The sequence below is a fragment of the Mauremys mutica genome, chromosome 23 (genome assembly GCF_020497125.1).
Source record: "Mauremys mutica isolate MM-2020 ecotype Southern chromosome 23, ASM2049712v1, whole genome shotgun sequence".
In the NCBI taxonomy this organism is placed as follows: domain Eukaryota; kingdom Metazoa; phylum Chordata; order Testudines; family Geoemydidae; genus Mauremys; species Mauremys mutica.
The window spans coordinates 16,173,995-17,327,427 of NC_059094.1; the positions used below are offsets into that span (position 1 = coordinate 16,173,995).

General features: G+C 46.3%; 5 protein-coding genes and 6 long non-coding RNA genes across 19 annotated transcripts; 8 read left to right on the top strand and 3 right to left on the bottom strand.

Moving 5' to 3' along the window:
* Nucleotides 1–20,268: 20,268 nt before the first annotated feature.
* Nucleotides 20,269–62,414, top strand: RIMS3 (regulating synaptic membrane exocytosis 3). Its single transcript, XM_044998137.1, has 7 exons — nucleotides 20,269–20,316; nucleotides 37,351–37,616; nucleotides 53,607–53,748; nucleotides 54,578–54,690; nucleotides 58,778–58,879; nucleotides 59,654–59,793; nucleotides 60,897–62,414. The coding sequence occupies exons 2-7, from the start codon at nucleotides 37,397–37,399 to the stop codon at nucleotides 61,107–61,109; spliced, it is 930 nt and encodes a 309-aa protein (XP_044854072.1). The 5' UTR covers nucleotides 20,269–20,316; nucleotides 37,351–37,396; the 3' UTR covers nucleotides 61,110–62,414.
* An 8,740-nt stretch (nucleotides 62,415–71,154) lies between these two features.
* Nucleotides 71,155–106,144, bottom strand: SMAP2 (small ArfGAP2). The gene is made up of 10 exons (XM_044998136.1): nucleotides 105,749–106,144; nucleotides 82,826–82,959; nucleotides 81,486–81,571; nucleotides 79,660–79,738; nucleotides 79,026–79,112; nucleotides 77,227–77,308; nucleotides 75,225–75,334; nucleotides 74,928–75,093; nucleotides 73,286–73,605; nucleotides 71,155–72,275 (listed from the first exon to the last, which is right to left on the bottom strand). Exons 1-10 carry the CDS (start codon nucleotides 105,849–105,851, stop codon nucleotides 72,150–72,152), a joined length of 1,293 nt encoding a protein of 430 aa, XP_044854071.1. The 5' UTR covers nucleotides 105,852–106,144; the 3' UTR covers nucleotides 71,155–72,149.
* A 247-nt stretch (nucleotides 106,145–106,391) lies between these two features.
* Nucleotides 106,392–155,651, top strand: COL9A2 (collagen type IX alpha 2 chain). 6 transcript variants are annotated; one of them, XM_044998129.1, is made up of 33 exons: nucleotides 106,392–106,434; nucleotides 107,378–107,431; nucleotides 118,516–118,590; nucleotides 121,807–121,842; nucleotides 121,932–121,994; nucleotides 126,378–126,431; nucleotides 127,260–127,295; nucleotides 128,639–128,662; nucleotides 129,354–129,407; nucleotides 129,841–129,894; nucleotides 130,799–130,846; nucleotides 132,195–132,251; nucleotides 132,971–133,024; nucleotides 133,553–133,606; nucleotides 136,219–136,272; nucleotides 136,940–136,993; nucleotides 137,751–137,804; nucleotides 139,149–139,202; nucleotides 139,919–139,972; nucleotides 140,744–140,797; nucleotides 142,143–142,187; nucleotides 142,926–142,979; nucleotides 143,675–143,728; nucleotides 144,486–144,539; nucleotides 147,266–147,337; nucleotides 148,335–148,370; nucleotides 149,359–149,403; nucleotides 150,025–150,057; nucleotides 151,067–151,213; nucleotides 153,060–153,114; nucleotides 153,211–153,399; nucleotides 153,953–154,030; nucleotides 154,738–155,651. In XM_044998129.1, exons 1-33 carry the CDS (start codon nucleotides 106,411–106,413, stop codon nucleotides 154,941–154,943), a joined length of 2,079 nt encoding a protein of 692 aa, XP_044854064.1. In that variant the 5' UTR covers nucleotides 106,392–106,410; the 3' UTR covers nucleotides 154,944–155,651. The 6 variants fall into 6 exon arrangements, with proteins under 6 accessions (XP_044854064.1, XP_044854068.1, XP_044854062.1 ...); XM_044998133.1 differs by lacking the exon at nucleotides 118,516–118,590 and having other exon boundaries at nucleotides 106,394–106,434; XM_044998127.1 differs by lacking the exon at nucleotides 106,392–106,434 and having other exon boundaries at nucleotides 107,070–107,431.
* Nucleotides 155,652–248,168: 92,517 nt separating this feature from the next.
* On the top strand, nucleotides 248,169–312,288 carry LOC123355342. Of its 2 annotated transcripts, none has more exons than XR_006575072.1 (5): nucleotides 248,169–248,290; nucleotides 248,569–248,619; nucleotides 254,628–254,775; nucleotides 287,985–288,122; nucleotides 311,845–312,288. It is a non-coding gene; the product is annotated as an uncharacterized LOC123355342 (long non-coding RNA). The 2 variants fall into 2 exon arrangements; XR_006575071.1 differs by lacking the exon at nucleotides 311,845–312,288 and adding an exon at nucleotides 289,218–289,768.
* Nucleotides 306,086–848,234, bottom strand: CSMD2 (CUB and Sushi multiple domains 2). The gene is made up of 72 exons (XM_044997694.1): nucleotides 848,068–848,234; nucleotides 843,134–843,353; nucleotides 800,785–801,001; nucleotides 758,478–758,590; nucleotides 689,424–689,618; nucleotides 672,834–673,041; nucleotides 589,310–589,422; nucleotides 574,523–574,600; nucleotides 565,160–565,247; nucleotides 563,824–563,948; nucleotides 554,526–554,647; nucleotides 545,922–546,025; nucleotides 540,212–540,324; nucleotides 519,466–519,648; nucleotides 507,670–507,996; nucleotides 503,070–503,264; nucleotides 500,195–500,333; nucleotides 499,449–499,636; nucleotides 497,769–497,957; nucleotides 496,577–496,693; nucleotides 487,941–488,156; nucleotides 486,285–486,473; nucleotides 480,583–480,752; nucleotides 476,598–476,754; nucleotides 475,668–475,859; nucleotides 472,597–472,723; nucleotides 457,276–457,478; nucleotides 452,730–452,921; nucleotides 450,337–450,475; nucleotides 447,878–448,065; nucleotides 429,406–429,600; nucleotides 428,236–428,352; nucleotides 425,199–425,312; nucleotides 423,431–423,526; nucleotides 419,975–420,178; nucleotides 419,202–419,326; nucleotides 413,401–413,497; nucleotides 411,771–411,875; nucleotides 403,253–403,371; nucleotides 403,072–403,141; nucleotides 400,270–400,386; nucleotides 398,359–398,568; nucleotides 395,330–395,518; nucleotides 391,082–391,259; nucleotides 389,003–389,148; nucleotides 381,408–381,488; nucleotides 380,188–380,301; nucleotides 378,202–378,390; nucleotides 377,056–377,202; nucleotides 373,519–373,707; nucleotides 366,199–366,384; nucleotides 365,111–365,305; nucleotides 363,323–363,496; nucleotides 362,700–362,873; nucleotides 358,406–358,579; nucleotides 356,750–356,938; nucleotides 352,737–352,910; nucleotides 348,784–348,966; nucleotides 337,031–337,207; nucleotides 336,000–336,179; nucleotides 333,101–333,274; nucleotides 330,737–330,910; nucleotides 326,456–326,529; nucleotides 324,394–324,505; nucleotides 320,891–321,070; nucleotides 320,175–320,240; nucleotides 317,972–318,133; nucleotides 317,136–317,248; nucleotides 315,332–315,419; nucleotides 313,643–313,781; nucleotides 311,661–311,838; nucleotides 306,086–309,749 (listed from the first exon to the last, which is right to left on the bottom strand). The coding sequence occupies exons 1-71, from the start codon at nucleotides 848,077–848,079 to the stop codon at nucleotides 311,679–311,681; spliced, it is 10,869 nt and encodes a 3,622-aa protein (XP_044853629.1). The 5' UTR covers nucleotides 848,080–848,234; the 3' UTR covers nucleotides 306,086–309,749; nucleotides 311,661–311,678.
* LOC123355345 lies at nucleotides 822,284–831,390 on the top strand. The gene is made up of 4 exons (XR_006575077.1): nucleotides 822,284–822,348; nucleotides 830,701–830,795; nucleotides 830,996–831,051; nucleotides 831,175–831,390. It is a non-coding gene; the product is annotated as an uncharacterized LOC123355345 (long non-coding RNA).
* A 77-nt stretch (nucleotides 848,235–848,311) lies between the features above and the next one.
* On the top strand, nucleotides 848,312–864,417 carry C23H1orf94 (chromosome 23 C1orf94 homolog). Its single transcript, XM_044997693.1, has 6 exons — nucleotides 848,312–848,636; nucleotides 855,853–856,514; nucleotides 857,726–857,895; nucleotides 859,992–860,066; nucleotides 862,220–862,404; nucleotides 864,098–864,417. The coding sequence occupies exons 1-6, from the start codon at nucleotides 848,371–848,373 to the stop codon at nucleotides 864,171–864,173; spliced, it is 1,434 nt and encodes a 477-aa protein (XP_044853628.1). The 5' UTR covers nucleotides 848,312–848,370; the 3' UTR covers nucleotides 864,174–864,417.
* Nucleotides 850,028–919,368, bottom strand: LOC123355343. 2 transcript variants are annotated; one of them, XR_006575073.1, is made up of 4 exons: nucleotides 919,165–919,368; nucleotides 918,981–919,023; nucleotides 912,806–912,899; nucleotides 850,028–850,186 (listed from the first exon to the last, which is right to left on the bottom strand). It is a non-coding gene; the product is annotated as an uncharacterized LOC123355343 (long non-coding RNA). The 2 variants fall into 2 exon arrangements; XR_006575074.1 differs by lacking the exon at nucleotides 850,028–850,186 and adding an exon at nucleotides 903,559–903,682.
* On the top strand, nucleotides 887,035–901,122 carry LOC123355344. Of its 2 annotated transcripts, XR_006575075.1 has the most exons (6): nucleotides 887,035–887,328; nucleotides 889,856–889,989; nucleotides 890,412–890,469; nucleotides 891,974–892,037; nucleotides 895,233–895,446; nucleotides 901,007–901,122. It is a non-coding gene; the product is annotated as an uncharacterized LOC123355344 (long non-coding RNA). The 2 variants fall into 2 exon arrangements; XR_006575076.1 differs by lacking the exon at nucleotides 889,856–889,989.
* An 898-nt stretch (nucleotides 919,369–920,266) lies between the features above and the next one.
* On the top strand, nucleotides 920,267–1,049,614 carry LOC123355571. Its single transcript, XR_006575142.1, has 3 exons — nucleotides 920,267–920,607; nucleotides 1,007,937–1,008,033; nucleotides 1,049,306–1,049,614. It is a non-coding gene; the product is annotated as an uncharacterized LOC123355571 (long non-coding RNA).
* A 94,879-nt stretch (nucleotides 1,049,615–1,144,493) lies between these two features.
* LOC123355274 lies at nucleotides 1,144,494–1,145,995 on the top strand. Its single transcript, XR_006575043.1, has 3 exons — nucleotides 1,144,494–1,144,850; nucleotides 1,145,227–1,145,310; nucleotides 1,145,937–1,145,995. It is a non-coding gene; the product is annotated as an uncharacterized LOC123355274 (long non-coding RNA).
* The last annotated feature ends 7,438 nt before the right edge of the window (nucleotides 1,145,996–1,153,433 follow it).

Below are 1,153,433 nucleotides of genomic sequence, written 5' to 3' on the forward strand. Positions count from 1 at the left end.
TCTGTTTCCTCCAGCCCTTCCTCAGCTGGGCCCACTCAGTAGTTAACCTGAAATCACCTAATTTCTCTCAGGTGGGGCCCATTCTGTAATCAGGGCTGGCTTCCTCAGGGGCTCTCTATTATTATCACAGAGCTCTGGATGAGCTCTGAGAGATGATCTCCCTCTTTCTTTTAATGATATTGGGTCAGCCAATGGTGCCATGCTGCATTCCATGAGCTGAGGATCTGGCCTATTGTTCTCATGTTGGGCCAGATTATGCCACCCTTATGTTGACTATACAATACCCCACAAGCAAGTCCCATTGAAATCAGTGTTAGAAGAGAGAGGTATTACTCAGTATGAGATAACAACTAGAGCACCTATGTCTTGTCTATTTATGTCCTTCTGCTTGTATGTCAGTCTGTGTTATGATCCTGTGTGTCATATCAGTGCACTTACATGTTCTCATACATTATACAAAGAAGTATCTGACAGATGTTCAAGGAGCAGATTTATACCACACAGATTTATGCATGCGGAGAATTGATGCATTGATGCATTCTGATTTGCATATTTACGGGTTTTTATGAAAGTCATAAAATGTCAACACAGAAGACAGTTTCGCATTGTATTATTTTCCAAATGTCAGCTGCATACATGCTGCATTTATCTGTGCATTTGATCATCACCAGCATGAATAATATGTATCTCGCTTTCTGTGTTTTTTGACAGGTGGGATATGAATTTGCTCCACGTTTAAGAATAGAAAACAGATCCAAAAATCAGTAGGTGTGCTTCTTCCAGGTCCAATTATTAGGTAGCCAAAATCTCATGAGCGAGTCTAAAAATGGGATTTTTTTTTATGATCAGAGTCGGCGCCGGCACTGGAGTTGCTGACTTTCTTGGTTTCCTGTAGATGCCAGCAGACTTGGCAACAGTCTATTTGAATGATCTACATCTGCTTTTTCTATCCTACGCTTTTCCCAGGTTAATCATTACTGATGGGGAGTTTACATAAAGCCCCTGAAGATAGTATGTAAAAGTGAAGCGTTAAAATGGCCTGCTTGAAGAGAGGTTACATCAAATTGCTTCTATGCTTTGGCTGGGCCAATATTTTTCTTGCCCATTCTGTCAAAGTAAAGTGTCTACGCTTTATATGCTAACTCAGGGGTGGGCAAACTATGGCCTGTGGGACTGTCTTGCCCAGCCCCCGAGCTCCTGGCCTGGGAGGCTAGCCCCAGCCCCTTCCCCGCAGCCTCAACTCACTCGCTCTGCCGCCAGCGCAAAGCTCTGGGCATCTGGGCTGTGAGCTTCTGGGGCAGCGCAGCTGCAGAGCCCAGCCTGGCCCAGTCTCTGTGCTGCGTGGTGGTGGCGGCAGTGACAGACTTGAAGGTGGCAATTTTGCAACAAAAAACTTCAAAAACAGACTCCAAAGAGAGACTGCTGAACTCAAATTAATATGCAAATTAGATACAATTAACTTAGGTTTAAACAGAGACTGGGAATGGTTGGGTCATTACACCAATTGAATCTATTTCCCTATGTTAAGTTCTCCTCACACCTTCTATTTTGTTGTGGTGCCATAATTGTTAGATGAACAGTAGGAGTAGGGGAAATATAGAAGATAATTATTTAGACCTAGTTGGAAGATCTGTTATTTTCTAAAAAGTATTTATGGACTGGACAGCCCAACAGTTTTTGACATTTTATAAAGCCTCTAGCTTTGTGAAACAGTTTTCATGACGCTGATCGACAGGGCTGTCCTAGGTGACCGCCTAGTTCACCTATATGAACGGGCCACCCCTACACACTCACTCTCTCTCTCTCGCTCTCTCATTCCTTCCTGTGATGGGGTGTTTACCCCACTGTTGCCTGGAAAGGGTTGATGCAGACTGAGAAGGGGGCTAATTAACCCAACAAGCCACAGCTGAGGAGAATCAGGTGGCCAAGTAATCCCCTGGCTGAATGAGGGAGCCCACCTGAGGAGGAACAAGCTGGACTGGGACTATAAAGACACGAGATTGGAAGCAAAAGGGACTGGTAGGAAACTCTGTAGTTACAGCCTTGGAGAAGGGAGGTCTGGTTGGGCTAGCAAACCTGGAGTCAGGAGAAACTAGGGCTCAGGAAAAGGCAGTAAGGTTCTAGAAGAGACCGGACCTTGACTGTTGACTAGTGGGTCCCTAAGCTGGAACCTGGAGGAGGGTGGACCCAGGTTTCCCTGCCAGTCACTGAGAGAGTGGCATGATGAAGCAGTGAATGGGAAGACTGCCTAGGGCTGCTGGTAAAGACAGACTTTCCCACCCCAGGAGGGGAAAATGCAGACAGCGGCCAGCGGGGGGGGGGGCGGCCAATGTGAAGAGATCTGAGAAATCATTGTCTCAGCACCTCTAGCAAATGGTCTAATGCCAAAGGATGGGCCTCTGTGACTTAGTGGGAGACACCTAACCTGCGTAGGTGCTTTTGAAAATCCCACTTGATGCCTAGCAGCATCTTCAGGCACATTTGTAAATCTGCACTACGTTACTTTTAAAAATTGAGCTTAAGCCTCACGTACATGCTTTTGAAATTTTTATACCTGAATATTAGCTAAAAGCTTTTCTTGGCAAACCCAGTATAATACTAACATTGTATTTCTGGGAGTGAACACGCTTTGGGTGGCATACTTTACTCATGTTCTGCAGAAATCAGCTTCCCCACAATCACGAGGCCTTCCCCACACACATGGTACGGTCAGGGTGTGATTTGAAGGCAGTGGGTGTAGGGAGCTTGAAAGATTGAGCTGTCACATTGCCAGAAAACAGCTGTACATAGGTTTAGCAAAGCAGTGCTACCGGAACGGAGTTGGTATTTGGTGGATGTGCAAAACTTGTGTAACTTATACCTGTTCTGTAGGGATCAAATTCAAATCTGAAGTGAGCAATTATAACTCCTACTGAAGGCAACAGAAGTTTCAATGTCTTACACAAGTGGGGGGAGTTGATTATTTGTGTGGCATATGGCCTTTTGAGAACCATGGTGATTGTGCACCTTTAAGGTCTGGAACATTCTATGAAAAAGAGAATTCAAAAAACCATCTCAGTTACAGATGTTGCAACTGGAGTTGGCTGAAGACTGAGTCCTGGGTGTAGTCTACTGATTAGGACCCAGTCACTGTGTTAAGCATATTCATATTGTGTATTCCAACTGATGTGGCTGTAGTAGGATTGCCTCACTGGATTCTACAAATATTAGTTTTCAATAACCTGCTAGTAGAGCTGGGGCAGAGTTGGGGGAATGGGATGAAATTTTTGCAAAAAAAAGTTTGTGAAACATTTGTCTTGTTTTGTTGAAAATTTTCACAATTTGACTTTTTTTTTTTTTTACCAGCTTTATCTTCCAGTCCCTCTTTTTGGCCTGGACTTTTTCATGCATTGTCCACGTGGTGGCAGGATTGTGTACAGAGGACAGGATTCAAGTTTATTTTAGGAGTAGATTGAAGTTTAGCACTGCTGTCCTTTAGCTCCTTCTTTCCTTGTCTGTGATAACCTCCATCCAAGGCTAATTGCCTGTGCTTAAGTTTTATTTCCAGAGTTCATCTGAATTTGGCCTGGGGGTGTGTTTTGATGGTTTCCCTAGTACACCTCCACTGCTACTTGGGGTGTGCCAAGGGAGAAATCTCCTTAGTGTGTCTGAGTTGTTCTAATCCAGAAGGTAGGATTTATTGGCTGTCAGTCTGTGGCTCTGACCACTAGGCTATAGCATTCTCTTGTACTGGAGTGTGCCTGTGGTTTTGCTACTGCCTGTGTGTAGCAGGTAAACTACTCTCCACATTTTGGGAATTCTTTAAGTGGCCGTAACGTGTTACTAATACACTGTGCATGAGATGAATCTTGCAGTTGTAACCAGGGCCGGCTTTAGGCTGATTTGCCTGATTCCTGGGAATTAGGCCCCGTGCCTAAGAGGGCCTCACACCTTAGGTGCCTTTTTTACTTACCCCGGCTGCGGTCTGCTCTGGGGTCTTCCGTGGCCCCGCTCCCCTGACCAAAGCGCTGGCTGGAGCTCTGGCTGGAGCACGGCAAGCCCCGCGGCCCCGGCTGGAGCTCCGACCGGAGCACGGCAAGCCCTACCCTGCAGCCCTGCTACCCCAGGGCTCTGGGGGCTATTTAAAGGGCCTCTGCTGCCCCCCCTGCCTGCAGCCAGCTCTGCACCCTGTGCCCACAGCCAACCCCTGCCAAACCCCCTGTCCTGTCTCCAGCCAACCCCTGCCACACACCCCTGCAGCCCTGCCCAAAGCCAGCCAGCCCCACACACACCTCTGCCTGCACTGCACGCCCTGCCCGCACCCAGCCCCGCACCCCCCTGCCCTGTCTCCAGCCAACCCCTGCTGCACCCCCCTGCCTGAAGCCAGCCAGTCCCGCACTCCTCTGTCTCCAGCCCTGCCAACCCCTGCAGCACCCCGCTGTGGCCCTGCCTGAAGCCAGCCCGCCCCACACTCCCGTCTCCAGCCAGCCCTGCACCCCTTGCCCTGCCTGCAGCCAGACCCTCCCTCCAGTCAGCCCCTGCCCTGCCTCCAACCAGCCCCATGTCCAGTGCTGCCCTGCAGTTCCCAGGGCAGTAACCCTGCACACCTGCTTCAATGAGTGGGGCAGGGAGCAGCTGGGACTCACATATGTGCACACCCCCAGGGAGTGGTGGGGACCCGCCCATGTGAAACGGCCGTCATTAATAACCAAGCAACAGCATATACGATGCAATGTACATAATATATAATTTTATTCTTTATATAGCTATGGAAAGCAAATAGTACATGGAAGAAATTAGAGGCTTTTTTTTTTTACACTTTTTTTTAGTCACCCCCCCCAGGGCCCCGCCGAAAATGTTCGAATTGGGCCCCGCCCTTCCTAAAGCCGGCCCTGCTCCTGATTCGCAACCCCATGGAGCAGGCGGCAGCTGGTCCTGAGCAGGAGCCCAGATGGTTACGTTGTGCAGCAGAAACTGCCACTGGTTGCAAAACGGGAGGGTTTCGCAGTGTGTCCTCACACCCTGCCTTCTAGGCGGCAGGGAGGGGAGGGGAGGGCAGCTGCCTGCCCAGAGTGCAGGGATTTGCAGGGCGGGGGGGTCATTAACCCCTAGTCACCCTGTCCGCGGGCTGGCGCCGAGAGCTGCTCTCTAGGAAGAGGGGGGAAGGGACCTGCTGCGCCTGGCAGTTTTCTTCCCCTTGGGAATTTGGCTGGAGGCAGCCACGTGTGGGAGGGAGGCTGCGGGCGTTAAACGCGCCCCGCTCCAGCCTGCCCCTGCCCCGGGGCGCTGGAAGGGAGCTCCGGCCTCGGGCAGAGAAGCGCCGGGCGTGGCACGGGCAGGGGTCCCCGCTCTCCCTCCGGCCGCGGCACCTCGCTTCCCCGCCGCCGCGCAGATGGGCTCCCGCCCCGGCCAGCAGCGGGTGCCGGGCCCGCCGTCCCGCTAGCGAGGGGAGCCCTGCAGCGCCCTCCCGTCCGGGGTCCGTCCAGCCGCGTGGGGCGGCTCCGAGCAGCCTCTGGCAGCAGGTGAGTGGCGAGCGCTGCCCGGCCAAGGGGGAGACCAGCCCGGCCCCACCCGCTTCTGGGGGCCCGGTCAGTGATTAGATTAGGGCGGGGGGGGGGAAGACCCCTGGGCTCTATTCCCTACTGTGCCCCCTTTCCCCTCCCCCCGCACTCCTTGGGGGAGCCCCTTCGCGGCTGTGCCTCGATTTCCCCTTTCCCGCAAAATGGGGGGTGCTGGCAAAGGGCCCATGACAATGGAAAGCCCAAACTCCCAGCATGGCTCCCCCCCCCGCCCGGCAAGGCAGGGGTTAGTGGTCACCGGCCACCCTGGGTCCGGCATTCCCAGGGCTGAGTGGTCCCTCCTCTGGGGAAGGTGATGGAAGTGGGTGGCACCTGCTAAGGCTGGAGAGAGCTTGAGCGGCACCTCTCCCATAGGCTGCCTCTGGGCACCACCACTGGCAGCTCCGACCCCTGGGGAGGCGCATTTCTGTGGGGCATAAGGACAGCCTAGGAAGCATTAGGCCAGGGACACGTGTGTGTGTTGCCATTCTTAAAGGGCCTTTGCTGGAGCTGACTTCTTGGGGTGGTGCGTGAGATAGACACAGGCGACCGGTCGGTGGACATGGCCTCCCTGGTGGCTTCTCTTTCCAATGCGTGAGGCAGCTCAGTCCGGCCGCCTTGAAACTCCTGGGTGGGAAAAGGACCAGTAAAGCAACGCCCGAGGAGTCTGGGCTCTGCCCAGGTGAGGCTGTTGGGGTCGAGGGTTTTTGGCTACACCTAGTGACCTCTGGGCTTCCCTGAGAGGGTTCGAGTTGTCGGCATTGGGCAGAGTGGGTGTGTCCTGCCCACTGTCCCCGTTCCCAGCCCAGTGATCCCCTGCCAGTTGGTAGCCGTTACAGAAAGGAAACGAAATCCAGGCAGCGCTATGGCTGGTGCAGAAGCACCAGTCCACTGGAGGGCTCTCCAGCATCCATATCCTGCAAGAAGCTTCAATAACAAACAAACAAAAAACCCAACAACACACACACACAAACCAACCCACAAACCATCCCACAACCTCCCTCTTCTAGTCCCAGTTGTGTAGGGAGTTCTTCCAACTGGGATTCTGCCCCATCGTGCAGCTCCACCCAACTTCACTAAGTCCCCTTCCCTGGCCGAAAGGGATCATGCATGAAGCTCCCAGTTCAAGAAGTAGCTTTACCTCCCGTGCCCTGATCTGTGACTGACTGCACAGGGGTGTGACTAGAGGCAGGCACGTACGGGATCACGTTACACCCTCTAACTTACTCTCTGTCATTTTGTGGTTGCTCACCTTGCCCAGAGACTGGACGTGTCTATGTCCCTTCCCGGCTTTCATGCGCTAGCTGCATGCGGTTGGGTTTACGTTCCCCATGCTCGAAGAGGCTTATTGAAAATGTCTCTGTTCCTATTACCCATTAAACTAGCTGAAAGGGAGCGGCGTCAGCTCCCACCAGATGAGGTGTGCGGGAAGCAGAGCTGCATCCTCAGGGGAGGGCAGTCTCCTATGGTGGCCCGATCCTGCCAAGGCGTGAGTGCTCCCTGCCAAGTGCTGAGCACCTGCCACTGGAGCCTGGAGGAGTTGAGGTCGGTGATGCACAGGGTTGGGCTGTATGGGGCTGAATTTTAGGGGAGGCTGTTTGTAAGTAAGTTCTGATGTGGTGGGCTCTGGAGTATCCTTTTTCCTCCCTGTGAGAAACCTGGGCTCTGGCTTTCCAAATAGACTCCCGGATCTGTCCTGTGTGTCTCTCTCCAGATAAAAGAACCCTTCATAAGTGACTGGCAACAAGCAAAGGGTTAAAATCCTGCCCAAAGGCAGCCAGAAGCCCTGCAGCTGCTGCTTCCAGCCATCTTCCAATTAGGTTTAATAAGACAGCGGCAATCCCTTAGGGGAAATGTGGGCAAGACTAATTGGCAGCAGCAGACACACCATTGCCTGGAATGCCGGGAATATAAACTAGCAGCAGGGGGAGTGCAGCCACCCCAGGAGCGAATTGGAAGGGCGACACGCCCTCCTCTCCCGCCGTGGCTTTGATCCAGAGCTGTGGGAAGCTTTGGCCTTTGTCTTGAGATCACATAAGATGCTTGTGCAGGAAGCTTCCATGTAGATGGGCTGGACACATTTCCACATTCAAATGGAAAATGGTGCCCCCCTGTGGGGGGATCTAGGACTCCCCAGTGCGGGTTCTCTCCTCCCCACTAAACAGCCACACCAGCTTGCTTGTCTCATGCCTACATATAGATAGAGCTCTGCAAATCTGCGGATATCCGCTTCATATCCATGGATAGTGGATCAGATGCAGACACAACCGTGCAGGGCTCTACTCACCAGTGGCGCTGACCTGCGGCATCTGGTTCAGGCAGCCTGGGGGGCACAGCCTGCTCGGGGCCAGTGGCCATGGCTGGGCAGAATCGGGGCTGTCCTGTACCCACGCACCATGCCACTTCCTGTCCAGCAGCTTGAGCCCCTCAGGTAGCGCCAGCATCCCCACCATGGCACGACACCACTGGCAGCACTCCCAGTCCTGGGCCAGGCCTTGCCCGCCGGCAGCAGGGCTCCCCCCAGCAATGGGGATTGGAGTGGGTGGGGCCCTGGTACCCTACTCCTCCACCCCAGTGTGATGTAACATGTACTGCTGAGGCATTAGTTCCTCTCTGGGAGCATCACTTCTGTGCGATGGTGGAGCCCTGAGGGGCAGCAGCTTTGTTGCAGTTAGAGCTGGGCACTAGCAAACAGCTTATCCGGCAAATGTCATTCCTCCTTATGTGCACAAATGCCATGTCAATACTTCGCTTCCCATGTACTTGTTTGTTCAGTGCTCTTTGACAAATGACTTATGCAAACAGGGTCGCTGGGGCTGCGCGGTAATTGGTCGCTTTAGTCACATGCATTGTTTTTCCACCCTGATTGGTGGACTCCTCCTGGACAAGAACTTTCAAGATGGCTGCAGGGGTGCTTGCATTGGTGCAGATGTGCACAAGAATGAGTAACGCTGCGCCACGGGTGCTGCAAAGACAATGCTTCCTGAATGAAAGTTTGTCGGCGCAAACGGTGGCGAGAAGCAAACAGCGCCGCCGCAGAGACCCTTGGTTCTTGTCTGAACGTTGGCAGAGTCTTGCTGTATCAGCCTCGCTCCCGTTAGGATGTTAACGGGACGGCTGGGCGGAACCTCCCAGAGTGCTCTCTGCTCCCCATATCCGATGAGGAGGAATTTAAAGTGGTCCTTCAAGGCCGAACAAAACAATTAGCCCTGAGCTGAACTGCATCATTTGATGCATGGGGAATATTCCATGGGCCTGTGGTGGTTTTATTTAATTAGTGCTGTGCAAGAACACGAACAAGCCTGGCCTGCAGATCCCCTCTCGCCAGGGGGAGTCGATGTCTCTCTTCAGCTTCAGAGACAGAGCATCGGCCTCGCCCCCCGGAGGGCTGCTTTGTTTTGAGCTGAGAAAACTAGGATTCAAAGAATCCTTGGCTCTGTTGAAGGGAGCAATTCTGCCCAGTCAGCCCAGATGCTCAGGGGAGCTGAGGCCCCTTTGGCAAAGCAGAGGGATCTTAGTGTAAGTGAAATCTGTCCCCTAGGAATGGGTGTTGTGCTGGGGCTCTCCAGACTGCAGAGCTGATGGAAACTCGACACTGGCTCAGCTCCCAGCAGAGGAGCTTGGTGGAGTATCCGGTACCTGGAATGCCCTGTCCTGTGGCTCTTCTGCTTCCCAGGGTCCACATGGGTTCATGGAAAGCAGCGTATTAGATGGAGTAGGCTCAGGGCTGTTCCAGGTTACACTGGAGGTGGGCAAGAAGCATGAGAGCGGCCTTAAAGTCCCTGTAGCCCCCAGCACCCCCCAAGTACCGGACCAGGGTAACAGAATCAGGCCTTACTATTTGTTCACCTGATTTGCCTTGGCGCAGCCACATGGAAACTCTCACGTTGTACCTGATGCCTTGAGAGTGTTATGAACATGTCTAATTTTCCGGCTGATTAAAATCCAGGTAGTGTGGCGCCATGTACTCAGTGCACTTAAAATATTGTGTCACACCATCTATCTTAACGAGCAGGGAAAGCAGCGAGCTTAATTGTTGTAAAGTGATTTAGCGCTGCCGTGACAGCCGTGGTGATGGCCTGTTCTAGCCATGCTGCGAGTGCAGCGCAGGCTCCCTACATGACCAGGCTGGACGGGTGACGGGATACTTTGTCCTCTTGCTGGGGCAAGTTGCAAATGGAAGAGACCTCTGACCCCACCCAGCTCCAACTGAAGCCCACAGCAGAACTCCTTATTGACTGCAATGAGAGCAGGATCGCCTGGACCCACACCTCCCTTTACCACCTGTGAGACCGCTCTGTCCTTGGCCTCTGCCAGGTTCCCGCTGCAACTTCTTGTGAGCCTCCCTAGCAAGAGGTTGCCCAAGAATCATCACCAGTCATCAGCTGATAATGCCTCTTCCTGGTCACTAGTGACCTGAGCTGAGTTGGAACAGGCAACCCTGAGGCAAATAGCTTTAAATTCCATTACCAGCCTCTCATCTAACTCTTGCAGGACCACTTCTGAGCCACTTGCAGAGTGGTCCCAAGTTCTGGACCATTAAATATCCCCCCACACTCCCGCTTCCATGTAGCAAAGGCAGCCTCCTTCCCAATGGCTGCTTCCCCCAAAGACAAGATCTAGATTTTTCTTCCCAGTAGGCATGAGGTCTTGGGGACACTTAGTTATTTGTTTGCGTTAGGCATGTTTGGGTAGCACCACCCCAGAAGGAATTCTCTCCCAGCCAGCTTCAATACTCCCAAAGGGAGGCGAGTCTTGTTGATGCTGCTGCATCGCTCTAATGAAGCATGAACGGCTTGTCTCCCATCAGCCAGAGCCTCAGAAAACTCTGCAAGTTCTGTTTGAAAAACAATTCTGCTTTCCTGGATTTTTCTGCTACCCGGGCTAGATATATTTGTAAGTTTTCCTTTTCTGAAACAACGGGGGTTTGTCTTCCCCATACCGTAAAGCAAAGAGAGGCTGCTTTCTAAGAGGCCGGGAGCCATCCACATCAGGATGTACTAAAACAGTAATATTGTAGTAGCATCTAGAGCCCTCAATTAATGTGAGCCCCTGTTGTGCTAAGTGTTGTACAGACAGAACGTGAGAGTTCCAGCCGCAGAGAGCTCGTAACAGTCACCTGAGGGATTTAAGGGGTTAGGCAGAGAATATAAAATGATTCATCATGCTGGAAACATCTGACTCCCCCGCCTCCACCCACTATCTCCTAGGCTGTGGAATAGCCTCCCTAGGAACGAGATATAGACCAGGGAACAACCCTGCATGGATAGACTGGATAATCAACAGGTCTCTGGACCTCTAATCTCGACCTTTTCCAAGTTTCACGAGAGCCATCTCCTCCGGCTGCTTCTCTGAATCTCTGGGATCTTCTAAGCCACCCTTGGAAATCTACTTTCTCAAGCAAAAGTTACTGGAAGCCTCGTGTCCCTTAATATAGAAGAATGTTCAGAATTTTGTGCCATCTTCCATCTCCGTGAGGCCGGTGGCTCCTGGTCTCTCCCATTTACAGAACAAACAAATCGGCTGCTGCTGCTACACAGAGTTGAGCAACAATTAACAATTAAGTCCTCGAGGCCACCCCACAGACTCTTTAGATAGAGCCCAACAGCAGTCCAAAGGCAGGCAAGCAGGGGATCTAGGCTGTGGGGATGCTTCAGGGAACAAAGGAATCACTGGACACCTTTTTGAATCCATGGTCCTTGCAATAAATGGTATCCAAGTCTACACTGACCCTCCAGCTCCTGGGACCTGCATGTCCACACAGCAAAGAAAATCCCGTGCCAACCCACTCGGACTTGCGGGGCTTGGGCTGCAGGGCTGTTTCATTGCAATGTAGACGTCCGGGCTTAGGCTGGAGCATGGGCTTTAGGACCCTTTGAGGTGGGAAGGTCCCAGAGCTCAGGCTCCATCCTGAGCCCAGAAGTCTACACAGGGTGGTTGCGTGCAGGTTCCAAGCTGCCCAAATAGGGGGAAGATCAGGCACTGAACTGCTATCCCACCTTGACCCTTGGGGTGCAGGTGGTGTCCGGGGCCAACTTATTTCCCTCACCTTCATGCCTGCTGCTGGAGTGGGAGCTAAGGCAAATCCATGAGGTGCCCCGTCCCAGTGCCCACCTACTTTCTGTTTGATGGCAGCCCTTGCCATGCCTAGACGTAGACGGTCCAGCCCTACACCTGCCATTTGGACAACGGCCGCCTCTGGGGAGGAGCACAACAGCTCTGTAACCGCCACACAGCAACGCCGCGCGAGTTGAGGAGGGAAGCGAAGAGGAATGCTATATCCTATATTCCCAAACTGGACTCTGCCCAAGACCTTTACAGCTTTTGCCCCTCATGTTAGATGCACTTGACAGCAGAGTGGTGGTACATAACAGGACAGAAACTTGACGGGGACGGGGGGCGAGGGTTGTCACAGGGTAGGTAGGGAAATTAGATGTTGTTCTCTGCAAGAAATCCAATGCTGGTAGGAGCATCCGAGAGGCAGGAAGCTAGAGAGCATCCCTTCCCTCGAGGAAGCTGCTCCATGAAATATTGATAGGATTCGCACACAGCAGCCTCTGGAATGGTGTGAGCTGCACTGCAGAGCTCAGAGCCCCTCAGCAGCGCGAAGCCAGGGGCTGTTGGATTTCCGAGGAGAAGCTTCTTTTGTAGAACTCATTTATGCCAAGGGGATTCCGTGCTGGCCTCCACCCTGCTGGAGGAAAGCAGCCGCTACCCCTCCACCCCCCACTGGCACCCTTGTTCCTAGCTCTGCGACTCACCACACAGTGACAGTTCAAGTACTGAACTGGCTGGGAACTCTCTTCTACGCAGCATGTGAGGGACTGGGTGGGAGCTGTTGACAACTCTAGGGACCAGGTCGCTTGGGGGTAGCAGTGGGATCCACTGCTTCCCACCTTCCTGAAAGCTGAAGTTGGTCGTGACTAAGAGCTCTCACTGCCCGTTAGCTGCCATCTCTTGTCTTCCTCCCAAGACAGGCCGCAGCACTTGGAGGGGGTTTCTATGCCTGTGCCTTCTCCACCAGAAATACACCGAGACAAATCTTTAAAATAAGATTCAGCCGCTACCAAAACAAGACACGCCACTGCACATTCTTCTATCTTCTCCCCCTGGGGAGAGCGCGAGAGAACATGGGATGTGCAGTCACATTGCTTAATGTGATCCTGGAAGGCGCTCTGATGCCACAGTGATGAGCATGGGATAAGAATGTGTATAAAAGAGAAAACACTTGTTCGGTTTGCTCAAGGGGGCATCGTGGATTAAGAACAGAGGCTCCACATGGGTGTTAGATCTTGTGGCCCTTTTCACGTGACGAAGGGTCCTTGGCCAACATAATTCTTCTTGCAGCGCTGGGTAACACGCCGCACCTCCTGGGCGGACAGCTGGGGTGTTGAACTGGTTCCCGTCTCTCCTGGGACATCGGTAGCTACCCGGGGCTGGGTAGTTGACAGCGTACTGTGTGCTGTAGCCAGCTGAACCTTCGTGTCCATTGCAGGGATAACATCAGGCCCTCCTACTCCAGAAGCACAGGCCCCTGCTGCTTGTGCTAGAGAAGAACTTCCTTTAGCAGTATAGGGGCTATGAAGCAGTTCGGATTCCATCTAGTCCAGGGCAGCGGTGCCTACGTCCACACCAGCCAGGTCATTAGTGTCGAGTTTGCAGAGCATTAGACACAATGAAGAGGAGAGTTGCTGAACTATTTAACATTTCCTCCCCTCGGCGTAGTGGGAGAGCATTTGTGGGATAAGCTCAGTCTCAGGAGCAGTTTTAAGGAGGCACAAAACCAATGGCCAAGGGACCCAAACACCCCCAGCCCCCATTCATGAGAGGGTGCCCCCAGTTTGCAGGACCATGGGCTTGAAGGGGGGGGCGTGTCTGAATGGAAAGGGAGTGAAGACAGTGAGTGAAGGAGGTGGGAGGAGGGCAGAGATGAGATGATGCCCTCCAAAAGCAGACCTGCTGAGATGCCCCCAAACTCAAACCCTCCTCCTGTAAGCCCCAAATTCGGTGCTGCACTCCTCTTTGCAAGCTGACACAGGTGAAGGCCCAGCCACTTTACCTCCCCTTCAAGCTAGCGAAGGAAGCCACAGACCAGTTGCTTTACTGGGGGCGCTTGGCCTTGTGTGAGGGCTGCTGGCTATTTAGACATCCTCGGCGTGATTGTTCCACTGTTAACTTTGTCACTGAAGGGCTTAGCCCAGCAACTGGAGATGTTGCAGTGGGGGTGGAAGGCGGGCAGCAGAAAGTCTTCCTGAGATTAAACACACCCACACCCCAAGGAAGACAATACCAGCCACTGCAGAGTCCTGCTGATGGGCCACAGAGAGCCAATCCGGGTAGCAGAACCAATGCACCCATTGCATTATTTCTATTTGAGTGGCAGCTGGGGCTAGGCATGGCACAGCCCTAGTCCCTGGCCTTTAGACCTTTCAGTCTAAGGGCCACAGACAAAGGGCAGGAGGGGAAACTGAAGCAATGTCGCCTGCCCACGGTCACGTAGCAGAGCCATGATTCGAACCCAGGTCTGACTCCCAGTCCGCTGGCCCGTAGCCTCTGCGCACATGAGCCATTGGAAAAGGCAGGTTCTGCAGCCAGAGTGAGGCCAGATCGTGCGATGCCTGCTAGAGGGATGCCATATCGGAGCCTTCTCTTCTCCATTTGATTGGCTGCCCCACAACTCTGCCCCTACGCTGAGGCTTCCCTGCCGGCGACCGGTTTGTAATGAATGTTTCTGGAGCCCGACAGAGTGTTTGATGCTGTGACTGAGCCCCGGGAGGCTCGTGCGATGGGCACGTATTTTATGGAAGCAGGTCATGAATAAATAACCGTGCATGTGACTCAGCTGGCACATGGAAACTGCTCCGCACACCTCACGGTGCCTCGGAGCAGGAGATTGCAAGCGCTCTCATGACGCAATCCATAATCACATTCTCCATCGTCTCCACTCAGAGTGCACGGAGACCCTCCTTGCAGCCCTACAGCGCTAATTATGTATTGATCCTGATTGCAGCTTCCATTAGGCCCAGCGCTCTCTGCCTTGCCTTTGCCCAAGGATGGAGAACGCAGCGCCGGCTGAGGAGGAACACGGCTAGGCAGAAAGCACAGGCTTCCCATACTGCCTGTCTTCCCAGCTGCAAGCAAGGCCCTAAATCCAGTGGGTGGCTTGGAAACAGCTTCACGATGCTCCGCCCTTAGACTCAGACAGGGCCTGAAGTAGCAAAGGAAATCAATATTAAAGAAGCCTCTGCTAAGACAGCAGTGGCTTAATTTTCTAATGCCATGTGATACATCTATGTTCCGAGGCATCACCCGCTGTATGCACAGACTCTGTCGAACCAGGGAGGAGCAGGATTTATGCAAATGTTAGATGGGGAGAGAGGGCTTCCCTGCTTTACTTTGTTCTGCCATGGAGCTGAAATAGCCGGTTCTTTGCACCTGGTAACTGCTGGAGTCTCTGCTGCAGACAGACCATGGGCTTTGTGGCTGCCGTGGTGGTAAATCCACATGCACATGCCAGTGGAGCTAAGGCATATGGAAACATCAGCCAATCCCTGGATTCCTGATTTGCAGCTCATAGAATCATAGAATACCAGGGTTGGAAGGGACCTCAGGAGATCATCTAAGTCCAACCCCCTGCTCAAAGCAGGCCCAATCCTCAACTAAATCCCCAAATGGCCCCCTCAAGGATTGAACTCACAGCCCTGGGTTTAGCAGGCCAGTGCTCAAACCACTGAGGTATCCCTCCCACCCTTTCTGAGCATTGTAGGAACCAGTTTGGCCAGGACGCTCTGCACATCTCCCAATAGCTGTAATGGAAGCCTCCCTTCAGTCCACTAGCTGGATTCCATCCTCATTTCAGCGTTAAGGCAAATGAGTTGCTATAGGAACAGAGAGCTCTCAGTCACTGGCCATTTTCTTACCAGGGACCCAGGATATGCTCTGCTCATCGACTTAGCAGCGAATTCAGAGAGACTCAGGCCTGTGGTGGACAGCGAGCATAACTGTGGACGCAGCGAGAGCAGCACAGTAGCAAAGCAGACCAACTGTGTGCTCATGCATCTGTCCCTGTCTGTTTACATGCAGCATCCTGATCCGGCATGACTCCAGGTATTTCCAGATAGACCTAATGGTTCAGGCAAATCCAATGGCCCATGAAGCTATTTGGAGCAGAACAAGAGGACTATAGGAAGGGTGCAGAAGAGATGAAGTCACCATCAGCATTGGGCAAAATTCAAATCTAGACAGTGGTTAACGAGGGCCCTTGATTGGCATTGAATTGGGCGAGTCACAGATGTGAGGCCTCTTAATTAGCCTCTTGCAAGAGTAATGGATCATGGAATATGGACTTCGGTCAGAAGAGCTGGGGCCAAGGCAGAATGCCAGGAGAGAGAAGTGAAGCAACACCATCTACCAGATAGTAACTGTGTCTCCAACCCCAAGAGTTCACAAGTCATGAGTTCTCCCCCGCCCCCAAGTCATGATGGGCTTAACAAGCATGAGATTTGATTCATTTTAGGATCTTTATATCTGCTCTCTGGTTTTGAGCTTTTAGGGGGGTGTCACATTTTTAAGCTTTTCACTGCAACCAGCAGGTAGATTCTCACATAACATGACTCCAGGAGTTGGCACTTCAGGAAACACCCCCAGTATCACAAGACTTGGGATAAAATCATAGGCACTGGCAAGACTAACAATAGGCAAGTTTAGCTACTTTATCATAATACCTTTGCATCTAATTTGTTATTATTCTGCTCTTTCATTTAGTCCCTACTTCAGCCAGTGCCATGTGCTTTCCCAGTGCAGTCCTCAGTTTAAGTGATCCAAGAAAAATCCATTGGGTTGCTCCTAATTCCCTTGGGCAATACCATTCCAACGGCTCATAGAGCTCAATTGCCAGGGAGCATTCCATAATATTCTGTTTAAATGATCCTTCAGCTGACTTTAGTCCCGTCCTACTCCTTGTTACATGAAGTGGCAGGATGTCCTGCTTGGGCATAGTTGGAGAAACAGCTTCTGGATGTTGAGAGCAGCTGTTTTTTGGGTCCACCCAGGGGAGAAGCTACACTCAGCCCTGCATAAACAGGGCATTCGAGAGGCTGAAAGACAAAGCCTGGGTATACGCCGGCATTACCTGTATTTCAGCACGGCTGAAGAGCGGGTTGTGACTAAGTCCTGTTATCGTGGTTTATTCTTGTATTTGTGGATAGAATATTAGTAATTGGTGCTTTTGCCTGGGTGGCAGCATGGGTCCCATGTGATCCGGCCACAACCAGGGCTATTTTTGGTAGTGTGCATGGAGTGGGCTAACAGCAGCCCCAAATACTACTTGATATCGAGGCAGGGGAATCGAAAAGAAGGGAGATTTTTCTTTGCTAAGTTAGGAACAGGTTGGGGGGAAGAGTAAGGGAGCATTCATAAACAACCACTATGCTGCTTCTGTGGATTTTAGAGTCATCGTCTGGCCAACACCGATTTGAGGGAAAGCAAAAATCGGGAATGAGACTCCTGGGCTTGGATTCCCTGCCAGTCTAGTCGTGTTTCCAGCTGCCTCTCCCCTCCCTTTTCAGAAGTAAATTCTAACAACCCAATCAAGCATCCTCTGCCTAGTCCCTTGCACTGCAACATTTGGGATTAGCAACGGGCACCATCATTTGCATCCTCTCATTCAATTGGGTGGCACTCTTTGCATGATTTAGAGGCTACCCAATGAGATGGCAACATGCAAACTGCAGACTCGGCTCTTGTTTCTATGTCCAAAGTTTGATACCCCAGCAGAGCAGCACAACTGTCCCAGATTTAAGTTACTAAATAATTTCAGGTGGATTTTAAATGCTTCTTTTGGGGAAAGGTGCTTACTGAAACACAGGGCCAAAAATCTGCTGTCCTTTCTTAAGCTCCTATTGCAATTTTGCTCAAGAAATGACCCCCCCCACACACACACACCCTCTAGTTTTAGGTAGAAGCAGCCACTACAGCTTGTATGAGAGAAGATTTTCCATAAAACTTAAACTAAGGACCTGATCGAAACAAGTTTCATGCACCCAATTTGTGAGCAATTAAGTGTGCATGTCTGGTAATTGCACTTGCAAGTTTTTAAATTCATCTGCATTCAGTTATTCACCTTGTTGCACAGTTAATTGCTTGCTCAAGTTTGCTGAGCAATTGCTCATCTAACTTTAAAAAAAAAATCAGGTCTGAAGGTGTCCAAATGTGGTTTGTCGGACAGGGTTCTGGAAAACTCAAACCCATGTGGGCTCATGAGTTTTCACACAGAATCAGTGTTTCTTACCTTCTAATCTAAGCCATTCTTTACATCCCATTAAGAAATGGCAAGGATCACAGACTAATAGTTCTTAGAAGATATGTCTACACTGCAATTGAAAACCTGTGGCTGGCCTGTGCCAAGTGACCCGGGCTAAGAGGCTGTTTAATTACGATGTAGATGTCTAGGCTCAGGCTCCAGCTTGAACCCAAATGACTACACCACAGTTAAACAGCCCTTTAACCAAAGCCCCACGAGCCAGAGTCAGCAGGCATGGGCCAGCTGCTGGTGCCTACTTGCAGCGAAGACGTACCCAGCGCTTTCTATTTTCATTCAAATTCGGAGATTGGGTTTTCTCAGGGTTTGCACAATTCTGGTGCTCGGCGAGTGTTCTGGATTCCCCCCAGCTTCAGTGACCCCTATGGGCATTTTAGAACCCTGAAAAAAATCTGTTCCAAATTTTAGGATTTTTGTCCCAAGTCTCTTGCGTTGAGTCCTACAATCTGTCTGATCCATGGATGCTGAATTTACGCTCATGCTACAAAGGTCTCACCACTTACCTTGTCCAGTAAGGAGGGGACCAAACAAAAACCCACGATATGGATGTTGCAGTCCTCTGTGGGTAAATACTTAAATAGTCATTGGAAGGGAGGGAGAGCATGAGACAGATTCTGTAGTCCAGTGGTAAGGGCACCCCCCGCCCCCAGGAAGATAGGAGAGCCTGAGTCCAGTCCCTCTGCCCCAGCTACTCCTTCATTGTGTAGCCACAAGCTTCAAGAAGAGAGGCTGAGGGAGCCCTGCATCAGAACGTCCCACAGCTCAGTGCTCACCCCAGCCTCCTGAGAGGTAGGAGAGCTCTGTTCAAACCTTTTCTCCCCTCTCTGCCAGAGGGGGGAATTGAACCTGGGTCTCCCACATCCCAGGTGGGTGCGCTTACCACTGAGCTAAAAGTTATACGGTGGCCTTTTCCTCCTGCTGGATTTTGAAAGGACCCGATCCACTCGGTGGCCCCTGGGCACGCTAACTGGATCAGGCCCCACACGCAACTTGGGCATTTGTCTACCAATCTTCCCCAATTCGTGAATTGCCGTGGGGGAGATAGGTGCCCGGACACCTAGAGGGAGGCTGCAGTGCATGTGCCCAGAGGTAGGAACAAAGATGCCCAGGGAACCAATACTTAGCCGCTGAAGGGGGTCGGCGGGAGTTCTGTGGATTGCAGTGGAGCCAAAACTGGGACATAGGAACCCAAGTACCTTTGTGGATCTGGCTGTAGTCTGTCTCTCAGTTTCCATCTATCAAATGGGGTGTCTGTCTTGTCTATTTAGATGTAGAAGATCTTTGGGGCCAAGAATCTGTTATGTGTACATACAGCATCTAGCGCCATGGGCCCCGATCTCAGCTGGAGCTGGATAATTATTATTAAGAAGACAAGAGGCGCTCTAAAGCAAATGATGAGCTTTCTTATTCCTCACCCGTCCCAAGTAGCGATGGGCTTAATCTGCAGCAAGGGAGATTTTAGGGAAAAAAAACTTTCCAACTAGAAAGGTAGCTAAGCTCTGGAACAGGCGTCCAAGGGAGGTTTTGGAATCCCCCTCACTAGAGGTTTTTAAGAGCAGGCTGGACAAACACCTGTCAGGGATGGTCTAGGGTTTACCTGGCCCTGTCTCAGCGCAGGGGGTTGGACTCTGTGACCTCTCGAGGTCCCTTCCAGCCCCACATTTCTATGATTGTGCTTCTCCTAGGATCACCATCCACGCCCTTTGGTTCAGCTTTGCTTTCCTCTTATCGTGAATCAGGCATTCCAGCTCCAGCGCACCCCATCAGAGACGGAGGTCCTGAGCAGCAATATTCAGCTCAGGCTCCAGACTTCTCCCAAGTTTATGGGAACTGGCTCCGACTCTTTCACATGTCCCCATTATAAAACGTTAAGGGCTGGGGGGGGGGGAAGGGGGTCAGAATCCAGGTTTGCCAAAGATTGGGAGTATTTGGCTATGAGCCCCATCCCTAGTTACACTGTTGTGCTATTACAGACCCCAGACAATGTCTTTGCATCCTGACGGGAGTGAGGGAGAGAAGTGGGAGCCCAAACCATGGAATACGGAGGAGAGGGAGGGAAGAGATGACATGGTACAGAACCATCCTCTTCCCCCCCCGCACCAAATAAATATTGCTTGCAAAATAACTGTGACGACTGCTCCTCACATGCCTTGCATCTCACTTCTGAATTTCTTCCCTACCCCTGCTTTTGGCTGTGAGGAGAATTGGGTCAGGGAGGTAACCATGGAGATGCTTAAGCAAAGAGTCTACAGCTCCGCTCCTGTCTCTCTCCAGAAACCTTTAAAGATTAACTAGATTGTTGTCTCCTCACACCAGGGATGGGATTTTGGGTTTGAATCATTTGGGGCAGATTTTATTTTTTGGGGAGGGGGAGAAGAGGTGGGGTGTGTTTTGGAGAAGCAGCAGGGGTGTCTTTTATTCCTGTTATACCTGGACGCTGTTGTCGGACTCCTCTATTTGGTAAGATGCATCATTTTCTTATTACCCCTTTTCCTTAAAGGTGTGGGCACGGGAGGAAGGAGAGTGGGGAGTAAGAGCTCCGTTTCTCTTGTCAGGAGCATTTGCAGAGGTGAATATTTAATCAAATGCAACAGGGAATTAATTTTTCCAGACAATTGTGCCTTTGCATGTTGTGCATCTGCTAAAGCACATACAGGGATATTTCTTTCGCTCTCTCTGTGGGTCGGTGTGTGTTTCTATTCAAGCGACAGATCAGCAGGAGAAATGCTACTAACGTGACATGTTTCTCTCATTTTGATTGCCCTTATTTGATTTCCTGCTATTCCATATGTCCTGAAGCGATTTTTGCCAACAAAAGCCTTAGCACTGATTCCAGTCTGTGCAGAGAAATGGAGCTCGTTTACTGGAGAACTTCTCAAAATGCTTCATGGGTTTTTTTTAACTGTAAGAATGGTGAAGGTCACTGATAAGCAACTGGATTAGGTTTTACAAGCCTGGTATCCATCTCCTCTCTTTTCTTCTCCCACCCGCCACTGTCTTAGGGCAGCGATTCATGGCAGAGAAGGAAGGAAGCTTTCATGTAATCTAATCACTGATTGAGCATTGCAGTAATTTACTCTAAGAATGTTTAGTATTTTGCAATAAAATACAAATAGGAGGGAGAAAGGGAAGTGGAAATTGCCTTGCAACCTCCTGCTTGGTTAAAGTGAGTGTGTGTGTGGGAGGGGGGGGGCGCGCAAACCCCACAAGTGCTGCAGATTTTGGACCAAGGCTATTCTTGTGGTAATATGTTACATTTGACAGGTTGGTACCAGTCAGAGCCTATGGCTTTTGTGTATGCTCCCCAGCTACTCAGGATATGTTCTGTAACCAAGCTTGTCTTGGTACAGCAGACAGCACGTCCTTCCAGTTCCCACCCTGGACTCCCCGTTCTCCGAGGGAGCCATAAGCAGATGGGGAGAATGGAGAGGTAAAATTAAGGACAGGGTAACGAATACCCTTCCCCTCAGCTCAGCGATACAAGAGCATGCTTGCCTTGTCCTTTGGCACGGATTATTCTGTGTGTGCTGTATTGAAAGCGATCCTATTAGCGCTGTGCTATAATGATCTAATTTGTTACCACTGGAGCTTAGCAGTTCTCAGTGGTGGAGGAAAAGCAGCATAGAGAAAACAGCAGCAGGATCCTCTGGTTTTCTGGCTTTATACTGTAACTACAAAGGATACGTAGCTTTTTGGCTGCAGTTCTCTTAGGGATGATGAAATGGAGGTAAAGGGGAACCTTAGAACCCCCTCATTTATCTTCTGGACTTCGGGGTGCCCCTCTCAAATGACATTAAAAATGACACCTGGTGTGTGTACACGTGCGTGTGCAAAAGTGAGGGTGTTGCCCTTGTTAAATTCCAATTGGGGGATTGTATTCTGCCTTCCCCAGTTCTCTGCTGCAGTATTAGTTCAATACCGTATTGTTTACTTCCGGTCCTAACTGTGGTCCCAATCCAGCAAAGGCTCACACGTATGCGTAACTTGAAGTACGTGAGTAGTTCCCATTGAAGTCTTGGCAGGACCGGGGCCTGGTTTTTGTCATGTTGCTCCTGGGTGCTGTTAAACAGCTGTTGTGCTCCACACCAGAAGCAGTTGCATCTCAGTGGTAGGCAAAGTGATCCATATTTTATAGGAATTTGCGATCGTGAGATTTATATACACTCGATTTATAAGTCAGGAGTTTGTTCTCGCTTGCCACTAAACAGAAACAGTCTCATATTTTCAGAAAAATTCAAGCTCTTCCAACCCACTACATGGGAACACTTCCATGCGACTGGAGCTAGGCATCGCTTCTGTTGTGCATTATTGGTTTCAGTTTTACAGATGGGGAAATCAAGGCACAGAAAGGGGAAGCAACATGCCAAAGGCAACAGAGGGAGCCAATGTTGACACTGGGATCAGAGCACTGGCCTCCTGGTGCTTTAACCACACAACTGAAGTGCCTCCCTGTTCTAGGAACATCATTACTGAGAACTATTTGGATTGCTGTAGCCCAGGGGTGGGCAAACTTTTTGGCTCGAGGGCCACATTGGGGTTGCAAAACTGTATGGAGGGCCAGGTAGGGAAGGCTGTGCCTCCCCAAACAGCCTGGCTCTCACCCCCTATCCGCCCCCTCCCACTTCCTGCCCCCTGACTGCCCCCCCTCAGAACCTCTGACCCATCCAGCCCCCCTGCTTTGTCCCCTAACTGCCCCCCCGGGACCCCACCCCTTATCCAACCCCCCTCCTCCCAGTCCCCTGACTGCCTTCCTCACCCCTATCCACACCCCCATTCCCGATCCCCTGACCGCCCCTGCAAGCCTCAGCCATGCTGCCTGACCGGAACTGGACACGCTGCCCGGCAGGAGCACGCAACCCCACCTCCCGGAGCGCTGCCCGCATGGTGGCGTGGCTGCAAGGGAGGGGCCAGGGGCTAGCCTCCCAGGCCAGGAGCTCAGAGGCCGGGCAGGGTGGCCCGTGGGCTGTAGTTTGCCCACCTCTGCTGGAGCCCCAGACCCCATGGTGCTGGGGCCGTACAAACCCACAACAAAAGGATTGTCCCTGCCCCCAGAGAGCTTAGGGTGATTCTCCCAGAGCAATGGTAGAAGCCCTGTCACTGGTAAATTACAGCCTGCCTCAGTCTGGGTGATTGGTGGAGCCGCGTTAGAGATTGGTGAGTGTTTGGACATCCGAGGCTTCCGAGTGAAAATATCTGCCCATCCCCAACATGTTACATAGGTCAGCACGAATGATCGCTCACCTAAAATGTCCCATCAAGAAGTGAGTTGTTCTCCTATGGAAAAATGTCTGCCATCCAGGTATGGACGGAGAAACAATGCCATTCGGTGTTTGTACAGGGCCTAGCACAATGGTGTCCTGGTGGTCCATGACTAGGGCTCGTAGGGGCTACAATAATACAAACCATTAATAACAATAATAGTGCCGTGTGACTGCAGTAGACACCCACACATCTGGCCTATCCATTAACAGATGACTGAAGAGAATAGTTTGTGAACAGTCTCTGGGGTGAAAATTCTTGATAAAAATTACATTAGTGACTAATGAACAGTCTGAAGAAGATCAGCATCAATTCACTAAGGAAAAAGTGAGGAGGAGGCAAAATGAACAACAAATATTTATCGTGCCGGACCCAGCAAAACACTTAAGCATGTGCTTAACTCTAAGCACAGGATGCACCCCAGTGACCGCATTGGAGCTACTCCCCATGTCGAAAACGAAGCCCACAGTTAAGTGCAGTGCTGGGTGGGAGCCTTCACAAAGAATTGAACCAGCTCTACTCAAGGCATTTAAATCCCTAAGCCGGCGGGCAACAACGCCCTGGGGAATGGGCCAGCTTGGCCACCGGTCTCGTCCATCTCCGATTTCTATGCTCCAGTAAAGTGAAGGGTTTGTAAACCCACAGAGCAGGGCAAGGGGAGCCCATCAGGACCCAGCCATCCCACTACCCTGTTTAACATGGGTGATACACCACCCGATTTCAGCCACGATCCATTGTGTTCCTTCAGCATGGCCAGGAAAAGAGGCCATCTGCAAAGCAGCCACTGCCCCCCCGAGAGGGAAGTAACGACTCAGCAGCAGCACCTGACAGCCTTGAAGGTTCCTGAATTGTAGATTTCCTTCCCTGCCAGCAGCTGGTGCCCCCTCCCCCCCAGAACCCCAGCTAGGGAGGTGTCGGGACACAGGCACAGGGCAGCGAGGGTGACCAGGTGTCAGAGCAGATCCTCGCCATGTAGGTTTCAAAGGGATGGGAAGCTAAGGTGGAACCCTCAAAAAACAATCAAGGTTGTGGCCATTCCAGGCTGCCTGGCAGCCAGAGTCTCTGCATGTCGGGCACAGAAACCCAGGCCCAGGCAAAGGAGAAAGCAGAGCTGATGGAAGTCTGCGCTGGCGCCAGACAGGTAAAGGGCTCCCACATCTGCTGAATTAACGTGCAGAGAAGAGACAAAGCCGGTCTGGAGGGCTGCGGTCTGGGCAGTCTCCCAATCAAGTCAGTTCTCAAATAAGTAGCGCCATGGGTTGGATTCTGCTGTTGCCTACACCAGTAGATTTACCCGAGAGTTACACCTGTATAGTAGGGAGGACTTTGGCTCTCTAGTTTGCACATACAAAGTACCTTTTACCCATCTTATCTGAAAGAGCTTTGCAAAGGAGCACCACTATTTTACCAGGGGAGAGGGGGACGGAGGCACAGAGAGGTAAAGTGACTTGCTCCAGATCACATGGTGAGTCAGTGGCAGAGTTGGGGATAGAGCCCAGCCCTTTGCTCTGGCCAGTGTCTGTGCTGGCTTCTCTGTTTCCATATCGGGTATTGCCTGGAAGTTTGAAGGGATTTTTGACCGAGAAATTGTAAGTCAGACGTTTATGAGCAGCAGCTTGTTTTTTCAAGGGTCTTGAGCATGGTCACTTCAGTGTCGTCCTCTCCTTTGTCACATCTGAAGGCTTATTGATAGTAACCCCTTGCAATGGTAGAGCAACTGTCTTCTGAGGATCTCAAAGCACTTTGCAAACCTTCCGCTCAGAATCAGGATGGGAAATATCTTTAGTAACATTTGCGTGTACAGTTGTTGCTAGAGCTGAATGAATAATTGATTCAGGGATCAAACCATGGAAATCTGGGGGGGAAATGCTTTGGTTTGAACTGAAACTGATGGGTTTTTTCGGTTTTTCTTTTTTCTCTCCAAATTGAAAAATAAAAATCATTTTGGGTCAACTGAACCATGTTATTAGACACAAAATGAATCTCTCATTTGGAGTCATTTTCAGCTGATTCATCCCTCTTTTTAGCGAGCTAACTTTCTAAATGAAATGCTGCTTTGAAATGAAAAATCATTTCAAAATGGCAACATGAATGGTTTAAACTTTGCCTGAAACTACTCACCAAATGCAGAGACTGTCCTAGATTGAGACACAACTTGGATATGGGGAAGGGGGGGCCAGAGACAGGGTTGAGTCAAGGAGGGTGCCCAGGTCACGGGCCTGTCCATAGTTTTACCTGGAGCTCATCTTGCAGCTTGTCTAGGAACTAATAAAGTAACGGGAGCGCCTTGGCATAAAGGGGAGGGAGAATCTGGCGCAGGAGCAATAAACGTCATGGCCATTGTTGAGTCTCAGGGCTTTGAGGTGCAGAGGGTCTAGTGACCTGAGAGCTGGCCCTAAATAAAAGGATGGGAATGAAGCTGAGCCTGGGAGAAGGAGATGGAGAGGATCGGGAAGTGCAATAGGCAGCACCAGCAGCGGCGGTGCACACGGGAGGGAGCTTACGCAGGGTCTTGAAAAGGAAGTGGAGTAACTCCATCCATGGGAGGAGATGGGGATCCAGGGCAGGACTCCGCTGGGGCAGAGGGCAGGCTCAGAAACGGACCTTTGTATAAGCGTTTTGGGTAGGATGGAGGGGCGGGAAGGCCAGGAGATGAGCCTGAACACACTTGCTCATTTTGTGCCAGCTGAGGTACTTCCAGTAAAAAGGGACCTCTCGTTTGTGATGGTCCGTGGTAGCTCCCAGAAGCTGCACCCTAGTGCAGCAGTTCTCAGCTTTTCCTCATCCCAGGATCCTTTGTTACAATCAGAGTTTCAGGACCACTCTCCCAGGACCAAAGAAAGGGAGGTTGAGAGCCCATATCCTCTGCCACTTACTAGCTACAGACCTGATCCAAAGCCCGTGGAAGTCACCAGAAAGACATCCGCCAATTTCAGCGGGCTCTGGCTCTGGCCTGCCCTTCATCTGTAAGGTCAGAAGATGTAAAAGTTATATTACAGGGCACTTGTAAAACTGACATTTTTATTTGAAAGACCTCATTTGGAGCACTTGGTTCTCCTTCAATTTTACCCCGGTGCTAAATATTGCTTTGGCAATTATGGTCTGCTTAGCAAACAGCACCCCTGCCATGCTCATCTGTAGAGAAGGAGAGGAAAAGCGATTTGCTAACCTGTTTTTGTGTGTGTGTCTAATGGTGGGTTAATAGTCCGATTCACTGCCAAATCTGCTAGTTGGCAGCTCAGGGCTCCTTTTAAAAACAGGAGTCAGGAAGGTTATACTTATCCAAATTTCCCTGGGGTTGGCGGAGTCTTGGAGCTGAGCAAACACCTTTTTAGTGGTATTTGCATTTGTTTAAACTCTATACAAAACTTCTATACAAATCCTGTGTTTAGAAAGCGTCTCACCACAAGTCTAACAGGGAGGTGATATCCCAACAAAGGAGCCTGCTGAGTCAGAACCCACAGCTCTAGTCCCACCTCCGATACAGATGACCTTACCTGCCATTTGCCTCAGTTTCCCCAAACAGGAAAATGAAGATGATCCTTATCTCACAGGGTGGGGTGAGGATGAGCTGACTAATGGTTTTGAAGCACTATTGAGATTCTCAAATGGAATTTGCCTATCAGAGGGCTAATAAAGAATAATTACTTAATTGGAGACAGAAGCGCATCCTGGCTCTGCCACTGATGTACTGTATGTCCATGGACAAGTCACTGGCCCTCTCTGTGCTTCTGTTTCCCTTCCTACCCTTTGTCTTTAGGTTGCATGTTTGGGGCAGGCAGTGCCTCTCACTACATGTTTGCACAGTGGGCCCTGCTGTTCAGACAGGTACAATAAGAAGAGTAGGCCCCTGCCCCAACAAACAGGCTCTAGTTCCAATGCCATTTGCTGTGCAAGTTGTGTCTCCTGTTGGCATAACAGCCGGACGCCCAGGGCTAGGGTCCAGTCTCAGCTACCTCCGATTTATCCTAGTGGTGTTTACTCTGGAGTTGCGACCAAGAGCAGAATTTGGTGCCCAGTCTAAACTCCCTATGGCACCTCTCAAAAAAGAAAATAAAATGAACGTTCTTTGACATTAATAACCACAGCTGGGCAGTACCCGAGTCTCCCATCTCTCCACTGATCCAGCATTGCAAGCAGCAGAGCAATCCCCGAGGACCATGAGCAGGCATAGAGTCAGTACTTGCTTAGAGCTACCGAATGAAACACCAGCACTGCTTCCTGAGCAGCTGGGCAGGGCAGAGACAATGAGAAATCTCTCACCCATGTATTGGCCAAGCCTGCGTCTGCTATACACCCCCAAAGGAGAGAGGCAGTATCTCTTTTAAGTATAAGATAGAATGGCTAATTCTGTGTCATTTTAACAAGGTTTGACTTTATTTTTTTACTGTAATATATTTGTTGGCTTGGAATTCACATTTCTAAATGCCATCATTAGCCCTAGCAGCTGACACAAGGGAGCCCTACCAGCTGACACAAGGGAGGTCCTTAGTTTGTAGTAAGGACAGAGGACGCGCAGATACCTGGATGCCATGGTGACGAGCAGGTGCTAAGAAACTAGGCGGCTGAAGTCAATAGGGGCTCAACTCTTGTGAAAAATCAGGGCCTAGGACTCTAAATTTGGGCTCTCGAAAGGAGGCTGGGATTAAGTGACTTGCCCAAGGCCATGCAAAGAGTCAGTGGCAAAGCTGGGAGCAGCACCCAGCTCTCCCCCGGGCCTTAACCACATGCCTCTTCCATGAAGACACGTCTTCTGCCAGCCCTACTGACTTCAGTGTGGTCGCATGGGGCTACCGGAGGGCAGAACTGGGCCTGTGCAGGGGACAACTCAATTTGGGCTTGGAGGGCTAAACTCCCACAATAGATCCTGGAGGTCAACACACCAGATTCGGCTGACATGGATGAGGCCAGAAAAACGCTGTTAGCCCTAATGGCCAGGTGTCTGGCCCCTGGATGAGAAACCCATCGACTTTCCTTCCCCTGCCCCCGTGCTTGAATCTTCAAGCCGTCACGTAAAGGCCCCTCGGGAAGAGCCTTTATTACTTGCTGTAAGCGCCATGGGGCAGGAACGGGCTCTGTTCTGTGTCGGACTCTGAACAGCGCCTGGCACAGTGAGGTCCTGGGCCATGACCGAGGCTCCTAGGAAGGTGGCAGCAGGCAGGTGTGGCGAGGGACTGGCAGAAAGCTCCCCCCAACACACGCACTGCATGTGAAATCTCTTCAGCACAGAGCTTGGAGATCCTGTGACACCGAGTCCGCAGCTGGGGGAGAGAGGCAGTTTACGTGACCGCATTCCTCTTCTGCTTGTGTTTAAGGCACGCGGCCGGCACCACTTCCCAAGCAAACCCTTTAATCTCCTTCCCACACCTACTGGAAGGGCAGCAGGCTGGGGGTGGAAAGTAGCCGCCTGAAGGTAAATATTGAAATGCTGCCCTGCTCCAGGAGCGGGCTCTAATTAGTGATATTATGACTAATCGCTCGGCTTGTCTGTGAACCTATTTACATCCCTTTATAATTGATAAATGTGTGAGTTCAGGCAGAGCGGCGTGACAGCCCAGCCCCACCAGCCCAGCTCCCGGTAAGGTCTCATTAGCCCGGCAGGCAGACGCAGGGAGCACCAGCAGGGTCGCCCCTCTCCACTGCCACCCACGCACTTCAGGCTCTGCACGAGGAGGAGCCAGGCAGGCGTGGAAGCGTCTTTATTTGCCGGGATGGAGACCTGCGTCCTTGCAGCACCTATGTCACAAGCGAGCCAGGTGGCTGCGAGGGGAGGCGCAAAGGCCCAGAGCCGGGCGGGGGGGTAGGGGGGGCGGTTTGAAGCGTTTTGTGCGGAGCGACACGTGCTCAAAGCTTGCAGCCCGGATTGGGCCCTGCAGGCGAGGTAGGCCGGGGAATGTCCGCCTCCGTGGCTTTGAGGATCGCGCTGGGGCTGAGGTGGGAGAGGGGCATCCGGCTGCCTTTCCGAGGCAGCAGTGCACACACCCGGAGGCGGAAACTTCGGTACCTAGGGGAACTTTGAGAGCGGAAATGTAAGCGCTGAATGAGTTTAGGCACCAGTTATGTGGAAGCTTTGTGGATCCCAATGGCACCCAAATCTCAGACTTAGGTGCCTAAGTGGATCTGGGCCCAAGAATCTCTCTGAAGCAGCATTTCTGAACAACTGGTCCACGGACCGGCGCCAATCCCTGAGATCGCCCTGACACAGTTTAGGAAGGCAGCAAGCTGCCCCCTGGTACTGAAAGGTTGAGAAACGCTGACCTAAAATATTTACCTGGCTCCCATGCCCACAGTATCTGGGCACCTCGCCCTCTTCATTGGATTTATCCTCTATGCCTCTGGAGAAGGGAAGCAATACTATACTAGTACAGATGGGGAAACTGAGGCACAGAACGGCTAAGTGACTTGGCCAAGTCCGTGGCAGAGCTGGGAATTTAACCAAGGTCTTCCCAAGTCCTAGGCTTGTGCCCTAGCCTCTGGACCATCCTGTGTCTATTACAGTAGAACCTACAGGCCCCAAATGAGATTGGGAGCCCACTGGGGTGCGCACAGATCAATCGCAAGAGACTTTTCCTGCCCCAAACAGCACAAACTGTACAGGCTGGACAGCTGTGGGGTGAGAGGGGAAACTGAGGCACGGAAAAGGGAAGTGATGTGCCTAAGGCCACCCAGCAGATCAGTGGCAGGGCTGGGCACAGAAATCCTGTCTCTAGTCTGCTGTCCTCAGCCCTGCACTGTGCTGCCACATCAGTCAGCTATAAAACCCACAGGACCATTATGTGGGGTGTAAACTGGTGCAGTCAGTTGTCAATGGCTGAGGCAGAGATTTCTGAGGCATTAGGGGATTTGGATGCTCTGTTCCCATTAACTGTAATGGTGAATGGATGTCTAAGTGCTTTCATGCAGCTTTGAAATGCTGTTCTCTGAATTCCCTCCAGTTTGTCAGGCTCCTGGTCAATGAGGTGCCCAGGACCCAGCAGGTGCAGCTGTGCCTGTGCCAAATGCAGGGGGCTGGAGCGTTCCCTCTGCTGGGATTTTGCCTTTTCACATGTGCAGCCCAAAGGATCATCAGCTTGTAATGCTGCATATCCCGTTGCAAATGAGGATCTGAAGTGCAGACTCTTGCTCTCACCTCGGAATCTAATGGCCAAGAGAGCCCTGGGTATCTCCCTTCTATTAAATAGGGGATTTTACCCCAGAGGTAGCATATACTGCACTGCAGACAATGCACTTCCAGATGTGTAATTAACAGTGAGAAATCATGGGCCAGATCCTCCGCTGGTTTCACTCCAGCTAGGCCAGTTTACCTCAATGGAACAAGGCCAGTCGACACTAACTGAGGGTTGTGGGCATCATTTTGGCAAACCCACTGGCAATGCTCAGTTATGTAGCAGAGATGGGGTGGGGAGATGGTGCAAAGCAGAACTGTTTACTCAATCTCTGAGCCTGGATAAATTGGAATAAATTTGGATAATTTGGCACCTGGATCTGGAGGGGGGTGGGGGGGGCAGGGTGGTTTGTTTGCTTCTGAGTTTGTCCTGTAAAGTAAGTGTCTAATCCGACCACAATACAGGTCTGCTGAGGGTCTGGTCCATTTATTCACGGACTATGTAACTGGGATTAATAGGCCCCCAGTATATAGGAGATAAAGTAATTAGAGGGTGTAAATTGAAGCAAGATTGTTACTTTAAATTTAAACCTTTCCCCAGCCCCAGGCACAGAAATAATTAAAATCCCTAACTGCTGCTTCGCCCTTGCCCTGCACCTGGTCTCATCATTCACACCAGCACAAAGCGGGGCGAAGCCCCAGGCACGCTGGTTTGGTAGCATTTTACCCCCATGGATATAAATGCCAACACAAGGTGCAGGGCACTAGTGAATCAGTCCGTGGAGTCCATGACGCTCACTTCCCATCATTCCCGAGCGGTTCGCCCCTGCCCCAGCCAAGCCAGGTTATTGTACTGCTCCCCCGCAACAGACTGCGTCAGCTCCTCAAAGGAAAACAAAGAAAGTTGCTGAGAAAATCAAATGCTGGCAGTGGACATTAAATCAGCTCACCGTGGATGAAACTGCAGCTTAAAAAAATACAGCTGCTCCTGGTAGATCTGTGGAACTGGGATAGAGCGCGACTGGGTCCGGGGGCACCTGTATCTCTCTGCTCGCCGGCATAACCAGTCGCTTTCATCCTTTCCCATTTGCGGCTGCTTCTCTTGAAAGCAAAACATTTTTCCAGACGCTGCTTCTCTCTATTATTATAAAGTGGCTTCACTTGGCAGGGAGTTAATAATTTACCTTTCCCTGGAAGATGGATGCTTCCATCCCCTAGGAGTTTAAATATTCATGGGGCGGAAGAGAAATATCCATTAGGATACCTGGCAGCCATTTCATACCTTACTCAAGCCCCACTGCTTTGTGAATGGAAAGCCAGGCTAGGAATGAGGGCTGAAGGCAGCCTGGCATTGGGGATAGGATCTTGGGCTGGGAATCAGGAGACCTGAGTTTTCTTCCCAGGTCTGCCACTGTCTTTGCTGCATCATTGTGGGCGTATCACTGCCCCAATCTGTGCCTCAGTTTCCTTATCTGTAAGATACTGACCCCACCTTTGTAAACCTCCGAGGGAAGCTGGATGGTTTAGGGGATTAGTAAGATGTAAGATAAGGAGCCATGTCAGACTAGATTCCTAGGGGTATAAAGCCAGAAGGAGCCACTGTGATCGTCTCATCTGCCCTCCTGTATAGCACAGACGGTAGGACTTCCCTGAATTAACTCCTGTTTGAACTAAAGCAGATTTTAGAAAAATGTCAGATCTGGATCTAAAAATGGCCAGGGATTGGGAACCCAACCCAGCTCATGGTAAACTGTCCCAGTAGTTAACTACCCGTGTCAAAAATGTGGGCCTAATTTGCCTTCAACTTGCAGCCATTGGATCTGGTTATACCTTGGTTCTATAGCCCTTTCGGGTACAAGGTTACCCCAGGAACTCACGTTCAGCTGATTATCCACTATGATCTCTCAGTCTTTTTTCAGAGTCACTGCTTCCCAAGATAGAGTCCCCCGTCCTGTTGGGGGTGACCAAATTCCACAACCTCCTAATGTGGATGAACCTATTGGAAATGAGATCGCACCACAAAAACCAGCCCTCCCCCCTGGGGGAGGCCCAGGAAGGAGTGAGCTTTAGAAACAATGCACTCCTCTTTGCCCCATAGATGCAAATCTTCCAAAATAGGGGGCAGTGTGGGGGCTGGGAAAGGTGCCTATGTTGTGCCCGTTCTGGAGAGAACAAGGACATTAGTCTCCAGGGCTGTTTGTGTGGCACCTTTCACCAGTGGAAAGTGAGTTTGGGGTGAAATTCACCTGTGTGCAGAAGGGCCAGAACAAGGTCTACGCACGACACAAGTCTATTCTGAGGACTCAGAGGGGGACAGAAATGGTGCTGGGACCAAGTGCCTAGTCCTCTGCCCAGGGAGGAACTTCACCCCCAGGAGAGAAATTAAGGGGTGTAGTTTCTGCCCAATGAACTCACATAATAACCAGCCTGATCTGTCTGCTCCAACTCAAGGGGTAGGTCCCTGGGTGTGAACGGGACAGGTTTGGGTCTGGGCTTGCAACCATAACGTCACATTCCTAAGTAGCACCACTTTGTGGATTCCTGAGCTCTCACTCGCTCCCTTTTACCACGACTTACAATTATTGTGGTGGGAATCCCCAGGTGGCGCTGTAACATTGTCTTACAGGTTCTTTTTGCTGAGGTGTGAGCACTGCTCAGTCTTGGGAGACATGCTATGGGGGGTGGGGCAGTTGCAAGCAGCAAGGCGTGAGTTTGCTCTCTGCCTTTATCTGTCTAACTGGAGTTGATTCTCTGGGGACAGAGTTGGTCCCTGGGAACTAGACATTGGTATTGGGCTGAGACTGGTGGATGAGGGAGTTGCCTGCATGCTGTTTGTGACCATCTCTGTCCAAGGACTGGTGCATATAGGGTGAATAAACAGGTTTCACTACAAACACTGATTTCTCCTCTAATGGGAAATTGGGCTGCAAGACTGCAGACATCTGAGACCACTCAGAGGGGTGGTAACAAGATCTGTACTGGAGTGCAAAGCAAAGCTCCAAGCTTTGGGACCAATCCTGCCGTTCTTTCTTAGTTTGCTGCAGTATCAACACTGTAGCCCCCAAGTGTTCTCAGCTCAGTGGTAAGTTAGTGATTTTCTAGAAACACCGTGGCCCAGATCCTGATCCTATTTACAACAGCGTGAGGAAGGGTCACTCTGTGGAAGGCATCGTTTCTCCAGTGTAAATAAGAGCAGCATTTGACCTAAGATATGCCATTCTCCTTGTGGATGCATGCCCGTCTTTGTGATTGCAGCTCCAAAAGTTAATTAAACCAGCAAAGATGTTCACTGCACCTGTGCAAAGACCCATTAAATCAATTACCACTGTGTAATGAGGTTTTTTCTTTGAAGGCTGGCTGTATGCAACATTTCAAGTTATCAGGATTTGAGCAATTCACAAATCAATATGTCACAGTAGCATCCTGAAGCTCCCCCGTGCTCGGCACAGTAAACACACAGCCTCAAAAAGCTCACAGACCACACAGACAAGTGATGGGAGAAAGGTACTTTTCAAAGCTTTACCCAATAATTGTGCATAAGTTCCACTTTCAAAAGTGATTTAGGAGCCAAAGTTTTAGTGTGGGATTTAGACTCCTAAGTCACTTAAGTAAAATTTTCAAAAGCACCTATCGTCTCTGATTTACAGATGGGGAAAACGAGACCCAAAGTGATTAAATGACTCACCCGTGGTCACACAGGGAGTCTGTGGCAGAGCCAGCAGTTTAACTCAGGTCTCCTGAGTTCCAGTCTAGTGTCTTAACCACAAAACCATCCTTCCAGTCTTTAATGAAACAAAAATAGTCTTTGGATAACTGTAATCCAACCCCCCTTCATCCTCCTACACCCCAGTGACAGTTCAGAAATGGCCAAAAGGATTTTCCTTGAACTTTGATAAGATTCTCTTTCAGGCCAAGTTCCAACACGGAAAGTTACAGCCTGGAGAGTAATTTTTAATTCCCAGAAAGCTCTGAGCTGCTGAAACCGGCGGGTCCTATTGCAAACTGCACCGAAACTGTGGGCCCCAATCCTGCAGTCAGATCTGCATGGGCTGGCTCCTGAACTCAGGTTATTCCTGTTGACTTCACTGGGACTCTGCAGGATCAGGGCCTCAGTTAAAGCTGTCGTGCACATATACTCATATTATCCGTCCCCCCATGACTTCACCTAGCTCAGAGCCACTGAACGCTGTCAGCTGGTTTGAGCACTAGGGCTGGCTTAGCTCATCAGCCCAGCATGGATTAGATTTAACGGTGTCTGGTAAATGGCATTTGTCACAGAAATATTAAAGCACGTACACACAGAGGGGATTTTTAGAAAAGCAAGATGATTGCATTTTAAAGCAGTAATTGGAGTCTGTATGTGGTAGAGGGTTGGAGGGGAGGGTGTCATTATTTTATGTGTTTCAGAGTAGCAGCCATGTTAGTCTGTATCAGCAAAAAGAACAGGAGTCCTTGTGGCACGTTGAGACTAACAAATTTATTTGGGCATAAGCTTCCGTGGGCTACAGCCCACTTCATCAGATGCACCAATGAAGTGGGTTTTAGCCCATGAAAGCTTATGCCCAAATAAATTTGTTAGTCTCTAAGGTGCCACAAGGACTCCTGTTTTTTTTGTTTTATGTGTGTGTAGGTCTGGTCTTGATAATTAAAGCCAGTCTCTGCCATTTCCTACCTCCTTCCTCTCTGACCTTTGGTGGTACTTATGAAAGTGAGGAATTGACTTGAGCCAGCAGTTATCCGGGAAGGTCTCTCCCCTACCCCCTCAAGCTCCACTGATGTCCTTCAGTCATGACCTGTAGCCCCCTGCTGTTCCAGCTCCCCCCTCCCAGCTCTGCCAATGCACCTCATGCCTGACCTGTAGCCCATCTGCGATTCCAGTACTAGGCTCCTCCCTGGCCATGCCCCTTACTCAGCCGCGTGGCAGCCTTTGCTATTCCAGCCCCAGACCGCTCCCAAGTATGAATTCCTGCGGGGGTGTGCTGTGGGCAGCCCTCCGGGGGCTAGTCCAAGACGACAACGGTGCTCGTTTCCCCTGTGATGTAAGGCAGTGGAGCGGTGCCCAAGTCACCAGAGATGAAAGGCTCACATTTCTACGCCACCCTGCCTCAGGATCCTCCCTGATTACTGAATTCTGTCCGCCCACGCGGGCCTGAAGAGGGCTCAGAGAGACGGGGCTGGAACTCGCAGGCTGTGAAGTGGAAGGAAGCGGTTTCCCCATCAGCTCTCTATGAACAGCACAGCAGCGGCAGGTCACACCTGCCTTTGCAGTGTCCATTTGTGTTAAGCCAGGAGCAAAGACCCAGCTGAGACGCAGGGGTGGGGACTTATGCACAAGGCTTCACAACACACTTCAGTCAATCATAGCTCCCTGCAAATACAGTTGTCAGACCAGAGCTCCCCACCTCCCCAAAAGACCCATTAGCAAAACCTTCATGCATCCCACAAGTGCGCACACAGGAGTTGCTTCCTGTCCTACTGAAATGTAGCCACTTCTGGGGTGGAACAAGGCTACTGTTTTATCAGTGCACAATAAACTACACCTTTTTTTGGGCGGGGGGTTGGGAAGTGTTGCAGACACGAAGCAGGATGCAGTTGGGCCAGGACTCTGGGTTAACAGCAGAATCTGGGGTGGGGTGGGGGTTCAGGAAGATTACAAGAGGCCGTTGGGGAGGACTAGTTGTCACAGCCTTGGTTTTGCTGCTTGCTCAAATGACAAATATAGAGGCTGCACTGAGGTAAACTCTGAGCCTGGGGATTTCTTGTTTACAGCCTCCGTGAGCCTTTGCCGGTGCCCCAGCTTCGTCCCCCTGGGGTGCGGGGGCCCAGCCTGGTAACAAGCCAAGCTGTACTTGGCGCGGGGCTGGCGGTTCTCACTGAAAGCGCCTGCGAAAGCCACTTCCCCGTATTGCAGGTTTTCATTCTCCCCCGACAATTTCTGTCGCAAAGCTGCTGCGGCTAAGCGAGCTCTCACACACACATGCACACAGCCCCTCGCCCACCCCCTGCGAACCCTGTGCAGGCTCCTCCAGCCAGTGCCAGGCCTCCCACCCCACTCTGCACAGCTGTGACACTGAAGGTGACGGGATCAGAACGCCCTGAGCTGTGGCAGGTGGGGGGCAGATTCACACTGTGCCCTTAAACCTAAGCCAGAGCGTGTTGGGGGGCAGCTGTAGGGAAGTTAAGAGGCAAAAAATCTCATCCCACTTCCCCCACCTGCCGAAAATGCTCGGCCAAAGCACAGCCCCAACTCCGTTTCGAGCCTATGAGCTGGACTAGCAGCTGTAGCCCCTATGCCGGGGGCAAAGGCCGCAGGGGCTCCACCCTTGTCTTTGCTGTGGTTCCTGCTCCCTGCTAGGCTGTGCTGGGAGGCCATAAGCTTCCCTTTGTATGCTACCCATGGGACTCGCCTCCCCGGCATGGCTGCTCTGGCAGCCTTGACATGGGCTGCAGGGGATACTCCAACCTTGGCCCAATACCACTTGATAATTGGCCTGGGACACTTGGTATTTGGGAGCCTCTGACTTTCCCAGAGAGGCAGGCTGGTCATGTGGTGAAGGCTCAGGGCTGGGACTCAGACCTGGGTTCAGTTCCCTGCTCTGCCACAGAAGCCCTGTGGCCACAGGCCAGTCGCTTCATCTCTGTGCCTCAGCTCGGCAGCTGTGGGCCAGGGAGAGCAACCCCCGTTACTTGTCTGTTCAGACCGAGCTCTCTGGGGCAGGGACCGTCTCTCAGAGACGCTACAGCAGCACAGTGGGGCCTGGGCTCGGCTGGAACCCTAAGACAGTGCTGCGGCGATGCCTGTTCCCAGTTCTGGGCCATGAAGATCCAGAAGCGTTTCCTGCGAAACGAGGCTGCACCATGCAGGTTTTTTTGTACATCCGAGATGACGCTCCCGCTCCCTTCCGAGCTGTGTCGTGCTGATGTCGCTCTCCTGATCCGAGCGGACACCCCTCGGCCAGCGTAACTGATTTTTCTTTGCACAGTCAGGTGTATTTCCTCCAAACAGACTGGGGGGGATGCCCCCGGGCTGCAGCCTCCCATCCCCTGTACTCGGGAATGACCCGGCTGCCGCGTGAGTGGAGAGCGAATAACAGACTTTCCCCCTTTGTCTCCTTTTCCTCTCCCTGCAGCTGAGCCCGCCCAGGAGCTCCCAGGACGGAGAGCGACTAGCTGACCATGTTTAACGGGGAGACGAGTTCCTCCTCGGCTAAAAATGTGGTTCGCAGCTCCAGCATCAGCGGCGAGATGTACAACGTCGAGAAGAGCAGTGGAGGCAACCCAGACTCGGCCAGCATCACCTCCAACAAGAAGAGGCGCTCGAGCCTCGGGGCCAAGATGGTGGCTATCGTGGGGCTGTCCCAATGGAGCAAGAGCACCCTGCAACTCAACCAGCCCGGTAAGAGCGGGAGGTTTGTGCTCGCTGGAGGGGATGGGAGCTCCCTGCCCAGCTCCCTGTTTATCCTTCGTGGCAGCACTGCACTGGGCACTGCCCAGCTCGGGATCAGCTGCTGGCGCAGGGCATGCAAGCAAAGCTGTCGTTATGGCTAGCACATGCCCAAGCCACCTGCCCTTCCCTCCCTCTGCCAGAAGGGTGCTCAACTGCTACGCGGTTAATGAGGGGAAATCCTGCTCTGTTCCATCCCCTCTGACCTCGGTCACTGTATCCATGGGGGCGAGGCAGGAGGGATGCTGGAGAACGGACAAAACACACCGTTTCCTCTTGGTCACCGCTGAGGCTTTGGCGCCTGTCCTTGCCAAGGGCGGAGACACGCGTGGTGGGAACCGAGGATTCTGGGGACATTCTCAGTCCAGCGTCTTAGAGCCTGATCCAAACCCCATTGAAGCAAATGGAAATCGGTCCATGTACATCAGTGTGTTCTGGATCAGGGCACTCGTCCCTTCTGCTCCAATCCCATCGCATGAGACAAGGGGTAAAATTTTCAGAGTGCCTAAGGGGAAGATGTCCCTGGTCACAGATGTAGGTGGGACACCAACCTCCCATTGATTTTCAGTAGCACTGAGGTGTCCAACTGCCCTTTGTGCCTTCCCCAAAGTGATTTAGGAGCCTAAACTGACTTTCAGAGAAATTTAGGTTCCTGAATGCCTAAGTCACTTTTGAAAATGGGTCCTACGGTCCTGCTCCTCCAAGGTATTTAGGCACCCAACTCCTATGGAGAACAATGTAGGTGCCTAAGTACCTTTGGAGATCAGACCGTTAGGCTCTTTTGAAAGTTTGACACCCCCTCTCGCCCCTCAGCACCATCATTAGTAGCCCCACTTCCTTGATCCATCGCAAGTGAGCTTGAAATGAAAGGTCAGAGGATTGAATTGGATGGAGGAAACTAGGGGCATTTCCCCAAAACCCTTTCAGAACCTACACTGGGAAAGAAATGAAATTAAACTTCCCACTTGCATTAAAGATTGTGATAAATCAGCCCAAATGGCCTCTCCTTCCAGCTGTGGGACACTGAATGGAGACTACATGCAGATCATTGGTTTTTAAAACCACATGGTGATGTAGACAGATCCAGTGTCGGGAAGGTCTGGAACCCTGACCTTTCTTGGTATTAAAACCAAGCTGGGGATCGTTGGAGGCTTCGAGTTATGGTTACACACAAATGTTGTAACTAGCTGAGTATAGCTAACGCGGTAGCTCTCCGCAGGTGAATATAGTTGTGCCGGCAGAGAGGTGCCTTCTACTGATATAGGCTGTTCCCCTAAATGTACCAATATAAGGCATCTTTATAACAGCACAATTGCATCCATGCTAGTCGCGGCATTGGTCTAGCTATTTTGGTAAAAGGCCGGGGAAGGTGCAGACCAGGTTATGTCATCTAAGTGGGATCAGGGCTCCAGTGGCTCTCACCTTTTCCAGACAACTGTACCCCTTCAGGAGTCTGATTTGTTTTGTGTACTCCCAAGTGTCACCTCACTTAAAAAGCACTTGCTTACAAAAATCAGACATAAAAATACAAATGTGTCACAGCGCACGATTCCTTTTTTTTACTGTATAATTATCAAATAAATCAATTGGAATATAAATATTGTACTTCCATTTCAGTAAATGGAGCAGTATAAACAAGTTATTGCCTGCATGAAATTTTAGTTTGTACTGACTCCTCAAGTGCTTTTTATGTAGCCTGTTGTAAAACTAGGCAAATATCTAGATGAGCTGACGGAGCCCATGGAAGACCTCTCTGTACCCCCAGGGGGGGAATGTATCCCCGGTTGGGAACTGCTGTTCTAGGCTCTGTACAGACAGAGTAAAGGCCAACTCCTAGTCCAAAGAGCACTATTCAGGTTGCTCGGAAGAGTTTTGTGCCCCATAATTAAAGCTGACTTCTCCAAAGTGCTTTAAAATTCCTGTGCAGAGGCAAATTGCCTATGAAATTGCTATGGAGCATTAGGAGATGGGTAGAGTTTATGCTGCAAATTGGAACCCCTTGACCAAATGACTCAGCTAAATTTTAGGCCAAATCCTGAGATTTGTGCCTCTGAGAGTGGGACAACCCTGTAGAATTCAGTGGGAGTTTTGTCAGCATAAGCCCTGAGTAAATTGCTGAGGATCTGGTTCTCTGCATCCAGTTGCAATTGTTTCTCCATGAAATCTTAATATAAAACGTGCTAGTAGGAGGAAGATGCTAATTCAGAGAAAGAACGAGTCAAATATTCTGGCTGTGGGAATTTTTAAGTGCTTGAAATAGATCTTTTAAAAAAAGCTGGGGAGCCCATTTTAGCCCAGGCATTTTCTCTGAGTTATTGCTTTTTAATTTTGGTTCTCGTTGGCATTTCGTGGTTCAGTAAAGTGTGTTATATAGGGAGAAGGAGTTAATTTAGAGCCTTGCACTTCTGAGATGTTTCTGAAGGGTTATAATTATCCCAGAAAGCTAAGCAAAGAGCATCCAAAAAAACAAAGCTGGGCAAAACTCCACCCAGAGACAACAGAATCCAGTTCTTCTCGGGTCCCCTAGGACTGAGTGAGAGACAGGCTAATCCATGCAACAGAACAAATGGTCTGGAAGCAATTGACTCTAAAGGCAGCCCCCATTCCCAAAATAAGTAGGGTTGGGACCAATTTTTCACTGATGTCCTAAACTGCAAAGTTTGTCAGTGCATCTGTGCTGCACCCATAGAACAGAGAGACAGCACACAGCATCAGCACCACTTAACCCCCACCCCTCTACAATCCCTATTTTGAGGGGGGACTGAAATGGTGCATAGACCTTGTCCTGGCCCCTCATTCGGGGGTGAATTCCTGCCACAGTCACCGGCTTTGTGTGCCTAAATATGGGTCTCTTGAATGCAGAATGGATGCGCTTGCAACTTTGGCAGACAATTCACTACGGGAGCCTTCTAAACGGGTCGCTCTGAACCAGGGATATGCACACACCACCCTTCCTGTATAGCAGGCCCCATTTCACAGATGGGCTCTGCAAGGTCGTTGTCAGAGATGGAAAAAAAGCTGCAACTGACCATGAAAGTCAGTAAACAGACCGGGCGTGGGTGTGCTCCAGGAGAGCCAGACCTTTCCCAACAGGCCTGCTCCTTCAAAGGGACCAGTTTCTACTGGTCCAGAACAGGCCTGCCCGCTGCAGGAGCAAGGTGGGAGAGTTCACACTGAGGCCCATGAGCACACTGCAGTTTTCAGCACCATGGACAAGACTCTGACACACAAGGCTCAGCGAGTGAGGCAGGTGGAGGTGCTTGCAGGCTCTACTATAGAGAGCTTCCCAGAGGGCTGCTGGAATCTAGGTCCAGATCCTTACAAGTATTTAGGCTTATGGAGCCAGGCCCTGCTCCCTAGGAAGAGTGCACGTAGGGTTGGGTTGGTGGGGCCCATGTGCAGAGGGGGTCACCAGTGGGAGGCTAATCGTAGAATCTCAGGGTTGGAAGGGACCTCAGGAGGTATCTAGTCCAACCCCCTGCTCAAAGCAGGGCCAATCCCCAACTAAATCATCCCAGCCAGGGCTTTGTCAAGCCTGACCTTAAAAACCTCTAAGGAAGGAGATTCTACCACCTCCCTAGGGAACCCATTCCAGTGCTTCACCACTCTCCTAGTGAAATAGTTTTTCCTCATATCCAACCTAGACCTCCCCCACTGCAACTTGAAACCATTACTCCTTGTTCTATCACCTGGTACCATGAGAACAGTCTAGATCCATCATCTGTGGAACCCCCTTTCAGGTAGTTGAAAGCAGCTATCAAATCCCCCCCTAATTCTTCCCTTCTGCAGACTAAACAATCCCAGTTCCCTCAGCTTCTCCTCATAAATCATGTGCTCCAGCCCCCTAATCATTTTTGTTGCCCTCCGCTGGACTCTCTCCAATTTTTCCACATCCTTCTTGTAGTGTGGGGCCCAAAACTGGACACAGTATCCAGATGAGGCCTCACCAATGCTGAATAGAGGGGAATGATCACGTCCCTTGATCTGCTGGCAATGCCCCTACTTATACAGCCCAGAATGCTGTTAGCCAGTGTGCCCTTGTTGCCAAGAAGGCTAACAACCAACCTAGACAGCAGGATCATACTGTTGGCACCTGGCCTATTTGTCCTGGTGTGTCCCAGGCATGCACACAATCTCTGTGGGGCACTAGATCCCTGCCTGCCTGGCAGACCTCACTCCCTTCCCCACCCCTACAATCTCTTGCTTCTATCCCCTCCCGCAGGGAAATCTCTTCACTGAGAACCTGGCCCGAAATTCCTTTACAAGAAAACCTAAAAGTCCCAGGCTTGACTGTGATTAACAGGAGCTCGGTTGTCGTGGTTTCCTCCCCTAACATCCAGGGAGCTGTCTATTAGAAACCACCACTGTCTGGGCTCAGTCCAGCGCCCACATCAGAAAACCACGCCACACCTGGCACTATCTTGAGCCCCCTGATTGGTAGCTTCAGAGGAGCCAAGGGCCATGGAGAATGGCCTGGCCTCCTGGGCAGGGTGGAGGCACACTGAAGGCTGAGGAGTCGTTTCACTCCTGCTGCCTGTGCTTTACCTGCTCTGGGCGGGAGAGAAGACGTCACTATCCAGGGGTGTTGATTCAGCACCTTTCACCAGCACTCCAAGTTCTCTACACCACACCCTGCTGCTAGGGTTTTTCCTTTAAGCCCTGAGGGTGCAAGAAATTGCGGGGAGGAGGGCCATGGATGCCTTTAATGGCATCCTAATAGTATAACTGGCTCTGTTGATAATCAAAAGCTTTAATCTTTCTGAGCACTTCACAACTCTTAATGCAGTTATCCTCATAGCACCTCTGTGCAGTAGGGCAGGGCCATTATCTGAGAGACTGAGTGACTTGGCCAAGGTTATTTACAGGAAGTCTGTGTCAGAGTATGGACGTGAACCTAGATCTCCCAAATCCTAGGCTAGTTCTCTAACCATCAGGCCATGCTCCCTCTGCTTGTTTGACAGGGCAAATCTCAAATCTAGTAATGAGGCCGGGGGAAGTAGGCTTGGTGGGATGCACACAGCTGGAGAACCTATGTTCTGCACTGATCACTCTCAGAAATGCTATGGCAGAAACAGAGGACAATTCAGGTTGGGCATCATGAATGGGCAAGACTTGCCTAGGAAGAGGCTGAAAAAAAAATTGGGGCTGTTTATGGCTGAGAGAGGAAACAAACCTATTGAATCCTTTCCTCCTCTGCTGAGATTGCCAAGAAAAGGAGCCACTGGAGTTTTGCAACAGGAATTCTTGGAGCTAGATTGAGATCCTAGCAACTCATTTCAGATAAGGGGGAGAGTCTGACAGCAACAACTTTTACTCTCCAGCCTGGGCTGGGTTTGATCTTGCAACCGTAGTGAGGAAACGTTCTCTCTCGTTAGTAATTCCCCAGCTCAGCCAGGCTCCTAAACTGACCCCCTGACCACAGGGGTTTGAGAGTCCAAATCTTAAGTCTAGTTTTGAATATGTGCAGTATGAGTAGCCCAAGTCCCTCCTGATGAACCACTGAGCTGTAATTGAGGGATTTCTCTTCCCCTATTTACTGGGGGAAATTCTCCAGGCTGGGTGGTGCAGAATGGCTGACTAGATGATCATAAATGATCCCTGAGAGCCATAAAAAAAAATCTATGAAACTTCAGCACATAACCCAGGCTGAGGCCTTTTAGTCAGTTTTGTCTGTTTCTTAGCCCAATTCTGCTTAAAAACTGCTTAGATTAAAACAAAATGAAATAGACCCTCAAAGAATGAAGATGAGTTCCTGCATCCCATTGCTCATAGTGGCTAGCACTCGCTCGTGGCTGCTGTGTGTATGTACTAACCCATGTGAGTAAGGGTGCAAGCCCTGGCCCTAAGTTCGTAGGACAAATGTGATCCATTCCAGGCAGCAGCCATGGCGCATCTCCAAACACACACTAAACAGAAATCAAGTTGTTGGGAATGGCAGTTCCTGGCTGCCTTTCTCTTCCATTCGATTCCTTGCCATCCATCCCACTGCCATCGCGTTCTGACCCTTCTGACACTTGGCTCTAGCCAGGATGTAATTGAATGGAGAAAGGGAGATTTAGTTGATCAATTAGTGTCACATCCCTGAGTATATATGATGCCATTACTGTATCACAGGCACCAAGCCTCCCCTATACTTCAAGGGAGATAATTATGGGTAATGAAATTTACCAGTCGGGGCTGGAAATGTTTCAAATGCCAGAATAGCAACAGGTGGACTAGGAAAGAGAGTGTCCTCCTGCCTTTGTTTGCACATAGGAGCTCTAACTAATTAAACAGAACCCCCAAGTCCCCTTCCGCAGCTTTATCCATCCCACTGCCTCCTCCCCAATGAATTTCAGGGGCATCAGGGAGCAGGGGGTTCATACCACAAACATAAAAGCAAGGCCAATGATTCTGAACCTGCCTGTTTACAGTCTAGCAGCCTGCAACTCAGCTGGCTCTTTAAGTTACTTCTGCCCAGCTCTGCCTGATCTGGAAGCAAAGTCTTTCAAATAAAGAAAACTTGAAACAAAAACCTTCATAACAAAGGGTCCTTTTTTTCCCCGGGTACCTCGGCAGGGCTGCAGCTTTCTAGGGTTCCTCCATGGCTTGAGACCAAATTGGTCTGGACTCCGTCTCCTGGCTCAGAAGAAAGTAGCCAGCAATTCTCTCCCCCACCATAAGGGGAACAGGCAGATTATATACCACGCTGCTTCCCAGAACTTGCCCTGATTGGCTAAGAGAGAAAGAAGCCTTGCCCCACCCCACACTAAAAGGCTTATAGTCCTGGGCCCTAAAAGGAACAGTGGCCTCTTTTTTTCCCCAGATGCCAACTGTTATCGCTGGATCATTTCCTCTCTCCCAGCATCTGCCTCTGTTGTTCCCTTGGCCTCTGCGTGCCCCAGAATTCCTGAAACATGGTAACCTGGCCCCGAGACTTCCCCATGTTGCCTTAAAAGGCAAGCATACCCCATTACTCAATGCCCTACTCATTTTAGGGAGGAACCTCTAGCTTCCTATTGATGCCTGTGGGATTTGTGGGTGATCGGCACCTCTGAAAGTCAGTTCACTTTTATTTAGGTGCCTACATCTGGAGTGAGGAGCCTAACGTTGGGTACCCAAGTTAAAAAAGAAAGTTGGCCTCACTTCATATTACAGCTAGTCCGTAGAGAGTGAGTATTTCCAGAGACAACTTTTTAAATGAAAGATTTTCCCTGTTTTTCCAGTTTTGTTCATAGAAACTTTCCATCTTTTGAATGGAAAAACTGGATTTTGGGGGTCAAAAATCAGAATATTTCAAAGGAAAATATTTTTTTTCACAAATATTTCATCCCATCCCCCCATACATATTAAAAAAGGCCTTTTTTTAAATGGTCAGAAAAATGTTTGAGTTGAAAACTGTCACCAAGCTGTACCTCTAAGAAAGACCAGACACATGGGGCCTCACTAAGGCCTCGGCCTGGGGTGCATTTATTTAGAAGGGAAGGATGGGCTAGTGGTCGGAGTGTTGGACTGGGACTAGGGTCAGTTGCTTATTCTTCCAGACTTGCTGTGGGATCCTAGACAAGTCGGTTGGACTCTGTTCCCAATCAGTCATTGGGGAGAATAGCACTGTCGTACCTCACAGGGGCGTGGTGAGCCTCAGTCCATTAGAGAGAGTGAGGTGCTCATATACAATGATAAGGGGGCTGGAGAAAGCGTAGAGAGCAATTTATCAAAGCTGCCCGTCTCACTCCAGACAAAAAAAAAAAAGGAACCAAAAGCCCCAGGTACAGGCTGAGTTCATCCCCACCAAAGGGACTTGTCACATCCAGGTCCGCCTCAGCTTGCAGGAGAGAGATGGCCAGGAAACCCCATTTGTCTTTGTCCAGCTAAGGGGAGGCCCCTCTGTTAAGATAGCAGGACCCAGCTGCTCTTCCAGGCTTCCCTCCGGGTATTATTTGTATTTCAGTCATGCCTAGAAGCCTCCCTCAAGATCAGGGCCCCGTTGTGCTGCTGGGGAGGAGGTGGAGAACTCGGGTCTCCTGATGTCCAGGCTAGTGCCCCATCCACTAGGGCAAGACAAGAGAAGCTGCTGTGCTTTATTATTCCCACCCGGAGGCCTCTCCTTTCAGCCCCTGCAGGGTTTGGGGCGGGCCTGGCCCCCTGTGAGCCGTTTTCTCCCCCCTAGACAGTGGCTGGCACTTTCCCAGTGAGTGGGTGATGCAGATTGTTTGTGGGCAGGTGGTATGTGGACACAGGCCTACATTTATTGTCTAGTCAAGGGAGCTGAATCATGAATTATCGGCATACAGGCACTGCCATATCAGATCAGCCCAGTGTCTCATCTACTTTCCTGCTTCTGACATCGGCCAATGCCTTGCGCTTTAGAGGAAAACAAAAGAGGAAACAACCTCTTTCCACTCCTAGTCCCATAATGCATCTGGCCAGTGGTGCAATGCAGTATATGGTGGGGACGAGGGGGAGGGCAGGTTCCTTCCTGACCCTGGCAGCACTCACTGCAGGCCCTGAAGCATGAAACTGGTTTGGCCCGATTATTATCTTTACTTGTATAGATACACATAGTAATGGTTCAAAATATGGATGGGAGCATGGTCTAAAGAGCGGAGTAGGAGCCAGGGTTCTGCTGTGACCAGGTTTAGGAGACCCTGTGTGGTGGCTCCAGGCAGCTCAGGCTGAGCATGTCAGCCTGGGAAATAGAAGACCAGAAAGCACCACTGGTCTGTCTGTGTCCAGCAGCCTCTGCTGAGAGGCACCTATAAGCTCAGGCTTCCCCCTGCCCTCTGGGTCTGCGCTCAGGTGGCTCCAGCAGAACCAAATCCTGACGTATAATCATTACAACCACATCCTGTCTCTTCTCTACTACGAAGGATGCTACAGGTTCTATTCCAGGCTCTGCTACTGACTCACAGTGTGGCCTTGGGCAAATCACATCCCCACTTAGTGCCTCAGTTTCCCCATCTGTAAAAGGGGCACAGTGGTACCAATCTGTTTCTCAGAGAGAGTGCGAGGCTTGGTTTGCACCTGTTTATGAAGAGCTTTGAGACTCGGATGAAAGGTGCATAAAATTCATGTGGTGGGGTGTGGGGCTGTGTGTCTTGTGGGGACAGACAGATGGGCAGCGAGATGGAGGAGGGTGTATTGGTTTTCATTTGCTCAACACACAGAACTGTCCACGTGTCCGTGGGCCTGGTTCTCTCTCACTGGCTCTGAGTAACTGGAGCCCAGCTCAGAACAGGCTAAGGGTCACCCCCCTCCCCGCCATGCACTCACTGGTTTCACTGAGGTCAGAGTCAAATTCAGCCCCACGGATGCTCCACCTTGCACCCCTTGGGTGGCCACACAGCCATGGCCTCTTGCCCCCAGGGAGGGGCCCCCCTTTGCTTGCCAAAGAGGCAGCTTTGCAGCCCCCCCAGCCTCCCCATGTACTTTTCTCCCCTGGCTGGGGCAGGGGCCCAGGTGCCTGATGAATCACTGGCCGACCCTGCGGGTGGCTGAGGGATGCCAGAGCGAATTAGCATCAGCGCGGGGAAGGCAGAGCATGAACCAGCTCGGGGGGGTTGGCGGGAGGGGGGAAGGGTTGCCATGGCAACCTGTGACTGGCACATGAAGGTGGTGGGGGGAAATGCATGTAAAATGCTGATCAGAAATAATCGGGGAGCACTAGGGGCTGTGGGAGCCTGGCCTGGCCTGGCTTTCTGACTCCACAGCTTCATCTGGCTTGCTCTCGATTAACCCCACCCGGCTGCCTTGATTTTTCTTTTGCCGGGTCTCGCTCTCCCTGGCTCTCTCTCTCTCTCCCCTCCACCTTTCCTGCCCCTTCTCCTGAGGTTTGGGCAGCGAGGAGTCCCCACAGTTGGAGATCAAATTCCCTGCCGACGTAACCCCATTTGTGCCAGCAGAATATGGGGCCTGGGAGTCTGAGGCTTTGTCTGCAGCTGGCAGCGAGCCTCCCAGGATGGGTAGCCAGACTTGTGCTAACTCGGCTCAGGTTAGCGAGCCTAAAAATGGCGGCTCGGGTGCAGCTCAGGGGCTCAAGCCTCCCCCTGCCCTCTGGGTCTGCGCTCAGGAGGCTCCAGCAGAGCCAAACCCTGATGTTCCTCTCTCTAGCTTACAATTCTACAACCCAGTGACATCTTCTGGCCACCGATCCTCCCACCCACCTTCCCGTTCCCCTACTCCTCTCCGCTAAGGCCTTGTAACCCCTCTGCAGTAAAACCAGAGTCTCCCGGACCTTCGGCCAGCTCGCTACGCTTCCCGTTAACAGAAGCACGACTCTCCTCCCTCGCCCAGTAGGGGCACCCCCCCACCCCCCACCAGCTCGGCTGGCGGCCTGGGTGCAGGGCTGCCCGATAGGTCATGGGACATGGCTGGTTTTGTGGCAGAAGAACAGCGGATGTGCACGTCGCGCTGAGACGAAGCGTCGCTTGGCTCCCCTGCCTTTTCTCCCGGAGGTTCCAGCCGTTCCTCGGAGGTCGTTTTGCTTTGTGGTGTTCCTGCCCCACTCTGAAATGCACTGACGCAGGTGGATAATCCATTGGTCATAACGGGGCTGTTCCCTGCGAGTAAGGGAGGCTGCGTCAGACTCTTCGCTCCCCTGTAGCATTTTCCACCCAAGGAGTTCAGCGCTCACTACCTCCCCGTGGGGTAGGAAGGTACAACCATCCCCAGGATACAGATGGGGAAACTGAGTCCTGGGGCGGTGCAGTGACTTACCCTGGGTCATGTGCCGAGTCAGTGGAGGGACCCAGGATTCCCAGTTGCCTGCTTTGCTACACCCCGCTTCCTTCCATCTCGCGTTCAGGGTTCGTGGCCCCATCAGGCTGCTGATTGCTCATGGCTGTCGAGCTGCAGGAGGGCCAAGCATGTGAGCTGGGCACAGGAGGCAGCTCTCTAGGGCTCCCTGAGTTCCCAAGAGCGTAGAGGAGTGAGAAACAGGACAGTGTAACAGAGGAATCCCAGCATGCATAGGGCTATGCCGGCTAGATGCTTAGCCCAGCCCAGCAGCTGCCACGACAGCAAAAGACTCACCACCCCGGGACACCTCACTGGGTGTGTACGATGCCGCCTTGCCCATGCAGAGGGCAGGGGTGCGGGAGCCAGGAGGAATGACGCAGGCAATCGGCCATGCGTGTTCCCCCAGCCAGCACCCTCGGTCTCTGGCAAACAATACGAATCAAGAGCCTCAGCTGAGCTCGGCGGACCAAAGCAAGGATGCACTGGTTGTCTAAGCCCGCGGTAGAGGCTTGGCACCTGCCCCCTGGGCTGGGGTGAATTTCACCCCAGATGAAAGGATAAGAGCCCCCCCTGCCCCCAGCCAAAGTCAAAAGAACTGTGGCATAAATGCAGGGCCTAGCCTTTCCAGACCGCGCGTCCCTGCCAGCACCCGTGTGACCCTCTGGATAGCGAGCTGCCCGAGCAAGGACAGCAGAGCAAGCAGCCTCTGGGTGGCTGCTCCCATGTCGGCCTGACGGCCTCTCAGAGCTGGATAAGGCTCCAGCCAAATCCACTTCCGAATGAGGGGTGCCACCGCCTGCACAGTCAGCGCTCCCGGCCCTGCGGCATCAATGAGTTTGCTCCTCCTTTCTCTTGCTTCACCAATCGAGCCGTGTTCCTGCCTCTCTCGAACCCGAGTCCATCCCAGCAGTGGGGAGCGTGGCTCCGATAGCCCAGCAGGGAGGAGACTCTGGGGCTGGCTGTAGGGGGTCCCGCTGCATTGCAGACAAAATTACCATGGCAACACTCGCCAGGAAGATGCTGCACTGAGGCAGAGTCAAACTGAAAGGGAAGGGGGGGGCGGAGATGAAATCAACTCCAGGCTTCTTTGGGGTGTCCTCTGCCATCTCCCGCTCTGGCCCCACTGCAGGAAGTGGGTTTCACTCCCCTCCTCCTTTAAGAGTTTACTGGGGAGAACTGGCTCTACCTTTGCTTCTTCTCAAAATAAAATAAAACTGTCATCCAGGGAGCAAGATTCTCCCATATTCAGTGCTGGTGGGGGGACCTGGGTCCGATAACAGTCCCCTTCTCCAGCCTTGCAAAATTGCAGCCCAGGTATAAAAATCTCTTCACCTGCCCTTTGCCTTGGTGACAGTGGAATATTGAATGGTATTTGACTTGCCCATCAAAAGGAGTTACTAGCCCTGGGCAAGTAGAATTTTGCAAGGTACCGGGCTCCGGAACCAACGTCTACGTCTGTTTATTTACGAGCTGGATCTGAACCTTTGCTGAGACTGGGAAATGTTCCCCCATGTTTTGGTGTCTTTGCTCTTCTGCATGATTAGGGTTCAGGGGCTGGACTGGAGCAGCCCTGCTCTGCACAGATGCCCTGTGTCTCAGCACTTCAGTCCCTCATCAGTGCAACGGGGTGATAATCCTTCCCCGCCCCTCGGATGGTTTGCGAAGAGGCGCTCGTAGTTTGTGTGATGCTCCGGGATGAGGGTGTCAGGGCCACATGTGTACCGAAAGAGACGGGTAGTCAGTGCCAGGCATGCACAGGCTGTTCTGATGCGAATTCCAGCTGCTGGATCTCGATCTTGACCCTCCTCTCGCTGCCTCCCACCCCCAACCAGGATTTCGATCAGGGCTTTCAGTTCAGCCCATTATACTCACCATTTGCAAAGTTTAGACCTGGATTTCAGATGATTTTGGACACCCCTCCGGCTCCAGCGATTTGGTTTAGATCCAGATCGGCTTTTGCCCAACGCCAAAGTTTCTGGGAGTTTAGTGCAGCATCTGAACCAAACTGGGGACTTTTGGAGGTTCCCCATAAAACTCCAGGGGGTTGGGAGAAGCCATCAACTGCAAAGGGGGTTCAACCCAGCAGCCAAAGGGCTACATCTCCACAGAGACAAACTGGGTCCATTTGATCGGCTGCGAGGTGCATGGAGGATGCTCCTAGCAGTGCTCTGAGTCGGGAGCATTTAAATATCGCCCCGTTTATTTTGGAATCTCAATCAGTTTCCATGAGACTCCCCAGGGCTCGACTCACAGGAAGTGCAGAGTAGATACTGGGCTTGTGTGGAGTTGTCACACGTGAGCTGAGTTTGGAGGTCTTAGCTCAGCCTCTGGTCAATAAACCAAGAGAGTGACTGATGAGTGCCTCAGGGATGAAGCCCACCAGGCATAGGAAGAGTACAGCACGGGCTTGCCTGGTGCATACATGTACTCGCAAGCCAGTCTATGATGGAGACAGATCGGAGGAAGAGTGCGTGTATTCTAGTGCAGTGGTTCTCAACCAGGGGTCCGGGGCCTCCTGGGGGGCCGTGAGCAGGTTTCAGGGGGTCCGCCAAGCAGGACCGGCGTTAGATTTGCTGGGGCCCAGGGCAGAAAGCCAAAGCCACCTGGGGCCGAAGCCAAAACCTGAGCACCGTAGCTTCACGGGGCCCCCTGTGGCGTGTGGCCCCAGGCAATTGCCCGGCTTGCTACCCCCTATGCTGGCCCTGGCTTTTATATGCAGAAAAACAGTTGTTGTGGCACAGGTGGGCCATGGAGTTTTAATAGCATGGGGGGGTGGAGAAGGGGGACACAGAAAGAAAACCGTTGGGAATCCCTGCTCTAGTGACTGGAGCCAGGAGTACAGACACCTGGGGCAGGGTTTCCTGCTCATTGCACTAGGTGAGAGGAGTTCGTTAATGATGGGCTCACTGACTGGCACACAGGGAGGGGGCTCCCTGGGACTGGAGGGTCCGTGCTGGGCTCAGACAGGGAGGGGCCTCAGTGGGGATAGGGCAGGTGCTGACGGGGTCCGTGCTGGGCTCACCTTTGCTCAGGCAGCGACACCTTTCTCAGTGAAGAGGCGAGGGAGTACATGAAAATCAGCCTGGATGGCTTTTTTTTTTTTGTGTGCGCAAAGGTTGCATAAATCCCAGTGAATAATTTATCAAAGGCCCAAGAGCAGTGGGCCGGGAGATGGGGATCAGAACCTCGTGGTGGGGTTCTCGCTGCGTGGAGTTCTTTGAGTCTTTCATCTGCTATAAAGTGCCTCCCTCCCTTGGGGTCTGTAGGGCAGCGAGCGTTTCCCATTGGACAGAGCAGCCGCCCCCGGAGAAGGAAAAGGTCAGTTGTAAAGGGCAAGTAAACAGCAGATCTGAAGCATCTCAGCTTGAGCGTGGTATTTCAGGGGAGCATTATCCATCATGTAACTGGCAGAGAGCTACAGCTCCCCTGCTGGGGAAGGGACAGGCAGATGGCAGCCAGTGTTTGCCGGTTTCACTCCTCGGCAACATTACCTGCTGCGTTCCACCAGCCAGCCAAGCGACTGGGGGCTCCTGGCAGTGAATTCCATCTCCTGCTGATTGCCCAGTGCCAGCTGCTTTGGAGGAATGATAGAAATGCAGGTCTGGAACAGACCTTGAGAAATCATCTAGTCCGGCCAACTGCGCTGAGGCAGGACTAAGTAGTATCTGCCCATCCCTGACAGGTGCTGCTTTAACTTGTTCTTAAAAACCTCCAGAGAGGGAGATTCCACCATCTCCCTAGGGAATTTGTTCCAGCTCTTAACTACCGTGACAGTCAGGAATTTTTTCCTAACGTCCAACCTAAACCTCCCTTGCTGCAATTTAAGCTCATTGCTTCTTGTCCCATCCTCAGGGGATAAGAAGAATAATTTATCACCCTCCTCTTCAGAGCAACCTTTTCCATACATAAAGACTGTTAACGTGTGTCTCCTCCTCCCCACCCCCATCTTCTCTTCTCCGGACTAAAAAGACCCAATCTTTCCTCGGAGGTCATGTTTTCCAGACCTTTCATCATTTTTGTTGCTCTCCTCTGGACTTTCTCCAATTTGTCCAGGTCATTCCCAAAGTGCGGGGCCCAGAGCTGCTAGCCGAGGCCTTACCCGTGCTGAGTAGAGTGGAAGAATTACTTCTCGCATCTTGCTTACCACACACCTCCTAATACGAGGCACAAGAAGCCCCTGGTGGATAATTCTGTGCTAATCTGTCCCCAGGAGAAGCTCTTTTCTAAGGCCCATCTGGCAGAGACTGGCCAATGCCCCCAAGCAGGATGTTCACATCCCTTCCAACAACTTGTTTTTACCCCTTGAATGTACCTGTGGATACTCTCGTTAGCCATAGAAACACTCAGTCCTTTTGTTTAATCCCGCTGTGCCCCTGGCCCTCAGTTACTTGACTCTATTCGAGTTTCTATACTCTGTTCCTCTCCATGGCATTTGAGCGCCCTAGGCTCTGGCAGTGCAGCGAGAGAAGGGACGAGCATCTGCCGCATGTGGTTGATTTGTTCGTTGTTTCCTTCCTAGGGGGAAATTGCATGTGTTTTTGTTTTGTTTTTGTTTTTTTAAATGACAATTGTTATTTGTTTGCTGGGAGCAGCAAAGGCAGGTTGCTCTAGGAGTAGGTGGTGGTGAGATCTGCGGTGGTTCCTGGTTGCTGGGGGAGCGCATTCCAGTCTGGGAGGAGCCTCCGAGGAAGCTTGGACTCCTGCCCAAATGAGCGTTACTGTTTTGCCGTGCAGTTCCCTTGGGCCGGAGGAGCAGAGCTGCATTACAGTCGCACCTCCAGGCTCCAGCACTGTACAAACGCAGTCCCTGCTGCAAAGAGCCATCTGCTACTTTGCCAAGTACATTGAGCTCTGATGCAATCAATTAACCCTAAACCCCACCTCAGAGGGGGCTCTGGTCCTCCTCACTTTAGAGATGGGGAAACTGAGGCACAGAGGGGGTAGTGACTTGCCCAAGGTCGATGACAGAGCTGCAGATAGAACCCAGGAATTCTATCTTGCTAGGCTCTTGCTCTAACCACTAGACACGACATTCCTCATGACACCGCCTGGGTTGCCTGTCCCAGTAGGGTGATGTCACGTTGCATGGCCATGTACCATCAACCCGTGAAGGAGGAGGATGGGGGTGCAGGGAGCACGGTGCTGATGGCTCTCTGCCATCTTGCTGTCCGGGAGGGGGGAGTTTCTGTACTTCCCAGCCTGGCTTATCTGTGTGTTTGTTTCCAGACGGCGGCCCAAAGAAGCTGCGCAGTAACATCCGGCGGAGCACGGAAACCGGCATCGCTGTGGAGATGAGGAACAGGGTCACCCGGCAGGGCAGCCGGGAATCGACCGACGGCAGCACCAACAGTAATAGCTCCGATGGCACGTAAGGCCCAGAGCACGGGGCGACCGGCCCTTTACTGCCTGGCACCGGGGGGGAGGGGAGCAGGGCGCAATCCTAGCAGCCAGACTGATCCAGCGAGGTGCAGAAGCCCAGCTGCACTTCTCCTTCCAGAGGAGGCACTCGGTCTCTCCCAGGGGGTTGGAGGAAGCATGTAATGCCCCAAGGCCGCTCTCCTCGCTGGGAGAGGATGATGGCGGCTCTGCTGCTCTCCCACTCCCACGGGCACAGCTTAAGAGCAGGGCTAATGTCAGCTCTCCTGGTGCCCCAAATAGACCGAGCCACTGGGCCCCCAGGTGGCGTGCGGAGCCAGAGCTCTCAGTCCTGGCTGTCATCGGTGCCTACCAGTATCAAGCCAATGCTCTCTGACGGAGCCCCACAACCCTTTGGGGTGATGCCTGCCTGGCTTTCAAGCACCCCAGATCCCTGGGCATAGAGTGTCAGACCAGTCTGGAATTTCCTCGTGCCGAGTTCACAGGGTCCTGTAGAAATTGGAGGTAGCGCCGGTCGACTTGGGGCAGGGTTGTTCTCTGTAGATTCTCCTGTGCTTTGTCCAGCCGCGTGTCTAATCCGTATGCGGTGGGTACCCTACCCGTGCCCCGGGAGGGTCCGTTCCGCAGCTGACGCCACTGTCAGGAAATGGTCAGGGAGGTTTGGTTAATTCATGTTGGCTCAGTGCTTTGAGATCCTCGTGCAAGGCACATTATCTCTGTGCAATGAATTATTGGCTGGGAAATCCAGTGCTTCCTGGGGGCTTGTCTCACCCGTACTGTCCCTTCTCCTCTCTCACCCCCCCCCCTCCCCCTTATCTCAGATTCATTTTCCCCATGACCCGGCTGGGAGCCGAGAGCCAATTCAGTGACTTTTTAGACGGGCTCGGGCCGGCGCAGATTGTTGGCCGGCAGACACTGGCAACGCCGCCGATGGGTGAGTGCTCACAGCTGGAGCGGGTGGCCCAGCCAAAGGGAAGAGGGGAAGTTGTTACACTGGATTGGGCTCCAAGCCCTGTGCCCGGCCCGTGTCTCCTAGTGGATGGAGTCGAACAGCTGGATCTCGCTGCAGCACCTCCGGTGACTGGCACGAGGTCAGGATCAGGCCCTGACCCTGCCTCCCACAGGGTTAAGGGAAGTGGGTGTCTGTGACCTGCCTGGTGGAAGCTGGGCTGGAGTCAGGGAACTGATGCGCGCTCAAGCTGAGCGAAATGCTGGACACTCAGCTGCCTGCTGCTCGATGGCTTGGCTGGACGACAGGAGCCAGGCGGCTTTGTTGTGTGTGGGGAGCCCACGTCCTCCATCCGCCCTGAGCGAGAGGGGAAGGGACTGGAGCAGTGAAGTCAGACCCACGAACCGGCCCCAGTCTGAGAAGGGCTCTGGGCTCCGGCAGGGACTCACTGAAATAGCATTAATAGGCCCAGACAGAGGCTGCTCCTGCTGCCTGGGGTCTCTCCAACCTGAGCAGCTGTGGAGCCCCCAGCCCGCTGCCCAGCTTGCCGAGACCTCCAGCTCTCTCACCCCTGCTGCTGCTAATCCCTGCCCCGCTGAGTCCCACCCACGCTGCAGCACCAGGGGCCCTGACTGGTGAGCGGATCCTGTGTCCAGCCGCAGAGGGGACCCAGCTTGATTCCATGGGGAGCAGGCTGAGCCAGCCTTCCAGAGGGGGTGGGGGGGAGCTGAAGACACAGGGACAGGTCTCATCCCGGTGGGATAAGGGGGCATGTGACCCCACTGGCGTTAGCCCTTTCGTCGCCAGGCTGTGCTGGCATCTCAGCTACACCTTTTAACAGAGTTCAAATGGACCGCTGAGGATTGCTCTCCGAGGCCTGAAGCGAGACCATTTTAGCGTCACAGCTCTGCCCCAGAATGAAGCAGGGACCCAGCCCAAAACAACAGAAGGGGAGGCCCAATGGGGTTCGTTTCGCTCACTGGGTCAGGCTGGGATTTGAAAGGGACCCAAGGGAGCTAGGAACCCAAATCCCACTGGAATGCGTTTGCAAATCCCAGTTTCATAACCTGCCTCAAGGTAACAAACCAGCAGCAGTACAGGAAGGGCAGCGAGGTGTCCGGGCTAGGACACAGGTGCTAGAGGAGCAGACAGGTGGCCCCTTTGGCTACGGAAGAAAGTGCAGATTTCGGGTATGCATGTGGCAGTGCCCAGATACTGCAGAGAGGCCTGTCCTACCCCAGTGAAGTGTTCCATAGCTGGGATTTCTCTTGAGATGTTAAGCTGGGTGGAGCACCATGCTGGGTCAACGACTGCAACTGCAAACGAGGTGAATGCCGGCCTGATTCTGGATAAAAGAAAACGATTCTTTCATCCTGAGTGAAGCAGGCCCTTTTCTCTATAAGCCCCTGTCTGACGTTCCATAGCGCCTTTGAATCCTAAGGATCCCACCACCTATATGCTGCAGCCACCTCTGGGGTGGAGGGCAAAGAGGGCAGAAAGCGTTCTTCAGAACAGTGGTGGGGTGATTTCTGAGGAAGGGCAGAAGAACAAAACTCCTTCCCCAGGCTCAGCAGGCTCATCTATAAGTACGTGCAGAACAGACAGGCCTGTGATTTGATTTTTAAAGGCAATGGTAGGCGGGGGGAGGAGTGTGGAATTTCACATTTTCATAACCCCCCCCCTTGTTTTCTTTTAAATCAAAATTTCCATTCAAGATTTTTGCCCCAGATTTTGAAGGTTCAAAATACAGCTGGTGGAAATGTTCCAAAGACCAGTAGTCGGCGTGGTGCTTGTTCTCCACCTCATCAGGTGCCTGGGCAGGGCGGGGGGCAGATGTTTAATGCCTAATGCTTAACCCTCCCCTCCTGCCTTTTTTTTAAAAACCACCATGAACAAACTGACCCTGAGCCTGGTGTAAATCAGAGTAACCCCTTTAAAGTCATTCGAGTGGCACCGGGTGAGGGAGATCCGAATCAGACCGGCTGCATTTAAAGTATGTTCCTGGCTTTTCTGGAGCTAGGTTGGGGCCAGAGGGAGAAAGGAGGCATTTTTCTTCTCCTTAAGGCCATCGATGTGGGAGAGGTCAGTGTTTCTCAATGACTGCTGCGTGGACTGGTGCCGGTCCCTAAGATCTCCCTGACATGGTTTAGGAAGGCAGCAAGCCAGACCCTGGTATTGAAGAGGTTGAGAAACATTGGGATAGGTGACACCCCCAAACCATAACTCCCCTTCCTCCCCCCGCTCCCCGGGATTTGAGACCCTACCTTGCTCTCAGCTCATTCTCTCTCCTCATCACCCCATTTCTTACGGCGTCCCCTGCTCCGAGTCCAACGCGCTTCTGAAATGCAAAGTGTGTCCGAGAATTTCCAAGTTCATCTTGTTTCTCTTAAACTCCGGCGTGACACCAGCAGCCCCCCCCCGTCCCCTCGCGCCCCCCCCCGCTCCCTCCCCCGGGCCGCGCCGGTGCAAGGGGTGCAGGCCGTGGGCCAGTCACACACCAGTGGAGCGACGGGGACCTACCTCTGTGCACATCCCAAGGGCTGTACCTACTGGGGCTGCTGCGGACGACGTAAGTGGGAGACCGCATCCGTGTCGTGAGCTTAGAACAACAAAAAAAGTTCATTTTCTTTTGTTTTCCTTCTGGTTTTTTTCTTTCCTTTCTCCATCCGTGGTGGTTTCTGTTGTTCATGTTGTTCTGGGCTTTGCCAGCCGAGTTGCCACATCCTCACACCACAAATCACATAGTCTTTGCTTTCCCCTTTTTTTTTTTAAAAACAACCCCCCCCCCACCCCAACCACTGTCATGGTATTTCATTTTCTCCTTCGGTGCCTAATGCGTGAGAACATGCTTTCCTCAGCTGCCCTCTGCTGGCCAACGTTAGGAAAACCACCACGGTCATTCTTCCAAGGGAGAGGCGGAGGCAGCGTGAAGGCGTAACTCAACTTGAGCCTTGTAGAAGAGGGTGGGGGAGAGACATCCGGGGGGAGAACTTACTAACTAACTTACTGACCGCGGGAAGAGTCAGTGTTTGTAAGTAGAGGGCTGGGGCTATCCCTGGAGATGCTCCTGTAAAGTGTACGACATGGGATCTGGTGCATGCCAAGGGCCCATCGGAAATACCCTTGAGCCCGGTACGAAAGGACACGGACCATCTCTAGGGATGCGTCCATGGGACTCAGAAAGGGCTGGAGGAACTGCACTATAGGCAGGGAAATCGCCCACCCCCCATTTGAAGGGAACGAGTTGCTGGGTGCACTGGAGCTAGAACGGAGATGAGACCCAAGCTCTCTCCACCTCCTCACCTTCTCCTTGGGGCAGCCCCTGTCCGTAGATGCCGTGCTGAAGGCACGGCTCTGGTTAAGCCTAGCACGGGGCATGCTCCCGAAGGGCTGAGTCGGGGTTCAGAAAGGGCGCATCTCACAGCGGCCTGACAGATACAAAAGTACATGGACAGCGAACGGAGTTGTCGGAGAAGCAGGAGGAAAAGGCTCTCTCAAGCCGGGGGGTGGGGGGTGGGGGTGGAGCCGAGGGAGCCTCATTTTTAAAAGGCTGCGGCCTGATTTCCAGAGGGTACAACGCAGCTGTACTTGTGGACGCTTAGAAATTCTGCAGAGCCAGCGACTGACGTCTCGCGAAGTTGTCCCGGTGCCCTGACAGCGCGCTCAGGGGCCCATTGCATGTCGTTCTTCTCTGAATTCTCTCCCGTTTCTATGTTGTCCTGGTAACAAGGTGCCCAGAATTGAGCTCTGGGTCCCAGACATGTTCCCATCGAGGCTCCCTTGAGGCTCCTGTGATGTCCTGTCTTCTCGTCAGCGCCACGTTCTCGTTACTTTCATTTTGCTGTGCCCCCCGCCCCCGTGGCCGGTTTTAACACACCGGGTGCTCTGGGACTTGCTCTGCGGTGCACCTGCTGCTTTAGAACAGAGTCCTCCGAGCAAGGGTGCAGAGGACAGTGGAAGCCGCGGGCGAGTAAGGGAACGACATGGATGCTAATGGGGGCGGCCATTTGTCCCCGACACAGGATGGGGCTCGCTAGGACCCCTGATTCTCACCTCTCCCCTTCTGTCCTAGGTGATGTCCACATTGGGATGATCGACAGGAGTGGGCAGCTGGAGGTGGAGGTGATCCAGGCCAGGGGCCTCACCCCAAAGCTGGGTTCCAAGTCCATTCCTGGTAGGTATCCGTGCCAAGAATCCTTAAGGAAGAGCCAGTGGGGTCCAGGAGCTTTGGGAAGGGGTGTGGGGGGCGAGGGGGGGTATGGGAAGGAGTTAATGCCTCCATTTTGCTCTCGATAGTGTTGCTTTATGATACATCCCAATAACAGGCAGATGCTCCCCCTCCCCCAGTCCCTTGGGGCTCCCCCTCCAGTTGTGCAATGGTTAGTCCCTTGGGTCTGGCTCTGACTGGCGTCGGCAGCAGAGGGGCTGGCTGGCTGAGTGCACCGGCGTTTCGCCACTGCAGAGCCAGGCATTAACACACAATAACCGCGTGGCAGTTAAGGTTGTTCTGCAACCGACACATCTAGTACAAAACCTAGCAAGGAAGTGAAAAGTCAAGGCTACCAGCACAGCACAGACCCTCTCCGCTCGGCCCCCTGCAGACACGGCCCTAACCACAGAGAATGCACCACAATCCAGCAGGATGCCAATCTTTCAGCACCCCTTCCTGAAATTCCTGCTGCCCCATTTCCCCCACCCCACCAACCAGACCAGACATTCCTCCCCCCTCCCTTCTGCATTGCTCTGGGAAACTACAAACACACACACAGGGCGTGGGGAGGGGGTCCTGGCAGGCCAACATCCCTGTGGGAGGCAGAGCTCTGGCTGAGGTGTGTTCCTGGCAGTGCATGCCTGGGTTTCCCCCGCCGTAGATGAGGCCCAGTGCCCAGGTGATTCTGCTGAGGATATTCACAGCTGGTTTGCATCCGTGCTTCTGTTTCCAATGCAGCAACTTATGTTAAAGTTTATCTGCTGGAGAATGGGACCTGCCTGGCCAAGAAGAAGACCAAGATGGCCAAGAAGACCTGGGACCCGTTCTACCAGCAGGCGCTGCTCTTTGATGAGGGCCCACAGGGCAGAGTTTTGCAGGTGACGTAATCCCTTTTCAAGGGGAGGTGGGCAAAGACCACTTCTTAAAGGGAAAGTTGGAAATGCCCCCAGCAGGGGGTGCCAGATCCCCCCTATTCATCTGGTCTTTGACTGGGGGAGCAGATCCATGAACGCTTCATTTGAGGGAAAGGGGAGGGAACTGGGAATCTGGATTCCTGGGTTCCATCCCCAGCGCTGCCCCTCACTTCCTCCCTGACCGTGGGAAGTCCCTTCCTCTTTCTGTGTTGCTCCTTGACACCAGAGGGCAGTAGTTCCTGCCATGTCATGCAGGGGCATGCGGAGACCTCATTCATGGAGGTTTGTAAAGTACTTTGAGATCCTGGGCTGGAAGGGACTTTCCCTCGATCCAGATGCTCGTGGGTACACACATGGCATCATTTGCCACAGTGCCCACAGCTTATCGGTGGCCAGGATGGCTGTGCGCTAAGGGGTAGGTAACATCAGCATCCAACTGGGTGAGCATTAGGCTGACCGAGGGAGAGCTCAAATGTTGAAGATGCAGAGATCCTGTGGCTCCCATTGGAATTGCAGGTACCCAGCACTTCAGAGAGGCAGGTCTTGAACTGTATATGTTCATATTATGGTAGTGCCTCACCCAAAGGCAGGGCCTGTACAGACCAGGCGCCATACAGACGCTAAGAGATGTTCCTCGCCCAGAAACGGCAGGCAGCCAAGATCTCACATCGTTTTACAATCATTTCTCAGTGGGGTAACAACTTCACAACATCTCTGTGACATTAAGGCGATAATGCCCCATTTTGCAGGTCGGTAACCTGAGGCAGAGAGAGGCTGACAGACTTGGTCATGGCTGGACAATTCGAGGAGTCAGTGTCAGAGACTGGAATATAGGACCCCTGTTGTCTTGATTTTGAAATTCATTGCTCATGCCCCTAGCTTAGAGCCCTCCTCAGAACAACACCAGACACCTTTCTGGTGTGACCCACCTGGCTTCCCTCAGGTAAGCGCTGGGGGACCGGAGAAGAATCCCAAGGTTTATATGATGCTCTGGGCACCAGAACCCCCATGCACGGAACCCAGCCTGGGCCAGGTTCAATTTAGCTAACGAGGGTTCTTCCCTGTAGGTGATTGTCTGGGGAGATTATGGCCGCATGGACCACAAGTGCTTCATGGGAATGGCGCAGATTGTCTTGGAAGAACTGGATCTCTCCAACATGGTCACAGGCTGGTACAAACTCTTCCCCACTTCCTCGCTGGCGGACTCCACCATCGGCCCTCTGACCCGTCGCCTCTCCCAGTCCTCTCTAGAGAGTTCTACAAGTCCTTCTTGCCCCTAAGGGGCAGGGCTCAGGGCACGGGTGGGAAGGAAACAAGCTGGCCTACCAAAACCTTTGGTGGAACGGCTGTAAATATTCTGTGTCTGGTTTGGTTTCATTTTTTTCCCCTCCCTCCCTGAAACGAGCTGTTCTCAACATATTCCTCGCCAGCTACAACGTTCCACCGCGTAGGCAGGGGACTTTAAACGAGAGGGGTGGGAAGGAGAAACAAGAACAAACTTGTGACGCAGAACAAGTGATGTGACTGACTGACAACCGATCCCAAGACTGTTACCGCATCTCATTGAGTCATATTCGGAAAGGAGTCAAACAATGGACCATATTTCTCATCTGAACAGCTGGCGGGAGCGTCTTGGATCCGATTCAATCCCACTGCAAGTAGCATGTTAACTCAATTTTGTTTTGCCTCCCTTTTGTTTTCCTGATCATTGAGGGAAAAAATAGCTTTTTTTAAAAAAGAAAAGAAAAATGAATATATTCAGCACTACTACTTTTTTTAACGGAATGTAGCATCTTATAATATTATGTAGCCTGCCATGTGCTAATTTAAAACACATTCTCTCTCTGCAATATCTAGGAGGGACACTCTGCCTACCGACAGGAACCATCCGCCAGTCACTTGCTGTTTTGGTAGATTCCTGACACAAATCTTGCAAGGTCGAGCAAGCAATCTGTTGATCACTTTTTTCTTTGGTAGCATGTAGCCTGTGACAAGTGACTCTGCCAAAGCAGTAGGGGAAGAAAAAGGTGCATTTGACCTGACTGTTATTTAAGTGTATTATGGTTCTGTCTTGATGTTCCACACTTTCAAATTATTTTGAAGGACCACACCCACCATGCCTCATACAACAGTTCCTACTAGGAGGAGGTGATGCAAAGGGAAGCTTGCAATGATGGTTGAATTGAACTTCTAGTCAGTCTCATCTTTGCTCATTCACCCCTAGGCGAGGTCCAACTTGTAGCTGAAAGGTTTCCACACTCAATTACTGCATTTCAGGGAGCAAACAGAGGGTTTGTCAGAACATATACAGCCCATAACCAGAAAGAAGGGCTGAATGCACCTTTTTCCAACCCTCGATTCATTGGTATGCTGCAGGGAAACATCTCAGTTGTATTCACTATGGATCTGGCGTAAGGGTGACAGATAGGTTACAAAACAAACTAGATGTTTTGAATTTATTACAGTGATGACTGTTTGTTTTATTGTTGTTGTTTTTTTAAAGCAGTATTCTGGTTCCCAAAGAGGACCAGTTCTTGTAGCAAAACTGAGAATTATGGAAGCTTTTTATGAAGGTGCCTAATGAAATTTGCTGAAAATACTCAGGGGAGACACCACTAGAAACTGCGGTTTCTTCATTAAAAATAAATAAATATTACACGATGACTGTCCTAAAGGATCAGTTTCCAAAACCAAGAGGTGGACGAGTGGTCAGACTGGGAAAGGACATGAGATTAATGGGGTATTTCTACCTAGCACATATCTCTGGCCTTCAGTCTTTAATACCAATCAACCCAAATCAAGGTTGAGTGTGTGGTTTTATTAGTATTGATTGGCAAAAAGATAATTTCACAATGCACAGAGCACAAGGAACATCCTATGGTTCCTCCTGAATTGTTAGCAAGGATGAACCAACTAGAACTTATTGCTGCAAAGAAACAAAAAAAGTAAACCTGAAGGGTAAGAACTTTGCTATGAAACCATCCCCTCCACAAAATGGAAACTGCCAGTCGACAATGTACTTACTCTTTGGTGGCAGTCTTATGTGACACAACCATCAAGTTTTCAGCAACTTTGTGTCAAGGAATTTCAGCTGCTATAAATGTACATTGAATTCGCAACTTCACCAAACCAAAATATCTTGGGACCACTGAGCGGGGACCAGACTGGATTCTGCTGACTGCAGATGGAGATAGGTCTGTTTGCTCCCTAGTCCCCAGGATCTATGTTTTTCTCCCAAGGAACCAGAGCCTGGTCTGCTGTGGTGGAGGAGTGACTGTTCAGTACAAGCAATATACACTGATTTCCAAGTTCACACTTAAAAGCAGCCCTGCTGGTCCACCATACGGTTTTACCTTAGAGCCAGAGTGGGTTATTTGAGGAAGCCCATTTTGTGCCCAGCTAATTGGAACTGGAAGAAGGTGATGACATGAATTTAGGTTCCTTCCAGAGCATGAGCCTGTTACCTGATGTCCACCTTGGCTGGCTGGACTTGGTTTCTTTGCTCCTGAGTGCTGGATTTTTGAATACGTGGGAGGGCAGGTGTCTGAAGAGGACAAGCTTTCAAGGGAGTGATCTTCCCCTTCAATGAACATCATCTCTGCTTTTGCTTTGGCCACTCAAATATTAGAAGGAAAAAAAAAGGACAACCCAGCTTTTGTTTGCTGGACAAATTAGCAGGTCTGATTTGAGCTGAGCAGTGGGAGGTTAGCTTGGGCAAAGTATGAAAGTTTGGTAGATGTCTTGCTCATTAACTTGGACTGAGGTAAGCAGGTTCTTTCCCTTTCCTCCAGCACACATCACGCTCTCTCTAAATATCTGAGTTAGTACCGTAGCTTTACAAACAAACCACCCATTCTTTTCAGAACCAATGGAAGGGATGTGACAACTTCAACCCCAACCAACTCTTAGCATAATACTTTGCAGAAGATAAAATCGGGAAATCTGCCGAGACTTTTTCCAGGATAGCACTCTAGGGCCACCTAGAACAAAGACAACTGGGGTTGCATATCCACAACAGCGTACAAAAGCCTATGGTCTCCAATACAGTCCGCCACTCTCACGTGAGCAGTAGCTGGAAAATCTACTCATGCTGATGTGTGGAAAATCCAGTGCCAGAACAAAAGAACTGTAATCCGAAGGCCATGCTCGGAATCTCCGGGGAACAAGCTGGACACTCCTGAGCGTTTGGGGTTTTCTGTTATTAATAAACAGTCTATGCTTTGGAGGACAATGTAGCTAGAATCAGAACAAATTCCACCCTGGATTCCTTTTCAGTATAAACTGAAGTCTTGCTGCTAGGAAGTAAATCTGAAAAGCAAAGCACATGGATTCGAGGGAATGATTCCTTCTGCTCCCCAAGACGGCTTGACATGGCAAAGCCACCATGCCGAGGACTTCAGCTGGCTGCCATCGTCCTCTAGAAAAACTGTAGCCCCATCAAAGCTTTCGTTGCTTCACTCTCAGCACTGCCTGCCCAGCCCACTGGAGCCCATTCACACTGGGGGACTTGTGGGGGGGATGGGGCAAGTTTTACTTTGGGTTACAAAAAAAAAAAGACAATATTCAAGTATCGTGTTTACACTGTGATGTCAGCTCCTTTTAATTTTCTTATGCATGAGATCCAGCATCAACATTCCCCTCACTCGGGCAAAAAAACCCTCCATCCAAGCTGCTACCTAAAAGCCCCTCCCCAGACCTAATGGAGAACAAGGTTTCAGCTTGGAGAGGGGGAATGTTCCACGGCAAAAGGGCATTTCTTGTCTGGTACGTGGTTTGCGTTGGCTGGCTGCGAAGATTACTCATCAGTTACTCATCGCACTCTCTCGCCGTCATGTCTTCTGTCAGACCCATTCCCCCCGCATGCCTCTACTGCCCAAGAGGGACTGCTGATGAGGGCATTTGCAGACTGTCTGTTTTAGTCTGGGCCTACCCAGCTGTGAGGATTGTATAGTAAATACTTAGGACTTATTTCTGAGCTCACGTACACCAGGAATGAGTCAGTGGGGTTACATTAGTGCAGGTGAGACCAGAATCCAACCCCAGGCAGCCTGGTGGAGTTAAAAGGATGAGCATGGCCCAAAGTGGTTTCCCCTTGAGGTCCAGCTCTAAAAACCTGCAACGAAGTCCAAGCAAAACCAGTTACAGCCGCCCAGCACGGGGGGAGCACTGCATCCTCTCGCTGGATAACTGAATTGCCGGAAGCTAGAGACAGGCCCGAGCTAGCAAATTGAGATAGGGACCGAAACTTTCCCAGAGTCCAGGAAGCTGGCTCAGGCCCTTCTCATCTGGAAGTTAGCCCCAGCTTAGTTTGAAGCATTCCCACAACCGCTGGGGCTTGTAACAAAACATGAAGCTTTTCATGCAGCTTCAGCTTTTGTTGCACACGTTTCACATGGCCTTCTTGCGAGCCGAGGGCACTATTACACTGAAAAGGCAAGAGCCCGTGCTATGGCTCTGAAGGCACCTGTAACCGCGAGAAAGGAAGCACGCCCAGAAGTGATGACGGGCACTGGCTCCCCTCACTGGTGCTGGGAGATGCTGCGAAGGTTCTTTAGAACACCGGTATGTCCAAAACCATACTCAGTGCATGGACTAGGGTAGCAGGTGATTTCTGTCCAGCATACCTGGTACATAAGGCAGTAGCAAGTAGGGAGGAATGGCCTGACAACCGTCACAGTTCTGTCAGCTTCATGGTCTGCTGAAAGGGAATGAAGAATGTGGGGAGGGAAGGAGAGGGGGGGCATCTGGGGGCTACAGCTGGGCTTCTAAGTCCATGAAGCTGTACCAGAAAAAGCCGTGGGCAGCTGAGATTAGAATAAGTGCTTCCTGAACAGGTATCTATCCCAGCTCCCCTCTCTGACATCAGGAACAAATGCGTCACCCGAGGCACACTTCCGTCGATGAAGCGGATTGGTTCAAAGACCAGAAAGAAGCCATTGGTCAAAGGAGTTGGGTCTGGGTTAGCTTTGCTGATAGGAGGAATCTCGTTCTGCTGGGCGTCTTGGAAAATCATTTGGTTTTAGCATTGAGTTGACTGAAGGCCACATGCGTTTTTCTAATGCACTTATAAATACCTTTGCGTTACTGAAATGGGTGTTGGCATACGCTGGAGCAGAGGAGGGCTTGAATGGCATAAAGCCATCTATAGAAACAACACTGGCTTTATTGATTCAGGCTTAAATAATCCACCACCGCTCAACTCTCACAAACCCAGCGTCAACCGTTTGCAGATGGGTGGGGCAGTTTGTAGAATACACACCTGTACGCTTCCTCCGAGGAATGTGTTTAAGTGTGCTAGAAAATACCAGCATTTGAAGGGTTAAACAAGAGCTTTCAGCCACCATGCCGCTTGGTGTTTGAATTTGAAGCACAGGAAGGACACCTTCTGCATCACAGAGGGCAGAAAGACATCCCCTGCCAACGTGAAGCTCCTTTCCAAAAGCTTCCGTAACAGCTCTTTCAGCTGGCGCTCAGCCCGTTTCACAAGGGCGAGCATAGGAAGCAGCAGTAGGGGCTAAACCAGTTGTTAGAAGGTTACAGTGTGCTTGGAAAGCCTGCCGGGAAGCACGTGTGGCAGCTAGGAAATAAAACAGGTGTGGCGGAAACCTGAAATTAGAACCTTCACCACCACAGCGTAGAAAGGAAATTATGTAAAAAAGAATCTTAAGTGTTCACACTTATAACTGTTCTTCATGAAATCAATTACACCAATCAGCATCAGCCTGGGCCCAAGACTTGGAAAAGCAGGTTCTTAAGGCGAGATCTGAGAACTGAGAGAAAATTTTGTAAATGTTTGTCTCACTGTTAGTTGGGTAAAGCTGTCATGTCTTCTTAAAAAAACCCAACAAAACCCCTAGATCTCGTCTAGTGTATTTCCCTGGATACTGGAAGGTAACACAGTAGCATCACAAAGCTGTAGTGCTTCAGTGTGGACACTACCTATGCCGATGGGAGGGGTTCTCCCGATGGCGCAGTTAATCCACCTCCCCAAGAGATGGTAGCTGGGTCAACAGAAGAATTCTTCCGTCAATCTGGCGTGGTCTACAGCAGGAGTTAGGTTGGCATGGCTACGTCTCTCAGGAGTATGGATTTTTCACACCCGAGAGATGCAGCTATGCCGCTGTAAGAGGTCAGCGTAGCCGCCGCAAAAAAGCAACTCACGGTTTGGCTACAAGCACAAGACCCAATGCCTGCTGCAGGCTCTCTACCCTTTCAGAGCTCAGATCATTGGTATACCTCACGTTTTTATAACTGGAGTTTAGCACACAGGATTCTGGATGGGTTTTTTTATTTTAAATGTTGGTGATGAAGGGCAGTTATTGGGGGCATTCATTAACCCATCAGCTCCCGTGCTTGCTTGTAAGTAGGTCTGGTCCTTGCTTTATCAAACTGGCTAGTGATTGCCAAGCTAAATGGTAAGTGATGCAAGAAGCAGGAAGGTTTTCTGGACTGTTAGAATTCAGTTAGAGAGTGCACCATCACTGCCAAGCTGGTTTTAATTTCTCTTCCTTTCACCTGCCTGGGCATCTCAAAAAGGTGTAGCTAACCCTGCATCTTATCAGAAGGCTGCTGCTTAACATAGCACACAAGGATGTTAGAGAAATACTGCTTCCCTGCCTAATGAGGTCCTTATTTTTATTTTTTTAAAAAGAGCCATCCGTGAAGTCAGTATGTCTCCGATGTGAAAATGAAGGCACTTAAGTAGCCATTGAGAAGCGAGGGTTTTGTTGGGATCTTGCTCCCTTACTGCAGCATCTGCATTTAGTGGAGATGGAAAGAGGATGCCTCAGAAGCACGCAAAAAGGTGTTTTATTCAGATTTGAAGAGTTTGCATTAGTAAATGACTTGGTTGTTTCTAAGGGATTGTCAATATTATTGGATATTGACAAGACTCCCTAGAAAGGTGGATTTTTGTCTTATGTTTATTGCAAGGAACTTGAAGCAATGTTTTCTGATGCCAGAGATGGCATCTTATTTTCTCGGGTTGTAGCTGAACTACCCTCATCTGTAACCGCCTAGCCAGGTGTTCTGGCATTGAATGCCTCTCGGACGTTAGCACTTTGATGTTGGTGGCCTTGTTTTTCTTAGAAAAGGGCTTGATCTTTTCACGCAGTTAAAGCTAAATAAATTTCCCCCATCGTGTTTGTCCTACTCCCCACTTCAAACCAAGTATCGACCCTAACAAAGCACACGGAGCACTACAGCAGGGCCCAGCACCCAAGAGTCTGTCATTAATGGCCAGAGTTTATAGCTCTACTATAAAAACCTGCCTCCGGGGGGAGAGTTGCTAGAGTGGCCCTGGTGCAGAATTAAAGCCAATCTTTGACATTCAGCGATTTCAAAGCTACAGCAATTAAGAAAGGTGGAGTTTTCAGAAGGACCCAAGGCCCAGATCCCACAAAAAGGTATTTAGGCATCTAACTCCTATTGATGTTAATGGGCATTAGGCATGTAGGTACTTTTGAGGATTGGAGCCTACATCACACAGGGGTGCCAATCCCCTCAGAAGTCAATGGAATTTGTATTTCCAAGTTGCCAAGGTGCTTTGGGAAAATCTGATGTGCACTCTCAGCTCTTACAGGGTTTTTTTTTAATTTCAAACTTGTAGCCATATTGGCCATCCATTTAAATCTGGGCTGGGCTCTTAATTTAAAAAGCAAGCAAGGGATAGAGATTCAAAAAGCCAGTCACACACACTGGCAACAAGGAGAGAGTTTCTTTCCAGTGTGAGGTCTAAAATTAAATGAGCTCTTAAGCAGACCAGGTGGTGGTGTAGAGCCCTCCCTGTACAGCTAGTCATTGCTTTAGAAAAAAGTTAAAAAGCTTGTTTTGTTTTCAAGTAGGTGAAACATTGTTAGTTGGTTTATAAAGTTATAGGGTGAATCAGTCCCACTTTACATTCAGATTATCTAAACCTATTCTACACCGGTTGGGATCACGGACACCAATACGAGCATTATATAAGGAAAGCCCAAACCCCATCTCCTATTACTGTACTGAGTTCAGAAGGGGGCAGTGGTCCACTTGCAATTGGCACTCCATGCTTTAAGAGGTTAGTCATGCCTCAAATGCACATTAACCACAATCTAAGAACTGTACAGAAGCTTTTTAAAAGCAACAGGCATCTTGATGATTAAGTAGCAGATAGCACAAAGGGCATCCACCATATTTAGCAAACCCCTATATTTCATCTGAAAAAGTCAGGTGAGGTGTGCGGTCTGTAACAGAACCTACTGCCCCTCTTCAGTGCTAGGATAGCTTTATTTTAATAGGGAAGAACTAATTTGCTAAAATCAGGTAAGTACTGTAGACAACAGGTTTGGGGGTTCTTTACTAAATTAATCCATCTCATATTGGTTTTATAGTTTTGAAATAACCTGTGTCTTAATGACAGATTCATAACTAACAGCAACTTTCTATTAAAAGAAATTCACAGAAGGGGGTGAATTACTGATTATTTTAACCCCAATTCCATTATTCAAGACAAGGGGATGGGCCTGTGATGGGTACTCAAGAAAGGTAATAGATTAAAAAAAGCAAATGGCAATTTTATACCTGTGCTATGTAATGTTTTATATGTGTGTGGTCTTTCCTAATGTAAAACTCTTGTATTTTTGTGATTTATATGCAGCAGGACTGATGGATGTGAGGGTGCACGTTATTTTGTAAAATATTCTTAGCCAATTTTCCAAGAAGAAACAAAATGTTCATATTCTTCATTGGCTTGTACCTGCATGTACAGTATTTGGGCAGCAAGTAAAGATGATTAAAGCCAGTTTGAAAACTGTTTGCTTCACCTACATTTGGGCTGCAGAACATTTCATACAGGAAACTCCCGTAGCCTTTGACCGCCAACCACGTCTGAGGCTGTTTGCAAGATTCAAAAGTGAGCTGAATTCTGCAAGACTCTCGATACCCGAGTATGGATTTGCTAGCGCTCTTTTTGAAAGGGTCACTATTGTTTGATGCACAAACTTAACGGCCACAGTTCAGAGGAAAAGGAAATGCAATGCCAGGCATAATATATCATTCACCTCCCAACAGTGATGGCAGAGAATACTTTAGTGGATTTGGAAAAAGACCATATGCAAGTGGCTGACAGCACTGTAGAGTGAGATAGATTTCTTCCTCACCCAGCCATTGTTCAGGTAGCACCCTGAGGCACAAAAACTGAAACCACTCAAAGTTCTCTCATCTAGAATAACTGCATAGTCCTACCAAGGTATTTGCGTTTATTATCCAGTCCCAGAAAAGTATTTCCTTTCATATCCATGTCATTGTTTAGGTTAGGTGACTCTTTGGTTCTTGTTCTACAGGATAGAGAAAGTTTCAAGAGTTTGCCTTCACTATATTTTATATATTATCTCCTCTGATTCAGTCTCATTTTCCACACACCTTATACCATCAGCACAACAGGCTCTGCGCCAGCCCCACTTCTGTAGAAACAGCCTAAATTTCAGGGTATTTTTCATTTCTACTGTATAATATGTGCAGCTGACTAAATACAGAAGCAGCAACTGCTGACCAAAGTGGGTGATTTCACATCACATTCTCCACCTGCCACTTCCTAGGTGCAGAGAATTTGATACCCTGCCATCTACAAGTTGAATAAAAATATTAGTTCAGGATGTTTTCCGGCAAGGGGTCCTTGCTCTGGAACATTTTGCCACAACAGGAGTGCATGCATTATCCACGAGTCTACAATGACTGACCAGCAAAAATAATACAACCAATTCTGCAAATTCAGTGTGTCAATTTCATCTGCAAAAGACATAGTAGCAGGGTTGACAAACTGAGCAGAGATGCAACTTAAAGATCACCTAAACTTATCCATTCTTGAGGAGTTGTGGGAACAAGTTTTTAATATCTTAATGAACCTTAAAGAATCTGATCAGAGGATCTGGTTACAGCATTATAACCCTAGCAGTTAAGACTGCTGTATGGCAGAGAGAACAGAACAGTGTGTATAGAGTTCCCAAGTTTTATTTGCCTTGCTGTATGCACAATTTAGTTAAGATGGATGGATTTTAGTTAACCAGATGCAAACACTGTATGAACTCAGTTGATTTGCAAGTCACTTTTAGTTAAACTAGTCCAAATTTGCATGTAGCCAAGCCCTTAGAATCCTGGGCCAGAGAAGTGGTACATTGGTGCTGTAGTGTAAGGAAGTGGACATGTTCCCACTGTGGACTAAAGGGAGAGCAAACTCATTTGATTAAGGATCTGAACCCCTGTTCCCTGAGATGATTAACTCATTGTATGACTGGTGATTTGCCAGATTCCAAATGACATATTTAGGAGCCAAGAATATAAAGTCAGCTGATGTTTCACTGCAATGTTTTATTAAGGAATTTACATATACACAGGATAAAGTAAACCAGGTACGTCTCACTATTTTTGCTCACGCTGATGAAATCTTTCAAATGTAGGCTGTCTAGTGAGGTGGCTGTGAGGGACCAGAAAAACCTGCCCCTTCAGCCCCGCCTTCTATGCTTCGGTATCAGAATGTCAAGAGAAAGTTGGGGGTGGGGACCACACAAGAACAAAACAGATATGAAAAAGTATAAATTAGGATGTCATGGTCATTTTAAAAGCGTAAGAAATACTTGTGATGGGCTCTTGGCCCTCTATAAATTAATTATCTTGGTTAGTTCATTAAAAGGTTTTTTTTTTTTGGTTTATTTTAAATTACATCAACACCACAGATTAGACAGAAAAAGCCACTCTGAAGAAGTGCAAGTTTCACATTCCAAACACAGTGTGCGCCCCATCCTGTGTGACACGCCTGTTTGGTCACAGGAGGGGTCTTCAACATGACTTTGGTTCCAATGAAGATTGACTAGCCAAGCACAGCGAGGCCTCAGCTCCAAAGAACGCCACAGCAAAAGAGAAGAACAGAGGTGGCGTGATTTAGGATTTGGGTTGGATTAAAATCCAGTTCCTCAGGGACTTTCCCTTATCAAACAAAAACCCACACGGACAATTTTATTTAAATCCAATTCCCAAAAGGCCTGACGTGCAGCCAGTAATGCAATTCACAGCTACCTCAATCGTCCCTCCCCTGAGATGCCCAGGAGAAGGGGGAGACCATGCCTCCAAGAGCATTTGCATTTCACTGTGCTGAATGCAAGTGGTGTTCTGGTCTCTGAGGTTTCCCTGTGGTTTTGACAGTGAAAAGGAAGAGATGGGTCTCAGTTACGGGGAAAACAAAGATTCAGGCTGAACAGAGAGCCAGAAACAAACCCTGAATGTCTCATGGAGCAGTTTTAAAACAAACAAAAAGGCAAAAAAAGTGGTCATAATACTGGGAAGGAAAGGGGTTATTTCCACATCTGAGAGCTGAGGGTTTGATTGGTTCCCTGGGCACTTCCTCCGCCCATTGACTGTCCATATCCCATCATGCCATTCGCTCCATAAAAGTTCATCCCAGCCATCTGCTGGGTCATCTGAGAAGGAAAGGAGACAAGCTGGGTCAGGGAAATCATTCTAATACACACAGTCCAGGCAAGCACTTGGTACATGCTTAAAGTTCAGCACATGGGATAGTCCAATTGACTCTTATGGGACTCCAGCACATACTTCACGTAAAGGACATGCTGGGGTGCTTTGCTGCATCCAAGCCCTAGAGGGGGAAAGCAGCGTAACCAAAAGTAAGGTAGGGAGTTTGGTTCTTGCTGCTTGACAGCCGTCTCCAGCGAGAGACTTGAATAAGAAGTGACAGCTCAATCTAATGTATTTTGCCCAAATAGAAAGGCAATAGTCTCATTTCCTAGGGTATCCTGGAGGCCTGGCTGTTACATACAGTCTACAAGACAGAGTGAAAAACATCCTAATTATCCCAGTATGGAACTATCATACCCTGCCAACTGATTAGGAAGTCAAATGTAACACAGGCAGTGGGGCTTAGAGTGTAAGCCTCCAGGAAGATTCATTTGGAGCCAGCTCCCCCCGCTGCAGTTCTGGGTGACCTGGTAGTCATGGAATAACTATCAGTGTGGCCTAGACGCCAGCACGGCACAGGCGAGAGTTGTGAGAGCTTTCCACTAGCAGCAACTCAGTCTGCTCCTGCAACACCCCCCATTCCAGCCCTGGGCTAAACTACCGAGCTCTGCCCTGGAGCACGTTTATTTCAGTTCTGAGGTTTGGTGGGCGGGGTTTTACCGAACTGTAAAATGGTTTTGCAATTTGCTTCACCACAGAGAAAGCTCTGATGCTAAGCAGGACACGACAAGTGAACAGAATGGGGCTTAGGTGCCAAAACTCTTGACTCTGCCAGTGTCCCAGGATACCCTGGACAAGTTTTAGCCTTTCCATCCCTTTGTCTGCCCATCTCCAAGAAGGGATCCACCTTCCAGGGTGCTGATATCATTAGTTTCGTGTCTGTGAAGCGTTTTAAGATCCTCGGAAGAAAGGTAAATACTAAACATTGATCTGAGCAGGAACAAATCCCTCTCACCTGTGCAATGTTCCACTGAAGCTGCTGAGCTGGCTGCACACCATACACTGGCGGTGGTACCGCGGCCATGCCAGCGACGTACCCGGCCTGCTGCGCTGCCATCATTCCATTGGGGACGCCAATGACAGGCGTCTGCATGCCACCCATGTATCCAGCTGGGATAGGCATGGGAGTCACCATCCCTGGAGCTCCTGGTTGTGCCATCATTCCTACTGGCGGGGCCATCATGCCACCAATCATGCTGCTGGGTGGGGCGACACCTGGAAAGCCAGCGTACGCTGCAGGGTATGCCATCTGAGCCGGGGCCATGAACACTGCTCCTGCAATAGGGCAAGAAGGTAAGTAACTAAGGGGGAAAAAAAAACCCCACACTCAATGCTGATTTTTAGGAAACTTGGATTTGACTGACACATGCCTGAGCAGAATTGCCACAGACTTATTTGGTATTGCAATAACTCAAATAGGTCCTTTTAAAAGACTATAGGGCTGGTCGACGGCTAGTATTCTGCAGACTGGAGTTCCAGTTCTGCGCCTTTACTCCCCAGGCCAACATACACAACGTAGATGCAGCATATTCAATCCCTGGGACAAGCTCCTCAGATCACCATGACTCCTGAGCAGCGGGCAGAGCATCAACTGGATCCAAATGTAATCCTGTCCTCCGCCACGAGACGGGCAGGCCTGGGGGGGGAGCGGGGGGGAGGGGGGAGGTAAAGGCTGCAAAATGGGATGAATAAAACTCAAGGACTAGAGAATGCAAGAAATCGTCAGGGGAGGAAGAGGCATCCACGAATAAAAAGGCTCCTCTAGTTAACTCTTAAGGTGCTGAATTGCAGTTGCACTGCAGTATTGTCACTGCATAGCAATACCCTTGCAAATATCAAGAACAGGGGTATCAGATCCACTTGGAGGACAGGGCAGAATTCCCCTGTAATTACTGCCCATGGACAGGGGGAGAAGTAGGTCTACATACAACTCTCCATCCACAGCAGAACTCCACGATGTCAATGGGAAGTTTGCACACAGCTCAAGGGGCCCGTATGCAGGGACTAAACTGGGGGTTATTATTCAGGACCTTATTATCCCATTCAGTATGCATCAGTGAGAAATATTCTCCCCTTTAAAGCCACTGCTCTATCTGCTGTGGTTTCTTTCCCTTCTTTTGTGAATCTCCTGCTCTTCCCGCTTGTCTCCGTTTCCTTCCCTAAAACACACACTATCCCTCATGCCCTTTCCCATTCCAACCACTAAAAGGATCAGCAAGTGAATAGCTACTGCTGGCAATGAAGTAGAGTTGATGCTCTGATTAACAAGAGACAAGGGAGTCCACACCTCTAAAGCTGCCTGGCTCACACCTGAAAGGTTTTCTTCACAACCATGAGGGCTAGAAGATGTGTGTTTTAAAAAAGAGCCCAAATATATTCTGCAGGCCAGAACCAGCCCATGGATTGTACATTTTACACCCCAAAACAAAAAAGGAATTGCCCCAAGGAATACCTGCCCACTTGTAACGGGTCTCACATCCATCCAAAAAGGCTGCACTAGAAGCAATTCAGATCTGTCAGTTTAATGCTCTCAGGACATCCCAACAGTGGCAGAAGCTTTTAGCTCACTCCCTTCCTCCCCCCATGATGTGCAGTACCTTGGGCAGGCATCTGGGGTGTCTGAGAACCATACAGGGAAAGAATGGAGTCTTTAGAGAGTTGTTTCTTTCCCGTTTCCTCCACTTTACTTCCTGGCTCAGGAAACAGGTTCAGGTTTTCAGGCACAGACCCAGCGCTTCCAGCTGTTGGCATAGAGCCAGTGATCTGGGGAGAAAAAGACGACCGTGATAGGCTCATCTGTGTGAACACTGAGGATGAAAACATGCAGGTCTTCTCCGGGCTCAATGTAGTCACCTAGCAGTGTTAGGGGAAGTCTGTTACCACACACTACTCACCTTCTTGGAGTCAGAGAGTGAGTTAGATTCCACAGAACCAAAGAGATCTAGATCCTTCTCTAAACTGCTGCTGGGTCTGCCATTTGGGATAGTGCTTGTCACAGGAGCATCTGAGAGACACAAAGGTTAGACGGCTAATATGGCTAGCCAGCCTTCCTGCCAGCTGAGGTAAGATGGTGTGTGGTCCACCAAATAAGCTGCCATGTGCAGTGATTGCAGATTAAGGCGGAGCTCTAAGTGACCCGAGCGGCTCACTGCTTGGCTCTTTGCTTTGCTTCCCCACCCAGCGCAGCAAACGTCCTTTGGGTACAAAAAGCATCCTGCCGTATGCTGAGCCACCGCCACCCCTCCTGAAACTCAAAGCAGCAGGAGTGTGTGGAAGCAAATGACTGCTGCACGCGTTGTGCTGCTGCGCAGAGGACAGCACATGCTGCAATGTCCAGTGCTGGAGCTGCATTAGGTGCACTGGCGGGCTTTGCTTCAGCTACTCGTGGGAGTTACAGTTCCCTCGTTCACCTGCAGCAGGAAAGCAGCACTACAAATCTTATTAGAACTCACGTGTTTCTATTCAGAGTCCTTCACAAATCAACACCTGCGGCATTCAGAGGCACATTCTGCCCCTGAACTTGATTAGGAATCACTGAAGCATGGATCTGTAGCACTATGGTTTGCCACCGTGTGAGAATCTCATGCTGGCAGGAGTGCCTCCTGCACAATGCTATTCACAGGTAACCTGCAAAACTCTTTGTAAAACCAGAACAGCAGCACGGGCAGGAGTGCTCCGCTGGTGCCTAGGGTCACCCAAGGTCACTTTGAGGTAACATATTGTTACTGGAATAAAGTTTTGCAGGGAGGATTATTCGCCTCTGGGATAGAAAGTTGACTTGTTTAGTTTCACTTATATTTAGTATCAGAGGGGTAGCCGTGTTAGTCTGGATCTGTAAAAGCAGCAAAGAGTCCTGTGGCACCTTATAGACTAACAGACATATTGAAGCATGAGCTTCCGTGGGTGAATACCCACTTTGTTGGATGCACCCACTTTGTCCCAGAGGTACTAGTTTTAAAATCTTGAAGGATTTGATGACCAGAAACACTGCTCAATATATTAACTACAGATACTACCTTTGTTAAATAAAACAACCTTAAATGTGCTGGATAATTTTTTTTCTAATAAAATGTAAAAATTAAGAATCTGAATAAATGTCCGTTAAGCTGCAATTGTTTAAATAAGTGCGTATGTTTCAATGTTTATAGATATTCATGTAGCCTCCGGTTTAGCAAATAGTACCAAATTTAGTGTAATGGATATATTTAGTTGCAAGACAACATGTTTGAATGGTATCAACCAATAGGAATCAGCCTCTCTTTAGGAAAAGAACTGAAGTGCAGATGCAAAATAAAAAATTACTACTAATGATTTAAATCAAAGTTTCCAGCTAGCAGATTTAAATCATGGTTTGTATCAATCCACCCTGGGATAGCTACCGCCTCCTCAGAGGAGGCTGCATTTCAGCAGTGCCACATGTATAATATGAAGCAGTCTGAGATACTTGCCAATATGCATTCTTGTACCTTTAAGAAGAGAGCTAAAGTCAAAGAGACCCTTCCTGCATCATTGTTATGTCCGATTTTCCAGTTAGAAAGTTCCCTTCACCTTACAGAGTGGTGGGAGAAGTGAGCTTTAAGGCTGCTCTAACCCAGAGAGACAGCAAGTATGCACTGAAGCAGGCAAGCACACATTCCCAGAGGCCATCTGGCTATCTACTTCCAAAAAGGTTGTTTTTTTTCCCTTTATTTTGGGGGGGGGGGGGGAGCAGTGGAGGAGAGAGAGAGAGAGAGAGAGAAAAAAGAGTAATTTAGATTGCCTTCTTATGGTAGAATACACCCCCAAAGGATTATGGGCTTTAGCAGCTGCCACCTACCTATGAGGTATCACATTTAAGACCATTCTGTACCACTCAATACTTTTCAGATTGTTCCAAAGCATGTGACTTTCTCTTACCAAGTCCTAGCAGGTCCATTACAGGTTCAGTAGATTTAGGCGGACTTTTTCTCGGTGGTTGCATTTCATCTTTTTTTTGCGGCTTAAAAAAAACAACAAAAAAAACGACAATATAAAAACCCAGAAATCTTGCACTTGTTCAAACCTTCTACTTAACCTTTGTGAAAAGGGAAAGGATAAGGATTCTGGGCTTGAATTATGACTGCATTGATCCAGTTCAAATTGACAGGGTTACACACTTTGAAAACTGAAGTTAAAGCAGTGGTAAGTCAGGCTCAGTTTCCTACAAAAGCAAGTAAACAAATCTGACAGTTCTGTGCTTGTATCTTGACCTGGGATATCTCTTCTGCCACACTCAAGCAAAGTCTAATAATTAATAAATAATAGTACTGGACAAAAGTCATTAGATCTAGTTACTTATCTAAAGAGGAAAGATAGGGCTGTATCGCTAATCACTGCAGACAGAGATCCCGATCCAGCTGTCCCTGGACAGCTCCGTAAAGCTCAGAGTCCCATATACTTTATACCTTTTATGTAGAATCAGCCAGAAAGGAACTTAAAGCTTCCCACTATTTGCACCTTCTACTCTAATCTATTGCCAGCTGAGACTTGATAATACTTCATACATGAACATGCAAATCTTACATCTTCAGAAGACCCTGAGCAGGATCATTGTGGTATAAAGAGGTTTAGTGTAAACACTAGGATTTTCTGAAACATCCTGTTCTAAATCTCCAGAGTACTGTCTTGCATTGTCTGTCTTGCAGTTCATGGGAAGGACAGTCAAGACACACAGCTTATCTTGAAAAGAAACCTCCATATTTGTGAACATTTGCCCAGTGCGCACTCTGAACTTCAACTGATAACCCATGCTCCAGCTACACGCCTGCAACTATGTATGCAACTTATCATTTAACTGACAGGCATTATCGCTAAAGAACGGGCATCAGGACTGACAGCCAAAGATGGAGTTTGACTACTTGCTTCAGCTACTCTGTTTGCCTTTGTCCTGGAAGTAATTACAATAGCGTTAAGATTCAAGTGGAGGAACATTTACCTAATTAGAAAAGGATTAGTCTTGTGTTTTCAGTTTCCATTACTGAATACAAATGCAGGTTTTAACCTCAAAATAAGCAGCTTGTGGTATACCAATAATCACTATACAATTCAGTTTCTTAGCTAGTAAAATGCACAGTTAGCCAGATGGGAGAAGAATAAGACTAGGTCCCTTGAAAAAGTCATTGTAGGGTTGCACAAAATTAGATGTCACATGCCTTTACTGTAAAGAAGGGAGCTAGAATCCAGCACACGCTTATTTGGGGGGTGGGGGGGGAGGGGAGAGGGGAGAGTAGTGTGGAGAGGAATGGTACAAAGATGAAGTGCTACAAAGCCTCATTTCTTACTGTTAAATCAGGGATCTAAGGTATCAACACAGGGCTATAGTCACTAGATAAACCCTCACAAGACAGGAATGGGAGAGAGGAGACAAACAGAAATGGCAACTTGGATTGAGAACTGTCGGTAAAATTGTGGGGGAAGGATGAACCCCTCTCCAAGAACCCGGTATTGGCCTGTTATAGACAAGACCTTGGAATATATGGAGCACCAGTGTGATTCGCTGAGAATTTTTCTGGTCTCTCTTCCTATTAAGAAGAGCATTAACTTCTTAATAGGAAGAGAGACTGGAAAAATCTCATGTTTCCATAGTAAGCTGTACCACCTCTACTACACTTGAAAAACGCCTGTATCTTTCCAGGTAGACCTTTACAATTGACCCATGACAGTACTTTTTGCCTTACCATTTTCACTTTCTCAAAGATAATGGGTTCCAGTTTCTTCTCTGATGCTGACTCACTGTTCCTTTTCCATTTGTCATCTTTTTCTTTCTGTACAAAGAATCAAACAGAAGTGAGGGTCAAAGCTCAGGCCATAGCACTGGGGGAAGTTAAAATAAAAATAGAAATCTAGTTTTTCCAGGCAAGTTCGTACTGAACTGCACCTTTTACCAACATGAAAAGCAGCAGCTAATTAGATAACTACTTTGGCTTATAAACATCTCCCCTTAACCAGCAACCAATTTTTATGTACATGTGTACATATGGTAATTTAGATCTGTAACACGGGATACAACTGCAGAATGGCCATGAGAGAGTCCCTGCTTTTGGAGAATAAGTCGAGTTCCAAATAGTTAAAATTCTGAACACAAGAGAAATACATCCAAAAAGTCTGTGACCCTATTGAAAAATATACAGGTTACTCAGTTGCATGTTGAGGAATAAGTAAAGATGGTCAGTCCTGTACATTTGTCAGTTGATGGTTTTGGAGACAATTTTATGGTAACAAGTAAATTCAGGATAAGACAAAGATATCAGGGGAGCATTTACAAGCTTATGATTGGTCTTCTACACAAGTTCTTAGGAACTAGAGACTAACCCTAAGTGCATTGATGTCAAGACTTCGATCCATGTATTTCTTCTTTTCATATTTGTCTCTGATAAAGCCCTCCACGGCTCTGCAAGAGGCTCGTTAAGGATGAATGACTCAAAAGTTGAAGTTGTCTATAGAGACACACATTAAATAGTTCTACAAAATACATTGTGTGACCACAAAATAATGGCAGTTTAAGGACGTTCACTTGCAACAGTAATTTTATTTTTGTTCCTTTAAGTTAGTGTCAAGGTTGTCAACGCTAAATATACTGCTGAAGCGAGTGGATGAAATTATTAGATCTAGTTTACTAAAGCGATATAAACACACTGCTGGGGATAGTCAGAGTTATCAGGCCACTGTGTTAACCCTCTGCCTCAGCAAGAGAGCTTTGCTGGAGATTAGCTCGTGTCAGCTTCCTGCCACATCAGTCTGCCTTCCTCACCAGCAAACTCCCGAACCTCTACCAGTCTTAATCTTGCCCAGCAGTTAACAATCAGTGAACTCTAGCTCCTCAGCTGTCTCTCTCCGCAGTGCACAGTCCTTTTCACTGTACATTCACAAAAGATATTAAGTTCATCGCTCCTTTAAAGAGTCAATACACTGCAGCTCACCTGGTGTTTGACAAATACTTATCTCAATCACAGCACAGGTTTACAGTAAAACCAGTTTATCACACAAGAAGTCGTAGGTTTACATGATACCAAGACAGAAAGGGTTACAAGCAAACAAAAAGTAAAAATATGCTTCTAATGGCTAAGACCTGACTTAAGCTACTGTCTTTGCTCAAGACAGTTTCCTCACCAATCTTCCTTCCCAGCAATGGCTGACTTGCTCTTAGCCGGGATCTACACGCCATCCAAGGTGCTGGCTTTCCTCGTCTTCTCAGGTGAGATTTTTATTAGAGCAAGTTAAACAGTCATTTCTTGGTCCATTGTGGCAAGATGCCACAGCCCAGTAAGCTTTGCTAAAGACCAGGAGCGATACAGAAAGGAGTTAAGTAGAGTTACTAGCAAAGGCCATATTGCACTTTAAGAAAACTGCACAGAGTAACTAATAGGGATGTTTACAATAAAGATCAGCATTTATCTGGTCATTTGTTAGCACCACCACTTAGTAGCATCTAACTTTTGCCAATGCAGGAATGTGTGCACAGATCATTCTGAGATACGGGATCCCATGTATCTGAACGTCTGTCTACACAGCAAAGAAAACCTCACAGCTGGCTCATGCCAGCTGACTTGGGCTTGCATGGCTTAAGCTACAGGGCTGTTTCACTGCGGTGTAGATTTCCAGGCTTGGGCGGGAGCCTAGGCTCTAGGACCCTGCAAGGTGGGAGGGTCCCACAGCCCAGGCTCCAGCCTGGAAGTCGACACAGCCTCATAAGCCCTCACTCCGTTTGCAGCACTATGACCCTGTGGTCTAGGAGACCTTCTGTAACTTGGTGTTCCGACATTTTCAAAAGGCGCCGAACACTTGCAGCTCCCACCAGCTTCAGTGGGATCTCGGAGTGCTTGGTGCTTTTGAAAGTCAACCCTTCAGTTTGTTAGTGAACTGACAAGGCATATGCCATGCAAGGGCTTCAAGTTGTAACAGACTGGCTTTACTTAATTCTCATACTCCACAGAGCTTAGCAAGGATCACTTAGAGCTCTTCCATTGAAGACAGTAATGTACCAAATCTGAAGCATTGCACAGAGGGTGTCTAGCTAGGAACCTGTTTCATGGCTGACACTCAGGCACAAAGATGAGCAGTTGCCCTCTTTGTAGAGAGGCTTTTCATCTTGTTTTTAAGTCTCCTATATCCCCAAGTAGCAAGGAAAGAAAGGATACTGGTCTGTCTGAGGCCGCCTGAAGGTCTCTGGCAGGTAGGCTTCATAGAGACGATTTGCCTTTCTGTTTCCCATCTCTTGCATACACTGCAATTCAAAAGAGAGCTCGTAAGCCATTTGTTTCAGCATATGAAAGTTCTGTCATACAGACCTATGGCGCAAGGCCGCCCTCCAAGAGTCTTAAACTCCTCTGTTAAACTAGCAGAAGTATTTTTAGACAGATCTTTGAAGCCTGTTCTGTGCCTTTACGGCACACTGAAAACCCAAATATTGAGAGAGCTCAACATCACTTAACTGGAATAAACAGAGCCTTAAACTTTTGAGCAGCCAGAAGACCCTGTGGATTTGAAGCTTTGTTTCACAGAGGTGCAGGAGGGATGTTCTCATCCTTGGGGGAATTTCATACTCAGAATGTACAGAAGGGAAAACCCCATCAAGTCAGACGGCGTATCCCCTGAGCAGTGCAGGGCTGGTCCTTTCATCCCCAAGACTCACCATTTTCCTTGGGAGACTATTCTGTAACTCAACGCCTGATGGGTAAAGTTTCCCCTTATAGTCAACCTACACTTCCTTCCTTTTATCCCATGCCATTGCTCTACTTCCACCCTGTGTGGCTCTCCCTCACCAGCATTTACACCCTTCCATGTATTAGAGTTGTGCCCGACTTAAGTTTAGTATTTCCTTAAGTCGGTCTTTCTAGATTGGAGGCCTTACTAGCTAAGGCATTATAATGTCTACGAAATCAGCTCTGAGATCCCAATTAAAGGGAAAATAGCTGTAAGACTTGAGAATTATCTTGTGCTAGAGTTTATGAGTGAAAACAAGAGCTGGCTGAGCAGGGGATTCCTATTGCAACAGCTGTAATGCTGAGCAAACCCCAACACGACATACCAGCGCATGGGGGGCAGCATTCGTGCTAGGGCAATGAGACACCTTTTCAGGTCTGGTTAATTTGTGATCTCTTCTTACAGCCCAAAGTAGGTGAGGCAGCCCAGCAACTAAAGCCAGAGACAAGTGCATGCTTATCTAAGCAGTTACTTGCTTCGGACAAATGTTTTATCAACATAACCAGAGCCTGTTTTTACTCAGGGAAGTCTGTCACTCTCCCTACAGGCCATTATTTTAATTGCTCAGCTCAATAAAACTAGTGGTGTTGTGTTTTTTGTTTTTTTTTTTAAACAGTATAGGGAGGAAAACTTTTGTGATCATTTAAAAGAAGTCTTTCACTCTCCCTCCACTGGACACTCTCAGACAGTTTAACAAGTATTTTAAGATCTACTGAATCCCATTCTGCCAGAGCAACAGTTCTGTTCACATTAGATGGCCCAGCTCCATTTTTACTTGTATCTGTTCTTGAGTCCACTGGTCGAGATTGACAGATTTCACCCTGGATATGTGAACTCCTAGATTCCGGTGGATCCCAGCACAGCGAATACAAACGAACACGCCAATATTCCAGGATGCCCATCGTGGCCCTGCAAAAGGACATCAAAAGAGGAGGTCATGCACATGTTCATAAATCCCCATTGCCATGAACAATCTCTTATGAGAAACTGCACCAAGTGAACTGTGGACTGAAGATTTTGCATTTTCATCTAGAATGGAAACTGGGATTAGACACTAGCAGTGTGTTCTCTTAGAAAAGACAGGTCCAAGTATAAGACTTAGGGAACAAACGTTTTCTGTTTCTTCCTTCCCCCTCCAATCTGGGTTATTTGCGTAATAAAACAGAACCCTCTCGAAGTGAAACCAGAATAATCATGGGGTGCAGAGAGAGGACGCACTGCAAGAACATCCGTTCGCTTAACCCCCATTCTTTTTAAGTGACCTTTTTGATATCTTGCAGCTAGTGTCCAGCCACTAGAGCCATACTGGAGGGTGGTTTCAAATCTCAATTTAGCATGGAGAGAGACAGTCAATGTTACTTAAGAGCCTGATTTCTGTATCAGACTATTTGAGTTCGAGTTATTTGACATTAAGTCTTTTTCCTCTACTCCTGGAAAAAACAAAATTTATTGTACGAGATCTAGCCATGTTGCTTAGGTTACAGTAGAAGGAGTACAGGATAGTAGTTTATTCATTCTACCGATTCCAATAGCCTGACTGATTCTCCACCTTAGGCAGAGTGAATGGAAGTTAGGGTTGTGATCTGAAAGAGAAGTTGATACACAGTTTACTCTTCAGTCTTTAGACAGTTTTGATTTTAGATGAAAGGTTAACATGCAGCTTTCAACAGACAGGAGAGCTCCAAGGTTTGGAAGAAGGGAGGTCATGCTGGGGAAAAACAAGGGAAAGCTTTACAAGTTTAATTTCACTCATTGTAAACTAGAACATTAAATTTTTCTGCAAAATAAGCATGGAGATGCATTGCCAAGTGAAATACAGAGCTTTGTGGACTGCTACTCATCGCCACCAGGTGGCAGTCACACTACAGTTCCCATGCGACTCCCCGCCAGAAAGATTAGCATTTGAAGTTTCTGACTATCACCGCCAGCATGAAGTGATCAGGCCAGTTTCAAGGCATGAACAACTCCGGAAATAACCTTCCTTTGCTGAGCACAGCCAGTTCTCCAAAATCCACAGATGGACTTGACCTGAGTTCCAAAGGCCTGCTGAATATTTACAAAAGCCCAGCTAGCCTACAGCTAGTTTGGTTTGCAAACTGTACCTCATACTATGTAAATGTACACATAATATCAACGCTGGCAGGCCAAAAAAGGGATCAACTGATACAGGCATGCACTGGAGCATTTAGAGTAGATACTCAGACACTTACCACCACCTGCTCAAGAAATACAGGAGTAGATAGACGCCAATAAGGGAAAGTTGTGTAATTTTAGAAAGCAGAAGTGTTCAAGACTTGCATGTACGGTTGCGTGCCAATGTAGATATTTTACTATTTAAAACCTTTTATTTTTCCTCCCCTTCTGGTACTTCTAGTAATGCTAATGCTCTTCAAAACTGAGTGTGAAAGTTAACAAGCCTGGGCACACAATCAGTGCTAGACCTTGGATCAAACTCAAAGCCCTCCCTTCTGTCCTGAGAATTTTCATCTCTCTCAGGTTTATTTACGATCGAGTGCATAAATAAGAATTGGAAGTTTAAAAATAAATCAATTGAAAGATCAGGATTCTGAATGGAGAGCCATTCCATGTTTAAACCAGACTAAATTTAGGATTTGTCTTTTATTGGACCAACTGCTGTTGGTGAAAAAGACAAGCTTCAGGTCTGAAGAGCTCTGTATAGCTCAAAAGCTGGTCTCTTGCCAACAGAAGTTGGGCCAATAAAAGATATTACCCTCACCCACCTTGTCTCTCTAATATCCTGGGACCAACAGAGCTACAACAATGCTGAAAACAAATTTAGGACTACTAATCAGAGTTTATTGGCCGGCCCTATATCAAAATGATGGATGCAATACAAGATCAGGTATTTTACTTGCTCATTAAAAGAAAAAAGTTCGCAAAATTCTCCTTGCCATGGCCAAGCAGAGCTATGATAGAAATAATGGAAGGTACCTTCCACTAACAAGTGACCAGATTAGCACTTAACAGATGACGGCTGTCGAAAACTAACACCCTCTCCTCCTGAATCTGAATTCCAAACCAGAAGAGCTCTCTGAAGTAGATTCCACTTGGAATTAAATGAAGCATATAGAAACCGATCACAAAGCCGTTCGCTGGACAGCTATAAAGCATTTGATTTCCCATTTCGCACCCCTGCAGGAAAACATTACAAAGTAGGCCTTGTATACACTAAGGGTTTTATTGGCTGGTCTGAAAGGAGAGAAGTGTTGGGTTAAAAAAAAAAAATCACTGCTAGTATAAACAGCTTCTTTCGCTTTGCCAAGCTGGAATAAATATCAGTACAAGCCCTTTTATACAGGGCATAACTGCACTTACACCAGGGGAGTTTGCTGCTTTAACTGTGACAACATAGAAGCAAAACTTAAGTTTAGACAATGTCATATACATCCTGTCCCCCCAGTAGTTGCTAGTCCCCTTTCAATCCTTTAGGTGTGTGCAAAACATGGTAGCCATTTTCCAGAGAGGAAGGCAGAGTTCCTGCCCTGAAGAGCAGACAGTTTTACTCACTGAACTCCTTTCATTTAGAAAACTGCAGCGTACTCGACACCATCAAGACATCTGTTCAGGGACAGGGTAATTAACTCCCTTGCATCTGGTTAGAAAGCAGGACTTGCAAGCTCAGCGGAGATTCAGGAGGAAGCTTGTCAGAGGAAGGGGAACTCATGGAGAAAAATCCTCCAGAAGATGGAAGTTCTCACCATTGTTGGGTAGAATCAGTCTTCAGGGTTAGCACCATTTCTCTATTCTCTGGCCTCCCCATGCTGATTGCTGTCAACCAAGCAGGATAGCAAAACACAAGCAATATGGAGGCATTTACCCCCCAGTGAGAGAACAGTCTGAGAATCACATATACAGAAAGGAAAGCTAATGTTTTCAGCTGACACTGTATGGTTTAATCAAAGTTCCAAGGACACTGCCTAGGAAGTCTCAAGAGAGCAATGGTAGTGTAGACTAAACTGCCTCTTTAAAAAGGCCATTTCTGGACTTCCTCAGGAACTACTTGTTGAGTTGGGATGTAAACACCTCAATAACGTGAAGTGCGGTATGCTTTTGACACCCAATAGCCATCACACAATAATGGCATAGAAGCACCAACAGTGCACTACGGGTATATTACTCAGGAAGAAAAGCCTGCAACCTCTTTGCAGTAGGTAAGTATTCTGGTATCAGAAAAAGAGGCACTCAGGTAAGTCACTTGCCGAAGGTGTTACAGTAGTCTGCAGTAAAACTAGGAAGAGACCCCTGCAATCCCAGTGCCCAGTTGCCAGATTTACAAGTGCCTCTTATTTAATAAAAACTGTTCCATTTATAGATTTCATTTTTATGTCTCATTTCAGACAATTCTAACTTCGGGACTAACTTTGCTCAATCAAGTTAAATACCAGGAATTAGTCAGGGTTATATTTAAAATTAGACTTAAACCCATCAGGGGCCATATAGTAACTTCTAGTCCCATGATGCTAGTAAGGCCATTTCACCTTCTATACGATCATACCAGATGAGAACAGAGCGCTCTTGTTGGCAGTACCATCTGCAGTGATCTATCTCCCTAGCTCATCATTTTTGAGTTTCATTTAGGAGGTAGGATCAGAAACAGCTAGGACTTGGTATTAAAATGACAGCCGTCTGCCACCATATTCTGAGTTTCAACTCTGTGTTATTTCTGGATTTTTCCCGAGCTTGAAAGTTTAGAAGCATTTTCTGCTAATTGACATTTTCTAAATTAATACTTAAGCTATAAAAATCCTGTTAGTTGCCAATATTTTTGCTTGGTAGCAGCAGATGCTGTCCTCTGAGGCAACAGAACTGTTTCTTCTCTTTTGTTGCTAAGAGCAGAGAAACTGACAATGAAATGAGAGGAGAAAGAAGCAAATGAAACATCAGGTCTCCCAAGAAGGGGAAAAAAATGCAGGTCAAAAAAGCAAAGCAGAAAGGTTACTAGAAAAACAAAGATGTTTTTCTACTTTTTAGAACTAAGGCTAATGTTTTGATTCAATACATTGTTAGGAACGTTGATGCTCCAATACTATTGTGATGGAGCTATAAGTGTATGCAGACATCCCAAACACACAAAAATGCCTAAATATTTTATCAAACATCCATTGCATTTTTCCTCCAACCCTACGAAGGCTGCAAAGCATGTGAATGCAGGGTATACGCCTTAACCTTTCCTCTTTATTGCATAAAGCAGTAATTGATTAGTCTTCTTGCAAGTTCACATATTACATCAAGACAATGTTAGGTCTCCAAAGAGAAGGAAGATGATTTTGCTCCCCTTAGGGGAACGCTGTAAACTGAATGGCTGCAATGTGCAGGAGGAACTGTCTGCTGAAAGAGCTGTGATGGGTTGACACAGGCAAGGCTCAGTACAATGGAAAAAAGAGTAGCTATAAAAATAAAGCATCAGTGATTGGGAGAACACAAGCAGCCGCCGGTCAATAACAATGCAAGAGCAGCTTAGACTTGCACAACTGAAGCAGAGGCTGGCCACACAGCCAACTATACAGTGCCAAAGGATATTAAAAATTAATGTCAATCAGTACCCTACCTTCTCAGGTAATAAGGAACATGGAAGAAAGTACATGACTTCTTGCTTGGGAGAGCCCTTGTGTTAGCACCAAGGCCATGTTTAGGTTGTTCTGAACAGCCTACCCTTTACGAAATGCTGGGCAGAGTCCAGCTGTCCAAACAAAATGGAGTATGAATATGCAAGACTAAGTATATTGCCCTCCACAACCTCACTGATCCTCCAATTGCAACAATCACTACTTACTTCTTAAAGGCTAATAAAGGTTTTTGTTTTGAGGTTTCTAATTTCCATTACATACTTAGCTTTGCAAATATTTGGGGCTAAGGTTAGCCTGCTAATGTAAATGCAAACAAGCCTTGTACTTCCCCATGCAGATTTTTGTAATCATGGGATCAAAAAAAAGAGGAAGTTGTTCACATGAAACATCCAGCTCTGAGAAGATGGTGCAAGAGAATATTTTGTTTATATTCTGTACTTCTAGTCAATTTCAAGAGTGCTGCTCCTGTTTATGCAACTTGAATAGACCCGCAAAAGCCCCTTTATAAACTGGCTCAGAGAATATTACAGAACAGAATTAGGTCCTACAAGAATTTAGTTTTTAGGAAAGCAGATTATGCAGAAAGTTAAAACTATCCTACATAGTAAAATCAGACTGGTGACCTTCAATTTCAGTTGGGAATTTCATGCTAGAGGCATAGGATTAGATACTTATGAACAACGAAATTAAGACATACAATATTTTGGGATAACGCTTTGCTTCTTCTACCTTAGACAAACAACTTTTTTTTTTTGCCGGGGGGGGGGGGGTTATTTGCGTAATGCAAAATCCCAGCCCTGGAAGCATTTGTCAACATAGCCACAAGGATTGCTACAGAGTGCCGGGTCACCTCTCCTGCAGCCTTTATCCACCCAAATGCTTCCTAGTAATTGCTCTGTGTGCACTTAGGGCAGGGGTGGGCAAACTTTTTGGCCCGAGGGCCACATCTGGGTATGGAAATTGTATGGGGGCCATGAATGCTCACAAAATTAGGGTTGAGGTGCAGGAGCGGGTGAGGGCTCTGGCTGGGGGTGCGGGGTTTGGGGTCAGGAGGGTGCTCCAGCCTGGGACCAAGGGGTTGGGGGGGGAGGGGAAGAGGGAAATCAGGGCTGGGGCAGGCTCTGGGTGGCGCTTACGTCAAGCAGCTTTTGGAAACAGCAGCATATTCTTGGCCAATGGGAGCTGCAGGGGCAGGGCCTGCGCACTGAGCTCCCTGGTTGCCCCTAAACCTAAGAGCTGGGGGGGGGGGGACATGCCGCTGCTTCCGGGAGCTGTGGAGTGGCCCCCAACCCTGCTCCCAGCTGGAGCATGGGAAGCCCCAGACCCTGTTGCCCAGCGAGGGAGCTCAAGGGCCGATTCAATCGGCTGGTGGGCTGGATGTGGCCTGTGGGCCATAGTTTGCCCACCCTGAGTTAGGAGTTGGAGCATTAGGTAAGAGGCCACATTTTATCCTATCTACACCTGTACAATCCCATTAGTGTCTTCTGTAATTCTGGTGAAACCAAAGGCAGAATTTGGCCCAGTGTATTTATTGCAAAAGCCCTTTAAAAACCAGATTAGTAAGAAAAACATCTGACTTGCCAAATAATTGAAGAACATAAAAAAAAGGGGGCTCACATGAATAATCCAGACAGAAACTAGAGAGATCAACACTATATTGTAAACATAGTTCCTTGCAGGTTGGCAGAATTACAGCCACCACATGGCTGTAAAAACTTTTTAAGGTCTTAACGAGCACCTGCTCGCCTATGCACAAAGTTACAACTTGACTGCACTATCATCTAGTATTATACAAGGAAGCCTGATGCCATGATCAATTTTTACTTAGTGTTTTGAGTAAATTTAGTGTTCATAGATGTGATGGACTTGGCACCTGTTAGAGCCAGGCATACTGCACTCAGATGCTAACTAGTTTCCCCCATATACTATCCTGCACGAACTCACACATGCTCAAGTCCCTGGAATCTCCTAAATGGAGACTGCCAATTGCTGGAGGTGGAGAAAGAATTAAGATGAAATGGGCAATTTGGCATTATGCTGATTAGGGAAAGGGAACTGGATCAAAATGGAGTGAGATATGGCTAAAGGAGGCCTGTCCATACCCACTTATCCCTGACTACACCCCGTCCCTTGATAGCTGGGAATACCAGAGGGCCTCATTCTTGACCCAGGGATAGGTTGCAAGGAAAGCCACCTCCAGGCGTGAACACCTAGCTTGTAGGTATCTCTATAGTTCATTCAGTCCTTGGCAATCCCAGAAAAGGGCACCACAGACCCCAATTAGTCCTAGGTGTGAAGGGGGATGTGGACCACTCGACTGACCAAGTTTCCCGTAGGATAAAAAGCAACTCCTAGTGGCATGGATTTGAAGCCTTAACCTAGAGGGTTAAAGGCTCCATGTCCCTTTACCAGTCTTATCAGCCATTCAGTGCCCAGCCTTCATCAAAATGCATATTGACGGCAAATTAATAATTGTGCCAGTTTTATAAAAAAAATCCAATTCCAACACCCTCCTTCACACATAAAACACTGAAGCACTATCCAAGTGAAAGAACTGCTTGTACATAGCACTTTTCCAGAAGGCCCCTTAAAAAAAAAAAAAACCTCTTTAAAAGCTCCCTAGCTAGTTAAGTTTCACACACATTTTACTAGTTTTTATCATTTGCCATAAAGGGAGAATGCCATGCAGAGGGAATTTTCATTTTTAAAATCCTAGAGGGATTCAACTCTTTGCCCTCCGCTATTCAGCATATGGCATTTTGGCTCAAGCTGCTTATGCAAACTTCCTCTGTAATAACCCTGAAGGCATTTATGAATAAGCAGAAATTGGCTGCAGAGAAGGGGAGAGGGAGGATGAGGTAAAATAGATGCTTTCATGGGACAGGAAGGAGAAAGCTTAGCTATTCAACTCCTAATGAAATAATCTCTGTGCGCACAATTGTTCAACTTGCAGGCTCCCTGCCTGCAATTACTCCAGCAAAAGCCCAGCTGTAAGAGGGAAATGTGCTGCAGGGACTGAATGATCCATGCCAACGCTATTGCACGTGTTGGACTAAGACATCCTGCAAGCATCTCCCTCGACAGTATGTGTGGGAGATACTATGTGGGAAATTGTGCAGGCAGTGGGACAGAACCCAGTAAGAAGACACCCACATCAGCTAGTACAAGCCATCACTGGTAGCCAGCTGGAAACTTTCAATTGAGCTGGAACTGACAAATTCCCTCTCCCTGTTTTCCAGTCAGCCAACCGATGAACTGTAAGTTATTTTTTTAAAGAGTCCCCAATACTTTCCACTGACTTATAATTTCTTTTCTGGAAGGAATATTGCGCAAGATGACTTACTGGAATTCACTCCCTTCAGGGGAAAGTCATGTTCCAGAAGACACAATGTTATGGACTGTAGCTTCCTCTTGGGTTCCCTGGCCCGCACATGAAGACACTCACACTGCATCAGTCTGGTATGCAGTACAGTCTGTTTGCCCAAGGATCTCAAGAATTCGGCCACTGTTCTATAAGGGCAGTCAAGGCAATCTCACCAGCTTCCCACAAAGGTGCTAGATGAGTACACTATGTCCTTAATGCAAGCCCATTAGAATGTAGGAGTCATCCTACATTAACTGAAAGAAACACACTGATGGGATAGCTCAGTGGTTTGAGCATTGGCCTGCTAAACCCAGGGTTGTGAGTTCAATCCTTGAGGGGGCCATTTAGGGATCTGGGGCAAAAATCTGTCTGGGGATTGGTACTGCTTTGAGCAGGGGGTTGGACTAGACCCTCCTGAGGTCCCTTCCAACCCTGATAGTCTATCCCTCCCTCATCTACGGATAGTTGGTTTGAAGTATGATGTGACCCATGGTAAACTGAGGTAGTGACTCTTAAAATCCAGATATCATAGAACTGGAAGGGACCCTGAGAGGTCATCTTGTCCAGTCCCCTGCCACTATGCATTGCACAAAGCAGAATCTCATTTCCTCTTACATAAAGAGTGAACTTGCTGTTATATGAAGAAGCTAAAGCAGAAGAATCCCTGTTGGCAATGGGGTGTGCCAGGGATACTTTGGAGACTGAACAATAGGCCACCCAGGAAGTTGGCTAAAACATCTAGAAACTTGGCTTTAAGAAGCCACTTTGAGGTGCTCTCTTCCTTTGCAGGTCACCTTTAAAAGGATTTTTTTTTTAATTGCACAACTGTTACAAAATGTACCTACTGGCACATACAGCATCTGCCCACCATTAGCAGGATGATACAAGACTGAATGAGATTTTACTCAACCATCAAAAGTTGTTCCAGGTGCTAACACTTCGGAGCACTGCCTTATGCCAACTAATCGAGGAATGACGAGTTTACTAGCATCATGAACTATTTGTTCCACCCCAAATATCCTGTAGGGAGCCTAGGCACCCGAGAATCCCAGTGACTTTCTAGGCACCTAAAAGTTACTGCAGCGCTCAGCATAGCCACGCCTAAATTCCTTTGTTTACAACAGGCTAGATTTACAAGTGTGTAATTCACTATAGTTTAACAAACACAGAAGTTAAGAAATTGAATAAATATGTTAAACTATAAAATTCCTTTAAGTGCACAGATATATGTATTCTCCTGGTAAGTAAAGAAAGTACCAAATTTAGTTGCAAATCAACATACTTTAAATAGTTATACCCATGAGAATGAACCTCTTTAGGAAAATTAAGTACACACAATATGAGATTTAAGAAATCCAATGATTTCAATCAGATTTTAATCCACCCTGGTTGGATCTAGTGTCAAGAAGGGCTAATGGGGAGAGCTGGGCAACACAAGAGCGAGATTCAGGGCTTGTTTGTGGAATTTATAGCGTGCGCCAGCAGGATCTATACAGGCCAGTTAGAATGCGCACCAGCGTGTTGTGCACTAATCCCCACCACACAGCTGTGCGTTACTGCACTGTGTAGATGAGTGGTAAGATTCCAGGGACGTGGTTTTCCCATGGTTTTCCAGTTGTTTATGCAGCATGAGAAATACTAAGCAAGTCCGATTTCTAGACCAGATCCTTATTTGCACATACATCTATCACATTTCAAACCTTGTTGACAGAAGGAACAAGGTTTGGGAAGACAGTTACTGCCCAGCTGCTAATTTGAAGGTAACTCAGTTGTTTTCTCTGCTGTTTATAACATACATCCTAGGTGCTCCTTCACCATCCCCTCCACCAAAGAAAATCCTTCACAGAAGTTCCGTGGTGTTCAGATTTGTTGGTGTTAACATGACAGTTGGTCAAAAGTTTCCCTGGTAACATGAGAAATATTGGTAACATTCTGTCATGAAGAGCTCAGCCCACGCCTACAATTTTTGCAGAATCAATCAGAAATATTAAAAGAACTCCGCTCCACTGACATTCTTTATTGCATCTGTATTTATTTAATCTTATCAGGGCAGTGGAGCTGACAAGTAGTAATTCTGGCTTCCTAAAACAATTGCTAGTACAGCCAGGAATCCCTCCCCTCGGGATACATGCACATGATCATGTCCAATAATGCATCAGATTTTGTATAACTGAAGGTCTCAAGCAGACAGAGCCAATGACATGGTTTATAAAGAGAATCTTGAAACAAGACCAAATTCCACCAGTTACCAAGACTGAAAAAAGACAGGTCAGAAGCTGATAACCAACCGGGGGTTAGCGATGCAGAGAGTTTAGCTGATAGGGGTTATGCATTTTTTCACCTCAGAAGAGGCTTCAAAAATTTTAGACCAAAAGAAGTGACTCAATTAGTGGAGAAGTTGAATGCAGCTTAATCCATACTTCAAACACTTCTGCTTCACTTACTTGTCAAGTGGCAATAGTTCCGTCTCTTCCCAAGTATTTGTGCATTTGGCATTGTATGCTGCTATCTAGTGAAGCTATGCACTAGTCCTCTAGCGTCACTATACAGGGATTCAAGCACTCAGAAGTACACCTCTCTGGAAAGATTTTTAGCAGCTCACAGGCATGTGTCTCGTGCTCCCCACATACCTGTAGTAGTCACGAGTGGGTTTGGAGGTGGTTGGCCCAACTGAGCCATACAGGTTCTTTTCCTTGCTATTGCAAGTGGAGGGAAGCAACAAGGGGCTGTTGCAGTTCAGACATTTCTTGGTAAAGATCTCTACTGTATTAGGAATGTAGCTTCTTCCTTTGATTTTAACTCTCATCCAATGCAGCCGTGTGGTCAAAGCCCCAGCGCTGTACGTTATTCCCCACAGGGAGGTGGAGTACGGACAGCGCTGGGAGAGCTCTCTCCCAACGCTGGCGCTTTGACTACACTTAGCGCTTCAAAGCGCTGCCGCGGCAGCGCTTTGAAGTGCAAGTATAGCCATAGCCTTATACAGACTTCATCAATAAGGTCACTGCAGCTCTGAAGACAACCCATTGTTGGTGTGTGTTTGAATTCAGATTTTAGGGCGTTGAGGCTGTTTGATGACTTCTCCCCTGCTCAGTTCTGGTGCCCAGAACCACAGCTGTCCCTAGCTACTCGGAAGGGCAACTGCCACCCAAGTCTAGCTCAGCCTCTGCAGCCCCAAGCTGGAGCATTCCCAGTTATTCTGTGGAGACAGGCATGAGCAGTTCAGTCTGTGCATAGGAGCTGCTCAGTACAAACAGAATCAGAGAATTCACCTGCCAAAGCTCTAGCAAGTTTCTACTGAGGCTGCGTTAAGTTTTCAAGGTGACAGCAAAAGGCAGACACCAGGGACCGTTCAAGTTTCACATCCTTGCTCCAAAGCATAGAATTGCTAGAGCTTCTCAACAAAAGTTGATTTTTTTTTTAAATGGGTAAAGTGTATTTCCCTAATCTTGTTCTTGGAAACAGCTGAAATGTTTTAGCTAGAATTTCCCCGCAAAAAAAAAAGAAAAGAGGCAGCCTTAGGCAGACATCTGGTATGGAAAAGTTCAGCACAAATTGTTTAAGTATGGCAAAGTTATCAGCAACTGAAAACAGGATCTTATAATGGAGAGCATTGTGCAACCTTAACAGGGGTTGCTACCAGTTTCACCTATAAATATAGGACTCTGTCCCTAATCAGAGGGGAGAAAGATATTATAGCATGTTCCAAGGATCAGTTTCATTCCAGGCCAATTTTTTTTTCTGTCCTAAATTTCGAGGGACATACATGAGATAACCACTATTTCTGGTCAGTCTTTCCTTTCAGACTAAAGTTGAGTTATGGAGTTAGCTTTTGTTCTCTCTTTAGTCTTGATAACCTACGTGTACTAAGAGGAATTATCTCTAAAGAGCAAAGATGTAGGGGAGATAAACACCTTCGCAAAACCACATACCAGTCTGACATCTCAACTAATTCATTTGGCTGTTGCTACAGTAACCAACCACTATTTTTACTTAAACTGCAGTGCAAGTTTCATGAAACCAAGCAGAGTGGTGTGTTTTTACAAAAACTGGGCACTCAGTCATTTGTTAAACTGAGCATCGTTGTATTTACATCATATTTAAATGTTGTATGAAGATAACTTTAGCTATCAACATCCAGCAACATCAATATCCCCCATTTTACAGATGAAAAGACAGTCATAGTGACTTGCCCAAGGTCACAAAGTCAGAGACAGAGATAAGATTAGAAGGCAGGATGTTTGTCGAGATATCCACTGCTCAGTGCATAATATCACACCTGTCTCTATTTCTTTCCCCCCAGGTTTGCAGAATTAATGCATTTGTATGCAGCACAGAGATATGTTCCAGGTTCCCAGGTCTCCGGACCTCATTTCTGAACGACGCTGATGCTACCTCAAACACTCCTCTCACCATGCACAGCTACTTCCAAAAAAGAGTTTCCCCTCTAATGCTGACCTTTCCATACCCTTTCAACTGCAACGACGGCCATTCCAACATTCTCTTGGACCCATACCTGCTGCTGCCTACTCAAACACAAGAGCAAGGCAGACCTCTCATTATAACTGTGTCCCCACCAATACTGACAAAGTCTCTTTAGCATATAGTGGCAACTGCTAGAATAGTAAATGCTGTTGAAAAGTGATTCTAAGAACCCTTTTCCTACAGAATGATCTTGATCTGATTTAGCTTTATCTGGAAGAGGACAGCATGTTCACATGAGTTGTATTGCTGTACGTAAACCACTATTATATCTATTTCATTCCCTTGCAAAAAATGCTCAGGAGGCCACCATAAATTCTGCAGTTCTGAGTAATTTTGAAGTTTACCATGAGTGGATCTGCTCTTTTTTTTTTTTCCTGTTTCTAACCCTGTCACTTACAGTGATTGTAGAAGAAGAAGAAGCGGAACACATTCTTGATTGTTCAGCTTAAGATGCTGCAATTTCAAAGGCAGAAGTACTTTACAAAAATGTCATGCAGGGGAGACTTACAGAATACACCAGTATATACCCTACATACATCAAGGTCAGATATCCTCTTTCCACTTAGTAGATGTTATGGGTTTAAATTAATCCAAGAATTCTTCACCAGTTTCAAGCATAACATGTTCTAAGAATTCAAAAGAGAATGTTAACTCACTGCAGGCAGCTGTAATTGTAGGCAGGCAGTGCAGATCACTGCATCTGCTATTCAATTCTGTGAAAAGGTCTGCTGACGCAAGTCCTAACACACAAGAGGAAACTCTGGAGGGCTTATCCAGTGCCTCATCATGCAAACACATAACAGCTAAAGACTGTTCTTAGGGAACCATAGGTTAGTTCTCTCTTCACCACAAGCAGCTATTACACAGGGCAATTTAAAGAGAAAATGCCATGCACATTACCCTTACTGAAAGAGGAAGCTCAACTGTGATTCAAGCAACTTTAGACTGTGGTTTAGTAGGGAAATTCCATCCATCAATAAAACCCCCAACATATTTAACATTAACAGCTGTTTGCCAGAGTGAGAAAAAACTTATGAAAACTGACTCCCACTTCTGGTTGTACTTTAAGCCCTCTCCTTCAGACCTGTCACCACATCTTCACCACTCTTGCTCCATCCACACTTCGGACCACTGTCTTGCCTTCTTTGTCTTCCTAGCTCAACGACTTCACCCTTCATGTAATGCCTTTAACAGCCTCCCAACTAACATTCACCAAATTCCATCCCTTTCTTTCAAAAGCTATTTGAACTACTTATTTCATGAGTCATTCTAGTTATGACAATGATGTACTTGCTTTGTAACTCCATATTGTTTTCCTGCCTTGCACCTGCTCTAGATTCAGCTTTTTAGGAGAAGGACTGGTAACTTGTTTGCCACATTTCACCTACTACAATGCTGCATCTAAAATCCAACACTGGGTTCCTGTACTGCCCATGCCAAAAGTGCTGCAATTGAGAAGATATTGTGAAGGTTATTAGTCTCTTTACCTTTATTACAAACACTACTTGATATAGTTAGAATGTAGATATTTTAAAATCTTACTTTGCATACACTTCTCGGCTTGTAAGTACAGGGTTATTAGTTTCTTTTCCTGGTTCTTGTGTATTAGCACAATATTTGTATTGCTAACACTGCAAGGCAATGTTTAAATACAAAAGAGAAAGCTATTTGAAATATTAGAAAGCAGTGAACATTTTTCCATTAGTGAGGCTTAGAAAAATACTTAAGAACCCCATTAATTTGAGCCCAATAACTTGACAGTCACTCTATAAGCAATATGGAGAACATCATAAGCTAAGTAAACTATTGGAATTCAATGGACAAATATCAAATTCTAAGGACAGAAAGAAGCAAGATCTTTCAAGACAGGCTTTGCAAGTCAAGTGCAGCTTTTAACCAACACCTTTAACATTCTGCATTTGTACAGCACATTTAATCAGCACTGTGTGTACTTAAAAATCCCCAAGAAAAAAGCTTCTGTCTTGTAATTCTGGATGAGGAAATACCGAGAACAGAGAAACCCTGACCTAGCTCTGTATGTAGATCTATTTTATGTTAAAGTCAAGGAATAATGCACAGGTAAAAAAAAACTTGCATCTAATTGGCAATGAGTTATACAAGAGGGTTGGACTTCAAAACAGAACTCATGGCAGAGCTCCCATAACACACAGGGGAGGGGTACTCAGACAAACCAAAGGAGGAGTGCGGGGCAACCTTAAACTGATGAGTGGATGCAGCAGAGTTGCATAATGGTCATCGCTGGGGTACTCCACTGTGGAGGAACCTGCAGTTCTGCCATCAACGATACCGGATCCAAGGAGCCTGTGGGAAAGACGGGGACTGGAAGAGTAGAGGGGGAAAGTTTGGGAGAGGGAAGAGAGTCAAATACAGTATCTGCATGTTGTAAAAATTCAGCGTTAAGCTTCAGAGAGTTAGAAATGCACAGACGCTCCTTGGTTAATTTAACAGCGATTCTCAGTGCCCACATTTACCACCTATAATAGCTGGAGACATTTAACATGGGCTAGTCCAACACAAAAAGGTTTCCAGTCCACTCAAATCACGGAGTCTGTATTATTGCCCAGACTGAGACATCCCTCACACACTTGTGCGCTTCACAATTTTACCCTCAACGTGACAATTGTGGGGTTAAATAGCTTTTTTATTCCCCCCTCCCCCCAAGCCATTCAATATCTCTGTTGGTCAACATGTTTTGCTGCATAGGCAGGTCAAGCCATACAACTCTGGGTTTAGTGGCTACACACCTGCAGCTATTAGGCTAATTACGATAGCCCAGAAGATCCACAGCAACAGCAGCAGTGCACAACAGATGGCAGAAACCTCACCTGATGGTCGGGGAATGTTTTAATGACTCATTTATTTTTTTAAAAAAAAGCTTACAAAAGAATGACAACCTCACAGTTGCAATTCAACTTAAGTGGAAAACTTTTCTTCCCATGGTTTCAATCTAGCAGTCCAGTAGGGGGAGACAGCTTTTGAGTAAAACACCACACAATTGGTCGGGAAGCAGACCATAGCCTGTTTTGGCAGCATCCTTTTGACATAAGTATACCCAGCTGTCACTCATGCAGCAAGATGGGAAGAAATCCTGAGAAACGGGGCTTTTGGGGGCAGAGCCATGTGGGCAGCATCGAGTGCAATGAGGTGCCGGTCCAGAATGGGGTCTTTGATAATTAATATTAGCACTGTGGTCATGCCTAATAGCTGCAGGTGTGTAGCCACTAAACCCAGTGACCTTGAGAAAATGCTAGCAAGGTAGAATCTACTGTTAATCTCGTGATTTGGTATTTATAGCATGTCATGATCAACAGTTATCAGTCTGGTATGATGATCTCATGTCACTAAAGCCCACACATTTGTTCAGAAAGAAACAACTCATTCCCAAGCTTCCGCTGCCAGAAAGCAACAGCGCCAAGCTTTATTTTAAAAGGGTGTATCTTGTTCGCTTCTCCCCCCAGATCAACCAATTTGATTCAGATTAAAAACTACTCAGGGTACATCTACACTGCAAAAAAAATCCACAGCAGTGAGTCTCAGAGCCCAGGTCATCTGACTCAGGTTTGTGCTACAGGGCTAACAACAGCAGTGCCGACTTTCCCGCTCAAGCTGGACCGTGGGCTTTGAGATCCAGCCTCCATGTCAGCTTTCAGAGCCCAGGGACAAGGCTTAGCAGGAACATCTACACTGCGATTTTTAGCCCCATAGCACAAGCCTGAGTCAACTGATCTGGCCTCTGCGGCTAGGTTTACACTACAACTTACCTCTGAGTGACATAAGTTATACCAAAGTAGGAAGAAGCTATCCCCCGCCCCCCCAGCAATGTAAATTACATCGACCTAAGCACTGATGCAGACAGTGCTACATCGGTGAGAGAGCTTCGCTCAATGACATAGCTACCGCCGCTTGTGGAGGTGGATTCATTATGCCAACAGGAGAGCTTAGAGAGTCTTCACCAGACGCAAGGCAGCGGTGCAGCTGCAGCACTGTAGCACTTCCAGTGTAGACTAGCCCTGAGACTCGCTGCAGTAGGGTTTTTTGTTTTTCAGTGTAGAAGCGCCCTCATTCTCCCAACTGTCGATATTAAGCAGCATTTTGTAACTTTTTTCTTTCCCACACTGCAGAGCTTTTGCTTAATTTCCTCTCAGTTCTTCAAAACAGACATCTGCAGCCACTGCCTGCAGTGTTTATTAACTCAAGGCAGCCTCAGCTCTTCATCTCTGTGGTGAGAATGGGGAGAGGTTTGATCCTCTTCCCTCCATAGCCCCAGGACCAAGCATTATAATTCCCAATCTTTGGAGTGTCTCTAAATATAACAGCTCATGTTTGCTCACTCCTTAGGCCAGTGCATCTTCTCAACAAGCATGTTCTCTTTATCATGCTCAGACTATGCGAGCCAAAGCTTGTGTTCCGGTACTTGAGTTCCCAGGGGCTAGAGGTGGGGAACACAGAACAGAAGAGATGCTGATAATGGCTCTTCTTTTGGAAGAAAAACTTAAAGATTTCTTTGTAATGTATGTCAAGTATCAGAGGGGGAGCCATGTTTGTTGCTTTTTACGGATCCAGACTAAGAGTCCTGTGGCACCTTATAGACTAACAGACGTAGTCTGTTAGGCTAAAGGTGCTACAGGACTCTTAGCCACTTTTTGTAATGCATAAACCTCAGTAGTCTGAATCTTCAGAGACAGTGAAGGAGAAGCTAAGCAGCATAAAGTTTGCCCTTTCAGAGATTTCTACGACCAAGACACCACAGTAAACAGAATACTACATGGCCTGAAAGGGGAGGGACAGCTGCATATTATCCCCACTAATTGAATATTATTGCAGCCAGAGACCTAAACTTTTTGGAAGGCACTAGAGTGAATAGGGCCCTGGTCTTATGATCATGTAATTCAGAGCTCCTCCAAGCAGAGCTAGACAGTGTGGTAGAAGAGAGAGTGCCTTGTCTAGACTCGTACTCCACTTTTGGTCCAAACAGTGGATCTGCACAAGAATGTGAGATCTCCCAGAAAGAGTTTAGGATGGACAACTAATGGTTTCTTCACTTGTGCTCTCAGGGGTTTTCAGACTAAAGCAGCGGCTTTATTGATCACCTCTCAGAGGGCCAGACTCGCGAGGGAGTATCAAGGAAAGTTTTGCTCTCTGGGACACTAGAAAAAGTCTGACTAGTATGCAGACATGCTATGATTGGGGCCTATGCACAGAGTCACTGGGGAGGCTATGCATTTGCCCACGGAAGCATGCCAAGTCACATCCTCCTCATTACAACAAAATGTTGTGCACCCTATCTCTCAGGTATATCTATAGTGAAAGGCATTATCCTGGCACGTGTTGACAGATATTACACCCCATGCCGCCCGATGTAGTATTTTACCTGCATCTATTAAGGCACAAAATGAGTAGAGGTTCTGAATCAAGCAAACTTGGCTTTTAATCGCTTGCCTTAAACGCATCTCTTCACCAGGAAAACAAATACTATCACTCTCTGCAAACCTAAAACCTTTTAGTCAGGCAAAGAGGTATGCCTGCTATTCTGAAAGGAGGCATTTCCTCTCCACAACAGGCAGAAAAATAGGGTTAGAATTCCCAAGACAAACCACCATGTTTAAAAAGTTGTAGGTATCCTTTGGGATATGGTGTTATAGAAATCTAAGTTCTTAGCACAGTTATGCTTCTAGTACAGATAGGATCAAAGCACTGATGTTACTGGGAATGAGGTTGTTATCCACATCCCAAGTAGTTCTCTTCTGCGGACTGAAACGAAGGAAGAGGTGGATGCACAACAGGACGCGAGTTGAACCAAACAGCCATTTTGCTGCACTGGGATGTCATTCAGTTCTTTATTTCTTTCCTACTTCTAGGGAGAGAGGGCATGAGAACTCATAATCCAGCTTGTAGAGTGAGATCATCAAACATCTCACAGAATTGGAAGTGTGGGTGGCAGTTGAACACTATCTTTCAAAGGAGCTAGATACAGCCTAAGTAACACTAAATTGCAAGAAGCCAATAAGCTGAGCATAAAAGCAAGGCGACTAGGAACTAAATTGTACTGTTATATGCCTATAAGTACTTTTTATTGTAGTTTATCTGGCTAGAAAGGAGATTCCCTTCCCCTCCCCCCCCCAATCAGTGAACAATCTTCCCTCTCATTCCTTGGTCATCTTTCCTGGACTCCATCTCAACATCTAAGTGTTGCACATCTCCTAAATGAAGTACGTTGCACTGAATTTCCTGACAAGGAAAATGAGCACAAAAACGCCCCCAAGGAACAGGCTTAATGTGAAAGTATAGTCTAATGGGAATCTTGATAAATTACTTTCCGCAAAACTGCCATTTTCAGCGACAACTGCCGCGGGTCAGCAGTAATGGCTACCGATGGAAGAATTTATTTAATCTTGAAGGGGATACAGAATTTGTCAGCTAGAAACCAAAACAAGATTTTTACCATCCTCACAACTGGGGGATATTTATTCATGCATCACACAAGTTCAATGAAGATTCTTCTAATCATATCAAAATGACATGATGCAAGATTCTCCATATGCTTGCACTCTATTTGAGTGCTTTCATGGAACAGAAGTCAGATTTGCAACTAATTAGAAGCACACAAAGTAGCCTACTGTACTTAAGACCAGGTAAGTCTTTCTACCAAAACAATCAGTATGTTACTTCTCTCCTTGTAAACCCCACAAAGGAGTTAGCATGCACCAGCTGGTCTTCTCTTATCAGAAGTCATTTTTATTTAAGAGTTTTAAGTTACCTAGACAGAAGAGGTGTGTCTCAAACAAAAAGTGTTCTTCATGCTGCGCAAATATTAAAGGCCTACTCCCAATGAAGGGGAATTCAGCTGACTTCAATATCACCAGGCCTTAGGCTAGTTTCTGCAGCAAGGGCCGGATGGTAAAAAAAAGTGGGTGAGCAACCACAATTTCAACACAATGAAATTGTGGGAGCCCCATATTTCATGAGCAACCTTAACAGTGGCAATGGAAAGATATATATACAGTTACAGAAATGTAATATAACCCATCTCCTCAGGAAGTTAACAGACTATGGCTGGCAGTGTTCACAGAAATACCCAATAACCACAAAGGAAGTGTGTTTGGCTAAAGAACTACAGACTTCTTCACTTTTGGTTCATGAGAACTGAGGCTGCCTCCACCCTTTCACTGTTAGTACAAATGACAATTCTGTTGCAAAACCAGCAGCTACCATTCAACGCAACAGAAAACTGGATCAATCTTGATCAATTTAAGTTTGTTCATTTACAAAAAGTCTCTTCCTGTCTCATGACTGATTTCACAGTAACAAGTAACTCACCATCTTTGGTAATAATGCTGGATTGTAAAACCTCACTTCCTGCACATCAGTGCATTCTGGAATTGCAACATTCCAACTATCTATAAACAGGATAGGCAGCCACTTAAAAAAAAAAATCACACTTATCCAGGACAGAAGTTCTCTGCTAGGACATCTTATTTGTTTATACATTAACAGGAGACAGTACCAATCCTCATTGTTCAAAATGCAATTATGAGATCTAAGAATGGCTTTTATATGCCCAGTTTTATTTAATAGCTGATACATCCAAGATCTAGCAAATGGGACTATGACCTCTACCCCCTAAAAAAGAGAAAAAGACCACATTCAGCTTACATGTCAATTACACCCCCCCACCCCAATATGTGTGTTATAATTGGAATGTAAACACACACTTCTCTAAGTTGTGCCATCTTCTCTCCAATACATGCAGCATCATCCATTTATGCTGTTTGCTACAGCTCCAATATACACAAAGAGTTAGAAACTGAAGATATGGATCCAACTTCAACCTAAATACCTCCCACAAGAAAATAAAGCAGTACTTGAACAATAATTTTGCATTTCTGTTACTCACTTTCTCCACAGATCACAAAAGTGCTCTTTACAATTGTTAATTAAGCCTCATACTGATCTGATATACATAAGTATCATCTCTCTGTAGAATGGAAATAGAGAAGCGGAAAGGTATAGTGATTAACCCAAGATCAGTTATCGGCATAACTGGGAACAGAACCCAGGAATCCCGATTCCAATCCCCTACAGAAATTCATTAGGCAAACATTCCAAGAGCCACTAAGCAATGGTCCTTAAGTTACAGTTATAGCAAAAATAGCACAGAAGGCTCAGAACAGTAGGCCATGTGAAAATACATAGATGTGCAAGAGGATGAGTTAGGGGAGAAGCCGTTGCCTTTTCACTTTTGAAGTCAGATCTTTAACAGTTTATTCTTCTCCTACAAGAGTAGTTTAAAGAGAAAACAGTAAAAATTCTGACATTGAACATAGTATCTGGGGCCATTGCAATGTGACATCCTTCCAGTGATACTTAATCAGCTCTACTTCACATAAGGTCCATTTCCATTCAGATACCCACAGGATCCTACTATTATGTACTTCTTCAGACATTATCCTATACCCAAGCTCTAATTTAAAGTTACAGTCTGAAGGAAGACACAATAGAGGATATGCTTTGGCTGAGAATGTTTTGCAAAGTTATGTAATCCAGTTTTTAAAATTTCCCTTAAAAAGACAATTTTATTTAGCAAAATTCCAGTTCACATACAGGGTTAAGTGTTTGCAAATTGTTGGTATTTGAAATTCAGCCACCATTTACTCAGGATGTTTGAAAGGGTCCTTAGAGACAGATTTTAGCCATATTTTCTATTCAACTCGTTTGCCAAATGACATGAACAGCAGAGCTACAAAGCCCTGTTTCTCAGGAAACAATCACAGAAATGGCATCTGACTCTTGACTGTAGTGATGCTAGGGTAGGCTGCTGTAATTCAGAATTCATTAGCTAACCACAGTATGAAGTTTGGATAAAACCAAGCAGCTTTTAGTGCCAGCACTCTTCCCAACTGAACTGGAAGCAACCATTGCAATATGAAGGAGAAATTTACTGAGAGGAAATTGGGGAGAAGTTTCCACCCCACACACTTATACAAACTGGGCAGGTATTGCTCCTTTGTTTGCACTAAACTGGTATTTAGCATCTGCTCAAGAGGACAAGAATACCTTTTTGAATACACAAGAGCCCTAGACTACAGATTTTAGCCCTCAAACTATCACATATGGAGACAAAGAAAGTGCACTATCTACCTGCTTCCCTCACAAAAAAATCTTTAAAGAGCTTTCATTAATAAGGGTAAGGTAACAGATGCAAGCCTGACTTAGTGTCAATGTGTGTTCCAAAATAGCATGGAGTGCAAATAAAGTTAGCACTTTAGGTTTGACTCCTTGTGTTGAACACCTGTGTTATCAGAAAGTGTGTCAGGTGATAATGAGCATCAGCTGATGTCCAACATCCACCACCAATGAATCGCACCTCCTCTGTCCAGGAAGATGTGTGGCACTATCATGGAAGCCTCATTTTCCCCTGATGAGGGCTTGTTGCCAGATAGCTCCAGCAAGAGAAGACTTTTGGGGCCTAGTCAAAACTAATCCCACACATTCCAGAAGTGAATTCCCTCCACACCCAAAGTCCTCCTTGATCAAGTTCGGATGCATAATGTTTTGCTCAACAACCTTGTCTTGACAATGACTTGTACGTCAGCATGCAAATGAGTTCGTTCCTCTTCATCTATCAACCTACAGCATTTATAAATACACAAGCTGCGGAATGCTACCTTCTAAAGTTGCCCAGTTGACCCTGTTACGTAATCATCACATTTAGCCATCCCTAGACGTACATTCTTTGTACAGGTTTCAGAGGGGTCGCCGTGTTAGTCTGTCTCGGCAAAAAGAACAAGGAGTCCTCGTGGCACCGGAGAGACTAACCAATTTATTTGGGTATAAGCTTCCGTGGGCCCACTTCCCTATTGCCCTCACCTACCGAGTCAGGGATCATGTTCACAACCTGCTTGTTCCCTTCCCGTTCACGCACACAGATACACCACGTCTGACTCAGAGGGTGCAGGAAGGGGGGGTCACTGCACAAGCCATTAGACACCCAAAACGGGAACAGGCAGCCCACGAAGGGATTCACAAGCCGTGCCGCCGTGGGTCTCACACACAGCCCTTGTATTTTGTACTACAAACCAACTCCCCCCCCCCCCATATCATCTGCAGGTACAAGCCCTAAAGCATCCACCCCCCGGCCCCACACAGCCCCCCCCCCGGGATCAGTATCAGCCAGATGCCTTTACACTCCCCCCCGCACCCCAGCCAGCGGCAGGGGGGAGCCCCGAGCCCCGGCGGCGCTTACCCTTGGCCTGGCAGTCGGCGCAGTACTTGTTCTCCTCCTCCAGCAGCAGGCTGGCCAGGACCGCCTGGTACCGGTCCACGTCCCGCACCGACTTGCCCGTCATGGCGGAGAGAGGGCGGGGGAGGGGGGGGCGGACGCTGCTCCCCACCCCCCAGAAATGAACCGCCCCGGGCCCCCTTTCAAGGTGGGTCGCCCCCCGCGGCGCTGCCCCCCCCGGACCGGGCCCCGGCCCCGCGGAGCTCACTCGGGATCCCGCCGGGGCTCTGCCCGCACCCGCGGGGGGCTCCGGGCCCCTGGCAGCCGGGAGCGGGAGCCGGGTCCCCGGGAAGCGGCGGCGGCAGGAACCCCAGGAGAGGCGCGGGGGGTCTCCGGGACTCGCTCCCGGCAGCGGCCGCCGCTGCCTCAGGCTCAGCCGCTTCCTATTTCCGGCCGGAGCGCGCTGTGCAGGGGAGGAGCCAAGGGGGAGAAGGGGCGGGGCTACGTGCCGGGCCGCGCCCCGTCCCCATTGATCCGCCGCCGTGCGTCACGCCGCGGCGGAGCTGCCGGGAACCAATCAGGGGAGAGGGGGCGGGGCGTAAACCGGAAGCGGGGGGTGGAGAGAGAGACGTGATGGGGCAGGTCACGTGACTGAGGCCGTGGGAGGAGGCCGGAGGAATGGAAAGATGCGGGGGGACAAGGGGGAGGAGGTATGGGGGGTGGAGAGGGGGTGGGGGGACGAGGGAAGGATGAGGTGTGGGGGGGTGGAGAGGGTGGGGGAAGATGGGGGGGGTGGAGAGGGGGATGGAGGACGAGGGGGTTGGAGATATGGGGGTGGGGGGAAGAGGGAAGGAGGTATGGGGGGATGGAAGGATAAGGGGAGAGGGGGTTGGGGGGATAAGGGGGGAGGAGGTATGGGGGATGGAAGGGGGTTGGGGGGATAAGGGGGAAGGAGGTATGGGGGATGGAAGGGGGTTGGGGGGATAAGGGGGAAGGAGGTATGGGGGATGGAAGGGGGTTGGGGGGATAAGGGGGAAGGAGATATGGGGGATGGAAGGGGGTTGGGGGATAAGGGGGAAGGAGGTATGGGGGATGGAAGGGGGTTGGGGGGATAAGGGGGAAGGAGATATGGGGGATGGAAGGGGGTTGGGGGATAAGGGGGAAGGAGGTATGGGGGATGGAAGGGGGTTGGGGGGATAAGGGGGGAGGAGGTATGGGGGGGTGGAGAGGTTTTGGGGTGGAGAGGGGGTGGATGGAGGGAGGTAGCAGGAGGGGATGATGGAGCCGGAGGCTATAAAGGGGAGGGAGGGAGGACAGGAGGAGGGTAGGGGAGTGGATGGAAGGAAGAGAGCAGGAGCAGGGACAGGACTTTATGCAGATTCTCAGAGGAGATGTCACATAAACCCAAATTGCTTTCAACTGAGCCAGGACTTTGCCCTGAACTCTTTGGCAGTTTCTCTCACCTAAGCGTAACCACCTGTGTGCAGCCCTCCTCCAGCACTGACTTTCCATGCCCAAGGGCTCTGCCCTCTCTCGGAGAATGTATCTATGGACATAAGGGGAAGGGCCAAGGACAAACAGGTTTTAATTTCCTGGAAGCAAGGCCGTTTATTAACACAACTGTATCTCTCTAATTGCACCGTACATTCACAGCTACCTGGGACATTATGGCTACATCGGGGGAACAGACTGGCCACTGAATACACTGTAAGTCCCTTTAACAATACTGGGGGGGAGGGGATCATGCATGTACCTGTAGGAAAGGAAGATAAATGCCACTCAAGCTGGAAAAGCAGTTAGACAAAACAAACAGAATGCCAGGTTCAGCTTCTCCGCAGCTTTGCCACTGACTCAAGTGGCTGACGGATCTCAGGAGAGAATCGAATCAAATGGAAAAAATGTCCTAGTTTAAACACAAGGTAAAAATAACTAGAGAGAAAAAGACTTAGATGAGGCTTTTTAACAAGGACACATGTATTATAAACATATGCTTCCCAAATCCCAGAGGCCTCATCTTGAGGTGCTAAGTGAAGTAATTAAGCAACCACGCTATGTAAAAAGTTGTGATCAACTGAGCAGTGGTGTTGGGGGGAAAAAATGTAAGCTGCATGCAACAGTCTATGAGACATTTCAAATTACATGACACTTCCTAAAGTGACACTCCAATCCCAAACACTTACATGTACATAGTAATATCTATGGAATTCTGTTTGCACTGGCACAAAATAAATAAAAATCACAACTGGATGGTGAGCTTTAGGCCTCAGTTTTCAGTGCTGTGAAAACAAGCTGTCCACAATACTAAAGTCCGGAAATGCCCCTTGTAAATCCAAAGGATGCCAGCTTTTTTGTTTATATGAATGAAAACACTTCAATGCAACCCAAACATTGGAGCTATACTAGTGCATGAGTGAAACTGACTAGAAATGAATACAATGAAATTAACTTGCCCCTTTCCATTGCTGAAATGCAAAGAGTAAACAGCAAGAATGAAAAGTGAAATTTTAAACTCGCTCCCCAGTTTCATTTAAGTTAGTTTTTATTAATCTAGCTAGTTGGGTAAACTACTGCACATAGTAGGGTGACTGGATGTCCTGATTGCGGGGGGGGGCTTTTTCTTATACAGGTACTTATTACCCCCCACTTCCTGTCCCGATTTTTCACACTTGCTATCTGGTCATCCTATCACATAGAGACATGCAAGAGCCCATAGTTTCTCCAGTTAATCATGGGGCCAGAGGGGATAGATTTTAAAGGGCACAATGGGAATGAGATACCTGACTTTCAGTGGGAGCTGGGTTCCTGACTGCACTTTTTGCCTTTGAAAAGCTTCCCCTCAGAGGCTATTTACCTTTACGAGTTATTTGCTCGGAACTATTCATAACTAGTCACGCCAGGTATCTAGGTGTAACTCCGCAAAGATCATAGGCTTTCTGACACTTGAACCACAGCCTAAACCACGCCATTGAACAATACAGGAGAGCCACTAAGAACAATGGGCCAGATTTTCAGATGGTGTAAATCAACATAGTTCCAATGACTTCAGACCTGTGTTATAGAATCATAGATTATTATTAGAAGGGACCTCAGTAGATCATCTAGTCCAATACCCTGTGTAACTCTACTGATTGTCATGGAGTTACTCCTAATTTACACCAGTGTCAGTAAGAGGATAATTAGGCCCAATGATTTCTGGGAGATTAGTGGATGTGATTCAGAGTATTAATGAGTGTTAATTTGGTCCAGGCTTGTTGAAGTGCTTTGTTGATGATATTACCTCAATACACAAAACCTCACAGAAGAGGGAGCTGGGAAGGAATCACCAGGATGAATCACCAATGAATTTCCAAAAACACACTCTGCGAGTGATACATGAGATGGGGTGTTCCAGGTAGTGAATTTAAAGGGGATCTGGATATATATATATATATATATATATAACAAGACATAGATACTGGGGTACCCAGACTCTAGGGAGGCTGGCCATAAAACGGGCAAGGATTAAAAACGGAAAGGGCAGTTAACCATTGACAGTCCCTTTCATCCAAGGAACTCATGGCATTTTGCAAAAGCCCGTTACACTCATTTGAGGAATTGTTATCCCCATTTTATAGCTGGATAAACTGAGGGATAGTGACTTGCTGAGTGTCACACTGAGTCACAGGTAGAGCTGGGCATCTGACCCAGGAATCCTGCTTCTCAGAGTCGAGTGCTCTAATCACTAGCCAACACCCCTTCCTTTTAGAAGACGGGACACTAATCTCCTTAAAGCAGGCCATTTTTTATGCTAGAGGACATGGTGAGGACTCAGTTTCATTTATTCCCCCATCTCCCTTTTCTCAGCTCTCTTAAGCAACAAAGGGCCTGATTCTCCTCTCACTTACAGTGGTATCAATCAGGAGTAACTCCACAACAGCCAACAGAGTCTCACTGGTGTAGGTGAGAGGAGAAACTGGCCTTAAATGTGGACTGTGGTGCTGACTGAACACAGAGACGCACACCAGAGAAAATAGGCTCCATTCTGTCACAGGTATTTCTTTATTCAGTGAAATGAACTCACTATGAAGTGACTGGACAGGACTGTCCTTAGTGACACTGAAGATTTATTCTGTGGCTCTTTTGGTTTTCTTGTTTTGCCTTAGAGAGTCACAGCTGGTTTTAATTTGTGAGATCCAATTCATTTGGATTTGTGAGATCTAATTATCCTCAGGACTTTCCTCTTGCTCTGGCTTCTTTCTCATGGGATATGGCCTAGCAAGACAAGGAAGAGGTTGATAGTTTTGACCTACTTGGTGCTTCTATGAGTCCAAGACCTGGTGTGAGATTTGAACGCAGGGGACTTGATGGTGCTGCCTTTGCAAATGAGAAACTCTCTCACTGAAGCCAGTAGGAATTGCTGGTACACTGCAAGAGTGTATTCAGGCCTAGGATCTCTGGATCGCAGATAAGGATGCTGTTAGCTGTGCAACACTGACATTTAAAGAGCCACTGTCTTAGATGCTATTAAAATGCAATGAAGAAGGGAGGTTTAATAATTGACAAGATTGCCAGCAACAGCAGGCAACTGGACTTGATGACCCAGGATGTCCCTTCCACTCCCGTGTTCCTATGTTCTATGGCCTATCCTCAAAGGTTCCTAACTGCACTCAGGTGCCCTGCTGTCTGCTGTGCAACCAGCGCTGCACCAACCATAAAGCTAATGGTAAGAACAGCACCTTCTAGAGTGCTACAGGAATATTGCAGGTGACCAACAGGTCTGTGTAGCTCAGTATTTTCTCCCCAATATTGGCCAACAATAAATAATGCCTACAAAATAGGTGACTTCTCCCTGCAAAATGCATACAGAGAATTGTGCAAGAGTCATCATCATGAAGGGGAATTTCTTCCCAACACCAAATGGTGATTGGTGCCTCTGATAACTGCAAAAGGAACTCACCATGGGAATATCTGGTGTACTGAGTGGAGACAGTGGGGTTGGACAGAAGTGCCTTGTTTCAGAAACTAAAAGACTAGACATCTATGAATAAGTTAGTAGGAAAAGCATCTTCTTGCTTCAAGGTGTAAGCCGAGGTCAGGAAGAAAATATCCACTGCAGCATTGCGGTTCGGTGCAAACATTTGGCATTGCTCACTCTCAGGATAACAGAACAGATGAGCTCACTGCTCTGTTTAATAAATGGATCTCAGACTCTTATTCTAGCTGTTTGACTAGGTACTCATATGGCCCCCACTTCCATAATAAGCAAGCAACCTTCAAACATTTATCTTCACTGCAACACCACGAGGTAGGGAAGTATTACTGTCCCCTCTTTACAAATGGAGAACTGAGGCCCAGAGACATGAAGTGACTCGCCCAAGGTTACCTAGGAGTCTGTGGCAGAGCCATACACTGATCTCCTGAGTTCCACCCAGGGAAACAGCAGTTAAAAGATGATCACCACTTTCCATGCTGCTCAAAGTAAATAATTCATTGGAAACGCAGCTCAGTCTCCAGGATAATCTCGCCAGCTGATTTCAGCATGTGCCGAACCTTCAGCTGCACACCTTTCATTGCCAAAGATATCAGCAGGGTCTCTAAAACAATGTGGTGCTTGTTTAAATGGCCCAACTCTGGCATGCCAATAAACAGTGCCGGCTGGATGGGACCAGGGGCTTTGCAATGGGAAATCCTAGGTGGGAGACTCTTTAGCTGCCCACAGTGCAAGTTTTTCAGTTGGGGCCATATGACAAGAGATTTAACAGCACAAGTGATCTCCTGGAGCCTAGCAGGTAGTTTTTCTCAGACAGGGAAATTGCAGAGGAGGGGTAACCCTCCCAATTCATACACAGAGACAGTTGCTCTGCTTTCTGCTGCCCTCTACCGTTCCCTTTCCCCTCTGCATGGTTCTGTCCTTGTCTTGGCATGCTGCTATTAAGGGCCAGATTCAGAGTTGGTGTCGGTCCACATTCCTCCATTGGTTTTGATTTCCACCACCTGAGCATCTAGTCCTTAATCTCCGAAGGGCTGCATGCTCTCCTCTGTCGCGCAGCATGGAAAGGACCATGGAGAATGCCAAAATGTGGAAGGGGGACTAGCGATAGAGATACAGTACTCCTCAGTCTGTCTCTGCAACATCAAAAGGAGGTGAAGTGCAACAAGGGTGGAACTATTTTCACTGAGGGCTGGAATTTTAGGAGGTGCTGCAGGCTCGCAGCTCCCATTGAACTCTGTGAAGGTTGCACAATAACTTGCTTACTTTGCTGTTACCGTGTCTCCTCCCTTCCCCCACTTTCTGTGTCTCCCCACCCGGTGCATCTTTGTCATAACCTACATCTAGCTTTTTGGGGTACGGACTGTCTTGTTACTCAGCATCTGTACAGCGCCTAGCGCAACAGGCCCCGAACTTGGTTGGTGGCGTTACCGTAATACAAAATAGTAATAACTGTTGTTTGTATTCCAATAGGGCCTAGATGTTCCAAATGAGATCAGGGCTCCATTGTGCCAGGTGCTGTACAGACACCTAGCAAGAGTCTGTTCCTGCCCCCAAAGAGCTTTCAATATAAATAAATACAGCAGGGAAAGGCCGGGAGGGGAAATATGGGCACTGAGAGGTGACATGACTTGCCCAGGGTCAGTGGCAGAGCCAGGAATAGAACTCAGGTCTCTGAATAATTAATACATAATAATACAATTTAATTTTGAGACTTGCAACCCTCCCCCATCCCAGCATCATCCTTTGAGTAGGACAATAAGCCATCCACTGGAGACTCCTAATTAAGTAACTTCTACAGCTATTAGCTACACATCACAGTTAGTAATTCGATGCACCACTGACTTCCAGCAGGGGCTGTATCTGTGATGTTGAGCGCCTGAATTAAACTTTTGCATTTTTGGGGGGAATCGCCCCTTGTTTCTGTGTATAGACCCTAAAGGGAAAGGGGCCGTAGTAAGACTTAAGGTAGATAGAGAAGATTATGCCCCCATCCCCCCACTGCACTGACCAGTTCATGCATATTTTGTTTCCCAATGCTAGTCTCTTCCAAAAGCTGGCCTGCTAACAACAGATATTCTAATTACAGTGACCAATGCAACCTTTGAAGGTGAACAGCAAAGTGCTGAAACACATATAAATGGCTCAAGATTCCGGATCAGTAGCAGAGTGTGTGCACAGACTGCAAAGCTAAACACACACGTGCTCACAAAACCCCCCTTTCAAATAAAATATTTCTCCTTTGTTTACCTGCAACAGGCTGAATTTTGGCAGGTGAGTAATCAAGGGGAGTGTGATCTAGTGGTCAGAGTGAGAGACTGAGAAATGAGATTGGTTCTATTGCTGATTCTGGCAAGGGGCGCAGAGTGGAGAATGAGAGAGATCTCTTTTTGTATTACTAGCATACGTGCCTCAGTTTACCTGGTTGATATTATTCCATCTGACTACATGGTGTTCAATCAAAGGAGGCTGGTTAGAGAGCTCAAGAGGGAAATGAAACGCTGGCAAAGATACCTCCAGAGAGATTACCAAGTGTCCTTCGGAGGACAATGGGGGTGCTATTAATTAGGAAATGTCTACCTACCTGGCTCCAGCCAGGTTATCAGATTTATTTTCCCAAGACCAGAATTTAGGATCAAAGGACACGAAGCCCTTAAAAACCTGTGCCTCCAGAGGAAGGGGGTAGGGAGCAGCTGCTGGAAGTGACACTGAGAGAATGCAACAGCGCAGCTTGTCTCGCCGAGCTCAGAGATGGAGGTAGCTGGGTTAAGTGAAACTTACCAAAACTTAAAGAAAGGATGAAGTTAGGTGAGACCAGACGCATCCAGACTTTTGTTGTTTTAATACTTTCCTCTGCTTGCTATGTACCTTTTGGTGAATAAACAGTATGTTTGTTTTGAAGAAGTTGTGTTTGGGTCACTTTAACCAACAGCAGGTCCCAGGCTCCCAGAGAGAAGTTTTCTTGCAGTTGCCAAATACAACTAGGCCTATCGTGTTCTCATATTCAGGAAATGGGTTGGAACCCAGAGATCCAGTCCAAGAGTGGTGGAATTGCGGTGTTCCACCAGAGAAAGGTGAAGGAAGCCACATCTGCCGCCCGAGGGGTGCACTTCAGAGGGACTGCACAGAGGTCTAAAACACAGTTCCCCCTGGAACTGCGACATGTGGCCTAATAGTTGGAGCTAGTTCTGTGCTGTGTAAAAAGACATTGTGTTGATCAGTTTTTAATGTTAGCAGGTATAATTACTCTTGGGTAAGCCAGAAGTAGTTCTCATTACTGCCAGCCCCCAGGCATTCAAAATCCTGAGTCTGGCCCTGCCAAAATCTCAAGATTGTCTTAAAAGTCATGAGATTGATTGTTTTTTTAAATTAAGAAGTGTTGGGTTCTGTTTCTTTACTTTCTGTTTTATGAGCCTTAAGTTACTTGAATAAATTTTCCCCCAGTTTTTCTCTTAGACCATCAGGGTAGAAATCTCCTTTTGTTTAAAAAAAAAAAGGGGGGGAGGGGGAGAGATCTGAGGATCTTGGGACTCCAGCAGCTGGGGCTTTAAGGAAAATACTGACTACCACAAGGCTTAGGATAAAATCATGAGAGTTCACAACACTGAGTTACACTGCACTTAGGACGTGGGAATTTGGGGCAGGCTGCTGGTTGTGGTGGATCTTTCGCCAGACCCTAGGACGGCCAATTCCATGTCTCCATGCACAGCAAGAGTGCGTAGCCAAGCGCTGGGCTACTCTGAGCACCTCAGCTAGATAACCCCCCTGCTGGTGAGATGGCTACTGCCTGGCTGACACACACAGGATTGAACCAGAGACCTACAGAGCTTTAAAAAAAAAAAAAAAAAAAAAAAAAGCAGAGGCAATGCCCAGCATGAGCCAAAGCTCCATAGATGGGGGTGGTACCAACTCATGTGCTCTATGGAGCAGCACAGAGCAGGGCTTGTAACACGCTCTCCAGTGGGTTACGCTGGTGCCATGTGGGATCTGTGATGAGCCCATTCTTCCTACAGAAATTGGCTCATCTCCTCCTTCCTACTTGGAGCATAAGGTCCCTGCGTGAATTCCTAGCATAGCTTCTCTCTTTCCTTTCCCTACGTCACTCACAATCCAATGAGGAATTTCTCAGTGACTCTGGCAGCCTTCCAATGGAGAAGCCTCTGCTACCTTAGTCCCCAGGAAGTCTGCTTTCTTACTGATTTCATCTGGACAGTCAGTGGCTTGATGTGTCTGTGGCAGATGGGTCCAGGGGGCGGCATTCAGGTCTGAAACAGGTTCGGAGGGCGAGTGTTAGATTAGAAGTGAGATCAGGAGTTAGGGATTAGGTTCAGATTAGACATTGTACAGATGCCCAGAGGGACAGAAACCTGCTAGATACACTGACCTCGTGGGCTTTTCACTGTCTGGGAACAACATCTTGTGTGTGAACTGCAGTTCTTGGGACGTGTCGGCCCCACCTGAACCAGAACCAGGGAAATAGGGCTCCCCTGTTCGACCCACAATGAAACCGACAGGGTAGATTCAAATCTGGGGATTTGGACCTGATCACCACTGAAACTCAAAGGGGTTTGGATCTGTACTGTGGCCCATTTCTAGCTAATACTGATTTTGGTTGATTGGACAGACTCATCAGGACCCAGTTTTACATGTCAGCCAAAAGACGGCATGTCCTGCATGGCGGTCAGCACTGAGAGCACCCCTTTTCTGGAGTCACACACACGACAGCATCCCGGATTATGAGGAGAAATCACCTCCACAGCACAGCGCTGGGCTCAGCATTGATTCCCCCAAGAGATCACTCCCTACCCAGTCCCCCACACTGCTTCCTCTAGCCCCACAGCATTGAGACCCCCACTTACCCAGAGACAGAGTCACTCTTCTCACTCCCTGGAGCACTCACAGGTCTCCCATTGAAGGACCAAACAGGGCCCAAGCTGCTTAGCATAGATCGGTCAGTGTGACCCTAACCAACAGCCTTAGTTGTGAATGTTCTGGCTAAGCTGTAGGCTTCTTTCACAGCCCTCGTGCTATTTTAAAGCCTTTTTAATGCCAGTGACTGTGACTCTCATTCAGTTCGAAAGCACAGACTCTCTGGCTAGACTCTGTCCCCTGGCCTGGCCTGCCCTGCTTGGAAGAACTTTCCCTTCACCTGAGCCATGGACTGGAGCTAGTTCCCCGGGGTCTCATGTGACAGAGGAGGGCGTGAAGGGGGCTCCCAGCCAATCTCTCTGCCCTCACCTCCCAAGCTGCTCCATATTAATGAGTCTGCCCCACCTTCTCTCCTCCTCCAGGCTATTGCAAAAGTCTGTCCAGCTGTTGGATTTGCAAGCTTGTGCATTTGAGGGCTGGCTGGCTGGCTGGCTTTACCTGGACTTTCAGCTAGCAGAAGGGGAAACTCTCCTGCTTCTGAGCTAGCCAGAAGCCCTCACCATGGCTAACTCCTTTGGTAGCCTAAAACTCTGCCTTCTCCTCCAAGCCATCTGCCTATGTCTGGCGCAGCTTGTAAGTGTTCTCCTTTTATATCCTTATGCTTGGAATGTATCAGGGTTGGGCTCGGGGGCTGGCGAACTGTCCCCTCTCTGCACCCCATTGTAAAATGTTTAATTTTTTTTGTCAAATTGCTTGCAATGCCGAGCAGCTTTCTGATTCTTTGCCTCCTATTTTTCTATGAGCTTTCAGTGAGTTTCCCATTCTAGCAGCGCCTAGCGCAAGGAAAATCCAGTGGACTCCCAGGGGGAGTCCAGAGCCCCCATACCCCCAAATAACCTCGAAATACTTGAAACCATCTTCATCTCTGTTGGGAGACTGAGGGGGCCTTGGAGAACGGCAGCGCCCGAGTGGCACGGTTCTTTTGGAGATTTTCAGACTCACAAGGTTCTCTTTCGTTCACTATCTGTGTCTTTTGCCTCCCGTCCTCTCGGGGCCGTGCCTGCGTGTTTCTGGTTAGGAGGAATCCTGCTGCAATTGAGTCGCTGCAGAACTGCTCAGGGAGGAGGGCTGCGTTCGTTAGCGATTGCTAGGGAAGGGTTTGAATGGAAGGATTTGCAGAAAGGCAGCAGGCCTTTGTAGGTCCCTGGATCTTTGCAAAGAGGGATAATGGGGATAAAGCCCTATTTGAGATGGAGCCAGGTTGGGGATATTCTCTCCCCCTACCCTTGTCCCCCTTGACGATTTTTGGAAGCATCATGCAACCTGGGGCATTCTAACGAGAAGGAAAGATGCTCCTTGGACGTGTCTTTAGGAGCCAGAGATAAGCTAGCCCTGATAGTGGATAGGTTAGTACTAGAAGGAAATACTCCCTCTGCCCCCAATTTGCGTGCTACAGAGGGACTCCCAAGAATACTAGGTATTTTTTTTTTTTTGGCCAACAAAAGAAAACAAAAAATGAAAATCAATTTTTTAAAGTGGAAGTGTCACTTTCCAAAGAAAGGTTCCAAGCAGCGAGTGGGAGAGAAGATGGGCCAGAGCTGAACTGGGCCGCTCTGAAGGAAGCTCTCCCTTGACAGAGAGCTGGAACACACAGTCGCTTGCACCGAAGAGGCTTGTGGTGGATGCATAGTGGCTTGTAGGAGCCTGGAACGGAGCTGAATCCACTGCAAGGGGCCGGCTTGAGTCCACAACGGCGCCTAGGGCTTGGGAGCCCTTAAAACAAAGAAGCATTTGCAAGGACAAAGGTGCCTATTCATTGGGTGCTTCCAGGAAACCTCGCTCTCTCCTGCTGCTATTTATGCATAAGGAGCAATGCTGAGCTTTTTTTTTTCTTTTTTTTTCTTTCTAACAAATGTACAGAAGCAACTGGCCTCTTCCCTTTAGAATAAATAAGCACCGAGGAGTGAAGAACAAAGCCCCAAGCTGTCGCTGGCCATGTAAGATGCAACCAGCCCGTCTGATTTTTTATTTCCAAGAATCCCTGAATTCCATCTCTGCTTTTAGTCTCTTTCCTTAGCACGCCCCGAAAGGGGAGCAGGGATTTATTTGTGGAATTCCTACCTCAAAAGCAGACAAGGCTGCTTCTGCAAAGATGCCTATTCTCTCCTAGCAGGGTTTAAGGCTGTGAGATTTCCAAAATTGCCTAAGGGATTTGGACACTCCATTCCCTTTAAAATGATTGGCCCTGGGCCATTTAAATCCCCTCAGCAACTTCGGATAGTTCAGCCTGGATCTTTAACTCTGGATCAACTAAGGTGAGCTGCAAAAACAGAGGCTACTTTAAAGCGCATCCTTAAGATCGGAGTTGCCTTTTGGAGGTGGGATGGGTGGGTGGAAGCATGATTCTGATCTCACACATACACAAGGGCTGTAATTCCACCGGTTTCCATGGAGCTACTCCTGATTTACCTCCATGTGCCTGAGATCAGAGTCAGGCTCTGGGTTTCACTCTATAGAGGAGAAAATGCAAACCCCAGCTGGGGTGTTTGAGAACCAGGAGCAGATTCAGGGAACGGCTTGCTTAGAAGCTGTCCCTGGCCTGCCCCATTCATCCCTAAATAAACCCCAGCTACCGGGGAGAAGCCTCGTGCCTGCTTCCTTCGCTAGTCAGAACAAAATTGCTGGCGGATGGGCTGTTCTGCAAGGGCAGCTCGGGACGGGGAGAAGCAGCTGTCGGGCCCTGGGCTGGCTGCTATGCTGTGTGTCGCCTACTCCCCGCTTCTCGGGGAAGGGTTCCCCATGGCACGGAATGGCCGACGGCTGGAGCGTTACACCAGCGCCCCGCTGGCCTGCCCTGCGAGCCGACGTCTCGCCCAGCCCAGGCGTCTCTCTGGGTTAGCCGGGCCGTGAGCTCTCTGACCGGGAACCTGTGCTTCTCTTTCCTTTTCCTCAGCAAGGTCCTCCAGGAGAGCCCGGCCCCCGGGGGCCCCCGGGTCCACCAGGAGTGCCAGGATCCGACGGCACTGATGTGAGTACACAGCTCAGGAGCCTGAGCAAGGGCTGGGGGAAGGAGGGGGGCAGGGAGCATTAGGGACAAAGAGGGGCATTGTGTCAGGGCACATAGTTGTACTTCTCAGCTGCGGCCAGCAGAGGGCGGAGGTGTGCACGGTCTGTGTGCTGAGCCTCTGTTCTGTGTGTGTGGTGGGATGGGGTCCTTCTGCCAAGACCCCTCCTCTCCTAACTTAAACTGGAGCCAAGTGGTCTCTAAGTCCAGATTAAACTCCCCCCAGCAGCAGGATCGGGCTTGACATGCAAACCTCCGCGGAGTCAGCCTTTGCCATGCCACTGGGCTGGCTGCGGGAGTCACCGGGGGACGTTCTCTGGCTTGTGTTACGCAGGAGGTCAGGATCATAGGGAACAAAGGAGTGGATGGGACCTGCTGGCTCACCCAGCCCTCTGCCATCACTGGCCCCTCCGGCCGTGTCAGTCTATTCATGAAATTACCAAGCTTCCTCCTGAAACTAACTAGGTTAGTTTCCTTGTGGCCGTCACATCTATGGGTCTCTGCAACTAGCAGGGAGCTGCTGTTTTGCCTAGTGGTGGAAATAAAAGGCACAGACCCTTTTAAACTCGGAGGACCCAAACCCCTTCATTCCTACAATGCGGGGCAGGTCGGGGGAGAGAAACTGGGACATTAGATCTTAACCCTCTCCTTGGCGGCTCTCCTAGATTCGCCAGCACGCAGCTGCCTCTTTCTATGTGTTTGTGCAGTGAGCAATGCAACAGGACCCTGGTCCTGATTGGGGCCTCTGAGTTCTGTTGCAATACAGATAAATATAAGGGCACCCACCGCTGTGTCTTAAAAGAGACTCCTGGGCTCAGCATCGTCGCACGGGCCTCTCTGTCCGTTTCACAGTAGCCTGGGCCAGGGTTGTCCCTTCTGAAGTCACTAGAGGGTGGATTTGCAAAGCCTGGTTTTTTTCTGGGATGCAAATTGATAGCCAGGAGGGCAGACTTGTCTCCAAGGGCCAGATTTTCAAGGGTCTTTAGATGCCTAAAAGTACAGCTAGTCACCTGGTGAGATTTTTTTCAAAAGCACCTTGAAATCAGTGGGTATTAAGGGATTTTCCCAATTCCATTAGGTGCTTATCTGCGCCTTTAGGCTCCGAAATGCCTTTGCAAATCTGGCTCAGAATGGTTAATAATTAAAATAATAACTGTATTTGCAAAGCTTTTCTTCCCCTGCTCCCTGGAGCCCCGGCCAGATTGCTCTGGGCGCTGTCAGAAATGAGTAAAAGTCTCTGAAATGTACCGAAAACAAGCCTAGAGTAAAGCCACCTGCATCAAGCGCCGTGCAGAGGGCCCGATCCTGAGGCTCCCCCATTCAGGTGGCTCCCGTTGGTTTTGTGGGATTTGGCCCAAAGGGGATCCGAAGGGAGGAGGAAGGGGTGGAGGGAAAGGGTCTACACGTGGCTCCGGCAGGAAGCATGATCGAAAATGCCGTGGGGGGAGAGGGAAAGGGGTCACGGGGGTTTGGCAGTGCAGGGGGAGGGATCGGGGCGTTTGGAGCAATGGGGTGATTGCCTGCTCACTGGGGATGCAGTGGTGAGGTTTCCAAAGGGCATGCGGTGCCAGAGCGCTGACACCTTTCCGCCCAAGGCTCAGGGAGGGTGCTGGGAAGATAGGCCAGGCCTGTGAGTAATCACGAACTGACCTGTTCTCTGGGCCCAGCCCCTCCGGAGAGACGCACCATCCCCAGTGTGAGAGTTTGGTGCTATTTATAAACTGAATGTAGCTGTGGCTTCTCCTTGGGACCCACCCCCTGGAAGCTGGCAGCCGGGGTGGGGGAGGAGGGCAGTGGTTTTTGACGAGCTGTCTCTCTTGCAAAATCCCGTGGAGCATTTGCACAAAGCCTGCTCTAGTCCGGACAGGTGCGCAGGGTGAGCGCGGCCTGATTTGGCTGGTGATTGTCATCTCCAGGCCAGTGTGGTCACGTGCAGCCCAGGAAGGATTCGTCTCATCTCAGGCAGCCAAGTAACCATGTAGCACTGCTTAGGGCTGGCTCATCGGTGGGCTAATGATGCACCTTTATTGGCAGTGGCTCCACTATGTGAACCTGAGGCCTCCTGAGGGCTCTTTGCAGAACTTTTTGGGGCCCTTGAAGCAGTGGGTGAGAGGCTAGTTCAGACATTTAGAGGCCTGGTGCCTGTTGCTGCCATCTTATCCCTTGAAGCAGGACTGAAGAACTAAACTGCTCTTTGTTCCAATGCAGGCAGCCCCCATAAACTAGCCAGCCCAGGTCAAATCCACGTTATGCCCCAGTGTCCTCGTGTTTAACACGCCAGCCCTTGGCTGAGAAGTACGAGTGAAGCCTGGGTTGTGAGACGCCTTGTTATCCCATCAGACAGGCCACATTCCAATTCGGGTCATTCTTCATCCCCCTAAATTCCTCCCTCGGGTTTCAACTGACTAGAGCTTCCTTCTCAGCCGGTCCTAAGCTGGTGCATCGTGTTCTGTTCCACAGCTGCCACATCCCATCCCAGCGGTGGCTGCCCTTCTGGGCAGGCTGGAGCAATCCCGTTCCCAAACCAGAGCACAGTATGGCTCCCCCCTTAAAGTTAAGATACTCCTGAGTACGTCCCCTTACAGAAAGTGAATCCTGGTTCTAATCCCTGGGGCACCCAGAGAGCTTGGTTGCAGAGCAGATGGATATTAGAGCAGCATGCAGAGAAACCCTGGAGACAAACCTGCTTTACTGCAATGGGCAGGTGGTGGAGCTGGGATCCACCCCCCTAGCTTGCATGTGCTTCGTTCCTCTCTCTGGTTGCAGCATTTGGGAGCAACTCTCCCCTCCTGGCCTGCTGTTCCAACCGCTCCAGTTCACTCTGCCCCTCAGTTCCGCCCCCTCCCGTGTGTTCACTGCTCCTGCTCGGTCAGGTTTCGAGTGACTGTTAAAATGGATCCTGTTTGGATTTTACACCAAAGAATCGGCTTGACGGCAGACCTGAGTCCCCGTGCGGCAAACCAGATGGGGAGAGGAAGCTGTTTGGAGACTGACACCTGCCTGGATAGAAATCCTCCAGCAGGGCAGATCTGCCTCCAGTCTTGGGGGCTGACAGTTCTCCGCTGTGGTGGAGAAGGCACCTGGATGTGCTTCGCAGACCATCCCTCTGGTGCTCAGGAATGGAAGGTTTTGCAGAAGCCCAGGATGGATCCTGTTTTTAACGCTCTCTTGTTTCCCTAGGGTGACAAAGGCCCGCCAGGCGCTGCTGGGACCCCGGTGAGTGTGCCACCAGCTCTCCGACATGCTTTGATTTCCACGCCTTCTCCGGACGTTGCCTTTAATTTTTCCCAATCCCTATTTTCAAGGGCTCCAAGGGGGAACCAGGCATTCCAGGTCCGGACGGGCCCCCGGGGAAGCCAGGCATTGATGTGAGTACAATCCCATTCTCCTCTCACGGCTGCTTGTTAGATGACAGAGTTGCTTCCCGTTCTGCGCCTTCGACTCGTTGTTCCAGACTCCCCTGTCCACGGCTGTGCTTTGTGGACTTAGCCCTCGTCCTGAGCCTCCAGATCCCAGCCCATCCTCAGGGATCCTGTCATGCGCATGGGATGCAGGGGCTGGGGTCACAGATCCGCCTGGCTTAGATATGAATATTCACAAACGGGATTCCAACTGCAAGGCTAAAGGGAAGAGGGTCCTGATGGGAAATGTAGTCATTAAGGTGGGAAGAAACAGCTGATCTCAGAGGAGGAAATGATCCTTCCTTCATGTGTCGGGGCAGGAGGAGGCGGGATGGGTGGGGGTTGATCATTGTCGGAGGGGAGTTGTGGGTGTCTGGAGCACCAATGAGGAGACTGGTCTGGGGAGCAGAGACGTGTCATGGCTCCGACCTGGGGAGGGGAGACCTGCAGAGAGGGGAACGTGCAACAGAATGGCTGAGCCCGACGGCGAGTCTCCGGGGTCATCGAACGGGTGGAGTCAGCACTCTCTGAAACAGCGCTCGCTCGTTCCCCAGGCAGGTGGGCTGACTCAATAAACAGATAGCCCAGAGGGTGCTGTATGTTTCCAGCCTTGCTCAGATTATGCAAAGGCAGCTGTTTGTCCACAAGGCTCCGCTCATGTGCTTCAGCACCCAGCTGAAGCCTCCCTGCTGCTCCAATTCATTCACCCGCTCCCAGCTCTGCTAATGCTCAGTCCCAGCCTGCAGCAGCACGAACCTCTGCTAGTCCATGCCTGCCTCCCCACCCACCTCAGTTCTGCCCGGGGAACCTGGGTCCTATCGTGACGGCCCCCTGTTGTTGCAGCCCTGGGCTCCCCGCTCCCCAGCTCTGCCAGTGCACCTCAATCCTCTCCTGCAGTCCCCTCGACGGTTCCGTTCCTGGCCTGCCCTATCATTTCTGCCACATCCCTCAGTCCTGCCTCGCAAACCCCTCTGAGAGGCGGTGAGCTGTGCTGTACTCTGCCGTGCGTTTACATCCTGGGGAGGCAACAGCTGACCCCACGGAACGCGCTGGGCTGGGGGGATTGAAGCAGGAGCAGAGCACAGTGAAAGCGGAGAGGAATGGCTGGTGCATCCACACACTAGGCCAGCTCGTCCCTGGGTGCTAGACCCTGCGTGGGGCCATCGGGTAGTTGCCCGGGGGCTCTGAAGGGATGCAGCCACCCCACATGAGTGGGAGATCAGAGGGCTGGGAATTCTCCAGCCGAAGGTCTTTAATCTGAGAGGGATCTTTGGCTAACTCTGATCTCTGGCAGCGGGATGAGGAGGAATTTGGCCAGGACTCATTGTACTGAATCTGAGCCTATTATCGCACTCGGCGCTGTTCGTTATTAACTCTGTCTGGAGCCGGAAAGGCCTTTTAGAGACCCGAGAGGCGTCTTCTTACGCAGAGTCGCTTCTCACAGTCCGGCAGGGGCTCAGCCCTGCATTCTGCTAAAAACCCTTTGGACCCATTTCTGTTGCCCCCAAATGCCTTTGTGCAGAAGCTCAGGGTGCCTGTATTTGCAATGAGCAATCCAGGCTGACTGGAAGCTTCTCTGGCTGCTGCTGGTTACCAGCCTACCCTCCCCATCCACCTGCTCCCTAAAAGGGCACATGGTCTCATGAGTTCCCCCTACAAGGCCTGGTCTGTTACCCACTGAAATCAGACATCAGGGAGCGTTGGATCAGAGTCAGAAACCCTCAGAACATAGAGGCACCAGCCTACAACACATATTTCTCTAACCACAGCTGCTGGGATAGGCCCCGATTTGGATCTCGTTGACTCCAGTGTAAATCCACTGGAGTCACTCCCAATTGACACTGGTGTAAATGAGATCAGAAGCCATCCCATCGGCTTTGTCCGCACTGGCAAAAATGGGATATATAATTCTCCAGCAGGACAGCTCCTGAGTGGTAGCATCCGTAGGAGCTGTAGTGTACCCAGGACTCAAGGCTGCACCTACATTTTTATCACTGGGCTTGGGGTTCACAGGGGCTGTTCATAATGACTGCAGGGTTTGTGGCTTTAAAAATGCTTTAAGGACTAAAGGAAAAGTGTGTGTGTGGAGGGTGTGCACTGGTTTGTGTGATGTCTGTGTGTAGAGTGTGTCTCAATACAGGGATGGATGTGCTGGGGAGGTGGGCGTCTCTATGGGTCTGAGAGCAGGTTGATGTTTTATGGTGTGAGCAGGGCTGAGGGTGTTTGGGGCAGAAGGCATCGGCCTGGGTGTGTGGGGAGGTGGGTGGTGTTTGAATATTTGCATTGAGGTGTTTGATTCAGCTTGGAGGGGTACTGAGGGGAGTATGTTGTTGTGGGGCAGGATAAGTAGCTAGAGGGTGTGTGTGGATGTGGGGCATGGTGTCTGAGCAGGGAGTGTCGAGGGGTGTCTGAGTTTGAAGCGTGGGTGTGTATCTCCGGAGGGCAGTTGTGTTTGTGGCTGAGAGGCAGAGCTACACAGACAATTACAGACAGGCAGAAACACAGTGAAACTATACAATCCTATTTTTTTAATATATATATTTTGCAATTGGAAGCGATTTCTTAAACCTGTTGACTTCAGTTCTTGCCTTCAATAATAAATGAATAGAATAATAAACCTTATTACGACAATGTTTTATTCATCCAGACTAATCCTCCCACTACGGATCTCAATTATTAGAATAAAGTAGAAAAGAATTGAGCGAAATACAGAGTCTTTCATATTCACTATGTCAGGGTGCTTTAAAGAGCTAGGAATTAGACCTTGCAAAGAGTGTAGCTCAAACACTCAGAGGTGGATATGAAAACCTCCTTAGAGTGAGCCAGATTCAGACCTCAGGGGCCTATGCTAGTGTAAATCTGGAGTCACTCCAGATTTACACTGTTGTAACTGAGATGCAACTATGCATATTATTACATCTGTCTAGTTATCCATCCATACTCACATATCTATCTGTCCCATCTCATTGCAGTATCTGAACATCAAGTAAATGTTTATCTCAATAACAATGGACACTCAGTTTGATTATTTTTCTAACTTTTATTTTATATCCTTGTTGTTCCCTGTGCTGTGGAGGAGTGGGGACCTTTGGAGCTGGGCTGGTTTCTTCACTCTGAGGACCTGATCCTGAAACCCTCAATCCCACAAATAATCCTTGCTCACTCAAGGAAGGATTTGCTCCCAGAAGGGTTGCAGGATAGGACCTCTGGTTTGTAACTTCCTCTCACCTGTCCTGGTGATGGCATTGAAATTTAATTCTCTGGTCTCAGTGACTGTTATATCCCATCTCCCTTTATAAATAGGAGCTCCTAGGAGCTCCCCACTCGTCCAAAAATACACGGACACGCACACACACAGAGTTATAAGGAATTCTGTCTCAGCATGGAGACTAACAGCCTCATTTTCAATACAGGAATTACGTGACGGTGAGTCATTTGCTGTGTGTTGTGTTCTCTGCCTGATCCTGCACCCCTCACGCAGGGGAACAAATTCCTGCGAGCAAGACTCCAATCTCATTCATAAAGTGGTGTAAATCCAGTGTAACTCCATTGATTTATACCGACGTAAATGAGGTTAAAATTTGGCCCAGTGATTTCACTGGGATTATTCACATGACTGGCACCTTGCTCATGTTTGGTGCCTTCTTTGATGTGGACAGATATCCGCTAAGGTGTCAGTGCAGGATGCAGCGGTAACTCCCACGTGGGATGTGAATACAGCACTCCCGAGGGCAAAGTGCCTGTGCTGAGACCTGGCCCGCTGAGCTTGTGTCATGGGCAAATGCCAAAACAGCTGAAATCTGTGGCCACGTCAACATTACATGGCACTGCAGTTGTGCCGCCGGACCGGTGAAGCGTAGACGTTTCCTGTGTCGATGGATGGGTTTTTGGTTGTTGCTGTAATTAATCTACCTCTCCAAGAGGCAGTAGCTGGCTCGATGGAAGAATCCTTCTGTCTGCCTAGCTGTGTCTACGCTGGGGCTCTGGTCAATCTAGCTACGGTGCTCAGGGCACGAGGGAGTAGCTAGGTCCATCTAATTTTGGCTTGAAAAGAAGGAAGTCTTGATGGGCAGCAGCGGTGGCATTGCTAAGAGGTGGGACGGCGGTTTATTCCCTCTGTTTCATGGCACCTCAACTTAGCTCTAGGGCAAAAGCGACATTTCAGCGTTTGCTGCCTCTTGTCTTCAGAACAGATGGATGAGCCCTTAATAGCTTGTTAATAACCCAGCAAACTAGGTGGCTAAAACAACCCCAGCATGAATCCAATTGCGTGGAGAGCCCAACTGGATGGAAAGTGACAGGGAAGGGTCTAACAACGAGCCTGACTATCTGCCATCTCTCCTCCCGCAGGGCCTGACCGGCGCGAAGGGGGAACCGGGGCCACGCGGGAGGCCAGGGACTAAAGTAAGTGACGGGTGTTCGTCTCTTGGGCTCCAGCTCCAGCGCGGCCTTGTCCCTCCCTCGAGAGGAGATGGGCGCGGAAGGGGGAGTGATAGGAAGCTGGGGTGGTGAGTTCTGTTGGGCGGATGCCCAGTTTAGCCACGTACTGGGGACAGGGAATATTTGGGATCTAGTTAGGTGTAGTCAGGCCCTCAGCGGGTGTAAAACGGCGCAGCCTCACGGACTCCACCTTTGCCTCAGGCCAGGATCCTGGGCTGAGACCAACACGAAGGTGAGATAAGAAGCCACCCTACTCATTGCACCGAAAGGCTCCAGTCAGGGTCGGGCCCCATTGCCTGGCCCGGTACGTGCCCAGAGTAGGGAGACGTTCCTGGGGGTGAGCTACGCGCCCGTCGACAGGTGGGTGAGGAATGATGGGGGTGAGCTTTGGTGCTCCCAAGAGCAAGGGCTTGATTGCGCCAGTGAGATGTGGGCCAATGAATGGAGAATCTTTGATTTCAATGGGAGCTGAATCCGATCCAGAGTGAGACTGGTCCTCCGCTCCGGTGCACTGTTAATTGTTGTTATTACAATAGCACCTAGGTTCCCCAGTCCTAGCCATGGAGCAGGACCCATGTAAACACACAACAGAATGACAGTGCCCACCCCAAAGAGCCGAGCGTGTGCACAGCTCTGCCGAAGCCAATGGAGCGATGCTGATTTCCGCCCCTGGAGTGGATCTGGGTGCACATTTTTAATCAATAGTTTTTTTGAAATCCGATAATTCCCTCTGCCCCCGCGTCCCATTTCCCACCCTGATCTAACATTGACTCTCTTCTTCTGCACTGCCAGGGCCAGCCTGGACTGCCAGGGCCACCGGGACTCCCCGTGAGTATCCGCTTCTGTCACGTCAGCTGGTCAAAGAAAAGTCTATTGTTATGGTCGCCTAACGGCCTGAGCCTGGGACTGGGAGCAGGGGAACGCCTGGGTTCTAAGCCCAGGCTCACTCTGTAGGCGTGGGCAAGTGAACAAACCCCTCTGTGCCTCAGTTTCCCCCATGGGTAGGCTCACACGGACCTACCTCGCCAGAGGAAGGATTGCTACAGGCTGTCCCTGTGCCTCAGCCCTGAGCTTAGAACGAGAGGGGGTTTCAGCGTCCATGGCCCTTCCAGTCTCTGGCCTGCCTGCTGAGGGGGCCAGCTGAAGCTGGTGCCAGTCACAGGGGTGGTTAATGTGCTATGAGCACTTGTCTCCTGGAAACCAGGCTGGGACCCCCAGCAGGTTCTCGCAGCAGAGGTGGCTAACTGGTCCCTGTTGCTCTGTGGAGGTCGTATTGGCCACACAAACTATCCAGACCTCTGTGGATTTGTCCACTAAACACTCTTCCCCCATCACTAATGTGGCCTTCGTTGAGGGAGATCCCACTGCCGCTATCACCCTGCTGCCTTATAAGCGCTCCAAACCTCAGGCATCTTTCAACAGAGATCCTAGGGCGGCCCACGGCAGCTGTCCCCTGCAGTGCCCCCAGTTTGGCAAGAACATTGGACCCCCCGGTACCGCTGACATCCGTGCAAGGAGGGACCCTCAGCATGCAGATCTCCCCCTCCAGCAAGGAATAGGGGGCTGTAGGGAAGGTCGAGGAGCAGGCAAGCCAGAAGAGATGTATATTATTCCCACTCTCGCCCTGTAGAGAGTTCCCCCCAGAAAATTAACACAGTCCTGGGCTGTGTTCGGTCTGAGAGGAAGGATGTCCCAATGGCTAGGGTGTTAGCCTAGGACACAGGAGACCAGGCTTCCATTCTCTGCTCTGCCACCGACTCTCTGTGTGACCTTAAGTGAGTCACTTAGTCCTTCTGTGCCTCACTTTGCCATCTGTAAAGTGGAGACGATAGCCCTGCCCTACTTCTCAGGGGTGTAGGGAGGTAAATACATTGAGGGTGAGGTGCTCAGATGTTATGATGGGGGCCAGCTGAGTACTGAAGATAGCGATTGTACTTCCTGCATAGTGGCAGGTCAATGAAATTGAAGCCAGTGGAATCGCTCTGTGATGGGGAGCAGGGTGTGCCCATGTCCTTTGCTCTCCTATAGCGTGAGAACCGGAGTCTGACCCCCCCGTGGAGTCACCGCATGTCTCCCCCATGCGGCAAAGGACAAAGGGACTGTTGTGTTTTCTCAGCTGTTGGTTCCGAGTCAGAGAATTTCAGCCCATTGTAACTTTCTTTTTGTTTCAGGGCCCTGGATTGTCGGGACCTCCTGTAAGTGCCGTGCTGCCGGGGTTTGGTTTGTGTCTTTGGCTGGGACGGGGTAGGGGCAGGATTGGGTTTTAAGTAAAAAAAATCCTCAGCAGCTTGTGAGTGGGGAATTTATCTGCTCGACTCCCATTAGCGTCAATCCCAGTCCTGTGGCTCTCCCCTGCCTTCCCGTGGGAAAGATTTAACCCCCGGTATCCTAGTCTGGAGCTGCACGTTAAGAACTGGAGTGGATCTAAAGGATCAGAGCCGAGTCCCAGGAGCAGTGTAAATACAGTCACCTTAACCCTCTCACTGCTGGCCCATTATTCACTATTATTCCACTGAAATCAAAGCAGGGCAAGGATATGGCTGCTGCATTCAGCAGGAGATGGCCCCATTCTGCCCATTCTACCTGGGTGTAACAGACACATTTAGCATCACAGCAGCTAAGCTCCACCTGGAGGTACCTGTTGCCCTCGGTAGCAGAGCAGGTGCTATCTACCTGCCTGTGCCTGATACACATAGAAGGCAGAACCTACCTGCAAGCACCTGAGTGAACCTACTACATTCAGTCCTAGGCAAAGGCCTAACATCTTCTTGTGCGAAAGCACTTTGCTCTCTGAAAGAGCCCCTGGCAATGGATATTGTTTCCTGTCACCAGCACATTTTGAAATCCACCAACGTGGTTAATGAGTGACTGTCTCCTTTTTCCAAGGGGCCTGCGGGTCAGGTTGGACTTCCTGGGGAAATCGGAGTCTTGGGCCCCAAGGTGAGGAGACACCTATCGGCGCATGCACCTATCAGCTTGTTTCCTCTGACCCGACCTAGGGATGAGCCAGATTTTCAAAGGGGCTGGTTGAGCCTCTGCTGCCGTCAAGGTCAGTTCCGGCTGCACCAGCTCAGCCCCTGATAGAAACACAGCATCGTGGGAAGACTCCTGCTGTGACGGCCCTCTCAGATAGCTTGCCTCAGGGGGCTACTTGTTTGCCGCTCAGCGAGTTACTGCTTCAGTTCAAGAAACAGGGGCCCCTGCGTTTGCTGCTGAAAGTCATGGGTTCAAGCCCCATGGATGACTGAGTTAGTGCAACCTCCATGCTATGCAGCCCTCCTCAGGGGTCCTGCATTGTTCCCCCCTGACCCGACTCTCTTAGTAATGGCAGCCTTTTGCCTGTTAACTTTATGTTGGGTTTGCTTCTTTTCAGGGCGAACCTGGACCTGATGGACCACGAGGCCCCCCAGGTCCCCCTGGGAAACCTGTGAGTATTAACCCATCTCCCCTGGAATTTCTCATCTGGGGTCCTTGCATGAAGGGTGGATTAAGGGAAAGTCCTTGATCCAGGCCCTGGGATTGGACAGAGTCCATATGCAGCAGAAAGTCAGAATCAGAACTGCAAGTGGTGGTTAAGGGCCTGATCCAGGGAGGCACTCAGCACCCCAATCAGGCCTGTAATGCGCTGCTGAACCCTGCTCAGCAGCCACCTGCATGGGGTGGAGATGACCTGAGCTAATCCAGGCTCATGCTTCAGGGTGTAAAGCTGATCTCTGTGAGGGTCAGGAAGGAAACCTCCCTGTGTACAGTCCCTCTGGAACCTCAGGAGTTGGGCACTGCTTTAGACAGGCTGCTAGAGTCTTTGTGGCGTGACGAGGAGCGGGATACCTGGCTAGACTTTTAGCTGGTATGAAGGGAGGTGGGTTAGTCGGTTAGATGGGCCAGTGGTTGGGTCTGGTCTGATTAAACCCTCTTGGTTTAAACTGTGGACCAGTCACAGCAAGGTCTGTGTTTACCAGTCAGCTCTCAAGGTTAATATTTGGGCTTTGGACTAGATGTGAGCTGCATGGTTTCCCAAGGGACCATTTGTAGATGCAAATACTCCCAAGGGCTGTACCATGGGCCGATGGTGGGCAGCTGGCAGCCAGACTCCTGGGTTCTATTTACTGCTCTGAGAACACAGGGCATCTTATGGTTAGAGCAGGAGAAGACGGGCAGGCAGGACTCCCAGCGTCTGCCAGTGGCTCACTGTGTGACCCTGGGCATGTCGCTTCCCTGCTCCATGCCTCAGTTTCCCCATCTATAAAGGAGGGCGCAGTGTTTACCCACCTCTGTAAGCTGTGTATTGTGCCTGTTACGTTAGGGCGCCTGATGGTCTTATTTCATTCCAGGGCCCCCCAGGACACATCCAAGTGGGGGAAGGCAGTGCTGATTTCTCGGTAAGAACCGCAGTTACATTCGGCTTTTAACGGCCCCTCCCAGTGTAACAGCAACTGGGAGCTCGTTCCTGGGAAATGCATTAACAAGTGTCATTTGGTAGCAGGGAAGAGACGTTTTGCAGCAACATCTAGTGCTCAGACCCTGTTAGAGCTGCAACGTTCCCTGCACTGGCTGCCCCACTCTTTGAAACTCCTGTGCCGCTGGGAGCCAAGGTGACACCCACTGGGCATCAGCGCTTGCAGCCTTTGGGCCTCGTCCTGCTCTGACCTCTGGGAGCAAATTGTATCTGCCAGCTCCTGCCTTTCCCTTCATGTGCCACGGGCGGATGGACTGGTGTACGGAGCCGAGCTTCCCCTTCAGGGCTGGCATGTAGTCAGGTGTGTCCCCGTAGGGCAGCATCCTGGAGATGCCAGGTCCCCTTTGGGCTGCGCACAGAACCAGGTCAGGCCCTGCTGTGGGGCTGACAGGGCACCTGGTCCCCTGGGCTGGGTGCACAGAGCCAGGGCTGAGCCCCTCAGAAAGCCACGTCTGTCCCTACGGAGCCGGCTCTGAGTTGCCCCAGCCGAATGGGCTACCCCCAGCCCTTGAGTCGCTGGCAGGTGGCTGGTTATACAGCTCGGGTGTCCCCGTTGTAACCTGGCAGTGGCTCGCTGCCTTCCTTCTTGTCCTCACTAGGGTGGGCCTCCACCGATCCGCAGGCAGACCCATGCCATGCACGGGGGGGAAATATTTACTTCCCGGGGGGTATTTCTCACGGTGACTGCCTGGCTCTCTGCACTCCCCCAGCCCTGTGACTGACTCGTGGCGAGTTCTTTCCAAGGGTCCCAGTCCGATGGCCAGTGAAGTCAGCGCCAGGACTTCTTGCTGATTTCAGTGGGAGGCGATGGCAGGTCTGCCGCTCTGAGGGTGAGGGCTGCGGATCTGTGGCTCAGCCTTCCCCTACCCCCCGCCTGGGATCGCCCCCACCTCCCTGGTCCCATCCTACGCTGCATTCTGCTTGTGATTTCACGGAGCGGCACAGACCCCCCCCAGAAAGAGACAAGCAGGGAGCGTCTCTCCAGAGCAGCAGGCGGGCTCAGAAGGACGTGCAGGGCATTCGCTCTGGGCTGTGCTAATAATACGGAGCTAGGAAGGCCTGGAATTAAATGCCTGCAAGAGGCAAGCGACTCTACAATTCCCCTCAAGAGCTTTATCGGGCCAGCCCAGCGTGGGTGCTCAGTGCCGGCTCTGCAGCCCTGCGCCACTCATGTGAAGCCCCAACGCTGGGTGCACCCAAACTGCCGCTCCGCTACGGCCTAATATTATTATCTGATTAAAACAAGCCACTTTTCTTTCTCTCACCCTTAGTGTCCCACCAACTGCCCGCCAGGGCCCAAAGGTCCCCAGGGACTTCAGGGACTGAAGGTAAGAGAACAGCACCCCTGCCCCAGGCGCTGAACTGGGGACCTCAACGCAGCAGGCTCTAGTTCTTGAGCTCGTATTTGTATTACTGCAGCACTGACTTCCCGCATTGTGGAGCGGGACCCCACTGAGCTAGGGCGCTGGACGGACACGCAGGGTCAAAGGGTCTGCTGCTTTCTCCGCTTGGAGACCGTAGCGGGTGCATGAACTGCTCTCCGGAATCCAGCCCCCAGCCGGCTAGAGTGTTACACTGCGGACGCAGGCTCGAGGACCTCTCCTCCGCACTCCTGCCAGTGCTTCTGCCGGGCTCCCCAAGCCCCCTCCTGGCATAGGTGCTGGAGCTAGGGGTGCTGCTGTGCCCCTCTGGCTCGAAGTAGTAACAACAACCCAAATTACACGGTTTCTGCCGTCAGCGCCCCCACTACATAAATTGTTGCTAGGTAAAAGAGTCTGCCGGGGTGAGCTGTCTACTGCTGCCCTCTGTGGTCCTCAGCTGCCTTCTGTCGTCCTCGTGGATGGAAGGACACGGTGGGCTGCAGCAGGAAAATGCCCCCCCCCGCCCAGCTTCTGCCTGTGTGCAAAAGCCCTGCAGCACCTGCCCGTGTGGGCGGGTTACCCCACACCCGGGGGATTTACAGGGCAGACGCTGAGCGCGCCGCCAGGGGAACCGCTTTGAGTGCGGGACTCAGGGAGCCTTAATCATGGTCTCGTTTCTCCTTTAGGGACACAGAGGCCGCCCCGGTGCCCTCGGGGAATCTGGCAGACAGGGCAGGCCGGTGAGTATAGCCCCCCTTGCCGGGCGTCTTAGACAGAGGGAGGGGGAATCTCTGCTCTCCCCTGTGCGGAGATGAGATGGGGGTCTGAGGGAAAGAGAGACCGAAGAATGGAGAAAGTAAGGATGGGTGGGGAGGGCGGAGAGGAGGCAGTGAGGAGAGAAAAGCACCAGGAGAGAGAGAGAGAGGGAAGGGGATACTGGGGGTTAGTAGGAGTAAGAGTGAGGGGTAGGGGAAAGAGAGGGGTCCCTGCCCCCAGGCTTGCAGCAGGAGGGCCAGTAAATGGAGCTGGATCTTCCCATAGTGTGTCCCAGGCTGCCTGCTCTCCCCAGCGCTGAGTGGCTGCTTGGGGATGGGTTCTCCATCCACCCCAGGGTATTCGAATCCCATCCCCCATCCCCGTCCCTCCCAGGGTCCCACGCGGGGGGACAGAGGGGCTCTGGGCGGTTTATACCTCAGCGGCCAGGGTCTGGAGCCAGCTCGCAGAGCCTTCCCTGCACTGACGTCTCTCCTCTCTCCTGCTCCCCCCAGGGCCCCCCGGGCGACATGGGCATTTCCGGAGAACAAGGCATCCCCGGCCCTCCAGTAACGTATTTACTTCAATTTGCCGTTCTTATCGCTTGGTGCTTTTGACCTAGACTCACGGCCCGGGGGATTCATGTATTTGTCACACTAGACGTTTAGGGAGCACCCCCCGCCCCGTCCCTCCCCTGAGTCCAGCACAGCACAGCTCCCCATGGCCCAGCTGACCCATCTCGCTGTTAGGGGGTTAGTCTGCCCCAGTCTCCCGTGGCCCTCTGGGGCGGTGCTTAGCGATTCCGCAACCCATTCAAGTCCTGGGACACAGGGGTGGAGCCAACAAAAGCCCCACCCCTGGAGAGGGCGGGGCCACAGAACCCAGAACTTCGCTGATTACAGGAGACAAAGGATGAAAAAATGAGGATGTAGGTCACGGGGTCAGAGCAAGGGATCCCAAGAGGACGGCAACCACAGCGCCCACTGCCATGAGAAGGAATCGAAGGAGTCAGGAGAGGGCCCGGAGGAACTATACAAACCAGGGACTGGAAAAAAGCCCTCAGCCACAGAGAGCTCCCCCGTCCTGGATGGGCGTTCGGCCATGCCAGCCAGGGCCAGGAGGGGCTGAAGACATCTAGAGCAGCCCTGGAGTCCGAAGTCTTCTGTTTACACCCAGCACAGTGAGAACAGAGGAGGTTCCCACACAAAGTGTGTGTCACCGAAACGCCTCCAACCCCACCCGAGGGAGAGGAAGGACGTCGGGCTCCGAGCCCGTGCAGTCCTCGGTCTCCCTGCTGAGCCTACTACCAAGGGGGTAGATGAAAGAGGCAAAGGGATAGGCACTGGGCTGGGAGTCAGGACGTCTGGGTTTTATTCCTGGCTCTGCCACTCACAGGCAGTGGTTACCCTGGGCTCTTCCTCCCTCTGGGCCTCATTGTCCCCCATTCTAACCTGGGGATAAATTAAACTGACTCTGCTGCGTAAAATGCATTGAGCTCTATGGATAAACTGTGCTGTATAGACGCTGTGTGTTGTTAGTGCTTCACTGTCCAACAGGGAGCCAGATTCCTTTCTTATTATTTCATCTCCCACTCGTTTCATCCAAGCTCCTGAATAGTAATGCCGTCTGTTTGCTGCCAGTCCAGGGCAGATCTGAGCCAGTTTTTTTGGCAGTGACAGGCTTTGTAGCCAACTATTCACGCTCCCCAGAGCCATCTAGTTTGCTTTTCCTTGATTAAAAATAGAGTGATCTGTACTCCTCTGAAATACGGAGGGCCCAGTTCTGATCTCAGATACGCCGCTGTAAGTCCATTGAAGTTAATGGAGGTGCTCTGGAATTATGCCAGCGTAACAGAGATCAGAATCTGGCCCCATGTCTTACAGTCGTGCTAATGCTGTGAGCGGTGAATACGGAATGCTGTTGTTACTTTGGGCTTCCCGTCAGATACTGCCTCAAACGAGATGGGGAGATGGGAAGACTTGAGAGGCATGAATACAACACGTCAGGACTTGAGAGGACTCTGCCTTCCCCCTCTAATCAGTGAGGGGGATGGAAGTGAAATGCGTCTCAGAGCCAGCTGATTGCTCCCAATGTAACACATTCACGGCATTCACATTTGTCACTGTGCCGCACACCACCGCCACAGCATATTCTCCTGCTCCAAATGTACAGGGTCCTGCCACTTTCACTAAAGGAGAATCTCTGTCTGCAGTGTAGGTCCTCTGACACACAACTGAGATGTCTGATTCCATCCAGTAGAGGGCAGAGGTGCATATGGCCAGCAGCCAGTGCATTGCACTATGTTTCCTGTATCCAGTCACCTCTGATGCTTTGCTCTATACAGAATGCAGCATAGCAACTCAGTTTACAAAATAGATTTTGCAAATCCTTTATATGACTCTTCCTTTCCTAGATCTTGTGGGGGTTTTTTAAGCAAGCAAGTTCCTCTCACTACATGTGTAGAGAAGACAGGAATGTATTATCCTGGTTATGTTGTTTACAACTAGGGAAGAAATGTGCACTAACAGCTTGTATTTTATATGACCAGTGAATGGAAAATCAATAGGCTCAATTTTCCAGCTATAGCGTAGGAGGTTCTTTTAATCTCTCATGAAATTGATTGGAAACGGTGATTCACCATAGAGATTGGGTCTGAGCACAGACCTGAGAGCCAGGGGCTCTTGTGTTCTGCCTCTGATCCTGGCACTGATTCCCTCTGTGAGCTGGGGGAAGTTGCAAATCCTCTCTGTGCCTCAGTTTCCCCCAGCTAAAAATGGGGATAATAACACCTACTCTCAGCGGGGTTGGGAGGATTAATTAATTCATCATTAATTAGCACTTCAAAGAGGAAAAGTAATAGGCAAATCCTTCAGTCCTGAGGCAGGCAAAATCCCTCTGAAATCAAGTGGGAGCTTTGCCAGAGTAAGGACTGCAAGCTCTGATCCATTAATAATAATAAACTGACAGCCTGGAGGGGCATGGGTGGAAATTGGCAGCACTTGCAGGGCATGGAGGGCTAAGCCAGTGTTTCATAATTAACACAAAAATAGTATTTTCCAATAACACTTCTAAAAAGAATCACTTTATTACTGGGCAGAGGTGTTCTGCAGAGAGACACCCTGTTTTGGGTGGAAGATCTGACCAATCCTGACTAATCTTGCTTCTTTTCTTGCTTTCACAGGGTCCTCAGGGCCTGAGAGGTTACCCTGGCATGGCGGGACCAAAGGGCCAGATGGTAAGCACGCCAGGGAGGTGTTAAACAGCTCCCATGCTTTGCAATAAGGAATGGATCCCTAGGGATGGAATGGGGTCTGGTGGTTAGAGCAGGGTGATGGGGGCTGGGAGTCAGGGCTCTGCTAGCTCTAGGAGAGGCATGTGATCTAGTGGTTAGAAGAGGGCATTTGGAGTCAGGACTGTTGGGTTCTGTTCCCGACTCTGCCACTGATCTGCTGTGTGGCCTTGGTCGAGTCCCTTCCCTGCTCTGTGCCTCAGTTTCCCCATCTGTAAAATGGGGGTAATGACCTTGACCCATAGCAGGGGGTGTGGCACAGAGTATCATCATCATCATTATCATCATGGGGGGGATAGCTCAGTGGTTTGAGCACTGGCCTGCTAAACCCAGGGTTGTGAGTTCAATCCTTGAGGGGACCATTTGGGGATTGGTCCTGCTTTGAGCAGGGGGTTGGACTAGATGATCTCTTGAGGTCCCTTCCAACCCTAATAATCTATGATTCTATGATCATTGCTGAACTCCCAGCATTCAATACCCTTGTGAGCGTCACTGACATCCATGTTTGAGAGCATCGGGGCAGGGGGGAAGGGAATTCACACGCTGACCCGGCTCCTATGTGCTAGGGAAGGACGGTTCCTAACATGTCAGGAACTTGTGCTCTGCTTTGCAGGGTCCCCATGGCTATAAGGGAATGGTTGGGACTATCGGAGCTGCTGGCAGGCCGGTAAGTCCTTTCCCCTCTCTCCCTGGGCTGCTGCAATGACTGTATGTATGTGTCAGCATCCATGGGGAGCGTCTGTGCAGCCCTGTCTGACTCGCAGAGAGCCCTCTCGTTATCCTCCCAAAGGGTAGGTCCTACCATGGTGAGTGAAAGCTCAGGGACACCCATGCAGAATAAAACCAAGATCCCCGGCCTGGAAAAGCCAGGCCGGGTGCGTTTCCAGACACCATCGACTGCCCCCGAAGTGCCGATTCCTTCCAGAGTATCCAGTGCAACCGCAGCCCCCGTCCCAGTGAAGCGTCTGTGAGTCAATCCTTTGCTCAGCTGCACCTGTGCAAATCCTTTGAATCCACTGGCCTAAATGGGAGCAACGTTCATCCCCGTCTGTGTACATTGTGTTACAAGGGGGATGAGTTTAAATAAACAGGATGCAGTGTGGCCTAGTGGATGGAGCACCGGCCCAGGGACTCAGGACACCAGGGTTCTCTTCCTGGCTCTGCCTCTGGCCTGCTGGGTGATTGTGGACAAATTGCTTCACTGCTCCCTGCCTCAGTTTCCCCATCTATCAAATGGAGGCGATGCTATTGACTTCCTTGGAGACTGGCTGATGAAAAGTGCCTCGGTCTTGTTATTAAATATAAGCCCTTGTTGTAGCTGATCACCTGGCATTGTCTACACTCCGCGATGGATTGGGAGGCAGGGCAGGCCTGTGGCCTGGGACAGCTCTGTTAAGCCTTTGCGTATTTCCCGTCTCCCGTAGGGCGAGGAAGGCCCTAAGGGGCCACCCGGTGGAGCTGGTGAGAAGGGAGACATGGTAAGTAAACTGTTTCATTCTTGCGTGGAAAGGGACGGACCCAGAGGGAAGCAGTTTAATGCCTGCCTGAGTTGTGTTACCCTGGCATGCGCTGAGCCTCCCTTAACTGCTACCCCTGTGCAGGTGTGTGCTCTGTGCACAGGTGTCTGCACTGGGTTTCAGAGGTGGCCATGCCTTATGCCCCAGGTCATATTTCACATCCCTGAAGAAGTGCTTCATGCTTCACCTGTGGGCAGATGTGCCCCCAGCCCTGGTGTTCCAGACCTGCTCCTCACACATGGCTCTGCCAAATGCCCCTCTGTCCTAAGCCCTGATCCCCCATGCTATCACAGTCTGGGCTCCCCCAAACAGCTCTGCCAATGCACTCCCAACCCTGAGCTGCTATTCCCGTCAAGCGCCTCCCCTGAGCAGAGTGGCAGATCGTTTTATGATATGGACGAACATCCAGTAGGGACTCCTCTGCCGTTCCTAAGCCCAGCTCATTTCACAAGCCAGGTGATCGAGTCCTGATTCCCGATCTGCTGGGTGGAGGGTCAGTTAACGTACCTAACACAGCCCTGCTTTCATGGATACAGGCAACATGTAACTCTGTGGCCAGACTTGGCTCCAGGACAAGAAAGGAAACTGTCTCTGTCAGGAAGTTGGTGGCTTCACCTAGCTTTCCAAAAGCTGCTGAGTGCTTTCCCTGAACGGAGAGGCTCTAGCAGCTCCGAACCCCTCTGGCCCTTCCTAATACCCCTACAACCCATGGGGCAAGAATGGTCCTGAGAGGTCCTGCAGATTGCAGTACCCCTGCCCTGCCCCCAGCTGCCCAGTCCCTCAACCTGATTCAAGGTCTTCGCCACGGCCACAGCGAGATCAGAAATGCCATCAACTCAGAGCCCGTGCAAACAGGATTAGGGGATTAGAGGACCCCCGGGGGTAAAGTCCAGACAACGGAAGAATCAAAATAAAGATTTGTGCATTTGAAATTGCTCCAGGTCACCTGACTTCCTTCACTCCCACCCTAAGCCCTGCCTGCGCGGGTAGCTTGAGAACTGCAGCTCCCAGATGTTCAGTTTCCTCTTCTTGCAGTCATGGGGGCTCCAGGCCTCCAAAGTGGGTGGCGGAGGGTGGGAGAATCGTTACCCACCTAGCCCCAGATCAGGTCCAGTCTCCCCTCCTTTCTCACCCCCTGCGACCCAGCTGTGCTGTGATCCCCCCCCTTGATTCTGCACGAGTTAACACTCCCCCTAAGGACGGGGCACAGAACCCACAACCTGATCCACTAGGCTTGTGCTGATGTCCCCAGGACTCCAGAGCCAAGAGGGACGGTAAAATAATGCTTGTTCTCCCTTTTTGTAGGGTGCCCGTGGCTTCAGGGGTCCCCAGGGAGCAATGGGCCCCAAAGGGGATAACGTAAGTGCAGCATGTCTCTGGATTCAGGCGGAGAGCCTTAGCACGAGCATCTTGCTGAAGCAGTGGGGAGGGAAGGAGCCGGGCTGGGGGCTGAATCCAGAGGAAGGAGCGTTTCATTATCCTCCCCTCTGCACCCATCCATCCATCAGAGCCCTCTCCTCTGGCTGCTAGGCAAAGACTCACTGGGTGCTGCCCTGAGCCCCATCCTGCACAGCTCCCACCCCCTTACAGGGCTCGCTCCCAGAAGCCCCTGCCTTTCTCCTCTGCTCCGTGCTGGGCCAGGGCCTCGCAGACACGCTCCTGCCCATATGGCTGCACCAGCCGCTCTGGATTCAGGGGGTGAAGCTCCTCAGTCAGCCCCGATTTGCTTCTCTGCCAAGGAGCTTGGGGGTCCCCCTCTCCCCGCCTGCCCCTCTGCTCCCCCTGCATCACAACCTGCAGCCACTTGCATCTCTTTGTTTGGGGCAGTGTCCTGTCCCACTCCCTGCGAGCTGCCAGCGAGGGGGGCGGAGAGGGCGTTGCTATAAGGTGGGGTGGTCATGCCTGCAGCAACGGGCATCACCCCCTAGGCAGCTGTCCCCAGATCCCCTCTCCGTGGTCTGCCTGGCTTCTCCACTGGGAGGCTCTGCACGTCTGGGCTTCCGAGCAGATTGGTCCTAACCCATCCCTGCCCCCCCGGCAACTTTCTCCCCGTGACCGTTCCTCCTCCTTTGCAGGGACTCCCTGGCATCGACGGTAAAGACGGAACCCCCGGCATCCCTGGCGTGAAGGTGAGAGGCCAGGAGGGAGTGGGGGGTGGGAGGAGAGATTGGGTAGGACCAGGATATCTCCAATCACTCCGCCATACTTCCCAGTGTCTCTCTTTACCCCTGAACAGTTTGGACAGTCAATTCCCTGCTCCTTGTTAGATTCCCTGTGGCTGGGATCAGGCAGCCCCAGCCCCCCGAGTCTCTTGCCTCCAGTCTGCCATGGCAGTGGGGAAGGAACGTGCACCATGTGTCAGTCAAGTGCTTGCTGGAAACCAGGGGCGCTTGGCCAGCACGACAGGGCACGGCTACTCCTGGGTGCAGAGAGGGGGCCAGCACCCTGGGCCAGGATCTCGGCATCTTTGACCTTGGTGGGGTTTGCCATCATTGGATGGATGCTGAGGCTGCACACGGATGGTTCCCAGGAGAGCGCCCCCAGTTTCCCCCCATTGGTGACCTGTGATTGGGGTCACTGCGGGTGGGGTTGGGTGTTTATAGGGACCCAGAGTTTTCTGGGGTGCTGGGAGTGCCCATACTGCCTCCTCTGTGGGGCCATTTGAAGTGAGGGGCTGCCTGGGACACTCTCCTGTAACTGCCACTGCATGTTCTTGCCCCTTTGCATTGCAAACTCTCCCATCTCGGGGCGCTCTCCCCTCATCCTGCTTGGAGCAGCAGAAGCTCTCAGGTCCTATCCCCAAATCAGCCTGTGTGCGTTGTGCTCTGCCAGCCCCTGATCGCCTCCAATTGCTTTGTTCTTTGCTGCCTCCCAGTAACGACTTGTCATGTCCCTTGCAGGGGAACGCAGGGCAGCCCGGCCGCCCCGGGTCACCGGGCCACCGAGGATTAGCCGTAAGTATCGGAGCACAGGAGCCATCCCTAACCAGACAGGGTTATCTCATTTCACCTGCGGCCGACATCCCGTAACTGCTTCCCTGCTGCTGAATGTGGTTGGTACGCCAGGTAATGCGTATCTCCAGTGTTGCCCTGGGCATTAGTGTTGTACAGGATGCAGCAGCACTGGAGGACTGGCAGTGAAATGGTTAATCTGGAATCTCCTTTAACTACAAATCAGCCTAAATTGCCAATTTTGGACCCAGATCTGATCCTTCCCTAATCCAGCAGTGCCCAGATACGGCCCACGGCTAGTGTGAACTCCCACCCGAAGGGTTACTCCATCTCTTCTGGTGCAGATATTGTTTCACTGCCTTGAGATTTCCGTCCCATCAGTCTTCCTGCTTCACCTTCCTCAGACCTCTGGGCAGTCTGCTCTCACTTACACTCAGTGTAAACGAAGACTAACTCGGCCAAAGTCAGTGCAAAACTAGAGTAAGTCAGATCAGAAGGCACTGACTTCAGTGGAGTCACTCCTCATTCACACACAGTGTAAGTGAGAGCAGAATCAGGTCTCAGTGGAGTTACTTCTGAGTTACATGTCTGTGAAAGGAGAATCAAGCCCTAGGTTGAGACTAGCTCAAAATTTGGCCTTGAATTTTGATCAGGGGTAAACTGGTTGAAATCTTTGTCCAGAACTCGAACCAAACGTTTCTAGAAGTCCAAAAAAGTTCAATTTAACTTTTTCGTCCTCCATTTTTGCAACTGCATTGGTGCTTCTGGATGGTGTTGGGGACTGGAAGCAGAAGTGGTAAAATGCTGTGAGAGAGAAGCTTTCTCGTGGCATCTGTGGCCCATTCTGTTTCACCTTTATCAAAAGGCCACCTGGGTTTTTTGGTCCCTGGTTGTCCAAGCCAGGATTCATTGTACAGGAAGGCTGGTCTCAGGAGATTTCAGCTCAAGAGGTTTAGAGAAGATTCTGAACGTTTGATCTTATTCAACGCAAGCCTTCTGAGATTTGCCCGTCCCTGTGTTTGGCTTCTAACATCTTTTGCCAGCTTTTTGCTTCTACACCTTGTGTACTCTATACATTAATCCCATCCTTAATCCTGCAGGGGGGTGGACTAGGTGACCTCTGGAGCCCTCATTTCTGTGAGTCTGTGATTCCTGGAGGCTGTAATAACCCTGCCGCTCTGCAGGCTGAATTCCATTGACCTGCGTGAGGTCCTGTAAATCAGACACTTCCCTTCCTTCAATGGGGACCTCAAAGATGCCAGGACTGTGTCTCAGGAATTGCCAATCCAACATGCACGTTACGTCCGGTCACGTACAAGCAGCCACTAACTTGGTTTTGTTTCCCCAGGGTTTGCCAGGCCAGCCTGGGGCCAAAGGCGGCCCAGGAGTTAAGGTGGGTGAAAAGAGCCTCCGTGCAGCGTGCTGGCACTGTCAGCCTCTCTCTTCAAATGATTATGTCCATCTGTGTGGTCGCTGCAAGTTGTGTCTGTACATCTCTAGAGGCCGTGGGGCATCCTGTATGCACCCGGGAACAAACCGCGCTGCAAATATCCTTCTCCTAGCTCATCGCTCGGACCATGTCACCCCTCCATTGGTTCCCCCTTCTCCATCACCTCAAACATTACTTGTATTTGGCCTCACGGCCTATCCCCACCTATCTCTCATCTCTCGTATACGACTGAGCTGTCAATTTCTACCTCCAGTCCGGGCCATGCTGCCAGCCTCCATCTGCCACTTGTTACATTTCCAACCAAGCCCCTTTGTGCTTTCCCCCGTGCTGCCCCTCCCACTGGGGAAGAGCTCCCCCGGGAACATCTGCAAAATGACCTCATTATCTTCCTTCGGATCCCTCCTTCAAACTGTCCTTTGCCTTGATGCCTACCAAAGCTTTGCAATGATTAAGCCACGGGTGTGCTGAGACCGCAGCTTGTCATGGTTGTCTCATTGTTTCTTTGGGTTCCCCTCTTTGTCTGTCTGTCACTTGTCTTCTGCTTAGACTGAAAACTCTTCTGTTCCATGTCTGTGCAGCTCCTAGCACAATGGGGCCCTGCCCCATGGCTGGGGCTTCTAGCCAGTAACAAGACACGAATAATAATACATACAATGAATCTTGTCTCTGGCTCATTGACAGGGTGAACCAGGTGCCCGTGGCCTTCCAGGAATCACCGGAGCCCCTGGGAAGATGGTAAGTAAAGAGACTCCATCTGTTTATTCCTGTGACTCTCTGGCTCTCGTCCGTCTTTGCTCGTGTTTGTTTTTCTTTCTCTCTCTATTAAGTTGACAACAAAATCAGATGCTTCCACCCCCCCTTTCTGCCCCCCCCTCACTATTTGCAAAAGATCTGGAGCTGTGGGTGTGGCTTTGGCCGCATCTTCAAGCCCTGTGTGTCGGTCCCAGGGGCTGAAATAAAGCCATGGGGGAGGCAGGGTGTACAGTGGCTTTTTAAAATCCTATCAACTTACAAAAAGAATGTCAGATCCAGGTTCAGTGCCACGTTCTCTGTTACCCAGAGCCCCCTGGGCCCTGTCCCGCCCCAGTGCCATATTGTGTGACCCAGACACCCCTGCGGCCCGGTCATAGGCCCAGTTTAGCATTCCCTGGTGCCCTGAATTAAATAGTGTGAATTAAAGGTCTGGCTTTGCTGCAAATGGCAGGTGCGGCTGGCAAGGAGGGGCCCAGGGAAGTGACAGAATGCCACTCCCCCGTGTGATTTGCCTGTGGAAAGCACCCAAGGGCGAATGATTGCATCTGAGTACCAAGAGAGGTGATAGGCAGCTGCCGCCGCTGTGTAACCCCGGCAGCTCTCTAGCTGAGTGGCAGGAGGCAGTGCTGTTCTATCACTTCCCAATAGTCAGGCCCTGCACTGGATTCTTTTCGTAGGGTGAACTTGGACCTCCAGGTGAGCCAGGGCCACAAGGTGTCCCCGGGATGAAGGTGAGTCTAGAAAGGTGCAAGGGAATGTGAGCCTGGGTTCTCCGCTGGCTTTGGCAGGGCGCGTCGTGTTGCGTAACAGTCAAAGTTACGAGGAATCCAGGGACGAGGATTCCTGGGTTCTATGCCTCGATCCAGGTGGGAATGTGTTTGAGTGTTTAGACAATGGGACTCCTGGGTTTGATCCTTGGCAAGTCCCTGCCCCTATCCATGCCTCAGTTTCCCCATCTGTAAACTGGGTCTAACCCTTCACCTGGGGGTAATGCGGCTTAATCCGTTAATGTTTGTAACTTGCTTTGAGAGCTGCGGGTGAAAGGGGCTCTACAAGGGCAAACGTTATTACGGTGTAAGGCAGCCGTGCCCCCCGGGGGAGTCCCTGCATCTGGGATCTGCCTGTGGGAAGAGTGGGGCTGGAATGGGGAAAGGGCGAGACCTGAGGGCATTGCAAGCACAGGTGTGGAACCCAGCCTGCCCATGCAAGCGCGCCCCATCTCCCCTCCTACAGCCTTTCCCCAGAGTGCCCAGGCCTGGGGAAAGGGGAAGGCAAGCTGGAGTGAACCCCGGTTCGTGGGATGCCAGGTATTAAGGAGGGTGCGGTGGGGGTGGGGGTGTAGGCAGCAGGGGTGCAGGCAGAGGAGGGTTGTGTGCAAAGCGTGGAAGGTGGGGATGCAATGATGTGGAGCGATTAGCCAGGTGGTGCAAGAAGGGCACCGACAGCCCTGGCTATTCCAATCGGTCCTCTTTTCTTTCCTCTCTGCAGGGCGATCGGGGAGAGCGGGGCCCGGTGGGTCCCCAAGGCCTCCAGGGGAAAGTGGTGAGTGTGGCTTTGATTGCATTTGTGTGCGCACGCGAAGATCCAGAGCCAGACCCTGGGGAAGGAAACGGCCCTCTACCCTTTCCTCCTCCCCGACCCCAGCAAAAACCTAGTGGCCAGGGCTCGAGCTCAGGAAACCGCTTTTCTGAACCCCCCGGCTAGCTCGGTGCAGGGGATCGCACTGCTTGGCCCGGGTTTGTAGCCAGAGGAGAGTCACTGTTGGGCAGAGAACTGAGGACACAGTGGGCATCCCGAATCAGGTCTGCTGAGATCACCAGCGGAACGGAGGTTTGTTACCACTCACTGCAAGGCCAATGTGGCAGCAGACGGGCCTGCAAAGTGAGTGGCCAGCAAAGCCGCTCTCTGGATTTGGGGTCCAGAATCAGCATGTGCCAGGGGGATCAACGGAGCAGGAAGAGTCCTGCTCGGTTTGCGGCTCCCAGGCTAAGCCGGGCACTCCGGTATCTCCCTGTCGTTTGAAAGCGGCAGAGGTTTTACATGCATTGCTCGGAGGGAGAAGAAATCCGCAGTGTGACCCTGGAACATCTCTGATGGTGGCCTGCACTGCATTACCTTCTGAGGCTGTTTACCAAGTGCACTGCAAGGATTGCGCCCGCAGTGCCACACACATCCTGCTTGACCCTGCCCAGCACAGGTGCACTGTGCTGCACGTAGGAGCACAGGGTGGATGGAGACCCAGATGCTGCAGCCTGGCAGTTAAGCTACTTATGGAAGGGAGGAATGCATTAGCAGGAAGGGGTTAATCCTGTGTCTCCTCTCACAATCTACCCACACCCCTAGGTAGTGTGGTCTAGGGGATAGTGCACTGGACTGGGACTCAGGAGCTCTGGGTTCCATTCATGGCCTTCTGGGTGACCCTCAGCAAGTCACAGCCCCTCTCTATGCCTCAGTTGCCCCATCTGTAAAATGGGGATGCTGCTGCTGATCTACATAACGGGTTTTGAGATCTTTTGATGAAAAGTGCCGTATGAGAGCTAGGTATCAGGACTAGTATTTTATGCCCCCAGCACTGGAGAGCAGGGAAGCCAGGCATGCAGTGGACTCGAGACTTCCTGTGGCTCAGTGCAGAGGGCTGCGCTTTGTGGTTATCCACACTTGTGCTTACATGCAGGCTCCAAGTAGCACTCGTAGTTGCAGCACACAGACTGGGCTCTCGGCTGCACGTGACACAGAGGCCCCATGGCCTTTGCACACCAGGGTGCATTTTGAAAGAACCAGCATGTGCACTAATTGGGATGGAGGCATAAATTTGGCTCAGACCCCAGGACGACCCCCCTCCCCCGAGAGGTTTAACATGAAGGGGCGACTGAGCCAGCCCAGCCCCTGCTGCGAGTGGCCAGACAGGGTGAGGGGATTAGGCAGCAGGAGAGAATCACTCAGGGATGAATGGCCGGCTGTGTGTTTTTGACCAAAGCGGGGAGTGGGTCTCCTCCCCAGCCCAGAGAGAGAAGGACACACAGCAGGGAGTGTGTTTTTCTGCTCTTGGGCATTTTCTGACTGCAGGGCGGGCTCTGAAGCACCTCCCCCCCCGCCTTTTCTGAGAACTCATCTGGGAGCGAGAGCATCCCCTCCTGGAGGACAAACTCCACCCCTGCTCTTCTCCCTGCAGGGTTAAACAGAGACTGTAAGAAAAGGCTAGTTTAGGAGAGACCTTTCCATTTCCTGGGCTCATCTCAAAGACACAAGAGGTTGAGAGAAACACCTCCCCCCCCCTTGCTTTCTTTAACAAGTTGTATAGGAAACTCTGTTTAAACTCTGTTTAAATGGGGCTACGGCTGTTAAATGATTGACAGGAAACCACACTGTCCTGCAGCTGCTAAGATCACGGCCTGGAAATGAGAGTTAGGTGCTAAAGGCCTGTGAGGATCTGGGCCTCATCACCTTGCTGGATCCAGGAAGACCCAGGATCGTGCTGTAAATGCCCAGCTAGCCGGAGCTTGGGTGACTCTAAGAGGGAGGCAGAAGGATCTTGGCATGCAGGATGCAAAGGAAACACAGCCCATGCCACTCAGAGGGGGTCTCTCCTCCTCTCCATGGTCACTAGAGGGTGAACACACGCATGGAGGGGTGGATCAGCCTCTCCTGGATACTGCAGCGCGGCAGCGCGTGGTGCTGTGTTCATGGGAGTTACACCTCCCCTGGGAGTTCTGTGCCTGAGGTTTCCACAAACACGTCGTGGTACAGACCGCTGGGCTCCCTAGGTCTGGGCAGCATCACCGGGTGCAAGAGGTCCTGCTTTACTGTTCCCACCAGCGCAAGAGGGAGAGCTGGGTTATGGGTCCAGTGGCTCGGCAGCCTAGATGGCAGGAGAGAGATCACTTGATCGTTACCTGTTAGGTTCACTCCCTCTGGGGCACCTGGCATTGGCCACTGTCGGCAGACAGGACACTGGGCTGGATGGACCTTTGGTCTGACCCAGTCTGGCCGTTCTTATGTTCTTAGTCTAGAATGCACTCGTTCGTTCGCTATCTACCTCGCTGTAGCCTTGAACATAGCTGCATCCCATTCAAATAAACAGCTGCAAATTACTCTTGGCCCCGCTCTCCTCACCAGAGCTGCCACCTGCCCCGCCCCTGAAGGTCTGTGTCTTGTTCCTACTGCTGGTTTCATCCACACACCTTTCTTTCTTTCTTTCTTTCTTTCTTTCTTTCTTTCTTTCTTTCTTTCTTTCTTTCTTTCTTTCTTTCTTTCTCCTTGATTTCCAGGGATCGAAAGGCGAGCAAGGTCCTCCAGGGATCCCGGGGCCGCAGGGCCTGCCAGGTGTCAAAGGAGACAAGGTAACAGCATGAAATTCCTGACCGGGGGCAGGACAGGGATGAGGGCTGAGGCTAAAAGCCAAGATTAGAAGGGAGGTGGGATCCATAAAGTCCACGTGGGATCTCCCCATGAAGATTTAATTTAAGTTTAGATTACAGTGATGGGGACTGTAGAAACCCTGTAGATAGTCACAGTGGATATGGCGAGTGGGGGGATGCAGCTGCTCGATCTGTGGCTGGGGACAGTGGATGGATGAATGGCTGGACACTGTGGGAATGGGAATGTCTGCGTGGCCCCAGGATACGATTTCCCGGCGCAGGTGAAGGCTGGGCCCAGCTCCCAGCGCCAGCAGATCTTTCTCGCTTTGCCTCCCGCGGTTTGGCGGGCTGGGTCGGCTGTCCTGCCTCAGGCAGTGGCGCGGCAATGAACTTGCCCAGGCAGTTTGTTACAGTCCCGTTTTTAGCTCCGTCCATCCCTGATTTACAAGCCCAGTCAGGAACCTGGAGGCTTGATCCTAACCCAGCTGGAGTCACGGGAAAGTTTCCCATTGGCTTCAATGGGCATGGGCTGGTTCAGGCCCAGACACGCCCAAGTGGTTTAAAATGGCAGCGCAAATGAATGCTGAGGTAGCACTGGGCATGCAGTTCTTTGAACTCACAAAAGTGGAGACCCAGTGAAGCCCGGCTGAAAAGTTGGCTCCAAGGCCCAGGTGTAATAGAAGGAGTAAGTGGCTTTATTCACAGCATCCAGCCGGGCTAGGAGGAGCCACCCAAAGCACTTGGTCTGGTGTAACCCGGGAGGGAGACTTTAGGACGGATGTTATTTTGGTTGTCCAAAGTCCTGCTTAGAAAGAGGTTGAGGGATCTTTCTGCCCCCTGCTAGTGTCTGACCACCCCCACCCCCATTCTGCCTCTGATGTAAAACACCGATGGTGCAACACGCCTTGTCTTCTCGGGCCAAGGCACAGACGTGGCATCACACAGGCAGGTCCTGATTGTTCTCTGCTCTCTTGCCTAGGGCTCCCCAGGAAAAATTGGAGCCAAAGGTGACATCGTAAGTAGCTGACCTTCCGACTGCTCTGGGAAGCTGACTCTGTTAGGGTTGGGAACTGTGGGCTGGAGAGATACTGGCCACTGTGTTTCCCGGGTGGGGAGCTCATTTCTAATGACCTTCTGAGCAATCCACGGCTCAGTGGCTTGGTTCCCGTGTCACCATCATTGTGTGTTAAATCCCAGGTGGCTGTTAAAACCCAGGAAGTGTGGCTCTTAGCTGGGTATCATGCTGGGCTTCCCGGAGCCTTTAATACAGCGCACGCAAACTCCACAGCGAAGCCAAGAGCCGAGCCAGTTTGTAGGATGCACTTGGCATTGCTGAGCACCGAGCAGAAATTAACTCCATTCCCACCGATTGTATCCCAGCATGCACCGAGTCGCATGTGAAATCCTCTCTGTGTTATTTTAGTCTTGGTCAGGAAAAGGAAGGGTCACAGGGATTTAGGACTGGCCACACTGGCACTGGGCCATCAACTTCTGGTGTTCTTCTCCCAGCTGTGACTGGTACCAGATGCTTCAGAAGATGCATCTGGCCAATTATTCAGTGCTGCACATGGGGGTGGACATTTTCCTTCCTGACCAGTGTGGTGCTTGGCTTTCTCCCTACTGTCTGAGGTAGCACGACATGGCTAATCCTTGGGATAGACCCATGGAATCGTCCCCCTTTCTTTATAATCTTCATGCAGGGCCGGGCTTTTAGACACTGGCCTCTGGTTTGTCGCTCATTTTATGGGCGCAGCAAATTATTGAATATAATGTAGGTCTTTTAGCTCTCCAGGGACTTGATTGTATCCACACATCAGGCACTTGCCCAATTCAGTAACCAGAGCATCTGCAAATGATTGGAAAGGCAAAATTGCAGGCCTCACGCCAGAGACTTGGTTAAGCTGAAAAGATGGCCCTGGAGGCATGACTGAAATTGTTCTCCCCAGGGTGGGAGGTAGAGGGGGAGGAACCGCATTGACTGACTCGGTTTTTCTTCCCTCTAGGGAGACCCTGGCGTGGAAGGCCTTCCCGGGGAGAAGGGGGAGAAGGTAAGGTACCCTCTGGACAAGGCTTCCTCGTGGCCCGTGTGTGTGTGTGTGTGTGTGATGCCACCATGCTGCTCCAACATTACTGAGCCACGCCACAGCACACATTGCTACACCCGAGTGCAGCGTCCTGATGTTCCATTGGCCCCATTGGCTGCTTTCGGGCATGGCAGCATTTCCGGAGGCTCCCTCTTGAAATCCAGAGGATCCATCAACAATCAGGGCAGATGCTGACCCTGTTGCTGCCCTGGTACTAGTCAATATTCTCATTAACGACCGGGATACTGGAGTGGAGAGTGTGCTTAGAAACTCCGCGGACGGCAGCAAGCTGGGAGGGGTTGCTAGCCCTTTGGAGGACAGGATTAGCATTTGAAAGGACCTTGACAAAGTGGAGAATTGGTCTGAAATCAACAAGATGAAATTCAATGAAGACAAGTGCAAAGTACTTCACTTAGGAAGGAAATATCAAACGCACAACTACAAAATGGAGACTAGCTGGCTAGGTGACAGTACTGCTGAAAATGATCTGATGGCTCTGTGATCTCCCAGGGAGGGTGCTGAGCAGTAACACAAGGGCTTGTGGCTGTATCTACCAATCACATTCCCTTTCTCCTCTATTCCTAGGGGGAGTCAGGCGAGCCAGGACCGAAGGGTCAGGTGAGTAACTGTGAATTTAGGAGTTAACGACTCGCCGCCCCTCTGCTCTCAGCTTTCCCTCCCGAAAGCCCTTCGTGACTCCTTCGATCACTGGATGGAGTCTGTGGGGCTTGGTGGGGGTCAGGCGGGAACTCTTCTCTCTCTGTAATTGTTCTAAGAGATTCAGAAAACTGGACAACTACGAGGAACCAGGATGGATTCAGCATGGCATGATCCTGTTTCAGTTCCATGGGTCAAGCTCCTTAGTGGTCTATGGATGATCCCAGTCCAAGGCCATCCCACATCACCAGCCTATGCAGCTGAAAGAGCCATGGGCAGTTGATGTCTCGGTCCCACTGGAGAGATGCCTGCATTGCATAAAGCACCATTGCCACCAATAAACCTCCTTGCTGGAAGCTTCAGCAGAGAGGCCAAGGGCTGAATGGGGTGATGGAGTCTGAACTCCAGGTTGGGTCCCTTTGGGTCAGGGTTGAGAAACATGTTAGCAGAGGTTGGCTTGGGGGAAGCGTGTCTATCGCCGTGTCTCTCATGTGGACACACAGAGGACATCATGCTCCAGGGATCCCAGCACTTCTTGGGAGCTGTAGATTCACAGGGACAGGAGAAGAATAAGCCTAGACACCTGATTTCATTAAACCAGCTGTTTTAAAGAATATAAGGCCCGATCCTCAGCTGATGTGAATGGGCATAACTCTGTGGAACTCAATGAAGCTTCAGGGATTGAAACCAGCTGAGGACTGGACCCAAGTCCTGTGTGTTTTGCTCTCTGGTGGGAGCGTGAATATATTTCCTCTAGCGAGAGAGAGACCTCAGCCACCACATTCAGAACAGGATCCAAATGCCCCCAAGGGTCAGATCTAGGCTTTTGGGCCAGCCCGTTGTACATCCAGCTATCAAATTTGGATTCCCCCAAAGTGCTGATGTTTAGGATTGGCTCCATCTTTAGCGTCCAGACCAATTGGCCTCAGATTATCCTGTTGCTGATCCTCTCTCTCTGTGTGCATCGCAGCAAGGTGTCCACGGTGAGCCTGGCTTTACTGGCCCCACTGGAGACGCAGGGTCACCTGGTGTGAGAGGTTACCCAGGACCCCCAGGCCCTCGAGGGCTCAACGGAGAGCGCGGTGTGCCAGGAATGCCCGGGCAGCAGGGCGTGCCGGTGAGTAGCTCCCTGCCCCATACCCTGGCTGGGACCCCTGCATGTCCCAGGGTGAAATGTGCCTTAAATCCATAGGGACATCACTGAGATTAACCCTCTGGTCTCCTGGTGGGGATGGGGTTGAAGAGGATGGCGGTGGTGGGTGGGGAGATGAAATGAAACCAGCCAGAGCTTTGTCTCATCATTTAGCTCTACAAATGTCGGGGTACGAGGGGGATCTGGGCCTGACCCCGCTCCATTGACATTAATAGCCAGAGCTTCACAGACCTCAGTGGAGCAGGAGCATCTTCTGTTTGGCCCCAGGTACAGGCTGGAGAGTCCTAAGCAGTAGGAGCCAGGCAGGTAAGTATCTTTAATAGGATTTGGGCAGCAGTGCCCTCTTCAGGCCAATACCGAGCACTGCAGAGATAGGCCCAGCTGGCTGAATCCTTGGGTTACTGCGGAGAGATCATGTCTCTTGAGCCAATGCTTCAAATGCGGGTTTTATGTGGAAGGAGTGACTGCGGGAAGGCTGGGGAGTTGTGTTTCCATCTGCAAATGTGAGCTGGTGCCAAAGGTTTAGCTGCTGCTTGACTTGAGGTGCCCTCTTTCCATCGGCAGCGGGTTAAAACTTGCTGCTGGTAATAATAATTGCAGCCGTTATGGACAGTATAGGCCCCTTTGGATGGAGGATTGAAGGTGCTTTCTGGTGAACAGGCCTAGTCAAGCAGCAACTAAACCTTTGGCACCAGCTCACATTTGCAGATGGAAACACAACTCCCCAGCCCTCCCACAGTCACTCCTTCCACATAAAACCCGCATTTGAAGCATTGGCTCAAGAGACATGATCTCTCCGCAGTAACCCAAGGATTCAGCCAGCTGGGCCTATCTCTGCACGTGCACGTGGCGTTTCCCCCTCCCTGCCACGTGCACATGGTCAGAGCCCCTTCGAAATGGCTGTTCATTGTTGCTCTGAGTGTTTCACCCCTGACATCTGTGCACTACCTAAGTCCTCAACATAGGGCTGAAGTGCGTCTTAAGTGACGCCTCAGCTTTGTGCTGGCTGCTCTGCACGGGGTGAATTTTGCCCTAAATTCACAGATTTAGGGGGGAAAAATTAGCAACAACAAATCCTCAGCCTGCAGGTCAGACAGACCTGGCGGATCCGGATCTTGCCCCTTAGCTTAGGGCTTCTTCGCCTTTTCCTGCATTTCCACTGCCGGATCTCTGTCCCATGCAGCAGCATGAGATGGCCAGGGTGGTCATGATCCCCGACACTTGCTTGTGACCCCCAGGTAGAGACCTCCCGCTCCCTAGCTAGCAGCAGATCATTCAAGGGGCTGTGATAGTGGCCAGGTTTCCACTGGGAAATGCTCCCCATCAATAGATGTGTTCGGTTCTATCCGTAGCCAGCACATGGCATATTAGCGTGTAGGACACATGGCTGGTTTGCCAGCTACTGCATCTCCGGGCATGCCATTACAGCACCCCACCCAGACCCTGAACACACACAAGTTCCCTACAGCTGAACCTATGGGGAACAAAGAGTGGAGGTCAGGGATGCCCTGGGAAGTCCTTGTAGGCCCCAGATGGAGAAGCCCTGCGTTAGAATACTATTGCCCTGCTAGGTGAGATGATCCGTCCAGTGGCTGCTGGATTCCCAGGCTTCAGAATGGTAGCACCGCAGATCCTCTTGATTGCGTTAGTGGGGGCAGGCTAGCCAATGAGGCGCCCCATGCAGTGCAACTGAACTCGTATCCCCAGGTAGGGTGGGGTTGGCCCTGCAGCGAGTGGCTGCGAAAGAGCGTTAGTCTCTGTTGAGCAGGCGGCCGAATCTCTGAGCGTCTCTCCTCTCTCCTGCTCTCAGGGCCGGGATGCCGGGGACCAGCATATTGCTGACGTGGTCTTGAAGATGCTGCAAGGTGAGTAGACGCATGGGCCCCACCCCCTCTCACCCTGAGGCGGGGATCCCCCCAGCTGAGCCCCCCACCACAATGCTCCCTGCATCTGCCTTACAGAGCAGCTGGCAGAGCTGGCAGTGAGCGCCAAGAGAGCAGCACTGGGAGGAGCAGGCGTGATGGGGCCGCCCGGCCCCCCAGGGCCTCCTGGATCACCTGGTGAACAAGGCCCGCATGGGCATGCTGGACCGCGTGGCATCCCGGGCATTCTAGGAGCCCCGGGGCAGATCGGCAATACCGGACCCAAAGGTGAGTGAGACACTGGCACTGCTGCCTTGAGACAGGGAATCACTGGGGATCAGAGGGAAGGAGCTGCCCGCTTCATGCCCCCTCCTCTCCTGATTAGAAACTGCCGCTGCAAATAAAACATGGACAACACTTGGCCATTTTCCCACCAAAATGGATTTTTTTTTTTGCTAAACTGCTTTACATCCCCCGCCTTCACCCCGGTTGTATTTTCTTTATGTAATCCCCAATGGGCATTTTTGATTGGTCAGCTTAGTCACATGATAGGATTTTCAAAACCATTTTTTCTGCCAGATGACCCCTGTATTATATTCTACTGGCTGGACCCTGAATCTTATTTTGGTGTCTCTGTGTAGATTGGGACAAACACACACACTCCTGGGCTTGATTCTCCTCCTTCTCCTCTTCCTTCTTGGCAACCCATTGTCACTGAGTTCTCTTCTGGCCCTGCACGACAGCTGCCTGCCAGGGTACCCCCCAGGTCCTCTCCTTGGACGCATTCAGCCATCACTTTTACGCTGCAGTCACAACAAATCTCCCCCTTTTTTTCACGCAGGGAAACGAGGGGAGAAAGGCGAGCGTGGCGAGGTCGGGCGTGGACATCAGGGTATGCCGGGACCACCAGGTATCCCAGGTAGGCTCATTGCTGAAATCTGACACCCCTATTCCGATGTTTGGGAGCAGAAGGTTAAGAGTACAGAGGCTACTCTCTGTGGCATAAACCCATTCTCAGTCCTGATCGGTGACATCCCCAGCTGTTCTGGTCCTGGACTCCCCTCATGCCTCTCTGCCAATGCCCCTCCATCCTTATTCACGTTACTGACCTCCCTGTTATCCCAGTCCTGGGCCCCCAACAGCTTTGCCAATGTACCACGGTCCCCTCTACTATTCCCATCCTCAGCCCCCCTCACACAACTCTGTGGATGAACCCCAGTCCTGACCAGCCCAGTGACACAGCCAGTAACTGCCTGTCCTCCCAGCTCTGCAGATATTGTCTTCCTGCTCAGGGCAGGGCTCAGATATAGGAACCCGTGAGGCCTCCAATGGGAAGATGCCAAGATACTTGGTTGCTTAAATCTTCACTTGATGTTTATGGCTAACGATCCCCTGACAAGTGAGAGAGTCCCAGGACCTGACTTCTCCCCCTGCAGGAAGTTCATTGATTTCAGTGGCAGTTAATTGTACCCTGCCTGGGAAGAACTTGGCAATTTCCACAAGTGCAGCCCAACCCAAAGACCAGTGAGAATCTTTCCATTGACTTCAGTGGGCTCTTGAGTCAGATGAGAGGGACCTGTCCTGGAATATCCACCCCTGGACACTGAGTGTTTCCTCTCATTCTAGGTCTCCCTGGCATTCCTGGACATGCCATCAATGGCAAAGACGGAGAGCGAGGGTCCCCTGGAGTCCCTGGAGAAGCAGGCCGACCTGGTTTACCTGGGCCTGCTGGTCTTCCTGGATTCTGCGAGCTGGCCGCCTGCTTAGGAGCCTCTGCATTCACCTCAGGGCGCCTGACTGAACCAGGCACCATCAAGGGACCTTCGTACTGAGTGATGTGTGCCAGCATCCTTGGGGAAAATTAAAAACAGGAACTTTTATAGACCAAGCCGGCAATGCACCATCAAGACATGGCCAGGCCGGGGCTGGGAACCAAAGAAATGGGGAACTCCAAACACATGAAAAGAAGATAGATGATATGCCTTAATGCTTGGGTATCAACAACATCCACGCTCTTGTGGTACGAAGACGGCACTTGGCCAACCTGAGAAAACCCAGACAAGGGGAATAAAAGGCACCAATGGGGATTTAATTATATATATAATATAAATGCTCAGATACCTTGGATTGTGGCAGGGGAAAGATCCAGAGGAACAAAGGAGTGGGGGCAAAGGGGTGGTTTATTCCAATATTTTGTACTTAGTGTTAGGGTCCATTAATTACCTCATTCTGATTTTCCCCACTTTCCACACCCTTCTAAAGTAAATAAATGGCCTTTTATTAATATTCTCTTATTCTTTGATGTTCTCTTTGGAGGGGAGGAGGGTTTATTGTTGTGTGTGCCCTTTTTTGGTGCTATTTTTAAGAGACAAAATAATTGTGGTTTAATATTTAACTAATCACCTGATCAATGTCAGGCACCCCCGAGCTGTAAATCTTTGTAAAATAGGATTGTTTTATAAATAAGAATGAATAAAAAAAGACCAACTTTTTAAAAACAAATGGACAATAAAATCAAGATGGAACGTTAATGAACTTAATCAATGCGTTGATTTCTTTGAACAAAATAGGGGTTTGTTGGTTTGGTTTTTAAACAAAACACAACTGTGTTGTTATTGCTGTTATTTTATTATTATTTTTGGTGGGTGCCTACAGGGTCAAATACCCTCCCTGTTTAAATTATTCCAGCCTCTTGATTAACTTCATTAACAAGAGTTATTTATTTTGTGTGTGTTGGGGAGAAAGTGTGGCTCTTCTTGGGGTTGGAGTAGCCCTGTCAGCAGCTCACCAAAGGAAAGTGTGTGTGTGTGTGTGTGTGTGCGCGCGCGCGCATTTCAGGAGTTGTCCAAGGTGCTGATCCAAAGAGTCTCTAATTCCGAGTGGCAGTACTGTTTACATTCTATACCCTGTGTGTTAGACTGTAATAAACTTGCTCAGCTGTCCACAAAATAAAGGTAATTGGTGGAATTATTTTTGTTGGATTTAGATGGGCAGAAGTTTTTTTGTTTTGTTTTTTGTTTCTAGTCCTAATTTTCCCCGTTATTAAGTTGATTCTTGTGCTGGTGACAGACCCCTGGAGACTAAAGTCCTCCCTTCATCCAGAGCAACTACAGTCTTGGTATCAGCCGGGCATGCTCTGTTCACACTGCTCCACCACTGTCCCTCAGCTGCAGGGATCATCTCTAGGAGAGAAAGGGCCGTGCAATCTCCATGACCCATGCAATCACTGCTCTTGCTCCCTTAAAAAAGTAATGAAGGCTCAGGGCCCAGACCTGCCAAGGTATTTAAGCACCTAACTCCCATTGAAATCAATGGTCACTTCCTTCTTACCCTGTCTAGGAGTTTATCGGGACCCCATTCGCATGTCTTCAACATCAATGGATTTAATCCCACAACCCCGCTGGGAGGTCAGGAAGCACTGTTAGCTTAAATGGACAGAAAGGGGACCAGGGCACTGAGAGCTTAAGTGATTTGCCCAAGGTCACACAGAGATCCTGTAGCAGAGCCAAGGCTCAACCAGACCAGCCATCCCTTCAGCACTTGACAATGATGGCTCTAAACCAGAAGAAAAGCAAGTTATGTCCGGCACATGGAGCAGCCTAACCAATGCTGGCCTGAGCAGCCATACATTCTACCTCTCAAAGCCTGAGCCTTCCATTATTTAAACCTGTAGAGCCCGGGGTGTGTGTGTGTGTGTGTGTTACATATGATGCTACACTCAGCACAGTCCGGGAGTGTTTTATACACACCGTTTGTATGCACATCCATCTGGCTCCCCACTTCCATTAGTCGCAAACCCAAAGCACAGAGTGTGAATCCAGACTTTTCCCAAAGTTTGGGGGTATCTGCATGTGTCCCTGGTTCCCATCAGCTGTTCTATATATAGTAGAAACATCGACCAGGCCCCTTCAAAGGATCAGGCTGCCAATGACTGACAGGCAGATGCGGGCAAGTGAGCCTGTCGCGGGAATATTGTAGGTGACAGATGGCAAAGTTGTGCACAGGGAGAGCCAATGCTGGCAGCACACCCGCCGCAGAACAACATAGCTCATCACATCCTGCAATCTGCCTCCTCGCACCCGGGGCATCCTGGTATTAAAACGACCTCGGCTTCAGGGCCTGAATGGGCTCCTGGGAGGGACGTCGGCACTTCTTTGGCCTGGCTAGCCTAGCTCACAGCCACCAGGGGGCAGTGCTGGCCTTTTGTAGCTGCCTTGGCCCAATGCAGGGGAGAAGGGGGGGGGGGGATTTAATTGCTTCATTGCTCAGCCTGGAGGGGAAGCGTTGGGGTGACCAGACAGCAAGTGTGAAAAATCAGGACAGGAGGTGGGGGGTAATAGGAGCCTATACAAGGGGAAAAAACACCCAAATCAGGACTGTCCCTATAAAATCGGGACATCTGGTCACCCTAGGAAGCGTAAAGCAAGGAGAACGGGGCGTAGGGAGGGGAGATCAGCAGGCTGCTGAGCTGACATGGAGCTCTTCCTCTGTCGGTTCCCTGGTCCAAATCCAGCACAGGCCGATGGTGATGGAAAGTCTCTTGCTATGTGACAGCTGCTCAGTGCGAGGAGGTTGTCAGGTCTCAGTCCAGTCCCCGGTGGATGGGTGCCCATGTCGCACAAAACACCCACTAGACCTGCTTTCTTTTCCCCTTCCCCCACCCATGCTGCAGCACTCTGAGCAGAGGCCAGGGCCTGAGTGAGCCGAGACCCCGAGCTCCCCTCTCGCCCCATGCAGGAGGTGGGCAGGGAGGAGGCATGCGGATGGGACAGTGAACTATAGCACGGCTGTAGACTGGGCTTACAGAGACTCACCCTGCACCAGTCTTTGGTTAAAAAAATATGAGCAAGAAGAATTTGCCTCTGGGGCTGTGCGTGGGAGGCCAGTGCTAGTGTCAGGAGACGGCAAAGGCTATAATTTCATTGCATGTATAGCTACAGTCTCTGTCTCCAGCTAAGTGATTAGCTACACACACAGGCAGAGCTATTACCTAGCAGGAATAGAGGGGACACCACCGATAGGCAGGGTGACAGCCAGTTACCCAAGGCAAACCTGGGGATGATCATTGAGTAGATCCTAGAGCTAGGCTCCTGCTTAGGGAGCTGCACTGGGAGGCAGGGAGAAAGATAGGAACAGGCATAATATCTCTGGGGCGGGAGAAGGTGCATGCCCCTAGCAGGTGCCTATTCTATAGGGGTGCTCAGGGCTCCCCAACAGCTGAAGCCTTAGGGGCAGGGTGGAGTTATGGCTCTGCTCCCAGCTCACCCCAGACACACTCCCTTTCTGTTGTTGCAGCACCAGAGAGCTGCCTCGGCCCTGCAAAGGGTCCCAACTGAGGCCCTGTTCCATTCAAGCCTTGTGGGACATAAGTGATGCCTGGGCCTTGGTTGGGGCGTGACACCCCGCAGGGAATGAAGCCTTTGAGGGTGAGCTTTAAAGCTCTTGAGAGCGACTGGGTGACTTAGTTGATGAAGTACTAGACTGGGTATTAGGAGACCTGCGTTCTAGTTTACACTTGGCCACTGAGCTACAGTATGATCTTGGGTAAGTGCTTGCAGGTATGTGCACCCACTTACAAGATAAAGACCTTCTGGTGTTGCTATCCAACAAAATTATTCCTGTAGCTTGTGCGGCTGTTTTCTGCGAGGGGAGTGCCTGGGTTCAAATCCTGCAAGTGGCTGATAGTGGGATTTGCAACAGAGTCTGGTGGACCTTTTAATAGCAGACCCCATCACCAAACCTTTAGCTTGGCTGGCCCAAGTGAATTCTGGGAGATGTAGTCCCCAGGGGGAAATGATATGAGTGGTAGACACACATCATGTGATCACAGGAGCATGTGACTGACAGGTTATATAAATAGCTTCCTGGGACTCAGAAGGAGGGAGGTCTCTTTGGAGTAGCAGCTATTGGAAGAGCAGAGTGAGGTAAGACTTAGAGTATGGGCTCTGCAATGAGTGAGCTGGGGAAAAGGGGCAAGGTGAAAGAAACTCTTCCCAGGGAGAGGAGTTAGATATCTGGGACAAAAGGCCTGGGGCAGCACAGGGGTGTGTAGTGTTGTTGATTCCAAGCATTCAAAAATCCTGAGCTTGAAAAGAAAGAGCTATTGTGGGCTCATTTTATTTAGTTTCTGAGCCTTTAGGCTGCTGCAGTCAGGTCATGTTTTCAAGCTTTCTGCTGCATCCAGGAGGGCTAGAAATTTACCTTTTCTTTTAATGAGAGCAGGAAATCAGGTAATCCCCTGACTCCAGGAGCCTGGGCTTTGAGAAGAACACCAAATATCATGACTCAGTGTGGGAGTGAGGCCTGCAATTGGCCACTTGTATTCTTTAGGGGCCACAGGACTGGGGCTTAGGGCTGGGAGGAAATCTTTAGAATGCTTTTACTGAAAAGAGAGGTTTTTCTCATAAAATTCTTTGGAGGAAAAAAATAAGTTTCCTTTTTTGACCAGATCCAATCCCAGCAGGGGTGGGAAGAACCCCCCCCCTCCATCCCCTGTGCTGATTGGGATACAGTCCTGGGGAAGGAATGACAGAGCGTGAGAATCCTGCACCAACTGTCCTAAGGAGCTGCTCTGCCTCGGGCAGGGTGATGGGGCTATCCTGGGCTGTGCCTGGAGCGCTGGAAGGTAAGGACTCTCTAGTTTGGTTGGAGGGCCAATCTCCTCTCCTAGGAGGGACATTTAAGCATCTCCTAACCCTACCTCACAGGCAGATGGGAGGCAGCAGAGCTGGAGAGGGAAGAACCAGTTGCAGGGTTGCCAGAGAAGCCCAGTTAGTGAGCATTGATTTCACAGGAAGAGTTGGGGGATAAAGAGTTCCCTGCAAGTCGATTCATGGGTACCTTGGCCAGCTGGGATTTTGCCTTGAACTCTCAGTTGCACAGAGACCTCTTTATACCGCAGTGGCAGCATAAAGGGACATTAAAATAACTTCCTCCCACTCTAAGGCCCTTTTGTACCCCCAGAGTGGGGCAAAGGGGCATTGGCATGAGAGATCTGAGACTAGGGTGACCAGACAGCAAGTGTGAAAAATTGGGATGGGGGGGGGGTAATAGGAGCCTGTATAAGAAAAAAAAACCCAAATCAGGACTGTCCCTATAAAATTGGGACATCTGGTCACCCTAGCTGAGACCCTCGTTTCTTAGTGTCTAACACCTGCTTCTTTCCCTAAGGAGCAGCTGGACTGAACAGGGTAGAATTGCTGTAGGAAAGCCGCTGGGTACCGTTCACCAATCTGGAGTTCAGCTGAGCCCTCTTTCGGTGAGGAGAGCTGGGAAACTCTTGGCAATGTTAAAAAAGAGACCCATGACTCTAACCAGACCTGCCACTGTCTGTCGCTATTTACATGGTCCAATGGAAGCTCTGCAATGGGAAGTTTGGGGCTGCAAGGAAACTAAAAATCAATATTGTTTTTTATGAGTAAAGTGTGATTAAACTTCTCAAGGTTACAAATCCGGAGAAGCTGTGGAGGTCACGCTTAAAGATGCATGGTCCCCTTTGAAACTGTTCTGATCCAGGAGCTGCCCAGGAGCTTAGACCCCCCCCCCGCCACAGAGCATGTCCAATGAAATTCTCCTTTCCGAATCTGGTGCCTCCCCCAGAAGTCATTATGTAACGTGTGAGTCACGCAGAGCAGGGGTGTCAGACTGTTATGGAGGGGAAGGACAAATTGCATGTTTAATTATGGGCTGGGGTATAAACTCAGAACGGCTACTTCCCACTCCCCATGGCAGAATGCGCAAAGAGACTCAGGTGTGTGGGGATGAGTATAGAGAGGGGGTGTCTGGCCTCTATGTAGTGACTAAATGCTCACTCTCCTCCCACCTCCCGTTCATAGGTGTTGAGGGATGAATGAAGGCTCACGAAGCGCTCTGAGATCCTCAGATGCAGGTCACTGGAGGGAATGCTAAGAGTTCCTAATAAGCTCAGCTGATGGATGGGAACAGGAAGCAAGAGGGTGTGGGAGTGAATAATCAAAACATGTCTCATCAGCACACGCCATCCAACAAGCTCTTGCTATTATCGGAATTGCATAACGTGCCCAGAGGAGTACAGAGTGGGGTTCCCACCCCCTGCCCAATGTGCGCATCAGAGCAGCGGGTCTCCCCCACAAGTTCCTTCGTCTCAGTTTAGCCTGGATCCATCTTCCCCAGGCTGTGCGAAGGCTTCTCCTCAACTAAATTAATTACGGTTCCATTTCAAATCCCGGACCCGCTTCCAAGAGCCTTTCACAAACTGCCTCCCCTGCCAGTATCATTTCCAATCATCCAACTTTAATAGGACTCTCCCTTTTTATATGAAAGGTGGAAGTTAATTTTAAATATTTTATTTGTAAGACAAAATTTAATCAAGAAATTAAGCAGCCTGAATACTAATTAGGGTCTGGACTCGGTGAGCCTCCATCGAGTCGCAAATAAGATCAAATCTGTCTTCTTCATCAGAGCCCTCATAAATATTCATCAAACAAATAGAGGATTGGATGCCATTAAAGAGAGGAGAGAGATTGAAATCGGAATATTTCTGTGGAGTTGAAAGGGTTGGATGACGTCCAAGCTTTGCCCCAAATAATAATAAATCATTGTTATGAGGAGGTTAAGAAATGGGCCTGTCAAATGCTTGTTGTCTTGGCTTTTGGACAAATCAAAAGAGATCTATCCTAATTTTTTCAGCCTGCTCCTTAATAAAAATGGACAGTTGGAATAAACTGTGTTAGGAATATTAATCTTTGTGTCCCAGCAGGGATGGGGGGTGAGAGACAATGGAGGAGTTGCCCAAGTGTAGAGAGTTACGGCTCAAAGGTGGGACCTAGATTTTGGGTGTGTCTAGACCCACTTGACTGGATTCACCCATCAGCTTTGTGTGTGCCAAAACAGAATGGTCCATCTTGCGCTCTTTGCTCTAATGTAAATGATGATTTAGTTGGGGTTGGTCCTGCTTTGAGCCGGGGGTTGGACTAGATACCTCCTGAGGTCCCTTCCAACCCTGAGATTCTATGATTCTATGACTCCCCAAGGTACAAGGCAACCTAGGGTCCTGGTTGGTTTGATTTATTTGGGGGGGAAAGCAGGGCATATAAGTGCTTTTGGGTGTGTACGTGGGACAGGGTGCTGGGCAAAGGGTAGCTGATTCAGCCCTCTGTCACGCCAGCTCCCATTCAGGGGGATAGATTGGAGCTGGCTGGAGATAAGCTGCCCTCTAACTGGGGAGGCAGCGAGAGCTGCCACCTGATTAGGGTGGGGCTCAGGGGAAGGAAGCCAGCGGGAGCAGAAAGAGAGGGAAAAGGCAGGGAGTGGAAGCAGGGAGGTAGCTCTTCCCTCCCTCCTGCCTGCAGATGGTAAAGGACCAACTGTATACAATGAAACCATGGTGGGAAGAAGCCTGTGACTAAACTGCACCAGTGGATACTAACCCCAGGGTCTCGGAGTGACTCTGTGGACTCAGCAGAGGCAGGAGCCAAGGGGGCTCTGATACAGTGCGTCACTGCCGTGTACTGGATACAGTCAAAACCACCGGACTGGGTGCCGTGATTTGCATGTGACCCAGGGTCTCTTAACTGCTAATGGAGTTTCTCACGTGGCCCAAGGGGCAAATAGCTGTAGCCTCTGGCCATAGATTTGTTACAACAGAGGTCGGGATGTAGGGTGGCGAGGTAGCTTTTCTTGGACAAGTCTCTGGATGCTGCGGTGTGTGGAGATGGACATCCCCACAGTTAAACTGGGAGTATTTCTCCCCACACACTCTAGGGAACTGTTTTCTGCCTTCGCTTTGAGAAACATGAATCCTGCAATTCTTAAAATAATAGCAACCCTTCTCCGATTCTGAGCCATGTCAGAAGTGACTTAAACTGTCAGCTCAATAACTATGCGAGGGCTGATTCCTGGGCTAGAGGGTTCGCTCTGTGAGGTGTCATCCTTCAGGGTAACATGACTAGCTGTCAGCAAGGTGCCCCTTGCATAGGAGAGGCGTCAGGATCCGTATTAATACCATTCTCCCTCCCGCACAGGGCTGCACAGTAAGAGCAAATGAGCAAAAGGGAAGAGGGGAAAGGGTTATTTCAGTGGGGAAAATCCCTGGGGTTTCAATAAGGAGTTGTGGGTCAAGAACAGAAGCCTAAGTTGTTTTGGTCCTATTATTTAACATGTTATTGCAGTAATAATAAGATCTAGCTATTCCATAGCACATGGCAAAAGCACTTTACAAAGAAGGAGAGTATCCTTATCCCAGTTTTATGCTTGGGGAAACTGAGGTACAGAGAGGCGAAGTGACTTGCCCAAGGTCACCCAGCAGGCCAGTGGCAGATCTGGGAATAGAGCCCAGGTCTCCTGAGTCCCAGACCAGTGCTCTAGCCAACACTGCCTCCCAGTGGATTCAGCCCTGTACAAATAGACAGTACAGTACAGCCCCTGCCCTAAATTGTTCCCAATCTAAAAGCCAAGACATCTCTGCTGGTAGAGACAACGAGCAAGCTGGAGTGGGCTCTCAAACAGGGCTGGGTAGGAAACACATTTTTTTCCTTAAAGCTTTTTGGGTTTTGCCAAAATTGAATCTTTTACAGAAATCTCTCCCCACCCCCCAAATCTGTTTGTAAAAGCCGTGTTACATGTTGAACAGCATTGATGAACACATGGGACCAGCTGTAGCCGTAACCCTAAGGAGATGTGTGCAGTTCTTTGTGAATCTCTTGCCCTGTGCAGTAAGGAAGGGTTCTGGGATATTGCTGGAAGGACCATGGGATCCTGAGCAGTCCTGCCCTTTAAATCTCCACCAGCATCTCCCACTGTAGTCAAAGACACTCATTATAAGACAAGGCACGTTGAGGGTTTACAGAACTGCCTTGTCAGTCAGTTGGGGATGTCGAGGGTGGGGGAGAATCGAGCTCCAGTCATGGTATTTGCAATTCCAAGGGAGGATTTAGAAACGGGGATCGTTTAGTTTGCAAATGCCATGGCGGTGGGGATGAGATGCTGATATCAATGGAGCTCTCAAGGTGCCAAGAAATCTGCGGGTGTCGTCAGTCTGTGGCACAGCCCTTCATCCCTTTGGTCAGGAGCGTCTCCCAAAGTACCTGATATCACCGGAGGTGGAGGGGGGACCTCTCCATGTTTGAAGAGCAACTTTTGGCACTTTGCATGTGGGTTCCCTTCCCTAATCATCCTTTGCTGCCTTTCCTGGGTGGCTGTCAATGCTGCTTGCAACTGGAGAATTGGGTTCTGCCCACTCACTGAAGCAGGTGGCTTGTTACTTTTGCCCCATATATAAGAAGGTGAAAGAGTCTGGGGAGCTAGCGGGAGGGCTGAGCAGGGCCGAGGGAAGAACCTGAGCTGCAGTCGAATCCGGGGAGAAGATTTGATAATGTAGCCAGGCAGGGGGGAAGTTCGGCCCCTACGCAGGGGGTGGGCTGGGTGTATAGACTAGCTTGGGAAAGGCACCTGCTCACACCCCTGGGCTGTGGCTTGGGTGTGAATGTTCTCCCTTAAAGAGTCTCTGCTCCCAGCTGCTGTGATCCCCTGGCAGGCAATGGAGTTGTTAGTGTGAGGCAGAGTTAGGCTGTCTGTGCCCAAAGCCTTTGCACGGCCCGTGTTTTCTTTCCGGTCCGCAGGCTCTTTGTTTCGAATTGCTTAGCCACTTGAGCAGCATCCCTGGCACCAATCCAGCCTCTTCCTCTCTGCATCTCCGCAGGAGGTTGCCCGTCCGTTGGCATCTCTGTGCTAAGCTGAGGGGTCACCCATACAAAACCTCTGTCCTGTCACAACCACTCTTCCCATGAGCACCGCTGACCATGGCCAGTAGAGCTCAGGCTGGGAGCCACGTGGGCTCTAGATACCAGAGCCAATGGCCTGGGGCTCCCACCCCTTCTCCCCTGTCTATAAATGGGGCCAGAGAACCGAGGCCCTTGCATACCAGGCGTTACTACAGAATGATCCCCGTGTATCCACGGACACCTGGGATTCCCCACCGAAGAAACCTGTTGACCGCCATGCGGCCAGGTCCACCAGCCTGTTCGTTCATGATGGATGTCTTCCGTCTGCCTGGAAGACTGATTCCGACCCTGGCTTATGATGCCAGCCCGTGGAGTGATGGATGACGCTCAGCTGAATCATCACGCTTTCAAGCAGGGATTACCTCTGCTAGTGCGAACGTGAGCTGAAGACCGAGGGTGGCTGCGGGGGAAGGTACAGATGGGGGCGTACAGAGCCAACCAGAGAGCAGAGAAGACTGCTCTGGTGTCAAGCCTCCTGGCAACTCCAGTCACCCAAGGGTTAATGTATTGATTTATTTCCCATTGTATTTGAGTACGTTGGAAGGAAGGGGAGGCTGTTCTGAGCTGAGAAACAAAACCAATGACAGAACAGGAAATCCAGGCAGATGCTCCTTGTGTCTGAAGAACCCTTAGTAGCCATTTCCCCAGCAGACCTGTCCACACTTCCTGCAAAAGTTGCAGTTTTCAATCTTTCTCTTCTCTTGCTCTGTCTCCGTTGAAAGCTGTGTGTGTGGGCAGCCTAGTTTCTGAAGCCCGGAGTAATTAGAGGGGGCCCTGATTACTGGCAGTCAGGACTGATGAGGGCTGCCGCATGGGACTGAAGTTTGCATTTTGGCCAAGTGCCACTTGATCCACTCAGGGGCCATTGTTCCTCCGAATGCACTGGTAACGCTACCTAGACCCATCCCTGGCAGGAGGTGAAGGAAGCCAGTTGCCTTCCTATGCGGAACTGAACCTAGAATCAAGGTTCTTCTCTCAGAGTTAGGAGAAGAGAAATCCATTGTTGGTATAAAATGATCGCTGTAGGGGTTGTGAAGGGGGGAACTTTCCCAACTTAACTTCTGTCTGGTCTTTTAGCAGAACCATCACCCCAGTATCCAAGCATGCAAGAACTAAACTAGCCGGGTGCATTATGGGTCTTTCCCTTCCTTGAAACATCAACTATTGGCCAGAGACAGGACATTGCAATTGTTGGACCTAGTACAACAAGCCCCAAATGGTGTACAAATGTTAATTCACCCTTCCGAGACCCCATTTTAGGTACAATAGGTAAAGGAAAGGTATAGATGTATATGTACTCCAATAACCAGTAATATGCAGCCAGCTCTGGAGTGGAGCGTGGCACCTATTATAAACAGTAAAAAGCAATGCTACCCAGCAGCTAGGCTGGGATGCGAAGGTGGTGGGAGAAGGAAAGAGAATATCATACCAGATTGAATCTGCGCAGGGAACTGAGTCAGGCAGAATGTATTTACCCTAACAGAAATTTAGCCAGGACACCTGGGTTCACTCCCTGCTTTTATGATGATTGCCTTTAGTAGACAAAGTTCATTGTGAATCAGGATCTTGGCTTGACACCTCATCTCCAAGACACCAGGCACAGCAACAGAGGGGACTGAGGCAGTACTGAGACTGGCCTCACTTTGTGTTAGGGTGACCAGGTAGTAAGAGTGAAAAATTGGGACAGGGGGTGGGGTAATAGGTGCCTATATACAAAAAAAACCCCAAAATCGGGACTGTCCCTATAAAATCGCAACATCTGGTTACCCTACTTTGCGTGGCAGAGAGCACCTTAGCTCCTTCCTTGGCCTTTTGCCTCGGAGGGAAGAAGACAACTGCATAAGCACTAGGGCATAGTGGGAGAAGCTGATATGTTGGGGCACTGTTCTTGAGTTTATGATTTGACACAATGCTGCTGCTGTTACTAGGATGACTTTAGGGCCAGATTTTCCAAGCTCAGTTCAGTGGCTACACAAGATCCTATCCAAAGCCTAGCTGCTGAACTCCCCCCAGCAAGAGTCCTTTTCTCCCAGGGAACATTTCCCTTCTTGCAAGGATCTTCCAGATCCCTTTTGACAGCAGCACAAGAGCGGCTGTGAGAACCTGTCATACCATGGGCAGAGGGCACTGGCTTTTACAGGGAGGGGCTGATCCAGCTTGTGTTGCAGTGAACAGAAAGATGAGCAGTTGTTTCTGGCTCTGGGTAGGGAAACATAGCCAGAAATGAGGGTGCAGAAGGACAGAGGATGTGTCTGGGTGGTGAGATGGGCACCATCACGACATGAATCATTCAGGGGACTCAGATAAAGTTTCCTGGTGCAAGCTAATGCATTGATTGGACCAAATTGCCTCCCTAACCCTCAAAGAGGTAAAAATGAGCTAATCACCATTTGTTCGCTCTTGATAGCTGATTAACCACAAATTAGAATATTAAACAGAGGACTCTGGGTATGTAAATTAATGGCTGAGAACTAAGTTAATTACCCGAGAAGCTATAAAACTGGCTTATTTTTATTCTCGGATTATTGTTCACAATTTTTTTAAAAAAAGGGTTTATTTTAGAAATGGCTTTTTTTCCTGCAGGTTGTGACCATGAACAACATTCATAGCTGTGCCAGCTGCAATGGAGGCAATTAAATCTCATGCTTCAGGGCCCGGCGCTAATAACGATCAGGAAGGAAAATTTCTTTTATATGTCTGACATTGCACATTAGACTAGGGGAAGCTGTTTTCCAAGGTGCTGAGAACCTGCATCTCCCACTGACTGACTGTCATTGGAGTGAAGGGTGCTCAGCATTTCTGAAAATCTGGCCCTAAGTGATTGTCAGGAATTGGTGGGGATCGTGAAGAGAGCTTACCCTTTGCTGTAGTCTTGGGGGTTGGAGGCAGCTGGGCTAGATAGATCAGTAATCTCAATAAAGTGCCCTCTTAATATTAATGATCACCACATGCTGGCTATTAGCCAGGATGGGCAGCAATGGTGTGCCTGGCCTCTGTTTGCCAGAAGCTGGGAATGGGCAACAGGGGATGGATCACTTGATGATTCCCTGTTCTGTTCATTCCCTCTGGGGCACCTGGCACTGGCCACTGTTGGAAGACAGGATACTGGGCTAGATGGACCTTTGGTGTGACCCAGTATGGCTGTTCTTATGTTCTCCTTCTGCAATTGGCATTACAGCCTGGAGATTCCTATCTACACTGGGAGCTAAATATCATCACCTTGAGTGTGCTGTTGATCACTTCATTCTGGGCATTAATTTGGAGCACTCAGAATTAGGATCGTTGGTTAATTGTGTCTGCTAAGCTGTTCTCCTGCAAAGCACTCAGAACACTGACTGACCCTACCCGGACAATTCCCAGTTCTGTGCCCTCAATTGATTCCAGGCTCCTGCCCATTTTAAACAATAAAAACTGCAATATACCATTCCCATCTGGTTGGGACGTTTGTGCAGCCTACACCCATCTGGCTGGTGGACAGACAGCAGCCTTGGCGTGGCCGTGAGAGTTTGAATGTACTTCCAAATGTAAACAACTGGGGTTTGGATCTAGTTACGGAAAAGGACCAAAAAGTGACAACACCCTCCCAAACGGAAGAAGGCGGTGATATGATGTGAGGAAGGCCCAGGCTTCAGCGAATCACCTTTGCTAATAGCATATATGGCTGATATAATAATGCTGGGAAATCTTAGTAGAGGCTGAATTGAAGGGGTGTGTGTGTGTGGGGGGGTGGATATGAGCTTTGGGCATCTTGCAAAAAGAAGAGACGTGCACCATTTCTAGCTTGTTATAAAACCTAACTCTAGCCAAAGGAAGCATGAGGCACTGGGTGAGGAATCAGGGGAAAGAGGATTCAATTCCTGGTCTTGCCAATGACTTGCCATGTGACCTTGGGCAAATCACTTGATCTCTCAGCACCACCCTCTGCTTGTAGGTTGTTGCCCTTTGGGGCAGGGACACTCCGTTGCTCTACCTACAGCACCAACCCAAAGGACCCTGATCGCTGTAGAGGTCTGTGGGCAGTACTGGAACATGAATTAAACTTCCCAGACAGAGCCATGGGTGTGTAACAAACGGCTGCTTGCAGATGGACGGATCCATGAAAGGGACTGAATGCAGGACTCCCAAGTGCTGAACGCTGCTGGAACTAAAGGAAAACCCCTTTATCTGTGAGAATGCAGTCGGCTGTTAGTCTAGTGTCCGCCACTAAGGGGAACCACAATCACGCTATATTACAAGAAGAATGGCAGTTCTGCTGAGTGATATGATGCAACGTGTGCCTTCTGACGGGGTGGAAGTGGCCAGTTTGATAGCCATTAGCCCTTTAGGTCTGGCTTTTTGCGGGAAAAAAACGCAGGCATTGAGGAGCACCAAAATGCATGCAAAAGCTGCATGACAGCTCTTCTGCACCAAACAAAGAGGTAGGTGCTAGGCCCGCTCACGATGCTTGTGATGTTAAAAGAAAATGAGAACGTGTCTAGCACATGCAGCAGCCCCCTCTGCATGCTGCATCGGACTTGCATGCTGACCTTTGCACTCTGCATGTGTGGGGCAGGTGTCGTCCATCCAACTTTGAATGGATGCAGCAGTGGAGTGGGCGTGATCCAGGCCTCTGTGCCGCATGCAATGCTTGCAGAGTGAAGCCGTGTCGTATGACTTGGGTGCTTTTTAATTGCATGAGATAGCTCTAAGCCAGATGCAGCCAGGAAACGCACCACTCAGCTAGGAAGCAGGTCTTTGCAAGCAGCGTCTCTCTCGGATTTCAATTAGCAGTACCAACTGCAGCGAGGTGGCGCAGGGCCATGGGCATAGCGAGTGCTCTTTCGAGTGTGCACACTCTTCCTTTGAAGGGGTCCTAATGTGCTCCTCTGTCACACGATAAAGGGGGAAGAATAGTGCTGACAAAAGGCTGATTTAATTACTGGAATTGTTCTGATTACAGCCTGCAAACACTGTTATCTTGTAATTATTGCTAAGAACATGCCATTAGTACATGATTAAACACAACGTCTTGTGGGCTGCTGGCTGATTGTCTGATGCCTTATGAACTTAATTAGTTCGTGCTGATAGGAAGCAACTAGGAAGATGGAGAGAGGCAACCACGCTACAAGGCACAGGGGTCTCTTCCTTGGAGACCTGGAGGAGTAGGTCTGCCTCAGCATGAAGGACAGCTCCTTAGCTAGGCTCCCAAAGGAGTCTCCTTATCGCTAATTAATAATAGTGCCTTTCATCTGAAGATCTCAGATCTATCGAGGTTCTCCTGCTGTGCTCTCCACTGGAGCATTAAAGGATTTGGGGCTGAATCCTCAGCTGGTGTAAGTCTGTATAGCTTCTGCTATCAACAGAGAGGGGCTCTCCCTAGCTTTGACATGTGTGGAAGGAGCTCAGGGCCTCTCAGGATTTGGCCTTGCAGAATTACAGTAGCACCTACAGGCCTCAATCTAGATCAGAGTCCTGGTCCTGTCAGAGACAGGAGCAGAACCTGAGTCTCCTGAGCCTCAGGCCAGTGCTGTATCCACTAGGTCATACTGCCTCCCGTTTATTTAAAGTCCTCCCCCTTGTAATAACTTACCCCGAGGGGGATGGATGTTGCTCCCATTTAGGCCCTTGAATTCAAAGGGTTTGCACAGGTGCAGCCAAGCAAAGGATTTGACCCAGAGGCTTTTCACTGGGACGGGGGCTGCAGCTGCACTGGATACTCTGGAAGGAATCGGCACTTCGGGGGCAGTCGATGGTGTCAGGAAACGCACCCGGCCTGGCTTTTCTGGGCTGGGGATCTTGGTTTTATTCTGCATGGGTGTCCCTGAGCTTTCACTCGCCATGGCAGGCTAACAAAGGTGCTCTCTGCAAGTCAGAGTAGCCTGCAAAAAGTTTCAGTTCTGCCTCCTAGCTCTGTGCCACACAATGGGTCAGAATCACCCCCCGCCCTTGCAGATGAGAGGGGAAGGGATCCGGCCCCTAATCGCACAGCATGTGAGTGACAGGAGGGTAAAGACCCCAGGTCTGTTGTATGGCTGCAAAAGGAACAAATTACTTCATTGGAAAGTGGCTTGGATCTGATTCTCCTCTCACGTTGGTTGATGCTGATGTAATTCTCCCGACCGGGGGGGGGATGATTCCTGACGTATTCCGGGATAGTCAGATTCTTATTCATAAAGGTACAACATTCTTTTCAAACAACTGTTCTGCACTTCTCTTCACTGTGCGATCCAGCCGAGCCTAGCCCATCCCTTCCCTGTCCTCCACGACACCTCGCCCAGAATCCTCCAGGAAAAGCTTTCTTTTCATCCAGGAAACACTAATCGCTTTCTGCACAGGGACCTCTCAACCCCTCTCGGGTGCCGTCGGCCTGACGCGGTGACAAGGGCATGCAAACTCATCCTGACGTTTCATTAGCAGAATTAATTCACAGCCTAATTCGCCACCCATGTTGAGAAATCAAACTTTCCATCAGATGGTGCCCTGAGACCCTCCCTGTCCAGGCACTGAGGCTTGGGTCTGAGTGTGTTATAAATGCCCGGCCTGGCTCTGAATGATAATAGATTTAGAGGAAAGGATTGGAAAGCTGGTTCTGTATCATTTGCTTATTGCCATACAGACTCCAGTGCTTCTCACATGCCCTGGGGTGGTGTGATCCAGCGGACGGGACGCTAGACTAGACCTCACCTGGGTTCTAGTCCCCACTCACTGACCTGCTCTGTGACTTTGTCTCCCCTCCCATCTTTTGGTTGTAAGCTCTTTGTCTTGCAGTGTGTTCTGTACTGTCTGTGCCTAGAACAGTGGGGCTTCCATCTTGCTTGGGGTAGTACTGTCATACAAATAATTAATAATAATGAAGGGAGTCCTGGGGCAGGAACTATCTGTTCTGTTTGTACAGCTCCTAGCACAGTAGGGTCTTGGTCCACAAGTGGGGCTTCTGGGCACTGCCATACTACAAATACTAAATAATAACTGAGTCCCACAAAACACCTGGGGATTTTCATCCTACAGCCTCATTCATCTAGTCGGGAAAGAATTCTGTTGCAATTGGTTTTAAGCCCTTGGAATGATTCTCTGATGGAGCAAGGGCATACGGTGGCCTTGCGTGAACAACCCCAAGGCAGGAGGCTGGGATTCTGTTCCGTTGACTTTCCAAGTAAGCGGCTTTAGCCTCTGTGTCTTACCTTCCCCGTCTGTAAGGTGAGGATAAGATTTGCCCCTCTATTTAGCAGGGGAGTTGTGACGCTAAATGAATGTTTGTGAAGTGCATCCTGGGCCTGATTCCAAGTCACTGGAAGTCTTTCCACTGACTTGTCTATGGCCCCTGAGTCAGGCTCTAGTGTCCTCGGCTGGAAGGTGCTATATAAACGCAAACTCTCTATCTACATACGGGGTGAAATCCTGCCTCCATTTGAAGTCAGTGACGTAATTCCCAATGTCTTTCAGTGGCGCCGGGATGTCACCCCGGGTATTTAGGAAGCACGCATCACTGCAGTATCTAGGCAACATTTTAACATTCAGTTCCAATCTGCCAATCACCGAGCTGGCTTCTGAATTCAGCCATGTTGCTTTAGGCCTTCCCTTGGGGCAGGTGGTGTAATCTGGTTTTCCCATCCTTTCCGCACTTCATAGAAGAGGGGTGTGTGTGAAACAAATTAGCCCCATGGAAGGCAAAGGAAAAAGGGGAAATACATTGGAAATGGGTCTATTAACCCAGCCCGAGCTCACTAAAGGATCCATGAATAAAATATGAAAAGAACGAATTTATAATGGCTCATAAACATTTAATCCCCTTATGTGGCACATACATATATTTATATACAGACACATAGCCGGCAGAGCCCTCTAGTTATGGAAGCCCAAGCCTGGATAAACAGGTTTGTGCTCTTGTGAATGCAAATTGGCTGGCTCTCTTCCTAACAGAGGCCAGTGGGGCGGGGCTCAAGGTCTGCATGAGGGTGTAGAATTGGATTTCAGTAGGTCCCAAGGCGCCAAAGTCTCATGAGCTGTGCCCAGGAGACAGCAGCTCCAGATTAATCTGGATTTCGGGCCCATGTCTGAACCACAGATGGAAAATTGGCTCTTTCACAGTTTTGAATCTAGCCTGGGACCAAGACTCTGTAGTAGGATTAAGCTGAGAGCGTAGTGAGCAACCGGTCCTGTGTGCAGAGCAACGCGGGAGTTACGCTTGGTCCATGCAGGGGGCAGCTGGATGGTGCAGGTGACACTGGCCTTTTCTGGGCCTTCCTCACATGAAGTCCCTCTTCTGTCCCTGCCGCCCAGATCCGAGGCTTTGGCTGGGTGAGATTATTTGACCGCGGCTGGCGCCTTACCTGTGGATGTCCTTCTCCCCTCGCCAGGAGCAAGGAGCTCATCTCAGCTGAGTCGTGAGCCCCTGGCTTGGGGAGTGTGGATGGCAGCTTCACCTCCTCAACCCTCCCTCGCTGAGGGGTCCCTGGGCCGGTGCTTTTCACTTCAGTGCACCTGTAATGAAGGGTAATTCCTAATCACTTCTGGCTAATGGAGGCTCTGAGGGCCAGGGCTGCTGATGGACGCCTGCCTTGATCGGAGCTGACACTGAACGCCGCCGGGGCCCGCGGTGGAAACGATTCCCAGGCAAACGTCGCTCGGTGGACGGAGCCTCCCGCGAGGAGCTGCCGGCTGCTGCTCCGTTCAGAGAAAACGTGGCTCCGTAGGATCAGCTGCCCTTGCGCTGGGCCTGTGAGGTCTGTGGGTCCTTCGCCACAGTGAGGGGCAGTCACCGGGCCAGTGTTAATAGCAGAGAGGTGCTTTATTTGAAACTGCGGTGTGCCTAGAGCTCTTACGGTAATGGGGAGATGGGACTGACTCTGGCAGGGAGCAAGCTACCCCCTCTTGCAGCTCTGCAGCAGCCCTGATGTTCCAGCCATAGGCCCAGCGTAGTTCTGCTGATGCACCTCCATCCTGACGTGCGACCCACTAGTCCCAGCTCCCCCGTACAGCTCAACTAATGCACCAGAACCAGCTCTTAGTCCCCATTCGGCACCTCGGCCTTATGTTTCCAAGGGATTTTTGTGCTTCCAGGGCACTTTCTGTCAGTGTTCCCGTCACTCTGGCTGCCCATAGGCTGTGCAATACCTGGCAGGAAATCTACAGCCTGATGGGAAAGGCACGAGCGATCTCAGTGGATGCTCATTTTGCTGGGGTTCATTTTTAAACCAGTTCTCTCTAGGTTTCTCTGAAGCTTTGGGTGCGCACCTCCCCCCACCCTCCTGCCCAAACCTTTTTTTGGAATGGAGGAATCGCTGACTCCCACCCCATTGCATTTAGAGCCAGATTTTCACCTGGTGGAAATCAGTGTAGCTCCGTGGGCTTTAATGGCACTAGGTCAGTTTACAGCAGTGGAAGATCTGGCCCACAGCATTGCTATCTGAACCTGTAGCACAGGGAAACTTTATGGTCATCTGCATACACTGCCCTGTTTCTAGCACCGTGTGCAATTCACCAGTACCAGCCTCAAACCCTGAGAACCTTGCTGCTCTTTCAGAACTCGCTATGGGAGGTGGGGGTCTCCCATGCCCAGTGTGGGGCTATGCAGAGTCCCTCCTTCCCCCTCCCCTCCTCCTGGGTCTTTCAGGCAGAAAGATGGATGAGAATTTCCCATTCTGCAGAAAGGAGATATTGCAAAGCAGCTGCTAAGTCCTGCAGCCCTCATGCTGGCAAAATTACCATTGACTCCTAATTGTTCTCACTGATGGACGGATAGCTAGTGAACTGTAATCCTGATCCCTGGGAAATCCATTGTGCCGCAGGATTTCAAGGATGCTAGGCAGCAGCAGCCACATCATTCAGCACTTGGCCCTGCAGTTCTGATACAGGCAGGGAGGGAGGGAGGAATAGTTCAGTGGTTTGAGCATTGGCCTGCTAAACCTAGGGTTGTGAGTTCAATCCTTGAGGGGGCCACCTAGGGATCTGGGGCAAAAATTGGTCCTGCTAGTGAAGGCAGGGGGCTGGACTTGATGACCTTTCAAGGTTCCTTCCAGTTCTAGGAGATTGGTATATCTCCTATTATTTATTTATAAAAGTCCCATGGATTCTTCAGCCATTCGCCTGGCTGCCTCACGCATCTCTCTGTCTACACAGTGTGTGTTTCACACCCACACGCTGTAACCTCCCTGTCCATCTATCCCTCTCATTTGGTGAATGATGTCCTTGGCAGCTCGGTGAACAGTGCACCGGGACAGGCATGCCTCCCGCTCAGAGATGCTCTCCCCACCCCCAATCTGACGCTGCTTCCGTGCCCTCCATCAGGACAAGGAGTCCTACCCAGACTAATCCTAGAAGACATGTTCATGTTGCTAGCTGTCACCTCGCTGGAACCGGCGGGGACACAGGACCTCTCTGAATGACACACACTCAAGGCCTTCAAGGCAAAGAATGTCTCTTTGCATCCATGTAAATTGGAGAGTTGTAGCCGTATTTCGGCAGCCAGCGCACGTTGGGATTTGAGCAGCAATATTGGTGCTGTGGTCAGGGATACCTGCACAAAAGTGTAAATCTGGAGCTACCCAGTCATAGTCAGTGGAATCACACCAATTTTATATCAGTCTAAGGGAGAGCAGGATCAGGCCACTCTATATTTCAAGGCCAGATCTGTAACTGGGATACATTTGGCATAGCTCCTTTGACTTTAATGGAGCCATGATGGTTTATGCCAGGGGTCTCAAACTCAAATGACCCCGAGGGCCGCATGAGGACTAGTGCATTGGCCCGAGGGCCTCATCACTGACACGCCCCCTTGCTGCCCCTGGCCCCACCCCCAATCCACCCCTTCCATGAGGCCCCGCCCCTGCCCTGTCTCTTCTCCACCTCCTCCCCTAAGCGCGCGGCTCCCCGCTCCTCCCCCCTCCCTCCTGGAAAGTGCTAAGCGCCACCAACAGCTGTTTGGTGGCTTGGCGGCGGGGCACTTAGGCGGCGGGTCCCGGAACAGAAGGGGCCCCCCACCGCCAAAGACCGGGCTGCGCTTCGGCGGCGGCGGGTCCCTCTTTTCCCCACCCCCCGCTCAGAGCCGCGTGGTGAGGGGGCGGGGCTGTGAGCTCCACGCCGAGCGCAGCGCTCAGAAGGGGGGGGGAAAGGCTCCAGGAGAGGGGCGGAGGCGGGAGCCTCCGCTTTTCTCTTGGGGGCCCCTGCGGAGCCCGGGGCCCGGGGCAAATTGCCCCCTTTGCCCCCCCCTCTGGGCGGCCCTGGGGAGCTCCGCGGGCCGCAGGGAAGAGCTCCGCGGGCCGCATGCGGCCCGCGGGCCGCATGTTTGAGACCCCTGGTTTATGCCATGTGAGGATCTGCCTCATACTGCGCCCTTTCTTCATATAGCATGTGGACAATGGACTGATTCTCCTCTACTTGCACCAGTTCCACATTAGTGCAGATCCAGGAGTTACTCCTGATTTTACCCGTGTAAACATAAATAGAGAATTGAGCCCAATGTGTAGGGTAGGCTCGTTCTGTCACAGTTTGGAGTACCACCAAGGCCATGCATCTGGCTGTCCAGCAGGTATGGTAGACTCTTTGTTGGGGTCTTGGGCAGACTGTGCAAACCTGTCCTCCTGGAACTCAAGCAGTGTAATGTGGGAACCCAAAGTAACAATGAGAATCCAAAGGACAGATTTATCAAAGCAAAAATTGCTGAAGAGGACACAGGGCTATCCCCAGAGCTGATGCTGACCTAGACAGATAGAGGCTTCCATGTCTCACCAGCTCCCAGTGACTTGGGTGGGAGATGTGGGTATTCAGTAACCAACAGGACAAATTGATCCCTGGTGTGTAACCCCTGGGCTTCAGTGGAGTTATGCCAGGAATGAACCAAGGCTTGCTTGTGTCTTACACCTCCATGTACTCACTGCTGAATTTGGCCCTCCAGTTTCCATTCCAAGGAAACTTTTTTTGCACCAGATTTTGCAAATCTGGAGTTGCTGCGTTGACTTCAGCAGAGTGACTCCGGATTTATTTCAGGGTAACTGAGAACTGAATCCGGCCTCCTGGTAGTAAAAGAATAATGGAATGTGAAACAGAGAAAAACGTACAAGGGGTAAGAAGAATTGTCTCAGTCTAAATCTAAGGAGCAGATTTGCAGCTCGTGTAAATCAGTGTGGCTTTGTCTTTGGTGGTGTTCTGGTAAATGATACAGCTGAGGACCTGGTCCTTAGTTTCCCAAGAGGTGCTAGCATTTTGTTTCCTATTGGAATCATCTTGCTCCCATCCAAAAGCTTTGTGATGTCAAATCCATTTAGGTGCCCCCTGAAAATGTCTTTTCTAATCTGCATGGGAGGTACCTGTTCTTTTCTTTTCCTTCTTCATTTCCTGTTGTTCAGGAAAAGGAGAGAGAATCCCCTGATGATTTGCTGTTTCTAGAGTCGTGTTCAACATGAGCAAATCAATACAACAAAGTGTACAGTGTGATTCTAGGGTCTGAATAAACAAGGCCCCAGACAATTTAGCCAGGTGTCTGCCATGTCCAGACACCTGTGGTGAGAGTGGGGGGTTGAGGAGGGCGATTAGAGTGTGAAATGAAACTGAAAGGTCTCTTTGCAGGAGTTAATTACACCTCTACATGTCTCCTTCCTGTGCTGCGTTGTGTCTCCTTGGGTCACATACAATTTTGGCTGGATCAGGAAGATTTTTATTTGTGGGCACCAAACTCTGTGTAAAGGGAGGCGGGAGCAAGGCCGGTGGAGAGGAGAGAACTGGCCTCCCCAGGGAAGGCTAGGCTTAGTGATGACATCATCCAAGCTGGACTGTGGCTTCACCGTGACGCTTACAACCAGGAATAGTTCTGGCTGGAAACAGTGCTGCCTGGATGATGGGGGACTGGTGTGGCAACCAGGAGTCCCGGCTTCTGTGCCCAGCTCTCCCACTGACTTGCTGCTTAAGCTTTGGCAAGCAACTTCCTTTCTCTATGCCGCAGTGTCTTCATCTGTAAAACAGGGAAAATGATCCTTACGTGAGATCCATGGCTGGCAAGACCTAAGTGTTATCAAAGACAGGCTTGAGCGGCAACGTTTGGTTCTGGATGGCAATCTACCCTTGAGTTCCAAAGTGTTTGGATCAGGGAGGCGGGGAGGGGGTTGGTTCTGGTCCGTTTCTAGTTGTAGTCTGACTGGTCCATCACTGGTTTGCAGTAAGAAAATGGAAGAGGTCACCATTCAAAGCTCACGCATGGAGAGCATCAGTGAGGCTATATTTTATAATGCCACACACCGAGCGCTTGTCTTGCTCGAGCAATGTGTATTATCCAGCCGAGCAGTCAAGTGAGCAAATAGAACTGTGAATTATACCAACAAGAGGTATTTTCGTTAAACAGAAACACTTCTTCTGTGCCAGCATGGAACAGCTGAAAGAGAGAGCATTTAACGGCCTCTCTCTCTCTCTCTCTCTCAAGGGTCCCTCTTCTCTAGGAAAGTTACTCATAGACAGCTGTGGAAGAATAGATCTCCTGGGTTCTTTCTCTGCCTCTACTACTAATGTGCTCAGCGACCCGGAGTTAGTCGTTTACCCTCCCAATGTATTGCAGAGGTGCTGTAAATGTTACTTCATCAATGTTTGCAAAGCCCTTTGAGATCCTCAGAAGAAAGGCGCAGTGTAACTGCAAAGTATTATTAAATCCACAGCCACGTTGCCAGTCCCCACGCCCCAACTGTTGCCATATCATATTTCTCATTGATGGAATTAGCAAAGCTGAGCTCTCTCAGCCTGATCAATAGCCTTAATAATTACATCAGGGTCATGTCAGCTTTTATTTCCCAGGGTGCTTTCTCCACGAGCAATTCAGCTTCTAAGGTAAAATAAAAAGCTATGGGACATGCTGGGGTCCGCAATAAATCAGGAGACCCATTCTCATGAGGGACCCTTTCAAGTATAGAAACCCTGTGAAGGTTCTGAAGCATCAGTCATAGGAGCTCAATTTGCTACCCGTAGACTTGAAGGCCAGAAGGGACCATCGTGATCATGTAGGTCTGATCTCCAGCACATCTCAGGCCACCGAACCTCACCCACCCACTTGTTTAATAGGCCCATCACCTCTGGCTGAATTACTGATCTCCTCAAATATTGATTTAAGGGCTTCAAGTTTCAGGGAATCCACTATTTACTTTAGTTCAAACCAGCAAGTGACCCGTGCCCCACGCTGTAGAGGAAGGTGAAACCTCCCCCAGCAGCTCGGTCAATCGGACCCGCAGGAAAATTCTCTCCCAACCCCAGTTATGGAGATCAGCTAGGCCCTGAGCATGTGGGCGAGACCCACCAGCTGGGGCACCTGCGAAAGAATTCGCTGGAGTAACTTGGAGTCCTCCCCATCTAGTGTCCATCTCCGGCCATGGAGATGTTTGCTAATAGCAGTCGTGGATGGGCCGTGAGCTGACTTACCACTTAGATTCCATAGTGATGGGTGCCTTAGACATACCTATGGTGGACAGACAGACAGACAGATGGTTAATGACTAGATAGTTAATGTCTCATTGCTGGGATGCCCTCCAGTTTAGACCCCCCCATGTACCTCCCTCCCACACAAACCCTGGCTTCCAACCTGGTTTAAAGTTGCCTTTGCACTTGACAGGCCTTTCCCTTCGACGTGTGAAAGGTAATTTGTTCTGCTAACAGAATGAAGTAGGACTGGAGGGGACATCCTGGGTCATCAAGTCCAGTCATACAGTCCTGCTCATAAACATATCAAATCCCTTCTTAAAACTAATTAGGTGGTTTGCCCCTCACCCCGCCACTACTCTTATTGGGAGACCTTTCCAGAAACTCTTGCCCCCTCCTTCCCCAATGATTAGAAACCTTCTGATTTCCAGCCTAGCCTTATTCATTGCTTCAGTGTGAAGTTAGTGCTACCAGATAGTAGCCCTGGACACTTGAAGCCCCCGTAGCCGTCTGCAAAATCATAGCCTGAAGCAGTGAAAGACTCCCAATTACCTACCTCAAGCATGACCTCAACCACGAAGCTGGTGTCTGGAGAAGGTGACCCACTTTTTATGGCCCATTCAGTCCTTGGCCCTGTGATGCGACTGTCAGAAAAGGGACCAGTTAGTGCCAGCTGTCCTGGTGGCTTTTGAGGCAATGGATACGCTCCTACTAGGAGAGAGACACGACTTATTTCACGAAAAAGCATGTTGGTTACCATTATACTGGGCAGAAGTTCAGCAGTTGAGTTGCAAGATGAAAAGCTCCAGAACCCCTTCCCCCACGTCGCAAGCCATTCAGTCTCCCCTGAGTTGAGCAGGACGTGTTTCCATGTACTTGGCTTTCTTTTCTCACATGGGGTCATATCCTCCGCGGGTGTAAAGGACGGCTAGGGAGCATCACAGATTTATACCAGCTGAGGGTCTGGCCCATGGCGTTTCAGGCATGAAAGTAACAAAAATAACAATTCTTGCTTGAAATTTCTTAGCAGAGTTGCACCACCCTTAGGAGTCAGTTGCTGGGTGTTGTCCACTTTCCCATTCTATCCAACCAAATGGCCCCAGTTGAGAATGTCTGTAGGCAGAGAGTGGTTATTATGGGACTACTGGAATATCGGATGATATGGTCATTATATTTCAAAGCTACAGAACAGCCGTCATAAGCTACTCAAGCTTCAAAAGTCTAATTCCTCAAAGGAGCCCTGTATTTACCGGTCACACTTGTAAATTGTGTGTGTAACGTAAAGGATTTGATTGTGATTTAATAATGGGAGCTATTGTCTGCTAAGAGCATGCTAGTTCCTTATTAGAGACCTATTTATGGAGGTTTAACAAGCTTTGTTCCGCTAATTTCTCCTCCAGCCCCCTAGAAATAGAGCATTCCGAACCAGTCAAATATCACAGAGCTGAAATCTCCCATTCTGCTGATTGCTTAAAGGCAGTGGGGATCCGGTTTGCTCAGCAAACGCTGAATGTTTGCTTGGTGGGGAGTCATCCCAGCCCGAGAAAGAAGACTTGATTTGAAATTAAGGATTCTGATTCAAACACTTCGTACCCTCCACCATTGCTGTGGGTGCCTGAGACTAGTATGCAGTTTGGTGTTATTTTGCAAACTATAGTCTGATTCTCCTTCCAGAGTAACTCCATTGCCGTAAGCCTGGTCAGCTAGGTATGTACAACGACAGATAAGTATGGCTGGTGACAGATAGGCATGTGAGGCAATACATAAGCATGTATGACGGTCCATACGAACAATGATAGGGTGATAGATAGGTATGTGCAGGGATCGATGCGTATATGGTGATGGATAGACACAGCATTGGCTAGAAGGCAAAGGTGCGGCTGCTGAATCAAGGGTGGGTGGTGAAAGTGCCATTGTGTTTGTATTTAGACTAAACAGAGGTTGGCGCTGAGAGAAGCCAGCTCCTTGCGGTGCCAGAGCTCCTGCAGCCCGATCTGGCGGAACAATAGCAGGATTAGGAAGTGCTGTGTGAGTGGCTTGATTAATAAGTGACGGCTTCTCTCCGCATCTGGCAGGCAGACTCAGGGCAGTTGGAGTTCTGCTAAAGGGTGTTCAGTGCTTGGTTGACGGCCCTAATCCCCTCTCTCAACAGGCCCCCGGCATTGTCTGGGGTTTACAGGGCCCTGAGTCCACACTTGAAACTTTCCGTGTGTGTTATTAATCCTGTGCTTCCATTGCTGCAGAGATGGACTTAACGAGGGTAATTATGATTTGCAAGAGAACAGCTACTCAAGCTGCAAATGGTGCTTTAGTCGAGAATAAGATTCTGTAGCTCTGCCTCGGGGAGGAGCCTCTATTGATGGCATCTTGTAGCAGCCTCATGGTAAAGCTAGTGCCATTGCACGGCTTTCTGCCCTGCAGAAATAACACCTCCCCTCAGGGTTTTAAAGCAATAGCTCCTTTCCAGGGGTACTTCCCCTTCCAGCTATGCAAGAGCAGATCCCAGAGCCAGTGCAAACGGGAAAAGGGAATGGCTCCATCTTCCTAGCCCGCTGCAACGTTTCTGGAGCTGGGGTTATTCCCTCGAAGTGTCCTTGACAGCGACTGGATTGCTAAACCAGGGCTTCTCTGCCTGGGAGTGCCACATCCCCGGGGCCTCATGAGAAGCGAGTGCACCCAGACCACTTAGGGATGTTTGATCTCGCCAGCAGGGCTGGGCCTGGGTGACAGCTTCGGTTGCAACAGCCGGGTGCTGCAGGATTCAGTGGTGTGGCTGATTCAGCAGGGGATGCGCCTCTCTTTGGGTCTACTCAGCAGCTGGGAGTCTGCTGCCTAGTGCAGGCAGACAAGCGTGCTAGCGCCGCTCGAGCAAGCGTGCTAAAAATAGCCCTTTGGCTGCAGTGGCATGAATGGTGGCTCGGGTTAGCCACCCGAGTACATCCCCAGGCATCGGGTGGCACTGCTCTTTTTAGCATGCTAGACACCCTTTGAAATCAATTCTGAACCAAGCAGGGCAGCCGTGCTGCTAGCGCTGCCGTTTTGGGCTGAGACATGAAACTGAGGTCACTCATAGTCCTTAAAGATCCCATGGACTTTTTCTGCAAGACAAAGGGATTTTAGCCCTGTTGTCCTGACTCGTGTCATCTGAGAAGAGACAATCTGCTGTCCTAAACTCCTCCAGCAATTGCAATCAGATGTGAGGGTCTCCTTTCCTGCCTTAATGTGGCTACAGAGGTGGTTGCATTTCAGTGACGGGCCAGCTGATTCTGGTCCATTTGCAAAATGCTACAGGGTTCTTCTAAAGAGATGGCACTAGGGAGGGTAAGTCACTATCCCAGAGCTGGCAACAATAGTAACAATCTCTAGGCAATATTGTCACATGTTCGAGTTTAACAATCGAGATTGTGGAGAAGAAATACAGGTAGAGCCCTGACTGATGAACACCTCCTCACATCTGTCCTCTTCATCCATGAGCTATGGCCACTGCTGGTCCATCACTCCTGGCTCATTTCCCCAGCACCGTCAAGCCTGAGTCATTTTTTCCTGCAGGGTGATTTACTTTTATTGCTAAGAGAGTGTCCTCCAAGACAGAAAATCATCTCTGTCCATTGCTCAGCAAGATTTTGTTTCAAATCCAGCCCTGTATCTCTCTCTCTCTCTCTTCACTTTCAAGGCAGTATTTTCCGCTTTGCAGCTTGAAAAATGGCAGCGCTTGGCATTAACGCCCATGTGGGAAAGGGTCAGTTCAGCCAAATTTTTCAGCTCAAACTTTTTTTTTTAAGAAAAAGGAAAGTTTTTTGCAAACTTTGAAATGTTCATTTCAGCATTTTTAAATTCAGATTTCCAGTTTAAAATGTAAGTTAATAATACTAATTAAACGAATAATGGGCCAAATGGAAGCAAAATGGTTGAAAATTATCAAAAGGAAACATTTCAATTGAGCTGGGCCAAAATAATTTTTTAGATTTTTCTGCTGGTGAAAATTTTCAAGATTTTGACTTTTCATCCCAATTCAGGACAGGTTTTTTTGTTTGTTTGTTTTTTCAAAATCTCAAAAATGTTTGCAGGATGGGCAAACCATGTTCCATACCACTGTGGCTTCCCATCCTGGCCATTTCAAAGGATGAGGGGGAATTCAGACTTCGTGTCCCATTCAGACTTAGGCATCGGCTCAGGCACCAGTCTGAGTTTGTTTTTTGCCAGGGGATTATCCCACAAGACAGTGCCCCAAGTACCCCACCCTTCCATTTTCATTCCTTAAGTGTGGTTTACGTTTAGTATTTTACTCTTCCAGGAAGCGAGAAAAGAGGATTTTATGAGACCGTTCAATCTTCATTTCCTGCCACTTATCATTTTAATGGCAATTCCAGCACATTAAGAAAGAGTTGGCATTAAATGTAATACAGTCTCTTTCAGTAACTGCTTCGTGCCCAGTGGAGTCTAAGGAATTTTTGGTAGGCGTTTCTGCGGTCAATCTTGCTTGTTCTATGCCCCCATGCAATCACCATAATAGCTGAGGAGCTGGGGTGTACCAGGTGCAGAAGGGACAGGGGTGCCCAGAGCTGTAATAATGGATAGTGAAGAATCAGGCAAGTGTGTATCAGCTGGTTGTATCTGAACAACAAGTGGCATGTGTGTCACATTGTGCATTCAGAATCCTGGGGTTGTGATACTCCCTTTGACCCAACTTGTGTCTGTGTTGCCTTGTTCCTGCACCGGTCAAGTCATTGGCTTGAGTGAACATAGGTGTGACGTTGCACTCCATAAGTTTTATGGAAATATGCTAATGAGTGTGAATATAATGTAACTGAAATAAGCTTCATGCAAAAGGTCTCTTGTAAGGTATCATTACAAAACGTATCTGCTGAGTGTGTTGATCCTATTTGTATGTATCATTCTCATATCTAAAACTAGAAATATGAAGTAAACTCTGAAGTCCTGATGTAATTATGCAAAGTGTGGGCCATTAGTGGTGGTTTAGAATCTTAATGGCTCCCATTGACTATAACTATTGGTTGTAAATGGCTTGGGGTCTCACAGGACATGTGACCATGTTACCTGTTACTGGAATCCATCTTAAACCTGGTGCTTTTCCATTTAGAAGGAGGGGTGGGGACCCAGAGAGACACAAGATTCCCGCCTTGTGCCAAAGCTATAAAAGGGGGTGGAACAGAACAAAGGGGGCTGCCAGTCATGAGAGATCCCCTAGTTGCCACCTGAGCTGGAACTAACAAGGTCTGTACCGGGGAAAGGATTGGGCCCAGACTAGGAAGGAGTCTAGTCTGTGAAAGAAGCTTATTGGAACATCTCTGTTTTTTCTGTCATCAGTTTCTTAATGTATTAGGCTTAGACTTGCATGTTTTGTTTTATTTTGCTTGGTGATTTACTTTGTTCTGTCTCTTATTTCTTGAAACCACTTAAATCTTACTTTTTACACTCAATAAAATCACTTTTGTTTATTAATTAACCCAGAGTAAGTGATTAATACCTGGGGGAGCAAACAGCTGTACATCTCTCTCTCTAAGTGTTATAGAGGGCGAACAATTTATGAGTTTACCCTGTATAAGCTTTATACAGAGTAAAACAAATGTATTTGGGGTTTGGATCCCATTGGGAGCTTGGTGTCTGGGTGCTGGAAACAGGAGCACTTGCTGAACTGTTTTCAATTAATTCTGCAGCTTTGGGGGTGTGGTCTAGACCTTGGGTCTGTGTTGCAGCAGGCTAGTGTGTCTGGCTCAAGAAGACAGGGTTCTGGAGTCCCAAGCTGGCAAAGAAAATGGGCTCAGGTAGTTTCAGCACATCAGGTGACAGTCCCAAGGGGGTCTCTGTTACCGACCCCGTCACAATAGGATCAAGCCTGTAGATTGTAAACTCTTCAGGATGGGCCTGTCTCTTACTTTGTGTTTGTTCAGTACCTGGCACAATGAGGCCCATTTCTTAGCTGGAGCCTCTCAGGGCTACTGTCATAGAAATAATAATGCAGAAACTTTCTAGCATGATTTTTTTTTCTAGTGCTCAGAGCAGTGGTCTAGAAATCAAAACTCTTCGCTCTGCAGTGGTCTCAGTTTGGGCCTAGTCCGTAATATAAGCGTCGTAAGAATTAGCCGTGTTCAAGTGGATGGGAGTTGTGAGACCTAATGAGCATTGGTAAAGTGCTTTGAGATCCTTAGATGAGAGGTGCTTGAGAAAAGCAAAGCATGGAGTCCAATGGGGGAAAATCCAACTGCACCAAGCTGCAGATTCACACCCCAAAACAACACAACTTTCCATTCAAATTAGTTATTTACCAGTGTAAAGGAAAACACAAAATAGTTTCTCAAAAGTGGAGCTAGCCGGACTGTTCAAGACAGGTACGTTGTGGGGAGTAGATCAGGCAGGGATTGGATCTGACTGAATGTGATCACTTCACTCCAGGAGCTGGGACTTGAAGAAAAGCACCAGATAACATGAGATTTGCAATTAAATGGCAGGAGTAGGTGACCCTGTATGTGTGTGAGTGAGTGCAAGAAAAGCTGCGTATGGGAAAGGTGCCCATGGAAGGAGGGAGGTTCTGCTCATGGTGTGGGTCTGTGTGAGAGTTGATAGGGGAGCCAAAGCAGTCCTGAAGCTAGGGCACAAGACCTGGGTTCTACTCTGAGCTCTGTCTTGCAGTATCAGGTTTGGCAAGTCACTACCCCTCTCAGTGCCTCAGTTTCCCCATTTGTGAACGGGGAATATGCCACCCAGTTTCCTTTGTAAAACACTGTGAGGACTGTGGGAGAGAAGTGTTAGGTGAAGGCGAGGCATTACAATTTGTACAGGATGCTGATTTGGGAGATTGCGAGCCCGGGGAGGAGGTACTTGTGCATAGGTGCAGATGGAACCGACCATGCAGTTTACGCTCTGCCCATTTATTTTTCAATGCACATCTGTTTTATGGTGGTGCCCACTGCTGGCACCATGCAACAGGACAGGGGACCTCCTGGTCAGTGCCCCACCCTTTTCCAAGTCTCAGCTGCTTCCCGATGACGCCCCACTTCTGAGGCTGCCATGTGACAAAGGAAACCTGCATTCTCTCTCCTTTGGCTCCTTGGACACTAGGTGGGGAAAGAGAACTGTGAATGTAGCAGGCTGGCCCTGCTGCTCCAGACAATCAGCTCTTCCACAGCACAGACTCTGCCTGGCCTCTAGTTCCTTCATATGACGATCCAAGGCATGCAAGCCCCCCGAGCGATTCGGGAATAGCTATTCCGCTTTAAATTCACACCCTGCCTTAATCCTAATTAACTTCCAAGGGTACACAAGCCCTTTGGGAGCAGAGGAGCAGGAAGTTGGGTGCTTTTTCAGTGTGAGCCTGCTGAGATAATATTAGTGAGATTGTGTGCGTCTCCAAAGCAGCATGGAGCCCGGGAGAGAGTAGAATTAATGCTATCATCATTGCTCATGCATCTCAACGCAGCTCAGGAAGGCCGAGAGCACACAGAACAGAGGGGAGACCTGGTGTTCTTGGAGTGTCTCCATTGGAACATGCCCGGCATGGGGTGAGACCAGATTTCCTTTAAGGAGATGTACTTAGCTGAACGCAGAAGAGGTGGAAAGCGGACAGGTGTATGTAGGAGATTCCTGCAGGGAGAGCTCACGTGGAATATGCAGTCTCTAAAGGGGCCAGTTGTGAGACACTGGTATCTAATCCTCACTTAGAAACTGCTCAGAGGGGGAAATTCTCCCAGCGAGTGCATCTGAAACATCTGAATCCCAGAGACAGCTGGAGAGAGCACACCCTGATCTCAGAGGCAGCTGCCACATCCCCGTCAGGTCATTTCACCCAGTCTCCTGACACCATATGAGAGGCTGCACCTGCTCCTGGGAGGACTAAGTTGTAGACTGTGCTCCTCTGGCATCGCTGCAGGGACGAGCCAGCTCTGTGCCTCTCCCTCACTGCTCCGGTTCTTCACTAGGAGACACGTACAAGCTCTAGAGAAGCAGAAATGTCAATGGACATTTAAAAGGAAGCTTAATTCAGATGCAAGACTCCAGCGTGTGTCCATGACGCCAATTAGTGGTGGTTTTAGCAATCTCTGCGCCTTAATCTCTCTTGGCCTGCTGGGAAGACGGGGCCATCTGCTGCAGCATTGAGACAACCTGATCACACTGACACTCTCCGTGCCTCTGCAGTTATGGATTTGTCAGCATGGCTGTTATAAACCCACCTCTTTGCCCCTCCGGGGTGACACGTAGCATGGTTGGGAGGGGAGAAATAAGGACAAGATCAAGTTGGCAGGCAGGAGAAATAAAAAAAAACAGACCAGAAAAATAACTTCAAGTTGCAGATCACCACGTTTCGATGCTTTTTTCTTGGCTCCAACCCCCCACCCAGGTTATTGTAAAAGCAAAAATGGGTGAATCAGTGGGGCTCACGCATGAAGCTTGTGAGTGCTTTTGTGTAACACAAATAATAACGGCAAGCAGCCTGTACTGGAACTTGAACCAAATCTTTGTGATGGTTTGAGAAAGGTAACATACAAAAAATCAGTTGGTTTTCACCTAGCAGTTTCACCTGGCTTTGGATTTATTTATCCAATCGGCAGTTACCGAGGATGAAATTCAGCCCTCTGTGGGGAAACAGCACAAAGCTAGGCAGCACTTAAGTACTACTAAGATAATAAGTACAGCACCTAGCGCAGTGGGGTCCTGCTCTCTCTTGGGGCCCCATTGCTGCTACTATAATAATAATTAATAATCATACCTAGTGGTTATTGATACATTTCCTCTTTCCATGCCCATGTACATCGCTATTAACTATATAACTCTCATTCACCATATGGCAAACTAAAGAGAGTTTCTGGATGTGTCCCGGAATATAGGTTTTATTTTCACATAAAGAGGCTTTGACACTGCTCCCTGAGGGGTCTCTGTTTCCCACATAAACTCACAGACTTCCCCCCTGCCCTCTTTAGATCCTAACACATAATTATGTATTTCATTCTGAAGGCACCAGCCTGACTTTCTTTTATGCCTTCAGAACTTGTTTCTCTGACATGAAATATGTGTCTCCATTTTATTTTATGATTTGTTAGAAAAATGAATAAATAAGAGGGGTGCTAAGTCCATTCTCAGAGATGTGAATTGCTCGCTCTATTCCATATTGACCTTGCACTATTTCATATTTTCCTTCCTGCTTAAACCAGCTCTTTAGGCAATGGTGAAATGCAACAACAGGCAGGGATAGAAAATGCATTTTGAGTCTTAAAGCCATAGGATTTTAAATAGACTTTGGCAAAGCTCGGGAGCTTTTTTTTTTTTCCCTCAGCCCTTTTGAGTTACAAAAGCAGCGCAGAAGCTCTCAGGCTCTGCTCAGTAACCTGTAGGAAGGTGGGTCATGATTTTTTTTTTAAACACACACATCCACGCAGACGTATACTTGTGCAGCCACATGCATACAAATGTGTGCACACACAACTATACAAGTATTTCATGCATGTACAGTCTTAAATACATGTCTGCATGTTGACACACTCCTACACATATTCCACATACTTCCATGTACACACACAATATACCCACACTTAACGCACACCTGTACACAAATACTGAAATATGCCTACGTATATAGACAGATACATCCACGCAGTCCACATTTCCTTATTATTATTATTATTTTATTTATTATTTGTATTGCCATAACGCCTAGGAGCCCCAATCATGGACCGGATCCCCACTGTGCCAGGCGCTGTACGAACTCAGAACAAAAAGCTGCTCCTTGCCCCAAAGACCTTACAATCTAAGTATAAGACCAGAGACCACAACTGGATACAGACAGACTGACAAGGGAGCACAAGGAAAGAATGAAGACAGTCCTGGTCAGCGTGACGGGCGGAGGTTTCCACCACTGAGCTGTTGTCAAGTTTTTTGTCATTCTCCCGACCAACCAAACACGGGCTAAGTTTCGTCTTGAGAAAAGGAGTCTGAGGGAGGACCTGGTAAGTCTTCAATTATGTTAAGGGCTGTTGTAAAGAGGATGGTGATCAATTGTTCTCCATGTCCACCGGATAAGAAGTAATGGTTAATCTGCAGCAAGGCAGGTTTAGGTTTGACATTAGGACAAATGTTTTAATGAGAAGGGTAGCTAAGCTCTGGAGCAGGCTTCCAAGGGAGCTTGTAGAAACCCAACCACTGGAGGTTTTTAAGAACAGGTTGGACAAACCCCTGTCAGGGCTGCTCTAGGTTTACTTGGTCCTGCCTCAGTGCAGGGGATTGGACTTGATGACCTCTCAAGGTCACTTCCAGCCCTGCGTTTCTTTGATTCTCCATCCCCAATATCCAAACCCACACGTGCATCACAGACCCACCCACCCACATCCTCTGAAATTCAGGAGCAAGGGCTGCCCAGCAGTAAAGGGCTGTGAGGTGTTTTACAGTATTGCCTCCTTTTTATGACTCTTTCTCTATTTTCTAATACACTGAACTATGAAATTAGGAGACTGAATGGCAGGTGAGTGAACTCTTGTCACCAGAATCTCTCCTGAGCTATAGAAGATGTTTACCAAAGTTAAGAGACCTAGAAAATTCCCAACGACATTCCTTAGCTTATTTGATAAAGATACTGTCGGTTACTTTTTAAATTGTCCCTCCTCCCCCACTTAATGTTTTACTTTCCAAGGTTCCTAACACCAGAAACTTGAAAATGATTTTTATTCCCTGCCCGTTTGGTGTTTTTCTCTTTGTCAAGTGAGCTGCACTTCCTGCTTTTCCAGTCTTACATAGCTGGGCCAATGCCCCTCCGTACTGCCTGGCAGAATCCCTTACTGTTCCATCCCTGGGCTTTCACCACTGTTCTGCCAATACACCACAATCCTGATCCGCAGCACCCCTTGCTCTTTTAGTTTTGTGCTTCTCCTGAGCAGAAATTGCCAGTACGGTTCTGTATTTGGTGTTGGTTTGCTAATATGGCCATTCTCTTGGTCCAACGAGTTGGGCTGAGACCCACTTTTAATTTGTGATCTGACCTGGCAAAAACCCACGTGCAATAATAGATTCGCTCATCGTCCATTTTTAAGTTACACCTTCGCCCAGCTCTCTGTTCTCAATGTGATATCTTAGTGGATTTCCCAGTTTCCTCTCTCCCATCTAATGATGGATTTCCAGTGCATCCATCACAGTGGCATCTAGGTTCCAAGCATGAGGCATGGTAAAGGAATCATTACTTTGAGTCATAGATGATCATTTGCACTGAAACAGTATGTGTCATGTGAGGCCCTCAAAGTGCACTGCAAATCTGGATGAGCTTACTTATCCCCAGTTTTGCAAATGGAGAAACTGAGGTGGTGTGGGGGTGGGGAAGTGACTGCTTGAACAACTGGATTGTTCTGCTGGTTTGTCCAGATGTCTGGCTCTTTTCTGGCTGGCAGATGGATATTGTGTGGGACCTAATTTCCCTCCTGCCAACTTTAATGTCCTACTGATAAAAGTGTTGGAGTTGGTCCTGCTCTTAGTACAGGTTTTTGCCTTGACCGCAGTAGAGGATAGGATCAAGGCTCGTTGTGAATGTGTCTGCTGCCTTTTGCTTCTTGTGGTCCTGTTGCCACTGGCTGAAGAGCCCCAGGTAGATGATTCTGCCTCTCTGCTGCTGGAACAAAGGGCTCGTTGATTAGCTGCTCAGAAGGTCGGCATGATGGTGAAGATGGAGGTCATTAGATTATTCTGGCCTCAGTGTCTTACATGGCTGTGGTGGGTGGAAGCTGTGCTCTGTTAGAGGTGATGGCTTTCTCACAAAGAATATAGGACAGATATAGAGATGTACCATAAGAGAAGAATGGGTGTGCTCATCTGTCTATGCAGGCATGTACTTATATAAACACACACATTTACTGCATATAGCAAGAGGCAGTGAATCTAATGGTTGGACCAGGGGGTCAGGAGTCAGGACTCCCGGGTTCCATTCTCAGCTCTGCCACTTACCTTAGTCACCTAACCTCCCATTTCCCATCTCCTGGGTCTGTGCATAGCTTAGTCCTAGGCTGTCCAGAAGCAGAGATGATTGTTTCTAACTGTGGGATGGTTCTGTGCTGTGGTCACATCTCCAGCTAGGGCCTAATCCAGCTCCCGGTGAAGTCCATGGAAGACTTTCCTTGAACTACCAGGGAGTAGGATCTTTCCATGGATTACGATGGGTTCTGGATCAGGACACCACAAAGCACAGATGGGCCTGGGCTGAGCTCCTAAGTTTTACCCCCCCTCCGAACTGTGGGAAAAGTCAGATGCTGGTGGGGGTTTGAACTTCATAGGTTGGCCGCAACTCAACTGGAGACAGCCCTCCCAGAGCTCATGTTGGCGGAAGGATTGTCCAGTGATTAGGGTCCTAGCCTGGGCTCAGGTGACCAGGGTTCAATTCCCTGTTTTACCAGAGGCTTCTTGTGAGACATTGGGCAAGTCACATGGTCTCACTGTGCCTGAGCTCCCCAACTGGACTAATTGCATTTCCTCACCTCACGGGCGAAGGTAAAGATTGTGAGGTGCTGAGGTACTATATTCATGGGGGCCAGATAGGTACCTGAGAGAGGTGTTCATGCATTTCACTTCATGTGACTTACGTAGGACTTAGAGGTGGGTCTCCAGAAGGGCAAAGCCAATCCCTGCAGAAACACCAGTTTCCAAGCATGGATTCCGTGTCTTTCAGGTGGAATGGTTTACTCTCCATGGAGCTCTCCTCCCTGTTAACTTCGCTCCGGGGCATTCTGCTATGAGCAGAAGGAATAAGTTCAGTTTCTCATGAATATTTGAAGCCTGCTGAGCGATGCAAGGAAGTGTTTTGTGCTAGGGGAGATGTCAGCCACTAAGCACTGAATTCCTCCTGCCCTGCTTTCTCCTTCCAATCATACCACTTAGGGTTAGACATTGCACACTTCCTTTTGGAACGTCATTCCGCAGGGAACCAGGGCCTGCCCTCCTGTACAGGCTGTTATTACAGCTTATCCGCAGATGCCGCCTCGTACAGTGTCACACCAGTCAAAGAAAGGTGGGCGCAGGGAAAGCAATCTTTCTTTGTAGGCCTTGCTATGTCCTTCATCACAGTAGTGTCTGCGCACCTTGTTAAAATGTTCTCTGCAATAAGGTTTAATGACTCATCGTTGGCTGATGGTCTCTCTGGAACTTCACTGCGCAGATCGTGATCTTCTACTGTTTGTGATACGGGAGTAATTCCATTAGCTGGCAGCTGTAGTAGATAGACTTTTATCCACTTAAGTAAACCAGCTATTAGAGGAGAACAAAGAACCCACACTCTCCTAGTGTGGTTTGCAAGAGCACATAGTATATTGGGTATACTTGGCCCTTGCCTCAGCATGGGAGGATGGACTATATGACCTCTTGAGTTCTGCTCCAGACTTACAATTCCGGGATAGTCTAGTGGTTCTAGGCATTCTGGGTTCTGTTCTTGGCTCTGTCTCTTGGCTTCTTTCGGTCTCCATTCACCCACCTGCAGAATGGTTCTAATAACGCTTACCAGCTTCGGGTGGAGTGTGAGGCTCTTTGAATTCTTGACGGGAAGGCACTGTGAGCTCCTTGGCCAAAAGGGGCTGCCGAAGGGCCGAGTGTTATGTTACACCACCGACAGCTAGAACTTCAGCAGATCTCCTTTGACAGAGCCTATGGGAAAAGCTGATTTTACTCCCCTTCTCAACTCTGAAAGGCCTTCTGTGCCCGCCAAGCCCCCAGGACTCTACCAGGGCAGGGAAGTGTTGTGCATCATTATAATTTCTACAAAGGGGGAAAAAAAAGTCAGTCCTCATGTTGTGATCCCAGTCACGACACATCTTCCACTGCAGAAGTCCTTCCTTTGTCTTTGGCCTCACACCCAAATACACTGTCCAGTGGGTGTCAATTGCTTAGGCGAAACACGGTGTGCCACTGGGCAATACAGTCCCAGCAGTTCCTAGTCCCTGCTGGGCTTGGAGTAGCTTCCTGTGCACGGCAGGGTTCATTGCAATATAGAACTGTTGTAATTTACCCCTCGGTTTCTCCCTTTGTCTCACGCTTGTCTCAGATCAGCCGCTGCTTCTCAGCTTTGGTCTCTTGATTTGCTATTTTTAACAAGAAGCAACGTATACTGGGCTAAAGGGCATCGTTAAAAACTCCTGCAAGGAACCTAAGTAAACAGATCCATAAATACCTCCATCCCTACACTTCTCAACATGCTGCAGCAGATGTTTTTGGCCATTAGAACTCCCAATGGTCCCTTTCAGTGTATACCTGTTTAATGGAAAATCAGGTCTTAAATCCTGCATCTGTTGGTCAAGTGTGCGAACCTCGTCTTTAGCTGATTAGAGATGAAATTTGTCTCCAGGCAGCAGAGATGGAAAGACCAGCGCCTCCAGTTTTATTAAAGTGTCATCAGGTCAGTCCCTTCAGTGGTCCCATGGTATGAACCTTTTATTCCTTTTAAAGGGAAAGCAATGTAATGGCTAAGAAACCATTTGGACACATGGCTTCCTTGACACACTCTGGCCCTGCTCCTGTGAGGCACAGTTCCCATGGATGTCAGTGGGAGATGTAATCTAATCTACCTATGGTACCTTGCTAAGGCACCTAAATAAGTAGCCTGTTTTTCAGAAGTGCAGAGCAATTGCATCTCCCATTGAGGCCAGTGGTAGCTGAAAACACTAGGGACACCTGAACTTCAGGTCACTTATCTTAAGAATCTAAGTTTATTCATCCAGGTTCGAGCCTAGGGGACTTGTCCAAGGGACTTCCACAGGGACTCCATGGCCAGTTTGGGACTGGGAGCCAGCACCAGAAAGCCCGAACTTCAGCACCAAGCTTTGGCAAGCCTTCTTGCTCTGCCTTTTCCAAGCCCTTACGATCTCCAGCGAGCGTGTGCCGGTGGCGAAGGCCCCCGATAACAACACCTGTGAGCGCAGGTTTCCTCAGGCCCATGGCGTGGATAATGGGCACATTACCAACTCCATTTCCCCCAATTGTTCACCTGCACATTTGTCTAAATATATCATCCCGGCAACCTGTAATTTTGTGCTTTGAGAGGAGCTGCTAAAGCCGATATTTACTGGCCTCTGAGGTTTTTTTTGCACATTTACACAGCAAATTATACCCCCCTTAGCTGTATGTAGGGTGCCATTAGGCTATTATTTCCATTTCATTAGCAGAGCAGCGAGGCTCCAGCTTGTTGGGAGACAGGTTACTGAGTCACAAGCAGACGCTTCCACTGTGTGGTTTTTCCTTCCTCCCCCTTTTCTGGTTCTGACACATGGCGAAGCAGCTGCCTGGTTGGATTCATTTACTTAGTTTTTAGAGACCCACAAAATAAATACATTGAATCGGAATCTGGGATAAAGGCACTTTGTGCAGCTCCATCCTTAAGGCTGAGCTGAGCTTTGCACTTTGAGCAGGGTTCATACTCTAGATCCGTGGTCCTCAACCTTTCCAGACAACTGTGCCCCTTTCAGGAGTCTGCTTTGTCCTGCGTACTCCCAAGTTACACCTCACTTAAAACCTACTTGCTTACAAAATCAGACATAAAAATACACAAGTGTCACAGCCACACTATTACTGACAAATTGCTGACTTTCTCCTTTTTACCATATAATTCTAAAAATAAATCAAGTGGAATATAAATATTGTACTTACGTTTCAGGGTATCGTGTATATAGAGCAGTGTGAAAAAGTCACTGTCCGTATGAAATTTTAGTTTGTACTGACTTTGCTAGTGCATTTTGTGTAGCCTGTTGTAAAACTAGGCAAATATTTGGATGAGTTGAGGTACTCCTGGAAGACCTCTGCATACCCCCAGGGGTACACGTACCCCTGGTTGAGAACCACAGCTCTGTATTATGCACGAATAACAAAGTGTGTCCTCCCCAACCTCACAACACTTAGCTCTCTGTGTACAGAATCCGTTTTTGGAGAATTTACAATGTAATCCATTAATGAGCTAAAATTATTTTCAATTAGGTGTGGAGTTGTTGATGGTATTCCAGTAAAACTGGAAACCCCAGTTGAAATCTAGGACCCTTTGTGCTAGGCACTGGACATACATAATAATGGGACAGCTCGGGTAGATAGCTCGGGTAGACAGACATGCACTAGCTCTGCTTGAACCAATGTGCTAAAAATAGCACTGTAGCTCGGACTAGCCACCGAGAGCATATCCAGGGGTCTGGGCAGGTTTGTACTCTGACTGCAAGCCCGAGTCACCCCTGCTGCTCCCGGCTACTTGGCAATTTTTTAGAGTGGCAAGTTTGAGCGTGGCTAGCGCATGTTTGTCTACCCAAGCTGGGACACGTGCTCCCAGCTGCCGTGTAAACACTCGCCAAGAGACAGCCCAGAGCCTCTCCGGAGGAGCAAACAGTCTAAGCGGAGCTGCCAGACCCAGGAATGCTTGTTCCCCACATTGTGCAGATGGAGAATTACAGAGATGGGAAGGGATTTGCTTGTATGTCCGGGAGGGAGCCGGGCACTGAACTGAGATCTCCTGAGGGCGAATCCAGTGTCCTAAGCCCCAGACCAGAGCTACTGCAGCTTCTGTCCCGAGGGCCTATCCCTGCCCCTGCCCGTTTCATCATCCAGGCTTCTCTGCCTCCATTCTTGCGCCCCCCCCCCGGGTTGGGGACTATGTCCCATTCCTCTGCTGTCTTCTAGTGGGATACACTAGAATATACTAGAATTCAGGCTGACTCTCCTTCCCAGAGGGGCCCACCGACATACACGGACAAGAGCGTGTGTCTTAAACTGGCTCAGCCTTGAAGACGGGCATTATATCCTCATAAAAGAAAGAGGCTGCAAGAGCTGCACAGGTAATGGCTCTTTAATTTCTTCCCTCCAAAGGATTTCACTTTTCAATGTCACTTCGGGGGTAGCTCTCCCTGTCCCCCTACTCCCTCTCCTCATCATTCCATCCTCCTCTCTTTACCTTTCACCCTTTCCCTTTTCTCCTCTGCCTCTCTCGCCTCACAGTTCTGATCTCTTCATTCTACTTTCTGGATGAGTGGCTGCACTGTCCTTTTGAAGTGGAGTGTGTGTGTGTGTGTGGGGGAGTGAAAGCGGGTGTTATATTCCAGGAATTCTGAATCTCTCCGTTGCCCTGCTAAATCGTCCATGATCTGCAGCCACAGTGTTAGTGATACTAGCAGAGCTAGAAGAGGTGTAGCCACCCACTGCAGAATGTCTTCCAAGTTACTGTGCAACAGGCAATAGTTCCCCACTCACCCTCCACCCTGGAGTCAAAATCTGAGCAAGGAATGGTGGCGAACCAAATCCCTAGAGCACTGAGTTTTAGCCGGGACTTGCTTCCTTTCCTTCGTGTGTGTCCAGTATGAGTGCAGCTCCCACTTCCCATGCCCCATCTGTGAACTGAGAGCTGCCTGCCTCACCTCCTTTGGAAGCATTGGTCACTGTCGGGCCTGTCCGAAAACAAACATCCAATCTACTGCGGCCACGGGGAGCTCCTGTAGCCTGGATGCTGTTGTCCAGCAGTCTGGAATGCCGGCCTGAGGGATGAAAACTTCTAGAGTACGGTGTCCTACTTCACTGCATTGATGATAACACACCTGAACCCGTGGCGGTAGGATCCTGGTCCTCAAAAGTTAAGCTATAGAGAAAAGAGGACCCTGCAGAACAATGGAGCCACCTGCACTTCCATTCTCTGGGGATTCTCTCCTCTTCTGCTAAACCCCAACGTTCCAGCCCCAAGGAGGTCAGCGTGGCTGGAACACCAAGGAAGTGGGGCCTGGCGAAGCCTCCACTCTATCCTAGCAGCTGGCGAGACAGATTTATCCAGGGTCTGTATCAGCTTCTACCAGCAGGGGAAAGTCCACCCTGCCACAGAGCCCCCAACCTGCCCTTCCCCAGGAGTGAATTTCTCCTGCCCTCACTGGGGCGTGAGTTTAGCTCGATTCTCCTTAGAGCTTTCACCTCTAATCCTGGCCTCCTCTAGCAGCCGAGGCTGGCAGCTCCCCAGCTATTAGCTGGAAGGTGCTTTGGAGCATTTCCCTCCACTCAGTGGCATAGTCTTTGGGGACTGTCCGCTGCAGTTGACGCACATTGGAGGGGATGTTTTTGAAGCTCTAAATGGCTTCATTTGAATGTATCTTTTTTTTTAATGAGCTCTGATCAAAGGGACTGGAACAAACAGGTTAATCAGCTTTCTGCATGTGGAGAGTGATGTGGAGACACGAATTGCATTGTAGATGGCCCAGCATTTGCTTTAGAATTACCCTCTTTTGCCAGCAAACACATTTACAGATACTCACTCCACTTACCAACACCCTCATCTAGGTAGGTCTCATACACATTAGAAACCCGCGCAGACACACACACAATATGGGGGCACAGTTCGCTCACAAGCCGCCGTAGACACCAAAGCTGTGACCTACCAGGCCCTACAACCCTGCTCAGTGGTGAGAGATATTGCTCCTGCCACCTTTGGTCCAGGTCAGCCTTTCCTGGCAGCTGACTGTTGCCTCAAATGGCTTCTAATCAATGTCAGATTTAGGGAGTCATGGATCTAAAGCAGGATTGTTCTAGTCCTGGAACTTCTGCAGCAAGTGTCAGGCCCCTACCGTGTGTGTGGGGTGGTGGTGGTGGTGGGGAGATAGGGGAGAATTATTTCCTCCCATGAAGTGTAATAGGAAGTGCTACCAAAAATAAAAATAGGCCCGGGGAGAAAGGTGGAGTGAGCCACCAGGGGAGGAGGAGGGATATAAACCCTCATGCTTCAGGGCATAAATCAATCTCTAACTAATGGGGGTCAGGCAGGCCCTAGGGGCAGGTTATCCTGCAGTTGCTACAGGGTTTCTTGCTTCTTCCCCTCAAGCAGCTCATGAGGGAGAGACAAGATACTGGGCTAGATGGACCTGTGTCCAGATCCAGTCTGGCACATCCTATGTCATTAAACTGTGAGGGTGAGTGGAGAGATGGAGGGTTTGGATGGCACCATCAGCACTGTGGGTGGAGTGTCTGTACCCAGCTGCCCACCCTCTGGCTGACTAACCAAAGCTAGCTGCCAGTTGCTTCAATGAAGGCTAACACCCCCTCACCCCTCCTAAACAAAAGCAGAAAGTCGATATAACGTCACGGTGCTGGTCAGGGTGGGATTTGGAGGATGAAGGGGAATTGATTTGATAACCTGCTCCCCCAACTAGGAGGCACACACTGTCCTTGACCCACACTCAACATTGAGTGGGTTCCACACACAGATCAGGGCAATACGCCATGGCAATATTTGACATAGCAAATCTTGGAGTCACCAGTAGGGCCTGGATTAGCCAGGTGCCAGAGTGGTGGGCGAGGCGTAGAAACCTGAATGTAGCAGAGTTGGGCATTTCACTACCAAGTCTGTGTTTATATCGCACCTTCTGTCTGATTAGCTCAAGGCGCTTTGCAAAGGTTACCTGACAGCAGTCTAACGCCAGGCCAGTTTTACAAAAGGGTCAACAGTGGTACAGATTGTCCTGAGGTGAGCCAGGAGGCCTGGCATCAACATACCCCCTTCCTTTGATGTAAATGTTGTAAGCTTTGCCTACAAAATGGTGAAAAATGCACAATCGTCAGATGTTGGCAGCAACTTGTCTCTTGGCTGGAGCCCTACTAAGCTGGGCCCTTTTCGCGCCTCTAGAGGCTACAACAGCCATTACATCTCTCCAGTAAGATGGAAGCTGTGGACTATTTTTCTTTTAATCCGTTGCTGATTGTTGAGCATTGTTCAGGTACAACCTGTTCCACCGCCTCCTAGTCCCCAATGCAGCAGAAGCGGCCGTCGGAAGATTGATAAACAGAGTTTACCTCGGGGGAGACTTGGGGACGGTTTAATGGAAAAAGCTCTCCCTCGGAGTGGCCTTGCGAGCAACTGCCAAGCGGAGCTGACAGGGAGATAACTCGAAAGAATTTAGCCGACAAAGCAAACTGAGATCCTTTTGAGAGCTGGCCTGTGCTGTTCCAAAGCAGGGGCTCTATCTCGACAGAGCTTTCAACAGCACAAAAGGAGCCCGCAGTTCCACTTACACCGGAGGTGTGGGTCATCCTAGCAAACATGTTCATTAATCAGCGTGTTCACCCCTCACCCGGCTATGCTGAGAGGGGGTTGAACTGAGAAGTGGCTGTGGTGCAAATGACATTACATTCTTCTATTATCTGTATTATGGTAGCGTTGAGAGGCTCCAACTGAGATCAGGGCCTTGTGCTAGTCAGAGCTGGTTAGGAAATAGTTTTTGTTCCCGTGAAAATGTTTGAGGAAAACTAAAAAGTTTTCATTTTTGTCCAAAACTGGCTTCAAGCATTTCTGAGTTTTCATTTTAAAAAAACCCAAACCAACCAAACCCTCCCGCACCAAAGATTTTTGGGGGGGGGGCCAGGGGTCGCGAAACCTCCCCCAAATGTTTTTAATGAAACCCAGAATAGACCACAGGAAATGGACATTTCTTGCTGAAATCTCCATTTTGATGAAAAACCCATTTTTCACAGAAAACAAATGTTTCAAACAAAAGTGTTTGCCAGTTGTAGTGCTAGGCTCTATATGTACACATAAGGTATGTCTTCACTTCACAATCTATCTATCTATTCTTGTAAGATACATGTTACATCCAAAAAACTAAGTTTAAAGGAAGTTATTTAAGTTGCAAAGTCAAGCATTTGCAAGTGAGGAAATACCAGATTTACAGCCCATGCAGCCTTATTTCTGTCCCCCTGTACGGTGAATGAGGCAGAGGTCCTGTGAAAAAATAGCATGTGGTATCATAATGTTTGCAAACAAGGGGAAACTGAGAAACAACATTGTTAAGGCTATGCTGTAGTATGGAGTATGGGGGTGTCAACTGCAGAATGCACCAAAATGTTGCACGCTATCTGTCCGGTGTGGATGCTGCTGCCACCAGCTAAAAGGTTTGCATTAATGTCCTTACAGGACTACGGGACTTGTTCAAGACCATGCAGCAAATCAGGGGCTGAACTGGGAACAGAACCCAGGAGTCCTGACTCTGACTCCAGCAGCTTTAACTGGTACATAACACTTCCTAAATATGTAATATATTCAATATGGACTCCGTGGAGAATCCTTTCCCCCCCGTGGAAATCAGATTAAAATGCTGCGGACGGAGATTCTGGTGATGTTCACAGCACTGCAGATTACCACAGTTCCCCGCAGAATGCTTCCCATGTCAGGAACCTTGTCCATGAAAATATAATAAGCACTCAAGAAGTCGGCTGCTCCAATTATCACTGTGGTTAGACAAAGAAGCAGCAAACCCTTTACCTTATGGCCCTGCAATTTCCCGTCCCCCAGAGGCTTTCTGAATGGGTTTCTCTTTGCTGCAAAACTTGATTTTTTCCACTTAGTGAAGAAAAAATGTCTAGGTATCCTCCCCTTCCACTTACACACATGGAGTCACTGACACAGTGCCAGCGAAGGCAGCTGGCAGCTGCTAATTGGCGCCAGGTTTACTCAAAGCAGAGTCTAGTTTGGGACGCAAACACTGGCAAATCCTTGGACCAAGCGGGTGTTAGAGGTGAGGTTGCATAACGGCTGGGCTTCGTATTGGTTTCAGGCAGAAATAGGCCCATTGCCCATTGCATATATGTGCAATTAACCCTTTGCCAACTGCAGGTCTCACTGTAAGCAGCATGATCGAGTGGGCGGGGCATTGGGCTGGGAGACAGGTGCCTGGTTCTATTCCCGGGTTGGCCAATGACCTGCTGCGTGAGCTTGAGCCAATCACTTCGGTTCTCTGGGCCTCCCCTTCCCCTCTTAAAGTTTGCCCTTGATATTTAATTTGTAAGCTCTTCCAGGCAGGGACTGCTTCTGGGAATAGCCTAGGCGACCTGAGTCAGCTCAGATCCAGCTGGCGTGGGTAACAGTGGCTGCAAACACAATGCACCGTGGGCTTCAGCACCCATAATACTCTGTTAAGGTTTAAGGGAAGGAGGCGATGGGGTGTGTGCACTTACTGAGCTGCACATGCATCTTTGGCAGGTAGAAGCAATCGCTCAGTGCAGCTAGAAGCACCCGGTGCCCAAGATGGCACCCGTGACCCCTTCCAGAGGGGTGCCTGCAATTCCAGGGACATGGTTGGTGGCACCCCTATTGACAGCGCGCCCACAAAGGCGACAGAAAGGCGGTGCTAGATGACCACTGCTTGGGAGAAACGGAACCCCTGCAATTTGAAAAGCAGAAAGGTTCTGATAGTTAATATCATCCAGGAGTGGCTGGATTCCATAACGAGATCTCCATGCTAGCTGGGATTACGTCTTCTAATCTGGTAAAAGCCAGGGATTTATCCTCTCTTTGATAGGCAGCCTTTTCTCTTTCTGCTGTTTTAGCAATGAACCCCCCCACCCCGCACTCTCAATTTATTTTATCATCAGGAAATCAGTTTGGGGAGAAGGCTATTTTAAACACTGCATTAACATACAAATGTTAAAAACTGAGTGCTCTGCAAAAGCGGCATAAATATGGAGAAAAATAACAGTGCATTAATGCTAATTGGAAACAGTGAGGGCTCCATTTATACAATTTGAATATGCATCAATTGAACAAAGAATTAATGGAACCTTCTTTTTTTTTTTAAGCAGCCCCCACGTCTCTTCCATCCTCAATATTGTTAAAATGTTTTACATTTCAAGAATGATTGTCTGCTTGTGGAGTGGAATTAACCCTTGAGGCACCAGATCACTTTGTACTATTAACTAATTTATTAATAGATGCTTTGCAGAAACAAATAAACAGAAGGCCTAGAACGTTTAAAACTTCACTTAAACAGGACCTAATGAGGGAGGATCAAACATGGACTCAAAAGGTTAAAGCAATAAGATGGTGCTGTTACTCAAAAAGGCACTTCTATGCTTAAAATTAATCACATGCTGAAGTGTTTAGCTGAATGGGCATCTATGGTATTTACAGGTAAACAGCGTGTCTGGTCGTGTGACAAAGATTAAGTTGCATAGTCTCTCTCTGTGTCTCCGTTTCCCATTTGTAAAATGAGGCTAACGATGTTTCCTTTCTCCTTTTGGCTGTCTCATCTCTTTAAGTAAGTTCTTTCAAGTGGGGGCTGTTCCTTGCTATGTTTGTGTACAGGGCCTAGCGCAGTGGGCCCCTGATCTCTGCTGGGGTCTCTGGGGACTGTTGTAACATACATACGTAATCGTGAAAAGCCAAAAGGAAGCCTCAGCAGAGCTGTGTGAAATATCAGCCCAGCACCTGCTCCAGAAAAGCAAGGCACTTCTGAGCGTTTCAGAGCCCAAGATGGCCAGACCCGCCTCTTTCCCTTCCATCCGCAGTACCCTGGGCTCCGTGTCTAGATGCAGACGAGAGAGAGAGAGCAGGGACCATGGCACACGCTGGCCTCGTCCCCTTTCACCTTTGTGGATTCAGTGTTCAAGAATCCAAGTCCAGAGACATCAGTAGATGATGGTTTCCACCCAAGTGGGATGTGCTTATTTATCGCTTGATGCTGATACCGAGATAGGGGATATGCTCCCCGCTCGCCCCGGAGCTCATTGTAACCGACATTGTGATTGGGTTTCACGAGCTGAAATCATTCCAGTTGAGCTGGGTCTCCTCTCCCAGCCCAAGCTGCTGGCTTTGCCTTCGTGTGCACTTCTGTTCCTTCCACGCTAACAGCACGGCCTCTTATCTTCCCCCTTTCCTCGCAGGGCTCTGGCTGCACTTATCTAACGCGACGGGTGAGGCTACCAGGGATTAATAAATCAAAATCCACAAAGTCTCCGGAATTGTTATCCAAAATGTTTACATGATCACAGTCTTTTGGGCTCCACTTTTCTCCCTTATCACTCCTGACTCACCCACTTAAAGGCGCTGGATCAAGCACTTATTCTTTCAGTCGTTTTTTTCCTCCTTCTGTCCTTTTCTGTAACAAGCAAGCAGAAGCAATTGCCAGACCAGCGCTGTAAAACATTTTGATTTTGACCTCCCTGCCCAGAGAATCAGGCCCTGCATCCCTAGAGCCCAGAGTGCTTCACAAAGGTGGCTAAGAATTATCGCCTCCCATTTGACAGATGGGGAACCAGAGGCAGTGAAAGGGGAAGTGATTTGCCCAAGGTCACACAGTGAATCAGTGGCAGAGTCAGGCCTGAGTCTCTTCTCATGCCAGATTTATGCTGGTAAAACTCCCGTGGTTTAGTGGAGTTACTCCTGCTTTACATTGGCATGAGGGGAGAGTCAAGGCCCCAGGTACTGACCCCAAGTCTTCTGGACAACAGCTGCCTCATGCATATCGATCATGGCTTGGGTAGCAGCCAGTCCATCATCTCTAACAAGGGACTTTCTCAGATCATGCTACGTCTGTGAACTGTCCGCTGACGCAATAGAAATTCTGCTGAAATCTAGTTTTACCTTCTGTTGAAACCCAATTGCCTTGTGCATGCGTGTGGGCTTCTAGTCGTTTAAGGAGCTGAAGCTGCTCCTGGTACTGTTAAATTACCTTATGTGACCCTGAGGCCTAAGTATTCAATTAAAATCACTGTATACATTACTGCATATGCTAATGGCGATGGAACAGGTTCAATAGACTATTAAAGCCTCCGAAGGCATCAACGGCAGAGTTCAAATGGGCTCTTTATAAGTAATAAAATACTAGCCCAGTCTGGAGTATAGGTGATAATTAAGATTTAAAGAGAAACACCTTTGCAGGGGGAAAAAATAGAGGGATTTCGGAAATAATGAGCAATGCATGAATAAACTACGAGTTGAAGTGGGAAGAAAAGTTGGTTATTATGTTATAAAGCACCCTAATCTAATTAAGGTGCCGAACAGAGCTGGTTTGAGCCTGGCAGGTTTTTTTTTCTAGTGGACCATTGCCTTCCTTTCATAGGGGTTCACAACCTTCACATTTCCTTTTGCAGCTCAACTTCTAATCAAGCCTGAAAATATCTTAAAATGCAACTCCAGCTGAAACAGGAGTTTCCAGACAAATCAAGGAGTTTAGAATGGTCTGAGTTGACACCCCAGAGGTATAGAAAGGATTGCCATGCCGGCTCAGACAGTATCCTGTCTCTGACCGGGGCCAGAGGAAGGTGCAGGACACAGGTAGTAGGAAATGACAGAATAGCCTGTCCACATGGAAAGTTTTTTCTAAGCCCCACTGAACTTTGTGGAGAGGGGGAGTGGTGGAGGGGGAAGGGTCCAGAACCTGGATCTAGATCCACATTCTGGGGCTTCTGCCCAATTTTACCGTTAACAGGAAACTGCAGAATTACCTCAGGTTTGCTTGAAACTAGCCCCGGGTTTTTGTGAAAGGCTCATGCCACAATTTCGAAAGTGACTAGTGATTTTGGGCTCCCTGCTTGGAGACCCCATAGAGAGGCCTGATTTTCAGAGGGAGGGGGGTTGAAGAGCTGGGCACTTTAAAGTGTTTCGAGTCAGCCACCGAGACCACTAGTCACTTCTGAAAGTCTTGGCCTTCGTTCTGTCCAGGACTAGCACAAAAGATGTGAGCCCATTACCAGCGGACAGGTAAGAACGCAGACACCAGGCGCTACTTATTCCTGTAGCAGGTGCATCTCAAATACACCACAGAGTTGTTCTGGGTGGGATACTCTGATATGAACCACCTGAACCTCCCGTGTCTCTGGAACTGGGCTAGCAGGCCCATGATGATAATGCTTCCTATGGGCACTTACGATGTTCTTCTGGTCATTCAAGGGCCACACCCCTGGTGGTATTTTGGTACCTTCACTTCTGGTCCTGGTGGGAAACTGAAAATGCCAAGGGACACAGCAAACACTGTGCCATACAAGGCAACTTTGTTTTCTATCCTGTCCCCTGCAGCCTGCATCCTAATCCGAGATGCGTGTGAACTGCCCCGTTCAGTCTGGGTCTGAGCTCCCTGAAAATGTGGGGAGTTGGGGTAGGTGGGGGGTTTTCTGTGAAGTGCAGGCTGCAGCTCTTTAAGCTGCATTTGTGCGGAAAGATGCAACATGCAGGAGGCTTGGCCAAAGCACTGAAGAATGTGCTGCAGAGAATAATCCAGAGATGAGCTAGAGATGTCCACTCGTGTCCCTGCTTAGATGCAGATTGTGGAGTGCTGCGGAACCTGCTTAAATCGTGGCTCTGAAACTGGAGTGTGAAAGATGTGACTATGAGCATCACTGACCATGTTTCAGATTCCTGGCCCAGAATGCATAAGGGCACAAAGCCCAGGATGGAGGAAATCCCAGTGGTGCTTCCAAAGTCCTGGTCAGGGATGAGGACGGGGGGGATTTTCAGGTTATCGCACATAATGGTTATAATTAAGCTGGAGTGAAGGCTTCAGCTCGTCTAAATCAGCCACGTTCTGCTGGAGTCATTGGAGTGACGCGGACTGAAAGATCTGGTTTTAGATCTTTCCCATTGCTGATTTCTTTGATTCGCCGAGTTGTTTTGGGGTGATTTTGTTGTACAGAGACTCGGAGGAAATATTCCACCACTTCCGTCATCTCCTCTTGAAAACGTGATTAGATTTCAGCCAACCCCACTGACCTCTCTCTTTCTTCTTTGCGATCTCAGCTCTAATGTTTTTCTTTTCGGTGCCTTGTTTGAGTTTCCTCCAACCTCCAGAGCCCCGGCTGCATAGCTGAGATTTCAAAGGCCACTTTGCCGTTTGCTACATGTCCAGTATCTTCAGGCCAGGCTACACCGATGGGACCATAACGAGGAGAAAGAAGGAAAGGAAAGGAAGAACCTGGTGTCTGAATGTAGGATAAGGAATCTTCAGGCTTTAACTGTCTTGAGTGTGATAAATGGGGCAGAACCAGTGAAATTTCGGCGTGTCCCACATCCCCTGCAGGGCTTTTTAAAAAAGAACTTGCACTGCATCTTGAGTGGGATGTAAAAACCCAAGCCCTCTTCAGGCAGGCCTGGATGTTAATGCTTCTCCTTGCACTCAAGACCATTTCAGGGGGAAGCCGGACTACTTCTAATGGGCTGAGCAGCAGATGTGACTTCCAGGTGTCGAAAGCTGTAGGTAGAAACCGTGCTTAATTCAGTCCAGCAGAGCACAATGGGCCCCATCACATCTTGTTAATATTTACACTTCCAGAGAAGGATAAAATAATCCAGCGAGGGTCAGTGTCTTAGCAATCAGCTCATCTCTCTTCCCTACCCTGCCCACTAGCTCTGCTTCCCTTCTGCAGCCAGCTGATTCCTGGCCAACACAATCTCCACTCCCTTCCCCTTGCTGATGCCTTCCATGGGGAGGGGAGGGCAGAGTTTCCACATTTGCCTGCATCTAAGCTCTTCGAAGCCGGCGTCACAACCTGGAATGTGTTGAAAGGAGAAAAAGCGAGCGAGCAAGGAAGGCGTTTGGAGCCCACTCGAAAGGCACAGATGGTGTTTATCCGTCAGGAGCAACCCAAGCCCAATTTCTGCTGCCTGCGTTCCTGAATTCTAATCATGTCCCTGGCAATCTGCTGAATTTTCTGAGTGGGACCCACACCCTAGGACCGGAGTGCAGCCTGTTTTACGCATTTGATATCTGTTTTCACAGTTCTGTCTGAACCAAGATACATTTGTGGGTGCTTGGGCCAGGCTTAAGGACAGCCCCTAGCTGTCCAGGATGCTTTGTGTGTGTGTGAATGCTTGCTTGAGTAGCTGCTGGATCCAAACTGGAACGGAACAGCTCTAGTTCACTCCTATGTCCTGGAGTGACTCAGCCTCTTTGGTCCCCTGTTGCACTGACATATCCCTTGCCTGCTGAAAACACACCCACATTGATCAAACTTCCATTATTCATCCCCATGACTTGCTTGCAAGGCAGAACAGACTCTGAGGCTTTAAGGTCAGAAGGGCCCATCAGGATCAGCTAGTCCGACCTCTTGCACATTGCAGGTCACAGATCCTCGCCCACCTGCTCCTGGAATAGACTCCTAACCTCCGGCTGAGTTACTGAAATCCTCAGATCAGGGCTCAAAGACTTCAAGTTACAGAGAACCCATCATTTACTCTAGTTCAAACCTGCAAGGGAGCCAGGCAGCGGAGGAAAAAAAGCTCCACGGTCTCTGCCAATCTGACCTGGGAGAAAATTCCTTCCTGACCCCAAATATGGTGATGAGTTAGATCAGTTAGTGGTGGTCAGAGGGTGTAATCTAGGAGCCTCTCTGTTGTGCAGTGGGATTTTTCAAGTGGGTTAGAATGGGCTGCTGAGGATGGTGGCTATTAATCCAAGGCACAGAGTAAAGGCCTGCCCTGAGCGTGGGACTCAGCAACTCTAGCAGTAAACAGGCTTGTAACGTCTCCAGCGGAGCTGCAGGGTGAAGACTTAATTCCCTTCCACGTCTCAGGCAAGGTGCCAAGCTCCAGCTGCCAGGGACGGCTCCGGGCACCAGCCCAGCAAGCAGGTGCTTGGGGCGGCCAATGGAGAGGGGCGGCACGTCGGCGCTTCGGCGGCGGGTCCCTCACTCCCTGTCGGAGGGAAGGATCAGCTGCCAAAGACTGGAGCGGCGGCGGTAGAGCGACCCCGGCTTTTTTTTTTTTTTTTGGGCTGCTTGGGGCAGCAAAACCCCTGGAGCCGGCCCTGCCAGCTGCCTTCCCCTGGCTGCTGTCCTGGGACGCTGGTGTCCATCACCCTGGGTGTTGGGTTTCCGCAGGAGGGTCGGACTGAAATCAGGACTGCACCTGAGCTGGGAATAACGACGTGAAGCTTCTACATCTGGCCCTGTGCGGCGAGATTTCTCTCCTCGCAGCCCTCAGCTCGAGTCCCATATTCCTCAAAACATTGCCCAGCCACACAGTTCAGTCTCTCACTCGCGGGGGCTCAGTGGACGGCAATAGAATCCGACAGACGGTTCTGGGGGCTGCTGGAAGCCTTCTGCAGAGCCCGGACCAAGCAGGGAGTAGCCACGACGCTGAGATTTGGGCCGGGCGAAGCAAAACAACGGGACTCTCGCCACCGCAGGCATCAACGACGTGCCCTGGGAAGAGATGGACATGCTTGTTCCTGGGGGGCAGGCACCAGGAACGTGGGCTGGAGAGCAGTGACAGCTGCCAAGGTGACACAACGCTTCTATCTCCAATTTTTTAACCCAGCGACCAATTTACCGTCCTTCCCCACTTGCTTGTTCCAGGGGAAGGGAAGTTGAGCTCAGGGCTGCCCGGGGTGGGGGCAAGTGGGGCAATTGCCCCGGGCCCAGCAGTCTGGGTCTTCGGCGGCATTTTGGCAGCAGGGGCCCTTCATTGCTGCCGAAGACGCGGAGCAACCGAAGGGCCCCCCGCCGCCAAAATGCCCCGCGAGCCCTGGCCCGGCAGTGGTCTGGGTCTTCGGCGGCATTTTAGCAGCAGGGGCCCTTCATTGCTGCCGAAGACGTGGAGCAACCGAAGGGCCCCCTGCCGCCAAAATGCTGCCAAAGACCTGGACCATCACTGGGTAAGTACAAGGGCCGCAGCTCCCCCGATTTGCCCCAGGGCCCCTGAATCCTCTGGGCAGCCCTGGTTGAGCAAAGACTTGTCCTTTGGTCAAATGTCTCCTCACCCGGCAGGTGCTCTACGCATTGCATGCGGCGCTGTGCAACGCAGGGTAGGGTGACCAGACAGCAAATGTGAAAAATCGGGACAGGGGGTGGGGAGTAATAGGAGCCTATATAAGAAAAATACCCAAAAATCAGGACTGTCCCTATAAAATTGGGACATCTGGTCCCCCTAACGCAGGGGCGTGTTGCTTTGAAAGCGGAATGCTCTTTGAGTTGCTTGATGGGCATTTGCATAACACACTCAGACAGCACAATGTCACCTAAGGTTATACATCAGCAGTGCACTTCTCCCCCCAGGTTGTCTTACAGGGAGGGGTTAACACATTTTTAAATTAGTTCCATATGCAAAAAAGGGGGCAGCTGTTTCCTGCTTATAAATGAAATAAGGTTGTTTGGGCCTCCGAACAGCTGTTTGCTGTAGAACTAATTAGATACCATAAGTGGAACCTCAGCAGATGCCAGGAATGGGTTCTAATCAAGGAGAGGTGCTGTCGCACAGGAAGGCCCCTTGCCGGCGAGAGGGGGCAGAGGAGAAGTCAGGGACATTTCAAGAAGGCCCAGCGCTCTGGCTGGTTTCCACAGAAGCCTGAGTTCTGGGCACGTCTCCAAATTAAGGAATTTCTGGACCGGATTCTGTTCTCACTTACACTGCACTAACTCCATTGATTTCAAAGGAGTTACCTTGCTTTGAGTGAGAGCAGAATCATGCCCTCTCTGGGATTTTACTCTCTGCCAGTTGCAATCATTTGCAGAAGGAACTGCTGGAAGATGGAAGCTGCCTGTCTTTCTGTAGCACTGCAGTTGAGGGGTTTTTGTCTAGTGCTTAGAGGAAGTGACACATATTGTCAGGGTTCCTGGGTCCTCTTTATGCCTATGCCATTGACCCAGGGTGTGAGCAAATCAATTTAATCTCTCTGGGCCTCAGCTTCTCATTCTGTGCAGTGAGTGCAATAACTGGACCCTCTCTCACAGGGTGAGACATAGTACACCCCTACCCCGATATAACGCTGTCCTCGGGAGCCAAAAAATCTTACTGCGTTATAAGTGAAACCGCGTTATATCGAACTTGCTTTGATCCACTGGCGCGTACGCCCCCCGCCCCCTGGAGCGTTGCTTTATTGCGTTATATCTGAATTTGTGTTATATCAGGTCGCGTTATATCGGGGTAGAGGTGTAGTTTCTAAAGGGCTTTGGGGATCTCCATATCACCAACCCTAAGCACTCAAAATCAAGAGTCAGCAGATCATGAGTTTGGCTTAAAAATCATGAGATTTAAAAAAAATAATTTGGGGTCATTGTTCTTTGTCTCCTGCTTTCTGAGCTTTTTGGGTGTGCTCGGGTCAAGTTTTCGAGCTTTACTCCACAACTATCAGAGCAAAAAATTTCCTTTTGAAAAAAATGGAAGCTGAGATTCTCACAACTCCAGGAGCTGGGGATTTAAGAAAAAAAAATCACTGAATAGGGTGAGACTCACAATAAAATCACGAGAGCTGGTACCAGTGTTGCACCTTCCAGAGTGTAACATTATTAAACCAGGATATGTCATGTCATTCACACACTCCTTTACCAACTAAGGGCTGCATTTTCAAAATTGACTAGTGTATAGTAAGTGCCTCAGTTTGGGGAAATCCAGCTTGAAATGCCACAAGGGCCAAGTTCCAGAAGGGCTGAATTTCAGGAGGGCTGAGTACCTGGCCCCTCAAAAATGGGGCATGCAAAATCACTGGTCACTTTTTGCCACATCCACCCACTGAGAACAGCTTGAAAAGTACGTTGTTTTGTTTTGTTGTATATTATAGATCTTGTAGTTAAGGGAACTGCAGGAGCTAATCAATGTATCAATATCCAGCTGTTCCTTAGATTCTTCCTCAGGCTCCTTATTGGTCTGTCTTCACTAGTTCTGGTTTTGCTGTTAGATGTTTGCCTTGCCTCCCTCTGCTGATGGCTAAGTTTGTTCTTGCAATTGACATTGGTGTGGAACGGGATGAGAACATAAACATAATTAAGTGCAGACAGCAGATTTGTAAGTCAGTGCCTTCTGAAAGGTCAGCAGTGCCAATCAGTGTTTTTTCTACACAGCATTGTAGACTAGCTCCATCTAGCTACCAAAGAAGAGCTGTGCTGAAGCTCAAAAGCTTGTTTCTCTCACCCGCAGAAGTTGGTCCCATAGAAGATTTTACCTCCGTCAGCTTGTCTCTCTGAATACTTCTGCGGCACCCACGCCAATGGAACCTGAGCGCCTCACAAACATCATGACTTCACAACCTGCCGCTGAGCTAAGGAAGTAGTATCAGCCCAGTTTTCCAGATGGGAAACTGAGGCACAGAGGTTGTTTAAAAAAATATTGAGTCCTTGTGCTCCCGTTTGTCGGTCTGCCTGTGTCCACCTTTTGTCTCATGGTTAGATCATAAGCTCTTTGGGGCAGGGCCCATTTTTAACCCATGGTGAGGATCTAGCTAGCTAGTTTCTTACAGTGGGGCCCATGATAAGAGTGTCTAAGCATGCCTGTTGTGTTCCTATACAGTGTGTGTGCGCACGCTTCTGACAGTACTTGACAAGTGCGCTGGTGGACAGCTAGATTGAATTGCTCTGAACTCAACCGGCTCGAGATTGCCCAGGAATGGCAGTGAGCTGCTACAGACGTGCTTTCAAGGCAGCTGGCTAATGGTGGAAGCTGGAAAAGAACAAACCCCACCATGTGCATCCCCGTAGCCTCCGTTGTGCCACAGAGCCATGCTTTGGGTGACCAAACCTTTCCACATAGCAGGATATTCTGTCATGGAGCCAATGGCTGGCCAGCAAAGGTTTATTTTATTCGGCTGTAAAAGAAAATTAAAACAGAACAATCCCAGGTTAAAACATCCACCAAGTTCCCAAGAAACGTGTTTTAAAAACTCTGCGAACACGTGGGCTGACTCCATGGTCCTCTCAACTACTGTACCTCTGGGCACTGCTCCGGCCAAGCTGATCCTCCTGGCTTTCATAGGCCTCTCTACCCAGCCTGAAGAATCGGTGACTCCCACTTTGGAAGATGGGGGTCAGCAAGGATATGTGCTTTAGAAACACTGACGAGCTGGGGCTTTAGAGCAGCTGGGGAGATGCTCTGGGAGATTTTGATGATTGGTTTCTAGAGCCAGGGGAAGCCTCCTGCTGTCTGTCAGCTTGTTTTTGTCTCTGAATCATTTCACGGCAGTCAGGGAAGAACTGGAGCTGGCAGAGAGCGAAGAGCAATGGAGGCAGTGTGGTCAAGTGGACAGGAACCTGGCCTTGTAGTCGGAACTGACCTTGCCACTGACCTACTGTGTGACCTGGGGCAGGTCACTTCCCCACTCTCTGCCTCAGTTTCCTCTCCCACACGTTGTTTAGATTGTAAGCTTTTGGGGGGAGATGGGGCCATTTCTTACTCTGTGTATGAGCAGCACCTAGCGCAGTGGGGATCCATTCTCAGTTGGGGCCCAGGGGCTAACATAATACAAATGACAAATAATAATTACAGAGTAACAGGGACAGAAGCCACAGGCTTGCCTTCTGCACTGATGTGGGGCAGAAACCCCTGGCCGTGGGTTTAATGATGGAGGCAGCAAGATCATCCATGGCAGAGCTGAACTTGGGAAAATCAGGATTCTTCTGCCGTGGCTCAGTTAATCATTGAATCTCCTTAGGGCCTGGACTGAAAAAGAGTTATTCCCTTGTAGCTTGGGCTTTGGGCTGCTCAATCATTTCTCAGCTGCCGTGCACAGACACAGAACTGGGGAAGCAGTCCAAGCTCTTCAGAGCAGGATCATCAATAATGCACTAGTAATATAACCTTCAACTTTCTCAGAGACTCCAGTCATTCACCTGTCAGCGGGACCTATTTATCCAGAGAAGCGAGTGCTCTGCCAGGGACGCTGGGCGTGCTATAAAGTTATAGGCGGTGAGCAAACTTTCAGCGTATGACGTTGCGTGACTCTCCTTCACTTGCCGACACCCCCCCTTTGTCCTTGGGTTGTTTTTCTCGCCTACGTTTGGGCACTCACAATGAGCAGGACACCCATCCAACGTGCCTTCATGCCCACTGTCTGAGCTGGGCAAGCAGGTTCCCATTTAGATGGCCAAGTCTGAAGACAGGGGTAACCCACGTTCAGTTCAGGATCTGTGTCCAGCTACTGGTATCTACCTGAGTGTGAGCTGAGCAAGAAGGTCTGGATCCTTCTCCACCGATTCTATTCTGGGCAAGAGACCAGTATGTGAGTGGTTTTCTTCCTTCACGGTCTCACTCTGTTTCCCCTCTAGGGCAGGGCTGGTGGAGAGGACGAGAAGCTGTGATCAAAAGCCAATTGCACTGAATAAAAATGCATCTCCATGTCTTTTCAGAGGAAACTGTCTCGCCTTGGAGAGGAGACAGGCCTGGCTGATAGTCCTCTGCACTGACAGGTTTTAGGGCTTTCACATCTGTAAATCTCCAGGCTCTTTGCAAAGATAGAGTCACAATGTCTAAGGCAGGGGTCAGCAACCTTACAGAAGTGGTGTGCCGAGTCTTCATTTATTCACTCTAATTTAAGGTTTCGCGTGCCGGTCATACATTTTAACGTTTTTAGAAGGTCTCTTTCTATTAGTCTTTAATATGTAACTAAACTATTGTTGTATGTAAAGTAAATAAGGTTTTTAAAATGTTTAAGAAGCTTCATTTAAAATTAAACTAAAATGCAGAGCCCCCCGGACCGGTGGCCAGGACCCAGGCAGTGTGAGTGCCACTGAAAATCAGCTCGTGTGCTGCCTTTGGCACGTGACACAAGCAGTACATTGATAGAATTACAGAACCCCCCACCCCCCCCAGAAGTGTAACCCGAATAAATGAGCCTATCCCAAAGTAACAGTCAAATCTGGTAACAAGGGCGTTGGGGAGTCTGATGAAAATCCCATTTTCCCCAACTTGCAGTGAAGGGTCAACCAATGCAGGCAACTCTTTGTAGGCAACGGAGAGCCAGCCAGGCGGCACCAACTCCAGAAGCCCGGCATTAGAAGGTCAAGGCTCAGGTGCCTGAGAAGTGAGGGAATTAGATTCTTTGTTGCTCCTGGCTACCAAGGCAAACTCCAGCTCAACCTCCCCCTGGGAACGTGTCCCTCTGCCCAGCTGTCCTGTGGAGCACAGCACAACATTCCCGCTGCTTGTCTCAGCTGCCTGTGAAATGGATTGTATCGTCGCCCTGTCGCCTTCCACCCCCAGCTCCGTCTATTCCCAGCGCACTCCTAAATAATTTCCTCTCTGCTTCTCTCCTAAAGCAGTGAATAATGAATAATAAATTAAAGGCATTGGCTACCAGCTGGAAGAGGGGAAAAAATTGCTGATCCTGACCTAGGAAGCCCAGCTCACATTTCTGAATGAGACCTTGGCTAGCCAAGCAGGTATCCTGGGGACAGATCTATTTAAAGCCACTCGATGCCATCAGAATCCCAGCAGTGGGTAAAAAGAGCTGGTCAGAGGACACAGGGAACAGTGGTACAGCTTGTCTGTGTGTTTCTGCACCGGCCCAGTATGTGGCCTTATAAATGTGCAGTTGTCTCCGTTCCCTGATGCAGTTGGCAGCCGAGGAACAGCAGCCAGGGAAATACCCCCAGGTCCCATCAAGCGCCAGCTTTAATGCTTACCTGATCCACTGCATACTAACACTGCAGTTGGTTTTGCAATGTTCTGCAAGCTAATACAAGTCTCATCCATTGTCATACTTCAGGGGCTGAGTTGGTCACTAGAGGGGTCAGGAAGGAATTTTTTTACTCTGTGTGCAGCAGGAGCTAATGTGTTCTAGGCGGTTATCATCAGGATAAGCCTTCTTCTGAAGCGTCAGGTATTCCTCTTCCGGGGTACAGGATACCCGTTTTGATACACCACTGGTTTGATCCATAGTGACTAATTGTCATTGGTTTGTGAATAGTTATCAAACCTTCTTTGTTTCCACTGCAGCATTCCTGAAGAAGGTCACACTGGGGGGGAAGATACTGCTGTAACCTTCAAGCCAAAAAGCATATCCATTTATTGCCCCTAAATGCTATGCCGTAGCCCACGGATCGGCAATCTTTGGCACGCGGCCTGTCAGGGAAATCCGCTGGCGGGCCTGGACGGTTTGTTTACCTGCAGCATCCGCAGGTTCGGCCAAGCACGGCTCCCACTGGCCGCAGTTCGCCGTCCCAGGCCAATGGGGGCTGTGGGAAGCGGCACGGGCTAAGGGATGTGCTGGCCACCGCTTCCCACAGCCCCCATTGGCCTGGAGTCGCGAACCGCAGCCAGTGGGAGCTGCGATCGGCCGAACCTGTGGACGCTGCAGTAAACAAACTGGCCCAGCCCGCCAGCGGATTTCCCTGACGAGCTGTGTGCCAAAGGTTGCCAATCCCTGCAGTAGCCTAACCCTACCTCACTTGGTAGGCTACAGTTTACCAACCAGACAAAAATGTCTCCATGAGGGTCCTCTGCAAACTCCAGTAAAGGGGTGGGTGTGGCCTCAGAAGGTGGGAGGAGTCAGGGCAAAGCTGGAACGCTAACCTGGGGAAAACAATGTACAGGGACATTTCAGACTCAGTTTCATGTTAAACTATTTATTCTTAAATTATTATAATCCCATGGAAATGGAGGCTATGATAATATAGTGCAGTGGTTCTCAACCTTTCCAGACTACTGGACCCCTTTCAGGAGTCTGATTTGTCCTGCTTACCCACAAGTTTTGCTTCACTCAAAAAGTACTTACAAAATCAGACATAAAAATACAAGTGTTGCAGCGCACGATTACTGAAAAATTGCTGACTTACTTTTACCATATCATTATAAAATAAATTGGTTGGGATATAAATATTGTACTTACATTTCAGTGTATGGTATATAGAGCAGTATAAATAAGTCACACTCTGTATGAAATTTTAGTTTGTACTGACTCCACTAGCACTTTTTATGTAGCTTGTTGTAAAAATAGGCAAATCTCGAGATGAGTTAATGTACCCCCTGGAAGAGCTCTGCGTGTACCCCTGGTTGAAAACCATTGATACAGTCTTACCGGAGATGGGCTCCCACCACATTCTGCATCAGCCCTAGAGCTATTCGCAAGAGGAGTTTTCCCATTCCATGAGAGTTTAAGATTAAAAAAAAAATAAATTCCATCCCAAATTTGGAGAAAAAGTTGCAATCTCAACAATTTTCACAAACCAACAAGCTGGGAGGTGGGGGTCTAATTTGGATCAGGTCAATGACGATGTTTAATTTCAATATTTTTGAAATGTTTTGAAACAAAAATGTGTCAAACCAATAGCATGAAACTTTTGTTTAAAAAACGGTGAAATCAGATGTGTTGCCAACTTCAGAACTTCCCGCCTATTTTCCACTCGAATGAGGAAATTTGTCAGAACGGGCTCTTTCTTGCCAGCATTTCCTGCTCTGATGAATCTGCATTTTACAATGAAAATGTTTTTGTCTGAAAATTCCCCGTCTACCTCTAACTAGGACACACACCTGGAGGGGCTTACAAGGTGAGCACAGAGCTAAAGCCAAATCTCACAGCTGGCGTTCTTATCTGGACAATGGGCTGAGCCCACACTCTGGCTCCAGACAGCGTCGACGTTTGGGTTAAAAATCCAGCTCTGAAGTTTGTGTCTTGGTCCCATCTCTGCTTTTTCATTTAAAACCTAAAATTCTAGTTTCGTTCCTCAGCATTGAAAATAAAGTGTTCTGGTGCCCAGCGACGGGAGCAGCTAGAAACATCGAATGAAGAGATGCAAGACATAGAGCACAGCACTGCCAACCCCGAAATCATAAGATTTAAGGAAAATAATAAATTAGGGGTCTTTGTATTTGTCTTCTGGTTTGTGTCTTTAGGGGACACCCAGGTCACATTGACCAGCTTTTCTCCACAACCATGAGGGCTGGAAACTTTTTTTATAAAAAGGAAAGCTGAGATTCTTACCTGATTACTTGACCCCAGTAGCTGGGGCTGTAAGGAAAAAACACCAAACATCATGAGACTTGTGATAAAAATCATGAGATTTGGCAACGCCAAGATCATGCTATTGCGACCCCTAGGACTCCGCCTATAGCAGAGAGACACAGCACTGAATGGCCAGGCAGCATTTCTGAGCTCCCGGCAGTCTTCATCTGTTGCACCGTACAACAGCAACAAAGATTGCCCAGTCCCACCCACTGCAGATGGACCCTCCCCAAATGTGGCCACTCTAGCCCTTTGTTTGTGGTGCAGTGTGGGAAAGCTTGATTGTCCACCAAACTTGACTGTTCAGACGGGAAAAAAAAGTCAGCCCATGGGATTGTGGGATACTTTTGGCAGACTCCCAACGTATCAGTCCAATGGGGCTGCGTCTACACTGCAAAGCAATAGGGATGGAACCTGGCTCCTGGCTCGACTCAGGCTCAGACCTTCCACCCCCCGTAGATTCCTAGGACTCTGGGCAGCACAGGCTGGAGTCCGAGCCATACAGGTCTGCCTGGAACCCTGGGTACTTGCATGGGCAGCAAGCTCATGCTTCTGCAGCTTTACTGCTCTGGTACCTGAGCTAGCGAGATGAAAGCTAACTTGGGTCCCTCCACACGAGCTGCCGTCACACCTAGCGACCGCTGCACAACTCTACCCCAAGCTTCTCAGAGCCTCGGTTCCCCAGGTATAGAACAGGGATAAAAGCACTGCCCTACCTCCCAGGGGCGTGTGAGGATAAATACACTAGCGTGTGAGGTGCTGGAATAAGACAAGACGTGCCCCTCACTTGGTGAGCGGTTGAGCTTGCTGCTCTAACACCCCTTAAAAGAAAACCCCCTAAAGGTTCAAAGTTTTGTTTCCAATCAGAACCCCCCCCCTTTCTTTGTCTCCCTGCTGTGAATAAGGTGCCCAACCAACTATTTATAATAAACTAATCTGCACTGTTTAAAATTTTCATGAGGATGTTACAGGGCTTGAATAGGAACCATCTGTCACTTAAATTACATTTCTAACCAGGAAGATGTTGGACAGGTTGGGGCGGAGGAGACAACCCAAAATTCTCTATACATTTTTTGTATCCATTTCATTTTATAGAGCTGAGATGTCATTAAATCCCCCCTCCTTTCCCAATCAGTCTTAGCATCAAGCTTCTCAGTGCCTTCTCTCTTCTGGGTGTTCTCCTTTCATCCCCCTTTTGGGGGACGAAAGAAGAGGCCCAGACCAACCCAGGTTTTGCTACAGTCGAAGTGTTTGCCTGCTGTGCAGCCTCTTATGTCTATTACAGTAGCAGCTCGAGGCCCAAAACTGAGATCGGGGCCCCATTGTGCGAGGTGCTGTACAGTGAGAGACAATCCCTGCCCCAGATTTGTCATCTTTTAACTAAGTCCTCCTGCTTCAGGGCATAAACTAACCCGTAACTGATAGGGGTCAGGAAGAAATTGCTTCTGTGTCAGGTCAATAATCAGCCACTTCTGGGGTTCTTGTATCTTCTGCTGAAGATGGGACTGGGCAATAATAGAGATAGGATAGTGGACTAGATGGACCATTGCTTTGATGCAGTAGGGCAGGTCCTACCTTTTTTTAATACATGGCTACACCAGGCCTAAGGACACTGGAAAACAACGCTCCGGCTTGAGTATTGTTCCACCCCACGTGTCGCTGGCTTCATTTGAGAGCTTGCAGAAAGCTATTTACAATGACAAAGTGACAGGGTGAACTGCACTAATGACGGCCAAGTGCCTCATCTGGGGCTGCGGGTCAGGCACATGGCAGCTTCTCCGGGCACTAGATCTATTTCTGGGAGCTGACCCCGGGCAGGCTGGCTCTGATTTAATGTGTCCATTCAAAGCTCCTGGCTGGCTCAGTGGTCACGGGAGTGGTGGATATGCCTAAGTAGATAGAACAGCTCCTCTCCTCATTACGCACCTGAGATTCATTTGCATAACATCTAATGAGTTCCCTGGGCCTTTTTGGTACTTGGGCAAAGTCCTGGTCCCTCTGAAGTCAGTGGGGGTTTTACCCCAGACCATCAGTGGGGCCCAAGGTTTCACCTTTGGTCCTGTTAAGTCTGGGGTTTAGTTAAAATTGTTTGCAACCTCTCCCCGCCCTCCCGGTTCCATTTACAATATTTTGTTTCCAGGGAAAATTTAGTTTAAAAACCAAGTATTTCTGCAGCTAGCCAGACATCTGAGCTCCAAGGACCCTGAGCCCGCTCCTCAGCTGGCGCCAGTCAATGTAGCTCCCTTGTGCCCTTATTTGAAAGGGATTTTTGTCCTACTTCCAGGACTTCAGGGGAAGGGGCAGTTAAATACCCTGCCCCTAAGCAGCAGCCTAGATCCCATGTTTCGCTAAAGCTAGACAGAATCCAAACCGAAAAAACCCAGTGTTGAGTCCCCTCTGAAAGCAGACAAGCCCCAACCTGCAGCCCTGAACAGCCATAACTTTGGGAGGTGTCTGGAGTCTGAATCCTGATCTGATTTTACAAATATTTCCATTATCTTCATATTGGGTGGAACCAAAACTCAGGTCCAAATACCCCATGAAGGAGCAACTCACCAGCCAGCACGCCCCCTCCTGGCAGGGCATGGCACTGCAGGCTCTCCTCCTTTGCACTCCCCGACTGACAGGTGCCCAGCCCAGCAGTGGTCTGCTTCTTCTTGTGACTCAGCCCTCTAGCCAGATGACATAGTCCCAGGCCTTGCAGGGCACCCTGCATCTAAATGCAAAGGAACAAACTCTTCCATCTCTCCTGGGCCCAATCCTTAGCACCCAATCCTAGCCACCCTTCTGGGCTCTGCAAAGTTCTTTCCCATTCTGCTATGAAATGCTACCTCCCTGGGGCTTTTCCCTGAAGGCCTGACTCCTACCAAGCCGCTGACCCTCAAGGCTTCTTCCCTACAGGCCTTTCCCCTAGGCTGGGGTCTCAACGCCACCTTTCTCCCACAGTCACCTGCCTATGGCTCAGCCTTGTCTTAGGCCCACTCCAGGAACCGTTTTCACCCCAGCTGCCCTCTCCCTTCAGGACAATCTCATGGTCTAAGGATGCTCCTGAAGCTCCTCCATAGCTGACCACCACCTAGGGTTTCTTCCCTGGAGGGCTGGGTCCTGCCTTTTAGCAGGACTCACTGCTGGAGCTTGCGCTACTGTCGTAGCTTCTCCATATCTCACCGGGCTCCACTCTCTCCTGCCTAGAGAAAAAGCGACTGAGTTCTTTCCCTCTGTCCCTGCATCCCTCCTTCTGTGCTGGGCTTCCTCTCTTTATAATAAGCCCCCATCTGGGATCCATCTTTAACTAGGCCCGGCCCAGCTTCCAGGTGCAATCGGGGGCACTCATGGAGCTCGCCAGCTTCTGTAACCCTTTCAAGGCCAGTGTGTGGGGGAGCAGAGGGGGTAGGTCAAAATCTGGAGCTGAACGTAATGGTTTGAGCTCACGTCTAGTTTGGTCCCAGAATCCAGCCCCTGTGATCCTAGAGTGGCATCTACGTGCAATCAAACAAATTCTCCCATTTCCAGGTCTAGCCCATTCTCCAGGGGAATATGACTTCACTGAAGCCAGTGCTGGGGGAGCCGCATCTGTTTCAGAGGTTTGGCGGGTTTCCATTCGAGTTGGAAATATCACGCAGACAGAATCTCATAGGCCATTGCCGCCACACCCGACTAGAGCCCTCAAGTACAGTGGCGCGCAGTGCAGCTCCAGGTGTTTTAACAGGTAACTGGATTATTTTTTAAGAACCTCACAAAAGGTCCAGGCTGAGCGTAGGAACAGCAAGTGACAGTTCAGGGTGGTTCGTATTTTAACCCAGATCCTGAATTGAAACTCTGCCTATTTCTAACACCTCAGACTAGCCAAGTTGTTTGGAAGGAGGTGTTATGAGTGAGAATGGAAAATGTAACTTTAAAGGCAGGGATTGCTTTCTGAGCCTTCTGGATTAAGAGAGGTCTGTCTAGTCGTTCAACCCGGCATATGGGTGCATTGGTTCCAGTCCTCCATCCTCCCCCCGACTCTTTCATGTGACCTTGGACTAATCTCTTCACCTCCTTGGGTAAAATACCCACTTCCTATTTTGGGAGACGTAATGAAATAATGCAGGGGATGTGCATTAAGAGCCTTTAATGGAAGGTTCAATATCAGTGTATGGAATTATTAAGACGCCAGAGCAGTAGCTTAGATAACAAGCTGAAATTACTGTTTTATAAGGGCAAATGGCTGTGGAGGAAAAAAAGGAAAAGAAATTCAAACTAAAAAGCCTTGGTTATTTAGGGCAGCTTTGTTTGTTTGTTTGTTTGTTTGGTTTCAAGAAATGCTTGGTTCAGAATCCATTTTTCTCCCTTAAAAATGCACCCACCTGAAAACTCGCTCAACTCCCAGTAAACCCAGATTTCGACCATGTTAAGCTGGAGACACCCTGGGACATTTTAGGGACCCATTGGGCGCCAACTGGATGCCTTTCTGGATGACGTTTTAGTCAAATACAAGTGATTGGGCTCAGTGTAGGAGGAACTGGAAGAAATCCTATAGCCGGTGTAATGTGGCAGGTCAGAGCAGATGAACTAATAGTCCCTCCTGCCTTTGAGATCTAGGGATCAATTCCTCCTACCTTGCACCTGTGTGTCTCCTGACCTCTTTGCTACACCAAAGCCAGGGACTCTGCCCCATGTGACCCCATTCCCATTGAGGGGAGGGAATTCCTAGGGCCATAAAATTATTATTTAAATATTTGTAGAGCTGGTAGGAAAATGGGAAAACACTAATCAATTAGCCCAACATGGGATTTCGTGTTGGAAAAAAGACTTTTGATATATAAGTTTTCAAATTCACAAAAACATTTCTCTTTGTCTAGGACCAAGTCCTGTTCCCTTTACTCCAGCTGAATAGCACCTTATTACATGAGATGTCTTAGAGCCTTCACTTGAGAGGCAGGGTGAGCCAGTGGCAAGAGCACTAGCCTGGAAGACTGGCTCTGCCACTGATCTACTATATTGATCTTGGTCAAGTTACTTTCCCTACAAGTCTTTAGCTGTTTAGACAGTAAACTCTTCAGAGCAGGGCATGTCACCTACTATGACCTTGCCAAACTTTATAACTTAAGGTCTGAATTTAAACCAATATACTTACTTTGGTGCAAACCCCTGTCTTATTTTGGTATAAGAGTGGCTTTTTCAGTTTAGTTTAAGGAGGCTGGAAACAGGTTTAAGTTAAATTGAAATAATGGTGTTTGCACAGGGCTTAGCACCAGTTTAACTATATTGGTTTCAAGACTGATTTAAATTAAGCCAGTGCAACTTTCTCATGTAGACAAGGCATGAGCGTCTGTACAGTGCCTGGCATAATGGGGCTCTGAGCTCAGCAGGGACCTCCAGGCACTAGTGAACTATAATATCTGACTGAGGAGCTCACAATATTTATGTAAGTGAGTGATCTATGTAGAAACATGGTTCTACTCTCCTCTCCCTCGGTACAGGGGTGGGTAGAATACTAGCATTGACTGCAATGTTCATTTCACTCTTCTCCATCTGCTCTCATCTCTCCTTTTCCATCTTATCCCCATTCCAGCCAGAGAGTGTGTAGTGACTTTTTGTGTGTGCAAATGCCCAGGAAACGGTTTCTCCTCCTCTTGGCTGGCTTTGTCGTCTTCTTCTGCACGGAAGCTCGGGTCCCGCTTCATTCCGTTTGACTCTGGTAAAGTTGCTTAATCTCCCAGTTGCCGCAGCTTTCTCCCCCCTCCCCTGCTCTTCCAGGTCAATCACTGAGGTGAAGCAGACAGCCAGAGCAGGCTACGCGGGGCTGTGTCAACTATTATCTTAAGAAGTCAGGCGAGAGTCAAGGCCGCTTGGCATATGCATTTTAAATTGGCCTAAAAATTACTTGGCTACAGACTTAATGAAGTGTTAATGTATGAAAATCTCTCATTAAAAAGCAAAACGGTGGAGGCTTTTGATGGCTGGATGGCTGGACTCTGAACTGAGACCAATTAGATATGCAAAATTTTCTTGAGACCTCTGCTTCTCTGCCTGTCAACCAGCTTTGTTTCAAAGCTGCCTTGCTTCTTTTCTGTTTTCTTAAAGGCACCCAGCTGAAGAGAGAGCGCCTCGGATCATTCAGACTTTTGGTTTTGTACCGCGCATTGTCGCCCGTCGCTTCAAACGCAGCCTTGGGTTTTGTTTGTGGCTTTTTGTTTTTAGCTTTGGGTGTAAATTGGGGTCTCTTTAGTCTTGGAGGTGACCGGCAAAGGAAAACAAATAATTGGATTTATGCCATTTTTGGTTCCTTGTGCAGGATAAAGGCAGCTTGAAATGTTTGGTTAATTTCTTTCTGCTTGGATTTTTAACATTATAATTTATACCAGCCGGCCAGGTAGTCTCAGGCATCAGAGAAGCACAGAAGGGCAACTGATCTAAAAGAAGGATCGCTCAGCAGTTAGGGTACGAAGTCTAGGCAGTGGAAGAGCTGGGTTCAATTCTCTGCTTTGCTACAGACTTGCAGTGTGACCTTGGGTCAGTCACTTGTCCCCTCGGTGATAATAGCACTGCCCTAACGCACGGCGGTATGGGGAAGATAAATATGGTCTGGATTGTGTGGCACTCGGGTACTTTGGTAACAGGGGCCATGTAAATCCCTGAAGTAGAGGAGGAAATTTGCACACCAGGCCCGGGTGCATCCTGGCTCTGATACTTACCCAGAGCTCATGTCACCAGTGGATAGCCCCAGCCTGGCTGAGGTGGGAGCTTTGAGGATGAAGGACCATGATGCTGGTGCTCCTGCTCAGCCCATCATGACTAATGACCTCACTTGCAGACACAAAACCTCTAGCATCCAACCTGAAGGGAGATCTGCTCCCAGCTCCCGCTCTTAAAGGACCACGGAGTCGCAGCAGCACAGGGCTCATTTCATGTTAATGGAAGGGTGGCAGCTGCAGGTGGAATATGAAACAGGGCCCTGTCTTGTCTCCCACCGCCCCCCCCACCCCTTGTGAATAATTTATCTCCACCATCCCTGATTGAAAATAAAAGGGAAAGTATTATTGTTCAGTATGTTTTTACGTTCTGTTGCCCAGAGAGGAAAATGGCCCATTTACTTTTAGTAGCCATAATAAAACACACTCTGAAATCCCCCTTCATCAATATTCAAGCTGCTTAGGCCACTGGTGTTAGCTGCACAGCTGCGGGTAATTGAAGGCCATAGCTACAGTGGTCCACAGGGGACTCCATCTGCTTCTGCTGGTGGCTTGTGAGGACCTGCCTGGGGATTTTCTCTACAGCTGTCTCCTCCTCGTCCTCCTCCTCAGTCAGGGGGGAGAGAACCACAGACTATGGCACAAGCAGCAAACACATGTGATAAACAATGGAGGCATCAGGTGATGTAAATGACACTAAAGAGGTTGAGGATATAAGGCTGGGAAAAAAATGATAGTTCTCCAGCGTGCTTCACCAGCGAGGCGCTTTGCAAACGTTGTTATGCGTATTACTCCTTGTATTACACTTGCCTCCAGACCCAGAGCCCAGCCCTGTTACGCTAAGTGAAGTACCCCCAAAGAATAAGAAAGAGGCTTAGCCCTGAAGAGCATCCACTCCAAGGGCATGTCTACACTACAAAATTAAGTCAACCTAACTTATGTCAGCGTACATCGCTTGTGCATGTCTGCCCTTTGCTCCTTGGCTTGGCAGTGCACATCCTCACCAGGACCGCTTGCACCCATTGAACTGTCACTGTGGGGGGCAGTATTGTCGGATGGCTTCTGAGAGACAGCAACAGTTGATGTAAGCAACACAGTGTCTACAATGACACTGCTTCAACCTCACTCCATCGACGTTGACTCTACACCGCTTGTGGAGGTGGAGTTATTAAGTCGGTGTAGCAGGTGAGTTACATGGATGGGAGCGAAATTTTAGTGTGGACACTTACATAGTTAGGTCAACCTAAGCTGCCTTGCATCGACCTAGCTCTGTAGAGTAGACCAGGCCTATTATCCCCATTTCACAGATGGGGAAGCTGAGGCAGAAAGGTTGAGACTAAGCTTTTCAAAAGTGATTAGTGATTTCAGGTACCCAACGTGAGATCAAGTGGCCTGAAATCAGAGGGTGGGAGTTCAGCTGGGCACCCAAAATCACTAGCCACTTTTAAAAATCTTGGTCTGACTTGCCCAAGATCACAGTGGCAAAGCCAGGAAATGAAGGCAGATTTCCTGAGTACCAAGCTAGTGCATTATCTACAAAATCATAATCATAGAAATCAGAAATGTAGGACTGGAAGGGACCCCGAGAAGCCATCTATTCCCGCCCCTTGCACTGAGGCAGGGCTAAGTATTATCTAAACCAGTGATTCTCAACAGGTTTACCATTGTGGGCCGCATCCAGTGCTACCTGTATGGCCCTGAGGATTTCACATGGGCCGCAGCTCTGTGCTGATTAGGCTGCAAGTGGCCCATGGGCTGCAGGTTGAGAACCACCGATCTAAACCATCCCTGACAAGTGTTTGTCTAACCTGTTCTTCAAAATCTCCAATGACAGAGATTCCACAATCACCATAGGTCATTTGTTCCGGTGCTTCACCACCCTGACAGTCGGGAAACTTTTCCTAATGTCTAACCTAAATCTCCCTTGTTGCAGTTGAAGCCCATTGCTTCTTGTCCTGTCTTCAGACCCCTCTCTCTTCCCCCGTTGGGCAGGCCAACATGACGATCCCCTTTTTGACTCTCCCTTGTCACACAATGACTCTGTGGCAGAGCTGGGAATAGAACCCAGGAGACGGAGGGTGAACACCTGGCCCCACTGAAGTCGATGGCAAAACGCCCACTGACTCCAACCGGGCCAGGATTTCACCCTTACTGTGCTCCCGCCGTACGAGCATGCTGCCAAATAACTCAGTGAAGTAATGTCTGGAGCCCAGCAAGGCACAGCTACTGAATGAGCCACTAATAATTAATGAACAGACGGGTGCATTTATTTGGGGTGGGCTAGCACTGTGATGTTTGGATCCTGATTCAGGTCTGGCCCCAAACGTTCCTCAAATTCGCCGGCATATGGATTCCATGGTGCTGGATCAGGAGCATTTCAAAGAGAAGCCGGGTTTGCTACAGTTTGGATCTGGCTCTGAATCGGATCGCTTGTGGAGCTGCGGCATGGCGGTAAAAGTGGGCTGGGCAGAAGAGGTCTGAGGGGAGCTGAGGGCTGGAACAGCAGGTCAGGACTCAGGGGCTTTGCAGGAATCCAGTTTTGTGTGTCTCTGGCAATTATGAAGCACCCATCAGCACAGCATCAAGACAGTAATACTGCCTGGAATGGAGTGATTGGTGCACTGGCAAGATAATGCAAGTGAAGCTTGCACAACCTCTCCTCACAATACTCCTGTTGCTGCAGAACAGTGCGTTAGACCCTCAGTTTCCTGAGCTTGAATTTCACCCAGAGAAAAGTTAAAAGGAAGCCACCGTATCTGGGGACTGCACAGACCTGTGAATTCAGCTTCCAAGCTGGCGCAGGTACTGAGGCAAGCAGCGTCTCGAAGGCTGTGGGAGAGTTAGCAGGGCTTCTGGGAAGTGAGAGCTAGTTCCAGCCCTGGAGTAATCAGAACTGGGGCCTGTCTAGCGAGACTGTCAGCAGCCATAATTCACCTGCATTTCAGACCGGCTGCTGGTGCGGCATCACAGGAATGATTGATCTGTAAGCGCCGCAGAGGGAGCAGGGGAGGGGGCACTGCCGGAGCACATTCGAAACTGTCTCAGGGAGAACTGAGGTGAGGGAGGCACTTGGATGAAGCCAGTGACTCCAGAAGTTCCTGGCTGAGAAACAGGAAACTGGGCCCCTGAGTGGGTTGGCTCCATTTCTGTTTATTCCTTTTTGTCCAGGGAGCTGGATGGCCCAATGGTTAGTGCACGAGCCTGGGACTTTGGCTTCAATTCCCTGCTCAGCCATAGACTTCCTGTGTGACATTGGGTGAGTCACTCAATCTCTCAGTTTCCCCATCTCCAGGGATAAGAGCCCTGCCCTGCCTCACAGGCGTGTGGTAAGGATAAATGCATTAAGGAGGTGCTCAGACATTCTAGTGATGGGGTCCAGATAGATGACGTAGAGAGATCTGCTCTTGTATAGCTGAATCTTTACTACATTCAACGTCGCTAGGCCACACTGCTATTCTCACGCTGGTGTAGACCAGTGCAGTTACTCTGGTGTAAAACAGACTCACTCCTGGAACCATTCTTGAGTGAAGTGGCTCTTTGGTTGTTAATGGCTGCAGGGGACCTGAGATTAGTGTGTCACTGCAAAGAAATAAAAGGACGTTCTTCTTCACACAGCGCACAGTCAACCTGTGGAACTCCTTGCCTGAGGAGGTTGTGAAGGTTAGGACTATAACAGGGTTTAAAAGAGAACTAGATACATTCATGGAGGTTAAGTCCATTACTGGCTATTAGCCAGGATGGGTAAGGAATGGTGTCCCTAGCCTCTGTTTGTCAGAGGGTGGAGATGGATGGCAGGAGAGAGATCACTTGATCATTACCTGTTAGGTTCACTCTCTCTGGGGCACCTGGCATTGGCCACTGTCAATAGACAGGACACTGGGCTGGATGGACCTTTGGTCTGACCCAGTCTGGCCGTTCTTGTGTTCTTATGTTCACGTGGGTGTCCGGGTGCAGCCGTGCTAGTGAGCATCTCTGTGAGCATGTCTCCCTCCATGTGGCTGCCTAGATATGTGTGTGTGTGTGTGTGTGTGTGTGTGTATGCCAGTTTCTCTGAGGGGCTCTGCCTGTCCTTGCACGTGTCTGTTGTGCTGCTTCTCTGCATTTTGGGTCTCAGTTGCTATTCCCCACCCCTCCCAGGGCACTGCCCAGCTCTAGGCATTAGTCTGGGGAAATAGCCACCTGCAGGGGTGCTGCAGGACCCAGCAGATGGCAAAGGGAGATTCTGCCTCTGCTTTAGACCGACCTGCCCTTGGCTGGCACTAAGAGGCTCTTCGAATGTCTCCGTGCTCTGGACCATGACCCAAGGTCCCCTGGCCACACTGGCTGGTGGGAAGAGTAACCAAGATTTAGTAGGTTCCCCTCCGTTTTTATGTGACCGTCCTCTCAGGACTGGGGCGAAGAAAGAACACACCATCCATCGTGATTATCAATCCGTGCGGATGGATGCATCAGGCCTTGAGCCTGCAGCCGCCTCGGGAAGCCTGCCCAAGGGTGGGGAGGACCGTTCTCCACCTGCACCAGTGAGACCAGTGCACTCCAGCTACACGGGCAGAAATACACACGCCGGCGGAACACCCTGCCAGGTACCTGCAGATGGCAGCAGCTCCACAGGTGTGCCTTTCTCCTCACACCCCTAACTGAAGGCCACCACCTGAGCGGAGCTAGCCCGGCTCCCGTCGTGCAGGCATGGACTCCCGCTGCTCCTTCCCTTAAAGAGCACAGTCCTGGTCCTCAAGCTGCTTTGAGCTCATGATGCCTACGGGGAGAAACTTCCCCTTGAATTAGTGCTGCCAAGCCTGCAAAGGGCTCCAGGGAATCTCTATGACACACCTCCAGTGTCGCACTCAGACCTGTACATACCGGCACCCAACACATACTAGGGGGACCAGATGTCCCGATTTTATAGGGGCAGTCCCGATTTTTGGGTCTTTTTCTTATATAGGCTCCTGTTACCCCCCACCCGCCGTCCTGATTTTTCATACTTGTTGTCTGGTCACCCTAACACATACTGACACGCACACAGATTCACACAGGCACTCCCCCAACACACACCTGCACCAACAGAGACTCACACTCGTCCACACCTATACCAACACCTACAGGCTCCCACTCACACATACACACGTGCCAACGTAGACTCTCACACACTCAGTTACACACACACACACACACACTGGCATAGACATAATTTCCCTCATACACACCCCAATGCGCACACACACACTCACACCTTTCAGCAGAGACACATCCCCGCACATGCGCCCGTTCACATCTACAGACTCAAAAACAGCCCCACATGCAAACGCGCTCCTGGATCCTCTCTCTCTGGCACATCCATCACCCAACTCTGCTGATGCCACTCAGTCTGGACCCCCAGCCCGTCCTGCTATTCCAGTCCCACGCCCAGCTCTGCTGATGCCACTCAGTCTGGACCCCCAGCCCCTCCTGCTATTCCAGTCCCACGCCCAGCTCTGCTGATGCATGCACTTTTCCCTTGGCCAGCACCATGCCTCTCACTCGCTCTCCCTTAGTCTCTCTCTCCCCGTCTCCTGGAGAAAGATTTAACCAAGTCGATTGCCTTTATCTCGTGCACGGCAATAGATATTGCAGATCCTTCAGCCAGGAGACCCAAATTAAGAAATATTCTTGAGACCAGCCAGTTATTTAAAGCCTGATTCAATAAACTTACCTCTTTCCGTACTGGTTCAAGGTGTAAAAATACTGCTCCTTGACAATAACAAGCCCGTGTTTAACAAGCTGATGCCAAACCTCTACGAGCAGAGATAGAACGAGAGGCCCTAGTGTCTGGCGTTATAAAAGCACATGCATGATAAATTAAGTCTGGCCTGGAAGCAGCCGCCTGAAGAATGCTTGTTGCCTTGAGCTGAAAGGCAGACACGTAGTAGGGGGTGGGGGTGGGAGTGTGTGTGTGGGGGGGGAGGGGGTGTGGGGGGGGGTTAGCCGTAACTGGCATCCAGCACAAATTAAACCCCGGGAGTAAATAAGGACTTGCACAAGGACAGCAGCTCCATTGAAGTGAATGGGCCTGATTCTCCTGGCTCACCGGCATAAATCAAGAGTAGGCCCAGTAATGTCAAAGGGAGCTGCATTTGATCGGCACCTCAGGATCAGGCCCCCAACTAAGGGCATGTCTATGCTGCAGTCGCTGGGTGTGATAACATCTCCAGGAGACATACCCGGGCTAGCTTTAATCTAGCTAGTTCGGGGGCCATGCAGCACACACTTGAGCAGGAGCTGTGCAAGCCCACCCAGAACACTGGGTAATTATTGCCAAGGCGAGCCTGCACTGAAGCGTGTGCTGCCGGGACGTCCCTGCGCCGGTATCTGAGCTAGCTAGATTAACTCTAGCTCGGTTATGTCTGCTCAAGCTGCCCTCACACCCTGGGATCCCATATGGACGTACCCTCTAGGCGAGTAATAAACTGGGTAATTTCTCATGATCCCCAAAAGCAAGAACCTGATCCCCACTCACTCTCAATCCCATGGGACTTTTGTTTTTTGCAAGAATCAGGCGTTAGCACTATCGTCCAGACCAACTTTTAATGTGGGTACATTCTACTTATCTAAAACTCTGCCCTGTGCTTTCACCTGGATATGGGATTCTTCTTCACTTCCTGTCCTAATCAGCTTGCTGCAACATTAGCTGTGAGCTGCTGTGTGACACCCCAGAGGCGGGTGCAGTTTGGTGTCAGAGGTGAACCCTGTATATGTAACTTTTATAGAATCACTGAGACCATCCACTGCATCTCCTTGCTAGTGCAGGCTTGAAAGCTGTCAGGCCTTCTCGGCTCGCTGCCCTGTCTTTAGTTCGCTAGTCTAGCTGGCTTCTGTCATGAAGCATTTCGCTGTGCAGAAGGTACATTATTTATTATTATTCCCTGTGCTAGGCCACCTGGCATGCCGCAATGGGGAAGAGCACTGTGAGGAGCAGGGATGGAGGAGAAAGCAGCTACTGTTAGCTCTTGGTAGCCAGCGGCCATTGGAGCCACAGAAAATAACATGCAGCAGTAACAGGGCCCCGTGCAAGACTGCGCACAGCGTAGTGCTTATGCTGTCTGCTGTTCACAGCGAGGAGGATGCCGCGGTAACGCAGGCTGGGTTTTCTCCCATTGAGGACCTCGCTTATCTCCTTTTGCTTACTAGCTGCTGCCCTCCCCTCCTTCTGCTGGGGGATGGGGAGGGAGACCAGATGCAGCCAAGCCACCAAATATGTCTCAGGATCTGGATTTTGGTGCCGTTTGAATGTTGGATTTCGGTTTGGCCCGTTGTGGAAGGAATCAAACATCAGATTTGGATTCAGAGTCTACCCATCCCTCCCCCGAGTCCCCATGACGAGATCAGAGCTCATGCCAGGATTGCTGTAGTTAATCCACCTGCCCAAGAGGTGGTAGCTAGGTCAAGGGAAGAATTCTTCCATCAACTTAGCGCTTTCTATACCGCGGAGTCCGGTCAGGAGAGCTGCGTCTCTCAGGCCTGTGGCTATTTCACACTGCTGACGGACATGGCGATGCCGATGTAAGTTTTCAGTGTAGACCAGCCCTGGATTATTCATTACCAATCTAGCCCTTAAAAAATCGTTTCTGGTTGTGAATCATTTGTGATTCTGGCTTTCTGCCAATGTCTGTTATGTGTAAGCATTCACCAGATAGTTTGGATGAACAGTGTTCAATCTAGATAAGAGGCCCGTGTTCTGCATTTTGCCTACTTTCGTTCCACTTTACGCTGTGCAGGTGGACATTGCAAGAAGGCAGAGGACATGTGAGTAGAATGCAGAAATTTGGCTTCACCCAGGCTTCACAGTGTGCCACAGACGGTCAGACATATGGTAGAGGAACGCCCAATCAGAAGACTGGAGGGTGGACTGCATCACCTGGCTATCCTCGATGATGTAGCAGTTAGATGGATGAAGAATCTAGATACCGACTTGTGATGCTTATGAAAAAAGAAGATGGCTTTAGATACCCAGGTGGTAAATGCTATAGGAAACCATAGATAGACAGAAGGGTGTGGATGAGGATAGATAGCCCAACCATGCACTGATAATTTGGCTATGTAGTGTGTGACTGGCCACATGAATCACATGGGATTTTTTTCTGAGCCCTAATTGGATGTCAAACTTTTTAAACAGGAGGATAACAAATAACGACTAGCAAATCTGGTTGTTTGTATGCAAAGATGGATCATCATCTCAAGCCGCTTCTCAAATATACACCCACTCACACAAACAGCAAACAACCAGCGCATATAAGCCCAGCTGAACCAGACAGCTGTTTAGCAGTCAAACAAATGGCCTTGTCTGTGAACTAGAAAGCGAGAGGTGAAAGGCCACACAGCCCTTTTCCCATCCTCTGAGCCATCCAGCTCCCCCGAGTCTAGTTCTTTGTGATCCTAAATTATACAAGGGAAAAGATGTAGCTTGTTAAATTGCTTCTTTCTCTTCAAATGAGTTTTCCGTTTTCTCTTTTCTAATTATGCATGTCTTTGTTTTGGTAGCTAATGTGTTTGCATAATGCATGTTTTGTAGCAATTGTTTCATTCCTGAAAGAAATACATTGAATATATGTTGGCATCCGACAGTGTCTCGGCACTATATTGTACTGCAAGAGAGAACGACTTACTGGGCTAACCTAACTACCGCTCGTCTGTCTTCCGTATTCTTCCATACTCACCAAAGGAGGCATCTGTCCAAGGGAACTCCTTGTCTTACAGCACTGGTCAGTTTTTCCTGCCTCTGTGTGTGGGAAGCTATTTGCACAGTTAACATGTGGAGTTAAATAAAAACATTACCCGCTGTGCATGTTGTTTAACAGAAACATTTACAAGTAAATGCTGCTTTTAAAAATCTAGTGACCTCTGTTGGGATTTTGACTCCAAATCAGTATTATGCACTTATACACTCCTCTTCATCTGAGAATTTCAGAGTGTTTTGACGTCTCTGGCTTGTTTACTGTATTTGTGTCAAGGCGCCTCTTTCCCCCACCACTCAGTTATGGCGCATGGTCGTTCATTGGGGCGTGTAACTAGGAAAATAAGGATGAAAACAAGCAAATAACTACTTTCCCCAAACACATGCCCAAAGATCAGTTAACACCCACCCCCAAAGCAAGTTCCCAGTCTCCCCAGTAGGAATGCAGATTGCTATCAGGAAAAATGTCCTAGTAGCAAGGTCTGGTAGGCTTGGGAACAGTCTCCCAAGGAAAAGTGATAAAAACGCTCATTGCCCCCGTCATGTCAACCTGGACTGTGCAACGTACTAGAGAGCATACTGCAGGGAACAGTGCTGCCCAGGCTGAAGGAAAGGGGCTGGATGGGGCACAAAATTTGGATCCAGAATTTGGGATTTTGATTCTCCACAGAGAGGGGCTTGGATAGAGAGGGAGGCCAGAGGCAAAAAGCAGCTCTTCATATTGGCTCTGTCTGTCTGGGCACTCGTGTGGCGCTCATCACCACGGTATCTGCGCACCTCCCACGCATGAACAGCTCTGGCCTCAGCCGTGTGAGGCAGGGAAGTGCTATGATCTCAGTTTGAGAGCTGGGAAACAGAGGCATGGAATGGTGAAATGACTCATCCAGAATCACGCTAGGCAGCCATGGCAGAGTTGGGAATGGAACTCAGCTCTCCTGAATCGCAGCCCAGCACCAGAAACCTTTGGGAATCACCCAAAAAACACCCCTCAAAATCCCTGGGTGGCCAGCTCCCCGGGTGTTAATCTGTAGCTGTTTAGGGCAAGATCCTCAGCTGGTGTAATGTGGCACTGCTGGTCTGAAATCAAGGGAAGGGGGTGCAGAAAGCACTCAGTTGATAGAACTCTGGCAGATTATCCAGCGGAGGCCCTGGCCCCTAACATCTATCGGGTCCTCTGTGACTACCACTGGTGTCTCTGGGAAATGCAGTTTCCCAGTAATTCTCCAGCTTTGCCTCTCAGTTCTGCCTTCCGCTCTCTTTGCTGGCTGAGCATGGTGTATAATTAAACCAGCTGGAGGAAAAACTTGTTGGAGTTTTAATAAGCCAGGGAAGGCCCACTCTTCTTTAAGGGCCAGTGAGACCACAGGGAAAAGTTTTCCACGGCTGAGTTGCATTTATCTCTGGCGCCGGCTTGTGCAGGAAAAGCCCCCGGCGAGACTAAAAGATAAGGAGGTTTCAATCAAGAAGCCGCGGCTCTTTGCAGAAAGAATGGAAATTGCTTTTGCTTTTGCTGCTGCTGGTGTCATGTTTATTTACCCGGCGAGGCTGCGACCTAACTTCTAATGGTTTCATTAGCCTAGTGGAGGCGTTTGTTTTTATTTTATTTTTCTGTAGCGTAACATGGCAGAAAGATTCTATCAGAGGCCTAAGATTGTCCATCACTGAGGCGTGCGGCAGGGGCGGGGGAGCCAGCAGTGAGTGAACTGTGCATGGAGACTTACAGGGATTTTTTCCCTACTGTAAATATGTCCTTAACAGGCATAAACATTAGGGGTGTTTAGTCTGGAAAGGAGACGAGCTAGATGGGATGGGGCGCACAGCAGTGTGCGCTTATGGGCCTCTTTGAGAGGACTAGAAACTGAGAACTGGGCTGGGAGCCAGGATCTCCGGACTGATCACCATCCTCTCCATAGCAGCCCCTTATTTTTAAAATTCAGGGGTGGCCAGCACTCGAGTTTGTATCTAGGCCCATGGACCCAGCCAATAGACAGAGGTACCTGGGGTCATAGTCCCATCGGGTATAAATCAGCAAAGCTCCACTGAAGCCAATGGGAAAGAAACACTGAAAGCTTGAAGTTAACGGAGATGATGCACAACACTATTCTGAACAGCTGACACCTAGAACCACATGTAGAACAGAAGTTCTGTTTCATGAGGGATTTTGAGATTGGGCTTCATTCCGAACCAAGAGAAAACTGAAAATGTCAATATTCTCGGCAAAGGAATGACTGTAGAGAACTCTGTCATTTTGCATCATTCAGAATGTTTTGGTTTGACATTTTGTTTCGACTTTGACTTTAAAAATGTTTTGTATTATATTACAATATGCAATATAAATAGAAAATAAACACATTTAAAATGAAAGGTTTCAAAATGAAAACTAAAAACGTTTAATTCTGAAATTCTTGAATTAGGACGTCTTGACAAGGGAATTTTTTCCCCATTATTTTATTTTAAATAAAATTCTAGGGAAATGAACCTGATTTTGTGAAATGTTGCTATGTAACCACATATTCTGACAGAAAATGGTACTATCAAAGCTTCTCTGGCCAGCTCTACTGACCACTCAGAGTTGAGCAGGTTGAAAAATTTGAGACCGAACAATTTTCCATTAGAAAATACAGTTCTGTGAATCTCAAAATGATTCATGGAAACGTGCTGATTTTGATGAAATTTTCAGTGACAAAGTGTCAAAACAAGCCATTTTGACTTTCTCATTTCATTGCATTTTGTTTGGACTTTTATGTTATATTAAACTGTTAATTTTAATATTATATATAATTAATATTTTATTGATTATATTTAATAATATATCATAGACATGTAGGGCTGGAAGGAACCTCAAGATGTCATCTAGTCCAGATCCCTGTTCTGAGGCAGGACCAAGTAAACCTAGACCATCCCTGACAGATGTTTGTCCAGCCTGTTCTTAAAAATTTCCAGTGACTGCGATTTCACAACCTCCCTTGGAAGCCTATTCCAGAGCTTAACTACCCTTAGAGTTAGCAAGCTTTTCCTAATATCTAACCTAAATCTCCCTGGCTACAGATTAAACCCATTACTTCTTGTCTTATCTTCAGAGGACATGGAGATCAATTGATCACCATCCTTTTTAACATATTTGAAGACTGTTATGAGGTCCCCCTTAGTCTTCTTTTCTCAAGAAAATCAGGCCCAGGGTTTTTTAACCTTTCCTCGTAGGTCAGGTTTTCTTAACCTTTTATCATTTTTGTTGCTTTTCTCTGGATGGTCTCCCATTCGTTCACATCTTTTCTAAAGTCTGGCACCCAGAACTGGATCCTGTACTCCAGCTGAGGCCTCCTCATTGCCGAGTAGAGCGGGACAATTACCTCCTGTGTCTGACGTACAAGATTCCTGTTAATACACTCCAGAGTGATCTTAGCCTTTTTTCACAACTGCGTCCTATTGTTGATTGCTGTGTAGTTGTAGCCCTGTTAGTCCCAAGATATTAGAGAAACAAGGGGTGGGGGGAGGTAATATGTTTTATTGGACCAACGTATTGTCTCTTTCACCAACAGATGTTGCCTCAATAAAAAATATTACCTCACCCACCTTGTCTCGCTTGACTCATATTCAGTTTGTGATCCACTCTAACCCCCAGATCTTTTTCAGCAGTACTACTGCCGAGTCAGTTATTTCCCATTTTGTAGTTGTGCATTTGATTTTGTAGTATTCTGCACTAGTCTTTATTGGATTTCATCTTGCTGATTTCAGACCAATTCTCCCATTAGTCAAGGTCATTTTGAATTCTAGTCCTTTCTTCCAGAGCTTGGTGTCATCCACAAATTTTATAAGCGTACTCTCCACTCCATTATCTAAGTCATTAATGAAAATATTGACTAGTCCTGGATCCAGGACAGAGCCAAGCTGGACCTCACTAGATACACCTCCCCAGTGGGACAGTGAGCCCTTGGTAACTACTCTCTGCGTGCAATCTTTCAACCAGTTTTGCACCCATCTTATAGTAATTTCACCTATACTACATTTCCCTAGTTTGCTTAGGAGAATGTCATGTGAGTCTGGCAAAAGCCTTACTAAAATAAAGCTACATCACGTTTGCTGCTTCCCCGCCATAAACGGGGACGGTAGCCCTGTGAAAGAAGGAATGAATGAATTGTTTTGCATGAATTGCTATTGACAAATCTACATTGGCTATTCCTTATAACCCAGTGTTTCTCAAACTGGGGTCGCCGCTTGTGTAGGGAAAGCCCCTGGTGGGCCGGGCCGGTTTGTTTACCTGCCCTGTCCCCAGGTCCGGCCGTTCGCGGCTCCCACTGGCCATGGTTCGCTGCTCCAGGCCAATGGGAGCTGCTGGAAGCGGCGTGGGCCAAGGGACGTACTGGCTGCCTCCATTGGCCTGCAGCGGCAAACTGCGGCCAGTGGGAGCTGCGATGGGCTGGACTTGCAGATGGGGCAGGTAAACAAACCGGCCTGGCCCGCCAGGGGCTTTCGCTACACAAGCGGCGACCCCTGTTCGAGAAACACTTTTATAACCCTATTATCCTCTGCGTATTTACAAACTGATTGTTTAATAATTTCTTCCAGTATCTTTCCAGGTATCCAAACTAGGCTGACTGGTCTATTGTTCCCCAGGCCTTCTTTGTTCCATCTTTTAAAGAAAGGGTCTGCGTTTACCCCTCTTCCTTCCACTGGGACCTTGCCCGTCCTCCATGAGTTCTCATAGATCATCACTAACAGTTCCGAGATTGCTTCAGCTAGTTCCTTTAAGGGTCGTAGGGTGAATTTCATCAGACCCTGCGGACTTGACTACATCTAATTTATCAAAATATTTTTTAATCTTTTCTTTCCTGATTTTGGCTTGTGTACCTCCCCCCTTGTTTATATTAATTTATTAATTATATTATATTATATTATATTATGGAAGCCTCTGACTACCAGATGCTGGGACTAGATGCCATGGGATGGATCACTTGATGTTTACCCATTCTGTTCATTCTCTTTGAAACATCTGGCAGTGGCCACAGTTGGAAGACAGGATACTGGGCTAGATGGACCATTGGTCTGACCCAGTATGGCAATTCTTATGGTCTTATTATAATGTTTCATCATTATCTAAATGAAACGTTTTAATCTTATTGAAATGAAATCATTCAGTACTACCAAAACAAAGCAGTTTGATGTTTCCTCATTGACATTTTTCAGAATTTCTGTTCCTTGGTAAATTTTGAAAGATCAATTTTTTGTTCTGGTGTTGGAATAAACAGAAATTTTGCAATGTCGATATTTCCCATGCAACAGAAATGCCATTTCCCAACCAGTTCTACTCAGCAGGCTGCAGGACTGGAGTTACAGGCAACCTGCTATTGACAATAAAGATATAGCTCTGAATTTGCTTCTTGTGCCTCTCTCTGATTTGGGGCTAGAGCTTGTGTGAAGAGCTCTATGCAAAATAATGCTGGTTCTAGGCGAGAGGGTGGCGTGCGAGCTTCCTGGGTTACCCAGGGCTGGCAGCTCAGAGGTTAAGACTCTTGATCCTGAAAGGACGGGGAAGCTGTCCCTTATCACCGTGACAGTTCTGCTGCATTGCACCCACCAAATACGGCATCATTAGTTTTCTCATGCCTGGCTGAGGATTATTTCTGACAGCTGTTTTATTTTCATTAGGAAATGCAGAGAAGCAGGTAGAAAACTCAGTGTTTAGTGAGGGTTGCCATGGAGAGTAGAGGAGCGGAAAGTGTTTCGCTGGGGGAGGGGCCAGTGGGGCATGGAGAATTTGGATTTCTGTCAAGGCGGTGGCTTTGACCCAGCCCAGGGCTGGTGCAATGAGCCTGGTTGTATGAGCATGGTTGGAACCACTGCTCTACACCAACAGCTGGGGTTCTCCAACTGTTTGGTTAAGCCAGCTTTGTGGCCCCATTGCAATGTCAAAGCAGTGCAAAGAGTTCAGGAACTGGTCTTTATATTTACAGCTATCTAGTAATACGCGTGTGTGTGTGTGTGTGTGCGTACATACGTAAAGCTACTCACACAGAGTACCTATAATGCCTATGACTTTAGTTTCTTTTTGTTCAACAGGAGTTAGAATATATATACTGGCACAATACTAGGGCAGATTATGGTAACACAATAATGCACTTTAGAATTCAGGAACTAACACTAATTTACTTCTCCTGCAGAAGGAAAGAGGATAATGCACATGAATCAAGCTCAGGCTGCACAATCCTTCTCTTCAGGCCATTAAAAACCTAGGCGTGGTGAGAGATATTGAATCCAAGCCAGGGACAGTAGAGGCTATTAGAATAACGCCACCGAGAAAATCAAACCAGTCAGGGTGAAACTGATTCCAGTGTCCCCTCCTGAAATGTTATTCAAGCCCTGCATTTCAGGGTGAGCCTCCATAGCACAGAGTCAGAGGTGGGCAGGGTGGACAGGACAGTAGGATTGGTATAATGGGCGCTGGGTAGGAAAACGGGAACACAGTGGCCTCCAGGCTGGATCAGACTATTAGTCTATCCAGTTCAATATCCTGCTTCCAGCATCAGTCACCCATAGTCCATGCTTTACAGAAATTTCAAAGTCCTATGTGCAAGAGTTCAAGGCATCCAATCAGGAAGCAGAAACAGCTCATCCAACCAATCACAAATAAGCAACGCTGCTCAAACTTGCCATACTCACATTCAATCCAGAGGAAAATAAAAATTCAAGAAGACATTCAAAGGAGCAGTGATCTGCATGTCGAGCAATAGGGTAAATCCATTGAATGAAGCTCAAATCTTAAGTCAGATTGTTTGCTCAGCTCTAAAGACACTGGGTGTAAAGTGCCGTAGTTCTGTTAATAAACTCCCAGCACCAACATCTAAACACCCCTAAAATGTAGGATTGTTGTGTTTGGGGGCAGGGTGGGGGGTAGTTCTGCTAATTATAGGGGACATTTTTCAGACCCACATTCAAGTATCCCTGAATGTCAAAGGGTCAATTTTTGGAAAGCATCTAAGTGTCTTAGGGTCCATCGCCCCTGCCAAAAAAGACCCACGTCAGCGAGTCTCAGAGCCCAGGTGAACTGACTCAGGCTGGCAAGGCTCATGCTATGGGCTTAAAAGTAGCAGTGTAGCCATTCGGGCTCAGGCTGGAGCCTGGGGTCTGACACCGATTCCCCTTGCTGTCCATGCTGTCTAGGGGATTTGGACACCTGGGATCCGAGTCTCATTTACACTACGGCTGCTTTATACTGCTAGGTAAGTTGAGTGTAAATGTAATCTTTACCCACTTGAAGACCCTTTACGCTACCAGAGCTGTGTACAGGGGGCAGTAAAGGGATGTTTACAAATGAAAGAGGAAGGTGGCAGCGGCGAGACGGAGGGAACCCAGCCAGCTCGAATGCTGCTCCGTGATGCTCTTTACTGAGCTAGGAAAGGAGGGTAGCCATCAGCGAGCAATGCCTTCTATTTGCCCCTATGGTTCTCATCGTTCCCTTTTGAGTTCCAGCCATTCATACAGGCGCCATAGTTGCAACACAGAAATACTACAAAGGACAAACGTCTCCAGTGCTCCAGGATTGATACGTTCCCCCCCGCCGTCTCAGCAAAAGCGGGGTGACTTCCCAAGACCTTCAGAGTCGGTAGCCAAACACAAACAGTGGCGCAAACTTGTAGCTTCTAAAGCAACTCAGCCTTTCAGTGGCGCACAGAGCGTATTCTGTTAACCCCTTCCATGCTGTACACTCAGAGAACTCAGGGAAGGTGCTCCACAAGGTTTAGCTTGGTGTTTGCCATGCTGTGGTGAATGTCAGTGAAATACAAGGTCCTTAGCGATGTATGAGTGCTGATTTTCCGTGCACTCAGTGCAACACAGAGCACCTAAGGATCTGTCAAGATGAACTTTAGCGTTTGATTTTTCAGCACAGCTCCCCCACAGCCCCCATTTTGCATTTGCAATTCAACACCTCTGGATAGCTGAGTTGTGGTCAGAAACGGGGATCTAAGTCAGAAGGAGCATGGCTCGTCCCTGTGGACATTTGTATGCACCACGGAAAGGACTCCCTAAGGAAATAGCCTGATGGGTCCTCTGTGCTCGGGAGAGGCCCAGCACTGGAACAGCAGAGCTGTCTGGATTGGCGAGTCTGCCTGACATCTGTTCAGCCAGGTCCCTGACTCATCCTCTGTCGCCTTGGATCCCAGCATTACAGTGAACAGAAATTAATTGCACTCCACGAGAAGCAACCCTCACAGTACGGCTGGCAAAGGGGCTTTTTTATCCCCAACGCACATTTGATTTTGTTTTGTTTACTTTTTGTCTTCCTCTCCAGCCTCAGAGGTCGGCCCCAGCTGCAGAGGGAACTCCAGATAGGGTAGACAGTGCTCTACATTGATACCAGCTGCCTGACTGTGTCTTGTTCACATGCTCCGGGTCAGACTGATCATCAGATTTGGAGACAGGTAGGAATTTCCCCCCAGGTTAGATTGGCAGAAGTCTTGCGGGGGTTTGACCTCCCTCTGCAACATGGGGCATCACCTGCTAGGATCATCTGGGCATGTCTCACCTAATAAATTCCCTGCCAATGCATTGGCCTCTGGCATTGATAGAACCTTGGTCTCTCCTGGTCTTCACCTGTGGCATACTACAATTTAGTTGCCTAAGCCCTGAAATGTTTAGGTTTAACTAAAGTCTTTGGGCTTAATCTAGGGGTATCTGGGTGGAAATGAATGGCCTGAGATATACAGCAGGTCAGACTATATGATCTGGTAGTCCCTTCTGGCCTTAAACTCTGAAACTATGAAGTTAGCAGGGCTGCCATGTGATCACCAAATAACCTTGGAGCCATTTGTGACCCCGGGAATATTTTTAAGTGGCTGATTTGCTGTTGAAGGATGCTGGATTGTCAATTAGGGAAAGAGACGTACTTCCGCTGTGCCCAATCCTGTCAGTGCTTCAGTGGGAGTTGAGGGTACCCAGCACATCAAAGATAGTGCTCACAGGAGTGGACATTTGATATACAGATCTGCGACAGCACAGGCAAGCTGTAACCAGTCTGCGGTGTCTGGGCACCTGACCCTGACCCCAACGGGCTCTAGACATGAGATGAAAGGTCAGCCTCCATTAGTGACAAGGCCTCACCTACTCACTGGATCTGATGCCCACCCCCAGCCCCGCTCTGCTCTCCTGATCTTTAGGAACATTTTTATCTGAATCCAGGCTGGCGAACTTGATCTGATCTCTGTGGCCAATTTGGTCCATAGCCTTTTCTCAACAAGGACGCATCAGCCGTGATGGGGAATATTTATCTCACTAGGGACTCCAGATTGTTGTCCCTGTTATTTGGCTCCAGGATGAAATAAAAACATCCCAAAATGCAGAGATTGGCAGATCCTGCCTAGTTATTTCTTGATTGCCAGAAACGTTCTGGAGGAAAATGCTCATGATGGACATGTGGCTGTAGCACTGTCAACAAGGAAATGTTTCAGTGGGTGTATTACAAGAGGCATCCTATCAAGATTCCAATTGCTGAAGCATTGTGCTTTCCTTCGAGGAGGCAGAGAAGCACTGCACTCGAAAATGGCTGTTCTCCTCCACCAGAGAGCCACAGGTCTAATTATCACCCAGATCTGCTGTAGCTGGGTGGCTTGGCAGTGCATCACTGCTGGATAATTAAAGTCCCAGGGTTCCACAGCAGAAACAAGCAGTTCCTCATTAAAATGGGATTTTCAGATTTTTTTTTTTTACCTCTTCCTCCAGACCCTCTGGGGTGAGGGAGAAAAAAAACCCACACGCAATAAATTCACACATTGCTGCTAGCTCAGGTGCAAAAAAGGAGGATCCAGAATGGGGAAGAGTGTTATTCCTCGACATCCCAACCAAAATTAGTTCCCCATTGTGCGAGGTGCAGAACATATACATAGTAACAGGTAGTACCTACCGCAAAGAGCTGACAGCCAAATAGACAAAGCCTAGTAGAAGAAAACAGAGGCAAAGGGATGTGCCCAAGGTCACACAGAAGCTTAGTGGCAGAGCCAGGACTGGACATCACATCCCCTTCTGGTGTCCTAGCCACTTGACCACACTGACACAAATTAAAGGAACATCCCAAAAAATCAATCCTCACTTTAGGGGAAATATAAAATATACGGGGTGAATTTTGGTGTTGGGTCTCCAGACCAAAGGTCTTGGTAACAGGGAAGTTGTCTTGCTATTTCTTTGTGAAATCCCTTTTACCTGACAGAGGTAGAGAGATTTTTTCCTTGTTTGTACAACACCTAGCACAGTGGGGCTCCAATCTGATATATACAGTAATAGGGGAAATAAATAATAACAACACATGCATGGGCACAAATAAATATGACTATTTAATAACAAATTCAGCAAAGAATGTCCATAAGAGAACCATGCAGGAAATGGTTTTCCTGTCCTCCAAAATGCTGATCTCTCAAAAATTTTCCTGTTACACATTTGGACAAAAAAGACATTTGGAAATTTTTCTACCAAAAATAGATCTGCGATCACCCTTCCTCAGGGGAGCCAATACTCAGACCAGGGACTTGAAGCTGAGTATGTCACATCCCAGGTGTGTTTCCTACGCCCAAGACCATTGGCTCTTGCGGGGTGGGTCTCACACTCTGAACAGAAATTTTCCCCATGAAAGTTTTGTCAGAACTGGTACAGTCCCATGAAAAGTTCTAGGTTTGACAGCTCAAACAAACCCAGTTTTATTGGAAAATTCCCAACTGCACTGGTCCATGATAGACATTTATACAGCCGATTAAGAAACATCGTGACTATTGGCTCAGAGCAGGAAGCTGGGTTCTGAACTTACTTAGATCTGTGCCATCCTGTTGTGTCCATATCGCCAGACACTTATATAATAGATGCTTATCTGACTCTCTTTTCTATGTGTTTGTACCACTGGGCCTTGATCCTAAGTCAAGCTGCTGGGTATCACTGCCAGTAAGACAAACAAATCAATAACAGTAACTCATACATTATAGACAATGTTTGGTTCCAGCTCCTCCGAACTATGTCAGACCATGACCCGAGGTTACAGCGCTACACCCAAGTGCCAGGAGAGCATTCCAGCCAATCAGAACCTGGCTTTAGACTCAGCCCGGTGCCCTTTCATGGCAGTGCTACTTGCGGAGTAAGCTACTCCCCATTGTACGTAAGGGTATCACAGTCGGGCCGTATAATAGCACTAAGGATTTTAAGTGATCCCAGCTTGACTTTAGCTGATGCATAATGGAAGCCAGTCATGCTGCGTAAGTACTCACCTGGAAATGGTGTAGAGAGACTCCTTCCTCTGTTGTGACCTAGCAACCCTAATATAGCCAGGCCAGGTCAGTCCAGAGATAGGCAAACCTACCAGAAAACCAGGATGGGTTACTGGCAGAAGGCATGCTGGGTTATTGTTGAAGCAGGATCTTTTCACAGTATTGGGAGGCCGCGTTGTTGCTGTGGGCACCTTCTTTCAAACAAAACATAAAACTTTGGCCCTCACTGCTTGCAGCTTAGCTCAACTCTTGTGGCTCTTTTTGCAGGAGTCAGGATGGTCACTTGTGGCCTGGCCACGGGCTAATTTAGGTCACTTCAGTGCGCTGCCAACATAAAATTCCTCCTACACTTTCACAGGGGCTATGTTATTTTTCTTCATTTTTCTGTCCTAAACCGTCCTGTCAGATTTCTGTGAGCTGTTACGTGCATTTTATACTGCAAGCTCACAATTCAGTTGCAGTGAGTGATGCAATTATTTATACGTTATGTAAATAAAATTTATCCTAGATAAAAAAAAATTAAAATTATTCTGTTAGCATTGTTTCCATATAAATATTTAAATCTTCTGTTTATGTATCGAGCTAAGCAACTAATCCCAGTGCAAACATTTTTTAACCCAGCACTGGAACATCTCTGTGTTGCATTACCATAGTAAATTTGCTTTGGTTTTTGTGTTCAGGGTGTTGTAATCAGCTGTACTAACCTACAACCCAGATGCTGCATTCATCTGATAATGGCAGAAATTGGACTGTGGAATGTTCCTCCCCCGCACTGTGGTAATCAGATGACACAGTCCTCATGTCATCAGAGATTACCATATCAGCCCTGGTGGTGACAGTCTGGATCCCTATATTCACCTCTTTTACAAGACTATGATAAATTTTTTACAACCTATGCCCTGTGAGGCATCATTTGAAACTTCATAATTCACTGATCAATATTGTCCTGGTAAAAGATGTGTGGGAATGTTGAATATAAAGTTATAAGATTTTACTATATAGTGTTACTGAAACATGTTCCAAGTTTAGAAAAAACGGGCACAAACTAGTCCCTCAGAGCCAAAAGGCAAACTGACGCCTCAGCCAGGTGTCATCAAAATCAAATGGACTGTCACATGGTTAAGCGGCCATTCTTTGTCAGGAAGAAGGGTGTGAGCAAGAAATTTACATATTGGCAAAAAAAATCCAGCTTTCTTCCACTGCTATCGGATGAGTGAGTGGGCTTCCTCTCCAGCCCACCGCAGATGACCCATTGCCCCCCCCCCGCCCCCGGTTGCAAAACATGGTTCTGCCAGTGGTGCTGATCCGCAGAAGATATGGGTTGTTACAGCCCCCAGCTTGGGAGGGGTGGCTCTTTTGTGCATGCTGTAGCAGCTCACGTATTTAGCTCTGGAGGTCCCCAGTTCAGCCCCCATTGCGTCACTCGTGAGGACAGCTGTCAGACTTGCATTGTAGTTCTTCCCGTTTTTTGGGGGGTAGATTTGTCTCTTTGCCAGAATCCAAAATGCCACCTCCAACATCATCAGTAGTAATTGACCCTGGGATCTCTGACTCTAAAAGCAGGAGTCTCTAGTCCTCAAGCTGAAGGAGGCTCCTGTAGACACTCAAACCTCCTACGTGGTTCATCTAGCCCCTGCAGAAACCAGAGCCACCCCCCTATCGTATTAACGTGCACTACACTTCACTTATATTTATCAATGACAAAAGCCCCTCAGTACCATGTCACTAACGAATAGCATTCACGGAGGCTTCACACAAGTCAGTTTGAGGAGAGATGGGTGAACACACTGTGGGAAAATATCAGTTCCATAAACAAAGCCAAACCCTCCTGAAACATTGAAATGGTTTTATTTTCCTGTTCAGCTGCCCTCTCCGGTTCCAAGATGGACCAGGCATTGTGATGATCTGATAAAAGGAGGCGTACAACACAAACGTTCACCAGGGGCTGGACAGCAAACCTGCCCCGCACTCACTCAGCAGCAGCTCCTGTCCTGTGGGGCTGGGTCTGCCCCCCTTCTCCAGGTGTTGCAACATGGCTCATGGGGTCACACGGTGCTGCAGTTATTAGGAGCCCTGTTCATGGACTAGCACCCCATTGTGCTAGGCGACATCAGGGTAGTTACACCAGGGCACATTCTCCTTCATGTACATAGCGCCTCCAGCGAACTTTGAGTCAGTTAGCCCTGGGGCTTGTGTACACAGCAAGCTACTGCGGTGTGAATGTACAGCACAAAACCTTGCCACACAGTAACGGCCCGTGGCAACGCTGCTATGGGGCATGCTGAAAGTCCCACAGTGCAACGTGGCTACTTGAACGCGTAGTAGACCAAAGCCAATCTCCAGGATTTTCTGTGCACTGTAGCGCTGTCCACATGAAACTTTACTACATGGTAAGCTGGCGCACTAGAGAGTCACACCCTGGTTTGCTGGGCAGTAACATGCCAGCTAGACAAGGCCCTAGTAGGTGAAATGCAGAGGGACACAAGTGGTGTAAGTTACACATTGGTAAGTGGCTGCAAGGCTAAGTAAGAAAGGTCTAAGGGAGTCTACGTTTGCCCAGAAGGTGGCTTGGCAGCTGTAAAGGGGTCAGAAGGTGTAAATTACACCAGCTTAGACTCAGCTCCAAATTTGACTCACGGGCCCTTCCTTAAAGAGTCTAAAAATCTCAACCCAGGGAAGCCAAATCAAGAAACGCCAGTTCAAGGGCAGGCATAAGAACATAAGAACATAAGAAAGGCCGTACCGGGTCAGACCAAAGGTCCATCTAGCCCAGTATCTGTCTACCGACAGTGGCCAATGCCAGGTGCCCCTGAGGGAGTGAACCTAACAGGCAATGATCAAGTGAGCTCTCTCCTGCCATCCATCTCCATCCTCTGACGAACAGAGGCTAGGGACACCATTCTTACCCATCCTGGCTAATAGCCATTTATGGACTTAGCCACCATGAATTTATCCAGTCCCCTTTTAAACATTGTTATAGTCCTAGCCTTCACAACCTCCTCAGGCAAGGAGTTCCACAAGGCGAGGAGGGCGAGGAGGGAGTAGGACCCCGAGCACGGGGAGAGCATTGTTGAGGAGACCAACGTAGGAAGAGTTCGTGGAGAAGGGGGTGGGATTGTGGATGGATGCGAAGGAGGAGAGAAAGGGCTTTTGGCAGACAAGGAGCGCAGCATGAAAGAAAGTGGCTGCCCAAGAATGACCTTCAGAAGGACAAGGCGCTGGACAGAAGTGGAGAGAGCCCTAAGCTGGATCCAAACAGGAATTCTTCCCAAAGTGCTGGTTGATTTGGATGCAGGGTTGTGGCATAACAACCAACTGTGACATGCAGATCTGGATCTGAACTTTGTCCCAGGTTCCGAAGGGATTTGGATCCAGTTTTCCAATTCAGGCCAACATCTAAAAATGTATTTAATTTATTTTTTAAAGCCAGATTTGCCATTTTAAAATAATTTTTACATTCTTAAGACGAATGTTTCTGTTGAGCACTGGAGAGAATTTAGCAGCAGCAGCAGCAATCACCACAAGAAAGTCTCTTTCAAACTAGGCCAGCCTGTTTTAATCTTTAATATTAGAGTGACTCCAGAAACTGACAGAATAAACAGCCCCTAGCTAGCCAGATATATGTCATAGAAAACTGCACAATCAAGGGTTTTGCAGTTTCTTGGCATCTGCCCTGATTAAGAATCTCATCCTGTGAAACACATCCAGGGAAGTGGTGAGCGTTCCTGACTCAGGGAGAATTTGGGGTACTCAGGCCCAGATCCTCAAAGTATTAAGGAGCCTAGCTCTGAGGATGTGCGGCTCAGCATCTGACTGGACCAAGTCCTTCAGGCCTTTCCAGTGCCACAATGTACAGACACATGCCAGTCCAGGGAGAAACTCCGGAGAAGAACTTCCCAGCTGCACTGAAAACAACAAGAACTTTAACCCTTTATTTAAAATAAATACATTTGCAGTGTCTGTTTGCTTTATTGGTCAATGCTGGTGGCAACCATTTCAGTGATAATTGTAACCCTTAGGTTTCCTGGACCTGCCCTAAACCGCAATGTTTAATCTGGCTAGACATTGGTGCTTAGTTTCTGTATTTAACTCGTTTTCCAATATGTTGAGGTTATATTTTCTAGATAATGTTGAAATTATTTTTTTTGGTGACATGTTTTATGTTATGTGACTAGTTTATGGGTTTTTTTATTTGGTAATTTAGGGTTTTTTTTGTTGCAACACAAACATTTTTGCATGCAAAGCTATAAAAAAGTAATATTAAAACAATTTGTTGTGGTACCACATTATTTCAATATTATAATTACAATTATGCCACATCCACCACTGGTGTATTTTTATCATGCTGTAATGGTAGTTCAATTTGTTTGGCAAATTTTAGTAATAAATATAGGTATATTTGCCTCAAGGAATAATTTAGTTGCAAACAATTGTTTAATTTTGATTTGTGGTGTGTCAGGTAATGTGGCCAGTTGATGGCGGGGCCTAGGTTAAAATTAACAAGTTCATTGAGCAAATCACTGCAATATTAATGTAGGATTGATAGCTATATTGTAACTTCTAATTTGTATAATGTAACTAAATATATATATAGTGTGGTTAATTGAGTTAGAAATTGTTAAACCTAAAATCAAATTGATGTAAATATATAAAAACATCAAGTTTCAGCTAAATAACACGGTGCTGAGCTAATCGTCACGATTATCACCCCAACCAGGAGAGGACCACTCTCCATAGGGCAGGGAGCATCCTATACCCTACCCTGGTTTTGTTGACTATCCATGGGTTCAGGTAGTGGTATTTCAAGTTGATGCAGAAAGCCCACATTTGGCACAACACATTTTGTACGATATCCTGGAATGGAATTTCTGGCACATTTTCAGTTATTATTTAACCGTATTCTTTTGGGATTCTGTTTGGGGGGGTCATGCCCTTCTAACATGTTGTCTATTTGCTGGGGTTCACCCGCCCCTCCCAACAACTATTTGGTTTATAGTAGTATTTTAGGTCTTGCCCTAGCAAACTTCTTTCTGTTCTCAAAGTAAAAAAAAATCATTAAACGTAAAATGGACCCTTTAAGTTAATTTTTTTGCCAAAAAAGAGTTTTAAAGGGCATGATGTAAACAGGCTGTCATACATTTATGGGCCAGCCTGTCATTGATTAAGGAAAGGCAAAAGGACTTAATCCTTACTTTAAAATTCCACACGTCAAAAACAAAAATTTTGTAAAACCAATTCAGCAGGTAAAGCTCTCAGCGTCGGATGTTTCTTTTGGAAATACCAGGGAATCCAATTAAACTCCTCAAATTGATTTTGCAGGACCACTAGCGCTTACACAAATGGCAGGTGATGGTGACTGGCTTTTTCAAGGTGAGTAAAAGTTTTTCCCTTAAAGGGTGATGTAACTTCTAAAGCCCTAGTAGAAGAGATGTTTTTTCACTGGGGGTTTTCATCAAAATTAGCATCCAAACAAAAAAAAAATACCCCCTTTTATGGGTCATGTATTTTACAATTGTTAACATAATTTAACAAAAGTTTCAGAGTGGTTAGAATTGGCCTACGTCAATACAATAAGAATTAAGATAATTGGAAAGTTGGAAACCACAATATGTTCTTTCATATGATATATCAGAGCATGGTTGCTGCCAAAGATGGTTGGCAGTTAAAACCAACTCATCTTATTAACAAGCTCAATTTGTTTGTATGTAAAATGTAAGTCACTGGTAACAAACAACAGGTACCAGGGAAAACGCACATCTTTGCAGGTCTTCAGCAATTCAAGCTCCTCAGAGAAGACCAAAGTTGGAACTGGCTTACAGCAAAATGGGACTGGCGGCACCGTTCCTCATTGGCAGTAGCCTTGATGTCGTGCCCAGTGGTTCGGTGCCGCCAGTCAATTACATGCAGACACTTGATTTCCAGGAGTTCACCCCTATGTGAAGGAAACAGAAAAAAATGAACTTCTGTGCAAAAACTCCAAATGTAAACTCTCACGCTGTAGTAACTGAGGTCTGAAGCCAACAGCAGCAGTCTGCTGTAAGATCACCTGTCGCCATCCTGGAAGCAGCATGAGCTCATCCCCAGACGGCTGTACACGGAGCTGCAAAACCACCTGAAGATTGCAAAGCTGCTCAAGACTTGCAATCTCATCAGAGTCCAGAGAGGAGAACGATGGTCCCGTGGTTAGGCCACTAGCCCGAGGCTTGGATTCGATGCCCTGCTCTGTCATAGATGTCCTATGTGAGCTTGGGCCAGTCACTCAACCACTCTGTGCCTCAGTTTCCCATATACACAATGGGGGTCAATGGCTCTGCCCTGCCTCACAAGGTTGCTGTGAGGATAAATACATTAACTGCTGTGGTGTGAGACAGATACATTCCTAAGATAGATGGGGGAGTTCAATGGCCCATGTTATACAGGAGGTCAGATAAGCTGATCACAGTGGTCCCTTCTGGCCTGGGAATCTATGAGTCTAGAGTTCTGATCTAACACCTAATGAAATCAATGTGAGTCTTTCCATTGACTTGGGGGGTTGTGAATCAAGTCTCAGACTGAGGATAGCAGCTTGGTTACAAGGAGAATATGAGAAAGAGTATTTACAAGTCATCGCTAGAATCAGATTCACTGGCTCTGTGGTTGCAGCTGAACTCACGAAAAATAGCTATCACTGCAAAATAAATCAGGGCTTTTCCTTTCAGATTTTTAAATAAGGGTAAACAGTTATTCACATGAAATATGTATCTTATTTTATGCAGCCATGAAACACCACCCCCAGCCATTATTACCAATGCCCTAATATACTGTTATGTGTTTTTGTAACAATGATCGATAAGGCAGTCGGGTGGGGTGTAGGGAGGAACATATCACCAGGGATCTAATTAGTTTTTATTACTGTAATAACTTACCATGTGGACCTGATGCTATTTAAAAAATGAAAGCTTTATCTCAGAGATAATTATTTCGCCTTTGAAAGCGTGTGTGGATGCACGCACACAAATGGACCAAATGGATGAGCTCCACTGATTAACTCCCTGAATATGCAACCTGGATTTATTTTGGAACGTAACTGTTAGGCAGAGAATTTAACAGGGTGTTGTGTCTGTCTCACTTTAGCAGCATCATAACAAAAGACAAGGAAAAAACGGGTCTCTTTCCCACTGTGCCCCTTAATGCTTTTGCGCAGGCTCTTTTCAACCTCCTGAGCCACACAGCCAGATAACCACAGCATAAAGAGACATAAGCCACAATGCACCGAAGTGTGTTAACTGGAGATGCAGCTGAGGGTTGTGTAGGTGCAGATATCTGGAGCATCGGCATTATCACTTTACCTGAGGGACACATGTTCTAAGACAGGCAGCACGGTTTAATGGCTTGAGCCCTGGCCGGGGAGGTGGTGGTGGTCAGGAGAGCTCGGTCTATTTCCTGCTATGGCACTGACCTGCTGTGTAACCTGGAGTGACTCTCTTCATTCCTGTTTCCCCTCCCACCTTTTATTTGTCTTGTCTAGTTAGAGTGTGAGCGTTCAGGGCAGGAACTGTGTTTCACTAAGGGTATTTCTTCACTGCACAGTCAACCCAAACTGCTGCTGCTCTTCCAATGCCTTCCCATCATCTCCCCCGCCCTGAAGGCCGGGCAAGTTCTCCTGCAATTCACCCAGATGCCTCAGAATCCTAGAGCATCTCAGCCCAAAGAATGGTGGGATAGGCCTCCAGACACCACAGGCGAGTGCCAGTGCAGCGAGGGGATGTTCACATCCGGGCTAGGCAAACCCAGGTGCACGGACCCAAATGTCCAGTGCTCTGCACAATGGGGGTCTCGCTCTCAGCTGGCACTAGCAGAACACACGCAACGAGTGACGATAATAATTGCCAGGTCCCTCAGAACTATAAAAGCCAGGAGCATTTGTCCTAATTACATTTCCGTGAAAGAGATTCGTGAAGGCATTTCTGGGCTGCAGCTCCGGGTGCATCGCAAGCATTAATGCATAAAGTGCCAGGAGATGAGAAGGCAAATGAGTGAGAGATGGAGGTGGGTAAAGCAGTAACACATTCAGCTGCCTCGTCAACCAAACTGCCACACACGTGTTATGGAATTTATTCTGACAGCACCTGACTACCTGCTGATTAAAAGCCAGAGCAGCATGTGACATTTTAAAGCAGGCTCAGCCTTCCCCTCTTCAGCTCCGGAGGGGTCTAAGAGAAAACATCTTTGAGGCAGACAACATGTCTGTTGAAATCAATGGGAAAGGATAGATTCTTTTACCTATGAGATTGGAAAGATCAGACACTATTTGGGTCAGAGGAATCTTTAGTCTCACAGGTGAGCTGGGAGAGATGAGACATCTCTGTACCTGACGGCAAACTGATTCCTGTGGTAGCACAGTGAGCGTCTCTCTCTCTATCAGTCTCGCTCAATGGCTTGTCAAATGCCTCGATGCCCTGTTTTCTAATTGGAAGTGGCTCCCGCCAGGCATACCCAGCATCCTTCATTCCGCCTCCCCGCCACACAGAGACTGCTGGGATTCCAGCTGTGCCAGCAGAAGGACTTTGCTGTTTGATCATTAACGTTTGCTTACAGACTAGCCCATCAGTCAGGCCAAACTGCTGCCAAGCTGAGCGGGCGTTAGAGCTGTGCCACAGGCCAGAGGATTGGACACAGTAAGATGCTAGATGAACCGGTGTCCACATTGCCCGGGAAAATGAGCATCAAAAGGGCATGGTGGGGTTCTCGGTGGTGCAGGAGCTGTAGAAGGGAAAGTGTAAGAGGTGGCAGTAGGGGAACCCAGGAGCCCAACCAATGGAGACAGCCCATTTGCACCCCTCATCTAGGGCAATGGATTTTTTTCTTAAGTAGAAGCAATGAAATGTGTGGTGCAATTTCACAGTTGCTGGTTGTTTTTATTGTTGGAGGCAGGAGCTGGGGCAGTTCAGATCTTACAGTGGTGAGATAGATAGATAGATATATAGATGGGGTGTATGGGGTAGATAGATATATAGATATATAGATGGGGTGTATGAGGATAGATAGATTAGATAGATAGATGGGGTGTATGAGGATAGATAGATAGATAGGGGTGTATGGGGATAGATTTTTTGCTATTTAGTGTTTTTGATACAGCAAAGGAAACTACATCAAGTAAAAGCAGCATCAGAAGCTAGATTAGACGATTGTCTCCATCTATTCCAATTTCTCATAATGGTGCAATGTTGCCTATGGAGGAGGAATTCCTTCTACGCCTATTAAGATACACATACTGAAGCATGAGTTCAAGGCACAGCCATTTACCCAGCTCCCCCTGTGGCTGCCTCTTTGTTCATCCTCTCCGCTCCTTCTCAGAAAAAAAATGCATCTTTTTAACTGGCGCAAAATACTTTAAATGGAAAAAGACCCCATTATGCCTGCCTGCCCTCCCCCCAGGATAAATCCAGCCATGACCATCATGCACCCAATGAGCCCAAGGAATGCCATTCCAGACAATGAGCAGAAAGATTCCTAGCCCTCACCCTGCAAAATAATTTGATGAAAATGTTTTTGTTGGCACTTGGGGGCTTTTGTTGAAAAAAAGAATTTTTCCAACAGGAAATTTTAACCAGGGCCACTTTCTGGGACATCTTAGAGCCTCCTGCTGGTGTCTTTTCATGGCATTCTCTACCCTCCACTCTCTCCTGAATTCCTCCACCTCATGAAAAATCAGTGCAAGTGACACTATATTCCCGCTAACCACCTGGTATGTAACCTCCATCATCATTCAGCCACCACTCCACTGGGCCTAGGGACCCACATGGGCACTGGACTTACCTGCTGTCAGGGTGAGCCTGGCCCATCACCCTGATGATAATGAAAATATCAGATGCTTTTGTAAGGCCGAGCCCCTCGGGGAGTCATCAGTTGTGAGGCTCGACCTGAGGATCCTAAAGCAAGAGAGTCGATTGCCTGAGCTACAAGCTACTGCTATAGCCGTAGGAGGTTTTGTGGGTGGCCTAGCCACCAGCAGCAGCGGCCAGCATGCCGCCCTGTGTGAGTGTGGGTTACACATTCCTCTCAGCTCATTCTCCCTTTCTCTCTTTCTTTTCTCTCATCCCCTCATTCCACTCACCTGTTTCCCTGCACTGGGAACAGATCTGACCACGTGCCTTTGCTTAACTGCAACCTGCTTCCTGTGCACAGACGCCAGCGGGCATGGCTAGGTACGTCAGGAAGATAATCCGCTGGCGATAAATCGCCTGCGTGAAGGGCCTATCAATAGCTACTGACAGGGCCTGATTGGAATATGGATGGGCTCATCCGAAGCAGCCCAACTGGAAATCTGGCTGAGCCGGACTGACATTACAAATCTCTCCTGCTCCAGGTTTAGTTAGCTGAGATTATAGGCCCCTGTTCGGCTAACTGTCCCCACAGGGACCAGACCTGATTTAAGTGAAAATGCTGGGGAGAAAAATGCAGAAAGGTTTTTTTTCTTTACTTTCCCCACAGCTTTTCTACCAGCCATAGAATTTATTAACAAGGAGACACTGCTGGGGAATGGGATGGTTCAGGTGACTGGGGATGGACTCTAGACACCTCTAGGCTGCTGATTCAGACCCGGCTCAGATTAGTAGTGATGAAAAGTTATCACCATGAAGCTAGGATGTTCCTAGCGCACAGGTGGTCATGGCGCAAAAGCTACTGCACTATCTGGCTCCTTTGTTGGCAAGCTCAGCAGAGGCCAAGGATAGAGTGGACCCTGGGGACTGAAGCATCCTTAGCCCTAGATATTGGCCTGCTGGGTTAGCGCTAGGGGGAGAAGCTTGCAGTCCTTCTGCCCATTCTACCCGTTGTGTGCATAAACACAGACCAGCTGCCTCCAGACCAGTGAAGCTGACACCTTTCGCGAGCATTAAAATTCACTCTCTAAAACCAATTAACTAGCAAACCCTGTTCCCAGAGTCAGGTACTTTCCCCTGACGCTGTTTGCTCCTGCAGCACTAAATAAAGGACAACACGATGATTCTCCAGATTCTGTGGTAAAAAAGGAACTTGCAGCCCAGTGCACCTTTGAAGGAGCTGAGTGAGAAAAGGGCCCTCAGAGTGTTTTCCCCCCATGCCCTTAGGAAGGGCCAGTCAGTGGCTTCTAATTAACAAGCCACCTGGCGCAGCCAGTGTCCTGTTTTCAGTGCAGTGGGGCTGCTTCACACAGAAAGGCTGCAAAGAAGAATAAAAGGTAGTTAATCAGCTCAGCAATTAATCCCAGAGCCGCATGGAGCAAGGGAGCAGCTGAAGTCCAAGCAGCACTGTTACTGCTGTTTGAAACAGCACATGAAAGAGAGCAGATGTTGAAAAGCTGACAGGAGAGCTTGGTCCTCCTGGTTTGATTTTTTCTCCTTTAATGTTTCTTTTAGTGAAATTAGCGTTGCTGGATGCGAGAGGTGTGACAGAACTGGAACAGACGGGGTGAGTGCAAGCAGGTGCTGGACTACCTCTCCCCACCGCTTAGGGCACTAGCCTAGGATTGCGGGGATCTGGGTTCAAGTCCTTCTGACTCCTCAGGTGAGTCACATAGACCCACAGCCACAAGAGTATTTAGGCTCCTCACTTCCAGTCACCTAAATACCTTTGTGCAGCTGTGCTTCAGTCCCCCATCCACACAGCGGGGCTAACAGCACTGTCCTGCCTTCCAGGGGTGTTGTGGGGGTAGTCCGCTGCTGGGGTAATGGGGAGGTCATACAGAGGAGTGAGCAAGTTACCTTTGCCCACTTTTACTTTTCTCGACAGAGTTTACACAGAACAAAGACAGGCTGGGTTGGTGTGGGGAGCGGGGGTGGTTTGTTTTTGAAATCAAGCAAAAAATGTATTTTAATTGGAACACAGGGAGTGTTCAGGAGCAGGAGATGTTCGGGGGCAGCCTCAGACATCCCCCGGCCAGCGAAGTGAGTGGTAATTAAAGGAGCAGCAGGAGCGTGACCCCTGCCTTCACTTGTCCCGACACCAATTTGCCTCCATCACCCGAACTACATGGCAACTCAGTCTGGGCTATCAAAGCCTCTTCCTTCCCACTTCCCTTTCCCGCACTGGCAGAGAGCCGCGCCAGCCCCTGCTCTCATGCATGTAATTCTCAGCGTCAGTCAGAGAAGGAGGCAGCTCTGCTCCTTTCTGGCTCATGGCGGGGAGGCTGGGAAGTGGCTCTGGCAGCACTGGTGTTTGGAGCTCGCAGGCCGGTCAGTTTCCCACGGAAACAGGGAATCTGAGCTCCTGTCTTGCAAGCTGATCTCCAGTCACGATTTAACAAGGACCGAGTGGGAAATGAAGCAGAGTGGGGAAGAGTTGGCTAGTGGTGTGCAAGGGTGGGGGTGGGGGGGCTCTGTCCTCACCCTTGTGCAGACGTTTGCTCCCATTCCACAAAACCTCCACAGGACAAGCAGGAAATCCCGCCAGGAATGATGCTGAGACAACCCGGAAACCTGACATGGTGGGAGGGCCTTGTGGTTACAGATTTGGACTAGAGCCCAGAAGACCGGCATTCCACCCCTGGCTCTGCCGCAGGCTCCTTGTGTGACCTGGGCTTCCCAGTCCAGTTCATCTCTCTGGGCCTCAGTTCCTCACGTGTAACACGGGAGTCCTGGTCCTTCCTTCCTCTGTCTCTCTTGGCTATTTAAAATGTTAACTCCTCTGGGCAGGCGCTGCCTCTCAACCTGGGGAGAGATGGGGTGACCCTGTCACTACATAACAGGAGATTTAGATTCTTGAGACCTTCCCTTTGATACGTCATTTAGGCCCAGACTTTCCATTGATTTCAGCGGGAGTTAGGTACCCAAATATCTTTGAGGATCTGGCCTTAGGTCACAATCCAGAGAAGTACACAAGGGCATGCTTAACTCTGGGCACATGAGCAACCTCCCCAAAGTCAATGGGACAACGTACCTCCTGAAAGTCAAGAATATGCTTCAGTGCTTTGCGGGATCGGAGTCTTCAGCGCTTTGTGACTCAGTTTCCCCCATTCTGTGCAATGGGAAAAACGAGACTTACCACCCTTGGTAGAGCACTTTGAGATCTTCAGAGGAAAGCCGCCATATAGGGTCTGGTATTGTCTCCTCCACCCACTCCATGAACCTTGTAAATGTCACCTCCACTCTGCAGCTGAGCTTCACAAGACAGGGCGTATGATACAGCCAGAGATTCTTGACTGCCCACCATGGTCTGCATCCGCTTCCACCCTGGAAAGCCATTGACAGCCCCGGTCTGCCCACTGCCAAGGTGGTGAAAATGAGGGACTGGGTGAAGCCAAGGTGATGTGTGAGGTGGCCTTGCATGGCCCTGCCAATGCACATGACTACAGTCCCTGGAGCAGCTCTGTGATTCAGGTCCTGTGCTCTGGATACAGCTCTGTCAAGGCACCTGTTCTGATCTGCAGCATCCCTTGGATTTGTCAAGGAACTCTGATACAGTCCTTCACTCACCCACCCACCCTCTTTAACCTAGCACAGGCCCATGGTCTAAAGAGACGTGATTTGGGAGAGACCACAACATAGTTCAGAGACAAGTCTTCCATCCACATGTCCTTCGCTGTGAGCTATTAGTTGCGCTAAGCTCTGTCCATGGTGCTAGGAGAGCAGTTTCAGATTTGTAGAAGAGACCACTGGGATCATCCAGTCTGTCCTCCTGCATATCACAGGCCACAGGACTTCCCTGAAGCAATTCCTGCTTCGAGTCCAATAGCTGTGAGAGAGACACCAGGCTTTCCAATGGTTAATTGCCCTCACAGTTCAAAATGTCTATCTTATGTTGAGACTGAATTTGTGAAGCCTGTGGCAGCCAACACTCCATCTCCTCCATTTACCTTCTCTGTGTTTTAAATGTTTATAAGCCCCCTGTCACCCTGGAATTTATGTTCACCGTCACCACCTCCTTCCCAGGTGGCTTTGCAAGAGAAGAAAGGCAGAGTAGTCTAATGCCTAGAGCACTGGCCTCAGGAGACGGGTTGTTCTATTCCTAGTTCTGCAAGTGACCTGCTGTATGACCGTGGATAGATCAATTCCCCTCTCTGGTACTCTTTTACCTCCTACTTGTTGTGTGTCTTGTCTATTTAGCTTATAGTCTTGTTATAGCAGTGTTGGTCCCAGGATATCAGAAATTGGTCCAATAAAAGATATAACCTCACCCACCTTGTCTCTCTATTTAGATAATAAGCTCTTTGGAGCACGGACTCTGTGAATGCACAGAACTTAGTACAGTGGGGCTCTGGTCATTGCTGGATTCTCTGGGAGCACTGTAATTTAAATAACAAGAGGCCCTGAGGCAAATTACCTCTGTCCAAACAGGTGAAAACCCCGTCAGTAACTTCACATCACTCCTGTGCTGTAGGTAAGGAATATTATTTATCCCCATTTTACAGATGGAGAACTGAGGCCCCCAGAAAGGCTAGGTGACTTGCCCAAGGTCACACAGGAAGTCTGTGGCACAGCAGTGAATTAAATCCAAGTGTTCCAAGTCCCAGGTTGGCACCTTAACCACTAGGCTATGCTTTCTACCAAAGCAAAATATCAACCTCTCTGAAGAATGTAGACAGACAAACTAGAAGATGCAACTTAAGATAAAAAGTGAATTTCATTATGCAGCCTCACATGCTAGGGAGACACAGAGCTCCTCTCGTTATGTTCTGCAATAAAATATATTAATAATGATGAATTGTTTGAAATGGCTTGGATTTATGCCCAGAGAGCTTCAGAGAGCCCATTAAGCCTTGGATTTAAAACCAAAGCCACTGTAACATAAACTGGAGAGAGCTGCACAGGATAGCTTTGCCTGGCACAGAGAATCGAGAAAAGGGTTTGCCAATAAAAACCTAATCTCCTTTAATGACTAGCTTGGTTGTGTTTGTGGGGCAATTGTTTTCAACTAGGGCTGTAGGGTAAACTCCCACTGTCAGGCAGCACAGAACTCCATGTGGGTGGAGGTTGTTATGTAGGATAATGAGAAACAGAAACAATTGATTTGAGGTTGCCCTACAGGCTAATGACTGAATAATGGCTAATCCGAGCAACCAGAAACTGACGGCTCAACATCCATCAGCACTGAGATTGCAGCATCCTGCGGAGAAAAGCAACCAACGGCCAATGGACCATGTAGGTGAATCCGAACACATCAAAGCAAGGAAGTAAGACCCAAAGGAGACACTTTCTGGTCCCCTCCTACACTCCCAGGACCTGTCCAAATTCATATGACTAGAATGGGTTCAGCTACACGGAAAATGTTGCCACAGCAAAGATCATCATGAACGAGGTTCAACACTGATGCAGCAGCTTTCAAACATGGTGTGTAACAAACATGCAACAAGCCCTTGTCATCTCCTGTTTACTAAAGGATGGAGAAGTCAAGAGATTCATCCAAAATTCACCCTAGAGCAGTAGCAGCACTGGGAAGAGAACCCAGGAGACCTGCCTTCCAGCCGTATTGTAATTGCTAGATAACGACCACTTTCCCACTCATCTGTTTATCTAGGTGTTTATAACTAAAGCTGGTTGGGAATTTTTCAGTGAAACCATTTTTCATAGGAAAACATCAGTTCATTGAAACTGAAATTTTCTTGTAGAAATGTATAAGTTTTGATTAAAGTTTCTCAGGTCCAGGATGGAATTTTTGATCAAAACCCAGAAGTGAGAGCCAGCCAGCCAGCCAGACAACCACTTTCCAGCTGATAATGTTGACCATTAAGCCAAAGGACCTATTGCTAAATAAAGGCCTCTTGTCAAGGGACCCAAAACCCTAGCACATTTTAAGATGAATTTGTAATAATAATAATAAATTGTGTAACCTTTATTAAGAATGGAACAACTTAGCAAGTAAGACTGGACAGTTTAGTTGCTTAATCTTTAGCATAACATCCTGTTTATCAGAACCAGTGTTCTAACCGCAAACTGCATGAACCGCTCTAGTATGGAAAGTTTGGATATTTGAACATGTGCTTGGAAATTTGCACCATGTACCAGACAAACAGGGGTATGTGTAATTGTCACTTGTCTGACAAAAGGGAAGTTATAGATTGCCTGTAGTGCAGCCAATAAAAAAGAAGAGAAATATGACCAGACTGGGACCAGACTGTCATTTGTGCCATTGGCTGCAAGCTTCGGTTCCATGAGTACTGAGTACTGTATCTCTCTCCTTGTTATGCACGATTCTTAAATAATAAGGGCAACTTTATTAATTAAGCAATCAAGCTTGTCTACTCTTGTCTTACTATTTTATTGTTACTGGCTAAGACTGGACCCACTCATCAATGTATATATAAATGGTGGCACCAAAGATGTAATTATATAGGCCCTTGTGACTGCATAGAATCCTAGCAAAGTCCATGATGAAGCGCACACCATCATGGCAGATCTGATTGCAGGATTGGGGCCTACATTTTCAGTAACTCCATTGATGGCAATGGATGAAGGTTATAATCCCAGTGCAATGGCCCACATCACCAAATCCCTGCTCTCAGTTATACTGGTGTAAATCTGGAGTAACTACACCTCTTGAGCTCTTGAATCCAAATTATTCGGAGTGGAGCCATCAAACCTCATGCTTCAGGCCATCAGCTCGGGTCAGGTAGAAATCACCACTGTTAAGAGCTACATGCACAAAGCTGCTAAAGGAAGACTTTTGCGGAGCAGAGCATCAAGTTTTATTGGTCCTATATAGCCCAGGAGCAATGCTACCTGTTTTTGAGTGCTATCGATTGCCACCTTATCTATTAACCAACTACGTATGTATATTACAGGCAGAGCTGGTGTCTGATACCATTATAAGACCCCGTTTTCAGTTGCTTGTAATTTTGTCAAATTTTAAGTATTCACACTGAAATTTTCCACTCCAGGCATCTACCTCAGTCTGAATTATTTTGGCAAGTTTCAGCTAAAACAGTTCATCCATTTCCAAGGAAATGATTAAGGGAAAATATGTTCTTTCCAAGTTAAAAAAAAATCTCACAATTGTTTCATTGAGAAACTCTAGCACCTTCTTGCTTTGGCACAAGAAGTTGAACACTGGAGGTGAGAGGAGGGGAGCTTGTTCGGATGGCGAGGATGTGTGTCCAGTTTTGTCCATGTTATCACAGCCTCTGAAGTTACAGTTCACCTATGCTCAATAGAGGCTTTTTTAGCACAGCTGGTCAGGAATTATCTGATGATGCATTTTTTCTTTTCATCAGAAATGCTATTTAATCAAAAATAAAACTATTAATAGGAAAGGGCCCATTTCCACAAACTTTTTGTGACACACATTTTTTTTTAGAAAAAAATAATTTCCAAATGACTGAAATGTTTCATTTCAACATTTTCAGAATGAAAAACATTGGATTTTTCCAGTTCAAAATGAAATTAGATTTCAATTTTAAATTTAAGCTGATTCTAGTAAAAAAATTAAAAGCGATCAAAATTTACATGAAATTTTTCAAAATTATAAAAACAAAATGTTTCCATTGACCAAAACTGAACATTTTTTGGTGTGTGTGTGTGGGGGGGGGCGCTAGGGATTTTCAGTTTGCAAAAATTGTTGAGATTTCAAACTTTTTCATCTCGATTTGGGATGGGAAAATGTTCATGGGACAGGAAAACCAGTTCCCACCCACCTCTACTTCTTAGAGTTTGGCATTTCAAGTCTCTGATTATTCCTTCTGTACTGGCCATGCTCAATCCCTTCACAGCTCCTACCTATAGAACCTTGCGCAACTGGCCACCTGCACTGGGGTGAGGATCATCTGCCTCTGAATTATCGAAGTTTAGGCCACTTCTGATGCCGACCTTGATGGACAAATTGATTTCAATTGCTGTGAAATATTCTGATGCTTCTACCGCAGCTGATCCAGCACATCACAATGGAGATTTCAGGCCTCTCTGCTATGCAAATCCATTGCAGCAACTCATTAAGCAATCTTAGTGGCATAAGCATGTCACGTGTGCGTATGAGTATATAAACATATAACCTTCCAAGGAGAACCAGAAAAAGAAATAGGATTTTGCCCAATTGGAACAGGAGTGATATTACCTAATTTTGTACATTAAATAGTGATTAGTTAATACAGTGATGATTATCACCTAACTTGGATGAACTCAAGGGAAAAATTCTCATTAAGTTGTCTGAGTGGACATGGAGGTTTGTTGCCAATGAGCACTCCTATTTCTGTATTGTATTTTTATGATTTTTGAAGCAGAGCCTGGCACACAAATGTCAAGAAGTGGGGGTGGCTGTTACCTGATTTATTATGCTATCTTGACTAGCTGAGGAGCCATTGTAAGTCGGGGCGAGATCAATACATCAGCTGGCAGTTGTGAGTTTTCTGCATATCAAGTCATCCTTTCACCATTTCGAGGTGCGGCGTGCGCATATGGTTTCATGGTGGCTCCTTTCCACCTCCTCAGCATCAATTCACAAGTTGTTTATTGCTCTCGGCTCAGGGCAGTTGCCAGAAAAATCAAGCTCCAGCACTTGCTGTCAAAAGGAAGACACGGAAGAGGGAATTAGCGGAAAGCTCCCCTTGCTGCAGCCAGCTCAGGTTTATGACTCTGCAGCAGAAACGCAGGTGAAATGCAGAGCGTAAACAAACCATCTTCCCCCCACTCCCTGGAGAAACCGACATGAGCTCTTGACTAAGGCAGCTGGTCACCTGGTGGATGATTTAAAGCAAGAAAGTCAGTTTTGACATCAGCAATCATGACCTTACAACTTGATTATGGCCCTCTTCTAATAGACGCCCATTCCTCCTCTCTGAAAAGGAAGGAAGCTAAGCACAGGCCTGGGCATCAGGACTCCTGAGCTCTATTGTAGGCACTGCTACACCCTATAGCAAGATCCTGAATATTACTGTGCCTCATTTTCCATATCTATAAATTAGGGGAACTGTGATGCTAACCCTACTATACTGAAAGGATTTTGCGCGCCTCATATGGGAGGTGTGATGGGTCGATGAAGTATTAGCAAGCTCTCACCATGCCCCTCCTGAGGAATGAAGATGTCAGCAGCATTGGGGTTTGGCATAGCCCCAAGTAGCTGGGGTGCAGGGCTGTGTGTGCCTGGAGAAATGGAATCTGCTACTTTGTTCCATCCAATTCAAAGAGGGGGGCTGGGAAGAAGATTTGGTCTCTTGCTGTGATGCGTCTTCCCTTTGGGAAAACATGTGGTGATAGAAAAAGAAAAGCAGATGGGGGGGGAGTGTTTTATATATAAATATTCAGAAAACTCAGAAGGTATAGATCTTTTTTGCCAGAGTTTTCCCTTCTCTGTGACATGAATGTGCGGAGCTACCTTTTATTCTTAAACACCAAGCACAAATTAACATGTCAGCGAAAAGAAATGAAGAGGAAAAAGGGGAAAAAATATGTGCGACGTAAGAAACTTCAATAAGGGAAGCGAGCTAAGAGATGTCAGCCTCTCATTTATTTTAAAAGACCCTAGCACTGAGAGGAAAGATTCCCTTTGCAGGCAGTGCCCTGGGGCAGGATGAGGGGTTGAGGAGTTGTTACATTATTCATCTTTTTATGGCCATTCTGGAACAGTTCAGAATCTCCCTCACAGTCGGCTGCAAAACCTGATTTCCCTGCTAGGGGGCGCACAGGTGGCCTTAGGATCCAGGTGAATAAACTTGGTGACGTTCTGGCGGCATGTCTGGCTATAGAGAGAAAGCCTTAGCGATGCACCTGGCCTCAAAAGACAATCCAGTAGCTACTACATCCATTTCCTCAACAGCAGCCCCTGCACAGCCTTGGAAACTGCTTTAGTGGGAGAAGGGAGGGCCATTGGTCAGGACACTCTATCACCAACGCTTTCAACAGTGACTGGAGATCACTGGCACACAAGAACCCAAATGCAAAATATTCAAGAGGGTTGGAAAAACGAGGCGTGAGAATAGGCATAGGCATCCCAGCTCTGACACTGATTCATATGGCCTTGGGCCTGTCACTAAACCAACAAATGCTTACCATGGGCGTGATGCTGAGTTCTCTGGCCCTTAAGCACCTCTTCCAAGCATATGCTTAAGTGCTTTGCTGTATAAGGGCCTGATTTAGGGTGCCCAGATAGAATCCAATTTTCAGAGAGTGCTGGGCTCCTGCAGCTCCCATTGACTTCACTTTCTCATGTAGCACCTCACAGAATCAGGCCCAGGATGTCTCAAGTTGGACAGCCAAAAAATGGCAGCAGCCGAACTTCCAGGAGTATGGCCGGGTTTTACTAGCTACCGGAAGACAAGTGCTAACAGCCCCCTTCAGGTAGTCACGTAGGCATGTGCCTAACTTGACTTTAGAGAGACAGCCAGGCTTGGAAACCAAATGCAGAGCATTCAGGCTCTGGCCCCCAGAGAGTGACACAGACTCCTGCACTGTCTGTTCGTTCTTGGCAGAAAGGTTTCTGTTGGAATTAGGTCATTTGAGTGGTTGTGGCTGATGAACTCTCTCCCAGTGACTTCCCTGCAGAGGTTCATAGATTCTCATTTGATTCCAATATCCTTTACCAGGGAGCTAACTGTGACAAATGGCCGGAATCACGAGCATCCCTCCAACAGCTGCCATCCCCGGCCTCCAGCCCCAGTTAGTGTCTGCTGACCAGAACCAACAGCTGAGAGAAGGGTCTGATGACATTTGTGGGGAAAAGGAGGAACAATGCTCTTACCCTTGAAATCTCCTCAAAGGAAAGGGGCCACATGCCAAACCTCCTGCAAAGGGGAACACTCAGGGTGGAAGATCACTCACAGCCACCTGATTCTGCAGCCGCAGAGAGGAAGGTACCTTACTCCTCTGTGGGCAGAGTTGCCACTCATCAGCTGTCCAATCTTGAAGGTGCTGACTGCCCTCAATGCCATGGTGGGGTGCAAACTCAGGAATGCCAGTGCTAAAAGCATGAGCTTCTCCCCTTTTAGCTAAAGGAGTAACTCCGTTAGCTGGTGGCGGTAGCAGACTTTTAACCGCTTATGTGGAGCAGCCACTAGAGGGAGACAAAGATCAACACTCCTAATGTAGGTTCCATTGAGAGGTTTGCTCCTTCACCCCCCCATCCCCACTGCTGTGTGATGAACACGGTTGTCAGGATTTGGGGGCAGAAAAGTTAGAAAATTGGAGGGGAAGTGCCAAGAATGAAGATTCGTGCTAACAGCAGCAGCTCAGCAATCTGCCCGTCTGCTATCAACATCCCGCCTACCAGAAGCAATAGCCAGGGACCTCTGAGCTTGTCAGTTTGCAACAAAGGGCACCACCAACATGGCAAAGGATAACTCCACACAAGGAGGTGGAATATGTGTCAGTGAAGGGAACTGATGATAGCTCTGCTTCCCTAGTTTGTTCAACCCAGCCTCTGCTCCGGATATAGTTACTTGTTGCTAGTGGGTTTTGAGAAATATTTAATCAGGCAGCATGGCAAGAGGCTGTGTGGGGGGGAGAAGGAGTGCAGCTAAATGCACTGAGGTCTAGGGTAGAATTTTGCTCGGGATCTTCAAGCTAATGTATGAAATGTCACTGCAGAGCAGCCAGACGCTTGGAGTCTGAAAGGTCCCACTCAGAGGAACCTCAGCACAGCAAACCACTGAACCTGCCTGGGAAGGACACACAGAGCTGAGTCAGCGATGACAGAGCTCCAACCTGCGCTGATGCCCACTGATTTCATCCTGCCATGGAGACGGGGCTTGGACAGATTCTCGCCTGGTGTCAAGTGGTGTAGCTCCATTGACTTCAATGGAGCTGCATCTATTGGTACCAGCTGAGGAGCTGGCCCTAAGAGAAAGCTTTGTGGGGAAACTTGCAGCACTTTGCATCAAATCTTGGAAGCAGAGACTGGAAGTGAGACAAAAGGAGAGGAAATAAAACCCCTCTCTAGGGTATCTAGATGTCCTGATTTTATAGGGACAGTCCTGATTTTTGAGTCTTTTTCTTATATAGGCTCCTATTACCCCGCCCCCCCACACAACTCCCTGTCGTGATTTTTCACATTTGCTGTCTGTTCAGAACAAGCCCAAGCACAAGGAGCAACAACATGGGCTGGCAGATGAGGCACTACATTAGGGGTCTGAATGCTCATTGCTGCTCTGCCACTGCCCTGCTGGCTGACCTTGGATAACCCATTTCCCCTCTCCGTGCCTCAGTTTCCCCTCCCACTCTTGCTCTGTCTCATTGGGCCAATGACTGCCTTGCTGTGTGTCTGTGTAGCACCTAGCACTGTGGTGGTGGAGGGGGTCTGAGCTCAGTGGGGGCCTTGATATGCTACTGTAATATAACTAAGAATGCTACCGCCCATAGGAACAACTGCAGTACAGCCTGGTGGCTCCCCCGTTCCCTCCACGACACGGGCTGACTCCTCTTTTTTGGTTGGAAATGCTGCCTGTTTGTGCAGAGGTGACAAGAGAAACTATGATGGAGAACGGCCATTAAAGGGTCACCGTGCCCTTCTGCAGCGCCCGGGAGTTAAATGCACCTCCTGTCGTCACCAATGCGCTGCTTCCCAGGCTTCCCATCCTTCATCTTCACCCGTGCCTGATCAGCTAGGTTACAATCATTCTCCAGACGCCCTTCGGGAAAGGGGACCTCTCTCCCAGACTTGGGCCTCTGTCTCGCTGCTACTCGCAGCATGGAGCTGTTCTGTGTCCTGGAGCCCTGTTCTGCACTGTCCAGCAGAAAAACAATTATTTAATTAAGGCAATTACCCTTGCGTGGCCAAAGAAACAATTGCTACTCATGTGCTGATTTGGGGGCACTGAAGTAAGCCAGAGACTAATGGCCGGGGGTTGTTAGAATCAAGCAGCACGCAGGAGAGTGTTGGTTCAGCCTCCCTCTTCAGCCAGCACATCTCAGGCCTGACCAGCAGGCTCCCTGCTATTCCATTAGGGGCTCTCATGCTCATTCTCCTGACCTGCAATCCCCGCCTACGTCCCCCCAATAGTCTAACTCTGGGCTCCCCACACTGCTAGGAGTCACTGTCATAACCTTCAACATCTCTGCCTTTCCAGATCCCCTTGCACGGATCTGCTGATGCCCCTAAATCTTGACCTGCAAGAAGTACTGCGGTTCCAGCGGTGTGCTCTTGGCTCTGCCAATGAACCTCAACAGCTGACCTCCTGCTGTTCTAGTCCTGGTCTTCTCCCCACAGCTCTGCTGCCTCATTCGTCTTAATAAATCCAGCTGTTGCTATTTTTCTAACTCACTTCTGGATTAAAACATTTTGTTTTCCTGAACACAGTGAACTAAACTGACTTGTCAAGGCTTAAACTGCAGCACTCTGGTCCTTCCTTTCTCCTTCCCCAGGAGATCAGAGCGCCGGCATTACTGCTCGGTATTTTTTTTAAAATAATGAACTTTACAGTCTGATCACACTGGGTGAAATTCACCGCTGTCAGCACGAGCCCTGTTCACCCCATAAATAGTCTTTGTGCTGACTGCTCTGCCCAGGGGTCAATTTCACTCCTGGCATTATTGAAGAGATGCTATTAGAACGTCACCTTTCCTGTCCTTTAATTTGCAGGGAGAACTAACGGGGGGAAATCGGCTGGTGCTGAGTGACAGGGCCCTAACGTTGGCTGGATCCAGAGAGAAACATCAAACAATGCCACGGAAGTTGCCAGATATTAAGTCCAAGTCCCCAAAATGTATCAGAGCTTGTCAGTTTTCAGGTTATTTATGGCCTTGTATGCAGAACAGGCTGACTGCCTCCACAGGCCTCCCCATCAGCCGTCCGGCAAAGGAGCTGACATGGAAAGCTTTATAAATAACACATGGAAACAGAAAATCAGATAAATAATATAAGGTGGGGGTGGGGGAAGAGAGAAGAAAGTGCCGTTTGAATAATTCAGCTGAGCTGCCACCAGTCATGTATTATTGAGATAGGGATGAGGCCAGGGCAGCAAGTCCAGAGGACGATACATCTGGAGGTGATGAACTTCAGTAATCTCTGACCTCAAATCCACTTGGCCCTGGGGTGTCACTGGCAATTGGCCCCGCTTGTTTGAACTAGTCTCAAGGTCAGCACGGCCATGTTTTGGAGGCAGAAGGTCTGTCTTCTGTTGCCGGTGGAAAGTCAGCCTCTTGTGGGTCTCTTTTATTTATGATACCTGCTCTGTGGCATGTCAACCTTGCCCTGCAGGAGAATATCTGATGCTGAATACCTCTCCCACCTTGTGCCGTGATGTGAGGAGCACAGCTGGAGACTCAGCTTGCAAACAACTACCCGAGCCCTTTGTTTTCGGTCAAAGGCAAAGTCTGGGGGTTAGCTTAGCAACTCTGCAATGGCTGCAAAGGGCCAAGTTTTCCAAAGAGCTCAGCACCTAAAAAACTATAGTTCCTTTCCTCCTACAGGACTGCAGTGAGCGTTCCCAACTAGATGTGCATAGACGTCACACACACATTAAATCTCTCTTGCTCCTTTTTCCCTCCGACTGTAAAGAGGCGTAGTATCAATGCACCACTGAAGCTGAGGAAATAACTTGTCAACAGAAAATTCGAAAAGGTCACATGCTTAACCTTAACGCTGCTTTCTCATTCCTCTGCTTGAAAATAACGTATTTATATATATCATGTGCGTGTGTGTCATTGCCCTCTGCTGGATGGACGCAGACCTACCCAGCTATGTGTCATAGGTCTTGTACCACTAACAGCAATCCTCCTTTAGCTCCAGTGGAAGACCATGTGCTTTTGAAGATGGACGTTCTGAGCTCTCCCACCATTCCTATGATGTTGTACTTGGCTATGGCACAGCAAACAGCGAACTGTGATGTCCACAGTGTTGGCATAGAAAAAAAGCCCCTTCCCTCCCAATCCCACACCTTCCTCAATCGACCCCTGGGGATTGCTTTACAGTGGTGACATTTCATCGTCTTTTGTCATGAAAAACGGTTCTGCAGCAGAAAAGACAAAATTCCCGAGTGGACCAAACTTGTGGAGTTCTCATGAAAAAGTATTTGTTATAAATCAATAAGAATATCATCAGGCAAATAAGAATAGTCAAGAAAATGAATAGTTCTGAGTGCCTCTAGGCGCAGGGGCATACTACCAGGTTTAACTTCTCAGGCCCATCAGAGCCTCCCAGTCCCTTGCTGCGGAAGTGAACTGGTTGTATTAATCTATCAAACCATGCTGCCACAAGAGATCCATCACAATATTCCAAGAGCACGTTATACGCATGTTTAAGCACAATGTATGCACATCAAAGTGGCAACAATGTACCTAGATACCACTGTGATGGGTGTGTTAGAAATGCTTTGATCGACAGCGAGGTAATGTGGCCCTGCAGATAAATGCCACATGTGCTCACATTCTATTAAAATCTGTGTCACCGCCTTATGCAATAACCCAGCCCTGCAGCACTTCTCCAATGGCCTTTCTACAATGATTATTATCCCTTACAACCCTGCTGCAAGTGCAGTAGTAATACCCCTCTTAGACCAAATGGGGAAAATGAGGCACGGAGCAGCTCAATCAGCAAGTCCGGGCAACGTCTGGGAATAGAGCCCAGAAAGGAGACATAATTGGGAGTTCACGCCCCAAGGATAAAAACTAAAATGGTTAAATGAGATTATTGTTAATCACCTAGGCAAGAATTGCTCATAATTTGCATATGCATAAAACCTCTTTTTCCGTCACCATATAGCTAAAAAGAATGCCAAAAAGTTAGCAAGCAACGGCTTTCCTGTGCAATGTGTCCCTTTGCACCGTGTGAATGGATCCAGACATGGGTCTGAACTAAAAATAACTTGCTAGGAGATTGAAGGTCAAATAGGGCCAACTGCCTATTATCCCAAGAAATCCAAACCACATGCTTTCCCCCTGAATGTTAAACTGTACATTTGTTTACCTTGTAAACCAAATATGTTATGGCTAATCTATTCCCCCCATCCATATGTGTTTCGCCCTCCATTGAAAGCTGCACATTTGCTTGCCTTGTGATCAGATGTGCATCTCGCCATATGTGGCTAGTAACTCTTGTCTTGTTAAAAACCCCGAATGCCATGAAATGCTGATGTACAATCAAAGAGTGTAGGAAGCACGCCCACCAAATCTGTAAGATTACAGGGGAGGTTGTTGGTTTGCATTGGAAATAATTGTGGCACTCTAGCAGAAATAAGAATTATAAGGAAGAAGGAATGTTGAAAGATATAAAGGAGGGCATAACTTTGGATTATTAAAAAAAATGCTTAAAAAGGGGGAAATTCTGATGACTATGGGTTAATATTAAAATACAATCATTGAAATGAATCAAACATAAAAAGCCTCCAACAAGAAACGGATTGACAATACTTGTTACACACCACCACTGATGGCAGCAGCAGAAAAACTGAGACAGCTGAAATCTGACCATTCTGTTGGCAAATATCCAATAGAAATCCAAGGAGTCCCCTCCCAGGAGCACTGAAATCAGGATAAATAGGTAGATAGATAGATAGATAACACCGGAGGTTACCATCTGAACCCCAGAGTTGGCTGAACTCACGAGGAAGCTGCAGAACCCCCTGTGCAAGGAATGCCCAGACCGACTGCATGGAAAGAATTCTCCCAACATTCTCAGGCTAAGAGAATAAGAAGAAGTGGTGATATTTCATTTCAAAGATTGCATTTCCCCTTCTGTTCCTTAACACAAATAACTGAAGTCTATCTTGAGAACGTCTACACTCTGCAGTGAGACATCAAGTAAGTAGATTTTCACTAATTCATAAGCTCCTTTATAAGTTCAAACAAGTCGGCCTGAGAGTGATTTCAAACATTAACTTTAAGCAATTGCTGTTGATATTCTAAACTTGTCCCTTTTGGGTCAATCCATCCAAATAGCAGGGACCATACTCTTAAAAGTGCCTCAAAGACAAATGGATCCTTGGGCGTGTGATAAATGTGTTAGGTACTAAAGAACTGATGATCAGAAGTAAATGCAATAAGAAATCTTGATGATCTGCAGTGTTCCTTGGAATAACTGCTGAGTCTCAACTTTAGTTTGTGATAATTGCTTGCAAGGCTGTATTGTGTGTGCAGTACACACCTAGAACTCTGGTTGTGTCTACACTGGAGGGGTGAAACTGTTGATTGTCTACTCATGTGGTTCTGGGTGAATTAATAAATTGTTGATTATTTAAGAATAACCAAGTGTCCTGATTTGGAAAAAAACAACTCTTCAGCTTAAAATTTGACCTGCAGAGAACCCAATATTGAATGAGTTAACTCACACTCCCTTTACTCAATAAAAAGGGCTATACTGGCTAAAATACTTATCCAATTAGCAAATCTAGTTTGTTAGATTTCAGCTTTAAAATTTAACTGGCATCTCTGGGAAAGTCATAAAAATGCTCCCCTTTCACACTTACAGTTGTCTTCCAATCCTTTGCTCTAACCACTATACTATGCTACCTAAACACAGCCCCCTGGCATGTGAGGCACGCACACATTTATCACGCCTATTATATATAAAGCATCTTTTAATTTTGTAAGTAAGACTACGATCGCTGTAAATGGCAATTTCAATGGCTACCGTATATAGTCACTGGCTGGCTACCGCAGCCCAAGTCTACGCTGTAATTCGTTAATTTGTTGACTTGCCACCCTTCCCCCCAAGCATATGCTACAATTTGATTATATTCAAGTAAATCTGTTTGTCAACCATTAATAGCCTCCTATTCTATTACTCTTCCACTAGCCCGGCTTCTGTATATAAATATGTCAGATCATTCCCCTGAATAAAACCAATTCAAGGACATCATGACCTGACGATTCCAAATGGTTATTGACACATTTATTGGCCACTGTTGTTTTGCCCGGACCCAGGCCAGGGCATGAATAAACATGCAGTTGGCAAGCGGAGGGCAGAAGGCCAGGAACCATGGCCTAGAGAAAGCGGCGACAGGCTCTGTTTGGGGGGTGGCAGCGGTCAGAGATACGGGTCCACATTAGCATCACTAAATGGCATTCAGATGAAGGACGGAAATAATTTCCCATTTGAGTAGGATCCTTTTTTCATTGGCCTCTGAGCTACTGGGGCTGTTTGGGATTCTTGTTTAGACACGGGTAATTTGGGCCTTTTTAAGAAAAGAGACAGTGGAGATTGGGGGAGGGAATGTCGGGTTGGGTGATAGAGGTCACGAAAGTAGGTGTTCCTGGCAAGCAGAAGGGCAAGCCACCAGCAACGTGGACTCACTAAAGTCAGAGAGAGACGTGCCTTGTAAGATCCCATTTAGTCCAGACCCCCTATGACCATTCCTGAAACTGAGATCTGGGCCCCAATGTGCTGTGAGTTATACAGACACATAACAAGGGATGGCCTGTGCCCCTAAGAGCTTACAGCCTGAATTGATAAGACCAACACAGGGAGGGCTGGGGCCAATTGGCAGGTAGGGAACTGTGCCACAGAGAGATGAAATGACTCCGCCAAGGACACACAAAGAATCTGGGGCAGATCTGGGAACTGACCCCACATGTGTTAAAGCCCCAATGAGTGCCTTAACAGTCTTCTTCTCCCCGTGGGTCGGCCTCTGCCACTAAGGGACAATCTTAAACGGGGACGTGGGGAACAAGGGAGCAGAGCAGCACCACTATACCCCAGGGAGACATTGTCGCTCAAGCAAGCATAATACCTCCCCAAGCAGTTAAGAAGCCACTGCACTACACTGTCTCCTCCCGACTCCTTTTGGAGAGACTGGTGCTCAGGGAGGGGAGGTTACTGCCTTTGACCCTTGCACAGGGGGAGGCACAAACTGGGAAACACTCCACAATCTGCCCCCCAGTCCCAGCTGGACTCAATGAGTGCGGCGGGTGCTCAGGACCTCTGTAAATGGGTCCCCATTGCCTATGCTTTGTACTGTCCAATTCTGAGTGTCTCAAGGACCGGAGCTTCCCATATTTATGTCTGCAATTTCCACTGCAATATCCCAGTCACCTGATTTTTTCACCCTTAGTACCAGGCTGTAATTGGTGCTAATTAATATAAAATGTAATAAGCAAAAAAAATCAAAGTGTTTTCCTCCTGCTGCTTTAGCTCATCATTTAAGATTCATTGGTGACCATGGCTGGTTAATAATCTCCAGCGACCGTCACTGCAGAAAGTGAACCGGCTGGCCCCCGCTGATTGGGTTATTTCAAACTATTCCACCTGCACAAGTCAATAAAAGCCACCTGAACATGGAGCCTGATCAAATTCATTCTGAAGGGCAAGGCTGCCTCTCTCTGCTGCGGAGAGGTTCCGCTGGATGGACGTGTGAAACTTGCAAGGCGGAATGTGCTTTCATGTCCCTGTGCAAAGACTAGAACACTTAAAAGGTACCCGGCTCACTAGGTCACAGGCAATCACAGATCCCGGTGTAATGTATTCTGAAAGCTCGTGTCCTGGGCGGAGGATGATTCCTGCTGAATAGGCATCATCATTTATTTATGTCTCTGGGTGAAAGGAAATAACCAGCTTTAAATACCTCCCCTTTCTGCCTGAGTGAGCAACACAGAAGGTTATTAACAGAGAAGTCTAGATTCTCCCCAGTGTTATAGCTGCTTTGCATAGGACCAAGACCAGAATATTGGTGATGTTCAACAAGGCTTCACCACACTAGTCAGTGAGCAGTTATTGTGACTTGCTCTGCTCTGAATTCTGAATGCAAAGCATCTACTGTGCTTTGCCTAAAGTCTTGCTACCTTGACCTTGTACACTGCCCTCATCCGCGCTCACAAGCTGAGCAGGGGTGAGCATCTCCGATGGGAAACAGAATGTGCTGCAGGAAGAGGCTTTGCAGTTCCAGTAGGTGGTGCTCTGAGCCAGAGTTGAACGAGTGTTGCAGCATTGTTTTTCATGGCACTGTGCAGCTGACTGTGCCATCTTTCATATGAAATGTATTCCCTGAAATCGAGGCCTATTATGGTAATTTAAGATCCCCCTGACACTTTCTGTATGTTAGCAATGGTCACCTGGCTAAGTTCCAAACTGGATAATTACATTTTTCCTGCCTACATTCTGCATTTCCACCAGACAGAGCATGCCTTAGCATTCCCTATCCCACAGTGCGGGAACTAGGATGCAGGAGGTGGTGGGGGTGCAGGGGGCTCCGCTCCCGGACCCATGCCCGGGGTCCCAGCTGAGAGTCCCAGCCTTGGCCTCCCCCACCCCCCCAGAGACACGGCCCTGCTTCTGGCCCCAGCTCGGGGGTGGGGGCAGTGGCACGAACAGGGATAAGGGGGCTGGCTTTCAGCACCCCCACTATTAAAAGTGTTCCAGCTCCACTGCCCTGTCCTATATAGTGTAGTGTTGCTGTGTGCTGTTAAAACAAGCTGTTGTGCTTCACAACCCCAGAGGTGGCAGCGCATGAGATGTGGGTGATGTGGTATCTGAGAATAGTTTGTAAAATGCCTTTGGGTCATTCAAGATGAACGGCGCTACAGAAACCCCAGACTGTGCATTTAGTACTCACCCATCGTTATCATAGAATCATAGAATATCAGGGATGGAAGGGACTCAGGAGGTCATCTAGTCCAATCCCCTGCTCAAACAGGACCAATCCCCAACTAAATCATCCCAGCCAGGGCTTTGTCAAGCCTGATATTAAAAACCTCTAAGGAAGGAGATTCCACCACCTCCCTAGGGAACCCATTCCAGTGTTTCATCACCCGCCTAGTGAAAAAGTTTTTCCTAATATCCAACCTAAACCTCTCACACTGCAACTTGAGACCATTACTCGTTCTGTCATCTGGTACCACTGAGAACAGTCTAGATCCATCCTCTTTGGAACCCCCTTTCAGGTAGTTGAAAGCAGCAATCAAATCTCCCCTCATTCTTCTCTTCTGCAGACTAAACAATCCCAGTTCCCTCAGCCTCTCCTCATCAGTCATGTGCTCCAGCCCCCTGATCATTTTTGTTGCCCTCTGCTGGACTCTTTCCAATTTTTCCACATCCTTCTTGTAGTGTGGGGCCCAAAACTGGACACACTACTCCAGATGAGGCCTCATTAATGCCTAATAGAGGGGAATGATCATGTCCCTCGATCTGCTGGCAATGCCCCTACTTATACAGCCAAAAATGCCGTTAGCCTTCTTGGCAACAAGGGCACACTGACTCACATCCAGCTTCTCGTCCACTGTAACCCCTAGGGCCTTTTCTGCAGAACTGCTGCCTATCCATTCGGTCCCCAGCCTGTAGCAGTGCCTGGGATTCTTCCGTCCTATGTGCAGGACTCTGCACTTGTCCTTGTTGAACCTCATCAGATTTCTTTTGGCCCAATCCTCTAATTTGTCTAGGTCCCTCTGTATCCTATCCCTACCCTCCAGCGTATCTACCACTCCTCCCAGTTTAGTGTCATCTGCAAACTTGCTGAGGGTGCAGTCCACGCCATCCTCCAGATCATTAATGAAGATATTGAACAAAACTGTCCCCAGGACTGATGGTTGGGGCACTCTGCTTGAAACTGGCTGCCAACTAGACATGGAGCCATTGATCACTACCCCTTGAGCCCGATGATCTAGCCATCTGTAGTCCATTCATCCAGCCCATACTTCTTTAACTTGCCGGCAAGAATACTGTGGGAGACCGTATCAAAAGCTTTGCTAAAGTCAAGGAATAACACATCCACTGTTTTCCCCTCATCCACAGAGCCAGTTATCACATCATAGAAGGCAATTAGGTTATGTATGTATGGATTTAATTTAGGGTGTTGGAGAGGAGTGAAAAGTCTAACTTGTTGATTCAACAGTAGAAATAGTTTATCACTTTTCTCTAGCTTTTCGTGGGGGAGAAATATATCGTAACTTAAAACATGTTACCATGGAGACCTCTTACGGTGCAATGGTTGTAGTCTCTGAATGAAGGAGACGGTGGTATTATTTGACTAGCTTTGCTGGTATGACTTTGCAATTGCTGTTTTCTGAGTTTATTATCCCTGTTTGTTCTGCAATAGCACCTAGAAGCCCAAGCAGAGATCAGGGCCCCCTTGCGCTAGGTGCGGTGCAAACACATTGTCATAGACAGACCCTGACCACAGGCATTTTGCAAGGGCAATAGACAAAGGAAGGATTATTATCCCCTATATTACAGCTGGCACAGAGAGATGAAGGCCCAGATCCTCAAAAACATTTTAGGCACCGAACTCCCATGGGAACTAGGAACTTTGAGGATCTGGGCCTAAGCAATGTGCCCAGGGGTCACACAGAAAGCTTACAGACAAACATCGATTGCCCCACAACAAGGAATTCTTACTAACTTTCTCAACAAGCAGGTCAGCATTCCCTGCCCTCTGAAGAACGCGCGATAGAAGATTCATTGCAAAAGAGCCAGCGGATCCTGCAGGGTGCTGAGTGCCTCTTGCCAGCAGCCAAGCACGCTTTGCTCCCACTGAAAGCCAGGAGGCTCTCGGCACTGCACCAGATGAGGCCCCACCTGGGTTTGAGAATGCTGGGGAATCCTGACTGCTCTAACGAGATACTGATCTATCAGTCCAAAAGACCATTGACCTTGCCTTACATCCAGGGTTATTTGTAAGCACTTTTCCTCCATCTCTGTCTTCTTTTGTCACTGGATCCGATGTAGCGGATTTTAAAATGAGCCATTGTTAAAAAAAAGGAAATTAGGCACTATTTTGAGCTACCCATCCATATTCAGAAGCTCCCATCTCATTGCCATTACAGTCACATCTGCTGAACACGGGAGCAGGCGGAATAGTATAGATAGTTATTTATGTATATTTTAATGGATTCATGTGGTGAGTTTGCTGTTATACCTGAGGCCTTGATAGTTCTTATTCCTGAGGATTTGGGTGAGCCCTGGTTTATTCCCGACTGTGTTGGGAATCCTGAAAGTTTAAAAGGTTTTGCCAAGAATGATTGGGTTGAAAACTTGTACCAGAATCTGCATAGTTCTTAGATTCCAAAGCACTCTGGGGCAGGGACTATCTGTGTGTGTGTGTGTGTGTGTGTGTGTGTGTGTTTATGTAGCACCTAGCACAACAATCCTGACATGTGAGCATAATGCAACTAATTAAATAATAATCATAACAACTTGTTATTGGCTATTCATCATTCTCTTTATAAAATGTCAGTCACTGGAACTATGCCATGTGACTCAAGTAGCCAATCTCACACCCAATGAGCAAATACTCAAGAGCAAATAGTATGTAAATACCCCCTAGAAAAACACTTGAAAGCCAGTATTGTGGTTTCCTACGTGTTTGTAAAACACCTAACACAAGGAGGGGACCAATCCTGACTTCACCCTTTTAGTGCCACTGCACCCAAAATAAAATTGTATTGATCGTATCAATCATTAATAACTAACATTTGGTCACACAAACTCTTGCGTGAATTCCTGTGAATAAACAGATACATTCACATCCATCAGGATCGGTTTGCAGACTAGTCACAGGCAGAAAAACCAGGGCTAAACTCATCTGGAAACTGAATAATTCAACCCATTCAGCTGAAAAGCTCTGAGTGCACATTTTCAGTGTGCTTTGTCCCTAGCACACTTATACCCATGTAATACGGTACCTGTTAGAAATGCCTCCAATTACTTCCCTTTTCTGGATTAGGTAGAAAGTGAGAGTCATGGGGACCTAAATATTTCATGTAAAATGCCAGCTGGTTGCATCACTTAGCAAAGAGCCACAACTGGCCGGTGACTCGTAGGGCGGGTGATCACGCTGTGGTTTTCCCCAGATGTTAGCTGCTGTAACTTTACCACATGGCCAGGGCCAGGCGTTCATTACTCGGACTTTACGTGTGTGATTCTAGCTGGAGTTTGCCCCAAGAAGAACAAGAACTCAGCCTTGGACCACAACGCTCTTTGGATCAATGAGGAGGAGGTTTTATTGGACACACAATGTTCATTAAAATTAGGTGGTGTGATCATTTGATCACCTGCAGTTATCTGGGTCACAAGGCAGCAGAAGTGTGGCAGTAACATGTAGTATAGTAGGTATAGACTCTAGTGGGTCTAACTTTTTAAATCCAGACACCATCTCTGAGATCCCAGCATGACATTGATTCAGGGCTGCAGCATGAGCCAGCCTCTCAGGTCTCTTGTCTTTCTTACGGCAGCTGTAAAGTCAAACAGGTACCAAGGACTTCATCTGAAATGTCACAACATAAACAGCTATACAGCTGGTGCGTGAAACGAAGCAGGGAGACAGGCAGTGCCCCACTATGGGGATGCTCTCGCAAGCTGTGCCTGCAGCCTCTGCCGGCAAAGGCAGCTGACCATGCCCCAGGAATCCTGGCAGGAATTTCCAGTTACATCAGCAGTTTCTGACTGTCATTTTCACCTGAGTAAATCTTTGTTGGAGGATACCACTGGGCACTGTTACGGGGCCTGGAAGTTCTCTTCTTCACCATGCACACTGACAGTAGTACGGAATGGATCCTATTAATTGCTCAGTAAGATGTATAAAATTACCTTTCCAATCGGTTTTGTTCTCAATAAAGCCAATTAGGGAATTTAATCTTTTCCCTTTTTAACTCTGGCATTAAGTGCTACACAACAGGAAAAGCTGGAGGGGACTGGCTCAAAAGCCTATTTTGAAACACGGCTGCCAGGTCGCCTTGGAATGATAGGTTCAGTCCTCAGCTGAGTCAGTTAAACGCCACATCCTCCTGAAGATGCATTGAATTGCATGCAGTTTACTAAGTGGAGGCAGCCTGAAATACTAGATTGCATGCTATACTCTTAGCCCAAAATATGTACCCTGCCTATTCACTGCTGTGAAATCTTCTCTGTGCTAGTTGCCTGCCTAGCTGCTTTTGCCCCAACCCAGAAGTGGCTGCATTTCTGTGGTGCTGCTGCTTGTAAAGCCCCTTGGGAAGAAAGCTTCTGTAGAGATGTAAAACATCATCAGAAGCAAAGCAAATTAGAGAGGTGGACTATGACAGTGCATAGGACATTGTCCTGGATCTTGAGAGACCCACGTTCAAGTCTCTGTTCTGCTATGGACTACCTCATATGACCTTGGGCAAGTCTCCATTCCTTTGTTTCTCCTCCTAGCGTTTGTCTTCTCTCTCTAGACTGTGAGTTCTTTGGTGCAGGGATTGTCTCTTGCTCTGTGTTTGCACGGTGCCTAGAACAATGGGGTCCTGCTCTTGGCTGAGGGCTGTAGAATCTACTATAAAAAGAATGAAAAGCGGAATGTGAGGGCTCATTGACACAGCTGATTTTGTAAGGGGTGGGGAAGAAAGCTCTGGACATTTTTGGATGAACAAATTCCAACAATTCACCTCAAAGTCAATGGAATCACAGTCCCGCTCCCAAACCAAGTGGCATTAGAACCTCTTATTAAATCTCGAAGGTACTTATATGAGCACCCATTAGCATAGTTTCCGAGCATCTCCCACTCTTTAATGTATTGAACTCCACAGCACTCCTCTGGGGAGGGGCAGTGCAATTATCCCCATTTTACAGATGGGGAACTGAGGCACAGAGAGGCGAAGTGACTTGCCCAAGGTCACACAGGGAGCCTGTGGCAGAGCAAGGAATAAACCCCAAGTCTCCTGAATCCCAGGCTCGTGCCCTAATCACTGGATCATCCTTCCTCTGACTCCATAAAATTTCTCCAAATGGAGAAAAGCGACAACTTTCTCTGCCTTCAGATAGTGCCAGAGAGCTGGCTGCCCGTGTCAAGGCATTTATAGTAGCTCAAGCATAGATCCGGCATGCCAGGATTACTATTTTTGTAATGAATTAATACAGTTAATGTAAAAGATGGATGGGCCCCAGGGAGCCCAGTAATTTACCAACCCTGCCAAATCTTCAGTGCCTGTCCAGGTGAGCACTTGTTGGCCTCCCATTGAATAGTTAGTTAAAATAGAGCTCTTCTCTGCTAGATCATAGGAACTACTGTATTGCATTAGCCCAGGGCTCCACCTAATCCAGTAGCCTGCCTCTGCTGCTAGCCAGAACTAGCCAAGTGGTTGTCTTGCATGCAGGTCTGTAGCGCTCCTCGGGTGTCATCACGCTGCAACCGATGACTTACTGGCATCAGCTAGAACCAGGATTCCTTCAAGCCCAGCTCAGATAGGAGACTCCAGTGCTGGGCCCCGACTGGTGGAACACCAGAGCTCCTGGCCGGTGGCTCCCCCTGCTTAAGCAAGAAGGAGGAACAGGAAGTCACCTGTACAACAGGGCTCCATCACCTAGCGCTCTCTGCTCTTGTCTCCTGGTTCCCTGACCTGGCCTAGCTCCTGAGCTCAGCTCCTGACCTTCTAGTTCTGAACCCCGGTTCCATGGGGGCCCAGCCACTGCCTATGCTAACAGCTAGGCCTGGCGCCTACATCCCGGCCCCGACAGGGGCTGTAGCAGGCAGTTAGGGGAGAACCTGCTCCTGGAGAAAATTTCTTCCTGACCTTCCAATATTAGAGGCTGGCTTATGCCCTGGACCATGAGGGGTTATAGCCCCTCCAGAGAGATTATACATGGAATGAAACGTTAACTGAGTCTCAGATTTCTTGTAAGAAAGACTCATATCCCCAAACAACCCTTTTTATATCTTTTGTACACTCTCCAATATAGAAAGGGGCTCCCCCCTGACTCACGGGTGGTATTGGTGACTGTGCCTTTAAGGACTGAGCTTCCCAAAGAGAAAAGTTCATGTTGTTGTTAAGCACAGCCACTTGGAACTGCTCACAGGATAAAGTCGATGGTTTTCAAGCACTGACACCACTTAACCTCAATCTCATGAACATTTAGGCACCAGAGTCACTTTTATGTACATTAACTTAATGGAACTACTCACGTGCCAAAAGCTACTTGGGTGTACAGGAGTGTAACACACAAGGGCCTTAGACTGTAGCTAAGAAATTAGGATATTGAGGAATTTATTTTTGGAAGGGTCTTAAAATGATTTTTTTTTTGCTTTGTGAAGCTCACTGAATTAACAAACTTGGAGCCTATCAAAATCTAAGGGACTAGTTCCCAGTTTAAAGTTGGCAATATGCAAAAACTGGCCTCTGGATCTCTGACATGTGCCAAGACCTGAGAGCTCTGTCTCTGCATCAAAGTTGGCTTCCTGGGGCCAGGAATTGGACTGCAGATCAAAGGCTCCTGTCAATACCCAAGGGTTGACCCATGGATCACAGACACCCATCATTGCTGGAAGGCAATTCCCTGGATCACAGACTCTTGTCAAGTCACAAAAAACAGTTCCTGGCATGTAAACATCTGCCGAGGGTCATGAGCCAATCCCAAGATCAGACCTATACTGCTACACACAAACCAGTTCTCGCAGAAGAAGATTCTTGGCCACTTGGCCAGCACCTGCCTCCACTAATTTTCTGATAGCCCTTGATCACATCCCACTTGCTGCTACTCTCCTTTCTCTAGTGGCACGGTACTATCGCTTGGTTTCCTACGGAAGTTTATGGATGCCAAGATTTGGGGCAGATGTGACATACTTGCTTCCTCCCTAGCCACATGGTTCTGATAAACTAGTTCTTTATATAGATTTTTCAGCAGCACAACTGCGGATTTAAGGTGATGCTACGTAGACTCGCACCCCAGACTGTTCTGTGGCTCGTTCACACAGCATTCCTCCTCTGCTCTTGCAGGGGGCTTCATCTCATGGCCGCCACGTAGGCGAGTGTTGGGGCCCCCGTCGGAGTGCCTTTCATGGACTACTGTGTAATGTTCTCTAGGAGGAAGAACATCCCACCTCTACAAGCAGGAATGAGGGGGTTTGAACCTGTGTCTTTTATTAGTTATATTACAATAGGGCCTTGAGGCTCCAGCCAAGATCAGGTCCTGTTGTGCTGGCCAAATACAGAATAAGAGACTGTTCCCTAACATCAATCCTTAGTTTAGAGTCTAAACAGGGAAAAGGTGGGATGGGAAACAGAAGCACAGTGTCAAAGTCATACTGCAATAAGCTCACCCGAGTCCCAATTGAGAGGGCTATCAACTAGCCCACAGTTCTGCAGCAGCCGTCCCTAGTGGGAGATTCACTTGAACCTGCAAACCAGTGCAGGCTGATCAAGGTGCAGCCAAGAACCCACTCTGGCTGGCAGGGCTAGTGTGTCCCTTCCACCTGTGGAAAAAGAGGGATGGTGATCAATAGCCTGAAGCATGAGACTCTGGGTACGACATTCAAAAAGTATGTAAATGACCAATAACAACACACCCATGTCCTTTTTGTGTAAAGGACTCCAGCTGGCTCCTCATTTGGATCAGAACGACAGGAAATCTGCCCCTTCTGCAAATTGCATTTCAGCAGCTGCGGTTCCCAATGCCCCTGGAAGGGCTTCTTCTGCCTCATTAATTCGTACAGACTTTTTAACTCCTCCCCCGCCCTCATCCAAAAGCTGCTGGGGTTTATCAAGAGATGAAAGATTGAAGGACATGCATAATTAATGGCCTGGCTTTATTTAAATAATGTAACTTTGCCATCACATCTGCATGCTCCAGGTATGCCTTTAATTCTTTAATTACAAGATAGCATGCCACTGCACTTTGCCTGATTAACTGTTGGAAATTAAGGCTGGATTGGGGTGGGGGAACGGGGAGGTGTAAACACAGTTATACGCATATAAAGTAGCTTGATAAAGGGGTAGATATAAAATGCTTCTTTGGATAGGCAAAGACATCGCCTTTAATGGGCCAAACCCTGAGACGAAACTCCCATTAAAGGCAATAGACCTAATTCCGAAGTTCTTACTTAGGCAAAACTCCCACAGGGAGTGGCGAGGCAACAAACCTGGAACTCTAACATCCTTCATATTTCAGGGACAGTGGGATTTCAGTCCCCAGGTTAGAGCCACCCCAGGCTTCTATTGCCCTGGTGGATCCAAAAGCAAAAATGGCCTTTTCCCCCAGATCAAATGCAGCAGAACTCACCCAAGATGTCAACCCTAAATGATGGAAATCCTGCAAACTCTGTATGTTCTCATGAGTTGCTGGTGTCACTGAATGCAAACATGAACCCCAGCTCTGTCCACTATCTGGGTTCTCATATGGGCATCCATCCCTGTACTATCTGTCTCCAACCCAAACCCTCACATGAATCCAGTGTGACACAAATGTCGTCTCCTCGGTTCCTCAGTAGAGAAGACACTGCACTGGCCATAATACTCTCCACTCTGTCATCTAAGATTCTCAAGGTGCTTTGCAAACATTCTTAAACTAAATCTCACCAACTTCTTGTGAGAAGGGTATTATCCCACCTCCCAATTTAAAAGACAAAGGCCCGAGAAGTTCCAAGTGACTTGTCCAAAGGCATAGAGTCAATCAATAACAGAGTTAGGGTTAGAATTCCCATCCCATGCTCAGGACACTTGATGTTATATATTGCCTCTCTGATTGGGAGTGGGATTGAACTAACCCACCGCAACTTTTCAGAGCATTAAACCAGGTTGCCAAAATGTCAGTGGGGTTTGTGGATCCTCAACAACTTGGGGGAAAAAATCAAGCTCTTTCTTTATCTATATCTATATATATATATACAGAGACAGACAGACAGACAGACAGAGAGAAGCTGGTCAGTTCTCATCACTGAAAGTGCACTAGTGCTTGCGTTGTACTGGTTGTCTAACAGATTGTAACTTCTTTGGGCTGGGATAATGTCTTCCTCCGTTTGATACAACACCGAGCATGCTGTCAGCTCTCAGAGAGCCCCCGTTCCCTGCTCTAACCACTAGACAACCCTCCCAGCCTAGGAGAAGAATTTTATTTCAGTGGAAAGTTTTGCAGCGCGCGCTGTAGTCAAGCTGAGCTTTGCAAGCAGAATACAGGCGTTAGGATCAATAGAAGTTGATTTCCCTCATAACGAGCTATATTCTCACCTTCTAGAAAGAAAGGAAGAAAAAAAATCAATGGTCAGTTCAGGCAACTGTATTTGCTGGCAATTAGTCAAGGAACATTTTCGATGCCCTCTGCGAAAGATACCATTTCCATTTGGCTCTGTTCCCAGCTGGGCTCTGAACAGAAAGAGGCAAGTGACAACTTGGCACAGGTGTCTCAAAGGGGAGAAAAGAAGAAGAGGAACAAACTGGACCCAGAGTCTCTGCAGATAAAACATCTTAAAGGACCAAGCAGTGGAGTTTCAAGTGGCTGCATGGGAGACCGATAAAGGACAAGAGAAGTGCATCCTACTGGTGTGCTTTCCAAGTTAAAGGGCACTGCTGTTAGCGCTCTGAAGAAACACAGTGAAGGCTACTCTCCATGCAGAAGATTAGTTTTTGCCTGCTCCCCATCCCCTTTGTTTTACTTTTTTTTTAACTTTCTTTGTTTTATTTTAATTATATTTTTAATTTAAAAAAAAGGCAAGAACAGAAGCCAAAAATCTTCGAGCTGGAACAGAAAAACTGGCAGAGGGAGAATAATCGTGGTGAAATTTTCAAACACAGAGCCTCACTCAATAGCGATGACTCATTCAACCACTCTCAGCCTCTGCACAGCAAAACCTTGAAACAATGGATCAAATTCAACCCTTGTGTCACTCCATGGACTTCAGTAGAGGAAAAATTTGGTGCATCCTGTGCAGAGAAAATTGGATTACAGATTAGCTTCTGCCCTGATGTAGGCAGATTTATATCCCTTCCAAAGCTTCACTGAATAATAATGAATATTACTTAGTTCTTCTCCGGGGTTATGACCCAAGAAAAGCAGGGGAAGAAGTAAGCTCTAACTCAAGGGGGCAAAGGAAGAAATTTTCCCTTGGTGCAGATTAATCCATAACTGCCTGCTGCAGGGTTACTTGGCACCTTTTTGGAAGCAGCTGATACTAGCCACTGGGTGGAGAGAAGATACTGGAATGTTCCAATGAAATCAGTGCAGATATGTCCCCTGCAAAGCCCAGGGCATATCAGAACCATGTCCATTGCCCACAGTAGGGTTACACCCTATGATTTCAAGTGGGGCAATAAGCAGCAGAAGCGGGTGGATTCCTACATAACAAAGAACTTGTCTTCTTACCCTAGGCAAAGAAACAAAGGGAGAAAATGCTTGTGAATTTTTTAACATGGTGTAACAACAGAATCGCTGCTAAGTAAAATGTTTTTTTTCCCTGAAGTTTTCTGTGAAGTGTAAAGAGGTTTCTAACATGAGAAAACTGTCATGATGAAAAAAAAAGTCTGATTCGGTCAGTCTCTGTTGCTATTCTCCCTTGACCTGTTAAAGCTATCTGGCTGGATCACAGGAACTCCCTGTGGCACAGATGCTGCTCTGGGGTTGCAATGAAAGGCTGTGGTCTAGGTCCTCGGTGGAGCGATCCTGCTTTGTGCCAGCTGAGGATCTGGCTCTTGTGTGTTTGCATAGGAGTGATCTCTTCCGTATCTGTAGGGAGATGGATGCCACCAATTAACTGACATCCTCAAAAGGGAATAAACGGATTCAAAGAGGGAGGGGTTTAATCAGTGCCGAGTACCGTCTGCTGCTGTCAACGGCTGTCTGATAAAGGCTACAGTGCCTAGCTGGGGAATGCACAGAATCCTGGAATATTAAATCTAATGGTGAGATGATAATGATTAATTATCCCACTTGTCTACAAGGGGAATAATTTCCTCTCAACCGAATAGCTAAAATATCTCTTGCACGAATACCAATTTGCTGCCATACAGCAGCTTAAATCCAAGCACTGCACACCTGGCTAATTAGCCCCCTGGCTAATTAGGGCACAACATCCCTAGGGGGATTAGCTAAGGGATATCTCTGGGATCACTTTGCCCACCACTGAAATGCAACCAACTCTGGAGTGGAACATGGCAGCTGCTAAACAGCAGCTTTATGAGACTCTGGGATAGGGAGTTAAGAAGAAGAACGCAGTATGCATCTGCAAGAAATTGGAGAGGTGGGATGTCATCAGTTGAGTTGGAGCTTGCTCAGGACATTGGACTAGTCCAATGTCAACTTGGGGAGTGGGGTCACAACCTCACAGGGATGTTGTAAAGCAGCCTAGGGGGGTCAGGACCAACATCCCATTCTTTATGGCCAGCTGGGGGGGAGGGTCTTGAAACTTTATCCTGTCGTAACATGGGGGTCACAGTATGGAGAATGTTGAGAACCACTTGAGTCAAGTGGATTGAGCCTGTGGGTAAGCGCCTAACACTCTTGGGTTCAAATCCTGGCTCTGCAATTATCTCCTTATATTGTTTTGGGCAAGTCACTTCAGCTCTCTGTGCCTCAGTTTGCCCATCTTTAAAATTGGCCTAATAATTAGGGCTGGTTGAGAAATTTCCAGCAAAACTGTTTATATCAACAGAAAATTATTTGTTTGTTTTTTTGAGAAAAGTGTCTGCTTTATGTGGACATTTTTGACATTTCATTGAAAAAAAACAATGGCCTCAAACCAAAATATATATTCAAAATGGCATCACAATGCCTCATGGGAGTTGTATTATGGGTCCCTTATGCTCTGACTCTCCTCTGTGAGACAGGCTCTCTAGCTGGACTACATTTCCCATGATGCAACATGGCCAGAGACTCCTATGACATAGCCTTCTCCCTTCTCAAGTGGGGAGAAAATGGGATTTCATAGTAAATGTAGTCTGTGCAGAGAGTCTGACCTATAGAAAAGAATGGAGGCAGAAGGTACCCAAACTACAACTCCCATGAGGCACCAAGGCATTATTTTGAATAGAAATATTTCAGGTTTTGCTATATCACCGAAGAGTTGAATTTTTCAGTGGACGCACCCCTTGACTAGCTCTGTGAATAATACTAACCAACCTACGGCACTTGGCAGTGATACGGGGACAGAGAATTTAGGTGACTTGCCCAGGCTGACACAAGAAGGTGGGGAATTGAACCTGAGATTTTCCAAGTGCCCATCTGGTACCTTAACCAAAAGTTGATTCTTTCTGGGGTACTGTTGGGAAGTAGAGAGCTCTGATAGGTCACCACTTCTCAGGTGAAACATGGCAGTTGTTAAACAGCATTCAGCAACGCTGCACATGGCTAGAAGGCAAAATGGCTCCTATATATTTTCAAAATCACGTTGGGATGCTTGTAGAGGAAAAGAACTGCAAACCCATAACATCATGGCCATTCCACACATTCCCAAATAAATCCCCACCACCTTCCCTGCTTTGATGAACCACAGCACAGCAATGTTGAGCTACAACTTTGCACAACTCCCAGGTAACTAACAGTTCCTGGCCAGTATGTCATATAAGGGAAGGTTGGTGTGGGAGTGGTTCTATCTGTAATTCACAAATGAAAATGCCACATTTTTTTTTGCCTTCCCATGTATGGAAAATGAATTACACATTCCCCTGCTCCCCCAGGGCTGAATTATAAATTCTGCTTTTAATGCTTCGAGGGTTTCTGACAGGAAAAGAAACCTGCCTTCTCCTCTTCCTTCATTCTCTGGTTCGTTCCCTCCCTGCCCCCAGATGTAAGAGCTCAGTTAAGTAACACGAAAATAAGTCACACCTGTGTTTTTCATTTAGCTGCAGATTTACTGTGGATGCCTCTCATCCATCATCCCCCGGTGATGGATTTTACATCACTTGTCTGTTAGCGGCTGTGTGGAATTTGTATAACCGTGCAGTCGTCTCAGGGAGATAACACAAGGCGTGTGTACTTCAAGACTCGGATGCTACTCAAGGAGGAGCAGCATGATTTAGTGCAGCAGGACTCAGGCGACCTGAGTTTTGTTCCTGGATCTGCCATGAGCTCCCCGCGTGACATTAGGCCAATCATTGACTCTTTCTGTGCCTCACTTCCTCAATGAGTAAAATGAAGCTAACACTTAGTTTATCCAGCCAAGGTAAGGATCTAGCCCCACTCCACCCCGCACTAGAATATCTGAGCCCCTCAACAGTCTTTAGTAGGGCTACAGACGTGCGGTTATCCCCAGATGAGGAGCTGGGGCCCAGGATGGCTAAGTGAGGTCCAAGGTCATACACAGAGAGTCTGTGGCACAGCAGGGACTTGAGCCCAGTTCTCAGGCTAGTGCTCTAACCACTGGACCATCCTTCCTGAGCTGCCTGGTCTCTTTAGGGTGTTAGCTCTTTGGGGCAGGGTCTGTGTGTGTAGTTGGCCCAGCACAGTCAGGCCCTGATCTCCGTTGCAACTTTCAATGCTACTGTCATCACTGGGACTCTGTTTTGATCAGTGGGAAAGGTGTGTGCTGTCCCCCTGCATTGCCTTTCGGCCAGGTGCGGCGCTGTGGGTGCACGCTGCCTTCTCTCCCCCACTTGAGTGGTCAGTAAGTTCACTACAAAGGATCTGGGCAAAGGGAAGCCAAAACCAACCCAACGAACCCTGTCTCCTCTTCACTAAGGTCTCAGGGAAGGAGTAATTGTAACAACAGTTCAAAAGACCCTCCCCTCAGGGTCTGGGTCAGGGCTGTCAAATGTTAGACCCAGAGACTCCGTTTACAGACCGTACCAGGCTAGTCCCCTGGAGCCTGAGCGAGAGAAAGAGCCCATTGCCGCCTGTGTGGCTTCTAGTCCCTGCTCTTCTGTTCAGCTTTCTCTCCCTGTTTAAATAGCCTTGCCCCATGTGGGCACCTCCTTTATTACACCCAGCTCCTCTTGGATGCAGGCCCCAGGGGTAATACACACCTTCCCGCCAGCTCGGATAACTGTGTACACCTCTACCCGATATAACGTGACCTGATATAACATGAATTCGGATATAACGTGGTAAAGCAGCGCTCCGGGCGGGGCGGGGCTGCGTGCTCTGGCGGATCAAAGCAAGTTCGATATAATGTGGTTTCACCTATAACGCGGTAAGATTTTTTTGGCTCCTGAGGACAGCGTTATATTGGGGGTAGAGGTGTATTTACCAGCCAACAGCATTAAAATCCTAGCAGCCTAGGCAAGGAAGCTCTTTCATTGACAGGAACTCCGTGCTAATCCATGGAATTCTCTCTGCAGGTGAAGAATAATTTCGCAACTCCATGTGTCTAGCAAATGTAACTCCATTGAGCATTACCCTGGCTGGCTCTAGCACTGTCTTCTCTGCACACAGCTGTGCCACCAAAGTGGCAGAGGGGCATCGTCCTGACCTCTGGGGTGAGTCATCTTGAGTCAACCTGTGCAGCACATTACTTGCATAGAGCTTCAGGAAAGGTTCAAATCCCACATTCTGTGGTGCCTGAAAAACCTAGCTTAGAGCTATAACTTGACTGGAAATTCAGCACCTCTTAGGCAGAGAGAAATTTTCTTTAGCAAGAACCAGTTTCCCAGCCCCTTGATGCTTCTTCCCAAATGAGCTCCACAGACAAATGCAAGCTATGGGCCAGAGCCATTATATCTGTGTGTGTGACAGGCATTAAAGGCACACACCTCAGATAACAATATATGGAGATATATCCCACAGAACTGGAAGGGACCTTGAAAGGTCACCAAGTCCAGCCCCCTGCCTTCACTAGCAGGACCAAGTACTGACTTTTGCCCTAGTGAGTAGGTCGCTGAAGTGGTCGCTTCAAGGATTGAACTCACAACCCTGGGATTAGCAAGCCAATGCTCAAACCACTGAGCTATCCCTGCCCCTTTAACTAACCCACTTTAAAGTCATCCTTTTCCTTTATTTGGATTAATTATCCTTAGTGTCCCTGTGTAGACAAGCCCTAAAGGTGACCTGCAAAGTCTCCAGCAAAGCAATGTTACTATGACTTATTCTCATGCCGCTTTGTGAGCAGCGGCCGCGTCCCTGTCCCAGTAGGTAAAGCCATGAGAAGAGCTGGTTTGTGGCAGCAATCACACAACTAATGTGGAATCGCAAGCTGTCGTGTTAGGGTGCCAGCAGCCCTGGGATTATTTCATTCCTTTTGGCTATTCTTTTAGTGCTGCTTAGGGTTGTGGGGTTTGTTTCTTTTAATCACCAGTGCCCTGGTAGAGCAGCTGATTGTTTCCAAGCCCTGGGAAACAAGACAAGGCGGTAGCCTGAGTATTTTGTATTATTACGATGACATCCCGCTGTGATAATGCAATGGGTAAAGCTGAGTTAAGAGAATCCGCAATTCACTCGTATGGTGGGGTTCTCTTGTCTGGAGGTACAAATTCAGACAGAACAATATCACTTGACAAAGACAGTGGCGATGGATAGAGCCTGCATCTTTATGGTAAAGTTAATGTAGCGGATGCTGTTAATTATTTATTTTGCAGTGGCAGTGCTTAGGCGGAGATAAAGTGTCTCAGAGATTTGGCCTTGGGAAGCAATGGGAAGGCACCTAATGCATCACTCACTGCACTTAGCAGCATGACAAGGTGGGAGTAACAACCAAGGCCTGATGATTAGCACTTGTGCCGGCTGCAGTGTCCATTGCCACGGTGAAACAAAGCCAGAAAAGATCATGGAGATGCACACATCTATACACGCACCGATTTGCTAGCTTTTTTTATGGATGTAGGAGTGCATGGTATTCATTGGTAAAGCTGGAAACCGACACTTGCAGGAAGACATTCCACATTCCAGAATAAATGCACACTGGGGTCCAAGACCAGCCATGGAAATGATCTCGTTATGTCTTGTAATTAATGAGCTAGAGCTGGGGTGCATGCCGCAAAGACAACTGCACAAAGTCACGTTTCTTGAAATTCAAATTTTGAAATTCACCTGGCACACTGAGATCCAGATCTCAACTGCAGCCTCTAGGTACAAACATAATATGATCCACAATAATAATGAAATCACAAGTTTTAAATTGGGGTTGACACTCATTAAGCCCCTACAATTGGCCACTGTTCTTTCTTCTCTCCTAGCAATAAAGAAAATAACTGATGACATCTGGGGGTTGATTTTTTTTTTAAAACCACAACAATTTTAATTAAAAAATAAAGGAATAGCTACAATTTTCCTTTTAAAAAATAATAAAAGTCTGGAAAGAAGGATGTACAAATCAGGATCTTTATAATGAAATTTAAAAATTGATGAGGAAAATTGGAAAGGAATAAAATAACATTCACCAAGTAATTAGGCAGCATTAAGGCTGCCGTTTATCTCATGTATGTTATCATTAGATGGCTGGTAGCCACAGGGCCTTTTTCTCTCTCTACTATCTATATAGATCTAAAATAGAGGGTAAGTGATGCATATGCCTGGGGCTAGTTCTTTGCACAAGGGTGAATTTCACCCTTAAGCTCTAATTGGGCTCCCATTAAAATCAATGGAAAGCCTCCCGTTAGCCTAAAAATTGCATCAGGGATTCGCCACGCAGAGAGCAGTACTGGGTAGCATTGCAAAACTCTTTAAGGGACGTAATGGTCTCTTAAGACAGAGACTGGAAAGGAGATTGTGGTTTCAATATCAGGTGTTGAGAAATAGGGCCAGATTCTCTGCTGGTGTAAATCCACACAGCTCCACTGATTTATACCATGGATACATAAATGCAACTGATTGGCAGTCGGCTTGAACTTCCAACCCAAGTTAGGTGTTGGAGCTTTCTGGATCCAAAACCCACCTGCTCCTGGCGGGATACAAAGTAAGAAGGGGCCTGTTATGCAGGTCCATGGTGGATGCAGATGAAATTTCTCCAACTGTGCAAGGTAACAAAAATCTCACCCCATTAGCTGAGCTTCTGTGAGCCAAGTGAAATCTTGCAGCATTTCAGCACCAATTAATTTGAGCCCCAAACTAAGTCCTACCCTGAAACTATAAATGAAGTAGGGATCTGAGCAGGTTCTCCTCAGCCCTTTCCCATGCCTCCATTCTCTGCTTCTCATAGCCTGGCTGATTTACCCCTGCAGCTAATGATCACAGCACTTCATTACCCACCTCCGTTGGTTCCCCTGCCCTACAATAAATGAATTTCCAGGGAGACTCTGTTCAGTTTTACTGTGTGAAATCAGTGCCAGTGACTTCTAGAACTCACCTGGACAGGTGTACTGTGCCGCGGACAGTACTTGCTCAGAGTATACAGAAGCATCTTGGAGTTGCAAGGTGAACGTGTAACCCACCCCTGCAATGTGTGTTACCTGTCCAGCTCTGTGCCTGATCCACAGGGGGTACGAGTCTTACAGCCCCCACTGGGAGGAGACTCAGGGTTTAGCTCAAGCAGTGGCAGCTCAGGCAGTCTTCCGGATGAGGCCCTACCTACGTGACAGGCAGGGCAGGGGTGAATCAGGCCCACTGGCTGGGGAAGAGCCCACTTGTTTTGACACTTGCACATTTCTGCAGTAGGCAAGAGTCCTCTATATTGGTGTCAGCCAGGCAGCTTTGAGGAACTATTTAAGTACAGCAGCAGCGTCCCTGCCGAGAAAATGACCTACCTGCCTAGATGGGGTCGGACTTGTCTCACAGCTATCGCCATCACATTTAGGTTTACTGAAAACATCGGCGTCATCTTGCAGAGGGAAAAGTTCAGAGACAAGTGATGGTCACGAGAGACACTCCGTACCTGGCTCACTTCCCCCTCGAACCGGACTACTGGCTGTCTTCTCCTTGATGGATGGCACCAGCCCAATAAAAATCTCACCGCATGGCAGCAGCATGATGAATGGGGTGCAGACAGTACCTACACTGCCAGAGCCAGAGGTGTCCGGCAATTGCAAATAACAGATACGTAAAAATAAACATAAACGCCTCGCATGGAATGGTCCTGAAAGATAATCTAAATAGGGTGACGGCTTTACCTAATTGAAACTATTCGTATAAAATTTCCTTGCAACCTGCTGAATGCTGTTGGAAAATGCAGAGGGAGAAGGAGCCGTGGGTGGATTGTACATATGGGATACACCTAGGTGTTAAGCACTCATTTACAAAGCACTGATATAAATTGCTGTTAATTACCTCTGTAAATGCTTATTGTGCCTTCTAAATTAGAAGCTGCTGGAAGGGGTTAGATCTGCCACCATGCTGACTGGTTTTGGTTATTGGTGTTTTTGAAGGAGCTTGTTGATTAGGGTGTCTGGAGCTGGCTGAAATGGGGCACACTCAAAGGCCACTGGCATTGTGACAGTCAGTTCTTCTCTTTCACCCTCGGCTTCCCAGGCTGTACTTCAAAATGTTGGCTGGTGAAGTAGCACGATGGAGTTGTTTGGCTGGTTATGCTGTTAAGAAGCACAAAGATAAGGCACTCAGGACACCTGGGTTCTATCCCCAGCTCTGCCACTCACCTGCTGTTTATCACTTCCCCTCTTGGTGCCTCTGTTTCTCCCCCTTTGTCTGTATAATGTATTTAGATTCTAAGCTCTATGGCAGGGACTGTCTCTCACTATATATGTACAGTGCCTTCCACGATGAGGGGCCCAACCTGAGTTGAGACCTCTAAGTGCTACTGTCATGCAGATAATAGGAATGTCACATCCAATGCAGGTGACTTCAGCAACTACCCTAAGGACGAAGCGCCCTAATGAACTGAGAGTAAATCCTCTTACAAAACACTGCGTTCCAAACCTGCCAAGAAAGAGAGAAGTGGGGATGAAAACTCACTAGCAATATGTTGCACGACAGTGGGATTAGCTGAAGCCCCACGTCTGAAAGGCATTGGCTGAGTAATGCATTTTCCCGATCTAATCCCATAAGCGAACAGATGCCAATGGTCTGAGCCAGCTCCAACTTACTTTAATGGATCAGGTCTTAACACCCTGCGCAGTGATGCAGAACTTTTCTGATGCGACACCCTTGGGACAGCTGTTAAAACATTGCATTAAAAAATTCAGGTTAATTGCTGCTGAATCATGCTGGCCGGTGGGTCCAATTAAATCCAAGCAGGACATCCGGGAGTGGGAATGTCTCTTGAGTTCAGAAGAGGAACCCTAGGGACAGGGGAGCTCAGAGAAGACACTTTGGCTGGTGTTTAGGTTTGTGGGTTATAAATAAAACCAAATCCCAGCAAGAGGGTGAGTCTGTGTGCACTGATATTGATCAGTCTCTTCACAGCTCCATTGCACGTGTAACCCTTCTGCCCCTCTGAGTTGGCAGCAACAAGGGCCGGGTTCAGTATCCAGGGGTTCCGTTTCAATAACACAATGCAAAACCGGCTCGAGCCCCCACCCAGTGACCTGGGACAATTACCTATCACCCCCCCCCCGGGCGCCTCTAAGAGGCAATACTTCCCCACTCGCAAGCACGAAGTCTGAGTGTAGCAAAATCCTTTTAATAAAGGAGGGAAACAATGTGGCATCACATTGGAGAGACACCACAAACAGGACTATACACAAACCAGAAGCAAAAACCCACCTCCAAGTACATTTGGCACTGTCCTTAGGGTCTTAAGTCCAATCACCCCAAAGTCCAACAACCCAAAAGTCTCAGTCTCCGGTCAGTGCCACCCCAGAGTTCAAAAGTTTATCTGCAGAGTTTTACTCCCCCCCAGCCTGGGTGGAAATGGGGGGGGGGTCGCACACACAGGGTGCTAAGGGACACCTTACGTGGGCCAGGGCCGACTGCCCCGCTTCTCCGTGGAGTTCTGCTGCAGCCTTCACCACGACTGGCTCCACTCCACCAGCTGTGCCGCTCCTCCAGCAGACCCGTGAACCACGTCAGCCATCCCCCACAAACTGCTCCACACTGCTCACTGTTCCATGGGCTGCTCCAACATGCTGCAGACTGCGCCGCTCTGCCAGCTGCTTGGTGATAGATCTTCAGGCTCTCCCACTACTTAACACAGCACTCAGTGATCTCAGCTTAGTAAGCTTAGCTCTTTTAGTGATTTCAGCTCTTAGTGATTTCAACTTGTAGTAGGAGAGCCCCACTGCCACATGGCCCAACGTGAATTCAGGTCAGCAACCTCTAGATGGACTCCTAAAGGATTCAAAATTAGCTCTGCTCTTTAACAGTGGAGAGAGGAGGATGTGCAATTGGTGTTCCAGGCCCTCAAAAGGGGCCCATCCCATCAGGTACACACACCAGTCCCCAGCCTCTCTCCCTTCACTGGGTTTTGGAACCCATGTCCCTTGTCTAGCAAGAACTATTTAATGTAGGTTGAGTCATTTCTGTCATAAAGCAGTCTCATAGTTCCTCATTCACATAATTAAGGTAACAGCCCCTTTTTTTCCTTCCTGCCCCAATAACAAAGAAATGGGGATTCCACAGTGTGAAAATAACCATCCCATGCTGCTGTGTGTTATGCTAAGTGGAGTGGGTTTACTAATGCAAATGCACATTCCTAAAATTCCTTTGCCCACTCCTCATACTGTACCACCAGATGTCAGGGTAGATCTCATCCTGACTCTGCTTACACACGTGTTCACGGAGCTGTGAAACCTCATATCCAGAGAGCTATAGACATTAGAGATGGAAGAGACTGATTGGTTCTTGTCTGTTCTCCTCTGTCAGAGCCGGATAATCTGTTCTCCGCAGCTTTGGCCAATTTTAAGCAACTCAAGCACTGGGGCTTCTGCTATTTTCCTTGGGGAAGAGTATTCCATAGGCAGATTTCGGTGTGAGGAAACTTAGCAGCAGGTTGTTGCTAATGAGGCTCTGCATGTCTGAAAGTCCCCTCTACCAATGAGTGAAGAGCAGCTCTTATCACCCCACAGAGACCTACACGAAGGCCCCAGTCTCTATAACAGCATCGTATGGTATCCAAGGCACCTCATTTGGCCAGCTGAGGTGTGAGCTGGGTGTCTCTTAGGCTCCAGCCAAGTTGTCCCAGTTGCTACTTGATAGTTTGAAAGGTGTTTTTAAAACCTTAGACTATTAAAAAATACCAGGCCAGGTGCATGCGGGGGATGGTAGTTTAAATAACTTCGGTTTAAAAAGCAAATAGTCTGAACATGACAAGTACTTCCAGCTTGGAGCCTAACCCCGGTATGCTAACGATTCCTAGCGCCAAGGATTCTCTATTGCCTGTCCAAATCCCATATTTATACCATAAGGGTGGGAAGTCCCAGTGCAAGAGAGGGAGGAGGGGAAGTTAGGGGTGGCAAAACATGGAGGCTGAAAAATGTTAGCTCTGATCCAACAGGCTTTAACCCTGAAAAGCCCAGCTCAGAGCCTGCTACCATAGCTAGCCCACCACCAAGTAGGCCATGATCCTCACCGGCAGAGCGGGGAAGTGAATAAGATTGTTACGCTGAGGCTTGAAGCTGGAGTAGAGTGCATTCTGAAAGTCTTTGCGTCAGGAGTCGGCGTTTCTCCTCCAGTGGTGCCCTCCCAAATCAAACAGGACTATTGTTAGAGCCCTGAAGTGCAAAGCAAAAAGACAGACCACTCTCAGCAGGTGATGGATGGTCTCTACCAAACTGAAGCACAGTCAGGTCCTTGGCAGAAACCATCTGCTGAAATCGTCATAGCCAAAGTAAGCTGGGAGTTCCTGCCTTTGACTGCTGGCCTTATTCCAGGGGAGCAAACGAGCAGAGGAGGAGTAACTGAAGGGAGAGACAGGTAAAGTACCCTCTGATTTGGAAGAAACAAATAGAAAGTTAAAGGAAAACCACAGGGTGAGTCAAACTTGTATCCAGGGAAGCCAGCATGGGTGGAGCGGAAGAAGGCAGCAGGCTATCAAAGGCAGCATAATGCCCTTTTAAAAACAAATTTCATCAACAGACGCCAAGATGCAAGCTCACTGCAGTCAATCAATGGCAAGAGGAAAGCAAGGAGGCATTAAAGAGAGAATTCCAGGCCCAGTCAAGCAAATTGGGGCAGCCGGGGTCCAAATGCTAGACCAAGAAAGTAGCCTTTGACGGGACAGAAAAGAGGAATAGCAATGCATGCTGGAAAGCAGCCCAATTCCACAAAGTGCAGCGCCGTCAGCTCCCAGTGGGAGGCACTCTGCCCCGCACAGGATTGGAGTTCTATGTCTGGGGCTGAGTTTGTTGGTAGGAAGCTGGGTAGGGGACCCGAAGCCCAAATTCACAGCTTATTGCTCCAGTCATCAGAACCAGGATTCAGGAATCCTGTTCCCAGACCCCTGCTCTAACCACTAGCCCCCAAGCTCCTCCCAGAGTGGGGAATGGCCCCAAAGGGTCCTGACTGCCAGACCCCAGGTCTAACTATTACAAGGCCACACTCAGAACTAGAAGTAAGACTAGAATCCCGATTCTTGTGCCTCTGTTCCAACCTCTACACCCCATTCACCTCCTAGAGTTGGGACTGGAACCAACAAATCTTATTCCCAGCCCCCGCCCCCCAACCACTAACCCACCCCTGCTCCCCGTGTTGTACACCCCTTTGCTAGGTTTGAAAGCGTGTTCTGGCAGGCGCGAGGTATCATAGTGACAGCTCCCAGCAGGGCAACGATCGCTTCTTCTTGGCAGGGACGGATCTGTCCCAGGTGCCCCCTTCCATTGTGCACTGCGTCTCCTTACAGAGCAGCAGTGCCAGCAACTCAATGAATTGTTCCTCCTGGAGCCAGCCCATGGAGTGCAGCATTGTGCCAGCGGCCTGGTGCATACCAGGAGCCCCGGCTCTCCACGAGGGGAGGAGAGAGTGAAGTGAGAATAAATTATTCTACACCAGGCACTTTCTTCCCTAGTCACTGCCTAGGGCTTTATTTTTTTCTTGCCTGCCGAGCATTCCTGCGATCCATCCTCTTTCAAGCAGGAAGCCAAAGGCTGGAGCTGTCAGCCTGGGAAACAAGGGACGGGAGGGAGACAGGAGGGAGGGTGGATGATGCAAGTTGGCGCATTGACGGACAAAGAAACGGCTAATGAGGGCAGGAGGCAGCGAGAGCAAGGGGCAGCGAGATATTCGGAGAAGAAAAGCAAAGAAGGGGCCAGATTCTCAGCTGCTGTCAATGATGCTTGGCCGATTTGCACCAGGTGCCCCTCCTTCTTTGGGAACTGGTATCTTGGCTGCCATTTCCCAACGAGGTCTAAACCGTCTCCACAGCCGGGCAAAGGGCAGAGTTAAGCTCAGGGTGCGATTTCCGTGCGGTGCCCCCTGTCTACTGCCCGCTGCTCAGTGGGACAGAGCCAAGGAAGCGATTTCCCTGCAGAGCTCCCTGCCCAGTGTAACAGGACAAAGTCTGAGCTTAGGGGAAATTCCAGTTTCCAGGTGCTGGGACAGCTTCCTGTGCCTGCTTTGCTTCCCTATGTGATAAGAGAGGCTGAAAATACCTGCACACTAAAAAACTGAATGGGAGGAAAAAACGGTCTCCCTTCCCTCTTCTGTCATTTTGCTTCCAGCCTGTCTTGGGTCTCTCCTGTTTGCTGCCGCCTCCCCTCCCATGGGGGACTCACGCCTAAGGGGCATGGGGATTAGATGTAAAAGGTTCACTTAAAAAAAAGCAGGACTTCTGGTTTGATCTCACAGGTGATCAACTCTAGAGAAATTGCTTTTCTCTTCTAGCATGAGTGGCCGTGACCTGGAATGAGGCTGAATTCTGAGCACCGGCACAGCAAGCTCTGGGCGGGAGGGGAATGGAAAGCAGTGGACAGGACGGGATTGCTGGATTTGGCTAAGCAATTGACTCATTTTATTTTAGTTCTCAGCTACCCCACTCCTCTCTCGCCGGCCCTCCCCCACCCAACCTCAAACAACTTTTAACCCCTTCTTCTCTGAGGAAAAAATTGTCTCTATCGACTGAATTTCTGTTGTAGGTTTTATTGTGCCATGACCCATCACATTCCTTAAGAAGCAGCTTTGTGTGTAAGGCCACAGGCTGGGGAACTCAGGAGCCCTGGGTTCAATTCTTGGCTCTGATGGACTCCCTGTGTGACCTTGACCAAGTCATTTCATCGCTCTCTGCCTCAGTTTCCCCCATCTGGCAACTGGGTATTTGGTTGCCTTATCTATTGAGCTTGCAAGCAATTTGGGGCAGGGAATGCGTCTTATTACATACAGCACCTTGCGCAGTCGGGCCCGGCTCCCACACAGGATCTATAGGCACTACTGGTATAGAAATAATAATAATTGTACTGACACAGCAACCATTCAGAATCCTCCTCTAACCTCCCCCGAGGCCTCCAACTCTTTGCTGCTCTCCAGATAAATTCATTTCACGGGAGCAATTCCAGTTCAGGCCACCCACATGGCTCTAGTTAGCGTCACTGTACGGCCCTGCCTTGGCTCTCAGAGTGCTGTTGGCATGTGGGGTTTTCTTGGCTTGAGACAGAATGGGTCAATCGGGTGGATGGAATCTGTTCCTCCAGGGACACTGTATTTACCTCCACTCTGCTGGGCTGCATCCAGCCCCTCACCTGCAAGAAGGTAATTCCCACTTGGAAAAAGTTCTCCTGTCACGTATTCTTTCCTGTGGGGCTCCCTGGACTGCAGGCTATAGAGAGAACACCGCAGGCTACAATTTGTTGGGTGTTCATGAGGAAGTGCGATCAAAGGCTGTAATCGCTGGACCAGCTACCATCCGAATACCCCACATCCAGGTATGCCTAGCTCCCCGCCCCTCACCTCAGACCCCTAGGCGCAGATGGGCCTGAGTACACCGGCCATCCCCCACTTACTTCCCCTCCCTGCCTGCTTCCCTCAAGCAGCCGTTCCCTGAGCAGAATGCGGGTCACAAACACACAGGTGAGACGGGTCGTCATGATCTCCGGGATGGGGGGCTGCTGACTGGCACCCAAGTGCCGTTCATGACAAGGAGTGAGGTGTGCCAGGACTTTCCTCTGGCTTACTCTTGGCTCAACAGGGCATCTGCCCTTCTCCAAAGGCTGCCAGGAAGCGATCGCATTACGAAATCCCACCGAGAAAGAGGCAGCAGGCCTGGTACCAGGCTCAGTGTGGTGTGCAGGTGACAGAGAGACAGCGAGCAGACGCATGAAGGAACCCGCCGGTCTTTGCTTTCCATTTGGAGTGAGAGGTAAAGGTAAGAAGGCAAATCTCTCAGCCTGGTTGGCCCCTTATTGCCAACTCCCAGAACCAACCTCGGAAGGGAACGCTCCGTAGACAAGTCGTCTCTCCATGAACTGGGCAGGGAAGGACGGCAGGAATTTACAGCAATGGACTTAATCCAAACCTGCCACTGGGATTTACAGCTCCACAAACTTGCTTTCCCACAGGGAAAGGGCAATCTCTTTGCTGCACCTTTCGACAGCTGCATACATAGAATAGTACCAAGCCGCTAGTGATTCTGGATGCCTGACAGGAGACACCCTAAAGGGTCTGCCTTGCACCAGGGCACGATTACAGGGCGAGATTTGTTTGTCTGCACAGCAAAATTGTACAGGCTTAATTTAAGGTGCATAATTTAGTTAAACTGGTGCCTAAGGGTGTGTGGACACTTACTTAAAAAGCAGGTTTATTTAGTTTATTTAAGTTTAAATTTGCAATGCGGCCTACAAAAAAACCCCAACACAGAAGCATGACAATGGCTATGCAGCAAGTGTGCTGAGCCACTGTCCATCCTGCTGACGAGCACTGGCTTGTTCTGGATGTCTGCATTCCAGCTGGAAGGTGTAATCTGCAGCTCCGGAAGACACACCCACTCTAGCTCTGATCAGAGCTAGCGGGATAAAAAGAACAGTGTCACCGCGGTGGCGCGAGGCCCAGAGTACAATCCTGTCCAAGACCCTACGCACATACTAGGGTGGCTAGCCCCTCCCACCGCTCCACTTCTGTTCTTAGGGTGCTGTCTGCTCAAGGTGGGAATTTGACCATCCAGCTCAAATGTAGATAGATGCACCCTTGTTTCCTTGTGCTCCCCCACTGGTTGGCTCATGTCTTTTGTCTTATACGTAGGTCGTAAGCTTTGTGTGTCTGCAGCCCAATGGAGCTCTGCTCCTAGACACTACCACTGTGCAAATAACAACAACAGACAGGCCTAAGTGACTAGCCTAAAGTCACGCAAGAAGCCTTTGTCAAAGCCGGGAACTGCATCCAGACTCTTCAGGACATGAGTCGCCTTTATGCAGCCCTGGCAGTGTGAAGGGCCTTAGAGTGGGTGTGAATGGAGCCCCCGAGTCCCAGCCTCCGTGTCCTGGCTCCCAGCCATGTGTCGTGCCTGGCTGCCTTTCCCCGCGGAGTGATCCAAACGGCAGAGATGCAGGTTGTAGAAGGAGGGACATAAGATTGCTTGGAGACGAGCCTGCTGAAAGGAGTGTGCAGTTTCCCAGGAGCGCAGGCAACTTTCCGTGTCTGATTTTCCCTCTGGGAGTCAAATGATTCCCTTATTATAGATACTGCAGACTCGCCAGGAGCAAATGACTCAGACCGGTTAGCGGGTGGAACTGAATTACTGTGGCTGAGCCGAAGGCAGAACCAGGTTTATAGGTTTTCTTTGTAACTGCTTTGTTTCATCTTCCTAGGCCAGGCTGGGAGGAGGGCGTCCTGGGCCTGCGATCAAAATGGGAATGTTAAAAGGCTCCGCAGGCTCTGTAAAGGCAGGGGATGTGTAAGGCTCCCCGCAAAACTACCCTGCTGATTATTTAGACCTGAAAAGTGCTAGCCATGGAAAGTAGCCAGCGAGGTGCGGTCTCTTCCCCAAGGAATGGGCAGGCTCGCTGCTGTGGAATCCTTACCTGCAGCCCTCCAACCCCCCAGTCCTGCTCTGCAGCTCCCTCCAGCCGTGCAGATGTTTTCAGTCGACTGCTCCCCTGATATTCCAGCCTCGGGCTCCTCTCTCCCATGGATCTCTCAACCCTGCCCGATGGCATCTCCGTTCCATCCCTTTGCGTCAGTGTGAGGGAGACACTTACCAGCTCAGACGGAACTCAAGCGAGAGAAATGTCCTTCTCCCAGGGTCTGGATTCCCCAAACGCACACAAAAAAGCATTGCAGCCATGACACAATCCAAGCCAAAAGGAAAGTAGCTTCCCTTTCTACGGGGCCTTGCATTCATAGACTCATAGAATATCAGGGGTGGAAGGGACCTCAGGAGGTATCTAGTCCAATCCCCTGCTCAAAGCAGGACCAATCCCCAATTAAATCATCCCATTCAATGGGATCCCGCTGTGCTTTGCGCAGAGATCGACAGATAATTTCGCCTACTCACCCCTTGAGTGCAGCCACTTCTGGGGGATGTCAGCCGTTCTAAGAAGGCTGGTCCTCAGTTTGGGACAGGAAGTGATGAAGGCCACTTGAAACTGTGGCAGCAATTAATGAAGGAGGAATGGCACTGCCCAGATTGGACTTTTTGTCCCCGACACCGGTGTTAGCACCACAGATCTTGACAGAACTGCACAGGATATTTAACGTCCACAAATGTCTAGTTCTTGGTTTTACGTCTCACCTGAAAGAAACCTCAGCCGCACCGCCCCTCCTCTCCCCCCTACAAGCACATTGGGGTCAATACTTATAGGGAGGTGCCCACCAAGTGACTCAACTACATTTCTCCTTGAACCACAGCACCCCAAAGCACTGCCCTGAGGTCAGTACTGACTCAGAGAGAGGAGTGCCCCCTGTATGGACTCACCCACACTATCGCCTGCACCCATTTCTCCAAGCAGATCAGCCCTCCGAGTGCTACCCAGGACCTTACCCTGCTAAGCTGTGGGATCCTGGGAGGCTGGTTCGACTACAGGGCCTAGAAACCGATTGGCTTTTTGTTCTTACCGGCTGGCTGCAGACTTACAGCCTTTCCCATCTCAGTGCACTGGGAGTAGCCCAGCCTGCTGCACCTGCCATCCAGCCGCAGACATTAGAAGAGAGACAGAGTCCCATCTCCGGGGCCTGGACTTGCTGTGGTATAGTCTGTCTGGACAGCAGTGGAGCCTTTAACTGGGACTCTCAGGGGCTCTGGCAGCTGGGCTTTTAAAGTTGCTTCCACTCCCAGCCTGGCTGAGCCATGCAAAGCTTGTGCCATTTCGGGAGCCTTTCCGTGCACCTCTGAATCCAGCCAGAGAGGAGAGTGCTTCCTAAAGGCTGCAGCTGGCAGTTTTCTGCATTGTCCCCAGCCACGTGCAGAGAACTGGAGGGCTTTCATTTGAGAGACAGTCTTAAAAAAATAATTCCAGACTGCCCAATTTCCGGCCCAAATTCAAGGGCCAGTTTGCCCACCAAGACGCCTTTCACGTCTGGATTTTCCCACCTCACCGTTCACCCCCTTTTCTGCTCACATTCCTGCATCAGGCACTGCCGATCGCAGTCTGCAAACGGCCACGCCGTCAGCTGCTGTAAGGATTCTGCAGAAAGGCTCTCACGCTGTAGGTCAGTGTTTCCCAAACAGCTGGTCCCATCCCACCAGTGGGTTGCGGGCAAGTTCAAGGTGGGTCCCGGTGAGGAGGAGAGGGCAGCCGGGGCCAAACCTGAGTGACGTTATGAGCCCATGTGCCAGGTGGCAAAGCCCAGAGCGTGAAGCTGGGCCCAGCTCTGTGCAACAGGAGGCCACCTCTGCGGGGTGAGTGTGGGTCGGGCTTGCTCCCCAAACGCCTCCCCGCTCCCGTCTGACCATGACACAGAGCCCTTTAGTGCCCCCTGCTCCTCCACACATACATCCCCAAACCTCCTAAGGAGCCCTCTCCCTGCCCAGCATCAGCACAGCTATTACCTGGCATGGCGGCACATGGAACATAGGCGCATTTTGTTCCCTTCCCGAACGGACTTGGCATTTGCATTTACTCGCCCTGTTGAAATGCCACAAGTGCGCGGGGGATGCTGCTGCTGCAGGGCTGTTTGCTGCAGTCACCAGATTAAAACCCACCTGTGGGCCATTAAATCACCGGCAGAAAAGAAAAAATGTCTTTGCCCACTGTGTGAAGAAGGAGAAGAGAATTGCTGGGAGAACAAGGCGTTAATCCAGCTGGGGCGGTTTCCAGCCCAGGACCCAGCCCAGCCATTGTCAGGAGCTCATTTTGGGGGCTCATGGTTAGGACTGGAAGACCTCAGCAAACAGCTTTTTGAAGCAATGCTGGGGCCGGGTGGACCAAACCATGTTGGCAGGGACATGGGGCTTTTTCTTCCAGGCTGCTCAGTACAGCAATTACATTACTAATTTGTTTTTCTGCTGAGCCTTTCTCCAGGGGGCGCGGGGATTAAAGTTGTGCACTGTCACAGATGTCTCACTTGATGGTCTTGATTTCAGACCGGGAAATGGTTTATTTAGCGTTCTGCCTTAGGGTGCGGAGGAAAGACGTGGACGGGGGAGGGAGAAGAGGAAATACCTTCTCTGCCTACCCACATTTGCCCTCTGTGCATTCTTCTTCCTGACGTAAACTGCTGAGGAACATTGCAGCGTGTTGTTGAACAGCTGCTGTGCTCCTTCCCAGAGGGGGCTGCATTCCAATGGTTGGCAGACGTGATCCATGAATATGTGGTTTGCAGATGCTTCAGGATCCCTTCCAAATGAAAAGCACTACATCAAAACAAGTTATTCTCCATTTGGGCCATGATAATGGGCAGAACTGCCTGCCTACAAACGAAAAGAGGTGTTTTTTTTAAGCACTGCTAATAACACACGGGTGTCACATATACAACCCTTGAGCCTTGTCAACCCTAGGAAAATTCCCTGGGTGCGAGCTGAGACTGTGCTGAACATGGTTTAAAGTTAAAAAAACATGATCAGGGCACTTTCTGGAAACCGTGGTTAAAAATATGCTCAATTTATGAAAAAAATCTACGGGCCTATAACTTTCTCGTATGCACCCAGTTAGGCATGTAATTCCCCATTTATATTCCCACCCAGCTCTGAAAATCACACACACGAGCATTTTAGTATCAAAGGGGGAGCCGTGTTAGTCTGGATCTGTAAAAAGCGACAAAGAGTCCTGTGGCACCTTAGAAACTAACAGACGTATTGGAGCATGAGCTTTCGTGGGTGAATACATTTTAGTCCTCATGAGCCTGATTGTCTGAAGAGATGAGCCCCCACAGCTCCAATTCACACCCAGGTGTGTCCAGCACTATCCCTAGACAAAGAAACAGTAAAATAGTTTGTAAATATTTTAGACTCCCCCCACCTCTAATTTTGCAAAAGATTAAAATATTTCAAACCAGCTAAACTGGAAAAAAAAATCGACAAAAGATTTTGTTGATATTTTGGGTGCTCTTTTCTGCCAAATTTTCAATGAAAAATTGTGTTGAAAAGTCAAAATAGTTCAACCAACTCTTCTCAACCCTTCTAAAAATCCAGCCAAATACCCATGGCATGGCTGAGTCTGCTGTGTAGCCGCTAAGACCCCACCCTTCTTCCGACAGGCACAAACTTGGGCACACGGCAGCATGGCCAACATTTTAGTTCTGTGTAGTTTAACTACATACTCTGTGCTTTAGGGACCAAGTCTGACAAATGCTTCCTGGTCCAACCAGCATGGCTCCCTTTAACATCTGGAGCGCTAGTAATTCCCATAAAACCATGGTTCAGTTGTAATCCCTCTACCCAGATCAGGACTAAAACAACAGTTGTAACACTGTGCACTCCTATGACACTGTTTTGCCAACAATCGGAGTTTGCTGTTGCCTATTAAGCACTTTCCGTCTCACAAACACCTTGTGAGGTAGGCGAGGGATATTAAAGGATCATTTCACGTGCCAGTAAAACCGCAGCCACCACTGCGGTGAGGCCTGGCCCAGCCATGCCATGCCATGGTCTAGGGGCCCTACTGAAGAGCCGCACATCCGGCTGACACTGCAGGTGGACTCGGGGGAGGAAGAATGTGGTTTTTCTAATAATTTGGCCAGGACATAGGGGGCTAAAACCTCTGCTCTACAACATGTCCTGTGGGATCGTGACTGAGCACCAGCTGCCGGCAGGATCTTTGCTTTGTCTTCGCATCGCTTAAGAGAATAACCCAATTGACACGCAGGCCCACCTAGCCCTATGCTACGGCCCGGACTCCAATGGAAAATGTCTTTCAGCGCCAACGGGGCATTCAGAGGTAACCAATAATTGCTGAGCCAGATGAGAACGCAGCTCCCTGGCTCTCACGGCCTGAGGAGTAACTGAGCTAAGGAGCTGATTTCATGTCACAACCTCTCGCTCTCTGGTCTCCCCTAGCCCCACTTTCTTCTCTTTTGTTTTACTGAGCACACTGAAGGGCGAGGGGCTTTTCACATGACAGGGGGGACACAGGTCCCCGCTCTTCTGATTGGGAGCAGGGCGGATGAATCAAGGAGGTGTCAGCGTTAAATCCATCGCTTTTCATCCAGCAGCTCATGCAGCTCCTCTGAATTTCTAGTCCCGCTCCACAACTGGGGTAATTCAGTAGCGCTGTTAGCTGCTGTAAACGAGCATAGCCCCACCGAAGCTAAGGATCTGGCCCCCTTTCTATAATCTCACCGAATCCTCCCTCTGTCCCTCCTCCCCCGTGGATGAAATAGCAACAGCTCGCCAAAGAAAACCAAAAAAGGTAAGGATTACAGGTGGAATATCATCCCCCTCTGTTAGCAGAGCAATTGGAGAGAGAAGTCGTCACCCTGGATGTCAGTTCAGTTTAGCTCCTTGTGCATGAATCTGCTGCAAGCCAGGAAGCACGGACTGAATCCAGATCGGGGATGTCTTCCAAGGATTCCTGATGGCTGCCGGCTGTGGTAGGAGAGACGAGTATGTGAAGTGGGAGGGGGAAAGGGTCTTGTCTGATTCCCTTTCCCGCCTTTTGCTCCTATTCCCTTTATGGCTCTGTGAACATGGTGCTCAGGAAGGCAAGGGAATAAAGGCCTGCTGAAGAGCCGGGCACAGAGCAAGAAAGGTGGCTGGCGTAAGCATCCTCCTTTTTCCTGTACTGTCCCTCTGCCAACGCACCTCAGCCAGATCGACAGTGCCCTTCTAAGCCAGCCCTGGCTTCTCCTGCAGCTCTGCCAATGCATCTTTTGAACCCCACTGCTATTCCAGTCCTGGGCTCACCCCACACTCAGCTCTGCCTTTGCATCCAACTCCCACTCTGCCGCATTCCCTGCTAGGCCAGTCTTGGGTTTCCCCTCCCCAGCTTTGCCAATCCCGTTCAGTTCTGACCTGCAGCCCCAACCCCTCCATTCTAGAGTAGAACTGCATGAAGGAAAGAGAAAAGATTCAGTACAGCAACGAGAATCCTCCGTGTCCTCAGCCCACCCATATCTAGGTTTATCCGCAGGCTGGCTGAAACCTCCTGTTCTCAGGAGATACAGAGAGGCCTTTCCCAGCTTGCGTGGTTGGTGTCCATAGCCTCCTTGCAGAGTAGAATGAGGAGATCCTTGGAAGCAGATGAAAAAATGCCAGGAAAATGTAAGAAAAGCAATGCAAAAATTTATATTTTATTTTAATTCAAAAATTTAAAATAGCTTTCAAATTCAGTAAAGTATGCCTGGACACAATGAAAAGCCTCATATACAGAGACAGATAAATTAACTTGAATATACTGCAGACAAGCCAAGTGTATGTATAGATTACATATTTACAATTTTTTAATGTAAACCATATTTATACATTTTATTACATTTACAAAAAAGCCAATCTTCCACTACTGTTTACTACAATAATGAAAAAAAAAACCCATTTACATTGTGTCTTTTTTTAACTGTACAAACTTTTGTTTCATAAAAATATATCTCTGTACAAAAGAGGGATTTTTTTTCTTTTTTCTTTTTTAAACATAATGCAAGTCCGATGGGCACAAGAATGAAAAATATGTCACATTTCATGACCCGGCCAGCTTGCAAAAAAAATGGGGCAGTACCACCTTTGAACTGTTGCATGAACAGCAATGAAAACTGGTACATAATTGGTTGAAAGCAGCTAGTGCTGTGTTTAAATAGAGCCACAGTTCATCCTGCCATGCTATTAAAAGACATCTGGTGGATTCTAAACCTCTATGTATATCCCGTACTGTTGCATTATCTGAACAAATCAGAAAGGCTGAGAATGTGGGGCCCTTAATTCTTTAGTTAACTCTGTGTGTGTGTGTGTGTGTGCACGCCACTGCCCTCTACTGAACAGAATCAGAACTGCTCAAATATGTGTCATATAGCCTGTCCTGCTCACAGCTGGCAAAGATTCTAATTTAGGTCAAGTGGCAGGGGGGTCTGTATGGTGGAAGCAGAAGGATGTCATTTCGGTCCCCACTGTTGGTCTGATGTTCTGAAGCAGATCAGTAAGTGTGAAGGTCGAGAGGGCTGCCAATTTGATACAATAATTATCAGCAGAGCATGAATGATTGCAAGAGGATGCTCTCTTGCTAAATGCACAGTTCTCTTTCTAAGGGAGCTGGGTCCTCACAATATACCATGGGGTCAGTAAAAAGGATAGGAATAATGCTCCGTGCAATCACCTGGGGATCTTATTTGGTTGAACTAGTGTCTGGGATAATGGAGGGAGACCAGAGAGAGGTCTCAAATCTGAAGCTGGTCAGCTATTTGCAGGCAAAATAAAAATCACTGGGCTGATCCTTAGCTTGGTTACCCCTTGGAGCTCACAGGAGTTACTCCACATTGACACATGTGCAAAGGCAAGAAGCTGGCCCTGTGGCTATGATACTGAATGCTGCTGCACACTTCAGTCACACGCTGTGGAGTTCTTTTCTTATACATCCGTCTATCTCAATTTGCAACTGGATCCAGACCCTCTATCAATCCGCACAAGTGGGGACGGGGATGGAATGGGGCCCATAACCCACAAAATCTTTGCTTTAGAGGGAGCTGCTCATCACCACTTTAACCCTCACTAAAAAGGGAACTCCCCCCACCCCCCAGTAGCACCAGGATGCCGTCTCAGCCTCATCAGTGCATTGGATACGACCCGTTGCTAGTGTCCTGCTGGGGGAGCTGCTCTTTGTCAGCATGGGTCCCCTACCCAAACTGGCAAGGAGCAATGTGTAAGCAGCCCCTGGCATCACTGGTGTTCCTTGCAGGATCAGCGCGCTGGTTTTTCAGAGATGCCAAGGCCAGAAGGGACCACTGTGATTATCTAGTCTGACCTCCTGCATAGCACAGGCCCCACAGTAACTCCTAGAGTAGATCGGTTAGAAAAACTGCCCATCTTGATTGAAAAATTGCCAGTGATGGAGATTCTACCACAACTGTTCCAGTAGTTAATCACTCGCACTGTTAAAAACGTACACCTGCTTTGAATACGCACACATACACAAACACACACATCAGAGGGGGAGCCGTGTTAGTCTGGAGCTGTAAAAAGCAACAGAGTGTCCCGTGGCACCTTATAGACTAACAGACGTATTGGAGCATGAGCTTTCGTGGGTGAATCCCCACTTTGTCCAATACGTCTGTTAGTCTCTAAGGGGCCACAGGACCCTGTCGCTTTAAACACACACATGCGTCTCTTCCCAATCAATCTGAGCAGCATGGTTCTGGGAGCGCAACTGGCCTGTTTTTTGGCAGGCTGGCTGCTCAGCAAACAGGCTGTAGCTCACTGCTTACTGTCAGACAGCTGTCAAAATAAGAGCTAGAAGTAAAATTAAATATATCTCTAGCTCCAGTAAAAGGGACAGCAAAGAAAAGCGCTGCAGTGTGGTTTTAATCAGACAGGAACCTAGACAATATTAGAGAGGGGAACGATACTGTTCAAAACCAAACTTAAATGTAAATTAACACCTTGGTTGGGTTTTTTTTTAAAGTTTTGTTTCCACTTCAGTAACAAAAAGCTGCTTCTTCTAAGTTCATTTGACACATACTGGTCTAAGTCTGCTGCATTTGGGAAAAGCGGTCGGCTCGTGATGGGATAAAACGGCACGGTTGCTCTCTCTGACTTCAGCCCTGTCTAACAAAGAGCTACTCACACCAAACAGAATTAAATCCTGAATCAAAACCTAAATCCCTTTATTAGAGCCGACCAGTCTCATCACCAAAGCGTCATTCTTTGAAGGGAAAAATAACAACATCAAGTCTTCTTATCTGCTTTCATTGCGGTCAAAACTCCCCTTTGGCCTCCGAGAAATGAAGCCCACGGCGCCGCATTGAAATTAAAGCCCTTCCCGTGTTGCCGTGGAAAGGGCAAAGGTTTCTGAACTCACTAGGGGAAAAAATGATCTGTATTTGTAGGGTCTATTTTGAAAAAGAAGTTTTCTTTTTTTCTATCCCCCTAAATATGTGTGTGTGTGTGTGTATGTTTATGTAAAGAGTTACAGAAGAGTAGCAATCATTAACCGCTGGGACAGGAGGGACAGAGAATCATTGGTTGAGAGACTCAATTCCTATTGGCCCCATGGTGACCTCTGAGATTTAGAGAAAGGATGTTGAAATTAACAGCAGCAGCAGAAGAAAACCGAGGGAAAAATCAATAAGACGGGGGGAAAAAAAGATTTTCCTTCTCTCTAATAAAAAAAAAATCCTTGTTCAGAACTTTTGCATCACTAAAAGCCCTTGCCAAAAACCAAAACAAAAATCAACAACAAACAAACCAATCATTTCTCCCTTCCAGAAGTTGGATGTCTCAGTTACACCCATAGACATTTTGTGCCGTGCAACCTGAAGTCCATCCCTTTGCCAAGAAAGCTTTTTCCCAAAAGCCATGGGGTGTTGGTTTCACAGAAGCCCCCAACAACTGTTTCCTCTGCTAGAAAAGCACTCAGCCGGCATTAACTGCTTCTCTTGAGATAATGAACAGCAGGTTGGCAAGGCAATTTAGAAGGCGATCACCTGCCTTCTAAGGCTCAGCAGCTGGGCGCGGTCTGATTTCTGAGCAGCAACGCTGGGATCTTGAAGTTGGCCAGGAGGAACTGGAAGTGGCTCAGTGGAGGGGAAGAGGAGAGGTTCTCCCGAGCTGTGCTGGAGGAGACACTTTGGTTGGCTTGATTATCCACTGCAAGACGTGGTGGGTGGGTGAAGATGAGGAGGATGGATGACAGCCTAGCAGGCTCTCTCTGGAGTAACTCAAAGTCCAACAACGGAGCAGCAGCTTCTCCACAGCCTCAGCATGATTGGGGTAGGGAAGATAATGACCGAGGACTAGTGAGGTGAAACACAATCATCAACAGGCCACCTGCCCGTGGAGAATTCTGGGGCAGTTGGGGAGGAAAGGAGAGAGAGACAAGAGCAAGTTATTATTAGACATGCAAGAACCAGAGAACCAGAGGCAGTTTCACTATCTTTCTGAGGCCAGGGCTACACTGGAAACTTTTGCTGATGTAGCAATACTGGCTAGGGGTGGGGATGCCGCTTATACGGGCAAAAATAAGTACTTCTGCTGGTGTAGCTTATGTTGATGTCTAAGATATACCAACAAACACACTTTTTTTGTGATATTTTCTAGTGTATACCTGGCCTAAGATATACCTTACCTTGCACCCATTACCATAATGTCTGAGCACCTCACAGTTTGTAATGTATTTACCCTCCCACCCCCACACCTCTCTGACGTAGGGCAAGGCTATGATTCCCACTGTACAGATGGGGAACTGTGGCACAGACAAGCTAAGTGACTTGACCACGGTCACAAAAGAAGTCTGTGGCGGAGCAGGGACTTGAAGTCGGTTTTTCCAAGTCTCAGGCTACTGCCCAAACCACTGGGCCACCTTGCACAAGGCAGTCTCAGTAACAGCATCATGGTCTCTACTTAAAGATGGAACCAAACTGCAGTGATCAGATCCAAAGCGTTTGGATGTGTGGATCTAAGGTGTTGGGGATGATCTCAAATCTCTTCCCCTGTATAACAGCCTGGTGTATCTGCCTGCCAGCGATGGATTCCCAAACATTTGGGTTCATGCACTGGTGCTGACTGACTGAACCTGTCTCTGCTCCCCTTAGCAAAAGCTGAGATGAGTCACAGATGTGACTGTAATAACTTTCTAACTGCTAGGTGCTTATCTGGGCCCAGTCACCACGGCATCTAAGCACCTTACAATCTTGCAATGTATTTATCTTCCCAACGCCCCTGTGAGGTAGAGCAGGGCTCTTAACCCTGTTGTACAGAGGGGATGGAGCAGGGCCGGCTCCAGACCCCAGCACGCCAAGCGCGCACGTGGGGCGGCATTTTAATGGGAGGGCGGCAGGCGGGTCCGGTGGACCTTCCGCAGTCATGCCTGCGGGAGGTCCAACGGAGCCGCGGGACGACCGGACCTCCCGCAGGCATGACTGCGGCGGGTGCGCTGGTCTCGCGGCTCCTGTGGACCTCCCGCAGGCATGCCTGCGGAAGCTCCACTGTAGGCAGGGGGCCAGCGGCACGTCTGCGGGAGGTCCCGTGGAGGCGCGGGACCAGCGCCCGGCAGCACGAGTGGTGCGGTGCGCCGCCCTGCTTGGGGCGGCAGAATTCGTAGAGCCGTCCCTGGGATGGAGGCAGGAAAAGGCTCAGTGAGTTGTTCAAGGTCCCACAGGAAGTCTGTGGCAGAGCCAGGAATCCAGTCCTGATCTCCTGAGTTCCAGCCCAGCGCCTTCACCACAAGACTATTCATGCTCCCCGAATTCACAAGAGACTAGAATGCAGGCTCCTGCTGAAACCACTAGGCGAGATTCCTCACCTGCAATTTTTTATTTTTATTAAGGGAATTATTCCAGTTTGAATTTTGGACTCACTTCTCGCCCCCCCCACCAGGTGTTTGTTCTCCTAACTGGGGGGGAAAGGGCAGGGGTGAGCATGTGCCTCTTGGGGGGTTGGACTTAGAATTCCAAAAGATGCCAATTAAACGTTAGGTTTTCACAAGCAAACAGGGATCTGTATGGATCAATGCCCATTTGCGTCCAACTAACAGCACGGCACTTATGTTGAAGTCAAAGCAAGGCTCTGTATAAGCTGCATGTGTGGATTACAGTGGGTCAGATTAGTTAGCCAGTGGTCACCATTAAAGAGACCCTGTTTATAACAACATTGGCATTTTAATGGTGACAGCTGCAGCCCGGTTGGGCCAACGAAATAGATAGATCTGCGGGTGCCTTCAACAGCCAAGTATCAAGTCTTCTTTTCTCACACTCACCACACGAGAGGATGAGTGCTATACCGCCGTGCACACGGTGCTGACAGTGAAATCCGCCTCGTTGGCCATGATGTCCGTGGGTTGTAGGTTTCGGTCGTACATCGGGTTTTCAAACGTCGCTCGGACGTTGGTGTTTTCATGGCCGGCATAACCATTGAACGGTACTTTTGGTCTTCTCCTGCAGGGTGCCGGAAACAGAACCCAGAGAGATCACGGCTAGTTCCTCACAGTATCAGGCTTGTGACCATTTCTCCCAGCTCGGATGCTGAGCCAAAACGACACTGAAAGGTCTAAGAGATGGGCCTGGGAACTTAAATTAAACAGTGTCTGCTGGATGTTGAAAACCCTGGACTTAACAGAGACCCTGGTTTTATGTCTCATTACAACAATTTGTAACACACCCCAGTGCCAGCTAAGCCTCCATTATCCTAGGACTGCAGAGGGGTTTATTGCCCACTTCATTTTAAGTGGTCTCCTACAGTATATGTGAACTTCTTATGCTTAACAATCTGTCCCATCTTGTATTTAGCTTGGACATCCTGGTTACCTACCCCAGACCTGAAAAAAGAGCTCTGTGAATTTCAAAAGCGTTTCCCTTCCCATAAAGTTAGTCCAATAAAAGATATTACCTCACCCACCTTGTCTCACTGAAAGGTCTAATGAATTCACTACACTCGAGCAGGGTCAGATGTGCCCAAATGGCCTACAGGATATCTCTGGGTGCTTTCTTAGTTGTATCAATATTACCTCATTGGTGGTGCCCCGATGGCATTAAGCAGGAATGGAGGGCCAGAAGTTTAGCTGGTGTGAATCAGCATAGCTATGCTGCTTTACACCAGCTGAAGATCTGGCCCAGAATCTCTAGCAGGACGGGTCTGGAAAAGGAGGTCTTGCTATCTGACTGGGACTTGAGGTTTTTCAGAGACACCCAATTGCCTGCTGTAAGGCGAAACAAGACTAATCTCCCCCATCCACCACATGGTTCATCTTGTTCCTTTCAAGACGAAGGGTCGTGAGGAAATGGTACCGGATCCAAGACCAAAAACAATGGAAGGTGAAATCTGTTTGCAGCCTGCTGAGCCTGCACGGTCATCCTGAAAGGTGCCAAGCAACTGGGACTTCCACTGTCCTCAGCTAGAGTTGTGGGTAATTCATCTACTCTTAACCAGGCCTTCTGGGGCAAATTTTGAGACAAGCTCAGGGCCAGGTTCTCAAGCATTCAGTGCCCACAATTTTCCATTGTTGTGTCTCGGTTCAAAGGAGTAAGCTGCATGTGCAACTGAACAGGACTCCTCCCTGAGTGGTGAGCAGCACTAGCATTGCCAAGATGTAAATATCTGACATTTGCGTAAGCCAGCTAGCAATGATGCTCAGGTCACTAGCACAGGGACCGAGGGGGAGACATTCAAAAGCACCCAAGACGGTTAGCAGCACAAATTCCACCAGCATTTTCAGAGACGTGTGCTTCTCAACCCCTTAGGTACTTTTGACAATCTCACTGCAATGCCCAGATTCTCAAAGGCATCATTAACATAGATTGGCCACCCTGGACCAGACCATGGGGCGGGCAAGTCCTGTATCCTACCTCCTGCAGTGACCAACATACATGAAGTTTCAAACCAAAGCAACAGCTCTCGCTTTAAAGCATCAAATCCTGAGAAAAAATTTCTTTGCAACGCCTGCAGGATCAGTCTTAAACTGAAGCATGAGATTTGCTTGCCTTATCTAACCTGGCATTGCTACAAATCTTCTTAGCAGTTGTTAAATTACCCAGTCCTTTGCAAATTTGCTGCTACAGTATTTCCTCACCTTACCAACCACATCAGAAAGCAGAACTATCAGGAGCTCTCTTAAGCTAAGCTTGCAAATATTAATATTCCCCTCAGCACCGAGCTCTTTTCGATCCCATTTTCTCCAGGCATTGCCCCTCGCGGCCCAGCAATGAATCAGGTTTTTTTAATCGCTTCACTCCTGAAACCTACCTGTGTTTGTAGAGATAGAGCACAAACCCTGCAATAATCAGGGCTATGAAAGGCACAAGAATGGCAGCTGCCACAGAACTGCTGTTTGATGCAAAATGATGTCCTATTGATTCTGGATCGTTTTCAATCAGGCTGATGTCTGAAACACAATGAAAGTAAATACGTTTAAACCCCAGCTGCTGGGAACTGGGGTTTGCTCAAGTTCTGCTAGAACAAGTTCATTCCATGCTTCAGCATCAAGGTAATTTAAAGGTTTGGATTCATATGCAGGCTGGACTGCAGCTATAATACAATGCATAATGTTGCCTAGTTTGAGGTTTCAACATTGACTTCATAGTAAAAAAAAAAAAAAAAAACCCAGCAAAGATCTAAGTAAAGTAAAAATACTAACACCAGAATGCTCAAGTGTCAGTGCCTAAAGGTAGGGTTCTAAGGGTAGGGTTAATGCTGGCCTGCTAGCAATTGGGTGATTGCAGACAGGGGCGGAAGAGGAGCAGTGGGGCGGCTGCTTAACAGCAGCCAGTAACAGCAGGCTAAGCGCATCTCAAATACTAGCAAGCAACAGCTGGTGGAAACCCTAAGAGTCGGTTCTCTAGCAGGTAGCGTTCTGAAGAGACTCCAGTTCTGTCTGCTGTACCCAGGTATTCCAAAGGCCCCCACCACTACAGGACATGAACATGTCAGAAATAGTCATGAATGTGTCCTCAGAACACCCCCCCCCCCCGAGGCAGGGAAGTAGTTTCACCCCCTTTAGACAGATGGGGGAACTGAGGCACAGACAGGTGGAGTGGCTTGACACTGGACAGTGACAGAGCCACGCCTCAGGTCTGCCGGCTTCCAGTCCAGTGTGTAGCATGATTTCTCGCTGGCAGAGGGGAGTTTTGCTATTGCTTCCAACAGAGCCAAGATTTCACCCACAGGAGTCCTGGCTCCACTGTCTCTTACTCTAACAACTAGACCACATGGGTTGTCTTTTCCTTTGGCTTCATTACCGATATTTATCTTTCTGCTGTCCTTAAAGAGGCGTGTTTTGTCCTCACTAACTCTGCCAATCCCCCTGCCATAGAGAAAGCTACCGCCTTCCGCCGCGGCTCGAAGGGGACGTCTACACTGGAAAAAAGGTGTGTTCTTAGCCTGGGTGTAACTCAGGTTACAATAGCAGTGACAACATGGCAACTCAACTTTTAACTCAGGTTAGCAGCACAAGTGACAGCCTGTAGGGGAGCCTGGGTTTCAACTCAAGCTGCTAACCTGCGTTCAAAGCCGAGTTTCCATGTCTTCACTGCTATTTTAACCTGACTAAGCTAACCTGAGTTAAGAACATCCTTTTTGTGTTGTTGTTGTTGTTGCAAAGGCTAGACATCCTTTGCACGGAATCACCAGTGCAGAGGTCAGTCCTTGCTTCAGGAGGCGGTGGTTGAGAGTAAGAAAGGAGGCACGGGTGTTTAAAAGATGGACAGATCAAACAGCCAAAGCAGCGAGAAATATTGGGCCAGATCCTCAGCTGATATAAAATAAGTGCAGATCCACTAGCATCAGTCGGATTAAGCCAATTTACACAGCGTGTAGATAAGGCCCGGTATATTTGGAAACCAAAATGCAGGAATGGTAAAATGCTTCATGTTTTCAAACTTTCTCCAGGGTCGAAATCCATCCTAAACATTGAAATAATAATAAAACAAAATTTACCGAGTCTCTGAAGGCCAAACTGCCCAAACCCTTTGCCGCGTACAAAGCCCTGGTATACAAAAGTGCCGCTTGATGACTCAGACGAGACCTGTAATCGTAGGAGCCCAAATAAATCATATTTACAATGGAATCTCAAAAATTCATCGTATCTTACTGCAGATGTAACACAAACCTGGTGGTTTGGCCATAAATCTGTTCAAAGCACAGTGGGTGGCAGAAGCATGGATACATTTACTCACACAAAGATCAACTCAGCTAAATATCCGATATTAATATTAATGATGTGCTTGGTTAATATTAAAAGCATGGCCACACACAAATGACACTCTCTTCTGTTAAAGGTATATTATTTCAGAGGGTGACATTCACCCCAGTGCCACATGGGGAGCATAGATGTAATTTCAATTGAAGACTTATTTTGAACTTCAAGTACTGTAAGGATCTCATGCTGACCCTTGGCACAGGGGTGAATTCTAATCTTAGCATCTTCAGCAGCTGACTTCATTGACAAAACCAATGGTTTGTTCCTTTTGGTCTTGCAGAGCCAACCCAGGTTTGGGTGAATGAGCGGAGTCTAGTCTGCTTTGGTTAGCATCAAAAGAATTGCCAGCTAAAGTTTCAGACCGCGGGAACATTTATTAGAGGTGAGGAGAGGAGATGCAGAACGGACCCAGTGTGATTCTCGGATGCCAGATGGAGTCTGTAGCAATGGCTGCTCAAAACATGTAAAATGAGCGAATTTACTACGGTAGCTATTGAGAGAATGGAAGCCCACCACTGATTTTCTCGGTAGTCCTGCTTCCAACTCTACTTGCTAATTGCATAGAATACTGGCATCCGGCAAGACGGATGCCCCACTGGGTGTCCGGAAGTCCTGCAAAGTGCTTGTTTGGTAGGAGATTCTAGTTGAAGGCACAGAGTGGCACTAAACAATCAACTGTTGAGTCTGACGGAGGAAAAATTTGTGCCATAAAACAAGACCAACAAAGTATCCAAACTTTTGTAATTCACCGTTTGCCGCAGCACATGAAGTTTAGTTCTTGGCTCCCAACAGCAGCTTGAGAAGCGCAGCAGCTGGAGTTTACCGGAGACTCCACATTAGCCACCTGTTTACGAGCAGAACTTGCTTCGGCTTTGCAATCTCTTCCAAGTTTATGCATAGCATTAATTTAACTCAATGGCACAGAAAGCTGAAAGCATTTAAAAAAAAACCCAAACAACCCAACAACTTGTTCCTGAGGGGGGAAATCTTGTTTGTAATAACTGCTGCACATACTGCAGATAACAGAGATAGCCAGAGCCAAGGCTGCATCTGGTCATGGGGTCAATCAGATGAAGTCTCCTCCTAAGCTCCAGGAGGCCTCTGAGGCACATGTGAAGTTACCAGAGACAAAAGCTGGTGTGGGAAGCCAAGTCCTCAGGGAAAGATTAGCTCTTTTGGATGTTAAACTGAGACATAATGCTGAGCTGGAATTAACCTTCTTGGCTTCTTCTTTTGCGTTATCTGGAGAACATGCAGATTTAACAACACTGGGCAATGAAAATCCGTATGGCCATAAGTGATAGCAGAAGGGCTGCTTGTGCAATGTTAATCTAATGCACTGGCAGAGAACGTTGAATCCCCTTTAACAGCAGAGGATAACAACCTACGACTGCTACCAGCTAAGGTGGCAGAGGTTTGTGCTGTGGTTCTCAAGGTCAGACTTTGCTGATAACCCACGAAGGGGCTGTTACACTAACACACACTGCCACGCAAGAGAGCTGTGTACTTACAGTACACATTTGCACGTGTCGATATACTTACGTGCCCATCTAAAGCCCATTTATCATTCTTGAACTTGTTAACAAAGATCTCCACCGGTCCTGTTATCTGATAAACCTGGAGAAGTAGGTACATGTCTTCTCTCTTGTAAATGCCTGGAAAAGAACACAGGGGTTTTACCAATCAGCCATTCTTGGTCTAGCAAACCTGGCAGGTGCCCTATTTCGATATGGAGGTGCAGGGGCTCGGCCAGTGGAACAAATAGTCTGAGATGACAATTTATAAAAGTAGCTTCTGAGAATTTTCTACCTGGGTCAGAGATGGTGGCACAATAACTGCTTCTTCCCAAAGCAAGAAACAACTCCTGCACCATATAAAAATGTTGCCACGACGCGATAAAACCAAAACAAACCACCACCCCACAGACCTCCCCAGGATAATAAACCATGTGGTGGACGGGAAAAACCTAGCCTGTCAGTGTTTAAGCTTTATAACCAGCTCATTATAAGAAGCACAGAACGGAGGATAATGAGGCAGGAGGCGTTTATGCCTTTTTACCTCATTTGTATGAACTAATTGTGAATCTGCCACTGCAGAACCAAGCATGAGCTCAGCACTGGCTTTCAGCTGGAATCAGAGCAAACAAAAGTCTGTATCTTTAACTCCAGGTGCAGCAATCTCTAATGCTATCAAAGAGCGGAGCTTTCAAAGCTCAGCGGTTCTGTCGAAGATCCAGCAGGCAATCAATATCATTCACAAAACAGAACAACGCTGCTTCAGTTTGTGACTCCAAAGGCCACCGTTTCAGTGCGAGAGACTGACTGCACCTGCCCTGGTGAGCGTGGATCCATAGAAGCCGCAGTGCTAGGACTCCTCACCTGACACCAGCAGTTCCACGCCACTGTGGTCTATCAAAGTAGCATTGACTTTACTGGTAGTGGGATCGAAGCTCGTGACAGAGAGCATCGCGGGCTGCTTCTTCCCCAGGTATTCGTAAGAGCCTTTCCACAGAGAATTCTTTGCAAACACATCAGCGGGAACTGGAAACAGTAAGAAAGAGGGGTGGGGAGGAAAGAGGGGGTTTTGAGCAGAGCTAAGGTATATTCTACCATATTGCTGGATGATTGATAATATTGCGAACATCCCTTGGGAGGAAGACGACAAAGAAACAGGCAGATCCGTAGGAATGAATTTATTTAAAGGTGCAATTTCAGCTGGGTTAAAAATGTATTTAAAAAAATTCTAATACGAATAGAAAATTGTTTGTCATGTTTGGAAACTTGGATGCACAAAGATTTCCCTAAACACATGAGAAACACAAAACATAACAGACTAGAACCTAAAGGGAAACTGATCAGTCTGGTTTCCTTGTTCAAGTGGGGAAAGGGTCAACAGAAAACAAGCAGCACAAAATGTCAAAAGTATTAATAATATTTGCATTACAGTAGTGCACAGGGACCCTGGCTGTGTCTGAGGACTCAACATGCGAGGGGCTGTATATACACATAGTAGGAGACAGACACAGATTTTTAAAGGTACTTATGTGGTGCTGTGCTCAGGATTACAAAGCCTAAGTGATTTATGAGCCTAACTTTCATTTTCCTAAAGCCCATTGACTGTCAAAGGGATTTTGGCTCCTAAATGCTAAATTACTTTTGAAAACGAGTTTGAGACTCCTAAATTAGTTAAGTGTTGCAGTGCTGAGCAGAGAAATGCTGAAGTACCTTTAAAAATCTGGGCCATAGCGTATTAGCCAAAGATATTACAATTTAAAGACAGACAAAAGGCAGGAGAAAGGATATGTTATTATGCCCATTTTACAGATTGGGAACAGAGGCAATGAGCAGTTTAAGTGACTTTGATCCAAGTCACACAGAGAGCCTGCGGCAGAGGTGGGAATTGAACCCATGAGTCCTGAGTGTTACGCCAGGGCCTTAATCACAAAACCATCCTTCCTCTAAAAAGTACATTTGATTTTTAAAGTTCTCCCCCAAAGGTCTCATGTAAAAAATTGAAAAAAAAAAGTGTCATGTTTTTAAAAAATTATCGCAATTTGTTTTTTGAAAAATTTAGAATCTCCCCCTCCTCTTCCTTCCCCCGCCTTTTTTTGCACCAAGGAGTGTGAAAGGGAAAAGTGAAACTGCCACTCTGATCCATATTATTTTTCAAAACTTTTCAGAGAGTTTAAGGCCAGAAGGGATCATTTAATCATTTAGTCTCATCTCCTGTACATGAGGCCATTCAATTTCACCCAGATACCCCTATACTAACACAAAAGATTTCCATTAGACTAAAACATTTCATTCTTTGGGAGCCTAACTTGTGTGCCAGGGAGAGTAAACAGGAGAGATGAATGACCGAGGCCCCTGCAACTGCTCCAATTTTTTAAAACTGATGGAGTTTAATTTGTCCTTTTGCCCTTCTGTCTGCAACTTGTCCAGTGTTGAAGTTTTGAAAAGTGGCAAAAGGAAAATGAAAAGAAAAACAAAGTGAGAAAACCCCCAGCCCTGGTTCATTCTATTGTATTTGGCGGCAGAAAGGAATAAAGGGTAAAAAAGGAGGAGAGAGACGGGGATAAAAAACAAATCTGACCTTTTGAAATGTCCAGTTTTGACAAAACACTGGAAAATAAAAAATAACCCCACCCCAAACAACACAGCTTTTCAGGGAAGTTTTCTTTATGAAAAAACAACTTTTCATTAAAAAAAAGTTTCTGAATAAAAAATTCTGACCAGCTCTAGTCCGAGGAGACACACAGGGTTGAGATTTTCAAAGGAGCCAAAGAGAAATTCAATAGGAAATAGGTGCCTAACTCCCTTGGGCTGTGATTCTCACAGATGTCTAAGTGTGGTGCTACCATGGAACCCAGTGGCTAGGGGACTCTGGGTGTTTCCACCGGCCCTATGGTTTAAAGGACTGCAGGGAACAATCTAAAAGCTATTTGTTAGCCTTCTGAATGATTTGATAACAGGAAAAGGCAGGGGAGCTGTAGATTGCTCCTTGCCACCTTCTATTTCCACATTTTTGCGTTAAGACTAAATAGCAATGCTTCCGACAGAATAAATAACCATTCTACAGTACCTGACACTTTAGCAAGGGGTGGATCCCTGGCAGTGCCAACCGGTCTTCCGCTAGGTCGTATATCAGCTGAAAAGAATAGGCAAAACCGCAGCAAATTAATATTACGGGACGCTGAAGTATGGTTTAATCACTTCCCTTGTGGCAACACATGATGGATGTGTGGGAGTCGCTTCACACTCATTTCCCAGCGCTCAGATATTTGTGACAGCTCAGAAAGGAGCAGCAAGAGGAGATAAACATCGAGCTAACATTTCTCATGCCCAAGGTGTGCATGCCCCAGTAACTGGCACCCCAAACAGCCCGTTGGTAGCTGGAATAGCCCTGGGAGTTGGAATTCCCCTTCTATCCATCTGCCTCTCTGTGAGGGACTTTAACTAGGGTTTCTTCAGAGCCAAATGCCACTGCAGGTAAAACAGAGAATCTCCTTCAGCTGCTAGCCCTGGTGTCTATGAGCCTGATTCACCTGGCGTTGAGGCCTATGAGAGTGTTTTCCTTGACATCATCGCAAGTTGGATCAGGCTTTATATGTTTATATAAGACCTGCAGTCACGAAACAACAAGACCATTGCCAGCTTCTCTCAGAGGTATCCTGGATGTTGTGAGACAGCAAATTCCCCTTGGATCACAACTCCTCATCGCTGTAGCAATGGGATGGGCTTCACGACACAACCCAAGCCAATCGGTCCCTTCCCTCCCTGCGGGCTCAGGGCTCTTACCAAGGCAAATGGGCGGTTTCCCTGTCCAGCTGCCATCCGCTTTGCAGGTTCTGTGTTCGGATCCTCCCGTGAGATAGTACCCACTCTGGCAGGAGTAGATCAAGGTGTAGCCCAAGGAGGGCAAATCTAGGGCACCGACATTAGCATGGGATGGGGTCTCTGGCTGTTTACAGTGGTGAGCTGGAAAAACAGAAAGGGCGGAGATGAGAAGGCCTGCCTGGATATCGCCACAGGGGGTAAAACCCTGACTCCAGTGGGAGCTTTGCCATTGACTTCAGTGCGGTCAGGATTTAACCCAAGGGAGTTTTGTCCTGCTTAAAACTCTCTGAAGCCCTTCCGTGAAGATGACAAGGTTGGGCATTTCACAGATACAGGGAATTCAACAGGCCAAAGACACCTGTCTCAATAGTTGGCAGCCCATTTCTTTGAACGCAGAGCACCACTTTCAGCAGGTGCCCTGAATCAGAGCCTGTGCGCTCCTGAACGCTTCTGCAAACGGCATCAGCAAACAGCAGGATTCCTCTGGGAATGCTCAGAAGTGCACCTCTATGGGCAGAAAAAGCCACACTGCCAGGTTTCAAGTTCACTCTCTGATCCTATGCGATCAGTTTATGAGTCAACCAACGAGCTTCCCAGTTAGCGGCACCTCCAATTCCAGCAAGGATTTGAGAGCTGAGCCCTGCTCGTTCCGCACCTCTAATGTCCTCCTTAGTGACAAAGATCCCCAAATCGGAACTGTGCTGAAGAGACCCTTGCCGATGCACGAGGCAGAATAGAATTCAGCTCATTCTCCCACTGCTCTGCAAGACCTTGCACCTTGAAGTCAGCAGGCACACGAGCGAATACAAGGGGCAAGAAGGGGCCATTTTTACACAGTCCCCTATTGGAACCTAACTATGCTTGAAAAAAAGCCAAGAAAGAAAATAATCTAATGTCCCCCATGTGTCCTCTGGCCGTAGTCCCAGCATCGTGTCACCATGTTAACATGCAGATAGAAAATGGCCTGAAGGCAAACACTGCTTTAATCTTGAGCTACTTTTGCAGAAGAACACGGAACCCTGCTAAGGCTGTGATCGTATCAGTGGTTCTACACAGTGGCTGAGTGATGGATTCTCTCCTTATTTCTCCTCTGATCCAAGGATCCCTGTTGGCCACCTTCTAACTAATAATTCCTACCTACCTGTCTGCAGAATCACAGGGTCAAATCTTCAGAGGTGCTGAATACCTGTGTTCCCATAGTTACTCAGAATCTTTCAGGGTTTGGCCCTTAGATATTAGAAATCTATGACATCTCTGTGTGTGTGATTTACTGCTTGATGCAATCTTGTTGTTAATCATACCACCAATTTCCTTGGGGGGTTACTAAACACACCTAATTATCTCATTGGTAGGAAGCTTTCCCCAAACCTCCCTCTGATTTCTCCCTTTCTGTGGATCTCAAAGCACTTTATAAACATGAATGAAGCCTCAACAGCCCCCTTGCAGTGACTATTATTGTTATTATAATCTACATTTTCCAGATGCGGAAAGAAAGACAGAGAAATGACTAGCCCGAAGTTACACATGCCTTATGCTAATCAGTAGATGATAATTCAGCTCTCAGCAAATTAGAGTAACTGCCCCTAATTCTACTCCTGTAGATTGCACTGACAGAGGAGGCTTCAAGAAGAACTGATAGATGGCAACTCAGTATTTCTCCCTGTTATAAGCAAGCAACAGAAAAATTTTTGCTTCAACTCTCTTAAGAGCAGCAACTAACTGCCACCCACACCCATAGCTGCTTCTTCAGACTCAGTGTCTTCCAGTCCAGCAGCAAGGGAGGGGAGTTTGTAAGCTAAGGAGAAACACCGCTCTCTGCCAGGGCGAAGCAGCCACGCAGCAGCACACAATTGCATCTTTCTCCTCCGATTCTCCATGTTAGGAATTTTAACGGCTGATGCTGAATTAAGCTACGTCAGGTAGGCACACCTTGCTCTAACAACAACAAACAGCTGAAATCACCTGCTGACGAAGGCCAAGAACACAGTCAAGAGTATTCTAGGAGCAAGGGAGTGAGAGATCAAAACCTTGGAATTAAAGGGAACTGGGCTATGAACAACGTTTTCCTGTTCCTTAAAGGGCCCAATCCAAATGGAAATGGGAATTTTTCCCATGGACGTCCACGGCGGCGGGATCAGGCTCAAAGCAATTTATGGCTTTGAGTAAATCCCATGGTCTGAAATTAAATTCAGTGTGAGGCCAGGTGTTTGAAGGTGTTCACACACCACGGTAGGGAAAGTAGTATAATGATCTGAGTAGAACAGAATGGCACAAAATCCCAATCCACATTTGGTAGGAGATGCCCCACCCCCATCCGCAGCTCAAAGGAAGAGTAATAAGGTTCTCCATACACAAATTGCCAATCCCTACCCCGTCGAAGGACCTGCTTTCATGTAACCCCGATGGCTTCCATTCTCAGTTAAGGGCCCATGCTTACAGTATAACCTTCAGTGGGGGCATCTCAACACCTTCAGAGTGCAGATAAAGAGACACCTGCATTAAAGTCATGTGTCCCCAACCATATGTGGCACTGCCCGCCAGCACCCCACGAAGCATATGTCTTCACGGCAAGTAAAAGCTGCGTTCTAAACCTGCGTGAGCTAACCGGGTTAAAACAGCAGTGAAGACTCAGCACCTTGGCTTTTGACTGGGGTTAGCAGCTTGAGTTCAACTCCAAACTCCCCAGTAGGCTTGAACTGAAGCTGCTAACCTGAATTCCAAGCTGAGCTGCTGGGACTTCAGTGCCGCTTTAACCCGAGTTAAGAACACACCTTTTTTTTTTTTGCAGTCAAGACATACCCCTCAGCAGGTTTATTTCTTGCAGATTGTGTAGCTTTTCAGTTGACATTGGGCCAATACGGGGTTATTAATTAAATGTATGTAGGACCTGCACTTACAGAATTACATTAACTGGATAAGATCATGGTAATAAGTCACCCCGGAAGGGGAAGGGAGAAGAAGTCTAATATTTCTGATGAGGTGCTAGGTGCCATGATACCAAATTAGAGCCTCAATACATTGAATTAAATTCCTCCCTGTCTAACGGGGAGAAGATGGTGGAGAACTGAATGAGATAACTACAATTTAATCAAGATCTACAGAAACATCATCCCACTGACGTGGTCTTCTGGCTGAAGAATATTACTTGGTCCCTCCAGCCTGATATTCTGTGTCTTGGCCATTAAATGCAGTTGCAAAAGCATGAAACACACCAAGCCTCATCTCAGCACAAGAACAAACTCTTTCGCTGAAGGAAAAAAAATCACTAGAAGACAAAGCTGGCTGTTCTCATCTGCTGTATCCATGTCACCAGAGAAGTGGCCTGCGGTTTTGCAACAGAGAGTCAGAACATATGATATTTCAGTGGCCCCTGCCCTCTAACGCGGAATGGCCAAAGTTTTGCCGTGTAAACCACATGGCCAAAGGAGTTTGTTGCACAGACAAAGCTTCCCCATGACACTTACGAACACAATCGGGCTGTACTCCGCTCCATGTCAGGTTGGGGAGGCACGTTCTAGTGGTCGAGCCTTGCAGCAGGTATCCTTTCTGACACCTGAAGAACATGATGCTTCCCACCTATCGCAACAAAAGATAAAGATGAAGAGCTGGATTGTCCAGTGTAATCGACCAGTAGACACACACTGTTCTACGCCAATCCCAGAGCGTTCAGAGCTCTTGGAAAAAACTCTGCATCAAGTGGGCACAGTGCTGCTCCATTCACAGAGGCGAGTGTGGCTTTTTTTTGGTCATACAATTACCCCCAAATTAGCAGCATCACAAGTGATTTACAACTGATCGAAATTTTTCAAAATGTTGATTACAATATTCATCAAAATTGTGTCCATAAAAAAATCCAGGGATAAAGTTTCATTAAAATGTTTAGTCTACGTTTCACCTACTCTGGTGTTATTTATTACAGTAGCACGCAGAGGCTCTGGTCAAGATGAGGGCCCCATTATGCTAGGTGAAGTGCAAACACACAAGATATATGGTCCTTGCCTTAAGGAACAATGTTTATTTTCCTTATGATAAATGTTTAAGGGACATTCAAAATAAATAATGACAACAGGAAACATCCCTTACTTACATTATCGATGCCACCTTGGCTTATGGACATTGAAAAGGATTCTAAAAATCTAATTTACTTTTCACCAGTATTATTTATTTTTCACACTTTTTTCTACTGGGACTGCAGGGCCAGACTAGTCAGTTTCAGGTCCTGTTTTCATAGGCTGCTAGCATGATGCTATTTCTTTTGGGTTTCCATCATTGCAAGCAAATGTTTCCTTTTAAAGATAGAATAGATTAAAAATTTAAAAAAATTGTGAAAGCACTTTTCACTTCTAAATTCTATATAAACTCTGCTCCTTTTTAGTTTGGTTTTTGCTGTTGGTGGGTTCCTGTTGCTTAAACATTTTGATCATTAAAAAACCCCACAACTAACGAACTATCAGAAACATTATTTCAGATTTTTCCATGGAAGTTCAAGATACTTAGTGGGGTGTAATTCTAGCTCCCTCTTAAGTCAAATGTGCATTTTGCTAGGACTTCACCCATGATCATAGGGATTAGAAGGAAATGATTGATTGAGATGTACATACCTTTCTGACTCCAATTATCACAACTTCCTGGCATTTGCATGTGTGGGTGCTTACCAATCTTTTTTGCAGGCTAAACATTCAAAGCCAGCTGGAAATTTGGTACATTTGATCATCTTATCCACCTCCCACAAGGCCAGAAGTAACATAAGATTTTCCCCTGCACTTTTTCCCACACAGTACCACCTCTGCATCAGCCTATCAACAAACATTCCGATTTTGTGATGTTTCACCATGTGCAGGCTCTTGCGGGTTTCTGCCTGGCTGATGATGACTGGCTCTCCTTAACACAGCCCAAGAGCACAGTCTCATTCACAGCATAGGTACCAGCACTGCTCAGATCTCTTGCCAACACCACTTACCAAAAAAACCCCAAACCACTTGCGGCGTCTCTGTATTAATGAGGAACTAGAATTAACACACTAAACCCCTGGATCAAGGTAACAAATTAGCAGCTTTACTAAAAAAATCCACTTTCGGAGGATAATCCCTCCTCATGTCCCACCCTAGCATGTAAGGTGTCTTGTGTAAAACACTGGATGAGAATCCACAGGTGGAACATGGAGGGGATCTGTCCATGACATTACATTGATTTCTTCCCCCATCAAGCCTGAGATTAGCAAAGCCACTTAAATGATTTGGATTTAAAAGTAATGGAAACGGGGCATGCAATGCTAATACTAATTCCACTAATAATAAATCTTAGTTAGCAGCGTAATTAACAGCATAAATCTAATACTTAAACACACTGAAGGCTCACTGTAGAATCATTGCACCCATTGCCCATATGCATGAAATCCAATTGAGATCCCAGGGACTTCTTGAGCAAGTCAGTGCTAACCGACAACAGTACAGGTTGCACAGCCTACGCAACTTGCACTTGTGTAATGGCTAAAGAGACATGGGGAGATGATGGTAATTACATTACCTGATAACCTTGGGAGTTGTTCTGCATTCCAAAGAGAGGCACACCAGGGTCAGCACATGTAGTGAGAGTTGGATCTTAAATAGAAAAAAAACGAACACAGCCATATTGAAAGGACTCAGACACTGGGGGTGTTAGTGAAATCTATTTCAGAGCTATGCATCCGCCCTGCTCGCGCTACACCTATTTCACTTTCCTTTTCAGGTGGGATTTATGTATTTTGCAACAGAACTAATATGTACCATCAGAGAGAATTAAACAGCTATTTCTGTCTCTTAGCCTGTGATGGGTCCAACACAGTGTAACAGGGAAGCATTGAATCCCTCAGGGAAAAATAAATAAGCCAAAAATCCACCAGTGGTGTATATTTCCCTCCCTTTTACAGTTCTACACACCATTCACAACAGTTAATTTACTACATTATTAGACCTGAGATCCATGCAAGAGCAGGTACTGTGGCATCCCAGGCTGGCCTGGGCGCATTCCAATAGCACGCACCAAAGCTGCAGCAGGAGTTTCTAATTCACCTGGCCATAGTTGAGGAAAGTGCAAGAGTCGCTGGAAAAAATTAGTAACTTAAAACAGGAACCCTTTTTTTTTTTTTTGTAAAAAATCCTCCAAAAAATCCCATTTTTCAACCACCTCTAAAGAGTGTCTTTAAGCCCATGGGTAAGCAGGACTCAACCCACAATCTTAATTTAGAGACACAGACAGTTCCCCCAGCTGCACCTGGCATCACGGAATGTCTAACAGATTATTCCGTTATCACTGTCTGGGCGGGATGGGAGATACAAGCATTTTTAAAGGCATATTGGTAATGTCTCCCCCATCTGGGCATTTCAGGTATTACAAAACCCTTTCCCTGGCCGTTCAGATGATGCTGAGATGTTGTCACTTTGCGCACTGACGTGCAGCCTCTTAGTTTATTGGTCATTTTCTCTCTATCAACAGGGTTGTTTAATCTCATTTTCTAATGCTCCAGGCAGGGTTTACACCAGGAATAATAAAGTGGTTTAATTCCAAGTTCCATGCATGGCCCTGGAAGAGCTGGATTCTGTTACAATAATCTGCAGTGAAACAGGTCCTGGTCTTGACATGTAGGTCCCATCTGTGCTATAGTTATTATGGTATTGGGTCACCCATATGCAATGCAGTTGTGCTCTGATGTGACTTTTTGGTTTTGGCCTACGAGAGGCGCTAGCTCCCTTTATATCTTCCCTGCCTCTCTGAGGTCGACAAGCAACGTTATGGAAGTTGTTCGGAGTGGTTTTCCATCAGGATTCTGCTCGGCTGCCTCTGTCACCAAACACTCATCTTAGAACCCTGCTATTTCATGGTGATTGATGGTGACTGGAGATGTTAATGCATCTCAGATGTATAATCTCTCTTTATGCCTAGTTTGGTCTCACTCCATCAGAAGATGGATACACGCAAGTCAGAAATACCTGCCATTGTCATTACAGCATATATCACTTTCCTCTCCCAGTGCGTAGACAAGAGCTCTGAAGCAGTTGAATGTAAGCAGAAATGTATCAAGTTTGTCCTCGAGTTCCAACCTGAGCAAAGAAGCTGTAATTCCTGCCTGATAGGTAGCAGCAGCAAGGCTGACTGGGAGACGAAAAACCAAACCAACCAAACACACAAGCAAAGATACTGAGGATGGACTGTCCCCCGCTGGATCCATTGGGGAAGCAGCACTGGCTGACAAAGTGCCATTTCCTTGCAAACTCTGTGAGCTTTTGTGAACCTATGAGCTTGACAGGCCAGAGTGAAGCTGAAAAGCCTCCTCTCCTGCAGTGGGATGAGAATGGGCAAAATGTTTGGAACAGGAGCAGCTCTGAATAAGACTCTGCCCAGCGATGGGCTGAGAACAGCTGATATGGATGGATCAGTACTGGGTGTAAAATCGGTGTGGGCAATGTACATGGGCATTGCATTCAGGCCTTGATCCGAGTCCTTGAGTCGGGCTCAGCAGGAACAGGCAGTGCACAGATGCACAGAAGTTTAAACACCAGCCAGAGCCGTGTGCACTGAGCAGAAGTAAGTCACAAGCTCCCTGGGTGCTGGGTCCCTCGCGTGCAAGAGCACAGGATAAAAACAGGGGCTGTGATTGTGACATTAGCAATACTAGCAGTAATAGGGGCTCAAACCACTTGGTGAGGGCCTGATATAAATGCACAGAACAGGCAGATGTCAGCAGACAATGGGAGTGTCTGCAGAATCTCCACAATGCCAGATTGGGGTCTCCTGTGCCATGATCCTGCTCCTCACCCCTGTTTACACTGAGCTGCTACGTGAAGCACTCTGCACCACACTGAGCAGGATCAAACCTTCTCTGGTAACTCTCTCCCTAAGCTAAAAAGAGACTCAAATGAATCGGATGTATCCAGACATAGGAAACACACAGTAAGAAAAGCCCTCACAATCAAACACACAGCAGGAGCAGAGATCACTCCTCTCCTCATGGCAGCTAAGGGGAAAAGGGCACACCAATGCTGTAACTAACAGGCCCGGAGTTTGATTCCTTATGACCTGACTAATCAGCCTCTCCATAGAGCATCCTTACGTGCTTCCCTGAGCTCTCTGCAGGTCCTTGGGAACCGCACTGATTCGGTAAACAAGGGATACAAAGTGCAGCCGGTCTGGGGCTGCAACTCACAAGCTAATTCATTTCACTTATTCAGCTCTGCTGAGCTTTTGTCATTTGTCACCAGTGTGGTTTCAATGGCATCTGATGGAGGCCCCCCAGATAAATCAGAGTGTCTAAACTCACTAACTAACTAACTAAAATGAAGTCCCATCCCACAGATGAGGTGGAGGCTGATGGATCACGCCAGGTGAGGTGTATTAAATCCGGGTCTCCGGGCTGTATTTTGGGGACCTGAGAGCCCAGCCATCTAATGAACCTCGAGATCGGATGGGATCTGAATAAATAATGCTTTTTTATCATCTGCCTGGACTGGAAATAGACATGCTGGATCAAGGTTTTCACAGGCAGACAAGTTTTTTCCCTTCCTGTGATTTGTACTAGGGAGACAAATTTGAAGGAGGAAAATAAATTTCATTGGCAATATAAACGACTGTGTTATTGCACTCTTTAATGCTACACTCTTCCAGAGGTGTGGATGCCACATCCTGAGCGTACATTACAGGGCCCTGAATAAGGACTCGTGGAGAAGTGATGAAACATTGGAGGTGAACCCAGCTGTGGTAATTAAATGCCAAGATGCTCTGGTGACCGGCGCTACATGCATAGCTAATGGTACATGTATACTTGGCTAACTTGCTAGATTAAAGATCATGAATGGTAGAATGAAATCTTTTTAGTCCTTCCTCATCACACCATCCCACATATGAGAGCAAGCATGCGATTGATGGCAGGTAAATTTAGAACAATGCAATTTCTTTGCTCCTGGTGGCCAGATAATAAGGTGATGGTGGCATTAGAAATGGCTAGTTAGATGGACAAGTTAGAGGGATAGACGGCATGTCGTCAGCCCATGGAATTCATTGCCACAGAGCCGGAGTCAACTCCTGAAGCTAGAAACAGATGAGAATGACCTGACTACTAATGATTATGTACGGCCCTGAGCTTTCGTGGGGCCTTGGAAACCACTGGGAAGTGACACACAAGGGATTTGTTAGGGATATGGGGATTTGTATCCAAGTCAGCAGCTCAACTCCACAGCTATGCACAGTAACTCGGATGGTTCTGTATTCTATGGACAGCACCTTTACCTTTCCAGAGGTCTCCTGTTCTGCTGGGAGCAGCTGCCATTTTGGGTCCCATTCAAATGCAGCACGTTACAGAGGACACACACGCTGCACTTTACTTTGTTCCATCAGGACCACTTGTGACAATTGGGCCCTGGCTGTGGATACTGAGCACTTCTGGAAACGTGGCCCCAGGTCCCATCAGCAAACATCTCCCACAGGTTCCAGGGACTGGGACTTTGCCATGAAATACAGATGGCCGGTGGGGATGGCCAATAGGCAGAGCAAGCGTCTGGAGCCAGGAAACTTGCAAGTGAGGGTGAGCCCACACCCAGATCTGTTCTGAGATTTAATGGGGAGGAGGGTCTGACAAGTTAGCAGAAGGAAGATGAATTTGCCATGTGCTGGTCTTCTCTGCAGAAGAAGATCCACTATCTTCCTCCAGCTCTAACCACAGGGGACAGGGCCGAGTAAGTAGGTGAAAGGGGATAGGAGAGACTGAGTAGATTGATGGGGGAAGGGACAATTGAAGCTTTGGAATGAGAAGTCAGATTCAGGATGCTCCCTTACCTATGCAGCTGGGCTGGGTTCCACTCCACGTCCCATCAGACTGACAGAACCTCCGAGCTGAGCCCACCAGCACCAGTGGGGACAGGCAGGAGAATGAAACAGATGAACGGTAAGTGAATCCTCTGTCTTCTCTCCTGCCTTGAGCTGGTGTCCCGGGGTCACCACAGAACACAGCTAGAAAAGCCAAAGGATAGTCAGGGGATGGCGACGAATCTCAGTAAGGGCAAATAGTGTTAATGGGTTAAAGACAATTCTATTAATGGCCAAACCCTCCCAACCCCGGCTTTCAAGCGCTGCGATGGCTCAGGAAATTACTAGTGGCAGAAGGTGCGCTGGCTGCTTTCTGCTCACTTCTGTCTTTTTTGTCAATTACTGTTTAATTAACTTTCACTTTCCAACATCTCCTGGCAGGGAGGAGGAACAGACGGTTTGGATCCTTTTTCTTGGTCTTTTTTCTGCACAATGGTGTGTTTAACTTTGACTGTATCTTTAATTGCACAAGGTCAAATTGCCACGCGGTGCCGTGTCAGACGTAAAGCCCGTTAATTATCTAATAGCCGGGGAAAGGTGTAAGGAGCAAGGTCGGGTCTTTGTGCTGTTTAATATGAAAATGGCTATTGTGCGGCTGCCAAATACTCAAAGCTAAAATCCGGCTTTATCATTCTGAGCTGTTTCACTAATCTGTATTGTATCACGCACACAGGTTTTCATGCAGCCACAGGGCCCTGCCTTTGTGCCACATTCCAAGGCTTGCTGTAACACTACGGGGCTCTTTTCATGTAAGGCCTTCGCAAGCCACGGGGGCCAGAATTTCAGAAGCGCTCAGCTCCAACGGAGGCACTTAAATCAGGGCCAGACTTTCAGAAGTGCACAGCCCACTGAGTGCCTGGCGGGTGTTGGGTGTCTTTTGAAAATCTGGCCCCCATTTTGCATGCTAAGCGCTTGGAAAGCTGGGTCCTGATCGATTATCTTCACACCACTCCTCTAAGGTGGTGATGAGTGTCTCCATGTTACAGAGGGATGCAGCAGTTGGGTAACTTGCAGAGCAAGCGGGTGACAGGAATGGGGAGAGCACCCCAAAACTCCTGGCCCTATCATTCAGAGCACCACACTTCTTCCTTTTCGCCAGCATGCTGCCATCCACCTCTGTCCTGATGTGGTGACGCCCTTGCCTCACTGAAGTCAGTGGTAAAATTCCCATTGATCTCAGTGGAGTCAGGATTTCACCTGGAGTCAAGAATCACTGCAGTTAGGTCTCCAAACCCATATGAATGTTTAATGCCCCATGGGGGAAGTCCTTGTCTTCTGCGGATGGGACAAGGATTCCCCCCTGAGGCACAGACATAGCTGTGAGCGATTGGGGAGGTGTCTCAAGCCTGGGCCCCCAAACAGTCCTCAGACCACAGCCACCACCAGCAGCTCATAGGTACTAACAGGGAGTGTGGGCTGGTGGACTCTACCTAGGTCACCTTAGGCACCGCCCACAAAGCTCCCAATTGGAGAGCACATCTGGCTTCTTTGATTGGCTCAGACTCACTATTTAAGCCAGAAGGAGGCACAGCAAGTTGTCTGAGTAACTATTTGAATCCCTGGCTGGTTGCAACGTTGGACCCCTGCCTTCTCGCCTGACTCCTGAGACCTGGCTTGTTCCTGATTCCTGACTTCCTGTCGTGTTCCTGCCCTACTTCCTCGTTCCAGATCCCTGCCTCCTACAGCACATCCCTGGCTACGGATTCCGGCTCAGATCCTCAGCTTGGCTCTTGACTCTGCCTCTGATCTCCTGTGCTGGTGTCAGGCTCCTGCTCTCACCACTAGGTCTGACCACCCATGTCCTGATCTATGACAACAGCTAATTCCCATTATTTGAGAAACAATGTATAAAATCCCACCATGAGTTTCATCCCCCATCAGGCACACCTTTAACGGATGGTATTAACAACTGGGTCACGATCCCTAATATCCCCTTCCAAGATGCAATTCACCCTTACGTACCAGGCAATTTCCAGAGCAGCAGCCAAGGTTATGCTTTACAGAAAAGTGTTTTGCCTTTAATTCAAAATATTTCCTGCTACGGTGGGTGCATGCATGAGGTTGAGGGAATAAGTCAATCACTAATTGTGTATGGGTGGGAAGAGACTTCTCCCATGGGCAGGTTATGCCATAATAGTCCATTATGGAGATTTCATACCTTTCGCTCAAACGTCTGGTACTAGCCAATGCTCGAGAGAAGATACTAGATTGGACGGACCATTAATTGGATCAAGAAAGACTAATCCTTTGGAGGTGGTGGGACACAGGGGGGTTGGAGCTTCAGGCTAGCGCTCCATCCCCTTTGCACATGAATACACATGGATGTCTGCTTACGAAAACACTGTGGCAGTTCTCCGGTCCATGTCCCATTCCCTTCACATGTCAGGACGGCAGGTAGCGAGAGCTGGTATCCTTCCAGGCAGGCATAGCTCACGCTTGAGCCCCAGCTGAAATCTGAGCCCACGACTTTCCCATTGGGGATGACTTGTGGGGATTTACAGGTGATAGCTGAGCAGCAAACAAAAAGCATATTCAGGTCTAATGACTTCTCAGAGTAGTTATTTCCATTAACCAACAAATCCACATAGGATCAAAGTTACTTTCTGTGAACTGAATGCATCACAGGGAATTCAGCTAGAGGGGGTCTGTACACATTTTCTGTTATATGCATGTGTGTTTGTGTATCCTGGGATTTTTTCTTTGCGTTTTAGGGTCAACTAAATCCCAAACCTCACAGTCAGATCAGCAGCTTTTGCTAGCTTTCACCTAAGATTATGAATCTGATCCCAGCTTAGTGGGAACATCACCCCAGGTACTCCAGAAGTTTCACAGATTTTGGAAAACCTAGACAAGTTTCAAGTTAGCGATTAACTCAACAACTAGGTTGAATTTTGCCTGGTTGGAAAGTTTTATAGTACTCTGCTTTCAAGTGCATATGAGCATGGGGCCAGATTTTCAGCTGTTGGTGTAAATCAATGTAGCTCCCAAGTGAGAATCTAGCCACATTGTGTCTTGCTCTTGCTACATTAGCTCAAAGTGGCAAGAAGAAAAAAGAAGGAAGCGTTTATCTTCACAGCCTTGCAGGGGAGTGAAGTATTTATGGAAGATCCCAAGTGACCTGCATTTCTAACAGGTGGACCTTAAGAACTTTGCAGTCTGAGATCAGACAAGCATCCAGATGCTGCTTCACATTTTGTCAGTACCCTTGGGTCAGCAAAACACTGACAAAGAAATCAGCCTCTCTCGCAAGATGCCCAGTGCTTCCGCATTCTGATCAGAGAAGCAGAGGCAACCACAGCTCTGAAAAATAATACAAGCAGGGGGTAGAAAAGCTTTCCAGACCTTTTGGGAGGCTGAAGAAAATGCTTCATTCAGGTTTGATTTGAGTTTGGGGTGAAGACTTGTATATTTATGCAAAGTGCTTCAGCCATTCATAATGGGGGAGATTCAAATCTCTTTTACAATGGTGTAAATCCCCAATAATGCCACTGAAGTCAATGGACGTACTCCAGAGTTACACTGGTGCAAATTGGATCAGAATCTGACCCTTAGAGGCTACCCCAGTTTGGAGAAAGCTCTGTTTTAGAGGGTGCTTGCTGTCCATGTTTGATTTCAAATAAAATGTGGCTTTCATATATACATACTTTTTATTTTTAAATGGACACATTTGATCGTTAAGAGGGGCCACCGGTTCTTCAACTCTCCCTTTCAAACCATGACATGTCCAAAAGGAAGCCAGGCTGGTTTTGAGGTTTGTTAAGAATGGTTTGCATTAGCTCTACCATCACACACTGTTGTGTTGATCGAAAGCTGTTGCATCGCAGATTGAGGCTGGGATTGTCAAAGGAACTCAAGGGGGTTGGGTGTGGTTAGCACTCAGCTCTGTGCAATACCAAGGTGGAGAAAGTGGCTCAAGACAGAGTGAAAAACCATTAAACATCAAACACCTCTGATCATTAGTAAATGTGCAAAGAAGAAACTATGGCAAACACATGAAAACGATGTGACTCTTAAATCTGAGCTACTGTAGGATGGACAGGTTCCCCCAGCGTGAAAGTTGCTCTGAAGACTATATACACAGCTCAACAGCACTTTAGCATGGCAGAGCTATAATACCGTCAATCATTTCTACAAGAAGTACTTACGAGCGTAATGCAACTGTTATTGGAACCTGAGATATTCATGCAACTGGATTAGTAAGTCATAAACCATACTAAGAAACCATAAACTGCACAGGTTAAGCATTTTGCAGCGGCTGGGTAATTTCAAAGTCTATCACTACAAGGTAAAGGCATGGATTATTTATATCTTCTAAGCCACCGTGCAGGTTCCACACTGTGGTGGCTACTTTTGGATCCTCTCGTGCATTGGGATGCTTACGACGGTAGATTCTGCAGCCCGCTTTTAACCAGGCTGGGGCCAATCGTCCCTCCTACTGCACGTCATGCATACAATTGGGCTGCAGGAGCCGGAGTGGGTGCTACTTTTAAAAATCATTTATTGCGCGCGCTCCTGCAAGCTTTCCATGTTCTGTGCATCTTGACCTCCTGCTGTCTGTCAGGTGACACTACCAGGGCAAATGGGACGATGTGCACTGTGCCAACTTCCCCTCCACTAAGGAGAGTGAGCTGCATGCAGTAACCATGTGCAGTTATTTGCACCAGGGCAAAGGATGTGTGTGTGAGGGCAGGGGGAAAGCCGCATGCTTCTAACTCAGAATGGAAACATTTTGCCCTGGTGCAGGGCAATGGAGAATCAGATCCAGGTTCTCCTAGAAGGCAGCAGATTTACCTTCACTGGCCATGCTGAACTACAGTCCAGCGAATGTCCTATTTGTGACTATTTGGCTGCACGTGATGCATCATACAGCGCCTGGGCAATTTGAGTAAACGGTATCCCCGCAGGGTAAATATTGGAGTATTTCTTTCTTTTAAACCACAGTACAGGTTAGATGGTCATTATTTTTGGACCTACTCAGCATAATTTGCTTGAATGAGTGAGGGATTGATATGGTTTAGAGACCCTTAACTCCCACTGATGATCAGTTACTCACCAGTAGTTCCAATGACTCCTCCTATAATTGCTTCATCAATAAGAGCACAGAGTTCAGAGTCTGGTCCCATGTAGTTATGTGGCACTTTCGCAGTAAAGCTTACTAAGATATCATTAGTTACAGGAGCCTTGAGGCCTGTAACCTAATATCCTCAGACATCTATAGTAAATGGGGTCTCACCCTTGCAGACAGGCTTGGTGCCGTTCCAGGTTCGGTCTTTTGTGCAAATCAAAGAGGATGCCCTGTCCGACTCCATCATGTAGCCAGGAATGCACTGAAACACTACTGTTTTATTGTAGTTAAAGTCATTTCCCAGCCTAAAGCCATTGGCTGGTACACCAGGATCCCCACAGTTTATCACTGGGAAAGGAGAAGATGCAATGGTTAAATTTTCTGGTGCACATAACATGTCTCAAGCATATGGATATGCAATGGCTAGAAACCTCACAGTCCCCACTATCTTTCAACAGATGATGGTGATCTATCAGCCACTGAGATGTACGGGCTACAGGGTAAACCAGGGAGCTGGTTCAACCAGGGCAAAGTTTGGAAATGTGTGCGCAAAAAACTTTGCCCATGCTCAGTGGAGCGGACAATAGTCATCACAAATGGCACTAAGTCCTAGCATTATGCAAAACGACGTGTTAATTAGCACATTACGGGGGCCCTGAGGTTTAATCATAACCAGTTAACATGCCTTTAAACATGGCTTGTCCCTGTTTGTCCTAGATGCTGTATGATGTTTGCAGACAGACTATATTTTCCTAACACAGGCCTGGCATCATCCGCACCTTTCATCTGTCATTCTAAGGACCTAAGTGAACACAATATATGTTCAACAAAAGCTTCCGAGCTATGGCTAAAAGCAGGGCACATTCTGGGAGCTGACACACCATGGGGCAGGACTCCTCTGTAGCAGAGCTTGTGTCTAGTCATGAGAGTTATGACTGCAGAGCACATAGCTTAGCTGAAAAGACCACCTGAAGCTGGAATATTCCACGAGCCACTCGGGGCCTCAAAGAGTTTGCATGAAGAATTATTTCCACTGGCAGTAGATAGTTTTATTACACTTCTGAACACAATGGGTTTACATGTGCATGCTGATATCTGCAAGTCTTAAAGTGGAGTCACGTGCACTCTCTGAAAATCCTGCCCTAGCGCCTTATGTTTGTTATTTACGTTGTCTCCCGGGAATCCACTCAGATGCTCACCTGTACACTCAGGAGTGCTGCCTGTCCAGGTTCCATTGACAGTACAGTGCCTGCTCAGCACGCCCGTGGAATAATAGCCTTCCCGGCACTGATATATAATGGAGCTGGAGAAAACCAAGCCGTCATTAAACACAACTCTTGCGTTGCTTGGAGTCCCTGGGTTTCCACAAGATATAACTAAAAAGCCAAAACAGCAGAATTAGAAAAAAATTAAAGATAACCTTGATCTCAACCAAAGCAATTTAGCTGCAAAAACCTCTGGATTAATTAGTGGACCACATGCTGTTTTGGAGCGAAATCAACTGTACCTACCAATGCAAGTAAAGAATCCCAAGAGTAATGGATAGAACTTGCCCTGGGTAACCACAAGGAAGCACATCTCAATGCCATGTGACTTCTATGGTGAGCGACTGAGACGTTCTCCTGCACCAGAAGCTAATTTCTCCAGCACAAGATACTCCAGCACATACCCCATTGATTTCACACTGGGATTCAAGAACATACCCTGGCTGCAAACCTCTGGATTACAGGTCTCTACTGAATTGAAAGAGGTGCTGGTTTTATGCCCCTGGATACTGATCACTCTGCAGGATCGAGCTGTTAAATTAGCCGAACCTGACATGCAGCTCAGAGAGACAAAGCTGGGCTCTGGGTGGAATGATGGAGGAGGAGGTGGCACCTAGACAGCTCAGAACTAGCAGGTTATTGGAGTCTTTCATTGCTAGTCTGAATTCAAACCCAGATTGGTAGTGACCCAAACTGATAGCCATTGAATGATGGCTCAGTGAGTTGTGTGAAACAAGGTGGGTTCAACCCAGTTTCTAGAAGTGGCTGCACAAATGGAGAAACTGGCGATGGTTGTCACATTAGTGTCAATAGAGGAGCCAATAAGGGCCATGAGACACCTTGTTTTTCCCTTCTGGTGCTTCATGCAGCTCAAAATTACGACCCATCTGGGCATGGGAATCGGCACCCTGATCTGGCTCTGAATTTCACAGCTGGCTTCAAGTCTCTATCATGGGTTGAACCAAACCCTTAGGTCCCAGCATCTGTAGACAGTTAAATTCTTGGGATCTGAGCGTCATAGCAGGGGCTCGTGTCTGCTTTGGAAGCCAATCTTTGCAGACTTCAAGGGAATCTTGAAGCAGCAGGGGACGCAGCTACCCTTCCATAATGGCAGCCGCTCCTGCTTATTGCCTGCGTATATCCAATTATGCTTTCAGCTGGGGGAGACTATTGCGAGGCTACAATTATAGGTTTGTCAGCATCCAGGTTTTATGTCTCAACTGCCTCGGTACCGCTGCAATAAAAGGGCATCAGACTGAATGGCAGAACGCACAGTCCTGTCATGGCAAAATAAGTACCTGCAATAATTGCATCCAGCCCTCATTTACTGTGGAATTACAGTACATGAAAGAAAATCACATGAATCAATAAAGGCTTAAACCGTTTGTCTCTGACTATTTGACAAGGAAATTCCCCTGGCAATGCAGCACCGTCTCGCATGCTGCAAGAGCATCAGTTTGGAAATAACAAGGTGCCCAAGTTTCCAGGCTCTCTCGCTGTCCCCCAGACCAGACACTGGTGGGAATGGAATCTTGCCTGCCATTCCACACAGGTAAATGAATCTCACTTGAGTCATGGTATGAATGCCCTGTGCACATCTGCTCAGTGGAAGGAGAGGCCCCCTTCTTCCTTGTTACTTGGTTTGCTGACAGCAGGTTAACACATGAGCTTGTCAGATGTGTATCTGTTTGACAGGGAGAAACTAATAACCATTCCAGCTTGTGTGCGCAGACATTTTGCATGGCACGCAAATCACGCGGGGTGCTCTCTAGTTACAGATTCCTCATGCAGCCAAAGTCTCAATGATACCTAGTGTCATTTCCAAGAAATGTGGGGATAAAAGTCAGATTCTATCCGCTTGGGAAAAGCACTGGATTAATATTTCACTGTCGTGTCTATGCATCATCCTCTCTCTCCCCCCGCAACCTGCTTCGCGTACGCAGATACACCAAAATGCACACAGCCGATTCTAAAATAGCCACTGCTACAAAAATTAAGTGCGACTTCGGAAAAGGTGTCAATGGGAAAGGAATGACGACGGCGCAATGTTACGGCACAGTCGAGCACGTGAGTATAGAGTAGTAATTCCAATCAGATGTCTGCCAAGAGCCTGCATTGCCCTGGATATAAGAGAGACCTCAAACTTATGGGCAAGTGCTCAGACTTGAAAGTCATATTTAAAATAACTCAGAGCCCAATCCAGGAAGCCACGATCCACGTAAAGAATTTCCCATGGCATTAATGGGAGCTGGGAGCACCTTGCACGATCAGGTGACAGAAGAAAATTGAGTGGCATTGGTGTTTGCAGGGAGCACATATCAAAATCAACCCCACTCCCCACTGAACAAGAAAATAATTCGACAAGCAAAATACATGGGTTGGGACTGTTGGTCTTGTTCCTTTTTTAACTGGAAAATATTTCAAGGGATGAGACCCATATAAAATGATCGATTTTAACAAAAAGAGTCAGATCCTCAGCTGCAATGAAGGAGTGCAAAGGTGTAGGGAACCCATGGCCCTGCCCCCTTTCCCTTGGCCACACCCCTACACTGGTGGCAGGAAGGGGAGCTGTCATGATGGCTCTGTACCACCATCCCCCTAAACTGGGGTGAGCCTCCTGCGGCTTGTTACGGTGGCTGGATTGTTGCCAGGAGTGTGGTGCAAAGCAGCCGTACTCCCGCTCTGAATCTGGGTTTATAAATCTCCACCTGCATTACTAACAGCTTGTCAAAACGGAGAGGAATTTAACGATCTAATTCACTTTTCACACTTTATGCTGATTATTTTCTTGAACTTCCCCTCAGCCGTGGAAAGTGAAATTAGATTGATCTGTTTAGTCAGTTTCACTTTCGGGGTCTAGCAATAATGATACCGTGGTGTTCTGAAGCGCCTTTCCTCTCAGGGTCTCAGTGCGCTTTCAAATGAGCAATGAATGGTGCCCCCAAGGGAGGCATTATTATGCTGATTTTAACAGATGGGAAAATCAGGCAGGGAAAGATGAAATGATTTGGCCAAGATCACATAATGATTCTGTGGAATAGCTGGAAACTGAACCCAGAAACGCTGACTCCACGTTCTCTGCTCTAACCACTAGGCACCTTCTCCTCACAGAGCTGAGAACAGAACCCAGGAGTCCTGACTCCCAATCCCCTGCTCTAACCACTAAGACAGCCTTACCGTATTCCAGAATTAGCACAACACACTCTGGTTTATGAGCAATGCAGTGGAATGCTTACCACTAAAAATGATGTATATAGACACACACATCTAATTGCAAACATTTCTATTAATACCTAATTGTTGTAAATCTCTTCACCCCATACTTTTTTGTTTCCGTAGCACATCTATATTTTGTGCCTATATTATTCTGATGGAGGCCCTCTGAAACCAACACGATAGACGTAGCTGTTACTCACCATTGCTGCTAAAGATAAGGAAAGAGCCCTGTGCCGGGCGGGAGATCAGGCCGAAAATTACAATGAGGAAGGCGAGCGTTGCTTGGGAAGTAATGGGACTTTATCATTTGTGGTGGTGCATGAGATTCACTAATGGGGTACCTAATACCATTATAGAGAGGGACAGCAGCTCAGTGGTGAAACTGGCTGCATGCCTACACAAGACAGTAACAGAGCATAAGCAGCATCCTTATTTCCCGGCACGAGTTATCTGCACTGGCCAGCAAAGTCCGAAAGAAGCCGGAGCAGATTAGAGAATCCAGATCAACACACAGACAAACACCAGACTGTGGTCAGACCCCTGAAACACACCTGTGGACCAGGATTTTGAAAAAAAAAAAAGAAAAAGAAAAAACTCAGCACCAGCTCAGGTTTTCAATAGAGCTCAGTGCATTGGATGCTGAGACTGTTTGAAAATCTGGCTGTAAATGGAGCAATGGGAGCTGGGCACTTGAAAATCTGGCCATGAACTCTTCTGAAAATTTGCCTGCTGATGTAGTTTGGAATTTGTAGATCCTTTAAACATGTAAATGTTTTCCCTCGTTGCTGTTAAGTCGAGGGCAAGTTTGATTGCTTTCCTGCATGGCTTCCTACCTACTGAAGTTCCGGTTATTAAATAAAGATGGCTACTAATCAAGAGTAACTTCAAAATGAAGGTGAGTAGTAACAGTTATTGGTATAGGAGTTTTCACCAGGTGGAGCTTGTGACGTTTCATTCCATATTCTTTATGAAAATATGCTTATGATATGAATATGGCATAACAGATAATTTATGCAAGATGGGTCTTGTAAGATATCATTGGAAAGGTTATAATTTACTGAACGTGATTATCCAATTTGTATGCACGTATCATTTCTGTATCTAAAGTTAGGAATATGGATTATGTAATCATTACAACTGGGTGTGTATTGGGAAGACACCCAACAGAGGACAGGCCAACAAATTTGATGAGCCATCAGGAAGGAACAACAGAACAAGGAAGATACTAATCTCTCCCCCTCCTGGGAGGTGTCCTGGGATATAACTGTGACACTACTGGGTCAGGTGGTCTTGTCATCTGATACTAAACATTACCTGGGACTTATAACTTTCCACTGGAAGGGAAGGGGGGGGACAAAGGATTGCCACCTTATGTAAATCCTAGTTAAGGGTGGGGAGGAAGATAAACAGGACTCCTCCTCTCCATGGCCCGTCTGCTCAAGAAGAAAGCTTGCTAAAGACACCTAAAGGGAAGGTGGGAGGGAGTCCGGACTGAGACAGAGGTCCAGTCTAAAAAGAAATAGAACTGGAACTCTGAATCACAGAAACTTTGTAACCTGCCTAAAATAACATTTAGGCTAAGGAATTACATTTTGTAACCCGTTTCTTAAATATATTGCGCTTAGTTCGCGTACTTTGGTTTATTTGCTCAGTAATCTGCTTTGTTCTGTTTACTATCTCTTTAACCACTTAAAATCCACCTTTTGCAGTTAATAAATGTATTTCTTGTTTATAACATACCCCCGTGTGTACAGTTCGTAATTGAATGGGGGGTGGGGGTGGGTGGGGAGATAAGAGGCTGTGCATACCTTCCTCCACATTGAGGGAGGAGGCGGATTTTATAATATATCTTTGGGTCCACACTCCAAGGGAGGTGGATGCCTGAGTACTGGGGCAAGTCCCTTAAGTTGAACCTTCCCAGGACTGATCTCAGTGTCTGTTTCGTTCTGCAGTTTGGTGCAGCCCTGCCTGTGTGTGGTCTGGAGGAAGCTCAATAGCTTGGCTCAGCAAGACAGGTGAAAAGGGTGCCCAGGTTGGCATAACAGGCAGGCTCAGTGGTATCTCAGCACATCAGGTGGCATCCACCTGTCACACAGTCTTCCAAGTTCTTTTTCTGCGAGCAAGTTTTGACTCTTGGGAAGACATGGCGTGTGGTGGTTAGTTCTGAGTTATGCCAGGGGGTGAAGAGGCAGCTTGGGGAGAGAGGGAGCAGGGGAGTTTGGTGTCTGCCTTGGGCTCTGATTAGAGTCAATTCTTGAGGCCTATTTGCTTCCAGGGAACCAGGCAGGGATGTTGGGATGAGATTCCAAGAAGAAGGAAGTGTCCTGTGGGCTGCTTGGCCATCTCAGTTCAGGACTGATGTATGTGCCTACACATAGCGAGTTACATTTAGAATACACTCAGACTATGTCGCTGATTTACCCTCCCCTGGGAAGCCAAGCTACAAGGCCACAGATATCAGCTACCATTTGGCATAAGGGGCATCACACGTATCAGAAGAAGGGGCCATGTTATTATTTATTTACTACAGAGGCTTCCAGGGCACATGTTCTTATTCCATACCGTTACATACAGTGCTGCTCTTAACATTCCCTCTGTGTGGCAGGGTGAATCCCATTGAACTACACTGAGTGGTGTTTCTTTTAAATTTTTTTTAAAGGTCCTTTCCCTTCAGAACTGGTGGCATTTTAAGGCTCCGTGATTGTCAAACCTGAAGCAGAGCAATTCCCTCCAGGAACAGCAATAAAGCTTCTCTTCTCCTCTCCCACAGATTAAAGCTGTTTACTAAAGAGGATTCCAGTCTAGGTAGCATGTAAATAAAATGTCCCACACATGCCCCCCGGTCTAATCCTTACAGCGGACAGAATCGTCCTTTTGGGTCTTGCTGCCAGCCAGCAGACAGGCTGAATTGGTCTCCTAACAATGCCTGACACATCAGGCAAAACCCACTGCAGGAATAACCCATAGCTCAGAGCCTTCGGCGTCCTAAAGCCTTCACTTTGCAGATGGTAATTTACATGCTGTTTAAATTAAATAGTAACCTACATTCCACCCAACATGCAGAGGGGGAAAAAATCCTGTCACAAACATATTCTCAGTGGTCAAATTGGGATCATTTAAAATAAACACATTTCTGTTTGTTTAAACTGGCAAACACCAGCAAGGGTCCTGCTTCATTCTGGCTGCGGATTTTGTTTAATTCATCTGGCGTGATAATAAACATGCTGAAAGCAAATGTTCCATTCAGCTTTTCAAGGAAGGGGAGAAACTATAAAGCCTAATGGCAACTAACAATGCAATTGCGGCGTCTATTGTGCAGGAGAGCAAGTGATTTTCGTTTTGTTCCCCCGGTCCCTCACTCCTTAGCGCTGTGCATGGAGAGATGGACGGTGAAGCAAGCAGGGGGAGGGAGGGGAGCTTGTAAATTTGCATTTACATTTTAAAACTTGCTGGAAATTAAAGCTAAATGGGGCTTGAAAGCTGAGATTTTAGAAAGCCTGGAAAGCTGGTTCTACTGGAAACGATGCGACCGCTGCTGTCTTAACACAGTCAGCAGCACCGAGGGGGTCCAGCCGCTACCGATAATTGGCTCGTTTGATTTCAGTCCATTTGTATCTTATGAAAAAATGATTGTGGGTTTTAAAAAAATAATTCCTACTCTTTTTTGTTTGAATTTTAGAGCAGTTGAAAGGCACCTGACAGCTCGAGGGAATAAAGTCCCTTTCCTTACCCAGCTGGGCCCTCAGAAGATCTGGATTCGGGTCCTGCCTCTGCCACACCCCTTCTCTATGACCTTGGGTGAGTCACATTGGTCCTGATTCAGCAAAACACTTACTTTAAGTTAAGCACACGCTTAAGGTCTTCAAAGTGAAGCACGTGCTCGGCTGCTTTGTTGGACTGAGATATCACCTCTTTCTGCTGCAGTTTCCCCACTTTTTCCCCGCCTGGTCTATTTAGATGGTAAGAGCTGCAGTGCAGGGATGGTCTTGTCTTATGTGTCCGTACAGCACCTGGTACAATGGGGTCCTGATCTCAGCCGGGGTTTCTAGGGACTATGAACAATTTGCACCCACATCACCTGGCAGTGGCAACAGAAGATTCGGCCCAGCCCGCAGTGAGCTGGTGCAGCCTGGCTTTGAAAAGGGCAAGATGGCAGCTTGATCTCTGTCCCTTTTCATTTCTCGGCCTCTCTGGCACCATTAACAAGGAAGCGATTAATCAACGGTGCTCTTTTTGTGCCGTGGACATTGGTCTCCTCCAGAACGGACAGAGCTCCTCCACGCTCATTTGGCATCGCGGCTAACAGAAGGGAACGATTTTCAGTCGCTGGGCAGGGTTGAACTGAGGCCCTGCAGGCCCCTCCTGACTTGATTATGCTTTGTGTTCCTAGCCGCCGAGCGTGAGGTGTGAGTCAGAGACAGACAATACCCTACAGAGGCGCTGAATGGCTGCCTTGGCATGCTGGAGCTTTGCCACTCCAATGCTGAATGGGGCTCCCATGGAGACTTCCGTACATTCAAATGAGCTAATTCAGAAATACGGAGGTTTTTAAATATGATTAGCCCCGATTTAGGGATATGGAACATATTAATCACTCTGATTCAGATCACGCCTTGGAGACCTTTAATCACCAGGTTTTAACGAGTCGGGAAATATGGAACTTGGGTGCTGGGGATAGTCTCTCTCCTCCCATCCAAATATATATATATATATATATATATATATATTGCTAATAAAAGACGACTCCTGGCTCTGGGAGTTCTTCTTGGACCTGAGCTTATTTACGGAGGGTCTGCTGAACCCGATCCAAGAGTTATGCTTTTGATGAAGTTGCAATTACCTACAGACTTATGAGCGGCTGGGTCGGAACAAGCTTTTCAATATGATTTCATTAGTCTGGGAACGTGGTTACTTACTGAGAAACCATTATCACATTCTGCAGAAGCTAAAAAAGCCCCACGCTGCATGTGGTTTCTAAAACAGACCAATCAGCTAGTGACATGTAGAGTATGCAGGCCACAGATGTCAATGTTTGGGCTTCTATGCAGCAAAGCAGTTAAGCACACACTTAGCTTTAAAGCACATCAGAGGGACTGAAGCATGCATTTAAGCCCAGAGCATTTCTGTAAAGCAGGGAACTCTGTGTTTACGTCCCATCGACGCCAATAGGTCTTAAGAACATGCTCTAAGTTAAGGATGTGTATTGCCAAATTGGGTCCTTGGTGACTAAAGTCAAGCACCTTAAATAAGAGGCCTGACTTGCAGAGGAGTTGAGCACCTGTAACTTCTGTTCAGTATAGAGCTTCTGCTTAAATAAGGATTCATGCCCCATTAGGCACTGAAAGCTTTGGCCTTATCCACTACATGTATATCCTTAGCTAAAAATACATACAGCTGATTAGGGTCCAAAGAGATTTGGGGGGGCACTGAGCTGGGGAAGCACCTTCAGCAGTGATGGAGGCAGGCACCATGCCTGGCTATGGCCTACTGGCTTCAGGGACACTGACGGAGACAGAGCAAAGAACAAGTTTTGTCTCACTTGCCTGCGCTCTTTCCCCAAGTGCAACCTGGTGGATAGTGGGTTGGGGCCTGGGCTTGGCCCCCGTCCTGCCCAAACATGCCTGTCTGGGTAGATAATTGCTTCCAGCTGCACTGGCTGCCCCTGTGGGGGCAATGGGGGTGGGAGAAAGGACTTTGCCACCTGCTTTCCACCTCTTCCAAAATGCACATGCCCGGGGCCAGCCATGATTCGAGCGCTGCTGGTTAAAACCCCACCACCATGCAGCGTGGGACAAAAATGACCATGCACGTGGCTATACCAGTGGCCGTGGGGATGCCAGGCTGGGAAGCTGAATCAGCATTGTTGGCTCAGTTCTCAAACCCTGGGTTCAAAGCCTGACTCAGGTCAGTGAGCCAGTGGCCAGTGTCTCCGATTAGCCAATGTCCCAAACCTTCCCCTGCACCATTTGGCACAACTGACAGTCTGCTCAGTAGAGACAGGGCTGGAGTAGCCGGGGGAGTGGCACTGGGGAGTCCGAGACTGGCCTGGCAGAGGGGCTGCAAGACAGGGCATCAGCAGCGCTGCATGTGGCGAGCCCCGCACTGGAACAGGAAGGGGGTGCTGCAGATTAGGACAGGGACGCTCTGGCAGAGCTGTCTTGGTGCAGGGTGCCGGGGGAGGCTGGCTGTGCTGCAGGTCGGGATTAAGAAGATGTGAAATAACTGCAGGTGAAGAGCTTGCATAACCCTGCTTGTGCTGCCTCAATGCTGTTAGTCCTCACTCCTGCCTGCCTTAAATGTACTCGCAACATTAAAACAAACAGATGGAAATCCCTGCTCCAGAAAGTCAAATCCAAGACTCAGAGTACAGCCCCACGGACACCTGACCGTGTTTGCAGCTTGCCATGAATACAAACAACAGAGACACAGCGCACGACTCCACACTGAGAATGACTTGCCCATTTAGCTCGGCAAGGGCCTAACCCTAGACCACCACATTATAGGAATAATGTTACTATTATTCATAAAGCTGTGATTCAAAACTAAAATATCCCCACTGCATCCTGGTGCCTTTTGAATTCGAGAGTTTATTGATCCCACTATTAATATATACAGCCCCTGCCGATCCCCTCCACCAGAAAAAAGGGGAAAAGAAAAAATAATGCCCCTCCCACCCCAAGGTCTCAGTAAATTAATAAATGTGACGCAGTGTCTTCAATCAAGGGCTGCATCAATCTGGAATAAATTTCCAATTCATTTAAACTCTCTCCGAGCTCTTTCAAATCAGCTGAGGAGAAGGACTTACGCAGGTCTCCATGCTCATCGGTTTCCTGCCTAATTTGGGGCTTTTGTTCTTTTGCGGATTGATTTTTAAATACTTCTGTAATAGCAACAGGCAGCAGAGTGGCTCGCAGGAGCTGGCCTGGGATTTATCAAGTTGGATTGGGGGGGGGGGGGGTTATTATTTTTCTTCAAACAAAATAAAATGGATTTTTTAAAATAAATTTTTTTTATTAGGATTTTAATTTGCATTATGCACCACTGTGTCATGTAACTTACTCATGCATGCACCAGCTCTGGCTTTCACTAAGGTTCCAGGCAAGGAAAGTTTCCCTTTTTGCTGAATTTTCTCCCCTAAACTGGTATTTAATCCATTGGTGTGGCACTGGATTTGGAGATTCTAAGCCCAGAAAGAACCATTACGACCATCTAGTCTGACTCCTGGATAGCTCAGACCAGAGAATTCCACCCAGCCATTCCTGCACCCAACCCAATAATTGGTGAGGTGGGATCAGCCTCCAGCAGACACAACCAAGGTAAAACAGGCCGAAGGGCTCTTCCTCATTCCAGCCTCAGATGCTGAAATGAACCCAGCCATCGTGGGGCCCGTGATACCAGTGCACGAGGCATGGCAGATCCAGGTTGGACACAGCACAGAGCATGTTGCCTCTGAGACATGTGCCCCCAACCCCTCCCCTACTGGGAAGTGGAACATATGGGACCTGCAGGTATTTGGAGGGTGCAGAAGTGTGAACCACCGTCCCCTCGAAGACTGGCACGAAACCCTGGAGCAAGCTAATGAAACCGGTGCCCCTCGTGGTTTCTTGCCAACTGGAGCAGGGGGGAGGCCAGCCGTGCTCCTGCCCTCCCCCGTCAGGGGAGGAAGGGGGGCTTTGGTTCGCCTTCTGCCCCTCCTGCACAGCAAGGCTGGGTGTGAGGCAGCCCTCCTCATTTTGCTGTGATGGCTCCACTAAGGGGGGCACTACGACACCCGTGAGCCCCCTCCCTGCTGCACATCCCCAATCTCCTGGCCAGGCGAGGGGAAAAGTCCTGCACCAGAAAGTCACTGGGCTCTGTCTGGAAGCGGCGGCTGCCTGGCGGCAGGGAGCTGCAGAGAAGCTGAATGCAAAGGGGGATCTCCAGGAACAGGATGCAGAGCCAAGGGCGGACCAGGCTGTGAATGCCGTACACGACAGCGGGGTGCAGGTCTGCGTGGGACCTTAGTGGCAGCGGCTGGGCAGGGAACCACTGCAGAGAGGCCCCAGAGAGATACAGTAACTGAGTCTGACCTGGAAACCCACAAGCTCCTATTTGTTTGAACAGAGTCTGGACTGGAGAGGATGCCTGAGGCTCTAGGCCTGGACTCTACGTTGGTCGGCTCCTGGGACCCAGACATTTCTTGCTGTGGCTCACTGTGAACTGTAGCTGTTTCGGCCTCTGTGCGGAGGGTATTTGTAACCTTTCCCTTTCCCGACAAGCTTAGTAAAATACCCTGGCCCTTCGCCATGTGTCTGTGTGGTTACTGGGACCCATCAGGACTAGGGCCCCACCAATGAGACAACCATGGTGCTTGCCTCCGAGATGTGATACCTGGGGCACGTACCAGCACCGTCAGGGGTGTGGCGTACTCCACGATGGAGCAGCCTCAATGGTTCCCCTGGAGAGAGAGCCCGCAAGGAGGGGAGTGGTACCTTCGCACTCCGGCTGCGTGCCGCTCCAGGAGCCGTTGGCGTGGCAGGTCCTCTCCGACGAACCCCGGAGGGTGTAGCCCGGTTCGCAGCTGAACCGAACCGTGCTGTCCACACCAAACTCGCTGCCCAGCCTGATGCCGTGCGAAGGGATCCCTGGGTCACCACACGTTCCCTGGCTGCCTCCTGCCAAGCGGAGAAAAAACACTTTGTCAGCAACAGCCAGGGGCGGCAGTGCAGGCGTCGGTCCTGGCCCACCTTCTCCCCAGCAGCAGAGAGGAGTCACCTGTGTTACACAAGCAGCTACCATAGAGCAGCCAGTCTATAAGCTGTATCCTCTCATTAACCTTCTAGTTATCCGCTGGGATCAGGAAGCCATAGTTATTGGAGCCTCATAGATTTTAAGGTGGGAAGGGACCACTGTGACCTTTAAGCCTCATCTCCTCCACAGTGCAGGCCATAGAATTTCTCTTGGTAGGGGGAAACCCACCTATTAACCCATCCACTCCCTCTCCCTGCCATCCCAGGGACGGATGTCTTCCAATGTTCTGCCCAGTGGGTTTGCTCTAAATACCCCTAAATGATAAGCCTTCCACCCTTCCCTTGGGAGACTAGATACAACCCGAGAGATCTCACAGCCACTACGTTTTTTCTGTTATAACCAGCCTGAATTTTCTCCCTCAGTTTCACCCCTCTGCTCCTGGTGACTCCCTTGGAGCAGCAGAATTACATAGCAGGCCAGGGAGCTCCAAGTTCCCCTCACCCATTGGTGATGTGTGTGTGGGGGGGAGTGTCTAAAACTGCTCTCCCACAAGTCATCCAAGCCTTGAAACGTGGTGGCTGTTACAGCCCTGGTGAGGCATGTTTCATTATACCGCACACATCACTGTAGTAAGTGGGAAGGGTGAAATTCATCCGGTGGGGAAAGCCAGCAAAGTCCGAATGTAGCTTTTGTGCTGACTTTCTGCATGGGTGGTTATTTCATCCCATGAGTCTACTGTCTTTGGAAGCTCATTGCTTTTTGAGCACTTGCAAAAGTGGTCCCATGCCTCCCGAATCTCCAGAAAGCAAGCTAGACAGATGCAGAGACTTTCTGCAGCAGCTGCTTAGGCAGCAAGAGGTTTGTTTGCCAGAATCAGTCAGGCGGATGGTTCCCCTCCAAGCAGAAATGATGAGTTGCTCAAAGCCTCCTGCCCCAACCCCGTTATCCTTTCAGAGCAAGGAGCTGTTAGCTTTGCAGCACAGACACGCTAGGAACCCAGCCGAGAAACATCCGCTCGCAGAAATCGCTAACGCTCGGCACTGCTGGCGGAAAGTTAGGGGCACATGAAGAGAGAGGCAGCTGAAAAGGTTGCCTTGCAGGGATTCTTTGAGAACATGTCTCCCCACATCCCAGGCTCATGCCAAGCCGGTCTGTTATCAGCTCTCTCTGCTAATGATATCTGTAAACACACCAGCCCCAATCCAGGGAGCAATATTTCACTTCTACAGTTAGAGCTGAAGCCTCTGGCTCCCAGGCCCTCTGTGCTTTGCTACAGTAATGAGCTTTGTGGCATTGTGCTGGATGTAAAAAATAATGAAGACATTTGTCATCCAGGAAAACACTTGTTTTTAAAAGGGAGGCGGGAATCCCTCTCTCTGGCCTCACTGTTCTCTTCTGTGGGCGACTTATTCCAAAACGGCTTGTTCTGATTTGCTAAAGTCACTGTCACAATTAACGAGCTGCCTGCACATGGCGAAAACCTTCACATTGGAAACAGCCTCAACTGGATTCTGGCCTCTATGGATCACTCTGGGTTGCAAAGGATGGCCCTGGAGGACAATTTCCCCAGTGCAGGAGCACTGCAGGGGTGGCATAGATGGCCCTATGCTTCCCTTAGTATAGGGGAGTGCTGGGGGCAGGAGGTGGCATGCTGGACAATGGAGAATCAGGCCCTTAACTGATGTCTGAATTGCTGATTATTAAAGCACAGGCACAAGATAAAAGGTCTGATTCCCCATCACATTAGTTCTTATTTGCCCAGTGCAAGTTGAGTTTGGTGTGAAAAAGTAGCAAATGAGAATTGTTCGCTGACACGTACCAGTGGTCATGTTTCATGCCCACTTTGCAGGGCTGGAAATGACTCACATAGGGTGCAAGGAAGCTGGGAGGGGTAGCGGGGAGAAAATCAGGTCCCAAGTGGTTTGGAGTTTGTTGCAGAGGGTGGGGTTTTCAAAAGCACATGGCACTGGCCTAACTCTGTTTTCTCTGAAGTCACCAGCAGATCTTCCATCCCACTGGTTTCAACTGGAGCAGAGTTAGGCTAATGCTGAAGGCTTTTGAAAAAAATGGACGTGAATTAAAGAAGAAACTTTCCAAGTGGCCATAAAACACTAAGCAAATCACAAATTGTTCTGTAGATACATCCTTCAGAGAGGATGAAATTGCCTCTTAATATTTCCCCCTTTTAAGTGCAGGCTAAACTCGGTCAAGTGGAGCTGCTAGGTCTAAAGTGGCAAAATTAAAAATTAACCACTTCCTCCTATTGCCTCTGCTCCAGCTAGAGTCCCATCTCCTGCGAGCCTTGCTCTCAAGGGGGTGGAGGGCTGCAGGGGGTGGGAGTGGAGCTTTACACAGCTCAGGCAGGTTTTGAATTCCATCAGGGAGGGAATCCACTGATTTTGTGAGTGAAGAGACTTGGATGTGGGTGAGGAACAAGACTGGATTCCTCTCCCCTGATGCCCTACCCCGGATTCTCATGATCACATGTGAGGTTTGCTTATCAGGACATTTCTCAGCCTGTGGGGGGAGAAACCCCACTCTGGGCCAGAGTTTCAGAACAGCTCAGCTCTCAGGGAGGCACCAAGATGAGTGGCCAGATCTTCAAAAAATCTGCCTGCAAGTGTTGAGATGGGAGCTGAGGGTTCTTGTGAACCTATCACTTATTTTGACACCTGAGCACTTTTGAAAATATAGGCCTGATTGCTGGCGATGAGCACTTGGAAATCAGTTACCGTGAGTCTATCCCTGTCTGTTGTGGACACGAGACATCCCATGTATATGTGCATTATCCAAGTGATGTGCGGCATACGGGACAGCACTGCTGCATGGAGCAACAGCTCGGGTGTGGAGCATCTGACTTATCTGCAGGGCCAGCTCTAGACCCCAGCGCGCCAAGCGCGCGCTTGGGGCGGCGTCCCGCGGGAGGGCGGCAGGCGGCTCCGGTGGACCTCCCGCAGACGTGCCTGCGGAGGGTCTGCTGGTCCCACGGCTCCGGTGGAGCATCCGCAGACGTGCCTGCGGGAGGTCCACCGGAGCCGCGGGACCAGCGGACCCTCCGCAGGCACGTCTGTGGGAGGTCCACCGGAGCCGCGGGACCAGCGGACCCTCCGCAGGCACGTCTGTGGGAGGTCCACCGGAGCCGCGGGACCGGCGACCGCCAGAGCACCTCCCCCCGGCGTGCCGCCCTGCTTGGGGTGGCGCAAATCCTAGAGCCACCCCTGCTTATCTGAATGCATGAGAGAGAGAAAGGAAGAATCTGAAGTTACATTGTGAGGAGCAATTTGTGAGTATGAAACCTCCCCCCCAATCAATGCTCTTCACAGAAGCACAATAGAAGCCATTGAATAGCAAAGAGCAGGCTGCAGTATTGACTTTGCCGTGTTATTTGTTATGTTTAGAGCATTCGCTGCAATGATTTATTCATCCTGTGCCACAGGACAAAGTTTACTCTTTATCGGCACCCACTGTCCACAGTTCTGGAGGCTGGACCGCTGAGCTCCAGCTGGGCTTTCCAAGTCCTGCAGGATCCAGATCCCTCCTTTGTTCAGAAGAACATAGATCTGAGAGGCCTCATGGCTTCTCTTCTCCAGCTGGAGGCCGGGTGGAAGTGTGGTGGATTGTCCCGCCCCTGTGGGCCTGTGAAGAAGCAAAGGGTCATCACACTAACCCTGGCCAAGTCTCCTGGCCTTCTCACCTGAGCAGTGAGGGAGGGAGCCACTCCAGTGCCCGTCCAGCTGGCACATGCGAGTGGAGTTGCCAATCAGACTCCGCTTCCCCAGGCAGCTATAGCGGATGACAGACCCTACCGTGTACTTATCACCTGAGATCTGGGAGTGGGGCGGGGAGCCAGGATGGCCACAGGAAACCACTGAAACAAAGAGAACAACATTATCGCTTGCATTACTATCTAACTGCAGGGGACGAGCGTTCAAAAGGAAGGTGCAATGGGTGCAGCTGCAAAACACTCCCCTTTTGCACCCACAAAGTGGAATTTGCAGACACAGAGCAACCAGTTATGGGCCAGACCCCTCAGTCGGTGTAAATCAGTATAGCTCCACTGACTTAGAGTCAGAGTCCTAGACTTTAAGGTCAGAAGGGACCAATATGATCGCCTAGTCTGACCTCCTGCACAACGCAGGCTGCAGAATCTCACCCACCCACTCCCGCAACAAACACCTAACCTATGTCTGAGCCACTGAAGGCCTCAAATCATGGTTTAAAGACTTCAACAGAACCTCACCAATTTACACGAGTTGAGGATCTGGCCCTGAGTGACCTTAGCATGAACTGCCCATTGAAATCTTGCATACCCTTACTCCCTACTCAGAGGAGCTGGCACAAGAGTCATGCACCACTGAGGTGCTCAAAATAAAGTTGCAATGGAGCACAAACCTTGCATTGGTCCCCAGGGTGGATTTCACCGGGACTGGTCATGTAAACATTTGCACAGGGGCTGTCCCAGGTCTGTGCATGCAAATACTCAAATGCACACCCAAACAAGGATTTTCCAGGTATGCACTTTGCACGTTCCCATGAACATCCATCCCTTATTAACAATGAATATTTACACACTCACATGCACATATCCTTCGGCAGTGTGGGATTCTGTCAACACATGGCCGTATTAGAGGCAATGTCACACCTGATGAAATTACTCTGGCAGCTTGTAAGAACCGCTCACCCTATGATTGCTAGTAAAAACATTGTTAACAATAATTAATTGGTTTATTTAGCTTAGCTATTAGGGTAGATGAAGCTTGGCTGTTCACAAACAAGCTGACAGCTCTAAAGGCGATTAAATATGATCTGATCTAAAAGAATCTTAATGTGAGGGCCACATGCCATTAGGATGTCTGAAGGGAAATATCAGCAATGGATGCATTTCCCCTTTCTGCGTAGGTGGAATGCATGATGTGTACTTCAAGAAAAAGAAAAGGGTGCGGATGTTTATATACAGTACGTGGGCACTGAAAGATACTGGCACAGAGCTGTGACTAAAACCAAGGCCTTTTTCAAAAGAAATGAGTTTGATAGCTAATAAACTCATACTGTAACTAACAATTCCATAATGGATACTCCAGCAGGCACATCTAAGCTAAAAATCTGTGCTCGTATTGGGGGTTGTAAAGCATTTGTACAGACAGTCGGAACAAATTTCTTCCATTGTGCTAGATTTTGCTGTGGTAGATTTCACTTATTGTATCAGAGTCCCTCTTCCGCCCCTTAGAGAACAGGATTTTTTCCTTCTCTAAAATACTCACTAACCAAAATGCTCAAACCTGGGTTACCTGAAGGTAAGGTTCCTGGGTCTACATTTTAAAAAGTGAGTAGTGATTACAGGTGCTAAATAAACTGGCCTGATTTTTAAAGGTGGTGAAAACACCCATAAAATCCTCTGAAGTCAATGGAAGCTGTATGTCCTCAGTGTTTTTAAACCACAAGACCATGTTTATTTAGCGGCTTGGCTATGGATGTAAGGAGCCCGGCTTGAGGTACCCAGGTATGAGCAGGTTGGCTATTTGATTTGAGAGCCTGTAGATTCTAAGGATGTGATCATCACTTGTCAATTTCCCATGGCTTGTGCAGCATGCTCGTAAATGTAAGATGGTGGCATGCTGGTAACAAAGGAAAAGAAAATGTGCCAAAAAACTAGTTTTTATGACTTGGTGGGAAAAGGATAAATAAATAAATTAATAATAATAATAATTAAAACAAAAGATTGAGGCTTTGGAACAGCTCAGCTGAATGAAACTTAGGTGGCTAGGTAGGCGATTTGATTGTCCCCCTCCATTTCTGACTGTTTGACCTATTTGTTCTGCAAGGTACAACTCCTGAACAGCAGATGCACCAACTGCAAGTAAAAGAAATCCTAATGATTTTACTCTTGAAGAAGGAATGTAAACACGAAAATCAATAACCTTCGCTCATCTGGAGCTGGTGTGTTTCCCTTTCACCTCGCTTGCCCCCTGTCCCTACCACATAGCCTTTCTTTCTTGTTAAGTGCTTTATGGGTTTCATGGAAAATTGACTGGATCCACCGAGGAGACTTTAACTGAAAGGTTATGTCTAGCTGTGCAGGAAGTAAGCACATCCATAGAGAGGTTCTGCTTTCTCTGTCTGCCTGAGCGGCTGTATAATTTGCAATCACCTTTGCTGGGTTATAATGATACATTTGGCGGCTTTGGATTTTCTGTTGGGGCCCATTAGATGCATGGTGAATTATGCCATTTTCTCAGGGCCTAATCCAATGCCCATTGCAATCAGTGGAAAGACTCTGCAGTCAGGCTCCAAGTGCAGTGTGACTTAGTTGCTAGAGCACTGAACAGGGACTCAGAAGACATGGGTTCTATTCCCGGTTCTGCTGCTGGGTGACTCGGGCAAGTCACTTTGCCCCTCTGTGCCTCGGTTTCCCCATCTGTAAGAAGGGGAGAGTGATACTGACCTCCTGTGAAGTGCTTTGAGATCTACTGATGAAAAGCATTATGGAAGAGCTAGTCCAGCGTCCCCAGCTGCCTTACTAGTGTGAACCTCCTGTACTGTATTACAGATCTTGTCTCTATCTATCTGTGGGTTTTGTATACTGCCTCTCCCCCATTGTACCTAAGCACCATAGGATTGGATGATGCTGTACTACTTGAAATTTGTCATTGTTGTTATAAAATGTTTTTCTTACATGGTGTCTCATCCTGTCTGGCTCCAAACACCAATCTTCGGGGTTATATGGGTCCAGACTTGGTTGGGGCTCAGAGTTCTTGGGTCTAATATACTTTTAAGGTGACAGCAGCGTGTGTGCACGCACACGTGAGCTATAAAGCACTCATAAGCAACACCACACCCCAGGGTGCATTACCGAGGCTGCCCTCGAGGCATGCCTCATGAGACAGAAAGAGTTCTCCAAGACCTGAGCCCAAACTGCACATCCTGCAGTGTATTCAAATATTGTTTTGATCAGTTCTGAGTGCTGCGGCTACTGGCTCAAAACCACACAGCTCAGAGCTCCCATCTCCTAAATCAGAGTGCTCCCTTAACCCAAGCCTTGGCACAGAATCTCCCATCTCTCTTCACTGTGCCTTTATGTATAAACATCTGTAACTAACTTAAAGGCAGCAAACATTAAGGTTACTTTAAGGGGGGAAAAGATCTACAGCAAGAGTCAAGAAGCGAGTCCTTGGGAACATGCATTTTGCAAAAGAGTAAGAGCAATGAAGGTGGTTATTTCGATACTGAACTGATGCTGCCTTTCTCCAAAGACATGTGAGTGAGTGGGTGGGTGGAAGTTCGGATGTGTATGAGCTGTGCTAAATCTGCTGTGGCTAATTACATGCTGCCTTGCTATAAATTCCCTGTGTGGGATCCACTGGAGAACGGACACTTCTCTTCGCCACCTACGATATTGTCGTTGGAGCGGAATGAGGTCAGGAATCCAAACTCAAAGGCGTCTGCATTTCATTGGTGGGTGAAAGGATCCCTGCCTAATCTAATCTCTCCCTAGACCATATTTTTTCCCTTCTGGGGCACCATCCAGAGCCTGGTGAAGTGGATAGGAAGACGAACATTGACTCCAGTGGGCTCTGGATCAAACCTTGTTGGTATCATTCAGCTAAAGAGTGATGGAAACCCTTTGGGATGAAAGGCTGCAATGGATCATTTGACTATGACTTCTTTAGCAATGCCCTAAACAAAAGGGTTAGGCTCTGAACAACTTACAGAGACACTGTGGGAGGGACCGGTCCCACGTGCCATCCCCCTGACAGGAAAGTACATGTGTGCCCAATAAGTAATATCCATGGCTGCATTGATATGAGACAGTTGTTCCAAAGCTGAATCTGTGAGGACCACTTGGCTGCACTTGACGGAGGCTGTTTTCCAGGTGCCCGGGGTCAGTACAGTTTACAACTGCAAACAAATAACAGAAAACAAAAATACAAAACAAAGGGTGTCACAAAGAACAAAGGACTCTCTAAACAAGGAGGAAAAGGGGAAGCAATCTCAAGTCCCACATTCTGCAATTTGGGGTCTTTCTTTTTTCCATCTTTAAAAAAAATAATCGAACCAAATAATTGGATTTAAAAGACGAGATCATCTTCTGGGCCCGATCCTGCCACGTGATGTGCAGAGACAGAGCCTCGCTGACTGGCTCACTGCAGGATCGGGCAGTTAGCGGGAAGGTGACTTTACCATTGACCAGGCAGCAGTAGGGACAGAGATAAGTGGCTTGACGGAATATAGAGGAACGAAGTGCAGGGATGGGGAGGGCAGGAGGGAATTTGGTAAGTGAACTTTAATGCTAATACTGAAGGAGGCAGGAAGCCCTGGAAATGAGAGGGAAGAGAGGTTAGCATATGGGAACATGACTGAGTGTTTCTGGGTCAGATCCTCGGCTGGTATGGATTGGCGTATCCCCACTGACTTCAATGGAGCCTATCCTGATTGAGACCAGCTGCAGATCTGGCCCGGCGATTTTTTTTTTCTTATTAGCAATTCACACGTCAATAGATTGGAAGGTGGTAGGGAAGGGGGTGAAGCCTCAGGATGGGGATCAGCTCTGGGGTGAATAGGTGCAGTGCCCCTGAACCCCGGAAGGGGGGAGAGGAGGGAGAGGGGTTGTATCTGCTTATGCCACATAGGAATGTTTGGCCTTCAAACATCACTCTTATGTTCCCACTCAGCTGCAAACTCTGCTTTATATTGACCCATGATGGCATCTAACTGGATTTCAGGAGCCAGGAGTAACCAAGGACGTGGCACAGAGAGAAACAAAGTCCAGCTCACCTTGATCACAGGGTGTGGCATTTGCACCGTTCCTTCATCAGCAAAACCCCCATGGCATCCTCTCTATGCTTCCCACTTACCCTCCCCTGCTACCTTAATAGCCCCATGTCAGCTGAAGGAATGACTGAGCAGGAAAATCAAAGCACAGCCCCAGTCTGCAAGGGTGTTTCCCTGGGCCAGAATCACAGCTGGTGAAAACTGGCGGAGTTCCACCCACATCAACAGACTGACGTGACGCTGAAAGCGACGGAGCGGTGCAGATTTACACCAGTGGAAGATCTGGCCCAGGGTTTGTAACTAGAAATCAAGAAGTTCACGATGAGACTAGAAGAGGAGCCCCCGTGAGCGGAACATACCCTCCTTCTACCGCCATTTCCCATGCGGCCCCTCTGATACACCCACGTGCTTGGGGGGCGGGGGGAGCCGAGCTGCTGCTATTCCACTGTCACAACCCCATTACGCTGCACACCTGAAGGCATTTCTGATCCTTGGACTATAGCCCGAACCACCATCTACCCCTTCCAGCACATTCATACGCTCCAGGCCTCAACCCCAGTGGTCGAATGAGGGCCAGGGGGAAGACGAACTTACTGCGGCAGGTGGGCAGGGAGTTGCTCCACTGGCCGTTCGCCAGGCACTGCGACTGGGATGCCCCTTCCAAGTGGTACCCGACGTTGCATACAAACTTGGCCACGTCGTTCAGGTTGAACTGGCTCCCCTGCGTCAGGCCGTTGGCTGGGTTGCCCGGGTGACCGCAAGTGATGGCTACAATCAGAAAGTGGAGACGTTACCTCTGTGGCCCTCGTAGCTGCAGAAAGTGAGCCTTCAGCCTGGAAGGAAGTTCTCAAGGAATAAGGTCACCAAGAAAATACCACCATATACCACAACAGCCGCCCTCAGCATGGAGGGCCATGTCTTTGGAATGACACTGATTTATACCAGCCGGGGATCTCTCCCTCTGTTGCTACTGCTGGGGACGTTTCCTAAGGGAGTTCAGCACTCAATTCCCACTGCATTTCACTGTGATTTGGGCACCTAATGCCCCTAGGTTCCTCTGAAAATCCCAGCATTATTATTCATTCATTCACCGAGCACCCACAGATGTGCTAGACTCCACCGAGACATTCAAAGCCATGAGGCCTGATTCTTCTCTCACTCACCCTGGTGTAAACCAGAAGTTACCCCTTTGAAGTCCATGGAGTCACACTGGGCGGAGGGGAGGAAGGGGAGAGGAAATAGATTTAACAGTAAGAAGAAAATCAGGTTCCTGTTACCTAGCACAAAGAGCGCACAATCCAAACGGCACGAGATGAGAGAGAGGAACAAAAACCCTCCTGCTTCAGGGTGTAAATCAGCTTTTAACTGATGGGGGTTAGGAAGAAACCCATCAGCAGATTATCCCAGAATGTCTACTGCAGGGTTTTCTCACACCTTCCTCTGAAGCAACTAGGGCTGACCACTGTCAGAGACAGGATGCTGGGCTAAATGGCCAGGGGTCTGACCCAGTGCGGGATGCTTATGTTCTGAAGACAATACGAGGGGTAGGGTGGGGACAGAGAGACAACGGACACAACAAAAGGATTATGTGGACAACGAGTAGAGACAGTGCTTGGATTTAATATAGGCTTGGTTGGCTCATGGCTGGTCGGCCCCCTCGCCCCCGACAGAAGCATGGTTGGCTCATGGCTGGTTGCGCCCCCTTCTACAGAAACAGGTCTTAAAGGATATAAAGCCATAGCAACCCTACTGCAAGGAGTAAAGTTGGGGACCGTTACTCCAGAGTACAGCAGTATTTTCGGTTTGCAAAGGAAGCTTGAGGATTTTCAGCTTCTGGCCACGTTAAGAACATGGCATCCTTCGATAGTCAATAAGAAAGCAACACTGATTTGAGGACATAGGAATTGCCGCAGTGGAACAGACTAATAATCCATTCCTAGAAGTCCGGTGTTTTGTCTCCGACAGCAGCTGTACCAAATGCTACAGAGGAAGGTGAGAAAAAATAATATACCTGGTCAATTGGGCAAGACTAAACCGTGGGGAGAGAAATTTCTTCCAGACCCTAGCTGGTGACTCGTTTAGGCCTTGAAGCATGAAGATTGATAGCATTTTGATGCTACACAAAGCAGATGTCAGGCTCTCTCCTAGGTACCCATGAGTCACCATTAGGTCCTATTATAGCAGTTGTGAACTAGGTGGTGGATTCTTTGTCAACATAAAAAGGAGAGTCTCTTTAGACTGCACCTATCACAAATTCAAGTTCATACATAGCATAGCAACTGTTGTGGAGCAGGTTTAAGAAAAGAAACATTAACAAGGCAGGGAATTATGATGGGATAACACAATGCCCCGCTTCTATATAAATAATGACACAGCCTCAAGGCATCTATTTTCAAAACCCAACAATGCTCTGTTTTAATTACTTTAAATGCATGTTACCCCAAAGGGCTGCTGTAGTTTTAATTACTTTGAGGCCATCTTTGAATATCAGGCCCCTGCTCAGGCTGCCAAAGAAGGAAATGAAGCTAAGCTAAGCAACTGAAAGTGCTATTAAGGCCCCTGTGTTAGAAAGGTAGGTCACCAGCGCAAAGTGCATTGATGCAGTCAAGCAATGGGACCTGCTTCATTCTAATGGGCTGGGCATTCAAACCTTCTGTTGGATTTGTTCCATGAGAACCCAACCGACCCATGAAAAGGCATGTGCTTTACAAATGCTGCGGTTTAATTAATCTAACTGGCTGAAGGTGTGGTTTGAAAATTCCCACCAGTCAACAACGGTTGGCTACCCAGCAATCTGACTTACTGGCCCAGGCTCATTACTCACCTAGCAAGCTAAATGTGCTTTCTCCGTCTCATTGTGGGTCACAGATGGCTAGTAAAGACGAACCAAAATCTTGCCTCTAAACACTCTCACACTTTGGGTGTATTTGGAATCTGGTCTCAGGCCTTGAACCCAATTTTCATCTGACATTTATCCTCATAACAGAATGAAGGAAAACCCTGGGTGCAAACGGCCCTGAATTTTGGAGCATCCATAAAGGTTTGCAGTTTGAGCCCAGCTCTAACAATCAGACTTGCATCTGTATTACTTATTGTTTTGCAGGGCATCCATTGGCTGCTCTGTATCTTGCTCTGAAATGGATGTTGCTATCGCATCTGAGCACATAAAGCTACAGCACAGATAGGTGAGGTTGGAAGCAAACAACTGGCAAACCAGGATATGAAATATATGGACTGCGTCATCTGTTGATTGGAAGATATTAACATCATAGTCAGAAAGCCAGGGAGTTATTTAATTAGCTTATTTACTGAAAAGAAAAATTAGCATTTTAGGCAAGGTGACTCCTAAAAATGTAACATAGGATAGGGACTAATTCTCCTCTCACTAACACCTGTGTAAATCAGGAGTAACTCCACTGATGTCTAGAAAGTTGCTCAGGTGTAAATGAGGTTAGAATCAGTATTTTGAGCCAGATTCTGGCCTCAGGTCTAAATCCAGACTAGCTTCATACATTTTAAGGCCAGAATGGGCCATTACGATTTTGTCTCCTGCAACACACAGGTCCAGAGAACATCACCTGGTCACTCCCACATCCATACCAATATCCTCTAATTCAACCACAAGTTATCTTTTAGGCAGACATCCACCCCTGCCATGGAGGTTTTTCTATATGACTTCAATACGGTTTCTCCAGTTTGATACCAGTGGAACTGAGATCGGAATATAGAATGATATTATTCCATTCCAATGTACCTCCCGGAACATGGTCCTCTGGCACAGACACAAGTGCAGCAACTTCATAAGCTCTCACCAGTTAAAAATATATGAAGAAAAATAAAATAAACCCAAGAAAAAGGCGAGAGGGTTTGTGGATCTTACACTGAAATGTGTACAGAAAATCAACAGTCAATATTTCAAATCTCGCCACTCACGCTACACATACAAAGTATTCTCTTGCACATGCAGGTGAGATATTTGTGCACACAAGCACTCATTTTGCATTCACAATGGTTGTGGGCATCTGAGGGAGGCAACACACATGGCAATTTGTGAATATCTGGCCACAGGTATTTTAGCAAGGGGAAATTCTTTGTGCAGTAGGGATCTCTTGAACAGATGGTAGATTAGAGGCACAAAATCAACAGGGGGACAGCTCATGAGAAAGCCCATAAATCACAAGTTAGCAAAACGAGGATGCTCGCCTACACAGTTTGCCAGTCCTATTTTGTTCCCAGCATGGTGGCTGAAATCACCCTAGCTCTTCGGAAGGCCCTGAGAATTAATTTGTTTGCTTCCAATTCAGGGCATCTTTTGGAAACCTGATTACATTTTATTCTCTCCCTTTTGGAAATGAGTTTTAATGCTTGTGAAAGGTGCCAGATTCACAGCCCTTGAGGCTGGTGCTTGGCTAAGGAGAGGACAAGCAGTACAGAACGGGCTGCAGCCAACGTTCCTCATCCATGTGTCTCAGCTTTGAGCCGGAAGGACCGCCTGCAGGGGTGAGATGGCAAGTATCCTCCATGCTGACTCAACTCCTTGGCAATGCAGCTGAGGTTACCAACACACCAGTATCAGTTCGGAGGGGAAGGGGGATTTTTTTTATTGTAGGTGACAGGAACTAGACTGAGATTATCTTCCCAACGCACAGTCATTAATACAGGCCTCGCTGGCAATCATTTCTCACTAGGGCTGAAACCTTGACTGATCACCTAGATGCAAAATGTTCCCTCGCCAACCGGCTCCAACCAGTCCTTCCTTGCTCGTTCAAGTGCCTTTTCCCCCAGTTGCTCTCTCAGTCTCTCAGTCTCTCTGACTGAACAATGCCCTGACACTTCCACCTCTGTCCCCTTCAGTAGCAGGGCTAAATAAACCTGACAACATACTTACGCACACAGACAGGAGTCTTTCCCGACCAGTGATGGTCCTGCTGGCAGATCCTCACAGACATCCCAATGAGGCGAAAGCCAGGGTTGCACTGGTACACCACGCTGCCTCGGTAGTTGTAGTTCTCCCCGGTGATCTGCCCGTTGACGATGGGGTTGGGTATGCCGCAGTGCCCGGCTGGATGGGGCACACAAGAGGATCCTTTCAGAACTGTGCGCACGCAGGGGCCGGTGGCCACAAAGCAAAGGACTTCCCATTTCCGGATACGGGGCCTGACCCGGGGCCAATGGGTGTCTTTCCAATGACAGGAATGTGCTTTGGGGCCAGGCCCGGGGGCATTTCCTAAGAAGGTGAAGAGGCCTAGTCCCCACAAAAGTAAATAAAATAGCAACAACTAAAAATAAATGTCTCACTTTTATAAACCTCTTCCATCTTCCCAACCCAAAGCTTGTTACACTCTGATCAGCTGAGCCTCAAATCCTCCTTAAACATGTGCTTAAACCCCTTTGAATTCAGTGGGAGTGGGACTTAAGCGCATACATAAATTCTTGAATTGGGCTTCTGGTCTCTCATTCCTTTGTGAAACATAATTCATCACTTTACACAGATATCGCTCCAGCACCTACCCAAACATTTCACTTCAGTTCCACTCCAAAGCCCATTAGCCATGCATTCCCGCACACGCGACCCCACCAGGGTATAGCCAGTATTGCAGGAGAAGATGGCCGTCGCACCGTAGATGGTTAAAGTCCCAATCCTGTTCCCATTGGGAGGCGTTGGCAGGTCTCCACAGGAGATAACTGAAAGAGATCCCAAAGCATGCAGTAAGGAAGAGCGGCTGGGGAATGCTTTGGAATGCAATGTAGTCTGTGGAACCAAGTGTCACAAATTATTACTGAGGCCAAGAATTTATCAGGATTGAAAAAGAGGATTAGACGTTTACATGGCTAATGAGAACACCCATAGTTACATGACAAAAGATGAAAACATATGGGGTATAAACCCTCATACTTCAGGACATAAGCCAAACTCTAACTGATGGGGTTCAGGAAGAAACATCCCCTATGGACTGGTATTTCCAGAATTGTCCAGTATGGGATTTCTACAGGATTTGGCAATGGTCAAAATCAGAGACAGCATACTGGACTAGGCAGTCTGATGCATGTTGGCAATCTCTATATTTTTGTATTTCAGATGCCTTTTGGGAAGATATACAGAGGTGACATTTAATGGCCTGACATATATAGGAGGTCAGGCTAGAAGATCTAATGGTCCCTTATGGATTTAAACTATGAATCTATGAATATTCAGGCAGCCCGAGTTCTAAAGAAACTAAGAAGTTGACATCAGAAGTGTGATCCCAGAGACTTCCATATTTATTCTCTTCCAGTGACCGCCAGATCTGCTTAAAAGTCAAACGATATATTCCGGGGAACGTGCCCAAAGTTTGGATGACCCTCCAAACTTCCCCAGTGATTGGGGGGAAGTGTGGATCCAAAGTTTAATTATCATGAGCTGTAGACTGAGGTCCCACTCACAAAGTTCAGATCTGACCCTCTTCAAGCTTTCTGTCTGGCCAGTCTCTAATATTTTCAAACTCCCTAACGCTTCGAACTCAACATGAGATTTGAGGATTGAGCTGGGTTCTTTTTGCCCCTTCTCTTGCCACCAAGATTCTGCAATTGGAACTTAGCTGACAATGCTCCCAATGAGGCAGAATGGGAGCTGACTCACTCCCAGAACAGGTTGAGCCCTGAAATGCCAACAAGAGCAAAACCTTGCATCTGACAGTGAAGTCGGCAGCTGCATCTCCAGATACAAAGGTTGAGTAAAAGTGCCATTTTGAAGGAGTAATTTTTCTGTCTCTATCTGCACTTAAGGAGAGAAAAAGACCTTTCACAAAGGAAAGATCTAAGACACAGCAGTTGTATCAGGACAGACAGGATGCCTGGAGGAGTCACTTAATTCATTTGCCAAGAGCGTTTTGATTTACAGATCTACACAGTTTGCCCTTGTGAACTTGGCATTTGTGTCAGATAGGAAGCTCAGGTTGGATTTTCAAGTGGGATTTTTGTTTGTTTGTTTTAAATGCAAACTCCACTATGGCACTAATGGCAGCTGGCGGGCTGGGATCTGACAGCAAAGGATGGACAACTGCATTTGGGTCCACGTAGAGCGGTTCCAATTAAATTAAGAAGCAGATCAACATGTGGCCCATCCCTTGCTCCAAACTTCCTTCTACCGGAGGAATTTGGCAGCACAGTAACTAAGGCAGGGGTAAGGGTAGGATCAGTGTGTGTGCATGCAGGGGAGGGGGCTTGTGGGCTTGGTGTGTGGGGGGAAACAGATTCCTCTGTGAGATGTTTAACACTGCAATTGCCCATAAATAGGCCACTGACATTTGCCATGCTTACTTTTACACGTTGGCATTGGGTCGCCTATGCTCCACGTCCCGTTGGCCTGGCACTTGATGACCCGCTGGCCCGTGTAGTAGTACCCAGGGTCACAGATCAGCATGAGCTGGGCGTCGTACTGGTACTGGGTCTCGTAGGTTAGCCTCCATCGGCCATGCTCCACCGTGATGCTGTTGATATCGGGGCAGGTGACGGCTGGACAGCCGCCACAACAGTGGGGGAGCAAGGGGGGAGGGGAAAGCAGAGACACGGGAATTAATTAATGATTTCGCTTTGGGGCTCCTTCTGCCTTAGGGTTTGTACCAGGGTGTGCTGGTCCTTTAAGGAAGGCTTCAGCACCAGCCCAGCCTGTTTCTGTTTACAGCCCACAACCAGGAAATTCTGGGAGACATAGTTTCTAGGTCTGATGGGAGTTGGTGGCTTGGCAGCCATGGATGCTGGGAAGGGGAGAGAGGATGCCTGCTAAGAAAGAGGTCAGGGGAAAGGAAGCTCTTTCATGTCTTGGTCCCCTTCTCCCAGCATGCATTGCTGCCAAGCCTACATCTCCCAGGCATTATCCCCCCCAGAAGTGCCTTGTTCTGGGCTGAAACTGGACAGAGACTGTGCTGGGCCTGCAGCCTCCCTTAAAGGGCCACCACACCCTCTTTTTACAGGGCTTCTTCTGTCCTTTGCCTGAATATCTGATTTTAACCTCTGAACAGAGCTAATTACAAAACAGCCAGTGGTAACCTGTGAAACACAGGGGGGTAGTGTTAGGGTTTTGTCACTCAGGGGCTGTCCAGAAGTTATGTAAGGCATTAGGGGCGGGTCCTTAACTTTTCTTGTTTATTTTGCTGTTACAGAGTGTTACAAGGGGCAGGTGGGTCTTGAAAAATCACCCCCAAAATGTGCTGCGGAATTCAGGAACAGCCCCTAGAGGGCGATATTGTAGCTCTCGCTCACATACACGTTCCATCCAGCAGAGGGGGCCGGGCTGCACGTTTTAGAAGACCAGAAACAAAGCCGTAAACGTAACGTTCCCTTGGCTGGAGAGCCTTTCTAAACCACCTCGCGGATAAGGTGACCGGGCCCAGCTAGGGGCTACTCACCCACGCACTGTGGAGGGATGTTGCTGTTACTCCACTGCCCTGTCTGCAGACACTCTGTGGTGGACTCTTCTGCGGCTTGCAGGTGGAATCCCTGGTTGCAATGATAGACAGCTTTGGTACCCACGGTGTACTCCTTGCCGAAGACGACTCCGTTCTTCGGGGCTCTGGGCACTCCACAGGAGATAGCTGGGGAGGGGGAAAAATACTGCCCTCTGAGCTGAAATGTTGATAGATAGTTAATTAATGGACCTGGGCCCACTCCAGTGGGGATTCCAAGCCAAACTGGCCACAGTTGGAAGCCAGGGCACTGGGCTGGACGGACCGTTGGTCTGACCGAGTATGGCCATTCGTATTCAGTGTGGTGGGCTGGAGTTCAAGGCCCTGAAAGTGTCTGGCTTAATGGGACAGAGAGAGCGAGCGTGGAGGGTTTGGCAAGGGGGCTGGTCCTAGGGGACAGAGGAGTGGATGCAGCAGTCTGTCAGCCAAGCACGAGGCGGATTGGAATGCTTGTGTCAGCGCTCCGGGTTTTGTACAACACGCCGCACGTCATGCTGACCTCTTCCCCTGCCCACAGAGCTGGAAAACTGGGCAAGCAGAAGCTGTCTCTCAATCTCCTTTTCTTCATCAGCATTCACAGTGGCTGGAAAAGTGGCCCGGGGCTCGCTTCCAAAAACAACAAGTGGGTTCCTGCCCCTCTCTTCTCGAGTCCGGGCTAAGATGGCAGCTGGTCCATTTGGACTGGTGAGTCACAGGCCCCGACTCAGAGCCCACCCGTCTGGACTGGGGTAGGATGGCAAACGGGAATGGAGAGCTTGGGCAATGTTACGCTGCCGTTAGAAAGCAGCCAACGGAGCCTCGCTGCAAATTGCCACCGCAGGCTAGGGAGGTGGAAGAAGATAACAGGACTTTTAGAAACGGCCGCTTTGGGGTGGACCCCTGCATCAAACCACGGCACATGTGGGTGTCTCTTTTTAAAAGGGTCTAAAGTGAATTTATTACTGGAGTGACCATCCCTAGAGAAAGAGCTTCCTCTGCTCAGCCACTGTGTGGGCACACTCAACGCACCGTACAAAGGAGGGCTTGTAAAATGGGGAAACTGAGGCACAAAGGGGCACCGTGACTTCCCCAAGGTCACCCAGTGGCAGAGCCACGACTAAAACCCCAATTCCCTGAATGCCACAGAGGTGCTCTAGCCACTAGGTCACAGCTGCTGCATCCAAGCTTCACCAGGATGGGACCCCCTCTAGTGGTGAGAGGAGCGTCCAAGTCCTCCTCCTTCCTCCTCAACTGAGATGAGGGCCCTGGTGTGCTAGGGGCTGTACAAACACACAGTGAGAGACAGCCTTGAAGGGGTTAAAAGCCACACAGACAAGGCATGCAATGGGAGAGTACTGATCACCCTTCCAGGTGGGGAATGAAAGAGAGGTGGCATGGCTTGTGCAAGGTCCCACCCAAGGGAGTCTGGAAGAGCAATTCACAGTCCAACACTTCAGCCTTCCTCTTATTCACCCTCCAGGCCATGAAAGGTTGCAAAACTCAGAGCCAGTCAGGAGAGTGGCTTTTTGTGATGTGGGCTCCATCGGGCATTGAGTGGACAGACCCATCTCATTTCATTCTGCACAGACCTGCTATTGGTGGCATGGGTTTCCACCCTTAGAGGTGCAAAGCGCTTTCATCTCATTACCAGCGCTGGAACCACTCACTGCTCCAGCCTGGAAAGCAATTAAGCAGCACCTAATATAAGCTGGTCTTGCTCATACACGTGGGTAATCCAGCAAGCAGGTATTAGCGGGATCAGGCATATCCCCGGCTGAAATGATAATCACACGTATGTCACTTCAGCGAGCTAAGGAGCTTGATGAATCCAGCTAGGAGACGGGGTGTCTAGACAAGTTGCCCTGCTGAATACCAATTTCATTCAGAGGTGAAAGAAGATGGTGCTGGAAATTCGTATCATTCTTAGCCTGTTAGCTGTCAGTCAGTTTGTAATCACTTTTTTTCACGCATTATATCTGATCAGAGCAATTGAAGGGGTGACCACCAAGCCAATAGCTTTTCCTCTGGTGTCTACCTCACCCTGTCTGCCCCTCGGAGTTGAAGAGAGAGAGGAGAGACAAGGAGACGGTGGTGTTTAGGGACTTGGCCAGAAAGAAAACTCAGAAGTGAAACACTAATAGACTGATCCAAAGCCCATTAAAGTCAGCACAGGTACGTTTACACAGTAAAAAAACCCAACCCACGGCGGCGAGTTTCAGAGCCTGGGTCAACTGACTCGGGCTCGCACTCCAGGAGGACAAACAGCAGTGTAGACATTCCCACTTGGGCTGAGCCCGGGCTCCAAGACCCAATCCCCTGGCCGGGTTTCAGGGCCCAGGCTCGTGCCCAAGCCCCAACACCTGCACTGCTATTTGTAGCTGCTGCAGGGTTTTGTTTCTTTGCGCTGCAGACCTACCCTGAAAGTCTTTCTATTGACTTCACCGGGCTTTGGAGCTGAGCTTTAGTGTGCACGGAACCGGAGAGCGGAGACTGCTCCGTGCTTTATGCTGGTGCAGGGATCCTTTAGCACCAATGCCTTTTGCAAACCAGAGGACCTAGCGGCTGAGGCAAGGTACTGGGCCTGAGCAGAACCAACTTCTGCCACAAGCCCCCAGCATGACACAAGGATTATCATCCCCATTTGGGGAAACTGAGGCATGGAGCGCTTCAGGCTGGGCTTTTCAAAGGGGCTGAAGAGAACTGGGTGCCCAATTTCCATTCAAACTCCATGAGATTTGGACGCCTAATTTCCTAAATTTCCTTTGAAACCCCCCAACCTTAAGCTGGGTATCCCAGGTCCCACATCTGTAAAATGGGGATAAGCATCCCTCTTTCCTCCCACCTCTCCTGCTGTGTGCGCGCACAGCGCCTGGCACAATGGGGCTCTAGGAGCTACAATACACATAATAAATAATATTGGAGAAGTGACACCAAAGCAACGAGCAACACAGACGTAATATTGGGGAGGGGGTGATGACAAGAGAAGAAGCAGTAGAACGAAGGGGCCAGACTTGCCTCTCTGTTGTGCTAATTTTACCCTGGGATAACCCCACTGCAGTGACACCATGGGACCCAGAGAAGAATTAGTCCCATGCTATTTATGGGCTTCCAGCACTATAGCCAGTTATTTCTTCTTGTTATGCTGGTTTCCTTGTGTCTCTGTAGCTGCCGGTTTGATTTTATTTGGACACCTGCCATTGCATAAACCCTGTGTGGACACAGAGGATAGTCAGCAATAATCCGGGCCAGTCAGGCCAGATGTACTTAAATAAAAAGTTCATTACGCTACTAATCCCCTCCCTTCCCCACAAAACCCTCTTCACCTGCAGATGGACAGGCTGAAATGTGAACAGTCCACCACAGACGGCTGGTTGGGCCTTCGGATATTCTGCTTGCTGCATGACATGGGCTCTGGCGCCCTGCACTTTGCAGTGGAAGGATGCCTCTACTTGCAAATTTGGCATCCTTGAACAGAATGTGGGATTATTTAGTCTTTATTTACAGGGCCCCGGCATGGAGCAGAGAGGCTTCGTTTTCGGGATTGCAGTAAACTTGCCATCTGCTCCAGCAGTGCATTACCCAGGTTGAAATGCAAGCACCGCAAGCCAGGGGAGTCAGAGAAGAGGATGAAATACTGGAACTCTTCCCAGGGAAAGCAAAGTCAACATATATCTTTGAGGGACCCATTCGGAGCCTAATTCTCAGGATGGGGGAGAGGGGAGCTGCTGGGGAGGGAGGGGGAAGGTATGAGAGCAGTGTTTGCAGGAAGAATGTGTGCTAGGGAAGAGGACACACGCTTTGATGGCAAACATGTAGCTGTGATTGCAAAAACAAGGCAGCTTAAAAATAGAAAGCAGAGGTAGAAAAGATGTATTAGATCGTCTTGTATTGTCCCCTCTGTGCCAATGCACGATTGCTCCCTGCAGAATGTTCTGTACTAGTTCCATAAATGTCAACCAGGACAGAAGAGGCAATAAAGATTACTTGGAGAGGATGGCGAACGGAATGGAGGATTATGAGCTGGCAGAAGGGGGCTACAGGAAATGTCATTGTTAACTAAACCATGTGTTTATGGGGACCCCAGTTCCCATCCTCCTGACATGGCTGATTGTCTGAGCAATTTATTCCATGTTGTGGGACAAGTTCCCAAATCCCTGCTGTGTGATGCTAGCTACTGGAAAAGAGAGAAGCTGAGGACAGCCAAAAACAAAAGGTTGCCAGTTGGCTGAAAGAGAGCAACAAAAAATACGTGCTGGAGTTCATGTACAAGCCAGCAATTGATCTCATCTCCTCAAGGCCAGATGGGGGAGCTGCTACCACTGTGAATTCTGGTAATAAGTAGCACTTAGCTAGTGCTACTTATCTAGTACTACACAGAGCTCAAAGCTCTCGATCATGGTGGGGAAATAGGATTTGTATTTTAAAAATGGGGGAGAAACTGCAGCACAGAGAGGGGAAGTGACTTGCCAACAGTCATGCAGAGAGACAAGGAGAGAACCAAGGAGTCCTGACTCCCAGTCCTGTACTCTACCCACTAGTCGCAAAGGATGAGCTTTCCCACAACGTTACCTATCTAATATTTGTAAAGAGACTGGGCCATACGCATTCCTGAGGTAACTCTACGGAGCCGGAGCCAGTGCAGTCACACCGGGGAGGAGATTGGCCTGAAGTAACCCAAATAAAGGGCAGAGTGTTAACCCTATCATTGCCGGGTCTCCCTGCGCACTCCTGCTGCTTTACCATGAACCTTTCCCTGGAACATGCCAGGTGCCTACAGGGCAGGGTGCCTGGCTGAGTCACACCCAGTAAATTGATCCACAGGCACAGGCAGGTGTTATCGGTGAAGCAGCTCCAGAGCGAAACTCTGCTCGCAGGCAGCACTTGCCTATCCAGAGAGGCCCCCGCGGCTTTACAAACAGCCGTGTTCCTGGAATGACTCTGGAAGGAGCAGGCTTCATGCAGGCTCTGAGCTGCCAAGCTCTCAATAACACACCACAGGGGCTTTCTGGCTTCCAGGGCTTGTAGCTGTAACTAATGGACCGCACAACTCAGGGGAGCTTTGACAGAGTCAGCTTCAGCGCCATCCCCGAGGGAGGCCGAATGGGACTAAGGGCCCCTGTCCCACTTGGTGCGGCTGCAGGACGTGTCCCCCACAACCCAAGAACCAACACACTCTCTCTATACAAGTAAAATCTCCCCGGTGCTTTAAAATTCCCCATCTTGCAGGAAGGCAGGCGTAGATCCTCCAAGGTATTTAGGCACCTAACTCCCCTTCAAACCAATGGGAGTTAGGCTCCTAAATACTTTTCAGGATCTAGGCTGGAGGGTGGTTTGGTTTGGTTTAATAGGAATGTGATCCCCAATGTAAATCACCTTTTAGCATAGGTGGCAACCCAAGGGGCCAATCTAGTAAAGGCTCAGGAGTGTTACGAGCCTCTGGCGCAGCAACAAGGATGGTGGGGCTCTCCTCTAGAAAGATTTCAGCAAGTAATTCCTGCTTTCTCAGGTACCAGATAGAAATTCTTCACACTTGGTTTAATGTCTCATTCCACCGGGATTCAAGAGCTATAGTTGCCATGACAGCCTGCTGCTAATATAACTGTGTCCTACTGTCTGATTCAGCTGCTCTATTCAACTATCCGGCTCTTACCCCAGTTTGTATTTTAGACTGGGATTAGTCACTTGTTTGCCCCAGCCGCATCCCTTACCCGCCTCTTGTTAACAGCACAGCTTTCCGCGGCTTGGATTGCTTTACCCCACTCGACCTTCTGTTAGTACAGACTCTAAAAGGGAATTCAGACCAACCAAACACAGAGCAGCCCTTGCAATTGGAGATGGTGAGTCCCAGGGCAATCCCTAGCAGTCTGGAGTGTCCATATCCCCTCCTGCCCTCTGCAGTTGATTGAAAAACGAAGAAAGAAGTTAGCAACATTTTTGCAAATTTTACTCCTGAGTTTTTTGTGTCGAAATTTCAATTTTCAACCAAACAACATCACCCCAAAATGCTATTTATCAAAAAATGGTTAAAAAACAGAGACAATGTTGCAAAATTTCCTGTTCCTCCCCACACAGCAACCATTTTCATCAGAGTTTTGCATTTTGAAAGATGTAGCCATCTGGGTTTCTTTCCCAGTCCTCAGAGAAGCTAAGGTGTAAACGGACAGGATTTACAAAAGAGCCTAACACCCAGGTTTTTAATGGGTGTTAGTCACCTAAATATCTTTCAAAATCTGGCCCTAAGTAATTGAGGAGCACAAGTGTACCTTACGCTCCTAAAACACTTAAACATCTGTTGAAAATCCCATCCTGAACTATCCTGCTACTCCGCGGGGTAACGGATAACACTAGTATAAGAACATCTTGCCTACACGGTACCTGTTCTCTGGCCAGTTTCGAGAACCATCAATACAATGTTGATTCCCCAGCGTTACATTCACTTGGAATATTACAGGAAGAAACATTCGGAGCTATTGGAAAACCCCGTCCAGATAAAGAGGAGTGTTTTATCAACAGAGAAAAGCAGGGTTGATCGTGGGATTGAAAACAGGTACAAATACCAAAAGCAGTGAGTGGGGAGGAGAGAGCTGGGTTTAAAAAAAAAAAAAAAGGATGGAACACGGTGATGCAGCAGGTGATGTTCTGGCGGGAGCTTTCCCCTCTGATGCATGTGCAAAGCGCCGTGTGCTAGAGACACATGATCAATAAGGACCATTATGTCCCAGCTCCTACTGAAAGCCAATGGGAGCTGGGCACCTACCTGTCATCTGTGCCTTGGGAAATCTCCCCCTTAGCACACAATAATTAGCTGAGGCTGGGATTTGCAGATGTGCCTAAGGGAGTTAGGAAGCACAATCCTGCCACTGAAACCACAATCCCACTGCAGGTCAAGGAGACCCATGCTCCATAGGTGCTTCTGCAAACCCCACCCTAACCCCGAAAGCCCTCGCTCCAGGCTGGGCTGTACCATAACCCAGTTCTTTCACAATGGTACATGTTGTGACTCAGGCTTGGAACCCTGCCCCCCTCCCTAAGGCTTCAGAGCCCAAGCTCTAGCCCAAGCCGTAACATCAACCCCACCTCCTGGCCCCTTGCTCGCCCTGAGTGAGCATTCCCCGCTGCCCATACCCGCAGCCAGACGCACCCAGCGAGCAGGGGGGAAAGGGCCATGGCAGTGCAGTTCTACCCAGCCCATGCCCCCAAGCAAGCCAGCGCTTCATCCGAGCTCAGACTGAGGAGCTCAGGGGATTGGGTGTCCCCACAGGAATTCATGTGTCTTCTCCCCACCTTGGCACAGAGGAACCGCTTCACTCCAGTGGTAGTAGCCTTCAGGGTGCCTTGAGCACGTGGTACTGCTGTGGCCAATGAGACGGTAGCCCGCGTCGCAGCCGAAACGGATCTCGCTGCCTGGCTGCAGCCCGGTATGGCTGAGAATCGAGCCGTGGAAAGGGGGCGGAGGGAGGCTGCAGTAAGGAGCTGGAGAAGGGGGAAAATGTGTCACACACACACACACACACACATATATCTTGGAACAAAAGAGGCGCCATGTCGAGACAAATTCTCCTCTCTGTGCTTAGGTGTTAGACGGCATTTGCTTTGGTCTAAGATCTTACAAGGAAAGGGAGGGTTTGCAAAAAATATAAAGACAAAGGGGGAAATGTTACAATGGCACATAATCAGGAACGGGCATCATTAACAACAGTGCAAAGAACCCGTCCACTCCGCGAGTGATTTCCGGACATATTTAGGGCAAGACTGTAACATTATTGTGGCCTGCATCAGGGGCAGTGCGTAGCTGTCCTGCTCCAGCAGCAGACCAGGGAGGGAACTGTGACTCAGAGACACACTTCCATCCCGGCTCAAAGGGGAAAGTAGCGTGCTACACTGATCTATGCCAGATGACTTCCCCACTTTGCACCAGCCCAGTGCTGCGGGCATGTTTGGGGAATGGAGTCCAGGCTCGGCCCACCTGCATGGGAGAAGGAGCAGCCGTTCACGGAGACGGCCCTTACAGCACCGTGAGATGCAGGACCTGATCCTGTGAGGTTCTGAGTGCCCCCAACTCCCACTGGATTCAATGAGTATTGTGGGTGCTCAGCACTGCTCAGGATGGGGCCTTGAGAGTGCTCTGCGCAAGGGGCGGGGGTGTTCTTGAACACCGAAAGCCTCTGAACGCGGCTGATTTCAGGTTCTGTTCCAAGTAGGCATGGTTGGTCTGATGGTCACACGCCCTTTGAGCAAACTGGGGCTGGACCCGGAGCCAGTATTACAAAGCACCACAGCATTCTAGAGGAAGCACTGAAAATGCTGCCGGTGACAGTCCAGACGCTGCTGTGCTTTTCGGAGATTCCAAGGCCAGAAGGGACCACCGGGATCATCTAGTCTGACCTGCTGTATAACAGGCCAGAGACCTGCCCCCAAACCATTCCCAGTGCAGACCTTTCAGAAAAACATCCAATCTTGATTTAACGATTGTCAGAGATGAAGAATCCACTACAACCCTTAGTAGATGGTGCCAATGGTTAATTACGCTCATTGTTAAAAATGTACACCTTATTTCCAGTCGGAATGTGTCTAGCTTCAGCTTCCAGCCATTGGATCATGTTTTCTCTGCTAAATATTTGTACCCTATGTAGGTACTATAATCACGTTACTCCTTACCCTTCCATCGTTAAGCTAAATAGACTGAGCTCCTTGCGTCTATCATTAGAAGGCAGGTTTTCTAATCCTTAATCATTCTCCTGGCTCTTCTCTGATCCCTCTCCAGTTTATCGACGTCCTTCCTGAACTGTGGACACCAGAACTGGATACAGGATTCCAGCAGCGGTTGCACCAGTTCCAAATACAGAGGTAAAATAATCTCTCTAGTCCCACTTGAGATTCCCCTGTTCATGCATCCAAGGATCACATTAGCCCTCTGGGTCACAGTGGGAGCTCTTGTTTATCTGATTATCCACCACTACCCCCAAATCTTTTGTAGAGTCACTGCTTCCAAGGATAGAGTCCCCACTTCCTGTAAGTCGGATGGGAGCTATCATTCAAGTATTTTTTCTTGTATGGGAAGCTGGGCAAAACTCATTTTTGCAAGTCTTTTGGAGATAAAAACAGGTAAAACTCAGTGAGCTCGAAAGAGTTTTGCTTTGAGTTTTTATGTTCTCAGTGGAGGTCCAGGTCAGAAATCCAAAAGGAAATGTTCACAAGCCCACTCTGAGAGGAGCAAAACCACCACGATTTACCCAGCTCTGGAAATTAGGAGTAATGGCTGGTAATTAAATATTAATTGATTCATTTACTGAGTAATGTCATTTATTTATGACATTCACTCAGGGTCGCACTCTAGTTTATGGCTTTCATTAAGTAATTGAAATTTGCTAGTTTCCAAAAGATGCTAATTAATTTTGAGGAATTCTTAGTAAACAGTCAGTAATTGGTTTATGCTGGATGAGACGTTAAAACTCACCCTGTTCCCTCTGACAGCAATGGCAAAACCCCCAGTGGCTGGAATGGGAGCAGGATTTTAGCTCTAGTATTTCCCTTTGGCTGCCGTAATACAAGAAGTCACCCCTGAGTCACTTCTCATGCACCAAACGGATTCTCACACAAGTTCCACGTGTTGTGCTTCTGATGCTATGCACCAGACAGCATCTCCTCAATATTAGGCTTCAATAACACAGCATCAAAGTGATCTTTAAATGGATCAAAGCGAGGGAAATGCTGTTTTAAGGACTTAGAGGTGGAAGAAGCTGTCTAATCAGGGCTTCAGATCCACACAACAGGTGGTGCTTCCTTAGGATAAAATTCCCCCTCGATGCCAAGAGTCTGCAAAAAGCCTATGCTGTACGTTGGGCTTCATAGAATCATAGAATCTCAGGGTTGGCAGGGACCTCAGGAGGTATCTAGTCCAACCCCCTGCTCAAAGCAGGACCAATTCCCAACTAAATCATCCCAGCCAGGGCTTTGTCAAGCCTGACCTTAAAAACCTCTAAGGAAGGAGATTCCACCACCTCCCTAGGTAACCCATTCCACTGCTTCACCACTCTCTGAGTGAAAAAGTTTTTCCTAATATCCAACCTAAACCTCCCCCACTGCAACTTGAGACCATTACTCCTTGTTCTGTCATCGGGTACCACTGAGAACAGTCTAGATCCATCCTCTTTGGAACCCCCTTTCAGGTAGTTGAAAGCAGCTATCAAATCCCCCCTCATTCTTCTCTTCTGCAGACTAAACAATCCCAGTTCCCTCAGCCTCTCCTCATACGTCATGTCCTCCAGCCTCCTAATCATTTTTGTTGCCTTCTGCTGGACTCTTTCCAATTTTTCCACATCCTTCTTGTAGTGTGGGGCCCAAAACTGGACACAGTACTCCAGATGATGGGACTCAACTCAACGCCGGGTCGAATTTCGTCTACGGAGAGCTGTGTGGAATTAGTTTCGGATCACTGAGATCACGTAACATTTTTCTGGTTTCGGTTCCTCAGGAAGGGTTCCCTGGAGTTTTTGCTCCCCCCACCCCCAACTAAAGGTTTGATGCCCAGATATCACAGGGATGAGGGCATCAGAAATACAACATGCAGGGTGAACCGCAGGCAAAAGCTGCACGTTTCCTTTGGAAACCCCCAACTGACCCAGGTTCCCAAACATCAGTGAACTGAAAACTAGGCGAGCTTTGGGCTGCTCCAGAATGCTCTGTACGGCTCCATTCCCCCAGCACAGCCCTGCTTGGCTCATACAACAATAACACTCAAATAGGAAAAGCAAAGGGAGGCAGCCAAAGGAACGGCCACATTCTCAGGGGCCGGGTTTCCAGTCTCTACGACGAACTCACCTGAGTAGCGGATTTTAAAGCCCTTTCGGTTGTACGCATGGTCGGAGGACCAGCGGAGATACACCTTGTTCCCAGTGCTGGTTACAGTCAGAGGAGCAGAGTAATTCCCACTTAGAGACAACAGCAGTGGACTCTGGCCAGCGGGACCTTTCGGGAAAGATTGGACAAGTGAAGGTTGGGCCCGGCACCTCCCCATAGCGATAGCCACTCCTAGCCTCACACACCAGGACCTGATTTGTGCAGAAGGAACACATGGCCAGACCTGCTTTTGGCCATACTGTGAGAGCTCTGACTTCCCCTTGAACATTGCCATTGAGTTCTGTGGGGCCAGGACTTCACCTTCACGGGACAGAACCTTCTGCACACTCACTGGGACAACGAGCAAGGGGTCTGTGCTCTCGGTTCAGCCATGAGGTTGCATTTCTGAGCGCGAGAACGGAGCAGCTTAGCTGTGACGCAGGAGACCCTCGGCTCTCCTGCAAGGTGCCTGGTGTGTGGTTTAGGGAAGTGTCCTTGGATTGCTTTAAAATCCTTTCATTCCCCATCTCAACCCATCCTCCCCAACGACCTTCCTCATTGTTCTTCAGCCTTGCACATCCTCCAGCTACTTCCCTCTCTCCATGCACAGCTGTCCCAACTACTTTGCTGAGCCATCCCGCCACGATGAAATCCCGGCCTCTCCCTCACCCAGAAGGGAAGCGCAAAGCTAGAGCTTCGAAATGCTCCCCCAGGGTACGTCTACACTGCAGCTAAACACCCCCTGGTTGGCCTGCGTCAGCTGACTCCAGCTTGCAGGGCTTGGGTGACGGGGCCATTATAATTGTGGTGTAGACTCAGACAGGAGACTGGGCTCTAGAATCTTGTGACTGGGGGAATGTCTACGCCACAGTTACAAACAGCTCCGTAGCCCAAGCCACATGAGCGCAAGTCAGGCCAGCCACAGGTGTTTAAGTGCAGTGTAGACATACCCACTTAGGGGGGATTTTTCCAAGCACAACACAGGGTGATAGGCGTGTCGGTGGAAAGAGCCCCCTAGGCTCAGGGAAGACAGTGTTTAGTGACTAACAGCAACGCTCACTGCTACACGGTTGTGTCCTTTCCCCCACACCCAACGGACAGTGTCCGTGTGATTCACGCGACAGTTACCATCAAAGATCTCGAACTCGTCGTACTGCTTCTCACTCAGGAAGTACTCGATGGCGAGGGTGATGTTGTAGCCGGGTTCTACTTTGATCACCCAGGAGCAGGTCTGGAAATGAGGGTAACGCCCCAGGTAGCTCTGGCTGAGGATCACGCCGGTGGAGTCCGTCAGAACCTCGTTCATCAGGCAGTGCACTAAACCAAACCCAGAAAATGAGACCTCGTTTCAGGGGCCAGAAGAAAATGATGGGAAGAAAGGAAAGCTGAGGTTTTAAAATGCAGGAGCTTAGAGTTAGGCTGAAATTTCCAACGTGGTTTAAGGGGAAAAGGCTCCTATCTCTCTTGGGAACCTTGGAAAGTTCCAGACCTAAATCCTGATTTAGGCTCCTCGGTAAGTGGGATGCTTTTTAAGAGTGCTGAGCACCCAGCAACTCTAGCTGAAGTCAAGGAAAAAACAGCACTTTGCATGCGCTGGGTCCAAATGACCTCTGTGTCACTCCAGCTTTGTGTGAGGAAACTGTCAAAATCAATGGGAGTTGCATGGGTGTAAAACTGGAGTAACGCAGGGATGGATCAGGGCCTCTCCTTTTGACTGACAATCTTAAAGCACTGTGCAACCATTCTCTTATCGAGCCTCAGAATATTCCCTCCAAGACCGTGCAAACTTTATTATCCCCATTTTACTGACTGGTAAACTGAGACATAGATCTTGTGAGACTTGCTCAAGATTACTAGGCAAGTCAGTTAGACTAGAACCCTAGTTAGTCCTAGTTGCTTGCTCTAATCCCTAGATCTCACACAATCTCAGAAGTGTTTATACCAGAAGCAAGTGTTGAATAAAAGTTTGGTGTAAAAAGAAACCAAAAAAACCTAACCCAAGAGACACCAAAATACAAACCCATAAGAGGATCTTTATTTATCTGTACATCCAGCCATCAGCGATTGAATGCTGTATTGAACGCTATACTTGGGATTACAGAAAACAGCAAGAGCTGTCCAGAAGGGACAGTGGATTCTTTCCAAATCCTTAATCCCATTAATGATTTTTTTACCTCTGTAAATTGGTGACCAGATATCATTGAAACAATCTCTTGGCTTGCAGGCTAACCACCACCAGTTAATAGCTAAACAACCGCCCCTCCCACCCCGTTCTCACACTAATAGAGAGAGACAAAGCTATAGAAAAATCTCCCATTATACAGCAAAAATGCCCAGATGGCGGAAAGAAGATGAAGAGATAACCATGGCTGAAGTGGAAAAAAACCTATCAATAGGAAGTGATAGGATAAATAAGATAACAGGGTTGCATCTTTGGCATTCCTCCTGAGTAACAGGAAGGGGTGTGATGCATCACACTCAGGGCATTCAATTTTCTCTCCTTTAATGCACTGTGTAGTACTTATCCAGAAGCTGCGCCTCACAGACTCTGCCCTCAGGAGGGCTGTACTTAGCTGAAGTCAGTTCTGTGGTGCTACAGGGGTTCATGTATCACTGGCAAATGGTCAGAGAGGGATCTTTGTCTCTCCGAGGACAAGGATGTTTGGATTGTTGTTTTAATGACTTCACGGATGTAGCCAGGTGTCTGCTGTGTCAGAACAGTGCCTGCAAAGGCTTCGTTCGGGCTGTGACTCGGGGAAGTACTTACACTTATGCTTAAAATTAAGCATGTGCTCAAATGATTTCCTCTGCTGGGGCCTCGAGGCATAACACAGCTCTACCCAATGCTAGACAAATTCTACCAGGAGGGGTTGAGAGCCGTCAGCTCCCACGGCAGTCAGCAGGGCTGCAACTGGCTACATATAATTTCTCAAATCATTTCTCAGACGGATACTGTCATAAATTAACTGATACATTTTTTTACTATTTGCCCTGCTTTGCTCAGTACCTGCAGCTGGCTAGACCGAGTCCCATGGCAGGAGAAGAGCTGCTCCCTGCACCATGGTCTTTCAGGGAGAAAAGCTTTGCAAATGTGTTGGGACCCAGGCCAGTTACCTTCGCAGGTGGGGGGCGGCCCTCCGAACTGGAGATGAGTCCCCAGCTTGCACGTCAGGATTTCAGTTCCGCTCAGGGTGAAGCCGGGGAGGCACTGATACCTCACAATGTCACCTGGAAAAAAAGACAACGCCCTCAGCTGGGGAGCAGGTTTGGTTTATCAAGGATGAAATTCACCCCTATGCAGAGTGGCCAGTACCAGGCTTAGGTACCATTTCATTCCCGCTGTAGCTGCTATTTCAGGAGATTGCTCAAAGGGGCTGACTGCAGGGGACCCAGTGCATCATTGCACAACTCACCTATTCTACAGCCACAGAAATTCACCTGTGTGCAGCTCCACTTAATACCCACTTCAACCACCTTTTAAGGCCTTCAGTGAGGCGCAGGTCCACTGCACATCGGTGAATTTGACCGAGTGCCTGCACAGACATACCATGATCCTTCTAACAGCCAGTGCTGCACAGTCCCTCAGGATCTGAGAACCCACCTCCTTCTGGTTCTTATACCAGCATGGGTCCTGCAACCAGAACTTAGCTGGCAATGGTGTTGATAATGCGCAAGACAGACACAAATCCAGCTGGATCCCCCCATAGCTATATGGGGATAATATGTGGAGTATAGCTAGATAGAGTATTCAGGGCTATACAAGTAAAATGTGGCACATGCGGGTCATATTCTGAACGGGTGTAAATCAGTGTCACTCCACTGATTTCAGTGGAGCTATGCTGATTTACACCAGCTGAGGATTTGGCCCGGGAGCAGATACAGTGAGCAAGGTAGCTTTTGATCATGGCGACTTTTCTGGCTGTGGACATACTTTAAACACAGACACAACACTGAACATTCAAAAATAAGGAGGAAAGCTTTTGTTTGAAGCCTCATGGCCTGCTACACACTTTAATCGCCTGAAACATCTTAATGCGGCAGGACGTGACTGAGGCAAATAGCCCTGTATGTTTCTGAACACGGACTGGGCTTTCATAGGAGACGCGTCCTTGCAGTTACGCTAGTGAGGATAAAAGACTATCAAATCCAGCTGATTCGGTGCATAAGCCAGTCACCGAACTAGGGCAAGCCCTCCAACCTCCCATACTGACTAGTGCAGAATTAGATGGGTTCCTCTGAAGCATATAGCACTGGAGCCAAGACACCAACTACAGGGAGCTCTCATCTGTTCGGATGCAGCCTATCCTACGGGGATGGGTGTGGGGAGAAGATACCTATGTTAAACTCTTCATTCTCGGTGATGATTTCGGCATTGGGAACAATGGTCGGAGGGTGGCATTTGAAGAGCTGATAGGCTGAAAAGAAAGAAAAACAGCAACCGTCAGGGCATGGCATTGCTTCCAACGGGATGTGACTTGTCGGGATAAGGCTCGCACATGCCTAACAACTGCTCAGTGTGGTACAAGGATCTGCTTCTCTGAAATAAACTGCCACCCTGCGGCATGGAAAAAGGGTGGAGAACCCAGCAGTATCAATCTCAGTTACTTATCTGGTCCCCATTACCCTGAGCAACTCACAATCTTCCATCCTCACAGCACCTCCGACAGGCAGGGCAGTGCTATTGTCCCCATTGTACAGATGGGGAACTGAGGCACAGAGATGCTAAATTTAGTGGAAGGTCCCACAGGAAGATTGCAGCAGGGCCCATGTCCCCCTAGTTCCAGGATAGCCCCGTAACCTCTGGACCATCCTCCCTCTCTCGGTAGGGCCATGGCTGAGCCTTAGTTTACACTTAACACCTTATGAAAATATCATCGACTCCGTCCTTCCACAGTACGTGAACCCCCATTATCAGGACTGTACAGTTCTGGCTCAGGCTCCCTACATTAACCCAGCTTTGTTCAGTGCCTGCCACAGCCAAAGCCAGTGCTGAAATAGCCAATGGATTCCAACATACGCCCAATCTGGCTTCTGAGAAAGGGCAGGTGAGGAGATGCAAGACACCCCCCGGTATTATTACAGTGTTGTTGTAGCCATGTTAGTCCCAGGACATGAGAGAGGCAAGGAGGGTGAGGTAATATATTTTATTGGCTTATGAGCTTCACAGAACTCTTCCTCAGGTAAGGAGAAGGTAACCAGAATGCCCAAGCTAAACATAAGGTGGGACAGATTGTTAAAAATAAGAATTTCACACATATTGTAGGAGACCACTTAAAATGAAGTGGGCAGTTAACACCTCTCCAGTCACAGGACAATGGAGAGTTAATAGGCAGCAGGACACTAAAAAAAACATGCACTTGTTTTATGCCTATTACAACAATTTCTAAAACACCCTGCTGTCTACTAACTCACCATTGTCCTATGATTGCAGAGGACCCCTCGCCCTCCTTGTCTCTCTCAGGTCCTTGGGATGGTGTCTGTATTGAGAATCAGCACCATGGACAGCACACTATGCAGCACTTCTCCTCCCAGGAAACAGGTGAATGGAAGGAGAGTGAAAAGAAGACTACAAGAAACCCTATATGGTGCTGGGCTGCAGCAATTTGTTCACAAGAACATTTTTCTCAGCAGTCTTGGTCTGCCTAGAATGCCATCTATAGCACACTACAAAGCTTCCATGCCCAAAGTCACTGGGAAGAAAGCTCTGTATTGGTATGAAAGAACAGAGGGCTTAGTTTGTGAACAGATGAAGGGTGACTGGTGTTTATTGAGTGACTTGTGTGCAGAGGTGATAGGATCATCCACAGAGTCTGGGATACTTAGTGGAAGAGACCGGACAACCTCAATCGGATTAGGTCAATCCAGGAATAACCAGGATGGGTGGAAATCTTGTTCTGCTCTGCAGCCAAGTGAATAATTCACAATGAATAATTATTCTGAGAATTTCATCTTTGGTCCCTGTCCTTGAACTGAGATTGCAACATTCACTGATTTGTCACTTGGAATTATTCATTATTTTATTCTGCAAATAATTCCTGGGATGCAGCTGGTTTGAACTTCCAACTGAGAATATTAAAATCGAAGATGCAGGTTGCAGTGCACAGTGTAACTTCCCTGGTATGCGATGTAAAAAACAATAGTGCAGGTTTGAACCAGATGTTTAATTATACATTTCTCAGCTGGCGCTGTGTTGGTGAAATAAAGAAGCTAACCAGTCAGGGAACAAAAACAATACCGTTTGACTTATGAGCCTGGCCAAACACAACAAAGAGCACATTTTACAATTGAACATACAGCCTGAAATGAACCGTCAGTAAATATTCTAGAACTTGAGCAAAATAATTTGCTGCTCACCAATAGATGAGCTCATAATGGCTTCACACTCCAATCCCTATGGAGATGAACACACAAGGGATGTGAACGTGGTTAAAACATCTGCTTTTGGATCTGAGTAACTCTTCTTGGAAAGCATTTTCTGAGGTCAGTCCTATTCTATCATACCCCTCCCACCGAGCCTGGGCCACCATAAACTTCTCCACAATTGGTGTCAGCTGCTAAGCCCAGATGTAGATGATCCAGCTACTAAAGAGGAGCTAATTTTCACTAACTCTACAAAGCTAGTGGAAACAGCAGCAGCAGAACAATGTGCTTAAGACTTTATTATAATATATTTAGGTGCCTAAACTAGGATTTAGCTGCTTAACTTTAGACACCTACTCACCCCACTCTGTGCCTCAGTTTCCCCATCTATAAATTTCGGGTACAATAACCTCTCCTACTTCACCAGAGAGGTTGTGAGGCTCAATTAATGTTCATGAAATGTTTGGAAAGAGTTGGGTGAAGAGGTTGATTTATTTTTACCCATGCACCGCCTAAGGGCAGTGTATGGCCCAACATTTGCAAAAGAAAAAAAAATCCTGACATCATCATAATGAGCTAAGCTTGAACAGAGGAGATCAAAGGGAACTGTCAGATCTGTAATTCTGTGAGATGCCTTCTATACAAGTTCTTTGCAACTTACCAAAAAGTTACAGTGAAATGATGAGCTAATGAGCAGGAGAACAATGCATGTTCCAGAGATCTGGGCAGTTTAACTGCCAAACCTGTCACTTCTCCTGCAAAGCTTCTTTGGTCATGGAGGACTAAAAGGGAAGGAGGGGGAGGAAACGGGAGTGAATTTCCCATCAGCCATTTTGTCAAGCTTCCAGAAATAAACACTTGCTTGAAGACTCCAAACCTTTGCTCCTCTGGACACTCTGCCTCTGGATAAACAACAGGTGCTTTATTATGGCTAACAGAAAACAAGGAGAGGGAGAAAAAGCCCCAGAAGAAAGAGCAAAGGTTGGACAACTGCTTTAATGGCAGAAGCATCTCTGCAAAGATTTATTTTAATTTAAATAAAACTCCACGCTAGTGGTATGTCTGTACTGCAATCGGGGAGCGTGATTGTGGCTCATGTGGACACACCTGAGCTAGTTTTAATCCAGCTAACTTGGGCACCAGAGCAGAGAAGCGGCGGAAGCCTGGAATCCTGGGTGCTTAACTCAGGAGGTGGGCCCACACTGCAGAGTATGTGCTGCAGCTACTTCGCTGCTCCAGGACCCAAGCCAGCGCCATTAATGCTAGCTCAGGTGTGTCCAGAGAGCTGCAATCACACCCTGTGATCACAGTGTAGACACACCCTAAGTGGCAGACTGGGCTTTAGGCCAAGATTTTCAACAGTGATTGATTATTCCATTTTGCGGAGCTCAACCCGAGCCACCATAAAAGGGCCTGATTTTCCAAGTCTGGGTCCTTATCACTTTCTCTCAGCGGTCCCCTTTAAGGAGACGGCACTGTGGTGGGACTCAAAAATCCCAGGTTTAATCCCAGCACAGTCACTGACCTGCTGTGTGACCATGGGCAAATTTCTCTGCCTCTGTTTTCCCTCCCAACCTCTGTCTTCTCTATACAGACTGTGAACACTTTGAGGCAGGGACTGCCTCTCACTAGGTATGCACAGCACCTAGCAGGAGGAAGCCCTGATCTCGGCTCTAGGTGTGACCGTAAAAGAGAGAATAAATTTCCGTTCTTTTATGTCACAGTGGGATAAAGATTCCAGAGTCCAAGACTGAATTAATCCCCTTGATTGTGGAATATAGATATATATAAAAAAACCCAGGGGGAAATGCAAACACCACACCTAGGAGAGAGAGAAAGAGAAATGCTATTTGCAAGCTTTAAAATGGATGTTTGACAGTGGAGAATAAAAAAAAAACCCAGACAAAATTTAAATTAAATGCTATTTTAAAATGCTTGACAGCATCTATTTAAGTGGAGAGATAACCCAGCAATTGGAGCATCAATCTCTATTCCTTAATGGGCTACATTTCAATACAGGGCCATGATTAAGAAGGTTTCAGCATCTGGATAATACCACACTGATACACCTTCCTCTGAAAGCACCCTGATGTGCCTGCACCACAACAAAGTGCAGCCTTTGTCTTTGAAACACCACTGAGGCCCACCCTTCAGTTACTGTGCCACAAACACCCTTTCTCATCACTTTCACACATCAGGTTCTTGGGCTGCTACCTGAAATAAGCATTTAATAATAGGTGCAACATCATCAAGTTTCAAGGGATGCTGCCAACCTTTCAGCCTCCCTGAACCACTCCTTTTCCAGGAGATGCTTCCCTGTAGGTGTTAAAAGGGGGGTGGTTCCTGTAAGCGGATGATGCTCATCATTGCATTGGGGAAGATATGTAATGGGATGTCTTGTGTGCCCGATCTAAGAAAGCCTGTGCATGCACAAAGAGAAATTTTTTGATCTCAGTTGCATTGTGGCAGATCCAGAGGAAACTCTATGGAACTCAGTGGACTTACACTGGCATATGGTTGGCACTGTCAATGAATCCACCCACTTTGGTCAACCAGTGAGCCACCTGCGTGCAAATTTTCTGTTGTACCATGTGCAACTTATCCACTGAAGTATACAAAGCTTGAGCAGAACAGAGCAGAATCTGACCCTATGTCTTTTTATCATGGCGTATGCACAGAGAAAGCATTAATAGTAACAGTATTCAGTCCCCAAGAGAGACGATTGCAGAACATTAAACAGAACCCAGGCTGTGTGCCTCCCCCGCACACCAGGATGAAGATTACCATTGGAAAGGAATGATCTGGGGAGGGCTAAACAGCCGGCAATCAATCTTTAAATACTTTGTGGAAGTTGGTTGCTCAGGATGAGGGTGAAGGCATGAGTTGGTAGAAGGAAGGTGCCTGAGGCTGAAATGGGGATCAAATGAGAGGAATGAATATCGGATGATTCAGCTGCTTATTTCCTGGTTGTTTTCTGGTTAGCTTTGGTGGGATATGTAATCTAAGCAACCTCAACTCAACTTAACATTAATTAACAGAGATGCAGACGATTTCTGATAGGTCATTTTTAAAAAAATGAAAATTCTCACTGAAATTTTAAATTTCAATGAAAAAATAATGGATGAAATTTGTGCACTTTTTTTTACATTTTTCAACCAGCTCAATCAATGAAGTTTTTAGCCACAGTTTATACTGAGGTTCCATTTCTATGTATTCTCTAAAGGGGTTAATAATCCAGGAATAGATGCTTTAATAGACGGTTAAGCAACGGCTCCTGAGTACAACAGAGCGACAGGTTGCTCACAACCACAGTTTATAACTAGGCTTTGCACAGTTTGATTTGTATCAATTTAAATATTCACTATTGTGCAATATGGGCGTTAAGATTTTCTTCTGATTTGTATCAATTTAAATTTTCGCAATTGTGGGAAATTATGAGGGGTTCAGATGATGTGGGACTAGATGCTAGTTATTTAAGGACAGCAGATGCTGAGATTCAAAGAGTTAATGCTTTACAACCATTAAAACACAAACAGCCAACATCACATGGCAAAATATACAAAGCAAATATCCTTAAAGCAAACTCTAAGAAGTTCTTGAGTGGGATTTTTCTTACTTTGCCCAACTGTAAACTTCAATTATTATCAAAATATTTTTTTCATCTGTGTACGGTGAAATCAACATTTAGTGACATTTCCCGATAAAAGTCTGAGCCTGCCAAGCCTGCTTATAACCATCTAATTGCTGAGGTGCTTATATACATACTACTCATCACTATAACATGCTCCTTAGATGTCTGCTTGGGCCTAATTATTAGGCCTGACCCGCACCCAAGCCCACCCGACCTGATCCGAGAGGGTAGAGTCATTTTCCAACCTGACCGACCCCTGACTCTGGTCCCTGAACCTGGGTCAGTGCCATGGCTGCCTGCTGCCCATGGGGTCGGCTGTCCTCCCCTGCATGCCCTGCTCCTGCCAGCTGCTGCCCCCTGCTGTGCTGTGCGTGAGCTGCAAGGTGAGCAGTGTTTGGACTCCTTGGCACACTCCCCTTGCACACTCACACACACAGCGCCCCCACAGCAACACCACGGGCAGCAGGAAAGGAGCCGAGCTGACCCGAGCTGGTCTGGTTGTTTTCCCAACCTCCTTGCACCTGACACTTATAGTCGGGTTAGGGTGGGTTCAGGTCGGATGCAGGGCTCAAATGCTTATGACATCTTATTAATCACTTACTAGTCCTTTATAGAATTATAGGGTTGGAAGGGACCACAAGGGTCATCTAGTCTAACTCCCTGCCGAGATGCAGGACTTGTGTCTCAACCATTTAATAACAATACCTGACTCTTACACAGTACTTCTCTTTAGATCATAAAGAACATTCAGAAAAATAACTTTAATACAAAGCGTGAATATAAATATATTCTGGTGGGCTTTCACTATAGTAACTCTGGTCTCCAACTCCCAGTAAAAGAAGCGTCAATTGACTTGCAGTAGGATTTATGTACTGCTCCCTTCCATTGTCAGATTTTCTATAGGTTTTTTTTTTGTGCATAACTGTTATACACACATCCCTTGTGTATCAATACACACCTTATTGTGTTTTGCAGTAATCAAGCAATTCCCCCAGAAGCCTAGCAAAGATTCTTTAAACTTAGCCTGGCCATGTAATACTGGCCTTTCCATTATTGGACATAACATTTGGTGTTCTGTACAGACTGGCATGTAATTGATATTAGACTTTGTTGCAGTTGTTCCAAGTGAATTATTGTGATGAGTGGAAGGTCATTTTCACCTTTTCCGAAATCCTAGAATTGTCATAGGTTCTTGTTTGCTAATCCAATTTAAAGTTGGACTCTTGTTTAGTGGTGGGGTGAAAATGCTCTTATTTACAACATCATACCTAACATTTCTCGAGCATGCGACTCACTCAGACCGAAGAATCCCCGAATAATTTAAGGAATCATTTCTCTCACTGGGAAATGAAGCCACCTCTGGGCTGGAACGTGACTGTGGTTTAACAGAGCACAGCAAGGCTACCCAAGCGGTTTAGCATGGAATTGGAAGAATACCACCATATCCAACTGAAATTGCAAGCAGTGGGAGTGTTAGGGAACAAAATGGATTGACATGAAATAGAATTTGCCAAGGAGAGCCATATTAATAGCTGTCACCTTGTGAGATATGCCATAGGATCTTTCACAGCTGCTAGTTTGCAGGAGTTTGATTTGTGTTCTGATTATCAGGAAGTTGCTGATATATTTCTGCTTCTGCATGGCATATGCATGCCTACTTTGCATGTGAAATTATAAGTGTGTGCATAAGGCAGGTATTTGCACATGCAAAATTGCAGGTCCCAACTCTCTGAGAGCCAAACCCTTCATGATAGGTCTCATCTGAGAGACGGTGCTTCAAGCAGCAGGGTATTTTCTGTATCTCGCACTCTAAATATATCCATTTCATGAGCATTATTCCTCCTCCTGATGACCCACAACTGGCTCAGACCCCTCTACATGCAACAAAATCGTGGGGCAAGAAGTTAAAACACAGGCTGCTCAATGAGCAATACAGACCATAAAAATAGATAGCAAAGATCCCTCCGTTGGCTGTGTCACTGTGGAATTTCATCAAGATCTGGTTGGAGGAGCTTTGGGCAGATTTCTTCACTGAGTTCCCCGTGAACATGCCCAGCTGTGGGGCTGTTTGCTGTGGTCCATCCCTGAAAGCACAAGTCAGAAAGAACACAACCACATTACACCTTTCCCTGTTATCCCAGGTTGGGATCGGCCTCTTGGCACGCCGACGCACACATACACACAACCTCCTGTTCTTTCCTGCCCTATCTTTGTTTTCACCACCCCAGTCTGCGACATTAGGTTTCCCATTACTCCTTTGGCAGCCAATAACTTCACTTCCAGAGTGGTACAAGTGGATTCTCTCCAGGTTGGCCCATATAATTGCAGGCAATAGGGACTCCAGATGTAACCAGTAATCTGCTTCTGAAGAGAGGGTTCATCTCAGCCTTCTGAACTTTCATCACCTGCCTTTGGAGAATTAAGGCCAGATGTTCCAAAGAGCTCTGCACTTTGGTGCACAGTGGATGCTGAGCTCCTTTGAATGTCCAGCTCCAACAGTGGGCACTGAGCACTTGAAAATGTAGCTCTGAGCTCTTTAGGAAGTTTGGCCCCATGTGCCCCCCTTGATGGACCAATGTGGGTGGAGTTATTGATGTGCCGGGCATGACTTCTTCCCTAAGGGGAGATGAAGATCCTACCCTGCCATGCTCCTGGAGCCAAATTCTGATGTAAATCAGCCTAGCTACACTGTCTTTGGTGGAGCTACGCCCATTTACACCAGCTAAAGACCTGGCTCCTGATCTCTGGGAGCTTGCGTTTGAACCCAGCTCTCCATCCCTGAAGCCAATCTGTGCCCTCACTCTGAGTGAAAGCGTTCTGTGATTTCACTTTGGATTGCATAACTACTTATGACTGATGACAAAGCAAAGGCTAAAGAGGACATCAGCAAATGTAGTATTTCCCCCCTGTTCTATATCTATCTAGTACCACAAAGTCGTTCTGCAAAGGAATAAACAAGCCCGGGAAAACATCTGCTTGTGAAATCTGAAGCAAAAGGCAATTCCTATTATGCTAGTTTGAACCAGATTCATTTAATCTAAATTCAGCTTGAGGTAAAGACCCCGTTTGCCATTCATAAAAGTATCCTCTGTCAAGAGATTTTCTCTTATTCCCTTCAGCAGAGCATTTCAGAGATGAAGGGCCGGGCTGAGGAGAGAAGCCAGCAGGCGGAGGAAGGACCTGTAACCTAACAATGGTCTCAGCTGGGATGATGTCCTGCATTTGCCCCCAGCAGAGATGCAGCGTCTAGAGAGAGCAATTGGGTCAGACTGGCCGCATGAGGGCGGCGTTTATTTAAACTGCGCACAGCATGGGTTTGATTTCTTTGTTCTTGAACAGGCAGTGATCACAGAATTAAGGCTTGGAAAGACCCATTGCCATTCAGTCCCTAGACAGTATTTATCCTCCAGGGGCAAAATCTTTGGTTGCTGTAAACGGCATAACTCCAATGACGTCAATGGGAAAAGGATGGTGAAAACTCAAAGTCATTGGAGCTACGGCCAATGTACATCGGCTGAGGATCCATCTACAGATCTTTGCCCAGTCCCAAATGAAGGGGGTTTCCACCAGTTCCTTTAGGAAACCAGCCCATGGTCAGTCTAATTCCCTCTGGGGACTTTTCATTTGAAATCCAGCCTAAGTTTTAGGTTAAGATCACAGAAGCTAAGTTTGGAGACGATCTCTCAGCTCATCTTGTCCATTCCCCTAACCCAGCACAGCACATGGCTCTATGGAGAAAGGGCCTATCAGACGCTGAGCTGATACTGACTAGGCCAAATTCCCATCACTCCTAGCTATATTCCAAACCCCTCCAGAAGCATCTTCTCTCCCCCCCGAATGCTTTATAATGGCCCAGTCCAGCACAGCGCTCAAGCACATGAATAACGCCGTTGAAGGCAATGGAACTATCCCCGTGCGTGAGTGCTTTGCTGAACCGGGGCCCAGATCCCTACAGATCAGGCAGACAGGCCGACTGACCGACCAAGTCAGCTCTCCTGCGCCCGCCGAGGCACCCACCAGATGGTGATGAAGTCATTGTAGGGCTCCATTTGCAGCAGTGTAAAGTTGAGATGAATCCCATACCCTGCAGGCACCGTGATGAGCCAGGTGCAGTCCTGGGAATTGGGGTACTGGTTGGGGAAGCCCGGGGAGTAGACTGTGCCATTCTGGGTGGTGATATTTCCTCCGCATGGGACTGCACGTCATTAATAACAAAGAGAAACACGAATACAATTAACAAAACCCTCCTGGATCCCTTGCCCCCCTTCGCCTCCCTTCCCTTCCTTCCCCTGCTGTGAACCTCCTCCCTCCAGTTGAGCAGAGATGGATGCACGGCTCACTCCTGCGCCCAACGATGCTGATCTGCTCCTCAGCCCCAGAGGATGATTCAGGAGCGATCTGAGAGTCAGAGGCTGATCCAGATGTCTGACTATAGCTCCCAGCTCCCGTTAGCCCAGAAGGTTCAAGATAAAGGCAAGATTTGAATTCCATGTCCTTTGCACAGTGTCAACAGGGAATAAGCCAGCACTGAGGGTCTGCAGTGACTGGTCTCAACAAATACATGAGATGACAGAGATAGAGCAGCTAGACAAGACAGTGGTTCTGATTATAGATGGATCCAGCCCAAAACCCTGGACCCAACCCAATGTGCACGTTAGGAATCTGTGGATCCTGGCCTAAACTTTTCATCTCCATCATGTTAACAGTAAACCCTGCTTAGTGCTTCAGGGCCGGGCAGAAACAATCAGAGGCTTTGGGTACCCAGTTGACAGCCAGGTGCGCTGAGAAACCACACCCCATGCTCCAATACAGGGACTAGGGTTCTCCAGCCATGTGTACCCATGGGGGAACAGCATGTTCCTAAACCCGTCAGTGGGCAAAGCTACCCAACCATAAATAAGCCATGACCTGGGCCAGAACTGCCGGACATCTGGTGTTTTAGAGAGCGGAGCTGAGAGCAGGGGTGGGGATTATTAGTAGTTGTTATTTGCACGACAGCAGATGAGTGGCAGACCCCAGGCTTCCCGAGTCCCACATCTAGGTTTTACCCACTGCATCATGCTGCCTCTCTAGGACGCAAGATTTCGGATGCAGAACCTTTTCCAATCTGCTTGGAATAGCGTTGGCGGATTTGCAGAGCGTGATTAGCCCCCTGCAGACAGGACTGTCTCTCACACCTTGTGCGCCTGATTCTCTTCTTGCTTACACACAGTGTTTCACGCCGGAGTCGCTCCATTGTCTTCAAGGGAGTTAGTTCCAATTAACGGTGTAAATCAGATCCGAGGCAGGCCCTGGGTATTTAAGTGCCTAATCCCGCTTTGCCTATTCACGTGAGCAGTCCAAGTGAGAGCGTGCGTGTACGCGCACACACACCCACCCCTTGTATAACAGGGATGAGATTTTCAAAACCACCTCGGAGATTGGGATGCTCATGTCCTCTCATTTGTAATAAAACCAGTGCAACCCAGTGATTCCCAAGGGAATCCCTTCAGTGGCTTTAGAAATCTCAGCCTATACAGATTTATGTCAAAATCACTACTTCTCTTCCAGTTAAATGGACTTTCCGCTGTGACCTGCATGGGAAGGGGAGATTGTTGGACGAGGGCAACCATTACTCATGGGCAGCTTCTATGCAAAAACAGACAGTGATTGGTGATTGTGTTTAAGAATCTGGAAAGGGAGCATTGGCAGTGATATGAATAGTGCTAACGCCCAGTGTGCACAGTGACTCCTCGGCAAAAACACCACCCCACACTCTACTTAACCACCTCTTACTGCACCTAAGTATGTGGCTCCTGAAGCATCACATTCAGAAGTTACTGCAGGACATGCCAATTGCTTTGTACTCCCTTCCTCGTGGTGTAGCTGGGTTCTTGCTAAAGAAAGCGAGCAGGGATGAAAGAAAGGGCTGGATGGAAAATGTGGGCAGAACGGTTATTTAAATACCTGAGGGGCTTGCTCTTGCTACCTCCAAGGCATAGTGAAGTCAAGGAGCATCGAGGGTGTGCAGCGCCTGCGGCTAGAGCTCAGCACCTGCGGCTAGAGCTCAGCACCTTACAGGACTGGGTGCGAATGGGGGGATATTCAGCCACATCTCCAGCGGGTGCGTATCACCAGAGCTCCATTGAAGTCAGTTGACACCAGCTGACATGGCCTCTGTGTTTTATGTTCTCTAGAGCTAAGGAGTCTTGATTCAAAAGAGAAAAACAAACGTAGCCCCCCCCAGTAGAAGGCAACTGGTACAAGCCATCCTGCTTACAGGGGGAATCTTGCACTTCTTAAGGTTTTATATAAAAGACTCCGCTACAGTAAACTGCACATAACTCAGTCGTTCTCTCGGACTGATGAAAGGCCAAGATAGCCTTGCTGGGGTTTGAACAGAGAAACGACACATTTCAGACTGGCTGTCAAGAACACCGAGCCATTCACTCCGGCTAACGCCCTGAAACCACTCTTGGAAATCAGAGCGGCAGACACAGGTTTTGCAAACGGAGACTCTTGCTAAGATCATTACAGAATTCCGCCTCCAACAGGGAAAGATTCAGCAGCATTTCAGTGATGCAGCAGTCGCTGCGCAAGGGAGACCAGACTGCACATTGACACAATCCTACCACTGAAGCCCGATAGCTGCAAGGGTCTTTTCTCAGCAGGGGCTCAGCACAGGGGTGGTGATTAAATTTACTTCAGCCCAGCACTGGGCGTTGCAAACACAAAGCGCGGAGCTAATCAAAGCCCCATTTCTTTACCTTATTTATTTAGCTGCTCCGACACATCATAAAGTTCTGACTTTGATAGGTGTTTGAAAGGGAAAAGGGCAAAACTTATTTAGAACAATAAAACACTCTTCTAATCAGGCTCAATGTCAGCATGAAATAGCAGGCTGGGAAAGGAGGAAAAGTAAAAAAAAAAATAGAAAGAAAACCAGGCAGAGAATGCTGGCCATGTGCAGCCATAAACCTGTCCAAGAGCTGGCAGTAATTTCTCAGGGGTTAATAAATCAACAAAACGATGATGGTTTCTTAGCATAAGCAGGGAGCTCAGATTCTGAAGTTGCCACATGACAGCGCTCAGGGAAATGTGCTCTGTGGGGAGCTTGCAGAGAAGACAAATCAATGCATTTATAATGTGGAGACACCGTCCCTGGAGAGATTAAGAACTGATGAGATCTGGGTTCTAATTTTTGCCTCTGCCACTGAGTTGCTGGGTGACCATTGGCAAGTCGCTTGAATGCTTTGTGTTTCAGCTCCCTCATCTGTACAATAAAATTGATAATACACGAGGCAGTGGAGCTGAGAGGGTTAGATAATTAAAATCTGTGAAGCCCACCTTTGTCCTTGGAAGACAGGCACTATGGACCTGGTTTGCAGAGGTTCTGACAATGGGTGCTTTAAGTGCTCAGCACTTTCAAAAATCAGGCCCAACAGGCATATTCTTCTCAGGGCCATATACTGTCTTATTGCACAAGCACTACTCCCATTGATAGTCAGCAAAGGAACAAGCAAAGAATAAAACGCTGCTAGCCAGAGATGGGCTTGAATCATAACCCCGGATGCAAACACACCCTAACTTCGGAAGATGAACTCAAGTCCGGGTGTGAATTTCACCACTCGCCCACACCTCTCAAAGTGGGCTGACCCTAACTCGCTGATCCAAACACTACCAGGGTCGAGACCTATATCCGTACTCCACAGCTCAGGCCTGTCTCTAGCAGCAGCTTATGTTTCCAGATAAACTTTCACCCTATAGGATCACAAAGCACTTTAGGTTTTACAAATGTAAAGAGCCATGGACTGTACAAACAATAAACACTTTGCTCACTGATGTAATGCAGCTGGCTCTGGGGTGAGACAAATCAGCTGTTAAACAGTGCACAGCAATGCTACACAAAGGCTTAGGAAAGGAAGAGCTATGCCCTCGAGGATCACATGAATAAAACAAAGAAACTGCCGACCATATTTTTATCTCTTCTATTGCATCCCCCAGTATCACTGAGCTGCTGTTGCGAGCTTGTTCCCTTCCCACTAATCAGCATCGGCACAAAGCCAGATTGCATATGAGTTTGAATGAACCTGAGTCAGCAATCTGGGCTTTGACCTAGAGAGAAGGTGGATTCAAAATACAAAGTCAATGTCATTTCCTCCTTCCTCCCAGCTGATCCATCAAAATCCCCAAGGCAAGCAAGTTACAAGAAGCCAGTACTGAGCAGACTCCTTGGCTACGCAGAAAATCCCCATGATGTTCAAAGGTGACCCGATAAAGTCGTACCTTCACACCTGGGCAGTGGGTGGTCCCAGTTCCTATTGGTGCCGTGCTGACATGTCAGGACTGGGTGGCCAATCAGCTGGTATCCAGGAAGGCACTCAAAAGATACGGACTGGCCAACGTTGTAACCGGCTCCTCTCACAATGCCATTTGCGAAAGGCTCAGGGTCAGGACACTCTTGGAGTTCGTAGGCTGGAAATACAAGAAGGAGACAGGTTCTGTATTTCATGCTTTCCTCTAATGGCTGGAGTCATTTTTCCCTCCTGCCAAGGGTTTTGTAGTTAGAGCCACCATCCTCACCATATCTGGGCTGTCGCTCTAGAGGATGGAGGTATAATGGGTGGAGGAGGAAATGAGGCATAGGGGAGATGGCCAAAATGTCACCCCGATGGACAAAAATCCCTTGATAAATACACGTCCTATGGCATTAAATACCCCTTTCCTCCCTGCCTTATAGCTGGATTTAGGACCAGAAGGGCTTGAAGCTGGCCTGATTAGGGATTTGGGGTGGCCTGATTAGGGATTTCGGGTCAAATTCTGGCCCCACTGAATTTAATGGGAATTTTGCCATTGACTGCAGTGGGGCCAGAATGCCACTGTTAGATTCTTCACAATGGTTGGCGGTTTTGGTTTGGTGTTTTTCTTTTCTTTTTTTTTTTGTGGTGACTCTATAAAGGGTTTAAAGAGCCAAACGTTCTTCTGAACGATAGTGACTAGAAAATCCTGCTACTTGTGGCAGGCGCGGTCATGGAGCAATGGGCCCCACTCTTGGTTTATCCTGTCTCTACGAGGCCTATATCTGCAGAGTCAACCCATAGCTTGCTTCTAATGGGGGCAATCTGCCTGGTTTTTCAACAAAATGGAAGTGGGTTTGGTGATAAATGGACGGCAATGGGCTAACATGCTCTGCCTGACACGATGAGTTATTGATCAGCACAGCCAGAGCTAATTTCCATAGCAATTTCCATGAGATTACCCATGGTGCCTTGGTCTGGGCTTTTCCCCCTAAATCGTACAACAGCGCATGAGTTACATGGTGCACGCATGGGCAAGCCGAGGGAAAATTAATGTTTTCAATTAGGTCTGAGTAGCTTCTTTTAGTGCTATTTCTGGAGAGTCTGCCCTTTGCCAGCCTTTGGCTGCATCATACGGACAGAGAGATATGCTCTGCCTTTTCCACTCCGAGGTTGCCTCTCTTCTGTGGTGGCAGGATCACTCGGCCCCCAGCTGCGGCACATCAAAGTCCACCCTCATCTCCTTCGTCACAAAACACACAGCTCCCCTGCAGGACACCTGGTCCCGTCAATGCTTGAATCCACCAAGGATGGGGATGCAGAGAAGGCCAAGTGTTTTTGGAAATGTAGTACTCATGAGAGCTCCGGATTGACAGCCCTGCAGACTCAGATATACACTGGCCCATTCCCCTGGAGGTATATATAGAAACGGGGCTGTGACTAGGCATATAAATGGAAATCTGCTTCTTTGGGCTGCTCAGCCGTTGGCTTCTTTTAGTGAGGCTGCCAGTGTATTGCAATGACCAATGGGCCCCTCAGCAGAGAGGGAAGGAGCAAGGAGCGAATGAGCCATGAGACTCAACCTGTGAGACGGCTCCTCCAAAGGCACATTGGCCAAGGGACATTGTGAGGGGAAACAGCACTGCTGTTGCTCATGCTGCAGCTGGATGAACCAAGGAGCTCAGCATCCAGGGAACCAAGGAGCCCAGCGCCTTCCAAAAGCAGAAAATCCACACCTAGGGTAGGTTTACACTTACCTTCCCCGTCGACGCGGTGAGTTCGACTTCACGGAGTTCGAACTATCGCGTCTGATCTAGACGCGATAGTTCGAACTCCGGAAGCGCCGCGGTCGACTCCGGTACTCCACCACTGCAAACGGCGGTGGTGGAGTCGACGGGGGAGCCGCGGAGTTCGACCCCGCCGCATCTGGACGGGTGAGTAGATCGAACTAGGGTACTTCGAATTCAGCTATGTTATTCACGTAGCTGAATTTGCGTACCCTAGTTCGACCCCCCCTTCTTAGTGTGGACCAGCCCTGAGACGTTTCAACAAGCAACGCCCACAGAGCTCCTGCCCAGAGGGTTTCACAGACTCACAGGCATTCACTGCTCAGGGGCCTACATGTTTAACAGCAACTAGAGATCGGGGGTGCTCAATTTTTCAGGTGCCTGACTTAAGACACCTTAAATGGGGCTTGATTTTGAGAGAGTTGAGCCCGATCGCCCTGAAAATCAGGACTCCCTGTAAAAAGAACGAGGAGTACTGTGGCCCCTTAGAGACTAACATCATCTGATGAAGTGGGGTTTAGCCCACAAAAGCTTGTGCCCAAATACATTTGTTAGTCTTTAAGGTGCCACAAGGACTCCTCCTTCTTTTTGCTGATACAGACAGGGCTACCCCTCTGAAACCTGACTCCCTGTAAGGTGATCTCAAGCTGAGGATTCAAAACAAGACGCTCTTCAAATTCACTGGTCAGTTGTGAAACTTTAGACCAGGGTTTCCTTTTCAATTGGTGCTAATTTATTTCTCGGCTCCCACTCTCAATTTAAATGCCCAGTTCCCCTCTCCACAACCCATCTCAGCACAAATCAAGAATGCATCGCAGCTCCAGGAAACAGAGAGGAGCTTTCAGGATCCAAACTTGACTTTAGACTTAGAAAGACAAGCACCTGCAAAATTCCAAGGCAAAGTCATGTCCATTGGGAACTACTTCTTGTGGAATACAACAGTCTAGAGAGCCAAGATCAAAGTCAGTCTGGCCAGAATTAATTCTGAGGCATTTCACTGCTACAAAGCACTACAGGAACATTTGTTATTTGCCTTAGGCCACAGCAGGATGAACGGAACCCAGCTATTAGGATTAAGTATGGATCTCATGTAACACCTTTCCACTCATTTGGATTAAGTCCTCATGATACAAATTCAACACAAGAGCAGCTCTTGTTCCATCCGTTCCCTCTCCACTGCCAGCCCTGGGGACAGGATTCTTCCTCCCTGCTTGTTCCGTGGCCTTGTTACCTTGGTATTCGAGCTTAAACCCTGGCTTGTTTTGTGAATGGTCGCTGTGGAAGTACACGGTGGTCTTGTGTGACGTTGACAGCAGGGAGCCCGGGATTTCAGTGCCGCTGAACCTGCCAATCACGTTACTGGTGTCGTACGGTCCATTCCGGATTTCAATGAAATCGTGGTTCGGCTCGGTGGAGAAGTTCAGAAACTGGATGTGGGCGCCTGAGCAGGAGAAGAGGAGGAGGAGGAGAAGAAATGAATGCAATAGTCAAGCCAGTCTGCTAGTTTGGAAATCGGCAAATACTGATGGGTCAAGGAGCAGAACATGGAACTATATTCATCAAGTGTCTGATACCACAATGAGCATGGTGGTGAACATACCAGGTGCATGCAGGTGGACTGAAGGAACCTGTTTATATGCAGGTAGAATACATTTGCTGTGCTGCTGAATGTCCCAGGTATGTCCAGACAGAAAGCACCTGCTGTACTGACTGTACCAGCTAAGCTCTTTCATTCCTGTTATTTCATTGGAGTGCTGCAACACAGTAGGCCAAGTGGACACTCAGCAGTTGAGTGCTGGAGCGTTGAACATTCGTACTCTTTTTAAAAATCATTCACCCCACTGTTTCAGTGGGAACCATTGCTTAAGAACATAGGCCCTTTGGGTATGTCTGGATTGTACACAAGGCTCAGGCTCTGACTCAGGTGTGAGCCCAACCTCACACAAATCCATCTGACTCGGGTCAGCACTCAGGACCTGGGTCCTAGGATTCAGCTAGCTGGATGGGTGAGGGCCTGGGTCCAGCTGTGACTCGGTCCATGCCCTGGCACTTTGTAGTGTGGATGCAGGTCACTCTGTAGACCCAGGTCAGAAGATCTGTGCAGTGCAGTATGGACGTGTTAGCACGGCTGAAAGACCCGGGTCCAGCAATTGCAAACCCTGATTTACAAAGCATCCTGGATGCTCAAGCATGGGCAGGGAAACAGTGAGTCCACAAGCCCGAGTCTCACAAATGTGGCTTAGTGGACAGTGTAGACACACCCTTTATGTCCAAGCCACACACATCATGAAATAGGCTCACACCTTACCTTACCTCCATCCATCCAGAGAGAGGAGTCCCTCTGTTCCCAGTAGTTCTCAACCTATTTACCATGGTGGGCTGCATATGTGGCCTAGAATGTGTTTTATGGGCTGCATCCAATACTATCTATATGGCCCAGAGGATGTCACATGGGCCGCAGCTCTGTGCTGATTGGACTGCAGGTTGAGAACCACTGACTCAGACTAATGCTCTCTCAGGGATAAATTCAGCATGGGGACCAGATCACCACTTCCACTGCCTTGTGAATACCAGGTTTCTGACAGAAACGAGTCAGACAAACACTCAGATCTTGCACAGAGAGTGAGAGAATTTAGCATTCAAGCACCGCTTAGAGGGAGACCATGGTCTAATTGTATCTTGATTTGCCCTTTAAACACCTCAGCTGGCTTCCAGTTGTTCTATAAGGGACGCTTCTCAAGCTAATGGCCCAGTGCCGCCAGAGTTCCTACGCTGCACTGTTTGGGGCTGGATTGTGACTGGGTCCTGAGCAGATGTGCTACAAGGAAGGGAGAAGGAGAGCACAAGGCAAATCTCTTCCCCTTTCCGCGTGCTGTGGTGTGTGGCTGAGCCATGATCTGGGTGGCCAGCTGGGGTAGGCAAGGCTGTTGCATTCCTGACTGCACCCCAACATACAGAGGCATGCGTGATTACAACAAGGGGGAAAGCTTCAGTCCAGAAAATTCAGAAGTGACCCAGAGAATCATTGCAGGTGCAGTGAGTCCTTCCAGATTAACCCCCGAGTGTCTACCATCACATAGGCCACAAGCAGAAATAGGCACCCAGAAGCAACAGTGTTCGTCTGAAGAACTGGCAGCCTTACCGAACCCTACGGGCAGAGAGATCCTCCAGCTGCAGTCCATGTTACTGGGGTAGTTTCCTGGGAACCCAGGACTCAAGATCACTCCTTCCATCTCTTCTGCGGTCCCACCGCATAGGGCTGTAAGATTGACAAGGGCCTGATGTTAATGGAAAGGATCTGCGGAAAGGTCACTTACCATTTACACAGGGAGACAGCCGCAGCCATCCATTTATTTTATGGAAGAGAAAAGAAAAATTCCCCATGGAACTAATGAGATATTTGCCAAGCATCACTCCGATCACCTCACTAGTATGTTGCATGTTTTTCCTGCACTCTGTGTCTGCCCTATTAAAGCTCTTATCCTGTGACTGGATCCATACCTCTGAGCAGCTCTGGCCACAGCACTGGGACCTTAGGTTGTAAGGTGTTAGAAGCAGGGGGCATCTGTTACCATGTGTATGTGCAGTATCAAGCCCAATGGGGCCTGCGGGCGGTAACTATTTCATTTTCTTAAATAAGGCACAAAATACAGCTAAGAAATCTGTCTGTCTAGCCCCTTACGTTGATCCTGAGTGCCTCCGTTTGATCCAAATCAAGGTGGAACAGTTGGTATGATATTTAGCCAACTCTGGACACTTATAAATACAGAACAATGTATATATGCAGTTGGCTCAAATGCAGCCTCTACAAAGGCCAGTGCACAAACATCAAAACAAACAAGATGTTTACAAAAGACGACAGATTAAATTTCAACTCAAGACACCATCTTATCTGACTGACCTCTGTGTTACTCTTGTAATACATTCCAGCAGAAGACATGCACTCATATCCCTAATCCAATCTGACACGGAAGGTACAGATTTCTCTTTGTCCAGCATATCACTATGCATGCTCACGTCTGACAATGCTTCTCTTGTAAGATCCCTCCCCCCCCTTGATGTCTGCTTAACATAACTGCTCTTAAATTATGTAAAAGGAAAACATCTGGATTAAATAAACTGAAAGAAGCCAGCAAACCTTGCCAGGGAATTAATATGTTTTCTCCAGTGCTTTGGGGGCTTTTGTATATGGTTTGGAAATGACAGAACGATGAAGAATCCAATCTCTGGTTTTACATTTAGGTGAAAATTGTCATACTTGGGTGATGCTTGGCACGCGCGCGCACATACACACAAGTTGCTAACTTGCTTGATTTTCACTCAATGAGCTGCTGGTGCTCAGCATCTCTGAAAACCAGGTCTACACAGCCTGCGGCAGTAAACCTTTGAGCCCAAATCGACAGACTCAGGCTCATGGGGCTCATGATACCACACTAAAAACAGCTGTGTAGACACAGCAACTTGGCTGGAGCTTGGACTCTGAGGCCTAGGCAGGGGGCGGGCTTCAGAGATTGAGCCGCAATTTACACGTGCTGTCTCCGCGGCTGTGTTGAGTGCGGTAGTGCAAGCCCGAGTCTGTTGACTTGCGCTCAGAGGCTTGCGGCCGTGGGCTGTCACTGGCTGCGGAGACGTACCCTTATTTAAGGCGCCTAAATATGGATCCAGCTTTACGCTCCCAGGCTTGAACGAAGCAACCCCAGACGCACACTGTGTTCCTTTATTAAAACAGCAGTGACCCGGTCCTGCAAAGTGGTCACCCCCTAGTGACATCACTGGGATTTGGAGGAGAAGAGAAGTAGGTAGGTAGACAGATAGGCAGGCGTGTATGGGGAGGGGGACACAGACAGAACTTTCCAGCACTACACTAAAGGGACAATCCGGATCAACCCCCCGTATCATTTGCATCGTGGTAACGCATAGAAGCCTCAGTCATGGATCAGGGCCCCATTGTGCTAGGCACTGCACAGACACTAATGTCTACAACAGGGTCTTGGTCCATGACTGGGCTCCCAGGTGCTATGCCAACACAAATACATCCTAGTAACGAGAATATAAGAGTTTTTTGTTCTTGCTTATCTATCCATTAATCTTGGAGGCCCCCGTGGCTGCAGTATTGAGACGCCGTTCCCAGCACCTGAATTTATTGACTATAATGCTGAGCCAAAGGGGTTCCGGCTCCTTTCTAAGCAGTTCCCATTGGCAGGAGTCCTTTCTGCTCACTTATTTCTGCTGTAAGTCTCTCTCTATTTATTTCTGGCCTGTAGATCATCAGATAAAAGAGCCAGCAGCTATTATAATTACTTTAAAGCTAAATGATGTGAGCTGGAGCAGCAGGGGCCTGAAATAACTGTTAACTAACTAACGCTATTAAATGCATAAATGTCTCTCTCGCAAAGTCATAAAGTGCAGAATATGAATATTAAACATCGAGAGTTGTTAAAAAGCAAAATATTGCCTTAAAATAACCCAAAAGGTCCCGCAAGCTGCCTTCACACCTCTGTTTCTACAGTCCCTGCTCCTGCCCTTATGTAAATCAATAGCCTGACACTTGTTCTCCTCAACAGGAGCAGGATGGGCCCTAACGGTCCACCACCTTTAACGCTGCTGGCAACTCACCACCACCACCTTTCCCCAGGGCATCACCGCAGGCAAGCGTGGTGAATGAGGCATGGTGAGGTTCTGGTTCTTTACCATTCTTCTTTTCCTGCAGGGTGACCACCACTGAATGACAGGTGGCGGGAATGGCTCTCCCTCTGCACAGGAGTGATGGTTCTGTGATGTAGATTCACTGATGGGGCTTTGTGAATCGAACCAAACCAAGGTTTGTTGCTGTTTTGGACACCAGTCCCAGTGCGACCGGTCCTTCCCTTTTCACCCACGCTTATTCCCCCACATGATAAAAGTGCACCGTATAGAAGCAGCTAAGCTGTGGCCCGAATCCTACCGATGCAAAGTGGAGGTGGATAATTCCAGCGCCGGACGGTCCCCGGCATGCAGGAAATGTGAGAGTGCCCCTACAAAAAATAAATAAAATAAGCTGTTTAGGAGATTTGGGGTTTCTTCGTTTCACAGCAATGCTGAAGCCCAGAAAACAAAAACCTTCCGGATTTGCAAGCGTCTAGTACCTGAAGGGCATAGCCTGGCTCACACTGAAAGGAGACGACATCATTAACCAAGTACCTCTCGCCAATCTTCAGGCCATTCCCAGGCACTGCAGGTTCCGGACAGCTGGACAGGCCGACGGCTGTGAAAAAGAAAGCGTGAAACTGAACGCTCAAAGAGAGAGGGGAATGTGAACTATGGCAAAGGCAGAGAAGGAAGAACCTTGGGTCTCAATGGGACAAAGAATCATACTTACAAACACATGACAAACAAGGGGGAGAGAGACCACAGGAGCAAACACAGAGAAAGATCCAATGCAGCTGAGCATGTGTACTGAAATGGGCATAAACCACAGAGGGGAATCTGCATCTTAACTCACTACGTCCCTTCAATGGTCGCTAATGACCTCCCCCATAGAAATCAGACGGGGAAACTCCATTTTGCCATCTCCATCTCCCTATGAAATTCCCCCCAAAACAGTGTATCGTGGCATGCCTTGCCCAGTCCAGCTTTGAATGCCTCTAGTGATGGGGCTTCCGTCACTTCCACTGGGAGACCATCGCAGGGTCTAACAGAACTCACCACTGCCTTATTTCCCCCTGTTAGTCACCTAAAATTCACCCTTCTTTCATTTTACCCCATTGGTTCTCGTTCTAATCCCTCCTCTACAGAATCCATTTACCTCTGGGCTGGGAACACCTGTACCTGCCACAACCCCCAAGGGCCATCAGCAAGAAAGCTGCATCCCTAGAACGAAGTCTGTGCTGCATCCCGTGCGACTTTCTTTTGCCACCTAAGCTGATCTGTATGCCCAGGCCATGGCTCCCGTCTTCCTAACAGCCCTAATCACTTGTCTCCATCCTCCACGAAGAAGCTCCAGCAACTCATTTACACTCCTGGCCTCGGCAGCTTTCTCTGGTATCTTAATAGTTCCCCCCGCTCTATTCTCTAGTGCTTTATTCAGTCCAATTTTATTCGTCTTGCATGAGTGGGCTCCCAACACTTCCCTTGGGGAGAGTATTCGTCGGATATGAATAAGTAAGATGTAACCTTCTGGTTGACAGGCATGAATGCTACTGATCAGCCCTCACTGACTCAGGTCTAGTCAGCAGTGTAATAATTGCTGTATTATACATAAGCAACAATACATCAGTCTTTAAAGTAACAAAGAGTAGAAAAGCAAAGCACTGAGGCAGCCAAAGCCCCCTTGAGAATGTTAAATTGTGTTTGTATTCATGTTGCTGTACATCATTCTGTATCCGACGCTGCCTGATCTGTAAGAAGAGGAAGCCAATCCCAGTTGTCCCTTGCTTGACCAACTCCATTTTATTTGAGTCATGCTTGGAGTACAAAGAGTACATTATTTTTCTTGTATGTAATTTATCCGTTTTGGGGACAGATGGCACAATCCCATTTTTCCCCTCTCTCTCTGCCCCCTCCCTCTTTTTCTTCAATTATGGAATGAATTTATCATTCGAGACAGGTAACAGTAATAGATGTGGGTCTCTCATAGCATCTACATTGAATATTCCATGAAGATTTTACTCAATCCCGTTTCCTTCCAGGCTACAATTACAATGGGAAGGAGGCCCCCTGCAAACAGGATTAGCAACCCCAAAGGTCATATGTCGGGTGAGGTGCTCTCCTCTTTATGTATTCCCCCATCTCCCACTTCCGTGGAGCCACATGGAGATAAAACTAAGACAGTAGTTTGCAGTCACCTCATGCCCACTGTAGCTCAGCTGCCTGCCAGAACCTCCCTCACTCACCACACTAACAGCTGTCGCTAAAAGATAACCTTCAGCATCATTCCAAGGGCTAACTTTCTGCTTCGACTCTACAAGCTGGAGGCTGAACTAGAAAGCAGGGGAAAAAAGAAATAACGTTGACACGAGTTTGATGGCGACTGCCCTTCTGAAACCAGAGTCATGCTTCCTGGCAAGAAAACACACATGGCCACGTGCGTGGCTGTATCTCCTGACCTTCAGGGAGTAGTGAGAGCAGATTTGAATAACTTCTCACACAGAACAGTGGGTGACTGAGTCATCCTCGGTGCTGAAGTCCACTCATTTCCCTCTGGCTTTTGGGCATGTGGAGATAAGGGCTATTTCTTAAGGGATCAGATCGGGGGAGAGGTGGAAGAAATACTACATATGAGCTCACCTCACACTGCTTCCTTCCAGTGTTCCTAAGTGTACAAGCTGGAAAGTTCCTGTCCCAGTCTGGAAACCGGACCCCAAAATGGGGCACCCAGTATATTTCAGCCAATGCCTCAGATGAGAACCATGATTATCTATCCACCTCAGGGTTTTATACTGCTGACCATCACCGTAGTATCTGGGGGCCTTCCATGTAAAATCAATGGCAGTAGCCACATCATTGCTAGACTTCATGGACTCGCTGGCGTTCTTGTTTTTATACCTTGCACTAAGGTACTGCTTTACTAATGAACACATTAGGAGCGAGGTGCTCTTATCCCCATTTCACAGAAGGGAAAACTGAGGCAGAGGGTGGTGAAATGACTCAAGGTCGCACAACAGAAGAAAATGGGTCAGAACCCAGGAGTTACTGACTCTCTGCCCCATGCTCAAACCACTGCCTTGAATTAGAGTCTTCATAGCAAATGACCAACCTCTCTTGGGCTACCAAAGCTGTCAAACCCACCCTTTCTGATCATGACTCCAATCTCACCACCACCACCCAAGGATGCGCCTGATGGGTCAGGTTTGACTGTTCCTGGCCCACTGGTCACGGCAGTCCCAAAGGACGCAGGTTCTCTCTACAAGCAAATCTCCTCAAGTAAAGAAACAAAAGCCCAGTGGGAAGAAAGTCATGGGATATGGGCACATCTGGCGACCTGCTGCCCAGTGGCTAGGAAAAACCATGGCTGACTGGCTGGATTAGCACGTGCCTGCAAGTGGGTTGGTAGGCATGGAGGAGGGGTTGGAAATGCAATGAGGAGACCTGGGATCCCCACCGAGTTCTGATGGTCTCCCTCAACAATCAAACAAGTGCTAGGAAGCACCAGGGTCACCCGCCCCTGAGAAGGAGAGGGCAAGACACCCTGCAGCACATGTGGGAGACTGATGCATTCCCCAGCAAGTTGCTCATCTGCTGACCCACCCAAGCCTCTTCCCCGTGCCTGTCTGGCAGCATTCACCCGGGGGCGCCCGCAGGCTGCATGGAGAGAGAGAGCGGCATCTGGCTATAGATGTGTACACTGCTGGGAACAATGGGCTGGATGGAGAGAGGAGGAAACAGATGGGAAGCAGATCTGCCAGGTGGGCTGGTGGCCCTGCCGATGCCTCACACCGCTGCCTCTATGTCAAACCATGCCTGGCCAGCCCCTTTCTCATCGTGCTGGGGAGCATCCTTTGCACCCTCCTTCCTAGGCTCTTTGCGCTCCGTAGCAGAGACACTGCCCAGAAGGGATGACAAGCCCTGGGCAGCTGCCTGAGTGGCAGGACTCACTTTCACAGCATCCTTTGCAGACAGGCAAGCCGTAAACCAGAGCGACACTGGGCTTCAAGGAGAGAACATGGCAGGGGACAAGAGGGAGAGAGCAAATCCGTGCATGACCTTGGGGACTAAGGGAAGTGGCAGGAAACAGGGGTGAGGGTGGAGGAGATGGCAGGAAATGCAGGACCCTTCTGCGGTTACTATGGAAGCTTCTGTAGGGCGACATGTCTGTCAGGGATGGAAGAATGGCGAGATGACATGCTGGGAGCTTGGAGGCTGCCCTATTTACCCCTCTCTGGGCAATCGTAGCCGGGCCAGGAAGGGCCTGGCACAGCTTTTGGGCACAACCGTGGTTTTGCCAGAGACAAAAGACACAGAAGGCAGCCTTGGGGCCAGCCTGGGCCTTCTCATCTCCACCCCGAAACTGCAGAGGCCAGGGCCCTCTTGACGGGAGCAGGTGGTACTGAGCTCTCCAGCATGGCCGGCTGAGTGGGAGCTGCCATCTGGGTTAGATGTTGGGAGCCAAGTTGTGGACAGAGCAAAGCTCCGGTGCCAAACAGTCTCCAGGTGAAAGAGAGAGAGTGTGTGAGTGTGTGTGTATCTGGGCAAGGAACTGCAGTTGGATAATAAGTATTGTTGTTTGTATTACTGTGGAGCCTAAGAGCCACCCTGATGGACCAGGCTCCCTTGTGCTCGGCACCCTACAAACACAGATCAGAAAGCCAGGTCCCTGCTCCAAGAGCTCTCAACCTCAGCAATGGAATGCAATACAGAGGTAATTTACTTGTATAAGCTGCGAACCCTCCTGAATGCTCACTCTCAAGATTAACTCAGAGCAAGGCCACAAGAGAGCAGAGATGATGCCTCACACTCCCATTGGGAACTCTAGAGAACAGGGGAAGGTGCCTGGATGTGGTTAGGGGAGAGCTCTCGCCTCCAGTTCAGTTCCTGGATGCAAGGGGAGAGCTGGAAACATGGATCTGGTTTGGCTCATCTCTAGGACCTGCTTTAAAGGACAGATGGAAGCAATTCCCCCCCTCCCCACTCAGAATGCAGCATGCAGGGAAGTTATCCCAGTCAGTGGGAAGGACCTTGGCCCAAGCTGATCTAGTGACCATCAAAGAGGGATGGAAACAATGGCAAAAAATATGGTGGGGCCCTATGCAATGCCTCCTTCTATGCAAACTGCGTCTCTTCAAACTCTTCCCCCTACTACCAGCTAAACAGATTCCCTCCAACCCTCCCCTCGCACCCGGGTTGTGAACGTTAGGAGAGAACTCCCTGCTCAAACACCCCTCCCCCCGACACACCGCTCAGCAGGGAGCAACATGGAACGGCTCAGACCTGGAAATGTCACATGCTCCCACACAGGGCATTTCTCCTGTATCTGTTTCGGTACAGCGCAGAGGGAGGGTTTAGCAGATGAGCCAATGAGCAGCTGAAAACCCTCCCAATCCTTGCAGAGAGATGAACGCAGTCACGCCTCCTGCAGCAAAGCCCACGCTACGAGATCTTCCCTGGGCAGTGAGGCTTACTGTCTGCCTAATAGCCGGCTCTGGCAACGGCAACAGCCTGCTACTTACGGGTAAAGGAGCTCTTCTTCAGCTCAACTAGCCAAGCCATGTGCTTTGGGGGCTGACAGTCCGGGGTTCTATCCATGGTGGTGTCTCTGTATATTGGCTCCTTACCAAATGGCCCCCTATCTGTTATGTGGCAGGAATCGGTGGGTGAAAAGTTATGGATCAGACCAGTTGATCATGATGGTCCCTTCTGACTTACAAATCAAGGAATCTAGATGGGTTGCAAACTCCTGCAGCCTTGGGACGCTGGTTCTGTGCATGGGACTGTGTTTTGCTACAGTTGCTGGGGCCAAGCAGTATAAAAGCCTGCGACTCACTCACATACAAAGGAGCGCGCCTTCAGCTCAAGTGGTGGGGCTTGTGGTTCTCAGTGCTGGAGGTCCTGGGTACCAACCCTGGTCTTATATATGAAGCCACAGCTTACCATCCCCCAAACCAAAACACTCCGTAGGCAGGGAGCAAATGACTTAAATGAACATCTGGTAAAGAGAATAAACTTTAAACGCTAAACTCCCTCCCCGCCCACCCTGAGTCAATCTCATGGTTTTGAGGGATCTGATTCGTGGGTTTTGAACATTTGGGGCTGGTAATACTGCTGTCAGGTTCAGATCAAAGAGGATATTGCTTGTTCCTGATACAGCCTCGCTCCCAACAGCTGCTGTCCTGCACCCTTCTCGGTTCAATGATTATAAATCAGAGAAGAGACACTCCCAGCCCATCTCCACCAGCTCTTGCTGTGGTTAACAGTTCACTGAAGCATCTGCCGCTCTAGGTTCCACCTCTGGCTGTGTGCCAAACAGATGAGCGGTTCCCGACACAGTAACTGAGCTTTCTGGAGCACAGTGTTGGCCAAGACACTGATGAGGAAATACTCTACAGATCACTGCCACATGGCGGGAGAAATAAATAGCCCTGCTACCTACCCGTAACAAGCAAGCGGAAACAGCGAAGCATTATATCGTGCCAAACACCAGGCAACATAGGGCCGGCTCTGCTCCCAGGGGATGTCAAAGCTCCCACACCGGCACAAGGGTTGCAGCCCCAAAGGCAGATCTCAAACAACTTCAACATGCAGGACACATATTAACCGATCCTCTCAGCAAACTGTCACTCCCATTTTACAGATGGGGAGCTGAAACATGGAGAAATTAAGTGACCAGCCTCCATAACACGTCGCTGACAGAGCTGCAGTTAGAACACAGGACTCCTGGGCCACTACATTGATCCCTCGGATCCCAGCCATGGAGCAAGCCAGTGGCTCGGCTACAAGGAGAAGCTGTTCAGACCACAAGCTGTTTGGGAGCAGGGATTGTCTTTTCATTATCTGTGAGTGCAGCAACTAGCACGATGGGGCCCTGACCCCCTGATCTGGGGCCTCCAGGTGCTTCCACGAAGCAAATAAAATCCAGAATCATTTCTGTGCATTACAGTAGTGCCCACAGGTTCCCATGAAATCAAGGCCCCGCTGTGCGGTGTGCTGCAAACACACATAGTAAGAGACGGCTCCTGTCCTGAAGAGCTTACACACTAAACAGACAAAAGGTGGGAGGAGACACAGAAAGGGGAAGAGACTTCTGCAAGCTCATAACCTGTATCTCCTGAGTCTGACTCCAGGGTCCTAGCCTCTCCCAAGCCCTCCTCCTCTCCTGCCGTTTTGCTTTACCATTAGCACACACAGGCTTCTGATGCATAAACAGAAGCAACCTGGAAAGTCTGGTAGAAGCAGACATTTCTCAAGGGCACAGAATCTCTGCAGAGAGGCACCTGTACAGCACAGGACCTTATGCCGTTTTGTGGACATTTTGCAAATGAGAAACAGTCGAAATCTATCTGCGGCTTTGGGGAGAAAAAAACCCACAATCTGTTGGCTCAAGATCTGAAGGCGAGAGTCGTGTTAGTGAGCAGCTGTCAAGACAGGGTGTCCAGCAAGAAACAATTATGTTCACATCGCCTGCAGGAAGATTCCATTAAAGGAGACAAGAGTCCCAGCACATCTCTCATCAGCTCAGTGCTGCTGATACTGATTCAGGCATGAGTCAGAGAGTCAGAATATCTCTGAATATTAACCTCCACGCATGTAGGGAGCGGAGAATGCCCTGGATTGGTTGTGGTAGACGTACATTGTAAATGCAAAAACTTGCTTGCTTCCACTGCTGTTACAGATACCTTCAATTTCATAACAGCTATCATCCTGCTACCTACAGTTCGTATATTGCTGGACTCAGTTCCAGCTATCATTCAGATACCTACAGCCACCTCTGCATAGCTGTCTGCTGTAGCTTTACCAAAAGAGCTTTTCTGGATTGGCCAGATCTGGTCATAGATGAGGAATCAAAGTACAGGCAGCAGGAAGAACGAACCCTTGGCTTCATGTTCAAAACCTGCCAGTTCTCTTTAATGAAAATCCCTCCCACCCCCACTCCAGTCAGACGCAGTGTCCTGCAGAGATGCACATGATCCAGGCCCCCTTTCGTATGGATGGCTCCAGGCTCCCTGTCCAAACCCATGTGATGCTCCCACATCCTCCTAGAGTGGAGGTCCAAGAAGGGGAAGTGACCCTACGTCACGTCTGGTTGATGGTAGATCCCTAGTGGTCAGACCCTTTAACAGCGATTGGGGATGCACCAACACGTGAATCTTTCCAATAAAAATCTGGGAGACAGCAATGGAACACGTCCTAGATTGCCTGGGGCAGCAGCTGCTTTGGCGGGAAGGTCTTCCTCAGGGGTTTCTATTCAGTTCATGCTAATAAGCCTCCCAGGTCTGATGTCTGAAGCTGTGAAAGTCATTAATAAGCATGCCCCCGCCATATTCATCTGCACCATCGCTGCACTGCCAGCATCTCACTTGTTGCTTCACAAAGTTCATTGGGATGGGAGGTGGGTTAAGACAGACACTGTCGCAAGCCCACATTCATTTCTATTCTTTCATTCCACATAGGGCCAGGTGCTATTACAAAGCGGTGCCCACAGCAACGATCTCTGCATCCCAGCACAGGGAGGAAGTCAAGGTTGGAGGACAGCCGTGCACCTACGCTCGCCACACACATTCCTGCACTGGGGGACTGACATGGCACAGCAGCGGAGTACAGCATGTGTAAGTGCAAGGTATGAAGTGCCAAGGAAGTGCAGGGGACCCTGATCTATTAACCTGCAGGCTGCCAACGTACTCCTGCCTTGTAACAGGGGCGAGGCTACACAGGGGATGTCACAGCTAAGCGCATCAGCCGCAGCATGAGGATCACATGTATGAAAATACCTCCTTGGCCACGTCTATTCTATGTCCGCATGAATACCTCTTTTACACCCTGTGCACTTGACCACAAGAGAGTAGGCCTGGATGGTGTTTGAGCACCGGGTCAAAACCTAGCATTTAACCTCCCCCACCTTATGCAGCCTCCACTTGCACTGAATGGTCACCGCCTTACACCTCATGCTAGGACCTGCAGGATCAAAGCTAGAGCGTGTGCTGTTACAGGAACCCATCTGGGAGCTGCGCTTACTTTTGTATTCCAAGTGAAATCCCGCGGCGGACACGCTGATATCTGAGTAGAAGTGCAGATAGAGCTGGTTCGAAGTGCTGTTCAGCAAAGCAGGCACCGTCGTACCTGGGAAAAGAGGAGGGATGTATGGTACTGTAAGGTGTTTTTTTCTCCTCCCCTTTATATTCCGAGATTTGCTGCATAAATCTGAGAAGAATCTGAGAACAGAAAGTCCTTTAATTTAACAGCCCGCTCAGTTTGAGCAGGTTCTCATGAGTCCAGCAGAGGAATAGCCAAGAACGGTCAGAAAAGATGTTTCCAAAGCCTAGAGACACATTTCATCACCTAAAGTCTTATCAGCCAGAGAGCAGCCGGATTGGGGGATTGAGAGATTGACTTGGTGATGAGGATGAATGGGAGTGGAGCTTGAGTCGCTGGGGAAGCCAGGAGTGCATTACGCCGCCCCGAGTCTGGTAGCTATTACATTAGCAGGTGCAAGTGTTTCTATCTTATACATGTGACTAAGGGCAGTCCTGGATGCAGTGACCGCTACTCTTTATGAATCTGACCCAGAACCTTTCATCTGAGGATCTCAAAGCATTGAAAAATGTTAAGCAATTAAATCTCACAATGCTGTGAATAACCGACGGCAAGTTTTTGCCAGAAACACTGCACCCAGGTGTTGATTCTGCAGGGAAAGGGTTAAAAGGGTTCTGGTGACTCAGTGATGCAGGTGATTTCTTAACCTATTTGGATGTAAGGTAATCTCATTCTCTGGGATGAGAGGATCTAGGGTGATGGCTGAGTGATACTGAGGGAGAAATCATATTAGCAACCAAGTCTAGAGAGAAAGCTTGAGTTAGTTTTGATGTTCTCTTTTTCCTGTTTTCATTGTTAACAAAGGCAGCGGCAATCTTGGACTTTACACTGTACAAGCACTGGGTTGGTAGAGCAGTTTAGGGAAAGTGCCATAGAATTGCACCCATTTTACAGATGTGTAAAAATGAGACTCAGAGGCCTTATCTAAAGCACAACATTTTGCACCCAGCAATGGTGCAGCTTAGTAATGCTAGCAATGGTGAGAGTGCTAGTGCAGACAGGATTTACAGCAGGTTTTCACAAGCAGGGTGGTACAAACACTATGCCCTACACTAGCATTTACACTGTTGCTACTGCACCACTGGAACATTGCTGGAAAATGGGTACAACACTCTCTAGTGTGGACACATTCAGCAATACTAACTGACCTTTTCCAGGTCACCAAGTGACAGGTCAGTCCCATCGCTGGAGCATAAGAGGCAAGAGTCCAGACTCCTAGGTCCTACTTACTAGACCGCTTTCCTCCATTTTCCCTAAGAGGACATGGTACTGCTGTTACCAACCTAACAACACTACAAAGGTGACCAGCCAGTGCCATGTTTAAGTTTCTCTGCTGGCATCTTCTGAAGCCAACCATAGCCCAAGGCCTCAGTTCAGCAAAGCACACTGTCCCATTTAAGCACATGCTTAAATCCGTCCCTAGCCTGCAAAGCACTTAAACATGTGCTTATCTTTAAGCATATGTTGCAGTCCAGTTGAAGTCAATGGAAATTAAATTTGTGCTTAAGTGCTTTGCTGAATACTGCAAATAGGACTTTAAATAGCCACCTACCAGAGAAACTTCCCAGCATGGTGACCGTATTATCCCCTCCATCAAACACTTCCAGGGAATCCCAGTTCTGCTCAGTGACAAAACTGATCACTTGAATCTGAAAGATTAAACAAAGAAAAGAATATCATTCACTCAGTACCTTTGTTGTTAATAGGCAAAAGTAATACCAACCATGGAGCCATTAATAAAGATAATAATGTGTCCCGTGGTTTGATCTCACTAGAAACGGTCACTCTGCCCGTGACGATGCATTACTAAAGTTAACAGAACTTCAGTCTCAGAATGTCACTGGTTGGGCTGAGTGAAATGATTACAGCAAAACTGGAAAGCATCAGTCCATATACTGGGCCTGATCATCAGCTGGTGCAACCTAGCACAGCTCCTTTGACTTCAGAAGCTGATTTGCACCAGCTGAGGATCTGGTCTTTTGCTTCAATTTGGCAAAATTCCTGCAGCGTTCTGTACGTTTTCACCCTAAAACGTGATGTTTTCAGAAGGAAGATGCTCCCATGTACAGTAATGCCAATGCCCCGTGATCAGAAATCACAAGAATGGCTTGAAACTCATGATACGATGATGATTATTTTTAATTGTGGGTTCATATTTTTCTTCAGTTTCTGAGCCTTTTGGGTGCACTCTAGCCTTGTTTTCAAGCTTTTCCCTACAACTAGAAGTGCTGGAAATTTACTTTAAAAATGAAAACTGAGATTCTTATGTAATCACATGACTCCAGGAGCAGGGGTTTCAAAAATCACCAAATAAATAAAATTTCTACAGCTACTGATACGGCATTTGCATTCTGAAATAGCTCCTATTCTTCAGCAGGAACACCTCCAGTGATTACCAGCAGACTTTTTTTTCCCTCTTGATGCCTTTTCAGACAGATTCTAATAGTATTTCTAGGGACAAGGAATTCAAAGTGCTGGAGAAACAAGTTGCTCTGTGCTTCTAGGTTGGCATTTTCAAGGCAGCCTAAGAGTTAGGGGCCCACCTCCCTCTGAAAATCAAAGACAGTGGGGCACCCTTAGCATTCTTTGACGGTCCCCAGCACCTAAACCCATATTTAGGCTCCTATAGAAGAGGTCTGGATTTGCAGAAGTGCTGAGTTGTGTGCCCATTCAAATCTATGGGGGCTGTGGCTACTAAGCCCCTGACAAAAATCAGACCATTTACCTAGGTGCCTAACTTGATGGAATTTTGTACCCACATTTGGGCATTTTGGCTGGCTGGATAGAATCTCTCTCATTTCCAGGGCTCTTGAATATACGTATTGCTGCTATTCGCTTGGATGATGTAAATACTTCTTACCAATCCCAATGCTTATGATCAGCAGAAGTCCCGTTAAATTCAATGAAATTACTCTTTTAAGCACTGAGCTCAGCAGGAGGCAATTTGCAGGACTAAGCACTTACAGGTACTTTTAGACATGACAAATCCTGATTTATATATAATCACACACACTCCCAGACACCTCCCCCCACCCGCCCATCTGGAAATCCTACGAAAACACCCCCATTTCCTCTAAAATGCCTACATGCTGCATTTACAAATCCAGTCCAAATGCCTGACTTCCTTTTGCCTGCTAATGCAAAGTTAAAAAAAATCAAACCATTATTTCTGGCACTTTAACCTGTTTTCCTGCTTGATTTACTCTGAATGATAAAATAACTTTGCAGCCTTATTTTTTTTAAACAAACCGAGTCTATCTAGCTGGAATACTAATGACTCCTGTGGAGTCATTACCTATCACACTGACAGAGTCAATACCTGTCAGCCTGCATAATTGCACCCCAATTATTACTTACATTTTTACAAAGGAAAGTGGGTTTCATTTGCTGTCTTAAAATTCCTTTATTTATGTTTATAAAGACATAAACATTTTAAGGTTCTAATTCTAGACTGATGTGGATTCATGAGGGATCTGCATCTATTTTCTGGCATGTATAGAAATTAATTCACAGGAAGGTTTGCTCCCAGAATGAATAATTCATGGCAGAAGTGCGAGCTGGTGCATTGATTACATAAAACCCCCTGCTGCTGACTCGTTGCTGCTAAGAAAGCTTTCGTTTCGCCGCCTCCTCTGATTTACGGTTGTTTAACCTTTAATTGTTGTATAGAACGGGGGTAAACTGATACTTAAATTAGTATCTAATAACTCTGAACATTTCACACACAAAAGGAGGTAATTGGGGGGATGGGGCACATAAGGTGCTCAGGGCTAAGTGGCTCTGGTTACATTGTGGTCCACCTCAGTGCAGAGAGCGCCTTGGGGTGCATAAGCATAACTAGATGCTGGCTTTGCTTCTATGTGGGTCAAACACAGAGTAATCGCTCTTGTGCTGCCTTTAGTGCATCCCTTTTCTTGACGGCTCCCGGAGGCAGACTTCATGGTGACATGTTCCACCTGTCAAAGCCCAGTGGCTCTTTGCAAACTTTTCTTCAGCTGAGAAACTTCCAGCAGAGAAAAAGAATCAGAAACCAACATCAGCCTCCTCAGCAGAAAGGGTCACGTCATCTGGATCCACATCTCTGCCCCTTGGTCTATGTGCGTCTTCATGGGTAAAGCTGTGGATCTATTCATCATCCATATCCCCACTCACACCAAGAGCGAAACGCACTGTGGCCCCCTGTGAAGAGTGGCATGGGCAGAAGTGCTGCTCCAGGCTAACAGGGTTATTTCTTTAGCTCAAGTGGCAGAGGCCTGTGCTGAAGGGCCGAGGGCCAGTCCCTTGCTGATGACTCATCACTAGGGCCCCACCAAATTCACGGCCGTGAAAATGCGTCACGGGCCGCGAAATCTGGTCTCCCCCTGTGAAGTCTGGTCTTTTGTGTGCTTTTACCCTATGCTATAGGGATTCCATGGGGGAGACCAGGGGGTCCTGGTATTGCCACCATTACTTCTGTGCTGACTTCAGAGCTGGGCAGCCGGAAGGCAGCAGCTGTTGGCCGGGCACCCAGCTGTGAAGGCAGCGCCGCTGTCAGCAGCAGCAGCAGCGCAGAAGGAAGGGTAGCAGTACTGCAACCCCCCTACAATAACCTTGCGACCCTCCCACAACTCTGTTTTGGGTCAGGACCCCTACAATGACAACACTGGGAAATTTCAAATGTAAATAGCTGAAATCATGAAATTTATGATTTTAAAAACCCTATGACCGCGAAATTGACCAAAACGGACCGGGAATTGGGTAGGGCCCTACGCACCACCATGGTATTGGATGCTGAACTGCGCTGGTTAAGCTTTTGGAAATGATTGACTTGATGCTCACTTAGAGGCAAGATGATTTTTGTTTCTCGTGTGCATAAACCCAAACTTATTTTTTTTCCTCTTTGCAGGTCACCTTTAGGGCTTGATCCTGAGTGTCCTTGTGTAGACATTAATCCAAATTAAGAAAAGGGGTGAATTTAAGGTGGATTAGTTAAAGGGGAAGGGATAGCTCAGTGGTTTGAGCATTGGCCTGCTAAACCCAGGGTTGTGAGTTTAATCCTTGAGGGGGCCACTTGGTGATCTTGGGCAAAAATCAGTACTTGGTCCTGCTAGTGAAGGCAGGGGCGCTGGACTCAATGACCTTTCAGGGTCCCTTCCAGTCCTATGAGATAGGTACATCTCCATATATTTATAATTAAACTTCAGGGTGGACATTTTGAATTCAGAATTAAATTGGCTTTGTTCAATTTAGATGATCTTAATTCACTCTGGAAGTAAAGTAAACTGAATTAAGGCCACTTTAATTTTGAATAAGAGTGTCCACATGGGTTTAGTGAGGTTTAACTAATCCACTTTAACTTTCCTGAGTGCCCCCCTGTAGATAAACCCTTAGTAGAAAAAGGGCTTTTGGATTATTTCCTGATTTTCCTCATATTACTTTTTCTAGTTTTACCCACTATGGTTTGTGGGAGGGTTTATTAGATGCATCATAATGATGGGGAGATGAAATCACGGGGAGAGCACTTATGAATGAAAGACATGTTTTTTCTTACCAGCCTACATTATTATTCACTTCCTTCCATACCCAATGTAGGAATGTAAAAACAATGATTGCCTGCATGTGCTGAGAACATTCCCACTGACGCTTTGCATTACAAGTGGTGGAATCTATTGATATCACTTTAAAAAAAATCAGTGAATTAATTATCACCTCTTGATAATGTGAGTCCCAAACATTTTGCAAAATGTATCGACTGTTTACATGTTTAAACGGAGCCTCCTGCAATTTGATTGTATTAATGGCTAACATTTCAGATGAGTGGGAAGGAATCTGTGATGCATTTTGCACCTTTGCAAAACATTCTGTTAATTGGACTTAAAATACAAAACAAGAGCAGGAATTTGCCAGTCTGGGAACAGTGACAGCCCCTTTAGAAGCCACAGAGCACTTATCCCCTCCATTCCGCCTGTTAAACTGTCACGGATGTGACAGGCCATGATCAGGCAAGATATTAATCTCAGTGACACGACTGTAAATCTGAAGTAACTCCACTGAAGTCTATGGAATCATTTCAGATTTACACTGGTGTCCTAGAGATCAGAATGCAGCCTGGTCGCTTCGTGTCAGACGCAGATCTGCAGCACATAGGGACAGGGTAATAAAAGTGTACCTGATGTCAGAACAAGCATGTCATAAGACATACATTTACTGTGTTTGCCATCAGCTATGATTGCTGCAGAGAGAGGGGAAAAAAAGCTCTATTAACAGAACGCCTGATAAAAAAATAAGAGCATTTAATAAACAAAACCCCTGCAGATAAAATGGTATAAAGAAGAAGAAAGAAGCCCAGCGATTATCAGACTCGTGCAATGAATGAACCCTATTAAATGAATCCATCTTATCTGCATCAATTGATGCCAGCGTAACGTAGCTAGATACGTTCCTGTGAGGATGGGAACTTTATCTAAAGGACTGGTCTCTGTGATGTGTTTTGAATGAATTTAATTCTCAGCCTCCTCAGGTTTGTGACAGGGTTTCTGTGGAGGACTGATAAGTGCCAGAGAAACCAAAACACAGGGCTTCACTATGTGGAGAAACTGACTACTAGAACTACAGTGGTAGAATTATACTGCTATAGCTATGCCGGTACAGACCCTGTGCGGATAATCTAATCCAGACTAAAAATGATTTATTTTGATATAGTTTATATGACTTAAACCTGCATCATTACACACCACGCGGCTGCTCTAGGCAACATAAGCTATATCAACAAAGCCCTGGTCTACACTAAGCTCGGGGGTCGAACTAGGGTACGCGAATTCAGCTACGTGAATAACGTAGCTGAATTCGAACTACCCTAGTTCGACTTACTTACCGTCCAGACGCCGCGGAAGCGAACTCCGCGGCTCCAGGGTCGACTCCGGCAACTCCTCCTGCCGCGGTGGAGTACCGGAGTTCGAACTAGCGCTTCCGGGGTTCGAACTATCGCGTCTAGATCAGACGCGATAGTTCGAACTCCGAGCAGTCGAACTCGCCGCGTCGACCGTCCCGGTAAGTGTAAACGTACCCAAAGACTCACTTTTATTCCAGAATAGAGCATCTACACAGAGAGTTATACTAGCATAGCTATAGCGGTTTAATTATTCCTCTGTAGTTCTGCTGGCCAACTTCCCCGTGTAGTAATCCTCCCACTGAAATCTCATCCACCTTGCCAGCCTGGGTGAAAATGAATGTCTGATTCCAGAAAAGAATTACACTGATCTCCTACCTCTGAGTAGTAGCGACTTAATGGTACTTGACCTCTACAAGTGCACTAGATACAGTATGTTCCTTCTCTCAACATCACGCTGCAGTGACAGCTGTTTAATATGGTACCTGTATTCCTGCTCCTTCAGGGACGGTTATCTTCCACACGCAATTGAGGCTATTCAGGTAGGGCTCAGGGAAGCCAGGGGAAAGGATGGTGCCTTTACGCTCGGTCAAGTTTCCACCACAAGGCACTGAAAAAAAAGCAAAAGCAAATGAGAACTTGAATGTGGAAGAGCTCAGCTTTAATACCAACACTTCACTGGGTATGGGCAGAAAAGTACCCGAGACTGGTTGATTGCTTAAGAAAGTGATTTGTGAATAAAACCATCTGCGTTGCAACTCTGTTCCTGACAGCACAGCACCCAGCACAATGGGAACCTGATTTTGGCCCCAAATCGGGGGTTGGCGGGGATGGGGAAGGAGTACACCACATTTCAGCAATCCAGATCAGTGTGGAAACCATGATCTTTTGGTGCAAGTTACAGCAGCCTTCAGGCTGGTCTAATTTACAGCATGGCCTGGTTCAGCCACCAGCATTGTGAAGGGTGGTAAGAAAGGTGGCATAATGCCATTTATACCCTCCCATTTAGGCCAGCTTTGCTGGGCACTACCCTGGCACACCTGGCGAGCAGGAGCAGAGTCCTTAGTAGAAAATGATTTCCTCTCTAAAGGTCATTGTAATCATCCCATAGAATTCAATATTCCATTAAAAAAACCCTAGAAAAAGGGGATGGTTTTCCATGACTTTCTATAGGGCTTTCCCACAAGGAGTACAAAGAGCTAGGCATGCAGAGAAACTTGCTTTCCCTTTAATCCCCCACAGAACCAGGTTTACAAACCAAGACAGGTAGGCACGGAGACATTCCACTGAGCTAATGCTCCCGGCATAGTCAGGCATTCAATACTCCGGGAGCCCTGGAGAGCATATCCGGCACTGCACTCGAATCGGACAATGGCCCCGACAGCGAAATCACTGCCAATCCTCCTCCCGTAGCGGGGTTCCGGCACGGAGCTGCATTGCGTGGCGCTGGTGCGAGGAACCGCTTTGAACACAGAGGGAGAAAATTTTAGTGTGATGCTAGCAGATCAGGAGCCAGCTCATGCCACAGCCCTGGGGCTCTCTGAACACAGACTAATGCTTAGCTGGAAAACAGTTTGGTTCGCCTGTGGATTAGTACGGTTAAAATAGATATTAGTGTTATAAGAATGTGTTTAGACTTTATGGCATGCTTGCAGGATACTGCTTGTATTAGTCCTACTTATAATATCTGTATCCCACGCTATAAGGTAATTCTCAAGTGCTTGCTCTATAACTAAAATGTTTGTTCTGAAACTATGTAATTCACCAAACAGAGGGTGGGGGAAAGCTTCACCTAATGCAAAATGCTGGATTCCTACAGAAGGTGTTATCACCTGGCCATTAGGAAGGACTATTGAATCCAAATGGGCCACTGTGGAACAGAAACTTTGCCAATTTCTCCCCCCCACACCCCCACCCATGAAGAGGTTAGGTGCAGAAGTGCTCATCTCATCAGCTTGGACTCCCGGACCAGAAGGAATTAGGGTGTTTTTATGATGTCTGGACTCTAACGGACAAAGATTTCTAAACATAAGCAAGAGATCCCCAGGATTAACCTGGGTTAGCCCTAATGGACATACAGAACTGGCATATTTCAGCAGCTCTTTCACCATCTGAAACCTAAGATTGCAACTCATTTGTGTGTGCACGTTTATCTGTTTTAACCTCTTAAATAACTCATTTCTTTTTCCTACTTAATAAATCTTTAGTTAGTTACAGGATTGGCTACAAGCGTTGTCTTTGGTGTGAGATCAAAGGTGCAAATTGACCTGGGGGACTGGGAGTAACCTCAGTATTTTCTCTCTTTGGGTAAAATGACCATCTGTCACAGATTGGTGGCAAGATAGATTGGAATGCCCAAGGGGACTGTCCGTGACTCCATGTTAAGGCTGTATAGGACCTGAGGAATTTACCACTTGTTACTTGGTTGGTGAAACTGAATTACAGAACTCACAACCAGTTTGGGGCTTGTGTCCTACCTCTTAACAGTCTGCCCGAGGGGTATTCTTGCTTGTGAGCCATAGAATCATAGAATCTCAGGGTTGGAAGGGAGGTCATCTAGTCCAACCCCCATTCCAGACAGCATGACAGTTAGATCAAGACAGGGTTGCAAACCAAGAATGTATGTTACGCTGAACATCAGGCAAAGATTCTGCCCCAGGATTATAGGTTCTGACTTTAAAGGGTACATACTGAGTATGCACAGTTAGGCTGGAGGCTGTTTGGGGCAGAGGCTGTCTTTCTGGCTACGTCTTCACTGCACAGGTAACCCAAGTGTTTGGCACTCAGAGCTGAGCATCTGGATTAGTCTAGCCTGAGTGGAAGCATCCCCACTGCAACGCCCTACTGTGCTCTGATGGTTTCTGCATTCACCCACCTGTGTGTCTGTAGGCAAATCTAATGGTTCTTTGTGCTGACATGCTTGGGAGACCCAGGTTCACTTCTCTGTGCTGCCACAGACTTCCTGTGTGACCTTGGGAGAGTCCCTTAGTTTCTCAGTGCTTCAGTACCCCATCTGTAAAGTGGGGATCATAGCACTGCCCGAGCTCACAGGAGTGTTGTGAGAATAAAATATAGGAACGGTTGTGAAGTGCTTTGAGATCTACTGATGAAAAGTGCTATATAAAAGAGCTAGGTATTATCATTATTATTAGAGACACATAGAAAGAATCATTCAGTTCACACAAATCACGAGTCCTTGCACACAATCATTCTTTGATTAGCACTTAACATGTTCGCAGTGATGTACGGACACCACCAGCTAAAGATTTGGACTTTTTAAAAAAATGAATTTAAAGTAGTTCCTGGTACAACACTGGCTCCTGGGTCCCCCTGAAAAATGTTGGGGGGTTTGCAATCACCTTTTCCTATTAGTTCAAGGTGGTTTTTCTCTCCTGTGTGAAAGACCCATACAAACAACAGAGGAAACGGGCTATAGAGGGTGCAACTGATGATGAAAAGTTCCGTCACATCCACATGTGAACACTTTAACCTCTTTGTTGTCACCATCTCAGGTGTTACTTGTGCTGATGTGTTTCCCCTCACAACACCCCTGTGAGGCAGGGCAGTATTGTTACCTCTGTTTTACAAATGGGAAAACCAAGGCACAAAGAGGTTATAGGCTGAGTTTTTCAAAGCGCTCAAGCGAACAGGGCACCTAACTTGATTAGGCTCCCTGGCAAATTCCGCCCTAAGTGACCTGCTCATAGCCACACTGAGCTCGCAGTGGAGCTGGGACTGGAACCGAGAGGAAACTGACTTGGTTCTTTCAGGCTACTAGGAGTCTCGTTATTGTAATGGATTGTAACAATGGAATGTGTTATTGTAACATTTTAAAACAATACTTGTCAACACGAGCGAGGTTGAGAAAAGACAGTCGGGCCCAGGGACTGCCCTTATTTCTGTAAGTGCCTGAGCTCCTGCCACTTAGCGGATGATGCTCCTGTGAGCTGTATGGTACGGGATACAGCTGAGCTTCGGAGAGAGCGAAGGGGTGAGAGACTGACTCTCAGACCTTTGTGTGAGTGGGCAATTTCTCCCAGTGGGAATAAAGAAGTCAAAGCACTGATTATTCCTGAATAGGAAATCAATGAATTTTCATCTCTCAGTGCCACTGAGATTTATTAGCACTTCAGGCGGGGAGAGCGGGAAAAACAAAGATTACAAGCACATTAGCGACATGCTTTTGTTGATTTTAATTCGGTCCAGAGAGATGAATGTCTGTGCACTGTGTGTTTTGTTTTAGACAGGATGCCTTGCACACCCTCCCTCTAACAGATCTCAGACAGGCATCCCCACCTATGCATACACAACCACCAGGAAATGGGGAAGCAAGAAGTTAGACTTTGACGCCCATCCGTGTTTTTGCAAAAAAAGGGTCCACTTGCCAGCACGTTCTGCCCTGACGAGAACAGAGATTCCTATGAATCTGAACTGCGGCTCAATAGGGCGAATGGGACGAATCATTTTTGCATGAGACAGACAACCAACCATGTGCTTGGCCTCTCTCCAAGCTACCGAAACAATTGCACCTGTGTGCCTGACTCCACTGATCTCCTGCCCTCAAATCCACTGAAACAAGAGCGATCAAAGATGCTCAGGACTTTGCAAGATCAGGTTCAAATCTGGGCCACCTATTTGAAAAAAAAAGTGCTTGTCAATGTCAATGAGATATTTACTCACCATGGACGTATCTTGAGACCACAACTGCACCTACCTTGGTAGACAAAATGAAATCCTTTGGCAGTTGCTTGACCCTTGGCACTGAACTTGATGAGGATTTGATTGGTGGTGGCTAAGGGCAATGATTCACCTAGACAGGGAGAGAGGGAAACAGACGACAGGCGTACACGTTTTACAGCATCACCCAGGGAGCTGGTTTACTGAGGCCTTTCTACTAAGACCTTCTCAACATGGGAAACTTTTATGGTATAGGTTTTTCTGAAGCTGACATGGAGGAGTCTTCCTTACACACAGAGCAATTGTTAATTGTACCAAGGGATCAGTGAGAATCTATCTGTAGAAGCACATGGCTCTGCACAGCTGGGGGTTGCCTATGGTGGTTTTTTTTTTCCAGGAAGAAAAAATGCAATTGTGGCTGCAATTTAAAAAAAAATAATTTCCTTTTTTTAAAGAACCAAACTCAAATTTTGGAGGGAAAGAAAAAGGTAGGATGCACATCTTACAAAAACACTGTCCTGAGAAGTCTAGTCCCTGGTGACGATTTTCAGAAGTGATCAGCAATGAGGACAAGTTCTCAGTGTGTTTTGAAAATCAGGCCCCTCTAAGGTGTTTCAAGCTGGGCTTCCCCAAAATGAAGCACCCCATATCAATGGTCAATCTTGGCCTAGACATATATTGCCCACTAATGGGGATCTCACAGCACACACATGACAAGGAAACAAGTTCCATAAGTACAGCATTGGGAGGCTAAAGCCAAACAAGGGATGGGTGGGTCCTGAATATGAAGGGAAGACAATGTTCAGTTGGAAGATAACACCAGCTACGAGGGGAGAGACACTGCAATCACTTCCTGCAGGGAAGTGTGATTGCGCGTTGGCTGAGGACTGAATCAGCCTCCAGCATCTCTTCAGCAAACCATGCCATGCCGGGGCTGCCCATGAAGAGCTCAGCAATCTGGAACTGCTCAGAATCTACCATCATGCCCTGCATTATGGCCTCTTTCTCCCCTGATCTTGCCACCCCCTGTTTTGCAAGGGCTTGTGAGGGGCCGTGCACAGGGCAGCCTATGCCTCATTCATGCAATGCCTGCACAGGAGGAATTCTCCCCTGGCTGGCTAAAGGGCTTTCACAGCCTCTATATGCCACCGCACTGGAGTACACAGTGCGTAACAGAGGGAATTAATCCCTCTCTGTTTCTAAATAACCATTCCCCAGCATGCCACATTTGGCACGTCTACACTGCCAGGGCCGGCTCCAGCTTTTCTGCTGCCCCAAGCGGCAAAAAAAAAAAAAGACGGGCGGCAGCTCAACCGCACCACTTCTTCTGCGGCACTTCGGCGGCGGGTCCTCCCTCTCTTCCTCTTTGGCGGCAATTCGGTGGCAGCTCAAAGAGGAAGAGAGGGAATGAGGGACCCACTGCTGAATTTCCACTGAAGATCCGGACATGCCGCCCCGATTCCGGACGGAGCGCCGCCCCCTTTGAATTGCCCGCCCCTTGCTAAGCCGGTGCCTGGACCGGCCCTGACACTGCAGCTGGAACTGAGCCTCCCAGACCAGGTTCTCGGTCAAGCTGGCACGAGTCTGTGAACCTGAGCTGGGAGGCTCACTCCCATCTGCAGCGTAGACATACTCACTGGGCCTGGCCCAACTTACCCCAACCGGCTGCAGTGCTGCCATATTCGCCATAGCCCGGGGCCGTTGCTTGTCACTGATCAGTCAATGCGAGGACATTTTGAGAGGCAAGGCCCCATCGATCATTATGGGCCGTTCCGTCTCTGCCAGCACCGGTGACTGATCCTTACCTGTGTGAGAGCCGGAGAGCGAGCTGAGGAGCCGGGAATGCTGGCTGGGTCCATCGTGAACTTCTATGACATCATTGAGCGCTGTCTGGAAGAAGGCGAACTGCCCAAAAACCACTGTGAATGGAGAGAATGGAACCAGTGAGGGGAAGAGACAGGGAACACACTGCAACTCAGCTAAAGCCAACCCGCAACACTGAGATGCTTCAGCTTCAGGTACCCCCAGCCTGTGTTGAGAACCCAGAGACAAGTGCCCGATTGTCAGCCCCTCAGATGGAAATCCCTTATTTATCGATAAAGCAGGTACAACATGAGCAGCAACAAGCTTCCAAAATGCTGGCTCGCCAAGGATTCATAGACCAGAAGGGATCATCTTATGGCGAGTCTAGTCTGGCCTGCTACATAACACAGGGTATATAATTTCACCCAGTGATAACCATTGATTATTATTTATTATTTGTGTTCTGATAGCACTAAGCAGCCTTGGACCAGAACTCCATGGTGGTAGGCACCATACAAACACAGAACAAAAAGCTGGTCCCTGCCCCAAAATGCTTAGGGTGAGATTTATTTCAAATTAAAAAATTGAGCCCTTAATTGAGAACATAACATAAAAATGGCCAGACTGCGTCAGACCAACGGTCCATCTAGCCCAGTATCCTGTCTCCCGACAGTGGCCAATGCCAGGTGTTTCAGAAAGAATGAACAGAACAGGGAATCATCAAGTGATCCATCCCCTGCCACCCAACCCCAGCTTCTGACAAACAGAGGCTAGGGACACCATCCCTGCCCAATTCCAGCCCCAAGCCCATCTGCTCTGGAAGGACATCTCCTAGTGATGAAAAGATACTTCAATTTCCAGTCAGTCCTAGGCACCTCTGCTGAGACTGCCAATGAGGAAGTCACTCTGTGTTCCCCATTTTACTGCGTATTTTGTAAATGCACCCAGATGACCCCCCATCTCATCCATGGGAAAAGGATAATGAGATGATCAGGCCATTTTCAAGTTGGTGTGTGCGGATTTGGCTAATTTTTGTAAATTTTTCAAAATACAACAACAATATTTTCCTCAAGAACCTAAGGCTCTATTCCCACCTCCCCCTGAGCTGTGTATCTGTAAGTTGCAAACGCCCAGCTACAGATTCACTACCGGTAAGGTCCCTCACTGTGAAATTCATCAACAACTAAGCTGCAACGTTTGTTACTTTCAAATTCAGTTTTACAGCGTGGCTCCCATGCTAGGACACTGTGAGGGGGCTGGGCCAGCCCCCTGACAACTGCAGTCTGGAGAATCAGGAAAAGAAAGGAAACGGGATTCCTACAGAATTTGCTACTAGCAGTTTCCCCACTCACTTTTAATGAAGTTAAATTTAATTGAAACACGGTGCGTGGGGGAAAGAAACTAACTTAGCGGTCACCATACTGTAGATAGGAAGTCAGGCCACTCATCCAGAAGTTTTGCTTAGATACTTTACTGATTCAAGCATAAGGATCAGCAAAAGTAGCAACAGTAGCACCTTAACGGGGTTGGATGGCACTGTAGAATGGTAACGCCCTCTGGTGTATTTCACAGCTTGATCATGGATCCAAACCCACCTCTAGTCAGTAAAGACTGAAGGTCATTGCTGTGTGCTAGCTACTGAGGGGAAGAAGTCGGTAGCCCTAATTCAGTCCCAGATAGAACTGGGTGTCCTTATCCAACCTTGCTGTGTCAAGGGCTATGGGGACCGACTCCACTGTAGATCAATATAACATGGCAGCCTACAGAAGCTTGCCTTGTGGAATAAAATTTACAGTGCTGTCAGTGCAGCAAGTTTCATGAGCCCTAAGTTCACTTTGAAAAAGAGAAAATATGTTAAACAACATTAATACCCATCCATCTAGCTGTCTCAAGGGTTTCCAAGCTACAGCTCATGCTGGTATCCAGGCACTGTACAAAATTAAGCAACATCAGAGTCGATAACTAAAATGTTGGTGCATGGATTTAATCTGGCTCTGATGCGCATTTAGGCCCTGATTCAGCAAAGTACTTAAGCACGTGAATGCTCCCACACCTATTCAGGCCAGTTTGTTTTGCTGAATCAGGGCATAGCGCTGTCGTTATCGCAGAATAATCACCAACCCTTCCCCCCGCCCATGAGACAGAGTTTTGCTCTAATCTCAGATTCCAATATTCCATGCAGTAGCTTTAGCAAAATGAAGGTCACGACAAGCCTACAGGAAAAATAACATCTCAAAGGGAGCTTTGCACGCGGGAGATAGCTTTTCTCATCCGACGGTCTAAATATGGGACAAGTGGCTGCACCTCCTCATTGTGCATATTAGAATGGCAGAGAGCATTATCATTCTTGCTGGGGCAACATTTCTATCTACTGCCTGTGATAGTATTTCACTTGACAGTGGCTGAATTGCAAAGATCAGTTCTAACAGCTGTTCTAACAGTTCGATATTTACCTTCTAAATATCCATTCAACAAACACTTATTTTCTGAAAGATTTTTAAAGGGCCACCAGATTGATTTTTACTCATACCTCTCACTCACTCTCTCACTCACTCACTCACTCACTCACTCTCTCACACACACACACACACACACACACAATTTTAGCACAAAATTTAGCATATATTTGGGCTGAATACATTTGCACTCTCAGACATCTTCTGAAGGAGAAGACTGCTGCCACTGCTCCATTGCAAAAATTAATCACTGTAAAATTAAATTTTCACTCTTTTTTCCCCCTAAACCAGTAACAAAACCTGTCAATTTCTTTTTTTTTGCCATTTTTCATGTAATTTTTAAATTAAAAAATTTCCCAACATCTCTGTACATGAAACTAAATTTACAGTCAATAGTGCCACTTTTGCTGTATTTCCCATTCCTCCTCCCCCCCAATAATAATACACTCACACTCAATTGTAGAAAATAGACTGTGGGGGACATTTTCAGCTGGTATAAACTGACTCATCTCCAGTGGCTTCAACAGAGCAATGCTGATTTATACCAGCTGAGAATCTAGCCCACTGACTGCACAGCATATACCGTAGTCCTTCGGCACGACGACAAAATATAGGCAGATTTGTCCACTGGTGTAATTCCGAGGATAATTTGGAGACAGAACTACTCCATCTGATCCAGTGTACTGACCACCGCACGGCGCTGAAAGACAAAGTCAGGAAGAAATCATTGGAAGAAATCACTGGAGCAGCTGTCATTCAAGCCCCAGCTTCAAGCATTACCCATTTTCTCCACTGCTTCAAAATACATCTAGCCATGTGCTTATAATTCTGGGCAGGGACTGGCTGCCCAAGTCTGTGATCAACTCTACATTTCAGGTGGAGCAGCACTCACTGCAAGTTCTTATTAAGAACAATACCACTTATCCTAACTCGAGTTCATGCTTGCTTCACGTTTAATTACCACCACCATACCGGGGACTGGGTGGATGTCACGTACAGTATGTAGCCGTATGCGTGATCTCCAGTGCTATCTATCTGATTCTAAAGCACAGGAGTTGGAGGGATGGGTTCTTAATCTTCTCATTGTTTCTCAGCAACAGGAGATTGGGTCAGGGACCGACACAACACTCCCCATCAGAACATTTTCAAACCATCGATTTCTTCCATCCACACCCGCGTTCCAGCCTCATATTAGTCTCTTGTCCAGCTCCCGTTAGAAATAGAGCTGGTCAGAAACATTTTATCAACATAATTTTCTGATGAAAAACAGGAAAAACTTATGAGAATTTTTTTTTTCCTGTTTTCATACCAGCTCCCGCCCGGGCTCAGGAAATCAATTAAGCACGTGCTTAGGTACCTTCCTAAATAAGAATGAATTTCAGCACAGGCTTAAGTGGCTTCCCGAATCAGACGCAGTATTAGGAATGCAGAATTTGTCCTGCTGGATCTGATAATTGGTTTATTCCAGTACTGTCTTTGTCAGATGCTTCTGAAGAAGGGACAAGAACCCTCATAATGGACATCTATGAAATAATTTGCATACAGAGTAAGTTCCTTTCTGACCTCAGACAGTGAGGGCTTTCATTTTTCATTCAACATTTTTTACAGGAGTAAAAACAAAGCTCCCCCCAACACCCGACGAGCTCGCTATAAAAGGGACACCCGTGCATCTGAATGGTTTGTGCCACAGAGAGGCTCGGCAGCAGGCGTGGACATTTTGGAGCCGGCTCCTCGCTCACCTCACCAGCCTTACCTGTGCATGTTGGCCGAGGTTTGTTCCACGTGGGTTTCCCATCCCCTCCCATTATGCATGTCAGGGTGGATACGCCTTCGATTTCATAGCCACCATCGCAGTAGTAGGTAATTGTCGATCCCAGTTTCAGGTCTGTGCCCACTCGGGTGCCATTCTTAACTGACCCGGGATCAAAGCAAGACTCCCTGGGATTTTCTGCAAAATCACATTGCAAGGAGGTTTAGCGTGTTGATTTGACTGTTTTAGATGCTCATCCAGCAGGTAGATAGTATGTGGTGCCAGCCCTATCAGTTACAGCAGGTAACTGGGAGTCAAGACTACTGAGTCCTATTATTAACAGCTGTGCCACTCAGGGGCTGTCTTCCCTATAGAATCAGCCTGGGATCCTACCCAGGTGTTGCCCCTGTCCCCCCACTGTCTGCACACAAAAACCTCTCACTTGAGCTTAGTGGTTCTTTCAAGCTAGCACAGCTGGGGGCGTGGGTTAGAGTTCAGGTTCTGCTTTCACTCGGGTGGAAACTACCCACTTTGCAGTGGCTAAATCACTCAAGTGCTGATAGTCCTCCAGTGCCTTCCCACAATTCCCCCCTGTGCCCAGAAGGACAGACAAGATCTCCGACAATTCACTCGGAAAGAGTCATAGAGCAGCTCAGCTTACTGCAGCATGCAAAGAACCACGGGATATGCCACCAGGAGCCCTAGCAACACACATGAGGAAGTGCAGCACCAGTGAGGACCCAGTAACTTGGGTACAGGCTTTGCAGCATGGCTGCTCACACCTGGGCTAGCTAACTCAGACGCCAGTCACCTGGGCTAACTCTGCAGTGAAGATAAACTTTCACTCACCGAGTGTCGTTGGGAACATCACTTAGCCGCCCTATGACTCAGTTTTCCCATCTTTAAAATGGGGGAATAACACACCACAAGGATTTTGTGAGCCTTATTTACTATTTGTAAAGTGCTTTTAGATCTTCAGATGAAGAGCGTTTATTACACGCAACCTCTGGAAATGCTGCGGTATTGCTGACATTACAGTTCGTTTTTTTATAGGCCCTCAACTGGGCCTCTAATTTTGCACAGAAATTCCGCTGAGGGCACCACAAACCATAGTCACGGAGTTACACACTCGGGGAAAAAATTTCAAAAGTCTCTGAGTGATGTCAGTCCCTAAATCCCAATTTTAAAAGTGGCTTAGGCACTTAGAAAAACCCCAATGAAAGTCAATAGGAGTTGGGCTCCTAAATCACTTGGACACTGTTGAAGATTTCCCCCAAGTCCTATAGTGTGTCTTTACAAGTAAGCCTGGACATAAAATTATGGATGATATTAAAAACGTGTCTCTGAAACCCTCCCTAAGCAACTATGCTCTTTCATACAACAGGCAGATCCCAATTTCAAACCCAGCTTTTTCTGATCTGGGATTCCGCTTCAGCCCATTATAACAGATGGGGGTCATTGCAAGATTTGGATCCAGATCCACGCCTGGATTTCAAACACATTCTCACACACTGGGGATATTCAGATCCCAGATTTTGGTCTAGGCCCATCTCTAAATTACTGGTGAAAGCACAGCGTGGTGGAGGAGGGGAGATAGTGATTGTGCAAGTATTTCCTGGTACCAAATCAGGCACATAGGCAGAGCTTTTATTGAAGTAGCTGCATGCATGCTTTGCTGAACTGGAGACAGAATGCAATGAACTTTGCAAACCAGAGCATGTAACTGCATGTGCAGCCTGTAAAGTAAGGGATCCATCCCCTTAATATAGTTTGGATGCACTACATCCATCCACGGTATCTCTCAGGCACCCGTCAGTCTAGCATCTAACAGCTTAGTGCTCTTACCCTCAGTGATATACAGTGCCATGTGCTAGCTGGTTTTTTATCCAGATGTGTAGATTACTGCAGAATCACTACATGCAATTAGACAAAACGAAGACATTTTTCATTCTCTTTCCCATGCTCTGCAGAGTTAAAATCCCCATTTATATATGAAAATTCCAGTAAAGATTGCAGATCTGTCAGGCTGTGCATATTTTTCTTCTGCTTCGGAGGGACTTTTTTTTTAATGAAATATAATTAGGGGCTTTGATTATTCCTGTGCTTTTGTCATTTAGAAATTGCTGATTAAAGCTCAGGGCTTTTTGGTGAACAGTGGGGTCTGTGAACAATCACAATTGCCTACGAATGATATCGTGCAGTTTTAATTTTGTTTGAAAGAAAAAAGACTCAACCCACTCCTACCAGGCCCTGCCCTGGCTTCTTTGTCTGTAGCGAAAAGCAGGATTAGCTTTGTGGTCTCCTTCCTGTGACAGCTGTGCCATTAGACAGTGGCTCCGGTAGGCAGAGAACAAAGAGTCTGAAGTGCTTCTGTTGGGGATAGTTGAACTGGGACACAGGAGGTAAAGCCTCTCTTCTTCTCTAGAGAGGAGCACTGTCTAGTGGTCAAAGCACAGGATGAGGAGACAGAACTCCAGGGTTCTTTTCCTGGCTCCGCCACAGGCTTACTGCATGACCTTGGCCATCTCACTGCAACTTTATTCTCTTAACTGTAAAATGGGATAATGCAATTTAGTTGCCTCCTGCAGGGATGGTGTGTGTGTGCTGTGAGGCATAATCAGCCGTCTGTTTGTAAAGGGCCTTGATGCTCAGACAGACCGTGGCAAAATACTTCTGTTCTCAGAAGCTATAAAGAACTTTGTTTTTATTCCATCATTTCATGCCTGAGCAGAAGCTGGATGCAATAAAGAGACACTAGCCACGCCGACTAGGAAAAGACCAGGCCTGGAGGTCTCATTTCACCCATGGCGATGGAGAGCATGACCACCAGGCTATGCGGTTAGACAAGGAGCTGCCATTTTGTCTTCTTTAACCCTCACTCTTCTGATAATGACCACTGCTGCTCAGCCAGGCTATAATAGTGAGCAGGCAGCCTTCATCAATACAAAGATTCTTCTGTATACTGTCGGGACGGTGCCAAATTACTATGAATTACTGTGGCTGACATGCATAAGTGTGGTAAAGCATGAGTTTGGTATGGCTTGGAATTTGCTAGAGGATTCTGGGAGCAGGATTCTCTTAGCATCAGACAGTTGGTGTGGAAATTTACTGAGAGTACTGAAATTGCACTGGAATGGTTAATAAAGGCAGTATCTGTGCGTGTTTCTCTTGAAACCTGTCAGCCAATTGACCAGCTCACAAAGTAAAGAAAAACCCAAAACAGGCCACCAGGGAGCTTGATACAGGTTGACCCGAGTCAAAATAACCCCTTCTGGAGACCACCACACTAGACGCTCAAGTGAAAGATTGATGAGAGGGTAAACGTTGATTGAGCTTTGGTCTGTGCCTGTTTGGCAGCCCCCCTTCTAAAAGATTAATTAAAGAAAACCAGTAATGAAACGCCCACAGGGCATATTTCTGGGACACGTGACTCCTGTGAGAACAAAAGGTATAAACGCTAAGCAGAGTACATTAGTTAGTTAGTTCCCCAACTGACATCTAAAGAGGTCTGTGATGCTGTAAGACAGAGGGTCAGGGGAGCCGAGACCCTGCTACAAGAGACTTGTGTAGGACTTTTGAATCAGAAGGCCTCGGGGTAACCAAGACCCTGCAGCAAGGGACATTTGACAGACCAAGTGCCTGAGAGGAGAAAAGAAGAGAAGTCTCCCTCTAGGACTGGTACCTACACCTGCTTTGTTTGCCAAGCAGGATACTGTGTAAGGCCAGCACAGTTACTGAGAGTTTATGCTTGCGGAATTGAGGCTTATTAGGGAGATGTATATTCTATAACCTTTACTGCTTGTGTAATTCTCTCTCAAATAAACTACTGTGCATTAAGCATATTAAATCTGAATTTTCACTAGTACCAATCCACCCAGTTATGGGCCATTAAAGATCCGTTTTAACATATACCGCTCAAGAAACACTTGCAGTGCTGAGCATAGCTACCCGGACATGGAGCTGAGGCCAAAAACGGCCTGGATTTCATCACTAGAACCCAGCACCAGCCATTGGGGTCGAGAGCAGAAGCTGAGCACCCCCCTGCACATCTGCAATGTGCCCATGGCTCCATTGGCCTGGGAGTGAGGCACCGCAGGCAGTGACTGAATTTGCGTCCCGTGCCCTGAACAAGGCAGCCGTGCTGCTGCCCGGCAAAGCCAACCCAAGTACATCACCGCCCAGGAGACATTTGCAAAAGTAAACGCTGCGCTTGCTTGTCCAAATTGTTTCTCAGTTCTGCAGGCCTTGATGCATTCGTTATTGGCCTGCTCTCTAACCAGGCTGCACCCGACAGGTCTCCTCATGACCACGTTATGCCTCTCTTGTGATTGTGAACCATTTCCCTGCATTCCATCTCACAAGCTGATGTCGCCTCAGCCTGCCAATCAGCCTCCCACCCAGCTGTCAGGTGCCTTAGCCATACACTTGATCTCAGTCTCTGCTCTCGCTTTCAAAAATCACGATGTTCAGAGCTCCAGTCACTCTGCTGACGGGGGCTGGCGGCTGATTGCTGAAGGATCCCCCTGCTGCTCTTTTGTTTTCTTCCTTTTTGGCTGTTTTTCTTTTCCCTGGAGAGTCCGTGCCTCTAGGGGCAGTGTGTACCTTAGCCAGGTGTGCAGATGGTTCCCCTTGGCATGCCGATAATACCCCCGCCCCAATCACCAACTCCTTCACTGGCCAGTCGCTGGGACACCAGCCAATGCTGACCTATGAATGTGTTCACAGAGCAAAATGTCAGGACATTCTCCAGTTTAAGGAGGAGTTTTCCTCCTCTGCTGCCACCACTGGACTAGAGTCAGGGCTCCCGGGTTGGATCCCCAGCACCACCACCGAACTCATCCTGTGATCACGGGCATGTCTTAATCTCTCTGTCCTTTGATTTGCTGGTCTGCAAAATGAGCGTCGTACCTCAACAAATTCCAGGTCTGTGAAGTAAGTGGTGATTGGTTCAAAACCAGCCCCAGCTGGCAGTGACCGAAAAGCATTTGACATCTTGCAAAACGAGAGTTTGGGTGTCTCATTCCAGTTCCAAAGGGACAGCTGTCCACATTTCTCTCTCTCTCACATACACACACAAGTAACTGTCCACTACCAAAATTGGCCCTCTGCGTAGCCAACTTGGCAGTAAGAGCAAAGAATGACTGAGCCAAATGGGGCACGGATATAAACCTGTTCCCTGACACCTTCCCGGCCACAGACTGGACATGCTGGTGGGACACTGTGAAGAAAACTTGTGTGGCAGCTGTCTACATTGCATCTGTTCTGCAGACAGAGGACAGTAGCTTCTAAGGCTGTTGCTACGGGGCTCTTCATGAGCACTAAATGTTCAGACAACGCTTTGAAAAGTTGCAGAAAAGAAAATAATCGGCGTGAAGTTTCATTTAGCAAGAAAAAAAATTAAATAAACCAGAGTGTTACCCTGCTGGGTCCTCAGTTCCACACATAGCCCTCGCTGCTCAACTAGAGCCATCAGTGGGTGCCCCTTTTCCAGTGACAACGCCAATGCTGCCTTGAAAGAAGCACGGCCTCTGTTCCTTTGATACGGCGAGATCACAAGACACAAAAAAGCCGGGTGCCTTTACAATGCACATACCCGTATTTCCAAGTGCAATATAATGAATCATTTTATGGGGCAGTTTGAACCATTCCCCCTCTTTGGGTGTCTCTGAATGCTAAACACGACTGGATGTTCTATAGCACGTCCTGCTGTATACTGCTGAGCATGCTGCAGCTCAGTGGGAATTTCCATCTTCAAAAAGGGAACACAGGAATTGTTGAAAGAATCGTCGTGTGTGTATTTATAAGCCTGGTATGGGCAGAGCCGCTTTGATCAAGTAATAACTGGCTTGCAATGGACGGTTTGTGGAAGGGTGAAAAGTAATCGGCTGTGCCTCGTTTGTTTTCGGTTCCTTGCCTCTTCACTTCCAGATTCCAGCCAGGAACAAGAGTGGGACGCATTCAAAGAGTGCGAGAAATGTCATGAAATGCCTAACAGTGACTTTCTCTCATCCCTCCTGTACCAAAGAGCTCTGGATAAATCTGGATCAGCGTCTAGGGTCCAGGAGGTAAAGCCCAGCGGGAGGAGGCGGCAAATGCGACTTTAACCCACCTTTGTGTTAAGATCCCGGCATAATTTAGCCAGCTCTAGGGGCTGCTCTAAGTTACGTCAGCTTCCCCAAGCCTGCCTATACCCTGCAGCGCACAAGCCAGAAGTGCTACAGCTTGGCCCCTCCTGTCTCCAACTCCACCCCTGTGCTTTTCCCTAAGCTAGGGCTGTGGTGGGGCAGAGGGAGGGGGAACCCGGGTAGGACTGCCTATAGTAACCCAACAAAGTGCCCTCCCTCGGAGATTCTTCCTCCGGCCCCTTGCAGGATATTTATATCCCCTATATTCTGCCAGAGCTACATATAGGGGCAGATCCCCGCCAACAAATTTTGGGGCACTCTTAAGTAGTAAATCTCTGAACAGCTTTAGGATTGATTTCAACAGGGACTTGCTTATCTAAATTTCCCATTCGGAACACCCCTTTCCCTCCCCCATTATCCTAAAGAGCATCGTTGTCCTCCAATATTTGTGTGTTCACCTGAGACCTACAAATAACACAGGCACTACATTTCGGATGCCACAAGCCATCATATGTTCTATACAAGCAAGATATGACAAACTGGCAGCTTGTCCATTTTAGCTACTGGAATTATTGGGTAATGCTCAGTGATTCCAACAGCCCTTCGTAGTGTTGCTGCAAACGAGTGCCTTCTAGCTTAGGGAATCATTTCAAATGCCGCTTGAAACGTAAATCCACTCATCACGGGCGTGTTTTTCCATAGATTAACGTTCTCTCCTGCTGATGGACAATGATATAGTTTAAGTCCTTTCTTATTCTTCTTGATGCTGCATTTAAGCTATCGTTATAGGAGAGCTAGCCAATATAGATAAAGAAAAATGGATCTCAGCCTGTGCCCAGACTGCAAATCAAACCTCTCCTGAGATTCAAAAAAAATGCAGTTACTTCCCCCAAATCTCAGTTCAGCACTTCCTGGGGCCAGCTGGGATGCAAAGTAAAAAATGCCACTGGAGTGCAAAGCAGAAAGATTTGATGGCAGGCTGGTTATCTGGAGGGACTGCGCTCATGTGGTCACCAAAGGCGCAGGAGGTTTGCAAAATTCAGATAAGCATCAAAGCACTCAAACTACTGGAGTGCTTACTAAAATCCAGTGCAACTTTGGATCCTTTTGAAATTCAGCACCCACTATGAATGACCCAAAATCTGTATTTCGACAGCACTTCCTCCCTAATGAGTGTCTTTTCTTCAGTCCTCCAGAGAAGTCATCATCATGCTGAATCTGGGACAAAAGCCCTTTGCAAGTCAACAGATTGTGATGCCTTCTCTACCAGTGTGTGACTTCAGAGGAGGGCCTTGACGAACAAGCAGAGAGACAGGGTAAATTTTAGCATTTGGAGGAAAAAGACCTAACAAATAAATCGCAATTTTTTTTTGCAATTTTTTAATGTAATTTGCAATTTCGTCTGCACAGCAGGATGGTTTTCAAGAGCATGCTGGGTGCACACAGGATGTTGAGCTCTTCTGAAAAACTGGGCCCAGGTGTGTGTGCTGAGCACTGGACAATCCTGCTATGGGTTCTTTGGAAATTTAGGCTCCACAAGCATAAGCACAAACTAAAAATGTAGTCAGCTGAATGGGGAATACAAGGACGCTGGATCCTGTGTTAATGAGAACAAGTCACTCCTGTCTCGTAGCAGGAGTGAGAGTGGGGAATGGGGAGTGTATGGCTAGATGCACATGAACAGGGTGATGGTTGCTCTTAAAGCTGTGTCTCCTCAACCATGCTGATTCTGTCCTCAAGGCCCTGCCATTTTAATTGCACTGGTATGGTGAAAGTAGTAACAACCCCAGTGTGGAAGCAGTTACACCAGTATAAAGTGCTTATACCAGTATAGATTGTTCCTGTGGAAGAGAAGGGGCGTAAACTATACCAGTACATACATTACAGATGTCTCCTGGCATAGGTGTATTGGTCAGGGATGCAAAGTAAAACTGGGTGAATAATGGATTTTTCAGTTTGGGAACAGAAATGAAAAATCTGGGGTGGGGGAGGGAATATATTTCAATTTGAACCGAAATGATTTTTTTGCAAATTTTTCAGCAAATCAAAAAATGACAGGAAAAAAAGGAGATCAAAACCTTTCCATTTACTAAAAAAAAAATTGAGTGTTTTGTTTCAATTTGGCTGGTTTTGGGGTGCTTGTCACGCCTTTTTGGGTATTCTTTTAAAAAAAATGGCCAAATTTGAATTAGAAACACCATTTTGAAATGAAAAATCAAAATGAAACATTTCAAAGCAAAAAAGTCAAAACCTTTCAAAATGGTCACAAGTAAACAGCTGTACTTTAAAAAAAATAAGTTTTTTTTTCTCAGCCAAAGCTATTTGTTAAATTCTACCTGAATTTACAAATCGTTTCAGTGCACCCAAAATGCATTTTTGGAAGAAAAATCTATTTGCCCAAATTATTTTGCCCAACTCTAGTGTGAAGAGGTGGGATCCCTGACCAACACAGTGGTGGCAATAAAGTGCTTCTAATACAGACACATTGCGTCCCAGCAAAACTGCACGTCTAGCTTGCTTCGCTTGAGGGAGGGGGGCGCTGGAATAAACGATACTGGCAAAAGCGCAGTTTTGTTGGGATAAGCGCAAAGCTATGCTGGCAAAGCACCCCTAGTATAGTACCTGAGAAGGGAAAAGTATAGATCTGGCCTAAGATACCTTCATACCTATAGGCAGCCACATTTTGCTCTTTCCCTGCTGTGCCCAGCACAACTACTGGCAGACCCAGAACCAAAACCAAAACCTTTATATTTCTACATGTTTTTTCCCCCTCCCCTACCCCGTGTGAAAGTTGCCCTTTCAGAGCCATCGGTCCCCGGATCAATTTAACATGAAGAGCCGGGGCTGTTGCGTGTTGCAGCTCGAGGCTAGCAATGTGATCCCAGTCCCCGAGAAGATGTTGGATTTCAAAAAGGGGCTGGTGGATGGTTATGGCGTCTTTCCCTGCACCTCACTAGTGGAGGATTACGAAGTCCCCGGTAATTGGACTGTTTCGTCTGGGGCTGAGACCACTGAGAGATGCAGCTTGGGGACCTAGAGTGAAATCAGTCCATGGGCTGTGGAGCTGACCATATGCATTGAGATGTTACAAACAAGCCAGTGTCTTTGAACTGCACTTGGTATTCTGTTCTGGCAATAAGCCCAACGAGATACTTGATTTCTCTTTCATATACTCTCCTTTTTTCCCCCTTCTTTTTCTTCTTCCTCCAATTCCCCGAAGTTCCATTTTCTGCAGCTTCTCAAACTCGAATTGCTGTCTCCTTCTAATGCGTGGGGAAGTTAATGAGCAAAGTTAAAGCCTCATTCTTTTCTCCCAGCAGTTTGGCTTCGTGGGAAGCATGTAGGCGTGATTAACTCTGTAGGTGTGTTTAGGGAAAAAAATAACACTGTACAACAGCCCTAATTTAATGAGGCCACCTTTTGTTCACTACATTTTGGCTGCCAAAAGGAAGGGAGGGGGAAACGGAGTCAAAACCAAAGATCTTCATTTGTACTAAAAAGAATTCTAATTAAAGGCTGGAAATTTTTTAATTTGTTCAATTTTAAGAGCCGCTAATTACTCTTGTCTTCTTAGTTTATAGCTAGTTACTGGAGACGTGCCCATTCATTCCGGATGAGAAATGGACAGGATTTGCCATGTCTGACTATAATACTACTTATCTTTTCAGCTTCAGACCTCAAAACATTTCCCCTAGGAGGGTAAAGAACCATCACCCCCATTTTACAGATGGGCACAGAGGAAAGGGATGAGATTTGGCCCAGGAGATTTGGCAAGTCAGTGGCAGCCTTTGTACCCCAATCTAGCACCCTATCCACTAGACCATACTGCTTCCATGTAGATAGGTTTGGGCCAGCAAGTCTAGCATTCTGTCTCCGATGCATCTGAAAGCAGACAAGCCTTCCCAATGGTGCATCTAATCTGCATCTGGCAGAGGTGTGTTGGAGGAGTCATTTCTTTTTAGCCCCTACTTCTATCATGTCCTAATTTCCCTCTCTGCATTGGCGTGGCTTCCCCAGTTAGTCCAGATGCATCCTCTCTCTGTCCCCATCAGCTGCTGGTGAGCAGCAGGAACAGCAGACTCACTGTAGCCTGCTGGGCATGTAAAGCACATTGGCAGTCCAAGCCCTTCCTTTCCGTAGACGCTTGAATCAATACATCCTCCCAGGAATCCAGCCCACATTCATCACTCACAAAATAACAGCCTGGCTCGGACAGGGGACCCAATGACAAAAAAGTCCTAGCAGAGGCGGCATCTCAGCTTGAAATTTCACAAGAATGAGCGAATGGGGCAGGACATGTTCTATTATTGCCAATTGTTGCATCCCTGGCAACACCCTTCCACTCCTTGCTCCAACTCTCAAACCATCCACGTGCTCTGCATGGACTGGGCAGCGAGGTTCTCATTCTTCTGGGCTCTGCACTATAGAGCAACATTCCATGTTTTCGATACCTCATTTCTCTGCCTTTGGCACAGTCGGCTGAGCTTTATATCCACCCACCCTGAAACTTCAGCTAAAATGCAAGCGGGTTGTGATGGAATATTCTGCAATGACAAGCGGGAGCCTGTGGTGGCAAAAAAACAGCAACTACTCACGCCCCAAGGAGAGGATCCCAAATGCAAATGCATTGCAGTCGCAAGGATGCCCTTGACTCGTAGCACTGTCTACACTAGTTTCAGTCACCAGGTCCATTCCCGTCAGAGAGGGGGCGAACCCGAAAAGGCTGGGTTGGAAGGGAGGGAGGGTGTTCAGGACAGTGAACTGGGCATCAGGTCTAGTGTGTACTCTTCCCTGTTCTCTCACTGACTCAATGTGGAGCCACTTAGTTTCTCTGTCCCTTGGTTTCCTCACCTGTAAATGGAGATGGTCGTACCGAGGGATTCTGAGTGATAAGGTCGCCTCAGTCGCAGGAGAGAGAGGCGAGGCTAAACCACCCTTTGCTGCAAGATCCCCAGATGGAAAGCACTGAAGAGATGCAAAGTGCCATGGGCCCAGTTCACTGCTGCCCTGCACCTCGTGCAGTCATCAACACCGCTACCAAGGGAGTGCCAGATGGGTGTAAAATGCCATCCTGTCAGAATGGGATCCTTTCACGTTCACTCGGCACGGATGTGAAAAAGTGCACAAAGTGCAGGGCAATGGTGAATTGGGCCCTATATTTTGACAGAGCTTCTAGAGAACTGATATGGCCGTGCTTGCGGTTACGCAAGCTGCTGGAGACATATGTGCAGACTACCACGGACACGTATGAGAGCAGTACTACAGTAGTGAGAAGTAATTGCAGCTACAGTGAGCCATTCACTGTGAAGGGAGGTATACAGTACACCAAAGACCAGCCGTAAGCCTATTCCTATTTGTGATTTAATGGGCACCTTGACACAGGGGATTAGGGGAGAGGCTCCATGGAACATGCTTTTCGCGGAGACATTACATTGTACCACGAAGATAAATACAAACTGGGAAGGGATCTAGAACAATGGAGGGCTGAATTAGAAGAAAATCGTTTACACGTCAGCTGACAAAAGACAGGATACAGATGGCGCTTTGTGGAGCGGGACAAGGCGAAACCAGTAAAACAAGATGGTACACAGCTAACGTCTGTGCAGCATTTCAAACACTTTGGTTTCAGTGTTGGGACTGTGGATGTGGATGTTAGGAGTCACATGAAGAGCATGTAAGGGTTGATGGGAACTCTCTGAGATAACGATATGCCAAGTAAACTAAAAAGCAAAGTGTATAAGACTATGATTAGGGTGGCCACGACGTATGGGTCAGAATGCTGGCCAACGAGGAAGAAAGAAGAACAGCCGTGACACAACACTGAAATGAGAATGCTCAGGTGGATGCTGGGTAAGACAAGAACTGATAGGCTGTGTAATGCCATGATATGAGTCATGATGCAAGTAGCCCCCATCATAGAAAAGTTGACGGAGTATCAACTGAGCTGGCTTGGTCATGTGAGGTGATGAGATGGATGATGGCCAGAGCCAAGACTGGGTGGTCATGGGACAAAGACCATGAGGAAAACCTAGAAAAAGATGGTTCTAGACACCAGAGGAGGACATGAAGAAGGTCAGTGTCAGCTTAAAAGAGGCAGTTGATAGGAATACTTGAAGATGAAGAACAAGAACCACTGACCCCAACTAATGGGACAAGGCAAAGGCAAAGAAGAAGAATTCTGATGGCAGTTCAGTTACTTCTATGAAGTTTAACCAAACTTTGCCAAACTTTTAGAATTCTAAATCTGAGCTGGAAGTCTCAAATGAACATCACTAGATGCACAGAGTTTCTTGTTTCTAATGGGCCTGAAATAACCACTAGAAAAGCCTTCCTGGAATGTTATTGCATTTTTCCTCAGATCCGCATGAGATCCCGATCGCCATACCACTCGTATGGCCCCGCCACAAGAACAACACATTAAGCCCATGATGCAACACTCGTTGGCCCATGTGGCTCTTTGCTCGGGTTCAATCAGACCATTTGGCTGTGGGCACGACTAGAAGAGGTCTGACAAACAGAGAAAATCCAGAATCCCTGAAGGCTAAAGCAGAACAGATGCTTCAGTGATGGGCACCAGTACAAAACCCCATGATGGATATATGGCCTGGCTCCAAAGAACATAAATGACGACAGAAGAACAAGAAGAGGGTTTGTTCAATGTATTTTCCTGGATGCCTTTTGATTTTGCCTTCCCAACTGAATCCAATTAAGATAGTAGTTAATCTTCTCACAGTCAAATTCTCATCACATCCTACAGCAAATCACATTTGTATGTATGTAAAAGAGGGTGTATATGAGAGAGAGAAAATCCAGTTCCTTGTGAAAGTGGCCTAAAAAGGAAACTTGGAAAACTTTCTTTAGCTCTGAATGACCTTCTAGGCACATGTTAGTCTAAAGTCTCATGCTGCTATGGGTATGTCTACACTGAAACACCCCTCCCCCAGCAAAAAACAACAACTACACAGTATCAAGTCTCAGGGTATGTCTACACAAAGATAAAAAACCTGTGGGAGGCCTGGGTCAGCTGACTCGGGTTCACGGAGCTCAGGCTGCAGGGTTTAAAATTGCTGCATGGACATCTGGGCACAGACTGGACTCCAAGCTCTGGGACCTTCCACACTTGCAAAATCTCAGATGTCAGGCTCCAGCCTGAGCCCGAATGTCTGTGTAGCAATTTTCCAGTCCTGGAGCCTGAGACCCGTGAGCCAGGCCGGCTGGGTTTTTTAATGCACATGCAGACATCCCCCTGAGACTCGCTGCCGGGCTGTTTTTTGTTTGTGTATATTTTGCAGTGTAGATACACCCTCAGACAGTCCAAACACCACACAGCGTTTAGAATTGGTTTTTTATTCAGCAGTGGCTTGCCTTTCCCCAAATAAATCCATGCTGCCTCTAATCACAGCCCGTTTCTCAAGCTGCATCCCTTCCTAAACCCTGCCAAATGATCTCTCTCATTCCACCCTCAGCCCTTCCCCACCCCGCACACACTAACAGTGCTCTGCCACGTCCCAGCCTGGCTTGAAAGCAAAGAATAGCTAAAAAGACCAGCTTAAGACTTTAATCATTTCTTACACCCCTCGCCTTTAGAGCTGAATCCACCAGAAGGTGTGTTTTCCCCTCGATTCCCTGGAGAAAGAAATAAAATACTTTAAAGGCCGTAAAGCCACTGCTTTAATAAGAAAGGACACCTGGCTTGGCAACTGGCTCCCTTTATAAATACACTGTGGGGCCAAAGCTCTTTTGTCTGATACGTTTGTGCCACTCCAATGGGAGTAGCTCATGCATAATGGAGAGTACAATTCATCCAGGGTTTAAGGCCAGATGCTTTCCTGAATCCAGGCCTTAAAAAGGAATCTGCGAATAGCCCTTTAAAAGGTGAGATGCCAGGGGGGACAGGAATTGGGCTGTAATGCTGGTTTCTTGCTTCCTTATGAGAGCTAAAAGCTACCCCAAACAGCCACCCCTCCCCTGCTTGTTTTTTACATTACAATTTCGGGTCTGGTCTGACCTTGAAAACTTAACGGAATATAATGTCGACAACAGGCAGGATTGAACCTAGGGCCTCTGGAGCTTAGGGCATGATCCTCTACCACATGAGCTAAAAGCCAACTGGCTGTTAGCTGCAGCACAAACTAAGGGGTCTCAGTTCCACTGGATGGTGTGGGGGTTACAGGAAGATCAGAGAACTGGTAGACATACAGCATCGAAGGCCAAGGAGGTGGATCCTCATTAACTAAGACGGAAGCACTGGGCTACATGCTCAGCGGCAATAAATTGGCACATCTCCCTTAACCTCAAGGGCGCTGCAGTGATTTACCCCAGCAGCAGAGCTGACCCTCTCACAGCACATTGTTTGCGTTAACAGCTACTTTACTAAAACTCGCAGAAGAAAATCTCTCCCTGCTACAGACATTGCCCTGCAGCTCTGGAAATGCAAATACCAGCCCACTGTCTTAACGCTCCGTCCTGCAAATGCCAGGTGAGGACACTTAAGAACGAACTGACGTGCTTGGACACTGGGCAGGATGCAAACCCTCAGGGCCAGATTTTCAAATGGGCCTAAATAAGGGTCAGATTCTGGGAGCTGAGCACTGGACAAAGTCCCATTGCGAGACTTCTGGGCAGATTCGCCCAGAAAACTCAGCACCCAACACATGCGGAACTCTAGAAAAGCTGCTCCCAGTTGTGGGAGCTGAGCTCTTTTTAAAATTCTGAGCTGAGGGGGTGAGAACCAGAGAGTGAAACTGACTAGACACAGAATGTGAAACTCATTAGTCTAGTTCTGCTTTCTCCATTTCTAGAACACTAACCTGGCTTGGGTATCTGGCCACTACTGGTTTCACTGGGAAAAATGAAAGGTGAAAAACAAGCCAGACTATTTCCTTCTGCTCTCCCAAAAGAGCTGCTCTGGCAGCATTCAGGGGCCGAAAGGTGAGGATAGACACACGTACCTTAGCCTTGAGAATCCCCCCTGTACAATGGGCCTCCCGAGCTGCAGCAGAGCTGCTATAAGGACTCTACAGGTACGTCTACACTGCAGTAAAAAACCTCCAGCATGGAGTCTCAGAGCCTGGCTTAACTGACTCAGTTCGTGAGGCTCAGGCTGCGGGGCTAAAACTAAAACTAGCAGTGTCAAGATTTGGGCTTGGGCTGGAGCCTGGGCTTTGAGACCCTTCCTCCTGGCCAGGTTTCAGAGCCAGCCCCAGCCTGAACGTCAACACTGCAATTTTATAGCCCATGCCCACGAGGCTGAGTCAACTAACCTGGGCCAGCCGTGGCTGTGCCGTGGGTCTTCAATTGCAGTATAGACAAACCCTACTTGGTCTCTTCTTCCAGCTCCCAGTGTAGGGGGGTGGATTGGAGGCATGGCCAAAACCTACATCAGTCCTGTGCTTCCCAGGCCAGACAGGGAGCAAAGGGTAAGTTAAAGCAGCCCCGAGGCTGCTCTAACTTATACTGGAGGGTGGACAGGTGCCTGCATGGCAGACTATGAAGAGTACAAAGGTGGCTCAAAAGCACCTGAAACCCATCTCCTGCCTTCCTGCTGTGAGCACAGGGAGGGAGTCACTTAGCATCAAACCCCAGAGGAGAAATTGTTTGAGCTTCGATCTTGACGAAGCGCTGGTGCCGAGTCTCATAAAGCATTCCCTCCACTTCCCATTAGTGCCCAGAAGCTCAATACGCTGCCATCTCAACCTTCCAAGTCCCTGCTGGTGCATGGAAAGCAAGCCTGGCGCTCCTGCACTTGGCAGAAAAGAGCACAAACCAGACGCTAACACAGCCAGCCCCAGCTGTGGGGAATATCACACCACGGAGAACAGATGTCAAACAACAAAGAGAATCCTGGCAGTACCCAACCGCCTGCAACGTAACAACGATTCCCCCATTGCCTTATCTACGTCCCACTGACATAACCTGCGTCTTCTCCTTGAACTGCAGCCACACGGCCTGCGCACCAGGCAAGGTCTGTGTAAGGCACACATGGAGAAATAATTCAAGAGCAGCAGACTGGCAACACTTCAGCAAAGGAAAGCCTGGCAAGCAGACGTCCAAGTTGTTCTGCACTGGGTAATACGATGTTTGGAGGAAAAACACCACCACGGCGTTCATGTAAGTGGAGTAACTGAGCAAAGACGAGGGGCGAAGGGAACTGCCCCAAGCCCAGCTCACTGGCAGCCTTTTGGTGAATGTTTCCAAGTGCAGGGCTGGGGGAATACGATCTTGGAGGCAGGGGCTGTTTTTCAATTTGGTGCGTGTTCAGCATCCAGCACAATGAGGCTGGGCCTTCTTGGGTCTACGGCCACACAAATAATACTAAGAAAAGAACTGGTCTTAGAAGAGAGCCTGAAGCTTAGTCACGCAAAGGGGGTTGTGTTTCTGTTGCCAAAATACAGGCTCTGTTGAAATGGACATAACTGTTTGCCCAATTTGTATCCAATCAGGGCCTGAAATGCCCCCATGCTCCCATGTCGAACACAAGGGTCTGTGTAATGGTGATGAGAAACTGGAAGTGCTGACAGTGAAATCCTGGCCCCATAGAAGTCAGTGGGAGTTTTGCTACTGATTTCAATGGGGCTAGGATTTCACCCTGAGAATCTAACATGGAGCTTTACGTTTAAATCTCAAAGTGCTGGGGAAACTGAAGCACGGAGAAGTTAAATGACTTATCCAAGGACAGGAGCATCAGTGGCAGAGCCAGCTGTTCCTAGAGTGTTATATAAGACAATGCTCATCAAAAACCATTCCCCCTCGCAGCCTTCCCCGCCCTTTCTTTGCTGCTGATGCTAATGCGGATGCCAGAGTCAATTCTGCAGCCAGTAATGAAACTGAATCACAGCATTGTACTTTCCGGTGAGCTTGTCTACTTCAGTTAGGGAACCTCTCTGAGAGCTGGCACCTCCCAAAGCCTCCACTGAAGCCAGGCCCCTGGGACTGCTCCCACCTGACAGTAACTGAAACTTTACAAATCAGGTAGTTCAGAGGACTTGATTGACCTCAAACCAATGTGATGCAGCTGTGAAAAAGGCAGAGCCAATCCCAGGATGCATCAGGTGAGGCATTTCCAATAGAGGTAGAGAAGGATTAATGCCATTGTACCAGCACTGGTAAGACCTCACCTGGAATACCGTGGGCAGTTCTTGTCACCCGTGTTCAAGAAAGATTCAGTCAGACTGAAATTCAGGTGCAGAGAAGAGCTACTGATGATGACCAGGGAAATGGAGGACCTATCTTGTGGAAGAAGATGGGAAGAGCTTGGCTTGTTTAGCTTAGCAAAAAGAAGGCTGAGGAGGTAGGATTGCTCTCTGTAAATGCATGGTGTGGTGGGGTAAACCCCAGGGAGGGAGAAGAGCTATTCAGGCTAAAGGACGATGCTGCACACGAACAAATTCGGGCTGGAAACTAGAAGGTTTCTAACCATAAGTGGGGTGAGGTTCTGGAACAAACTCCCAATAGGAGCTGTGGGGCAAACAATTTAATTAGTTTTAAGAGAGAGTTGGACCAATTTTTGGCATTGCAAGACGAGGCTACTTGAGATGGTGGGAGGCAGGGCATGGCAGCCCTGAGGGCCCCTTCCACTTTATGTCTTATATTCCTAAAGCTCATGCTTCAGGGTTTCAGTTGCAGGGGTCAGGAAGGGATCTTTCCCCCCACTGTGTTCAGGTTTTTTTTTGGTCTCCTTACTCTGAAGTATCAGTGATGGCCCTGGCTGGAGATGAGACACTGGACCAGTGCTCTGAGGTGACACCGAACCTTCTCTCTCTCAGGTGCTTGGCTGCCTGGTTCTTGCTCACACACCCAGGGACTAACTGATCACTGCATGTGGGATTGGGAAGGAATTCTCCCCCTCCCCCAGTGAGATTGGCAGAGACGTTGGGGTTTTTTCACCTTCCTCTGGAGCGTGCGGGGGCGGGTCGCTTGCCAGGCTCACCTGGGTCTATCTCACATAATCGTTTACCTGCTATTGCAGGGGCCTCGGGCACTGGTGTAATACCCTGATCTAATGTCAGTTGTGGGGTTCAGTGTCCGCATGCTGGCTGGTGTTGGTGGCCTGTGCTGTACAGCGGGTCAGACGAGGTGATCTGGTGTGTGAATCTCGTCCCTATTCCCAACCACTCTTCTCGACAATCTTTCTCTTGGAGAGCAATCGGCTGCTCTCCCTTCGCAATGGCCACACAGACTGCAGGACGGATGATGGGAGGGTTCCTATAGCTACCGACTGGGTAAGCATCCTCCCGCTTATGGCTCATCCAGGAGGCCTGGTCAAAGTGGGGATGTTTTGACATAGACCACTGGGTCGGGCTGGGCTGAAGAACGGCAGGGCACGGCACACGCTGCGGTCGGCGGGTTACCTGTATAATCGATCACGAAGCCTGCGTTGCTCACGGAGGCGTCGCTTCGGAAAGCCAGGAAGAGGTTGTTGCTGCTGCTCTCGATCCGGTCGGGCAGCTGGGAGCCGTAGAAGCTCCCGATCAGGGGGCTGAGTGAGCTGGGGCCATCGTAGATGTGGAGGAAATCATAGCCGGGCTCCAAATTAAAGCTGGGAAAGAAACAGAACGAGCAGAGCTGGAACTATTACGGGTAAAACAGAACCTCGGGCCCCAGTGTGCTAGGTGCTGTACAGACACAGAGTAAGGAAACAGCCTCGCCACCACAATATTTCCCATTTAAGTGGGCAAGACAGGTGGAGGAAATGGAGGACTGTTATCCGCATTTTACAAATTAGGAACTGAGGTCCCAAGAGACTAACCGACGTGCCTGAAGTCTCCCAGAGAGCCCACACAGTGATAGGAACTGAATCTACCTCTCCAAAGCCCCTGTCCAGCCTTAACCACAAGGCTGCCCTTGTGGCGGGTGGGGGAAAAAAATCCTGTACAAATCAGCATCTACTGATGCCATCATGCTCTGCTCTTCCATGCAGAGAGTCTCTCGAGATGCCCCTTACCGCGGTTACCGACAAGTGCAAATTAAAGGTGAGGAGCACAGGGAGGCGGCTCTTTCCCTCGATGTACCCCACAGGGTACTTTTAAAGGTGCAGAGGGCATAAGCATTAGACAAAGGGTACGTCTTCACTACCCGCCGTATCGGCGGGTAGCAATCGATTTCTCGGGGATCGATATATCGCGTCTCATCTAGACGCGATATATCGATCCCCGAACGCGCTCCTGTAGACTCCGTAACTCCACCAACCCGAACGGCGGTAGCGGAGTCGACATGGGGAGCCGTGGACATCGATCCCGCGCAGTGAGGATGGTAGGTAATTCGATATAAGATACTTCGACTTCAGCTACGTTATTCACATAGCTGAAGTTGCGTATCTTATATCGATTTTCCCCCGTAGTGTAGACCTGCCCAAAGATTCCAGCAGCACAAGCAGCTGTTGCTTGGAAGGACAAGGCCTTGCTCCTGAGTCTGCCACCCAGGCCTGGGAAGATGCGCCCTTTCAAGCCACCTGAGGGTTACTGTAGGCAGAGCAGAGGGCTGAGCTCCGCAGTGCTTTAACTCCAGTTTTGCTCTAAGTCCAGTCTTGCTGGTGTAGCCTGGGTCTGATTCTGTCTTACACTAGATCCTGTCCAGGAATTACAGTGGTCAATCTCCTCAGGCGATACGGGGCAATATGGACCAACGGGCCCCCCTCCTGAGGTGGCATCTACACAGTGGAGATCAGTTGAGAGACCCTGTCTGATTGTCCCTGATTTGGGCTGTTGGGAGACAGGGTCAGGGCATTTCCAGTGGAGCCTGAGTGTCTCCTGTGACTCTGACCAAGCTCACGTTTCCTGGCCTTTGGGGCAGGCTGCTCGACCCCTCCACGGACACAGATATGGGTGCGAGCAGGAAGAGGGAGCTCTGAGTTCTCCATGCACTGGAGGGCAGAGGAGTCCATAAGCTTCTGTGCAGATTTTACATATGGGCCACAGGCAGCACGGCCCAAAGGATTAACCTGTTGATCCAGCCACACTTTGGATCCAGTCCTTTGAAAACACCCGCTAATGAATTAACAGGAGCTGGAAGGGCCGGGGGGCTTATGGGGTCATGGCAGACACTTGCTCCGCAATAGCTCCAGGGTTATACTCTTTAAACAAATGCCCAAATGAAGCAGGGCTGTGGTCGGAATACACGTATCCTCTTCCCAACCGGGACGGATTGAGGGTAAACATGGGAGCCAATCAGCCAACACTACAGGAACCAGACACCATCCTTGGTGAGGCTGGCGGGAGAAGGGGCCGGCAGATATAAGTGGTTTTCTTTGCTTTGGAGAGCCCTTGTTTTTTGGACACGGGTTGGGGCACAGTTGCCAACTTTCACGGGGTAAATAAGCACCCCGACTTTCACAACAAGCCAGAAATCAAGCTAATCCCACTTCAAAACAAAGCCAAAACAAGCCAATCCCTAAGAACCCCAACACACTATGTGACTAGATCCCCTCGACGTGCAGTCTGGGATGGTGGTGGGGCCCGCTGTGCACCCCTGACTCTCTCCCCCCATTGTCCCTGATTGCCGGGAGCCGATCAAACAAACAAACAGAAGCAACAAGCTACAAGCAGCATCAAGCCAAAAACTAGCCAACAAGCAACTCACAAGCCAATTAAGCCAAAACCAAGCCCAATTTCTGCTTTTTCTGCGGGTTTAGTATGTCTGGTTAGGGGCTGTCTAGGAAACTGATTCATGGAGCCCTGGGACAACCCTTTAGAGAGCAGGTGATGCAAATGGCAAACCCATTACCTCAGGCCTTGCCCCACCTATGAGCTCCTCCCCTCTCCCCACCGGTCCCAGAAGAATTGAAAGGGAGCAGCTGCTCACGGGTACATACATATTAAATACCAGGGCAATGACATAATCGGGAGAGACCGTCAACTTCCAGTCACACTCCTTCCCCGGGGGATAGGGCTCAGGGTACTGCGGTGACAAGATGACCCCAGCTGGCCCTGTCAGGATCCCTCCGCAGGGAGCTGAAACAAGAAAGCAAGGGGGGGAGGGAGATAGTGATACACGTTCTGCCATACGGGGAAAACAACAGACGATGGCGGGAATTAGACTTCCGGGTTGAGCTGTGGACTAGGTGCACCTGGAAGTCATGGGGAGGGTAGATTTAGAAATGGATGGATGGAGATTTGGATAGAGAGATGAAGAAATGGATGGAAATATGGATGGGTAGATGGCAACAGACAGCCATATGGAGAGAGAGAGAGATGGAAAGACAGACAGCTAGATTGCCAGAGAAATAAGATAATATTTGTGATACAGTAGCCCTGAGGGACCCTAACCGAGACTGGGGCCCTGTTATACCGGGCATTAGACATACACATAGCAAGAGACAGTCCAAGCCCATTACAATTTTGATAAGAGATACAAATGGATCATCAGAGAGAGAGAGAGAGAGAGAGAGAGAGAGAGAGAGAGAAGATGCCTCGAGCCTTCCTGTTTCATGTATCTAGGCAGCTCCCGGTCAAAATCAAGGCTCCTGCTCAAGAAGTGAAAACACGTGCTGTCGGGGACTAATGGTTAGTTTGCATTGCCAGAAAGGCTAAGGATTTGGTTGAAAAGTTTCCAGTTAAGCTTGTTTTATGACAGAAAATTTGGTTTTCACTGAAACAACATTTTTCGCAAAATGTGTCTGCTTTTCAGGGGGATTTTTGATATTTTTGTCAAAAAACTGAACACCCTAAACCAAACATTTATATAGATACGAAATGCTGCTGCAGTATCTCAAGGGCGCTGTAGTTCAGTTGCTACATACTCCCATTCTCCTCTATGGGCTAGACTTCATCTCCCAAGATGCTCCGCGCCTCCTCAGCCCAAAAGGGGATACCATGATGCATCATGGGAGATGTAGTCCAACCAGGGACCTCAGTTTAGAGAGAAGAATGGAAGCATGAGACACCTGAACCACGATTCCCAGGAGGCACCGCAGAGGTATTTCAGAATCAAAGTATTTTATTTTTCACCAACACCTGGAAATGTTCCACTGGGGGAAAAAAAACTCCGAACACTTTTCAACCAGCTGTAATTAGGCAACATAGTGTAAGGCTACTGTAGAATCATTTACAGTATCTGACCACCAAAAATTCCAAAAGCCCTTTGTCACTGAAAGAGAACCTTGTCGCTGCTGTTTTCCCCCAGCTTTTTGGGAGATCTCGCATCTTCTAAAAAGGGATCGCCAGGGCTCTGTCCAAAAGCAACCCACTGTAATGGCTCTTTCTAAGTCAAATGACCTTCACTGAAGACACCCTATGAGAATTCCCTTAGCCTGGATCATCTCACCTCAGTTCCGCTCCCTGGAAAGAAGAACTAAGATCTCAGCTTTAGATGTGAATGAGAACTCAACGGGGGATTAGCTAGATACCTAGATACACAACACTGTGATTTCAGTTACAGCTCCACGACAACAAAGGGCTGTCAGCATCAGACAGAAATGATGCCATGTGAGATTATTAACAGAGTCTTTCAAATATCAAGCTGTCCTGCAGCAAACAAATTCTGGGCATGCCATAAAAGTTTCCCAGCTGTCTTTAAATCTGTTTTAAGAAATAGAGTTAATTAATTTAAGTTGCTTGGGGTAATATTGCATAAACATGAATAAAGGTTGCAGGATGACTAATATCTGGCTAACATTTAATTAGCCAGCTAATTTAACATTTATTGCTTTTATGTGCGTAGCATGACAATTGTTATATGTTCTGGCCATATTGAAAAAATTAATAGATTTCATGAGCTTCTTTTATGACTTTATGAACCCATGGAAAATGTCAGATAGTTTTCTCTTGTGATTCAGAATATGTTACCTCCTTGCACAAAAGTCACCCAACCAAAAACAAATGGCTTGCTCAGACAATCTCCTGCCTCCTACCTAATATCTCACTCGCCTTTCTTTCTGTGCTCAGGGATCATGAGAGCACTGGGCTTTATATGCCAGACCCCTTTGGCGACCCTGATTGCACAGCGTAGCTAGGTGATAGGTTTCCCCACTTCTACCTCCTCACCCACATGGCAGGACAGACCTCTAATGATGTCCTCATGTTCAGATATGGATTCTACGCCCTTCCTTGCCACTGGCTGTGTGAACCCTATGCACCCTGTTGTACTTATCCACCAAACCAGTTGGGATTTCTACCCCTTTCAATCTGCAAAATGTTCCAACACCCCCTAGCAAGGGGAACCTAGATCCCTTGCTGTACAATCAGAGAAATGTTGCACAGATCATACCTATGCAGGAGGGAGGGTCGGGTTGCCAGAAAAACCTGTTCTCAATCTGCACGCAGCTGATTTTGGTCTCCCCTTGCAGGGTGTATCCCGGATCGCACTGAAAGACGATGGAGTCACCTGCTTCTTTGCTGTCTGCGCTCCGGCTCCCATTCTGGGGAATCCCTGGGTCGTTGCAGGAGGTGGCAGTGGAAACTGGGAGTATCAAAAAACAAAGAAATAAATCTATAAATACAAGTTTGCGTACCTCCCCAGGCCTAGCTTACCCTTCCTATAGGTTGCACATTCTATATGATGCCTAAGAAAATGAAGTGCTGGTTGAATTTTTTTCAATTAAAATTTTCTGTTGGGGGTGGGGTGGGGGAAATTCTTCAAGAACGGTGTTGACAACTTTCATGCTTTTCTCACACTATCTGGTATTCTTCTTAAAGCCCCAGCACCTGGAGTCATATGATCATGTGTCATTCTTGGCTTTCATTGATTAAAAAAACATAGGAAGCTTCTAGACCTCGTGGATGCAGAGAAAAGCTGGAAAATGTGATGTGAGTGTGATCTAAAGGCTCACAAACCAGAAGAGAAAGACGATCCCCAAATGCATCTTTAAAAAAATCTCTCATGATTTTAGAAGGGCCTGATTTGTGAAGGCAGTGCAGCCAAATGAGATTTTTTCCTTCCAAAATGTTTTTCAACAAAAAATGGTGTTTTATTATGAAGTTTAAAAAAAATCTTCACTGTAAATTTTTCTTTTGTTTGATTTTTTTTTAATCCAAAAACTGGAAATCTCCAATCTCCACCCCCTCCCCAGTCTCTTCCTCCCTTTTCAATTTTGTCCCTGGAAAAAGGGTAGAATGGCGGGGGAAGAGTAGGAACAAATTTTGTGGAGAATTTTGATAAAACAAACTTCTAAAAAAAAATTCTGCAAAAAATAATGACAATTTTCCAAGCAGTTCTACTATTCAGGAAATTATTTCCCAGTCTTTCAGGAAATTATAGAGCTAATTAACATTTTTCAAATTTCACAATTTCGGATTTTTGATTTTTTTGAGGAAAAATAGGGATTTATTTCTATCGTGTTCCTCTCCCATCATTTTTGGCCAGATCTAGTGTACACAGTTTATACTGTGACTTTAAACCCTCTTTGCCTTATCCTTGTGGCAATCTGCTTGCTCTCTCAAGCACTGACATCTGCGAACTCAACCTACATCGCTGCAAATATTGGACCGAAAATTATCCAGACTTTTATAATCAGGCAGCCTTGTTATTTGACCTAATGATACTCCTGCGGCAGGGAACTCTGCTAGCTGCAAATGTTGATTTTCTTGCTGCATCCAGCATAAGTGCAGATTCCACAAAACAGAGTGGGAGGTGAACATCTGTCCCTCTGGGATTCAATGTGGTCCCCACTGCCATAATATCCTAGTGCTCCAGGCACACTAATATATTTATCCCAACACCATCTGTAAGTGGGAAGAAAGTATTGCTGCCCTGGTTTTACAGATGGGGAAACTGAGGCACAGAACGACTGAATGACTTCCTGAAGGTCACAGAAGAAATCAGTGGCAAAACCAAGAAATAAACCTCCACCTCCCAAGTCCCAGACCAGTGTCTGAACCCCAAGGCCATCCTTCATCTTGTGTTGTTAACTCAACTGCAATAACTTGGTGATGGGCAGGAAGAAGCCAAGCTGCATAATGCAGATGATTAGTGCTGACTATACTATCCTCTTTAAATACACTGTGCCAAGCAATGACTTTTCTCCCTCTTTCTTTCCTCTGTTTCCCCTTAAAGTTCTCTCTCTCTCTCTCTCTCTCTCTCTCTCACACACACACACACACACACACACACTCTTTTACTTTGCAGTGAGCATCTGTTCCTCCAGCTGGGAAAGACTCCAGGGAATGGTAAGTTCAAGTGTGCAACACAGAGTGCAAGTCTGATGTATAATCATGCATTGCACATACATGTTTACTTAATACACCCAGGCATCCACTAATCTTACATGGCATTATTATACAATCCTGCGTCAAACATATGCTGTAAAATAAACTGACATGCTAGCAGCTTTCCCTGTCACTGCGTGGCAGTGAAATTTAGCCTTGAGCCCTGGGATGCATCAAGCCTGAACTTTGAGGAATGGACGTGCTCACCTAGCATCTTGGCAGCTGTCCTTACGAGGCAACAGAAAAAAAATACAATGGGACAGATCCACAGCCCTTGTAAATCAACAAAGTTCCATCCTTGCTGATTTACACCAGCTGAGGATCTGCAGCATAATGTCCCCATGACAATAAAACTATTTAGCCTCATGCATTTTAGCATTGGGGTTGGAGGAGGAGGGGAGGTTATATAAATATATATTTAAATTATACTAGATCCCAGCCTGTATGTTAGAGCTCAGGTCTCCGGCTATGTGATCACATCCTACGAACAAAGGCTGTTAGAAGTAGTAGTAAATAAGGATGCAGCTCTACATCAGACAGCTGCCTGGAGCTTATTTTCTGCTATAGTAATCTGGCTCTGTGCAATTAGCTCATGCTATGGCAAGCTCCAGCATAAGGAGCTGGAGGGAGTTTGCATCTCACTTTATTACCCCGGTGCAGGAGCTGGCCAAAATATTGTTGGGGAGCATAGTCCCTGCTCTCTTCCAGCACCCCACAGCAGTTAGGGTGAGTCAGGAAAATGTGCCTGCTCCATTCCAGCCCATGAAGCAAGCCAGGCATAGAACGGAGGATGCAACGTTGTCTCCAAGGGCACTGAGCCACCACTCTGTGCTGTGCTTCCCAGGGGAAGTTCTGACTCGGGTAGGATTTGCCTGGAGGGCTCCACCTGCAACGCATGCACCTCTCCAGCACACACTCGGGTACCAAGAACAGAACCATACAATCATCCAGCCAAACAACTTGGAAGCAGAGACAAGAGCTGCTGCCTAGATACCAAGCAGGGCTGGCTCCAGACCCCAGCGCTCCAAGCGCACACTTGGGGCGGCGTCCCGCGGGAGGGCGGCAGGTGGCTCGGGTGGACCTCCCGCAGGCATACCTGCGGAGGGTCCGCTGGTCCCGCGGCTCCGGTGGAGAGCTGTGGGACCAGCGGACCCTCCGCAGGCACGTCTGCAGGAGGTCCACTGGAGCCGCGGGACCGGCGACCGCCAGAGCACCCCCCACGGCGTGCCGCCCTGCTTGGAGCGGCGCAAATCCTAGAGCCGCCCCTGATACCAAGGAAGCCACCACTCAGCGATCCAGGAACACTGCAGCCTGGCTACTGCAGTAAAACCGATACATCTCTGCCTTGCCACTAGAGCTACAAACTATGGCCCTCTGTAACAGGTCCATGCATGCTTAATGTTACTACCCTGAGTAGCCCTATTGAAATCAACGTGGGTGAGTGTTTGCAGGCTCAGGGCCTGTGCAGTGAACACAGGGTCAGGCCGTGTACGTGATATACAGTGACGCTGTACACAACAACAACACTGGGCTACAAACACACTAAGGCCAAGATTTTCAAGGGTGACAACTGATTTGGGTTGCTTCCATTTTTGGGGGGCCCAACCTGGGTCATCATAAAGAGGCCTGATTCTCAGAAACTGCTGAGCACCCACACTCGGAAAATCAGGACCCTCTAGGGTCTCTCAGGTTTGACACCAAAAAAAATGGAGGGAGCGAAAATCATTAGTCATTTTCAAACCTTGGCCTGTCTTCCCATCTGTAGATTTGGTGCAGCACATAAGGTACATGAGACACCGTGTTTATGGCTTGGTTTTCAGACATGCAATAAGCATGCGGCTCCCATTGTTTGGGTGCAGAGTGCCTCTGAAAATCAGTCAGTTAATATTTTCTGGGCAAAGCAAAATCCCCTTTGGGCTTTTCTAGCCTAGGGAAATTTGAACTGGTTTAATTACATCACAGTGCAAATCCTCTCAGTGCAGACACAGTAGATTGGCGCAAAATGGGTTTGCACTGGTGTGACATACCTTGCACCAGTTATGTTTTCAAAATACAATGCACAGGTCTCACACTAGTCCCCACCCTCACTGCATGTGACACTACAAATAGGGCCACCAGACTGGACACAACTTCTCAGGCCTTGTCTACACACTCAAGTTGCACTGGTAAAGTTCCATTAACAGAGCGATTTCAGTGGAGTGCACTCACACTGGACTCCTTGTGCTATGGCATTGTGTCCACACAGCCTCAGGTAACACTAGCAAAAGCATGGTCCCCTGTGGGTAGGCATCCCAGTGCCCTCCATGCAGCCTGCAGGTGCATCACCTTGCGGGACATTTTCACTGTGCATTGTGACACCATGGGATACCTCACACGGAACTGTGGAGATGTGGGGACAAATACCAACAATTCCTCCTAACGTATTTCCCATGATCAACTGTGCCATTTACTAGCTTATCCCGGTGAACCTGGATACGGCGCAATGGAACGCAGCACTCTTCCCCGTTGCATTACGTTACGGCAGGCACACATCACCGGCACTCAAAGGCATGCCCATTCATCACCAGCCCCGTACAACCCTGAGGAAACAGAGTCTCCTTGGTGCCTACCTGAAAACTGAATAGCGAAGCCCTGCTTGCTGGTGAAGAAATCGGTGTTGAACTGAAGGACGACGGAGTTAAAGGTGCTGTGGACGTCGCTGGGTAAGCTGGAGCCACTCATCTCCTTTAAGATGATCCCGTTCTCCACCGGCCCATCCCATATCCTCAGAACGTCGTGGAATTCCTCTGTGTGGAAAACCATGAAATGGAGCCTGCGTCGAGGAAAAGGAACAAACGCTCATCAGAATCCTTTGCAAAACTAAATACAAGGGTAGGCATCCAGCGGTGTAGTCCAGAATGGGCACCTTCTAGAACACCCCCGCCAACGTTACCTCACACACAAGCTATGTAGAGGACGCCATTTTGCTTTACCCAATGGAGTCCTCCATTCTATGTGTCCTCACACACACCATGCTGAGTGGAGGACACCATTTTGAAAACAAAATGGCATCCTCCATGCAGGCAAAAGTACTGGTATGCCATTCTGGGCTGATCCAGCCTGACGACAGCACAGTCTGTGTCCTTTGTGGATGCAGCTAAAAATGGGCTTGATGCCAATAAGAGACAGCACGTTCGAATGGACAGGAGAGCAGATGGGAACTTGGGTGACCCGAGCCCTGTTCCAGGCTTTGCTACTGGCCTGATGGTTGACCTAGGGCAAATCTCTTCCCCTCTCTATTTCTGAGCTTCTCCATCAGTAAAACAGAGATAACCTCCTTTGTGAAGCCCTTTGAGAGCTACAGATGAAAACTGACTCCATGGGAGAGGGTGCTCAGTGCTTTATGAAAATCAGGCTCCTTCATGGTATGTGTAGCCGGGCATCCAAAATCACTAACCAATCCTAAAACTCTTCTCCAGCAAGACTAAGGGCCCGATTCAAAGCCTACTGAAGTCAGTGGGAACATCTCCACTAAGGACTTTGCTACTGCCATTGATCATATGTGGAAGGCGCTCAGATACTAGGGTGATGGGCAGGAGGGTGAAACCCTAAGACAGACTAAAGTCAAGTTGACACAGAAAAGTGTGAGGAAGTTATGCAGGAGCAGTGAAGGGGCAGCCAAGGTGCATCCAATAGTGTTTTCTTGAGCTCCTTTTATTAAAGATAAACACGGTGAAATGGGGAAGCTGTTCTAAACCCAGAAGAAATGTGCTGGGACCCCTTAAGATAATTGACGTGCATGCATCTAATTCACATCTCATCCCTACGTTGCATGAGTCAACCTTGGCTGTCCTTTCGGTTCCCAGTGGAAGAGCTTTTTGTCACAGGCCTGTATCTATCGATGGGGGAGGGGGAGGATCCTGAATGCTGGAATGCAGGTCTGAAACGGGGAACGGGGTAAAACAGGGGAGGTGGGAAAAGATCTTCTGGAACATTGTAGGGCAGGGCTGAGCGGGGAGCACTGTGGAAAATCGGAAATGAGGGGAATTCTTGTAAAGGTGCAGGGCAAGGCTGAGTGGGTTAGCAGAGCAGTGGATGGAGTCAGGGGATAGGAACCGTGATGCTGCAAGGTAGGTCGGAGCAGAGCACTGACACAATACAGCACAGGTCTGAGTGAGCTGAGACGAAAGCCAGGGAACTCTTGCAATGGTGCAGTGCAGGGCTGGCCTGGGAAGCAAGGCACAGAAGGAAATGGGCGAGCTGGGAAGCTCCCATTAGGCTGCAGCACAGGTCTGATCCAAGTAACAGGTGACTGGAAACCCTGGGGGAGCAAACGTATGAGCCTCCCTCTAATTTTCCTCTCTCACTGCTTTCATTCCTTCTCCCCTTTCATTGTGCTACTTCCATCTTTGAATCCTTTGCCACATTCAAGTGAAACAATACAACTTTAGGAATTGTTCCACATGCGGTCAGGGCAGGTATGTTCAATGGACGTGGGCTGGGTCCCTGGGGCCAATTGATTTTTCTTTTCTTTAACTTTATTTTTATCATTTTTATATCAAATGCCAACACATAACAAAACCTAACCCCCTCTAAATATATGCATAAGATGGAAACCGTATATAAACAACACAATTCAGTGTCACTATTTGTAAAACCTGGAGAGAAAAACAAACAAACAAAAAACCCTGAACCTGTAGAAATCATGCAGGGCATCAATTATTAAAGTGATTAAATAAAAATATAAGTCAGAACGGAGCATCAGGGACTAATATATACTAAGCTGCAAATGTATGCAATAATTTCTTGCGTGACCAGACGTTCTCATATTTTTTCCAAGCGTTTCTATTAGACAGAGTCATTTTTTCCATTAATGCAGTAGCAGAGAGCTCACTCAGCCAGTCTGTGTGAGAGGGAGGAATCGCAGATTTCCATTTTCTCAAAATAATTGTTTTGCCCACTAAAACAGTTACTGCAATCCATTTCTTAATGTTAGCTGGTAATGCCAGCTCCTCCAGCACCCCCAGTATCCACCAGCTTGGAGAAGGAACAAGAGCAACACTTAAAGTGATTTTCAATCAATTGATTTTCAAGGGCTTCACTTCCTTTATTTGTTTTGTTTTATTCATTTCTCCTGAGGTAGCAGCACCTGTCTGCCGCTTTAATATTTTAATTCCCTGTGCAAGATAATGGTTACTATAGTAATGCATTATATATGTTAGTCAGTGATTTGATATTATTAATTGACTACTCAGGAGGGTTCTGAATTTTAGGCTTTTATTTAATATGCTTGTTATGTTTGTTTTAGTGTAATAATTTTGTACAGGAAAAAATGAAATATTGATTAAAACACAGAGGAATTCAGCTGCTGGGTTCTCCTGGTTATTTATAAGGCAGCATGCCTGGCTTACCTTTTATTAATGCCAACAACCACCATCTTACTGGCTTCCTCTTATAACTCCTCAGCCTATAATTCTGCTCCCCATGTGGTGCTCTGAGAGGTGACCCCCAATTTCTCCTCATTCAAATTCCCTCCCATCTAAACCAACTTTGAAGGCTTCACCTCCCAGGTGAGGAAGACTAGGAGTGGCCCCTTTGCGTGCCAGGGAACACCCCAGGGAGAGAGGGTTGGAAGGTGTGTAACAACCCCCCATCCCAACCTTGACTTCCTTGGAGGGCGAGCAGACAGCTAGGAGCTGGGTGAGGAATGGTGGTCTTATGGTTAAGGGCACCAGCTGATGGAATCAGGGAATCTGGATTGTGTTCCTGGCTCTGCTGTGTGACCTGAAGCAGGTCCCTGAGGTTCTGGAGTGAAGTAAATGGGAGTCTTTCCACTGACTTTTATGGGCTTTATATCAGACCCATAACTCCCGTGACTCAGTTTCCCCATCTGCAAAATGGGGACAAGAATACCTCTCTCTTAGAGGTGTTATGGTGCTCCCTTTAGACCAAGTTCTGAGATGCTCAGACAAAAGGTGCTGTAGCATGTAATGGCAGGCAGCTAAAAAGTGACAAGTTTTTAAAGTGAGGTGCATTTCTGTCTTAGATGGTCCCTGTACTGAAGTTTACTTTGGATACCATCATTTATAAAACTTTAGTTATTACAAAGCTAAATGCAATCAGCTGATAGAATAAGTTCCAAGAGAATATCTGTATAGTCAGAAATTATGACCAGCTCTCCAAAATATAGTTAAAAGGGAACAGAGAGTAAAGAGGAGAAGCAACAGCCAGTGAAATTACACAATGTTCTCAGTTTTGTATTTATTGTAATACTCTGAATGCAGATCACATTTCTCTGCTCCGTATATTTTATTGCTTCACCTGCCTTGGATCAAAGGTTTCCCAGCACACTACTGCCGGCACCACTACAACTGTGGGCTATTATCTTGCCTGTTCTTGTAAGGTAAGCAGGGTCATGCTTGGCCAGCACTTGGACCAGAGATCCTGGGAAGAAGTGGGGTGGGTGAGACAGTAGATGGCTCTCCACTTCAGAGTCAGGACTGAACTAACAGCCCAGTGTGGTGGCAGAGGTGCTGCTGCTTTCCATGAGAGACAGCGGTTCTGTCCACTTGCGCTCATTAAAGTTCCTCTGGAACTTTGAAGAAGGTTAACTCGTGATCTTGATTCCCTAATCAAATCCATTCTACTTATCCAATGCTTTCCCTTGTTGCTACAATTAGATATGGGATCCCTTTTCATTTCCTGTCCCAAACACTTGTGTCAGATAGCAGCACACTTTTCAATGGTCGTCTGCCTTCTGCTTCAAAAAGATGTGAAATGACTGCTGCACACACATCGTTTGCAAAGAACTTTGGACGTTCCAGGATAAGAAGGGTTATCTAAGTGTAAGATATTGTCATTATTACTGTTAACCAGGGGAGCTGTCAGCACAAGGTGACAATACACCAGGGTTCAACCCCTTCATTTAAAATGAAAAGCCGACAGGTGAAGAGGCGTATGTGGTCCAGACATCCCTTAGAGGAGGATCGATAAGTGGAGATCCCCTATGTCCTAATAAGGAGGAGAGGATGTAAGATGATAAAATATGGGTAGGATCTGATGAGAAACCATCAAATGAAAAAATGTCCCATTCAATTACATCATGTAATGGCAGGCAGCTAAAAAGTGACAAGTTTTTAAAGTGCTTATATACCAATGCTAGAAGTCTCAAAAATAAGATGGGTGAACCAGAGTGCCTCATATGGAATGAGGGTATTAATATAATAGGCATCACAGAAACTTGGTGGAATGAGGATAATCAATGGGACACAGTAATACCAGGGGACAAAAATATATCGGAAGGACAGAACAGGTCGTGCTGGTGGGGGAGTGGAACTAGATGTGAAAGAAAGCGCAGAATCAAATGAAGTAAAAATCTTAAATGAACCAAACTGTATCACAGAATATGGATAGTAATTCCATGCTTAAATAATAAGAATATAGCAGTAGGGCTATATTACAGACCACCTGACCAGGATGGTGACAGTGGCTGTGAAAGGCTCAGGGAGATTAGAGAGGCTATTAAAATAAAATAAAAAAACCTCAATAATAATGGGGGATTTCAACTATCCTCATATTGACTGGGTACATATCACCTCAGGAAGGGATGCAGAGATAAAGTTTCTTGACAACTTAAAAGAGTCCTTCTTGGAGCAGCTAGACATGGAACCCACAAGAGGAGAGGCAATTCTTGAGTCAGTCCTAAGAGGAGCTCAGGATGAGGTCCAAGAGGTCAATATATCTGGACTGCTTGGTAATAGTGACCATAATATAATTAAATTTAACATCCCTGTGGTGGGGAAAACACCACAGTGGCCTAACGCTGTAGCATTTAATTTCAGAAAGGAGAACTACACAAAAATGAGGAAGTTAGTTAAACAGAAATTAAAAGGTACAGCACCAAAAGTAAAATCCCTGTAAGTCGCATGGAAACTTTTTAAAGACACCATAATAGAGGCTCAACTTAAATGTATACCCCAAATTAAAAAAACATAGTAAGAGAACCCCAAAAAGAGCCACCATGGCTAAACAACAAAGTAAAAGAAGCAGTGAGAGGCAAAAAAGCATCCTTTAAAAAGTGGAAGTTAAATCCTAGTAAGAAAAATTGAAAGGAGCATAAACTCTGGCAAATGAAGTATAAAAATATAATTAGGAAAGCCAAAAAAGAATTTGAAGAACAGCTAGGCAAAGACTCGAAAAATAATATTTTTTTTAAAGTACATCAGAAGCAGGAAGCCTGCTAAACAACCGGTGGGACCACTAGACGATCAAGGTGCTAAAGGAGCACTCAAGGACGATAAAGCCATTGTGGAGAAACTAAATGAATTTTTTGCATCGGTCTTCATGGTTGAGAATGTGAGGAAGATTCCCAAACCTGAGCCATTCTTTTCAGATGACAAATCTGAGGAACTATCCCAGATTGAGGTGTCATTAGAGGAGGTTTTGGAACAAATTGATAAACTAAACAGTAATAAGTCACCAGGACCAGATGGTATTCACCCAAGAGTTCTGAAGGAACTCAAATGTGAAATTGCAGCACTACTGTCATCTGTAGCCTACTATTTAAATCAGCTTCTGTACCAAATGACTGGAGGATAGCTAATGTGATGCAAATTTTTAATAAGGGCTCCAGAGGTGATCCCAGCAATTACCAGCCGGTAAGCCTAACTTCAGTACTGGGCAACTTGGTTGAAACTATACTAACAAACAAAATTGTCAGACACATAGATCAATGTAATTTGTTGGGGAATAGTCAACATGATTTCTGTAAAGGGAAATTATGCCTCACCAATTGACCAGAATCCTTTGAGGGAGTCAACAAGCATGTGGACAAGGGGGATGCAGTGGTTATAGTGTATTTAGATTTTCAGAAAGCCTTTGACAAGGTCCCTCACCAAAGGCTCTTAAGCAAAGTAAGTAGTCATGGGATAAGAGGGAAGGTTCTCTCATGGATTGGTTAAAAGGTAGGAAACAAAGGTAGGCATAAATGGTCAGTTTTCAGAATGGAGAGAGGTAAATAGTGGTGTCCCCCAGAGGTCTGTACTGGGCCCAGTCCTATTCAACATATTCATAAATGATCTGGAAAAAGGGGTAAACAGTGAGGTGACAAAATTTTGCAGATGATACGAAATTACTCAAGATAGTTAAGTCCAAAGCAGACCTACAAAAGGATCTCTCAAAACTGGGTGACTGGGCAACAAAATGGCAGATGAAATCCGATGTTGATAAATGCAAAGTAATTCACATTGGAAAATATAATCTCAATGATACATGTAAAATGATGGGGTCTAAATTAACTGTTACCACTCAGGAAGGAGATCTTGGAGTCGTTCTCTGAAAACATCCACTCAATGTGCAGCCACAGTCAAAAAAGTGAACAGAATGTTTGGGCATCATTAAGAAAGGGATAGATAAGACGACAGAAAATATCATACTGCCTTTATATAAATCCATGGTACACCCACATCTTGAATACTGTGTGCAGATGTAGTCACGCCATCTCAGAAAAGATACATTGGACTTGGAAAAGTTTCAGAAAAGGGCAACAAAAATGATTAGGGGTATGGAACGGCTGCCGTATGAGGATAGATTAACAAGACTGGGACTTTGCAGCTTGGAAAAGAGACGACTAAGGGGGGATATGATAGAGGTCTATAAAATCATGACTGATGTGGAGAAAGTAAATAAAGAAGTGTTGTTTACTCCTTCTCATAACACAAGAACTAGGGATCTCCAAATGAAATTAATAGGCAGCAGGTTTAAAACAAATAAAAGGAAGTATTTTTTTTACACAACACACTGTCAACCTGTGGAACGCCTTGCTAGAGGATGTTGTGAAGGCCAAGACTATAATAGGGTTCAAGAAAGAACTAGATACATTTATGGAGGATAGGTCCATCAATGGCTATTAGCCAGGCTGGGCAGGGATGGTGTCCCTAGCCTCTGTTTGCCAGAAGCTGGCAATGGGCGACAAGGGATGGATCACTTGATGATTCCCTGTTCTGTTCATTCCCTCTGGGGCACCTGGCATTGGCCACTGTCGGAAGACAGGACACTGGGCTAGATGGACCTTTGGTCTGACCCAGTATAGCCATTTAATTGCCTGTTTTTCATTGCCTCATTATCACCGGGGAAAACACTGCATGACACAATGAAATCAGGCTAAAACTGGACTAACTCTCTAGACATACCATTCTATGTGCTGTGCTGAGGAAACCTCTATAAATAAAACAATCAGATAGTGGGCTTAAAACCTTGGCCAAGAGTCTACTGAAGAAAACACAGAAACGTTAACTGTTTTCCCATTTATCCAGAACAATAATAAACAAATAAGGTGGAACAGAACCCCCGCAAAAAACAGTTAAAAAAACCCAAAACCCAAAACAAAACCAACCAAACAAAAACCCCTGCAATGTACTCAGCAAGGAAATGAAGTCCACAGAATCAGACAGCAGCCAAAAGAGCTGAATCATAAATCTATCTAAGCAGAGACCTTGGGCAAAGAGAAAAAAAACCAGACAGACTCAGGCAAAATAAGAATGGATTACACTGGAATCACGCTCAGATATCTCAGTGCAATAGCGTTTGCTTCAGGGCTAACTTACTAGCAATGAAAACTCATCAGTGAATTCACAGGAGCAATTGGAACACAGAGCGGATGGAAAGACACGTGTAAGGAAGTGGCGGAGGGGAGGAGGAGGGAGAGTATAGCAAGGGAAGCCTTGGGAATTCCTATAAACATCTTGCCCCACCAGCTGTTAAAGGAAAACCCCAACAAGCTCTCAAATTACTGGGATTGGTGCCTTACTTCCTAATGGAGCTTTAAGAAGCGACTCACAAACGATCAACCATTAAGCAGGGAGCCATCAAGATGACAACCTGATGATGTAATGACAAGGGACAGGCTGACCAATGATTGCAGCGTCTAGGACCAGTAGTCATGGACTCCTTTGCACTAGGCATAGTACAAAGCCAGAACAAAGAGGCAGTCCCTGCCGTTAAGAGCTTCCGATCTAAGGATAAGACAAGAGGGGGGTTGGTTTGTGCATCCGTCAGGGATAGCTGAAGTTATGTATTAATTTAAAAGACTAGGCACCTTTGGGAACAATCAATCTACTCAACAGGGGCTCATGTAACGTCATGACTTTACTTTCCTTACCATCACTCTCCCTTCCCTGTGCCCCGAAGAGCTGGCAGTGTCATTTACGCAGGACACAACAAATAGGTGTAGCAAGCGATACGGAGGACAATTGTCTTTGCATTCTGACAATCTCTAATAGATGTATTCAATTGCAGCTAAAAGCAAGTGAGGCAGTGGTTCTATGTATAAACCACAGCACAGTTGTCTCCTGCTTATGGGAAGGAGGTGGCAGGTAGCACTTCTGGGTCCTATCCCTAGCGCTGCCACTGACTTGCTGTGCGAACTTGGAGGAGTCACATAGGCCCAGGTTTTCAAAAAGTGCCCAGTTAGTTTAGCAAGCCCAATTTGAGGCACCCAGGGCCTGACTTCCAAAGGGTGCTCCGCACCCACAGCTCGCACTACCTTCACAGGAAGAGGTGGGAGGTCAGCGGCATTGAAAGTCAGTCTGTAAACACCTCCGGTTGGACACCCCAGAACTGAAGCACCTCAAATTACGGCGTGCTATTGCAAACTTGGGCCTTATCCTCTAGGTACATCAATATTCTCAGCTGGAGAATGACATTCATAATGAACTAGCCCCCAGTCAGGTAGATAAATCCCACTGATAAGGGGCCTTGAGATCTTCAGATGAACGCCACCAAAGAGCACAGAATTATTACGCCAGCTACCTCCTTCTTTCTCTCAACCACTGTTGTTAATGAATACAAGCCAGTGAAAACTATGGAGCCCTGGGAGCAGGCAGGTGTTTGCCTCCTTGAGCAACAACTCCAGGAGCCACCCTTTCTGCTCCAAGCCTCTCCCAAGTGCTCTCTGAACCCTGGATAAAACGGGCAGAAGAATATGCCATACACAGAGAAGAACTGGCTTTTGCTGCTAGGTATATAAGGCAGCCATGATTAGAAATGCAGGTCAAGAGACTTTCCACACCAGAGTGACATAACTCCTCTAAAGAACAAGTGAAACATGCTGTACTCTATTACCCAAATGCCTGAAAGCATTAAGGGATTCTTAAGAGGGTGCAGAATGGCGGAAAATTGCCCTGGGTGCTCACCCAACGAGAAGGAGAGAAAAATCTCATCTGTAGCTGCTGCAACGGGGACGCACTTTTAAATGGAAACGGCAGGAACCCGAGCAAACATGATGGGAAGAAGTAATGATGTGACAAGGTGGGTCTAACATTAAAACTAACCCCTTCCCCTAACCACAGGGGAAGTCCCAGAGGGAAATCCAGCCCTGCTCATGGGTGAGACCTGCCTGACATGGAAGAGGGGCACTCCTGCAGGACAGAGATAGATGGGGTTCAACTCCTGTCTCTACCATGGGCTCCTTAGATGACCTTTGGCATGTCCCCAATCTCTCTGTGCCTCTGACTCCCACTATAAAATGGGGATAGTGATACAGCCTGTTTCCCCACTTCTGTCTGCTTAGACGGTAAGGTCTTTGAAGCAGACACTTCCCCTTAGTAGGTGTACGTGCAGCACCTACCGCAGTGATATCCCTGATCTGGCTTTCAGCCTTTATGCATTACTAGAATACAAATAATGATACTGAGCCAACACCTACACTGACTGCAGCCATCAGGGTTTTCCATTTATGTCTCCCATTCGAGCATCGGCCCTGCCCAATTCTGCTCAGTTTTCACAACACAAAATCAGGTCCTGAACTGGCTAAGAAGCAGAATGATTGTAATGCTAATGATTTATAGCCCATCAGCCAAAGGTTCAAGCCTCTGTTTAAGACTAGGACCTTCAGACTCAGTAGTTTGGGGCTCCTCTTAACCCCCTGAAAGTGCCATACCAACAAAATAAGAACTGCTCAAATTCTGTGCCCCCAGAAGTCTCCAGTGAAGCCGATCCAAGCATCCAAATATTTCTACTCCTATTTTTAGATGAGACTTTGAAAAATGGACCTGTCAGTACGGTGCCATTCATTAGATCAGGGTTAGCAATAACAATAAACTCTCTTACAACCCCGAGATGGCTGCTAAACAATAAACCACCACTGAATCAGCATATTCCCAGACTGTTCTTGGGCATACAAACAGATGTCGGAGGCAAGTTTCATTTGTCTTACAATGTCCTTCCCCTCCCCCTCCACAACTCTTTACTGGAGCTAAAGACATTTTAGCTGCAATTTTATGGTGGGGGAGATGGTTAATCCCCTTTTGAAGTGAACCCCTTTTAACATTTGTAGCAATAATGGACATTCCATTTTCGATTTTCCTCCTTTTCTTCTCTCCCCCCGCCTTGCCAAGAGATACAGCTTTATTCAAAAAGCTTTGGTGATTAATTTTAATGGAAGTTATAAATGAGAGCTTTATACAATTGTATCATGCATGAAGAGGATTATTATTCTGACAGATTACCATAAAAATGAAATTGATGGAAATTCGCTCTCCCAACACACCAAAATTCATCTGCTCCGTTTCAACTGCACAAAAACCAGATGTTCAGAGGAACAGAACAGGGGGCTTAATCTCTGGTGAAAGGAAGGGTCTCAATTTGTATTGTCACCTGGCATAATTTCATTCCATTCTTGAGCTCTTCCAAACCATTGGTCTGATCCTACAAATATTAGCATATTCTTGTATTGCCATTGAAGTGGATAGGGATAGGTGTGGGAGTAAATTTACTCGCAAGCTTTAGTGGAGGCAGGATCAGCCACCATTGCTACGCTCTTTGGGGCTCTGTGCAGGTGAATTATATTCACACCCACTCTATGGTCCCTTTGCACTGTTACAATGGTGTAAAGAGGCCTTGGGATAAATGAGAATCAGATCTCTGGGCTTCCAGGGGACGTCGTGTGGGTGTACAGGTCTGGCAGAGTGAATCCCACTGAAGATAATAGGCCTCTGCGTAGGGTCAGGAATCTGTCTGCATGGGACCTTATATTTTAATTGTGCATGTTACATGTAGAGCCATAGTCATCTAGGGCATTGTATTTGCCAGTTTATGCTAGCAACACATGCAGTCTTTATTCCATGAATAAATACAGAACTATGATCTTTTTGATTGTCAAGCCAGTGCCTTCCATGAGTACTAAATTCACATTTATTTTATTTCTCCCTAGACTGATTACCTAATTGGTACCCAGCAATCCAGCAAGAACCACTGTTCCTACTCCTGCAATTTAATGCCTGCTTCCACCACTGCCAATTTAGAACAAGGACCATGGGTCAGATCATCATTTAAATCAGCAAGAGGTGATGCAAACTAGTGCTATTAATAGTGACAGAGCGTGTACATGTTAATTGGAATATATCAGTTGCAACAAGGATGTGAGTAAGACATCAGTGGAGATAAGCTCAATCAAAAGACATCATTGCCTGATGGAAGCCAAGGAGCGTTAACGATTTGCATGGGATATTACAAAGTCCTTTGCAGGGGGATGAAAAAGAGGAGATTTTTGAGAAATGTTCCTTTGAAAGTCCCCCCTCTTGCATCCATTAAGAGTTCTCATGCTGATTTCTCCAAACCATCCATCACAGAATCAGTTTGAGAAGACTGAAGTAATGCAGGACTTTCTGCATTTAAAAATACTGGACCAAATTCACCCCTAGCATAAAGCCATTGAATAAAAGCATCAAACAGTTCAATGTGATTAACTGACTCTGGTAAAGATCAGATCAGTGCTGCTGTAGCAGGTAGGTTGTGGGTCAGGATAGAGGTGCCAGGACAGAGCAATCTGAGAACACAGGATTGGAACAGTAAGGGATTCTGCAGATCAGTATAGATGTGTTACTGCAGAGCTTTTTATAGTGAGCAACAGCAGTAGGGTGACTAGATGGGCAACGGAAGATCTGGTCTAAATAACAATTTATCCATTTACAAGCAAAAAATGTATTTGCAAATAGTAGTTGGTTTTGTATTAAAAGCAGCTGTAGCTGGACTGGAATATCCAGTTAAGTACAGGGCTGTATTGAGGTGGTGTGGCAGGGCTGTGGGGGAATTCAGTGCTGGTTTAGGGAAGGAGAAGTTTCCAAAAAGCATGCTGGTAGCTGCACTAAGCCTATGAGCCAGTTCCCCACCTACCTCAGAGCCAAATTCACATACCTTAAAAACTAGAATACATTACATTGTAAACTGCACTGAAGCAAAGGCAAAGGGGTGGGGGCAAAGCAGGAGGAGGAAACGGTTTCTGGTCTCCATACTCGCCAGATGTTTGCGAACTATTTTGATGCTTCTTTTAGGGAGAATAATTCCCTTTTGTATGTTGCTTTTTATTATTAAAACTAGAAAACAGTGAAGTTATAATAAAAAGATGCCATGTGTTGCGATCTTATCCTTCCAGCTCCTCCACTCGCTGCTCGTATCTGGGGACCCACTCCCTGATTCTTTCTTCATCTAGAGCCGTGTAATTCCACCGACTTCGGATGAGCTATTCCTAATTTATACTGGTGGTGTGAGCGGGAGATGGCTCAAGCCCCTAACTGCCTAGGATATAATCTTGCAGGTGCTTGGATGTCAAATACAAGCCCATTTGGTAGGATTAACCAACTGGAAGCGTGTTGGACCGAACCGGGGAATCTCAGTGCAGTACTCTCGTGGCGAGCCTGTTTTCAACTCTAAAATACATCCCAAGAGGAAACAAAATCAAAGTCTCTTGCACAGCACAAAGACACAGGATTGAAGGCTAACAGATGAAAGTTTAATAAAGCAATAATATCAGACAACAGCGGCAGCAGCAAATTACCTGACCTTCTCCACAGTGTGGCGTGACAGATGTTTCTGACAATAATGTGTGTTTCAGAGACAGGCCATATAGGGGATATAAATTAACCAAAGCCAGAGTGTGTGTGGGGGGGGAATGGTGCCTCTTTTAACCATCCCAGCAGGAGAAGAGCAAGCGTTGGCGGCTCACTTGTGATCCGCAAAGCAGGGCCGCCCAGAGGATTCAGGGGGCCTGGGGCAAAGCAATTTCAGGGGCCCCTTCCATAAAAAAAAAGGTGCAATATTATAGAATGCGATATTCTCGTGGGGGCCTGCGGCAAATTGCCCCACTTGCCCCCCCTCCTGGGCGGCCCTGCCGCAAAGTGAAATAACATTCTGTCTACCCTCTTTAAGTAATTGCTGGCTGGTTTCCAGCATCACAGAAGCAACAAATGGGAAATAAACAAGCCTATAGTAACCACCATGTCATCCCAGCGTAACAAACAAGACTGCAGAAGAGCACATGGTAACCCAGCCTCCCTACAGCAGAACTACCGGTCACATTTTCAACGCTGTCTCGGGGACTTAGATGTCTAATGGGAATTGGACATGCAAATCTGTCGACCAGTTTGGACTTCAGCCAACTTGTAAAAAGAGTTGATAACAGAGAAAATAGATAATATAATAAAGGAGAGAACAAACAGGGCTGATAACAGAGTAAATAACTGATTTTCCAGCTAAGAGGCCGAACCCTCCTCCCCACCCTCATTTTGTCCAGGTCAAGCCAAAGAATTTTTTATTTTCATTTTTTCTTGCTGAAACAAAAGACTGAAGAGATTTAGTTTGGGGCTGAATGAAACATTTATTTCAGCTTTTTTGTTTCATTTCTGGGTGTCTTCCCCCCACTTTCTTCTTGTTATTTTTTTTCAAAGAAATCTAGCTAAATTTCAAACCAAAACCTTGTTCTGAAAGAAAATGTTTTGATTTTTTTTTCTTCATAGTTTCATAGATTCACGGCCAGAAAGGACCATTATGATCATCTAGTCTGACTTTCTGTATAACATGGGCCAGAGAACTTACCCAAAATAATCCTTAGAGCAGATCTTTTAAAAAAAACAACACACCTTTAAAATTGTCAGTGATGGAGAAATCACCGTGACCATTGGTAAACTGTTCCAGTGGTTAATTATTCTCCACCAGGGCCGCCCAGAGGATTCCGGGGACCTGGGGTCTTCGGCAGCGGGATGCCCTTCTGTTCCGGGACCCGCCGCCGAAATGCCCAGAAGACCCACGGCGGGGGCCCCCCCGCCGCCGAATTACCACTGAAGCGGGACCCGCCGCCGAAGTGCAGCCCGGGCTTCGGCGGTAATTCGGTGGCGGGGGCCCCCACCACGGGTCTTCAGGGCACTTCGGCGGTGGGTCCCTGAATGGAAGGAACCTCTGCCACCGAATTACCGCCAAAGACCGAGCTGAACTTCGGCGGTGGGTCCCACTTCAGCAGTAATTCACCGGCGGGGGGTCCTTCTGCCCCGGAGCGGAAGGACCCCCTGCCGGCGAAGACCGGGAGTGGAAGAAGTTCCTGGGCCCGGCCCCGCAAGCGTTTTCCGGCCCCCCCGGAGCGAGTGAAAGACCCCGCTCCAGGGGCCCCAAAAAACTCTCGTGGGGGCCCCTGTGGGGCCCGGGGCAAATTGCCCCTCTTGCCCCCCCGTCTGGGCAGCCCTGTTCTCCACATTAAAAATGTCCGGCTTATTTCCAGTCTGAACTTGTCTAGCTTCAGCTTCCAGCCATTGGATCCTGTTCGACCTTTCTCTGCTAGATTGAAGAGGCCATTATTAAATATTTGTTTCCCATGTAGATACTTACAGACTGTCATCAAGTCACCCCTTAGCCTTCTCTTTGTTAAGCTAAAGAGATTGAGCTCTTTGAGTCATCACTATTACTACTACTACTTTTTTTGGCCAAAACTATATACCAGATTTGACCCAAATTCACATATAATTTCTGTCAACCCAAAACTGCATTTTTTGCAAATAAATGATTCATCCAAAATGTTTCACTCAGCTCTGCCGGCAGAAGAATGCAGTAAACCAAAGCCTCACCACAGAAGAGCTATGAGTAAAAACAAGCAGCAAAACAGCCCCTATATTTGGCCCCCAACTCACCCTATTGTGCAACCAGCTTCTGCCTCGATTGTCCAAATGCAGTTGAGGTTGTGATCATAGGGTGTTGGGTATCCTGGAGACAATATCCGTCCTGATGACTCTCCTCTGATAGTGCCTCCACACTCCGCTGAAAAACAACAACATATGCAGTGGTTAGGAAAAGATTCTTGATGTTTTGCGGTTATATACATCCAACAACCCCTAACACAGCATGGTGTACAGATCATAGAATTGGAAGGGACCTCATCTAGTCCAACCCCCTGCTCAAAGCAGGACCAATCCCCAGAGAGATTTTTACCCTAGTTCCCTAAATGACCCCCTCAAGGACTGAACTCACAATTCTGGGTTTAGCAAGCCAATGCTCAAACCACTGACCTATCCCTCCCCATGGGGTAACCTTTTATCACTAATGTAACTAATCACAGGTGCAAATATCAGTCTATACTACAGAGCTTGGCAGTTCCTAGGCAGGAATATCTCTTTTCTCTTAGAGAGATTCTCAACCGTGTTATACTAAAGCTAATGAGACTCAGCTCATCTGGCTTGCAGGATGAGTCAGCAGAATAGCTCTGCACCTCTCTGCAGGACAGGTTCCTACAACCTGATGTGACCTCACAGCAGACCAAAGATTCTTTCATCCCCCTTTGGCTTCACAGTGCACAAGTTTAGAGCTTATTAGCATTCAGCTTTCTTTAATTCACACTTTGTGGGGTGATTTGAGAGAGCATAATACCTTTGCCATGCATATGCAAAAATCTTTAATAATTCACAAGCATAATAAAGCCTACATACCTGCTTAGTTGGCTTACAAAGAACATAGTGCCCCCTCCTTAAGGTGTTTTGTTAAACATTTGTTAAAATTCTATGAATTTACACACACACACACACACACACACACACAGAGCAGACAATGAAAGGTTCAGCTGATTATAAAAATGTGGCCATCTAATTTTAGCAGCCAGAGCTAAAGTTCAGGATAAGATCATTGCATCAATTGAAGCCAGTTTGCTTTTGACCCAACTCCTAGTGTGTCATTTCTGAGCTTGAAAATAACCCACCAGTTGTTGAGACCTTCCTATGGAACGGTGCTCCAAGAGATTTCATCACGCACTGGAAATACAGGTTAATTGTGCAGTTATCAGTTAACAAGATATTAGGGCTGAGCTGATCATCACTGAATCATAGTAATTAGAGGTGGAAAAAAATCTATTGGATATTCTAGTCAATATTACATGCTTCTTACCGTATATTTCTTAATGCTTTGTCCAGCCTAGTTTTAAATGTCTACAACAGTTTTAACTGCTATAATTTCCAGCTGAGTTATCTTCAGTTACTGTGCAATAACTTTCAGAGTAACTATGCAGTCAGTTGTGACGCTACTGTATATATTCTTTATTGGCAGATGGGGATATAAATCTTTCCATTAAAAAGGGGTCTCCTATTTTATCATGTTTCTTGTTTCACTAGTTTGCCATGATTGTCCACACACACACACACACACACACACACACACACACACACACACACACACACACACACCTGTTTGTGGGTCTTAAAAAGTTTTTTTTATTGTTTCCAAGGTCGGGGGGAGAAAGAGAGAGAGAGAGAGCATGCGTGCACACACAAAATTTTGTTGCACACAGTTTGGTCTATACTCCATGTGGATGTTAAAGACCAAAACACCTGGTTCACCAAGATGATGCTGATGACGACAAGCAACCAACTTTCTTTACTTGGAGTCAAAATGACGCCTTGTATTTGACAGATTAGAGGCGTTTTCTTCCCACAATGGACTTTCTGGGCTTAACTTTCCATTTCATCAGGTGAGGATTCTCTCAGCTTTGGCCTAAGCTTGTGCCTACTGAAGCCAAATGGGAGTTTTACCACCAATGAGAATTTAGCATGAATCAAAGAAGAGTTAAGTCAATGCTGAAGGGTTCTGAGGGTCAACATTTTGATAGCTCTCTTTAATTGCATGCAGTGTATTTGCAAGCACAAAGACCACAACTTGCCCATGTACATGGACATTGCCTACAGCAAATAAGTGACTGGCTGCCGATCTAAACTAAAGAACTAACAATGGTTATGTAAAAGGGCTGCTGAGGTTAGTACACACGCATGGAATTAATCAGACACATGCTAATTGTCCGCTGACCACTACTTGTATATTGTATCCCTTTCCAACACCGTCCTCCTCCATCTATATACATAATAGGCTCTTCAGCATAGGGGCATTGTCTTCCGATGTAGTCTGTACAGCAGGTAATATCGTTTGAGCACTTCAGTCTAAACAACAATGATCTGTTTGTGCACACAGCTCTCCATGCTTCATGAGCAAATGGATGCAACTGAAAATATCACAAGAAGCAATAAAGTCAACATTGCAAGTGAATTTTAAGAATTCTCCTCGAAAATTTAGCCCACGGGGGTCGTTTTCTCATTTTGGATACTAAAGTTTTAATTTCAGACTCGTCTAGGCAAGAGTGTACTGCTCTTGTGGGGTAAGGAGGAGAATGGACCACTTGGGAGTTGTGGAGAGGAGGCAAATTAGGAGAGTTAATGCAACAGAGTTAAAACCGCTGAGAGTCTGGGATTAAATCCTGTGCAGCTCTCAAATTAAAGTTATTTTGGACTTTGAAATTTAGCTCTCTACTGATGTCTGCCATCATCGGAAATCACCCCTCAGCTTAGCACATTTAAGAGAGGACAAAGGCCGGAACAACAGGAGCGGTGCAGATGAGGAATGAAGGACATTAGCAGAGCTGTGCTGAAGGGACCAGAGCTTGAAGATGACAGCAAGGGGTGTCAGGACTGGGGCACATTAAACAGGGGGCTGTTTGTGGAACACATGCACAGCCCAGTCCTCTCAATCTATAGTCACAACACGAACACAGGGGTGTCTGATAAAAGGACGCGTGGACAGGGCTCTCCAGTGCTGTCTCTGTTAGTGTAGATGGGTGTGATCAGCATGACTCCATCTCGGGCTAGTGGACTGGCTAGGCAGGCCAAAGGGGCATTTGGGATGGGAGATACAAACAGAGCACTTAGCTGAGAAATGACAGCGGTCGTACCTACGCACACCGGCAGCGGTTGGTCCCAAGCTCTGCGTTCTCCTGTCAAACAGACCAGCGCCCTACTGCCTCGTAACGTATAGCCAGGGTCACAGTTAAAGGACACAGAGCTGCCTGCAAAGTGCCCTTCGTCACGGACCTTGTAGCCAAACTGTGGGATGCCGGGGTCCTCACACTTAATGAGCTCAAAACCTGGAACCAGAGACGAGGAAGCTGTTTTCATCAGATATTTAACCGTCAGGTGCGCGAACAAGTGGGAAGATAATAAAACAGTTACTGCTTTTCCCAGGTCACCAGGTGTGAGAATTTTCTTCCCCTAATGTGGATCTTAAGGCTAGGGAGAGAGAAGGAATGTTCAATGAACCATGGTCTTGTGATTAAGACACTGGGCTGGGAATCTAGAGATTTCAGTGCCCAACTTTGTCAGACTTTGTGTGACCGCTGGCAAGTTCCCCAGGCCTTGTCTCCACTAGAAAGGGTTTGCTAGTATAACCATCCCCATACAGCTATACTGGTACATCTTCCTCGTGGAGATGCAGCTTATACCAGTTCCATGAATGGAATAAGTTATACTGGCCAAAGGACTTGTTACTAGTATAATTCCATCTACGCTAGGGATGACTTTGTCACACTTCTAACTGACATGACTATGTCAGTAAAACGTTTAAGCGTAAACGAGGGCTTAATCTCTTTGTCTCTCAACTCTCCATCTGCAACATGAAGATAAGAATGCTTCTTCTCTGCCACACTTTCTCTGTGACGTCTATTTAGGCTACTGGCTCTTTAGGGCAAGGATTGTCTCTCAGTATGCGTTTGTACAGCGCCTAGCGCAATGGGACCTTGGTCTCAGTTGGAGCCTCTCAGCGCAATAAGAAATAACAATGACAGTTCAGGTTTGTCATCTCATGAGCAAGCAGGCCTGTGACTTACTAGAAAACTGTAGCTCAAAGCCTTTACTCGTGTTCTCGCTGTTGGAGATAAATTCAAGCCACATGCTGCTGGAGGTGCTGTTGATACTGGTGCCCAGCATCTCAGTGCGGCTGAAGGAGCCCAGCCGGCGAGCAGAGTTGTTGTTACCATCATAGACCTGGAAGATTAAAAAAAACAAAAAAAATTGTATATTTGGTACATCAGGGGGCTAGCCACTAGAGGGGGACAGAGAGCCACCCGGTGTGATCACGGTGGCACCCGTTCAATCATTGATCACGCTAATGAGAACATCCACAAGGATGCCCGTCACTGGGCTATTGACTGATGGGCCAGAATGACTGGACCACCCGGAAATGGGAAGGAATGGAGTGAGGGGAGGAAGCTGGGGAACACAGCTCTTCTTAAAAAGGGGTGCATCAGTATGTATTTTATCACCGTCTACACACCCATTCACTTTTAGGTCCATTTCCCCACAAGTTCTCCTTCCAGGCTCTGTGAGTCCAAAGTGTGTGCAAAATCTCTCTTTCCTCCCTGGTTAGTCCAATGTCTGTATAAGAAGCAGGCCTCAGCCTGTGCCCAAAACTCTCCCAAATTCAGCGTCTTCTTTCCAAGGTGTTGATTCTCCCCACACACTGATCTGGTGCTGTCTTTAGAGATGCCCTCTGAGATGCTCACCCCACTGATGTTCCTACAGCAGCACACCCTTGAGCATTAGCCTACTAAACCCAGGTTTGTGAGTTCAATCCTTGAGGGGGCCATTTAGGGAACTGGGGTAAAAAAATCTGTCTGGGGATTGGCCCTGCTTTGAGCAGGGGGTTGAACTAGATGACCTCCTGAGGTCCCTTCCAACCCTAATATTCTATGATCCTGTGTGTCATTTTCAGGAGTAGATCACCAGCTCCAGCTGCTTCCTCACACCCCAACCATGTAAGAGTTCTTTCTGTCACAGTGACACATCAGTGGTCAATTCTGAGTCTGGTTTTTGTGATTGGGGTCACCCGTGTAGTAGGAACTGGACTGAAACCACCAAATATTTTCACTTAGGCCATCACATTGTCTACATTTCAAATGCTACAGCGGCGGTAGCGCTTCAGTGTAGACACGCCTTATGTAGATGAGAGGGATTCTCCCATCAGTATAGGTAACCCACCTCCTCAAGAGGTGGTAGCTGAGCTGATGGAAGAATTCTTCTGTCGACCTAGCGCTGTCTACATAGAGACTTAGCTCCACCACCCACAGGTGTGGATTTTTCACAACCCTGAGCAACGTAGTTAAACCGACCTACTTTTCTAGGGCAGATTAGGCCTTAGTCTCACTGTGCCTCATTTTCAGACCCGTAAATGAGGAGAGAAATACTCCCCTACTCACAAGGTGTTGTGAGGATAAATACATTCAAGGTTATGAGGCACTCAGATCCCACGGTAACGGGGGCCATATAAGCACGACAGAGAGATTAATGAAAGATTTACATTTCCTGCTCTGACCGGAACGTTCCTCCCAGTCCAGGGTATTTCAATGGAGTTTAACATTGCCCAAATCTTTCTCTTTCCAGCATACGAGCGCTAGTCGGTAGGGAGCTGATGTCAGTCCACATTAGGTTAGGCCAACATTCCAACAACCTAATCCTGCTTCGCACTAGGAGGAAATGTCTCTCTTTCCAGTGAATCTGTGGATAGCGTGTCAGGGGATTCAGCCCACCTCACACCGAATAAATACAACACTCAAATAAGGACAGATGTTTTCCTGGGAGATGGCTTAGCCCAGTAGCACGGAGCTTGTAATAATGCTCCCTACAAAAGGCAGTTCTTTGTGGTTAACATAACACAGCCTAGATTTGTCTCCCTCTATACGAGTGTGGAAACTTGTAAAAGCAGATGAATATAATACTGGGCCCTGCACTGCTGAAGAGCTCGGCTCTGGCATTTTATGTTTAAATAATCTTTTTTTTTCCCTTTGGCAAATCAGCCTTGACACTTAGACACACAAAAATAATGCAAAGACCCTCGCACATCCTCCAGGTTCATACTTGCTGCTTTACAATGATGGGGATAAGAATGGAAGTTTGGCTTCAGGGAGTGACCCCTTGGCGTTCCAGCAAAGCTCTGAAACGGAGTCATTTTTCCCTCTATTAATGGATGTTTCTAAACATTTCTGCACATCGTGCAGTGTCTGCTGCTCTGTGGGGTGTCTGAAGCTGCCAGATTAGAGCCCCATCTCTATCTATCCACCATAAGACACAAAATATTTTCCTTTTTTTTAGTGGGGAAAAACAGCCTCTTAGCTGGTCTGTGCAGATATTTCCATGACCTTTTATCAATCTAAACAGCACACTGCATCATTTACATAAAAGACTGAGACCTCTCCCCACCTCTCAGCAAGGACTTGCTAGCAGAAGTTGCAGTGATATTACTATTTTTACAGACTATATACTTTACTTACATGTTTATTAGCAGACTGTGACACATCATGAAACAATGAATACTAAGCTAAAGCGTGCAAGGGGCAGAGAACATTTTGTGATGTGTTAATGTTGCTTTTATTTATTCTGCGTGCAAAAGACAGCCATGAGCAATGTGTCTCCCAGATAATAGTGAGAATTGGGGAGGTTTGGGTCTACAGAGGCATGTGATACCAGAGCACTGAAAACTAATGCATAGTAGCAACACAAACCGCACAGTGCCCATGGACCGTGGGATGTTGTTTCACAGACATCACACAAATGCACAGTCATTTGCAGCTCTCTCTCTAACCCCAGCGAGGTACCCCAACCCCAGACATTGCTGAGGCTCAGTTGCATTTCTTGATCTAGAGTTAAAGGGAATCTTTCCACTGAATTCAAGGGGCACTGGATCAGGCCCTAAATGATAAGTGATAACTACTGGTTGGCTGGCTGTATAGTGACCCATTTGGAGAGTTAAGTCCAGTTTCCAAGGAGTGGGACAACATGTGCATCTATATCATTACAAACACCACTACAATGGGCAGCCCTGTTGGCAATCTCGGGCAAATGGTCGAGGACTGAAAGAATGTGAAGGCCAAGCTTCTTCTCCCACCCTCCTGGGGATGGCAGAGGACAGGGCAGAGAGTAGCCTGGTGGAAATCCATATGGCTGATGCCCGTGCCGCACAGTTCAGCTTCCAGTTCCAGCAGCTTTCACCAGCAATGAATGCCCATGAAGACATACAGCAAAGGAGAGTTGGATAGACAGACAATGAAGGGGCTAATCAGCAAAGTCTGAAACTCAAGAAGTTTGGAGGGGTTGGTAAAGCATCCAAAAAAGTCCGGATACCCAAGCTGCATGTCTGAACACCAGACTGGGAGAAAAAAAAATCCTTTAAGTTTTCCCAGTATTAACCAGCCATTAACTTGTTTAATCCACACTGCAAAGACCACTTGGTTAATCTCTTAACACTATGTTGGAATGTCCATATTTAGCCAAAAATTACAGGTAGGTTCCTTGTTTTATCCAAATGACTTTACCCATCACTGATGCTGATCCAAATTCAGTAATGCTCTGTTGGGTCTTGGGGTGGGTAGAGGTTGCTAAATCTGCACTACAAGCTTTATGGACACAAATAATGCAAAACTTTTTCTATGCCCAGATGTGCACCACTCTAAATATCTGCCTCATCTCTCTTTACAGATCTCACATTTTATCCCAAAGACTCAAGGCTGTACCACTTCCCAGAGATGCTGCTGACACAACAGACTGTGGGCAGGGACTGTCCCTTTGTTCTGTGTCTGTACAGCCCCTAGCACAATGGGCTCTGGCCCATGAGCAGGGTTTCTGGGTGCTGCCATGACACAAATGATAGCAATCATTAATACACTTCAAGATAACTGTGGATTTTGCTTGATGAAGGGGTGTGTTTCAGGGTAATCGGCTAACCCAGAAGGAAATGTTCAGAATGATATTTGTCTTTTACAAGTGTCTCCTTCAATTCTCCCAAGTGTTACTTTCCAACAGAGGAGAGAGAGGCATTACCTTGAGAACATCTCCAGACTCCAGTTCAAAAGTCCTGGCTTTCAGCTGGATTCCCTTTCCTGGCTGGGTCTGGATGGAGTAGATGCATTCATGGTTGTTATTGTAGTTTATTGGATAGTTGGGGGACAACAGAACCCCTTGAGTTCCGGTTACCGATGAGCCACATTCAGCTGTGGGAAGACACAAAGGAACATTTTAATAACCAGATGGAAAGACTCGCAATATGGTTCACACGTACAATGATATCTGAATCCCTGCATGTTTGTGTGGTCCCTTACACACACCCCAAATCCACATTGCCTTCAAATGCAGCAATGAGCAGGGCTGAGCGAATAATGTTTAGAAAATTCTGCAAATATTCAGATTAAAAAATTAATCCTAATACGACTGTGTATGGTCTATGAACATTCAAAGTGCTGAGTTTACTAGCGCAGCTATTTGCAAAAAGAAAAAATATAACAGTTTAAGCGTGGATGTACCATTACCCACTGAGGCCCCGATTCAGGAAAGCACCTATGCACCTGCCTAACTCTGAAATCAACAGGACTTAAGCACATGCTTAAATGCTTTCCTGAATCAGGGCCTGAAAGAACATTTTGAAGTGCATATTACATTGTGCTATTCAACCATTTGCCTGTGTGCTTATACAAGTCACCCGACACAAAAAAAACCCCAAACCAGACCCTTTCTATTTAACTAACTAACATAGAGAATATCTCATAGCTCAGCCGTTGAATATTGGTAACAAACTCTTACAACGGTAGAGGCTAGTTGTGCAGGTAAATATGCGGAGATGAAATTCACGAATAATTTCCCTTACTGACCCAGCACTTCTCTCCCCCACCCTGCAGCTGCCAGCTCTAGTAATTTCAACATGGAATGGGAGAAGCTTGTGGAGATCTGAAGCTTTTCCCACTCCCTCATATTCATTTTTTGTTTCCCAAACTCACTCACCTTTGTTTCCTCCCAGAATTTAAGCCCAGAGATTTTTCAAGGGGGAGTCACTTGAACCCCACCCCTTTTTCTGCAGCTGAACAAAAGCCAGCACTCTATTAGAGAGAGAATTGCAGAAATGCTCAGCTGACCCGGAGAGGCAGACCAATAAACAGGATATAGACTCTATTTATTTTGTCATTAGAATTTCTCTTTGCTCCTTTTGTCACAGCCCATGTTTCCACTGGGTTTTCTCCCTGACCCCACCTACTTGGGTCCTTGTCTACACTGTCTCCTAAGACAAACACGAACCCTGTAGCATTTGAGTTCAAGCCAAAGTTTGGATTCCACAGTGTCTGAATGGCTCAAATTTTTCAAAGCAAGCTACTTTCCAGAGGACGGAAGGCCTTGGGGTTAAGGCATTGATTGGGACTCAGAACAAGTGGGTTTAACTCCCAGTGAGAACCTGGGCAAATCTCTTAATTTCCCAGGGTCTCAGCTCCCTATCTATAAAGTGGGGACAATAATACTTCTTTTGTCTGTCTTGTCTATTTAGATTGTAAGCCTTTCTAGGCAAGGTTTGTCTCGTATTATGTGTCTATACAGCACATGGCACAACAAGGCCTTGATTTTGGTTGGGGGTCCTGAGTGTTACTGGAAAACAACACAACAACAGCAGCACTTGAGAAAATGAGGCACAGAGGAATTCCTAAGCCTGATTTTCTGGGGTCCTGAGCAATCACAGCTTCTACGGACTCCCAAAGGAAGCTGTGAGCATTCAGCGCCTCTGAAAATCAAGCTGTTAGTGGCTTGTCTAATAGTGAGCCTGTGGAGGAGGTATCTATAGAACCTGGGAGTCCTACTTCCTAGTCCTGTGCAGAGCAAGTCTGGAATTTTCCTTGCAAAATGCTGATTTATGAAAACTGAATTGGTTTGCGGGAAAGGGTCAGTTCTGATGAGCCTCCCAATTCGAAAATTTGAACAAAGTTTTGAAATTGTCAAAATATCCCTACTGACTTTTTCTAAACAAAAAAAAATATTTGGGGGTTTGAAACGACTTTTTGTTTATTTTTTTGTTAACGTATGCTAAGAGAAAAGTAAAAAATAATTTTTAAAAGGTGAAAAGCAAAAGCAAACATTTTGAACCTGCTGAAATGACACATTTTGACTGACCCAATTTAAAAAAAAAAGGACTATCAGTCTGTCGGTTGGTGAAAATCTTTGAAATTTTGACTTTTCAGTCCAATTCAGAACAGTAAAAAAAATGTTAAATCTCAAACCTTCTCACAATCCGAGAAAACCATTTCCCACCCAGATCTAGTCCCGCCCTCTCACCATAAACCACAGCCCTTTTCTTAGCGAGCCTATCACTACACAATACCCAGAACATTATCATTAGTTCCTTGATCCCACCTACTCTTTGCCACACCAGCAGCTGTTTCAGCATTGCATCAAGAAGGCTGCTGCGAAGACTCACCACGGCAAAGAATTGGCCTTAGCAGGCTGCAGTGAAATCACATTGGCTTTTGTTATAATCTAATGCACGTGGCTTTCAAAGTGACTTTTCTGCCACCAGAATTAAAAAGAACCTTTCATTTACACATGCAATCTATTGTACAAAGCAATTTAAGAGCCTGAAGATGTGATGGTTTCAAGATTCTGTATATCAGATACCATTAAGCAGCTATGTTCCCTCCCTGCTTGCACCTTTGAATATATTTCAGAGCATTAACAATCATCCCAGCTGGCGTTCACCCTAGAACAAAGCACCTCCACCGCCGCCGTATCTTCAGCTATGTCACAAGGAATTCACCGGAGACTCTCCGACGGAATTGATCAGGCAAATATTGATTCAGACGCCTGCACACCTGCTAGGTAGCTTTCCCCTGTGTGTTAAGTCTGTACCTTCGCAAGGGCACCAGCTTCTGTGCTCCCCACCTCTTCTGATCACTGAAGCGACTCTGTGACTTGGCCGGCCTTATGGTTAGTGAGGTCCCAAGATCCCAGCGAGGGCGGTAAGTCAAGCAAGGCACTGCCTTCCCTCTTTGACCCTGCTACTGGGGGTGGGGGGATGAAGTTCTGGCAGGGGCTTGATTTTTCCTCCTCTCCAAACCTACTACCGGAGAGCGAGATAGGGCAGAGCCTCCAAGGGAAATGGGGCCTACAAAAGAGTGTTGCTCTAAGTAGCCACTCGCTTTGCTTTACTTGTGTCTAAGAACCGCCAGGCCTCTTTTGCATCACTCATGGTGATCCATTTGCAGCATCTCTCTCCAAAGCTAGTAAGGCACAGGCAGGCTCCTAAGGGAGCCAGCAGCGTAAGAGCAGGTGGATAACACTGAGAACAGACTGACGTAAAGCTGGTGTCCGTGCAGAAGAGAGGACCAAATACAGGCTGAATAAGGAAGCATTTGTTCAAGGCAATGTGTGAAAGCTGGTACCAAACCCTTCCCCTGTAAAGGAAAAAGCTGGGCACGGCTATCACGATCTTCCCTGAGCATTGAAGGCCCCAAGGGCATCCTGAGACATTTACAGAAACCACAGAGCCCCCTGAGCAACTCAGGATGAAGTCGATATGGATATGTGACTAGCGAAGTGTCCTATTACTTCCCTCACCTCCTATTAGAGGGTGCGATTAACACTAACTAGGGATAAGACTGAGAGGGGACAGGATAACAATTTTCAAGTACATACAAGGTTGTTACAAGGGGGAGGGAGAAATTCTTCTTCTTAACCTTTGGGATAGGACAAGAAGCAATGGGCTTAAATTGCAGCCAGGGCAGTTTAGGTTGGACATTAGGGAAAACTTCCTAACTGTCAGGGTGGTTAAACGCTGGAATAAATTGCCCAGGGAGGTGGTGGAATCTCCATCACTGGAGATTTTCAAGAGCAGGTTAGACAAACACCTGTCAGGGATGGTCTAGATAATACTTAGTCCTGCCATGAGTGCAGGGGACTGGACTAGATACCTCTTGAGATCCCTTCCAGTCCCATGATTCTATAAAAGCTCAGAGGGTCGAAGAGCTACTAGGTCTTACGCATTTGCCATAGGACGGTGACGCCTCTTGGGCAGCCCCAGTTTTCAGCGAGAGGGTTGGCCAGGTCCGCTGGGCTCCTATCTGTCCGTTCTATTTCCCTTAACCGTAGCCTGGGGAGCACTTGGTCAGAGTGCAGCGGGCTGGTTCTCCATGGTGCTTACGCCTCTTTCAAAGAGGTGGTGCTAGCCTAGCCAAAGGAACCGTGTTATGTCATTCAAGCAAATATCCATGGGGAACGTCTGGAGAAATTTGCTCAGTTGTAACTGCTGACCCTAGTCTCCCTCACAAAAAGTATTTCAGCGCTTAGTTCTTTACAGGAAAAGGCTGTTGCATGCACTCTGCAAACACGTAAAGTAGTAGCAGGTGATGGAAGATCAGGCATAAAATTCCGGACTGTATTCTTTCACACAAGGCTAACACACAGAGTTGAGAATCTGATCACCAGCATCCTGGACCTAGTCACCCAAACACCAGAGTTCCCTGCAAACCATCAGACAGTAAATTTGATCCATTATTATAAAACCAACATGTTAATTTAAAACCAGGAGTAAACTGGATAAGTGGAAGCCATTATGTTTGCTTAGCGCTGATGTCTGTGGATCGAATTTAAAGCGGTGTTATGACTCCTTTTGATTTCTATTTCCCTGATTAGCTTTCCCTGCCACCTGATTACTATGCGTGCCCCGGAATGGGTACTTGTCATGGCAGGATGATGTGACCTTGTGACTGGGACATTAAGCAGTGCTAGGAAATGGATTCAGCATGACAGGACTCCGCTGCAGACGGCAAAGACAGCCTTGCTCTCAGTGGGATGCCCTCTCTGCGTCAGCCGCAACAGGTTACTCACATTTATAGACAGACTCGAAATGGCAGGATTTGCTGGACTGGAAGTGGCGGGATAAATGGATCCGGGATTATCTCTAAAGCCGAGGGCTCTCAAACGACATGCAGCCCACTGGTGTTCGGCGAAGGACTTGCTCATGGTCTGCAGGGAGCTGGCTGATAACCCAGGGCGGGCTGTTTATTTCTAACGGTCAGATTGCGTTACATGTAAAAATACTGCCCTAGGATCACTCCGCTATGTAAATAATTGCTGTTGGTGCCACAGAGATGATATGCAATGGCCAATGGGAGGAGAAGGTGGCGGTGGTGGAGGCTGGTTATTGGGTGGTAAAGGAGGGGCCAATGGAAAGAAGAGGTGGGGGGATGCTGGGCAAAGGGAGGGGAGGGCAGGGGCCAATGGGAGGATGAGGTGGGGAGTGGGCCATGGGAGGAGGTTGTGGGTGGGGCAATGGGGGCGGGGCAATGGGAGAAGGTTGGGGGCGGGGCATAGGAAGGGCAGGGCGGAGCATAGGAAGGGCAGTGTTTTCCAGGAGACAATCTTTGCATGAACTCCTGGTCCGCTCGCTTGTGGACATCTCCTCTGAAGTCCCCCATACCCCATGTTTCCATGTGCTCTGGGACTCGGTGGAAAGGGTATCGTTTTCTAGCCATCTTCACAAGACTTTTCATCAGGGATGCAGCCCCCCCCCATACCTTATGATTTACCTGCTGCTCCGTGGACCATCTCCAGAGCAGCCGCTCGTCCCCTCTCCTCCCCACCCACACGGCGCGCACAAAGACGCGGCCCCGGGGTGGGGGGGAATGCCGCACGCCACCGGCACACGCCCCTGCCCGTTTCACATTACGATAGAATACAATGACCAAGCAAAATGAAAGCACATGACCACCTACCAACACACCTTGGCAGAGGCGAACTCCACACACGCCGTCTACCCCCCAGGCAGGTGATGCGCGACACGCCCTCCAGCCGGTACCCGGGGAAGCAGGAGAAGGTCAGCACGTCCCCCACGCCGAAGTGCAGGCCCTTCCGGATGCTGTAGGCCGGGACCTCGGGCTCGTCGCAGGGCTCCAGGTCGTACTCTAAGAAGGGGTATGAGGACGTTGGATTAGGGGGGGACTCATCAGGCTCCCCTCCCCCACTCGCAAGGAGCTACAGAAATGATTCACTGATGACAGAAGTGCTCAGTGTTTTGATTGCAGCCTGGGTGTAATTCATGCCGAGGCAAAGGGGCCAGCACCAGGCCAGCACAAGACGCAAGTTACCCCTGTTTTGAAGGTTTAGGTGGGAGTTTCATCCTAAGGGAGCAGTCAACGGCGCTCTAGATTTAACCCGACACTGGGCCTCATTCTCCATCACTGACACCAGATTAATGTGAGTGCACAGCAACACCAATGGTACCAAGTCAGAATGATGACATTTTCTTCTCCGCATGCTCCACTGAGACGAATAGAAGTTGAGGTGCTCAGCATCAGGCCCAAGCAGTTTCAGAGCTCTCCATCCCTTGATGCCCTCTCCTAGGCTCCAGAGTGCCTGCTTCTATCAACAACACTTTTATTACAGCATCTTGAGCAAAGAAATGTACCGTTCCAGCTTCCCAGCAATGCCATCAGGCTAATCTAAAGGCTGAGGCTTTGCAAGACAGGTATTCTCTCTAAGATCAACCAAAGCCAGCTGCAGAGGCTGGGTCACTGGATGAGCTGCTTGATGAAGTGCCCTGGGCATATGAGCAGGGCACAGGACCAATGTACAAGGAGACCAGCCAGGCGACAGGAGTGACTAGCTATGCTCCTTTCTCCAAAGAGTCCAGATTGCTTAGAGTCTCTTTCTAAGGCATCCCATCTGCCACAGCTTCCTGGGCTGAGATTGGAACTGCTGTGCCCTAGCAGTGATTCTGATTTAGTATGCCGGGAATGGGGATATTTGGAGCAAGGAGGGCTGGCAAACCCACAGGAAACGAGAGAGGAAACTGGGTTCCCAGGAACAGAGGAGAAAACAAAAAGCCAGTTGGGAGGGGATGATAAATACCAGTGCAGAGGGATTTAATTTCAGCAGATTTAGTCCACTGGCTGATGCCATGCAAGAATGAAGAAATATAATTACACAGGTACATTTTTATTAATGTTGTACTTGCATGGATCAGAAGACATGGAATAAAATAAAAAAAGTGAAATATCCCTTAAAATTCCTGATTTAAAATGAAGAATGTCTGGATGGATACTGGTCCCTGTCTAGGTATCCTAGGAGCTATGGTAATACAAATAAAATTAATAATCATCATCATCAGATGGCTCAGGGGAATAGGCCTTTTATACTTGGTCATCGGTTCAATCTTGGCTCAGGTCACCCTGATTGCAAATTAGACAGCAGCCAGGACTGAAAGATCATGCAGAGAGGGACCCTGTAGAAGTCCTCGAACCACTTCAGTTCAGGGCTCAGGTGCATCAGTGGCGTGAATGTGGCTAGGCAAAGGCTTGATCTCCGAGGCACTCAGCCTGGCACTTCCCACCAGCACTCAATTCGTGACAAGAATCAGTCTTTGCTCTTACCCGAGAAGGTGATGTTGAATCCCTCATAGGACATGGAGAAGTCCGAGAAGAAGCGGATCTGAGCGGAGAAGTTCCCAAAGAGCCCGGCACTGAGTGGGGGAGGCAGGCGGGACCCGGTGAGCTGTTTCAGCGGCTGGGCGAAGCTGCCATTTTCGGTGATGAGCAGATAGTCGTGGCCGCTCTCCAGATGGAAGGTGTGAAAGGTGAAGAACACACCTGCGGGGAAGAGAAGGGAGGAGCCTAGCTGAACAGGTGTTTCTACAGTGCAGCCTTCTCCCCAAAATAGCAGTTCAACACCCGCCTCCCAGAAAAAAGGAGACTGAAAAGATTGGGAGCGTTTACTTTAGAGAGGCGAGAAACAGGCAAAGAACAGGAGAGACCTAGGTGCCACCAATGCCTAAGGCTCCTACAACAGCAGTGAATGGATGAGGTGAGATATACCCAGATGATCACAGCAGGTGATCCCATGCCCCATGCTGCAGAGCAAGACGGAAAAACTAATAGGGGTCAGGAAGATGCTTTCCCTGGAGGCGGGTTATGCCAAATCTGCAGGGTTTCCCGCACCTTCCTCTGAAGTAGCTGGTATTAGTCCCTGCGAGTGACAGGATGCTGAATTAGATAGACCCTGGCCTTATCTGGTATGGCGAGACCTATGAGCATGAAAGATTCTGCACTCTCATCCTGACAGCGTACGGCCAAAAGAGAAATTAAAACTGAACCAACAACAACTACTGAAGCCAGCCGAAGAAAGAAAAGCTCTCCCCTCTTCCCCCTCAAAAACCTAGGTTTCCATAGTTTGAGCAATGAAGCTGGAAGGCTTTGACCTGGCCACATTTGTTAAGTATTTAGAGGCAGCAATGGATTTTTTAAACATCTCCCTCACACCTACACACTCGCAAAAACAGCTACTATTTCTAATTTCCACAGAGGCCTCCAGCTGGGTGATTTCCACGCTGGCATTCAAACACAATTAGAAACCCTTCGTTTATGAAAAAAGCCCTGCTGCAAAAATGGCAGCAGCAGCTTTTGTGGAGACAGGAAAGGCGAGGTCCTATATCCTCTGCCACATAAACCATCCAATGAAGTTAAGAGGCTAAAGCAGGGGTCGGCAACCTTTCAGAAGTGGTGTCTTCTGAAGCCGAGTCTTCATTTATTTATTTTATAAATTGAAGGTTTTGGGTGCCAGTAATACATTTTAACGTTTTTAGAAGGTCTCTTTCTATAAGCCTACAATATATAACTCAACTATCGTTAAGTATCAGAGGGGGAGCCGTGTTAGTCTGGATCTGTAAAAAGCAGCAAAGAGTCCTGTGGCACCTTAAAGACTAACAGATGTATTGGAGCATGAGCTTTCGTGGGTGAATACCCACTTCGTCAACTATTGTTGTATGTAAAGTAAATAAGGTTTTTAAAATCTTAAGAAGCTTCATTTAAAATTAAATTAAAATGCAGAACCCGCCGGACCCGTGGCCAGGACTCGGGCAGTGAGAGTGCCACTGAAAATCAGCTTGTGTGCCGCCTTTGGCACACATGCCATAGGTTGCCTACCCCTGGGCTAAAGAAACATCAAGCAACAAATAAACCCCTTTTGCTACAGTTTCTTTCATCCAAAGACCTCAATGCACTTGCCAAACATTAAGGACCAGACTGTGATAGCCAACCTCATGTTGACTTTTCCTTTATACTAGGCATACACTGAAATCAGTGAGGCTACTGGTGGATTAAATCACTACTCAATCTGGATTCTAATCAGTTACAGTTGAACTGTAATCCCCTTTAGTGACACAAGTAGCGCCCAGTGGCACAACAAAGGTATTTCATTAAAAAACCCTAATTGACAATGGATGAATTGTCAGACTGGATCAGGTCTGATGTCCATCTAGTTCTGTCTCTGACAGTGGCCAGCACCAGATGTGTCAAAGGAAGGTGCAAGAACTCCACATAGTAGCAGATGCAGGATAATCTGGTTCCTACGTGAAGTCTCGTCCTGATTTCTAACAATTCAAAATGGGGTAAAGCCCTGAAGTTCTGGATATTAAGAACATAACATAAGAGCAGCCATACTGGGTCAGACCAAAGGTCCATCTAGATCACACGAGGGGAGTAGCTACCAGTGCTGGGAGCATGTTTTCACCCTCCTGAGTGAGAAAGTTGCAGCACTGTAAAGTGGCCGTGTAGACAAGGCTATAACCTTTAATAGTGGAGCCTGTTAACAGCTCTATAACTAAAGCCATAGGGCTGACTACAGACTCATTTCAAAGAATTTGCAATTCTGACTTCACCTTTCCTCTGGTCTGAAATTTACTGCAGCACAATTTACAATTTACTGTCAGCCTGAAAGCAAATTTCTTTTTACCAAATCAGGGGGAAAAGAAATCATTTTGGTCACTCAGAAGTTATCAGATTAAAAACAAAAAATGTTTTTTTCAGACTTAAGTATCTTAAAAATTAAACTCTTTTTAAACTGAAATTTTACAGCCCATTAGTCCGTAATGTAAATTAGTGCCTTTGGGCATGTAAAAAAAGCCATTACAACAACACAGCTGCTTCTTTTAGAAAACGAGTGTATTGCTCACATGCAATAAGCAGAGCAAAATTTCAGAAAGATCTGGGAGCAGATGACTCATGAAATTGGTATTTGTGCTGCAGAGTATTTCACTGCTAGTTTAGCGGTCTAGCTGACTAGGAGTCAGAAGATTTCAGTTCCCTTTCCAGCTCTGTCACTGAGTTGCAATATCCTCCACTGCTCTGTGTCTCGGTTTTCCCTTCTGTAAAATGGGGATAATGATCCTGAGCTCCTTTGTAAAGTGCTTGGGATCCACAGATGAAAAGAAGCTAAGTGTTATTTTCAACTCAGAACACAGCAGGAAGAAGGACTAAAAGTTACCACACAACAGCTGTTCTGTGGCCTATCAGAAGAATTGGTGTTCCTCAGACCAGCTCCGGCGGGAAATCATTAATGCAGTTGGCTTCAACTGGCATAATGTTTGGCAGTCTCAACACAGCGGCTCAGAAATAAATAAATGGGCATCAGGGTCAGACTAGGAAGGGGGGGAGGGAGAGGCGGTGCTCTGCCAGACTCCACCCACAAAATGAGCCCTGCCCCCGCATCAGAGTTACTAAATGAGACTATGATTGTGTTTGCTGCTTGGCACTGCTGAGGTCCCTGGGTATGGCTCCCCTTCGGACGGAAAGAATATGCCCATAAGCTCTGCTGGACAATTTAGGCTTGGATTTTAATTGACTAGATGGGGGGAAAATAAGGGTTGGCATCTCCCAAATGCGATGCTTTTGTAAATTGCACCCATCTGTGACAACTCTCCCCCCATATCAATAAACTATCATTGGGCATCTGAGTTAACCCCTCACTGAGGTGCATGGCGCAGCTCACTCTTCTCTGAGCTACTCTTCCAGTCTCTTTGAAGACTCATCTCTGCCTCAGTCACACTCGAGCCATATTTTAAGTTTTCTTTGCAACCATCACAGCTAGAGATCAACTTTTTTTTTTAAATTGCAAACTGAAATTCTGGAGAATAAGGCTGCATCTTCAGGGACAGGCTGGTATGGCATATGGGTGTGTTCCTGCTGGTTTTAAGCTCTGATGGGCTTAGGAAGTCAACCTGCCCTCGTAGAGAGACTGTCCCGCCCAATCTTGAACAGCCTTGGCTTTCAGGAATCATGGCAGCATGCTGAATGTCCTTGGAGAAGCAAGGGCGAGCCTTATAGAAGGAAGAATGACAAAGACAACAATGGGAATTGTGCCTGTTTGACGCTAAGACTCAGTTACTTTTCACTTATCAGAGGGGGAGCCGTGTTAGTCTGGATCTGTAAAAGCAGCAAAGAGTCCTGTGCCACCTTATAGACTAACAGATGTATTGGAGCATGAGCTTTCGTGGGTTAATACCCACCTGCATCCGACGAAGTGGGTATTCACCCACAAAAGCTCATGCTCCAATACGTCTGTTAGTCTGTAAGGTGCCACAGGACTCTTTGCTGCTTCTACTTTTCACTGATGCTCACATGTATGGCTGGTGAAACAGAGCGAAAAAGATGCTCCACGTGGCCCAGGCTATAATTTAAATTAATGGGAGGAGAGGGCAAGGGACTAATCAGCTCTCTTCCTCCCCCAGCTGACCAATGAGTGGTCACAGCTGCTGGAGGGGAGGCGCCACGCCTTCATGCCTGCAAGTGCTCTCCCCAATTCACCTGGGGCCACCGCCAATCTCTGCTGGCCCCACCAAGCCCCACCCCCAACTTAGGGGGGGGTAGCATTAGCGCCAATGTAAAATAACGGTATAACCTGGATTATGAAAGAGGCTCTGATAGGGCAATTTGTTTGAAGATGCATTATAAAACAAGGGTTATAGAATTCCATGGCACGACAGAAGGGCTAAGTTTGGACTTGCCTGGGGTGAGGGACAGTGTTTCGTTTCAAAGGGGATGTGTGTGTTGGGGGGGGAGACAGTGATCAGAGATGGTGAGATCCTTGATGTTCAGACTAGAAAGTATCACCCCTGCGAGAGATCGGCAGATCAAGGCTATGGCAGCAGATGTGAGCAGGCAGACGGAGAGTCTAGGTAAGCCCCAGGCAATGTCTGCGTGAAAGTGAGCCCGCCCCACAGGAGAGGAGGTGGGATCGATATGTCACTGAAAAATCATCCATAATAAATATTTCATTGGGTTCAGTGCAAAGCAAAGAGCCCGTCCCAGGGACTGCAGAGGGAAAAAGGGAAGGATTGTGCCCTCGGGGGCACCGTGCACAGTGGAGAGATGAGAAGGGAACAGGCAAGTGTGCTTGCAAAGCAGGAGGGAGGCCAGAGCCACTACTCTGGCAATGAAATTAAGAGTTTATTGCTGGTGAGAGGCCAGACTGACAGGTCCTGCAGAGGACACTTGTGGGAGTTTGGCACAAACCAGGGCAAGGCAAACTGCCTTGGTGCTGTGCCGCTGCCCTGAGTTAGGAGTGGCAGCTCAGAGGGAGTAGGTGGCAGTTCTCTCTCTCTGGACCATGAAATCCAAAGGGGGTCCTGTCTCCATTTGAAAATGTTTAGGGGTCCGCAAGTGAAAAAAAGGTTGAAAACCAGTGATCTAAAGGATGGGGCTTAGCAGGGAGGGTGCATTTAGGAACATTCAGAATAATATGCAGACCGGGGCACATTTTATAATCTGGGGGTGCTGTGAGAATGGCGGGACAAATTCCTCTCACACAGTTAGAAATGGCAAGTTGTGCTAGACTATCCGTCACTGGAAAGGTCACTTTCCACGGAGTTGCTATACAGTCTCAGTTTTGACTTGTGACCTGTGGGGATCAGGCTGATCTCATGTATAAGACCTGGCCATTCTGTAGCTATCAGTGCACACGGCCTTAAACTCCTCCTAGCCTACATCAGAAAACGTCTCTCCCACTCAAGCTGCTTTTTGAAAGACAACATGGAAATAACAACAAAATGTCAGTCACGCATTAGGAAGCCCAGTTGCAAAGAGATGGCAAACACGCTATGGAACCCGGGAAAAGATCCCTCACTTCAGCATCTCATCAGAAGCTGAACCACCCCCTGAAGGACCCAGTAAATATCCAAGCAGAAGCCACTGCAAAGCTCCAGCAAGTACAGTTTGTTGTGTCTCCAATGTGAGCAATCCCCATGCAAGATGGCACAACAATCTCCAACAGATTCAGAACCCGGCGGCTGGAAACTCCATCTGTTCCCGGCCACAAGTGCTGCCAATCCAACAATGGGACAATGGAAGCTGTGTCAGGTCCACAATATTGGTACAGAAGAGGATGCTGGACTGAAATGCACTGGCAGAGCTGAGTATGCGGGGGGTCAAAGCCTGGAACAGCAAGACGATACTGCAGGTCTGGGCCGGGTTGCATTGGCGGAGCTGTGAGGAAGCTCAGTACTAGAGTGAGGTATGGACTGAGATATGCTGTAAGAGCCGTGTGGTGTAGGCCCAGGACTGGAGCAGTAAGGTGCAGTGCAATTCTGAATGGAGATGCTTCAGTAGAGCTCAGTGTGAGCGGCCCGAATCTGGAAGAGCATGGGGTGCTGCAAGTCCAAACTGAGCTGGCATTGGTCAAGAAGTGAGCATTGCAAAGGGGACCTCATCCCATGCTTGTGGTCAATGCTGCTCACACCAGAGTGGTTAATGTTCTGACTTTAATGAGCACCAAATTCAACTGCAATGTTAGAGAACAGAGAATTAAGAGATGAGGATGTAACAATAGACAACATTCTGCAATAAGGGGGTGGTGGTACTGAAGTCAGTGAGGCTACATGGGAATAACTAGGAGTAGAATTTGCCCCAATTTCTGCAAGCCTCTTCACTTCCCACCAACCCAAATTCATCCCATCTCAATCTCTGTTACTTTCACCTGGGGTCAATCAGCTCCATTGCCTCTTACTGTAGGTAGGACAGAGGTTGCCGAATGGGGCGGGGAGATCTCCGTGTAATGCATTATTCTGCAATTTAATGCAGTAAAGCCTAGCAAAAACAGATCATTAAGAAATCGTGCACAGCTTCAATAGAAACAGAATGTATATACAGCACATCACATCCAGCCTCTGGCTACATTCTGTCGCCTTTCACAAAATCATTAGATAAAAGGAAAACTTCAGGCACGCTCCCCTTTCCTTGTGCCGGTAAATAAATGCGGCTTGTCTGAACTCCAGGAGCAAGGAGGGAGTGGACTCCTTTCCCACCCAACTCTAGTTCGGTTCCATGTTCCCCTGATTTCCCCCACCAACACAGCAGCATGGCCACTGCATGCCTAACCCAGGCAGCTGCAGAAATACAGGAATGGTGACTCAGCGGGGCACAGAGGCAGAGTCCCAAACTGCTGAGTCATAACCCTGACAAGCAAAGTGCCTTTGAATGCAGACAGCAGGCTGGGGCAAGGAGAGAGATCCCACTGCTGGCTGGTATTTATTTCCAGCAGGTTGCTGGTAATTAGCATTGGTGGAAGAATCCTAGCAAAGGAAAAAGGGGAATAACCCCCACCCCCAACACATACATAGTAACACAGTCTCTCTTCCCTCTGGCCCAGAGGCCGTTTTTACACTTTATATTTTCCCATCAGTGCTCGGATACAATTATGGACACAGTGCTGGGGGGGGGGGTTACGTGAATTTTAACTGTGAGCCAGATTTTCCAATGAGCTCAGGCTCCCGTGTGCATTGCTGAACCGGTTGTAGCAATGGTAAGATGCTTTAGGAGAATTAAAAAAAGAAAGATTAGTAGAGACACAACGCCACTGTTTGAAAATGCAGCTTGTCTTGGGCAAGAGATATTCCTTTGTTCGGGGGTGGGGAACACATCCACCCTCTGCATTACCTCTTATGAGAGGGTGTCAGGTCTCTGTATTGTGCATTAGCTTAGCAACAGGCTAATGCAATGTCTCTCATCAGAAGAGCTGATTCCAGGGCAGAGTGGATTAATGAAGAGTGGATTGGCACTGCTCAACAGGACACTTTTCCCAGCACGTGAAGGCTCCCGTAACGCCCTGTGCTTTTCACTGACAAGGTTATATGCTTTAATAAAAATGGGTCTTGCAAACTTGGCTGATGCTAGCTCTCATATGCTGCTACCTGGTATAAACAGAGGGACATGGTTATATAAGGGATATAACACCCCCCCACACACACACACCCTTAATCCAGGTTGTTTTAGGAAGAAACTTCCCAGTGAGCCAGAGCAGCATGGGTATCAAATCTAACCTCATTTCCCGTAAGATGCTGTCACAAAGTCAACCTAAGCTTGGAGGTAGCTCCTTGCACACTGGAGCCAGGAACCTGGGGGGCCTAACTCCTGGTCTCCATGTCAATAAAAGGCAGAAGAGTGAACATATGTGATGGAATAACCGAGTATTAAGCCGCCGGACCACGATAATACTTTGTATGCATGCAGTGGTTTTCATTCGAGGATCCCAACATGCTTTCAAAAGGTGACTCTGGTTTTTTGCTCTAGATTGACAGGTTGGGAAGCAGCAGCATTGGACTAATTTGCCCAAGGTCATGCAATGATTCAGTGGCAGAGCTAGCAGTAGAACCCAGGAGTCCTGACTACCAGTCCCTTTTTGTAAACACCAGATGTCATTGGTGTCTTTTCTGTAATGGCGATATCACTTCTGAGCAGACATGGGTCTAGGATGTGCTGCAAGGGCACTGAGAATGATTTCACTTCCTTACACAGATGGACCTGAGCAGTACAGTTCAGCAAAAAGGACTGGACCCAGGCCCCTCTATAATGAGGATCTGTTCAGATATGGCATTCTGCTTCAGGCCATATGGAAGACCAGTACCAGCGGTAAAGTTTAGTTATGGATTGGGACTTCACCAAAGCTTGCAGAGATTGGATGTGAGGGTTTGGGTCCTTCTACCTATGTTATTATGCCAGTTCCCCATTCCAGAGGAAAGATGAGGTACTTCTGAGAAAGCCTTGGTTGCATTACCCAACCCTCAGTGTCATTCCCATATCACTTTTTCGAGGACTGATGGGAAACAACACACCCTGGCTATTTTTGGGTTGCCCTTGTCTCTTCTGCAAGCCAACCATCATGTTTACCTGGGACGCTGTCCCCCCTACTACCCCGCAACATGGCCTCTTTTCAAAACCACCCTAATCTAAAGGGGTCTCACCTTTGCCGTGAGAAGTTTCTATCACCCAGGTGCAGTTCAAGTTGTTGGGGTAGAAATCAGGAAAGCCTGGGGATAAGATGGTGCCGTTGGAGCTGCGGATGTAACCTCCACAGAGCGCTGCAAAAATCAAATGTGCTAAAATCAGACAAGCCAACAGAGCGACTATGAAAAAGGAGAAGAGCTAGAGAGATCTGGGCAGGGATATTTAGGACAGAAAAGGCTCTTCTTCCCTGCCCCTTGGGGTCAACGTGATTAAATCCACACTAAGTACAAAGGAAATACTTCCCTGTGTGGCATGTAGCAGTCAGCCTATGGTACCCACTGAAGAAGGGGACCCATGCTGGCTACAGTGGATGACTAATTTTATGACCAGTGATACTACCCATGGTTACAGCTAATCAGAACTCCTGCATCAGGGCATACACTTGATTATTGCACAGGTCAGGGAAAATAACCCTCCCCATTCCCTATGCATAGCTTTGCACTGTGGCCAATTGCATTTTATGCGCCTTCATTTTCTTGCATCACCTGCACTCTGGGCATTGCCAGAGACAGAATGCCAGAGCCAATGGACCAGTGGCCAAGGATTGAATAGGCCACGGAGATTAAACTACCTGTTTGCTCTCCAAGAAACTGTCCCAGATCAGAATGGGTGCACATTTGGGGGCAGTATGGGGGAAAGCGCTCTGCTGCTGTAACTTTTCTGTGTATCAACAGAGACCTTTGTTGTCCAGATCTGTAGATTGGACACCTGTAATGCAAACTAAATTCACCCTAAAACCCACCACCACCAGCCCCTCCAATAAACCACAGACATTCAGAAGGATATTTATTCTTGGTGAACACCAACATGCCTCCCTCCCAGGGGAAACGCTGCTTGTGAAATCACAAATAAGATTCACGGAGTTGGTGCTGTTAGAAACTCAACAGTCCCTTCCCCGGGCCCCTCCAGTAAAGTGGTAGCTACAGTGAAAACTGGAGACACCACAGCATCATGCTCATTGCCCAGGATACCTGAGGTACTGCAGTATCCCAGTCACTGCAGAATTTTAATGGTACTGATTGTACATAAAGGCCAGTTTGCAGTACTTTGTGCTTCAGCCATGTGATTCACATCAGCTCTACACAGGATGCTGAGAATTCACCACTCTTGGGTTCCCCTCCTCCAGATGTTCTTTTCCAAAACCCTTACCCTCGCAGCTGGGCAGAGGCCTGCTCCACTGGAAGTTGGGCTCACACTCCAGGGCCTCTCCGTCGCTCAGGGTGTAGCCCGAATCACAGCTGAACGTCACTAGAGCTCCTACGTAGAAATCATTCCCATGGCGCTGTCCATTTACGGGGATCCCGGGGTCCAAACAATGGTCTGACTGGAGCTTCACAGCTGCAGCAAAGAAACCATCAGAGATTTAAAGGGAGCAACTAGATCCCTCTGCATCCCCTAACCAGAAGGTGGCTGCATGGGGAGGAGGAATTTTATCATGAACTTTTAAATCACGCTTGTGCTATCTGAGAAACGTGCACAAGATCTGGGCTGGCCCCAGTTCTGCTCCCCATACCTGGATCATCCCTGGGCTGGGAAGCACTCGGACAGCATGGTGTTCACTGCTTGGAATGGGTAGGTTTGGGGTCACTCAGCTGTTCAGGAGTGGCAGTGAAAGTGTGGGGCAGGATACCAAGGACTGGTGGGGAACAGAGCTATCTCCACCAGAGTTCTGACAGTGACTGCAGCAGGGCTGAAGATTGCCCTTGAATATCCCACGGCAATGACTGGTGCTGCTCCTAGTGGAGGGGCTTCAGCTGGATCCCTCTCAATTTAAACAGGAAGCAGCAGGCGGCTGGGTTTCTCTCTTCAGGTCCTTGGACTATGGAATTTGCTCCCACTTTGGAACACCAGAGCCTACAGCCCTTACCCTTCCAGGCATGCAGCAAAGCTCCTCAACTGAGCAAAGGGGACGGTGGGGGGGGGAGCTTTGTTGAAGGAGATGATGGTTGACAAGTGTTGTCATTATCAACATCATTGTGGGGTGATTATTCTGGACCATATGGTCCCAGATGAATAGCAAACATATTTCTTGCTTTTGTTGAGTTCGTTCATAGTTTGTTGCTGGATATAATTTACCTCTGTATGTGAGATGTATTTATTTATCTATGCGAACACCCACATATTTTATATCTATGTATGTAGACAGATAGACAGACTGATAAACAGACACACAAACACCATACAGCATAGCACTTAGAGCAACTGACAGGTGTTTTCTGAAGAGAGAAAACAAGAAAAAAAGACTGCCGCCGAAGTCAATAGAAGACGTATGAGTTGCATAGACAGTATCTGAGAACACAGCTTGTCCATAAACATGTGTTTCACTCAATCAAAGCATACACAGATGCCACTGCAATGGGCACGTTAATCAATGCAGGTAATGATAACCACCGAATAATAATCACAATGCTGAACAAAGACAAGTTCCTCTCTCTAGCCAAGCACTCTCCTCTGACTCCCATAAAATCACTCGAATGTCTGCAAGGACTGCGCTGTAATGGGTCGTTGACAAGCTGGGATTCTCACAGGCTGTTCTTCTGAGGTGCCACTGATTAGTCTCAAGGTGAGGGGATAACACAGAAAGAAGAAGTCGAATCTGCCTCCTTACGAAATAAATCTATTCTGAAGATGTTGTTTCGAGTTGTTGCAAACAACATAAAATAAATGCCCATAAAGATAATCATAATGCAGAGGCTGTTTTCAGATTGCAGCAGCGTGAGGTCCTCAAAACCCTTAAAGAGTAACAGCGCTAACTGCACAGCGGAATGGAGAAGCAGCTCCAATGGGCCTTTGACTGAGTCCTTTTGTGCTGCTGGGAACTGCACTTACTCTCATATCGGATCTGAAAGCCGATGTCCGAGTGGCTTTTGTCGGTAGAGAAGAGGAGGAAGAGGTAGTTGCTGGTGCTAATGAGGAACTGGGGCACTTGAGTCCCGTCGTAGACCCCTATCAGCGGAGAGGAATAGGACCTGCCATCTCGCACTTCCAGGGTGTCGTAATTCACCTCGGTCTTAAACCTGCCAGGGGCACGAAGAGATTGGCAATTGCCATGTTATAACTCTGAAAAGACTAATAACAGAGAGGCACCGTGGTCCAGTGCACAGTTCTTCTATTTGCAAAATGGAGGGAAGAACACTTATTTACCCAGCTGGTAGGGCTGGGGTGAGGATTAGTTTGTAGACAGAAAGGAGAGCTGATTGAAAAAAGGGAAAATATTTCCAAAAACTTTCCTGATTTATTCATTTATTTCAATTTCAAAATTTCACATTTTTAGCGGAAGGTTTGAGGGGGGGAGGAGGGGATTAACCAACTGTAGAGTTGGTTGAATGATGGGGAAAATATCACCCCAAAATCTGGATTGTTATGCAAATTTTGTGGAAAAATGTGCAAAATAAATTGCCTGACTTTAACAAAAAGCTCATACGTGCTACTTTTTAGTGCTGGATATAAGGCTTGATGAAGGACCTGTCTGAAGTCAGTGGGAATCTTTCCATTGACTTCAGTGAGCACAGGATCAGACAGACATGCAGTATTGGTTAATAGAAGCCATGCTATTCTGTATCCTCAGTGACCACCTGTCAAATGTGATTTTGATGGGATATCCCGGCTGAGCCTCTATCACCCACACACAGTTCAGAGAGTCCTTGTAGAAGCCAGGCCAGCCCGGGGACAGGATCATTCCACTCGGAGAAGTCAGATGGCCACCGCACGGAGCTGGGGAAAGAGGACACAGGAGTCAGATGAAAGGTTTAATTAGCTGAGTTTACTCCCTCGAGTCCCCTGCAGACAGTAAATATGCTGATGTAGGACACATCAGTTCCTAGACTGGTAGGGTCAATAATTTATGTTTGCAGTGAAGTTAGGGCTCATGAAAGTGGACAGTCTGGGAGGCTGAAATCTACTTATGCACGATTCCCCATGATACTCCCCAACTTACAGGCCTCAAACCTGCCCTGCAGGCATGAGGACAGCTTGGTCTTCACGGCCCAGTTGGGACTGGATCTATCTGTGTTGAGACGGTCAAAGCCTTCAGTCAGTTCCAGCTCAGTTCAGCGGCTTTATGAAATGGGCACTAGGGCTGAGACCCAACAAACTGACTTCCCACAGGCCAACAAACAGCTACCAGGCGGTAATGACTCTCAGTCACTAAGGACCAGAGTTACCAAGGTGTTTAGGCAGCTACAGGTGCAGATTGGGGCCCAGTGGGAATTTAAGAAGTGACTATTTGTGTTATTTGCTGAATTCCCATTGGCTTTAAACGGGGGTTAGCTGCCTAACTTGCTCAAATGCTTTAGTAAATCCCACCAGGCGCCTACCTGCCTTTGCAAGTCTGGCCCCAAGGGCCTGATCCATTGATTTGACAGGGCATGGGATCAGCCCTTCCCAAGCGGGGTCCTAATCAGTGATCCAAAAGCAAAAATCAGTTTCTCAAAAACATGAGCTCTCCAGTGTCTCCCAAGCCTCCCACCTGCTGTCCATCGTGTTGGTTTTGTGGGAGAAGATGCTCTTTTTTTCAGACATGCACTTCTTGTCTAGTAATTCTCCAGGAACCAAACAGTATTTCATAGAGACAAAGTGGGTGAGGTGACATCTTTTATTGGACTAACTTCCGCTGGTGAGAGAGACAAGCCGTTCTACACTTTTACACATACCCTTTTTCTTTTTTAAGAACTAATTAGAATTTGCATTTAATTGAGCACATACTGGAGGGCAAGTCAAAGGCAAGCCAAGAGATCACGCACAGAGCAGTACAAGTTAATAGAGACGGGTTATCAAAGCTCACACAGATAAAAGTCGATAAAAATATAATTTTATTTATATATTTCCCCTCCCCCGACCAGCTAGTGACGTGCACAGTTAAACACTCAGACTCACAAAGGGAACTGAAGTACTGAGCCAGCCCCACAAATATTTCATTTGCCAACTCCCTGCAAAAATCAAATAAAAACAAACCAAAAAAAGCAGGCTCCTACTGAATTACAATCATTCTGGACAGCAAGTACCCTCTTCTCCCTTTAATGGAAAAGACAATAAAGCATCCTCCATGCTATTTGCAGACTGGCATTAAAACACGGATGGCCAATTACTGAAATTATTTCTCAATACTTCAGCACATCTGTAATTCAAACGCTTGCAAATATCACTTCCTGGCATCTCTGCTCCGAGAACAGAGAGGGAAAGAGGCCTTTTAATTTCTAACAAGCTCTTTTCATTTCATTTCTGTTTTCCACACTGGAAACTTTAAAGCACCAGGAGCTGCTTTGAAATCCACATCAGAACCTTTAAGAGTGTGTGTGCGTGTGTGTGTAGTCATAGACATACTGGCATGGAGCTGTAACTGCAAAACATCTAATTCCAGAGTTCATTATAGGGGCCTGATGTACTACACAGTCATTGATATACTGGAGATTCATAGACCGGTCTGAATTTCTATAGCAAGAAATTCATTGTTCATTTCACTGCAAGGGCCTATTGCTTCTTCTATTATTTGAAGAATACATAAGATTTTTGGTCTCAAAAATCAGGAGGGGAAAAACGGAAAACATCTCAACACTTTCCTTTTTCTTTTCTTTACATCTCACCATGAGACTTGTGGTAAAGAATTTTATTTTTGTTATTAGCAAATCAAAGCTGTGTGTGTGTGTGTGTGTGTGTGTGTGTGTGTGTGTGTGTGTGTGTGTGTGTGTGTGTGTGTGTGTGTGTGTGTGTGTGTGTGTGTGTGTGTGTGTGTGTGTGTGTAAGAAGAAAAACACCTGTTGTAGACAGATCTGACCTAATAAAAAAAATCCCATAATTTCTTTGGAAAAAAAAAAGTCACAGACTTAATCACTCAGTGATTATTTGGTTTGTTTAAGTTTCTAAGGAAACTACAGGGTGCAGACGAGTCCAATGGTACCTAAATCACATGTGGAGCTGGGGATTAGAACCCTGGTCTTTCAGCTCGAAATAACAAAAGCTTCTATGTGTGAGACACCAGAAATCTCCTTTAGGGTCCAGTGCTGCGAAGAATTATGCCTACATTTTGCTTTATCCGTGCTGTGATGCCCTTTAATGTCATTGGGGCTCTTCGCAGCGTGCAAGGCAAGTAAGAAAACTTTGTAGGATTGGGGCATCGGTGGAAGGTGGTAGTAGCTTCCTTCTCTCTAGGCTGCAGCCATGAGTGGGAGATTTCTCTCTCTAACACTAACCCCCTCCACAATTAAATTATCTGTTTAGGGTTTGATCTTGCAACTTGCTAAGCCCTTTGGCCCTGACCTAGCAAAGCATATCATCTTAAGCACATGAGCAGCCCATTTCTTCAATGAGACTATCCATGTGCTTCAAGTTAAGCACATGCTTTGCTGGATCAGGGCCAGCGTCAAGTCCTCATGTATTTAATCTCCTATCCAGGACAGATTCTAAATCATCCCTGCGGTTGGGGTTGGAGAGGGAGGGGAAAGAGCGATTTACCTTCACATCTCAGAACCGCATTGTTCCAAACCACATTGCCTTCCTTCAAGATGCAGGTGATGGTCTCTGATCCGTGGGTTCTTATGAAGCCCTCATCACAGAGGAAGGATACGGAGCTGCCTAGCTGGAGGCTGTCACCGAACCGCTTCCCATTGACGGGCACCCCAGGATCGGGGCATTCATTGTGCCTGAACGCTGCAGGGGGTGACAAGATGGCAGTGAGTTAGCCGCTTCCCCACCCAACCTCTTGCCAATGGAGAAACAACCAGGTCAGACCCAAATCCAGGATCTTCACTTCCACAGAGCCGCCTGGTGTGTGATCCTGCACCACTGAAGGCAACATTGACTTCAATGGGAGCTGGCCCAAGAACAGACAGAACAGCGCAGGAGGTCAGGTGCTAGCCTAGCATTTAGGAGAGCTGAGTTCAAGTCTCTGCTCTGCCACAGAACTCCTCTGTAACCTTGGGTAAGTCACTTAGCCTCTCTATGCTGCTTCAGTTCTACATTCGTACAACGGCGTTAATAACACTGCCCCGCCTCACAGAGATGCTCTGAGGATAGTTATGGTAAAGATAACGAAGCACTCAGATGCTATGGTTATGGGGCCCTCTAAGCACCATGGATAGATAGATCTGGCCCCTCAAGTGTAGGTGAAGGGTAGAGCTGGGTGAAAAACAGCATAAGCTTATGCAAAACTCCCCCCACCCCACCTCGGGACTTTTTTGGTCAAAATTCAGACCAAATTTCAAGCAGCCCTAGTGGAAACAATAATACCACCTAACTTTTACATCGCATTTCTTGACCATAGATCTCAAAGTGCTTTACAACGGAGGTCAGTACCATTATCCCCATTTTACAGATGGGGAAACTGAGGCACCAAGAAGGGATTTGACTTGCCCAAGGTCACCCAGCAGGTCAGTGGCAGAGCCAGGAACAGAGACAGAGTCTCCTGAGTCCCAGTCCAGTGCTCCCACCTTATCCCCCCCCATACTGTGGTCTCTGGCTGGCCCTCCCATAGGAAACACCACTGTTTAGCTCCGCAAAATAAGTAAATCATATAAACATCGTAAGTCTATTAATCAGATTGAAAGCTCTAGAGACCGGAATTTTCTGAGTAGCCAAGGGAGTTAGGAACCCAACTGCCAGTGAATGTTCATGGGATTTGCGCATCCTACTCCCATGGGCTCTAGGAAATCCCAGCCTAAATTTTTTTGTCCATATGACAGGTACAGGCTGAGCAGCGGCATTGAAAGCTTCCCCACCAGTGTGTCTGAGCCTTGGCATTTAGGGTGAGGGTGTCCAGTTGTCTTGTCCTTTTTGGTTCCCAGTCTCTGCGTCCAGGAATGTCAATGGTGCCAGTTAGGGCCAGCTGCACCGGTGGGTCTCTGAGGTGGAGACTGAGGGCTGGTCTACACTAGAAAGTTAAGTCAACCCAGCTGCATCGCTTAGGGGGTCTGAAAAATTCACACCCCTCAGAGACGTTGTTAAGCTGACCTAAGCCCCAGTGTAGCCTCAGGTCCTCAGTGCAAGGTCAGTGGAAGAACCCTCTCTGTCACTGCAGTAAATGTCTACACTACGGTGCTACAGCTGTAGTGTTTGTCGTGTAGGCCTAGCCTCGGACTGCAAATTCATTCCACATAAGCAATGAACAGCAATGACTTGTGCTCTTCTGTAACCTGTATTGCATTCAAACCAGCTAACTAGGGGCTAACTCTGCCCCACTGACACTCTCCTGAGCCATCCATTCTCTCCATACGCACCCAGTTTTCATGACTTCAGCATCACCAACACTAACGGTATTTTTCACTTTATAACAACAGGCAGAATTAAGGGTGGTTTTATGGCTGAGGCTCTGTTCTGGGACTTCAGGGGTTGAAATCTTGGCCTCGCTGAATCTGAATGACCTTGGGCTAATAACTTGATCTCTCCGTGCCTCGGCTCCTCACCTGCAAAGCGGGGATGATAATTTCTCGCCCTCACAGCAGTGCTGTTAGGACAAAACCATTGACGTTTGTGAGGTGCTGAGATAATACAGGGATGGGAACCCTGGAAACACCTGCAATAACACCCTTTACAACTCTTCAGATTTGAAACGGCCCAAAAACGTTGCTTGAGAGAATTTCCCTGAAGATCTGGAAATGCTACACAACAAACAGCCAACGAGGGGCATGTGTGCACAGAGGGGCAATAAACTGACCGAATATGAAAGGGTTGAGGACCTGAGGCTACCACGAAGAGCACTTTAACCATGGCCTGCCATGAAATAGCCAACTTCAGTCATTACTGCTATTATAAAACAAAGTAATTACCTTTTTATGTATTGCAAAATTAAAAGTGGAGTTGCATGTACCCATAGATACAGGGTAGTTGTCAGCACTGGCCTTTACCAGCAGTTAAAAACCAAGGCCATCAATCAGAAAGCAAGAATTTGGTCTTAATGTTTCATTAAGTTTATGATTATGTGGACCATACCTGAACAAAGTTTGTGATGTTCTTCTGTGGTTAGCACCATGGGAAAGGCAGCAGTACCCAGATCAATTGCACACCTATGCTCTTACAAGTGTAATGACTGAGACAAGTTCTGGACCATGTCTGGAGGAGTCTTATCGGCACAGCACTACTACAATCTGTGAAGACCACTTTCAGTTAAGAAAGCGGAAACATTTAGGTTGAATCTCACAGTTTCCTTGTGCTCCCCGGCTGTCTATTGTATGCACCTGTTGTCCCTTACCTTATCCTTAGGCTGTAAGCTCTTTGGAGTGGGGGACCAGCTGTTTGTTACATGTTTATACAGTGCCTATCACAAGGGGTCCTGGTTCATGACTGGTGCTCTTAGGTGCTAATGGAACATCAATAACTAACAAGGACGCCCTTGCTAACAGTGTCAGAATGGTAGCCCTGTTAGTCTGTATCAGCAAAAAGGAGGAGGGGTACCTTAGTCTCTAAGGTGCCATAAGTACTCCTCATTTTTCTTGCTAACAGTGGTATCTACTGGACTGTGAAACTTAGAAACTTAGGCTCCATCCTTACTTTTTGATCCTGTCAACCAGTGTCAAGGAAGTTAAGGGTTGACAGATTTAGAAAAGCTGCTATAAATGGGCAAGAAGAATGAGAGTTGATAGGCTTCATTTACAAGAGCAGATAATTTGGCCTAAACACCTCTTCATACAGGGAGCCCCCGGCATGCGACATTCCCTTCCTCAGGAGTTCATGGCATAAGAGACGTATGCTTGAGGGCAGAATGCTGCGAGCCCTGCCCTCAGTTCATCATTTACAGCAATGCAAAGCAGCACTGGCAGAGGGGCCGGTACGCCCTTTCTTCTGAAGCACCAAGGATTGGTCATTGCCCAAAGCAGGCCACCCTACCTGAAGAGCCAATAGCCTGATCTGATGTGGCAAATGATTTCTCAAGACCTACATTTTTTTTAAAGGCTGATTTGCAGTCATCAGCAGGAAAGACGATTAATTTAGCAGTGCCACGAACTGCTGTTATAACGTGAATCATTTATCATTTCTGCTGAGTAGGTTTAATAATGTTCTTTAGAACATTACAGGGTAACATGAGTGTAAATTGTTATGGTAGTTTGCAGTCACTTGAACATGGAAAGCCTGAATTTATGTGAAGCCATACATAACCCTATCTGTTTCATTCCTTCATTGTATATAGGGTCTCTCTCACTGTCCTCACAGGCTCTGCATGCCTCCCAGTATAAGTGAATAATGATAGTACTGAACATTTATATGGCGCCTTCCATCAAAAGATCTCACAACCAAACCTCTGTCAGATAAGCATTCATATGTTACAGATGTGGAAACTGAGGGACGTGAGATCCTGGCTCCCAATCCCCTGCTCTCACCCTAGACCCTGCTTTCTTTCCAAGCTGGGAAAATTACCTGTCCTGTAGTTATGGCACCAGCCTAGGACTTGGGAGACCCAGGTTCAATCTCCTGCTCCACCATAGACTTCCCACATGACCTTAGGCAAGTCACTTAACTTCTCTTTGCCTCAGTTTCCCATCTGTGAGCAGGGATAAAAGCACTGTCCTATCTCACAGGGAGGGTTATGAGGATAAATGCATGAAAGACTGTGAGGTGCTCATATGCTGCAGTGATGCAGGCCAGGTAAGAACTTCAGTGGTTTGAGCATTGGCCTGCTAAACCCAGGGTTGTGAGTTCAATCCTTGAGGAGGCCACTTAGGGATTTGGGGCAAAAATTGGTCCTGCTAGTGAAGGCAGGGGGGCTGGACTTGATGACCTTTCAAGGTCCCTTCCAGTTCTAGGAGATTGGTATATCTCCAATTATTACCTTTAGAAAGACAGATTCCTCGTTCACTGCTCTCAACACTAGACCACACGCATTTCCAGAGCCAGGAACCAGAACCTGTGACTCCTGTCTCCGAGTTCTGTGCCTTAGACCCAAAGGCCGACATTCTGACCAATACTGCACCATCTGTCAATCCAGAGTAACACCACTGATATCAGAGTTACTCTGGACTTGCTCTGGTTTCCGTTCGATCGGAATCTGGCCCAAGATGATAACTCCACTTGGCAAGACGCCTGTCCTCCAGGTGCTAGCACAAAGGAAGGATTCCGCACTTACTGGTGAATGTGATGTTGAAGCCCCTCTTCTCCATGGAGTGGTCGGTCTGGAACTCAAGCCTGGCTACGTGGCCGCTGCTGGTCAGAGACGAAGGGATCTGGCTCCCTGAGAAGGTCCCCAGCACCGGGGACTCAGGGGTCCCGCCATCTTTCACGGCTAGGAAATCAAACTGAGGCTCCACATCAAAATCATTGAAAGCCAAGTGGATCCGGCTCTCAGGCTTAGCTATAATTAACCAAACACAGTGCAAGCTGCTCCCGTATTCTTCAGGGTAATTTGGTGACAGGACAATCCCAGACGGGGTGGTGAAGTTGAAAAAGCAGGAAACTGCAATGAGAAATCGCCATCAATCATGCAGCAGGCCGCTCCTATAACCCTGCCTTGTTACTCCCCCCACCCACCCCCATGCAAATTCATAACCTTTTTGCTTCTCAAAGAATTTAGGATGGGAAGGGATCAGTGCTCCATTCACTGCTGGGCATCAGTGATTTATTTATAAAGAGGAGGAAGAAATATCTTCAATCCAAAAAATATTCTCTGGTCCTTGGTTCTCAATGGTCAATAACTTTCCAGCCAGGGATTGCATTGTATCCCCTTCTTTATGCTGTGTGTAACCCTGCAGCTTTAAAGTCCCACCATGCCTGCAATAGATTTCATGCTCCTCTACCCTGCAGGAAGTAGCGTGTGGATTTCTTTCTTTCTTTCTTCCCCCCACCCCCCACCCCAAGAACTCAATGTTACTTAATGGAATTCACCCTGCAGGGGAGTTTGCACCTTGCAGGGTGAATTCCATTGAATAACACTTAGCTGTTTAAAACAAACAAACACACAAAAAAACCCTGAACCATCCCCTTTCCAGCAGGATAGGGGACATTTTAAAGCTTCAGGGTGCTATTTGGTTTACACGATCATTTGCTAAATGCAGTTCTAACCTAAGCCCCTATGCTACAAATCCACATAACTCGATGCACATAAGCAGCCTCCCTGAACTCCACAGGATTCTTCTTATGCATAGCATTACTCCCATGCGTTAAATTCTTACAGGACAGGGCTACAAATTGCAAACTCCTTGGGGGAAGGAGCTGTGGGCTCGATTCACCATTGGCCTGCCACTTCTGCAGTCATTTGCACCAAAACCATGTGGGTATAAAACAGCGCCATTGTGATTTGATAGCCACTTTGCACGGGGGTCAATCACTTCCCATTGAATAGGCCCAGTGACTGGATTTTCTCTAAAAAATGTTGTACATACTCACACTCCTTGGTGCAAACAGACATGGCAACGTATGATTGGCCAAGCTCTGGAGTGCTGAGCGCACTGGACAGCTCCCTTTCCATTAGGAATTAATCACTGACTTTCACCGGACTAACGATGTCAAGAAGAATCGCACTGGACTCCTGCCCCATGAACATAATTAATTGTGTGGAACGGGGATGGGAGGGGGGGAGGGACCAGTGCAAATGAAAAATCCTCAGCCCTCCGGGGGTGACTGATTTCAACATAGGCTGTATTTTAGCTGACAGGGTCCATTCGTTCTGAACTGTAATGCTACTATCTCCTTGATACCTACCTGATGATGGTTACGCTTTACGTACATCTTGCTTGCTCCTTTCCCCGCCCCCACCACATCGCCTGATATACATTTATTAAAAGCTACCATTTCATACTCTTTTCACGAGGCACGAGGCTATAAACTCGGAGGATGGCTTTGGGGTGGTATTTATACAATTATTCGGTCTGACGTTTGCCCTTCCCCTAGTATGAGCTTCCTTTTTCTTCAATACCTAATGGTCTTAAATCAAATAAAATGCACATTACCGGGCATTACTGAGGCTAAGAGCTACAAGCCATTTCCTGCTCCTGATAACAAAGAGAATAGGCAGCTAGATTAAAGAGAAAAGAAACAAGCGGCAGCATCTACCAAGGATTTGGTGTATGTAGGAATCTTTATTAAAAGGAATGCTGTCAAGTCTTTTTGACAACTAAACCCTATTGTAAAGTGTCTGGGAATATCTGTCTATTAAAAAAAAACCACGCCCATTCACTGAACAATATAGGAATCACTACTGTGGAAGTATGAGATAGGTGACTCCTATGTGGTCCTATAAATCCAAATAAGACCATCTTTTTGTTTTGGGTTTGTACAGCACCTAGCACGATGGGGTTCTGGTCCATGACTAGGGCTCCCAGGTGCTACAGCAGGGGTAGCAACCTATGGCACGGGTGCCGAAGGTGGCACGCGAGCTGATTTTCAGGGGCACTCACATTGCCCGGGTCCTGGCCACCAGTCTGGGGGGGCTCTGCATTTTAATTTAATTTTAAATGAATTTTTCTTAAACATTTTAAAAACCTTATTTACTTTACATACCACAGTAGTTTAGTTATATATTATAGACTTATAGAAAGAGACCTTCTAAAAACATTAAAATGGATTACTGGCACATGAAACCTTAAAACAGAGTGAATAAATGAAGACTCGGCACACCACTTCTGAAAGGTTGCTGACCCCTGTGCTACAGCAATACCAATAATTAATTAATAATAATGTAGGACCTATAACATTGTGCTCTGCTGATCCATGCAACCAACAGCAGAAGGAGATGGATGTAAATGGAGCAATGCTGAGTTACACCAGGGGCTAGATTATGGTCCACCTGCAATGGCTACCTCCATTGTAGGTAGGTAGGTAGGTAGGTAGGTAGGGGTGTGTGTGTGTGTGTGTGGGTGTGGGTGGGTGGGTGGGCTGGGCATGCTGGAAGACCTGTGCTGTGCCAGGTATTGGGCTGACATAGGATACAGCAGTGGGGGAAAAAGGGGATTTCTGCTCCTGGGATAAAGCAACCAGACACTGTCTGAGACACAGGTTAGCCTCAAGTGAGGCCATGTGTATTAATAGACATGCAAACTGAGAGTGTCCCTTTACTTAGCAAAACATTGAGGTACTGCAATATAAATGTTAAATAATGAGAACAAGAAGAATCTCTAGAGATTGCAGCCCCCTGCCTCTGGCACTCTGCATAGTAAAGAAACCAATGCAAAGAAAAATAATCTCCTCAAGCTACAACAGCAGCAAAGATAAAATATTAGATTAAAATACACCGTAAAATTAGGACAGGCAAACAAATGCAAGAGACACGAGAAATCCACTCCGTGGTCCAGATTAAAGACAGGCATGAGACGCACTGGACATTTCCTTTCCTCTGGGGGAGAGGAGAAAAGGTGCAAAGGTAAAATAAATAAATAAATAAAAATCAGATAAACCACTAGTGAAGTTCCCACCCAACCCAGGTACACAGAGAGACACATGCAGCAAATAAGCAGCACCATCAGGAATAAGGAAAAATCCTCAGGACAGGGAGGCTCAGATGCACCAGTGTAAACCAGCCAGAATCATTACTCCAGATCAGTGTAGACATGAGCAGAATTCAGCCCAGGAAATGGATCTTAAGGCACTGGAGACCTGACTTTCAAAGGCATTGAGCGGCCAGCTGGTAGTTGGTCAGCACCTCTGACAATCAAAATGTGCAGCAACAAGGCTAACACCACCCCAACGTAGTAATGGAGGCTTTGATTCAAGCTATCCTAACAGGCAGGATCCACTATTGGAACACCATACTTGCCGGTCTTCTAGTTAAACTGAGAGTCAAGAATCCAGGAGCTCAGGTTCTCACTATGACTAAGAGCAACCCAGCACAGTGTCTATTGGGCTTAAGAGCTTCCATGCTAGGTCTGTTGCCAGTCTGGATATAATAAAGAAGTATTTGAAAAAACTGTCCAAGCCCCGAAAATGTTATGGGTCCACAAAATTCCACTGCTGGGCAAAGACAGACCTGGACAGTCTTTGAAGTTCTATCCCAAACTAAAGATATCCGCTACAGAAACAAGAAGCATGGTTCCCGGTTGACCTGTGCATACCGACACCAACTCCGTATAGATGCTAAGAGAGATACAACAATTGAAGGGAGTGGAGTGGTATTGGATGCCCTGTGACTCCCCTGTTGGATGGACACCATACACCCACACTCAAACACAAAACAAGCACCCTTCTATTTAAAGCTCTATTGGAAGGGACTGGCCCACCAGTCAGCAACAGAGCAGGTACATCCTCTCGAGCCATAGACCGGGGAAACAGAAACATCCCTGTGGATCACAATAAGAACTGGATGGGGAGTGAATCATAGGACAATAAACCTCATTTCAGCAAAGTACTTAAGCACATGGATAAATTCATCCCTAGTCACCATGGCACTTAACCAAGTGCCTAACTCTCAGTGCTGAAGTGCTTTGATGAATTGGGGCCATAATGCAGAACAAAGACTTTGGATGCAGAACGGTAATTTAATTTTAAGAACAGGACACTCTTACATGGCTACATCTGTGAAAGAAGGTTGTTAAAAAGAACTACAAATCCCACATGTACACAGAGATCAGAGTAATCCAAGAAACAATGGTCCAAAGGGCTCAGGAGCCGTCAGAGGATTCAGAGCATTTCACCAATAATTAACCTCTTTGAACCTGACTCTGGCCAACAGTAACCAAAAGTTATTAATGGGTCTTTGCGGACACATGTTCATATCGCGCGCGCACAAACTCATGTCATCACTCAGCAATAACTAGTCTCACTCATGGCCGACTCTGCTGATGGCATGAAGCCAGAAGTCACCTTGATGGCCCATAGCAGTCAGAGAGGAGGCACTTGCCCTGCCAGCGCCCATCCTCTATTTGTTTGGTGGATCAAAGCAGATCTAGGGATCTCATTCCAGCACCTTTCCTGAGCACACAAGGCAAAAAAGGCACCAGGTAAACCAGCCCCAATGCAACAAATGACAAATGTCCTATTACTCGCACAAAAGCCACTAAACAAACTGAGCCTACAAACAGATGAGCAACTAACATCCACAACAGGTATAACCTAGAAGAATAGTCTCACCCCTCAGTAACAGAGGTGGAGCAGCCTGCAGATGCAGCATACACAGTACACATCATATTCAATCAGCACTGCACAGAGGAAAAAGAAGAAGATTACAAGGAGTACATTGGAACAATTCCCATTGGAGAAAGGAAACACACTATTCCATGGCTGTTAAAATGAGAAAACCCCCAGTGCCTATGAAGATCCAACTTCTGGAGATTTCAACAACCCCATACATCTTGAATAATTATCTGAAATTTACCAAGAGTTTTGGAAGGAATGTGATTCCCTCTGCTTCACAGCATAAGCCAGCCACTAATGAGTGGCAGGAACAGGAAGAAACTAGCCCCCATCTGTAGCTGCCCTTTGCATGGTTTTCTGCACCATCCTCTTTAGAAGCTGGCGCTGGCCCCTCTCAGACTGCACATCAGCAAGTGGGAGTAAATAGGTCTAGGGAATGTGATGTACCCTTACCGAGTCTAATTACACACTACCTCTCAATTTTGCTCTTAGGCCTTCTAGTCTACTCACAAATGTTGTTCTGCTTTAACTGAACTGGACTAGTTAGAGCACTACAGTTATCCTAATGTGGAAATATGCTGTCATAAAAGGGTTTATACCACAATAGCTTATTCCTGTACAGCAAGGGGAATAAGCTATTCAAACCTGGGCTCTTTAATATTAGTATAACCACATCCACACTTAACTTTGTAGTCGCCTAACTATTTCAGCATCACACCCCTCCCCCAAACAGTCAGATTGGTACAAAATCTGTGTGTAGACAAGGCCTTAGAGTCCAAGTTGGACTGTATAAATTCTCAGATGCACAAAATACCATCTACTAACTACCCCATGGTACTTATCTGACCAACAGCTGGACTCAAGCCAAAAACCCAGAGCAAACACACACAGACTTTTAGAACATTGGAATCCAGAGCCAATTTTACGGTTTGGCCCCAACCCCAGTCTGAATATTTCCTCCCTTTGCTAAGATTCAGGTCAATTTTTTTTATTTTTCATTCAGGAGAAAAGTTCAGGTTATTTATTTTATCCAATTATTTCTCTCCAGGCTGGGTCAAGTTAGGGAAACTGCCCTTCTTCTCAAGTAACTAAACAGGCGGCTATTTACCTTTTCTTTATTAGAACTAGAGCGGGTCAGACATGGGTAACTTTTAAAAAATAGTACGATTTTATTTTATACGTTTTAAATGAACAACTCTATAACTCGGAGTGGGGGAGGGGATAGTAAATATTTTCTGTGAAACAAATTTTAAATGTTGGGTGGAAAAAAAGCTTTGTTGAGATTTTGAAAATTTGTACACACAAAAATGGCCTCTCTGTTCTTAGACTAGAACTGCATTTCCCCCCTCTGCCAGACCTACCCTGCTTTTGACAAAGTTTAGCACAACCAAATTCAACAGATTATTATTGCCTTCTGGAATCTGGCTGTCTGGGTTCCCCGGTCTCAAAATAAATTTCCATAATTTCAAATAAATACAGAGAAGATTTTTTTCCTCTTATTGCCACTTATTTAAAACTCGAAAATTGTTTTTTTGTTAGGGTGGTTCCATTTGCTGCCGTGAATCATGGGCAGTGAAAGAAAGAAAGAATAACCAATGAACAGGTTAATTTAGAGCTAAAATTGAAAATTTGTTGAGTTATACAAAATTACATGGTGCTGTTCAGTACGATGCTGGGAAAACATCTATCACAGTTTGTATTACCGGCTCGTAATCCTATATGTATGTATCAGGAAGTGAATGCAAAAGGTTAGCCACTCAGATTTAAATTAGAAAACACACCATTTGCAGTGGGGAGTTAGGATTATTCAGCAGGTATAAAAAGCCAATATGAGATTAACAGGAAGAGTAATTACCGCTAGAGGGGAGAAAAATTATACGTGAGGCATAAAACATCAGGTGCACAGATGGGCTGGAAGGATTCACGAAGAACAAAAAGAAAACTTTAGTGCTGTATAACTGAATGGGAGTTCAGGCGAGGAGCGAAGCTGCTAACTACACACACAATGGCTGGTGCTTTTGTGGGACAAATTCAAAATCGCCACAACTAGCAACAGGCGCCGCTGATTCACTCCATGCTAGTTTATAACAGGTTCAGGTCACAAATCGCCAGTTCTAAAACATCTACTGAACAGGCTCCAGTATCAGGCAAGTGCCCATTTTACAGGGCAGATATGTCAAAGCAATCAGATACAGACTGGAGGGAGGTGTCAAGCAGTGAATAGGAAACTAAGATTGGGTGGAAAAAAGCATTTCTAACCACACAGTATGATGACCCCGAGTCTCCTTTCCAGTCAGTTCCAGGGCACGGGAACTTGCAAATTTGCAATTTGACACACATACACTGTCACAACACAAAGCACCCTGCCGCATCACAACCACCCAGACCCATAACCAACCATGTGAAGTTGTGCTGAAAACCAGCACATCACAACTAGAGAAGGCAGAAATTTTCCACACACAGACACACACAAAAAGTTTCCACTGGCATGTACTGGATTCTTTTAAACCAGAAACGAAAGGAACTGGGGGAATGCACCACATGGACTACAAACTAAGGGGGAAAAAAAAGCGACTATAATGTCACTTGTTAAACTCTCTGGGGCTAGGAGCTGTCCTGTGTTCTGGGATGGTACAATGCCTAGCACAATGTGGCCTTGGTTCATGACAGAGGCTCTAAGTGCTACCACAATACTAATTAATTTTAAAAAATAAAATAACTAATAATAATAAAGCAAAACCCACTGGAAACCAGGGATGCGCCTGAACTAAAACCCCACATTAGAATCACCTGGAAACTTTGTAGAAGTTTGTATCAGGACACGGACCCAAGCTTTCTGGCTCACCCCACAATATCTCAAACAGGCCCAAAAATATGGATCCTCCAACAAAAACACCACTCTTCATTAGGTTCCACACATAACCTATAAGGCAATTGTAGCAGAACTTCAATATAAAAACATAAACTTTGCCCCCCATGTCCTCTTCATGCATCCATGATCATAATCATTTACAGCTACATGTACATATATGTGCACACGCACACACACACACACACACACTTTACCTTTACAGTGCTTGACGGGTCCAGCAAACTACAGCTCCATGAGTGTGAAGACACTGAACTAACGTGCCAGAGAATGATTCCATTTCAGAAATAATTCTCCTGAGACACTCACCAGCACAAGTAATGGAGGAGGGGGAGTGGAAGGCAAAACCATCACCCATATTCACCGGGATTTGGTGTCAAAAGGTATTGCCTGGCAGTGACAGCTTATTCCATAATTATCCACAACACAAAACATTTGGCGCAATTGACTCACTTGCTCATAGCACAGGACTGGCCCATCGGGCATGGCTGGTCAGGGTTTGGGTGCTTTAACAGGACAGCATGGGGAACCCAAGACTAGAAGAGCAAAGAGGTTTGGGGGAGGGAATAGAACCGTTCAGGGGAAGTTGTCAGAATATCTTAGACATGAGCTGGCTCTAGCCAGGGATGCTAGTCCTTCCCTTTTCTTTAGCTCTGTAACTCACACGTTGTAAAATCTACAGTTTAAATGCAAAGCCTAGTCACAAAATCTGTTTTGAATCAAGGTTGCACCAGCCCATCTAAAATCCAGGTAAGAATTACAAAACGCCTTATTTTTCATAATACAGATGTGTGCGTTTAAGTAGCAATACGGACACGTGATGCAACGGAATGGGGCATTCCAGTCAACCTGGCCATACATTATACCAGGGTCATCACTGTGGTATATGAACAACCAGTCTGCTCCCTATGAAAGTTCTGTTACCATGCGGCTATTTCCCCATTCTTAAACCTGCTTTTCTATTCATTCACAGGTAACTACAGTTTGATTATTGCCTTGTATTCATATCAGATCCCACCAATGCACCCGGATGCGGCACCTACTAAGATTGACAACTGGATGTCAGAGGTACTAATTTTATCCCTTAGACACTTCCTCACCCTCTTTTCAACATCTTTAAGTTCCTGAAGGACAACCACAACTCAACACCGAAGTGATGATCTTGGTTCTATTGTACTATGAAATCAGGATCACCCCTGCTTGTGAAAACGGTACCGACCCTGGAATGATTTTACAAACGGTAGCTTTCAAAACGCACGTCAGGATGAATAACTGCAACCATGAAGCTGGTCTGAGGTCTAAGAGACACTGTGAAGTGGGGAGAGAGGTCTTCCACATCTAATAATGATCATGGCTGAGTGCAGCAGAGACCTTCATCATCAGCTAACAGCAAACATGTGGATGGATAACTGCACTCACCCCTTTCAGCTACAGAAACACAGTGAGCTAAAAGAACCATTTCCAGTCAGTTCAGCCAGTCAGAGGGAACCTATATGCACTCAAGGCCAGACATACTTTGTCCCTAAGTGGGAAGTATGGTGCATGCATGGGACAGCCTGATGAAGATTCCCAAGGGCCCCACGTACAGAGCATGAATGGTTAAGGGGTATGATGACAACCACAAGGATAAAGATGGAAGATCTTTTATCATGAAGACATAGACAATGGTGGATTCAGGAACCCCTCGCAATAAGGCAGGTACACGATGATTTTGTGTGGCCTCATCACTGGAAGTTCAGGCCATGAGTTCTCTGAGATACGTACAACATGGATATAAATCATTGATCAGGCCAGCAGATGCTGCTTTAATCTCCTTCTGCATTTGTCATGCGTTTGCAGCTAGAATTGGAGCCACTGAATTGTTTGCATATTCCAACTAGCAGCATATGAATCAGGTTACCTTGTTTTTCCACCTAATGCCCAGTACAGGTACAGATACAGATTTTATGCTGAGTTACATTCTTGTGCCATTCTACTGTGTCATCTCTGCTGACACACATTCATGTGATGGTGTGTAGAGTAACCAAACACAAGAGCAGCAGGAGGAGGACGGGCAAAACTTCTTTGCACTATCTGTACATTTTGCCTTTTTGATTAGTAAATATCCACAGCTGGACCACAGGGGGTGGAAGATGCTGCATGGCTTTAACTGGTGGATTCATGGCTCTTTAGTGATCATGCTTCTCTTCCCCTTCCCTGAGCAATATGGGCTTTGATATGATGCCCACCCCCCATTCCGTATCTGTGGACAGAGTAGGTGAAAATTCCACATCTTTATTGGACTGAAGATGGGGAAATTTCAACCGTGCTAACATTTTGATGGAGCTGTGTCACTCCAGGTACCCAAGATGTGGATAACAGGCATTTATCAATTGTCCATCAGGGGAAATCTCAGAAACAGCTGACGGTTTTGTTAAAAATTCCCAAATATTGGATAGTTTGGGGTAGAAAAAAACTGGATTGGAGAGTCTCCCAAAAAAGGGCTGTGTCGTGAGAATTCTAGCACTTTCCATTTTGATCAGGAGCAAAATACAAGGGGGACTATTTTCCTCAAACGTCTCAGGGTGTGTTTGCTTTTGGACAAAGCCAAGCAGCGAGAAAGTGCATGACATTTAGCAATGGGCAAACCTTGTGGACGCCAAGGGCTTTCACAAATTGTGCAAGTTGCTTAGAGGTTTTGCAAAACTTGTTCAAAGCATGTGAAACATTTCCCCTATCATTTAAAAGCAAATTTACTTATTTGCAAATATCAGAGGGGTAGCCGTGTTAGTCTGGTTCTGTAGAAGCAGCAAAGAATCCTGTGGCACCTTATAGACTAACAGACGTTTTGCAGCATGAGCTTTCGTGGGTGAATACCCACTTCTTCGGATGCATCCGAATAAGAATCAGGACTCTTATTTGCAAATGATGTTATTCCACAGTTGCCTCTATGTAGCAAGGGTAATTCAATTTTCAAATAATATATTTGTTTTTCTAGGCTTTGCAATGTCTTTGGTACAGAAGAAACCTACGTAAACTACAAGTGAGTACCTTGGACAGGATGCACGTGTGCATTTATTGTATTATAATAAATATACACACAGTGTATCATTTTAGGAACATTTCTTCTGTCTCCTCTCGGCACACACTTCCCCACACTCGCCTTTCCTCTGTATCTGTTATTCACTCTCAGCTCCATTTTATCATCCTGTTGTTTCACTGACTTTCCCTTCTCTCTCCTCAAAGCTGAACATTCAGACCTTAGAGTGCTCAAGCGGGTAAAATATTAGACACATCGAGTTCACTCACCCTCAGCTGGGGAACAAAATAAAGTAAATACTTTTGTAAGCCTTGTTAACAGTTTCCTTTTGGGTGATGGTTCCGATAAATTATAATTGTATGGTGCTTAACACTATCAGGGAAAGGGGAGATTTTCCAAGGGCAGTCAGGACTACTGAAAGCCAGAAAGAATTGGGCGCCTAACTTCCGCTTATGCCTCTGAAAATCTCCCCCCAAGTCGCTACTCGGAGCATCAAGCCCTATTTCTGCTGAGATTTAAGACAAGAAATTTAAAGCTGAGATTTGGAGGTAGGAGGCCTGAGAGCTGTCAGGTTACAAAGGAGAATTAAATGGCCAAAAATGGAATCTAATTTAATGGGTTTTTACCAGCATGGAAGATTCCACTTTCTCTAAGACGTGAACCTGAACCCAAATCCTGAAACTAAATACCATAAAAAAAATGTTGGGAGGAGAGATTGGAATCTGAAGCCAGATCCAAATTTTGAGGCTGTCCCCTTTCCCCTGTAATGGACAGAACCAAATTCTCAGATTCAAACACTCTCGAACATTGGGGTAGTTAAAATCTCGATCCATAGTTTGCAGTTTGGCTTCCATCTCTCTATCTCCAGTATTTTCTGCATTCTAGGTACTAAATCCAGTGCACAAATGTATTGTCTACATAGTTACTTCACTGGACATTGCAAACACTTTAAAGCAGTCTCCTCACTGACTTACAAACACAGACTGGTTTCTGAGCGGACCACTGGCTACTCTTTTGGCACGTAATTGTTTTCTGTCCCTTCAACTCAAAGGCAGGCTGGCATTCAAACTTCAAAGTGTCCCCGTGGCGAAACGTTGAGCCTTCTCTCTTGCCGTAGGCTGGTATCCCAGGATCACCGCAACTCCCCTGGTCAATTTCTGAAAGAAAATAAAACAAAAGTGGGGGAAAAAAGGGTTCTGGCAACTGGAAACTTTGTTGTAATGTTTGTATTATGCTCTTGCTTACATGCTATCAACAGATAAGGTGTGCATTACCCTTACATAACGCCACACCCCTGGGTGGGTCGCTGGCATGGGGGATTGAACTTGGAGCCTCTGTATCTCAATGCATGAGCCTCTATCGCTGGAATTAAAAGACCCACCTCTATTAGCTAATGCACCAGCAGCCTTATGGTCCCCTAGCTACGTCCCACCCACCGCTGCACGGGGGCAGCATGTGACACTGACTGGGTGAGTGGTACACGTATCAGTGTTGGGACATCAGCTAAAGCAAGTCATTATTTTAAACAGCTGTATTTACAGGCACAGTGATGGTTTTCCTGGTTGATTGATCTGAATTGCTAATCCCTTTCCATCCATTCTTGTAACTGATCTATTTCCGATTGCCTTTCTAAATACAAAAGTACTACAGGGAAAGAGAGATTGATTGTTATACTGATTTCCCATGCAGCTGAATGTTTATTCCGGGTTGCATGAGAAGTGGACACACAGCTACTGTGAAACCATTGGGGAGGGAGGGTATCTGATTAATGAACCTGGCCATTGAAATACAATGAACGATTTTAAAATCCTCTTTAAGAAAGAAAAAAAAATTCTAAAGATCTCGGTAAAGGAACTCTCTGTCTCCATCAACTCACGTTCTATCTCAGGAGTAAATAAAAACATCTATACTACTCGTCGGAAATTAAAATCCACATTGAGCCTGAAGATACTCATTTACTTCTCAAAAGCTAGATTCTGCCACACTTACACTGAGTGTAAGGCTCAGGCAATGGGAGTTAGTTGCCTATATACCTTTGAGGGTCTTGGCCTTATCAAATACAGTAGAACTCCGAGTTATGAACACCAGAGTTACAAACTGACCGGTCAATTGCACACCTCCTTTGGAACCGGAAGTACACAATCAGGCAGCAGCAGAGACCAATACATAAATAAATAAGCGAGCGAATACAGCGCGGTTAAATGCAAACAAACAACAAAATAAAGGGAAAGCAGCATTTTTCTTCTGCATAGTCAAGGTTCAAAGCTGTATTAAGTCAACGTTCAGTTGCAAGCTTTTGATTGAACAACCATCACGTTTTGTTCAGAGTTACAAACGTTTCGTTCATGACTCTGAAGTTCTACGGTAGCCCCATGGTAATGAGGTGAGGTGCTCTGATGAGTAAAGCAGACTGTGGCCCTAAGTTGAGGGTCTTAATTGCTACAGATTCACTACCCTGGATACTGGAATCCTAAATCCACAGAGCACTGGTTGAAACAGGACAAGCTTCCATCCAGATGCACCTGGACTTCATGCATCTGCAGGGAACTCCTATAGCAGTGTGTCATAGGGTGAGCTGGCCCCTTTAAGAGAGTGTGAACCTAGCTTCACCTGTCAGAAGTGTACCTCCTAGACACTGGGAACTCCCTTGCTCAACTCCCAGTCCTATGATCAGGAAGATAAAATAGTCACAGATGAGGCTGATCCTGAAACTAACAACAGTGCCAACTGTGCGGGTGGTTTTATTATATGGAAGGCCATCAGTTCAATCAACAGACGGGACTGAGCCGGCAGCCCATTTCACAGAGCCCAACAAATAGAGGGCAATGAGTGATCGCCCTTGCTTATTTCAAAACAGTGACCTGGGAGTTGTAAAGCTCTGCATCCCTTTTACCACTCCCAACTATATAGTTTTCACTCCGTTTTCTGATCTGAGCTAATAAAGGAGCAATGTCTCAGGTCACGGATGGTACAGTTCAACCTAGGCTGACCAGATAGAAAGTGTGAAAAATCGGGACAGGGAGTGGCGGGTAATAGGAGCCTATAGAAGAAAAAACCCCAAATATCGGGACTGTCCCTATAAAATCGGGACATCTGGTCACCCTAGTTCAACCAAATGGTAGTTCTGGAAATTTGAGAATAAATCCCGTCTCCTGAAGCAATTAGTGACACTCCTTCATGAAGATACGTATGCATAGCACACCTTTAATTCTTCAGGAAAGGCATCTTATAATGACAGTACAAGAAAAGCTCTGCAAGTCTACTTTAGTAAAGTGTTCAGTGAGATGGGGTCTGTCTCTCTGCTTTCTCCACTCCCCAGCTAATGATGACAAAAGGAAAATATGGAGTTATCTTGGAAAGATCCTCTTCTATATTCCACATCATGACTTTGGATTCTTTGATCTCAGACCGCTCCCAACGTCTCTCTCCCCGGGTTTTAAACAAGAAAACTTGAGCGTGCTCTGGTCCAACAGGTTCCATATTCACATCTTGATCCACAACCACATCCATAGCCACAGCCTGCCAAGGCCAGGTTTCAATTTCACTGAAGTCTTTCAACCCCAATATGTTTGTTTTCCTTACTGCATCACAGAACCACAAAATGCCACAGTGTATCCAATAAGGAATGGAACACACTTAGTCTGACTTCATAGTTTTTATGATCATCTAGTTTGACACAAGCCACAGAAAGTAAGTAAATTGCAGAGCTGGGATTCAAACCCAGATTTGAGTCCCAGCGCCTCAGCATAAATCCATCCTGTCTTCTGTATTTATTCTTTTTTTTTTTACTTTATGTTAGAGGCAAAAGTATCCCTTGACACCCCCTGCTACCAAATGATTCAACAGTGACTGAAATATAAAGAAGAAAAGCAATAATGCATTCCCTTTCACCCTCTCATAATACGAGAACAAGGGGGCAGCTCATGATTTAAAAGGCAATACACTTAGAAAGAATAAAAGGAAATAGATTTTGTGTGGTTTGATCCAGTGCATAATTAACCCATGGAACTCTCTGCAACAAGACATGTATATGAATAATAAGAATATCACCTACATTGTCCCAGCCAGGGTAAACACGTTTACTGGTATCAACCTTCATTCTTCAGGTCATGAGTCAACCCTCAAACACTTGGGTTTAGGAACAAATTACACCCGAGGGACATTATTGCATAATTGGCATAATTAAGGGTGTTTTATACTCATCTGGTACTGGCCACTCTCGGATACAGGGCTGGATGGGCCATTGGTCTCACCTAGTGCGGTATTCGCTATGTTCTTAAAGCTCTCATTCTGCATAGACTGTCTGAGTAGGTCCTTTAGGGCGGGGATTGTCTCTTTTCTATGTTTGCACAGCACCCTGCACATTGGGGACTCAGTCCTGATTGGGCACTACCATGATATGAACATTTAATCCTTGTCATAATAAGGAGGGTTGGAGGCTGTTCTGAGCAGAGCCTCACTGCATGATAGGGGCCTAAGTCTCCGTCGCAGTGGAGGAAGATACCTACAAAATGCAAGTTGGACTGCTAAATTTGTGTCGCCATTCTCTCTCTGCATTACCGTATTCCATTTCAACATCAATTCCCCCATGCAGTTCTAAAGTAGACAGATGACACCTTCTCATGTGGAGATGTACAGGTAGCAAGAGATTAATTGTATTCTGACTTTGGGAAAATCGTGTACGCGATTTTCTGTTATCTGCTTTCATACAGTTTCATTTCTAAAGAGTTCCTTCCCTCTCTATCGCTATTAGTGATGAGACTTTATTCCTTTAAAGCCTTCTTCAGTGCTTCAGCACTATTAATCTGTGTTGCATTCATCTCATCTTCCACTTTCTCTGGTTTTTATCTGCATCATCTGTGATCAGCCTCACTGTCTTTTCTCCCAGTTTTCAATTTCTAACACCAAATTGGAAACTTCTTTTATGACATTTCCCTTACAGAGGAAATCACATAAGCCAAGATTTGTATTAATCCATCTAATATTCCGATGTGATTTGAATATCAACAAGTTTCTCTTACTGTTCTATTGACTCTAGGCAACTTTAGATATATTTTCAACAGAAGCCACAATGGAGCATCTGGTGTCTGTTATTGCATTTTATGTCATGCACTAAAAAGTCATCGTCGGGTAAAGGGGTCCAAAAATATGATCTAACAATTTAATATTAATAGAAAAGTTTTCATGAAGTGTATTTCTTCTCTGCTTTTCAGTGACAACAGTTTGTTTGGATTTAAATATTGCCCTGCAGGCTTTGCAAATGCTGAGAAACAGGGTGAAACAGACTAGATACAACAATGAAATTGACCAGTTTATTGCTATTCTCCAAACAGAGCAAAGTGCGAGACCAATGGTGTAAATTATTAAAAGGAAATTCAACTTTTAAGAGTCTTACAGTTTTAATAATCGACAGAAAGGGCATTTATTTAAAGCATAATGATTGCAACCAAACAGAAATGTGGGCAATGGTCTCTGCTGGAAAAGTCATAAGGCATTTATATTCATACACAAAGTTCTCGGTCAATTAGTACCGACCACTTGTACAATATTTAAAACCCACACCACCACCAAACATACTGACTTGTGTGCGTGCACACTGCAGACCTCTGCTGGATGGAGTATCAGGACTGCTCAAATGCATGACACCAAGATACCTTCTAGTACCTGGATTATCTGCGGAGGAGAAGAGCTCTTAACCCTTCCCCAGCTAATGGCAAAAGCCTAGTTTAGCACAGCTAGTAAAGGCCTGTCTCCCGGGGTAGGAAGTCCCATGTTCTATCTTTGCTTTTAACCAGGAGTCCTGTGTCCATGGAATTGTTGCAACAGGCCAGAATCCACCATTCAAAGCATCATGCCTGAACTGTATGGGAAAGTCCAATGCAATGTAAGGAAAATGTTTACTTTTCTCATCCTAAATAGAGAATTATTTCCCTGCTTGCTTTGCGGAGTTTCCAAAAAACTTTAGAAACGAGCAAATTCTCTCAAATGATACAGAACTTAGAGTAACTGCTACAAAACACACTCACATGTCTACGGAAGTTCTATTAACTTCCACCATTAGTTCAGTTGAGTAGGACTTTCCCACATGGTCCCTCACACAGCTCTAACAGCCAACAGCCCGTCCAAAGCTGCCAGTGGAATAGCCTCGTGTTGAGGTTTCCTCGTGCATGCAGACGATCAGAAATATTTTTCCATTTTTAGACTGCACCGCACTCAGTGCTGAAGTTGTTAATAGAGGTCAATAGCAGGCAGTTAGAACAAATAGAAAACAAAGGTGGAAGGGATTTTGTTAGCAATAAACCCTCCTCGAAATGTTCTGCAAACATCCATTAGGAAAGTCTGTGAGCTTGTAAAACTATATCTACAAATAGCTGATAGACAATACATGGCACCTAGAAAACAAACCATGCTGACCCACTTCCTTTTAAAAACTGGTAATGGAAAATGTCTGATAGAGAGGAAGAACCTATTCATAGCTTAACAGGGAATAATGTAAAATAAATAAATAAACCCGCACAGCAGTTAGGAACAAAACTAATGGCTACAAAAGGTGGATGTGCTACTTATATGATGCTGGGATGCCTGAGTTTTATTGAGTCTTCTGGAACTGCTACTTCAAATACAAATCCATTATTGCTGCTTATCAGTCATCGGGATTGAATGGGTCAGCTCTCTGGAGGCTCAGGCTTTATATCCAACACCAATACCGCACCCACTATACATATAGTAAATAAATGCACACACCCACACAATGAACACTTATGAATAGATATTCCACAGACAATAGAAAAACACATCCCTGCTCTCTGCAGCATGTCCGTACATGCACATACAGACATGCAGAGAAAGAGAGAGACACAATGCAGCGAAGGTTTGAGTGACATGAGTTTAGATGGCCTCATGGCTCACCGGAGGAAACACAGCCCTCTTGACTCACAGCATTGGGCTTTTAACCACAATACCATCCCTCCCTCCCTTTTGTTGTAACAGGTTATATCCAGTGATGAGCTGCCAGAATGTTAATAACCGGTTCCCTACTGGGTTTTCGGCGGCACTTCAGTGGCGGGTCCTTCAGTGCCACCGAAGACCCGGAGTGAGTGAATGACCCGCTGCTGAAGCGCCGCCACCAGCCCGGGAGGGAACCGGTTATTAAGCGCCGCCCGGTGAGTACAAGCCCGAGACCCCCCCACCTTAACTGGCCCCACCCCCTACCCAACTCACCCCGCTCCCTGTCTCGACTGCCCTGACCTCATCCACCACCACCTGACAGACCCCCGGAACTCCCATGCCTACCCAGTCCCCCATCCCCCATCCCCTGACCGCCCCCCAGAACCTCCACCCCCTCCAAACACTCCCTGCCCCTTATCCAACCCCTTCTCCCAGCCCCGGCCCAGCCCCCTTACCATACTGCTCAGGACAGCGTGTATGGATGCCATGAGGACCGCTGGAGCTCGCAGCCCCACCCCCAAAGCGGCAGGAGCTGCCGAGCTGCCCAGGAGCAGTCCAGAGCGCTGGATCCAGGCTCTGTGAGAGGGGGGAAGAGGCTGGGGGATCCTCCCCAGGCAGGAGCTCAGGAGGGCCGAACAGGACGGAGTTTGCTCACCCCTTTAACAACCAGTTCTAAACCGGCTTCTAAATTCAACAACCGGTTTGCGTGAACCAGTGCGAACTGGCTCCAGCTCACCACGGGTTATACCCCAAACCCTGAAAGTTGGGCACCCCTCTTCAAATGCCTTCATTTACTGATCCCTCCTCCCAACTCACACTCTTACACGAAAGCCTCTTGCATCCACACCTCAACCATCCTAACATAATATGAACATGATCTTCTTAGGATTCATTAAATCCTATTAACTGCAGCACTGATATAAACATCTTTCATCAAGACATCTCTGAAAGCAATTTGCAAAGATTAAGGGCCAGATCCAGCCAAGCATTTAAGAACGAGCTTAACTTTTGTCATAGGATTATTCAGCAAAGGCGTCAAGCACCCTTGAAATCAAGCGCTTTGCTGCATTGGGGCCTAAGTAATGAAGCTGCAGAGAATCCAGGCCTGATTCTCCCCCTCTGCACGACACCATTTACTCTCACTAGCATACCTGTGGTAGGAGATACCGGCTTTTGAAATCCAATTAAAATGCCCATTTTAAAATCTCAGCTGGGTTATTTCTTTCAGTTTCCTTCTCTGGGTGAATGTGCTAAAACCACTCGCCATGTTCCTTGCTGTTGTGGTTTGAACATCCTTGGGGCTGTTCGGTGAAATGTACACCTCACTTCAGGGTATGTTCCACTGAATAACATTGTGTCCCTTTAAAACAGTCAGTTTGCACAGGGGAGGTGACGTATAAGCCCCGGGGGTGAAATTCTGACCCTGATGAAGTCAATGGAAGTTTTGCCAATGGACTTCAATAGGGCCAGGATTTCACCCCAGGTTGTTTGCTTTTTTGTAACCATCTCCAAATTTTCAGCTCTGGCATGGGAGGCACAGGGCACTAGGAACCCTAACCCAGCCATGGGGCTGCTGTCCAAGGTGCTGAACAAGTCCACCTGCCACAGAAGTCAGGTGCTCATCACTTTTGTCAAATCGGGCCATGATTAGAGCGCGGGATACTCGGAATGAGAGAGGGAACAGAGAGAAGTGCAGCCATACAAAGAAAGGAAGGAATAGCTTCTTTCTGACCTAGTGAAGGGAAAGAATGAAGTTCACACAGGCACCCCCCAAGAAGCTGATTAGAAGGTCTCTGAAAGCTTCTCACTCATTACTATTTGGGCAGAAAGACTTTCCTTCTGCATTTACAGTATGAACCCCATGGGCCCGAATGGCTACACAGAGGGGGAGAGATTTAAGGGAGGGAGATGGCAGATTTAAGGACTGGATTGGAAGGAAAGATTATTGCTCACACATCCTTTCCCGTCTACAAGGCGTGTTCCTCATTGTAAGCATCATGCAAACAAACCAGCACACTTCTTCATGCCTAGAGCTGCTTGCAAAGTGGAACTGCTGTCCCGAAGGTACTTCTAACTTGTAACTAATTACTACTTGTTGTAGTGTTGTTACTAACACTCTTAGAATTAGCAACTACTACAAACCACACGTCACACTTTTCATTTTCATACTTTTGAGAAATCAAAATATATAAGATAAGATAAGGTAAAAGACTGAACAAAATGAAATGAGAAAATCTAAACAAAACATTTCAACTTTAGCTAAACAAAATGCAAAAGTCAAAATGAACCATTTCAAAACTTTTTTACAAATTTCATTGAAATCAACACCATATTGCAAAACATTTCAACTGGGCTGAAACAGCACTTTCTAACAAAAAAAACCTGTTCCACTGAAAATTTTTCAACCAGCTCTACCTAGGCCATATGTAGCTTGGTGGTGGTGGTGGTGGTGGGGAATTTGCATAATGGCGCATAATGTGGTAAAAGGAAGCCTGGATTTTCAAAACTACTAATGACTGCGGGTATTTCAGCATCCAGCGGTCCAACCTGAGACATTGAAAAGGGACCTGATTTTCTGAGCATGGGTGGCAAGCATACACCTTCTACGGTATCTCCAGTTTTGCTATAAAAATGGAGGTACCTAAAATTTAGGTCACTGTTTTCTTAGAGCCCAATCTCAGGCCCCCATGGGAGCCTTTCCATTAACTTCAATGGGTAGTGGGAATTAGACCTTTAAAAGAGTGCTTAAGCATGGTGCAAAATAGTTAATTGCCTCAGCTGTCTAACCTCTTATACAGTGATGCGACTGCAGAAGTAGTTACGACTGGAAGAAGCTGCCCTCTGGAGAGAACTGCAGCATGATCCAGGATGCACAAGCTACAAGAAGCCTGTTTTTTTTTGTTGGTTCCAGAAGTGGGGGGAAAATGCCAAGGGAAGAATCAAAACAAAAAAAGAAAACTCCCCTGCCCTTATATCTCCCCTCATACCCACTGTCTAGGCCAGAGCTCCCGGGCAAAAATAAAACCTGTATCCAGCAGGCCGTCACTCATTAAAATCCCTCCTGGCAGAATGTCCAATCACTCCAGCTTTTATGCTTGTCTTTAAAGGTAAGTAGGAGCCAGGTGACTCCGAATGCAGCTCAGGTCAGTGGCACTGTAAGCTAAAAGCCTGAATGCGTGTGGGTTCAGCAGTCTCCAGCCCTCCTGCTTCATGACAAGAGTCAATTTGTTTAATGGAAATGGGGAGTGGGAAGAAGTAAACAGACTTCAATGCCAGGGAGACTGGGGGGCTTTCCTAGAATGTAGGACCAAATAAACAAATATTCACAACTAATCAATGGGGAGCGCGCAGGAAAAGAAACACACAATATGATGCATGGCCTCCTGCGGGAGCTGGCTTGTGCTAGCAGATCTGGTGTGGAATTCAAACAAGTAGTCAAGAAGCTGCCCTTGGACCCCTGGGTTTCTGTGCAGGGCCGGCTCCAGGGTTTTTGCAGCCCCAAGAGGCAGAGGAGGGAGCCCGCGATCGGCGGCACTTTGGTGGCAGGCTCTTCACTCCCAGAGGGACCGAGGGACCCACCGCCGAATTTCCGCCGAAGAGCCAGACGTGCCACCCCTTCCCCTTGGCCGCCCCAAGCACCTGCTTGCTGCGCCGGTGCCTGGAGCTGGGCTTGTTTTCTGTGGCAGCTCCTTACACAACAAAGACTCAGATGCAAAACAGATCAATGGGCGTCTGTCTCTGTACAGCAATAGCAGCCACCAGAGTGACTGTTATAAGCCGGACCCCTGAATACAGGCGTAATGCATTTGTGCGATTCGTACAGGGGAACATCAGAGGGGAGGGGAAAAAGTGATCATCTCTTGGGGCAGGTGGCCATTTGCACTGTGTACATATGGATATCTATCTCAGGTATTTATCTAGCCCCCATAACTTGTATCTGATCACCTCACAATCTTTAATGTTTTCATCCTCACTACACCCCTGTGAGACAGGGCAGAGCTGTTATCCCATGTTACCAATGGGAAATAGAGGCCCCGAGAGACTACACAACTTGCCCAAGATCACACAAGAAGTCTGTGGCAGAGTAGAGAACTGAAGCTAGAACTCCCAGGTTAGTGACTTACCCACTGGACCAGCCTTCCTCCCCAAAGCCCCATGTTCACATTATGAGCCAGATTTTCAAGAGCGCTCAACTCCCATTCAAAAATGTAAAAAGGGCCACATTTTGAATACAAACTTTTAGCATCCATCAGTTCCCATTGTGACACTATTGTAGTAGGAGTGTGATTCTCCATTGCACCTTGCGCAGACCGTTGCAGCAGTGCAAAATAAGTGTCTCATGCTCCCAAAGCAGAGTGGGAGTGTTTTGTACTCACTTTACACTGGTGTAAGTGGCATGACAAGATGGAAGACAATGAACAATCAGGCTCTATATTAATTACGTTGTATTAGTGCACATACACTCAAATATGTATTGATGTGTGTATTACATACAGAATAATTACATTCAAATAACATTCCTTAGATTCCAAACTCAAGCATTCAAAATTTAGGAAAATATTTTATAATTTGAAAGCTTTAAGCAATCTAAATATAGGGGTCACAATCAGCTCCCCCTACAATCTATGTGCATGTGTATAAACACTTGCATTTGCATAGAGATACATTCAGATGTGCATATTTACATATAGTGTATATGCAAACACATAGAAACTCAGTGATCCAAATTGCTTGGGTCGCATGGATTTGATTGAAATCCCCAGAAACTCGGTACGGAGGGAATCTTATGCCTTCAGTTCTGCAGAGCTCCTATATTTCTAAGCTCCATGGGGCTAAAGCTGAGCCCTAAAGCTAAGCTTCATCAGGGCTCTCCAGACCCAAGCGCTGAGTCAGCATTTAAATGATAGTAAATACCATTCATTTTTCATTTGCCAAACTCCCGCACCTGCAGCACGCCATTAGCTGGGGAAAGAGGCCTCCGTCAGCCTCAGATCTGAAACCTAGTCTAAACCCCGTCCAAATTCGGATCCAAACCCCACCTTTTCGGGGTTTGTGTATTCATCGGAGCTGAACCAACAAACTCTGGGAGTGTGAGTGTGCCCATTATTAGAACGTAGTGTATCTGGAAGGAAAGGATTATGCTGGCGGTCATAGGGGACACAGGCTCTGGCCAACCTCCACTTACACAACTCTGCCAATTTTGATCCACCAGATCTACAACTCTTGGGATCTGAAATTCAAGCAATGTTTTGAGGCTGTACATCATCACCAGGAATACAGATCCTGCAGCGGGTCTCTGCTGAACACAAACTGCAATGAACTCCGGCTCACTCTCCTGCAGCTCTACTGGGCCAACAGAAGACTTCATCTTTGTAGCAATACTAGGAGATATACATTGAAAGACACACACAGAGCTTGATCCAAATCCCACTGAATTCAATAGAAAACCACCACACACTGAGTTTAATGGCTTTTGGATGAGGCCCACAGGGTACCGAGTAAGAAAATCACGTCCTTGTTAACAGTCACTTTCCCGACTTTACCAGCACTTCCATTAACTTCCCTAGCCTCAGTTCTACCGTCCATCATTTCTGATGACCAGAATGCAGCCCACGCTAACACAGTGTGGACACTTCATCCCTACGAGTGGTTAAACCACACACAGATATGCACAAGTCGGTCTTTTAGCTCAGGCAGTAGAGACCCATACTCTTGGATTCAGAGGTCTCAGGTTCAATCCATGCGCACGACCCGGCCAGGGCATTGTTACAAGCACAGTAAAAGGACACAGGGGAATATAACAGGTCTGTTGTGTGGGAGAGGGGTCAAATTTTGACCAACTCAGAATTCTTGCAAATACAGCACCAGTTAATGACATTAAAATTTGTTTATTCGCTTTTATGTAGTAATGTAAAGAAAGGCCCAGTGAAATGGGCACCAAGCTAGGAGCCAGGAAACCTGGCTTCTGTTCCCCCTCTGCCACTTGACCTGCTCTGTGACCTTGGACAAGGCACTTCACCTCCCTTCCCCCTCTACCCTTGGCTATTTAGATTGTGAGATCTCCGGGGCAGGGATAGTCTCTTAATTGCTTTTAAAATTAGAACCCAGGACTTAAACTGGCATCAGAAGCTGACTGGGAGCCAGTCGAGGGGCCTAAGCCCTGGAGAAGGCAGGAGCCACTTTCTGGAGCATCATCTTCACATTCAGCTTCAAATATAATGAATTACAGTAATCCATCCTTGTCATGGTCTGCACCCTCACTTGAAACTGGGGGGTTTCAAGTTGAGGACCAGCATGTATCCCCCCACCCTAAAATCCTAGGGTAGGTCTCCTTGTCGCTGCCACCAGTCAGGTTAAAGTGTCTGACACACTGCCTGTCCCCCAAGCTTCCCCTGGGGAACCCAGATTCAAACCCCTTGAATCTCACCAGAGAGAGAGAGAAACAGCCAGTTCCCCTCCTCCCCCTCTTCCTTCTCTCCAGCCTGCTCTGGAGAGATATACACCGAGTCAAATCCTTGACTCAACACAAAGAGGGACTCACTTCCCCCCTCCCCTTCCCTAGTCCTGGAAAGAGATACCTGATTCAAACTGCTTGAATCAAACCCAGGAGGACTGTCTCTTCCCCCCTCCCCTTCCCCTGAATTTCCACAAGAGAAGGAATTAACCAAGTCCAAAGAAAAGAAAGAATTTATTAAAGAATAAAAAGAAAATACAGAATCTCTATGAGCCCAAGCTGGACATTCATAGGGTATAACCTTATCAATCTCTGGAGAGAATTCCTCCTCCCCCTTTCTCAGTAAAAGCAATATCAGCAAACAGGAATAAAGCATTTCCTTTAGCAAACACACAATTGCAAATATAGAAATCAAATCATAAGACTAATTCGCCTTTCTAATTAATACTCACTATTAATTAGTAGAAACTACTCCAGGAGAACTTGGAGACATGACTGTCCTCTCTTAGATCCAAAAAGAGTTCTCTGAGCAAAACAGGGAACACAGACAAAGGCTTCCCTCCACAGAGATTTGAAAAAATCTTATCTCTGATTGGTCCTCTGGTCAGGTGGTCATCAGGTACTGCATGTTAACCCTTTACAGGTAAAAGAGACCTTAACCCTGATCTGTTTATTTATGACAATCCTGGAGGTGAGAAATGCATAAACCATTCTGGCCAGATCCTCATGCTGGAGGAAGAGACGTTACCTAGAAAGATGGCGGTGAAAAGACATTTTTGGAAACAGATCATATCTTAGCTTAGCAAGGAGTCAACAGGACCATGAAACCTGTAACCACTTTGATGAATGGGAGCTGTAAGCCTTTGATGAAACTTCTTGGCCAGTTCTTCGAAGCAGTTCCCCTTTTCAATGGGCATCACTTCACTCTTGCCTGGGTTCAGCTTGAGCCAGTGGTTTTTCATCCAAGAGCTAATTTCCTGTAGGCTTTCCGACATTTTAGTAGTAGTGGTTGTTGCATCGGTAGTGAATGAGAGATAGAGTTGAGTGTTATGGAAATTCACCCCACTGAAGACTAAAATTAGCGGAGATTAAACAAGACACTCATCTAGCGTAATGGTATCCAGCCAAGAAGGATGATCATAAAGAATTATGAAGGGTGTATTTGACTGAGAGACCCTCCTTCACTAGGAATTTTCCCCCTTTTCCATCTGCAACTGGATTTCTTTAGATTTTAAACCACAAGAAGAAGCCAACAGACATTACTCAAGGGGATCTAGACAGACAGATTGCAATAAATGAAAAATGACATCCACACAGGGGACTTGAGTTATTGGGAAGGGATTGTGCAAAATAAGTCCACTCAGTGCTTCACAGAAAGCTCCGAGGGACTCCAGGCTGCAAAAACTTGTGAATCCAGATGTCTGATGGTTTGTGGGAATCCGCTGGATGAGATTAGACAGCCAAGCGCCCTGTGAATTTGAGTCTGGAAAAGAAAATATTGCGAACCGACATTGATAGCACATTTGAAAGACGCAACAAAAAATAATTAAAGGGCTGATGTATTTTGGAAAGAAAAAAGATTATTAGTTTTGATTTACAGTTTCAGGATTACTGGGGAACTATCAATAGGGAATTCATTAACAATATTCTTAGCATTATTTCTAGCACCACTTTAAAGTATTGAAACTTAATGAGTTTCTAAAATCTCATTCCTCTCTCTTTCTAGGCGCCTATTCTATTCTAGCTAGGTTCTTATACTCCACTCCTCACTGCAGTTTCTGGTTGCCTTCCAGCAACGCATTGAACAATGTGACCAACATCTCCATATACCTGTTCTCTCATCCTCTTCTTAGGCAGAGAAGCACTTGCAGGGAACTGCCATGTTTTGGTAGGGTTTTAGGTGGGGTTTTGCTGTTGTTTTTTGGTTGTTTTGTTTTTAAATTGATATGTTTTTATGTTAGCGAAGGGCAGGTCAACCAAATGTGCCTTGGACTTGGAGAAGAAGATGATGAGGTTTCTGATGGTCACTGATGGTCATCACCACTTCACAAACAGCGATTTATCCCCACAACGCCTCTGCCAGGTAGGGAATGATTCTTATCTCCATTTGGCAAATGGGGCACAAAAGGGTTCTCAGTGGGATTTTGGAGCACAAGTCCCAATGACACGGGGCTTCTGATACTAATTTCTTTAGGTGCCCTCAGCGAATTTACCCCAAACAGTTATGGGGGGCAGAGCTGGGAGTCGACCCCTGAGCCGTGAACCCCAGCTGAGTGCTTTACCCACAAGCCTCTCTTCCATCTCACCCTTAATGCTGGGGTTTAGTTTCCCCAGTTAACTTTTCCCTACTTTCACATTCTGGTTCTCATGCACTTCCTGGTAGCTCACTGGCATGTCTTTTTGTTCCCAGCTCCACAGGGATACACCTAAATTGGAAGCAAAACTTCTTTTCAATTACCATTTTTTTAAAAAAAGGGAGGGGGGAGTTTCTGTTTGCTCATCTACCATGTCTCTGAACCACAAGTTTAAAACGACATTAGAAGGTCTGCTTTGCTAACTTTTCATGAAGCGCAAAGAGCCCGTTTCCAAGTGACAGTATGTGGGCCAAAGCCATCCCTCAGTTAGCACCTGATCCAGTTCTCACTGAAGGCAATGGCCAAGCTCCCATTGATCCAGCACAACAATACACAGAGCATTTGCAATGAACTTCAGTGGTAGCTGTAAATGCCTCGGGGCCTGGATCCTCCCATTCTAAGGGAGGCATCACATTTTCAATCTTTGTTCTGCAGTGTCAGCTCATGCCAGTCTGCTTCAGCTTTCAACGTTCAGTGATGGTCAGCTGAGAGGCATTAATGGACACTGGGGTTTGAAGTCTAGCCCTTCAAAGGTATTGGAACAGGCAGGCAGCCCTTTCATACACCAAGTTCTCACATAGGGATGTCATGGAGCAGGCTCCTAGGAGCACATGGTAGAACTCCACTTGCAAATTAAAGGACGAGTCAGAAGGGGACATGATTTTCTGCTACTCATGGAGTTTACTTCCTCTGTGGATACCGTCAAAGCATCCCTATCAGAGATGATTTCTCTTTGGAGCTCATAAAGAGTCTTCTGAGTCTGTCTTTGGGGTGCATGGGTGTGCACTAAATGTCAAAAGACCCTACGCTGGATAGAGGGACAGGAGGGAGAAGATGACATCCAAGACCCTCGGACAGGAGGGAGAAGACGACATCCAAGACCCTCTACAAGACCATACCCCATTTCACAAATAGAACACAGCACTGTGGCATCAATCAGCTCCATATCGTTTTCAGAGACAAAGGACGACTTTTCCAGCAAAGTGGAGCTTAATATACATTTCTCTGATAAACAGCAGGGCTGCCATCCTCGGTTATGGTCCCAAGAGAGCGTCTTTGATTCCAGGGGAAAAGAAAAGGCCGTGGTTCAGATGTTCAAACTTGTCTAGTGGATTCAGACACACAGTCTCCATTGCTATTGAAAGGCCAGCTGGTATAAATTCGCACAGCTTCATTGTAATCAATGGCATTACACCAATTTACACCAGCTGAGGATCTGGCCCAACATGCTGAACTAGACAGCTTTGAAGTCAGCCTAGATTCACTGCCCTCCCTTACTGTGGGCGCATCTATCCCTAGGACATGGCTAAGAAAGGTGACTGGTTTTCAGGGAGCTCCTTCTTAAAACACTGGCAGCATGTTGCTGCACTCAACTTTCTCTAAGTCCTGAAACACGTTTCAATACATCCTTAGGAGTAAGATTAGCACAGGCATTTGAACACCGCCAACAAATGTTGTGTTACACTTCAAAGGTACACTAAACCCAAGAAGTATGCTAGGATATATAGCTAGTTAAACATACTACATAAGCAATACTCCGACTTCCTATTAGGCAAATTCTTCATCTTGACTTTATACGGATCCATTAACTGTGATTTCTTTCTTGCAATTAGGGAAGAGGGTGGCTGTAAAACTGGCAATGAAACTTGTTAGCAAGTTGTGTATAATTTCGTTTGTGTTTGCCAAGCACTAATTGCCTCTTACTTAGATGTTTTTTGCTTTATCATTTGGCTCAAAGTATTTGCAAAATGACATGTATTTTATGCAACTGGCTGCTTAGGGGAAAGCCAAGCTATGGGATGGTTCCAGCACGGGCCTTGGGGACACCAGACAGAGGTGTATTCTGTGGCTCATGCACCGGTGCTTTTCAGCAAGACCAAAACCAAACTGCTGCCCTAAGACAAGGCAAAGTGCTTAGAAAAGGACCATTGGACACTAGTCAGCGAGTGGCTCTTCACTTGTAAACCATGCAAGGGTGGATTACAGCTCAGAGACAGCTTGGGACAGGGGCCACACATAGGAAGGCTCTCTGCCTTTATGTTCACGCTGGTATCTAGTGAGTTTAGGCTACGATGCACACATGATGAGTCAGGCTATGGGGTAAGGAACTAACTTGAACTCCACTCATGCATCTGTCTAACACTTGGGCAGAGATGACATCTCCATGCTAACCACCCCGAATAGGTTAATTCGGGCTAGTAGCCAACAGGACCTATTAGCAGGTAACCTTGCCACAATGAACAGCTCTGGGAAGGTGGCTTCAGTCTCTTCTAAGTGAGGTGCAGTTATAGAGAATGTGCATCTTTCACTTAGGTGGGAGGGGCACGATGTTCACACTTGGCTACTTTGTGCCCAGGGGTCTCTTGGTCAAGCAGCCTTTTCCATCCTGAAGAGGAAGGTGCATTCACGCTGATGATAGGACGTTTGTCACCTCCTCCTGCAAAGCCACAGTGCTCCCCTTTCTCCTCTCACTGGTTCTGGGGAGTAAATGAAGTAGCAAAGTATCGAAAACTATGGGAAACCTTGGCAAGTGATTCACCACTGGAGTGAGCACCCAGGTAAAGGTGCAGGGAGCCGGGGGAGGAGAAGCACCAGCAGGATTTGTTACAGAATATATTAGAACTGCGTGACCAGCACTGCGGCCCCAATCCTGAGAGGCAAAGGTCACCCTAACCCTAGCCAGAGGTCAAGCAGCAGGTGCTCAACACTGCTTTGGATCAAGCCATCTGTAACATTTAAGCAGGTCACAGGCAATAACTGAACCTAGGAGTAAAGACGGGTTCATTATAAAATTTCCGAGGGAAAGGACCTATTAGATGAGACAGTGTCACCTCTACCAGTGCAGGATGGTCTCTACAATACGTACTTATGATCTTTATTTCCCAAGTAATGGGGGTAGTACCACTTCTCTTGGAAAGCTATTCCAATGGCTAAGGTCTCACCATTATAACGTTGATGTTCAGCCTCTATTTTCCTGTGCTTGGCTTAGTAACATTATTCCTTGTACCTCTCTTTGCAAACATGATGTTGACATCCTGTAAATATTCGTAAACCACCGTGCCCCATCCTGTTAAGGCATTGCTCAACCAAGCCAGACGTACTGATATTTAGCTCTATTAGGTTTTCTTGTATGTCAAGCCCCTTCATGCTCTCATACATCATAGAATATCAGGGTTGGAAGGGACCTCAAGAGGTATCTAGTCCAACCCCCTGCTCAACGCAGGACCAATCACCAACTAAATCATCCCAGCCAGGGTTTTGTGAAGCCTGACCTTAAAAGCCTTTAAGGAAGGAGATTCCACCTCCTCCCTAGGTAACCCATTGCAGTGCTTCATCACCCTTCTAGTGAAAAAGTTTTTCCTAATATCCAACCTAGACCTCCCCCGCTGCAACTTGAGACCATTACACCTTGTTCTGTCATCTGGTACCACTGAGAACAGTCTAGATCCACTCTCTTTGGAACCCCCTTTCAGATAGTTGAAAGCAGCTATCCAATCCCCCCTCATTCTTCTCTTCTGCAGACTAAATAATCCCAGTTCCCTCAGCCTCTCCTCGTAAATCATGTACTCCAGCCCCCTAATCTTTTTTTTTCTCCCTCCACTGGACTCTTTCCAATTTTTCCACATCCTTCTTGTAGTGTGGGGCCCAAAACTGGACACAGTTCCCCAGATGAGGCCTCACCAATGTCGAATAGAGGGGAATGATCACTTCCCTCGATCTGCTGGCAATGCCCCTAGTTATACAGCCCAAAATGCCATTAGCCTTCTTGGCAACAAGGGCACACTGTTGACTCATATCCAGCTTCTCGCCCACTGTACCCCTAGGTCCTTTTCTGCAGAACTGCTGCCTAGCCATTCGGTCCCTAGTCTGTAGCAGTGCATGGGATTCTTCCGTCCTAAGTGCAGGACCCTGCGCTTGTACTTGTTGAACCTCAGCAGATTTCTTTAGGCCCAAACAAAACTGGACTACCACAATCAGCAATCCTACCAGAAGCAGCTCTCAGCCTGAAAGCAATACGACAATTTCACCACTCCCTGAAAATTCCTAGGCAAACATTTTCAAAGGTGGGTGAATCGACTATAAAAGTTCCAGACACTTAAAAACTTCTACTGCAGTTAATGGCAGCAGCATGCGGTCAGCACCTCTTAAAATCACATGTCTAGGGTCCTAGATATGGGTTTGTGTGTCTGGTTTTAGGTACCACATTTTAGTGTTGGCCCCAGTTTAATAGGGAACTGAAATGGTTTTAACCAACAGGATTTAGAAAGAGATTAATCAAGATGTCTGGTCTACAGTGAAAAGAGCTTTTAAAAAAGTTAAAATGAAATTTGTTTAACTACTTCCAGCTGAGTTCCAGTCTTGACACATCTGCAGTTCTGTACTGCTAATGCCCAGAACAGAGAGTGGCATTCATAGACTCATAGACTTTAAGGTCAAAGGGACCATCATGAACATCTAGTCTGACCTCCAGCACATCACAGGCCACAGAACCCCCCCGCCCTCCACTCACTCCTGTAATAGACCCTCTAACATTCCTTGCACTGCTTGAGGATATCAGACTACTAGAGAGAGATGTCAGGGCCAAGGTTTGCAAGAGACACAAGTGATTTTGGGTGCTCAACTTGAGACATGTTAAAAAGACTGATTTTCAATAAATGCTTAGCACCTGCTCTCTGAAGGTCAGGCCCCTTGAAAAGCCATCTCAGGTTGGGCACCCAGAAATAGAGGCAGCCAAAGTAACCAGGCACTTTTGAAAATCTCTGAGGTGTTTTTAAGGTAAGAGAGGAAAGAACTGACTTCAGACAAGTTGGGAGAAGAATGCAAACACTTGTGACCACTGTAAAGATACAAAATCCTGGCTTTTTATTTATTCAAGGCTGGGTTTTTTTAAAGAAATCTAAGGGAATTCAGCATTCCAATCCCAATGAATTTCAATAGTCTACTTTGAAAATCCCAGGCTTCATTCTTACCTTTCCTTTTCACACCTTGCTTAGATCATTACAGTTTAAAGATGTTTATTCTGAAAATTCACTAGGCACTATTGATGAGATTGATTACTTACACTTCACACAAGGAAACCAGGCTGGTTACTTTCACTCCTGCTTGTTTTCTGAAATGTACACGATCACTGCTATACTGTTTGCACTCCCATCAAAGCAAGGGAAATGCTCAAGAAAACCTACCCTGACCATTTTCATGGAAACAAAATATTATGAAATGTTTTCTATTCATATTGGACCAAATCCCTACTTCAAAGAGGGCTGCAGGTGCTTAGCATCTGTGGGAATCTGACAATCTCCTTCCTCCACTTTTTTTGTTTATAGCTGATATTCTTTGACATTGTTTTAAAAAACCCTAAACTTTTCAATTTCCTTGTAAAAAAGTTACTGTCTGATATCCATGTTATTCAGATGTGAAAAAAATAAAACAAAAAACAAGGCAACAAAAATAGAACCTTCAAAGAAAACAAGAACTAAAATTACAAGAAGAAAGCCAATATTTTCCCAGTGCTGAATTATGCTGCATAAGATCATTAAAGAGAAAAGCCCTCAGAACTCTTACAGCTTGCAAGACAAGATATGTGACAGCTATGACTCACAGGATAATCTCCTGCTTATTTGGAATTTAGTCTATCGTACATTTTCCATTTTTCTTGGTACGTCTCCCTTTGTAATATGAAACACATTAACATATTCAAATACACCATACTCCCTGTATAGAGTCAGTCATTCAAAGCCCAGATCACGGCCCACTAGCACCTGCTGTCAGGAATGTATCACACTCTAAGGTGCTTTAAAAATAAATATTCAAAAGCTCTGAGTCAGAATCCTCCAAGTGCAATGCCCACCATGGAGCTGTCAAAACTGCAGCGGGATTACATGTCCTGAGATGACAAGATCCACACGGGACCACATCCCTGCTTCTTCTGAGGCAAGCAAATGCCAAGAACTGAACATAGATTACCTTCATAGGTTGCTTTGAATCCTAGTAAGTTGCGGACGCTGTCTGTCTGGAAGAGGAGCCACATCTGGTGATTTGTGCTGACAATCAGATCAGGAACCGTCGTACCTGTCAAACTGTCAAAAAAAATAATGCTTATTTCCCCTACAGGGATATTTGGCTTGCTGTCCATTTCAAAGACCACATACCCTTTTTCTGTGGGGTAGACAGTAACTTGCATCAGTGCTCTCAAATCTCACTTAAAAAACAAACAACAAAACAACTGAGCAAATTTTAGTGCTTACTAAAAGTAAAATATTGATACATCTTCTAGGATCCAGACTTAGAGTTTGTTTGTGGTCCCCGTGAAAACTTTCCCACATCTTTCTCTGAATCCCAACCCACAGCACTGCTCCTTTTCCCTGGGCCAGTCCTAAACTGACTAGCAACAGAAAATGGTAACGGGGGCAAGGTTTGCAATGGTTTATTTTTCCTCTCTGAAGGGCAGTAAGAAACAAATGTATCAGAAGACAATGAGGTCTAGTGGATAGGGCACTGGTCTCTTAATCAGGAGACTTGGGTTTTGCTCTGCCTGTGACCTTAGCAAACCACTTGGGCCTTGTCTACACTGCAGGCGGCATAGCTATGACACTGTGGCTATGCCGGCATAACCCCGCAGTGTCGATGCAGCCTACAACAGAAGGTTTTTTCCATCACTGTAGAACAGCACCTCCCGGAGTGAAGCATCCTTCCATCAACCTATTACATCTATTCCGGGGGTTAGGCCAACATAGCTACACTGCTCATGAGTGCACATTTTTCACATCCCTGAGCACTGCAGCTATGTCTGCTAAAATTGCAGACCAGGCCCTAATCTCTTTCCTTTCCCACCTGCTGTCCAGTTAGACTGTAAGTTCTTCAGGGCAAGAATCAGGCTCTCACTAAGGGTCTGCACAGCACCACGCTCAGGGGAGCCCTGATCTCAGTTGAACCATTCAGGCAATATTGTAATGTGAATAACGGCAACTGAAACAGGACGCAAAACCCGCAGGTGAGGGAAGCAGGTGACAGAGACATCTTCATTGCCCCCCCCCACCCCGTTACTTATAAAGCAAAAATGTAGACAAATATTAGAAATTTAATTTAATTGCATTTCATGCAGCACTTCTCTGCTGACAGGAAAGTTTTCACGGGGACCACAAACAAACTGCAGACGGGCACAAACGCTAGTGCTTCTGCTGATCCTCCACGAACCCTTGATGATGCCATGATGCCACACCCTAGGGAAGCACTAGAGTGTTGTTTAAGTAAGGCTCACCCTAGAAAGATATTCTCAGGAGAGCTGAACCAGCAACCCATTAGAGAAATTCCACAACAGCTCCATGTTCGTGAGCTACATAGGTCCTCTTATCTAGCCACCGGGACTATTCACCTTATCTTTGTTCAACACACACAGATTTGATAATGGAGTAGGGGGTGTGGATCGTAAAAGTGAGGCATTCACTTTGTTTAGGGGCAGGAATTGACTTTTTAAGTTGCCTGGCTTACAGGTGGTGGTTTATATTAAATAGTACTGCTGCAGCTAAAGTATTATTTGTGATGTATTTTTAAATCATGTTATTCATGTATTTTTAAATCCAGTGCTTACAATGGATGAGTAGGTCACTTTTCGTAACAATTGCATAACCGTACACACACACACACACTTGCTATATGTCCTGAATCATCCACAGATCCAGCAATAGCAGCGCCTGAAAACGTTCTTGATTAAATTGATCCCAGAGCTCGTGAGGCAAAATTATTGTAAACCAGCACTGCATGGGAGTGACCACAGTGGCCGTGCACCGACAGCACCAATTCCTCTTTGGGGTTTTTGAAAGAGGCAGCCACAGGAAGGGAGATGGAGGACTGACAGAGAGGAAAAGATCATTGCCTCAAGATTTCACACACGCTTTCAAACTCCACCTTCCCGAAGACAGTCAGGCTGAGATGTTCACAGTTGAGGGAAGGATTTGGGTGCCCAATTCCAATTAACGTTAATGGACATGGGGCAGCTGAACCCCCAAAATCTCAGGCTAAGAGTCTCCATCTCACCTGAAGGACACGGATGTCGTACTGGGCTGCAAGAAAGGAGAGTGACAACCACCAAGCTCCCACAGCTCAGTTTGGCACTCCGATAGTTTACCATTCTGCACCATTAAAGTCATTCAGAATTTGTCTCTTGGTTTCAGTGGATGCAGGATTCAGCTCCCAACAAGCAGACGAGAACTGGTTAAGACTAGTGACAGAAGCAAGGCTGGTGGTGGGTTCAGAATCAGACTCCAGCTCTCTCAGCCAGTAGCTGTAGCCAGCGGGTATGCATGCCATGAAGGTTTCATTGAATCTGCACTAGAGCTGGGCGAATGCTGCAGGATGTCACCCCCCAAATATTCATTCACTTCTGCTGCCTGTGTGCTCCTTTTGCACCCACTCTCACTAGTGAGTTTCAGCTCGCACTCTGGGATTGAAAATTTACTCCCTGGATGTCTTTGCACCATTCACTTGATGGTAAGAGTTACACTCATCCAGGCAGGAAACAGAAATAAGATTGTGTGACTTGTGCAAACAATCACGGCTAAGCAACAGCGATTCCAAATTTGCAGTAGCAAGGTGCTGAGTATCTAATATTAAAAAATGTGGACCGATTAAGCACTAAGATTAAATCTGGGATGATCTTGATAATAATACCATTGCCTGGCTCTTACATAGTGCTTTTCATCAGCACATCTCAAAGCGCTTCATAAAGTAGGGTCAGTGTCATCACCCCCCTTTTACAAATAGGGAAACTGAGGCACGGAGAGGGGAAGTAACTTGCCCAAGGTCACCCAGCAGGCCAGTGGCAGAGCCAGAAACAGAACCCAGGTCTTCTGAGTCCCCACATAGTACTCTATCCACTAGATCACACTGATTCCATCTGTTCATGGACATCCCACAACACGAAAATGAGGGACTATCCATTGACTAAATTATTTATTACAGTCTATTTCCTCTGCTCTAATTTCCATGGTCAGACCAATCAGCTGTGAAATGTTCTGCGACACTTTAATTACAAGTACTTTCACAAGTCATACTTCAGAGTTATATACACCGCAGGTGAGAAACGTTGACTCAAATGTCACTGGAGTTCACACTATGCTGAGCAGAGACAGTGCAAGAGAAGGAGAGAAGGCAGAGAGAAATTCCAGAGGAAAAAGAGTGAAAAATTAAGCAAAATGAAATGCAGGCAGGCAGACAGACTGTGGCAAAATGAGAAGAGAGAAAAAAAATCTAATATAATCTCATATAATAAGAAATAGGTTATATACAGTAAATAGGGCAACCACTTATGCCAGCCAGGATTTTGGACAGTTATTCTACCCATAATGCATGGCACACATTTTCTTTAGCTGTAATATATCTACATAAAGAGGAAGGTGAGCCTAGGCCTGCAGAGAACTTGGATCAGTTCCCAGTTCTCACAAATACTCTTTGCAAACTTGGGAAGGTTATACTATGGAGATGATAATCCTTCCTTGCCTCAGCACATGAACTAAAAAAAAAAAAAAAAAAAGAGTTAAAGAAGTTTGCAAAACCTCACACTCAATGAGGTTCGCCTGTCCCAAATGGTCAGTAGTTATCTTCTCCATGTCAGAGATAGGAAAAGGATGCAACAAAAAAGGTTAAAGGTCAGACTTGCAGAAGAGGTCAGTACCCGTTCCGGCTCCTCAGGGTAGAGCTGCACTGCAATGGGATGTATAACTGCAGGTGGGTAGGCGTACCCAGGCCAGCTTTAATTTAGCAAGCACAGCTAAAAATATCAGTGAACACAAGGTGAAGTGGGCTTCAGCATGGGCTGTAGAAGGCTGCCCATAACCTTGGGTACACACTGCCATTCCCAACCCACGTCAGGGTCCATGCTGCAGAGTTTTCACTGCTATTTGTAGCGTGCTAACTATATTAAAGCTAAAGGTCCCAGTCACAGCCTGCTTCTCTCTACAGAGCTACACAAAACTGCACTGCATTCTGCTTCAGTGTATCATACGATTAAAGCTACGGCTCCTTCCACATACTGGAGCTGGATTTGAACTGATGTCATTTTCAGCAATTGGTGCTCCCGCTCATCCCCTGTCCTTCAGGCTGTGGAGGGGAGATGGGACCTACTGGAATAAGATCAGAGGCCAACCCTCAGAAATTGGTAGATCGGAGACTGGGGCTTCCAGGCCTCATTTTCTCTTTCAGGTTTGTCCCATCCTGCTTGATATTTAAGGCAACTCGACTTATCTTCATCTTGCAGAAGGGGAGTCAAAGCCTGCTGTGGAGTTATTTATTCACAGGTGTACGCACAGTTTTAACCAGATAATCCACAAAGTATGGAGTAGAGAGAGACCCCCATGGACAACTGAGACCTTTCACCACTATGTACACTTATTCCCCTGGGTCCAAATTCTGAGGTCCTTTCTCAGTTTTTACTGAGTCCACCCGAACACACACAGTGACCTCAGTGAGCGTTTTGCCTGATTAAGGACCCCAAGAAGTGATGCTTAGTTTGTAAACTCTTTGGGGCAGGGCATGTCTCTCGCTCTCTGAGTTTGCAAAGCTCCATGTTTACATGCACTTTGCACAGGTAAAAACAACTGCACACGATGCGCAGCAAATCAGGCATGATCCACTTTCAATTCATTTGCTCTTGCATTGGATATCTGACCCCATGCATTCCACTTTCTAGCTGCCATTAGTCTCTCTTGCTTTTCTCAGGCAGCCTCACACAAATAATTCAGATATGCCTTCAGCTTAAAGCAAAACTGTCTCTCCAGTTACTATACAGGAGCTCTGTAATGGCGTTAACATCCTCATAAGTCAGCCCTATCATGAAGTATTTATTTCCAGGCAGTTAGCATAACGCCATTCACCATGGTTTGAATGATCATTTACTATCAAAAGTTGTAGTCCAAATTTACTTTAGCATGGCAGGAGTGGCCTAGGTTATTGGATGGACCAAAGTCTTTCCTTGGCAATTGAGCAGAATTCCTTAGCCATCAATGTGACCTTTGCATGCAGAACAAAGATGGAATGTAGCCCTATAAGCAAAAGGATGCCTCACAATGTTTTATCTACTGAGATAACTGCGACTGCATATTACATCTGTAAAGGAACTGATATCAATTCAGTGGACCAGATTCTCTGTTGCCTTGGGCCTTGTGTCATCATTTACACCAGTGCAAAACGAGCATAAAATGCTATCAGCTCAAAATGGTAATGATTTACATGCACTTTGCACAGGTAAAACAATTGCACGAGATGCAGAGCAATTCAGAATCAAGTGTCATCTGTTTTCAATTCCTGCTTCTTCAGTATTTGCTCTTGCACTAGATTTCTGGCCCCATACATTCAGCTTCCGAGCTATTGCTAATCTTTCTCATTCTTTTCTCTTCTGTCAAGTTTCCAGACACAGAGACATCACAGAAGGATGGAAGCAGCTGGATGAGGGAACAAAGATTATGAGGGCTGCCATGGATGGACCTGAAGATAAGGTGACTAGGAAGGAAATACAAGGCTCCAGCAAGAACATTCCTTTCATTCTGCAGACCATGACATAAAACATTCACTGGCTTCTAGCAAACAGGCCCTGGACCCTCCAGAATCCAAACCCCTACAGTAAATACCCTGATGCAAAAGGCGTGTACTGATTTGCACAGTGCTAAAAGAAACTACTTACACATAGAGCACAGTTTTCTGGTCTCCAACCTGCCCTCCATCACCCACTGTCAGCGTGTCGTATCCTCTTTCCAAGTCAAATTCTTCAAAGGTGAGTTTGATAACCTAGCAAAGATACAGCATGTTAATATGAATCAACCACGGAGTCTGCAACTCCTCTTGTTTATTTGTGTGTGCGTGTCTATCGAGGAGCAATTTATAGGTGCATTAAATCTTCTGGACAGTGGAGCTGGTGTCTGGTCTCACTTTTTATTGCATTGTGGCATTTCTCCCCAGACGCACACAGCTATTACTGAAATCATCTTTCAGATTTCTCTGCCGTGTCTATCGATTTTCCCTATGCATTTACTGATACAGAGACACGCCCGTTGAACTTACAGCACAGGGGTTATATTCGCTCTGCTGGTTGGTCACTATTACCATTCGATTTTCTTTGCAAATTGGGGATTTGGCTTTGGGTGATGGATTTGAAAGCACGTGTAAGTGACATTTATCAGTCAACACAGTGCAGGCATCTTTAAAGCAGCCTGGGGCCCTAGGCTAGTCAATTTGGTGGTGCTTGTGTACTCAGGAGGTTTCCTCCCTGGCTTTAGTGGCTGCTGTTTTTCCCCCTGCTTGAGACATCACTGCATTGGTTACACTGGTGGCAGCTCCCCATCTCAGAGCAATGGTTTCAGGCTCTAAGCAGACTCAGATGTCACTGCATTCGTTTACAGTTGGTTCAAATGTTCAGATTTTTTTCACATAAACAGTGGATGGGATTTTTCAAAGCACCCGTGTGATTTAGGAGCACAAGTCCCACTGAAAGTCGAAGAGAATTGTGCTCTAAAGTCACTTAGATGCTTTTGAAAGTTCCACTCATTTAAAAAAAAATGAATGTTTCAGTCTGAAACTGGGGCCTGGGGCCACAGGCATTGCCCTACTGTGACTAGACCTTAATTCTGCCCTGGGCAAGCTCTGTAACCTGATGCTAATAATGGCCTGCTTTGCAGAGGGGCTAAGCATGGGAATCAATGGGAGCAGTACTTCTCAAAGGCTCCCAATTCAGGAAAGTACATACGCGTGTATTTAAACGCATCCTTATTCAGAGAAGCACTTATGCATGTGCCTATATGAAACATACCTTCCTGTGATACTCATAACACCTTGGGGTTATCAAATATGAATTTATTAAATCTAATCTGTTTTTCAACTATTTACGACAGGGGCCCCCAACGCGGTGCCCGCGGGTGCTATGGCGCCCACTGGGGCATCTAAGTGCGCCTGCGTACTGGCCGACGGACGAGCATCCGCCGAAATGCCGCTGATTTTCAGCAGCGACGCCTCTGGATGCTGCTGCTTGTCGGCGACATTTTGGTGGATGCTCGTCCGCCGCCACGGTCCTCCATGGCTCATCATCTGGCGCCTGCCAGACAAAAAAGATTGGGGATCATTGATTTATGATATTTATTTAATTTTGCAATTCAGATTAGAAATAATCTAAAATCATAAAGACAGGGACATGGTCACCCCAAATGTCTGCACAACACCACAGAAGCATTATGCCAGTAAATAAATAATTTCATCCGGATTGGGACAGGGGAGTTAGGTATGAGATCATCAGCTGGTGTAAACTGACAAAGTTCCATTGACACCATTGGGGTTACACTAATTTACACCAGTTGAGGAACGTTGCCCGTAGTCAATTCTCTATGGGAAGTTATTAGGCATTGAAGCCAATGTAGTTCCATCAAGTTTCATCGACTGAGTATCTGACCCTAGGTTGGTCAATTTCACATTCTGACTCCCGGCAGTTTCACTGTCATGCACTAGACTAGCCTGTTACCAAAGATGAGGGAGGAATGTTTAAACCACGTTGTCACTGAAATTTAAAATAAAATTCTATTAGATGTGTCTATTCATATTGGATTGTGGGTAAATAATAATTATTAAGTATGTAAAGATCAATTATATTTGGAAGCATCTCTCCAAAGGGACACCACTGGCATTAAAAGAAAACAAACAGATGTCTGTCTAAACATTTTTCATCTACTATACTTAAAAGCAGCATTTAAGGTTCCAATCATGCCAGGACTTAAGCACATGCATAACTTTAAGCACACGAGTAAGCCCACAGAATTCAAAATGAACACAGATTTCAATGGCAATTAATTTAAGTGGTGCTACCCCCATGCTTAAAATTACAGGAGTGCGCCCGTATTTGTGGAACCAGGGCCTAAGATTACTATAATTGCAGTAGACAAGAGAAAAGTGTGTGACTCTTTGTTTTCACATTTGACAGCACTTTGTTAAAACTCATTTCATTGTATTTCCTGTTTTCCTTCATGTTATGTGGGTCTTTCACACAGCAGCAGGGAGAGGAAAACATTTTAAAAATACAGAAAAAAATGTGAGTGCAAAATCACAATTATTGGTGCAAGGGAAGATGTAGCATCTTAAGCCACTTCTAATTTTATTTATCTATTTATTTATTTTAATTGACCAGGTATCCAAAGGATAATACCCTTTTAAGAACAACGGGTATATATATATATACATGTGCGACAGGGTGTATCAACTCTGTACTGGGCCAACGGGGGCTGACCAATCACTGTGGGCCCAGGAAACCACGCCCCCCCCACACGTCTGCTGTGCATGCTCCAGGTGGAGGGGACAGTTGGGGCTGGCTGAGGAGGAGGAGGAAGGATGTATGCTGCAGGCTCCTGCAGAGGAACCGTCGACTCTCCAGACTGCAGAGATCATGGAGCTACACTACGCTGTGAAGGCCCAGCTGACTGCGGAGACTGACAGGGATACTGAGCTGCTGTCAGCAGAGGAGATGCCCGAGATAGATTTTATGGTCGGAAGTTAACCAGGGAATGTGTTAGGACTGAGGTGTGAACCCTTAATAGGGAGTTTACTGGCTTCATGGGATCCTGGGTCAGAACCTGGTGGAGTAGGGTGGATCTGGGTTCCCCGTGAATTTGCCACTAGGTGTGGCTGCTGGGGACTCTTGATATAGACTAATTGTTTGCTCTGCCCCACTCCGGGGATCAGAACCCCATAACTATGACTGTTTGCCTCGGCCAGGCGGCTAGAGACTGCTTGTTTGCTCTGCCCTGCCCAAGGGTCTGGAGTTCCTGATTGTGATCACATGACTTAGCAGGGAATCTCAAGGACTGCGTGACGGGGTGTATGAACCCTGCACTGGAAAACAGGGGTGACACCCACGGGACAGACTGAGCCCCCGTGACACCACGATTCAGGCAAAATGTTCTTTGCACCTTTCGTATAACTAATCTCTTTACAATGTGTAAATCTAGGAAATCTAATGAAATTAGACACTGTGGCTATCACATCTTGGGTAGAGCAGAGCATTCAAAAGCTTTTGGATTCTAAAACAAAGGGATTCATGGTATTTCATGGAGGTTTAGGAACTTGTATACATTTTAGTACTGATCAACTCCAATTCCTGATTGCGGCTTACAATAAATGTTCTTAAAATCCCCAATCTCCATTCTTTTATGTTAAATAAAAAGCTACTAATATTATCAGCAATGCTGAAATATTAACCGACACAGAATATTATTGAACCATGTAACAATGAAATAATGTGATTAATACAAAGAACACAGGGCTGTAAAATGGCACACATCATTAGTTAAACCAGTCATGCAAGTAAACTGCATTTTAAAGAGTCCGACCCTCATTAAATAGCTAATTACGTTCTAATATACTGTAGACTATAACCTTGTTGCACGAGAACAGGATAGCAAGTGTAACATTTATTTATGTATCTTTTCCTCACAGTTTAGATTGTTTTCCTTTTGGCAGAAGACTGAACATTATTTAATGGGACAACCACCACAAGACCTCCTGGCAGATGCAGGAACATTAATGCCACAAAGCCTCATTTTTAATTCATTGACATGACAGGAAACAATTGGCAAAGTCAAAGAAATGGGCTCAAATATGCCTCATGATTTTAAGGCTTGATCCACTGCAATTTCTGACATGAAGGAGGTCACATTTGGAGAACAAAATTACAATAATAATCCCATCCATGTAGTATAGTGCCTTTCATGTGCTCATCTGAAAGCGCTTTACAAATATTAATTAAGCCCACGATATCTGTTTGAGGTCAATAAGTGAACATTGCTATCCAGTAGATACATCGACACAGCAGGGGATTTTTTACAGCTGGAGAAAAAAACCACACTGAGGTCAAGGGACTTGCTCAAGGCCAAAGAGTAAGCAGGTGGCAGAGCTGAGCACAGAAACTCAGGCATTTCTGGGTCAGATCACTAGATACCCAGCTCTTTTGGAGCACACATATTTTGGCTCGTTTACCCAAAACTGTATCCCATGCCTCATTTAATCAGAAGCCAGTTTAGCGTTTCAAATCTGTAAGGTGCTGAGCAATTGGAGCAAGCCACATAAACATGTGCTTTCATTTTTAGCATGTGAGCGATTCCTGCTCCATGTCTTGTAACACTGAGCTCTAGGAGTACTTCTCAGAAGAAACATTGACAAATGAGCTCAGTTTTATTTTAAGAACGGGGGAGACGTCACCATGTCAAATATATATTAAGTAACTATCCTTAAATCAAACTCTAAAATTCTCAAGCAACATTTTTCTTACTTTGGCTGTTCATGAGTTTAGATTTGTTTCCCCATTGGTTTAGCATGCACAGTGAAATGGACGTTTACCATCACTGACCAAAAAAACCCCTCATGTTTCCAAACCTGCCCTGTATCATATACAGAACATCAACCTTGCAAAATGCTACTGCCCCATGTTGGTTGTAAACTATTTAACACCTTGCTTCTTGAGAAGAAAAATAAATTTTAAAAAATGCAGCAGCCCAGCTCCCTCCTTTTCCCAACTAAAGGACACTTGAACCTTAAAATATAAACTGGAATAGGCGTATTGAACTCAGTGGATCCACTTGATTTACACCAGCTGAGGATGTGGCCCCTACAGTTCTTTTCTCAATACAGAACAGATGATTTTCAAATGAGTTCTGAGTTTGGGTCAGTGGGTTTTCCCATCCCTAATATTAAGAGCTCATGTGGGAGCTAATCCAAAATCCATTCAAGTCAACAGAGAATCTCCTGCCGACTTGGATGGGCTTTGGATCGGGCCCACAATGCGTTTATCTCTAAAGGGCTTTACAGAGATGTAATTAAATCGATCTTCAACTCCCCCTCTCACTCTGTGACGGAATGCACATAAGTGTTCTCCTCCCTATTTTACAGATGGGAAACATGAACCAGGGAGGTAAAAGTCTCGATTCAGTAAGGTATTTAAGCATGTGCCTAACTCAGTGAATCCTCATGTGCTTGAGTTCCTTGTTGAATCAGGGCCTACATGACTTTCTCACCACCCCAAAGAATGTCAGTGCCAAAACCGGGATTAGAACTCGGGTGCTCCCAGCATGACAGGGATGTGCTGTAAGCCAATGAACTAACCCAGACAGTTTGCTTTAATGGGACTCTGCACGGGCGCAGGGAACTGGCCACACCAGGCAATCTACTTGCTAGACTGGGGCCTTTGTTGTCAGCACATGTATTTTATTCCGTGATCATGCTTTCTTGTTGTTGAATGCAATGATTTGGAGCTGTATACATGTGTTTTCTCCTTGCCAATGAGAGCTCTTCTTCACAGCTTGGGGTTTCTGCAGCCACAACAGATTCCTTCAGTAGCAGCAAATGCTAAATGCAATTGATTTGTTTTTCCTGTTTGCCATCTTCCTGGGGAGTGTCAAAAGGCAGCCCTCTCCTTGGATCGGCCCCGGGACCTCACAGAGCATTTGAACCGGGTGCAAGACATCATTCTATGGTCATGAACTGCATCTCAGGTTAACATGAAGAAGCTAAACTGTTTGCACATGACAAGCAGGCACAGCAACGGCTTTTCCAAACACATCAGTGCATTTCACCTAACCCCTTGTGCAGCAAAGAGATGGAGAGATTATTCCCTACCTGGAAATCATGTCTCTGGGATGAAGCACTCAACAGCCTGAAGTCTTCCCAGAAACCCTTTATAGGCTGATAATTATCAAGTTACTTTAGGGAAAAGATTATGTTTATTTTCCATAGGCATTAAGTCAGTGAAGCTGCACCCGCTGAGGATCTGGTCCTATGGATCTGTTGTAATCTAATCAAGGTTTTTTAAAATTTATTATTAATTATTATTAATTATTATTATTATTAAAGTATGTTTAAAAGCTAAGGAAGATACCAACTGGAGAAAGAACAGTGGGGATGGGGGAAGCTGCAGCAGGGTGGGGACAGTCTGGGATGCATGCAATGGGCCATTCCGCCTAGCAATTGTGCATAGCAGAGGGAAAACCATGAAACAGATTGCTGCAGGAAAAGCAGAGAAGTTGATTTACCAGCTTTTTCGTGACTGGTGAAAAAGCAAATGGGAATGTCTGGAGTCTGCACATTCAAGCACCACGGGGAAGTGGCACAAGGCAGTTCTCTTGTTTAGGATCACCGAAGCAACTGACATGGCCCTAAACACGTATTTTGGTGCCCAAAGTCATGCACCCAAGCTCGAAAGTGTTTGCCTATTTGAAAGCCAGTGCAGACAGTGCCAGGCTGACTGCAACTTCCTATCCAAGCCCCAGAACAAAGGGAACTCTTTTCTGTAAATTTTATTTACCAAAATTTCATGTCCATTTTCTTTTTTAAACAAATAAAGATGCAGAAAAATAATTATGAAAAATGAAGGAAATATGTCACTTCTCACCTCTTCCCCTGCAATTTCTATTATGGCCCCAAAGTTCTTGTGTCCAAAAACCTACCCCTGAGTGCACGTTATACAGCTAATGCATAGTGTTATTTGCCACTGACATGAGCTATATCTAATCCCTCTGCTGCACCTTGACAATTGCTTCCAAGCTGCAGTGGAATCTCTTTTAAAGTATTAATGTTCCACTGGAACATCCTCTCTTCAGACTCAGACACCCCGGATGACACTTCTTGTGTGTTTCACCTGGCACGTGTCGCACAGGGTGCAGCAATGGAGCAGGTGCATGGAAGGACTTGCACATGGGTTTACACTATGTTCACTGGGGAAGCACAACCCTCAGTCCCCTGGAGAAACAAACACTAGCACTAGCTGGTCACTGGTACTGGCAGCTTTTCAGCTGCGCCCTTTGCACCTGCTGATCGCCAGCGAAGTTTCTCAGAAGCCAACCATGGCTACACTTTAGATCTTTTCTTCTCATTCACATCACCCCCTCTACATTCCCATGTCACCAGCTCCAAGACTGAGATCCCACAAGCTGACACATGGAACATAGGTTTGTTTTCTAACAGTAGATTCAGCTGCCCAAAAACCTTCCTGAAGTGGCAACAATAGTTCACAGGGAAGCTTCAGAGGCTCGTGGGCTCCCAGGTCACAGACAAAACCAGTGCTACACCCAGCAAGGGCGCAGAGCCTCCCATCAGTCCTCATCCTAGCTTCTGCCCTTGCTCCAGAGCCACACGGTGTGCAATGTTTGTTTGCCTGAAATCTGTTTTTAAATCTTCAGTTGATAAAAAAAGTTAATTTGCAAGACATTTACTATGGAATCAATTAAACAAAAACAACCATAACATACGCCACACTTTGCCCCAAATAGTTCTGGACTGGGGCAGATTATTCTTACGTTTAAGATTATTTCAAAAAACCTGCTTGCAACTTGTTCACATTTGTCAAGTGACCAAACTGATCAACCAGCAAAAGCTGCCAAATGTGGGCGTGATGAGGGCTAAGGGGAAAATGCAGAGGAAAATCAGCCAGGGAAGGTTTCGGAGAACTTGGGAGGGAGGGAAGAAAGAAAAAGGAAAAAAGACTGAGAAAGAAACAAATGAGAGAGACACCTGAATTTACTTCTTTGGGAATTCAGGACTTTAGCAATATGTTCCAGCCTGTTTAACAGAGCCTCTTGAAGTTTTGGGGACTCTCCACAATTCTCCAGTACCTCGTGGACCCACAGCAAGACCAAAGCATTATAGCCTGGAACTCTCTGAGTCATCAAGCATCACAAGTTTAGGGTGCAAAGGCAACGATCTAAAACTCTCCCCCAGCACATGCCAAGTGGGGATGGCAGAGAACACTCACAGCGTTTTCTTTCCCAGCTCCAAACCCCAAAGCACAGGAAGGACTGGCCGGTATCAGCAGTGGAGAGAACCAGTTCCTCCTCCTCTCTGGCCTTCCCTCTGCCCTTTAGACTGTAAATCTCAGTTGGCTGGGGGCCAGGTATCAGTCAGGATCAGTGAACATCAGCAGTCGCGTCACGGACGTACCGTGCCCTAACTGAAAGCCAGTTTTAATGAAATGCTTTCTAAGCTGTTTGGCATTTCAGCACCGTCACATCGAGATATCAAAAAGGCTTTGATTAAAAATAATTACATTGACTTTTAATTACATCCTTTAAAGAAAGATATTTTAAACGGGAGGTACGTGACGTGTCACAGCCTCCCTAAGTAGTTGAGACACACGTGGTAGGTGGAAACCACAGCACCAAAAACCTGAGCAGCTTTCAATGAAAGAAAGAGAGAAAGGAAGATGAACGGTGACTTCAAAAAGCAAATAAAGATACTAACATGGCGACATCTCTCGGAGACCTACCTTGGCTGGATTGAGGGCGGTGATCACCCACACGCAGTAGGCATTGTTATCATACTGAACAGGGTAGTTGGGAGAGGTGATCACTCCGCTGGGGCCACGGAGATACGTATCGCACATCCTAGCTGTGAAGAAGAAAATAAGACAGTGTCTGGGGGAGGTTCATCAGCCCTGGGAGGTACATTTGGCTCCTGATTTCGGGAGGGGAAGGAGCGCTTGCATAAAATCAGGAGGGAAACAGATCACTTCACACTGTCTTCAACAGGAAGGGGCTGTTGCATCCCTTGTAGTACAGAAGACACAGGACTCGGCTGTGATGAATAGAAAGGGGATTCTTGATTAAGGCTGCTGAACAGAAACAGACCCTGGGGCTCAGACTGACTTAACAGAGCCTGTGCTACACCTAAGGCCACCGCACAGGGGCTTCTCTAAGCCCTGGTTCACGAAGGGCACTGCAGCCCATGCTGCAGAATCCAACTAGGAAGCCCTGCTTCTTTCCAACAGGCAGGCCCTGTTTTCCTTTCTCCATGCTCCTTCTGTGAGCCTGAGCAAAAACCAACACAGCCAACGGTTAATGAGGAGAGGCTGAGTTAAGTCTGATTTCTCCACGGGCTGGGGAAGAGTGTAGCTGGCAGCTCTGCTTAGTGTCTTAACAACAGTTGAAGTGAAGCAGAGATGGGAAAGTGCATAAGGGTAACAGAAAGGAAAAGGCCCGTGGAGTCCTTTTGTAAGAACTATCCCCCAACTCCCTCTCCACTGGCAACCGCGAAGTGCAGAGTCCTGGCTCTGTATCGGCATTTGCTACCGAGTTGTACCTTCCCGATGTTCGAAGGGGCTGCGTGTGTACGTGTTCTGGGTGAGTGGGCTGGTGTACGTGCATGTGCCTGCGTTCAGATCCAAGGTTCTCCTTTGGGTCCACCACTAGACAGAACAAATACAGCTCCACGGAGCTGTTGATTAAGGGCTATGGCATATGAAAAACACAAACAACCCACCCCTTCCTGAGTTAACCAGCTGCCCTTTCAGTACAGCTACCCAGAGTCTAAGTCCAGAGCAACCAACTCTGGGCCAAATTTACAGTAAATGGTGGTGTTAAAGGGCGTAACTTACAATCCGAGGGCCAGAAAACTGGGGAACACAGCAAGTGAAATAACCAGAATGTGGTGTAAAATAAAGCAGGTCCCCCCTACTTCGCCTCATTGGTTTCATTTCACGCTGACACATATTTGCGGGGTATTCTGCATCCCGATCCAAGTCTCACCCCCTTATTTCTTCCCTATGGCTTCCCCAGTCAGTGATTTGCCACTGCGATGCTGCATCCTGCCATTGATGGGAACAAATGGAACTCCTGTGAACGGGATGGGTTCACAACAGGGCTCCTCTCTTATTCCAAATGAGCCGCCCCGTGGTCAGTCTCCTGATGTGAATTGAGATCAGTGGGGACCCTTTGTACTCGCCTTACCGGAGGCTGCTCCCTTGTGACTGGTAAGTGGCAACGAGGAGGGAAACACCTTTGGGTGGAAGCCCTGGTAGACTGGACCCACTCGGCAGGCTCAATGGCTGTGGCCAGTGAAGTTGGAAGGGATCATGCTGGTTGCGGTCAGCAGGAAGGCGTCACCAGAAGGGGGCACCATTTAGATAGCGGAGAAGACAGTAAATAGTTATGCAAGGATATGATGGTGAGGTCCAAAGTGGGAGCTTTCTGAGCCCGCTGAAGTCAACGGGAGTCTTTCCATTGGCTGTCATAGGGTTCGGATCAGGCCGCGAGTAACTCCAAGGGTTTCACTAGCCAAGGGTAGGTTCTGTTTGCTCATAAACACGGGCAATGCATAGGAAATTTCACATGGGCCTTTAGACTTCATAGGCAGCACGGATGAAATGGAGAAGAACTGAAGAGTCATTTGTAGAGGAGCTGAGAAGATCCATCTACATATTTATCTGGCCCCACCACCATTGTATCTGAGCACCTCACAATCTTTAATGGATTTATCCTCACAACACCCCTCTGAAGCAAGGAAGTGGCGTTATCCCCATTGCACAGATGGGAAAATGAGTCACAAAGAGGCTATGCGACTTGTTAAAGGCTACACAGGGGCCTATGGCAGAACAGGGAATTAAACCTGGGCCTCCCAAGTCACAGGCTAGTGGCCTACCACCTGGCCCACCAGGAGTTAGATACAAAGTGGCCTCCCGTTACAGAATGACCTTTGCATTTCATAGGAATTTGTCATTTAAAAACTAAAAGTATAAAAACAGCAACAATGCGAAAAATGGTTTGGAACCGGAATAAAATGCAACAAACCAAAACAAAACCATATAAAAAAACCAAACAAACTGAGGGTAGGAACGAAAAAAAATCAGGTTGATTCACAGAATCATAACAACACAGGCAAATCCTTTCTTATCTCAAATGAGAGGACGCTATAAATTTCCTTTAGAGTGTCGAATATTTATGCCAAATATCCTCTTACGCTGATTCAATTTATTCTATACTTGTTTCAAATAATCAGGCGGTATTCTAAAGCCTTGCAAAAATCTGCAGAGGAAATTAAAAGCGGGGGGAAAAGCAGAACTGAAGCAATAACAATTCATGACTTTAACGGCTTCAGAGGGATTTAATTAAAAGTATTACAAGTTGTTCATTATTAGCATTAGAAACATCACAATTATACATACTGGTTAAAAAGAAAACGTAACCAAAACAGCCGAGACCTAGATGGGCATCCATATATGCTGTCCTCTTAAGTAAAACTCCGTTCACACATTCCCCGGTGTTGGGTAACGGGGACATCCATATTTTGCCAGTTGCTGGCTACTTGCTCATTTCCTAGTGAAAGCCATAAGTCATAATGAGCAGGATCACTGGCCTTCGTTTAACATGCTTTTGATTACCAGATGCTGGGAGGGGAAGACAGGGGCGGATCACTCCAACTCTCCTGTACTGTACACTCTCCCTGAAGCTCTGGCACTGGGCACTATTGGAGACAGGATATGGGCTAGATGGACCATTGGTCTGACCCAGTATGACTGTTTTGTTCTAAAGGCCCTGCGTACACTACAACTTGTCCACACAACCTTTTAGCACACAACAGCAAACCAGGGTATAACTCTATTGCACTCTACTGGCCGGGCATTAACCAGCTATATGGACCCTGCTATCATGCATTAAGAGTTCTGTGCTTTGACTTCATAGCGTCTCTAGCTCTTCTTCCTTTTCAGGTTACACCAGCTCTGCTATGGGTAGGTAGATCGGGTTTTCTGTATTTCGTTAAGGGGAGGGAAGAGGGGAGCAGTTGATGCTGTGAACGTCATTCAGGTTGTGGTTGGAAAAGATTTCTCAAAGCATTTGCACTGTTCCCCAAGAGATGGATCAGGCTCTGGGTTCATTGAGTCTCCCCTGGAAGTTCAGCTAAGAATGCCTTGACACCAGCTCTCATGCACTTTGTTCTGGGCTTTGTGATCTGCATTGTCCCAGATTGGCACAACTGTCCCAGATTGGCACAACTGTCCCAGCCGTTCATGTCTCGGCTGAAGCTGTAATATAGACGGGCTTGCAATGTGAACCATATTAAGCAGGGCCTGGGTGAAGCCAGTTATTGTGGGAGGACTGGATGGGAATTGAGGGAGAGCAACATAAAGGTGAAAAATCAGCACTGTGGTGAAAAACCTCTCCTCTGTCCATTGCGGCAGGAGATCAGCACAACGTTTATGAACCACTTAACATCCCACTGAATCTTTCGGCTAGGATTCAGATGGAACTGAAGTGACACGCAGGCTTTGTGCTGGTTCCTCGTCAGAGGGATGAAAATTCAGTATTGCCAACTTTCAAGAATTTATCACGAGTTTCCTGAAATAAAAGGCCCAGCTGCTAGGATGAAGAGATTGCATGAAAATCTCAGCTTTCATTGAAGAGAAAAAAAAAGCGTCTAGCTTTTATGGTTGCAGAGAAAAGAATGAAAACATGACCCGAGTGCACCCTAAAGTCTCAGAAAGCAAAGAAAAAGAACCCAACTAAAATATATATTGGGGGCCTGACTTATTTTCGAATGCTTGAGGTTGACAACACTGTGAAATTCACCTCTAGTGATCAAGAATCCTTAGTGCACACACACTCTCTCTCTCTCACACCCATCCCTGGGTGTACGTGTCCACAAAATATACGCACATGCAGACAGAACTGCTAACAATGGCTGAGCTAGAATCGTAATGGCCCCACTGGACTATTTTGGACTCTGCACTTTGATCTGACCAGCCGACTCCTCCTTTTCTATCAGAGCCCAGTCCCTGGTGCAGGTCTTTCAGCAGCTTTTGAACACGCATCCCGTGTCCCAAAGCGCCACGGAACAGACGGTTGCGAAGGCCAAGAGCTAGCACCGCTTCGGCCAGCTCGGAGGAGCTGTCCCTAGGGTGACCAGACGTCCCGATAAAATCAGGACCATCCCGATATTTGGGTGGTTGTCCCGATATTTTGCTCCGGCAGCACTGTTTTTTTTGTTTGTTTTTTTGTTGCTCCACCGGCGGATCCCCCGCCCCTCTGCCATGTGCCTTGATATTTTCTTCATCTCATCTGGTCACCCTTGCTGTCCCTGTAGGCCAGCCCCAATGCCCTAGTGCCGCTGCATGCTGAGCTAAGCAATGGAAACAGCTCTTTTCATCACAGCCCACAGAGAGGCCTCTCAACACAGCCCCCATCCACGCACCTCTGCTGAATGTGTCCCCTGGTGGTTTGAATCTAGAAAGTGGACACTTACAAAGGAGTTTACGTACATAAAGGGAATAATAACTGGGTAGAGGTTATGCATCTTGCTGAAGCATCCCTGGGCACAGCACAATAGTCAATTTTTTGCTGATGGTTAGACAATGGAGTACTTATGAGCATTGCTGGGAAAACACTGCTCATCAGAGACCTGCCGTTCAATCAAATCTCCTAAAACAATAACACATATTAGAGGCATTCACTTCCACGCAGGAGAAGAAACAACAATGGAGACTACTACTTAAAAATACAAACGGCCTCATTTTCCTTTGCCTCTGTTTGGAATGGATACTCTGTGGGGCGGATCACAGAAGGACAATGAGCTGGTTCATCAGCATGTATGGCATCACTAATTGCAGGACAGTCTTTATTACTAGGGTCCATTTTTTGTCAGGGTCAGTGTTCTATTGTTGAAAATAAGTCTGAATCATGAAGTTAAGACTCTGATCCAAATCCTAACTTCCCCAGCGTGTGGATATTTTCCAGTCTCATCCGTTAGGGTATGTGTACACTGGAGCAGGAGGTGTAGACATACCTGCCCTAGCTCTCATTAAGCGAGCATGCTAAAAAGGGTAGCGTAGCTGGGGCTGCATGGGTGATGGAATGGGCTAACCACACCCTTCCAGAGCAGCTACACTGCTGTTTTTAGTGTGCTAGCTTAATCAGAGCTAGTGGGGGTATGTCTCCTCAAGCTGGAATTTACGCCTCTAGCTCCAGTGTAGACAGGCTCAAGTCACATCAGAATTGCCAAACTGGATCTGAACAATGGTCTATCGAGCTCAATATTCTGTTTCCAATTGTGTCTAGTACCAGATACGATCTCTGAGACGTAGACCTAGTCTACACCTAGAAGTTTTGTCAATAGAACTATTTCAGTTAGTGGGGTGACTTTTTCAAAATTTAGTTTTATACCAACAAAAGCCTTAATGAGGACTCAGTTCTAATGGTTTAAAAGTGCTTATACCGATATCACTTACTCCCCTTCTGATGCAGAATTTAACTATACTGGTGTAAGTACTTGTAGATGGATATAACTGTGCTCACACTTGTGTGTGTGTGTGTGTGTGTGTGTACTATTTTAATTATACCAGTATAACTAAAGTGGTATAATTTACATGTGTAGGAAGGCCCAGAGTAATGAAAAATTATGGCATAACCTGCCCATAAGGAAGATTTTCCCCCCAACAATAGGCAGTTAGTGGCTAGCTTATGTCCTGAAACCATGAGGGTTTATATATCCCTTATAAATATTTCATCTAATGTAACTATGGATGTTTTATTGTTCATATAACTACTTAATTCTTTTTAAAATGCTGCTAAACTCTTGGCTCTAATGTTATGCTCTAGCAGGGAGTTCCATGGGTTAACTATCCCAAGTGTAAAAGAAGCAGACATTACCCACTGCAATAACATTGGATGAACTCAACCAACCACATTCTATGAGTCAGCTGACATTACTTAGTGCGAAAGGAGGACAATTCTGTAGCCTCTGAGTATTAAACAGCCTTCAAAGATACTACAGCACGGTCCATTACTTTTGAAATGGCAAGTGTAAAGGGCAGTGTGCAGAGAGCTATCAGTTATGGAAGGAAAGAGCCTCAGGTACAGAAGCTGGTGGTTCAGACAAAATACCGGACATTCTTGTTGGGATGAAAGTCAAGTCAAGTCATCATTTATTAACTGTTCTGAAGCTACTAAAGACAGCACATAGACAAGCCATTCTCATGTCCTTCCAGGCATAGCAATAATTTAAGATCTACACTATCAGGTTGACTTTACTTGAAATCGTTCTCTATAATAATATATGGAGATGTACCTATCTCATAGAACTGGAAGGGACCCTGAAAGGTCATTGAGTCCAGCCCCCTGCCTTCACTAGCAGGACCAAGTACTGATTTTGCCCCAGATCCCTAAGTGGCCCCCTCAAGAACTGAGCTTACAACCCTGGGTTTAGCAGGCCAATGTTCAAACCACTGAGCTATCCCTCCTATATTAATTAACAAACATGTAATATCTGCAGCCATGTTAATGGTACTGCAACAAATCTGTGTCCATCTACAGCTTCACAGCTGTAAACATGCTGCAGATTCAGAACATATTCAGGAACAGTGGGGATAGAACTTAGATCCTCTTGCTCCAAAAGTCCAAGGCCCTCCTTCTTGAGCTAAAGGAGACTAACCTTTACTGTCTCTAAATGTTTATAACACACTCAACGTGGTGGTATCTCAGTACATACAGCAGTAAAGGGCCTATGAAACACAGTTGAGCCATTCCCATTCTCACCAGTGAATGGCAGCGGTACACATGCACGCTAGCAAGTTTGTTGAAATTATAGCTGGTTAAAAATTGTTGACAAAAATAGCTATTTTTCCAACTGAACATGTTTTGCTTCTTTGAAAATGTTCTGGTATGGCAACAAAAATGTCTCGATTTTCAAAATCCAAAACCAAGCAGAATTCTTTTCTGGTTTCAGTTTTTAATTGAAAAAAAAAAGTTTTGGGGTGTTTTTTGTTTTGTTTAGTCTGTTTTTGTTTTTTTTAAAGATATTTTTCATGGAAAATCCTTTCCATGTTCCAGCCAGCTCTGAGTGCAGTATTGATATATCGCTGTCACACCAGAGACAGGCATGTGATTTCTGCATGGTTGTCACCTGCTCCCAATGACATATATATACGTAAAAGGATGTCTGTGTGGAGGGGGAAAAGGTAACTTTATCCAGTCACGACTAAGCATCTAGCAGGGAAATGGGCCAGGGTGTGTACACATCACTGCCCCACAAAGCGCAACAGTGAGCGCATAAGGCAAAAGCCGCTTACAATGCTGACCTCAAAGGCCTAATCCTGCTAAGCGCTGAGCAAGCTCAGCTCCTACCACTGTCAGTGGGACTCGCTCAGCACTTCTTAGGAGACCCTTCACGACTGGGCTATGTGGGGCTGTCATTTACCCCCTCTTCCCCCCCACACCAGACTTTCCCCATAGAGTGGGTTCATCCTATCCTAAACTGTATTAGCTACTGACTTTGGGGCCTGATTCTCCACTGCCCAGCATCTCCTGCTGCCGTTCGCACCCGTGCAAAGGGAGTGCAAAACACAACTGTTTGATTTGCTGGTGGGATGTCCCCACTTTGCACTAGTATAAATGGCAGCCCAGGCTCAATGCAATGGCAAACCAAACCCTGGGCTTGTATGTCTTTCAGCGATGAGGAGGGGACCTATTTAGACAATGCCATTTCCTAGTCATCTCTCTGCAACAGGCTCCCACGAAAGGAGAGGTGGGGGGAATTCTGTGTCTTCAATGAGACCTTGCGGAAATAGCCTGCGGGAGGAAGCAAGATCAGTGACCTTCCCCCACGGTGCACACTTATGCACTGATGGTTCTTTTCTGCTAGAGACCTAACAAGATGTCTTTATCATCATCATCATCATCACTGAACCTGATAACTTAGAGGGAAACCATTCTAAGGATACAACCTCCCCTAGAGAAAACCACGTGCACCAGAGGGAAGCAATTAGAGTGACCCCGGTACCATGGAGGTAGCACAAACTGCTCAGTTAATGGCCAGCCTCAGCAGCGCTAGGGGTGCTATCCTGAAAGCAACATCCACCAGGGGACTGTGCACAGCTTCCATCTTTTTGATTTTTGTTTTTACTTGCTGTTTATAGTGACCCCCTGGGACGGTGTAACCAATTTCTGTGACCAAACTGGGTTTTCCACCATTGGGTTGAGTGGATGGCATTGGCCTCTCTCCTCAACAACAATACTTTTCTCTCCCCTAATGCCTCGCAACCAAAGATCTCACCGCACTTGACAAGTTTGAAAGAATTAAGCCTAACAGCCACTCCATGAGCTAGACAGGCACTACGACCCCCACTTGGCAGGAAGGCAGCTGTCAGAGGTGCCAGAACAGGGGAGCAGGGGGCCATGGGCCCTTCACTTTTAAAAGTGGGAGGGTTATGCCCTCCCAGGTTTTACCTGGCGCAAGGGGAGCGACAGAGGGAGGAGGAGTGAGTGGGGGCGGGGGGGTGAGCTCCTGGATGGAAGAGGCAGCACATGGGTAGGGCCTTTGGGGAAGGGGCTGTGCAGGGGGCGGGGCCATGGTTTGGGTGCCCAAGGTCCCCCATCAGTTTTAGGGAGTTTTCACTGTCCCTGGCATCTGCCAACTTGCTCTGGAGCTAGACAGTAGAACCAGGAGTTCTGGCACCCACTCCAGGGCCCTCTCTGCTTGGCAACAGGGTGAACGAGCAGTGAGCCAAAAAAGGAGAGAGTGAAGAGACTGGAAGACCCCACAGACAAGAGTTGCATCGGCTTTGCCAAAAGACACATGACAAAGGGCACGGCTCCTTTGGGCCCTAGCAACGTGAGAGCATCCCTTTAAAGGCCATTGCCAACAGCACTCCTGAGAGTGGATAAAGAATTCCGATGTAAGGAAAGGAGAAAGTGGAAAGACCAAGGCCTTATCAAACACCAACATAAGGATAGAATGGAGGGCTAAGAGACCGGATTCATCAATCACCATAGCTAGGTTAACTCCTAAGCCTCCCTCACCTCTGCATGCCGGCCTCTGGTCACTCCAGGCAGCGATCATGTCACTCAGTTTCTTACAGGTGATGCTTTTGGAGCCCTGTAAATCATAGCCTTCATTACAGGCGAACTGGATGCTGGATCCTAACCTAGTAGACAGAACCAAAGGGAGCTAATTAGCATTGGAGAAACTAACAAAGCAACAGTTTTGTCGTCTTTGACTCCTCAGTGATTCGCCATAATGTGAATAACAATAGTTCTCTGGCTTCCAGGGCATAGGATGGGATGAACAAAGGTCAGTCTCTTTTCTCATGCATTTGCTCGTGTTGGGAGTTCATTTCCTAAGGCACTTATAGTCTAATAGGAGGCCAGCACTTTCAACATGACTTCAGGAGACATTTGCTCAATGCAGAAGCATAGGTTCGTTACAGGCTCAGCATTTTTATAAATGACAAAATAAATAAGAAAAAAATCATCTAGTACTGGAAACACTTGTTAATTCCACCGTTTTAGTTCCAGAGACTCAGCTGAGGTAAACCAGTGCAGCCCAATTCACAAAAATGGAGTGATGATGATTTACACTAGCTGAGGAACGGCACAAAGTATTTAAGGACTCTGTTTGCAGCCCCTTTCCTTCCCTCGCTCAGAAATCCATTTTGTGGATTTCAGGGAGATTTGATGGTTTCAGGTTAGACATTTTTAGTGAACAGAATAGCAATCGACAGAGAAATAAGATTAACTATTGATCTGTCATTGCTAACAGCTGGCTGATTTATTCCTGCACACTGCACATGAAGGCCAGCTACTAAAGTAGGACAAAGGCATTGTTTTAACCGTTAGACGAGAACAATTATCCAACAGTATATATGCTTATTGACAAAGGGTCGACACAGTGCTCTGGGAAGCCGTCTCAGAAGCCTCTATGGACAGAGCCCTGTGGTGACTCATGCTAATGTAAAACAGGGCCTTTTGTTTGTTTGTTTAAAACATTTCTTGCTGCACATAACTAAAAGAAAAAAAGGAATTACAAAGAATCCTGATTGCAAAATCTTGTTACAAGGCTGATTTTGACAAGAGAAAACATTCTTGAGGAGGGGAATTCGTTATAATCTCTGATTGTCATATTATCACATATACACTCTCTCTCTCTCTCTCTCTCTCTCTCACACACACACACACACACACACACACACACACACAATTTTTCTATGTCACTTATCATTGCAAGATTTTCAGACACAAACCATTTATAGGTGTACAGTGAGTCGCTAAAGAAAGCGTATGTAACACACAGAGCCCATATGGTAGTTATGAACAGTAGCTTTGTTGCATGCAGAAGAAACACATACAAGGTTCTTACCTAAAATCGTTGCCTATTCTTTTGCCTCTCTCTGGAATCCCAGGGTCTGGACACATATTATGTCCCTGGGACACACCAACCTGAGTTACTACAAAGCAAAAACAGCACATACAGAGATAGAATAGCACAGGGAAACATCATCTTATATCGACTGTATTGGGGTAGGTGGATGTGAAGAGAAATGGGTAATTGCTAGTTGGAAAGCATTAGCTTTTCGTTTTGTTTTAATTTGGAAACAAGTGTAGCTGAAGTCATTTCAGCTCAATTTATGCACCATGTTTTTCTGCTCAGTGCCAGTGAGCAACATGGCTTTCCCTTCGTTACACTACAGACGCACCATTGTAAAAGAAGTCTTGCATTTTGCAAAATTATACCAATTAAAGAGAATGTTTCCAAAGACCGCTGTTAAAAAGGCCACCTGCAGCATGACAACGCGTGTCCCTAGCGCCCATCAAACTCCCATCTGACTGGTGCTGGTGAAAGAAAACAACTCAATAAAAGGTGGATGTGAGATACAAACTGCCCAAAATAAAAGCCAGTCTAAAGTTTTAAAGCAAGTCATTAAGTTTGAATATGAAAACTTTTATGGAGCAACCTGATATAGCTGCTTATAAACAAGAGATTTATAAAGAGGCATCAGCACTGAATAAACACATCTGTACGTTTGACTCCCTTTCCCATTTCCTCCCGCGACTCTGTCAAATGGCACAAACAAGCGTAGACTCAGAGAATGGATAAAACACGGATGGTTCCCAATGAGGATGAAATGAGCTCCGGCAATATGTTGATTTCAATTTTACATTTTGAGAACCACCAACAACTTTTTTTTCATGCATACTAATATCAGAAAAGGGACAGTCTTGTCATGGAGTGGCTGAAATCTATGTGATTCAATTTTCTCACGCCGCAGAGGAAAAGACGCAGGGAAAAATGTGACATTTCTCAGCAATGATGCTGAAGCGATGAAGCATGAAACATAAATGAGCATGCTTCCATCCTGCCTCGGCCTAGCTCACTAAATGAAAGGAAGCCAAACCATCCCCTCAGTTACACGCCAGGATTTATTACAGTGGCCCTCAGAGCACTCGAGATTGGAGGGCAATAGGATGAAAAGCATGCCTTTCACACGGCACGAGTGTACCCGCAGAGTTAGTGCCACGGGACACCGCGCACGCTGCAAAAGGTGTGTGTGTGAGGGGGGCGGACGCTAAAGGCAAGAAAGCTCCATTTAGCAATTTTTCACTGTACAGTTAAACCCCGCTTCGTCGTTAGGTACTGCGCTTGCCAAGTGAGAGAGACACCACTGCTCTCAGACGGATGGAAGGAGCCATCTGCTCCCAGGGGTTCAAAGCTTCAATCCCAATGCCTTACAAGAAGCTACGGCTGACACATGCTGGAAGTCTTAATATTGTTAGAGGAAATACAGGTTCCCCTTTGGTTCCAGTGTTACAAGAGCGTGACTTTGCAGGGTGGAGGTCCTCAGCTGCATGCCAAGGCAGACACAACATCTCTCTTTCTAAAGGATTTTCTACACAGCTCATCCCCATAGTATCTGAATGCCATGCTTTCACTGAGAGGCATGAAGAACAAGGCCCTTCTCTTCCCTCTCCTTAATCCTGACATCTTACACTCCTCGCCACTGCTGCTCTACCAGGATTTAAAAAATGTATAGAACAGATACTTCACCTACTGCCTCAGCCACGATCCTTTCACTAAACTGCCCCCTTCACCCCAACACGGCATCTGCCTGCCTATCTTCAGGACCCAGATGGTTGCTAGGATCTTAATACAGGGCTGCATCACCCAACTCCTCTGAAATGCTGCAGGAGCTAAGCAACCACAAGGGGAGATGTGGTGTCCTGCCATCTCCAAGTGCCATGTTTCACCGGGAAGATGCGGCTTTAGGAGAAATGTCTCTTAGAAGCATCTTTCCAACCTTGTGGGTACCAGGGCATCCTCAGAACTCTCTGATTAATTCGTACACACAGGCTCAGGGATGCCAGAGCAGCCAGGGAAACAAGCAAAAGAAATAGCAGCAATACAGTGGTCCACGCTTTAGTTCCTGTTCACTATGTTTTATAACAACAAAATTTGCTGCCACTTTTTATATATCCTGGGGACTCTGAATGTGTGGAGATGTTGGGAGGGAACTCCTCCTTAGAGAAGAAGATCACGCCATATGGATTTGCAATACAGCGGTAGATTAGACAGGAATCACCTGATAATGTAGGCAGCCATTAAAAAAAAACACCACCTGATTCCTGAATGGGCACCTCCATTAGTTAACAGAGCTGCCAGATACCCAGTGGTTTTTCCTTTGCAGAGATTTGTGAAAATATTTCCTTTGGTTATGAGATGTGAGAATTTGTACCACCAATCTTCCACTCCCCCTCTGAACATCATGCTCAAACACACACAGATCCTCAAAGCAAAACACAGATGAAAGCTCCATGTTCTACCTGGATTTCAATGGAAACAAATGTGGTGTAACTTGGATTTGAAACCATAAAGAAGGCCCAGAGTTGCTGGAGAGGTCTGCCAGTTTCAAGAAAGATATCAAGGCAACTGGCCTGAATTTCACAATCTTAAGCAAACCCCAAACTAGGAAAGCACTTTGCATTTTGGTGCAAACATTTTGCTCAGCTCTGATAGTCTGAAACAGGGAACAGAAGCTTTAGATTAGAACACATACGCAACCTGGAAAACCAGCTGAATGACAAAGGTAATTTCTCTGAGACCTGAAGCCAACTGAGGGATGCACTAAAATGCAACCCAGCATAGTGGCTGAGACAGAGGCAATCCAGCCAGACGTGCTCTTTCTGTCTTAATACCATGCAAGTGCTCATGTTATATTGAAAATCAGGCTGCTAAATGTACCATGTGCTGCTAAACGAGATGCATTCCTGGGCTGCTGATCTGCTATGATGCAGCACACCTTGGAAGTGCTTTGTGTGTCCTTGGAAAATCAACTGGAATCAGCAGCAAGGAAAGGTGGATGTGGGGCTCCAGCAATGAAGGGGTTGGATGGCCTCTGCCAAAGCAAACAAACAGAAAGGTCAGGGTAAAATGTCCTCCAGAATCCAGGAACAAGGGAGCATGTTTTAGGAAAGGAGTTACTTTCACTGGAAACATTTCACAAACAGCAAAACCAGTAACAAAATATCTACCTCCCACAAGGATGCTTGAGCAGGACATCAGCTCTTTAAAAATGGAGGAGATACTTGTGGGAATGACATCATCCGTCAGTGTTACCCAGTGGGGTGATGCAAGTGTTGGAAATAACAAATCATTTCTGGGGAAGGAGAGGTCTGTAGGGTGGGTCAATCAAGTCACTTGATTTTCCTTTGGGTTTCTTAACGCTATTCCGCCTCCCTGCACCCACGTGATATGAATTACCCATCTCAAGGCACATTTGCTGGGCCTAACTTTCATGTATGTGCAGAGATGTCACGGCAATGAAAAAGAAATGGTCTAAGGCCGAGGGTGGGGGCATGGGGGGAGACTGAGTATTGACCATATTTGCAGTTTACAAATCATAAGTGTTCAAGGTGATAAACGCTACGATTTCTTCTTTCATTCCTATGCCTTTTCCCAGACCAAAAATGCATTGTCGTGCAGAGATGCACACAGTGTATATGTCACGTGCTTTCCAATACTTGTACTGGGACTGGGTCGGCATTTAAGCACTCGAGTTGTCGAAGCATCTTGCAGAGCAGATTCCAAACAACACAGACAACACGTACCGCCCTACCCCATCATGTTCCTTGGAGCTCTCTAAAAAGACAACAACATTATCCACGTGTCCTCCAAAGTTACTTATCCCAAGTGGATTTCAAATCCATTCCATTGAATTTACTAAGCCCCATACGAGATGGCGGTGCAACTGGAGCCCAGTGGCCCATCAGAATCGACACGAGGAAGTGGGGCACCAAACAGAGTCACCCAAAGGCACCAGAGGAGCAACAGTCAACTATCCATCACCTCTGTGACCACCAGAAATGGTTATTTCCCCATACGCTAGCACGTTATTAATATCCACTTAGTAAACGACAGATAAGCCAGCAGGTAGGGTGATAAAATAGGGAGCAGGGGGAGAGAGAAAAGTCACCCGGATGTCCTGGTAGTTGGGATATTATAAATGTAAGCGTGGGAGTGAGAGAGGAGGAGAGAAGAGGATGCATTGGATGGCTCACCCACTACTCTTGCTTCTGACTAAATGCACAAACCTTCCCTCTTCTGTTATTTATTTTTAACTAAAGAGAAATGCCTTGATTTAACCCTGCACGAGGCTATAATCCATATTTGCCATGCTGACAATTTGTTGGCAGGTCTGCTTTCATTTTACAAGAGGTTTGACTGAGCTGAGCTCCGGGCTCTGGCGTTGTCAATGAATTCTTCAAGGTAACTGGGGAAACAATAAGCCTCAATCTTAATGAACTGCTGACTTTATAAATTACAGATTTGAGAGTTTTCTTCCCCAAAGAGTTGTGGGGGGTTTCTTTTCCCCCTCCTTCCCTCTTCTTCTCCCTTTGCCAACTCTAATTTCTTTCCACCCCCTATTCAGAAGCAGCCAATTGTGATTGCATTGTTTGCCAAAGTAATTTACTCCTTCTACTGAAAGATGAGCTAAAGAGGATGATCCTCAATTTTGTTTTTCTCACGTTAATAAAGGAATTTCGTTGATATCTCTCCGGGGGGCAGCTTTCTACTGAATTTAGGATTGTTTAATATGAGCTACAAGATAAAAGAGAAGTATTTAATAGAGAGGTGCAACCCCCCCCCCAACTCCCGCAAAAGTTTCTAAGTGCAAGGAAAGCAGAGAAGAGATGCAAGCAATCTCTTCTATTTAAAAATAGGATTGCAGTAGCCTTCATGTGTTCTGAAGAGGTAAAAATTAAGCTGGATGATTTCTAAGGTATGACTACACTGAAAAAAAAAGGGAGGGATATTCTTAACTTGGGGTTAATTAACTCGGGTTAAAATAGCAGTGAAGACAAAGCAGCTCAGCTTTTAACTTGGGTTAGCCTGAGTTCAAACCCAGGCTCTTTTAGCCTATGTCCACACTGCAGCTGGGAGTGAGAATCCAAGTCTAGGCAGACAGACTTGTGGCAGCAGGGCTCACGCTAGCCTGCTGAAAATCGCTGTGCAGATGCTGCCATTCAGGCTGGAGTTAGGCTTGAGAGCCTGAGTCCCGCCACCAGCACAAGTTTGTCTCCTAGCTGCTGTGTAGACACACATCTACAGGCTCTGATTTGAGCTGCTAGCCTGCGTTAAAAGCCACGCTGCAGCGGCTTCACTGCTAGTTTAACCCGAGCTAACTAATCCATGTTAAGAATACTTTTTTTCCCAGACCAGAAATACCCTAAGAGGTAAACTCTGCTTCTAGTTACTCCCAAGCAAACCTCTGTCTGGTAATGGAGAAGAATTTACTTCTCAAATATAAAGAGATGATCCCCTGATAGCAAAACAGCAAATGCTTACTGTGGTCCCGATCCAAGAAAGCACTTTGGTGGCACCTAGGTATCTTTAAGTATGTGAGTGGATCCCACTGAAATCAGTGGTTCAGGATCAGGCATGGAACTATTCATATGCTTCAAGCTATGCAGGTGCTAGTAGGTTTGAAGGATCTAGGACACAAGGGTTTGATATTGTGAGGTGCTGGCCACGTCCACCAAGGTTCTGGAAACTTTCAGCTTCATGTCTTTTCTGGCACCCACTGTCTGGATGGTTTCAAACCATGTCTGTTTTGTTGCTAATCTCCAAATGCAGCCTGCAATTTTAGTCTGTGTTTATGTGAAAGGGTGTCTGTGTGCTACACGCCATATCTGGTTACCCCAGAACACGAGGGTCTTCCAAACCCACATGTCACTGCTATCCACTCTCTTTCTAGAACAGATCAAAGTAAATGCATGGATCCAAGCACCTCTTCTGAACACCAGGGATCCAGGAATCCAGCATCACAAATGTTTCCAGCTTCTAACTATTTGTATGGAACTCACTTTGTATTTGTGTAAATGACTGCACAAGGTACAGGATAATGGAGAACCAGACCCCAAAATTGATAGTTAAGCACCTAATTAAGTGAGCTGTTTTTCCACACGTGAGGAACACTCTGCAGCTACCACTGACTTGGCTGGAATCTAGGCTCTACTCAGCGTCTCTGAAATTCTTTTAATTTGGATATAAGCAAGTTGGAAAATGCCCTTACTGCGCACAACTCTTTCCAACAAGATTCAGCAGCAAAAGTTTAGGAATATCCTGGTGAAAGATCAGAGAAACTTACTTCTGTTATTTTTATAGTTAGGCAGCAGAGAAAAGAAAGCTGCTCTAGAAAAGATGCTTTCCATGCTAGTGACATAAGGACAAAATATTCATATTGTACACAATATCCACGCTACTCCACAGCTTCGGGAATGCTGCCGATGTTGAAAAAAGTCTCTCTCTCAATTATTATCGGTGACAGAAAAGCGACTCCTAAAACATAATCCCCGAAGTGAAGGCTCAGCTTTAAGCTACATTTCTTCTGCTTATTCTCCAAAGCAATTTTAAAAAGCATGTTTAAAAGAAAGCTGTCCAATTAATTTTAGGGGAAGTCGGCAATATGCAGCAGATGTAAAATTTCACATTAAAATGTTCCATCATCATTCAATGCAATACAATTTGCACCAGGACTTATAGATCAAATTATTTCCCATTTTTATTTCTAGGCACACAAGAGACATGTTTAAAGATGTGAAATACATTTTGCCTCCAATGGGTCATGTGAAACTTGCAGGCTTTAATCTAGCCGGTTGGAAACTGGCAGCCATCCATGGCTATGGTTCTCTGAAAGATCTGCAGAATATTAAGAACATAGCCATAGTCTACCTTATACCTTGGCAGGGGCTCCTGTAAGGTGGAATTTTTGAAGAGGTGCAACGTACAGCAGAAAATATTACCTGTAGGAAAGGGTTTAGCATTGGCCTTTATACAGACACATTATTAGAAACATCTGAGAAGGAAGCCATGAGAAATGGTAGTGGCAGCGGAAACAAGCTTGGTGGTTCTTTAATCATCCCTCTCAACTGTACTACTGTCTTTACGTTCATTATATATATGAGGGGAAGGTGGGAGAGACATGGTTAGGTACGCAAGGAAAACCGCCATGTAAGGAGATTGTAACGGTTTGGAATCCATTTCCCGAAGGTAAATAACATTTCCTGGTGCCACAGCCTCTTGAGTCAGCATTTTGGAAGTTGAGAATTTGCTAAAACCGAATGCGTGGTAGCAGCAGGCTGTACTAGACTAAGTAAATCTGAGGCTATGAACAAGGCACAGTTGAGAGTGATTTACCCTGAATGGGCTGAATACCCAACGCCCGTGGCAGGCTCCAAGCTAGTAACAGAAAGGAATTTGGGTCATAGTTTCTCACACATATATTTTTAGATCAACTGCTTGAAAGCTCATCTGCCTCCCACAGCTTCAGGGGGTAACTGTGCCCTGTGCAAAATTGGCACCATGTAAGGTGCTGGACTGACAGCCCTGGTGACGAGTCACGTATCCACCGGATGGGGACAGTCTGAGCCGAGCCAGCATAACTCTCTATTTCCCCACTTATTTCTCAGCGCTTCTGCTGAGATGGCCACCTCGAGGGCCAATGGCGGGGGTGGCCTTGTATCATGGAAACCAGAGTCAGAACCAACCGTCACCGGATTGCTGAGCAGCCAACCACAACATTCAATTCTTAGCCCGTGCCTGGATGCATCGTTATTTTGCTACTCTAGGTTTTCTGAATCACCGTAATGATCAATGACAACTGGTGGAGTTAGGGAGTGGAAGAAACCCAACGCTCCTGACCATGTTAAATGGGGGAAGCCCTGCATCCTTCCTTTAAGAAAACAAATTATTTGTCTGGAACACCTCCACGTGAGCAAATTAGGATTTCAATCCAGGCCAAGACTTTTTCTTTAGATAAGGACCCCCACCACCTTTTAGGTGTCCAAAACAAAATGTATCCCCAACCCCACCCCACCCCCCCTCAATGCCCACCTCTCTAAGAGTTCCAGTGTCCAAAGCAACACCAAAGTGAATGGTACCTTCCAACGTACGTTAGCCATCAATGCATAGACTGGAATGTTGATGGTAGCTTCTTGGATCAGGCAAACTCCTCTTGGCTAGAATCTTTCATAGGGCCAGAAGTATCTTGGGCATGTGGATTTTCCATCCCAATAAAATCCCACTTGTTTTTTCTAACCATGCCCAACTAGCCAATTTCTCATCCTCCCAGAGTAACCAGAGGGCATCAACATACCTGTGTTAAAGCTAGAACTGAGCCAAGGAGTAGAACTTCATTTCAGATAGACGCTCAGTGACATTTTATATTCTTTTTCATTGTGTCCATTTCTCTTAACTGAATGTTCCCTGCTGGAATTACTGATACAATATATCAAAATGGTACATCTTGGATGGGCATCATGTATTATGCAATGGATGAGCAACTACCGGTATTTTTTCTCACACACGATTATTTCAGTCCAAAAGGGCTAAACTTTGTCAAGATCCAAATTTATCCAAAATTCAGCTCAACTCTGACTCAAACCTTTCCTATTTAATCTCACAAAAGGTAGAGGGAGACCCTTTAAGAACACAGTCATCTGTCTAAACACATAAGCCTAAAGAAGTTCTGAATGTCCCTTCTGATTTACAAAGTTGTAATGTCCAAATGGGTTCACTTACTGGAGCAGGAAAACATCCTGGGGACAAAATGACATTCTCGGCAACTCTCTAATAGATTTCACCCACTATATACATTTTACATAAGAAACTGACAGAGATTTGGGATGCAGTTGAAGTTTGCATTTCAATGACTAGCCCTTTCATAGCAAAGTGGTATGATTTTTCTGCAGGGAGGTATGATTAAGTCAAATAACATGCAAAGAGAGCAAAGATGCTATAACTGCCGCAGTTATTGTTACTTCTTCACTAAACTTTCTGTCTATAGTTTCCTCATTGCAGCTCTGACTCCTCTTACTTTTACACTAGATAAATGCATTTGTTTTCAAATTCATTTGCATTTGGATACTCATAAGACTAAAAGAAAACACAAAAGTAAGGAACCCCTACCCGGTGTTTAACAACAGATATATGTATCCAGTATATATACATATACACACATGCGCCAGCTCCCCTGCAGTCCCAGTTTAAGGAGTTAGTACATGGTTGTGAATAGAGCACTGGAAGGAGGTGATGTGGTAATGCCAGGGGGAAGGAGGAGGGATACACATTAAACCTTTTAAGAGTGACAAAATTTTAGAGATTATTGTCATGTGAAATGTTCAGGGAGAATCTTGTAAAGAGTGCGTATCTAGGAGCAGCGAAACTTACACACTGATGTCTTCTGATTATTGTCCTTGCTGGGCATCAGCTTCACTCCTCTGGATTTCAGTTCAATTTGCTTCTTGACTGGAAAGAGATTTTAATCAAAACAAAACAAACAAAAACACGAGGTTTAGCTAGATTTTAAGGATTATTGATTTGATTCAGAGACTTCGAAGCAGCAAATTTTTTAGGCATCCCCTGCTAAACACAGTGTTGCACAATGAGGCCCTGATCCTGGGTAAAACTAAACAAAATAATAAAATGTCCCCAGGTCCCAGAATTCACAATAACCTGAGCATGATTATTTATATCAACTTTCATAGCAAAAAGTTTTATGTGGCCTATTTATTATTCCCCTGCTTAATTGGCCAATCTGGAAGCAAAATCAATAACTTATGACTTAGATGACTAACAGACACAGTATGAACAACCAACAGTGAATATTCCATGTGCCAGTAAATGGGTGCGTAGGGATCCAAAGGAACAAAGCGGATCCATTTTAAGCTCTCTAGTAGAGCAGCTCTAAGTTGAAAGGAGAGAAGTCTCCTGTCAACTTAATTAATCCACCCCCAGCTATGTCGGTGGGAGAACTTCTCCTGCGCAAATAGCACTGTCTCCACTGGCGCTCAGATCAGTGTAACTATTGTCGCTCAGCGGGGTGGCTTTTTCACTAGCAGCAGTGCCATGTTTGGAGGCTAGGAGAGCAGACTTTAGTGGGGTTTTGTTTCTACTATGGGAAAAGAGTAATCTTGCCTCTGAAAACAAAGGGCCCATAGTCATTTTACACGATTCTTTCCAGTGTAGTTTTATTTTCAACTGTTCAGCCGGTTTATATTTCATTTCAAGTGGTTCCCCCTGTGTACTTTATTGTTTCATGCTTTCATCTCAACATCAGCACATTTCTAAGACAACATTGTCAAGAAAAATTACCACTAAAACTGTCGGGGATTTTAATCAACTTTTGTGTGCATGTGTGTTAAAACAAAATCTGTTAATAGCATCTGTGTGCAAGAACTTCAGGCAGGGAGATGTCAAAGACCTTTTCTTGAAGCTTACCCTAAGTAACACATTCTCTGCTCTACATGTTTTTTGGCACCTTTTCAATTTATCATGTGGCTCTAGCATTTTGAGGGTTTTCCCCCTTATCTTTAAATAAAGCAGTCAAAATGTCAAGCTGAGATCAGGTCCATAGTCATAAATATATACGTATGTGGGCTTACGCAACTCGTCTTTCCTACAAGCATTAATGGCTTTCATCTTTTGGGTAGGGCAAATTAATGAATTGTATGCTGATTGGAGAGGAAAACCTGAGACACACAAGTCTTGTTTAAACATAAACCAGTTGCAGATATGCTAAAGAATATGCCTGTCTCAGAATGCCTTAACTGGCACTACTCCTCTAGGGTCATATAGCATAATGACCCCTGGCTATAGACAATCCAGTGCCTCCTGAATCATTAGTTAACAGCAAACCTGCTGCACACCGAAATGCTAACTTTGGCTGCAAAAGCCCACTCTGTTTTGGGAAGCCAAGGAGCTATTTCTAGCTCAGCGAATCGGTAACTTTCCAAAATTTCCTCAACTTTGGAAAAATCAGTGTCAAAGTTCATGTTTTGTTTGCTCTTTGACCACTTTGTAAATTTTACAACATTGGAGAAACTTGGGAAAGAAACAGAAGAAAAAGGGGAAGGAGGATGGTGGGAGAGGGGAAAAAAAGTGACAGGAACCCCCGATGCCCCCCCCCATAAATAAAAACCAACCTCATTTGATTGCAATCAGTGTCAAAAAGGAAAGAATGAGAAATATGAAAACTGGAAACCTTGAGTTGTTGTGGTTTTCAAAAACTGAAACTAAATGAAAATTTCCAGCTAGCAAGGAGAACATAAAAAGCATGAGGTGATCTGACACATTCCAGGCACTAGAGGGCAGTGGTATACAGATACACTGTTAAAGGCACAGGGCAAATTTAGTTCTGATGGAAGGAAATGATTGAAATCCTGTTGCATTTGCTCTGGGTTTTTCCCATAAAACCTTTTCATATAGAAGCAGGTCAAAAGGGTTCTATCACTAGTCTCAGAGAACCATGATGGTGCGGGAGGGAAGAATCTCTTTGGAAACTATACTTGGAGTGAACAGTATGTGTGAAGCCTGCAAAGCGTCGAGTGGACACCTTCACAAATGGCTAGGAAGCAAGCTTAGCAATTCGAAAGCATTTGTTACTTACAGTAGCCAGTAACCCACTCATGAGGTTCCTCTTTATAGATCCAGATTTACCATCATTCCACAAAAATTGGAGGTAATTCCTATCAGCGTAAAGTATTTACAACAGAAATGCAGATCCATGTAACTGGATACTATTTATACCGAAGGAATTAATCCTGTATCATCTCAAGATTCCTGAAAAAGTTGTTTTCTTGTGTCCCATGTGACGGGCCTTTGCCCCACACTGAATCCCATGTCAGAACCTTGACTGGCTAAGGAGTATGCAAATACTGGTACCTTAGATCCAATCTTGAAAATCATCTCATGGATGGAATATACCTCTCTATAATATATGACATTGGGCTGCAAAGATTACCTGTGCCCTCTGTATAGATGCACCCTGTACACTAGTCAGCAGTCCTTTCCATAATGCTTTAAACCAGGTCAGGATTTAGGGGAACCCTTTGGGGTGGCACTGTGCTGTATTGAGCTAGAGAACCAGAGAAAAAGGCAGGCTCTGTCTGCAACCTGCAGCCTCAATGAAGAATCTCTTTCATATACATTACAACGGAGTTCCTTTCCCATCTCTACTGCAGCAGAAATTCCTACACAAGTCTGTAGCATCACAACAGAACTGGCGCTCTCAGCTCGAATGCTGACACCGCAGTGCAGTAACGAAGGGCTGACGCATGGCTAGAAGTGCTGTAATTTGGCCGAAATGTTGAAATCGAGGTTCCATTCTACCTGCCCCAGCTGACTCTGCAGGCAGAAGTTAATGATCTTCTGGCACTTACCAGGCAACTAATAGACAACCCCATAGTCCTGGGCAACTTTCCCTCTCTGTCAATAAAATATAGTCAAGTCCAAATGTCTAAAGTGCCATTTGAGCCATTGCAGGATGCATAATAGCTCCTGACTTTACGAGATCTAACTCACTGCTTTGTAAAATGCTTTGGGGCACCTTAAATATGAAAGGAGCTATACAAAACCAAATTCTACTCTACTCCCTGCATGGCTTCATAGCCCATCTTATTGTGTGGGTGTGTAGCAAGGCGTGCAGACTCACCCCAGCTCCGGAGCGCCCTCTGCAGGCCAGTGATCCGCCTGTCCTCTGGCCCCCGTGTCCCTCCCCGGCAGTACCCCACCAATCTGGGTCTCCCCTCCCTGGGGAACCCCCAACCCACTATCCCCACTTCACCTCAGTTTTGGCTACTACCCAGTCTCCATCTAGCCCCCGTTCACTGGGGCAGACTGCAGTATCAGCCACTCATCATAGGCGAAGGGGTTTGGACTGGCTGCCTTTGCCTACCCCTGGGCTGCCTTCTGCAACCCCCAGTACCTATTGTGCCTTGTGCTAGGCCGCAGCCTGGGGCTTTCCAGGCTGGAGCTCCCCAGCTCCTCTGCCTTTCCCCAGCCCTGCTCCACTCAGGTACCCTGTCTCTAGCTCCCTGCAGCCAGGCCCTTCTCCCTCTACAGGCAGAGGGAGACTGATCCTTCTGGATTCCCAGGCCGCCTTATAAGGCCCTGCTGCGCAGTCTGGGGCATGGCCCCAGCTGCAGCCACTTCCCCCAATCAGCCAGGGTTTTACCTTGCCCAGTCCCCAGTCCTCTGCAGGGCTTTTCCAACCCCTCCAGGGCTGGAGCGGGTGCTCACCCGGCTACAGGGTGACATTTGAGGATTTTTTTTTTGGTAGCTCTGAAAAATGCACACAGATAAAAATGAATCTTTTGCCTGTCATATGTTCACAGGGAATTGATCAATTGATCAAACACATCTTTTTCTGTCCTGGCTTTGAAAATAAATTTCTAATTTTATAGGGGCATTTAATGCTTTCCATCCAGCACTGCACACTTGATTGACATCAGTCAGGCAAACAGCCTTTGTGGCTGCCTCTGCTGGGATATTCTGTCGTTAGCTCCTTTTGACCCAAGCAGCTCGTCAAAGTTCAGGGCCTTGCGGGTGTTCCAGATGGCAACAGAAACGGATAATGGAGTCTTTTGATGCCGTCTTGTTTATTTACAAGAAAATGTACAAAGTCCTGTTTCTCTGAACACAGTAGGAATCAAACCACAGGAGACAGTTTATTTGTTCACTGTTCCAAGCCTGCCTTTCCAGCCAACGCTTTGTACCCAGAGAGACTTTTCTCTTAGCTTTATTTTAGGGCCAGGTTGTGCTTCCACCCTGTGGCTGCTTGGCTTGCTTTTCTCTCTCTGCTTCTGTCTCTTTTGATCCCTGTGTATCTCTCTGCTTCTGCTGCCTCCGTCCCACCACACACAGAAAGACACAGACAAAAACAACGCCCTGTGGAGCTTCCTGCCCACAAAGTCCAAATTACTGGGCAAGTTCACAGAACCCCTTTGTCTGAGGCGGGACTGCTTAGCTTTCTCTCACAGCTAGCGTACCCGAGGGATGGAGGTCACAACAGTTTAGACAAGTTTAACCCAACCCACCTAACGCTTTACAAAGGATTGACAGTGCTTTGATGGCAGAACATTACTGACGTGCTGACCAGCTGCCGCGCCCAATGGCTTCAAAGAAGCACTGCACACACAGAACTACAACTGAAGTCAGTGGGTGCTGTAGGTGGTCAGCAAATCAGGTCCTCGGCTGTCTCGAGTTGGGCATTTAGTTAGACCCCGATTCAGGAAAGCAATTAAGTTATGCGTAAGTCCTACTGAAGCTCATGGAACATCAGCTATAAGCTTAACTTTAAGAGCGTGCTTAGTGCTTTGGGGCCTTAAAAACAGAGCCACCCCAAATCACTGTGCGCTGTTGAAAATTTTGGCCTAAATGACTCACCCAAAATCACAAAGTGCGTCACAAAGTGGGCAGAACCACGTCGCTCTTACAGAGGCCTGGTCTCGTGTTCTAACTAGTAAGCCAGAGTCTCTCTCCCATGATTTCAGTGCCCTATATTATACTAATTGCATTCGGCCTCTAGGAATAATAGCTGGAGAGAGATTCCTAGATGTTTTCCAGTTAATTCTTTATTTTGCTCATTACATGGAAAAAAAATAATGAAAGTCAAGCTTCACAGGAGACTTTGGCAACATCTTAAGGGGTAACCAGTAATAAAGGCGTCAATTTAAAAGAGCACAATTCAAAAGATACATTTTCTCTCTCTCTCTCTTTTTTTTTTAAATGACTAGGATAACTTAAAAGCAAGACCACCACCCCCTTCCCCCAAAATACAAAATCAGATTGTGGAACGCCCAGTGTTCTTCCAGATTCAGATGCAGGACAGTACCTCAAAGAATCATGTCAAGATAATTGGCCAAACAAAACTTGTACTGTTTTCTGGAGGGTTTTGCTGTACATAAACAACTGATAGATCTGACAGAATATTCAATTTCTTGTCAAATTGAAGTGTGACATTACAAAGCGGTTGTGGCGAGCAGACAATCTGGTGTATTAAAAGCGGTTTCATGTTGCCTTTTGAATAGGAATTTCTCATGGGGAAAACTTTTAATAAAAGAAAGAGTGTTTAAGCAGAAATCTGTTCCTTGTGTCGGTACTATCCCCGATTCCCCTTGCTGTGGGAGCTATTGAAGAGGAATTGGAGATTGTTTCCTTCTTTCCCTTCCGTTGATTCTTCCGGCTGACAAGTCCAATCCTGCATTTGCTCTATTACGATGTGTTGCTTAAAAGGTGGGAGGAATCTTGGGGAGGTGTGTATGTGGTGGTGGGGGGGGATGCTAAGGGATTTGATTTGATCTGATAACTCCCTGAACCATTTTGTGGGCCTGCACAAACTAACTTGTGTTTTAGGATTGTTGTTTCACTTGTAATTTAAACTCATTTCCCCCTCTCCTCACCTTGACTTATTTTTTAACCAAAAAGCAAACAAAAACTAACAAATACCAACATTAAATAAATAATTAAATAAATACATCACAGCTCTTCCAGCTACAGGGGAGGTTCCTTTGCCTTGGGGACAAAACCATCCACCGCCTCCCTTTAGAACTCAACAATCCCAAATCAATGCCAGACCATGATCTGCACGCAGACAGAGGTGGCTTGCAAGAAACCTTAAGCGCGAGTGATTGTAGGAATCCCTGTGAGCAGGGATGACTCACTCCCTCTGTCCCACAGATGGCAAGCCACTGCCGCTCCACGCTGCCCCTTGACTACTGTCCCGAGGAGCAGGGCTGGTGTACTACGGCTGCAATCTGCACTATTCAGATGGCTGGAGCAGATTATTTGCTGGTTTGGGCACTCATTGGCTAAATTGGAAATTGTGCACGCAGCGCAGAGTATGCAGACATGCTTTCCACCTGCATGCATTTCTGCCTGCAATTCACCAATCCGCAAGAGAAATGAATCTGTATAAGCTCCATCCTCAAACATTAAAGGTTTTGGAATCCCAGATGAAATCAGTATGTAAAATTTCCTATCACAACAAACAGCCAAATTCAAACCTGTATCTTTTCTGTAGGGTTGAGGATTCAAAAGCTGAATTCAAAGATTGTAGCTATCATTTATAGCTAAGCTGGGTATGTGCATATCTGTTTATCAGAGCTGCTGAGCATCCAAAATCCCCATTACAAGCAGTTAGGATTCTGACATTTCAGCACCTCAAAGTCGGGTTTGTAGTGGGCCTAACACTGACAGGAAGGATTTTGTGAGTTTACGGCACTAGAGTGGAACTGAGAAGCTCAGGGTTCAATTCCTGACCCCACCATGAACCTCAAGTGTGACCTTGGGCAAGACATCTCTTTGTGCCTCAGTTTCCCTCCTTAATATGGGGACAATAATCCTTCCTTTCTCCCACCCCTTCTTTTATCTCTTTAAGACTGTAACTTCTTTGGAGCAGGGAGTGGCTCTCGCTATGTGTTTGTACAGCTCCTACCACAGTGGAGCTCTGTCCTCCAATGGGGACTCGAAAAGCTAGTGCAAAATGATTCTCCTGTAGGATTAAATGGTTCCTATTATTAGGGTCCTGTATTTAAACTCCCAGGGCTGGCCCTCCAAAGTGGATTTGGCAGGTCGATACAATGCATGCTGTATTCCTTTGCAGTCCAACCCAGTTATCTGGGATTCAGATGGACAGATCTGATGAAGACAGAATAAGAATATCTGAGACACTTGGTTTTAATGTGGTGTCATATTTTCAGGGCTTCTCTGAACAGTTTATCAACCCGCTATTGAAGACCACAGTTCATCTGCCCTTCAGAGCACCGCAACGGCTTTATGTGGGCCAAGACTAGACCCACATTTATTTCCTGACTTGGGGGAAATAAAAAGTAATATAGGAAGCAATAATGTGCTGGTAACAATCAGCTAAAGAACAATTTGGGATCCTAAAATATGCGCTGGTGAGAGGGCTACAGGAGCCAGATCATTAGTTAGATCCATTTAGCATTGTTTTAAACTCAGCAGGTTTTTCATTAGCTCACTTTCAACACTTCGTCAGTGAGCAAAGGACTGAGAGTCCGGACTCATGGGTTCTAACCACTGAGCTGCCACTGACCTCGGACGAGTACTTATGGGCTGATTTTCAGAGCGGCAGGCGCTTGGCACCTCTGCAAGTCAAGCCGCTGACTTCTCTTTGCTTCATTTTCCTTTCTTGCTGGGGGTGTTGGAAGATATAATTAATTTTTGCAAAGCATCTGGCGAGACTTCATGTTGAAAGGTGCTGGAGAAGAGCAAAGCCTGATTATTACTACTGAAAGGAATGAATTTCCTATACATGTCTACATCAATAGAAGGAGCACTAATTTATGGCCTGATTGCGTGCAACTTTGCTTTTACAGTCATAGAGAGCAAAATCTCAAAGCTAAGGCTTGGATTATGAACATTGGAACAGAAGCATACAAGGAAAACATTCTGGTAAAAATTAAAATCAAGTTTAAGAAATTGGAATGGGAAAAGGTTTTTCATAAATCAGTGTTTCCCAAACTTGGGACACCGCTTGTGTAGGGAAAACCCCTAGTGGGCCAGGCCAGTTTGTTTACCTGCCGTGTCCGCAGGTTCCGGCCGATTGTGGCTCCCACTGGCCGCGGTTCACTGCTCCAGGCCAGTGGGGGCTGCTGGAAGTGGCGCAGGCTGAGGGACTTACTGGCCGCCACTTCCAGCAGCCCCCATTGGTCTGGAGCAGCGAACCACGGCCAATGGGAACCGCGATCGGCCAGACCTGTGGACGCGGCAGGTAAACAAACCGGCTCGGCCCACCAGGGGCTTTCCCTACTCAAGCAGTGCCCCAAGTTTGGGAAACACTGTCATAGATAATCTGAAAATGCAGATGACAGTCACAGAGAGGGGGCATCTCAGATGCTAATAAGTTACATCCCTACCCTTGGAAAACAGACAACAAATAAAATCTATGCATTTCAAAACCCGAGCCTGGCACTACAGCAATCCCCTGCTCAGTTTGCATCTTTGGTGATTAAAACTATTTGCTGTGCGCTTCATGTGTGTTGATGACATGTCCTATTTTGCACATATTTATGTATCTTTAATATTTGTGTTAAAACCACCTTATACTTTTTGTTTTTAAGAGGATGAGGTACAGTCTTCTGAGGCCCCACTAGGGTGGAAGATGGTTTCACTAACTCATTAAAAAAAGGACAAAGTCTTTATTAATAGGATGGAACTAACTCTACAATGAAAGCAGGCTGGAAGCAGAGTGGCCAGCTATCATGACCTTACTATGAGTCTCAGGATATTCTGTGTTTTTTTCTTAAAGCCTTAGCTCCTGGAGTCATGTGAATATGTGGGAATCTCCACTTTTGTTTGAAAAAATAAAGTAAGTTTCCAGCTCGCACAGTTGCAGAAAAAAAGATTGAAAATGTGATCCTAAAAGGCACAAAAATCATTAAGTAAATAAGAGGGACAAGATGAGTGAGGTAATTTATTTTATTGGAGGAACTTTTGTTTGTGGAAGAGCCAAGCTTTCAAGCTTTCAGGACCTGAAGAAGAGCTCTGTGTAAGCTGAAAACTTGTCCCTTTCACCAACAGAAGTTGGGCCACTAAAAGACATTACCTCACTCAGCTTGTCTCTCTAATATCATGGGAGCTACACAACTACAACACTGCAAATCAAAAGTAAATAAAGAGATCGCAAAATGTACAATTTTTTTTCTAATTCTCAGGACTATTAAGCCAATCTTATGATTTTGGGGGCCGGATTCGTGATTCTGAATGCTTGAGGTTGATAAGATTGTGGAAGGACAAGAGTGGGTAGCAGGAATTTGTGTGGGAAAGTCACATGAGAGGACTGGATATTATTAAAACTAAATTCTCTGTGATCCAAAGTATGAAAATTTGCATGTTTCAGAGAACAAGAGATGTGTGAAAATGCTCAAATTCCCTTCACAAGAGGTTCACAAATCAATGATTTCTTCAGTTCTGACCATGTGTGGGGTTCATGCTGCAATGAACTCAATAACTCCAAGGTGAAGTTCAGGTAAAACTGCCATCAGATGTTGGGCCTGTGAATCCCATGTGCTATTAATGCAAAACTACAAGGAGGAACAGAGTTCCTGCAGGGCAGAGAGCATCTGAGATCCTATGTTTCTTTTATTATTTGTATGGAGCTCAGATGATGAGCATGGAATAAAAATCTAGTTGGGTTAGCTAGCTACGTAGAAATAGATTTTATCGAGAGAGAGAGAGAGAGAGTGTTACAAATAGAGCTGCTTGGAATTTTTTTTGACAAAACGGTTTTTCATCGAAAAATGCCAATTCATCAAAACCCAAACGTTTCCCGCAAAAGGGTCACTTACAATGGGAAGGTTTCTCAGATCGAGGGGAGAATTTCTGCTCCAAAGCCATGAGAGAGAGAGAGAGACCTACCCCATAATAGCCAATAGCCCAGTGGTTAGGGCACTCTGTTAGGAGAAGGGAGATCTGGGTCCAACTCGCTGTTCTAGAGAACAGACTTGAACCTGGTTTTCCCATGTCTTGTGCATCCCAGGTGCCATCATCACTGGGCTCTTGGCTAGCTTGGGGTGGGGATCCCTGTCAAATAAATAAATATGGAAAAGTTTTGGTTTCATCCCACTGTGGACCGAAATACTGTTTCCCACCCAGCTCTAACTACAAACTCTACACTAGCTTCCACCCAACATTCAGAACTATTTCAAGGGAATCAAATATAACTCTCTCTCTCTCTCTGGCTACATAGCTAGACAAACTCTTTCTTTCCACGTTGAGGGGCTGGTCTACAGTTTTGTGCCACTATAACTACATTGGTTTAGAAACTGAAGCTATATATGATGACAGATTGGATAGCTGTGCAGCGATATAAGCACCTTTATTCTGGTACAGCTGCATCTAGACTAGGAGAGTGTAACACTTCATCTTAACTATTTCAGTTTCTAAACCAATAATAATTATACTGGTTCCAAAAATGTGTAGAACCAACCCATAGACACATTGAAAGATTATCTCGAGAGAGATTATCTGACTAGAGAGAGAATTAGATCACAAACTGACAGAGACCTTCTTTACCCCCTGCTGGAAATACTGGGGTCCTGACACCTGCTCAGGTCAGGCTACCAACAACTTAATCCTCCAGAGGCCTAGAAGGGCCAGGAGGAGACACTGACCAATTGGGTGCCAGCAGGCCAGTTAAAAGGGCTTGCCTGCTTTTTCACAGGAAGAGTACTGGGTGAGCTTTGGCTAGAGAAACAGCACCTCATGGCTAGCCCAAAACCGTAGGGCCAGCTCAGGCCTTGTCTTCAAGTGCTGCAAACTAAGCACTTAACCTTTGAGTTTTTGTTTGTTTGTTTATTAAAAAAAGTGCAAAGGGACAAATTTTGAGTTTGTTATTTTTATTGAACTGCGTAGAGACTGATGCCAAGCTTGTGGCAGGTTGCCTGCAGTACCATGTGCGGCCCTGCAGGGAGCGCTATGGAGCAGCCCCACCTGTAACACAAACCTTCCAAAGGAATCTAAAGGTGTCATCACAGCTAGTGTAGAGTTTGTAGCAAAAACCCAACCCAAGCGATCCTGATGTGTGCTCTGGATTCCCAGAGCACATTTACCTGGCTGTAATTTTGGTCACATATTCCACGCATTGATTTCTCAATTCACTGAAGCATCCATAGCAAAATCTCCAGGTTCCACACAGAGGATAAAAATGCCCACTCACCAAGCCCCATTAATACTAATGGCTCCTGCGCTGAATTCGTAGCACAAATGCACCTTTAGAGCATGACACGTGCAGCAGATGGGATGCGCTCCACCACCTTAACTGAGGTCCTGCCTCATTGCCATTTTGTGAAGGTTTTTTTAAGTTAATCTTTTAAGCGCTTGACACACAAATGCAGAGCTCATTATATCCAACAAAACGTTTTCCGAGGAGCTCACTAGATTAGAACCCTCTGACATTTATCTAATCAGAGGAAATTATAACATTAATCGTTACTTTTCTATTTAAGAAAAAAAGGCATGATTCAGACAGGTGTTTTAATAGAAAGCAGCAATCATGACTGCGGAAGGAAAATGTCAGATCAAGAGCCATCAATGGTGTGCAATAGTCTATGTTAGAAACAAAAAGCTACGGCAGAGCTTTTTGATTTAAAACTGTGCGGGGGGAGGAACTGAAAAATGATTTATAAAGCAAGGCCCAAATTAAGGCCACTAGAGTGATTTCTGGAGCTATACGAAGAGAAGGATTCAGGAAATCATCTATATTTAGGAAATCACTTGCTTAACTATAAACATGTGCTTAAATCCTCTTGAAGCGAACTGGACTTGTATACATGCTTAAAGTATTTAAGGATTTTCTAGAATAGGAATGGATTTAAGCATGTGCCTTCTAGTATCAGGGCCTTTGTTACAACCTCAATCTGAGGTTTTCAAAGTACTGAATGGACATGAATGAGTCAAACCCCACAATCCCGCTTTGTTACATCTCCTTTTGTACTGAAGGGAAACTGAGGCACGGAGTGGTTAAGATCCATGCTTAAGGCCGCAGAGGGGCAATAGATCCCAAATGCCCTGATTCCCAGTCCCATGATACAAATACACGAAAAATCCTTCTCTTCGTATAGCTCCAGAAATCACTCTAGTGGCCTTAATTTGGGCCTTGCTTTATAAATCATTTTTCAGTTCCTCCCCCCGCACAGTTTTAAATCAAAAAGTATAAGTGAGGGTCGATGACATCACCACCTGGCCTCTCTCCTCCCCCATCTCAACCTCTGGAAGGTCGCCTGGAAGACAAAGACTTGGAACTGGGGAGATTGGTCCCAGGCTGAGAGGGAAAGCCAGCCTGTGTATTGAGAACTATGAGCTGCCCATAACATCTGTTAGGGTGAGAGACAGCCCAGGCTGGAGAGTTAAGGGGGCACAGCAGTCCCACAGATCCACATTGAACCCCGGGGATCCCATCACAAGCAGCTCCCCTTGGTTTAAGCCAAGGTCACAGGTGGTCTGTTGGAGATAATCATTGCCTTAGAGACAAATGGGTAGAGTTGTATAACCACCTCTTTGCTCCTTACGTCAGGCAAGCCTTCATCAGCGAGAGCATGGTATGTCACCTGCTTAGCAGCAATGGGAAAACCTCAGAAGATTTGGGAGGGTGCCGTTTGGATACATCTCAGCAAGCTTCCTGTTTACTGCGTGCCTATGCCTTGGAGATGTTTAAGAGTGGGAATCGCCTCTCTCCCCATTTATTTATCTCATTGATTTTTTTTATTGTGCATATTCCTGCATAGTAATAACCATAAAGTACCCTGCAGTGCAAAGTAATAATAGCATGTTCTTACCTATTAATTCTACCCTTTTGCTGCAGCTCCTTAGGTGATCCTGTTAGGCTGCTGCTACAGTGCTCAGTTTTACTCTGTTTATCTTGGGTACTTATCTGGGCCCATCACCATAGTATAGGAGCACATCCCAATCTTTAATTTACCCTCACCACACCTCTCTGAGGCAGGGCAGTGCTCTTATCCCCATTTTACTGATCAGGGAATTGAGGCACTGAGAGACTAAGTGATTTGCCAAAGGTCACACAGGAAGTCCGTGGCAAAGAGGGGACTTGGAGTTGGATCTGAAATCCCAGGCTACACCCCTAACCACTGGACCCAACCTATTCCCACTCAGGAACACTCTAAGAAACCCCCGATGAAATTCAGCCCTCTACAGAAACCCTGCATGTCACTTAAATCCCACATACGCCTTCAAAATAAAGTTTAAGTGGGACACAAGTGGCATAGGGGCCTTGAGATGTTCCTCTGAACAGGGCTGAACACTGCACCCCCAAGGATTATTTTTCATACAGATCTCTGCTCTGTGCTATGATTTAAACAAAACAAAAAAGTTCAACTCATCTGGCATCTCTCTGTAAAGACGACAAAACACCATCTCCTTCCAAAGCACAAGTGGACAGTGTTCTTTACAGCCCAGTTCTAAACTGCAGTCCATGTTGGCCTCCTGTAACAGTCCCCAACCCTGGCTCATTATCAGGATTTGAACCCAGGACTTTCAGCATCAACCTCTGCCACGTGAACTGAATGGGCAGAGATAGCAGGCTGATATCCTCTATGTGGATCAGCCACTAGAAGGGGACATGACACACATTTGACATCCCCTACACATTTGTAAAGCTCTCCACAGCCTCCATATGCTGCTAGAGATTGTCCCACACACTCATTGCACTAGCCAAAGTTGCTTTGGCTGGATGAGTGAGTTGCCATCATGCCCCCCGATGGAGCTTAGCAGCTCCGTAGCAGGCAGAGAGACTTACCACCAACACAATTTAAATCAGGCCTTCAGCACAAAGGTTTTAATTCTCATCTCCATCGTACCAGTTTGCAACTCCACCGCCTTCAATACAGATACTTTTGATTTAGCCAGTGTGAGATCTAAATCGGGATCAGTCAAAATAAATCTGGGCTCTGACATTCTGACTGAGGGGCTGGTCTACACTACACTTGAGTCAATGGAACTTACATCGCTCTAGGATATGAAAAAGACACACCCCTGAGCGACGCAAGTTACATCGACCTAAGTTCTGTCCACATCAGCGAGAGAGCGTCTGCCGCTGACATAGCTTCCGCCTCTTATTGAGATGGAGTAATTATACTGATGGGAGAGCGCTCTCCCGTTGGCATAGTGCATCTTCACCAGGCGGGCGACAGTGGCCCAGCTGCACTGATGCAGCTGCGCCGATGTAACACGGTAGCGGAGATTCGCCCCAAGTCAAGCAGAAAGCAATCGATAGGATCATTACAGAAAGACTCACTTAAATGGACACTTATCGAGGTAAATTAGGTACCCAAACGCATCCGGCAGACACTCTCTCCCTACATCTTCAAAGGTGAGGAAACAGAAATGATTAACTTGCTGTTTCCTATTGACAAAAAGAGAATGTGCCCAGGCCAGAGGCAAGTGCAAACAGAGCAAACGGATGTGTGTTTCTATTTTTTTTTATACATATGCACATTTATTTTCCAGGGAGATGCAGCCCTCATGCTCCTAGCAAGCTGCCAGGGTGGCCCTCTATGCTGAAAAACATGGAAGAGGAAGCAAGTACCTGAGTTAGCTTGCTGAGTGTAGTTTTGAAGCTAAAGCATCTCTCCCTAGAGCTGAAAGGAAGGATGTTAAAAACTATTGGTTAATGATTCAAAATGGTCAATAAGCAGTTACCTTGATACTGGGCACTGAACCCCTTCTGCCTGTGGTTCCCGTCCGACGTAAAGTGAAGTCGCAGCCAGTTTTTACTGCTGATTACTGGGGCGGGCAGATTCATTCCAGTAAACCTGTAAGAAAAATCAACCAGTGATCGTCAAATGCATGTGGCTGGAAATGGTCTTCTGTGAACTTAACCAGAAAGCTGCCCTTCAGAGGTCACCCATGCAGGTGGTTGCCACTCTGAAGGAAATGGAACAAAAATACATAGACAGTATTTTCCTGCATAGTGTTACCATCTTCCACCCCAAGGACCTGTGCAGGGGCAGCACCCCAAACAGTTCAGCCTTCCAGAAGGGGAAGTCAAAGGAAAAGCATCCCCATTTCCAAGGAACAGCCCAGGAGCCACAGCGGAAGCTTTCCAGCTTACTCTTCTAAGAGGCATTCTTAGTTGATGAATGAGTCAGAAGAAATGTCAGGACCCGTCTTGAATCCTGATCTAGAGCCACCCACCGGTGAGTTATCACTTGCTCTCCTTTCTGGGCCTTTCAACTTCTGCTGAACGCAGGATAATATAGTGTGAAACGAAAGAGGAAGGTCATTAAACCATTCAGGGCTGCCTTTTGATCCCACTGTAAAAAATAATTTAAAAAAACCCATCTGCCTTTCCTGTGAAAATTTCTAATGATTTTTTTCTCTCTCCGTTAGAAGGGTTATATTCATAACTGACTATGTTGCCCTCTCTCTCTTATTTTTAGGACAATGAGTGCAGGTGACCAAGAGCTGAGCATGTTTGGAGAGGGATTGGAAGTTCACATGCCAGCCACCACTGGTAAATTGACTGCAGAGTTGGAACCACAGGAACGTAGTGTAACACCAACAGACCCTGGTAGTTGGGATTGAACCTGGCGGGGCCACTGGTTCTAAATGCACAATCCTCTACTGCATGAGCTTAAAAGCCATACAGCCCTTAACTACGGCTGTAGAGAGGACTCATCTGAATCTGAGCACCAAACCCTGGCTTCAACGGGTTAAGCACCGGCTTAAATCCTTTGTATTCTCTGAGGCACCAGTGCAACAATCTGCCACTTCTCAAAACTTCCTCCTCCATCTGCCCCCCATCAACTTCATTTTTATTTTCTAAACTGAATTAGACTTTTAATTTAAAATGTTGAATCACAGCGGGATGGCCTCCGGCAGCATTATGCCCGATCATAGCTATTGTTGGTCATTAGCATCCCCCAGGATTTGTACTGCAGGAACACCAATCAGGGATTAAGGGTTCCTAGTGCAAGGCACCATTCCCACACACAGTGGGATCAGCCTTCCTCAAAAAGTGTATACATCTAGAGCTAGAATTTAAGGACACTCAGAAGTGCAGGTCTATCTATTTAATGTGCTTATATAGCCACTGTAGGATCTGAGCACCTCCCAATCTTTAGTGAATTTATCCTCACAAAACCCTGAACAGTCGGTCAGTGCTACTATCCCCATTTTACAGATGAGGAACCGAGGCACAGAGAGGCTAAGTGACTTGCTCAGGATGACATAAGATGTTTGTGACAGAACAAGAATTGAACCCACATCTCTGGCTATCCACAGCCGTTGGACTGCTGTCACATTGCTACATGAATAGTACCACTGAGATCACTAAGGCTGGCTGTGTATCAAGGTACCATTCAATGTGAGTGAGTGTTGCACAGCTGGGCTGGGTACTGCTTGTGTGGGGATATGCATGTGTACATACAAAGACATGCAATTAATGAAGTGTGAGCATCACAAAATCATTGCTTCATACCCTCTCCCGCCCACAATTTTTTTTTCTAACGAGTCAGCTGATCCACTTTATTAAGCTGTGGTAAGGAAAAGCTGGTAGCATTATAGCTGGATTCTGCACATTAGCAGAAGAATCCTTTCTATTTTGGCTCTCTTCTTTAAAGCAAAAAGAATAACAATCCCCACCCTCGCTAAGGTTTCTGACCACATTAACTTCCCAACAGGTGAGGAGCATTTCAAACCCCACCACCAAATTGCTTTTTTAACACCACATAAAGTGTAGTTAAGCAATTAAAGTGAGTTTTTTAATTGGTTCCAGTTAAATAGGGATTCACTAATGGAAACCGGCTCAAGAACCTGAAGGCCTCATCTTATAATTACTTTAATTGCATAAAAAAATATAACTTGAAGTTATACATGTGCACCGTGCTTCACATATAACCAAAAGAAGAGAAATCTCTACAGGATATACAGGGCCATTTTGTCTATGGGTGTTGTTGTTAATTATAACCTTCCTGGGTGTTAAAGCTTACATGGCATGAAGTGTTTTTGTACAAACTTTGGGCCTGATCCAAAGCCTAAATTGACAAGAATCTTTCCACTGGCTTCCCTGGGTTTTGGATCAAGCCTTTCATGTCTTTGTATCACCAAAGAAATTTTTGTTTGTACCAGACTAAGGTCCGATCCACTGTGTTACGTTCTGGGTGATCCTGGATGCATGGTTCTGATTCGGTTCATTACAACAAAGGTTGATGCTAGCAGTGAACTTGAATCTGGATCTGAACTTCCCCATAACTTGGAGATACAGAGATCTGAGGTGACGGTTTAGGACACAGGAATGTTGTCTCTCTCACCAACAGAAGCTGGGCTAATATCCTGGGACCAGTAAGGCTACAACAACGTCCCTCCCCTGCACACCTCAAACACTAGCCACTACTAACACTGGTGGCTGATAATACCAGGGCGGGAGGAGGTGTCAAATTACAAGCAAATGCTTAGAACCGCGGCACTGGACTGGACAAATAATATTAACAAGAAAGGAGAGGGGAGAATCCTCTGAAAAACAAATGACTGACTGGAGCCATGTGTTTAATGGGAAACGTTCCTCGTCAGCAGTTAGTAACTCATTTTTCACCCTAAGGATGGGATCCCACAGGTTTCAAATAATCACTAGGAAGCATTAATGGTTAATTGATACTGGAATAATTAATTAAAATTAAACACGTATTGAACGGAAGCAGCTGCAAATGCCTTGGATTACAGACACAAGGTCTCGGATGCAAAAAGGCCAGATGCTCAGCGGGTGTGAATCAACATAGCTCCATAGATTTCACTAGACCTATGCCGCTTTACACCAGGGGAGGATCTGGACCCAAAACGTCTTTCAATAATTCTATGGTTTAGCATTTGTATTGAGGTAGCATCTAGAGGCCCCGGCGAGGATGCTAGGCCATCTAGCAATTCCTTCTCCAAAGTGGAGTGTGGAGTGTTTCACTGAAGTGGGCAGAAGGAAGCCAGTTCTGTTTCTGGTCGATGGACTTTGGCAGCAGAGATGCTGCTAGACTTGCACAGGGCAGAGTTTAAGGCTGTGGCACATATTCTGCAGTGTACAGTGTTGTGCTAGATGGGGACTTGAGGGGTTGTACTATGATTAGCCTTAGATTTTCATTCCTTAACTTTTCAGGGTTGTGTTTGGTATATAACCCACAGAGCACCCTTATATGACACACAACGCCGCTCTATTGTCTATTAATAAAGGGGAAAGCGAATTCTAGAGGCTTAACCGCACGGAGAAATCCAGACAATAAATGATGACTTTTCTCCTTTCTGCGTTCCCAAAGACACATTTCTACTAGATGATGCGCAATGAATTTCCAACCCCTGCCATTAGCCCAATAAATTATTGCATTTCTAATAGCTCAGTGAGTCACTGGAATAAATGAAAGTCTATTTTGGATACTTGCTACTGTGCCTTTCTGGATCATATCTGAAAAAGAAGACTACTAGCAACTTTGAAGCCTTTTTAACCATTCCCAAGTTTTTCCTGCCAGCATCATCAGGAGACATGAATCACCTGATTAAGTATTCAGCTTCCTGAATATGGTGACATGTTAACTGGAAATTCTAAGGTTTTTGGCTGACTAGCTGGCTACCTATTTTAAAAAAACCCAACATTACTCACTCATGGAGGTACAGTGTTCATTCTAAGTTAAGCCCTCTTTTTAATACAGGGAGCATTCAGACCAGGGTGCAGATGAGAAAATGATGTTCAAAGTGCTGAGGCTTAGAAAAGACTGAATACTTTTTCGGGAAGCAAGGCAAAATGGAGGGGGGTGCACAAAGCCACGTGATGGTTTTGGTTTGAGCAGCAGTGGGTTTTCACACCTGTTATTTTTTTGTCCTCATGTTCAATGATTCCAGGTGGGAGGGGGAAAAAACCAACCCCAAGTCAGCTTGATCATCACTGATTTCCTAAGACAATGCTTCACTCTAGTGCTGTGAGGGCCGTATTTTCAGACATCGCAATTTATGTCATACCTAAACAAAAGTGCCTAAGACAGGAAACCCGGGAAATGCAAACCACTATTTAGAATGCAATCCTAGGTGCTGCTCCTGCAAAACAACCTGTTAGCATGTACCAGAGCCAGCCCGGTGCGGAGCACATCCTGTCAGGTGTTGAGCACTCTCAACTCCCACTATGTCAACCAAAGTAAAGGACACTCAGGATCTGATTCTATTCTCACTCCTAATGGGGTGAATCAGGAGTCACGTCCTGGGGAAGAAGGTTGCTCTTGTGGTTAACAGCACTAGCCTTCGACACTGGGTTCTGTTCCACTCCTTGTATGACCTTCAGCAAGTCACTTAATCATTGTGTCTAAGTTTCCCATCTGCAAAGTGAAGATAATCATACCTCCTTTACTGTTTAATGTCTTGTCTATTTAGAGGGGCAGGATGTGCCTCAGATTACATGCATGTAGAACACTTAGCAGAAGCAGTTGCTGATCTCAGCTGGAGCACATAACTGCTACTATAATGCTACTATAAACAACAGGCAACTACTCCTTTGAAGTTAATGGAGTCACAACCGGCGTAAGACTCTTAACTTGAATGTGTTTATTCCAGATTTACACTGGTGTGAGCAAGAAGAGAATTAGGACCCCAGTGTTTTCCAGGAACTACTCAGCAGCTTACAAAACTGGCCTGTGAAAAATCTGTTAAAGTCAGAAGAGGGGCAAAGACTTTCACAGATTTCATCCCAGAAACCTTCTAGCATTGTTAATAACCACAGCATTAAAGCAATTTCCCTTAACTGGAATGGAATTCTCCAAGTTAAATACAGCTCATCGACATCCTTTCTTACATACTACAGAAAGGTTAAAGCCCCCCAACATTTGCCTTTTAAGCAAACTCAGTGAAGTGTGGTCCCCTGCTCTAAACTATTTTACTTGTTTTTTTTCTTCCATTCTTGTATTTTACATTGAATTTAGTCATTACATATTTATACCGTTCACTCAGCCATTCCTTCCTCAGCATGATCAGTATTACTGTATGCATACCACATTGATTAATCTCCGGTTCTCAGGCACCATTATCCATTTATAATACCCGTTTTACTTAGTTTCCATTTTTTCCTCTAAATCAATAAATGTCAAAATGTGACACAGAAGCAGTAGAATACGAGAAGGAGAGTATTTCCAGATAAATGCCAATTTATGCACAAGCACCCCCAAATTACTGGCATTATTATTAATTTGCATTATGGTAGCTCCCAAAGGCCTCTGATGAGATCATGAACACGTTGTGTAGGTGCTGTGCAAACAGATGGTAAGAGAGACCCTGCGCCAAAGACTCCAATTCAAGAAAGCAACCCTATTTAGGACAGCACGTAAGCAAGTGTTTTGTTGTAAATCAAAGGGACTTAAGCACATGCTCAACTTCAAGCATATGCTTAAGTGATGTTCTGTACAGGAAGAATTAACCCAAGTTGAAACCCTTTAGCGAATCGGGCTCCAAATAGGGAAGACAGATAAAGGGGCGGATAAAGGCAGATCTTTGTCCCTGTTTTACAGACTGGGAACTGAGGCACTGGGAGCTGAAATGCCTTGCTCACGGTCACAAAATATGTCTGTGACGGAGCTGGGAATTGAACCCGTGTCTCTTAAGAACTAATGGGGACTATAAAGAAATGTTCCCTGCAGAGAGGTTATTATATAACTGGCCCCTCGGGGGTTTCTTGCACTTTCCTCTGAGGCAGACCAGCAGTCTCTCCCCATGTCCCTACATGCATGAGCCCTTGCAGTCCCAGACCCCTGCATTTTACACAGGCACACCTAGAATTAATGCCTCCTCATGCTTAGTATCCCATTCAAGCAGGGCTGCAACACATGTAATTAGAAGCTGGCAATCAAAGAAGAGATCATCTGAGCTGCCAGCCTTTGTGCTGAATAAATTAAACACAAGAAACCCCATTTCATTTGGTTAATTGCAAATTCGATAGGAATTGTGCAAAGCTTTCCCTCACGCAAGGGCCATAATGAACCTCTTAACAAAGCCGCTCCTTTTCTAACAGGTTTGTATCTTCAGGATGAGGCCATTAATGGACTCCCGTTTATAGCCACTGCTCTCACTTAGGGTCCCTTGGGGATTCTGAATCCTTCATTTAAATGGGCATGTCCAGAGTGAGAGAGCTCCTAAAGAAATTCCTGTGTTACTCTTGTACATTAAACTCAAAATTTCTCCTGCACCCTTGGAAAAAGAACATTGACAAAGGGCTTGCGCGGTCTGGTTTGCAAAGTCACCATGCTATTGTAACTCACCTCCTGGGTGTGGTGCTCTGTCCCGTCTAGTGGCACTGAAACCACTTGGAGATTAATGAGTCTGCTCTACAGCCATAGCTAAAGGCTGTATGGCTTTTAGCTAATGCAGCTGAGGCTCATGCACTTAGATCCAGTGGCCCCAGGTTCAATCCCGCCCGCCAACTACCAGGGTCTGTTGATGTTACACTACGTTCCTGTGGTTCCACTCTGCAGTCAATTTACCAGTGGTGGCTGGCATGTGAACTTCCAATCCAGCATTCTTCAGTGTGGATTTCCACTCCTTGCCTCACAGCCTAGGAGAGCAATGCCTTTTAGCCCCTTGGGTACCTGGTATGAATTGTGGCAGATGTTTGACTAGCGCAAGAGAAAGCTGCTGCATTTAACAGGCAGTGAAAAATGTCTATTCTATTCTATAGAGGTTCTCACCATAGCATTTGAGATGCCTTCTAGTAGTGCATTAAGCAACATGATTAAAACCTGTTTGTTCTCTTATCCTTCCACCAGGGGACGTCTGTGTAGTGAGGCGCGTGCGTGTGTGTACACACACACACACACACACAGTTTGTTAGAGAAGGCAAGGTCAAAGCAATGTGCCTCCACTTCGAGCAGAAGGTGAGATTGGTGATGGCCCCTGGGCGAGTTCATTCCAGTCTTGGGCCACACCCTAGAAGGCCTTGCATCCTGCACAGGTGAGCATTAGCCTTATTGTAGAGTTCCACTGTGCCAGAGGAGCAAAGCTGTTGACCGTGGTCTTCATCTCAGAGTTTTAGTTAGTCTTTTCGCTACCCTGGGCCCTGCAGCCAGTTGAAATTGCAGGCAAACAGAGGCTGGCCGACTGTACTTACTGCAGCTGAGATTTAACTAACACCTCTTCCTCTTGTGAGGAGTACCATCAGATCTCAAACTACTATGAACAGTCAGGAGGACCTGTCTTTTCTGCAAGATCCCTACAGCACAGCACTCCCTTGCTCCACAGTGAGTTAATCATTGACTCAGAAAGAAGAGCACCTGCTCTTTAAATATTCAATACTACTTTCTGAAGCACCAGATGGTCTTCCTTAAAGGCCTCTGTGAAGCAGCCAATAAAGGGTTACAGGTACCTGCCTGTCATGTAACCCAGCAAGGGGTTTAACAGTAGGTGTGTCCTGGAGAGCAAGGGAACTGCTTTGCTTTCGTGTTGCAAGTTTTCTGTTTAACCCATAACTCATGCCCGGAGTCACGGAGCAAATCAGAGGTGAGCACATCACTGCTGTGTGCTGGGCTGGTCAGACTGCCCGCTAGCTTCCAGTCTCCCAGGCAAATTTTGGCCCAGATGGACCATGCTTAACTTATGAAACATGGCAGTCGCAGTGCAAGGAAGGATATCATTAGGTTGGCTACAGTATCTCTACCTGCACATTAATCTATCCTTTCTGTAGGCAAAAGGCCATATTTCAGATGCTCTTCCCATCTTAGTGCATTATTTATTATTATTCACTTCATCTGTACTTTTCCCTTTTCAGCCCAATTTCTACTCAAATCATCTTGAGAGGTGAACTGGCATTAATTTTGAACACTCTAGGATAGTCACCCTCTTATGGTTAAGCATGCAGTGAGAATCTCTGACACCTCATTCACCTGTGATATTGGAGCAATTTCATCAGGATGGACTTCCACAAAGATAACAGATAATTAGGTCAAGTTGTTCAAGAGTAAAAGCCAGGAAGTGGGGGAGGACAAAACAAGCATCCCTAAGTACAGCTCCATAATTATGAAAAAGAAATGAATCCACCTGGAGTTCTCCTATGGAGCGTGATGTAATGCTGGGTGCTCAGACTGAGCTTAAGTCTTTGACAGTCCCTGGATATTAACACTTGAACTGCCATTGAGCACTGGACTGCTGCCCGTTGCAGCACTAAGGAAAAAAATACCCCGATAAGACTAACAGCAATGCCTTCCAATAGCACCATCTATCCAAGGACCACAAAGCATTTTACACACATGAACAGTGTCTTCTGGCTCCCTCATCCCACCGCCCTGCGAAAGAAAGGAATTAAATTACGTTCTCCTTTTATAGACAGGGAAACAGAAGCACCAAGAGGTTACTGGCCTGATCTTCAGAGGTGCTAAGCACCCACTAATCCAAATGAAGCTAACAGGAGCTCAACATCTTTAGAGAAAACAGCCCATGTGTGACTTGCTCTCGGGCTTTCACTGAGGCAGAGGCAGGCAGCTGTTTTCCGATTCCAGCCTCACAGATCTCAGGTGAAATCCTGGTCCCGCTGAAGTCAATGGCAGATCTTCCATTGATTTCAATTTCTCCTCTGAATTTTGCATCCTAGACCCACCTCTAAGGCCAAACCCTCCATTGCTGTAAATTGGTCATAACTCTACTGACTTCAAGCTCTCGCCATCTCCCTGTTTACATAAATGGAGCTTCACCATCTGAGGATCCAGCCTCTACTTTCCAATACTTGAGTGCTGGGTCCTTCCTAGACAGTTTGCAGCCTTTGAGTGCATCTGCTGGTATCCCTTACAAAAGCTGATGCTGGAAGTGACACCAAGTTCTTTTATCATTAGGTTTGCACTCCTTTTCTGGTTTGTATTCCCTTGAAAGATGACACTACTTCCACACAGCAGCAAAAAAATCAGCCATGGCCGTCAACTTTAATTACGGTCTGCTCCCAGATAAATTTGCTGGCTAAAAACAATCAATACTTTTTGCAAGAGAATTACATTGCTGTTAATTTTTTATTTTTAAAGTGACACAGATTTGATCTCACCAGCTCATTGAAAATAAAATTATAAACCAGAGTCTTAGCTGGTATATATCGGTGTAAAGGAGATACACCAGTTACCCTAGCTAAGGATCTGGCCTTACCTATTTTCTCTGCAATTTATTTTCCTGACTTACAAAATGTTTCAAAATTAGTTCACTCCCCCACAGCCTACTCATTATTGGACTCCTCATACCAAACTGTTTCATTAAAATGAATCTAATTAATTTATTTACGTGCCCACTGGCATTTTTGAAATTATTAAATGGCTTCACAGTAACAAGGTGAAGTCTGGATGCTAAAGATTTCTTGTTTAATTTAACACCCTTTGTGTACACACCCCCTCCCTCCCCACACATGCGTGTTAAAGCAAATGGTCCAGTTTACTTCTATTACTTCATTCTCAAGGTGGATTTTGCTCCCCTAAATGCAACTCTTAACTCCATTCACAGGACAAGAACTCGAAAGATGCAACTATTCTCTACACAAGGATTTTCTGCTGTGACGGGTGAAAGATTTGGGATTGTGTATAGATTTAGAGCACTTACAGAAATCAGCTGTTAAACAATAAGCGAACCTCAACCTTGAGTATAGTGGTGCTATAGCCCAGTTATAAATCAACCAAGAAACTTTACTGAAAACTTATCCTGATCCTAAACTTTGAAGTTCAAAAATTTTGGATAACTCTAAAATCTCTCTTAATACACACACACTCTACCTATTCAGTGGCACAGTCCTTAAAAGAGCATTATCGCATTCTGGTGCAGGAGAAATGAATACCAGTGATGAAGGTGAAAACAGGGCATCTGCTGGTAATATTTCTTAATGCCTGTCCGGGTACCAACAGGTGGGGAAGTTATATGTATAACTAGGAAGAAAAAATCCTGCTGCAATATTACTACTGAAATGGACCCAGCAGAGGTGGATCCCCAGCCAGGCCCATTCAGGAGAAAAAAGAAAGACTCTTACTCCTGGAGAAGAATTTGTTTTAATAGGTGTCCGGGGCTATTCTAGCTATTAGCCAGATACAGAGCCTCCTATGACCCTGCTCATCATCTTGCAAAAAGATTTGTACTGGTGACTTCAAAATAAGAGTTGTGCCCAATACCCTCAGATATTAAAAATAGATATTCCAGGCCCTGGCCTTTGGCAATTTTTTTTAATATGTAGCAAAACTTGGTGTTTATATAGCTCTTTTCATTCCTAGGTCTCAGAGCCCTTTACAAAGGAGGGAAAGTATCATTACACCCATTTACACAAGGGAGTTGGAGTGAATTACTGATGGCCACACAGGGAGCTGGGAATAGAACCTATGTCTGCTGAGACTCAGATCCCTAGCCACTCAATAGCCTGCCCTCAGGGCTGGCTTTAGGAACTGCGGGGCCCAATTTGAATACCTGGCGGCCATCCAGGTCTTTGGTGACACTTTGGTGGCAAGGGGTTCTTCACTCACTCCAGACCCCTCGCCGCTGAAGTGCCGCCAAAGACCCAGACCCCCGCTGGGTAAAAAAAAATTAAAAAATTTAAAAGGCGCCTAAGGCACAGGGCCCGATTCTGGGGAATCGGCCTAAAGCCAACCCTGCCTGCCCTGTCCATATCTACTTTGCTCCAGGTAGCTGGAATAACAATAGCAGTGAAGCCATGGCAGCATGGGCTAGCCACTCGAGAGTGGGGCCAGGGTACCGAGCAGGCCTGTATTGCTGTGACTTCACTGCTATTGTTATTTGAGCTACCTGTATCAAAGCTAGCATAGGTATAACTGAAAATACTGCAGTCATAAATTATTGCATTGTAGACATACCCTCAGGCATGAGAAGTGATGTTCAGTGAGCAGTCCATGGCCTTCCTGGTCACACACCCAACCCAGGAGCCAAATATTGTCCATTATGGGGGGATGGTTTTGTGATGTGGTCACATGTACGATAACCTATGGCTATTGGACAGACATCCAATGGAAATGGCTTTCACTCACAATTGAGCTGCACTGGACTGTGACCTGAGAACTAGAAATGAACATTTCACATCCCCTTCACCAATTAGCTGAGCTAGTCTTAATGCAAATATTCTTACAGTGACTTGATACAAGACAACATATGTAAACATGACACGGTCTTTACAACAGAAAAGAATGGGAAGCCCGTACAATGCATAGACACAATAAACTGCAATAAGAATGGTTACAAAAGAAGGCTTAGCTTAGTAGGATGGATAGATCAAATTATATATATAAAAAAGTGCTTGCCATGGTATTTCTATTACTTCAATAACATTAGGTTCAAGCCATAGAAAAAGAAAGTTAACTAATATGATTATATTTATTCTATTCAGGAGAAAAGAAACACTAATTTAACCCCAGGTAAAATGGCTAATGCATTTGAAAGCTGCTAATGCTGTGTGCAAATCCCCCAAAGAAATTTGCTACAGTTCTATTACACTTTCCTGTAACCTCTTTCCACCTTATTACCAATGCTACAGAGAGTGCTTTTTCTCAGGACTCACACAGCTAGTATGGTGACTCGCACAGCTAGTATGGTGACCCATTTTTATTAGTTATTGTTTTAAATAATAAATGCTGTGTGTGCACGTGTGTCCACACACGTGTGGATGCATGTGTGTGAGTGAGAGAGTGAATTTAATTGTGATTTCAACAGGACCTAGTTATATGCTTAAAGTTAAGCACATGCTTAAGTGCTTTGCTGGGTAGGAGGCAGTGGTGCTGGACTGATAACCCAGGAATCAGAAGCTTTCTCTTTAACCATAGATTAGGCAGAGCATGCATGACAGCAGGGCATGTATTTACACAATGGTCAACCCTGAACTTCAAAGACCAACCCCAAGGAGTAGGAAGACAATTCAGTCTCCATGAGTCCTTGGCTGGCCTCTCTGCTGGGAGTCCCCACCTGGGTTTTTATGATGGTGGTTTCTTTGGGAACTGGACCTTGAACATTCAATTTCAGCCACTACTGCTTTCAAATCCACAATGACTAACTTACCTAGATCCTTCTGCTGGGGTAGCAATTCACTGGAAAATGCTCAGGTCCAAAGGGTCATTAACCTTCACCCTACTTCTAACTGTCATATCCACAACTGGAATGCTCAAAGCCCAGGGTCAACACATTCTCAGGGTCCTGCGGAGGGCCTGATCCAAATTCAACTGAAGTCCCTGGGAGTCTTTCCATTGACTTCTATGGGCTTTGGGTCAGGCCATTAATAACTGATGAAATCATTTTACCAGCCCCTGTTCATTGACTATTTACGGACATTCAGGCCCAGTCTGACAAGCTGCCAAAACCTGGAAGGAAATGGTTTCAACAATAAGATGGGGGAGGAGGCTCTCACTTACGTGAAGGTTTAGTCGTTGCAAAGTAGCAAAGGCTGCTCCCCGAGGCTTGCCTGGCATGTGCAGAGATGCTAGCCCCAGGGAAGTAAGACACTGTTAGTGACCCACATACCAGGGGCTGTCACTCAACCAGTTCATGCACTATTTAGGACTGGCTGCAAGTGGCTTTCCTGCAGCATCTGGAGCAGCATTTGAAGTGGCTCACGACTCTCCTGCAACTTCTCAACTATGTCACAGAGGTAAATGAAACCCCAAAACATTCACCAATTGACCCTTGCATATAGGCAGTCTCATGCAAACACACTACACGAACAATAAAATAGCCACAGACATTGCAGTCACAACGCCCGCTAACTGGCCTCAGGGATACATGGGAGAGCTGATCATAAGTGGACCAGGAGCAGGAGTGTCTCTCTGCAGGCACGGTGCTTCCATCAACACCTTGAGGATGAAAGGGACTGATGGGCTGTGCTGGGAGAGGTGCTGAAACCTCCCGAGGAAGGCACAAGCTTGGCCTAATGGTTTCTGCCTCAAAGCAGAAGTCTTAACTAATCAAGTGACAAACGGCTTCTCTGGTGAGGGGAGTCTGGAGCAGCCTGTCCTTTGAATTATCTTCACCTGTTCCTTCAGTGAGACGCTGACTGATGGAAACAATACGGCAAAGGTAGGAGATGACAAACTGCTCACCTTTCCCATCACATCAGCAAACAGAGGCTGGGAAGACGTCTTTAATTTTTTAAATAAACGGTCTGATGAATCTTGGTACTATTACAATGTCCTTCTTAGTCTAAAACCAGAGAGTGTCCAGATTGCTTATACAGTGCTAATGCATTCTACTTAAAGAATGATAGTTCTCATGATAGTTACTCAGACCAACCCGAGCTACTCTACACTCTAAAGGGATGATGCATATGAGCACCCGACACCGTTTTCTTTGTTATTTTTCTTCACAGCGCCAAGAACAATTGGGCTTTGTTGAGCACCAGCCTGACTGGGGCTCCAAAAAGGGCTACCATAATATGAATAGATCAACGCAAGTCTTTCCATTGGCTTCAGTGGGGTTTTGATCACGCCTCACAGCTGCTGTCTGTTTTACGTGCTTGATTTAGTGACGGAAAATAAGTGTGTACTCCTTTGCTCTCCCAGTACTCCTGCGGAGCCAATGCAGTTGGTTGAGAGCTAATTGGATTCTAGTCTGCCTTCTAGAGCAGCTACGTTGACAATCCTAACTTGCTACAGCACCAAATTCTGGCCCTCGCTTACACATGGGCACCCACACTGAAGGCTAGAGCCGGAAAGTTTTCATAGCTTCTTTCACTTCATTCCCACTGTGCAGCCTTTTTGGCTTTAATGTCTCCAGCTGATGCTGATTCAACATGGCCCTCTGGCAGCTTGTTCCACTGCCTAATAATTGTCCTGACAGCTGTAAAATTGTTTCTTGTTCTACCTTCAACTACTACAGAGAATAAGCCTTCCTCCTTCCTCTTTGGTATATTCACATATGGTTTTATAGTTATTGTGTCTTCCTCCATCATCTTTTACATGCCTCTCTGTGGAGATCTCATTTTCCAAACCATTTTTTGGTCGCCTTTCTGGGAATTCCTTTCCAAACGATTATTTATCCAGAATAGGCATCACCCCTTGCGACAGCTGCCAGGGGAACAAAATGTGTCCCTCTAGCAACCAACAAAATAAACTCGAAAATGTATATACAAGAGCTTGAAGAAATTTGCTGATATTGGGGTTCCAGGCTTGTTGGACATTCAACTCTCCAGAGCCCTGCATAAAGAGAGAGACTGGGTGTGGGGAGAGGGCTCTTCTGAAGACTGTATCTTGGAGGGCTAGTTCAGCAAATGAAACTATGAAACTCTAGTGGGCAAGGGAAGATGCTACACACCGTTCCACTATTCCACCCTTCATTGACTACCCCTTTCACATCCCGGCTTCCCTCTCTTAGTTACACTGTGCATTGTTGCTGTTATTTTCCACCACCAGTGATCAGACTCTGGTAACTGTCATGGCCACAAAGTTTAAACGCATTTATTATTGTACAGTAGTTCCTCGGTGAGATCAGGAACCCCGCTGTATACAGCATTGACATATAGTAAATAGTCCTTGCCCTCGACGGACATTACAGCACAAAACAGAACCGGTACTGGGACGAGGCTGCCTTATTCTCTTGGTGACAATCACAACACAAGCATATTCTGCAGTCCTCTTCCTAGCTCAACAGGGAATCATTAAGAAAGGGATAGATAATAAGACAGAAAATATCATATTGCCTCTTTATAAATCCATGGTACGCCTGCATCTTGAATACTGTGTGCAGATGTGGTCGGCCCATCTCAACAAAGATATATTGGAATTGGAAAAGGTTCACAAAAGGGCAACAAAAATGATTAGGGGTATGGAACAGCTGCCATATGAGGAGAAATTAATAAGACTGGGACTCTGCAGCTTGGAAAAAAGATGACTAATGGGGGATATGATAGAGGTCTATAAAATTATGACTGGTGTGGAGAAAGTAAATCAGGAAGTGTTATTTACTCCTTCTCATAACACAAGAACTAGGAGTCACCAAATGAAATTAATAGGCAGCAGGTTTAAAACAAACAAAAGGAAGAATTTTTTCACACAAGGCAGAGTCAACCTGTGGAATTCCTTGCCAGAGGATGTTGTGAAGGCCAAGACTATAACAGAGTTCGAAAAGAACTAGATACATTCATGGAGGATAGGTCAGGATGGGCAGGGATGGTGTCCCTAGCCAATGTTTGCCAAAAGCTGGGAATGGGCGACGGGATGGATCACTTGATGATTCCCTGTTCTGTTCATTCCATCTGAGGCACCTGGCATTGGCCACTGTTGGAAGACAGGATACTGGGCTAGATGGACTTTTGGTCTGACCCAGTATGGCCGATCTTATGTTCTTATGTTCCCTGTGTGACTGCAGCAAATTCTCTTTCCAACAGGCAAATGGGGAAAGCAAATGGTGGATTTTGACCTAACCATCATCTCAGAACAAAGCATTTTAGTTTAACTGACACACAGAAATAAAAGGGTGGAAATTTTGCCTTTGAATGCACTGATTGCAAAGGGCTGACAGATTGAAGCAATCACCTGTAATGACTCAATATTTGAATAAAACATGCTAAGTAAATAAACACATTCAGATATTGTGGTCATTTGCTAAAATACACACACAGAATGGCAAAGAGAACGCAGGCCCTTCAGATTAAAACCAACACAGCTCTCTGCTACTTTGTACTAAAGAGGATTGCCCATTAGCTGTGTGCATTACTGGCAGCACTTAGCGGCTCTTTCTAGACCTCCAGCCACCAGACTCATTATCAGGGTCCTATTTAGGGCCTAATGCAAATCTCACTGAAGTCAAGGGGAGTCCTTCTATTGGCTTTGGATCAGGTTATTAGTATTTGTCTTGAGTTCATTTTACCAGCAGTCCTTTGCTGGGTAGTCATTCTCCATGCACTAAATAAATATATATGTGGTCATTCTGGCCCGGTCTGATGAGCTGCCAATCTCCTGGAGGAAATAGTTTTAACGAGGAGGAGAAGCTCTCGCTTTACATGGAAGTTTGTTGTTGCCTCCTTAAATTCCCAAAGGGTCAAAAAATTGTACACACACATGCACCCAATGCAGACCAAAGCCGAGATTTTCAAAAGCAACTGGCAACGTTGGGTGCTCCAAGAATTGTTTGGGTCGCTAACTTGAAACGTCAATTTTCAGAACCTGCCCTCTGATAATCAGGCCCCTTTCTTACAAGTTTCAAGCTGGGCACCCAGAATTTGGGGTACTCAAAAATTACTAGCCGCTCTTGAAAAGCTTGACCCAGAGCCCAGCAGGGTGAGCTGCTGAGCCACATGTAGCTTAGAGACGTCTGATTTGCCTCTGTGCACAATGCCTCCCTGTCTGAAAAGCCAGAGAAACGGTTAAATGACAGAGCTCCAGGTACAAAAATGCCTCTAATTGTAATCAGTCACTGTGCACAGCCCAGCTTCAATGGGAACACTTATTTGATTTTCCAAACTCTTTTTTTTTTTAAACCTGTGCTCTCTCATCAAGCTTAATGAGGCATTCATCTATCCAGGCTCACACTGGGTCTGGGGAACTGAAAATAAAGCCAAGAAGTCAGCAGCAAAGATGCTTTGTGGTCCCAGATGCTAATCCCGCTGTCAGTATGGGAATTTTGACGTGTCGAGCGTGACCCGCGTGAGGGTAATCTGCTTGCACCCTGGGATTCACAGCGATGACGGGGCAAAATAGGTGTTCTGTGGGGTAGGGAGAGATGTGCAGTATTGTATCTTGTACTCGGTTTTATGATCCCTCACTTTGGAGCCCCCTCCTCCTGGATATTGCTAAGTCCTCTCAGCAGTGTGAACAAGGACTGCCCCAGTTCAGGGCAGCATGGCATGTAGTTAGCCACTCCCCTTTCGTCATCTTTCCCCATTCACCACTGTGACACAGTCTGTGACTGTTAATGCCAACAGTGTTTACTTCGGCTAGGGAACTTCACCAGTGATAGAAAGATCTACCAAGGCACTGAAAACGCAATAGCATGCAGAACACACTCGATCCATGCGCGCAAACTTGCTTGACCAAAAACTCAATAGAGCGAGCAAATTAACAGGGCTAATATTTTACCTGATTGTTAGCCTGAGGGAATTAGCATTCAATAAATCAGGTAAATACAGATGTGAATGCCTTGGAATGGTGGAAGTTGGGGAAATAACCCTAGATCTTCTTATAAACAGAGGAAAGTTTAGAACATCATCTGGAATTAGAGTCTGATGCTCATAATCCTGGTGGGAAAAGGATTATCCATTACTGTGCTTTGAGTACTGCCTTTATGTGAATAAAAAGAAGAGAAATCCCTTACTTTGGATCTGCAACATCTCCAACTGATACACAAAGACCCAAACCCAAATGCAATCCATTTTGCTACCCTAATTTCTCTAAGAACGATCTCTTAGTGATTCACCGATGAAGGGTGGTCTGCCTGAGACACACGCAATTCTGAGCTCTTCTTCAGAAGGTAACAAAACTCGAATAAAACATATATCCCTGGATATATATATATATATATGATAATTTGGATTCATATCAGAGCTTTGCAGCTAAGGTTCAGCTCTATTTTTGGTATGGGTAGGGGATTCTTCCCCTCCCCCCATTATATCCAGACGTTTAGTTGGTTGGATGGTTTTAAACATGCCATCTTAGTTTTACATAACTAACAAAAGGGTGGCTTCAAGATTCTCACAGGCATTTGTGAGAATCAGGCCCTAACCTTCCATCTCTCAGAGAACATCGCATTGCATGCAAACCAATTGCAGTCTGCTTTTTTTTTTTTTAATAGCAGCACTTAAAGCTTGTCCTTAGACATTAGCCTCCAGTAATGGCTTACTCAATCACAACACTCGCTTCTCTGCTAGCAGCTGCCAAAGGAATGTTTTCAAAATTCTTAGCTTGGTATCTGCCAGTTGTAATAACCTACCATAGGAAACAAGGCAAAATAATGCTTTCCTAAATGTTGGGTTTCAACAAAAATTCATTGCGGCCACAATTCCTTTAAGGTTAAGGCTGTTTTTGTACATTAACAGCATCAGATATATTAAATATCCACTGCGAAGTCTCTGCTGTGGTTATTAGAAAATGTATGTCAGACATGTGACAAGGTGAGGCCAGGGTTTTGCTCGCTCTCCCAGCTGATAGAGGAGCAATGCGGCTGGCTGCAGCAGCTGGAAATGAGACATGCTGGTTTTGCAGCAATGAAAACATACTTGAGAAAATTTAAGCACGAGCCTCCAGAGTTCTATTATTTATGTTTTTGGTTGTTTAAGTTTGGAAAGGAAATGGACCTTCAGCACAACAGCCAGCCTGTGAGTTAGGAAGGAGGGACATCCATCATGGCCTCCTGCTGAGCTTTTCCACACCGGCCTCTGAACCAACCGGCATAGGCCACTGTCAGAGACAGGACCCCGGATTAGAGGGATGGATCCATTATGGCAATTATAGTCTTATCTCTAAGGCCACCACTAACCTACACACAGCACAATGCATGCCCCACCATTTTAGGATGGTCTCATGGATCAGACAGTGTGCTGTCACTCAGGACGCCTGGGTTCATTTCTCTACTCTGCCACAGACTCCCTGTCTGACCCTGTGCAACTCACTTAATCTGTAAAATGGGATAACGATGCTTCTTCAACAGGAGTACTGTGAGGATAAACACATTAATAGCTGTATGATGTTCAGAAACTATGGCAAGAGGGACCATCTAAGGATGCAGATAGACAAAAAAAATATCTCTTCTCTTCCTGGGAATCCTGGCCTCAGAAGCAAATCAGGGATAAAGCTTCAATGAGGAGCGTCTTCAACAACCACAGTCCCACACGGAACACCTGTTCCCTATCCTCCCGTGAAATTCTTGAATATCAATCTTCTTTCGGTACTTGGCTGGTATGCACAGCGTATCCTGCCTCATTTTCATTCATTGGTTCACTACAGCCGAGATGAGACAAGCAGCAACAGAGGCGGTTGCTCAGATGGCTCTTGTTAAGGGAAAACAAGAGGATTATGACCTGTGTCATCAGAAATAATTTAAGTGTGCCAAGAGGTGCACTGGGAGCAGACAGAACTCAACTTTTCTACAATGGAAACAAACAGGATAAAGACAAGCAAAGTGATGATTTTTTGCACCCAAGAGAAGGGACGAGCAACACCACTCTCCCCAAAAGGCACATGTGAGAGAGCAGCTTATGGCTTGAACATAGTTATGGCTAGAGAGAGGTGAATCTTTGGGCAGCTAGTTCTTGTGCTTCCGCATAATAGGTGCTGTGCTGTGCTGAGCGGATGGAACGTCTGCTACTGTGTAAGGTGCAGAAAACCATCAGCAAGAGGCAGGGATAGCTCAGTGGTTTGAGCATTGGGCTGCTAAACCCAAGGCTGTGAGTTCAATCCTTGAGGGGACCATTTAGGGATTGGAGCAAAAGTCTGTCAGAGGTGGTACTTGGTCCTGCTGTGAAGGCAGGGGACTGGACTCAATGACCTTTTATTTCACGGTCCCTTCCAGCTCTATGAGATAGGTATATCTCCATACAATTAAAAAAAAAAAAAGCAAGAGAGGTGATGAGCAGACAAAGGGGAACAGTGAAGGAGAAGCAAATAAAATTAATGAAGAAAGTTATGGAAGGCAGAGAAGGGGCGGGGAAGAGGGAGAGAAATATAGACTGGAGACCTGGTTTTCCATTGCCTTGCACCTCATGCAGTCATTTATGTCAGTGCAAACTGAGATCATTCTGATTTGGGTAGCGCTGAATGACCACGTTGTCCTGGTGTAAATGACCGTAGAAGATGCTGGGCAATGGAGACTCAAGCCCAGGGAGGGGGGCATTCAAAGAGCAAGGTAGACAGAAGGATAGGGAACAAGGGAAAGGGAAAATCAAAGGAATGAACAGCAGGACAGAGTAATGGGAAAAGGGAGCCCAGGTTTGGGTGGTGTAATGAAAGTGAGTTGAAAGCAAGTCTGCAGGGCTTCTATTCCCTCGGCATGAGTTACTGAAGGGAGACCAGTTACTCTGGGGTTTTCCATGTTTCATTTTCATTCAAGGATTGAAACGCTTAAGAAAAAAGCTAAGACTAAAAGCCAGCTCCCTCAGCTGGTGCACATTGATATCGCTCCACTGAAGTCAAGGGAGCTCCAGCAATCCTCCAGCTGAAGATCTGGCCTTAACGTCCCCATCGGCCTGACTCAGCTTGCACCACTGTTCTGACATGTCATGCAAACAAGGGGCGCTGGTGTAATTCCACTGACATTCACCATGTGGGAGACTCCAGATGCCAAAAGTTGACAGAAACCACTGTTCATGCAAAGCTATGGCCAGGACAGTCACAAACCTTCCTGGGTCCAAAACCATTAGGATCACCAGTTTCCTAATCTCCAGTCTGCTGCTATGCTAAGGTAGTGGAAGCACTAAAAGGCCCCTCGCAAATAAATATGCAAATCAGGGCCCCCTCCAACGCCAATGGAGTTACACCAATGCACATGTCGGCTGGGAGGAGAATCAGAACCCAAGGCCAACATCTTCCAATTTAGGCACCTACCTTGGGGCAGATAAAAATCGATATTAAAAAATCAGTTATTTTTCTTTAAATCAGACGTTTTTATTTAAATAATGGTTACCAACCAATAAGAATCAACCTTTCTAAAGGAAAATCATTAAGAAGTACAAATGCAAAACAAGATTAAAATCAGTGATTCAAATCAATCCACCCTGACCTAAATCCGTATTTAGACACCTAACTAATAGCCTGGATTCTCAGAGATGTTAAGTACCCAGAGCCCCCATTCACCTCTCTCCCCTCCCCTATTAGCTCTGCCTCCTCTGTCCTTCTCCCTCTTCCTAGAGTTGTTCCCCATCACCATATGTTATCCCTTCGCCTCTTTCCACACTCCACCCCCCTTTCCTCAAAGGATATGTCTACACTGCAGGTGAACCTGTGTCTCTAGCACAGGCAGGAATACCCATGCTAGCTTTAATCTACCTAGTGTGCAGGTGACAACACAGGCTTCCACGTGAACTGATAACCGGAGTTTAAACTCACTAGTATGTGCTATGACATCTACATCGTCTACTGTTACCTGTACTAGCTAGGTTAAAGCCTATCCATGATACAATCACGCTGTCCTTTGCAGTGCGGACATACCTAAACTTTAGGACCCAAGCAAGGCTGAAGTATCTGACATGGTCAGACCGACGAAGCAGACGAAAAGGAAACCAAAGCCCAAACTGCAGCTTTGTATAATTGTAGACGCAGCATCAGCAAAATCTCAGTCGCTTGAAAACTCTCACCAATAAATACCTTTGGTTTATAGACATTCCCTTCACTTTTAATGAGAAGGGGCAAAACAGCTTCCCAGTCTCCAGTATGAACCATCCTAATCTTCTATGCCTGTAAGCAGGTAGCAGGGAAAAAAAGAATTATATCAGCCTCCAAGGTCACTGTGACAGGCTCTCAGCAAATGAGGCCTCTCTGTGGATTCCTAAAACTGAAATATATATGCCCTGTACATTAAAACATTAAAAAAATCAAATGTTATTAAGCCTCTGAATGAAAGCCATAAAAGGCTGGAAATCCAGAGTTAAGCCTGAATCTCTGGATCTGATTCAAAAGAGAGTTGGGGAGAGAGATACAGGTAAAGATTGTTTCAGTTTATGAACATTTGTTTAGTTTATTAATTTACAAAGCTTCTATTCTCCAGATGAGTTATCTGGGATTGTGCACAAAATTAAACAGCTGGGCAAGATTCCCAGAAAAATGGGCAAAATCAAATGAGAGGCTGAGAAGGAAGAACTGGCAAAAAAGAAGCAGGGGGAGGAAAACAGGCAGTGATCCAAATATGAAAGCCTAAGACTAATGGTTCTCAGGTTTGAAACCTATCGTACTACACTGAGAACTCAAACGAACTTGGCGAATCTCTTTAAAAAAGTATTTAACAATCTCAACAACATACAAAATAATTCTTAGCTTCCCTGTCTACATTCATGCAATCAATCACCTTTGGGAATTTTAATTTTAATTGCTGTGGTCATAATACGTTCTTATTCTGATGCTATACTTTAAACCAGCCAGAATGAGGCCCACCTACCATCAGCGGTATATGTCCTATGGCTTGAGAAAGCTGCCTTAGTAACGACAACAATGAGCTCCTATGCAGCAATTTCCACCAGTAGATCTCAAAGCACTCTGCAAAGGAGGGAAGTATTCTTGTTCCCATTTTACTGATGGAGGAACTGAGGCACAGAGAGGGGAAGTGACTTGCTCAAGGTCACCCATGTCATCTTTCCTCATAGGTCAGGTTTTCTAAACCTTTTATGATTTTTGTTGCTTTCCTCTGGACTCTCTCCAATTTGTTCCCATCTTTCCTAAAATATAGCACCCAGAACTGGACACAGTATTCCAGTTGTGTCCTTACCCATACTGAGCAGAGTGGGACAATTACCATCCATGTCTTACACACAACACTTCTGTTAATACACCCCAGAATGATATTAGCCTTTTTCTGCAACTGCATCACATGGTTGACTTTTATTCAATTTGTGATTTGCTATGTCACCCAGATCTTTTTCAGCAGTACCGTTACCTACTCAGTTAGTCTCTGTTTTGTGGTTGTGCATTTCACTTCTCTTTCCTAAGTGAAGTATTTTGCATTTATCTTTATTGACTTTCATCTTGTTCAATTCAGATCAATTATCCAATTTGTCAATTTCCAATAGGGTCACGCTGCCTTAGACCAAACAAAACTGAGGGGACATACTCTAGCAGGCAGCACCATATATATGGGATGCCTGAACTAAAAGACACAATACACATGGGGATTACAGCTCTGACAGCCAGCACAGCAGAGATCTCTCAACTACCCCAGAGGACTTCATAGAATTCAAGATCAGAAGGGACCATTATGATCATCTAGTCTGACTTGAGTGGGAGAAGCAGCCACCCCAACACATTAGCCATAGATCGTTAAGGATTTCCTCATTAAATTGTAAAGCCCTTGAACTAGACGGGCCTTATCTCTGAGCCACCCTGCCTCTTGCTTACTGTACGGTGACTGCCCCAAGAAAAGAGGAGGACAGGGCCACCCATCGGATTCAGGGGGCCAGGGGCAAAGCAATTTCAGGGACCCCTTCCATAAAAAAAGTTGCAATACTATAGAATCCTGTATTCCTGTGGAGGCCCCTGCAGAACCTGGGGCAAATTGCCCCACTTCCCCCCGCCCCCGGGCAGCCCTGGAGGAGGACATCAGACCCCAGGGGTTCTCCAGCCCTAACCCCTTTAGACAAATATATTGATCCAATTCTTACAAAGGCAAGTAATTTCCAGAGCTTTTCCTTCTCTTCAATACCACTACTAAGGTCACTCAGGTAGGATAATAAATACAAGATAGGCAACAAAAAATTATCCGTGGGATGCCCAAGAGGAATGTTAACAAGGGAGTAACAACACAGTCGTGATGATGTTGAAGAAGCAGAAGTGGGAACAGAGTGGGCCCCAGAGTAGTTTCTACAGGGACTAGAGAGTTTTAACACACAGGATTGTTGCAGGCAACTCTTTGAGAATGGAGCAGGTTCTCCACTCAGTTGGATATGATCATTTTAAGCTAATTCTTAAAGCGAGTGCCATCAAATATTTTATTTTGTCAGGATATTAAAATCATCATAGGAGGTGCTGTCTAGTGGTTAAAGCAAAGAATCCTTGGGCTCCATGCTCAGCTCAACCACCGAGCAGCCTTTGGACAGTTGCTTTGCTGTCTCAGTTTAACCCTCTGTATAATGGTGACAATAATTATCTACCTATCTCGAGGGGTGCTGCAAGGCTTAGCAAAGAACAGAGTGGTGACTGTGACACAGGGCAGCCCCACACCTCCCTTTGGGGGAAGTTGTCTACTGGAAAGGAAGGCAGGACATGTCCAGAAAGGTCTGTGGCCACCTGTGCATTTCTGACTGCAGTTTAAACTTGTCCCAACTGCCATGTCCAATAGAATCCAGCCTATAGAGGCTCCTCCATCCCCCTTGCACCTTCTCCCAGTGGTCATAAACACGACCCTTGAACTCTACTAACCTCTCCAAAGGAGATTGGGAGGAAGTAACGCCATGATCCCACAGTCCTTCTGAATCAGCCCGTGAGATGGGACCGCCTGAGGCCAGGAGAGCATGCTATGCCCTCGCTGGGTGGGCTGAGAGTCCCACCTTGACTCAGTGGTACAATCTAACCCTAAATAAGTATCTTGCTGACTTGGAGAAACAGGAGGAAATTGTCACGTCTCATTACAATTTAGTTTTTCTTTGAAAACTTTCAGCAAGAAACGCTCCAACTTAAAATCGCCAAGGAGTTATTGGGCACACAAACATTAAGGGAGAGACTCCAGTCCCCATTTCACTGAACAGAACATGCCGTCCATTCCTAGGAAGCGATGATTTGTTTACTCAGATCGAATGCTTGGAGTGCTCTGTCAACAACAAACCATTTTGTTACACCATCCCTTTGAAAACTGATTCTCTAAATAATTCACCAAAGAGTTTGGAGCCAGGCTTGTTTTATGCTGTTCTGCTCTAATTATTCGGCTCTTGCTACGTAAATACATGGGATCTCGCAAGTGCCTGTTTGAAATGTCTCTCTCACTCCGAATTGCTGAATCCATTAATGGTGGGTAGGGCAGGGAGCCAATAGGAAGACTGAGCAAAGAAAGGCAGGTCATTTTTTCCATAACTTCTTGGCAATTGATGCTGTTGAAGAGCCTTCCCTTTTCCAACCTTTCTGCTTCTGCTGGTGACCTAATAGGACGTAAGCTTGTGCCTAAAGAAAGAATGTACTTAAGTGCTTTGCCAAAGAGGGGATGGGGTTAACCACCTGTTTAGCCACTTGGATGAATTGGAGCCCTGGGGACCTATCCAGCAAGATTCTATCAGCCAAATATTCAAAGATGGCCACTCATTTCAGGGGTTTTGGGGTTTCCAGCTCTACCTCAAGACACCGTAAGCCTCATTTCCAAAAGTGCTGAGCACCCACCTGAAGACAGTGGGAGCTATTGCTGCTCGGCACCTCTGAAAATCAAGCTGTAGAGGTGCCAACTTGAACACCCAAAAACTGATGCATCAGTGACCACTTCTGGAAATGTTGTCCCTTTATCCTGTCTCTTGGGCTGTCCAGCCTGCTCACCTTCCCTTTGCCTCTTTCCACACTCCAGCCCTCCTTTCCTCAAAGGATACATCTCACATTCCATTGTTTATTGATGAAAGGATCTCATAGTTCTTTGCTAAGCCTTGCATTGGCCCCGGATTACAGCCAGGAGAGCAGCGCAGACGAGGGGCGAACTCGCCCCATATTTTATGTATAAATAAAGCTTTTCACAAGACGCCCAGGACTGAATGAGCCATGGAAACAGATTTTTCCTCAGACCCTAGAAAGCGGGTCCCTGTGCTCAATATCCACTAGCTGGGGATAACATGGGGAAGCTTTGCTCTAACACTATCTGTGCAGTCCTGGCTCTCTGGATATGCAGGGGACTTCAGTCTCCAGAGCTCCAATCTGGCACCATTCATGAGCATTCATTTTAAGAAAGAAAATGCTTTTCAGCCTGTACCACTGCTGGCTGTCAAAGGCATCTCTGCATTTCTTCCATGGAGACCAGAAAGCTCAGTATTGTTATAGCAGTATTGTCCAAGCACTGAAAAAATGAGCAACGGGCAGCAAATAAATCATTGCACTTCACTTAAAATCATGCAGTTAAAAAATAAATGACAGATTTGGGGTTCTTTTTATTTGAATTCTAGTTTACAAGTCTTTAGGGTCTCATTTTCATGCCCTCATGAGAGTTAACCCCCCCTCAAAAATAATAATTTAGTTTCTCCCATAGCCGCATACTGAGGCTTTAAGAAAAATATCAAAAAACAAAACAAAAAACCCACGAATCATGATAAAAATCACAAGAGTTGGTGCCACTGGCATTAGCTGCATCCAAAGACCCAAGATCAGGACCCCACTGTGCTAGGGGCTGTACATACACACTGCTCTAGAGAGCTTACAATCTAAACAGACCAGACAGACAAAGGGTGGGAAGAGAAATCAAGGCACAGAAAGGGGAAGTCATTTGGCCAAGGTCACACAGCAGGTCAGTGGTAAAGTCAGGGCCAGGATCAACCCAGCAAGATACGTTTTAGCATATATGGAGTGTGCAACACAGAAACACAACACTCCTGTGCTATCAGCCTGGTATTTATAAAGTAACTTACTTTGCATTCGCTCTCTTTTGCTGTTTTGTTTTGTTTTAATTTTAATTCAGGCTATTATTTACATCAGGGCTGTTTCATGCTGTCTGCTCAATATCAATGGATTTAAGTTGTCTGTGAGCTAGAGCCGGATAGAGAGAGCAATGCAGATTTAATTGGTTTGAATCCCAAGGTAGGGCCTGCCAGAAACAGTTGCCTTCTGTTTGGGCAAGATCTTTAAAAAAAAAAAAAAAAGTCCTGTAATGTCAGGCCAGAGAAGGCACCATGGCTGGGCACAGCGCACTGCTATCGAATGGGCTGCCTAAGGCTTTAGGTTAATAAACACAAACAGGAAGAGGTTGAAAAATGCGTGTCACTGCCTGGCACACAGCAAGGAATGAAAAGCTGTGGCATTCCAGGATGAGGATATGCAGCGGCTACACATGGGCACAAGAAGGCTAAGCAGTAGGAGTCCATTACAGTGAGCAGCTGTATGTCTCAAGCACTTGAATGCCCGCTCCTTTACTCTGCAGTGCACAAGGTATAAAAGGGGTGAGGCCAGGGCAGGGAATTGTGGAGAAGGCGCAGCCAGTGGTGAAGGCGCAAGCGTGGGACTCCGGAGACCCAGATTACAACACCCAGACATTGGGCGAGTATCTCTGAGCCTCAGTTCCCCATCTGCAGTGTAAGGATAATAGCACTCCCCTGCCTCATTAAACGCCGCAAGGTGCTCCGTTATTATAGTAATGGGGGCCATAAATATTCCATCTTTGCCTACGATAGGTTGAGAGATTGGGCATGTCTGCGGAAACGTGCTCATATCAATCCCCATCCTGCTAAGGAGGTGTGAGGCACTCCCCTCTCAAGCCTCTCTCCTGGATGGGTGGGAGGTGAGCCTCAGGGGCTGTGCAGTGTGCCATTACTGGAGTGTGCTCTGCCATTCTGCTCATTGCTTATCACCCCCCTGTGTTTATACATACAACACTCACCTTTGCTGGACTGCATCAAGCCCTTTTTAATGCACCAACTACCCACATCACAGATACCTGAGTGCAGTAGAGGGTGGGCACATCTTCTAAAACTGCACCCACCATTCTTCTCACCTGAGTTCTTCCACAAATAAAACAGCGGTGCATGCAAATGGCCTGGGTGCAAACTGCAATAGAGTAGTTATTTGGCTGACTGTCTGATCTGTGCATGCAAATGCACAGCTGGAACCAGTTACGGTCGGAACATTTGACTGTTCACAACTGACCATCAGCTCTGACAATAGCAAACTACACAGATCTGAGCTCAGCTGTATTTGGGTAGGGCAGGAGCTGTCCAGTGACCAGGTATCATAGAATATCAGGGTTGGAAGGGACCTCAGGAGATCATCTAATCCAAACTGCTCAAAGCAGGACCAATCTCCAATTAAATCATCCATCCAATTTTTGCCCCACATCCCTAAATGGCTATCTCAAGGGTTGAACTCACAACTCTGGGTTTACCAGACCAATGCTCAAACCATTGAGCTATCCCTCCCCCCAATGTAACACTTGCTCCTCTGACCATTATCAGATACTGACAGGTACGCATGGAAGTTTTGTAGAACTCAAGTCAGGCAAACTCCTGAAACTATGAGACGTTCATGGGTTGTGTCAAGGTTGACTAAATGTTGCTCTCCGTTTAAATTAACTGCATCATCCATAACAATAATTAAAGATAATTAATTCTAGACTGTCTCGACTGTCTCAGAGCTGCTCAGCATCATTCCATGTGGGAAGCAGAGTTCTGAGACAGGCAGGCAGAAAAGGGCTGGGTGCAACCCTGAGGCAGACTGCACAGTCCTGGCGCTTAGATATTATGGCAAATGGCATATACAATATCCCTCAGACAGACTCAGGGAGGGGGTGAGGGGCTTCACAGAATGCTTAGAAAAACCCTTCCCGGGGTGCAAAGGGCAGCATTGCTGTTCCCTATACTGGTTGGCATGTCATCCCTGCTCAATGTCTGTGTGTCAGACGCGGCACTTGAGCACCAATCAGCATTAGTATTGTGGCAGCTAATGGAAATTCTCCGTCAGTTCTGGCCCTGCTGATGACTGCAAAGCCTGACATGGCAGCTTTAGACACAATGTGATGCAAATCCACATGCTGCACGCACAGCGCCTCTGGTAACCGTGATGCTGGGGGCTTCATGGAAGGGAAAGGGTTGGGGGGGAGGGAGAGGACAGGTGGTCTCTGGGTTTGTGTAGCTTTAAAAAAAGAGAGAGAGAGAAAGGAATCATTCCACGAGTGTCATGTGACCACCCATAGGTCCTGTTGAGGATAGCAAGACACTGAATTGACCGCAATGAGGATTTGCCCCTTTGTAATTAGTCACTATCTGAAAAGACGAAGCTACCAAGATTCCCACATTTCCAGCCAGCTATTTGCCACTGGCCTGCAGGGTGTCCTTGGACAAGTTACTTCTCCTTTCCGTGCCTTCATTTTAAACGGGGCTAGTGACACTTCCCTCCTTTGTAAAGCACTTTGAGATCCATGGATGAAAAATGCTCCGTGTGAATTAGGTGGTATTATTACAGCTCACAGGTCAACCAGAGAGACTCTAGCCAGGACTTTTAAATGGGCAACATTCACACAGGCTAAAGTCTCTCTCGCTCCCTTTTAGATCACCCCATCATACCGAACATCCTGCCGTCCTGCATGGCTCACGGGTGCTCCTAGGGCAGCAGTTGTGCCACATTACCAGCTATCAGCATAAGAGGGGTGGTATCGGAAACCGAACAGACCTTCTCCATGACACCGCCTCACGGCTTTCTTGAAAACAAAGAAAATAAAACCAGATCCATCGCCAATCCCTAAAAGTTATAATTACACTTTCCAAATCAGCCCACGACCAGGTGAATGCCTGGAACATGAAAGCACTTAGAAACAATTTACAGAAGAGCTAGATTCGCCCTAGAGATTCCCTGGAGAAATATACCCTTTATGATTGCAGACTAGACCCCTTCTCTCCTCCCTGTGCCTCAGGCCTTTACCAGCAATGATTTCTCTGTGCTCGCTGTAAGACCCCCAAATTCGCCACTTTTGAATGAGCCTCCACAATGGGATTTTTTGGTGGGGTGGGAGAAGGATCTGCCACAGCCCCATGGGCCACTACTGAAACTGGCCATTGTAGAGGAGATGCTAACAAACCAGAGCTTTGTTACCTTTAGTCATAGCTGTGAGATCAAAAATGTCCTTGAATTGTATTAGGGAATACAAGTCCCTGCCCCAAGATGCCGGGAAAAATGTCCTGCCAGGGGACAAAAATAGCCCCTCTGCCATTGTGGAAGGAATGATTTGAAGCAGCAGTAGATTAATGTTTATTATTATGTGCATTACAGAAGCACATAACAGCAACTGAGAATGGGGCCCCAGTGCATGCACATAGCAAGAGCCAATCCTTACAAACCAAACAGATAAGACAAAGGAAGAAGTATTGCCCACATTTTACAGAAGGGAAAAATTGAGAGACTGAATGACTCACCCCAGGTCTCTTAGAGGTAGTTTATGGTACAGCCTGGACTTGAACATAGACCTCCTGAGTCCCAGAACAGCATCTGGACTACAGCCCATCTTTACTCTCTGTCACACACTTACACACACATCATTCCTACAAAGCCTGATTTTCAGAGGCGCTGAGCACATCCAGCTCCCATAGACTGTCCTGGTAGCTGTGGGCACTGAGCACTTCTGAAGTCACATCCATAACCCTTAAAACTCTCCAATGATCCACAAACCCAGAGGATTCTTTCCGCTCCTTGCGGATGGAATGGGCAATAATATTGCAGGACATAGGACAGCCCCGTCCTGACAGGTGAGGACACAGGAGTCGTTACTTGAGATGGCTAACGCTGTCTACACTCAGAAGCCAAAACACTCGCACGCTTGATCTTCCAAACCGCATATGAAACCAACCCAGTATTGCCATTCAGTGGTGCTTTGCCTCAAAGGATCCACTACAGAAACATTCCTTGGGCCATGTTATTCCCCAAAATATTGCTAAGGAGGTATTAATGTTGACCACATTTAACTGTATCCCTAACCACAAACAGGTAGAGGCCCCAGCAATCCACAGGGGCCGTGAAGCAGGGTATCCAACCTAACCCTACCTATCGTCCTAATCTATTCATTGGTTCTCTATAATGTATCATCCTAGAATCTCATCACCCGTAGCATCAAGTGGAAGTGCAAATGCTATAGGAGGTAGTGTCACCCAGTGGGTTGGCCCCTAGATTGGACTCAGGAGATCAGAGTTCTAGCCCCAGCTCTGCTGGTAGCCTTGAGAAAGTTGCTTCTCCTGCCTATATGTACAATGGAGAGAAAGATCCTCATCTCCTTTATAAAGCACTTCGAGATTTATGGGTAAAAGGTGCTGTATAAGAGTTGAGTATCATTACAGGCTGGCTAAAGCTTTTTAATATTTGAAAAATCAATAAAACAAAATATTTGGAAACAAACTATTGCTGTAATTGTTCATAAATAACTTACATTAAATGTATAACACTAGCTAGAGTATTACGCTGATTCATTAAAGCTGAGTTGGGTCATTTAATATTTGTTGTATCACTGTTAAACCATTAACAAATACAGCCGGGAATGAATTTTCACAGCTACAACATTCATTCATTCATTCATTCATTCAAAGCTACCACATCCCACTCCTCGCATGCCCGTTTCCCAGAGCAGACTGCTGGTGGGAAGAGAAACAAAACTCCAACCCCTTTAACAGAACCCCTCTAACAAGACTAGACACAAAAGAGAACCATCACCATCATTTTGCACAATATAAAAGACAAACAGCCACAGTGAGGCAAGCTGCTAGTGGAAAATGTTCTTAATAGTAGGAGCAAACAGGCAGTACCCTGACTCAAGCAAAATGGCGTAGGCACTGCAGAGACTCAAGAACAGGCTCCCAGGAAACCAGACTGCTTGCCCAGAATGGGACGACTCAACAATTTACCTGATGTTTATCAGAGCCTTTCAACGCCATGTCGTTAAATTACTTATTTACTCTTCTCAATTAAAATGGCTGCTCGTTTCACCAATGTCTGTTTCCCCTTTGCGTTCTGGACAGGTGACAATGTCTTATGTTCTGCCCATCCACAAAGAGTCACCACTATACTTTACATTCAAATCACTCATCCTTTAGGTTAAACAAACAAGGACACAAGTACATTCTCCCTTTGAGCTGTGTGTGTGTGTGTGTGTGTGTGTGTGTGTGTGTGTGTGTGTGTGTGTGTGTGTGTGTGTGTGTGTGTGTGTGAGAGAGATTCCTCTACAATGCTCTATGCTGAAACTCTGCCTCTCAAAAAGGCAGCCTATGGCTGCAGACAATTCCTCCTAGGCATCTCAAGGTGCAGACCACAGGCAAGAAAACAACAGCCCCATAGCTACATGCACCACCATGTGAAATGGACATCTTAGCTCCTGGAAATAGGGTACGAAAAGGCCCAGAGCCTTGATACCATAAGAAGAACGTAAGAACATAAGAATGGCCATACTGGGTCAGATCAAAGATCCATCCAGCCCAGTATCCTTTCTACCGACCGTGGCCAATACCAAGTTCCGCAGAGGGAGTGAACCTAATAGGTAATGATCAAGTGATCTCTCTCCTGCCATCCATCTCCACCCTCTGAAGCTGGTTATGTGGGATATACCCACTTGACCACAAGTGACCCCAGTCAGTGCAGCAGAATAGGGTAAACTCCTCACTGAGTTGGCCCCTGGGCACAGGGGAGAAATCCCCTTTCATGACTCTACATCCAGGGATTGGTCAGATGCCTGGTTATGTATGTTTACAGTTTAAAATGGGGGTGAGGGGCTGATTTCCAGAGGTGCTGAGCAACTTTAGCACCCATTGAAATCAACCAAAGGTGCAGGATGCACAGAGCGGCTGATAAATTTGTCCCTGTCTTTGTAACAAGTACATCGTAAGGAGGGCGCTGGAATAAATATCTGTGTTGATTCCCTTATCAGAGGTCAGCCTTTTGGAGGTCATGAAATCAGCACAGCCCCACATTACCCACATCCACATCCACACACACCCACCCACACAGAGCCTGGAGTAATTCATGGCCTCACCTGAGCATCTGACCTATAGGTACATGTGTCGCACAGATCTGTAGGTGGTATCACACCTTAAACGGAACTTTATATTGCAATTACTTCATTTAATATTGTGTAATGGTTGAGCAAACTAATCAGCAACCTGAAATTGTGAAAAGTTAAATATTGTATTAAAGCAGAAAACACTAGCTAAATAATATAAAAAAGAATCAGGAATAAAAAGGCAACACAGTGTGCATCAGAGAGAGAAAATAAATACTTTATTACGCACAGCTGAAAGATCTGACATGTTTTAGCAGCCTCTGAAAAACTAATTCAGCACTTCAGGGACCATTCCTCTCTTAGCTGCATGGGTTTATTACATCATGGAAAATAAAAGGGAACCAAGAATGAATAAAAATTAACTGTACATTCTTCATGGGAACTCAATGAAATTTGATAAACTGGTCTCCCTTATGCAGTTAGTAGATCAAGGACAAGATGCTCCAGGAGATACAACTTTCCTGAGGAATAATCACAGAGACGGTGCTTTGCACCATCAGTGTCCACTTAAATATGCAACACCTTGTATTATTAATTATAACATCATCATCAACACTTAGCATTTAGATAGCATGCCATCCAAGGGACTCTAGGTTCTGTGGCACATTCATTAAGCTTTGCAACCCTACTGCATGGTACAATAGTCCGTATTATTGTCTCAATTTGATAGATGACTAAACCAAGACACAGAGGTGAAGGGCCGTATTTTGGAAAGTGACTGTGTATTTCTGCATGCCTCAACTTGCACGTTCGCAAGCTTTGGTGCATGTGTGCAATCTGTGAGTTGAGGGCACACCTGCCTAATGTGTGAGAGGGTGCAGACTCGCAAGTCATGCGAGGATAATAGTGCACAGTGCTCTTTTAAAAAAAAATCTGGCCCAAATTGATTTCTCCAGGGCTGCCCAGATAGCCAGTGGAAGATGTAGGAATATATCCCAGCCTCATGTTCCCTACTCTAACCACTACACAGGAGATAAAGCAGTAAAACTTTTCAACATGCAAGGGCCTTCCATCTACACAGGAGGGTGCTAGCTAGTGGCTTGGAGGAAGTTGTAACTATCTCCCTGCCTTTTTCTGAACTGGAACTAGGAACAGAAGAGAGGGGAGGGAATTTAGGAAGGGCTTCTGAACAACCATCAGAGGTCAATACTCTAGGGGTTCTCAAATCCCCTTTTGGTCTACCTCATCAGAACAGCTCAAGTCCTCTGGAGAGAGATAATGAGTGATCAAAATCATCTTCATTTCCCAAAAAGCATGTGATCTCCATGGTAAATTTAAGATCCTCCAACTTTCCAGCTTACTGGAGATGGAGCTGTGCTGACCTCAATGGTCTCTCTGCACAGGGCTGGGCAAGAACTTTCCCTTTGACCCTGGCGTCCAGCTGTTCTCACTTGCAAGCTTTGCTATATATTTTCAGATGAACCAAGGTGCAAACTGTGAAACCCAATGCAACCTGCAGAGTATGACGCCAAAGCCACTCAGAGATGGTGAACGCCAGCGGGAAGTGAACATTCCTCCACAAATGGACCCGCGAGCTCTTAAGTGAGCCCGGCTCCGCGTGTCTCAGTGAAATAGACCCACCCGCCCACTCTGAGATGAAAGGGCCAAATGCCCAACCCACAGGAGTCACTGGAGGTTCTGCCATTGAACGCTAAATGGAGCAGGATGGAGAAGTAGACGATCAAGTAAACTGCACCCATGTTTCAGGCTTTGTGGTAAATAGTCCAGGCAGCATCTTCCCCTGGTTGCTGACTCATTAACACCTGATCTTCAGAGGGGCTGAGCTCCACATTTGAAGAGCACTTCCCACAACTGGGCCCAAAAGGATGGGATTCACTCATGGGCAAAGGGCCCACAAGAGGCCTACACAGCTCTTAAATCCTCATCTGAGACACAGCACCTCCAGGGTTAAGTGAGAATTAAGCGGTGCAGCGGTCTCAGGGTGGTCCCCAGCACACCGGCGAATTTCATCTAAAATTAAACAAGGGTATGTGTCAAAGAACAGCTTAGTTTATTGTCTTTTCAGTCCCAGGCAGATCCTAAGCTGTACATGGAAATAGCTTCACCCAAGTCAAGGGAGCCCTTCTGATTTAGACCAGCTGAATAGCCAGGCCTCTAATTTTTGTGATGTTATGAAAATACTCACAAAACCATGAGACAGGCACCAAAATATCAAGACATAAAAATAATAAATTTGGGGTTCTTTTTATTTTGCTTCTGGTTTCTGAGACTTTAGGTGCACGCAGGTCACATTTTCAATCTTTTCTCTGCAACTGCCAGGGCTAAAAATTCACTTTTCTTTTTAACTGAAAGCAATCCCATGACTCCAGGAGCTGAAGTTTAAAAAAAACCACATCAAGTATTGCATGAATCATGGTTAAATCATGAGACCTGGTAATGCTAAAATATACAGCACAGAACTTGTAATGTTTTACGACTCTTATATAAGCACAGAATGTTTCAGACATTACACAGCTCTGCTTCTCACTACATCATATTTTATATGGATCCTGTATGCCCAAGTGGGTGTCTGATCTTTTCAACTGAACTCTCAAATGTCAACATTCATTTTCCTTATAATTAACATCATTATCAGCAGACATATTTTTCTCATCCTCCTCCTGCTTTTTCGTTTCTTGATGACTTGTGTCAGGGAGCTGTTTTTCTTTTTAAAAAAAAAGAAATAGTCCAAAACTGTGCTTTCAAATTAACAGCTAATGTATGTGGCGAAGGTGGCTCAGAATTAATTTTCCATCACTGGTTATACTGACCTTTACAAAACATTCAGGCCACAGGTGAATGCAGCTGAAGATTCCCCTTTATTGGGGCAACAAACCAGGGCACAGTCTTCTGTTTTTTTTCTTTTGTTTTGTTATTTTCCCCACACAGCCTTGCAATTCTTTCCCTTCTGTCAGGAATTTCTATCTTCCATGGCAGATCATCTCAAATTTCACAGCTTGGTGGACCTCAAAAGGTTAGGCCTCCAGGATCAAGCAGGTCAAGGGCTGAAGTCTGGATACTTATCGGTTTCTCTCAAGGATATCTATTTATTACATGCATTATATGACTCTCTCAATTCTAAAACATTTAGCTAGGAAGCTAACAAGAACAAGCTGCATCCACAACCAACGTTTCCTGCTACAGGACCTGGCTGGCAAAGCTGTGGTTATGGTGTTTGGTATTTGTGGTCCTGGAAGGAACCTGTAAATACGCAAGTGGCTAGATAAAGACATTAAGATGACATTTTAGAACCTCCCAAGGCTTTTGCTCAGGCTCAGTTTTGGAAATTGACAAAGATTCGGGGGTTTTGAAACTTTTTTTTTTTTACTGAACCACTTCAACATGCCTTCTTTGTGCACATCCACTGAAATAACAAGGCCTTCGCCGTCCAATGCCCGCTTCTGAAAGCCATTGTTTCCCAGGGAGGAAACATGCCAAGTACTTGGATCAGGGGAGTGGGTGTTAAAGGCCAGACTAGTCCCCATCTTCCATGTACTCACTGGGTGACCCTGGAATGGTTCCCTCCCCTCTTTGTACAGCAGTTTCCCTGTCTATAAAACAGGGATGATGATTCTTCCCCAATTTTGAGACCCTTCCCCCGGAGATGGACTTAGTATGACTCTGTTGCGTTAACTGGTGACTGGAACATTTTATAAACCTTTATCCTCTTTCCCCCAGTTAGATTCCTAACTGGTGCAGGCCTACAAGGCCCCAATTATTGCAACAGCTCCTAATAACTCAGCCCAGGGGAGAGGCTTCTCCAGCATCTCCCTTGATGTCTCATTTGAAAGCCAGCTGTATTCATGTTCAGGGTGCATACACTACAAAATAAGTTTGAGGACACTGCAAACTTGACTAGTCTTCTCCCACCTGCTAGCAGAAACAACATCCCGTTCTAACTCTGAAGGGCAGAAACCAAGTCAGATGACCTGGGTTCAACAGCACTATGGGGCCTGGAAGAACAAACCATCCGTATGTAGTTCACTCACTTGCCACTTGACTTCTGAAGCTAAAGAATGTAGAACAATCCCAGAGATTTAATATCCCACCTGTCCTGCAGGAAAAAAATGTGATTTTCATACAGGAGCCTACTGTTACTCAATGGAATCTCCCTTCCAAAATGGGGTGTAAGACAGTGATCAGAACTATGTGCCAACCAATTCCCATCATACGCACAGGTAAAATATGGAGATCAGAACGGTTCTTCCTGTTAGACATAAATAGCAGCAAAGAACCACAGCCCTGACAAATTACCTGGGATAGAAACCAGCGGTCCTTTCCGTTCAAGTGATTACCCTGTGCAACCCCCCCCCTCAAATACCCTAATTATGGCTTCTGTTTTTCAACTCATAGTTGTTCCCCTACTACAACTCTTTATATCCTCTGCTTTCAATTTGCCTACACTTAGAAACTTCAACAGCCTCGTTTGTATGATACTAATACAGGGGACCGCCGAGGCAAGAATTGACCCCGTCAGCTATACAATGGAAAGAAAGAGGGGAAGGAACCAAGTCCCAGTGCACAGAAAGACGTTCATTTTGTAAATAAGAGGCTGGATTCTTAACAGAGATAGAGCTCAGCTTTTAAGTTCAACAAGGTAAGATGAAAAAGTGAATGGGAACATATTAAAGCACCAAGTTTTCTGTGTCTTCAACACCATCAGTTTCCCTATAACAGAACACAAAGCAGACTCGATGTACCTTATTTTGTTATCAGGCAGGGACAGTTGTTTTTAAATTATAGCTCCCTATAAGCTGCTATCAGATAACTCTTGTTCTATTTTATTGTGGTGTTACTGACTTATCATATATGACAGATGGGGAAAAACAACACTGAAACCATTCCTAGCCTCAGCCAGCTCTAGAAGCACTAAGACAAGTATTAAGCGTTCTGCTGAGATGAAAGAGAAGCTGAGCTCCAGACACACAGATACGGTGTGTACATGAGCAAACATACCATGGGGGTGTCAAGATCACTGTCACCACTCAGCAGACGAGCTGCTTTACTGTGAAAGAAATTAGCCATCCCGGGGAATTTAAAGATGGTCAAACTATTCATTGTCAATAGCTTATGCAATGATTTCATCCATTTTTTTCCTGCGCACCAAATTACCAGCAAAAAGATCATGGTTTTTACACATTTGTTGCTTGAAATCATTAGGCAAACAGTTTTCAATTCATGTATTCGAGCACATAGATTCTGCATGAGCGGTTTGCATCAAGTATTCAGTCTTATTTGGAAGCACAGTTGGTGCTTTGTGACAGGTCACCTACTGTAAAACCCACATGGCATTGCTTCTCTTTCCCTATTGGATAATCCCAACCTTTATAAACTACTCACATTTCCGTTCCAATTGAATTTCATTCATCAGACAGGTGAGATTCACTCCTATGCAGCGGGCCAGCACACAGTCTATGCATCAAAACCCTCCAAATGAAGATTAAGTGGAATTTAGGTACTTCACAATCATTGTGCTGGCCCCATTGCATATGGGTGAACACCAGCCTTGACAGATTTCATTTTTTGACTAAACAGAGCTCGGCTACAGGCCCAGAATTAACAGCCCATGAATATTTGAATGAAAAAAAAAAATTGCTCATACAAATGTCCATGAGCAGTGAATAAAAGATGCCAAATCAAAACCAAGTTTCTAGTTCAATGACCAACTCATCAACAAGTATTTTTTTTTATTCAACTAACACAAGGTGGAACGCACATTAAAAAGCTACATTCTAAAGTACTCTTTGGTTACCTAGGAGAAATTCCTTCAAAACTGTAAGATTAGTTACAGATGACTGTTAATCAGCCCTGTATCTGTACAAAAATAGAGGATGCAATGTTAATAATGTAAGTAAACCCAACCATCACCCAGATACCCCATAAACATATGCTCTAAATTTGGAGAATCAATCCAAAAGGGAGCAAGTCAATTATACATAAGCATTTTAAGCTCGTTTAATCTTTACTTAGGTCTGGTCAACACGTAGCCCTTGCGCTGGTATAACTCTGGTGGTTATAGAGTGACCAGACAGCAAGTGTGAAAAATCGGGATGGGGGTGGGAGGTAATAGGAGTCCATATAAGAAAAAGACCCAAAAATCAGGACTGTCCCTATAAAAATCGGGACATCTGGTCACCCTAGGTGGTTAGAGGTGTCATTGGTTTATTTTACCATTAGAGTTATATGAGTACAGCCCCTAGTGTGGACATAATTATACCAACATGCCCGTATTTCTTATTTCTCTTCCCATACAGGAATAAGCTATACTAATATAAGCACATCTATTCCGGTCTAATTTCACCTGCACAAGCAGAGAGGGTGGGGGGTTGCAGCATCTGGATTATATCAGTCCAGCTTTAATGTCTAGACTAGCCCTTAAAGAAGATCTTAGGTCACCTTTCAGGTCAAGTCAGTTTCACCACCACAAAATGGCTCTTTAGAAACTAAATTTCCAGAGAGTGTATGACCAATACGATGGCGTCCAAGTGTTCTTATATTTACACCCATGTAGCCAAGAGACGGTTGGGAGCTGCATGCTTGACACAGGGACAGGTTCTAGGGCAGTCTGCTTGTGAGGATAAAGAGATGTAGCTGGCGTCTGGGCAAGATCAGCCTTCTACTCCCTGGGTCCAACACATTTTGCGCCATACACCACCATTCTGGCCATCTGCTGCTCCAGTCGCGAAGCCCTTCCCCCGGTTCTGCCAGCCAGCTCAGTTAAGAATAACAATAGTAACACTTCTCTTGTGTACAGTGCTTTTCATCAGTAGAACTCAAAGCACTTCACAATCGTGGTTGTACTTATCCTAGAGTGACCAGATGTCCCGATTTTATAGGGACAGTCCCGATTTTGGGGTCTTTTTCTTATATAGGCTCCTATTACCTCCCACCCCCGTCCCGATTTTCCACACTTGCTCTGTGGTCACCCTGATTTATCCCCACAATGCCAAGCAACGCTATTATCCCCATTTACAGATGGGGAACAGACACAAAGAGGCTAAATGACTTGCCCACGGGCACTCTGGAAGTCTGTGTCAGAGAAGGAAATTGAACCATCTTATTCCTAGTCCCAAAAGAGCTTCCTAACCACTGAAACTATTCTTCATCCACTGCCTACAATCTCAGCCATTCTAGTAATGAGCCTTTCAGACAGCTCTGCCCGTCTCTCCCAACCCTGACCTGCATTACTCCCTGATAGCCCTGCCCTGGGTCCCTCTTGAGTAGAAGCTGCCTATTGTGCTAAATTAGGTAGGTAATTTGGGGACTTGAGCAAACGTTCTATTGGGATTAGATTAACAGCCTCAACTCAAAGTGATTTTTATAAATGACCTAAGCCAAATGTGAGTTTGTCCATCTCAAGTGCATTTTAACACCACACGCTCCTTAAGATAATCACATTGAATATAATCAATTCCACATTTAAATGAAATTCCTGGGGAAGATCTGGAAAGGGCTCAGATAAATGAGGCCAAATAAATGAAATCAGGAAAGGAGCAGAAGAGCTTTATTTGCAGCTCTCAAACTCTGGGAACTGGGGAATACGGAAAGTCCCCCAGGCTGAATTAGTGAGATAATAAAGCACCTGCTGAAGAGACCTCCAAGTGCAGTAATCAAATTATTTCATTGCCCCAGAATAATCACAAATGTGGGTTCTCTTTTCAGAAGAAAGAGTCAACAGAAGGAGAAGCAGGATAGATAAATGGAATTCAAACCTCCCTCACGGGGCACACAGTAAGCTAAAATGACATACAAGAAGTGAGCCTTATGCTAATGCCAAACAGATTGGGAGTTTATTCAATTTTTATTTCTGACTGCAAGGTCACTGCTAAAAGGTAAGCACAGTAATGGAATATGCTATAGATCACCTGACATGTTTCTGTTTTGCTTCATAAACCACAAAACTGACTGAAAAGAAAACTGCTCAGCACTGCACACCCAAAACGGCTCAACACTTGAATGGGCTGAAGGCTCGCCTTGTGTTTCAGGCACTTGACGGAAATCTGGGTTCAGTTCCAGGCTCTGCCACGTTCTCCCTATATAACCAAGGGCAAGTCACTCAATTTCTCTAAACCTGACTCAGCACAGCACTTAGGCCTGGGTTTTACTTTAAGCACAGGCTTAAATCCCACTGATTTTAATAGGAATTAAGCAGGTGCGTAAATGAGAGAAGGCTCTTGTGCCTCAGTTATCCACCTTCAAAGAGAGATAATGTCACTTCCCTTTCCCCTTCCTTTGTCTTGTGTAATTACGACTTGCCTACATGTTTCAAAATAAGCTACGGCGTGTATTGAGAGCACGCTAGCCAATCTGGAACAGCTCCCCACACGGACAATCTTATTCCGCATTTAGTGCCTTTTTGCCGTTTAACCTGATCCACTTTCCGGGCTATTATCCCATGCAGGCATATTCTCCCCTTTGATTATAAGCTCTTTGGAGGCAGGAACTCTCTCTTATTATTATCAAATAAAAAGAAGTGCCCCTGCACATGACCCGCATGGCCAAAATTTCAGTCGGCTTCATTACAACTATTCATAAGTTTGCTCTCGGCAGCAGTCAGACTCACAAAAGAAAGTTCTGATGGAACCAGAACTGGGGTCTGTTTTTTCTGTGTGGGATGTTTTAACCTTAAACAAACCAACCAACCAACCTTGGAAACCAGCTAGTTGTGATCCCACCCAAAACTGCAGAACCTTATCACAGTTTCATTTACAAAAATGTAATTAATGAAGGCTTTTAAACCCTCAGAACCTTTCAAATTAATGAAAAGTCCACCCAAGTAAATTAGACTGGTAGGCCAAGTGCTGCAGATTTAAATTATGGTCGTTATCCTGACAGGAACCAAGAAACAGCTGTCACATACAATTATTTTTAGGGCTGCTACTAAACCATTCTCACATTATGAGCCACCACCTCTCAGAGGCTAACAATGGCTTCACATTTTATCATGACAAAGAATTAGAGTCATCCAGTTCTCTCTCTGGATATTACCTACATTTATAATATGCTGTACATTAAACACATGGGAATCTCACAGGCAGCTGGAAAAATCCTATCCTAGCCATGAGCTCTGTAGAGGAATACATTGCATAACTACAATTATGACTTCAGCTCAACCCCTTAGCCAATCGGACTGTAGTATGCAAATAACCAAATTCAGCTCTTAGGTTGACTGGAGAGGTTTCACTTGATGTCACAATCAGACTACCTACCAAACAATGCCAAGAAACCTGAGTACAGCATCAAGTTTGCCTTCTGCAACACCGGACGAGGCAGGACCCTCTCCCCCGTGATCATTATGCCACAAGGAGGAGGGGACGGTCTGTCTAGTATTTAAAATCATGTTTATTAATTTGATTTGCACCAAAGGAGCTCAGAACAGATCACTGGACAAACTTGATCATTATGTAAGATCAAACATTTGAAACAATGGTCGGGCATGCTGAAATAAAACCAAAGGGGAAGTTATCCTCCTATTTGCTGTTCTTCATATCTTTCAAAGAGCAGTACAAGGCAAACCAAACAGACCCCGCCTTGAACTGCATAGAATTATCCAAGAAGTGCTCGGAAAAGTGGAAAACCATCTCTGAGGAGGAGAAAAAGAAGTATGAAGAGCTGGCAAGGGTGCATAATGCCCGGTGCTTGAAGAAGAAAAGAGCAGATCCTCTGCGGGGCGTGAGGAGATCGCAGAGAAAGAGGCGTGGGAAGAGAGGTAATCAGACCAAGAAGAAGAGGCCACTGTCTGCTTTCTTCCTCTTCATGGCTGCGCATCGCCCGGCACTTGAGAGGTCAAATCCGGGCTGGACCATGGTGGAAATCACCAAGAAGCTGGGAACAATGTGGCACCAGCAGCCTGACAAAGACAAAGAGATGTACAAACAGAAGGCAGCTCAGCTGAGGCAGAAAAAACGAAAGGGCAAAGCAGCAGGTCAGGGCAGAAGCCGGGGGCGATCGAGAAAGAGAGGAGGCTCACAGCGCAGAGGATCGAAGAGGAGGGAAGCAGCTGATGACTTGGATTGTGTTATTTGTTGCTAAGCCGATAAAACTCATCAAGTTCAGCTCCTCATTAATGTCGGTGCAGTTGAATGGGAATCTTGAGCATCCCTCCTTGTGAATTTAAGTAAAAATTAGAGCAGACTTATGTTAAGTGTCATTCTTTACAGGAAACAATTCAGAATTAATAGAGTGAAACCTGGCCTGGTGAAAAGCAAGGAGTTCACACTGCCCAGAGACAGAAGTCCTCCATTTACCCTCAGCACAGGTACAGCGTGGAGAATGGCAGTGCGGGCTCCCCCTTACCAAAGCTTGGCATGAGGTCCTTCCATAAGAGGAAAAGGACTCTGGCCCCCTTGGCAGAGGTGCCAATTCACAGCCACGGAGTGAATGATTTTTATGACGTGAACTCTTGCTCCTTGTTACATCAAAGATTAAGTTGCTGCAGTGGTTTTATCATTAGATCTTATGTGATCTTTATGTTAAGACATAGTATGTGGCGATGATTATATTAATACACAGTATGAGTTAAAAACAGAGTACTACATAAGTAGGCTGTAATGGCACATTATACTTCAGTGTTACTAACTGATTGAAGAGCAACTGCATTTCAGTAGTAATGAGAGCCCAACACTGGAACAAAGTATAATCTAAAATACATAGAAGCAGATTTTACATTCCATGTCTTCACACCTCTCAGGCTCTAATTCACTAGCAAGACGTGACAAAGTCACATCCACAGGCGTAAGCTGTGACACTGACAATAGGTTGCACTTCACAGCCGTACCATCATTCAAGGCCAAGCCACTGGTTTTAATAATCCAGTAATAACATGGGATGTTTAGGGCTGGATTTTCAAAGGAACCTCACTCAGCTCAGCCCCTAAAACTGTGGCTGAACCTACATTTTTTGGTTCCTGGATTTTCCTTCCCCACCTCCCCATGTGCAAAATTTCAGAAGTGGTTTCACAAACTGCATTTGAATGTAACTTTTTATACATCTACTCCCAGACTGAGCATTGCGTAATGGTGCAGGCCTGCAATATTACACATGCACGTTTTGGGAGACTGTTGTGAAAATCTGACCTATAAAAACTCAACCAGACAAAGCGCTAGAAAGCATACAGCAGGCATCCATCCCAACTAGCTTGGGACACAGTATGGGAAAAAGTCCTGTAAAAAAAATGTTATGAGGAAATTAAAAATGAAAGGTGCTAAAACTAGATGGGATGCATGTCAAAAAGCTTTATTCCAATGATCTGATTGGTAAACTTCATGCAAAGAAAGGATCCTAAGATCCAAGCAGGATCTTGATACGTATTCAGTCAGCCATTGTCACAGGAAAACAAAGAGGAGAGATCCAACTAGTTCAGATTCAAAGCTCACTGGGCTATAGCTCTGGAAACCTCAGGACGGTTCCCTTCCAAATTCCTGAATCAAAGATATCACCATTATTACAAAACAACAACAACCCCAAAACAAAACAAAACACCACAACACAACCCCCCTCCCTCACAAACCCAACTGAATCATAACAACAAAACGTCCTTTTGCACAACTCACTCCTTCCTCCTGATAGGGAGAATGGCACCAGGGTGCATTTTCCTTTCAAAACCTCTGTTAGCACATTGGTTTGGATCTATAGAAAACCAAGGCATGAGCTGCTCTGGGACCATCATTTTCATCAGGCTACCAACATACGCATACCATATGCACACAGGTGCCTACAAACGCAACCCCTCCGCCCCCCAAATAAAAACAGAAAAGCAATTTTTTGCTTGGCTTTTAAACACACATTTTCCAAATACATATGATATGTGGACAGGGATCAGCGTGATCAGGAAATAGATGAAGGGAGTTTGTTTCTATTAAAACGGTTACAATGAAACAACAGATGCCTCAAATAAAGGAAGTGGGCAGGAACACCATCTCTCTCTTTCTCTCTCTCTCTCCCACACACACACACACACTTTCCACAACTCTAAGTAGCTTACCTGAATATCTCAAAAAAATAAATATTAATTGATCCTCACACTGTCCCTATGTGGCAGAGCAAACTATTTTTGGCCCCACGTTACAAGGGCAGAAATTAAAGCACAGCGAGGTTAAATGCCTTAACGGTGGCACAACAAGCCAGGGGCATGTCCAGGATTTGAACGTGGAGGTCTCGATTCCCGGTCCCCATATTCCAAGGTCGCTGCCTGTTAGGAGGGAAAGTGCACCCTTCCCCTTGTTAAATGTTTGTTGTCCTAGCTCTGTAGTTTTTATAAGTACTGGGTTCAGCTCCACAGGGCAGATCTGAATGGGATTAAACATTTCCTTGGTCTGGTGGAGGAAGGATGGTTTTGCAAAACTATTCACCATTTCCCAAAGCTAAGGTGACTAACAACACTGTGGCAAAGCAGGGAAGCTGTTCCTCCCTTTATGCTTTAAAAAAGCCAACCCGCTGTTTGATTAAGGTGGAAAAACTCATTTGTGAGTGCAAGTTCAGTGAGGCCCTGGGATAATAAACCACCTTTTAAAACTCTGGAGACGTCTGAAACCAAGGATCTAATCCCAGCTCAGCTCCCCAAGTGAAAAGAAGTTGGATTATTTTGCTCCAGACTCCATTCTTCAACATACTGGAATCACAGCATCATTTAGAAGGGCTGTCGGTTTCTGTTCTGGAGGGAGGAAGAACTAACAGTGGGTGTTTGCAGGTTGAGACTGTTAGAGGAAGGGGAGGGGAGCTGTGTGTGAGCAGCACGGGGAGCACTCGGATACTGTGCTCCTGAAAACAGCAGGAGAACCTAGATACGGAACATCTTAGAGGGCAGGAATGAGGTGGCTCAATCCGAAGCTCCTTAAAGACAATGGGAGTCTCTCCATCGACTTCAGCAGGCTTTGGATCAGGTCCCAGAAGAGCAAGAGGTGCTGCTGTCAGGGATTGAGGTTGAGCTGGCAGAGAGGTGGGAAGGTGGCATTTTGCTTGGTACCCAAAGACCTTATTATATCCTATATTGGCTCTTAAGCCACCTGCATCTCCATAGTATCTGACTGCCTTTCATTAGCGTATCGAGGGTATGTCTACACTGCAGTGCAGGGTGGGGGGTGATTCCCGATGGGGGTAGACAGACTCATGCTAGCTCAGCCCAGGCTACCATGCCAAAAATAGTAGTGTGGACATTGCAGCATGTGCAACACCTCAGGCGAGCCACACAAGTCCAAGCCCTGGGTCTGAGCTCAGGCAGCTAGCCCAAGCCACAGCCCATGCGGCAACACCCACACGGCCCGGAATCACATCTCCCAGCTGCAGACATACCTTATACAATGAGCCTAACCACTGTCACACGTAGCTCGCCCTCCCGCATCCTCGCTCCAGGGGAAGAATTGCATGTGCAGTGTGGTGTTTTGTTTTGGTAGGTCTGTGTTTGTTATAAGCTCAGTCAAATCCCATCCTCACCTTCCTTCCAGACTCATCCAGAAAATCATTTCAGTTCCCCAAACTCCAAACAGAACTGGCCCTGGTGGTGATGGGATCTTTGTCCCATATTCCACCAACCAGACTTCTTTGGGGTCTTAGCACCATCTGCTGTAATACCAGGAGAACATGTCACCGGGGCCAACCGCTTTCACTGCATGCAGAGGAAAAACTCAGACACCGGGCCTACTACATAGTCAGTAAAGACACTGCTGACATATTAAGTAAAAAATAATTCTCGACTATAATTTCTCTGACTCAGTGGCAGAGTGTTTAACTGAGCGGAGACAAGAAAATATCACATTAATGGTTCTCACCACTGCATGGTCACTAACAGCTTGACAGGCCCCATCAGTTAAAATCTATTTCCAGCTGCACTAGCGAGGGTGACTCCAGGCTGTCTAGCTATTTTTGTTACATACAGCAAATACAAAGAGGTTAATACGCACACTCAAAAATGCACAAGGCATCATCCATCCAACCCAACTTTTACAAATAAAGACATTTTTGAGTCTCTGGTTCTTTGAGTCACGTACTTCACAAAATGCCAGGGCATGACTGGTATGCAGACAAAATCATGCTCTGTGAAGATGCCACATAGGTTCCACTCAATTTAATGCATCGGAGTCTGGTCATGAGTAATGTCTCTAAATTCCTGCAGCCTGTCTCTCTCTCTCTCTCTCTCTCACACACACACACACACACACCAACAGAGTCTCAATATGGCTGTTACCAATTCTCTGCCACTGAAACGCATCCTTCCACCCCCTTGATTGTCAACTGTCTGCAAGCTCGGGGAATCTGTGATCAACAGAAGAGGATTTATTTTTTAGCCATTCCAGCTGGTTTTCTAGAATGTCACTCAAAGTAAGAAGAAGAGCAGCTCAATGTTTACTGCATATATGAATACCCCCTGGGGGGAAAAGCACTTTACAAAAGGTAGATATTATCCACACTGTGCAAATGGGGAAACTGAGGCACAGAGGTGCAGGCCAACATTTTCAAACTTGGGTTCTGAAAGTAAAGCAACTAAATCCATGCTTGGGTACCTAAATAAAAGTTGTCCTGATTTTCAGGGGGAGCTACCAGCACTCAGAATCTCTGGAAGTCAGACCACTTTTATTTAGATGCCAAACTTGAGTTGCCTAATTGATTTGGCCAAAGTCAAAGAGGTTAATAAAAGAATCCTGGGTTTTGAACTCTGAGTTTTTGGCTTCCCAAACTTTTTGCTCAGGGCACTGGACCACACATCTCAATGAAAGTGTTGTACTAAAAGTGCGAGCCAGGACAGACTATTAGGGGGAACTGGCAAAAGAAGAAGTGACCAGAAGTAATGGTAGAATTCGGAATGTTTCAGAGTTCCACTGAGCATCAGTGAACACACAAGCTGGTTGGCATTCATCTCTCTCTTAAACAGTTTCCCTTCCCAGTAGTCGTTATTAAGGGAAGCAGTGTGATCTGATGAGTAGGTCTCTGGACTAAGGGAAGTGTGTTTTAATTAGAACAGGGTGAATAAGTGATTTTTAAGCTCAGTGGCCAAACAGGAAAATGCTCCCACCCCCAATCCCCAAAATTGTTTTGGGTTGAATGAAACATTTTGTTTGATCCGAAACTAAATCTTCTTGTTTAATTTCCAGGTGGTCTTTTTAAACTGTTAAATCCTGCTACATTTTCAAAGGAAATGGGTTTCCAAAATGAAATGTTGAAACATTTTGTTCTGAAAATGTCAAAACATACATTAGGACTTTCTTGGAATCCCCACCCCCACCTCCGTTTTTGGCCAAAACTTTTTGCCAGATTCAACCAGACGCTGCCCAGCTCTAATTCTGACTCTGACGTTCATTTGCTATATGACCTTGGGAGAGTCATTTCACACCTCTGGGCTTCTATTCCCACATCTATCAGTGGGGAGAATGCTTCTTACCTTCCTTTGTTAGCTGCTTTGAGAGCTACAGATTAAATGCACTTTATAAGAGTTATTAACAACCCCCCCTCCCCTAACACTGTCTCAGTTGCCATGTAGCATTATTGAAGGAAGCAGTTATTTCTCAGGACCTGTTGAAATTTGAAGTTGGACGGGGCTCTACATTGTTAGACTTTCTTGAATGAAGGCGCATAGACCTTCAGGCCAGAAGGGACCATCGTGATCATCTAGTCTGACCTCCGGCACATCGCAGGTGACAGAACCTCCCCCATCCACTCCTGCGATAGGCCTAGAATCTCTGGCTGAGTTACTGACATCCTCAAATCATGGTTTAAAGACTTCAAGTTACAAAGAATTCACCTTTTACACTAGTTTAAACCTGCAAGTGACCCGCGGCCCAAGCTGCAGAGGAAGGCAAAAAAAAAAAAAACCACTCCAGGGTCTCCGCCAAACTGATCTGGGGGAAAATTCCTTCCCAGTCTCAAATATGGTGATTAGTTAGACCCTGAGCATTTGGGCAAGACCCACCAGGCAGATGCCTGGGAAGGAATTCTCTGTAGTAACTCAGAGCCCTCTCCAGCTAGTGCTAGTCACCTTGAAGACCATGGACAGATTCCCCCTTCATCCAGTTTCTATGCACCAGTAAAAACAGGCGATTAAATTGTATCTGAAGTCCATGGATTCTTTCAATATTGAAACAATCCAGCTCAGCTGAGGCTCGTTACAAGCCTTAGCATGAAAGCTGTTCCACATGCTTTTCACATACTCAAAACTAATGATAATGACATTATAATAGATCTCGTAATAACATTTTTACACAGCTTAATGCAGCCTTTGTTTCCGTTGCTAAGGGGAAGATGGGTAAAGAATACCTTTTAAGTTTTGCAGAAGAAAATTAGCTGGAATGCCACTTTCCTTTAGTGAGCCAACTAAATGGATTAATCTGGATCCTTGGCAGCAGTACAAAACCAGACAAGTGTTTAGTTTTCTTGTCATCTTGATGCATGGATATCAAAGGTTTAGGGTTCAGCTTGGAGAAGCGACCAGAAGTTTTAGATGCTTATCCAAACATCAAGTCTGCAGAAATCTGCTTTCCTTGGCAGTTTCCCACACTTCCAGTTCTAATTACAGGCAGAAATACAGAACTACTGCCACTTCTCTGGCGGTACTTCTGCACTTCAGATGTCAGATTCATTACTTCTCTTATCTGAAAATTTCAGAGCCTTAAAAATTTGGCTAAAGTTCAAACCATAAAAGAACAAAACAAGTTTCAAGTGCTTTTCTGGAATGCTCTACACCAGTGGTTTTCAACCTGGGGTCTGCAGACCCCTGGGGGTCCACAGACTCTGTCCAAGATTTCCAAAGGGGTCTGCACCTCAATTCAAAAATTGTTAAGGGTCCGCAAATAAAAAAAGGTTGAAAACTGCTGCTCTGGACAGAAATGAAGATGCCTAAATATACAGTGAGAGACCTGAATTCTAATTCCAGCTCTTCTTGTGACTTTCTACCTGGCCTCTTGCAATTCACGTATCCTCTCTGTGTGTTAATTTCCCCAGCTATAAAACAGGAACAAGGACACTTCTCTCACTCTGTCCAGTCTCAAACTCTTCAGGGTAGGAACTCTCTTACCAGGTGGTTGTATGATGCCAGGCACAAGGGACCCCCCCAATCTTGGTTGGGGCCTGTTGATGCTATCATAATACTGACAACAGAAGGGAACGTAAATTCCTTTCAGCACTGGAATTTTCCCAAAACAGATTAGGTTAGTGGGGTTCCTTCTCTACTTTAATGCCTTCAGACATGCTCCTTATCTTTCCTGAGTCAATAAAGTAGGAAGAAGAAAACTCAAGTCCACAGAAGCTTTTTGAAACATTGCATCCAGCATTGTTGTATTTTAAAAAAAAATGAAAGAAAGAAAAAAGTCTTCCAGGACCATACATTCTGATTCCTGGTGGATGTTGCAAAACTGATGCAAGAGCATGCTTTTGAAAACATTTGTTTTATTTTTTGAAGGTCAAAACAATCCTGCTATGACATTAAATAGATTAGGATTCCCCTCGCAGACTGATTAAATAAACACTATTATTAGTCTTATTGCCATTTCAGCAATTTATAGTAAGTATTAAATGGGAAAAAAACATTAAAAAGATTATAATGAAAATCCAACAACCCTGCAATTGAAGTAATCTGTTGGCTGGGTTTGTGTTCCCACCGCTTGTGCAGAAGGTGAATTACTTCGGCAGGAGAAATGAGCAAACTTCTGCCAGCTTTACGCTCTCTTTCCAGAAAGTCCCTTCTAATGGAGGTTGCATCTAGCCAACATGGGAGCTAGAGCTGTGTCAGCAGTTTCCATCATACGCCTCTCCACTCCCTCACCCCACCCTGGCCAGCACAGCACCATCACCCTGAGGGTTTTAAGAACACAGTTTGCAAAAGATCCATCCAGGCTGAGATCTTGCAGAAAAATTGCTCCATTTAGAACCCTGGAGTCTTAGATCCTTGCTCTACTCTGGTCTTTCTAGTGATTCAGTGCAAGAGCTTAGGGACGTTACTTTACCTCTCCTGAGCTCCAACTCAGCCAAGCACAGAACCACAATCTTTAGTTCTACTGAAGAAAATGGTGGCATCTAGAAAAACTGACAACGATTTAGTATGCAGAATGTGAGAAACTAGAGAGGTTTATGTAAAAGGAAAAAAACCCCAAACTTTTAGACAGTTGGAGCATATCTTTAAAAAAAACCAAAAAACAACAAACAACTGAGATTAAGCTCTCCAGAACCTTCAAATTAATATTCACCCTGCACAGCCCTTTTAGGAAATAACTGCTCACAAGCTAATTCGCATCTGTGGCAATCAGGGAAACATTTTTCCTACTTAAAAAGAAGATACAAGAGGCTGCTTAGGTACCTTATGTGCATAGGCTGCCTGGCAAACCACCAGCCATTTTGTTGGAAAAGATCAGTATCCCAATGTGCTGGCAACATGATCGTAATTTGGCCACCAGGTATCTGTATTTATTTATTTATGTATTTAATGCATAACAAAGCTGCCAGCACTCCTTGCAGAAGGAAGAGCAATAATTGGCCTATTTCAAATCGATCCAACTGTGCATCTTCCACCAAATATTGACACCCTCCCTGTGTGTTTATTTATCTCTGTAGATGTATATAACAGATAAATAGCGGTAAATGTAACAGGATCCCTGCACTCCTGCTGTGTCTGTCTCCAGCTTAAACTGAAAATCACTGGAACAGGGATGGCTTCCGCTGTATGTCTGTATGGTACCAAGCACAATGGAGCCCCGATTTATCGAGTGCTGCCCTAAAGCATTACTGTTCAACATGGTGAGTTGTTTACCATCCATTCCTTCTGTCAACCTTGCAGTTCTTAATGCAAAAGCATCCTCACCGTAAACTGGAGTTTGGTTAATGAAACACAGGTCTTCATGAGTGCATTATTATTACCCAACCATGTAACCATCTGTTTCCTTTATTTGACAACAATGACAGCAACAAAAAGGCAGATGCTGTGTTATTAAAAGTGCAGTTAGGGGAGGGTTTTGGTTTTGCTTTTTTTAAACTGATCTGATTCTCTTCCTCCCCCTCCCCCCAGATGTTTCAAGACATTACCAACTAGATTGATAAAATTAATATTTGTTTTTGTTCCTTCCAGCCTAAATTAAAACTATGCCAGGTATGGTAGATCATTAGAGACATTATTAACTTGGGTATATGAGGCTAACTTTCTTATCTATAGTGGGATGGAATTATGACTAAGACACCAAGTGAAATATAAATATATACATACACATACATGTAATAATGTATATGGCTGCCTTTTGCTATCTTCTCATATAAAAAAGGGAAATAAATTTAGTATTTAAAATAGACCCCACTAACAGTTTTAAGGATAGGTACATTACACATTGTTAATAAGTCATAGCAATCATTTCCAATCTAAAAAAAATATTTTTTCTCTTGAACTCTTTTTTTAATTTAAAGGATTTTTCACCTTATAAGAACAGCAAACAGCACAAAGTGCATTCACAGAGGATTAACTGAATTAATAATAATTCATAAAATTTACAAAACATAGGAGAAATCAGTCAGCAACAATCTGAAATGAAATACTTGCTACAGAATCCCACTGGTTGCTCATAAGGATGGGACAGTGTTCATGCTAGCACAGTAATCTAACAAATATCCTCTACTGCAGACTAACTGGTTTGGATGATCTACCTTATTGGCTAAATCCTGGGTTGCAGGGAATATGAATCTGCCTCTTGGTATATGTCTATGACAATCATTAATATTAAAGGATGTTATGTATGTGCATCAAGAGAACAATATAATCAATACACACACACACACCTTGTTTCAACCACGCTTCAGTTTTAAAAGACAGAAGGAGAGTTTATGATGACCTTGTTTCTCCAGAAAATCAATAGAGTTCACTGCCTGGCTTAATTCCAATGCTGGATGAAACATCAGGTAGCTGAAACACAGCCCTGCATCAAGCATCCCCTAAAACAAAGCAAACATATTAATCCTTCCTTGCTGCACTGGAGAAGAGCTTTATCAGATTACAGCTAGCTCTGCCAGCAGTCAGAGCAGGGAACTAAGAGTCAGAACTCCTGGCTAAGCAGCCACTCATTGCTGCGTGACCGTAGGTAAGTCACTTAACCTCCCTGTGCCTCATTTCACTCATCTGAGGATATTATGATGGGAAGGTTATGAGGTTTAACATACATATGAATGGGCTGGGCATATATTAACAGACATGCAGACTTTCATCCAAGGATCTCAGCAAAAGAACAAAACTAACATTACAGCTGTCTTATTTCTAGGGACCGGGGAATCGTTTGGGATGATTTTTAGCTGCTCCATGAAGGCTTCTACACACATACCTGTTGCCTCTTGCATAGTCTCCCTGAAGGTCTTACTACCCCATCAAAGTCTGCTGCCACCTTCCCTGAGAAAACGTCAGCAGCTCCCCACTCCCCCAGCATCTTTCACTCCTTAGTCTAAGTTCTCCAGATGGATCAATTACCATCTGCTCAGTTGGAATTCCTTGAAAGGGATTGCACTGTGCATTGAGAGGCCTGCAAGACAGACCTTATTTCAGTGGTTCTCAACCAGGTGTCAGAGGCTGGGGGCAGAGGGTTGGGGGGTCGCAAGCAGGTTTCAGGAGGTCCCCCAAGCATGGCCGGCATTAGACTTGCTACATGCCGGGGCAAAGCCCTGCAGCGTAGGACTGCAGCTTGGGCCCCCACGCCCCACCACCGGGGACTGAACTGAAGCATGAGCATCTGAGTTTTGTGGTGCCCCTGTGGCATGGGATCCCAGGGCAATTGCTCTGCTTGCTACCCCTTAACGCCAACCCTGGCTTTTATATGTAGAAAAACAGTTGTGGCACAGCTGGGCCATGGAGCTTTTATAGCATGTTAGGGGGGTCCTCAGAAAGAAAAAAAGGCTGTGAAACCCTGCCTTATTTCAGCCACCTGACTCTCATCCGAGGCGTTAACGGACAATAATAATGCTCAACACTTACACAGCACCTTATTGTTCCAACAGGTTGATCTGGTAGGAAGGAATTAATCACAAGCCATACTGTGAACTGAAATAAACTGAAAACGACACTGTTTGGCAGAAGAGGGGTGAATGCTTTGGTTCTATTTAGAGTTTCAAAATTCTGCTTTTGAATAATAATCACTTTGTTGGTTTGTTTGTTTGTTTGAAGAGATGGGTTCATAACAAAACACCAGACCTAACCACATCCCACCTCCACGGTCTCAGACTTGGAAGCAAGTTTTGCAATTTGACTTCTATTGTATAATGGGAAGAAAGAACACAAATCCCAGAGGCAAACGCACCCTAAATTTGAAGTGTTCAAAATCTGAATTCTGGGAGTTCGGCCTTTCCCTTCTCCATCTAGCTAGGCCGGAATTTTCAAATTTAAGAGAGTTGAGTCCCCAATTCCCACTGAAAGTCAATGGGAGCTGCAGGTCCCCCTTAGATCCCTTTGGGAATCCCAACCTTATTTTGGAAGGGTTAAAAGAACAAAGATGGAAAAAGCCAATAGAGCAGCATAAGGTAACCCCCATAGCTTGGCCCTAGTATGTTAATGCCACAAAGGACAGGTGGAATTTTTAGCATCTTCCTAGCAGGAAATCCATGTTATCCGTGAGCCAATTAGCGGTAATGACGACCATGTCAAGTGGCTCTAAAAAGCAGCTTTCCAGCTTTGCAATACAAAGGAACAACATATGTTAATCAGTTTATTAGCATCGCTACTTATAAGTCATTTCTAAGCTTGAAGCAGTGATTACTGCTACACTGCAGTCAAATTCGCAAGAAAATGACCAAAATTAGCCACAGTTTAGATGAACTTTCCCCCCTCTTTCAATCAATAAAAAGCCTTTAAAAATCCTCTCCAAGTCCTGCCTTGTGTTTATGGTTAGAGATTCGACACAGCCATATTATTGCCTGCAGTGAATTAAAGATATTCCCACTCAAATTGCATTAAACTGGAACACAGCGCACTTTTTGCTGCAGATAGTCTGTCGGTGTTTATGTGCAGAGTTAACCCACTACGCTCTGGTGTTTTCCAGCCTGCTGGCCAAATGAATGTTCAGCAGGTCTGCTGAGGTAAGTCTCTGGTATCTGAAGGGTTAAGTTTGCTTCATATCTGAAGATATTTCCATGCTTATTTGTACAGCCCATGTAGACCCTTTGAACTTGAGACCCAGAAAAATGGAGATCCACTGGAGGAATTCAAGAAAGGGAGTGATGGTGGATAGAGTGATGGCCAAGGAAAACAATGGTCCCTTTTTTTTTTTGGTTTGATTAGAACACAAAGGTTCCATTGGTGATCCATCCTGGCCTGTCCATACACACACAATAAGAGATGGTTCCTGCACCAGAGAACTTGCAACCTGAATAGACAAGGCAAAAGAAAAGGAATGGTTTAATGTTCTGTCCCCGCCCCCTAACAATATATAGAAGAAGAACTGAGGCACAGAGAGATCAGGTGACTTTCCCAGGGTCACCAGGAAGTCTGTGGTAGAGCTAGGAATTGAATTAAAAATTCCCGGATCCATACCAAGTGCTTTAACCACAACACCATCTTCCCGAAGAGAACACTTTCCAGATCTGTTTCCGTCCATGGTTCCTGCAGGATTAAGCCTTTTTAATAGAAGATATTTTTACTATTTTCACTGGTTCATAGAGTAGCAAGACAACTTGGGTTTATGGGGTAAAGAGCACAACTCCAGTAAACACAGGATCTTATGCAAAACTTCTTCAGTACTTACATTTCACACAGGTTTGTATAACAACAAATGAAATCCCAAAGTTCAAATTTGGGCCACGATCTCCTAACGTCATCTTGCATCACACTGGAAACCGGAGGTTTTCATAAACTAAAATATGCCTTCATGCTGCCTGGCTATTTAATCCAAAACCCACTGAAATTAGCTGCAGTCTTTCCATTGACTTCAACGGGCTTTGGAACAGGCATAAATAAATAATGTATATGCATATGTTCTATTTTAATTACAGAGAACCCCCCAGATCAGAAACCCCAGATCTAAATGCCACCTGACTTTGATCCAAACTTAATTTTAATTCAAAGCAATTGTGTACATAAAACAAAGTGGAATAACTTAAGAAAACATATTAGAACAATAAAAGAACCTACACCCATGCTAATAAGCTTACCAGAGATCACCCCCAACTCTAACAAGGGCTTTGGCAAGTGATCAGTCCTTCAAACTCCACCAATGGGGGTTTCCTGTAGTTCTAAGTTGAAAACAGCTGTTATCTCAGAGCTCCCCCATGAATCTGTCAGTCACTCCTCATATAGTTTAGGGTTTTGATCTTGGTACCCTGGGGACAGGTCAGCAGCAGACACTGGCACGTTTCTCAGGACACAGTTTCAAAGGGGGCTGGGGTTTTGCATAACCAGAGACAGGGTGTAGGGAACAAATATCCTTCCCCCTAGATATTTCCCAGGAAATGCACTTCACATGCATGGTCCCAAAAGTTCACTCTTGTCTGCCACATAGTCCAATAGAGTCCTTTGATCCTCCAGGACCACAATAATACAGAACCTGTGCATTTAATACAATGGACTGCAAATATATGTAAATGTAATTCAATAATATCGCAAAGATATTGCAGGAAATTGCTTTATCTGTCACACAAATGCCTTCAAGGTCCTACATTTGGTAGGGATAAATGCCACGTGCACCCCTGGCACCACTTAAATAATGAGCTCCAACCATTTGGAGGCCTCGCTGTACAGACTAACGCATCAGCAATGCCTGGTTTCATACCAGCACACGAGTACCTGGATTGCCAACACCATTACCTTTTTTTTATAGCATTAGTGCCCTAAAGCTTCAGCCAAGATCCGTGTCCCACTGGGTGAAAACACACACAGTAAAGAGCTTGCAATCTAAGCAGACAAGGCAAAGGGCAGGAGGGGAGGCAGAGGAACAGAGAGGGCAAGTGACTTGCCCAAGTTCGCACCAGAGGTCCGTGCTAAAGATGGGCACAGAACCCAGGTCCCCGAACTCCCCATCTAATGTCCATTAGACCGTGTCCTTGTGGAGGTTTCAGCTTTGCTCCGGAGGGCTACCAGCTTCAGAGCACCAGGTGATTTAGCTGCAGGCCATTCACAGGAACCCCAGGGTAAGGCTAAGGCTTTCTCCATTATCCTCTACGGAGCCGGTGCAGGTGATGCAAAAATCCCATTACCCTGCTTCATGATTAATGACGGTCTTTACAGAGCACAATAGCGCTAAATACAGGTATTAACGCCTTTACTCCTTTGCAATCTCCCTACCCTCTTCAATCCCTGTGGTGGTCTGGCTGACTCAGGGATTCTTCTACAGGCTTCCTTCCTCTGATGTACTTAAAGAAAGTCGTGTTATCTGTCTCTACATCTTTTCACCATTTGCTCTCAATCCTTAAGCTGCATCTTACACTGCATCTTACACTGGATGTTAAGTCCTATTAGCATCATTGTCAGTCTCCAGCAACCGCACACCATACAACATAAACACTAACCCAGGAACCTATCCTTGCAACAAAGCCCGATGCCAGCTCTGTCCACATATCCATTCCAGTGACACCATCATAGGACCTAATCACATCAGGCACGCCATCAGGGGCTCGTACACCTGCACATCTACCAACGTGATATATGCCATCATGTGCCAGCAATGCCCCTCTGCCATGTACATTGGCCAAACTGGACAGTCTCTACGCAAAAGAATAAATGGACACAAATCTGACATCAGGAATCATAACATTCAAAAACCAGTGGGAGAACACTTCAACCTCTCTAACCACTCAGTGACAGACTTGAAGGTGGCAATTTTGCAACAAAAAAACTTCAAAAACAGACTCCAAAGAGAAACTGCTGAACTCGAATTAATATGCAAACTAGACACAATTACCTGTGGTCTAAACAAAGACTGGGAATGGTTGGGTCATTACATTAATTGAATCTATTTCCCTATGTTAAGTTCTCCTCACACCTTCTATGGGCCATCTTAATTATCACTTCAAACAGTTTTTTTCCTCCTGCTGACGATAGCTCATCTCAATTGATTAGACTCTTCCTGTTGGTATGCATACTTCCACCATTTCATGTTCTCTGTATGTATAAATATCTCCTGTCTGTGTGTTCCATTCTATGCATCCGAAGAAGTGAGCTGTAGCTCACGAAAGCTCATGCTTCAATAAATTTGTTAGTCTTTAAGGTGCCACAAGTACTCCTGTTCTTTTTGCAGTCTCCTAAAAGATACTTGGGGGGGGGGGCATGAATACACTTTCAGACCTGGCAATGTAACCAGCTCAGGGTATACCCCTCCCTTGCCCTTTCCTTGAATTTTTATTCCAGGATCCAGCAATTCTCGTGAGGCTTTTTAAAGCTGCCTTCATGCTGGTTCCATGCATTTTTGATTTGGCTTTTATTAGGTGCTAGTACTTGTCTTTCCATCTGCCATGGCCCTTTAGATTTTGGCAACAGGGGGTCTCCCTTGTTTCTCACTCTGAGAAGTATCCTTGTGCGTTTCATTTCTTTCCTCCTTCATCTGCTTTTGCTGCTCTGTGTTTGCCCTTTAAAGGTTTTTTATTTTTTTAATATTGGTAATCTTCCATGCCAAAAGTCCGTCAAATTAAATGGCAACTCCCTACACCAGTCATTATTCCATCTCCAGTTATTATTGATTATTCGCACTGAAGTAGTGTCTAGGAGTCCAGGTCATAGATCAGGATCCCACTGGGCTAGGAGAGATACAAAGAACAACACAGTCCCTACCCCAAAGAGCTAACAGTCTAAGTAATGTCTAGGTTGACCTAACCTCAGCTAATGGTCAACAGAATAGACGGAACGCAGCATTTCACATCAAGTCTCAGGGGTGAGGAAAACAAGACAAAGCCACTCCAACCCAGCCCCAAGTGAGCCAGCCAGGCTCAATGTAGCAGATTCTAATGGTGCAACGTTCCACACAGGCACCATTTATAGCGGGTACTGGCAGCATGGGAAGTGTTCTACCAGGAAGAGCCCCGCACTCTCAAAGGAGAGAGCTGCCCCCTGCCCACTCCTGATACCCTGCACTCCCTCCCGAAAACATGGATGCTGCCAGGCTGGTTTGGCATGATGATACTGCAACATCAGTGTCAGCGCCCTTGTGTTACGGGTTTACCCTATATTGAGAATAACTCCGCCCTCCCCCTCAAAATAAAGCTGAGACTGACTCCCCTCTGTGGTCTTGGGCCAGTCCTTTCTGCATCTGCACAATGCACGTTCAGCCCTGCATCCCTCCGAGGGGACAGAGGGTTGTGCGAATTAATTAGTGAATGTTGGCAAAGTGCTTTGCAAATTCCAAATGTCATTAAGGCCCAAGTAGTATTAATATGCAGTGCAGATAAACTCTTGTTTTGCTGTTATTGTTACAATGGCAAGCACAGCTGTGTTTCCATTCATGCCTTGCTTGTCCAGTTGTTTTGATCAGAGGAGGGGCCGCCCATCCAGTGATTTAACTCACATCCAGTTGAGCCTTTTGCTCAAAGTAATTAATACTTAAAAAAAAAAAAAAAACCAAACCAGTTATGTTCAGCAGCCGCACAGTATCTGGGATGCTTTACAAAAAAAGACCAACATTAATTAAATAAAACTGGGCCAAATGGTCCAGAGAACTAGAGCCAATATGCCAAACAACATAACAGGTCATTTAGGATAAAAAGCGAATGCAGCACTGACAGATTTCAAAGCACTTTATCAAGGTGGGGATTGTGGCTGGGTTTTGTTCTTTGCGCAGATTGGGGAAACTGAGGCAGGGACGTTAAGGGACTTGCCCATGGTCCTTCAGCCAAGAACAGTATCCAAGTCTCTCGACTCTCAGTCAGATCCCACATCCTCTGGGCCATGCTGTTTCCAGCACTAAATAAGCTAAAAGGCAAAGCGAGCATAAAAGGTGAGGGGACCCCAAATTTAAAATGTCTCAACAGTGACCCAAGGCAGCTACAAGGCAGCTTTGGTGGGCATCCCTGGTGAGCAAGCTCCATTCAACAGATGCCTGACCTGAAGGAGGTTCGGACACGGCCTGATTCAGATGGAACCATGGGAAGCAAGAACACTGCCAGCCTCGATTCCCCTGGCTTGACATGGGCAGGATCGAGTCCACCAAGTAGGGTTGCCAGCCCTCCAGGATTGGCCGGGAGTCTCCAGGAACTAAAGATTAATCTTTAATTAAAGATTATGTCATGTGTTGAAATCTTCAGGAATACATCCAACCAAAATTGGCAACCCTACCACCAAGCCTAGATGATGAATGGTGAAGAATTCCACTCATGCAGAGGGCAAAGCACACTCTCCATGAAGTATGCATATGCGTTATTGATGTGTGTGGACAGGAGTATATTAAAGAGGATGCTTATACCAGAGTCCACATAAGATCCAATACACATAAAATACATGAAAGTGCCCATGTATTAATTTACTTCTATTTAACTTCTTTGAGGGCAGCTAAAATACCCCCCTGCCATTCTGTCACCTACCAGGTGTGTTGTGTGCCCATATTGTCTTACATCACATGGTCTCCAGGTGGGGACTAAATTTAGACTGGATATTTTGAGGGGGATGTTGGACCCGTTATAGAACATCATGGACACTTTCATTGCTGTACCGCATAAATAATCATTTAATGTACCATCAGTATGGCCTGACCAGGATCTGTTGGCTAAAATCACGCTGAGGTTTCTATCATGGTCTTGGGGTTAAGGCATTAGTGTGGAAACTGGGCTCAATTGCTGGCTGTTATTCAGACTGTGCGTATTTGACCTTGGTAAGTTACTTATGGGCTGGTTCTCCGTTGCGCTGCCCTCTCTTCCGTCTTTCCCGCGGGTATAAATGCTGCCATTTTGGAATGGCAGCGGCTCACACCCATTGGGACACCGGCATCAGGTGACTTCACAAGATCAGGCCCTTACTCTGTGTGCCAACTACAAGGGGAATAACTGCACTGCCCTGCCTTACACACATGGAGAAGATGAATTCATTCATGTCTGTGAGGTGCTCAGATACACTGAGAGAACTGGCAGCCTGGGCTAATCAAAAGTCAGCTAGGCAGGTTTGTTTTTTTTTGGCTACGTTCTGAAACACCAAAAATTAAACCTCCATACGGGTTGTGTTGGGGGAGGAACGTTTAGGTCCCCCTTTGTGCAGCCTTCCCAGCATCCCACCCAGCACTGCAGAATGCCTCACCGATTCCCTCGGAGCCCCAAGACTCTGCTCACAGCCCTCCTTCCACAGGGAGCAGCAGAGACCCCAGCGGGTTGCAGGCTGCCAAACAGAAGGCTCTTGGTGCGGAGAAGAGAGGGACTGACAGATTGTGCACTGCTCTACGGAGTTCCCTTTGGACCATAGCCTGCTTCTAAGAACGCCCCCGGGGAGTGCAAACTGTAGGAGCCAGCTCACTTTCACTGACATGATACAGGTCCTACACACACAAGAGGGGGATACCAAAGTGATTCCAAACACAAATGTGCTGTTTGAACAACAACAACAACAAAAAGCCTAAGGTCTAAAGGCACAAAAGCAAAGAAATCCAGATGAGTGGCAGAGCAGCCCTCTGGACAAGGGGAGACCTGATTTCCCTCTGCACACACACTACAATTTCTAGGCACAAGCTGGTGAGCAAAGGAACTGAGCACCATGCACCTTTGTTCTCTGGCCCTTCTGGTAGAATGCCCTGTAAAATGCCTTGATTTGTTTGAATTGTGAATTGATCACTTGCCAACTTTCATTTAAGCAATTAAAATATTTTTATTTGATAATTTTGCAAGCACAAACACACCACAGTCCGCTGGCAGGGTTTGGTTCTTTTTATTGATTACTATTTTCTTATTTTTTTTTTACCACATCATATGTGTGCACAGTGTGAGGAGTAAATTTTGTGCCAGTGGATGGTTCTGTACCGACCACTCGGGAGAGTGCAGTCCTCTGGTTACTCCTGACAATAGGAAGAAAACCACAAAGAGCAATAGCAAAAGCACACGCTCGTGCATGCACATACACACACACACACACACACGCCCTGTAGTGGTGAGAAGAGCTGTGCATGTGCAAATAACTGATTTTTTTGGTTTGCTGGCAATTAAAAAAACAAAACAAACAATATGTTATGTCCACCCATCACTATAGTATTCCAGTGTCCACAAACAATACTGAATGCATTTTCACAGCCCTCTCTGCAATGTAAACCAGCACCATCATCCCCATTCCATCCCTACTTGGGCACCTGCCTCTCCCCCTCTTGCTATACGGCTACTGCTGAGGTCAGTAATGGCAGGTTAGCTGGCAGAGCTCCCCCATTATAAAGGAGCAGGGACAGCTAGGAGGACACCTGCTGCATACGCTGAAACTTGTCCTCCAGGTCTGAGACAGCCTGAATCTGAGGACCTTCTGGGCCAGCTGCAAAGGACCCACTGTTTTACAGGGTTCTTGGGAGACAGTGGAGGGATGGAAAGGGGATTTCTTTTCCCCGCAGTGGCTCACTGGCCATGCTCCTGTTTGAATGACTGTTTTCATGCTGCTGGGATTTTGTTGTATGGGGAATTACGCATCAGGGTGGCTAGAACTTTACACATTTTTTTTTAAATTACTATTTAATTAATTGTTATTTTAAACGAGGCCCTTAAAGTCACTGGGTATTGGATATCCAAACGCCACCTGTGCCTTTGAAATGCTCCTCCAACTTTTCAGTGATTCATGGTAGGAGTCTGCAGCAAAGCCAGGACTTGAACCCAGGTTTTCTGCATACCAAGCCAGCACTTAGATCACAAGCCCATTCTTCCTCTCTAGCCTGTCACTGACAAGGGGAAGGCTCCACATCCCAGCACCAACCCCTGAGTCAGCTCGTCTATATATTATATATAAAAATCTTTTCCCTTCAAAGGTTCCTAGATCAAAACCATTTCAACACCAACTCCCTGCCCAGAGCACTTTTTTCCCTTTTAAAAGAGCTGACTTATCAAAACCAGATTTTATAATGAGAAAACTAACACAAGCTAAGCCACATTATTATAATTGATACAATTAATTACATTTATGCTTTTTTAAAAAAAGGAAAAGAAAAGAAGAGATCCTTAATGCAGGTAATTCTGGCTAAAAGTGCTAATTTGAATCGTTCCGTCACATAGAAGATAATTATCAAAATTAATTTAGAAAACACATATTAAATCAAGAGGGGGTGGGGAAAAGGATGCAGGGAATAGGAAAGTGATCATATGATCTTCAATTGTGACCTATCTAAATAGGTAGTTTTATATTGTAAATAGTATTGCTAGTCTGGAGTATTTTCTAATGGAATCTAGGTTGTCTAGGCCATGGAAAATTTTATTATATTTGTATGTTGAATCATTTATATTTAACAAGCCAGCCTGCCACATATTAACAAAGGTTCCTGGGGGTAAATAATGTCATGCAAAAGCATATTCAACACACACAAAGAGCCCGGTGGGTTTTTTGTTTTGTACACAGTGCACAACCCGGTTATTTATGAAGGACTGCAGTGTTGGTCCCTGGATATTAACACAACAAGGTGGGTGAAGTAATATCATTTATTGGACCAACTTCTGTCTCTCTCACCAATAAAAGATATTACCTCGCCCACCTTGTCTCCGTTTTTATGAGGGCGTTGGAGGTGGCATACCTTGCTGACTTTTAAAGGCTTTCAGATCACCCCAGCCTGTGCCAGTCTCCAATGCAGAATAAGACCAGAGCACAACTGAAACATTAAAAAAAAGTATAGCTCGTATTGGTTTAAAGGGACTCCACCTGTTCTGAGTTGTCTCCAGGCTATTTGTCCTTGTTTGTTATGCAGCACTATGTTAGAAAATCATGGAACTAATCTGATGGTTGCTACCACCCCATTGCTAACTCTGCTTGTGGGTTAGGCTCCGTCCCCTTAACCTGCCTCTCTCTTATAGTCTATTTAGATTGTAAACTCTTCAGGGCGGGGTCTCTATCTGCTACTCTGTGTTCGTACAGTGCCTAGCACAGTGCGGCCCTGCTCCGGAGTGGTCCTTAGGCAATACTGCAATAAACAGGATTAATGAGAAGAAGTTGGTGATGTGTTCAGAATTGCCAACCCGGCTGAGGGCTCCTTTATTTTTTGAAGCATTTCAACTGACAAGAGTTCTTCAACCTGGCAAATCAGCCTCTCTAACTCTGAATTGCCACAAACCATTGCTGGGGAGGGAGATTTTATTTTTAAGGACACATTCCAGTGACAGTCTGAAATCTGGGTTAATGTATAAACCTCTGACGGTAATAAAATGCATCCTCAACCGACAACCAGATGATAGGCCAGCGTACCTGTGCAGCATCAACATTCAGAATACAGATCACGACTGAAAGAGGTTAACACCGTAGCCAGCTTTGGCGAGACCAAGGAGGTTGAGGGCACCTGCAGTGGCGACAGTTAGAGCATGCAGCTTGGAGCTGGGGACCATTCTTAGCAAAGGGCTTCTAGCAATGTGGTCTTTGAAACAAATGCAAGCAAGCAGGGCATAGTCAAGCCGATGTTGAAGCAAGCACACTAGATAGAAGTTGGGGAGTGATTCCCAAACATATTAAACCAAAGCCTTCTTCAGGAAACTGAAGCCAATCATCCTCACACGGCCCCTCGCAATGATACTGCCTCTTGTTAAAGGTCTGCCCAACATGAGCAGTCACGGAGATGAGATTGAGTACATCTTCACAATACGATGCGCCTCCTCTCCTTTGTTTGTGCTATGCCGTGAATCAGCAAACTATGTTGACATTTAATGCATCATCTCCGGCATCCAAGGCAGCACCCACCGAGATCAATGGGGAAGTTCACACGGCAGACCCATTGTTTCAGGCTCTCTGCAAACCAAGGCAGGCATTGCTGCACTAGGTACACTTAGCTCATGTTTTCAAGGTTTCCATCACACGCCTAGTGACTGTTGATTTCCTCTTTGTAATGAAAGCTGAGGTTCTGAAGAGCAAGTGAAAGGCCTAGCCACATCCCACTCAGCAAATCCTTCAGCCCCACACTGTTCAAGGGGCCCCACTCTTTGGGAAATGCTGAGTTAAGGACATACTGTCCATCTGAGCTTCATTTCCCATGGCTTCCCTGACTTTGCCTCAACCTTCTGATATTTATTCAGAACCAGAATAATTTTTTTCACCATGGGCACTGCCATGACAACAGTACCAGAGATTTGCTGTGATGCTTGATCCAGCTTAAACACACAAAGATGACCCCGGCCACCATGCCTACCTTTTGTGATCAGTGTCCATCCTACAAATACTCAGTGCAGAATGCGGCCTGCCTTACCCTGACCTGACGAGACACCTGTGAAAGCGGAATCAAAATGCCTGTTCTAACACCAACTGGTTATTATTTCTGGATTCTGGATATAACCTTTGTGAGGTCTCATTCTGTTAGCTCCTGCTCTTTCTTTTGATGCCAGAATCCACTGGGGAAAAAGAAATTATTTACCTCCCAACAGTACCGTCCATGGGGAGAGCCCTGCCTGCAATAGAAAAGTTGAAGATGAAAGCCACAAAATGAGAGGACACTCGTGTCCCAGTGAAGTATGGCATTCAAGGAGATCTTTAAAGACCAATGCTGCCCATTAGAATGAAGACCGTAAACTACGTGGCATTAAAGAGATCAATCATCATCAGAAAAACCACCAGAAAAAAGCAGCAAACAGACTGGCCCATATGAACTAGAAAATCAGCTTCTCCCTTCACTGACTGCAGTGCTGGGAGGTCCCATTACAACTGAGCATTTGCGAGGAGCTTAGAGATCTGGAGTTGAGAGGTTTACATTAAGGAGCAAATAACCACTAAGAGCGTTGATAAGAGCTGTATACGTTTTGGTTAAGAGGGAGAGATGGGAAATACCTCCCATCACTGGAGCATATCAGCGTCCATTTGTCACCCGCTGCAATAAGATTTAAATTTATTAAACACACTTGGTCCTCCACCTTGCCAACCCACCTTTCACTGTCCTGCTGCTTGGTGGTATAATTTTGGGAGATGTTTGGATCGGCTCACTGTAGAGAAAGGGATTAGACTCAACCCTTAGAAATGGATTCACAGTCCCACAAAGCATGTAGGGTTTTTCCAGTCTGGCAATTTGCTTCGATGCCCATTTCTAGATGAGGGAGGAGAGGGGAAGCTGCTTCTAGATATTGAAATGGTGAAGACATTTGTTTGAATCAGCAATAGGTCACCATGTGACTGTCGAGAAAAAGGAAGCATGAACTGATCACGTACCAAGCGGGATCAACAAAGGAAGAAGAGAAAACAAGTGTGGCCAAAGAAGTCCAATTGCAAGCCAGCTCCATAATCTTTCAGCTAAGAGAGGAAGGATGCTTTGTGGTGAGGGAACTGGGTTATGACTCCATAGACCAGGGTTCAGTTTTTGCGTGTGACAAAGTTCATGTGTGATCTTGCTCTCTTCCTCCAGTCCGATCCTTTGACTGTCTTGTCATCTTAGAGTGCAGGCTCTTCATGGTCTCTAGGTGCCACCATAAGGATAAACTAACAATGACTCCATCAGGGCTGCACAGATATCAGTCCGTTCTCTCACCGAGTATCTGTGCTTTATTTCTCCTGTGGATATGACTGGGACTTTCCTCTTATGAACCGCTGATTTCCAGAGCCATCACTCAGACGTACAGTGGAGCACAACCCCGCCCTCCAAACAGGTTGATCGTTAGCAGAATTTATTCATTTTAAAAGGAATAATAGCTCAGGCCTGAAATAAATCAACAGCAGCAGCAGATGAATAATTTTTCACTCGAGCTGAAAGGTTGTTACTCAAGGACAAAAGTCCTCCCTAATTTACAGCATATTTGTCAAGTTAAACTTCAAAAGACTGGCTAGAGAAAACACAAACCTATTAAAAATATCTTGAAATAAGTACAATGGACTGGGTCCAAACACACTTTCTAATCCTTAATCTCAAAAGTGCCCCCCTCTCTCTCTCTCTCTGTGCTGTTGCAGAGATGATTATGATAACACGCGCCTTTGTTTCACTGCTTCTACAGCAGAGGGTTTTGCATCTGATACATTTAATTAATGTTTCTTGTTCTTTCAACACCGAAATGTTCCTTTTCTGTCCTCCCATCTCATCCCCCTTCCTGCTTCCTTGAGGATACTTAATTTATGAGTAATTTCTGACCCTGTCTTCCTCTGAAACCTAAAACAAAATTTTAAAAAAATCTCTTTCCATTTCAGGTGGAGGCCATATAAGGAAAGACACTCAACTGGGAAAGCAGCTCAACAGGATTAAAGAAATGCAGCCAATACTAGCATTGGAAGACCCTCAGAAAACAATAGTTCAGTGGGAGGAAGATTGGATATCATGACCAAATGTTCTACTGATATTGTGCAAAATCACAATAAGAATAGACTCTCTCTTGGTCTTATTATTTATATTATGGTACTGCCTGAGAAAGCTCAGCTGAGGTCAGGGCTCCATTATGCTAGGTATTGGGCAACCATCAAGTAAGAGACAGCCCTTGCCCCCAAAGAGCTTACAAACTAAGCGAAGTGGGAGGGGAAACTGAGGCACAGAGCGATGAAAGGACTTGTCCACAGGCTCACACAGGTCAGTGGTAGAGCCAAGAATTGGATCACAGGTCTCCCAACTCAACCCAACAATGCCATTAATACTTTGGAATTTCCAAGTCCCAGCAGAACCAGAATGAGCAGGCAAAATAGTTCTCTGAATATTACAGAGAGAAAAGGTTTGTTGTAGGAGCGTGAAAAATGAACAGAAAGAACATGCTCTTATTCTATTCTGCACGGCTTTGCCTATCCCTGTTATATGCACAGCCACGGAGCTATATCAGAGGCACATGGAGGCAGAAGGGCATCTTTTGCTCTGACCCCTCTAGCACTACTGGCTTCTGATATGCCCTCCAGTCAGGCAAATCCCATTTGATTACATCCTGAATAGACAAGACAGACAAAGGGGATGCTAAAGGGCTAGAACACAGAATACAAAAGTAGGGCTCGAAGGGACTGCAAGAAGTCATCAAGTCCAGCCCCCTGCATTGATTTACACAGATACAAGCAGAAGAAGAGAAATTAAGTGACATCCCACCATCGCATGGAATATCTGGGCAGAGCCCGGAATTGAACCTATGTCTCCTGAGGCTCAGGCTAATGTCTCAAGCACAAGACCTCCCTTATCTAGATACTAATCTGCTGTCAACTTGCTGCTTTTTATGACGCTGATCCAACTACCATTAATATAAAAGAGACTTCAGTGGACAGCTGGCCCCAAGTCAGTGTTGTTTGGGAACCTCTGAAGACCTCTTTATTAGTTTTTGTAATTGTCTTTCGATGAGCGACCCAACTGTCTGTAAAGACCATGGTCTTCCAGAGCCGCACAAATGCCCTGGACATCATCGTGGGGTTCTGTTTAAAGTGCTCAAAATAATACGCTCATGCACCGCCCTGTGATTACTGCGACAACGATAAATAAAGCTCTCCTGCATACACTCTGCAGCTATGTCCTCCTTGGCTTCCATGCACTTGTGAAGCTCAGATGGGACAGATGTATATGAATAAGAAATGAGACTTGAGAGATTCTGCCAGAAAATTAATGGCACGTCTCCATAATTCAAGCCTGTGCAAGGCATGGTAAATGCAATTCTTCTCCCCCTCATGAATTAACATGCTATGGAAATTAGAGGGGAGTTAGGAGTTTGGACTTAATCATGGTACACGATATACATTAGCATTTGACATCTAAAATGAATTTAAACAACAATAGCGATGCGAATTAGCCCCAAACTGAATCAATTAGTTGTGACTTCCAACTAAGGCCTGGGAAGAAAAGCTACAGGGACAGAACACATGTAAAGCGGCATTCTCCCATCCTTTCATAAGAGGAAAAGCTGTAACGAACCAAGAGGGGAAAACGAAACTAAACATGCAAAATTCATTAAATATATATACTGTACAATGGCCGCAATCTACTCTTGTCCAAACAGGAATTGTTTTGGGGACATTTTATGGGCTGTGTTATAGAGCAGGGCCAGACGAGATTATCAGTGTTCCCTTCTATGAGTCTCATGTACAGATGACACAAACTAACCTCAACCTTACGCCCATTTTGCCCAAATGTAAATTCCCGCACAAGGTACAAGGCAGTGGAGAATCCTATCCAGAATGTCTTCCCTTCATCACTAACCCACTGCTCACTTTGTAGCCCCATTTCCATCCAAAACTGTGTCTTACCCAAGTTTGCACACAAGAGCAATCTTGCTGAGACCTCCCTTTAGCCTGTGAGTAACCAGCATTTTTAGAAGCAAGCTATAGCTTGTCCTCTTCTCTTGAGGGAAGAGGCAGGGAGCAACCACTCCAGGTATCTGACAGGCATTTCTGAAAGCTGATTTCTGCTTGTTGGAAAGCCTCCATGTCCTGCAGTCTCTTTCCCACACGGACACTGTCCACTGATCAGCTGCCTTACTTACTCAGGGTTCTCTGTGCTCAGGGGAGGTGAGCATTGTGTCAGTGAAATGAAAGAGGGACAAAGTAGGATGATAAAGACAATTAAAGGATGATTAGTGTAGCTTGTAAACTATGAGAGATGATGTTTTTAGACCATGAAAATTGCCTGAATATTCATAGAAAGGCCCTCTGCCATCCCGCAAATAGAATTAATCATATTAATGCATGGAAAAATAAGATTAGTCAGGAAACGGTATAAGAAATCTAATCATGTTTTATTGCATGAAACAAAGCAGAAGAGGTCAAGGGGCCCTTTCATTGTAATTTGTTACAAAAAGTCTCTCTCGCTCTCCCATGCTGCTGGCAAAGGAGTTGTGCAGGGCTGGGCTTTCAGAAGCACTGGATACCCTGTAGTCCAGATGAAATCACTGGGAGCTGCGAGTGTTCAACAACTTTGGAACAACAAAAGCAAATCAGAGTCTAGAAGCTAGTCAGGGAAGGAATGAGTTTCCAAGAGCAGCGTTCACAGAAGGGAAGTGACCCCATGTTACCAAGGAGTCAATGAAGTTTGACCAAACGTATGGGTGTAGCTGAGCGAATGTGGCCCGTTTTGCTATTGACAAGTTTAAGCAGCACAGTAGCAATATCAGAATGCAATTGCTCTAGCAGTGGGAACAGGGCCAGGAGACAATGGTCCGGAGTTCTATTAATAACCATGCATCAGTCTCACCATGTGACCCTGGGCAAACCACTTAGGTCCTGATCCTGCAAAGATTAAGCCATATGCTTCATTTTAAGCACGTGGAGCGGTCCCATGGGACACTGCTCATTGGCTTAAAATTAAGCACATGCCTAAATCTTTGCAGGATTTGAGCTTTATACCTCCTGTGCCTCTGTGGACCTACACTCAAAGGGATCGTTGTGAAGCCTCCACCCACTCTCTATTCAAACTTGATCCTGCAATGCTTACTTGGGCAAAACTCCTGAAGAGTTCCATGTTTTATTATTATTTATATAGTACAGTAGGCCGCCATGAAGAAATACAATATTAAACCCAGCCCGTCAAATACCCTAAGTTATCACGCTCTCCATCCCCCCAACTTTGCTTCTGTATTGAGATGAGAAAGCTCAATTGCATCAGATCTTCACATCCCCCGGAGGGGAGCGTTTTAGATGAACTCCAACTCCAAACCTCAGCCAGTAAAACGAACACACACAAGAGCTGTGCCAGCTACCTCCCATTGGGGAGGGTTCAGCTCACTGACCTGAAATTCCTATTTTAACATGAATCTGCAATTTGAAGAACAAGGGCCAAAGCACAGCCCAGCAAGTTGCTGAAGCCGGATCATCCCAGCGAGCTGGCGCATGCCTGCCAGAGGCAAACAGGGAACATCACACAATAGCACAGCCCTGCCTGCGAGGTAAGTTACTAGCATTTCCAAAGCTGGCTGCAGGATCGGAGACGGTCTTCACTTCAGACAGGCCTCCCGACTGTCTCTCCAGGTAGCTGCAGTTTCATGGACCCAGAGTCCAAAAATCACAACACAGACCCCACCCCCAAACAATTAGTGAAAATCATGAGACTGAAGAAAATCATAACAGTAAAATAACATTTCCATTTCCAGTCTGTCTTCCTGAGTTTTTTGAACTCTTAACAGACAGTGCCCCCACTTGGTGAAATTCAACATGAAAGATACACTAACTAGTGAAAGCCATGCTGGCGCAAACAGAACCGGCATGACGCCTATGAGTTTGGGCTTAAGTAGTACTTAAATGGAGCACGGGATCTCTGCATAGAGTGGATTTCTCCCCAGACCTGTGCACACAAATTGAGGGATCTGCCTCTTCTTCTCGATGGGAGAAACACTGTCCCCCAGACCCATCTCTGCCAGCATGAGTGTGCATGGTACTTAACACAAAGAAGGCAAGAGCATACAATCAGATACCGCTCTAGACTTCCAAGGTGCTAAACAAACAATAACCAATGAAGCCTAGAATATGGGGCAGAACTAACGGATTTGGAGCTTATACCACTGGAAACTGCATGCATGTCAAAATATCTGAGAGAGACGGGAAAGAAAGGGACTGTATAACATGAGACTAAGGTGGCTGGAAAGAGCTGCATTGTCATGGCCACTACAGCAAATGACACTAAATTTTCCATTTCAAAGCACTGATTTATCTGTGAATGCTGCAAGAGGAACATTCATTTAAGGCACCCTCAGGGTACCAAGAGACAAGCATACCGATGTGGTAAACGCTACCCGTATACCTGAAATCAAAGGGAGAAAACTCTGCCCCTCAGGACTGACCCCAGATGTCCCCCAGGAGATGCCTGATCTACACAAGGTTTTTGTACTGGGATAACAATGTCAGTTGGGATGTGATTTTTCTACCAATATAGTTGTACCAGTACAAGCGTAGTGTAGACACAGTTATACTGGTATAAAGATACCATATACAACTGTATAGCTTATTCCCCTTCCCAGTATAACTGTGTCCACACTAGGGAGGTTGTACCATCTATAATGGTATAGTAGTGTGTTACAACTTGTACCATTTGTGGTTATTTATGCCAGGGCAATGAGAATGTAAAATGTTACCAATCTGATTGAACAGCCTATTTTACAGCTGCTTTGCACTGGCGTGAACGAAGTGCAAAGCAATGGAGAATCACTTGTCTTGAGCAGGGGCGTCTCTAGGTATTTCGCCGCCCCAAGCACGGCAGGCAGGCTGCCTTCAGTGGCTTGCCTGCGGGAGGTTCCCGGTCCCGCGGATTCGGCAGTACACCTGCAGGAGGTCCACTGAAGCCGTGGGACCAGCGGACCCTCCGCAGGCATGCTGCCGAAGGCAACCTGCCTGCCGCCCTTGCGGCGACCAGCAGAGCGCACCCCGTGGCTTGCCGCCCCAGGCACGTGCTTGGCGTGCTGGTGCCTGGAGCCGCCCCTGGTCTTGAGTGCATAGGAAGTGGGGGATCATAGGAAGTGTTACCCAGATCACAGCCTCTCTCCACTGCTTAATTTACCCACCTGTGAGTTGGTTATAATAATATTTACCAAATTCACAAAGGGGTTGTAAGTTAGTGGGTGGTAAAAAGATGAGTGTGTTGTGGGAGGAGGGAGAAATTTCAAACATATCCATTTTTGCTGACCAGTTTTTTAATATCTATAAGGTGCTCTGAGATCCTTAAATGAAAGGTGCGGTATCTCTGCAGAATATAGGTTCTAAGATTAAAAAAAGGGAGGGGGGGCTTCCTAGGAGACACTGATTTGCCATGCAAGAAACAACTTATCTATCACTGCTAAAATAAAAAGCCATCTGTAGAGTATTTGTCTCCAGTTTTAAGCGTTACTGAGCTCTTAAAAAAAATTAAAAAGTGCACAAACTGAAGAAGAAAATCTGTTTCCACATCCTGATGAAGATGTAGCTGACATTTAAACAGTGGATTAAAAAAAGCCACTGCACATACACTTTTTATTCATTCCCGGTCCTCTGAAAAATAGAACCAGGGAAGAAAAGCATCCAAATATTAAAGATAAAAGTATCTGTTATTTAACTGGCTCTTAAACCTGATTCACTGCACAGAAAAGGGAAAACTTTCATACTTGCATTATCTGGGCTTCAACCGATGATGAAATAGGTTATTTCAAGGAGCACAATAACTAATCTTCTCAAGTTTTCTGCCTCTTGCGTGCAGCGGGACGATAGAATGCTTGTCAACTTTCAAATAAAAGTAATCACTGGTAGGACAAACCCCAAAGGAAAGGACAGCAGAGAGATGTAAGCCATTTTTACCCAGCGACAGGGCTGTGTGGTTTACAGCCTCTCTGTTGCAACTGGCAACTAGCTAGGGATCTGAAATGAAAATACACTAGGGAGGCCTAATCCTCTGCTGACCCTCACCTTGTGTAATCATTCACACTAATGCAGAGTGAACGCAAAGTCGGTGCAAACCACTGCCAGTTGGAAGCATTCTTAGACACACTCTCCTCTGGTGTCAAACAACTGCACAAGGTGCAGGGTGATGGAGGATTAGGGTGGTTGAGCTGCAGCAGTGGTAGAAAAGGGAGAAACACTTCAACAGGCAGTGGGTTATCTGCTTAACTAAGGAGCTGATCCAAAGACCAGTGAAGCCGAACGTCATTCCATTGGCTTCAACAAAATTTGGATCAGGTCCTGAGAGAGCTCTCGAACACAAGCTCTCTCTAGAAAGCCCTGAAGCTGGAAGTCGGGGATCAGAAAGCACTTACAGACATAAGAAAATAAACCCATTCCATGCAATTCATTACAAGTAGCTATGTAAAACAGCAATGCTAATGGCTATGAATCATCATCATCACTAGGGGCTCTAGTCGGGGACACTAGGCCCTCATTGTGCTAGGCAATGTCAAACACAGAACAATAACAAACAACAGCAGCAAGGAGTGTGCCTGACCCAAAGAGCTTGCAATCAAAGTATCATCATGATATGAAACTGTAACCACCCACCCTCTGAAGAACACGTACTCTGCTCTCCATCGTTTGCTGGGTAGACCATGACACATATTATTGAACAAGCCCACTCAGTGGTTTTGAATATCTCACATCAAAGATGAGCAAAAAGCAGATTTGATACTGGAGAATCAGACAGATAATATTAGATGTCAGTTAACATGGTTTTGCATCCCTGCCCATCATGGCTAATAGCCATTGATGGACCCATCCCCCGTGAACTTATCTAGTTCTTTTTTTGAACCTTAACATCCTCTGGCAAGGAGTTCCACAGGCTGACTGTGCATTGTGTGAAAAAATACTTCCTTTTGTTTGTTTTAAACCTGCTGCCTATTAATTTCATTTGGTGACCCCTAGTTCTTGTGTTATGAGAAGGAGTAAATAACACTTCCTGATTTACTTTCTCCACACCAGTCACGATTTTATAGACCTCTATCACATCCCCCCTTAGTCGTCTCTTTTCCAAGCTCAAGAGTCCCAGTCTTATTTCTCTCTCCTCATATGGAAGTTGTTCCATACCCCTACTCATTTTTGTTGGCCTTTTCTGTACCTTTTCCAATTCCAATATACCTTTTTTGAGATGGGGCAACCACATCTGCATGCAGCATTCATGATGTGGGCTACCATGCATTTATATAAAGGCAATATGATAAATAGGAGGTGGGGAAAAGACATGTATTACACCCACTGTCCACAGGACAATTCAGGGAGTGGGAAGAAGAGAAGGATCCTGTGACAAGATTTTAACAAACTCAAACTAAGCAGAAGATTCTTATATACCTAGGGGCTGCAAGGTACCTGAGATGCCCAACTTCCTCATCCTGAACACCTGTAACACAGCAGGGATTCAACATCCCATTCTGGTTTCATCCTGGCTGCAGCCATTATGGGATTAAAAAAGAACTCCTATTCCCCCAACTCTCTGAAGGGAGGTGGGGGACTGAAGAAAGGACATTCAAACACTTTTGTGTTATAATGTTTTCTCTGGTTTCACAGTAGCAGCCATGTTAGTCTGTATCCGTAAAAAGAACAAGAGTACTTGTGGCACCTTAGAGACTAACAAATTTATTTGTAGTTTGAGTTGGGCACTGAGAATTAGGACTCGTGGGCTCCATGCCCAGCTCCGAGGAGGGCAAACGGTGTAGTTGTTAGAGAAGAAGCCGAGGGTTCAGAACTTCTGGATTGTCTTCCCAGGTACACCACTGGCTCATGTACAATTGCACAAGTCAATTAAATTTCTGCACCTCAGTTTGCCTATCACCTGGTGACCATAACAACCTACTGGGGCTTTGTAAGCATCCATGCTTGTACAACATAGACACCCTTAGAAGAGAGGAGCTACAGACAGTAAATCTGATGTTTTGCTTTACAGGATTTATTTTTAGCCTTTTCAGCTACCCTGACTCACATGGAACAGAAAAATCAGAATTAAAAGCTGTCACCACCCTCCTTTCAATGCTGGCATCGCACAGCAATATGGTGCAGGTTACATATTATCTAGCTGGCATAACTTATGCCATGTCATGTAACACAATTACTTATATATTCAGCCTATTAGCAGACATATCATGACAGTTCTTTGGGAAGCCATTATGCCGTATCGTGTCGCTGCACCCCATCAGGGCCCTGATGTTACCAGGATGTGTGTGTTATTTCAGTGCACCAGACCTTCTGCATGCAGATATCCAGGGTGCTCCTGCACTGGGTTAATACAAGCAAGGCTCGCCCTGTGCCCTCCGGCCCCACATGGCCCGGTTGCTTGTTTCCCCTATAGCTCTTTCGTGTCGCTGCTGGAGTTGAGTGTTTAAATTACAGAACATTTCGTACAGAACCAGGTACGTTGGTAAGTTTGCATGGTTTTTTGTTTACCGCATTAATGAGTGACATCTCACAACTTCCCTGTTGGCACAGAAACATTACAATCCCCAGTTTGCAGGCACAAAACTGAAGCACAGACTGGTTGAGGGAGAGACCGGCAGAGCCGGGAGTTGAACCCCCCAGCATTCATGACTTAGTCCAGTGGTTTCATCACAAGACTCTTCCATCTATAAATTCAGCCAAAAAATAAGGCACTTTTTGTTTTTTAATCAGTGAAGGTAATTAACCACTGGAACAACTTCCCAAGCGTTGCGGTGGATTCTCCATCACTGACAATTTTTAAATCAAGATTGGAGTTTTTTTCCCCTAAAAAAGATCTGCTCTAGTTCAAACAGGAATTAATTCAGAGAAGTCCCAGGGCTTCTCTTATACAAGAGGTCACACTAGGTGATCACAATGCTTCTGACTTTATAAGCTATGAATCTATAGTAAATCTAAATATGATACTTACCCACAGATTTGTACAATGCTCCGACATCCACACATGAAAAGCACTATACATGCTCAGTATCTATTACGTACCTCTCTAAATGAAAGCCTTTAGGGAGGTTTTGTCCAACCCATAACAGTATGGTTGTACAGTACCTCCTGCCCTCTAGGTGAGATCAGGATCTCATTGCGCAGGGCACTGTTCATACATATGGTAAGAGAGAATCCCTGCCCTGAAAAGTTTACATACTAGAGGGTGGAAGGGGAAAGAAAGGTACAGAGAGGTGAAGTGACACAGCAGGTGGGTGGCAAAGCCTAGTCACTGGACCACTCTCGCAAACCAGTAAAATATGTTCAAACCCTGGCCAAAATTAATATATAATTCTAAACAAATTTATTAATGCATAATCAATTAATATAATACAATTTATAGTTTTGTTTAAAAGTATATGCTAATTAATGTATTAATACAATATATCATTTTAAACAAAATAATAAAATTTACCAAACATTTTTTGAAGTCTCAAAGCAGTTTCAGGTTTGGTTTTTCGGTTGAGTTTACTGACCTCATTATCTTCCCAAATACACAGCTGCTCTCAAAAGTTCAAAGAAAAGACAGATTTATTTTTAACTTTGCCACAGAATAAAAGACTCTTTTCCCACCTACATCTGAAAGTATAAACCTCTGATTCTCTCACCAAGCTATATGGACTTTAAGCACTAAAATCAAAAGCAGTTTGTAACCATTAGAGGGAACAACATTTGGCTGTAAAGCAATAATTAACTACAGCAACTGGGACAGATTCATATTCCAGGGTAAAGGAGTTGTAAAAATTGATCATTCAGGAAACTTTTTCTTCATATAAATGTTGAATGATGATCAGCTAATATAAAAAAACCATCAATTAAAACATATCACGCTTTTAAACACTCTGTTCATCTTCCAAATGGCCCAGAACAGCTACATTAAACAATTGCACGCTGAGTATTTAAAAATTATTATAGTATATTTATTACTCTTGTAATCACCATTATCTAATGGCAATGTTTGATTAAAAATCTCAATTGCAAATACTCAACTTCTACCTAGATAATATTTCTGATAAAAATCCACCAATGGGTTTTCATTACAATCATATCAGAATGTCCATTTCTTACATTGCCCTTGTGAGCACGGCACTCTGGACCTCTTGATGTAAAAGCACCTGAATCTGTTTCTTATGCTACCTTCTTGTGAGCCAGTGTTACGCAATTCCCCGGCGTGACACTAAGAGGTGCTGCGCTGTTGGAGGTTCTGATTTTCATATAGGACCTAACCCTAATGTGCTGCTGACTTGTAATTAAATTTGTCCTGTACAGAAAACTAACCCAAGGGCTATGCACCACTTGCATCCCATTTTGAGTGCTCATGTGGGACTTGCGTGGTGCATATGCTTTTTCTATGCTTCTATACAGGGATGAGTTTCGCTCTACAAGAACACACAGTAGTTTTTGCAGCAATAGGGAGGGCAGTAAGGACACATCCTTCCAGGTGAATTTCAATTTGGGTTATTACACTTTCCTGAGTTCCCACGATCTAGGAAGTCGAGTTACCTAATGTAGTTTTAAAAAGGAGTTTGTCTTTCATAATGAACATTTCAAAACTCCTAACATCTCAGGGCTAATTCTCAGTTGAAGATTAGACCAATAAGAGAGACACAATCAATTAAGAAACACTGAATCAACATGAAAGCATTCCAGAGCGCATGCTGTGGTCAAACAAATGAACATTAGTGTTGTTGGTGTTTTTTAAAATAACACTAATTCATTTTTGAGGGGATGGGAATAAAGCTTCATCACTGAAATGAATTGGTATGGAGTGACAAGTCCTTTTGCTCTAGGGACATCTACATTCGAATTTAGATTCGGGATACAATTTGGCACCAAGTGGCACCATTGCTAGCAGACTTTGCAGAAAGGCACAAAATTGGCAGCATCCTCTTTCACTGCTACAGGTGCTTCTCACAAAGCAGCGAGGGGAGGAGGGGGACACGCAGATGATGTTTGTATTGTCACACATTGGACAATACACGTTCTGTTGGTAATACAAATAATTAATAATATCGCACTCCTTTGTGCTAGGCCTAGTACAAACACCAAACAAAAAGACAGTCTCTGCCCCAAACAGCTTACCACCTAAATAGAAACTGTCTCTGGGCCTCAGTCCCCACCTGTAAAATGGGGATACTTACCTACTTTCTCCCATACTTTGTCTATTGTGTCTGTAAGCATTTTGATGTAGGGCCTCTCTCCTTGCTATACGTTTGTATTCCACTTCGCTCTATGAAGCCCCGATCTCACCTGAGCAGCCTTAGCATACCGTGATACCATCAATAGACACTAGCAATTTATATCTCTTGTCTTTACATTCTTGTCCCTGAGAAGTTTGGATTTAATTCTTCTCCCAGTCAAAGAACAGCCTGATTCTAATGCATTTCCCTCCAGATTCTCTACCTATAAATGACTTTTTTTGGTTGCGTGGGAAGGCAGCATAAGTACTCTTCTCCCTCTCGAGATATTTAGTCAGTCCAAGCACTTTGTCTATTAAAAATTAATCAGTTAGTTTAGTGTTAGAACTCAGCAAGAGTCATTATTAATTTGCAAGAACCTTCCCAGAAGATTATCGGCTCCCATTCACTCCTTCATGACATCTAAAACGTAGTAAAACCAACGCACCCTTTTATTAACTTGTATTACTCCACGATTTTCCTCGTTTTGTTATTCCTGATTAGCTGTATTTCAGCAGTGCACAGAGGCGCTGCCCAGACATACAGCCTGCCCCAGTCCCTGCCCCATGTGTTACAATCTAAGCAGACGTTACAGAGAAAAGAGTGGGGGAAAGAAGGAGTATCCCCATTTTACAGATGGGGGATGGAGGCAGCAAGATTGAGTAACATGTCCAAACATACAGTCTGCAGCAAAGCAGAGAATCTAAATCTCACAAGTGCCAGTCCAGTGTCTTCGCCATGGGACCATCCTTCCTAGGCCAATTTAGCCAATTGAGCTAAACTATATTCTTGTTAAGAGATGTAGCTCATATTCACTTTCAGAGCATCTCCCACAGACATGCACTGTGAGCATAAATTGCAGAAGCCGGACTTGCACAGAAGCCCTTGAGTAATTTAAATTCACTGTCCCCAACTCTACAGCAGAATCTCAACCCAGGGTGGAACTTGTAAGACAGTCTGTCCTGCAGAGAGTCAAATCCATTGTCTGGTACAATGGTTTAGCAACTTAGTGCTGCCTATCAATGCCTGAGTGCTGCAGAATCTGGCTCTAGATGAGTAGCTCAATCCATTCTTGGAGGAAGATAGCAGGAACAATGGCACCGGCCCCAACCAAACTCTCATAATTTGCATGGCTTGGTGCTCTTGTATATTTTTTAATTGTAATAGTCTACAGCTTGAACGAGACATGAGTGATTTTGTGGGAGAGTGGGCTAGACTGGATTTTGTTTATTTGTATGCATTTCTGGACTTGATTAAAACAGTTTATAATTCTTATTAAATGAAATATTGTAGTTGCGAGGTACTTAGATATAATGGTTTATTTGGCCAGGAGTTTATCTGCCACATTACCAATAATTAAAACTAGGTTTTCATAAAGCAAATTAAAAAAAGAAAGAAGAAGGGGTTTCTAGCAATATTTTCAAGCTGAATCATATCAACATATTTAAAGAATAGATATGAGCTTCGGTTTTTCCCCACAGGCAAAAATTATTTAAAAAATGAGTCATCTGAATTTAATTACCAGGCTCAGGGTAGCGACGGCCAGCTTTGAAAAGTGAAATTTAAAAAGGACTCTGTAATTCTGCATATGGAACTGACGAGTTTGCTTCTAGAGAATACTAAATTGGGTCCTTCAAACTGACTGGAGCCTATAAATCTTGCCTGTGTATTTTTCACAAATATAGGAGGAGTGCAGAATGCACCTTGGAAAACAAACCTTGCTGTGGACTCTTAAGAGTGAAATTCACACCTGCACAAGGTGTGTGATTTCACTCGCCGGTGCAGTGTGTCTTGACTGTCCTGCTGTAGCGGCCGATCCACTGGACACAGCTAATAGTGTTGGTCTTTAAACTAAACCCCAGTGGCAGTCCACTGAGGGAAGAGAGTCAATGAATATGTACCACCTATTTTGACGTCCTCAGCAGAGCACAGGCCATGTGTGGGCCTTCTGCATGGGGTTGAGCCTCACCCTTGAAGTAAATGTTGGGGTAACATTTTCGAAAGCACTGAAGTCCCGTTTTCAAAAGGGATCTTGGCAACTGTGAGCCTAAATCACATAGGTGCTTTGAAAATGTGTATCTATGGATTATGAACGGATTCCCTGTTATCATTTGGTTTTAACATAGGTTTCCTCAAACAAGTGTGGTTTTACTTTCAGGAAGCAACACGCACAGGTTGAAGAATGTTTGTCTTCAGAGTCCATCCGATAACTTCCCACCCTGCTGTATCGCTCAGTCTACGGATCCTTCCTGCAGCGCTGAATAGCTAAGTAGTAACAGTGCCCTAAAATATTAATGTATGCTAATAAAAAGAGTTTGCTCATAAAACAGCTACATCTAATTTTCAAAGGTGTCCCGTGGAACAGTAAACAACTGGTACACAATAAATGGCCGCTACCTAATATTAATCTTATTCCCCCACATTTACCAGGCAAGTATAAATTGCATAAATGAATGTTAGTGAGACAAGGTGGGTAAGGTAAGATCTTTTATTGGACCAACTTCTGTTGGTGAAAGAGACAAGCTTTCGAGCATGCGCCAAACTCTTCTTCAGGTATTATAGCTGCGACAGGACCCTTGTAAATCATCATAATTTAATCTTCTTTTCTGGTACTCCCAGGTGATTTCTTTAATTATTTTAGACCTTTAATTCTTCCCCTTCCCCAGGGTGGGGTCCCAAAGAACAGTCGTCTCCATCAATCAGTAGCTATAAGTTTTAACTCCGTGTTGAGTGAGCAGAAAGCAGTACATGAATCCACCAGGCACCGAGCACTCGACTGCCTACAAGAGCTGAGTGACATTTGGGGCCATCTAGTCTGACTCTTTGTATATTAAATTGATGCTCCCTACACTGTTCTCCCCTATAGCAACTGCAGCGCTGCTTCAGGCACCTTCTTTGGGAGTCTAGTTGTTTTTGCCATTAAGAACCTCCACAGTAACCTCTCATTTAAACACTGCCCTCCTTAGCTTCAGCTCTTCTATTACCAGAAGTTTCCAATACTGGGTATCCCTTATGATTTCTATCTCTGTCCGTCAATCCACCAGCCTTTCGTTCAGGCGCGCGAAATAATGGTTGTGCAAAAACATTTTACAACTCTGAAACTGACTCAGATTCATTCTCTCATCTGCTCCTTCCACCTGGAACCGATTAAGAATTCTCTACCCTGTTGCCATTTCCAATGTCTAAGATTACTCCGCAGCCTACGCATCTCCCAGGTGCCTCTCATTTCACGGGACTCCACTCATTTTAGTGCCAAAGTGACCTCCATTCCACACATATTTTGGTGTCTCCCCCACCCCAACACACACAGTTACTGTTGAGAAATTATTTCCATCCAAAATAACAATCACGAATCTGCAGCTACAGGAAGAATCAGCTGCACTAAAGAGATGAAGCCCACAGCATTTTAAATCTCCTGCGTGAGTAATATTTGTCTCCTCCTCATTGGCAGGGCCCTGAACATTGTGCCCCACATTCGGGCCTTGACAAACAGAGAGGTACAATGTCTGAGCAAGCATGAGGATATTGAGCTAACTTCTTTATCACCAAGGGAATCCAATGAGGAAATCTCAAGTCACCAGTGAATCAAACCACTGCACCTCTGCACATAGATGGTGGAACTAGGGGTGCTGCTGCACCTCCTGGCTTGAAGTGGATTCCATGATATACAGCATTTACAGTTTGGTTCAATGGCTTTCAGCATCCCCACTATACAAATTGTTCCAGCGTCTCTGCCTTGCACCTCATAGATGGAGTGCTCTCTCTTATGAGTGGCCCAGGGGGCTATGACAAACCTCGTAATTTAATGTCCCTACTCCTTAAATGAATCTTCCTTAAACATCACTTTTATTCTGATGCTCTCCAAAATTGGGAAGGAAAACAGTGAAGATCTCCTTCCTTCCACTCCTCTCTTCTATAATGATGCTTATTTCTCTTTCAGTCAGTCTCGGAGGGGAATGCAAAATCAAATAATTTATATGTACAGGAGCTTATATGTCATTTTCAAACTACATAAAGATAATTCTCTTACCACTAAAGATGGGCCTGAACCACAAAGCTCAGATCTCAGTCCACACTTCTGCAAAATTTGGGGTTTTCTGTAACGGGCCACCCCCAACACCCTGAATCCAACGTAAGAACCAGCTAAAGAACTAGATTCTGGATCTGAACTTCCATCGCAGATAGGAGGTGAGAGGATCTGGAGCTTTCACATGGGTCATTCTTCATTTGTTACACATGCATTTGAGGCCTAGTGTATGCTATAATGTCTTCCTAGCATAGCTATGTCGGTTAAGAGTGTTTAAAAAAAAACCCACAAAAAAACCCACAGCTTTAACTGACGTATCTATGTTCGAATGCGCGCGTGTGCACACACGCACACACACACAGTTGCAGCTTACACCAGCCAGAGTCCTTTTGCCTGTACAGCTTACATTGTTTGGGGTGCTGGTTTAATCACACTCTGAAAATAATCCCCATTGTCAGTACATGCTGGGTCTCCACTAGGGGGCTTTGCTGGCATAACTATACCCACAAAGTCTTCATAGTGTAGACAAGACCTCACACAGTGAGCACACTGGCCTCCTCCTTTTTACATTCCATTCAACTAAGCAGCAAGGGAATTTAAAATGCAACTGAAATCTCAAGAGATTCAACCACCGGCAAAACACTATCCATATCAAACAAGATCTTTATAACATCATCAACTGCTGAACCCAAACATTAACAAACCTAAATCATCAACATGGGGTCTCCTGTAACTTTTAGTTGTTAGATGCTATTAGTTCATACATCAGCTATCAAATTTATTCTACAAACCTCGACTTGTAATTTCACAGCCCTGACAGTGGAGACATCATTGTTACCTTGAAGAAAGCAAAAGAAATGGAATGACTGCAGCGGAATAAGTTTCTTACCAACAAAATAAACCCCGCTCTCTCAAAGCAAGTACATTTGTGGAGTAATCAAACGAGACTTAATGGGACGAGAGAACAAGAATACTTAAATTCTGTCTGCAGCCTGCTGTACATAGAGCAAATCAAACAGTAGCACATTTGCCTCAGGATCATTAACAGTAAAGTTAACTTGTCAGCAATAGATTTACCAGTAATCAGAAAACAACTGAGGAAAAAAAGCAAGTTCAAGATTTCTACATCCACAGGTTTTTAATCTAGTTAACCAACTACACACCACAGGGCTCTTAAGAAAGAGCATGCTTCAAAGCAGACATCAATCACTGTAAAACTCAACTAAAGCCATAAAAATATATGCAGAGATTTTTCGTTACAATGTACTTTAAAATCTCGAATTGTGGCTGTAACCACTGCTAGTGCTGACCGTGAAGTTTCTGGTTCAGGTATGAGGTGACGTGCACACTGGATCCCACTGCAGTTAATTTCACACCTAAAGTTATATATGTGCAGATATAATTAAACATGTACAGCCATAAAAGGAAATACAGCAACTCACTTACCAGAGTGAGGATCCCTCCGTTCCAGTGACTTCTAAAAAGTCATATCCATCTTCTAATTGAAAATCCATGAAAACTAGAGCAATGGTGTCTCCAGGCTCTGCTAGGATAGTCCACGTACAGTCTGCATTATTGCCATACTCTGAAGGATAATGAGGACTGGAGATAATTCCACTCTGTCCCCGTAACGTCCCTCCACAAGCATCGTCGGCTGAAAGGCAGAAAATACACATCATGGGTGTTTTGCTGGAAGGGAGCATGATGCAAATATGCCACCAAGGCACTGGAGCAACACAGTCCTGAGGGTTTTTTTTTATTCTTCCCTTAATGTGTTAAAGCTTTCAGAGGGGGTGGGGGTATGACTCATATGCCACATTTGAGACAACGGAGGGAAATCGTGATCAATAATTTCTCCAAAACTCAAAAGGCGGGGGAAGGAGATTTTAAAAGGCCATTGATTGGTACATAACAATAACTAAACCTCGTCTGGAGAGAGTAGCATAAATCAAAAAGGTACTATACAAAACATAATGCCAGATTAGGGGAGATTGGAGTGCGCTGTAAAGATCAAGGCTGAGCTCTTACAAATAATTTAGTATTTGTTGGGGTTTTTTTTATTTTGTTGTTCTTTTCAAGTGCTGTAATTTTTTATCGGCACATTGATCAGACACATACGGGCACTAGGAAATTCAGCAAGTGCACTGCATGTGAAGAGATGCCTCTCACCAGAAGACACAGAGGTGACACGTTTACATCTCCCAAATCAGCTACTCAAGCCTCCATCACACCGTAGCAGTGGGCGACCCTGCAGTAGCCAGGGGCAGGAGTGAAATAAACATGATCCAACAGACCTCTGACACCTTTAGCTTCTACAACTCCAGTGCTCCTCACCATGGTGTGGAAGAAGACACCCTGCATCGTCTGGCATGAGTTTTGATGGGGATGGGGCCCAGAAAGTGGATGTGTCAATGGCATACCCTACTCTTCCTCCCAAACCAGAAAACCTTTCCAGAGGTGGGAAAGTTAGAGTAGGGAACCCACCAAACTTCACAGGGTTCTCACCCCAATCCAAACCCACAGGGGAAACCAGTGTTATTGCAAACATCCACCTAGATCCCCAGGGAGGTCTCAATCTGCACAGCTACCGTGATTTCAGTGGAACTATGCCTGCTGCAGCGCTACAAAACAACTGATTTCTGACATGTAGACGTCCATTATACAGAGGAGAGTTCAAGGGGTTCTGATAACGACAAGATAACTATAAGAGCAAAGGTCAAGTTCCTTCTCATGCCAACAGAACTCTCAGATAGGTAGACAGAATAAGCAGCGTGTGACATGGTTATTACAGGTATGTATACCGCACCTCAGAAACCGGTGATTGAGAAAACGGTGCTGTTATGCAGTGACACCCATGGTGATATCTGTGCACCTGAGAGTTGCATTTTATATAGTTGGTGGATAACTACATTTTTAAAAATGAATTTGTATGATTAATAAAGTATTTAACAACATAGGACTGCATAGCAATTGAGAGACCGAGACACAAAGTTATTGCGTCAAAGAACTATTGGTGTTTGGACACCATGGGCATGAGTGCCGGATAAGAAGTTGAGGAATGTAAGCTCTATCCATCCGTCCAATCTAAGATTTAACATAATAAACGAGAGCAATGAAGGGGGTGAGATGAAGATAGCACAGTGGTTATGGCAATATGAAATCATAGGATTGCATTGGTTAGTCATACACACATTGCTGAGGTTTTGGAGTCTTCATAAAATACTTGTACATATTTTTCTTTAATTCCTTTTAAAAAATCCCATTTGCCTTTAATGGATGTTGGTTTATTATTTGTAACGTTCTGGTGTCAGATATTTGCCCCATTCCAAGAAGAAAACATTTACAGGAAATGTTTATGTAGGTCAAGATTTTTGAAAACAGGTGCCTAATTTTAGCTTCCTAAATCCATACCTTAGGCATCTGCCTGATTGAAAATTCAGCACCCAAAGAAGTCAATGGGAAATGTTGGGTGCTCAGAGCTTTTCAAAATCTAGGGCTGGTGCCTAAATTTGGACTTACAAACCTAACTTTGGGGACGGGGGGTTGTTTTCTTTTAATTCTTGGCTCCACATAGAATAAATGACTCTCCCTGGAATTAAGACCCTTCATACAAGCTTAACTGTGGTCTCACTACCGCTCTATCACGATATCTGTATATATTGCACACACCAACTACACAGACACACCTTGAACTCCAGAGTTACAGAACCATCCAGTGAGCTTGATCCTGCCACAAACTCTGCATAGGCAACCCCCTGGGCCCACGTGGAGTCCCACAATAAGGCTAACGTAGCTCATCTTGAAGGTTGAGATCTGCCAATATGGAGCTCGTTGCAGGACAGGGGCCACTGTTTGTGGAGGGATTGGGCCAGAGCACAGCTGAAGTTCAAACACCATGAGAATGATGCAGCTTTTTTTCTTCTCCCCCATCACACTTAAAGTCCTATTTCAGGGTTGTGATGTTAGAACCATTAAAATATCGCCTTCGGGTGACATCACAGCTATGAAATATTAATTGGCTCCATTTTACTAGCTAGCAGTGGATTTGTTTTGTTGTTTTCTATACCCGCTAAGAAACAAAGACGTTACAGGATACAATAATGACCTATTAGGTCATCCAGTCCATCTGCCTGCGAGTGAAAGCTTATTCCCTATTGTACACTTACCAGCGATTTTATTCAGTCTAATTTTAGACATCTCAAGTGACAGAGCTTCTACCACTTCCTGGGGGAAGCAGTTCCACACAGCCCAATACATCAAATTTTCCCCTGATATTCTGTCCGAGTTCTCTTTCTCAGTTCTTACTCTTTACTCCTCATTAAGCCCCCTTGAGTCGTCCTCAATGGCTCCCTCTCCTTACTGTCTGCTAGGGATGGATGAACCTAGTGGAGTTCAAATGGAATTTGTGGGCTCACAAAAATGCATGAAACCTTTTTTCTTCCCCTCCTGTGTTTCGAGCCATTGTTTCCTTCAGAAGGAGAGCTGTGTTAAACACAAAGGGTTTCCAACCCAAAGGGATGCCTGTGCCACATACATGGGACAGAGGAGTTCTGCAAAAGCTGGTGCTGACAGGTGGTGTTGTATACACTACAAGGGTGCACTCATCAGCAGAATCTTTCTTCATCTCTGTGCTCCCATTTTCATTCTCCGCTTTCCCATTCTGCCTGTCCTTTGCTTCAGTTTTCCCCCATCTAGCACATCTTTTCCCCAATAGAATCTCTCCTAAACAGGATGCAAATCCAGTGAAGTGCACATCTGAGTCAAAGCTCTGAACCGATGTGTGAGTTGAGAATTAAGCAAAATTTATTCACTTTTCCCTCGTTTACAGTTTTCAAACTTATATTCCCTCCCACAATAAGCTCCCGATGTTGACACTTGTATACTATACAAGAGCATTGACTGTTTTGCCTTTAAGGGTCAATTTTTCAGAAACTAAAACTGCACCTGCAATTTTTCATTGTTCTCATTTTCTCCATCCAAAAGCCCTCATTTCAGAGCACAGGTTACTATTTGCATGTGGCAATAGGATAAGGAGATGCCCACATACCTAAAGGGCACAGACAAAGCCAGTTTTAATGATTACCCAATTTGCCCTGCCAACTACAATTTTGTGCGTGCAAGCCACAGTGCAGGGGCACAGCAAAACACATGCATAAAAACGGGGCTGCAATTTCAGAGGCTGCATTTTATTCCCTTTGAATGTTTGGTCCTAATTCTTTACCCCCTTGGCATTACCAGTCAGTATTAAAACCAAGCAGACTGGATAGGAACATATCCTCGGGCTTAGTAAAACATTATGCAGTAATTCATGCACGCTGCCCTTCTATAATGAGCTATGAGCTTATGCTACTTAAAAAATAGGAAAGTAAAACCTATGGAAAAAGTTGATATGTCACTAAAGCTGAAGGCATTTACCAGTTAGAAACGGGATCTGCTGTTTGCTACAGGTTATCTTCTTCTACAACTAGACTCTATTAGCGGATGCTATTAGAGCAAATAAAGTAGGAGGATCAAGAGAAAACATGGGCAGGAAGATAAAGGAAACCAAGAATTAATTTGACTTGCATTGTGGCGGTGTGTCACTTTTTTATGTACAGCATTGTCAAATGCCTTGCTATTTATATGAAATGCACTATGAAAAGCCTGTTAACTTTACAATGCACATTATAGAATGGCATTTCAGATGCTTAGTCAAGGAGCTCTCAGGCTTTACATTATAAACACCTATTTTCAAGTGTTTCAAACTCCAGCATAAAACTATTAAAAAAAAATCCTTCCAGACTGAAACTCAGCACAGGGATTCTCCTGTGTTTTATGCAGCAGTTGATGCACTTTCCTGGGGAGGTGGGACAGGAGGATTCTGGAATACGGCTCCACAGGAAATTCTTAGTGTGGAAGTATCAGAACCTTTTCAGGTCTGAGCCGTGCTGTCAGTACAAGCTGCTATCAGCAGGGCTGGGACTTGCAGACTCTGACTGATGGAGCTGCAAAAGCAAAGTAAAAACAAACCTCTGGCTCATGCCAACTCTTATTTCTCATGGCCATCTGCTACCCAACTGCAGCCAGTCAGCCGAACACACCGAATGCATATGCACAAATGTACGCTTCCTGGTGAGTGAGGGCAATCACTCAGGTTAGAAGTATCTAGACCCCCCAGACTCAAGTGATATTCCCTCCTAGTCTTCAGATGATGCAACCAGCCCCCAAAACCTTTCGGCCTGGGGTATCTTAGCCCCTCCAAGCTATGCCAGGTAAAAGCTCCACCCTGTCCAGGGTACCCAAAGGCCAAAATAAACATGAAGAAACAAATTCTTCCATCCCTCCTAAACTCCAGCCATACTCAGCAGATTCTCTGCCTCTCCCGGGCAAGAAAGCTAATGCTTGTGCCCCACCTGGGCTCTTGCAAACCTCCAGTCGTTGGCAGCCAAAGGAGACAATCATCTCATGACAGGTCAACTCTACCCCACTCCAGGGAGGCCCTGACAGGCACCAATCTTCGTCTGCGCCTACCCCCGCCCAGCTAACCTGATCTCCCATAGTGACGGCTGACAGCCTGCTCTCCCTCTGCGTCAGGCAATAACTGAGTGAGGCCCCACTGATTTAGCTCCTCCCTCACAGCCTTACCCCTGAGATTTTGGTGTCAGAGCGTGGCTGACAGGGCCCCAGCAGCCCCCTGACCCATGTAGGGTTTGCACACCCTGTCATAGTCTCCAATTTCAAGGTATCATACCCGCATTGATCTTGCATGTTAGGCTCTGGTTCTTCTGGGTTGTTGCTTTTTTACCCAGAGGATCCTCTCTGCTACATATTAACTCATCCGAGATAAAGGTAGCAGGGGTCACTTCGACAGCCCTAGCCCATGCAAGAGGCATGAGTCTGTCTTACCTCTGCTTCCTGGAGATGGGCAGCCAGGGTGCTAAAATGGCATCCGGAATAAGGGGAGAAGCATAAGGATTTTTTTTTCTTCCCAGTACATTGAGACAACAGGAGCTCTTCTTACTTCTTGGCGTGTGAATGGGTTCTGGCCACAAAGGATAAGCACGATTCACTCATTTGCTGGCATGTGCAGATACGCACAGGCTTATTTCAAACTATTCTCTTCAATAACCCCTTGAGGAGGCTGGAAAGGCAATAAATATGGAAGCGATGCTGCTACTGTCAGCCAGCTAACTCTCTGTAAGCCACATGCCTGGCAGAAAGATACAACAGAGACAGGATAGAATCCTGTGGCACCTTATAGACTAACAGACATTTTGCAGCATGAGCTTTCGTGGGTGAATACCCACTTCTTCGGATGCAAGACAGGATGAGGCCGTTAGCGGCTTCAATAATGCATGCAAAGGTGTAAGCAGAGGCAATTTATTGTAGAGAGGCTTTCCTGCAGAAGGGCAGCCACCTCCAGCATGGCATAGGTTGCCTTTTACACATTATTATTGCCTGACAGGAACATGGAAGATTCATGGGGCTATTTTAATATTAATGCCCTGGAGGAATTATACATGCAACAGCGATGAACTTTTTGTAGGCACCCAGGTAAGTCTGGCAGAACGCACCGAGTGCGAACGAAGCCAAGAGCTGACACCTCATTTACACCTTCTCCAATTTCATCTGAAAAGCAAGCAGCCTGGAGGACTGGCAGTGAAAAGGTTAATGAAAGTTTGGGGCCTACAATTTCTAAAGTGATTGGTGATTTGGGGAGCCACATTTTTTGGGTGCTCAGCTGGAGACTTTTGATTTTCAGTAAGTGCTGAGCTCCCACTCTCTGAAAAAGTTAGGCCCCTTTAAAGGTTTCTTGACTTGGACCCTCCACAATTGGAGCATCCAAAATAACCGGGTTTACAGGATGCCGGGACTCTAGGCACCTAAAGGAGGTGGATTGCCCTCTTGAGCAGGGACTGTCTTTGTACAGTGCCTAGCACAATGGGGTGTTGGGCCAAAACTGGGCCTCCCTAGGGTAAATACATTATTAATACATAAATAATAAATGAAACAAGAAGAGCATCCAGGTTAAACCAGCCTATAACTGACAGCAGTTTTGAAGAAGCGTTTCCTATAGTCAGATTATCTCCTAGCTGCCTATTGTGGGGTCTTGAAGATTCATCTGAAACATCTAGTACATTGTCAGAGAGGATAGTGGACTAGATAAACTCGGCTCATCCAGTCAGCCAATTCCTAGGTTTCTCTGCAATTCAGAATAAAGCAAAACTTGGACAATGTTCTTTCTCAGGGAGAAAAGAAAATCCTACAAAATTCTACCTCTTGATGCTGCATCAATCTTAAAACATTCTTAAAAAACAAAATCAGCTGGTGGAAATTGGTGTAGCTCCCTCTAAAAACCTAGCCCCCTATTTTAAAAAAGCTTTAATTAAAAATCTTTGAAAACACATTCACGACTTCCAACACTCATTGTATACAGATCTAGATAGATATGTAGTTTGCCCAACTTGCTCTTCAGTTTGATGAGCTTGATATTATTGTTAAAACATATTAAAATGGTCTTGAACAGCTCTTGAAAATGTTTTGGGCCCAGCGCACTCTAAGCAGCTGTTTGAATTATAATAGGACAGGACACTTTTAATGAGCTACTGCATATTTGATATCCTTAAAATGCAGCATCACAAATGTTCTCGGCTTCTTCAGCTGGCTTGCTGATTTTTTACTTAACTGCCTACTAAAGTCATAAGCCTATCAATTTTATTTATGCTCAGCAAACAAGCTGGGCAAGACTTCTCTCTCCGAAGGCATGCATGCATTTTAGCAAACAGAATCTACTGAAACACATTTCAGAATATTCTACTGGAGCTATAAATGGAAAATCCCACTTGGCATAAAGTTAACTGACCCAAGTTTGCACCCAGAATTAGATCTGAACCCAACCTGACCTGGTTTTAAAGCTTTAAATTTAAGAAGTCTGTTATGACTAATTTAGTTTTAGTTTTTTTCCATGTTCACGCTTCCTCTGAAGCGTATAGGCTTCTTTGAAAATCCCAGGGAAACTCTGAAGGACTGAAGCACCCATCTCCTAGTGAATTTCAATGAGATCTGACCCTCAGGCTCCCTTGAAAATCCCACCATTTAAGGCCAAAAGGGACCATTTATCATTATTGGTAATAGTATTGCAGAATTGCCTTGGAGCGCTCATGATGCACCAGAATCCCACTGTGCTAGGGGCTGTACAAACATAGAAAAAAACTCAGTCCCCCATCCCAAAGACCTTTTATTCTAATCTGGTCTGCATAATATGGGCTCTGGTGTTTCACCCTGTGATTCCTGTAATGGAGGGAATTATTCCTCGCTGCTTGCTAAGGGACACTATTGGACCCAGAGAGACAAGGTAGGTGAGGTAATGTCTTTTGTTGGAACGACTTCTGTTGGTGAGAAAGACAAACTTTCAAGCTACACAGAGCTCTTCTTCCAGTCTGGGAGAGACGCTCAGGGTGTTAACTAAAAGATGGAACAGGCTCTTTAGAATAAGTAGTTAACACATATTCTAAGGGTAGGGTTGCCAACTTTATAATTGCACAAAACCGAACGCCCTTGCCCCGCCCCTTCCCTGAGGCCCTGCCCCTGCTAACTCCATCCCCCCTGCCTCTGTTGTTCGCTCTCCCCCACCCAGGCAGGGATTGGGGTTTGGGAGGGGGTTCAGGCTCTGGGATACAGCTGGAGATGAGGGGTTTGGGGTACAGGAGAGGGCTCCAGGATGGGGCCAAGGGGTTCAGAGTGTGGGAAGGGGCTCTGGGCTGGGAAGGGGGTTGGGGTGTGGGGGAGTGAGAGCTCCGGCTGGGGCTGTGGGCTCTGGGGTGGGGGCAAGGATGAGAGTTTGGGGTGCAGGAGGAGGTTTCCAGCTGGGGCCAAGGGGTTCACAGGGGAGGGAGCTCAGGGCAGGGGGTTGGGGCAGAAGGAGGTTCGGGGTGCAGGCTCCAGGCAGCACTTACTGTAGGTGGCTCCCTGGAAGTGGTGACATGTCCCTCAGCTCCTAGGCACAGGGCTGGCCAGGTGGCTATGCACGCTGCCTCCACCCACAGGTGCCACCCCTGCAGCTCCCATTGGCTGCAGTTCCCATCCCATAGGAGCTACGGAGCTGGCGCTCAGGGCGGGGGCAGTGTGCAGAGGCCTCCTGGCCATTCCTCCACCTAGGAACCAAGGGACATATCGTTGCTTCCAGGGAGCTGTGCAGAGCCAGGTAGGGAGCCTGCCAACCCCGCGCCAACTGGATTTTTAATGGCCCGATCAGAGGTGCTGAGCAGAGCCACCAGGGTCCCTTTTTGACTGGGTGTTCCAGTCAGAAGCCAGACACCTAGCAACCCTATCTAAGAGGCCATTCAAAATGAATTGGCTTGTTGACACGCCTGAAGTCATAGTACAGAAAAAGGGAGGTTTGTGGGTTCCAGATTGTTGTAATAAACCATAAACCCAGTGTCTTTATTAAGACCAGGATTTTTAGTGTCAACGAAGTTCTGAATTTAAGCTCCCAGCCTTGTCTTTTGAAAGTGTAATGCAGGTTTCCTTTGAGGACAAAGACTGAGGTCAAATGTGGAGTGATCGTTTTGTGAGAAGTGTTCACCCAGGGTGAAATGTTGTTTTTATCTTTTATCGTGTTTCTGTGCGAGTTCATTCAAGCACTCAGTGACTATCTGATTTCACCTACATACTGTCAAAGTTGTGTTATCTGGCACTTTACCAAATGGAAAGCTCTAGAAACCAGCATTTCTGACCTCTCTCAATACAAACCTTTAATAGGGTTGCTAGGTGCCCAGTTTTCGACTGGAATGCCTGGTCGAAAATGGACCCTGGCAGCTCCGATTGGCACCATTGACCAGGCCATTAAAAGTTCTGTTGGTGCCGGGGCCAGCAGGCTCCCTACCTGGCTCTGCATGGCTCCCTGGAAGCAGCACCATGTCCCTGCTGCTCCTAGATGGAGGAAAGGCCACAGGAGCGCCATGCGCTGCCCACACCCCAGTCCGAGCACTGGTTCTGCAGCTCCCATTGGCCATGAGCCGTGGCCAATGGAAGCTGTGGGGGCGGCACCTGTGGGCAGAGGAAGCTGCCTTGGAGCAGCAGGAACATGTCCCCACTTCTGGAGAGCTGCCTGAGGTGAGCGCCATCCAAATCTGGCATCCTGAAACCCCTCCCACACCCCAACCCCCTGCCCCGAGCCCCCTCCCGCACCCAAACTCCCTCCCTCCATTGGAAAGTATAAATCTTAGTTAACCAGAATTTGACTAACTAACTGGCACCCTCCTTTCCCCCAACATGCCAGATAACAAAGCTTTTCCTGTAGTTTTTATTGGGGCATTTAGTGCACTGGATGAGGTACAGCACATGTGATAGGTATGAGTAGGATCCATGGGTCTTGAAAGCTGTCTTGTGCATTGCAGCAGTTGAGATGTGTCAGCTTTGGCAGGCTCTGGTCCCACTTTAAGTTGGTGGGTCCTGGCCTGTGGGGAGCTTGCTTCTGATGATGAGCATGGCAAGGCTCGGGGGGGGGGGGGGGGGGGGGTTGTTTAAGGCCAGAAGAGGGAGCTCGGGAACGCTTTCTTTCAGGATGTGGTCCCCATCGAGTATGGATTGTAATTGTTCAATGAGACCCTGTATGGGTTCCAGTGAATTCCAAGGATCAGTCTCAATATAACCAGGCTTTCAAAACCTCTGCTGTGCTAACTACTCCCAGTCATCTCTGCAAAAATACCTCAACAACCCCTTCCTCCCGCACCTTGAGTCTGCTCCTGCAAGCCTGACTCATGGAAGTAATGCTCACTCAGAGCTGCAGCCCCACTCAATTCAACAGAGGTTTTTATGCAAGTCAGGACACTCACATGGACAATGGATGGCTGGGATCTAGGCCCCTTTAAGAAATATTGCTCTTCTGGTGTGAATTCAGACCAAGTATCTCGCACACATCAACCACTATTTTTTTTTCCTATTCATGGTACAGTAAATGTGCTTCACTAAACAACTCAGGTGCCCAGATGCGCAGAAATACAGACCTGTCTAAATAAGAGTTTTGGGATTTGGCAACTCAATTAACAGGCTCGTAAGAGATCTATGTTTGATCATCTATGTCCACCACCTTGGGCAGGGCAGGATAGTTCCCTTTACTTCATCCGTTCCAGGTTAATACAGGATTAATTCCCTACCATACAGTTTTTCCAGCTTAGTTTTGATCATCTCAAGTTATGGGACTTCTTGCTCCAAGTTATGATGCTACAATAAGCCAAAATAATGACTTGTTTATTAAGAAGGTTTCTGGTTTGAACAGCTGCTTAACAAGATACTGCCAGGATAATTCATTTCCGAAGACTCCTGCTTATTTCTGCTACTAAAACAGCAACACCTTAGACTGTTAAAACAAGGACTTGTGAAGGGAGAAGGATGATCTGTTAGAGCCCTGAGTCAGACGAGAAGGGATCAATTCCCAGTTGTGGTACGGGCCTCCTGTGAGAGCCTAAGCAAGTCACTTAACCTCTCTGTCCGTCAGTTCCCAGGCTTTAAAATCGGAAACAACATCATTTTGCTCCCTCCCGGGGACATTAGGAGGAAGGATTCAGACATACTTGTGAGGTGCTCAGATGGTGACGAGGGCCATACTAGCACCCAGAGAGAAAATGGAGCGTACAGTCATGATTTGTATGGCAGTAGCATCTAGGAGCCCCAGTAACGGACCAGAATCCCATTGCGCTAGGCACTGTACAGACACATGACAAAAAGCCCCTGCGCCAAAGAGACACACAATCTAAATATAAGATAAGCAACAACAGGTGGACCAACATCAATGAGGGAGGAACAATGAAATGAGACAACATTGGTAAGCTTGATAGGTGGTGGTTTATCCCCTCTTTCTAACTACTGCTCTCCCCTCAGGCTCTTTTGATGCTTTTTAGGACAACAATATTTTTTTTTAAGCATGGGCCCACCCGTTGTACATTATAGAGACAGCAACATTAGACCAGTTTGCTCTCAAAGCAGCAGCTCCCATGATTACAGCGCTCTTGTATCTGGACCTCAGTCCTTAGAGGTTTTTAAGGCCCGGCTTGACAAAGCCCTGGCTGGGATGATTTAGTTGGTGCTGGTCCTGCTTTGAGCAGGGGATTGGACTAGATACCTCCTGAGGTCTTTTCCAATCCTAATATTCTATGATTCTATGACTTGACACTTAATCTTGATTTCAGCAGCCTGACCCATCTCTAATGTGTCTATTATAGAAGGGAACAAGCTAGAAATATTTCCAGAAAATACACTTAATAAAGGTTTGTCCCCCAAGGAGAATTGTTTGCTCCCTTTTGTTGTGAGGAAGCACTGGCTGAATGGAATAAGAACAAAAAGATTCTCCCCAGCACATTTATCCCTTAGGATGTAGGGAAAGGAATTTAATTTTTGTGGGATCCTCTTGTTAAAATACTAGTGCCACACTGCTGCGAGGCATCATAGAGAGTAAGTGTTCCTTAGATGGAGGGTTAAAAAAAACCCAAAAAACCCAGGCACCACTCATTTATGTAAGACTAATATATCATCAGATATGATGCAAAATACTCCTCCCTCCAACAGCCCTGGTGATGCCTTCCCCAATAAGTACATACAGCTGCCGACATACATTTTTATTTATCTTCTACTGCAAGACGATGTTACAGTAAAACAATGAGGAGTCTGGTGGCACCTTAAAGACTAACAGATTTATTTGGGCATAAGCTTTTATGGGTAAAAAGCCCACTTCTTCAGATGTTACAGCATAGACTGGAGGTTGGGGAAAGCAGGTCCAGAGCGCCGCGAATCTACTTGAAAGAAAAAATGTGGCAGAGAGAGACAAAAGAATGAATCAGGTAAATAAAACAGAACCCAACTCACAGACTTAAGGGAACATGCTTCCAGTGCCGGCTGTGAAGGGATGTGACCTTATTTTCCAGAACAAAATGCGTTACTTAAGACTATTCCGCCTCCTAATGGAGCTGCAGGTGTTGTTACACGGTTTATGCTCAATTTGATTTAACCACTGAACAAAATGCTAATGTTTACATAAAACGTGGAAAGGGTCGTAGCACCAGCTAAGCAAAGCATTAGAATTCGCAGCGTGAGCTGCTGTTCCTTCCTTTCACTTTATAGCATCCTACTTACAACAAAACACAAGATAAGAGGTAGCAGAGGGTGATACTGACTGAGAAGTCTGATTTCAGGTCTGATTTTGCCCCCCCGCTCCCATCAGTGAACATCTGGAATAACTCTTCTAGCGCCTATATAGAGTTCTGCTTATGTAAAAACTGATGAAAGACAAAGTCAGCCTATTTCTAACGTCACCATCTCATACTCCAAGAGCCATTTGCAGGGTCTGAAGATGGGGCTTTGCGTTGCAAGAACAGGCCTCCAGCACTTAAGCAAAAGGCATTGGCTAGCCGTAGTAGTAGTACTAATGTGTTACTGAGTCTCTTATACTATTCCACAATCATAATCATAAATAATAGCTCAAAAAACAAAGCATGCCCTTGGAGCTGTAGGACAGTTGAGATTCTCAGCAGAGATAAATGGCTTCTTTTCTTCTGCCCATCATATTGATTCATAATTAGAATCAAATGAATAGGTACAATGGTTGCTATTAAAGGCTACGTCCAGACTACCCGCCATATCGGCGGGTAGCGATCGATTTATCGGGAATCGAGTATTCCCGTAGCTGAAGTTGAATATCTTACATCGACACCACCACCACCACCCCCTGCTAGTGTAGACCAGGCCAAAAAAATAATCTGCATTTGTCAGCAGATACCACACAGCAAATTTCAGATAACTTCAGCTTTTCACTGTAATTGTAATACAAAATAACTATGAACAACTACAACAACAAAGTGGCTTCTATTTGCAAATGTTGACTTGTTAGTTGCAATCATGGTCTTTGTGTGAGTGGTTCCAAAGAATTTGTTACTATCTGCCAGATGAATAACACACATTTGTTTAAAAAGAACAATCTAGGTGACACTGGTTCCTTTCAAAATACATCAGTTCCTTAATAGTTATAGGAATATACACAGTGCTATTGTACAGTAAGATATGCAGCATCAGGTCACATTACACATATCTCAAATACCCATCTGTGGCCCCTACCAGATGCATCAGAAATTATACGCTATCTTTTTAAACCTAAATATAACCTGCCAATTGTGCAATGTTCTACACCGGGAACAAATTCCTTCCTGACCCATGCAGCAATCAGTTTATGCCCTGAAGCATGTGACTGACTTATTTTAGCTCACACAGCTAAAAATATTGGTCATAAGGTTATCCAGCCATTTCAAAAAAGAATCCAGATACAGTATTTGACTGATTTCCTAAGGCAAGGAAATCCACAGGCTGAATACATGATGTGCAGACATTGAGAAGATCTAATTTCAATCAAAGAAATATATTCTGTATTTCTATTCAGGCAGTAGCTCTGAAGACACATTATTTTCCCAGCAGAATGAGACTCTAAAACCCTTTTGCCTGTATGCAAATCTTTTGACCCTTGCAGTCATTACAGTCTGTAGTGCCAGTCTAACAGTCAGACATGAATTTTAAATCTGATCACTGAAAAACCTGGTATGGTAAAATCAGTTCATATGGCTGGGCAGGTTCTGAGCTCTCTATTTTGTCAATTTCTTGTCCGTTTTTTCTGCTTTCTACATTTTTGTATCAACTGTAAGTATTATGGGACTAGACCTCAGGGAGTCTGATGTTTGCTGCCACTACATTCAGTGAGCATTTACCATTAACATCAAATGGTGCAGAATTCAACCCAAGTTCTTAAGTCTACTAAAACGATCAGCAAACATCTGACTACATGCTGCACAGAATGGGTAACCTTTGGACACATCACCACATGATACTGCTTGAGCAAATAAACTGATTTGAAACAAATTAATACTTGCCACAATGCAATGTGACCATCACGGCATATTTTGACATTGATCAATTATAAGTATATGAAATATCAAGAAGGTGGTAGTAATTTTATGGGTGGTAATTAGTAACCTTAATAGCTTCCTGAACAAAAGGATTGAACACAAGTAAAAAGACCATCTGCAGCAAAATCAAATAAAAATTACAAGGGTTATTAATCCTTATGCTCCAAGGCACCAGCACGTGCTGGGGTCAGGAGGTATTGCCTCCCTTATGGAATGGCATTGCACAAACACCTTTAAATAGTGGGGCAATGTTTAACCTCTCTCTCAACCACTGGCCCTTGTCAGAGATAAGATGTCAGATTAGATGGAGCACTGGTCTAGTCTTGCATGGCATCTCCTTTAATCTGAGAGCGATCTGACATTTTATGCCATGTTTCAGCCTTGAGGGTGCTTTTTCTTTTCCTTCCCCTCTCCAGCCAAGTTGTAAACACACTGAAGAATAAGGTTTTATGATGGAAGCACCAATTTAGCACAAAACTAGAAAGTCAAGACTGAGAATGCTAACTTGGAGATGAAAAATGAAGGAGGTAAAACATCCCTCTCCAGCACCAACCTATGCATCAACCACTCCTGTATTGGGACACTGGGTAACACAAGAACAATAGATAAGCAATAGAGTAACAAACACAATAAGCAGCAGGAACCATGACTGCATGACTCATCAGGGAAGTGTTAGGAACATATATCATCAGGCAAACAATATTTGTGTATTTAAAATTCAAGATGTACGCTCTGGCTCAGGCTTGCTAATTGATTACACAAGCAAAGGGTCAATAAAAGGATCAATACTAGATGTCTGCTGAAGCACACAAGTAATTGAACAGAAATGAAGTTGGGAACCAGCAACTATTTTGGTAAAACAACCCAGACACTTGTATATTTACTGACAATCCAGCCCCCTGAAGCTCCCTGAAGCCGGCCTATTAAAACTGGCCACAATTCATTCTGCTTATTAAAATACATGGAAAAAGCAAAAAGTCACCATGCTGGAGCTGAAGTCCCTAGACTCAAAGCCTCCTTTAACACAACAAACTAGCTGTTCTATTGTCTGCTTCCAACAAAACTCTCAGCCTGCTGTCCCAGTAGGTCTCCTACCCCGCAGAGCAAAGAGTATTGGGGCTTTTTAAATGACCCTGTTGAAGCTCTTGTTTCGGTCAAAATGCACAGTAGGAAAGAGAAAATGGTCGGAAAACACAATATGGGGAACACGAAGAAGAGAGGATGCCATGACGGAGCCTATCAACCAGAGTCAGAGAACGTGGAGATGGAAGATAACTATTACACTGCCTTGCTTGTGCCCCATTCCAGGGCAGGATTGTTCCCCATGGCTTATTCTCCAGCCCAGTCTGAAACAATGCAGGCTATGGACCCTCCGCTATTTCCCCTGAGAAGACTATTCCAACATCTTACAGTCAACCAGTTGCAGAAACATACCTCTGAACACCAAGGCACCCCTCACTTGAGACCCAACTGGAGATCTCTATCCCTTGCAAGGCTGCTTTATAGTTCCAGGGCATAAGGGCGCATAAAGTCTTGCGCAGGCCCGCGCCCTTGGGGTGAATTTCACCCCCTAAGCACAGAGTGAACCCAGCGACATGCATGCAGGACAAAGCTGGGGCCATGTGAGAAGCTGCACTGGAGGAATGAGCATGAGGTTGGGAGATCAAGAGGTGCCAGGTTCTAATTGTGGCTCTACCTCTCTGTGGCCTTGGTCAAGCCATTGAACATCACTGTGTCAGTTTCCCCATCTGGGGATGATAATGGCAATGGCCAGGGATTGTGAGAATCAGTTAATTAAATGGTTGCACACATTTAAAGCACTCTAAAGCGCTATATAAATTGAAAGTGTTATTGTTCCTCCGCATCTCTGGAGCTTTAGGGATTCTGTTAAAAGGAAGCCTGGCTCTCAACTGTATCTTGTTTAGGTTTCACCGGGTTTTGTTTTTAAACCAATATCCCACCAAATGCAATGATGCCAGTCTCATGTGACTGCTCATTCTGCAGCATCTCTCATTCCATCTACAGCTGGAGGATCTTTCTAGCTATAGTTTTCTCATGATCATTAGTTTGTGTTCACTGATCTAAAGATTCACATAAGGAAGCACTTTACCTCTGCAGGAGGGCAGTGGAAAATCCCAGGAAGCACTGTTTTCTGAACTGGCATGGCAAGTGAGCAAGGCATGTCCCTCCAAAAAGAAGCCCGGGTTGCAGCTATACCTCACTTTGTCTCCAATGCTGAACGTCGTCCCTTGCTGGATCCCATTCTGGAGTCTTCCCGGGTTTCCACATGTATGACTTGGTAAAACTGCCAGAGAGAACATTGTTCCTGGTTAGCGAGAGACAGCAAATTCCATAGCCTCAATCCAGTTAAGACACCCTCCTTCTTTTTATGCCCCATGTATTACTATAAGGGGCATCACATCAGATACAGAATTCAATTATATCATTAAATAAATACAATGTCAGTTTGGCATGATTCCAATACCAAAGCAAACATATCACTTAAAATGCAAAAAGCAAGCTCACTGACCATAGGATTTACCACATTGATCAGTTCATGGCCCATCAAGTTTGGTATGTTACCTTCCCTAGTGATAATGCTTCACAAAAGGGTAACCTCTCCCAGTAACTCACCTGAACAATTGTGCCAAGCTCTGCATAGGAGAGCAGACTCCCAACTTCTATAGGGAATCTGTGACCTTCTGTACCTTGAGGTAGTGCCCTGTAACCCCCCATATTCCTCATTTATATATGATTGTGATCTTACATATAAAGCATGCCTTGTAAGGTATCAGAGGAAAGGTTATGATTTGCTAAAAGTCATTTATTTATAGATAGATAACTTCATATGCATTAATGATCTATGAGAATTGTGTTGTATGGTTGTCACTAAAACATGTTGTAACTTGGAGAATCAGCCAGATATTAGCTCCCCAGAGGCAACAGCAAGGAAAGTAACCAACACCCGGGGCGGGATGTCAATCACCCCATTAACAACCATTGTCCAGCAAGGGACAATGCAGTGACTCACCTGCATGAGGCCACACCAGGGGAATTGCTCAACCTTGCCTGGAGACTCAACAATGCACCCAGACATGCCTGGACTTGTGCTTTCCAAGCACATTGTCTGTTTTATACCCTCAGTCCCAGTGGCCACATGCTGGGCCTTTCTCCTTCACCCACCTACTCTGCGTGCTTATATTTTATTTTATTTTGGTAACTAACTCTGACTTTTTGCTATCACTTAAAATCTATCTTTTGTAGCCAATAAACTTCTTTTACTGTTTATCTTTACCAGTGAGTTTGTATGAAGTGTGTGGCAAATCTGCTCAGGTTTTGCAAAGACTGGTGTATCTCCACTTTCCATTGATGAAGCGGTGAACCAATTAATAAATCTGCATTGCTCATCTTGAGCAGTGCAAGATGGTATATTTCTGAGGTACAGTGCTGGGAGCCGAGAGGAGATTTGGCTGCTGCCTTTCCCTGTGTGATTCATGAGTGGCTCTGAGAGCATTCATGAAATCTAGCTGGGTGTTGGGTCTTCACATGCAGTTGTGCTGAGTGATCACAGCACCTGGAGGGGTTTGCTGCTGGTCACTAGCAAGGCATTGTGAGAGACAGCCCAGGCTGGAGAGAGTTCAGGGGGCACAGCGGTCCCACAATCCCAGGCTGCACTCCAGGGATCCCGTCCCAGAATCAAGATATTTTCTCTATCCATTTTAGGTATTTACGGTATGAAAATCTCAACAAATTATGTTTTACTCAGGAACTCAAGGTTATTCAATGGAATTCACCAGGCGGGGCACAAAGTCTTCTGCAATACAGGTGAAATTTTGTAAGTCTTTGTGTAATGGTATATAAAATGGCAAAGTTTGGAATTAGCAATTACTCTTAAGACAAAAAGCCCCAAAGATCAGCACTTTAGGTTTCACATATATGGCTAGATCCTCAACTAGTATAAAATTAGCATATCTCCAATGAAGGCAACAGAGTTACACCGATTTACATCAGCTAAGGATCTGGCCCACAATATCCAATTTTAGTGTCAAGTAGGCAGCAGCAGCAGAAACTGTAATAAATCCTACAATTTTTCACCAATGCCTCTGTTCAGCAGCCCTAGAGAATTAGTAGCAAATTCTACAGGCCCCCATAAAACCCTCCAAAAAGATTAAGTCGATTCAGGTTTTTAGGGCCTGATGCAAAGCCCAACAAAGACAATGAAAAGACGACCACTGGCCTACCGGCCCTTACAAACCACCCCCTTCCTCAGCAATGCAACACTGCAGGAAATATAATGGAGAAGAGTTTCTGTTTCAGAGCTGATTTAGTGTTTACTGCACATACAGAAATTTTGCCAGGGGCATGCACAAAAAGGCTGAATTCCTGAGAGCACGGGGAAGTTTAGTCTGAGAACCTGCTAAGGAGAAGAGCAAGAATAACAGCAAAATGAGATGCTAAGTATACAGAGGAGGTAGCAGAGGAAAACAAAGCTAGAGCTGTGTACAGCCAGGTGAAATGAAGTGAACATTCATAACGATGTATTTAGTCACTGTAATTGGCGTAATGGCACCATGCTACCGCCCTGCCAGAAGGAAACATTTTAAACCAGTGATTCAATTTTATGCTGTGCCATGCACAGAAAGCCAGACCCAGCTGGTAGAACCTGCATCAAATCACTTTAAACCTCCTTGCATCTAAAAAAGACAAGACGCTGCAGGAAGGGATTCTATGCCTCCATCTATAAATAGACACTGTCCATTGATGATGAGGCAACACTTGGCTGTAATGAATATAAGGGGGGATTCTTTTATTGAGGCTGCTGGACAAACAGACAAAATGACAGACCGACCCTGTGGTCCCCTAGTGCTCCAGTTCCCAGGTTAAACAGAACCTGAGTTGCCAAGGGTTCCATTAATTCTAATGGAAGATGCATTTAAATCTTTTCTGGACTGTTTTGAAAACCTCAGTGCTGCCTCAGTTTCCCCTCCCACCCTTTTTTCCATCTTGTCTATTTAAATGATAAGCTCTTTGGGAAAGGGACCGTCTCTGACTAGATGTCTGTACAGCATCTAGCACAATGGGACCCTGATCTCAATCGGGGCTATTGTAATACAAATACTACTTCTAATAATAATAGCTTCCCCGCCCTGTGCCTCAGTTTCCCCTAGAAAGCCTCTTCGATACCATGGTGATGCCTACCTATACTGGAACGCAGATAGGGCAGAAAAGAGAGAAGATGATGCTTATGACTAAGCCTTTGGAAAGTGCTTACAATTAAGCACTTTACATTAAAAGTCCCTCTGTAGAGTCCACTAATAGGCATTCACCCACAACTTTGACAGACACACATGCAGTTACTAGCTATATTAAAAAGAAATTCATAGGTGGGGGGGAGATGTTGTTAAATATGCTGAATGGGTTGAGAATCGGTGTAGAACTAATGTTTCATTTTCTGCAATGATACTCAGAGACTCAATTCAATTAAATTACTAATGTCACATTTTTAATGTACCCACTCCTGCTTTTGTGCTTTCTCCCTTTAAAATTAATGACTGGAACTTCACTATAAATAAGAATCTATCATTTTTAAAAGTCACTTTCTAACACTAGCTGCTCTTTATTTAACGAACTGTTAAGAATCGGACAACCCCGACCTGCATCATATCTTGAGATCGTCTTTGAAAAATGGGATCTCATCTAAAAATTCTGCTTCATTTGTCTACATTAACTAACGTCGTGTTACTGGGCAGACGATGCCCAGAGGCCTTTTGAGCACAGGAGATAAGACAGCGCTAGCTCATTGTTCACGTCAGGTTCAGTCGTGAGCCCGTGCCACATGCCTTTGCTGGGCAGACAGACGCACCCTCTCACCATGTGCCAGAAGGAAAACAAGCTCCACAGTGCTGCTTCTCCTCCTCATGCCCATTCGGGTTGGGGGCAGGCAGGCACATCAAGTGGCTGGATCCTTTGTCCGCCACACCCGTGAGGTTATGCTGGGGCAGAGAAGGAAGTAAATCTGCCCCAAGACAAGGGCTAGGACAGACTACTTCCTTCAGGAGCAAGGGGAAAGTCAAGGACCATGTGACTCTGACTGTCGCAATCAGCTTACTGCCCTGCTCCTGAGCCAAGGCAGCTACACGCTGACTGGGGCTGCACTGTACGGTGACAATAGAGGCCTTTGAGCGGCATCGCCCACCTGGTTCATTCCAACAGCAACACAAGCAAACGCCTGCCTTTGAGTTCCGTGCAGGACTGATAGGGCTCACTACTTATACTTGGCTGTATCTAACCGCCAGCCACTTTGATTGCCCGTGAGGTTAACAGAACCGAGTTATTTACCCAGATGTCACACGGAATAGAATTACTGAAGCTTTGTCCTGCCCATTCACCAATTCCACTGAAAATTGGCAGCATGGATTTTTCTCCCCATAAAAGCCGTGTTCCTAACCATCAACAATATTTTCCAGTGACAGTATGGAAATGAATGCTGCCATAGACCAGATTGATACAGCTGAATTAAAGCTCCGGGCTTTTGTTTGAACTAAAAGTCTGTTTCTCTGTGTGATAAATTGATGGCAGTTTGGTTTATTTATCTTGGTTTTAACCCAGTGTCAAGTTGTAGCCTTTTTTGCTATGGGAGATGGGGGTGAGAATTTAATGTATTTATTATTTTTTTATTATTATTATTATTCCAATAGCACCTAAAGGGCTCAGCCAAGATCCAGGCCCTATTGTGCTAGGAGCTGTACAAACGCGTGGTAAAAAGACAGCCCTGAAGAGCTTACAATTGAAACAGACAAAAGGGGCAGGAAGGGGATGTGATTTGTACGTACAAGGTGACACAACAGGGGCAGGAAGAGAGGCCAGCTCACCTGAATCCCAGTGAAGTACCAATATCCACTAGACGGCCCTGCCTCTCCAACTCAGCTCAATTACTGCTCAGGGTATGTGCAGCGGCACAGTGGGAGATGAAGGGCTGTGAGTGGCTGCTGGTCACTTGCCAGGATTACCTGGGTATAGCTCACTTATTTGTTTTCCTGCCATTGCGGGACTGATGCCCGTCGGTCCCTCCGATTGCCTCCCTGCGGCACGTAACAATCTGGTCCCCTGCAGGCTGTAATACTTTGGTCTAATTTTGGCTGTTGGGCTTGGCGTGCGAATGCTGGATGGTGTGGGTGGCCTGTGACGCACCAGTGGGGTCAGACCAGAGGGTGGTTTCTTCTGGCCTTATACATTATGATTTATCTCATACGAAGAAAAAAATAATCTTCCGAAGACAAGATATTAAACTTCAGGTAAGGAAAAGGTCAGCCAGGCCTAAACATCCGATTGTAATTCCTTCCTACGACTCAGCATATCCCTCAAAGTCCCCCAGAAACAAACTTCAAATTAATTTGTTCATACCGGCTGCTCCCTGTCTCTGACCCCTTCGCTGGCTTCCTCTCTCCTGCATTTCAATTCAAGCTCTGCTGTCCTCATCTCCAGGCATCCACGCTGGTTTCCCCACCCCTCACCCCACCTACGGGGGTGCCTTCATTTCACTTTCACTCCCTACATACTTCTCTCCCTTCGCCTCCCCTCTTCCTCCTGGAACATCCTCCCACATCCTGTGCACCACGTGCCCTGAATTCCCTCCTTCAAACCCTACCTTAGACCCACTTCCTGGGCAAAGCCAGACTCCACGAAGCTGATCACACCCCAGGTACGTAGGCCCCAATCCAGGAAGTCTTTCACTGGTTCCGGTCACACATGGCCTGCAATAGAGCTACAGATTTGGTGGGAGCCAGAAGAGAGCTGAGCACCTGCCACTGTCTCTTCTCACTGCCAGCTAAGCACAGCACTTGCCAGAGTTCACCCCAGGCCCAGAGACACACTCGTTCTATTTCAGAGACCCCAATCCCTTCACTGTCTTCTCACCTCCTGGGTGCAGCTCCCCATTCCTTTTGGTGCTCCGTTGTTCTCAACCGGCTCCACTTGGTTCTCACCCCATTTCATCCCTGCGTTCAGCATCACTCTGCCGGACGATTTCAAAAGATAGTGGGAGTCACAACAGCCACAACTTGCTGCCTCTCCTCCTCGTTCCTGTTCATTCGAAATTAATGAGTAGTTTTGAAGTCATCAGATGTGACTCGGTGCATCCTTGGACACAATCCCACCATCAAGGCGTATTCAGCCTAATTGCATCAGCCTTTCCTAAAATGCCCCGGCTCCCTTCATCAGCTCAAAAAAAAAAAAAAAAAAAAAAAGATGCTTCCCATCCCATTCATCATGTGAAAGAGTTGAGCTATTGCACCATTTCAGGTAGCCTCAAACACTAACAACAACAATCTACTTATTAGCCATTCAGAGTAAATGTCTTTGCTGGCTCCTATTCAGATTAATCTACAGACCTATTTTCTCCTTTTATATTGCTCGAGTGTAAAATAACTCCAACATTTAATAGAACTAGCAACTATCTCTTACTCTATTACCCTATTTACATGGCTAAAAGAAACATTTTTATGGCCTGAATTATCTATGGTTGTTTATAACAGTGATATTTCAATGCTATGGTTTTTCTAACCTTGAAGCCTTGACAAGGAGCACAACTTTTATGATATGGGGCCTCATGTAAACTCCTCTGCCCCAATTAATTCAAACTCCCAGCAAAAAACCAAAGCCAGTGCGTATGTGGGCTCCAGCAAAACAGCTCTTCAAGAGGTGTTAGAGTTCGGAACTGAGAGATAAAGTGAGATGGGCAGACCTGTCGGGATACAACTAACTCAGACACCTCTGTGCATCCTAGAAACATTTTCAGAAGTTTCCTTTCAGTTGCTTTTGCATTCCCTTGTGCCTCCCGGATTCATTTGCAGTTAGAAGTTGAAGCACCGAAATGCCATGGAAAAGGCAACTCTTCTAATTCCAGTCCAACCCAGAACAGGAAGTTCCAGGAATCTCCCAAGAAAAACAAACAAAACATCCACACCGTATTTTTCACCATCCCAGAAACAAGCAGGAGATGGAAACCTTACAGGATAGCCTCTTCCCATGAGATTTCCACCTCTGAATGCCAGTCACAAGAGTATCCAGGCTTCAAGTGGCTGCCAGGCCCAGACCAGGACATGCTAAGATTTGCCTATCACTTCCGTAGAGGTATAGGATTCTTTTCTTTTCCCCAGACTTCTGGAGGGTCATAGGAGGGGCAGGCTTGAAACAGAATAGAAAGGGCGCCCTACACTCATCATGCCTCATGAACAACCTTCCCATGCTTACGAGTTCATGACCGATCAGGAGCTCCTTTTTCAGTGGATTTCTCCATGGCAATCTGAGGATCTTCCTAATTTAAATTCACATCAATACTTCAACAATTTGCTGCTGACAAAGCGAAACCCTGGATCCAAACAACCTGCAAGAGCTGATGTGTCCAGGCAGAGGTTGCAGAACCCAAACCAAGAGCCAACACCTGATTGAAAAAAACATCCTGAATTTTATTAATTAATTAGCTCTTAACATGTCACTGCTCTGCCACACCAATACCAGCTACAGTACAGGAAGGGAAGAGGAGGCTTAAAAATCATTAGAGACAGAAGGGTTTTGTTTACAAGGAAGAAAGCTTTCTATTTGGCTACCTAAATGGTCCGTATCTATTTTGGCAGAATCTCAGGAGTGGAACCTTGCAACTGCATCCTTGTTCCTGATGGACTCAGCATCACCAGAAGCCAACCCAGGGAGTAAACTGAATTTACAATTTCAAAGGTTGCTTTTTCACTTTCTGGAGGGGTGAATTGTGATAAGAAAGCTTAATGCCAGCAAAAAGCCTATGCAGCCCGGAAGTACTGCACGTGTTTTCCTGGAATGGGGCTGAATTTTGATTTAGGTGAAGAAATACCATTTTCTCCTTTCCCTGTCCATAACTTCTCAGCTAAGTGTGCTGGGGATGTTCTATGGTACTTTAATGTATATCATCTGTGTTTGAGTGTGATCCGTTTTAGTTCAGAAGGACATTTTTAACCTTCAGAATAAGTGTTCACCATGTGCTTCAGAAAAGGAAATAAATGGTATCTTTTTCATTTCATTTTATTCTTTTTTAAGTCATGATTCATTTCCAGTACAGACGCTCCCTGGGTTACGCAAGACCTGACTTACGCAAATTCGCACTTACAGAAAAAGTTCCTTAAGCCAGAAATAGGATTTTCGAGTTGTGGAATTTTTAGCCTAACGTACAGGTATACGTTTCCGACTCACGCAAAATTCGAGTTATGCAAGGGCTTTCCAGAACGGAACAACTGCGTAAGTCGGGGGGAGGGGAGGGAGTCTGTACAGCCAAAAGAGATAAAGCTAAATGAAAACTATTTTCTCCCTCTAATATTTCTTTGTTCGCTAAAAAACAGTCAGATACTTTCGGACAGTAATGAACAAGGATGCTTCATCATCCATCTTATTTGTGGTAGTAGTTTTGGTGCTTTTTTGCAGATCCACTTTCAGTTTTCAATTTCCCTTGCTGCACTGTGCTGGTGCAAGTTGGCCATTATCTTCCAAGAGTACCATGCAGGCAAATAAGGAGCCTTTAAATCAGCCTAACAAAAAAGAGAAATCATTCCTTAAGGAAATAGGATTTAGCTAGGCCCCACCTATAGCACCTCGCCATTTCCATGTTCTTCAGTATTTTTTTCTTCCCTCAGCCCTTTCACATCAAGGGGATGGACAAACCCGTCAGGGTAGGACAAGTGACCTGGACACCTTTTCTCATCCTAGAAACACTTTTGGAGGTTGCCTTTCAGTTGCCTTTGCATTCCCTTGTGCTTCCTGGATCCAGCTGGAGCAGGCACCAAATTGCCATAAGAAAGGCGACTCTTCTGCTTCCAGTCCAACTGGAGACAAGCAGTTCATTAGTAAAGCACCAGCATATGCCAACATATCATCACACAATGGTATCGGAGACACTACATTTTCCCTGTACTTTGAATAAGAAATGATTATTCTATTCCAGACCCACTGTTAACTGAGTCTATCTAGGCACCTATAGAACCTCAGTTATAGTAGTATTCATGTGCCTACCCAATATGTATGGATTTATCCTCACGACTCCCTTCTGAGATGGAAGTAATAATCCTTTTCTATTTTACAGATGGTGAACGGAGCCAGAGAAAGTAAACAACTCACCTAAGGCTGCAGACGTCTGTGCAGATCTGTGAACAGAACTCAAGTCTCCAGAGTTCCAGTCCAATGTCTTAATCACAAGCCCTTCCTTTCCAATTGTTGACTTTTTTAATATATAGCAAGTATACACCTGTACAGAGCACATCACAAATAGACTGTGTATGTCAATGACCAAGAACTTAATGGCTACTATGTTTATCTTCGCTATGGTTTCCTAAGACTACAGACTTTAGCTTCGATTCAGCAAAACACTTTAAGCACATGCTTAAGACATATTCTGTGGGACTGCAGCGCATACTTAACTTTAACACATAACTGATCAGCTGAATCAGGACTTTATTCCTGAACATCCATTCTTCAAAGCTTTTCCTTAATAGCTTTTGAGGCACTGAAAGCTTCATTGAATGCAACAATGAAACGTGCCGTAAGAGATGCAACACCTGACCTATTTCTACAGTCAATTTTGCCCAGAAGCATTAGCCCCCTATGTGCTTCATTGTTTTCTTTCAAGTCTGTAGTCAATGTAGAGCTTGAGCTTCCAATTATTTTCTCATGAGCATAATTTTGCTAGCATGGGTCCCAATACATCAGTCAACTCTTCTTCAACAAAGCACTTCAGCACATGCTTTACGTTAGGCAAGTGCTTAAGACTCACCAATTTCAATGAGATTTAGGCATGAGCTTACATCCTTCACTGATTTGGGGCCATGAATCATCCCACTGAGCTATGTGAGACTGAGATTTTATGGATGTTTGCAGTACGAGGCCATAGGCTTCAAATACAAAGCACAACAATCAAAGAAGAGATCTAGTAGGTGTCCATATTCAAGTAGCCGCCAAGGGTTTATGAAAGACAATGCACGGGGGGCACAGTGACCACTCTGCTCATGCAGAGCAGTCCCTTACTCTGAGTAATCCCACTAAATATCAACAGCGCGGCATGACAAAAAGATAGCTGAATCTGGCCTGTTATAATCAATCAACTAATTAAGGAGAAAAAAAAAATCACAGATTTCCTACAATCAGTTTGTCATTACAAGCAGAATTAATGAAAGTGGCTTTATGAATCACATTTTTTAAAATCATCTGTTTTGAGCACTGATAGCTAGGGGAATACACATAAATAACAGCATCACACGCAGAAAGGTCTCCAGATAAGTGACGAGTAGGCATCTGCAACATTTGGGACTTTAAGCTATTCGTTATTTATTCTTCTGAATTTAAATATAATTGCCTTGCTGAGTTCAGAAGAGAAAATGTGGCCAGGATGAAACCACTGACTCAGGCTCCAATTCAGCAATCCATACATAGGCCATGAATCAGGGCAGAGCAGCACCGCATGAGCTTTAAGCTGATGCTTAATTCCCATTGATTAAAGGGGATCTTACGTACCCATCCTGACCCAGGATGCGTTCTGGAATTGGGACCCTATTCAGCAAAGCACTTAACTTTAAGCATGTGCTGCAGTCCCACAGCCTTCAATGCATCTTAAATATAAGCTTACGATCAAGCACATGCTTAAGTGTTTTGCTGAGTGGGAACGGATTTAAGCAGGGGTTTAAATGCTCTACTGAACTGGGGTCTAACAGCTTTTATGGTAAGTTTAATAAAATTAAATGAGTTTGCTTTTTCATTATTTCTTTACTTTTAACCCTTGTTCAGGGCCAAAAGTTTCAAGATGAAAAACTAATCCTGTGTTCTCTTCATAACATCAAAGGCCAGTAACAAAAAGCAGGTACAGGGAAGGTTATCAATAAACAAACCAAACCACCACACAGGTACCACATAGCTCTAGCCTTCAGGTGCCAACGCTGCATTTAAAATGTTTCCCTACTTTATGCAGAACACTGGCATGGAAAAAGGGTGCGAAACTTGGAAATCCAGATCTGAAGTGATTCTATCTAGACACTGGGTGCCAGTGTTGATCCACTTAGTATTATGCTGGAGAGTTTCCCTTTTGACAAGGGACACTTTTCATTTTGTAAAGAAACCACTTAAATACTTCCAACTGTAGGGGCTACAAAGTTTGTCACCTTATCGACCTTCTCTAGCTACTGCCAGGTTGCAGAGGAATAAAAACTACTGCCAAGTACATTGATAAATAAAGTGAATGAAAAAGTAATTTGAGAGAGAGATTATCTATGATTTTTTTACCCTCACTCTTTCTTTTTTCGGATGGGAGAGGTGAAGCAGTGCATGTCACAGAAAGTGAAGAGCAATAACAATGCTTAAAGCTGGGCACCCCATAGCCAGCAGTTGTATAAAGTTTCCCACACCGCTCTGCCAGAATACCAGAATACACCCTGCTATTCCTCCCAAACACAGCTCTGGCAATGCTCCTCAATGCTAACCTGCCACATTTGCCATTTCAACCATTAGCCTTCAAACAGCTTAGCAAACGCTCCGCAATCCTTTCACACAGCAGCACCTGCTTTTCCAGTTCTACCCCCTTCCCCCTATACAGCTCTGCCAACCAGTGCACCTCAATACTGGCTTATAGCATCCAAGCTGTTCCTGTCATGGGCTGCCTATATCTCTGCCAGAGTACCACACTCAGTCCTTACCTGCAGTCCTTCTCTGGTAGCAGAGCTTCTGGACCAAGAAACAAAATCAAGCTGAGTTTTCCCGTAATCTGTGCTGCTTTTGGAATGGGGATAAATTATCCTCTTAGGAGTAGGGCCTGAAACCTCCACAGTCCTACACATCTGATACTTTAACTTCAAGTACCTAGTCCAACAAATGATAACATTAAAAAGGCAAAGCAGGGTATGCCAATACCATCCCACAACAGCATTTATTTAACCTGCACTATTTTCTGTTTCAGCCTGCCTTCAGATTATAACTCATTCTCTCTGTCTTCACCATGAGCCTTCCTGCCCTCCTGCGTACCTTTTCAAGGGCTGAACAGCTGTTTTATGCAGTCCAATGGCCAAAATCGGAGGCATTATTGTAAACGAGAATCTGACCACAGCATTACAAAATCGCTACATTAGCTGAATTCCAAATCAGGGAGCGTGTATGTTTCGAAGGGGTGGATATTAGGAAAGTCATTAATAACGGCCCGCAGAAATGCTGAGCTCATAGTACAAACACCTGACCCTGAGATACAGGAGGCCAAATACATTTCACCAAATGGGCCAGGATTCCACTGCGTTCTTGTAGCGATATGTAGCATCCTCTGTCGTGGCACTGGGGAGATGTATTATTAATTTTTGATCATAAATTATCAGAAAAAAACCCAGAAACAAATTCCATTACACTACACTACAAACAAAGCTAAAACAATATAATTATGTCACATAAAATGCCTAGGGTCTTAGTCCTGTTTCATGGATTCATTCACAGCAGTCTGTGTTGACCACAGGCATGATTTTGCAAGCTATGCAGTAACATGCATCTGAGAACACGTTTGAGCTTCCCATGGGTTCACCATCATCCCTGCAGGTCTCTACACACAAGCAGGCAGTGATTCTATCCGATTTCAAAGCTTCTTCTGGAAGCTGCTCAGATATGGTGGTTGTGGGGCTGAATAAGGTTGTTTTTAGGGCTGTCCTTTCCTTTCAGATGGTCATTTTTTAATCAAGCTATTTTAAGACCATCAACAATATTTACGTGAGCTAAGGCAGGCGTAATCAACCCTCATGCTTCAAGGCATTAGGTGTTCACTAGCGAGACCAATAAAAAAACACCTCTTGGACCCTCTAAGTAAAGCACTGAAAGAAATCTACGCCTCAGGTGAAGAGAGACATCCTTAGTTCCAGGATATTACGATAGATTAAAGTCATGGCCTGGGTGTAAATGATCTCTGGCTTTGAGTCTCCAAGCTGGAAATCTCCAGCAAATATTCACTACCTACCTAATATATAGGCAGCTGCAGAATGCATAGTGGTCCACACGTGGACTACATATTTGGAGCTACCAAGCACTATTCCACAAAGGGTCGTGATTACTAGGACAAGGAACTTGATTTGAAGGTTACACAATAGATACAACAGAGCTGGTCCAAAAATAGGAGGCTGATTGAAAAGGGATTACAGTATTCCATTATTATTACTCCATCAATGGTAGCCTCTACTCCACGCTAGGAGCTTTCCAAAAACTCCAGGAAGATTGTCCCTGCTCCGAGGAGCTCAGAATTTAAGGGTGGGAAAGTGCCAGTCAGAGCAACAATTTGAAAACACACACACGGACAATATATAAATAGTCACAAAGCAGAATGCAAGACTGTAAGCAGAATGTAATATATTCTGTGATGACTGTGTTTGCTGGAGACAATCAGACTGAGATCTAACTGCGTGTTAAAAACCTACTGATCAAAATAAAGTTAGCAAAGGAAATTAAAAATGCACTCTGTGGTCCATACGGCACGTGCATGCCGAAACCCATGATTCTACTTGAGTGTTGCCTTGGAATATGCGCTAACAATTTATGTTAAACTAGCTGTTTGATCTTGTATTTAGCTGTGAAACTTCATCCCTGTCTCAGCCCTGCAGAAGAGCTCTGGGTAGCTGGAAAGCTCGTCTCTTTCACCAACAGAAGTTGGTGAAGTAAAAGTACTACCTCACCCACCTTGTTTCTCTAGATGCATGGGGGACATACCTACACAGAGGTGCTGAGAACCATAACTCCAGGTAGAACCATATGGGAGCACAGCAGGTGCTCAGCACCTCTGGCAAATTAGGCCCAGGCCATCTATTTACTGAGAAGGAGACTAAATACAAGTATTCCAGCTGGGCTGAGACTATTTAAACCTCATATTGAGGGTTTTACCAGGCCGTACCTTAGGCAAGCCAACATGATGGAAGTGCTGGTCATGTGGAGACTTACGGAAAAACATGCTGTATCATGTGAATGAATCTGTTACCCAGAATGCAACAGGGTGAGGGAACCGTTTTCAGGAGTTTGCAAACCAAAGCCTGAGTTTTAAAAGAACCCTATTTGGACTTAGCTGCTGCTAACAGCTGTTTTTTGGGATATGGACACATACGAGCAATACAATAGCACAGCCTGACAAATAACCACACGTGCCACTGTCTCCCTCAATTAAGTCCATCTTGGGGGGGGGGAGGGGGCGTACTTGAGTTCTTCCATGCTGGAAGGTGAGTTCCCTGTCGCTTCTGAGCACACAGCCTGAAGAATGTGGGTATGATTTCATGTGATTTTTGGACACGGCAGAGGCAACAAGCACTGTGTATCTTTCATAAGCTGCCAGCCCAGTTGTGTGGGATATTATAAGACATGTCTTCCTGGGGCATCCACAACCAGCTTGCTGGTTTAGATTGCTAACAGTTGTTTTATGATCTTTACATTGAAAGATATAAAATGTGGGAACATCCATCCAGATGCCTAACACTTCTGCAACCAAAGTGGCTGCTGATGAGCGTTTACTCCTTATTTCTGCCTAACATGCTCTTCATTCTCAGCAAATTTCAAAACAGAAATCTGCAAATGTGGTCACCAGAATAAAAATACTGCTTGTAAGGCCAGGCTATGCCCATACATTGGGAGATGTGTTTGGGCCAATGTAAGCTAGGCACACAGTGAACAGAAATCCCTATCTGGAGCATGAATGTCTCTGAAGAAGCCGCATGATCCATGATGGAACACAAGACGTTTGCTGCTCATCTCAGATCCAAAGGCAAGGCTGGACACAGAAAAATGAAAAGTCTAGATAGAAAATGAAGTAAATGCTTTGGGTCTTTTGATGCAAAGGCATTTAGAGAGGTTACTCCCATATAGACACCTTGCGAGGATAAATATATTTGAAAATAGCGTGCAATATAATTCCGTTCACTACCATCCTCCCCATCCATTAGGACATATTTTCAGTGAACCTCTAATTGCACCTCTAGGATTTGTGAGGCCTATTCGGAAATTGCCAACTGCATTGATTCTGAATTTCACATAGTGCCACTTTTTGTCAGGGGGTTGGTACATAATCACAGAAAAATACAGTTAGAGTTACATAGCCAGAAAGTGAACATATAGGAGAGGTAATACTCGGAGGTGCGGTATAAAAGCTTGTTTTGTTTTTCATTGGCATGACTTTGGCATTGTTCATAATTCTTTACAACGTGCATGTACAGCTCCTGGCACAGTGGGAGCCTGATCTTGACTGGGGCCTCTGGGTGATATTGTAGACTCTTTGGGGGCAGATTCTGTCTTTCTTGTGTGTTTGTACAGCGCCTAGCACAATCACAGAATCCTAAGACTTGAAGGGACATCGACTGGTCTTCTAGTCCAGACCCCTGCACTCAAGGCAGGACTAAGTCTTTTCTAGACCATCCCTGACAGGTCTCTCTAGAATGGCACTGTAGATCAAGCATTGCAATGCGAAGTTAACGCCACCTGGAATTGGTGCAAGAGGGACAATGGAAGAAAAATCCATGGGCACATTCTTTTTTTTTTTTAAAAAAAAGAAGGCTATTTGATCAACGTTGTCATGGAAACAGAAAATGAAGTTTTATCTAAAGCAGCCGTTCTCAAACTTCATTATACCGTGACACCCCCCCCTCCCCTTCAGACAACAAAAATTACAACACAACCCCAGGAGTGGGGACCGAAGCCTGAGCTTGCCTCCCCGGGTTGGGGGGCCCACACCCCACCGCTCCAGGTGTGGGGGGACCAAGGCCAAAGCCCAGGGGCTTCAGCCCCAGGCAGGGGTCATGTAAACTGAGCTCTGCCGCCCAGGGTCTGAAGCCCTCGGGGTTTGGCCCTGGGTGGTGGGGCTCAGGCTTCAGCCCGAGCAAGTCTAACACCAGCCCTGGAGACCCCATTAAAACAGGGTCATGACCCGCTTTGGGGTCCCGACCCACAGTTTGAGAACCACTGGCCTGAAGGCCATCAAAAAGGAATGTGTATTCATGGAAAGAGAAAGAATTGAGCCTAACTCTGGAAGAGAAGAGAGCTGGTGATCTCAAAGCTGGCCAGTGGCTGCTTAGGAAACAAGGGGCAGACCCGCATCCACTGTTAATCAGCCCAGCTCCATTTAAGTCCCCTGGTCTACACCAATTTACCCCAGTTGAGGATTTTGGACCTTTATAATGCAATTCCTATGTGAAGCCCTTCTAGCGTGAGAAAGGATGGTCCTTCGGAAGAGCCCTGAACTTGGAATCAGCAATCCTGGGTTCAGTTCACACCTCTGCCACTGATCTGGAGCGCAGCGTCCCCTCTCTGTGCCTCAGTTTCCCCATTTGTGAAATGGGGGGAAAAGTGAACCACTTGCAAAGTAGGCTGAGTTCCTGCCATAGAATGTTCTCTAGAAGTGCTAAATATCAGCATAAACACCAATAGATTATAAGCCTGCAAGCAATTTACAAGAAGAAAAACAGTCAGCCAGTCCACCAAAACAAAGCAGCCCAAATCTCTCCTGTTCCTGTCTCTTCCTAAAGAAACCTAAATTGCTAGACTTCAGATTCAAATCCGTGTGCTTTCACATCACCCTATATGGACCCCAACCGTACCCCTATCAAAATAAATTCTGCTAGGCAGAGGTAACTACCCTGTTACAAGGGGGAAAAGATCACTCTTTAAATTCTTTTACTCCAAACGGCATTAGCTTCTGACAGAGAAGCAGCCAGAAGAATGTAAAATTGGTCCTCTGGGGATAGAATTCTTTATCTACACGCAGCAGGGAAAGGCAGAGGGGAATCCTTCCTGACCCTTGGGGTGATCAGTTTATGCCTGGAAGCATGAGGTCTGATGACCCTTTCTTACCATGCACCACTAAACCTTTAAAAACCATCCAGGTTCAGAACACAAGTCTGACTCCCCCACATGCATTATCATTCTTGTACTGTACAATGAAGAACTTGCTCTAAAAGTACACAATGTGCAATAAGTGATCCCTTGTTCTTCAGAGTCAAGGACTGAGCAAAGGTAGGAAGCCAAAAAAAAAAGCCTTGCTGTTGAAAAAAATGTGCCCTGGTAAAATGAACAATCCAGGGGACATGACACACTAAGTCCGGTCCACAGCAACAATACTCTAGGGCTTGCAAAAGACACTTGCAATGGACTTCACTGTGACTGTTGCCAGAGACTTCACTACCCTAGCTGTATGGAAGCAGATATTTTTAGAATAAGAATCTTTCACAAGCTGTTCATCTTATTATTGCTTCCCTCCATTCATGATATTTTTAATCATGTCCAAACAACCAAGCTATTAAATAGATTCAGAGGCAGCACAGCGGGGCTGTGGCTTAAGTCAGCTAAAAATCAGAGCCGTGGGAGAGAGAGAACCAGAGTACCTCTTGTGTGTTAAACCTCTCCATTCTAAAAGCACAAAGCAACTATTGGACTGAATCGCAGCATATGCAGGATTAGGGCTATTTCTCCTCTCCTTTCCCCACTGACAATCTGAAAGGGATTCAGGATCGTAATTTGCTTCATGAAAGTTAAATGCAGCCCATAAAGGATGAAGAAAGTCATATAAGTATCTTTTCAATTATTAACATTATACTGCAGAATGCTTTTGTCAGCACTGTTAAAGCAAAAGAGTAAAATATATAAAGAGCTGATTTGTACCTTTTAATACTTGAAGCTTTCCAAGCTTCAGATTTCCATGGTTCAAAGTGCCAGCATCTGATAAACCGCACCAAAAAAGGTAATGTGTCAACTCATCCATCCCAGGCCCCCTAACCTATGCTTGAAGGCACAAAGGGTTGGCTGCACTGGCTTAAACTGTTGTGTTCCATCAAGCACAGTATTCCGCCTCTGACGTCTTCCCTGATGCTCCATGATCCTGGGTATCTACTAGATCCCTGGCAGCTCTACTCTGGTGTGACACTGCCCAAGGTACAATCTGGACTGTCAAACAACTATTTCCCCTCAATTCTCAGTCTGGGGTGCCTTTTACACTGTGTTGCTGTGAGAACCACCACTCCTGGCCAGTTAAACACAGCCTTTAGGATGCAAAATCACTCCCAGCTGAATTACATGAATGCTTTGGCCAGTCACTGATGAATTACATACAGGGGGACACCAGCAAACTCCAAGTCCCAGACTTGTCCCCAGAAATGTGCGTCTTGTACTGCCCAGCACTCTCCTGGACAATATAAGCTCCTAGAAAGTCCATCATTTCCTCAGTGGAAAATGATATGCACAAACCGTTATCTCAAGTGGAGGCTCCCAAACAATTCGCTCCAAACACTCTGGTTTAAATAAAACAATAAATCAAGTTTATTAACTACACAAAGATAGATTTTAAGTGATTACAAGTAATGAGGCATAAAAGTCAGAATTGGTTACAAAGAAAATAAAAGATAAAATGCAAACTAATACCTAACTTAGCAAGATAAATGAAGTCAAAGCAAAGGTTTTTTTCTCACCGCATGCTCTTTACCATCTTTACTGGCTGGAAGCTTCCAGGCCGGAACCCTTCCCCCAGTTTAGTGTTTCTACAGGCATCGTTGTTGCTCTAAGCACAGAGGAGTGGAGGTGAGAGGTAATTTGTATCGTGTGTGTTCTCTATTCTTTACCACTCTCCCCTCTTGGAGGATTATGGCTGTGTCTTTGCCAATATGTAATTTTCTCACTTACACCCTTCTTCCTGCCAAAGAATAGCCACTTACCCAGGTGATAGACCACTTGACTTTGTTGACACCTGGCTTAGGTGTTGACTTGTCTTTTGTTTCTAAGGAACTGGTTTGTGCCTGCTCTTCTAACCTGGGAGCGTGCTAGAGCATTGTTATACAATAAAATCTTATGACTTTACATGCAATGTTGATACACATATTTTACGAGGACAATAATGTTCAGTAGATTAAGAGTTTTCAAATGATACTTCACAAGAGGATAGTTTGTCAAAATGTATCATAGTCTTGTCAAAAGGATGAACATAGCGGTACAGCCAGTCACATCTGGGCCTTTCCGGAGAGACTTCCCCTGAAGTCTTTCCTACCCACTGGTCTTTTGTGGCGGAGCAGGCCCCTTCTTATAAGAATCCCCACCCCAAGATGCCATCACATGATGCCTGGTCACCTGACACAACCACCACCCCAAGCCTAAACCCACCACCTGGAAGCTGAATAACATAGCTAGACACAGGTAGGCTGTATTGTGTTGGGAAAGTCACCTTCCCTGTGTCTCTCACTCTGCCCATTAGCAAAGTGGGGTTCGTACATACATACCTCACCAGAGTAAGAACAAGTAGTTCATTAGCTTCTCTTGAAGCACTTTGAGATTCTCCGAGGGAAGACAAAGTGTCATATCTACCGCTGGTGTAAATCAGCAGAGCTCCATGGAAATTAAGAGGTATATTGATTTAGAGCTGTTGTCAATCTAACCCACAAAATTCTTCTTATTATTATTATTAGATTACTAAATTTCCCCTCTCACAGTTGTCTTGGCATTTACTTGGTGCAAATGAAAAACAGCACGTGGATGACTGGAAATGAGAGCTTAAATGCCACTGTTAGCTCATAGTTCAGATGTCTTTAGTGCTAATAAGAGCCCATAACTTTTTTTGTGCCAAATCCTTAATAAAGTCAACAGGAGTTCTGCCTGAATTAGGACTGCAGGATTTGGTTCATTAAAATGTGAGTTGTGACAAACTTATTTGCACTAGAAAAATTCTGATGGTCAGGTCAAATTGGATAAGCACTACAATATTTGGATGCTTACTGGAAATTTAATAACAAATATCTAGTATTTACATAATGCTTTCAATGTCCAAAACATTGTTCAGACATTTACTGAAGTTCGGATAAATTCGGCTGGAATTCTCTTGAGAATTAATGGTCTCATCAGTGCTACGTGCTTCAACTTGAATCAGAAATAAGAAGAGACCTACTTTGGGGTATCTCAGCATCCCCAACCCAGATTCTCAAGAGAATGTTGACAGATTTTTCCCCCACCTCTAAAGAGTTTCCCATTTAAATTGAGTTCTATAGTAAAGTTCATGATGGTCCTTAGTTTATTCAAGTTAGTCACCTGCCTTTATTTATTAGTGTGGTCTGAATCAAAAAGTCTACTGATAAGTAATGGCTAAATTTGCAGCATACACATTTTGTTGGCATTTCGGTTAATGTACTTTGAGCAAGACAGATTTCTACATCGGCTAAAGAGAAAACTACAAGTGTTTTAACTACTGATAATTTGCTTATGTATAATTAAACTTTTGGAGTAAGGAATTTAAATTTCCATAAAGTGGTTTTATGCTAGTGATGAATACCTAAGAAACAGGAAGGAGACTGAATTCTGTTACCAAGTGTGGTCACTGTTTTTTGGCCTTTGTTTTGTTTTCATTTTTAAGCACATTAAGTACATTGTAAACACATCCCCATGCATCTTACAGGCTAGTTCATGGCCCATCCTGAGCAACCATGTAGGGATATAAGGGGCCAAAACCCCTGCACTGCTCACCTAGACCCCCATAGAGCTGCTATGTCCCATCTGCCCCACATATATGTGTGCAAAGAGGGGGCAGAAAAGTGAGGGGGAATGGCTAAAGCTTGGCTGTACTGCGCTGTGGCTACTCAAGATGGGAGTGGGAGAGCGGGAATTGGAGTCACCATGTCACTCCTGGTCTGCTCCTGGGGCAACACAGCTATGTGCAGCCCCATATGTGTGGGTCTATAGCAAAGTAATGCTGACTCCAGAGTAAGCAAACCAGAATGTTTTGGTCTCCAGTCTAAACTGTAATGCATTATCTGAATTCTCGCACGCGCGTGTTTGTGTGCACATGCGCACACACACACTTTTTCTAGTCCTAACAGGAATTATTTCAGGGCAGTCCTTTGGCCTGTCTTATACAGGAGGTCAGACTACATTATCACAATGGTCCCTTCTGGCCTCATTATCTAGGAATATTTTCTGCTTTTGAAGTTTGATCCTACCCAGTAAAATGATTATAAATGTCACTAACTCAACACATGCTCCTTGTGTGGCTTCTCTGCTCACAAAAACATTTTTAACCCTCTTAGCCCTGCAGAGCTATTCCTGCAAAGAGAGAGCAAACCAGAGTCTATCTCGTGCATCAACAGAATTAACAACATTTCTACTGCTAAATCTTTATCACTGGTGCTGACATCACAGGCAGGAGAAAGAGCTTAATTTAGCTTAGTTTTCAGATCCCGGGTCAAGCAGAGCACTGGCAGTTCGAGAAATAATCTTTTGATGTGTAAACCGAGCCACTGATCTGGGAGTCACTGAGAGAAAGTAAATAACTTTTAGTCCTTCTCCTAACTACAAATGCACTTTAATGTTCCTGTAAGCACAGCTAATGAATGTCAGGCAGCTTTGCAGAATGGATGGCTTCAAAGGGTCTGCGTTAGTCAGAGCATGGCCTTCACAAAGCCAGGACAGCTGCAGCATTGGCCCTGCTGATCCGAGAGGGTAGAATCCCTGCACTCCAACTGAACTACGGCTACCTGGAGTTTGGGAACTGACGTTGCATTGTAAATGGAAATGCAGCCTTCAGAAAATAAGCAACCTGGCCACTCAGGGGCTATATACTGTACCGTAAACATGCCCCTTCTGGTGATATGTGACAACTGCATGTTGGATTTGCTGCTTTGTTGTAAAAATGCAGTGGGCTGCATTCCTTGCTGCATCAGGGTCTCACAAGGGGGATATTCCCATCATACGAGACAGACACATGGAGCTGGTGCCCATTTGAAGGGTTGCAATTTCTAGACCGAAACCAGCTCCGTCTTATGCTGCTGTTGGCATTGGTATCCCATTGTATGTGCTATAGCTAGCTCGTTAAAAGTCCGTTTTTTTTTCTATAAAGCATCCAGAGCCTGGGATTGAATAAAATAAAGTCACTCTTTTAATGTAGGTTTGGTCCTTTGCCAGTGCTTTCCATCTAAGGATCTGAATTCAGCCTTGCAAGACCTCCACTCCCCGCTCTGGGAGAGATCAGGGTTATCTCCATTTTATAGCTGGCAAAAACTGAAACCCAGAGAGATCATGTGACTTACCCAAGGTCACACAGGATGTTTGCACCAGAGCCAGGAACTGAACACAGATCTAGAGTCCCAGTCCAATGGCCTCACCACAAGATCACCCTCGCACTCTGTGCCAGGGGCCTGTCTCTCAATAACCGCTCACGAGGCAGGTCTGTGAACACCAGTGTGCAGTCAGTGCAAAGGGGGTGCACAACGCTAACGAATGAGAAAGACACACTTTATATACTGGTGTAAATGACTGCACAAGGTGCAGAGCAAGCGACAATCAGGCCAAAGAAATGTCTGTCCTGTTCTTGGCTTGGTCACAGTCTTCCTAGATGGGTTTGAGTTTGTAGACCCAACTCTCTGAACAGACACAATTTCTCTAACTCCTCTTGTGTTGCTCACACACATTATCGGGTTAATGGCTAATTAGGATATAGGAACATGCACTCGAGAAAACAGCAGAGCAGCCAGAGATGCAGGAAGCTGCTTTAGAATAAAACATGCAGGCATATTTATACACAGCTTTGTGGTACAATCACAACAGAGCACAACCGCCACTGAGATTACTACTTGAAACACACTAGCTCAAACTCATTTTCCTCCCACTGTATGTTTCTCCAAAGCTGGTCTAATTTTACAGGACGAGAGGTTGCGTGCGAGGAACCAGATAATAGCGCGATCAATGATTACCAGAAACCTTAATTATCATAAAGGTTCCTCAGAAATAGCTTATGCCACAGAAAAGAAAAGCAAGACAATGGCTGGAAGGCTAACGTCAAAGGAGCCTGGAGCCTCCATCTGTGTCTGTCTATCGTTTTTTTAGCAGGCAACCGTCACATTAGTTTCTTGGCACAGTGTCTGGGACAAGCTTCTCTCCTTCTGGACATCTCTGAGACAACTCTTGGACCATCCCTGTATCATTTTGATTAGGAACATGGGAAAGAGACAGTGAAGATTGCTGGTTCCATTAGCATTAGGGTTGATGTGTATAAACTGAAGTCAGCCATTACAAATCAATATGAGATTGGAACACACATTGGGCTAATTCTATATTTAAAAAAAAATCAGGTTCTTCAGCCCTCCTTGATTCTGGATGAGGCATATGAAGCATAAAGGCTACAAGAATAAATCTGCAAGAAGGGATATTCCCAAGGAATATGTACATTGACCAGAAGGACAAAGCTCCAGCTACTCAGGAGAAGATCTGGTTTTCTACCCCAACGGGCCAGAGGAGATTGCTGATTTGGGAGGATTCCCTCCCACCAGCCAATAATATCTGCCACCAATGTACAGCCACCTGGGCAGTATTCTTCATCAGAAAAGACCCTTTCACTAAGTAGCGCACCAGCCTTTTGTTTTATTATGTACACAAATGCTCTCTGCCAAGAGCCTAATTTTGTCGTCCATAGATCAAATTCCTTGGGTCGCTCACAGCTTTGGAAGTAAGAAAATATCCGCCCTATTCATCAAGTTATGCACATAACCAGCCACGGTAAATGCACGTGCTCACTGCTGTTACTCTCATGTTCCCTTTCCCTCTCCCTCCTATTGTTTATTACACTCATTTGATGGATCTTGTTTCAAATCTGATTCTATGCTCTGCAGGGGAACCATGGCCCAACTTTTCAAAAATGAGTGATTTTGGGTGCCTCCATTTCTGAGGGGGAGGGCCCAACTTGAGACAACTTAAAGAGGCTGCAATAACTTTCCTCCCCACCAAAGGAAAAGCTTGATCCTGTGCTCATTGAAGCCAACAGCAAAACTCCCAGGCACTTTAATGGCGCAGCATAAGTGCTTAGGAGAGGAACAGTGACTCAGAAAGAGGTTTGTGTCATAATCTCTCCAGGCCTATTCCTAAAGTAGTGCAGGCCAAGAACCACCCCCTCAGTCAGGGCTAATGGTACAGGCTAGGCATAAATTAATTGTTTTTGTTCTTTCCAAACTTTTTTGTTCAGCATTTCAGGTTGGCTGGCTACATCCTGTATTTTCAATGCAAAGGATGTCATGGGCATTTTGTCACACACATGCATATAAATTGTATGCAGATTATATATATATAAGATTAGCATGAAGTTAAGTACATTCTGTCGGTCCCAGAACTTTGAAATAAGTTGATCCCTATCTTTAACTCCAAAACTGTGCCTAGCAGCAGGAGGTATGGAAATTGGGATGCAAAACATAGATCAGTTGAAGGGGAATTAAACTCTATCTTCCAATTTAGGGCTCAACCCTGTAATCGCTATCAAGCAGAGTGCTTTACTGCCCTGGGTAGCCCTGTCGGCTCTGTTGTGTTTTGCATGATTGGGCCCTACATCACAAGATAGTTCAATCACCATTTTTATTAGGCTCTCAATCATGATTTCATAGATCTCTCATGCGCTTGTGTTTCCATCAGGAGTGTCAGCAAAGTCCCTTTTATTAAGGTCACTGAGCGCACGGGCTAGTGGGGGAAATAAATTCATTATGAAAGAAATCACAGAAAAGACACAAATAGGCCTGAGCCGTAACCCCACATCCAAACCCAGAGCTGGATCAGTCTGTGTCCTGAAACGCTTTACAAACGATCTGACTCCAAGCACACCAGCAGGAAGCGCGCCAGAACAAGCCCAATCAGCTTGGTTTTGAAACGGAGTGGGAAGGGAGGGAGGGAAAAAGCGTCCTTGCAAGATCTTTCCCCTCTTATCAGAATCCCGCTGAGGTCACTTCCAGAAGACCCTGCTCGGTGTAGAAGCAGAAAGAATGCATTTGTCCTAGCTCGGAAACTGCACGGTGCACAAATGATCACTTGGAAGATTAATCTTCTAACCATCAGCCACTGAAGTAACAAGGAGAAATGCTCAGAAACTAAGTCCACTCCCAGCAATGAACTTTAATGGATTAGCTGGAACCAGCGTTTTCTCTCTCTGCCCCTCCCCCCCTTATTTCTTTGAGCTTTTGTGTGAAGCTGAAAATATCCATGTGTCCTTACTGCTGCCTGTTCAAGTAAAGACAGAGCTGCCAAATTTCCCACCCCAAACACACTCAATTACTTATTAGCCGGAATGGAGGCTACAATATCGGAGAAATAATACATATTTATACCATTTTGGCAGAAAGATGTCGCTTGAATGAATGAGGTTCATTGTTCCCTCTCTCTACCCCCTCCCCTTTTAGAGATGGATCTGAGCAGGAACCGAGGAAGTGGATTCATCTTTATTTATTTTTTTTTAAACAGCCGAATGAAAGCTAATAGGTTGCGGGGTAAAAGAAAAATCTCTTTTGGATTAGAAGATTTTGGGGGCACCTTTCAGACTGGCAAGCTTGTTCCTAGGAAGTCTTATTTCCCTTACCTGACTTTTTAGAAACCTGCCCAGCACGTTATTGCAATAGTTTGTGTTTTGCTTGATATAGTCTAACAAAGCATTTAGAGCCTAGGAGAAGCACTGAAAAGAATGGAGCTACAAAATAAGTTAGATAAACAACAAACCCGATGAAAGAGCACTGGGATTTTGATGAATGAGTCCCATCTGAACTGCACGTGAGCTACTCTGTTCTCCTGGTGAAAAAGAGTTACGTCTCCATTTGCCTAGTGCTTCCTTTTCTGGGCCTTCCCCAGGGCTGTTTCTCAACACACAACAGAACATGGTTACAATCCCCTCACAGGATAGCAGGGCTTGATAAATGAGCTGATTCAGTTATCACAAAATCCTGGGTCCTTCCTCTCTCTCCAACTTTATTCCAAGGTACAAATCTTACTTCCACCAGTGAACAAAGCATTCTACAGTATGTCTCCACCTGAGGCAAGTCCCGTGTCTCCATCCCAGGACTAAACTCCCCTAGAGTTTTCCCAGTGAGTTTGACTTCTATCCTGATGGCATTTGAACAATCCAACTCAAACAGCAGATGTATATAATTCATCCATCTATAGTAAGGGCAGCTTGTAAGTCCTTTCCCCTCTCCCTCCCTCCCCCCATTAAAAAGAAAAGTCTGCATTCCAGGGCACAGACGTCCAAGGACATCTCTAAACAAAACATGTATAACAGAGAAACCCAGCAGAAGTAGATACTGCAAAATGTTCTTGAAATATCAGTGTCTACCCCAATGCACACATCACATCCACACAGGACACCCTCTTTTGATCTCTCTGGAGGTAGTCTTACACTAACAGGACTTCAGTGACTTAACTGGAGTTTCTCCTGATTCAAACTGGTGAGAGATCTGAATAAATCTCTGATCACAGCACCTGCTACAACAGAGAAGCAGAGGAATTTGAAACTGAGTGAGTGTAAAGCAAATATGTGGGCATCACAGGTGGCAAGAGGTACACAATGGAGAACACCAAGAGATTCAGGTTACAAAATTTAGCAAAATAAAATATGCCCAAACTTCTGTCCACACCGTTCATGAATGAAGCAAAGTAACCACATAGGCATCCACAACATATGTCTGGCAGAATTTGCTAGTGGCTACAGCAGAAAAAGAGGCCAAGTGGTCTTGCAGTTAGAATATAGGCACCTCAATCCAAGAGACCTAGGTTCTAATCCTCTGTCTACTGTGATTTGGACAAGTTATTTCACTTCTCTGTGCCTTACATTCTCTGCCTATACAAATGGGAGTCATGCTTTGTGAACTTCACAGAGTGGTATAATATAAGTGCAGCACAGGAAGGTTCAGATTTCCACTGACACTGCACGCCCAGGCTGAGAATTCATATACCAAATGATGAAGTCCAAGAGGAAACTCTTTATTATAACCCGGGCCAGTCTCAGATACTACAATGCTGGGTGCCAGTACTAAACCCCAAGACAGGAATAAAGTTACATCCATATCAGAACAGCATCCACATCTGGAGCTAAAGTCACAGTTAAATACTGCTATTAAAAAAGTAGAAATTGAATTCTGGTGATCCATTTCCAGGCTGTTTCACTGCAGAATTCAGAACCCTTTGATGCAAAGCTCTGAGATTTCAGTTATGTCTTCCTGATCACATAAACTGATCTAGATGCAAGGATAATAACAAAAAAATGGCACTTGTTTCCCCTGGAATATTTTGATGTCAGCATGCTCAACAGGATACATCTCAATGTCAAGCAATGCCAATGTGATCTCGCCCTAAGAGGCCTTCATACCATTTGCAGGAAGGACTGTAAAACAAAATTTAAACGGTTGCATTTGATGAGGAGATGGCTGCAATGTTATAATTCCTTGTGGGACAGATCTGAGTTCAGTTCCCAGTTCTGCCACACACACACTCCGTGTAACCTTGGCCAAATCATGGAGTCCCTCTGTGCATCAATTCTCCATTTATAACAAGGGGATAAGACTCTTTTTTTCTGTCTTGTCTATTTAGATTGTACAATCTTCAGGGTAGGGACTGGTTCTGATAACATCTATGTATGTACAGTGCCTAGAACAATGGAACCTTGATTTTAGTTATGGTCTGTGTCATAAACAGATAGTTAAGGGTTAATACCACTTTTACCTGTAAAGGATTAAGAAGTTCACCCAGCCTAGCTGATACCTGACCAGAGGAACCAATGGGGGGACAGGATATTTCAAAAGGAAGGAGGGAAGTTCCCTGTGTCTTGGTCAGTTTCGGCCAGAGTAGAAAAGATCAAGGAATCAGCCTCTTATCAGAGTAGTAAGTTTTAGAAAAGAATAAATAGGTTTATGTTTATTTTCTTTTGTGACTTTGTCTTTGTGCAATTAGAGGAATAATCAAACTGGGAATTCTTTTGTGTACTAAGTTTTGCCCAGGGGAACATGTGTTTTGACTCTGTTGTCTGTGAGAGTAGCTGGTATGCTAATCTCTCCCAGAGGTTTTTTTCTTTTACCTTTCTTTTCTTGAATTAAAAGTCTTATTTTTAAGAACCTGATTGATTTTTCCTTGTGTTAAGATCCAAGGGGAGTGGATCTGGACTCACCAGGAATTGGTGGGGGAAGGAAGGGGGGGATGGTTAAATTTTCCTTGTGTTAAGATCCAAGGGGAGTGGATCTGGACTCACCAGGAATTGGTGGGGGAAGGAAGGGGGGGGATGGTTAAATTTTCCTTGTGTTAAGATCCAAGGGGAGTGGATCTGGACTCACCAGGAATTGGTGGGGGAAGGAAGGGGGGGTTGGTTAAATTTTCCTTGTGTTAAGATCCAAGGGGTTGGATCGGTGTTCACCAGGAAATTGGTGAAGAAGTCTCTCAAGACTACCCAGGGAAGGGAGTTAGTACTTGGGAGTGGTGGCAGCAAAACCAGATCTAAGCTGGTAATTCAGCTTAGGGGTTCACATGCAGGTCCTCATATCTGTACTCTAAAGTCCAGAGTGGGGGTGAGACCTGTGACAGTCTGTAATACAAAAAGTAAAGCTAAGTCAGGGGCATTCAACCTGTTAAACATGGAGTTCCCTGTGTGAGGGGAGAAATTGTAAAAGACTCATACTGTTGATCCGCTCTAGCCAAGGTGTGGGGAAGGGCGCACAACTCCAGGGAAGGAAGCAAAGGGAAGCAAAGTTTCAGTTATATCCTTCTAGATGAGATCTTTCACTGCAAAGTTTCCAAGATAAAGACATGTAAATCACTTCCCTGGGGGCAGATGGCTGCTGCCATCACTTTATCAAGTAACGATTTCTAATTTTCATGCAAATAACAAGAACAATGAACCGAGGGTTTGGCAGCGGAGGCAGCCCAAAGAAAGTAACATCCATGAGCTGATCAAAGCGAACGGCTGACCTGGTGGAAAGCATGTCCACAGTGTTATCTACTCACATACAATTCCTCTGCCACAACACAGGTTACAAATAAACAATACCCTCAGAGTAGACACAGCTGAATTCAATTTGGAACTTTGGGGGCAACCCTCTGTTGATTACTGCGTGCGTCAACCACTTTGTAGGAGCGCACATTAAATGTATTGGTCTATAAGAGGGTGTGTGTGTGTATATATATATATACACATACACACACACACGTGTGTGTTATTTTTTTTACTCAATCTTTTCTGGCACTAAAATACGTGCAAAATACATTTGCCATCCCTCAAGGGGAAACTGCAGATGAGGTTGTGTGTTAACAAATGGATGAGGCTATTAAACAAAAGATGTCAGGGAGGGTTGTTTTGTTCTGTTTTGAAACCAGAGGTTTTCTTCTTATCTCCTTTGATTGCAAAGCCTCAGGATAACATCATGCCAAACTGAGCTTTCAGACATTGGAAGGTGCATTTCATTACTCTTTCAGCTGGTAAAACTTGGCCTTTCTGTACCTGTCACAATCGCCGCTTTGTAGGCTGTCGCTCCAAATGTTCTCTCGGGCTCTCTGATCAATCCATTGCACCTTCACCTCCTGCCCCCAAATATCAGCTTGTTTGTCCCACTCCATCTACTTTCTTCCCAACCATGTCTTTGCCTTACAACATCACCACCCTCTCCCCACCCAATTTTGACCCACCAAAGTCAATCCCCTGCAGGCTGACAGCTCATCAATCTAGCGAAGAAATGATAATGCCATGCCCAGTCTTTTCAGGCCTTTCTTCAAAGTTTTATCTTGTAAATACAAAACCCTCTTCCACAACTCGATGATGGGAATAGCATTGTCAGAGCCCTTTTAGCCAGAGATTTTTATTTTATTTTTTAAGGTAGGGATGGTCTTCACTACAGAGATGGGACCAAGATACATCCATTCTGCGAGCTGCATCCAGAGCAGGCTTTGACACCTGCCCCTGCTTGTCAATGTAATATTGTAAGGAAAGTGACGCTCTTCATCTCTGACACCTTGGATCTCACAAAGGATCCTGTAGGAGTCGCCAAATTCATTCTCAAACATCATGGCCTGGAACAATTATTGTGGAACAAGACGACAGCAGCAGTTTAAGCAAAACATAAAAACAAAACAGTTCCTCTGCCCTCCATGGGCTACAGCTCCCCCAGAGGCTCATCCCTTTGCCTCTCTCAGTGCTAAAATAAAAACCACACACTCAATCCCACCTGTCCCATCCCTTAATAACCCTGCTTCAGAGCTTCCTGCAGGATTATATCTCGCACCTGCTTCCAGCTGAACTCCACTAGTCTTTTATGTGGATCACCTGACCCTGGAACAAGGCTGGCTGGCCCCAGGCTCTTAAATGGAAGACCACCCAGTTACATCCCTCCTGAAGACTCATTACTTATATGGCACCCACAAAAAGTCAAGAGTTATGGTAACCTATAAATAATTCTAAAGCCTTTTGGAAAAAAAAATCACATTTAGGCTCTTAAATCAATTAGGCAGAGTAATGCTGAGCATAGCAATGCCTAAATACCTTAAAATATGGGTCTTAATGTCTTTGTAGCTCAGTTTTCCATCTGTAAATGGAGATAATTCTCTCTGTCTTACCTATTGTGGCAAAGTACCTGCTTCTCCTCAGCTGGCTCAGTCCCTTTTAGCCTTGGAGACACAGGCTTGGGCAAAGCAAAGTCCTTCCCGGTCACGCAGGGTCTGGCTGATCCTTTTCTCAGTCAGTCCCTTGCTGTTTTTCTCTCCTTCTGGGGACAGAGCACAGTCTTCCTTGCTGGAAGAGGTCAGAGTCTTGCTGCACCTACTTGCTGGCAGCTTCTCTCACTCCCCCTCTGTTTCCCTGCCAGGGAGGGTTTAAAAAGGTCTCCAGCAATTGGGGCCAGCTGAACCTAATTAGTTCCCTGGTAACCCCTGTTCCAGCTGAACCTAATTTCTCCATGGCTCTCTCTCCTCAATGGATAGGGAGAGGCCTTTTAACCCCCCTGGGACTAATTCCTACCCCTCCCTTTGTAGCCATTTGTCCTGGGTTTGCCACACTATTTAGATTGTAAGTGCTCCAGAACAAGGACTGCCTCTAACTATGGGCTAGCACCATAAGACCCTGATCTCAGTTGGGGTCTTTAGGTGCTACTAGAACACACATAATGAGAATATCTCCTGGTAATAACCAGAAGCTCTACTGAGGAGACATTCCAATAAGTATTTTCATCTCTGCCACATCTTCCATTGCATCCAAGCAAGCCACACACCAAATGCTTCAGCTCCTTCTCCTAAAACCTGAGAAACTTCTAACTCAGCTTGACCTGAGATTCAAGTACATCAGAAGGTAGACTTCTCTGCAACAAACCACTTACAAATTTTCAGAGTGCCTTTCTTGCTGAAAAAAATAATGTGGGGAAAACCATAACCTAAAGAGTAATTTTCTTTGCCTCTAGGATTGTTTGGGCCCAATTTTCTGTAAGGCTGTACCATGTATAGTCATTTATACCAACACAGCATGCGTGGAAAGCATTACTCTCTCAGAATGGTGGATTTTTACCCACATTGTGCACTGGTGTAAACGAATGCACAAAGTGCAGGGCAATGGGGTAATCAGGCCCTTTGAGTTCTTGTACAAGAAATGGCTCTTCCCTTGAAGGTATTCCTCTTCTTGCTGTTTCAGGAGCTCAGACCCACATTTAAACATTAAAGGCATAAGTACAGTTATCTTAAATGTGATTCTTCTACCTTCAGGTGTCACTAAACATAACATATAATTAACGATGTAACATATAAAAGATGCAGGAATGTAATAATTACAGTGCCACATTTCCTGTAATTATTACATGAGTGCCAAGGAAGCTAAATGGCTATTTTTCACACCCAGGTTTTCTAGTGTTCATGCCACAATACTGAAAAGACATGTAAAAGCAATGGTTTAACAAGGTTAAAGGCAGGTTATTATTACCCCAGCATCATCTAAGCAATGGCGATGGATTTCCAAGCTTATATGTTTATTGCAGAATTTTCTAAGACTTACACTCCGAATTAGACACAGCAAAATAGAACTCCAGTGCTGAAAATGAACAAGATCAGGGCTGTGTGAAATATCCACCTCCAACCTCAAACTCATTCAAACCAAGCCCTTGGTTCAAGGGCTCAGTGAAGCTTGACTGGCAGTCACAAAAGTTGGCAAATAAGGGCTAAAGTCATTTGCCCACCTGGAAAGCCGGCAAAGGTCCCTCCCCACAAACCCTTGAGTCACTCCTGGACGGTAGGTACAGTGGGGAACTGAGGGCTGCTGTTGGGAGTTTCTCTTTGTGCGATTGAGTGAGTTAGTCAGGCTCGAAGAGCTAAGCAAACCTGGATCATTTCCAGACTCTGTGGAACCGCCTGCAAAGTTCAGCTCACAAACCAAGTGTTCTCAGAGCCTTATCTAAACCATGCCTAGGCGTACAACCATGATTTTCATAGGGGATACCCAACAGCCACATTTCTCTGGGCGCCTATATCTATATACATATACCTATATGAAGTCAAAACTCAGGCACATCACCCAGCTACAAAACAACTAGCTATTCTCCAGTTCACCAAATTGTAATCCTACTGAAGGCAGGCAAGTTAGCAAATAGCAAATACATTGACATGGGTCCCAGCACAGTATCTGTTCAAGCAATAGCACTTAGCTCTCTACTGTGGTGCCGAAATAAATGTTTAAACATTAATGTTAAAACATCTGACTGTTATAACACCTTCCGTCTGAGGCTCTCAAAGTGCTTTGTGAACCCTCAAAGTTCCCCCGGAGGGGCAGGTTGTGTTCTCTTCATCTTACAGATGGGGAAAGTGAAGCAAAACATTGAAAAGTAGCTGGAATTTCTACATCACTGAAAATCAGGTTACTTCCTTTTACTCACACACCGAAGAAATTGTAGTATGCTATTTAAAACAAAAACCAGACGGCATGTAATGAATTCCAGCAGGGATACGCTCTCGGATACCTAATGAAAATTTAACACTCGGAAAAATATATTAGAACAAATAAATGCTATACAAGGAACCTACATTCTACATATTGCATATACAAGATGTTGTATACTTACACATATAAACTAAAGTAACTCCTACCCTACGACACAGTCCACATGCATTTGTGGTATATATTGAAACACTAAGCCAGATCCTAAGCTGATGTAAATTGCCATAGCTCAATTGAAATCAACAGAGCTTCACCGATTCACACGAGCTAAGTGTCCGGACCATTATGTTAAGTACACCCAAGACAAATGTGTTCTTTATACTTGGGTTGACTTCATAGAATCATAGACTTTAAGGTCGGAAGAGACCATTATGATCATCTATTCTGACCTCCTGTACAATGCAGGCTACAGAATCTCACCCACCCACTCCTGTGTCTGAGCCATTGAAGTCCTGAAATCATGGTTTAAAGACTTCAAGGTGCAGAGAATCTTCCAGCAAGTGACCCATGCTGCAGAGGAAGGCGAACCCTCCCCCCCCCAGGGCCTCTGCCAAATCTGCCCTGGAGGAAAATTCCTTCCTGACCCCAAATATGGCGATCACCTAAACCCTGAGCATGTGGGCAAGATTCACCAGCCAGCACCCAGGAAAGAATTCTCTGTAGTAACTCAGACCCCACCCCATCTAACATCCCATCACACCACATGAACATGAAGCTAACTGGATTGCCAGTTGTCTGGCAAGGAAAGGGTTCAGGATACATAGAAATGTGCTGCTTGTGTGTCTAAGTTGCCCAATTCTCCTATTTATCTTTGGACACATCTGATCTCTTGTAGACACACACCCAAACGGGACTCCCTGATTTCATTTAAGGCTTTAATTCCAAAAGTTTGGTGAATGTATATATGCGCTGGTTTTTAGTGCTTGATGCAATGTCTGTTCAAATTAACAGGAATATCTCTGATGATTTCAGCGGGCACTGATCTCAGGCCCAGAGTGGCTAATAATTAAGTAACATTAAGTAATTAAACATTGCTCAATAGAAAATCTGAGGCATAAAATATTCCCAAATACAGAGGAGACTGTGTAACCTGTTTTTTCAAGTATCAGAGGGGTAGCCGAGATTTCCACTACATGCATCCGACGAAGTGGGTATTCACCCACGAAAGCTCATGCTCCAAAACGTCTGTTAGTCTATAAGGTGCCACAGGATTCTTTGCTGTTTTTTCAGTAACAATCAAAACATTTTGCACTTTTTTTTTTCAAACAAAAAATCAAATGAAAAACTGTTGACTTTTGTATTGTTTTCATTTTCCAAATCACTTTTCCACCTTTCTTATCAAACCTGTTATAGGGTGTGAGGTCAAACCAGGGAAGAATAAATGGCAATTTCCCTCTATTTGAGTCAGAGAGCGATCGCAACTGACCCAAAACAATGCAGCAAGTCAGGGGAAGGGCTTGGATTACAACGCATGTCTTTTGGCTCTCAGCTCCTTGTCTTAAAGAGACACTCTACCAAACAGAATATATTAGCATTGTTACTTGATCAGATTGAACTGCAAGAGAAGCCTGCAGTTTATACTGGCCTAGGAGTTGCAGAGAGAAGAGCAGCTTCTGGGGGTCTGGAGTATTATGGCCACCTAAGCCAGCTATTCCTGTGCTCCATGTCGGCCTGTCCCATAGAAGTCAGCAATTTTACTGTTGGCTTCCATGGGTTCAGAGTTAGGTCAGCGCTGATGGCGGTTTTGAAAAACTCACCCTAACTAGTGTCTTTGGCCTGTATTTGGGGACTAGCCCAATGGGTAAAGAGAAAAGAAACAGTGCTGGTGATTTCCAGATACCTTTGTTGATCATGATGGGACAGAAAGCACAGAACAAAGGTTTGCCAGCTTTGGGGAATAATATAGCTATTCTTTACGAATGTTTTCTCTTAGGGTTGGCCAACACACAAGTTGTAGCAATTTAACATACATCAATTTAAAAATAGTGCAGACTTCTGTGTGGGTCCACATATATTGGTTTCAGACTGGCTATACTGATTCAGCTTGTGCCTAATGTTTACAAGCACAAGCTAAACCTGTTAAAATAGATTTAAACTTAGTTTATGAGTGTCCACACCAGGGGGTTGCACCCAAGTTAACTAAATCAGTATTAAATCCTATCTTTAAATTAAGCTGGTGTCACTTTGTAGACCAGTCCGCATTGTGTCAATGCTCTGTACAGTTCCTCTGGAGCAATGTCTTCATCCTGTGCGGATCCTTTATTACCACTGATAACGGAAGTTCAGCAATTCTGCAGGATCAGGCCTTCAACTGCCCCCAAAATACCGTAATGAAGGTAACACATATCTTATTAGGATGGGATTTTCAACAGTGCCTGATAAATTTACATGACTTTTAATGAGATTTCAATCACTTAGGTGCTTCTGAAAACTCCATCCTTGCTGGCTAACAGCATCTTCTTTAGAGTCACATTTTTGTTGTGCATACTTCAGTCTTTCTGTGTGTGTGCGTGTGCGTGTGCGTGTTTAAGACGACTCATTTCACTAAACCGCAGCTGTCAGCCTTCCTCTTGGGTTCTTTGAGTTGATTATTTTTTCTGAAACATGCAAAAGCATTTATTCATGTGAAGATGCAGCCCCAGTGTCTGAAAAATGGCCGATATAGACGTTTTAGGCAAAGCAGATGCATTGGAGCTTCAGTGTGCGAGCCACTGATATGTGAAGAGATTATTAATGTTCAACAGTTTTTGTAGCTCTGTTAGGATCAAGCTGAAAATGCAGTTTTATATGGATAACTGCTTTGCTATTCGGCATTGAGACAGGCACAGTCAGGCGTGTACATGGCGATCTGCGTTATGAGGAGTCTCGAAGCGTGTAACCACCACGGAACTTGCAAATTGGTTCTTTTTTTTTTTTTTTTTTTTTAAGTATGAGAGATGTTGAGATGAAATGCGGCTAAAAGGGGGAAAATCATAACTCCTTTTTGCCATCAGTTTGTGTCATTCTGATTACACACTGTTGTGACTGGAGGTAAAATGGCAAGAGAATTTTCTCAATTGCTCCATTTTTATAAACTGACATTTTTCAACATCCCCTTTCCTGGTGTGAAAGGTCACCAAAGGCTTTAAGCTTTTCCAACTTTTCTATCTACGTCTTATGCTGTCGTCAGGGAGAAAATAATGATTGACTAATCAAACAATAAGAGAGCTAGGTGCTGGTAGTAGTAGCGGTGCTTATTCACAAAAACTGGAGCTGCCCGTCTATGATCTGGGAAAGTTCATGCAGAATAAATATAACCTGTTACTTTTTCTTAAATTGCTTGCAGAGCTCCATATAGGTCAGAAACTGGTTTCATTTTTTCTGTTCTTATGCCTAAACTGGCTTCTGGAAAATAAAGACCTTTTTTTAGAATTGTTGGTTGGAAGTAAAAAACAAAAACAAACAAACAAAACAAAAATGTCCATGTTGTTTCTGTTTGCCAGAGGATTTTGGTATATGACAAACGTTGATAACTATTTTTGACAACTATTTCTCCAATCTATGCTATTCACCAGCTGCAGCATCTAAATATAGACCAGAGCCATGCTCTCACTGTGTTAGTGAAACTGAACGTAAGGCTGTGAGGAGCAATTGATTTAACTCATTAGAATAGGGTGGGAAACACTAATTAGCCACTCAGCATATGGTAGGGACACAACTGGAAATGCCAGCTGTACAGAAGTTGGGATTAGCAGCAACACCAACCACAGTATCTCATTGGAGGCGATGACAGCCAACCAGGCAGAATGTCAGGGTGAGTGGTGCCAGGGGCTGTGTTTCTAGTCCACTGGCTTAGCAGCTAAAGAAAGCAGCCCATCACCATCACAAACATGGGGATGGAGGGCACCAGAAGCCCAAAGAGTGGAACCATGCTCCATGTCTAGCCAGCACTGAAAGGCTGGCCAGCATGGCCTTTGAACCAAATTTAACCATGGGAGATCACAATGGGGTAGAGGGAGGGACCCAGTTCCCAAGTGATACATGTAGCTCCCACTGATTTGATGAAGAATTACCCAGAAATTCACTCCTGGGCAGAGTAAGCATAAAGTCCATGTGCAATTTTGAGGGCTTTAATGGTGCACAGGCTTGCGCTGGATGAGTGCACCAAAGGGAAATTTCACCCACCCTACAGCAGGAGGATCAGAGCTCTGATCCTTCATATATCAGCAAGTGCATTCAGAGAACTAGCAGTAACCAAAGGGCAATATCCCAATACATGCCCGTGCTCCCAACACACCTGACCTGCCTCTTTTCATGAGCTCCCATTCTGTGTACGTGTGAGTGAGAGACCACTGACAACATTCGATCCCACTGAATCAGAACAAATAAGAGCAGCGCAGCCTGTGGAGCGACTTTGTGCAGCTCTGATCCCTTAACCTGGATTGTGGGCACAACTGTCACTTCGTTTCCCCTTAACCTGCGTTCACTTGGCCGGGGTGAATGGCCAAAGTCTTGACATGCTTTGATGATCTGCTTCAGACCTCCACCATGACTTCAAGGTAGCCAACGCCTCCATGGGAACTGATGGCTGCATATGTCCTTTTTCAGCCGCAAACAGATGACACTGGGAATAGAGTCTCATGTGCTCTGATTTCACAGTTACAAGTATAAGTTGAACACAGGGTGTGTAGAGGGTTGTTTTTTGGTAGTGGGGGAAGGGGAGTTTGGCCCAATATTTTATCTTAAATTACTGACACCTAATCATACTGCATTCTTCATCAAACTATTATTCAAGGTAAGAAGGCACAATAATCAGAGACACACAGATGAACATGCAGCGTGTGAACTCACTTCTGGAAGTGGAGATAAAGTTAATTAAACAGTCATTTAATTTAAATTAAGATGGTTTCATTCCACCTGAGGTGATCAAAACCTACAAGGGAAGGTATACTGTATATAGGAGTAGTCTCGCTGTCATTTACATTTTGTACATAATGCACTAATTGCATAGTCTAATGTACACACTCTGACCTTTTCACGCCATCTTCTATTATATTACAGAAACATCCAGAGGCTGCAAACAAGGCCAGCGCTCCATCATGGTAGGCACTGTACAAACACCCCATAAGAGACTGACCTTGACCCAAATGAGCTCTCGGCCTATACAGACAAAGGATGGGAGGGGAAAGAGACTTTTCAAAGGTCACACAACAGGGGAGTGGCAGAGCTGGGACTTGAAGCCAGGTGTCCTAGGTCCCTACCCACTGGCCCACACTGCCTCTCACTTAAGCTCATTTTTCAAAGGAGGACTCTGCTTTTTGAGTGCTCAAGTTAAACCATTTTTAGGCCTAATTTTGAGAGAGGCTGAGCACCTCTGGTTCCCATTTTCTTCTGCTGGAGTTGTGGATGCTCAGTGCCTCCAGAAGTCAGGCCCAAGGTGTCTCAAAGTTGGGCATTAAAAAAAACAAAACAAAACCTGGAGGCCCCTGGAAAAAAACAGATACTCTTTGTGCCCAGCCTTGGCTACAAGTGTGTTTTCACCTGGGCATGTGTGCTAATACATCTGGTTACTTGAGGGAACACTGCACAACCTCAATGCATACTCCCCGTTCAGCACAGCTCGCAAGGCTTTGACAGCAAACAAGGGCACTGCACCCAAGCACACTTAAAATCATTGCCTCACCACTCATCATCCCAAAGCACTCCTGGACACAGGACAGAAGGTTACAGCTGTGGGTCCTGTGGGGACTAGGAGGGTAAGGGTCTGAACGGACTGTTTCTCAATGTGGAAGGGGGTGTGGAAAGCCTGAAAAACATATGCAGCATTTAATCAACAGCGCTATGGTCTATACGTGGACTTTAAAAAGTTTGGAGGAGGATCCAAACTTCTGGGAGCTTATGGAACTCTTGGAACCTTTCCAGGCTTCTTATAGGCTTTTCCACAGCCCCCACCTATGTCTTATCCAGACCCTTATCCAGCCCTGGTCACCGCTGGACCTAAGCATCTCACAGCCATTACTAATAGATCCTCCTGTATTTTATTCCTGTTTCGCAGATGGAGAACTAAGTCCTAGTTCCTGATCCAAAGTGAAACAATTCCCACTGATTCAATGGGCTTTGGCGAGATTCAATAGGCCCAGAGAGATTAAGGTTAGGGTTTCCAAAGACGCCTAAAATTCTTACCTCTCATAATTCTTTTAAACCGCTTGTTTTAAGTGACTTACCCACAGTCCGACAGGAAGTCTGGCTGAGGCAGGAACTGAACCCAGACTGCCCAAATCTAAGCCAAGAGGATCCTTTATCCATTATTAACTGCGTGTCACATTTTCACCCCTGCAAGTGATGTATCCAGTAGTCGGCATAGCCCCAATCCCTGCTGGGGACTCTACGGCTCGGAATGGGGCAGTGGTATGTATTTAACACCTATGAGCTCACATTTTTGGTCAACATTTTTTAACCATTAAAACCAACAGATTTTAAAACTTTTTTTAAACCACCACCATTTATTTCATCTACTGAAGTTTTAAAATCAATCTCTCAACAAGGAAAGTTTTCTCCATTCCCCTTTCCCTGTTGCTCCTTTGCGGTGATTTCTACTGTATTTCTGTTGTGATTTTTCTCTCTTTAAGGAACGTCCCAGTGAGATAGAGAAAGATCCACGTGGCTCTTAAAAATCAATGGTATTTCTGCCTCCCCATCTCAGACTCAGCAAACTAACAATCAAGGTCACTTTCTGCCCGTCTCTGAGGCAGTGAGCAGCCAGGACGCAGTTGTAATGAATATAAAGGAGATTCTTTACTGAAGCTCCTGGACGCAGACTCACCCGGTGGTTCCCTCTGGTTCTTTAGCTCCCAGACTGACTGTAACAGCCTGTGCTGCACACATGGTCTCCCCCAAAAACCTACACTCTACAGTGTGGAAGGGGGTGATAAGTACACTGCATTAACTGCTTTTTTAACCCCCAAATTTCAGACAGCAATAGGCTTTTTTGGTGGAGAGGGCTCTGTTAATTTTTTTTAAGCATGCAGACAAGCATGAGTTAGGGACCCAAGGTGACATCCATTACAATAGACAGTCTAAATGTTTTTCCTCATCAACAGCAAATATTCATACAAAAATATGTCAGAGCTCTGCGCAACAGAACAATTTTCCTCTTTCGGACACTGGTGTGTAAAGTTAAGTCTGGGAGAAAAGTACTGGACAAATGGCCCTTGAGAATGATGCCCTCAATTTATCTACAAAACAGGCAGTGGCCGGGCAAGTTTCCCAACATAAGAACGGCCACACTGGGTCAGACCAAAAGGTCCATCTAGCCCCATATCCTGTCTACTGACAGTGGCCAGTGCCAGGTTCCCCAGAGGGAATGAACAGAACAGGGAATCATCAAGTGATCCATCCCTCGTCTCCCATTCCCAGCTTCTGGCAAACAGAGGCTAGGGACACCATCCCTGCCCATCCTAGCTAATAGCCTTTTATGGACCTATCCTCCATGAACTTATCTAGTTCTTTTTTGAATCCTCTTATGGTCTTGGCCTTCACAACATCCTCTGGCAAGGAGTTCCACAAGTTAACTGTGCATTGTGTGAAGGAATACTTCCTTTTGTTTGTTTTAAACCTGTTGCCTATTAATTTCATTACCTAGTTCTTGTGTTATGAGAAGGAGTAAACAACACTATCAATGCTACCCCAGCAATATTATCATTGATTCTTTTTATTCCAGTAGCACCTGCCGACCTCAGCTGAGATGAGAGCTGTACAATACCCACAATAAGAGACAGCCCCTGCCCCTGCCCCTGCCCCAGAGAACTCACAATCTATTTAGACAAGACAGACAAAAGATGGGAGAATTGAAGTATTATCCCCATTTTACAGATGGGGAGTGGAGGAAGTGACTCGCTCAAGGTCACCCAGGAAAGTCATAGCTGAGCTGAGAAGTGATCATACACCTCCTAAGGTTGAGTGCAATCCTTCAACCCCAAGACCATCCCTTCCTACGCAGAAATGGTCTTCAGGGATGCAGCCTGCTAAGGGATGACAGAGCACTTCTGGCTCCTTGACCCCTTAAATTCTCATTTCTACAGAGTCTCAATCAATCTCTGGAGGATTTCTACCCCTGCCGTTCATTCAAAGACCCCAGTAATCACCACAAATGCAAATAAAGCAAAGGGTGCATCACCCTAGAGCACACGTACACACACACAAAACAGAGCTGTGACTTCTGCTTGTAAGACAGGCTTCAGCAAACTGCTTTGTAGTTATTTACTTCTTCATAAGGCAGGTTCTACTTGGACAGATGACATTTTAATCTCATAACAGGAAAGAAATGCCACAGGGTGAAGATGAGGGAAAAGAATTACCATCCACAGACCAGGCAGATTTGAGTGGATTGAGACAAGATGTCTCACAGGGGCTTAGATCCAATCAGCTCAGGTCAGCGGATTTCATGGGATAGGTTCTTCCCTTCATTACTCACAGTTGCAGGCTCCATTTGAACAACCCCCCCTCAAACTAGCAGGTGCTTCCCACTTACATTGGTCAGCAATGAAAGCCCCACTTCAGGCAGGCCACTTAAGAATTATGCCTATTGTTCCAATCTGTCCCTCTTTGCATTTCATGCATTGGAGGCATAATCCCTCAGGTATCATCTCCTCACCAGAGACGCTGGATGGACCCTAGAGTTCGGCTCTTAGATATGGATTTAGGCACACAAATAAGTATCTGGATTATCAGAAGCTTTGAGCACCTCATAACTTCCTTCTTTAGAAGCTCAGCAACTTTTGAAAAAATGAGACAGGCCACGTTACGTGGCCAAATCTGGATTTAGGAGCCTATTTTCAGAATGGTTTTAATAAATAAATGAATAAATAAAGCTGGGCCACTGAAAGCAAATTAAATGATGAGCATTCTCCCTCTACCAGGGCTAGAGCCTCTGGAGTTGTAAATCACTGTGGCCCCATTTAAGTCACAGCTACACAGATTTACCCAGCTGAGGATCTTGACCCTAAGAGCATCTCTACACTGGAGAGAAAGAGCCGCAGATGGCCCAAATCAGCTGGCTTGGGCTTATGGGACTCAAGCTGTGGGGCTAAAAATTGCAGTAGAGACATTTGGGCCCCGCATGGAGCCTGGGATACAGGGCTCTCCAGGCCGAGTCAGCTTACCTGGGCCAGCCACAGCTGTTTAACTGCAATGTAGACATACCCTTAGGCTTCTTCTCTCCATCACAGAAGCCAGTTGATTAAATTTATGATCAGAAATCAACCTCTAAAATTGTGTTTGGGAGTCCTGTGGAGCAAGGAGCACATCCCATACCAGGGAATTTGTGCAGGGAGTTCTGGGACCAAGCTCGCATTGAAACCTCTGTTCACGTCAAAAGGCCTAAATAATAAACATCATCGTTATAAAGAGAATTTGCTCCCCTGCTGAGGTGCACAGAGTGCAGTACAACATCGCAAAAGGCAATTAAAATATAATTAAACAAAACGCCCTCTTGGAATTCAAAGCAGAGTGTGAACTACTGGAGAGAGCCCAGGGAGCGAAAGTGAGGAAATTGGGGAAAGGTAAGAAATGGAAAACCCAAGAGAGGTCATTCTTATAACAAACTCTCCTTAGGGGAATGGAAGGCGGGTCAAGGGGTTAAGACAGCAAACTAGGACACGGGTGATTTCTCCTTGGCTCTACCAGTGACACTCTGTGTGAGCTTGAGCAAGTCCTTTAGGGTAACATTTTCAAAAGCACCTGTGTGACTCAGGAGTACAAGTCCTGGTTTCCACAGGCACTTAGCTCCCTAACTCTCTCTGAGTCCGTGGGAGTTAGGCTCCTAAATACTTTTGAGGATCTGGGCCTTAATAGTCCACATTTCAATGAGGGTGAACAGGACTGAAGCTCCTAACTTACTTTTGAAAATGGTACTTAGGCTTCCGAGTTACTCGGGCACATCTGAAAATGTTATCCTGAATTTCTCTGTGGCCCAGTTTCCCCTCGTATAACGGGATAATACTACAGACCTACCTCACAGGGGTTACAACAACAACACTACAGTGCTGGAATAGAAATAAATGCCCAGATTTATATGTAGATTTGCATATAAATACACAGATAAAAATCAGGGGCCTGAACGTCCCTGTGAGTGAGAGAGGCGAGGTGGGGTAGGAGGCAGTGAAAGGAAGTACTGAAACTCAACTGGGAGGAGGAAGGAGGGAGAACATAAGAATGGCCAGACTGGGTCAGACCAAGGGTCCATCCGGCCCAGTATCCTGTCTTCTGACAGTGGCCAATGCCAGGTGCCCCAGAGGGAATGAACAGAAGAGACATTTGAGTGATCTGTCCTCTGTCATCCACTCCCCGCTTCTGGCAGTCAAAGGTTTAGGACACCCAGTGCACGGGGTTGCCTCCCTGACCACCTTGACTAATAGCCATGGATGGGTCTATCTTCCATGAACTTATCTAATTCTTTTGCGGACCCTGTTATACTTTTGGCCTTCCCAACATCCCCTGGCAATGAGTTCCACAGGTTGACTGTGCGTTGTGTGAAGTAGTACTTTTATTGGATTAAAACCTGCTTCCCAGGGGTCACCCAATGAAATTATGTGAAGGGGGTAATTAACACTTCCTTATTCACTTTCTCCACACCATTCAGGATTTTATAGACCTCTATCATATCCCCCTTTAGTCATCTCTTTTCCAAGCTGAACAGTCCCAGTTCTTTAATCTCTCCTCAAACAGAAGCTGTTCCATCCTCCTAATCATTTGTGTTGCCCTTTTCTGTACCTTTTCCAATCCCAACACATCTTTTTTTGAGATAGGATGACCAGAACTGCACACAGTATTCAAGGTGTGGGTGTACCGTGGATTTATATTATGGCATTATGATATTTTCTGTCTTATCAGCTATCCCTTTCCCTAAGGGTTCCTAACATTCTCTTAGCTTTTTTTGACTGCCACTGCGCACCAAGTGCATGTTTTCACAATGACTCCAAGGTCTCTGTCTTGAGTGGTAACAGCTAATACAGACCCCCATTTTGTATGTATAGCTGGGATTGTGTTTTCCAATGAGCATTACTTTGCATTTATCATCATTGAATTTCATCTGCTATTGTGTTGCCCAGTCACCCATTTTTGTGAGATCCCTTTGTGACTCTTCGTGGTCTGCTTTCAACTTAGCTCCAGGCTGTGAAGCAGGGTCCTGGGATTCCTACCTGCTTGAGGGTCTTGCTTCCCGGACTGATCTCAGGTGGTGCAGAAGGCATTCCGGTCCCTCTGGGTCCCACTCCCTGTTCCCCAGCCTGCTACTGAGCCCTGCAAAAGCAGCTGCAGCCCCCCTAGGTTCTGCTCTTGCCTCTGCACCCCTCCACCTAGGGTGAAACCCCCACAATATTTCCACTGAGAGGACACTAGCCCTCCTGCCCCTCCTGGTCCCACCACCTTGGATAAAAATAGAGGGACAGATCCTCAACGGTTGTAAGTTGGCAGAGATCCAATGACTTCAATAGAGCCATATCGATTTGCACCAGTGGAGAATATAGCCCAGAATATCCATGTTTTATAGAACTTGGGGATCACATACATTTAGATATCAGGAAGCAAGTATCATGTCTTAGGAACAGTTTGTTTGTTTTAAAAGGGCTACATTCCTCCCTCCCCCAAGCCCCAGGCCCACTACCACTGCACGGCCTTAAACCCTCTAATTATATAAAGAGGAGGAAAGAAACCACAATGGAAGAATTTTCATCTCCTGGGATATTTTTGGAATAAGCCACAATGTGCTTTGTTTATTTCTCAACCTCTGTCAATTTCAGAGATAAAGTGACATCATAAGAGGACTTTTAAAAATTTTCAACACTGGCTATAATTAGAAGAAAAATCAGCCAATTCTAACTATGAAAAGAAACTCCACAGGCTTTGAAAAGTAGTTTAATTCCCATTCCCTGCTTCCACTGATGAGATATAAACCAGGAACCCAGCATATGGAGATTTGAAATAAAATTAAAATAAAAAACAAGAGTAACAGCTGCAATGAATTTTTCAAAGATCTGAGATGTCAACATAGGTATCTCACCTTCCTTTTTTAATCACCGTGGTTGTACCTGTTTGAGTGCATTGTGCATGAATAAGGATCAAATGGCAATGAGAGATGGACAGGCCTTTTAACCAAATTGGCTTGGCAGAGAAGCTGCAATTTTCTCACAGCTCATTAGTGTTGACTTTTTATGGAAATGAGCGCTGAAACAAAAACCAAACGCATCTAACGACTACATGTTCTGCAAATAGATTCCCTGCTTGAAAAGAGCACGGCTCTCTATTATACCTGAAAGAAAAGAAAGGGGAGAGAGAGAGAGAATCATCGAGTACCAAAAGCACTGACTAGAGACAGGCACTGAGATCAGAGGTCCTTTGCAAGATTTCCTTTGACAGCTCGGTAAAGACTTTGAGGTCCAGAACTGCAACGCCCCCCACAAAGCTAACACAGCCCTCTGCACACAGGTTTAACCAACGCATCTCAAGTACAAAATCAACCTCTTATTCCACTCATGGGCCTCCATGCACCTTTTCCAAGGTACATCAACCCTGACGTGCAGCCCCCTGCTGTGTTAGTCCTGGGCTCCCCACACACAGCTCTGCCAAGCCCCCTGCTACTCCCGTCCTGGGCTCTCCACACACAGGTTCAATTCCCAGCTCAGCCACAGGCTTCCTGTGTGACCTTGGGCAAGACACTTCATATCTGGGTGCCTCAGTTCTCCATCTGAAAAGCAGGAACATTATAACCAGTTGCCCATCCTTACAGGCCACAAGCTCTTTGTGCCATCTACTAGCACAATGGGACGCTGATCTCAGTCGGGGTCTCCAGGTGCTACTGTAATGTCAATAGCAATAGAGCTAGAGGGTGGTTCGTTAAATCTAGGCAAATTCACACATCATCTTCTGGTCTCGCTGCTAGCATTAACCTTTTATGTGGGGCTGACCAGGAACAGGTCAGCTGGACAAACAACATGGTGACCATCCGGACTGCAGACCATCCATGGATTGCTGCGGAGAAAGCATCACTTGCTGTTTGTTCAAATGCTTAATCCTGGTTCTTAGTCACAAGGCATTATTATTCCTGCTGTCCTGAGTCAGATTAATTTCATTTGCATATGCAAATCACACTCCAGTATGATCCACTTAATAGTCCCCAGTCCTCGCTCCTTGGCCTTTGGTGTAGCAACTAACAGAGGAAGATATCTCAGACTCCTTTCTCCAGTACCCTGCTTTTCTCTAGCTGAGTCAGCACACGCTAATTAGCTACACTGCTTTCAAGTCTTAAAATCAATTAGTAGTATATTAAGCCAGACTTGCTGGGAGCTCATTTAAGTAATAAAAATCTTTGGAATAGCTTTAGAAAAAGAAGCAGGAGGCTCCTGATCCCAGGGTCCCCTGGAAGTTGTTCCAAGCTGGAGTCCTAATGGAAAGCAAGGTGTCTGCCTGGGACTGCATGGGGGAAAAATGGTTACAATAATTGGAAAAAAACCCACTCTTATTATATATTTCTGTTACACCAAGCTCAGCTACGGCTACACTCAATGAATGAGAACATTCCGCACCCTCCATTTGGGTAACAGCTGAAGAGTTCTAGTAAAACCCATAGCAATAGGAACCTGGAGCAATTTATGCCCAGTCACAAAGCCTCCGTCCCTCTGTTTCGTGGCTTCAGTCTTTCAGTGCAACTGCACTGATTTCACAGACAAAGCAGATCACTTACAGAGCGGTGCCCCTGGGCTATTTGCATTGTCACACCACACAGTCTCTCTGCCAGTACAGTATTAACATTCCAATGATAACCACCACTGGCTTCCCAGGAACGGTGATGTAATGTAAAGCGGTGCAACAGCCCTAACAGACAAGCCACGCGATGCAAAACTAGGCCTGCATCTCTTTCTAATCCTACCAACCTCCCAACTTGCTTTAGTGAGGTCTTCTCTGGAGGCCTCCTGTGCAAACACAGACCAAGCTGACTCTACTTAGCTTACAAGAGCTGACAGGCCCAGAGTGTAAAATGTCCTATCTGCAAGGTTACCACAAGCGTGTTTGTCTCTGAAGCCCCAGATCTGCAGAATGCCCTGCCCCGCCTCCCAAATGTGCAATGGTCCCTGGATTGAAGATCATTGTCCTACAGGCTTAATGGTCAGCTCCGAAAGCTATTTCAAAGGCTGCCATGGAACTCCATAGCCTGTGTGTCAGGCCCTAGAGGCTTATCTCAGAGGGATGGCTAGTTGTATACAAGGCATGGATTTTTATTTATTTATTTTTAGAATTGTAACTGGTTTTATGCAGAGATTCCCGGCTCCTCGATATAGGATCAGGCCCAGTATTGTTATTCTACATGTTGCTTTCACCATCTCAGGTCTGATGGGAGAGGTAAATGTTGACAGGATGATTGCTTGTCGTGGAACTTCGAAGGCACACAATCTTATTCAGAGCCAGCCGTATGAATCACCAGGCCACAGAGCTCCCCTGTTTGGTAAGCAGGGCCACCTGGGGAGAGGGTGGGGGCAAGTGGGGCAATTTGTCCCAGGCCCCAGGCCCTGCAGGGGCCCCGTGAGCCCTGGCCCAGCGGCAATCCAGGTCTTTGGCGGTGGGGGGCCCTTCAGTGCAGCCGAAGACATGAAGCAACTGAAGGGCCCCCCCACCGCCGAAATACCGCCGAAGACCCGGACCCCCGCCGGGTGAATACAAGTGCCACAGCTCCCCCACTTTGCCCCAGGCCCCCTGAATCCTCTGGGCGGCCCTGTTGTTAAGCCAATGCTACCATCAGCGCCATCTGTGTAAGCTACTTGACCTTGCAACTATCAAGAGAAGCTCTCAATAGCTACAGCAGAACTGCATCTTATCCCTTAAGAGAGAGAATTTCAGTTCTATGCATCAGTAGGTGCTCACACCTGAATGCTGCCCACATCCGCAAGAAGAAGAAAAACATATTTTCATAACAGGTTGAGCGCCTCTATTCATGCATCATACCAATATGGGAAAACACAGCCACTGCAGCTACTTATCGTTATTTCCTCGATGCGTTGAAATGTCCACAACCAGATATTTTTGCTTTACTAGCCCCTAACTACTTGAAGTACAGACAAGCTCGTAATGGCACCAGGAGCTAAAGCCTGGCTTATTTGTTTGATTTTACTTCACCAAAACTATTGGGTATTACATGCAAGTATCAGACTCTGGAGCACCTACTGTTTCTTGCAAGGGCTGAGAGACAGGACTGACTCACCACTGTGTCATTCATTTCCTTCTGGTGACTGATGTGCCTCTGCTAACTGGGCTGCTTTCTTCCTCTGAGACCCACCTTTACACTCAGCACTGCTCATCGAGGAGGCAAGTGTACAGGAGATGGGAGAATTCACCAATAATGAAGAAATATAGCAAACTAAGATTTGCAAATTGACCGTAGATACTTCATGCTTCCTTTTCAAAAAAGTTTTACTTATTTTAATTACCTGCAGTCTTCTCTTACAGTAAGTTTCCTTCCACCCAAGTCTCCGACTCAGTTTTCTGGACTGCCCCCATCATAAACAGGAAAATACACATGTTAAGAATCCGATATTTGTAAATGACATTTGCCTGTTAACCATTTCAAGGAATACAACCTATAGCATCAATACTTTTTTTTTAAATTAGTAAATGCAGAAGCTGTTAAACTGTCGCACGCACACATATGCACACACAGAGCAAAGCAATTTTATCCCATCACCAGTATCCTCTCTAAAGTGAAAATGCAAGAGAAATCTCTCTCTCTCTGTGTCAGGGAATGGGTTTTTGTGGGACTCAGCAGGGCAAAATATGGTTCTCTGAAATCAGAGTGAGTAGCTCTTGCATCTTTAACTTGACAACAAATACGCCAGATGTTTTTCAGCTATTCACATATCTGTTGACAACTACAATATACACAACAGTCCTCCTAGCCTTCCAGTGCTACAGTTGGCCAACAGCTGAGTCTACACTTGGCCAATGGTAGAGTTTAACATCAAGATTTAGCAGGAACTAAGAGCAATTTAGGATACATAGCCCAGCTGAATGACTTTGACCCACCAAATGGGTTACCATTTCTCTTGTCAAGTTTCCAAACATGAATGTGAGTGCAAAAAACAGTTGACTGTGAGAAATCATTGTTATTCCCAATATGAACATGGAACATTACATAAAAGTTGCATCTTGTAAACAGCTGATGATAGCAAGGGAAAGAACTATACAGCTGATATATTCTGGATACATTTCAAAAGCAGTGATGAGATAAACCAAGACCATATGGTATGCAAACATATTGCCAAACTACATTTTTAGAGGTTAGGTAGAAAACAACACTTAAATTAATTAACTGACAGCAGAATCTATCCATTGATACGTTTTCAACCTAATTTTACAATGACTTCTCTTTCTGATAGACTGTGTAAAGCAATCCTGTCACTCAATATTATTGACAACATTTCATTGCTATAGTTCTTATTGTGTAACACTGTGTTTCATTTAACCTAAATACTGTTAATTTATAACCAAGAAATAAATTAAAATATATTGTCCTTGGTTGCATAGTTACCTAGCTTTGCATGGCACCAGTAGCATTATGTGTATGAACTACATAATTATACTTTGAGCCCTGAAAATCACAGAACCAAACAGGAAGGAATCTGTAAAACACTTTTTTCCCCAAAATGCAGTAATTTGGACATTTCCTTTAAGTGGTAATGAGTCTAAAAAAGAGTTCATTATAGTCAAGCCCCCGTGTACTCTGATCTCATGCACACAGTCATTTGTTAGCCAGAGGGAATCTGAGTCTGAAATGTAATAAAGGGGTCATTTTTGACTGCTTCCAGCTACTCAACAGGTTCTCATGTAATTTATCTTGGAAATTCAGTCTTTCCCTTAAGAACAAATGTTATGAACACATCCATTCTCATACAAAAACAGGAGGGATTAAATCCTCAGTATATCTGCAAATCTCAATGCACCCACAAGAGAGAAACAGCTACTGATGTGTCCATAATACATGCACTCACAAACTGTGTTGTATGTGTCCAATATGCAAAAGAAACACAGTCAATTTCTTTGAATAAAGTGTTGCATTTTAGCAACAGAAATACAATCAGAATACACTGGATATGTCTAGAGAAAAGCAGAACTGGGGTAAATGAGGTCAGGAAAGTCTTGGAAAAGCCTGGGAGCTGAAAATTAAGAGGAAAGCAGATTAACAAATCCTCTAGGACTTGAATGGTGATTGTGTGAATTTAAAACTACGCCAACATGGATAGAGATGAAAATTGTTCTTCAGCTAGGGAATTTTTAAGCATTTCAAAGTTTAAACTTTTGTCCCTTCTATATTCATAGATTATAAAGCCAGAAGGGACCACTGTGATCATCTAGTCTGACCTCCTGTTTAACACAGGCCATGGGACTTCCCTGAATTAATTCCTGTTTGAACTAGAGCAGGTCTGTTAGAAAAAAAGACATCCAATCCTGATTGTAAAATTGCCAGCGATGGATATAGAAAGCCATAAACCAAATCAGATTTCTTAAAACCAAGCCTGGAAGACCACAACTGAACTACAAATAAGAGAATCCCCTGAATGTTCAAAATACCTGTAAGAAATCTAGATTATTGGAGCAAATTTTAGTTCTCAGGAAAACGAGAGGTTGGTGTTAAGGCCAGGACATGAAGATGGAACGGAAAGTGTTTTTCCCCTACTGCTCTGCTAATTAGCTCATCCCTGCCCTGCGATACCCCAGCTCTCACTGTGCCCCTTGTAAACAGACTCCCCAATCACACCAAACTGTTTCAGACATGATGGCATTCGCACAGGTTCTGGAACTAAGGGTGCTCCCACACCCTCTGGCTTGAAGTGGTTTCCATGATATACAGGATTTGCAGTTTGGTTCAATGTCTCTCAGCACCCCCCACTATACAAATTGTTCCAGCACTCCTGGGCAGAAGGTGGGGGAAAGGAAGGGCCCGCTGCTGAGGAATGTTGTCTCTTCACTACCTGTCAGCATACAGCACACATTTGTCACCCTCTTGGGCAACATTCAAGCTTCTTTTGTTTCCTTTTCAATCCATGTAGCTTGGTTTTTTTGCCTCCTGGTGGGCAGGAATACCAGTGAGGAGGGACATGGTACTTTCTGGCTCCTGCTCTTTAGTTTGGGCCTGGTGCCCATTATGATTAATTATGCTTTCAATCCATGGGCATTTTGGGAACGAGCACGTCTATATTCACAAATAATCATTGGTTGAATTATTTTGGCTGGTTTCGTTTTAAATCCATCAATTCTCTGGTTATCATTTGTAAACTGGATTGCTGTGGGGCACATTCGAATTTAGCCCAGCCCCATAGAACCCCGTTAAGGTAGTGATATTAGAAAGGGGTGGAGGTGCAGTAGAGCTTAGGGACTATCAGAAAGTAAGAGGCACCAGGGCAACACATTTAGGACAGGACAGCCACTTGTGTCTCACTGGGTGTTCGAATGCTCTAAGATGGTTACCATGGCAGAATCAATACAGCAGATGTTATCACCACTGGTTCCTCTAGAAGCATGATGTGCACATTTTCATATCAGAATCCCAGGGGCTGGTATGGCATCACCCTGCACCTTCTGCAATCATTTCAACATGAAACACGACTGCATCAGAATAGTCGTGGTTTATACTGCCTTTGAACTGCCGTCAAGGAGAACCAGACCCCTAGCATCAAAGTTATGGGTGAATGAATGGGTTGGAAACCAAGCTAAAGAACAGAAAATAGTCTGCAACCAATACACGAGAACACAGATGCAGAAGATAGAATGAACTGTAGGGAGGTCTGTACTGGTTCACTGTATTTTATGTTGCACCACAGCTAGAAAAATAACATGCATTTATTTTCTAATGTATGATTTCCACCTGTTATCCCAAAATATTTTATTTCCTTTACATGGCAGTGGATCAGAATATAAAGCAGGAAGAAGCCTGGTCTGATTACCACATGGGGGAGTGGTTGAAAAACAAGAATGCCATTTTGCAATATATGTTGCAGTTTTGGAAACACACTTCTTTCTGTATCTGAATCAAACCAAGAGATGGCAAAAATTCGGAGTTAGATCACTCGCCTGGGATGTGGAGGAGACAGGTTCAAGAACCTGCTACAAATCCGGCAGGCTAAGGAACTGAGCCTGGGGTCACCGGAGCTGAATGCCCTAACAACTGACTATTCTGGAGTGGGTCTCTCTCTCTCAACCCCTCTTTCCCCTGCCCCCACAAAAAATTAATCCCAGCCCTGAGGAAGTTTTGTTGAAACCAACACATTTCCATAATACGTTTTGGTTTCAACAAACTGGCATTTTCCAAATGAAAAAAAAATATTGTTGAAAAATTCCTGAATAGCTTTAATCCCATGCTGTTGCTGTGTCCTTGTGCAGTTTCCCCTTGGGCCCACTAGCCAAACCCAGCACTTGTAAGAAACGTTAACAACCAACCAATCGCAGCTGTCCTAGCCAAGGATTGGCCACCATTGCCTGGCAGGTGCCACGGAGCCACGAGGTGTGTGGCCCATCCTGCCATCACCTTTTTACATATACACAAGACTCCACATATTTTTCAGCAAGCTGGACCTAAATTCTAAGCAAGGTTCTGGTCCAAAGCAAGGCCCCTGGATTCTGCAGCACTCTGGTGTGGCAGATGGGAAATGTTTCAGATTCATTTAATTACAGCTTTTAATGAATTAAACAGAAGAAAAGAATAACGCCATGGAGCACAGCAACCCCCATGTTAACATTTCTATATTTCATTAAATTTAATTAATGACATCCCCATGTTTTCTGCAGGGCAGCAGATTTCGCACAGCCGTACACACGGCTAGTGTTGAAGCTGGAGGTTTTGGCAGCTGTGCAGACGACAGTTGGGTCTTTTGGCATGTGGGGACGGAGGAGAGGCAGTCAGGGATGCTGAGAAGCGCACACAAGCTGAATGCGTGTGCTTAAATTCATCATTGATCATTTTGTTTAATGTGATATTTACCATTAGCATCTTTAGACTTCAGGGTTGATGCCCCCTTGGGACAAAGGGGCCATCTGAACTGGTTATCTCAGGTGTTGGTACTGTGAGACACTGGCAGTTCCCAGGCTTTTTCCCTCTACAAATTCTTCTCTATGATCACAAGGGCAAGAAACTTTTTTAAAATGAAAACTTAGATCCTGGAGCAGAATTCCACACCAAAGTGTGTGTGGGGGGGAGGCAAATTAGAGGCACTGTGGGGTACACTGGGATCAGGACTATATTCATATGGAGGAATGACTTCTCCCACCACTACAATGCAGCCATTTATGGAGTGGAACGGGGATACTATTTAACAGTACGAATCAACAGCACCCGAATAGTGTAATACAGGAGGGAGGAAGAGCACTGGATCCACTGGAAACTCAGGAGAAATTTAGAGGAGCAGAATTGGCATTGTCCAAATGTGGAAGCTGACCACGAAATTAGCACACACCACCCCCAAAACTCTAATGAAAATGTTATGGGATCTTTAATGACCACAGGTAGGCAGAAGCTTGGACTGCATGCCTCAGCCAAAGAAAGCACCTACAGCAGTAAAATCCAGGCAGTTATACCACGCTCTTCATGCTAGTAGTATGCATAGTCTCCGCTTTCGGGGGGGGAGGGGGAAGGGAAAGACAGTCAGTCATGTCAGGGTCAACATTGACTCCCAGTGCCATCTGCTGAATCACTACAACTACTTCCATCAACATCATGGGATTTCCCTCAGAGATCCCCCTTCCAAGCACTGAGCTGGGCACGACCCTGCTTAGCTTGTAAGATACAAAGAGATCACGGCCTAGGGGTGGCAATGCCGCAGCTCTCCCCATTCACCCAGATGCAGCATAGTAAACAAAAGAGCAGAGCAGGCAGGCAAATAAAAGCGTTTGTCATTTTTAGCATGAAAGCCAAGACATGTTAAACAAAGCAGATAATTATGAAATGACGACCCCTAGAATAAAGGACACAAAACGTATGCCATGACGGCAGTGCTGCCTGCCTCAAATATCTCCAAGACAATGGACAACGCCCAGAAATCCTCGCGAAACGCATCGCCAAACTCGTCCATTTCGCCCTCACCCCTAACAATTCTATATTTAACAATCACCCCCTTTGTCCATACTATGGGAACAGACATGGGTACTGGGATGGCTCCTCAATATGCCAGCCTCTTCATGGGCAAGCTTGATAAAGAATTTCTGGGAAAACACACCACAAAATGATATACTTAAGATACATTAATGATATTTTCATTCCCGGGACAGACAACCTAAACTCCCTCAGATTTCCACCAGAACTTCAACTACCACCACCCAACCATCAGCCTCTCTCCAGAACATTCCCACACCAGCATCAGCTTCTTGGACACCACAATCAGCTTAAACAATGAAACACTACAAAGAACTATATACAGGTATCCCACAGATCACCACGCCTACCTCCACAGATCCAGTAACTGCTCCAGACACACCAAGAAATCAGTTATCTACAGCCAGGCCCTCAGATACTACAGAATATGCTCCAAGGAGAAAGTCCAGGATACACATTTTAACACACTCAAACCCACCTTCACCAAACAAGGACACTCCACCAGAGCAGCAGATCACATCATGGAATGGGCCACCCAAATATCCAGGGAGAACCTGCTTCAATACAGGGGGGGAAAAAAGCCCCTAATTGTCACCTACAATCCCACACTGGAACCCATATGAGGTATCATCAAATAATTACAATCCATACTCAATGGGAACCACATCCTGAAAGAAATCTTCCCTGACTTGCCTCTTCTGGCCTTCAAGCAACTCCAACCTTGCCAAGCTCATTGTCAGAAACAAGCTCCCCATGAACCAGGACACACCAACTCAAAGTGGCACCAGACTCTGCCATAGCAACAAATGCAAAACCTGCAGACAAATCTCGACTGCTACAATGATCAACACACCTCCCACAAGACACCTTTCAAGATCCATGGGTCCTACACATGCCTATCACAATATGCGGTGTACCTCATCCAATGCACCCAATGTCCCAAGAACACACCATGGGATCTATGTGAGTGAAACCAAACAAACAATCACTACACTCTTGAACGAACTCACAAAGAAAAATAACAGAACGCCCCATTATTCACAGAGTCACCTGTGAAAATTATTCACAGAGTCACCTGTTGTTGTCCTCCAAGGAAACCTGAATACCTCAGAAGACAGCCCTGGGATCTTAAATTCATACACCTGCTGGACACTAAAAAACAGACTTAATAGGAACGCTGGTTTCGTGGCCCATTACAATTTACAACATGATGAAGCTTAGTAAGCCTCTATTGCACTGTCCACTTCATTTTAAAGGGTCTCCTATAGCATGTGTGAACCCCTTATACTTAACAATCTGTCCTAACTTGTATTTAGCGTGAACACTCCAGTTACCTTCTCCAGACCAGAGGAAGAACTCTATGAAGCTTGAACGCTTGTCCCTTCCACAACAGAAGCTAGACCAATGAAAGATATTGCCTCACCTACCTGTGGTCTCGTGAAATGTAGTAACAGTCACCTGAATGAACTGAAAGCATAGAAGTCCTGAAAGGCATTGCATATAGCTCCTTCAAGTTTTACACCCAGACTGACACTAGGTAGCTCAAAGAACTACTTAGAGCCTAATCAATCATTTAAAGCACCAAGAGCTATGCACCCAACTGCAGGGCATTTGTTTTTACTAGATTCCACTACTTCTTTAAGGGATTCCACCATAAGGCAAAGGAAATGACATCAACCTTCCAAATACAGAACAGCAAGACAGCTGAATTGTTATTCTTCCCCACACCAGCAAAATGAGATCTTCTTACCTGTAGCTTGCAGTAACTCCGGCCACATCTACGCTACCACTTGTGTCGCTCAGGGGTGTGAAAAAACACACCCCTGAGCGACACAAGTTTAGCCAGCATAAATGGTCGTGTGCACAGCGCTATGTTAGCAGGAGAGCTGATGTCTCCATCAGCTGGAGAGCAGAAAATAGCACCCAGGGGTCCCAGTTCAGGTTTAGTTAAAGAGATAGGGGAAGAGGGGGCTAGAACCTTTTATTTTATCATCTAAATATGCACGTCTAGGTCTACAAACAAGCACTGTGAAGAATGAGATATTTGTACATGCGAAAGAGGAGGGTATTTATTAAGGAGGAAAACAGTAGCATTTACTTGGGGCTGTTTCTCTCTGTATTTAAATGCTTCTAATTTCTTAAAATAAGCAGTGTTCTTCTAGGCATAATTGTTTCTTTTCAATCAGGCACTTAGTGTTTGCAGCTATCAAATTTGTCGCAGCTGTAATCAAACACGATGTCTGAGAAAAGGAAATCTTCACCTACTGTTAAATGCTGTTGCATTATGGACTAATGCCTCTGTAGCCAAGGGTATGGTACATGCCCTAGGCTTGGTGGTTGACTGGACTTCGCTTCCAGGAAGACCTTGCCTTTCCTTAACATGGCTGAAGATGCATATAATATTCCTAGAAAGATTTCAACATTTTCTTCTATTAAGAGCTGTACGTGCTGTTTCCCCAATAGGTCAAGTCTGGAAGCAATCATCCTCAACAAATTCTAATGTGTAGAACTACAGTGTCGTATCTTCTGAGTATGTGTCACCGGAAGGAGGAAAGTGGGTCTTGCAGCTAAGGCATTTGCTTAGTACTTAAAACTCAATTTCAATTCCCCAATCTGCCACAAACTCCTTGGGTCTTCTAATGTTTGTGTCCCTAAATTCCCTACCTATAAAATGGAAATACACAAGTTTTCCATTCTCTATTTAGATTGCAAGCTCTTTGGGGAAGATATTGTCTCTTACTATATGTATGTACAGCACGATGCGGCACTGATCTCATCTGGAGCCTCGCAATAATTATACTATGCTACTCAAAAGTGGGAGCATTGGAAAGTAAACTGGAAAGCATTGCAAAGTGAAGTAAATTCTAGCTAAGTGGAGGTGCAAATATGAGCATGGAGGATGCAGAAGTGAAGTGACATGCCCAAAGTCACAGGGCTAGCTTGTGGCAGAGCCAGGAGTAGAACCCAAGGCGGCTGACTCCTGTTCCTGAGATTAGATTATTTGACCACGTTGCCTCTAAAAAGCTTACAGTTGTGAGAGATTTTCAGCCCATTCATGCAGATAAAAAGGAGCTGGAAAATGCAAGTGCCAAGTACAGCACCTGAACTTCAACAAACATACCTCAAGCAAAACCCCAAACTCAAATCTTGAGCCCACTCTTTTGCTCAAAACCCTCAACTCCGATCGATTTCAGTTTTGGGCACTCAGCACTTTGCAGTATTGTCCAAAGTTGTCCAATCACTACTAGCTATCAAAGAATTTTCACCTTCCTACAGAATTGTTAACACACGTCTAGATAGAAACAAGTTTTATGTAGGATACTCCGCCCCTGACAGCTTAGTTAGCATTTGCTAAGCACTCTGACAGCCTCAGACAGAAGGCACTACTCAGAACTGCAAAGGCCTATTAAAGTTTTATTAAGCTCAGCTCAGTGTTTTATAGCACTGCTTTTGTCTTAATTCATGTATGATGAAGAGTGAGTGTTCACAGCATTCTGTTAAGTCCCTCGATTGTTCTTCATGCCCTTAAAACTAATGACAATGCAGCCAAGAGGTAGCAGTTTATAAATTATAATGCAGTTTCATCTTACACCCACATTAATACACTTACAAACAAAACACCATCCACTCATGATGAACTGTTGGTATTATTGAGGACAGGATGTGGAATTCCTACCGATTTCCCCTACTGTTAAAGACTCGCCCAATTTATTTTAAATAACACCTTACTACGTAGTCATCAGGTATGCTGTAGCACTGATTATAATTCATTTCATATTGCAGATACCTATAATAGTGGCACATGCCATCCCAAGAGTGTGTCCTAACATTAGTTTAGCATCTGTCTTTCAGAGGAGACATCAAACAAAAGCTCTGACCACTTTTGGTCTTCAAAGATCCCACGGCATTTTTCACAAGAGTTTTTCACACTTCACATCCAATCCTAACCTGGTGTGTTGCTGTGTGTGGTTAAGTATCTAACACGTTACACCTTTTATTGAAGAGCGCAAAATATCAGGAGTTCTGGGTTCTGATCCAGGGATTTGCCATTGATTTACAGTGTGCTTCCTAGCACAGTGTAAAAGGGGATAATATCTAGTCTTGGGGGTAAGAGAGAGGTTTATTTAGTGTCTAAACATTTTTGCAGACTTTAAATAAACATGCATTACTTCTGTTATCACTTGTATTCTTTTATTATCATGAGATGAGAATGCGAAACTAGAGTACAGAAAGTATTCGGTTTGATCTGCTTCGTACCTACATTGCCCTAGTATCTGAGTGCTTCACAAACATTAACGAATTTATCTTCACAACACATCTGTAAGGGAAGGAAATATTACTGGTCCTATTTTACAGATGGGAAACTGGGAGCGGAGACACTGAATGATTTACCCAAGACCACAGAGAATGTTTGCGTCAGCACTGGGAACTGAAGCCAGATCTGCAATCCTAATCTAGCACTTTAGCCAAACGAGCAGCCAGGCTGGCTAGCATCATTTTTAGTAGCAATTATTTGCACAGTGCCAACAACGTGCAGTGGAAGTTATAGGTGATCAGCAGCTCTGAAAAACCAGGCCTACAGCAGTTATTATTTTGGCTAATCCCATTAAATTGAATGGACAAAAGAAGCAGGATGCCTGGTAATAACCATGTGTGAGATTCTGCTCTATATATTGACTGGTAAAGTGAAAGCTACAGCAGATGTTAATTTTGTCCTTGCATGGACCACTGTGTGTTTGGAAAGTTTTAAATTCCAGAATAAACTTCCTTTCTTCCAGCTTCAGTGCATTCATTTGCATAACGTTCCAAAATACGAGTCTTTACAGGAGACACAAAAGGAGTTTGGCATAGAGCAGGAGTTGTCAATACACCTATTTGACCATGGGCCAAATCCGGACAGCCAGACCCTGAAATCTTTTAATTTACTTACTATCATTATTGTTATTCTTTTTTCCAGGGTCTGGACCTTGATTATTCATTGACCAAGAAATTTGGGCCTTGACGAAAAATAATTGACTACCCCTGGCATAGAGTACATCCAAAATCGGTGCACCGGGCTGCATACAAAAGAAGCTAATGCACGTTCAGCTCATCTTCACAACCAGATGTTGAAAATCCTTTTGGACCAAAAGTAGTAGCAGTCAGTACTGTACAGCCCAGACAAAACAAACTATGCACTGTCTGCACAGTACTAGAATTTAGTTTATATTTTACACATGCATGTACACATGCACAAACACACCTGGGGAACCTTTCACTGCATCTGCCTAAGCTGTACTAGTGCTGCGGCAGAAAGCTGGCTTAGTCTCCAGGCAGGACAATGTTTCTACTTTTCACCAGCTCTACATTCACACAGCTAAAAAATAGAGAAAGTGCAAAAGAGCTTTTCCTTGCATTTTACGGTGCTTAAAACAATATATCCAGCATTAAAAACACCAGAACTACAAAAAAAGGGGAGAGACTAGGAAACAAAAGGAAGCAAGGAAGAATGGAATGGATGAAAAATAGGTGAGACAAGGACCTGAGATGCAAAGCAAAAGGAAAGAAGACAGATGAAGATGGGAAGGGAGAAAAGAGGAAAAAACAGAGATGTAGCAATTAGGCAGGTGAAAGTAAAGAAGATTGAAAAGCATGAGCAGAGTGTGTGTGTGTGGGGGGGGGGGGGAAACATGCCATGATCTAGCAATATGGAAGTCAGGTATTCCTGATTTCCAATCCCACTCTTACACCAAATTCATCTGTGGCTTTGAGTAAGTGACAAACTCTCAGCACCTCACGTTCCCGATCTATCATTAAATCATTTATAAAATGGGCTATTGTACAGATTAGCAAATTTATGTTTTTAAAGCGGAAGACATTATCGGCCAGTTTCTGCCATCTTTACTTACATGTACTGCCCTTGAGTTCAATGTAAATACGATTCAGTAAGAGTCAGTGTGGCAGAATTTGGCCTTATAGAAATATTATTTTGATACAGAGGGTAATAAAATGATTTTACACACACAAATATGAAATATCTATTGTTTTCTAGCACAAATACCACGGTAATTAGATAAATAAAACATATCTTATGTTAGACAGCACTCTTTGTACAGCACCTAATACAATGGGGCCCAACCTGATGTGACCTTTAGGTGTAACTACAATATAAATGTTAAATAATATTAAAAGATGGATACAATGACCTCATTCACCCATTTTCCAAGGGAACAAGACAGAAGAGGGACTAAAGTAACAAGAGTACATGTTATATAACCTTTCTGATGCATCCATCTTTGCACTTGCTCTTCCTATAAAAATTAATTTCCCCCTTTCAATAATAAAATTGCTGAGAAGTGTTTTGTTCTGCTGAGGTTTTTTTTTTTTGCATTTCCCAGAGATTGTTTAAAAAGAGGGGGAGGATGCCGAATATGCTTTGATAGCAGATCATAAAAGAGCCATTTACAGCAAGGACTCTCATTTCTGTCTTTAAACACAAATTGTCACACCACAAGCTATTCAGTGCGTCGTAGATTACAAATGGACTGAAAGAACAACAGCAACAACATATTCCCTTTCATCAAAAACATAGTTATCTCCTTCTTTACTCTTAACTAACAATGAGTAGCTCACTTGGAGAAAGGTGGATAGCTGAATGAAGTGTTAGTGGGCGTTCCTCCCTTACCTCTCAGTATTAAGTTTTAATTAAAACGTGAGTTCTCTCTCTCTCGTTTGGTGGCGCAGGCTGGGTTTTGAGTGGTTTATTTTTCTTCCCTTCGGAGATAAACTCAGTCACTCAATTTGGATCTTTGCTATCTCAGCAGTGGCTCATAGGCGTCTGCATTTGATTTTTTTAAAAGCACCATCAATTATTTCAGGTTTTGCTTTGAGAAAGAAAATTAAAAAAAAAAAGATTTTCTATTAACAACATTAGCTTTATCTCAAATTGTTCTGCATCACAGAGAATCAGAACTGTAGAACATTATAGAAGAGGGGGGAGAAAACAATGTTAACCTATCTAGTCCCTGATTCAGCAAAGAATGTTCTAAACTCAGTAGACCCACTGACTAATTATATTCTCCCTCACTTAGCACGATCTGAAAAAACTGTCCGACCCTGGCGTTTACCGGTATATCTTTGAAATATACATCAGCATAGGCCAGACCTTTGAAAAGTGCTCAGGATTCAACATGGAGGCCAGTTTTTCACAGGAGTTCTGCACCCACTGAAAGCACCAAAACTTGCAGCCAAACAGCTCATCGCATTAGGTGCTGAGCTCTCTTGTAAATTTGTCTACAAATGTGGGTACTGAGCGCTTGGAAATCTGGCCCTTCCACCCCCAGTTTAGCCAAGCTATACATATCTATATAAACTTCAGGCAATACCTCCACTCAAACAGTATAGCTTAGACCTAGGCTACATGTCAGATCTCATAGTAACCCAGGAAACCTATGGCTCCATGCCCAAGCATCAGACAGCAAATCTATGTTACAGCTCACTCACAAAGCAAACAGCGATCTCGTCTAGTGACTCATACTCGCTTCTCTCTATATATAGCCATGGTCTGGACCTGGCCCTGCGGTCTGGTAGTAGGGAGGCAGACCCAATCAGAAACTATTGATCCCAGTCTTCATGAACTTTAGAGTGTCTGGATAAAAACACCCCTGGCTTGGGGTTTAATTATACAAAACAAAAACCCAGCTCATGAGATTTTGCCAAGCCAACCCCCCTATATTGTATAGTGCCTATAGTGGGGCTATAATGGGGAAGGGGGGAATTTCCCCTGTGCAGGGGCAGAGTAGGGCAAGTCAATTTGCTCTACCATGTCCTCCTCAAAGTCATTAGCATAGGGGACATGTTTGGCACAGTGGCAGCAGAAGGCAGACTGGGGGTAAGTCCCCAAAGCAGTGCTCCCAACAGGGCTTCTGTCCTGCAGAGCAGCTCCGTGCTAAGGATGCTATAAGAGAAGCAGTGTCGGACTGCTCTAAACTTACGTCAGGGGCTGCCTTTGCTCCCAGAGCACACCGGAAGCCAAGAGGTGCGCAGGTGGCATGAAGCCACCTTTGCACCAGCTGCTTCTGGGCTGCCCCTCCAAGGAGTGGCACAGAATCCAGTCCAGACTATTTAATTGCCGTTGCTTGAGGAACTGAAGAGCTGTGAGCAATGCGGGAATCTGAGAGCCATGCACTGTAACCTCCAGCTGTCACACACACTCTGCTTCACCTGCAGGTCTGTGAAGGAACACTGCCACCCAGTGGCCAGGTGAGTTCCCCACAGCCCCAGGCCTTTCTTTCCAATTTCCAATCCAGAAATGTGACCAGCCTTAATCCCAGCCAGGATGGGACAGACAGTCAACACTGCAGCTCAAACATGCAGAGGCATGAGCACATATGGACTAAGACCTTGACACGGCAAAATAACATCCACTCATTGCCCCAGGGTTACTAGGGTTGTTTTCTTTCCAATGACACCATGCCCTGGTCCCACTCTCTTCACTGAAAAAAAACCCACCCTGTCTGGAAGGTAACTATCTCAATGTAAAACCCTAATGGAGACAAAACATAGGCAGCTTTTGCCTTCATCTATCTAGACAAGTTCAACATTATCCTTCTCACCTGGGATTTACCTCAACTAGCCACATAAAGATAAAAAGTACAGCACCCTCTCTCCACTAGGATTTCACATTCAGACAGCTAACAATGCACAAACAGGTGTCTTTCAGCAGTGAAGGCAACGGCCTAGAGTCTGAAGTAGCCTCTGATCAGAAATGTGGTCCTACTCTTATTATGTAGCAGTAACACTAGCAAGACTCAGCTGTTTTATTGAAAAGGCAAAATTCTGCTGTAACCCTAATTCCCTTTCAAAATATGCAATGGGACAGTGTGTACCTATATATTCAAAACTTATTTTTCCCCCAGTGGCTGATTAGGATCTTTACCAAACTTTCCAAAAACATTCCAATTCCGCATGCTTCTCTCTATCAAACGCGGGACAGCAAATGCTTTGGAGATTATCTAGTCCACCCATCTACCATTCAATATGGAAAATGTTGACATTGTAATATAAATAATAGACACCCTTAAATACTTCAGCATTGCTGAAAACATGGGGGGGATTTAAAATTTGGGGTTGTTGCACAGTTAACCCCATGTAATCCTCACAAGTCCCTCGCACAGAGTAAAGGGTGCTTATCCCTGGTATTTTTTATGTCTATGTCATTGATGAGATGATGATTTTAAAAATCAATTAAAAAAAAATCACACAGGGCTATGTAATAGTCTCCCAAGAACCTATCAGCTGCGGTGGAGAGGCAGGCAGCTAGGAACTGCCAGTTGCAAAATGGCCACTTTAGGGCTTTAGTTGCATGTCTCTGCTAAAATTATTAAGCCTGCCCCAGAAAGGCTGGCGGGGGGGGGACGCAGTGTTTATAAAAGAGACCAAACTGCATTGCAGGGAGTTGGTACAGTACAGACCAGACAGCAACCTAAAAAAGCAATCCTGGGACTGCAATGCTTTGGGGTTGGGCCAGGTATGGTAATAATCTCTTATTTCCAGCGAGAGGTACCGGATGGGACCGGATAGGGGCTTTTCCCTTTTCCTTCTATTCTCTCTATGAGCCCACAAAAATAAAAGCTATTGAAAAAGCTGTTGGCTTGTATGTTTCACCTTCTTGTGTTGAACTCCTCATATTTTCCTCCTTGAAATATAGACATCAAAACAAGCATCCTCATAACTGAAATAATCCTTGGGAGTGGATGACTCAGGAACAGATGATGCAGCTTTTAAAGGAAAGTGTGTGTGGTGGGTGGGAATGTTTCATGTTTCATACACCTACAGAGCGCACCGTTGTCATAAAACAACTGGGGCTAATACACTCAGCTGGTGTCAAATACAAGATATGTTTTGTATCACTGAAGGGTGTATAATTTAAATATTACTCCAGGCCCACTCTGATAATAAAAGTATTGCAGTCGTAACACGCTACTTTACAATGCTGGTCATATTTTTTTTAACTCCATTATTATTATTAACGATAAAACAATTCGTATCCAGCATTCAGAGTAACAGGAATGAGGATTGCAAACCTGAAACCACTGGGATAAACAACATGCCTGGTATATATAATGAATTCAGTCATTTCATAAGGCAGCAAATGGAGAATTCATGCAGAAGCCAAACAGCAGTGAGAGTGAGCAATGCATTTCATATGGAGTTGAGGCCATAGTGAAATACCTGCTTAAAACTAAAGCCCACAGCTCAATCCCAGAAAAGCTCTTGTATGGTGATGTTGTTGCCTGGTGAGTCAACAAACAGCAATACTAAAAGAGTTTGAAGGCAGATGAATTGTAGCAATTTTTGAATACGTTTAAGATCAACTGGAAGACATTCCCAGCAGTTCAGAGCAAAATGCAAGTTCCAAGGCCAGATATTCGGCTTTTCCTGAACTCCAAATTTGTTTGGGGGCAGAGCTGCAACCACTGAAAGAAAGAATGCTCCTGTGGTTAAGCGACTTGCCCAGGACTCAGGAGATGTGAGTTTAAATTTCCAGCTCTGCCACAGAATTTCTCTGTGACCTTGGGCAAACAGTTTTCAAAGTCATCCTGGGGAACTAGACACGCAATTCTCATTCATTTTAATGGGCCTAAGTTTCAAGACTGTGTCCCTAAGCAATTCAAGGTGCAGACTGGACAGGGGAGATTTGTGTTTCCAGTTGCCAATACTACAAAGACCTCAATTAGGAAAATGTTTCTAATTTTAGTTAGAAACAGAAGTTAAAATTAAACTTGCATAATATGAATATCAAACACTGCTCCCACTAGATTTATCAGCAGTGGGGAGTGGATCCATTCGTGGGGTTCCCCCCATACACATGTAAAATTAAAATTTATATGCAATGGGAACATTATGGTTCTGAAAGGCAGTGTGACAATAATGGTATCTAGAGACAGGCATTAGTGCGAGCTGCCCATACATAAATGCACCAGTGCACCTCAATCTTGATCTGCTGCACCAGACACTATCCAGCACTGGGCTCCTCACACACAGCTCTACTAATGGACATCAATCCTACCTACACCCACACAACCTTTTCCACTCTATTCCTATCTCAGGGTCTCACAGACCTCTCCTGGTGCCCTTCAATCATAAAAATGGCCATACTGGGTCAGACTGCTGGTCCATGTAGCCCAGTATCCTGTCTTCCGATAGCGGCCAATGCCAGGTGCCCCAGAGGGAATGAATAAAACAGGCCAATTTATCAATTGATCCATCCCGTCATCCAGCCTCAGTTTCCAGCAGTCAGAGATTTAGGAACACTCAGAGCACGGGGTTGCATCCCTGACCATCTTGGCAAACAGCCACTAATGGGCCTATCTTCCATTAGTTCATCTAATTCTTTTGGAACCCAGTCATACTTTTGGTCTTCAAACATCCCCGGACAACAAGTTCTGCAGGTTGACTGTGTGTTATGTGAAGAAATATTGCTTTTTGTTTGTTTTAAATCTGCTGCCTATTCATTTCACTGGATGACCCCTGGTTCCTGTGTTGTATGAAGGGATACATAACACCACCTTCTTATTCATTTTCTCCACACCATTCATGATTTTATTCATCCTCAGTCTACTCTTCCAAGTCACAGTCCCTCAGCCCGCTCAGCCCCCTAAGGCAGGAAGCCTCTATCTCCCACGAGCAGAGATGGCCAGATGTATCAAACTGCACAGCAGTTTTGCAACATGCACCAGCACAGACTTAGAGTGAGACCTTACAAGTCATTTTTGATTGCCACCTGAGCCAAGATCTGAATCCAGGCCTCCAGAGGCGAAAAGCCCTGAGGGGTTTTCAATTAGCTCCAGTGTCCCTCCTGCCCCATATCCCCCTGAAATTTCATATTTCTGATTAACTCAATGACTATGAAAACCAGTTTGGCTAAAAATAAAACCTTCTTGCCTCCAATCAAACATCCCTCAAATAATTTAAAATATATGTAGGTGCAAACCAATCCTGGATCGAGCTTATCTACTATATCAAAGGAATATTAAACTAATGATCAGGAAGAAAGGTATCAGAAGACAAAAGACAAAGAGGGGATAGTTGTATAAAAATGGAAATTATGTAAATTTGATCCCCTTTAAGTGGCCAGCTAAACCTTAAAATAAAAACCTATTAGCAGCTCTCAATCCCGAGAAACGTTCAAACATAAGAGGGGGCAGAAAGGTGATCCTCATTCTTCTGACATTCCCAGCATGTTGATTCTCATGGAAAGACTCTACAAGCAACTCGGGCGATAGGGCTTGTCACAAATGTTTGCAGTAAAAATCATAAGCAAGTGTGACTCGCCTCATTCTCGTCTTGCTACAAGTTTGGCACTAGGGCCAGGCTCATGTGATGTTTAGCCCAAGTGCACCCATGGGGTTAGATTTAAGGGAATCTCAGCAGAAATAGTCTCTCGCATTGAAATTGAAATTTTGTGGTTTTGCACAATTTTATCCCTGCCCCCCCCCAAAAATCCCTCCCAGATGAAACACTGCTGTCATCCCTGATTTAAGATTCTGAGCATGTGCAGAGCTGGTACATCAAGCAAGAAGCCTGGGAGAGGAAGCATGAACCCCAGAGAGAGCGACAGGTTTGCACAAACCCCTATGAAGTCAAGCCACTGCGTTTTGCCCAGACCTACTTGTGAATAGAGCCTGCAGAAGAACGATGACATTTTCTCATTGAAAGGTTTTTTTGAATATTTTGGGGAAAAGTATCAAAATGTCTAATTCTCAAAGTTCTAAGCAGCTCTTCCCAGGGTTCCTCCAAAACCAACCGGAGACGAGACTAGATGATCTCTCGAGATTCCTTCCAGCCCTACATGTCTATGATTCTCTACTGTGTGTTGGTACAGTGCCTAGAACAGTGGCTCTCAATGTTTTTTTTACTGGTGCCCCCTTCCACCCAGGAAGCCTCTGAGTGCAACCCCCCACCCCTATAAATATATAAAGAAGTGTTTCTAATTTAACACCATTATAAATGCTGGAGGCAAAGTGGGATTTGGGTGGAGGTTGACAGCTCGCGACCCCCCCCATGTAATAACCTCACGACCCCCTGAGGGATCCCGATCCCCTGGCCTAGCACAACAGGCCCTTGATCTCAGTTGGAGTCTCTATGCATGACTGTAATACACACAGTTATGAGTCTTGGAGGAGAATTCTCCCATATCTCCCAGGTCCTGGCAACAGCAAACAAACAGCTCGGTTTTGGTTTTGGTTGTTTTGTGTGTGTGTGTTTGGGGGTAGGGGGGGTCCCTGCACTCCCTCTCTCATGATTCATGTTCTCTCCAAGTGCCACTGGAGTGGCCCCCCAATGGAGCTGCTGCAGCTCATTTCCGTTGGGAAACTTTCGTCTGAACAGCAGGCACGCAAAGTCGGCTGCTCAAACACTTCCTTTCGGCCCCCATGATGGGAGAGCCAGGTGATATTTGGAGGCACATAAACCCCTGTAGCTTCCCTGTCTAAATACTTTGGATGGTCTATTTCCAAGGCACATTTCGATTCGTTCTACAGGTGAGTGTTACCTCAATGATTTGGTACTTTGAGGCATTTATGCACTGATGGGGGGAGAAAGGGAAACATTGCTTAAAAATGCCACTAAGGAAAAAAGCAGGAGACCAAGCCAGGTAGCATTTTGGGTTAACCCCTTTTCTGAAAAAGGAGGAGATGGGGCAATTGCCTGAGTTGCCTGAATAAGAGGGAGGAAGCCGTAAGAGAAACGGCCAGTGACAATCTGAACACATACATGAGTGAAAACTAAAAACAGAATCCAAAACCAGGTGCATGCAGAATTAGGCCTTGTCCTCAACACGAGTAAAACCACGCTGCCTGCCACCATCTCTATTGGATGCTGTTGTTGCTCGCTGGGTTCTAGCGCGACTTCTGCAGAAGGACGCAGAATGTCCCCCTCCTCAAGAGGGATGTTAGGGCCACATTCTAAAATGTGGCTAGAAGGCCCATCTACACTGCAAAATCCACTGTGTCAGAACTTACTTGCTACACGAATGCAGCACGGTAGGGTTTTGCACTGAGCGAAACTGTTTTAACTCTGTTCCCAACTGGTCTATGGCCCTACCAATGCCCCAATGCTATAGCAGAGCTCAGAATCGCTGTTAAAAATGACTCAGTCCGATCTACACGTCAAGACTCAGCCACATTTTAACCAGAGATTAGTGTCTTACTGAGATGCCCTAACTTGACTGATTTTTCAGTGCAGAAGGGACCATAAACTAGAGCTCTATATGCACTAAGCAATCTACTGGCTTGTACGGCATGATTAACCTGTGGAACTCAGTGTCACATGGTATCATTAAGTATAAGAGCTCAGCAGGATTCCAAGAAGGATTCAACCTTTATATGGATCATGAGAACACTCTCAGCTAAATGTGCTTAAAAGCAATAATGTCCTGAACATTATAACATGACTTGGGGTATGTCTATACTACCCGCCAGATCGGCGGATAGTGTTCAATGTATCGGGGATCGATTTATCATATCTCGTCTAGGCACGATAAATTGATCCCTGAATCAACGCTTGTACTCCACCTCGGCAGGAGGAGTAAGCGGAGTCGACGGGGGAGCTGACTCACCGCCGTGAGGACGGCCAGGTAAGTCGAATTAAGATACTTAATACCGTAGCTGAAGTTGCGTATCTTAGTTCGAACCCCCCTGCTGGTGTAGCCCAGGCCTTAGGCTTTCTTGTGCCTAGATACAGCAACTCACATAATAACTATGCTCTAGCCTTTGTAAAGACCTTTCATTGACACACTTAATTATTCTGTGGTTCCATCAATGAAGAACCAGTTATAGAGATCCAAACATTTTTGTAGCTAGACAGATTACCTCCACAATTTTGAATAATACAGAACATTTTACCCGACCTAAAAGGAACGTACGGCAAAAGGTTGAAAACCTATAGTTTGGGGTTTTTAAGAAAATGCACATGGAACAATAAACACAGCTCTGAACTTTTGAGGGCCACCTTCTCCATGCAGCCGTGCATTCCCCATTAGCTCATCTTCCTACGTCACATTGGCGGGAAAGAGAGCTGCATTCTCTCCGACCCTGAGGAGCCCAGAGTGAATGTTCTACATTCTCTTCCAATCCCAAAGCAGCGCTCTGCCTTTCTTTACACAGTAACTTTTTAAAGCATTTTGAGTAGAGCTGGTGGAAAAAATTCAAATTTGCGCCGAAAAAAAATTGTTTTGTAATTTTTTTTCCCCAAAATTTTCCCACACGTTTTTCCCACACTTTGCAACCCGCTCTTGTTTTTAGTCCTGCTACAGCGTATGGAGCAGTAAGACAAATGGAGTTGGGCAGACCTACCTTCATAGTTTGCCTGGAAGCCTTGAGCGCTGACGGCATAATCGCTCACGAGCCATAAAGATAACACAACTCCAGTGCTCACGATAGGAGCAGGCAGCTGGAAACCTGTTAACCTGAAAGACACCAAGAGAAAGGTTATACTGGCAAATACAGGACAAGCCAGCAAGTCTAGGAAGACTTGTATTCCCAGGGACAGCTGCCACCTTGGCCAACATACCAGGGACTGAACCAGGGACTTCCAAACCTAAAAGCATGAGCTTGAGCTCAAGCATCCATGTCTATTTAACTAGGGCTAGAACAGACCCACATCTCTGTGGATTGAGCACCAAGTGAGACCTCTTACACACTTACCAGTGGCTGTTACCACTTACAATGGCTGTTACCAAGTCCTTCATTATCTACATTAACAGCCGTCCTGTTTACTTCTGGTCAGATTTTATATTTGCCATTTTGTTCATGGCAAAACAGCTGCATAACATTAAAAAAACAACCTCACACTTTCTAGAAGGTACAGGGAACATAACCATTGTCTATTTATCTGCCTGAAGCTTTTCAAAAAGTGACCTGCACTGCTGTATCCAAGCACTAACCACACTCGCTTAGATTTGTAATGGTCACATATTCTTCCCCCCACATACTCCAAAGAGTGTAGTCCGGACGCCAGAGAAAAGGACAGAGTCCACATTCCCAAATTCTCATTCCTGGCTCTTTTTCTGACCCGCGCTGTGACCTAAGGCAAGTCACTTAGACTCCTTGTGTCTGTTCCCACCACCTGTGAAATGAGAATGATACTCAAACTTCTGAAAGTCCCAAGGCTCCATTCATTAATATTTATAAAGCACTTTAAGCTCCGTGGAGTAAAGGCACTACATAAGCGTCTAGAGTGTTATACGAATAATATTAAGTTGGACTCTCAATCTAAAGGAGCAGAGGATGAGAAGCAATAAAATTGACATTGCCAATTAGCTGCCTGGATTTACATCGACTATTTACTCTGTATGTCTACCAGAGATGAGGCTTGTGCTAGGAGCCAAGTGTTCTTAAGGCAACAGAACTGCCAGCTAACCCCAAAAGGAACTCTCCTCTGGACTAAGCCAATAAAGAAATAACGAGCTCATGCTTGTCATCAGCAGATCTCAAAGTGCTTTACAAAGGAGTCAGTGTAATCATCCTCATTTTATACGTGGGGGAAGCAGCTTGCGCAAAATAATGCAGAACACCGGAGCAGAGCTGGGACTGAATCCAGAACTCATGAGTTTCAGTCCAGTGCTCTATCAGCTGAACCAGTGGGTCGCCCTAAATGCCTTAGAACAGAGCTGTCAAGATCTTTAGATGACTGACTTCTTGCAAAGCTCTCGTATGCAATATATGGAGGGAAGGATAGAGAGAAGAGAGGGAAGGAGGTTACAGTCTGTGATTATAAGGGAAAATAGGAGTGAGACAGAGTGCTCCTCCAAATAATGATAATACCTATCTTTCATACAGCACTTTTTGTCAGTAGTTCTCAAAGTGCTTTATCCCCCTTTTACATATAGGGAAACTGAGGCACAGCATGGCACTAACTTGCTCAGGGTCACCCAGCAGGTCATCAGTAGCAAAGCTGGAGACAGAGCCCGGGTCTCCTGAGCCCCAGTCCAGTTGGAAAGATACATGGAGAGAAGTGACACTCCTCACAAGAGAGAGGTGACAATTGTATCAAAAACATGGGTACAATAAACAAAGCAAGAACAATCTTCCATGACATTGTGTCCTCAGCCTAATTTGGGTTTTTTTTTGACAGACTGACTCTAAATTACAAGGTAATTGTTAATTTTAATACAGAAGTTTGTTCATCAACATTTTTGAATTGGCATTATAGGATCCCAGGCACTAATTCCCTGATACTATATTGACACAGACAGAGAATAGCTAATGTATATTTCTGATAAACAATTTGTTTTATAACTTATAATCCATCCCCTTGCACTTGGCTAAGACCATTTACATAATAGATTTACAGAATGAAAAAAAAATCTTTTTCAACCACTCTCATGTTAAATTCTTGCCTGCTATTCCCGAAGAAAAATCTAAATACAATCTCTTCTGTCTGATAACACTCAGAAAAATCTGGCTGCTGTAAAAACATGTAAGAAAGAGCTATTTAGCCTATGGAACTCATTGCCACAAGATATCAAGGCCAAGAGCTGAGCAGGTTTCAAAAAATAATTCAATATCGATTCAGATCCTGAGAACATCCACAGTTAACAGTACGGGTGATATTTTAAGAAGTTTTGAAGCGCTATTCAGAATATGAGCCAATCTCTCATTAATGGGGATAGGAAGGAATTTTCCCTTATGGGCAATTTAAATGCCCACTTCAGAGTTTCTTGCACCTTTCTTTGAAGTAGCTAGCCTTGGTCAGAGACTGGGTACAGCATTAGGTTTGAGATAGAAAGCTCTGTCAGGTGTTCTACCACAGACCCCTAAATACACTCATGACATACAACCATACCTATTTTAAGAGCCCTTTCATCAAGATAACACTAACGATGCAGAGTCATATATAGCATCTAATGTATTTAAATGACCCTCAACCCCATAGCACCTAAGCATGTCACACTCTGTTCAATGTATTTATCTTCACAACACCCTGTGAGGCAGGGCAGCGATATTATCTCCATTTTACAGATGAAGAACTGATGCACAGAGATTCAGTGACTTGCCTGAGGTCTCACAGAAACTCTGTGGCAGAGCAGGGAAGTGACCCCAATTTCCCATGGACCACACCAGCCCCTTAGCCCCTGCCATCCTTCCTCTCTGAGGGCTGGGATTATTAAAGGAATCTGTAAGAGTTTGGTGACCAACTCCTCCAGGCTACTTTGAAAATTCAAGTCTAAAAAACTAATACAGAACCGCCCCCCCACACACACATTCTTGATTTGTCTAAATAGTGTGCCAAAAGGACTGAGCCCTGACTGAATAATGAAACATGTCTGCCCAAGAACCTTATTAAAGAGAAACTCCTCAGTTATCACCGGCAAAACCCTTACAGTTGCTAAATATGATAGTCAAGTCTTAATGTAAGCTGTGAAATACGGAAGGGCACAGATGCGAATATTTCTGCTGAATAAAAAAATCAAGTTCTATTTTAAAGGATTTGTATCCTTTCACCGTGTATAGATGGGTAGAAAAGTGTGGTGGCTATTTTTAGATTTAATTAGAAGTGCTTATTGAAACCTCCAAGCACTTTATTTGTTACAATAAAGGCACATACAGAAATGTGGAACAATTTTAATGAAACCATGCATTGCAGATGTCAGACAATTGCATAACCACCTCTCCTCCCCACCCCTCTGTATAGACAGATAGCTATTATAGTACCTTGGGAGCAGGGACTAGAACTTTGCACCTTTATCTCCAAGACAGATCTGTACCACCTGAGCTAAAGAAGATCACCCCTTACCTCACTGCAGTAGTAAGTCTTATCTTCTCCATGGGTCCACAACTAGAGGGCGCCATCGAGTATTTTACACAGTCTCCACAAAAAGCCCCACAACAGATAAAAACTCCCTCTTCCCTGACACCTTCCCCACCCCTTTCCCCACACAAACATTTGCCCCACTTTCTGATGGAAAGCTTAGAACAGTGTCCCCTGAGGGTCAAAAACTCAGGTCACTATCAAAGCCAGGTGGCAGAGCTGAAGACTCTTTGCTGAGTATGCCAGCTCACCAGTCCCCTCCTGTTACACCCAGGTAGGATGGAGCCATTCAGAAAAGTGCTTCAGCTGACTGCAATTATCCTGGGATCAAAAAAGAATAAGGGAATACAGACATTACGCAAGAGACTGACCGCCACCAGCTCATTTCACACAGACCACTGGGCACACAGGGGTGACTTTGGGTCTCATGCCACCGGAGGCAGAATTGTTCTTACATCTGTTCAGCACTAAAATTAACTGATACAAATAAAGGCATGAGGTAAGCCTGCCACTGTGCATAGCAAATCTTCAATCAATCCCTGCCAATATACCAAAAGACATCTGGACTTGCCCCAGCCAGCTTCTTCTATTATTACTTCTGATAATGATGGTGCAGAATATCAGCAGCTCCCAGGCAGAGCCAAATCCCCTTTGCTCCCGTTTTGAAAATGGGATTTTCAGATTGCAGATGCATAAATGCTGGCCTGAGACTGAATGGCCAATACATCGCAAGGCCAAGAATGGAAAAGCATAGCACATCCAGGGGTACGACACTAAGGGGCATTCTAAATTCTCATAGGCACAGAACCTTTTTGGTTTCACAGCATCAGGATGCAGGAATATTGTGGCACTGACGCTTGAGTGGTGGTTTCTGTCGGATGGAGATGGCAAGAGAAAAGGCTGTTACAACACTTGAGCTTGGGCTCATGTACATTATCTGAGCGTGCTCAGATAACCACAGCTTGCAGCTTTAAGCCCCGTTTCATGGCAGCACTTCAGAACCTGCTTTTCTTTAAGCCAGCATTTAAGTCCGCCGGGAGACAATGGGATTTAAGTGCTATCCTGAATAGGGATGACCTTATGCATGTGCGTAAGTACTTTCCTGAAGCAGGGCCTTAGAAGGGAAGGATTGACTTGTGCATACAGCACTGGACTAGGACTTGAGAGAACCTGGATTCTGTTCCCAGCTCTGCTACAGATTCCATGTGTGACCCTGGGCACATCACTTTATCCCTCACTAGGAGTTATGGGTTCTCAGTACCACTAAACAAATCATGCCACTTATTTAGGTGCCCACATATTTGCCTAGTATCTATATTTCACAAATGAGACAACAAAGAGGTGAAGTGATGTGCCCAAATTCACAAGGCAATTCAGTGGCAAAGCCGGGACAAAACGCTCAACGGCTGCTTTCCAGCCCCCTAGCTCTGCCCACTAGACAAAAACATGCCATTATTTATGTGATCATTCCTGGAACCGAAGCACAGAGAGGAAGGACCTATCAGGTCACCTAATCCACTCCAGTATGGTCCAGCTTTGCTTTCTGCAATATATTTCTTTGAGCACACAAGTAGTGTACCTGTCTGCACACGTCTTTGCCACTCTGCATCACCAATGGCTACTTCCTGCCCCTTTCTCTGTCTGTGAGAATATTTCCTAGGTGACTTTTAAAAGTTCAGCCCATCACTGTTCTTTGATGTACAATGCACATACATATCCCATTCCTCCACTGGAAGGATACTACAGTCACAGATCTATTATGCTGATAAAACGCATTTGCTAGTAACTGCAACGCATTGCAGTAAGAGCCACTACAGAGAAATACTTTTCAACACCTACACATCCTCATTAACGTTCCCATTCACACATTCTTACATAACAAAACCCACTCAGAGGGAAGATTTATTTTTTTTAAATCACTATCAGCAGCTGGTCACTATAGCAGGAGAGGGTGCAGCTGGTAAGAGATCCTCCCACTTTTCACCCCATGAGCCTCCCCACTACCTGCAATGACAGCTGCAAGGACATCCTTAGGCAATTATTCCAGTGCACATTGCTAGATTAAATCAGACTGGCATTTCTCCAGCCCCGCCCCCCCCTCGGCATCAGCTGTGGCCAAACCAGAAGTCTTGAGTTTCCTTCAGTTGCAACTTCTTTTCCCCTCGGCTTCGCCAGAGCAGAGGCAGAGGCGATATTTGCTTTTGGAGGTGCCAAACACTGCATTTGGAGTGGGTTATTAGACTAAGACTTTTTCAGGAATGAAGAGCAACTAGTGCCAGGTTAACTCTTCAGTATAAGCAGAGGGGAAAAAACTGACTCACTGTCATGAAACCGTTTGGGATTCTCATTCCACTTCTGTTCACTGTCACTGAAACCACCGTGGATCAAATCCTGCGGTTCTCCTTCGGTTTTCACTCAGGCAAAGTGTGCAGTGGCTCCACGCGGATTCTGCCGGAATCAGGACCATGTATAAAACGAGCCAGAGCCTCAGGACTCGGCCCAGTTGTTGGGTCGTCCCCCCACCCTGCCCGCATACAAGGAGCAGCCACGTGCTTTCCAAGTGAAAGGCGTCTATTTTAAAATGAAGTGCAAACACCAGGAAAGAAACTAAGTCAAATCTCCAGCTCATAAACCATGGTGTGTGCATCTCCTCTGCAACATGTTACAATGCTGCACAACAGTTCCAGGAGCACACGGCTCTTCGAGCACAGAAGGGCAGAATTTGCCCCAAAACACAGCTACCCCAGCAGCAATTTTTGACACGAATGAGACATTATTGCACCCGCTGCCCTTTCATGAGGTCATGCACACCAATTCCCAGGAGCGTGCCAGTCCTAAGCAAGCACTGCAAATCCTTCGGTTACTATGGGTCCCTAACTCCTGGTGGGTCCTAATACACTCTCCACCAACTGCTTTCAATATCCCACTCCTCGGATCCCTCTGGGACCGGCTCCCGTCCGCCCCTGCCAGAGACGAGTCACCTTCCCCAGGCACAGGAGAAGAGCATGGGCAGATTCACCTCCTTGCTCACCTAGGGCTGCTCAGCAGGGCCAACACATTACTGGCCATTTACAAGGCAGTGCTTCAACCAGGTTGGGGCCACAACGTGCTAAGCAAACAAAGGAAATACATAATGCCAAGGGGGAATGCTTCCCAGCCAACCCTGCTCAGCTTGGGAGATCTAAGAAGATCACAGCCAGAAGTGGTACGGCCACAGGCATGTAGGACAGTCTATTCTATGCTAGTTCTTAGATCACCCTCACCATTGAAGTATCTGAGCCTTCGATTAGGGCATTTCAGCAAAATGACTAATTTCTGTCACATATGGTTCCTTCTCTCATCCTTTCGCCATGGGCAAAATTGCACATGCAGTGGAATGTTTTCTTTTGTTCAGTTTTCATCCCCACTTTCATTTTGTTTATAATAGGACCTAGGTCATACACAGCACAGCATCAAAGAGATTTACAAAAGTGGCATCATTATTCCAATTTTACAAATGGGGAAACTGAGGCACAGGGAAGGAAAGTGACTTGCCCAAGGTCACCCAGCTAGCCAGTGGTGGAGCTTGGAATAGAACCCAGACCTCTGGAGTCCAATCCCAGTGCACTATCCACTCGGACACACTTTTAGATCAGCTCTACCTTGTGCTACGTGTTCATGTTAGCAACAGCAAAGTGAAAAGTGCATTTGGGAGAGCAAAGAGATGCTGGGGAAGTGGGGAGATGAGGGGCTTAGTTGCTGAGTGACTTCATTCTACAGTCTCACACCGGCCCCTGAAGAATCTCTGCCGTCTGCACAAGGCAAGTTTTACCCTTGCAGTGGTAAACTCCATTGTGCCTGAGGAACAGAGGTGTCGACGACAGTCCTCATCTTCATCCCTTTAAATGTGTCCGCCTCCCCACTTTGCATGCTATGCTATTCCAGTGCATCAAATCTGACTGTGTCATGTAACACGACACGGGCTCCATTTTGCAACACGGGTGCCATAATTAAAACAGCGCACATTCCTTTTCCTGGTAAGATGCCCAACGTCAGCTTGGGCTGCAATGAAAAAATGTTATTGCAGCTGGCAATCCGACACCCTTTACAGCACAAATGCGAGAGAAATGCCTCAGAACCTCTGTGCACACCTCTAATGAAAACCCATTGGATTGCATCGTTTAACTCAGCTTTAAATTACACCACATCATACTTCAGTGATTTTTTTCCTGCACACAATTTAAATGCACCTATTAAAGAGAATTTCTCATCAAATAAACCACTCTCTTACTTTTAACCATCTACAGTTAATATGATTGGTGCCAGGAGGGCCAAACTGATTCTCCTGTCTGTCACATTATCCTATGACAAAACACAAGCTAAGCCAGTTGGAAGGAGCTCTGTTAAAAACAGCACCGTGACGCAAGAGAGGTAGCTTGGAACGTTTGGTAAAATAATGTCTGAATACTAATTAATATCTGAACTCTTTCTTCAGGTGCAAGGCTGTCTCACAACTGATATGAACGGAAGTCAGCCTAAAGCAAAGGTATTTGAAACTTGTATGGAACTGATCCAGAGCCAACTGACATAAGCGGAAAGACATCAGTGGACACTAGTGCATGTCTTACAGGCCTGATTTAACAAGGTATTTAACTTCAAGTGCATGAGTAGTCTCACTGACTGCAATGGGATTACTCATGTGCTTAAACTTCGACGTGGGCTTACATACCTTTCAGTGCTGGTGCCTAAGAGAAGGCATTTTAGCCCATGAGATTTCTCATCTTCTCCATGTTTTCAGCCTTTAGAGCAGAGGGACTGAGATTCAGGATTCCTGGGTTCTTTGACCCAATGCGTGACCTTGGTGCAACTCACAAATCTTCATGCGTTTCTGTTTCCCCATCAGTGAAACCAGGGTAAAATCTACTGCACAAGAGTGTGGTGAGCACATAGGAGTAGTTTAAAACCCTTTCAAACACGCTGGGATAAAAGGTATCTTAGATACATGCAGAATGTGATGAAGATATAGAGAAGGGATGAAGTGCTACTGACAGGACAGCACGGATTCAAACTGGAAAAAGCCAGGGAAAGGTTAGTGTGTATATAATTCCTTAATACTTTGCAGTTCTATAATGCCTTACAACCAAACTGCTTTGCAAGCATAAGCTAATTTAGCCTCACAAGCCATCTTTGAAGTCGGTAAGTGCAGTTAGCCCCAATTCACAAAAGTGGAAATTGAAACACAGAGAGGCAAACTGATACGCCTAAGATCATACAGGGAATCTGTGGCCGAGATGGGACAGCAGCCCCCTGACTTCTTATGAGCCACAAGCCCATCTTTCCACAGTAGGACGCAGCAAGAAAAAAAATCTAGAAGAGGGGCTCCCCCAAGAATGCAGCACATTCATCCAGTGCTGTCCCCAAATGGCAGGTCAGACAGAAACATGAGGGAGCATCTCCAATTCTGTTACGGCTGATAAACCTCAAGGTTTCTTCTAAAGTGCCTTTGGAGAAGTTGCACTGCCTTGGCAGAGAAAGGAGTCATTAGATCAAAGCCTGGCTCCTCAACAGAACAGCTGGGACTGATCCCCAGAACAGCTCTTCACATCAGCCCTGGTGCAAAGATCACGCAGAAAGGAATACGAAGACCAATTATCAATGGACAAAGGAACACACAAGGATCTTGGCTAGCTAAGGGACACCTCTTGCCTCCTCCACACCTGCTCCTTTCAGTACATATCTGCAATCCTCATACTTTGCCTGGTGTGCACATGACACCTTCAACAATATCTCACAGCATGTGTGAAAAATAAAAGCAGCCTCAAGAGACTGTGAAGCAGCCCCAGATATGAAAGGCAATGACTGCTCACAGATGTCACGCTCGAGGCTGCTTCGGGGAATACGCCATGAAGAAAAAGGAGGAGCAGATACAACAGAGAGAAGGAAATTTATCTGTCAATCCATTTCATCGTAGATTTCATAACTAGGGGTTGGTTTTCCTTACAGACACTATTACCGGTGTGTTCTGAAAGGTGAAGTACTTTATGGAGATGACAATATCTTAGCATTCAAAGTAATATCTTATCTTTACACAGTGCCTGTCATTCTGAAGGAATGCAATGCCCTTTTCAAATTATGGGCCAAATCCCAGATCCTCTTGGGATCTGGACCTATATTCTAAGTGAAGAAAGAAGGATTAGCTTTTTCTCAGTAAACGTCATTTTCACCATATACACAGAATCTGACAAAAATATTTCCATTGATAATAATCAAAATTTACAGGTAGGCAAAGTAAGAAAAATTCTACTTGAGAACCTATTAGAGATCCACTTAAGGATATTTACTTTGTATCGTTTAGCATGTAAGGCTGATACTTTTATAACTATTAAAACATAAATTAATTTTCTGAATCTCAACAATTAAATAATAGTCTCACCCCCTCAATTTCCTGTCCCATGAAAATTTAAATCAATAAAATTGAAAAAAAATGCTTAAAACCCATAAATTCTGTGCAACTATGAAAATTTAAAGATACAAATTTTAAAAAAAGCTTACAAATACTCTGCTATCACCTGTCAGAATTATAAGAAAAATACAAATTGAATTCTACCAAGCCTCACACACAATCATCTCCTGGGCGAAACACAGCAGTTTATTTAGCTTCATAGAGTGCTATGCAAAAGGAAGTGAAGAATATTCTATCTGCTTCAATTCCACAGTGAATCTGAAATAGGGAGAACACAGTCCTGTGAACTGGAATTTGGCTAGGTGGACAGGCCCTACTTTTGCATACGTAACGTGTTATGACCTCAATCAGCAGAGGCTTTGGGTGGTATCACACACCTGAAAGTTGGCACCTCCAGCAAAACAGTGCCTGCGAGCTCCAGGTGCAGGCATCAGATAGCCTTAGGGAGATGAATTTTAGCAATGCCCGGCACCCAGCACCCAAACCTACTGCAGGTGGTGGCGGCCGGTGCTCTGGAACAGATGCCCCCTTCTAGATGTTTAGTAGCATGCGTTGTGTACCTCTCTAAGCCCACAGACATTCCCACATTTCAAATAGGCCTTCACTAGAGCTGGCAATATAAAGGGCACAGATGCCCCAGGCACAAGGATTCCCACAGTTACAATAAGACTCAAGCCAACAGTTCCTAGGCCAGCACCTAAGGGCAGCCCGCTACAGGGGTATAGAGGCCACAGTGTCTCATTGGGTTCCTCTCCATACCACCATCTGCTGGCAGGCCCTGATCTCCATCCTCCCGCAGCAGCTAATGCCAGCCAGTGGTGCATCTCTGCTTTCACGTCCCAATTTCCTGGCCTTCCTTCTGCAGCCATCTCCCAGACTGCTTGCTTTGATTCTCTCCCACATAGGGTCCCGGCCCTGATCTCTGGATACAGCTTCCTTTTCTAGCTATTTGGAAATTAAGAAGCCCTCTCTAGTGGTTGCATGATAACTAGGTAACAGCCCCCTCCAATGGCTTGATCCTTTACCTTCTGCTCAGCTGAGGCTGAGGGAAGGTACCTATGTAAGGAGCCAGCAGCTCCACTGCATGTATTTCACACATACTCCTACTGCTTTCTCGCTTCAGGGGAGGCTTTCAGCCGCTCTGCCATCAAATTTATTTTTTTCCTCCTCCTGTTACTTTAATTTTTAATAAAACAAGGAATTACAATGAGAAATGTTAGTTTGACTTTTTTTAATATTGGCAGAAACATAACTGATATTTTAAATGCCCTCATTAATCAGCCAAGAAAATTAGCTGTGTATAAACCGAGGACGAAGCTGCAGCGTGCCGCGTCTTGGAACATTTAAAGGCCAGCGCTGACTGTAAGGCAAAACTCACCAGCACTTACTTAGATGGCTGTACTTTAAGCTGGAGTCCCTGCAAGGCAGGAATGGCGCTCCAGGCCAAGAAAACTCAGCCAACTCAAAATGATATTGTAATGACATACAAAGGCACCGTTTCAGTTCAAGTCTTGGAGGCCATTTGTCTTCATGCAATGGCTTCTGTTCCACGTTCTCATGATTAAATGAATCCCCCTCCCGCTCATCACTAAGATAAATTAAATCCATGGGAAGAACCAGAAGTTTAACAAGTGAAACGGCTAGCACGTTGTTTTCAGTGGGGTTTTAGGAGAACTTAGTGCTGGAGAAGGTGTTTTTAGAGCTCAGTCTTGGAAGATACAGAACCTGAATCATGCAATGCACTTATGCTCATGCTTTGCTTTAAGCACACGAACAGTCCAAGACACTTCAGTGAGGCTGCTCATGTGCTTACGTGTTTAAGTGCTGTGGAAGATCAGGGCCAAAGTGTTCAGCACCTTGACAGATCAAGCCCTGAGACTTTTCAAGACACTGTTTCGTTCTGAGGGGTGTTTGGGGGTGGGATGGCAGGGCTAAAACACAACACAGAGCATAATGTTGATAAGCACTTAAGAACAACATCTCTGAAGACTGGAGTTCTCCATCCAACCACCACGAATCTACCTTAACAGAATCAGTGCAAGTCTGCTCAGCCATTGTGCGGCTCCTCAAGCACACAGGGACCTACTTTTAAGGCATAAGATCAGCCCACTCTCCATGCCCATTAATTATACTAGAGAACCACCTGCGGGCTCCATCCAAGGTCAGAGGCCCATTGGGCTGGGCCCTGTAAATACACATCCTAAGAAACAGTCCTTTTCCCCAAAAAGTTACAAAAATTAATATCTTCATTTTACAGGCGAGGAACTGACATGCAGAAAAATTCAGTTACTGGCACACAATTACTGAGTCCATGAGGTCCACTAGGGAGTTTGCTATTGATTTGACATAGAAGGTGTTCAGATACTGCAGTCATGGGCAGTAGATAAAACCCTAAGATAGACAGTCTGTGGCACCCCCTCCTTAGGCTTCAGAGGTCGAGCTCCCTCCTGAGCCACTATTTCAAAGCGCTGTTTACACAGCTATTTTAGCGGGCTAGATAAACCCCAGTCTGTTGACCCAGGCGGGGAGGCTCACTTCTGCAGGCTGGAAAGACATACCTAGGCTTTCGTCCCTAGTTTTATTTATTTTTTAATTCTGTGCACAAGACACACATTCAGCTCAAAAGAGAATGCATCACGGGGATGGGTGGAGATGAATGCTGATTAACTTGGCTCATTGGAGCGATTTACGATCAAAATCAAGCTGCTTTTATTTTCCAGTCAAGCTACAAATAGATCCCTGTGCAAACACCTTCAATCATGTGCATGTTGCAAGCAAGCACTACCCAGCAGTTCCTTGTACATTTACTGTTCATACTTCAGAGCACGACTCAAGTCTCCTCTGCTGCCAACTAAAGCCAAGGATCCTATTTTATTCCGTGACACTTTACAATCATTCCGTCTGCCCAGCTGGTTGATGATTTTATTTAAAAACAACTTAATTATCAATTCACTTGCTGCTCGCTCTGAATTTGATTATTATATATTTTTCTTAAGAGGACAGCAATGGGCATTACGAAACCCATCATCTCTCTCTGTCCCTTATACTCACTCCCTTCATAGTCAGTCTTTGCCAGTAGAATGTGTCCACTCTGTCTTTACAGCAATACAAGAGAAACCTGCTAGGTCTACAAAAGTCCATACACTGAATCATCACAAACGTTTGGTCAATTTGAACAGATGAAAGGGGATTTGACGCCAGAACATCCACTGTAAATTCAACAGATAGAAAACCAGTGCTGTCTAGTGGGTAACTGCTAGTATGGACCCTGGGTTCTATTCTGTTGCTTACTGACCTTAGGTAAACTGAGGCAGAGAGCGGTTTGCCTATCTGTAAATCAATCTAAATACTTTCCTACCTCAAGAGATTGCAGAGAGGTGGTCATGGTAATGAATGAGTTCCTGGCTATAATTTCCAAACGTGATGGCTAAAGTGCTCTTGAATATCAGAAGTACCCTGCCTATGAATTTGTCTGTTTTGAGTGTTGCAATTACATCAACTTTCAGATCTTGTTGGTACATTCTGGATGGGCTTGTAAGCTAATCACTTCTCTCCAGCAAGCTCTGCACTGAACTGTTACCTAACAAAGCAATAGTATATTTGCAGCACCACAACCAATTATCTCCTCCACCAGAGAAATAGCATCCAAGCTTCCCAATGCTGGAAACTGCTCTTATTCTTGCTAATCATGTGGAGGGAGGGTTTCGGGGGGCGGGAGGGAAGGGAACCTCTGATTAGATCAGGTTTCCACCAGATAGGACAACCTATTACAGCCTCGATTCAGAAAAACCCTTTAAAACACATGTTTCAGTCTCACTGACTTCACTGCACTTAAGCACCATTTGTGAATAGGGACATTTTCCTAAAATCTGTCTCAATAGCAGGTGAAGCTTTCTCCTTAATATGAATAACTTTGTACCTCTTCTCCACTTTAATCACTGTGTAGTGTTGTACATGGGGATGTTCTTTCCAGTGCCAAAATTACATTGCAATGTTATTTCAATGAGTCCTCAAGAAGGATCAGACACAAGGGTCAGCACGAGAAATAGGGTGTCACCATATATCCGGCCTCTTCAGGCAGCACCATAGCATTTTTTTTCCATTGTAGAAAACATCAGCTCTACAAAGAAAATGGAATGATTAATCTATACAAGGGGACACTATGGCTCATGGGACAGCTATAATAAATGAAGCATGACAAAGGGGTCCATCGGTTTGAATCCATCCAGGGTTTTTGTTAGTGAGTAAAAGATATTACTAGACGTGGTCTTAAAAAAAAAAGCAGAAAAAAAATTATCAACATTTTCAATTTTCAAATCAATTTCATCAACATTTTGAACATTCAAAAATATTTCATCTGGCTCTAGTTGTCACCTGCAGATGGTTCCTCAGCAGTCTCTGTGGAATTCATTGTGGTTTCTGGACAGTTCTGAGGGATGGGTATTCACATTTTTTAAAAATCCTACCATGACAATTAGCACCCCTGAGGGAATGCCAAGAACCAACTGGGCCCTGGAGGCAGTGCTGTCCTCTTTCACCTCCAGTGAGAGTTGAGACAAGGTTCCAGGAGATTATAGGGGGAACCTGCATCACTGATGTCCCTTCCATACTTGTCAGCAACTAAACTTAGACCTGAGTGCTATCACCTAACTTTGTGCTGGTGCCAGATGCTAACTACAAAGTTAGCATCTACAGCTGAAGATACTTTCTACTGAGCAACAAGATCCTCTGATTCCTTTACCAGCTGCCTACTTATTTTATATTAGCTCCTCCTCGCACAGAACCACTCTTAAGTCAACCTTGGTAAACGACAAGCAGCAATTACAGCACTCATTAAATCTATCTGAAATGAAAAATAAGGTAGCTCATGCTGCTTGTTTTGTCACTTAGCAACATGACATGGAAGATCTTCTCCAAGAGACTAAAACGTCCCATGAGTCTGATCCACAGCCCACTGAAATAAATGAAAAGAATCTCATTGACCTCAATGGGCTTGGGATCAAGTGCTAAGTACATCTGAGGAGCTCAGGGACAGATCCTCAGCTGGTGCAAACCAGTACAGCTCCACTGGGAGCTATGCTGAATTCTATTAGCTAAGGCTCTAGCCCATAATGTCTTCTCCCACCCTGAATGCTAGGCCATAGTACACGAGTTCCTCGAGCCCTGGAATGATTTTCCCCTCCGTGTATTGTTGATAGATACTGTAACTACTACTAGAAAATTACCATGATGGAGCTGACCCCTGCAATTTCTTTGATGTAACAAGCGCAGTTGCTTCAAAAATTGTCACCTGGTGGGGTTTCTGTGATTGTTTGCCTTGTAATGTTCATGATGCAAATTTCAAAATGGCAACACAATGTACGGTTTGGATCTGTGGGTGGTGTGATCGCAGGCTTTTCTGAACTGGGGCTGAGCAAGCTGCTGCCTGCAGGAAGGCTGAGATTTTCAAGGAAAAATCAAGGAATTGAATTTTAATGAGTGGGGCATCTAAATCCCTTGGGCTATGTCGGAAATACCATTTTAAGGCTTTGCAAACACTGCTCAATCTAAATTGGAATATGGAATAAAAGCCCATGCTGATATGGCACTGAAATCACCTGCATTTTCTTCTCTTCTCTTTCCTGAGCGTAACTGATGAAGCCAAAAATGATGCCTTCGCTCACCTGACACTCATAAAGACTTCATTAACTAACACAATCCCTAGGGACAGTCACAGGGATCATAAATTGCAGTGTGGATGGATTTCCGTGCTCATTTAAAATGGGTTTTGGTGAATCCCTGCTAGTCAAGTCTTATTTATAGGGCTTGAGGTCTGAACATCCACACCAGATATATTAGTCCTTCACATCTCTCACATCCATAAACATCAGAGGCTGAGTCTCAAATCTCAATAAATCTGATTTTCATGCCAAAATCCATGGACTCAGATTTTTATCTCATTTCTCTTCCACATTCATTTTTGCGTTTACTTTCTTGCGGAGCTGGAAGTAGATCTGTGCCAGCAGTGTCCTTTCTTTCAAGCTGTGTTAGTTACAAACCTAAATAAAAATATATGGAGATATACCTATCTCATAGAACTGGAAGGGACCCTGAAAGGTCATTGAGTCCAGCCCCCTGCCTTCACTAGCAGGACTAAGTACTGATTTTGCCTGAGATCCCTAAGTGCCCCCCCCTCAAGGATTGAACTCACAACCCTGGGTTTAGCAGGCCACTGCTCAAACCACTAAGCTATCCCCTCCCCTCTAAATAAAACCTAAGAAGGAAACCAAGTTTCAGAAGCCTTTGGTGAACTGGAGCTGACTTTTGGGCCTTCCTAGACCAATCCGTATGAAAATCAAGCAGAGCTCAGACGTGGTAGTTTCTGCCTGTTTTCTGGCTCTGTTCAAAATGAAATTCAGGGGCGTGAGCCCAAGTGAATGAGAAAAAAGTTCTCACAAAACTCTGCAAACTCAAAACCATACAGGGCTGAACAGTAAGTATCATCGACTCTCTATGTAAATGAAATCTGGTGTAGTATTACCATAATGCCTAAACTAGACTCTGTCTGAGATCAGGACTCCGTTAAGCTAGGTGCTATGCAATCACATAGTAAGAGACAGCCCCTGACAAGCCTACAATTTAAATAGACCACACAAAGAGTGGGGGAAAAGTATCATTATTCCCACTTTATCAATGGGTTAGGCACTGAGCAATTGCGGGTATATGCCTATGCAGAAGCCTCAGGTGTGACGGAAGGCCTGGATATAGACTCTCATCAGCTGTGCTCAAGCTGGCATGCTAAAAAACAGCAGTGTGGACCAGTGGTGGAGCTAACACGGCCGGAGGGGGACAACTCCCAGCCCTCCACCCAATCCCCACCCACCTTTGGTTGTATGTATGGCTTCTTTTCAAGCCAATAGGTATAACTGAAAGATGGCACCTCCAATGACCCATCGCCTCCGTCACTGCTCAAAACCTGGCTTCGCTGCTGGTGCAGGCATTCTGCATGGGCAGTGGCTTGGGCTAGCCATCCAAACCTGGACCCAGGGGGTTGGGTAGGCTTGGACTTGCACAGCTAGGCTGTGTCACCGGCCCTGCAACAACATCCATGCTGCTACATTTACTGAGCTAGCATGAGTCTGCCTGTCCAGGCGGGGAGACTCGCTCTCAGCTAAAACCCCTAACTTAAAATTATTATTATTATTAATCTATTTATCACGATAGTGCCTAAGAGTCGAACAAGAACTGGGCTCCACAATGCTAGACACGGTACAAACACAGAATGATAGACGGTTCCTGGCCCAAAGACATAATAGTCGAAATAGACAAGACAGACATGGAGTGGGGGAAGTGATGGTAGCATTTAGACAGAATTCAGCTCAGAGCCTTAAGACCTTAAAAAGTGAAAATCAAAACATTATCCCCTGACCAATCCTTAATGTGTATAATTCTACACAGTTCCCCACTTAGACAGACAATTTCTGCAGTAACTGTTCTATGCAGTAACCAGGTTGCCTAAAGTATGATAGTGCCTTAAACTAAGTTATGTTGACACCATTCTGGCTGGGAAACACCAAAGCTACGAATCAGAATGATTAACAGCAGAGAAATTGGAGGGACTCAATTAGCATATAAGAATGTTCTTTTTCAAATCACAGGTAGCGATGTAAAATGTACAGTGAAATACACAAATTGAAACAAATTCTGTGTTGACAATGTTTGTGGGGGAGAAATTTACTTCTGGCTATACAAGTCACTTAATATCTGCAAATGGAAGAAAGAAAACGAAATGGAATGAAAATAAATTACGTTGTTAGTGGTAGAGCAAACCAAAGTATTAGGAAAAATTGAGTGGATAAAAAAATCCAACATTTAATGCAGATTGTGCCGAGACCAAGGATTTACGGGACGATTGGATTGATATGGATACCTTGTAAGTAATGCCGGCCAATATTTTCAAAGGTGACCAATGATTTTAGGTCCTTAACAGTGTTCGGGTGCCCAACCAGATACTCTGTAAAGAGGGCTTGGATTTTCAGAAAACATCCCGTCTAAAAATCAAGTCTCTTTAAAGTTGCCTCAAATTATGCTCCTAAAAGTTGAGATGCCCAATATCACTAGAGCTGGTTGAAAACTTTTCATTGACTCTTCCATTCTCCCCCATAACAAAAGTTACTTTTGAATTAAATGGAAATTTTTGCAATGGCAATTTTTGTGCTTTGAAATTTTTTGTTTCCATCAAAACAACAATAATTTGAAAACCAAAAACCCAAACCTTGCAAACAGAAACTTCATGCCCCCAACACTACTTAAGATTGCCCATCTGTAGGTCACATGGGTTTGGCTTAACGCACAGGCCTGGCAGTCAGGAATCCATAGTTACATTCCCAGATTTGCTAAGTGGCTTTAGTCAGGCCACTCAGCCTATCTGTACCTCAGTTTCCTCTGTCTGTAAAATGGGAGTAGCAATACTGACCACACTACCTTCCAGGGCTTTGAGGAGACTTCATTAATGTTTGGGAAGCACTTTGAAATCCCTAGATGGAAGCATTATCTTTATGACCACAATGTGAACTGTTGAGAGGGCTCCTTTGAGCTATCACCAGTTCCGTATGCTGCAGAATGGGTGTGTACCTAACAAGCTACGCGACTCTGCTTTCACTAGCTAGGCATTTATGAAAAGCATAGTGAATTAAGAGGCATTACTAGAAACATACAAGCTATTCCCAGGGATACTAAATCAAGGAAAAGGCCCAGTGATGCAAAGGTAGCATAAGTCAAACAGGTGCCTTTCCACAATGCGGTATCTAGAGAAGAGAGAGCACTGAGGGATTTCTGAGCCTTCGTGTGTCAGGAAAGGTTAAGTGGTCTGAGGTGGAAGATTGAGTGAGGAGATCTGGGGTCACGCTGCAATAACTGTACACACTAATCAGAAGAACCAGGCAACTCCATGTCGTAACTAGAATGTATTCAATTACGTGTATATAGTGTGCAAAGCAAAAGGTCTTTTTTATTCTCTGTGGGGCTATTTTCTTTTCTGCAGCAACAAAATGTCAGTTTGAAAAGATTCTGACAGCCTGTTCCATCTAGCGGGCATGACAGAATGGTTAATTATGTTTCTTGCCAGGAAAATATGCACCGTGCAATCAATAATGTCAAAAGAGAATATTATTCCCTTCCGGGCACTGCTGCAAATGCTGGGGTTGGTATTTTTTTTTCCTTTCTCTCTCTCTTTTTTTAAACACTGGTTCGGTTACATCCACTATATATTTTTTAAATTGTTCTGATCAACAATTTAAAGCCATTTGGGGCAAGTGTCAATTTAACATGCTTCTTTGTGCCTGCCTTTTTTTCCCTTCCATTTCTACTTAATGGTTTTATAATGGATTCATTTAGAACCATTTTCTGTCCTAAAAGCGCCTTTATTTTTGATTTGCCCAAATTACCATGCGTTTCCCTCTGTGAAACCTGGCATGTCGCTTAAATGGAGGTTGCCTGTTTAATAAAGACAGGCTGCCCGGCTGCCCAACTAGAATAAGTGTCACTTAACCAACAAAGACCTTTGTTGCAAAACAGGTGTGGTTGTCATGCACACAAACACAACACAAGCAAGTTAAGCCTAGTACCTAGCAATACATACCCTTCGGTCCTCCAGCTACCACCATCTTACACCACACACAGGCCATGGCATTAATTGTGCTCTCCTAGGATGCGGGCATTCAGCATGCCCCTATTACCCACTCCTACACCAATCATCCACAACTAGCATTGGAAGATGGTTGTTTGGTTAAAAAAACAGAATGCAGAAAGGGGGCCTAGAACATCAGGGCTGCCACAGTGGGGGCCACTTGTAAATTCACAGTGATGGCATGTTCCTGCTCCAAAATCGCAGCCTCTGCTACCAGAGCTAAAGGAGAATCTTCATCAGCCATAAGGAGTCTATGACACACACACAGGTACACAGCTCTGATTCCATCCAGTAGAAGCAGTGGCGTACATACACACAAGCAGTTATGATACTGTACAAACAACGTGAAGATCTGTTCTCCAGGCATTTCAGGGACTCTGTTTCTGATTCCATGCAAAAAGTCAGTCCAGTTACTACTGATACAGCTTTCTACTAATAATTTCCTACTCCTTATGTCCATAATTCTGGTGCCTAATGTCTTTTCTGCTGGCAGTTTATTTAAGTCTTTGGCTTAGGAATCAGAGCCTACTACTGCATTTGCTTATATCCAGTGTTCGGTCCACTTCTGAAAACAGCAGGACAATACATACTGTTAAGGGCATGACTCTTGCCCATAAGCCAATGCCAACATCAAAACGCCCAGGGACTGGATATTTGCCAAAGCAGCACTTAATTATTTGCCAGACCTGTCCACGAGCTCCTAGCTGACCTGTGTCTCATGACAGATCATCAGGTCACTGCTAACTTCCCAGCAGTGCAAAAAGAGCAGACTGGAGAGAAGACTAGCACACCAGAGGAGATAAGGTCCTTTCACCAACACCTAACACTGGAGACCCAGATGCACGTTCTAGCTTAAATCCTCATCCCCCCACCCAAAGGAAAAAAAAACCAACCACCACACACCAGGCTGGGAAGCAGTATTTTTACTTGCTTTTTTGCCCCACACAGAACGGGTGAATTGTACAGAGGGGGGCAGTTCCAAGTGCAGTGGGTAGCCTGGAAGAAGGAATGAAAATGACAGTGAAAACAAGAGATTCAGGCCCCTCGATCAGCCACACTCTTACACACATGCCTCACTTCAACCACACGGGTAGCCCCTCTGAAATCATTCGTCACTTGGTCAAAGTCAATCAAACTGCCCATGTCTTTAAAGTTCGGCATGTGCTCAAGCAATTTGCTGGATTGGAGATGGAGGAAGGGAGGGAGACAGACAGCTTTCTGGGTGAACTAGTATCTGGAAGGAAGCCCAAAGGGCATGCTGAGTGATTTAAACTGCAGAGCAGACAGCGCTGTAAGAGCAGGCAAAAGACAATTAAGAAAAGATGTTCAAATACCTCCCTTCCCCCACCCCAAGGATCTCGGTGCATCTCAAGAACAGAACGGGGAGAAACCATGTGGAGCCCAAAGTCAGAGCTCTGACTAGACACAGGATTATTTTTTCCCTCAGGGATGAAGCAGAAGCAAAGCAGGGGGAGCACATGCCAGCCACATCCCCCCACCTCTTCTGACAAAAGCACAGCTGAGAGCGCACGGGAAGGCCTTCCTTGGGAGACACCTGGGAAGGGACATTTTAATGCATCCTTCAAGCATGCATTCCCTGGGCAGAATCAGGGCAGGACCCAAGTGTTTTTTAATTGACAGCTCAATATCATCAGTGAGAAACTGCGCCTTGGACCTTGGCTCACAGGGACTGATACTGCACCAACGAAGCCAGCGGGCTGCTTAGCGATCAGCTCCAGCAGTGTCGGGATCATCCCCACAACACCTCCTCTGCTCTGCTCAACCAGGGAAGCCAGCCTTGATGCTTCCATCTGCCTCCTTCTCCCATGGCTGCCTCTATGCTTTTCTCTATGCCGCCACCTTTGCGCTGAAAGCTATCCCAATCAGGACTCACCAACCTACCATCGTCTCCCAAGAGACACTCATTAATTAGCATTACGGTAACACCGAAAAACTCCAGTGAGACTCTCGGCGCTCCCATGCGCAGGTGCTATACAAACATTTATTAAAAAGACAGCCCCTGGTGCAAGGACTTTACAATCTCGGATACAACAGGTAGACTAAGCAAACGTGGACAAGGCAAAAGGAAGTGGATGACTAGGTAACAAGTAAGACAGGATTCCCTCGCACAAAGTGCCTCGGTGATGGCTTGCCATCTCCACGGACATTTTCCACGATGCCCACTGTACAAACACTGTGAAAGCCAGCCCTTGCCCCAGGCAGCTCCCCGATCTAGGACTATGCTGAGACACAATAGGTGGACAAGCAGACAAATGGGGTTACATTGGGAGGGACAAGTGACAGTCAAGATGGGTGTGTGTGTATAAATTAGCAGACCCAAAAGGTCAGACGAGATTGCCAGCCTAGCCAGTGTCAGATAGGAATGATCTGCAGCCATTGCAGAGGGAAGTTTTAAAGAGGGATTTAATACAGAATAATGTGGTGGGGTAGACGAATTTTGATGGGCAATTTGGCCCATTGACAGGCAAGGAGATGTTTGGAGAAAAAGGTTCTTGCAGACAGAGCGAAGCCAACCAGAGATGCAGATGGTCAAGGCTAATCTCTTTGATTACCTCCATTTGTGTCTCAGCGGTGTGCAGCCGGCAAAATTTACCCCTTCATCAAAGTGCCACAAATGTGTTACGGAAGGTGGGAGAAGAGAAATGAGACCCACTCAGGCAATCGTAATCAGCAGCCAGAAGACGATGGCTCAACACGACAGGTTTTATTTCAAAATATCATTCCGTTCCTCATGTACATGGCAACTTTCCATGATATACAGGCATTTGGGCGATTAGAAACACAACTGAAAAATATGTGTTTACTCTGTGTCTGAGCTTGATAGAAAGCAAACGCACAGGCCATTAACTGCAGAAGTGGGATTAAGACAAAAGAATGCTATCTAGCACCAATAAACAGTGGCTGATAACTGATATAAATATGTATAGACAGTACAAATCTGCACAACAAATGAGGATTTCGCCTGCTATTACAGGCTTGCTCCATAAATATTTGACTGGCGTGGGAGTATCTCTACTTTCAAACAATTCCCCTCTCTCTGTTGTGTCGGCCACAGTAAATATGTTTGTGCACAAGAAAAAGATAGGAGTAAAATGAGGTGGTTGTGTCTGCTTGATAAAGAGCCATCTCTTTGTCTGATGCTCTAGGGATAAATTGGTTCCTGAGATTCCTCCCATTGACAGAAGGGACCACTGGTATGCAGAAATCTAATCTGAATTCCGCATACCAGAGACCCTAGAATTTCACCCCAGAATTCCTGCGGTGGAAGAAATTATTCTTCCCTGCTCTATAAGTGAACAGTAATGTGCTCAAGAACTTGTGCTTGAAAAAGAAAAGCTGTCACAAGTGGGATTTGAACCTACATGCTTACTGGATCTTAAATCCAAAGGCTACTCTGGTGATATACAATTTCTGAGATACCTGGAAAGATATTGGAACAAAATAATGAAAAAAAAGCCCCAAACAATTTATAAGCACCTAGAGGATAATAGGGTTATAAGTACTAGCCAGAATGGATTTATCAAGAACAAATCAAATCAAACCAATCTAATTTCCTTCTTTGACAGGGTTACTGTCAGGGTTACTGAAGAGGGGAAGCTGCAGACATAATATATCTTGATTTTAGTGAGGCTTTTGACACAGTCCCACATGTTGTTCTCATAAGTAAACTAGAGAAATGTGGTTTAGATTAAATTACTATAAAATGGCCGCAAAACTGGTAGAAAGACTGTACTCAAAAGTAGTTTTTAATGGTTCACTTTCAAACTGGAGGGGGGCAGGAGAGAAGGAAGATGTGAGGTCCCGCAGGTGTCTGTCTTAGATAATGGAGTGGAGAGTATGCTTATAAAATCTGTGGCTGACACTAAGATGGTAGGGGGGGCTAGTACTTTGGAGGACAGAATTAGAATTCAAAATTACCGTGACAAATTGGTCTGAAATCAACAAGAGGAAATTCAATAAAAAAGACTAGACTGGTGCAAAGTACTACACTTAGGAAGAAGGGGAAAAAATCAAATGCACAACTACAAAATGGGGAAGAACTGGCTAGGTGGTAGCACTGCTGAAAAGGATCTGGGGGTTATAGTGGATCACAAATTGAATAGAAGTCAACTATGTGATGCAGTTGCAAAAAAGGCAAATATTGTGACCTGTATTACCAGGAGGGATGTACATAGACACAGGAGGTAATTGTCCCACTCTACATGGCATTGGTGAGGCCTCAACTGGAGTACTGTGTCCAATTCTGGATGCCACACTTTAGGAAAGAGGTGGACAAATTGGAGGGAGAGAGAGAGAGAGACACACACACACACAGACAAGAACATAAGAACAGCCAGACTGGGTCAGACCAATGGTCCATCTAGCCCAGTATCCTGTCTTCTGACAGTGGCCAATGCCAGGTGCCCCAGAGGGACTGAACAGATAATCATCAAGTGATCCATCCCCCTTATCCATTCCCAGTCCAGAGGAGAACAACAAAAAATATAACAGGTTTAGAAAACCTGACCTATGAGGAAAGGTTAAAAAATTGGGTATGTTGAGTCTTGAGAAAAAAGACTGATGGGGACCTGATAATAATCTTCAAATATGTTCAGGGCTGTTATGAAGAAGACTGTGATCAATTCTTCTCCATGTCCACTGATGGTAGGACTAGAATAATGGGTTTAATCTTCAACAAGGGAGATTTACATTAGATATTAGGAAAAACTTTTTAATTATAAAGATAGTTAAACTCTGAAATAGGGTTCCAAGTGAAGTTGTGGAATCTCCATCACTGGAGGCTTTTAAGAACAGGATAGATAAACAGCTGCCAGGGATGTTTTAGATATATGTGGTCCTGCCTCAGTGCAGGGGGCTGGACTAGATGACTCTCGAGGTCCCTTCCAGCCCTACATTTCTATGATTCTTTGGACACCTGACTTGAATGTTGTTTCAAAAGTTTGTTCATGTCTTATCAACTGGCATTTGGATGTCAACATGGACTGATTTCTAGCCCACTTGTGTGATGGGTCTTAGCCTCTTGTGGTTACAAGGCTTGAATGGAGGGGGAATAATAATATATGTGAGACTATGCTGAGGATTCTTCTTAGAACGTGTCTGAGCAGAGTCCCTTCAGGTCATGTCTGCTGACTCTTTATATCTTCAGTGCTCTACAAGACAGAAGGACCTTAGTCCAATATATTTGCTTATAGGACACTTGTTAACCAAATACTTTTAGTTGGCAAGGTAAAATTCAGACCCACCCCATACTGGGCTAGACTGAACCCTGAGTCGGCCCAGCAATTCTTATGTTCTGAGTTACAGTTCATCTCAAGACCTTTGTCTCAAGACCATCTTTATTACCACAGAAGGATTTGAAATGAGCAAAAGCAACTCAACACTCCATGCCTGCACTCAGGAACCTGGCATCAGCAACCTTTCCCCTTGGTTAGCCTTTCGCGGCTCCAAAGCTTCTTGCCCAGATCCCAGTGCAGTTAATAAAATAAAACATTTTTTTAATCTTTAAACTCAGCTATGACTCTTCACAGCCACAGACAGCAAATATGGTGAGCTGGAAGCTGCTATCTGTAGTCTTTTTTCCCAGACTAGAGCCAGAGAAATTAGACTGAGAAATTAGAGATTGAAAAGATCTGGATAATCGAACATCCGTCTTGTCCCTGCCTCTGCAGGTACATCCAGGAATTTGGCATTGCTGAACGTTTCAGACCTGATTCTCCATTGCCCTTCACACTGTGCAGCCATTTACACCTGTGCACAGTGGATGGAAAATGCTATCAAATCAGAGCTGCGGTGGTGTGGTCCATTAGACAGACCCTAGACTGAGTGGAGAGAACTAGGTTCTGTTCAGGTTCTGCCACTGACCACAGTCTGCCTGAGGCAGCAGGTGACCAGGCTGAGGCCGCAGGACCATAGGTGAGTGCTGGGAACGCTCCCACGTCACTCGGAGGAAGAAAGAAAGCATTAGTGCCCCAGGCCTAACCCACTTTCGTACTCTCAGATGCACGACCCAAGGCTGGCCAAGCCTGGGTGCAACATAAGAAGAGGGGGAAGGGAGGACAAGAGTTCTGTCCTGTGCACAGGCCATCCAGGGTCCGCCGTTGAGCTCCAATTTGCTTCAGCTCTTAGTTTTTAAGTCCTGGGGTCTTTTGGGGGCGTTTTGTTCAGGGACCTCTGTCCCCGGTGCTCTTCGTCCCAGTCCAAACCGGCTTTCTGCCGCTTCCTCAACTTTCCCAAAACACACCGTCTTCGGGGACGCAAGACTTTGTTTTCCCCCTCGCCTGCCTTCGCCGTCTGACTAGTTTTTGCAGCCTCTGCAGTCCTGCTTAGCTTAGTTTTCCTTTTTTATGGCTATCGGGGTTGAAATCTAGGCTCCCGTCTTTCTTGGCAGGTAGCCGAGAGTCGATTGTGTGCAGTGGCCTTGGGCTGAAGTCGGACTCTTATTTTCGGACCTAGCTGGAGCATCAAGTTAACCCAATTCCTTCTCTTTCCCTCCCTCTTCGGCCTTTTTCAACCTGCAAAGGAACCTTTTACTCCACACTCACACCTTTAACCCTTCCCAAAATACCTTGCAATGCCTACAACAGCGTTAGCAATGTACAATGATGATTTGCCTCCCCAGGGGACCCCCTGAGGGAGGGGGCCACTGGGTTGTGACACCTGCTGTTTGACCTTAGGCAAGTCATTTCCTCTCTCTTTCCCGTTTCACCCTTTATTTGCCTGGTCTGTGCAGACTACGGGCTTTTGGGGACAGAAGTGTCTGTACACTGCCTAGCACAATGGAGCCCTGATCTCAGTTGGAGCCTCTAAGTACTGGTGTAATAACACCAACAAACGTCACTAATAAATAGAATGGCAGTATTTTACACTTACCATTGCACAGGAACACATGACTATAACGAGGTGCTAAACGAAGCAGAAGGGGAAAAAACAGATCATCCATATGCAACGTGATAGTCCTATTCTTTGATTTCAAAGTTAACTTAACGACATGCGAGCATAGCAGAGAACTAGCCACCAAAAGGGTGAGAATTTAAATGACACTCCCCTCCTCCCCCGGTTCTCCTTTTAGATAGCAGAACTTTTTTTTGTTTTCCAAATACTTATAAAACTGAAGCCAGACAATGGCATTCTTTACTTATGAAAAGAATCAAATGTTTGCAGTTGCTCTCCCTCATACGACGCATACCAATTCTGCGTATTCTATTGAGAAGACTCACCACCCTCTGCAACGCAGCAGGAGTAATGAAGTAAAGTCAATGGCTACAGAAGAGTTGTCAATTTTCTATTTGATATCTCTAGTAATAGCACTCCACAATGTCACTGTATCTTCCCTGATCTACTAAGATTGTATCGCTTCTTGCAGACAGTCATTAATTCTGATAAAAGGGAACTACACCGACTGAAGAGGTGCCCGGCTTCAGAAACTTTGAAGGTCATGCCTTAGAATCAGATACACAAACTGCACTGGCCTAAAGATTAACTGAGTTCAGAAGGTTCCCTCCCGCGGCCCACACACACTCCCTCTCCTGCCCCCACACACACTTTTCCTGCCTTCAGGAAAAGAAATTAAGAGTCTGGTTGCAAATTCTCTCTGTCTTGCACTTTTGTTACATATTTTTACACCCCAGCAAATAATACTCCTTTATACCTTCTCTTCGAGCACTTTGCAAACTACAGGTAGGTCCTGCCAAACCTCTAAGTATTACCAGAGACATTTTACAGATCAGAAAACTTAAGTGAAGTGACTTGCCCAAGTTCAGAGAGCAAATCTGTTCTGGAGCTAGGAACAGAACTCAGGACTCCTGCCTGAGGCTCTAATTCAGGGGTGGGTCAACCTGTGGCTCCGGCTGCGGTCAACCTGTGGCATGCGGCTCTTCAGAAGTTAATACGCGGCTCCTTGTAGAGGCACCTACTCCGGGGCTGGAGCTACAGGCGCCAACTTTCTAATGTGCCGGGGGGTGCTCACTGCTCAACCCCTGGCTCTGCCACAGGCCCTGCCCCCTTTCCACCCCTTCCTGCTCCCTCCCCTGAGCCTGCCGTACCCTCACTCCTCCCCCTCCCCAACCATCCTGCATGCCACAAAACAGTTGATCGGGAAGTGTGAGAAGAGAGGGGGAGGTGCTGATGGGCGGGGCTGCTGGTGGGTGCAGGCGCTGGGAGCGGGGCAGGGGAGCTGATGGGGGGGCTGCTGATGTATTACTGTGGCTCTTTGGCAATGTACATTGATAAATTCTGGCTCCTTCTCAGGCTCAGGCTGGCCACTCCTGCTCTAATTCATACTAGGCAGCGCTGTCTCACCTGCACATTCTGCCTATACTTCTGTTATGGGACAGGTGTTTTCCATGGCTTGTTGCACTGCTCAGAATTTATTCTTTGCAGAGAACTGCCACTAATTTTTGGTGAGAAAAGTGTCAATATCGGTGCAGACTCTGGCCAATACCCACAAACTACTGGGCGGGAGAATTTAAGGGTTTTCCTTTATGGCCAGATCTCACACTACTAAAGTCAAAGGGAACTTCTGCCATGGACTCCAATAGGCCTAGGATCAAATTCTGACCCACCAGCTCTTTATCTGGCAGCCAGAACACAAGGGTGGGAATTGGAAGACTTGGGTTCTATTCTCTGCTGCCAATGACTCACTGTGCCACCTTTGGCAAGTCAGCCTCTCTCTGCTGCATTTCCCCATCTGTACATACACGTAGTAAGAGGCAGTCCCTGCACCAAAGAACTTGCTACCCAAATAGACAAGAGGGAGAAACTGTAGGATGTGAAAAGAGAAGCCCAGAAATGTGAAGTGACTTGCCCAGCCAGCTCAGCAACAGTACTGGGGGGTCTCCTGACTGCCACTAGACCTCATCACCTCCTTAAACAGAACAGCCTGACATCATCTTAGTTGGAAAGGTGAAACTGAAAATGGGTCCTACTGTGCAAGGAATAACAATGCAAAAACAATTTATGGGCATCCCCCGCAACTCCCACCTTGAGCCGTTGCTAAACATCCAGGTGATCAGTCTCTCTCAGCTCACATCAATAGCTTGAACACAGGAAATCAAAACACACTCTTAATTTCCCCACACCTTTAAAATCTACCTCCTCCATTACTAATGGCATCCAGAGCCAGGAGACCAATCAAAGAAAATTCCATCTTAGAGCCTTAACTAAATCTTTCAGGTACTATCTACTTAAAGAAAACATTTCCTTATTCAGCACGCCTTAATACTGGGCAAGCACCATTGCTGGCGTTTTTCTTGGAGCCTTATCTTCCCTCCCCACACACACATGCTTGTTAACAATTACTCACAGTGTGGAGGAAAAAGATGAACAAGAAACCAATTCCAAGCAAGAGCCTTACTGTTGTTATTATGGCAGCACCTACAGGCTCCAACAGAGACCGATGCCCCATTGTGCTAGACACAATGCAAGAGACAGTCCCTGTCTGAAGATTACAATCTAAATAGACAAAAGGCAGGAGACAGAGGGGAAGTGACTTTCCCAGTTATTATTATTAGTGCTGTGACAGTGCCTAAGGACTACGACCCCTTTGTGCTAGATGCTATAGAAACAGCTCCCTGCTCCAAAGAGCTTACAACGTGAGTAATGTCACAAAGCAGATAAGTGGGAGAGCCAGGAAGAGAATCCAACTCCTCCTGACGCTCAGTCCTTTGGACTACACCACCTCTCTGTTTTCCCATGCGGGTCAACATCTAAAGTGCAGGAGGTCAGAGAAACACCCAAGATTAGCCTTACCTAGGGACTCATTCAAAGCCTACAGAAGTCAATGTTACATCAACGTGAGAATCTGCTGTTAGCTCATTCCCCTTCTTCTGATCTTTGTGTCTGCTAAATGTGAGCCTAACACAGAACAGCAGCACTAAACGCCTCTCAGACTTTAAGGACATTTTGCCCAAGGCAGAATTTCTTCAGAGAGGGTCATTTTTTTTTAGTTCTTGACTAATTTCACTGGGGCAACCTTGACCTTCACATCTGGCACCTGCCTTGTGGTAGAGATGAGGCTTGTATACTCAGCATTTCCTGGGAGCGATAGGACAGAGTCTCTAACAATCTTCTCATTGCTGGAGCAGCTCAGGTGAATATCATCTTAGAGAAATAAATTTTATTTTATTCCATTTAGAGGGCATGGATTTAAGTGTTTTTTATTCCTGCAGAGTTAAACACAACATGACAAACTGCACTGGAGGGAAAAAAAAGAGGTAAGATTCTGAAGTAAAAGTTCCCCAGCATTGACAGAAGAATTTAGTTGACGCTGATTTTTTTCCTATTTTAACAGAATGAACTAAGGTCACTTTGAAGACCTGAGGTCACTGCAGAGGGTTGTGTCATGGGACCAAGAGTGATCCCACAGAGAACCAGGATAAACAAAGGGTTCTGTGTCCTGTCTGCCAATGGTCAATGACCAGTGCTATCCATCCAGGCATTTATGCAGCTCTCAGCAACTTGGGACCTGAGCAGCTTCAGAAAAAGACAGTACACTTAGTTCTGCAGTGCTTATACGGTGAGAGCATGGGCCAGGTGAAAGGATGAGGAGTCAGAAAACTTGGATTTTATCCCCGAGCACTGCCACTGATTTGCGGCAAAACCTTGAGTGATCCATGTAATCTCCCTATACCTCACTTTCTCATTTGTAAAATGGGGATCATATGTATTCTGCACGTAAAATCCTAGATGCTGACAAAGGAGAACAACTTCACCTATGAGAAAAGACCAATTTTTGCCAACACTTTGGGACTGAATTTGTCATGGGTGGATTTTTCAGTGCAGGAAGCCTGAATTAATTTGACAGCGAGAGTTATTTTAAGCAAGCATTGTTGGGTTTTTTTGGGCAGGGGAGAGTGTCTTATTTTTCCCCTTACTTACAGGCTTGGAAGTTTTGCTTTCCTCACTGGCTCTCAAGTACAGATGGCCGAATCCAATTGTTCAGAAGGGTAATTAGATTATCAGCACAAAACAGGTATTTTTTAATCATCTGTAAATGGATCATCCCAATAAGTAACTCACCTCCCTTAAGCAGTGCCATGCAAGCTTAAGATAAAGTATTTTGTTAAATCTTTCAGTCAATTAAATATGGCCAAAGAGATATGGCATTTTGCAACTGCATATGCACAGTACATTGACACCAATCATTCCCCTCAATGCTCCTTGACAGTTCTTCAGGGAAAAAAAAACAGGTGTCTCCCTATAATAAGCCTTGTCAATATTTTGCATTATAAACAATGGTTGCCATTAAAACTGATTCTAGTGCCAGACAGTTACTCAGTGACACTGTATCTGAGACTCTACAGATTGCCTCTGTACTTTGAGTAGGACGCTACAGTGGTAACTCTTAGCAATTGTCTCTAACACTACAGATTCCTGAGCTGGATTAGAAACAGCAAAATATTGTGAAAATATCAGATCAGCTTCTCAAGATTGTGTAAATTCACATATCTTGTTGACTTCCATGGATCTACAGCCATTTATAGCTGTTTCAATCAGCCCCATAATCTAGACTTGTTCACTTTTCTTGAAACATCCACTCAAACATTTTCTCAAACAACTGAATTCAGTACCATCTGAAGACCTACCTATACTGGGAGAAGACTGAGAAAAGTGCAGGGAACCAAATACTTATAATAACACAGACATAGCTAATTACATTAGTATAGAATAGATCTTTTCTAACAGTAATTGTAATGCATCCAGAATCTCTGTGACCATGAATGGTGATAGAGTGTCCCTGGGAGAGTTACAATTTTATGGATACTTTTTAACAGAGGACACGGCTATGCTTATCAAATATGGGCATCTTAACATGATGTCCAAACACTATATTTGAAGGCCCTCATCAGTACTTAGTAAGCATCTGTTCTGATTTAAAGGCCCAACTGTACAGCATATTAAGGCAATTTATATTTTAAAATTGAGTTCTTCATCTGATACTGGTGCTTGGAAACCCTCTAGAGTTAGAGTTACTTTGGTGCTTCAGAATAAGGTTAGGGTTTGGGCCATTCATGTCCTAGAGTTAGAATTAGAAATGGAACTGGTTGGAGAACCCAGGCGAGGGTTATAGTCACAGGGACTGGAACTCTCCATGGTCCTGATCTTTCTCCATTGAAATCAATGGGAGTTTTGCCATAGGATTCAATGGTCAGACTTCATTTGGGAGGAAATATCAAGCACCTTTTGGTGGGGCAGCTGCCCCACCCCCATCCAAGAATGGGTTAGAGTAGGCCAGAGCGGCTGCGCAGGCTGGCAGCCAATCAGGGCTGAGATTAGAGCCAGCCAATCAGGGCTAGGCTAGGCGCTATATAATGGCTGCCTAAGAGGGGAGCAGGCAGTCTCTCCCAGGCCTTCAAAGGGTGAAGGTCTGTCTCCTGCGTGAGGAGACTAGCACCTGGGACAGTGCAGTGCTGGGCAGGCTCAGGGGAGCCGAAGGGAACTCCAGCCCACTACCGGCCAGGCTGCAGGCCCTGAGGGAAAGGCCTAGCCAGTGCAAAGGGGCCGAAGGGGAAGTGGCCCAGGGAGAGAGATGCACCTACACCCAGCCATTGGATGTGGCGGTAGCGTACTGCACCAGACCCCTGATACAAGGGGTTAGACTTTGGGGTGTGGTTGACCACTGTGGCTGGGACACAGAGAAAGACTGCTGTTAACCCACCCCACCCCCAGGAAGGGGGTGAGGATGGACTAGGGGGCACTGCCAGAGGGCAGTGGCCTGAAACGGACGTCGCTGAGTGCGGAGCAATGTGGGTCTGGACACCAGCAGAGAATAGACGACGGATGGGACACCACCAGCAGAGGGCGCTCCCCATGGACTGAGCTAATTCCCAGAGCGACTAGTGGGAGGCGCCACGGTGATGAGTCCCAACCCCGTCACACACATTTATACCAGTTTAACTGCATCCACAGTGCGGGATAGGGGGGGAGAGAAATATTACCATTTTAACTATTTCAGTTCTTAATCCAATATAGTTACAGCAGTATGAGAACTGTATGTATACCTCCCCTTGGATGCATGAGCAAAGCACGAGAAATCCAGTGTTAAAATGACTTCATTAAAGACAGAACTTACCTGGTAACAACTATGACTATCTATTCTACATGTCTGTGATTCTATGATCAGTCCCCCTGCTTTGCCAAGCATCTAAATACTGAACTGCAGGCTGGATGTCCATGATCAGATAAAATATCAAATAGTTCCAGCGGACTGCCAGTTATTGAGGCGGGAGGAGGGGGCGAGAATCAACAAAATTATTTGTGGACTGACATGAATTTCTTATATAGGACAGTGAATCCTGACCAGGCAAGGTGGGAAGATGTCTCGAAAAGCACACAAGAATGAGATGGTATTCGAACAAACCTTTTAAAAACTGCTGCATAATGTAGCCACTGCAAAGTATTCATTAACCTAAGAGAAGCCTTTAAGTGATCAAAAAGGCAAGAGATAAAAGGGAAAGGGTGTTTGCCATTCATTTATATATGGAATTATTTAAATATTTATCTTTAAATGACTCCTCTCCACAAAAGTGCTACTTTATCCATTTATTCAGTGTGCTGGTGAGAGAAAATATCAGGCTTTGTATTTGTATTGAAGTTATACATTTGTTCCCCCTTTTTTATGACAACAATATTTAAAATGGCTAAAAAGAAAACAAGGAAATAGCATGGAGTGTAATTTTGAATGGGATTCACTATTGAGGACAATAGAAAATTCCCCCCACATCGAGAACAGTGGAAGTGCTATGTACTAAGTAAAGCTGGTGAGAAAAACTTTGATGGAGCCATTTTCCATGCTCAAAATTGAAATACTCCGTGAAATCATGTCAATTTTGTCAAAATGTCTTTTAGGAGAAAAACGGGGAAAAAAACATTCCAACCTCCTATTTCAACATTGTCAGAACAAAACCTTATGACTTTTCATTGTTAATGATCTTTTATTTAGCTTTTTTTTTATTTTGGATTATGCTATTAAAAAAAAGAAATGTTTTGTTTGAAAATCTGGCCCACCAGTGAACTAAATACCATTATTATGCATGAGAGAGACAAGGTGATCTGGTGGGTAAGGCACTCTCAGGGCTTATCCTTAACACAGAGTTAGCTTCAGGTATAACGTGAGTGCTGCCCTTAACCAAACTCCTGTCCGTACTCAAAAATCTCTAGCTTGAGTTAAGTGGTGCTTTAAACTCAGACTAGCTGCTTCCTCAGGGACGTGGGTTGATGCCCGAGTACAGCAGATAACACAGAGGGGACTCAGGTACTCTGTGCTGCTAATGCAAGAATTCTATGCTGCTCCAGTGTTTTGCAGTGTGAACACTCTCTCTGAGCTAGGTTAACTTGAGAGGAGTTAACTCAAGAGAACCATGCAGTGAAGACTCAGTGGGTCCTAAATTTAACACAATACTCACGTCAGAGTCTCAAATCATTAATATCTGCATTGCCCTTAATGATCTTCGGGGCAGTTACTATAAAGGCACAAAGTACTGTCCTCCTCTCTTACCACCTAAGGATATATCCACATGGTATCGTGCCTTGGAACTCTGCTCACTTGCTCTAAGAGGAAGCACAATGTAGCAGATAGTTTGCTGGATTGGGAGTCCAGTGACATGGGTTCTATTCCTGGATCAGTTCCTGGCCTGTGTGACCTTTGGCATGTCACTTCCCTTCTCGATAACTCAGTTTCCCCTCTCATCCTTGATCTAGACTGTAAATTATTCAAGCCAAGCACAGTTCCATACAATGTATTTATAAAGCACCTACCACAATAGGGTCTCTGTGTTGGGCTCTCCAGACACAGAACCATGAAAATCTGGCAGCAGAATTCTCCCGTCTCTGTGCCTGTCTTTCCCCTCATGCTCTTTGCCTCTTGTCTATTCAGAGTGTAAAATCTTGTACTATTTAGAATAATGAGATTGTGTCTTACAAAGAATTAATACAGCACCTAGCACTATGGGGCCCTGATCTAAATTGCAGCCTCCATACACTACTGTAGTCTTGATAAAAGACAACAGCAACATATGGTTTAAATCCTTGAATATGCATAAATGTATCCAAAGGGCACTTATCACAACAGCCTATTAAAAATAAAGTACACTAACACGAGCACTGCAGCTTGCCTTAAAAGACCTCTTGGCAAGTTACTTTTACTGGTTGAACAATCAGAAGAAAATGTTTCCGATTAAATATTTAAAGAAAATGTTTAATGTTTAAACAGAAACAATGTTTTCTTGATTGCTTGAACCGATATTAAAGGAAGTATTGAAAACAGTCCATGTTCTCTAACGACAGGGTTTTCACTTACTGTCATCATCACTGTCTAGGTTCCAGTTGTACCCACATTATGCTAGGTACTTTCCAAACACTTAAGGCACCACATTCCTCACTCCAGAATTATACGATGCCACTTCGCCAACATCAAGATGGCCAGAACATAGAGCACAAGAATGGGAGCTAGAAGACATGGGATCTATTCTACACTAGTCAAAATAAATTTATAAATTCCCACTTTAAAATAAAAACATGTACATGTCTTAATATAACCAAATATTTTTCTCCTTTCCTCTAAATGCTTAAACTAAAATAAAAATGGGTGTTTGTTTTTTTTCAATTTTACGAACAAATATCTAATCCTAGTTAGAATTTGTCCATTAAAAGCTATTATAATAAAGTCTACAAATTTATCCTAATTATATATAACGAATTTAAATTAATAAAATATCACAATAACCTATAATAAAAAAATACAAAATCACAAACTAATTTTTTCCAAACAAAAAAACCTAATAGAGCTGGAAAACCATAACAAAATTATGCTTTAGAAAATATAAAACCAAAACTCAATAAACCTAAATGAATATAGCAAAAAGTAAGCCTAATTAGTACACAAAATAATACAAGTAAGCGATTCCACCCATCACTCACCGTTTAAAATCCCATTTTTTTTCACTACTACTAACCCCCAATTCCTAAAGCAAGTTTCACCATCACAACTGCCATGCACACTATCTCCTAAAGCACTGGACCTTCTTTGTCTAATCCTAAAAGGTGTCCTTACCATCCCAGGAAAAAAGAAGAAGAAGAAAAAAAAAGGGAACCCAATGGACACCGCCACCTTCATTGGCTCCTGCTAAATCCCAGACATCATCTAAAAGAAAACCAAACCAAACAGCAACTCCTGCCTGTCTCCGGTAACTTCTCTTCCCCTCCCTCTCAAAAAAAAACCCCAAAACAATTATTACCATCTTTAACACTGTGCAAAAAATGGTCAAACAAGGGAGTTTTTCTTTCTAAAAACTCTCTAAAGAACTTAAAATAAAAGCCTCTCTTAATATTCTAACTGTTTTTCCTTCTCTTCTTTAACTTTAATGAAAGGTTAAAATAATGTTCATAGTATATTCAGCAGAAGATTAAACAAGCTAAAGTCTCTATATACTAATCTTCAAACCTTGTTTAATGACTGACTTATGCTAACACCTTTAGCAGATATTCCATACAACAGACATTCTTACCGGTATGTTTGAGAATTTGTGACTGTTGTCAAACAGGCGGTCAACCAACCAGCTTGCCAACCCTACTTACAGCTGCAGATTGTTCCCTGTTGATTCAGCTTCCAAGTGTAGTTTGTAAAATGGCCATCTAATGGGACACTTCCATGTGTCCTACATGCCCTAGGTAGCGGAGTGCCATCTGAGACTTAAAATAAGGAATTCTGCTGCCCAATTCTAGACTCTTACATTTGGAAAGTCATTGGAAATTATTAGCATCAGTGAAAATTCTTTAGAAAACATTACACTGATGGATGCACCAGAAAACACTGAGGCAAAAGAGGAAGCCTCAGCCTGGGGATGCCATGAGCAGACAGCCAGTTCCTAGAAAGTGCTAAGTTCCCTCAACTCCCTCTGATTACCTCAGCCCCATAAATAGCTCCCAGTTATTACTCAGAATTAGTTGCGTTCCTGCATAGCCCCAACGCACAGAGCTGTGAGAAATCAATCGGTGCAAACTAAGCTGACTGGAGCATCCCTTTAACAATGATACATTCACCAAAGCATGACTGGGAACTGGGGCAATAACAGCTTTAAATTAGAAAACCCCAGAAGTACTCCTCTTGCCCATCCCAATGATTTCAGAGGAAGTTAGAGGGCTGTAGGATTGAGACCAGGAAGACCAGCGTAATATATTTGGCTCTTGGAGAATGGAGGAGAGTTTTGTCTGGCCTGATGAGGCACAGAAAAGTCTCACTGAAGTCAATGGGAGCTACTCACATAGATCTGAGGGAAGGTCTGGAGTGTTTAATCTGAATTATTGAAAACGTGCCACCCTCTCACTCTGGTCAGGGAAGAAAGTGATCTCTTGCTATCACCATCCCCTAGACCCAAAGAAGAAGGCAATTCTATTTCCACATTCCCTCTGAAGATGAGCCCTGGAGATATGCAAGGCGTTGGGAGAGAAAGGAATCTGAGAAGGTCACATTCATGAGATGCTACAGGAGTAAATAAGGACTCAACCCCTCCCCAAGCGTCAGCTCTGCTGATATCATTATTCTTCCTTGATTGCTATCTAGCCGCTCTAGATGGTCTAAATTAAGAAAACTCGGAGATGCATTTATACTCATGTCCTCATCACACAATGCAAATTTCCCAACATACAGTAAACCAGTTTATTAGCAAGTGTCTCATTGAATTAAGTTTACTCTTATTGTATTAGGGAACTTTCATACCACATTAAACCGCAATACAATAGGGTGTTTGCTAACACAAAGAATAGAATGATTGACTCCCTCTCTGAAATTCACTTAGACGTGACGCACAAAGCCCCACAGCAGAAAAAGCAGGGGAAATTCTTGGTAATACAGAGATTAAATGCAATAGTAGGGCCTTGTCAAGTTCCTCCTGCACAAGGGTGAATTTCACCAATAGGGAATACATTAATTTCCACCAAGCTCATTCTTCCGCACCAAGAAGTTGAGCGAAGAATGACACACTAAACAAGCCAGTATCTCTACATGGATACAACACATTCATCCAATCCCCCCGTTGAACCACTATTCTCACGTATCTGATTTGTGTTGAATTCGAAAGAATCTATGCACAGCTAACCAAGTGCAGAATTTGGCCTACTGAGAGGAAGGCTATAACTCCTTCCATTTAAAAGGGATTCTTGTTTATTAAGGTGAAAATCAAATGAAGACCCAGAAGGCCAAAAGAGAAGATTTTTGTCCATCTGTTAACTATTTTACTGATGGTCGCCATCATGGCGAATGGCACAGTTACCTTCTCTTCATAGAAGCAGGTTTTTTCCCTCCCATTGCACTTGCCTATCACTTATTTTGGTCATCTTACTGATGAACTTTGATAAATGATGTACAGTTCATCCATCTCCTAGCGTAGCACTTAGATGATGAATGGAGTACATTTGGAAAGCAGACTGAGGAAAAACATAAAATTGATATCCTAGAAAAAGAAGAAAACTGAGCGCTGCCAACAGCTGCAAAGTTTAATAAGGAAAGATTGATGCACAAAATATTAGCTGAACAAAGATTGAGATGTTGAACAGCCAAGAAACAGCGAATTCTGATTTCAAGAGCCAGTCTGTAACTACGGGGCAATTTTGAGAAGCACCAAAGTCATTTAGGACTTTCAGTGCGACTTGAGCTCCTAAACCCTTTTGATGCTTTTGAAAATCTCACACTAAATGCCCATCACGCTGACTTCAGAAGTTTTATTACGTATGGCTCCACAATTGTACACATGGAAACAAATGACAGCTAAAAATTAGAGGGTGAAATTCACACTCACTTTTTGTTTTGCATGTGGCTATACACCCTAGCTATCCTGGGACACAGTTGGTGACTGAACGATCAGCGATGATGCATAGGGAGGGAAGACCCCATCAGTTTCTCAGATCCCAAAATGAGCTTGCAGGGCTGGTAAACTAGAAATTTATAAACTGAGCAAATTTAATCTGGGTCACTGAGACAATCTACACAGAACCCTCTCCTAAGCTATTTTTGCAGTCACATTTCAGAATGACGATGATGATTTGAACTGCGGTAATACCTAGAAGAGTCAATCATGGACCAGCACCTCATTGTGTCAGGTACTGTACAAAACAAAGAACGAAAAGAGACTCTCCCTGTCCCAAAGAATTTACAGTCTAAGAAAGAATTCAAACACACTTTTATGTGAGTGCTCCAACATTTGTAATACCCAGATTTCCAAAGACAACCAACTGCAATTGAAAGCCACTGGGAGTTAGGAACCTTGCTGTGCTTTGTGCCATTGAAAATCTCCCCCGTTTGTATTTTTGATGCAAAATTTGCTGATTATTTTCCATACAATTTTGTTTGTTTGTTTAAACACACAACTGCCCTCCAGGCCATTTCAAAGCCAGATATTTTGCTTCTCATGAAGTAGTCAGTTCACAATGAAAGACAGGAAAGTCAGACTATTCACTAGTTTCCCTAATAAGAATTTTTTTTTCACCCTTTGAATTAAATTGTGATTTTTTTTTACAATAAAGAGATTTTTCACTCAAAACAGGACTATTAAGTAAAAATGTGCCAGTCACCCAAAATATTCCTAGCGCTCAGCAAAACCACAGAAAGTCTGCTCATTTTTTAATTAAAAAGGCTTCTGTAAGTTCAAACCACAAAAAAAACAACAACAAAAAACAAAACAAAAAAAAACTTAAAATGTTAATGCACCACATTTTTACTAGGGAATTTTGTTCACCCTCTAATGATATCCATCAGTCCAGGTACCCTTTACAACTCTAACCATCATAGCATCCAAGCATTGTGAATCCCAGAGGTTTGTTAGCACTGATGGCTTACACTCAGATTTCCTTGCCATTCTCTCAGTCTGGAGTCATATTGTGATTGGTAATAATTAGCAGTGAACAGGAATCCCTGGTTGTGATCTATCTACAGTAACCTTACTGATTCACTCCACCATGACTCCTTCCTCCAATTTAAGCTCACTTATGGATTCTGCACCCTCAGCAGAACCTCCCACCGATTTCCAGAGAGCAAAGATAGTTTATGCCAATGCTGATGAATGCAGTAATTTGTCCGGGGGCCGCTTGGGATGAGGCGAATCATAGCACTGACTCTCCACCACTGCAAAGTTTGCCTCACAAGAAGTGGAGCCTAGAGAAGACTGAGCATATGTGGGTCTCCTTTATACATTACCAAGAGCAAAGTAATGTCCTGCCTCTTGATTAAATAAGAGCATAAGAACGGCCCTACTGGGTCCGACCAAAGGTCCATCTAGCCCAGTATCCTGTCTTCTGACAGTGGCCAATGCCAGGTGCCCAGAGGGAATGAACAGAACAAGGAATCATCAAGTGATCCATCCCCTGTCACCCATTCCCAGCTTCTGGCAAACAGAGGCTAGGGCAGGGGTGGGCAAACTTTTTGGGCCGAGGGCCACATCTGGGTGGGGAAATTGTATGCAGGGCCGGGGCGGGGGTTGGGGTGCAAGAGGGAGTATGGGATGTGGGAGGGGGTGTGGTGTGCAGGAAGGGGCTCAGGGCAAGGGATTGGGGCAGAGGAGGGGTGCAGGGCATATGAGGGAGCTCGGAAGGGGGTTGGCGTGCAGGAGGGGTGCCGAGTGCGAGAGGGGGCCCAGGGCAGGGGGTGGGGTGCAGGAGGGGTGAGAGGTGCAGGCAGAGGGCTTAGGCCAGGGAGTTGGGGGGCGGGGTGCAGGAGGGGTTCGGGCTCCGGCCCGTGCCACTTACCTAAAGCGGCTCTGGGGTGGCAGCGGTGCGAACCGGGGCCAGGGCAGGCTCCCTGCACGCCTGCCCTGGCCCCACGCTGCGCCGTTCCGGAAAGCGCTGTGGCCCCTGGGGGAAGGGGGGGTGGAGGGCTCCACATGCGCTGCCCTTGCCGCACCTCCAGGTACCTCCTCCAAAGCTCCCATTGGCCATGGTTCCCCGTTCCCAACCAATGGGAGCTGCGGGAGGCAGTGCCTGGCGGCAAGAGCAACACATGGAGCCCTCTGCCCCCCCGCCCCTGGGGGGCTGCAGAGAAGTGGTGCCGGCCGCTTCTGAGACCGGTGTGGGGCCTGCAACACCACGGGGGGCAATCCCACGGGCTGGATCCAAAGCCCTGAGGGGCCGGATCCGGCCCGTGGGCCGTGGTTTGCCCACCCCTGGGCTAGGGACACCATCCCTGCCCATCCTGGCTAATAGCCATTGATGGACCTAGCCTCTATTAATGTATCTAGTTCTTTTTTTAACCCTGTTATAGTTTTGGCCTTCACAACATCCTCTGGCAAGGAGTTCCACAAGTTGCCTTTTTCTGAATCTTTTCCAAGTCCAATATATATATTTTTGAGATGGGGTGACCACATCTGCATGCAGTATTCAAGATGTGGGTGTACCATGGATTTATATAGAAGCAATATGATATTTTCAGTCTTATCTATCCCTTTCTTAATGATTCCCCACATTCTGTTTGCTTTTTTGACTGCCGCTGCACATTGAGTGGATGTTTTCAGAGAACTATCCACAATGACTCTAAGATCTCTTGCGTGGTATCAGCTAATTTAGACCCCATCATTTTATATGTATAGTTGGGATTATGTTTTCCAATGTGCATTACTTTGCATTTATCAACACTGATAAAATGATGAAATCCCATAATCAAGACAATTCTCTAGCATAGCTGCAAGGTGAAGACATAATTTATCCACCCACCTGAACTCCACTATATACAACAGAGTGTTTTCTTTAATGTTCCTGCTTCTCTGACCCAGATTTTCCAGGTGAGTTAGTTGAGACACCAAGAGGACAAGTCCTCAGTCACAGTGAACAAGTGGCTTAAAATGAAATAAAAACAAAATCTTTGAGCACCCTCCCACCCAAGATCACAGCCCTTTGTCCAAGTTCTACACAAAGCAGCCACTTCATGTCACCGAATTCACTGTGCAATGCCAACACCAAAATCCAGTTTTATTGGTTAAAACCTGAAATAAGAAGCCTTTGAACTTATCATCAGAATCAACAAACTAGGAGTAATTCTAGAGTCTTGTCTCTGAATCATAAAGTTCAGTCAACATGTCTGTCTCTCTCTCTCTCACACATGCATTTTTAATTATCAGCATCTCTATTGAACATATTATTCATAATATTATGCCAGCACGTCACCGTCTCAACTGAGACAAAAGCGCCATTGCACTAGGCATCGTACAAACACATTATCTGTGACAGTTCTCACCCCAAAAATGTTTACAATTTAAATAGACATTACAGAATCAATGGACTATTATCCTCAGTGTACAGAGGGGGGAAACTGAGGCAGAGAGCTTAAGTGATTTATCCAAAGTCACACAGGGAATCTAGCACAGCCGGGAATTAACCCCAGCTCTCCTGAGTCCTGGTCCAGTGCCTTAACCACAAGGCTGCCCTGTGTCTCTCTACGATAGTAAAGCTTTGGGTTTAAGGGAAAAAATCTGCCTCATGTCAGACCTCCTCTCTTCTAGCTCCATTTTCTAAATTAAATTCTCCCAGATGTCTAGGCTATATTGATAAGCCATGTTTGTCAGGCACTCTCAGCAGTATTTAGGATCTTATCAAACATAAGAAATCAAAACAGCTAAGAGAATCTCTCTCACAAATAAGCTGCTGATTCAGTGCAAGCCTCCAACCTAAGTATTTTAATCCCAGTGGCAGAAATCTTGAACACGCTTATAAACGCCACCAATTGTTATAGCGCACACTGTACCTTGTTCTCAGATTGCCCTGCTGAGGCAATCCATCATAGACTGATAATACATCAAAATCTTCCTCTAAGGCGAAGGACTGGAACACGAGCTGTATTCTGTTCTGCTCCTCAGCAGTGATTGTCCACGTGCAGTTTGCATAATTTGGATATCCATACGGAAATCCTGGACTTTGTATCGTCCCGTTTGGGCCTTGAAAGACGTAGCTGCAGTTCTGGGCTGGCGAGAGAAAAGATAAACATGTTATTGTAACAGACCTTATAATTCTACACTAACACCACCGTTAATACAGATTTCCTCTTAGCAGAGCCAATGTGTAGGTTGCTCATTTTCAAAAACTTGATTTTTGTTCAGGTTGGAAATACACTTGCACTGTTAGAGCTGCACTCATCACATAGAGATCATAAAACAAGCCTGAATCATCACGAGGCAGATTTGTTTTGCACTTATTGAGGCCTGGGCTACACTTAAATTTAGCTCAAGCTAGCTACATCATTCTGGGGGAGAAAAATTCACATTCTTGAGTGCCACAGTTAAGTCAACGTAACCCCTCCGGACAGACGGGTAGGTCAACAGAAGAATTTTTCTTTCAACCCTATCTCCTGTCACTGGGGCACCACAGGGTGTGAGTGGGTGGAGGGGTTGGGGTGATTACTTATATCAATGGAAAAAATCCTTCAGTTGATGACTGAAGTGTCTACACTACAGTGCTACAGCGGCACAGCCGCAGCAACTGTAGTGTAGACATGCCCTAGAGTAGGCCAGGTATAAAGGTGATTTTGATTATTAGTATTATAACATTCATGCCTAGAAACCTCGGCCAATGTATGAGGAAACAAAGGTTAAGAGACATGGAAATTCTCCTTAGTCTACTTCACTTTCCCTTCGGGGTTATTTTAAACCTTGCAGGCTGGATTCCTGAAACACGGAACTTGTCAGCACTGTAATGCTAGTTTGAGGTAGAACTTGAGTTTTGCCCCCTTCTCCCCCGCCCCACGTCTCTAATACGTTGAACTCAAGCTAGCTGGCCCCTCGGTGGCACAGGCTGAAGCTCCAGTGTAGCTGATGCTCCAGCTAGAAATGCAGAGATGCAGCAGCTTGATTTGCAACTCAACCACTGTCCTGGGGTCGCTCTCACTAAACCTAACTGCTGCAGCGAAGACAAGCCCAGGAGGCAAATTCACCCCTGCTATGAAGAGGTACAACTCCTGCCGGCGTTAGTGGAATTGCTCCTGTTTACATCAGAGCTGAATTCCAGCCTCAGCAAGGGAATTTGGGTTTGTGCGATTAGGCAGTTGGCAACCCTACCTTTTGCAGGGAAACACAGTGCAAAACAAAAGCTGTGCTACCTTCTTATCCTGTGATCAAGTTGAGTTTCACTGATCACTGCTTGTTGAGATTGCTGAGCTCTACAAAGCAAGTCTGGCTTCTTCCATGGATGCTAGTTTGTTTGCCCTTATTTATGCTGTTTGTTGAGGATTTCAAACTGAAATTGTACAGACTGGAAATTATGGCTTTGATTTCTCATTGTTGTTTTCCAAATCAGTAAAGTTATTCACCCTTCCGAGTGCCAACCAGCCACAGGTAAAGAATGATAGTAGCATTCATTAAAGCCACTTATAATTCGATTGGCCTACCTTGGAACCAAAACGCTTAGTAGAACCCGTTCTGTCCCTGCAAGATGAAAACTCATATCTTTATGGAACTGCAGCGGTCAATCAGATTTACCAGAAGGGGAATATTTTTGTCCTGGGTTTATTTTACAAATACCGGTAAGATTTAGGATAGGCCTATAATCCAGAGTGGTAGAGTAAATCTGACCCATTCATATAACTCATTAACAAAGATAAAGAATAGAACTTTGCATTTTTACAGCACCTAGCATTTGTGGCTAGGTTTGCTTTGCAAATACCAATCACAGAGCACATTTGCAACCCCTGTGAGCAAAATTCATCCCCATGCACTCTAAAATTGCACTTGTTTGTGGACTTGGCTTATGTGATGCATAAACCTGGTGCTGGTATTCTGGGCAGGGGTGAATACCCGTGATCCTTTGTAAAGCGGGTGACATTAATCCATTTTACAAATTGCAAACTGAGCATAAGTCCACACCGGGAGATCCATAAGTTGCCCTGACTCTGAGTTCCTCTCCCTAACCTCTAGATCATATTCCCTTTCCTTCAGACAGGCTGTTAGTCAGCAGGCAATGTGTGGATACATAATTTTCTCTACAGAACACTTTTAATATTAATCATGAGTAAATGCCATCTGAACAATTTGGGAAAATTGGTAAATTAAGAAGGTTGTAGCTATATAATTGTTGCTGGTATAAAAACTATTGATGCTACTATTATGCTAACTAAGCATATTCAAGGTCAGAGACCATGTGTTCCAAACACTTCAAAAGATCATCAGAAGGACAAACAAGATGTAATCAATCTGGTTATGCCAGGGTGGCCCTAACTCAGAGATTAAAGCCATGAACAAACAAAAATGGCTACAAAAATCTACATCCTCTCAAACTGATAGTAGCTGAAGAAACACAATAAACGACAACAGAAAAAGCTGATACGGTTCTATAACAAACTAATCTACTGAAATAATTCCACATTCATGATTCCAGCCCAAGATGAGCTTATGCTTCTTATGGACTCAGCTAACAGAAAATTGCTTATTGGAAGCAAAAGTTAATTTCTCAAGAGCTGACAATCTACAAGGCAATACACCTTCATCAGAAATAGCCAGGATCTGTCTTTATGTTGGAAACTGATGAGAACAGCTGGCAGACATGGGAAATAGATCAAGGAACCACAAGAGGTTTTACTCATACCCAATAATCTGGTTTACGGTCTGAGTTAGTTCATTTTGGGTTTGATCACCAAGACTTGATCTAAAGTCTATGTTACAAGACTATCAAATGTTGCATTTCTCCTTTGAAGACTTATGGTAACAATTCTCTTTATCCCTTTGGCCCTGGGGCATCAATAAATACAGAGGAATGCATGTTTTAGTGAAACCCACACTAATACCTTGAGAGCCCTCAGGGCTGTGTTGTCAATGGGCCTTCTTGAGTGTGCCTGCCAGCACTGTGCACAAGCAGAAATCCACACTTTCTCATGCCAACTTGAACCTTCGGGGGAAACAGGAGCACATGTCCCATGCAAGGGCAAAGGAAAGTCCCTGAACTCAGGGAAAAGCAGGGGCTTCTCCCACCTAGTGCTCCCTTGGGTGCTGGTGATCAGATGTTGCAGTAGGCTTAGCCATGATGGTTCTTCTATAATGTGCCAACTACCAGGATGAACTTGATGGACTGTGTGGGCTCCCCAGTGCCCTCTACTAGATGGCATTGCAATCACTTAACTTTTGTGTCACACACACCCTACACTTAATAGATTTGCCATTAGCTAAACCCAGATTAAGTCTGCGCTTTTGGAGAAAGAGGGTCTGAGGTCTATTCCCTCTCTCGCTAGGAAATACAGCACAGTGATAACCATGAAGACTTAGGCAGACGCCATGTTTTATAACAATATTGTAATGTACGCAGTAACCAATTTCATTGTATTCTGCATACAGGACCAGCCCTTAGCACCTGCAGCATCCGGAATCTGAGCTAGAGCTACGCTGTCCAGGTTTTGTAACATCTAGAGTCTGCTTGCAAAATACACTATGGCCTGAGCAGCTATTTGGAGTTCAACTGCTGCCTAGTAAAACTACATGATCAGACCCACTCCATAAGCCTGAGCACAACCACGTAAGACACAATTGCTATTTGTTAACCCAGTTGCTTGCATTTTCCTTAATGTAGCAAACATCACTGCAGCCCGTGCCAGGGAGAGTCAGGAGCAACCATGCACCATGAAAGGAACTCCGAATGGAGAGCAATATTTCAGTGATGGTTCTGACTTGCTTTCCCCAGCCCACAGGTTCTAAATGCGACTTCACTCCTCTCCTTGCAATACACATGGGAACGTAGGACGTGCCAGAGTGGATCAGACCAGTGGCCCATCCAGGCCTATACCCTGCCTCTGACAGTGGCCAGGGTCAAATGATTCGGAGAAAGGCGCAAGAAACCCTGCAGATATTGAGCAGCCTATACCAGGAAATTTCCTCCTGACCCCCATTAGACAGAGGCTGGTTTAAGCTCTGAAACAGGAAGGATTAGATCCTTTCCAAAAATTGTTGCATTGGGGGGGGAGGGTGGTAGTATTTTTAAAGCACTTCCTCTTACACGTTGTCACTCCTAATTCAAGAGCCACAACAGTGAATGAAAAAGGGTAAATAGATAAAGCTAACAGATTGGATGTCATCTGCCAGCCAGCCCTATGTGGTAGTGTAAATATTTATGTACTCTATTTCCAACTTCTAATACTACCGCTCATGGACTAGAGCTTCATGATAGCACTGTAGCTGCAGGAATCCCATCAGCATACACACATTTGGATGGACATAAACAAGAAAAGAGCTGCTTCCACTCATATTCTTGAAAATGGCAGCTGGTATTGGAACTCTGTAAAGTGTTCTGTCATAAGGATAATCATAGATTTAAAACATGCATCTTATTAAAGGAATGTATTTAATTTTATTATGATAACACTGACAGACAAGGAGCAGGACCGCATTGTGCTAGGCTCTAGATAATGAAAAGATAGATTCTAATCTCTTTGGGGCAAGGACTAAGTAAAAAATTGAGTGTAGATGGCAGGATTCATACCTGTGCAGGGAAACCTCAGTTAGTATTAGGTCCCTCAGCTGAAATTGAAAGAACCTGAAAAGTCTCCTTTACTTATCACCATTTACTTCTTGCTTATTTTGTCCACTAAACAACGTAAACAGAGCAGCCAGTTTCACGGTCTGGCTTTTGTGCACCTGCAAAATGATGCAACGACTGGGTTACAAACAAACATTGAGCCTAATTCTGTGATGCCTCATCATACCAACTTAAGGGAGCGGCTCCCTTGACTCCAACATGGATGAAAAAGAAGCACATTTTAAGTCAAAAAGAAATACTACATAAAAATCACACACACACACACACACACACTATGGAACTGACTCCACAAGTTAGCATTGGAGCCAAGAGCTTAACAGGTTTCAAAATATGACTGGCCATTTCAATGGACAGAGAACAGCCAGAGTTACATTAGACAGAATTATTTTTTTTAAATGATAATACCCAAGCTTCGCAGCATAAACCAAACTCTAACAGAACTTAGGAGAGAACCTCCCCATAAACAAATGATTCCATAACTGCATCTTCCTCTGAAGTATTTGGTACCAACTACTGTTGGAGACAGTATTCTGGACTAGACGGACGGCAGGTCTGACCCATTAGGTTCCCATGTTCTGAACCGTGTTAATAACACTCAAACTAAGGGTTGTCAAATTATCGTCATTGCAGAAGGTATCAACTGAAAACAAATGAACAAAGCATTTATCACATTTAAAAATGAAAAGAGCCAGAGAGAAGTTAAGATTTTTAATTGACTATTTTTTAAAACAAACATTGAGGGGCAAACCCAGCTGGAAGCACCTTTTCAATAAACTTGACTCTTCAGCATATGGTTCCTCCCCCACCCCATCTTAGTGTTTAGGCAGCATAGCTGAGTCAGACAACCTACATGTCCCAACACTGTCATTACAAATCTTCTCCTAGCTGTCAGATCAAACTCAAATCATAGACAGAGTCACACCTGATATTGCCAGTGCATGAAGTGCAAAATGCAATTTCCAACATTTTATGGTCTTCCAGCCTCTTCTTAGGGCTTAAATTTACTGGGCCAGATCCACAGCCAGTGTGAATCAATGTAACTATTAACTATGCTGATTTAGACTAGCCAAGGATCTGGCCCACTATATGGCAGAAGGGGGGAAGCAGAATTTATTTCGGCAGTTTCTCATAACACGAGCTAAGGCACTTAATGTCTCAGCAGAAACAAAAACTAATTTAACAACACTGAAGTACAGCAACAGCACAATTTTTAAAAGGACAAAAATCAAATCATATGCATTGCCTCTCAGCAATATAATCTATGGAGGATACATAGCCATCTTTTTTCCTTATTGCAGAAGGCGTTTAATGTTTTGATTTTCCTTAGCTGTTGTTATTTACACTTGTATGTTTTTCTCTGGTATTGTTCTTTACTAGACAATAAAATGTGTGAACTTCAAACATGATACTAAAGTAAAACTAAAGCCACTACTCTGCACATTTTACTTTCACATATTTGTTCCACTCGGACGTACAAAGAAGGGCGAGATTCTGCCAGCACTGAAACCAAGTAACTTTACTCACTGGATCTACTCATGTTACTACTCTCAGTCACTCACACACAGGTTTTGAAGGATCAGGGTCTTATAAAGTAACACAAAAAACTCTTAGGTTACTTTAGTTGAGAGGGTCAAATTAAACAAGTAAATACTAAAAAGAGGTAAAATTTTCCCAAGCTGGCTTTTTTCACAGATTCTTGGTTTGAATAGTTTATCCAGAATTAATTTTTCTTACACACAACACACTGGAATCAATATAGACATATACACAAATAGAAAGCTAGCTTCCTGGTGTGACTAGGACGTCTGCCAACATGTATTCTCACACAGAGCACATACACAATACACATATTTAAGTCTCTTTTCAGTCAACTTTCAGCTTACCGTAGCCCTTAACTTAGCTTATAGCCTCATAAGCAAAGCCTGGTAATAAATAATGCAGAGAGATTCCATTTACTATTGAACTGTTAAAGTCCAGCAGCACTGAGGAGAATATATACTGAAGGGCAGATTGCCATTCCGATGCTCGGCACCCACCGGTCTCTGCACAGGGAGCAGACGGCTTTGCCTGCATCCCAGGGGTGACACTCCAGTGCCAGGCCCAACAGAACTGACAACGTAGCACCTGTGGCGGTGAGAGTTTTCAAACTAGCTCCATGATGCAGCGATATTGTAAATCAAACCAGCTCTCCCAGATGTTAACTGAGCTCTCAGGGGGAACTCTGCAGAGAGGCATTACTTCCCATCCACCCCATCTGTCTTTCACTCACATTCAGCATCATCGCGTGCTGTCTCACTTAGCACTGCCAGGACCTTGAGAATGGAACCCGTGTTCTTAGAGACTGCTACTATCTGAGAGACCTGTCCCACGTGCACACTGATGCAATAGCCAGATGAAGAATTCAGTTCTAAAGACGTCCCAAGTAGACACTCAGGGCACAGGAGATGAAAAGATAAAGGGCAATAATTTGCCATTGTTTGATAAAGATGGACGAATGAGGGGTTTATGCAAAGTAAGATCTCTCCCTTGCACCAGAAGCTGGGAATGGGTGGCAGGGGATGGATCACTTGATGATTACCTGTTCAGTTCATTCCCTCTGGGGTACCTGGCACTGGCCACTGTTGGAAGACAGGATACTGGGCTAGCTGGACCTTTGGTCTGACCCAGTATGGATGCTCTTACGTTCTTATGTACCACATCTTCAGCCTCAACTGAAACCAAATTATTTCATGGAGGTTGATAAGACTTTGGAGTTTTCTTCCTCCATAAGTGTCTCTGATCGTCGCGAATCAAAAGGCACAAGTGCCAGAATACCTGATTGTAACCATTAGAATAGTTTACACATGAACGAAGGGGATCCTCCATCAGATGAAGACTAAGTCAATATTGGATGCCCTTCTAAAAGATCTGCTCTAGTCTAGTTCAACAAGTCATTGGGCTCAAATCAGAATTGCTAGGTGAAGTCCTATGGCCTGTATTACACAGAAGGTCAGACTAGATGATCACAATCTTTCTGGCCTTATAATTTATGGATAGACTTTAGATTTCATCTCTCTGACCTCCTCTATGACATGGGCCAGAAAGCTTCCCTGAAATAATTCCTGTTTGACTACAGCAGATGTTTTAGAACATCATCCAAATTTGATTTAAAAATTACCAGTGATAGATAGTCCCCCACAATCTTTGGTAAATTGTTCCAGTGATTAATTACCCACACTGTTAAAAAACTGCACCTTTGTTTTCAGTCTGAATTAGTCTAGCCATGGGAAATTGCTTAAATAAGACAAAACACAAAACAGGCCATAGGTTCAAGGGAGGAAACCTGCAGAGATGGAGGGGGAGGGAATGCAGGGTTGGCCAACGAGAATGGTCCAGATATGGAACATATGGCGTCGACCGGGTAGACGGTATCAAGTCAAGAGCTGGAAGGAGAGATAGAGAGATGCAACTACTCAGATTGTAAGATCTCTGGTACACAGACTATCTTTTTGTTCTGTATTTGTACAGCACCTAGCAAAATGGGGTTGGGTCCATGACTGGGGCTCCTGGGTGCTACCACAATACAAATTATAATAATGAATGGGGAAAACATAATGAGTTAGAACAGGGGGGCACAGAGACCTAGGCAGGGCTGAGATTATGCAAGGCCTTGTAGATAAGGGGGAGGAACTTGAATGCTCCATCTCTACCTGTCCAGACCATATCTACTCTAGTGACCAAGAAGCAAAAGGCTCCTTTGCCCATTCTCAATTCCCCAAGCCGACACAATGCTGCTGTGGGTTAACTCTGCACACTCAAGTGGGTCCCTGACTGTAGATATACTACAACAACCAGGATTGTTATTTAAGCTTTTTTTTTTTAAGTCACTCCAAAACCCTTGCCTCGAGAGAAGTCGGTTTGGTTTGATGGTGTCACCCGCGGCGACTGCTGCACCATAGCCGCACAGTCCGCAATTAGCCAATCAGAACGCTTGAGCGCATAAGCCCCATTTTACAACAAATAATTGATGAGGTTTGTAATGTTTCACGGTCAGTTGTTCTGTGAAGAGTTCAGGTGCTCATCTCTTCATCACTCCAATGGGTCGGGACAGCATTTCTCTGCCAGAGTACTAATTCCTTGCAGCGCTGCCTGCTATGAAAGTAACTGCCAGAGCAAGCTATTCATCAGTAATTTCATTATCCTATCGAGTCCCTTGCATTAAACTGGGCTCTTCTCAGGCACACAAACAAGCAGATAAAATTGACCCATCTGCAGACAAAGAGAAAGGCTTCTGAGTGGCTTTAATGAACACCAGTTTCAAGAGCAGAACTCTGCCTACATGACGGAAGCATTTTCTTGCCCTAGAAAAGCAATTCTGAAAAAGGTCTGGCCATTGACAGAAAACACAAAGGCAATAAGTATCACAGGATGAGGTGACGCATCTGAATCGCAGCACACAGTTAGATGGCTGTCAGTACAACTGGTTGAAAAAACATATTTGCTGGAAAATATTTTAAACGAAATGAAAAAAAATTGTTTCCTTCTTAATTCTTCCACAGACTTCTCCCCTCCTCCCTCCTTTCTTTTTTCCCCTGGAACAGGAAGTGGAAAGGGGCAGGAGGGGAGAAGAAAGTAAATGAGAGATTTTTGTTTTTAATCAAAAATACATTGGAAATTTAGATCCTTCCCCACAAGGAACAAAAAAGTGAATTTTCAAAAAAAAAATGGAACAGCGATAGCTCTTGGTTCAAATCCAATAGGTAGAGACCTGCAAAATTTGTATCCGCATCCGATCCGTGATCCACAAACTTGGGCCACAGATATCTGCAGATTTGCAAGGCTCTACCAACAGGGCACTGCCCCAATCCTGCAATGAGTCCAAAGTCCAGCCCCATTTCAGGCAAAGGAGACTGCCTGCGAGGAGCCCATGTGGAATTCATTGCAGAGGATGGGCTGAAAATCATCCTAGGAGGCTGTATTGATGATCTCTACAAAGTGAGTTTAGGGATGGAGGGTTTCCAACAAATTCCTTAAATATCAGCTTCTAAAACAACAAACACAAAACAACCACCACCACAGTTGGTACTAATTGGTCTCCCTTCCCGACAGTCACAACGCAGAAGCCAAGGATTCAGCAGGCAACCGGAGGCTGAATGAACTCTTCCATGCAACGAATGAAGCTAGTTGGACAAGGAGTGAGGCAGGCTAGTAGCAGCAGGTCAGGGCTGTGGGAAGGGGAGTTAGCTTTCACTCTTGCTACCCAAGCGTAAAGTTACAGAAGACTTCCCTCTCCAGTGCTGCTAGCTTGACGCCTTTGAGGACCAGCACATTTACTTAGACCTATTTCTAAGTAAAGAGTGATCTGCGGTGAAGCACAAGAAAAATGGCTTTCATCCATCTTCTGTGCTAAAATGGCTCTTCCGTCTAAACTACAAATAAGACAAAGCTTTGGGCTGTTCCACTGCATGCAAAGCCAAACATGTCTGTAAAAACTTCTCTTAAAACCACCACCAAAAACCCTTGCACAGCTGGAATGTGAGTCAAATCTAAACGTTATAACCATAGTAAGATCAGACCATTGGTTCAATGAGACGTAACCAAAGATTGCAAGAAATTAAAGAAGAAAGCTCCTCTTAGTTTACTGAATGGAGGCAAAATATTTCAGTGAGTAACTAAGATGTTAAACTGATGGATCATTAGCAGGCCAAAGGACAAATTTTGCTCCCGGACAAACTGGTATAAACCCAGAGTAACTCCACTGCAATCAATGGTTACACTGAGGTAAGCAAGAATTTAGTCCTATATCTGTAACTATCCACATTGGTTGTGCGCCCTGATGCATGGACTCACTGAAACATGACAGGGTATGGCAGGTACTTGTAAGTTACACAAATGGCAACTCTTTGCTCAGGCACAGAGAGGCGATGGTGTTTCCTATGAAAGGAAGATAACACGTGTCCAGCAGGCTGGAAAAAGGGATAAGCCCACGTCCTTCCAACTCTCACAGATGGAAGGAAGACAGCACTGACGGAACCAGCACATGCATAACAACCAGCTCCAGACCGCAACTCTGGACGCTGCAGACACCCTTTTGCCTTGTAAGCATTATGTCCCCATGCACAGTGCCTGATAAAACTCAGATCCCTACTGGTAGTGGCTCACCAGGCCTGGGCAAATGTTCTTCCTTGCTGGGGATTTGGTATCCTCTGTGCTGGCGCAGATTAGAAGCAGCAAACAGGCAGATTTTTTTTACTGCATCATCACGGCACTCAGACAGGCCTGAGGAAGAGAGACTAGGAAAGGTCAGTTCTGGACTGTCAGATCAAATCCAGGGACCCAGCACTAATACTGCCACATTAGAAATAGCAGAATCATCTTCAGTCCCCTCCTGAGACCCACAGGAGAAAGCTGGCAGCAGGCTAGATGGAGGGTCCAAAGCCTTGGAATTTGCTGCCTTCTTTGGAGAGGACTGGGAGTTCTGTTATGCTGATTTTTCATTGATGTAAATCAGTGCAGCCCCTCAGCTGCTCTAATGGCAGGGTGGAATTAGATGCAAGGGAGACCTGAACTCAAGGGGGAAGATGCTTGTAGGCACCCGGGAACTGAAGAAATCTAGACATTAACTAACTAAAAATAAAATCACATCAAATAAGAACAACATTTCTCTGACATATTGTAACTCCCAAAGCCCAGCAGATAAATACTTTGACACTTTGTTCTTTTGTCAAGATTCTATTCCCCCACCCAAGTCACTGCTTGACTTCAAAGAAGCCTCAAGCTACTCTGGAAAGACTAAACAGATCTTCCTCCGACGGGAATCGGTCATCAGAGGGTTTCAAAGGCAAGAGTGCTTCTACCTGCATTAATGCTGCTGAAGCAAAGGCTTGTGGTGTCAATGGAGCCAAGAAGAAAATTAAACAGGACATATCTCTAAAAGATGAGAATTTGTCCTACGAATACAAAATCTAGGGGAAGAAAAATAAATAAAAAACGAAGGGAATATACACTACATGGAAAGTACAAAGCTAATTAATATCATAAGCAAGGAGAACAGGGATGGATGGCCTTGTGGTTAGGGAATACGAGTGGCACTATAGAAACCTAGTGTCTATTCCCAGCTCTGCTACATCTGTGACACGTTGGGTGAGTCACTTAACCTCTCTGTACCTCAACTCCCCATCTCTTTGTCAGTCTTGTCTCTACACTGTAGGCTCTTTAGGACCGGGGCTGTCTCACCACATTTGTACCGCACCTTGCACAACGGGACACTGAGCTGAGCTGCTGCCTAAGTCTAGGCACGGCCATAAGACACATCATGAGAGGGAGAGAAGAGCATCTCAGTAACAGAATGTGAACTTTAGGAGTGAGCAACATTCCATGTGTGCAGAACCAAGGGCAAATCCTGTGAGGTGCTGAGTGCTCGTGTCTCCCACCCATTGCAGAGCAGAGGCAGCTGGCACCCTGCAAGACTGGGCCCTTACAGGGGGAAAAACCTACAATTCCACTTTTAGAATGCAACAATTTCACAATCCTCCCTCCACTGTGTGTGTGTGTGTGTGTGTGTGTGTGTGTGTGCGTGCGCACACACAGAGCACATGACACACACAAACAGGACTGAATGTTCACCTCTGCATACCGATGAGAAGATATTGGGTGGCATGGGGGGGAAACCTCCACCCAACACATAACAACAATCACCCAAATAAAAAGGTTTTGTGCTGATTGCAGCAAACAGAACAGCCTTTGCAAGAGGACACACAATGCAAAATAAGAGAACCTCAGCTACTGTTGCTATGACAATGCACAACACCCTTGTGCCTGTTCTTGTGCCCAGCTTTCTTCAAACAGGGATAAGCGTTACACATGGGTTATTCGGTGCTACAGCCTATCAGCACGCAGAGGACTTGCTCAGGTTATGGGGACAGACATCAAAACGAGGTTAGTTTCTGCCCATACGTACGTGAATGTTGGCATAGTATAAACAGAGTGGGAAGGGAACAGCTGAGCTTTGCTTCCAGGGTTAAGATCGTAACTGCATCTGGTAGATCTTTTATCAAGAATTTCACTGCTGTTCTAATAATGACTATACAAACAGGGTATGTGCAGTATATTCATTAACTCTATTAGCATTAAGAATAACCTGGGGAAATTCTATGCCCTCTGTTCGGCAGGTGGTGAAATTAGGGGTACGTCTACACTAGAAACTTAAATCAACCTATATTAGGTCGACTTACAGCCACCGCAGTAGGCATGTCCACACTACTCTCCTTGGGTCGGCGGTGCACAGTCTTCACCAGGAGGCCTTCCACCAGCCTAAGAGGGGCAATGTGGGGAGCCGAGAGCCCAGTCTCTCTGCTCTGCTGGCAGCTCACTGCCGGGAGCCTGGCTGCCCCACAGGCTCCTGGCAGGCTGCCCAGGGCTTCTCACCTCCCCTTTCCTCTCTAGGAACAGGGGGGAAGCCGACCAGGGCTTCTCAATCCAACTCCCCGCTGGGAGCGGGATCCAGCCACCCAGCTCTACAGAGGAGCTGTGGGGAACTGGGCTCTAGCTCCCCAGCTTTCTTGTCAATTTCATGGCTCCTGTTGTGAAATTGACAAGACAGCCAACAGCCAAAGTAAGTAGCACAATGTCTACACACTAACTACACTAGCATAAGCCCTACACCTCTCATGGAGGTGCTATTATTATGTTGGTGTAACAGGGCGCTTACATCGGCAGAAGTAAGGCTCTAGTGTGTACACTGACATAATTAGGTCAACATAAGCTGCCTTAGGTCACCCTCACTGTGAAGTGTAGACCAGGCTTGGATCAACATAGTGGTCCCTAATAACCAACTACCCATGAGTCTCTCCGATTGGGAGGAGATAACTCTGCAGAAGTTTATGGATTATAAAAATATTTTGATGAATACAACAGGAGTGTGTTTGACTTCTAAGACAGCTCAAAAAATAGTTTTGCTTATGCAAACTCAGTAATGCAAGTAGAAAGAAAGAAAGAAAGAAAGAAAGAAAGAAAGAAAGAAAGAAAGAAAGAAAGAAAGAAAGAAAGAAAGAAAGAAAGAAAGAAAGAAAGAAAGAAAGAAAAAGAAAACACTAGGAAATCCTTGTTCTTTGAGGTAGAAAATAAATACTTATTTCCCTGTATATTTATACAGTGAATTTCCAACTCAACGAATATTGCACTCTAAACAAGCATGCAATGAAGATGACTTTATTGAGTTGATGTGGCAGGGTGACTGTAAGGAAGCAGGCTAAAATCACCACAATGGGAATTTGGCCAGGAAACTAGTGGTATGTCTACACTGCAATACACCACCTGTGGCTGGCCTATGTGAGCTGACTCAGGCTCCCAGGGCTATAACACTGCAGTGTAGACGTTGGGGTGCAAGCTGGGCCCCAAACCCCGTGAACCTGAGTTAGCCGACTTGGGCCAGCCACAGGTGTTCTATTGCAGGGCACCAGGGTTACCCTTTCCCACCCTCCATTACAAAAGATGCCCTGGGGTGTTTACCAGAACTCAGTTCTACATTTCACCTGAAAACACAGTGGTGGATAACAGAGGCCCTATTGATCATGTCATTTGGGGAGGTTCCTAACACACGCATGCGCAAAACTGCACCGTAAGGTAAAGAAATGGTCTCTGCCAATTCTGCACAAGGAGAGATTGTCTACTAGTCTGAACTTGGCCAGACAAGAAAACCTTGCTTGGTGGGAGCTAATGCAAGAGCCAGAAGTGGGTGGGGACTTGATTGTAACAATGTCTCTCCATCTCCTGAAACCCATTCTTGTTTGCAGTTCTTCTCTGCCCTATCCTTTTTCTTAGCTGGTCTCCAGCATCGCTGAGTGTGACAAGCCTGGCTTACATCTCCTGAAAGCTAGGCCAATGAGGAGCGCTAGATACATCTTCCTCCCTTGGGAACCTTGCTTTTCAGCAACCACGCCTGGCTGCACATACACGACCTCCTGAATGTTTACACTCGCAGATATCTGCTAGCCAGCAAGGTGCCCACAAAAAGGCCCTAACCCTAGGGCACAGGCAATGAGTATATATCAGCCAGGTAGGCAACACACTACGCAAGCTGTGTGTGGCCTGTCTACTGTAGGAAGAACTTCCTCTGACTGTAACGAAGCATTACCACCTCCAACGATGCTGCATGCAGCGAGAAAAAAAAACGAAAAACAAACAAAAAAAACACCCTGAAACTTTTCACATTGAAGGGAACAAAGACTCAGAGTTTATGGATACTTGGCAACTGTCAGCAAAGCCATATGTACCACAGCTCACCCCAACTTCGAACAGAGCCAGGCCCTAGCGTAAGCAAAGCAAGCCACGAACATCCAGTGCTTTACATCACTGCACCAGCCTGGAAGCACAGTAAGCTGCACTAATACGAATCGTAGGTTTGTGCCACCTCCCTTTGAATGCAACAATTACCACACATATCTAAAGGCACAGCTGGGTTTATGCTAGAGGTCTGCACTGGGCCCTGAACACCAGTGGGTGTAATCAGGGGAACCCGGGCCGCCCCCACTGCCACAGTGCAGACGTGCCCCAAGCCTGTGCTTGCTCCACAAGATCATTTGCACGCCTGGGATGATTGACAACCGGTCAGCTTGACACCCAAACACCTCTGAAAATTAACTTCCATGTGTTTCTGCTCCCACAAACCTTGGTGAGAATCGCAGGGGGGAAAAAAAAACAAAAACAGGGTTGCGGTTCTCTCTTGAAAATCATATTGCAATCAATTCCACCTTGGTAGTGCATTCGGTGGGAGCAGCAAAGGGACCATGGGCATGTGGGGAAGCTAAGGCAGAAGCTGGCCCAAGATTCATGATAAACTATTTCAGCTGAAACATCATGGAGTTGAAAACCAGAAGACAATCAAAGTCAGCTGCTGCCTCCGAGAAGGCGTTTGAAATACATTCGTACTTTGAATATTTTCCAAACTTCCAGTCAAATGACTGCCTATGAGGATGGATGCAATTTTCCGCCACTTCCAAAGGGTTAATCAGACTCAGAACTTCACTAGCACTTTACATTTTCACAGCGTTATACAGCCATAAGTATAGAAACACCAACAGCCACCTGAGAGGTGGATAAGTGTTAACCCCAATTTATAGACAGGGTTCAGAGGTTACATGAGTGGCCCTAGGCTGCTTTACAAAGCCCAGGGCAGAAACAGGACTAGACCACAGGAGCTCCTTCCTCCTCTACTCAACCCACTTGCCCTATAGGTGACAAGAGAGGGAGATGTGATAGGCAGGAGCAAGAGAGATGAGCTTTCATCTGGCCAGGAGCCATGCCCATTTTAAGATCCACACATCTGCTGCAAAACCTGCCACCCAGCGCTCTGTGCCAGCAAAGGGCTTTCATTATACAGGCCAAGCCAGCCAGGTTGGTTTGCTCGGTCTCCTTGCTTCCCCCCACACCCACACTACTCAAGTGTTCAGGTTACATCTCCTGCTACTGCAATACCGAAGGCTCAGTCCCTCTGTCAGGTACAAACTGTAGCTGCACTAACAGGGCATCATCGGTTCTTACACTGATCTTCACAAGTCACTAGGGGCTTGTCTCAGCTGGGAATACAAGTGGTCCTTTAAAATGTGTTCGCTAAGATGTGTTGATTAGCGTATTTTTAAACACCACAGAGCAACTAGTGTAGACAGGGTTTAAATGTTAGTCCTAGAGCTGACTCTCCGCTGCTCTGACTGCATCCTTAGGCTTCCCCTCTAGAGCAGACCAAGACCAGTTAACACATTTTTAAAGATGTCAAACCCTGTCTACCCTGGGTGCCAAGTGGTAGAAGCATGTTAGCACATTAGCTAACATGCTTTAAAATATCACTCAACACCTAGTACAGACAGAAGCAGTATTTGCAGAACTGTAGGTTCCCTCAGCTCCGCTGGTGCAGAATCCAAGTTGTTCACTGGGAAGTGTGAAAGGTTTCACACCTTCCGATCCCTGTGGACAAGCATCCAAGGCCTTGTCTCCATTAGAAGGGTGGGGGGGGGAGAAGGCATAGTTTTAACATGTTCATTGGGAGAGGTAAACCTGGTGCTCCCACCCTAGGGATTACTCTGACCAGCTGATGTGTGAGAATTCCAACTTGCCTTGTCTATATTGGGATCTTAGCAGGTGTTAAAATACACCTATTTTCCTAGCGTAGATAGGGTCCAAGAGTTAAGAGACTGGCCCCAGTCCCCCAGGGAGCTGCAGCAGCAGTTGAGAATGCACTCCACACCTTGAAGAATTTGACCCTACATCACCACTGCATTAGGCCTGCAATGATGAGACCATGACTACGTCCACACCAGCAGTGCTTTACTAGGATAGAAATACCGGTATACTTTACCGGCAAAGTGCTCCTACTGTGGACACAGCTATACCAGCACAGTAAAAACACCCTCCACAAGTGAAATAAGCTATACCAGTAGAACTGCAGCTTTGCTTGCATAGATGCATTGGCACTAGGGACTCCTGCCAGCATAGCTATGCCAGTCGAGGAGCCCACCTCTTTATACCCTGGACTGACATAGGTATGCTGGCAGAAGTCTGTAGTGTAGACCTGGCCTGTTAACTTATGCAGATGCACCCCCGGGCCCAATTCTCCATTGCCCTGCACCTTGTGCAGCTATTTACACCCCTGGAAGCAAGTTTTGAATGCTCCCTTTCCCCTTTGGCAGCATTTTATGCATACTGTACCCTCACTTTGCACTGGTGCAAATGGTTGTGCAACACACACACAGGGAATAAATTCCCTAGGGAGGTTGTGGAATTTCCATCATTGGAGGGATATTTAAGAGCAAGTTGGACAGACACCTGTCAGGGACGGGCTAGATAATACTTAGTCCTGCCACGAGTGCAGGGGACTGGACTAGGTGACCTCTCGAGGTCCCTTCCTGTCCTATGATCTAGTAGCATTTTACATCCACTTTGCACTGGTTTAAATGACAACACAAGGTGCAAGGCAGGGCAGAATCAACAGGGCCGGCTCTGGCTTTTTTGCTGCCCCAAGAAAAAAAAAAAAACCTGCGCGGGGCCGGAGCAGCAAAGGGTGGAGGGGGGGGGGGACCTGCCGCTCGGCCAGAGCGGCGAAGGGAAGAAAAAAAAAAACAAAAAAGATACGTGCGGGGCGGCGGGAGCACGGGTGCAGGGGGACTCCCAGCCCCGCAGACCCCGGCAGTGGAACGCACACCCCGGCTGGGGGGGGGCGGGGGCTTCCTTGAGCGGGGCGCTCGCCATGCGGCCCCGCCTGCCGGGAGGGCTCCGCGCCGCTCCGGGGGGCGGGCAGGGAAGGACGCGGGCTGCGTGCGGGGCTGGCTGCAGACCTGGCACCGCTCCCAGCAGCTCCCCTCCTCCGCGCCGCCGCCCCCTACAGGGCGGCAGGAGCAGCAAACCAAAAAGAAAAAAACCTGCAAGGGCGGAGGAAGGAAGCGCAAAAAAAGGATTCGGCGGGATGCCACCCCTTGGAATCCGCCGCCCCAAGCACCAGCTTGTTCGGCTGGTGCCTGGAGCCGGCCCTGAGAATCAAGCTCTCCCCCTTTCTGGCTATAGCCTGGTCCACATCTTGTTTTCATGCCAGCATAAATATGATGGTTAGGGGTGTGATTTTTTACCGATATAGTTATACAGGTACAGCCCCTAGCTTGGGTGCAGATATACGAATAATATAATCTTATTCTGGTATCATTTACTCCTCATCCCATGCGGGAATAAGATATGCTGGTATGAGCAATTTTATATTGGTATAATCGCATCTGCACTGGGGGTTGTACCACTCTACCTATACCAGGATATCGTTATAGCGCTGCAACGTTTGAGCGTAGCCAAAGCCTGAGACACTCTGGCTGGTGTCCAGCATTCCAAAACGTTAACATTTCTCTCTCTTCAGAACAATCACATCAGGCTGCAAAAAGTTCTCTTAGCATGGGGGCATGCTATGCTCTTAATAAAAGGTTTTCTGGTAGCCGATAACAAAAGAGATCTAAATAGACAGACAAGCGCTTTCATCCAGAGGCAAGGGGTTTTTAAAGCCTGAGAAGAAACTCTGTGGAATCCACCAGAAGAAAATGACGAGATGACCAACCCTCGGGGTTTGCACACAGCCCTCCTGCAAAATTTTGGTCCTGTTTTAAAAGAGCACCACGGAACGTTTCACGAAGGTCTAACCCCTGGGCTGTTCTCATCCTGTCTCATCTGCTGAGGGACAGTGTCGAAAAGCTGTCTGCAGGCATTCAAGGAAGCCTGAAAGTCAAGGAACTAGAAACAAGGCTTTGCGTGCTTCATAAAGAGAGGCCCTAGTATCTTTCATCACAAATTACCATTCTAACCAGCTCCTTGTCAGCCAGCAGCTCACAGTCCCTAATGCTGGGTTCTCTGAGATGCTGTGACGTTGCTAGGCATGGTTGCTAGGCAAAGGCACACATGCAGTTGTTTAACTGCAGTTCCGTCACAGGGCTGGCTATTAAAAAAAAATACAGATACACAGTTTTTAAAAATTAATTTAAAGCCAAACAACTAGCCACCGGTTCGGAACCTACTTTGTCTGAAAATGACCTTACATGACACAGGTTACTGAGGTTCACAGATAACGCTGTTCCCCCTCTTCCTTTGCAGCATTCATGCCATCAATATTCAGCAACACAGATTGCTTTCCGCTGCACCGCAGGGCACTCGGCCATTGCAGAAAGCCAAGGAGAGTGGGGCGAGGAAGAAAAGAGACAGCACCAATGCGAAGCAGGCATGACTCTTCCAGCAATGGGCCTGAGACAAAAATCGGACCTAGATTTTGATCTTGGGGTGCTCTGCTGCAAGGCTTTGGTTTGGGCACATCTGTAATATTATAACAAATCTAGTGGTTGTGTAAGTTTTCCCACTTGACTGCAGCAACAGGGATAGCACTTGCAGTCCTCAAACTCCCACCTGTCCTGTTGCAAGCAACCATTTTTGGACACGGACACGGACACACTAAACTCAATGACTCTCACCCTACCTGGCAGGAAGCCTCCTGCAGGACAGATAAAACATTAAAGCTCCTTAACTAGATCTTCTTGTTCCAGAAGCATGAGCCATTTCCTTATTAATCCTTATTAATTATTTCCTGGCCTCCACACACATGAACTATTCAGCTCTGAGAAGAGTGAAGCCTAAGCCACATGGCTGAACACTTCTCACTGCCCTGTGGTGGATGAAATGAGTGCACAGGTAGCATATCTTGTGCAATCATTTACATCAGCACCAAGTGAGAGTTTCACATCATTCCCATGTATCACATATAGGAATGCAAACGAGAGTCAAACACTAACCTTCTGCTCTGGTAGCGTTTGCACAGGTGTGAATGACTGCACAGGGGGCAAAGCACTGAAGAATCAGGCCCAATAAGTTAAACAACTTATTTGGAAGAGCCAAACACACAAAGTGAATATGCTCCCCCTGAGCTAATCTTCTGTGGCAGATGAGCCATGCAGGGCACTGATGCAGGCCAGCCTTACACAGGGAATATTTCAATATGGATGAATCAAAACAAACCACCACCACCAACTCTTCTCCTCCATCCAACCTTCTCCAGCCACTGAGACGTTTCCACGCTTAAAAGAGTTCTGACAACTTTTTAAAAAGTTCTCTCCTTTAGCCTAAGCTCCAACCACCAGCCAGGTAAAATAAGAATGAACATGAGCCCAACTGGAAACTCTGAACACTTTTTTTTTTGAAGCTCTGAGCTTGCTGTGATGCTTCCCAGGGTCCCCAGGGCTCTGAGCTCCCTTGCTGCCACGTGCCCTCAGTGTGGACACTTACAGTGTTCACAGATTCACTGCTTCCAAAAGGTGCAGTGCATCCCAGACTTGCCAGTTTCATCTCAGACCACCACTTTGCTTAACATTTAGCACTTGGCCATAAGTATAGTGAAAAGAAATATAAGTTTATTTAATGAAGTACAAAGAGTCAAGTGATAGAAAGTATTAGACACAAATGATTACATTTAAAATACAACTAACACGTGTTCTAGATCCTAGACTTACTTAACTAGATAGTTTTATTTCTTACAGAGCAATGCTCACCCAACGTCCCGCCAGCTTTTTACAGCTAGGCTTGGCTATGCCTAGGGTGACCAGACAGCAAATGTGAAAAATCGGGACAGGGGGTGGGAGGTAATAGGAGCCTATATAAGAAAAAGACCCAAAAATCAGGACTGTCCCTATAAAATCGGGACATCTGGTCACCCTAGTTGTGCCCTCTGTTCTTAAGGCAAACCCGCTATTCGCTTGCCTCCTTAATGAAGAGCCCAGGGTGTACCTTAGTGAAGAACCCTCAATGTACAGCACCAATCCATTGCTTTACCCCTAAACAGGAACATCTCCTTCCATTTGTTTCTTGAAGATTTCACAAAGTCTTGATTCATTATGAGGTAGACAACGCCCAACCCACATGACCAGATAGAGATAAGCAACTGTTACCTCTTGCTTGAAAGGAGCCTATCCGAGATGTGTCACCTCCTGGTTACCTGCCCCTAGGAGCATAATTTTCAGTACAGACAAGAACTCCTTAAATATAAGCCATACACTCATTTCACAGTGATTACGATGACCAGTGGGCTACTAGCGAATTATAATGCATGTATCTGACCAAGGGGATCCCTATGCAACTCTATGCACCTCCTGTGCCCTCTGCCAATTGGCATCAAAAGGTTCCTGGGTCATACTGACCTAAGATCCCCACCCTCTCCACCAATCATAATTTTTCATTTTTGCTTCCAGGTCTAAGATGGGAATGGCATGCGGATTCAAGTTGCTTCAAGAAGGCAAACAACTCATCCAGGGAGGTAATGAATTCTCCAACACTTGGAGTCTAAATCATATGCTTTTCCAAGAAATGCGATCTAATCTAGTGGTTCTTTACCTCGTCCATACCCTGACCACAAGTTACAGTATCCTCCTGGCACAAGTTTCAAGAAAGTGGAGGGTGGGTATCATCTAGCTATAAACAAAAGGAGAGTGGTTGCAACCCCCTAATGCCCCCAGTGGGTCAACAACCAAGGATGAGAACTCATGCTCTTGTTCGACCACAAGTTGTTGGGCTAAATGCAGAAATTACTGGGTGAATCTCCATGGCCTGATTTACTTACAGGTATCAAGTTTGCCCTTCTGATGTTCCTTTCTGGTGTTATACCTGTGTGAGCATTCTCTGATGAAAAGGCACAGGAGAATACCAAGGCACTACACTAAGGTTACAAATGGAGGAAACCTGGTCTGGTGCTTGAAGCAGAAGTCAGGACACTGGCTCATCAGCAACTGGCTCTTCCACAGAGTTTCTGAATGACCTTGGACAGGTCATTTTCCTCTCTACATGCCTCAGTCTCCCCACTGGCTAACGAGCTCACACTCAACTTTCCTAATTCACAGGGCTGTTGCGTAGATTAATTAGTGTTTCTCAAGCATTGTGATATCCTCTGTTGGAAGTTTAAAGAATTAAAAAAAAAGCGCCACTGATGAGACTATTGGCATTAAAATCCTTAATGTTTGATAGAACTTCCTAGAATATGGCAGAATTAAGCTAGCATGGTGGTGATGTTCTGACCTAACTACAGAGCATAACATGTGCAGGTACTAAAAACTCCATGAAAAAGGATGTTCTCACTGTTTCTGGCCCACTAGGAGGCACTCATGAGGCTGCAGATGCAACCAGTTCAGAAAGCTTGGATAATGTGCAGAAAAGCATGTGAAAGCGAGAATGCTCATCTGCACCCAACCTTTGAGCCTTCTGAGGTTCACCATGGGCAGCGACAGCTGGGTGGAGACTCCAAAAAGCTTTCAGCAAATAAAATATAGCTTGTCAGTTTGTGCCTCCTGAGTTTGCTTTCCATAAACTCATTTACTACAAAATACATGTTTCAGGAATGCCCATGGACAGCAAGTTTTAAGCAATTATTTTTGAAAATGAAATTGTAAAGCTTTGTAAGAAAAAACTAAAGTGGGTCAGGACTACACGTTTTGTCTAAAGCGTTAAAAAAAAACTTCTGATGAAAAATCGATATTTTTCTACCCATGCTGGTAAATACTCCATTTCCAAAGTTAGCTTCATCCAACCAAGAAATAGAAATATCACCATGTGACCCACATATCCATTTAAAACAAGGCAACAGAAGTTGGCTTCTGAATATTTGCAACAAATCGAACACTCAAACAGTTCGAAAACTACCAACAGTCCTGTAATTATTTGAAGAAATAATTTTGATGAAATTATGAACTTTGCATGGACAATTCACACACAGGGGGAAAAGAAGTCACTCACTACAAGTTATTTGCTTAACTACTGACAAGCGAGGCAGTTATCCCAATATTCTGCCCAAATGGCCTCTTCTCAAGAGAGGCAATTTTCTCCCTTCAAAAACTCTTTCAGAATTGTCTCTTAATCAATCCCGACTGCTCCCTTAGCTCCATGACTCCTTCCTACATAGCCTTTGTCAGCATAATAGTAATAATATCAAGTACTTATATAGCCATTTTCATCTTCAAAACACTTTACAAGCATTAACCAATTAATGCACATTCTTCCCATGCTGTCTCCAGTGTTACTCAAATCCTCATTAGGTTTTCTCTATGATTTCCTGTCACGGTTTTTCAAATGTCCCTGGTTATCCTCCAATAGGATGAAACATTCAGCAGCTTCCTTTGGCGTTTCTTCCATGTCTTACATTTAGAACTGGGCCAGAGGTGGCAGAAAGTTCCTACATTCCACCTCGCGATAGCACAATGGCTTTGAATCCAAACTCATAGGTTCAAACATTTTTGATGCAAAACCAGAAGCTAGCCCAAGAGAGGAAGGACAATCTTGTGGTTAAGAGACTAGGATGAGATTTAGGAGATTTGGGTTCAACTCCTGCCTCTCTATACATTCCCTGTAAGACCTTAGGCGAGTCATTTAGGGTCATTTTCAAAAGTGCCTAAGTGAATTAGAATCCTAAGTCCCATTTTTTAAAGTTATTTTGGCACTTGGGGCAGATTTACAAAGGCATTTAAGAACCAGAAGATGCAGGCAGATGTCTAGTAGGATTGGCAGAAGCATCTGAGTTTGGCACCTAACCTGTTTAGGTGGTATTGTATTTCCCGCTAGGCATCTTTAGGCATTGAAATACCCTTGTCAGTTTGGCACCTACAAGGCTAAGTGTTGCGGGTAGTCTTTGGAGCTTTTGAAAATGTCACCCCTCTTCCATCAGTAAAATGGAGACAATGATACCACGCTTTGTCTATTTAGATTTAAGTTCTTTGGAGCAGGAACTGGCTTATGTATCTGTGCAGCACCAAGCATGCTGGGGCCCTGACCTAGGTGGGGGCTTCTAAGCCCTTCTGTAATACAAACATTTTAATAAGAATAATACAATCCAATCTCAAACGGGGTTTGCCTTGAATTGTGCGATCCATTTCACAATGGGAAAGCAAAACTCAGAGCTGAGCACCATACAAACTAAAATGAAAAGGTTTGCACAAACTCCCGCAAACTGACTCCACTCCTGGAGGCAGAATTTTTAATGCAGCCTCATTTATAAAGGCACTAATTAATTATCCCCAAAACAAGTTTTTCTATTTTGTTTCAATTATTTTGCGGCAGAAGGATATTTGCATTTAAATGGCTTACACACCATATTCAAACATATAAAGTCACTTTCAGCTCAGGTGGTGGGGGTCCATTTCTCTGAAGAGAAAAATAGAAGGTGGCGGGGGGAGAAACAGGATTTAGTTTTGAACCATCTGACGTGTCACAGAAAAAGGCTAATTTACAGGATTCCTGCCTGTTAGAGTCTCATTCTTGCTTAGTTTTTGTACTCTTTTATTTTAAACAAACAAACAAAAAAAGTGTCACCCTGGGGGGACAGATTTAAAGCAAGCTGTGATTTCATTCATCTCTGTTAACTATGAAGTAAAGTGTCCATCTACAAAGGTCAATGAACTCTTAAGGTCTCTGACCTAGTTCCACCTACCATCATACTAGCTATGTATGTGGCCTCCATATTAATAAATAATACCTACCTCTTATGTCACTCTTTTCATCAGTAGTTCTCAAAGCACTTTACAAAGGAGTTCAGTGTCACTATCCCCATTTTATTGATGGAGACATTGAGGCACAGAGCAGTGAATGACTTCTACAGATGGGGAACTGTGTACAGGGAGATGATCATCTTGGGAATATGTTCTTATTTAGAAATGTGTCTGACCTGAGCTCAGGTGGAGTTGCAGCCATTGTTCTGATTCAAGTCTCAATCTCTGGTAGATGTCCCTAAGCAATCTGATTGTTTCCATATCCATGCAGGATTTACCATTTCCAAAGCATTAGTCTTGCATGTCCGGTATCGGTCTTAGACACATTTACAGACCATTACTGTAGCGTCTGAACATCACACAATCTTCAGTTATTTATCCTCACAACTCCCCTGTGAGACAAGGCAGTGCTGTTAGCCCCAATTTACTGATGGGAAATGGAGGCACAGAGAGAGCATAAGTGACTTGCCCAAGGTCACACAGGAAGTCTGTGGCAGAGCAATAACTTGAAACCAGCTCTCCTACACAGTTCTTGGCTAGCGCTCTAACTACTGGACTACTTTTGCCAGTGACTACTGCCCAGTTTCTCGATGTATAAAATTATTGTCCTTGGCAAGCTCAAATACCACCCCCTTAAAAAGCACTCAGTTATTCGCTGCTGCAATTTTCTTATTTTCTCATCTATACAAAAGCACATGGGACATTTATGAAGTGCTTTGAGATCTTCCACCGAAAGCACTACCGTAAGTACACAAGTGCTAATTATTACAATACAAAGTCATCTGAATTACAGAGAGACATGCAAACAGTGGAAAATACTGCCTGCAACTATTGGAGATATTAATCAATTTTTTTCTTAATTCTATTCAGGACTCTTTTGTGTTTGCTTTCTGAGAATATTCCAGCACTGGAGCTTTACAAGGAAATTGGAAACATCCACATCGACTAGTCACTGAAAGTGAATCTCAAATTGTATACTGAATTGCAAAATTCACAACTCACTCTGTCCAATCTGGGGTCAGAAACAAGAGCACATGACTTGTGTGGCTAAACAACACAGTTCAAACTTTCGATTTGAGAGTATCTGCAACAAACTTTGTGTGAGCAGGCTAAGAACTGTTTGCAGAATAAAACTTTATTTAACTGAATGTTTGAAATGATTGTGGAAATTCCCAGTCTCTTCATGGATCATTCACACAAAGTAAAATTTGAATTCTTCATTGCAAACTATTAGCTCTGCTCTAAACGTAAGTGCTCCTCTGTTCAAATTATTTTTTCTTAACTGACTGAGGCACTGAAATTTGACTTATTTTAGCACATTGGAGTCAATAGATCCTTTTAAAGAAACTTCTCACTTTTGGAGCTCATCTTGCATAGTTTACACACAAGTATTCCCACCCACTTCAATGAACTGCTCGCATGCGTGAGCTGTAAGTACATGTGTCATGCTTGCTGGTTTGTGGCTTACGTGTAGGTCTAAATAAAAAGGTCTTGGAATCTGTTTCCACTACTATCATTTAAAGCCTCATTTTCCTCCTTAGACACATTCTATTTAATCCTAGTTCTCAATCTGAAAAAAGATCAATAACTCTCTTCTTGAATTTACATAGCTTTCAATTGAATAGTTAACACAGGGTATATAATCTCATTTTCTACCTGTGCCCCTGTAAAGAAAAATAATATCCCTCAGTTTTATGTTCCTAGGGGTGAAAAAGGCTGTAATTTATTCTCTAGTTTAAGATTGTCACAGTGATTAGCAGGAACAAATGACAGACCCTTCTGTAAAACATTAGCTGCTTGCTCACTTAAAATCCTCCGACATAGACTCGCTCTTCACACAGAGATGGCAAGCTGGGGACTGATTCTGCTATTCATCCACACAGCCTGTGCCACATGGACTGCACAAGATTCTGTCCCACGCCGTACCCATGTAAAGGAACCACGACTAGGATTGAGGGAAGGTGGCGGAGTCTTCTTGGCTTCTCTGTCAAATGCACTGCTGCTCTTTTTCCAGATGCTGAGGGCACAAGAGCTTCATCCAAAAGCCAGTAAATCAAGAGAGAGACATCAACGATCAAGTGCCCACTTGGAGCTGGACATCTAAGGTAACATCCTGTTACCTTAGTATCATAGAAACTTTGGACTGGATTGGAAAGGACCTTCTGGATCATCAAGTCCAGTCTCTGGCTATCATAGGCAACCCTCTCATATAATCCGATCTACAAACTTGTCAAGCTCCATCTTAAGGCCACTTAGGTGGGTGGTTCCCATTACTCCTAGTGGAAGAACATTCCAGAACCTCCTTCCTCTAATGATTAGGAACCTTCTGATTTTCAGCCTAAGTTTACTCATGGCCAGTTTATACCTATTTGTTCTTTTGCCAACATTGTCCTTTAACTTAAATAGCTCTTTGCCTTCCGCACCATTGACCAGCCTCTGGCACTTGGACCATCTTGTTGCCTAGCCCAGCTCAAAGCAGAGCTAGAGGACCACGGGGTTAAAAGGTTGTCACTGTAACATTTCACAACAGCAAAGTCCAGACAAAGCCTGAAGTGTCAAGGGTGACATGAACACCAATCCCTACAAACTGCTCTGAGAGCACCTACTTATTCCACGCGGCCTTCAAGACAAGAACTGTTTTCTGACACTATTCACCTGGGATAGAATCAAATGATCTAGAAGTGAAAAACTCCCTCAGTCTTCCACCAACTTGAACAACAACAAAGTTGCCATGAGTGACTTTTCTCCAGCTATTCTACGCTGTCAGCTAGCCTCCTACCACTATGCCCCATCCCTGGTCTCCTTTCATTTTTAAATCTATGTAGTCATTTTCTTTACCAGACCAGCTGGAAGGACTCTGCAGATGACTATAATTTTACATTTAAAAGCAAGTTCTATTTACTATTGATCTATTTGTGTGGTGATATAGCTTTGGCAGACTCCATTAACAGGAAATACGATGTTTCATCTTGGCTGCAAAATTGGGGCCTAATTCTGCAGAGGCTTAAACATGTAAGTAAGGGGCTGCTCATGGCCTTAAGTCTTTTCAGAAGCTCTCTCTTGAGCGTAACATTTTAAACATCTGATTAAAAATAAAACATTTTCAACAGGTTCCACACATCTCCAAAGAGGAGCATTTCAGAAGGTGACACCATTTTCTTATTAAACATGTTGCATCTTTCTCTGATGCTTAACTTTAATGAAAATATTCCTGGGTGGCTGCTGACAGATGTCCACAATCACTGCCTAACCTTTATATAATGGATACAAGAAAAAACAATAGAGATGATCAATACGCTGTGTGATATGAGCAACATCTTTAAAAATAATGTCGGTTCTCAAAAAGCACGGAGTTTCATTACCTTTACCAGGAAACATGTTTCCTATCTGGAAGGAAATATAATTTTTCTTGATAGTATTATTCAGTAGATCCAACGGGAAAGGAACGCTGAATTGTGCCTTTGTTAGAGTAGAAATGAGCTTCCACTTTTCTGTGCCTACAACTTGGCATTAATGTCTCATCAAATGTCAGATCAAGCTTCGTTCTAACAGTGGGCCTGATTCTCCTCTTACATACAGCAGTGTAAACCAGGTGTAATTCCACTGAACCCAGTGGAGTTTCAGAGACATAAAACAGGCAAGGGAGAGAACAGAGTGAGGCCCAGCTATCCCCTTACATTTTGAAGATGCAGGGCTTTAAGCTTTCCTCAGCGAAGCTTAAAACCAAGCTGGAGTGCTTAATTTGAACCAGGAGAGCATTAACAAAGGATTCTTATGGTAAGTGATTAGATCTCTTAAGTTTGGGAACACTGATTCGCACACTGCTAACAAAAGAGGAGGTTGGGAAAGTGTAACAAAATCTAAGAAACTGCACAATGGTTTTAGATGGAGTGTTTTTCCTTGCCATAAAAATGCAATCTTTTACAGTGATCTGGGTACAAAAAAATAAAAATAATCCTTGAAGAGGCAGCCTCTCCACACAGCTATGAATTTATGCAGTAATCTCCAGCACCACACTCACTAGTGTCTGTCTCCACAGAAGCAGTGGTTCATCCACAATCAATCCTAATTCTATCTTACTTTGAAACATTCTTACATTTTCCACCACCAACTTAATAAAAGTAGAGTTTCTAAATCTTCTTGTCTTCATTACTAAATGAGAGAAAACTTCCCGTAAATATCTAGCCGCAATCACCGTAGTATAACTGGGTTAAAAAAAGAATTAGGTAAGCTCTTGGAGGACAGGTCCATCAATGGATATTAGCCAAAATGGTCACGGATGCAACCCCATGATCTCGGTGTCCCTAAGCCTCTGACTGCCAGATGCTGGGACTGGATGACAGGGGATGGATGACTTGATAATTGCCCTGTTCTGTTCATTCCCTCTGAAGCATCTAGCATGGACAACTGTCAGAAGACAGGATGTTGGGCTACATGAACCATTGGTCTGACCCAGTCTGGCCATTCTTATGTAGTAACGGTGTTTCACAGTCTTTAATGTACTTATTCTCCCAACATGTAGGGAAGTGGTCTTATCCCCATTTTACAGATTGGGAACTGAGGCACAGAGATGGTAAGTGACTTGCCCAGGACCACACAAACTCTGTGGCAGTGCAGGGAATTGAATCCCAGTCTCCTACAGACTAGGATAGTGACTTAATCACTGGACCATCTTCTCTATCAGTATCCTACCACTGCAGTGACCAGAACCCAGATCCCTAATGTTTAAAAATTCTTGTCCTTGATAAGTTCCAAACCCATCTCTTAAAACAGTGGTTCTTAACCTGGGGTGCACGCACCCCCTGCAGGTGCAAGATGCCCTTTCTGGGGGTGCGAGACATGCCAGATTTTTTAGAAGGTAAATCATCGAAAACACAAATTAAGCTCAGCACGTAAGTACAACTACTTTGTTTCATCAAGCCTATGTATTTATTAACATTATACACGTTTTAACAATTACTGTAACAACAAATATATACATGTTTAAGGGGTGAAAGAACATATTTTGATTTTTGATAAGGGGGTGCGAGAACATATTTTGAGAACCAAAGGGGTGCAGGCTGCAGTAAAGGTTAAGAACCACAATCTTAAAAGCACTGAGTTCATCTGTAACAATTCTCTTACTTTCTCACCAGTAGTAAAGTGGATGGGACAATTATGAAGTGTTTTGAGATATTCCAGCAAAAGCCACTACCACAAGTACACAAACGTACAAAGAGTCAGGCAAACAGTGGTAAGTCTCACCTGCAAATCTCTTTTCAGATAGTAATCAAATTTTAACTTGATTCTATTTTCAACCCTTTTGTGTTGGCTTTCAGCGAATATTCCAACATTTGAGCTTTAACAGAAAACTTCTACTCTAAACAGTCATTGAAAGCGAGGCTCAAATTGTGTATTGAATTATGACTCTTGCAATTTACTCTGTCCATTCAGGGAACAGAAACAAGAGCACAACTGGTGTGACCAATCAACAGTGCACATTTTGAACTGTGAGTATCTGCAACAAGTTTTGCAAACCAGCTTAAGAACAGCTGGCAGAGCAAGTTTGAGAATCATTTCAAAAGCCTAATTAGTTTGAGAATTTCACTAACACTGTTGTCCTCATTTTACAGGTGGGGAAATGAGACTAAGTGACTGGCCCCAGGTTAGACGGAAAGTTGGTAGCAAGTCCCAGACTAGCCATCTAACAGGACCATCTTTCTTCCCTGTGCAACTTATTCAATAGTTACCAACTTCAAGTTTTCCTTGTATCTTTCTCTGAAGAAGTACCACAGTCAGAGACAGGTTAGCAGACTAAATTGTCCATTGGTCTGACTTGATCTGGCATGAAGAGATCAGTGTAGCTTGAAAGCTTGTACCTTCCACCAACAGAAGTTGGTCCAATAAAAGATATTACCTCACCTACCCTGTCTCTCTCTCAGTTCCTGTCTTGTCAGTGTGAGAGGCGGCTGCACAATTTATACTAGAAGAAATCTATGGCTTTAAAGATAGGTGAGGGAAATCCAAATAAAGTAATTTCATTAGGCTAGAAAAGGATTAACGTTTCACAGAGCAGGTACAAACAGCAGCCAACTGCACTGATCGTCTCCCTTTTCTTTTATTTAAAAAAAAATGTTCTGGATAAAGACATCTTCATTTCAAGGCAGATAAAACAACAATGAATATCAAGTGAAGACTGCAGGCACTCTGATAAATGGATTGAGAAACCATAGCTCCTGTAAATGCCTCCAGATCTGCTAGCATGAACACAATATTTTCATATAGCGAGTGTCTCATGAACATCTCTCTCATCAACAGCTACATAACATCCCTATGATGTAGTCCAATGGATAAGATCCTGGACTAGGAGTCAGAAGATCTAGGTTCTATTCTTTCCTCTGTTAATTTTGGGAGACTCCCTTTGCCTTTGTTTCCTGTCCGACTTTCTGCTAATGTAGACGTAAGCTCTGACCGCCTCTTGATGTTTGTATCCTGCCGAGCACAATAGGACTCCACTCCTGGCTGGGCCCTCTAGCTACTAGCGTAATTTAGTAATAAGTGTCAACAACAGTGATTCTTTACATGGGGAAAAAAGACTCCTTAGCAAAGCATTTAAGTTATTGTTAGCTTCTTTTCATGCAATTTGGCAGCTGGAAATAAGGAGGAGCAGCTAGGACCATGTGGCCAGCTAGATCTCCCTGGATCACCAGCATAGTGGCCCATACATTGCTGATGGACCAGTCCAGATACCCCACTTTGGGAACTCTGTTGAAATCCTAGTTTGTGACTTATCTCCAACAGCACTCTACTGTCAGACACGGCCACCCTGTGCGAGTGGCCAGATGGGGTTACTGTTACCATTAATCCATCTTGAATGTTTAGACCTTTACAAAACATTGACTCAAAAACCTGCCAATTGTGCATGCAACCTGTCTGTCATTACATGACCCCATCTCAGACATCCTCCCACGCGCCATCTGTCTGTTGCATATTATCTTCATTTAGACTGTAAGCTCCTTCAGGACAAGTACTGTCTCTAACTACATTATCCAGCATCCAGTACAGTGAGGGATCTGATCCCAACTTGGGCTTCTGGATAATACCACAATATAAATAATAAAACAGCGTGCCTTGCATGCGTTTATAGGAGTGGGGGAGATGCATTTCTCCACCTCTTTCTCCAACACGAGCTTCCCAGAAATCTGTGCTACTCCAGCCCATTATTGTACTGTTTTTTCGTAACAGCTACCTAGCACTTAAAAGTCATCCCTACGCTGTAAAGCCCTGGCCATTCAGAACCTCCCAACTGCAGAGATAAAAATTATATCCTCCTGCTCCAGAAGCACATGGCCTAATGGAGCATCTCCACTGGTTGTTAGTACTATTTGGGCTTATGATAGAGCTGTGCAGATCTGAATCCACACCACTACCCTCTGCTGCATGTGCACACACCCTAGATAGTTCATTACCACACCAATAACGCCTTCGTTTAATAAAGAGACGATTATTCCTGCCAACAGGAAAATGGGGACGTGGCTGAAGCTAAACATAGATGAAGACCATTGTACTTAGTCTACTGTGAAGTGACGTATTAAAAACCCTCTGTCCCGCTTCTACGCAAGGGAGGTGTTAAAAAAAATAGTTACACATTTGGGCTCATTGAAGTACAATATCCCCTTCTGGCTGGCTGTGTCCATGGCAGCGAGCAAAGAGACTGAACCAGAGTTAATTTGATTTCTTTAATCAATGGGATTTTCCCAGTTACACATTAACCACTATCAAATTAGTCTGCCACTGCATTGCATGTCTGGAGTATATATTTTTGCAGATTACTGCGCTGCATTGTGTGTATTGTAAGCAAAGTACACCAATTTCCATAATTGTACCATACTTCACTCCAAGCAGCGCAGCACTGTGTAAATACGTAATAGTAGCCCCCATAGTTACTGTATCTTTTAATCACTGTATCCTGGTTTTCATAAAAACAATGCAGGTTCATCAGGTGCCGGAGCAAGGCTCCAGGTGACAGGCACTGAGATACCACACTGCTGGGGGTGTCAAAAACTTCTTACTATGTACACACAGAACCACCACCAAGGCCTGTAGCCAGTATAAGTTACACATACTCCACACAGAGAAATATTTTAATGGACAAATCAGAGAAGGATGATCTTGGGATTAGGACAACAGACTGGGACACTCAAGACCCGCGTTCAATTCCTGCCTCTGACAAAACCACCATGCACAACCCAGTCTCTCTGGGTGTACGTTCCCCATCTGTAAGATGCTAATAATCATCCTTCCTTTCTCCTAGCCTTTGTGTCTTGTCTATTTAAATTGTAAGCTCTTTGGGGTGAAGACCGTCTTTTACTAGGTGTATGTACAGCACCACGCACAACAGGGCCCTGATTTTGGTTGGGGCCCCAGGATTTAAACACTGAAGGGATGAATTATGGTCTCTGTATGTTGGTGCTCATTAGACGGTACAGGGGGACCTCCCTTATTCTCCAGAAGGGCACTTCTGCAGGATGCAGCCCTTATTTCGCTCCATCTCCTGGGTGTGAGGACCAAGATGCATGAACAGGGCTGCACAGGAACCCAGGAGGGGAATAGTTGGCATGGTGTTCTTCGGTACAACAGGGAAACTTGCATGCCATTCACCCAAAGAAGGCCTGACTCTAGCCATTGCTGTGATGATCATTACAGCACCCACAAAGTGCTTTCCAAACACTCAAGAAGGGACAGTCCCTGGCCTGAGGCACTCACAGCTTAAGGACAAAGGTTAGGGGAAAAGGGAACAACCTGTCAGGGATGGTCTAGATCAGGGATCGGCAACCTTTGGCATGCGGCCCACCAGGGTAAGCCCTTTGGCGAGCCCAGCTGGTTTGTTTACCTGCTGCACCCACAGGTTAGGCCAATCGGGGCTCCCACTGGCCGCAGTTCGCTGCTCCAGGCCAATGGGGGCTGCGGGAAGTGGCGCGGGCCAAGGGATGTGCTGGCCGCCGCTTCCCGCCGCCCCCGTTGGCCTGGAGCGGCGAACCGCAGCCAGCGGGAGCCACGATCGGCCAAACCTGCAGACGCAGCAAGTAAACAAACCAGCCCGGCCCGCCAGAGGGTTTATCCTGTTGGGCCACATGCCAAAGGTTGCCAATCCCTGGTCTAGATAATACTTAGTCCTGCCTTGAGTGCAGGGGAATGGACTAGATAACCTCTCGAGGTACCTTCCAGTCCTTTCATTCTATGAAGAGGCCATTTACATGAGTCAGCTCATTTCACACGAAGCAACATGGCAGAAACGGGTCTTTAAGAGGGACTTCAGCAGGGGCCTCCTGGATCAGTTTAAAGAGGTGGTGCCAGTGCTATTCTTCCATGGTTTCACAAACCCTAAATTTACTCACTAACTGAGATTAAAGGGTGAAGCAGAGGGTGGAAAGGACAGAATAGGAAAATAGGAGTCGCTTGGTTCCAGATATGTGTCTTCTCCTAAAGAGAACCCCAGCCTCCCAGAGGTTTGATGGCATTAGAAGAGCATTATGACCTAGGCTTTGCTTTGTAATTGCAAGAAGTCAAATGCTTTGAGCACATATTGCTGGATTTCTCACTTCCTTGAAAGGGAGGGAAGACCAATAAATACATTTTGTATGTACGCTGTACCTATAAATAGCAACACAGAGACTTCATTAAGCTATGGAGCCTGAATAGAAAAACCTCAATTAATATGCAGGATTGATAAGGTCACATCTGCTTTTTTATAGCTAGGGTTCCAATAGGTGGACCCAATTTTTTTCCTGTTTTTAATGCTTAGCTGTCTGTTGACCCTGCTAACCTCTTGTCATACATCTTCAGCAACCAGACTGCCCTTGGAAAAGATGGACTCCCCCTTCTGCCTGAACAGTGATAATATTATCTCGGACATTTACAATCACTATAGACTGAATGAGCAAACTGAGTGCTGAACTGACAGATTCAATGAATATAGGATCATTGTGAGTTAACTTACCAGTTGCTGTCCTATTCTTCAGGGCTATAGCTTTGATCTAACACTTTGGGAGCGCTGTGCTTTGTATTTGCACAAGTGGATACATTTTAAACCTTGGATCATTCAGGATATTGCCAGACCAACTAGCTACCAGTGTGAAGGACAGACAAAAAGCCTCCCTATTAAACCTACTGGATAAAATACAGCCTTGATAGAATGCCACTGAGGCCAATGGAAGATGACGTTGGCACACTGTCTTGGGATATTCTTGATACAAAGGCAGATTAGCAGGACTCTGTTGAAGTCTTACGTGCTGTTGCTCTAAAACTCTGCACTTGTATAGCAGTTTCCCTCCAAGGCTCTTAAAGCACTTTATACACAACAACATTGTCATGTAGGCATTATTCCACCCACTGTACCCATGAGTAAATGGAAGTCAGACAGGAGAATTCTCTCTCCCACGGTCAGCTGCAGAGATGGAACAGAATCATAGAATTGGAAGTCCCTGTCTGACCAGCAGACAGCATTTCCTTATTTCAAACTAAGCCTCCACCGTGGAAAACGCTATTAAGGACTTGCCTTCAGCTAAAGGAATCTCAGAGATGGGACATTCTCTCAAAGGCCATTCCTGAGTCAGCTCTCACCAAGTTCTTTATAGCTACAGCTGGGAATCTCCACTGGGCGTATGTTATATGACCGATGCTAAATAAGGTTAGACTGCCTGACTTTTCCCAGAATACACATTAATATTGTCATTAGTTTCTTCTGGACAAGAATGATGCATATTTCACATTACCATCATTTGAAGGGGTGATTTGCAAGAGCACTTGGTGTCACGCTAACTTGGCTCCCGCTGAAGTCTGTGGGGCAGGTGGAGGGGTTACCATTGAGTCTGATCACAGCAGCGCTGGACCAGTGCTGATTACTTACAACACCCCACCCTAAAGGGTTAAAAATGAGTGATGCAGAGCAGAGCACAACTCTGCAACTATTTGTGACCAAGTGCGTAGTACTAAAGTCACTGCATACTACAGACACTGTAACTAGTCAATGTAATTCCTACAGCTAGATCTACACTACAGCCTGTGCCGGCCAGACTTACGTCACTCAGGGATGCCAACATTCCACCCTCCCGAGCAACAGAAGTTACACCGACACAAGCATCCGTGTGCACAGGACTCTCCCGTCGGCATAGTGTCTTCACCAGACACACTGCAGCTGTATCAGTCCAGTGGCGCCGCTGCAGCGCTCGAATTACACACATGGCCTAAGTCTGTCTAAAAAAAAAAAGAAAAAGTACTAACAAACATCTCAACTGGTGTAGCAATTATCTACTCTCTCCATAGCAACATAAAAATGATCATCTAAACCAGTATCTTATCTACAACCAGCTGCTGCAAAGGGAGGTAGAAGAACCCCTTCGGTTAAGGGATAACCTACCTTCGGGGACAATTTCCTCCTGACCGCCATGAATTGGAGGCTGGTTTTGGCCTTGAAGCAGGTGGTTTTATATCCTCCTCCTAAAAACTCATGTTTATTTTACAGTAATCACTACAGTTGACTATCAAGGCCTGCCAATCCTCAATAAACCTCCCTGGATGCTTGCACACTCTAGCTCTAATGACAGAAGGTCTTTGTGGATAATTCAAACATTCAAGAATGGGATTGATTTTTTTTTAAAACATGGAAGCTTCTCAGATAGTATGGTAGTGAGCAGCATGATAAACCTTAAAATAGCAAGATGTTGCCTATACTCTTGATGACAACCAACTTGAAAATCAGTAGCAGCCTAGAACAAGCCACCGGTAGTATTATTTCAGATACAATTATTGATCGATAACCATTACAGAATTTCCGAATCTTACAGGACTTGCCCCTGCTCCCTCTGAAGTCAATGACAACATCCCCACTGACTTCAGTGCTGTAAGACCAGCCTTTCTTTTCAGGAAAACTAATGAGGCATCTAAAAGCCAGGGAGCCCCTGTACTCTTCTTCACAGCATCTTTCTGTGCCCATCCGGTAATCCCTACTGTAGAGAAAGCCGAGGATTCAGTTAGGCCAATGTCCTCATTTTTGTTGCCCCACAGTCTTGCAGAGGGGCTCTCAAACAAGCATTAGGGAAACAAAGCCAGAACTGATGTGTGTGTCAAGTCTGTCTCGACAAGATGGCAAAGCAGGCTCAGATTTCATGCTTAGGCCTAGCAAGCAGTTTCGAATTTATATTTCCTTGGTGGGAGGAGAAGAGATGAGACCAGAGAACCTGTAGCATAAGATCTTTGGGACATGGAAGAAACCCCAGTAGGGTCTCATATATTATGGAGACTCTCCTTCCCGCTGCTCCCACCTCCACATACTCACCATCTTCTGAGGATTAAAAAACAAAACGGTCTTTTCAGGATGTGCATGAATGATGCCGATCATACTGGGATCCCAATAACTGAGTGGGACCGCTAGGTACCACCACAATAAATAACAAACAAGACTTATGGCCCAACCTGGCAACCCTTCACCTATTCTCCATCCGTTAACTTATGGCTGCTGGTGCTGCAGTCATCTAGGGCAGTGGTTTTCAAACTTTTTTTCTGGCAACCCAGTTGAAGAAAATTATTGATGCCCGAGCCCCAGTGGAGCTGGGGATGAGGAGTTTAGGGTGCAGGAGGGGCTCAGAGCTAGGGCAGAGGGTTGGGGTGCAGGGGCGAGGGCTCGGGGTGGGACCAGGAATGTGGGGTTCCGGATGTGGGAGGGGGATCTGGGCTGGGGCGGGGGGTTGGGGTGCAGGAGGGGGACAGGGCTCTGGGCTGGGGGTGCAGGCTCTGGAGTGGAGCCAGAGATGAAGGATTTGGGGTGTAGAAGAGGACTCCGGGTTTGCAAGGGCAGGGGGGCTCAGGGCTGAAGCAGGGGATTGGGGCATGGGGTTGGGGCGTGAGCTTACCTCGGGTGGCTCCTGGTCAGAGGCGCAGCGGGGGTGCTAAGGCAGACAGCCTGCCTGTCCTGGCTCCGTGCTGCGCCCCAGAAGAGCCAGCAGCAGGTCTGCCTCCTAGGCAGAGGTGTGCAAGCGGCTCTGCACAGCTCTCGCCCACAGGCACCTCCCCCAACCCCATTGGCTGGGGGAACGCGGAGCCGGTACTCAGGGCATGCGCGGAGCCCCGTGACCCCCTCCTCCTCGCCACCTAGGAGCCAGACCTGCTGCTGGCTGCTTCCAGGGCGCAGTGTGGTGTCGGAACAGGTAGGGACTAGCCTGCCTTAGCCGGGCTGCACCGCCAACGGGACTTTCAATGGCCCAGTTGGCAGTGCTGACCAGAGCCACCGCAACGCAGTGCCTTCCACTCTGCGACCCAGTACTGGGTCACGACCTGCAGTTTGAAAACCACTGATCTAGAGGACCAAAGAACACGCCCCTCTGTCCTTCTGGTGCCCAACAGAATGCATGAGTTACACTGTAAATGCTTTGCAACAGGGACTTACCCAAGGTCACACAGAAAGTCAGTGGCAGAGCACGGAATAGCTCCTGAGTCTCTCGAATCGTAGTGCAGTGGCCTAGACATTCATTACACCATGTTGCCTCTCCAGTAAATTACTCTCTCCCACTCCCATCTTGATCCCCCCAACGCAAAGAAAGCCAAAGCTTCAGGACATATAGTGAACATTCAATGAACATTTCCCCCCGCGTATTCACTAACAGTTTATACTTGAAGAGAAGCTGTGCGACCCCCTGTGCAAAACCGCATGCAATTCTGCACCAGCATCCTAGTCCAATTGGCTCAGGAAATGCAGATATATGGAGTCTGCTCTGAGCTGGGCTGATTCTAGGCCCCTGCGCTCCATCTGAGAGCTGGCTCAGAAAGATTCTTACCTGGCCAGCGGGAACTGCTTCTATGCTGCCAATGAGACAGAGATATCTCCCGGGGGAATCATTACTCCTCCCAGCCGAATACACTCCCAGTTCTCTGCCCAGAAGGCTCATTCCCAGCTCTTAGCTTCCCAGCACAAAACTGGGCCAAACCAAGAGGTTTTTCCCAGCAAAAAATATTTTGCTTTGAGATTTTGGGACTGAACCTGATCATATGATGGGAAGCTGAGGAGCATGAATGGAAACAAGGAGACCATTGCATGAAGCAAGTTTATTACAGCCCTAGCAAACATTAAGGGCCAGACAGTGGCAGTGTCTAGTGTGGGAAGGAGGAGTCACAGCTTAGACTGCACTCCCAGGAGGCTGCAGCCATGGTCCCCACACTGCTGGAAGGAGGGAGAGCAGAGGCAGCGCACCTGGATTTACCACCTCTCGCAAGCAGGTGGGCAGGAAGGATGCAAGGAGACACAGAGATTGGCTGACACCCTTATTCAGCCCACCCCTCTACACACTAGCCAGAGTTGTCCCAACATGAAGAAGGAAATAAGCTGGAATAAATGACTTCTTCCCCTCCCCCAGGAATAAGGGGAGAGCAGGGAATTCATTACAGTTACATAGGACATTGTTTACAGGCTTAGTCTAGCTCTAAACTCCATTGCACCACGGTTGTTAGCAGGACTCCTGTTGCAAGCAGCAGCATCCAAAGCTTTGCTGTACGAGGTGCCGGCGTAGCCGACAGAAGAAACTCCCTTTAAAATGTTCTGTCAGATCTCATCATATCGGTTGCTATTCATTCCCATCCCTACCTTGTCAAAACATCCGGCCAGCTTTACGTTGAGCAGTACTCACTTCCCAAGGCGATCTGTGGGACTACTCCACCTGTAAGGAAGTGCTACTCAGCTGGAGTACAGGTACCGGGGATTAATCCACATTCTGACTTTTTTGTTTTTTAAAGGGATGATTAATAAAAGTGAATTTGTGCGCCCAGACAGCAGCTCAAAATTAGTACTCAACTTTCCTTCCCCGCTCCCATCTTTTTAGAAAGAAGTCAGCCAAAAAATACTTTCTATCAGGACAAAAGAAACTAAAATGTCTAGGCCATGTTCCACCCAGTGCATCTTTGCATAGTCCAGTCATCAACAGGAGGTTAATCACCAAAACACAGGCTTAACTACAATGGTACAACGACCTCCATTAGAACAGCTTTTAAAAAAAAAATGCTGTATGTGTCCGTCCGTATATATTATCCAACATATGCACCCCAAATCCATCTCTGAGGCATCTTTCATTAACAATGCACAGATATAAAATAATCATTACAAGTATATGCTTTTGAGGGATAAGAAAAACTACAAAACTATTACGTGGCATGCCCTCTCTCTGACTAGCTGCGTATTGCTAGTCGCCAGTTCACAACCACAAGAAAAATCAGTATCTTTTCGAAACAGACGACAAACTCTGCCAGGTTATTCCTGCACCTCTTTTTAAATTCAGTGAGTGTTTAAGAAATGTATTTTTCTTCAAAGAACAATACACATCCCCTACCTTATAAAGAGAATAGCTTTAGCTACAGTTGGTTCAGTTCCTTGCAGAAGATTAAGACAACCGATCATGCTTGTAATTTCCTGAGAAACACTTGCCACTGTAAAGATCATCTGCAGCAACCTGCCATCCCCACCCCCCCGAACTGTATCAGGCTGTAGGAATATTGACAGCTCTGAATAATTAGATCGAGTAAGGTTAATGTAGTAACAGTAGGGTTTCTCAATTTTCTTTTTTTGCTCTTTTTCTTTTTTTGAGACAGGCTAGAACTACTAACTGATAGTTTTATATATACAACTCTAGTGCCACACTATGGGAACACATGGTTATTGCTAGCCACGCAATCCCCAGGAAAAGGCTAGGCTGAAGAGATAGTATGTTGAGGACATGGTCCCATAGAGGCTCATTATTAGGACCAGCATGTCCAACCCTAGGCTAACCTGAAAATATCTGATCAGAGGACTGCAGGAAACAGTAGGCACCTTCACCCAATGGGCACAGTTGCAGCATCCCTGTTAACCAGCTGCATCTTACAAATCTCAGAGTTGATCCCTTGTTTTGACAAAAAGGTTGTTCAGAATCTCATGAGGAAGCAGTGGTGTGCAGGGAAAAAACAAAAAACAAACAAACAAACACACACGCAGATAATTGCCTCATGGTCCTACTGCAGCTAAAACAATGAAGGACTTCTGGAGAGCTTTCGCAGATCTGCCACTTGTGTAACAGAAGAATGGGGTACAAATCAATTAATAGGCCAACAGTGAAGGATCCTGGATAGGTATAATTTTAAATGAAGCAAAAAATGAGAGAGAGAAAAAAAGGGAGCTAGCAAGGAGGACTAAATGCAGAACAACCGGGCACTGAAAGAAAACCAACAAGATCTTGCATGAACAAGTCAAAGACAGCAATGGGGAGCAAGAGGGAAGGGGAGAGGAAGAGGAGAACTGTAACCCCCTGAAACAGTAAATCACTCGTTTAGGTATCTGTCCAGCACTCCGCTCAACCCAGCCAAACAGCACAGAGCCGGAGGGGGAGAGGGGGGTCTCTGTCCTCAGACAGACTCAATGTTTTTGCTGAGGGGAGAAAAAAAAATCAGGAAGATATCTATCTATTTACTCCCAATGAACTGATTTCCTCCTATCCTAACTGGTGCCCCCAGTTGGTAAAACTCTTTGGTGTCCATTGTAAGATACCTCAGGAGCATACGGTGCTGATGGTCTTTCTGAGTCTCCTTGGAGGAAGTCTGCCTTACATAATAAAATCAGTGCTGCATTTCAAATACAACATAAAGTTTACCAAAAAAAGAGGCAGCTTCCCACCCCCACGCGTACACACACACACACACGTATGTCTTTTGGCCATGTTGCATGAGGCACATTCGGGCAAACCTTATTTAGAAACATTGGGAAATTGGGAACCCCCTCAGTGTTAAAGGAAGAAAAGAAAAAAAATGTTTTTCTTCCCTCTCCTCCCCCCCCATTACACAAAGCCAGACCCTATACAGGACCACAGCAGAAATAAACTTCAGTTTCAAACTGAATCCTTTGCTTTCTATATGCTGCAAAGGCAGTTTCAGAAGCAGGGAGAGGGGGGAGAAGGTTACACCTATTTTTTTTAATCTAATTTGACCTTTCCTAAGTTTAAAACTACATATTTGGCTAAAAATATACATCTGTATAATGCTGAGGCCAAACAGCTAATGCTTAAAAGCACCGCAACCTGAAATGTTTGAGGAGAAAGGAGGAATCATAAAAGTGCTTCTATTTACATGTAAGAAGTCCCTAAATCTATTTTATAGGCTGTAGGCAAACATTGGGTAGAGAAATAATGAACTAAGATGCGCAAAAAAAAAGGTGGGGGGTGGCATTTGTCTTGGTCCTCTCACATTTGGGACACACTGATCTGATCCTTTGACGACGGGGAGTAAAATAAGAAACAAACAAAAAAAACCCACCTTTTTATGACCCCCGACTGTAAAATTGTTGCTCCCATAGGATACACAGTACCTGCAAACTTTATCTTCCTATGGAGATATACAGCAACAAACGTGATCCCTGAATGGTATATAAAGGAGGATCTCCTCCTCCCACCCAAAGAGAGAGAGACACTCACACACACACACACACAAACCCCCCCAATGCAAGAGAATTAAATCTGAATCAAGCAGCAAGGGGGGAGGGGGAATGCTCCCAAAGTTGCCAGCTTCCTCCATTGCACTCACCGGTTGCTGAAGCAGCCAGCAGCCCCAAGGAGAGCAGCAGAATCCGGCTCCAGTAGCTCACTTCCACCGTCATGAGAGCAAAGATCCCCAATTTCCCCCAATTCCTTCTAAAGCCGCAGCTGCATCCCGTCCTGTCCCATCCCAAAGAAGGTTGCATGTCAAGGGGTTGCGGGGTTTTGTTTTCCTCTCCCCTTTGCAATTGGGATGGTCCTCGGCTCGGCTGGAGGAAGAGGAGGAAGGAAGGGGGGGTGGGGAAGGTCAGGATTATGATTATTATTTTAGCTCGGAAAAAAATCCCAATGCATGGAAGGCTCTGAGCTTCTGCAGCTGGAATGAACCAACTCTCGCACTGGCTTGGGGAGAGGAGGGCTGGCTCTTTTTTTTTCTCCCCCTCCCTCCCTTCCTTTTTTCCCCCACTTAAAAAATGACTCTCTTGGATCAAGCTTTTCAGGATTAGCAGCACAAGGGTCCTGGGGAATTACACTTTTTGATCAGCATCATCAGCATCCAGGTGACTAATCACCTCCACATCCTTGTTCTCTTCTTCCTGAAATCGTGGGAACGGGGGTGCTTCAGCTGTGTTATTTTGGCGGAGGGTGTGTGTGTGTGTGTGTGTGTGTGTGTATAGACAGGATCTGATCCAAGATTTGTATTCCACCACTACCCCCATTCCCTCCATCCTCCCAGAAACAATAACCCACACATTAGCTGTTAGGATCCCATTTATTTGTTCATGTTAATACCCACCCCAGGTTTCTCCTCCTTTATAGAAGCAATTCCCCGCAGATTCCTCTTAATACACAGATAGAATGTCCAAGCGGCAGCTCCCCTTGGCGTTCCCATAGCCGCGAGAATCAATCTTGCATGTATCATCCACAAGATTCCCCCCCTACTCTCCTCTTTGGGGGGGGGGCTGTGTGAACAACTTGATGATATGGACACTTTTTATGACCAAGGAAATTGCATTACAAACACAGGAGGGCTTGCGGGGGGGGGCAATCCCCCAGAGAAAGCCCCCCCCGTTCCCCGCTGTGCAATGGTTACTTTCCCCAGTAGCCTGCCTTCCCGGGGAGAGATCTGACAAGTGGGACTGGTTGTAGGGGAGGAAAGGGGGAAACGTTTTGGAGATGGGGGTGGGGGCTTTGCGTCACCCCTTCCCAAACCATCGCATGTTTCTTCTCCCGGGGCTGGCTGCTTTGCTGCCTCTTTGCAGAGCTGCCAGGAGGAAGGGTTTGGGTTTTGCCTGGACGAGCACATTTGCCCCTACGGTTGTATGCAAAATAAATAAATAAATGTCCAGCCTGTGAAAGCCACATTCAGGCACTTCGCACTGATGTGCAGCTCCGCGGGGGCTCGCCCGCGACACCCCGCACTCTGGAAACCCCACACGCCTTCGCCCCCTTTTGCAGTCACAGGTTTAAGCTCAATCCCTTTGGACTAACGAAAGAGACCCTGCCCCAGTCACCTGGGGATTCAGTCCAGCCTTCCCCCGCGTGGAAGGGATGGGACTAGATCCGAGGTGGGCTCCTAACGGCGGGGTTTGCCTCCCCCCGAGGGGGGGGGGCGGGTGCACGGGAAAGGCAGAGAGACATGCCTAGGGAAGGGAGGGGACACACACCCCTGAGGCTTTCACGCTGCCTTGGCATCCAGAACATGCACCACTGCGAAAGAGGAAGGGCTGCTGCTGCTGCTGCTGCTTTTCTCATTGCAACCTCCAAAGCTGCAAGGCTTGGGGGGGGGACGGGGGGGACCGGCACCACCGGGCGGTCTGCAATGCCAGATGCAAACGAGCGCTGCTGCTCCAGAATGAGCTGCGATCCCTGCCTCCCTTGGCTCGCCTCTAAAGTGACGGGAAAGGGGGGGGGGAGCAGGGGGGGTGTTTTGGAACTAGCCGCCCATCCCCCTACGTTACTGCTTTGCATTTGCTGCAGTTCCTTGCTGCAAAACCCCCTTCTTCAGACGTGTTACGGTTGCCTTGAATGAGCTCATCTGACTGCTAGAAAACAATTTATACCCAGGGCTGGTAAATCTCTCCCTCCACCCCCGAATCAATCCTCGCTCACACACGCACTTTCTCTCGGTCCCCGCTGCTTTTCAATCCCTCCACTGCCTACACCAGGAACCGATGCCAAGAGCCAAAGCAACCAGGGCTGGCACATGAAAGAGTCGCTTTATGTCTGTTTAAACTGCAGTGTCCTATTCAAACAGACCTTATTGTTCAAAGGCAGAGATCCAGATAGAAAAGGATCAGAGGGCGGGGGGTGCTCCACGGCGCAGCTCCATCCATCGCTGGCCCCTTATGCAGATAATTCTCTCAAAGAACCCCCCCCCCCCCCGGCCTGGCATTCAGCTGAATATGTGACTTGCTTGCTGCACACAGGCTATAGGGTGAGACAAAGACTAGCAAGGGATCAAGAACAATATGCAGGCATAATAAAGTCTTTAGGGAGGTACAATCCCACTTTATTCCTGCTTAGTAAAATCATATCTTTTTCCACATCAACTCCCCCCCTTTTTAGTCTTCCTCACAGCAATGCTGGGCTTAGGGTCTCCATCTCTCTTCAAAGATTTGCATATATTTGGTAACTGACATGACTGGTAAAGACAAATTGTGTTGTGGCAGAAACCATCAGGGTTAATTTTGCTTGCCCCTCATCTGAAAGTGAGAGAGAGAGAGAGAGAGTGAGTGAGTGAGTGTGTGCACTCGCACACGCGTGCGCTGGTTAACTCGGATCTTAACCTCCACTACACAGCTGATCAACTTGCTAAATTACCTCCACAGTAGACTAGACACAGGATTTTGCCATTCTAACCACCCACTAAGGAGCAGGGAAATTTTGCTCTGCACTGCCACCCACAGTCAGACCCCAGGCCTGATGCTGACATGCAAACACCTGTTGTAGCCCAGCATTTCCCCAAACAGAGCCAAAGCCATGTAAATAACTCTAATTACACACACACACACACACACACACACCCCGCAAAACACAATAATAAAACGTAGTATTTCTAAATGTCTGTGTGCCACAGATCTTGGGATGATTTACAAATGTTAGGACTTGTCTTCACATACAGCGGTGAAGCTGCACCGGTGTAGCACTTTAGTTAAGATGCTACTACACCGACAGGAGAGCATCTCCCATCAACGTAGTTAATCCATCTACCCAAGAGGCGGCAGCTATGTCAATGTCTACACCAGGGCTTAGGTGGGTATAAATCCACACCCTGAGTGAGGTCGTTTTCACCCCCCTGTGCAATATAGTTAGACCAATATAGGTCTAATGTAGACCAGGGCTTAGTTAGTCCTCACAATGATTGTCTGGAGGTAGGAAGTATTTGCTCCATTTTACAGACCGGGAAACAGACACAGGAAGGAGATAGAACTTTCCCAGGATCACAAAGGGAATTGGTGCCAGAACCGGGATCATCATCTAGGAGTCCTGACACCACGTCCCCTTACTGCTGCTAGACGACACTCCAGCCTACATAGACAGTCACTGCGGCTATGAATGAGGAGTCCTAGAATTCATTTGGGCTGGTGACCTTAGAATATTTCTCCAAGATAAAAAGCAGCGCAATTAGCAAGTCTCCATAGGGACATGGAAGGTGTTTGGAGAAATAAAATAAATCCCCAACATGTACTTTGTTAACCAAACACGATTGCTGTGGGTGAAAAGAGCAGCATTTAGCTGGGCATAAAGTATTAGCCAACAGCCGCATACATAGAATAATCTCTCTGATTATACAGAAGCTGCAGGCACTGTGGCTTTGCATACGTATTATATAAAAGTCCACTTTTTATATTAGATTACACATGGAGTGGAGATTTCAAAGGAAGATGCAACAGCTGCAGTAATAAAAAAAATCTGCAGGTGCAACACTTGTGCGTAGATGTACTACACAAAGGCACTTGTACATGTAAAAATTTGACCTGCCTGCCTGCCTCCCCTCCCTCCCTTTTTTTGCACACTCAGACACATGGTGCACACACAGACATAGGGGCTTTGGACTCACAACTGTCAAATCATTTTTTGCAGATATAACCAGTGCTTCTGAAGTTTGGCCTGTGCTGGCTTCCTTCTTCCCATTCAGATTCCACTGCTCTCCTCAAACCAAAATGTGTTTTAACCATAGCTAATAAACCTGTCCACGGGTACAACCGCATTTAATAATTCCCGCACCTCATGGCCTTAAATATCAGCAGGAACAGACAGGGCTCGGGAGCAATAAGAATCTTCATTAGTGGTAGCAGTATTAAGGATTGTCTCCTCTGTCAGGCTGTAGCCACTATCTGCACTGGGAAGCACACTCCCAGCTGCAGTGGAGTAGATATACCCTCATGGGTGGCAAATCACAAGGTTGGGCCAGCAAAAGGCAGTGGTGACATACACAAGTCAGCACACGGCAATAGGAATTGCTGGACCAGATCGTGCTATATAGCCCAGCAGCCCGCATCAGTTAGTGGCTAGTGCCCAATGCTTCAAAGGGAACATTAAGAGAGGAAAAAAAAAAGTTCCCAAAGCAAAAATCCCATATCCAGACACCCCCAAATGTTGGCAAATTCTGAAACTTTGTTTCTTGGGCCCATCTGCGGAAGAAGAGGAGACCTGGCTAGCTGAGTGCCTGTTCCTTGGATTGGAGAAACAGAGGCAAACAGCAGCACAAGAGATCCATATCTCCCTGCTTTCAGTCCCACATATGCATACCCTCTCCCTCTCCCAAACAAGTCCTCCCATCTCTTTGCTTCAGTTTATTTCTGTGAGAGAAGGATAAGGAGGGGACCTGATATGGGGTAGGAGAAGGGACACACCGCTGAGGGGAGGCCCCTCACTGTCAGTGGAGACACCTTGGGGGTAACTCCTTCTATGCATCAGGGGTACATCCAATATAAAGAACAGATGAAGGAAGAGTGGGGGAGAGGTTAATATATGGACCTGAGAATACATGAAGTCTGGAAGTGGTGGCAATTACATGGAGACTGGCCCCAGAGGCTACTCTCAGCCTTGCTGGGGTGGGGAGAAATGTGGCTCCTTCTTCCACTTCCTCCTTTGGGTGGTGCTGGCATCCCTACAGCTGTTTCCGCTTGTTGTCCTTCATACCAGTTGCCAGGCCCCAGGGGTTCTATGGTTACCAAGTTACCATGGTTTGTTGCTCTTCATTCCATTCTGTACCCACAAAAACACTTTTTTTTTAAACCAAGGTTGTCTTTTGCTTCCTGCGTGGGAAGAGATTGAAAGATGCTCACAGGTGGCAGTGGGCTCCAGGATCCAACGATAAACCCCAAGGGCCCATTTCCTCTAGGACCTTTCCCAAGACACATCTGGATCCACCACAACACCCCTCAAGACAGCTTGGACAAAGCCTGTCACGAGATCTGGAAACGCGTTCAAGGTCTTTCTGAAGAGCTCCAGCCTAGGTCAACATCCCCAGTCCTGCAGCCTACCTGTCACCCACTTTTGTCATCAGAACCCCTCAGAGGAGAAGGCAGCAACTTCCTGAAAGAGTGAGTGTTCTCAAAGTGTCAGAGAGGAGATCACTGACCAACTCCAAGTGGAAATTCACCCCCATCCCTCTTATACGCCCTTTCTTCTCTATAGTAGCTTTGGGAACGTGTGTACAAACAGACTAGGTAAGCTCTCAGACTGGTTGAGATAAGACACCGTGGTTGTTTATTTTCACAGCACCAACCCAGAGAGCAAAATGATCTCCTTTCCCTCCGCACATTCATTTTCCTATGCAAAATGCCCTGTGATGCCTAGCCACATCTGTAATTCTGAAGCACAGTAAGCAGCTGCCGCATTCAGTTCCCCACAGCAGCTTGTTTTTTTTTTTAAAAAGATCAAAATATTTACAGTAAGAAGCAAAAGAAGCCTTCAAAAGAGCAAAGCAGAAAATTAAAATGTTATACTGTAAACAGCTGATCTTTACAAAGGAAAGCTGAATTTGGCAGAGAACTTTTTTCTGCCAAGTCTCTCTCCATGGGGTAAGTCATAGGAAGGGAAGAAGGTACAATTTTCAAATTTAAGAGGGAGGTATTTATAGAATTCTCCTGAAGCAGGGCAGGAGGGAAACCAAAAAAATTAAAATTTGCAAACCCAGCAATTAATTAGCAGAGGTTGGCAACTTCCCTGATCTTAAAGCAAAAATGCAATACAGCAGTCAGGGTTGCACAGACTGGGTCCAGCCTGCTTTGATGCAGTAAATAAATAACATTAGAGCTCAAACTGCTTTATGAAAGGTGAATTAGTATAATTTCTCCCTTTATACAGAGGGGGAAATAAACTGAAGGGAAGGGATTTAACCAAGGTCACATATCAGAGGGGTAGCCGTGTTAGTCTGGTTCTGTAAAAGCAGCAAAGAATCCTGTGGCACCTTATAGACTATAGTCTATAAGGTGCCACAGGATTCTTTGCTGCTTTTACAAGGTCACATAGTGAATCGGTGATATGTATCCAGGAATAGAACCCAGTAGTCCTGACTCCAAATCCAGTGCCCCATCAATGCTAAGTGTACTATAATCTTGAAGGTAGACTCTAGAAGTCATGAAGAGTCAATCAGGCTCATTTCTCCTCTCGCATCCATGTGGATCTGGAGTCACTCCACTGAAGTCAGTCTCCAGTGCACAGCTGGGGTAAGAGAAAGGAGAATGCAGGCCCAAGCGTCTTTATGAACCAGATGCTCATCACACCAGTTAATGCACTAGTGGAAGGCGCTCAGATATTATGGTGAGAACGGCTGCACAAGAGCCTGTGTAGAAGAGAATTAAACTACTACTAACAATCTGAATTTTAAGTCCTCCCCTATTTTAATAAATGAAATTGACCCTTAAAGCAGCATAATTTTTGTTTATTAGCAGTGAATTTAGTTGGCTCTGCAAGGGCAGCCAGCCTAACATTATCCCTTGCCAATGTGCCTCATAACTGCCCTGAAACTCTCCCTAGGTATGGGGAGAGACTAGAGTGTAGTTCCATACTCTCCTCTTTCCTTTGCATCTGTGCTGCGCAACCGTCCACAAGAGCGCCAGAGCTGTGGTGGATCTTCTGAGGGGGATACCTGAAGAAACAGAAACTGGACTGAGACCCATCAAACTCATTCTTCATGCAATGAGAGAGGCAGCGAGGTCCGGTGGACAGGGCATGCTAAGCCTAGGAATCAGGAGACCAGGGTTTTACTGGCACCTCTACCACGGAGCTGCTGGGTGACCGTGGGCAAGTCACCTCTCCCGTTCCCTCACAGACTGTGTCTTGACTGTTTAGGGCAGGGGCTGTCTCTCACTTTCTGTCTATAAGGCTCCTAGTGCTAAGCGGCCCTGATCTTGGTCCCTATACAAGTAATAACTGAACTGCCTTCAAATCGGTTTTGGTTACTATTGACCAAATGCCAAGACCTGCTTTGCTCTACTCATTTGAGTAATCTCTCTGAAACCAACGCTGCTGCTCAAATGAGGACAGTGAGCAGAATTCTAACCGGGGCCATATTTTTACCATTGACTCTGGATGTCCAAGTGTCCTTATCCAACTGCCAGGAAGAGATTTTATAAAAACCTCACAGTCTATGCTGATGGCCAATAAAGGTCCATGTGTTACCTGATTTGTCATCTGCAACAACACTGGGGCCAAGACTAGTCCTAGTGACCTTGCTTGATTTAGCAAACTCTAATTATTTTAAAATATTGACTTATGCAAATCACAGCTAAGTTCATTTTAAATGCATCTGGAATCTTTTGAACAAACAGTTTCACCTTCCTGGCTTTGTTACTGGAATAATTTAGACATAGGAGGATGACAAGTCACTGGAAACATCCAGAGCTTCTGTTATGTTTTATTCCATATTGTGACCACACCTAGTAGACCCAATTGAGGTCAGGGCCCCATTTTGCTGGGTGTTTTCACACGTCTAGTAACAGGCAGTTCACTGCCTTGACGAGTTTACAATCTAAACACATGAGGTAGACAGAAAGGATGGTTCAGTGATTAAGGCCCTAGGTTAGGACTTGGGCAAGTCCCTTCTCTGCCACAGACTTCCTGCCTGCCTTTGGGCAAATCACTTAGATCCAGATCCTCAGTCCTTGGGCCTCAATATCTTTGAGGATCTGGGCCTTCCCAATGTCCTTATGCTTCAGTTCCCCATCTGTAAACTGGGGATAACAGCACTGCCCTGACTCACAGGGGCGTTGTGAGAATATGTACATTACAAGATTGCAAGGCGCTCAGACACTGTGGTGATAGGTGCCAGTCGAGTACAACAAAAGGAAAAACAAAAGGTGATCCCATTTTACAGATGCTACACGAGGACTTACAACGATATTGCAGCAAAGAATTTGCATTGTATCCAGGCCCCCCTTATTATTCTTGTACTACCTTAGCACTTTGAGGGCCGGCTGAAATCAGGGCCCTACTGTGCTGGGTGCTGCACAGGCACACAGTAAGAGACAATCCCTTAGAATCTCAACAGACAAGTCCTCCTAGTGGCAGAGCAGGCCTCCTGACTTCCCCTCTTTTAAAATCAGGCTGTAAAACTTTCCTTCTGTGTTTGCATTAGTTTGGTTCTGAGAACTGATGTGCCATATGAAGGCTGCTTGAAATAGTTCTAAGGAAGGGGAAGTTTTATTTGGAAGCAGTGATACTGATAAACCATCACAGAGATCAACACGGATTTGTAGATTTTAATGTCAGTTGGGACTGTTATGATCATCTCATCTGACCTCCTGTAGAACACTGGCCAGAGAATTTCACCAAGCAAGTCTCACCATCTCTGCATCAAGCTCCCTAAGTTCTGGGAGAACTGGAGCAATGTTTCTCAAACTGGGGTCGCCACTTGTGTAGGGAAAGCCCCTGGCAGGCCGGGCCGGTTTGTTTACCTGCCCTATCAGCAGGTCCAGCTGATCATGACTCCTACTGGCCGTGGTTCGTCGCTGCAGACCAATGGGGGCTGCGGGAAGTGGCGGCCAGTAAGTCCCTCGGCCCACGCCGCTTCCAGCAGCTCCCATTGGCCTGGAGCAGCGAATCGCGGCCAGTGGGAGCCATGATTGGCCGGACCTGTGGATGCGGCAGGTAAACAAACTGGCGTGGCCTGCCAGGGGCTTTCCCTACACAAGCAGCAACCCCAGTTTGAGAAACGCTGAACTGGAGCATTTTTTAGACCACTATAATCTTGTTTAAAGGCTTCAAATGGTGTGGAATCCACCACACCCTTATGTAAACTGTTCACCTGGTCAACTACTCTCACTGTTAAAAATATGAAGCTTATTTCTAGTCTGAAGCCGTCTCTCAGCAGCTTGTTCCCACAGGCATTTGTTATGCCTGTGTCTGCTATAATAAAGAGGGCCCCTGCTATCAGAAATCTCCCCCCTACATAGGTACTTACAGACTACTATCGAATCACCTCTTAACCTTCTCTTGGAGAAACTAGATACAGCAAGGGACTAAAGAAGTTCAGTGCAAGGCAGGATTTCCAGACCCTGAATCATATTTGTAGCTTTTAATCCTTTCTAATTTGTTGACATCCTTTTTGAAGTGTTGACACCAGAACTGGCCCCAGGATTCCAGTCTCACTAAGATACATACAGAATGGTTTGAACACCTGCCTACTTCTACTCCTTATTCCCCTGCTAATACACCCAAGGAACCCATCTGCTTTCTTCTCCCAGTGCGATGCACTGGAGCTCAGGCTCAGCTGGTTCTTGACCATGACCCTTAAATGTGTTTCCGAGTCACTGCTTCCCAAAATATACCCCCCATCCTAGTAAGTGTGACTTGCATTCTTGGTTCCTTGAACGTACAACCTTACATTTAACAGTACAAAGCACAGGTCTGAGTGAGCCCATTGTTTACCATGTCACCCGTTTGTGTGTCATCAGCAAACTGTACCAACAAGGATTCCATGTTAGGTATTTTTTCCCCCTTTATGTGGATATGAATTGCCTTGAACAGCCTCATCACCGGCAGACCTTTACTCCTCTTTCCTAAATTTACTTTCCTTCCTGAGATTTGGCTTCCTGTCTTTATCAAAGACTCCCCAGGACATTGTAGCACCTAGATTCTGAAAAAGCCTCAGGTTGGAAATCTCTGATGGCCCCATTTGTGATGACGATTGCACCAACTGAGCCTTCCCTAGTCTCCCAGCACATTCTGGGAAAACTGGATTGACCACAAGACTGGATGTGATATGGGTACTTGACACACCAAACCCTTATATAGATGCTTACCTTTACTCACATGAGTAGCCCCACTAAAATCAATGGCTCTACTCACATCAGTAAAATCACATGTGTATACGATTGCAGGATCAGGGCCCTAATATGCACTGCAAAGGTAGCTTTGAACTGGAATGGAAGTCAGAGGTGGGGAGGAAGGTTATACCTTTTTTAAATAGTAAAACAGGCTGCAATTCACCACCTCCCAAACTGCCCCCACCCAAAACCCCAAAAAACTAAGGAGCTGAAGTTTCTTGGTTATTTTATTTTAGGAAGAGATGAGCCAGGCAGTTTAAAAACTCTAATAATTACACAGTGAGTCCATAATCAGACATAATTAGGTGAATTTATAATTGATGATTAAAAAGTTTGGCAAGCTATTTATATGTACACATTTATAACCCTGGCCATCCTGTCCCCAAACCAATAAGGATAACCAGTTTATGCATTAAGTTACTAATTACATTTGGAAATAAGTGAGCAAACTGGGTCCCTCATCACACAAGTAATCAACAGAAGGCAGGAGTATTGTGAGCAGGCAACCATGCCGGAAAGATCCATAATTAAAAAGTTCCTGAAAATAAACCAATTTCTGACCATGAACATGCCCATTTCACCACTGTCCTGCACTTTATGCCATCAATAGATTGCAAGCTCTGTGGGACAGGGACTGTCTTTTTGTCCTGTGTTTGTACAGCTCCTAGCACTTCGGGGTCCTGGCCCACAACTGGGGCTTCTAGGTGCTGCCACAAAAACAAATAGTAACACAGCACACTAGGGCAGAATGTGTGTAAAACATCATTGTGATTCAAGAGCATTTCACACTCGCATTTGCACTGGTGTGAGTGGCTGCTGAAGATGCAGGGCAATGGTGAATCGGACCCAATAGATTTTAAAATTATCTTTAAATTGAGTGATTCATGCCCTGTCGTCCAGTCCCACCATCTGGCAGTCAGAGGCTTAGGGATACCCAAAGCATAGGATTGCATCCCTGACCATCTTGGCAAATAGCCATCAATGGACCTGTCCTCCATCAACCTGTTGAAATCACATAGAACTCATTCTAGGACTGGGATCTTTGATTGCAACTGGAGTTGTGAGTCTAAGCACCTCTGGCGACCAGACCATTTTTAGGTCAAGAGCTTTGTGCACCCAGCGTGTGCAATTTGGATAAAGAACTTGAGTGTTTAGAGCGAGAGATTTGTATCGCATGTGGTAGATGATTGTGTATTCCCATTAGGCGTCAAATTCAGGGCTCTGTTCTCAGAACATCGGCTTGACTCTTACATTGAAGCCAATCTCATTGCAAGCCGCACTAAAAGTCCACACTCAACTTTGCCTTCACTGACCTCTAACCTACCCCCAAGGCTTCCAGTAAACATTTGTTCTACCATTAGTTTGACTCCCTCTGCAAAGGAGCTAGTCAATATGTACTGGTCCCCGAAATGGCCAAAGGTAGGGAAAGACAGTCTAGTGTAGTGGTCCCCAACCTTTTCGTCTGGCGGGCGCCAGATGAAGGACCGTGAGGGCGGTGGAGCACCCGCCGAAATGCTGCCGAACTTCTGTGGCATTTCGGCGGTGACGCCTCTTGATGACGTCACTTGTCGGCGGCAAGCGGTGTCATCAAGAGGCGTCGCCACCGAAATGCCACCAAAATTCGGCGGCATTTCGGCAGATCCTCCACCGCCGGCCAGGACGTGGGCGCATTTAGATGCCCCCACGGGCGCCGCGTTGGGGACCCCTGGTCTAGTGGATAACAGGCTACTGGATCCACTGGGAGATATCTCACCCATCTTGTCTCTCTGGAATTCTAGAGACATTACTATTACTAGCTGACGGTCTGTGATGCAACATGGGCATAATCCATAAACTGTGTAAAAAAAGCCAAAAATGGCTGAGAACTTAAACTGGATGGTAACAGAGTGCCAGTCCCAGTGATGATTGAGCCTGGTTATATTCATAACTTAATTTACCCGTGCCTCAGTTTCCCCATCTGTGTCATGGAGAGAATTCAGCCCGATCTCACAAGGGTGTTGGAAGGATAAAAATTCACTAGTGATTATGACGTGTTCTGAAACTATAGCGATGAGGGCCATTTAAGTACAGTTGCACAATGTAGGCTTTATCTATACTAGGGCTTTGTGGGGGCCCCTCCCCCAAATTGTGATGATTTCAAATTTCAGTTAAAAAGTGGGTGGGGGCAGCAATTCTCTCTCCCCATTTTTCAACCGATTGTCACCCACTACTAAGGCCAGGTCAACTGATGCTGAACTCAATATTGGCTGCAAGCATATTAGGCTTGGCAAGTAATTCATATGCCCCTATTGTCAACAGTAAGTCATTTTCCTAGTGTAGACAAGGCTTGGATTTCATTATGTAGCAGAAATATATTTCTAGCCCCAGAATTTACTTTAAGCACATCTCTCATAATAATTCTTTATGCTCCCACGTTCTTCATCCAAGTTGTCTGCAGTTATCCTGTTGAATGTACATTAAGCATGTTCGATTTCTCTCTTTCATGTAGATCGTTGGAACAGAACTGTGTCAAAGATGAGATTTCCCTTCTGGTGGAACAGGAGTACCTGAGCCTTACCCAGGAGAGCATTAGCGAGACAGAAACGCAAGATTTAGAAGGAAGCAAAGAAACTGCCTCTACTTTAAATCAGACTTCATCAAACAACAGCCTTTTCCTGGTTTCCGATAGGGACCAGTTGCTAGATGAAACAGAAGCAGTAGAAAGCATGTACCGAGCAATGATGGGAAGCAAAGAAAGGGAGATGAAACTCAGATCTCTCTGTGATGCTCAGCTTTCTACAAAATCCACCATCGCTGGGATTCTACGTCCTTCAAAATGCACCTTCAAGAATGCTAGAGGGGTGGACAATGGTAACCCAGTGGTTTCTAACAAAGAGACCAGTAAGTCACTGGTGCCGTGTCCATTGAAACGCACAGAAGCTGCCAAAGCGCCAGATAACCAGATGGTGGTGGAGGAAACCAGACTGACCAAGGACTACCTACAAAGTAACATGTTCAATTCCCCCACCCATAAGGAGAGCGCAGTGGTGCCTCCGCCTTCCACGACAGCAGAAAGCCGAACCACGGGGCCAAAGAAGCAGCTCCCGGTGTTTGCCAAGATCTGCTCAAAAACTGATCCCGACTCAGTTCCCGAGGGACTTCAGAACACAGGTACAGGGTGCTTGGAAGCATAATTTGGGAATGATTGGCAAGGGGGAATAAAGTAAAGCAAGAGATGGTTAAAATGCAGCTGACATCGAATGGGAAGGGACCTTCTGGGTCGGGTCCAGTCCCCTGTGATTGCAGGCAGCCATAGACAACAGGTATGGTATTCACTGCTATATACAGAGATGTCATTTCATCGGGGAAAAACAATTTGGTTCTTAACCTTTTCCATAGTGTTTTCCTCAGTTCCATACCAGGACCAACTCCCTGTCATCCAGCTGGGATCTATGCAACACCCTTCTCCCACTTAACAAGACCCCAATATTGAGATCCCATGGACTGGCGGATATGACTGGTAGCTTTTTAAAGAAGCCAACTTGAAAGTCTGCATGGAACTATCTTACTATCTGCTGCACTGGATGCCAGCCGGGTCAGAAATAAATCTTGCACATATCTCTTTCCTTGTATTAGCAAGGGTACCATTTTTGTGGTAGGCTAACCTGAGATGATCAATACTGACGGAGCTTGATTCACTGCCAAGTGAAAACAATAGGACTTTTCCCATTGACTGCAATGGGCATTGATTCGGTTCAGAACGCATTATCTCACATTTTGTGAAGGTAGAGTTAGCCCCTATAGTCCAAGCTTTTCCAGAATTAACCTAAGTATTTTAGGGGCCATATTTTGTTCGAGGCCCAATTTGAGACTCTTTACAGGGGCCAGAAAGTACTGAGCAACCATCCTCGGAAACTCCCCATCAGACGTCTCAGGATGAGCACTCAACATCAGTAATCCATTTTGAAAATCTTGGTCTAGTGCATTGCAACCCGGAGATGCTATAAAATGAATGCAAACGAAAAGCAAGTCAGTTCCCCCCCCTAACATTAAAGAGGTTTTGAATGAGGTGCAAAGGGTCTTGTTCCAGTCTTATTCTAGCTGAACCATTTCATTCATCCTTATCACTCAGACAGTTACATTTAATGCCAAGTCCTGTAGGGACTGGATGGACAGGTCCTACTAATCAGAGAATTTAAAGTGCTAATTGTTAAATTTGGGTCTCAAAACTGAAAGATTGTAGCCAGTGGAAGTAGGTGAGATCTTAAGTAAATATTGTTTGTGGGCAAAGCACACCCTTTTAAGTTAGGCTGATCCACAGGAGCAAAGAAAAGCCCAGCATGTCTGTTTAATAACGTGTTTAACCATCTTTTGTTTTACAGTAACTACAGCAGCATCGGATAAGAACAACCTCAAATACAATGGGAACGTCTTCACCCCGCGTTTTGCTACCACTTCAACGACTGCCTCCTTAAACCAGCCAGTGTGGCTCAGTCTGAACTATCCTCCACCCCCCATCTATCCAAACCATTCAAACTTTCCACAGTTCCAGGTAATAGAACAATAAGCATGCAGGGTTCTTGTCTGGCATTGTCAGAGCTAAGCCTGGCAAGCCTGTGGTTGCAGCCACCACTGCTTCTAAATCTACTTTTTGCTTTGTACCATTGGAAGGATCTGAAAGGAACTGGATTGCTATCCAACTCAGCGCTTTGGGGGGAAAAAAAGGGAGATAACTTTGGGTGGCAAACAAAACAAAGAACAAGTAGTTCAGTGCATTGGTGGTGTTCATGCTTCACTGGAAGGGGTGCTGAATTTATGAGTTATGACCGACTGTGCTTTGTACCTGTTTTCATTCCTAGGTTAGCACCAGTTTACAGTTTTCATTTGCTAGGATCCCCAAAAGGATTTTTGATACTATCGCCGTGTTTACAGATGAAGATGCCAAAACTAGGGTTGCCTGTACAACCTTAATTTAGTCTCAAGTTGCAGTGGGGGAGGTCTAGGTTGGATATTAGGAAACACTATTTCACTAGGAGGGTGGAGAAGCACTGGAATGGGTTCCCTAGGGAGGTGGTGGAATCTCCTTCCTTAAAGGTTTTTAAGGCCTGGCTTGACAAAGCCCTGGCTGGGATGATTTAGGTGGGGTTGGTCCTGCTTTGAGCCGGGGGTTGGACTAGATGACCTTTGAGGTCTCTTCCAACACCAATATTCTATGATTCTCCTTGTGTGTATACATGAGGATACAGTCTTTAATTCCATGATGACTGACTATTTTTTCCACATGATCCCGGCCTCATTCAGTGCACAGAATGGATGATGCTCACTCAATAAGCAGCTAATCAATATTTTGTTTTCTCCTTATTTTGTGCATGACCCCAGGCCTTATTTACTGCACATTATTACAGCCCACATCTGAAGATGAAAATATTAATTTCCTCATGGGCTTTTCTATTGTGCTCATCATAATTATATTATCTAGGGGCCACACAAACATGAATGAATTTATTTTCACAATATCCCTATAAGATATGGGAGGGGTTATGATGGGAAACTGAGGCACAGAAATAAAGGTCAAAAGTATCCATTAATTTTGGGTGCCCAATTTGAGACCTCCAAGATCTGATATTTCCGAGTATGTAGAACTAAATAGCACTTCAAAGCACAGCTCCCATTGACTTTAATCAGCACTTCTACAAGTCAAACACCAGGCTCTCAAGTCAGGCACTCAGAAAATGAGGAATACCCAACTGGTGACCCCCTCTGAAAACTTTGGCTTAAGTGACTTGACTAGCATCACATAGGAATGCTGTGGCATAGGCAAGGATGGAATCCATTTTTCCAGGGTTGGTATTTAACTACCTTAACTATGACACCCTCCTTTCTCTTCCTGAAATTCCCTGCCTCGTTCAATACATATGTGCAATATTTTGATTTAGCCGTACCAACATTTTCTGGTGAGGGGAAAAATGTTCCACCAGAAAAAAATTCATCAGTTTTGTTCTTCTCCTTTCACTTAATACATGGAATAGTTTCTTCAGTCATGTCCCACCTTCCACCAATCTTACCTCTGCATTTTTCTTATCCCCAGCTCACTCGGTTAGATTTAACTCTAGATACCACCCTAGCCCCATGGCAGAGTCTTATCATCCCTCTGGCCTGTTCACACTGGGCCACCCTATCCAATTCCAATGAGATTTGAACACCGACCTCCCTTAAAACTCTTGGAAAATCTCATCCTTAAAGACTAAGTTCTTTGACTGGCCTCAACTCAGCCTATCATTTTGTGGGTGCACTTTTGCACTCTGTAATCAACTACAGTTGTATTTAATAGGCATTTGTCAGCTGCTTGATACGTTCAATGACAAGTTACTGATCATCTGCATGCATAATTAATCCTTCTCTCATTGAGGTCAACGGGAAGTTGGAAGGAGAGCGCAGAACCTACCGCAGAGAGCTGTAATGTAGAGAAGAAAGCTAGACTTGTGGAGTCAGAGAGGAGAATCTTGGCCAAAGATATTAACTAAATTCAGCTGACCTCCGCTCCCTTGAACAAATAACATGCCCTTGAAAAGACAAAGGAACATATTGCAGAATAAAAATAAAACCTAGTCAGGCTGTTTTAAAGTCATGTCTTTTGTATTTTGACAGGGCTTGTATCCGCAGAGAGCACGGATCCCCTACCAGCAGACTTTACACCCTCCCCTAGGATGCTATTCGAGACAGGTGTGTCTAAATGGTTATAAATATGCTTTCATTTGCAGAACACAAATGCTAAGCATAGAAAATTAGACAGAACTGTTTGTCATGGGGCATAACAGACATTGGTAGCTTTGCAAAATACGATTTGGGGGCCAGATCCTCAGATGGTGTAAATCAGCATAGGTCTATGCAGTTACATCAGTTTAGATTAGCTGAGGGCCTGGCCCCAAACCTCTAACCAAAATATCCAATTGTATATGCTCCATTTAGTGTTAACTTAGGACAGTCCTTTTTCTCTTTGTAAAGAATGGTACAATCAGCATCATGAAATGGTGCATTTCTATTACGTGTTAATGTATGAGTGAGGAGGAGAACACTGGATGAGCTGCAGCGAGATAAGCTATGACAGTAAGAGGCACCAGGAGAGCCTCAACAGAGCTGATCTCGTGCATGTCACTGCAGCACTTCTGGTCAGATCCAAATTGGTTTCTCAAGTTGGGGCAGGGGAGCTAAAACATTAATTAGGGAAAGGCCATCCCTTTGAAAGGGCAGCAGCCCCAGAGAATTTTGCAGTGTCCTGCAACACCCACAGTATTATCCCAGGGTGATGGAGGGGAAAGAGTATAACCATATTCTACAGAAATGTTACCAGATGGTGTAGCAGTGATCTAGTGGATAGGGCCCTGGCCTTGACAGCAGGAGACCTGGGTTCTCATCCCAACTCTGCTCTGTGACCTTGGATAAATTTTCCTGTGTCCTCTTCACCTGTCTTGTCTATTTACATTGCAAGTTCTTTGGCCAAGGACCGACTTTTCCTCAGTAACTGCACAGCAGCTACCATAAGCGGGCCCCGATTTCAGTTGGGGCAGTAAAACTGCTAATAAATAACAATATAGATGGCACAGAAGGTGGTTTGGGGGTGGCCAGGAGTCAGGACTACATGGCTCCAATAGCCTAAATTCTCATCTACATATTGGGAGGGGGGTCCATGGTCATCATTGCAGCTAAGGCCTATGGAGCGGCTATCTCCCTGTTCCACGTGCTGGCTCTGCTATAGGTGAGGAAAACAGGATGCTGTGTCCCATGCTGCATAGACTCCCCTGCCAAGCGAATGGAACTCAGGGGGTTGCCCAAGAGATAGTTTACTTTTCAGCCAACACACTTCTGTCCTAGACAGTCTGTACGATGCTTTGACTCTGTTTGCTTCTTCCATCTTTTCCTTCCGAAGAACTGACACGACTTTAAAAAAAGGAGGATGGGACTTTTGTTTGAAAAGGAACTGAGTCACCAAGTTGTGGGCCTCTCTCTGGGTAAACATGAGCTGGGTCTCTTGTAGCCAGTAAATTAGTTAATCCCTTCTGGGCATTCTCTCCAAGATAAGGAGGCTTCTACAGCAAGATGCAACGCACACAGCACTCAGACACGTCAGCTTTTTCCTCTTCCATTTCTGTTCTATAGGAGGGTGGGGTGAAGGGGAAACCCCATCGGATCAAAATTTAAGAGCTGGGCATACCACATAGACATCACTGCAACTCTCTCGCCAAATGGAGACATGGCTGAGAAGCACATTTATTATGCTGAATGCAACTGAATCAGATCTGAATGACACCAACATTTCTTTGTACAATGAACAATAGCAAGTAGAATGAGGAGCCCTTGTCAGCTTTGATATCCTTGACATGTTTTGTGTCATTTACAAGGCTTCTGTAGGAATGGATGCAAAAATACCTGTTGTAGTTGCAGCTGATTATCATAATGTCTTAAGCGTCCCGAGAACTAGATTTTGGGAGGTGCTGAGTACACTTTCAATCCCTTTGAGATCAGTAAGAGTTGAAGGTTTAATTCATCTGATCAAAAATGATGATGGGGCAGGGTAAATATATATATTTTTCTCCCAAAATGTCCCTGTTTTATCAAAGTTAAAAAATTCACTGATTTAACAAAATAAATAAATAAAACAAACCAACTCACTCCAACCAGACCCACAGTCACTAAAAAAAGTAGGAGGGGATTTTTGTGCAAAAATGTGATGAATATTTTCCCTTTTTCGTATAATTTTTGAATGACAAAATTTGAAATATTTCGTCCATCTCTAGTTCCAATTGGCATCTGCAGATCAGGCTGTAAACGGTTTTATTTCACCAACTTCTTGCTCTTTGTTTCTTTACCATCTGTAGGTAACTCCATACAATCCACAGCAGATTTTCCGGTCACCTTACACCCCTTTATTGAACTATATCCCTCTGGTCCAGCCCGGTTATTCATACCAGCAGAGGAACCCCTCTAAACCATCTAGCAGCGTTCGTGATCCACCAGCAATGGCGGGTGATGGGCCGCAGTATCATTTTTCTCATTCATATGGGTACGTCCACATTGATGTGTGGTCTAGTTCTCATAGCACATCATGGGAGGGTTTAAGTGAGTTACAGTAAAAACCACATGGAGCTACTGACTTGAGCTAGTTGGAAAATGGAATTTCCATCCAGCTGGAAATTTCCAACTTTCAAACCATTTTTAATACCCAATCAGAACAAAAAGTCAACATTTTCAATGGAACAGAATTTCCAAAAAAACCATCGACCCAGAAACAGAAACGTTTTGTTGTGATAATGTTCAACTGATTTATTACTGTATGGTTGGAACATTATAATATATTATAGAAAATTCGAGTCCAAACAAATGAAATGAAAGTCAAAACCAAATATTTCACCTGATCTAAAAAGAGTCAAAATAAATTTAATTAATTTATTTGCCATCAAAAACATTGTGAAAGTTGCCACGTTCTTGCAAAGTGTTTTGATTTCAACAAAACTATACTATCCGATGGAAACCTGCTCCCCGTCCCCAACTTTCACTGCATGTTATGAGATGAGCTGTCTTCCAGACACAAAGCCATTCATCTTGAGTCTTAGTTTAAATAAAGGGAAAGTCGTAAGAACAAAAATAAAAGAGACAACAGTGTATGTGTGTCTCCTCTGCAACATGCAGCATCAGCCCTGCCTTGCAAAAATGACAGCTGTCCCTGCACACAGGCAGACTTAGAAATGTACAGGGTCACTACTCAGGAAACAAAATGTTAATGGTTACACCACTATATCCATCAAAATAATGATAGAACATTAAAGTGGAGGTGGAAGTTTTTTTGAATTTCTAGGCCATTTTTCAAGTCATGGCAAAATTTTCAGTAATCAAATTCAGGGTGGGGTGGGAGGAATAGGACAAAATAAGATGAGACTTTTGTGAAAAAGAATTCTCCTCCTTTTTCAAGAGTGGGCCAATCTAAATGTTTTGAATTTCCATTTTTTGTTGAATTTATGGAGCCCAGCAAGGGTTAGCAACCCAAGTACGAACCTAAGGTCCCTGGTGGCCTTGTACTGTAGATTAAAGCTAGCAGGGGTAGGGCCGGCTTTAGACCAGTTCCCCCGATTCCCCGGAATTGGGCCCCGTGCCTGCGCCTAAGAGGGCCCCGCACCTTAGGCGCCTTTTTAAATTTTTTTTTACATACCCAGCGGCGGTCCGGGTCTTTGGTGGCAGGGGGTCCTTCACTCGCTCCGGGTCTTCAGCAGCATTTCAGAACCAGGGGTCTGGAGCGAGTGAAGGACCCCCCGCCGCCAAAGTGCTGAAGACCCGAACCGCCGCCGGGTATTCAAATTGGGCCTTGCAGTTCCTAAAGCCGGCCCGGAGCAGGGGTATGTCTACCAGCTACATTTCACCTTAATTTGCTGTATAGACATACCCCTAGACATGATGGTTAAAATGCTGGAAGACCACTTATTTGTAACAACAGTGGGAAAGTTTAGGGGGAAGAGACAACTATCTATACAAGGTCTATGGCTTTTAGGGCTGGATTTGTAAAGGTATTTAGGCATCTAACAATGCAGATGCGATTTTCAAAAGCACCTAGCTGCACCTTTAGGCATCTAAATACCTTTAAAAATCTGGCCCTTCAGCAAGATTTCGAACCTTTTACAAACAACAAGCTCAAAAGGGAAGGGTGGAAAAAAACCTGTGGAGGAAATCATAATGAAACTGGATTTAATTTGAATGTTTTTCAGGTTTAGTTCCACACCTGGTGGATCTGTGAGGACAAACCCATATTTCTCTTCCAGTGGGAGTGGTATAAACTTTTAGATCATCTAACTTTTTGATGCATCGTTTGGAGACCCTGAAGCTTCAGTCACTGTTAGGAATCCAGAGGTCAAATAAGGACTTATTTTGTATTTCCCATAGTGAAGATTTCTGTCTAGAATGAGCCTACATGACTTATGTGTAAAGAAACAGCTACACAACAATTCATCCGAAAGAGGAGAGTTTTGTTTAGCGGAAGCAAATGAGATTTTTTTTTTTGGTATGATGGAGAGAAATAATAAAAAAAAAATGTTTTATTTATGACAGATGCCTGAGCTGCTTAAAATTGAATTTTGCTGTAATAAAGATGGCTGATATAAAAAGGATCATGGCCACACATTTCAGAGGTGATAACTTGAGTTGTGTATTCAAAGTGAGATTAACACAGAGGCATTCAGTAGCTACGGGTCTTGATTCTGTGGGGGAAAATGCTTGTGTCTTGTATCTGGAACCAAGATACTGGTCTACATTTTAGCATTAAGGAAGAGGAAACCAGAAAGCCTGTACAAGGAAACTTATTTTATTATGTTCCCTTTATTGAATTCAGAGTTTCAGGCTCTAACATTTGAAAGTGAGCTTTTGCCCTTGCAACATAGCTCCTGCTTGGGACTATAACATTAAAACAGCCTCAGGGTGGTAGGCAATCTACAGACAGCTATGATGGATGTCTTTCTACCCTAGTTCAACAACAAGCTGTTGGGTTAAATGCAGAAAGGACTGAATGGAATTATATGGCCTGTTATGCTGGAGGTCAGATTCACTAGGTGATCATAATGGTACCTCCTGGCCTTAAAAAAAAATAAAGTTAATAACGTCTCTGTTGCAAAGAGTTTACAATCTGCAATTGTAAGGTCCTGCAACCGATAATGTAAGTGTCTGTCTATCCACTAACTTCAGTGGGTCTTCACTTAGGGCTTGTCTATATAGGGAGTTATACCGGTATATGGTTAAGTGTGAATACAAACAACTATAGTTGGACTGGTATAGCTCCCCAAGTGAACACTTCCCACTATAAGTGCCCGTTTTGATTTAGCTTATGTTGCTTTCAAAGCAGTTTAAGCTAAACCAGAAGAAAGCCACTCTAGTCTAGAATAAGACTGTCCACGTAGGGAGTCTAACTATAGCAGATTAATTATACCAGTCTAATTTCCTGGATAGATAAGGCCTTAGATTGTAAACCTTATGGGGCAAGTACCTTCTTTTTGTTCTGTATTTGTACAGCACCCACCCAATGGGGTGCTGGTCCATGAGAAAGTCTTCTAGGTGCTTCTGCAATACAAATGGTAAAATAATGGGGCTCTGTGCAGGCACTGTGTTCTGCTGAATGACGAGGGGAAATTGATCCAGCAAGGAAACGGATTATCCGGAACATAACCACAGTGGAATGGGATATCAGATTAAGCCCACACTATGATGGCTGTATAATTCCCAGACAGAGTCTTGCCCCATATTGCAGGTCTATGAGCTGCACATATGGGGAGAGCAATACATTTATTTCAAACAGAAGGAAGTTGATCTCTGCCATCACACATCTGGGACAAGAGAGATAAGAACATAAGAACAGCCAGACTGGGTCAGACCAAAGGTCCATCTAGCCCAGTAGCCTGTCTTCTGACAGTGGCCAATGCCAGGTGCCCCAGAGGGAATGAACAGAACAGGGAATCATCAAGTGATCCATCCCCTATCGCTCCTTCCCAGCTTTGGGCAAACAGAAGCTAGGGACATCATCCCTGCCCATGCGTTTTCAAGACTTGTTCCCTGCAAGGTGGAGAGCACCCTCAACCCATATTAAATTCAACAAGAGTTAAGGGTTTTCAGCCCCTCTCTCAGGGCCTAATCCAAAGCACTTTGGAAGACAATGGAGAGATGCCCAATATCTTCCAAAGTGCTTTGGAGCAGCCCTGAACACCCTTGGTTTAACGGGCTTCGGATCAGGTGCAGAATGCTCAGTATCTGGCCGGATCAAGCTCCAAATACAGACTGCAGTAACTTCGGGGTAGCCCACGCCACAGTGCCGAGTGTGGGAAATAAATTCAAACCTCCCTTCCCTGTACACCACATAATGTGCTCCGTGGGATGTTTTTTTCCCCTGCCATATTTTACAGGCTTCAGATGAGTAAGGCCTAAGTGATTTCAGAGTTGCATCGTCCATATTGGCTACACTTGACATCTCATCTCGCAGCAATCCTTCAGGTGACATTTCAAACATACTATTAACCTACGTTTTCTCTTTCTCCACACTGTGTCAGCATTTTATTTCAGGTTGTACAGATGATTGATTCTACTGAGGACAATTTATGATAAGAAATCCATGCTACGGCGCCAGGGATGGGGGTGCGCCACAAGCCAAACCATAGGCAAGGACTCTACCAGACACAATTAGGCCAACAATTAAGAACCTTCAGTGTTTTTGTGAAGTATCAATGTCCTTCACTATGTGTGGCTGGTGGGTAATGTGACAGCTTGATAATAGAACACAAGCTGAAATATTGTTAAAGGAATGCCAAGGCAGCTGGGGGAAAAAATATATCAAAGCTGAGGGCCATATGTTGCCCTAAAAACTCTCATTGGTGTCAGTGACAATTCCTATAGCACCTTTCATCCAGAAAGCCTGTATATCGACGTGTAAAGTGCACCAAGCCTATCTATAGGGATCATTTCACCCACTTTTGGAAGGAACATGACAGCTGTTTAACTAGGCCCATTAACATTATGCAACAGTTTAGGCTAGGAAGGAAGAACCCATTTGATACTTCAAGGGCAATTTAGGGGAGAGGAATGTAGTTATTCCAGTTGGAATTTAGCCAGGACACCAAGGTTACTGCCCTTACTGTACTCTTGAGCAAAATGGCATAGCGTCATTAGTCGCTACAAGTGGGCCAAACTTCTGATTTATCCCTCAACCAATAATCATTTAGTCATCAATAATACAGTATTCAATTTCAGGATCACATACTCTTTTTCAACAGCATCCCAGTCTCAGTCAGGGCACAGGATGGACAGTACTCAATTAATGATTCAATCTTTTGTTTTATCCTCATTGTTCAATGTATTTACTGCGCAATATTCAAACCCTGCTCTGAAGACAGAATTAATCATTTCCTCGTGGGCTTTTCAATAGCACTATCACTGTAGTACCTGCCTGCTTAACAAACATTCATGAATTTATCTTCATAAAGCCTCTTTATGCTGAGGGGGTGGAATTATCTCTGTTTTACAGATGGGGACCCACTAATTTTGGGTGCCCAGTCTGCGCTCCCAGGACCAGCTGGGACTTTATATGCACTTTATATGTTCAAAGCGCACCTCGGATTGACTTCAGCTGCAGATGTGAATGCTCAGATGCAAAGCAAACCCCAGGCTCTCAAGTCAGACACCCAGGAAATGTTGAACACACAATTAGCGACCAACTCTGAAAAGTTTGCCTGCCCAGCACCACCCAGGAACTCTATGGCAGAAGCAGGGATAGAGTCTGATTCTCTAGGGCAGCAATCAGCTGCGCAAACCATGAGATGGCCCTTCCTTTCCCTGCAATCCCTCTGCCACATTCACTACACACCTTCCAACTTCTGGCAACAAATGAGGCAAGGGTCCTACACACAACAGCCTCCTTCACTACACACCCCTGATTCATCCCCAGTGCAGGTCCATTCTGTGCAGTGAATGAGGCGGGATCTCATGGAAAAAAATAGTATATGATCATGTAATTAAAGTCTGTATCATAATCAACTGTACAAGGGAGCTGAATTAAGGTTGTCCAGGTCAAAATGTTTATTAGTTAAAAAAAAAATCCCCAACTAGCTCTATAATGAAATCTCACCACCACATAGAAGTGTTATTACCCCCACTTTGCAGATGGGGAAACTGAGGGTCAATAACTTACCTGTACTGTGCCTCAGTTTCCCAATGGGTAATAGTAGGATAAAAACACAAGCAAGCCTTTGACAAAGCAACAAATAGAATCTAGACCTTTCAAGTCCCAGGGTATTGCTATAACCATTGCACTATATTTTCTCCCACTTGGTGTTGCAATTTGAAAGGATTATTCCATATATAACAATTAGAGCAATTAAGTTTTGATTACAGGATGGGAATAACTTGGAAAATTCAGGAGATCTGTTCCCATAATAATCAGGTGCTTATATCCAACAGAAGGCAGACAAAAAAATATCATGAGATTTCTAACACTACCTAGTCCCACCCAAGTCAGAATATCCCTCTCATCCACTAGTCTAGCCAAAACCAAGGACTGAAAATATGAGCAAAAAAGTTTAAAATGGAACAAAATAAAAACCAGCCAAACCTTTTTCCAAGCCTGAAAACAGGTTCAGAATTTGGTTCGGTTCTATCCGAATTCACCCACCCTGAATTACGATACATAGTCGGGTTCTTGAGTCTTTCAACCCACTGTGAGGTTTTTCTCCAATATTCCTAACACAATTAATGTAACAAGATGAAAGCATCAAGTCCTATTACATTTTTCTTCCTTAGTAAAGGACTGATGACAAACTAGGAATCAGAAGCTATATTGAATTACATTTGCCACAGAAGAGTTCATTAAGTAATAGTATGTAATAAAAATCCTCATCTGTCAACTTGAAGGATAGACTAAGGAGAGACAAAAACTGCAAGTTGTTTTCTACAGCACTCTGTGGCATATAAACATTCAGCTGAGGCATGTGGGCGAAAGGGCACCAGACATGATGGCTGGTCCAGCGGTTAGAGACTAGGAAATCTGGCTTTATGCCCCTGCTCTGCCACAGACTTCGTGTGTGCCCTTTGCTGAGTCATTTAGGCTCAGATCCTCAAAGGTATTTAGGTGCTTAGCACTAAGATTGTTTCAATGGGACTTAGGTGCCTAAACACCTTTGAGGATCTGGGCCTTTGTCTCTCATTGCCTCAGTTCCCCATCTGTAAAATGGGGATATTAGCACTGATCTACAGTGTGTTATGAGGATAAATACATTAAAGGCGGAGAGGGGCTCAGAGACTACAGTAATTGGTGCCATGCAAGAACCTTTGATGGAGTTAGCAGCCTTTCCTCTTCCAGAGATCAAAGGGCCCTGATTATTACTAATAGTGATGTGCACCTTTCATCCAACAATCTCACTGCCCAAACAAGAAGTCCCACAGCACCCCCGCAAGGGAGGCAAGTATTCTTGCACCCACTTTTCTGAGCAGGGAAACTGAAATACAGAGATGACATCGAGGCCGCACAGCGAGTGGCAAATCCAGAACCCAGGAGACCCAACACTTGGGGCCCTGCTCTGACAAGCCACATCTTCTCCTTTGCCAAAACTCCAGCGTTCCCTACGCATCTGACACATTCAGCCCAGGAAGACAGCGATTATTCAAAGCCATGAATCTGGCTGTAGAGCCATAGTTCAGAGCGTTTAGCCTTAGGGTTCTGGGTCAGGGTCCATGAAACCCAGCCCCACAGTAAGATTACATATGCAATCACACAGGCTTTCCTTGCTGGGGAGAAGGGTCCCATTCCCACAGTATTGTTTTGTTTCTCTCTTCCCCTTGCAGTGCCTAAAAACATTGTATAGTCTGAGAAGCGCCCCCTTGTTAAACAAAGGTCTGTTTAATTTACCTTTTTTGTAATTTACTGTTTGTGGCATAGAGATTTCTTTTTAAGGAGGAATTCTCTAGCCATGCTTTTTCCCCTTAATCCATCATCACGAGGTATTGTTTTTTATTAAGTGCATCGGACTGTGGCCTCGCCTCAGTGGTTTACAGAATGTGTAAAAAGAAAAGGGGTAAAATCCTGGCCTTATTAAAGTCAAACGTCATTAACTCCCATTGACTTCAACGAGGTAGGATCTCACCCCATAAACCCTGTTGTGATGAGCTGCCAACCTGGCTCCCACAAAACAAGTCCCTCTTTAAAAGAAAACCCCACCGTCATAAAGGCTCCCCCCACCCCTGCCAGTTCCGTCACATCTTTCATGGTCCCTGAGCTATAACCATAGCCAGGTTAGGGAATCTAATTCCAATATCAACATGTCCTAACTATGTTTTCCCAAACAGACCAAAGCATGTTCTAATCACATGAAGGCAATTGATCAATCACGCTACAACATTGATCCTTTCCCAGCCACATCAGAACTGAATTCCTGCTCAGTTTTAACTGTAGCATAGACCAGACCTAAAAGCGCGATTCAACTCTGATATTCCACCACCAGCGTCTATACTTCAAACCCCTGGCTGAATTCTTTTTCAACCAAAGAGAGCCACTTTCCTAAAGACAGGCTAGTCTCCAAGGAAGGGCTAATAGCTCCTCTCCTTAACAGTCATCTTGATCCGTTACTCCCCACTGTCTATTCTTAACACACACTGAAGTTTCAGGAACCTTGGGAAGGTTTATGCAGCTTTTCAAAGGCTGATGTGCAGAGACAGGCCTACGAGCTACTGGAATGTAACGGGCTTGGGGAAAACACTTTGCTTATGTTAGTTATTTGTTTCCTGTACCTCAGCTTGCCTCTCTGCAGGGCTACAGACCACGGTTTAGTCTTTTCGGGACTTCAAATTATCTCTCTATGTTATACACAGAGTTAAAACTCAGAGAACAAAAGTGACACTAAATCTCTTTATAAATGTGTAACAGTTTACTTAGAACTCATGGAACAATTGAGCCTGTTGTCAACAACAGCATTTTAAAGATAAACCATTCAGGGAGCTTCCCCAAACCACAGGCCGAAATTTAACTTAAACTTTACACACTGTTGAAGGTTATGTCTCAAGGTTGCCCCCTTGGGGTAAAGGGAGGCACCTCACTTACCTCAGACATTTCCTGAGCAACTGCAGTGGTGGGGTCTGGTCCTGTGGCATAGCCCTGCATCTGTTCCTCTTCACAAGTCCACCCTCCCCTCTGGGTCGATCTAAAACAATCCGAGCACAACGGAAATGGCCAGACCCCTCCCTCACCCAAAGGAAGGGAAGCTGTCTTTCAACAGGTCTCGGCTCCTGCCATCTAGCTGGGTTTAGGGCCAAAAATTAGCTCTGGGGACTTCACCAAAAGAAACAAATCAGCCCGTCCCCTTCTCTCCAAAGACTGGAGCTGGCAGTGTGCTCCAGCCATTCCTCAGCAAGTGGCCCTGCTCTGGGAGCTCTAGCACTGTTTGCTTCAGGGCACCACCCACCACAGCTGGGCTGAGTTCCTCTCGTTTAAGGGTCTGCCCCATGCCTGACAAGCCTACAGGTGCATCGGGTGGGGCCTGATTGTGACCACAGAAGTTCTTTAACTCTTTCTTGGCTGGTGTGTGTGGGGCAGGGGAGGTTATCTGCCTCACCACAGTGTGTGCATACATAACTCCCTCCCCTTGGGCTCTTCTCAGGGAAGATTTACCCTTCTCAGTCTCTGTGGAATGGTGCCCACACCCTCTGCAGGGCGTGCCAGCTCTTTAAAGTTGGGGAATGACTGCTAGCCCCACCGCCTCCTTCAAACTCCCAGTGAACCTTTGCAACCCCAGTCTGCCACCTCCACAGCCTGAAGCAAATTCTAGTCCTCTTCTTCTCCCGTGGGTGAGAGAACCTGCAGTGTAATCCAACAAAATTCCCAAAGCCCCTGGAACAATCCTTTACAACAGAACCTTCTGGTCCCCATGCTGCTCCCCTACTGAATTCTCCAGTAGCTCCCACTCCCATTCTTCCTATTTATAAACTCCTCCCCCTTCTCTTGAGTTCCCATTGGTCAGTAACTCTGAGTCCTGCTGCTGCTTGCCCACAATGGAAATCACCTAAGTAGCGTCAAACAAATAATGAACATGCCTAGTACTCTCCACATCCAAGTTTTGGATGTTTTTTGCCCATCCAGCAGAGTTTCACCCTGCCTAGCTCTGCCAAGTCTCCAGGCAGAGTCCCCCAAAACAAAACTAGAAAGTATATCTCCTCTCCAATTTCCCCCCATTTATGCCCCTAAATGCTGCAATACAAGCATGTGGGTTACAGTAGTAAATCCTCCTTCGATTATCTCAAGGTTGGTAAACCTCATTCCAGACAGAAACGCCAGTCTCGATGAGAATGCTAACTCTGCTGTCTGAATCTTCCCTCTCTGTCTCCTTAAAAACATACTCAGGTAATTCTCTGAGGTTACATGACTTCATCCAAGAACCTCTCAAGATTAATGTTCCTCTGAGGTTTTTATCACTTCTAATTCATCACAGACGGAAGACAATTGAAATGGAAACTCTGTAGCTGGAGTTGCAGAAAGACTCTGCCAATATCATCCTGCTGGTAACACTATAGCATACCGTCACCCCGAAGTACAATTCACCTTTGTTCCAGTCTTGTCCACCACTGCCGCTACTGAGGAGTAAACAGTAGGGCTGGTACCTGCATTGTGTTACAAGAGTTCTATATAAAGGAGTAGATCTGTATATATACATTGTTAATACAATGAGCACTACCTTCTGGCACATATGAGTAAGCATTACTGATCACATGTTTGTAGGTTCAATAAAATTATTATGCACTGCAAATCACTTCCTGAGTCGAGCTCTTAACAGACCATAGGCCAGTTGCAGCGTTAACAGCTTTGCCCTCAATAACCTTCTCCCCTCTCAAATTTCCCATCATTGCTACCACTGATGCAGTTTCATTTCTAAATATATATCTTCAGAATTTCTCCCCCTCTCTCACCATGCTGTGGTTCTGTTCTTCTAGCCATTGGATGAAACCAGAATTGTTCCACTGTGTTTCATATGCCCTACACTGCTTTTACCTGTTGGTGAGTTTCTGTTAGCTCTTGTGATGGGGGTCCCTGTGGTTTTTGGAGCACCCAGAGGGTCTGAAATCTATTCTTATTTCTTGTGTGTGGGTCAAAGTGGCCATGCTGTGCAGCATGGTGACAACTGAGAAGTCTGAAGTTTCCATAGGTTTGTTGCAATGTTACTTTGGTGAGATAACCATCTATACCAATTGGTCTCCTCACCTTTTAATGACATGTAGTTGCCCTGAATGGATCATGTAACCACCACTGCAGATTTTGCAAAGTCAATGGTTAACCCCTGTATCCAAAGCAAACTTTGTTTAAATTAGCTTGCATAGCTCCCAAATCCCTTACACTTAAGAGAATATGTAGGGAGGGAGGGAGGGATTGACTGAATGGCTATTAATCAAAGGATGGGTTTTATTCTCGTGATGTCATAAAGTGCAGTAGCAGAGCTCAAGCAGTTTATTAAATTACTGTAATGCCAAGAAAAATAGATAGCTTTAATAACACATTTCTGCCTATCTGTTATATTTGTATATGTAGCTAAGAGGGGAAAATTAAAAGGTTCCCTACTGTATAAAAATGCAATTTAAAAAAATAAAATAAAACAGACTCATTGTCACTGATGCAGAATAAGGTTATGCCAGGCCAAAAAGTTTATACTGTTGTTGACATTAGATGCTACTGCAATGGGTGGAGAAAAATCTAAGATAAAAGCTTTTCTCTGTGTATCTAAAATCATGACCCTCTATGCTTTGATCTAAAAGATCAAGTCCATTAATTTGGAGACAGTAGCAGACTCACAGATGTATTACATGGTCTACCCACTAGAGGGAGACAAAAAGACACTTGGTGTGTTACGTTAATATCAGACATAATCATTGGTCCAGATTCTTGACCCCATTGTATCACCTTTGTGCTGTATTGGTGCATGGTCCCAGAAAGATGTCCCAGCTGGTCAGCTGCGGATTCCAACAGTGGGCTGGAATCTGTGTAGAATAACACTGGTATAACTACTGGGTTAGGCAGCATGGTCAAATGAGGAGGAGACATGGTCAGAACACCTCTCCTCTTTGCCAATATCCAGTTGATGTAGTGAGGCTGCTCTAACTTGTTCCAGGATTTGAACCAGTGCTCCGCTGTCCCCAGTGAGAGAGGGAATGCAGGAATGGCCCAAAGCCACCCACCCCACTCCAAAGCCTGTTAGGGAGGAAAGCCCAGCAGGACAGGAATATTGTGTTTGTCAAGACAATCAGCAGATTTTTGTAACAATTGGTGTGGTACTGACAGCTCCTGGGAAGAGAGCTCCTCTCTCGCCTCTCTTCTCCAGCCACATTCTTGTACTCTTTGGCTACCATCCACTTCTCACCTGCCTGGTGTGTCAAGAAGCACCCCTTCCTTTAAACCCATATTTACCCCAATTCTTCTGTTACTTCTTTTTCTATTGCCATTATTTCTCCTCAGGAATGCAGTGTCATGATATTACACTCTTAAGCATGTGCCCTGGAGCCAGACCACCCAAGCTACGAATTCAGCACAGCCCACAAGTCAACCGGGGTTGAATCTAGTTAGTGTTTGAATGGGAGGCTTCTAAGGAAAACCCACATGTGCTGTTGATGATTCAGTAGCTGACTTTTTTCCCTCTGGTTAGGGGATTCACTAGGATAGTGCTAGAAGTCACAGCAAAAGTAACATTCATCATAAGTGATAACCGGAGCAGCAAACAGGCCTGAATTGTCCCCAGATCCTTGGGGGTTCCACCAGGGGAAGTTGCTTAGTAAGTGAGGGCTCTGTTGCATCACCAACACTATTTGACTTTCCAGTGTAACTAAAAAAACACAAACTATTCTCAAATCAAAGATCTTGAGATCCATGTGTCAGCTCCAACAGCAGAAGAGAGGAGCCCAAATAACCGGGTGTGCAATGCAGTCAACTGGCAAAGCCCTCTGGTCTAAAAGCACCAGCAGGTGCTGCTGTAGTTAGGGATAGCTTCACTGTAGAGCCCTAAGAAAGAGAAGAGGCCTCTTGAATGACATGGAAAATTGAAGTCAGAACCAAGGAAATCAAGGCACTTTCTGCAAAAGTTATGGGAGCTAACGGTACAGCATTTATCGTCAGCTGGAATACAGCCGCATGCACTTAAACCCCTTCTTCCTGAAGGAAGGGCATGCCTTATTTAGAGGAACACACTAATATTCCACAACATTCATTTGACAAGACAGAAAACCCTAAAATGAGAAATTAGGAGTTTTACCTGGAGAGGACTGTCAATTCCCCCTGCAGCTAGTTTCAATTGGATTCCGCTACCAGGTCCTGTCCTAAATCCTCATATAGTGTTCCTATGTGCTATTAAACATGCTCCACTCCATAGCTGTCAGTCTTCTTTCTGGTCTTTGAAAAAGTGCATTGGGATTGTTGCAACACAAAAGTCACTTTAATGAAGCAATAAAATTTTCTTTTGCTGCTGTTTTTGGGGCAACAATAAGGAGAAAATAGGAGGATTGGGTCCATGTCCATGTCTCACCAAAGCCCACTACCTCTATACCAGGAGAAGGGAAATGGAATGATTTAGGGAGGAGAGAGAGCGTACACAATGAATTATGTTTCTGCATAAAACATTATCCCCATTATAAGACACTATCCCCATTAGACACTATCAAGCCTTATTTGCTTCCCAGACTGGTTTTACGCCAGGTTAACCCCACCGATTTCAATGAAATCACTCCTGATTTACACCTGTGACAGAGTAAGGTCCATTGTGCAGTCATTTCCATCACATCTTGCCCCAGCCATTTTAAAACAAGAATTTTATCACCTTTTAAAGTGTCGTGGACAATAAATCTTATACATCGGGAGCAGCTCATTTATGTATGTTGATAAATCGGACGCGTGCTTCCATGCCTTTAATTCTCTCGGTCTCTTAGTGGTGCTTTATACATTAACCTCTTCACACTCTATCTTACCATGATAGACACAGGTAATAAGTGTATTGTACTGTTGGCAGCCCCTTGGGACGAGATCACACACAAAGTAGGTATTTATCAATCTGTACGTGTAATTGCACTGGGGAAGGGAAGACGGCTGTCTACAGTATTCTGCAGGTAAATCCATCTCTGTGATTGAGATATAGGGAACATTGTCACTAGTTATTACCCAGGGTTAGAGGAAAGAGACAGAGGCTAGGGTGACCAGACAGCAAATGTGAAAAATCAGGACAGGGCGTGGGGGGTAATAGGAGCCTATATAAGAAAAAGACCCAAAAATCGGGACTGTCCCTATAAAATTGGGACATCTGGTCACCCTAACAGAGGCCCAGGATTATATCCAATGGGTTGATATGAAAACTAATTCCATCTGCATAGTCACCTTTTACCAACGTGCATCTCAGTTAATCTCTGCTGGATGCTTATGCAAAAAGAGGACGTCACCAGAAATTAAGTATCTCATTGAATTTGTGCTCCACTCTCACCTTAAGAGTTCAGATCACATCTCCTGGGAGGAGAGAGGTAGCCACCAGAGCTGAGCAAACTGCAGGAGACGGTCTACACAAATTCATGACTGATCAGATTTGCAGTTCTTCCATGTTATCTTTCCACTAGCACTGAAGCAGTTACCCTGCCCCACATGAAGATGTGTGAAGACTGGATTTCTAGCTCAAATGCCTTCAATATTCGCCGACAGCAAATTTCAGTTTGCTCTGTGTTCATCAGCAGAATAAGCCATATGGTGCAGTTTCTATTCTGTGATTGATCACCTATGTATATAGTCAATAGGGTGCTGTGAAAATTCCAGCCCAACATACCATTCAAAAATCGCACTGAGTCAACTTATTTAAGTTTATAAGCTACAAACATCATAATAAATAAGAAAAAAGAAATGAGAAGTTAGCCAATAGATGGATGTTTCCCTCATCATGAATCTTGAATTCTCCCTCCCAAAACCTCTGTTGTATTTCTATATGCACCTGACACATCTTGTCTCTGCATAGACTATAAGTTGTCGGAGCAATGACTGACTTTGACTATACATTGGTACAGGGTCCCACACAACAGGGCCTTGCTTATGGTTGGGTCTTCTTGGTGCTATTGCACTATATATAAGAGTTGGTGTCACAGTGTTGATAGTATATTCATTGATAATAGTCACAGTCTGAATGATTTCCAGAGATGAAGAATCGCCAGCAGAAGAAAGCTCACTCATAATTTCAAAAAATGAGGAAATCAGGGAATTTTGCAATCTGCTTCTGGACAATTTGCAAAGAGAAAAAAATGAATCATTAGAAATTGTGCACTTAATGCTAGTTACAAGCATCAGGTACCTCAGTGCAAGCATTTATTCATGAGTTATAGATCAGTTTAATTTTCTTCAAAAGGCAAATGGGCAAAAATCAATGTTCTTACAGTGACCCAAGATATAATCGTTGTGACTGCCTTCTGATCAAATATGTCAACCTCTATAGCTGAGTGGTTTTCCACCACTTAATTGCACTTTGTTTGGGAGAGGAATGCTGTTTAGTGACTATGATTAAAAAATATCTAGTGTTTCTTATTTTTAAATCCTTGGCTGCCCAGCGTTACCAGGCTGGGCCTGTAGGGGGAGTTCAGTTCCTGGGGGAAATGTATTTGCTATGCATCAGAAAGCGAGCTTTGAATTGCTTTGGCTTTCTCTGGTTTAGGGAGGCTCAGGGAACTGATACGAACAAGACAGTCCTGCTGGAAAATGTGCAGAGCTTAATATCTACCATCCATTCTTTGGCCATGTACATTGGAGAAATGTTAGTTTCTATCTGTAGTAAGAGCTTTGCAGAGACATATGGGTTATTTAAGGGGACTTTAGGGTTGTTTTGTAAGCATATAAACTTTTGTTTATCTGGTTTTTCACCCTTTTCCCCTCCTGCTGGTGGTTTAATGAAGTAATTTACTTTCAATCCACTCACCTGATGTATGTTTGTAAAGGTCACCCTCAATGCTTGACCCATGCAATTTCTCCCCTAGGACACTGATACCCATCCATTGCCGGAACAGAGGCAGAATAGCAACATTCTCCCGCTTATAAAACTTACCAAGAGCTGTGTTGGATTCTCAGTTGCTGGAAATGTTTAAATCACGATTGGTTGTTATTCTAAAAGATACGCTTTAGTGCAATCAGGAATGAGTTTGGGGAAGTCCTATGGTCTGTGTTATGCTAGAGGACACAATGGCCTTGTATTCCATGAGTCTATACACCACTTGCGCTAGGTCACTACCTGTTCTGCAGATATAGCAGAAGCATCTCTGCAGAATGAGCAAGAAGCGGACAAGTTCCACAGTTTATGGAGCTACCTGTACTGGAGTTTATCCAGGACACTGGGTTTAAGACTGCAAGCAGAGGTGCGCCTACAGCACATGTAGACATATCCGAGCCTGCTTTGAACTAACCAGCTTGAATAATGATAGCAGCAGTGAAGCCAGAGCACCACACATGGCAGCACGAGTTAGCCACACAAGTACATACCCAGGGTCCTGGGCTGGGTTGTACAGCCTGTGCTGTTGTGGCTTCGTGGCTATTGTTCTTCAAGCTAGCTACATCAGAGCTGACTCAGGTCTGTCTACATGTGCTCCAGTCACACCTCTGACTGCAGAGCATACAAAGTCTGAAGGCTTCTCTGCACAAATACTTAGTTCGCAGCAAGCTGGTTTGTGAATCTACCCCATACTAAGGGCAAGTCTACGCTGCACCGGTGCAGCTGCACCTCTGATGAAGACACTCTAAGCCGATAGGAGAGAGCCCTTACTTACTTATGGCTTAGTTACTCCACCTCTGTGAGAGGCGGTAGTTATGTTGGCAGGAGATGCTCTCGTGCCGACATAGTGCTGTCTACACAGGGGGTTAAGGTTGGTACAACTATGACGCTCAGGGACCCATGAGCAATGTAGTTATACCGAAGTAAGTGCGTAGAGTAGACCTGTCCTAAGCATCTGTGTGGATCCTGCTGTCATGCATTAACTGTTTGTTAGTGAGCTCTGAACTTTGAAATGGGACTAGATCAAAGCACACTAACAATCTGCTAATGCGCGCCAGCAAGGTCCACTCGGACACTTAGTGCGCAGTAGAGTCACACCCCAGCTTGCCACAAACAAAATGTTTGTGTCAACAAGCCCTGAGTTCCCCTGGAATGTCAGAAACACCATGGGGTAGTCAGCATCTAGAAGCAGGCAACATCTTGGTTTTCTGTCACAGCATGCCTGCAGTTTCATGACAATAGTTTAGTTTTGAGAGGACAACATGTTCCCTTCACTATCACCATGTTTGGCACGATTTCTTCTAGCCACTCTCCCTTCTAAGCACTGGCCTGGCCCAACGAACAAGATCACAGGATAGGGTGGTACAGCTTAAAAGAAACACGCTATTTGGGAAGTTTATACATTCCTGGTTCTACTTTTATACTTTTTCTTAGACACAAAGAAAGATTTAGATGCAAATCTCTTGTACTGGTTAGGAACTGCAGGCAGTTTGTTAATCTCTGTTCTGGAGAGTCTAGCAGCACTACGGAATTATTTATTTATTGTTTATCAAGAAATATGCAACACAATTGTTAGCTTTGGTTATTCCATAATTTGTAAATTGTTATTTAATTTTGCAAACCAAGGGGTCATTTGGATTCCAAGCCGCATTTTCCCTAAGTCCCTAATGTCTGTGGAATAGGGAAATAGATGGTAAACTGTTCTGGCTCGGGTCCATATTACAGTTTTGCTCTTTTGTATATGACAGTAGCGCCTAGAAACGCCACTGTGCTAGGCACTGTGCAAACACAGTATGAGACAATGCCTGCCCCGCTCCCCCTCCCCCCACCCCCGAGCTTGCAATCTAAATAGACAAGACAGGTGGATGGTGGAGGGAAATATCCCCTCTGTGCCTACCCAAGATCATGCAGTAAGTCAGAGGCCAAGCTGGGAATAAGAGCCAAGGCTCCTGTCTCACAGTTAGTGGCTGATCCACTAGTCCACACTCTTTCTTTTCGTTTACACCATGTACCTGTAACGTCCTGTCTTAAACCAAAATGGGAAGCTCTTTTTCACAGGGACTGTCTTTTGCTCTGTATCTGTGTAACCCCTCGCCTAACGGGACCCTGGCTGTGATTGTAGGAGCTACTCTAGACCAGGGAATCCTCTCTATATTTTAAGTAAAGTTGCCTGGGGTGAAAAAAAATATTTGCCAACTTCTTGAATTGATTAGAAATGGTAGGAATTTAGTAACCATCTCTTCGTCGGTGCCTGCCAGCAATCCATCACTGTCGCACAGCGATAGGGCCTTGAATGCTATCGCTTTGATCCATCAGCTCCCTCACAGAATGGGGGAGATGAACTCCAATGATTTACTGTCAGGGTCTTCTCCATCTGTGCAATTGAAGAGAAGGAGCACGGCTGATAAGACAGAAAGTCCCTGTGATGGAAGCTGGGCCTCTGGTGACTTATTGCTTCTATATATTTTGTTCCAGCTGTGAGCTAAGCAAATCTTGTAACGGGGCAGAAAGTGAGTGTGGGTGGGGGAAGACGGCAGAGGGGCGGGAGGTTGGGGAACAGCAAAGCTGAGGGGAATGACAAGACAGCGCGGCCTGTTCTGATTAATGACGTTTGGGTTTAGAGCAGTCGTGTGTCCCCTCCGCCCCCACCGCCGAATCGGAGCATTTGATTTTCAAGCTGTGTGAAATTGAAATGCCAGGCTTTCTGCTGACTTCTCTCCACTGAAGCCAGTTCAGATACATGAGCAGAAACTTTGGTCCTAAAACGTCTACCCTTGATAGGAACATTTAAAATAAAATAAAGAAAATCCCCTTCTCTCTGTAGGTGTCATGCAATGCCAGTACCCGGCGGGGTTCCAGCAAACCGGTGCTAGCTGGGAAAGGCAAGAGAGAATAAAGTAAGATGGTTTCAAAGCAGCCTGGACGACAGAGAGTATTTGCCCCATTTTCAGTCTGAGGATTGTGCTGTAGATGAGCATCAGGGTGATCCAGGGGTTTGAACTCAGGCCTAGGAGCAGAGACATTTTAGGTGCTGAGGCCAGCTCTGATACAGTCTCCCTATGTGGCCTGTACCAGCCACTTAATTCCTCTGTCTTCATTCACTGAGCTGTAGCATAGGGACAATGCTGACTTCACAAGGTGATGTGAAGAAGAGCCAGTGTCTGCAGAGTGCTTTAAAGAGAACGGCCAAGAGTGACCCTCAGTACATGCGGGTTGGGTACAAAGAGGAGGCTAGGCCTAAAGCTGGGCACATTTGGACTGGTACAGCCCCCATCAGAATGTGCCTGTCTGAGTGCCAGGGTTAGAAATGCAGCAGTAATAGATATCTGGATGGGCACCCCATCTCCCTCAAAAGGTGCCCACTTTCAGCTGGGTCTGTACACAGGGAGAAGGGCACTTTTGGGGCTCCCAGTACCTGCCAAAATATGCAAGCACAGTTTTCCCAGCTGGAAATTAAAAGGGTAGGATGGACCTATTTCGGTGTGGGACACATTTTGATGAACAGCCATTCAAAAATCATGATTGAGACCCCCCTGCTACCTCCATGAAGCTGTCTTAAAAATCATGACTTTTTTTTTTAAGATACATTTGGTGTTCTTTTTATTTGCCTTTTGTTTTCTGCGTTTGCTTCACATTTTCCAGAACAGGGATTCTCAAAACTTTTGTACTGGTGACCCCTTTCACACAGCAAGCCTCTGAGTGTGACTCCCTTAGCAATTAAAAATACTTTTTAATGTATTTAACACCATACATAACATAAGTGCTGGAGGCAAAGCGGGGTTTGGGATGGAGGCTGACAGCTCCCGACCCCCAGTTTGAGAACCCCTGGGATAGAAGCTTCCTGTTTTGAAAATGACAGTTTTGATTCTCATGAATCCAACTGCTGGAACTTTAAGGGAAAAACAGCTATCCCGAAACTTACAATGAAATCATAACGGTTGGCAAAACTGCTGATCAAGAACAACAGTGGCAGCCTTTACTTCTTGAAGCAGGTCATGTAAATGCGGCTCTAAAGCTGAATACTTTGTTGATGACAAACAGGAAGATGTTAAATAAACACTTAGCCCCAATTCATTTGGTCTTGCCTAGATACAACTTTCATAGTTGGGAGGTCTTGCTGTCGCAGTATTGCCAGCAAGCTTTCCCTTCTCCCCAGCCTCTTGTTTAAAAAAATAAAATAAAATGCCACAACCGTATAAAATATTATTGATGTTCCAAGATGTATTCTGCTGTACCTTATTTCTGTGCTTCAATGTCACTCTGACACAGCAGAAAATGCAGCTGGGTTTATTGAATGATTTCACGAATGACTCTATTAACCACAGGAACTGAGTCCTGTAAATGGCATGTCACTTCATGCAAGCCCTTTTTTTTATGACTCCTCTGCCATTGCTACCCTTTGCTTCACTTTAGGGAATAAATTGTGGGTAATTGAAGAATTATTTGACTTGAGCCTTTTTTGCTCCTCTAAAATTGTGAGTTGAATTCAGTCCAGTTATGGAAGCAGATGCGTCTCCTAGAGGAAAAAACACATGCCTGTTTCTCAGGCCATGCATTCACTATCACTTATGCCAGCAAAACTTACATGGCTTATGTGAAAAAAACACCCCGAGTGGGAGAAGATTCACTGGCATCAGTGGTGATGGGCACAGCTGTCCCACTGCTCATTAGGTGGCTTTAGGATGTCCAAAGAAGAGCTCTCTCCCATCGGCTGCATAGGTGTAAGCTCGCTCAGGTAGATAGGGCCTAAAAGATTCCATGCAAAATCTTCCTCTCGGACCCTGCTTCCCAACTGCCTGGCACCTTCAGTTTTCATTTACACCTGGGCATGGGGGGTGTAAATGAGAGAGGCACCATTTACACCCGTGTAAATTGTGACAGAAGCCACTTGGTGGTGAAGTAGGTCCGATCATCTTTTGGACGGATGGGTTCTGTTCATGCCCACTCTGAAATTCTGCATGGGACAAGTCCCTGATCCCACAAACTCTTCTACATGCAAACAGCCCTTACTCAGCCACCCAGTCCTACCGAGGGCAATGAGACGATTGGGAGGATTACAGATTTGCAGTTCTTACCTCCCGCAAAACATCTAGGGGCCTTATCTGCCATTGTTCCCCCTCTTGGGCCTGACGCCCCATTGCTCTGTGTCATCATTTACATGCAAAGTGGGAGCAAAAGCTAATCAAAACTCACTTTGAAAGGGCAACACAAAAACAGGCCCCAAGTGTGTACCTTTAAACCAGCGCCGAGTGAGTGCACATTGGGTTTAAAACACGAACACTCTGATTGTGCAGCAATTTGGCGTGCACTTTCCATTTGACACTCACTGTGCACCAGTGGAAAGGAGAAGGACAATGGTGTATCAGGACAAAAGACCGCAGTATTTGAGCTTATCTACTACAGGATTTGAAGGCTGCAGCTAGGATCCATGATTTCTTTTGTCTTGTTATGCAGTCTCTCTCCTCTATAGCCTCAAGTTTAATAACCAGCTGTATATTTTCCTATTACTTTTCTATCACTCTTCTTTTTACATCCCTCAGACAGACTCTAATATTAACTTAAGCAATCACTTTTGTTCATATAGGGCTGTTCATTTTTACTGATAAATGTTTAAACAAAAGTCTAAATTATTAACATGAAATCTCTCATTCTTTCCCAGATTGTCTTGGATACTGCACCGAAGACGAGGCGATCCACAGCCGAGCTTGGGAAAGGGAGTTCATTACCTGGTTCCATATGTTTGGGTTTGATGGTTTCACTTGAAAAAAGCCAGTTTTCTGCTAAATCGGTTTTAGAAGCAAAGTGATCAGTTGTCTCCATTAAGGTGCCAATTAAATGCATGGCTTCCAGTAAGAGAAGACCAATAATTCTTCCTTAAATTTCTGGGAAATTACGGTAAACGTATATAGCAGTTTCTAATTGCAGTGCATTACCATGACATCCATGCCTAGCTGTATTTATCCTTTCCCCATCAGGTAGGTATCACCCCATTTATACTCTTTCTCCTAAGTAATGGGGTGAGAAAACTGTTTGTTTAAATGGAACAAAGATCGAGTGCACAATTTATCGCGTCCACTAAAATGGCTCAGATTAAAATCTGACTTTAGAACTGCATATTGATTAGTGACAGATGTGCCCAGACTATTATTATTATTATTTATAACATCGGCAGGCCCCTGCAACCCGTAACAGAGGCCCCATTGGGCTAGGTGCATACAAACACAGAGAACGAGGCTGGGGCTTACAATCTAACTAGACAAGGGAGACAAAGGGTAAACCAGAGACAGAGGTGAAATCCCTTGTTCAGGTCATATAATAGGCCTAGAGAGACATAGGAATGTAACCCAGGGGTGAAATCCTGGTCTGTTGCAGTCAATGGGAGCTTTGCCATTGTTTTCAAAGTGGACAGGATCTTACTTCAGGTCACTAGAGTCTTGGTTAAGTGTCATGTCCCCTGGATCGCATTACTGAATAGCTGTGGGTACTAAAACAGGCAGAAGTGCTGAGTGTCTGCAGCACTGACTGAGGTCAACCAGAATTGTGGGTGCTCAGCCTCTCTGAAAAAAAAAATAATGAGGCCTTCAGTATTTAAAGGGACATTGTTAACCGAGCTTAGGCCCAACATTTAGTTTCATCAAGGCCCAACCAAATTTAATGACTACAGGTCCAGCTGCTCAGCTGGTGTAAATTGGTGCTACTCTCCTGACGTGGATATAGCTACAACAATTAACACCAGCTGAGGATCTGGCCCAAAAAGTTTCCATTTTTCCTCAATTGTCAATTAAAAGAAGTTTTGTTAAAAAAAATTAAACAGAATTCTTGCAGTGAGGGGAATCCAAACACAGCATCCATGCAGCTGCCTGAGATCCAGAAAGTGAGAGTGGCCTTCAAGGCTCCACTGTCCAACAAAGATGGTTGGATGGTAAAACCAAACCAAAAGACAAATATTTTCATGAATAAAAGTTCTGAGTCCTGATCACTCTGACTCTTCCATTCACATTCCATTGTCTGTGAGGGATTAGACATTGCAGGACAATTAATGAAAAGAGTTCCCAAATCCTGAATGTTTGATGGAAGAATGGTACACATTCATACCAGCCAGTGTGTTATTTGACATTTCTTATTCTGTTAAGTGTTTCATTTTTCCATCAGAGATCAGAGGCAATACCATGTGAACTAGGTACCACCCTATATCCCACCAACAGCTGAAGCAAACAATCGGGCCCTGGTTTGGCAAAGGACTTAAGCATGTGCTTCTTCAAACAGGAGTTAAGCACATCCTCAATTACTTTGCTGAATATGGGCCATGGTAAACAACACACATGGCGAGATTTTCAGAAGCACCTGTGTGACTTTAGGAACTCAAGTCCCATTAACTTTCACTGCTCCTCAATCATTCAGGTGCTTTGAGAAGTCCTATCCCACGGTCTGCAAATAATTCATTGAAACTATTTGGCAAATAATTCCCAATTATATTTGCTGAAGTCAGGGCCACTTTGTGAATAATTGAAAAAAACATCCTCCACCTGTGGCAGGAGCCATGTCCCCCTATCTGTCTGTACAGCACCGAACACAACAGAGCCCTGATCCCCACTGGGGTTTCTTGCAATACTACAGTACAAACAATTAATAATATCAGTAGCACCAAATAGGGATTTATATCATTTTAACCAGAGCATGCTCCTTTGACAGGCTATTTTCAAGTATGTCTCTTTCTTAGTTTTCAAGATCAAGTGCCATTTCTCTAAGAAAATGAGGTGAGAAAAGAACAGCACGAGGGTAGACAATGACATTTTCCTGTGTGTCATTCTGTTTTGCAAATAATTCAGCTGAAAATCTGTAGGAAATAACACAAAATAGGTTATTACCACACAGTGAATGACAGCTCGCATCAAAGGGAGCATTGCGTGATGGTAAGAAAGCCAATTTGAAGCAAACTGTCATTCTTTATACATTCATAATTGCTATGGGGAGAAAAATGCCAAACGTTCATCAGATTACATCCTGGCTCTATACAGAGAAGGGGCAAATTCTGGATGGTCCTGCGCATAGGTGTACGTAAGAAGCTTGCAGCTAGCACAAGAATGGCAGAGCTATGAGAGGGACTGTGAAGGGACATTACAGAGCATGGAGAACATTTGAATATGTATATTCAGTGACTCAGCAATGGCTGTTAAGCACAGCCCACCTAGCAGAAAATTCCTACACATGAGGGTGAAATTCACCCCCTTCAGACAGACACTACACGGGCTGTGCTTCACTTAAGTCCTAAGAATAGGGCTTAAGTGGGACTTAAGTGATGCATAATCATTTGTGCTGGCCCCTCTCTGTAGGGGTGATTCCACCCTCTAGCTATTAGAGCTAGGTGAAGAATTTACAAGGAATCGTTTGACACGTTTCCCCTCATGTTCTGCTCACAGATCGTTTGCAACTTGAGCCAACAAGTCTTTAACTTAGTTGCTATTCAGAATTGTGACTCTCTTCTACCAGCAGTTCCTGGTGTCCAGATCAACTTCAATTTTCAAAGATTCATGCTGCCCTGAGAACCTGCCCAGGTGACAGGGCTGGTGCTACCATTAAGGCGAACTAGGCGGTTACCTAGGGCACCAAGATTTGGGGGCGCCAAAAAGCGGTGCCCCCAATTTTTTTTTACAGCGGTTCCTCCCCGAGCGCGCGGTCGCTGCTCCACTTCTCCCGCCTTCCAGGCTTGCAGCGCCAATCAGCTGTTTGGCGCCGCAAGCCTGGGAGGAGAATTAGAGCGGGGGCAGCGTGCTCGGGGAGGATGCGGAGCAGAGATGAGCTGGGGTGGGGAGGTACCACACGGCTCCCCGGGAGGGGGCCCTCAGGGCAGGGGGGGGGAGCTGCCACGGGGGAGCGCCTCAGGGCGGAGGGGCGGGAGGGGAGCTGCCACAGAGCTGGGGGTGGGGGGCGCAAGGTGGCAGTTTCGCCTAGAGCGCGAAACTTCCTTGCACCAGCCCTGCCAGGTGACATGGTATTGGGTCTCTCCTTTGATTGGATGATGTACGTAACTAACCAGCCTAGCACCAGCTGTGATTGTCACAATCAAATTAGTACATAAGGTAAATTATGACTTAATTGGTGTCACGGAGTTTTGATGGGACAAATCTGGTGACTAGAATATTGATATAGAGGGGTATGGGTGGTGAGACGTAGACCATTTGAAAGTCTTTGGTTAAGATAAAGGGGAATAAAGGAATGGCATCATGGCAGAGGTCTACTATAGTCCACTAGATCAGGAAGAGGAGGTGGACGAGGCATTTATAGAACAAATAACAGCAATATCCAAAAATTAAGACCTAGTAATAAGGGGGAATTTAACTATCCAGCGGAGCCGGCTTTAGGCCGATTCCCCCAATTCCCGTGAATCGGGCCCCACGCCTAAGACGGCCCCGCAGCATCCGGAAGAGGGATCCTGCAAGGTAAGGCCCCGGAAGACAACTGCTGCCGAGGAAAGACCCTCCGCCGAAGTGCCACTGGAAACAGCGGCAACTGATTGAACTGCCGCCGAACTACCACCTCTATCTTCGGCGGCAGCTCAATCGCTGCCGTGGTCTTCAGTGGCATTTCGGCGGCAGCTCTTTCGAATTGGGCCCCGCACGTCCTAAAGTCGGCCCTGCTATCCAGATATCTGTTGCAAAAGTAAGACAGCAAAATACAATATTTCCGAAAAGTTCTCAGAATGTGTTGGGGACAACTTTTCATTTCAGAAGGTGGAGGAAGTAACCATGAGAACAGCCATTTTAGACTTGATTTTGACTAACAGGGAGGAACTGGTTGCGAATTTGAAGGTTGAAGGCCATTTTGGATGAAAATGATTTGAAATGACAGTTTTCATGATTCTAAGGAAAGGAAGTGAGAGCAGCAGAATAAGGACAATGGACTTCAAAAAGCAGACTTTAACAAACTCAGAGACCTGGTAGGTAAGGTCCCATGGGAGGAAAATCTAAGGGATAAAGGAGTTCAGGAGAGCTGGCAGTTTCTCAAGGAGATAATATTAAAGGCACAACTGCCAACTATCTTGATGCAAAGGAAAGATAGGAAGGATAGTAAGAGGCCAATATGGCTCCATCAGGAGTTCTTTAATTACTAGAAAATCAAAAAGGAGTCCTGCAAAAAGTGACACATGGATGGATTGCTAAGGAAGAGTTCCGAAGAATAGCACAAGCATGTAGGGAGGAAATCAGAAAGGCTAAAACATAAAATGAGTTACACCTGGCAGGGGACAGAAAAGGCAATACAAACAGACTCTTTAAAACATTAGGAGCAAGAGAAAGATAAAGGAGAGCTTCACTGATGACATCAAGAAGACTAGGGTGTTTAACGTCTATTTTACTTCAGTCTCCACTAAAAAGGTTGATGGTGACCAGATATTCAACACAATTCATATTAACAACAAAGGGGAATGAAAACAAACCAAAATAGGGAAAGAACAGGTTAAAGAATATTAGATAAGTTAGATGTATTCAAGTCAGCAAGGCCTGATGAAATTCACCATAAGATATTTAAGAAACTAGATGAAGCAGTCTCCAAACAGTTAGTGATTATCTTTGAGGACAGCTGAGGTCCCAGAGTACTGGCCGATCATAGTACCTATCTTTAATAAGGAGCACAAAGAGGACCCAGGGAACTATAGACCAGTCAGCCTAACTTGAATACCTGGAAAGATACTGGAACAAATTTATTAAACAACCAGTTTGTAAGCACCTAGAGGATGATAAGGTTATAAGGAATAGTCAACAAGAACAAATTTTGTCAAATCAGCCTAATGGTGGATAGCAGGGAAGCTATGGACATGATATATTTTGATTTCAGTATGGCTTTTGACACAGTCCCTCATAAGCAAACTAGGAAAATGTGATCTAGATGAAATTACTATAAAATGAATGCAAAAGTGGTTGAAAGACAGTACTCAGAGTGTAGTTATCAATGGTTAGCTGTCTAATGGGGGAGATGTATCTAGTGGGGTCCTGCAGGAGTCTGTCCTGACTCCAGTACTATTCAATATTTTCATTAATGATTTAGATAATGAAGTGGCAAGTATGCTTATAAAATTTGTAGATGACACCAACTTGAGTGGGGTTGCTAGGACTTTGGAGGGTAGAATTAGCATTCAAAATGAAATTGGTCTGAAATCAACAAGATGAAATTCAGTAAAGACTATGGCAAAGTCCTACCCTTAGGAAACAAAATTAAAATGCACAACTCCAAAATGGGAATAACTGGCTAGGTGATAGTACTGCTGACAAGGATCGGGATCACAAATTGAATATGAGTCAACAATGTAACACAATTGCGAAAAAAGCTAACATCGTCCGGGGCCTATTAACAGAAGTGTCGCCTGTAAGACATGAGCAATAATTGCCTCATTTCTCATCACTAGTAAGGCCTCAGCTGCAGTACTTTCCATTTTTGGGTGCCATACTTTAAGGAAAACGTGGACAAATTGGAGAGAGTCTAAAGGAAAGCAACAAAAATGATGTGACCTAAGGAAAGGTTAAAAAATATTTGTTGTGTTTAGTCTTGAGAAAAGAAGGCTGGGGGGGAACCTGCCAGGTGCTGCATCGAGCCAGTTGTGGGACAGGTTTCATGACATCTGTCTTTGTCTATATCTATAGGACTGGGTAGATAAGGTGCTAGATGAGGACTCAGGAGACCACGCCTCTGCTCTAACATCAGCCTGCTGCGTAACTCTAGGCAAATCCCATCCCATCTCCATGGCCTCTGGGAAATGGAATTAATGATACCTGCCTCCCTTTCTGCACCAGAAGTGCTGGCTTAGTGAGGCTTTGTTGTCTTTCCACCTGGAAGTAGACTGAACCCAAAACCTGAGAAGTCACCACAGGAGAACCAGATGAGGAATGACTTTCATTTGCTACTGAATCAAAATGATACAATTCTACCCACAAATACGTCCTGCCAATGCATTAATTTGTTGTTGTGTTACAGTAGCACCTAAAGACCCAAAACCAGGATCCCATGGTGCTAAGTGGCATAACACATAACGAGAGACGATTCCAAGCTCCAAGCGCCTGCATTCTGAATAGCCAGGACAGACAAGGCATTGTCATCCCATTTTACAGGTGGGGGACCGAAGCTCAAGTGATTAAGTGATTAAGATTAAGTGATTTTCTCAGGTCACACAGGGGGTTTGTGGCAAAGCTAGGAATCAAACACAGGTTTCCTGAAGTACTGATCCACTGTCATAGCATTTTTCCTCTCAATGCACTTCAGATTGGTCAGTCCCCAAGCCTGTGTAAAAGAGTCATTGCCTATTTGGTCTATAGGTCTTTTTCCAAAGAGGCTGCCCCACCAATGGGAGGAAGATGTATATCTTTTTAGCTATTTTATCCGTAAATAAGGGCTCAGCCATCCGGAAACATGAGTGGATGTTGCTATGCTGGAGTGTGTATCACAAAATTAAACACACTCTTAGAGAGGAAACTGCAGGCAGACAGAATAAACAAACTAACAAACCAAAAAAAAGTGTATTTATTTTTTCCAGTTGGGCTAGCGGTTTATTTTCCTCTGCATCGTATGGATCCCCCTGGAGAGAAGGCGAGGTAACGCTGTTTTCAGACATTTGTTTTTAATAAGTGAAAATATTTTGCCGGCTCCTCAGCTCTGTGGACAAAGCCTCCAGGGTAAGACAAAGAGAATCTTGCCTGTATAGTTTAATAGCTTTTTGTCAGGAGAGACAAATTAGTACATTCTTCTAAGAACACAGTGTGTCATTGCAGATACTGCATTTACAAAGAAAGTGCATCCTTTAAGACTGCTGAATTCATGAAGGAGACGGGGATGTTGACGACTCCTTCCCCATGTGCTAAGGAAAGAGAATGGCCAGAGCAGAGCAGCAGGAACTCAGATTCCTAGATCCCCTTCCTAGCATGGCCACAGTCTCACTGCAGTGCTGCCAGCCCCAGGTGTTGAAAACAATAGCCAGGCAGGCTATATATCAGGCGCTCAAAATTCATGAGATTGGCTGGAAATCAAAAATAAATGTTGGATTCTTATTTGTCCTATTTAGGGGTCATTTCCTCAAGTTTTCCTTTGCAATCACCAGGACTAGAAACTTACTTTACCAAAAAAAAATAATAAAAGTTCAGAGTTTCACACAATCATATGACTCCAGGAGCTGGAAGTTTTCAAAAGAGCACCAATTATCACAAGACTCATGATGAAAAAAGTGAGATTTGGCAACACTTCACTATGGGACCTCAGGAAAGTCATGTCACCTCTGGATGGAGAAACTGAGGCACGTGCTGCCTCAGCAAACCAGCAGAGGGCGAATGCACCAGTGATTAGGGGAATAGCTTGGAAGTTGGGAGACCCCACCCTCCACCCCCACCATTCCTAGTTCTGCTGCAGACTTCATGTGTGACATGGCACAAGTCATTTCGTTTGCCTGTGCCTCAGTTTCTCACCTGAAAAACAGGGATAAAGGACTGCCCTACCTCACAGTTGTAATGTGAGTGTAAATAAATTAAAGACTGTTCAGATACTATGGTAATGGGAGCCATATAAAAAGCTAAGTAAATAGACTTCCATATACAATCCCGAATCCTCCAAATTGAAATTTGCCCCCCAGAGATCTGGTCTACTATGTAGAAGTGCAAAGTATGCTGACTTCTTACCAATCCTAGAGTCCTCAACTATCCCTAAAGCTTGCATCCGAAGAAGTGGGTATTCACCCACGAAAGCTCATGCTGCAAAACGTCTGTTAGTCTATAAGGTGCCACAGGATTCTTTGCTGCTTCTACAGAACCAGACTAACACGGCTACCCCTCTGATACTATCCCTAAATTGTGAGTTCACTGGGGCACAGCTCTCGTACAGCTGTGAGCACATCAGTGATGTAGCAAACATTAATAGCTAAACACAAACACTATAAATACAGCAATACATAAGCATGAATGCATAACCAAGCCTTTACCTGCAGGAACATTTTGCTTTTAAATGTTGAGCTCTGATTTAAACCATTTCAGTTTACCTTTTAAAATAAATATTTATTGTAATTTGAGGTAATGTTTATTTCCTGTGTATTTGCTTTCCATAAATCTCCAGGGAGAAAAATAAAGGTTTGAACAAGAGATTGCAAGTGGGAAACAAGCTGAAGAATGTGTGAAAGGTGAAAATGATTTATACTTTCAAGCCTGGTAGATTAGAAACGCTTTCCTAATGCGAAAGTCCCTTTTCTAAACAGTTCAGTATTGATGATGACTAAACTATTGAAATATTTAAAGTCAGCTAGCAAGACAGACGGGGTGCCTTACCTGCTATGCTTCATGAAAGTCAGCACAACTGTTTGTTTGATTTTTTACTCCAAAATTTGTGAGTAAGAGGAGCAAATCAGCATAAAAAACATGACAGTTCATGGGGGAACAAGAGCCACTGGGCTTGGCTGCTGCATTCCTGCACAGAGCGCAGAAACTAAGGTGGCCTTACCCCACCTTTGCCGTCCTGTATTTTGGGGCTATTCAGGAATCAGTTCAGTCCCCTGGTATAAATTATTGCAGCTTCAGGAATGCTGTAACTTATGCTCAGACTGCCCCTGCTCCCATAGGGCCATTGGTGGCTGAGAACAGTTGAAGTGCCGTGCTGTATGGATAGATTCCCTCCCTCCCCCGGCACACCATACCCTCAGAGCACGGGCACCCAGTGAATGAAATTTACCATGCTGCACAAGCTCAGGACTCAGCTACATGAAGCCAGCCGCAATAAGTGGTCAGATGTCAATTTGTAAACGCCACTCCAACAAAATAAACGTTATTTTCAGATTGAAGGAATGAAGTTTCCAAATCATCCTCCGAGGTTTGTCCTCTCCTTAAGCTCAGGAAGAATAGATTGTGCAATTCATCTTCAGTTTACAAATGGTCACACAATGGGGAAAAAAATAATGAAGCATTAAACACAAAACCTGTGTTTGAACTGAGCCATTAAAGAGCAAAGGAGGCACAGCTGGATCCATTTCGAGTGCTCTTAGCCAGATTCAAAGTGCATAAAAGCACCTGATTTAGAAGCCGGGACAGAAGCAAAAAAATTCAGAGAAGTGAAGAATTGAACATAACAAAATACCTGGCATCAAATTCTCTCCTGGTGTAAACTGGCACAGTTCCACTGAAGGTAAATGACTTCACAAGGTGCAGAGCACTGGAGTGACATCAGTTTACATCAGACGAGATTTGGCTCCTGGCAATAAACATAGGGGTTGGGGAGGGGGAACAGGGCCAGATTCTGCTCTCAGTTACTGGTGTAAATCCAGAGCAACTCCAGTGAAGCCATTGGATTCATGCTGATGTAAGTGAGACTTGAATCTGGCCACACGTAGCCTTTTGCAGTGCAAGGGAGAAGGAAGATACAGAGCATGATTTTTCCACTGATTCTTAGTCACTTACTTCTACATTTCATTGCACAGGGGTGCCAGTCAATGTCAACTGCAGAGTGTTAGAGAATCAGGCCCCGTGTTTTAATCCCACCTGGCTCAGAAAAATATCGGTGTAAATTGCTACCAATGAGATAGTGGCCATAGACCAGACCTCCACTCACTGACACCGGCCCACTTTGCAGAGGTGTCAGTAACTAAGCAATGTGTGCCAGGTGGTGGAGAACCTGGCGCTCCATTTCCAATGGGCATTTCCTATGCATCCAGGAGGAATTTCACCCAGGCACAGAAGCGCTAGTGCAGACAGGCTATGCACCACTTCAGTCTCAGTTAAGCAAGCAGAATGGGGCTGGAGTGGTTCATGGACCTTGTGCCAGCCCCTCTGCATGGAGGCTGGGAACAAAGATGGTGCAGAAGTCTTGAGCCAGCCATGCACTGGCCAGGGAGGCCCATTGTACAAGGAGTTTCCAACCATATTAAGGCCCCTGGAAGACAGGGTAAAAGGGCCTTAGCATAGCAGGGCATCAGGCCCATTGGGGAAAGCAGCAGGAAACCAGCTATGCAACCTCCAGCTGCAGAGACAAGGTCTCATGGTGGGGACTCATTCAGATGTTGCGGTCAAAGGAGGGCCAGAAAGAGCAGTGTGCCTCTGGCAAGTCATTTCCATTTACTATTACAGGCATTGATTCACCACGAAGTCGAGGCAGATGCAGCTGTTTGGATCATGACTTGTCAGAACGTGATCGGCTTCCCCCCTCCCCCCCGGCACATCTCCATGGCTCTTTGGGAACTAGAGCAGCCTCCAGCAAATGGCAGCAACTTAGACCACCTGGTGGAGGAGAAAATTTTATTTTATTCCTTACGTGGATCTGATGGAGTTTGCAAATGGAAGGAATAGGGCCATTTGGGGGCCTGATCCATGGTCTACTGAAGTCAATGGACAGACTCCCAATGATCTCCAGGGGGGTTGGATTAGCCTGTCTGTGCAGAGCCTTTCACCAATCCATTTCACAACACACAGGGGCTCATTCTCTGCTATTGCTTCCTTGTGCTGGGGCAGGGAAGCCACCTTTGCACCTGTTCTGGGGCCTTCCCAGCCTCTGGCATAAGTTAAAACGCCTTCAGGGCTGTTCTACCTTGGGTTCTGATTCCCCTGTGGACCCTAGGAAGCCGAGAATAGCTGCCATGGGGCTACACCCTCAGTCTGCTCCCTGTCCTGGAGGCTGGGAGCAGGGCTGGAAGACAGCCCATATGCTGATAGTAAGCCAGTCAGCGTGGGATGGGGGCATTGCCCCAGAAAGTCATTCCCACCTAAACCATTTTGCACCATCGCCGAGGATCAGGCCCATAGATATATATATGAAGTGTACTGTTAATCAGAAATTGATTCACAAACCTTCAAGCTCTTTGTATTTCAGATGTGGCTTCCCGTTCTTGTAGCAAACAGCTCTGCCTACCTGCTGTACTGCCTATTCTGGGCGCAGATTGGAGATCAGCTATCAGTTGCAGTAGCAAGCATCTAATTTGACTTTGGCAGCAAGACAGTAGTGTCTTGAATGCTAAATTGCATCTGCAAAAAGGTCAAAGCCCACAGATACCTGTGCATTTACATAAGTCAGACAGCTCATCATCCGTCGCCTCTATTTCATTCATTTATTTATTTTTAAAAAGCTGCTCCCTGGCAATAATTTTGACATGACTTCTGGGAAAGTGACTTTTATTGGGTCTCGTTCTTGGGTTTGACCTTGTTTCCATGGTGTTAATTACTAACTGTCATTAATCAACTGCTTACATCTACAGAAAAATTTTGCAATTAGTTGTAGGAATCAGCCCTCCCCGGCAATCACTGTAATAAACATGAACCCCTGTCTTAGAATGAATAATGTTCTTTGGTCTGGTGTCACCACCCAGTTCCTCACCCTAGCCCTCTCCCCTCCCCAGCTCCAGCTCCAGCTCCAGCTCCATCCTAAATTATCTAGAGGTGTTCAATAGACTGTGTTACAGCGAGTGGGCCAGCCTCTCAGTGGGTGTAAATGGGTGTACACCGACAGAAGTCAGTGAAGGAGGACAGTTTCACTGTGAAGCCAACAGCCTAAATACCAGGCAAGCTGGATTCAATTCCTGGCTGTGCCACAGACTTCCTGAGTGACCTAAGGTAAGTCATTTAATTGTATTATCTGAATACGGAAGAGCTGCAATATGATTGAAAGGACTATTCTCCACTGAGAGCAAGGACTAGAGTCAGGACTCCTGGGTTCTATTCCCAGCTCTGACACTAACGTGCTGTATGAGCTTGGACACATCACTGCCTCGCTCTGTGCCTCAGTTTCCCCATCTGTAAGAAAGGTCTATTAAAACCTACTCGACAGTGGGATTGTGAACTCTAGGGAATTACCATTTGACAAGACGATTTAGATCCTTGGATGAGCAGTACTAGGATAAGTGCTCATTATTACTGCTGAACTGTTCAAATTTCCCTCTCATGGTTTATACCCTCCCTCAGCGGAATTACAGCTTTGCAATGAATCTCCTTCCCCTAGCGCTCTGTGTTATTACAGCACAATGATTGTTTCTGGTAATTCCATTTGATAAATGCCCCTAAAAAGTGTGAGGCTCTGGCAGTGCAATCTGAAATGAAATCTCTTCTCGGGAAATGCAAGAAGCGGGGGAGAGAACAGGGAGCAATCATTTAAGACCTTTAGGTGGAGGTCAAGCTAGCAGGGGGACATATATCCAAAGGGTTAGGGCCTACTTGTGTATATCAAAAATCCATACACCTTTGCACGACACTGACCACATCTGTGCACTCAAACCCATATTGCTGTAATCCCCATCAGCATGTCCCAAATCCCTTGGGGATTTTATCCCAGTGGATTTCGCTCCCATTTCGACTCCTGCCCTCAGGTCCCCCTGGATTGTATTCCATTCTAGGGAAAGAGTAAGAGACAGTCTCTTCCCCAAAGAGCTTGCAGTCTAAATAGACAGGACAGACAAAGAGTGGCAGAAAGGAAATATTGCAAACTCCTACCCTCGCCCCCCATTTTAAAGATAGGGAATTGAGGAAAAAGAGGGATCTGGTGACTTGCCCAAAGTCCCACAGAGAGTCTGTGGCGGAGAGAATCTCGAGTCCCAGTCCTGTGTCTTAACTCCAAAATTATCCTTCATCTCTAGTCCTCATATGATACAACAAACTAGTCAGATCCTCATATAATGCAAGCCATAGAGACCTGGCCAGGTTGGTGGAGTGGAGAAAATGTGGCAGCATCTACCCACAACACACCCTCAACAATAAATGGCCACTTTGGTGTCCTTCCCAGCCATAACCATTTTGCCAAGTTTGTTGCCAGCAGGATAAAAAGCCCAGGGAGTGACAAACAGCTCTCCAGAGTTTTGATACAGAACATTCAGACTTAATTCCCAGATATAGCTCTCCAGTATGGCAGCCCCACCTCTATATTAAAGGAGGTTCAGGCATGGGAACAGGACTCAAAGCAATTTGGGTTGGATTTTTGGCTGTGCCACATATTTCCTTTGTGACCTTAGGCAAATCGCTTGATCTCCCTCCATGCCTCAACTCCTCATCTGGAAAATGGGGGTATAATATTTCCATTCTCCCACCTGTCTTGTCAATTTAGACTGTAAACTTCAGGGCAAGGATCATCTCTTAGTATATGTATGTACAGCTCCTAGCACAATGGGGCTCCTTGCTATAAAACAATAATATTGTTATAGGTTTAACCTCTGCCCTTCATCTAAGATAGCTGTAAGAGACAGTCAAGCACATTTCACTGCCCAGAACCAAGGGATATGTGAATCTGCTCAGGAATTCAAACCATCTGGGTGAAAGAGGTGCACACAAGGGACAGACACAGAGAGGGCAGAAAGCAAGACACAGCCTGAAGCAGCAGCTGGTAGCACAACCCTGAGAAAAGCCTAGTGCGTTAGTTTTAGCAGGTACTGGCTGAAAGAGGTTTGGTCTGTGACCAAGCAAACTGCTTCTTAATTGTTTGGTTCCTCCTGCATTCAGGGGATCAGGACTTTGTACATTCTTTGTAAAAAAACAAGATGGCAGGAAAGGCAGCAGACTCTACGATCAATTTCTCCTCCCAACAGGAACAACCTGCAAGACCCCCGATTTTATCTGGCCATGGGGGCCAAAATGGGTAACCATCACCATCATAAAATAGAAAAATATTTATCAAACTAATAAACCCCCTTTGTTCTTTAAATTAGTGGTGATAAGATAAATGTAACTTCTAGCAAGGGGCTTCATTGCTTGTTTTGGAAGCAAGCTTTATAAAAATAGCAACAACAACAACCCTACACTGAACACCTGCATCATCAAAAAACATGAGGAAAAAAAAATACTGTCACCCAGCTGTCTCCTCTCCCTCTGCTTATCATGGTATGTATCACTTGCTCCCATGCTATCAGTCCAACTTTAGTGGTCTGTCTCATTAGCCAGCCAGCTTCCTGCCTCCCTGCTCTTCCCTTCACCAAAATTCAGCCTCCTTTTATCTTTGCTGCTCAGGAGACAATTTTTTGTTTGAGGTCTGAAAGCGTGATGGGAAGAGACCTGGTTAGGGTAAATAAATCTCTCTATCCATAGAACATACAGTTGGTATGAATAAGCATCTCAGATCTCCCCTCCCCTTTGAGTGATGATAGCTAAATTACTTCTAAATATAGTCCTTAAAATCTGCATTAATCCCCTGCTTGCCACAAGCGAGTTGGGTTTTATTGACAACATGAAGCTAGAAACCAAGCACCTGCATGGAACACAAGCTCATAAGGGAGGGAATGAGAGAGATCCAGGTGAAGTGTGATTGGGAATGGCCTCTCCTTAGTTTGGCTTCTTTTCTGAAAGCCACGCTTGCATCTGAATACTACTCTCATTCCGCTCTGCTCTGAACTTCAACCTTGGCTTCCGAGCTTACAATAGCACCATTTCTCCAAGTGCGGAAAATTCAGCTCGTGAGTTGAATTAGAACCCAGAACTTCCACTTCAAATACCAAAATTTTTAAAAAAAAATTCTGTGGAGCTTTCGATTCATGTTTTCCTACGAAAAGATTAAGCTCCCTTTCTTGGTGTTTCCAAGCACTACCAGTAAATGAAGCTGTTTAGTTTGATTTTCCCTAATACCAAACACAGATATTACATTCACAACCTTTGAGGAGCACTCAGAGGTGGTGAGCAGGGAAGCGAATTCAATTGTTAATGGCGACATATTCCCTGACGTTAGGAGTGCTTTGTTCTCAAGAGCATGCTTTTATGATTATTTTTAGGTGTGTACAATAATGGGCATCAAAATGTAAGCTTTTTGTCTGTCTATGGTGTCACCAAGTTATTTTCAGTGATGAATGGAGCCAGGCTAGCATCCTCTTAAGGTGCCTTCATCTCTTCCACAAGGACAGTGGCTCTCAAACTTTTCTCCTGGTGACCCCTCTCACATAGCAAGTCTCTAAGTGCAACCCCCCTTACAAATTAAAAACACTTTTTTATATATTTAACACTACTATAAATACTGGAGGAGAGCGGGGTTTGGGGGGGAGGTTGACAGCTCATGACCCCTATGTAATAACCTTGTGACCCCCTGAGGGGTCCCAATCCCTAGTTTGAGAACCCCTGCACAAAGATATGACGTTAGTGACCTCTTCCAAACACAGAGATGAAACACGTTATCTCCCCAGCTGACGTGAAGTGGCAAAGTCATTCTGCACATCCACCATGGGAAGTTAGATGCGTTAACGTCCCGTGGTGATGGGAGTATGCACCAGCCGATAATGCTAGCTAAACACTGTACATACCTCAGGTGTGGATAGGTTGGCTTCCTTATTATTGTCTGTATGACAATAGTTCCTAAAGGCCCAATCGTGCTAGACACTGCTCATCACAGTCCCTGTCTAAGGGAATTTACAATCTAAACTGGCAAGATAGACAGGGAAAGCATTACTCTATGTGGGGGCAGGGGCATTTAATTAGACTAAATGATGTGACTGAGATGTTTGTGGCTGAACTCGGAATTGAATCCAGATCACCTGAGCCTTGACCACCAGGCTGTCCTTCCAGTCCTATTCCAAGCTCCTGTTTTTCCAAGGCCTCTTACTTTCACCTTGCTCTGCTACTCCAACCCTTTCACCTAATTCTGTGGGCTCTGCTATTACCGCATTTCAAGCTGACATTAAAACATGAAGATCATCTCTCTGCACAAATCCGTCCTAATTAGGACAATGGCTGCAGTCTCTACTAGACATGCAGGCTCCATCTACACTAGGGGTCTGATTCCCAGCGGTGTATACATACCCGCTCTAGCTCAATGAGCGCTAGCGGGAGTATAAACAGTATGGCAGCCCTGGCTGGGGCAGGGGCAGTGCTGGCATTGCTCAGCCATGCTGAGTACAAACCCTGTGGGTATGGCTGCTCCTGCTGTCTGTGCGACTGCAGCAATATTATACTCACGCTCACTGAGCTACCGCGAGTACACATACCTGAGCTGGGAAATCACCATCCTAGATCACAGCATAGATGTAGCCAACGTGACAACAATCCTCTCGAGCTCATGGACAAGCAAGTGATGGAGAATTACATCTTCTCAGCTGGAACAAATTGAATGTTCACTTGTGCACGTGACATATACGTCGATATTGCACTAGTAAGAAATTCATAGAATCATAGACTTTACGGTCAGAAGGGACCATTATGACCATGTAGTCTGACCTCCTGCACAATGCAGGCCACAGAATCTCACCCACTCACTCCTGTAACAAACCCCTAACCTATGTCTGAGTTATTGAAGTCCTCAAATCATGGTTTAAAGACTTCAAGGTGCAGAGAATCCTCCAGCAAGTGACCCGTGTCCCATGCTGCAGAGGAAGGCGAAAATCCCTCAGGGCCTCTGCCAATCTACCATTCCCTCCATGGTCCAAATTTCCACAAACTGAGTCTAGCTGGGAACATTTGCCCAGTGGAAAGTTTGTTACATTGGCCAAGATTTTCAAGAGACACAACTGATTTTAGATGCTTTCATTATTGGGTGTCCAAGCTAAGAAGCTTTAACCAGGCCTGATTTCCAGAAAGTGCTGAGCACCCACCCTCTGCACATCAGGCCTCTTTAAAGATGTCCCACGTTGGAGCCTAGGAATGAGGATCACTACAAATCACTAGCCCTTTGAAAACCTTGGGGTTATGTGTTTCTATCCCATGCCAACGAGATCTGCTTTGAAAATAAGATCTTCATGAACCTAGTTAATTCCTATTTTGCTTTGCCCAGTACATTTTTCAAAATGATTTATAGTGCAGCAAAAAATAGGAATCTTTCATGCTGAACTGTCTCTTTTGGAGCAAGCCTCTTGGAAAGTGAGTAGAGAAGCTGGCAAGACTCGCGCTTTGGCTACTGTCCTCAGTACTGTTCCACTGCTACTCTTGGTCCAATAGGCCCACAGCAAACCTATCAGCAGGTGTAGGGCCTGATTCTCTTCTCTCGCCGTCCGGTGTAAATCAGGAGCAATTCCATTAACTCTAAGGAGTTACACCAGTGCAAAAGAAAGGAAAATAAGGCTGTTATCACGTTCTCTCTAGGGGCACCCCATCCCTGTTTGGTTCAATTCATTTTGCTGGGAGTTCTGGGCTAGTCGCCATCAACAGTAATTGGATTTCAAGAAAGGCAGCTATCTGGTTCCAAGACACATTTTTATCAATATCTGTCTGTTTACAGGTGTCTGTCATAACCTTCAAATATACTTAAAAAGCTCATCCATCCCGGGATAGAACATATGATGAGAAGAAAGCAGGATTCACAGACCAAAGCCACAACTACCACACAAGTTTTTGCCGTCTCATCGTGGTAAGACAAAGAGCCTTTCACACCCAGAAATTATTTGAAAGGCAGGGAAATATTGGCGTTAGCCAAGAAGTGGCACTGATAACTCCGGATTAGATGAAAAATTTCTGTTGAAAGAGTTTTTTTGTCTGAAAATTGGGTTCTAGATTGAATGAGAGTTTAAGCATCTGTTCTCCATGGAAAATTTGTATTTTTCATCAAAAAACAAACTCCAAAAGTATGATTTGGCGAGGCTGCTGCCATACCAATGGAAGCTGTCGTTCAGTTGTATCATGTTCCCATTCACCTCCATAGCCTGGTCAGACTATATCCGTCAAGATGAACCACAAGCAAGGACTCCCATGATGCACCGTCTCCCCTCACCGAGAAGGGAGATTGTGTGGCATAATGGGACATGTAGTCTGACCAGGAAGTCCAGCTTATAGAAGAGATTGGGAGCACGAGTCACCCAAACTACAACTCTGATGAGTCACCGGACATATTTCTGAATGGAAATATTTCAGTTTTTGGCTGAATGGGGCGGATCACTATTCCGTTCACTCCCTCAGAAGCATCTGACATTGGCCTGCTGTCAGAAGACAGGACACTGGGCTAGATAGACCATTGGTCTGACCCAGGATGGCTGTTCTTATGCATGTTGTAGTACTCAAATATTTGCTGAAAAGATCAAATTTATCCTAGAAACCCCTCCCCCATGTTTTCCACCCACTTCTAGCATGTATATTGTTTAAGGGATTTGACATGCCCCAAGAGAAGGACTAACCAATTCTTAATTTCTTCCTTCCAACACCACACCACTTTCCATCAAGACTTCGGAAATCTACTGTGTTTGCAGAGACCCATAACAAAATGAATGGGCCCAGTGCCATTAAAACGTGAACTGGTCTTATAAATAGAGTTGAACTTTATTTTAGCCATGCCCATGAATCAGGCTGAGAACTTGAATTACCTCCATGGTTTTTAGAATGAGTCGGGGACACATTTAAAACGTGCTTTGGTCTCATCTGCACGCCAGGCTAAGAAACACATTGTAACCATATAAGGTGACTGGGGCCCACGGCTTCTGTGACTGGGGGCCTGTGATTCTCATACACTGATCTACAAATTCAAAGGAAAAATAAGATGCACTAGTTGACCTGAATGCATTTCAGAGCCATTGTAAAAACAAAAAACGTTATTATAGTTATAAGTAGGGTGATTGCCCTGGGACTGTATGTGAATCAATGTTAGAGGTGCTGCAGAATTTCAAATACAGAGCAGACTTATGCACTTAACAGTGTATGAACATTAGGTTACATAAATACATTTATTCATTTCAAAACCCTATCATTTAATCCACTCTGGGTTCCAAAGAGTACACGGTTTCCTTCTATTTTTTTTTCTTATGCCACACTTAGCTCGAATGAATAAGCCAATCTATCAGAATTCATAACCTATCTCAGATCTTTTGGCCTCTCCTGCACTAGAGTAAATCAGACTTTCTAATCCTTCGCTCATTTAAAGATCTGGTGAACCTAGATATACCTGCAGCTGAACCTTCAGTGAGAGCTTGACGGAGTCTGTCAAAAATAGTCCTCAGGCCAGTACAACCTGTACAGAAGGGCCTTTCTTATTTTCAAAATTAAACCGTGAATGATTTTCCAGCAGTCCCTGGCTCCCTACATCTGTTCTGAACATGAGAACATCGCTTATGCCTTTAAGGTGCAGAACGGTGATGTTATTCCCTATTGCTATTTAATCCTAATAGAAAAGTTGAGTTTTTAAATACATTTATCCAGTCTAACTGAATGGATCAGTTTGATGCAACTACTGTCTTTAACCACAACACCCAGCAGGCAGAATAGTTTTGAAATGATGGGCTGAACACTGCATATCAAACAGTCCTGCAATTGCACATCTATCTAGGTACTTATATGGCCCTCACAACACAGTAACTCTAAGCACTTCACAGTCTTCAATGGATATAACTCTTACAAAGTAGGGAAGGATCATCATTCCCATTCTCCAGATGGGAAACTGAGGCAAGGAGAGAATGAGCGCTTGGCTCAAGGTGACAGTGAAATTGTGGCAGAGCTGGGAACAGAAGTCAGATGTCTAAGCTCCATGCGGTGACCTTAAGATTGACCCACCTGGGCTTATGTAGCAGAAGTGCTGAGCCATGTAACTTAAACTGACAGAGCCTCATTTGAATATGTTCTTTCAGCAATAGAAATTGACACAAACAAAACTTGGATCTAGACAGGAACTTTCCCAGAGTTTCAGGGGTGCTCACATAATATGCTTGAGAAGTGCATGGCATCCCTTGCTACCCGCTCATCTGCACACAGGATAACAGTCTATGGCTACTGCCAATGAATGGGAACTGTTCTTTTATTTCATTTAACAGAGTCTGTGCTTTGGTGATGAAGGTCCTGGAGTCAATCCCAGCCCATGACCTGTGGCAATGGCTGTTACGTTGAAATTCAGACCTCTGATCTAGCCCATTGCACAAGGAGGGGCCAAAGTACGGATCCAGATCATCGCCATCTATTATTGATATTATGGTAGCACCTAAGGATCCAAACAAGATCAGGGCTCCTTTGGTTAGGCATTGTACAAACACCCCGGAAAGACGGCCCCTGCTGTAAAGAGCTTACAGTCTAAAAGGTCTGAATCCAAACCTCCCCCAAAGCCCCAGGAGCTCTTGATTCACTGTCAGTCTCCAGTCAAAATTAACCACAGCGCTCCCTGTTCATGATCTCATCTTTAGGGTGACCAGAAAGCAAGTGTGAAACATTGGGATGGGGGTGGGGGACAATAGATAGTCTACATAAGACAAAGCTCCCAATATCAGGACATCTGGTCACCTGATTCCTCTTCCCAACCAATAGTTATAGGGCGAGACCGTACTTATTTCCTGTAGCATATGGAAAGTGGATAGGGTCCCTTTAAAGAGTTTGCTCCCTCATGGGCCTCCCTGTGTTCTGGTGCAGAAGCCACCAGAACCTAACAGGGCAACAGTGTGTTTGTGTAACTTGGCCTTGCTGATAGGGTGGCCAAATGCCCCGATTTTATAGGCACAGTTCCGATTTTTGGATCTTTTTCTTATATAGGCTCCTATTACCCCCTCACCCCCGTCCCGATTTTTCACTTTTGCTGTCCGGTCACCCAAGCCTCGCATGGTCATCAATCGTTAAGAAGCACAGATGCAGTTGAGTTCCAAATAACCATGTTTTTCCTAACTATATCATGCTTCCCATTTAAGAAAGATTTATACCGGGAGCAAAGAGAGAAGGAGAAATGTGTTTTGCTACTTCCGGGGAAGTTACACAATGAGAAAATGTGAGCGACTCTACCTGGTCTAATCAATATCAAATGGCTCTTGGCAACTCTGTCTTTTTCTTTAGCCTGTGAAGGTTCTCAACCTATTCTATCACCTGCTGTGTTTGCTCTACTCCCATGAGACTACTTTGCTCAAAGGTTACCTAATCATTCCAGCGGCTTGCACGGGACACAACCAGTGTTACCTCCCTCTCCCCACCACACCTCATTCCAGACTTTTTTTTCTCCTCAAATGTAATTTCCATAACAGTTCAGACTTTCGGTAACTTCACTTCACTCGTTGCAATTAGCTTGATGAGCCGATGGCAGATGCTCATTGATCAGTTTATTGTTCGAGACAAAACAAGAAAACGAACTGAACAAAGCAACAGGGAGAAAAAAAAGACAAAAACAACCCCCCCCACACACACACCCAATCCAGTTCTGTGGCTGGAGTTATTTGGTAATGTCACTGCAATTAAACCAATTCTCTTTGAAGAATAGCAATGCCCATTCCAGCCTGGTGCCTCTCTCTCTGGAATAGTATTTTGAGGGCATTAACCTTAATGCAGTCATTAAACCGGGGCGGGGGGTATTACAGGAAGACACTGTTATAGGAAAGAATCCACTCCTAGAATCATAGAATATCAGGGATGGAAGGGACCTCAGGAGGTCACCTAGTCCAACCCCCTGCTCGAAGCAGGACCAATCACAGGAGCCAATGCAGAGACAAAGGCAATGCAGCTGGGGTATCCCCTCTTAAGGGACTATGGGAGTCGGTATAAACACCAGGGCACATCTGAGTGACCCTGCAGCAGTGTCTCCAATTGATCTTTGCACAGGCACAGAATGGCTAGGGTCTTCTGCAGCTATGCCCCTTCGTCCTTTGAGCCTGCTCCATTCCCAGCTCCTCCAGAATCCCCCTCCACCCAGAACTGTTGTGGAGCATTCCTTGGGGTCTTACCCTACATCCCTTTGCGCCCATTTAGGTGGCACACAGGGGCCCGCAATGTGATGTTCAATCAGGCCCATCGGGTGCAACCTGCCATATGCATAAAGAGCCAAGGGAAATGATGTATTTAAAAACCACCTTTGAGCATTAAAATGACATAGGCAATCTTGCAGCTTACAGAGTGATTTTGCTGGTCAAAGCGGATGTTCCCTGCCCAGCACTGTCTGCATGATGTACCTTGTTTTTCTTTTCATCTTACAGCTGGTTCAATCGCCCAGCTTTTTAATACCTTAGCAACAGCCAATGGGCGCATACACATACAAATCCTTCAAAAACCCACCTGTCTGGGGCACCGTCAGATGTTCCAGCCCCAGTTGCGAGGCGGGCAATACCAGCCTGAGCAGACAGGTGATCGGCTGCACTGGGCACGCCTACCTGTGCATTTTTAAATATGGATTCATTTGGGGGATGCCCTAAAAAGTGCAGAAAGCAAAACAGTTCGTTACTGGAGGCACTGTGCTCTGTTAGTTCACCTTCTACCATACCAGCAGCACCCTGCTCTGATCCTGGGCTGCCTCTGAACTTGAAAGTAATGGAGGAGCCTAATTATTATTGTGATTTGTAGGATGCCAGTACACAGAGGCTCTGAGATTGGGGCCCCATTGTGCTAGGTGCTGTACAAACACAAAGTGACAGATGGGCCCAACCCCCAAAGAATTTGCAGTTTAAATGGTGAGGCAGATAAAAAGGGGGTACTATACTTATTTTACAGATGGGAAATTGAGGCACAGGCAGGGGCGCTGGAACAATTTGCATAGTGAGGGTGCTGAGAGCCATTGAACCAAACCATAAACCCTGGATATAATGGAAACCACTTCAAGGCAGAGAGTGCGGCAGCACCCCCAGTTCCAGCCCCTATGGGTACAGAAAGGCTAAGTGACTTGCCCAAGGTAATACAGGAAAATTGTGGGAGAGCGAACCATTTCCTGAGTCCCTTTCCAGTCCTCTCACTACAGACCATCCTCCCTCAGGTGACCTGCTCACTTGCTTCTGTGATTTTGAAGGTACAGGAGAGAACAGAAGTTGATTTCTAAGGCCATGTGGGTTGATGAGTCCAGTTGGGCTGATCCTACATATCCTGTATCATTTGTGGGGTTGGGGGAAGGGGAATGGATTTTGGATTTTGGTTCAGGCCCATTGTACATTCCTCCCTACTCACTTCCAGTTTCAAGGGGATATGGATGTGCTGAATCAGTACTTCCAGGTTGTGACCAGAGGCACAAAAATCACACCACAAAGTCTGCTCTTGCCAGATTTCCACCCCAGGTGCACAGGCAAGCTGCTGGTAAAGCAGGATGTGCGTGCAAAGAGTAGAGGCCTGATTTGGGTAATACACACCCATGTAAATCAGGAGTAACTCTACTGAGGCCAGTGGAGTCAAACCTGTGAACGCTCGGAATAAGCAAGAGGAGAATCAGTCCTCTAGGCCTGGATTCATCTCTGTCTGGTGCAGAGCTCAGTGCCAGGATTTGCCCCAGCCTAATTCTGGAACTGCAGAGGGATAGCTCATCGGAGTTCCTGCTGCAGGTTAAGGCAGCCATGAGGTCACCACCAGGCCATCTGAATTGCAAGGGCACAAAAGACATTCAGCCATACCCTGGAACACCCCCTGTACCACGGCCTTCTGGGGAAAAGCACACAAGAAGAGTCTCCACCAGGGGAAATTCATCGGGGGAGGGGGCTCCTGCAGCTTGTTCAGGTGTCTTTTGCACTGGAGGCTGAAGGGAGCTGTAAATTGGGCCTCCTGAATGTTTATATCTCTTCTGTAACAGGTGTTACATCTGTGCTCTGTATCTGGACACACACACACAGTTAGTGGATAAGGTGCCAATAGATAGCACACAAAAATAGGTAACAGTTCCTGCATTTTGAAGGACCAATAAAACTGAGTTGTGCACTGAAAATGACTTCCTCTGCCAGCTCTTAAGATGGTGGGATTTGTATGAGAGCAAAATGGCTGCAGTCCCAGCAGCTAGGTAGAGTGTTACCTGCTCTCATAAATAATACTTGGTATTTTACTTAAAGCTCCAGTTCCTGGAGTCAAGTGATTACACGAGCATCTCATCATTCATTTAAATAAAAGAAGTGCACATTTTACCCTCCTGGTTGCAGTGAAGCACTTGAAAACATGACCAGAGTGCCTGCCCTCCAAAGGCTCAAAAAACGGAAAGCAAATTAAAATACACACAAACATTCATTAAAAAAAAACAACATGATTTTTAAGCCACTCTTGATTGGGGGGGAGGGGTCCTGACTTGCTATTTTGGGCGGTTTAAAGATTCATACATCACATTTCACTGCATCCAGAACTGCAAGACATTTCAGGAGCATAAGGCCTAGTTTAAGTCCATTCTGAATAAGTCACTTGCAGAGAAAGATACATATATGTTTATTACTCACACCTCTAGCAACTCATCCTCCATAGGCTCATTTATATTTATTTGCCTTACGAATGCCCGAACAGATTAGACAGGGGGTTATAAATGTCTAATTAAGTCTATTATAGTGTCTTTAATGTTTTACCTTTATATTTAACTTAATTAGGACAGCAAGGAGGGGAGGGATTGCAACCCGGTAAGTGTCGCCAGCAGCTCCTTTTCAACATCTGAATTGGAAGGGCTGTTAGCCAGATGAGCAATTACACTGAACAGCAGACAGTAGCAATCCGTGTATGCAAGGGCCGTATGCTTCAGCCTAGCCCAAGCAAGGAGCTTTGGGACGTTCTGTCACTTCCCAACCTGTTTCTCCAAGATACACCTTCTACTCATGGCATTTTCACGCAAAAGCTTTTGAGATGCAGGATCTTAATAAGAAGAGAACAAGCCCCAGATCGCTAGCACTCAGCCTGGCTGCCAAGCGCCAGCTGATGCTCAGAGGAGAGAGGCAGGGACAGAAAACTGGCTCCTGTGATCTCCACATGCCACAGCTCAGCAGGAAAGAAGAGCTCTCAGTTAAGAGCATGATTCTTTGGGTAGGGTTCCTTCAAAGCCAGGCAGCAGGGGGCCTGGCATAAGCAGAGGATGAGTGTGACAAATAGCCGAATAGGCCACCGTGTTGTGGGGAAGTGACAAGGCTTTTTATGCTGATGAATGAGGAAAAAAGCAGCTCCTATGAGGCACAATCAGAAGCTCCTTGCAGCAGAACAGGGGAATTTTAATGACATTGCAAACAGAGTCCATTACAAAGGACAGTACAAATCCCCCGTATGCACCTACAGAGGAAGATAAAGCCTCTAAGAGGCATTTTCAGTTACTCTATTTCTGAGCTTGGGGCATGGGCCGTGCAGACGCAGCACAGAGGTGACTGTGACAATCGCCTTCTTGGCCAACACAATGGGGAATGAACCAGGGATCTCCGGAGCTGAATGGGTGAGGTGCTGAAACGTGGGCTAAAAAGCCATGGCTCTGTAGCTAGAGGCTATAGCAGTGCGTATCTTCTGTGGATCAGCACACAGGGGGACTTCTAATACACACTCACCAGTGGGTTACATGACTCAAAGCCTCCTTTCCACTCCCTCTGTTCTGGGGCCACACACGGCCCTGTCCAGCCCCTAGTGTCAGATAGAGCAGGCCTGAGGCTGCTCTAACTTACAGGGTGCTTCCCGGAAAGCAGAGAGTAACCGCAGTGCACTACAGCCACACCCAAGCCAACCCTTACATCAAAGAGAGGAAGCAGTCAGAAGAGAGCCACACTCCATCTCTGCACTTGTGGGGGAGAGAATCTCCCAGGGCCATTTCCACCCACTCTGAGTCCCTTTTATGTTGCCAGAGTGGGGCAAATTGGCCATCAGTGCAACCGAGAATCAGGCCCCAATCTTTTCCTTTTGACAGGTGTCACTGCAGTGACTCGCACTGGTACTGGTCTAGGGTTACTGCATCTACACAGCTAGAATAGATAATATTACTAGTACTAACCACATGTTGCATTTATACAAAGCCTTTCATCCAAGGATCTCATGCTTTCCAAACCTAAATTAATTAAGCTGCAATCCCCCTGCCCTCCATGAGTTCTGTAAGTGCTCCATCAGCATTTCTAGAGTGCAGTGTTCTTTTACAGTGGTTATTAATTGGTTGCGGGTCTGCAAATTTCTCTTCAGAGAGAAATTTAATTCTTGCAATTAAAACTCCAAACTGGGAATCAGGAGTTCTAATTCCAGGCTCTGCCACTGATTCATTTTTGTGACCTTAGGCAAGTCACTTAACTGCTCTGTGCCTCAGTTTCCCCCATCAACACAATGGAGGTGTGTAATAACGCACTGGGGTGTGATGAGGTTAAATGCACCCGGCGTTATAAAGTGCTTTGAGACCCTGACCCACAATGACCTGGCCCTTTAAGAGGGGTCCAGCTCTGCCCAATTCCAGGATTCTGGGACTTGTCATTCAAAAAGATCATGTGAACTAGAGGCTGGCAAGGGATGCTGGGAAAGATGCCAGCCTATATAAGCTACCCAACCAACAAGAAGGGGGAACTGAGGAAGCAGTTACATTTCCAACAGAGACATAATAAACCTCTCTTAGGGTGTGTCTACACTGCACCTGGGAGTGAGTGTCTCAGCCAGGTTTGACATACCTGCATTTACCAGGGCTCAAGCCAGTAGGCTAAAAATAGCTGTGTAGCCATTGCAGCTTGGCTGGGCTTGAGAGACTGAGCTCCTGCCCAGGCCACTATATCAAAACAACAACATCAACACAGCTATTGCTAGTGTGTTAGCGCAAGCCCCGCTAACACCAGTCTGTTGACCTGGGTTGGGCAGCTTGCTCCCGTTGCGGTGTAGACACACCCTCACAGACCCCCGGATGGAAGGTGCAAAAGGAATATAAACTATCAGTATCCTCAGCTGGATATTTCTCAATGACGCACACAGAAATCCCATTGCTCCACCGCCTCTCCATTCCCCTCCCTTCCCCCCTGCTGTCTTTAAAGTCCCTTCAGAAACGATTAAAAAAAAAAGTGAGGGCCAATTTCTGCTCTCATTTACATCAGTGTAAATCTGTAAACCAATGGAACTCCTGTTCCTGAATGGAGAGAGCAGCAACACAGAGAGGCAGCCTGCCTATGTGGCAGTCCCTGCCTCTCCGCATCCCCTGCCCTAAACATGCCCAGAAGTAGGGTGACCAGATGTCCCAATTTTATAGGGACAGTCCTGATATTTGGGGCTTTTTCTTACATAGGCTCCTATTACCCCCCACCCTCTGTCCCAATTTTTCTCACTTGCTATCTGGTCACCCTAATCAGAAGCCATGTGGTTAGAGGCACTATTCACTCCTCACTCTGTGTCTTCTGTAATGCAGACCTGAAAACCTAGCAAGGTAAATCTCAAACTTTCCCATTCTCCTGTCCTTTGTCTGTAGGTTGTTCTTTTTTTTTGGCCTGGGGACATAAAGGGCGGTGGGACATTAATTTCCTTGTGTCTTAATTTGTTTAACCCTTAGGAAAGCAGCCAATTATCCGGGTGCATAAAGTAACAAGAAGGGGTCTGACAATCTTCCATGCTGTGCTTCCCATCCCAGAGGGTGCCCGACAGAAATCACCTCCCTTCACTGCTGAAATGCAGCCACCTCTAGGGTAAAACATGGCAGCTGTTTAATAGCACACACGCAAAAGACAATTAAGGAAAAGAGAATGAAGGTGAACCCTGTGCCCAATCAACAGTAGAAGCCAAAGGCTAAAATCCCACTAGTAACACATCTGATGTCTCTTGACACTGGAACCTATATGATACATAAAGGTCTCCCTCATTATAACCCTGCCTCCTGTATGAGACCATATTGAGACATATAATACAAAGGGGTGGGTTCCTGGAAGGCACTAAAGCCTGGGGATTGGATTTCTCAGCTCCTGGGAGTTGGAGTCAGGCTTCATTCTGTTCTCCCTTGCAGTCATGTAAATCTGGAATAAAGTGGAGTTCCCCCCACACTGGTGTAAAACAGATGTGAGTGGGAGGAGAATCAGGCTCTTGAGGTTAATTTCACATAGTTTTCCCCATTTTATTGCTCAGCCTGCCTAGTGGCCCAGCAGGGGGCTGGGGTATAGAACAGATTGTCAGTGCAATTGGCAGACATCCTTGACTCAGCCTGATTTAAATCCCCAGAAATCTGGAGCGGGCTGCTTCTTCTCCTAGCTTGTTTTATATATTTATTTCAGTGGGATCAAGTAACCAAAAAGCAAGGTTAGACTGGGCTATTTCACTGTAATATGGAGCCTTCTTCCTCTGCCCCTAACGCATTAACACATTGGTTAGTCTTTTGGGGGGTTGCCTTTATAGTTATTGCAGCAGTGTGGTTCAGTGGACCGGGTACTGGACTGGGACCCAGAAGGCTTGGATTCTACTTCTGGCTCTGCCGCTGACCTGTATGACCTCTGGTTCCCCTGCTGCCTCTGGTCTAGGGAGAATATCTGCTCTTTGGGCATGGGACTGTCTCTCCCTGTGTGTTGACCGAGCATAAAAAGGCCTCCTAAGGCACTACTGCTGGAATAATAATGAATCATCATCATCATCATAGTTAACATAAATAGCAAACAACCTTATACCTATGGCTTATCCTTACCCCTTGTTCCTTCTGCCTTTGGAGGCCGCTCAACCCTGGTACACACCTTATGGCAACTATCAGACTCAAAAGACAATGGAGTAAGCGCCAAAGCGGCTCAGTTACTGTGTGTGGCGCCGCAGCACTGGGAGTGGCTAAGAAATCCGTCGTGACACACAGTAACCGCTGACAGATAATGTGGGCGTAAGGCACAGGGTCAGAACATGAAGCTGGCACATCACTGTGCTTTTCCCCTTTGCTCTCTTCACCTTCCTGTCTCTCAGCCACCTCCCTTCCGCCGCTTTGACCAGCCCTGGTGCAGCATAGCCATCCAATATGGCCTCTTAGTTGCATCTTCCCAGCTTACGGTATTGATGTTGAAAGTTTTCAAATCTCTCTTGCAAACATCCTTGAACCTGAGCCTACGTCAGCCCAGGGTCCTTGGAGCATCTCCAAGTTCTCCATATTGGAGGTTGTTTGGAATGCATGAAATTACATCCCTACATTGGAGCTAAAAAGTCCTACTTGATCTGGCTGTTGCAGCAAGTCAGCAAAATAGCTCTGCATCCCTATTCCAGAACCCTCTGGTATCCTGTCACGTTAAAAAATAACAACATATGAATCATTAGAGAGACTGCTGCAAAACAGCCACTTTCACTTCAAAAACCTTGATCTACTCATTTAAATTCTCCATGCCTAATGCTGCCATTCAATACAAACATGCTTGCAACTCCAGCGGAAATCAATGGGACCTCATCTGCACTGTGAGCTTTTAGGCTTTGTGCCTCATTTCCTGCTCCACCCATAAAAATGATGAGAACGCTGCTGACTAACCTTTGTGAAGCACTTTCAGATCCTCAGACCAAAGGACATGTCTATATGCCAGGTGTCGTAGCAGCCATATTCTTTGCAAGAATCCTGTTGCCTCCTGCAAAGAAGAAGAGGATACAGATAGGAAATGGATACCCCTTTGTCTTCATCTTTCACTGAAGGAAACAACCAGATCATTTGATTTTTGTGCCCGCTAGGGGAGGTCAAGGGAAGTTGAATCCATGGGCCTCATGGGAAGATTTCTCCTCCACTGACACGACTGCAAGAGGCAGACTATAAATGGTGAATGCACAGAGAACATCTGCCAACACCTGGATGTGCTGTGGGTGGGGGAAGGTGGCTTAAAGGTATCAGAAGGGAAAGATCAGACCGTGCAAAAGAGCATTCATTGCTGCAGCGCCTGCCCAGAGCACAACTGGCCCAGTTCAGCCCAAGCGTAACTCCATCTTGCCATTACACCCGGGACTGAGTTTGGCCCAGTGGAAACAAGGCTGCAGATAGGAAGTCTCCCAAAGAGCTCCCTGCACATGGAAGCAGAGAGGGTGAACAGTCAGACATACAGAAGGATCAAAGCTGGCAAAAAATCATGCTCCCGCTACACTCTGATGCAGCAGACAGGCCCCTATTTAAAATATATAACCTCATGCTCAGCTCTCAATAGCCTGCTGCCATGATGAAAGGATGCTGTGCCGCTGGGAGAAAAAGGGTTACAAGAACAGAGTTTAAAAATAAATCAACCTCTGGGCCGCTTTGAAAGTAATCTATGAAAAGGATTTGGCTGAAAACGGCACCGTATAAATGGCAGGCGTTATTATTTTTGACAATAAAAAAAAATACAACCAACCACCCACAGTTTCCTTGTATTTGCTTGGGAGTAAAACCATTTTGCAGATGTCTCCAGACAGGCTGCTTAACTGCTTCCAGCATCTTAATTTTCCCTTTTAAGTTTTTATTACGTTTAAATTAAAATTATGCCCGGGAGGAGGGAAGGGTAATTTTAAAAATCTATTACCATTGAGCTTTCCACTACTCATGACACCTTCGCTCAGAAACCTGAAAATCAAATGGATTCTTTCCCCATTAGATCTCATTCTTCTCTCGGTCTTTAAACCTAGGTATCCTTTCCCACCACCCTATGTTTCAGGACAGCTCATTCCTAGCATATTGTTACTATATTATAACCTCACTGTCATTATTATTTGTGTCAAGGAGGTACAGTCAAGATCAAAGGCCCATTGTGCTAAGCATTGTGCTAACCGATTTAAAAAGACACTCTCTGCCTCAAAAACTTTACAATTTAAGTTTACATTAATAAAATAATAATAATAGTGATTCCTTCATCTTATTTAGCACTTTTGGTCAGTAAGATTTTACTTCTTTTACTATATTTATTCTTGTTTCACTCAGTCAAAATAAATGGTCTTTAGACTGCAAGTATATGGCTGCTTTTTGTGTACGGAGAAACTCCCAAGAGCAAAATGAGGTAAGACTTTGGATACGTCATATATTCTGAGTTCTGAACTTCTGTGTCTGGATTTGTTCTTGTTTTCAGGGTCGAATGCGTCTTGTTAGATTAGTTTTAACTACTCTGCTAAGTTAATCTTCAGATAAATATATATATTATGTATATTTAACATTAACATGAAGGTTCCTTGGATAGAATCTTCTGGGCCCAGCATGCACTGAGGGGAAAAAAAGAGGCTGTTTTATATATTTAGCACGTCTATTTTCTATTGATGCATGGCCAGATCCACTGAGATGCAAAACATCTCAGTCTCAGGGACGTCCTCCGTCTAACAAGGGGAACATCCGTTACAGAGAAAGCCAGCCCCTTTTTGCTCAGTTCAGCCTGGTCACCTGGAAATTCACAGAAAAGGAGAAGCACTTCACACCGCCTACAAGCTGTGAAACATACAGAGTTCTCAATGACAACTGGCATTTCTCAGCCATCAGATGGAGGTGATCTCGCGTAAGGTATTTTAGGGCCTGTGTGCACAGAGAAGTCACTGGAATAGCTATTGCCAAATAAGCTAAAAGTCACATTATTCTAGAGCGGCTGTGCTGGAAGCTATTCCAGGATAGCCATCGAGGAACAGCTTATTCTACAATAGTTATTCTGGTCAATTTCCCCATATAGACAAGTCCTAAAATATATTAAGCGACACCACTCCTCAGACTCCTACGTCTAAGGGCCTGTCTGCACAATGGGTTGATTAGTCATGATTGGGCATATAAAGCACATGGCATTATTTGCAATAAATCACTTCGCTTTTCGTATTGCTCAAAGACTGTTCAGAGGAGATCAGTCACCCTGAACTTTCCCCCCTGTTATTCCAAAGTATTTGATTAATTTTGGGGGGATTTTTAATAGACCTGATTTTGAAAACAATAAGCCTCCAGCAACTCCCACTGAGGTCGAAAGAGTTATTCTGGATTTGCATCTGTGAAATTGACTGCAGAATTTGGCCCAGCATCTGTAAAAATGTTAATGTATGCAAAATACATACATATTTTATTACATCCCTCTTTGTCAACCTTTGCATATCATGCAACTTCTTAGGACCTGATCCAGGCCCATTGAAGTCAATGGGAATGGTTCCTCCATCTTCAGCGGGCTTTGGCTCAGGCCTTTAGACTGAGATTTCCCAAAGTGGCCAAGGGGGGTTAGATACATTTTCCACTCAATTAATAATGTCTAAATCCCCTAGATTGCTTTGAAAATCCCAACCTTAGATTGAGAATTGTTTGATTTGAGGAATGTGGGATTGTTCAAGTGTCTAAGAGATTCAGGAGCACAAAGATTCCATTGAAAAATGATTGGATTTGGGCACTTAAATCCCTTAAACATCTTTAAAAATCCCAGTTTTTGACTGTCAATGGGACTTGTTCTTCCAAGCTGTGATGAAGTGGGCTGTTCTTAATGTTTCCTCTGAATACTGTGTGGGTGCCTCAGTTTCCCCTATGCATGTCTTAAGTCTCTAGGGGGTGAAATTGTTGCAGAGCAAAGGTCCAGTGCACATAAATGGCTGACGTTCTATCTCCTGGCAGCTAATGGCCAGGGCCCTTCCCCCCTGCAAGGGGATGCTAAAGGTATTGGAGAACAAAAAGATCAGAGACCTCCTGGCCCAGGAAAGGAACAAAGCCCAGAGGAAGAGGGGCTGGAGGGGGTTTCAGTTTGGTGCTGGCTGGGGATGAGAAGTGAGGGCAGACAGGGTTGTCTGGCTCGTTGGGCCCCAGGATGGACCCGGCTGAGGGGTCCTGTTCTCTGTACCTACAAGCTCTGTTTTAGACCATGTTCTTGTCATCTAATAAACCTCTGTTTTACTGGCTGGCTGAGAGTCACGTCTGACTGCGAAGTGGGGGTGCAGGACCCTGTGGCTTCCCCAGGACCCTGCCAGGGTGGGCTCGCTGTGGGAAGCACACGGAGGGTCAGGGGATGCTGAATGCTCCAAAGGTCAGACCCAGGAAGGAGGAAGCCATGTGAGCTTCTTGCCCTGAAGATAGTCTGCTCACAGAGAGGAGACTTCAGCAGAGTCCTGACTGGCTTTGTAGAGAGCAGTTCCCAAGTATCACCCGGGGACTCCGTGACACAAGCCCATTAGGCACTTTTGAAAGCTCACCTTGAGTCTTTCAATGTGTTTGTGGGTGTGCACACAATGTCTTGCAAATTGTAGGCACTACTGGAATACAAATAAATAATGATAGATGTAATCTGTATACAGAACAGTAAGAACAACAAACTATATTGTGCAGAAACAGAGCATCTGCTGGATACATCTCATTGCTAGAATTACAGGTTGCCAGAATTATATATGATAGTGTTGGCTGAAACCTTAAAAAAAGTGAGATTCTACCTACGGCCTTATGAACCATCATCTTATTTTCATATCAAGATGCAAAATAAGACGCCCATCAGGCATTCCTTCTGATGCTTATATTTTTCCTACAAAGTTCTCTAAATGGAATAAGCCATGCAGTGAATTTCAATTTTTTAAAAAATGTCCTATTTAAAGGGAAAAGCACTAACATTCTCCCTCTGTTCCCAGACTCTAACACACATGGCAGTTTAGTCCGAGATTACTGAGGAATGATGGGTTAGAGAATTTCACCTCAGGGCTGCGAAGTCAAATCCAAACCCATGTTTGGAATGACCAAAACTTTGCTACTGAGTGATGTTTAGTGGCTTCTGTCTTGTATCAGTTCAATTTGCACCTGCAAAGATATGAGCAGGCCGTGCCCTGTGTAGGTGAATGGTATCCATCCACTCACCACTGATTTAGAGCCTGTGTCTGTGGCATGAAACTCTCCTTGGCTTTAGTGGTACATCACTGAGCCCTCAGCTCCAGTGTCCTGTCTCGAGATGCACTGGGCCCAGCACAGAACCAGGGATGGATTCTCTGAGGCTGGGGGCAGTTTCACCTTTGGCGTTGTCTACACTTGCGGTGACATCTAGAAGACCTGTAGTTGCTACATTCCACAGAGACAGGCAGGCTACATCACTGAAAGGCTCTGACAACTGCCCTGGCCAGATCCTTTCCCCCACTGTAGAAAAGACAACTTGGAAAGGCTGTGGCAGGGGAGAGGCAGCCGGACACTACACTCCTAAAAATTAACATTACAGGTGGGAGGAACTACTTGGGTGTGCAGAGAGCTGTGTAGTGGAATAGGCCAGGGGTTCTGGCATGTTTCTACTTGACCCACCTAAGCAGTGTCTCCCCATCTACACTGCTACTTCTATGCATGCTAGCTGGAGGTGCAGTGCTCTGTACATGGCCATAAGTGTAGATATAGCCTGTGGCTGAATTAATCTCCTGGTCAGCATGTTCCCAGCACATTACAGTGACCCCATTTGAGGTTAGTCTGTTTTTAATCATTACTTGATGATTCCCCCCACCTCCCCCTTTTTTTTGGGTTACAAAAATAATAATACATTAACCCTCAGTGAACCGCAATCATTCTCGGGATTTCCCCTTGCAAACTCATTTGCCAGGCAGGTTGGGAAAATACCAGGTGTGGTATTTATGGAGCTTTGTTTAATTCTCCAGTGCCATTTCTGTGGTGAGATTAGGCATGAAGCACACAACAGCAGTCACCAGTTAGTCCAAGAGATTGAGGGGAAAAATATGTGTCTGACTTAGCAGATTGTTTTGATGGCAAATGTTTACTCTGAAAGGTTTTGGTTATTAGGAGCTCCATCGGCTCAGAGTGAAACCTTTCACTGTTTACTTTACTTATTAACACTCTAGGTCCTTGTTTGGAGAGGGCACTGTGGTGTGCGTGTGTACTAACAATTCTGTAATCTCCTTGTGCGAGCTGCCCCTGGATGCAGTTCAAGAAAAAGCAACAAGGCTACTTCCCAATCAGAGCTGGGGAATTATTGCTGATTAGCAGGAGGACTCAGAAAATAGAATTGGTACCTGATCAGCACAAATATGTGGCGTACACTGAATGGTGCGACTTTACCCTTTAGTAGCTAGCTGTTTTGTCACTTATTCAGCATCTGTTCTTGAATCATAAATGTGTTGTGCTTAGCATACAGTGGTGAAACCTCTTTGAGAAGCCAGCCACCCATCTTCCAGCCATTAGCAGCAGGAAAACATGCCATTTGAATAGCTCATTACTAACACAGCCGTATAAATTAGCAATGGGTTCAGGAGAAGGGAATAGCTCCTCAGCTGCGGTAAATTGGCATCACCCCATTTGCTTCACTGGAGCTAGAATAACCCACACCCAGTCGGGCCTGCATTAGTGGTGGCAAGGCCATAGCGAGAAACTAATGAGCCTGCTGCAGCATTGGCTAAGGTCCTGTCTGCATTCTGGCTACGACAGCAGCACTGCTATTGCGTAACTATGCCACCTCATTGCTGCCCTGTAGATACTTCATACAGCAACGGCAGGAGCTGTTTCATCCCTGGGCAGGGTGCCTAGGTCAATGGACACATTCTTCCATAGACTTAGTCACCTTTACTGCAGGGGTTTGGTCAGTATAGCTATTCCTATGAGAATTCACACCCCTGAGCCATGTAGCTCTGTATTTTAAGAGTAGAGCAGGCCTAACAGAGAAGGGTCTTTTGGAACCAGATGTTCCAGGTTCACTCCCACTGGTGAGGATACACCAGGTCAATTTACATCATCTGTGGATCTGGCTCACAAAGCCCAATCCAGATTTCAAACCCACCTGTTTGCGAGTGATGAGAGCCAGAGTTTTGGGTCAGGCCTATCTGGAATATAAATGCACACAGTCAGTTCTAAGGGACAGGCAAACTGATTTCATTAAAATACCCCCCCTCCCCAGTGAACTGTCATGCCAAACTAAAGCTAAACTCAATCCCTTCCCAAGCTTTTGAAAAGCTTTAGCTAACCTCTTTCCTGCTGTTTGTTCATTTTACACTGCTGCCGCATATTCCACTTCCTGAGGGGGCCGTGAGCAGGAAACACCAGGAACCTTGTCAGAGACGCTCCTTTTCTCACAGCACATCTCCTGCAGACATGCCTGCTCTACTTTGCCTGGGTTCACGGAGGAAGCCAGGCACATTGGCTAAACAGCCCCTTTACAAGTTCTAAGGTCAACCAGGCTCCTGCACTTAACTATTCTCAGGCATCCAGGGAGAGTTTAAAACACTGGGGCAGTGCCTCAGCTGGGGTGAATCATCATAGATCATTGACTTCAGTTCAGCTGACTGCATGGGCTGCTTGACACCAGCTGAGGTTCTGGCCAACTTTAACTGTTTTACTCTTGGCAAGCTGGAGCAGCAGAGGCTAGCGCAGGGGTGGGCAAACTTTTGGCCTGAGGGCCACATCGGGGTTGTGCAACTGTATGGAGGGCCAGGTAGGGTAGGCTGTGCCTCCCCAAACAGCCTGGCCCCTGCCTCCTTTCTGCCCCCCTCAGAACTCCCAACCCATCCAAACCCCCTGCTCCTTGTCCCCTGACTGCCCCCTCCCAGGACTCCTGCCCCCTATCCAACCTTCCTGCTCCCTGTCCCCTGACTGCCCCACTCCTATGCACACCCCTTCCCCCTGACAGCCCCCCAGGACTCCCACCCCCTATCCAACCGCCCTCTGCTCCTCATCCCCTGAGCACCCCCTCCCGGGACCCCCTGCCCCTAACTGCCCCCTGGGATCCCCCCCCTTTTCCAACCCGCCCCCCCTTGCTCCCTGTCCCCTGACTGCCCTCCTGACCCCTATTCACATCCCCGCCCCTGACAGGCCCCCCAGGACTCCCAATCCCAACCCTCCCTGTTGCCCATCACCTGGCTGCCCCCTCAGAACCTCTGCCCCATCCAACCGCCCTCTCCTCTGACTGCCCCCCAGGATCCCCCGCTCCCTCACCCAATCCCCCCGCTCCCTGCCCCCTTACCAGCAGCAGGCGCTCGCAGCCGCGGCACCCAGCCAGAGCCAGCTGTGCCCCCCATGCTGCCCAGCGGGAGCGGCAGGCCAGAGCGCGGCCGTGCGGCAGCGCGGCTGTGAGGGGGACAGCGGGGGAGGGGCCGGGGACTAGGCTCCCCGGTCCGGAGCTCAGGGCCTGGGCAGGACGGTCCCGCAGGCTGGACGTGGCCCGCAGGCCATAGTTTGCCCACGTCTGGGCTAGCGCCCACCTAACAAAGTACCTAGGCCAGTGCCACTTAACCAAGGCTAAGTGTACCCCTGGGGGGTAGACAGGTCTTCCAGGGGGAACATCAACTCATCTAGATATTTGCCTAGCTTTAGAACAGGCTACATAAATAGCACCAGCGAAATCAGTACAAACTACAATTTTATACGGACGGTGACTTATTTATACCACTCTACATACTACGCACTGAAATGTAAGTACAATATTTATATTCCAATTGCTTTATTTTATAATTACATGGTAAAAATGAGAAAGTCAGCCATTGTTCAGTAATAGCGCACTGTGACACTTTTGTATTTTTATGTCTGATTTTCTAAGCAAGAAGTTTTGAAGTGAGGTGAAACTTGGGGGTACACAGGACAAATCAGACTCCTGAAGGGGTACAGTCGTGTGGAAAGGTTAAGAGCCACTGACCTAGGCCACATCCTCAGCTGGTTTCAGTGAGTGCAGCTCCACTGAAGACAATGGAGACATGCTGATTGACCCCAGCTAAGGAGCTGACCATTAGTGTGTGAGCTACACAGGGATTTAGGCTGGGAAACACGATGTATCTCACTTTTAGCGAGGACTCTAGGCAGGGAGCTGCCTAAGCTGCCCAATCAGAGATGCCAACATGAGAGGCAAAGGCAAAACCTAGCCCCTCTTGTGGAAATAGGTGCCTGGGCTTGGGTATCTATCTCTGCTTAGCGAGCCACTGGGAGTCAGGTGCTTTAGGTATCTAGGCTGCTTCTTGAGAGAATAAGTTAGATTCCTGCCTGGCTCCGTGCAAGATGGCTGGAGACAAAGGAGTCCACGTTAGAACTTTTAGCCCAGTGGTTAGAGCATTTGCCAGGGATGGGGGAGATCCAGCTTCTCAGCCAGAGGTGGGGAGAAAGGATTTGAACAGGGGTCACCCACCTCTCAGGAGAGTGCTCTAACCACTGAGCAATGGGACATTCTGGTACAGGGCTCCCTCGGTCGCTCTTGTTGAAGCCTCTGGAGACACAGTGGAAGAGTAGGTGGAGCAGAGGGACTGGAACCAGGATCTCCTGCCTCCCAGGTGGGTGCCCAACCACTGGAATAAGGGTGCTCCTTGTCATTGTATCCACAATAAAATAGACTTTGGACCCAGCAGAGAGAGAGAAAAAATGAGTGTTCTAGCCAATGCATTAAAAGTTACGAGGAGGGTGTCAACACTCCCCCACCCATCCCTTTGGATTTTGAATGGGATCTGATCCAGTAGGCATGTGCACAGGCAGGGGCAGAGTCGCCTATGGAATTTTAGGTGCCGAGTGAGCTTAGACACCTACAGAGTTCAGCGGGAGTTGTGCGGATTGTGGTGGAGCCAAAAGGGGGACTTAGGCTCCAAACCCCCAGGTTTAGGTACCTATGTACCTTTGTGGAGCCCACTAGAATCATAGAATAATAGAATATCAGGGTTGGAAGGGACCTCAGGAGGTATCTAGTCCAACCCCCTGCTCAAAGCAGGACCAACCCCAACTAAATCATCCCAGCCAGGGCTTTTTCAAGCTGGGCCTTAAAAGCCTCTAAGGAAGGAGATTCCACCACCTCTCTAGGTAACCCATTCCAGTGCTTCACCACCGTCCTAGTGAAATAGTGTTTCCTAATATCCAACCTAGACCTCCCCTTCTGCAACTTGAGACCATTGCTCCTTGTTCTGTCATCTGCCACCACTGAGACCAGCCGAGCTCCATCCTCTTTGGAACCCCCTCCCCCTTTCAGATAGCTGAAGGCTGCTATCAAATCCCCCCTCACTCTTCTCTTCTGCAGACTAAATAACCCCAGTTACCTCATTCTCACTGTTTATACTTCTGCATAGAATGACACCATCACCTTGGGCTTTCTCGGTGGGGTCTTTTCTTCCTCATTCTTTTCTCAGTTTACTGGCATCTAAGCTCAGTCTCTCCTTTTTTAAATTTTGTTTTTTACATTCTCTCTCTTCTCCATCTGATCAGTCCAGTTAATTTCCTGCCTAATTACTCTGTCTCTCAAATCCATCCCTAATTACAAAGGAATGTTCTTAGTTTAGACCTAAATTTAACTCCAGCCCACACAAATCTGCTAAAATCTGGTTCATTGCTAAAGCCTGATCGTTCTATTTATGACTGTGAAGGGAGGGGGAAATAAATGAATTCTGGGCTGAATTTCAGCAGATTCAAGTATTCAATGCCCAGAAAAGATCCAGCCTGGGTGGCCATGAAGCAAACTTCCCACAGGCCGTCCTGAGCCAAAGCCCATCAAAGTTCTTCTATTGATTTTCAAAGGCTTTAGATCAGGCCCAGCGTGCCTTAACCTTGATGTGGAAAGAGCATCTTTAAGGGCAGTAGCTTTCCACACCAGTTCACCCTTACTGACACTGCTGGAACAAACAGAAATGGAGGTGATTTGCATGTTTGCCTATTAGTGAGTGGACTGAGACCCAGCCAAACTCGCTGCATGTCTACTAGCTTTCAGATTGCAATGGCGTTCATTCTTAACCAGTCTAGATTGGGTCTGAACCACTGGCCGAGAAAAGAAAAGCTCAGGGTCCCATTATAAGTCCTTGCTCCGGAGCTGTTAAAAATCCATGGGCTTCACCAGTCATCAGCGCCTGTGAAAATCAGGCTCTTAGCTTGCAAGCTCTTCAGGGTGGGGACTCTCTCTCACCACATGTTTGTACAGCACCTAGCACAGTGGGGCCCCATCTCCTTTGATGTCTCTAGGTCCCACCATAATGCATATAATAAACAGTATTCAGACTATTTGATGAACGTTTGCCCTTCCCACAATATTCCTGCCAGTGGGGGAGATTAATATTTGAGGAAACTTATTATTTATATCACGGTACTGCCTTGAGTCCTGAATCAAGATCAGGGTCCCATTGTACTGGATGTGGTAAAAATACATAGGATGACATGGTCCGTCCCCTCCATTGCTTACCATCTAATTATGAACACAAAAGGGGTGTGCATGTTGCACAGGGATGGGTGGGTGTCACAGGCCTCCCGCTGTGCCCAATCCACAGAGGATGTGAGTCTGTTACAGCTTTTACTCTGAAGGAGTGGTTCTTTAGCTGAACTTGTAGCAACTTGGGCATTTTAGCTCCGGAGATCCCTTGTTCAGTATCCACCATGCTGGTAGTTGTCAGATGAACAGAACCACACTAAATCCATTTAAAGATCTGAGTGAGTGCAGTTTGCAGTATTCAGACAGCTAATGACTTACCAGCCTACGCAAGAGGTTGAAGCAGCGACCTAGATGTGAAAAGCTCAGTAACCATGTCCTGAAGATGTTCACCTCTCCCACCTTGTGCAGGCCAGTCAGGACTTTCCCCCCAAGTTTAGTTTCAATGGAAAAAAAACATCTGGACAGCCCTGCTTGTATCCTCCCAGCCACTCTGAATAGCAAATGTGATGTTGTTTGGTACGTTTTTAGTGCACTGCATCAAGAATTAGATGCACAACTCCTGTTGCCATAGCTTTCATCCCTCTGAGACTCACATGCATGACACATACCCAATGTGAGGTGCACAAAGAAAGGGGGTGGGCAGAGACCAGGAGTGGAGGGAGCTAGAAACAAGGCAGGAATCCTTCCTTTTAACCTCAGCCTCATGATTCAATGTTTGTGATGTCAATAATTTGCACCCGTAAAAAGCAAACTAACACCAGATCTGTGTGGGAGGGAGTTAAATCTGAGATGAAAATGACTGGCAGCCTTCATAATCACCTATCAAGCACATTTAAGAGATCTGCCTGTCACTGCTAATAAGAATTCTATAATGAACAATCTTCCCATAGGAGCTGCCATACCAGAATAGACCAATGGTACATTTAGTCCAGTGGCCAGTGCTGATGTTGCTTAGGAGAGGTATAAAACTCTCCCATAATACGCTTAATTATGCAGTACAGTTCCCAGCACGCACACTGTTCGCACTGGCAACAATCAGAGGATGTTACATACGGGAGCTGATTCATTTCACTTTCGCAGCTGCAGAACGTAAAGGGAAGAAGTTCTGTTTCAATAAACAGGGCTTCCTTGGGATTCTTACAGACGAGTAACAAATTGTTCTCTTTGACAGTGTTTGTAAGAGGTGCCAATCCACTTCAGGGCTGTGCTGTAAACAAACAGCTGTGATGTGTTGGGATTTCGGGTGGCTTCGGTTTTGCACGGAATGAATAATCCGCTTCAAGAAGCGGCCTTTAAAACATGATGGACCCCTGGAATTTGTGCGATCTGTAACCAAATGACATGGTGGAGTTTGTTGCTGACGTGCCACTAGCGTGAGAGAGGCTGTTTATGTTCCCAACTTATAAACAGCCAAAGATCCATTACTTAGCTTTGTGGAGGCCGCGACTGGGATTTGCAAAAGGAGTTTAAGGGAGCTAGGTGTCCAGATCAATTGCACATGTGTAATGAGCTGTAACTGAATCCACATATAGACACTGTGGTCATGAGAGGGGATCCAGATCAGGAATGACCAAGGTGAAATTGTAGAGCTTGCAAGATGCAGGGCATGAGTCTAGATTATTAAAATTGTCTTTCTGACCTTAATATCTATGCATCGTCTACCACCCATGCTGAAGGAAAGCTTATGTTCCCTTCCTGCCCATTTTTTAGATTCTTCCTGTGCTCTGGACCTCAATGATACAGGGTGTCCATGAGTTCCATAGGCTAATTGCTCCTTGTGTATAAAGGTATTGCCTTGTGCTAGTTTTAAATTTCAGTGTCACTGAATGTTCTGGTGCTATAACAACGGGTGAACAGAAGGTCCTGGATGGTGACAGAAATCTCACAAAGAATGCATGTCCCCATGCAATTTCCATCTTGCTTCTGCATGCAAGCGGTTTCGAATAAGCATCCAAAATTAACAGGAGTCCTTGTGGCACCTTAGAGACTAACATATTTATTTAAGCATAAGCTTTTGTGGGCTAAAACCCACTTCATCGGATGCATAATGTGGGTTTTAGCCCACGAAAACTTATGCTCAAATAAATGTGTTAGTCTCTAAGGTGCCACCAGGACTCCTGTTCTTTTTGCGGATACAGACTCACATGGCTGCTACTCTGAAACCCATCCAAAATTAAAGGCTGAACATTCTGAGGGGGCCGTGCTAGCACCCGACCATCATCTGGAATATACATATGCTCCATCCAGTTTCTGCATGCAGGAGAGCTGGGCTATGGGAAAGGACAGTTGCTGGAGAGACTTTTCTGTAGTGCTATGGAGCAAACTTTGGAGTGGAGTAATCCTCAGTGAAGAGCCAAGGGGCTTGGGCCTGAGAGGGCAACAAGGTTTTTCCAAAGGGCACAGAGTGTTCTCAGGTACTTGGAATCAGAGAGGGGAGCAACAAATCTGGGGCAGTGGTGACTCAACTGAGGTCTCTGGCATTTCTTTTGCACAGTTCCGGCCACCTCTGCCAAAGCTGAGCAGGATGTATGCACAGGGTTTAAATAAAGAACCTGCACCATCCCTGCATCCATCACAGATGTCTCTAGCAATAGAAACTCAGTTTCTGCCACTTATTGTTGATTGCCTTCACTATGGCAATGGGCTTGGACCCCTCTGTGCTAGGGGCTGTACAAACAGAAAAGACTGTTGTGCCAAAGCCTGCCACTGTGTGGCCATAGGACAACAGTGACACTTACCTCTTATATACCCACTTTCATCAGCAGGTCTTAAAAAGCTTTCCAAAGGAGGGTAACACCGCAATCCTCAGTGGCGCCTAGGCACAGAGACTTGCCCAAGCTCTCTCAGTAGCACAGCTGCCTTTAGAGTCCTAAACCAGGGCTTTAGCCACTAGGCCACAGTATGCAAATGTTATTAATGCTGATGTTGTAGAAGTGCCGAGTGCCTCATTGGGCTAGACACTGCAAACACAGAGGAAGACAGCATCCCGGCCCTAAAATGCTACCACCTCCTGGCATCTCACTGGAGCATCATCTTCAATACATCAACCCCAGAGGGGCCAAAATCCTGCTTGTCTTGCTTGCATGAGTAGTTTCCTCAAAGTCCGTGGGTTGACTCTTTGTGTGAGGGGGGAGTCCAGTAGGCTATGGCCCAGCATGGGCTCGCAGAGGTGGGGTTTTTTTATGCCAACCGGAGAGTTTTCTCCCATCAGCATAGAGCGTCTTCACCCGACGCGCTGCAACTGCACCGCTACAGCGCTGTATGTGTCGACGGGCCGTAAGTGACCGGCACTGTACGTTTACAGTGGAAACAGCCAAATAGTTTCACTTCCCTGTGAGGCTTTTATTGACCGTGGCGTCTCACAAGATACTGACGCCGTATTTTAATGGTGCCCTGCTTGGTTATCTGCGGAATCTTTCATCACAGATCCATGCTTATCACTTGCCACCACTGTCATTATTAGTATCTTGGGACCTTCCCGTGTGACACCCCTCCTCAACAAGGGATGTGGAGCACTGGCAGCGGGCTGCCACAGAGCAGATCGACTCGGCTGTGTTTGGGTGGGTGGAATTATTCAGAGATCGAGACGTCTCTTGGAAAGTAATCATAAAAAATAAAAAAAAAGACAAGGCTGAATTGCTCCTGCTGCCTTATAATTTCATGATAATGGCCACCAATTAGCTTATGGAAACACTCATCTTTGAAATATTCCCCAGGCTGGTGTGAAATTGGCTTTGATTCCTCTCGTCCATTTCAATCCTGCAAAAACCCCTTTTTTTAAGAGGGGGAAAAAAGGAGACATTTTAGTGTCGAGTTTTACTGCTTCCAGTGTGTTCCTCCCCTAAATCAAACTCAATCGAGCTTTTGTAAATGCTGCTTTCCTTCCAGAATGACATGATCCTGAGTCAAAGTGTCGTATGGTTTTATCGACAATGCAGGAGCTGAATTTGAACTGTGTTTTATTTATTTGTTCAATCCGGTAACATAGTGCAGAGCTGAAGAAAAGCAATTACTCCCAGGTATTTCAACAAGGCTGTATATTTCTGAGATGCTGGTTTCTCGAACTTGAAATAAGCTGCCCTGCTTTCAGAAGTAATATTCAGCCCATCATGCCCTCCATATAAAGGAAAGCTTCCAATCTAACATCTTGCAAAATTAGCACTCTAAAGTGTGCCTGACAATATTTTTTTTTGCAAGTGAAGACCTTCCATTCATGTCCTAGTCTGACCTGCCATCTCAACACTGCAAACAAGTTGTAGAGCTGCTATGCTACAAAATTGGTTTGTGATTTTGTTGCCAATTCAGCTATCTGAGATATAATCAAATATCACTTGAGTAGAACAGGGGCTGTAAATAGCTTGTGTTCAACTTGCATAGCTTTGTTTAAGCAGGAAGTTGTTGGGTTTGTTTGGTCTACTGTTGCATTATTGTAGGAATAAATTGCTCTGAGCAAAGTTGTGTCAATTCTGTCAGTTAATCACCATGGGGACAAAAATCACCTGCTATTTGCTCACCTCATCTCTGGGGACTTTTACATTAATGGATGCAAGAAACTTGCTTCCAACATTTGGGAATCCCCATTATTACCACAATCTGCAAAGAACCGATCCACCAAATAGGAATTTAGTATTTTTACTTCCACTGCTGTCCAGAACAGACATGCTAGAAGCGGCAGTGTTTAAATGTGGTGTTGCTAGTAGAATTCTAGCAATGTTTTCCTGACCAGTGTGTGAACAATTGAAAGCCATCCTAGACATACTGTTCAGTAGATGATTCCCATTACCCTGTCTTCTGCATGGTTTTATAACACAGTTTCTCCACCATCTTGGGTGGCTTCAAATAGCTGCCCACATTGGTCAAAGAAGAGCAAAGACTCTTCCTTTTCCAATGTGAAATGGGTCTTAGAAGCGAGATTTCTACATATATAATTTCCAGTTTGTATGTTAGAAATAAGCTATTTGTTTGGTGCTTCAACCAGTGGGGCTTTTGTGAAGTCACAGACCAAAGTCTCTAGTTCTGATTCATAGCTTTTAAGGCTAAAAGAGACCATTGTGATTATCTGGTCTGACCTCCTGCATAACACAGGCCATTTTCACCAAGTCACACTGCTGCATCAAGGCCAAAACTTCTAGTTGAACCAGAGCAGATATTTTAGAAAGACGTTCAGTCTTGATTTAAAGACTCCAAGAATCCATCCCATCCCTTGAGAAGTTGTTTCTGTGGTTAATTACCCTGACTCTTGCAAATTTCCACCTTATTTCTATTTGAATTTGTCTAGCTTCATCTTCCAGGCATTAGATCGTATCATGCCATTTTCTGCTGGATCAAAGAACTTTCTAGTTTCAGAAATTTTCTGCTCATGTATGTATCTATAGAATGTGATCAAGTCAAAAACAGCCACATGATGGACAAACATCAAAAGGCTCAGTGGTTCCGTTGGGACGAATATGCAACAGTGTGGACCCTTATCCAGAGGTTTACAAGAAATATAAATAGCTCCACTGATTTTTACAGCCTCTTGCTTCTCTTCAACTGTCTTTTTTTAAGGGCCATGTTGCTGCAGCTGTGTTGGTCCCAGGATAATAGAGACACAAGGCAGGTGAGAAGATATCTTTTATTGGACCAAAGTCTATTGGTGAGAGAGACAAGTTCTGCAAGCTCAAAAGCTTGTCTCCTTCACCGATGGACATTGGTCCAAGGAGACATTACCTCACCCACTGTGTCCCTCTCTTTATTTACCCTGTTCAGTGTGTTTCTCCATCGTGTCACTTCTGTCTGAATTTTGCTGTCTGTATTTGGATGGTCAGGGTTAGTCTGTAGCGAAGCTCCAGGAAGCCCCGCCCAATCCTCAGCATGTCCCCAGGAGGCGGCGGTTTTCAAACTGTTTGAAAACCTCTTTGCTAAATGGAAGGCAGAAATCTAGGGGGAGGGGGCATATGACCCCACATGCTCTCCCCCCCCCACCTTGCCTCTGAAGAGAGGTGTGTGTGTGTGTGTGTGTGTGTGTGTGTGTGAGAGAGAGAGAGAGAGAAAGAGATCATAAGTGGCTCCAGTGGTGAAACCTAGTGACTATAAAAGCCTGCTACTTCCTGCTACAGAGAAAATGTATTCCTTACCTCAAGGAGGAGGAGCCTGCATATTGAGTAACAAAAGGTGGCTGCTCAGATCTGACTGATGACTGTATATTATATAAGTGTTTTTTACATATTCTGCCCACCCTCTCTTCAGTTAATCGTAAGGAGGAACGGTTGGGGCTTTTGAGGCATACGTTGATCATTACAGAAGGCAATGCATCAGGTCAGATTCTAACAAAGCTGAAGCCCCCAGGGCTTGTTCTGAGCCCTGCTGGGTCAGCCGAACACTCACTCCGCCTGGCTCTTCGCGTCACTATTGATTGCAGTTGAAAGTGCATTATTGCCAGGGCTGCACACACGACACACGGTACATTTTTTTTTATCATTTTCCTCTCCTCACCACTCCTTTCGTTCCCCGCTTTCCTGGAACTGTGAGGCCGCTTGACACAACCGATCTTTTTCAAAGCCTGGCTGTCAAACTCATTACATCTTTTCTTGTCAGCTTCCATTAGGACTCCGGGATACAGAGCGAAGCTGACACCACACAGCTGCTGTGTACATGCTCCCCCCCTCCTTATTTTTCTGGTTTTTATATCATTTTCTTGCAAAAAAGGGAAAAAATAGAGCCATGAAACACACACGTTTCTTACTGCTCTCTTTTGAGACCCTTCTTGCCACAGCACGGGCAAAGACAAGCACAGAGAATCATAGGCCGAGATTTTTCAAGTGTGATTAGCATATTTGGGGATGCCTTAATTTTGGAATGTCTGACCTGAGACACCTCAAAGGGGGGCTGGTTTTCAGGAAATGTCTGAGCACCCTTTACGGCCTCTCAAGTTGGGCTTAAAGACCCCTCCCAAAATATCACTAGCCCATGTGAAACCCTTGGCCAAACTGTCTGGTTTCTCATCTAATTGAATGTGAGACAGCATGGTGAATCTGAGCCACAGAGAGGGGTCAGGTAACCCACCCAAGATCACAGGGACTTAGCGTCAGAGCCACGAACAGAACCCAGGACTCTGTTGCCCTATTATTATTCTCCAGTGGTTTATATAACAGTTGTGCCTTGAGGTCCCAACCGACAGCAGGGCCCCATTGTGCTAGGCGCTGTACGTATACATAATGAGAGACAGTTCATCAAAGAACTTACAACTAGAATAGCTCGGGAATGTTTCAACGAGTCGTTTTGTTTGGGAAAGGCCGGATACAAAGGCTGTGTCTTACTCCCAGCTCCAGCGGGTGGAATTTCTCCCTTTCCTCTCCCCCGCCCCCCAGGTCTTGGAATAGAATTCAATGCTGCTGTCTGCGTCGCACCTGACTTTCCCAGCCTTCTGTTGATTTCACGTCTAACCGATGCCACTTGGCCCACGTGGGACTCTGTTCTCGGCTGTAGATTTCCCCCTCTGTTGTTTCAGTCGATATTGTATCATCAGTCAGATCAAGGGAGTGTAAGAGGGAGTCCCAAAGGACAGACATTGCAATACCCTGCCCATTGGGGTGGTTTTTCCTCAAGTGAAGCAGAACAAGGACAGGGAGAAGGAGACAGAGGCCTTGTCTACACTAGGTTTTGCCCTAATTTCACCCCTCAGACCTTTAGGGTGAGATTCTCACCCCTGCATGTCCTGGCAGGGTATAGGGGCCATACGATGCAATGCAAGTTACAATACAAATAGAACAGGCAAAACCCCCTTAGCTGACTGGAAGAAGATCTCCCTAGCCTAGGCACTGACTGTCCTATGTGGCTCCCTCACAAGCTCTAGCGCAGAGGGCTGGAAGGGGTCATATTCTGCCAGGGGTTGCTTCGGCCCTTAGAGTAGCCTGGAACCCAAGGGTGCAGATGTGGTGTAAAGCCACCTTTGTCCCTTACCCCCAGGGCTGCACGTTCGATGTGTCACCTCCTAGTTGCAGCACAGGGTCTTGCCCCTAGCATAGACAGTGTAAATTTCTATAAACTGCTGCAGGGGCCAGCCCCCTCTGTGTGAACGGCGACACTGCCTGTCTCCACAAGGGGCTAGGGCCAGGCCAAGTATGCTGGCAGCTGCCAGCAATGGCCGTAATGCAGGCAAATCCCTGCATCGCATGCACAAGGCCAGGGCACGTGGAAAGACATTTGGGCCTGAATCTCTGTTGCTTTGCACCTTGTGGACAGCGGCAGCTCCAGGGGCCTGACTCCAGCTGCATGAGTTTAGCAGCCCAACCCCAGAGGCAGACGGAGCTAAAAGAAACCAACTCTAACTCCCACTGCAGGTGTTAGAACGTATGCCATTGGGGGATCAGGTGTAGCATAACTCAGCTCCAGCAAGCCCTCTCTAACCCCCCGCATGTCCTCCTCATTCCTCTTATGCCAGGCGGAGGGGGGCTGCCGGCACACCAGACAGCTAAACTGCCTCTTCTGACTTGGCATTGCTGGGGATTTCCCCTGCGTAGGGGAGATTCTCCAGCTGGTTTAAGTTCACTCTGCACTGCCTAGGCAGAAGCAGTGCAAAGCAAACTTAGTGTAGTGGAGAATCAGTCCTGCTATTACACCCCTGTGCAAAGCGGGTGTGATATTATTACCTGCTGGATGTGGTAGTGTTTGACAGTCGCTTTGCATGAGTGTCAGTGACTACCCAGGGACTGGGGCAGCAGGAAGTGAGGCTGATGGATGGAGACTTAGGGTCTGTCCGCACTGTAGCTGGAGATGTAATTCCCAGCTCAGGTAGATGCAGGCACTCTAGCTTTGACTGAGTTAGTGCACTAAACGCATCAGTGTAACTGTGGCTGCATGGGCGATGGGATGGGCTAGCCAACCAGGTATGTACCTAGCATCTTGGGCATGATCATACTTGGGCAGACGAACCTAGGCGTTCTCACAACAATTTTTTGGGTGGCCTCAGAGTGTGGCAATTTTTCCTAAAATACTTAATTAACTTTAGGAAAAACAAATAAATATGTACATGTATGTGTCCAATCATTGTCATTTATTTATGTAGAGGGTTTTTTTGCGGACTCAATAATAAAAATAACGTACAGTTGTCTCTCTTCTTTACTGGCCCTAAACAGAATAGAAACACAAATAAGGTGCTTTGCACATTCTTGTCTTTGTTGTTGTTGTTTCTTTTGCTTTTTTTTTTTTAAAGACTTGCTAGCTAGTAAATATGCTGCTGTGAAAAATAACATTTGTATGTTTGTTAATCTCACGTTTCACAGCAGCAGACTTACTAGCTGGCTGGGAAAAGTGATATTAGCAAACATACAAATATCAATCTTCACAGCAGACTTACTCAGCCCTGGCAAGCCAGGGGACAAATTAAGCCCTGGATGGGGAGGTAGGTAGGGAGACAGTGGACCAGGAGTGATGCAGGGCCGGTGTGTGAGCTGAGGGCCTGCACCCGTGGCCGGGGTCCAGGGCTGGAGCCTGAAGCCCCATGACTGGAGCCTTCCACCCACCACGCCAGGGCTGAGTCCTGAAGTCTGAGCCTCACCTCCACCAAGAAGGTGGGGAACTCACTGGCTGCCTGCCCCTCTGGTGTTTGTGGATCCAGAGGGAGGCAGGGCCCACCCAGTCATTGCCCAGGGGGCTGTGGTCGCAAGAAAACCCCCTGGTAGCCACATTTGAGAAACACTGCCCACTTTAGCATGCTAGCCCATTCAAAGCTTGTGCGCACATCTACCTGAGCTCCAGCTCAAGTGTGGACATACCCTTCAGCCCTGATTCACGAAAGCATGGGTTTAACTCTACCCATGCCATTAACATACATGGGTGCTGCCCTGAATCAGGCCGAGAGAGAGAGAAACAGAGGGAATGGATGGGAGAGAAAGCGTCTGGCTAGAGGATACTGACAACCAAGTGGCTGCTTTCAGCACAGTTTAGAAATCACAAAGCACTAGAGATATTAGGATTACGAAAACCTTCCGTCATGGAGCTTTGGAGATTATGGCCTACTTAAGAGGCAGAGACATCTCTGCATTTTGGGACTGAACAGCGAATCAAAGCCCGGGTGAATAATGGATGTCTGTGCCGGCTTGACGCTGACACCACTTTTGATTGGATTTCGTGAGTTCTCTCCTGCCCTCTCCCTGCTGCCGGTGCATAGGTGCCTTGGTCTGTTTGCTGCTGATTGAGTGAAAAGGGCAGCCAAAATCACACCAAGCTGGTGTTCTTCTGGCGAGGTCATGGTGGGAGACCTGAGGAGGGGACGCGGAGGAGCTCACGTATTTCTCATCCTGCAGTTGCATACGTGTGCATTTGGAAGGGCGCGTGTGTGAACAAGTGAGGTGAAAATAAAGGGAAAAGGCTAGTGTGAGGAGCAAATTACAGCCCTCCTTGGGGAGGGTGACGGTCTTGCAGCTAAATCGCTGGACCGGGTTCAATTTCACAGGCTCCTTGAGTGACTTTGGGAACAGCATTTAGTCTTATGATGTAAAAAGCCCTTAATGGCCTGGGACCAGCCTCCTTGTCCCATCCAGCCTCAGCAGGGGCATTTGAGTTGGAGTCCCCTTGTTTTAAAAAAAGAGGGGGTGGTTGGTGGGCCAGCCTCTGTGTGGGCTCCAGGGCTCTGAACTTGCTCTCCCCCTTTGGCCCGAAATAGCCTGAATTTGGTGTCTTCCAGGTCACGCTGCAAAAGACACCAGTGGGGAAGGCTGAGGATGGGTCTCCTAGATGATGAAGTGGGTAGGTGGCTAGCTGGCCAAACTCCCTATGTAACTGATTTCATTGCTGCTGAAGTTTACATTTGCTGTCTGATTAATTAAGGTAGGGTACCTTGGACAGATGCTTTGATTATTTTTTTTCAAACTCTAAATAAATAAAGATGCACAGCGTCTAATACAACAGGGCCTGAGCTCCGCTGGAACTGCTGCTGTAATGTAAATAACAATAATGGTTTCATATAATTTTTTAATGATCTGCTTTGCATTTCCATAGTTCAGCAGCATAATCTAGCTGGCAGGACTGGGGGCTTTCGTTAAATTGGAAGCCTTTTGGAGCCGGGACTGTCTCTTCCGATGTGTCCACGCAGCTCCTAGCAGCGTGGGGCCCCAATCTCAGTTGGTATCGTAATTCGTATCAATAACAATAGTGACTTCTGAGCCCTTTTGAGAGGGGAGGTCAAGAATGCAACCCACCCTACTGTTTGTCACCCTGTAGTTGCCCTACTGCATATAGAGGTTTCTATGAGTCTGCTCCCACCTTTGAGCTAAAAGGAATGATCCTGTCGCTGGAACCTCTGGGGCTGTGTCTACACTGCAGTTAGACACCCACAACTGGCCCATGCCAGCTGACTCAGGCTAAGGGGCTGTTTAGTTGCAGTGTAGACATACCCTGTGGGTTATGCTCTGAAGTCTCCGGTTCACCCCCTGCCCTTGCCCTGAGTAGGCCTAACACACCAGCAGTCTCCTAAACAAAGCACACCCACCCACTGGACATGCTGCCACTTTTGCCCGTTCAAAACACAGATCTGGTTGTCGGAGGAAGAGGCTGAGACTGAAATGAGAGAAATACACGTAAAATTGGAGGTGTTTCAGTCCCTGCATCCTTCCCAGAAAGCAGGCCAGGCCAGTGATCAACCAAGCAGAATCTCAATTGTAATTGAAAAAAATATATTATTACTTTTTTTGTGTGTGGTTTTTTTTCCCCTCACTGCAATTTCATTTTTAGGTACCAATGACAACCAAGAAACTGAAATATATAGATACATCTATTTTACACCTTCTTCACATATAAGCTCTCACCTGGTGGAAGTCTTGCTTGAGCAGATGCAGGAAATGGAAGGCGATAATAGATCTGTAGCTTAACCCAGCCCGCGTGATTGACTGAGGTACACACTGCTGAAGGGAGATGGGAGGGAGGGAAAACCCCCAAAGCATATATTTTTTTTTCAAGTTCACATCAATTACGTACATTTCCAGCTGGATGAACTTAAATTAGGAGGGTTACTGTAGCTGGCTGACAAGTGAAAGTGAAGCAATCGTTGCTCATCTTTACTGATGTATTACGTATTGGGTGTTTATAGGACAGAGACATCTAACGTAGTGCATGATATGAAAGAGAAAGGAAGACGGGTGAGGGTGGAGGGGGGCAAGAAACTTAGCTGTAGTAAAGAAAAGTTCCAAAGGATGTTAATTGGATACCCACCAGTTGCTAAAAATAAAGCCTTCTGCCCTCCGTTCTGCACGTGGTTAAGACAGACCCTGATTCAGCAAACAATCTCTTTGCAGCAAGGCACATAAGCTGATGCTTAATTTGAAGCACGTGCTTAACTTGAACCACATACTTAAGTTCCATTGTGTTCAATGGGATGAGGTTTAAAGTTAAGCATGTGTGCTTTGCTAGAAAGGAATGGATTTAAGCATGTGAATAATGCTTTGCTGCTGAATCAGGGCCTGCAAAAACTACAGTGGTGGTGGCCACTTAAATACGGAGACTGAGAAGTACTTTGGCAGATTCACATTAAGTGGCCAGATTTTCCCTACACTGCAACAAGATCTCTATAGAGTCGGTTGGGTGCTGAGCATTTTTGGAAATCTGGCTGCTTCATTTAGGGAGCTGGGCTCTTGGGGAAAACTGGCAGGAAGCATCTGCAGCATCAGAGCCAGAATTCTGCTATACTTTGAATTCTACATGTCTCCATTTACCTAGGAACATAAATGGTGCAGAGTGCGCTCTGGCCACTTCCATTCCCCAGCCACACCATTCCTCCTTGTGGGAGAAGTTGTGTGGGTGGCAGCATTGGGCTGTTTTGCTGGCCCTGTACCACCTTGGCAAACCTCTTGAACCAAGGAATGCTTGGGTGGGACGATCCAGTGCAGCATTGCCAGCTCTGGTATTTTTATTGCAAGTCTGACAATACTTGTTTATTGTTTTTAAAGCCCAGGTCCTGTGGTGAGGTGATTGTAAGGTGACATTTTGGTGCATTGGAAAAGGGGAGTTTCTAGTCATCATGGCTGCGGAGAAGAGCTCAGACCCCTAAATGCTCAAAAATGAGAAAGCAAAATAACCAGAACTCAACATTTATTTCTTTGTTTAAGTCTCATGATTGGCTTAAAAACAATCTCATTATTTTTGGGTGGTGTAATTATTTTCAGGGAGGTGTAATTCAGGATTTTTGACCATTTGCGATAGGCAATACTGCAGCAGTTTTCCAGTCTCTTTTATGCTACAGGAGTTTCACAAAGGGGCAGGAATGTGAGCCAGAATTGAGGCCTATTTTTTTTTGTCTTCTGTTCCGAGATGGGTTTTGAAGGAGGCTTCAATCACTTAACGCTGAGGCTTAAAAAGATAATAAAAAAAATCTCACCTAGTCATTTCCCCTTAATGCTCAGCCACGGCAGAAATTTCTGTGTATAATGTACAAGGGGGCTATTAACACTTACCTGTCACAGGGGGTTTGTGAGGCTTACTTCACTGTTTCCAGAGTGCTTTAAGTGCCACAGCTGAAAGTGCAAATTATTACTATTATTATTGTACATAGGAAAAACTTTGCCCATGCACTTAAAATACACACGCTAGGTAAATGCTTTCTCTCACCGACTTTAATTGGCAATGGAGCAGGAGGGAAAATTCTCTCTCCCTCTTCTCTAGTCAATGGCTTCAAAATAATATTTACATCCACTGGGAAGCTGAGTAGGTTTCCTGTATCTTATCTTGTTGTTGTTTGAATTAGGGCAGGTCTAGCTAGGAAGTTGTTCCTTGTGTTAGGTGTTATCCAGATACGCAGGAAGATACAGTACCTGTCCCAGAGAGCTTATGATATAAATGGACATGAAGTAGAGAAAAGGAAGCATCATGATGGAACAGTGAGAATAAGAGTCTTGGCCAACATCCCAGAAGGAGTCTATGGAAGAGCTAGGATTTGAACCCAGAACTCCTAAGTCCCTTACCAGTGCCTTAACTGTAAGACCATCTTTCCCTTCTGGCTGTAAAAGCTGCAGTCAAGGGCAGTGGCCACACTGCACTGGGTGCTTTACACACGTGTCCAAACTTTGCCCCGCTGAGGGCCAGGATGGCAACTCCCCAGAAACATGGACCGCATTTTCAGTCTGGATTAGCAACAGTGGACCAGATCTCCAGCACAGATGTCCACTGAGACTCAGCTTCCTGCATGCAGTGCACCGTCTCAGTGCAGTGGAAAACGGAGCACCATGAATGCTAGCAGCTGTAATTTCCATGACTTGCACTTTGCGCATTAAAGAAGGCAGCCACAGTGTACATTTTTGGGACCTTTGCCTCCTTTTGGAACCTGCCACCACCTTCACCTAGAATTGGCTACTTGGCTGTTATCAGCCACAAACATCTGTGTCTTCTAAATACATTCCCTAACTCTGAGCAAATGAAACAACTCGTCCTGAGGGGCTTGATATTAAGACCGATGGGGATTTAATTAGGTTTCTGTAACCAGATGGCTTCTATTTGTTTTTAATTTCCTTCTGCTTTGCACAGTAAGTTGCTTCTCTTGCATCTTCGGCAGGCTCAGGCTTTGTGCAAGGTTTATGCAGAGAACTGTTTCTGTTTTCTCTTTCTGGCTGGTGTTAAACTTTGTCTGCGTTTGTGCTGGCGAGTTTAACTTGAACACCAGTGTGGAATAAAGCATGACAGTAATTGGTACGTTCACTTGTTTGACTCACAGTTACAATAGACCCAATTACCATACAGCTACCATTTTCTCTGTAGTGTGTGTATAGTGTTGTTATTACAACGTGCAAAAGAAAGAAGAAAGCTCTCTCTTGCTAAGGGTAGATTTTACACATGATTGCATTAAAATGCAAAATAAAGAGCTCAGCAGGGCAACGTAGGCAGGCAGGATGGTCTTGTGGTTAAGGCACTTAGCTGGGGTTTAGGAGATTGGAGTGTAAAACAGCTTTCCTCTGAGGTGTTGGTCCAGATTGTTCAAACTCTGTCCCTGAGTTTCCCCATCTGTAAATGGAAATGATGCTTTCATACCTCACAGAGGTGTGGAGAGAATAAATGAATTAACGAGCATGAGGTGCTCACATGCTACTGTAATGAAGGGCAGGTCAGTACCTATGTAAACTGTGGTTCAGTAAATGCGTTCATTTTTATTCTTTATGAAGAGTTTGATTTTGGTTTAGCATCTCCAGTTTATTAAAGGAATACAACTCTAGAGGTTTAGGAAAGGCTGTAGGATAACATGAACAGTGGGAAAGCCTGTCTGGTTCATTAGAAATAAGATATGAAGCAGACAGGCAGAGTGATAAGACAAAAAACTTCAAGGAACTCATCAAGAGGCCAATGTTACATGCTGAGGTTCTGCTGTTTGTACCCCAGCTGCTGCCCTTGGCTTTGCAATCCTGAGCTTCTGGTCCCTCACCAGTCTCGGTCATCCCCCTCAATCTTATCCTCCAGCTCCACTCACCCAGCGTTGCTACTGAGGATTTTCACCCCTGCTGGACCTAATAGTTTCCAATGACAAGAGAAGCATTTTCTTGGGTTTTGCAGCATAGCAGATTCGCTTTCTGAGCCCATGGCTGCCAAGCACTGGCCTTCATAGATAGGTTATGACTTCAAGTCTGTCAGTTCTCAGTATTCTGCAGGAATTGCAGAATGGCTTTTTTAATTGGGCCCCATTTCCTTTGAATTCTGGAGAGGTGTTGCAAAAAAAAAAGTGTGTTGCTCTAAAGTGTCTGAGGTTTCCACATAAATATCTCCTTTCACCAGTATAGTCTTTACAGTTCCAAAGCAGATGATCTGTCCTTGCCAGGGCCATGAAAGTTTTGCTTAGCCCGTGCTTATGTTCATTAGTAATAGACTACAGGAGAAGCTCCACCCTTCATGCAATTTTTAGCCCTGCCCAGGGTGAAGCCCCTCTCCTGTGATTGGCTACTTCCCTACCTTCTAGGGTAAGATAGCAAATCTGAGCTGCTCCAAAAAGAGCCTGGGTACTGGGATGAGACTTAGGTAGATCTCCATATATTAACCCATCTCATAGAACTGGAAAGGACCCCAAAGGGTCATTGAGTCCAGCCCCCTGCCTTCACTAGCAGGACTAAGTACTGATTTTGCCCCAGATCCCTAAGTGGCCCCCTCAAGGACTGAACTCACAACCCTGGGTTTAGGAGGCTAATGTGCAATCCACTGAGCTATCCTTCCCCCATCATAGAACTGGTTTTGGGGGAGCAGCTGCACCATTCTTGGGATGTGAGGGGGCAGAAAGACCCTAGCAGCTCAGGGTGGCTCTTCTCCCACCTATGAACGATGGGTCAGTTCACTCTCTGCTACTTTAGGGTTAGGATGGGGGAGGAACCCCTGCAGTTGCCCTGTCTCCACCTCCTGGCTTGGGAAGGGGGAGAGGGGACTCCATCGCAGCTGAACCACCATAAGCCTGGGCTAGGGCAGTGAACAGCCATTGAAGCTGCAGGAGCAGCAGAGGTGCACTGAGGGCTAAGGGGCCGATATGGGGCTGGGGGGCAAAGTTGATGTGGGGGATGGGAAAGTTGGGGGCGGTGGGGGGCACAGAAATCATATGGGGCAGAAGGGTGCAGAATTGCTGGGCTGGGGGGTGGGAAGATGTGGTGCTGTAGGGGACACAGAATTAATTAATTAGAATTTGGGAGCAGGCTGCGGAGAAGCTAGAAGTGCTGTGCCACCAGGCAATATTTGAATCAAGTCAGTCAGCTCCTGGAGTCCAGCGGAGAGGTGATTATTTCAGACTTCGTTCTTAAAGAAAAAGTAAGTTTCTAGCCCTCGTGGCTGTGGAGAAAGCTTCAAAATGTGACCCCCGTGTGCACTAAAGGCTGAAAAAGCAGAAGGCAAATAAAAAGAACAAGTCTATTGATTTTTACATGATCTCATGATTTTAAAGCCTATCTCAGGATTTTTGGCACACCTGACTCATGATTTTTGAACATTTGGGGTTGGCAATACTGGTTTTGTCTTTCAAAACTGGAGCTGTGTCCACCACTCACCCGGCCTGGAGATGACTGCAATGGTCCCAGCTCACCTTAAGGTCGAGGAGGCTCAGGCCGTGGCTTCACTATGGAGCTAAATCGTCGTTGCGGCAATCGATTTAACGGGTCTGGCGAAGATGTGCTAAATGGATGGGTGAGCACTCTCTGGTCAATATTCTGTACTCCGGCTCCCTGAGAAGCGTAAGGTAAATCAGTGGGGGAACGTCTCCCGTCGACACAGCGTGGTGTAGACACCGCGGTAAGTAAATCTAGCTACGTCAACATCAGTTAAGTTATTCATGTAACGGGAGTAGCGTAACTTAGATCGATTTACTGCGATAGCGTAGCCCTGGCCTGAGTCATGTGATGTTTCTGTTCCCTGCTCGGATGACTTTAGTTCCTGTTTGAACAATAAGGTTCACAAACATATTACAATAAAAATGCATCTTGGGTTTAAGCAAATCTCCAGAGTTTTCCTTCACTCTTTGCTGATCATTTAAAAACACATTCACCAACAGAAAAGAGCTAGAGACAGGGCCGACACAACCCATTAGGTGACCTAGGCGGTCGCCTAGGGCGCTAAGATTTGGGAGGCGGCGACCGTGGCGGCCGGACCTTCCGCTGCCTCTGTCAGGGGCGGCATTTCGGGAGCAGAACCTTCCGCTGCCTCTGTCGGGGGTGGCATTTCGGGGGCAGGACCTTCCGCCGCCTAGGGCAGCAAAAAAGCTGGCAGCACTCCTGGCTAGAGACCTTGATCAAAACTATTGATGAATTCAGTTTAACTTTCTGGTTTGGCTCAAGATGCTAATCCTGGTACATTTCATGTGCTGTTGGGTTTCTTAAACAGGTTTATGCATCTTAAGGCATCCTCCTCTTTGCTCCTTTAAAATGTGAGAACCAGAACCATACTTGCAAAAGGAAGAGTTGTGTTAGAAGGGAAACAAGATAAACATTTAAAATGAATTAGAAAGGGCAGGTTAGTGGAATCCTGGCACCCCGATGATAACCTTGGCAGCGGAAGGGGCTGTTTGCCTCTGGCATCTCATTAAAAAGCTCCATTACTGGAAATGACAGGTTGGGGAGTAGGAGAATCTAAAAGTAGTAAACTTAAAGCTGACAAACTGTTCCTACAACAAGTCGTCTTTATTACCCCGAGGCAAATCCCTCATGCGGTAAAGGTTAACAAGTGGGATTTAGGAGCTGGCATTTTCCAGAAGTGATCCCCACAGTGAGGCAGGCGTTTGCTGCTAGGCACAGGTGAGTGATGGCTGCTCTTTCCTGGCACTTTGTAGCCACTGGAGAGACTAAAGGGACTACTCGGGGGAGATGGTTGAAAAGCACACTCAAAATCCAAACTCCTTTGGCGTGAGCAGTGTGGGTTTAGAGCCATCCCTACCATTTTGGTTTTAACCCTGCTTGTACCACAGCAGGTCCACAATACCCCAAGCTCACCCTCTCCCTCATTCCTGTGGTCTTGAAAGTAACGGATTTAGGACAGATCTGTATGTATTTCCTAAGCGCCCTTTGGAGGGGGTTCATCACTGTTCCTTCCTGCCCTTTTCTATAGCATTTGCTTGCTTCAGAAAAGCTTTCAGCCTTTTATTGTCCTGAAAAGACCTAGTTGGCTCCACCTGCTTTGTCCACCAGGATGAGTCAGTAGACAGCTCTGCACTGCCATACAGGTACTGCTGGGATAGGCACTGTGTGACCAGTGGGAGCCTAAAAAGACCTATTGAGTCAGCTAGCCCAGTGGTTCCCAACTGGGGGTACTTGTTCCCGTGGAGGTACGCAGCGGTCTTTCATGGGGTACATCAACTCATCCAGATATTTGCCTTGTTTTACAACAGGCTACATAAATAGCGCTAGCGAAGTTAGTACAAACTAAGATTTCATACAGACAATGACTTTGTCATACTTCTCTATATACCATACACTGAAATGCAAGTACAATATTTATATTCCAATTGATTTATTTTATAATTATGTGATAAAAATGTGTCAGCCATTGTTCAGTCATAGTGCGCTGTGACACGTTTGTATTTTTATGTCTGATTTTGTAAGCAAGTAGTTTTTAAGTGAGGTGTAACTTTGGGGGTACGCAAGACAAATTAGACTCCTGAAAGGGGTACAGTTGTCCGGAAAGGTTAAGAGCCACTCAGCTAGCCCATACAATTTAAAGATAGAAAGATGGCCTAGGTATCACTGGTTTTGCAAATGCCGTGTGTGCAGGCTCAAACCTCAGTGGTACTGTACAGTACTGAAACACTTCTCACGGAAACCGCTTACAGTTGTTGGGCTTGACGGATCACTTCATTTACAACACTGAACAAATGTTGGGACTCCAATTTCCTCCCACAACTTGTTTTTCAAACTAGAAACCTTCATTCCGGTTTGCTTCTAGCTAAGCGGCTAAAGAACAGCAGGCGTGTTAGCAGCAATCAGAAAAGCAACAGCAGGTTTAGCTAAGGGAGTTCTTCTCTCTGATATTTTCTTGCTCTGCCAGGGCCCGAAAAGCCAAAGAACAAATAGCCAATGTAACAGGGTCTTAGTGCACCCAGCATCAGACCTTGCTGCTGACACTTTTTCCCCTTCATGGGAGTCTCAAAAATGGCACCCAGACTCTTGAGAGTCAATCTCCCTTCCCATTTCATGGAATTTGGCTAATTAAAACATCGCAGATGAATTGTTGACTGAAATCAAAACAAATTTTTCTCTACTCTACTGGTTCCTCAACCGTGTGCTAGAGTCAATAGTTCTTTCCCATAATCCTGGTCTGCCATACGACTTTTTCTCAGGCTCCTGCCAGGCCTAGCTCTCTGGCTGGCGTGAAGAATCCCTATCACGACAGATTTCTGCCCTCACCAGAGCAGAGCAGACTCCCATTTATCTGCACCAATGCCTAACCCCCGCGGAGGCACCTGACCAGGAACAGGTGGGGCTGAGTTCAATGCAGGGGTTCTCAAGTGGGAGGCTGTGACCCTTCCGGCAGTCGTGAGGTGGTTACATGGGAGTCACGAGCTGTCAGCCCTGTGGGGTTGACAGGCCCGAGCCCCCATTCAGTTAAATTAAAATTAAATTAAATTATTCCCCCCATTTTTAATGTCTAAGGAGGGGTCACCTAGGCTTGCTATGTCAAAGGGGTCACCAATACAAAAAACTTGAGAATCACTGGTCCAGCTCCGTGGGCAGGGCAGCCTGCCCTGTGCCAGCCAGGATATTTGAAAGAATCGGGGCCACATTTTTCAGAAGAGCTCCCATTTGGGCACCAGGGCAAATGGCCTCCTTTTCAGAAGCACCCAGTCCGTTTGGGTGTAGAGCCCTCTGGGAAGTCTGGTGGGAAGCATGGCAAGGCAGGCAGCTGAGTGCTGAGCATTCCACAACCTGCTCCTTGTTTTGAGCCCTCAGTAGGAGATGAGCTCTTTTGAAAATTTGCACCCAGTTGTGGGAACTGAGCCTTTGAAAAGCTACCTTTGAGCTCTTGGGTACCTCTGTGCCACCACTCCGCCTTGCCCTCGTTTGCCTGCACCTTTATCTCTCTGCTCTTTCACGCGCGTGCCTCTGGGTGGGTGATTAGGCTGTTTCTCTGGAATTTTCCAAATACATTTTTTTCCTCTCGCTGTTGTTTGCAATAACCTCGTGTCAGCTTCAAACTGGAATCTGCTTCCCAGATGAAATTCATTTCCCCCCAGCAGGCACGTGGATTTGCTGGCGCCGGCGTGCGCCTTGAAGCATGGCTCTGAATGCTTGTTCTATATTGCAGCACGGACTCGGATTGGGCTGAGTGCACATGGGGTTGTTGTAGGTTTGCGCTGAGCTGTGCCTATGGGTTTTTCATGGTAGGGTTGTACAGCACGCTGGGCTGTGCAGACTAACTTGTAATTATAGGGTATTCGTCAGAGTGAGATGGGCTCTTAATAACATTTGGCCCCCATTTCATAGGCCTCGGTAGTGGTTTCCGAGGCCTCAGTTTTTAGGAGCTCTCCTTTGGACGCCCAAAAGGGGCCTGACTCTCAGGAAAAGACTGAGATCCCAGGGTGGCATCAAGGAAGCGACTTAGGCTTTGCAATGCTGAGCATCATGGCGCCCAACTTCTAGGCACCTAGAAAATCGTAAGAGTGGCACTGTGAGCGGTACCTTGGCTCCATGTACAATGAGTCGGAAGAGACAGGGCCTGGCTAGAATGCAGTCCCCAAAAGCCAACAGGGCTAGGTGGGGACCTGCCTAAGCTAGTCAATGGGAGATGCCGATGCGAGGGGTGTGTGCTGAGCCCCCCGAGCTAGATGCTGAGATGTCCAGGCTGCCGGGAGGCTTCTATGTCTGCTTAGCAATCCAGGTGCCTAGGCAGCTTCTTGCAGGAAGGAGTGGGGCACCAGCCCCACGCTGCACAAAATGAGGGCAGTGACGGTGGCGCGGGTGCCCAACTTATGACTTCTAGCCCAGTTGTTCGTGCACTCTCATGGGATGTGGGAGAGGCCAGTTCAATTCCCCCTTCTCTGCCAGAGGGGGAGAAAAGATTAACGGGCTTAGGGTGCCCTAAGCATTGGACTAGAATCATTCTCTGTCTCTCTAGCCCGATGGCGATTCCACTGTGGATAAATACTTACAGATAGCCATTGGCCCAGAGAGAGAGACTGACACTAGTCCAGGGGTTGGGGCATCTGGGTGGGAGGAAAGAGACCCTGGGTCCAGTCCCCATGCTCCAGCCACTCTTTCCTTAGTTATCCACAGAGTAACAGCTTCAGCAGGAGAGATGGAGGGAGCCCTGCACCCCGGTGTCCTATAGCTCGGTGGTTAAAGCACATTTCTGAGTGGTGGGAGACCCTTATTCAAATTCTCCATGCCCCCCTCCGGGGGGGAGGGGAATTGAAGCTGGGGGAGTAATAGGAGCCTATATAAGAAAAAGACCCAAAAACCAGGACCGTCCCTACAAAATGGGGACATCTGGTCACCCTACTTGGAATGCAAGAAAGTTTGGGGAATTGTCTCTTGTTTTTTCCTGGGACATTTGATGGCAGCAGAAAGTTCTGCTGTCACTTGTGACTGCAGAGGGTGGTTCTGTGGTTCATTGCAGCCCAGGCTCACTAGCTATCCTGGTTCCAGTTTCTCCTCCTACGCTCTATGCGCAGTGTGGGCGGGATGCCCTGAGGAGGAAAACACAAGATGAAAACCACATGAAAAATTCAGGGGGAATTTTTTTATTAGTAAAAGGGGGGATTTTTTATGTGTACAGTAGCATCAGCTTGAAGATGCTGGGTGTTCAGATGCTGCTTTGGATGTGAAGGAAAAACTAATACTTTTAAAATGAAAACAAACTCTTTGGTTAGACCTAACAAGCCCCTTTCTTCCACTCAGTGGAGTCACTCAAATGCATCTAGAGATGGGGAGGGGGCCTAAGGCTCGGACCCTGGCCTGACACTTGAGCGATCCAGGTTCAAGCCCATCATGTGGGGTTCTTGCCTTCCGTGGTAATTATGCACATTCTTAAGCTTTTCAGGGCAGGGAGCCAGGGCCGCCCAGAGGATTCAGGGGGCCTGGAGCAAAGCGGGGGAGCTGCGGCGCTTGTACTCACCCGGCGGCAGTCTGGTTCTTCGGCAGCATTTCGGCAGTGGGGGGCCCTTCAGTCGCTCCAGGTCTTCGGGTTATTTATACTGCAAGGAGCACTAAAAGACCCAAATGAAATTGGAGCCCTGTTATCTTAGTTACTACAAACATATAGTGAGAGGCATCTCGCTCACGAAGAGTTTACAACCTAAGTAGATGATACAAAGATGAAACATAGAGAGACGCAGCGACTTGGCTAGGGTCATACAGGAAGTCAGTGGTAGAGCTGGGCACAGAACTGCGGTTTAGTCCAGTTCCCTAACCCCTGGACATGCACTGCCTGTATTTGACAGTACATAACCAGATTGCACCACAATGGGCATTGGCAATGGATCACTGAGATCGGGGCAACAGGCATAAGCACATAGTATGGGGGAAAAGACATGAGGGTAAATAATAGAGTGGGGTGAAACTTTTTGGTCAAATAGTTTATTTGCTGCAAAATGCAGTTTTAGGGCCACTGAAACAATTAGTGACTTTGGATCAAATTTGGTGAAATATTTTTGACCAAAATGCCTCAAAAGAACAAAGAATCTTTTTTGAGAAAGTTGAAAGTTAGGGAGTTTGTTTTGTTTTTGATGTGTTTTAAAATGAATGTTTTGACTTTCCATTTTGAAACTACATTTTGTTTAAAAATTTAGTTTAATAAAAGAATAAAACCCACCCACAAATATGGGAAACGAGGGAATTTCATTTGGGGGAGAACAAAATGCATTGTTTGACCCAAAATGAATTTTGGGGGATGATGATGATGATTTTATTACTATTATTTTGGCTCAGCCACCAAACAGAAAAATCAGCTATTCGCTCAGCTCTGGTAAAGAACGTTGATTGCCTCTGTGCAGGAATAACCCCCTGGCTCACAGTCTCTAAATCAGTTTGGTTTGCAATATTTATCAAGTGTTTGGGGACACCTGGACGTAAGATGCTAAATAAATGTCAGCTGTTATTACGGTTCCTTGCTTGGGTTATTGATTTCTCCCACGCCGTTCTCGCATGGTTGAAGTGATTTGATGCCCCCAGTAGACCGGTTTACATGAGATACCCTTTTGTTCCTATAGCCTGTGTGTCTTTCTCTCTTGCAGTGCTTTGCATTTTTGAAAACCCCAGAATGTATTTACATGTCTTGTAACCAGATATAACTTCCTTGCTTTGGCTTCTCATAACTCTTCAGCTGCGTAGGTTAAACAGTGCACAGATCCCACCTGAATACCATCCGTGCTGTCTGGGCACACAATATCCTTCATGATCCCCTGTGGCAATGTGCTGTAGATTTTCTATTCTACTACCCCTCCAATGTGTGCACACAGCCCCACTTACCCTTTATCCTACAAGATCTGCTCTTGTTTGAATAGAAATATGTTCTGCTCTGTAATTTTAGCCTGAAGGACAAAGTTATCATTTTTGTCTGCTAGCAAATATGCTGCCCTAACCTTTGAAAGAGCAGCCGTGAAATATGAACCTTTGGCAGGATTTGATCTCCTGGGAGGCCGTCTGGTGCTGTAGTTTTACAGGAAAAGCAGTTTCGGTTTGAAAAAAGTGGCTTTCCCCCCCCCATTAAAATAATAATAATATTAATGATCAGGATTCCCATTTCCCTTCCATTGCACCCCGGAGCTGTCTCAGCTAGTTTGGATACTTCAGAGATTTTAAGGCCAGAAGGGACTACTGTGATCATCTAGAGAGGGATTTTTAAAAGCCCTTAAGGGAGTTAGGAGTGCACATGACCTTGAAAGTCAATGGGACTTGTGGGGAAGATTTTTAAAGGTGACTAAAGGCTTTAGGAGCAGAAGTCCCACTGACTTCCAATGGCACAAGCACTCCTAATACTATTTTGTAATTTATTTATTTTGGAAAATTTCTCCTTGTGCTCCAAAGTGACTTAGGAACACTTTTCAGAGCCCCACCATGACCTCTTCCATAACACAGAACAGGGAATTCCACCCAGAAACTCTCGCATCAAGTCAGTGACTTGTTGAATAAGATCAGAGCTGAACCTTCAGCCAAAGTTGCATTGATTTTTTTTAGTCAGGAAAAGGTCAGATGCCCTTTTATTTTATTTTTTTAAATAAGGGCTGAATTTTTATCCCAGTGAAAGGTGCTGAACTGAAGACCTCTGTTTAGCCATAGAACAGAGCAGACTGCAGCATGAGCTGCCAGCTGGCATACAAGGGCATATCTCCATTGACTTCAAGAAGAGACTTCAAAGGAGTGACATCCATTTACACCAGCTGAGGGTCTCACCCAGTGTCAAGTATCAGAGGGGTAACCATGTTAGTCTGGATCTGTAAAAAGCAACAAAGAGTCCTGTGGCACCTTATAGACTAACAGACGTATTGGAACATAAGCTTTCACGGGTGAATATCCACATGCATCTGACAAAGTGGGTATTCACCCACGAAAACTTATGCTCCAATACGTCTGTTAGTCTATAAGGTTCCATAGACTCTTTGTTACTCACCCAGTGTCGTCATTCCAAATCAGGGTTGAGTTTCAATCTAGGGCAGTTGAGAGGGAGCTGAGTCTCTGCAGTGCTAATGAAATACTGCTAATACTCACAGCATTAACTGCTCATTGTAGACAAGCGCTTCATCACTCACGGTACAAATCAGCCAGAGACCTCTTACCTTGCAAAACCCAGTGTTCTTTTATTTCCCTGTGTTCATTCCCACCACCATCTATATACAACTCTGTACAATTCAATAGGAGTTAGGTAGCCACCTGGGGGACAGCTAGTTCCTGTTGCTAGTTAGGAGCAGCAAGCCCCCCCACTTCCTTCCTGCCAGCTTTATAGGCCCTGGCCCCAGCAGGCTCTTGGGTGATTACTCTCAGGCTCCTTTAATGAGCCACACCCTGACAGCTCCAATCAGTTCCCCTTGATGGGAGCTGCGCTAGCAGGTTCTGAGCTAACAGGGGCTGGTTCAGTGCCTCTTAGGCCAGCACCCTGTTACACTCATCGTTTGCTCCAGCTATTTTCCTGCACTCCTGCCTCTGTGGAAAGGGTCCCTCGCAAAAAGCAGCTTTGAGACAAAGTTTGTTTCCCATACACCAAATACTAGACAGCAAGCCAACAAAGTGCTTCTAGAAGACAACCTGCTAGGCTATTGTTTTACAGTCTCAGCTCCCTTCCCCGCTCTGTATCCTCTTCAGTACTTGTCACTCCACTTTGAACATTAACTAGACTTTCTTTCTCTCTGCTGCACTTAGGGTAGGATTGTTAAGGTCCAAGCAGCTCTTTCCTGGCAAGCAAACATGACAATTCCCCCAGCTGGCAACAGTTCATAGAAGTGAATTACTGCTTTGAGGATCACTGAAGTTCTGCCATTCCTAAAGAATGTTCCTAAAATTAGTTCCTTTTCCAGTGCCTACAGGCTGGCAGCTAAGGAGATGTATCCCCTAGACTCAGGAGCACTAGGGTGAAGGACCACACTCCCCCTACAAATTGAATTATCAACTCAAACTGCGACGGGGCATGGTGACAACCGTACCATACATCATCATTTCTATCTTGGCGAGAATTATTGCCACTTCCAAAACCATGAGCGACTCTGCCAGTCTTGAGTGATATACATAGTATAACATCTTCCAGTTTGCTAAGATTTATTATTTCAGGCTCAGGTCATTGGTCAGTTTTTGATTCAGGACATAGAAGTGTTTTAATGCTTTCAGCATCCCTTATACTCTGTGATAGCAAGGTATCATTCATGGGCTGTCATGTCAGCTCTTAAAAATAAGGGGAGAAGGGGTTTTTTGGATTTTTTTCTTAATACAGTAAATCTCACTTACAGGAATTACTGTAGAGTGATTAAAATATTGATGAGAATGAAATTACTGCTACTTAAATGGGGAAATCGGCTTGCAATAAAATTGCACAATTGGTTTGCATGCAAGGGCAAAATAACATCTCCTTAGGATGGGCCAGACCCAAAGTCCATTGAAGTCAAAGGGAAGGTTTCCATTGATTTCTACAGGTGTCAGATCGGGACTTAATGCCCATAGTCAAAAAACTATCCCCATTCAGGAGAGCACTTAAGTATATGCTTAACTTTAAGCATATGCCAAAGTCCCATTAAAATGAATGGCATGCTTTAGGGCCGTCCTGAATGAGTGCCCAAGTGAATAGATCATAGTTGGACCATGGAACGTGCCAACAAGCGTTGATAGAAAGTAGGTTGGGATAGAAATGACCTAGATGATCATCATTAATTCCATCTTCCAGCTAGTACAGGATATAATGCCAGCCCTGCAAACTCAGTTAGGAAGCTGAAGGACAAGCTGAGTTCTTTCTTCGTACTACATCTTCAACAATAAAGATTCTGTAGTTGCCTACACTTACAGCGCTGTAGAAGTACAGCTGCACTGCATAGTGAAGGTGCTGCCTACACTGACAGGAAGGCTTGTCCCATTGGCATAGGTTGTCCACCTCCCCAAGAGGCAGTAGCTGTGTCAACAGGAGAAGCCAGGGGGTTAGGCTGGTATAACAACGTCTCTCTGGGGTGTGGATTTTTCACACTCCTGAGTGACACAGTTAAACGGACCTACGTCTGTCGTGCTGAGCGGGGCCCAATCTAGCTAGCACCGGTAACAACAACAGTGAAGATACAGCAGCCTGGGCTTTAGCATGGGCTATCAATTAGAGTACAAGCCCATTGGGAACCCTGGGGTCCCTGGTATGTACCCTGACTGCTAGCCCAAGCCACCGCATCTACACTACTATTTAGATGGAAGCTCACAGGGGTCTGGCTATCCATGCTACAGTCACATCTTCACTTGCAGTGTAGAGATGCCCTTAGGCAGACCAACGGCTACAGAGGCATCAGTGGGGCAAAATAACAGGCCTAAGGTCACAGAGCAGGTCAGCATCACAACCAGGAGTGGAACCTTAGTCTCCTAACTCCAAACCCAGCACCCTGTCTGTAGACTGCTCTGCCTTGTTGCTTGCAGGAGTGGTATCACATTTTAAGCCTAGTGACTTTCTGTGCAGTGCAGTTCAGCTGATGCCAAAGTCTGAATGATTACAGCCGAACAAGGAGGGCATCCTTGGCAGGGAGTTTGCGAGAAGATAGGAAAAAAGAGTAATTTTCACCTAAATGTGAGTAAAAGCGACACTTTTATGCGTTCCTTCCCTATTCCATGTGTGCGGTGGGAGCAAGAGGCGATCTATTAGAGGGTTTTTATAACACGAATAAAAGCTGACATTGCTAAAATATCACATTATCACAAGCTGCCATAAATGAGCTCTTCTAAGAGACACAGCTGGACTTCTTGAATATGGTGGCAAAGTGATTACCAGAAGCCATCAGCAGGCACTAGAAGAACTGCAGGAAAGTCAATAACTTATTAGTGCTAGTTTCTGGATTATCTGGTTTCCTAAAGAGATTTCTTCTCTCTCCTCTCCCCACCCCCATATCACTCAGCTAAATGGCCTTTTCCATTATGCAAAGCTAAAGATCACCCTTCCTTTTCTCAGCTCCCTGCTTGGAGTTTCAGCTTCTGAGCAGAGAGAGGATAGGTATAAGATCTGCCAAGCACTGTGTGAGCTCCAGAATGGGCTTCATTGGACTTGGCTCTTGTTTTCTCCAGTATTTTTCCTGGAGTAGAATTATCCTCCGTCCTAATGACCCCACCAAAGGCCAGCCAGGTTCTTCAAAGGAAGCTGCAGAGATAGTCATCTTTGTTGGTGCCTCTGTATTTTTTTTCTGGTAACGGTTGTCACAATGCTGAATATGAAGCATTCATATATTAGCGCCTTCCAGTTAAAGATCTCTGTGCACTGTGTAAAGGTAAGTATTATTAACCCCAGATGGGGAAACTGAGGCACATAGCAAGGAAGAGGGTTGCTCAAGGTGACTCAGCGAATCAGTGGCAAAATGTGGAATGCTCCCTTGCTCTCCTGGCTCCCACAGCTGTGCTTTAACTTACAAACCGGGGGCCTCAGGGCTCTTTAAGTTACACTTCTAATGGAGTAATGAATAAGGATTACTTGCCTCCCAAAGTGCTTTGCAAACTGATAGGGTAGGAAAGGTTGGGAGGAGTGGGATGCGGTGGCCTCCCCACACTAGCCCAGCAAGAGCTGAATTGGGCCAGGTGGGCCCAATCTGCTAATTAGGCTGCAAGCAGGGGAGATTTAGGCTGAAGGCTGTTAATTAAGGACAGATTCAGCTGGGCAGTGTAAAGTCAGGTAGCTGGCTGCTGAGAGAGGGAGTTGGAGGCTGGCAAATCCAGAGAGGGGGGAAGCCAGCTATGTAGGAAGAAGCCCAGGGAAACAGCAGCAGCAAGAGGTAGGACTGTACAGGGACTGTGTCGATTGTTATATGGTCCCTGGGCTGGAACCCAGTGTAGCAGGTATGCCTGGGTTCCCCTGCCAGCCACTGGGGAGTGGCAAGGGCATTGGAGATTCTAGACAGGCAGCAGATCTGGAAAGATGGTGAATCCCTTGGAAGGGGAGGACCTTAGTGACCTGCCTGGAGGGCCAAGCCACAGAAAGGAAGCTGCAGACCTGGGAGTGAGCAGGGCAGCACAGCGAGACAAGATGGGAGAAGACACCACTGGTGGAAGAGCCCAAACTGGCAGAGCTAATCCCCAGGATGGCCAGCAGGAGGTGCTGCGAACGGTGAGTGAGCCCCGTGACAGGAGGCAAACCATCTGAAAAGGAAAAGTCCAGGATATATGTAATCCCTCTGTACTCAGAGCATGATGCATCCCAGAGACTCCATGTATAGTAGAAAGGCCCTTGCCCCTCTCTCTAACATGGTCTGTATCAGGCTACCCAGAATAGGCTCTATCCCCGATAAAGAATTTGTCATAGAAATGTAGGACTGGAAGGGATCTTGAGGTCCCCTAGTCCTGAGACAGGTTTAACTGTATCTAGACCATCCCTGACAGGTGTTGGCTCTTAAAACCTCCAGTGACCCGGGGGGGGGGGGGGGGCCCAGCATCCTGTGCTAACCTCTTCCAGGACTTCACTGTCCTTAGAGTTAGAAAGTTTTTCCTAATGTCTCACCTAAATCTCCCTAGATGTAGAGCTTGTTAACACCTATGTCTTGACACTGAGTAGATTTGCTGCTATTCCTTGGTATGGGGCACACATAATGGGGTAATCCTAGAATCTCAGGGTTGGAAGGGACCTCAGGAGGTATCTAGTCCAACCCCCGGCTCAAAGCAGGACCAACCCCAACTAAATCACCCAGCCAGGGCTTTGTCAAGCCAGGCCTTCAAAACCTCTAAGGAAGGAGATTCCACCACCTCCCTAGATAACCCAGTCCAGTGCTAATGAATGTCCCAAAATTACAATCCATGTGAATTAACATGGCACAAACCCATCCTGTCTTAATGATAGAAGCAAGATCTTTCAAGGAGTGGTGATGAGAGAAGCACGTTCCTATACATTCTAGTTTACTCACTGAATAATTATCTCCTCACTGCCTTGTAGTGATATAAAAGGGTTTTATCCTCTCCTCCCCCATGCAATGCAACAAGTGCTGCTTTCAGGCTGTCATGTAAAACAAGGCCGTGAAATAACAGCGATTGATGGATTTTTTTTTTCCCATTTCAATGCATGTGTGTTCCCCAGTGAGACGCAGGGCTTTCTAAACCACAGTACCTTCCTGGCGCCTTTTAGCTGAGGATCTCAAAACCCTTTAGTTAAGTCTCCTGAGGTTGCTAGCATTGTAAGAATGGGGAAACTGAGGCACAGAGCGGGCAAGTGACTTGCTTAGGATCAGACAGTGATTGTAATTTACTCGCTAAGTGGATTACTTAGATTGTAATATCTTTAGGGCAGGGGTGGTCTTTGTTCTGTGTCTATACAGCACCTGGTCCATGATTGACACTCCCAGATGCTGCTGCAATATAAATAATAGTTGCAGAACCAGGAAAAGTTTCAAATATGGTGTTAAACTGGCATGGGTTTCAGCCTATGATTCTCAGCTGATTCCTCATGACAGGCCAGTAAATTGTTGATTATAGACCCAGGCATCTGTCATCTGTCTACCTCTCACACACACTTCTAGTGTAATTCCACTGATTATTTGTCTAAACTACTGACATCCTAAATGTAAACATTAAAACCTGTGTTAATAAAAGGCTATAAGCCTTTTAAAAGGGGTGGGGGAGAGAGAGAGCCAGTGGATCAAGCACTCAGCTGGGACTCAGGCGATGTGGTTCTCTTCCTGGTGATTCTGTATGATGCTGGGAAAGTCGCTTCCATGCTCTGTTCCTCAGTTTCCCTTCCGATGCTTTGACTTGTGTGTTCAATTGGTAAACTCTTTGGGGCCTAGCTGTCTCTCCCTGGGTCTGTGCAGCACCTGGCACAGTGTGCCTCAGATCTCATTTGGGACCTCACATCTTGGTAGCACCTAAAGAAAAGAACCTCCTCACACCATGTCTAATGAAGGAAGCAGCTGTACGGGTTTGGTGTTCAGGCGGGTTTGGATGCTTCTCTTAACTAGCCAAACCCTTCTATCACCTGCAAAATCAGACCAGAAGTGTTGTTAGAACAGATGTTATCTTGGAACAGTCCTGCTGTTTCTTGCTAGGCTTACCTGTAGGATACCTATTTTGCAGTGGGGGCTTGTGATGCTTCTTTCCTTTGTTTTTACATTGCTTTGAGATCCCCAGGTGAAAGGGATGACAGACATTGCAATATTTTGATTGTACACTCAGGCCCTGATCCAGTGGAGTCATAGCACATGCATGTAATTCCCCTGAATAGTGCCATTGAAACCAGCTGCTTAAAGTAACTGTGCTGGATTGGGACCTCACTGTGGTATCATGGCTGGTGATTTAGGGTGATAGGCTTGATGCTAAACAGTGCCTCTAACCAAAGCAGTTAGCCTGGATTTCCTTGCTCACTTGAAGTTTTACATAAACTTCAAGTCTATTCATTTCGCTATTCAGTTGTCTCCTCCTTTATAGCTAACTGCAAACTGCAGCCACAATGATGCTTCTTGCACTATGCTTCCAAATTACTATCTCCTCAAGAAGTAACAAATGTTAGCTAGACAGTCAGTTTTGGGGGAGAGCCTGGTGAAGAGGGAATTCACAAATGTGTTAGAATCTGTAGGTGGAGGAGGAGAAGGGGGAGCCCCACAGAATTTTTCATCAATTATTTAACCACATGGCAGCATAAAAACAACAGAGTGAGAAATGACTGTTTCCCTGATGCCACGGTGCAGGGACCTGGCTGGATCACTCCCTTCAGCCGGTCTAGGACCCTCACGTCCTTTAGATGAGTGGTGTCTTCGTGCTTCGTGGCAACACACAGGCACTGAAATCTTATGAAACAGCTTGTAAGTCCCATTTTTGGAAAAGCTCACAACCAAATCAAGCAGCTAATCGTCTTAGTCCTCACTCAGGCAAAACTCCCACTGTACTTCACTTTTTTTTTTTAAATATTTCTATTACAGTAGCACCTGGAAGCTCCAGCTGAGATCGGGGCTCTGTTGTGTTTGGTGCTGTACATACAAAATAGAGACAGTCCCCGCCCTAAAGAGCTTCGTCTAAATCATCCATCCAGTCAACGGTTGGGAGAGGTAAACAGAGGCATAGAAGAGGGAAGTGAGTGGCAGAACTGGGAACTGCAGGGTTCAGAACCTTAGAATTGACCTTGTGTCATTAGAGGCTTTTTTAGGCCATTGCTAAAACCCTGTTTAGCCTGTTCCTTACTCAGCTTATTTAGGACCGGGGAGACACATGCTGCATTTTCATGGCAGTTTTGCAGGGCTCATTCCATTCAAATCAGTGGTGAAGTAAAGCCTGTTGGGGAGACATTGCCAGATTGACTTATTTAATTTCTTTTGATTTACCTATTTAAAAAGTGCCTTTCCCTAAAGCCCTAGGCACTTGCACATGATTGAAATATACAATCCATAACAATGAGACAAGAGCAGCAAACCAATTGGTTAACCTAGATTGGCAAGGTATGTCCATGCATCCTCCATTAACCAATCCACAAGAACAAATACAATCGCAATATGAAGAGCCGACCCACTTGTAGGTCCAGGTTTTAAAAGGACATCTAAATCCTACACTTGACATGTCAGATCAATTGTACAGCACCTAGCGTGGTAATATTGGGGGGTCTTAATGCTACTTAAATACAAATAAATAATAGTAGTAATTGCTTGGGCTCATCAAATAGGTATTTAGCTGTCTATCAATCCCAGCATCCAAAGAGAGGAAGGATTAACCCTGTGCCTTCACCACAGGACCGTCTCCGAAGATTAGAGTTCACTTCCCAGGTCTGCTACAGACTCCCTGTGTGACCTTGAACAAGTCATTTAATAATGCAGGGTCTCAGCTCCCCATCTGTAAAATGGGGCTTAATAATCCTCATTTTGTCTGTCTGGTGTACTTGGATTGTAGCTCTTCCAAGGAGAGAGACTTACCACATGTCTGTTCAGTGCCTAGCACAACAGAACCCTGCCACTATAGTAGCATAAATAATAACAAATCTGTTCTGTGAATGCTCTGGTTAGCTGCCCACACTGGTGGAAATTGGGTGTTGCTGTAGACTATGCTAGCGCCGTTGTGGTGCATGTGGCGTTGTTGTGTATGTTTGCCTTTGCTACTGGAACAGATGCAGAAGAGAACAAATTTGAATCTTGAGACTGACTAACCCTAATTGTGCTGTCAAAGTGGCTTAATTGTAATGACTCTGGGGAAGTTTAGGTTTTCTGTTTCTTGTGGGTTTTTTTTAATTCCAACGCATTATTTATTGGTGTAATCAGAGCACAAGACAACTCCAACTATAATTTGTTCAGCGATGTATCAATCTCCAGCACAGCAGGGACAAAATTATCATCTTATCAATATTCATCAATTATTGCTGAGATAAATCCAGCTTATTAAGTTAAACGCAGTCCCAGAGCCAGACTTCCACCTTACCTGTGTTTTTACTATCCTGCTGTAGGGACATCGGAATAGCCACACTGATTGGACCCAGTATCCCGTCTGGCAGGGGTTAGTACCACGTTCTTCAGAATCAGGTGCAATAAACCCTGTTGTGGACAATGTGGAATAATATGTCTCCTACAGAAAGTTTCTTTTTAACCCCCCATCAGTTGGAGGTTGGCTAATGCTCTGAGGGAAAAGGGATTACATGTGTGATGTTTGTTTGTAGAAATGTGGTGAAGGATGGGAGCTTGGGAAGATAATTTTTTTTTGTTTTAGAACCGGGATTGACTCAGTCTTAACTCAATGGTCTTAAAAAAAAAAAAAGAATAAGAAAAACAAAGTGGTTGATATCTTACACTGTAGCTGGTCAAAAAAGCAAGGGGGGGGGAGTTTTTGTTAAAGGGTTTTTTTCTCATTTGGGGGGGTCAACAATCAAGATTTTCAATGGACGTCTTCATTGGAATATCAATGAAAATCTTGGCTAGTCCTATCACACCCATGTGACCGAGGGCGGAACTGGGCCAATGCAGACTCCTCTGCATATTTTGCGTTGTGTGGGAAAGCTCTGAGTAGACCTACACTTGGTCTAATACCAGTTATATTTGTTGTTTTTAATCTGCTCCCCCTACTTGGTTTAGCTTTCCTCCTATATATCACGTTAGCCCTTTACCGGACCAGGGCCGGCTTTAGGAAGTGTGGGGCCCAATTCAAACAGTTTCGACGGGGCCCTGGCAGGGATGACTTAAAAAAAAAACAAAAAAAACCATGTGGTGCTTGTACTCACCGGGCGCTGCTCCGAGTCTTCGGCAGCACTTTGCCGGCGGGTCCTTCGCTCACTCCAGGTCTTTGGCGGCACTGAAGGACCCGCCGCCGAAGTGCCACTGAAGACCCGGAGCAAGTGAAGTACCTGCCATCGAAGTGCCGCCGAAGACCCAGAGCGCCGCCGGGTGAGTAAAAATTAAAAAGGCACCTCTAGCCAGGGAAGGGATTCTCACTGGGCGTGGGGCCTTCTTAGGCGCGGGGCCCGATTCGGGGGAATTGATAGAATAGGCCTAAAGCCGGCCCTGACCGGCACCAAGGAGCTGATTCAGAGCAAACTTATGTCAGTTTTATACAGATGTGACAGCAATGAAGGGAAAGACAGTCTTAGCAGCTGAGGCATGAGACTAGAATTCCAGAGACCTGGGCTCCATTTCTAGTTCTACCATTGACTTTCACATGACCTTGAAAAAGTCACTTCATCTCTATGCAGCTCAATTCCCAATCAGTCAAACGGGCATGATGATAGTTCCTTTCTCCCCACCTTGTACAATTAGCTTGTGATCTGCATGGTTAGACTGCTGTGCCTATAAGCTGAACAATACAGGAGACTTAGGGTATGTTACATTACAGATGCTGCAGTGTCGTAAGGACTTTTTCCATCACTATAGTTAATTTACCTCCGTGAGTGGCAGTAGCTAGGTTGATGGAAGAATTCTTTCATTGACCGAGCAGTGTCTATACTGGGGCTTAACTACGTCTCTCAGGAGTGTGAATTTTTCACACCCTTGAGCAACACAGCTAGGTTGATCTAAGTTTTAGGTGTAGACCAGGCTTGAGACTGTAAACTCTTCAAAGCAGGGATTACCTCTTTTATATATATGAACACACCCAACCAAAATCAGTGGGACATCCGTGTGCTGTTTTAATACAGCTAATATAATTGACTTCAATGGAGCTGCTCCTGATTTACACCAGATGCTCCAGAATCTGGTTTTAAACCTCTCCATTTCGATTAACTCTTTCATACTTCTCAGTCACATTTCTAGAGTGAATGGTTGTTTGAATCCCCTTAGATGGGGAATTTCTGGGAAGTTTGGAGCTGCCAAAGAGAGACCACTTCCCTTGGAGCAGGCTCTTCATAACCTCACTGCATGCAACTCATCAATGGGGGGGGAAATGTCAGATGCTTCAATGGAGCTTTCAAGGGATGGGATTCTATTGTTCTCACTTGCTGTGGGGCTGGATACCAGTCTGGCTCCAGTCAAAACCCTCCAACACTCTGTACCTTTATCCCAGTTTTCTGATTTGCCTAATAATGTTGTGACTATTCCATTATACCATAATGCGCCACTTTACCCACAGAGGTCATTGGTAGTAGTAACAATCCAGGTGAGCTTTTCCCACCATCCAAACCACCGTTTGGCTGGTTACTTTGTTTTGTGAACTATTGGGTTATTTTCTCATCTCCTTTCCTGCAGATAAAAATGTCTCTTTTCAGCATATCCTGATGCAGATGTAAAATCCTGCCTCTGTCTGCAGAGGCAATGGGATCTAAACCTGGGCTGCTGTTGGAGAAAGCTGAGTCAGAACATAAGTCACAGAGGTGCCTGATTCTCATCTCACTTTGGGACTGATCCAACGGCCATTGGTGATGCTGAAAGAATCCTATTAACTTCAACAGGCCTTTGAGCAGAAACTGGCACAGATTTAACTTCACTGAAGTCAGTGGAGTTACATCTGCATAAAAGCAGTTGGTGAGATAAGAATCAGATCCTCTGGATTAAAAAGATGGAAACTGCCCCTGGACAAACAGCTAACAAAAATCCCTATGCATTACGTAAGTCCCACTTCAATCCTATTTGGAGGTAAGCGGTGGTGTGTACACTTAGTGCTGCTAACTCCCTAAAAGGAGTCAATTTCGTGACACCTAATCCCAATGCCTAGTAAATTTCACCAACCCTTGCGCAATTCTCTTGCTCACCTTTCATATCCTCCATATCTAGCTTCAGGATATTCAGTAGAAATACCTGATTCGCAAACAGTAAATTTACTCCCCCACCCTTTTCTTGCCAGACTTGGATTAAAATGTTTTCTTAATAAATAAAAAAAAAATCCATTTTATTTTCTCACCAGCTGCCAACTCTAAGACAGATTGGGAGATCAATTATCACAGCGGTGAATGAATCTAATTTTTCAATATAATTTACGGTAATTCCATATTCTCTGCACTTGATGGAAACAGCCCTGGCTTTTTTCCAAGGAGTGATCTTAACACCCCGACAACTCGGTGACACAGTAACCAGGACGCCGAGGGTTCTGCTTGTTTTGATGATGTACCAGAGATCGCAAGTGAAATATTTGTCTTAGGTGCTTTCTTTACAGATCTCTACTGCAAATTTACTCTCTGGAATTCACTTTGGGAAGAGCTCATGCTGCAGCTGGATTTTTAAAAGGGTTGGATCACTTTATGGGCAATTACAGCATGCACGGTTATGAAATATGGGCCTGTCCAAAGACAACAGGAGCTGTTTGGTGGACTTCACTGAGTTTTGAGTCAGGGTCTGAATATGAAATTCACCCCTGTCTATATGCCATGCTTTTCAATTGAAGCACCATCCTGTGTCCCCATCCACCACCCCACCTAGGCCTGAGACCTGAACCTTCAAGTCCTTCCTTACACAAGTCTTTCCATTTGGCCAAATCCTGAATGGTGCTGAGCACCTGTAGTTCCCATTAAAGTCAATGGGAGTTGCTAAGGCTCAGGGTGTGGCTGATTTTCCTTCAATGGGAAGACTGGTACTACCATCCTGGACACTGGTTTACAGCGTCTGGTCGCTGCTCTTGAGAGGGTAGCACGACTTATCTCCCGTGGCTTTGTTGGAAGTTGGGAATGCTCAGTGCCCTCTCCAGATAAGGGCTTACAAAAACAGGGTGCACAAAGTTCAAGCTTCAAGGTATAAACTGTCCATTGCAATGGTCAGGGAGGAATTCCAGAACTGCATTGCGCAACAGGTGAGGTGAATTCAATGAAGATTTGGCCTTCCAAGAAACCGTTATTGGCAATTGCTGGACCCCAGACTTGACAGACTGATAGTCTAGTTCCAGGAAGCTAATTCTTTTGGTACTGGTCCTGCAATCGGATTCTGTATCTTTGCAGCCATGTGGCGTTTTACTGAAGTCATCCAGGCTTTGCCCACGTGCCTCCTCTCGTAAAATCAGGGCCTTCGTTTGTATGTTTTTAGCTGGGGCGTGTGGCTTGGATTTGAAAGCAGGGATGGTATCATTAAAAAGCGGGACCTTGATAGAGCTTATTGCAGGATCCATGACACGTACTTAGTTCCAAAAGTGCCATGCAGGTGTCATGTAGTCATTTGTTATTGTTAGTGGCTTATTGACTCTAAAATGTGGTTGGGGGAATTGAGGAGAGAGAGCTCTTGAAGAAGGACAGCTGTCCTTGCGAGCATGGCTGCACCCAGTGTCAGCCAGTGATCCTTGCCAGTGCTGCTTACACTTACACACACACACACACACACACACACACACACACACACACTGGCCCCAGTCTCAGGGTGTTCCCCTGCTGCTACTCCAGGGACACTTAAAATTATATCTATTAAAATTATTATTTACTAACAAGGCTTCTTGGAAAGCAGTCAAGGCAGAGGCATACCGTGGGGGAGGGGGAAAGGGTGCTTATGGCTCTTCCTTCATCACCGTAAGCAGTTTCTAAGCACTCAAGTCATTTATGGAGAAGTATAAGTGCTTAGCATACACTTGAAATGAGTTAAAATAATTAACAGAAATGGCACGCACAAGTTAGATGGGGAAAAGGGAGGGGAATAAAAAAAAAGGCTGCAACACTTGTTCTGTTTACTTTAAAAACTCAGTCTCAATTTAGATCTACTAGGAATACAGATCGTGCAATTAATTGGCTGTAATTTAGAAGTCCTCCATTTCCAAGGCCCCAGGATAAAAAGCTGGGAAATAATAAATCTACTAACATCCGCTCCAGTTTGCCACCCAGCCTAAGACTCAAACGAGCTGGGGTGAGTTTTGCTCTACCTTTTCTCCCATTGTTTATGGCCCTTGCGGACAGAGTGACAGCGAGTCAATTGCACAGAAAACACCCTTCCCGAAGAGAGAGGACTTTTCTCTCCCTGGTAATGCTAACTTGCCAATGCACAAATAGCAAGATAATTATTTTCAGTGTAGAATGAACCATGACTTGAGTAACTGTTTGAGCTATAGTACAAACACTGAAGCCATCAAGGAACACAATAACATGAAAGGGGTCATCTTATCTGGGCATGGATTTTTTTTTCCTCCCTGTTCACTGAATAACTGCAACCTCTTTATCTTTTTTTATGGTGTGTTTTTGTTGTTGTCTATACAATCACCATTGTCCTTTGCGGTGTGAATGTGATTTTCCATATTACAAACTAGACCTTTATTCTGTAGATGACAAGTTCAAGTAAATTTAAACAGTGCACGCTTCATTTTCCTGTAACTCTGCTGAGGCATTGATTCAGCCCTGACGCAGATGGAAGAGCAGCACCTATCGACTCAACCTCCCCCTCCTCCCCCCAGCCCCTTGTAGGCTCCGGGTTTTCTCTACAGGCCTGGAATCCTGCTTAATCCTGTTAATAGGATCGTGCATCTGCAAGCTTGGGTAATGACTGTGTGCTCCATTTGTAAAGAACTACCCCGTCTCATCCACTAGATCATGTTGAGTTAGATGAATCGCTCCCAAGGAGAAGATGGTGAGATTTCTTGATTGCAGCTAGATTGTCTCTGCTGAAGATGTAATGAGCCATCTTCATTCTTAAAGTCAGGAGCATGGACAGGAGACACTCCTGTCTCATTACCCAGGCTTGCAGACCATACCACCTTCAGACCTCATCAGCTGTTGTAAACTAAGGGTGGGCTTGTTTCTTTGAAATGATGTTGCAGGATGGAGGCATCGAGTTCTAGTGGCCACAAAAAAGGGCCCATTTTCCAAACCCTTCGACAAAGAGTGAATCTCCTTGTTTTAAGGAAATGGCAGCAAACAGCATTTGGTTTACAGGCTCCCATTAGACCAATGATGAGAAACTTTCAACCCAAATCATCTCATCCTGATTCCAGAGGCCTAGATCATAACCTTACAGCCTGAGGTTGGGGGAACATGTGGGGTGTAAGTCTCTTGAGAGCCTGTATTTAACATCACGTGACTCTAGCACAAAAGCAGCCGGAGGGCCGTGTGGATGGCAGTTCCCTTCAGTCCTGTGCCCGGCTTTCCAAGATGGAGCCTGACCCTTGGTCTCTGTAGTTGCACCTACTTCTCTTGCATGATGTTAGCAGCTGCACTTATTCCCAGGAGCAGACCAGGATTGCAAGAGTATCCCCTAGCCAGAACTCCCTCCACTCTCCTCCCACCACCCTGTGCAGCTCCGGGGATGCAGGTAGCCCATGCAGGGATGGATGCAAAAGGGCTACTGACTCTACTTCCTAGTGCGGGGGTTGCAGCTACTCCATATTGAGCCCCAAACACCTCTGCTGGAAACCCATTGACTTGATGGGTGCCATGAGGTGAAGGGAGAGCAATCAAAGGCATCTATGCTCTTTCTATGACCACAAAACTGTCATTGGGCAGGTTACAATTAAGACAGGGTGCAAGTGTGTCTGTGCAACAAGCAAACACCCAAGGGAGTGAGTGGGAAGACTTCCCTGTCCCAGATCCTCAAAGGTGTATGTGCCTAATTCCCATTTAAATCAGGAGTTAGGTGCCTAAATATCTTGGAGAATCTGGGCCCCATTGACTACAATAGGCTTTGGATCAGGCCCCACATGGATGGAATGAATGAACATTTGACTATTGCTGCTGATGGGCTGTGGTGGAGAGGGGACATCCCATCATGAAAAAAAACAGGTAGGAAAGATATAATATTGCCAACCCCAGATATTTAAAAATCACGAGTTACCCCCTGCCCCTCAGCCCTGCACCAGACCATGAGGTTGGCTTAAGAATTGTGAATTTTTGGGGGGTATTTTTATTTGCCTTGTGGTTTCTGAGCTTTACGTGTGCGCTCAGTTATGCTTTTCTAGCTCTTCTCTGCAACCAGGAAGGCTAGACACTTCCTTTATTAAAATGGAAGCTGAGATTCTCCCCTGCTCATGAGATTCCAGGAGCTGGGGCTTTAAGAATAACACTAAATATTGTGAGACTTGTGCTAGAAATAACAGGAGTTGGCAGTACTGAAAATATCTCTAAAATCCCTGATGCCCATGAAACTATTCCTCTGCTGTAGTAAAATAGCCTGTGAGAAGGTGTGTTTGGGAAAGAGAGAAGTGCATTCTTCATCAGCTAGTCGTGATAGGTGGGTTCACACCCAGGCTGATGCTACAGCCTGTGAGTAAAGAGAACAGTGGGTGTTAGACACTTTAAAATGCTTCCAAGATTAAAGAGTTTATTAACCTACTTGGTAAGGACCTGGTCTCTGTTGGCATCTCATCGCTGGAGAAGTTATAGCATCTGCCAGCCATTGAAATAATAGTGAATCACAATGGATCCCCTCCTGTATCCCCATACAGTCAGAGCAAAGGGCTGACACGGATCTGCATGGTGACTAGGGTGACCAGACATCCTGATAAAATCAGGACCGTCCTAATATTTAGGTGGTTTTTTTTTTAACCCTCCGCTGGTGGACACCCCCACAGGCCCCTCCTCCCCCATGTGTCCCAATATTTTCACCCTCTCATCTGGTCACCCTAATGGTGACGCAAGGTGTCGAAGACACCACAGAAGCCGAGGAGCTAACAGGAGGATCAACACCAGGGTGCTGTGCTGCCATTCAAAGCAAGCAGAGCATGAGAACAGCTGCAAGTCTGAAAACACTGGAGCCAGTAATAGACTGCACCCCAATGTGCATTTGTGAAGGCTAAGGACACATGGATGAGTGAACATGTTCTGTGGCCCACAGAGATGGCATGGGACCAGCTTCTGCCCTATGCTTTGGCAGTTCATCCTGCCACTGCAGAAGCAGAGGCCTGAATTCCTGAAGATGAAATACTAGGGTTCTAAGCCTGGCTCCCCAACTCTAGGAGGGACAAGAGGAGGTTCTTTTTGAAGATGGCGGGGGGGGTGGGGACATAATCTGATGGCAAGATGTGGTCCAGCAAAATCTCCAGCCATGTAAGGTTCAGTTCAGGATTTGGTGTGCTATCAGATGTAAAGAAGAAGCTTGGCCTTTTGGCTCAGGCATTTAACAGGGACTCGCAAGATCTCTGGTTTGGTTCCTGTCTCTGCCAGCGATTCCCTTTGACCTTGGGCACATCACTTGATCTCTGTGCCGTGCTTTCCCCATCTGTTTTTAAAAAAAGGGAGGGGATATTAATACTTTTGGTCTATTTGTAAGCTCTTTGGGGCAGGGACAGTCTTCCTCTGTGCACAGTACCTTGCACGATGGGGGTGTGGGTCTCGTTTGGGGTCTGCTATAATACAGCTGATTATGCTAACAGTCATTGGTAAGCCACTTGAGCGTTGATCGTTTCTGTAAGTGAGGTGGTCCTATGGCACACTCCACACCCAGCCACTTCTCTCTCTGGGGCCTGCACAGCCACTGATCCTTGTTCTGCCTGAGCAAGGTCAGGATCTGCCTTGTTCTGTGCCATTTCAAGAAGACTCGATTATCCTCACCCCGGAGCATTTAGGCCTGTAAATATTTATTAGCCTCCTCCAGGAAGTGTATCGCAGCCAAGATGAAAATGAACATCCCTACGGCTGTGCTTGTGGATAGTGGAGCCTCCTTCATTGAGCCATCTTTCACAGGGCCTACATTTGAGCACTGGGGCAAGAGCACTGAAAAACACATGGCAAAGGGCAGAAAGGGACCAAAGGAAACCAGTAAAGGTTAGAGCATAAAAGAGGCAAGAGCTACCTGTCCACACCAGGCCTGGGAGCCAGGAACTCCTAAGTTCTGATTGCAGGTACATCTCCAGCAGAGAGGCTCCTGCTACAGGCTTCTGACGATGATTCTCTTTGCAGACTCTTTTTCAAGTTGCTTAAAGTGGCTGAGGTATAGAGAAATTATCTGTAAAATATGGAAGACCACACTTAGCTACTCTGCCTAATTCCCAATATATTATTAGTGACTATTGATCTTACACATTGGCCTCCGGTGGGGCCAAATGCTGATCTGCTTTCCCTGGGTGTGATCTCCTTTTGAAGCTGGTCCATGAAGTCCAGCTGTCAGAAACCAGTAGAGGGAGCTCATATTAACAAGATGGTGCAAGTTGCTCGCTAGAGAAGAACTAACCTTATTTTAGTGCTTGCACACCCTCCTGATTAAGAGCCAATTCTGTACTTGGACCCCTGGGTAATACCCATTGCCTGCAACTTGATGGGGCTGTGATTAATGGTCCCAGCTGACTGACTGGTCCATATAAGAGGTTTGGGGTTGCTTCTGGTTTCACCTAGTGAAGTTGGTAGCAGCTCATGTATTTAGCACTGAAGGTCCCAGGTTCAAATCCTGCAGATAGCCTGAGTGAGGTTGGTTTTGCTTATAGGCATCTAAGAGCGAAACTTAACTACAGTGGTAAACTCTGTTTTAGAAGTTAGCTGATGGAAGCACAAGGACTGACTGGCATTACATGCCCTTAAAGAGCAGACCCAGCCTCAACACCCAAGGAGACAACAAGCTTCACCAGGGAGCGAAGCACTTCACGCACCACCGTGGATGTCTGCATGAGGGATGACTTGGCATCTCCTTAGTCCAAGGGCATTGATACCACTGAGGAATGCAGAGGTAGGAAGCTGTAACAGAGCAGGGATCCCTCATGCTGCGGTCCTTGTTGCAAAGAGTCCGCCCACAATGCTGGGGCAGGTTCAGCACCATATGCTTTATTTACAATGTGCTGTTAAGTGCTTGTTCCCTACAATATGAAGCTTTTACCTTCTCCCAGACACCGGGGGAGAGATCTCCCCTCCCTAAGATCCTGGGCTTCTCTGGCTCCTCCTCCAGCTTTCCTTCCTCCCCAACTGTCCTCAGCTGAGGAGTTGAATCACCTTGTTAATTGGCTACTCACCTGGTGCTAATCCATATCTCAATGTGTCCCATGTGGGAACGCGTACAACGCGCACAGCCTGGTGACTCAGCCATGGGCTGCTCCTCAGAAGTCTGGGCAATGACAGAGGAATGCGTTTCAGAGGTGGGTGACTTCACTGAATCAGCAGATTAACAAGGGAAAGCAACCATAGGTCCGGGGGCGGGGGGGTTGTAATAAATTGTAGAGCAACCGGGAAAGAGAATCCAAAGGGCTGGAGGGAAGTATTTATTGGTTTCTCATCATCAAACGAGTCTGCATCATTTTGTGGCATTGCAGTGAATTAAAACAGGTGATCCTGCCCGGGCTTGAGGGCTACCTGGGAATGTTCCAGTCTGCATAGAGTACGAAGCAGTTTGCTGTGATATTTGGGAAGCAGGGCTCTAGCAGGATATAGTTGTACAGAGGTAATGGAAAGTCCACTTACAAAGTAACTATTGATTATTTAATGGCCTGATAAATACCATGGCGCTACAGTATAATTGCTCATTTAAACTTCCTGGCCTGAGCAGGCAAGTCTTGCTCAATGCAAACATCAGTTTTCCTATAAAGGGGAAGCCGGGACTGCAGAATGGGTCTTTGTGCGATTACAAAGCCATCTGTGCTAACAGCCGACTGCGGTTACCTGTCCTCAAAGCCCTATCCCAGGAGAGTAACTCAATCATATTGCATCACAAGGCAACCTGTTGTAATGGCCAGAGAAGTAATAATCTTGGTGGTGCTAATAGGTTTCAGTGTACATAACTATTTCTTATCCCTAGCACCAGCTTTCAGATCTATGTGTCTGCCGACAGTATCTCTAGGGCTCTAACTATTGGGTTGTCTCTATTGTACCACTTATACCATGTGTGTCACTGATTTTGAGCACCGTTTTACATGGTAACTACTTTTAGTAACTATATAATAGGTTTTACGTAATATACAAGTGCATAGGCAGCAATTGTGCTGTATTGAATATGGTATTACTAAGTGTAACCTTAGATGGAGTACCGCAGCCTGCCATAATAGTGCTATTGTATATACGTGAGACCAGATTCATCTCTGGATGTGGTTCTCCTGAGATCACCTGGGACTGTGTGCGTATGTGCCTGTGTCCCTTAGGGGAGTGTGAACTAGCACTGATGAATAAGAACCCCGTGAGCCCACTGATCATATCTACAATGGAAAGCATCATTCTTCAGGCTTTGAGATGAGATTTCAAGTCTAATTCTGCAGACTTTTTTTGCATGGATGCTTTTCTGAACTCCAGACCTCATGAGTCACCTGCTCCATGTATTCCTCCACTATTCCTTTGGGCTACATTCATAGCAGGCTTCTTAATCCCATTCTCAGATCAATAGGCCCAGTCTGTTCCTTTCCATCTAGCTGGGTCCCACTTGCACTCCCTTATCATTTTAATCAAGACCCCAGTCCCACTTAACCATATAGAAAATCATGGGTGGTCAGGAACCTCTGTGGGTGTTCACCCCTTCCCCCCTCCGCCGATAGAAACCCAGTTCTTACTCCTCCACAAACAGGTCCCAGTGCCCGGTGGCATCTCCGGAGTTGTGGCATTTCTGGGTGCTTTCACTTTCACCTTCCTGGAAGAAATGGTTGCGTTTTTGAACAATAACTGGCTCTTGGAAAATCTTGCAAAACATTTTGCTGTCTCAGGCCAGTAGCTGCAAACCTGCGTGGATAAAATATTGAGACAAACAGTAAAGTCTTTTTCTCCCTTCTTTCCTTTTATATTTTTTTTTGTAACCCAATTTATTAATGATAAGCCCTATTTACCATTTTGCAGCACAGAGCACGTGGAGGCCAGCTGCAGCAAATATGAGAATTTAACCAAATTGTTACACTCAAGGGGATTCTTTATGATCTTTAGTGAAGCAGAAAGCAAAATGAACATTAATTTACTTAGGCTCCTCTATTGTAATGCAAGTAAATGGTGATAATAAAATTCAAATTGGCTATCGCAATGGCTGAACTGTGTAGTTTGCTAGTGCATTACATCTACCCCCTGCATCCTAAATTGAGTTTGGAATTGAATGGAGCTTGCTAGGATGATGCCCTAAAGTGCACAACCAATCCCTTAATTTGGTGGGACTCAGCTGTGAAAAGTGCTGACTCTCCCTGCTCTACATTGTCTGGGTGCAAGGACTGGATTGGATGCAGGTAGCTTCCTGGATTGGTTACAGGCTGTGGCCTGCAATGTTTTCTCCATAAATAAAAGCAGCAAAGAATCCTGTGGCACCTTATAGACTAATTGACGTTTTGCAGCATGAGCTTTCGTGGGTGAATACCCACTTCTTCGGATGCAAGAAGAAGTGGGTATTCACCCACGAAAGCTCATGCTGCAAAACGTCAGTTAGTCTATAAGGTGCCACAGGATTCTTTGCTGCTTTTACAGATCCAGACTAACACGGCTACCCCTCTGATACTTGACTCCATAAACAAAGGGATTATTATCTCCAAAATGAGAGAGAGAGACTGAGAGGAGGGGACTTGGCTAAGCCTAGGCTAGGGCTGTGAAAGAAATAAAATATGCCATGGCAGCCTGCAAAGAGGAAAATCTGGGTAAGTATCATAAAATGCATGAGGGAGTTAGTGTGTTACAGCTTAGAGGAGGGGATAGAATGTCAGGACTTTGGGGTTATTTTCCCAGTTCAACAGGTTTCTTGCCACATTTTAGAGAAGTCATCTCCCCTCTGTGCCTCCGTTTCCCCATCTGTAAAAATGAAGATGTCCCTGTGAGGGAGGTGGTAACACAAGGTTTAGTTCATTAAAGTTGGCAAGGAGCTTTGTGATCCTTGGGTGGAAGGTGCTGTATAAGGGCAAAATATTCATTTATTAGCAATTTTATCATGAGATTGTATTGTGTGATCTCAGATACATCATGGGTATGTTATTCACTTGTATGCCAAACGCAGTGTTGCAATGTCATTTCTGCATGTACCGCTGCGTAAAGCACTCTTCCTCAAAGCAGTGGGAATCTTGCCATTGAATCGATGAGAACCAGATTTGGCCCATAGTGCTATATGGCCCATATATTTTGGAAAATGGCTAATTATAATTACTAACTTTGCTAGACTGAGAGTGCTTTGGGGTGGGGATTGTTTAAAGGTCCCTAATGGCTGATTGGCCCTGCTACATGCTACTGTAATAGAAATTATAAACAATGCTTTTAAAAAAGAGTAGGACTCTCAATTAAAAATACATGCTGCATCTTGGTTTGAATTGCTTTCTGGGGGAAGTAAATTCCATGAGTCTGCAAACAACCCCCCACCACACACCACAGCATCTACTAACCAGCAAATAGGCACCCGTAAAAGTATGCTTGCATCAGACTAATATTCTGTCTCCCCAGCTCTGGCTCTGCAGCTGTGAATACTAAACATGTGCTGTTGTCACATCAGCATATCCATGAATCGTAGCAAACAGCGACCAGGATGTTTTCAAACAAACTGACTTCTTGCAGAAAGAAGATGATGGTTCAGAATCTGGCCCCGATCAAGACTCATCCATCAAAGACACTACAATGACAGCTCCTATAGTCACACTTGTAAGCCAGTGTGATTGCAATCTGAGACAGCTCCCTCAGTCTGGTTCGTTACTTGGAACTTGTTTTGACGGTTTTTGAGAGGCACAGGAATTGGAATGGAACTGCAAAAATCAGTAGGAACCTACAACGATTGAGGCAACATGTAGCTAATAGAAATTACTCCTAAATTTTGATGAGCATATGTTAATTATATCCCAGCTTCTTGCAAACTCTGTTCCATTGATCTTAGTTTTACAAGAGGTTCATTTGAAGTCTCTTTAATGAGGCAAACACAGAGAAAGAGAAGTCAGAAGGGAGCAGGGTTATGGACAGACATTTCTTATCGATGACCCATATCAATTCTCCTTCGATTTCTTCCATGACAGCCTCACGTCACAAACTGAATCCAAAATTGGTTTAACTGCCAGCCCAGCTGGCTTCAAACCAGCATCTGCCATGTACTGGCCCTGAGCAAACCTTGCCTGTTTCACTTGGCGCGGGGGTTGTGACTTCACTTCTGATTGGCGCCAGGTTCCCAGTCCCTGTGCTTGAGTTTGGAGTTAAAATCTCAAGGGGAAACTAAGGCAAAATTGCTGAGTTCACCTGATTAAGCTTCCAAACTACATCTTTGAGGCTCTTATTCTGGGCCTGTCACTTTGGTCTCTGAGAAACTTCCAGGCTCTCCAAAAAGGTTTGGGATAATCCTTTTGATGAACCTGGTCTGAATCTCAATTGTGTCATGAACAAGACTCCCTTGTTTCAGCGTTCACACAGCAACATGGCTACCAGAGAACTGTGCTGGCAGCAGTGTTGATGTGATGCACATCACATGGGTGGACTGACATTAGCCTTGCCTTTCCTTTAAAATTAATATTTGATTAAGCCCTTTGCAGTAAAATTAGTACAGATAGACTCTCAGCGGGGCAAGCAAACCGTGTCACCAATAAATTCAATTAATGGAGTGGTACACAGTAATGATGGGCATTACGGAATTGCTGCTAGTTCTTCTGTTAAGGCTGGACCTTCCTTTCTGTATATTTTAAACAGAAAATGACACATCAGTCTGAAAGTTGATAGGGCCAGGATAGAATTTGTGGGGAAAATTGAGGCCGTTCTATCAAGGGGTTCCTGAGATACAGAACTTCCAAAATGAGCTGCTTTCAAAGTTTCAGACTTTTCATATTTTTCCCTATACAAAGAGGGAACAGTTGAGGAATGGGGGGTGGGGAAGATGCAGATGAAATTTCTCTTTCTGGAACGCTACCTAGAACCAGATCGGGTCCAACCACCTATCACTTCACATTATTGATTAAAGGGCCCGTTCACACCTCAGGAAAACCAGCCAATGTTAGAAAAGCATCTTCCTATGAAAGCAGTCCTGCAGCAAGCCCCACGTTTTATAATCTGTTGCTTCCATGATAGAAGGGCCAAGCAGAGTCCTACTGTGCTAATGCTGTACAGACAATAAAGACGATCGCCCTTTGCCCTACAATCTCGGTGTGTAGGTAAAGCTGTAATAATCCACCCTGTGTTGTGGAGTAAAGGGAGTCATTTCACCATGGGGCAGCTTCATTTGTGGTGTAACTATTGAGTCCAGAGGAATTACACCAGGCAAGCCTGTGAAATGTCTGAGAGGATGGTGCAATTCATAATTGTGCAAGGGGATGACTCCCACGGCAAATGATTCAGAACCAGCCCTTTTGGCACCTCTGGTTAATCACAGGAGGCGCCAACTCCCTTTCTCACTAGTTTGGAGCGTGCAAAGAATTAGAGGTGCCCGCAGCATGATTGCCTGGGATCAGCATGCCTATGGAGTCTAAGGTCATGGCAGCTACCATCACAGCAGCTGTCCAAAGAGAAGTAGATATGGGACAATCCCAGATCCTCTGTTAAGCAGCAGCCTCTCTCCCTACTCCTACCACTGCACACCCATCTCCAGCAAAATGCCCCTTCTGTATAGACCAAAAGGGAGTCCAAGAAATATGGCATTGTCTTGGAATTTGTCCACAGAACACATTGGGATATTAAACTCTGTCCTGCTGAGAAGGGTCATCAAGATTTCACCTTCCCAGTTCCCAGCCCACAGGAGAGATCATACTTCTGTGTCCCTAATCCCCTCCAAAATGAGGTAGACCGCCCCACCATGCTGTCATCAGCCCTTTGCTTCTGGGGGTTCCAGATGTCGGGACCTAGCTGTGCCACTGAAAGAGAGGAAGACAGAATTCTTCAAGCACAAGAAACCAGGAGCTTGTCCTGGTTCCTTCATACCGGTCTTGGTTTCTCTCCATCCCACAGCTAACCCATTGCATCGTTGACAGGTTATCTTCCCACCCATTCTTAGCATCCCTGCAACTCAAATGCCAATATGAGGGCCTCTGCGGAAAGGAATGTCAGGCCTACTTGGGTGTCATGTCCTGCTCTAGCATTTGTCCCACAGAAAGCTAGTGGGAGTTGTTTTCTAACTCTCTGGGGTGAGAATCCCACCCATGGGTCCCAACGCAATGACCGGCAACAGGAGACCACTGTGGCTTTGCTGCAAAGGCTCCTGAATCTTAAATACTGAGGGTAGTGAGTCATGCTGGGTGGAACACTGCAATGTCCAGTGCGACCATGGCTTCGTTGCAGCCATTCCTCTGGTTCCCAACTCCTGTGGCTTTATGGGCTCTGCAGTGCAGAGAGCAAAGAAAAAGTCTTTTCTTGGCGCGTGTTATTTTTGAAGGTGCGTGAAGCAGCTGGGGTGGGAGACCCAAGGGGAGCAGTCACAAGATGCTCCCTAACACGGTGACCTTCATCCTGACTTGACTGCAGCTGGCCCAGCTTTTTGTTACTCACTGTTATCCAGGGCCTTTTAGTGCTGGAGGTAAAAGGAGCCAGTCCTGTTCTTCTGCCCCAAACCCTAACTACTCCTGAGTCAAAGTTTTTTTGGGGAGGGGGGTCTGAAGACGTTATGTTCTTTCTTCATTCCCCTGATGGAGGTGAGCCCATCATCCTCATCTCCTGCCTTTTGTCCTACAACAGCACTGTCTGTGGCCTAGCTGATGATTGTGTATTACAGTAGCACCCCTAGGGCCAGGTCTCATTGTGTTACACGCACACAGTAGGAGAGAGTCCTTGCCCAAAGCGCTTACACGCCGATTAGGCACAGTGTGCGTGGGAAGGAAGTCGGAGGCCCAGAAAGGAGAAATCACTGGTGCAAGGTCACAAGGCAGGTCATTGGCAGAGCTGGGGATTGAACTCAGGGTCTCTGTCTCCCTGCTCATTGTACTCCCCATCTCTGCCGCAGGCACCATTGTAAGCACCTTGCATTGGGCAAATGCCCTCTGTGCCTCCCAAAGCTCCCTGCGGCAATGTGCCTTCTGGAACCATGCTGCCTACAGGTGTTGCTGCTGTGGCACAGATCCTTTTCATGTGGATGATGATTTATTTGCATACTTGTGTGCTTCCGCTTCGTGAGTGCAGCCTGAGCACTGTAGAAAAAGCTGGTGCAACTGGACATGTGCTGGAAGAATTCCTAGGTGCCATTAAATGCAGTATCTATGGGCGCTCTCTTGCTTCTTGTGCACACAGTAAGCAAAGGGGGCGAACATTAAAATTGACCCTGGGGGCGGTCATGAAATGCAGCAGCAAGATAAAATGTCTTTTATTTTCCTTCCTTAATGTGGCTCCGCAATAAAAATGGGGGTTTAATGAATTAAAAGGGAGCAGTGTGGTGCTGGGTTGGGATTCAATTAACCGGGGCAGTTTCTCTTATCATGTTTCTCTTTCATGTATTTCTTTTGTTTTCTTGCTGTTAAAGGAAATCGTTCAAATGAAAGAGGTGAACAAATCCCCCCCCACACCTTTCTAGAGCTCTCTGAACACTGGTGCTTGCTGGGAGAGTGGGGTGGTTGGATAAACCAGTGTGACAGCTGTCAACACGCTGAAGATCTCCAGAGCTGCTTGAGCTAGAGTCATGGCTCTCTAACAGACTCCTCTTTTGTGGATTAAACCCAAATGGAGCCTTGTAACATACCCTTACTACTGGGTTACGCTGCTTTGGAAAGATGGTTTGGATTGGAGAAAAATGGGCCTAAATCTTTAATGGAAATCTAAAAGGAACTCAAGTCCTTCTAAAGGTTCAGAAGAGTTTGGCGACCTACCTCCCACCCGCTTTGGCTGCCTTCTGCCATTCCAAGCTTCGGCTGATCAAATCCAATGAGTGAGTCTGTATTTCTGGCCTGGGCAGCAGCAGGAAGTCATAGAAATATGGAATTGCATGAAATTTCCAAACAAAGACGTCTCAAGATAAGCACCTCTCCCTTTTGAGAGTCACCTGTTTCTAAGGACACTTCACATGAAAGCCCTCATTTAAAAAAAAAATCTTGGTCCACCCCTCTTGAGAAGCGATGTCATTGAAATCAATGGAAAGGATAGATTTCTTTTTATTATTTTTAAGGCCAGAAGGAACCTTTAAGATCATCTAGCCTGACCTTCAGCATAACACAGGGCATAGAATTTCAAGCAGTAATTGCCCATCTCGTATGGTGGATTTAGTGCCTGTCTTTTAGAGAGACATCCAGTCTTGATTTGATAGGACTCCAAGTGCTGAAGAATGTAAGTTATTTAAATAGTTGTTAAATCCACTGTTTAAAAAATGAGTCCTGGACTGAATTTGTCTAGTTTCAGTTCTATACATCAAGGAAGAGTGAGGCCCACTGTGCTTTACACTGGCTATTCAGGAGAACCAGAACAAAGATCTGAGGGACGCCACAGCTGGAACCCATGTGGTTAGCACCGCTCACCCCAATGACAAAACAATGGTCTCTCTGAAGAATTTCTCTTCCTACCCAACCTTGAGGAGTCGTCATTCCTTTTTGAAAATGGCAATTTACATCCTTCCCAGCCAGGGGCAGCGCCAGCACGCCAAGCGCGTGCCTGGGTGGCAAGCCACGGGGGGCGCTCTGCCGGTCGCCGTGAGGGCGGCAGGCAGGTTGCCTTGGGCGGCTTGCCTGCAGAGGGTCTGCTGGTCCCGCGGCTTCAGCGGACCTCCCGCAGGTTGCCGCCGAATCCACGGGACTGGGGACCTCCCGCGGGCAAGCTGCCGAAGGCAGGCTGCCTGCCGTGCTTGGTGCGGCAAAATACTTAGAGCCGCCCCTGTTCCCAGCCCCATTAATGTCTTTTGCTCATTAGCTTTCTGCTGGTTTGACTTCTTTTCATGCACCTGGCTTCCACCTCCACTCCTGTAACAGGCTGGGTGCTTTCCCTTCTCCAGTCCCAATTTCTCTGTTGATGAGCCATTGAGACCAGCATTACCATGTTTAAACAACATAAACTTTAAATTTGATGGCATTATAAACATGCTCTTTTTGTTCATATTTCTCTTCTAAGACATTTGCCAAGACATGTTGAAACATAATAACAATAATCCCTTTTTAAGCAACGGCATTTACTAAGGCTGGGAGGGATGTGCATTTAGTTAGCACAACTGCATGAGAATCAGGACGCCTGTGTTCTTTCTCTAACTGTGACAAAGATTTATGTCTGGCCTTGGGTGATATAAAAGTCTAGGTGGATTGCCAGAGGCTTCAGTAAAATGGGCATAGAAATGGGTCTCTAAAAAGTCTGGTAAGCATTATCAACCCAATGTTAGCTATGGGGAAACTGAGGCACAGAGAGGGGAGAGAATGACTTGCCCCAGGGTCCCTCACAGAGTCAGTATCAGAACCAGGATCCAGACCTCTTGATGCTCACTCATGTGGTCTATCCTGATCCAGTTAACAGCAGTCATAGGAGTTGATGAATAGGCCATTAATAGGCAGCAGGTTTAAAAAAACAAAAGGAAGTATTTCTTCACCCAACACACAGTCAACCTGTGGAACTCCTTGCTAGGGGATGTTGTGAAGGTCAAAACTATAACAGGGTTAAAAAAAAGAATTTAGATAAGTTTCTGGAGGATAGGTCCATCAATGGCTATTAGCCATGGTAGTCAGAGATGCAACCCCATGCTCTGGGTATCCCTTGCCTCTGACTGCCAGAAGGGGGCAGTGGATGACCGGGGATGGATCACTGGATGATTGCCTGCTCTATTCCTTCCCTCTGAAGTATCTGGCATTGGCCATTGTCAGGAGACAGGATGCTGGGCTTGATGGACCATTAGCTTGACTAAGTATGGCCATTCTTTTGTTCTTAGATTAGTTGCAATACATCCCCCTTCATTGTGATGCGGGTGCGTGCATTGCAGTGTGGACTCCAGAGCCCTAGATTCAAGCAGAGGTTAGAAAAGTCAATGCAGATGCTCAAGCCCAGGGTTTCCCTAACACGGGTGAGCCGACTCTAGTCCCAGCTAACCCTGGGCTTACATTGCAGTGTAGACATGCCCTTAGTGGCTTCAGTGAGGTTGCTCAGCACTTTACAGAATCGATTCCCTAGTCAGTTCTAAGCTTTTCGAATGCTTGAACTTCTATTACAAAATGTTATGCATGTTCCCTTGGTTGACATGACGAGAGTGACTGCAGTGGGCTATTTATATAAGAAAGAAACCACTTCCATTTCCACCGTTTAACCGCTAAACTAAATACAACAGCAGCAGCAACCGCTTAAAAAATAAAAGCACAATGACACTGACTGTAGAAATTGATCAACTGAAATTGATTCTTCCAGAATGATGGTAAATAGAACCCACATTTTCCAGGCTCTCTGCACAAAGCTTATTGTAGTGTCATGTAAAATATTTATGCCAAATTCATTTGGAAAGCTGTAACGTACATTATCTGCAAAATGAGTTCAGCCTAATCTTTTCAAAAGGCATTTTACTTCTGAGCAGAAAAACGCTTTGTTATCGAAGGCCTCGTGTTCTTGGCTTTGCATCCGTTACCCTCCCAAGCTATAATTTTTATCCACCAAGGAATGATTTGTGTTGAAAGGATCATTGTTTTGTCTTTTTCTTTGGTCTGTTTAGAAAGTCCGTCTCTTCTGGATAATCAGTTTTTAAATGTATTCCCCCATTTTCACAGCAACTCTGTGGGGTAAGTGCTACGTGTCCCTATTTTACAGATGAGGAGCAGTGGCTAGCTTAAGGTCACAGGGAAAATCTGTGGTAGAGCAGGGATTTAAACCCAGATCTTTAAATCTTAGGCTAGCATCCAAACCACTGTACCATCCTTCCTCTCCACCTCTGTATCTCTGTGTACATCAATTCTCCCATCTGTACAATGGGGATAATGATGCTTCTTACCTCTCACTTTTTGTCTTGTCTGTTTAAGACGAGACGAGAGTGTGTGCTTGATACAACAAGAGGTGTGTGCTTGTAGAGGAAAATATTTCATTTTCCAGCCTTTCAAGGGTAGAATTGAAAGAGAAGAATAAGAAAACAAATCGACCACCCCATGATTTTGCAAATTATAAAATGTTCATGCAAGAGAGAATTTTGCCCTTGGTGACCAGCCTTCAGTGGGGTTAACGCATGTACTGTAACAGCCCAAAGAGATTACCTTTGACTCAAATACTAAAGGTCTCTGTTCATGGAGCAGAGTGGTCATCACAGCTCACCTTCTCCACCCCCACCCCCCAACCCCACCTCCGGTGTGTGTAATTTACTTAGTGCTCGTATCTATTCTCTGCAGCTGATGAATTCTTTATCCTCAGCCAGATCATTTTAAGGGCAGCTAAGCACTTATGGTATTTTTCATCCGTGTTGTTGGTTTGTTTGTTTTTTCTTAAGGCTGCTATCACTTTTCGGAAACCACAAGTGTCTTTTTCCTTGCTAGTGTGGGTCATTTACCCGCCTGCCTGGCTCCTTTAGGAAACCTTTTTAAATTGCAGAAAATAATGAGCTGATTCATTTGCAGGGTTTATTTATTTATATTTTTGTGGAAAGGGCTCTCCTCTATCGACAAGGAAAATTGGGTTGTGACTGAAATGGCCCTTTACTGCATCCCTGAAAAATGTCATAGCATCGGGAGGACTCTGCTGCAGTGATAAATATGCAACTTTCATGATTTTAATAATTAAAAATGCACTTTAAAAAAATCCTTCTGTACATGCTATAGAGGGGACTGTGGCATTTTATCTTAGCCTCTCATGGATCCTTAAGTTTTTATGGGCACTTTAAAGCAGAAATAAAGATCCTTTTTTCTACTGGAAAAGCAGATGTCTCTCGAACTGCCATCTCATTCCACACAACTGTAGTTATTTTCTCTTTTAGATGCTGCATCTGGACCATCATTTAACAATAAGCTGCTGGGGAAGATATAAAACAAAGCACTGAGTCAACAAACTCAGCTGCCTCCAGTGCAACTTTATAGAGATGCAGCCTGGGGTAGGCCCTGAGGACAGGTGGAGACAGTGCTCTTGAGAACTCACAGCCATTACCTAAGCAATCTACCCCCTTGTCTCAAACTTTTACAGAGTCGTTCTATGACGACGTCATTGTTAAGCTGGGAAGACCCCTGGCCTGATTCTCAGGTATACTTCAGAAGCTTAAAGGAGCTGCAAAGGCCCATAAATGGCCCCCTGAGAATATCCTCTTCATGGAGGGACTCCCAGGCTGGTACAGAACTGGTCTACATGATCTACATTGGTCCTACTGCTCCTCAGGTCCCAGGTAGTGGTGTTCCAATGGACCCGTTGCTGGACTAAAACTCGAGAGAGCTAGCTTTAATTTCTGGTTTAGCTATCAACTTCCTATGTGACTCTGTGCAAGCCACTTAACCTACTGCGTGGCTTAGCTCCCCATCTGTAAAATGAAGCTGATTCTTTCCTACCTCTTCAGGTTATGGCAAGGCTAAAATCCATTAATGACTTAGAGGCTTAGGTGATGAGGGTCACTTAAGAACCTAGAGAGACGTGGCTTTTCTTTGCTTCTTGGAGACTACTCTGGGTGGGAGGAAAACGAGTAGTTGGGTAATGGAAGCTCTACAATGGATGCTGGGGATTGTTAAAGCAAAAGAAAATGCAGTGAATGAAAAGGCAAAGTTTTGTTCTGTACAGACATGAAGGCAGAGCTATTTTTTGGTATGAGACTCACAGATGAAATCTCCCAGAAAAATAGAACTGATGAAGCCAGTTTGCTTGGGAGGTATATTTCATTGCTCTTTTCTGGCAGAAAATGTTCCCTGTAGAAAATAATAATAAAAAAGATATTAGATTGGAAAAACCAGTAATTTTGGAAGCCACTTTCATCCCAACTTGCTTTTTTTGCAAGGGGGGGTGTGTCTCTTTTTCTTTCTGAAGTTTCTTTGAGCCCATTTGTCTCATTGGCAACCGAGGAAGACTTCCAGTGTGAAGTTTGATTAGCAAGGCACCATAGTGCATGATCTGTCGTTTTTTTCCTGTTTTTTCTAGATCTCGCTGATGAGCGAGGTGGGTTTCTTGATCACTAATGGCTTTGACTGCAACAGCAAAATACCCTCATGAGTGGATTTGGTGAGGGACTAATCATACTGAGAAAAGCTTGGAATAGTGCAGACAGGTGCTGTGCATTAGCTCTGCCAGTGCACCCCAGTTCTGACCTACAGAAACCGCCCATCTCCCTGCACTTCTAGTCCTGGGCTCTGGACAAACCGCTCTGCCAGGACTTCTCAGCATCGCCCTGCAGGCCGTGTTGATCACGGGCTCCCCCCACAGCTCTGCCAACACCATTGCTGTTCCCTTCCTGGGCTTCCCCCGACCACAGCTCCCCTCAGTCCCAAACCACAGTTCACCCTGCTAGTCCTGTCCATGCTCCATCCTCTTGATGCTCCTTCAGCAGCTACTGCTTGCGGGCGGAGGGATCTCTGTTAAACACATGCCACTTGTGGAGAGGATACGTTTTCACTAGAGTGAAACCCAAATCTACTTTTACTGGTGTCAAACAAAATTCTCTGAGGCTGATGCTGGTGCACCAACCTACTGCAGCAGCCTACTTCACAGGTGGTGCATTAGATGAAGGCAAAGTGTATAGGGCCACATTCACTCCTTGTGTAATCCTGTTCCACAGGCATTGGCGTTACATCACGGAAAAATTTTGGCTCATGATTAAAAAATGTAGGGCCAAAGGCACACCGGTTTGAATCAGGAGTAACTCAGTTTAAATCAGTGGAGTTACTTGGGATTTCTACTTGTGCTTGAGCTGTAATTCATCTTTTAGAAAGATTTTGAGTCTTGGATTAAAACTGTCAAGTGATGATGGAGCGCCCACAAGGTTCCTCAGTAAATTGTTCCAGTGGTTAATTGCCCTTGCTATTAGACATTTTTGCCTGATTCCTACGGTGAATTTGTCTAGCTTCAGGTTCCAACCATTGGATTGGGTATGCCTTTTTTCTGCTAGATTAAGGAGATGTCTGCTGTCAGAACTCTCTTCCCATGCAGGGACTTGCAGACAGTAATTGAGTCTTAACTTCTTCCACAAAGGCTGTGACATTCCATGTGTCTTTCAGAAAGACAAAAGTCTAGGAACCAGACTCTCAGCTGGTATAAATCGATGTAGCACCATTGAGATCTGTGGAGCTTTGCCAATCTGCACCTGTTGAGGATCCGTTGCTTAGGGTCCATCCCTGTTCAGGACAAAATTTAGATACATGCTTATCTTTACACATGTTTAAGTCCCAGGGACTTTAAGTAGTCTTAAGGGTACTTAAGTACTGCCCTGAATTAGGATCTCAGTTGACGCAATGTAGCAAACAATTTGGTAGCAAAGACTGGTTGGGCAGGGGGAGATTACAAGCAATTGTAACAAACTGACCAAGAACAAAGTCTAACTGTTATGGAAAATTCTCTGTAGCCCAGTACACCACTGCGGTGGGGAATGCAGGCAGGCGGGTAAGCTAGAAGTGAAATATGAGGCTACTTTCTCACTGTCTATGGTAGAAGTTAGGCTTCAGATGGTGGGCTGAGAATAGGATTATCAATTGTTGTACCACAATCCCTTAAAAAAGGATGCAGATTAAACCAGCCCTAGGCAAACCTAATGAGATTAATCACTCTCCAAATGTGGGAGATGGGAGAGAGGTATAATATTGTCTAAGCAGAAGAGGAGAGTGTGTGATGGCCAGTTGGGGGTGATGATTTTTAAAAGCTATAATAAGAAAGTGCATCAAAATATCTCTTGTAAGCGAAACGTGGTGGTGCATGAAGAAGGATGCAGGCAAACTATTCTGTGCACAACTAAGTGTGCAGGAGTCAATTGTCAAAGGAGGAACAATTCTGTGCATTTTTTGTCGGAAGGGCTCACGACTCTTTAGAAGCATTGACTGAGTCATGATATCTCAGGGTGGGGATTCATTTTTATTGGGCCAGAGTCTCATCTGGTGTAAATTGGTTTAGCACCATGACTTATATCAGCTTGAAGTTCATGAAAGTTCTCTAAATCGCAGGGCAACAGAAGGGCCAGTAAATAAGATGTTGACCTTTGACCCATGGAACTGATGTTCTGTTCCCGGCTCTGTTATGTGACCTGGGGGCCAAATCTCTTCCCCTTTCTCTTTCTCCTGCTGTTTGTTGTCTATTTAGCCTGTAAACTCTTTGGGGCAGGAACTGTCTGTTTTTGTACTTCACCCACTGTGAGACACTGATCTCAGTTGGGGCCTATATGTGCTACTATAACAACAATAATTGAGTGAGTTACCTGACAGAAGGAATTTTAAATTCCTGCACGGATAATTTTTTTCCCATTTTGGGTCTTTGTCACTCACTGCACCCTGCATTAGGGGCCCCTGGCCCATTAATTTTTAAATGAACTGACCAAATTTCTCTGGTCTGATTCTTTTTTTTTCCTCTCTCCATAGGAAAAAAAAATCCTAATGCAGTTTAGCTGTTAACAGCCAGGTACCCCTTTTCTGCTGCAAAGCAACAGCATGAGACCAAAACAAAAAAAGTACTTTGTAAAAAGATAATGTCCTAGGGGAAGAAGAAGAGAGAGAGAGCATTCATGCTTGAAGGAATAACTTGTGTAAATGTCTGGAGTGAGTAAAGAGAAAGGACACGATGCAAGGGGAGAGGACCAGAGATGTATGAAGTGAGGAAAGGTGCTTTTTCTTTTTCCCCCTCTGTGCTTCGTGACAAGTAAAACAAAGCTCATTCTCTTCTCCTCACCCAATTTGGATGTCTGTGTTGTTTTAAAATTTGCTCCTTTATGCTATTTTAACAGCACTTCAATGCAATTGCCAATTGTGCCACTTCTGGCTCTGTATTCATGTACACGTTGGGGGATGATTTTTTTTTTGTAATGTACTAAATGAGCTTTGTCTTCATTTCACCTGAGGCGGAATTGAAGAAGAAGAATGCCTGGTTTCAAGTGGTGCTGAACACCCACGGCTCCAGGTGCCTTCTGAAAAGGAGACCCCCTTTCTCTTACAATAGCAACTTTGGGCCAAACAGAGATTAGGGCCCTGTTGTGGTTACTGCTGTATATCTGTATCCCATGGGTGAGCGGATGATTATTATGGATCCCTGTCTGTGCCCATTCACAGAGGGTATGAGTTCTTACAGCCCCCCTGCAGTTTTGGCTCCTTAGCTCAAGATATGGCAGCTGAATTTTCCAGTTCTGGGTGGCCCCGTGGTTGGAGTCTCCCATAGTGGTTGACAGATGAGACAGTTTATTTCAGTGCATCATCTTCTGCTAATGTAAAGCATTGAGGGATCTTCAGATGTGTCCACATGTCCAACAGACAGGGCCAGGTGTTTTTGCTGCAGCCTGCTTTCTTAGCTCATGCTTCTCTTTTGGTTTTTTCCATTCTGCTGTTCACAATGGCTTTTAACCACAGACCATCTTGATCTGTTGGGAACTATATTCAGGTCGACTTGGCCAGCTTTTAGGTGAGCTTTGAGAGTATCTTTGTACTGTTTTCACTGGCCTCCCAGTGTATGTGCTGCCCTTTTCAACTGGCCATAAAATATGGCCTTGGGAGTCCCTTATCCATATGTACGAGGCAACCAGCCCAGAGAAGTTGCACCTATATGATTAGGGATTCAACGCTAGTCATGCACCACTGGTCCAGGACTTTGATGGTTGGCCTGTCTGACCACATGAGACACAGTGCGGGCATGGGAAAATGTTCTAGTTGCTTCAAGTGCCTGCTATAGAGTGTCCATATTTCACAGCCATAGAGAAGAGTGTTTAACATGATCGCATGATAGATGCTAATTTTGGTGTGACGTTGAACTCCTTCTGCAGGCAGTGACAAAGTCTTCCATAGGCTTTAAAAATGCACAGCATGATTTCTTCATCGAACAGGGTATTATTAGATAAAGTGCTGCGAAGACAGCAGCATTTTCCTACTGTGTTAAGCAGTGTGCCATCAACTGCGATTTCAGGGAGAGAATACATTTTTTTTCCTGGAGCAGGCTGCTAAAGCACTTTGGTTTTCTAGGAGGTTGCAGAGAGAGCTGTTTAGAAGAGGAAGGAATGCCCCAGCATTATTTCTGCATGCATCGTTTTTGTGTCTCATTTCCCCCCTACCCCCCGGTCGCCCATTTTGGGTCTTTGTTACGCATTGGATCCCACATTTGGGCCTTGGCAGACTGAGAATTCAAGCCTCTGCTGTCCCAGTGGGAGCTGCTGAGAACTGAGCCCTTTGGAAAATCTTCATGAGCGAGAGGTTAATTCCTTCTCTGTGGCCCGTCAAGGCCTTTTCCATTTAGTATGCCAGTAAGGGGGTCCATCTGAGGTCATGATTTTTGCAATGTGACAATTTTTTCACTGGGATACGGAGTGAACCCGCCAGCTCCTTACTCCCTGAGGGTAGGTCCAGACTACCCGCCGAATCGGCGGGTAGCGATCGATTTTGCGGGGATTGATATATCGCGTCTCATCTAGACGCGATATATCAATCCCCAAACGCGCTCCCATCGACTCCGGAACTCCACCGGAGCGAGTGGCGGTAGCGGAGTCGATGGGGGAGCCGCGGACGTCGATCCCGAGCGGTGAGGCGGGGAGGTAAGTCGGGATAAGATACTTCGACTTCAGCTACGGGACCTTACCTCGACACTGCCCCCCAGTGTGGACCAGGCCCAGATTCTGCACTTTGTGCCAAGTGGCTCTAAAGCTGGCATGGCTGCTGATGGAAGGATTACCCAGCTTAGAGGGATCCTCTGGTGGTGTGGTCAGTGACTGCTGTATCCTTTCCTCTTTTGTTGCTGCATCGGGTCTGGTAGGTAAAATGGCAGCATAGCGGAGTCTTCTACAGTCTCAGGAATCCCCAGTGACCCAACCCAGTGACTTTAGATTCCTGCTGATCTAACGCTTCACAGTCATATATCAACCTCCTGAGCCATCAGTTCCCATCCACGATGTATTTTGATGATAGTGGCTCTATTTAAAAAAAAAATCAGCTTAGCTGTCGCTAGTAATATTATACAGGTGATTGGTATACATGGCCTTTATTTGTGAGCAGTTTGCAAATCGGTTACCTCACTACTGCTGTCTCTTCACGAGATGCATACAGGAAAACAGTAATATAGCCAAAAGCTATAATCACTTTCTGCAGATATTCCCTCCTGTTTCTTCCACTTTTGATATATCTGGCTACCTCATTGGAGTCACTGGTTGAATTATAATATCTTTTATTACAGCCCATCAATCAGATTTCATCATATACAGACCCTATTACTGATAATGTGCCTTTTTCCTTCAGCGAATGCCATAAAAGCAAAAAAAATAGAAACGGAAGAGAATTGTTTCTGGGGAAAAAAACAACAAGTTGGTTTGTCCAAAACTTGACAGGAACAACAGAATATTTTGCAGTTGCAGGAGCTGTCTAGATATTTTGTGGTGGTGTGTTTTGTTTTGTTTTTTTTAAACCTGCTCTTAAAAAGACAGATGATAAAAATTATTTCATTTCCTTGGGTTGCTTTCATAAATACCAGTGCAACTCCAATTCAGCAACTGTTTGAAATAAATGTTAAAATAGGATGTTTTGTATCATTATCATGCAATCTGAGAAGAACATGTCATCTTCGCTGTGCTGCCTACAAAGTTGGGGCGATAGAATTGTATATCAAAGAGAGCTGGATTAAATTGTTCAGTTGTGTATTACAAGGCCAGTAATGTAATAAATGAATTTTGGATAGTGTTTAAACTGCATGATTAACTGGGCAGCTAAGGAAATACACAGGTGTTGGAAACCTTGTAAATTTAAAGTGGTTAATAACATACAGCCGGCATCTAGGGCCCGGTGCGAGGTAATTTAGCACATTGTACACTTTGAAATACCAGGAAAGCAAAACAATAGCTTATGTCAGAGAAGGGGAAAAACCAGACATGTTTATAGAATGGGAAATGAGGTGCAGAGAAACCATGACTCATGTGAGCAAGGAAATTCTCTTTGCTTTGTGTGCATCACATGAATGCAATTGTTCTACACATAAGAGGAAGAAACAGAAGTCTTGATTCCATTAGTCTTTCCATTCAGCATCAACACAAATGTGTTGGGTAAAAAAAGAAGGGTCCCAAGAAGAGCTATTTGAAAAATGCTGTTTGTGGGAAGTTTAATTAAAAAAAAAAACTTTAAAAAAATCTCAATAATTTTCAAGTTTTTAATGAAAACCCCAAACTAATTTTTTTCTGATTTTGATTTCATTGAAAAACTGTAAAACTTAGACCAAATTAAAATGTTCATTGGGGCCAAAAAGCCATTTTTTTTCTTGGGAATCTTTTAGACAAAACAATTTCAACTGGCTTTATCCATAGTTTCTAGGCCAGATCCATCACTGTGTTACTGCAGTTATAAACCCGTCAAAGGCCATTGATTTTTCAAATAGTAGTGAAACTGGAGCAATGCAGTGGTGAATTAGGTCCTGTGTTTAAAAAAAGCCACCTGATAAAATTCATTGGGTCTATTTCACTGACATAAATTTGTACAAATGCCTGGAAATCAATGTAAAGTGGAAATCCATGGTGGAAAGATCAAATTTCATCCACTGATATTTTTTATCTTTTTATGATCAGCGATTTTTGTCTGATTCTTCTATCACTCCCACCAGTTTTACACTGGTGTAACTCTGATCTCTGTGTTGTTCCTGATTTATGCCAGCTTACATGCTGTATAGGGCTTCTGCTGGACCTCTGCACAGGCTTAAATTCACCCTTGATGAATAAATTCCTGTATTTGGGATTTTTACATTGTACAGCTCACTCGTGGAAGCTCCTCTTTGTGCTGACATTCACAGAGGAGTTGAGTCTATTATTCCACCAGCTAGAACCCGGCTTTTTAGCTCTAGCTGTAGCCTCTGATGACTTAAACTCTGGAGATCCCTGGTTCAATCACGGGCGTGTTGGCTAAGAAGGCAGCTGTCAGACTTGCAACAGTGCTTGCATTGTGCATTGCTTGTAACTTAATAAATTATTCCTTCCCACTGAGCCGGGGCTTCCGATACAATCTTATGCTTCCCCTGCTTTTTATGGTGTTTGTTTAAAACATCTTCGCTATGGTTTTGTCCTCATATTTCTTTCCTTTGTCCAAAGGAGCCCAACTTCTTTAAATGAAAGCGAATCTTTCTTTGGTTTGTTTTAAAGAAGGATGTCAAAAATAATTAGTTTCCTGGAGAATAAAGGCAACTGCTCGCTTCCTGAAAGTTCCAGCATGTTGCATGCTACACAAACTACCCACAAGAGACTTGGGCATGGACTTATGCTGTTGTATGTCACCAATTTAAACAGGGTTGGATGTCTAAATGGGGTAGGGATATTTTGTTTGTTTTTAGAAGCACAAAAGGTGGATGAATATTTTGCTCGTACTTTGGAGCACAACCTGGCATTTTGCTGCAGGAATACCTCCAGTATTTAAGGTTGCACTGTCTGTTTTACAAGATGGTTGATATGCATCTCTTTACCTCTGAGGTATCTGGATGGATTCTGATCTCCATTCTGCCAGTGTAAAGTCAGTGTTACTCAAACGCTGAAGAGGTTCCTTTCTTTCCATTTAAACACTTACCCTCCTGCAGTGCTAGAAACCCAAATCCAATAAAAGGATGGCAAGGCGATAATAGACGTGATCCAGAAGTGAAACTAAACAGTATTTGTTAATTGCGCTGTGTCCAATTAGAACTAAGTGCAAACAGTAGAACACACAGAACTAATGGTGAAATATATTATGCTTTCAGTTTAATGAACTTTCAGTTTTCAATGTACGATTTTTATTTTGGTGGCATCCCTTTAATGTTGTGTTGGTGAAAAGTTTTCTCTTTACCCATATTACCGCAGAAAATGAGAATCTTTTTTTTTAAGTTGTTGGCTAGACAAGTGTGGTTCCCCCCACTCCTCCCATGGAGCATGTAGCATAGACAGACAAATAACTGGGTAAAAAGGAGTGCTTTAATCCCTCATTCCCCCACTAGGACTCTAACACAAAGGGAAACTGACATATGATGCTTTTGAACGTTGATTCCATGGCGTGGGCTGGTGTTCATACATTTTAAAGTGACATTAAGGTCAGTGAACATTCATCCTGACACAAGGTGTCATCCTGACATGGCAATTACAGATTTGCTATCCAGGGGTGTTCTTTTTTCTCCAAAATTGTATGTCAACCCAGCTATATTCCCCTCCCCCCCACCCCGTGATTCAACCCACAGCAGCTCCTAAAAGGGTTTAAATCCTGCAAATGTTCAGTGGGAAAACCTATAATGAATAATCCACAAGGCTGCCCCATAAACAACAAGCTACTGTATTTCACAGGGAAGACCCCTCTTTCTAAATTACAGCCTGTGCGGAACATTTAGAAAACAGGGCTGAGGCTTATCAATAACCGATTTCTGCAGTGCTGTGATAACAGAGAGCTAATGCAAGGAAGAGACCTTCTTATTAATACTGATTCCAATACCTGAGAGCCAGATACTCAGCTGGCATAAATTGCCATTGCAGTCATCAACCAGGATATAAAAGATCCTAGAGTGGCAACTCCAACCGCAATGTAACAGGGGCTGGAATGTCTCTGTCAGAGGCAGAAGGATCTAGGGTTTGGGACACAGGAGGTCCTGCAACGAAACAATAAGAACAACCAATTTTTGGGAGAAAGCTTAGGCTGAGGGGCGGGCTAGATTTTGCTGATGAGTTACTATTAAAGGCAAAGGCCAGGAAGGGGGTAAAGCTGGGACTACACATAGTTAGCCAACTCCTAGCTGTATCTACAGTAATGAGCCAGATTCTCATTTGGTGTAAACCAGGAAATCAGTACATCTATGCTGGTTTATACCAGCTGAAGCTCTGTCCTCGTGTGTGTATACATAATCTGTCTGGACATGGGTATCAGCTCCACCCCCATCCAGATGCTTTTTTGTGTATGAAATGGACACCTGTCCTCCAGGTATTTCTTCACACAACAACCAGTCAACCTGTGGAACTCCTTGCCAGAGGATGTTGTGAAGGCCAGGACTATAACAGGGTTCAAAAAAGAACTAAAGTTCATGGAGGACAGGTCCTTCAATGGCTATTAGCCGGGATGGGCAGGGATGGTGTCCCTGGCCTCTGTTTGCCAGAAGCTGGGAATGGGCGACAGGGGATGGATCACTTCATGATTCCCTTTTCTGTTCATTCCCTCTGGGGGACCTGGCACTGGCCACTGTTGGAGGACAGAATACTGGGCTAGACGGACCTTTGGTCTGACCCAATATGGCCGTTCTTATGTAGGTATTGAACATGGCCACCATCCCCTTTCAGACAGGCAATTACTTTTAAAGTGCTGGTGCAATAAATTAGCCTCTCCTGCAGAGACATTCAGCATCTCTATTAGCTTGATAATTACTCACCAAAGTTCTTGTTTTCATTGCAGCAGAAACAGTTGTTAATCACATGCTGAGCCAGGATTGCACCTTATGCCAATCCCATATATTACTCTGAAAACTTGACACACCAGCCCCAAATGCAACTTCATGCATCTACCAGCAAGTTTTATTCTTCCCGGACATAGAGTGTAAGGAGATTTTTGGAGATGAGCATAACAATGGCATAACGCTCACTTATGTGGAGGGAGGACATCTGTTGGCGCAGAAGTAGTGGGTGTAATGCAGACCTTCTAAGAGAAACATCTGCAACCACTGAAGGTGTGAAGGGATTGGGGGAGAAGCAGTGAGGGATTAGCAGAGAGGAACCTGAGACTGTGGTGACTGTAGCAGTGCTCAGATGCCATGGAGATGGGTGTGGTATAAGAACAAGGCTAGTTGGCTAGACAGAATTAAAGAATAAAATGGAAGCCTGGAAGGATGCAGGGGAATTTATCGATATCTGTGATAGATGGGATAGGAAATACCAAGCACATTGATGCTAATGGAGAGGACCTGCCAAATTCACGGTCTATTTTGTAAATTTCACAGTCACGGCTTTTTAAAAATCTTGAATTTCCTGGTTTCAGATATTTAAATCTTAAATTTCATGGTGTTGTAGCTGTGGGGGGGTCCTGATCCAAACAGAGGGCCAGAGCGGGGCCCAAGTCTATTGTAGAATGGTGATGGTATTGCTACCCTTACTTCTGCACTGCCTTCAGAGCTGGGTGGCCAGAGCGTGGTGGCTTCTGGCCCAGAAGCCAGCTCTGAAGGCAGTGTTGATGCCACCAGCGGAGAAGTAAGGAGGGCAATACCATACCATGCCACCCTTACTTCTGCACTGCTGCTGGAGGCAGCGCTGCCTTCTGGCCTCGGTGCCTGACCCGAAACTGCCATTCTCTGGCTCCCAGCTCTGCGAGCAGTGGAGAAATAAGGGTGGCAATACTATTATCCCCCCCACACACACACACACACACACACGAGACAGATTTCACAGGGGAGACCAGGGTTCATAGTCCATGATGTGTTTTATCACGGCTGTGAATTTGGAAGGGCCCTACTAATGGGCCTACTCATCTGACTAAGGGACCGTTAGACTGAGGGTTTGCGGAAGCAGACTTATAACAAACACCTTTTGAATCAAACTTTAGTAGTTACAAAGGGAAAGTGTCGGTCTGTTTATCCATCCATCCTACTTCCAGGTGAGTGAAGGATGACAAACAGACAGCTATCTACTATATACCTTTATGAAAGCCTTTACTAAAGCATCTAGTACTGAAGACTAAAGGTGTGATCCTTCCTTTTACTTATATTTGAGGCCTTATTATATATATATTTCACAGATATAGATGGATAACTGAATTCTGTATAGCCATGAAACAAATTTAAAATATCTGCCTATTTGCCAGCAGAATGACTGCATTGCCTGAGCACATCACACAACCACTGAAAACACACATCCCCAAAATGGTTAATCATAAAACATCCAGTGTCTGAGTTGTTGCATTATCCCTTGATATTCTTTATTGCAAAGTATAACGTGGCAGAAGCTAGTCTGAAAGGGTTCATAAAGTTAGTGTGATAAATGAGAAGAGGAAATACGAAAGGAGTGCTGAAAAAAACCTTCACAAACCCCCAGGTAATAGGGAAAGATATTTCAATTTTTATCCACTTAATATTGGTGATGTGCCTTGTACACAGACCTTTGAGTGCTGAATCCTTAACAGCTTCTTCTGGCCAGAAGGAAAATACTAGCCAAGAAAGTGACAGCTGAAACAGGAATCTCATAAAAGAAACTAAAGGTTCAGGAAACAGAAATATAGAGCTAGATTCTCAGTTGGTGTACGATCAGTGGAACTGCACTGATTTATACCATCTGAAGATCCGGCCCATCATCTTTAAAGTTCAATTCACTCCGCTCTTTCCAACTAATCTAAAACCTATTGCCTTGGGATCGTCCTGTAGAATTTCTCAGCAAACCTGATACTATAATATGTTCTGGGGGCTGGGATGCAGTGTGACAGGTGATACCATCTCTTGTTTAGCATGCAGATTATATGGATTGCTTGGGGCAAGCAAAGAAGAACAAGCAATTTTAGTGAACGTTAAAAGCAGTTGGAAAAAATGCTGTGGAAAGAACATGGTTTTTCTTTCTCGTCCCTCTGGAAGCATGAACCCTGAGTAAATCAGATGCTTCTGTGACTACATGACATGTACAGTTAGGAGAACAATTGCATATCGTTCAGCAGCAGCTGATGCTATAGTTAGTTTTTTGTGTTCTTAGCCCTTTAAAAAAAGAACACACGTGACCAAAATCCTTTCTGTCCTGCAGTGAGAAGTCGATTGGATAACAGTAAGTTCCTATAAATTGGACAGTCCCCTTCCTGCAGGCAAAATTAAAGGGTCAGGTCAATAATCACTACAAAAATGGCCACTGACTTATTAGCAGAATCCCCTAGTCCTCTCATTCAGAAGAAATGAGGGAGAGCCACACCTTAGCAACAGTTAAATGGAGGGTCTTTGGAGGAGTAGCTCAGCATGGGCTATTGATTACTGACTGGTTTGCCCCAGATGGGGAAACCGTCACCCCCAAACAGGAGTGATCCGGGCTGCTGCTAATACTGCCCCTCTTGGTTTGTTTGTAATAGCAACCAGCATGAAGGTGAAGGCTCCACGTCTGTGTTTTTAGCTGTCCATCTCGACAAGGCAGCGGATGGTCAATGCAAATAACCATGTTGTCATTTTTCTCAGGCTCAGAAATGGAGCCATAAACAATTTTGGACTTGAATTCATTTGTCATGGCATAACCTTGTCATGGTGGGGAGCCTCTCCTGGAATCAACTTGATTGATATGGAGACAGTGTGGTCAACTGGATATAGGCACTGACCTGAGAGTCAACAGATCTGTTTTAATTCCTGGCTCGGCCACTGGCTCGCTAGGTGACTTGAGAAAAGATGGTCACTTCTCCTTGCCTCTGTTTCACTTCCCGCCCTTTGTCTGTTTGAAACGTAAGCTGTGCAGGACACGGGCTGTTCCTGAGGCCCCATCTACCCGGCAGCTGGGAGGGGTAATTCCCAGCTCCGGTAGATGTGCACCTGCTAACAGAGCTCAAGCAACTCCGCTAAAAACAGAAGTGGGGCCCTGATGTCTTGGCCTAGCCACCGAAGCACGACCCCACCCGCCCATGCTGCCACACCGCTGTTTTCAGTGCATTAGCTCAACCAGAACTAACGCAGCTACATCCATCTGGGCTGGGCCTCACACCTCCCCACTGCAGTGTAGACACGCCTGTACTTTGTGTATGTACGATGCCTTCCCCTCCGGGGCTTCTAGGTGCATCTGTAATCCGGGGCACAGGAATAATGATAAAAGAGGGATTTTGAAAATCTTTTGGTGCCTCCACCAAGTTTTGGTCTGGTTCAGAGTTGGGGGTGTGTGGGCAGTAGCTGTTCTTATTTCAGCTGAGCTAGTTTGCCACAGGTTGAGATACAGAACTCCATTCTTCCTGCCCCCTGACTCTATAGGTCAAATTTACTGCTTAGAATCTGGCCCAACATCTTTCATTTCCCTCTTGGTTTGAACCTTGCTTAGGGTGACCAGATGTCCCGATTTTATAAGGACAGTCCTGATATTTGGGGCTTTGTCTTATCTAGGCGCCTATTATTCCCCACCCCCATCTCAATTTTTCACATTTGCTAGCTCGTCACCCTAACTTTGCTCTAGCAGATATCTGTCCAAATGCCTCTCTTGCCAGTAGTGCTGTTGGCACCAGGGAGGTATTTCTCTTTCACTGAAACAATTCTGATACATTTTTGTACCTTCAAAGGTGGGGTTATAATGGTCAGGACTAATCTTGTGATAAGCACAGCTGGCACAGATGTGAACCTGGGCAATGCTGCACTCCCTCCATTCCCATTGGGAGCAAGGCCTCGGGAATCTGGATGCGGCGTAAGAGAGTAATTCCTGAACAGCAGAAACAAAGGGGGATTCAACAAACTCATTCCAACTCTTCCTCTCCCCAGCAGAGGTGGGATTGGCTCTAACACATGTTAGTCACGTTGCCGTGGCATCCAGCTGTGTGAGATGCTGTAGAAACACATCACGAGATACAGTCCCCATGCCAAAGCGTTTACAATCAACATACACCGATAAAGGGCGCAAGGGGAAACAGAAGCACACGGAGTGCAAATGGTTTGCCCAAGGTCACCCAGGAAGTGAGGGGGAGACCTGGGAATAGACTCCTGGGTTTTGCTGCCAATCTGATGCCATCACTGTAATTAAGCCTCCAAACTCCCTGTTTCTTGCAGATCTCCCACGGCCCCCCACTGACTTCAGTCAGCTTCCTGGCAGCAGGAGCTCCGAATAAGTGTGGCTCATCTGCTTTGCCCAGGCATGAATAACCACACAAGGGCCAAGGGCAACCGTGATCCAACTCTGTTTTGTCCGCCCAGGAGACATTTTCGTTTTGCTCTAGGAATATCAGGGTAAAGATTGCTGAAGCTGAATCAACTCTGAGAAGAACCAGAGAAGTTGCAGGGTCCAGTGCAACCCTGGTGTAACTCCACTGAAGTCAAAGGAGTTACCTCAGAGATGAATTTGACCAGGAGTAGGTCTCAGACTGAGACTGCTAGGTACAGGGTAAACGGGAAGGCTTGTGGCTAAGGCTCTGGGCAGGAGCTAGGAGACCTGGGCTCATCTCCACACTCTGTGCATATATCTTCACTGCATAGCTAACCTGGGTGAGCCGCACTTGGGTCTGAGTACCTGGATTAGCCTGGCCCAGATGTGAGCATCCCTGCAGCAGAACCCGATCCGCGTTAGTGTGTCTGCTCTGTTTCTGCACTTGTGTCTGGGGGTGTATCCCATGGTTCTTTGTGCCACCACACTTTGACTTTCCTAGTCAGTCGTATCAATTGTGGAAGAACGTGTCTGTCTTTCAGAGGAATTGTGGGAAGGCATTGGAAGGCTAATAGCATTCAAGTGATTTTTTGTTTTTGCCTGCACCCTCACTGCGAAGCGGGCAGTTTCCAGCCCTACTGAAAGCATAACGCTGACAGAGCAGGGGGTGGGCAGGATTAGGGTTGCCCACCCTCCAGGATTGTCCTGGAGTCTCCAGGAATTAAAGATTATGTCATGTGATAAAACCTCCAGGAATACGTCCAACCGAAATTGGCAACCCTAGTCAGGATTGCACCTGGGACCTCTGAAGTTTAGTGCAATCGAGCCTCTACTGCACGAGCTAAAAGCCACGTGGCCCTTAGCCACAGCTGGAGCAGACTCATCAATGTCCAGGTGCCACTAGATGGGGACAGAGCACCTCACCAAGCAGGCAGGGCTTGTAAAAACACAGCCTGGGCTCCAACCAACAGCCCTAGTCAAGTCACCTAGCCCAGGCTTTCTGCGCCTCCATATGCAGGTCAGGGGGGTTTCTGTGTGGATGATAGAGGATTTGGGTTCAAAACCTGGGTAAGAACATGGCTTGGCTGTTCAGTGATGACACACTCCATGGGTCTAAGTATCAGTAGCCCATCTGGAAAACGAGACTAATAATCATTCCTTTCTTCCACCCTTCCTTTGTCTGGTCTATTGAGTTTGTCAGCTGTGCAGGGCAAGGGAGGGTCTGACTCTCTCACTATCTGTATGTACAGCACCTAGCACAACGGGGCTCTGATCTGCCTTGAGACCCCTCGGCACAGTGGCAATCAAAGAATAACAAGGGGAGTGAGCAGGACACGCACCCTGCCGCAGGTGGACAGATGGATGGCAGAAGGTTTCTGTCTGAACTTTATTTCCTTGGGCGTTTGCTCAAAGAAAAAATGCAGACAGCAGGAAGAAAACAAACGCAACAACGAAGTGATTGCTGCAGGGGAAAGAAAACTGACTGATGCTGAATGATGCTGGCGCAAACCAAAATAATTTCCTTTCTCCGTGACTTAATTTTCTGCAGCCTGCGTCTTGCATAACAGAAATTGAAGTAAACCCCAGCTAGGGTGACCAGATGTCCCGATTTTATAGGGACAGTCCCGATATTTGAGGCTTTTTCTTATATAGCAGCCTATTCCCCCCCGCAACCCCTGTCCTGATTTTTCACACTTGCTATCTGATCACCCTAACCCCAGCTGATCAAGATCACCACATGGGGCTAAACTGACAGCGAGAGGACTTTTCAGACGGTCCCTGTTATGATACATAGTTCGGCTCAGCCAATGCATCCTGGTGCTGGGGATCAATAGGCTTTGAATGCTGTTTGGCAGCACTTATGGATAACTGTCTGGTTCTGGGCCTTTTGGCTCTGCAGCAAACAAATATGGATTTGCTCGCTGCGCTTGGGTTAGAAAAAATCTCTTTAAGGCAACTCTCCGAATAGGAGGGGATCGTTCTGAGAAATCCATCTCTTTGCTCCCAGGCCTGTCTACGGCACCTCTGAGTGAGTGGAGCTGCCTTCTACGCTCTGCTCATTAGCTCTCTCATTCACGCCTTCGTGTGCCTGGGAGGGCAGGTATTGCCAGATGGCCAGGACTGCAACTATATCCAATCGAAGTGTTTTGTGAGGGGGCTGCCTCCCCAGCTTCTCCCAGCAACTGCTTTGCCTTCAGAGACCACCCCAAAATTTCCTCGTGGCCAGACTGTGGCTGTCTGTCATGCTCCAGCACCAAGACCGGCTAAAACCCAATCCTCTTTAGCCCAAACCATCATTGTGAGCGTTCCTGCTGTTTGGCCTTCAGGTGTGCTGTGTGGGAATATGCCCCTCTCTCATGGCCTCTGAAAACCTGCAGCACTGTAGGTGAGATTGACATGGATTGGGGGGGGGAGGGGGCTACTGGGATGGACTGGGTCACAGAAACCCCCTTGGGACTGCCACCTGATGTGCTCAGGCTACCTCTGAGCCCGTTTTCCCTGGCAGCCTGGGACTTCAGTACCCTGCCTTGTTCTGCCAGACAGGCCAGCCTGCAGCAACACAGACCCAAGTCTGAATCATGCCCCCCCCCCCCGGAAAGCTGCAGACTTAACTGAAAATGGCTTAAAAAGTGTTCCTGTCTCTAGCACCCAGATACCCAGTTCCCAATGGGATGCAAACCCCACATAAATCTGTTTTACTCTGTATAAAGCTTATGCAGGGTAAACTCATAAATTGGGTATTCACTCATGAAAGCTTATGCTCCAATACGTCTGTTAGTCTATAAGGTGCCACAGGACTCTCTGTCGCTTTTTACAGATCCAGACTAACACGGCTACCCCTCTGATACTTAGCTCTTATATAGCATTCTTCATCAGCAGATCTCGAAGCACTTTACAGAGGAGAGCAACATCATTATCCCCATTTTACAGATGGGGAAACCGAGGCACAGAGCAGGGACATGACTTGCCCTCAAACACCCTGCAAGCCAGTGATAGAACCCAGGTCTCCTGAATGCTAGTCCCGTGCTCTATCCACTAAGCCATGCTTTATTTAGGTGACTGAAAGGGAGCTGAGATTTTTGGAAAAATTTGGGCCCCTTTATGGGTGCTGAGCCCTTCTGAAAACTCCAGCTAAGGGGTCATCACCTTAGCTAACTCAGCTTCTCACCATTAAGCTCAAAGTCGACTGGCTATCAAAGAGAATTCTTCCTCTGTTTGTTTGATATCTTTTCAGTTGTGGCTGATGCCAAGTGAGGCTATTAATGTTGGTAAAGCACATTGGGATCAGTGCATGAAAAATGTTGTATAAATATAAAGTATTGTTATGTTTATGAGATCTCTTGGCTTAAATTATAACCCTTTTTGGGGGGTAATTGAACATGAATAATAGCCTGGAGGGCTGTCAGGCAGAAATGGCACATTACAACCTTTTTATATATTATTTGCCACAAAAATTGCAATAAATAAAAAGGTGTTTAAAAACCCACCTTCCATTTAAAAGACGTACAGTCACATTTAATATCAAATGATCTCTGTTATGAATAATAGGAAAGGATAGCAGAGAACAATACGGTGTGGCTTCTTTTTACAGCTCCATTCCTGGTCCATCTCTCCCAAGGCAGGCTGCCAAGCAATTATGAAGCATTTTGAAATAATGACTAAATTTACTGATAATGCAGTGACTGAGTTAGGCAAATGTGGCAGACGTTATGGTCCAGATGCTGCAGTGGTGTAAATCAGCGTATCTTCACTGAAGTGAAAGGGGGCCAGGGACTGGAATAACAGGGGGGAGGGTCTGGACTAAGGTATGTTAGCAGAGTGGCCTGGGGGGGGCGCCAAGACTGGGGCAGGGCCTGCAGATGAGAATGAAGAGGCACTGGCAAAGCTTTGGGGTGGGGTGGGGGACTGGAATAGCGAGTCTGCACTGAAGTGCGTAGGTAGAGCCGCTCGAGAGAAGCTAGCTTTGCATTCTCCCAGTTAGTGTTTGATCGTATGGTGCAATCCTGCAAGGTGCTGAGCTCTCACTGAAGTCAGTGGGGACAGAGGGCACCAGCAGCATCAGCCCTTTGCCTTCATGCGCACTAGCGTCCCTGTTTAAATAACATTCAAACCAGTCTTTTGAAATGAATGCCTTCCAGTGAAAGTCTGGCTGTTAATTGTAATTTATACTGGAAACGTTTAACAAAATCTTTGCTTTCCCGGAGTGCAATCCGTCATATTTTGAAATATACAAATAAAATAGCTTGGGGAAAATCAGAGTTAAAAAAACACAAACCAAAACAATGACTAATGGTGCTTTACTCAGTCTTTGGATACTAGCATGATTATTCCTCCTCCTAATGATCTAAAGATGTTTTCTCTTCGCTTAAAAGATCCCTAATGAGGTTTTTTTCCCAGGAACAGGGGGAACTTTGCAATGTGACAGAGATACTGATTTGTCTCTCCCTTGTATTTGTTGTATGTTGTGTATCATGACGCGTGAACTTCAGTGACTTGGCTAAAATGGAACCAAGGGTCTAAACCACCCTTGGTTTTAGGTTTCCAAAACCCAGATCCACTCTGCTCCTCTTGGGTCAGATGCCCAGCTGCTGTCAATCAGTGTAGCTCCATGGACGTCAATGGGCCAGATCCTGGGCAGGTGTCAATCAATGTAGATCCATTCGAGTCAATGGAGTTATGCTGATTTCATTTACTTTAATGGGATTTGAGCCCTGAATTCCAGCCTTGGTTTTGCCCGTCGCTTTCCTGTGTCCTTTTTTTTTAAAGTCAATGTTGTTTCCTTTGTCACCTTATTGGCAGCACCTATTTTCATGTATCTTAGATGCACAAGTGACTTCCCAACTCACTCCTGGGCTCTCCTAAAGTAAGCCTGCATTTCAAACAATGCTCTGCTTCCACGGAGGCTGGGTTTTAAATTGTAGAATAAAACTTAGTGCGTCTCCTTGGGTCTCAGGTGTCTGATATCAACCTCTCTTGCTGATGCATCACAGCGACATTCCAGTAGGGCAATGGGCCCCTAATGATGTATTATTATAATTTCATATATCTTTATTATTAATAAAGGAGAGAGCTGATTAGTTGGGTTGGGGAATTGGCAAGTGGTGGAGGGTATCAGGCATTGTGATTGCGAGACTGGGCAGATGGGAATAAGGGGGTTGGGGAACAGAACTAAGGGCAACAGAGTTTGATCTTAAAAGGCAAGTCCAGTTGATTTACACACACTGAGTGAAATGCACATGGGTGCAGGCAGCCTGTAGAAGGATTTAAATGGTGCACTCACCTGGTGTGGACAGGACTCAATTTCACCTATAGCTAGTAAAATGCATGCAGCTTGTCTCACCTTCTAAAAGGCACCACACTTGGTTTCCAGTGAATTGGTCGGGCAGTGAAACTAGTTTCTAAGCTCTCACCTGGGCCCCAGTTCAGAAAAGCTGGTGGATTTTCAAAAGGGCCTAAGTGACTTAAAAGCACAACTCCCACTGGCTTGTGTTCCTAAGGCATACGGGCACCTTTGAAAATCCCACGTAGTATCTCTGTTCAGGAAGGTCACTTAAGGATGTGCTTAATGTTAAGAAAGTGCTTACGTGCCTTCCTGAATCAGGATCCTAGACCAGGAGCTGTATGGGGCAGGGACAGTCCTCTTTGCTACTTATCCATAGAGTGTCTCGCACAATGGAGCCCCTAGTCCTGACTGAGGTTCCTACATGCTACCGTAGTCGAAATAATCCTCACTAGATTCCAGCGTGGAAGGACTGGGCTAGGCCGGGGATGCAGGCCTGCTTTGGGGCTGATAACTCTCCATTGGCTCAGCCGGGAGACGGCATTGTGGGGTAGCAATGATCTGGTCCCTTGCAGATGGATTTCTTTTAAGGAATGTACTGCTGCTTTCCAGTTGGTCGGTGGGTGCTCTTGGAGGACCAGAGTCGGCTGAATTATGAGGTTCTTTTCCTCTCTCCTCTTCCTTTTGTTTTTGTGTGGTTCTGATTCTGTGTGATTTTCCCAAAGCCGTGTCTTTTATTTATTTTTCTCTCTGTTATTACTTTTCCCGTCTCTCTGTGTGAGTCACGCTGTCAGCCTGATTCCTCGTGAATGGGGAAGGGGCTGGACAGCCCAATTAAGCAAGACATTCTTAGGCTTTGCTGCAATGACTGGGAGAAACGCAATCAGATATTAAGCAGCGCAGAGGCTGAGGAGGCGCCTGATGCATGAGAGCGGATGACATTTATTTCATTGCTTCTCCTTTTAGCCCACGCTGGCCTAGCAGTTCACAGCATGCACTGGAATACACCTGAGGACTCATCCATCCCGGATGAGTTTGCCCGGAGGTGGCCACGTCAGAACTGTGCTAGTGCATGTGCCTAGTGTAGGTGCTGTGGAATAAGCAGCATCAGTGCAACATACTTTTGACAGGTAGGGAGCCTGCCATAGCCCTGCTGTGCTGCCGGACTTTTAGAGGTCTAAAATCTCCCGGATTACTTCGGTAGCCTCCGGGAGATGGAGCCCGATTCCGGGAGACTTCTGGCCAAACCGGGAGGGTTGGCAACACTGCCGGTGCACCTTTGTGTGCAGACCTAGGCTAGCAGTCTCTCTAAAGCCTGAACAGCTTCGTACCTCCTATCAGCTTTGCCAGGATTGTCTTTTGCAGGATTGTGACCTGTTTACTAGGAAGGTAGGAGACCTTTTGCACAATCCTGGCAAAGCTGATAGAAGACCACATGACGAGTGAGCTGTGCACGGGCAAACACAGCATAATCCACCCAGGAGACATGGCAGGCAGATGCTGGCTAAGCCTGTTCTGAAGAGGCCTGAGAAATAATACCCCATAATATCTGCGCAGCAGAAAGTGGCATTTGCCCATGCAAAGCAGGCCATTGTCTACACAGAAGATGCAAAATTGTGAGATTGCTCTTTAAATTGGTGAATCCTTGATTTCAGAGGCCCTTTGAAAATCTGACCCCTAATTTCTGTCCTGACTGGCTTGTTACATCTCTACTGGAAAACCGTGCGTTGGTGGTATATACTATCCATCCCAGGCCACTACACTGGAGAATTAAATAGGCTTGTGTCTCCACCTTTGGATGCAAATTAATTATTTGGCAAGGATTTCACAGCCAGGCTCCTTGAAAACAGTAAATCTGAAAGAAAATCCGGGTTTAAATCATTAAAAGCATTAAAAACGACCTTTACCTGCTGCAAACATAATCCATTAATAATGTGTCTTGTACTGGAGAGATAATGGGGCTCTTTCACCAGGGGATTAAGGGATTGTGGGAACTCAGAGCTGCCGATTCACTGAGAAAACGTTTTTTATCGCAGGTGGGACCATTTTAAAAAAACCCAAAAAACCTAAAACACACAGGACAGATTTAACGATGTTCTTGTTTTATTTACATTCCCAGAACAAAGGTTTTATGGAAAAGGCAGGAAAGAAAGTTTAACTCTTTGCCTCGAGCCTCTGAGGCCACCGAATGTGCAATAAAACCTTCGATGCTCTACAGGGACTTGTTTAAGGGCCTGATGTGCAGTCACTTTATTGCAGAGAGAATTTCATAAAAGCTGCACTGCCTATGCATATTGGTTTGTTATTATAGGGTTGCTCATGAGCTCTTAGATAGCTATCTATCTTAGCTCCCTCCCTCCCTTTCTAGTTGGGCTGGTTGAAAAATTTTGAACAAAACATTTTCAGATCAGAAAATGGGATTTTGTTGAGAAATATTTCACACAAAAAGCTGAAAAGGCAAAACCTAAATGACGTGTTTTGTTTAGGGTTGGGCCAACATTAATCTCTGCATCTACCTATGCCATCATGGCACCTCATGGGAGTTGTAGTTCTGGGTCCGTCATACCCCCGTTATAAGACTTGAGTCCCGCTCTGCAACCTGAGCTACCCATCCCATGATGTGTGATTGCTTCTTCTCGTGCCTGAGCTGCCAAGGTTCGTGGTGTGACTCTTGTGATGCACTACAGTGATTCCACCATGGGGAGAGGCTGCAGTGCATCTTGGGAGATGTAGTTTGGCTGTGGAACAAGGCCTAGAGGGAAGAATGGGGGCACGAGGGAACCTTAACAACAACTCCCAGGAGGCATCTCGGGTGGGTGTAGAGATTAATGTCTACCCAACCCAAGATGAAACATTTTGTCATTTCCAAAGTGAAATATTTCTGAATTTTTTGTGCCATTAAAAGTTTTGATATTTTGACTTTGGGAACAAAGACAAATGTTGAAATAGAATCATGGAATATTAGCGTTGGAAGAGACCTCAGGAGTTCATCAAGTCCAATCCCCTGCTCAAATATTAGAGTTTATCCCATGCGATGGAAATTTTGTTTTTTGATCAGCTGTACTCTCTAGGTTCCTGTCCCATGCTATTAGCCATAGCATCGGAATGCATAAACGTACTATTTTGTTAATGCTAGATTGTTCATGAAGGCTGGATTGTGAACACTGTGAGGTCTGGAAGATGCATCTGTTAGTATAAGATTCCTGATTAAATCTTGTCTGCACACATTGGCTTGATATTGTACAGTAGGAGTATTACTATTATTTGTGTTGCGGGAGTGCCTAGAGGCCTGACTCCTGGATCCAGGGCCCCATTGTGCTAGGTGGATATAGGGAAATGCTTTAGTATTAAACTGTTGGCTGATTTGTTTGCTCGCTTGCCTGCTTTTTAAAGAAAAAAGGCACTGAAATGCTTCTAAAAAATATTTTAGGATGAAATTTACCGCACAAAGCCTTCACCAAAGTATGTCCTGCTTATGCCCAGCTTTATAAACTCTGTGTTATCTGTCTGTTTACACTGGCATCCATGGAGTTATTCTGGATTTACGTCAGAGTAGAAAAGAGAAAAATTTGGTTCAAGGTGCCAGATCCTCAACTGGCTTTAATCAGAGTGGCTCCCTTGAAGTCAATGTCACTATGTTGACTTCCAGCAGCTGAGAATCTGAGCCAGTGCTCCTATAAGGCATTGTGGACTGCAGTGTAGAGAGAATTCTACACTGGGCTGTACAACCACAGCACCGCTATCCCTGTGGGTACATTTCTGGTGTAATCCTGTGAGTGCTCTGTGGTCGTTTAATGGCACAGTCAGGGCAGATTTCCCAGCTTTATGTGAATAAGGAAAGGGGCTTAGCTAGCCAGCCTCATCCATCTTGGCTGACTCGAGCGGCTTGCACAAATAGAAGTTAAATGTTGACAATGTACCGAGCAAGGTGGACAAAATGTGTTGTGACACTATTCTTACAGCTGAGGAGGCTTCATGGAGGCTGAAGCGTGTCAGGTTGATTTATCACGCGGCTTCAGGAGAAAATAAACAATTCTGGTGGCAGGCCAGAGCTTTGCTCACTGAAGAGCCATTGGATTTTCCAGGACAGTAAAGGGCCCTGGAGATGACCCCCGATGGCAGCGGGGGCAGGGAAGCTACAGCTGGAAAGAGAACTGCCATGTGAAATGGCAGCGAACGCTGCCACACAGGGAGACCCTGTCCCTGCTAGGAAGTCGAAGGAGTCCTCCTGACTTACAGGCCCTTTACATTTTGACCCCTTTAATTAATCCCCATTTATTTTATTACTAATAACAGCTGAGATCAGAGCACAAGAGGCTGTGCTTCCCCCAGCAAGCTAACAATCGTACGGGACAAGGTGGCAGTGAGGAGGGATTATTCACCTGGCTTGTCTCATCAGCAGTTCTCAGTGCACTTCACAGCATCATTATCCCTGTTTTACAGAGAGGGGAAGTGACTTGCAGGCTGGTGGCAGAGCTGCGCCTAGAACCCAACTCTCCGGAGTCCCGCTCTAGTGCTCCACCCAGAAGGCCAGTCTGCCTCCCATTTGCCTGCTGGGGAGAGAGGCACAGGGAGATTAAGTGATTTACCAAGGTCACACAGGGAGTCTGTAGCACAGAGAGGAATTGCACCCATCTTTGCCTGCTGCCCAGCCCAATGTTTTAAGCACAAGACCCTCCTTCCTCTGTAAGCAGCACTCGTCCTGATCTTCCTTTCACGGCAGTCAGTGGAAGGTTAGTTGTTCACTCTAACGGGGTCAGGATTGGGTCCCATATGTGGATGGGATGGGGGAATTCACTTTACGAAATGTAGAACTTACCTAGAATCACAGGGTCTGATTCTCCTCTCTTACAACAGTTGTACACCAGAGTCACTCCATTAACTTAAGAGTTCCTCCTGATTTTCATGCTAGCGGTAGCAAAAAGAGAACTGCGCCCCAGAATCACTTGCATTCCTAACTCCTTTTCATACTCTTCCTGATTTGGAGGGCTAATGTGGGCCTTCAATAGCACCTAGGCAATTTGCACAGGGGCGGATTTCACCCTTGGACAATATTCACCTAGATGCGTAGATGTTAAAGCCAGAAGGGACCATTAGATCACCTTGTCGGACCTCCGGCAAAGCACAGGCCGGAGCATTACTGCTCGTTACTTACTTAGCAGGACCACAAGGCCTGTGTCCAGACCATTCCCCCCAGGTGTGTGGTTATCTCGTATCACAAGGGAGTTTTTGCCCAGTCCATTAAATAGGTAACATACATGGTTTGGTCCAGCTAGTCCAGCAATGGATAGGCAGCTGCTGTGCCATGACAACTGCTTACCACACTGATCGCTCTTTACCTTGTGCTCTGTGACTTGTTATATCCACCTTATATCTTGCCTTATATTTTATTTAATCTTTATATTTCGGTGGTGGCGAAAGGGCACAACGGGGTTGTATCCTAACTGACAGCCCTGGACCACTTTGATGGTAAATTCCTCAGGGCGGGGACTGCCTTTTCATGACATATTTACACAGCTCCGAGCACAGTGGGTCTGGGGGTCTCTAGGCACTATGGCAATACAGATAATCAAGGAGAGTAACAATAGTCCAGCAGGTCTCAAACTGTGAGTCGCGACCCCATTTTGGGGGGTTGCCAGGGCTGGCTTAGAGTTGCTGGGGCCCTGAGCCAAAGCCGAAGCCTGAGGGCTTCAACCCTGGGCAGCAGGGTAGGTTACAGGCCCCCTGCCTGGAGCTGAAGCCCTCGGGCTCTGGCTTTGCCCCCGCCTGGGGCAGTGAGGCTCAGGCTTCGGTCCCCCCCTTCTGGGGTCGTGCAGTAATTTTTGTTGTCAGAAGGGAGCTGGACAATAGCCTGTCCAGCTCTCCTTAGCGGCCTCCCCAGGAAACCACCCCGATTCATTAGACTTTTGAGATGTGACCTCTCTGGATTTATTTTTCCATATCCAGCACGTAGTGACAAACAGGACCCCAGAGGGGAGCTGGAGGAGGCAGCCAGCGCTGCAGCAAAACCTTTCGGTGGCAGAGCTGCATGCCGTCAGTTAAAATCTCAAGCATGGCTGTATAATGACGCTTGCCACTTCTCTTGCTATTCCCTTGGATTAATGATGTACGGGTGTGGCCAGGCTGATTCGTCCTAATGCTAGGCAAACTGTTTCAGGAGAAGATGACAAGGAGAGGCAGGAAAGGCACTTACCCCGTGCGTGTGTGGGTGTGGGGGGGGGTGCATGCACATGCATGCTGTGTGGGACAACAGGTCACTTGGCTTAGACGCCTGCTGAATATGGAACGGAGGCTCTAACAGAGATTGAATCAAAGGAGATTGTGTGGTTGGAGGCCTCAGAGACATTTAAGAGAAAGGGCGAAGGCTACAATTTCTCCCCCCCTCCACGCCCCATAATATAATTTGAATAACACGTCAGAGTGGACTGCAGCATGGATTCTGGGTGTCATTTTGGCCGTGCTACGGGAGGCAGTGTGATCTAGCAGTCAGGGATCTGGACTAGGAGACAGGACCTCTGGGTTCTATTCCAGACCTTGAGCGAATCACTTCCTCTCCCTGCCTCTGTCCGTCTTGTCAATTGAGACTGCAAACTCTTCAGAACAGGAGACAGACTCCTACTGCGTGTTTGTGCAGCGCCTAGATCAACGTAGCCCTGATCTTGGTTGGCATCTCCAGGCACGACTGTGATGGTTTAGATACCCAAGGTCTCAAGCTGTGCACTGAGATTTAGTGTCTGCTTTGACCAGAATCTTTAGGCATCGGATGGACTGACAGCAATGAGAGAAGTAAGATGCCAGCCCTTTACCCTCTCTTAACAAGGAACACCATGACCTTCCGCTAATTGGTGATGCACATGGGTTACAGTGTTGTCTTCAGTTCAGAGCATGCTTTCAAGCTTTTCTCTCTCAATATGTTATTCTGTAATGGTAGGGGAGGTTGCAGGCAAGCCAGGGATCAGCCCTGGGGATCAAAAATTTAATTCTGCATTGGAGATGACTTTTTTCCTAATTAAGGATGATACACCTGGGATGTGTTGCTTACAGTAATTGGACAGCAAAGCAGGCTGCTCGTCCAGCCTTTTAACAGCACATGCATTCCAATGGGCCAGGGCCGTGGAGATTAGTTATCCAACAACACTGTGCAAGACCATGCAACAGAGGCTGGGTGATGATTCCAGTTCCATACCCAATAATAATATTTAGCTTGTATAGAGAGTTTTCCATCTGTAGTTCTCAAAGCATGTCACAAGGGAGGGGTGGTATCATTAGCCCCACTTTACAGATGGGGGTACTGAGGTTCAATGGGGTGAAGTGACTGGTTTGAGGTTGCTAGTGGTCAGGACAAGAATTGGTCTCACAGTTTGTCAATAGGAATCAGTCTTGACAGGGTCAGGTTAAGGAAATGTGGGGGCCTGTGCATACCATGCCCTGGGCCCAGCGCCTTTCTTGGGATCCTGGGAGTTATCTACACAAGAGCTGTCTGGTGAGGGGCCCCCCATCAGTAATAATGCCTCGCTCTTATCAGCCATCAATCACAAAGTGTTTTGCAAAGGAGGATCAGTATCATTATCCTCAGAGGAAACTGAGGCACCGAGAAGGGAAGTGACATACCCAAGGTCACCCAGCAGGCCAATGGCAGAGCTGGCACCAGAACCCGGTCTCCTGCATCCCAGGCCAGTGCTCTGCCCATCAGGCCACACTAACCACTCATTAGTACACTTGTTAAAATTAATGATTTGTTGTTCCCAAACGGAGAGAAAAAGTTCCAGCCATCCAATCAGGGAGCAGGAGCAACACCAGGTGATTGCCGTGACCAATGGCACATGACAAATGATGAACAGTTATGGTCAAGCCCAGGGGCTGGAATTCTTCAGATAGGCAATTAATTCAGTACTAAATAATTTATGTCGAGAGGCCGTACCGCAGCCTCTGCACCATCATTCTGGGCTGTATTAGCGGGAATGTAGTAAGCAAGACACGAGCAGTAATTCTTCTGCTCTACTCCGCACTGACAAGACTTTAACTACAGTATTGTGTCCAGTTCAAGGCGCCACATTTCAGGAAAGATGTGGACAAACTGGAGAAAGGCCAGAGAAGAGCAACACAAATGATTAAAGGTCTAGAAAACATGACCTGTGAGGGAAGATGGAAAAAATTGGGTGTGGTTAGTCTGCAGAACAGAAGATATGATAAGGGATGCGGGGGCATGATAACAGTTTTCAAGTACATAAAAGATCATTACAAGGAGGATGGAGAAAAAATTTTCTTATTAACCTTTGAGGATAGAACAAGAAGCAATGGGCTTAAATTGCAGCAAGGGCAGTTTAGGCTGGACATTAGGAAAAACTTCCTGTCAGGGTGGTGAAGCACTGGAATAAATTGCCCAGGGAGGTTGTGGAATCTCCATCATTGGAGATTTTTCAGAGCAGGTTGGACAAACACCTCTCAGGGATGCTGTAGATAATACTGAGTCCTGCCACGAGTGCAGGGGACTGGACTAGTTACCTCTTGAGATCCCTACACTTCTATGTGACTCTCACGTAACTGGTAAATTGCTCTTTGCAAGGGGGTGAATTGTACTCACAAGCATGGGAGGCAGATGAATCTCGGGCTCGGGGAGGCTAGCCCTGGCCCGCCCCGCTCCTCCTGCCTCAGGCCCCGCCCCTCCTGCTGAAGCCCAGAGCCCTCCCCCCGCCCCGTGTGGCCACCAGCCCCTGACCACACAAGCAGCCCCCCTCCCCCAGCCCGCCAGGAGGGTGGCGCACCCCCCACCCCACCCACCCCCGGAGCACCCCCAGCCCTGGAGTGCAGGCTGACCCACATTAGTCCCAGCCCCGGCCTGGGGTCCCAGCCACAGGGGAAGATCCCCCCACAGCACAGAAGCAGGCAGGGGCCTGGGGGTGGAGCATGGGGGGGCATGCAAGGCTGTTTGGGGAGGCTCAGCCTTCTCTTGCCTTCAATACCTGCCACTCGTGCTCACAAGGCTTTATTGATCAGTGTAAACATATTGGGCTTGATTCCGCACTTAATCATGCCACTTTTCCCCTGGGGTCACCCCGCAGATTTTCCATGTATATCTGATGTAATGGAGCAGAGAATCAGGACCTTTCTGTTGCACGTAGGAAGCTGGAGCGGTGTTTGGGTGCACAAAACGATTTGTTGGAACAGAAGGTGACGGGACCTGGAGAGAAGATGTAGGGCCTGCTTATCCAGCTGGCGACGCTCATTTCTAACCCCCTGCCCCATAGCACTTGTGAAACCCACAGCACATTTATTAGCAACTGCAACACACAGGCTGGGATGTTTTAAGGATGTAGGTGCCCAAATCCCATTAAAAAATGAATGGAGATAGGATGCTTAATTCCCACGTGTGCCTTTGGACCTCTCCTCCTTAACCATTTCCTGCATCTCTTCCTATCCACAGAGCTCCCACCCCATCCTTCTGCTAGGCACGGTGCAGGCTGCAGCTCCAGAGAGCTCCATGTGCTACTTGCCTCCTCGGTTTCAAAACCACTTACAAGGTATGACCTGGCTAATAAGTGGGGTGCTTTAGCGCATTATCGCGGCAGTATGGTGCAGGGATTGAGTCACTGAAGTGATTATCCTGGGAATGTATGGGGCCATAAATGTGTCTCTTGCTCATAACCCAGCTGAAAGGCCTACAAGGCACTGCCAGGCTGCTCTGATTCCACCCGGCTCTGCTGCATTTAGATTGCAATTAGCGTATGTTGGAGGGGAGAGGGGGTTGGCTGTGCTGTAATTCAATGCAGGTGAAATTCACCCCTACCCAGGAGGGTAGAACAACACTTGTGCACCACTAATGTCCCTCTTAAGCCCCTTAAAGCTTTTGAACAACTTAAACCATTAAAGGCCACAGGAGTCTCACCCTGAGCATCGGAAACGTGGAGGATTTTGCAGTTTAGATCTGTGTTCCGCTCCCCGGCTGGAGCACTGGGCAGGCGGAGCAGGACAAGCCCCCACACCCCAACCCCGCTCCCTGGCTGGAGCGCTGGGTGGCGGAGCAGGGCAAGCCCCCATGCCCCGACCCTGCTCCCCAGCTGCACGCCTGGGCCCAGAGAACCCTGGGTAGCATGTCCATCACCCCCAGTAAGGCTGGGTGGGAAGCAGCCCCGATTTCTCCTGTCCCCCCTCCCCCCTGACCCCATCATTGTTCTCCCACCCGAAGTCAGGGCCCACCCAGGTGTCCCGTCCTGGCTACGCCACTGTTGCAGGGTGTTTGTAAAGAGCAAAGCAACAACATTTCTTGAGCTGATTTAAGTCACTTTTTTTTTCAATTCCCCAAACAAGCCTTGCCCAAGCTGACAACTTCCAGTACACACTAAACTGCCCCTAGTGAAAACATCCCAGTTAGAGAGCCCTTGACACTGGCCTGCAAAGCTGCGAGTGGTCTGTTCTCCTGCTCTAACCAAACAGGCCGAGCTCCCAGATGGCTAGTTGCCCCTTTACGGAGATCAAAAGGGACATTTTAATGAATACTAATAATCTGGAAATCATAACTTTCAAATGATTGAACAATTACTGTGACTCTGAGCAACCCTCAAGCCATTAATGAGACAGCCATAAAGAGGTGGCAAACCCATTCTGATTAGGGGCTCACAAACCTTCTCTTATAATATCCAGGAGAGGCACCTTTTCTGCACTCACTCAGCACATGCTGCCTTCACGCAGCTAATTCACTCTGGACACCAACTCACCAAAGCTCTCTGATGCCCATTTATTAATTGGGTGGGAGAAGAGGGAAGAAGCCACCAGGAAAACACATCTGGTCTGTAATGAGCTGGCCCCTTCCAAAATTCATTCCTCAGCACACTGACTGATAGAGAAGTTCAGGTGCACCCTGGATGCATGTGCCGAATATATTATTTATGGCTCTTTGGGAAAGGTTGCTGCCCCATTTGGCCATAATTGTGGCTTGATTTAAAGACTTTCTTCCCCCTTCTTTGAGCTAAACCTTTATAGCCTTCCTTGGAAAGCACCGAGCTGAGGTTCCCAGCCCAGGAAAGGTGGTCTTGCCTGCCGGTATCAATGGCTATTTCTGTTGTCAATTTGTGTGCGCCAGGTGAAATCGATGCTTACTGATGACTAACCGTTGAAATCGAAAGCCCAGCTAGACAGGAGGTTAGACTAGATGATCACAGTGGTCCCTTCTGGCCGTTTAATCAATTAATCTGTGAATCTTTAGGGCAGGAATTGCTATTTACTACACATCTGAACGGTATCATGCACAATGGGGCTTGATCTCACCTTGGGTTTTAGGTGCCATCGTTAATCAAATAATTAACCACGAGATGCAATGGTGGTTGAAAGAACATCTGTTTGGTAGCTGGGGTCAGACTAGAGCACTGAAAGCTCCTGGGGTAAGGCGATGGGAGGGAGCGCCATCTAGTGGTTAATGCAAAGGTTCTGTAGTGGGGGGCCCAAACCTGGGCGCAGTGCTCTAGATGAGGCCTCACCAGTGCCGAATAGAGGGGAATAATCACGTCCCTCGATCTGCTGGCAATGCCCCTACTTATACAGCCCAAAATGCCATTAGCCTTCTTGGCAACAAGGGCACACTGACTCACATCCAGATTCTCATCCACTGTAACCCCTACGGCCTTTTCTGCAGAACTGTCGCTTAGCCAGTCGGTCCCCAGTCTGTAGCAGTGCATGGGATTCTTCCGTCCTAAGTGTAGGACTTTGCACTTGTCCTTGTTGAACCTCATCAGATTTCTTTTGGCCCAATCCTCCAATTTGTCTAGGTTACTCTGGACCCTATCCCTACTCTCCAGCATGTTTATCTCACCCCCCAGCTTAGTGTCATCTGCAAACTTGCTAAGGGTGCAATCCATCCCATCATCATTAATGAAGATGCTAAACAAAACTGGCCCCAGGACCAACCCCCAGGGCACTCCGCTTGATACCGGTTGCCAACTAGACATCGAACCGTTGATCACTACCCTTTGAGCCCGATAATCTAGCCAGCTTTCTATCTACCTTACAGTCCATTCATACAGCCCATACTTCTTTAACTTGCTGACAAGAATAGTGTGGGAGACCATATCAAAAGCTTTACTAAAGTCAAGGTATATCACGTTCACCGCTTTCCTCATATCCACAGAGCCAGTTATCTCCTCATAGAAGGCAATTAGGTTAGTCAGGCATGACTTGCCCTTGATGAATCCATGTTGACTGTTCCTGATCACCTTCCCCTCCTCCAAGTGCTTCAAAATGGATTCCTTGAGGACCTGCTCCATGATTTTTCCAAGGACTGAGGTGATGCTGATCGGTCTGTAGTTCCCCAGAGTCTCCTCCTTCCCTTTTTTACAGATGGGCACTACATTAGCCTTTTTCCAGTCATCCGGGACCTCCCCCGATCGCCACGAGTTTTCAAAGATAATGGCCAATGGCTCTGCAGTCACATCAGCCAACTCCCTCAGGATCTTTGGATGCATTAGATCCGGCCCCATGGACTTGTGCATGTCCAGCTTTTCAAAATAGTCCTTAACCTGTTCTTTCACCACTGAGGGCTGCTCCCCTCCTTCCCATACTGTGCTGCCCAGTGCAGCAGTCTGGGAGCTGACCTTATCTGTGAAGACCGACGCAAAAAAAGCATTGAGTACTTCAGCTTTTTCCACATCCTCTGTCACTAGGTTGCCTCCCCCATTCAGTAAGAGGCCCACACTTTCCCTGACCACCACCGCCTTGCTAACATACCTATAGAAACGCTTCTTGTTACCCTTCACATCCCTTGCTAGCTGCAACTCCAATTGGCCTTCCTGATTACACCCCTGCATGCTCGAGCAATATTTTTATATTCCTCCCTAATCATCTGTCCGAGTTTCCCTAGCTATACTTTGGGCATGCTGCTCTGGCAATGTAGAGGACTCTTAGAGTATGTGGGAAAGGCCCTATGAACATCCCCCTCCCCCTACACAGCCATAGAGTTAGTATAAGGCCCCAGACACAGACCTCCCCATCTGGGGTGGGTCAGGCTGGGTGTGGCCAAAGCGCATTGCACTATGGTTATTCTTTATTTCTTAGGAGTTAGGGGAAGCAAGGGATAACTAGAGCAGCCTCAAGGCTCCTCTAACTTATACCAAGGACTGGGCTGACCTCTGCCTGGACCCGTGATATGGGGTTCACAAAGGTGGCTTCAAGACACTTCAGCCCCACCCCATCTTCCACTGCTGCATCCCTGTTCCAAGTGCAGGAATGGAGGAGCTGAGAACCAGGCCTGTTCACTGGCTTGACATCCCCATATGAGGGTAGGTAGGGGAAGCAGCTGCTATTCTAGCCCATGGGATGCAATGAGTGTGTTGCATACTGAGGGGAGTCCAGCCTCCCTATCTGCCCCCCAGGTACCAGGCCCAGTTGCTAGAGCCGTGCATGGGCGAAGGGTGGATTTTATGCTAGGTGAAGAATGAGCGCGCGTGTCTGTACACAGCTACAGATGGGTGCGTTACATCATATTTATTTATACTGCAGCATTTCCTCATGGCAACTGGCAGGTTTGCTTTGTTCTTCACCAGGCCTTTTATTAACACATGGCTGGATCCCTCTGTCTATCTGCGCCCATGTGTTAGTGATCAGAATGTGTGTAATTGTGCATCTGCCCGGAGAAACAGGGATGTGATGGTTGGGCAATTGGAAGTGGATGTATCTTGTGCCATGCTTTCAAAGGAGGTGGCAAAAGATGGTCCTCGCAATATATGTAACTCCTATGCTGGCACACGCCATCCTATCCCTAATGTCTGCAAGGACAAATGGACTTTGGGTTAGTGTCTCTAACGTATCCTCTACCAGGGCCTGTAACCTGCCTCAGCAGGGGCACAGAATCAATGATCTAATGGGCTTCTGTGATCCTACTTTTTGCCTAAGAGCCTGTTTGGACAGGTGCCCAAATTTGCCTAAGAAAAGGTGGGTTTGGGTGGGTTTTCAGAGAGCACTGCCCTTTGGACAAGCCTGGAGGGCTGGCAACCCTATCAGAGAGAGAGCATAAAAGACCATCAGAGGGCAACTTTCCTGGGCAAAGGCCCTGTGCATTTCATACCTTCAGCTGGAACACACAGTTCCATCTCGCTGACTTCTCAGCTGTCTCCCTTTCAAGTCACCTCCAGGCTGAAGCCTGGCTCTGCTGTGCGGGGGACTCTATTTTCAGATGAGGAGCGACAGAGTGCATGTTCTAGGCACAAACGGCTGGTGGCCCCTGCTGCCAACCCATTGCTCTTTGCAAGGAGCTTTAACTGGAGCCATCAAATCCCTGCTTTGGAGTTATTCTCTCTCTCTCTCTCTCTCTCTCTCTCTCTTATGCTGGTTTTAGGGGCTGGTAAAGGGCCAGAAGATTAAGTGCAGCAGCCTCCTGTATATGATCGACCATCTCCAGAGCCTTTAGTCAGCTCCCTTTAGTTTTACAAGCCTGCATAGCTCTGTAACCGCTATTATGAGCTGGCTCCACAGGGCCACACCACTTCCCTGGCGAACTGTGCAGAACATTCACTTGCATGTGGGTGGAACAATGCTGCCCCATTCCTGGTCCTTGTGGTGATTGGCTCATGCCCTGAAGCATGAGGTTGATTTATCCTTAACTTTGTGATTGTATAAGACAAACATTATTACTGGCTGTAAAATGCCCCAGCCTTTGTTTATACCTATCAGTTCCCAGGTGCAGGGCAAGAGGGAATCTCGCCCGTTGAACGGTAGGTATTCCATGATTAGTCACACTGAGATCGAGGGGACAGCTTGCAGAGGAAGGTGGTGCTCCAGGGACCGGCTTGCGAACCTCTTACACTGCTAAGCAGTCACTCGCATGAGTAGTCTCTTTGCAGAGAGCACTGTTGAGGTGAACAGCTGCTTAGCAGTTAGGGTTGCCTCCAGGATTGTCCCAGTGTCTCCAGGAATTAAAGATTAATCTTTAATTAAAGATAATTTCATGTGATGAAACCTCCAGGAATTCATCCAGCCAATGTTGGCAACCCTATTAGCAGTGTGAATAAGGGCTCAGGAACCCAGACCGAAGTGAATAAGGATTATAGAAGCATGCCCTAAATTAGGACCATTGCTGTTCTCAAACACGCCCTCCTCAATCCAGTGTAACTCTACTAACAGGGATAGAATTGGTTCCGGCGTTATCCTGGTGTAATTGAGAACAGATTACAATCCGTCAACAGTAAGGGCCAGATTCTGCCCCCTCTCCGTAGCATCACACTCCACTAATAATCCCCTGGGTTTCATTAGCACTATGCATGGTGTAGTTCACTATTTCCCATGAATAAGGGAGGCAGTGTTTGCCCAGGTTCTTTAGGATGCTGGCCTCCCCAGTTCTCGGCCTCATCTTGCAAGAGTCCCCATGAGGCATAAGACTATTACTGGGGCCTGTCTCTTCTACTCAAAGTGCAGTGTCCAGCGCCCATGGGTGCCAAGCAACCACCATCGCTGCCCAGGTGGGATGGGCTCTGGCAATTGGCACTGAATGACATTGTCTAAACCGGGAGGGTTTGTGCGTCAGATGGACGGATGTGGTGCTACTCTGAAATCTGCTAGATCGGGTAACCCAACTCAGATTGTCTAGGAGGTTATTTATTTGTCTCATAAACTGTGGAGCCGCAGGCAGCTAGAAGGAAATTTTTGTCTCCCTCTCCTTCTCCTTTATGCTTTGAACATTATATTTCACTCTAGCAGGAAGGATTTGTCTTGATTGGGAAATTGATTTTAAATCCTACTGCTCATACTTCTGAGGGCTGCTACCTGTGTCTATGGGTCTTTGCTGTCCTCTCTCCCTAGGTCTTTTGTGCTTTTGCACTTCTGCCTTTCCCCTCCCTCCTCTGACTGACACAATTTACGCAGCTCTGAGCAACATCTGGCGTTTTATGTCTTCATTCAACGTATTGATTTGCTTTTATTGCTAAACCCTCCTGCTGCACCAGAGGGAACGGCCACTTCTTGGCCCTGCTGGATTAAATAAGGCCTGACAGGACCTCGGGACTTCGTGCTTGAAAACAAACTCAATGAAAAAAGTTGGCTGTGAATTCTCCGCCTGACAGAGCTGTGCTGGAATGGACGCCAGAGCCAGTGCTTCTCAAGAGGAGAAAAGATTCCGGAAGTGCTGGGCTGACAGAAGAAAGTGGGAGCCTTGTAACGTGAGACCACCAACTGCAACCCTTTTGAGGTCAGACAGCTGTTCAGTGGCCCCCATGTGAAATGAGTCTAGTGGCCACCGGGCAGTTCAAGTGCATGAGTGTCCACACCACGAAACCACTACCACCCTGGATGTTAGTTTGCCCCCTTGAGTGATAGTCTCAGCAGAGGAACCAAAGACTGAATAAGCCAGAGCCCAAACTTCATGGGCCAGGACATCAGCTGGTATAAATGAGCATTCAGTAGATTGACATCCGCTGAGGGTCTGGCCCCATCTCTCTAGTTGGCTGAATCATAGACTTTAAGGTCAGAAGGGACCATTATGATCGTCTAATCTGACCTCCTGCACAACACAGGCCCACGGAATCTCACCCACCCACTCCTGTATCAAACCCCTAACCTATGTCTGAGCTATTGAATTCCTCAAATCGTGGTTTAAAGACTTCAAAGTGCAGAGAATCCTCCAGCAAGTGACCCGTGCCCCACGCTGCAGAGGAAGGAGAAAATCCGCCAGGGCCTCTGCCAATCTGCCCTGGAGGAAAATTCCTTCCCGACCCCAAATATGGCGATCAGCTAAACCCTGAGCATGTGGGCAAGACTCACCAGCCAGCACTCAGGAAAGAATTCTCTGTAGTAACTCGGATCCCACCCCATCTAACATCCCATCACAGACCATTGGGCATATTTACTGCTAATAGTCAAAGATCAATTAATTCCCAAAATTGGGCTATCCCATCATACCATCCCCTATCCCCTGAACCAGAACCCCAGCTCCAAACACTCCGAACAGGGGAGCTTGACATCCAGTTCCCAACTGGACCTTCCTCCAGATTTGTTGTTTGGTTTAGGCTGGGCTCTGGGCAGATCCGAACCCGGGGTGGTTCAGGGACTCACACTCAGGGTTGGGGCTTTTGGTGTCAATGGAACCTGAAACTTCATATTGGGGGTGGCCTTGAACCCTTGAGAAGAACAACTTGCCAAGTTTTGCTCTGATGTAACAAAGACCCTCCCAGAACCGTTTCCTGCTTCTGGAAACCAATCCAAATGAAATGGTATTAAAAAAAATCTACTTTGTTCCCCAACTTCCCTCCCCTAGTTCTTTCCCCACCGCCCCTTGCTAATTCTGTGTTTGTGCCAAGGTCAGTTCAGCTTCCAGCATTTCATGGCATTTCCAGGTGGCATCAGGACCTTTGAGAACTGATCCACTGAACCCCTTCATCTGGGATGCAATTCACTCCACAGCAGTGCGTAGGAAGGATGGTCCAGTGTCCAAATATTTGGGAGATTTGGCTTCACGTCTCTGCTCCGCCCCAGACTTCTTGTGTGACCTTGGGCAAGCTATTTAACCTCTCAGGACCTCAGTTTCCCATCTGTAAAATTGAGATACTAGCACTGCCCTGCCTCCCAAAGATGTTGTGAGGATAAATACATTAAAGATTGTGACGTGCTCAGATACTAGAATATAAATACCATAGATAGTACAAGGCTTATGCATCACTTAAGTCCCAGTGGATTGTCAATGGTGCATGGGCCCCACGCTGGGCTACACACAAGATGTGATTTCCAGCACACTTTAACAGAGCCAAGGCATCGGGATAATTTGGATCAACTTTGCACAAGTTGTCCAGACATTAGGGTGCTGCTTAGAATTGAACACCAAACCATTTCAGGTCCCCTCAGTCCACTATGGAAACTGGCATCGCTCTAAGTTGCAACAGATCATCATGATGACAGACAGCATCAGAAAAGTAATTTTCAAGCTGCCCCTGGGGTAAGTGTTTTGCAGGTTTTCTCCTTCCAGCATGGTGATGGGAAGGGCTGAAGTTAAATTGAAAAGTGAAAAAGGGCTGGTTACTATATTGTCAAATCCTATCGATCAAAGCTTGGCTGGCCTCTGCATCCAGCCCCATTCGTCAGCTTGACCTGAAGATGTTAAACTGAAACAAACAAGTGGAGGGGAGGGAGAGTACTGGATTCGTAAGGACAAGTTAAGTGTGTTTTCTGCTGGGGGTCTTTTACCTCCAGGATGAGTCATTATGTCATCCACACACGTCTTCCAGGGGGGGAAGGAAAACTGAAAAGTGACCGTGTGGTGTTGACATGTCTCCCAGAGACTCAATTTAGATGCATGTTACATTTCACCGGGAAAGTGGTGTGTGTGTGTGTGAGAGAGAGAGAGAGAGAGAGCGCACACCAGGAAACTGATTTGTGTGTAAAAACAACATGGAGTCCTTGTGGCACCTTAGAGACTAACAAATTTATTTGGGCATAAGCTTACATTTGTTAGTCTCTAAGGTGCCACAAGGACTCCTCGTTGTTTTTTGCTGATACACACTAACATGGCTACCGCTCTGAAACCTTATTTGTGTGTATATATGGAAATGAAATAAATTACTCTGTATGTAAAATGGAGGAAAACAACTTATGCATGTGTGTGTTGCTATGTGAAAACCACAGGAGGATGGTTCCTGCATGGCTTGAAAAGGACCCATCACATCTGTTAACAGCTGGGAATTTAGACGGGGGTTGTTTGGAATCTTCAGCCTGGATCTCTCCCAATAGCAGATGTTTGCTCACTTAATAGTAGTGAGGCCCTAGATCCATGTCGTTGCTAAGTGGCTACAGAACAGGTTGGGGTGGGGGCAGTGAGAGTGGGAAGCAGGCCTAATTTCCTACCGTTTTATCACTAGCTCCCCCTCGGGAGGGTCCCTTTCGCCCTTCGCCCCTGTGATGTCGTCATTGTAGTGGTCTCTCAGGTCCTGGTGCAGTGCTCACAGAAGTCACTAGATAGGCTCCCAGTGACTGTGGCAATGGATCAGGCCTTTAGTCAGGTTCTTTCTCAATGATTCGCCTGGTCAAAAATAACGAGGGGGGGGAATGAAAAAGGGTTGCCAGTCTGGGCAGCAGGATGGTCCAGGGCTGGTTTAGGGTTCTTAGGTTCCACTCCCAGCTGTGCTGCTAATTTTCTGCAGTCACTTCACTTCTTTGTGCTTCTGTTTTCCCATCTATAAAATAGGACTATTAATGCCCACTTTCCTCTATGAAGAAACTAGGAACGTTTTTGGGTGGAAAGCAGCCATATATGTGTTAATTACTAGTATGAGTAATTACAGCTGGCAGCCTCCATTCAGGCATGGCCTAAAACCCGAAGGGTGGGGGTGATGCAGGATTAAGGAACAGCAGTAGGACTGTGGGGGGAACCCAGGACTGGATGAGCAGGTGGCTCTGTGGATTGAGATTGGAAGGCATTGGCAGAGCTCTGTGTGGGTGGAGAGCCCAGGGCTCGAATCGCAGGAGAGGCTGTGGATCAGAAACGAAGTGTGTTAGCAGAGCTGGAGTCCAGGGGAGAAGGGGCTCAACTGGAAAAGCAGGCAGGCTGTGGATCAGGCTTGAGGTGCATCAGCAGAGGGGTGGGTGGAGGGGGGTGCACCAGACTGGAATAGTGATGGGGGAGGAGGGGTCAGGATTGAGGTGTGTTAGCAGAGCTGGGCCAGGAGGAAGCTTGCATTGTGCATGCATTCTGCCCATCGCTACTCAGTGCTTTTTCCTTTCACAAGCAACCGCATGATTCACCAAAAAAACAAACGAAAAAGACAAGCAGATGCAGAGCAAAAACTGGACCCAGATGCCTCTCCGATGGCGACTTACTGAATTAGCGGATAAATAGTGCAATAAATTATTGAGAACTGTGTCTTGCACTCAGTGCTGAAAATAAAGCACCAGCCATGCCCATCACTCTTTGCCCGGGGTAAATCACCCTGATCTTTTGCTTAAGGCTGTGGGTTTAAATGGTATCTGCCTTAGGGAATGCACAGTCTGAAGGACTGGGAGAGAGACCTTAACCCCTCCCCTCTTCAGACTCTGCAACCCAATAACAAAAAACCTTGTTTTCCTCCCCGTGACCTTGATGTGGCTCTAGTGGTGTTAATGGAGCCACTCCTCATTTAAATCAAAGAACCGGGCCCCAAGTTCATCGGCTCCATCTCTGATGGGCTGATCCTGCACTGAGAGCAGGATGCTGGGTTGCTCCAGCGTTAACCCGGAGTACCATCCTTCAGATCAGTGGAGTTACTCAAGATTCACGCTGGGGCAAATGAGATCAGGGTTGAGCCCCTGGTTCTAGCAGCTATCGAGCCCGATTCTGCTCTCACAACCCTATAACTCAACTTACAAGTTACTCTTGATCTACACCAGGGTGGTGTAGGGAGAGCCGCATCAAATTAACCCTTTCAGGGGTGGTGTTACACTATCTGCAGTGACACAGACTTCCTCTCCTCCTCTTCTCAGGTCAATATTTCTCTCTCTCTGTAGTAGCTGCGTCCTCCACTCCCAGCAGAAGTAACCTTTTCCCTTTCTGTCTCTTTCTGAGTGTCCCTGTTTCTTTCACACCTTCCTCTCTCACTGTCTCTTCAAGTCTCTTTTGGTCCAAAGCCTTGTCGTTCTGAGCGGGGATTTTGCTCCATGTTACAACCACTGAACACTGTAGATTAGCAAATTAGAAGCACGGCCAAATACCCTAACGGAAGGAGCCAGACATCAGAGGTAGATTTGAAAGCAAGAAAACAATGCTCCTCTCACTTCTGACCAGCTGTGACAGGCCGGTTAAAGCTGACCAGCAGGCCCCCTGCTTAGATTGGAGCAGATCTCAGCTCTCAACTCACTTCTCTTTCAGATCACCAGGGAGAGAACTTCTCCTGGTTGACAGGATTGATCCTTGGAGTTAAAAGTTTATTCCTCCATCAGCACATTAATGGAAAGAGAATTCTGGCTCAGGGAAGCAGCTTATCAAAATATATATATATATAGCAATCCCCCCACTTGCATACATGAATTCATTAGGTGGCACGGTGCCTGGAAGAAGCCAGAGATAATGGGTATTCCATGTGCAACCGCCAAACCTTTTAAATGCAGTACAGAGGAGTGGCGAGGGGAGGTCTTCCATGTCTCCTGTGAACTGTTAGCTCTTCCTCCTGAGCCATGGCTTCGTCGCCACTCCCCTCTTTTTATTAATTTGTATTGGGGTAGCACCTAGGAGCCCCAGTCATGGGTCAGGACCCCATTGTGCCAGGCCAAGCCACTTCCTTTTTCAAACAAGCACCTTTGTACCTTCTCCCCTGCTACCTTTTGTACTCAGGAGGCGCTCCCTGCAGACACCCACAAAGCTGCCTTATTATCCTGCTTCAAACCCCTTTAAATTCTCCTTTGCCCTGATGCCTGCAAAAAACTTGACCAGGTGTAGGCCACTGGGGTGCTGAGACCACCGCCTGTCCTGCTGGCCAATACTGTCATATTGGTTCCTTGTACTCACCCATCTATCTGCCTGTATCCACTTGCTGTTGCTCGTCTGACACTTACATTGTAAGCTTTTAGGGGGCTGTTTGTACAGAGCCTTGCACAGCGAGGGTCCGGTCCATGAGCAGGGCTCCTTGGAGCAACAGTAATACAAAGAAATAATGAAAAAAAAAGACAGTCCCTCCCCGACGCTCCCCCTCCGCTGCCTCTGGTTAGATCCTTCCAGGTCACTAACGTTGACTTGTGGTGATGGAGATAAGAGGGGTTAAATGGGGGTGGCAGGGATAACTCAGTGGTTTGAGCATTGGCCTGCTAAACCCAGGGTTGTGAGCTCAATCCTTGAGGAGGCTATTTAGGGATCTGGGGCAAAAATCTGTCTGGGAATTGGTCCTGCTTTGAGCAGGGGGTTGGACTAGATACCTCCTGAGGTCCCTTCCAACCCTGGTATTTTATGATTCTATGCACCAGCCTTTCTTCTCTGAAGATCTAGGCCCCCATTGCCGCAATTGGGACGTGGCACAGGGAAGGGGTCTTTCAGCCCCCTTTGCACTTTCTGGGTTTGATTCTCTGGTGCCCAGCATATTGGGCCGTCCTATAAATCTAGTGCCTACAGAGCGTGAAACCATGTCTCATAGCCACCTTGCACTGGTGTCAATGATTGCACACGGTGCAAGGCAAAGGGTAGCAAGCTCCATTGGTGTAAATTGTTCCAAGTGTTCTCTCTGCATACAGGGAAATCGCAGGCTAATAAAAACGTGCCGGTAGATGGCACTCGGGAATATGTAGCATTGGTTTGGGGCTTTGAACGCCCAGTGCAGTCCAGTGTGGTGCACTGCCCGTCGCTTCCTTTGGGAGAACTTTACAGCAACTCTTCACATAAGTGACGGTACAAGGTGCAGGACGATGGTGAATCAAGCTGCTTACATCCTGGGTCCAGGAGTAAATTAGAGTCGCCTCAGGCCTCGCTTCCCAATTGTGGTCATAGCGATTTGAAACAAAACCAAACCTTTGGGGATGAAATAAGCAAGGCCGGCAGGGCCAGGTCACAGCCAAGCTGGGCTAGGTATATTGCGGGTAAGTCACTACGCTACCTGCTGTGACAGGAGCAATTTATCTTGCACTGAAAAAAGCAGCTTCTCTCCATCCTGTGCAGTGCAGAGTCATTCATCACTTTTTGTTATTTTTATAACCATACAGGGAGTGCTCTGGTTTCCCCTACCCCAGCCAATCCCCTCTGCAGATGGACAAATTAGCAAGTCTAAAAAGGATGAGCTCAGGGACTATTTTTATTTATGTTTTTAATGCTGAAGCAGAAAGCACCTGGCCTCCCTTTGCTCTGCTTCTGGCAACCGAGCACAGCTCCATCCCGCATTCTAGGGGCTATCGAGGGGAAAGATCAGTTTGAGCAAAGCCGCATGTGCCAGTGGGTGGAGAATGGGACTGGGGGACAGGGCTCCTGGGTGCTGTCCCTGGGTGTGGCTGTGGGTAGTTCTGGGCCTCCCCTTCCATTCTCTGTACAGCATAGGGGGTGATCGGGCTGCTTGGAGACCTGTGGGTGAAGAGCTTTAGGGATGGCAAGGACAGCAGCGGCATACATGGTACAAGCAGGAGCTCTCGCCCTCTGCCTCTGGGAAGGAGCCGTTCACTCTGAACCCGAAGTCTGTGTGTGGGCCCAGCAGTCTAGCCAGCTTGGTCATATCACAGGCCTGGGGCTTTAGATTGCACTGGATTCTTTTATTCATATCTGCACAAGGGGGCCCCTCACTCCTCCATAGCAGGACAGCTGGGTGCTACCCCAGGGCAAAGCCATTATCATCAAAGCCCTGGCCACCACCTGCAGCTGACTCGTGAGGAGAGAGAATGTCACAGCAGAGACTTCCCTGCACCTCTGGATAGTGCCCTGCTAGCTACACCCTCCTTTCCACACCGAGTGGACATCTCCTCAGTGGCTTCTGCCCATCACCTGCCACTCAGCCAGCCTGTCAATTCTGCTGCAACCAAGAGACTTGTTCTGCAAAGTGGCATAAAACAAAGAAGAGGCTTTGCATAATTCTCCGTGTGAGGGAACAGAAGCAGGAGGCTGGGTTCAGAGCCCTGCTTTCATGAAAAGTTTAAAGCGTGCTGGCGAATCCTCTCCGCTCTGTTAAGTTATTAGGGCACAGCAGTGCTCTGAAGGTTGTGCTTGTAAATTTAGAATCCGCTTTTGAATTTTATGCATCATTTGAAAGAGTTTTCCAGTGAGTTTGTTCCGAGAAAGGGCAATGAGGAGAAAGGAGTGGTAGGCCTCACTCTGAATTAGCCTCCTGCCCCGGAGAGAGCTGATGGGGATACTTGCCCTTCTTGTATCCTCAGCATGGACTCGCCAGAGATCCTCTCCTATCGGAGTCAGAAGTTGCTACCATAGACTCATAGACTTTAACGTCAGAAGGGACCATCATGATCATCTAGTCTGACCTCCTGCACATTGCAGGCCACAGAACCTCACACACTCACTCCCGAAATAGACCCAGAACCTCTGGCTGAGTTACTGAAGTCCTCAAGTCATGGTTTAATGACTTCAAGTTACAGAGAATTCAGTATTCACACTAGTTTAAACCTGCAAGTGACTCATGCCCCACACTACAGAGGAAAGCGCAACTCCCCCCAGGGTCTCTGCCAATCTGACCCAGGGGAAAATTCCTTCCCAACCCCAAATATGGCGATCAGTTAAACCCTGAGTATGTGGGCAAGACCCACCAGTGAGATGCCAGGGAAAGAATTCTCTGTAGTAACTCAAAGCCCTCCCCAGCTAGGGTCCCATCTCCAGCCATTGGAAATATTTGCTGAGAGTGTTTGGTGGCTCATGTGACATAAGGTCAATGGGTCATAGTTTAGGGTAGAATGATGGTCATGTGGGTACAGTGCTGGCTTGGGAAGCACAAGAGCTGGATTTGCTTCAATTCTGAGCTCTGCTCCTGACTTTCTGAGTGACCTCAGGCAAGTCACTTAATCTTTCCCTGCCTCAGTTTCTCCATCTGCTAGCTGGAGGCCGTGATGCTCGCTGTCCTGTGTAGAGATCCGTAGTTGGCAAATGCTATTGAAGAGACAGACGTTATTGTTAAAACATTCATAAGACGCCAGACCTCTGCTGGTGGGAATTCCAGTGACGTTAAGTGCATCTCTGCGGATTTATATCAGCTGAGGCTCTGGCTTCAGATTTTGTCAGTAGCCTCAATAATAGTCACGTGTCTCCCCAAATCCTCATGGCTTTAAATGGAGATTTGGGGATTATTTTCATAATTAGTATCATCATTTCTTACTTCGGTAGAATCCATAGTCCTGCCCCATCCAGTTCATCCAAAGTGCAGTCCTGAAGATGCCCTTTAGGTGCCAGAGAGGAAGGATAGTCCAGTGGTTAGGGCACTAACCTGTAACATAAGAGACCTGGAGTCAAGTCCTTTCTGTGCTACAGGCTTTGTGTGTGACCGTGGGCAAGGCTTGTCTCCCTGTGCCTTCGTTCCCCATCTGTCCTTGAGGGCAACAGCCTTCCACTACCTTGCAGGGTGTTGGGAGGAGAAATACATTCAAGGCTGAGGTGTGCTCAGGTAATGTGGGCCATGTACGTACCTTAGATAATATTTCCCTTCTTTTAAATTCCTCCCCCCCCCCCGCCATGTAAAGAACTCAAACACTGATGAGTTAACAGTATCGTATTGCTCTTGTAACCGTCCTTACTTCAGAGACGGGTCCTTCCCTGCAGTGTCAGCCTGGGCTAGAAGCTGAAGCCAGTAAAGCCACAGGCAGCTGCCTTGTGTATGTGTTTGGTCTTTCCTAAGCCATTAAAACTCCACTCTCCCCATTCTGCAAAGCGCTGTGCAACATGCACCAGTTTCCAGCCACAGAGGGCTAGATGGGGCTCTCCCAGTTCTTGCTGAGGCTATGAATCAGAAGGCCAAGCAGGGATTCAAACTGCAGTCCTGACATGGGGTTGCGTGGAGCTGGCTCTCCAGCTGGGGACCTTCCTGACAGTTTTTTAAAAATCACTCTTGCACTTAGGCTCTTCATTATCACTGCTGCTTGCTGGGACCGACAGCTGCTAACAAACGCTAGGGGATTCTAGACAGCTTTACAGCATATCTTCGAGTGCCTCAGGCAAAGCCTGCGATACTGACAGTACGAGAACAGACTGGTTACCTCGTCCATCTTTATCCCATTGCTCTTTATCCCCTTGTATCCAGACCCACCACTAGAGGGCAGCCTATGAAATCATAATCCTAGCCATGGATGGAGTTTGATCCATTCACACCCCATATCAAATTGGAAGGTGATCTTGTGTTTAAAGGAAGCAGAGTGAGGCTCGGGAGAGCTGAGTTTAATTCTCAGCCCAGCCACAGGCTCCCCGTGTCACCTTGGAAAAATCATTTAGGCCCTGATTCAGGGAAGGCAGCTCAGCTTATGGTTCAGTTCATTCCTATTCAAGAAAGCACGTAAGCATGTTCTTAACTTTAAGCACACGAGGGATAGACTAAGGATGTGCTTAGGTGTGTAGCCTGATCAATTATTATAATTACAGAATTATTTATTGGAGTGCAGCATGCACTTGTCGCAGATGACAGCTTCCTTTTTGGGCGGCTACTTAGAGTTAATTGAGAAGATAAAATTTGGTGAAGCACACACAGAAACTTTATGGTCTTATAGTTAATTCAGACAAATATAATTGAAATCATAAAAAAAAAATCAATATGCCTAAGAGTGAGATGAGTGCAGTTAAAGTGGTTTTCTGCATTGTTCAGACTTACAATCTTATTTTGTACATACTTAGAGTCTTGCATTGTGGAGGCTATTGGAAACAAAGGTGGAAGTAAAAGTAAGTGGAGTCCATCAGTAGGGAAATCCTGATTCAGTTTACACCATCTGGGGGACCTGATGAATTAGCAAAATTAGGAAACAAGACTGGGTCTCTTGTACCCCTTTTAATGTAACTTATTGGCTATACAACCATATCGGATCAATTTCCGCAACCACAACAAGATTAATATCTGCCTATTATTCATATGCGGCATTCTGGGTGTTTATAATCATCCCCTAATCATTAATATTAATAACTTGCATTAATCATTTCTTAATCATTCCTGCGCATCACTGTGGTCTAACTGTCTCATTGTTGTCCAGTTACCATATTACAGAAGTCCCCCAAGTCCCCTCCAGCTTGGGTAACTTGCGGTGTACTGGACATTTTGTGGTTACTTGTTTGTCCTTCCAAATGCGAGTGTAGAATTTGCGACCTGGGGTTATTTTCTTGGGCCTGCAAACTTTTTAGCTAAAATTCAGCCTTTAGCCTGACTACTCCCGCAAGGCCTCACCCCAATAAAATAAGACTTTAACCATTGCAAAGGCTAATAACCCAGTGACGTGTGCTCTCCTATATTCTACCGCTTTCATAACTTCCATTACTATTCCTATAATATGCATAGCAAAACAATTATGTTTAACCCAAACTATAAACCTTCCAAGATCAGGTCAGGGGGCAATGGGTGCTTTCTGAAATCAGGGCTTTTATCTCTCTGTGCCTCCATTTTACACCTGTAATATGGGGATAATATTTCCTTTTCCCTGGTCTTTGTCTATTTCGATTGGAAGCTCCTTTGGACAGGGACTCTCTTAGTACATGAAGCATAGAGCGTCACTTGGCCCTGATCTCATTTGGGGGCTCATGGAAAGCTGTAATACACATCATCATCGTCATCGGTTTTTTTCAGGTCACGTCATCAGCCAGGGAGTAAAAATCCATGTTCATTGATGGCAGAAATCTTGCCTGTGGGTTACTCATTTATCTAGTTACTGCCTTGTGGTGCTGGAATTATTATAGGTGCTTGTAGGATTTAACCCTTCTAATCCCCGCCCCCTTAGCCTAATAGGCTGCTCTGTCTCTCATTGTAAATGAACAAAGCAAGCCCTAGAAAGCATCGTCCTGGTTTGCTGATTAGAACCATCCCTCCTGGCCTGGCCTGGAATCTCAGCCTGAATTCACTCCCCCATCCTCGGGATCCCATGAGGAATGGGTTATTGACATACCAGGAGAGGTGGCTTGACAAGCAGTTTCATTCAGGCAGAGGAGCAGCTCAGAATTACCTGAGCTCTCTACACCACGTAGCCGGGGGACGCTTGATTCCAAAGGCCTGAATGTGCACCACCGAGTTTTAAGAGGATGTAAACGAAGTTGTCAAGAGTCTGCTAATGACAAGAGAACAATGAGCCTGGATGCCAAAGTATGTTCCTGCTCTGCATCTATTAGCAGCTAAAATAGCGTTGCTTTCCCAGTGCCACCGATGTTTGCTGGCAGCAGAGACAGTACAGAAATTGGGAACAATTGGAATGCAGGGGAAAGAAAAGGATTTTCCCTATTGCACCACTCCTGAGGGATCAGAAAAATGAGAGAGGCAGCAGACCCACTTCCTCATTTTTTTTCCAGGTCGGGGGGCCAGTGTGTGTTGAAGTGGCCAGAGCAGGGGGTCAGGACTCTTGGATTCTATTCCAGTCTTTGCTACCAACTCATTGTACCTTTGCAATAAATTAAACTCTACTTCCTCTTAGTTTATTTAAAGAGACCTGGCTCCCAGTCCCTTTCTCTAAGCACTAGATCACACCCCTCTCCCAGAACTGGGAAGAGAACCCAGGAATCCTAGCTTGCTGACATCTGCACAAACCACACTCTTCTGCCACAGATGGGAAAAGAACCCAGGCCTCCTGACTCTAACCACTAGGCCACTTCTCTCTCAGAAGTGGGAATAGATCCCAGGAGTCTTCACTCCTGTCCTTCTGCTATCAACATTATGCCACAGTCCTATAGATGACTGGAATAAAGATCTTGTAAACAAAGGGTTATTTCTTGCTTTTCCTCCCCAGCTCAGTTAATGCCCAGTGTGTGTATTGTCTTCTGGTGCCTTCTTCAGGCGGTAATTTCTCGCCCAAGCCCTCTCCATGGTGCTGAATGCAGATTCTTGGGGCTGGCTCTCAGCAGTCGTTGCCCGAGTACTGCACTTTCTTTCCTTTTTCTGGTGACCAGGGGCATGGATGAAATCATCTGTTTGCACTGTGCACAGATGGGAAGGCTTCTTGTTGTATATTTGTCTCCAAGGAAGGATAAGACCCCTAAACTGCTCTTGCACAATTTAAGAGTTTAGTAAGCATTATGTCCATGCAGGATTGTTCCCTACACCATCTTCCTGTCTGGTTTAAAATGTATCTTTCCATGCTTCCAGGTCAGATCACTGCACCATCGAGTGTGTATCACTGTTAGGAAGTTTATCCCAATGTTCAGCCTACATTATTCTGTGCTTAATTTTACCCCATTACTCCTGGTTGTACCCTCTTGGAACAACCAAAACATGAGCAATGTGCACCGGCTTTCCTCCGTGCAGCATAATTAGCTCCTTCACAAGCTATCTCCAAAGAGTGATGCAGTCATTATGCTGGGAAGAGGAGAATTCAGCAGGGCGAGCTGGCTCCAGCAATATGATGCATTTCACTTCCGAGAAAGAACAGCAGACAGCCATTGACCACCCATGGTTAGTTTTATCACCGGTCACCCCAGTAGCTTGGAGGCATGCAGCGATGCCAAATGATTGAAGCAAACACCTTTGGGCATCCATTTGTTTCTGGTAATTAAAATAAAGCCACGCAGCTCAGATGTCATGCTCTTCCAAGGAAGCAGATGCATATGCCGTGCCTTCTACGCTTGTAAAGACATGCCATCCAGAGTGTAAACTCAATGGTAATTTACATTGTACCCCAAAGGGTGGGCTATTGGGAAATAAGATTAGTTGATTCTGTTTGTTTAATCAGAGAGGAGGGAACCAATCAGTCCACTGATGATGGGAAACGTGGTCTTGCAATTAAAGCGCTGGGGACCCAGGAGATCTGGTTCCATTTCCCAGCACCACCAATGTGTGACCTTAGGCAAGTCACTTCCCCTCTTTGCGTCTCAGGTCTCCATCTGGGGATAATGATGCTTCTCTTCTCATGTCTTGGTTGTTTTAAGCAGGGATCTTCAAAGGTGTCCAAGGACAGTAGGTGCCCACTTCCTATTGACTAATTCCCAAAGGCCCCTTTGGAAGTCCCATCTTTAGCTTGTAAGCTCTTCAGTGCAGGGCCTGTCTCCTTCTACGGGTCTGTGCAGCATCTAGCACAATGGGGCCTTGGTCACGGCTGATGTCTGTCAGTACGACCATACTAAAAATGCACAGTCAATCAGTCAATTGACTTTGACTGGTAAGGCTTTTGGTTTTGCTTTTAACTAGTAATACTTACTACTTGCATTATGCAGGTAACGAAATAGAGAAAGACCTGAAGAGAAAACTCCAGGTCCCTGGAACCCAGATTTTGAATCCAAATCAAAACTGCAGTTCTGGACTCTTTCCAAACTTTGCAGAAGTTTGGACCTGGCTGAGAACTTTCCAGCTTGCACCTGTCTCTAATAACAATCATACCGTTTGCGTCTGTAGCATCATTCATCTAGGATCTAGGAGTGCTTTGGAAGCATGAAGTAATTAAGCCTGCCATCCCCCCTCTAGGGAAGGTATTCTGATACTTTTTTAACAGGTGTGTAAACAGAGGCACAGAGAGCGCGAGTTTTTTCATGTTCAAAGCACTTTGCAAACACTGCCCAATTAATCCTTAGACTAACCCTCAGAGTCCCATTCAAGGACAAAGCAAAGTCATTGGCAGAACCCAAAAAAGACCTGGAAGCCCAACCTTCTGGTCCCCTCCCCCAACTAATGGGCACAGTATTGTCAACCTCAAAATGTTCAAAAAGCATGAATCAGGCTCACAAAAAATCTTGAGATTAGCTTCAAAATCATATGATTATGTAAAAATAATAGATTTGGGGTTCTTTTTATTTGCCTTCTGCTGTTTGAGCCTTTAGTGTGCTCTGGGGTCGCATTTTGAAGCTTTCTCTACAGTCATGAGGGCTAGAAACTTATTTTATCTTTAAGAGCGATGGCTGAAATCATCACATCCACTTATGTCCAGGAGCTGCGGCTTTAAGTAAAACAATAATTATCATGAGACTCATGACAAAATCATGAGAGTTGGCAACGCCAGGGGCAATATTAGCGCCTCCTTTATTCTAGGTGTCTCCGAATCGGAAATGATTAGATTTAAGTTGGAAAAAAGTGAAATCCATAATCAAGTTGAGAATAAGCCGCTGGATATGGTGGTAGTTTCTTTTTCAGATATGTCACCTTGGTTTCCCATTGTTAAATGGACTCATTGGCATGCCAGATATTTAGCGTGAGAACACGCTAAAGAGGGCATTTACAGCTCTCCGCTTTCAATCCATACAGACAGCTCACTTAAAAGGCCAATATACTGGCACTAAGAAATGTAACTGCCTCTGCCCCTGTGTCTTAGGGCAGGTGGAAGACTGTCTCCATTATTTATTACATTGTAATCTATATTGCCACTGGAGGTCACAATGGCTTGCTGTGTTTTTGTCCCAGATGCCTTTTTCTACAACCTCTCAGAAAACAGAATATTTGTTAGGAACTGACAATACATCTGTGATCTGGGTGGTTGCTCTATTTGCATGGGCAGCCTCTAAAATAAGGAAAAGGCAAGTGGCATGGTAACCATATACACTTTAATGGTCTTTGTCCTTTTTAATCTGACTTGTAACTATTTTAACACTTTAGAATTTTAGATTTAGTGTTAAGTTTCATTATCCTGCTTTTTGGTTTTTTGCACCTTGGCCTAAGGTTGCTCCTCCTTCCATCATTTGTGGGGATACAGGTTTGGGATTGGAGATTCATTTGGTTTAGGTTTGCAACAGGCGTTGGAGTTGGGAGAGCAAAATGGTTGTTCGGAGTCCTGCCGGGTTTAGATAGCACACACTGATGGCAGATGTGTCATTCTGCTTTGAAACCCCTTTGGAGTTTTGCTTTAACAGCGCCCTGTCTAATTTTCCTGTCAGAACAAAAATTATAGTTTTAGCTTTGCTAGCGGCCTTCTGCGCTGCGCTGATGGTCTGAGACGGCTGGTTAAAATTGTTCGTTCAGTTGGTGAGTTTAACTAAATTGGTGTATTTCACGTATCCATAGCACATCACCGTGGACCGTTCACAGATGAGTTCTGGGTCATGGTGACCCTCGTATGGCTTTGTGTGAGTCTTGTCGCATGGTATTTAGTCGAAAACACTTTGTCCCAGTTTTTTCCTACTGCAGTGTTATGAGCTACGGGGCCAGAATCCTCAGTCAGTGAAAACTGGGACAGCTCCACTGACTTAAATGGAGATACGTTGATTTACAAGTCCTTGGCATTATTATTATTATTTACTCCAGCTGAGGATGTGGACCGTGGTTTCCAACTCTTCATGTACCAGTCCAGACATTAAAGCTCCATGGCAGAAGTTCATGACCAAATGAGATATCACTTGGACCATCGAGGTCTCTTAGGCTGTGAAGAATGTCCCAAGGACAGGGGTGTATATTGGTCCTTTCTGTCTAATATCTGATTAATCAGCCCACCTTAGTGAATAGTTGCTTACAGAGCAAAGTGCCACTTAGGGTGCGTCCATACTTACGGCCGGGTCGATGGGTAGCGTTCGACTTCTCGGAGTTCGAACTATCGCGTCTAATCTAGATGCGATAGTTCGAACTCTGAACGCGCTCCCGTCGACTCCGGAACTCCACCACCGCGAGCGGCGGTGGGGGAGCCGCGGACTTCGATCCCGCGGCGTCTGAACAGGTAAGAAGTTCGAACTAAGGTAGTTCGACTTCAGCTACGCTATTCGCGTAGCTGAAGTTGCGTACCTTAGTTCGACCCCCCACCCTATTGTAGACCAGGCCTTAGACTCCCGGGTTCCTGATTCTGCAAGTGTTTATTTGGCAGTGTCATGCTTGGACAAGTCACTTCACCTCTCTGCACCTCCATTCACTTAGAAGTAAGCAGGGGTAATAATAATTAATGTCCTTCAAAAGTCTATTGGGAGCCTTCCATGATATCCATAAAAGGCTTTGAGGTCTTTGGATGAAGCTGCCTACTATAAGAATAAATGCCTTTATCTACGCACACTGTACATAGGCAGGAAATACCATGGCCCCATTACCTCAGCTGGGGTAAATCAGCATGGCTCTGTCAAAGGCACTGGAGCTACGCATATTTACCCCAGCTGATGATCTGGCCCCATGTAGTTTTAAAAACCCATCTACCTCCTAAGGAGCATCGGAGCCCTTTTATTAGCCTGTAAGAAGGCAGAGTTGCGTCAAGTTTGTGTAGTGCTAATTATATTTTCTGCCAAGTTCTACTTACACTGTTAATTATTAATTAATCTCGCTCTCTGTTTTTAGCAATTACCTGCCCTGAATCACCTTGCCGCTAGAACTTCCTGGTCCAGTGCCAGCTCACGTTGCTGAAATGCTCTGAACCAGTTTAAGATATTAATATGAATGTAATTCTACTTCTATTGCTTGCCCCAGAGCCACGTGGGCCCCCCTGGGGCTGCAGGGGTGCATTAGCCCCTTCCAGGAGCATCGTGGGGCCAGGGCCAGCCGAAGTAAGTGCCGCCTCCTTTAATGGGCAGGTTCTGAATAGCTCTTCCACCACCTAACTTGCAGCCTCCCAGAGCCACTCTCCCATGCCCCCTCCTGCACCCCAAGCGCCTGCCCCAGCCCTGAGCCCCCTCCCAGAGCCTGTACCCCAAACCTCCTCCTGCATCCTGTACTTGCTCCTGGAGCCAGCACCCCATACCCCCTCCTGCACCCCAAGCGCCTGCCCCAGCCCTGAGCTCCCTCCCAGAGCCTATACCCCCAAACCTCCTCCTGCACCCTGTACTTGCTCCTGGAGCCAGCACCCCATGCCCCCTCCTGCACCCCAAGCAATATTACCAACAATGGTAATATTACCATATCAACCAACAAAGAATTTGGAGTGTTCAGCCATCTGTGTCGGGTTGATGGGACCAGGAAGGCTTTCTCCTCCACAGTGTACTCAGGGTGGAGGGTTGGTTTCCTTTCTCTGAAGCATCAGAGATAGCCATGGTTGGAGATGCGACATTGGGCCCGTGCTCTGAAGTGGCACTGAGCATTTTCTCTCTCTCAGGGGCTTGACTGGCTGGTTCTTGCTCACATGCTCGCTGATCACTATATGTGGAGTGGGGAAGGAATGTTCCCCCAGGTCAGACTAGAAGTCATCTTGGGGTTGGTGGGGGTTTTTGCCTTCCTCTGCAGCACGGGGGTGCGGATCACTTGCCAGTGTATATCTCACTTAATTATTTCCCTGCCAACGCGGAAGCCACAGGAACTGGTGCACCTCAGTCCCTCCTATTCTCTGCCTGTGGCACATCATGGTCTAGGCTCCTGTGGGCTGTAAGACTTGGTCTAATTTTGGTTGCTGGGTTTAGCAAGCAGGTGCTGGGTGGTGTTAGTGGCCTGTGCTCTACAGGGGGTCAGACTAGAGAATCTGGGCTCCCTTCTGGGTTTAAACTCTATGATTCTACATGCAGTGGTGAATTAGATGCATTTCTGCACAGGGCGTGCCCATTTGCACACACAGGTTTGCTAAATGGGCCTGCACTTTTGGCACCAATGGCACACCAATGATCTTTGAAGATCACAGAAATTAGGACTGGACAGGACCTTGATAGGTCATCTAGTCCTGTCCTCTGTCGAATCCTCAGCTTAGTTCCCATTGGTCTGCATGGAGCTCGGCCAATTTGCTCTAGATAAAGGTCGACTTCTAATTTTTAAAAAGGGTTAAGCAGCCAAAATAATAATTTTTGAAGGACTGGGGGCCGGGGTGATGAAGGAGATTGGAACATTTCCACGCATTTATGGACACTCTGGCACAAGACTTGGGGTCGTGCGTGAGACCAGGAAGTGAAAGTGACCAGTGAGAGAGGAAGGATGGGATAAAATCGTGTCCCAGTTCTGATTTCTAGACTATCGAGCTGGATCACAGGACTGATTTTTAGCCAGGTCTGCGAGTACTTTTAGCTCATAGCTTCTCGGGGCTGGAGCCTCATTACAGCATCCTTCTCTCCTCCCCGTGTGGAGCACTAGTCCTAAGTCACACGAGCCCAACATTACAGTCTGTGCCCCCGGCATACGCTATCTATGACTTTTCAAAGGGATTCCAGCTCCGAGTTGGAAACGGTACTGACGACTGACCCGATCTCTTACATCCAGCTCTGCATGGGGCTGTTTGTCTGATATTCATCAACAGGGAGCTGGCTGCTCATGGTGCCGACCTGATTCCTATATTGGCTGGTTTGTCTAAATGCTCATATCTCATCCCCCAGCTATATGGGTGGCGTTGCGCCCGCTCGCGAGGTTGTCTGCTGGTTCCAGCCTTTCCTAAGTGCCAGTCAAAGACAGATTTATAAACATACCCCCCCAACGTTTTAAGTGGCAAAAGCGGGACAGGTGCTGCTCCCCTGAGGGTGGGGCATAGACCAGGGAGCACAGTTTCATGCAGCAAATAAGCCCCCTGACTTTCACAATGAGCCAAAAATCAAGCTAATCCCATTTCAAAGCCAGCCAATCCCTACAAACCCCAACACTCTATATAACTAGTTCCCCCCGGCGAGCACTCTGGGATGGTGGTGGGCCCGCAACTCACAAGCCAGTTAAGTCAAAACCAAGCCTAATTTAAGTATTTTTTCCGCAGGTTTGGCATGTCTGCCAGGGAGGGATTTGCAGAGTGAGCCTATCCTGCATTCACCCCACACCAGTGACTTCAGCAGCTCCTGTCCCATGGGGCTGGCTGGGCTCAGTTCCCTGCTCTGGGCGTTGCAATCTGGCCTCTGGCCCACAGGGTCACAATGCCACTCACTCACATTCGGCCCAGCTGCACCTGAGCAGTGCTGCAATCGTGTGCACTGGGGGCCAGGTCGTAATGCCCAGAGTGGCGAGCCAAGCCCAGCCAGCCCCACAGGACGGGAGATGCTGCAGCTGGGACAGGGGTTCGTGTGGGTCTGTTGGGAGATCTGTATACAGGAGAAGCTACATGGCTAGGAAATGCCAGAAAATCCTCCTAGCACCAAGCAACATTGTATTAGGCCCTTTATGTTGCACCCCGGAGAATCGTATCTGTTATAACTTGCAGTTAGTGCGCCATTAAAACAGGCTTTTTCCTGGATGGCTATTCTGAGTTGGCCTCACTGCATGGAGAAGTATTGCAGGGCTGAATTGCTCTCTTGGCCTTAGTGAAAATACCTCTCCCAAGGGAGGGCTGAGACACCTAGGGCCTGATCTTCTGCCGCTGAGTTTCTATAGGGGTAGGATAGAGGCCGTGGTGGGGAGAGCACGTGTAGGAATCTAGCGTGGCTGCTGTCTGAGTGTCACCTGTTCTGTGCATGAACAGGCCTTCAGCAACCAGAGCTGTTGAGCCATCACCTTTCACCAGCGGCAAATTCCCGCACATGCTGGAAGGATAAGAAGAAAAAATTTGAGCCAGATTTGAGACTCGGAGCCAAATTTTCTGCAGGCATAGTTTGGAGTGAGTGCAGCCGCGCCAATGTAGGCCAGTATAGAGCTTGACCGGCTCTGTTTCCCAGCTGAGCTGCCTGGGCATTAACCCATGTGTTGACACTGTTTGAAACGCACCATGCACACCTGAGGCCATGAAGTCTGTAAGGAGGAATCATGTTCTCTACTGCTGAGCCAGCCCGCAGGTCAGCTGCTGCCCAAGGACATACACCCCTGACACCATGAGCTCCAAAAAGGGCCCTTTTAGTTTGCCAGCACTTGGGCGAGTCAGCCCATGGCTGCCTGATAGCTGATGGTCAGGAGACGCGATGCCGTCTTCCTAAGCTCATTGCCTGCAAGGTCCCCCTCTCGCATGGCACAATGTGTCACGTAACGAATAGGAGGAGCAGGGAGGAAAAAGCCCCCACGCAGCAGCACAGCCATGCCTAATACACGCCAGGCTAGTCCACTTCCTCATTAAGTTCCTTTTGCTTCTCACATGGCAATTATTCACACCAGGAAGATGCCCCAGAGCCATCCCTCTTAGCCGCCCAGGAAAAAAAGCATCTCATTTGTGCAGGTCAGATCTTCCCAGCCAACTGTGCCGCTTGCATCCGCAGCTTCATTTGTGTGTTCAGGCATGTCTGAGACGTAGGTTTCCAGGCACAAGATAAAACCCTGCCAGGCAGGCTTTTCTGCCAGGCCTTCCTTTCTTCTGCCTTCCAATGGCTGCTTCCCCACTGCTTGGCTACTTGTCAGTCGAGTGGATGAACAAATGTCCGCGCAGCTGGTTGCAGTGAGAGACAGTTATAGAAGAGAGCAAAGCTAAGGATCCTTCCTTGTCAGATGTTGTGTGTGCCCCAGGCCTCTATCAGCCTCGTGCAGTTGGGTTAAAGGGCACGCTCCTCGGCTGGAGGAAGTTGGCATCGCTCCATTGAAGATCAGGGTCCAGCCCGAGATGCTGATTCCATCCTGTGTTCCCTCAGGAATATCATAAAGCAGCTGAAGGGGCCCTGGCTGAAGCTAATCAGCGGCTTGCTGTTCTGTTGCAATAAGCAGGGAGGTGGCTCACGGCGCCCCAGTTCCAAATCAGATGCAGCGAGGAGAATATTTTTCCGGGAGCAAGGATTCAGAAGGGCATTGTCAGGGAGCGGCCGGGGCTCTGTATCCTAGGACAGTCCTTTGGGTCTCAAAAACACACCGAGGGCTTGTGCTATCCCCAGCATCTGAGCAACATGGTGGGAAAACTGAGCATTTATGCCTAGAAAACCCCATGCCTTCATTGGGAGATGTTTCTGTGAACAAAGCTTTGTTTGCAGAAGGAGACAGGCACAGCTGCTTGTGCAGATCCACATTTTCACGCATGCTTGTTCCAGAGGGTCTCGCATTCTTGTCTTCACAGCTGTTTGCAGGTTTGGGAATCATCCAGTCAGAGAACTGAGCCCTTACTGTGCTCCAGATCTGTTAACGGTATTCAAGCATTGCTCTGCTCAGCATTATAATGCCTAACAGATTCAGGAGCCTGTGTCTCATTTTCAAAAGGGATTTAGGCACTTAGGAGACAAAATCCTATAGAAATCTGGGCCCATGTGCCTTAGGCAACCCATCACACAGTGCAAAGTATGAAGAGCAAATACTTAAAGCAAGATTCCTGGGAAATATTTAGAACTAAGCCTGTGAATTGGACTCCATGACCACCCAGAACAGGTCTTGGATCTAAGCATGTAGGAATAAGTGTCTGCTTACTGCTCTCTTACAGAGCAGGTGGGCGAGGTGGGGTCTGGCCGAGCCTTGGCTCCACCCCCGCGTACCAGACAGTTCAGTTAAGGCCGTGCAGGGACTGTTACAATTTTACTACTTGTGTATACAGTCAAGCGGCACATTAGGAGCAAAGGCCTGGCAGAGGGGTGCCTCCTGGGGCTAGTCCTTGGTTAATGACACTTACACACTTAACAGGCACAATCTAGCCCTTAGGGAGCAACTTGTAGGCTGAGGCACCTTTGTATCAGCCATGTGCTGAGTATCTTTGAACAGCAAACACAGTCTTCAAAATAGAAGCCTGGTCTCAGCTCCTTTTCCAGTAAAAATAAAACAAACTAAACCCAGGCTGAAATCGCAGACTAGATTGTTCACTCAGAATCGTTCACCCAGCTTTTTCCGCCCCACGTGAAAGGGGGCTAACCCGACACTTACCCAGGCTAAGATCCTGGTCCCACTGAAGTCAATGGGAATCTCAGAATGGACTTCAGTGATGCCAGGAATTTAGCCCCTCTAGTCTATCTGGCCTGTTTGAAGGGAGTGGCTTTTCTACAGTTAATCACTGCTATTCCTGCAAGGTAGGTTAAATTTAGGGTTCCTGGCTTACAGCAACGTTACTCAAGTGTACTCTCCCCTTCCTCTCCTTCCTGCGGTGGGGAACACTGATACTCCAACCCCAAAACACAATCTTGCAATCATCCATCACCCACCTGCAGCCTTCGAGCAATCTGCCAGCATGCCCTGTAAGCTACCAGGAGAAGCCTTTTACTGCAAAGCGGATAAAGCAGCTGCTGCCCAGCAGGCTGGGAAATAGATGCCCTGGCACCATCCAATTGCTTGGCTGGGCAAAGGCTGCTCTGAGCGCTCTGGATAAAGCCTCGCTTTTACGATGCCATTGTGGAAGGGGATGGCCGTGACTCTGGACTCTGTAATGCCTGGAATCAGCTAGCTGACTTAAATGCAATTGCATTATTGTGCCCAGTTGATGCTCCTCTCCTGTCTTTGTCACTCGAGGAATATCCTCAAGTCAAATGGGTCCAAGTGGTTTAGGACAGTCGCATGGCTATTGCACCCAATGGGGAGATCATCTCTTGAATCCGAGCACTGCAGGGAATGCAGTGGGCATTGGAACAGAGAGGCTTCTCCGTGGCCTCTTGACAAGAGAGGGACCTTGAAAGCATCAGTGACACAGCTTAGCAGGCAAAGCCCTCAGCATGTCTAATTCGGGCATTTACTTTTGGTTTCATGTTGTATCTCAACTCCCTCTTTGCCGTCTCTGCAACAGGAATGAAAAGGGATGAATAGACATGGGTCAGAGCCAGATGTGTTAGTCACCGGGGGATGGAGCCAGCTGTGAAGGGCACTTACTGTTTACGGTCTCCAGAATCCCCATCTGAGGCTGGTGGCTGCTTGGTGGACTAATGTCCAAGATTTAGCCCCCGCACCTCTGACGGCTCAGCAAGAACCACTCTCATCCAGGGGGGCTTATGAAATTAACTCAGTACAAAGAGGAAAGCTTGGTCTTGTGGTTCAGGCACGGAACTGGGACCCAGGAGATCTGGGTCCAGTTCCCACCTCTGACACAGGCTCACTGTATGACCCTGGATAAGACCCATATTCTCTCTCTATCTCAGTTTCCCATCTGTAAACTGGAGCTAACCACTCTTGTGTGACTAAATTTGTCAGCACAGGGACTGACGCTACGTGTGTGTGTATTGCACTTACCACAATGGGGCCCCAAGCTTGGTTGGAGCATCGAGGTGTCAGTGAGAACTGATAGCAGTTTTCAGGATTATGAGTTTTATTGCTCCTATGTACATGGCATGATTAACCCCACAGCACTATCTCATCTAGTGCTGGGCTCAGTGCAAAACCTGGGGAGAGTTTCTAGGTGTTGCAGCTGCTTGACTGGCTCTTCCAGAGTCCTGGTGGAGAATGTGGAAGGCAAATGTCCCAAGGCACTTCGGTGGTTGCTGGTTGTAGAAGTCAGCCATTGAAACTTCAGGTGATGAAAAGTTGCTGTGACTCCAGGATTTAGTGAGAGCTCTGTGGTGGCGGATCCCTGTGCATTTACCCAACCTTGCTCCAGTAAATGCCAAAGGTGTCAGTGTGAGTTGAAGAAAGGCTGAGAACAGAGACGGACACCTCTGCTTTCATTCTATCTTCTCCTCCACCCTGAGCTTCATGTCGGAGAAGCATGGGCACTCCACCACCACTTGTCTGGGCTCCAAGATCTAATCAGCCATGTGCCCTGGTCAGCGATGTCCAGCATGAAATGGGTTAAAGGCAGCCAGGAGAGGAGACGTTTTACCTCTGCCGAAGCACTGGCACATAGTACGGATCTGTTATTTTCCAAAGACATCCACGCAAACTGATATAATTTGAACAGATACGTTCTGTGCCCGTGAGGCTTCCACTAGGCTTAACGGCTGAGTTTGATGGTAAACCGATATGACAATGCATATGTTTAAAAACTATTAAGAAGTTAGTAAAGATTTACTGCCAGCCAAAAAATAAAATTCAGGAGGAAGAGGATGAAAGTGATTGCAAAGTCTAGGCTTGTGAGGGGACTGTGTTTGGAGGAATTATCGGAATCTGTATCTTGTCAATAAGCTGGAAAGGGACAGATCGGGCTTTTTCGGGTGTATCTATCTGTCAGCTGAAATAGATATTAATGGTAAGCTGAGTCCCAGAAGAACTCTGTTCATGGAACCATAAGGGGGTGAGTGAAACCCACAAGAGAAAGGGGAAAATCATGTTTGAGGTAGGAAGACATAACCACCTTGACTTAGCGAAGACGATAAAAAGAACACGGTGGAAAAGAGGCAGAAAAAGAGAGAGGTCCAGATTTTCAACCTTAGCTTTGAATGATTTTTTCTTAACTTCAATTCACAGCTGTTGGGTCTGATTCTGAGCTCATCACTGGGGTACATCTCTGAATTCATTCCAGCAAAACAGGAGGAACGAAATCCATAGCTTCATAGCTTGCTCTCAAGTCTAGGTGCCTAGGAGACGTTAGAATACGTGGGCGCAGAACTGGACCCTGTGTTACAAGTGGAGCTGGTAGCTTTGCTTACTGTTAAAGTTGCAGACACTTCTCATTATTATAAAACCCTGTTTTCAGTTGCTTCTAAGTTTGCCAAACTTTAAACATGGAAACATTAGGATGTGATCATGTCATTAAAGATGGTCTCATAATGCATATGCCCAAGAGGGCCAAATGAAGGTTGCACAGGCAACCTTAATTCTGGCATTTCCTTAATGTTCTGTTAACATAGTTTTCAGTGTAACTGTCACTGAAAATTGACTTTTTAAATGAACTTCCTTTGTATTAGCGTCCAAATATCCCAGGCTAGTTCCTTATCTGGTGTAAATCAGCAGAGCACCATTGAAATCAATGGGGTGATGCGGATTTATATCTGGCCCTTTTAAGAAAACAAGAATAAATCACTACCTATAGAGTGTGTTAATGCCTTCCGAATTCTGCGCTCCTCTGATCATCCATCCTTGTCTTTCCCTGCATGTGTGTTGTTATTGACTGGATCAAGCACTTTTGAACCTCACCCATTGCTAATGGTCACTGCCGTACCCTCGGAGGGCAAAATGCTGTTCTCAGCTATGTGCTGGTGCTATCACGCTCCTATTGGATTGCAATGTTGTGGTTGACAGTTTTCATAGTACAATAGCAGCTGAAGCCTCCAGCATGCTCAGTACAAACTCTTAGTAAGAGACAGTGCCCCCGCCCTCAAAAAGAGTTCACCATTTAGTTAGAGAAGGCAGACAATCAAGCATTATTCATCCCATTTTACAGATGGGGAAACCAAGGCACAGGTAATACAATTTTCAAAAGCACCCAGGGGACATGGGAACCGAAGTTCAATTTTGAAAGTGACTCAGGCACTTAGGTGCAGCTTGTCAAAGGTATTTACATGCCTAACTCCCACTGACACTATCAGAGTTAGGCGCCTAAATAGATTTTGAGGACCTGGGGTCTAAATCCCACTGACTTTCCTAATTGCCTGCTACTTTTCAAAATGGGACTTAAGCTCCTTAGTTCCTTAGGCACTGTTGAAAATTTTACCCACGCGAGATTAAGTGACTTGCCCAGTGTCTGAGAACAATCAGTTGCAGAGCCCTGAAGTGACCCCAGATCTCGTGGGAATCCCACTCTTGGGTCTTAGCCACAGTCTCAGCCTTCTCCTTTGGCTGGCTTTCCTCTCAAAGGATCCTAACCTGCTTTCCACATTTGCAAAACTCCCTCGGGGTCTGTCTACATTACACTGTAAACTTGAGTCTGTAGGACCCATACTTGTGGACTTGGTGTTTCGAAACTGGAGCTTGAGTGTCCACGCTGACTAGTAAACCCAGGTTTACAATTGCTGGCCCAAGTCTCACAGCCATGCTAACACCTCCCTAGTGCATTACACAGATTTTCTGACTTACACTCCTGGTTGGGTTTTTAACCCCACAGCCCGGGTCTGGCAAGCTGAGTCAGTTGACCTGGGTTTTGAGATTTGGCGCCATGGGTTTGTTTGGCTTTTTTTTTTTGCAGTGTAGACATCTCCTTAGAGGCCCTGGTAAACTACCGGGGGTCTCCTGTCTGGGCCGATCTTGCCAACAGGAGACAAATGCAGCTTTTCAATTTTGCTTTGCTCTATCTCCTTCATGAATGCCTCCCCCCAAGGCACAGCAAAGCTTGCAGACCCCATCGCCAATAAATTCCAATTTTCCTCTTATATAACAATGTAAATGTAATAATTTCCTCTCCCGCTCTGACTGTTACCCAATCGAAGTTTAGTAAAGGAATGGGCCATTAGAGAATTTGCTATGGCAGCTGCTGGCAAGGTTTAATATGAAGTTTGGTTTATTGTCAGATTACTATTAATAACATTTCTGATTAGGGACTAACTTTTCTCTGAGCTGTATAAATGTCACAGAGAGATTGTTTGGGGAAAAGGAAATGTGCTATCTCCTCCCCAACCTCAACCTGTGTGTCACAGGCACTTCCACATCTTACAATCTTCCCATTGTTTTTCATCCTATTGTAGAAGTGCTGCAGCGGTGACTAATTCTTGCATAAATCATTGCCATGACAACACCTGTACCATACGGCCAAGTGGAGCTGAAGCGGTGAGATTCCTTTGGCTCAGCCAAGGGGCGAGAGTGACACAGATTCAGGTTAAGTAACCGTGCTAGGCTTTTTCTTGCCATGAAAAAAGAGGTGATGAGCAACGTAATTTCATTTTTTAAAGAATCTTTCTTTCTTTCTTGAATGGCACTCGCTCACTACCTGAAGAGTAAAGTGAAGGGCCAATGCCTACATCACGAACCTCTCTAAAGTAGATGCAGATACCAAATGCCTCCAAGAAGCCTCACGTGTTGATTATTGTGCTCCCAGCCAATCTGGCCCTTCCTTTATAGATCCTTCCATGTGTTTGGGTTGAGAGACTCCATCTTTTTTGAGAATGGTCATGCTGTTTGCCCTGGGACACTGCTTTTCTTTTTGACGTTCTTCATTCATTCTTTAGTCGTGTGGTGTTCTTCCTTTTCACACCCATGAAGAGCTAACATGCTAGCTCTCAGCCATGAAGGACTAGTGACTAGCTTTATTGGCAGCCAGGAGCCCAAGGCCCAGATCCTGCAGTTTGAGCCCATGTCTACAGCCAGTCTGCTTAGGTTATGGGCAAGGACAGCATTCCTGGTGCTGCCTGCATAGAAGACACAGTCCACATAATCCCTGGTAAATGAGTTTTCAGTGGGAAAAGCCCTGCTAAATGTTCAGCTCTCACACTGAGCCTGACAGTTTTAGAGAGAGAGCTCCACAAGGGACTTCTCCTTAGTGTTATTCATACTGCAGTAGTGCCTAGAAGCTCCAGTCAGGGGTGGGCTCCATTGTTCTGGGTGCTGTACAAAACCATAGGAAGACTGAGGCTAGAGCCTCACCTATACTGATTGACATGGTCCTCCCAAGAGCGATTCATCAGAGGGGTGAGTTTACACCAGGATTTGACACAACTGGTACAAAAATAAGTGGTCGTGGCTTTCCAAATGGCTAGTGATTTCAGATGCCTTAAATGAGCTGATTTTCAGTAAGTGCTGAGCACTTGCTCTGCGAAAACCTGGCTTCTTTAAGGTGTATCAAGTTGGCCACCTACAAATTGATGCTCCCAAAAACATTAGTTGCTTTTGAAAATCTTGACCAATGGATTTTTTTGTTTCAGGGTTGTTTGGTTTTTTTTTCCAGGGGAGAAAGTCTTATTTCAGTAAAAATGCAAGGGGCTCTGGTTTCATATTCTTCTATTTAAATCAAATTGGTAACCAGTAAATACATCCCACACAACGTTCTTCTCTTTGTATTTCACCGTATGTCACTTAACTTCTCTGTGACTCCATTTCTCAGTCTGGAAAATGGGGTTAAGGATACTAATTTACCCTGCAGCAGGGCAGAGGCTTAATTAATTAGGGCTGATTTTTTGAAAAGCTCTCAGCTGGGCCTCAACCGTTTGCGGGTGCATAATTGGAGTCCATTTTAAAAACGAGGCCCATAATGTTTGTGTGATGAAAAGGGACTATGAGATAAAAGGTGCTAAAGAATTGTTTTACATACCAGCCTAGAGCCTCGGGTGTTGTAAATAGGAGTAGCTAGCTTGGGGAGGCAATGTGATCTAGGGACTACTAGGTCACTAGATTAGGACACAGGAGACCTAGGTTCTGTTTCTGGCTCTGCTACTGACCTATGGTACGACTCTTGGCAAGTCACTTCACTTCTTGTCCGCCTCTGACCTTTTGTGAGTTTCTGTTGTAAGTTCATAGGGGCAGAGGCTAGCTAGTACCATGTGTTTGTAGAGCACCTAGTGTAAGGGGTCCCCGACCTTGGTTGGGGTCTGTATATTCGACTGTGATACACATAATAGTTAATGGTGCTAAGCTGCTTTACTGTATCTGAGGTCCTGGCCCACTGTGTCTCGGGGGGCAGTGGGTGGAGAGTGGGCAGAGCCGTGCCCCCACTCGGGCCATGCACCGGCTGTCACTAGAGTGTTCCAGAAAAGAGAGAGGTCTATGCATACATAAATAGCTAGTTCATAGATAAGGCGCCAGCAGGTGGCACTTGAGAATATGCATCATTGCTCTTGGGTTTTCTAGGTCCAGTAAAACTTCTGGTTCTTGAGCACTGCAAAAGGCTTCAGCTGGATGGCTCTTTACACACAGCTCTTAACTTCGGTCATTGCAAGTGAGCCACAGTAGGATGGTGTCATAAAGTGCTGATGGTAGATGTCAAGGAGGAAGTAGGGGATGAATTGTGACTCTTTGGGTGATGAGGCTTCCTGCGGCTATTCCTGGTGTGGTGCAATTTATACCCTTGCAACAAAAGGCACAACATTCAACCCTCAGATTCTCCGTTTCTTTCCGCCTCTTCTTCCCTTTTCTCTACCTCTCCTTCCTTCCTTGATCCTTATCTCAGTTACACTAATGCAGTATTGTGCGCTCCAAGTGCTCCAAAATCATTAATCGGATACCCCCAAAATCATGAGCTTGGCTTTCAAATATTTTTTTTAATTTAGGGTTTTTTGTATTTGCCTTCTGGGTTTTGTGCCTCTGGGGAGGAGAATGTGTTACATTTCCTAGATTTCCTTCGCATCCACTATGGCTAGAAAGAGAGCTTTCCTTTTTAATAATTCAAGATTCTCACATAACCCCAGGACTCCAGGAGCTGGGGTTTTAAGGAGAAAACTGTGAGATTCACAATGAAATGGTGAGAGCTGGCAACACTGCCACTCCAAAGTGACTCCATTATTTCAGAGGTCTGTACTCCCGATTTATGTCAGTATGCCTGAGAGTGGAGTCTCTCTCTGTCTCCTGAGTGTCACTGCTTGTTAAAGACTGCCAGGCACCTGGTGACATTTTCACATCCTGACTTTTCATCTCTTTATGCTTTAAGAGCTTGTCTCCAGACCTCCAAGTCTTTTCCCTTTGTCTCATTTCCAGCACAAGAAGGGCAGAGTAAGAACACCCCATCCATTCCCTTATAGCAAGAATTGCAGCATGAAAGAGGGAATTCCTCACCCCAGCAAAATCCACCCTAACCCCCTGCCTCAGCGGATAAAGGACTGAGAGGGCGTATTGCTGCACTGGCATTTTTAGAGAGTTGCGGACAGTGGATTGAATTTTACCAGGACTGCAAATGAAGTCTTGGGTGTCAGCGGCTGATCAAGATGAAGCTTTTTCTCCCCATGCTCTCACTTTCCACATGATCAACATTCAAATTCACCCAGGGCCTCATTTGAGAGGAGAAAAAACACCCTCCATAGATGGCAGAATGCTCCAACCTCTATAATTTTATTCAGGGCTGGCAGCCTGATTTGTGAATGTCTGACTCATGGAATAAACCCCTGATTGCTGCCTAGGATTTATGGACAAAAAGTGTGTGTGCGTGTGTGCATGTGTGCAAGCGGTAATGGTCCATGAGGAGGGCAAGGCTTTCGCTAACTGCTGCCTCTTTTTGACTCATAGACTGAAGGTCAGAAGGGACCATCATTGTCACCTAGTGTGATTTTTGTTCCTGTCTTTCTGAGCCGAGTGCGTTAGAATGAGGCAGATAAAACATTAAACTGGCATGGGCTAAACTTCAGTATATTCCCCTTTCACCGTCCCTTCTTTTCCCATCACCTCTGGAAAGTCTATCCTGAAGTGGGGAATGGGTTTGGAATCATGTTAGAATTCATCAGGTGGTTTTCACGCGGTCAGTGCCTTTAGCAAGGGACCAGAGAGGCACAGGTTTGGAAATACCTGCTACTACCATCGATGTCCATTTCTTTAACAGAGTCCAATTTCCCACAGTATGGTACCCATGGATGAGCTAAAGTAAATAACAAGTATTCTTTTTATGGCTGCAGATCAAAGACTTTGTTGCTCCTACAGGCCGGATGTGTGCAATGAGCTTGGGTGCTTCTAGCATCCCTCCATTCTCCACCACAAGCTCCCCAGGGGCCTCTCTCCCATCCCCCTTTATTTTAGTTCTCCTTACAACTCCCCCACTCCATCCCAGGGCCTCTGTGTCTTCCCCATTCCCCTCTCCTCCCAAGCCATGGCTTCAGGTACAACCCCATTTGCCCCCAAACCTTCTTAGAATCATAGAATCTCAGGGTTGGAAGGGACCTCAGGAGGTATCTAGTCCAACCCCCTGCTCAAAGCAGGACCAATCCCCAAGCAGATTTTTGCCCCAAATGGCCCCCTCAAGGATTGAACTCACACCCTTGGGTTTAGCAGGCCAGTGCTCAAACCACTGAGCTATCCCTCTCCCCATGCCAGTATCCCCCATGCTCCCCCTGCCAAAGGTTCTGTGTAACTCCCCACTCCCCCCACCCCCTTTTTTCCAATTTTCACAAAAATCAGTACACTTCTGCCCAGTGAGGCCTAGAACATTCTCTGGAATATTGGGATTGATCAGATGCAACATTCAAAAATGATCGCATTACAGCCAGACAGAGAAATGCCAGCAAGTTGAGTGTAAGGGCCTTGCGTGCTCAGCCAAATAACTAAAGATTAAGCGCCAGTTGAGGAGCTGGCTCAAAGTTTCTTGTATTACCCGTACAGCTCCTGATTCATCCCGATAGTCACCACTGTAGGAGATCAGCCCATATGGTGTAATATCCAGGTTAGCAAACATGCAGTAAACGTAGGGGGGGGGTATGGAAAAAACACAGCAGGATGCGCCAATTCCTGAGCTGGTGCAAATCCGTGCGACTCCAGTGAAATCAATTTATGCCAGTTTACACCCACTGAGGACCTGGGCCCTCATCTTGAAGATTTTCATATGGGACACAATTGCAGTGCCCCCTCCAACTTACTCCAAGCGTTGCTTAATTGGTGAGCTGTGGGATGAGCTTTTCTGTCTCTGCTACTATATTCTGCTGCAGTGAAGGTTTCTGTCATTAGTTTTATAGGAAGCCTTCAGTGGCCTCATTTGCTATTCATATACATCTGTTCCATCGGAGCCTGTCATTAATCTCTTGGTAGGTTTAAGGTTTCCCTCTTGCAGTTGCTACATGGCCAGTCATCAAAGAAACAACTAAATGAATGTGGATATGAAACAAATCGTAGGTGGTAAGGTTACCGGATAATTGCTTTCCTGCTAAAATATATACAATGTGTCTCTCTATCAGTTGAAGGAAAGTCTACAAGGAACATGCTGGCAGTCCCCTCTGACCGTGTTGGAATGTGAAGCTCTGAGACCTTAACGGGCCGGCAATATTTGATTAGCAAAGCCAGGCTGATTTGTTCCCCTGTTTATAAGTACGTGCACTCCTGCAGCCCACTGCTCTACTTCTTTGGCAATGATAATTGAGTAGCAAGTGGAGCTATAACACGGAGCTAATGAATGGTTCGAATGCTCATTTAGGAACAGCCCCCTGGAGAGGAGTTGGCTTGTACCGAGTGGACTGGCAGTCCGCAGTAAGCACAATGTTAATGAGCTAAGTTGCTTGGTGGGAATTGTGGCTGGATGGGGACAGCTTTTGGTTCTTACGTTCTTTGAACATGAGACAGGCCATTCAGAGACTGGTTGGTCCAAATTCCTTACTTCAGATTTACACAAGTGAATCTAAGAGTAGAGTTACCGAGGTTAATGGAGTTTATAGATTTATACGCGTGTACCTGAGACCAGAGTTACTCTGGATTGAGTTACTATAGATTTAGACCAATGTAATGGAGAGCAGACTTGTTCTAGATTAAATGACGTTACTGTACATCTGCACAAATACAGAATGGTGAATAACTGGCTATGCCGTAATAGTGCAGAAAAGGGTCTGGGAATGATAGTGGATGACACATTGACTATGACCCAACTATGTGATGCAACTGAGAAAAAGGCTAATATCATCCTGGAGCGTATTAACAAGTGGCTCCTATGTAAGACACAGGTCATTGTCCCGCTCTCTTTGGTGCTGGCGAGGCCTCAGTTGAAGTGCTGTGTCCAATTTTGGTGCCACACTTTAAGAAAGATGTTCTCAAATTGGAGAGAGTCCATAGGAGATCAACTAAACTGATACCAGGTTGAGAAATCCTGACCTATGAGGAAAGGTTTAAAAAATACTGGGCATGTTTAGTCTTGAGAAAAGAATATTGAAGGGGTCTAATAACCGTATTCAAATATGTTAAGGGCTCTTACAGAGAAGATGGTGATCAATTGTTCTCTATGTCCACTGGAGGTGAGACTAGAAGTAATCAGCTTAATCTGCAGCAGGGGAGATTTACATTAGATATTAGGGAAAACTTTCTATCTCTAAGGATAATTAAGTTGTGGAGCAGGTTACCACTAGAGGTTGTGGAATCCCTGTCACTGGAGGTTTTTAACAGCTTAGGCAAACACCTGTCCAGGATGGTCTGTATATACTTGGTCCTGCCTCAACATGGAGTAATGGAGGAGATAACCTCTTGGGTCCCTTCTAGCCCTGCATTTCTGTGATTTACCCCAGAGTAACTGAGAACAGTGTAACGAGTACACAGGTGCAAGTGACATTTTGTAACCTAAAGCTATTATTTTAATGAGGTATAAAATGTCTATTAGCCCTACAAAGCAAACCCTGGCCCTTTAACTGAGCGAGTGCATGACAAGATAGGTTACTAATTACTGAATGTTGGTGAGAAGTTGGTGTCCTGAGGGCAGTGACGGATGAGGCCTCATTTGTTCCCTCACACCAAATCCCCGTATATACCAGACCTCACCCTCTCCGGAATAACTTCTTAGAAGAGAAAACTCCATGCCCATGAAAAAACGTTTGTTATGATGAGTCTTTTGCTTTCCACTTACAAAGATTATTGCTCTCTACGGGCCCCTTATGTGTCAAAAACGATGCAGTGGGATATACTTCGAGGAAACAGACTGGGTCAGGTTTACCCTGAGTAACCACAGCGTTTACAGTTATTGTTATGTTTTGAAGTATTCTCCTTGTCCTCCTGAAATGAGATGGCTATTAACCAGGACAGTTGGAGAGCTGCAAATGATCTGCCCAGATTCCAGCAGGTGGGTAGAAAGGTGCTTTTTAAGGCTCTTCCTGAAGGAAGATGGAAATTAAGAAAGATATTTTTGTCATAGGGCAGATCCTGAGCTGGTGTAATTTGGTCTGACTCAGTGCTTAATTTGTGCCAGGGATGAACCCTGGCACTTCTAGGCTTGGCAGGTCATAGCCACGCCACCTCTGGGCCTCCCATGTCTGTGATAAAAGTAAAAAAATTGCTGAAGCCCCGGCACCTCTTTCATTACAAATTAAGCCCTGGTCTGGTTCCAGTGATGTTAGTGTAGCTTTGCCAATTTACACCAGCTAATGATACGGCCCATAATTGTTAAATCGTTATCATCATCATTTATTTTCTCTCCTTGTTAACATCTCAGAAGAAGCATTCCCAGCACCAAGAAGTCAAAAATTGTGAGGCAGGGTCCAAAAAATCAGTGGATCAGCTTAAATCATGGGATTTTTAAAAAACAAATGTGTTTGCCTTCTGCTTTTTTCAGTCATTAGGGCTCATATTTCCAAGTGGTGTCTGCAACCATGAAGGGTAGAAACTTACATATTCACATGACTCCAGGAGCTGGGGCTTTCTGATAAACACAAAATACCACGAGAGTTGCCATAAAATTGTGAAAGTTGGTGACACTGGAGAAGCTCAGATCTTTAATGTTCCCTTAACAATATCTTCTCCCACTACCACCACCCACACATGCTGCTGTGTTATCGTAATTCGATTCGTTGTTGTAGGGTTGCTCATGTTGCACTATTTAATTTTTGTAGTATTGTTCAGGAGCCTAGTGACTTGTTACTGTCATGAGCACTCCTCACTTAAGATTTGTTTTTGTTATTGTATGGTTCTTGACGGGAAAACTGGTGTGTTATTTTAGGGTGTTTAGGGATGCACTGGATTATTATCATAGGGTTGTTCAGGGGAAGGCAAGTCAAATGTTGACTCCTCCAGCCCTTTTAATTGATTGGTGGAATTCCCTTTTCACAAGCTTTCTCTTTCTCTGTGTAGTTTGCCTCCTGGGACCCTCCTCCTAACGGGCAGTTGTCTGTGGGTTCTGACCCTCCTCCAGTCAGTAAGATGGGTATAATAATTCTTGTGTGTCTCGCAGTGGGTATTGCATCTCTAAATGTTTTTTGTTTGGCAGCTGCCTTGAAATTGCCGGATGAAAAGTGTGAGAACATTCTTCCATGCTGTCTTCTCACCTGCCTTGAAACAGGGACTGAAAGTGATCTGACTTCATTTCAACTCTGTACCTGCAGCTGAGATTCTGTTTTGTATCTTGATTCTTCTTTGGTATGTCAGAAGGGATGTCCTTATACCTCCTGTGGCAACAGGAGCTGCAGGGGGAGCTGTTACTCAACTTTGGCCTTGCTTGATGGGACACTGTAGCCTTCTCGACACTGCTGCCTAAACACCCAGTCTCATACTAATACCAGGGCTAATACGAGCTCAGCTGGGCATGTTGTATTAATGGAATTACATCCTAAAAACTGAAAACAAAAGTCCCTCTCCCACCCCTTCATTTGGTCTTGGTTACAGCACATTTACAGCTTGGTTCTAAATGGTGAATTTTAATATCGTTTTCTTCAAAAGTGTTACATATAAATTTAGTATCCCTGTATAAAAGTGTCTGCAGGCGCAGAAATCATTATTGCCAGGCTGACTGTTAAAGACTGATATATTTAAAGTGAAATATATTCTCTCCAAAGTGAAAACTCAGGGTGTAAATTAAATTTGTCAATAAATATGGAAATGACTTCTAACCCTCCTCCACTCCCCCGACCCGCATTGCTGAGATTAGTTGTCTCGGTTCCATGTCATCGGCATCCCACTCCCTCTGTTGTTTAATGTATGCTCAGTTTCAAGAGACATCTATTATCACAGCCTCAGATCAGTGAGTTAATTGTACGTTCAACAGTGGTATCAACCATACGAACTCTTTAGGAACAGACTCTGGGAGGAGGTAATTGGATTTAGGGGATTCAAGAAAACCCCCGAGCAACTTGTCTTCTTCCTGACGATTTGTGAGTGATGGAGTAACCAGCACATACATTTTGGTCCTCTGGTTTATACAAGTATTTATATCAGAGGGGAGCCCAGTGCTAAATCCTAGAAATAGGAATCCCCAAAATTTGAGAAAGTCCAGATCCCAGCTCCATTCTAAGCCTTAACACCCCAGAACTTTGGGAAAGTTTGGATCTTCTGAACTCTGCTGCTTTTATCTGTGTCTAACATCCATACAGTACAGTGCATGGAAATATTTAGCATCATGTGTTTTTCTTACCCTGATCTGAGGTATTGCTTGGTTAGTACCATTGCAGGGAGGAAAGAAGAAAACCCCACCCGTAATGCACCCGGCCATTGTGCAATGTATTTGAATGCTCCCATCTGCACTTAGGAGTTTAAATTGATTGTTTTTGTGCCAATGGGTCAGATTATTGGGTTGCGCAAATCAGCATAGCTGCACCAAAGCTAGTGGAGTGATGGTAAATTACACCGGCTGAGGATTTGGCGTTGAATTTTGCTCTTGGATGTAAAGTTTGGGTATCAATATTTGCAAAGCAAGGTCTGTGGGCCTGACAGGATCTATTGTCAGTCTGAAAAGAAAAAACCTACAGGTTGGAACTTTGAGAGTCTCTGATGACATAAAGCTGGGTAATGAGATTTGTCTGGGACCCTCAGCTCCCACTCGAGGGACCAAACAAACTCAGAACTATCCAGAAATGTAATGAGAGCCCTGAACTCTGATAAGTGAGACCGCCGTATCAGAAAAGAAATATTATTTCATTTGATGACCTTATGGTCATTAGCATTGAGATCAAGAGGTCAGGAGGTTGCAATGTTGCCATGGCCTGCAGGAATAATGACACTGAGGTAATTTTTATGTCTCCACTTGTTAAAATATCCCTGTGTCCGCATTGCTCGATTGTCCCCAAGATTAATACCTATCCATGACTATTTTGTTGAGTGGCAGGTGAGTTTCAGATTGATTATATTTGCAGCAGAAGGGGTTAGTATTTGTTACAATCAGGATGGATTTACCATAGCCCTGCAGACCTTGAGATGTCACCCGTTTTGAGAGTCCTGGGTATCGCCTTCCCATTGGAAGAGTGCTGCAGCAGACCAGGATGAGCTGTAGCCAAGGTCAGGAAGGATGATTGTGATGATGATGGGATGACATTAATACTGCATCGAGGAGACATAATGGAGAATGGGAATGAAGACTCATCTGTCACAAACTCCTCATCCGTCAGCTGGAGGTTGGCAGTTGACATGGCAACGATGACTTTCGTTTATGTGCTGTTGCTCTGCTCAGTTTGCTGTGTTTCGGGAGGGACAGAGGAGCACGTCTGAGGAGTTGTTGTCCATAGCTGGCAACCCAGGGGACCTGAGATGCTAGCTCTCCTTCCAGCCATCTGCTTACTGAGCTCTTGCACCCCACATCCCCCCACATCGTCTGAGCCTTCCCAACTGCCTGAATTCTCCCCACTAGCTGTCTGAGCTTCCGCATTCCCCACTCACTTCCTCACCTTCCCCGCTGCCTGCTTCTGAACTCTCCATGTCCTCAACCCACCAGCTGATGTGGGCTCTCCTTCCATACCCACCCCCGTCCTGCGGTGCGCCCCTCATTTTTCTACCCAATCTCTTTTCTCTCTCACAGGTACAAACAACCTACACTGATCTTTTCCCGGACCAAGGGACATTGTCTTCAAAGGTCCCAACTGAGACAAAGGAAAGACAGCCCCTGACTTCAGCAGGGTTTGGATCAGGCCTTTGGTCAGCTGGATGGAAATTCACAGGTGAACGACAATGCCTCTCATTGGCAAATTCCTCCCAGTCCCTGCAGCGCATGGCATGATGAATGCTCTGAATGCCCCAAATGCCATGCAGCAGAGAGAAGGCACAATGAGAAACAATGAGCAGATCTCTTGGGAAAACTTCTTTTTATTACCTCTCTCTGCTCGGCTACTGGTACCTGCCAGAAGGCTCAGTGCACAGTACTGCCTGTTGCAAGAATGGCTGGATTCTTTTTGCTTATTTTCTGTGTTTCTCGTTCTTATCTGTTGCTTTAAAACAGAATGTTAATTGTTAAGGGTGTCTGCCGAAGTCCAGGCATTGGCTGGAGAGTTAAACCCAAGTGACATAATTTTGGTTGAGTTACGTAGGCTCTGCCTTTATCAGAGTAACATCAGAGTTTGCCTTGCTGTGACTGCTATCAGCAATTGGCATACCCTACAGAACCTGGTACTGCACAGTCCCCAAGTTCAAAGCCCCTTTGTCATCAAAGTACATTAGCTTGTAACTAATTACGTCCAAGTATTATCAGGACCAGTTCCTCCTTTTAAACACACTTAACTCCATCTTTGAAGGTTCTGGGCATAAAAACAACCACTTTGAATAAACTCCCCAAAGACATGCTGCAGTAGTTAAGGAATTGAACTAGACACCTTGGGTCCCCATTGGCAAGTAGCTGGAGTGAATTTGTTGGTTATATTTTCCAAATGAAGATTAAAACACCAGGGTTTTTGTATTGTACAAGTGCTGCTGGCATAGTACGCCATCATTAAAGAGGGAGCTAGAAAGCTGCATTGTGCCATAAAAGAAAGGTCCAGACCATTACAAGTTGAAGTCCATGGAAAGACTCCGATTAAGTTCAATGGGTGTTGAAACAGGCCCCACAAATTCTTGGGATAGCTAGATACAAATCTGAGGAGCGGGCTGTAACTTGCGTGATGGGTTACCCACACCACCCCGGGAAGGCTTATCAGCCTGGGTTTGTAGGCGCTGAAGTGGAAGCCTGATCACAATAGCTCCAAATATATGTATAAATGATGTCAAACATTAAGATGCACTAAGAAAATGCCTCACTGAGAATGTTACAAACACATTGTCTGTGCATTAAGGACTCTGCATAGCTAATCGGATGTTTTTCTCTATCTCTTTCCCCTTGTCCTTTTATTATTGAGGCTATTTGCATGGAAACAAGAGCTTTGCTTGTAAAATGCTTATCTCTTCCTATTGCTTATTCTATACTCAAGGGAACCGTTTTCTCTCTGTGGCATCAAGAACCATTTACCCAGCATCCCATTGCGATATCCACCCTGTAATGAAAGTTTGTGATTTCCACTGGGAAAGATATCGTCAGTCAGACAAAAGAGAGATTCTTTCTAGTTCTGATCGCTGTGAGTGTACAATGCCTCTCCCTTCTTCCATGATTTAGGGAGCACATGGGGTCTAGTGGTTACAGCAGGAGCGTGGGAGCCCAAACGTCCAACAGAGCTTAAAATCACTTCTTTACAGTCCCTCTTTCATCTACTGGTAGAGCTAGTCGCATTTTTTTGACAACCTGCTTTTTTAGGTGAAAATTGCTGATTTTGTCAAAACCAAAACTGTTCAAGAAATAAGGGTTGGTTTTGACGAAACTCCCAAACTGAAACAAAGTTTTGAAATCGTCACAACGTCCTGGTTTTGACATTTTCCAGACAAAAAGCGTTGGGTCTTTTTGAGTCAAAACAACTTTTGCTTTAGACATTTGGTAAAATTTAGAATAAAAAAAAGGTTAAAGAAAAGAAGGCCAAAATGGAAAGAGAACATTTCAACATTATCAAAAGGAAACGTTTTAACTGGCCTGAAGTGATCCAGGAAGCATGTGAGAGTCCCGTGGTCAGAGCAGGAGATAAGGTATCTGTATTCATGGGCTCTTAAATTAGGCAACTAAATCCATATTTAAACGCCTAAATAACAGTGGCCTGATTTTCAGAAATGCTGAGCATCCACAAATGTCACTAAAAATAATTTGCACTCAGCAAACATTGAAAATCAAGCCACTTTTTTAGGTGCTTCATATAGTGTTTGAACCTGAGGGGGACAGATCTTCAGCTGGCATAACCCAGAAATCAGTGGAATTTTGCAGATTTGCACTACATGGGGATCGGGCCCAGGTTTTTAGTTGGGCCGATGACTGATTCAGTCTGGCTCATCCCACTGATATCAGTCCTTGTCCTTCCCGAGCACTAAAATTTAACCCAAATTACAACAAAACAAAAATCAACCAGTGCCATTTGAATTTTTTCTTTTCTTTTTTAATTTCCATTTTCACAGTGTGACTGATGTCCCTGTGCTGCCTGGGATTGGTGGGAGTGTGCCAACTTCCAGCTGCAGGCTCTGTGTCTTTGTGCATTAGGGACAGAAAAATACCCGTGTACAAGTACCTTGACAGAAAGGGAGAACAGAGGAAAAATTCAGGCCTGTGGCTTCTCATCCAAAAGAAGCCACACAAAAGAAGAAGCTAACACAGTGGAAAACGTCATGTCTGCAAAGCACCAAGGAGGAAATCAACACAACTTTAAGAGGTAGCAGACAGGGAATAGATTACAGCACTTTTAAATTAAAGGTGTTATGGGGCTCCTGGAGGGAACTGGCTGGGAGTAAGGAAGGAATTCGGTGTAGTTAGATTCACTGCACTCGTGAATCACCTACACTGTCTGGGTCCATTAAGCCTGTATCTTACCACGCCCTCAAAATGCAGACAGAATCATTCAGTATCAGTGACAGCCTGTTTATCTAATCTCAAATGACCTTTAGCAGAGGAGGCTCCACAGGCGACATGAATATTTACAATCCCAGTGTTCCTGGCCATCATCCCTTTAATTGCAATTAAAGGTGTTGTCGTGGTTCTGGTGAATGGCCTTCAGGTTGATTTACATGGTCAAACAGCAGGTGTGTTTAAGGGAGTTATTGATTGTAATATTGACAGTGGAGTTTTCTGTCCTATGAAATGAAAATGGAAGCAAAGGAAAGGTTGGTGTATATGTAAGCGGGGGAATAATCCCGCTATTGTGAGGAACTTTCCAGGTTTATACCCTACCCCGGTGAAATGGGCTAGTGAAAGGATCTGAGTCCTCGCTCCCACTTCCTTTACCCAGAGCCCTGCCTGACCTCAAGGGCTCCCCTTCTACTCTCCCATAACCCCGACAAGGCTGGGCCCAGGATTCCTGGGGGCCTCGACTCCCAACCTTGTTGTGGTCACTTCAGATAGGGGTTGGGGTGTCCCCACTCTGGGGTGCTCTTTCAGCACAGGACGCTTCCCTGCCCCACCGATCATTACATACAGTTCAAAGCAAATACGATTTATTAAACAGCAATCAATTAGAAAAGAAGGGAAAATGGGAAAGGATAAAAGAAAAACCATCACCCCGCTCTGGGAGCTAGCAACCAAAAGAACGCACTGAATTTTAGCCAACAGTCCCCTTACATATAGTATAGGAGATATGCAGAGTTCAAAAATGTGCTGGGTGCTAGGGGCCAGAATCTGTTTTTGTTTACATTGGCTTTAAATCCAGAGCAACCCCAGGATTGTTAGTCTGGATTCACATCAAATCTCATGTACATTGGTGTATAACTGGAGTAACCTTAATAGTTTTTCTGGATTTACATCTAATCTTATTTACATTAGTATCAGCCCAGAGTAAACTTGGTAGAATTAGTCTGGATTTATATGTGATCTCATGTACATTACTGTCAATCTGGAGTAACCCCAAAAGAGTTGCTCTGGATTTCCATCTAAATTCACTCAGTCAGTCTGGAATATCTCCAACAGTTACTTGGCTTGGTGTGTAATATTTGACAGTAATTTCAACTGCAATTTTTAATTGATACTGACATATAAAATAAAAAGAGTAAATTCAATGCTTGTGAAACTCACCCAGCTCTGCCAATGCATATCAGTCCTTCCCTCCAGCAACCCTGGCTATTCCAGCCCCGGACCCCCACCCAGCTCTGCCAAGACACCTCGATCCTTCCCTCTAGCGACTTGGACTGTTCCAGTTCTGCCAATCTACCTCAGCTGGCATAATCCCTGGTCCTGAGGATAGAGCTTGGCTAAAACACTTCAGAACCCCTTGCTTTTCCATTCCTGGCCTCCACGTCAGTGAACCTCCACCTTCCTTCCTTCAGTACCTCCAGCTACTGCTGACCTGGTCCCCTGCTGCACAGAGACCTTCTGCCATTCTACATGGTTGGATGGTCTTTTAATGTGCATTCGTGGGGGCTGGGGTGAATTGAAAAAAACCATCAAACTCCTCTCCTGTTGTGAGAGATCAGAATTGGTATTAAAGTCTCCAGAGGTGAGATTTGATGCATTCATAGAATCATAGAATATCAGGATTGGAAGGGACCTCAGGAGGTATCTAGTCCAACCCCCTGCTCTAAGCAGGACCAATCCCCAACTAAATCATCCCAGCCAGGGCTTTGTCAAGCCTGACCTTAAAAACCTCTAAGGAAGGAGATTCCGCCACCTCCCTAGGGAACCCATTCCAGTGCTTCACCACCCTCCTAGTGAAAAAGTTTTTCCTAATATCCAGCCTAGACCTCCCCCACTGCAACTTGAGACCATTACTCCTTGATCTGTCATCTGCCACCAAACAGTCTAGATCCATCCTCTTTGGAACCCACTTTCAGGTAGTTGAAAGCAGCTATCAAATCCCCCCTCATTCTTCTCTGCTGCGGACTAAACAATCCCAGTTCCCTCAGCCTCTCCTCATAAGTCATGTGCTCCAGCCCCCTAATCATTTTTGTTGCCCTCTGCTGGACTCTTTCCAATTTTTCCACGTCTTTCTTGTAGTGTGGGGCCCAAAACTGGATGCAGTACTCCAGATGAGGCCTCACCAATGTCGAATAGAGGGGAATGATCACGTCCCTCGATCTGCTGGCAATGTCCCTACTTATACAGCCCAAAATGCCGTTAGCCTTCTTGGCAACAAGAGCACACTGTTGACTAATATCCAGCTTCTCATCCACTGTAATCCCTAGGTCCTTTTCTGCAGAACTGCTGCCTAGCCACTCGGTCCCTGGCAGTGCATGGGATTCTTCCGTCCTAAGTGTAGGACTTTGCACTTGTCCTTGTTGAACCTCATCAGCTTTCTTTTGGCCCAGTCCTCTAATTTGTCTAGGTCCCTCTATATCCTATCCCTACCCTCCAGTGTATCTACCACTCCTCCCAGTTTAGTGTCATCTGCAAACTTGCTGAGGGTGCAGTCCACGACATCCTCCAGATCATTAATGAAGATATTGAACAAAACCAGCATCAGTACCGACCCTTGGGGCACTCCTCTTGATACCAGCTGCCAACTAGACATGGAGCCATTGATCATTACCCATTGAGTAGTAGTTTTGCATCCTGCTTTTCTCTAATTCTTAATTAATGATGCTCAGCTGAAGTTTGTAGCTAAATACAGAAGAGAACAGGACTTCTTTAGTTTCCCTTTGCCTTAAGGTTTTGCTTTTGGTAGCTCTTAGGAGACATTTGGCATGTCTTGGAACTGACATGGAGACGTGCCTGCTTTTAGTCCATAAACTTTATTTCACATACCTTCCCGTATAGAAAAGCCTTATAAATTATGCCCTTTCTATAGATTGTTCTGAACCATCCTATATAATTACTTAGATTGTAAGATTTTGGCGGGGGAGGGCAAGGAGTGTGTGTGTGTGTGTGTGTGTGTGTGTGTGTGTGTGTGTGTGTGTGTGTGTGTGTGTGTGTGTGTGTGTGTGTGTGTGTGTGCGTGCGCGCGCAGTACCTAGCACATCAGGGCCCCAGTCACAGGTTGAGGCCTCAGATGCTACTTTAATATTGATAATAATAATAATAACAATAATATAATTAATGACTTAATAGGGGCCTAAATGCTTATGGCAAAAACAAACAGACTGATTCTTGGTTGATGTAAACTGGCCTATTTTCACTCACGCCACCTCCACTGGTTTACACCAGCTGAGAATTTGAGACTATTGTGTCTCATAAAGTTTGAGCAGCCTGCTTACTGAGGTAGAATAGAATGATTTAAAACAAAAACAAAAACTGCTGTGTAGCTCTCCTTTCATCTGCCAATCTGTCAGTCTAACACTTGTCATGAACCATAAAAAAGGGAATATTTCATGTAACATTTTAAAAAAAAATTCATGGGGTTTTTTTGGTCAAAATTTCAATTTTTTTGAAAGATTGTTATTCTACGTGCTGGTTGAAAAACAGGGAAAAAAATTTAATTTTTTTTTCCATCAGGTATACTGATTTCATACCAGGGCAATGTCATTCACTAAAACTTATGCCCAAATAAAACTGTTAGTCTTTAAGGTGCCACCGGACTCCTTGTTATTCACTACACTAGTTAGTCCTGATTTGCACAGTGTAACTAAAAGCAGAATTGGGCCCCTTGTAACCTGTTACATTTGAAGGTTATTCATGCAGCTGTAAGGAATTCCCTGCTGGCTCACTCTGATTCAACCTTTTCAGGTGGCATTTTGAAATCTACCAGGGGCATCCTTAAATAAACCCAGGTATCTCTGAAATTTCCCAGCTCATGTGATTTTGTAAATTCACCTCTAGATTATACCCCAATTCTGCTCAATTAACTCTGCAGTCTTACAACTGAACAATAGCGCCAAACTTCATTTTAACAGCAGATCATTCCCTTCGCAATGGCCTCATGCCTCGCTGAGTTGCCATCTATGTCACCGGCATACAACAGGCCAGTAAAATGTGTCAGTTTCCTTCTTTAAATTTATCAGAGTGATGAGTTACCGTTTGCAACTTGCCACCCCAGGAAAAAAAAAAAGATCATTCTGTCAACACTCACATCTGGTCTCTCATTCAGCTATTATAGGACACAATTAATTATTGCAGCCTGCTGTCTATCTGTCAGTGCATCATAAAGAATATTTTTGGTCTGCATTGTCTGTCTGTTTTTTAACATATAGCTGCTTTTGTTTGCTTTATGGTGGGGTTTATATTTTGTCCGACCTTTTCCTTGTCTATTTCCCCCCTTTTAAAACATTCAATTCCTGTAGTCTACAGCCCTGCATCTTTCACTGCTGCTGGTCAGTTATCCACAAGCGATTACATTATTACAAGTATTAAATGTGTTGCAGGGGCCGTCATAGGTGTCATGTGGCTGTGTAGCTAGTGGTTAGAGCAGGGAACTGGGAGTCAGGTATATATTCCCTGCTGTCAAAGGGAGAGTATAGTCTGTTACAGACTATACCAGGGATCGGCAACCTTTGGGAAATCCACTGACGGGCTGGGACGGCTTGTTTACCTGCAGCATCTGCAGGTTCAGCCAATCGCAGCGCCCACTGGCCAGGGTTCGCCGTTTCAGGCCAATGGGCGCTGCTGGAAACGGCTCGGGCCAAGGGATGTGCTGGCCACCGCTTCCCACAGCCCCCATTGGCCTGGAATGGCGAACCGCGGCCAGTGGAAGCGGCGATCGGCCGAACCTGCGGACGCTGCAGGTAAACAAACCGTCCTGGCCCGCCAGCGGCTTTCCCTGATGGGCTGTGAGCCAAAGGTTGCTGATCCTTGGACTATACTATACTAATAATTTAATAGACCACTTCATGCCTAGAAGTGTCGGCCAAGATCAGGGCCCCATAGTGCAAGGTGCCATACAAATATACTAGAGCAGACAGCCCCTGCCCAAAGAACTTACAGTATAGACCAGGCAGACAGAGGGAGGGGAAACAGAGGGACAGAGAGATGGAGTAGTGTGCTGAAGGTAACAAAGCACTTCAATTGCCACACAAGGGATAGAATCCAGGTCTCCTGATTTCTGGTGTGCTACCCACTAGAGCACACTGCCTCTGCTCTGGTATCAGAGGACGAGAATCAGGACTCCTGGTCTCTGTTCCATGGTCTGGGAGGCAAATGTTGCCTAGTGGTTACAGCAATTGGCCTGGGAATCAAGACTTTTTGGTTCTGTTCCCAGATCACCCATGTGCTTTCCAGGAGACCACTTAGAGTCTCCCTGCCATGATATCCCTAGCTGTAAAATGGACATAACTTACAGGGTGTGCTGTGGCTAATTCAGTGTTTGCAAAGCACTTTACCATTCCTTAGTGCAGAAATGCAGCGTGTCCTTGTTGTTGCTATGAGATGTGCTGTCATTTCCAAAGACTCTAGTAGCAGTCAGGTCAGAACAGCCTTTTCTCCGGCTGTATACGCCAGGTGGCAGCTGCTATAAAGGAGACAGATGTTTTGTTACAATTTTAGTGGAACTTTAATAGTTTTGTGAGATCTTGGGGAACAGAGGGCTAAGGTCAGCAACAAACTGCAATCTCCCAGAGCTGCAGGAGTGATTTTAACATGAGAAAAATGACTGTTTATTAGCGCTGGGTAGAGCTGGGGAAAATATTGCAAAAGAAAAAAAGGATGTGTGACCATTTGTCTGATATAAAACCCCCAAACTGACTTGGTTGGTGTTTGCAAATCTCCTTTATCAGCCCTCCATGAACCATGGGCTAGCAAAGATTTGTCTGTAGGAATGTTCACAGAAAAACAGGTGATGCAAAGATGTGTGCAAACATGAGTATGTGCATCAGAGGAGAGCGTTGTTAATTTCCCTTGGTGCATATAGTGGTATGGCAACATGCCAGCTGTGATGCCGATACTAGCAGGTGGGAAGTAGCACAGGGGATCTATGCAAGGATTGAAATCCTGGCCCCATTAGAGTCAGTTTCCCCATTGCCTTCAATGGGGCCCAGGATTTCACACTGGGTTTTGGCTACACCAGTGCAAACCTTTGGTGTGGACGCGATTTACACTGGTGCAGCATGATTTGTAACAGTACCACTTGCTCCACAGTAGCAGCGTAGATTGTTTCTAAGTAAGAGAGTTACAGTCAGGCAGCCCCACCCATGGCTAAAATCCCCATGGAAACGGGGCCCAAGAATAATTTTCTGGAGGTCCTGAAACTAGTGGGGTTTGAATCGTTTGGGCCTATGGTTCGGATTCTGCTGACCCCTTGAACCCAGCATCCCATCCTACCCCATCCCAGTGCCTCATGGTGGGTTTGATTTCACTACTGCTAAACCATCCCTGAGAGAGGAACAATGAACCTCTCCCAGAAACATCTCCGGCAATGAATGATTGCACGTCCTCCTTTGCCAGCTCCTTCCACTGCCTCTTTGTTCTTAAAATTACACAGTATCCCCTTACATCTGCCCTTCTGCAGCTTAAGACGGTGACTGTACAATTTCTTTTCTCCTTGTGGACCGGTGAGACTCAATCCCTGTCCCCTTATCAAAGGAATTCTCACACTGGGTCAGACCAGGGATCCATCTAGCCCTACATACTATTAGCAATAGTGGCCAATACTTTCTGCTTCCTCTCTTTTCTCTAATCCTAGATGTGTCTGGATCTCTTAACCTCACCCCTTATATCTTAATTTCAAAACCATTTCAGAACCAAACAAGCCAGGCTGACTAGTGGAATCGCTCCCTTTAACTGAACACGGTTGACCATTCTCTGCTCAGAATCTGTATCCTGTTCCACTGCTCGCTCCTCTTGGTGCATATTTGTGCATTGCTGCATGGGAACAGGGTGTGCTAGTCATCATCACAATAACGTGTGCTCACGTGTTCCCTTTCACACGAGGATCCCAAAGTGCTTTGAAAACTTGAGTTAGTGAATTCTCTCAATGCGTCGGTGAGATACTTGTAGGAGTGATACATTGTGCAGAACGGGAGGGTAAAATGGAAGGGCAGAAGCTAGTAAGAATCCACAAAGCAAATCAATGTCACAGCAGCGAATAGAACTCCAGAGCTCCTAGTCCTCTGCTGAAATCACTAGGTGGTGTTGCCTCCCTTGGTTAATTTGATCAATATGTTGTCTGCTAGCTGGGGATGTTGTGGATTCATAGGTTTTAGGGTTAGAAGGGATGGTTATGATCATTTAGTCTGACCTTCTGCATGACACAGGCCATAAATTTCACTCTGTTTTCGCTGCATGAAACCTGACAACTTGTGGTTGATCTGGAGAATAAATTTTAGAAGGACCTCCAGTCTTCTTTGCTATCTACCTTACCACCAAGGGACCAGATGGCTCTGGAGCATAGAATGGCTGGTAATAAGGTCTTTATAACAGTTCTCATTGCCACGCTGTGCTTTGCTTTACTAGCGAGATCTGATTGGATGGCAGCACAAAATAACATGCGGGGTCTGGTGCATCGGTAGGTTTGCAGTTAGTGAAATATTAATAAAGAATGGAACCCCTGACTTTGTAATTTAGGACAGGGTTCAAAAATCAGGGATAGACACCTTTCCCCTCTTTCCTTTTATATAAAATCCACCCCCTTCCTCCTGCAACTTCTTCAGTTTTACACTCACCCCGAACAAAAAAACCCACCAAACCTGTCTGCCTTTGGGTCTGTATGAATCAGGGCTGGACCATCAGTCACATGCGAAGCTCTGCTACTGCTGTAAAGCTAAGCCCTTAAAATTATAACAAAACAACCCCAAAACCATACGTGCCAGGCCTTCATCTCCTTTCAGAAGCCAAAGTCTGTACGATGACTCTTACTTCCAGGACAATAACATCATATTTTGGAAGTTTAACTCCTCGTTTGCATACAGATTTCTCTGAGAGCAGTGCTCTCTCTCTCTCTCTCTCTCTCTAACCTTTTCTTTCCAGTCTATGGTTCTCAACAAAGCCAGGTTTTTTTCAGGATTTTTTTTAAACCAGCAGCAGTGAAGGCTTCCTCAGTCAAGCCAAGACTCGCAGCCCTGCTCAGCCTGAGAGCAGATTGGAATGGCACAGGCTGGGAGTGCGCAAGCTCAGGGTGAAAAGTCATTTCACCCAGTTACAAATCCCAACGACTTCATATATTGAACTTTCTTATACTGACTCAGCTGCCCCATTTACAAAGCCCCGAGGGAGGGTGGTTCTTTAGTAAACCACAAAAAGGCCTGCTCTGGTATAAACAGCCCAGGAAAGATCTGGGCTAAAACTGCCAAGGAGATAAATCTCTCTCACTTTTCCTCCCCTCTCTCAGACAGCACATGCTGGAAGAGCATATGGTTCAAGAAAACCCTAGAGGACAAATTTCTACCTTGCCCTGAAGCAGGAGTGTTTATCTTCCTTCCACTCAGTTATTGCCTACAATTGCTCAGCTGTATGTGGGGGTTGCTGCTTTGAAATGGACCCCGTGAGTCGTCTAGTCTGATAAGCCATGTGGCTCCTTCAGGACAAAAGGAAATCCTCTGCACCATGCACCTAAATATACAATACTATGCCCAGAAGGAGAAATTCCCTCCTAAGCTTGGATGGTGATCAGCTTGTGCCTGGAAGTATGAGGACTGAGACCCTTTTAGAATTTCATTCTAGCCAGGGTAGCAATTCTTGAACCTCATCACTCAGATTTGTTGATGTATTTTTACCTGCCTGGTCATCTTTATAATGTTCTTGTGTTTGTATGTAACATTTCTTTCCTTCCCCCCAAAAGGCAGAGCCATTCTTTGGGCTCTTGGGGGTGAGGCTGTAACTTGGGCTACACACCCAAGGGAGCAAGGAGGAGTCTGACCAGGCCTTACACCCCTGTGTGGGCACACAGGAGTAAAGAGGCCCTGGGAAGCTGGAGGTAGAATTTCCAGGTCAGGTAGGTGTACCCGCGCTTGCTTCTTGAGCTAGGACACTAAAGATGGCAGCGTAGCCACGGACCACCCTAGGTGTAATCAAAGCTAGTGTCTGTGTGTCTCCCCAGGCTGGAAATTACCCCACAGAGCAGCGGAGTCGGGACTTAGTTGAAGGGGGGGGAATGCTTCGAAGTTTGGCTCCACCCTCCTACTCTCTGACCAATGCAGGGAGTGGCTTGCACGGGCCAGCCGCGCATTCCCAGGCCAAGGAAGAAACAGGGAGGGACTAATTACTCGGAGGGTGTCTCCCTGTCTGTAGTGGCACCTGACCCTTTGCTCGAGGTACTGAGCAAGATCCAGCGGCCTGAATGTCTAAGGGGCCAATGCAGCGGAGCATGAAGTGGGCTTTTTGCAGAGCAGCAGCCAGCATTTCCAGCGGCAGTCACAGCCAGGGTGATCTTTAAGATAAATGCTATTTAAATTGCTGTATCTCAGCTGCTGTGGGAGCCGAGCACCTCATCTTAGCATGCTAAATATACCTTATTAATTGCCTTGCTCTTTACATACACCAGAGGCTGGAGCATCGTTAAATACACTAGGAACATTTATTCCTTGTGGTTTTGTTCCTTATTAAGCTGTTCTTTTGTATAATGGCTTCTCTGTATGGGATAGGGCTGGATTTGAAGCACTGCTCCGTGGCTTTCTTCTCCTCTGTCCGCCAAGGCAAACCATTATTAATTAATATTCCTTTGCTTTATCTTTGTTGTTTGCATCTGCTTCGAAGGGAACCAGCATCACAGCCGTGAGTGGCTTTCCTTTTAAAAGCATTTGTTTCTAGACTGTTGTTATTTGTATTTCAGTAGAACCTAGTGGCCCCAACCTGGATGCTAGGCACTATCCAAAGCGAGAGACGGGCCCTGTCCAAAATGTTACAATCCAAATACGCAAAGCAGGTGCTTTATTGTTCTCCTTTGACAAAGGGGAGACTAGGCTCACCTCAGCAGTGACGGTCCAGTGTGCAAGTCACTGATTGTAAATGCATTGGAAGAGCTTGGATTTGAGAGGCAGGGAGGCCTGCTAGATAGAACCCTGGGTTGGCACTCTGGGGATCTGAGTTCTTTCCCAGCGCTGCTACTGGCCTTCTGGGTCACCTTGGGCAAGTCACTGCTGCTCTGTGCCTCAGTTTCCCCATGTATAGGATGGCGATAAAGATACCGACCTCCTTTGTGAAGCACTTTGAGATCTATGGATTACGCAAGAGCTGGGTGTTCTTCTGCTTCTCTTATTTGTACTGGTGCCAATCAGGAGTGACATTACTGAAAGTCAGACCAGTGTTAGAAGTTGGAAGGACTGGGCCCCTTGAGTTTGAAATGAGCTCTCAGCCACTATACCAACCCACCCTCTTCTCTGTGCTGAAATGGAAGGTGTCCTTGGAGCCTTTAGCCCCTTTTCATTGGGCCTGCATATGCTCCTAGCCTGGAGCTGGCTAGGACTGTCAAAGGGAGTTAGGTGCCCAAACACATCCATTGTGCTCCTTTGAAAATCCCACTCTGCATCCTTGTTGCTGCAGAGAAGGAAACCTGAAAGAGCATTTTTCTGGCTGTAGCAAACATTTTCTGGATGGCAGCCTGACTGTACTCCACCCTACCAGCCAGATACGGGGGGTGGGCTTAAGTTAAGAGTAAAGAAACCTCTGAGTTCCAGCTAGTGTATTTTTTAAGTTGGCCTCTTCTGTTTTACAGCCCTATTTGTCCTTGCAGTAAAGATAGCGAAGCACCCTGCAGAGCAGTATTCGGTCCATACACCTGCAACAGTCAAGCCTTTCCAATCTCTCCCATAGCCACAATGAAGCAGCTGTGAATGGGGAAAATGTGAGTTGGTGCTTGCAGTGCAAATGAGCGTGTTTGGAGGGACCCAAGGCTGCGGGGTGGAGCCAATGGCCGCTAAGGGCATCTTGCAAGGAGCATTCTCTGTGCTGACAGAATCAAACACAGAGCATCCTGTTTTGTTTCCAGAATGAAAGCTCCTTGGTGCTCTTTCTTAAACAATTGAGCCCCTAAGGGGAGGTTTTCTAGTCTGCTTCCCTCCCTGAATGCGTTTGTCAAAGGAAAAAATACAACAGCAATCATCAGCAACAAACTGTTGCGTTATAAATATCCCGCCATTGGAAATAAACCCTGCAAAATTCATCACAGCCTCCGCACAATGGTACCTCATGGGATTTCAGCTCCTCTGGCTTTAATGGGGTCTAATGGCCCCCCTGTTGCACAGAGGTCTCTTTCTGTTCATGTGTCAAGTCGCTGTGGTTCCTGGGGTGTATTGTTAGATGTAACAGCATTTAATGTGTCTGATGTTTGTCATGCACCGTTAACATGCGATGAGCTGCTGGGCGAGAGGGACTCATGAACACTCAGTAAATAAATGCAAAGGAGATCTTCCCTGCAGTATTAATCATGTAATATGCTTTTAATATAACAAGCTGTTTGGACAAAATGTACCCTGCTGCAGTATGCTATGGAGTAGCATCTCAGAGTGGGACCTTTTTTATTTGTCTTAGATAATAATGTACTCTGGACTTGTCTGGAAATGAGCATAGCTTAGAAATTCATTTTTTTCTATGTTCCATGTCCTACAGCTATACTGGAAGCCAGATTTTCCAAAGAACTTGTGTCTGCATTTATCCAGCAGTGTGGCCTGCTGGCTAAGACACTGGGAGATTTGAGTTCTGATCCTGAGTCTGCCACTGACCAGCTGTTTGACCTGGGGCAAGTCACTTCACCTCTCTCTGTCTCTATTTTGCCTCCAATAGATCTTGACTATTGAGATCGTAAGCACTCTAGGGCAGGGATATTCCCTAAGTATGTATTTTATTAAGTGCCTAGCATGAGATAGCCCTGATCTCAGAAGGCCTTGAGACACGACTGGAATGCTATTATAAATAGGTTCTTTGCACCTGGTCTCATTTTAGCATGAAAATATTGCAGAAATAGGACTGATCTTGAATTCTCAGTGTTCATTTCAAAGTTGTATGTGCTACTTCACTTCTCTAAGTGGCTGGTCCTGCCACACGGAAGGTTTCTATCTGTCCAAGGTACTTATATCGTATGCTCGCCCCCTACCTTAACATACTATCGTTATCTACCCGCATAACACCCCCTTACAGGGTAGCGCAGTGCTATTATCCCCATTCTACAGATGGGAAAATGAAGTACAGACAGGCTAAATGGTTTACCCAAGGTCATACACAGAGTATGTGGCAGAGCAAGGAATTAAGCACTGGTCTCCAGAGTACCACCCTTGGCACTCTAACCACTGAGCCATCCTTCCTCTAATTACATAAAAAGTAGCCATGGTAAAGCCTTGAGCTTGCAATTGGATCTTCATGGTCAGCCCTTCCAGCCGTGCACACTTCTGATTGGAACGGAGTTCTGAGTAGATGCAGGAATCAGTCCGAGTGGATCAGACTGCAGGATCGGGACCTGCCTTTTACTCTCTGATGGCAGACAGTTGTACCGCTGCTGTGCTCAGAAGATATGGAAGATGACCTTGTAACCATTAGCTGGGTACCATATAGTGATATTGTCTTTATAGCACAGTTAACCTGTCAGAGAGTGAACGCTGCTTCACAGCTTCCATAAACTCCGGCATTGAGTAAGGGACTGACAGAGCTTGGCTAGTTCAGTCTAATTAACCTCTGTTGCAATGTGTGCTGGGCTCTGTGCTAACGTACAATCTCGCCCAGATTTAAATTGATTATGCAGTGAATTCCAGCATAATTAAAAAGTGCTGGTTTGGGACTTTTGATAGAAAATGGCTTTTTCTGTTTTCAGCACAAAAATATTGGCTTAACGAGGATAATAGGATTTCCGCCACACACACTCCTTCACTCTTTCCCCATATGTGCATGTGCTTTAATTAAAGTTACACAGTATTCCACAGCTTGGTAAGACTGAGCTGCTGGCTTTGTGATACACACACACACACACATAAACACACATCCACACGCTCACACCAGTGCAACTGCCTGAAAAAATTAAATAGACCTGAATCAACTTGCTGGAGGCTTTTGAAATCAAACATTTCACTGCTAACCCCCTACGGACACCTCTGTTCAGCCTGATGCAGGATAAATAGTACTGTAAGCTGGTAAACATGGGGTAATGTTAAAACGTGTTTAGGTTTGGTTGTCATAAATGTAATTGTTTACCAACTAATAGTTTGGAACCTAAATGCAGTTTGAGTCATTACTTAACTATATTATTAATGAAAACAAATCTAAACGCGACTCTGGTCATTTTAATTTTTTGCTTTGGGAATTGGAAATTAAAACTATAATCAAGTTGTGCAGCCTTTTAAGTGGATCTAAAGTTGCTGCAAAGATAAGATGTTTGTAAAAATGCGTCCCCTGGAACATTTTTGGAAGTCAGTAGAAGACTCTATTGCAGATGGCCTTGTTGCTTATGATTCCTCTGAATGTATAAGCAGTTAGCACTTCGACAGATGCTTATTGTTAGCTTCGATGTAGTTCTTTTTAGAAGCTGAGCATGTCACAAGCAAAGTCAGCTTCTTGCCTGACTTAGTCTCTTTCTGAGTGAGCAAAATCATTTCTGGGTGCAGAGCTGCCGCCTACAGTATACACCCGCAGAAACAAACAAACAAACAAACAAACAAACAATGTTGCATGGTGCCAAAACATAACATCCTGCAGAAGCAAATGAATTAAAGGGACACTGGTGAAAATTGGCTACAAACTCCGGTTTTCTTTTCTAGAATCAAAAGAAAGATTTCAAAGTTTAAAAGGGGAAAGTTATATTTGTAAGATGAACATTTTTATTATTTACGGTAGCGCTTTGGAACCCTAGTCATGGACCAGGACCCTGTTGTGCTAGGTGCTGTACAAATATGGAACAAAAAGACAGTCCCTGCCCTGAACAACTTACAATTGAAGCATAAGACAGAAGACTGCCACATGTATCAATACCCCAAAGCTAGCTTTGATCTGGCTAGCCTGAATAAAACCCTCAGCAATAGCGACAGGCTTTCTGTTGAATTTCTTCAGGAACAAATAAGAAAAAAAAAATCTTCCATGTGCCTGTTAAACCCTCTTCTGGAAGGGTGTTTATTCCATGCACAACTATGCACTGAACTGAATATTTCATTCAGAGCCAAACTACCTATTCTGGTGTTAATCACGCCAGTGCCTCCAAGATTTCTCTCATCCTCCCTGCCTCATGCTAGCAGTGAATTAATCAAGACTTACAAGCATTATGGAACTCAAAATAAGCCCATTGTGCGACCTGACCTCAGCAGCATCCATTCGATAATTTACTCTACGTCTTGGGCTCTCATAAGCTAATCATACGGATTTGGGGACGGAGGCGAGGAATTTGTTTGTTTTTGCCCCAGCCACAGGTGATATTTAAGCAAAGAAAGACAAATTAATCCCATTTTCTGATTTTGTCTTGCAAAGGATATGCAAATGGCAGCAGCAGCTGATCAAAATGCTGATGGTTACCAGATTGCTCAGAGAGCATACTAAAACGGTCCCCATGGAAAGCAGTGTTGTTCTGCCTCCTGAGCAACACTCATGCAGAAGTGTTACCCGGGTGGATCAGGGAACCAGGGGCTCGCCTGCAGGGACATGCTGAACATCCAGGCCTTCATTTAGGTCAAATGTGGAGATTGGGTGGTCAAGGACTGGTGCCTGTTTGTCTGTATCAGGAGAGCATGGCACTACTGAGACAAGAATAGGGTGACCAGACAGCAAGTGTGAAAAATCGGGACAGGCGGTGGGGGGTAATACAAGCCCATATTAAAAAAAAAAAAGCCCCAAATATTGGGACTGTCTCTATAAAATTGGGACATCTGGTCACCCTAGACAAGAACCAGGCCTGGAAGAGATTTGAAGGCCAGAAGGGATCCTTATGATAATATAGTCTGACCTCCTGCATAACACAGGCCAGAGAATTTTTCCTAGTTCATTCCTATTTGAACTAGAGCAGGATGGCAATGCATCAGCACAGCAATGTGTGGGTGACCATGGAGGGTGCCAAGCAACACCCGCGTTGCACCAAGAGAATGTGTGGGGATCCAAGCCTGAACTACCAGGGGGTACGGTATCAAGGTTAGGTGGGGCAGAGGTGTGTGGAGGCCTGGGATAGATAAACAAGAGATGCTTCAGGAGGATTGTGTTGCACTGGCAAAGTGGTGGTGAGTGCTCACAGCTGGAATGACAAGGGATAAGGCAGATCAGCATCAGCCGAGCCCAGGGCTGGAACATCCGGGATTGCTGCAGGTTACGTTTGAGATGCATTGGCAGAGTTCTTGGGGTATAGCCTGCACAACCCCTTCCCAATATTATCCCAGCTCTTTTCCACACAGTGAGTTCACCTGCCCAACTCAGGAGTGTAAAACAAGCTGAGTTCCTCGCTTCTGAGCATTATGCAGGGATCTCTTAACATCATCTGCTCCCATCAACTGCTCACTCTTCTTCCTCAGCCAAAACACCGCATGTGTGCTGTCAGGGAATGGCTTCGTTCCTAAGATGGCATCGTCCCGTTCTTGCTTTCCCGGCTGCCTGAAATCTCACTGAGTGGTGGAAAAATCTGTCATCTCATGTTTGCAAGCTTTTCTCAGTTTAATACATTTTAATCAGAAAATTAATCAGGAAACACCAGTTCAGCAAGATAATTGAACAATGAAGGGACACGATAATTACTGTTTAGTATAATTAACTTTGCTAAGTCTTTATTGGGAGCAGAGACTTCCTGAGTGAAACTTATGAAATGGGTCTCTCTGGAAAACTGAATCCCTGTCAAAAAGCCGGATTTATTAGTGCTGTTCTTTAGAAATCGGCCTCGTGTCCTTAAATACTGATTAAGGAAACCCGCAGTTGGGATGTTTGGTCAGAGCTATGAGTTACTGTCCAGGTTCTTCTCTTAGATCTTTAATTCATCTCTGTCTCTGTCTTTCACTGCCCTTCTTCTCACCTCTTTGCAGGTGGGTAAGGGTTGGGTGGCAGTGAAAATGACGTGGTTCATCAATCTATCTATTTGCCCTGCATACCTGGCTAACTATCAGTTTTGTATAACACCCATCTCCCTAAACTCTAAGTGCAAGAGAGGTGCACAGGTCATTGCAGATTTTCACCCATGAGGGCAGCTGCGAGTAATCACAGGAGCCTTTGCTGGGGTGTTGGCGTAGCTACATGGTGGCTGTGGGTGCAGGTCAGGACTGAGCTGTGGTGCTTACGCTAGCAGGTGGTCAGGGCAATGGAGCAATGTCAGAAGCATATTGGGGCACACAGATTTTGCTATAGACATTTATCTCTAGGGTTGGAAGTTCCCCTTCCCCCCCAACCATGAGAAACAAAACCTGACTTGCTGTTTGCCTCCAGGTCCTTGGCTCTGACCTCTAGCTATATAGGTTCTCAGAGGACTCAAACAAGCTAGATTCATTGAAGAATATTAATGGCCCAAATCACCCGTGTCTGCTTGGGCAGCCATTAGCATGAACAAGCAGCCTGCGTGGTTACTCCCTCTCCCAGCCTCAGCTTTGCTTCCTTAGGAAGGGCACAGGATTAAATATTTATGGTTTTCATTGGGAGGATTAAAATAAATATTGAAATGAACTTGATCGGCTTCTGCTTTGATGAGAGAGCCCTTTGGCTGGACACAGTTCAACAAGCAACTGGCACTCAGGTAGCTCGTGCATTATTCATGATCGGGTCAGGTCTGGAGAGGTGAGGAGAGTAACTCTCCAGATAAAACCCCTTAAGAAGAAGCAAGAAGACATGTGATTTAATAAACAGTGGCTTTCTGGGGTTATTCACTCCATGCAGACAGCTAAGAGGCAGTAGAAAGTCAAGGGTTCCAATCTTCTTAATTATACTGGTGTAAAAACCGAGTGACTCTTGTGTAATCGATGGAGTTACTCAGGATTGACACTGATGTAGCTGAGAGCAGACTCTAGCCCCCATGGGCAGGAGAGCAGCTAGACATGATCCATAATCTTTTTCCTGTAACAGCTGGGTTCTTTCACTAAACAATGAAAGCAGCAAGCCTGGAAACCTTTGGAATACTTTGAAAGTAGGACAGGTCTGTATTTTCTGAAATTCAATTTTTGGATGACCTTTTTGGTTGAAATTTCAACAAATAAACAAATAAACTCCCAAAAGACATTTTGAAGAAATGTTCGTGCTATTTTCTCATGTCCCTGGGCCAGCTATATAACTGGTCAGTGTTTTTCAGATTTCAAAATCTGGTGAAAAAGATGGATGTTGGTGACAAAAAAAAATGCAATGATACTTTATTCCAGATCTCATAGTTGCATTGACGTCAGAGGAGCTATGACAGTTCTCAAATTGAGAATCTGCCCCCAATTGCTTACTTTAGGTGGCCTTGGTCCTGGTTTCATTAGATCTAATAGCACTGCCTGTCTGGGCTACCGTGGCCTGACGTGAAATGGAGAGCTGTGTTTGTAATGAAAGTTTAAAATGGACTTGGAACACAGACCAGATTCTTGGCAAATTTCTGCTGAGGTCCATGAATCTTAGCGCAAAGCTGGGTTCCATTTTCAGTGAAACTGATGCAATTTTATGGATTTTGTGTCGTGTGCATTTCAACCTCTTGTGTGGCTGCAACATAAAACCAGTGATTTGGGTGGAGGTTTGGCTTTGAGGTCCATTTAACTTTGAAACTTGAGTTGCGGGGGATGAATCCCGTATCAATCAAGATAGAAGAAAGTGTTTGCAGTAGAGAGAGATCAAAACATGGACATTTTTTCTTTCTCTTCCTTCCCCTCCACCTACCCACAAAACTTTGGTAAATTAGATAAAGAAACCTAGATGTGAAATACCCTGGCTGAGTTCTGCTCAGATAAACCCTGGTAGACAAAAATCAAAGCATCTTATATGGATCTAGTCAATTGCAGGCTTAATAGACTGGCAGAACTGAACAGGTGTATCATTTTAACCAATAAGATAACAGTATGCAAATGAGTTGAGAAAGGAGTCGCTACCTCTGAGAACATGACTGAACATGACTCATTGTAACCAATAGGATTTCAGTATGCAAATGACATCAGGGAGGAGCTACACTTTATCTCCTATCCACCAAGCTATGAATTGTCCCACGTGTATCAGCTAGTTCAGGGGTTCTCAAACTGGGGGTCGGGACCTCTCAGGGGGTCGCAAGCTTATGATCTGGGAGGGGCGGGTCATGATCTGTCAGCCTCCGCCCCAAACCCCACTTCACCTACAGCATTTATAATAGTGTTAAATATATATAAAAAAGTGTTTTTAATTTATAAGGGGTGGGGGTTGCAATCAGGCTTGCTGTGTGGAAGGGGTCACCACTACAAAAGTTTGAGAACCACTGAGCTAGTTGTTTCTATAAAGGGATGGTGGACGCTTGTGCCATACAGAGCTTAGACAGTGGTGGTAGGGTTAGTCCTTCGCATAAACTGCTCTGTCACGCCTTGCACCTTGACTTTCTCGTTAAAACAAGGGTGTGAGGTCACTTCCCACAAATGTTGTTGTCTTTTGCAGATAATTTGTGCAACTAATAGTCCAAACATTTTGAATGTCTCTTCCGTGAGTGGCTCTGTAATTGAATTTCTAATTTATTCCATCTAGTTATAATTAAAATAAGTATTCTCAATTATTTATGTCTGGCAAACTTGCTCTATGTTGTCTGAAAGGCAGATTAAGATGTAGGTTCTGCAAAGCCCCCCGCTGGTGCTCGTTGATTATTTTGACCTGTGTCTAGATGTTGGAAATAATCTATATTATTATTACAATTACCTGCCTTAATCCACTCAGCCCTGAAGAGTCAGTGAGATGACTGCATCTCACTTGACTTCAGCTTGATAAATGGCTCAATGTGCCATTAAAAGAACAAATCTATAACAACATTTAACTTTTAGGCTCCATCTTCAGTCAATAAAGCAACAATGTGATGCAACAAACTGCAGTTGTGATGCAACTGTGCAACTTTATGATGCAATGACTTGACACAATGCCTGCGGTATGATGTCACATCCTTGCGAGTGACATCATCTTGAACTGCTGCAATAGCGTGGCGGGGAATCCCAGCTCCATTTCAGTTGCCGGTCTCTTCAGCTTCAATTTCTACAGTCTCTCCTCTGGGTGACACCCGCCCACCACTCCACTGAGTGCTCAGAAAGAGGGCACCTTTCCCTCCTGTCTCCTGCCAAGGCAGATGGGAAGCATCCAAACTACTGTCCATGCTCACTGCTGCCTTTCTTTATGCAAATAAGACCTCTACCAATGAGCGAATACTATTCCCCCCCTCACACCTATTGGCATGGATGGGGAAAGCAGTGCTCTCTGCCTCCCTGTCTGTGGATGGAGGAGTAGGTGAATGCAAAGGGCCTGCTTACCCTTGTTTACCTGTGATGGCCACTATCTGGGCTGACACATCAGGGACTGAGCTGGGGAAGGCCAGTGCTAAAAGCCTCAATTGCTAGACCCAACAGGCTCCCTAGCTGAGGCTGCAGCAAATTCATGTCCTCAGTAGATCCAGCATGGAGGGGGACATGTAACACACACTCACCAGTGAGTGACACACGGAGCGCCCTTATCTGAGGTGACCACTTCTTCGCCCTTGCACAGGCATGAAGGTAACACCACAATCTACCCCTAAATGACTTGCCCAAGGTCACACAGTGGCACCTCTTGGTAATGAACCCACATCTGCTGCAGCCTAGCCTGGTGCCTAACTACAAACCACCTGTAGCCCTGCCAAGCCACCTGTGTTCCAGGATCACCGAGCAGATCTCGCGACTAACAAAGGATCTTCAGCCCCACTTCTCCTGGTGAATTAATCATAATTTTCTCATCTTCCAGCCCCCGTCATGAGCCAGTTGGGAAAGAACATTCACCAGGGACACAGTGGAGCCACCTTGCATAGCAGTTTATTTTAAACCCCACCCCTCACCCCCCGCCCTCCTGCCCTTTGCTTAATTATCCTGCAAACACTATTGGTTACTGGAGGGTCACTCCTCAGATCTGCCAACCGAACTTGCCTTTCCCCAGGGAGAGAGAGAGGAAATTCGTTTGTTTTTTTCTGGAGGGACCTTCTGCTGTTTTCCCCCTTCACCCCCAACTCCTGTGTAGACATTTAGAAAATTAAATTGTTAAAGCTTTTAAACCATTTCCCTCCGTGAACAAGAGCATTCGTTTGTATTTAAGGAGGACAACTGGGCAAGGTTCAAAGCTGTGAAATGAAAAGAAAGGAGAAGTTAAAATGACAAAGAGAAGGATAATGGGGAGAGAGAGGGACGATGTTTTTCCAGAACGAGGTATTTAAAAAGCAAATGATTTGCAACTTCTGGCTGAAAGAAAAGTGCAATTTAATTCTTCTCTCTCTCTCTCCAGTTATAGGTTAAAAAATACCACAAATGGTAAATTTCTTATTTGGGAAGCGAGAAAGGAACAAGCTGACCTAAACCATCTCACTGTCGCCCAGCGTGGCAGCTCCACAAATGGATTGGCCTTCTAGCTTGCAGTTCCTCACGCTTGGGAGGAGCATCCCATTAATAGCTAGCCCATCGCCTTCCATCAGCTCACCTCCTACATCTCTCCTTGGCGGTGACGCCCACGAAAATCTTGACACGAGTTAGGCCGCTGGTGTGCTGAGATCACTGCCGGTCACGCTGAGCAGCGTTGTCTCATTCGGTGCTCGTTCTTCCCCATCGGTCTGTACCCCCCTGTTCTCTCGTGACTAGGTGTAGGCCTACACTGCAATCCGGCAGGCTGACTGCAGCACATGTAAGACATACCCAAGCTAGCTGTGATCTCACCCATGTTGCTAGAACAAAGCTAGAGTAACAGCAGTGAAACCACGCAGCACAGGTAGCAGCTGCTCAAGTAGCTAAGCCAGGGTGATGGGCGGGTGGGGCTGGTCCATGCAGCCATGGTTTTTTGTTCTGTGCTCATACAGTGCCTAGAACAATGGGGTTCTGGCCCGTAACTGGGGCTCCTGAGCATGACAGCACAACTAATCATAGAGCTTTAATATGGGCCCTGGTCCACCCTTAAAAGTGGAATTCACGGCCGTGCAGGCAGGCAGTACAGGTCTATACACTCCAGTAAAGCCCGGTTTTGTGGACTTAAGTTCTGGGTAAACAGATCAGCTGCTTCCCGTGCCAGCACTGCTCTGTACAGCGGCGTCATCACTGACGTCACTGGGAGGCTTTCGGTTGATTTCAGTGGGACTTTGATTGGACCCAAAGGCTGGAATTCAGCCTTGTTCAGACTGCTAGCCCAAGCCCTGTGCACCGTCTATGTCCTGCAACAGGAGCTTATAAATATTCAACATGGGCTCTGGCTGGATCCTCCGGCATGCACTGGGATGTAAATGATGCTTAGACTTTGTGCTAGCCCCTATGTGGGGTGAATTTCACCCAAGGGTGCAATCCAGTTCTCATTGATTTCAATGGCGTGGGCCAGGTCTGATGCAGGGCCATGCCACTAGGCCATGGGTGGGAAGATATCTTTCCCCGCAGCTGTGGAGGGGGAGCAGACGTACTGCATAGCTCTTATTGTAGCCCTGAGCCCTTTCCTCAGTTTCCCCTTCCATGCCAGGCCCACAAAACCCACTTCCCGGGTGCGTTCAGGGAGCCCGGAGATGCTAAGCTCTTCGGGTACAGGAAATCTGCTCCCCAAATCCCACACTGCCTTTCTTCTATGCAGCAGGACCCCCTAGTTACACCATCTCTAGGATTTGCCAGAGAAGATGGGACCGAACCCTAAATTCAGCTTTCACGTTGGGGTAAACCTGGAGTTAGCCCCAGTGAAGTCAGTGGGAGTCAGAAGAAGGCCTGGGACTTAACTGGTGCACCGACCTTGGCAAATTGCTCCCATGGGAAATAATTCCTCCCTGACCCCTGCAGCCATCAGTTTATGCCATGAAGCTTGAGATTTGCTTACCCTTAACTTTCAGAGCCACAAAAATGGTTACTGCTCAATGTGAAGCTAGTCACAGACTGCAGAAAGGAGTGTACCGTGCTGGCCTATTCCACCCTGGACCTTGCAAAATAGCATCCCCAAAGCTACTAATGCAGCCAGGACAGCAGGAAGTCTCCTATTTGCTTTGCCATAAAACTTCCAGTGCAGCACCTTCAATGCACTTACCTGCATGTCTAACTTTTGATTCACTGTAACAGGCAGGTTATAGCACCTTAAATAAATACCGGGTTGGCCATTAAGGCCCTATTTATGGAGGTTTAATAGCTCTGTAATAGACATGAAACTTGCTCTGCAGAGTTGTTCCCCCATAAATATGCGGTAATAAGCAGCTGGTAGTTAAATGCTTTGTAATACATGAAAGGCTGTAATTTGCTGATTAACAATGGCTGATTGCAATAGTTATTTCTTAACATTATCATAAGCCTGAACCATTACCAAAAAAGAATAAAATGAAATGAAATGAAAATGTCATTGCAGCTAAAGCAGAAAGGGCCGGCACAACTGGGAATCCGAGGAGTGTTGGCTGAGAGTTCTTGGTGGCTTTCAATAGGGATGAGGTCGGGTCACTGTTTTAAGCAAGCAGTGTAAGGGCTGGATCCTTAACTCCCTCAGCGGTGCTGATTCACACCAGCTACAGGTCTTGTCCTAGCAGCAAAGAGTCCTGTGGCACCTTATAGACTAACAGACGTATTGGAGCATGAGCTTTCATGGGTGAAAGCATCTGACGAAGTGGGTATTCACCCACGAAAGCTCATGCTCCAATATGTCTGTTAGTCTATAAGGTGCCACAGGACTGTTTGCTGCTTTTACAGATCCAGACTAACATGGCTCCCCATCTGATACAGATCTTATCCTATAACTCTAAGGGTGAGCAGAGAACTAACACAAGGTCTATGCACCACTTCTATTCCCATCTCCGCTGCTGACCAGCTAGGTGGCCTTGGGCAAGTCCCTTCACCTCTCTGTTTCCTCCTTTCCCATCCCACCCTTTGACTCTTGTTGGCTCTTTGGGACAGGGACTGTCACTGTGTTTGTACAGCACCTGGCACAATGAGGCCCTGATTCGAGAGAGGCTTCTAAGCACTACTGTAATCCAAATAAATAACCATAATAAAACCCACTTCAGTCGCACTCTTCCCTAGTATGGAAGGCAGTGCATAGGCACTCCTGCTTCACAAGGGTGAATTTCACCCTAAGCACACCCAGCAGTTCAACAAGACTTTATCCTGATCTGTGCAAAATCTTGCACCCCTGCTAAACAAAAAATAGCGTGCCTCAACTACATCTTCAGATGCATCCTGCTGACACAGACTTGGAGTTTACAATGTTAATCAAATCCTGTTCATTGCTAACAGCTCCTTCCACCTCAGCCTCACAAACGGAGACAAATAAATGCATGTATTTGAGAAGTCGGCATTTTATATCTGTTCGCTTCCGCGCGACTTTGCCTTATTGACTTTTTAGAAGGAAATCAGCCAGGCAGGCCCCGACTGGATTAATAATTAATTATTTATCTGTATCAGGGATCAAGGGCCCATTGTGCTAGGTGCTGTATGTGCGTGTAACAAAAATACAGCCCTTTCCTCCAGAGGGCTTACTAGCTACACAGATGATGAGAGCCAAGAGGGGGAGGGATGTAAAGACACAAAGAGGACCACTGTAATGAGCATCATGTGCAGCACACCTGCTAGCCAGCCACGCCACGTGTTGGTGACGTGTGATAGGTGGGTTTTAAGGAGGGACAATTACAGGGAGCTCTTCCCGTGTATACGGGAGAAAGTGCAAAGGTGCTTGCAAGAAAAAAGTATTTCTAGGCAATAATCATACGGCCCCAGTGACGGAAGCTTCAGTTTACATAAGCCCCAAACCGATGTCTGTTGAAGCTACTCGCTCAAGCAGAAGGGGGTCATTAAAGAAGAACAGAGAGCCAAGTTAATAAGGCTTTTGGCATCTGCTGTGTCTTCCTTCTGTCCAGTGTCCTACCACTTCCCTGCATTCCCGCTCGTTCTCGGTGAGAGATACGGGCGAGGGCAATTTGCAGAGAATGCTCCAGTAACTGATGGCCTGTTTCCCTCTGCATTGTGACATACACCATGCCAGCCGGCGGCCTCTTCTGTACAATGCCAAAGCTCAGATGCGAATGGCATACACCCAGTTCTCTCTCCAAGTCACGTCGGTGATGCCCGCATTGATCATCTCCGGGCGCCTTTCGGGGGGAGTTAAATTGTCTTGGGCCAACCCTCCGAGGGTGTAACTTGATGTAGCACCATCAAAGGGCAATGGATTTTACACCAATTTCTCACTTTTTCACCATTTAAACTGTCAGGCACTTGGAAAGGGCGGTATTTTAAGCGATCAGCAATTGTCGTTTTCCATAGCTTCTAGAATAAATCATGTTAAGAACTCTCTTATTGGGAAGCATAAGTAATTAGAGTCAGAATCCCAGGCACGTGCTCCTACTGACACTAGTACATCCTATGAATTATGAAGCCTGTATTCTTGGTGAGACATTCATTCATCCAAGGCACAATCCAAAGTGACCAGCTGGGAGATCATGCGAGGAGCACTAATCCAAGTCACTCAGAATCCCAGCCTGCCAAGAAGCCTGTGTGAACTGAGTTGCAGCCCAGGGCTCTGAAGAGGCTGGGGCTTGTGGGCCAATGCTCAGAAGGGGCAGGAGCTCAGCCTTTCGGGGCTGCACTCGCTTGGAGCAGTAGCTGGTTGGAGCCAAGTCTCAGCATGGTGTTGCAGAGTTCAAAGACCTATGGGGCTTAAGGTGTGGTTAAGCCTTGTTCTGGCCTCATGCCTAGGGATGAATTTCATCCATGGGAGCTGTGATATTCAGCAGCCGTTAGCCCCTCGGTTTCCCCAGAGATGGCTGAAAAATGGGTGGGGGGGGGGTTCTGTAGAAAATTTTGACTTTTTGGCAAAAAAATCAAAAACTGAAATGTATTTGCCAAAATCACTCGATTCAAAAATGCTGCCACCGTGCTTCCTGGGAGCTGTAGTTCAGGTGGATCATGTTTCCATTCCTATCTATAGGCTGGGCTCCCTTGTCAGACTACATCTCCTATCATGCACCATGGACTCCCTTTGGTGAGGTGAGGTAGTGCATCATGGAAGATATTATATTGTCTGGCTTGAAATCCTGGCCCGCATTGGAGAATGGGGACTTGAGGCAACCGAACTACAGCTCGCATGGCATATCTGAAGCAATTTTTTTTTAGTTTTGGGGCTTTCATTTTTTTTGTGTGGAAAGCAGACACTTTTTGAAAAAAAAATCGAACTCCCTAATATTCCATCAAAAACAATTTAGATGGAACATTTCTGAGCAGCCTTACTAATGATGCTTACCTAATTCACAGAGGTCTTTTTGAGTCTTAATTAACTAATGCTGGTAAGACTGCAGTTTTCATCCCAACGGCGCTCCTGGCATGCCAAGTATGATGCTAATTTGAATCCCATTTGGGGCATGCAGCCATCTCTCCCTTTGCCAATAGCAGGGAGACACGCTGGAATTTGCACACATAGCCGCTGATAAGAGATGCACAAGCGGGTAAAGCAAAGATGATTGTGTAAATTTTGAAGTCCGACTTAATTCAGGAAGGATGTCTGTCTCTGTCAAAGGTGAGGGTGATAAATTATTCCGAGAGTGTCTTAACCTTGGGACAAATTAAATCAAATTCTTCTGTGAAGCTTACAGGCATCAAATTTGTTAGCTGTAACAATATATTCTGACGAGCAATCCAGGTTCCTTGGTATTAATTACTTTATTCAGTAAGTTAAACAAATTATAAGATATCTGAATTCAAGGGAGAGACACCAAGGAGTTTTATAAAGGATGCAAAAGTTAGTCCCGCCAATGAGCATCCAAACTAGAGTTGCTGTGATTTTGAATTTGATGTGGAGAGCATTAATCTGTTTCAAAGCTGCCTTTCTTTCTATGTAATATTATATCAATTAGGGCCATAATTATTGGGCTGGCTTGAGCAGTGCATTCTTCCTATCCGAACATTAACCATGTGCACGCTACGTGACGTAGCTGCACTGGGGTCCCTCTCTACAGCCCTTCATCATGGTTTCTGAGATTCCTCAGCATCAGGAAAGAGCTAATGGCTGCAAAATGAAGTAAGAAACATTCATAGATTTTAAGAGCAGGAGGGACCAATCGATCATCTATCTGACCTTCTGCATAACGCTGGGCGTGGCATTTCAACCCGCCACCTTTGCATTGAGCCCAATAACTTGTGTTTGGCTAAAGCATCTTCCAGAGTGGCAGCTAGCCTGGATTTACAGAGAATCTGCCACTTCCCTGGGTAATTTGTTCCAGTGGCTATAAAAAAAAAGTGTGTCTTATTTCTAATTTGAGTTTGTCTGGCTTTTACTTCCACCTATTGCTTGTGTGTGTGTGCACACACCTTCTTCTGCTTGCTTAAAGACTCCCTTAATACCTAGTATTTTCTCCTCGTGAAGGAACTTACACACCCTAATCAAGTTACCTCTTGATCTTCTGTTTGATAAGATAAACAGATTGAGCCCTTTAAATCTCTCACTATAGGCCATTTTTCCCAGCCCTGGAATCATTTCTGTCTCTCTTCACTGCACCCTCTCCAAATTTTCAACATCTTTTTTAAAATGTGGATACCAGGACTGTATGCAGGATTCCAGTATCAGTTTCACCGACGCTGTGCATAGAGGGAAGTTGGAAATAAGATGCAAACTATGAGCATTCTGGGTAATTACCCACTAGAACAAGGTACCCAGGGGTGGATGGATTCTACATTGTTTCTAGTCTCTACATTAAACGCGGATGTCCTTCTAAATGAAATGTCTTCGTTCACCTCAATATGGGAATCACGGAAGCTTTACTCACAAAAGTAACCCCAAAGAGTTTGGATGCCTTTTCAGACTGAAGTTGATATAGGTGCACTCTCTTACGCCATTGCTGAATTTGGCCCTGTAGTGAGGCAGAGTGGCCTCCCTCCGCCCTAGAGAGTGAGGGACCATGACACTTCCCTTGGTAGGCGGAGCTGAACCCGCCCCGCACCCCTCGCCGGAAATACCGGGGCGGGGAAGGAACTATAAAAGGAGGGGCCTGCAGCTCAGCTGAGCAGGAGCCAGATGCCTCTGCCCTGATGCAGTGACCAGGAGCTGAATCTACACTATCCCAGGTGAGACGGACCCAGACGAGGAGTTGCCGGGACTACCATCGGCTCTGTAGCCCAAGGACTGGTGGATGCCCGAGATACCAAACCCTGGGGAGGTAGGAAGTAGCCCAGGGCAGCCGACAACTGGCCGGCTACAGGGCTGACCACTTCTAGGTTGGCGTGTTGCAGCTGGATCCCTGCCGACGCAGTGGCAGAGTTCTCTAGGGTTCTGGGCTGGGACGCGGTGGAGTAGGGTGGGCCCGTGTCCCCCAGGGTGGCTGACTCCTCACCTTAGGCCAGGAGGCCTGTGCTCCCTGACCACCCCTGTTAGCACCTTAGACTGCCTGCTGGGTGCTCAACCCTTTTGGAGGCCCCTAGGCTGGGTGGGTGCTCACCACTACCTGAATCCTGGGTGTTTGCTGGCTGCCTGAGCCCCAGGGTTAGGCTAAAGACTGCTCCCTGCTCTGCCCCACCCAAAGGGCTTGGGCTATTGATTGGGTATAATTGCTGGCTGCCTCGGCCTGGAGGCATAGACTATAGCCTGCTACGAGCCCGGCCCTGCCCTGAGGGCGGGGGCCTCAGACTGTTAACTAGCGTCAGCCCCGGCTAAGGGCTAAAGATTGCGTCGGGCGCGGCAGCACCCAAGGGTGGGGATGGGAGCCCAGACTATCATTGTGTGGTTACTTCTGTTAGACAGACCCTGAACCATAGACTGCGTACGTCTCGGCCCAAGCCTGAAGACTATCGCCTCTACAATGAGGTGGAGTGGCCTCCCTCCCCACTGGAGAGCGAGGCACCGCGACAGGCCCTCCATCCCAGGGGGTGCAGATATTTGCATGTATATGTGCATTAAGGGGTGGTAGTGAATCAAACCTACCACCTGCTTGTTGCTTCTTACCAGTGTAACAGGGTGAGGGCAGAAGGTAATGTTGAGCCCGTGTCCCTGCCGCACGGGTGTAAATGAAGGGTAGCGCCGTGAAATTTAATGGAGTTACACAGCAGTGGAAAAACTAGTGAGAGATCCAAACTGGGCCAATTGTCTTTGGGTGGGAAGAAGCAAGAGGAGTGTGTTTAATCAAATTTCATTTGCTGTGGCATGTCGCCAACACAAAACTGTAATTAATGACCCGGGTGGGAGCCTGCTAGAGTCCTCCTGCTAAGTCTTGATTTTTAAATGCTTCTTCGCTGTGCACATTTCTCAGTTCATCTAACATCCCTCTGCTTTTCCCTTCATTTCTCTGCCCCGTCCTCCCACCCTGGTCTGGGTTGGGGAGCAATTGCTGTGAATCACAAATGCTAATTAGACATTTACTTTATTATCCTTATCGCTATATTATAACATTCCTGGTTAATAATCATGGGATTACAGCAGAGCCTAAACGAGATCAGGTCCCCTCTGTGCTATGGGCTGCCTGTACACGGAGTAAGAGACAGTCCCTGCGTCAGGCAGATTGCAGTGTAAATAGACAGTATGGAGGAAGGGAATGATTAGCACCCTCCACTGAGATGGGAAGTGACCTGTCTATGCTGTGGTGCAGCTGGGATTTGAACCCCAAGCTCTTGGGAAATGGGTGACAGGGGATGGATCATTTGATGGTTACCCTCTGGGGCACCTGGCATTGGCCGTTGTTGGAAGACAGGATACTGGGTTAGATGGACCTTTGCTCTGACCCAGTCTGGCCGTTCCTATGTTCCTAAGTCCCATGCCGCTGCCTTGAGCGTAATGCCCTCTTTGCTTATAAGGGAGTGTTTGTGTTTTGTTCTTTCCTCTTCTTCTTCTTCTTCACAGTTTCTTCTGAGCTGCCCCTTCTCTCTCTCTCTCTCCCTTAGGGTGACCAGACAGCAAGTGTGAAAAATTGGGACGGGGGTGGGGGGTAATAGGAGCCTATATAAGAAAAAGACCCAAAACTCGAGACTGTCCCTATAAAATCAGGACAGCTGGTCGCCCTCCGCTCCCTCCGCACAGTTTGCTTTGTGTCTCCCAGCTCTGTGCCCCCTCCCCCCATTCCAACCCCAGCCCAGGGGGGGATGCGGTCACATTCCTGCGGCGCTCTTCAGCTTGGCTGCTGGGATACCTGTTTTGCCAGGCTCATTAAACCCAAAGCAGAGCTTTCCAGATCTTTTCATTAAGAGCCCTTTTTCTGAAGGCCGTATTAATAGGGCCAAGCAGCGCAGCTATTTTTGGAAAAGATCAAGCATTAAAATGCAAAAAAGGAGAAGGGGGAAAAAAGTGATTCTCCAGTACAGTGCTCAGTTCATGGGCTCACTGGGCCCTGAATAACATTGCACATTTGCTCTGGTATTAAACGTAATTTATGTCCATAAAAAAATGAGATGGGGGAAGAGTGAATGCAAAGCTCAATCCTGCCAGATACTTGGTGCCTCCTGCTGGCTCAGCACTTTGCAGAACTTGGAGCAGCTCAGCACCTTGCAGGAACCAGCTCCCTGGTGCTTTATTGTGATTCTAGGCTGCAGAGCCCACTGTACAAGAGCAGCAGAGGCTCCCCTAAAATAAAAGTCATGCCCCGGTGGGAAGATACCAAACAATCTCAGACTCATCCCGAGGAGCGAAATGCTAAGAAACCATATCGGAAGAAAGAGGAGGGAGGGCAAGGGGAACCCCGTGTCCCCAGCGTGCGAGAGGGTGAAGATGAAAACCAGCGAAGGGAATAGCGGGAGCCCCAAAGGAACACACATGAAACATTCCTTCGTTAATGCTCCCTGCGCTCGCTGATTGCTGTCACATAAATACGGGAGCCAATGGCTTGTGTTTGCACCGGCCTGGAAAAGAATAGGCTTTCAAAGGAACATTTAGACCTAAAAGCCATCACTCAAAGTTACTGCCGCACGGCACGGCCTCATACTTCCTGGCATTATTTATGGCCCAAGGAAGCAGACATCATGTCCTTAGAGGTTTTGAAGCTGAAAAAAGTCATTAAGGAACCAAACGTGGAAAGACCGGTTGCACACATCCATCCCCCACGGCGTATGCTGAGACAGACAAGGAGATCTACGGCTCATGGATGGCTGTTGAATACTCTCAGGGATGAGATGTGCTTGGTAAACAGTTCTTTGGGGAAGGGACTGTCTTACTGTACATTCAGTGCCGGGATCCTGGTTGGAACCTCCAGGTGCTACCGTAATACAAATTACTGATAATAAATACAAAGGCAGTGATCCGAGCTTCTTTCTTAGGTTGGTGAGTGCTTACTCACCCCAGTAAATGAAGCTACTTTTCAGCTACTCTAGCTCACTGATGTGCATAAGGTTGTAAAATTGTTGCTTTTGCAACCAGATCCAATGACCTATGGAGGTTTCCCATTGATTTCAATGGACATGGAGGCTATCACTAAATGTACTTGAATTTGAATCATTGGATTTGATGGTAGCACTTCAGAAATGAATCAAAGGGAATAGCTTTTCTTTAAACCAGGGGCTTTAGCAGCAGGATAAGTTTCATAGAGTCCCGCAGTCCTTCAAAAAGCACCACCTGCCTATAAACAAGCACCCCCATCTCTCTGGTGCACCATAAAATTCCTCAGCAACTATCATCTCAGAAACAATAAACCTGTTATTTCCAATCTCTGCAATTTATAGCTCTGATGGCAGAGGTGAGGTGGCTGTTATATTGTGATGAGCAGATGTTTGTGATAGGAAAATACACCCAGGTTCCTCCAAAGCTACTTTATATAAAAGTCAGGAATAGATTTCCATTCACAATACAATATAAATATTTTTTCAAGCCCTTTCTTTTTAGGGTATAAGGGTGAAATCCTGGCCCCACTGAAGTCAGTGGCAAAAGTCCCATTGTCCTGAATGGGGTCTGCATTTCTGGAGCAGCGAGTCATGTGGCCTGTCCCTGAGTTGTGGACCCCAGGGCTTTCCCTTTCATGGAGAATTTCAGACTTTTAGGTTTTCCTTTCTTCTTGGAACAAAACCAGATATCGAAACCCTCCGTGAACTAGAATGGGCTTTCTTCGCACAGCTCTGGTTAGAGCTAGACCCTAAGGGCCTGGCCTGCCTTCCAACAAACAGGCCTCACTCCTACTACATGTAGCATTGAACTCTGTGCATGGAGCCGCTTGAAGAAGCATTCATCCTATCCAGGTAGAAAGAGGATGATGGAGAATAGAGGCTTCATGACCCGTTCAAGAGTTTGCATTGGCTAAATCGGGCACACTACAATGTCTATGGGGGTATGTCTACACTGCATTGTTAATTTAGGATTGAGCCACACCTTCCCCTCTATGGTCCACACACAAATCTGTCTGGCCAGCAAGCACTCAGGATCCAGGTCCTGGGGGAGGGAGGAGAAAGGCCTTAGCCCAAGTCCTGCTGAAACTCAGGTTCAAGCCCTGTCAGTTTTCAGTGTGGAAGTAGCTGAAACCACAGACCTGAGTTGAGAGATTTGCACAGTGCAGCATCACTGCATTTAGCAGGGTTGTGAGACCTGGATCCAGCAATTGTAAGCCCAGGTTTACATGCAGTGTGGATGCTCAAGCATGGGCTTGGAAACACCGAATCCACAAGCCCAGGTCCCACAGACGCAGGCTTAGAATTCAGTGTAGACATACCCTGAATGATGGATTGGCCAGCAGGGATTTTAGCCCTGGGCCAGCTAGCTATTTCTTTCTGTGTTAAATATCATTCATTATTTTTATCCAAATTAAACATCCACATAATATATCCTGCATGGCTGCTAAGGTGCAATCAAATGCAATTAACAGTAATAATAATTAGACTAGCCAACACGGTTGTAACTGGCCCAAGTTGCTTGGTAATTAGTACAATCACAATTCAGAAATCATTCACAGACTTGAAAAACCTGTTGTGTCCTAGGATAAATAAACTGGCCGCATAACTTATGTATGCCGAGCAATCACCTGAGCCCCACGCATATGCCTGCCCTGTGCCAATACATCTGTGTCTCAGAAAAGATTGTATTTTAACATCATAAAGTTTCTCCACATTCCCTTGGACTGGAGTGATCTGTAATAAAGAAGAGTGGTTAGAGTGAGTGTCAGAACCTCTGAGTTCTGCTCTCAACTCTAGGGCTACAGCTGCAAGATCACCAGGACTCCTGGGTTCTCTTTCCAGCTCTGGGAAGTGAGGGTGAGCTAGGAGCGTACCAGGACTCCTGGGTTCTATGCCTGCCTCTGGGAATGGGAATGATCTAAACGTTTGCAGGGAAGGCTGTTAAAACTCCTGGATTCCATCCCAAACACTCCCGACCGCCTGTTAAGTCACTTCAGAAGTACGCTGACTGCTTACACCCTCACTATCGTCCTTTCTCAGTTCACTGCAAAATCACAGACTGTCCCAATCTCTCTTCGCGTGGAGACTCTCTGTGTACTCGTGCAGGAATGTGACTGATTTCTCTTTTCAACGAGTATCTTATTCACCTGCCCTGAGTCTCCCAGTCTTTGTTCTCCATGTCAGATCAGTGGTTCTGACTCTCATGATTTCATTTCTGATTGTAGTTCGTGCCTTAGTATCTGCTGCTCCAGTTCCCTTTCCTGTTGTGGTGGTGTGTCCGTTTGCTCTGTGGCCACTCAGTGAAAGGGCTGTTTTTCATCTGTTTGTTAGTTGGTGGCTATTCTCCCCCTTCGGGTTAGTAGGTAAAAGAATTCTTCCCAGGACATGTTGCTCCTTGGCTAGGCAAAGCTGCCATCTGATCTCTGTCCTCCGAACTGAATGTGCCTAGAGCCAATCAGTTAAATGGTCTCCCTAAGATACAACTAAAAGATCTTAAAGTTCAGTCCTTAAACCTTGTGCAGTCCTTTACACTTGGGGAAAGTGTGCATAAAATACTACACTGGTAATAAGTGAATGGGCTGGTTGGATTTCCGCACAGGTGTAAATGACTCTGCAGACCAGAGGAAAATGAGGCCCAAGGTATTTCTAGCTGTCGATCCATCGACATCCCCTATACAAATGCCACTAAAACCCTGAAGTTGTGCTCAAGACATAGTCCCTGATCCACCAAAGCCTTTAAGCAGGTGCTTAATTTTAACCACATGAATAATCCCACTGGCTTCCATGGGAATACGCACATGCCCAACGTTACGCACTTGCTTAAGCGCCTTGGTGGACTGGGGCCATAGAGCTGACCTTGCAAATCCTTGGTCATGGGCATGGTCCTTGCTCCCCTATTCAGCCCTATTAAGCCCAGTAGGGGAATTGCATAAGAAAGGACTTGCATGGGCAAAATTTGGCAGGATCAGCACCATAATTCACAACTTTTGTGTCTATCCCTGATAGGGTGAAATGAAATAAGGACACTGTATAGATCTTCCTAATGAGGTTAGGAAGAAACCCATCCTGTGGGCCAGATCCTCAGCTGGCATAAATCAGCATAGCTCCACTGAGTGCCCTGGGGCTGCAGTGATTTGCACCAGCTGAGGAATTGGCCCGGTACATGAGAATCTAGCCCCGTACATATAAGATTAAACAGCAGCACCACAGAAGGGCTATCCAGTTAAGCACAGACACCATCCCAGATTTAACACCACCCACAGATATCCTTCATGCATCATATTTGTGCAGTAGTTTTCAATGATCACAGAGCAAATGTTAGCCCCTTTCAGTCAAGAGAGAGATAAGGATTTGATAAGGATAGGGTCTGTCTCTCACACGCGCATGTGAAAATACGCACACACACAGAGTAAATCACTGGAAGGCAAAGCACTGTGGTTAGCACTATTCCGATTGCTGAGGTGACTGTGTGTGATTTTCAAAAGGCTGCAGTAGTTGGTTTGCCCAAAACGACCGTAAGCATGTGTCTCTCCCTTGTAGGTCTCATCAGCACCACGCAGTTGTCATCTGAGCTTGGCACACATGAGAGAGAAGTATGTCCTTGTCAGAATGCAACAAGAGATTTGCAAAGACAGAAATGAGCAACTAATGGAACCATCCCATCCAGCTGACGCTTATAAATCCCCCCATTCTATTGTTAGTTTTTGGATTACTGTGGCACCTATGGGTCCCAAGGGAGATCAGGGCCTCATTGTGCTTGGTGCTGTATAGACACATAGTAAGTGAAAGCACCTGCGCCAGATAGCTTACAATCGAACCAGAAAAGCTCACAATCTAGTGAGGCTGGCCAGAAGCAGAGGGACAGCAGTCTCGTGGTTTAGGACCTGTACTGTGGCTCAGGAGATCCAAGTTTAATTACCAACTCTGCCACAGACTCCCTATGTGACCTTGGTCAACTCACTTAATCTTTTTATGCCTCACCTTCCTTATGTTTTAAATAGGGGTGATCATAATCTGTCTCTTTATATTACCAACTCTTCAGGGCAGGTACTGTCTCTGTGTACAGTGCCTCACACAATGGGGCCCTGGCTTTTGTTGGGATCTCTGGGTTCAACCACCTTTCAGATCATTAATAATATGGTAGCATTACTACATCACCTCTTTCCATCCAGTTTCTGCCAAGACGATCTGATTGCATAGGGGGTTGGATTCACTGGCAGGAGTGCTGAGCCCGACTTGCATTTCCCTTCATTTCACAGCCACATGCTTGGTTTTCAGTCACCTCTACTACATTTCAAATGGATCAATTTAAGTGAACGCTGAGGCCGAAGTGCAAAATGAAGGGAAACACACACACATGCACAAAGAAGGGACCACGGGTGGGAGCACATTTCCTTCCAAACCAGGGCTTCATTAAATCCCCTTCACATCTCTGAGCTGGGGGGAATAATGTATAGCTCTAGCAAAGAAATATGTACTGCGCTCACTGCATTAACCAAGGGCTCCGAGTGAATTTTTCCCCACAAGCGGTACTAATAAAAAGACTAAAAAGTGCCGGATCCTGCTTGACAAATGGCTTAAAGGAGGCACCTTTGAAATGCTTTTAGGATTTGCAGCGATTGATCAAAGAGCCGACCCACTGAATTCTTTTGGGAGTGGAGGCACTGATGGAAAGGTGCTAACGTTTCTTTTCCTTGATTGCTAATATATTTACTCTTCCACAGATAGGGGGCTGTCGCTGGACACAATTCAAACCCATTGGAATCAATGGGAATCTTTCTACGGTCTTCAGTGAGTTTTTGGATCAGATCTGTCGTCTGTTCTAGTTAACGGCAATATAAACCCAGTCACACGTCACATGGTTTTAAAACATCTTAGTATTGTATTACCGTAGCATCCATAGGCCACAACTGAGATCCTGGCCCGATTGTGGTTTATGCCACCTGGACACACAGTTAGGGCCTGTCTCCATGGCAGGCATGGGGTGTGATTTCAACTCACACGGGCGTACCCAAGTTAGCATTCATCTAGCTAGCTTGAATACTGAGTAGCAAAGATGCTGCCCGCTGGGGCTCTGGGAGGGTTGTGGAGCTTGTGCTGTGCCCACTCTGCTTCACGGCGGTACCTGAGCCAGCTAAATTAAAGCTAGCTCAGGTCTGGTTACTCAAGCTGCAATCATGCCCTGTGACTGCAGTGTAAATGGACCCGGTGGGCTTGTCTTCACAGAGACACGCTGGAAAGTTAATCTGAATTAACGAAAGGTGTGAATTTAAAGTGGAACCATTAAGCTACATTAAGCCCCTGTGCGCATGCTCTTATTCAGAGTTATGGTGGCCTTGGTTCTGTTTAGATTAATTCACTTTGGAAGTGAAATTAAACTCAATCGAACTGAGGCCACTTTAATCAAAGAAGGTTAACGTTGGCGAAGGTACAGCCTGGTGTTCAGAGAAGCTGGAAGTCACTGGGAGTGGCAGGTGCTGGGCGCCCCGGAGGATGTATTCAGCTGATGAAGGGGCTGTCTTCGCTAGAGCTGGGTAAACGTTCTCGCATTGACGCTGATTGAACTACCTTGATATAAACAGAAGCGATAGCATGAGCCGCGGGAGGCTACTGCCGTCCCGTACAGTGCCATCTCGGGGAGTTAGACACTTCTCTTCCATTCATTTCAAAAGAGGAAGATACATGTTCAGATCTCCTTGGGAGCACTGAAAGTCTCAGCTGCTGCGATCAAAGGTCAATGGATATGAGTCTACTTTGAGTCAACCTAACGCCTGGTGTAGACCAGTGGGTCTCAACCTTTCCAGACAACTGTCCCCCTTTCAGGAGTCTGATTTGTCTTGCGTATCCTCAAGTTACACCTCACTTCAAAACTACTTGCTTACAAAGTCAGACATAAAAATACAAACGTGTCACGGCGCACTATGACTGAACAATGGCTGACTCTCATGTTTACCTTATAATTATAACAGAAATGGATTGGAATATAAATATTGTACTTATATTCCCGTGTATAGTGTAGAGAGCAGTATAAGCAAGTCATTGTCTATATGACATTTGAGTTTGTACCAACTTCGCTTGTGCTTTTTATGTAGCCTGTTGTAAAATGAAGCAAATATCTAGATGAGTTGATGTACCTCCTGGAAGACCTTTGCGAGAACAGTGTTGTAGACATAGTTAGATTGACAGAAGAATTCTTTCACTGACTTAGCTACCACCTCTTGGAGAGAGGGATTAACTACACTGATGGAAAGACCCCTTCTGTTGAGATAGGAAGTGTCTACATTATGGTGCTCCAACAGCACATCTTCATTGCGATAGCTGGTTTGCTGCATTGCAGACCAACAGAGGGAGGCAATACCTGAACTGAGATCTTTTTGCTTAGACCAATCTTCTCCAACCCTCAGATTATCCCCCTCTATTGATTGTTAGCCAGAGCTTCTTAGCTAGTGGGAATTGTTCTGGTAATGCATAGAGAGACAGGCACAATCCCCACATAGACAGGCCCCAAGTCATGTAGGCTTCCTAGAACAACAGTGACCTGTTGAATTGCATGCAGAAGCAAACAGGTAACCCCATCAACTTCGGCAAATGAAAGCAATGTGCTCACATCACTTCAGAAAATGTGGCCCTTGGAACCTCCAGCAGCTCACTCAGCCTGCATTTGGAAGGGCTGGAGATACATGACAGGTGGTTAGGGAGAGGGACAGGGAGATAGGATGCCTGGGTTCTGTTCCAGTTATCTTGGACTTGGGCAAATCACCTTCCACTCTCTATTCCGCAGTTTCTCTCCATCTGTTGCAATGGGGACAATCAGACTCATACTGTAAGTATTAAGTGCTTTGAAATCCTGGGATGAAATGCATTCTAGGGGCCGGATCCCCAAGGTGTATAAATCAGCATTGCTCCATTCAAGTGAAGACACCTCCGTGTGATTTACACCAGCTGAGTCTCTGCCCCAGTAATTTCAAAGTGGTTTTGCTGTGGCGATTTCTGAAACGCTACCTCCAATATCTTTTCAATCTACAATTGATTTTTAAAACAACAACACCACAGAGCATACAATAAAGCCAATGAGAAATATCCTTTTCCTGCTTATCTCCCGGGAATAACAACAACCCAGGCATGTGCTAACTAAGTCCAGACTGTCTAGTGGAATAATCAATAGCTCTTGCTTTAGTTCACCTGTGTATTTCACCCAGGTGAGTGCACTCTTGTTTAATTGATGTCCTATTTACCTTCAAGGAGTTTGATGGGGTTTTTTGTGTGCATCTCCCACTTATCGGTTCGGGCCACAGGCCTTGGTTCAACGGTCGGTCAGGCGGGGTTAGTGAATCGACAAAGAACAGGAGCCCTGGAACATGTAACAGATCAGCTGTCCTCTCCGCAGCCCCTCTGCTGCTTTTCCTGAGTTCAGCAAGAAAAGTGCTGGGAGAGGCTTTCTGGAGACGAGGTTTTCTGGAGGATCAGCACAACAGCCTGCTGATTTATCATTGTGTGCGGAGGGGAAGAGTGATTCGGTGCCACTCTCGGGCACTTGTCGTTAATTTTATGAATGACTTCCTCACTCGATATTATTCTAAAAAAATTCTCCGAGGAAGAGGGAGACAGAGACTGAGAGATGCACGTGAGACACAAAACATGAAAGGAGGGCAAAATTCTGGCCATGAGGTGGGCAGCTGGAAGGAGTTTGTTTAAACTCTAAGATCCCCCATTCATCACTGACCCTTTAGGTTAGTGTAAGGGGCCACAAGGCAGGTATAAGAACCCCCACGCCCACTGCAGAGCTGCCTCTGTCTATGGACTCCCCACACGCCTGGTGCAGAGCTGGCTCTGTGTAGGGACCCCCCATGCCCGGTGCAGAGCTGGCTCTGTGTAGGGACCCCCCCATGCCCAGTGCAGAGCTGGCTCTGAAAATGGACCCCCCATGCCCAGTGCAGAGCTGGCTCTGTGTATGGACCCCCCAAGCCTGGTGCAGAGATGGCTCTGTGTAGGGACCCCCCCATGCCCAGTGCAGAGCTGGCTCTGTGTAGGGACCCCCCATGCCCGGTGCAGAGCTGGCTATTCTGTGGTGCCTCCTCCACAACAGCTCAATGCACAGAGCGGTGTGCACAGGAGGGGGGCAGGCTGGAGGGGGCAGGCAAGGGCATGGCCAGGATGTTCACACTCCCGAGCTGTTCTCCAACTGAGGCAAGAGCTGTATCTTGGGCTGCCGTTCCAGCTCCCAGCCCCTCTGAGTGGGCAGGGAGAAAGCGCAAGCTGCCTCCACTCTGACCCTGAGCTGGGGGAGAACCTGGCCGTGAGGATCTGGCCCGGCAGAATGGGGAGAGGAATGGGTCAGTCCGAGCCAGCAGCAGCCAGGCTCCTGTGCGGTGTAATGAGGGCGCTGGCAGGGGGGTGCTCATGGGCCGACCAGGAGGGGATGGCGTGAGGGAGGGCCAAGCTTCGAATTTGCCCGGTCTCTCAGTCAGAGCAGAGGAATTTTAACAAGCAAAGGCTGCGCTAGAGGGCTGCTGTGTCCGCAAACCAGAAGTCAGCCCAGGGAGCCAACAGATCGGCCCCCGTCTCCATTTGATCTTCCTCCGGCTGCTGGCTCTGTCCTCATTATGCTCAGAGAGCCTTTGGAAGAAGAGATGCTTGCGCTGAGCCGAAGGGTGATTGGGCGGCTGGGGCGGAAGTCAATCTGTCCCTCTCTTTGCACCGTCACATCAGGAGCATCCACTTCTCAAAGCTAAACCTGATTCTGTAATGAGCCAACATCTCCCCTCATTCAGCTGGGTCATTAGCAGACACCGATTAATATTTACACCCCTTTAAGCAGGGGACTCTCCCCACCACCACTCAGGGCTGATGAGTCACTTGGTCAAACGAAATGATGTGCCAAACAAGGCCGAAGTCGACCAAATGACTCTCTAAAGGTGCTCCCCATTCCGCTCAGCAGCCACTCTGTTACTGCCCAGAGCTCCTTATTTATCCATGCAAATTGCTTCATTTGCATATGTGTCCTTAACTCAAGAATTATGTCCTAATGAAGCAAAGCAAACCAAGTCTTCCCTGCTCACTCTTTTAGATAACCGCCTCATTTACTTGCAGGAGAGAGGTTGGCTAGCTAGGGACTGGACTCCTGGGTTGTGTTCTCAGCTCTAGGAAAGGAGCGTGGTCTGGTCTCGGATATAGCACGGAACGGGGAATCAGGACTCCTGGACTTTCCTCTCAGCTCTGATAGAAGAGCGCAATTTAGGGGACAGAGAAGCAGGGGCTTGGAGCCAGGACTCCTGGGTTCTCTTCTCAGATCTGGGAGAGGAGCATGGCAAAATTCCTCCCTGATAGACTTTTTAGGTAAGATGCTAGTCTGGGACTCCGGAGAGCTGCATTCAGTTCTCTGCTCTCCCACTGCCTGCCTGTGCAAGCCACTCAGTCTGTCTGTGCCTCAGATCCCATCTGTGCAATGGGGATACAAATGCTCCCTTTGTCTGCCTACACTGTAAGTTCTTTGGGGCAGGGCTGCCTCTCACTCTGTGTACGTACAGTGCCTAGCACAGTGGGATCCTGATCTTGGCTGGGGCCTGTAGATGCTACCAGAGTACGAATAGTTAATTAAAGATGTCCCTTGCTGCTTTGGTCCTACCTGAGCCCCATCTCTTTCTGCTGCAGCTGCATCTCCCCGTCTGAGTCAGCGCCGTGCCAGCAGCACTTGTGAGATGAGCTGAGGGATGTGTTTGCGGTGCTGGCAGTCAGGCCATCCTGCCCGGGCGAGGTGCCCGCCTGCCTTGCATGGATGGAAACCCATTCGCTGGCCCCGGCCGCGGGTAAGTTTGCTTTATCTTGTCATTCCCGGCTCTCGGCGCGTCTTCCGGTCACAAGCGATCAATGCCGTGGGGGGAGGGGGTTTCTGGGTGGATGGAGGGGGGGAATTAAATGGTGATGAAAGGCCCTGTGTCACCAGAGTTCAGCCCCTAGTCTCTGGGAGGGGCCCCAGCGCTCACCCTGGCCACTGCTCTGCAATCGCACAGCTGGCACTACTGGGTGCTCAGCACTTTTGGAAATTCAGGCCACTATTTAGGTGACTAAAAGTGGACTTAGGGGACTGGCTTTAGGCACCTGCATTTGAAAATCTTGGCCCGAGTGGCCTTAAGAAGAAGGTGCAAGTCAGGCCAACCTCTGCTTGTCCTGCCGAGTGGATCCCCATTTGACACCCACGAGGGCAGTGTGGGCTAGTGGGTAGGCTACTGGACTGGGCTTCCATTCCCAGCTCTGTTCTCGGGCCATTTTTGGAGAGCACCCAGGACAAGCCTGATTTCAGTTAGGGCCTCTCGGTGATACCGTAAAACGTACCCCCAAGAGGGGATGCTTTGTCCCTAAGGATGCTCAGCGGGGCCTATTCACCACCTTATTCCCCCCATAAGTCATTGCTCAGCTAATAGCTTTCTAGGTTAGGTGCTGCAACTCTGGTAGTTCCATCAGGCAGCAGCCAGTGTCAGGTGCAGATCCAGGGGTGGAGCCATATCACGAGTGGCTGGATTATGGGCTGGCCAGTTGAGCTGGGAGCTGCACCGGGAGCAAAGGCTTTCAGTAGTTCTCCTAACAGAAGATGCACGTCCATACAATGGGAAATGATTCACCAGACACTGGATGGAAAGAAAATAAGGGAGCTATTGTATCTGCTGCCATTCAAATAATTGCACTGGCCAGTTCACAGAATTCCCATAACTCAAGCCAAGGGGAGCCTTAGTCCAGAGAATTTAATACCATGGCTACTGAAAGTCCCGGGGCTTTGACTTCAATGGAGCAATGCTGATTTATACCAGTGGAGGATCTGACTCTCTCTCCAACCCCCTTCCATTTGAAGCAAAAAAATTTTCCTCTGTAGCATGTTGCAATGCAAACATTTCAGTGTTGTGCTAGCACAGGAGAACTGGGAAACAAAATTGACCAGAAACAAAAAAAGATTAATCTCTTTTCATTGGCTGTGTGGAGAGAAACGCAGGGGGAAAAGAGAAACAAAAGCATATTAAATACTGAAAATGAAATTAGCTTTTGCCACTCCTTTCAGTTTGACTGATCTATGGTGCGGATATTTGTTCTCTAAAAGCACCAGAGGGCAGATCCTCAGCTGGTGTAAATCAGCATCTGGTCCTTTATTTTTTAACCTGATGGTGTCTCTTTAAAAGATTTTACATACAGACATACAGACTGGAGGATAGGCTGGGTTAGACTTTTAAAAATACTTTTGCTGACGAGTTCCTTGCTGAAAGCTGGGGTAAGGAACGGTGTCCCCCACATGAACAATGCCAGTCTACAGCTGGCCACGCTGGTTGGTGTGGCCTATGCAATCCTATTAGTGTTTTCTACCAATTTGAATGAGCCTGGGATTAATTATGCCGCCTGTGTTGGTTTCGCAGCTCACCTTGTGCTCACATACCTTGGCATTTCATTAGTTCAGTACAGCAAAATAATTTTTCCCTGAGTCTCACTCATTATTTTGTTGTGTTTGGTGTGCGTGCTACACCAGGGTGGAGTTTGTTCTTTGGAAGGAGATACGGAACATTTCCCGGCGAAGGAGAGAGCTGTGCACTGCGGGTCACCAACCCTACATTCTAACAAGTGTAATTAAAAGGACTTACTCCATTATCCAATTCAATTACAGGCAAATTGCTGGGTAAACAAGGAGAAAGGAAGCCCTGGGTGAACCCATGTGACTGAAGTAGCCCTTTGGATCTGATCTTTTCAACCTTATTTATGTAAATATGCTTGCCAAGTCCTCTCCGTCAGGTTCTTTATGAAGCTCCGCAGATCTCCCAACGCCGCTTAGTAATAGAGCTGAATGGATGATTCACCACAAATAATTTATCTGACCACTTTTGCCTTTGCTTTGCTTCATAAACAGATCCCGCAGCCCTCGTGTTGAGTCATTATTCAAGAGTTTCTTTCAAGGGATGAGTTCTTGACCTGCAGGTGTCTCCTGAAGAATTTGCTACAGTTCGTCCTGGTTTGGTGAAGTCATCTGGTAAGGTTTCTGCTCCTCGATGAGCTGCAAAGTGAATGTTACCATTGTGTCTACATTTCTGAATTTAGCAGTAACAAGGCTCGCTGGCCCTTTAATGCAGCTCACAGGCCTAACAGAGACTGGTTTCAGCCCAGGAAAGAGGCTGAGAATTGTGGTCCCCAAGGTGCATGGGAACGGTAGGCTTGAAGCAGGGAATGCTGGGGAAAGGGCAATGCGAGACATAACCTTCTTTGAGAGTGAATGGGCAAACCCAGTAACGGAGCTCCCAGCTGAGAGCAAATCAGGAAAGGAGCCTGTGAAAAGCCAGGGAGGAATCCCAAGAAACAGCCAGTGGAATGAAGAACCAATGCATCTAAGTGTTGCTGCAGCACTGAAGGGGTTAATTAATCTCAAGATGAAGAACTCAAAACTCAGAAAGTATTTGTCTTCCTTTCTGAAACACTCCGACCCTCAACTGGGGTTGAGGACAGCCTGCACCCTAAGTTTGGGGGGAGGGGTTCAGCCCTTTGGAGGATCAGGTTTAGGGTGCATTATACCTATTAATGTCTGACTGTGTATGTTGTCCCACTGTGTGCTTTCATCCTGCAAATAGCCTGAAACCCAGTATTTTCTTTAAAAAAAAAAGATATTGATCTTAAATGAAGAGAAAGTGATCGCTCTGCTGAGCATGCTCATGTCTGCCCTCTCCACCTCCACGCCATGTGCACAGCTCATGTTCTCTCGCTGTCCTGCGGAGCTGAGGCCCCCGTAAGGCATCTCACATAGGGTCCCTCCCGGTGCTTGAAGCATCCAAACTAGTCACATCTGAAAATTTAGGACCAGACCAGTGGTAGCTAAATGACCAATCACACCCATTTAAGCACAATCACAGGGCAGGTGCACGCTGGCCAGTCTCTGCAGCGCAAAAGTCCGGGTTGTGATTCTGAAGGCAGGCATCAGGTATGGTCTGAATGAAGTGTGGCTGAGCCAGTGTGTTATGCACACAGTATCAAAGTGAGTTAGCCCTGTACCTACTCACAGACCATTAAATCAAATCTTTCCTTCAGTAACACAGGCCTGCCCAAGGCCTGATTACTCAGTGCTTAACAAGTGCATTAGTGTAAATCAAGAGACATGTTTCAATTATCTAATAGAAGAATTATCGATCCACTCGCTCATTCTGGATGTTCAAATGTTCCAGTAGGAGGAACAATATTTGTCTAGCTGTAAAAAACCCCAAACTTGAAATACAGTTTTATGTTTCAATTAGGTCGTATTTGGAGAACAGTTGCAAGATGTCTTTATACAGGCAGCTGTGGCCAAACCATAATGCATACGTCGGTTACCTGGAGTTCACCGGCTGAGTTCTGCTTTTGTGATATTTATTGTTGCTCTCTGTGCATGTCTTCTCACTGGGGCTGGGACCAGAACTAGCTGGGAATGTTTTGAGGAGACTTTTTTTTTTTTTGGGTCAAAAAATAGCAATTCATTGAAACAAAAACATTTTGCGGGAAAGGGTTGGTTTTGACAGAGTTTGTGACTTGAAACGTTTTCGGGGGGAAAAAAGTTTTGAAATGGTCAAACCATTTTGTTTCAGCGTTTTCTAAATGAAAAATTCCAGTTTTCTAGTTCAAAATGAACTTTTGTTTAGAAACTGAAACTCATTATAGTTAAAAAAATTTAAAGTTGAAATCTAAATAAATGAAAAGTTTCAGTTGATCCAAACCTTTTATTAATGATTATTAGTAGTAGCATTTATTATTTATTATTCTCTCACAAAAATTAGAACTTTTGACTTTTCATCCTGATTTGGGACAGGGAAACTCCCAGTTCGAGGTGGGACAAACTTTCAAACTGCTCCGTTCAGATGCCGATAGCAAACTTTCTCTGAAGCTTGAGTAGGGCCCAATTCAGGGAAGGTGTTGAAGATACCTCATTCCTCACTGCTCTGAAATGGATTTTACATGCTGAGTATTTTGTGGGTTTTACAGTAGAAGTACAATGAATACAGAATTGTTTATGGAATAGTTCCAAGTCTAGGTGAGGAGTCAGGTTTGAATGCAGCCCCTTTGGCTCTGGAAGTATTAGTCGCAACCACTTGAGTAACTCCATTCGCAGGCAGCACTAGTAGGCTCTTATCAGGACAAGCCACTAGAAGGGGACATCAAATGAACTGTGCCAGGGTCGGTTGCTCCTGCACTCTGGTGTCGATGGGAAATTCTGCAGGAACATGCTTTGTCCTCTTTCATATCTGTAAAGTGCTTTGGGATCCTCAGATGAAAGCTGCTGTAGAAGTGCAAAATATTAGTATTCAAGTGAGGCAGTGCAGTCTAGTGGTCACCACAAGGGAATTTCAGTCAGGACTCCTGAATGCCAGTCCTGGCTGTATCACTGACTCATTCTGTGCCATTGCAGAAGTCACTTTGCGTTTCTGTGCTTCAGTTTCCCACCTATCAAATAGGGTAAAATAGCACCCAAGTCTCAGAAGGATTGTGAGGCCTAACTGGTGTCTGCAAAGTGGTCTAGAACCTGTAAAAGACAGTAAAGAGCTGCAAAGTATTATTGTTTAGTTTGGGTAATGTTCCAAGTTCCCAGTTTCCAAATTGGCACATCCTGTGGGTCAGCCAATAGATTGCGAGACCTTGTTGATTTTTCTTTCATCCCATGTTTAACTTTTCTGCATTCATGATCTGGGGCATGTCAGGTCTTTGAAAAACACAAACCCAAACGTACAGAGTCTTGGGCATCTCATTTGTAAAACAACATCCTGGAAAAGAGCTAACGCAAAGCAGAAAGTTATTCTAAAGCATCTGCTTTGTGTCCATTTTCTTTTGGTCACTGTGCAAAATGCAAACGCAAGTTGTTCCTTTTCCCCCTCTCAGAGATAAATACAGGGGTATTATAGAAACTTTAAACCCATTCCAGGCTCTGCTCAATATTTAAAAAAAGCCGCTCAGTCCAGCTGTCAGTCACTGGCTTTGGCTTTAATTAAATAGGTTTGTAACCTCCACTGACAAGCAAGTGTCTTTGGTAAGTTGCAGACTGTAAGGAATCCTTTTCAGCCTAAGAAGGATGCCAAATAAAATGTCACTCATCTCCTGTACAAGAGAGCTCTCTCTAGATTTAAAAATAAATACACAAATAAAGTTGTGCCACGTGGAGAGCTGTTGATAGCACTTTTCTAGGGCAGAGGGAAGCTTGGATTAGAAATGGAAGCAATTGCATGTCTAGCATACGCAGTCTTGGTGGTGTGAAGATCTAGGGGCCTGATGCTCCATTGCCATATGCAGCTATTTAGCACTGGTGTAAATTGCAACCACTCTGATTGGGTAGAGTCTCACACCCCCTTTGCACTGGTGTAAGAGCCTACACAAAGTGCAAGGCGGTGAGGAATGAGGCCCTACCTGTCCCACAGGCATTTTCATTGAATAACACTGAGTCTCTGTTTATAAGGACTCAGCGGCAATTGGAAGCCTGCAGGATTGTGTATGTAGATCCTGACTCGAGTATCTTTGAGCATCTGGGGAGTTATAAGATGGAGCTGAATGTCAGCCATTAGCAAGGGAACCACAGAGTCAGTTCACTCGTTCAACAGCTGATGACAGCTCCCTCTGAGCGCCCTCCGATTTGTAGCAGCCCAGTCCAATGAAGGAATGAACAAAAGAAAAACAAGAGCACTGTTCAGTGCTGTGCTGCCATCAGCCAGGATGCTCCTCATCTCTTCCCAGTGCTTAGTCTCTCCAGGAGCAGGAAGAAGAAGAATTTTTTGCTGCATGTAGCTAACCTGCTGGCGTGTGGCCGCTAAATGACTCTGACCCATGTCACGTTTTTTCATGTTCTGCTTATTGCATACATGAAAATCCCTGGGAAAGAAATCAAGATCAATTTGAAAGGAACAGGAGGTACAAAGCAGCAAGCTCATATTGTTGTTTTATTAGGAATGAGTCTGTCTGCCTTTTTTTATATTTTTAGGCACAGGGAGCCTTTAAAGTGCCATAAAGGGTTTAGGGTTAGTGATGGGCCCAATCCTGGACCAGGCGTAAAAGGTTTCAGATGAGCTCAGCTCCAATTTAGGCACCAAATAAGCTTTGGCTGTTGCGCTCTTGGAAAAGCGTATCCATAAGCCTGGATGCTGAGCACGCTGGGAAACCTGCCACTCGGGATGTTCGGCTGCAGTGTTTTGATTCAAGCCTATGTTTGCACCAATGTGTAGCTCATGCCCCATTCTCCAAATAGCACAGGGGACGTGGGCTTTATTCAGATAATCAAGAGGCCAGGAGGGGCAGTGCAGGGTGTGTGACCACCTTGCTCCCTTATTCCTGTGACAGTGGCAGCAGGTCTGCAGAGGGTTCCCTGCACTGCTGCAGGAGCCTTTCCGCAGCAGGATGGCCTTGCCGCAGCTGTGGTCTCTTCTCTCTCATCCGAACCTCCCCATTATCCCAATCCTTTCCTCTTCCCCGGGGGACAAAGAACGGATTTCGATAATGCAGACATTCCGCTCATAGGGTTCTGGAAAATTGGGAGTAGACTGTATTCCCATGTGGAAAACAAAAACTTTTCAGGATGATTTTCACAATATTTAAAAAGTGAAATCTAATTGTTTAAAAATGAAGAATATTTCAGCCCGCTGTAGTAGGGACAGGTTATCATCCCTATTTTGCAGGTAGGGCAGAGAGAAATTAGGTGACTTGCACAAGGTTATATGGTGTGTCTGAGGCAGGATTTAAACCCAGAGCTTCTAAATTCTAGTCCAACACCAGTGTCTTACCCACAAGACTATCCTGCTCCTCAGCCTTCATGTTGTCTTTTTGCAGGGAGGCTTTATTTGTGACTGTTCGGCTCAAGTCTTTCAGGGCTACCCAACACTGATGCACCAGAAGCCCCTGGCTGCAGCTCTTCTACTAATAACTTTTCTGAGGCTCATTAGTCACTCCCTCGTGATGGTTCTTTCATCACCTACTCACTATTCATTTGTTAATGGCATGATAAATCTGCTCAGGTTGAAAGAATAAAAACAGGGCAAGAATTACATTTGTACTGGCCTGCTTACATTTGTTGTTCTCTTGATGGAGTAGAACTAGTCAGATCAGTCAAATGCCAGGAGCTCAGGAATATTGACCTTCTCCCTAAGCAAACTAACCAGAAATTGTTTATAGCTGTTTAAAGAGGGTGGTTGGTACTGAGTCACATACACACAGTGGGGAGGGGACGCAAAAGAAAGATACGCTCAGATGGAAAACAGGTCACTTGGAGACTGTGGATAAGATTCTTAGTCACATGGGCAGAAATGCAGACTAACTCCGTGGACTTCGGAGGAGTGACTGGATTGACAGAGCAGAATCTGGCTCTCTGGGGTGTTCAGTTACAAGCCCAGTTAAGAGCTAGAATTAACGGCAGAGGACTCTGTGAAGATATGCAGAGTTGGTAACCATTATAGCATCATAGAAATGTAGCACTGGAAGTGACTTTGTGAGGTCATCTACTCCATCCCTCTGTGCTGAGGAAGGACCAAGGAAACCCATACCATCCCTGACAAGTGTTTGTCTAACCTGTTCTTAAAAACCTCCAATGATGATTCCAAAATCTTCCTTGGAAGCCTGTTCCGAAGCTTAACAATCTTTATAGTTAGAAAGTTTTTCCTCATATCTAACCTAAATCTCCCTTGCTGCAAATTAAATCCATTATTCTTGTCCTAACTCCAGTGGACATGGAGAACAATTGATCTCAGGGTTGTTGTTGTTTTTAAATAACAGTTTTCAAATAGAGGAGCTGTTATCAGGTCGCCCATCTGTTTTCTTTTCTCAAGATGAAACATGCCCAGGCTTTTTTACCCTTTCCTCATAAGTCGCATTTGCTAACCCTTTTCTCATGGTGGCTCTCCTCCAGACTCTCTCCAATTTGTCCCCATTTTTTCTAAGGTGTGGAGCCCAGAACTGGACACAGGACTCCAGCTGAGGTCTCACCAGTGCCACATGCAGTGGGACAATTACCTACCATGTCTTACACACAACACTTCTGTTAATACACCCCAGAATGACATTAGCCTTTTTCACAACTGCATCAGATTGTTGACTCCTGTTCAATTTGTGATCTACTCTAGCCCCCGGATCCTTTTCAGCCGTACGACCACCCAGCCAGTTATTCTCAGTTTGTAGTTGTGCATCTGATTTTTTCCTTCCTAAGTGAAGTACTTTGAACTTGTCGTTATTGAATTTAATCTTGTTAAATTCAGACCAATTTTCCAATTTGTCAAGGTTGTTTTGAATTCTAATCCTGTCCTCCAATGTGCTTACAACCACTCCCAGCTTAGTGTCAATTTTATAAGTGTACTCTTACTCCACTACCTAAGTTGTTAATGAAATTATTGAATAATACCGGACCCAGGAATGACCCCTTTGGTGAGGTTCATGGCAATGCCACCAAAGTTGTTCCTGTTCCAGGAAAGAAGACTCAACACTTCATAATATATCACAGTAAAGCTTTCCTTGCTCTGTAAGGAGCGCTAAATGCTCTGCCATACCGTGCGGCAGACCTCACTTTTGATTCTGTTATATTTCCATATCGAAAGAGCAAAGGATAGGCTTGCAGTCCAGAATGGCTTCATTTCTATATTGGCGTCCAGACAAAGTGGGTCTAAAATGCTACCATCTGTGTGAGTGGAAATTTCCACTTGCTAGCCTTCATTTGCACAGATCTGACAACCCACTCATTTTGTACACATGTAAATAGCTACACAAGGTCAGGGCCGGCTCCAGGCTCCAGCGCAGGAAGCAGGTGCTTGGGGCAGCCAAGGGAAAGGGGCAGCACGTCCAGGTCTTCGCCGGCAATTTGGCGGCGGGTCCCTCAGTCCCTCTCGGGGGGAAGGACCCGCCACTGAATTGCTGCCAAAGACTGAAGCGGCGGCAGCCGATTGCGGCTTTTCTTTTCTTTTCTTTTCTTTTTTTGCATTCAAGATCCCAGACAACTAAGAGCGTTAACTGACTTTTAGACCAAACTCCAAATAGGATAATGACTTGCTGCCTCTTTAAGCTCCCACTGCCTGCAGTTTTGTCTGAGTCTCATTTCCTGATCTAAATGCTTGTTCAGGGTGTAACATTACTGAGAGTCACCAGGTGGTGCTAATTTTTCAATATGCACAATAGATCTGTTCATCTGAAAGCACAGGAGTTAGATCTTGGAGAAATGTGTATTGTCGACCGCGATGCGTATATTTTAGCTGCTGAGCATATCACAAGTGAAATTTGTTCTGCTGTAATGTGTCTGACCAACAATGCTCTCTTTCAGAGTGCTTGCTGCCTGCAGGCTATACCAACACAAACAAGCCAAACGTGACCCAGGACACAGAAATTGTACTGGTTTAACTAAAGGCGTGGCAAGCTAAACTGATGTCAGGCAGGTTTAAATGGATATACAAGTGTCCACACTAAAGTTGCACTGGTTTCAGTAAATTGATTCCACGTCACACCTTTAGTTAAGCTGCTGCAACCTTGTGTTTAGACCAGGTATTTGTGCCAAAACTTTGCACGGTGCTGCTGTATGCTGTCAAACAGTTGTTGCATTCCACACGAAAGGTGTCTGCTCCTTAATGGCTGGTGACATTAATCCCTGTAGATCCTTTATTTCTCCGATTTGTTGGGAGGTATAATTCATCCATGTTTCTAAAGCACATGAAAGGAGCTGGAGAAGTATTATGGATATGGCAGAAAACTCAAGGAGGCGGAAAGGAGCGTGGCGCCTTCATGAGAATCCAACGCATTCCAAAACATGACTAGATCACAGAAAACTAATTCACATAATGAAGGCAGCAGAAGAGGGTGAGACGGCAGAAGCAGGGACTTCTGAAAACACGCCAATTACAAAAAGTAATGTAATCCATTGTTATTCATTCAACTGTCAATATGCTATTTGTAAAGTGGTATCTTGCAGTCTCTACGGCATGCCCCGTGCAACCTGCTGCAACAACGTGCAGAGAGAGAGTGAATTGCAATGCAGCTTATGTGGAATTGCTGCAGAGAGACATGTCTATGCAAAGGCGCTGCAGAGAACTTGCTCGGGTCCCTGCCAGGCTTAAAGAGAGAAACAAGCTGCAGCCTGAAAGGAGGCAGGGAAGGGGCAAAAGAGGCTGAGCTGGCCTTGGTCTGAGAGCGACAGTCTAGTGTGGGTTTGGACATTCAGTTCAGAGGAGCAGCCAAATTTTCCACGGGTGCTGCATCCTCTTAGCTCCCTACTTCTTAGATCTCCTCATACCCAGCTGGTGGGGAACCTCCCCAAGAACTCTCCTAGGATGGAATCTGCCCCGGGTGTCATTCCGGGGAGACTCTGCTCACCCTGCCTCCATCTGCAAATACTCCCCCTGAGCCCTCAAAGCAGCACTGGGGTTTGGGGGGCTGACACCCCTGCATTTTTCTTGCTGCCCCCTATGAGCAGGAATCATCTGAGATTGAGGCTCTGTCTGTATCGGTATAGGCAGCTCCAATGCAGAAAGTTGCCTAAAGTAGACAAGCCCTGTATTAAATCCAGTGCATCTGAATCGTATGCCCCCATCCCTCCCTAAAAACTCTCACCCTCCCCTTTAGCCATTTCCACACAATGTTTAATTGTGCTGAATTCCTCTGAAATCAGGAGTGTGCAAAGGTGATACGCACCGTGCCGTGGCTGGCTCTCACTTTCTTTCTTTCACTTCTAATCCTTTATCTCTTCTCAGCAATTTTCCCCACAGCAGCCCAGAAAGCAGCATCTCTCTTGCTCCCTGCAATGCTGCTGGGTGTTTGATAATGTGCTGGCAGCTTTATTCCTTCCCAGTTTGTTCCATGTGCCGTTTCACTGCCGGAGAAATTGTTTATCTCCCTCCACTTCCCATCCCAGGCTCCCTATAATTCTTATTTCAGGTGCACGCCAAGGTTATTGGTTAACAGAAGCTCACCTGAGACTGCAGTCTGTGACTCAAGTCAGAGTGCTGGGTAAGAGCACAGAGCCAGAGAACGAGCTAATGGGAATATGAGGGGCCTGAGAGGCATTAGGTATAGGTGGATGTTCTCACCCCCTGGATCATGCCATGAATCTTTCCTTGTCTAATAGGGAAGCCGTTATTAAACAGTTCTTCCTTCCTCTTGGCTTTATGGGGACAAACGCTGGCCACATATTTCACATTTCGCCTATTATTTCCTTTCGTGCCTCAGTCAGCGGAATAAAAGAAGGTGTTTGAAATTCCAACGCTAGGTATTTAGCAGCTCATATTATTTCCCATTGAACCAGAAATAATTTTTCTGGACAGCAGGAAAGGAAAATGAACGCAAATGATGGCAGAGGCTGAAAATTTAACCTGCACCTGCTAAGCAAGCACCTAAAGAAATTCACCAATTTGCAACCCACTCAGATGATCATCTTTGATTGCATCAGTATCTGACCTACCAAATAAATGTCAACCTCTACCCAGCTCAGAATAGAGAGGGTTATAACCAAACTTGGCACCTCCAAGAGTGCCAGGGACTCCAAAAAATCCCCAAATAAGGAGGCCTCTGGTAATCCCAAATGTTCCAAAAGATTTGGGGCCTCCGATAATCCCAAAAGCCCTGGGGCCTTTAAAAATCCCCTAAATCTCTGGGGCAGGAAAGAAAATCCACAAAATCCTCTGTGACTAGCGCTGCATATGGAGCAGATGTTTTCAGAGAACTATCCATGCTGACGCCAAGATCTCTTGATCAATGATCAGTGCATCACAGTAGCTCTCCGTGTCCTGTGGCCACCCTTGCTTTACTGCAGTTGAGTGGAAAATGGCTGCACTCCTGACTGGTTATTATTTTTATTCCCCATTGTCTTTCATCTCCCTTTGGAATATATATGGGATGACAGATTCTCGCATAACCCAAGGGAGCAGAGGGGATTTATGGCTATCAGGCAGTGTTTAGTACAGATGTGCAGTACAGCAACCATCAGTTGCCAGAATAGCTCAGGAGATATACATCATGGGAGAAAGTTGTCTGCAATTAATTTTCAAAGGGCTAAAACGTTGCCCATTTTAACAGCAGAGGAGTCTGAGAGAGCACTGAGGGTAATAAATCATTAATACTGGTGGGAGTTTTTATGTACTTTGCAAAAGTGGTGTTACATTTTTTTCTCACAACACGCAAAACACATTTTAACCCATTTAAACAAAGAGCCTTTAATGATCAAGACTTCAAAACATCTCCCAGCTAACTTGATTTAAAAAAAAAATCCCTAAAACGTATCTCATCCAGTCCATACAGAAAGATACCTAATGACAACCGTGGTCATGATTTCAGCCACAGCAGGTGACTAGTCTTATGGGTGGAATTTGGAATTCTGGGAGGAGCTTGTATAGAAAACAGAATTTAATCCCCATCAGCCCACAAACACACACATTCTGAGCCCTGATTGTGAGAAGTTTGTAAAAGGATTTGAGGGGGTTGTTAAATTGTATTGTGATTCTCTGCCATTGTTTTCTCTTCGGGTAGTCTACTGGCCACCAAATTCAGAATAAGTCTGCGTCTCCTCAACCTATAGATGGCAAGGCAGCATCTATCTATCTATCTATCTATCTATCTATCTATCTATCTATCTATCTATCCCCATCCACCCGATCCATCTATCTATCTATCTATCTACTTCTGGTACATTGGTGAGTCACAGTCCTATTTGAATCAATAACTTTTAAACAGATAATAAATAAATAACGACCGTCCCTATCCGACACAAGGTTCATTTGTCTTTAGAGCCGCGATTCATCAAAACACTGAAGCACATACTTAACTGTAAGCACATGCTCAAGTCCAGCTCTATTGAGCAGAGAACTTGAGCATTATTTTAATGGGACTTAAATGCCTGTTTAAATGCTTTGCTGAACTGGTTCCAAAGCACTGAAGCATGTTGAACTTTAAGTGTGTCCTCTGCTGAATCATGGCTTAAGGCTTTGGTCTGAAATGATCCGGGCATGCAAAGCTCCCACTGACTTCTTAATGTGGGCTTGCAAGATTGCACCCCTCATGCTGAAAGGGACGTGCCATTTCTAGCAGGTATCATCCGGGGCTTAAATTCTCATAGAGTGTTTCCCAAAGTCCCCCAATTCTCCCCTCCCTGCTATAAAAACTCCAGGGGGGTTGAAAATATTCACCAGAGCTCTGCTCTGGACAGCTCCAGCTCAGTTTAAGCCCTGGTAGCACCATTTTAACATCGCTGTTTTTACCTCCCTTGTCAATAGCTTTTATACCTGCAAATAAGATGTGACTTTCAAAAAAGCCCCACGCACTTTGTTCTGCAGTGCTAGATATACATTTAATGTCCAACACTCTGGCTTTTAATGCTAGTAAAATTGGCCATTACCATTACATTACATTATTATTTTCTCCCTAATGTTGACAAAGCCCTTCCTATAATTAAACAAATCCACAAATCATTTTTGTTTGTGCAAAGAAAGCAACACTGACCTCTCCTTTCCACACCCCCACTGCATTTGCTTTTTAAATGCAAAATATAACACGCAGAAAAACACATCTTAAAAGTCAGAGAGCCAGATCCACCGCTAATGTAGATTGGCATTTCTCTGTCTATTTCTGTGGAGCTACATCACATTACACCAGCTGAGGGTCTGGGCCATAACACTCATGAAACAAAGAACTTCAACAGACTCATAACAGAAAATTTCACTGTCAGATTTCCCTTTATTACCCTTTCCTCTGTGGCCATGATGGTATTTGTGATATTTCCATTTGTCAGTTTTCTGTATTTTGTTGTCTCATCTTCTGAAAAATGGTTACAGAATGAAAAGTTGCTCAGGCCCCAGGGTCCAGCAAAACCCTCTCAGGAATCGGTTTCATACCATGAAACAGTGGAAGGTGAACAGGTGTCTGGGGAAACAAAAAGAGATGAAGAAAAATCATTTTTATTAGACTTTTGTTTTAATATATGAAAATAGTTATTACAGCATGTTGAGGAGGGCAGAGTACAGACAGCTGCCAAACAGGAAGGCAGCAGTTTTATCTGTCAAGGGCCCAAAGACTTTGAAATCAAAAGAAAACAAAAGCAGTAATAAATGTGCAACTGAGATGCTAACCTGGCAGGAAACAAAGCCGTATCGCAGCTGGTTATTTCCTAAATGGCTGAAACTTTGAGGCAAAGGAGGAAGGTTCATAACAAAAATACATTTTCAATTGAAAAAGGGGGTTCAGGCCGGTGCATGAAATTAATGAGATGGGACGGGGTCTATATAACTCCCTCAGACACCTTGACTGGCTATGCCAGATCTAAATGGACCTAGTTCAAAACAGCCCTCCCGGGTTATAAAGCTCTCTGTGGAGTGGCTCCAGACTGAATCACACCTATATATCTATTGTAGGGGTTCATACTGCTACCTATCACCATACTATCTGAATGCCTTCCATGTAAAATCAATAGCAATAGCTAAGTCCCTGGTTCTCTCTCTTTTATATAATACATCCATGCTCTTTCCATTCCACTATCACTAGTTTCCTCTCTCTCCTTCATTCTGTCATGTTAGTGAAAGCCTTCTCCTCCGCAGCCCTGGATGTGCAGAACAGCATCCCTGCATCTCTTCATCACATCGACACTTCATTTCAGCCTAGCCTGAAAACCCATCTTTTTCTCTCTCACCTGCACCTCTTCTCACTCTTCTTCTACCATGTGTAACTCTTTAAATCATGTGGAGATTTGCTTGTAAGGGGCCATAAACAAATAAAGTTGCATTGCGCTGGATTGAGATGAGGGACCCTGCCAGGGGAACTGATTCACTTCTGTGTCCCCTGATCCAATGCCCGTTAATACCAACAGAATTTCCCTTTGACTTCAGAGGATGTGAGATCAGGCCCTCATTGCCTGGAATTCTCTTTTTGGGAGAGATGGGGAGGGGGTTTCCAAACAGAAACAGAGGAAGTGGATGAGAAGAATCCACTATCCCTAAATTCCAGAGGTCCAGTCCCACTAGCAGGCCATTGATTGTGTGTGGCTGACACCCACTCCATCTGGACAAAGGAACTATGTGATAACCTGTCCGAGTTAGATCCAAGCTTGCGTATCTGCAGATCTATTCTCAGTCACATAAATGTCTCGTCCTTTTCTGTAGCTCACCAAGCTATTTGCTTCAACAGTATCCTGCAGGAGCAGATTCCATGACAACAGGCGTGAGGCAGTGACTGAGAGAAGATACACACACACACACACATGCACGCACACATGCATTGCACAAAAACGCACAGCACCAGTAAAGTATGTCCAGATCTGTATCTCAGTATAAGAGACCTGTATGCAGAGCAGGATGGCTTGGGGACTGGGCCTAGATTGCCTCTTGGTTAATTTAAACCAGTGGGAGTTGGAGATTTCGGGAGGACGGGGTCATCACTTGTAAGGAACGGACGCAGCATGAGCTGGGCTGGTATGGACCTTTCTAGCTTTGCACATGGAGTGTTGTAATGGGTAAAGGGGTGGGCACTAGTGGGTCCATGCTAACTATATGGCCCCTTTCACCGCATCCCTGATCCCACTTTAGAAATTCAGTGTCTAGTAGGCAGCGACTGTGTCTGGAAAACACCTGCTGTGCTGTGGGTGCTACAAGGATCTAAATCAAATTGGGGGTCAGGACCAGGGGGTGATGAGGTTATTATGTGGGGGTCATGAGCTGTCATCCTCCACCCCAAGCCCTGCTTCGCCGCCAGCATTTATAATGGTGTTAGATATATTAAAAAGTATTTGTAATTTATAAGGGGGGGGTCGCACTCAGAGACTTTCTATGTGAAAGGGGTCACCAGTACAAAAGTTTGAGAATCACTGATCTAAATAGTAATTAATAGTTTTCTTTCTCTGATCAGTTATTTCCATCTCCAGGTGCAATACCATGCATCTGCGTTGTGCTGCAGGCAAAATACCAGTCTTTTTTTGGTGGCCAAATAGTTGTGTATGTCCAAAGTAGACTCTAACCTAATGACTTTGAAACTCCAGAGGCCAAAGGGGATTTTTAGGAAACTATGCAGCTCCTGGAAAACCCCTTTGGCTTGTTCATTAATGAGTTCGCATTTACAAAAGATGCAAATATATCAGGCGTGTTATATTTTGATTTCTCCCCCGCCACCAGCTTTGCGTCTGTAACTGAGTCAGAGGAGAGAACACTGCCACACACTCCCTGTTGTGAATTCTGCCTCAAGATATGGACTCAACAGGAAAATCCAAGCTTTTCCCCGTGGGTGAATAACGGATTAAAATATTCATCCAATAATGGATTAGAAAAATACCATCAAATTAATCAACTAAACTATATGGAGAATATTACTCTAGTTAAAATGATAGCATTAGAAGGAGCTTATTGTGCCATTGCAAACACCCCAGAGGACACGATCATCACAACAACTAAGCAAATTCTGTAGGTTTGTTATTAAAACAAGGCACTGTTTTGTTCGTAAGTGGCCATGTAAGACACAGGATTTACAGGTTTCACCAGTGCCAGGCTGATGAGATGCAATATTTAGAGCTGGGCGAAATGTTCCAGCCGAAACATCTTTTTGCTGAAAAATGCAGATTGAGCAACACTGAAACATTTTGTGAATTCATGTTGATTTTGCCAAGTTTTTCATTTCGGGGGGGGGGGGGGAATCCAGAAAAACTGATACATTTCAAAACACTTGAGGTTGGTCATGCTGAGGTTTTTGTTATGCTAATTTCACTGGCAACTGAGTCTTCTTTGCAGACTTTTCAACAGGACTCTAAGTAACAACCTGAGTGTATGTAATAGGATGTAGAGCACTGGCTGGTTGGGCATCTCGGAACCAGCATCCTCCTGCCTTTCCAAGCTTCCTGAGGCATACATGTGGTGTACAGCGGTGCCAGTTCAATTCTATACAGGACGCTGAAGGACTTTAATAAACCTGACAGAGCCCATTTAGCGTAGCTGTTCCTGTCGTGAACTTTATAATAGGCATAAGACAAAGCAGCTTGCTCGGATTCGCAACACAGCAATTTCTGAGAGTGCAAAGTGCCAAGGACAGGCCTCCCCAAAGCTTGACCAGGTGAGTTGCAGCAGCTCTGAATTGGTTTCTTAATCTGAGAGAATGTAACTGGATGGACAGATCACAGCAAAAGAATGTGTATGGAACCAAAGGTTTCCTGGGGCCCTGAAATGTTCTGGTAAGTTTTTCTTTAATGTTTCCACAGAAGCCTTTAATGCTTCCAGGTTTCGGCAAGGGAAAAGCTGTGTTGTGTATTTATCTGCCCCTCCGCCTCATCATCATATCTGAGCACCTCACAGTTGTGGTTGGGGCTCCACTTGCTGGCAGTCATTCCTGGATTTCATCCTCACTACCCTGTTGGGAGGTCGGACAGTATAATTCCCATTTTATGAATGAGGAACTAAGGCACATGGCATGGCTAAGCCAGAAATTGAGTCTGGGTCTCTTGAAACTGCCCATCCTTCCTTCCTTTCCTTGCAGCGGGAAAATACGTCACCTTTTGCCCACTTCTCATTGTGAGAATCACTGATGCGTGAAATCCAGCCATGGGCACTAGGCCTGTGAAGGACATAAGTCTCTCTCTGGGTTTAAGTAGAACATGGAGAATGGCCGAGTTTTGTGCTGGTATCTGGCCAGGGTGAATCACCTTGAAACTAGTAATGTGCTCTTGGGCTCTCACATGGAAGGCATCACACAGTATCAGTAGTCACCCGCCATTATCACTCACCATATATTGCCCAGTCTCAAGAAGAAAGACTTGCATTTAAATACAAATATCTTGCCATTTATTGGGTGGAAAAGACCACGCAGACAAAGTACCCTGCATGGCTGGGGTATGCTATTATATTTCTTCAAAGTCTGTTGAATTGTGACAGTGTATATATAAGGCTTAGAGAGCCAGCTCTGATAAATTAGGGTATTTTTAATTTCTGGAGGTGAAGATCCTTTGGACAAGTTCATTTGCTGTTGTGAGACTTAGAGGTAATTAAAACATCTTTTTTTGGCACTGCACTCTTGGGGATGAATGCCAGAATTTCCATTTCAGGTTTTATTTGATTTTTTTTCTCATTTTGCAGAGCATTATTATATTAACCCTTCCACTCTCAAGTTGTTTGCACTGCCATGACATTTCTGCAAGAAAAAAAGTGTGTTCTCTAAGGTACGTCCAGCAGGAGAATTCTGCACAGTAATAAACAGAGTAGCTTCTGTTGTTTCCTGTAGTACTGGAAGAAAAGATTGTTCCTGTTTCAATGGCTAAGCAAACCAGTTTGGATAAATAGCTAACATGAATCTTCACCTAAAACGTCAACAAACCTAGAAATGGTTAGGAAATTTTTGACAGTGTTGTTTGTTTGTTTGCTTGGTTGGTTCTTTGTTTGTTTGTTTGTTTGTTTTTTTGTAGGAAAACACTGAATTGTCAAAGTGGAAACTTTTCTTGAGAAAGGATTGGTGTTGATGAATTTCTTGACAAAAATTTTTTGGACAAAAATGCAAAATTGTTAAAATGCTTTGTTTTGACAGTTTTTAAATGAAAAATTCCAGTTTTCCAGTTCAAAATGAATTTTATTTTGAAATTTAAGCTAATTATATTAAACAGACTCTTTTTAAACATAATAAATGTTGCAATCTAAACACAATGTGTTAGACTTATTAAAATAAAATGTTTCACTTAACACATATCAAAACATTTGGGTGGATTTTTGGTTCACTAAATTTTCAGGATTTCGACTTTTCATCCCAATTCTGGATGGGAAACTATTTTTTCAAAAATTTCCGTGGGACATGAAAACCTTTTCCCAGCCAGTTCTAAACAGAATCCCAAAGCTTTATTGAGGTTTGGAAGCGCTCAGTTCATTGCTTATTCTATATATTGATATAGTTTGTGCAACAAAAACCATACATTAAAAGAACATTGTTCATAAAGCAAGCTCAAGCACTCAAAATTAGTCAGTGTCACCTTAATTTGGCTCCTTTATGTTAATGAATTACGATACAGTCTTTAATTATGTGGAGGCATACCTATTTGTATGTGTGTCGGAACAAAACAATAACTGGCTTTTCTCAAGAGCTGCATTTGGCTAAGACAAATTCAAACTTCAGATGCAGGAGGATTATTCCAATCCCAAATGAGCCACAAAAACTCTGTGCTACTGAACTCCCCTTGCACGATATTGAATGAGACACTCAACCAGTGAAAGACAAGACAGGAGCATTACTGCATCAGAACAAGCTGTTAGTGGCCAATCAGAGATCCTGAGGCAGGGCCATTGTTTCCTAGGAGCTGACTAACTATAGGAGAGACTCAAAACAATTTCCCCCATGGTCCACTCTTTCCGTTTTTGATCTCTCTTACAGTGTCTCTTTCCATGCCGATCTAAGGGCTAGTCTACATTTACCAGCCGGGTCGACGCGGTGAGTTCGACTTCTCGGAGTTCGAACTATCGCGTCTAATCTGGACGCGATAGTTCGAACTCCGGAAGCGCCAAGGTCGACTCCGGTACTCCACCACTGCAAAAGGCGGTAGCGGAGTCGACCTTGGAGCCGCGGACTTCGATTCCGCGGCGTCTGGTCGGGTGAGTAGTTCGAACTAGGGTAGTTCGAATTCAGCTACGCTATTCACGTAGCTGAATTTGCGTACCCTAGTTCGACCCCGCTTCTTAGTGTGGACCAGCCCTAAGAGTATTACTGTGTCTTGTCTTCCATTCTGGGCCATTCTAGGTGAATTTGTTCTTTCTAATTGCGTTTCCAAAACCTGGAGACACCCAAGGAAAAAGTCATTTCTCTTCAGTTTTTTTTCTTTTTCCTTTTTTTGCGTTAAGCTGAAGCTCATATGCCAAGACTCAGGCAGTTTTCACTAAATATATATAGTCATGAATCTATAATCCATTTCTGTCACTGAGGAGAGATGTGAATGGAGGGAATGGGGGGCCAATTTACCATCTCGTATGCTCCTGCAGACCTTTCTTTGCACCCGTTGAGATAAGACTGCAGTGAGCATGAAAAGCAATGAAATCATCTCCTACATGAACTCTACATAATACATAGATTTTTATGGCAGTCATTACGCACAGTGCTGGCAGAAAACCCCAAAGAAAGAAGATTCTTCATATAGAGCAAGCAATTTTTCTTTGACCTTATGAAACTAATTATTTTATATCCCCTAACTGAAACTTATAATTCACCGTAATTGGCAGGAGAAGTCCCACAGTAACAATAACAGGGTCTGTTATTGTTTCCTTTAGTACTCCACAGTATAAGTGCTGGAAACACAGCCTCCCGTTCTGTTGTTTAATGGCACGTATTAAAATAAATCATGCCAAACTCAACAACAGGCTCAACAATAAATAATTCCTTCTTCTCTTGAGGTGTTTAAATCATGCTGGAGTTCAGCAAAGTAAAGACCAGGGCATTTTGCAATGAGTTTCTGACAGGGGGTTGGTTTACTGGTTAAGAAGAGAGGCTGAGGAATCAGAAAACCCAAGTTCTAGGCCTGGTTTTTGCCACTGACTCATTGGGTGACCCGAGTCAAGTCACTTCGCAACTCGGTGCCTCAGTTTCCTCATCTGTAAAATGAGGAATATTTCTCACGTCTCCACCAGCGGGCTGGACACACCTCTAGTTAGAAAACCCCTCGGCCTTGAACAAAGGGAAGGCTACAGTCCCCAGTCATGGTGTGTTGGAGGATCAGGATGGGGTGTCTTGAGAATAACCACGATTTGAGGACTTCAGTAACTGAGACATAGGTTAGGGGTTTGTTACAGGAGTGGGTGGGTGAGATTCTGTGGCCTGCATTGTGCAGGAGGTCAGACTAGATGATCATAGTGGTCCCTTCTGACCTTAAAGTCTATGAGTCTATAACCCTCCCCTGTCTCACGGTGGGGCTGCAAGGAGAAATTCATGGACTTCTGTGAGGCGCTTAGATACTGTGGTGGGGAGAGGCCAGTTAAGTACTTAAATATCTAGATGAATTGGCAACCTCAGCTCAGAGAGGAGCAAAGATTTAAAGGGCCATGGGGACTTATCAGCTGGGGTGGGGGGAGGGGAGGGGAGGCAGGCAGTAACCTTGCATCGCTGCTACTCATTCTGTATCTGTCCTGTGGATAAACAGAAGTCGCCGCATGTCAGAAGCTACAGTCAACATTCTGTAGAGCCCAAATGTCTTTCTCAAAACCATTAAATAACACCACCAGATTTCATCTGGTTTCCCCACCCCCTATTATTAACTCCCTAGATTCCTCTGTCAAAGCCCATTGACTTTCCCATCCAACCTGTGACCTGCACAGTTTCTCTGCCTCTGATTGTCTTCGGCGTTTCAGCCAGTTGGATTTTTCATCCCCATCTCCCCGCCGGCTGACTGCTCCAGACGACTGACACCAACTCGAGGCCCTGAAAGAAACAGACAAGAGCTGAGCATCCACCCTCCCGAAATCCATCCTGGCTGCTTAGCAGGCTTGAATTTTCCTGAGCAGTGAGCACTACCTGGGACAGCATTTATTAAGAGACAGGACTCTGCCTTGAAGCATGAAGTCAGAGCAATGAAAAATAGAGATGGCAGAGGGATGGCTACAGCAGATAGGAAGATGGAGACGGGGCGGATCCATTCCCATCAGACAAGACACGTGTTCCTAGCTTACCTTGTGTGTTGCCGGCGGGTTTTCCCTTTGCAGGAACATGGAAAGGGAAGTTTAGACTCTGCACAATTAGACCAAAGTGGTGGCTAATATGGGGTGCTTTCATTTTGGGACGCCCAATTCAAGACACCTTAGTCTTGATTTTTCCACTGCTGAGCACCTGCAGCTCCCATTGGCGTCAGCTGGGGTGAGGGCTGGGGAAATTTAAAGAATAAAATGCTTTCCCAGCAATCTTTGGGAAGTCTTTGCAAGTGTCCCCTCCCAGCACACACACAGTGATGGAGGCTGGCCCTGTTCTGTGCCTCGTTCTATCTCTGCAGACCATGGGTTCGTATGCTTGTAACCGTGTCCCTTGCTCAAGGGCCGAGAGCGTCCCCCTCCCACAGTGCAAATTCCCCCCTTGGCTGAGGAGCGGAGTGGACAGTCGTAGGAGCAGCTGGGGAAGGTGGGTTGTGAGGGTGGGGTACGAGAAGATGAAACAAAACCCCGCTGTGTACGAAGCCTGTCCTCACGTCAGGTAGTTAGGCAGTATCCATGTTTCTTACACAGAGGCAGCTGAGAAGGGGGCACTGTTGCCTATGAAGAGCTGGTCTGTCATTAAGGCAAGGATGGGGACAGGAAGCAGGGTCTGTAGGGCGGCCCCTAGGAAAGGCTACCAGAGTCCCCTGCCTTACAGGCAGGCTCCTGCTGAGGCCAGGTCTTCCCACACAGGGGCGCCTCTAGGATGGTGAGCACGTGGTGGAGACTGCAGGCGAGTGACTGACCATTGAACACAAGGGCAAAGTGATGGCGGGCATGAGTTTGGGGGAACTGAGGCAGGAAGTCCTTGCAGCACCCGACCAGAAAGGGGCACAATGGGAAGCCAGGCCCTGTGACAATCAGTTTTGAAGCATGGTTTCCATGGGGCGTGGAATGGGCAGGGCAGACAGGCATTCTCTGCTTCGAGGCCAGGATCTGGCTCCGTCCGAGAAGGAGGCTGGATTTATTCCAGTTCATGTATCTACAGCATCTCTTCCAGCACTTCACTTCCCTCTGCCCCATGTCAGCCTGGCTAGACAAGCCGCTCTGTCCTTCCCAAGGGGTAAAAATCACATGCTCTGGGGCATTTCACATCCCTCCCCAGGGAGTTAAATAACAGTGGGAGTTTGCCCCCCAAAACCCCCTCCTGCCTCCCTTCTGTGCCCTTCCACCCCAGAGGGGGCTGCATTTGGTAAAGGGAAAGTTACTGGGGAGAGTGGGTGGTAGGAAGGGCTTGTAAGATACGAGAAGCCCAGGGTTAAGGAAAGGTGTCCTGGAGAAAGGGATTTCTTGGGACCATTCTGGAAGGGAAGCCAGTGGAGTCCACCTGCCCCCAAGGTGACCTTTCCCAGGAGAAACGGCACAGCCAACTTCCCTCTGGGGAGAAAAAGGGGCACCATTTTCAAACCAGCCCCAAGCTGAGCTAGAGACCTGGTCACCTGAAAGCAGAGAAGAAGAGGTTGGATAGAAGAGAGAGTATTTGAAGGGAGACCAAAAAAAATCACTCTGAGATTTCCTAGGCCGTGGACACGAAAGGCAGAGCTACAAAGGTATCACCCTCCTTCATTCTGTCAGAATAATTCATTGGCTAATAATTCATTGGCTCACACCCCAAGATTCCTCCGCGTACGTTTTGCAGTGCACCACCAGCAACACGCAGGCGTGGCCTGTGAAGCAGAAAGATGGTCAGTTTGAGGTCCTTTGGTCTGTCCCCTCCTCATAGGGGAGTTAATACAGCAATGCCTCTTTGGATTCCCTTTTCCAGCTGTGCTGAGTGGCAGACAGCATTCCTTCTGCACTTAACAGTGCAAAGAAGTTGAACTGAATATGTTTACTTAGGGGCTGCTTTTGACAGTCTGTCTCGCAGGCCCTCTAAAGCTGCCTCCCAGGGAGCAACTTGATATATTAAGATTTTTTTTTTCTAGCTGCCTCTAATTTCTGCCTATTTGTCTCCCAGGTGGAGTCTGTGGTGACAAGCTAAGCAGAGCAATGCATCTGTAAGCACTGAAAACCCTACCACCTTGACAAATTCCTGCACAGCGTTGTCTGGGAGATGCATGATTAGGTGGTAACGAAAGGTTACAGACTGTGTCCTCAGCCGTACCACTGGGAGCTGGGTTCTTAATGGCATGACAATGACCTCTATGAAATTGGAGGGACCAGGACAACGAGGGGTTGCGAATGCTAACATCTTCATTCTGCTTCCGCTGGTAATGGTCTAGGTTGGTTATGAATGAGAGGCCCATGCTGGGTCTAATGCTTCAGTAAGAGAGTTTGGATCACATCATCTGCTGGTGTAGATCAGCCCAGCTCTGTTGACTTTGATGTCAGTTTACACCAGCTGAGGGTCTGGCCTTTTGTTCTTGAAGACCTCAGTTCAGTAAGGCACTTAAGCACACACTAAACTTTAAATATGTCCTCATGTCCCATTCAAATCAATGAGTGCTCAGCACATGGTTAAATACGTTGTCGAACAGGGGTAGACTTAAGCACATGCTTAAAGTTAAGCAAGTGCTCTACTGAAATGAGGCCTGAATGCTGACTAGTAGAGCTAATTTTCCATCCAAACTGGGGTTATTTTTAATGAAAACTGATTTTTGATTAAATTGAAATTGCCACCAAAAATATTTTTGTTGATTTTTTTACAACCCCACCAAAAAATTTGAAGAAAAAGTTTAGATGAATTTTTTAAAAAAAATCAATTTTGTCAAAATTATTCACAGGGAAAGAAAATAATTTCCCAACCAGCGCTATGGGTTACAGTTTCAAGAAAGAAAGAAAAAGAATAAGTTAGTTGAGTGCTGCCCATTGGAGTAAAAGTAATAATAATTTACAGTCAGTAAATGAGCACAAAAGATGAAAACCTCTTCTCTCTTCTCTCAGTTTTATAGGAAGCTTATTTTACAGAGACTGTGAGTTAGGTTAGCAGGAATGGGGTAAACCAAGACCCCTCAGGGGAACTTGATCACAACTGGGAGAGAGTCTGAATGGAAGATGAATTGCTTAGCATGCTAATGTCCTAATTGGCGTCTCTGTCTCCTGTAGTGATGGTGGCAGGCAGAAGATGAGGAAAGAAGCCCCATGGGTGGAACAGTGGATGGAGGGAGAAATGGAAGAGTCAGTATGAAAGAATGGCCGAAACACCCATTTGGCATAACCGTCTCCATCCAAAGCCACTGCTAGAGGGCCTATGTGATATTTACTCATGCTAATGTCAAATGGGAGTTTGGGACCAATTTTATGGCAGTCGGTCTGCTTTAGAACCACTGAAATAAAGGGGAACCCATATGCAGTGTCCAAGTGTCCGATATTGCAGGGATGGTGGAGACTGATAGAGAGAATCCTAGAAATTTGCAAAAAGAACAAGGAGTACTTGTGGCACCTTTTTGCCGATACAGACTAACACGGCTACCACTCTGAAACCTAGAAATCAAAGCTGCAAACAACCAACTAGGTACATCAGGCTGTGAAAGGCCTTGGGATCCTTGTGAATAAAAGATGCTCCATACATTTAGGATTATTTTGTAGCTCACCTGGCAACCGGGAGGTGGTGAGGTCTGGACTGAGAAAACATCACAATAAATGTTGCATAAAAATAGACTTTAGACTTTTATTACCGTATTTGGCCTGAGTGGGATCAGTAGTGTTGTCCCAAGTGGAAAAGGCTGTAGCGATATATCTCCCATTACAATCCTATCTTCTAGCACTGAACAAACCTTACATCTGAGCTGAAACACCCTGCGTCCGGAGTTGTTTTCGCTTCAAGTCGAAAGCAGGGGGATTAGTCCTTCCTTCCCTTTCAAAGACCTAATTTCACCTCCCACATGTCTGAGATGCCAATTAAGGAACCCAAAGGAGGAAGCGCTGTGAAAATTATTGATTAGGGCCCTAATTACTTATCTCTTTCTCCTCTCCAAGTGAAGTGAGCTTTATGGAGTCCTCTCAAGACAGACAGAGAAATGTGCCTGTGTGCCACTCAGTGTGAAATGTACCTTATTCCCAAAACAAAAGAAGCAAGGATATTTTTGAAGCTATTGTTTCTAACCGGGGCTGGCTTTGCCTCCCCACCGTTGACTCTCTTATGTCGAGTTACAAATGAGGCCTCACATTGTGATTGGCTGAAGATGCTCAGAATGGAATGACCAGTCATTGGCTTCAATGCCCCATCTGTCATTCTGATTGGCTGGGAAGGGTCTGACTGTCCACTAAAATAAGTTGGTCCAATAAAAGATACTACTTCACCCACCTCGTCAGAACTATCAGTGACAACACATTCCAAGTGATTGATAGGGTGTGTGAGGCAAAGCATCAGCATATGCCACTGAAGTTACTGGGGAATTAACTTCTTTCCACCTTGGAAACTCAGCCTGGTCTATGCCTAAAATGTAGGTCAACCCAGCTATGTCACTCAGGGCTGTGGAAAAATGTCACTCCCTGAGCACCATAGTAAGATCAACCTATCCCTCAGTGCAGACATGCCTAGGTCGAGAGAAGGGTTCCTCCATCAGCCTAACTACCCTCTCTAGGCGGAGAGGTGGATTAACTGCAGAGATGGAAAAACCACTTCCACTGAAGAAGGAAGCGTCTGGATTACAGTGCAGTGTCCTGACTGTGCCGTTTTCAGTAGCTCCTAAGGGAATTGGGGCCAACTTCCCTAGGCTCCCTTTGGAAATCCCAAACAAAAGTGTTTGACAAGTGAAGCAAAGTGCTTAAAAATGTTACATAGGCAAAAAGATCACAGTTTGACTCACTAGGTTTTCCTGTACAATAGGTGCACTGTGTGTTCCGGTGGATCTGCCTACCACAGCGTGTGTTACCAGCTAATCAATTTAATCTAATTCTTATTGAGTTAAATCAAATTGCCTTAAATTCACTTTAGGAGACAAAACTCATGCACAGATTCATGGAACGTGCTCGGATTAAGGCTGCCACCTTGAGAAATGGCTATGCCAAGAGGAAAGACTTATTTTTCCAAAATACATTGCAAAATGAATTTCTGGGACTCATTGCCACAGGATTTCATTGAAACAAGACTCCTCACATGGTGCATTGTTGCACAAACAGGAATACTATGGGTATACTATGGGAGGGGGCAGCCTCCCCGCTGCCCTTCTGAATGATCCAGGATGGGCAATTTTCTAAGAGAACATGAGATGGACCATTGGTCTGTTAGGACAGGGGAGTTCCTTTGTTCCTTCCTCAGAACCGGTTTATTCAAGTTAGGACAATAGCATTGAATTCCCCTTTAAAATGAAAAACAAATATAGTGAAATATGGAGCCTATATAATAGAATATTGTACACTACAGTCATTGGGTTGACCGCTGCCCCAGGCCATAAACCAATGGAGAATTTGGTCTGTAAGGTATATTTAGGCCAATATTTTCAGCTGACATTTTCAAAGCTGCCTAGGGGGTTCAAGCACCCAATTCCCATTAAAGTGAATTGGCGATTGAGGTCCAAATCTCTTAGGCATCTTTGAAAATCTCAGCCTTCAAACCCTTAAGTGCCTAAATAGAGGCACATCCAGCCTCATTAAGGCACTTATATAAGTAGATTGATGTTCTGTTAGGCACTGAGGCCCCTTCAACTCCTGTTGACTTTACCAGGTAGGTGCCGGAGTTCAGTACCTCTGGGAAATCAGGCCACTTCTTCATGTGGCAAAATGTGGATTTGGATGCCTAACATTTGAAAATGTCAGGCTTATATTTTATGCCCTGTATTGAATTCCAGACAAGGCCGGGCCTGGGAAAGGTGTTGGAAATGGTCACCCTGGCTTCACCCTCGGCATTTCCTTGCTTGGCTGCCTGGAGTTTTAAAAATGAACATCAGGCTCATCAGCCGAGTTGGGATTGTACCAAATCCTGGGGGCGTGGGTCTGTGTCAGGCACCTCCAAGTCCAGGAGCAGTGAGTTCCGAGGTTTTGCTCTGGTTCCTTTTCTACACATAGGCAGACAGAGGGTGCCAGTCACTTTTGCTGCTGGTTTTCTATAAATCACCCTCGACTGTTTAAAATGGAGAAGAACACGGGGATGGCATGCACAAGGAGGAGGTTCACTGTGGTCGAAATGGAAATTTGAGCCTGCTCAGCTTCCTAGCCCAGTCTGAGCCTCCTCTGTGATGAACCAGGCATAAAGATCCCAGAGGGGAGCTGGCTATTTTGTGCAGAAATCATTTGAGGAGGAATAAAAAGCTGAGGTTTTCAAGTCAACCAACGATTTTTAAAAGCCTTGCTCTGTTCACTTCCTGTCTCTCTGTCTGCTGGTCTAACCTGCCCACCCTGCCTCCCCCTCATCCTGCTAGCACTAAGCCAGCTCTGATTTTTCCCTCTAATCCTTTGTCTCTTCTCCAGACTCATCCTAGTCCCTTGTGCCTTTTCTTTCTGTCTGATTTTTCTCTTCCCACGGCCTTGTGCTACCAACATTGCTCTTGCTGCTCCTTAGTGGGCTGGAAACCTTTCGGAAGGGTTGTCCCGTGAGTTATTCCAAGAAAAGACGCCTGTTTAAAAGGACAAACCGTGTATTTAATGTTTCGTTCTAATGGATAATGCTCCCAGTGATAGTAAAGGCGTGGGCTGAGCTAAATGTAAAGCGCTTCTTGTATCTTATGTTTCCTACATACCATAGTGACAGGCATGTTACGAATGGGATGGGGAGGTATCTGCCATAGTCAGATCGGTAGGTAGATGATAAATATGTAGCGAGACAGGTAGGTAGATAGAAGAGCAGGTGGTTAGGTAGCTAGATAGACAGGTAGATGTTTATTGTTGTATTGCAATAACACCTAGGAGTCCCAATCATGGACCAGGACCAGCTGCATGCTATACAAGCCCAGAACAAAAAAGTGGTGTCTGCCCCAAAGAGCTTGCAACCTGAATAAATGACAATAGATGGAAAGGCAGGCAGATTGGTAAAGAGAGAGAGAGGAAGGCAGGTAGGTAGGTAGGTAGAAAGAAAGGAACAAAGGCAGGTAGAGAGAGAGGGGATGGCAGGCAGGTAGATAGAAAGGTAGGTAGGTAGAAAGAAAGAAAGGAACGAAGGCAGGTAGGTAGAAGGGGGAAGGCAGGCAGGTAGATAAAAAGGCAGGTAGGTAGGTAGAAAGAAAGGCAGGCAGGTAGATAGAAAGGCAGGTAGGTAGAAAGGAAGGAAGGCAGGTAGATAGAGAGGCGGGGGGAAGGCAGGCAGGTAGAAAGGCAGGTAGGTAGGCAGGTAGAAAGAAAAGAACAAAGGCAGGTAGGTAGAGAGAGGGGGGGAAGGGAGGCAGGTAGATAGAAAGGCAGGTAGGTAGGTAGAAAGAAAGGAACAAAGGCAGGTAGAGAGGGAGAGGAAGGCAGGTAGATAGAAAAGTAGGTAGGTAGGTAGAAAGAAAAAAGGAATGACGGCAGGTAGGTAGAGAGAGGAAGGTAGGTAGGTAGGTAGAAAGGCAGGTAGGTAGGTAGGTAGAAAGAAAGGAACAAGGGCAGGTAGGTAGAGAGAATGAGAGGAAGGCAGGCAGTACATAGCCAAGTAGGTAGGTAGATACATCAATAAATCAGTTTCAGTTTAAGTCCCCTTTGCTAAGGTTTGCTCCAGTGTAAAAGCCCCGCTTTAGTGACTGACTCACTATGGCAACTGACTCACATCACAGGAAACCGATTCTGTCACTTCCCAGATGTTGGCAGAGGTCTCCAGCTGTTAAGGCTGGAAGATGGAATTGTGCATCACTCTCCCTCATGCACTTCAAACACGCCTGTTAGCTCAGGCAGGGCTCCCTTTGTCTGTCTTGCAAAGTTGTTTTCTTTTTTTGCTTGCCAGCCACAGACGAACCTGACAAGCAAAGCCCAATAAATATATTCCAGAGACTAAGAGGGAGCTGAAAATTTCATTGATGAGATTATAGGAAAGGAAGGAAAACAACTACCCAGGAAATTTGGGAATGATGAAAACTACAAGCAAGGGGCTCCTGGGAATAAGAGAAGGACCCCAGTATAAGATTGCTGTCAGCAAGGTCAAGTACTGTACAACAATTTGGTCTAAAGGAGGGCTGTGAACCAAATCAGCCTGAGATTGAAGCAGTCACGGAAACTTGGAAGCCTTGAAAACAATGAGGCGCTGGAGAGATTGCAAGCAAGGACAGGGATGGGACTGTGCAAAAAAAATCCCCTGAAAACTTCATACTTGGGGACCTGAAGTTATGTACTTAATGGTGCTATTTTCAGAGGTGCTGGACACCTGCAGCGATTATTGAGTTCAACAGGAGCTGCAGATGCTCAGCAAGTGAAAGTAGCCTGATTTTCTGGGGTACCATCGGCTTCAACAAGGACAGAGGAATTGCAAAACTGAACCAAACCAGGGTCCTTCTTCTCCGGTCTCCAACAATGATTAGTACCAGCTGCTTTGGAGGAAGGCACAAGGAACCGCAGAATGGATCAGGAGGGGAGTTGTGGCCTCTTGGCACTTCTCAAAGGCAGGGCATTGTGATTAAGGTGTCTAAATAGGGCTCTAGGTACTCAGCTTTTGCAGCACAAGTTTGAAAACATTGGCCAAAATTCATACCAGTTTTTCCAATGGCCAAAGGCCCCATTGTGGGATGTGATTGAATCACAGTGTGCTGTGGCTATCCAGCGATCTATCTACTATGCCACCAACCCCTCTAGCCTAAGGCCTGGTCTACACTGGCGGGGGGTCGAACTAAGGTATGCAACTTCAGCTACGCGAATAGCATAGCTGAAGTCGAACTACCTTAGTTCAAACTACTTACCCGTCCTCACGGGCGCGGGATCGAAGTCCGCGACTCCCCCATCGACTCCGCCACCGCCGTTCGCAGTGGTGGAGTTCTGGAGTCGACGGGAGCGCGTTCGGAGTTCGATATATCGTGTCTAGATGAGACGCGATATATCGAACTCCGAGAAGTCGATTGCTACCCGCCGACCCAGCGGGTAGTATGGACGTACCCTAGGAAGCTGATCCAAAGCATATTGAAATAAATGGAAAACCTGCCGTTAACGTCAGTAGACCTGGGATCAAACGCTCTAGAAAGAGAGGAGTATAACACATCTCCAAACGGTTGCGGGGCCTGTGCAGGCAGTCATTGCTAGACTTTCTCGTCTAGCTCTAATAGCACTGATTAATAGAGCTGAGTGGCTCCAAAACAGATCGTTTCCATGTTGTTATTTTAAATAACTTTTTGTTTCAAATTTTACTTTCATTTGAAAAGGTTCAAAAAACTCAAAAGAGAAACCAGCGGTTTTGTTAAAAAATGCCGGGGGGGACGTTGTTAACATTCTCAGTTCTCTGAAAAATTTGAAAAAATGTAGTTTCAGGTTAACCCCAAACGAACGTTTGGATGGATTTTTTGGTTAGGCCAATGAAGTGAAAAATCAGTTATTCCCATAACTACTGGTGAAGTGATCGGGGAGCCCTGGATAAAAACAGGTTTTGCAATGTGTGTGGGAGGGCAGCCAGGGGAAAGGACTTGGACAATTTAATTTTTAGCATCCTGTCACTCCTGGAAATACAAATGAGTTTTTGAGCTATTTCAAGTGCACTTGTATTTCTAGGGCCACCCTGGAACCAAAACTAGTTAGGAAATATTATCGAAGGGTTACAGCATCGTTGTAACGTGTGATTATCTAAGGTTTGGGGGCAAGGTTAATTAGCAAAAACTGAATTGATTCTTCAAAGAAGGATTTTTCATTATTTTTAAACAAGGGCTGCGTCTCCCAGAGATCGGAGCGATCGCAGCTGCACCTACTGGGGGATTATGAAAATAATTGTCGCTTGCTAATCTCCAGTAAAGTGTGAGAGGCTCAAAATAACTAAAGCGGGTGACTCACAATAGCTAAAGCCTCTAGGTGTAGTGTGTGGTGATTAGATTTACTGGACTGTGTGTACAACCATGCGAGCACATGTGACGTTCTGCCCCCCCCTTTCACCTGCCAACACATACAGGGACGCAGCACAGCATCAGATCCACTGAATTCTACATTCCGAAGTGGTGTAAGCCAGTGGTTCTCAAAGTCGGTCCACCACTTGTTCAGGGAAAGCCTCTGGTGGGCCGGGCCAGTTTGTTTACCTGCCGCGTCCACAGGTTCGGCCGATCGCGGCTCCCACTGGCCGCGGTTCGCCGCTCCAGGCCAATGGAGGCGGTGGGAAGTGGTGGCCAGCACATCCCTCGGCCCGCGCTGCTTCCCGCAGCCCCCATTGGCCTGGAGAGGCGAACAAAAGCCAGTGGGAGCTGTGATCGGCTGAACCTGCGGACGTGGCAAGTAAACAAACCGGCCCGGCCCACCAGGGGCTTTCCCTACACAAGCGGCAGACCGACTTTGAGAACCACTAGTGTAAGTGGGTGAAGATCCCATGAAAATTGCAGGCATGATGTTGTGGAGAAAGCACTTACGTGGGAGCCAGGAGACCTGAGTTCTAGTTCTGACTCTGTCACTAATCTGCTGTGTGACCTTGGGCAAGTCATTTCACTCTCTGTGCCTCTGTCTTGTTTATCTAGGTTGCAAACTCTCTGGGTGGGGCTGTCTCACACTATATGTATGTACAGCACCCATCACAATGGGACCGTGATCATGGTGGAAGACTCTAACTACGACTAATAATAATAGATCTCTGGGACAAATTAAGCTGTAACTTAGATAGGACGTATGTGGGGTGGAAAACTGGTGTGAGTGGAAAAGAAGTGTAACTGATCTGGGGCAGCTACCCCACACAGGTGAACAAGAATTGGAGACCCAATCGACCCATCTTGCTGCACCTGGAGTCGATGTCAGGCTTGATTTGTTATTAGACCCAGCTGAGGAGGAGGTAGGTCTTGTTAAACGATGGAGGTGAAAGCTTCAGAGAAGGTCCAGGAATGGGAGTGGGGGCAGTATCTTTGGTTTCAGAAGGGCCTGAGGAATGCAGGCTGAAGAAGGCTACGGGGATGGAATTAATCTCTGTGGTGGGCCCTGGAAAGGGGGCATCGAAAGAGGGTTTGACGTTCCAGCAGAGAAAGAAGGGGCTGAGAGGAGTTAGAGAGAAGCCAGAGGCCTGGGACCAGAGGAGAGGCTGGGTTAAGCACAGGCTGCAGAGAAGCAGCACAAGGGGTTCAGGGAGAGGAAGCGAGCAAGGAAAACAGCAGCACATCCGAAGGAGCAGACCTACCTGCTTAACCCTGGGCTGGTCACCAGGGTGGAGGGTTGGCCTGGATACCTCTGCCAGCCTCAAGGAAGCGGGCTACATGCCTGATGTGCGGACTATCAATCCCAGGGTGGGGCTGAAGACTGAACCTCAAGGCTGGTCGGAGGAAGCGCCCAAGAGGGGGCATGAGGATCTCTTGTGTTGGGATGTTTGTGGATTTTGAGGACCCATTACAGCAACCAGGCCTAATTCCACTTTCCCTTACCCAGGTGTAACCCAGGAGCTTCTCTACTGAAGTCGTCGTTACAAAGTGTTAGTAAGAGCCAAATTGGCTTAATCGGAACAGAGCAGTTGACTTGAATGGGACAGTATCAGAACCAATGTTGTTGTTGTTGTTTTCCAGGATCATCAGGAGCTTTCAACCGAGACTGGAGCCCCGTTGTGCTGGGGGTTGTACGTAGTCATAGCAAGAGACAGCCCCTGCCCCAAAGAGCTTGCACAGATACCGAAGGCCCTGAAATTATTCCTGTTCAGGAAAGCCCTTAAGCACATGTTTAACTCTGTGGTCAATGGGACGAAAGCACATGCTTAAAGTGACATCGTATATGTAAGTGATTTCCTGCACGGGAGCCGAAACAGACAAGTTGGTAAAAAGAGTGTGAGGTGAAACGACTTACCCAAAGTTGGGCGGTTGCAGTGCTGAGAATAGAACCAGCTCTCCTGAGCCCCAGCCAGTGCCTCCCTTTGTCTGGGGAGAGAAAAATATCATTTCGTACATTGTAAGGCCAGGTGAGCTTGGAAAACCCAAGCGCCTTTGTGTAATTCACAGAGCAGCCCCGACTGTTGTGTTCAATCCCAGCTTTGCATGTGATCCAAATCACTATTCTGCTTGGTCGGGCTGAATCTGGGATAGTGAATCTCCAGAGGTGAATCCTTGGGTGCACCAAACGGAGTGGGCTGCTAGGTCCATGCTGGTATTGATACAAATAAGGATTCTGGCAAACAGGCTGAGGTACTGTAGCAACGCCAAAGTCTACATAGTCTAGCAGCCTGGGATAAGCTGGGGCCTTGCCCATGTAGCTTGCAATCTCTGCCACAGCCTGAGATAAGCTGGATGCAACATGCAGCTGCTTCATCTAGGCTGCCTTACAAGTAGATCAATGAGGAACTGTCAAATGATGAAGTCAGATCCGAAAGGACCCTGCTCTTACACCTGGAAGAAAGGCTGTGGAGCCAGAGGGCCTGGAACAAAGTGTATCTATATTGGTCAATAGCTCACTTGATCATTTTTAATGGGGTTTTGATTTTATCTAATTATTGTTATTTTGCTGTGCCAGGGCTATTTTACAGAGGGAAATTACTATAATTGTACCTACTGGCTTCCGAAAGAATGGCCTTTCTGCGCAGAGTAAAAATGCCAATAATAGTTTTGAACTGTGGGTTGTTCACTGTTATCAAGTAAATATCTTCAAGCTTTTCCCCCATCCCACTAGGTCCATTTTATCAGTGGGAGAATGTATCTTCTGATATCCTTAGGGATGGCTCTGGCATGGGACAGGAGATAGGGGTCAGGGTTCTGGCAGAGTACTTGGGAAAACCAGGTTCTGTTCCTGGTTCTGTGTGATCTAGGCAATGTACGGTCTCTCTATTCCCTCCCAGCTGTTTCTTATTGTATGTACATCCAGGACCTAGCACAATGAGGCTACAATTACAGTAGGGAGCTCTAAACAATGCTCTTTTGACAATAACAATCATCATGATGATGGACAGTATCTCAGTGATTCAGTGAAAGTTGGATTTGACCTTCAAAGCCACACAGAGCTCCTGCTTAGTGAGGCTGGTGGATGCTGGAATGGCTTAGGGTGGACTACTAGATTCTCATCATTCTGTTTGCTACATGAGAACTGATTGCTTAGCACTGCCCTTTGATTTGAGGGAGAAAGCATAGTCTGGCATTTAACGTTCAGGGGTGGAAGTCAGGACTCCTGAATTTCTTTCTCTGCTCTGCCACTGATTCATCACATGGCTTTGGTCAAATCACTCAATCTCCTCAGGCCTCAGTTTCCCCATCTGTCAATTTTACAGCAAAAGGGAGAGAAGGGCTGTAGGATGTATGTTGGGTGGGAAGATGAGGGATTTCCCATCTAGGGAGCTCCAGCTGCATCCTGGATTTTTACACCATAGGAGCATCACAGCAGGACCACCGCATGGCTCAGGAGTGAGCCCACTAATAAACGTTTGCAATCATGTTCCATTCAGATTTTTTCACCGAGCCCCTTACCATGGTATCTGAGCAACACTCTTGTGAGGTAGATCAGTTGGTGTGGTGGAGGGGTTAAGTGACTTGCCCGAGTCCATGCAGGATAGCAGAAGTCAGAGCCAGGATAGGAACAGAGTAGTTCTGGCTCCTAGGCCTGTGAGCAGATCACAACACCTCATAGTCTAACATGCTCCTGCACACTCGTTCATCTGCTTGCCATCCTGTCCTCCACTCTGGCAATGTGCAGAGCGCCCTGCCTCTGCTCTCGCTGCTGAGATGTTTCTGCCACGCTGCAGAATTACTAGTGTGCAGATTAGTTTTATCCCTTTGCAGACTGCAGGCACATACATGAGGCATTCGTTTGCACTGGCAGGCTGGAAAATAACAATGTCCTCAGGGAAAATGAGATACTCCCTTGCTGATACCTTCCTTCCCTCTGCTGGCAGTTTCTCTACACACATCATGACTTTCATTCTGCTACCTTCGAGATCCAGAGAGAAAGATAAAACATTCCTAACCCAGTGGTCTTGTCTTTTCTGTCAAAGTTCTGTCTCCTTCTCGCTCTCCTGTTGTCTATATCTATCCATATGTCTGTATCTGCATAATCTCTTTATGTCAATAACTATATAGTCTCTCTCTGTTTCAGTACAGTTATTGGTATAAAGACGATGCAGATATAGACATATGGCTAGATATAGACAATAGTTTATATATGACACCTGTGAGTGTGGGCACATCTTTTCCATCTCCCATCTCTTCTCCGCCTCCATCTGACTCATCCATTACCTTGCCAACTTAAGAGGAATGAGGCCCATTATTTTCAGCGACTAGTTCAACTGATTCTACGTCGATCCAGTCTGTGCCAGTTATCATGGCATCCATGCCTTGATTCTCCATCACCTCCCACCCCAGCACTGTTGCCAGCTGTAGAGCCAGGGAAGCAGAACAACTGTCTGTGCAGCCGGAGCTGCTGGAGGCATAAGAAAATCTCCCACATCGGGCTGGACTGATCTCTCGCACTCCGGCTTCTTGTTTAATGTTTAATTAACTGGTGCGGTAAGCATGGATTGGAGGAAATAGGAGGAAGAAGAGAAGGTTAATCTATCCTCTAGCCTAGTTATTCCCTCCTCCTGATCACATACAGCAGGGATAATGTCCCCTTTGAAGTGAAAAGCACTTCCTCTCCTCCCCACCGAATGGGCTTCCCTTTTCTAATCCTCTCAGGGTTGGCCAAGCCACTCGCCTGCAAAACCTTGCTAGAATATCTGCCACGCTGGAGCCAGCAGCATCTTTATTTAGTAAGTGCTTTCTGTTTAAAGGAGGATTCTCCTAAGTGCTCTAAAATCCCCATGCTTATTCCGAGTGTCTTGGCGGTTGCTGTGTCTCATGAGGGTGCTGGGTAGTGTGTGTTGAGCAAGGGATTCCCAAGAGACAGCCCCTCCAAAAACCAGCATTTTTACCATTTGGGGTCTCAAACTGTGGCTTTGATTGTCCCCCAAATATCTCAGCCCCTTGCAATTTCTCTCCGTCGGTGTTTGGCAGCCCCTGTCCCTTTGGGGAAGTAATACTGAAAATGGTATTAAAGGAAGAGTTTGGCTCTCTGGGAGGGCATACACTCTGCTCTCTCCCAGCCAGGGCAGACAGTGGGGTTATTAGACCCAGCTGAGGAGCATCAAGAGAGTGATTAGCTGACTGGGTGAATGACTAAAAGAGGCTCCACACTCACTCAAGAAAGGAGCTGCTGAGCTTGAGAGGAAGCACTGGGCTGGGACACAGTCCTAAGAAGGAGGACAGTGAATACCCAAACTAGAAGGGAGAGTTTGTGGGCCAGGGCTGAAAACATACAGGCCCCAAGAAAGAGGGCTATGAAATCCTGAATCTAAAAGGAAGCACTTTGGGGGTGGGGAGCTGGTGAATCTGAATAAACTAGTCCCCAGGAGAGGGGGAATATTGTTCTGAACTGCTCTGAGTGTCAGTGATTATTCCTGGAACTTGGGGACAAATGGAAGCAGGGCCTGAAGGACCATCCCAGACCATGAGGGGATGGTTTGGGACAGCAGCTGTTTACAAGGGCCATCTAAGTATAATGATGAGCAAAACCGCCCAGTCAGGGAATCCTATTTTGTTGATCAATTCACTCTTCAATAAGCTCCTTGGGGACGACAGCCCTAAGAGAAAAGGACAAAAGTCTCTCTGATCCAGAGCAGAGGTCCATCGGGGCACGGCCTCGCACACAGACCCTTTCTGCGGAAGCGGCGTTCTCACCACGTCATGGTAAGTGAATTGTTTTAATATTAAAATAGCTTTGCTGGAGCACCACCGTGGGTCAGGGGAGGGGGGAAGCAGAAGGTTTGTATCTTACAAAATAGATTTAAGCTAATGCAGAAAGTATATGAATAAATCTCTTGGGTTGTAGCTCTTGGAAGCCTCCAGTGGATATCAAGAATGCGCCATCTTCACTGCTACAGGGTGTTTGATTGAATTACAAATTCGAGGCAACTCCAACAGCAAAGCTGATTAAGCCTCTTTTACTAAAAAAGTTTTTTTTTTAAATAAAAAATTATCCCATCAGCAAATAATTGCAATTGGCATTAGATCCATATAGACATGTATGCACAACAGCAGCAAATTGGTCATAAGCAAACTTGTCCCCATTATGACAAATACGATCATTAGTTACCTCTGAAGGAATGGGCTTATTAGGAAGTTAATGCCTGATAGTTTGAGGGAAGCTTTTGTGGAATGAAATTATGCACGCTGGGTGCTTGTCTATGCACTGAGCCCTCTCGAATAGCCCAGACGAATGGCTGCAATGATCTAAAGGGACCGTCAGTCTAGGCCAACAGCCTGTCTCCACACATAGCCAGTGTTGGTGGATGCTTCATTTATTTGTTGTTACTGCAACAGTGCTTAAGTGCTAACCAGGGCTGACTCACCACAGTCCCTCCCCCGAGTCGGGAAATACAAGCCATAACCAGTAGATGAGCTAAGTGGGTGGAGGGGGAGAGAGAGAACAATCAGATGCCTGCAGTGCTGAGGAGTCAGGAACAGTAATTGCAACTGGCCATCTGCCACGCTTCGGCTGCTGCATTGTGCCCTCTCCATTGTGGGGCAGGATGTTTCTGGATGGGAGATGCTGCAACAGGGCTTAGATCTGGCTGAGCCTGTTGCAAGGGAAGAATCAGAATGAGGCCCCCACGTTATCTTCACCACCTTGTGCATGGGGCTCTGGGGGAATCCCTGTGACTGATTCACTTCTATGATCCAAAGCAAGCCTCCTCTCCGCACCCAGCTAAACAGAAGGGAGGAAGTTCCTCCGTCACGTAGGCGCACTTAGCACTTCCACAGGACTTGTCATCCAAGGCTCACAAGTGTCTTTACAAAACAAGGTGCCATTATCTCTGCTTTCCAGATAAAGCAACTGAGGCACAGAAAGGGAAAGTGTCTCGCCCAGGGTCACGCAGAGAGTCTGTGGCAGAGCCGGGGACGGAACCCAGCTCTCCCAGTGCCCTATCCTGTGCTCTCCCCCGCCCCTCCAATCCCATTAGTTCAGTGGGTCTGAGAGCATGGCTGCTGGTCAGCCTCTCAATTCCACGCCAGAAGTTTGGCGATTTCAAGTCCCCCAACTAGACTTAAGCTCAGGAGCATTGCAGGAGTGTGTGTGTGTGCGCATGGGGTGAGCGAAGTGACACTAGCTGCCGGTGGCTCTTTAATGCGTCTCCTCAGGCTCTCGGCAGCACATGACATTAAAATACTGTGTGATTTAATTATTAACCAGCCAGGAAGCTTTCACTATGTTATTAACCAATTGTCGTTGTAAAATAAGGCTTCGTCGGTTGTTTTGCTGTGACAATAATAGACATAAAAAACTGAAATATTTCCCCTGCCGTACTGTTTAAATCTGAACCTATAAACCAATGAATTCATTCTACAGTGTCTCTTTTGGGTAATGTCGGTCCCTAATTTGGCTCTGGAACCACTGAGGTCTGAGTACCGCTGGGCTAGGGGCTGGACTCAGTGGTTACTCATTAAACCATAGAACCGTCGGGTTAGAAGGCACCTATTTTACATGACTCAGCTGGAAATTGCAAGATACCTGCAGTGTTCAAAGGAGCCTGGAGAGAATATCCCATACAATCTCCCATTGCGTGCCTCAGCTATATTTGAGCCCTCAGTGACTGTGGTGTCTGATCAGCATCGTCATTGCACTACTAGTATCTAACTAGTTGCTTTGTGAAACAGCATAGGTATAAAAGGTGCTAGAGAAATCCACTTGTTCTTTCCTATTATACTCTCAATAAAAAAGTATTGTAACTCAGCATCTCTTACAGTGCTGTCTGTCTGAAGAACACGGCGCTGGTCTTTACCAGCCCTTGACAAGTGACTTTTTCTAACAATCCGATGGGAGAACATGCTCTGTTAAGCTCATAATTGATAATATACCACTGTTGAAATACGCCTGTCAGTTCTGCAGGTAGATAGTTATATTGTGTTGATATTTGATAATAGCTTTCACATGCTGCATCAGAAACCATTGCCCGCCCCAAGCAGATAAAAGGCTAGACAAAAATATATGCATCTGTAGAATCCGACTTTCTATCTCCTCAGTGAAAGCGGAGAGAAAGACTTCACACAAACTGAGCAGATGCTATAATAACGTGTCACACTTACAGTTTGTAAGACCCTTCATTGAAGGGTTCTTTAGTGCTTGACAGACAGATGTCACACCCTTAGACCCCAAGGGTAAGGTCAGTATCGGCGTGTCCAGTTTACAGCTGGGTAAAATGATGAATTGGAAAATGAAGTGATTTGGCCTGGATAAGAGGCCAATTGTTAACAATGGATGTGAAGGTCTCTCCGTCACTTGAAACCTCTAAATCCAAACTGCCTGTCTTTCTAGAAGATGGGCTGGTAGCTCATCTACAAGTTTTATGGGCTTGATGCAGACATTACAGGGTGAAATTCCATGGGCTATGCTAAAGCAGGAGATCAGACTAATAATCACAATGTCCCTTTAAAACTATGCATTTCACATAGCCTCGGACAGTCAGGAATAGAAGCCAGGGAATCTTGTCTTCCACTTCCCTGCTCTAACCACTAGGATACTCTTCCAACCTCTTGAGGGGGGTCAGTATTACACACCTGCATATCTGATGACTCTGCTGGGTACCTGCAGATAGGATGCATCTTCAGTCGGGCTAAGTGTAATAATTTATATAGCAGAAGCATCTAGAAGCCCAAACCAAGATCAATGTCCCACTTTGCAAAGCACTATACATTCATGAAGTAAGAGACAGTCCCTGCCAAGAAAAGATTGTCTGACTAGACAAGACAGAGCAAGGGTGGGAGAAAGGAAGGATTAATATTTCCATTTTAAAGATGGGGGAAACTGAGGCACAGAACAATTAAGTGACTTGCCCAAAGTCACACTAGGAGTCTAGAGCAGAGTTGAGGTGGGAGCTACAATCTCATTCCCAGACCAGCACTTTAACCACAAGACCATCCTTCCTCTCCAGGCTGCCCGCTGTGCCCGGTGTTCCCAGGTGGCATGATCCTTAGCGAGTTAGATACGTTCAAGTAAAATGCACCTACCAGGTACACTTACGTGTGATGCCCTTGTTGTGGTACTGAACAATCCTAGCCCAGTCCACTGCCTTTTACTGCTGGATGCTACCTGATGTCGTAATAAAGCTACCAGTGGAAAAGCTAACGATTGACTGTAGCTGTGTTTCACAGCAATGGGTGAACAATTAATCGTGCTCAATTGATTTTTTTTTAATGTCGTCAGCTCCTCCACTACAGTGAGTGTTTCTACCTGCCTGAGAAATTGGGGAGGCGGGTTCAGGAGCTTGTTAGCAGATAACACACTCACCTTCTTAAAAGTCAGCCGGTCTCCCCCGTCTGATGTTCTCCTGGATTTCACATCATGCTGTGTTGCATTGCTAAGTCAAGAGGAGTGGGTTATGGTTAGTGTGTGAGAAACTGACCCTCTTTATGTCTGCCGGGTGGTGGCAGTCTGCTCTGAATCACAGAAGGGTATGGAGATGACCAGTCAGTGGTTCACTGTGCAAGGAAACTAGATGATTGAAGCAGCTAACAGAACCTTGGGTTGATGCAAAAATAGATCTGGTGATAGGTGAGGAAACCCATCTATTGACTAGAGCACGGTCGTGGGAGTCAGGAGTAGCTGGGTTCTTCGTCGCTTAACCTTTCTGTGCCCTAGTTTCCTTGCCTTTAGACAGGGACAGCACCGGGTAACTGGGAGATCCTCAGATGGAAGGTGCTGACAACGGGCCTATTATCATGCTTGATCAGTCTTTATGGAGAAATGGTCTGAAAATAAATGAGATGAAATTCAGTAAGGACAAATGCAAAGTGCGCCACTGAAGAAGGAACAATCAATTGCAAAATACAAAATGGGACATGACTGCCTGGGAAGGAGTATTGCAGAAATGAATCTGGGGTTTATAGTGGATCACAAACCAAATGAGTCCACATGTAACACTGTTGCGTTTAAAAAAAAAAAAGAAAATTAACATCATTTTGGGATGCATTAGCAGGAGTGTTGTAAGCAAGCCATGAGAAATAATTCTTCCACTCTACTCCCTGCTGATTAGGCCTCCGCTGGAGTTCTGTATCCAGTTCTGGGGACCACACTTCGGGAAAGATGTGGACAAAGTGGAGAATGTCCAGAGGAGAGCCCCCATGCAGATCTGCCAGTATACCCAAAACGCCTCTGCTTCCTCAGGGCCTGGAGCAGGGGCTACTAGTCACTCCAGAATAATGTGCAGATTTTAGACATGTGCCCATATTGTACTGAGGGCTCCACCTAGATCGGTTGGACCAGAAGGGTGTTCAGAATCTCTGAAAACTAGGCCCCAGCTGTCTCAAGTTGCTTGCTCCAAATCTAAGGTGCATTCAAAAATTAGTGGCCTCTTTTGAAAAATGTGGGCTGAAATGACTTGCTCAAGATCACACAGCTGGTCAACGGCATGGGTGGGAACAGAACCCAGGATCTCAACTCCTAGATCATTATCCTAGCCCCTGGATCTGGCTGTTAAATAGAAAGGTCACCACCACAAAGGGAATAGCTTTGTATCTTTCAAAGATGAGACAAATGCTATCGTTCCGAACTCCTGCACAGAACTGAGAATGGCCTGGGTCCATTTGAGACAATAAAATGCCATTGATTTACCTCTCGGCCTTAAAGCTCAGGGGCTCACAGAACTGCCCCTCTTCTGGGGAGTATCCTGCCCATGTGAGAACCAGCAGTGCTCTAACGAAGGCCACTGTCACACGGATTCAGAGGCATGAATCAAAAGCAGAGGACGGGGGAGGCAACGCTAAGACACCAGGAACTATTGGAAAGACCTTGTATGTCTCATCCCTTTGAGTCGTCACCAGAGATCTGAGGGTTACAATTGGAAGGAAGAGAGAGAAGGGCAACGAATGCCCCAATTTGATGCTTTCCCACAAAAAACCCGTCCACAGCTCTGGAAAGAAGAACAATAAATCGCTCTCTTCCCCTGTTGACTAGGTGGAAATAACATGTGAGGGGCAAGGCAAATGTCGGCCTCCAGCCCCTCCCAGACTATATCCCATGACCTTGATTTTGGTAGCAGGACAATGCAGCCTCCCTCGTCGTTCAGTCCTCGGCTGGTCTGTTTCATATATAATATATTTGCATGACAATCTGAAGCTTCTAACACCGCTTCTATTGCAGCCCGTGAGTCACACCGCGCTCTCCTGGGAGAGCCACACACCTCAGTCCGCATCCCGGCCTAACAAGCTTTTGGAGGCTGTTTTGGACAGAGGGTTATTAATCCTTCACGTCACCCAGTTAGCCCCCAATTAGAAGCTCGCTCTGAGCCTGCCTGACGTTGATAGTAGCTGTGCCGGCCTCTTCCCATTTGTTAAGGTTATTGACTAACATTTGGAGTCAGATTAAGGAAGTGTAGCTAATGGCAAGCTCTGAATTCTCTTCAGGGTTGGCTGCACCTGGTGAAATTAAAGTTTCCTAACTCCTTGTTTTTCCCCCCCACACCCGCCCCTGCTAATTAGTCTTCCCCAACCCACATGGTTTGACATTTAAAATTAACTCCGTTACAATGAGTATTTTTCTTGCCAGGCTGTAAACACCAATCAATAGCAGAGCAAGGGGGAGAAGCGACTGCATAGTCAGGATTTCCCAGAGCACTTTGTAGGCCTGATTTCTCCCGCCCCTTAGTTGAGATTTCTTTAGGAACTAGAGGCTCCAAGTCCTTGCTCCACCACACACTTCCTGTGTGACCTTGGGCAAGTCACTTAGTCTCTGCCTCAGTTCTCCATCCATACAATGGGGATAACAGCACTGCCCTCCCTCACCAGGGTGTTATGAAGATAAATACACTCGACTATGAAGGGCTCAGATGATACGGTAATGGGAGGGCCACATAAATTGGATAGATGCAATGTAAGAATGTTTTACTGTCTCCACCCTGCCTCACCCCCCATGTCCTCAATGAGAGATTTCTCCCTTAAAGCCGTAGAAGTCTGCAAATTCAGGGCTAAGGCTGAAAAGCCACAGCTGGCTCTCGAGACTTAACGTACCCTGTAGATCCAAATGCAAAAGCGTACGTATGTGAATTAAGGCAGGAATCTCCGACCAGACTGTGGGACTCTCAACTCCCCCTTTCCTGGCTTTGGTGGGTTTAAATCAAGATGGGTCTAGATGTATTAAGAATGACAGTTGGCACTTGCAACCCATTTTATCTTCAAGGCTCTGCACAAACATTAATTATAGATAGACCGTGTCTGCAAACATATAGCTGTGGACATGTGCAGCTATCCTTTAGAGCTACAAGGGGCTTTTCATCCCAGTGCTTTAGGCTGCATGAATTACAGCTGGTCACACCCCCTGTGTGGCAGGGATTGCGTTGGTCTCACTTTATCCCCTGGAGGATTGGAGGCGCCAGAGGGTGGCCCATGAAAGAGTAAAGAGCAAAGCTGTGTCCTGAATGTGCCTCGCTACATAAAACTAGTCATTCTACAGCCTGGAAGTCAGGATACCTGGGTAAGAATTCTGGCTCTGCCATTGGCAATCAAGGTAGCTAGATTAAAGCTAGCTCATGTCTACATGTGCTGCAGCCATACCTCTGATTGCAGTGCAGACATACCCTTAGTACGACTTTGGACAAGTCCCTTTGCCGCTCCGTGCCTCAGTTTCCCCCATCTGTGATCCATATCTTACCTTCCCCACAAGGGTGAATTACAGTTTGTGAAGAATGTTGAGCTCCTCAGCTGGAAGGACGGTATTGCGGTCAATGCACTAAAGTGAGGTTTTGGAAAGGTGCATTCTCCTCTCTCTGTGTTCCTCGGGTTTCCCTCCTTACCTCGCCGGAGGGTGGTGAGGAAGACTTCATTAGTGGCTGTGCAGCACTCTGATACTCTGGTGATGGGTGCTAGATAAGCAGATTTGAAAAGGGTCCATTGTTATGGGTATGAATTTCTGAGAGCCAATGTGGATTAGATATTGGGCTAAGAGTCAGACCTTGAGTCTATTACCAGCAATGACTCATTGGTGCCGTGAGCTTGCTTCCCCTCTAGCACAATGATGCTCTTTGTTGGGCTATTGCAATGCAAATAATTAATAATAATAATAGTTGAGCTGGTCGGGAATTTTTCAAACTTTTTTTTTCTGCTGAAAAATGCCAGTTAATCAAAACCAAAATTGTTCCCGAAACAGGCGCAGTTTTGACAAATCTTCCCGCTTGAAAATCTGGGGGGGAAAGTTTCAAGCTTGTCAAAACATTCCACTTTGACATTTTTTTGAAATGAAAAGTTTCAGATTTTTCAAGTCAAAACAATTTTTTTTTAAACTGTAGCAAATTTAGGTTGCAAGAGGTTAAAAAAGTTGGAAAAGGTTGAAATCGAAACAAAATATTTCAGAGCTACTGAAATGTTCCAATTCAACCATAAAAAATTTGGTTAGCCAGTTCATGAAGATTTTTGCCATTTCAACTGTCTCGATTTGGCATGGGAAGCTTTTTTTTGGTATCTTGAAGATTCTCATTGGACACAAAACCCATTTCCTGCCTAGCCCTAGTTATAAATACATTTTGATCCCCTGTACAATTTTCCTTTTTTAAAACTAAAGCCCATTTCTGGAGAGTGACACAAATGCAGAAGAAAAGAAGGATCACTTTTCAAACCAGCTTTTGTTTCTCATCACATGCTCTTCTAACTTTAAAATAACCCCATCCAGACGGATTGTTCTAACGCAGAACAAATTCTTGGAGCCAAGGTCTGGGTTCCTAAAAAGATCAGCTTCTAATGGAAGTGCCAAGAAAGCAGAGGGAAGAGCACCATGACGATAACATATGAACCGATGAATAGCTGTATTTGAGCAGATTAGAATGTACTGTGTGTCTACATTCTAGCCACAGTCTAATCCCACAAAAAAGGGAGAGAGAAAAAGAAAGCAAGCTTCTTTGCTGCGCTACCAAAGGTCATGAAAGTTGTTCAAAGCTTGGTATTGATGGAAGTGGGTGCATATTTCCTGAGATTTAAAGTAAGAGAGGGAAGTGGCTTGTCCTTTAGGTGAGCCATGCTCAAAGTAAAGCCCAGGCTCTAGTCTCCCCCGCATCTATCAACATGCAGGATAAATGGAGACTGTATCTCTTATAGGGAGGGAGGGATTTGGGGGCTGCTCATTGGTTTTAGTGCACCTAAGTGTGTTACCTACAATTCAAGGGGAGAATCTGGGCCATTCACTGTGGTTGACAAACAAGCGGAAAAGGGAGAAAGGTGAAGTCGAAAGAGGAGTTTGTTGTTGCTGTATCCCGGTGCCTGTGACTTGGGGGCAGGGATCTTTGCTAGGACATCTGGTTCCAAATAAATCCGAGTGACCACTATCGCTTTTAATGGCCCAAAATCCTGAATCCAAGCGCTCCAAGAGTTGGGAGGAAGTTCAGATAGGAGCTCAGGCTGAAATCCCAGCCCCATTGAAATTAATGGCAAAGCACCCACTGACTTCAAAGAGGCCACGATTTCACTCTGTTTTTTATGGCTTGGGCGCATCTCTAGACATCATGTTGAATGCCAGTTACACTGTAGCATAGGAGAATTGCAGCGTGTGTATTAGGGTGACCCACAAAGAACCCAGCTGACATCAGGGCTCTGCTGTGCTAACTAATGTACAAATAAATACTGAGACAGTTCCTGCCCCAAAGAGCATCCAATCTAAATAGCCAAGGCCAGCAGGAGGAGTTTGATCACTCCCGTTTTATGGATGGGGAACTGAGGCACAGAGAGATTGAGTGACTTGCTCAAGGCTGCTCACAAAGTCTGTAGCCAAACGGGATGGAACCCAGCTCTCCAGAGTCCAAAGTCAGGGGCTTCACTAGACAATCCCCTCGCCCCCTTAAGGCTGTTTGCTAAGTTCTGCCGCGTTGCAATGGAATGATGGTCCTGGAGCATTGCAAATTCCTCTTCCTCCTTCAAAGAATTTCATTCTCGGCAGGGAGCAGTGTGGATGTGGCATGAGTAACACTTCCTTGGCTCATACTCCTAGAACCTGTATGCAATACCATCAGTGTGTGTGTATCCAGGCTTGGCAGAACTTGGTATTTTTTATAATTTAGACAGTTAATATCAATATTTATTTGTAAGCATTTTTTCTGATGTTTGTCGATTTACATTTTGACAGTTGTGGGAAATCACTGGCAGGGTCAGACAATAGAGGGGGGTCAGCCAATAATGATTGAATAACAGATGCTGAGATTCAAAAAGTTGACGCTTCATAATTCTTCAAACACAAATTGTCAGCAGCCCCTGTCAAAATATACAAAGTACGTATCTTTAAATCCAACTCTCCTACGTTGTCAAGCAGGATTTTCCTTTCCTTGCCTATCTGTAAGCTTCTGTTGTTATCAATGGAAATATTCTTTTCCCCCAATTTGAGTGCTTATGGTGAAACTGATGTTTATCAACATTTAACAATTAAGACCTAATCCTTCCAAGCCTGCGTATCTCTATCTCTGTTGTTTCAGTGCTTGGGAAAGAATGTGTCAGCTGCTGTACTGGGGAGATGTTTAGTTCATAAACTTTATAGACAGTCCATAGGCTAAATTGCCACTGACAACAGTTGACAAGTGTTCTCCTTTGACACCTGTTCTGTGTGTACAGTTCCTACTACGATGGGACCTCTAGGTACCGTTGCAATATACATCATAATCATTTCCCCAGTTCGCCTTTCCCTCTCCAAATTAAAATAAAATTTGCAGGACTTTATGGGAACTGCTCTCCTCAGATATATTTGCCCGGGCAGATGCAGTGGATACACAGTCTCTGCCCCCAGATTGATAAAATACTCCTTAAGAATGGAACAGGGACGTGTTAGAGGAGCTTAGCCCTGTCAGAGTGGGAGAAGTGTGAGGCATGGAGAGAGCCGGGAGGGAGGGAGGGATCAGCTGTGCAGAAAGCCAGAGTTTGGTTCCACAGTCTTCCCCAAGCTCCGGCCACATGCTGGACATGCAAAAGATCCTTGTTTCCTTGGAAACAAAATATTCGTGCATGCACTGCAGCAAGTCGGGAAAGTTTGCCTTCATCAGTCCCCCACCGTGAGAGGAATAAGCTGCAGAGATGCCGTCCCAGGGATCACAGTCTGATTGCTAGCCTGCTTTTTTTTTTATTTATTTACAGCTATTAAAAATATCCCCCTGCGTTTCCTTCTAGGGATGCCAGAGACAAAGAGCTGTCCTGGCACCTTTCAATCCTCATGTGTTTCTGGTTTTCAAAGGATCATGATCCCTGTTCAGCCTGACCTCCTTATTGCACAGGATTGCGTCCAGCATTTCCTGCACTGAACCTGATAAAAATATCCCAGATCCTCTGGCACTCAGCAAGTCTTGGCCTGCAAACGCTGCTTCCCCCTGGATGCCAGCGGCAAACACAGGAAGGCTTTGGCCTCGTCTTTTTCCTTTGTTTCCTTGCCTCTTTATTCACCTGCTAGTAAAGCAGCAAGAAGGGTTTGGAGATGAAAGACACAAACCAGCATTCTGAACAATACATCTCTAGGGCCAGACCCTCAGCTGGTGGAAATTGGAGTCTCTGTGAAGCCAGCAGGGCAGGGCTGATTTACAGCTGGCTAAAAGACTGAACGTTTGTGCATCGGATGAGTCCAGCTCCCACTGCAAGATGAGATGAGCACAGATGGAGGTCAGTAGAGCCGCGACCAGCTGGGGTATCGTTAACGTGGGTTCTCCAAAGCTGCTGGTGAAATTGGTGTCTCCCTCCTGCTGCTTCTCCGAGCCCTGAGCTGTGAACAGAGGCAGCTGAGAGGAAAGCAGAGATGTGTTGGTGGGGAAATGGACTGGACCAAACCTGGGAAACGGTTTCTGTTTCTGGCCATCCCTGAGCTCTCTTCGCATTTCCTTCCATAGCACAATAGTTAATGCAGCCTTAGGCTGCATATTCCCTGCAGAGTTGATGGTGGGAGGAAGTTTCCCCTTCTCAGGATTTGTCCCCATCGCATACCAGATGCAAACTGCGCTGAAGTAGGCATGGTTCAGCCCTTTGGCATCTGCTTTACACATGACTCACTTTGTGGGCCCATAGATGGGGAGCATAGAAGGAGGGGAAAGGACAGGGTATAGCCAGTGGGTCCAGGAACCGAACGCGTGCACTGGCGGTAGCTATGTGGTTATTCCAGCTGGAGTGAAGATCAACCCCATCCCTGTATGGGTTCCCCTCACTGGCCCAGTATCTCTCCCCTGTCAATGATGGTTCTACTGATTTGCAGCAGTGCAGAGAAGGCTGCTGCAGCACCCTGCTTGGATCTGCCAGATTGTGCTGTTACAGTGTGGTTTGCTGTGTGCCAGGGAAGCCTGCTGCCGGAAGAGAGGCCATGCGCTGTGACACAAACTGTGCTGAGCTGCAGCAGACCCCACGGTGCGCTCGTACCTTGCTCTGATGTTGATTTGTGTTACTCTGCTGCAACATGCTGCATGAAACAACAAAGCAGAGTGGCAAAGATAATGGTAATTCACCCGAGCAAATGGAAACTTCCTTGTCATCTTCCTTCTAAGCAAACCTTTCTCATTTGATACATTGGAGGGCAAGTTCAAGGAAGCAGAAGAGCATCTGTTTGCAGACTGTACCAGCTGTCGGATGCTCACTTTCATAGACAGGAGATGGTCCAAAGGGGCTAGAATGAAAGGAGAAGATACCACGATACCCTTTCCAGTGATACCCTACATGAGCCATCTTGCATGAAGTATATCTTAGCCATACCATATTCTTATCATTACCATATTTGGTGGCGGGTGGCACTGCAGCCACGCCCCATTAGCTAGCCCAATAGCATTAAAAGAAAACAGATAACCCAGAGTAGAAGCCAGTTACAGTGATTGGTGTAAGAGGGTCAGAGCCAAAGCCTGATAATAAAATTCATCTCTCTCTCTCTCTCTCTCTGTATATATAGAGCTCTTCTTGCCCTATATATATATATAGAGAGAGAGAGAGAGATAGAAATGGAGAGAAAGAGGGAGATCATCTCTCAGAGCTCATCCAGAGCTCTGTGATAATAATAGAGAGCCCCTGAGGAAGCCAGCCCTGATTACAGAATGGGCCCCACCTGAGAGAAATTAGGTGATTTCAGGTTAACTACTGAGTGGGCCCAGCTGAGGAAGGGCTGGAGGAAACAGAATGCAGGGAGTCAAAAGGTGCCTGCAGGGTGTTGAGTGAGCACCCAGGGGAGAGACTGGGAGACCTAGAAGGGAAGGAAAGAGGTGAGGAAGGAAATGGCACAAGGAAAATTGTAACATGGGTAGAGGATTTGATTTAGCTGTGCAGTACAGAGCCCTGGGCTGGAACCTGAAACCACCCCAGCCCCAGAGTGACTGTTGACAGGGACACTGTGATGCTCTGCCTGGCCATGAGGAAGTGCATAGTGGTGAGTAAACCCTGTTACAATGCTTTTTCTTACATTCCTTTAACTGCAGCATGTCTAAAACAACTACACTTTTGTAGTTTTCCTTGTCCACTCTCTCTTTTCCTACACCTCATGGCAAGCACTGTATCCCAGCCCAGGTGTACGACCAGCTGATGATAGCACCTTTGGCGAACAGTAAATGACTTACTGTTCTTGGCCACTTTTATATTGTGTGACTCCATGTGCTGCTAGACGCCTATCTGCAGAAGGGATTCTTTCAGCAGCAAATTGACATGAAGTGATTTACTTTGTCCACATTGGATACAAGGTTAAGGAGCTGGGGAGCCTCACTCCAGGTTGCACTTGGTTTTGAAATTTTTATTTCCTTATTCCATAGGTCCTTTGGAAGAAATTTCATACACAATGAAATCCAAGATTGCCTACCTGGAACTTCTTTTTTTGGATGGGATAAGTACTGCTGGTAAGTCATATAAATATTTGTGCTGCTAAGATTTGAATTTACTTAGCTCCTGGCCTAGCCCAAATTTGACTGTGTGTTTTTTATTTATTTTGTTTGTTTGTTTGTTCTTATTTTAGATTGTGCTGCCTTGGAACAATAAATAAACTCCAAAATAGAAAAGGCCCAGTCTGTGCATTAAGGGCAGGCTTGCTCTCTCCTTTACTTTCAGTGAGCAGTACTTTCATTCCACAAGTCACCCCCCTGACTGCAGTGGGAAACTTTTACTAATAAGACACTAGAAGTGTGCGCTGTAGCAGCATTGATCCCTTGTTGCCACATTTTCAAGAGCTCAGTTCCCATTTGGGTGCTTTAGTGAAGTGAACAGACTTTCAAAAGTGCTCCAAACCTGCCAGCTCCCACCATTCCAGCCTCCTGAAAATCTGATGCTAAATGTTTGTCAGTACCCTGGTTAAAGTCAGAAGGAATGTGGGCTCTTTTATGGTAGAGTAGTTCTATTATCCTGAGCTACAATGTGTCAGAACAGACTTGATGCTGCAATTCAGCTAATTCAAATAATTGCGGTCCCTTGCTGAACTAAATTTCCCAGGATTATTTCAACCTAAGATCAGAACTCTTCCTCTTCCCAGGTATGAATTGCAAGCCCTGGAAAGTCTTGATAGAGCATCTTAAACAGCAAAGCGTAGAGCCCATCCAACCAGGTATGCATGGATGCCTAAATGACTCAGTTTCATTAGCCCCGATTTAGCTTATCCCTCCAAAAACTCTGTAACTTAAATTTTCCTGTAATTATATGTTTTCTTAAATACTCCTTTTTCATCAGCTCGCTACCTGTCTGAGGGCATGAACTGCATGGTTCAGGATTACTTGTGTGTGTGTGTGTCACTCTCAAGATGCTGGACAGCAAAAAGAAGTAGGTAGGTGTCTGAAGCAGAACATATTCATGCAGACAGTAGTTGATTTGTATACATACATGTGCCTTTTCCATATGCACACAGGAACCTGAGATCACCTGACTCATTTGTTCACTGGAATAGCAAGCAGCGATTCGCCAAGTAAAGGATCACATCTCCCACAGGTTAATTCACAAAATAAAAGCACTAGATAAGTGTGAAGCTGATATTATGTCCAACTGCTGCAGAGTATGTATCTACCCTAGCCAAGAGTAAAACAACCATCATCATAGTGGGGGGCCGGCCCGGCGACGGCCGCGGAGCGGACGGCCGGCCCGGCGACGGCCGCGGAGCCGGCCAGCGGGGGGCCGGCCCGGCGATGGCCGCGGCGGGGGGGATGGGAACGGGGACACAGGCAAGGCTCTGTGGTGTCAGAGCTGGGAAGGGGGACACTAAGGAAGGAAATTGGAATCATTGCTTGCTGGAAGTTCACCCCAATAATCATTGAATTGTTTGCACGTTGGTCTTCGGATATTGTTGCTCTCTGTTCATGTGAGAAGGACCAAGGTAGTGTGCGGGTGAAGGTATAAGCCCCTAACAAGGTTCAGTAAATAATACCCTTTCCAGTGATACCCTACATGAGCCATCTTGCATAAAGTATATCTTAGCCATACCATATTCTTATCATTACCAGATTTCCATGAAGACTACGGGGTGTAATGTCACAGTAATTGCACTGCACTCAACAGAGCTGCTGTGGTGTAAGATTCCAATGCAGCAAGGCACTTAAGCATATGATGTGCTTACTTTTAAGCACACAGGCTTAAGCACATCTGCCGCTGAAGACATTGGCTATTAAGCACATGCAGGATGAAGCCCAAGAAGGGCAAAACACAGAAAGTTTGCACAACCCCCTGGCAGGAGCGCCACCAGCTTTTTTGGCGCCCTAGGCGGCGGAAGGTCCCGCCTCTGAAATGGCGCCCCCGACAGAGGCGGCGGACGGTCCCGCCCCCGAAATACCGCCGACGACCGGAGCGGCCACCACCCCCCAAAATGTTAGTGCCCTAGGCGACTGCCTAGGTCGCCTAATGGGTTGCGCCGGCCCTGCCCTCTGGCAAATCAAAGCCTCTGAATTCTGCATGGCTCTGAAGAGGCACAAAGGGAAAAGAGATGCACATTTTTGTCTTTGGGTCTACAGGGCATGGCTGCCCTTCTTTGAATTCAGTGGGAATGTGGCCTCTGTGATGAAGGCAGCAGGATCTTAGCCCTAAGAAAGAAAAACAAACCACTTCTGAAGTCGCTTTTCCCCCTCTGACTCCAGGGGGTTTCCTTTCCCATTGGGTGCACGCAACGTATGAGCTTTCTGATAAGTCCTCCTAACCCTGTGATGTATAAAGCACCTAGCAACCCACGCACAGACGTGATTCAATATGACAGTGCTCTAGTGCAGCCTAGTGTTTAGAGCTGAGAATCTGAGGTGCCGCTCTGGCTTTCCAGGCCTCTCGCCTGTAACACCCAAGCACTGATTCTGGGGCTTTCATCATTATTTACCCAGCACCGAGGGCTGTGGCAGTGGAGCAAGGTTTGCATGGGGCTGGAAGCATCCGATCCCATCATACCGACTCTCCTGAGGGGGAAAGGGAAAATGAGGTGAGTATTAGGGGAATCAGAGCCCCTTCCAGTTTTCCTGAATGTCTCATTTTAACTGCATTTTTGGTGGGTGTGCAGCCCATTTTGGGGAGTGTCTGCTTCAGACACGGCTTTGGGCCCCGCTCACTTGAGTTCTCCCTTAGCCAATCACCTTAATCTAGGGCACATAGAAGTAGAGTTGTCTATGCACAGGGCACTGGCCTGGGAGTTGGACGCCTGGGTTCTCTTCCATCCTCTGCTGCTAACATGCTGCGTGGCCAGTTGCTTCCCCTCGGTTTCCTCTATCTGCTTGTCTAGTTGAACTGTAAACTCTTCAGACTGGGGAAAAGTGACTGGCTCTTCCTCTGTCTTGCACCACCTATCACAATGGGGCCGTGATCTCACTTCTGGTGTCTGGGTGCTCGTGTAGTTCAAACAGAGCTGATTCAAATGCCAGTGCAATATTTCCCTGTGTGTGTGCGTGCGTGCGCGCGCAACCTTCACTGGTTTTTTCAACATGTTTGAAAATCCAAACCTTTCAATGAGCTCTAAATACAAATCAGAAGGCAGGTGGCCCCCTGGGTCACGGAGGGGGAATCTGGAGGTGGATCAGTCCTAGACTATTCAGGGCTTTGGATTTGGGACCAGATTCTTAACGCTATTTTGGTGCATAAAGATACAGCGAGGTGCCCAGTGGGATTTTCTAAAGTGCATTGGTGCCTTAGGCTTTTAATCCCCCGAGATGCCTATCTGTATCTTTAGGCACCTAAATACATTTAGAAAACTGCTCCTCATTAACCAGCCCTTGAACCGCCCCCACTAGATGACCGGCAGCCAGGGCCGAGCACCGCGAAGGGCTGTCATCTGCTCTCATTACCCCAAACTGCCTCAGAAAGCAGCTTGTGTTTGTATTAACTTTCTGGGTCCCATTTTTTTCCCCCCAGACAGCCGCTGTTGCCTTGGATACAGATCATTGCAATGGACTATGAGAGAGGTTTGCAAAACTGCTCCTCCTCCTGTGTCAGACCTGTGTTTTAGGTGAGGTTTAAAACTCTGGGCCTCTTGCTTTATTCTCCTGCATTTGGTGGGCATTCTGTACCTCTCGCCGCGTGTCTGGGTAACTTGTAAAGATGACGCAATGGGCTCTCCACTCAGTAACTGCATTCTCCCAAACCATGTGCTACAGGACTATCATTTGTCAGGGGGCTATTATGTGCTATGTGACACGCAGGAGCTGAGCCCAGCCGGAACCTGCAGCCGGGGTGATTGGCTACCTTGGGACTCTGCTGCCCTGGATTCGGTTCCCAGCTCTGGCACAGGCTCCCTGCATGAGCTTGGGGAAGTCACTCGTCTCTTCGTGCCATCGGTAAAAGGGGGATTATAGCCCTGCCTTACTTCACCAGGTGCTCCAGTACAACAGCAATGGGGCGGGGGGGACAAGTAGATCGTCCCTGCAGGACTCATTTGCTGCTGCTTCAACCATGCATCCTCCTGTTGCCTTAACCATGACTCTGGTCTCCACCCTGCCCTTCCCGAGCCCCGGCTCCTGGTGCTGGCACAGGCAAAGAGCCTGACTCCTGCCACACTTCCACCATCTTCCCCCTTTAGTTCAGAATCCAGCCCAAGCTGCTCCTTTCAGCTGGATTTTCATGAGTGCTCAGGGTTGACCTACCTCTGCTCCTGTTGAAAGCCAGGGGTGCTCAAAGGGAGCAGAACTGCGCCCGATGGGCTGGGTGCTTGTGAAAAACCCACCCAAGCCTTGTTTGTTAAATTCTCCACGGGCTTCGCTCCCTTCCCCACTTATCCAGCATCTGCCTCTCCGGCTTTTCTCTGCCCACGAGGCCAGGGGCCTAGCCCTGTGCACTCTTCTCCATCCTTCACTCTCATCTCTTTTTTAAATGCCATCTGCAAGCCAGATCCTCAGCTGGTGTAAAGCAGAGTGGCTCCCTTGACTACAGTGAAGCTAGGCGGATTGACACCTTTTCTCCTTTATTGACTCTCCCCAGCTGCTGTTCTTGGCAGAGACCGAAACCCTTAGGGGCAGATTTCCAAGGAACACCAACGAGATTTAGAAGCCCCTGTCTCTAAAAGTCAGTGGGACTTCCAGGCTATCTCACCCTCATCACTGCCTTGATCCTCACAACACCCTTGTGAGGCCGGGCAATTATCCCCATGTTACGGGGAGGGGGAACTGAGGCACAGAGGCGATACATGATGACTTGCCCAAGGTCACACAGGAAGCCTGTGGCAGAGTGGGGAATTGAATGAGGGTCTCTGAGTTCCCAGGGTGGTGCCACAACCACTAGACCTGCTCCTCAGGCCCTCAGTTGGATATGAGAAGCCGCCCCCGACATTCCAGTTGGCCCACAGGACGGTTCTTTCTTTACGAGACAGAACTCAGTGTTACTCGATGGAATTCGCCCCTCAGGCTTGGCGGGATTCTCCATTTACCTCACTGGGCCTGTATTTGCTCTGGCGATACAGCTTGTCCGAGGCACAGCTCCCCCCATGCCTACCAAATGCCACCTCACTCCCTTCCTCGCATCCCACTGCGCCCACCATTGTCAGCACCATGCCCAGCGGTCAGCCCCCCCGGAGAGATTATCATCATCTCAGGCCAAGAAGCCCCCCCTTTGCCCTCAGCCCCACACACACTATTGAAGAACGCAGTGAAGCAGCAGCTACTAAAGAAAAATCCTCATGTATAGGTTTGGACACTTAATTTGGTTTGCTTTGGTCAAATTTCACGCTGCTGCAGGTTTTGATTTATGCGCTTGGAGAGTCCTTTGCTGTGCTGCAGAAAGCCAGCTCGGCCAGCCTGCTATAATTAAACAGCCCCAACTCTTCAGAGATGCCTCTTCTTCTTTTAGTGACTCCGGCATGTCCGGATCATCCTGTTGGTAAACAAACTAAACAGATTGCTTTCACTTTCCAGTCCTTGTCATAAACAGACTCGGGATATGAGAAGCTGCCTGACAAGCCATTAAAATAATTTGATCATTGTCATAATAATCCCACCTACTTTAGACAATGCGCTAACCATCTCTTTGCAGCTGAGGTTATAAAACACAGATGCTAATGATGCAGTGCTCTGTGAAATTATTTATTAGTGGCTTTTTTGGTAGCACCTAGAGGGCCTGGCTGAGATCGGGGTCCTATCGTGCAAGGCTTCCTACAGTCCCTGTCCTAAAGAGCTTATGACCTAAACAGAGGGCAGGAGCAGGAAACAAATACAGGATGTGATGTGTCCAAGGTCACAGGCAGAGCTGGGAATAGGGGTCTGTATTTCTGAGTTCCAAGGTGCAAGAACATGTGGGACTAAAATTCGGGTTGATGGCAGTGGAGGGGTTGTAAGCTACAAACATTTCTACATCCCCTTTGGAAGCTCAGGCTGAGTTTCTGTTGGCGAAGCCTGTAAAGCTAGACACTGCAGGAAGTACCGCCCTGCAAGGCCTGAGTGGCAGCCCCCTGCAATCCATTGATTGGCTCGTCCTGGAATATAAACCAGGAAGCCAGCTGGGGGAGCTGTCTCAGCAATGATGTGGGCTGCCTGCTAGCTCCTGCTCTAGCGCGTGCCTTGCTGTGGACCCTAGACTCTGGCTTCTGACCCGGGTTTGTCCCTGACCCTGCTACTTGCCTCACCCAGCTCGAACCTGACTGCTGCTTGCCTCCCGCTTGCAATTTGGTGCCTGATCCTGGTATCCTGACCTGGCTTGCCCCTGACTCTGCTACTTGGCCTATGCCTATGGCCTGGCCCTGACACAGTGACATCATCCCCTGTCTCTGCAGTGCACCTGGATTTAAGCACATATTACTATTAATTATCCAAATCAACTTTGGATTTCCAGTTGGTAATGGGCAGCAATGAACCAAGCTCCAAAGGTTTGGGTGTGAGTTCAGTTCAGATAAACAGTCACAGGTTTGGGTGTTTCTGCCAATTGCTCAAGGTTCTGTGTCCCTGAGCACAGCTGGGACACCTGCCATAACCATCAAAGGAGGGGAAGCATCAAATCCGTCCAACCCTGACGTCGAGCAGAGGGAAGGACCAGCTGCTGCAGGTTGTGAATTATTAAGGCATTACCCAGAGCCATCTGTACCACAACTACCCCCAGTGTTTGCATACCATGCCACAGCCCTCCACAGGGTGTCATACGGCTTGAACATCTGGAGGGCCCTGTCCATGCTTCTTATCCATTTGTTACAATCAGGCATGCAACAGCAGCTTATTTCTGTTCTTGTGTCAACTCAGCTCAGGCCTGGAGTTTATGGCCTTGTCTTGTTTTTGGGGAAATAATGAAGATGTCCACAGAGCAGAACAAAAACCAATGACTGGAAGTTCAACCCAGAATAATACAAAATAGAAACAAAGTGAAGAAATTTACCAGCGGGGATGATTAGCTGTTGGAACTAACCACCAAGGGAAGTGGTAGATTCCCCATCTCTTGACGCCTTCGGATCCAGAGCATCGCTTGAGCTGTGGCTGGGCCCAGTGCAGGGGTAGGCGGGTGAGGTTCTCTGCCTGTGTTATACAGGAGCTGTGACTAGATGATCTAATGGTCTCTTCTTGCCTTGAAGTGGATAAATCTATAGAAAGTGAGAGCAAAAATCTGTGGGAGGCATTCGCCCACCTGTCCTACCTGAGCCCTTCTATGCCACTCCGGTGATGCACCCTAAGCCAGGGTAGAATTACAGCAGCAATGTAGGGATGACGTCATTGGCCTTATCATGCACCCACGTTATGTTCCCACTTTGAAGATAACTTATAAATCCACAGCAACCAGTCTTGTCTCCAGTCCTCTCTTCCATCTAATCCACCTGTATCCTTAATCCCGTAACCACCCCGAACACCTTCCTCTGTACACTGCTGCTGTGCTAGGGCTGTTTTCCCTCCAAACAGAGCCCCACAGGCTTTATTTTTCCATAGGACTCTTCATGCAAAGCCTATTCCTGCTCCCAAACTTCTCTGTGGAATTAAACCGGGCTCTACGGTGCCGAAGGCAGAAAGCGCTGGGGGGAAGATACAGTGCAATGAAAGCCAATTCAATCATAACACTGTTTGTTGTGCAAGGACCCATTTGGGAACGCAGCTATTCGGCGGAGCAGACCAGACACCTAGAAAGTCTCTGATTCCAGAGATGCCGTCCATGTACTGATATGGCCTCTGTTCCCATAGTATCCGGGCACCTTGCAATCTTCAATGCATTTAACCTCACAATAACCCTGTCTTGCCTCGGAGGGGTATCTTCCACATTGTGCAGATGGGGAACTGGCACAGGCAGAGATCAAGGGTACGCTGACACTGCAAATGAAGGTGTGGTTGTAGCACAGGTACACATACATGTGTTAGCTTTACTCTAGCGGGCATGGCATGCAGATGTGGCAGTACAGACTGGCAACCAGAGCATGTACCCGTCCTCCCCAGCAGGCTGGGTTGCTAGCTGATGCTGCAGCGTCTCGATTGCTCCATGCTATGTAGGTTAAAGCTAGCATGGGTGTGCCTACCCATGCTACAATCACACCGTTGCTTTTTCCAACTTTTTGTCAAAATACCAAAACCTCGCAGGAAAAATTTCATTTAGTTGAAAACCAATTTTCCATCCAAAT

What these genes read in the sequence shown, in the direction of transcription:
- RIMS3 (XM_044998137.1), top strand. Translation starts at nt 37,397, where the DNA reads ATGTTTAACGGGGAGACGAGTTCCTCCTCGGCTAAAAATGTGGTTCGC. An exon ending in ACTGGCAACGCCGCCGATGG is followed by an intron (nt 54,691 to 58,777) that starts GTGAGTGCTCAC and finishes CTTCTGTCCTAG; the next exon opens with GTGATGTCCACATTGGGATG. An exon ending in GGGTTCCAAGTCCATTCCTG is followed by an intron (nt 58,880 to 59,653) that starts GTAGGTATCCGT and finishes TTTCCAATGCAG; the next exon opens with CAACTTATGTTAAAGTTTAT.
- SMAP2 (XM_044998136.1), bottom strand. Translation starts at nt 105,851, where the DNA reads ATGACGGGCAAGTCGGTGCGGGACGTGGACCGGTACCAGGCGGTCCTG. An exon ending in GGACTCAAGAACAGATACAA is followed by an intron (nt 81,572 to 82,825) that starts GTAAAAATGGAG and finishes TTTGAATTGCAG; the next exon opens with TGTATGCAAGAGATGGGAAA. An exon ending in TTGACATCAATGCACTTAGG is followed by an intron (nt 79,113 to 79,659) that starts GTTAGTCTCTAG and finishes TTCTTTGTACAG; the next exon opens with AAAGAAAAAGATGACAAATG.
- COL9A2 (XM_044998127.1), top strand. Translation starts at nt 107,273, where the DNA reads ATGGACATAAGGGGAAGGGCCAAGGACAAACAGGTTTTAATTTCCTGG. An exon ending in CTGGTGAGAAGGGAGACATG is followed by an intron (nt 137,805 to 139,148) that starts GTAAGTAAACTG and finishes CCCTTTTTGTAG; the next exon opens with GGTGCCCGTGGCTTCAGGGG. An exon ending in CAGGTGTCAAAGGAGACAAG is followed by an intron (nt 147,338 to 148,334) that starts GTAACAGCATGA and finishes TCTCTTGCCTAG; the next exon opens with GGCTCCCCAGGAAAAATTGG.
- CSMD2 (XM_044997694.1), bottom strand. An exon ending in AGCCAGGCTATGCCCTTCAG is followed by an intron (nt 403,142 to 403,252) that starts GTACTAGACGCT and finishes TATTTTTTGTAG; the next exon opens with GGGCACTCTCACATTTCCTG. An exon ending in AATGACTTCATCACCATCTG is followed by an intron (nt 389,149 to 391,081) that starts GTGGGTGCCTCG and finishes TTGTGCTTTCAG; the next exon opens with GGATGGACCACAGCAAACAG.
- C23H1orf94 (XM_044997693.1), top strand. Translation starts at nt 848,371, where the DNA reads ATGCTCACAGGTGGCAGTGGGCTCCAGGATCCAACGATAAACCCCAAG. An exon ending in CAAACTTTCCACAGTTCCAG is followed by an intron (nt 857,896 to 859,991) that starts GTAATAGAACAA and finishes GTATTTTGACAG; the next exon opens with GGCTTGTATCCGCAGAGAGC. An exon ending in CATTTTTCTCATTCATATGG is followed by an intron (nt 862,405 to 864,097) that starts GTACGTCCACAT and finishes AATGTTTTTCAG; the next exon opens with GTTTAGTTCCACACCTGGTG.